The sequence below is a fragment of the Sus scrofa genome, chromosome 5 (assembly GCF_000003025.6).
Source record: "Sus scrofa isolate TJ Tabasco breed Duroc chromosome 5, Sscrofa11.1, whole genome shotgun sequence".
In the NCBI taxonomy this organism is placed as follows: domain Eukaryota; kingdom Metazoa; phylum Chordata; class Mammalia; order Artiodactyla; family Suidae; genus Sus; species Sus scrofa.
In genome coordinates this window covers 82,716,350-83,605,973 of record NC_010447.5, presented here as the reverse complement: position 1 = coordinate 83,605,973, position 889,624 = coordinate 82,716,350, and the positions used below count along the sequence as shown (strand labels likewise).

At 40.1% G+C, this 889,624-nt stretch overlaps 6 protein-coding genes and 2 long non-coding RNA genes across 34 annotated transcripts; 5 read left to right on the top strand and 3 right to left on the bottom strand.

Annotated features, from left to right (window-relative positions):
- On the top strand, positions 5,249-47,158 carry GAS2L3 (growth arrest specific 2 like 3). 13 transcript variants are annotated; one of them, XM_021092713.1, is made up of 10 exons: positions 5,652-5,775; positions 14,341-14,452; positions 16,861-16,898; positions 24,797-24,965; positions 25,896-26,011; positions 30,528-30,669; positions 35,128-35,191; positions 35,852-35,990; positions 40,230-40,337; positions 41,869-47,157. In XM_021092713.1, exons 3-10 carry the CDS (start codon positions 16,881-16,883, stop codon positions 43,120-43,122), a joined length of 2,010 nt encoding a protein of 669 aa, XP_020948372.1. In that variant the 5' UTR covers positions 5,652-5,775; positions 14,341-14,452; positions 16,861-16,880; the 3' UTR covers positions 43,123-47,157. The 13 variants fall into 13 exon arrangements, with proteins under 13 accessions (XP_020948363.1, XP_020948371.1, XP_020948376.1 ...); XM_021092705.1 differs by having other exon boundaries at positions 16,856-16,898; XM_021092704.1 differs by lacking the exon at positions 14,341-14,452 and having other exon boundaries at positions 5,249-5,775; positions 16,856-16,898.
- LOC106510408 lies at positions 93,445-103,433 on the top strand. Its single transcript, XR_001308870.2, has 3 exons — positions 93,445-95,098; positions 96,633-96,747; positions 102,364-103,433. It is a non-coding gene; the product is annotated as an uncharacterized LOC106510408 (long non-coding RNA).
- On the top strand, positions 116,451-553,904 carry ANO4 (anoctamin 4). 8 transcript variants are annotated; one of them, XM_021092697.1, is made up of 31 exons: positions 116,451-116,668; positions 129,455-129,538; positions 135,251-135,502; positions 314,844-315,038; positions 335,108-335,212; positions 348,244-348,380; positions 352,996-353,154; positions 390,373-390,473; positions 394,491-394,535; positions 404,331-404,462; positions 445,266-445,372; positions 453,228-453,283; positions 455,134-455,169; positions 455,818-455,939; positions 459,228-459,362; positions 460,636-460,732; positions 464,498-464,558; positions 482,642-482,724; positions 486,047-486,187; positions 488,725-488,889; positions 492,713-492,749; positions 495,165-495,276; positions 497,081-497,138; positions 497,278-497,375; positions 499,147-499,289; positions 524,225-524,377; positions 525,398-525,545; positions 531,996-532,115; positions 548,508-548,613; positions 549,764-549,959; positions 552,243-553,904. In XM_021092697.1, exons 1-30 carry the CDS (start codon positions 116,548-116,550, stop codon positions 549,953-549,955), a joined length of 3,501 nt encoding a protein of 1,166 aa, XP_020948356.1. In that variant the 5' UTR covers positions 116,451-116,547; the 3' UTR covers positions 549,956-549,959; positions 552,243-553,904. The 8 variants fall into 8 exon arrangements, with proteins under 8 accessions (XP_020948356.1, XP_020948358.1, XP_020948357.1 ...); XM_021092699.1 differs by lacking the exon at positions 335,108-335,212; XM_021092698.1 differs by lacking the exon at positions 455,134-455,169 and having other exon boundaries at positions 552,243-553,903.
- Positions 517,432-632,795, bottom strand: SLC5A8 (solute carrier family 5 member 8). Of its 2 annotated transcripts, XM_021091084.1 has the most exons (18): positions 631,950-632,795; positions 624,243-624,308; positions 622,269-622,320; positions 611,843-611,910; positions 610,740-610,894; positions 609,128-609,268; positions 605,542-605,671; positions 601,367-601,455; positions 599,600-599,712; positions 596,554-596,621; positions 589,144-589,230; positions 584,679-584,884; positions 583,250-583,353; positions 579,658-579,737; positions 570,356-579,158; positions 527,666-527,862; positions 518,094-518,121; positions 517,432-517,657 (listed from the first exon to the last, which is right to left on the bottom strand). In XM_021091084.1, the coding sequence occupies exons 1-15, from the start codon at positions 632,298-632,300 to the stop codon at positions 579,033-579,035; spliced, it is 1,836 nt and encodes a 611-aa protein (XP_020946743.1). In that variant the 5' UTR covers positions 632,301-632,795; the 3' UTR covers positions 517,432-517,657; positions 518,094-518,121; positions 527,666-527,862; positions 570,356-579,032.
- Positions 688,299-692,783, bottom strand: LOC102164671. The gene is made up of 3 exons (XR_303603.3): positions 692,715-692,783; positions 690,706-690,844; positions 688,299-688,495 (listed from the first exon to the last, which is right to left on the bottom strand). It is a non-coding gene; the product is annotated as an uncharacterized LOC102164671 (long non-coding RNA).
- On the top strand, positions 692,798-795,274 carry UTP20 (UTP20, small subunit processome component). The gene is made up of 62 exons (XM_005664203.3): positions 692,798-693,023; positions 693,952-694,032; positions 697,154-697,220; positions 697,336-697,468; positions 697,922-698,110; positions 701,977-702,058; positions 702,717-702,854; positions 703,322-703,477; positions 704,031-704,177; positions 704,269-704,403; positions 705,556-705,633; positions 707,755-707,933; positions 714,893-715,048; positions 715,196-715,284; positions 716,774-716,879; positions 720,363-720,513; positions 721,691-721,753; positions 722,761-722,919; positions 724,500-724,576; positions 725,793-725,872; positions 726,099-726,342; positions 729,993-730,178; positions 732,559-732,649; positions 733,721-733,806; positions 734,704-734,829; positions 737,934-738,100; positions 740,782-740,990; positions 745,916-746,059; positions 746,907-746,986; positions 749,650-749,867; positions 750,384-750,528; positions 752,128-752,215; positions 753,062-753,205; positions 753,401-753,451; positions 753,552-753,704; positions 756,349-756,504; positions 756,836-756,976; positions 757,940-758,077; positions 761,602-761,741; positions 762,002-762,084; positions 764,490-764,779; positions 766,368-766,507; positions 766,734-766,890; positions 770,040-770,138; positions 770,903-771,070; positions 772,603-772,769; positions 773,367-773,508; positions 775,160-775,276; positions 776,822-776,992; positions 777,226-777,357; positions 777,758-777,868; positions 779,628-779,707; positions 780,408-780,477; positions 780,586-780,768; positions 782,201-782,332; positions 782,784-782,916; positions 785,397-785,584; positions 786,519-786,590; positions 788,345-788,608; positions 788,808-788,934; positions 791,021-791,166; positions 791,939-795,274. The coding sequence occupies exons 1-62, from the start codon at positions 692,979-692,981 to the stop codon at positions 792,092-792,094; spliced, it is 8,346 nt and encodes a 2,781-aa protein (XP_005664260.1). The 5' UTR covers positions 692,798-692,978; the 3' UTR covers positions 792,095-795,274.
- ARL1 (ADP ribosylation factor like GTPase 1) lies at positions 793,821-810,233 on the bottom strand. Of its 2 annotated transcripts, XM_021091204.1 has the most exons (7): positions 810,095-810,233; positions 809,634-809,936; positions 806,231-806,368; positions 802,311-802,392; positions 801,166-801,277; positions 797,251-797,429; positions 793,821-796,266 (listed from the first exon to the last, which is right to left on the bottom strand). In XM_021091204.1, the coding sequence occupies exons 2-7, from the start codon at positions 809,635-809,637 to the stop codon at positions 796,236-796,238; spliced, it is 546 nt and encodes a 181-aa protein (XP_020946863.1). In that variant the 5' UTR covers positions 809,638-809,936; positions 810,095-810,233; the 3' UTR covers positions 793,821-796,235. The 2 variants fall into 2 exon arrangements, with proteins under 2 accessions (XP_020946863.1, NP_001026954.1); NM_001031784.2 differs by lacking the exon at positions 810,095-810,233 and having other exon boundaries at positions 793,836-796,266.
- SPIC (Spi-C transcription factor) lies at positions 812,447-881,652 on the top strand. Of its 6 annotated transcripts, XR_002344203.1 has the most exons (8): positions 861,108-861,231; positions 863,096-863,245; positions 864,257-864,350; positions 864,564-864,654; positions 866,805-866,845; positions 867,496-867,608; positions 869,390-869,498; positions 878,141-878,406. XR_002344203.1 is itself a non-coding variant. In XM_021092694.1 (7 exons), exons 3-7 carry the CDS (start codon positions 863,243-863,245, stop codon positions 878,566-878,568), a joined length of 747 nt encoding a protein of 248 aa, XP_020948353.1. In that variant the 5' UTR covers positions 812,447-812,588; positions 850,996-851,102; positions 863,096-863,242; the 3' UTR covers positions 878,569-881,652. The 6 variants fall into 6 exon arrangements, 4 of the variants coding, with proteins under 4 accessions (XP_020948353.1, XP_020948352.1, XP_020948355.1 ...); XM_021092694.1 differs by lacking the exons at positions 861,108-861,231; positions 864,564-864,654; positions 866,805-866,845 and adding exons at positions 812,447-812,588; positions 850,996-851,102 and having other exon boundaries at positions 878,141-881,652; XR_002344202.1 differs by lacking the exon at positions 864,564-864,654.

Sequence of the window (889,624 nt, the reverse complement as noted above, 5' to 3'; positions counted from 1 at the left end):
ACTCCCTCCCCCTCCCCCTCCCATCAGGCAACCACAAGTCTCTTCTCCAAGTCCATGATTTTCTTTTCTGAGGAGATGATCATTTGTGCTGGATATTAGATTCCAGTTATAAGTGATATCATATGGTATTTGTCTTTGTCTTTCTGGCTCATTTCACTCAGGATGAGATTCTCTAGTTCCATCCATGTTGCTGCAAATGGCATTATGTCATTCTTTTTTATGGCCGAGTAGTATTCCATTGTGTATATATACCACCTCTTCCGAATCCAATCATCTGTCGATGGACATTTAGGTTGTTTCCATGTCCTGGCTATTGTGAATAGTGCTGCAATGAACATGCAGGTGCATGTGTCTCTTTTAAGTAGAGTTTTGTCCGGATAGATGCCCAAGAGTGGGATTGCGGGGTCATATGGAAGTTCTATGTATAGATTTCTAAGGTATCTCCAAACTGTTCTCCATAGTGGCTGTACCAGTTTACATTCCCACCAACAGTGCAGGAGGGTTCCCTTTTCTCCACAGCCCCTCCAGCACTTGTTATTTGTGGATTTATTAATGATGGCCATTCTGACTGGTGTGAGGTGGTATCTCATGGTAGTTTTGATTTGCATTTCTCTTATAATCAGCGATGTTGAGCATTTTCTCATGTGTTTGCTGGCCATCTGTATATCTTCTTTGGAGAAATGTCTATTCAGGTCTTTTGCCCATTTTTCCATTGATTGATTGGCTTTTTTGCTGTTGGGTTGTATAAGTTGCTTATATATTCTAGAGATTAAGCCCTTGTCGGTTGCATCATTTGAAACTATTTTCTCCCATTCTGAAAGTTGTCTTTTTGTTTTCTTTTGGGTTTCCTTTGGTGTGCAAAAGCTTTTCAGTTTGATGAGGTCCCATGGGTTTATTTTTGCTCTAGTTTCTATTGCTTTGGGAGACTGACCTGAGAAAATATTCATGATGTTGATGTCAGAGAGTGTTTTGCCTATGTTTTCTTCTAGGAGTTTGATGGTGTCCTGTTGTATATTTAAGTCTTTCAGCCATTTGGAGTTTATTTTTGTGCATGGTGTGAGGGTGTGTTCTAGTTTCATTGCTTTGCATGCAGCTGTCCAGGTAGGAAACCATCTTGTGATTACAGGGTTAGAACTCTCAGTTCCAGCTCTAGACCTCCAGGGAGGGGAGAGGAGCCTAGAGATTGAGCTCAGTTACCAATGGCCAATGATTTAATTACTCATGCCTAGGTAATGGAACTTCCAATTTAAAAAACCTTAAGTGATTTGGAGAGCTTCTGGGTTGGTGGACAACATCGAAGTGCTAGGAGGATGATGTGTTGGAGAAAGCATGGAAGCGCCATGTCTCCTGATAGCCCATGTCTCTTCCATTCGACAGTTCCTGGGATGCCTCCTTTATAATAAACTGGTCATAGTAAGTGAACTGCTTTCCTGAGTTCTGCAATTTGTCGAACTAAATTATCAAACCTAAAGAGGGAGTCATCTGAGAAGATCTTATACCCAAATAAGGGCATATTCTGAGGTTCCAAGTGGACACGAAATGTGGAGCAGACACTATTCAACCCACTATATAGATACAACATTTTTGTATTGATCACAACTGTTGTTATCATAAAGTTTTATATCATTGAATTACTTACAGATAATATTGGCTAATGTAAATCAATAACATTCCTTTAAGATAGAACTTAGTGTTGTTTTTAATGTAGTTGGCTCTCGATAGATTATCTGCCGAATGAGTAGTTTAATTGTGAAAGAATCAAGATCTCTATTGCCCCCAAATTTTATCCAGTAGTTCACATAAGGCATAACCCATAGACCGACAGTCAATAATGTCAAAGCATTAAAAACAACAACAGCAGAAACTACAAGATGTAAAACAAAACAACTAATAAACCAATCAAAAGCCAAAAAAGACTCTCCAAAAACTACACTAACCTCTAAGCAATAGAGCATTCTTGTAGGGCTGTGAAAAAAATCGTATTTCAATTTTCAAAGGTTATATGATTATGAGAGATGCTTCTATATTCTATAGAGGTGTTTTGTCAAACAGATATTCCTAATGTAATAACAAACATTTAGATCTGTAAGCATGTTACTTTTTTTTCCCCTTGGTTGTGCCTGTGGCATGTGGAAGTTCCTGGGCCAAGAGTCAAACTTGAGCCACAGCAGCAACCTGGGCTATTGCAGGGACAATACTGGATTCTTAACCTGCTGTACCAAAAGGAAAGTCCAGCATAGTGCTTTCTCAGAGCAGGGCACATCATCACAGTTTTAGGAAAATCAGAACTAGAATACTCTGATGGAAGCAAACTGGTGAGGATTGCTTTGCATGTTACAACCATGCCAGTTTCAAGAGATCACATCTAAAACGTTGCCATTAAGCTAACCACCGACTAGAAAATCTACACAGGAGAGTAGATTACAGCTCATTAGGTGAAACCATCAATTACTAATTGCAGTGTTAAAATCTAGGTAGGCAAGGTGGTGAGTGTGCTTCAGGGCAGGTTATTAACTGGGAATTCAGGTAAAGCGAGGTTAAAAGAGTGATAAGGAGAACTTTTATATATATATATTTATATATAAAGGAAAAGCAATAAGAATCAAAGAATCTAGAAGGGAATTCTTCACCCAATCCCCACATTTAACCAGAGGAGATAAGTGATTTGCACGGATTTCCTGACTCCAGATTCACCGTCCACCACAATGTCTTTATAAGGTAGGGGAGTTACCAAGACAAACCAAATAGACAAAGAGAATAAAAAGAAAGCAATGATAAAAATACCCTGCTGCCAGTTTCATCAAATGGCTTAGAGAAATATCAAGTAGTGTGTATTTATTAGAGAATATGTTCACACTTCATATAGCACAGTTTCATTTTTTTCTCATTTGTAATTTTATTTTTTACCTATTATTATTTAAATTTTTTTTTAATTTTTATTTTTAGGGCTGCACCCAAGGCGTAGGGAAGTTCCCAGGCTAGGGGATGAATTGGATCTGCAAGTGCCGGCCCACACCACAACCACAGCAACATGGGATCTGAGCTGCATCTTCGACCTATTCTGCAGCTCAGGGCAATGCTGGATCCTTAACCCATGGAGCAGGTCCAGGAATCAAACCCAGGCATTCATAGATACAGTCAGGTTTGTTACCACTGAGCCACAATGGGAACTCCTCATTTGTAATTTAAATTGAAGCAATGCTATTCTAGTTTCAATTTTTAATAAGTAGTATTCAAAAGTTTAGGTACATAGTATGCATGTAAGAAAAAATAAGACTACTGACTTTAATGATTCATCAAGCAAGACCTATATGACATAATTTACTTATTCTTAAGGTTCTATAGAGAAATGTACATATTTTGGTATTAGGGCGCAACAAATCCAATTTAAAGCCTCAACTGGAGTTCCCATCATGGCTCAGTGGTTAACAAATCTGACTAGGAACCATGAGGTTGTGGGTTTGATCCCTGGCCTCCCTCAGTGGGTTAAGGATCTGGCGTTGCCGTGAGCTGAGGTGTAGGTCACAGCCTTGGCTGGGATCTGGCGTTACTGTGGCTCTGGCGTAGGCTGGTGGCTACTGCTCTGATAAGACCCCTAGCCTGGGAACCTCCACGTGCTGTGGGTTCAGCCCTAGAAAAGACAGGAAAAAAAAAAAAAAAAGCCTCAACTCCACTCTGAAATGGTATAACAAATTGCCCTTTAGTTTTAAATAGAAACATTATAAAACACAGGTTGATTTGAACTATAGGTCCTGTGAAAATGGATCTATTGCAGTTATGGGCAGTAAAAGATTCTGGAATAGACCTCAGTGAATAAGGAACCATCACTATTAGGCATCAGGTTCAATTACTACTTAAATGTCAACTATTTGAGGACCATCTTCGCTGACCTAACCAAGTCCTGCTGTGAAAGTAGGACTCCCGTGCTTAGGATGGCGTCTGGTGCAGAGAAAGTCCTTAACAGTATTTGTTGAATTGACTTCTCAAATCTGTATCTCTGGCACAAACTCAAGGTGAACACGAGACCAAAATGCCTAATTCTTCCTCCACAGTTCTTTTCCCTGTGTTCCAAGTCCAGATAAATCAGCCACTTAGATATTTCCAGACATGTCTTTCTCACCATCACTTCTGAGCTATTTATGTAACTGCCAGCACCTTCCCCCCCACCCCCACCCCCCCACCCCCGCCCCCCGCAGATGGAGTTCCCGGGGCCAGGGATCAGATCTGAATTGTACTTGTAGCAATGCCAGATCCTTAACCCATTGTGCCAGGCGGGGGATTGAACCTGCATCCCAGGGCTCCAGAGACACTGCCAATCCCTTTGCACCACAGTGGAAACTCCCTATCAGCTTTTAATTTTTAGGATTGCTGCCAGTCTTACTTCTTTCGCAAAAATGATTTTTTCCCCCTAAAACATAATTACAATTGCTTGCAAGAATCTAAATTCCTTAGTACCTACCAGAGTTTTCATCTGTGGTTACTCCTCCAAGCCTGATCTACCTCAGAATCCCCAAACTCTAGTCGCTCAAAACTGCTATTCCCAGACCATTCCAGGTGCTCTCACATCCCTGGAACCTTGCTGTTCTCTCTGCCTAGAAAGCATCCTTTGCTCCTAAATAACCTCTCTTGCAGATTCTATTTCTCCTTCAACATTCAAGTCCTTTCAAACCTCTGACCATCACCCTCGGAGACTGGTAGCTGCTCTCACCGACTTCCACTGAGCCTTTACCATGCTGCTGAGCACTTCGGAGGCAAGGATTGTCTTGCACACTTTTAGTCTCTTCAGCGAGCAACAGTGTAGCTCCTGCCTGTTTTTGGTGAGTGAATGAAAGAATAAATGCTAGAGAGATCATTCCAGGTCAATTCCACTCTTTACAGATGGGAAACTGGGACCCAAAGAGGTAACATGATTTCCCAAAATAAAACTGAAAAAAGAGGAACGGCCTGGGCTCCCAAGCTTTGGGCACTGATTTTGCCCGGGTATTAACAAGCCACATTTAGGTATCACAGACCTATCTTTTGTTACATTCAAGCCCAGTATCCACGTCACCTCAACCCTCGGAGTTAGTAAACCTCTCTCATTCTGCAGAGGGTAATCCTCTGCCCCCCCTCCCCCCTCCCGCCTCCCCCCTCCTGTCTTCCCCCTCCCCTACACCCTGCTCTGGTGTTTCCTGAAGGAAGAGCCAACATCCTCTTTTTGCTTTCAGCCGCAGCTGTAGCCTGGAACTACAGGATTTCTCTCCATCCCTCTCCCCATTCCTGCAGGGTGACAGTTGTATCTGGGAACCCTGGTGCCTTCAGCACAGCCAGAGAGGTGGATTTAGGATTGGGAGGGGCTCTTAACATATCAGGGTAAAACTCAGGGCGCAGCGCAACACTTCAGGATGCTTAGAGGCGAGGTTGATTCACCTCTCCTGCCAATCGGGACAAATAAGGTTTGTTGCTCTCCCTGAGAGGGCCAGATAAGGGGACGTGCTCCATGACCAAGACAAATTCTTTAAAAAGAGGGGCTTGGTCTCTGCAGCTGTTAGACGGCTGCAGAGGGCGGGTTGCCTGTTGACTGAGGCACACCAGTCCAGTGCGGGCGGCCTGGGGGCGGGGCCTCAAACCACGCCCCCTACCCGCCTTCTGATTGGTTCCTTCGAAACTGGCGGCGGTGAACCCGGAGACCCGGGAGGCTGCGGCGGCCGCGGCGGTTGGTCAGGGGCGTGCCTGCGAGGCACAGATTGAGCGAGATGTCCCGTAGAGAGAAGTGAGCTTCTTGCGCCTGGGTGGGTGAGTACTTCCCTGTTTGCCTTCTTTTTACCTCGCGAACTTTTACTCGTCTTCTCGGGGCTTGCGCTCGAGGAGCCCCCTGCGGTCGCGGAGTCAAAGTGGTGGTTTGGTTGGGGCCCAGAGCAGAGGGATCCAAGACGCTCTGTGATTGGCCCGCTGCTGGAGTCGCGTGCTCTGATTGGTCCCTGAGGCCGTCAAGGTGAGGTTATGCCTGCCTTCCCCTGCCCCCCCAGGTCTGTGCAAAGGGCAACAGGTGTGCCGGGAGGGGGACGGCAGGTATGGATGTGCTAAACTGCGGAAGAGCTTTAGAATCCGAGGAGGGATCAGAGCCTGAAGCTAGTTTAGGCTCTCCAGGGGCACCTTCATTTCCAAGTGCCTTGCACTTATAGGGTCACTTAATTCCTCAGCGTCACTCTGTGGAAGAATTGATGAAGTCACTGACGTGGGAAGGAGGATGACAGATAGTCATTTTGCCCTCAGGCGGAGTTTACAGTTTCTTCCCTATTTGTGCCTTCCAGTCCTTGCAAGGCCCAGATCGCCCAGATGGACGGAACAAGTGTATATAACTGGAGGCTCAGCGTGGGGCTTTTCCCACCCACACCCAACGGTTGGGGGTGGGGTGGAGGGAGGCTTACAGATTGCCTTGGTAATCCGAGGAAAATTTGGAGACTGCTTGCCCATGCAGTTAGTCACTCCTGGTTCCTAACTGATCTTTTCCAGCAAGGAGACTGAGCCTTATGGATTCAGAGTGCTTCGTGGTACACCTGGTGGAGAAGCTGATTAGTCATTATAAAATGAAAAGATTTTTATTTATTTATTTGTTTGGTAGACCCCGTCTGGGTCAGAGTTTGGGTGTTTCTTCGTTTGCGTGCAGAGTGCTAATAGCTACTCTCTCAGAAGATAAGCCGTTTGTGAACTGCTATCTGATCACTCACTTGGCCCTTCAGTGATTGGGAACTGGAGTTTTCACCGACTCGGATTACCTTTGGGAGGGGACTGGAATGGATCTGGATGAAAAAAGTGGAAACTTAGGTGATAGTTGATTGGTTCAGATCCTGATGCGTGTTCCCTGTCTGACTCATCTGTTTCAAAAACTCATTAAAAACCAACGGACTTTGAATAGTAGGTGTGTCTATTTTGACGTTAATGAATTAAAAATAATATTTCTTTTTAGTGTAGGAGAGTTACGAAGCACAAGGGGCTCTGAAAGTCAGACTTTACCATGTTCGTGACCTTAGGCAAGTTATTTAATCTTTCTCAACCTAAATTTTCTACTCTGTAAAAGAAGATTAAGAGTCACTACTTTACTGATGTGAAGGTTGTTGTGAGGATCAAATGAAATAATCCATACAACTTGTTTGGAACAGTGCCTGACACATAGCGATTATTATTTCTATGCTGTATAATTTGGATTAAAAGTTCAGGTTATCCCCACAGAGGAGAGGAGCAGAAGGTGAAGGCAGTGCCAGAGGTAGTGGTAATTAACATTCATGATAAAGTTCATTCATGTGAAGCACTTAAAATTGTATCTGGCTCTTTTTAATAATCCCGCAGTGTAGTTGGTGTTTTCTCCATGTTTTAGATGAGGAAACTGAAGCTCAGAAAGGAATGAAGCTACTAAGTTCCATCCAGAATTCAGTCTAGACTGTCTCACTCCAATGTCCAAAGAGTTTTTTTTTTTTTTTTTTCCATACTACTCTTGCATTTATATTCTCACCATTAAGCAACTTCTCTGCACAGTATTGTTTGTATGGCCCAGGTCCATTTCTGCTGTGGCTATGGAATTATTTGGAACACTTCATTAAAAAATGATGACAATAACTTGTGATGGTAGAACAAAGTGTAATAATAATGTCAACAGTATATATGCTGTTGCTGAAAAGCTGAATGAGTACAATAATGTTTGGGTCAATTCAGAAGTAATTTACATTTTTCCATTGAGTTCTTGCTTATTCATTATATGTTTACTAAGCAGCACCCTTTTTTTCCCTTTCCTACCTCAGCTTAAGTTTGGAGTTAAGAATGAAAGTTCAGTTATTTCAATAATACTTTTTTTTCAAACTGACCGTTGATGAGGAAAGTAAGGGATTAAGTTAATGTGTATTGCTATATTTTACTTTCTTGTAGTAACATGGCTGTGTATCTATGTGTGTATTTTACTTTCTTCCTGTTAGTTGTTGCTTCCTATGCTTTGATATCAGATATACCTTTACATGCTTAATGTACCGTGTGAAGTACATAGAATGTGAGAGAATAGGAGACTTGACCTATTCAGTTGTCAAACTTTATATTTCTCTGTTTTTATTGAAATGTAAGGGCCATAGCGAAGTGTCTCAGAAGTAATGTTTACAAGATGCAGGCACCAATTACATTTATATCTCTTTAGTGTTTCTCCTAAAAACTCTGAAAAGTTTTCTCATGTTATTACATTGTTACAGAGTAGATTGTTTTGACCTGAAAGTTGCCACTGTATTTCATAAGGGAATTACTAATTTCCCAAGAACTAGAATGTAATAAAATGTAGCCAATACACTAAATGCAGTTTCATCTTTGCTGCTGAAAGTGTCATGGGAATTTAAAGTGTTATGACCATCAGTCATGTGCTAGATGTTGCTGAAGTGCTGACTGATAGAAATTCTGCCCATTCATGCAAAACATAAACTTTTCGATTAGTAAGTATAAGCTGAGGTGAAGAGATCACTTTATATAGAATTTTAAACATTACGACTTTTCCCTTGATGGAGGACTTGTTAAAAAGACATTTAATGTTGAAGAGACATTTAACATTTGAACAGACATTGTTAAATAGACATTTAATGTTGTTTTTACACTTCTTTATGTTAGTGTTTGTGTTATACGTATGTCTTCCGTAGTCCTTTAGTCTATCATATATAAAGGCAACCTGATTTTAAATGAAAAAAAAATTCATATCCCACAAAATTTTATGCCAAGCTAATAATTCTCTGTAAAATTAAGATATTCAGGTTGGATCTCTGCCAAGCATTGCAAAAGGGAATTTTCAAATAAAAAAGCAAAGACTCCCAACAAATGAAGAGCTTCTATATTTTACAAATAAAGTGTCCTGTTTTTTGGAAGCTGTCTTTACATTAAATGAATACACCACAGATTTATTTTGTTATTGTTTCATATTTCTTTTAGTGATAAATACAACATTCATTGTTTAGGAGCAATTCTGTTACTAATTTTAGCGCTGAGTTCTACGCAGAAGTAGAAGAGGTGAAGAATGTGGCTCCTTTATGGATCTTATTTTTTAAAGTATAGAGTACAGGAAAATAGAAGCATGTATTTCTATACAACCTACACTTGGGAGGAGGTTCGGGGAGGCTTTTTAGAGTTGAATCTGAAGGGTAGGTAGGAGTGAGTCTGGAAGAGAGGAGGAAGGAGAGCATCCACGTAGACGGATCACAGAGGTGAGACAGCAGGCTGCTCCAAAGGGCTGAAACAAGTTCAACAGGCTGGAGTGTGAGGGTCAAGAGATGAGGCTAGAGGGGATCCTGCAAGGCTTTGATAGCTTCATTAAGGAGTTGAGGCTTTGTCCTGAAGGGAGTGTGGCACTGTTAAGTCCATTAAGGGCTTTAAGCAGGGAAGTAATAACATCCTTAGATGGGAGTTTGCGAAGGATCCCTCTGGCTTCAGTGTATGAAGGACATGTTGGAAGGATGAAAGGGTGGAGAAAGGGTGACTGGTTGGAGGCTGTTTCAGTAAACTTGGAGAAGGATGGTGGTGGGGGCTTGAACTAGAGGAGTGGCCATAGGTACTGAAGAGAAAATTTCAAGGTGGAAACAAGATATGGCCATTGATTGTCTTGGTTGAGGTAGGGTAGGGACCTGGGTAGGAGGTGGAGGTATGAGAGAGGAGGGAATCAAGATGCCCTGGTAACCTGGTGAATGTTGGTGCTATTCTCTGAGGTTGTAAGCACAAGAAGCCTTCGTAAATATATACATGAGTTATTAATTAATTCACAAATGATCTCAGATATACAATAGCAGGGCCCTTTGTTGATGATGAGGATAGCAAACACATGGCACTCACAATGGGTTTTAGCTATACATTTTGCATCTTTTTAAAAAATTTTAAGTCTACAATATACATCTGGTGCCCCCTTTCTCATTGCTTCAACATGTTGTTGGCCTTGCTGCATCTTCTAACCATGTTTTGCGTACGTACTACTTTCTTCAAGTCAAATGTCTTGAGCCTCTGGGCACATCTTCCTTTCCTCACTTAAGATGTGTACTTGTTTCCTGCTACTGCTGGAACAAATAACCACAAAACTTAGTGGTTTATAACAACATAAATATAATATCTTACAGTTGGGAGGTCACAAACCTGAAATGAGCTTTAAAAAAATGTTGGTAGGGCTATTCTAGAAGCTCCAGGGGAGAGTCCACTTCTTTCCCCTTTTTCCAGCTTCTAGCAGGCATCGGTGTTTTTTGGCTCCTTGCTCTGGAAGCCAGCAGTGTAACAACTCAAGTTTCTTTCTCTGTCTCTTTCCTCGTGACATCTCCTTCTCTCTCTGCTTCTGCTCTCACACCGTCTTCTCTAGCTCTGACCATTCTGCATCCCTTTTATGAGACTCTTGCAATTACATGGGGCTCACTAGGATAGTCTCTCATTTCCTCAGGCTCTTTTTTTTTTTTTTTTTTTTTTTTGTCTTTTTGCTATTTCTTTGGGCCGCTCTCACGGCATATGGAGGTTCCCAGGCTAGGGGTCGAATCGGAGCTGTAGCCACTGGCCTACGCCAGAGCCACAGCAACGCGGGATCTGAGCCACGTCTGCAACCTACACCACAGCTCATGGCAACGCCGGATCCTTAACCCACTGAGCAAGGGCAGGGACCGAACCCGCAACCTCATGGTTCCTAGTCGGATTCGTTAACCACTGCGCCACGACGGGAACTCCTCCTCAGGCTCTTAATTTGCTCAATCTGCAGGGTCCATGAAGGCAGTATATTGACAGGTTTTGGGGATTAGTATGTAGACATGTTTGGGGACCATTATGCTGCCTTCCACAAATGGAGTTTATTGAAAAGATGTGATGAAACTATGCCTGGGAGTTCCCATCCTGGCTCAGTGGTTAACGAACCCAACTAGCATCCATGAGGATGCGGGTTTGATCCCTGGCTTTGCTCAGTGGGTTAAGGATTCAGCATTGCCGTGAGCTGTGGTGTAAGTCCCAGACATGGCTCGGATATGGTGTTGCTAATGGCTGTGGTGTAGGCTGGGAGCTTGTAGCTCTGATTGGACCCCTAGCCTGGGAACCTCCATATGCCATGGGTGTGGCCCTAAAAAGACATGCCACACACACACACACACACACACACACACACACACACACACACACGAAACTATGCCTGTCCTCTAGGGCAGCCATATGAATTCCTGAGTAGCACATTGTTCTCAGAGTCCTTGCCCATTGACACAGCTATTCTATCTTGTGCGTTTGAACCTTCTGCCAAATACATACCTGTTTTAGTCATTTTTTTTCTTAGCGATGCCTCTAGTATATCAGACAGCTCCCTTGACCTGCTGGTAGCTTGACTAGTAACTACATCTTTCACCTTGGACCTGTTTAGTGAGAGGCAAAATCACTTATCAGTTCAGGTCACATAGTAAATAAAAGTGACAAATAATAAATAATACCCCCAAAAGTTTCCTGTCAGACATTTGTCTGCTGTCTGGCTGCTTCCAAGTTTTGCTGTCACGTTTTGCCTACTCAGTGTTTCCTAGAGATGCTCACGGAGCTCTCACTAAACGTGTTTCCCAAACTTTCAGCTTGAATAATTCTCTTTACAGTCCTTCCATAGCAGTGCACAAGCTTATAAGATACTTGGTCAAGCAATGTACAGAAATAACAACAACAACAAATAGTATAAAGCCCTGTAAAGACAAGTAATTGGGAGAAATGCTGTGTCTCGTGAATTCAAAAGCTAGAGAAAATAAGCAGAGTTAATTCAGGTGAGTCAGGAAGGGCTCCTGGGAGGAGGTAATCGGAAGAGTTGCAAGCCTGGAGGGCTTAGTCGAGCTGAGGACTCCGTCTCCTTTGCTGACGCTTTCTCTCCCGTCTAAATGTTAGATTTTTACAGGACCTGTTCTTTGACCCTTATCACTGCTTTCTCCATTTCTTTCTCAGATGACCTCATTCATTCCAGTGGCTTTATCTCGCCTGTATTGCTGACAATTTTTATCTCCTCCTGAACTTTCCTCTTAGTACTTCCAACTGCCAACCTGACATTTCCACTCGAATGTCTTTAAAGACTTCTCAAATCAGACATGACCAAGACGCAGCTATTTTGCCCTGTCTCTGCTGGGTTCCCTGCTTCGATCTGTTCAGACTCCCATCACCCTCATCTCAGTAAATGCTGCCACTATCTATTTGCTCAATTGCTTAAGCCAGAAACCCAGGAGACATTTTGTTGGTTTTTGGCTGCACCCATGGCATGTGGAAGTTCCCGGACCAGGGGTGGACCTGAGCCACTGCAATGCCAAGGTCCAGTCCTTAACCGCTAAGCCACCAGGGAACTAACTCCCCCAGGAGTCACTCTTGACACTTCACTCTGCCCTTATATCCCTGTCCTTCACCCTCCATCTCTAACCATTATAAGTCTTGATTCTAATTCCAAAATAGATGTCAAATCCATCCAGTTCTCTCCGGTGGAGACGTTGCCAGCATCCCTGCTCAGTCGCTGTTATTTGTCACTGAACTGCAGCAGTGGACCCCCTGCCCTTCCCTTTCCAGGCTGCTCTCCAGTTCCTGTGTGTTTTAGTTTTCTTTACTCTCACTGTTTCTACCCCTCTCTGCTTCTCCTCTGCTTCCCACATCTGTACCCACCCCTCCTGTTTTCTTTTAAACCATCGCTATCTCACTGCCATGTTTTTCTCTCTCCCTCTTTCCCTCTGTTAAAACTATGCGTGAGACTACGTCTCTCCCTTGGTTGACTCTCTCATGACTTTCCACTGCACTTGGAGTATAAATTTTCTGCAACCTGGCCTCCTGTGGTGGAGCTCCTGCCTGGCTTTCCAACCCTATCCTAAGCCGCACGTGCTCCATGCTTCAGCCATACCTGCGTCTTTTAGTTCTCAGAATGGGCCAAACCCTCTCGGTTCAGAGTCTTCGCAAAAATTACTCTCTATGCATAGAACTCTTCCTCTTCTCTCTCCCTGGCTAATATTCACCATTCTTCAAATTTGTGTTTTGTCTCTAGCACAACCATTTCTAAATCATTCAATCCAAGTCTGAAAGTAGGCCCCTGCTGTTTCTCTGTTCTTTCCTCAGAGCAATTATTGGGACTTAACATTGTGTGTTCATTTGTGTATTCACTCCATACACAAGCGAATGAGGTAGCTCCATAAGAGTATCATGCCTGTTGTGTTCATCACTGCATCTCTTGCCAGGGGTGCCTGGTTTGATAAAGGCTGTGAGTAAATGCTAGTCGACTAAATGAGGCAGTCAACACCGAGTGAACAAGTGTCTAGCCTGAGCAGAGGTACAGCCACAGGAGTGGGCAAAGCCAATAGAGAGGATGGCGAGGAGACAGGCTGAATGGAGCAAAGGGCCCATGTGTGACAGAGCCCCGAAGACTTTTATTCCAGCAAGAGACTTGTGTCACCGACTTGTATATGAGTATCCTCCCACTTAAGATGTTGGTATTTTAGTTTTTATTTTCATTTAATAACTATATTTATTTTTATGTTAGTAAAAGCAACTTTCCAAATTATATTTAATGATTTCCTCAGCATTATTCTTGCTTTCCTATCCCTTTTTAATTTGATGAATTATGTCAAATGAACTACAGTTTTGTCTCATGTAGTATCACGATAACAACTCATTTGTTAAGTGCTAGCTATGTGTGAGATGCAACCAGACTAGGGAGGTGGTGGTATCCCACTTTACAAACCAGAGCACTGGAGGCTCGGAGAAGTTAGCTGTCCTAAGGTCATCTGGAATTCAAACCAGATGGGTCTGTTACTTTCTATTACCGCAGTGAAGTTATGCTGAGTTATTTTAGTACACATTAAAAACATATGAAATCTACTTGGTGTGGATATAGCATTTCTATTTTCTCTATTAGGCAATTAGGAAACATTTAAATCAAAATTTCAAAGCTGAGAAAGTTGGGGGGAGATTTCCTGAATAAATTAGGGAAGATGTCTTCTATAGCTGTTTTTCTAAATGATCATTAAGGATGATGAAAAGTTTTTTGACATACAGAAGGGCATACAGACTAGTTTAATAACACCTGTGTTCTCACCACTTATCTTGAAGTCAGTCTTACCGGTACAGTTGAAAGGCCTCTGTGCATCCCTCCCCAGTCTCGTCTTCCTCCCCTCCTCAGCAGTAACCACTCTCCCAACTTGGGCATTTATCATGTCCCTGCAGCTTAGGTATCTTGGCAATAATCTGTAGGCGGGGTGCTGAATGTATACATTTTACAGTGGCGGTTATTATTTATTTTTCTGAAGAACTTTAAACCTTATTTCTTTGCCTTTTTTTTTTTTTTTTTTTTTTTTGGCGATTCATTTCTACACTGGCCCCAATTTGTACCAGGACTGAGCCATACCACCCTGTGCTCTCCCCACTGCATCTTATAGTGTGGGTGGGGAATGAAAATGTGCTGTTTCAAAGCCTACAGCTGTAGAACAAAGGAACGGTGCCACAGGTGGGTGTTTTTTCCCTGTTGTGACCTGAGGTTAAACTGGTATGAAGAGCCTTACTGCAGATAATCTTGAGGACTTCATGGCTGAACCTGTTTTTAAGTGAAGTGGGCAAGGCCCAAATCCTGTGTCAGTTTCAGGAGGATGAGTGCATTCTGCGTCTCACATTTTCTCCAGGTTTAAAAAATTAAGCATAGTAGTCTTCACTTGTGATCTCTGCATGGATTATTTGTCTTGTGAAGATTCCCAGCAGGGTTAGCAAATAGTTTGGCCTTTGTCACCTGAGAACTTTTCCTTCCCCCCCAAATCTAAGGGAAAAGACAGCAAAGAATTAAAATAAGTCTTCTCCAAAAAGACAGAAAGACAAACACAGAAACAAAGTAAAGCCAATAAGTTTCTAATTAAGATGCAGCTGCAGAAATGAAGCACTGTTGATTCAATATAATTGGTTTATGTGAAAAAGGAAAAAAAAAATGTAGAGACTGAGACTTTTAGGGAAAGAGATGAGAGGGAAATAGGTAATAAAATGAGTAAGATGCAGGAATTGCGACTGTGCTGCAGACTGGGGACTGGGCTAACTGCAGAAAAGAGGCTGCTCTTAAATGCCAGAGACACAAAAATGGTTTAGAAAGAGGAGTGAAGGACGAGAAAATATTAACTGGCTCTTAGTATCTGGGACACAGTGAATCCTCAGGAATTAATTGATGATTCACAGATACAAGCTCATCAGTTTTCCATAAAAGTTTTCCAGTAAGAGCATATGTTTGTGTACATAATAGTTTTTCACATATGAAGATGTGCTCTAGTTTACCTGAGTACCATTTATTAATGTCTTTTAAAAAGTAATCTAGATATTGTTTTGATATCTTAAATGCAGTTCTTCCTATTACAGAAAAAGAATGATATGGGGAAAATATATCTGTATATACAAAAGACTGCTAGAGTTCAGTGACCGAAGGTTGAGCACAATTTCGTTTCTTTCATAAAAGTGATTTTGTTGAAATTTCCATAAAAAGTGCAACTTCTAAACATTCTTGTGATAGCTTCTTTGTGACTATGTTACTGTTCTTGATTTGCACACGCCTCATAACTTAGGCCTTCTTTTGTTTGGGGTTGGCAGTTCCAACTGTTAAAGCTCTTGTCTGATTATGTGAGACTCCTTATTTTCATAGAAGCAGCTTCTTTTCTGCATTTTCAAAAAATGGTCTCGGAAGCTTCTCACTGTGGGTCTTTGTTGGGGACAAAGGATTATTTATGCTAAAGGAAAATGTATCCCCCACTGAATTAGCTCGTGGGAAGCATAACAAGCTCATTAGTAATGCTCAGTTGTACTTTGGCCTTTTGCTGGGGTAGAGAGAAGGAAAAATGACATCAAGAAGGACATTCTGCTGTCCTTTGCCTTCTTGCAAAGACAAGGTGATATGTGATATCAGACTTTTCAGTTAGATTTAGCTGCAGTTGAGCATTTGTACCAGAAGAAATGTCCCTAAGAGGACAGTGGAACGTGTAGCTGGCACTGCGCATGAGGTGTGTTTGATGTAATTTAGGAGAGAAAGTAACTTCTCCTTGGAAATGGATGGCATTATAGCCTTGTAAGCCACTTTATATTTTTTCTTAGACTGTTTTAATGGTGGTTTACAATAAAAAATGCATATTATGTTGCTATAAGCAATCTAATATCCTAGGTTTTATATGGTCTATATTATTATGAGTGTTTTCAAACTCTTCACTTTTTTCCTCTGAAAATATATTAAAGAATTGTATTAATCTAACTTAATTTAAGGTTGTATTTTTTTCTCGAAGCTTTAAAGAATAGTACTTTAGAGTTAAATTGCAGTTCCTTTTTTTTGTCTTTAGTACCTCATGGAGAAGGTAAGTTATGAAAAATTATTATAGAAAGGCATTGAGTATTGTTTCATTGTTAAAATTAATATTTTTCTTTATTTATTGTCTGGTAAAAGAAGCTTATGGCTAAGCTTGTGAATTTATACAGAGTTTGAACAAACTTATATGATCTCTTTATAAAGATCAGGTGAGAGATGCTTCATTATCAGTTGTGATATTTGTATATACATTATATTTACAATATATTTACAGGGGAAAATCCTGGGACACTTTGATATGAGCTAAGTTTTATTGTTAGTTTTATTTTACTAGTCAGGTACTTTAAGAATTACTTACATATTAAAGTGTGTTTCAGATTTTCCTTTCAAATGAGAAGTACTTTCATGAAGTGAGAAGCTAGGAGTATTACTGAGTTCTCCTATAATCAGATTATTCCAAATAGAAGAAAAAGTTTTAGGTTTTCAGTCAAATAGGAGAATAAAGCAGATTTCTTGTAATTTGAGGGTTCGGGGGAACAAGAAAGCTACCATTGTCTGCATATTAATATTTTGTTTTATTTTCAGAACAGCAGTTTCAATATAGTTGACCATGCAGCCTGCAATTCAAGTAAGTGGTTTTCTTGGGACTATATTATTTAAATTAATGAGACATATTATATTATAAGATTATAATAGTAAAATAATATCAATTTTTTATTGTACTAGTTTTTTTAAGCATCCAATTTTAATAGCAGGAATACTATGTTTTCATTTTCTAGTTCTGAAAAGGCTTTAATTTTAAGCTTTCATTTATATTGCATATTTGTAAGAATCAAAAATACTGTAAGATTGGTGGATTCATCTTATTTGTACTACCCTGTGAGAGGAGTCAGAATATTTTGTGGTTTTCTCCTCATTACAATTTAGTATGTATTTGTAGTTAAAAGAACTTTACTGAAAACAAATATGAATTTTTAATTTTAGGTAATTGTACATGTGCCCTGCAATGCTTATAAATAACATGTCATTAAAACTTAAAATTTAAAAGTTTTTTTTTTTTTTTTGTGTTGTTGTTGTGTGTTTTTCTGGTTAGTTTTTTGATTGGGGAGAGGAAGATGGAGATAATGAAACAAACCAGAATATGTTATATTGGAATGATTTCCAAAGATGGTATTTATTCTTATGTCTTTTTAAGTTTCTTTTTCTTTTGATACAAGTAGAACACAACTGAATTTTAACTTAAAAATCACATTGAAGTTCTACCTAGAAAGATGCAAGCAACTGATAACAAAATTTGCCTTGGAAAGTGAGAACTTTTAGAGTTAATCAGATTTCATTTCTTGTTTTATTTCTGCCACCCTGATTGTGAGAGGCTGGCGAATTATTTTACCTGAGTCCCTGCTTCCTTGCCTCTAAGATGAGGATCATAGTGCTTATTTTTCAGAGTAGTGAGGAATCAATAACATGAGCAAAGCGCCTCCTGGAACGTATGTTACATGGTAGGCACTTCAGAAGTTTGGTTGGATCATTGGTACCGCAAAATTGTCCAGGTATATATAGAACTGGAGATTTTACCTGTGTCTGAAAGTCTTTTGTTTCTTTTCTTTTCTTTTTTTTTTTTTTTAATTAAGAAAGAAGCCTTATTGAGATAACAGTGGGTGATAGCTAGAGAGGATAACTTATTTATCTGCTGGTTAAGAACAGTTATGAATGTGATGCTGTTTTCTCCCTCCAACATAGGCTCCCACCCTACTAATAAAGAGTTCTTTTACACTGCTTCTTCATTTTGGCACTTGGGTGGCCATGGCAGTCTCCCAGAGGGTCTTATTCCTCGCCTTTGGGTCCTTTCTAATCAGTATTGAGTATGTTCAGAACCCCTTTATTTCTCAACACCATTTTTTATCTGATTACTTCTATTCCTCTCTTCATCCAAGTCTCAGAAACATCATCAGTTTCATGTTGATTATATTTTCTTGATTCCTTAAAGGGTGCCTTTTATCATTGACACATTGACCATGTTTTTCTCATTTCTACCCTAGTAGCCATTACTGCTTTCTTAACTTGGTGTTTGTTTGTTGTTGTTGTTTTTCCATATTTCGTGTAATAGTTCCATGAACCTTTGCTGATACAGATTCCACAGATCCATCTCTATTGATTCTTCTCCAAGAGTCCCCTTGACATCTCTCATGGAAGTTTTTTCCTTCTGTCTGGTGAATGCAAGAACTTCTTAGGATTTTCACCCTTTTGCTAATTAGGCCTCGTTATTCATAAGTGCCTTGCAGAGAGGAGACACCCAGTAGATAGCTATTTTCAGCTGGTTTCTTATTAATTCAATATATTAAGATCTTTCTTGCTCCCTTGTTTCTGATTCTGATTAGTAAATAAACTTTCAGGCTCATAATTCCCTCGGAGAATGAGACAAAAACTATGAACTCTGAGAAAAGGCCCATTTGTACATCAGTATAAAATTTTACCTACATGTAAATTAAGCTTATGCACTGACTCAAATTCTTCTATAGGCTGCCTATGGTTAGGGATCTCTGCAATATGAGGGTTTTCGGCATGTCTGAGGACATTTATACATTCAGGTTTTGTTATTAACGTCTAACTTTTAAGAACATTAATATGCTATTGACTAGCCCAGATTTTTATTGTCTTCTGCTTGCATTAATAGGAATCCAAGTACTCTTTTCCCTAATGTGGCAAGAAATTAGAATGACTTTTGTAATGTTAGCTTCCATGTCACACATGATTTTTTCCAAACACCTTCCTAACTAATATGCATCTTTCCTTGACAAACATTTGCATCCTCTCTGCCTTTTGTTGACTCAGCCAGATGGTTAAAGGACAAATAACATGCTGTTGACTATAAAATACCATTGATTGTAAGATGCATCTTGATTTTGATGATACACAGTCATTTGCTAATATCCATTCCTCAGTTATTCAGTATTCTTTTTTGTCCTTTTTTTAGGGCTGTACCCGTGGCATACGGAGGTTCCACGGCTAGGGGACAAATCAGAGCTGTAGCTGCTGGCCGACGCCACAGCCACAGCAACGCCAGATCCAAGCCGCGTCTGTGACCTACACCACAGCTCATGGCAACACTGGATCCTTAACCCACTGAGCAAGGCCAGGGATTGAACCTGAGTCCTCATGGATGCCAGTCAGATTCGTTTCCTCTGAGGCTTGATGGGAACTCCTATTCAACTAATATTTTTGACTGCATATCATGTGCTGGGTTTTATACTGAGTCCTGGGATTACAAATAGAAATAAGACATGCTTATGAACAGAAGATTTAGATGTTAACCCTTTGCCATATTATGTTTGAAGTAATTCTAAGAGAATTCAGGGAAATAAACATTTTGCTCTTTTCCTAAAACTTCATTAAAAAATTTTTTTTCCCTAAAACTTTATGGTAACCTCATATATTTATGAGTTCATTCCCCAATCACTACCTCAGTTCCTAAAACAATACCTCTAAAATGACTATGTGTCTCTTTGTCTTTGGGCATTTTTATTAAGTTTTGCTACTGCTGCCTGCCTCTTGTAGTATATATTTATTTTCTTTCTTTGCCTTTGGGATACTTTATCATAGAAAATTGGAAACAACTCTTTTTTTTCTCCAAATTTTTCTAGATTAACAGTAGTATTATGGCTTTTGATTTGGTATAGTAAGACTTGTCTCAAATAAACCAATAAATTTATTATATTTTAAGGGCGAAATCATCACATTTAAAAATTAAGAACTAGATTCACTTGATTTTACCTATACTTATGTCTCTTTTTTCAAAAACTTTTTAAAATTTTATTTTAAAGCAATCACAAACCTGCAAAGTGGTTGTTAAGTATGGAAAAGAGATACTTGTTTGCTGAACCATTTGAGAGTAAGTTGCCAATCTGATGCCTCATTACCTCCTCTGGTACTTTAGTACATTGTTGCTCGAGGACTTCCTTCTACACAACCACAGTGAACCATCAGAATCAGGATATTAATGTTGGTACAGTGCTATACCATCTAAGACCCAGACCACATTCACGTATTGCCAGCTGTCCCAGTGATGTCCAGTTCACAGTCACGTGTTGCATTTAATTGTCTTATGGGTCTTAGTCTTTGTCAGTCTAGAGCAGTATCTCAGTCTTTGATTTCTTTAATGACACTTTTCAATATATATATATATATTTTTGTCTTTTTGTCTTTTGTTGTTGTTGTTGCTATTTCTTGGGCCGCTCCCACGGCATATGGAAGTTCCCAGGCTAGGGGTCGAATCGGAGCTGTAGCCACCGGCCTACACCAGAGCCACAGCAACGTGGGATCCGAGCCGCGTCTGCAACCTACACCACAGCTCACTGCAACGCCGGATCGTTAACCCACTGAGCAAGGGCAGGGACCGAACCCGCAACCTCATGGTTCCTAGTCGGATTCATTAACCACTGCGCCATGACGGGAACTCCGACACTTTTCAATATTAAAGATCAATTATTTTATAGAATGTCCCTCAATTTAGATTTGCCTAGTGTTTTCTCTTCATCAGGTTTTGGCTGTGCATCTTGGCAGGAATGTCACAGAGGGATGCTATGTAAATTATAGTTGATTCACAACATTGTGCCAATTTCTGCTGTATAGCAAAGTGATTCAGTCATACACACACACATTTGTTTTATGTATATATATAAAATTTTCCATCATGGTCTATCCCAGGAGATTGGATATAGTTTGCCATCCTACACAGTAGGACCTCATTACTTATCCATTCTAAATGTAATAGTTTGTATCTACCAACCCCAAACTCCAGTCCATCCCACTCCCTCTCCTCTTGCCCTTGGCAACCACAATTCTGTTCTCTGTCTGTGAGTCTGTTTCTCTCTCATAGATAAGTTTGTGTCATATTTTAGATTCCACATATAAGTCATATTATATGGTATTTAATATGACTTAGTTCACTTTCTGACTTAGTTCACTTAATATGAGAATCTCTAGTTGCATCTAGGTTGCTGCAAATGGCATTATTTCATTTTTATGATTGAGTAGTATTCCATTGTGTATGTGTACCACATGTTCTTAATCCATTCATTGTAGATGGATATTTAGGTTGTTTCCATGTCTTGGCTTTTGTGAAATGTGCTGCACTGAACAAAGGGGAGCATATATCTTTTTGAATTATTGTATTGTCTGGATATATGCCCAGGAGTGGGATGGTTGTATCATATGATAGTTCTATATTTAGTTTTCTGAGGAACCTCCATACTGTTTTCCATAGTGGTTGTACCAATTTGCATTCCCCAGGTGGCATATGGTTTTGATTTATCCCATTATTAATCATGTTCACTTATGTCACTCAGTTAAATTGCTGCCTGATGAGTTTCTGTGCTGTAAATTACTCTTTTTTTTTCTCCTCTTCGTGGTAAGTATTTTGTGAGGAAGTACTTTGAAGCTGTATAAAAATCTCATTCAGTGGCCAACAAGCACGTGAAAAAATGCTCAACATCACTGATTATTAGAGAAATGCAAATCAAAACTACTATGAGGTACCACCTCACACCAGTCAGAACGGCCATCATTAACAAGTCCACAAATGACAAATGCTGGAGAGGGTGTGGAGAAAAGGGAACCCTCCTGCACTGTTGGTGGGAATGTAAGTTTCTACAACCACTATGGAAAACAGTATGGAGGTACCTTAGAAAACTAAATATAGAACTCCTATATGACACAGCAACCCCACTCTTGGGCATACATCCAGACAAAACTCCTTTAAAAAGACAAATGCGCCCACATGTTCATTATAGCACTATTCACAATAGCCAAGACATGGAAACAACCTAATTGTCCATTGATAGATGATTGGATTAAGAAGATGTGGTATATATAAACATAGTGGAATATTACTCAGCCATAAAAAAGAACAAACTAATGCTATTTGCAACCACATGGATGGAGCTAGAGACTCTCATACTAAGTGAGAAAAGTCAGAAAGAGAAAGAAAAATACTATATGATATCACATATCTGGAATTTAATATATGGCACAAATGAACCTTTCCACAGAAAACAAAATCATGGACTTGGAGAACAGACTTATGGTTGCCAAGGAGGAGGGGAGGGAGTGGGATGGACTGGGAATTCGTGGTTAATAGATGCAAACTATTGCCTTTGGAATGGATAAGTAATGAGATCCTGCTATGTAGCACTGGGAACTATGTCTAGTCACTTATGATGGAGGATGATAATGTGAGAAAAAAGAATGTGTACATGTATGTGTGACTGGGTCATCTTGCTGTCCAGTATAAAACTGACAGAACATTGTTAACCAGCTCTAATGGAAAAAAAATAAAAATCATTGTAAAAACAATCTCATACATTATCAAAATTCCAATTTATTAATTTATTTATATTTATGTGGACTCATAGTTGTCTATTTTATTCAATGTGTTATAATCCACTTACTATTCTGGTGCTCAAATTATCTTGATTTAACCAGTAGAGGTCCCTTCAAGCTGACTTCTGTATCCTTTTGCATGTCCCCATCGTTCTTCGAGTACTTCTTTGTTTGCTTCCTGGTAAAAGATACTCCATTCCATTCCAGTACTGTGGGGTTCATTCTAGTTTTCATTCATTCCATAGTTTTACCTCTTTTTTTTTGGCAGTGAGAAACCTGGCTCCCATTTGATAAATCCCCATGTATGTGACCAGTTTCCCATTGTTGCTGCCACCCCTCCCTGAGTTGGTGCTCTCAGCTCACTTGGGGTCTGACCTGCACTTGGGGACATTCTCCATTGTCCCCAGTGGAACCGCCTTCTGCTCTGGGTCTGACACTGTGCACAGGGCTATCCCCATGTGTGAATTCCTGCTTATCTCACTCAAGCTCTCTGCATCCTTATCAAGCTACACTCCTATGAGAACCCCTTCCTCACTTCACTCAGGCTCACTACCCTTTCTTGAGATTGATACAGTCTTTTCTCTAAATAATCTTATATTAAAAATACCTAATTGTATTTCAAAATTTTGCAAATGTTGGTTTGATAGCATGTTTATGTCAATTTTTATTTTAAACCAGGGATTGACCAGGTAGTAAATATTTTTGGCTTTGTGAGTTGATAGGCAAAATTGAAGCTATTATGTTGATACTTAAGTAACTACCATGTAATTTTTTTTTTGTCTTATTTGAACTTTATTTTTGAAAAATTAGGTTAGCACATAGGAGGTAAAACATGAAGCACATCTTGATAACTTTCCTCCTCTGATGTTTCATCAGACTCTGACCCATTGGCTTCATAGGTTGCAGTTTGTTTTGACTGTTTGTTTTGAACTTTTGCACTTGAGATCCAGAATGTTGTTGCAATATCAAAGCAGTAAGGTGTGGATTCTAGTTTTTTTCTTGCCTGTACCGGGTAGAAGGGTGCATTTGATCAACCAAGCAGATAAGGTGAGTGAAGAAGGTAGGAAGTGAAATAAAAAGAGGGTCAGGGATTGTTAAGAGCTAAGCCCTGGGGGCTCTGTCTCTAGGCTGTAGCCAGCCTGGCTAGTAGGTCATAACCGGAAGGAGTGGAGTTCAGGGCTAGTCTGACCTTATTTCATGGCTTTCAAAGTGAAGCTGAACATCTAGGTTAGAAATAAGAGATGTCCTAATTTTTATGAGTTGGATGCACAAGCAGCAGTTTCTGTCCTCAAGTAACTGCTATTTTAAAATGTAAAAACCGGAGTTCCCGTTGTGGCGCAGTGGTTAACGAATCCGACTAGGAACCATGAGGTTGCGGGTTTGGTCCCTGCCCTTGCTCAGTGGGTTAACGATCCGGCGTTGCCATGAGCTGTGGTGTAGGTTGCAGACGCGGCTCGGATCCCGCGTTGCTGTGGCTCTGGTGTAGGCCGGTGGCTACAGCTCCGATTCGACCCCTAGCCTGGGAACCTCCATATGCCGTGGGAGCGGCCCAAGAAATAGCAAAAAAGACAAAAAAAAAAAAAAAAAAAAAAAAGTAAAAACCATCCTTTGCTTGTGAGCTATGTAAAATTAGGGGACAAACCAGGTTAGGTTTTTTTAAAAGATAATACTGTTATTACGATGTAAAGTTTATAAAATGCCATCTATGCGTGCATTCATTCATTTATCCATTATTCAACAAATGTTGTTAGGCCCAATGCCAGATGCTACGAAGATGTATCTTGTAAGGCAGTTATCCTTAATGCATTTTATAACCAAGGTGCTGAGGCTTGGTAAAGTTAACTTGTTAAACTGATGCAGCTAACAAGTGAAGGAAAAACATATTTGTTGACTTTTATCCTCTTGGTTTGATAGAATCCATTCACTAATTAGGGATTCACTTACATTTATCACAGAATTGAATATGGAAAGTTTCTCAAGTATCTAGTCTAATAGTTTGCCTCTAGTTTGTTAACTTTCTGTGAGTTGCTGCAGCTCTATAGATGTGTATATTAAATATGCCCTGTGATTCATTATTTAAGTGTAAATATTGGGCGTGCTGACTTTTAACAAGGTCATGTCCATTCAGTGGATTGGTGTTTTTTCTAGGTGTGGTTTGGGGAAGATCTGCCGCTAAGTCCGCGGAGTCCTCTGACCCCCCGGCATGGGCCAGGTTTGGCTGATGTTTGTCAGTATGACGAGTGGATAGCTGTGAGGCATGAAGCCACCCTGCTGCCCATGCAAGAAGACCTGTCAATCTGGTTATCTGGTTTATTAGGTAAGGCTCACGGAGATGCTCAAAGCTGTATTCTCTTATTCAGTAAATGTTTATTGAGAATTTTTTACTCTTTGTCACAGAATGATTGTTTCAGAGGCTGGGGATCCTCTGGTGAATGAAATATTTGATGTCCTTATTCTCACCAAGCTTATATTCTAGTTGGGAGAATATTCTCTTTCACTCTGACTCTCAGGGCTTGGATAGTAAGCAAGTTTGAAGCTTAACAGGAAGACGTCAGTAGTAAAAGCTGTGATTAATCAACGTTTTCATTGTTGTTATGAAGCTCATTCGTGATTTTTCAAGATAATTAAAGACACACTACATACTCTATTTCATATCAGTTTGAACATTTGGTTTTTTTAAGTTTTATTGAAGTATAGTTAATTTACAAGGTTGTGATAATTTCTGCTGTACAACAAAGTGACCCAGTCATACATATATGCATATCCATTCTCTCTCAGATTCTTTTCCCACATAGATTATGTAATAATAATATTTCCAAAGACGGTGAAAGTTGGTATTTCCTGAGGACACATTATATTATTATCTTTGATTTTTAAATTGCAACAAACTTCATCTTATTTATAGAGGATTGTTTTTGTGTGCAAGCAGTCATAATATGCAGTGAATCAAAACTTTAATCGTGAATATTGAAATACAAAACACTTTGGTGGTTTTCTTTTAATGAAATAATGTTATTTTATTTTTTTCTGTGCATCTACATCACAGATATTTTTGTTTCAGTTGACTTTCAGTTAATTTGACATATCTGCTATTTTAACTGTATCTGCTAAGAGTGAATACTTGAAGTCTGATATCGTATTTGTCTAGTGTTTCAGCTAATAATCTGATTTTATTTAATTAAAATTTAACCATATCATTTGAATTTACTGTTTCCAGAAAAATCTTAGCTTTGGAATATGTTTTTAGGTATTGAAGTTAAGGCAGAAAGGTTATTAGAAGAACTTGATAATGGAGTACTGTTATGCCAACTGATTGATGTTCTTCAAAACATGGTGAAAACATGCAGCTCTGAAGAACCAGGGGTAAGAAAATGTTTGACAGTAGTGATTTTATACCTTGGTTCATATTGATTTGTTTATGTACATTTCTTATCATCTCTACAAGGCTATAAACTTTCACCCCAACTGTCTATAAGATTCTGGATAATTTAATCTTTTTTTTTTTTTTTTTTTTTTTTTTTTTGTCTTTTTGCTATTTCTTGGGCCGCTCCCACGACATATGGAGGTTCCCAGGCTAGGGGTCTAATTGAAGCTGTAGCCACCGACCTACGCCAGAGCCGCAGCAACGTGGGATCTGAGCCGAGTCTGCAACCTACACCACAGCTCACGGCAACGCCGGATCGTTAACCCACTGAGCAAGGGCAGGGATGGAACCCGTAACCTCATGGTTCCTAGTTGGATTCGTTAACCACTGTGCCACGACGGGAACTCCATGGATAATTTAATCTTTTTGAATATCTGAAAAAAATATTTTCCTTTATAAAAAGGAGGTATTAACATTGACTTTGTAGGATGTATCTTCAAGGATTCAACAAAATTAAATGTGATAATATATAGATAGTGGCTAGCTTGATTCCTGGTGCATAATAAATATCTGATAGCTAGCTCTTCTTGAGAATAATAATAGAAGCTTCCTTTAGGATTACTGTGAGAGTTAAATGAAAAAAGAGCTTGTGATGGTTCTGGCACACAGTTAAGACCTATCAGCAGCAGCAGCAGTGGTGTTTTTCTTAGTGGTAAATTCTAGAAATATCAGTTGAAGAAATAATACTTTTTAAAGTCAGTTTTCCTCCATTGACCCTGAGGTTATGATTTGAAGTAGATAAGGTTTCCTCTTTTCATCAAATATGAGTGTTTCCACTCAGGGGATCAGGGTGTGGATTCTAAACATTGACATAATGCTGGTGGAAATACAAGCAGTACCATATTTCTGGGGAACAATAAGTAATATATAGATCACATTGAAAATAAAGCACATCCTTTGATACATACATAACATAATTCTACTTCCAGAAATTTATTCTAAAAAAAAAAAAGACCACAAATTAACAAAAAAAAAAAAATGTGCAAAAAAACTTAAGGACAACCTAAATGCTCGTTAGAGAAGTTGTGTAAAATTAATTTGGTATCTAAACAGAGTAGAATATTATCTATTCATTAGATATGACTGTTTTAATATTTTTTAGCCCCAAAGATGCCTGCAACCTATCATTAAGTGTGTGTGCACACATATACAAATCAGATTGCGGAATAGTGTATTCATGTAGCAATCTGTGGGTACAGATATACTTGTGTGTAGAGATGTCCTACTAAAACATGAATGAGAAGATTTCAGTTGATACTAACCATCTTTGTGTTTGTGTTTGATTTTTTTTTCCTGTATGCACTTAGAAAAACTCACAATGCTATTTTAATTCTGGAAAACAATAGCAACAGAAGGGAAATAAGGAGTTCCCGTCGTGGCGCAGTGGTTAACGAATCCGACTGGGAACCATGAGGTTGCGGGTTCGGTCCCTGCCCTTGCTCAGTGGGTTAACGATCCGGCGTTGCCGTGAGCTGTGGTGTAGGTTGCAGACGCGGCTCGGATCCTGCGTTGCTGTGGCTCTGACGTAGGCTGGTGGCTACAGCTCCGATTAGACCCCTAGCCTGGGAACCTCCATATGCCACGGAAGTGGCCCAAAGAAATAGCAAAAAGACAAAAAAAAAAAAAAAAAAAAAAAAAAAAAAAAAAAAAAAGAAGGGAAATAAAAGGAAGTGGTAATGGTGGTTATTTCTTGGGAGAGAAGGGAACTGACGGTGGGTGAGAGACTTATACCCTCCTGTGCCTATTGTATTTTAAAAAATCATATGCATGACTAACAATGAAATATTAGAAAAGGAATATAAAAATATAATACCTTTTAAAAATCACACTTCCAAAAATTAAATAGCTAGGAATAAACCTGACCAATGAGGTGGAAGATTTATATACTGAGAACTATAAAATATTAATCAAGGAAATTAAAGAGGATTCAAAGAATTGGAAAGATATTCCATGCTCCTGGATTCAAAGAATTAACATCATTAAAATGGCCATACTACCCAAGGCAATCCACAGATTTAATGCAATCCCTATCAAATTACTTATGACATTTTTCACAGAACTAGAACAATCCAAAAATTTATATGGAACCATGAAAGACCCAGAATTACCAAAGAAATCTTGAGGAGAAAAACCACTCAGAAGGCATAACTCCCCTAGATTTCAGACAATATTACAAAGCTACCATAATCAAGGCAGTGTTGTATTGGTACAAAAACAGACATACAGGCCAATGGTGCAGAACAGAGAACCCGGAAATAACCCCAGACACCTATGGTCAATTAATCTTCGACAAAGGAGGCAAGAATATAAAATGGGAAAAAGTCTCATTAGCCAAGTGGTACTGGGAGAACTGGACAACTGCATGTAAATCAGTGAAACTAGAACACACCCCTACACCATGCACATAAATAAACTCAAAATGGCTTAAAGACTTAAATATAAGACACGACACCATGAAACTCTTAGAAGAGAACATAGGCAAAACATTCTCTGACATCAACTATACAAATGTTTTCTTAGGTCAGTCTCCCAAGGCAGCAGAAATTAAAATAAAAATAAACAAATGGAACCTAATCAAACTAACAAGCTTTTGCTCAGCAAAGAAAACCATAAAAAAACAAAACAAAAAGACAACCTATGGAATGGGAGAAAATAGTTGCAAACGGTGCAATTGACAAAGGCTTAATCTCCAAAATATACAAACAACTCATATAACTCAACAGCCAAAAAACAACCCAATTGAAAAATGGGCAGGAGACCTAAACAGACATTTCTCCAAAGACTCATGGATGGCCAACAAGGACATGAAAAATGCTCAACATCACTAATTATTAGAGAAATGCATATCAAAACTACGATGAGGTACCACCTCACACAGGTCAGAATGGCTGGTATTAATAAGACTACAAATGACAAATGCTGGAGAGGGTATGGAGAAAAGGAGACCCTCCTACACTGTTAGTGGGAATGTAAATTGGTACAACCACTATGGAAAACAGTATTGAGGTACCTCAGTAAACTGAAAGTAGAATTGCCATATGATCCAGCAATCCCACTCCTGGCGTATATCTGGACAAACTTTCATTGAAAAAGATACATGCACCTGTATGTTCATTGCAGTACTATTCACAATAGCCAAGACCTGAGAACAACCCAAATGTCCACTGACAGATAAATGGATTAAGAAGATGTAGCTGTGTGAAATACTACTCAGCCATAAAAAGAACCAAATAATGCCATTTGCAGCAACATGGATGGAGTTAGAGACTCTCATACTAAGTGAAGTAAGTCAGAAAGAGGACAAATACCACATAATATCACTTAAACATGAAATCTAAAACATGGCACAAATGAACCTATCTGCAGAACAGAAACAAACTCATGGACATAGAGAACAGACTTGTGGTTGCCAAGGGGGAGGGTAGAGGAAGTGGGGTGGACTAGGAGTTTGGGTTAGTAGATGTAAACTATTATCTTTGGAATGGATAAGCGATGAGGTCCTGCTGTATATCACATCCAATTACTTGTGATAGAACATGAGAGAAGATAGTATGAGAAAAAGAATGTATACATATGTATAACTGGGTCACTTTGCTGTACAGTAGAAATTGACAGAATAATGTAAACCAACTATGGTAAAAATTAAAAAAAAATCATGTGCATGAATTTCTTATTCAAGTAAAAATTTAAACCCAACTAAAAACCCCTCAGCCTCAGCAGGATTATATTAATACTTTTGGTTCAAATATTTAAAGAAATTAGGCTTCTGGAAAACTTAGATGTTCAATCTTCAAAGAATATTCAGAAACAGGAGTTCCTGTCTTGGCTCAGTGGTAACAAACCTGACTAGTATCCATGAAGACGTGGGTTCGATCCCTGGCCTTGCTCAGTGGGTTAAGGATCTGGCATTGCCGTGAGCTGTGCTGTGGGTCACAGACCTGGTTTGGATCCTGTGTTGCTGTGGCTGTGGTGTAGGCTGGCAGCTACAGCTCTGATTTGACCCCTATCCTGGAAACTTCCATTGCTGCGGGTGCGGCCCTTTAAAAAAAAAAGAAATTCAGAATCATATTTATGAATCTGAAAATAAGGACTAAGCAAAAATGAATGTGTCTGTAAACCTTTAACAGAGCAATGATTTTGTGTTTGTATTGAATTATGTATGGAGAGATATAAAGATGTGCTTTGAAATTATTAGACTGTCATTTTTTTATTTTACCCAAGACTCTCATGTCATTTTAAAGAGAAAGGTTAATTTTTGACTAGGACTCATTTTCTGGAATATACTTAAAGAAAAACAAAATAAAGTAATTTTTGAAGATATCTTTTCCCCTTAGTGCTGTTGTGTACTTCTTAGTTATATCCCAAACACTGAACATTTATTTAGTACTATTAAAATGGATAGCTAATGAAAATATTCTTGATGCATGCTTGAAATTATTCTCTTGTCTTTTCCAGAATTTTCCAATGAGAAAAGTGCCCTGTAAGAAGGATGCTGCATCAGGTTCATTCTTTGCTAGAGACAATACCGCGAACTTCCTTCACTGGTGCAGGCATGTTGGGGTTGATGAGACTTACCTCTTTGAATCCGAAGGTTTAGGTAGGTGGTGGTGTTGTTACTGTGTTCAATGTTTATTATTGTATGCCTCGCTTTTAATTTTTCTTTCCAAATAAGGACTCTAGTGCCATGTATCTCATTTTCCTAGAAAAATTTATACCCTAAATACATGTGAAACAATTGGAGGATCAGATTCCAAATCAAATATATGATTAAGCTTTTCATTTATAGTTATAGATCCTATATATCTAGAATGACCTAGACATATTTTACTTCCTAAATGAGTTGGCTAAGGGAAGGTTCTGGACTAATGCTTAACTAATTAATGTTTTCATCAGGTCTAAATTACTAGTAATTTCTCTTCATTTAGATAATTACAGAAATAACAGAAGACCAAATGATGTATGCTCATGGTGTTTAGCTTTACCTCATAAACAGCAGCTGCCGACTTGGTTATCTAAATGGACTAATGTTTTTGACAGTTCATTTTAAAAAGTCATGCTCTACTGAAGAATTATTGATATATTTTCTCATCTCCTTTAAGTCAGCAGAAGCATCTGTGCAGCGACCAAAGTAAAAACCATCAAAGTTGTAGACTATAAGTATATTTCCTCAAAGTTTTCATGTATATTGCACCCATGCACACACGCCCACACACAGAATTGGTAATGTTTTGATAGGAGCAGTAGCATTCCTAGAGCGTGGGTTGTGGGAGTCACAGTCTGCTCTGGCAGGAGAAGTATTTTATCATTCATATTCATGGCGATAATAAAAAGCAAACCAACTTTTAGTTGGTTTTATTATTGTTTTCGGTTAATATTGTTTAAAATGTTTCTACTGACCATGAACATCCTGTTACCTGCAAACAGGGTAGCTGTTCCCACTGTTACCTGTTTGTGTGCTTCTAGATACTCTTCTCCAGTATAGACTTAAAAGTCTTGGATTGCTCTTTTACCCCCCACCTTGCACACTGCTTTAATCCAGGTGTGCTTTTCATTAAGCATATTAGATTTCTTTTTATTCATAGCATTAAAAAAATGGATGTGTGTTCCACATAAAATAAAATTACCATTTCAAAATGTACACTTCAGTGGTTTTTAGTATGTGCACTGTGTTGTGCAAATATCACCACTTAATTCCAGAATGTTTCTGTCTCTCCAAAGAGAAAATCCATCCCTATTAGCAGTTGGACTCTGTTACTCCCTACCTCCATCCTCTGGTAACCGCCACTCGGCTTTCTCTTGCCGTAGATTTGCATACTCCAAACTTTTCATATAAGGAGAATCATACAATATGTGACTTTTGTATCCAACTGTTCTCAGTTAGCATTTTGGTTCGTTTATGTTGTGGCATCTAACAGTACTTCATTCCTTTTTATGGCTGAATGATATTTTGTTGTATGGATATACACATTTTTTAAAACTATTATCAGCTGATGGACATTTTGATTGTTTTTGCTCTTAGGTTATCACGAATAATGCTCCTGTGAACTCTTGTGTATGAGTTTTTGAGGGAACATATGTTTTTAATTTAGGGATATACTTAAGAGTAGACTTATTGGGTCATATGGTAATTCTATGTTTATCTGTTTGAGAAACTACCATAGTTTTCACAGTGGCTGGCTGTAGCATTTTACATTCTCACCAGCAATGCACAAAGGTTCCATTTTCTTCACATTTTTGCCCACACTTATTATTTTTGAAAATTATAGTTGACCCATGAACACTGCAGGGCCTAGGGGTGGCAACCCCATCCCTCCCAACCTTTGTAGTCCAAAATCTGCATATAACTTTACAGTCAACCCTTTGTGTTCATGGTTCTGCATCCACAGATTCAACCATCTTCAGATTCTGTAGTACTGTAGTATGTATTTATTGAAAAAATTTCATGTGTAAATGGACCCACATAGTTGGAACCCATATTGTTCAAGGGCCAACTGTATAACCATCTTAGTGGGTGTGAAGTGATACTCATTGTGGTTTTGGTTTGAATTTCCCTAATGACTAATGATGTTGAACACATTTTCATGTGCCTATTGACCATTTGTATATTATCTTCTTTGAAGAAATGTCTTTTCAAATCTTCTGCTTTTTTTGTTGTAGAAATTTGTAAAAGTTTTTTTATTCTGGGTACTAGGTCCGTATTATATATGATTTACAAATATTTTCTTCTGGTCTTTGGCTTGCCTTTTCTCTTTCTTTCTTGGCTGCCCCATGGCACATGAAGCTCCAGGGCCAGGCATCGGATCAGAGCCACAGCTGTGACTATTTCAACTTACGCTGCAGCTACAGCAACACCAGACCCTTAACCCACTGTGGGGGGCCAGAGATTGAACCTGGGTCCCAGCACTCCAGAGACGCCACCAATCCTGTTGCTCCATAGCGAGAACTCTCCTTTTCACTTTCTTAATAGTGTACTTTGATGCATAAAAGTTTTAAATTTAGATGAATTCAGTTTATCTTTGATTGCTTGTGCTTTTGGTGGCATATCTAAAATCACTGCCTAATTCAAGGTCACACAGATTTTCATCCTCGTTCTTCCTAAGAGTTTTATAGTTTTAGCTCTTACTTTTAGATCTTTGAATTGTTTTGAGTTTTTTTTAGTATATGGTGTGAAGAAGGGGTCTAAATTCATATTTTTGCATGTAGACATCCAGTTGTCTTAGCACCATTTGTTGAAAACACTCTTCTTTCCCCTCTGTGTTGTCTTGGTACCCTTGCTGAAAATCAATATAAACATATAAGTTTATTCCTAGACACTCTGTTTCATTCCATTGGTCTGTATGTCTATCCTTATACCAATAAGCACTGTCTTGATTACTATAGCTTTGTAGTAAGTTTTGAAATTGGGAAGTATGAGTCATCCAACTTTGTTCTTTTAAAAGTTTGTTTTGGCTGCTCTATGTCTCTTGCAATTCCATATGAATTTGATCATCAGCTTGTCCATTTCTGGGGGAAAAAAGGCTACTGGAATTTTGAAAGGAATTGCACTGAATCTGTAGGTCAGTTTGGAAAGTATTATAATAACAATGTTATGTTGTCTAATCCATGAATATAGGATGTCTTTCCATTAATTTATATCATTTATTTTAACAATATTTTATGGTTTTCTGTATATGTCTTATAATTCTAAGGTTAAATTGATTCCTAAGTACTTTATTCTTCTTGAAACTATTATAAATGTAATTATTTTCTTAATTGTCTTTCAGATTATTTATTACTAATGTATAAAGTAAAATGATCTTTGAATACTTATATCTTGCAACTTTGCTGAACTTGCTAATTAGTTCTATTAGTTTTTTAGTAGGTATTTTTGGGTTTTCTAAACAAAGGACTATGTTATCTGTGAATTGAGATAATTTTCCTTCTTCCTTTCCAATCTGGATGCCTTTTGTTTATTTTTCTTGCCTAAATGCCATGGCTAGAACTTCCAGTAAAATGTTGACTAGAAGTGGTAAGAGTGGACATCCTTCTCTTCCCTGGTCTTAGCCTCAAGGAAAACATTCAGCCTTTCATTATTTTTATTTTATTTTTTTCTTTTTCTGCTGCCCCGTGGCATATGGAGTTCCTGGGCCAGGGATCAGATGCTAGTCACAGTCGCGGCCTAAACCTTAGCTTAAACCAGGGATCAAACCTGTGTCCCAGCACTCCCAAGATGCCACTGATCCCGTAGTGCCACAGCAGGAACTCCAGCCTTTCACTGTTAAAAATGATGTTAGCTATGGGTTTTCCAGCCATGTCTATCTTTATATTTATAAAGTTTTCTTCTATTCCTAGTTTGTTGAGTCTTTTTTTTGGTCATGAAAAGATGTTTGATTTTTTGTCAAATTATATTTCCGTGTCTACTGAGATAATTGTGGTTTTTTTCCTTTATTATATGAATATTGTGCATTGTATTGACTGATTTTCATATGTTGAACCAACCTCGCATTTCTGGGATAAATCCCACTTGCTGCTGGATTCAATTTGCCAGAATTTCATTGATAATTGTTTTATATCTATATTCATGAAGGACACTGCCTTTAGTTTTCTTGTGATATTTTTGTCTGACTTTGGTGTCAGGGTAATATAGGCTGCATAGAATGAGTTAGGAAGTGCTCCCTCCTCTCTGTTTTTGAAAGAGTTTAAGAAGACTATTAACACACAGTCTTATGCTAAAGATAGTTTAGAATAAAATTGAAATGATACATCTCTTCAAATAGCATCTCTTATTAAGAGATCTGGAATATTAATAATTTAATATTACTAATCCCTTAATTTTTTAGCTTAAAGCACCATGTAGATAAGGTCCATGGTGAGTTTTCATCTTCTTCTTGTTAGCCATTTTTTCCCTTTAATTTAAGGAAGATGATAATATGTAGAAAAAATAAAAGTCTTTTCTAAATCTCCAAACAGTAACCCTACTGTCTTCATCATTCTTTTATTTTACTTCTTACGTGCCAGAAATATATTTGCCCATTTAATTTTCTCCTTAAAATATGTGTTCTTATTTTTTCCATAGTTTTGCACAAAGATCCAAGACAGGTGTATCTGTGTCTTCTTGAAATTGGTCGAATCGTGTCAAGGTCTGTATTCCATAATATTTCAGAATTTCTATGTCATAAACATAGTTAGCCTACTTTATGTGAGCTACAGCATTATTTTCTATAAATGAAAATAATTTTTGATTGAAATAAAGTAATTCACTATTTTTTCTTTCTTTTTGTTTCTTGTTAACTTTGTTCTGTTCACATGAGCCATGTCATGTGTCGACACCTGCTTGCTCACTAGCTTGCCTTCATTTAGTATTAAACTGTAAAAGTGGGTACTTAAATTTTTTAGATTGAGTAGATTAGATTAAAGGCATGCAACCTTTTAGCAGTTCAAGGTGAGCCTAGTCTCTCGAACACAAAGAGGATCTGATAAAGAAGACCAAAGGTTGGTATCCACCATACCCAGCTCAGACCCATCTTCACTCATGAGCTGATTATTTAAAGGTAACTTTAGGATCCCTGATGGAATATTGGGAGCATCCACTAACCCAAATATGTATGCTATGATGTAAAGATGATAATCGAGTTTTTGGCAATCTGTGCTATGGGAGATGAAAAAGCATTTCCAGATATCTCAGTGAGACAACTGGTAGAAAAAGAGTCATAAAAATAAGATATAATCTCCTGTGATATGCAGGGAAGTGCTTGAGTTAGACTTCACTTGTTTGATGAGACCTCATAATTGCTTTTCAGATATGGGGTTGAGCCACCAGTATTAGTAAAACTTGAGAAAGAAATTGAGCTGGAAGAGACCTTACTTAATACTTCTGGACCTGAAGATTCCATCAGCATTCCAAAATCGTGTTGTCAGCATGAAGAGCTGCATGAAGCTGTAAGTAACTGCCATACTTTCTTTCAACTATAACGCATCAGAGTCTCATAGTTTGCCCATGCTATGTTTATTTATTTATTTATTATTATTATTTTTTTGTCTTTTGTTGTTGTTGTTGTTGTTGCTATTTCTTGGGCCGCTCCCGCGGCATATGGAGGTTCCCAGGCTAGGGGTTGAATCGGAGCTGTAGCCACCGGCCTACGCCAGAGCCACAGCAACGCGGGATCCGAGCCGCGTCTGCAACCTACCCACAGCTCACGGCAACGCCGGATCGTTAACCCACTGAGCAAGGGCAGGGACCGAACCCGCAACCTCATGGTTCCCAGTCGGATTCGTTAACCACTGCGCCACGACGGGAACTCCTGCCCATGCTATGTTTAAAGAAAATGTTTCTCATTCAGAATACACACCAGTACTAATTTCCACTCCTTGGTGAGTTCAGGACACTGTTAAATGTGACTTGTTGCTTGTGTGTGATGAGGAATGGACGTGTACTGGAGGGGTGGCAGGGCAGATAGACTGGAACCCATCACAAAGCGTTCCATAGGCCACAGAATTCACTGATCCCTTCTTAAACATAGTAGTGCTATAATCTGGTTTGCAAATCATAAGGGTTACTCTGGTCATGTAGAGGTTATATAATCTAGGCACCAGATGATGAGAACCTGAACTCGAGCAGAAGCAGCAGAGATGAAAATAATTTAAAACATATATAAGAGAGAGAATTGACAGAAATACTAATTCTGATTGGGAGAGAGAAAATCTAAGATGATTTCCAAGGTTTCTAAGTAAATGGTATACCGATACTTGAAAAATATAGGACGAGGCAAAGTTGGGAGAGCAAATTGATGGGGCTTTTCTGACTGTTCCCCTGACAGAGTATATACATACTCGTCAGATGATAGGTCTCAACTGGAAAGGCTTCTTAAGTTTACCTCATTATGTGCAAGTTAATAGGGTTACGGTTGCTCAGGCTGTGTGTCTTCTGCAATGACTACAGTATGACAAGTGATGGAGGTGAGCTGAACCTCACATATTTTTTCTGCTTAGACTATTGTGTAGATTTCATGGTTTTTTCGGATTGTAGTATTTTATGAAAGTGTTTCATGTACAATATTATTTAAGAAATAATAAGTCATTACTAATAAACATTTAGAAAGTGTTGCTTTGATTACTTTGTTTACCATAATAAATGTCTATAGTAAAACATTTGGGTAACCCTGCAACACACAGATTAAGAAAATGTCAGCCTGACCAACTCTTTATCAGGTCTAAGTATATTTACCTGCCTTGTATTATTGATATAATGACTGTGCATATCAATGTGTGATATAGTGATAATGTAATAGGGAAAAAATAAAACCTATTTTAAATCTTATGTAACCTAAAATAATTAAACAGGAAGGACAACATTGGGAAATATTCTCTATTAAATAGGAAATGCAGTATGTGCTAATTTTCTATTATATAAAGACCATATACAGTTTGATAAGAAAAATATTTCTGGTAGGTAACTGGCAAGGACTGTTTACATGAGAAGAAAATATAGTGTTGAAACTTGCTGATAATCAAGGAAAACAGATATGTGATTTATCCCATTGGCAAAATTTTTTAAAATTATGAAACTTGGTGCTGATTAATTCTGGTAAAACTGACTTAGGGATTGCTGTCTGTAACAGGAAATAATGTAAACTTTTGAAAAACAATTTAATAAATTGATACCAAGAGCTGTAAAACTGTTCTTCTTTCATTTTTATTATAGTTAAAGAGGGAAAAAAAAGTAGCATGAAAGAAAGTGTTTATTATTGCAATATTACTTATACGGGTAAAAAATTGGAAGCAATGTAAATACTCTCAAATAGGGCAATGGCTAGGTAAATTGGAATTCATTATCTTAACAGAAAAGTCATTTTATATGATCATTATGAAGACTATTAGCAACAAGAAAAATGTTTATTTTGTGAAAAATTGTATCAGAGCAAGGAAAATGAAAATAATTAATACTAGGGTAGTACCTTTACAGATGACTTTAATTTCTTTAGTTATTTCCTTTAGTATTATAATGTTAATTATGCAGTAGATAAAACCATTTTTTATTTACAGCTCTTACTTCTTTTATGTTCATGTCCTTATTTACACTGTGGGTTAGTGCTGATTTGTACTGCTGAATATAAGTAGTATTTGAACATTTTAAACAAAGAAAATAGGTGACTTTTCATGTCTGCATTCATGCTATGAAAACTAAAAGGAACACATTTCTTTAAATATATATGTGTTATAAGAATATATTCAGTGTCTATTATACATATGTGATCTACGGAGATCGTAGGGTCATGTTTAAAATAAGGAACAATTATCATCTAGTTCATTATTTCAAGTTCTGTTAAGACTGCAATTCTCTGTGTCTAAGAAACTTTAGCAGGTGGAAAATAATGACTGAAATAATTACCCCCTTTCAAATTTCTTTGTTAACTAATGTGCAAATGGTTTAAATAATTGTATATTTTTTACCTAAGTTCAGATTATTTTTAGCCATTTTATGCATGTGGGGTGTGTGTGTGTGTGTGTGTATGAATGTGTGTACATATATGTGCACATATATGCAGGCTGTGAACAAGATAAACTTGATTGAATGGCTTATGAAAATCAGTTCTATTTATGATCATATTATTTTGTTAAATGCATGATATAGGGAGATAAACTCAGACCCCTCTGATCAGGCTCAGCTGAATCCATATTTGTCCGTTCATTTAGGGTAGATAATTAAGACAATCATAAGTCTCTATCAGTGCTCAGCTAAACTGGGTTTATCTGAAGAGACCTTTAATATAATGCCTAGGTTCAATTAAATGAATTTGTTTAGATATGCTCTATATGATAAGTAATTGAGAAAAGCATACATGGCCTTGGTTTTTCAAAAATGTAGTTTTAAGGAGTTCCCGTTGTGGCGCAGCAGAAACGAACCCGACAAGGAATCGTGAGGTTGCGGGGTTTGGTCCCTGGCCTTGCTCAATGGGTTAAGGATCCGGCGTTGCCATGAGCTGTGGTGTAGGCCGCAGATGTGGCTTGGATCTGGCATTGCTGAAGCTCCAATTGGACCCCTAGCCTGGGAACCTCCATATGACATGGGTGCGGCCCTAAAAAGACAAGAACAAACAAATAAATAAAAATGTAATTTTAGGGAACAAAATATTTTCCATAGTGACTATGTGACTGACTTTTTCCCCCCAAATCAGACATATCTCAGTAAATATTTTCATTTAATCAATTTATTTTAATTTCCATGTTTTAAATATAGAATTTCTGAATCTTTATATTTATTCTAGTTTTTAACATTTTTGGATATTTACTGCAGTTAAAAATTCTATAAGCCCCTTGAGGAATAGAGGTAGGATCTTCTCTTCAGCTCTCATCTCCTTAACAGACTATTGAAAAGTGAGTACTCTTAGAAAAATGCCCCTTGAATTGAAATTTTTAAAATTTACTCAGTCTTGGGTGAATAGATAAAATATATCTCTGCCTATTTTAACAGTAACTTTGGATGAGAACTTTGGAAGGCATTGTGTTAAGAGACAAGTGAAAATTCCTGGTTAAACTTTATCTGACTGGCCAATCTTTGATTTGATGGGTATATTAATCCAGGTCTTAAAATATTCAAGCTTAATAATGCACTCATGTTTCCTATGACTAAATGAATGTGTTCTTTTTGTGTGTGTGCCTTTTCAGGGCCACACCCATGGCATATGGAAGGAAGTTCCAAGGCTAGGGGTCAAACTGGAGCTGTAGCTGCCAACCTATACCACAGCTCATGGCAATACTGGATCCTTTAACGCACTGAGCGAGGCCAGGTATTGAACCTGCGTCCTCGTGGATACTAGTTGGGTTCGTTATTGCTGAGCCACAATGGGAACTCCTTAATGAACATGTTGTGAACTGAGTTCACTGCGGTACACACTCACAGGCCTTCTCTGGGGTCAGTGAGGGTACTATGAGCCTGATAACACTTGGGCAGAGAGACAGAGACTCAAGACTTAACCACTGCTAGCTTTTTATCAGATTAGGTAATGTCTACTCTCAATATTTGTCAACAAGTAAAAGAGAAAACAAATAATTGCACTGTCATTAAATTTTTATCTTTGCATTTGATTTTCTCAGCCATCAAATAACCTTGCATTTTAACATTAAGCCAAATAGTTTTTGTCACAAGCACTAAATTTTGTCATTTATTTTTAATCTTAGGTTAAACACATCGCAGAAGACCCTCCTTGTAGCTGTTCTCATCGATTTTCCATCGAGTACTTATCTGAAGGACGATACCGACTAGGAGATAAAATACTCTTTATAAGAGTAAGTCCACCATTTACATCCTCTTTGAGATCTTGTTTGGAAATTGAATTTCCTGCTTTACCTACCTTCCTTTGCTCCCCTTTTACTTTTGAAAAAAATGGAATAAGGAGTGTTATTAATGGAAGAACTTCATTGTATAGGAAAAATGGGGAGTACTTACTTTTAAGAGCATATGCTGAGTTTAGGTAAATACCCTTAACATGGCAAACAGCTAATAACTATAGGATAGCTAAGACTATTTAGACATGTAATATAATTGGGGGAAAAAAAAATCTCTCAATACCTCAGGTAACTTATTCCATTTTCCAGATTTTCTAAAAAGGCATAATTTTCCATCATAAAAAGAAGAAAAAAGCAAAACCAGAATATCTAAAAGATTAAATGTCAGTAAGAAGAAGAGAAATAGAAACACTGTAGTTTGTAATAATATAGACTTTGGGTTGGAAGTATAAAGCCTTTCCAGTGACACGGCAGCAGCAGATATACTTAACATGCTATCAGACATGCTCATTTTCTTCCTTTGTCCCGTCTGCAATCGATTAATCACCCACTTTGATGATAAGGAGACTGAAATTTTACCTGTTTAGCATTCTGTCTACTTCTGATACAAGAGCTGTTTAATACCCAATTTAGGAGTAAATAATATAAAAGTATGTATAAATTTCACTACCCATATTTTCTTTTATTTCATATGTTATCATCAGCTCCCCATACAAAACTCAACTCACACAGAAATTTATGAATGCATTTTCTACCTTTTAATTAGCTCTCTTTTTAAAGCAATATGATACAGTGTTCAGAGTGTGTGGGAGTTAGAGTCAAAATTTGCAGAGCAGTCTCACACAGTTGCACAGATTTGCCTCCTGAATGAATAGTGGCCTGAAGTCCAGCTTGGGCCACGCTAGCAGACCTAGGATGTGTCTTATCCACACAAACTCACTGTTTGGGTTGAGGTGGCCTGGTGCATTTGAGGCCAGGCCAAGCTGTGTGATTTGGGACAGTTTCCTCTCAGAGCCATAATTTTCTCATCTGCAGAGAAGAACTAGTAATAAATTACATCAAAGTTTTTGAAAGAGTAAATGGATGTAATACATATGAAAGTCATTTATTAATTTCTAAAGTGCAAATATTGAGTGTTTTTATGTTTCTTCCTTATCTTTTTTTCTTTATTCTGAGGCATTATTTTCTCTCTCATTCCTTTTAACTCTTCTCCTTTCTTCCTTCAATATTCAGCTCTTTATTGAACAATATTATCCTTGTAGTTTTACATATTAGTGATTTGGATTTTTAGGATGCAAGTTATGTGTAAATAGCTTCCTTACAAACTGGAGGGCTTTCTGGTGTTAGTTGCGTGATTCAATATGAATTAAATTTATTGGAATAATACAAGAAAGAGACTGTCAATTTATATTGAAGCTCGTGGCAAATGCACTGAATTTCATGGGTCACAGGCATCACAGACTGTGCTGATGAATCCTAACTGCGTCTTACAGTTTTACAGCTGTATTTTTTACTTTCTTTTGGGGGAAAGATGCTTCACGGAAAACATGTCATGGTCCGGGTCGGTGGAGGCTGGGATACTCTTCAAGGATTTTTGCTTAAATACGACCCCTGTCGAATATTACAGTTTGCTACACTAGAACAGAAAATTCTAGCATTTCAGAAAGGAGTTTCCAACGAAAGTGTGCCTGATTCGTCTACCAGAACACCTCAGCCTCCTGAAATGAATCCTCTGTCAGCAGTTAGCATGTTTCAGAAACAGAATTCAAAACCTGGCACGCCGGTTGGCACTGCAAGGAGCAAAGAGAAGCAGGCACGTCCGCCGGGTGTGCTGTTGCCAGCATCTTCCCTGAAAGGAGGGAATCTGGCCTCTGGGTCCATCCATCCTAAGTTGCCAAATTCTCCAGCAGCCTCGTCTCATCTCAAAAGCAAATCTTCAAAGGTCCTAACAAAGAAACCACAGGCCTCTTCAAACAGCGTGTCATCTTCACCTCCTTCTTTAAATCCAGCAGGTAAAGGCACTTCTTCAGCAGCTTTATCAAGAACTGCACCTTGTGGATCTGAGTCACTGAGAAAATATATCTCATCACCCAGTACTCCTAAGGCCAAGCTTACTCCAGCCCAGAAGTCCAGAGAGGAGCCTGGGTCTGCACGCTTGCCAAATAAGGGTTCTGGAAAACCCGAGCCAAAGCATGTGAGGCACAACCATGTATCTTCCAGGGATGATGCAGTCTCTCACAAGGGTGCGCATTTAAATTCATCATCCAAGGGTCCAAAGCCACCTAAGACAAATCTGCACCTAAGGCCTAACCCCTCTCCATCTTTCCAGTCCCCCGCGAAAGTGACAACATCCGGTTCCAAGACCGTAACCACGGGTCAGGGAACGCGGTCTCAGCCATGTGATGGAGCTCCGCAGGAAGCTGCCCAGAAACCGAAAGATAAGAATGTGGTTTCAGTTGTCAAAAAGCAGCCTCAGAATAAAAGCACATCCCAGAAGACAGGACCCAGCTCCTCCAGGTCCCCTGGCCGGACCCCACTGTCCATCATGAGTCTTCCCCAGTCTTCTGCCAAAACGCAGCCTAAACCAAAGTTGGCACAGACTGCCACCAAGAGCCAGTGCTCAGCCAAAGGCCCTCCCCAAAGTGGCAAAGCCCCGGCTCCGCCCGGGAAACCACCCTCCTCTGGCAGGGAGGCGGTGAGTGGAGATAAAAAACCTCCTGCAAAGAAAAAGGAAGACGATGACCATTATTTTGTTATGACGGGAAGTAAGAAACCTAGAAAATAACTATAATGTGTCATTTTAAGAGACCAGAGGCAAGAGAGAGAGTGAATGTGTTAGCTTCACATCTTAGAAGTTTCTCCTATTTGTGTTTATCCAACTGGGTTCAGCCATTAAGTACCGTAAGATGCAGGCTGGAGTTGGGGTGAGGAAAGGGCTCATCAGAATCCACGTGTCTGCATTCACCAGGAGGCACCGCTCTTTTGAGGTGGACAGTGGTAAAATCACCACGAGGTTCTAATCATACATAGTTATAGACGTGTATGGTTTCCAGTCCACAGCATCTTTGCTAATGTTGGCCCATTAAGGGAAGTGTAAAGTCAAGTAACACTACTGGAGCTGTAACCATAGTTGCTTTATTTTGTTGTAACTATGCGCTTTATTTTGAATATGGAGGTTATTACCTGCTAACAACAACAGAGGTGCTCTTAATAAGCTATTGAATTTTAGTTCAAAAGCAACGGTTTGGCACGTGCCTTACAAAAGGCACCTAATTTAGTTTCCTGATCAGATTGCCTGATGGAACAATACTAAGTACTGATGGCTGCTACCCGTTAGCTTGCTTTTATTTTACTCTGGGCTTAGTAGGATTGCTATTAAAATTTTTTTAAGCTTTCCAATTCAGAAGGAGCTGATTTTTTCACTGGCTTACATTAAAATTGGTAATATTTTGTGACCAATATTTTTGGTAAAGGAAAAAACAAATTAAGGTATTAAATGTAAGTTGAAATTTGGAAAAATTTTTCATATATTATTTATAAGAACTTACGCATTATATTTTAGATGGACATTGTGCAATGTGAAAGGGGAAACAATTTAGTAGCTTTTGGCATGTTAGAAGTATTTTTAAATAATGTAATTTTCTACGAATGCAAATATCAATTTTTACATTAAAATAATGTTTAATATCAGAGTTATGTTTTAACAACCTTAAAATTAAGGTGATATTAAAGAATCTTAAAGTGGTGCTATATAAAACACTATCATGTGATGGTTATTTTTCTTTAACACAACAATACTGGTTTTAATTCGATTCTTCCAATTATGTTAATTTTCCTTAATAAAGTCAGGCAACTTCGGTTTTCCAATGAATACTGTATATGCAGCATTTTCTGTTCTATAGGCAGATTGTCCAAGGAACTTACCTAGATCATGTAATGACTATATAGACTCCATCAATCTAAAGTGGTATTTGTAAACAATTTGTTTTTTTTTAAGAGATCATGACTATTTTAAAAATTATTAATGTACCATTTCAGAAGTTTTGGTAGTGTATTTAATAACTTTACAGTATTGTCAGTTACCACAAGTTATTTATTCAGTATTGAGGTTTATGTTTCCTTATTTTAAACTAAAATGTGTTTTCGAAAGAAAAATAATAGTTCACGCAAATGTGCAATCTTAACCTGACTACTAATGTTTGTAGATTATAAAGCAAGAAATTTTTGAAAGAAACTAAGTGACCCTTTGTCTGAAGACTACAGTTAAAATCAAAGCTGTACACAGGCTAGTTTTTGAAATAATTGATGCTTCTCTTCTTTTGTTAAAAGAGACAGTCGTCACATATTTAGTTTAGTTCCACTGTTGATCTTGGCCTTGAGGGAGATAATATTCACATCTTTGGAAAGTGAAGTCAGTGTTGAAGAAGTACCAGAAGCTTTATATTTTTAGTGATATGAAATATTTAATGGATCTTTCAAAGAGGAAGAATTTTACATACAAGTGGGAATTTATTCTTTTGTAAGACCAAACAATGCTTCTGTATCACTAACTTCTAGAAATTAAAAAAAAGTAAGTGCTGTTACAGCCAACCTATGATTTCAAATAGATTTTTCAATATTGTAAACAGTAACTTTTGTGTTGAGAGTAATCGGAAATAAAAGTATATCATCTGGCATAAATTCCTAGAATTGTTTTTTTTCCCCAAAAGTTGGAATTTAATTTGTAAATAGCTCTATCTTTATCAGGCTGCTGATAGTAAGACTTTCTAATTCTTGTAATTCTGCTTTTTTTGTTTGTTTGTTTTATTTATTTTTTATTTTTTTTATTTTTTTTTTTGTCTTTTTATGGCTGAGCCTGCAGCATATGGAAGTTCCCAAGCTAGGAATTCAATCAGAGCTGCAGCTGCTGGCCTACACTACAACCATAGCAACACCAGATCTGAGCCACATCTGCATCCTACACCACACTTGAGGCAATGCTGGATCCTTAACCCACTGAGTGAGGCCAAGCATCAAACCCACATCCTCATGTAGACTACATTGGGTCCTTAACCTGCTGAGCCACAGTGGGAACTCCCAATTCCTGTAATTCTGTTTTAATTTCACACTTCAATACAGTGAGAATGTTCTTGAAATAGTCATTTTATCCTATATTCATGGTCAGGGAATTCACTGGATGAACTTTTATTTATATATAGCTTACTCTTCCAAAATAAAGTTTTGGTTTTTTTTTTTAAATAAGCAATGGCTGAAAGACACTTTCTTCAAATATATGGGCCACACTCGGGCCTTATGGAAGTTCCCAGGCTAGGGGTAGAATCTGAGCTACCGCTGCTGGCCACAGCCATAGCCACAGCAATGCGGGATCCAAGCTGCATCTGTGACCTACACCACAACTCACAGCAGCACCAGATCCTTAACCCACTGAGCAAGGCCAGGGATCGAACCTGCAACCTCATGGATCCTAGTTGGGTTTATTAGTGCTGAGCCATGAGGGGAGCTCCTCTTCAAATATTTTTTGAACTGTACTTAAAAAGCTAGTGTTTCTAATTGTTTTCACAATTTTAAAAGTACTAGGTTGAAGTTGCAAGAAGTTTTCATTTCTTCATAATAATAATACAAGATTTTAAGTTTCTTTTTGATTAATATTTAATAAAATGAATATTAAGCTTAAATTAGTGAAGTACCCAGAAGAAGAAGTAATGTGTACTTTCCTTTTTTTTTTAAGGGCCGCACCTGAGGTACATGGAGGTTTCCAGCAATCGGAACTGTAGCCACCAGCCACAGCCACAGCCACAACAACGAGGGATCTGAGCTGCATCTGTGACCTACACCACAGCTAAAGCAATGCCAGATCCCTTAACCCACTGAGTGAGGCCAGGGATCGAACCTGCGTCCTCAGGTTTGGTAGTTGGGTTCGTTAACCACTGAGCCACGATGGGATCTCCAAATAATGTGTGCTTTCAAGAGGGAATGAAAGGTTTACTTTTCATTACTCTAATTTGTTAATGTGACATGTCCAATTAATCTTCAGAGGAAAATGAAGTGCTGATTACTTTCACATTGTTGGGGCTTACAGCTGGTACTAAAAGCTTGTATCTTTAAAAATGCTTTGATAAATTAGATGATCTCTAACTTCCTCTCCACACTGAGTTTATAATTCTTAATGGATAAGAGAAATTTTTTGAGAAAAGAACTACCGTTCCTTCTGCAGTATATCTCTATCTGATATGAACATCTATTACTTCTTTAAAAGGCTTCAATGACAAGTTGTCATGATACATTCTTATATCCAGTTCACATACTGATTCCACTTGAATCCAAATTGATGTATATTTTCTTGTGCCAGCAGTGTTTGTATAAGATTTTAATTTTAATTTCTCAAGTATTAAAATTTAAACATATATGCCAAATGCTCCATTTTCTTTTTTGTGTATTCTGAATACCCTAGCACTTGGTTTGTGTGAGAAATTGCATATATGAAGCATTCATAATTTGAGAATAGTTTTAACGTTATTGCTATTTAAAATTCTCTCCTTCACTTGTGGAAGTTATTTCACTGCTCCCAAGAGGTTATGAGGTTTTGTCATTAAGTAACAGTATTTGTTTCCCAAGTTTCTGTATCTGCTAGAAGTTTGTCCTAGAAAAGCTAGATTCATATTTAATAATCTCTGATGATAAAAATAATCAGTTATTAAAGCAGAATTCTGTAGATCACACAAGTATTGTATTCACAGAAAGCTACTGATAGTAGGAATTCTCAATTCCTCTAATTCTGTTTTAATTTCATACTTTGATGTAGTAAGATTTTTTTTTTTTTTTGGTCTTTTTAGGGCTGCACCTGCGGCATATGGAGGTTCCCAGGCTAGGGGTTGAATCAGAGCTGTAGCCACTGGCCTACGCCACGGCAACTCAGGATCCGAGCCATGTCTGCAACCTACACCATAGCTCACGGCAACGCCAGATCCTTAACCCACTGAGCGAAGCCAGGGATCTAACCTGTGCCCTCAAGGACACTTAGTCAGATTCGTTTTCCCTGAGTCACAATGGGAACTGCAAAAACATTTTTGATTCATTTTGTCTTCATGATCAGAGAGATTTTAAAAAGCAGTTAAATATGTATTTTCTGTGATGTTTCCAAGTGAAAACAGAAAAAAAACCATTTAGACAAAATCAAAACTCTTATTATATTTTCCTAATTGTGAAGGGAAAAATTTTAAAGTTGAGATTTTGGAGAATATTAGGAAAATATTAATGAAACATTTGCCAGTAAATCTGAAAGAATAAAGACATATTTTATTAAATTAGCTATTTTCCTATAAACATATTGTTTTGTTTGTATAGAAAAACACAGTAGGACTTGATCTTGAGAAAATAATACACACAATGATTTAGCTGTAAGGATGTTAGTGATAGCACATCGTTAATACTGGTATGAGCATAAAATAAAGTACCATACAGACATTAAAAATGGTGTAGGCATTGACTGAAGTATGTATGGTGATGGAGCTATTTCTTTGAAGAGACTGCAATGATAAGATTAAAATATACTGCTTATTAATTTCTGCATTCTGCCAGGAATAGCACAATACTTATTGGATGGTATCAGGCACATGGTATATGTCACCTTTTAGAGTCTTTTACAGTTTCATATAATACATTATTTAATATGACTAAATTTCTTTTACAGTTTCATATAATACATTATTTAATATGACTTTTACAGTTTCATATAATAGTCTTTTACAGTTTCATATAATATATTATTTAATATGACTAAATTTCTTAAATTATTATTGATAAATTATTTTGCAAATTATCACATTGGAATGAAGAGTGGATTAATGTTGGTATGACTGTTGAGGACCCCTAGTGGTCAAATGTGGCAGTGTTGAAACTCATGTATATACTCAAATTGCCATTTACTAAAACCTACTGAGTTATGGGAAACGGCGGAGTAAGATAGTCATCACAATCAAGAACCTTAGGTTTAGGGAGTTCCTGCTGTGGTGCAGTGGGTTAATGATCTGGATTGTCTCTACAGTGTTGCCGGTTCAATCCCCTGCCTGGTGTAGTGGGATAAGGATCTGGCATTGCTGCAGCTGTGGTGTAGGCCACAACTGAAGCTTAGGTTTGATCCCTGGCCCATATGCTGCAGGTGCAGCCAAAAAATAAATAAGTAAATATGTAACCTTGGGTTTATATAGCACTTTGCAACTCACAAAACACTTTTAATTACATAACACCCAGTCTTTTGAACATTATTCTGTGAGATAGTTATTATTATCTTCTTTAGACTATAAATACCATAAAGACAGAAATTGCATGTTTTGTTTAACCACTCTGTTCCCAAAGTCTAAACCAGTGCCTGGCACATAGTGGGCATTTGGCAAATATTTGTTAATAAATAAGTGAATGAAGTCTCCTTTTGTAGATGAGGAAATTGAGACTCAAGATAATTGACAATAGGAGTTCCCATTGTGGCTCAGTGGTTAATGAACCCGACTAGCATCCATGAGGACAGGAGTTCGATCCTTGCCCTCGCTCAGTGAGCTAAAGATCCAGTGTTGCCATGAGCTGTGGCGTAGGACGCAGACACGGCCCAGATCCCACTGCTGTGGCTGTGGTATAGGCCGATGGCTACAGTTCCAATTGGACCACTAATCTGGGAACCTCCATATGCCATAGGCGCAGCCCTAAAAAAACAAAAAGGCCAAAAAAAAAAAAAAAGATAATTGACAATAGTAAATATAAAAATATCTAGTAGGATTGATTGAATTTTATTTAAAGGATAAAGTTAATTTTTTATCTATTTATAGTTTTAAACAAACTTGAATTGTTCTTTCTGTTAGTGTGACAAAATTGGACTTAAATGGCATCTTTGAAAAAATCCACTGGAATATTACATCTTGCTTTTTCTTTATTCTGAGAAATATCTTCTTGATGTAATTGGTTTTGGATTACCCTTTATTTTAAATATTCTAAGCTTGAAGAGATTTAGGGATTAGTGTATTTTTACATTTTTAGTTTAATATTTATAAAGCACTTTTTTATTCAAAGTACTCTAGGAATAATGAATTATTGCACTCAATTTTCAGGATGATGCAGTGAAGTAGAGGTGCTCTGTAAATATTTGCTGGGTAAATGAATGAGACGATAAATTAAAGCTAGCACAAAATACTTATAGTAGCAATTAAAATCAATTTCCTGCTAGTGCCATGGAAATAGATATTGGTAAGAGGTACTTGTAGGTGACCTTAGAACCTCCATTTTAAGCAACGTTTAAAAATAAATGATTGTCCTTTGAGGGACCAGATTCCTTATGCTTCTTCCAAGAGGAATAAATAAATTTAAATTTCTCTCACACAGCCCTGAAAAGGTGATATAAAGTTGTGCCCTGTAGATCCCTTCAGTAATCCATGGCCTGGTGCAGTGCTCGGGAGTGCAGCAAATGCCTGTGGAAGAAGAGGCCAGGCTTGTGTGTACGGGAGGAGGAGCGGAATGGGACCGTTTTCATTTCAGTCCCAAGCCCTGACGTGCAGTGAAGCAAGTGATTTTAAGTCTCAAGGTGTGGTGGTTTCCCTTTACCTTAAGCAGAAATAATGTTTGAAGTTCACAAAGTCCCAGGTCTCCTTAAAGATTAAAAACTAAAAACCAAAAGCGAACACTGCTGAGAGGGACAGCCTGTGACCTTAGGGAAGCTCACAGGGGTTGTAAAGAAGGGAGACTAGTTGGCGGTCTTCGGAGGCTCCTCCAGCAGAGCTGAGAGGAACTGTTCTGACTTTAGCCACTGCTCCCCCACCCCAGCCCTTCACCTGGCTCACCGTTAACCTTCACATCACAGCCGGAACGTCCCTTCCTCAGAGGCTTCCAGACCCTCCAAGCCTGGTGTGGATGCCTCTGGAGTACTTTCTTCCCACCTTGCATTTTTTCCCGTCGCTGCATTGCCACCTACCACGACTTTGCCATTTACTCATCTAAATCCCTCACCAGACTCAGGGGAAAGGTGGCAGACAGAGACCTCCATGTCTCACTTGTTCACAACTGCATCTTCTGCATTTAATGCCTACATCGAGTGCTTAAATGCAGTAGAAGGATGGAGGGAAGGAAATATCCTTTTACTGATAGAAATCAGCATCAGTCTGTAAAAGTGAACCTCTAGTTGATCCGCCTCCTGTGAAAGAATTTTTTTTCCCTGAGGTAATGTGGTAGAGTTTGAAGAAGTCTGCAAATATGACCTGCTTATTTCTGGAGAGAAATGGAGAGAAGGGTCCAGTAATAAGAGAGGCCTTGAAGTTATGGATTCCTTTTATGTTAATGCAACAGAGAATGCTTAACACCCAGAGGGAAAATCTTAGAAACTTCCCAACTTCCTTTCCAGGTTTGTGTTTTAAAATATTTGTTTTCAGGGTTTTTAGAGGATATGTCACATAATGTATTAGATTATACATTATAGATTAGTAAGGGTCCTGCTTCTGTTTAATTCAGTCCTCACTTTGAACAGGTAAGAAAACTCAGGCCAAGGAGTTTGTTGATGGAGCCTATTAGCTACTGAATTCAAACCAACCTGTGAGCAGCAGAGTGAAGGCAAAATGCTAGAGGCAGTTGTCCCAGGGGGCTATGGGAGTCACCCTGATTGCTGGCCCCTTCAGTGGATCCTAAATGCATTGGTTCCAGCCCAGCAGATTCTTTATTCCCTGTGTTGATGATTGGTTCCAAAACAATCTACTCGACCACAAGGTAGTGAAACACCAATTCATTCATTTGCTCATTTAGCAAACAGTTTTTCTGAGTGCCTCCTCTGTGGCAAACACCAGCTGGGTGCTAGGATACAATGGTAAGACAGTCCCTGCTCTCCAGGGGATGGCAATCTTCATTCAAGTGGTTAAAAAAAAAAAAAGTTCTTTTTGACTGTAGCCTGATCAGCTCTTTCTGGGGTGACACACCTTAGTGAGAATAGCTTGTCTTTTCTTACATGGCTTCGGATCATAAAAAAAGTGAGAAACTGGTGTTTGTATCTGAGCCTCAAGAATAAGAGTTATTCGCCACCAATTGTTGCCTAGAAAATGGAGCAGTAAGAATCAAATCCTGAAGAAGGGATTGGAAACAAAGGAATCTGAGCTTTCTCCGGATAAGCCATTACTTACAAACCAAGAAGCCCATCTCTAACCCAAGAATGCTCTTCTAACTCCATAGACTATTTCCCGTGACACTAGGGATTGATTCCCACCCTGCTGCCTCCATAGACTCCACCTTGGCGGGATCTCAAACCAAGTGCCTGTGGGAAGACTGGGCTCCTTCCAGCCACCTCAGTTACGTCAGGGGAACACAGCTTCAAGCAGACACTCCCTGTGATCTGACGTCTCATTGACTCTTTCTGCTGCCCCAGCACATGACAGAGGAAACTTGTCCTGTGAAATGCGTGCTATGATCACGAACACGTTCTGGGCCTTTGCAGCATCTTCCTGGTGTGCTGTAGCCCCAAGGGACCCATAGGGGTCCTGGGAAGACCTGTTATATTAGGTCGGATCTTTGGTTGCAAGAAAAAGATCGATTTCGATTTTCCTTAGTATTGTGTTATTTTTTATGATACACAGAACCTAAAGGATAGCAGGAACCCACAGCACCCCAGAAGTGTTTGTGCAGTGAGCCTCACAGAAATGAGAACTGGAGTCACTGAGAAGAGTAGGAGACCTAGAAATAGGTAACCTCCTCTCCCTTCTGCGCCTGACTTTCCGCCCTTCGCTCCGGTGCCCTGCCATGGACACACTCTAGCCAGCCCCAAGTTTCTGCTCCTCTTTGTGTGTTTTCTGGCATCTTCTCCAAAAGGAAAAAAAAAAAAAAACAAAAACAAACAAACAAAAAAAAACAGCCAATTAATCAACCAACCAAATAAAAACTACCTGATACCATTTGCCACTTACAAAGTCTCAAGAGAGAATCTGATTGGCTTAGTTACTTACCATTGTTCTTTTGGGGGCAGTGTTTTTCTCCAGGCCACTGCATGGGTCCTTAGTCAACTAGTGAATTGGCTGCTCTCATATACACCCCACCCTTGATCAACCAGTGTGGTGAACATATAGGTCTCATGGTCTGGAATGTGTCTACCTTAATGTAAGAAGCAGCTTGGTTCATGTGTCCTAGCAGAAGCTGTAGCTAGTTTGGTTGAATTTGGTCTGAGCTACTTCGGGAGGTCTCTTGCATTAAGGAGCCTTCAATTTCCAGCACTGACCTTGTCTTTCAAGGTCATTGAGACCAATATGAAGTAGATGTGTCCCTGGGGTCCTCCCAAATCCAGATCTCATTTTTGATGGCTGGAGATGCTCAAATACATGGATGTTACTGAGGATGTGTATGAGTAATGTTCAAATCAGCAAGGTTTATTTTATCCCTGCATCTTGGGGATTCACCAGTCTTCTCCGAACTGACCCCCTCTGGGAACGTCCATAAGCCATGGGTGTGGCCCTAAAAAAAGACAAAAAAAATTTTGTGGAAATATATAAATTTAAGAAAAGATAGTATGGTACTAGCAGACCAATGAAATAGAACAGAAAATTTTAGAAATAGATTTATACAAAATGTTCCCAATTGATTTTTGACAAAAGTACAAAAGAAATTCAATGGGGGAGGGATAGATAGCTTTTTAAACAAGTGGATTAGTAAATTGTGGTGTATTCCTAAAATTAGATAGTACAACAATAACTACTGTTACACACAACAACATAATGAATCTTACAGATGCAATGATTTTCAAAAGCAGCCATATACCAGAGCATCGTAACAAAACATAGGAATGAATCTTCATTCATTCATTCAAGTGAGGACCTACCATGAGCTGGGCACTGAGTCAGGGCTTTCAAGCATGCTAACATGGATTGATGGGCTTTTCTAATGTTTCCCTTTTGAAGTTGCAGGAGAACATCCCATGCGATGACTGTTGATTTGAAGAGAGATCTGTGATATCCGTAAAGTGCATAAAATGATTGTTCACTTTGTACTCATTTTGTGCTTTTAAATCTCAAGGTCATATTCTCCGGATGGCTTTATTTGAAGTTAAATGGCTTGACCTCACTTGCAAATAATACTGATGGAGTGTGCTCAAAAAAAGGAGTGTCAGCTAAAAAGGAAAATGTCTCTGGGTGAAGGCAGTAAACTGGGAGATTTCGTATCTTTTGTGGGCTAAGATTGAGTTAGTTATGAAGCCCCTTGATACTTCCATTTTTAAAATGACAAACAACGGTACTTGCTATTTAATAGTAAGTAAATCATAATCATCTTCAACAACACAGATGCCCCAATTAAAGATCTGGCTGTGAGCCATACAACATTAGACATGTCACAAAGGAGACACAATATATTACATAAATCAGGTTCCCTCAGACGGCTAGCTCTTCAATTTTTAATCAACAGGTGGTGAGTCAAAAATTATGAATCCCTAGGTGGTTCGAAAATGCAGTTCAACTTCCCTCTCATAACCTAACACTTGCAACTCATTTATTTATTTATTCATTCACCATTTGTTAAGTACTTTCTACCTTCCTTGAATTCAACAAAGATTTATTACTTGACCATGTGTGCTCAGCTTTGGGTAATGGTGAACAAGACATGGGTTAGACCTTCCAGGAGTTTACAGTCTAATGGAAGAACTGTTGATGCCCATGGTTTGACCCAGATTGTGCTGTCAAAAAGCTCACTCCTAAGCAGGAAGACAAACTGGTAAGACAACTTGCAGAAACAATGTGATGAGTGTATGGAGGTGTTCTTGGGAATGAGTGGCAATCTCTCCAAGGGTCCTGGGAAGGCTTCTCTAAGAAGCTAATGCATAGCTGGACCTTGAAAGGAGAACCAGAGTTTCTAGGCATCTGGGGAAACATATTTCAAGTAGAAGGAGTGGCAGGATGCTGAGTAAGGAAATGTGAAACAGCATTGTTTCCATGTCTAGTGCTGCAGTGAACATACGGGTGCATGTGTCTTTTTCAAGGAAAGTTTTGTTTGGATATATGCCCAAGAGTGGGACTTCTGGGTCATGTGGTAGTTCTATATTTAGTTTTCTAAGGTACCTCCATACTGTTTTCCACAGAGGCTCCAACTTTAAATCCTTCTACTCACCCGTACACTCCACTTCTCATTGCTATACAAGCATTCCTTTCTCATCCATCTTATTGCTCCTACATCTTCTCTCTAGATACCTGACGTGCACCATCCTCCGAGGCTAGCCCAGCTGCACTGCCCTTGTGCAGCCTTCTCTGACCACTTCATGCCCAACTGGTCTGCTGTATGTTCATCCACTATGGTTTGGAACTAAGAACAGAAGACTAGAATGTGAGCCTCACAAGGGCAGGGTTTTGTCTATTTAACTGCTGTCTTCGAGATATGGACCAGTGCTTGGAACATGGTAGGTACCTGATAAACATTTATTTGTTGAGTGAAGGAATGACTATAAAGTCCTTCGTAAATATTTAAGAAAGAAAACATGGGATTCGGTAAAGCTACACAGGGTGTAATTCAGCTGAATTTGTAACATTCTGATTTATTAACTGGACTATGGCTGTGCAGATGTTTGTCATATTATTCTCCATTTGTATATCTGAAATATTTCACAATGAAGAAACAAAACAAACAAAAACCCCCACCCCCCATACCTCCTCTGGTGAATGCTCCGGTGCGCACCCATATCCACCCCAGCCTTCAGGACTGCAGCTCTTGCTCCTCCAGCTGCCTAGCATGCTGGCAGGTCCATCATCTCACTCTCGCTTAAGTTTTGAACTTCCTCCATTCCTAACTGCCTTTGTGTGAATGGATCTGATTTGTCCCCAGGGGCAGCCCGTTGTCAGTGACTGCTTGATACATGGATGCAAAGGCTCATCCCTTGTTCCTCAATTCGGAACCCCTCTGTAGGGCCATCCAGGCTCCAGAACTTCCTGTGCGCTGGGCTGAGGTGTCTGTTGTGATAGTATCACAGCCCGCCTTCTCCTGCCCCATCCTGCCTCCTCCCCTTCCCTTCCAGGTGTTGACCTGAGAGCACCTCCATGCACAGAATGCACACAAATCTCCATTTCCGAGTCTTTTTTCCAGGGGAACTTGATCTGTGACACTGTCCTTCCAAGAAAAAAGGAGAGAGGGAGAGAGACTGAGACCACAATTAGATTGTTAAAAGATAGCTCACCTACCTCTATCTTTTTCTTTAGCACCTGCCCACCCCACCGTGTATCCCAGTTGATTTTTCAATCTCTAGTCTAAAATGCTCCACAAAATTCTAGGTCTGGATATGAAAAAGAAAAAAAAAAGGAACACTGATTATTTTTTAATGCACAATAAGAAAATGATATATTTTTTCTTTCCCAGAGAAGGATTTTGTGGGTTGGAGAACATTCTGGCACCGGGTTTTGTTGTTCCCACCAAATGAGTCATTCAAAGGTTGCAGGTGATTCCATCTGAGCAGAGGTGTATGACTGGAGAAAAAATAAACAGAGTCTAAAACAATACACAAGAACCACTGACTTGTGTGATGTGAATAATAGATACTCCTAGCACCGAGAGGAGGGGAAAGTCAGTGAGATAAAGCAGTAGAATCAGGCTCAAAACATGGACCAGGGTGAAAATAAATGAGAAAAAGGAGCACTTGAAAGCAGTCATCTCTCCACAAGCTTTACAGGTCTTGGAGAAAGGTCAGTCATTTGATCTTGGACCATAACCTAAAAACTGTCAAGAGCGAAGGCTCCCCTCCCTTCTCCCAACTACCCCCCTCCTCGCCGCACCCACCCAGTCCCAATCCCCATAACCCTGTACCTAGTTAACTTGTAAACTGCAAGACTGCAGGGATTCCTCTCCTAGAAATACACACACACACACACACACACACAGGGCAGAATGCCTATTCCTACAGTGATTCCTAAAGCCCATGATAATCTCGTGTCTCCCTAGCCAAGCTCCCTAATGGGAGCAGACACTGTTTGGTTCTGCTCTCTAAATTCTCCTGGCAGGAAAGGGCTCTGGAAATAGATTTAAATCACAGCCCCATCACTTACTAGGCGTGGTCAAGTAACCACACCTCAGTTTCCTCAACTAGAAAAAGAGGATAACACTCCTAAGGTAGACATGAGGACCGAGCAGGAAAATGTTTCCGAAACACCAAGGGCAATGCTTGGAAAATCTATGTGGGGTTTTTATAAGCAACTGATTTTTTGTTTTGTTTTGTTTTTGTTTTTAGCAAAAAAAAAAAAAAATGATTCTAAGAAGGTATAGGAACAAAACACATACATATTTCAATACTATGCAAATTATTTTAAACTGGCTGTGATGTAGGATTAAAATAAATCTAGTGAGGAAAGAAGGGAGGCATAGACTTCACGTTCCTACCAAGCCATCTGTAGAAATGTTAAAATTAGAACATTCCTGTGACAGAGGATTGTCATGTTCTTTGAACTGGATTGTGAAGGGAAAAAATGATCCAATTCTGTTTAATGTAACAATTCCTATGAGAGTAATTAAAATCTGAAGTTCTGTTTCCTTTTTTAGGAGTAATGTCTTCTTGAAATGAGCTCTAATTGTCCCTATTTACACATTGGCTGCGGACAGCCCATCCCAGGCAGGCAATTAGCTCCCTTCCAGAACAAAGCAGTGACCATCTTTCAGCTGCTTTCTGGCTTTTGAGCTTAGGAGGCAAAGGAGAGTTTTTGGCTCCCTTGCAAAATGGAGTTTAAAACTGCCACAAGCGCCGGTTGCAAGAATGATAATTGCATAGTTTGTTACAACTGATTTATACAGGCTCCAGGAAAGAATGAAGAGCTTCTGGCTAAAACTGTCAAAGGAATAATCAGTGATACATGAAATTTTCTCTTCTTGAGATTTTAATGGCTGCATTTAGAATAAAATGATGATGTTGACCTATTTCTCATATAGTGAATAATCCAGCTGATATCTGGGGGTATCTCTTATAAGCATCAACATAGATACTGCCCTTTTGAATATTCACTATGATCTGCTTTATATAAGTATTTTGCACATTTCAGATGAAGAACTTTCAATGAAAAAAATTTTAATTAGTTGAATTTCACCTCGTAAAAGAATGTATACAAAAGTTAAAATTGTGCTACTGGGCCCAACAAAAACTTTTACGCACCACTAAGAGCTTTTGCAGAAAGCATCTAGAGTGAATTAAACAGTGCCCCCCTCCCCCCACCCCCGCCCCGCAAAACACACAATACACATGTGCACTTAGCTCAGAAGAAATGGAATGATTCTGCTTTTGTGTGTCACATGCAAATATCGTACCTTGCTTGCTTCATTCAGTCTAGAAGTTTATTATATGAATTTAATCTAGCTACATTTACTGTGATTACTGATGTAATTTGGACTATCTCTGCTATTTTACTCTGAGTTTCTATCTTCATACTTCCTTTTCCTTTTCTCCTTTACTGACTTCTGTTCCCTTCCCCTCACTTCTTTTTACCAGTCTGCAAACATTCTATTTCTCTTCTTTTAATGGTTACATGTAACGTGTAAAATACAACTCTCAGTTAAAACAAGGAATTTAGCATGTGTATTTTCCCTTTTAATCTCACTCATCACCATCTTTCATTTATCTAGAATTTTAGATCCATTTTGCCTCTAAGTAAGAAAAAATAATTATTATTTCTAATTTTGTACTCAGTCATTATTTCTATTTTATGGTCAACAACTGCATCCTTCACCTTACTCATAGATTTATTTTTCTTCTTCCTTTAATCATTTTGTCTGGGAAGATTTCTGGTTAACAAACTAGTTTAGTCTTTGCCTGAAAATATCTATTTCATTCTCTCCCTCTCTCTTTTAAAATTATACTCACCTTTGGGAATAAGGAATACTTTCCCATGATACAAAATTCAAGTATGTTAAATATTATTTTTGTTGGGTATAGAATTCTAGATTGAATGTTGCTGTTCCTTGGCATTTGGAGATGTAACTATTTATTCTGGCATCATTTTGCTGATTAGAAATTTTGCATCTGTCTGATTGTCATTCTTTGTAGTTTCTCCTTTGTGGCTTTTAAGAATTTTCTCTTTCTTGATGTTCTTCGGTTTTGCTTCTATAAGTTATTTAAGAGTAGGATGAGGAGTGCTCTGTCATAGCACAGTGCAAATGAATCTGACTAGGAAACATGAAGTTGCAGGTTCGATCTCTGGCCTTGCTCAGTGGATTAAGGATCTGGTGTTGTCATGAGCTGTGGTGTAGGTCACAGATGCAGCTCAGATCTGGTGTTGCTGTGGCTGTGGCTGTGGCGGGCAGCTGTAGCTTCAATTAGACCCCTAGCCTGGGAACCTCCAAATGCTGTGGGTGTGGCCCTAAAAAAGCCAAAAAAAAAAAAAAGAGTGGAATTATTTTTTTAAGTTGTCTGTATGATATAACTTTTTTATATACTTTTTTTTTTTTTTTTGGTCTTTTTACCATTTCTTGGTCCACTCCTGTGGCATATGGAGGTTCCCAGGCTAGGGGTCGAATCGGAACTGTAGCCACTGGCCTACACCACAGCCACAGCAACACAGGATCCGAGCCGCATCTGTGACCCACACCACAGCTCATGGCAACTCCTATATACATTTGATATACCTTTTTATTCTGAAAACTGACATCAGAGTCTTTCATGTCTCAACTTCATTTTCACTTTTTTTTTTCTCATTTAATCTCTTCGTGCTGGGGGGTTGTGTACTCAGTTTCAATCACTGATTCTTTAAACTGAATCCAGTCAACTGTTTGTATCTTTTTAATACTACTTTTTATTTTCCAGAATTTATTTTATCTATTTTTTTTGCTGTTGTTTTGCTTTTAGGGCCACACTTGTGGCAACACAGGATCTGAGCCGCATCTGTGACCTACACCACAGCTCAGGGCAATGCTGGATCCTTAACCCACCGAGCGAGGCCAGAGATCCAGCCCACATCCTCATGGATACTAGTTGGGTTTGTTACTGCTGAGCCACGACAGGAACTCCTTCCAAAATTTTTTTATTGGTAGTTTTTCATAAATCAATCTTTTCTTTCTTTCTTTCTTTCTTTCTTTCTTTCTTTCTTTCTTTCTTTCTTTCTTTCTTTCTTTCTTTCTTTCTTTCTTTTTTCCTTCCTTCCTTCCTTCCAATGGTTGCACTTGTGGCCTATGGGCATTCCTAGGCCAGTGTTTGAACCCATATCTCTGTAGTGACCTGAGCCACTTCAGTTGGATTCTTAAACCATTGCACCACAGCAGGAACTCCGATAATTCTTTGTTCTGGATTATAACCTTCATCCTTTATCTAAGATTTTACATGTCTTTAAAAGCCTTTGGTGGGGGAGTTCCTGTTTTGGCTCAGCAGTAACCAACCTGACTAGTATCCTTGAGGACATGGGTTTGATCCCTGGCCCTGCTTAGTGGGTTAAGGATCTGGTGTTACCATGAGCTGTGGCATAGGTCACAGATGCAGCTTGGATCTGACATTTCTGTGGCTGCAGTGTAGTCCGATAGCTACAGCTCCAATTCGACCCCTAGCCTGGGAACTTCCATATGCTGTGGGTGCAGCCCTTAAATAAAGGAAAAAAAAAGTCTTTGGGGGGTTGCTATATTTCTATTTCTTTGACTATAAATTTTCCTGTTTATTTCATTTGTTAGGTATCTTTCTTGGGTTTGGATTACCTCATGAAGTTGTAAGCTTGTGACCTCAGCCCCACTCATTACACTAGGTGACTCTTCTGCTGTTCCACAAAAGCTTTTTTAAAAAAATTGTGACCATAGACTTTAAAATCTGAGGATATATAAGCTATCATTTTAATGTATCTGGGCTGGAAAGAAAATATTTCCATGTGCCCTTACTTCTCTATTGTGACTGGAAACCAGTTTGATTTTTTTTTTTTTTTTGGTCTTTTTAGGGCTGCACCCATGGCATATAGAAGTTCCCAGGCTAGGGATCGAATTGGAGCTGCAGCTGCCAGACTACACCACAGTTACAGCAAAGCCATATCTGAGCATCATCTGTGACCTACCCCACAGCTCATGGCAATGATGGATCCTTGATCCACTGAGTGAGGCCCGGGATCAAACTCTCATCCTCCTGGATACTAGTCAGATTCATTACCACTAAATAAATTGGGAACTCCCCAATTTATTTGATTTTTAAAAATGAAAGACTGAGAGAAAAGATAAAGGGGAAAATATACCAAATGTGTTTATGGAGTTAAATAAGATACAATGAAAAATAGATAGAATATAGCTCCAGAACATTTCTTCATGAACCAACATTTCTATCTCTGTTAGGATTATACATATTTAAGTGCAAATAAACAGTTGAGGATTATGAAGCCATTCATTTGCTTTTCGATTTCAGCAATTACTGACTGACTGCCTCTGCCCAGAAGTGTACCAAGTGTAGTTATGCAAAGACAGTGAGTCTTATTTTTTTCATCTGTAAAATGGGGATAATAGCATATACCGTGCAAGCTAGTTGTTAAAAGTAGACATGACAATTGTAAAGTGCTTAGCAGAGTATCTGGTGTATGGTAGGTATCTCACAAATGGGAGCTTCTGTTATTACTATTACTCTTATCAATTGACTCTGTCGTCACAGAGATCATGCCAGTTTGGGAAGACAAACAGACATTACTTAAATACACACTTATAAAATGTGAAGAAGGGACTTGATCATGCTTGGGATGGCTGGGAAGCCTTTGTAGAGAAGACACTTGAAGTGGGTATTGAAGATTTAGTAGGGGTTTGTTAAGTGGAAATACTGGAGAAGTGGAAAACCATGTTCTAAGACATGGAAACTTGACATGACAAATTCTCTTCTGGGACCTGAAAACACTCAGGCTGAGTGGAAGCTGTGGCTGAGCAGAGCTAGAGAAGACGTATTTGAAGAGGTAGGCAGAGGCCAAGGAAAGAAGGAAGGACATTCCAGTTACAAGCTGCGACCATCTGGAGGAGAGATGCTGAGGGCCTCAGTTAAACAAAGATGGTAGACATGACGAGGTGGGAATAGATTTGAAAAACAGGAGGTCAGATATGTAGGACTTAGCAACTGATAGAAGGTGGAAATTCAAATGTCGGTAAGACTCCTTACCAGCTGTGGGACTTGCTCAAGTTATTTGACCTCTCTGGACCTTAACTTCCTCACCAATAAACTGAGAATAAAAATAGGCCTATTTCATGAGATCGTATTGAGCCTGAAAAGAGAAAATACACGTGAAGCATTTAAAAGAGCACCTAACTCATGGAAAATACCATTAAATGATAAATACGATTTTCAGGTGGGATGTGCAGGGTGCTGGAGGAACCAGCAAGGAAGCCAAGATTTCTGGCTTAGCAACTGAGAAGTTGCTGCTGCTACTGGTGGAGACAGGGACCTTGGAGGAAGAACAGGCTTGCCTCAGATTTCCTGCCCATCAGTTAGGAAGAATCAAGCTGTGGTGAGGGACCAGGTGTAACAAGCGTCCTAGGAGATAGTCATTTGCTTCATTAGATGAACCAGTTGAGAGCTTTCCTCCGTAGTGTAATTGGGGAAGAATGGAATGAGACGTGGGGCCTGAGGTAGAAACGTCCAGGAGGTCCCTGGGGACTGCCTTGTCACCTTAGAGTCACAGTGAGAAAGGCACAGAAGGAAGGTGAGGAACTTAGGAGCACTTTAAGAAACCAGTATGATGTCATCCACACTCTGCTTCAAAGCTGAGAGAGAGAAACCAGGCACTAGGAGGTCAAACTCTCGATCCTCTGAGTTTCAAATAGAATTTGGTGTAAGTTTTTATCTGTTAAGATCATATCCTCATGCATAACAGTTTTTTTATGTTACGTTATTTTATGTCATCTTGTAAAAACTTTGGAGGGTAAGAAGAACAGATAATGTGTCCATTTTACAGATGAGAAAGCCAAGGCTCAGGGAGATGCTATTATTTCCTCTAATTTTCATGGCTGGAAAATCTGGTAAAATCAGAACTAACGCCAAATATTTCAGTTTCCATTTCTTTGCTCTTCCCATTTGTTTCTGCTTTTCAGTGTGCATCTTACCAGCAGGGAACACTTTTCCTCATCTCTTGATGTTTCCTTCCCATTAGGGACTCTCAGTGGGACCCTTATCTGGCCTCTCTTCCTTTCCTCACTCCCCAGCACCACCCTCCCCGGGGGGGAGGGAGTAATTTACCTGATTGGTACATTTAGGAAGAATTCTCCTCTTCTTCCATTTTGAGGGAGTCTGCCTGCCCAGAGCAAAGTTCTACTCTGCTCTGCAGTTCTAGGAGGTGTGGGGAAGGTGGCTGGATGAGAGCAGGGAAGCCTTTCTGGTTCATTTCTGCCTGGAATTTGGTTCTTAAATTTGTCTAATCCAGTCAACAGGCCCATGTGGTTAATACCCTAAACGTTCCCCTCCCATCGAGCCTCTATTATGAATCACATTGATATTCTGGTTTCTTTCCTTACTCATAATTTTTTTTGCAACATCCTCAGAACCTGGATGAAAAGTAGGGTTACTATTTACTGGGGGTTTCCCTGGAGACCTCCCACAAATCTGCAACACGCTAGGGAGTTTGGAAATAAGAGTCAATTGTGGGAGTTCCTGGTGTGGCACAGCAGAAACGAATCGGACTATGAACCCTGAGATTGTGGGTTCGATCCCTAGCCTTGCTCAGCGGGTTAAGGATCCGGCACTGCCATGAGCTGTGGTGTGGGTTGCAGATGTGGCTTGGATCTGGTGTTGCTATGGCTGTAGTGTAGGCTGGCAGCTGTAGCTCCTATTCAACTCCTAGCCTGGGAACCTCCATATGCCGCAGATGCAGCCCTAAAAAAAGACAAAAAAAAAAAAGAGTGAATTTTGGGAGCAAACAATCTCAACCAAATACTACAATCACCACAGGGATATTGTGTGACTCAGAAAATGTATTAGAGAAGTTCTCCTGTGGCACAGCAGGTTAAGAATCTGGCATTGTCACTGCAGTGGCTCAGGTCGCTGCTGTGGCACAAGTTCCATCCCTGGGCCAGGAACTCCAGCATGCCGGGGGGTGTGGCCCCCCCCAAAATATGTTAGTCATCAACAGAAGTTAGCTGGGAGAATCCATTTTAGTAAGAGTAGCAATCGATAGATGGAAATGGTAAAAATGAAACCCATTCTCTTAGGAGAAAAATCAATGCAGCAGATGACAAATTAAACTCTAGTCATTGCTTAAGTCTCTAGGAACAAAAATAAAATCAATATATACCAAGTATGCAGTGGTTCTCGAAATAGCATCAGAAATGAACACTAAGGTAAAGCTTATGGCGAAAACTGATTTTTATAAAATAGCCTCATACATAAGCTTCTTTTCTGAAATAGCATCTTGATAGTCATCTCTTCACTGCAGCCTTCCCAGATTAATCTTACCCAATGAAACATTTTTTTTTTTTTAGTGGTTTACTATATACTAGACACTTGTGCAGAAAAATATATGCAAATGGGCGTTCCCATTGCGGGGCAGTGGAAATGAATCTGACTGGTATCCCTGAGGATGTGGGTTCCATCCCTGGCCTTGCTCAGTGGGTTGGGGTTCCAGTGTTGCTGTGAGCTGTGGTGTAGGTCGCAGATACAGCTCTGATCCTGCATTGCTGTGGCTGTGGTGTAGACTGGTAGCTGTAGCTCTGATTTGACCCCTAGCCTGGGAACTTCCATATGCTGTGGGTGTGGCCCTAAAAAAGTGTATGCGCATACATGGGTAAAAGCCGAATGTGGCTCCTCACTGAGGAAAGAAGTTTAGCAAAATTCTGCCTGGGGGACGAAGGTGAATTTACTCCCAGAAGCCCCTCTGCTCTGGACCAGAGCTGGGAAGCCTGTGAATGTGAAGTTCTGGGGCCAGGGTTGGAACCTGTGCCACAGCAGTGACAATGCTGGATCCTTAACGCACTGAGCCACCAGGGAGTTCCAGGTTTTTTTCTTGATATCTAAAAAGTCTGCACATCAACTTTAATTATGTACTAGTAGTGACAAACTAATCTGAAAATATTTTATCAGAAATAAAATTAATTTTATTAGGAGTACTGGTCAATGTTAACAAATGCTTTTGTACTTCTTGATAAATATCACCAACTGCTTTTCTTTTTTTGTTTTTTCTTTTTTTTGCTTTTTAGGGCCACACCCATGGTATATGGAGGTTCCCAGGCTAGGAGTCGAATGGGAGCTATAGCTACCAGCCTATACCACAGCCACAGCAACCCAGGATCCGAGCTGCGTCTGTAACCTACACCACAGCTCACGACAATGCCAGATCCTTAACCCACTGAGCGAGGCCAGGGAATCGAACCTGCAACCTCAGGGTTCCTAGTCGGATTCATTTCCGCTATGCCACAATGGGAATTCCCAGCCAACTGCCTTTCAAACAAATTTTCTTGGTTTCCATCACCACCAGAAGGATAAGACCATACCTTCCACATTACCTCTCTCCCTGCCTAAACTCAGGTAGCAATCTTATTTTCCTTAAGGTTTTACTGGCTTAACGAAAAAGGCTAGTTTGTTGTTCTTTTTGTTCTTTCTTCAACTACTGAGGCTGAACAATTTCTTCTATTACTGTCCTTTGCTCATTTTTATCCCCAGTTGTCAGAGTGGTTTTTTTTTTTTGCTAATTTTCATAAATGATTTTACACAAAGGTAAAAAAATTAACCCCTGTCTTTTTATTTTCTGTATAGGTAGTTTTTCCAGTTGACTTGTCTTTTGCTTGGTTTTATTTTTTACATAAAGAAGTTTCAAAATTGTGTGTAGTGAAACCTCATCACATATGACATCTTAAATCACTTCCAAGTTTGGAAAGTTGCACTGCCCCCAGAAATTTGGTAAATATTTTATTTTATTTTTTAAAAAATGGCCTGAGTTTTGTATATAAAGACTTAATCCATTTGGAAGTTATTGAGCTATATGTGTGAGATAAAGACCTAAATAATTATTTTTCTGCCAAATTGCTAACCAAATATCTTAGTACCATTAGTTCAATTATTCTCTCTTCTGCATTATTTGGTGATGGCTTTGTGAAAACCATATGCTAAATTCTTTTATATGATAGGATAAACATCTTTTATGTTTATTCTGGTCCAGTGATCTGTCTGTACTTGAAAGATTACCTCGCTATTTCAAATATTGTTTAGAATCTTCTACCGTGTCAGACTCTTCACCACCCACCCTTACTATTGCTTTTTGAAAGTTATTTTATATTTATCTTTATTTGTTTCTTCACGTGAACTTTAAAATATTTTCCTTTCTTTCCCCATGAAAATAATTCTGTTGGAATTTTTTTTGGATGTCATTCATCTTTAGATGAATCTGCAAAGAATTGACATGCTCTTCAGTTTTCCATTATGGTAGACTTTTCCATTAATGAAGTATTTTAATTCTTTAAGTACACCTTTGGATTTTTAGAGTTCTTTAGACTGTTCATACACATTTCCCATAGAAATTATTCCCAACTGTGGTTTTTTTTTTTTCTTGCAAGTGCAACTCCAATCTGTTTCTCATTATATTTCTTAACTTCTTAGTGGTTATAGAAATGCTATTGACTTTCACAAAATGCATTTAGCTCTTATCTAGCCTTTTCAAAACTAGGGGTTCTATCTTTTGTGGAGGAGTATTAGGAGAAGCACTCATGAGAACATTTCTGTGTCCTTTACAAAATGCAGAGTCTCAATGCTGCTTAAATGCCCTTTACATGAAAGATAAATATTGATTTCCTTTTTAAAATTTGTATTGAAATATAGTTGATTTACGAAGTTGTATTTCAGGTATACAGCAAAGTGATTCAGTAATACACGCATATATATATATATCTACACATTCATATATATATGTATCTTCATATATGAACATACAATAGATATAAATATATATAAATGTATGTAAATAATATATATAAATATATATATATACACACACACACATACACATTCTTTTTCTATATTCTCTTCCATTATAGATCATTACAAGTTACTGGATATAGTTCTCTGTGCTATATAGTAGGTCCTTGTTTGTTATCTATTTTATAGACAGTAGTGTGTATGTATTAATCACAGACTCCTAATTATTCCTCCCATCCCCTTCCCTCTTGGTAACCATAAGTTTGTTTTCTATGTCTGTGAGTCTATTTCTGTTGTGTAGATAAGTTCATTTGTCATATTTTATTTTATTTTTTAATTACTCAATAGATTTTATTGTATTTATAGTTGTACAGTGATCATCACAACCAAATTTTATAGCATTTCCATCCCAAACCCCCAGCCCCATCCCCCACCCCCCAACCTGTCTCATTTGGAAACAAAAAATTTTTCAAAGTCTGGGAGTCAGTATCTGTTCTGCAAAGAAGTTCATTGTGTCCTTTTTTAAGATTCCACTTGTAAGTGATAGCATATGATGTTGGTGTCTCACTGTCTAACTTCACTTAGCATGATAATTTCTAGGTCCATCCAGGTTGCTTCAAATGTCCTTATTTCTTTCCTCATAATGGCTGTGTAATATTCCATTGTTATATGTACCACATCTTTTTTTTTTTTTTCAGGAAGAACAGAATTTATTTATTTTTTTACCATTCCAAGCTGTGTTTATTTTATTTTAAATGATTTTTATTTTTTCCATCATATCTGGTTTACAGTGTTCTGTCAATTTTCTACTGTACAACAAGGTGACCCAGTCACACATACATGTATACATTCCTTTTTCTCACATTATCATGCTCTGTCATAAGTGACTAGACATAGTTCCCAGTGCTATACAGCAGGGTCTCATTGCTTATCCATTCCAAAGGCAATAGTTTGCATCTATTAACCCCACATTCCCAGTCCACCCAATTCCATCCCCTGTCCCCTTGGCAACCACAAGTCTGGTCTCCAAGTCCATGATTTTCTTTTCTGTGGAAAGATTCATTTGTGCCATATATTAGATTCCAGATATAAGGGTATATGTCTTTCTCTTTCTGACTTACTTCACTCAGTATGAAAGTCTCTAGTTCCATCCATGTTGCTGCAAATGGCATTATTTTGTGGGGTTTTTTTTTGGCTGAGTAGTATTCCATTGCGTGTATATACCACATCTTAATCCAATCATCTGTCGATGGACATTTAGGTTTTTCCATGTCTTGGCTATTGTGAATAGTGCTGCAATGAACATGCGGGTGCATGTGTCTTTTTCAAGGAAAGTGTTATCTGGATATATGCCCAAGAGGTATCACATCTTCTTTATCCACTCCTCTGTTGATGGACATTTAGGTTGTTTCTATGTCTTGGCTATTGCATATAGTGATGCAATGAACACTGGAGTACATGTACCTTTTTGAGTCATGGTTTTCTCTGGATGGATGCCCAGGATGGGATTACTGGATCAAATGGTGATTCTATTTTTTGTTTTCTGAGGAGTCTCCATTTTTCTACAGTGGTTGCACCAATTTTACATTCCCATCAATAGGGTAATAAGGTTCCCTTTTTCCCACACCCTCTCCAGCATTTATTGTTTATAGACTTTTTGATGATGGCCATTCTGGCTGGTATAAGGTAGTACTTCATAGTGGCTTTGATTTCCATTTCTCTAATAATTTGTGAGATGTTGAACATCTTTTCATGTGTTTTTTGGCCATCTGTATGTCTTCTTTGGAGAATTGTCTGTTTAGATCTTCTGTCCATTTTTGATGGGGTTGTTTGTTTGTTTGTTTTGGTACTGAGCTGCAGGAGGTGTTTATAAATTTGGAGATTAATCCCTTGTTGATCGCTTCATTTGCAAATATTTTCTCCCATTCTGTGGGTTGTCTTTTTGTTTTGTTTAGGGTTTCCTTTGCTGTGCAGAAAATTTTATGTTTAATTAAGTCCCCTTTGTTTTGTTTTTATTGTCATTACTCTAGGAGGTGGATCTGAGAAGATATTGCTGTGGTTTGTTGGAGAGTGTTTGGCTTATGTTTTCCTCTAAGAGTTTTATAGTATCTGGTCTTATACTTAAGTCTTTCATCCATTTTGAATTTATTTTTGTGTATGGTGTTCTTATTTCATTCTTTTACATGTGGCCATCCAGTTTTCCAGCACCACTTATTGAAGGGGCTGTTTTTCTCCATTGTATATTCTTGCCTCCTTTGTCATAGATTAGTTGACTGTAGGTGTGTGGGTTTAATTCTGGGCTTTTTATCCTGTTCCACTGATCAATATTTCTGTCTTTGTGCCAGTACCATACAGTTTTAAGGACAATAGCTTTGTAGTATAGTCTGAAGTCAGGGAGCCTGATTCCTCCAGCTCCATTTTTCTTTCTTGGGATGACTTTGGCTATTCTGGGTCTTTTGTGCTTCCAAACAAACTTTAAGCTATTTCATTCTAGTTCTATGAAAAATGTCCTTGGTACTTTGATAGGGATTGCATTGAAGCTGTAGATTGCCTTTCGTAGTATAATCATTTTGATAATATTGATTCTTCCAGTCCAAGAGCATGTCATGTCTTCCCATGTGTTTGTGTGATCTTTGATTTCTTTCATCAGCATCTTATAATTTTCAGAGTGCAGGTCTTTTGTCTCTTTAGGTAGATTTAGTCCTAAGTATTTTATTCTTTTTGATGTGATGGTAAATGGGATTGTTTCCCTAATTTCTCTTTCTTATCTTTTGTCATTAGTATATAGAAGTGCAGTCAGTTTCTGTGTATTAATTTTGTATCCTGTGACTTTGCCAAATTCATTGATGAGCTCTAAGTGTTTTCTGGTAGCATCTTCAAGATTTTCTAGGCATAGTATCATGTCATCTGCAAATAGTGATAGTTTTACTTCTGCCTTTCCAATTTGGATTCCTTTATTTCTTTTTCATTTATGTCATATTTTAGATTCCACATATAAGCAATATCATGGGATGTTTGTCTTTGTCTGATTTACTTAGTGTGATAATCTCTAGGTCCATCCATGTTGCTGCAAATGGCATTATTTCATTCTTTTTTATGGCTGAGTAGTATTCCATTGTGTGTGTTTGTGTGTACTAAATTTTTATCCATTTATTGGTCAGCAGACACTTAAGTTGCTTCCATGGCTTGCTACTATATAGAGGGCTGTTTTGAACATTAGGGTGCATGTATCTTTTCAAATTATGTTTTTCTTCAGATAAACACAGTTTCTTTTATGGGGTGAAGAGATATACCTACCTTCTTTGCATTTGTAGTCTTCAACATACTGCTTTCCCTCACACCCCATGGGAGCAATTCCAGCTGTTATTTAGGAATGTTCTTTCCTGGTCTCCTTGGTATTCTAATCCTGCTTTGGGCCTCTGGCTTGGGTAGCCCATTCAGCATGCGCTGTGGCCTCTCACAAAGCCTTCATGATGTTACTCCTCATTTTGGTGTCACCAGCTGCTACCACTGAGAGACACCTTGTCTTGATTTGTCCTGCTCACCTGGGAATCCTTCCAGCCAGACTAAACCCTGGTGAGGATCCAGAAACAACAGCCCATCTTGTTTCCTTTTTGTTCCCCAAGAAATCCAAAGCTAAACTTGAATGATTTAGCTGATCCCACACACTTCTCTTCTTTTGGTAGTTGTTCAATCTTCTAAATATTTTTTCATTGTCTTGTTTTATATGTGATTTAGTATAATAAACCATATCAAATCTTTTCTTAAAATAGGCAAAATATAAATCTTAGCAAATTTATGGTTAGCAGATTTATAGTTTTATGGTTTACTAAATAAACTATGCCATGTATGCTAATTGTAATGTAATAGCATTTTTTTTAAAAAAGAGAGAGAATGAGAGTTCCCATTATGGTGCAGTAGAAATGAATCCGACTAGGAACCATGAGGTTGTGGATTTGATCCCTGGCCTCGCTCAGTGGGTTAAGGATCCGGTGTTGCTGTGAGCTGTGGTGTAGGTCACAGATGTGGCTCAGATTTGGCATTGCTGTGACTGTGGTGTAGACTGGTGGCTACAGCTCTGATTCTACCCCTAGTCTTGGAATCTCCATATGCTGCGGGTGTGGCCCTAAAAAGACAAAAAAAAAAAAAAAAGAGAGAGAGAGAGAATGAAGGAATGGGGAAAGGGCACATAAAACTGTTACTACACAACAATGTTCCATTGAGAAAACAAGCTAGGACACCTCCTGGGTGTCTATGTATGTGTGTATATATATATATATATTTGTAGATATACCCCTGTATATGTACATATGCAGGTTATTTAAAATGAACATGCACACAAAAGTGATATTAAAAATATTTCAAGGGAGTTCCTGTTGTGGCACAGTGGAAACAAATCTAACTAGGAACCATGAGGTTACAGGTTCAATCCCTGGCCTTGCTTAGTGGGTTAAGGATCCGGTGTTGTTGTGAGCTGTGTTGTAGGTCATAGAGGCGGCTCGGATCCCACTTGCTGTGGCTGTGGCAGCTGTAGCCCCGATTAGACCCCTAGCCTGGGAACCTCCATATGCTGTGGGTGCAGCCTTAAAAAAAAGACCCCCCCCAAAATTTCAAAATATTGGTCACCGAACTTCACATATAAATAAAAATTTTAAAATACATTCCCTTTTATTCTCTAATAAAATTGCTTTAAATGATGTATGTTGTAGTGAAAATGATGCATTAAATAATTTCTAAATTGTTTATTGGTTTTTAAAATTTGCTGGTGTGACATGTTATAATGATCTAGCCATCACTGGCTAAATAATGCCCCCCTTTGAGCCAGGAGCTGGGTCATACTCTTCTAGCTACTTCCTTATTGCACAGATGGTCTTTAGGTTCCAGTAACCAGGCACTTTCTTGCAGGCAGAGGGCAGCTAAGCCTGTGGCTCACGGTCCCAGCCAGGCAGCCTCTGAATGCTAGCGCTTCCCATGTGGACTGGACCAGATTGCCTTCACCTCGACCCCTGCCCCAAAATGGGTTCTTTGTTCACAGAATAATCCTGGCCACTCTCCTAAATCGGTGCAAGGAAACAGGTGCTACCTCCTAGCGATTCCTGGACTCACCACTGATAAGACCCAGAACAGTCACTGTCTTTGTTTAAGCTGAAAACAAACAACTGCCGCCAGGTGGCGCCAACCTCAGCGGATTTGTATCCTGCAGCTCTGGCTGTTAAAACTCAGCAGTACTTAAACATGGTTATATGTAGTGGCCCCTATATATCTCTTTGCCTAGACTCGCTAATTTTTTAAAAAATTGAAGTATAGTTATTTATAATATTCTGTTAATTTTTAGTGTGCAGGAAAGTGATTGTTATACAGAATGTATGTGTATCTGTATGTACATACATATTTATATACATACTTTTTCATATTCTTTTCCATTATGGTTTACCGCAAGATATTGAATATAGTTCCCTGTGCCATTCAGTAGGACCTTTTTGTTTATCTATACTATGTATAATTGTTTGCATCTGCTAACTCCAAATTCCCAATCCAACCCTCTCTACCACCCCCTTCCTCTTGACAACCACAAGTGTGTTCTCTGTCTGAAAGTCTGTTTCTGTTTCATGGGTAAGTGCAGTTGTGTCATATTTTAGATTTCACATATATTGATATTTGTCTTTGTCTGACATACTTTTCTTAATATGATAATGGCCAGGTCCATCCAGCTAACTCCAATTGGTATTATTTCATTCTTTTTTTATGGCCAAATAGTATTTCATTTTATATATACCTCATCTTCTGTATCTCTTCATCTGTTGATGGACATTTAGGTTGTTTCCCCGTCTTGGCTATTGTGAATAGTGCGGATATGAACACTGGGATGCATGTTAGATTCATCAGTTCTTAGCACTTGGCCACATGCTCATGCTCATGGTCCCTCTCATCTCTGTCTCTCTCCATCTGTGTGTACTTCCCCTCCCCCCCCCACCAAGCCATTTGAAAACTAGTTGCATTATCCTGACTTTTCATCCCTAAATCCCTAAATACTTCACCTCCTAAGAACAAGAACATTCTTCTACATAACCCAATCGCATTCAGAAAATGTAACATTAATAATGATATCATTATCTAATATAGATCTTAGTACTGAATTTCCTAAATTGTCTTGATAATGCTACTTATACATATATTTAAATCCAGGATCTAATCAAAGATCTCACACTATTTAATTATTTGTCATGACTCTTGAGCTACTTTCATCTGTTGTTCCTTAGCCTAGCCTGTGTGTGTGTGTGGTTTTTTTATGAAATTGACATTTTTTTGGATAGTCCAAGAAAGTGTTTTGCATTCGTCCGATTCTTCTTCCATGATTAAATTTGGGTTAAACATTTTGGCAAAAACACCACAGTGTGATGCTGCATTCTTTTAAAAGAGTTTTTAAAAGATTCCAGCAACTCCATTTTATTTTATTTTATTTTATTTTATTTGGTCTTTTTAGGGCTGCACCTGTGGCATATGGAGGTTTCCAGGCTAGGGGTCAAATTGGAGCTGTAACTGTCAGCCCACACCACAGCCACCACAACTTGGGACCTGAGCCGTGTCTGTGACCTACACCACAGCTCACAGTAATGTAGTAATGTCAGATTCTTTTTTTTTTTTTTTTTGGCTTTTTGCCATTTCTTGGGCTGCTCCCTTGGCATACGGGAGGGGTCAAATCAGAGCTGTAGCCGCTGGCCTACACCAGAGCCACAGCAATGCGAGATCCGAGCCGCGTCTGTGACCTACACCACAGCTCACGGCAACGCCGGATCCTTAACCCACTGAGCAAGGGCAGGGATCGAACCTGCAACCTCATGGTTCCTAGTCAGATTTGTTAACCACTGTGCCACGACGGGAACTTCAGCAACTCCATTTTAAAAACATACATTTTGCCCTAGAAATAAGATCCCTAATCACTGTCTCTTAAATTAATTTTAAAACAAACACACACAAACCTTATTGGTGATTCTGATTCTATTTTCATGAGTATACCACAGATAATGCCACTCATGTAAAACAAAAGGAAATTACACCATGAAAATGGGTAGATCCAAGTTCATTAGGGATCACATCTGAGTAAAATCCCTATTAGTTCTATTAAATTCTGTTTCTGATGGACGCCTGGGTTGTCTGTACAGCAACCTTCTTTCCAAAGGGGCACCAAACTTCCCTCTCCATGTGGCCTTGATCAGCTGTCAGTCATGGGACTCAACCTCTCCACTGTGATGATTGGTTCAAGGATAAGCAGCACATGACCTGAACACAGCTAGCCTTGTCTCTGAGTGATGGCACATGGGTTCTGAAAGAGAAGGCTCTCTCTTCTGGAATCATGAGATAAATGATTACCTTCTTGATTTTATGGAGGAAATGTTGCAGGAGAAGAGAGTAAAGACCACATACACAAAATGAAGCAGTAGCAAGTGGAGATAGAAAGATTAATTGAAAAGGGTCAGAGTTAGTCCATGTGGCATATGTTAGTCTCTGGATCTAGCCATCGGTGAAGATGGCTCATCTGTACATTTCTTTTCTTGTTTTTCCCTTAAGCTAGTGTGAGTTGGGTTTCTGTCTCTTGCCACTGAGATTGGAGTAATGCAATCATCATGTAAAGACTTGTTCAGAATCTTAGGGATTTTTTTTTTTTTTTTTTTTTGGCCTTTGTGAAAGCCATGGCAAGTCACCAGAGGTATACACAGGGGTGACAATACACACTTCTGGGGTACCTGTTGTGCAGATTAATGGGGGACTAAGTAAGCACTGCACAGTGCCTGGCTCATATTAGGGAGTCAAGGGCTGCTAGAACTGTGAACCAAAGTCTAGGGCATTTCTCAAGGCTTCTGCCGTCATTTGCTCTATGCCCTTGAATTTTCCCTCATTCTGCCCAGACTGCACTGAGGACAGTGCTTGCTTAAGAGGTGTTCATTGCTCACTGTCAGCGTCTTGGTTATATTCTCTCCATTTGTCCTATAAGCGCAGCAACATGAACAGAGCACTGAATGTGTCTGGAGGGTATTCTGCACTTGTCAGGTTATTATTTTTCTGGGTGAGAGAGAAGCCAGGGGTGAGGCTAAGAGAACATACCTGCACTGACATTTTTGGCACCCCAGACATTCCCCGCATGAACTGGAGCTGAAGCCCAGGGGTCTGGGAACTAGGAGCATGGGTATTGGTATGTTTGGGGAGCCACCATGTGTATTTCTTTTTGCCTCATTTGTCCTCTTTCTGCCGTTGTTTCCAAGGGGAAGTTTGTTCTGTCAGAGCCCAAGGTATCCTCGTATTTGTTGCTGTCAGAGAGGCCAGTCACAAAGAGCCTTGCAGAAAAACTGAATTTCCAGAGAAGAAATTGTGAAGTTTATGTAAGTACTGTCACAACTCAGGCATGCCTCCAGGATTCCAGAATCACAGAGGCTCTCACTATTGCTGCATTTTTCTGGACTCTTGCTCCAGGACCTTAACAACTCCTAAAAAGCAGGTGCCTCAGGTGGGAGAAGATAGATGCCCTGCTGAGTTCAGGTCCAGAATTTCAGTGGAAGTGACACAGAACATGAGTTTGTGGCCGGCATGGACTCTTTGTCCAGTCCTTTGTGTGTTTGGAGTGGAGAAGAGGGTGCAGCAGTGACCTCTCATACCTGAAAAATTGGCCACAAGTGGGAAGAATCTGCTGGGCTCACTTTGTGGATTTCCCAACAGTTTTCTGGGCTGAAACGACTTCCAACTGTGTTTGGAGTTGAGTGCTGGTAATCCCAAGGCTGGAGGCAGGTGGTAGAGCATACCCCCTTTCCCTTCTTGGATCCATTTGCTCCGGGAAAAGACGGGCAGGTGGGTCTGGTAGGATCCTCTTTGCTTGAGGGGCCATTAGATCCTCCTAGAAAGGACTGGTGCTCAGGACTAAGAGGTAGGCACACAAATTCAGCCCAAGAACAGCATCCCAATGGACTGAGGCAGGAGTGGTTTGACTACAGCTCAGGCCACCTCCCAGTGCTCCTGCCAGCGTCCTAGAGGAGGCACTATCATAAAAACCCAAGAGCTGCTCTTTGAGTGTCTGGAACACAAGTCAGCCCTGCCTTAGGCCATACTTTGGGGTGGGTCCAAAAGGCACAGAGTGTTTCCTCCTTCTAGCAGAACATCTGTGGTGTCACAGTGAGACTTAAGGGTCAATGCCAAGACCATGAAGGATGGTGGCAGCTGTGTTAGCCACAGGGAGGGGCCTGGGAACAGCTCCATGGACCTCAGAGTCTCTAGGAGTGAAGGCAAGCAGTGGTGTGCTGGGGGAAGTGCCCTCTACTGGGCACCAGTGGGAGTACTGCCTTGTGCCTGCTGCATGTGGTTTGACCTGGGCAGAAACTTCAACAATGGGGCTGACCCTCATGTTTAGGTTTTAATCCATTTTGAGTTTATTTTTGGGAGTGTTCCTTCCTCTGAAATTTTTTGGAATAGTTTCAGAAGGAGAGGTGTTAGCTTATCTCTAAATGTTTGATAGAATTCACCTGTGAAGCCCTCTGGTCCTGGACTTTTGTTTGTTGGAAGTTTTTTAATCACAGTTTCAATTTCATTACTTGTGATTAGTCCATTCATCTTTTCTATTTCATCTTGGTTTAGTCTTGGAAGGTCATACTTTTTAAAGAATTTGTCCATTTCTTCTGGGTTTTCCATTTTATTGGCATATAGTTGCATATAGTAGTCTCATGATCCTTGGTATTTCCTTGATGTCCATTGTAACTTCTCCTTTTTCATTTCTAATTTTATTGATTTGAGTCCCCTCTCTTTTTTTTGATAAGTCTGGCTAAGGGTTTATCAGTTTTTGCTGATCTTTTCAAAGAACCAGCTTTTAGTTTCATTGATCTTTTCTATGGTTTTCTTCGTTTCTGTTTCATTGATTTCTGCTCTGATCTTTATGATTTCTTTCCTTCTGCTAACTTTAGACCTTGTCTGTTCATTTTGGGTTTATTTTTGTGTATGGTATTAGAGAATGTTCTTTTTAAAATGTTTTTATTTTTTTATTTCCCCAATACATTATTTTTTTTTCTACTGTACAGCATGGTGGTCCAGTTACACATACATGTATACATTCTTTTTTCTCACATTATCACGCTCCATCATAAGTGACTAGACATAGTTCTCAGTGATACACAGTAGGATCTCATTGCTAATCCATTCCAAAGGCAATAGTTTGCATCTATTCACCCCAAGCTCTCAATCCATCCTACTCCCTCCCCCTCCTCCTTGGTAACCATAAGTCTCTTCCCCAAGTCCATGATTTTCTTTTCTGTGGAAAGGTTCATTTGTACCATATATTAGATTCTAGATATAAGTGATATCATATGGTATTTGTTTTTTTCTTTCTGACTTACTTCACTCAGTATGAGAGCCTCTAGTTCCATCCATGTTGCTGCAAATGGCATTATTTTGTTCTTTTTTATGGCTGAGTAGTATTCCATTGTGTATATATATCTTTTTAATCCAATAATCTTCTTAATCCAATCATCTGTCAATGGACATTTACGTTGTTTCCATGTCTTGACTATTGTGAATAGTGCTGCAATGAACATGCGGATGCATGTGTCTTTTTCAAGGAAAGTTTTGTCTGGATATATGCCCAAGATTGGGGTTGCTGCGTCATATGGTAGTTCTATGTATAGTTTTCTAAGATACCTCCATACTGTTTTCCATAGTGGTTGTACCAGCTTACATTCCCACCAACAGTGCATGAGCGTTCCCTTTTCTTCACATCCTCTCCAGCATTTGTTATTTGTGGACTTATTAATGATGGCCATTCTGACTGGTGTGAGGTGGTATCTCATGGTAGTTTTGATTTGAATTTCTCTAATAATCAGTGATGTTGAGCATTTTTTCATGTGCTTGTTGGCCGTGTGTGTATCTTCCTTGGAGAATGGTCTATTCAGATCTTTTGCCCATTTATCAATTGGGTTGTTGGCTTTTTTGCTGTTGAGTTGTATAAGTTGCTTGTATATTCTAGAGATTAAGTCCTTGTCTGTTGCATCGTTTGAAGTTATTTTCTCCCATTCTGTAAGTTGTCTTTTTGTTTTCTTTTTGGTTTCCTTTGCTGTGCAAAAACTTGTCAGTTTGATTAGGTCCCATTGGTTTAGTTTTGCCCTTATTTCTGTTGCTTTGTGAGACTGACCTGAGAAAATATTCATGAGGTTGATGTCAGAGAATGTTCTGCCTATGTTCTCTTCCAGGAGTTTGATGGTGTCTTGTCTTGTAATTAAGTCTTTCAGCCATTTTGAGTTTTTGTGCATGGTGTGAGGGTGTCTTCTAGTTTCATTGCTTGGTATGCAGCTGTCCAGGTTTCCCAGCAATACTTGCTGAAAAGACTGTCTTTTTCCCATTTCATGTTCTTGCCTCCTTTGTCAAAGATTAATTGACCATAGGTGTCTGAGTTTATTTCTGGGTTCTCTATTCTATTCCATTGATCTATATGTCTGTTTTGGAACCAGTACCACACTGTCTTGATGACTGTGACTTTGTAATATTGCCTGAAGTCTGGGAGAGTTATGCCTCCTGCTTGGTTTTTGTTTCTCAGGATTGCTTTGGCAATTCTGGGTCCTTTGTGGTTCCATATAAATGTTTGGATTGTTTGTTCTAGTTCTGTGAAAACTGTCATGGGTAATTTGATAGGGATCACATTGAATCTGTAGATTGCTTTGGGTAGTATGGCCATTTTTAGAATATTAATTTTTCCAACTCAAGAGTATGAAATATCTTTTCATTTCTTTACATCTTCTTTAATTTCCTTGATTAATGTTTTATAGTTCTTTGCATATAAGTGTTTTACCTCCTTGGTCAGGTGTATTCCCAGGTGTTTTATTTTTGGGGGGTGCAGTTTTAAAAGGTATTATGTTTTTGTATTTCTAATATTTCATTGTTAGTATACAGAAATGCGACTGATTTCTGAATGTTAGTCTTATATCCTGCTACTTTGCTGAATTTGTTGATAAGTTCAAGTAGTTTTTGGGTTGAGTCCTTAGGGTTTCTACGTATAGTGTCATGTCATCTGCATACAGTGACAGTTTGATCTCTTCTCTTCCTATATGGATGCCTTTTATTTCTTTTGTTTGTCTAATTGCTGTGGCTAGGAATTCCAGTACTATGTTGAATAACAGTGGTGAGAGCGGGCATCCTTGTCCTGTTTCCATTTTTAGTTGGAAGGCTTTCAGCTTTTCTCCATTGAGTATTATATTTGCTGTGGATATGTCACATATGGCTTTTATTATGTAAGGTATGTTCCCTCTATACTCACTTTGGTAAGAGTTTTTATCATGAATGGATGTTGGACTTTGTCAAATATAGAGAATGTTCTAATTTCATTCTTTTACATGTAATTGTCCAGTTTTCCCAGCACCACTTATTGAAGAGATCGTCCACCATATGTTTTTGTCTCCTTTGTCATAGATTAGTTGACTATAGGGGCTTGGGTTTACTTATCGGCTTTCTATCCTGTTCTATTGATCTATGTTTTTGCTTTTGTGCCAGTACCATACTGTTTTGATTGCTGTAGCTTTGTAGTATAGTCTGATAATATATTTTAAAAGATACAAAGGGACTTCCCATTGTGGCTCAGTGGTTAACGAAAACAACTAGTATCCATGAGGACTCGAGTTTGATCCCTGGCCTTGCTCAGTGGGTTAAGGATCTGATGTTGCCATGAGCCATGGTGTAGATTGTAGATATGGTTTGGACCCCATGTTGCTATGACCGTGGCATAGACTGGAAGCTACAGCTCGATTCAGCCCCTAGCCTGGGAACCTCCATATGCCATGGGTGTAGCCCTAAAAATACAAAACAAAACAAAAAGATACATGAAACTTTCTGTTCATTGCAGTACTATTCATAATATCCAAGATTTGGGAACAACCTAAATGTCCAATGACAGATGAATGGATTAATGAAAAGTGGTACATATATACAATGAAATACTACTCAGCCATGAAAAAGAACAAAATAATGGCATTTGCAGCAACATGGATGCAACTAGAGATTCTCATACTAAGTAGAGTAAGTCAGAAAGAGAAAGACAAATACCATATGATATCACTTACATGTGGCATCTAAAGTATGGCACAAATGAACGTATCTACACAAAACAGAAGCAGATTCACAGACATAGAGAACAGACTTGTGATTGCCAAGGGGAAAGGGGAGGGAGTGGAATGGACAGGGAGTTTGGGGTTCATAGATGTAAACTATTACATTTAGAATGGGTAAGCAATGAGATCCTACTATGTAGCACAGGGAACTATATACAATCTCTTGGGATAGACCAGGATGAAATGTAATATAAGAAAAGGAATGTATATATATATATGTATGACTGGGTCACTATGCTGTATAGCAGAAATTGTCACAACACTGTAAAGCAACTATATTTTAGTAAAAACAAACAAATAAAAACAAAAACAGTTGAGATGAAATGGTGGCTAGGAGAAAGACACCCAGGATCCTGTGCTGGTGAACCCATGAGGCCCTGCTCCAGGCTTTCCAGAAATAATTGGGGGAAACAAGGTGGGATAGGAGACTGGGAGAGATGTAGAAAAATATGATTTGTTACTGCAAATACCTTTTTACTCCCAAGAAGTATGGCCTGAGTGGCAGGGAGGTGAAGGACAGGAGTTCCACATGTAATTTCAGGTCAACTTATTCTGCTGATAAGCAGCCTGTGCCACAGAAAAGCAAAAATGAGAAGTGATTCAGGTCTGTTTCACCTGATTGGCAAAGGAGCAGAATTTGGAGGAAGCTGATCCGGTGCCCCGGCGCCCATCAAGGAATCACAAAGGGACTTCTGACGATCAACTTACTGCTTTCCTTTAAGTGCTTCTGAGGACCAAGAGTCTAGAATTAGCTCTAGAAATGTCGGAGGATGTATAAGCAAAGTTTCTCGGGAGAAGGTTTGAGCTGAAGTGTTAACAAGAGAAATGGTCACATCTGAATCTACATCATAAGATTTCAGGGCATCCTCTATTCACCAGTCTCAACAGAGAGGCAGGTCCCTAAGTACAATAAAGTGAAGTAAATGAAAGGGAGTGATGCTTGGTAGCTCTGATACAGGCCCTTTGGAAATAACCACTCTCAGAAATATTGACTATCAATCTAGCGAGACTAATTTGTACCCAGAAGTGTAAATTTCTAATAGGATTGCTGAAGCCATGAAGCCTAGTTTTCTGACTTGGTTCTTGGGAGATTCAGTATGGCATAGGACAAAGGATATTTACTTTGTGATCATGACCTGGTTTGCTCTACTTTTTCTTCTTTTTATGGCCGCACCTGTGGCATATGGAAGTTCCCAGTCTAGGGGTCAGTTTGGAGCTGCAGCTGCCTGCCTACACCACAGTCACAGCCACAGCAGCACCAGATTAAAGCTGCATCTGCAACCGAGACCTAGACCAAAGCTTGCAGCAATGCTAGTTCCTTAACCCACTGAGTGAGGCCAGAGATCAAACCCACATCCTCACAGATGCTATGTCAGGTCCTTAACCCACTGAGCCACAATGGAAACTCCTTTTCTACATTTTACTAGCTTTTGTGATCTTAAAGAGATCAAGTCACACCTCTCAGATCTAGTTCCCATACTGGTAAAACGTGATTCCCATTACTATGTGTAAGAAGCAAACATGTCTAAGTTTCGGCATGGGGTTAGAGCTGAAATGGTTCAATACCTTAGAGAAAGAAAACTCAACACTTAGATGGAACACTAAGCTATAAAGGGCTGTGATTATGCTACAATGAGGATCCAGAAAAGACAAAACTCAAAGAGGAAACAAAGTTAAGGTCTAGTCGCTCTGTTTAATTTGTTTCTACCCTTGATCTCCCTGTAAGTCATTCTCCTTGACTGTCCCTTGTGGCTCAGGCCCCGGAAAAATCTGGATCTACCCCTGAGTAGGAAAGGAAGAGCACCATGAGGGAACAGAGATAGGGCATAATGTCAGATTAGGAGGACTTCCAGGAGGAGGTGAAACTTAAAAATGAGACCTGGAATTCCCTTCGTGGCTCAGTGGAAATGAACCTGACTAGCATCCACGAGGACACAGGTTCAATCCCTGACCTTGGTCAGTGGGTTAAGGATCCAGTGTTGCCATGAGCTGTGGTGTAGGTCGCAGACATAGCTTGGATCCTGTGTTGTTGTGGCTGTGGCGCAGGCTGGCAGCTGTAGCTCTGATTCGACCCCTAGCTTGGGAACCTCCATATACTGCCGGTGGTGGACCTAAAAAGACGAAAAAAAAAAAAAAATGAGACCTAAGGGATGGAAAGGGGTTAGCTCTCCAATTACAGGGAGACCAGAGCAACATTCCAGGCAAAGAGAACAGTCTGTGTGAGTGAGCAAATGGATAGGGGCCTGCAGGGATGGATAGATGGATGGAGATACCCTTTGCTTAGAAGTAAAGCTATCTCCTGAATATGGTAAGAGTTTATGCTAGTCCATGGCAAATACTGACTCTTCTCCCACTGGAGGGATGATGGTGGCTAAGGGCCACTATTGTATGATTGGCAAGACACCTATGTGATTCCTGGCTGTGCCAGCTACTTATATTACCTGTGTGGCCTAGAGCTAGTTATTTCCTACGATGTCTTAGGCCTCAAAAATCTCAGGTAAAAAATGAGGACATTAAGCTCCACATCAAAACGTTTTTCTAAGAATAAAATGACATCTTGGAAAGCTGTTAGCACAGTCCTTGTCATGCAGTAAGTACTAGATTAATCATAGCTTTAACCATCCGCCTCATCCTCATGGAGAGGTGACTTCCATCTAGGGGAAATCAGTGACTGACTGTAACAGCCACCTGAATAATGTTTAGCAAACACCAGGGTGAGCTGGGTCATCTCAGAAACACAGACCTTGAAAAGAAATGCGCAGGGATGTCATCTGAAGGTCTTCATTGGTTCAAACAAACGACCTGATCTCAGAGACCACAGACCGGTGTGGGATGCCGGCTACTGAACCAAGGACAAGGAATTGGACATGATGCACGGTATACCAAAGACTTGGTTCTCTCCAGGCAGTGCAGAGAGGCAGACTGGCTCATCTGGAAAGAAATCCTGGGGAGTGTTGTCCTTTATAAGTACTGACACTTATAAACTGGGCTGTAATTTTCCCCGGCACAGGGAGCAGATAGAGGTGTGCCCAAAAGAGGCTGGTGGGGATACTGTCTCTCAGACTCACCGGCTCCATAAACTTATTTAATACCTCTTGTGTTTCTTCATCTTTAAAATGGAGACACGCTTCCTAACTCCCAAGGTTTTCGTGGGCAAAAGACAAATGCCACAGACACAGAGTCGCTAGGATTGGTGGAGGCGCTGGTACCCAATGGCATCCAATTCTTAGACAACTTGCTTTTTTCAGAGAGCAAAATGCTACCTGCCTCTAATAAATATTTCAGGGACGCTGAATTATTTACTTATTATATACTTGGGTTTACAAGGAAGGAAACTGGTTCCTTTGAAACAATAACATTGATTGGCTTAAATCGCAGAAGCAGCACTCTGCCATCCTTATTTACAGACCCTGGACTCAGTTCAAGTGCACAAGGGCACATTATGGATGTACCTGCTGACCTGCAGACAAATACGAGGGTGAACAGATCAATTAAATAATATTAGTTCGTGAGCGGCAGGGAAAATAGTTCAGCTGAAACATTGATCTTCGCTCTGAAATGTAAGACAACAGAGCTAAATAAGTTCATGTATTCACAGATAGCAGCCCCATTTCCTGGCTTGTATCCTAGCCCTGGGGGCCCGTGACTGATGGAAGGCAAACAGAACCCAAGGTTAGGAAATGGGGAGAAGCAAATACTTTTTGCTCACCTATTCTGGCTGGGCAGCCTACCTAGCCATTTCACACAGGCAGCTCACCTACTGTCTTTTAGTATCTGGGAGGCTAAGTTCCTTGTTCCTCATCTTCAGGTGATACACCTGATCAGGGGCAGGTGTCGCTAAAACCAGGATCTGACTCAGAGACCTGTGTTGTCACCACTAGCCTGACCATTCCTTTTGTCAGCCAACAAACATCCAGTGAGCTGCTTCTAAGTACCAGGCACCTGGGAAGCAAAGGCACGGCAGGTGAGTTCTCTGCCCCTAGGGTCTCACAGTCTAGGGAAGGAGACAGACAAGGGAACCTCCAGTTTCCACAGAGGGTGGAAAGGGTAGAATCAGAGGGTCATTTCCTGTGATTCTTCAGCTTCAGGATTGCTCGTTTGTATGTGTCCTTTATAAGTAAATATTTACTCTTATACCTCAATCTGTATTTGTAATTTCATATTGTTTTTCTTAAAGAGTATCCTCAAATTATGTAAGCTTTGGGACTCACCACACCTGGCTTCAGCCCTCAGCAGGATACAGCGAGCCCCACAGTAGTGCTGAGTTCTATAGAGCCTGAACTTTGATCCTTCAGGCTAGAAGGAATAAATGAAGGATTTTTGGGATCCATTTATTTAGGATTATATTTTTAAAATTTTTTAAATTTTATTTTATTGTTGGGCACACCCATGGCATATGGACGTTCTCAGGCCAGGAATCAAATCCAAGCCCTGGCTGTGACCGACACCTGGGGTAATTCCAGACCTTTAATTCACTGCACCACAGCAGAAACTCCTAGGATTATGTTTCAGAAGCACCCCCCTGATAGCAAAATGCAGGATGATTTGGAATTAGGGTGAACATCTGTTACCGGGGACTGTCCTGGTTTTAGCACTGAAAGTTCTGTGTCCTAGAAAACCCCTCAGACCCAGGAAAACCAGGACAGTTGGTCACCTTACTTGGAGGAGGGTGGGCCCAAAGCCAAGAGAACCTCTGAGAAGGTTCTCAGCAATATGTGCCCGGCTACCCACTTGACAGCTCCACTTTGATGTCTAATTGGCATCACAAGATCAATGTGTTTAAAACCTCAGGGCGTTTGTACCTGCTGTTCCCTCTGCTGAAAATTCTGTTCCCCAGGATAACCACATGATTCACTCCTTCACTTCCTTCCTGTCTTTATTCCAGTCTTACCTTCTCAGCAAGGCCTTCCCTGAAACCGTCTTTTATAATTGTAGCCCCTGTCTGTCCCTGACATTCCCTACCCTTGTTTTGGTTTTGTTCTTCCCGCTTCTCCACCATCCAACATACCCAACATACTTCATATTCATATTTTTTTATGGTCAGTCTTTCCCACTAGAGGAAACCTTCAGGAAGGCAGAAAATTCTGTTTGTTTCATTTGCTGTGTGCAGGACGGCATCTGGCACATAGTAGAGGTTGTTTTACTGAATAAATTGTGTCTTTCTTGATTCCTCTCTACTCTCTCACACCCCACATCCAGTTCACCTGCAGACTCTGTAGGCTCTCTGCTCCCAACAGATCCAGAATAGTATTAGCTCTTACCACCTCCACCATGACCACCGTGGTCCAGGTCGCGTCATTGCTAACCTGGGTTATTACAAGAGCCTTCTTCTCCCAGCTTCCTGTTTCCACTCTTGTCTTGTTTCTGGACAGCCTGTTCTCTCAAATCAGCAGCCGGGGATACTGATAAAATGTGAGTCTCATCACATCACGCTTCGGCTCACTCACCTTCTCTCCCTGCCCCAACTCCTCTCCTTTGCCTCCCTTCAGGCCCACCTCAGCCTCTGGGAAGGCATCTTCAACGGTGTGCAGGTTCTATCTATTCCAACCACCAGGCTTCCTTTGTGCGCCTCAGGCACAACAGGTACTTTCCTGCCCCAGGGCCTTTGAACTTGTCATTTAACGCTCTTCCCCCGGTACTTGCATGGCTGACTCCCTTCCTTCCCGTCTCGGCTCAGATGTCTCCTTACCACAGAACCTTCTCTCCCACACCCACAGAAAATAACAAACTCACATCCACACAGGTGAAGGCTCCCTGGTTTTCTCTCCAGCACTTGGTACCTGCTGAATCCCATACGGTGAATTGTTTATTGTTTCTCTTCTCCTCCCCACCCAACCTACCCCCCACCCAAGGGTGTGGAGCTACAGGACTTGTTGAGAAGAAAAAAAAAAATCAGAGCCCAGACCCACCCCAAATAAATCAATAAAAATACATTAATTTAAATTTAATGAAAGGTTTTCATTTTATTTTTAAAATAGAGCTAATGCCTTTATGAACTAATTTTCTTTCCCTCTAAGAAAAGGTAGAAACTTGTGTGCTTGTCATATTGAAAAAATTAATTGCCCTTTTCACTGGTAAAGACAGTAGGTAGAAGCATAATTTCAGAAAAATAGATCCTTTCCTCTTTTTTCCTCTTTCCAGCCACTACATTTACCGACCTTCAGGGAATGGAGCGGTTTGATGCTCCAATTTTCTTCCTGACTCTCGAGAAACAAATGTCTTGAAAATTCTTTGCCGGAAGCCTGTTTGCTGCTGGAATGTGCTGAGGATATTTCTTCTTTCACAAGGTCTGTTTTGTACTTTTAATTTATAAAAGCTTTTTTTTTTCCCCTTGTTTGCCACATCCCACTTCTCCCTACTCATTCCTCTTGGACTTTCATGTGCTTTGCTCTTTGCCTTTAATCTCCATGGGTTTCTGGTGTTCCTCTATCATACCAGATACATTCTTCCTCAGGGCCTCTGCACTTGCTGTTCCAGTCTCTGGAACAGCCTTCTCTAAGCTATTAGCATGACTGTTCCCTTATCTCCTTCAGGTCTTTGTTCAAATTAATCTTCAAAAGCATTCCCGTGGTGGCTCAGCAGTAATGAAACCAACTACTATCCATGAAGACGTGGATTTGATCCCTGGTCTCCCTCAGTGGGTTAAGTTTAATCTGGTGGTGTTGTGGCTGTGGTGTAGGCCAGCAGCTGCAGCTCCGATTTGACCCCTAGCTTGGGAACCTCCATATGCCGTGGTCGTGGCCCTGAAAAGACCAAAAAAAAAAAAAAAAAAAAAAAAAAAAAAAGTTCCACAATAACTGAGAGAGACAAGCCCCAAACGGAGATCCTGGGGAAGGCAAGAGAGAAACCAGGAACTTCCCGCCGAGACCTCTAGGGGAAATAGGCCCAGAGGATTCTCTGCTCTCCCAACCCCTGAACACATCGGGGAAGTCACAAGCAGATGGGATTCTGGCTACGGATGGAATTCCCATCTGCATGTGCCATTACTCTTTCAAATTTTTTTAATGGATTCCTGTTAAAGTCTAGTTTTATAACCTCGTGGTTACTATATGTATGTACTAAAAATAATCATCCCAAGAGGAGTAGTTGGCATGATCATCTGTTATTTTATATGTTCTTAGGGGCTCTGGGAAAGTGAGAAGACTGGCCAGCAAAGACATGAAATTAACTGAGAAATTCATCAAAGGGTGAACTGACCTTGTTTTACTCAGATGAGAACTAATCCTTACCAATATTCAAGACCCACTATCTATGTGGTTTTGTGGGTCCTTTTTATCTAAATTTCCAAATCCAAATTTGACTTCTTTTTTTTTGTCCTTTTTTGTCTTTTCAGGACTGCACCCATGGCATATGGAAGTTCCCAGGCTAGGGGTATAATCAGAGATGTAGCCACCAGCCTACGCCACAGCCGCAGCAATGCTTGATCTGAGCCACATCTGTGACCTATACCACAGCTCACGGCAATGCCAGATCTGTAACCTGAGTGAGTTACAGAGTGAGTGAGGCCAGGGATGGAACCTGAAACCTCATGGTTCCTAGTCGGATTCATTTCTGCTGTGCCACGACAGGAACTCCAAAAGTTGACTTCTATTTCTTTTTTCCAAGTCACCAGATAGCAGTGTTAGGGTAATTTTGTTGTTGTTATTGTTGCTGGTTTGGGTATGAGTCTGCAAAATAATACTTCTGGGTTAAATATATCTCAAAGTCTTGCTCCAAATTTTCTGAGAATTAAGTAACAGCAAATTACCTGAAGTCTGAGGATGACGAAAGATAAGTATAAATCATCACAAAAATTGATTTAATGACCACAAAGACATACTAGCTACCACTTATTGAGCACTTAAAATGTACCAGGCACTGTGCTATGCAGGCCTGGTGGAGAAATGATCTCGGTTAACTCAAAAGACATTTCAACTTTAGATCTATAAACATTTATTGGGGCCCATGTCCCAGGCAATGAATATACAAAGATACATTACCGTTTTTGTCTTCCGTTTTCTTTTGTGTTAACTTCTTTTATGTCAGTGAAATAGCATGGAAAAATCTCCATAAGTATGAAGACATGTGCCCCAATCATCTTCATGTGGGCACACAGTCACCTTCATGCTGGCTTCATGCTTGCCCGTCTTCTCTGCCTCACGGACTGTTTTCTCCTGAAATCATATCCTAATCCTACACATTTCTGCAAATGAGCCACACGGTCTCACATCTGTAGGTCTTGATACACGTTCTTCCCTTTATTTTGCAGCCGAATTCCACATGCCCTTCAAAACTTGTTCACACGTCAACTCTTCCATGAGATTTTCCTTGAAAGCCTCTCCTCCATCTCATCCTCTAGGATAAAGAGCTGACCCACAGCTGTGTGTGTCTTTTGTTTCTGCCTTCCCAGTGTCCAATCTCCCTTCCACTTCTCATTGAGGAAGTCACACCTTCCGCTTTTCATCCACAGAGTTTGGGTGGGACTGATCCTACCTCCAGTTCCACCATGGAGTGGGTCCTTGAACTTAGTCCCAGTTCGGAGTCCCACGAGTAGCTCAGGCATGGGCACGTAACTTCCCCAGCCCACTGAGAACCAGTTCTGCACTTCTGCCAGGGCTGTTGAGAAAGAGGCTCCTGATTTCAGCTGAGGTTTCTAAGCCAGCAGAGAAACCCGGTGACCATCTTTGACCCATGTGAAAAGAGCCTTTCAGAGGAGAGAGAGTCCTGAACATAGGACCCAGCTCTGACATGTCTGCAAAGTTTACCTGTAGATGGTTCAGCAATTTTATGTTGAATAAATGAATGAGTGAGCTGATAAATTCTCCCTGTCCTTTAAACCAGTTTCAGTCATTTACAACAGGGAGTTTTCTGTTTAATGGACCCTTCCTCTCTGTTATACTGTTGATAGATGATAGAGAAATAGGAATGATAGACAGACAGGCAGGCAGACAGACAGGTAGATTATATAAACTGTGAGGTTCTTGAGGAAGGAGCATGCCTTGTTCCTCAGTATATCTTTAATACCAGCATAGTGTTTATTGAGTGAACAAAAGAATGAGTTTTTTTCTTTATATAATGGCATAGTAGAATGCTACAGGACTTAAAATGGACAAAGGTAACCCCAGGAACTTTGGGAGTCATACTTAATGCATTGGTGTCATATTGGTAATTACTTCTACGAGAACAACCTTCAAAACTCCTGGGGGAAAGTATTAAGATGACCACACCTGTCATTTTGACACTCTTTTGGTAAAAGATAAAAATCCTGCTTTAGAAAATTATAGCACTGTGTGATGTGGGCCAGGGTTTAGTATAATAATAACAAAATGTATGTGGTGCCTGCTATGTACCAGGGTCTGCTTCAAGTGCTTTGTGTGTTTTAACACATTTAATCCTCACAACTTTATAAGATTGATACTTTTCTTACCTCCATTTATATCTTGGAAAACGGAGGCATAAAGGGGCTTACAACTCAGATTCACAAGATAGCACATGGTTTACCCTCTCTGTAGTAAAAGATCCAGTAGAGGCTGATAAGGGGTTAGTCACGAAAGACACCTAGAAAATGTCTTAGAATAGGAGAAGAGGGAAGGCTTCATTTTACAGGAAAAACTATGATTTTGTTTCATTTAAAATTCATTTAAAAATTCAGGACCAGGAGTTCCTGTCATGGCTCAGTGGAAAGTATCTGACTAGCATCCATGTGGATGCAGGTTTGATCGCTGGTCTTGTTCAGTGGATTAAGGATCTGCTGTTGCTGTGAGCTGAGGTGTAGGTCGCAGATGTGGCTTGTATCTGGTGATGCTGTGGCACAGGCCATCGGCTACAGCTCTGATTCAACCCCTAGCCTGGGAACTTCCATGTACCTTGGATGTGGCCCTAAAAAGACCAAACAACAACAAAAAATCAGGACTAGCTTTTTGCAAAAGAAGGAATTAGAAGAAGTTTGTAATTAGCATCTACCCTTCCAATGTCAAGTACCTACTGTCCTGTCCCTCCCGGTACCCTCATGGCTCCTCCGCCCCCAGTCCAGTGCTCTCTACACGTACACACCAGGACCAAGCCTGCCCCGCATCTATGACTCTAGTCACACTGATGGAAATGTCTCACTGCCTTCCCTGCTGTCCATGGTGCCTTGTCCTCACATGAGGAATCAACACTGACACATCGGTCACTTCTCCCTTTTAGTCGTTGCTCTTTCTAAGGGGTGTTTGGATTTTAAACAGAGGACTTTAGACAATAGTTATAAAAATCTTTAGCTAAAGGCATATTTTGGCTTCTAACTTTCCATATAATTATAGGCACAGCGATGCAGAATAACCTGGATGCTCTTGATGAGAAGATAGCGATGGGTAATATTCAGTGACTGCCACTAATGTTCACGTGCTGTGGCAGAGACTACTCACTTCATCCCAATATCTATTATTCATTTCTTCCACATTAAAAGAAATCCTGGGTTTTAGCTAGGCATGTGGCTGGCTGAAGTAAAAAAAAATTCCCATCTTCCCTTGCAGTTGGGTTGGCCATAGGGTCAAGTTCTGGCCAATGGGATGTAAACACATGTCAAGTGTAATGTTTAGGATGTGTCCTGAAAGGAAGGAGGCAAGCCTGTCTTGCTGCCCACCTCCCTTTTGTGGGCTGTACTATGTACATGATTGTGATTTATTTATTTTTTATTTTATTTTTTGCTTTTTTTTAGGGCTGCACCTATGACATATGGAGGTTCCCATACTAGGGGTCGAATCAGAGCCGTAGCTGCCAGCCTACACCATAGCCATGGCAATGCCAGATCTGAGCCGCATCTGTGACCTACACCATAGCTCACAGCAACGCTGGATCCTAAACCCACTGAGCAAGGCCAGGGATTGAACCTATGTCCTCATGGTTACTAGTCGGATTCGTTTCCACTGAGCCATGACAGGAACTCCATGATTATGATTTATAATAAGAAATATATATTTGATCTTTGTTCTCATTTCTGGCACAGAGTTCCTAAAACTCTTAGAATTTTTTAAGTGATGAGAGCAACATAAAATCCTTGTTTTATGTTAATGAGGCCCCTATGGTTGGAAGGTTGGAATTTTCAGTCCTACCTCCCTGACCTCAGGGAAGGGGAGAGAGGCTGGAGGTTGGAATCAATCTCCAATCATGTCTATGTAATAAAGCCTCTCTGGTTTAGTGTTTGCCAGTTTTGTTGGTGTAAATATTCCCATCAGGCCAATTTCAAGCTACCAAGAGTTCAACAATTGACTTGTAAAATTTTCCTGAAAATTTATCAGTCTGTCCTTGTGAGCCCATATGAGCCAGCTCCAGCATACTTCTGAAACATACTTAGCTGAGTTTAAGAAGCTTTAGGCAAACTGCCAGATGTCTCCAACTGTCTTTCCTTATGTCCAGGTTGTATGGCTTTGGGTCTAGTTATGATAACTACACCCCAGAGCAAGCAGAACACCTGGGGGAGCCAGCCTAATGTTGGGCATGGATTAAAGAGTAACCACCTGACCTCTGGGGATGTTAACAGAGCTTCATAGGAAGTGTTGTGGCTGCCCTGTTTCTTTCTGGTGGGTGATCCATTTCTAGAGCAATCGGGCCAAAAAGATTTTCAAATGCCCGTCCAGCTGACAAAACACTTACAACACCATTGCTAGAGCTGAGGGAGAGTAGTTCTGCAGAGAGAAGCAGGACCAGAGCACGTGGGTAGGAGAGAGAAAGCTCTGCTGTCACACAGCTATGGATGGCATCTTGCAGGGCAGGTTGGAGGGACTGATGCCTCCTCTGTAATCAGTGGCTACAATGAGGGCTGTAATTTGAGCGAGTTCTAGAGAAAAGGCTAAGAGTCTTTAATCAGGTGTCTGTGGTGACAAGGGCAATGCAGGACACATAGATGAGGATTTGGCAAAAGCTGCCCTGAGAAAATCCTCTCACTCACCACATCCATAGGAGCAAGGCTGGAGACTCATTGGAACACATGGTACACCCTTTGCAGTGTGTGGACAGTGAGTTTTTGCCACAGTTATTAATAGTTCTCCTGACAGAGTAGGTTCAGTTATGCTCAATAAATCATTTTGTTAACTATACAAATTCCTGAGCTGAAGAAGGTCTTCGGCTTTTTTGGAATAAAGATGCGAGTCTTGGAGGGCCCCGTGTGAGAAAGAGAGTCTCGTTCTCCACATGAGCAAATCTAGAGCATCAGCCCCTCCAAGAACCCTGAGCCTGTCCTCACACGGGGGGAGTTTTGACCTTGCTCTATTCTCCTTCGCACCTCTCTGCTCCCCAAGAGAATCTGTTCCAAGGTTCTAATGTTTTTGATTCAGCCCACTTGTTTTGAATCTGTTTTATTATTCCCAAGGCTGAATTGCAAAGCCTGCACCCTCTGTGTAGATGCTTTTTTCTGGTGGTAGGACAGTGCTTCTCCAGGGACTGAACTGGAGACGTCTCACGTGGAGGTACTGGAGAGCGAGGGTCTTGCCCCCTCCTTCCTTGAGTATCACTCTTGTATGGTCAGGCCACCCAAGATGGCTGTTTTCTTGCTCTCTGTACAGCCTCGGCTCCACCAGTGCTGGCCTCGCCTACACACTGCTCACATGACCGACCTTCCTGCATACTTGCTCCCGGCCCAGCTAGTGATTACCTGAAATCAGAGCATCTCCACCATGATAACTTATCGAGGGGCTGCTGAGGGGCACACCCTTCTGCTGCTTTCCAGGTAAGGGCGAGCCAACCTTATGTCAATTCTGCCTGTAACTGGTGACCTCCCCCTGACCCTGGGAGCAAATTCCTGCCATGTCCTGCCCCACCACCCTCTGCCCCACACAATGCGGTGTTGTTCCAGGCCTTGTTCTGAGATGTAAGGTCCCCCTGCTCATTAAACTATTGCTGTCTCTGTTGCTGACTCTGGGCTCTTTCTTCATCTGGAAGCTGGGTGAGTACACACCTTGCAGGCCTGTGGGATGCAGCCCAACAACTATGGACTCAGGTTTTGTTTTTGAACTCAGTGCTTCTCTGTCCTTTGGACACAGCCTCGTTCACCTCTGAGCACTTCCTTACTGTCTGGCACAAGATGCTTCCCTATCGTCTTTAACTTTCCCTGCCCCAGACCTGGACAGTCATGATCATAAGAAGCCCTCGTTTCTGTGAGTGGGAAATGTTATTTAGAAACAACAAAGTGAGTGTGAGGTATGCTCATTACTACTTGGGTGTCGTTGCTTCCAGCTCTTAATTTAGATAGAGCTAGAAAAAAAAATTAAATGATGAATTCATAATGCTTCCTCAATTCAAACAAAAAACAGCTCCAAACTTTGATTTTCTCATTACATATATATTTTTTCTTAGTTAAAATCTTGGTTTTGGACATCAGTAGATTTATTTGTTGATACTGTTATACCATAAACACAAAATAGTTTCAGAAATACAGCAATCAGTAACACTTTTAGTTATGAATCTGTTAAGTCAGGATGTCCTTATAATTCTTTTGATCTTAAGATATATTCTATTAAAGATGTACAATCTTAGTATTATATTTAAAAGTTATTTGAATTAATTCATTTTGTGTGGCTATGTTTCTATCTAGTATATAGTAATATTCACTTCTTTAATGTTAAGGTTTTATATTTCTTTTTATTTAATTGTATGTTTGAATATATAAAATAATGACATAGCTTAAAAGTTAAAACCAATAAAAAAGTTCTAATTGGAAGTCTTACTTGCACCCCTATTCCCTAAACCCCACTTGCCCATTCCCTACAGGCAGCTATATTTGTTAGTTTTTGCTTTTAATTTTTTTTTTTTTTTTTTTTTTTGTCTTTTGTCTTTTTAGGGCCGCACCTGTGGCATATAGAGGTTCCCAGGCTAGGGGTTGAATCGGAGCTTTTGCTGCCAGCTTATGCCAGAGCCACGGCAATGCCAGATCCAAGCTGTGTCTGTGACCTACACCACAGCTCATGGCAACGCTGGATACTTAACCCACTGAGTGAGGCCAGGGACCAAACCTGCAACCTCATGGTTTCCGCTGCGCCACGACGGGGACTCCTAATTTTTTTTTTCTTTTTATGACTGCACCCATGGCACATGGAATTTCCCAGGCTAGGGATTGAATCTGAGCCACAGCCGTGACCTATGCTGTGACCTATGCTGTGACAACACAGGATCCGGACCCTTTAACCCACTCCACTGGGCAGGGATCAAACCCATACCTCCACAGTGACTCCAGCAGCTGCAGTCGGATTCTTAACCACTGAGCCACAGTGGGAACTCCTCATTAGTTTTTTATTTATTGTTCCTGACTCTTTTTGCAAGAATAAGGAAATATACACATATATGTTTTTATTTCCTCTTCTTTCCTATGCTATGATTAGTCTTTGGCACTTCCTGTTTTATCTCTTGGCAGCATAATTTGCAGAATACCCCATATTAGTTCATAGAGATCTTTCTCATTATTTTTGATGGCTGCATTCTGCTGTGTGGATACCCTGTAATTTGCAAATAATGTCCTATGCTTGGACATATGGGTTATTCCTAATATTCTGTTATGACAAATAATGTAATGAATAACTTGTACTTTTTTTGTATTTGTGAACGTACTATTTTCAGGTAAATTTCTAGCAATGGGATTGATGGGTCAAAGGGTTAATGCATATGCAATTTCTCTAGAAAATGCCAAATTTCCCTCTATATGGGCTATACCATTTTGCTTCCCCACCAACAATATGTGAAATTTCTTTTTTTCTCCATAGTCTGGCTATAAAGTGTATTGTCAAAGTCTTGACTTTTTTTGGCCAATCACAGATGGTTGAGAAATGGCATCTCAAAGTAATTTTAATTTGCATTTCTCTTATTTTGTGTGAAATTGAACATTATTAATATATTTAAAAGGTTGCTTGTGTATGTTTTTTTTTTTCCATGAACTGAGCAGGTGCTCATATCTTTTACTATTTAGTAGGTTTTTAAGGCATAATCTAAAAATCATCCAATTCTATTTATGACTTTGGAGTTTATAAAAGACTTTCAAAAGTCATCTTTTTGATTCTAAAAGATTTTGAAAACCTCAGAAGGAATAAGGACAGTACTACTGAACCAGAACAGTTTCAAAGATTGTCTCATTAATCTGGAAAATATGGGAGGACCTGCAATTATATGCATGAACTATCTTGTCGATGCTTTTGGAAACCTTGAGCGGAGTATTTCATGTAGAAGATCACCAACACCGGCTGAGGGCAGCTTGTAACGTCTTCATAATCATTTAATGAATATTCTCAGAAGTCCAAAGATGTCACATAAAGCCTGACTTGTTCTCTGCTTACAGTTACGCCTGAAAGGAACCCTGAGATGGAAATGGGGGTTGGCAGAACAGCAGCTACACCTATGAAACATCATAGTCTGATGGGCTTGTTCACTTGATTACTTTTGTGGTTTGTTTTTGAAGTTTTGCTTTCATTTCTCTTTGATTCAGAAAATACCTTGAAGTCTCCCCAGTCTCAGTAATGGTTGCAAAGGCCAGCCGTTTTCCTTAAGAGGGTCCCTGCCAGGAATCTTTCATTTAGCAAAATCAAACTTCTAAATGCGGGGGTTGAATTATTGGAATTACCGCTTGGCAAATGCAGAAGCCTCAACGCTGCCATGCTGTGACCCAGGGAAAGATTTTCGGAAAATAAGGCTCATTCTCTTCAGTTGGAATGAAACGGCTCTGCAAGGAGTCAAATTGGCATTCTGTCAGCAGGATCTTCTTAAGTAAAGAGGAAAATGAATGTGTTCTGTCCACAAATGATGTCGGCCAAGCAAATTGGGGGAGAAGAGGAGAATGGAAAGAGCCTCACTGGCTTCCCTATTGATCCAAAAGTCACCTTCTGGAAGGGGTAAGGTGAAAGGGAGCCCACATCTCTAGTCCACCAACCACTTTTCCTTGTGGGCAGGAAGGAAGAAACAATATCATGTCTCCATTAGAACAATCCTCGGAAATCCTGCCAAAAATGTACACACAGTTGAAATGGAGGGGAATGAATGACTCAGGATTTCTCATGAAGGGTGTCAAACGGTTACCCTCTGGGGTATTCCCTAGACCAAAGCTGAGGTCAGAAAAGACAAACCATATTTACCATATGAAGGTTAGCACTGACCCCAGGGGGTGAAGTGCCTGAGGCTTTGATTTTTCCTGTACAGCAAAGTGACTCTGTCATGTATATGTGTGTGGGTATATATATACCCCCACACACTCATTTTATATATATATTATTTTGATCATGGTCTATCCCAGGAGATTGGATATAGTTCTCTGTGCTATACAGTAGGACCTCATTGCTTATCCATTCTAAATGTAATAGTTTGCATCTACTAACCCCAAACTCTCCATCCATCCTGCTCTCCCCCCCTCCCCCTTAGCAACCACAAGTCTGTTCTTTATGTCTATGAGTCTGTTTCTGTTTCATAGATAAGTTTGTGCCATATTTTAGCTTCCACATACAGGTGATATCATACGGTATTTGTCCATCTCCTTCTGACTTCACTTAGTAGGAGAATCTCTAGTTGCATCTAAAATGCACACATTTTAAATGTACAGTTTGAAGAATTTTGACAAATGGGTGTGTGCAAACCACGACTACTATCAAAATATAGGACATATCCTTCATTCCCAAAGTTTCCCTTTTTGTGCCGTCTTATTCCTGGACTCAGGAAACGACTGATGTGCATTCCGTTGCTAAAGATTAAATTAAACTTTCTTGTGATTTTCATGATTTCATACTGTGAGTGGAATCATGCAGTATTTACACATTTGTGTCATGCTTCTTTCATTCAGCGTACATTTGGGATTCATTCATGCCACTTATACGAGCAATTCTTTTTTATTTTTCCTTTGACTTGATGTACAATTTGTTTATTCATTCACATATTGATTGGCATTTGAGCTGTTTACAGTGTGAGGCTACTACAAATAAAGTTGCCATGAACATTTATGTACAAGCCTTTGTGCATGCATATGTCTTAATTTCTCTTGAATGAACACGTAGGAGTGGAATTTCTGTCATATGGCAAACATGTTTTATAAGAAACTTCCAAACCATTCCCTGGAGTGGTCGTATTATTCCACGTTCCCACCAGCAATGAGTGGGAGTAGCTCTAGTTACTCCATGTCCTTCCCATCACTTGGCATCATTAGTCTTTTAATTTTAGACATTCTGCTGCTGTCTTGATTTGCATTTCTTTAATCACTAATATTTCTTAAGCATCTTTTCATTTGTTTATTGGCTATTTATATATGTCTTTTTCATATTTTTTACCCATTAAATTTTTTTTGCCTTGTTACTGTTGTAAGAACTCTTTATAAATATGATGTAATTTCTTTGTCAGGTGCCTGCCTTGCTAATATTTTCTCTTTGTCTGTGTCTTGCACAGGGTTCTATTGGTGAACAGAAAAAAAAAATGAACCCAAACTACAGACAAGAATAAACATATTTTCCAAGAGGAAGTGGCTCTTGAATTCAGTGTCGAAAGGAGGGTTACTGGGTGGGTAAGTCGTGGGTGTTCAGGCCCCCATGAAGGAACTTCTGAAAGGTACCAAAGGATGACCCAACTTTAGGCCAGTTCTTTCCTCTCTCATAGATAAAGCTTTAGTCTAGGATGATTATATCCATTAAGTTAGTGGATACTAATATTTGCATCACTGATAGATATATCCCTCCGAAGAGGTGTTTGAAACTAGAAACAACCATTTTCTTACCAAATTACTTTCTATTCACCCTTTTCCATAAATTTTCAATTGGTGAAATTGTAGAAAAGGAATTTTGGGGTAGGAAACTTCGGGTTTGCCTATAAATATTTGCCAATAAGTGTCTTTCAATAAACTGAAATCCACAGGATATGCCACGACAGCACTTAAGCAATTTGTTTCATCCTCCTTCATCTCCATGTAAACAGTGTACTAACCATTGTCCAAGTGCTAAAAGAATATGTCTGTGAGTCAACTGCACAGTCGCTTCGCTCCCTTTACCACGGTAGCAGCCAAAAATATGAAGTGAAGAAACTCACTAGTTCCTGGTCACAGAAGCTGAAAGATAATAGCGGTTCTTCCTTTGCAGCGTTGCCAGGAAACATGCCCTTTCCTTCCAAAATAATGGGGAATCCTGAGATAGATAATGGATAGACGTATGTATGGACACATGAGTAAATGAGTGAATGGAAAGATGGATGGATGGATAACCAGCCAGCCAGAGGGGCTCGTGTTTATCCATCTGTAAGATGAGATGAAGAAGTGGAGAGAGTTACCCATTGAATGAGAAGGAATGAAAAGAGAAATCAAGAGATAATTGATAACTCTTGTCAGCAGATAAATTAAGAAAAGGAGACATAAAAACACTTAGAAAAAGCTATCCACAGCAGAGGACCACAACACGCCCCTTTCAACATCTATAACCACAGGGACTGTGACAGCTGGTTCAGCAGCCAGGCTTGCTGAATGGCTCATCAGAGGATGATGGGCAAGGTCTCCAGGCAGGAGAGGGAATCACCTTTGCTGGTTCTCTTCCCTCTACACTCCTGTATTGTATCCAGTGGTTTCCTGGTCAAATGAAAAAAGACAGGATCTACATTATACCTGGTACAGGTTTTTCTTTTTTTTAATTGAGTCATAACTCATATAATATAAAACTGACCCTTTAAAAATATGCCCTCCAGTAGTTATTTCACTTTTGAGCAGGTGGCTTGTGCAGGTAACACCACTATCTAATTGCAGCACATTTTTATCACACCAAAGGAAGGGAAAAAGAGAGAAAGGAAACCTCACACCCATTAGGGGTCACTCCCCCTTCCTTCCTCCCTCCCCCTGGACCCTTAGCAACTACTATCTACTTTTTTGTTCTAAAAACTTAATTTTTAAAGAGAAGTTTCAGGTTTACAACAAAATCGAAAGATATAGAGATTTTCCAAAAGTGTCCTTCCCTCATCAACATCACTTACCACATTAGTCACCTTTCTTTCTTTCTTCCTTTCTTCCTCCCTCTTTTCCTTCCTTCCTTCCTTCCTTCCTTCCTTCCTTCCTTCCTTCCTTCCTTCCTTCCTTCCTTCCTTCCCTCCTTCCTTCTCTTCTTTTTCAAGGATGAACCTACCTTGACACATCATAATCATCCAAAATCCATAGATTACCTAATGGTTCACTTTTGATGTTGTATATTCTGTGGGTTATTTCCATCATTATAACGTTGTACAGGGTATTTTCACTGCCCTAAATATCCTGTGTTCTGCCGATTTATCGTGTCCTATCACCTCCCAGCACGCCCCACCCCACAACACTTTCTGTATCTGTAGATTTGCCTATTCTGGACATTTTATGTAACTATCTGCCATGTGGGCTTTTATGTCTGGCTTCTTTCACCTAGCATAATATGGATTTTTTCTTTCTTTTTTAATTAGTCAATTTCATTTCTTAGAGCAGTTTCAGTATATAGAAAAATTGAGCAGACATGTGAGAACGTTCACATACCTTTCTTCCTCACCCCTTACACAGAGTTCTCTATTCCTTTTTTTAAGCCATCTTAACCATTTAAAAATGTGCAGTTCAATAGAGTCAGCCATATTCCCATTGTTGTGCCAGTATGCTGATTTTTTTTTTTTTTTTTTTTGAGGATAGGGTGGAGAGCCGTCTTTGAGTCAGGGAGGAAAAAGTTGTGCCTTCCCTGGAATGAGAGCTCATAGCCTTTAGAAGGCTCTTATTTCCTATGATCCTGCAGTACCCAGAGGCAGCCCCGCCAGTCTGAGGCTCACCTCCCCTCGCCGAGCATGGTGATTCTCCAAGAACGGGCGTGTTCCTCCTTGACCTTGCAGCATTGATTTGTTCTCCTCCACTTTAGTAAATATTTTAAGGCATGGAATTGGATTTTAAATAGCAGAGGCTTATTTTTATCCCAAATAAAACTTAACTGAATTAATGTTGAAAGCACAAAATGATTCAACTCTAAGTACTTGTTGAGTAAGTCTTCCTAAAACTATTTTAATTGTCTCTTCTGAGCACAGAGGCCATCTGACTTATGAGATTTGGAATGCTGATAATATTCTTAAACATTGGAGATTTTTGCCAACATCAAGGGTAATTTAGGGATAATTCCTCTGCGACTGGATTACTTTTCTATGAGTGTCTATGAGAGGATAAATCGGAGAGAAATATAAAGACATAAGAAGAAGCTCTCTGAATTTTTGGTTTATGTCTAGTAGAAAAACGGTGGATTGAGAACATTTGTTGAGTGGTTAGTGTGTCCCAGGTACTGTGCTAAGCATTTTTACATGTGTTTTCTCTTTAAAAGCTCACAGCGGTCTTAGGAGCTACATACTACTATCATTTTTTCTTCCTTCCTACCTTCCTTTCCTTTACTTTCTTTTCCCTTCCTTTCCTGTCCTGTCCTGTCCTGTCCCGTCCCGTCCCGTCCCGTCCCGTCCTGTCTTTCTTTCTTTCTTTCTTTCTTTCTTTCTTTCTTTCTTTCTTTCTTTCTTTCTTTCTTTCTTTCTTTCTTTCTCTCTCTCTCTCTCTCTCTCTCTCTCTCTCTCTCTCTCTCTTTCTTTCGTTTGGCTTTTTAGGGCTGCACCTACAGCATATGGAGGCTTCAAGGCTAGGGGTCTATATGGAGGTGCAGCTGCTGGCCTATATCATAGCCACAGCAATACCAAGTCTGAGCTACATCTGTGACCGCATGGCAATGATGGATCTTTAGCCCACTGAGAAAGGGCAGGGATTGAGCCCATATCCTCATGAATCCTAGTTGGGTTCTTAACCTACTGAACCACAACAGGAACTCCCTATTATCATTTTCTAATTGAAGTATATTTGATACATAACATTGTGCAAGTTTAAGTTGTACAATTGAAACATTTATATTGCAGCATGATTGACACTGTAACATTAGCTAACACCTCCATCACACCACTTAATTATCATTTCTTCTCATAGTGTGAATAATTAAAGATCTAGCCTCTTAGTAAGTTTAATGCTTGCAATAGAGTTTTGATTCCTATAACCACTCTACTGTGTTTTAACTCTGCAGGACTTATTTATCTACTAGTTACAAGTACGTACCCTTAAACAACATCTCTTTAGGAAGACAGTGGAGCTAAGAGAGATTAAATCACTTGCCTAAGTTCCCCCGTTTGGCAGGAGAACTTAACTCCAAAGTTCAGTTTAAACACTCTGCCAACCTGGGAGTTAGATCATGAAAATTCTCATCCTGATTATGTGACTGAATGTAACTGAGCCTCATTTTCCTCACCTTTTACAATGAGGATCTCAGACCACAGCCATGATTCCTGGCCTTGGAGTTGTGCTACCCCATCTCCTTCAGAACAAGCTGCTGTGGAGAGTATGGTTAACTGACAGCCCCCAGCGACTGCCCCCATGAATCTGAGGCCACGTTTATACCGGGCTGGTCCCAGCCAGGGACTGAGCATGGCAGGGGTCCTGGGGCTGGTCCCAGCCAGGGACAGAGCATGACAGGGGTCCTGGGGCTGGCCCAGTGGGGGCTTTCTCCAACAGGCAAGTATAGCTCCAGGACTCCCCGTCAGCTGGCCGGGATGGCACTGCAGACTCAGCTTCTTTCCATCTAACCCTTCCTTTCCGATCTCCTTCCCAGGACCTGCATGGTGATGTGAAGGCTCTAGCTGCCCACATCCCTTTATCCTTCACAGGAATTTCCCTCAGTAATTCTTTCGCACATCTAAACCTGTCTTGGCATCTGCAATGCAGAGGCCTAGAGCTGACAACGGTCAACCTGTGCGGGAGGGTCAGGGAAATATTTCAAAGGGTCCACAAATTCCAAATTCAACAAGCAATGTCTTTAGATTCTATAAATCCTCAGTCCCACATTTATAGGAACTCCTACTTTCCAAATGAAGGTGGATGATAAATATAATGTAGTCTTTTAAGCACGTTATTGAATTTTTGTTACTATGTATGTTTTCCACTGGTAAATTTTGCAAACGTGATTGGTCAAAGTGGTCTTCTTGCTTGAAACTCTTGGGAGCTACTGGGGTGGATGCCCGCCAAGGTCTGTCAGGTCTGACATCCTTTGAGCCATGGCAGGGTCAATACAGCATGGTAGTTAAGGAGCAGGGCTGAAAGCATGGCCATTGGGATCAGATGGACCTGGGTTTGAGTCTTTACTCTGCTTCTCACTAGCTGCATAATCGCAGGCAAGATGCATAACCTCTCCACGTCTTTGTTTCCTCATCTAAAATAGAGACACTAAGAGTGACTTCCATATGGTATGATCGCAAGGACTACTGGGCTTCATAAAAGTTCATTGGAATTATTATCATTATCGTTCTTAGCTTCATCTTGCGTATTCATCTTCACTTCTAACCAAAGATTGTGTACAGTGTATTTCATAGTTTCAAACTTACTTTATGAGAACAGGAGATAGTATTTCTTAACTTCCTACATTGCGTGGTTCATCCCTCTGAAGATACTGCATCTCATGTTTAATACACCCCTACTCCTTTGAGCTTAGACCTTTGTAACCAGCTGAGCTTTCATTTCATCATCTAGAATAATCTTGCCCTTAATGTCCCCCCCCCCCGTGTGATTTTCTTTCATGGCCAGTTTGTCCTCACTGTTCAGGTTAGAGCCATATCAGCAACATGAAGGACTGAGGAAAGCGTCTATCATTCATACAATCCCCTTTCAAATAGATAATTTCAGGCCAATGTAGGGATGTGACATTTGGGAGTAAGGCAGCTTTTTTTGAATAATGTAAATAATTGCTTGTGTGAGTGCTGATTTTATAGTTGACAGCAAAATGTCTTTTGGGGTAGCTCATTAGTGGGGCAGGTGCAAAGACAGCTGTTCTAATTAATGTATTAGAAATCCCCATCCTTGATTTTTGTTAAGGATTAGAGATAAGCTTTGCTATCTACCTGATTACAGGTAAATAATCAGGAAAAAGATGGGACTGAAAAGGGGTAACCAATAAGAATGTTTTAGCTGAAGGTAACAAAATACGCGACTTTACTGTTAAACAAATAGGAGTTTATTTTTCTCATGTAAATAAAGTCAGGAAACAGATGGTTGCTGGGGTGGGTTTATCAGCTCAGCAGTGTCTAGGGTTATCTTCCTGAGATTCTTTTGGATTTTTCTTCCTTGTCCTAGAGTGGTTATAGGAATTCCAGTCATCATGCTCATCATCAAGGCAAGAAGACGGAGGAGGCAGTGGGGATAAGAAGTTCCATCAAACCACCAATGTGAGCAAACTCTGTATTTATGCCTTGCTGGCTAGGACTGTGCATGTGGCCCTCATCCGGCCGCAAAGGAAGCTGGGAAATTAGAATTTAGCTTGGCACCTTGCCATCCTGGACACAATCAGGCCTCTACCTGTTGGAGAAACTCAAGAAAGTATATTGGTTGTAAAGGCAGCCAACTTTCAGAGGCAAGCTGGGGAATGTTATTGATGTTTATGTCTTGATCCACTTACTTTTTCCTTGGTGAGAAGAATGAGAAGACTAATAAACGTTGTACTGGAGATCAAAGTACATCACAACAAATTTCAAAGAGGTGTCCACAATGTTCCCTCTATGTCAGCTTATACTATACTGAGAAATATACTTGTGGTAATAGTTAGAAGTCATCTTCTTAGTCATGAGGAAATGTTTGCCATAACAATGTCATGGTAATATGATCTACTTGCAATTACAGCATCTAGCAGCGATTCTAATGAAACCACCTTGATTTCTCTGAAACGACATGTTATGTTTAGGGAAAAGTACATCCTGGAATCTCTTTGAGAGTTCAGTTGTAATTTGCTGAAATTAGTTGTCCCCACATTCACAATTTGGGTTTTAGAAAAGATTCAAGCTACATCAGGAACTTAAGCAGAACATAAATAGATCTTAAGAGTCATGAGGTGTGCAATATAAAATAGGCCATGCCTCAGGAGTTTCTCGTGAAGATGCCTGCAACGTGAACTTTTGGACCCTGATTCTGCAAGAATTGTCTCTCTTGAGAACTAGGTAAAGTTGTGTGATGATGGGCAAGTATCTCTCTGTACTTTTTCTCATTTGTAAGTCACATGACTACATTTGTCAGAAACTACAATCTAAGTTACGTAGTTTTTATTTTATCATTTTTATTTTAAATACTGCTCAAAATTTAATCAGTTGTATGTTTATCATGGGTAAAATAAACATAGCTATTTGACTTATAGAATATCTATATGACATATACTTCTCTCTCCTGATGTTTTTGCTCTATTATCTTTAAATCATTTGTCACTCTGATTTTCCCTTTAAAAATTGAGTGATATTTTCAAATTATGTTCTTCATGGAAAATTTGAAAACCATAGAAAAGTAAAAAAGAAAACCTCATATTATTTATGACACATTTGTATGAATTTACTTGTTTTACCCCTTATGACTGCTTGGTGCGGTGCTCAAGACAGGACAGACACACACAGATAATGTAGTGACAGTGTGTGCCTGGAGCAAACTGGCACCTCCCTAAATCTGGGCAAATAAAATCAAGTTCCAACTTCAACTGACGCATTTGGTGAGAGCAGCCAATTGACAGGCCACTTTGAAAATGGCAATGAGGTTAAGGAGGGCAGACAAGGAGAGGCAGCTGGAAGAAGCATCTGATCATTTATCGCATTATGGATAGAGTTGGTACCTCATTCGTTTGAAAGTACATATTTTAGGACTTCCCGTCATGGCTCAGTGGTTAACGAATCCAACTAGGAAGCATGAGGTTGCAGATTCAATCCCTGGCCTTGCTCAGTGGGTTGAGGATCCCTCATTGCTGTGAGCTGTGGTGTAGGTCACAGACGTGGCTCAGATCCTGCGTTGCTGTGGCCCTGGCGTAGGCCAGAGGCTACAGCTCTGATTGGACCCCTAGCCTGGGAACCTCCACATGCCGCGGGAGCAGCCCTTTCTAGGGAAGAAAAAAAAAAAGAAAGAAAGAAAGAAAATGCATATTTTAACCGAAGAAGTTAAGTGACATAAGAGGGCACAGAGACAGAGAGTCGGACCTAGAATTTGAGCTTTCTCATTCTTGCACTAATGAGTTCTCCCCCCAAAATGGATGTCCAGGTCAGGCAAGTAAACTGCAAACTCATGAAGCTGAAAAGGCCCCTTTTTACATTTTCACAGTTTGTGATTATGTGCTTGGGGAAAGGTCGAGGAGATAGAGCTGTTTTAAAATAAGGCCCTTGTAGTTCCTGTTGCGGCACAGTGGAAACGAATCTGATTAGGAACCATGAGTTGTGGGTCCGATTAGACCTCTAGCCTGGGAGATTCAGTGTGTAACCTTTGGAATCAGACAGACTTGGATTTGAATCTTGGGCCTGCCCCTCACTCGATATGGGACTCTAGGCAGTTTGTTTAAATTTTCTGTGCCTCATTTTTTCCCCCTATAAAATTGTCTCAAGTGTTACTTAGTGTGTAAAGGCCCAATTAGGCTTGATTCCTTTGCTGTAACAAATAACTCCAACAATTTCATGGCCCCCATAACACAAGTTTATTTCTCAGCCACTCAAGCAAAGTCTCTCCGGGTCTGGGTGACTCTCCAGGGCTCAGCATTTCATGTTGCCTTAATTTTATGGCGCTGCATATTAATAGGTTCTTGTATGATCACCATAGCAACTAAGTACTTCGGCCTAGAAGTAGCACACATAATTTCTGCTCACAGGCCTCTCTTTCTTTCCTTTTCTTCCTTCCTTCCTTCCTTCCTTCCTTCCTTCCTTCCTTCCTTCCTTCCTTCCTTCCTTTCCTTCCTTCCTTCTTTCCTTCCTTCCTTCCTTTCTTCTTTCGTTCTTTCATTTTTTCTGACTAATAAACAGCTTCATGGGGAGTTCCCATCATGGCTCAGTGGTTAACGAATCCGACTAGGAACCATGAGGTTGCGGGTTTGATCCCTGGCCTTACTCAGTGGATTGGGGATCCAGCGTTACCCTGAGCTGTGGTGTAGGTTGCAGATGCGGCTCGGATCCCGCGTTGCTGTGGCTCTGACGCAGGCCGGCAGCCACAGCTCCGGTTGGACCCCTGGCCTGGGAACCTCCATGTGCTGCAGGAGCGGCCCAAGCAATGGCAAAAAGACAACAACAACAACCACAACAACCACCACAACAAAAAACAGTTTCATGGAAACATTTAACTTCAACAAACTGGGAAAATGCGGTATTTCTCTGTACCCAGAATGGAAGGAGACCTGGAAGTACTGGTAAGCGGAATTGCTATCTACTTCACTCTACTTTCCTTATCACCAAGTTTTCAATGTGCTTTTTCCCCAACACAGAGTCCACTCATGATTTCCCAAGGAGACAGCCCAGTAGTTCACCTCTCTCAGAGTCCAGGATGAAGTGAACTTTGGAGACACACTTTGCTTCTCTGGGTCTGGAGCCCTACAATGTAAACCTCATGAAGTACCCAGCGCTTGGCACAGAGCGGATTTTTTATGACAGTTGTCGGAGATAGTAGATTAACAACAGCAGCACCAGTAGTATCTTGCCATTCACATTATAACGTATCATCTTCACTAGGACATTTTAATAGCTAAGGACACCCATTGTTTCGGCAGTTGAGCACCCAGTCTCTGTGCTTACGGAATTCATCCCCCTCATCTCAGTCCATGTGACTGAGAAGGAACCAGTCCTCTCCCCCTCCCCCTGAGGGTGGATATATGACCAAATCCTAAAGAATCAATTCATTCTATCTTACTGGCCTCTAGGAGAGGTTCACAGAGGGGTGCTTATGTTGATTAAGGGAGATGCAATCCTAAGACTTTTATTGGAAAGGGGGAAAAACTCAAAATAGACGCACTTTAAGCAGGGCCAATTTTGTATGATTTGATTGATTACAAGATTTCCTTGGTATGATTTTCTATTACTATTATGCAATACTCATACCAGTATATTTTTATGTGGATTGTTAGGTAATTTTATGGAGTGGCAGGTAGAATCTCTCTGCTTTGCATAGCACTCCTAGGAATCTAAGAAATATAGAATTTCTTATCTTAAGAAACTTGATTAACAGAAAGTACTAAAATGAAATTATTGCTAATAAGTTGATGTAATCCATAACATCAAGAAGATGAAAAAGAAAAATCATATGATCTTTTCAAGAAATGCAGGAAAAGGAATTCTTGCTGTGGCACAGTGGGTTAGGAATCCAACTGCAGGAGTTCCCGTCGTGGCGCAGTGGTTAACGAATCCAACTAGGAACCACGAGGTTGCAGGTTCGATCCCTGGCCTTGCTCAGTGGGTTGAGGATCCAGTGTTGCCATGAGCTGTGGTGTAGGTTGCAGACGCGGCTCGGATCCTGAGTTGCTGTGGCTCTGGCGTAGGCCGGTGGCTAAGGCTCCAATTAGACCCCTAGCCTGGGAATCTCCATATGCCGAGGGAGATCACCTATTTAATCAAAACTCTCAGTAAACCATGAATAGGAACTTCTTAATAAACTTAATAAAGAATATATACAAAAAGCTTAGAGCTAATATCACAGTTAATGGTGAGAAACTCATAGATTTTCCACTAAAATCAGGTACAAGACAAGGATGTTTCCTCTCACCATTCCTTTTCAACATCATACTGAAAGTTTTAGCTAGTGCCATAAGATAAGAAAAGGGAACAAAATATATATAGATTGTGAAGGAAGAAATAAAACTCTTTTTGTTCACAGACAACATGATCATCTACGTAGAAAACTCAGAAGAATTAAAACAAAACAAAACCTCCTGGAATTAATAGATGATTATAAAACAAAACAAAACCTCCTGGAATTAATAGATGATTATAGCAAGGTTGGAAGATACAAGGTTAGTATTAAAAAAATCAGTTTCTTCCTTGTGTACCAGCAATAAAAAAAATAGAATTTGAAATTAGAAAAAAAATACCATTTACATTAGCACCCTCAAAAGTAAAATTCTTAGTTATAAGTCTAACAAAATATGTATAAGAATTATATGAGGAAAATTATATGACTCTGATGACCAAAACCAAGGAGAAATAAATACATGGAGAAATCATCCAAGTTCATGAATAGCAAGACTCAATATTGTCAATATGTCAGTTTTTCCTGATTTGATCCATAGATTCAATGCAATCGCAATCCAAGTTCTAGCAAGTTATTCTGTGGATATTGACAAGGTAATTTAGAGTTTATTTGGAGAGTCAAAAAGCCAGAATAACCAATACAATATTAAAGGAGAAAGAAAGTTGGAGAACTGACACAACCTTATTTCAAGACTTAAAATAAATCTACAGTAATCAAGGCATTGTGATCCTGGTGAAAGAATAAAGATATCTATGTAACAAAACAGAGAGCCCGTAAATAGGACCACATAAATACAACTAGCTGATTTTCAACAAAGGAGCAAAAGAAATACAATGGAGCAAAGAAAGTCTCTTCAATAAATATTGTTGGAACAACTGGACATTCATATGCAAGAAACCCCCACAAAACCCAAAAAACTAGACACAGACCTTACACCCTTCACAAAAATTAACTCAAAATGGATCACAGAGTGAAATGTAAAATGCAAAACTATAAAACTTCTAGAAAGTAACAAAAGAGAAAACCTAGATAACATTGGGTATGCTGGTGGCTTTTTAGATATAACGCTAAAGCACAATCCATGAAATAATTGATAATCTGGACTTCATTAGAATTAAAACTTCTGCTCAGTGAAAGACAATGTTAAGAGAAGGGGAAGACAAACCACAAACGGTGAGAGGATATTTGCAAAAAACACTTCCATAAATGGCTGTTATCCAAAATATGCAAAGAATCCTTAAAACTCAGCAATAAGAAAACAATAATGCAATTAAAAAAATGGGTCAAAGATCTTAACAGACACCTCACCAAAGAAGATAAACCAGTAACAAATAAGCATATGAAAAGATGCTCCACATCATGTCATCAGGGAAATGTAAATTAAAACAAAAGGAGATACCACTATGTAATTATTAGAATGGCCAAAATCCAGAACACTGACAACACCAAGTGCTGGCAAGGATGTGGAGCACTAGGAACTCTTGGTCATTACTTCAGGGAATGCAAAATTGCACAGCCACTTTGAAAGACAATTGGGCAGTTTCTTACAAAACTGGACCTACTTTTACCACATAATCTAGCAATTTTGTTCTTTTGTGTTTCAGTTCCAAAGGAGTTGAAAACTTAATGTCCACCAAGACTCTTCACATGGATATTTAAAGCTGCTCTATTCATATTTGCCAAAACTTGGAAGCAATCAAGATGAGCTTTAGTAGGTGAATGGAGAAATAAACTGTAGTGTATCTAGACAATGGAATATTATTCAGCACTAAAAATAAATGAGCTATAAAACCATGAAAAGACATGGAGGAAATTTAAATGCATATTACAAAGTGAAAGAGCCAATCTGAAAAGATTACGTACTGTATAACTACATAACATTCTAAAGAAGGCAGAACTATATAACATTCTAAACTATATAAATATATAACATTCTAAAGAAAGCAGAACTATGGAGAGAATAAAAAGCTCAGTGGTTGCCAGGGGTTGGGGTGGAGAGGGATGAATGGGCAGAGCACGGAGGGTTTTTAGGGCAGGGGAATTACTCTGTATGGTACTATGATGATGGATATTTGCCATTATACATTTGTCCAAACTCGTGGAATATACAATACCAAGAGTGGACTCTAATGTAAACTATGGACTTTGAGTGATTTTCATGTGTCAGTATAGTTTATCCATCATAATAATGTACCAGTTTAGGGGTGGGTTCATGTCAATCACGTGGTGTGGTTGAGTTGAGGTAGGGGCATATGGGAAATCTCTGTACTGTCCCCTCAATCTTGCTGCTCTAAGACAAGTCATTTTTTTTTTAAATGAAATTCCTTCTAATTCTTTCTTCAGTTCCCCCCACCCCCGCCAGCGGATGCCCCCGAAGGCCAGAAGCAAAATAAGTAGAAAATATTCCATTCCAAAATAAGATTCCATTCCAAAATATTCCATTCCTCGCCTAGAACCTACAAATGAGGTGGTCAAACACTGGTTTTGCAGCCCTTAGCTCCACACTCATCTTAGGAATAATACATTGAAAATGAGAAAAGTGAACTACCAGGCTCCTGGGGGCTGAGAGAATCACAGGAAGCCACCAGAAGAGATGAATTGTCTGTGTCACGGACATTCAGATGGATGTTCTCCGAAGACCCTACAAAAATGCCCCATAAGAGAGAAAGATATAATCTGACATGAAAGACTAATTTCATTGTGATCACTCTCTGGGGTTTGGGTTGTTTGACCAAATGGAGAAACCTCAGTTCAAGTCAGTGAACGGAGAGTTGGGGGGTTCTTTCACTTAACATGAGCTCTTCCCTTCAGGGCCCTGGCTTTTAAATCTTCTCTGGGTTTTGCTCACTTTTTATTTCTTAGTCTGCTTTTCTGCAGTGGAGGCAAATATTTTCCTCCCAAATGACTATATTCTTCCCACATGAGATTTATTCCCAGTAGGCAGCTAACAAAAATCCAGTCAGCATTTCTTGCTGTTATTAGTCTATTTATTTTCGATGATTTGGTTGATGTTATTTTAAAATCCCTTGGCATTTACCACCCCATATATGTTTATTATATGTATACTTAAAATATCTCTTATTAAGAAGTGCTCATAGATAGATGGTTTACCTGTCTCCTGCAAATAATTGTTTTGTGCATTCTGATAATACCATTATGTTTGCTGTTACTTCTTTCCGTGGGGAATTAGAAACGAAAATGTGTTTGGGATGAAAAGGTCTGGTTTGCTCTATGGAGTGATTAGAAAGTTCAGTGGTTTGGATGGCTAGAGTGGGAAGGTGTGAAGCAGAACTGATGTTCAGCCCGGACGCACTGAACTCGAAGTTCTGAAAACACCCCATTCTGGTTGTAATAAACAGGCACCGCCCCAAGATCTCCACTGCCTGGCACTGCGTTTCCCCTGCCCTTCCTCAAACCTGGTGGCCAAATGGTAAGCCTGGTGCAGGTGGGGTCCCTGTTTAGCGGTACATGTGTAGTATTGGCTGTTCAATATTATGACAATCAGCCTTTGGTGAAAGAGATTATTGCTTGGTCAGCATTCTTAAGAGGGAATAGAAAGTAATCATAAATAATAGGGGTTAACAGCTGCTGAGAACTGTTCTAAAGGTTTTATACGTTTCATTTAGTTTTATGCTTATACTTACCATTTAACACCCACAACAATCCTGTGCTATAGCTATTATTATTACTACCCCATTTTGCACATGAGGAACTGAGTCCGAGGTCACACAACGAGTACATGGCGGAGTGTAGAATTTGAATGCCGGCTGACCCCAGAACCAGGGTCTTTTCTAAGTCTCCTCACGGCTCTGATCTTCTATGATTCTCTGAGCAATAATCATTCACTGGGCTCCTGCCATGTGCTGCACTGTCCAATGCACTATGGGAAAAAAAAAAAAAGAAAAATAAGACACAATCCAGTCTTTTGCGTAGTTTACCATCTAGTGAGTTTAGTCAAGTTCCTCTTTTCCTGTTCTGCACAACACAAGTCTCTTCCCAGGCCAGAGAAACTTATTTAATGAACGAGCTCCAGAGGAAATATTCGGTAGATAAGACTCTTATTTAATGATGTTCATTGCAGATGAAAAAGGCAATATAATATTTTCATATGTCGCTTTCTAGGAGATGGGAAATAATTTTTAATATAGAAATTTTTGCTTTCTCTATTGAGATGGAGGTTTATGGTAATTTTTTTCATCAATATGAATTCAGAATAATTCAAATCCCAGTGGATCTGAATATAAAACATTTTCACCTGTACAGTCCTGGCAACACTCAGTGTTGGCATGAGATACAGGTGTCTGTTTTCAGAAAGGAATCACAATGGCATTTACATAACAAAGTATATTTAAGATAATTATGATTGGATTCTATAATAAATTTTCTTTGTATTAATGCATAGGATTTAAGAAGACAGTGCTCTCTACCCAAGACAAGCAAATTCTATTTTATGCTAAATTCAGTGAAGTTGCCTGGAGAATAATTAGTGAAATATGTTATAAAAGGCTTTCATACAAGGACAGAATACATGAAGTGATTTCCAAACATGTGTTACAGGTAAAAGTCTTTCTGTTACAAATTGGAGACTTTCCTGACACTTGAGAAGTGGAGACCGGAATTAAACTAATTTCCTGTCTCCCTTGAGGTAAGAATTCACTGTGCATGTTTTACTTCTGCAGTTTCTTTCTTTTCTTTTTTCTGGCTTTTGTCTTTTTAGGGCCGCACCCGCGGCACATGGAGGTTCCGAGGCTAGGGGTCCAATCGGTGCTATAGCTGCCAGCCTACGCCACAGCCACAGCAAAGCCAGATCCTTAACCCACTGAGCGCGGCCGGGGATTGAACCCATGACCTCATGGTTCCTAGTTGGATTTGTTTCCACTGCACCATAATGGCAACTCCTGCAGTTTCTTTCTACTGCTTTGCCCTGATGTCCCTGGGAAAACCTCATGTAGCTTCTATTATACCTTATTGCCTTTCAGTACAGCTTACCTATATTTCCTTAAGGAAAAAAATATAAATGAAATGGCATTTTAAAAGGAAGCTTTAGAAGGGGGAAAGAAAAGGTAGTTTATATACATTCAACAGCATTTAGAAGTAGGATATTATGAGTTCTTGAATCTGGTTTCAAATCTAGGCTCCCTCCCTTACTAAAAGTTAATTAGCCACTCTGGCTCAGTTTCCCAAACTTTCAAATGGTGATCACAAGAGTATATCATTAGTCTAAATATTGTTCGAGACTATGTATACTATAGCCCCTTTTATATAAGTGCTATGTATATGTATATATATATATATGAAGAGTGAACAGTTCATGGTACACAAGAAACTTTAGCTGTATTCATTGTTACAAACTATCAAGTTTTACTGGAAATGTGTTATATAAACATTCATTTAAAGTCCTAAAACATGAGCTTGTTGTATCTATTTCCTTGACATATTAAGTTAATGTGTTTTACTTTTCAGAAAACTAGTCTGAGGACTTTACACCATTTCCATTTAACATCCCCCCTCCCATTTAACTGTGAGGGGCTAACTACTTTCTGTAATTTGAATGTATTTAATTTTGGAATTTTGAAAAACAAAATTGTTTCGCTTTAGCCTCATTGTGTTTTCAGGTGTAGCGAATTATAGCACAGATCCCAGGGGGTTATAATTGTTATAGAAAAGGACATGTTAAAAAAAAAAAAAAAAAAAAAAAAAAAAGGGAGTTCTGCTGTGGCTCAGGGCGTTACCAACCCAACTGGTATCCATGAGGATGAGGGTTCGATCCCAGGCCTTGCTCAGTGGGTTAAGTATCCAACGTGGACTTGAGCTGTGGTCTAGGTCACAGACAAGGCTCAGATCCTGCATTGCTGTGGCTGTGGCATAGGCTGGCAGCTGCATCTCCGATTTGACCCCTAGCCTGGGAACTTTCATATGCTCCAGGTTCAGCCCGGAAAAAAAAGAAAAGGATCAGTTATTATGTAGCTACAATGCTTCATCATTGAAATTAGTTTTCTTTAAAGGGTATGTTTTGGATGTGAAATATTTGCTATGCCATTAATTTTTTAATCTCTGTTGGATCAAGCTCATCATTAAAAAATCTGTTAAAAATTATGGATCCTCTCCCCATCTCAGAAAAAAAAAATGTGTGTGGACCTCTAGTTACGAATGTAATTTTCAAGGGACTCATGAACTCCATGAAGCCTGTCCATGGGCCCTTCTCCGAACCTTTCAGTTCCAGGGAGAGTGTCATGGATTTCAGAATAAGAACCCCATTTTGGGGCCTCAGGAGAATAGTCTTTTCAGTTTTGACATAAAGTCACCCACAACTCATATCTCCAAAGAACTGACCCCTTCCCACCCCAGCCCCCCCATCCCCATCAAACATTTTTCTCTCTCACACTGATTCATTCAACTACTATTTACTGAGTACCTATTATAGGTCAAGTAATGTGCTAGGTGCTGGCATACACCGAAATATAAGACACAATCCCTGCTTCCCAGTGGGGAGATGGCTGGATAAATAGATAAATTATAATATGGTGTGATAAATGCTATAATAACACTGTTAAACATTATAGGAATGTATAAAAGGAGGTAGGGACATAAAAGCTTTGATCAGTCAATAGCAAAAATATTTTAAAATGTTCAATTTATTAAATCATTAACACTGGATCACATTCTAAGTCAAGTTGATTGTGGGCATATGAAAACTAAATTACTTTTCAGATGCAATAGTTTTAAAGAATGAGTATTTATAGAGTAATTACTAAACCACAAACTTAAGTCATTAAAAATGTTAATCATGGAGTTCTCTTCTGGCACAGTGGGTTCAAGACCTGGTGTTTTCACAGCAGTGGCTCTGGCCCTGCTATAGCTCAGTTTTGATCTCTGGCTGGGGAACTTCTACATGCTGTGGGCACAGCCAAAAAAAAAAAAAAAAAAAAAAAAAAAAAAAAAGAGCTAATCACACACACAAAAATGTTAATCACAGGGAGTGGGCTTCGTCTAGTGTCAAATGCAATATAATCATGTTCAGAGCAGTTCATAATACATTAAATAGTTCAAGTTCAGAGCATGCTGAAAAGTGAAGGAGGAGTAGTTTTCCTCAATTTATCATCTGAAAAAGGCATTTTCCTGGAAAGATTGGGAACACAGTTTTCATCAAGGTTGTGACAGTTCATATTTTACTCCTGAAAACTTGGAGAATGAATAAAACATAAGAAAATCTGAACGACAAGCTTGTCTTTAAGAAATTTTACTGGCAACAACACATATCCTGGACCTCATCTTTTAAATGTCATTTCCTCAGTGAAGTCATCTGTGAACACTGCAAAGCAGAACCGTCTTTAACACCCTGTGCTTCCTCACAGTGTCATTTTTCTTTGTTGGCCTTTGCTCTTAGGGAGGTGAGGCAGGGGAGCCCACCCTTCCTGCTGCAGACCAGGAGATGGGGAAGCTGCTGACAGATTTCAGCATCACCTGACAGCACAGGACTTGAAAACAAGGGAAGCAAAGCTAACAAGGAAGGAATGAGGTGGATATGTGCCTTAATTTCACAACCTTAATTCTACTGCGGAGACCATCTCAAGGACTTGGAGCGATATTATGTGGACAGAAGTTCAGGTGCCCTTAAGAGAGTTTAATTAATTACCCACTATTTTTTAGTTCCTGCTAATTAGAAAGAGCTGCCAAGAAGAATTAAAGTGCAATTTGTAACACATTTTGATTGTCCTTCCTCATGACCCTACCTGAGCTAAAATGTGGAGGTAAAAGGAGAAAGAGGTGGACCCGGATGGCAGAAGACAACTTGCAAATGGCCTTGGGTCCCAGCAGAGGCACAGTGGGAATCAAGGAAGCAGCTCCAGGCTCAGGCCCTAGGGCTGGCATAGGAACAGGCACCAGAGGTGGAAGAGGCTGATAAGAGCGCCCAGCCCTGAGTGCCAAGGGCGGCAGGCCTGCCCCCGAGCATACCCCAGGCTAGAGGGGCTCCCAGGACCGGGAGCTGAGGTCAGGTTTCCAAATCGCTCTAGACTTGGGGCCGGCCAAGTCCTGCACGAGGTTGAGAAAAGTGCGAGGTTAAAGGGACCTGGGGGGAAGGGCAGGTGGGAGTCCTCAGGGGCAAGCTCAAGACAGAGACCCACAGAGCTTCAGGGCTCTGTCCGCATCCCACCTGATTCTTGCCACCGTCCTGTGAAGTGGGCAGGGCGCTAACAAAAAGTACAGCCACTTCACAGATGCGGAAAATGGAGGGTCCCAGAGGGCACCTTAACTAGATAAGAATCACCTGCTGGTAGTTGGCTGATTGCAAGGGAATAAACTGTTAGATTCCGCCACCACCCCCCGCCTCCGCCCCCTCCGAACGCTCAGTATCCAGGGCGGCCTAGCCCTTCTCCCCGCCTGGCTCTGCGGGCCCCAAAGTGACATTTCATCCCAGAGCCTCGCCCACCGGTTACCCGCTGCCGCCTCGCCGCGCTCCCAGAGAGCAGGAGTACGAGGAGGGGCGCGAAGGTCGCAAGTGCCAAAAGCTGACACCTGGGTGAGGCCAGTGGGCGCCAAGGGCGGCGGCAGCGAGAGCAGGGGCGCACGTAAAACTTCCCGAAGAAACGCCTGGTTGTGCCTCCGCCAGATTTCTCTGCCCTCTCTGTTCCTCCGCTAGAGTTGGCACAACCCCAAACGCAGGTAAATCAACTCGAAAGCATCTCTCTACCCCAGCCAGTTTGTTGGGCGCTGCGTTTTTCAAGGCCGAGATACCCTGGTGATCAAGACAGTCGGTCCTGCGCCAGGAAGCTCAGAGCGCGCTCACCGTGTGGGGGTGACTTAACGCTTGGGAATTGCAAAGCGTCGGGTGCGCCAGATTCCTAGGGGATGTTGGACCGTCTGCCTGGTCTCCCCTTTTGTCCCCACTCCCATGGGTACTACTAGCTTCTTGGGTCTTTCCCTTGTTTCCCATTTCCAGATCTCGATTCCAAACGAAGAACTCGCACAATAGGATGGGTAGTCTTCCACGAGGGCTCGGGAAGGGCTCAGGACATTCAGTCATTCAACAAATACGGTTTGAGTTTGTGCCCAGATCCAGGCGCAGGGCACTCAGAGTGGAATAGGACACTGGTCACAGCCTCGCGGGGAGATGGTCGCACTAATAAAAGTGACAGGATGGTACTGCTGGGACAGGTATGAACTGTTGGGGTCAAAACTCGGTACTTAGCTAAGGACTTCATTAAAAGTCCTCCAGACAGAGCTGCCCCTCTCCCCTGGGCTATGGGCCTTCTTGATGCCGTCCCCTGGATTGGGAATTGCGCCCGAGAGAGAGTCACTGGCGGCCGTCCCACCTCCTGAGTCCCCAGGCATGCTCGCCCGTGGAACTTCCCTGGGAAAGGAGCTGAAAGCTCGAGGTCCCGGAGGCCGTGGCGTGCTCGGGACTTGCTGATCCCTCGTTTGCCCGCGTCACCCCCGCGGCCCCCATCTCGAGGGCACCCCCGCTCCACTTGGCGTGGACCCAGCCGGGGTCCTGCCGGATGCCCGCAGGGTGGGGCCATAGCAGCCCGGCGCCTCCGCCCGGCACCTCCTACCGCCTGAATCGCCCCTCCTCTCTCCCGGTCCGCTGCAGGTTCAATCCCCGCGGGGACGCAGAGCGCGGGGACCCGGAGCGCCGCAGCGGGCCGGCGCCCTCGCTCACTCCCCACGCCCGGGCAGCCGAGACCCGGCCCGGGGCACCTGCGCGCCGCCGGCACCTCTCCGGGGCGACCGCGGCGGGCTAACTGGGCATGCTCAGGAGCGGGGCGGCCGGGCGCCGCGGGAGCCAAGCGCATGCCTTCGCGGGGCCGGGCGCCCGCCGTCCAGGGGCGCGGCGCGCAAGCGGCCGCTCTCGCCGACGCCCTGGCCAGCCAGGGCAGGACGCGGGCCAGGATGGCCTCCCTCACCGCATACGGTAACGGCGGGCGGTGGCGGGATCCCAGGGCACCTGGGGCGGGCGGGCGGGCGGGGCCCGGGAGCCGTCCGATCACCCCGGGAAACTTCGGGGTTCGGTTCCGGGGAGGGTCACAGGGGGGAGTCGGCTGCAGCGCGCGCTGCTAGCCTGGGGCTGGGGAAGGATGCTCAGTGGGGCTGGAGGCTTCCTGGAACCTGGGAAGGGGGCATTTGTAAAGTCGGTGGAATCAAAACGCCTAAAATTTAGGTCTTTGCGAGCTTGGGACCCAGAAGGAATCCTTTTGCTTCAGACCACCGGGGGGAAGGGAAAACGGTGTTGGGTCCTTTTCTAGCGGTGCGAAGCTTGGAGTTTGATCTGCGTTCAGTCGTGCTTTTCTTGTCCCTGACTGACCTTGGACAAGTTATTTAAACTTTTTTTTGTTCCTGCATGTCTCCATCTGTAAATTAGAAATGAGAGCATCTCTCTGACAGATGCTGTGGGGTTAAATTATATGCACCAAAATATGTTTTCAATACAAAAAATCAGCTTGGAAATAAAAGTTTCATAGAAATGGAAGACATTATTCCCTTCCCTCCCCCCTTTTTTGTTAAAGAAATATATTTTTAATTCTTTCAAAGGCATTGTACAGTTCTGAAGGAAAATGAAATCACAGTGTAAAGGTTTCAGACAGAAATCTCAGCCCCTGGGGAAGCCAACAAACCTTTTTATCAACATTTCTGCTTGTGTGGAAAAAGCAATTCTCTTTAGTCCTTTATCAAAGATGCTGCCGACTGGGTTATAGGAGGCAGAAACTCAAGTAGACCTCCCTCCCTGACCCTGGCTTGCCGTCAGCTGCTGTGATAACATCTAGTTTTGGACGAGGTACTGAGCAATTGTTGGGGAATGTTCTGCAGGGGCATCTCCAAGCCAGCGGTAGGTGGGAGGGAAATTGCTGTCCTTTGGCATGGTGGCTTCATTCTGCAGCCAGCGATGTCCCCTGCTCACTTTCCCAAGGTTAAAGGGGTCAGTCTCTTTTTCTTGGGATTTAAACTGTGCAAAGTGATCACTCAGGTGGCTCTGACGTTTGCAGTTGATGCTTGGGAACCTAACCAATTGTGAGCAGATTACAAATTGCATACTAGTGGCCTATTTTTTTTTTTTTTTAACTTGGAGCATTTTCTGCCAGGGTATCGGTTGTTCTTGCCCCTGCTGTACAATGAGCCTAAAACACTGTTCTTCTTGGGTTACTATCTGGGGATAAGTCAACATTCTGATGGTGTTTTAGGCATGTTCATTGGCAGAGATGTAGTTTTACACCCTTTTCTATCACAGGGATCTAACTGCTGGTTTTTATATGATGTTAGATTTCATTTGTGGTCCTGTGGATGCTGTCATTAATAGATTACATAATAACCGGTTCCATAAATTTCTAGACGCTTTAAAAGCTTAATTGGGCACCCAGGTGGAGAAAATGAAGTCAGAAGTGAAATTATTTTTGAAAAGCACATATATTTCAGTAATTAAAGGAAAAGCATGCAGATCTTTTTTTTTTTTGGCAACTAAGAATTACAGAGGTTTCTCTTTGGAACCTTAAATGGAACAGAAGTGGATTTGAATAAATATGTCCGTTAGAATTGATGCTATTTTAAATATATTCTTGACCTACCCTTCTCCCTCCCTAAAGCGAATACACTTGGCCACAAAATGCACATTAATTTCTTGGTCTGTACTGATGTGACCCAAGACACGACAAGATAAATTATTCCATCAGGGATTTCAACCTGGTGAGTGAGTTCAGGAAAAACAAAACTGGGCACATTAAATGTATTTCTCATGTGCCAGATGCTGTCGAGATTATGATCTGATGAGACTTTGGTCCAGTTCTGGAACCCTCTACCTATCATCCCTCTGAAAATTGAACTGCTTTTAAAAAATGGCCCCTTTCAGTTTTGTTGATTTGGGTTTAGATGTCATGATGGGAGATGATCTAAATTTCTTGCCTGGAATTTAGAGGGTTCAATTTTTATATTCACTTGACTGACTTAATAAATGCTTCAGTCCTATCTTTAGCACAGGGGCTGCCAAGAGAATGAACAGTTATACTATAGACTGTGTGTTTTAGGTTCCTAAGAAGAGAGAGAAATTTGGCTTATGTATGCATTTCATTAGCAGCAGCCTCCTCCTGTAAATCTCATTAGTTTCCCATCCAAATATGCATTTTTCATCCTATGTTGGAACTTACTTTTTCTGCATTTTGGCATGAATTTTTACTGTCAGGCAACCCTCTAGACAAGTATCTTCTAGAAATGTGGAATGAGATTAGGGTCATCAATAACTATGACATGTTCTCTAATAAATATATGTTCAATAGATGATGCAGTTTTAAAAATTCTGGATTTTTAATGTCCCAGCCTTTCATAGTCACCACTGTTTTTTTCTTTCCTTGTCCTTTAAATGGTTTAGGTTCTTAACTGCTTTTAGCTCATTATATAACCATGTGCATGAGACCAAGAATGGTGACAAGAGAGAAATGACTGGGACTCAATTCATTCTTGGCCATCAAAAGAAGGCACAGGGGCAGTGCCCCAGGCTGCACCCGGAAGGGACTTGTGATTGGACCTGCACGCCTGATGTTGAACTATCAGCTCTGGAGCTGAGGAGGTTTAATAAGAGGCCCAAGAAGCTTATAGAGCACAGTGGGGGCTATTTCAGAACAGGAAAACCTCTCTGAGGAGCTATTCAGCCAAGAGCTAAGTGAAGGAAAGGAAGAGCCATTTCATTATGTGGGGAAAGAGCATTCCTGGCAAAGGGACCAGTAAGTGCAAAGGCCCTGGGACAGTAAGTGAGCTTGTTCTGTTCAAGCCTAGCTGGAAGGTCGATGTGGCTCCAGCAGAGAGAGCAAGTAGAAGGCAAGGAGGCAATGTGATCAGAGCCAGTTTTGTCCTCTTTTCTCTCCTACCTCTTCTTCTTTGTGGACTGCGCCCTCTGTATAAGTTGGTGTTTGCCAAGGCTCTGTCCTTGACTTTATAAGCCCACTCTCAGCTATTCAGATGACATTGATTAGACATCTACCAAATGTGAGACAATGGCCCCACAGGCAGAGTCGGTCTCTTAGAGTTTTCTATTTTGTAAGTAGAAGTGTGGGATCTGCTGGGACACCAACAATCATAATGGCACTTAATGCAAATTAGCTCACTTAAATCTCACAAACACCTTTAAGAAATTAAGCCAATGTTAGCCCCACATGCACTTGAAGAAATGGAGGCACAGAGAGGTTGAAGAACTTCCTTAGTCTTAACCTTAGGAGTGGGGAGAGTTTGGTGTGGAGCCTGGGGCTGGGAGAAGTTAGGAAGGGGACGAAAACACGCTCATTCATGCACCTTCACCTTGTGTGGTGCCTGTGTGGGTAATGCCAGGCAGGAGGCATGGCTCAAAGGCAGTGTTTGACCGGAAGTTCAGGACCTGTGATTGGAAGGGGGTGCGGGTAGTGAGAGCTCAGCTGAACCATGCAACATGGGAAGGGAGCGAAGCAAAGAGTTGGGAACCTAAGACATCATGTCCCCTCCTGTCACTTTGTCTTCATTCATGTGTCTCCCAAATAGAAATCACCAGCTTAGAACTTCCTTCTTGTGCATGCTATGCTTTGTCTACCCAATGTCTGCCGGACCTTTCTACCTGTCTGCCTCTCTGGCATTGCAGACTCAACGTGTCCAAAATAGAATGCTTCTCCCCTACCCATGCTCTCTAGATGAAGTCCAGCTACTGAGCTCAAACTATGTGCCAGGCTTAGCCCAGACTCTGTACTCTGGCCGGGACCCTGGACTACCAGAATAAAGGAGATCTCACGCTTTCTCTCAAGATGGCAGGGTCAGCTGCAGGAAACAGGCCCCTAAAGAGAACTAAAATGCAGTGACGTGGGGAGGGGCTAGGAGGAGTGAGGGATAGGTCAGGAAGAGTTACCTGGAGAGGATGATATTACAAGGCCAGTTGGGAGAAGGCGGGCATTCCAGGGAAGGGGAAGAGCGTGAACAACGATGAAACGGAGTCATCAGCATGGTGTGGGTGGAGCGTGACAGCCAAGACTGGAGAAGCTGGCAGGGGCCGCTGTTCTCTATCCAGTCACCTCCGCCAGAATCCTGGGAGTCTTCTCTGAGTCCTCCCTTACCAGCACCTACTAACAGTGATCTGGGGTGAACTAATGCACCTCCTGTGCCTCAACTTTCTTATCTGTAAAACAGGATCCCTCTGAGGTTTAAATGCAGTAGTACTTGTAAGAGCGTACGAGTGCTACACAGTAAGTACCCAGTAAGCATGGCTCATGCGCTCAGATGCCTCTCCCAGTCCATATACTCTCAACCGCCAAGTCCTGTTGAGTCTTCCTCCTTAAGTCTTTTACTCAGTTTTCTCTTCTCCCTGCCCCCTGCACTTACGCTCATCAAGGCCCTGTCACTGCCAATTTGGACGGCGGTAGCAGCCTCCCAGCCACCTCCCTGCCTCTAGTCCCTGCCCCTCTGATCCTGGTTGCCCTGACCGCCAGCATCCCACTTTGTAGGGAGACAGGTGCTTGGGAGTCTCCTTTAGGAGGCTCAGTCCCCCCCCCTTCGACCTCCCCATCCTGCTGGCATCCTCTTTGGGACCTTTCAGGGTACTCCTCTCCCCATCAGCTTTTCATTTACCGTCCTGAGCCCTCCTCTCTGTGAGTGATCAAATCCCGAAGGCTCAGGAGTACATCTTTCTCTTTGTATTCCTAGTGCCCAGCCCAGCAGCTGGCACACTCTGGGTGACCAGTCCTTGGCCATCTGACCAACTGAAGGACCTTATAGACTATAGCAGAGAGCAGTACACCACGCACACATTTTGAAAACTTCCTTTTTCCTATTGCAAATGTGCAACGTAACGTTTACCCTTTAGGAAATAGGAATGAACAAAAAAGCAAAAGTGTCGGAGTGCCCGTCGTGGTGCAGCAGAAATGAATCTGACAAGGAACCATGAGGTTGTGGGTTTGATCCATGGCCTCACTCAGTGGGTTAAGGATCCGATGTTGTCATGAAGGTTGCAGATATGGCTTGGATCCTGTGTTGCTGTGGATGTGGTGTAGGCAGTAGCTATAGCTCTGATTCGACCCCTAGCCTGGGAACCTCTGTATGTGGCGAGTTCGGCCCTAAAAAGGAAAAAAAAAAAAAAAAAAGCAAAAGTGTCCACACTGCATGGTGAAATCAGAGGTATGCTAACAAACTGGAACTCTTGCTTAGCTGCAGAATAAATCCAAGGAGCTATTTGATGATTTCTCTTGTTTTTGCTCTCCACCACCTGGCATGCTTGTTATTATGCAATCCCGACACTCTTGGTCAATGTTGATTAGCATCCTTTTTGATTAAGCTCAAACAAAGCTTTGACCTTCAGCCTTTCACACTTTAAAAGTTTCTATCTGCGGTGAAATTGCATTTTAATCTTTTCCTTTAAAACACTATGTTCTTTATCAACGGCATGCTGATTGTTTTCTATTAGAACATAGTCCTAAACAAATAGTCTGCAGCTACCAGGGACGTTTCTAGAACACACTATTCAGCATATGTTTTCTGGGTGCTTACTACGTGTCAGGCACTGTTGTGGGTTCTGGAAGTAAAAACAGTGAAAAACCAACTGTTTTCATGAATCTTACGTTGTCATAGCAAGGCATGGATCTTTACCTTCTGGAAAAAATATAAAAAGAATATAGGATTTTCAATACTGAATCAAATAGGTACAAGTCAGAAAAGAAGGGGAAAGAAAAGCGTTTCTCTCATTAGGGCTCCCGCAAGGTCTTTGTCACTGAGCCTGTGAGAGTGGAATCAAAGGGAAGCTGAGATAATATCAGGCCCAGTGTTTGAAAGGCAGGGATGGTGATTAAATTATTTGAAAGCTTACTAGAGTCTTTGGCAAACATTTATTGTGCTTTCTATGCATTCGGCGGAGCCAGGCACTGTGCACAGAAGGTGAAAAAGGGATGGCCTTGCCCTCTAGGGATTTGGGGCTTGCTCAGGTCCAGCGGGAGAGACGGAGGAGGGCGCCCCTCCCAGGGCTATGATAGCCGGTGCCCGCCCTGCCTGTCTTCTAGTGCTGCAGCAAAAGGCACAGAATAGAGCAAAGGCAGAAATGTTCTGGAACCCGAGCGAGCCTGAGAGCAATAGCAATGCAGTTCACAGCACTCGGATTTGTTTATTGTCCTTGCAGCAGGGAAAGCGCTGTGGAGTGAAACTCGCTCTCTGCACTTTAATTCATCCACACTTTAGGGAGACCTTCCAAGGCAGCAGTTCCTACCTGGGGCCAGCCTGTTTCTATCATCTGTGGTAGGCACTCGATGTGTTTTAAATGAATTTCAGTCACAATGTAAAGGAAGAATTGGAGCCCCAGGGAGGCTTGAGATACGGGCTACATCGCTAGGAGGAAAGGGTTGACCTTGAATGTTAATTTTTCTATAAGCCTATAAGATACACAGCAAACATGGAATAAATCACATCAATATTTCTGAGAACATACACATGCATACACATACCCCATTATTTTGTTTTCTTCCTAGTAGGTTCTCTAGGATTTTTTATAAACAATTTTAAGTGATTTGCAAAAAAGAATCATATGTGGTAAGCAGTTGTTACTCACTCTACACAATGAATATGTATTTTGTAAACTATATGGTAATTTCCAATACACTAATGTAGGGTAATAATTAAAGGAATCATAGGGTGAATTTTTTCTTTTTTTTTAAGGCCTCACCTGAGGCATGTGGAAGTTCCCAGGCTAGGGGTCAAATCAGAGCTACAGCTGCCAGCCTACACCATGGATCCAAGGCCACTCTGCAACCTACACCACAGCTTGTGGCAAAGCCAGATCCTTAACCCACTGAGCAAGGCCAGGGATGGAACCCGCATCCTCATGGATACGAGTTGGATTTGTTTCTGCTGCACCTCAGTGGGAACTCCAGGGTGAATTTTTTGGTAAAGTCATAACATGCGTCATGTATCTGACAGTTCTTGAGTTTCATTTATCCATATGTATAAGCAGACTTGTATGTATAAGAAGACTTGTAATAGGTTTTGAGGGTTTAGTGAAAATGCTTTCTTTTCCTTTTTGAATTTGTCATTCCTCTTTTGTGGGTAAGGTGTTTTCCCAGGCTTTGCGGATTGTGGATTCCAGGGAAGGATTTTACCAGAGCCCAGAGACCCTAGATCAGTAGCAGTGGTACCATTTGAAACTCTGTTTTAAATGCAATTGTCAGTTGTATCCTCATAAAACTGAAAAAAAAAAAAAAAAAAGCAGCATTCCAGGCTCACTCCAGATCGAGCAAATCAAGCTCTTCACTTTAACAAGATGCCCAAGTGATTCATAGTCTCAAATTTTCTGTATTTTTTCCTAAAATTTTGCTTGCTAAACCAGTTATTCAGTGTGTTAAAGTTTCCTGCTCTAATGATGGACTTGTCAGTTTCTCCTTGTAGTTTTATTAATTTTTGCTTCATGTTTTTTGAGGTTATTTTCTCTCAATTCAGATGTAACTTTTTTTTTTTTTTTTTTGGTCTTTCTGTCTTTTTGTCATTTCTTGGGCCGCTCCCACAGCATATGGAGGTTCCCAGGCTAGGGGTCAAATCGGAGCTATAGCCGCCGACCTACACCAGAGCCACAGCAACGCGGGATCAGAGCCGCGTCTGCAACCTACACCACAGCTCACGGCAACGCCGGATCGTTAACCCACTGAGCAAGGGCAGGGACCCAACCCGCAACCTCATGGTTCCTAGTCGGATTCATTAACCACTGAACCACGACAGGAACTCCCAGATGTAACCTTTTTTATATCTTCCTGGATTGATGCTTTTTGTCTTAGAGTCTTTTTCATCTAACGTTAACTTAGCTCTTGTGACTTAATTTTGTTGAGTATTTGCTTGCTGTATCTTGTTATTTTTTTACTTTCAACATTTCTGTGCCCTTATGTTTTAAGTATTTTTCTTGAAGGCAGCATTTAATTGATTTTTGCTTTTTTAAGAAATCTCACAATCTCTTAAATAACAAAGTTAGACAATTTAATGTATCATTATTCTAATATATTTGAACTTAATTCTACCATTTTACTTTGAATTTTCTCTTTGTCTTTTTTTTTTTTTTTTTTACGCTTGATTCTCATTTATCTCCTTTATCGGAGTTGAATGTTTCTTGTTAAATCCTCTCTCCCTTTCTTCTCCACCATCTGTTTCCTACCTCCTCCAACACAGCAAATTGAGGTGGAAGTGTAGTTTATTTCTGTCATTTTAATAATTACTTTTCTACTTTTACTGAAATCTTACTTAACAAATTCTACACACACTCATTACACTTTGTTTCACAAACTCCAAATTTAACATGTTAACTTCTCCCCTGAATAATTTGACTTTGAGCATCCAACTCCTGGCTTGTATACCATCATTATTTTGCATTTCAGTTCTATTTCTTTGAAAAATTTCCCAAATTAGACATTACAAGCATTTTATATTGATGATTTTTGTTTAGATTTGCCTCTCTATTTACCAGAATTCCACCTTTAGTGGAGAGATATAAATAGGCATGTACCTGGTGTTTTTTTGTTTTGTTTTGTTTTTTGCTGTGGTGAAGATAAAAGACAGGTTGAATGTTGAGATGGGCCTGATTTTCTTTAGTTATAGGATCATGCTATTGATGAGTACACCCAAAATGATGTGAAACTAAGAGAACTGAGTTAATTTCGTCACCCGTTTCTGTCAAGTGGGCCCCTGAAAACAGAATCCGCCAGATGATATCAATCTCCTTCCAGTAGCACCTCATCCGATAAATGACTATCAAAGATGTAGCACCAGATCAGCCGGAATCTACCCAACCCCATTTACGACGTTAATAATGTTCTCCTTCTGTCCTTCTTCTGTCTTTGCCTCCGTTTTCTCTCTTTTGTTTGTTTGTGTGTTTGTGTAAGACAAATCTGGGTTTTCATTCCAGCTTTGTGACTTCCCAGAAGTGTGACTCTGGGCAAGTTCCCTAATTTTGTGAGCCTCTGTCTAGTTCCTTTTCTGGACAGTGGGATATTCGGATCTGCCTCAAGAGATTTATCCTGGAGTGCGAATGAAATAATGATGCAAGTGAAGTAATGAATGTTTTGCATAGTGCCTGGCGAGGAGTTTGTGCTCAATAACTGCTGCTGTATGACTCCATCACCATCTCATTTTCTTGGACATTTTGGGGCAGAATTTGCTTTCCCAGTTTGCTCCACCAGGATTTCTGCCCTTCTTCATTTCTTTAAAAAAGCATTGTCCATACAGACAGGTGAGCAAGACCCATTTATAATTTAACGCATCATTTTTAAATGGATACCCTGTGGCCCCCACCTAGGTCAAGAACATAACATTCCCAGCATCATAAAACCCACCCCTCCACTCCCTATGTTTCTTCACAGTCCAAACAGCTTTCTTCCTCACTGAGTGGAACCCCTTGCTGACTTTGGTGCAAATGCTTTTGTTACTTTCCTTTACTGTTTTGCCTTCTATGTATGTATCTGTAAACAATATAATTTGTTTTTGTTGTTGAAATTTTCATAAACAGAATCATGGTCCATGTATGTATTGCTTCATTAAACACTCTGTGAGAGCCAGCTATAGTATTTGGGGTAGCTTTGCTTCATTCATTTTTTTTTTTTTTGATGTATGACATTCAATTTTATGGGTATTCTTGTTCTTTTTAAGTATAAAATAAAAATAACAGCTAACACTAATTGGACCCTTTCTATGTATTAATTTATAAGGTGGCACCTTTATTATTCCCATTATACATAAGAGGAGCCACATAGAGATAAAATAATGTGCCCAGGATGGGAACCAAGTATCTAATCTAGAGACTGACTCCGGAACCCACGAAGTTTCTTAACCTCATTCATCGTCTCAGGTTTTCCCACCAGTTACCTGATTTTGTTTATTTAACTGCAGTTGGTTCCTAAAGGATTAAATGGATAGTCAAGACCTCCCACAAAATATAGGGTTATTTTTTTTTTCTTTCTTAAATAGGAAAACCCCTTTCTTTACAGAGTCACTTTGCCCCCAGACTGCCAGAAGTCTTTGTACTTTGGGCTTTGATGCTTTTGAAAATATTGCCACCCAAACCATGTGGTAGTTTTACCATTCAGACTGGGATCAAATTTCAGTAATTCTCCTGCTCAAATGTAGGCGCAGCCTCTTCCCAGGCATTTACTTCCAATCCAAGCATGGTGCTTGTTGGTTGATTAGTAATTTCTTAGTGTTTTTTGCCTTCCTTCCTTCTCTCTCCTCTCCACGCATAGCTATTTCTGCACCTGTGACTCTCTCCCTTCACCTCCCCACCCTCCACCTTTAATGCCATTGACCTTGTCCTCCCTTCCCAAATCTGTGAAGGATAGATCATTAGCGAAGGTTTTTAAAAAATCAAGAATGACAACTTTAGAGTAGTTTGATATATTTTAGCTGTGGGCTTTGTTGATTCAGCTGATTCCACAAATATATACGGAATGACTTGCTAACTATGCACTTTGTAGAGCTGACTTATTTTGATGAACCACACCTCATCCTCTTCCACCTCTCCACCCCAGACTAGAAAAAGTGAGAGAAGCATTATTGTCACCATTTTTGGATAGACAGAGCTGTACTAAAGGACGTCAGTAGCATGACCAAGTTCAAAGAGTTTATGTGCAGCAAAGCTGGGGCTTCAAACCCAGGTCTGCTGACATCCAGCGCAGGGCTCTTTTTCATTGATCTCAGCAACCTCTATTGAACCTACAACTAGTAAGGAGGGGAAATGGACATTTGTTTATGTTTTCTTTGATTTCATGTGTTCCTTTATTCTTCCTTGCAACCAATGAACATATGTTGACGATTTCCCTAATGCCAGGCACAGCACTCAGCTCTGGAAATACGTTGAATAATGTGTGGATCTTTCTTTGACAAACACGAGATTTGGCGATACCCAGACCCAAGACTGTAATCTCTCCTGGGCTGTGCGGTTGGAGGTGTGTCTACTGTGCAGGGAGCACCCTAGCAGGTGCAGATGATCTGGGAGTGTTTCTTAGAGGAGGAGCTGGCTGCATGCACTTGCTAGAATTATTTTCCATACATTAAAAATAGTTTAAAGTTTTTTTTTTAGTATTTTCACTCCCAGTTCGTGGAACTACAGTGGCCTTGGCGTGGCCTCTAAGGGCCCCCAGTACTTCTCTGCCCTCTGGCTCACCACCTGGCTCTTGTCAATACTTTCCAACTGCTTTCAAACCACAAGCACATCCACACATCCCTGCAGATGCCTCTCACTTCCTGCCCTCTCTGTCCAGGGACCTGCTCTTCTTTCCTCTTAGAATGTTCATCTGCAAAGCCATCCTCTCTAACAGTCTGCATTGCCTGCTCATTAAAATATGTTTCTAGACACCCTTTCTCTCTGAATACATTTGCCTAATTCCTAATTATGTCTTTCCTTTAGACCTATAATTTTCATCATTATAGATCAGAGATTCAAAGTTTTCCTGGCATCACATGGTATTATAACAATATTCAAACATGTCCTTCAGGTCAGTCTTGCAACCATTCTTAGAATAACGTTTTGTCTCTAACCTGTAATGTTTTATAGTAAACAATATGTATTTATTCTGATATTTTAAAGTCACTGATTTATGCCCTACCATCTTCATAAACAATTTGAAGCAGTTCTGATCTCGATTTGAGCTCTGTTCTGTCACATGCTGTGGAGTGTGACTAAGGTGCTTGGCTGACTGGAGCCTCAGCTTTTCCATCAGAGACATGGGGTGAAACCTGCCCAACCATTCCACCTTGTGCGCCAGACGATGTGGCTGGAAATGCTAAGATGCCATGGAAATGAAAGGTTTTGGTGTCTTTGCCCCTCTGCCTTGAACACTGTTCACGGTAGTAAGGACTTTGGCGCAGCTGGCTGTACTTTGGCCTAGAAAGGGAATCGCGGAGTTCCTGCTGTGGTGAAATAGGATCAGTGACATCCTTGGGGCCCTGGGATGCAGGTTTGATCCCCCGCCAGGCTCAGAGGGTTACATATCCAGCATTGCCACAGCTGTGGTGAAGGTCGCAAGTGTGGCTTGGATCTGGTCCCTGGCCCAGCTCCACCAGGCGGCCAAAAGAAGTAGAAAAACAAAACAAAAATGGGACTCGAGTCCACCCACTCCTCTCTCTCCACTGCCCCTCCTTCCAGGGTGTGGCCACGACCAGCCCTCATCAGGTTGCCACATCTGAACCTGTTAAGGTGGTTTGTCAGCCCGTTCGCAGCAGCTCACCTCCCTTTTACTGTGTTCAGCTGCTCACTCACAAGGCTGAGGCTTCTGAGTCTCCAGACATGATGATAGCACTCTGCCCGGAGCTTTCCTTTCAGTTCCCCCACCCCCTGCTTTTCAGTTCCCCGACTTCGCTTTTGCCTAGTTCAATCTTTGGTTTTCGTTTTGTCATTTCCTCCGGGAAGCCTTACCTGATACCCTCTAGTCTGGATCAGGTGTTTTCTCACCTGTCCCTGCAACCCTCCTCCAGCAGCCTCTCTCCTCTCCCCCATTATAATAGCAGTGACTGCTATTATATATAAAACTGAAACTGACTGTGTGACAGTGTGAGTTGTTTGTTGAAAGGTTCCAAGGGGCTGGCACCTGGCATTCTCTCTAATTGTCAGTGAATGAACCAGTGAATGCATACAAGATGCCCAGACACAGACGGCTGGTTTGCTTACCGGCATCCTTATGTTTACTCTGAGGACGTGGTGTTGACCAGGATGTAACTGACCTTTTCCTCTCTTATTTATTCTTAACAGACAAAGACATAAGCAGCGGGAGTTATAACCTTTCCTCAGCAACAACGGGCAGCTACTACAGTTGTGTCAGCCAGATCACCATAGGTGAGCAATTGTGCCTTTTTTTTTTTTTTTTTTTGTCTTTTTAGGGCCCTACTCGCTGCATATGGAGGTTCCCAGGCTAAGGGTCTAATAGGAACTGTAGCTGCTGGCCTGGGCCACAGTCACAGCAACGCATGATCAGAGCTGCATCTGCGACCTACACCACAGGTCATGGCAACACCAGATCCTTAATGCACTGAGCAAGGCCAGGGATCAAACGTGCATCCTTATGGATGCTCGTCAGATTCATTTCTGCTGAGCCACAATGGGAACTGCTGAGCCACGACTGTGCCATCTTTAAATGAAAATTATTATTGCCTGTAAACATTGCGGGTGGAGGGCTATGGAAGGTGTGGTTAGAAAATGTCAGCTCATCAAATTTATTTTCAGAACTGGGGCCAGTACTTGTGGATTCACCTTGCTGGGGCGCCCTCTTGTGGCTCCATATTGCTTCTGCCTAGACATGGTTTGAGGACATGTGAGAGATTTGGGGGAAAAAAAAAAAAGGTTTCCCAACTTTCAGTCATTTGCTTTCTCTTTCACTTGTGCATCACCTTTATTATTATGTACTTAATATTAAAACTGACTTTTAAATTTTTATTTTCATTTATTTTAAAAAGAAATTTTATGTCACAACTGCAAATACAAAATGTACATTTCCCGTAAGTTAATGCATGCATACATAAAATAACAACACATCAGGGGTAACAAATGCTCCTTATGCTTTGGGGGATCCTGTATGTGCCAGCTGTCCTGTCCCCTGACTTCTCAGAGATAAAATCTCATGTCATAGCACATAACCTCCTCAGAAGCTTGCAGCCTGCAGATTGGGGCATGTGGTTCTCTATGCCCCCGCCTCGTGGATGAGGGATTGTAAAGGTTCACCCAGCGCCCTCCCGGCCACCTTCCTGCTCACCATTAAACACGTTTCACTTTCATCAAAAAAGGAACCGTGATCCTGATTCTTTTTCCTTTTGCTCTGTCATTCCCTTCCACTTCCTTTCAAAAGTGGAAATGTCTTGATTTCCGAATTTTGGCCACCGACTTAGAAGAAAAGGAATAATGATGGTGCCTGCAGCTAACATTTATTTTGCCCTTAGCATTTGTCAGCTGTGCTTGGCCCTTGACATGCATTATTTTACTTAACTGGGATGTGATGAGGAAGTCCTCATCTCGCAGACCAGGAAATTGTCCACTGCCCCCTGGGCAGAAATGAATGTGCCAGGATTCCAATCCAGGTCTGCTTGATGCTAAAGCTCAGGCTCTGAACACCGTGTCATGACTTCTCAACTCTAGTAATGTGGTTCCCTGTAGAAAGAGGTAATAATTATGAGTCTCGAAGACAGATTTAAATTATTTTTATGTTAAGAATACTTAAGAATGTTCCAACATTAAATGTTAACTATAGACCCTTCATATTCCACATGGCCATCATATCAACCCAAATATATACATAAACTTGTTTCTCCTTATAATTGTGGGTCTAGCGGGTATTAGTGTTGGCATGCAACTCAAAGGGAGCTGGGACCCCTGCTTCAACCCCACTCCCCACCTTGCGGGCAGGATGGTGGGTGAACATTTCAGTAATTACCTTAAATATAAAGGGACTAAATGCTCCAACCAAAAGACATGGACAAGCCGAATGGATACAAAAACAAGACCCATATATATGCTGTCTTCAAGAGACCCAAGTCAGTTCTAAGGACACATACACACTGAAAGTGAGAGGATGGAAGAAGATATTCTATGCAAACGGAAATCAGAAGAAAGCTGGAGTAGCACTACTCATATCAGACAAAATAGACTTTAAAATAAAGAACGTTACGGGAGCGCAGGTGAGGAAAGCGAGTAGGCTTCCAATGTGACATTCCTATTGCTTGCCTCTTGAGGACTAGACACCAGCTGTCCCCCCAAATGGTTGGATAACTAACCAACCAAAACATTTTGACCCAATGCTACTTTTAAACTGAGGCCGATCCATTTCTATTCCATCACAATCATGCAGATCTTATCACAGCTTGTTTGTATCAATAACATGAATTAATGTATTTTCTAATGAACTCCATTTCTGCATTAAATGATGCGGTAATTTCCTAAACTAAAAAAAAAAAAAAGGCTTCTTATCTCTGTGAACAATATCTTTTCAAAATCAAGTGTATTTTATACCTTAGCTATCATTTTATAAAAGAAATGGTAAACTCAAAATCGCGTTAAGTCCAGAGTTCCTTGGGACGTTTAAGCCTAAATCTTTCACAGTGCGTGATATGTATTATCCACTCTATTCTGTGTAATGATCCCAAGGAACTTGGGAATAGGGGAAGAGAAGAGGCATTGAAGCGAGTTTCTGAATGAAATAAGGCGAGGGAAAACAGGGTCCTGTAATTATTCTTCTTGTGAAAGTATTTTCTGTTGTAAGTGGAAGGCAATACATTTTCACATTTTTCATAAAAACGTGATGGAACATCAACTTAAGTGGAGCCTCCAGGAATCTCATTGCTGTGGCCCAGTGCACTCTTAGGAGCTGGGGGAGACCCCAGCGTATTGATCACCAAGTAAACACATTTGCATCAGAAGTTTAGTCCAGCAGACAGGATCAGGGGCAGCTCTGGGGTCAGTAGCATTCAGTTCAGCTCCCACTGCAGCTCTGGCCCCATTGTAGTTCCCAACAGTGAGAATCTGTGTTCTCTGGGGTTATCTGCACAAGCTCCCTGGCCCTCATCTGAGAAAGAGCCACTCACCTGACTGCATTCTACTCAGTCTCCTTTTAGGAAAGTGACCAGCCAAAAAGAGTTCAGACAATCCAGTCAGCATGTTCTCAAGTGTGTCAGCATTTCGCTTTCCTGGTGCATTTTGGTCCATCAGGATCCCTCTATGAAAAATTGTTCAGAAAAGAATAAATAACCTAAGAGCCATTGGGTGGGGGCAGGGCACACCCTGATCCACCTCCCAGAATCCCTCCCGTCACCCACCCTCTCATCCAGGCAAGATGGCTTGGGGGCCAGAGAAGCCATGATGTCTTCAACGAGCCTGGGTTTGAATCTTGATTTTTTTTTCCCCTGCTTTTTAATGACCACACTCCTGGGATATGGAAGTTCCTGGGCTTGAGGTCGAATAGGAGCTACAGCTGCTAGCCTACACCACAGCCACAGCAACGCGGGATCTGAGCTGTGTCTGCAACCTACACTACAGCTCATGGCAACACTGGGTCCTTAACCTACCGATCGAGGCCAAGGATCAAACCTGCATCCTTATGGTTACTAGTTGGGTTCGTCTCCTCTGCACCACTGCTGCAGCTCCCATGGGCTTGACTCTCGACTGGTATTTCTGTGTAGTTATTGGCTTTGGGGAAATGGGAATGTCCCTTAGCCTCAAGTTTCTTCACCTGTCAAATGGGAATGTTAGTATCTTCCTGACTGGGTTATTGTGAGGTTTAAATGAGGTGGTACTGGCAGATCCCTTGGCACAGTGCCAGGGAGTGTGAGTATTGCAAGCTTTAGTGGATTTATTATTTTATGACAGTGAAGTAGCTTGTTCATTCCTGGATGTCAGCCATGGCTTCCAAACCTAGTGGATGATCACTAGGTTTCCATCCCGGGTCCCATGTCTCCTGATCTTCATTTCCGTTATCCTTTTCTTCCTGTGGCCAGACATGTCCACACAGATATTTCCACTAGAGCTCAAACTCCTCGTGTCTAAAAGCGCACCCAACCCGCCTCGACCCTTGCCAGGCCAGTCCTTCTGATGGTCACAGTGAGGATGAGGACATCCACCACTCAGTTTGCCCTAAGCCTTCTCTGACATCCTGCCAGCAAGGGACAGGGCCACTTGGTGGCCCCCAACTCCTTGCTTGCCAGTCGTCGTTGTGTATCTCTCTGGACCTCTTTTTGTTTTTTGCTGCTGACACTTAGATTTGATCCCTAACAATGCTTTCCTGGTCTCTACTTGACAGCCTCTTACGTCACCTCCTTGATGCTGGTCTAGGAAGAATTTGGTGAACAGTTGGTATCTATTGAATGCCAGGGGAAAGAGCCAAAGAGGGAGATGCTGGGAGGAAGCTTCCGAGATGATTAAGGCACCCTCTGATGTGGAGGGATGCTCAGCTCATGAGGGAGACATAGAAAGAAGGCATGTTTGGCTGTGAAGTGTGGGCAGGGACCGTCTGACACATGCCCACGGTGACATGTGGTTTCCCGCCCAGTGTGGAGGGCTGCCCCGGACACTCATCCTGCCTTCAGAATCCAGGCAGGCCTCCTCCCTTGTTGCCCCTTTGGGGCTTTCTTGGTTCTTCAGCACACACCCAATTTGGATTTCTCCCCCAGCACCTTTTACTGGGTCTCCCCTTGCTGGGTTAAGACAGCTTGGGGCAGGCAGAGGAAACGTTCCACTAGGGTCGCCACCAGAAGAAGAAGGGTCAGATTCTGTTTTTTGCTGCCATTCATTTGTTTATGTGACAGATAAAGTGGCTGTCCCCACTTCACAAACTTCTATGGTATATTGTTTTGCTCAGCAAATCAAATCTAATAAAATCTACACTTGATCTTAGCCAAAAGGCAGAGAAGCAATAGATCTAATGAAATCTATTTTTTTTACCTTAGCATTAAGGTCCTCAGCTGTCTTGTATCAACTGACCTTTCCTTTTTTTTTTTTTTTCCTGACTATAATTATATTCCTAAACTCTGTATCTCATTTGCAAATGCAGAGGCCTGCAGAGGTCAGGCATGTGAGACAAGTGAGGGAAGCAGACTGGGAGTAATGTGTTAAGGAGAGGTGGGGACCGTGGCAGACAGGAATTCCTTTGCTCCCATGCAGAGGGCTGGCTCTGTGGTTGCTTCAGCTGACAGTGTCCACATGGGAACATGATCCAGTGTTGACTGATCTTTAAGAGAGGATCGAACGATTTTAAAAGAGAAGACAGCTGAGGTTTCGTTGAGAATGCTCTAGATTGTTATTGTCATCAATTTTAATTTGAAATTTACTTCAAATGAAGAAAAATAAGAGCTAACAAAACAGCTCTATAGAACAGATCTATCCCTCTAGATGTATAAATCTTGCCTAGAAGGCTATGTTCATGCCACCTTTTATATGATTTAATCACTTCTTCCACCTACAGAGGCTTTCTCCCCTGAAACCCTGTAGGACATTTTTATCCTGCTTTAAATTATTATGATTTTTTATTAAGATATAGTTGATTTACAGTGTTGTGCCATAAATTATTTCTTTCATCTTGCTTTGTACTGTAGTTAGTTGTAGTTAAGGAGAAAGGACGCAGATTCTGGAGCCAGATGGATCTGGGCTTAAATTCTGCCTCAGACACTTGTGGGCTGCTTGACCTAGAGCAAGTTGAAATCGAGTTTCCTCAACTATAAAACTGAAATAGTAATAGTCCCCTTGTCCAGTTGCTGTGAGGACGACAGTCACTTAATGCGAAGTGTCTAGGATATAGTAGGTCTTCATTTTTCTTTTCCTTATGATCAAAATCTTATTTCCTTTATTGGACTCTGAATTCCTTAAAGGCAAAGACTAGGCACTGGGAACATAGAAAGTGCTTAAAAAACATGTTCACTAATTAACAAGATTCGTCAAGTATGACAATTCTTGCCTATTTATTAGTAGCATGCATCCTTATCTCAAGTGGTGTTTGGCTTCCAAATACAAAAACCAATATGGTATAAGACTTTGATTGCTGGTCCTGACCTTATGTGTTTGTCTTTCCAGGTTATGATGTTGCTGGGCCTGTCGCAATTGGGCTCACCCACTGGAAAAATCCCTACGCACAAGGCAGACCCACCCTCCCATCAGATCTGCCTCTCTTCGTCTCCAAAGATGCAGGCATCCCGGTGCATCACTGGTCCCTCACCCGCAAGACTGAGCTGGCCACACCTCTGTCTTGTCCAGCCTCACTTTCCATCACTCCAGTGCCTTCTTACAGCAGCAGCAGCCAGGAAACCTTGAGCCAAGACACGACAGGTAACAGTGCTGCCCTTCCTGATGGATATTCAGACTCAGCGTGTTTAAAGGTTCCTTCATGTGTTTGCCTGCTGAACAGATTGCATCTGCATTTCTGCTTGTGTGATGCTAAGCTAACAATTCCCCCATGTTCACTGGCCTTTAATAGCTTGGCTATAGCAGATGGAAAGTTAGATGCATTTAGAAATATTGAACCTAAGTGTTAGTTCTGTTTGGTAAGATGTCATTCAGAAATCAACTAAGAATCAGAATTCCAAATTTCATCATAGGACTTTTTATTTGTTTAATATCTATCCTCTATTTAGTGAAGGCATCTATCTTGGATGAAACTCTTGTATTCAAGAAAGTCATTTTTGAATACTTAACTCAGTTACTACTAATATGCAATACTCCACCAATCTGATCTGTATCAAGTGTCTTTGAATCACTACGAGTCTTGGCTGCTGCCTGTTTTTGTTCAGCCCGAGACCTAAAAATAGAGTTTACTTTTGATGGTTGGTGTGTTGGTCTGTTCAAGCTGCTATAACAGAATACTGCAGACCAGGTAGTTCATAAAAAACAGAAATTTATTTCTCCCAGTTCTGGAGGCTAGAGGTTTGAACTCAGACTGCCAACATAGTTGGGGAAGTGCCCCTTTGGGCTCACAGACTTATAGTACCCTCATGTGGCCAAGGATCTCTGTGGAGTCTTTTTTATAAGCACACTAATCCCATTCACGAGGGGTCCACCCTTATGACCTAAGCACCTCCCAAGGGCCCCACCTCCTAAGACCATCATATCAGGCACTAGGATTTCAAACATAGGATTTTTAAAGGGACATGAACATTCAGACCAAACAGTTGGAAAAAATTAAAAGAATAAGAATATTTTGAGACACATGAAAGTTAAATGAAATTCACATTTCAGCATTTATATGTAAAGTTTTATTGGGACACAACCACTTCATATACTGTCTCTGGTTGCTTTCAGGTGACAATGGCAGAGTTGAGTAATTGTGACAGAGACGGTAGAGCCTGCAAAGCCTTAAATATTTACTATCTGGCCCTTTACAGAAAATGTCTGCTGACCACTGATCTCTGTAATCTTTGGGGCCTGGGACTTAAACAATCAGGCAAGAAAAATGTTTCCAATCTCTTGCCTTAAAGTTTGTCACTTCCATTACACTTTGAGTTGTGGAAAGATTTACTTATGCAACAATGGCCAGTTAATTGTTTTTATTTCTAAAGTCTGAGTTGGAGGTTTAAATTATGCGAAAATCTATCCTGCTACTCTCCAACCCCCCCCCCCCCCCGCAGATAGAGCGCTTAGAGATAATGGTTTGGTGGGAGAAATCCAATATGTAATTCCTTTTCTGGAGATAAATCTTTGATGTTGACTCTCAATAGTTCACCAATGCTGCCACCTAGAGATGGGATGCTGCTATTGCAGAAGTCCCAGGTTATCCAAAGCAATCTCTAAAGCAGCAGATTGCAGACCTCACTACATGTTCAGGGTCCCCAGGGAACTGGTTAGAAATGAAGAGTCCTGGGCTCTACCCCCAGAGGATGCTGTGTCCATAGCAGAGAGAGAGCTCCAGCTGTCCCCATTCTGCACCTGCCTGCTCCCGGGATTTTGATTCCCAAGGTTCCCCCACACACCTCAGGGGATCCCCTCTAAAGTGTCTGGTTTTGTGGTTGGATGATATTGCAGAGCAGTGGGGAATGTTCACATACCATTAACTCTGCTGCAGCAGAGCTGAGCATCTTTCTGGTTGTCCTGATTGAGAGTCAGTTGGAGGGTAGAAAAATCATGATCTGAAGAATAAACATTTTCCATATGTTAGGTTTGAAATCTCCTGGGTTTTGATGTTATCATGAATGAAAACTGACTCTGCTTGTTTTAAAACTTTAGTAAAATCTGAAGTTAAGAAATAAAGTGCTGCCTTTGGCCAGGGCAGCTGCGAGGTTATGGCATTTCTTTGCAAAGAGGGGTGTGAGGTGGCAGCTGCCAGATTAACATTTTGTCACATTTCCCTTTGAGTTGGCTTTTTTCTTTCTCTTTCCATAGAGCATCATAGTCAGAAGCAGTCCGATTCTTGGATGGGTTTGTTGTTTGTTTGTTTGTTTGTTTTGCCACGGTGTGCACTGGCTTGAAGCGGGATCTCTGCTCTTAGACCAGGGACTAAGCCCTGGGTCATAGCAGTGAAAGTGTCGAATCCCAACTACTAGACCACCAGGGAACTCCCTGGAGGTTTCTATTTGTAACTTGCAGGTTTTCAAAAACAAATGAAAATTCCATATTTCTCTTCATTCATAGGAACTTTTCATTAGCAATAAGACATTGAAACTTTCCTAGGCAAATGTCTTTAATAATAATAATTTGTATACTTATAAAGTAAGCCTGACAAGTGAAGGTGTATTAAATAAACAACCTCTGGTATGTCCCGCTGTGGTGCAGCAGGTTAAGAATCTGACTGTAGTGGCTCAAGTCACTGCATTTTTTTCCCTGGCATAGTGCAGTGGGTTAAGGATCTGGCATTGCTGCAGATGTGGTAAAGTCGAAGCTTTGATGTAGGTCACAGCTGCAGCTTGGATTCAATCCCCGGCCAGGGACTTCCATATGCCACAGGAGTGGCCATTAAAGAAAAAGAAAAAGCAACTTCTGTTGCTTCTCCATTATCCATAGAATGAAGTATAAACACTTTATGTGGTACATGAGGACCTTCCTATTGACTGTAGCATCCCTCACTACCCTCCACTGATGCATCTACACAGTAGTTATACTTACTTCTTTACTGTCCCCTAAGGAGTCATGATTTTACACATGCTGTGCCATCTACTTGGATGCTCCTCCTTACATTCTTCTAGAAAATTTATGGAAGACACCTTGCTATGAGTTGACCTTCTCTGTCAATTCTTTCCCTTTCCCCCTCAGTGTATTCATTCATTCATTCTTTTTTTATTGAAAATTCCTATTTATGTCTTGAATTCTGCTTTTATTGGACTGCACTATGATTTTCTTTTCACATGCTTGGATAGCCTTCTAGATGAAAAGTTCTTTCATTGAGCTTGGATTCAATCCCTGCCCCAGGAACTTTCACATGCTATGGGTGCAGCCCTTGCAGAATAGACTTGTGGTTGCCAAGGGGAAGGGAGGGAGAAAGTGGGGTGGCTGGAGAGCTTGGGGTTAATAGATACAAACTATTGCCTTTGGAATGGATTAGCAATGAGATGTCACTCATATGTCTAGTCACTTATGATGGAGCATGATAATGTGCGAAAATAGAATGTGTACATGAATGTGTAACTGGGTCACCATGCTGTACAGTAGAAAAAAATTGTATTGGGGAAATAACTACTAAAAATAATAAAAATAATAATTAAAAAAGAGAGAGAGATACCAGAGAGGATGCTCTCTCTTGCCCACAGTCTCTCCTTCCATGCTTAGGCAGCAAGGAAAGTCCACCTGAGGACATAGCAAGAAGGCAGCCATCTGCAGGCCAGTAAGAGAGCTCCCACCTATAACCCAACTGACTGGAGCCTTGATTGTGGTCCTCCAACCTCAAAAACTATGAAAAAATAATTTTCTGTTGTTTAAGCCACCCAATCTATGGCATTTCATTATGGCAGCTTGAGCTAATACATACACATTGTATATATCTTACGTGCAATGGCACCAAAGACCTGGATAAAGGAATATGCTCAATTATAGACCATGGCAGTAGACACCTATGTTTCCATTTCCAAAAATAAAACTGAATTTATTTATCTAAAAGAAAAAAAGAAAAAAGAAAAGTTCTTTAGTTGAGATGTAATGTTTTAATCATGTATTCCTTTGGTCAGTGTAGAGCCCAGCATTTAAGAAGTGTGTTTTCAATGACCATTTAAACCTAGATTAGACACAGTTAAAGAGAGAATTAGGCCAGGAGGATAGAGCCTTAGAATTTACCCCAAATGCAGTAAACAGAGATAGAAGATAGCAAAACAAGAAGGGGGAGGGAAATAGAGAAAACAGAATGAAAAAGTCTGACATATATTTAATAAAAATCCAGTCTGGATTAGGAGAATAGAAAAAAAGGGGCTTTCAGTGGCTGTGAAGCTGGGAGATTCTGGCAAGGAGGATGTCAGTTCTCATCGTTCTCCCAATCTTTCAACCCTTCCCCAAAGCCCCTCAATAAAATGTATTATTGATCTCAGAAAAAAAAAAAAAAAGAAAGAAAGAAAAAAGGGAGAGAGAATATTTTTAAAAAGACAACCACTGAGGATTTCTCAGAATTGATGAGAGATACAAATCTTTTGATACAAGAAACACAATTGGAGTTCTCTTGTAGCACAGGTTAAGGATCCAGTGTTGTCACTGCTGGGGCATAGGTTCAGTTCCTGGCCCAGGAACCTCACATGCAAAAAAAAAAAAAAAAAAAAAAAAAAAAAAGCAAAGAAACAATGAATGCCAAGCAGAATAAATAAAAATAAATTCACATATAAACATTTTCTGGAGACTCAGCAAAAAAATAAAATAAATAAAATAAAATAAGCAAAACAAAAACCACAGAAAAATCTTAGAAATCTTATGGGAAAAACAGATTTCCCACAAATCAGAAACAATTAAACTGACAATAGCCTTTCCAGTAGTAATGATTGCGGCCATAAGACAGTGAATCAATATTTTCAAAGTGCTGAAGGAAATAATGGTCAATTCGGAGTTCTGAACCCAGCTCAAGAATCACTGAAGAGGGTGGTCATCATAAAAACATTTTTTGTAAAAGACTGGGAAAGTGCACCCACTGCACACTTACTGTAAGAATGACTAAAAACTTATTTTAGAAAAGAAGGAACTTGAGCCTAGAAATGGCTAAGATGAAGGAAATAATGAGAGGAAGAAATATGTATTTTTAATTTAAAAAGATATTCTCTGGAAGAATAGTTTTCCTTTGGGGGGGGCATGCCTGTGGCATGCAGAAGTTCCTGGTCCGGGGATTGAACCTGTGCCACAGCAGTGACAACGCCAGATCCTTAACCCTCCGAACCATGATGGAACTCCTAGAGGAGTGATTTTCAACCAGGGATAATTTTATTTCATGGGTTCTTTTGGCAATGTCTAGAGATTTTTTTTTTTTTTTTGGTTGACACAACTGGGGGGAGGGGGAAGTTCTATAAGTACTAGGGGTAGAGGCCAGGAATGCTGGTAAACACACCGCAATACATGTGATTGGGTTCATGGGTTATAATGAGTTTTACCCTATATTTAACAAGAGCCTTTTGCAAACTCCACCCTAATCAAAAACAGGGAGAGAATTTCTTTCCAAAGAGGAAGGTTTCCCCTGCTGAGAATACAGGTGATACCTTTGGTACTCGCCCATCAGCCCCTAGGATACAGTCCTCTGAGATTGTGTCGTTAATCAGAGCTCCTCCACTTTGTGTTCGAGACCAACGGTAATTTGGGAGTAAGTGAGAACTCATCCCTTTTGCCCGGTGTCTTCCTTCCTCAGCCTCCAGGTCTCAAAGTCTTCACATCCTGGTCTCTTTGTAGAGCTGTTTTTTTGTTATTTGTTTTTCAGCAGTACCCACTGTGTCTGGAAGTTTCTGGGCCAGGGATTGAAACGGAGCCGCAACTGTGACCTATGCCACAGCTGTGGCAACACTGGATCCTTCACCTACGTGGGAACTCCTAGAGCTGGGTTTTAGAAAGAGGTCCTAAATGAATTCCAAACATTTCTTGTGGATTTTAAAGACGATCCTCATTTGTGAAAGGGAAGGGAGATGTGAAAATGCTGGTTCTCTGTTCCTGATTCGTGATCATTTCCCAAGAGTCTGTCATGTTGTTGGGATAGAAGATGGTCACTTTCCTTTCCTAGTGACCTCATAGCGCATACCAGTGCTTCTGCATGTAGGAACTCTGAAAACTGAGATATGCCTAACTGCAGTGATGCTCAGGGAATTGCCTAAGGTGTAGAGCACCTGAGAAAGATGTATCCATTTAATAGCAAAAATTCAATTTCTTTCAACAAATTGTGACCAGATGTATTGAGTTGATGCTGCAGGAAATAGTGGCGGGAGTGAAATTTCAGAGTTAGGGTGCCACAAAAAGAGACTCTGCAATTTGAACTACTGATGTGACAGGGAGATAAGAGTAATCTGACCTAGTTGGGAGACCGGCATGCTGCCTTTTAGAGATGCCCAGAGATGCACACTGAGCTGCCCCAATTTGTATACCATGGGCCCAGTCAGTCTAAAGCCAAAATTTCTGCTTCAGTGTTATCTCAGCTGAACTCATGGTACAGAGTAATGGAAGGACAGCTACCCTCTACAGAAAAACAGGATAGTATAGGACTTCCTATTGTACCTCAATGGGTTAAGGACCCAATGTACTGTCCATGAGGATGCACGTTCAATTCCTGGCCTTGCTCAGTGGGTTAAGGATCTGGCATTGTTGCAAGCTGTGGAACATGTTGCAGATGTGGCTCAGATCTGGTGTTGCCTTGGCAGTGGTATGGGTCACAGCTACAGCTCCGATTTGATCCCTGGCCTGGGAACTTCTATATGCTGCAGGTGCAGCCATCAAAAAAGAAAAAAAAAAAAAAAAAAGAACAGTATAAATTAGACACAGTTTCTTTTTTTCTTTTTCTTTTTTCTTTCTTTCTTTCTTTTTTTTTTTTTTGTCCTTTTAGGGCCACACCTGCAGCATATGGAGGTTCCCAGGCTAGGGGTCCAATCGGAGCTGTTGCTGCCGGCCTACGCCAGAGCCACAGCAACTTGGGACCAGAGCTGCGTCTGAGACCAATACCAGAGCTCATGGCAATGCCAGATCCTTAACCCACTGAGCAAGGCCAGGGATTGAACCTGCAACCTCATGGTTCCTAGTCGGATTAGTTTCCACTGTGTCATGACGGGAACTCCTAGACACAGTTTCTAAATCGTTATATCTATAGCGAGGTTTTTTGCAGACAACATAGGGTTGGATCTTGGGTTTTTATCCACTCTGATGAACTCTTTTAATTGATACAGTTAAACCATTTACATTTAAAGTGATTATTGATATAGTTGGGTGAATATCTACTGTGTTTGGAACTGCTTTCTATTCATTACATTTGCCTGCTATTTCTTCTTTCTTCCCCCTTTTCCTGCCTTCTCTAATTTTTATCGAACATTTAAAAAATTGAATGGGCACCTACCCATTTGTCTTTCTGCCTTCAATTTTTTTTTTCTTAAGGGACATTTTGTCAAAATGTCCCGAAGGGGTATTTCAACTTTAATTGTATGTGATGGAATAAATTTCCTGCTAAGGTGTATATGGAGTGTGGGTATCATGGTTAACCTATTAATGTTAGGAAGTTGTAATAAGTAAAACCACTTGTCCTTGCTTTCTGAAGATGATTTGTGATTTTCTAGAATACTGGCTCTGTAGAAGGTGTCACAGCAGAAGGGCAGGCATTTGAGTGGAGGTTGTTCAGGTGAGGAACCAAGACAGGGTATGGTGACTGATTCCAGGGCAGCTGCGGGGCAAGTGTGTCCTTCACATTCAAAGTCAAGCACTGAATGTGTTAACCAAAGAGCTATTGTTACATGGGGTGGTTGGGTTTCTCTGGGGCTATTACTCTGGCATTCCATTTTTTTTTTTTTTGGCATTCCATGAGTTAATTAACATTTGTGAGCAGACCCAGAATCTCAACTACCATGTGTATATATATATATATATGTATATATATATATGTATATCACTTCTCTGAGAAAAACCAACATTAATTGGGGACCACCTGTACTTTAGAACTAAGAGGATAATCAGAAATATTTATTTAACAAGAGAACTGGCTAAGAGAAATAATCTCTGACCCTTCTTCAAGTCTCCTAATTTTCCCTTGTTCTCCTAAATTTGGCTACATTGTTCTTTTCAGAATTCAAGACCATGTCCTGCCATGTAACGTCTGATTCTAGCACAGTCCTGTGAATCCCTTCTCCATGTGTGGTGGTGATTTAGTTTTAGACGATTGAAAGCATTGGTGAATCAGGGAATGATTAATGGTGTATGAGGACAAACTCAAATAAATGATACAGCAATGAAGTTGCTTGAGGATTTCTGATACAAGAAACTGAACAACTTGATTTAAAGCCGTATTAAATCTGATTTGCAAGGATGGTATGTTTTAGGTTTAAAAGGCATTAAAATGCTCCAATAAAATCCTTCATTTGCTCAGTCATTTAGATTTTTGCTCCTTGAATTGTGGTCCTCAAGAAATAAAAGGGTTTAAACTGGGATTAAGCAATATAGTTGAAAAGGGGGGTCCTGAGGAATATTCTGGAGATAGCTTTATTATGTCTTGATGATTAATAGATGTGAAATGTGAGCGAGTGGATATTCCACTTGTTTCCAGTAACGTTAAAATATAATACTGAAGCTTTGTTGTTTAGACCAGTTTTCTCAAATTTTAATGTGAATGCAAGTCACCTGGAGATCTTGTTAAACTGAAGATTCTCATTAGGTAGCTGGGCCTTGAGGGTGACATTCTGCATTTCCAACAAGCTCCCAGGTGATGGTTGTGGAGCTTGGAATTTAGTAGGAGATGCAGATACCAATATTCCACCAAAGGCTGTATGGTTACCAACAGGCAGGTGCTATAAAGGAAAGGGATCTTCTTAACGTTTCTTGGAAATATTGTCTTGATCAAAACAGCACTAAGTTCCCCGAACAATGCTCCAGAAAGACATTTGCCTTATCACCAGTTGTAAGTGGGACGTCTGCATATACTGTGTCATGGGAACATGATTGACCTGTGTGGTATAAGTGTTCTCACCTTTTTATATACATGGTTTAGATATACAAAACTCCAATAACCATAGTACTGACTTGAGGGGGAGCTTAGTGTAGTTTGGGTTCCCTGGGAAGTAGATTCTGAGCCAGAGATGAACATGTAAGAAGTATATTAGGACGAGCCTTTGGGCTCAGTGTTTATGAGAATGTGTGTGTGGGTGGGTGGGTGGAGAGGTGATGGGTGGGGGAGGAAGCAGGATTGGGGAGAGGATTTGGATTGTGATGATAGACATAGACTTCAGTGCATCACATAGGGAGACCTGGAGCTGGGATGGCATTTAACATTGTCCCGCAGTGGGCTTTGGTACCCTCCCATCATTGCCTGGATGCAACCTGCTAGAGGGAAGGGATGTGGCCTCCCCAAATTTTCTTGGAGAGCAAGGCCCCAAAGAGGGAGACGCAGCTGAGAGCCATCAGCACTGACATTACAGCAGCCTGGGAAGAGAGGAGGTGCAATTACAGCCTCCACTATATCAGCTGATTGAAATGAAGGGATGAAGAGGCTATAAGTGGGAGGCGAGTTGGCGGCATAGTGGACTTTTCAAGCCACGGGTATGGTAAGTCTGTTAGACCTCTGCCAGAATGGGGAGGCAACTTTGTTAAATGGAGTCCTGAGTTAGGACTTTTGAGATGTGGTTCATCAGAGTTATGCTGTGGGTTTGTGGACAGCGGCTGACTTGTAAATTATTTTGAAAGTGGGCACCAAGCAGAGGATAAGGGCTTTGAGCTCAATGGGGAAAAAGGTCTCGCATCTGGGCAGATTATCTGAGCCCCCGGATTCAGGTTCAGCTTGTATTTCTCTCCAGCAAAGGGCTGCCTAAAGGGTCGGGTAACATCCTTCTGATGGCTGCGTGCCTGGTTAGTTTGGAAATTTTGTACAGCTCTTTGTACAAAAAGAGCTTTTGTCTTTTCAGGAAAAAAAAAAAAAAAAGGATACGACTGATTGATGGTGATAACTGGAGAATGGGAGCGTTACCTCCACTTTTCTCATCTGGGGTGGTGTGATTCACGTTCATTATTCAACAGCTGTTTTCTGAGTGGCTGCTATGGGCCAAGCACTGCACTGGGTGACACAGACAAGGCTCCTTTCTTTTTGGAATCACTGCGAAGCAGGCTAGATCTTAAATGATGACACAAATAAGAAAACTTGATTAGCTCAATGAAAGGGGAAAAACCAGTCTTAGGGATTCCGTGCGGGCGTTGACCGCATGGGGAGCAGCGCAGCCTCTGGCAGGGGAGCAGGACCCGGGCGGGATTCGCGGCGGGGCGGGCGGGCGGCGTGGGCGGCTCCCAGGGTGGGATGCGTTGGGGGCTGGGCTCGGTGAAGGCGGAGTCTGCTGCGGAGGACAAGCGGGTGCCCCGAGCCGGTGGAGCCAGAACGGCGGGCACAGGTAGCGCGGAGGTGAGCCAGAGTTCGAGGGCCCCGCGCCCTCCTTGGCGGCGCTGTGGGACCACGGCTTCAACAGCGAGCGCAGCACTGACTCGCTGGAGCAAACAAAAGCAGGGAGTCTATCAAGAGGGGATCTATTTAGATGTGGAAACAGGTAAAGACTCAGGATGTGACAGTAAATTGAGAGAGTTCAGGGATGTGTCGGAGCTGGCGGAGATTATATAACTGCCAGTGTGGACCAGGAGATCAAAGACCTGGCTTCTCTGCCCGGCTCGGCCGCTGGCCATGGTACCTTCCTGCGAAGCATCGATTGCTTCATCTGTAAAAGGGTGCCGTTATGAGACTGAAATAGACAATTTTTTTTTTTTTTTGGTAAAATCTATAGTGTGAGTGAAAGCTGCTCTTCCTAGTAATTACTCTGGCCCACCAGTTCCTTCTCTTTTCTTACCTGTCTCCTCCTGTCTCCTGGATTGGGCTTGGATGCTGAGTCTAGTGAGTTGTAAAATGCTATTCAGCTACCTCCTCTTAGCTTGTGGCTTTTAACTTTTTTTTTTTTTTGACCATTAAATACTTTCGTATTGTAATGTACTACTTTTGTTCTTCTTTCTTCTCCTCCTCCTCCTTCTCCTTACTTCGTTGTAAAGGCTCCTTTTTTTCAGTACAGATCATCCTAGGAAAGCACCTGCTTGAGGATGTCCTGCCAACCTAGGAGATGTGCCTGGACCTCCCTGAGTCATCGTTGTGGGCACTGATGAGACAAAGCCACAATCCACCCTGTAGTTTTTACTCTCGTTTTCTCCAGTTCTAAGAATATGTTTATACCATTGCATTATGTTGTTTTCAATTGATTCATGAAGTTGGGTGTCTAAATGAGAGCTATTTTAACGAGTGAAGCTAATAACAGTCCATGTCAAAACACTGTCTTTTCTCTCAAAAAAATTCCCTCACTTTGCTCTGAATTTCTAGCTGTCTGTCGGACATCCCTCCCCTCATGTTCTCACAAGTACCCGTCTAAACCACTTCTGTGTTTCCTGTTACAACAAACTTTTGTCACCATCCACCCTGTTCCCAGAGTGAAGAGTCATCTTTAAACCCTCATTCACAGCCATTATCTCTCAGCTCTTTTTCTCTTGTGAATGATGTCTGGACTCATTATTCAGCCAGACAAGGAAAGTGCTGTTTGTTCATTTACTTGGCTGGGTTCTGTGCTAAGCACTGGGGATGTGAGGGTGGCTAAGACATGACACCTTCTTCTTAAAGCTCAGCATCTAGTCAAGAAGGAACATTGTCAACACAACTCGAAATGCAACATGGAGCTATGAATGAAGTGTTTTCTTCAGTCTCTTCCTACAGCTGATTACTCATCAATTCTTACTCGTTCTGCCTCAGAAATATGCCTCACATCTACCTCTTCATTCCAGTGATAATTTCCCCTGAAATAGATCAAAGCTTTCTCCTCTTATCAGGACTGGGGCATTGCCTCCTGGATGGCCTCCCTGCCTGCACTCTTTATAGTCTCATCTCTCTTCCCTTAGCCACTAGCTGTCGTTGGCTAAAACATTACTCTCTGTGTGCCATTCCTTGGCTTGCAAACCATCAGTAGGGTTTGGTTGTTACTACAGTAAGTGGAACATAGGTTATAACCCAGCAATTCCACTTCTTGAAAGGATTGATAACAATTCCTTTTTGGTTTGTGTTCAATCAAACAAAAACCGGTACGCTAATGTTCTCGCAGCACTTTCACAATAGCTCACAGGTGGAAACAACCAAAATGTCCATTAATAATGCTTATCCATACTGTGGAATATTACTTATCCAGGAAAGAGAATTGAGTACTAATACAGGCCACAACATGGATGAACCTCAAATGTTGTGCTAAGTGAAAGAAGCTAGACATGGAAGGTACATACTGTATGATTCCATTTATATGATATATGAAGAATAGGCAAATCTATAGAGACAGAAATCAGACTAGTGGTTGCCAGGGACTGGGGGAGGGAGAGAATGAGGAGAGCTTGCTCAATGTATATAGAGGTTCCTTTTGGAGTGGTGCAAATGTTTTGGAACTGGTATGATTGTACATCGTTGTATGAAAAGGCTAAATGTCTCTAATGGTAAATCTTATGTGTAGTTTTACTATAATAATGTAAATGTAAAACAAATTAACAGTGGTCCCTGACCAGCTGTAGTTTGAATTCAGATTTCATAGCATGTGGTTCACGACCCTCTGGTTTAGCCCTGCCTGTCTTGCTAGCTTCGTTTCTCCTGAGCATCCTATGGACCAGCCCTACCTGGTGTATTGGGACATCCTCCTGCCTTTGCTTATGATAGACTCTGACCTGGAGTGCCCTGCAGTGTCCTATTCTTTTCTGCTCATGAATTTAAGGTTGGGCTTGAATGCCATTCTTCTATGGGGACTTACCCATGCTTAAGACTCCTTCCTCTGTGTTCCCATAGCACCTTATTTATATGATTAACCACAGTGAGTTGAGGGAATATCTTGGATAGTGAGTTCCATGCAGGCAGGGAAAGCATCTGATTCAAATTTGAATCCACACAGCCTTTGCGTGGTATGTGATATGTACTAGCTGATCAGTATTTATTGAAATAAATGGCTTGATTATTGTCTTGGTTCTGTCCTTAAACTAAAGCTATAACCCTAATCCTTAACTTAAAACTCTCTGTAAAAATCACTAAACTTTGATTGCAGTCATCTTTGATTATCTTCATCGAAGTACCATTAATTAAGTTAACCTTAACAGATTTCTCCTAGTTTACTATCAATCACCTTGCTCAGCTCAACTGTTGGTAGTGTGTTTTTTGTTTTTTTGTTTTTGCAATTCAAGCATATTCACTTTGCTTTCATTTGCCCTCAGTTTCCTGATGTTGCAGCTAATGTTCTTACCTACCTTCCTTATACAGAGAAGTTCTTTGAAAACTTAACATTTAACCATTTTCTGTTTTCCAGGGAAAATGTGACAGAGGACAATTGTTTTAGTATTTTATTAAAGGATAGCATGGTTTGCAAAAAGGGTCAGAGTTATAAAGCATCAAGGGAAACTGGGTTGTTTCCCCCACTTAATTGCAAGTCAGGGCTTCTTCCTGTGTCATTATTTTCTCAAGTGTTAGATATACTTTCCTTATTAAATAAAATACAACAACAAAATTTTGAAAGTTACATCTAGGTGATTCAGGGATATTTTACATTCTTCTCCTATACTGCTAGACTTTCCCCCAGTTCTTTTGAGATGATTGACCTATAATATTGTATTAAAGTGTACAGCATAATGATTTTATATATATCTATATATGTACATATACACACACACACATATATATAGGAATGATTACCACAATAAGCTTAGTAAACATCCACCAACTTGAAAGTTATAATTTTTTTTTTGTTATAAATTTTTAAGATTTACCCTCTTGGGAGTTCCCATTGTGACTCAGTGGGTTAAGAACCCAACATAGTGTCTGTGAGGATGCAGGTTTGATTGACCCCTGGCCCCGCTCAGTTGGATAGGTTAAGCAGCATTGCCCCAAGTTGAGGCTTAGGTCACAGATGGCAGGTCACAGATGCAGCTTGGATTTGGCATGGCTGTGGCATGGGCTGGGAGCTGAAGCTCTGATTTGACCCCGAGCATGGAAACTTCTATATGCCACAAGTGTGGCCCTATAAAGAAATTTAAAAAGGATTTACCCTCTTGGTAACTTTCAAATTAGCAATACAGGACAGTAGTCCTTATCTACAGGGGATATGTTTCAAGACTTTCAGTGGATGCCTGAAACCACAGGTAATACTGAACTCTGTTTTTTTCCTTTGCATACAGATATACTGATGATCAAGTTTAATAATTGGCCACAGAAATTAAGACCAGTAATAGATAGAACAGTATACCATAATAACATAATGAGTTATATGAATATGGCCACTGTCTCAAAGTATTCTATACTTGCCCTTGTGATGATGTGAAATGATAAAATGCCCATGTGATGAGATGAACTGAGGTGAATGACATAGGCGTTGTGACTTAGCATGAGGCTGCTATTGACCTTCTGATGTGTCAGAAGGAGGATTTTCTGCTGCACATGACCCTGGATCATTGAGCTATGGTCATATCAATGGTTGAATGTCAGGAGCAGGTGATGTTGATGGTTGGGGATTCTGGGGAGGGCAGCATGGGATGACATGGTGACAGGAGAATGGCTTTTGATTGAAAACTTAGGAATTGTTTATTTTTGGATTTTTCACTAGGTTGGCCATGGAGAGAGAAGCCATGGAGAAGAGAGTACCCTTGTATTGTCCGCTGTAGTCACTGTGCTGTACATTACATCCCCAGAATTTATTACTTATAGCTGTAAGTTTGTAATTTGTAACCATCTTTATCCCTTTCCCCTGCCTCTGGCAGTCATGAAACTGTTATGTTTCTATACATTCATTTTTAAAACTTCTACATTTAAGTGAGGTCATACTGTATTTGTCTTTGATTTATCTCACTTAACAATAATACCCTCAAGGTCCATCCATGTTGCTGCAAATGGCAGGATTTCTTTTTTCCTCATTACTAAATAATATTCCATTATATACTCTTACCATGTCTTTATCCATTCATCTATTGATAGACCCTTGTATTATTTCTATAGTTTGGCTATTGTGAATAATGCTGCAGTGACATGGGAGTGCAGATATTTCTTCAAATGAGTTTTTTAGTTTTCTTGGGATAAATGCCCAGAACTAGAATAGCTGAATCATATGGTAGTTTAATTTTTTGAGGAACCTCCATACTGTTTTCCATAGTGGCTGCACCAATTTACATGCCTACCAACCATGTAAAAGGGCTCCCTTTTCTCCACATCCTGGGCAACACTTATTTCTTGTCTTTTTGATAATAGTCATTCTAACTGGTGTGAGGTGATAGCTTATTGTGGTTTTAGAAAACCATATGCCTGACCTTTATCACAGTGGATCCTGTCCCTTTGCCTTGTTCATGGACTTTTCAGCTTTCCAATTAGTGTATACATTCACTCCTGCATCCTATAAACAAAGATAAAACCTAATTCTTAATCTATAACAAAAATAAGCAAACCAAAAATACCAACAAAACAAGCAAAACTCAACCCTTGACTCTTGAGTGCCCTCTAGCTACTGGCTCTGCCACTCTCTTCATAGCCAAACTCCAAAGAGAAGCCTGCATTCACTCTCTTCCCTTTCACCTCTTTCTTCCCTTAACTCTGCTTTTGGAATCTCTGTCCACCCCTGTGTGGGATATATTAGGTCATCAATGACCTCCTAACTTCCTCCTATTTTCCCATCCTATCCTTTCCACTTTTTGGTGGGTATTTCGCCTCTTGGGAGATCTGATTGGAGCCCTTCAAGACCTGGGTTCTATTGCATTTATGTTCTTCTCCTTCACTGACCCTTTCTCTATGTCCCTTAAGTATCAATGTAACAAGGAAGCCTGCCCTTTTTTTTCTCATTCTATCTCCCTTTCCTGGTTTGTATCCACTACCCCTATTTCACTGCTATTTATAGTCTGTATTTTAGGCTCAAATTTCCCACCTGACCTTTTCTGCCTTCTTTCTAGAAATAGCCATATAGATGTCCCACAGGTACCCCACAATTCAAGTTTACCAAAACCCATCTCTTTAATCCCGGTTTCTTCTATCCCTTCTGTATTTTCTATATTGGTGAATGACCCAGTTGTCTGAACCAGAAATGTAGAGAATCTTAGACTTTTCTGTCCTCCCCACATCCGGGTAATGAGCCATCTTGAATCTTTGATCTCCTTATTCCCATTTTTCCTGCCTTAGTTCCAATCTTGTCACCTTTGTCTGGACAAATGTTTTATCCCTAGTCTTCCCTGGAATATCTCCAGTCCATTTTCCAAGTGGTTGTTGGCTTAATCTCTAAATTGCAAATCTGGTTACTGTCACTTTTTGTAAAACTTGAGTGGCTCTTTTTTGTCTGGAGAATAAAGTCAGTCATCTTAGTGCTTCAGGATTGGACCTCTGCCGACTTTCAGTCTCGTCTCTGATGACTCCAAAGATTCCCCCTTTCCCTGGCTTAATTACTGAGGTAGTCCTGATGGGGAAGGCCTTCAGTGCTCTTGACCTTATGGGGGGTGTTGTCACTGCGAACTTTGCATTTGAGAAAGATGCATTTCAGAATTGGAAGAAACCTTTGAAGGCCACCGAGTCCCATCACTACGGTAATTCCTGTTGTGTAGATGTCTATTCTCTGAACACAGATCGCCAACAGGCCACCGAGTCCCATCACTACGGTAATTCCTGTTGTGTATATGTCTATTCTCTGAACACAGATTGCCAACCTGCCACCTCCCCGTCCCTTTCCTTGTTCTGATCTATAAGATGGGAACAGTACCAACTTTCATACAAGCATGTGGTGAAGCCTAAAGTTACCATTTAATTCATCAAAGTTGACCATCTCACCTTTCTCTTACATCCTTTTTCCTTTATGGTTTCTGCAATAGTTATTCCTTCTGCTTGTCTTCATCCATCCATGATGTCATTCTTTTCCCCCATGATAGTTTTTGTCCAACTTCTTTGATCAATGTGCATCTGTTCTCCACTCCTCAAGGACCATAGCCTTTAATATAAAAGAAAATAAAAATTCAACAGTTAAAACTCCCCTTAAAAAGGAAAGGCCAGAAAGTATCGTGAGGATTACATCATCCTGGAGATGTCATAAATGAGACTCTTTGGGTCAGGGATTGGCAGTTGAGGGCCTTGCAGTGAGCCCTTCCTCCCTCAGCCTGGAGTTCATCTGCTCTGAAATGCTCTGACCCAGAATTGCACTCTTTATGGAAAGGCTCTGGCCCCAGAGTCACCTGGCCTCGGTCCTGGCTCATTCAGAAATAGAGTAGGGCTGACATTGAATTGTACTTGGATGTGAGTTTTTGGTACAGATGGTAGCCTCAGTGTGTGATGCTTGCCACGTGACCAGTGTCTGAGAGCAGATGGGCACCTTCTTTCTGCACCAGCTGACACTTGAATCCACCTCAAAGGCGCAAAGTACAGGTGAAGTGAGATGGTCTAGAGCCAGCAAGTCAAGGATTCTAACTGTCCTCCTGGGCAAGAGCTGTGGGGTGTGTGTCCTGAGGGCCAGATTTGAAATTTGGTTCCCATAGAAGACATGTTGCTCTCTCAAATTTTATAATTGAATAACAACAGCTGCCTCTTATCCCTCTGAATAATTCACTGTGTGCTTTCACATGCCTAATCCTATATGATATTCGTGTTGACCCTCTAAAGTAGTGTATTGGTTTCCTAGGATGGCTGCAACAACTTGCCATACATTTAGTGGCACAAAACAATAGAAACGTGTTCTGTTCCAGTGCTGGAGGCCAGAACTTTGAAACCGAGATGGTGGCAGGACTGTCTTCCCTCTGAAAGCTCTAGGGAACAGTCTTCCTTTTCCTTTTCCTGCTTTTGGTAGCTCTTGGAATTCCTTGGTTTGTGATAGCACAGCTATAATCTCTGCCTCTGTCTTTACTTGGCCTTCTGAGTGTGTGTGTGTGGGGGGGTGTCTTTTCTGTCTCTTACAAGGACACTGTAATTGGATTGAGGGTCCATTCTAATCCAAGATGATCTCACCCTGAAAACCTTACCTTAATTACATCTGCAAAGACCCTTATTCCAAATAAGGTCAGATTCTGAGAATCCAAGCGGGTATACATTTAGGGGGCACTATTTAACCCACTATGAATGTCTTAATGTACTCATTTGAGGATGTAGACACGTAGCATAAGTGTTTCGCCCAGACACATTGGAGCATGGACCCAAACTCAAATCTTTAGACATCACATCTCATTTCTCCCCCCGGGTCATTCCCCAGTCTCTCAACATGTGGGTGTCTTTGTGCAATGGGAGCATTGCCTTCTTGCTGCAGTTAAGAACCACTGCAGCCTTGTGAAATGCATGTATTCTTGTCAAATCAAGAACAGATGAAATTGGAGTTTTCTTATAGCTGAGACCAGACGTGGGAAGAGTGAGTTAACAATGGTTTCCCTTGTTTGAGCTCAGCCATTTCTCTTGTATCCTTCTCTTTCCTACGTCTTCAGGGCTGTAGGAGGGGCTGGGCAAAACAGAGCTGCTACAGTTGGCGGTTGCGTGGTTAGTGTGGCTGAGCTGACTTGGTGAAGACATGAGACCTCCCCCCCCCCACAACCGGTGTTTCCCTACTTACCTGGACAAAAGGCACCTATACCCTACACCTAAAGCTTGAAAGGAAATGCAGATAGAAACAATATTTTCAGTTTCTCTGTACACTTCTGAGGAAGGGCAGATGAAACTATGATATAGGTCAAGGTTGTGATATGCCTTCCTTGAGCCCATTTCCACATGGAACACCCCAGCATCCTACTGCTGTCCAGGACCCCTCCACTGGGTCTTCCTCCCCAACCCCCAGGATGGCTCTCTCACTCCAAACTTTGTGTGTTTTTGCTCCCTATATAAAGACTTTCTGGGAGTTCCCGTCATGGCTCAGTGGTTAATGAATCCGACTAGGAACCATGAGGTTGCGGGTTTGATCCTTGGCCTTGCTCAGTGGGTTAAGGATCCGGCGTTGCCGTGGGCTGTGGTGTAGGTCGCAGATGGGGCTTGGAATCCATGTTGCTGTGGTGTAGGCCAGCGGCTACAGCTCTGATTAGACCCCTAGCCTGGGAATCTCCATGTGCCACAGGAATGGCCCTAGAAAAGGCAAAAAGACAAAAAAAAAAAAAAAACCCAAAAAAACCCCCAAAACTTTCTGGTCCCATGTGCCATTTTTCTCAAGGATTTTTTCTTAAATATTTTATTATGAAATATTTCAGGCATGTGAAAAGGCATAAGAATATGATGAAAACATATACCCCTCACTACCTGAAGACATCAAATATTATGATACATTTGAAGCCCTCTCATAGCCCTCCTTTCCCCACAGAGGTAACTGCTATTCTGAATTTGGGGTTTACAATTCTTATGCAGATTTTTGCACTGTGACTTCATTGCCCTATCCTTACGTGACACAAAGTCTAGATCCCAAGGGAATATGGAGTTTCTTTAGGCTTTGAAGGAGGCCATTTGGGGTGACATTTAGGGGGAAGAGATGGGAGCTAACATTTACTGAGCACTTAAGATGTGCTGGGTTCTGTGTCATGTGGTTTCTGTTCATGTTTCTTGACAGTAGCCATCTGCAATTGGAGTCATTATCTTCATTTTATAGAGATAAGTCACTGCCCCAAAGCCTAACAGCTCATACGTACTTGCAGTATGTTTCCCACAAATTGCCACTTGTCTCTCTCCATATAGGGTGGTGAGGAGGGTGCTGGTCTGGGTATGAACCGGCTGTGTGAGCCACCTGACCTCTCTGATCATCTCTTACTTGTAAAGTGAGCAGTACTGAGTACATCCCTAAAGGATTCTGTTTTAAAATTCAGTGAATCTCTTAAAAATATAGATATAAATGCTCTCACCCTGTGGGGTCTTATTGAAGGCCCTTTCCCCTTCAGCGTCCTCCTAAGACCTTAGTTTAGGTGGACACTTTCTTGTCACTCTGAAGTTCCTTATTGTTTTATCTGCATGAACTTGCAAAGCTGTATCTGTCACCATTGGCCAACCCCTGAGAGGGGTGAAATGTGAAATATTCCAGCTGCTCTCCTGCCTTCTCTCTACCTGTACCTCTGGGCTTGTTGCATGGTGGAGCCAAGATGGAAGAAACTCAAGGTTGAACATGGTCTGTTCTTGTTGAAGAGAAACTTTGGGTGAATTTAAAGTAGACACTCTGCTGCTTCTCTTGCTATGCTTCTCTCTTTTCTCCCTTTCGCTCTGAAAGTTCTTTCCAAGAAAGATCACTAGGGCCTTTCTTGTCACCTGTTGGCCACTTAAAGCCAAGCCTACCTTTGTCATAGGCTGCATCCTTCTCTTCTTTTCCCTTTCTAACACTTAACTGTATGCTTGCTTCACTCCACCCCTAGACTATTTTTTAAAGCACAGGGATCCTCAGTGGTGTAGGAAGAAAAGCATCTGTCCAAAGGCATGCATAACCTTTATCCCCAGGTTCTTGTCTTGGGCTGATTCCAGCAGGTCCTTAGCATGGGGGTCCCCAAGACCTCCCAACCTTCAGGTTCACTGATGGACTGGGAGAACTCACGACTTGGCACATAGTCATAATCACGGCTAAGATATATTCTGATGAAAGGCACAAACAGCATCAGTAAGCGGAAAAGATATGTGGGACGAAGGCCAGAGGAAACCAAACACAGGCTTCCAAGAGTCTGCACCCAGTGGAGTCACGCAGGATGCACCTACTTCCTCTAGCAGTAAATTATGACAACATGCACAAAATGTTGTCTACCAGGGAAGTTCATTAAAGACTTGGTGCCCAGGGGTTTTTTGGCCATGTGGGTACGCTCTGCCTAGCATGTATCAAACTCCCAGACTCCCAGAAGGAAAGCAGGTGTTCATTCAGCATGACTCATAGTGCTTGTACAAATGGAGGCACAGTGAGCCATTCCATCAGAGAATGGAGCCAAGGACCCACCTTGCAACCAAGCCTCAGACCTGCAATGTTGACTCTTTCCTACACCTTCGTAGTCTTCCTCCTCCAGATTCTACATTTTCAGCTGCTCTCTGACAGTTTCTCCTCCCTGTCTCTAAAGTGGATCCTCCTTCCCAGCATCTTGGGCTTCCTTTCTCAGGGTTCATAGTGGAAGAAGAAATGTTCTCCCCAGTTCCTCCATTGTCCTTGTTCCCCCATCACTAACATGCAGGGGCTTTATTATTAATCACTAGGGGAAAAGGAGTCTAATGAAAGCAGGAGAAATATTATAAAATTCCCTTAATCATGAACAGATCCACTTCCTGTTTCTTACAACCCAGAAGTAATTCTATAAGGTGCTGGAGGCTACCTAGGTGATTCTAGATTCTGAGATGTTCAGGATCCAATAAACTAACCCATTGGATTTCAGGGTTGGTTGAGAGGTAGATAGAGGTGCTTGGCATGTAGATTAAAATTTTGCTTCTTTCCCTGATAGAACTGTTTGGAGAATGCAGCCTACGTTGGATAAAATTGCCCTCTGCACTTTCCACCCAGACCTTGGGACTCAGGTGACACTCAAGCCAGTGGGGCACCCACTGCCTTGTGCTGGTCTGGGTGGAGAGGGAACCAGGGAGGCCACAACCCCTAGTGCTTTTGGTCTTTAGCTAGATCCCCTTTTCCTAACTTAAAAACATGGCTCCCTTGGAAAGGAACAGAATGTCACGTGTGTTGGTCATTTTAGAAAGTCCTCTACGTGGAAACCTAGAGACAGGATTGGGGAGGATAAATGCTCACCTTCAACCCTAGGTGAGACTGTGTTCAGAGGAAAGATCTGCTGTGCCCCCATCTCTGCTGTGCAGTTCCCAGGCCCTTGCAGAATTTGTTCCTCTGTTTCTCTGGGTGAAGTCTCAGACAGAGAAGTAGTCCTGCTCTTGACTGTGCTGAGCATACGTGCTGTGCCATGGCTGATGGAGTTTCCATGGCTGGTAGAGTTTCCATGAGGGCAGGGAATTCCTGTTTTGTTCACTGCCGAGTCCCCAGCATGAAAACCTAGAACGTGGTGGGGGCCCAATGGATACGTGTCAAATGAGTCCACTTCACCTTCAGAACAACCTTTTGCAGCCGTATATTAAATATTGTTCTCATCTTACAGATGAAAAATCTAGGTCTCAGGTCAACTTGCCTAAGACACAATACCATAGTAAGTGGCTGAGCAGGGCTTTGAACCAGCTTCATCTGGCTATAAAAAGAGTTCTAAACCATGCCTGCTTGGTTTGCCTGGAGTATTTTGGGTGCAGCGTGTTACAATGGCAGGGGGTGGGGGTAACTTCTGTTCAGTGTAAATGGGGGAGCCTAATTTTTCTGGAATCCAGATGGCCAAAAGACTCAGCACCACTGAATGGAAACCCACAGGCCTGGTGGCACTGTTCCTGCACCAGCTTCCGGTAGCTTTCTTTAGCTGAAAGAGCTTTGTTGCCTGTAGAACTTCCTGGTTCTGCTCTGTGGGATACCTCTGCTTCCTGGCCCCTCAGCAGAGCAGAAGTGGTTTGTACTCAGAGCTCAATCTGTCCTGCAGCCATGCCCAAGTTGCCACCTCCACTCGGGCTCTCTCTGACCTACTAAGAGTTTTACAGTTTTAAAGCTGTTTAGCCATAACAGAAAGAGAATGGGCATATTTCCACCAAGGAGAAAGATGAAACAAACATGGCTAATTCACATTAAGGAGTACAGGCCAATGCAGGTGATCCACTTCTGGGCCTGGCTCCCCAGCTGGGTCCATGTTGTTTCTCTTCTCCAGCCATGGTCACTGTTCACAAATGCCTGACTTTCAAATGGGCAGCTCTTACTGAAGCTCCTCCCCCTCCAATCCTGCTGCGGGTACCCAGGGGTCTCCATTCTCAGTTCTTGGAGGTGCTGGTGCTTTACCTTAGTCGTGTGGGCTTTTGTGAACTGGTCTTGAATTTCACCATGGCTTCTAACCCCATTTCTTCCACTCATCCATCAGTCCAAACCACATGTATTGTGTAAGTACCAGGCTTGGTGCTATGTCCTGGCGATTTACAACTAATATACACTCCTTAATCACATGGGGAACTTATTCTCTGAGTTCTAAACAAAAGGCCCAGTACCTATTTTTCCCTAAATTGAGGAACACCTTTGTGCATCTCAAGGAGAAGCAGCAAGGATTGGGATACTGATTGGTTATCCGAGGCCTCTAGGGAAATCTGATACATTCAGCTGCTGGTTGCTTTTAAACTATGGGAAACCTCCTGACACTTGTGGATGGCTGAGTAATAACTAGATGATCATTTTTGTTCTTAAATTTCCTCAGGGCATCATTCATTCAAACATTGTTCTAGAAGGAATAGTGCTGATTATGTATAAGGTGAAAACTAATACTATTGGTCATATCCTTATTGAGAGTGACAAGAGGTGAATCCCTAGCCATTGCTGATGACAGGTGAGTTAATGATACTGCTTGCTTGATTATACGGTTATTACAGCTTTTAGAACACTTTCTCCTTGCAAACCCCATGCGAGAAAGACATCGATTGAAGTGAATAAACATGTCACATGGCTTTATTTACTTAAGTGTGATGAGGAAATGAAATTCTGGCAACGTGTTGAGTTTTCTTTTTATTTATTTTTTATTAAAGTATAGTTGGTTTACAGTATTGTATCAATTTTCTGCTGTATAGCAAAGTGTCCCAGTCATACATACATCAAACATTGTTTTTCTCTTATCATCTCCCATCATATTCTATCTCAAGAGATTGGACAAAGTTCCCTGTGCTATACAGTAGGACCTCGGCTCCCACCCATTCTAAATGTAATCGTTTGGCATCTATTAACCCCCAAAACAGTCCATCCCACTCCCCCTGCCCTGGCAACCACAAGTCTGTTCTTCATGTCTGTGAATCTGCTTCTGTTTCATAGGTAGGTTCGTTTATGCTATATTTTAGATTTCCCCATACAAGTGATATTATATGGTATTTGTCTTTCTCTTTCTGACTCCAGTTAGCATGAGAATCTTAGTTGCATCCACGTTGCTGTAAATGGCATCATTTCATTCTTTTTTATGGCTGAGTAGTATTCCATTGTGTATTATATACCACATCTTCTTTATTTATTCATCTCTTGATGGACATTTAGGTTGTTTCCATGTCTTGGCTATTGTGAATAGTGCTGCAGTGAACATAGGGGTGCATGTATCTTTTTGACTTATAGTTTTGTCCAGATATGTGCCCAGGAATGGGATTGCTGGAACATAATTGTAGTTGCATATTTAGTTTTCTGAGAAACCTCTACATTGTTGTCCATAGTGGTTATTTTACATTTCCTAGAGGTGTACCAATTTACATTGCCACCAACACTGTAGGAAGGTTCCCTTTTCTCCACATGTTCTCTAGCTCTTATTATTTGTAGACCTTTCTGAGGTGTGAGGTGGTACCTCATTATATTTTTGAATGTTCTTAAAACTGAGGAATGACACACTCTGTCTTGGGGGAATAGCTAAGTAAACTTTTTGTAGAGAAGGACATTTTAGAAAGTCTGGACTTGAGTGGCACTCCAAGTCTCAGCTCCATAGTGTATTTGCCAGAGAACCTTAGTCAAACCTGAGTAGTGCGTGTCTGATTGAGACCACATTGACTAATAAATTCAGCTGCCTTTGAGGACTGTTGTTACTGAATCAAGTCTGGCTGCTTGTCGCTCAAAAATCAAGATGAGAGAGGCAAATGCAGGTAGAAAGGAAAGTTGCTTTTAATCAGAATGCTGGTCATCTGGGGAAATGGGAGACTCAGTGTTCCCCAAAATCCACCTCTGAAGATTCTGCTCAGCCAGGAAACTTTTTAAAGGGAAAAAGGGAAGTAATTGCAGTCCATCACAGAGGTGGGGGGTAAAGTCATCGCCATCCTCCACTGTGCAGACTTGTCAGCTTCTTGTGATTTTTCTTTAGGTGTTGTCTTGTTCACACAGTTCGTTCATGAGATTACTGAAGGCAAAGCTAGCGAATAGGATCTGGTCATCTGTTAATTACTTACTATTCATTTTTACTTCTTTGATCTATGGAAAGAACCAGCAGTTTAAGCAGAGTATTGTGTGGTCAGAAGATTTGAAAGGTGTACTAGGGCTGGAGATGAGGAGAGCATGGGACACCTGGTTCAAAGTTAGTGGCAAGAAAAAAGGACCACCTGCAGAGGGCTCTTGCCTGCCAAAAGCTGCTCTTTCCATGTTTATGTTGGAAGCATGGATATAATCAAAGTATTGGGAATGTGTAACAAACTGACAGTAGGAGTCGAGCTGTGATTTTTTTTTTTATTTTTTTATTTTTAGGGCCGTACCCACAGCATATGGAGGTTCCCAGGCTAAGGATTGGTGTGCCAGCCTACATCACAGCCACAGCAACATGGGATCCCAGCTACATCTGTGACATACACCACAGCTCACAGCAACACTAGATCCTTAAACCACTGAGCAAGGCCAGGGATTGAACCTGCAACCTCATGGTTACTAGTCGGATTCATTTCCTCTGCGCCACGACAGGAACTCCAGTCAAATTATGATTTGAAGAATGGCCAAACACATGCTACTCAGGACCTAGTGGAATTGTAGCAGGGGAAGACGGGAGTCTTAGTACTGTGCTCACCTAGGAGTCTTTCCCTTCTCTACCTACAGGAAACAAGGTCAAACCAAACCCCGAGGGACCATAGACAAGTTCTCATGACTTAGTAATGCATGTATTTTTTTAATCACAGGTCGGAGATGGTGGAATGAAGGTAATGGGAGAGTTCAGATTCTTTGAAACCCATGGAAAAAGCTTTGACTCTGACCCTGAACCTTTTACATTGATTTCTGTCCTCCTCATGCTGGATTTTAAAGTACATACTTCCAGAGTCGACTCTCTTGGGCCTCTGGGTGCCCCTGGGTCGGGAACTCTGTTCTGTACTTTCTGTGTTGTTTTAGCATAGGACACGTGAATTGTCATAGGTCTTCAGTGTGTTTGTTGAATCGAACTGCTTTATTGGTTATTAATGGCTTTGAGTTAAAATGCCATACTTTGATAATGTTTTTATTAGTATCTTTGAACAACAGAAAATAGATTTTTCTTTAACTTAAAAGTGCTGCAATTTCCCAGCTTTCTCCATAGTTCACATCACACTCAGACATCTCGGGGAGCCTGGGAGTAGCACTGAATTTGGTAGAACAATTCTGTTTTTATAAAATTCCAAAAAGACTTTGACTCCCTTAAATCCAAATAATTAACAGCTATTAAAAATGTCATATCATGAATGTCTGTGCCTGTGATAGCATTTAATGTGTGAAAAGCCATCTGTTTAGGTAGCTATTTACAATGTGACAAATAGCTTCTCTGTTGAAGCCAGGAAACAACCAGAATACAAAGACAAAAAAAAAAAAAAAAAAAAAATCTCCTCACACAGTCATTTTTAAACCTGTTACAAAACATCCATGCTTTTTCACGGGAAGACTTTTGAAATCAGTTTTCTTGGGTGGCATTCACTTAATTACAACATTATGCATCCTGATCGATCTCATTTTCCTCATCAAGGGTGCAAGGATATCCTGAAATGCATGCATTTGGGATTTTAATACAAAGGAAAGCTGCTGGTGATCTAGCTGTCTCTTGCAATTGATCTGACCTCTTAATAAATAATGCAGAGAGATGAATAGGATATCCTTGAAGATAATAAAAATGTAATTGTTACTTTGATGTTATAATGTAACAATGGGAGTGTATAGTATGGTCTTCCCACCTGGGTGGAAAAGGACAACTGGGGATTCTATTCTTACTTCTTTCCTTACCAGCTGTTGTCTATGGGCAACTCCCTGAACATCTTAGAGCCCAGTTTCCCTATTTGTGATGTGAGGTGGTTAGATTTGCATACAGGTTGTGGTGCTTAAATGAATATGGTATATCTTGAGATGAACTGTATAAAGAATCCTGGAGTTCCTGCTATGGCACACAGGGATTGGTGGCATTTTGGGAGCACTAGGATGCAGGTTTGATCCCCAGCCTGGCACAATGGGTTAAAGATCCCATGTTGCCACAGCTGTGGCATAGGTCACAACTGAGGCTTGGATCTGATCCCTGGCCCGGGGATACCATATGCCACGTGGCAGCCAAAAAAGAAAAAAAGAAAAGGAGAAAAACAAAAAAAAGAATCCTTATCATTGATGGATAGGTTATCTGGATTACAGGAAATCCTAGGAAATCTTTGTTAGTTCTTTGGATGTAACTAAGTACAGATATAGTCTAGAATGATACTTTTACTCCCATGACTAATATGACCTCTTAGCTTCCTACCCCATAGCTCTGTGGTAGGGCTCCATTAAGGTGCTGGAACAGATTGACTGAAAAAATGTTCAAGCTAAAAGTTGAGAATTATGTCTTATTGGCTGGCTTTCTGAGGACTTCATCCTGAGCGTTTCAGATCATTATGAAAGACTGCTCCGAGGTAGTAAGGGAGGAATCAGGATATGTGAGTCTTGAAAAAAAAAAATTAGGGCTTTAGAACATCAAAAGATTACTATTAATTACAGAAAACCAGGCATCTCAAGTTAATTAATTTAGTACTTTCTCTGTACGGGAAGATGCAGGAGTCTGGGCTCATTGAAATCATTCCTTTAATATGCACCTTGTGCATCCAGGGCCAATATCCTGGTTTTCTGGGGTGCCTCCATTGGCTGATGGATTAGTGGCTGGAACATCCTTTGTCTGATATGGGAGATGACCTCTTCATCCATAAATACTTTACACTATAGCCACCTGTTGGAGAGGCTTAAGTGTCAGACAGAATTGTAGTAGTTAATTATATGCTGTTGGTTGAACACACATTTCCAGGAGTATAATGAACTTAAGAGTTTAATTGAGCACTATTTGTATTCCTCAAAACTTTTTTTTGACCAAATTGTCTGAACTTTCAGGAAAGAACATTTACAGACTTCAGGTAATTCAGTTTAGGATTGCTCATTTTGCAGATAGTAATAAAAGTGTATATTATGCTACTTTAAAAATTTTATTTTTAATTATTTATTTTGTCTTGTCTTTTTAGGGCCACACCCATGGCATATGGAGGTTCACAGGCTAGGGATCCAATCAGAGCTATAGCCATAGGTCTATGCCAGAGCTACAGCAACTCAGGGTCAAGAGCTGCGTCTGTGACCTACACCACAGCTCACGGCAACACTGGATCCTTAACCCACTGAGCAAGGCCAGGGATTGAACCTGAAACCTCATGGTTCCTAGCCAGGTTCATTTCCTCTGCGCCAAAAATTAAAAAATTTTTTCTTTCTGAATAAATACAGCAATGATTTTGTAATGTACTGTGTTATCCCTTTTTGCTTCAGGTGCCATGAAACTAAGAGCTCAACTTTAAATTAGTGACTATTTAAGCCAATGTTAGTGTTCTTTAAGAAGGCTCTCCTTAAGTTTAATGAAGTCCCATTTATTTGTGTTTGGTTTTATTTCCTTTACTTCAGGAGAGATGAACCAAAAAAATATTGCCATGATTTATGCCAGTGTTTTGCCTATATTTTCCTCAAGGAGTTTTATAGTGTCCAGTCTTACCTGTAGTCTTTAATCCATTTAGAGTTTATTTTTGTGTATGGTACTAGAGAATATTCTAATTTCATTCTTTTACATGTAGCCATCCAGTTTTCCCAGCACTATTTATTAAAGAGACTATTTTTCATGATATATTCTTGCCTCCTTTGTAGATTAATTGACCATAAATGCATGGGTTTAGTATATACAATAGACTACTACTGAGCCTTAAAAAAATGAAATATTGCCATTTGCAGCAACATAGACTTGGAAAGCATTATGTCAAGTGAAATAAGTCAGAGAAAGACAAATATTGTATATCACTTATATGTAGAATCTAAAAAATACAAGACTAGTCAATATAACAGAAAAGCAGCAGAGTCACAGGTGTAGGGAACACGTTAGTGGTTAGCAGTGGCGGGGGCGGGGTGAGGTGGGTGGGAAGGGTAATAATGTAGGGGTACGAGTTATTGGGTAGAAGATAGACTCCAAGTTTATATTGTACAAAACAGGGAGTATAGCCAATATTTTTTAATAACCTAAAAGGAGTGTAGCCTTTAAAAACTGAATTAAAAAGAGGAATAATAGTAACCCCAGGGGATTGTTTTGAAATAATAAACAGTCTGCGTGGTTAAAAAAAAAAAAAAAAAAAAAAGGTCTCCTTAGACCATTAGCATGAGAATCACCTGAAGTGCAGTTCCTATGGACTCTGGACCTCACCCTAGATCTGCTGATGGAGATTTTCTTGGATCCTGGGCCTGGAAATCTGCATTTTATATAGGACCCTAGTGATTCTTAGGCACACAAAACTTTGAAAATTACTGACTTTAGGATTTCAGGTGCTTCTTCCTCCCATTACACTAGTTTCAACTTTGTATCTTAACAATCATGTTTCTATCTTAACAACCATATTCTATCTTGTCAGCACTCACACTTCTTGGAATTAGGCAGGGCCAAATAACTGAAAGCACAAATGTTTATTTGGAGAAATGTCTGTTCAGGTCTTTTCCCCCTTTTTCAGTTGGGTTGTTGGCTTTTTTGCTGTCGCGTTGTATAAGTTGTCTGTATAATTTAGAGATTAAGCTCTTGTCAGCTGCATCATTTGAAAGTATTTTCTCCCATTCTGTAAGTTGTCTTTTTGTTTCCTTTTGGTTTCCTTTGCTGTGCAAAAGCTTGTCTGTTTGATGAGGTCCCATTGGTTTATTTTTGCTTTTATTTTTGTTGCTTTGGGAGACTGACCTGAGAAAACATTTGTAAGGTTGATGTCAGAGAACGTTTTGCCTATGTTCTCTTCCAGGTGTTGAATGATGTCTTGTCTTATATTTAAATCTTTCAGCCATTTTGAGTTTATTTTTGTGCACGATATGAGAGTGTGTTCTAGTTTCATTGCTTTGCATGCAGCTGTCCAGGTTTCCCAGCAATACTTGCTGAAAAGACTGTCTTTTTCCCATTTTATGTGGAACCTTTCCACAGAAAAGAAAATCATGCACTTGGAGAATAGACTTGTGGTTGACAAGGTGGTGGGGGGAGCAGGATGGATTGGAAGCTTGGGGTTAATAGATGCAGACTATTGCCTTTGGAATGGATTAGCAATGAAATCCTGCTGTGTAGCACTGGGCATCTAGCCACTTATGATGGAACATGATAATGTGAGAAAAAAGAATGTATATATATATGTGTAACTGGGTCACCATGCTGTACAGTAGAAAAAAATGTATTGGGGAAATAACAATTGATTACAATAAAATGTTCATTTGGAGGTGCTTATAAGAATCAAAACAGAGTCATAGTAAAGAAACTATTTTCTGCCAGTTGCATTGTAAACAAGGGCTTCAATCAGCTCGTGCATTGAAGAGCGGGTAAGAAGGGTGGCTTGTGGCTGGGACCTGCTGGTTCATGTTTGACCTCTTCCTTCTCTCTGGCAGGAGCGATGGTGTAGACAGTAGCAAAAGGCACTAGAGATCCATAGCAGTCATAAATTTAGAGTGTAAGAGGCCGTGTGTTGGTGTGGGTTTGGAGGGACTCTGTTTTACATCTCTCAGGCGTAGCTCAGAGTCTAGCTTTTAGGACACGATGGGAGATCCAGAATTTAAACTTAACCTATTGGTTTAAATTGCTGAGAATTCTTATGTCATTGGATATGCCTATTTTTAAAAGTGTGCATTTTAGAGTCAAACCTAAGTAATCTTAAAATTTACCCTCTAAGACTCCCCATACTACAGACTGCATTGAAAGGGAATGGGATAAGTTAGATCCAGCAGATTTTGGCCAAGAACCAAGATGCTCTTTGGTTTGCTTTCAGCGCTTATAGTACTCTTGCCCTTTTCCTGGCCTGTGGTGCTCCCTCACTCCTGAGTCTCCTCATCTCTCTCAACACCAACACAGATGACCCTTGTGTCACGGGGAGTTCATGTGGCACAATGGAATGAGTGTAAGCTGGGAAGATCTCAACTCAGGGATGCCACACTCTTGTCCTGATTTGTGACCAGGACAGATGTGGTGAATTGGGGCTAGATTCTTTTTTTCCCTGGGAGCCCGATGCAGCTATAGAACCCCATGGTGATTCTTCAGTAAGCTGCCACCACCTAGCTGATACAAAAGAATCCTGTTGGCCGTGATGACAAACCTTTCTAGTTTCTCTGTCAGAAGTAACCTCTCCTCCTTTACTTCCTTTTCAAAATAGGTTTTTATTAATTATTGAATAGATATAAAATATTCATAAAGTGTACATAAGAGATAAAGGATCACATGACCTCACACACCTGTTTATCCACCATCCAGTTTAAACAAAAGAACATAAGCTGTGCCTCTGTATGCTCCTGTGGCCTTTCCCCAATTCTATTTTCTTTGTTTCCTGGTTTTAGAGGTTACCACTCTCCTAAACTCAGGGGTTTTCATTTTTTGTCTTGTTTTATAGCTCTACCTTCCATTCATATGCTTAAATAATACATGCTTTATGTTTTGAATTTTTATGTAAACAGCATCATAGTTTATTTTTGAGATGTTTTCACTTTGAGATAAATTGGATGAGATTTTCATCTATGTTACAGACAAGTGTAATTCATTTCTGCTTCTCTCTTTTTGTTTGTCTTTTTTTAGGGCCTCACCCTCAGCATATGGAGGTTCCCAGGCTTAGGGGTGTAATGAGAGCTACAGCTGCCAGCCTATACCAACAGCCACAGCAACGCCAGATCCAAGCTGCATCTGTGACCTACACCACAGCTCACGGCAACGCTGGGTCCTTAACCCACTGAGTGAAGCCAGGGATTGAACCCACAAGGTCATGGTTCCTAGTCAGATTCATTTCTGTTGTGCCACAACGGGAACTCCCCATTTCTGCTTCTATGTAGTGTTCCAGTGTATTAAGGTACGTAACACATGGATACGTCCCACCATTTATGGACACTTTCATAATTCCAGTTTGGGGCTACTAAAAACAATTTGGCTATGAATTATCTTGCATGTGTCTTCAGGTACGAGAGTTTCTTGAGGGTTATACCCAGAAGTGGAATCGCTGGGCCATTGGGTATGAATCTGCTCGGCTGTATTAAAGGCCGAATTGTTTTCAACGTTGGTTCCATCAGTTTATGCTTCCACCAGCAGTGAATGATTTCAGTGACACTCAGTGGTCAAGAATGATGGCTAACTCATGATATTAACAGTGTGCCTGGCAGTACTCTAAGCACTTGACCTATGTAAACTCAATTTCCACAACAATCCTGAGTGTCCTAGTTCTGCATCCATGCCACCACCTGAAATTGTCAAACGTTTACATTTTGCCAGACTGGTTTATGTGGGTAGGATACTTTATTAGGTTTTCTCTGAGGTTCTCTTACTAATGAGATTGGATATCTCTTCATGTCTAGAGTATTTGTTCAAGTCTTTCCCCCCATCTTTCAATTGGATTCTTTGTCTTTAAGTCATAATAAATTAGATTTTTTCCTGCCTTTTGTTATAATTTGTGTTCTGTATTATTTCATTCATTATACTGTGAGCTCCCTAAGAGACTGACAGTGACTTATGTGTTTGTGTTCTCACAGAGCCAAGCTTTTTAAAAAAAATTTAATTGAAGTATAGTTGATTCACAATGTGTTAGTTTCTGGAATACAGAAAAGTAATTCAGTTATACATATATTTTTTCATATTAATTGAACCTGATTATTGCACGTGAGACTGGGCATTGTACAAGTCTATTTAGCAAATGTTTATTTTTGAAAGTTTGTACCATTTTACCAACCTCTTCATATTTCCCCAGCGACCAGTTTTCTATTGTTAGAAAAGTGATAGCATGTGCTTTTGTCTTTCTCTGTCTGGTTTGTTACACTTAAGTAATGTCCTCAAGGTCCATCCATGCTGTCTCAAGCGGCTAGATTTCTTTCTTTCGTGTAGATGAATAATATTCCACCGTGTATACAGGTATAAAGCATATCTTCTTTATCTGTTCATCCACTGATGGACATTTAGGTCGTTCCTATATCTTTCCATAATAATGCGATTTATAATAAATATGCATTTGGTCTTCATCCCCCTTTCTGGCACAAAGCTTCTAAAACTTGGTATTTCCTAAATGATGAACGTGATCAAGGTGTCTTTTGAAAAGCACCTAAGGGAGTTCCCATGGTGGCGCAGCAGAAATGAATCCGACTAGGAACCATGAGGTTGCAGGTTCGATCCCTTGGCCTTGCTCAGTGGGTTAAGGATCTGGCGTGGCTGTGGCTGTGGCTGTGGTATAGGCCGGTGGCTACAACTCTGATTAGACCCCTAGCCTGGGAACCTCCATATGCCGCAGGTGCTGCCCTAAAAGGACAAAAGACAAAAAAAAAAAAGAAAAGCACCTAAGGATGGGGATAGGTTGCCAGTGGAGCCAACCTTGTGATTAGAGGGTTGGGACATTCAGTCCCCCCTCTCCCTTTCCTCTTTCAGGGTGGAGAGTGAAGCTGGAAGGTGAATCAGTTGCCAATGGCCAGTAACTTAGGCATGACTTGTTATGTAATGAAACCTCCATAAAAACCCACAGGAAGAGTTCGGAGAGTTTCCCTGTTGGTGAACAGGTGGAGGTGCTGGGAGAATGGCACACAGGGAGAGGGCGGGGAAGCTCTGTGCCCTTTCCTCACGCCTCGCCCTGTGCATCTTTTCCCTCCAGCTATTCTTGAGCCGTGTCCCTTATGATAAACCAGTGATATAGTAAGCAAAATGTTTCGAGTTCTATGACCTGTTCTAACGACATAAAGCCAAGGAGAGGATCGTTGGAAGCTCTGATTTGGAGGCAGTCCGTCAGCATAGAGAATGACTTGGGCTTGTAGATGGCCTCTGGCAGTCTCGTCAGACTGAGCTCTTTACCTGTGGGAATCTGATTCTGTCTCCTGGTAGATAGAATCAAAACTCAGTGGAACTGAGTTGAATTCTCAGACACCCATTTGTGGCTGAGGGTGACTTATTAGTGTGGGGAAGCTTCCACAGACACACATTGGAATTGGGTCCAGGAACCTCTTCACTTGATGATGGTGAATAATGCTGCAATGAACATAAGAGTGCAGATACCTCTTTGGAGTCTTATTTTTGTTTCCTTTGGATATGTACCCAGATTGCTGGGATCATATAGTAGTTCTATTTTTAATTTTTGGAGGAACCTCCATTACAGTTTTCCATCGTGGCTGCACCAACTTACATTCCCACCAAGAGTATAAAGAGTTTCCTTTTCTCTACAGCCTGGTCAACACTTGCTATCTCTTTGTCTTTTTGATGATAGCCATTTTGGCAGATGTGGGGTGGTATCTCATTGTGATCATGATTCATGATGTTGAAAACCTTTTTATGAACCTGTTGGTCGTTTGTATGCCTTCTTAAGATAAATGTCTATTCAGTTCCCCTGTCCATTTTTAAGTCAGGTTTTTGAGGTTTTTTGCTTTTGAGTTGTATGAGTTCCTCATTTATTTTGGCTCTTGACCCCTTATCAAATACATGATTTGCAAATATTTTCTCCCACTCAATAGGATGCCTTTTCATTTTGGTGGTGGTCTCCTTTGCTGTGCAGAAGCTGTGCAGAAGCTTCTCCCTTTTGACGTAGTCCTACTTGTTTGTTTCTGCTTCTGTTGCATTTGCTTTTGGTGTCCACAGGAATTTTTATTGAATGGAATAGAGGGCCAACGTTGCTTTGTAAAGTGCTACTCTTGCCCTCTAACCCAGCCCTGGATGTATTTTCTCAGAAGTAAACTGAACACCTGCCAGGGATGTTGCAAAAGGAATTCCCCCATTGGGGACGAGGTTGGACTAAAAAACATTAAGATTTTTCCAGCTCCAAAATTTCTCCATCTCAGGAAATCTTTGACCTATCCAGGAAATTTCCCTTTTTATCCTGCCTCTAAGCCTTGGCTAACCAGCTTCCCTGGATCCCTGGATCATTTGCCTAAAAAAGCAAACAAACAAAAAAACCAAACCTTAACTTTGTTATATGCAGATATGCAGACAAGTGCATAACATATACATATACAATACAATAATTGAATAATTGCATAATAATTGTATACAATAATGAATAATTGCATAACACCCAAGTCACTCAGTTTTCATTTATTTTTTTGTCATTCAGTTTTTAAATATCCTCTATTGTGATGCCAGATAGATCAGCCACTCTTAGAAATCCAGCTTCTTGTTATGATCTAGGGAGGGTTGGCAGGCTGGCCTATAGACCACATATGGTCTACTGCCTGGTATTACAAAATCTTAACAGAACAGCTCTACTCATTTGTTTTCATATTGTCTTTGGCTGCTTTCAGGCTACCACAGCAGAGTTTAGTAGCTGCAGTAGACTGTATGGCATAAAAAACTGAAAATATTTACTCTCTGGCCCTTTATAGAAAAAAAAACTGCCACCCCCTGTTCTAGAGTCTGACTTGGAAAAACACAACTGCCTCTATGTCCTGTGTGGTTTCATCCTCTTGGTAGAACTCGCCTAGCGAATCTTTGAGAAAATGAAGTTAAATAATTATAACATTCAACAATATTAAATTCTAGGATCTATTTTAATGAAATCTTAAGAATAGCCCAAAACTAAACTCAAAGCAAATTATCTCTAAATCTTGACCTCCTTAAGGGTGTGTTGAAGGCATCAACAACATTTTATAATGACAAGACTGGAGCAACCTAATAATTTTTTAGGTCACAGGGTATAACTAATTGCATAGGAAAATAGACCAGCATCTTCATTATGTCCCTGGAGAAGGTAACACCTGAGTTTTTGATTAACTTATTCCTTAGGGAATAGAGGTTAACTATCCATATATATGAAAAGACGCAGTAGGAAATAGAGCACAAGTCGTTCTGTTACTGACATCTAGGAAGTGCATAGGCCCACTGGACCCCCCTCCCAATCCCCTACACACACTGTGTTGCTTAGTCAAAGACCAACCAAAATGAGATGGCCATTGTCCCTGTGTTTTCTTTCTGTGTGAACACAGTTTTGTCTTTAATTCTTCTCTGCAGCTGTCAACTTCCCTGCAGCCAAACCAATTTAGTTTTCTTTGGACAGCCCCATAAATGAAAATAAAAAGTTGGGAATAACTTAACTGCCTACAGGGGAAATGCAGTTGGAGACAAATGATTGTATGGAGTTCATTTTGAAAATCCAGTGTAATCTCTCCTCCAAGCTGTATTTCAGTCTAAAGGTCTTCAGAGGTGGGGAAGGAGTTACCTTTTGTTGTGCTTCTTTGAGGCAAAGAGTGAGTTGTAATCTGAGAAAGACAGGTACAATTCAAAGCCTGACTGCATAACCTTCTTCCTCCTTTCTTCTCTAATTGAAAAAATGCATATATGAAAAGACGTGGCTGGGAGTTTCTGTTGTGGCCCAGCAGGTTAAGAACCTGACTAGTATCCATGAGGATGTGGGTTTGATCCCTGGCCTTGTCAGAGGGTTAAAGGAGCTGGCTTTACCACAAGCTGCAGTGTAGGCTGTGGATGCATCTCAGATCTGGTGTGGCTGTGGTGTAGGCTGGCAGCTGCAGCTCCTATTCAACCCATTGCCTAGGAACTTACATACGCCATGGGTGTGGCCCTAAAAAGACAAAAACCAAAAACCAATGAAAACAAAACAAAAAACACTTGGAGTTTCCTGGTGGCCTAGTGGTTAAGAACTCAGCATGTTACTGCTATGGCTTAGGTTACTGCCATGGCTCAGGTCTGATGCCTGGCCTAGGGACTTCCACATGCTGCAGGCAAGGCCATTAAAAAAAAAAAAAAGAAAGATTTTAAAATTTGCATTTAAAGAATGCTTGTTTGAGGCTGAGTGAAAAACTGAACACATTAAAATAGCAGTCTTTCAGGCAGAGAAATATTTTTTCTTCCCCTAAGGAATGATTGCTGGAGATGCTGCTCTTTGGAAATGTATTCCTTACGAAGATGTGTAGATTGTGGGGAGGTTTGAGATCAGGAGACAGGAGACCCAAGCTGAAACCGCCTCATTTACGACACCACTGATCCATGTACGTGGGGATGCCCCGCTCTTCTATTAGCTCCTGTATGTCCTTTATCAAAGTAGGGTGTAAATGGTACTTGGCAGTGGGAGACAGTGGGTTGGAGTTCAGTGTTGGTCATCAAACAGATCTGGCTGGATTCCTAGATTCAACAACCTTTAAGTGTGTGACTTCAGGGAAATTGTTAGTCCTCTCAAGAATCTCAGATACCTCATGTGAAAAATGAAAATAACACTGATCCTGACTGTTGGGTTGGTTTTAAGTGTTAAAATAATCCATGTAAAGATCTCATTATAGCGCCCAGAATATAGTAAATGATTGAGAAAAACGATGCTTACATGCTTGTCAGTGGCCACTCCAGGGGCCTTAACCCACTGAACGAGGCCAAGCGTTAAACTCATGCATACCAGTCGGGTTTGTTGGCACCGAGCTGCAATGGGAACACCTGGGCTTTTTGCTTACTAAGGAAAAAAAAAAAAATTAGTGGCTTTCTCACAGCTATGTTTTTTAGACACTAAGAATTTTTTGGTAACTTGTAATCTGTATTAATTTGTAATCTTTTCTGAGATCTAGCATTGCCATGAGCTGTGATGTAGGTTGCAGATGTGACTTGGATCTAGTGTTGCTGTGGCTGTGGTACAGACTGGCAGTTGCAGCTCTGATTTGACCCCTAGCCTGGGAACCTCCATGTGCCTCAGGTGTGGGCCTAAAAAGAAAAAAAAAAATACTGAGCTGGTTCTGAGAATTAAGATATTTTAAAAATTCTGTTAATCTTCAGGGCCCATCCACTTGTCACTGTACTTTTTGCCTTTATTTTTTTTTCCAAATACAAATTAAAAAAAAAAAAAAAAAAAAAAGGAAAAGTGAATGTCTTTTCAAATAATTTCTGGCCCTTTCTTTTCCTTTGGAGGTAACATTCTTTTCGCAGACTGCACTTTCAAGGACTGGCTGGGGATGAAAGAGGAGGAGTGAGAGTGATAACATATGAGAGGAATATCCAGATAGTGGTATTTAAGGCAACCCTTCAGGGATATCGCTTCCCAAATGTCTTAGATGGGACAGGTGTTCAATCCAGTTTTAGAGTTAAGGCACCTGAAAGACCACTTAGTCACAATTCTTGCAGGTAAAGAAACTGAGCTAAAGCAATTTAGGGTCATAGAAATCAGGAGACCTAGTTTCTAGTCCCAGCTTTGCCACTATTTATATTTTGAACTGACTGCTGGGAAGAACAAAAAGCCACGAGAAAGAGGCAGCTTCCAGAATACTCCTGGGCTGGCAGATGCAGCCCTAACATTCAGTTTCCCTAATGTTTGGGTTCTTCTAAAAAGGGATTCCATAAGTGAGACTTTTATACATTTTATGTGGAAAGAGAAAATAGTTGTCTCTGTTGCATATAAAATTTGCCAATAAATAGGGCCATTATTTTTTTACCTTTTTACTTGGAAGTCGTATTTATAAATTTAATCCATATCTTTCCACTCCATCCTACAAAACAAATTTTAGCATCTTAAATCATCTAAGATTTCACTCATACTGATATCTCCCATTCAGCAATTGCAATTTACTGTCTCGATAGTCACTTAAGATCAGGAATGTCCTCAAACAGTCATCGCATTGTGAATTCCCTCCCTGGCTTTAGGAGACAATGCTTAAAATGTTTGAAAATCTCCTTTTCTTCCTTCTTTGCCACAGCAAGGGGTTTTGATGGACTTTAATCATGAGGGTGAAAGTATGCTTGAGTTTTCTCGTGTCTTAAAGTACTTGAAGGCAACATAAATCAGGAAGGTAGATGAGTGTAATTTAATCCACCTAGATACAAATGAGAGGTTATAGCATCTTTGTTCTAGAATATTTAATGTTGTCTTCTGTCACAAAGAGGAATCAAGATACAAGAATCCCAGTCATTTGAAATTCAAAAAAAGGAATCTTCCGTAAGCTTCCTTTCCTGATCTCTTTTGGGGCTGCCTCTTCTGTTGGAGACTTCATGGTGTGTTGGAAACGAACACAGGACACAAGTCAGGAGATCCAAGTTCATGGGCTGATTCTGCCCTCCATCCTTTTAGGTTTGGCACAGGTAACTTTACTTCCATAGCCTAAAATTCTCTCATTTGTAAACTTGGGTTATGGCTCAAACCAGAGGTTGTCAACCCTGGTTATACATCCTAATTAGAGCTTTTGTTTCCAGGACACTTTGTGATCAAAGTCTTACAACGCACAGAAATATAGGGAGAATTTTTCAGTGAACAACCACCATCCAGATTCCGCCATTAACACACCTATTTGTCCATTAGTTGGGGAGCCTTTAAAATACACACACACTCATTCCTCTTGTAGGATAAATGCCTCTGGGGTTAGGGAAGGTGAAGAAGGGAGATTTCTCTCTGTATATACTTGGGATGTTTGAGATTTTGTTACTACTGCTACTATGACAACAACCCTCCATAACAAAATAAATACATCTCTACATTCTGGGGCTCCAACCCCCAGAGAATTTGATACAGCAGCTCTGATGTATGGAATTTTTTTCTTTTTTGAAGTGTACCCAGGATTGAGAGCACATGACTACAGTCTCTGACATATCATTGAGGTTGAATAATCTGAGTGCATGAACTTCCCGTTATTGTTTGTTTATTTATTTTTTTCCTGCTGTACAGCATGGGGACCAAGTCACTCTTACAAGCATACATTTTTTCCCCACCCTTTGTTCTGTTGCAATATAAGTATCTAGACATAGTTCTCTATGCTACTCAGCAGGATCTCCATGTAAATCCATTCCAAGTTGTATATGATAACCCCAAGCTCCTGATCCCTCCCTCTCCCTCCCTCTCCCATCGGGCAGCCACAAGTCTATTATATAAAGAGGATCTAGTGCCCATCCTCCTTAAACTTTTTCAGAAGGTTGAAGAAGGAACACTCCCAAAGACATTCTATGATGCCACCATCACCCTAATTCCAAAACCAGACAAAGATACCATCAAAAAAGAAAACTGTCAGCCAATATCTTTGATGAATATAGACGCAAAAATTCTCAACAAAATCTTAGCCAATCGAATCCAACAACATATCAAAAAGATCATATACCATGACCAGGTAGGGTTCATCCCAGGTTCACAAGGATGGTTCAACATACGCAAATCAATCAACATCATACACCACATTAACAAAAGAAAAGTTAAAAACCATATGATCATCTCAGTAGATGCAGAAAAAGCATTTGACAAAGTCCAACATCCATTCATGGTAAAAACTCTTGCCAAAGTGTGTATAGAGGAAACATTCCTGAACATAAAGCCATTTATGGCAAACCCACAGCAAATATAATACTTAATGGAGAAAAACCCATTATTGTTAATCTGGAAATTCCCTTCTTCAGTAGACTGGTTGCAATTTCTTTCAGATTGGTTCTAGATTCTTCTGGTTCCTACAGGCCTGCAGCTAAGTATTGCTGATGGCATAATAGTGAGCTCCTAGCCAGCAGAAGGAACATCCCTGTGTAGGTGGTAAAAACTCCTGTTTTGTACAATGCAGCCTGGCTTCTTGGCAACTTCTCTTTCATTCTTCTTGATTCTACTATGGCAGCTGTTTCAGAGCTCTGTTCTTAAGCACTTGAAAGTACCTTCTTTGTCTCTTGCTTTGTAGATGATAGCCTGGTGTACTCTGACAGAGACCCTTGCCAGCCACTGTTCCTGGTGGCTCCCTATCACACTCCATTGGCTTGGTTCAGAAGTCCCTCCAGGGAAATCTTCTCTAACCTTCAAATCTGGGCTGGGTGTGCCACACACCCCAGCATCCTGGCCCTTCTTCTTTTGAGATACTTTGCTTACTCACGTTGCAGTTGGCCATCTGTACTTCTGTCTTCCGCATCATGTGCTCTTATGCATCTGTACCTTTGTTTCCCCAGTTGCCAGCACATGGAGGTGCTTGATTAGTAGATGTTTGTCCCTCCCTATTGGTGATCCATGTTCATGTGAAGTTCTTGTGTTTTGTTTTGTTTGTTTATGGCCTCACCATGGCATATGGAAGTTCCTAGGCCAGAAATTGAATCCAAGCTGCAGCTGATCCTTTAACCCACTATGCTGGGGTGGGAATCAAACCCTCACCTCTGCAGCAACCCAGGTTCCTGAGTAGGGTTCTTAACCCACTGCACCATGGTGGGAACTCCCTCATGTGAGTTTTTTTTGATACCCTCAATGGTATTTTTATGTTTCCCAAAGAGTATTTATATTTGCTAACCATTTAAACATTAGTATTAAAGCTACAAGTACAAGAATTCTGCTATGGTGCATCAGGTTAAGGGTCTGGGAATATCTCTGAAATGGTGCAGGTTCAATCCCCAGCCCAGTACAGTGGGTTAAGGATTTGATGTTGCCACAGCTGTGGTGTACCTGTGGTTTGGCTTCGATCCCTGCCCTGGGAACTTCCATATGCAATGGTGTGGCTAAAAAAGAAAAAATTTGCAAATTAAAAAATTATTTTTCCCTTAAATATTTAACTCATAAACCTTATCATTCAGCCCTAAATTTATAATTTTTAATAGTCACTCATGAGGAATCTGTTGGTTACTATTTGGCCTCATTGAGTTAATTAATTTCTCCTAAACACTTTAATATATTCATAATTTTAATATCCTCTTTTAAGACCTCATTTGCCAGCTTAACAAACAGAATTTTCCTAATTCTTATAAATTAAATGTATAAATATGGTGAAATTGAAATTCTCTTAAACATTCCAATACTATAACAAAGCTCTGTCATACCATTTAACTTGACATCACAGTTCTCAGTTACTTAATGACCTAATTTACGTTCGAATCACAGTGCTTGTCTGCCAGCTAGCTAATGCTATCCTCATTAACAAAATAAACACTTTAAATATCAAACATAAACAGACCTGACAGATTTGATTTATGACTTATTTTCATGCATTTCTGAGCTCTCCCAGGCTTAACAGATATTTACCCGCCAAGGAAGTAATTCTACCATGAATCATTCTGCTAGTTCTTGAGGTCAGGAGGTACCATGTCAAGGTTGACTTTTTTTTTTCCTCTTAAAACCATGAGGGACACATAGAAGCTGTCCTCCATAGAAGCTGTGCCAGTGAGGTCTCCAAGTCCGCATGTCCGCGTGGCATGATTTTGTAGACCTCATTTTTTGGGTCTGGTTCTGCCTTCTCTTGTCAAATCTAGGTCCACACTCATCCACCCAGGTTGCTTCACTACTAAATTGGATTTAACGAATTACCGTTTGATATTCTAATTTTTTTCCTGGTCTCAACATTTGTAGATATTTAACATCTGATTATGTCCTGTGAACTTTCAGAGTTCTGCTGATAGAGTTTTTAATTCTAATGAGTTAGTCATTGTTTTGCTATGAACGACCTCTTTTATGATTCCCTACTGTTGGTGTATGTTTTGGAAGACTGTGACAAAAGGCAGCATTCAATAAATGGTAATTAGTGATCATTCTCCTTTGGCTAACCAAAGACAAATTTCACTTCCTCTGAGTTTCCAGTCTGCATGAGGTAATCAGTGTTACAAAACAGGTTGATTGAATTCCAATCCAAAGGAAAGAAATCACTCCTGTGTGTGTACAGGCTGATCAGTGTAAATGTGTAGTATCTGCTAGACTTACTGGCAAACCGGAAATCCTTCCTCAGATTCCTGGTGTTTCCTTTGCAGATATCAGGGTGGGGACCACAACTCAATCTTATCACTTGTCTTTTTCTCTTTTCTCAACAGCTGGCTCTTCCATTCTTTCCATCTTTGGGAGACCTTTCTTACTCATTGCTTTACTTCGTGCATCTCTGGTTTCCACCTTTCACTGTTCTCTTTGGCCCATAAGCATCTTGTTTATGTTAAACTCATGATTGACTTTGTTTTCTCCCTCTTATAATAGTCTTCCCTCCATTCATCCAGTTACCATTCAAACCTTCTGAATGTGGTTGATAGAAAGTACCTACTCTTTCTCCTTTTATGACCAAAAAATATAGCTTCTGTCCTTCTTCCCTACTTTGCCCTAGCCAAAATTACCTGCTGATAACTAAACACCATGGATTCATACTGGCATTTTCTAGTCTAGCCGCCCCCCTTTTTTAAAAAATATATCTCCTGATTGGACTTCCGTGTCAAAGCATCTTTCTGCTTCTCTTTCCCCTCTGCCCAGTTGGGAGTCACTTTCTTGAGTCATGCCCTTTTGTTGTGGAGGCTAGGGTGCATAATGAGCACAGATTTTGGAGTCAGGCACATCTGGGTTTGAATCTCAGCTCTGTCATCACCAGCTATGTGACCTTTGGGCAATGCTCATCTTTGCTTAGCCTCAGTTTCCACCTCTGTAGAGTGGGGATAATATACTTCACTTATAAATTGTTACAGGTCTGCAAAGGACAAGGTGTGTGTAATGTCTACTACACTGACTGGCATTTTAGACTCTCTTCCCTTTGTAGTTATAATGTGGACCTTACCCAGGGTTTACCGAGGCATCCTCTTTTCCTATGAAACCGTTAGCTTTCATTCTGTGCAGTGACTCTCAAATTTGTATCAAACTCATATTTCCTAACCTCTAGACTCATGTTACTACCAATCATCTTCATCCAGATGCCCCATGTAATCCAAGAGTCAACACTCTTCAAGAAGTTCTAGCCTATGGTGACTTGCTTGGTTAATAGAATCTCAGTGCTCCCAGTGCCTCTGAGGTTGGGGGCACTCTCTCCCACCTTCCTTCCTTCCATCCATCCACCCATCTTGCCAACTCATATACAGTGAACACTCTATTAAGAGTCATACCCTGTGCTCTGTACTTAGGATGCAACAAAGAGCAAAATAGGACAGTCTGAATCCCGAGGACGAGGTCAGAATTAATGACTGTGATGGGTGGTGTGATGTAAAGAACAGAGTAGACTGGGGGCACCTCAGAGGGTCCCCACAGAACTGGGGTGAGGTAGTGGCCCAAGTTTAATCTTCTCCCATCCCACCCCATTTCCAATAGATCCTGTCAATTCTATTAAATACCTTATTTCTATACCTTCCCTATTCCCACTCTGTTTTGTTCTGCCCAGATATTTCAGGCACATTGGTTCTGGCTGGACACTCTTGGAGTTTCCCAAATATATTTCTAATCCGTCTATCTTCCCAAACCATCTTTTAAGCAGCTGGATAGGTCACTTCCTAAAGCACAAATCTGATCATCTCCCTCCTTTTAAAGAAAAATCTGTATTGGCTATACCCATCAAGATGGAGTATGGGAAAGAGGGCACTACTGGTATTGTAATCAGGAATGGATTTCCTATGAAGGCTGGGAATTATAAAATCAAGGGAGGGTTAGAGGAACAGGCACAGGAAGAATGCACCAAGGGTCTGCCTCTCAGGTTCTACTGGAAGTCTGGAGTTTGAGAAGGTCTGGCTGTAACTGTTTATTCACGGATCAGGAAGCCAATATTAATACTGCCCTCTCACTGCCTTTCCCCAGCTGAAAGATGATAGACCCTGGAATGGTGCCGAAGGAAGCCTCACATATCTAATCTTACTTTTCAAAGTGGATAGTGGCCAAAAGGGGTCAGGAAGATACCACCTTCTACATTTCGACCAAGAGCTTTGAATTAGTAGAACCAAGTTCTCCTTCAGAGTCCTAGCTTAAAGGAGCCTGTTAAATAGGTTTTGGTTTGCCAGCCTCTGCATGGGAAGGGAGACTAGCAAGGATCAAGGGTGAGCAAGACACACACAGCATCCAGCTCACTGGGCCACCATTGAGCCTCCATTGTCCACGGCCAATGCACCTGGCTGGACACTCTTGGGAGTTTCCCAAATATGTTTCTAATCCATCTATCTTCCCAATACATCTTCTAAGTGGCTGCTTAGGTCACTTCCTGAAACATGAATCTGATCACCTCTCTCCTTTAGTCATGGATCAGGAAGCCAACAGTAATACTGCCTTTCTATTGCCAAAGGTTCAGTGTGTGCTATTTCACTGCTGCTTTTCAAGTTTCTTTTAACCCCTGTCTCCTGTCATCTATGTCTGTCCCTGGCAGGTGCTAAACAGATATTTATTGAACATATAAACAAACAAATGCATCTACTCCTGACCCAGTTCTCTTATTTTTGGGTCATAACTTCAGCAGGAACAATCTCCCTGGCTGGCCCTAACCTCTCTACCTGCTGAAATCCTGCCATGTTTTCTGAGGCCCAGACAAGTCTTCCCCTTGACAGGGTCCCGTAAAATCCTCCAGAATACCCCCACCCCATTTTCTTGCTGCTCCTTTCACCTCTATCTTAGAGCTTATCATCACCTGCCAACTTCAGGGGTAGCTGTGTACATTTGACCCTTGAACAATGCAGGTTTGAACTGTGCCTGCTCACTTTTCTACATGGATTTTTTTCAATAGTAAATATCTCAGTTCTGTATCCTAGGCTGGTTGAATTCTCTGATGGGAAACTGTGGATATGGAGTAACCATATAGAGAAGGCTGACTATGAGTTATATACATGTTTTAAACCACACAAAGGATTGGCACCCCAACCCCAAATTGTTCAAGGGTCAACTCTACTCATTTTTCTTACCTGCCATATTGAATTTGAGGGTAACCAGTGACAGTTGCCATCATTGATGTGGCCCCTCTCCCACCCGCCCTCTGCTTACCTTAAGCTTTTCTCATCACTTTTTCCTTGCCTCCATTTTTTTTTCCAGATGCAGCACCTCCAACTCTTCTTCTAAAGCTATTTTTTTCACTCTTTATTTTCCTGTAATTACAGGTGCAGTTTGATGATTTATAAGTATAGCTAAACCCTGTTGCTGCTCTTCTCTTGTCCTTATTCCTGAGTAGAGACCTGTATACCATTTTCTTAACATTTTGTTTCTGTTTTGTTTCTGTTTTATTCCTAGGCAGTAATAGAACATAAACCTAAAAGGGAAAGAGTTTGGAAAAGGATTTTTTGCTTCCTCTCAGGGTGTTAGTTAAATTCACAGTATGTTTGGTATTCTGGTTTGCTAGGCCTTGATGATGGAAACTGTGTCAGTGGAATATTCCAATCAATATAACATTCGTGGTTGGGATTTTGAGTTGTAGAAACATGGCCGTGCAATTTGTCCGAATGTTTTGTGAACTGGAGTTTGGCAGTTGCCATCTGCCTCTAAATGGATTAAATTATGAGCCACTGCAGCTGCTGATCCACAGCACCCCCTGAGCAAAGCTCAGGGTGGAGATCGGGAATGAGCCACTCTGTGCTCTGGGGAAACTGGAAGAACAGGTCTTGAGATAGTAGATATTTTTAGGAGAAGATTTTATGAGCCCACTTCTTGCATATCTAGAAAAAGACTAAAATCCTTCATGGTGATGTCTGCTCCTTGTGACTGGTAGCAACATTCATGAGACCAGAAGCAAACTTGTAAAATGTGCGTATGGCTGCATGTACCTCCCCCTTCAGCTTTATGACAGATACATTGATATTATTTCTCCCCACCTTTTTGGGGTGGTATTTTAGAGCTATCTGCCCAGGCTACTCTTTTTAAAAATAAAAAGGGAGTTCCCGTCATGGCACAGTGGTTAACGAATCCGACTAGAAACCATGAGGTTGCAGGTTTGATCTCTGGCCTCGCTTAGTGGGTTAAGGATCTGGTGCTGCTGTGAGCTGGGGTGTAGGTCACAGACGTGGCTGGGATCTGGCGTGGCTGTGGCTGTGGTGTAGGCTGGCAGCTACAGCTCCGATTCGACCCCTAGCCTGGGAACCTCCATATGCCACGGGAGCGGCCCAAGAAATAGCAAAAAAAGACACACACACAAAAAAAAATTAAAAATAAATAAATAAATAAAAAGATGTCGCAGTCACCGTGAGTGCAGCCACTCCCAAGGGTGAGCCAGTGATCCCTGAGGTAAGTCAGGAAAGTAACAAAGAATACTGGTCCTTAGCTGATGTGCATATCAAGGGAGTGATTCTAGTAAGCTTGGAACTTTACATCTTCCCATAGAAATGTGCTAAATTCCTTGAGTTATCCAGTTTTCTATAAATCTTTTCTTCCTACTATCTTCTCTTTGTTGCAAAAACTCCTGTATATCCTAGCTCCTCCCTCACCACCTTGGAGAAGTTTTCTCAGGGGTACCTAAGATGGTATCTCCTGGCTTAAGGTCCTAATTTTGCCCCAAATATAAACCTAACTCTCAACTTTTAGGGTTTGCATTTTTTTTTTAAATTGACGGTGACAGTGAATTTCTTAGAACTTCACCTTGTTTTGTGTGGGTTATGGGGAATCCTTTCTTTTTTTAAAGTTGTTTTCCAGACATGTTTTCTCAATAACATAACTGAAATTCATAAAGTCTACCTAGTTATCTCATCTTCAGGAAATTCCCCCCCCCCCGCCCTTTTTTTTTTGGTATTTAAAAAGACTTCTTTTCTGTCTCTGTCTCTCTTTTTTGGAACAGTTTTACGTTCCCAGCAAAACTGAGCAGAAAGTGGAGATACCATATACTCCACTCCTATCCCCAACTTCCTCCAATTGTATATTTGTCAGGACTGATGAACCTACACTAACCCGTTATCACCCAAAAGTCCAGAGTTTACAATAGAGGTCACTCTGTCTGGTGTATGGTCTATGGTTTTGGACAAAAGTATGTCCTGTATTCGTTGCAGGATCACACAACATTTTCGCTGCCCTAAAAGTCCTCTGTGCTTTGTCTCTTCATCCCTCCCTCCCACTTAACTCCTGGGAGCTACTGATCTTTTTATTGTCTCCATAGTTTTGCCTTTTCCACAATGTCATATAGTTGGACTCATATAGTATGTAGGCTTTTCTGAAAGTAAATATCCCAAAGTGAGACAAACAATTTTTTTGGTTTGCCAGTGCATATATTGTGGCAGTAGTCAATTAAGTGTGCAACAGCATCATGTCTAAAATGTGCATACCTTAACTCAATTTATGGCTAAAAACTAATCATTTGACCAGTAAGGTTGCCAGAAATCTTTAATTTGTAAAAGAGAAAAATGCAGTATCTGCAAAATACAGTAAAGTGAAATGCAATAAAATGAGGTATGCCTTATGTATCTAAGGTTCATCTGTATCTTGTCATGGCTTGTGAGCTTATTTCTTTTTCATTGATGAACAGTATTCTACTTCCAGAATGTACTAGTTTATTTATCCGTTTACCCACTGAGGGGACATCTTGGCTGCTTCCAAGTTTCGGCAATTATGAATAAAGCTGCTATAGCTATCCATGTGCAGGTTTTGGTATGGATATAGGCTTCGAACTCTTTGGGGTAAACACGAATATAATTGCTGGATCAGATGGTAAAAGTATAAGAGTGTGTTTAGGTTGGTAAGAAACAAGCCAGTTGTCTTCCCAGATGGCTGTACCCTTCTGCATTCCCACCAGCCACACTGACTTATTTTTACTGGAGGTTCAAGGGACTACTAAAAAATTCATAAAAGGAAAAACCCATCCTTGCAAAGTTGTAAAATGGTCAGTGCATGGCCTAGTTTCATTTTACCAAACTGTGAGCATGTCATGGTCCTTTAAAATGCTCATTCGGCTTTCTCCTCTGAGCTCAAATAATAGAACTCAAAATTGGCTGCAGAGAATTGAGGGAAATGGAATAAAAAGCAGACTAGATAATCACATCTGTAGCACTGATATTATAACTCCTTCTTGATTTGCTACTTGTGGATTAGCAGCACTGGGAGAATGGGGTCTGCAGGTGCGCCTCTGCGCCCCCCCCCCCCCCCCGCCGCCAGCTGACTTGGCCAGGTGTCTGCAGTCTCTTAAGTGGGCTCCCTTATGGTATGGATGCCCCCCACTTAGCCACACCAAGAGGAGATTAGTTCTTTAGGTGCTGATGGCGACTGTAGCTATCCACAGAGGAATGTCACTCCTGTTCTAGCAGCATGATAGCTAATTTACTATGAGGGGAATGGGTGAGGAACTTGAATAGCCCTCTGGCTGGAGTGGAGAGGCCATTACAAGCCCCAGGTCTTGTCCTCCTTCACCAAACCACACCCCTTCTTGTCACAGTGCCTGTGTGTTGGGAGGGGCACTGGGCTTCTAAGGAACATTAGCAACCTCTGGTTCAACAGTGAAATTCACAACTCAGGCAGAAGGGGCTCTTTCCTCTCCAAATTTGAATACTAGTAAAATCTCTTCAAGAAGCCCCTTCTGCCTGAGAGAGTCAATAACCTTTCCTCTGTTCAATAATTCAAATAGAAAGTATGTTTGCAGGAGTTTCCTGGTGGCCTAGCAGTTAAGGACTCGGCATCATTACTGCTGTGGCTGGCTCACTACTCGGTCTGCGGTCACTGCTGTGGTGCAGGTTCTGTCCTTGGCTTCAATATTTCTGCCTGCTGCAGGTGTAGCCAAAAAAAATAGTATGTTTGCAATGCTTTATTATCCCCAAGGTATCCCAATTAGATGGGTTACCGTTAAAAGCCGAGTTTCAGAGGTTGAATCTTTGCAGAGTAAATTAATGCCTGTGGTGTTTTATAATTTTAAAAAGAATTTTTATATTTAAACGTTAAAAAATGAGCTAATTAGAAATCAGCTCAGGAGTTCCTGCTGTGGTTAATTGGTTTAAGAATCTGATTGCAGTGGCTCTGGTCCCTGCAGAGGTGCGGGTTAGATCCCCAGCCCGGTGCAGTGGGTTAAAGGATCTAGCATGGCCACACAAGCAATATATGTCGCAGCTGCATTTGGATTCAATCCCTGGCCTGGGAACTTCCATATGCCATCGATGTGGCCATAAAAAAAAAAAAACTGAAGGGATTTTTTTTGCCAATCATATTCCAACAATTCCACAAATATACACTGAGTAGCCATAGATGCCAGACATTGCAATAAGCAAAGAGGGTAGAAAGATAGGTAAGATATTCTTCCATCCCTCAGGGAAGAGGCTAGTAAGAGCATCAGATATACAAGGAAACCCAGTCTTTCTATAACCATTTATGTGAATGTCTCCAGGAAGGCTTGTCTCTAGGGATGCAAATATGAATAAAACTCAGGGCTAGGACTTCCCTCAGGGAATCTGATAATAGGACAGTTTAATACTCTGTGATCAGTGCCATGACGTGGAGATAATTAGTTCTATTCAAGGGTAGAGAGCGAGTGTCAGGAAATGCCTGGAAGAGGAGAGAAAAGTTTGAGTTGGGTCTTGGAGGGGTAAGAGTTCGGGAGGAAGGGGGCTGGGATGAGAAATTCTAAGCAGTGGGAGAAGCTTGTGCCAGGACCCTGACATTTAAACATAGCTCAATGAGTTCTGGAACTGAGTCCTGGGGCCTGGCTGAATGGGAGGATGCAAGTGGAGAGTGATGGGCAGAAGAGAGGTAGAAGAGTTGGGGTGGGGGGGGCTTTCATGTAAGTGGAGTGCTCTTCATCCTGCACATGGGGATGAAGTGGAGAAGAGTTGCCAGTGGGAGAGGGCAGGATGGTGTTTCACTTAAAAATCCTCAGGGAGCTGCAGAGGATGCAGTGGGCAGAGTGAGATGCAAGGCAGGGAGACTGCATCTGAGATGCTCACATTAGCACAGGGTAGAATTTGTAGCTAGGCTAGGGTAGTGGCAGAGGGGAGGCGATGGAGGAAAGAAACGTTCAGGAGGTGATACGGACAAGAGGAGTTAAAGCAAGGATGATGCTGAGAATTCTAAGTCTTCTGTAAGGTGGCCAGGATAATATTCCATGTAAGAGTTTAATAAATGTTATTTTCTTTGGGCCATGGAGTAAATAGTGATGCTCCAAGTAGAAAAAAAGGAAAGGTTTTGGGAAGAGGAAGGTTTTGGGGAAAAAGATGTATTTGGCATTGGGTCTAGGACGTTTGTTCTTTTGGAAAAAAAAAAAAAATAAGAACTACCTGTTGCCTGCTGATGACAAATTCATATGCTTATTTGGTAGATTGGCATACTATTGCTAAATGAAAATATGCTAATTGAAAACTGTGTCCTTCCAGATGACCACTGGAAAGTACCCTTCATACATTATGCATAATTGCCATGATTATTTATTTATTAGGCCTCCTCTTGGCCTGGGCTAATCAGAAACAGGAATGATGTGGTCAGGCCCAGGAAGATATCAGTATTTCGCCTTTTAAGACAGCTCCCCAGGAGCAAAGAGATTCCTGGACTCCTGACATTCTAAAACTGTTCTAGTTGATGCTCCAGAACTCAAGGGCCTTGTCAATTTCTTCCTGGGATCGGCTTGGACCAGAGCAATTTTAACATAAAATCAGGGACGGAGAATGTGAAATGAGGATCCAGTAAACCTCCTGATTTATTGGATAAACATAATTTACCATTTTTTTCCCTTAGTGCTTAGGTTCTAGTTATATGGGTAAGGATCAGCATGCCAATCTTGATAATTCCTATTTTTTTTATGAGTGTCTTCATTTATTTATTTAAATTTTATTGAAGAATAGTCGACTTCCAATGTTACATTGAATTGAGATGTACAGCAAAGAGATTCAGTTTTATATATATATATATATATCCATTCTTTTTAAAATATAGGTTATTACAGACTATTTAGTAGATTTTCCTGTGCTGTACAGTAGGTCCTTGTTGGTTATCTTTTTTTTTTTTTTCTTAATGGCTGTACCTGTGACATATGGAAGTTCCCAGGCTAGGAGTCAAATCAGAACTATAGCTGCTGGCCTACACCTCACCTCACAGCAATGCCAGATCCTTAACGCACTAAGCAGGTCCAGGGATCAAACATGAATCTTCATGGATAGTCCAGTTTGTTTCTGCTTGAGCCTCAATGGGAACTCCCTAGTTATCTACTTTATACATAGTAGTGTGTATATGTTAGTCTCATCCTCCTAATTCATCCTCCCATTCCCCCCCTCCCACTATGGTTTCCCCTTTGGAGACCCTAAGTTTGACTTTGTATTCTCAAATTCCTATTTCTAATGGAGGCAGGCATTACATATCACTAGTGAGTGCCTCTTGCCCCTGGATGGCATCTTAATATCTGTTAATGAGTGTCATACATTATCAAATACCTATATAAACTTGAACATTACATTACTGCCCTGAATACTATATCCCATGACCTCCAGGAATTCATTCCCCTTCAAGGGTCGAGGGTAATTAGAACTTCGTATAGATGAAGAGAAGCATGATAACTGTTGTACAAACATGGGTCAGGCTGTAACTCTTCAAGAAATGGATATTGAGTGCATATTATGTTCTGGACACTGTTGGGCTCTGGGAACACAAGGAGAAGCACAAAAACAGTTCTTGCTGGAGAGGAGAGTACATCAGATGGCAGAGGACAAATTGGTGATCACATACATAAGGTCGTTACAGATAGATACATGTAAGAAGATTGAGGAGAGTAATATACTGAAAATGATTGGCAGAGTCAAGGAAGCCTTTCTGAGGAGCCATGCCAGGGTCTAAGGAAAAGGATGGGGCAGAGGAAACATGTACACAGTCCCTGGGGTGGGAATGAGCTCTGCAAGTTCAAGAAGCAGAAAGAGGGCAATGGTTGAGGTGTATGTAGTTATCTTAGCGTGAGGGAGAAATGGCCACCTTTTCACAACGAATCATGGAAGGCTTATTAGAGACTTAGAAATGAAAGAGATATAAATGTACTACTTATAGATACATACACGGTCCCATTCCCTGTCTCCTTCAACAAGATAGCGAAGTAGGTGTTGTTACTCCCCATTTCCTAGATGAGAGAACTGACTGTGAGAGGCCAGATTACAGAGCTAGGGCCCAAGTCAGGGCTGTCTGATTCTTCTGCTGCACCCCAACTGCAGCCCAGCAGAATTGGAACAGGGCTCTTAGAATGATTAAGTGCTGAGTCATTGGCCTCCCAGGCTGTCTTTCCAGTGATACCTTGTCTTAAATGATGTGATAGCTTTGGGATATTAACAGTAATTCTCAAGCGATGATCACTGCAGTGGCAATAACTATACCTACTACCACATGCTTTATAGTTTGCAAGCACTTTACCATGCAGCTCCTCACTGAGGCTCAGAAGAGCTCTCAAAGGTAAGCTGGGCACATTTTCTCCTTCTTTAGGCTAAGAGATTACCTGAGATGATGTGGGACAGGGCTGGGACTTTTGATTCTTAAACCACAAAAACTTTTGATTGGAGGAGGAGATAAATATAGCTCATAAGCTTATAGTCCTTCAGACTTCCAGAAAACAAATAGGTACTTTTTCAAAGTGCTTTTGACTGAAGAAGAGACATAAAAGATGGACTCACCCCCACTGACAGAAGAATGGGTAGAGAAGGTGTGGTGCATACATACAATGGAATATTACTGAGCCATTAAAAGGAATGAAACAATGCCATTTGTATCAACATGGATGGATGTAGAGATTATCACAGTAAAGTCAGACAGAAAGACAGCTGTCATACAATATCACTTATATGTGGAATCTTAAGAAATGATACAAGTAAACTTATTCATAAAACAGAAACACACTCAGACATTGAAAACAAACTTACGGTTACCATAATGGAAAAGTGGAGGGGAGGGATGGACTAGGAGTTTAGGATTGGCATAAGCATAATATTGTATGTGGAATGGACCTGCTATATAGCACAGGGAGCGTCTACTCAATATTCTGTGATTACTTATATGGGAAGTGAATCTGAAAAAGAATGGTATTTGTATAACTGGATCACTTTGTTGTACAGCAGAAATTAACAAAACATGGTAAATCAACTATACTTCAATAAAACTTTAAAAAATGAGGAATTCCCACTGTGGTGCAACAGGATTGGTGGTGTCTCTGGAGCATTGGGAGGCAGATTTGATCCTTGGCCTGGCACAGTGAGATGAGGATCTGGTGTTGCTGAAGCTGCAGCTCAGATCTGATCCCTGTCCTGGGAACTCCATGTGCCATAAGGTGACCAAAAAAGAAAAGAAAAAAAAATTACATAAAAAGGACGGACTCTCTCTCCTGTGTTTGAGTTTCTATTGTGTGCCAGATCCTGAAACTGCCAAAGGATCCCAGTGAAATGGGTCGAAAGGTACCACTTAGCACAGAGTTACTTTGTTAGTTGCCTGATGATATAAGACTAGAAAAACTGCTGTGCAAATACAGAGGAAGAAATAATTAAATCACTGAGGAACTTGGGGATGACCTCACCTAGATGATGATAGTGAACTAGGCCTTGACTGATGAACATTCGCGTTTCTCCAGCAAAGGAAGCAAGGAAAGTTATTCTAGGAAAAAAAGACCAGAACACCATGATAAGGGTGTCCTGTCTCCGAGGAATAGTAAGTAAGCATGTGTTTCTGGAGAATGAAACACATAGGAAATAATAGTGGGAAATGATGCGGGTAGATTGAGGTCAGATTGCAGACGGCCTTGAATGCCAGGCTCAGGAGGTGCTGTATTTGGCCTGACCATCCCAGGTTTACCAGCAAGGGAATGAGGTGACCATATTTTCTGTTTTATAAAATAAATGTTCTTGGCCAAGGGAGGTGGGATTGGAATGGAGGAAAGGTTAGAAACTATTGCAGTAGTTATGGAGAAAGAACTCCGAATTGGCTATAACCCTAACTGTAACCCCAAGTGTGTGTTGAGAAGAAATGTGAGTAACTGGGGCTGAAGAATTGATTGGATGGGAAGGCACATTGATTGGATTTTGGACACACACAGTGTTACATTTGTACACACATACACGCACGGTTTATTTTGGCCTCCCTAGGCTCATCCCAGTTCTCCCTGACTCTTCAAGGCAGTCATTAATTTAGTTTTTTTTACCCTCACAAAAAGGAGACAAAGTTATAGGTCTATGATCTTACAGATTCTTTCCTTTATGTGATTTGATCTTCCATCCCATAGGGATCTTCTGGCTGAGAAATGCTGAGTGCAAATAAGTTTTTGAAGCATTGGATGCTATGACTATGTTTATATCCTGCAAATTATTTACATTTTATGGATTTGGAGATGTTGCATATTTGAAAGCCCACCTACTAGGCATTTTGGAGAAATTACTCTGAGCCAATGACCTCTAGTAGGAAGCATGAGCAGAGAAGCCCATGCTTTCTCCATTTCAGGCTTCCTGCTGAATGCTCAAGGAGAATTTCCATATTAGATAAAGGACTATAATGTTTATGTCAGATCGTATGGCTTTCCAAAACACTCTTTTCTTCTGATCTTTTATTAACTGAGGACCACTCATCCTAGCTTGAAAATGTAATGTAGGGTCAGGGTTAGAAAAAAAGTTCAACAAGTACAAATTACTTGCTCTTTAAATTACAAGCATCAGAAATTATTTCTGTTGCAAAGAAGGGTTACATTTAATCTCTGAGATAAAATGAGTTTTCTGCTTTAGCTTGGATTGTTTCATTCCTGTTTCACTCAAGTTCATACAGCACTGTGGGAAGGGTCCCAAAATAAGCTCATATATTTAGTCAGAAACGTCTGTGGGGGAGACTTCCACGTTCAGGTCAATATTTCCATGCAAGAGAAGCAACATTTTGAAGCTGTTCTGGTGGTTCATATACTGGCATTGCCCCAGCGGGGAATGCTGTCAACTCTCTGCACCCTAGTTACTTCAGTGAAGATAATATTCGTGTCCTACCAGTGTTGGAAAGACTAAACGAGGTGTGAAGCCACTGAATAAAGTCTGCTACAAATGAGGATTCAGTACACCTTAGCTCCTTATGCTCCACTTGATAGATGTTAGGTGAAAGAGACAGACTAAGTTTTCGAAACCATTGATTGACATAATGTCGTTTAAAATGTCTTCTGTTCCATTGCTCTGTGTATCTGTTGGTGCCAGTGCTATTCTGTTTTGATGACTAGTTTTGTAGTATAGTCTAAAGGCAGGGAGCTTGATACCTCCAGCTGTGTTCTTCTTTATCAAGGTGGCTTTGGCTATTGAAGGTCTTTTTCGTTTCCATACAAATTTTAGAAAACGTTCTAATTCTGTGAAAAACGTCATTGGTATTTTGATAGGAATTGCTTTGAAACTGTAGATGGTCCTGATATTTTGTTTTTGTTTGTTTGGTTTTTCCTTTTTACGGCTGCACCTATGGCATATGGGAGTTCCCAGGCTAGCGGTCAATTCAGAGCTGCAGCTGTTGGCCTGTGCCACAGCCACAGCAACACGGGATCTGAGCCACATCTGTCACCTGCACTGCATGCAGCAACACCAGATCCTTAACCCACGGAACGAGGCCAGGGATCAAACCTGCATCCTTGTGGATACTAGTCAGGTTCGTAACCTGCTGAGCCACCGTGGGAACTTCCTAGTCTAGACATTTTTGCTTAGTGAAATAAGCCAGACAAAAACAAGTGCTGTGTGTTATCACTTCTATGTAGAACCTAAAAAAATAAAATGAATGAATAAATATAACAAAACAGAAGCAGACTCACATATAGAGAACAAACCAGTAGTTACCAGTGAGGAGAGGGGATGGGGAGAAGATCAAGACAGGGGTAGGAGACTAAGAGATACAAACCCCTGTGTGTAAAATAAGCTTCAAGGGTATATTGTACAGCACAGGGAATATAGCCAATAACATTTTATAACTTTAAATGGGGTATGACCTGCAAAAGTTGTGAATCACTGTTATACAACTGAAACTAATACTGTAAATCAACTATACCTCAATAATAATAATAAAAAAAACTCCATGATTCTCATACCTCCTGATAAGTGTCTGATGGCAAAAATGGAATTACATGGCTGTTTACTTTCTTGCTGATCTAGAAAAGAGGTATGGTTTTACTCTTTCTCTTCAAGCTGCTTATGGAAAGTAGAATCCAGTTTCAATGCTGAAAGACTGAGCTTTGAGAATCCTTGGCTTTCAGACTTTATACAGCTCTATCAGCAAGCTACTTGGAAGCAAATTTCCTGAAACAGCTCTTTTCTTCTTTCTAAAATAAGTGTCAGGTAAAGGTACACAATTCCAATTACCTTGTAGTCTTAAAAAAAGGCATTAAATAATATTGTTGTAGAATTTTAGCCGGATTTGACCATTGAAAATGGCTGTCTAACAAATATTTGAGGATCTATCATGCATATAAGTACTGGTGTTACTCCAGAGAGCAAGATACAGTCCCCATAATTGTCCAAAGTTTAATTGACTCAGGTAAATATTTTGTGATTTTAAGAAATTGTTGCTACCTGAAATGGGAGGTATTTCTATCTTTTGAAAAGGAAAAAAAATGAAGTGGCCAAACTTTAAAAATTAATTGCTTTTGAGTGAGTGACTGAAATACTTGCTTTCATTGACCTGTTATACAGATGTGCAATTATTTAATCAACTAAGTGAATTTGTAATTCTGTTGTTTTATCATTTTCATGCTTCACTGTCACCCTGTATATTCAAGGTATTGAACCTGTTCCATAAACAGTATTAATCTCAATTACTCTGGGAGCTTTAAATAATATTCTCTTATTAAATATATTCTTTGTTATGCGGCCCATGTTTTTGCAGCATCAGAAACTGTTGATGCTGATAAAAGTGAAGATTCAGTTAAACAACCTTAATTTAATTAATTTTTTAAAATGTGCATTTGTATTTCTCAAATGGTTTTCGTTTGAAAATCACCTCATCAGGCTAATTTAGAACTTTGAGTCCAAAATCCAGCTTCATTGTTTGGTTTTATCTGAGGGACATTAAAATAGTAGAACATTTTCTGTCTTGGCAAGAATCACAGTGTTGAAATTTTGAAATGGAGATTTAATTTTGTCCATGAGGCAAACTTCTTGAAGGCAGGGCCTGTCGCTTTTATTTCTGTACTCTCAACACATGGTTGGTTGTGGTTAAATGTTTGCTGATTGGTGATGAACTGAAGTGAATAACACAGCAGAATTTGAGACTCAATCTCCCAGGTCTTCCTTACTTACTATACATAACGATGACCCTGACAAAAGCCATCCTTTCTTCCTTTTAAAAATTTCATTTTGTTATGTTCCTCTTCAACGTGGACCATTTTTACAGCCTCCTGCTGTTACTCATTTGGGTCCTGAGTTACCTGCTTCCTTGGAACTCAGCCCTTGCTTTCACTTCCTAGTATGCAGGCTTCCCAAGTCAGCTTGCCTCTGGCTAGAGATTACACCAAAATGTCCAAATGATCCTTCAAGTTCTAAAAAGCAGAAACTAAAATGAAAAACTCTGTCATGTAAGCCACCTGAAAAACCAACAAACCCAGGGACATTTGTGTCTTCCTATTAACTCTTGGCTAGAACCAGGGGTTAATCTTTGCCTTGGGTCATCTTATTTAGATGTTGCAGAAATCGCCCCAAGGTAAAAAGTTCTCAAGTCTTATTGTAGGGTCCAGTTCTACTGGTATTTATCTCTGGAACCTATTCCCCTATTTAATTCCATCATCAAAGCCAAGACCAACTTAATACCGATGTACTGAGTTTATAGGTTCAATATTAAAATAGAATGGGGAGAAAGGGGAAGTATAATGCTCTCTACTTTTCCTGTAGTCATTGTAAAAGGATTCGCTCCTTTGCCTCTTCCATTGGTCTAGCTCAGAAGTTCTCAAACTTCAGCGTGCTTGTGAATTATTACTCCAGGGTTTTTACCCAAATCCACACATTCTGTCTTATGGGTGATGTAAGAAACATCAGAAAGAAGTGTTAACTATCTTTATAAACTCAATCTCTAAAAGTACATCTATGCATATATTATGTAAGAAAATATGAAACTAGAGGTAGTGTTCAGAGAGACATTTAACCCTTTCGAGTCTAAATGTCTCCCTTGTGATACAGGGATCCTACTTCCCGGTATATCATCCTGTGCCTTGGGCATAAAGAAGCTCAAGTCCAAAGTCTTTATTGTACTCATGGTGACCTCTCTGCACGTCACCAGGGCTGTCTGGTCTGTGAGATGCCATTAGACATCATTTAGGGGGGTTTTCAAATCTGGCTTCTTGCAGAGATGCTGTGGGATTGTGTAGGAAACTTCCTGAGTGGCTGGTATAACTCTGAGGCTTTGAGTCTTATTTTTAATAACATGCAAAGGTTGTCAGCACCTGGGCAGAGGCAGGTAAGATGCCAATCCTGCCAAACTCTTTCAGGGAGGCAGGGGGCTGTCCCGCCTCTCTGAGAGCCAGCTGTCATCTGCTGCTCTCTTGTCACACTGACAGGGCTCCTTGGCTGGGCTGATTGGTCGCTGGCAATAACTGATATGGAATACTGATATTCTCGCCGGCAGTTCCTCACACTCCCAAGAGGTTGCTTTCCACCTCTCTTCTCACCTTCCAGACCCCAGCCAGGCGCCCAGCCTCCCCTCACCACGCAGCCCCTGCCCCTGCCCCCAGGGGGAGGAGAGCCCTGGGCGTGATGCTCTGAAATCCACCGGGCTGCTAGCGATCAAGCTCGCTCTCTGGGAGAGTCCTGTTCCCGACTTCTCAGGCTTTTCACAGCACAAACAACTGCATGCGGGCCCGAGGGGAGGTTGCGAAGGACTTGTGTGTGTTGGTTTTATCGTCTTTCATCACTTTGTTGGCTTCATCATCCCGTGCCCGGAGCTCCGAGGTGGATTTCTTTCCGCCTAAGACACCGAGGAAGGCTCCCTGCTCCTTCTGTTGACTCTTTCTATTTTTATGGTAAGTGCTTGCATTCCGTGAGCAGCTCTGCTGCAGTGAAGTGAACGCTAGCTCGCTCTCTTCCCGGCTGAGCTTAGTGACCTTCTCTCTGCGTTTCTCCTGCGTTTCCTGGATCCACGTCCGGGGGTGATCCACCTAACGAAATCGCCGTGGATCATTTGTTTCACCCGTTTGTCTTTTTATTTTTATGTTATTTTCCGTAAACCTGGGCTCTTCGGCTGTGATGGAAACCTAAGCGCTCTCTCTTTGTCCTTGAAGCGGCAGCCAGGGAAATGAGTGCGAGGCGGTAAACTGCAGCAATGTGCGGGGAATCCGTGGAGGGTGACTGACAAATTTGGGCAAGATGAATGCTCGGCGTGCTGAGGTGCACTCTCTGAGAATCCGGAGGGGCCGGGCCGATCGGCCCACCTAGCGAACTCTTCCATCATCTTCCGCGGAGAAGCACGAGCACGCGTGAGTTATGTCGGAGGAGGCTGTGGGCAGCAGCACCTTCAGCATCCGCCTGTGGGTCCAGAACGGCCCTCTGTCTTTCTCATGGGCTTTGCAACTTAGGCAGTTACACTGGTGGCAGCGAGGGGAACCCTGCGCTGGCGGCCGGATGAGACTGCATGACCTCATTGCTTCTTTCTCCTGGGAACCTCAGGGTGCCTGTTCTGCAAACCCTGTCTTCCATCCTCTTCCGAGGGTGGCGGGGCAGTGATGAGAGGAACATATCTGAGTTGACAACATAGTTTCTGTCCTCCTCCGGGGAGATCAGATGCTTTGAGGCTGTTGGAATGGTGAGACTTCTTAGGAGAAAATAAGCAGGTTTCACAGGAAAACATGCATGTTGCAGTGACATCAGGCAGACTGTTTCAGGGCATTTACTCTCAGACTAGTGTTCTAATTTTTCACCTGGTCTCCCGAGACTTACTGCAGACAGCACCGCAACTTCAAGTCCATTACTGGCTGCCTCTTGAAGCCCAAAGGAAACTAAAAACATTCGGGTATAGGTCTCACCTGAGGAAACCTGTGGTTAAAGGGGAATCTCTTTTCACAGGGAGGTGTTTTTTCTTTTCCTTTCTTTCTTTTCTTTTCTTTCTTTCTTCTTCTTCTTCTTTTTTTTTTTTTGGTAGCAGGTGTGTTGGGTTATTTTGGTCTACACAGCATTGCAAAGAATGGGATTCACAGTCCTAATTCTGCTTAGTATTTTCTGCTCTTGGACTGGAGGTGGGTTATCTTATTTGATTGTGTCTGGTTTTCCAATTGTGGTCTGTTTAACTCTAGGAGCATACCCCTCATACATTGTTCAGCCTCATATTTGTAAGATAACTACACTAAAACTTTGGGGTAATAAATGAGGAAAAAATATGGGGTGGAATTTCTGGTCTTTCTCCCTGTTGACTGGGAGTTTGGAATAGGAAGTTCTTTAACTGTCTTGCTCATTCTCACCACTTTTGTTTCCACTGTCTGTCTGGATTTTTCTTAAAATAGTGGTGATGACATCAAAGCATACGCTTTTATCCTGTTCCCCGGGTCTAAAGTAGCAACATTTGGTTGGTTGTTTTTGGTGGAGGGTTCTTTAAATACCTGAACACATACCTTAAAGAACAGAAATTTTATGATAAAACAGATGTTGATATGATATGATAGCCCATTTCAGAGTGACACCAACAAATAGGTTAAGAGCAGTAACAACAACAAAAAATTGGGATCCTTGGATACTATAACCTGTGAATCAGTAGTGTTTGAAGTACTCTCATCACTGTATGGATTTGCTATTCTAATGTCCATACTTCGCTACACTCAGTTATGGCTGGGAGCAATATTATCATTTGGCTGACTCCTCTGCTTCCATTGATTCTACTGTTTAAGTGTTTACTTTCATCTCTGCTGCTGTCTTCTTACTTAATTTTTTTCCTCCTATTGCAAGGATTTTTATCAGGTGCTTGGTAACTCAACTTGAGCTATTCATCAAGGTGGAAGGAGTTAAAATCAGCTTGGGTGTCATGCATTTCACATTGCAGACCATTTCAGATGCATTTAGAAAATAGTTTAATTAGAAGCAGCTTTAGCTTTGACAGAGAATTCAATAAACTTCCTTTGTTTTGCTGAACGGAATATTCACTTATGCAGTTAGAATTATATATATGCAAGCATATTTATGAATATATTGTTTACTGTGGCTGTTAAATGTACATATTTTCAATAGTTAGAGCATGCTCATTTACAGAGTAGGAGAAAAATTCCTGAGATACTGCTTTGCATCCTCGAGCTTACTTTTTTTGGGGTAAGGATTTCTCCATTTCCCTTACACACCCCCTTCTCCAGATAATGCCTTTGGGAATTTCTTTGAATTGGGAGAGTGTATTCTTTAGCATTTTCTTGTCTCACAGCATAGTGTCAGGTTAATTCCTTTGCAGCGTCTCTGAAGGCAGCATGTACAACTACTGCAGGAAATACTGTAAAAGCTGTGCTGAGTGGGGCCAGTAACTCAGGCTTTTGGTGTGATGAAGTCACTGCAATGTTTGTGTGTGTGTGTTTCGATGCTGTGCCTTGCGACCAATTTTACTTGCAACCCTAGCGAATTGTACTTGTTTGAAATGGGTCTAGAAACACCTAGGTGGGTGTAGATGCCGTTACCCATTTTTCACATTTCTTAATTACAGCTATTATTAAAACAGTGCTTTTACTGTTTCTTTTGGTGGTGTTCTAATTTGAAACCTGCAGCCTATACTGTGAATCAGTCTTCTCCACTTTTTATCTTCTTCCTTTCTGCTTTCTCTTTCTCATTTCTGCTTTGTTTATGTTTCTGTACACGAACATGCAGGCATGTTCACGTATAAACTCAATGACCATCGTTTGACGATTAATGAAGAGTTGGTTAACAGCTTCTCTGTTAGCAACTAAACTCCAGGGCCCAACTTGTAATCATGTTACTGAGAGAAGAAATTGTTTCTGTTAATATAAGTATAACCTCATGTGTCTGCTGGCATTCTTGTCATTGAAACTATTTTCCATAGTTGATTACCAAGGCCAGAAATAGAATCAGCTTTGCATTTTAATTAATGACATTCTAGATTTGTCTAGGTTGGACTGCCCTCAAATCTTGACGTGTTCACTATTTAAAAGGTCTTCCTGTGAAGAGGGGGAATTTATGGATGATATAAAGTAAAATCACTTGATGATGTGATCTAGCCTTTCTTTGGAAATTGAATGAACCCTATCATTAAGGATGTTGGCTGAATTTCTCTGTGGCTTTTTCTGATAAAATTAATGTGATATATTCCCTTTACCATCTCTCCATGAGCCTTTTTTACAGAGTAAAAAGAATGTACAACTCCTACATAAAGCTTCTCAGAGGGAGAACCATTCTTTAACAGAGATTCAAAACCACTTCCAACACCAGCTATGGTGATCTACTTTGAAAGGAACTTGCTATTCAATTGGTAGCTCAGACAGATTGTATAAAATAAGCGAAATGCTTCATGAGCTGTGTTGAAGACTGCATTTTTGATCTGCACCTCCCTACTGAATTCACTTTGGACTATAGTCACTAGATCAGCTTCACAGAAAAAAATAATCATGTCCTTAGTAGCATAATAATCTAGCCAGACTGTCATAAATGTTTATGTTGCAAGTTATATCTCTTGGGTGGTAGAGGGAGTTGAAAGAATTTTGGAGGAGAACCAAATCACAGCCCCAAAATAATGTAAGATGAAAGGGGAAAATTCCTTCCTATACTTACCATTTAATTCTTTAGTCAGGCTGTTGGCTCTTAAGTCTGAAGAGCCAAGAAATTGTGAAAAACACGTAACGACAGGTTTTGTGAGCCTGTTCTCTAATAGAAATCTTTGACCCTTAATTAGGCATCTGCTGAGTGACCTTTTGGCTTGCAGCCATTCTTATAGGAAGCAGACATATTGTAATACAGCAGGAATTCACTTGCTTACATGTTTCCTGTTGGTCTCCCACTGGGGGCCTCCTGGGAGTGTCAGAGAGGGAATGAGTGTCTGGAGATCCTCCAAGACCATGGCCAGTCACAGCAGGATGTCTTCAGGACCCCAGGTTCCTGTCTAGCCCCAGCCAGTCACTGGCTCTGAGTCCCAAGCTCATATCTGCTACGTGGGTCTTAGGGGTCAGATCGTCTGAGGGCTCCCCCAACCACTAAAAATCATGAACTCTTGCTCTACATCTGTTTCTTACTGGATGGGTAATTTCTAAGGCAATTGATCCAGATTAGCTATTCCTGGAGGGGGTGGGGCTGTGCCTTCCCTTGACCCTACAAACACCCAGCACTATGACAGCGATGTGAGCATCAGAGTTACTCAGAAACAAGTGATGATGGTGATCTTTCTTGAACGGGGCCTGTGTATATAGGGCGACTGTCTGCTGCCCCTGGGACATCTTGAAATATCTCTTCTTGTCATCACAAGGGACCTTGAGAAGCATCTTACCTACCCTCTAATTTCATAGCTAAGAAAGCTAAGGTCCAGGGAAGTTAGGTCACCCCCAGGGATGAGATCTGGTTAGCACATGGGCAAGATGATTGAGTGCAATGTACACGGATTTCCTCAAACCCCTGCTCCACTCCCAGTGTGGGGCCTCTTCCACAATACGCAGCTGACACTCACTGTGTCATTCTTTGCTCACAAAACTGCTTTGTGGCATCTAACTCACTGATGTCCATTATTTCTGGGTTTATTTCATGCAGATTACGTGGCTGTACCAGTCAGAGTGAGTCACATCAAGCAACTGTTTATGGTAATTTGTTCATGCTGGTGTGGAAATGCATTTTTTTTTTTTAATATTGAAACTGCTTTTCTTATGAACATTTTGAGAATTAAAAAAAACACTATGCTTAATCCCCCCCCCACCCCATGCTTCAGCTGTCAATTTCCCTTTTGTAGAGAGGGTGATGTTTATGGATGAATTCCTTTACCCAGTCATTCACCTAATACTCATTGAGCACCTAGTGTATCCACCCTAATGCCAAGCAGTAGGGATCCAGTGGTGAAACAGCTGGCTGCAGCCATTGCTCTGTGGGAGTTCAGTCTGGTGATGCTTCATGGAGTTTTATGGCCTCTTGATATTTCAGGGATCTGCTTACTGTTTCACATGATTTCTCAAAGAATCCAGTTGAGAAACAGTTTGCTGGGACATTTCTTGCTTGTGATTATTCCACTGAGAAGTTCTTCTCATAAAAAGTCACTTCTGCTGTCATTGCAATATCTATCTTCCAGTTTTCCCAGACAATATTGTTAGCTTGTGATTTTGTTACCTGGCTGAACAAAAGAGATTCATTGGCTAAACTTTGTGCTATTGTTGTGATTCATGAGGTGACTTTTCCACTGCTTGGCAAAATTAGCCTGATCCTTGGAATCTTAAATCCATGGTCTTGATAGCACAGTGACCATGGAACTAATTGCAGGTTAAAGACCAAATCCCTTGACTTTGTATACCAGCTGTTGCTTCCATGCTCTGCTGCTTATTCTGCAGCTCCCCTAAAATGTTCCAGAAGTACCAAAACCTTTGCATTGCTCAGAAAAAAGGAGCTCTCACCTGCTTCAGTGCCTTTGCACATGTTGTTTCTTCTGTCTGGCAAGTCTTTCTTCTCTTTAGACTAACTTGCAAGACAAGTGTAGATAGCATCTCCCATGGAAGCTTTTTGACACCTACAACCTTTATTGATCCCTGTTTCCAAAGCTGAGCTAAGTAGATCCTGTCTGTCCTCTTATATCCTTCAGTACGAAGATCTCATAAGACTTTATAAACTATTAGAATTACTTGTCTTGGTTCTTGCTCCCAAATAGACATTTTGTTCCTTGAGAGCAGGGACCATATTCCTGTCTCTATATCTCAAGGCCCATCTGAGTGCTGAATAGCAGATTTTTGAACAAACGGATTGGGAATCACCATAGAAAACCTATGACGCTGATATTGGAAACTGCTCTGTGTAGAAAACCTAATTTTTCAAAACAATGTGACTATATGAATTGTACTGAGAAGGATAAAGAGATTGGCAGCCATCCTGATGCAACCCATTAGAAATGCTATGCCAAACTCCAGAAAATTTCTCTGCCTCCAAATGAGTTTCCATGAAGTAAACAATAAGAATTTATGAAGTGTCTTCTATAAGCAAAGCATTGTGTTAGGTCCCCAGGAATGAAAGATTAAAAAAAAAAAAAAAACCCAAAAAGCAGCATAATTCCTATCCTCCAAAAAGCCACAAACTAGTGAGAATATGACTTATCTGCAAATGACTTGGTAACAAGGCAGTTAGTTACAGAGATTCTAGGAGGCTGTAGACTTGCAGATAGGGTGGAGGTAGAAAGGGCAGAGGGACTGGCCTGACTAAGAACCTAGAGATCTGATGGTGGGTCAGCAGTGGCTTTGGTGGGGAGGTTGAGGGGCTGGGGTGGGGTGGGAGTAGAGGGAGGGGACTGGAAGATGCAGGGGAAGATGAGGAGACTTTGGGTGGGAGAGATGGGAATTGTATCAGAAGATCTCAATGGCAGTCGATTATTTCTGTAAGTTGGTAAGTAATTAACAGGGTCTAGAAAAAGCCAGTAGGAAATTTGTTTGGAATCTCTCCTTGGGTTTAATTAAATCAAAAGTCTGTATTCAGCAGGGAAGGAAAGCAGTTGCTTGGCATAAGACATTCGTTTCTCACCCATCCCTTTGCCCTTGAGGGTATAGTTTGACATTCAAAGTCATCACAAGGAAGTGAAGCTGGGAAATCTAACCTAAATCAATCTGTTTAGACCTAGAGAGAGTTGAAGTTGGAGGTCACTGAAGCTCTTGTTTAATACACTGTCCCAGGTGTAAAGAACCACACCCGGGGCGGGGTGGGGGGGGGTAGGGGAGTGGTGATGGTTTTTTCCCTTTGGCAGTTAGCTTTGTGCTATTTACAGAGAGTACAATTGTCTTATAGACCAGTGAGTTGTAGGTATGCATAAACTGGTTTCATAGAGGTGAAAAAGTGGTTTAGAAAATTTTATCTGCAATAGATTTAGTTCATCCCCAAAGTATGATTTCTGCTGTGCCCCTTCCTTCCTTCCTTCCTTCCTTCCTTCCTTCCTTCCTCCTTCCTTCCTTCCTTCTTTCTTTCCTTCTTTCTTTCCTTCTTTCCTTCTTTCTTTCCTTCTTTCATTTTTTTTTAAAGAATCAAGGAACACATTTTAGTGGTAAATAGTTAAGTTATGTGCCTCTCAGAATTAGATCTGATCAGATGACTCTCTACCTTGAAAATAACCTAAAAAGATGGAGGAGGAAAATCTCTGGATAAATGAGCCAGAGTATGAAAGTAAATTTTGATTATGGAGCAAGAGATGATAAGATAGAAAAGAAGCTTCATTCACTCGCTTGCTTGAGTACTATTGAGCCTTCATTGTGCTGCTGGCTCAGTTCTAAGCTCTGGAGAAGTAGTGAACACAAGAGCCAGTGTCTTGCCTTCATGGAGCTAAGATTCTCTTAGGAGGCGGGAGGAAACAGACATTTTAGCAGATACAAAGCATGGCAGATGATCAGCACGATGGAGAAAAAAAATGAATGTTTTTGCTGTTATTCTCACATTTGGGCTTTCTTTTGATTTATCTAACTTAGGTATTATGTTTGAGTCATTTCTTCAGCTTAGTGTTTTTTACATTTACTTTCCAACTAGTCTATCATAAATAAATCATAATCTCAAGGGTTTTTACTTTTCGGAGATAAGTGCAGCTACGGAAACCATTGGAGTGCTATGACCAAAAGTTAGGGCATTTAGTTCTCGATTTGACTTAGAGGAAAAGTACTGTGGACATCAAAGCTCATGCGTATGTTTCTCCAGGGTAAAGCTGTCAGAATTTAGAAAAGCAATATGGGATAGGAATAGATCTGCCTCTCACCCGAGTCTGAAGGGAGCTATTGGGGATGTTCTTCGGGGGCGGGGGGTAAAGAGCCTGAGCTTAGGGAGCCTGGGCCCTGGCAGGGGACCGAGGTGTCACCAGTGAGCATATCTCATCAGAAGAAGGGGATGGGAATGAACCAAAGTGCACACACAGGAAATTTAGCAAGGACTTCAATTTGGGAGGGAGGATTAAGCCGGTGAGACATATGTGTGTCAATGAGCAACATTTATAAAAATAGGTTCTGCCTAATTAGAACATCTGTGTGAATCCGTTAATGAAGATGTGACTTGAAACGAAGAGCAATATTGATGCATTTCCAAAAATGCCCACTCTGTAATCTGTGTGATCGTGAATTCAGTATCGGTGTTCTGTTCTACGGCAAGCAAGCTTTCCGTCTATACTTTTTACCTTGCTTCTAAAAGAATGAGGATTTAAAGGAAAATATCTCCTGGTGGTGGAGAGCTTGGGCTTGGGAGTGAAACAGTCTGGTTCCCATCCTGGCTCTGCCAGTTACCTTTGGACCTTAGGTAGGTTATTTAGTCTCTTTGTACATCATTATCCTCAGTTATAAAAATGGGGGTAGCTAACATTCCCCATGTAATAGAGCAGCTGAGTTACATGAGATAGTATGTGGAAAGCGCTTAGCACAGTGGCTATAAGATGGTTACACCGCCTAACAGTTGTCAACTCATTATTATCATTGTCTCTTTGATGTTAGAAGTTTGGAGAAACTCTCTTGTGTATGCACATATTTACCTGCTTCACAGAACATTTCTGTAGTAATTGTGATCATGCTTTCTTCATATCTGTGGTTAATGATTCAATGTTGAAGCTTTTTGGAGGACCTCACAGATGTTATTCTCAGTCTCTGAGATGTTTATTGTAATTTAAAAATTCGTTTAGATTATAAGTCTGAATTGAAGAGATGTATGAACAGGGGAATTGAAGGACCCTGTGGCCCCAGGGGTCAATATGAGGAGGAACTGCTAGACACAGTAAGTGACTTTCTTGCAGGAAAAGGAAAAAGTGATGCAGAAGAGAAAAGCACAAATATGATTACCTTCCTTTGACTCTGTTTCTATCCTAGAGGGTTTAAGGATGGTTGCCCCACAGGTGGTGTATGGTCTAGATAAGTTACTGCTACGCTGTAGCTTGCAATTTTCTGGAGAGAATAACCAAGGACATGAGGTTGATAGAGATGCAGGCAGAGTGGTTAGAGAGGAGTGGTTATGTGCCACTTACAGGAAAGCTTATAGGAAAGATGTCTTAAAGTGGAACACTTGGGTCACAGAGAATGTGAATTTAAAATTTTGATAGCTCTTGTCAACTTGATAGTGACTTTAATCATTGCTACTCTGCTAGAAAAAAAGTAGCATCTCATAGTTTAATTTGAGCATCTTTCTAGTGCTTACTTTGTACTTCCCTCTTCTGTAAATAATCTGTTCATGACCTTTGCAAACTAGCTTTTAAAATTTGAGTTTCAGCCTTCATATTTAGGAGCTCTTTCTGTATTAAATTAATATTTCCTATATGACTTTCCCTGAGATAATTTCTGCTATTCTGCCATTTATCTTTTGATATTTTGGGCAGAAGAGCTTTATTTTTATGTAGTTAAAGTTGTCATATGTTTTCTTTGTATTTTCTGGATTTCATATGACGATCAAAAGACCCTAACCCACTCTGGGATCATAAAATGGATTCTTCAACAATTTCTTTTTGGATTATTATGGTTTTATATTTTTGTATATGTCTTTGGTTCACACGTATTTTGCTATAGTGATGAATAGAAATCCAATTTTACTTTTCCTCAATAAGTATTCAGTTCTCTTCAAACTTTATTTTTTTAGGGCTGCACCCAGCGCATATGGAAGTTCCCAGGCTAGGGGTCGAATCAAAGCTGCAGCTGCCAGCCACAGCCACAGTTACAGCAATGCCAGATGCGAACCACATCTGCGACCTACACTATAGCTCATGGCAACGCTGGGTCTTTAACCCACTGAGTGAGGCCAGGGATCAAACCTGGATCCTCATGGATACTAGTCAGTTTCGCTAACCACTAAGCCACGAAGGGAACTCCTTCATGGAGTCTTTTTTCACTTCACTTTACCTGTCATGTAAGTTGTACTATCAAATACGATAATGTAGTATAGCAGTTTGTTAATGGCTGAGCCATGATGGGAACTCCATTTCTAAACGTTTCCCTTGCCTTCTGTATGACGATGCTTACTTGGACCAGGGTAAAGTTGGCATGAAAGGGTAGCACTATCTATTAAATCCCCTGTGCAATTAGAGTTATTTTTGGAGAGTTTTCTGTGTTTTCTTGACTGTCAATTTGTTGGCTAGCTCTGCACTGTGTTAATTTCTTTAGTTTCATATGTTTTAATATTTTGGATGGCTAGTCTTACTGCTTTTTTTTCAGCATTTTCCTGTATCTACTTACATGCTTATTTTTTCTACATGAACTTTGGAAATTGTCTAGTTCTTTTTAAAAACCATGTGGTAGGGGGAGGGTTAAAGTAAGTTCCTAGATTAATCTAGTGAGAATTTTTTACAAAATCGAACCAGCCTGTCCCCAAACAGTGTATATGTTCCCATTTATTCAAATCTTCTTTTGTGAATCTCTGTAGTGTTTTAAAATTCTTCACGTCTATCTCGACAGTATCTTTTCTTTGAGTAAATTATTTGACATGATGTTATGATAAGTCCTTACTAGTCTTCACATATTTCCAGGAGTATTGAGGGATGAAAAGGGGATGGGAGTGTTGATTCAGCACCGTAGAATGAATAAATTACCTGGAGAAAAATATTTTAAAATTTGTATAGATGTAATTGACTGGTATTTTTTGGTCCCTCCTTTAAAACCCAGTAATTTGAATTGTAAATTTAGCTATAAAAATGTATTAAATTTGCAATTTGTTTTTCACGCTCCCAAATTCAGAGGACTAGTTGCTCTGGTCCTTTTTCAAAGTGTTCTGTTAACATTCTTAAATTAACTCAGTTGTCTGTTAATTAACTCAGGCATTTTATGAGCACTTACTATAGGCCAAGTGTTAGGAATATGAATACCAGTAAGACATGGTTCCTTTCATTAAGGTAGTTTCTGTTCACTGGGAGACTGACCCAAAAACAAATAATTACAATAAGTATAGTAGTGTACTTGCTTGAAGACATATGCGAACTGGAGTTGGAGCATGGAGGTGGTGCAGGGGAGGTCTTTGGGTTATCCCAGGGCAATCAGAGATGGCTTCCTTGAGGAGGTAACATCTGGACTGAGACCGTTGAGATGAGTTGCTTCCAGGTGGACAAACCTCCAGACAGAGAGACCAAGTGCGAAGACACTGTGGCATAAATGGTCTGCAAGTAATTTAGCTGATGCGTAGGAGATGAGGCTTAGCCAGTAGGTAGGTGCTAGATCACAAAGGCTTAATATGACATGCTAAGGAGGTTTCACTATATTATATAGGCATTGGGGAAAAATTTGAGCAGGAGAGAGACAAGGTCAGATTGTAGCTTTGTCACTCTAAGAGATACAGGGAAGACAAATTAGAAGGCCCTGTGTATACAATCAGGAATACCAGTATAGTGATTGTAACAGTGGATCCAGTGAATATGCTGGTCAGGATGGTCCTCTCAGCAAGTGGTTGAGCAGAGACCTGAGGGGAGGAGTGAGGGAAGGATGTGAGTCAGGATTTGCCTGGAAAAGGATGTCCAAGCAGAGGGAACAGCCAGATATCAGCTGTGCAAAAGACTGCTTGGCATGACCAAGGAATAGTGAGGAGACCGTGGGGACTCGAGCAGCGTGACAGAGGAGGAGGTTGGCAGCTGGAGGTCATTGTAGATGTTAGACTTTACTCAGAGTGAGATGGGAAGCCAGAGCACAGTTTTGAGTAGAGCAGTGGCAGCCTTGAATGGATCTCCCTTACTGCTGTGTGGAGAATAGACTATAGGGAGTCAGGGTATAAATAGATCTGTTAGGCGACTGGCGCAGGAATCCCGAAGAGAGATGCTGATGGACAAGGGTGGTGACGTGGTGATAGGATTTGTGGGTCTTTCTCCACGCTGGAGCTGAAAAGGTGCAAAGATACAGTATTTTAAAGGAAGATGAAGAAAGACCTGCTGAGAAGCGCCACTTCAGCAAGAGCAGTCCATGCAGCCAGTATGGCGAGTTGGCCACTGTGACCTCTTGCAGGGTTAACTCTTGTGCATCAGTATATTTGCAGACCCCATTGGATGTGTGCAGTGATTCAACAGCAAATTCCTGGAATTGCATACTCTGAGAGGCTGTGTTAAATAGGATTAATTGGAAGTGTATAAATGGTGTCTGCTTTCCTGAGCAATAACATTGATAAAGAGACTCCACTAAAATTTAACTTTAAGCAATTTCACAGCTTGAGAATTTTCAGCAACGACTAATCAGGGCCCTGATAATAAGAAATTGGCAGCCCATTCGAATTGATTGGGAGAGGAAAAAAAATGGAGGGGCCAGAAAGGCACCTGCGATGATGAATCTTGGAAGTGTGAATTTAATGTGGCTGAAAATTAAAATTGCCTAACACTTAATTCAAGTGCTTTTCGTTAAAGAGTTCTTCCAAAACTGGGTACTTTTCTCCATTAGCAAAAGGTTATAAAATGTTGGACAGTTCAGTCAAGGCTAGTTCTCTTATCTTGGGAAAGTATCTTTGATGCAGAGCTGTTCCATTCCAAGTACTTCTATAAACCATGAAACTGAAAATACAATCGTGCCAGTTTTTACCAACCCAACCTTTCGTCAGACCTTGCCTTAGGAAGGATTTTGCATCTAAGAATTTAAATTTCCTCTGCAAATCGAGGATGAAAACCATGCCCCAAACTGCTCCAGTCATTGCAGACTAGGTACATTTCCACAATATATGGTGAATAATGATCAAAACTGGCAGGGAGTGGAACTGTTCTCTTGGCCACACTGATCAAGGGATCTAATTTGACAGCTTTTCTCCAGTTAACTGTACAGCAAACCATGCACAACTCTCATTGAATTGGATAGGTACATTCTTTCTTGAATTAACCTGTTCTTGTCATCATAAGTCACAAAATTGAAGAACTTGCCAATTTTTATTGTAGCTAGAGTGATGGATGAGGAGTCTCTTAAAGACTGGCAGTCAGTAGAAAACCTTTATCCATTGCTGAGCATGAGATGGCAATAATTGGCCCCTGTTTTATAACCTCATGTAGACTTAGGTGAGTGTTAATGACACACCATATGTGTGGGTGTATGTATACAGGCAGACACACACACATACATATCCACATAGGTAACTCCTCTCCTACACAGACTGTAGGAATCTTTTTGAGTCATGAACCATTTTATTTTCGTTTAACGCCTTACATCCAGCTTAGTGTCTGGCCCAAAGTAGAAACTCAAACAATTATTAATCAGAACCTAGACTTAGATGTTGGTTTTTGTTAGTGTTTTTGTTGATTAAATCCTCCTGTATACTGTTTAGTTTTATATTACTTTTGGAGGCTCAAATGATTGTATCTTATGTTCTTGGTATCTTTGTTTGATGTGACAGTCTGTAGCATATTCATGACTCCAGGCATTTAAAAAATTGGCAATATTTTAAAGGGAAGCAGCTCTGCAGATGGATATAGGAGGTTGTAGAAGGAGCATGAGATTATAGGACAAAACTCCAGTATGTGTATACACATATATAGGTATATATTCCCTCATGTCAGAAGGAATTTTGGCTGCTAAGAATACTTGACATAGTAAAAATCAAAAGTAAGAAACAAATGATGTAAACAAAATGGGACCAGGAATACAATTAAATTGCATGTCAGAATGACCTAAGCCTAAGACACAGGGGCCAAAACTTGGACTCTGAGCTTTCTATCTGCAGAAAGAGGGAACACTTGGAGGAGTAAGAGGAACCAGTTTCTCAGGATGATTATAACCACTCTTGGCACCAACATCAGACAAGAAATTCTCCCAGGAGTCTCCATAAAGAGTACACTGTGTTTGTTTTGAAAATCAGGTTTTGTAAGGCTGATTCTCCTAAAACATTTTTGTGTAATAGCATAGCTTCAAAGCAGAATTTTGTAAAAGCAACTGCAAGGGTCTGTTTAGGTACCCTGTTCTCTGTGGGTCTGATTTCACCTACTGATAAGAAGACTAGATAGACCACTTGCCTTCCAGCAATCTTCCCCATGTATTGTTTTCTCAACTGAGGTTTTGGGAATATTTATTGCCTTTGAACTTGAGGTTGCATTATTTCCTGGTACTTAAGTCCTCCAGTGCAGCTATTCTGTGTGGCCAACTAAGGAGAGACTTGGTGCCCTAGCAGAGTGTCACGTGAAAGCTGGAGTTAGAATCCTTTAGAGTGAGCTGAGTTGCTAAGCAAGACCTCTGCCTGGGGCTGCCCTCCTCATTCTAAAGGTAGCATGAAGGGAACAAGCAACTAGGCTAGGATTAGACATAGAAAATTCTTTAGTGATCAGACAAATGGTTAGTCCACTCCAGGGGTTTTAAAGAGGTATTTCTGGGCTGCACCCTGCTGACTTAAAAAATTATGTATAACTTAAAAGTTGAGAGTTAAATTTTATTGGGGGCAAAATGAGGACTATAGCCAAGAGGCAGCATTTCAGATAGCTCTGAAATACTGCTCCAAAGAGGCAGGGGTGAAGGTCAGTATATACATGATTTTGGTGAAGGGGGAGGTACGTGGAGCCATGCCCATATTTTACAGAAGGTTGCTGATGGTCTCATGAAGGTTACTGTGAGTCACGAGGAGCAGACACCGCCACGAAAGATTTTTAGTGCTTTCTAGATATAAGGAGATGCAAGAATTGGGCTCATAAAATCTTCTGAAAATATCTAACTATCTGAAGACCGTTCTGCCAGTTTTCCCAGAGCACAGAGTGCCTCACCCCTGATCTCCACCCTGAGTTCCACTCAGGGGGTGTAGAGGGTCAGCAGCTGCAATGGCTCATGATTCAGTCTGTGTAGAGGCAGATGGCAAGTGCCAGTCTCTAGTTAACAACCCAGACACTTAAACTATAGAAGGTTTTGAGGGCATTGGTCTGTCTGGACTGTATTTCTTGCTTCCACTTGCACAATTATTCTCTCCCAATTTTAGCCAAGAATAGCATCTCTCTTATCCATCCTGAATTTTATTGCAGTGTATTGTGCAAGGGTCTTGAAATACACCTGGGTACCAAATACTGAAATATTTCCTTGCAAAGAAGTATGGTAGTATGAGCAATTTAAGACTTTCCAACATAATCTTAAGCTGCATTAGGATAAAGTTCTGTGGGGAAGGAGACTGAATATAAGAGTTAAATGGGAAAAAACAAAACAAAGCAAAACATGCATTTGTCAGGATTCTCTGGAGAAACAGAATAACATACTTACATATATACACAGACACACTTGGAAGAGGAGGTCGTGGGAGAGGGTGGAGAGATACTTAGAGACTGAACATCCCTACAGTTGGCATCCTGCAGACCCAGGAGTGCCAGTGGTCTAAGTTCTGTTACAAAAGCTGGTAGGTTCTAGCTAAGGCAGTGTTTCAGTTCAAATCCAATGGCAGGAAAAGAGCAACATTCCAGTTCAAGGCTGTCAGGATGGCGTTCTCTTAGTTCTTTTGTTCTATTCAGGTCTTCAGTAGACTGGGTAAGGCCCATCCACGTGGAGGGAGGGCCAGGCAAACTGCTTTACTCTTTCAAATGTTAATTTCACCCAGAAACTGCAGACTCACCTAGCCAGAATCCCTTTTGACCAAAGTCTGGGTCCCAGTAATGTGAAAGATAAAACTAACCATTTAGGTCATACAGAAGTTCTGTTTTAAATGTCACTGCTTTCCTGTAATTTACACAGGATTACATTCTCTGTAATCCTGTGTAAATTTAGGATTGATGTCAACTTAAAACTTCATTGTGGAATCATGACCTCAGGAAGGGATACATAATTTTTTTTTTAAAGGTCTTTAGATCATACGTAAATGAAAGGATATGAAGACACCAAACCTACCCTGTGTTCTATGACCAAACATAATTTTAGTTTGATACCTGCTTTACTAAAAACAAAACCTCAGAGATAGAAAAGCAGTCCCTGGAGTTCCATCGTGGCTCAGTGGTTAACGAAGCCGACTAGGAACCATGAGGTTGCCAGTTTGATCCCTGCCTTGCTTGGTGGGTTAAGGATCTGGCGTTGCCATGAGCTGTGGTGTAGGTTGCAGACGCGGCTTGGATTCTGCTTTGCTGTGGCTCTGGCGTAGGCCGGTGGCTACAGCTCCGATTGGACCCTAGCCTGGGAATCTCCATGTGCCTCGGGAGCGGCCCTAGAAAGGCAAAAAGACCAAAAAATAATAATAATAAATAAATAAAATAAAAAATAAATAGAAAAACAGTCCCTTCTTTTGGGCAAAGAACTCTGGTTCAGAATACAGCAGCATGTGACACTACGTACTTCACCACCACCCTGGTCAAAACCACCATCACTCCCGGGATCATCAGAGCAGCCTCCCTCCTTTGACCTTGACTGCTAGACTGTATTCGCCACACAGAAGCCTGGAGTCCTCCCGTTAAAACAGAAGTCATGTCATGTCAGTTCTAGACTTCACATTTTATTGACTTTCCAGGACCTAAATGATTTCCTCACCCCACCTTTCACTGTCTTTCCCCTGCTCAGCTGCTCACTCTGCTCCAGCATCAGAGGCTCCTGCTGCTCCTTCAGCATGTCACCGCACAGTCTCCAACCCCAGATCTCTGCACTGTTACTCCAGTGCCTGAAACCCTCTTTGTCTTCTCGGCTGACCGCTACCTCCAAGTCCTTGCCCAGATTCTCAGCGGGGTCTCTCTCAACCACCCTATCTGTAGTTGTGCCACTTCCCACTTCTTGGTACTGTCTCCCTTGCAGCTTAATTTTTCTCCATAGCACTTACTCTTTTGACATACTGTGTAATTCACTCATTTATCTCAATAGTACCTGTTTCCATGGACTAGAAAGTGAGGGTTTGGTGTATTGTTCATGGGTGTTTCCAGGGCCTGGAACAGTGTAGAGAAAGCACATAATAGGCATATTCTAAATAGCCAATGAGCAGACCTGCATTTTGTATAGTTGTCATAGATCAAGTTCAGTATTTTATCTACATCTTATCAGCTAACAGGGTGTACAGTAAAAGAATAAATAATGAATATCAGTATGGAATGCTGAAAAGACACAGTTATTTAATGTTGTACTGCATTGGAGTTTAATTTTTCCTGTATCTGTATTTTCCTTTTCCTTGAAATTTAAATTTTTTTCCATGTGTTTATCCTGTTCGAATCTTTTATTTTTAAAAATGTTATTTAAAAATATGGTTAAGTACCCATATTTTTTAAACCGCTTCAACTCTATTTTTGGATGACTTAAGGTCGACATGACCATGCACAGCCGAGCTCTCTGGATGAGGGGAAGGGCCAGGGGAGGAGATATTGCTCGGGATGTTCGGTGTTGACTCTGCTTCTCCAGCTCTCCCCACCTCCCACCTGGGAATAGGACCTTGCTCATACCCAGTTGGGTTCAGAACAGATGTTTTTTAGTGCCACTTCAAAAAGAAAAGCAGCAATAGTCTGCATCTATTAACCCCAAGTTCCCAATCTATCCTGCTCCTCCCCCTCCCCTTGGCAACCACAAGTCTCTTCTCCAAGTCCATGATTTTCTTTTCTGTGGAAAGGTTCCTTTGTGTCATATGTTAGATTCCATATATAAGTGATATCATTTGGTATTTGTCTTTCTCTTTCCGACTTAACTTCACTCAGTATGAGAGTCTCTAGTTCCTTCCATGTTGCCGCAATGGCATTATGTTGTTCTTTTTTATGGCTGAGTATACATGTATGTGTAACTGGGTCACCATGCTGTACAGTAGAAAACTGAAAGAACACTGTAAACTAGCTATAATGAAAAAAAATAAAAAATCATTATATAAAAAGAAAAGCGGGCTGCAGAGTGGTGAACGAAGTCCGGGAAGGAGAGGAGAAATCCTGGCAGAACTAGGTAGGTTTCTCAGTTCTGGGGGTGCCCTGGCCACGTGGAGAAGGAGCGTCATTAGCAGCATCAGCAGGCCCAGAGGGGACCAAGGAAGAAGGGAAATCCACGCAAGACAGGCTGCATCCTCCTCTAGTAGTTGTGCAACTCTTGTCTCTGTTAAATTCTCTTTCTTGGCTATGTGAATTAGGAATTATAGCAAAGGATTGTTTGTGTTGTTGCTGGTGGTGAGGCTCTGCTGGTGATGTTGATGGTGCTGGAGTTACCTGTTCATGGTGGGGAAGGAGAAGGAAGTGCCGGTGGTGTGCTGAATTTTTCTGCCCATCCTTAACACCTATTGTGCTGCATGAGCTGAGTATGGTTTTCTTTTCTATATGATTATTTTGGAATAGCTCTAAAATAGTAATGGTTCTTATTAAGAAAGTGACTGGATTGGTGTCTTTTAAGATATCTGAAGATTTCCACAAACTTTGTTGCGTCATTGTTATAGCTACTTTTCTCTTTGTGCTCCTTGGGACTCACTCAAGCCTTGAGCAGTTTGTGTCTCTGCTGGTTGCTCATGCACTTGTGCTCTTACTCACATGGATTCTTTGTGAGGCTAACTTACTTTCAGCCTGGTATCTTATCACCATCCCAAATGCCTCAAAGCAAAAGCAGAACTTTTGTTTTCCCTTATGCCTCTTGGTAGTGTTAGCCTCTTAATGCTCTACTGCATTCTCTAGCATGCTTTACACACATTATCTCATTGTGTCCTTACAATAGTTATGAGAGGTGGGCAAGGATTATTATCTTTGTGTGTCATTTGAGGCTTTGTTTTAGAGATAACAAACTGGGCTCAGGTGAAATGAATTATTCACGGTCAGGTAATCCCAAATGAAAACAGGACAAAGACCCAGGTCTCCTAACTCCTGACCCCTGTCGACCCTATTCTTCCTTTTCTGACCCTACCTCACCCCTTCAGCATCAGCTCCTTGCTTTGATCATCAAGTCCTTGGACTAAGTCTGTTCTCTAACTTTGGCACGGTTATAGAAGGTCAGCCCCTTGCTCTAATTTTCTCCTTGTTTCAATCAGTACTTTGCTACATACTTAAATGCAGTCTGTTATAACTATATCACTGTCTATCCTGATTCTTTTACAACACTAAAAAAATCTTTAGTTCTAGGAGTTCCCTGGTGCCTCACCATGTTAAGGATATGGTGTCACTGCTGTGGCTCAGGTCACTGATGTAGTGCAGGTTCGATACCCGGCCTGGGATCTTCCACATGCCATGGGTGTAGCCAAAATAAAAATCTTTAGTTCTAAACACTATATAATGTATACTTAGTATTTTCCAGGAATTTTTTTGTGGTAGCTTATGTATTATAGAAGACACACTTTAAAAATATGAAATTTGTGAGGTATATTGTACATAGATTACTCATTTCAAATACAGAATTCAATACAAATTTTAATATATTTACCAAGTTGTGAATCATCACCATAACTGTATAGATATTTTTATCAGCCATTTAGATTTTTCATGTCCATTCTTGTTTTGTTTTTTTCTTTCTTTCTTTTTGTTTTTGAGGGCTGCACCTGAGCCATTTGGAAGTTCCCAGGGTGGGGCTGAATCAGAGCTGCAGCTGCCTGCCCACACCACAGCCACAGCAACACCAGATCTGAGCCATGTCTGTGACTTACACTGCAACTCACAGCTACGCGGATCCTTACCCACTGAGCGAGACCAGGAATCAAACGTATATCCTCATGAATACTAGTTGGGTTCATAACCCTGTGAGCCACAACAGGAACTCCCTTTTCTTCTGTTTTAGAAGGACTATAAGTTCACTTGAGAAAATTCCCAAGAGTGTGCTAAGTATAAGGAAAAGAAAGCCAGAGGGGCAGAGCCAGAATTTTATCTTTTATCAAAATAATGAATGCTGCCAGTATCTATTTTTTTAAATGATTTTTTTCTAGTCCTTCATGTATTTTTATTGATAATACAACAACATATTAAAGTGGGGCTGTATCTCAGTTTGCATGAGATCCCAAAGGCCAGGAGTAATATCGTAGGTCCCCTGTATCAGTTACCTATTCAGAACATGCCAAGAATTTGTGTCAGAATTACTGTCTGCTCCATTCTGTGGGTGAGATTGAAGTTGGGGCCCTGGTAACACAATGACTCAACAAAGTTTGTTGAGATTGGGGTTGGGATAATGGGATGAGAGAAGCGTACCACTTGTACTCCAAATCAAGTGAGAGGAACCTAATGGAGCTTAATATGTGTCCCCTGGCTGCAATTTAGGGGGCATGAAGTTCTGGAATCTTTATATATATATACATACACACACACACATATGTATGTGTGTGTGTACATATATATATGTGTATATCCTGATCTTGTGAAGGCTGTGACTAGAGCTGCCCATGACAGCAGGGGGAGAGAGGGGGCTGCAATGAAATGACTACAAGTTGGTTCAGCGAGGATTGTGCAATTTTTTTCACATGAAGAGGATGCTCTGGGAAAATTTTAAAAGTGCGTGCACTCGAGAGAGAACTGCCTGAAAAACTTGAGGGGAAGAGGTGGGGGGGTAGTGATGGTGGTAGTGGAGAGAAAATGAATGAATATGAATATAAATGATCAGGTCCATAAATATCCTGGATGTGTAGGATTGTAGCCTGAACAGATCATACAAAAAAATGACCCATTTGCCATCTGGCCATCTGGGAGACCATTACTGCATAGAGTCTTGGAATCTGACAGCCTGGATTTAAATCTCTCTGTGATCCTTAGTAAGTTACTTTTTGAGCTTTCAGAGTTATCGCTAGTATTGGTTATGATAATAGAACCACTGGGACAAATCCTGGATCTTGCATTTTAAATATGGACATTTTTGATACTTGACATTTGTTGGTAAAAGTCAAATATGAATATTCTATGTAGACAACTAATACCATCATGTAGCTAGGGATCTGAAATAGTCATTAATATGTATCATGAGCATTTAGCATACAACTTCAATATTTATTAAATCCATGGAATTCTCTTACTATACTGCATTTACTTTCTTATTTGTGTTAAATTTGTCAATTTTTATAAGCCTGTTGCATACACCTTGAAAATGGAAATAAAATGAGTATAAATGGTAATTCTGATTTTAACCTACATACAATTCAGATTTAACCAACTTTAAATAAGAATATTTTAGGTATTACTATAAAAAAGACTTTTAAACAGATAACATTATATGTGTGTGTATATTTGAAGTCTTTTGAAGACAAAATTGAATATTTGCCACAAAACATAAAACAACTAAAAAATTGGGGGATAATATACAATAAACAATAAAACTTTTAAGTATTGTATGCAACTTGTGTATAGAAACAGATTTTGGAGATTGGATCCTCGATCTTAAGAGAAAAGTTTGATGAGATTTGAAGAGACTGCAGTTTAATTTTAAATCTGCTTAATTCAGAGTTCTCAAAGTTGGTGGTTAAGAACCTGATGCTGTCTGTGTGAGGATGCTGGTTGATCCTGGCCTCACCAGTGGTTTAAGGATCCGGTATTGCCATTAGCTACAGTGTAAGATCGCAGATATGGCTTGGATCCGTGTTACCGGTGGCTGTGACATAGGCTGTAGCTGCAGCTCTGATTTGACCCCTGGCCTGGGAACTTCCATATGCCTGCAGGTGAGGCCATTAAAAAAAAAATCCACTTAATTTAATGTTTTTGTCTTACCAAGCATTTAAAATATATAACTGTCACAGCACTAATCACATGGTATAATATTTCATTGATTCATTGATTTTTAAATTATTTATACGTTGCTTTTATTTTTTTTTTTATTTTCCCACTGTACAGCAAGGGGATCAAGTTATCCTTACATGTATACATTACAATTACATTTTTTTCCCCACCCTTTGTTTGTTGCAACATGAGTATCTAGACAAAGTTCTCAATGCTACTCAGCAGGATCTCCTTGTAAATCTATTCTAAGTTGTGTCTGATGATTTCCTTTAAAAATACTTAAGGCAAACTGCAACTAATGAGCATACAATGGTGAATAAATGTGGTCTAATCTCTGTCCTTAAGAACCTAGAGTTCAGTAGGATAGAAATAGGAAGTAAACACATGAATAAACATCCAATTATAAATTGTGATCATTGCTGTGAATAAGAAGCAAATGACATGCGAGAGAATAACTGAGGCAGCATCATTTCATTTGTGGTGTCAGGGAAGACCTCTCTGACAGCATGGAATTCACACAAAGATCTGAAGATGAGTAGGCATTATGAACAGATGGGTTTTTCAGATGGAGGGAGTAACATTGCCTGCAATGAAGCAGTCTAACAACCAGATCAGGCTGGGTGAATGGTGGTGAAGTGAGAAGTGAATGGATTTAGGAAAAATAGAAGGTGGACTCAATCTTGACTTGGGGAATGAATTGGATATAAAGGGAGAGAAACAAGAAGATGCTAATAAAATGAGGCTATTGGTGAAAGTGGATGATTTGGAATCTAGCAAATTCAACTGTTACTGTCCTATCGTACTTAATCTTCTATGAACATTGCAAGGAGGTTTATGCACTTATTTTCAAATTTCAGGTGGCCCATATTCTTAAAATACTCTTCATGTTTCCCCCTGAACTTTCAATTCTAAGCTTCTTAGAATTGAGGATTTGTCATCTTTTACTGGGGTAACTCCAGAGTGCTTAGCCCTCTGAACTCAGTAGTTAAGCCAATTTTACTTTTTTAAAGTAGAGGTTAGAATATCTAATTTCAGAGACAAAACACTGAAATAGTTATAGGATAGGGGATGACTTAGGAACAGTTTTTTGAAAACAGAGATAGTAAATGTAGTTACTTGTCAGTTTGCCTTGGTCATTATTGTATAAGAATCTGGGAAATCACAAATTTAATTAATGGGCATGTTTGGGCCTTTAAATAGTTACAGAGACCTTTCAAAATACATTAAAAAGGTAAAAAATACTTGATTTATATGACTCTGGGATATACAACTTTAGTTACAGGCAGATATACAGTTTACATTACAACTGTAATTGTGGTGTCTGAATATTTATCGGTTCCCAATAGATAAAACTAAGGGTAATTCCTGCCTGGGCACAGCCTGGTTAGAGCCTGGTTGGGTGATCTTGATTTGGGTATGACTTGATTTTGCAAACAAAATAGTTGAGAAGAATCAAAGCAGTATTATGACGAAACTAAAAGTAGTTTACTAAATAGCTAACTTAGCCATATATATCTAACAAATTATAATAATATGTAACATGTGAGTTGTATTGTAATGTAATCACTACATCTCCCTTACTGAAGGATGAGCAACTTTATTGTGATGAGTAATAAAAGGAAGCTTCGTTGTTTGTTTAGATTATTGGATTCCATACTTGTATTTGCTATTCTGTTCCTTCAGTTTCGTACTGTAGACTTGCTTTTTTTCACTAAGACTTTTTTTTAGGGGCTAGAAGTAGGTAAGTGCGCCAAAGATAGCCAGTGTTGGCTGTGACTCTGGGGGAGAAGCTATGGCATCAGTCTTTACATTTTACACAGAGAGTAAGATGTTTTAAGTTGATTAATTTAGCAACATCTGTAAATCATGACCTTGTGGATTGTGATGGGAATGCTTGGCTTGTGGGAAACTGTGATAGGAAAATCTAGTCCCCTTGGGTGTGATGTATTAAATAAATTACTTCCTAGCTTCTCTTTCACAAAAGACTGTTGTAACTCAGGACTCAGAACATGGGACTCATATGCAAAAATATAATGTTTACTTTACAACATGTGCAGGTTTATAATAATGTACTACTACCTATATTATACACAATTCGTGTGTATTAAATTCTTTTTATGAAGAAATGTATGCTTTGGAACATAGTAATGAGTAATTAGTTCTTTGAAAACTCTTGCATCCAGGCCTCCTCTTAGCTCTTCAAGTGCGTCTTTGGTCATTCCTCTCAGTTTGAAAGATTAAATAACAAATTGCAGTTCTGACTGTTTCATGGCTCCTTGTTTTTGCTTTTGCCATTTCCTTTGTTGATATGCTCTTGCCACTTTTGATTGGATATTTAATGTTAATTGTCCTTCAAAACTTACCTTCATTTGGCTTTGTTCAGGAACTTTTCCGAACACCCAGTTTGGACTTGTGCCCCTGAGTTTTATTACCATGGCACCCTTTTATAAAATTATTTTATTTATTTATTTGTCTTTTTTAGAGCCGCACCTGCGGCATATGGAGTTTCCCAGGCTAAGGTTCGAATCGGAGATGTAGCTGCCCCCTCTGCCAGAGCTGCAGCAGCTCGGAATCCGAGCTGTGTCTGCGATCTACACCATAGCTCATGGCAGTGCCGGATCCTTAACCCAGTGAGCAAGGCCAGAGATCGAACCCAAAACCTCATGGTTCCTGGTCGGATTTGTTTCCACTGCACCACTATGGGAACTCCTATAAAATTATTTAAAAATTAACTGATTATTATACATTGATTATGTATCTTTCAATGGTAAACACTGTATCTCATTTACCTTTATACACAGCGCTCAGCGAGCTGAACATGCTTGATACTCACTGTTTAACTGAAGAGCAAGGGGCTAAAGTTCATGTTTTGCAAAGTTCCAATCACGATTTAGGTGAAGAATTTTATAATAGGACTTTGTAAGATTGAATGTAGAGAACAGAACCTGGCAGAGGACTAAAGAAGGTTAATGTAAAATTGCATTTTTAAATTGCTGCAGGGGTAATAGATTTGTATCTTGGCTTCATGCTAGAAGTATGTCAAACCTTGAAAAATTTGGGTCAGCTTCAGTAGTAGATGGGCAAGTGGCAGAAGCTTAATATGTTCATGTAATATTCAGTGTCTTCTTAAATCATCCCGGGCTCATTTTCTGTAAATATTAATTTGCCCTCAAATAGCTAAAGAGAATTGAGAGTGGGGGAGTTTTCATATAATATAAATAGAGGATTTTTTTTTTTTTTAGGGTTTTAAAAATTGTTTATTATTAATGATTCAGTAATCATCATTGTAAGACAGAGGAATCAAATGGCCATTTAATTACCTAATACAGTAACATCTAATGGGAGAAACAGGCATTATTGAAAGAACATTAGTCTGGGATTCAGATAATTTGGCACTGTTCCTGGTGATGCCTTCCTCTCCAGCCTTGAATATATTCCTGAAATTCTCTATCATCAATTCTCAATCTGCAGGCTGGTGGTTCTCAGCCAAGGGTGAATGTTATCTCGCAGGGGACCTTCGGCAGTGTCTGGAGACATTTTTTGACCATCATGATTTGCAAGACTATTACCAGCATTTAGTGGATGGAGGCCAGAGCTATTGCTGAACACCCTGCAGTACATAAAATAGCTGCCAACAACAAAGAATTACCAATCTAGAAATTACCCACTGTGGCTCAGCAGGTTAAGAAACTGACATACTGTCCCCGAGGGTGAGGGTTCGATCCCTGGGATTGCTCAGTGGGTTAAGGATCTTGGCATTGCCACAAGCAGCTGTACAGGTCACAGATGTGCTTGGATCCAGCATGGCTGTGGCATAGGGTGGCAATTGCAGCTCCGATTCAATACCTAGCCCAGGAACTTCCCAATGCTGCAGGTGCAGCCATTAAAAAAAAAAAAAAAATTTCCCATCCAAAATCTCAGTAGGGCCAAGGCTGAGAATCCTGCCTCACTGTAGATGGCCAGGGAGGGACTTTTCTAACTTAAGAAGCTTAGAGCTTTCATTCGCAAGTGTAGACTGATCACATTTTTGTTTTTGTTTTAAATTTAATGATCTGAGTAAAATAAAATGAGGACATTCAATGAATTCAGTTGTCCAGTAGGTTTTAAATGGTGTCCTAGTAATTTTCAATGAATTAAATAACATAAGCAGAGAAGTTAATGTGGTCAAATGTACTACTCTGTACCATTCTTCTGATTCAGCGTTCTCAAATGAAAGTTAATATAATTATAGAAAAACCAGGAGAGATGAAGATAATTATTTTTTCAGCAGCTGACAGTTTCCCATGCTAGTTGTCAGACAGGTATCAGTAGTATTTTTAGGGAAGGAGGAAAAACTATGTTGGAGAGCTTAAATACTGTAATTTAGTTGAAAACCATTTCAGTAAATAGCAACTTTCAGAGATAGATATGCACTCGTGTGATTTAAAGTAAGATCCGTGGTATAAAATATTTCAAAATACTGAATTTTATCACTAGGGATCAGTTAAGAGTAAGTGTCAATGCTAGTAGAATTCTAAATTATTTTGAAGAAAATGTGTTTTTGAAAATATCAGTAGTGATTAATGGCCAAGGCCTATCCCTCCCTATCGTTATGAAATATTCACTTAAAGAACCCAAGAATAGGTTCAAAGGTAACAATATAAATACCTGCCACATTTTTCTAAGCATAAGGCAGGTTTTTCATTTGTTGTCTACAATGTTTTTAAAGACTTTGGTCAGAGTTCCCCTTGTGACGCAGCAGAACAAATCCAACTAGTGTCCATGAGAACACAGGTTCAAACCCTGGCCTCACTCAGTGGGTTAAGGATCCAGAGTTGCTGTGAGCTGTGGTGTAGGTTGCAGACATGGCTTGGATCTGGCGTTGCTGTGTCTGTGGCGTAGGCTGGCAGCTGTAGCTCCGATTTGACCCCTAGCCTGGGAACTTCCATATGCTTCAAGTTTGGCCCTAAAAAGCAACAAACAAAACAAAACAAAAAAAATCCGTGGTGAAAGCGTGGAAGAGTTGAGATAGCTAAGGCAGGGGAACCTGAATGGTTCTCTTGCTTCCTTCTAAGCACCCCTCCCTTAATCTCCCTCTCTGCCCATCTGTTCTACCCCTTGTACCCTTGACTCACCAGACATGGATCCCAAGTTGGAGCCCAGGCCCAGTTCCTTAGATGGTGAGGCCATGTCTTCTTTCTCTTTATCCTAATGTCTGGCATGCAGGGGCTCTAAGTCGTCTCCCTGCCCCCAGGCTCAGGGTGTTTCTTGGTGGGCAGCCCTGGCATAACTTCTGCTTATTGCTCTTTTAAGCCCCAGTTTCCCTCTGCGGCTTCTCCTCCCTTCCTTCGAGCTTGGCTTGGCATTTCCACTTTTGTCTTTGTTGAGCTGCATGTTATCTAGCACTTCTAGATGTTTAGAGCAGAAGGGGAGCTCTCCCCGCCGATCTCACCCTGCCTCATTGCTGGAACCCATTCATTATTCAATCTTTTAAAATCTTATTTCTTATTTTATTACCAAAGACATTCTTTCAGACAGCTTTGATTTTCTTTCCACCTCAGCAAGAAAATGGGTTTCTCAGAACCAGTGCCCCCTTTCCTACCCTGATTATTTTGTAGCATGGGAATTGACAGAGCACACATGGGATGATGGTTGAAATATATGTGTGACATTACTGTCTCAAGGAAACCAAGCACTTGGCTCAAAATTGAGAAAAATGTAAGTCAGCAAGCTTATCTCTTCCTCCCCATGATAAAGACATTGAATGTTTAGAGCTGTCAGTTTCCTTGTGCTTTCTCTACTGCTCTGTCAATGACTCTGCCCCCCCTCACAATAGAACTGGTGTGTAGGCACTATTGAAGCCAACAGTTGAGATTCCAGACTACTTCCAACATCAGCCTCAGCTCCAAAGAGTTTTCCAAGGGTCTGTTCACCCCTGGCTGGCAATGCGGGGTTGTGGTCTTAATCATTTTTTTCATGTGCTGACAAGGAAAACAATAAAGGAATATATGTTTCTCCTCTTCCTGCTTTCTGGCTGTGCTGGTTGACTTTCTCATTAGCAGTGCAAGACCTAGTTACCGGTGTTGTGCTTAGTTGGGCATCATTTCTCATAACGCATTTTTATTGGTCAGCACTCAGTCGAAAAGTCTTGGAAGTGGTTTACCAGCCTTCTGTGCCACAGCTGGCACACTTTTGAATAAAACTGCCAATCACTGTCAGAGCTAAAGGGACATTCCTGTGTTTCTGATTGGCTCCTGGATTTATCTGTGGATGCCCCGAAGGTAATTGTCATCTGCTTTATTTATAGAGATGGTTTATTCAGTGCAGTCATGTCTAGTGAGCTGCCATATGGTACCTTAGACTGCTATCAAATGGGTAATCAAAGCTTAAGAGCAAATTTTCGAGAGCTAATAAAACAAATATGATGTATAGAATGACTGTCATTTGGGATAGCAAACATCAGTGGCTGGATCACTAAGAGAGGCTTTGCTTTTTTTCTTAGCTGTTTGGTAGATGGGAATTTTTTGAGTCATAGTACCTTTAAGGTTTGTTTGTTTTTGTCTTCTTTTTGGCTGCCCCCATGGCATATGGGGTTCCTGGGCCAGGGCTCAGATCTGAGCCACAGTTGAGACGTGTACCAATACCAGATCCTTAATCCACTGTTTTGGGTGGGGATCAAAACCTATGTCCTAGTACTGAAGAGATGCTGCTGTTCCTGATGCACCATTCCTTTTTTAAATTATAAAAGCAGTACATGTTTGTTTAAAGATCAATATGGAATGGAAGAATAAAAATGAAATGATTCAATTTAACTCCTTGCTACTCTAATACCTCAGGGAATATGCTTTTATATAGTTATAGGGACAGAAAAAAAAGGTAGAGCCAGGGTCAAATGTGAAATTTTAAAAATATAAATGAATCGTAACATATATAATTATCCAACTCATTTTTTCAATTTTTCTTGGAGTGTTTTACATGTCAGGATATATAGGTCTGTTTCATTTCTTTTTAACAGCAGCATATTATTCCAGAACATAGAGCAACATGGCATAATTTAGGTAAGTCTTCAACTATTGATAAACATAGGGTTATTGCAAGTGTTTCACTATTCTAAACGATGGCTTAGTGAACACCCCCATATCTTAGAATATATAGGATGGCATTTCTGTTAAGATTAATACTTAGAAATAGAATTTATCATTGAATAGTTAAACATATTTTGAATTCTGGTATTCTCAAATTGCCCCTTTCCCAAGACATTGTTTTAATTGACATGTTGACCAGCACTTAGAGTGCTTATTTTCCCCATGCCCAATCAGTGTCCAGCTTTCCTTTTCTCTTTTTTTTTTCTTTTTGACTGTACCCATGGTATGGGGAAGTTCCCAGGTCAGGGACTGAACCCATGTCACAGCAGTGATCCAAGCCACTGCAGTGACCACACTGGGTCCTCAACCTGCAGCGCCCAAGAGAACTCTAGTGCCTAGCTTTTCTTGGTGGAAGAAACAGTGTTTGGGTTCTTTGGTGTTTTGACATGTAATCCCCCTGCTGACCACACTCACCAAGTAGATTCCTATTGTACCTCCATGGCGAGAACAAAACAACAAAAATAACAAGAAACAACTCTGAGGATACAAATCTTCTGAGCATCTTCACCAAAATCTAGGCAGAGCAAAAATGAGGTGACTCTATTGCCAGCAGAAGCTTCTGCTTACATCTGTGCTAAACCACAGGTGGCAAGGCTAGATGACATAGAGAACTCCTTCCCAAGCAAAGCTGGTTGGCCTTGAACCAGTAAGTGAGTCAAAAGTGCTTTCCCACTTCTTTCCCCAAATTCCCAGCCCAAGTCTGCACCTGACCACTTTAGTCAAAGAAAGTCCACACCTACTAGTGTCCAGTTCACAGAGCATTTATTTGCTCTGAGATTTAGTCGTCATCCTTCTCAGATCTCAAGGGAGACAGCAGCTCCTGGACTTAAGTGTGTGAGAGTCTGAGCAAAATCCACCCTGTCGCCCCATACCACACATATATAGAAAGAGACAGGGAAATTTTTTTCCAAGGGGAAAATGGGCAAAGAGAATGGATGACAGTATGTTGACTGCATGTTATTTCAGCTACTGGGAGGGGAAATAAAAAAAAGTCTTAAATCTCACCAACCATTGCTTTATTGCTTGATAGAGTGAGGGGTGGAGGGTAGATGGGAAAAGAACCTTCAACTTCTGGTAGGCACCGGTGAATACTGTATTAGATGTGTATCCCTTATCCTTTGGGGTTCTTACTCATACTTCCTTTGTGGCTAAAGTTTGATATTTCTATTTGTTTTTTCCCCAGATTTTACCATTTACATTTTTCTTTATGCATTTCCCTTTCCTTCTCTTTGCGCACTATTTGCCCAAAAACAGCATATCCACTGAAGAAATCCAACCTTAACCTTTCCAGTCAAGTAAATTTTTTAAAAACATATTATGGATAGTGCATAATAACTCAGAAGTAGTTTCATGCTACAACGGTATCTAGATTCATTGTCATCTTTGCCACCTACTTCCTGTATTATATAAATATTCAGTTTGTTAAAGATAGAGAAATAACCTTTTTTCCCCACGTGCCTCATCAGGAAATTGGCAGCCAAATTATTTGTCTTAAAATCTTAAAAAATTTACTTAATGTTTTATATACATGGTAACTTCTAAGACAAGCTAGTTCAAATTCAGCACCTAACTCAGGAAATCATCTATGAGTAGATTATCATGAGAAAGAAGAGAATTGATAAAACATCTTGTTATTTCACTGAAAGGTAGAGGGCCACTCTTTTTTTGGTTAAACACTAAATTTTCTCTCCTTTTCCACACCTCCCATTCTTCCTCTGTGCTTCTGTTTGATAACAGGCATTTAGAACACATATTGCTGTAACTTTTTACTTTGACATATAGGATAGAACTCTGGAAAAGTGAAAAAGGCTTTGCAATTTCTTCAGTGACTAAAATCACAAGCCAGATATTTTAAAACAATTTTATATTAAGCAATTTTTAAACGCGAGGTTATTTGTGTATATCAAGAAGTTTCCTTTGTTTCCATAAAGATCTTAGGTATATTTTTTTTCTCCTCTAAGCTGCTTAGAATGGAACTACAATCTGTACAATCTCAAGTACTTTATAAATCTTTAAAGACTATGTTCTGTAGTTTGTGATGACTCTGCAGGTAGGCAGTGCAACAAAATCTATTTGGAGAACAAGCTATTATTGTACACCCACATTGTGTATTTGATGAAATGGCAGGCAATTAAAGTTTACATAGACATGTGTTGTATTAAAATAATTTGCATATAGCAGAGATAATTTTCGTACAGTAACTGGCCAGTTTAACAATGGGGGGAAAATGGTGTAAAACTTATTTATGGGAAGTTCCCATTGTGGTGCAGCAGAAACGAACCCAAATAGTATCTATGAGGGGATCTGGCGTTGCTCTGAGCTGTGGTGTGGGTCGCAGATACAACTCAGATCTGGCGTTGCTCTGGCTGCAGCTCTGATTTGACCCCTAGCCTGGGAATTTCCACATACCATGGTGTGAACCTAAAAAGCAAAGCAAAAACAAAAAACAAACAAAATTATTTATAAAGAGTGCCATTAAAAGATAGCCATCTTCAATATTACTTGAATTTGGTGGGTATGAGTAGGCAGATGAGTAAGTGAAAAATGGCATCAACATAAAAATTAAACCAAAGATCCTTGAGCTTGTTTTTCACAATTGCGAGCTTTTTCAGCTTTGTGGGAGATTATAAGCTCTGGAAAGAGCACTGGGTTGGGGCAGGGAGATCTGGTGGTAGACTGGCTGTCATGCAAATTAATTATGTCATTCTCTCCTCCAAGTCTCAATCCCCCAATGCCAAATGGACCCTGTACTACAGAGTAAAGGCTTAATAAATGCTTGTTGAATGAATGAATGAAGCTTTTAAACATTCCTTTTCAAGATTAGGAAATTTTATGAGGAATGAGAATTAAAGGAAAAAAGACAGCATCCCAGATTTCAAAAAACTTCCAGCCAAACATTCTTTACATTTAGTTTAAAATAAATTTATTTGTAGATTTACAGATGTTCTAAAGAACTCATTTCCTCAGGCACAAAAATGACTTCTGATCTCAGAGTACAATGCCCCATTAACTGTTTGGGAGAGAGTCTCTTATTCTACAGAAATGTGACGCTGGATAATGCCAATTGGACACATATGGGGATGAATTAGTTGTCTAGAACATCCAAGTATGTGATGCCTAAAGCAGCATTGGTAGCCAGTGGGGAAGATCTTATCAATGAAGTACACAAAGCTCGGAATGTTTACTTCACAGTGGAAATGGCATTGCAGATCAGAAAACTGAGTTGTCATAGAAACCCTCATGCCAGAGATTGTTTTAATCTTACAGATTAAATGGATTCAGAGACAAAGAAGCTATATTATGAACGTTAAACTCATATTCTGATTTTCTTTTTTAACATGCTTGGTTAATACTCCTTTCTGAAAGGACTTTTAATATCTAGAAAGGAGTAAAATATTTTTGTGTAAATTGTCCATAGACTTCTGTTGAAAAACTGTATGAAATCAAACCTATTTGTTATAAAGTGTGGAGCTTTCTCATGTTTATTCTCATCATAAATTATCTTTTTGTTTGGGAATCAAAATAATTGTTCAGTTAGTGACACAGGAAGGAAGATGTCCCAGCTGTCTACATTTTCATACACAGAATCCAAAATCTTTAAGAATCAGGTAATAGCCATTATTGGCTTAAAAGTGAAAATTAGTAGTTTCCTCATCTACTGAATAGTCAGCTGTTTAGGAAAACAGATAAATACTAACTTATTTGATTATCTGGAGAGCTGCTATTTATTGAGTGCCTGCCATGGGCCTGGCAATACTAGCCTCTGCGTACCTGACCTCATTTAATCCTCCAGCTATTCTGAACTGTCTTTGCATTTTATGTGTAAGCTGAGGCTAAGAGATGTTTACTGTGCCCAAGGTCATAACATAGGTAGGGAGGCTGGGCTGAAGTTTAACCCATTAAACTTCCAAAATGGTACCATGCTGCCGTATACAGTTAGCCAGATAAAAATTTTTAAGGAACCGAGTAGCCTATTTATGATAAATAAAACATAGTTGAGGTAGGGAGAGATTCTTTAGTAAAGAAAGCTAGAAGAATGCTAGACCTCACATGCGAAGGTCCCTACTGGACCTTTTCAATATGGAATTAAACAACCAGTGTGCACAACCCCCCCAGCCCAGTGTGAAAAATTTGAAACACTTTACTTACTGACCTGAACATATTTCCATATAGTTCACACTAATGCCATTTTGATAAGTGATCCAAAATATACCTGCCTTGTTTTCAGCTTTTCAAAAGGGATTGATGTGATTTTGGGCTTTTGATTATGCCAGCCTGTTGACCAGACATTTTCAGATGTTTCCTGGGAACATTTATGTGTTACTGTTTATACTATGTTAGTTATTTAATTAAAAGTTTAAATTATACTGGAACCTGCTACCAAAATCAACCAGTTAGAGAGTGTGCACCACTGAAGAATTCAGACCAACCCGATTGTTAGGCAGAGAAACAGAATCATCCTTAACCCAGCCTTCCTTTGATGGGCAAGTTAGTTGCGCCATTGATTTGTGATTGTATGATGAACATAGATTAGTTGAAAAGGAGTAATGTTTTCAAGTGAAAAACAGTGTAATAATAATGAAAACTTGAATTGGAATATGAAAAATGACAGAAGGCACTGTTGGAAAATACATGAGCAGATTTTCTGAAATGTGTTTAAAGATAGAAAAAAAGTCTGAAGTGGCGTTTGAAAGGAAAGATATGGAAAATGGTGATTCTAATGATGATTTGTCACAGAAGATTGGTAGACCTTATTCATTCAGCATGATGTAATGATTGAATGGAAGGATGGATGCAACTAATACAATGTCTATAGAAAAACCAGTGATACCCATTAGCAGGGATGCAATGAGTTCTACCAAACTACTTTAGGAATGCACTATGATTAACTTCTTCCCCCCGCCTCTATCTCCTCCCTTTCTTCTCTCCTGTTCTTGCTCTCCCCTCTGCCCAAAGGTGTTTGGCCCCACCATGGCATCAGGTACTATCCATGGTGCTGAACCAGCATTGCCTGTAGAAATCTTGGGGATGAATGTTTTCCTTTGGTGCCATGTTTCTTTACCTTACACTGTACTTGGATTGTAAATGCAATGCATTGGTCTTTTAGTAGTGGGTCTGATTATTTTCACTTACATCTCTATAGATATCCCAAAATTAAGATGACTAAAATTTGAGCTACTGATATTTCCCACAAACTAATTCTTCCTGCAGTCTTCTTCCCCATCTCAGTTAATGCCAGCTCTCATCTTTGTTATTCAGGCTGAAACCTTGGTGTCATCCTTCACTCCACTCTTTCTTATATCCCACATGTATTTGGTCTACCTTCAAAATACATTCATAATTCCATTCACTCCTCTGTGACCATCCTTGTGCAAGCCACTAGCATCTCTTACTGTCAAAGACCCCTCATGGGTTTTTCTGCTTATGCTCTGCCCCCTCCCCATTCCCACTTTCAAAGTCTATTCCCAATACAGAAGTCAGAGTGATCTTGTAAGACATTGTCAGATCATATCACTCCTTTGCTGAAAATCTTGTGACAGCTTTCTGTTTCAGTGAAAGCCAAAGTCCTTATAAGGCCCTTGCATGACAGAACTTTCTTAAGTGTTCTGTTTTGAACTCTACTTCTTGCCCTCTCATGCAGCCCACTTCGGCCACACAAACCCTTTTGATGATCATTGAACCTACTCAATTATGTTCTTGCTTTAGGGTCTTTGCACTTTCTATTCTGCCTCTGGATAGTTTTCCATCATATGCACAGCTCACTTAATTCAAAATCTTTTTCATTAATGTTCTTCCTGGTCTTTCTCTCTAAACCTATTTAAAAAAAACCCTCTATAGCAGTTTATATCTCTCCTCCCCTTATTGATTTTTCCTTAGCATTTATATGATCCAACAAACTATATATTTTAAACATGTCATTGTTTCTCCTTCTGAGATATAAGCTCAGTGAAAGTAAGGATTTTTGTTTTCTGTTTTGTCTATGGCTATGCCTAGAATAAAGCCTGGCACATAGGGTGAGCTCAACAAATAATTAACTTACTAAGTGAAAGGAATTATATTCACAGATAACTAACTTGGGACAAATTAAATGGTAATATTTGAAATAAATAGGCACATCTCATTCTATCAGATTATTTCAGATAACAAAGATGTTTTAGCACTAGTTGCTCTATGGTTTGGATTCTGGTGTTTGGAGGTGCTAAAACGGGTATGAAATCCACCTATTTAAGATGCATAGGACTGCAGCAGAAGCTCCAGAGCTGGTGAGGTCCCAGGAAAAATTCATACAAAGCCCTTTGGTCTGGTCCTTCTTGCCTTATGATAAGTAAAACATAGTTGAGGTATTTCTAACCTGTATCTGTCCTGGAGAACCTGAAGGTTTCTAGTGATGTGGGACAAAGAGAAGTGCTCTCTCAAAACATTCCAAGTGGAAAGAAGTAAGTTGTATCCAGAGTCTTATTTCCATGAACAAGTTTTGATATGTGGTTGATTAAAAAATATTTTTTAATAAATATACACCAGCCACTAGGGGGTGCTGGGCATTCATATTCAGAGCAGGGTCTGTGGTCTCACTGGGCTTGGCAAGTTAGGATGTCGTCCCCCAGATCATTTCCTTATTAGTATTCCTCTTGGCATTTTGTATAAATCTTATAATTGTTTAATGTTTCCCTCATTCCTCTTTCCTTCAATATTTTCTCCAGTTGGAGAGGACAATTATGACAGCATTTGGCTTCTCACCTTTAGGAACTTGTGTCTAATGATTGTCTCATTCCTCTTTGCTTGGTGTTAGTGACTTAGGCAAAGAGGATCATGGCACTGGAGACCTGCTAGTGCTTTCTCATTCTCTAGTATTTCCTCGCTTTCCTAAAAAGCGTAAAAAGTCTTTTAAGTGATTTTGCCTGTATGTGGAGGAGAGAGATTTTCAGAGAAACAATTTTCAAAATGACTAGCATTTACACTTATGAGTCTCAGTTCTTTTAGGTTTTTTGGTTTCATACTTTTCAAGTTTGGGAAAATGACAGCCCATGTAGTACCATCTTATTTATAATTTTACATGATGGACTGTAAAGATAAGGGGGACACCAGTACCCCATTGCTAAGAGTTACACAGGAATCAGGCAAGAGTGAAAGGTGGAAGGAGAAATACACACACGTAATCTAACATAACGTAGCAAACTAGATCCTTAACTTAAGCTTTGTTCTTTACTTATGACAAAGTACCCTCACAGAGTACTCTGCTGGCAGATAATCCACATGGGAAAAAACGTATATCTTTATTTATTTAATTTAGTAGCTGGAAAAGCTGAGTAAAAATGTTGTAGTGATTAAAATCAAGTTCTTTGGTGTAAAAGGCCTTGCTTTGAAACAAAACTCTGCTGCTTACTACTTTTTTTTTATTTTTAGTTAATTACTTATGTGTTTATTTATTTATATATTTTTTATAGCTGGACCTGTGGCATATGGAAGTTCCTGAGCTAGGGGTTGAATCAGAGCTGTAGCTGAGGCCTACACCACAGCAACACTGGATCCAAGCCACATCTGCAACCTAGACTTGTCGTCACAATGTCTGATCCTTAACCCACTGAGGGAGGCCAGGAATTGAACCTGCAACCTCAGTGAGACAATGTTTGGGTCCCTAACCCACTGAGCTGCAATGGGAACTCCTGCTTACCGCTTTTTAAATCTCTCTTGATCCTTGATTTCCTCATACATTAAGTATTCAACCCTACCCCATAAAGTTATTTGGGGATTTCTGGAGAGATATATGGTGATATTTTGTGCTGATGGTTTTATATATATAGCATGCAGTAGCTGCTTTATGGAATTTAGTCCCTTTCCACTTGCATATAAAGATTGTTAATTTTGTTCTAAGATTATCCCTGTTCTAGTGGAAAAGTTTGAAACTGACTCTGTCCTCCCTTAACACAGCACAGTATGTGTGTAAATCACTCACAGGAGTTCTGTCATTAGATTTTTTCATAGTGTAAGTAAAAATCATTATTTTTCTTATTGAAGATGATATCTTTTATTACTCCTGGGTGGACTTCAGAGAAGAAATCAGTACAAGGTAATCACTTAATATTCAAGTTGTGCGTATAGAATTATGCTTGATTAAAACAGCTTGGGGAGAGTCAATTTAAAATATAGCAAGCCACATCAAAAAACTATGCAATTCTTTTTTGGCTTAATGTATGCCAAGACCTAATCCTCTGTGAAGTTGCTGCCATAGGTTTCAGTGATACATCATCCATGTAAAATTATGTCACTCCAGCATATTTTCCATGGGTTTTGGAATTTGTGTAAGATGCCCTACTATGGTAGAGAGAGATAATGCTATTTAAGTCTTGGCTCTTCTACTCAGTAATGATATCATCTTGGACAAGTCTATTAATTTGTTCGAACACAGGTCTTGTCTATAAAAAGCAGTAGTAATTCTGTCAATCGCACATTCCTGTATTGGGGCTTATGTGAAAGTGTGTGTGTGTGTGTGTGTATCTATATGACAACACTTTGTAAACCATAAAGTGCTTTCCAAATGAGAGATGGTTTCTCATTGCCAGACTGGTGGCTGCTGCTTTCACTTGTCAACCACATTTCTGAGGCAGTAGAGGTTATTGTTAGACTAGAGAATATGCAAAGGGCACCAGATGATGTGTGGAAACCATCTTTCTCTACTTTTCTTTTCTAAATGGCAGTGGTTAAGATGTCTGTGAGGTGGGGAAATGGGGGATTCATTAGGGATGGCTCTGTACTTGCCTAAGATGAATGGTATTTTTAGTGCACTTTGGAAATCAGACAGTTGAGGAGTTTGCTTTCTTTTTCTTTCTTTCTCTCTCTCTTTTTTTTTTTTTAAGGGCATATTAATGTTCCCAGGCTAGGGGTCAAATCAGTTGTAGCCCTTGGCTGATGCCACAGCCACAGCAACGCTAGATCCAAGCTACATCTGCGACCTACACCACAGCTCATGGCAACGCCGGATCCTTAACCCATTGAGCGAGGCCAGGGATCGAACCTGCGTCCTCATGGATACTAGTTGGGTTCATTACTGCTGAGCCACGACAGGAACTCCTGGTTTATTTTTCTACTTGAGTGTTTCAGTGTATTAACTGAGTAAGACCCAAACAGATTGCTCTACCTAATCCGCAAATGCCTTTCCCTTTACTTGGGATAACAGCAGAGCAGTTGGCCTCCCCAGATCGTCAGCCCTTATGACAGATGAACGGTTCTGGGGCTGCTTCTGGGCCGTAGTGAACATCACATGGGTGCTCCAGTCTGTCTGCCAGGGCTCTTAGGTCATCCTTCTTGCTCAGGCAAAGATTTCACATAAAGCCTCTTTTCCTATCATCGGTTGTGACCTGGCTGCTGAGATAATGTTTCTCACATTTTATTTCAATCCTATGATATCTTTATCCTAAGATAAATTTGACTTGTATTTATTGGCGACTGCACCATGACTTTACTTTTAGCTTATGTAAACATTTTGAGCACAGAAATCTGGATTTTCTTTTAGAAAGTTGACTTTTGTTGTTGCTTTCCAATGAGGATAAGAGGCTCTTAAAAATATTATACAAAAACCTGTCCCTTGTGGAAAGTAGGCTAGACCCATATCTCAGTGGCTAAAATAGGCTTGCCTCTCACTAAGAGTTTAACATGTATATAGTACATTTTTAATGTGTCTACAACTTACTTTGTTACAGTGCCTTTTATGATGCACTGTAACCTGGCTAAATAGGCCGTTTTGAACTGATATTTGAAACTGTATAAAGATCCTGTGGTTATTGATAAAAGTACTTTAGTAGAAAACACTGTGGCCTTTGAGACTTTGCCAAGCTGCCATGGGTGACTTATCCTTGAGGTTGCTGTGAACATCCCATAGTCCACATTGAGTAGCTTTCTCTAAGGTCAGTGTTTTGAATTAGGCCTTCTGAGCATGCGTTGTGTATTTCAGAGGTACCTGGAGAGGGATCTCTTCAAAAAATGTTTTCTCCATCAGCTCCCTGCTGGAGGAGATTTGCTAGTATTTCAGATTGATTCCTTTGTTTTTGGACAGGTGGTTTTGTAAGTTAAGTCACTCAGTATTTCCTGTAGGCCTACTATGTGATAGGACCTGTGCAGGTACTAGACCCAATTCTTCTCACCTCTCTAAAAATGATTTGCTGGTTTGGAAAAGGGAGAAAACACAATTTGAGGGCCCTGGGCTCCTGAGTTTGGTAATAAAGGCAGAAAGGAAAGAGTGTGTAAAATCTGATTGTAGAAAATGTTGAATAAATACTTAATAAATACTATGTAGTTAGTAAGATCAGTGAGCCTAGCTTCATCAAATTGTGCTGCAGTGAATACCACTGGCCTGGGTGTAGAGAAGCATGGGTTTTGCATGGGTGTCTCTGCCATGAAGTCACTTAACTGTGACCTCTTGAGCAAGTCACTTCACTTCTCTGAGCTACAACTTCCTTATCAGTGGAATAATGGAGTGGGACTAAATTCCTAAAATTCGATGAGTCCTTTTTTTTTTTTTTTTTTTTTCTTTTCTTTTCTTTTTCTTTTTACAGCCACTCCTGTGGCATATGGAAGTTCCTGGGCCAGGGGTCGAATTGGAGCTGTAGCTGCTGGCCTATACCACAGCCACAGCAACACCAGATCTGAGCCTCATCTGTGACCTACACCATAGCTTGAGGCAACTCCAGATTCTTAGCCCACTGATCAAGGCCAGGGGTCAAACCCTCATTCTCATAGAGACAGTATTGGGTTCTTAACTCACTGTACCATTATGGGAACACCTCAATAAGTCTTCTTTTATCCCCTGAAACATGTATACCTGAATTTTAATGACAGTATTGCTAATGTTTATTGGAAAGTTAAAATGTAATAGGCACTATCTTTTTTTTCCATATGACAAGTAATATAATCGGTAAGTTGACAATCCTAAAATCTGTTCTGATGTTGGAACCAAGATTTGAATTGAGACCTACCAGCCTTAGCGACCCCTGTGCTTAACCATCGTGCTATTATGCCGCTTGGAGAGTAAAGGCTGGGGAAGATAGGAAAATCCATCCTCCCCTGATCCTGTGTAAGTTTCCAAGATCTACTCCTAAGGATGCCAGCTCTTATGAAAGAACACAGTTGACCTTTTCAGGAGAATCATGTCATCATGTATTTCAGGGTGCCCAGGGGTCCTCTAAGATTCTAACTTGTTTTTTTCTCAGTGCAGGAAAACTTTCTGTACAATCTATGGTGAGATTTTGTCTTTGCTAAATGATGGGTAGAGGCAGGTGTTGGAGCCTGTTGGCAAGGAAGCAAGACCAATAGTTTCATTGAAACACCTGTTAGGGATAACTAGCAGTGAGTAAAAAAAATGTCTCTTGAACCCAATCCCCCAGTCCACAAAGAACTGAGGACACTTGACCCTTTTACACACCACCTCATTCTGGTTTCTCAGAAACATGGACAAAGTATCCACAGAGGCAAACATTATTTCATGTTGCTAAAGTTGGAGCCTCTGCTTTAGTCAGGGATGTTCAGCCAGCAGTGGTTTTCCTTGTGCTTTGTACTTGAGAATTTATAAAGATCTGCTCCTTAATGATTTCAGCTAGCCAACTGCCGGGTCAAAGCCATGTGCCTCTCAAGATGTGCTGAGCCCATTTTATCTCATCACATTGGAAACAAATTCATTGGGCCATTTCAGGCTACATGGTCTTAGAGATAACGTATCTTATAAAGAAGGTAGAGGAAACAAGATTTCAGTCATTGTTTTCTTTCCTAGATCCATTTCATCACCTCTTATTTATTGAATTAAGGGTTCATTTTCTGCTAATTCTTTAAACACTTAAGCTCAATAAATATTTAAGCTTTTGCGTAAGCAGCTGGCTTTTAGACTCTTTTGCAGATTGATTGCCTGGGACTGACGCTTCTAACCAAGAAAAATACTTTTTTTCAAAATACTTTCCAGTTTATTTTCTCCATTTATTTGTGAACACTAGAACTAAGCCCATAGGAAGCATATGGGGGAGGGGAGTGAATCATTTTTTTAAAAAAAGTATTGGAGTTCCCATCGTGGCTCAGTGGAAACGAATCTGACTAGCATCCCTGAGGACACAGGGTTGATCCCTTGACCTCGCCAAGTGGGTTAAGGATCCAGCATTGCCCTGAGCTGTCCTGAGGTCAAAGATGTGGCTCGGATCTGGCATTGCTGTGGCTGTGGTGTAGGCTGGCAGCTACAGCTCTGATTCGAACCCTAGCCTGGGAACTTCCATATGCCACAGGTGCAGCCCCAAAAAGACAAAAAAAAAAAAAAAAAAAAAAGAGTATTGAGGAATTGGAAGAGTAATGCAAGTAGAAGATGTAACTTATGGTAACCAGTCTCTATGTGTGTGTAATTTTTTTAAGTAATTGAGAAATGAAAGGGAGAATATAATTATTCTTTATGTTAAATACCTCAATGCAACACCTGATGAGTCATTGGGGTTTGATGGAGCTCAAAAAAAAAAAAAAAGTGTGTGAAAAGAATAATTTAAATATATATAGGAGATGTTGCCATTAGTATGCATTTTTTAGTATGCATGTACACATTATTATTTTAGAGAACTCATTCACTGTTACTCAGATTTATGTTCAAATGTAAGTCTTAGCCTCACTTTTATTCCCGAGTCATATTCAGAAATGAATAGAGCTGAAGATGCCGACCTATACAACAGCCACAGCAACGCCAGATCCTTAACCCAAGTCCTCATGGATACCAGTTGGGTTTGTTACTGCTGAGCCATGATGGGAACTCCTATTTATTTTTTAAATTATACATATCTTTTTATTTTTTATTTTTTGGTGCTTGTAATGGCTTTATTTTCCTAATTTTAAAAATTGTTTTTTTTAAGTATACTTTATTTACAATGCTGTGCTAATTTCTGCTGTACAGCAAAGTGACCCAGTTGTAGATATATATATACATTCTTTTTCTCATATCATCCCCATTATGTTCTGTCCCAAGAAATTGGACACAGTTCCCTGTGCTATACAGTAGGACCTTGTTGTCTATCCATTCTAAATGTAATAATTTGCATCTACTAACCCCAAATTCCCAGTCCACCCCACTCCCTCCCCCCACCCCCTTGGCAACTACGTGTCTGTTCTCTATGTCTGTGAATCTGTTTCTGTTGTGTAGATAGGTTCATTTGTGCCATATTCTGGATTCCGCATATAAGTGATATCATATGATATATGACTTTCTCTTTACAACTTACTTCACTTAGTATGGGAATCTCTAGTTGCATCCATGTTGCTGCAAATGGCATTATTTTATTGTTTTTATAGCTGAGTACTATTCCTTTGTATATTACATAACACATCTTCTTTATCCATTCATCTGTTGATGGACATTTAGGTTGTTTCTAAGTCTTGGCTATTGTGAATAGTGCTGCTGTGAGGACAGGAGTGCATGTTATCTTTTTGAATTATTATTTTGTCTGGGTAAATGACCAGAATAGAACTGCTGGATCATATAGTAGTTTTATATTTAGTTTCTGAGAAAACTACATACGGTTTTCCGTAGTGGTTGTACCAATTTATATTCCACCAGCAGTGTAGGAGGGTTTCCTTTCCCCCTGCCACCTTCTCTAGCATTTGTTATTTATAGATTTATTAATGATGGCCATTCTGACTGGTGTGAGATGATATTAATTTGCATTCCTCTAATAACTAGTGATGTTGAACATTTTTTCATGTGCTTGCTGGTCATCTGTGTGTCTTCTTTGGAGAAAAGTCTATTTAGGTCTTCTGCCTAATTTTCAACTGGATTTTTTTGTTGTTTTTGAGTTATATGGGTTTGTATATTTTGGAGATTAAGCCCTTGTAGGTTGCATTGTTGCAACAGTTTTCTCCCATCCCATAGGTTCTTTTCCATTTTTTTTTTTTTTTTTGGTTTTCTTTGCTGTGCAAAAGTTTGTCAGTTTGATTAGGTCCCATTGGTTTATTTCCGTTTTTATTTCTGTTGACTTCGGAGACTGACCTAAGAAAACATTTGTACAGTTGATGTCAGAGAATGTTTTGCTTGCGTTCTCATCTAGGAGTTTGGTAGTGTCTTGTCTTGGTTTTAAGTCTTTAAGCTATTTTGGTTTATTTTTGTGCATAGTGTGAGGGTGTGTTCTGGTTTCGTTGATTTACACGGATCTGTCCAGTTTTCCCAGCACCACTTGCTGAAGAGACTGTCCTTTCCCCATTTTATATTCATGCCCCCTTTGTCAAAGATTAATTGACTGTAGGTGTTTGGGTTTATTTCTTGGCTCTCATTCTGTTCTCTTGACCTGTATGTCTGTTTCTGTGCCAGTACAGTAGTGTCTTCTTGAGTAAGGTGTTTTGCATAGTGCCTGGGTCATTGTAGGAGTTTTTAAAACATTGTTTTTGTTTCCTTTGCCTTAGCCTCACATTTGCCTACCCATACAGATCTTGTTTTGTTGGTGATGGTTTTTTTTTGTTTTTTTTTTTAAGCCCACACTCATAGTATGTGGAGGTTCCTAGGCTAGGGGTTGAATTTGAGCTGTAGCTGCCAGCTTATACCACAGCCACAGCAATATGGGATCTGAATCCCATTTGTGACCTATGCCACAGCTTGCAGAAGTGCTGGATCCTTAACCCACTGAGCGAGGTCAGGAATAAACTAACCCACATCCTCATGGATACTAGTTGGGTTCATTACCACTGAGCCACGATGGAACTCCCATCCAGATTTTGTTTATTCAAAGAGTAGACTGTTGCATGTCTTACATGAAGCCCATGTGATTTGCATTCTCCTCTGAGCCAAAGAGGGGAACTTATTTGTCACTTAATAGATAGCCCTCTGAATTATTTTCTTTTTCATGCTGTATTAGTTAGGATTCTTTGGGTAAAAGCCTAAGAAATGGATTTGGGCAACCTGATTGAAAGAGAAAGTTGACAGAGGCTATGGGTAGCCCACTGGGTTTACCACAGTATGGAGAACCAGGGTTGGAAATGGGTGGGCACCCCGGGAATATCACATGGATGAGGGATGAGAAATCTGATGAGTGGTCCCCTCGCAGGAGCAGTCTGACAGGCAAGCCAGGCTGAGTTGAATGAACTCCAACTGCCTCTTCTGTACTGTGGCAGTTGCTCAGATGCAAATAGGGAAAAACTGTGTGGTGGGCTAAGCCCAGCCACACCAGGGCAGTGAGTGGCAGGATCTGCCCTTCTGAACTGCCTGAGTAGAAGGGCAGTCACCTGGATTTATCATCCCCAAAGACTGTGCATACAGATTACCCCCTAAAAGGAAGGAGAAATAAGTAGGTGTTTATTGACTCCCCAAAATCTTCTAGTTTTTCCCTTCCATTTCCATAAATTTTTATCTCCCTGAGAATACAGATTGTATCATGCTATTTTTTTAGAACTCTTATAGTTTATTCATCGCATAGTTATTAATCCCTTATGTGTACACCAGCGCCCATGTTAGATGTCACATTACAGTGAATACGGCCGTATATATGTAAACTTTCCTCCTTGCGGGGAGCTTGCATTTTGGTGGTTGGGTGAGATGGACAGTGAGGCAAGATGAATAAAACTTCAGTTGTATTAATGACATGTGTTATGGAGAAAAAGCCTGGTAGGCTGATAGAAAATGCTGTGCTCTAGGACTTGCAGTTTTAGAAAAAGTGGTCAGGGAAGGTCTCACTAAGAAAGGGACATCTGAACAAAAACTGAAGGACATGAAGGAGCAAGCAATACAGACAACTAGGAGAAGAGTGTCCTGAGTGATCCTGAGTGATAGTAGGAATAGTAGGTGTAAAGGCTCTGAGGCTTGTGTTGCCTTGGCATGATGGCGAACAGCATGGAGGCTGGTGTGTCTGGAGTGGAGTGGAGTGAAGGGAAGGGAAAGTAGTTGGAGATGAGATCAGAGATGTTAAGGGATCCAGACTACCACAGGTGCAATACATGGATAAGATGGTAGCCTCTGTTTCCAGGGGGTTTGTGATCTAATGGGAGGCACAGATGCATTGAGGACATACCATATTGCACTACAGTGAGCACCCAAATCAGCACGGGGTGGGGCTAACTGCACTCAGGTGGCAGGACAGGGCTGGCTAGGTCTCTGAGATATATAAATATATATTTCTTTTTTGGCCCCTCTGTGGCATATGAGTTCATGGGCCAGGGATCAGATCTGAGCCACAGTGGTGACCCACATCACAGTTAGGGCAATGCAGGATCCTTAACCCTCTGTGCCAAGCCAGGGATTGAACCTCTATCCCAGCATTCCAGAGACAGTGCCAATCCCATTATGCCATGGTGGGAACGCCTTGAATGTGTTTTTGAGTTCACTATGAGTGAGTGAACAATGTATAATATGGGCACATATTTTTAAGAAGGAGAGGGTTATTCCTTAATCACACATAAACGAAGTTTAGATGAAGGAAAATGGAAAAGTCATAGAGGATAGAAGAGTTTAGGTTTGTATGCCTGCAATCCATTCTCAGATCAGTACTTTGCTTGTCTCTGGCTTCATTGCTTTGGTTTTGTGAAGTACTGGAAGCAAAAACTGTTGAAAAGATTTTGGAGAGGTAAACATTGTGTCTGTATTAGTGGCATGATTTATAATGTCAGCGTTGTTGATCCTTTTACTCCAAAACAGGGATGTGATTTATTGCTTTATTTGTGCTGTTTTATTCACCTGGAGGTTTTTGTGCTTGTTGTTTTTTTCCCTGCATGGAACTGGAAGAACACCTAAATGTAAAATGGAACCACCTCCCTTTATGGCTGCAGCCAATTATAGAGTCTGATGATCTGAATTTTTTTATTGCGATGGGTACTGCCAGTATATTCAGCTGTTTAGTGTTATCTAATGCTGAGTGGTTCCTTCCCCCATGGCCTCTTGAATTATGAAGTGGAAATTTCATGCCCTTATATAACTGAGCACTTGTATTATTTAATTAAGCAAGGTGCTACGTGAATCAACAAAACAGCTCAAAGTGAAGATCAGGAAAATACATTTCAATTAGTGACAGCAGGACCAGTGCCTGAGGGCCCCAGTCCTGGGGAAAAATGTAACAGTGCCAGAAAAATATAAATGCATTTTTTTATAATTCTGTCTGCTGAAGTCCTATTTATTGGAGTCAGTCATCCTTGCATATATATCTCATTTATTTCCCCTCACATTCTACCTGTCAGGAAGTTTTTAGAGTCCCCTCAGATGGAAAAGCTAATTTGTAGTAAGTATTTAAAACATCTAGTGAGGGTTTTCCTGAGCTCAGAAGCCTATTAATCAATTTAAAAAAATATTTTGTGTCAGGCACTGTTCTAGGCATCAGGTGTGCAAAAGTGAATACAATATGAAATCTTTACTGAGCTCTTAATTAGAAAAAGAAGCAGATAACTATCACACAATGTGAAAATGGCTAGGATACTTCAATATTTGAAATAGAGTAAGTCTGATAGAAAGAGAAGGATATTCTGTCAGAGCACAGGAATTGCTTCCAAGGGAATTTACTTTAAAATAGGATCCCAGGAGCTCCCTGGTGGTCTAGTGGTTAAGGATCTGGCATTGTTGCTGCCATGGTGCAGGTTTGGTCCTTGGCCTGGGAACTTCCACATGCCGTGGCAATGGCCAAAAAATAAAGATTAAAAATAAAATGGAATTACAGGTGAAGGGAAAACAGCATAAACCAAAGTCTGGAAGGTTGAAAGGGATGGCAATTTAAGATGTCATGTTAGAAGTACACAGGAAGGCTGGGCTGAGGAACAGTATTTATTTCATATGTAGTGGGGAACCAGGAAGGAGAGGTTATATCGGAGGGCCCCATGGAAGGCTCGTCCAGGTGAAGATGTTGCAAGACAGTTAAAGTGCCTTAGACCCTTAGATCGTAGGTCTGTAGCTCACAAGGGAAGCTGAGTTGATACTATCCCCAGAGGAGAGAATTTACATTAGAAGAGAAGAAGGCCGATGACCAGACATTAAAGACAAGCACTGTTTACAGGTCGAAGGAATGATGTCACAGAAGCCAGGTTTTGCCTTATGTTTAGAACAGGTCTGCCAGCTGCTCCTTTAATAGTAAAAAAAAAAAAAAAAAAATGGTAACAGTAACAAAAATGATAATGATGTTGATAACTGATAGTTACTGAGTACTTGGTCTGAATTAGGCAATTTTCTAAGAATTTTTCTTTTAATTCTTAGAACAATCATGTGGGATAAGTAGTATTGTTTTCATTCTCATTTTACAGATGAGGAAACCAGGACACAGAAACTTCAAGGTCATTTGTCCAAGGTCACAGAGCTAATAAGTGATGGGTCTGGGACTTCAATGGAGGCAATCTGGCTCCAGAGTTTGACTTCTCAACCCATGACTATGTACTGTCTCTTAATAGTCCAACCACTATTTGGGAGAAAGATGCTAGATAAAAATTGCTCTCAGGTCAGGGCAAAAAGTTTTAGTAGTTAAGTCACATAGAAGTACAACTTTATGAGATTTCTTTCCTCTAGATTTCCAAGTCAGCATGAGATGGTCTGACACAGGCAGCATAGGCATCGTGGTCAAGCAAGTTCATTTCTCAGAATTCTCCTATGTTTCTTACAGCTCTCCCTTCCTAGTAGACCACCCTTGTCTGCTTAACACAAATGACCCTTGAGTATGCAATATTCCACAGGAACATTTCTGGTCTGTTGGTGGCCATGGTATGGGACATGGTTGATTTGCTGATTCGAGTGATTATTAAGTGTGCACTAAGATAGAATGATGCCAGCTGGGTGGGGGTGGTGATGGGGAAGGTGAGGGATACAGCAGCAAATGGCTAGAAGAAAGGTGGACTGAAAAATAACTCAGGTGTCAACTTGGCAGGAGATGATGGAGCCCCTGGGTTTGTTGTTTTGATGATTCTGAGCTGATGGTCTGTCTCACAGGGAAGAAGAAGAAGAGTACACATTCAATCTAAAGCCAAAAATACACTTGCCATTAGTGTAATGGGAATACAGAAGTAGTCATCGACAGGGCCTGCAAGTGGGGAAGAGCTTGAGCAAAGACGTGACATTGGGAATGCATGTGGTGGGTACAAAAGATAGGATGGCCTAAGCATCAGCCCAGATGTTTGAAGAAAGTGGGAAATAAAGGTTTGATAAACTGAGTGAGGCCAGATCATGGGGGCCTTCAGAGGAGTCTGGGTTTGAACCATGAGAAAAAGGGAGCCAATGGAAATACTTGAGCAAGGAATTAATGATGAAAGGTGATGTTTCAAGGTCATCAATTCTAATATGTTGGATTGCAAAGAGACTGCAGGAAGGAAGGGAAGTTAGGAAACTAGGATCCTCAAATGTGTGAGACAGATGGAGGTCTGGATGAGGATATGGCTGTGGGACAGGGAGCAATAGGTAAGTGCCTTGGGCAGTGAGAATTGAGGACTGAAAGGGACATAGTTGGATATAATAGATGAAATAGAAGGGAGATTAGTGTGTGTTCCAAATCCAGCCTGAAGGAATGGAAGACAGAATGGCAACCAGTGAGGTACTTGGGGAAATAAAGTACTTGTTTCATTAACTATAGGATTATTTTTCATAATCGATTTTCTTAAGAGTTATGTAGAATGTCTTACTGATGCCAAAATGCACATCTCTATCTCTATGGGATCAGGAGGCATTTTATACTTGTTGTTGGCTGGACCATAGTTGTGATATCATCATCTTTTAAGTGTGGATTTGTACCAGAAGTTGCAGAATGGGTGTCAGTGGCTCCAAAAAAATCTCAAACAATATGGGATCCCTCTCAATGGCATAGAAAATGATTTTTTCTGTAGAAATCTCAGACTTTGAATCTCAAAATTGATTTTGAATCTTTTAATTTTGACTATTTCCAAACTTGGCAAATGAAGAAAGTTTAGGGATACCTTACCCAGTTTCTTTCTTTTAAATGTATGTACAAGAGTGATATACGATTAAAAAAACACCTAAGTATGCTTTTAAAAGCCTTCAGTAAAGGTAAAATAAAAATTACAAGTGATAAGAAAGCATCATTTCACAGTTTCGTTGGCAGCATTTTCATTTTTCATTGTCTGTCCATATGATGGCATCTTACAATGAAATAGGGTAAAATATCCAGGACCCACTGCATGTTTGCAGTGTGTTTGCTGGAGAGTTAAGATACAGGAGGGTTTTAAAAACTTTTTCAGGCACAACTTTGTTTCATTTGTGTAGGCTGAGTAGACTTGGATCCTGCCTCTCCGGGTTGATGGGACAACAAACAAGGATTCTATAATGAGGGGGCTTAGACTCTGAGAAAACTGATGAATTATTGTATAATGTGCTCTAGTCTAAACTGTGTATTTGCCTTCTCTGAGGTCTGAGTAGTAATGCCTTGCACATTACTGCACTGCTCTTCATGTAGGAGTGCATCCTTAGTACTTTTACATAGCACTTTTGGTTATTTTCAGTTTTCCTTGTCAAGTGCTAGTCTCTCTCCCTCGACCTCCTGCATCTGTGTGAGTGGTGTGCCTAGTGAAATTTTTTGACACGCAGAAGTCTTCAAACTAAAATAAAAATGAAACCAATGTTAGAGAACATTTGCTACCTATTCCTTGCCCTTCTCCTGGAAGAATGGCTTCAGAAATGTTGATAACCTGTGCCTTGCAGCTCCATTTGAACTTTCCTGTTGGAAACAGCTTGTGTGGCTAGGGTGGTTCAGGAAAGGCAGGCGTTAGGCCACTTAGAGTTGGCGAGGTGAGACCCAGGGCAGGGAAACTGTTTGGATCATACTGGTTAGGACTAGCAATGTTAGAGCAGAGAGGGACCTAGGTTGGGTGATGCCTTGTTCAGTGCCTCTTTCTACTTCTCTGTTCCTACTAAGTTATCCCAGAGGTTGGATTTAAGAGCACAATAAAACTGTATCCCTTTCTCTGAGTCACATCTTTCCCCCACCTGACCCCCAATATGTGAAGGCAGCTTTCCAGAATTGTCACTTCATTTCCAGGCCAAGCACGTCCCTTTTCCAGACTGTGGCAGTAAGGGACTCCCTCAAAGGTCCCTGCAGTGACAGAGATAAGAACATTTACAGGGGTAACAGGTCAGCTTTACTTCCCTGTGAACTGGCCAAGGGGGCACATTGAAGTCTTAGCTCCTGCATTTCTCTGGTTAGCCTCCTCTAAAGAGACCATAAAACCACCCTCACAACTGCCAGCTCATGCTATTTTTTGTTGGTTCTCTAGTACTGGCCAGAATCTTTGAGGCATGCATAGAACATTGGTTGACAAAACCCAATGAAATGGCCATCCCCTGTTTGTCTAGCTACTGGCTCTTAATAGAAAGTAAGCAATGGACATATTAAAAAAAAAAAGCCGAGTTTTATCACATGCCTATTTGATTAGAAATTTGGAGAGAGCATCCTAAAGATGGATATCACGAAGGTACATGAACTTGAGAGATTCTGATGTATCCATGAGAGATTACTGTCATGTTAGTAAGACCTAAACTGACACGTAAAAAATCCTACCAGCTAACTTTATTGGTTCACACTAATCTTATCATTTGATATTGTCGTGACTTTTTCATTAAAACTCTTCCTGAGGTCAGTCTCCCTACTCATGTACGTATTCATCTATTCATTTATCTGTCCAACAAACACTCATTGAGTGCCTGTTATGTTCTAGGTCCTGTGATGAGGGTGAATGAGACAAAATATATATTCCCACAAAGCTTATATTCGAATGAGGTAGATAAACAAGGAAGTATAAGTATCTCTTAGGAAGTGGTAAATGCTTGAAGAAAAAGATGAAGCTGGGTAGAAAGAGAATAATGGATAGGGGGTTGCAAGCTATACAAATAGAATGATCAGAGAAGGCTGAGGAGGTACCAGTGAGGAGAGTCCTGAATAAAGTGAGGGAACCAACTATAGGGAGATCACAGTGAAAGGTAGTCCAAGCAGAAGGAACAGCAAATGCAAAGGCCCTGAGGCAAGGATAACTTGGACTTTTATGTTGGTGCAATAATATACTCTAATATATTTGAATCTGTAAGACAGTTGGGCTAGTCTTTAAGAAACATAGTATATAATTAGAGCCCCAAAGTTGAACTTGATTGAAATAACATAGGGGTTTCTCATTATCCTCTTCTTATATTTTTTAGCTTCAAGTACTCCCTAAAAATACTGTCTGCCTTTTCTTTTTGCTCTTTGTAGAAGACAATAGAGGTTGGATGGCTGTGCCTCTTTCATAACATTTTTTTGGTGCTTTTCAAGAAAGGTACATTGCAGAATTCCCATTGTGGCTCAGTGGTAATGAAACTGACTAGTGTCCATGAGGATACGGGTTCAATCCCTGGCCTTGTGCAGTGGGTTAAGGATCTGGCATTGCCATGAGCTGTGGTGTAGGCCATAGACACAGCGCAAATATGGCATTTCTGTGGCATTAGACCAGCAGCTGCAGCTCTGATTTAACCCTTAGCCTGGAAACTTCCATATGCTATGGGTGCAGCCCCAAAAAGAAAAAAAGAAGAGAAAAGAAAGTTGCATTGCCTCCTTGTAGGTGTCTAGAATCTTCCTGTTGGCCGAGTCAACCAGATTTTCGGACCCAACACTGGCATATATTTCAGCCAAATATCCCATATAGCTTCTGACAGATGCCAATTCTGTGGTGTCCATCCCCCACCCAAAGCCGAGGACATAATATTCTTTGCTCATTTTCTGGCTCAGAATATCTTTTCTTGTTCTTGTTTTTGTTTTTGCAGCCTAACCTTTTTGTCATCTTTGGCATTTTCCCAGGCTCCAGCTCATTCCTGGCTTAGTTAAACTTTTCTGACATTCTTCTTATAGGTCAGTGCTATTTCATTCTTTGTTATGTGTTTCCCTCCTTACATAATGTGTTTGTTTGGAAACCTAAGCCTCTCAGAAAGTTCCCTTGGCAGCCACACTGTTTTCTCTTTTGCCTTGTCTTTAGAGCTGTGTGTGTAGTTTGAGGTAGGGGGGGTTCCCATTTAAAACTATAAGCATAATAGCATTTTTCACGTTTTACTTCTAAGCTTAATAAACATTGTTCAAATTCTAAGTTCATGCCTTAATCCAGGTTTTCTATTCTTTCATAAACAGAGTTCAAGATGACACAATTTCTTTCCCCTAAAATTTGTCACACAAGCATCCCCAGCCAGTGGTTCCTCATTGTTAGAATGATGATAGAGGAGCTATCCTAGCATAGTAATGAAGAGCATAGGCAAATCCAGATTCAAAGTCAACTCTGTCATTTACTCTCAGGGTGACTTTAAGCAAAGGAAGACTGAATGAATGTACTTCATGTGCTTAGGAGGTATATTCAGGTGCTTCAAATGTACTTCAGGTGCTTAGGTGTATCATCAGTCCTTATTGACTGTTAGTGGCCACTGTCATCACCATTGCCAAAGTCATGATTCTGAGGGAAGAATTCATTGTCAAGGCAAGTCAAGAAATAACAAGTTCAAAAGAATGTCTATATATATATATATATATGTATATATATGTATGTATGACTGGGTCATTATGCTGTATAGCAGAAATTGACACAACACTGTAAATCAACTATACTCTAATTAAAATTAAAAAAAGAATTAACAGGAAAGAAGTGTCTGGATTATTGATGTTCCCCATCACTCTGCTATTATAACTTGGTAAAAATGTTTCTTATCTATTAAGGAGATATCCTTCACACCTACTGTTCCTGGGACTTCCACTTTCTTCTTACAAAGCAGCTTAATTCTTCCCAACTTCTGGCCCCCAAACTATGTATCAAAACCTTCATCAAAGTGTTCAATGGAGTAAAGGGCCTTGCTGGTGTCAAAAGTACCCCATGATTTAGAAGGCAGGTAGACTATGACGTGGCAAAAGAATTCTGTTATTGGTAGGAACAACTACCATCCCTTCAACATATACAAGATCACCTTTAACTGGATTACAGTTTCAACTAAGGAGGAATGAATAGTTTAATTAGTCACTTTCGAGTAAGTAATTATACCACGCTGATAGAGTGGCTTGGAATAATCAGAGTGGTTTTGGGAGTTTATGTTTCAATCTCAAATGTATAATGAGTTGTTTATGTTGGAACAACTGGCTCAAAGGAAAGAAATTTGGAGTCAAACATTTCTCTACAGATAGAAGTTAAGCTAAAACTACAGCTTGCTTTATTTCTATTGAAGTAAAAGGCAAGACAAGGCACCTCAACAATTGCGCTGCCTTTGTTCACTGATCCAGCAGTTATGTGTTGAGTATGTCAGACATTATTCAGAGCACTAGGGTTACAGACATGAAGGAGCCAAGCAAGGTGCCTGCCTTCATGGAGCCTACATTCCAAAGGCAGAAAAAAGATATTAAACAGGAGTAATTCAAAGACTATTTCAACTAGTGCTAAAGAGTATGAAGAAAGGATGATAGAATGGGTAGCATCAAGGAAGAAGTGAGATATTTGGGAAAGAGGCAAGGATGATGAGAAATTGTAGATCTGAGGGCAAGTACTTGGAGGTAAAACTGGATTTTATATTTTCCTCCTGTATAGACTGGGAAACTGTGGATTTCAAACGGAGGAGTAACATGCCCTGAATTTCACTTCACAGCAATTCTTTTGTCTCTTATGGATGATATGTTGGAAAGGGCTCAGGCTCCATGTGAAGAGACCAGTTAAAAGTCTTGTCCAGAGGAGGGAAGTCTGTGGTTTGGACTAGAGTTGGGGAAGGTGGTTATGAGGAGAAGTGAATAGACTGAAGATATATTTGGGAGCTGAGTTGACAGTATCTGCCAATAGACTAGCTATTTAAGATTAAGGTTGGGGCTTCTTATGCTTAAAAAGCCTATGAGGTATCCATATTGAGCTATATATAGCCAGCCAGAGGAATAGCCACAAAAAAAGAGTTAAATTTAGGACTGTCAGTACATTCATAATAGTGCTATGAAAATGGGGGAAATCATCCAGGGAGAAAGAAGAGGGCCCTGGACACATTTCCTGGAGAAATCCTATTCAGTTGAAGAAAAAAGGCAGAAGAAAAAGAAACTGTTGGGAAAAACAAACAAAAAACAACACTTTGAAAGTGACAGCCAGAGAGGAAAGGGGAAAAGCAGGAAAATATTTTATTGCTGAATATCAGAGGGAAGGTTTCAAGGAAGTGGATGTACATTTTATCAAATTCTACTGGAAAAATAAGAAGGTGAGAGAAGAAGAGGCACACGGTATTGGCAAGAGGGCAGTTATCATGCGTGTCCTAAGCAAAAGTGGTTTTAATGAGGTTTGGGGATGGAAAGGAAGGATTTTTTTTTTTAATTTTCCCACTGTACAGCAAGGGGGTCAGGTTATCCTTACATGTATACATTACAATTACATTTTCCCCCCACCCTTTCTTCTGTTGCAACATGAGTATCTAGACATAGTTCTCAATGCTATTCAGCAGGATCTACTTGTAAATCTATTCTAGGTTGTGTCTGATAAGCCCTCCCACTCCCTCCCCCTCCCATCAGGCAGCCACAAGTCTCTTCTCCAAGTCCATGATTTTCTTTTCTGAGGAGATGTTCATTTGTGCTGGATATTAGATTCCAGTTATGAGTGATATCATATGGTATTTGTCTTTGTCTTTCTGGCTCATTTCACTCAGGATGAGATTCTCTAGTTCCATCCATGTTGCTGCAAATGGCATTATGTCGTTCTTTTTTACGGCTGAGTAGTATTCCATTGTGTATATATACCACCTCTTCCGAATCCAATCATCTGTCGATGGACATTTGGATTGTTTCCATGTCCTGGCTATTGTGAATGGTGCTGCAATGAACATGCGGGTGCACGTGTCTCTTTTAAGTAGAGTTTTGTCCGGATAGATGCCCAAGAGTGGGATTTCGGAGTCATATGGAAGTTCTATGTATAGATTTCTAAGGTATCTCCAAACTGTTCTCCATAGTGGTTGTACCAGCTTACATTCCCACCAGCAGTGCAGGAGGGTTCCCTTTTCTCTACAGCCCCTCCAGCACTTGTTATTTGTGGATTTATTAATGATGGCCATTCTGACTGGTGTGAGGTGGTATCTCATGGTAGTTTTGATTTGCATTTCTCTTATAACCAGCGATGTTGAGCATTTTTTCATGTGTTTGCTGGCCATCTGTATATCTTCTTTGGAGAAATGTCTATTCAGGTCTTTTGCCCATTTTTCCATTGATTGATTAGCTTTTTTGCTGTTGGGTTGTGTAAGTTGTTTATATATTCTAGAGATGAAGCCCTTGTCGGTTGCATCATTTGAAACTATTTTCTCCCATTCTGTAAGTTGTCTTTTTGTTTTCTTTTGGGTTTCCTTTGCTGTGCAAAAGCTTTTCAGTTTGATGAGGTCCCATGGGTTTATTTTTGCTCTAGTTTCTATTGCTTTGGGAGACTGACCTGAGAAAATATTCATAATGTTGATGTCAGAGAGTGTTTTGCCTATGTTTTCTTCTAGGAGTTTGATGGTATCCTGTCGTATATTTAAGTCTTTCAGCCATTTGGAGTTTATTTTTGTGCATAGTGTGAGGGTGTGTTCTAGTTTCATTGCTTTGCATGCAGCTGTCCAGGTTTCCCAGCAATGCTTGCTGAATAGACTTTCTTTTTCCCATTTTATGTTCTTGCCTCCCTTGTCAAAGATTAATTGACCATAGGTGTCAGGGTTTATTTCTGGATTCTCTATTCTGTTCCATTGGTCTGTCTGTCTGTTTTGGTACCAGTACCACACTGTTTTGATGACTGTGGCTTTGTAGTATTTCTTGAAATGTGGGAGAGTTATGCCTCCTGCTTGGTTTTTGTTTCTCAGGATTGCTTTGGCAATTCTGGGTCTTTTGTGGTTCCATATAAATGTTTGGATTGTTTGTTCTAGTTCTGTGAAAAATGTCATGGGTAATTTGATAGGGATTGCATTGAATCTGTAGATTGCTTTGGGTAGTATGGCCATTTTTACAATATTGATTTTCCTAATCCAGGAACATGGAATATCTTTCCATTTCTTTATATCTTCTTTGATTTCTTTGATTAAAGTTTTATAGTTCTTGGCATATACATCCTTTACCTCCTTGGTCAGGTGTATTCCGAGGTATTTGATTTTGTGAGGTGCAATTTTAAAAGGTATCGCATTTTTGTATTCCTTTTCTAATGTTTCATTGCTGGTATACAGAAATGCAACTGACTTCTGAATGTTAATCTTATATCCTGCTACTTTGTTGAATTTATGAATCAGTTCAAGGAGTTTTGGGGTTGAGTCCTTAGGGTTTTCTATGTATAGTATCATGTCATCTGCATACAATGACAGTTTTATCTCTTCTCTTCCTATATGGATGCCTTTTATTTCTTTTGTTTGTCTAATTGCTGTGGCCAGGACTTCCAAAACTATGTTGAAGAGCAGTGGTGAGAGTGGGCATCCCTGTCTTGTTCCAGATTTGAGTGAGAAGGCTTTCAGTTTTTCCCCATTGAGTATTATATTTGCTGTGGGTTTATCATAAATGGCTTTGATTATATTCAGGAATGTTCCCTCTATACCCACTTTGGCAAGGGTCTTGATCATGAATGGATGTTGAACTTTGTCAAATGCTTTTTCTGCGTCTATTGAGATGATCATATGATTTTTGACTTTTTTTTGGTTAATGTGGTGTATGATGCTGATTGATTTGCATATGTTGAACCATCCTTGTGAACCTGGGATGAACCCAACCTGGTCATGGTGTATAATTTTTTTGATATGTTGTTGGATTCGGTTGGCTAAGATTTTGTTGAGAATTTTTGCATCTATATTCATCAATGATATTGGGTGATAGTTTTCTTTTTTGGTGGTATCTCTGTCTGGTTTTGGAATGAGGGTGATGGTGGCCTCATAGAATGTCTTTGGGAGTATTCCTTCTTCTTCAACCTTTTGAAAGAGTTTAAGGAGGATGGGCACCAATTCCTGAAAGGAAGGATTAAAGAGTGGACAGAAAGTGGGAAAGCAGATGAAGACGCAAGTGCACAGAGTTCTCTTAAGAGGCTGTGAAAGGGCCAGGGAAAGGAGTAGAAGTCGAATGAGGGGAATCTTAGACATTTATGAGATGACACCTCAAAGGAAGAGCTGGTCCTGGTAGCATAGAGTAATTACTCTGGGGCCTAAAGGGTAGAAATGGTTTGAGATCAAGGCTTCTGTCCTCTTTTGGGTTTGAGGCAATCTCTCTCTCCCTCCTTTGTCTCTTGAAAGGGAATGCTATCTGAGCATCCATCCTTGACTGAAACCAGCCTGTCCCTGCATCTTTCAGTTACAAGCACCCATAAATTTGCTTACTTTTCTCTAGCTTAAGATACTTGCTGTAGAATATTCTAATTGTCTTTCTCTGTTTAGGTGATTTGTCTCTATGAGCCTATAGGTGCTATAGGATGAAGTTTTAAAGAATGAAAGTAATTTTTAAAAGTATATTTTATAGGCCATTATAATAGTCATTCAGGTTGAAGGAAGGGGAAAAATGAATAAAAAGTATTATATTTTATTACAGAGTTCTTAGCATATAGAGCCTGTGTTTTATCCTTTGAGTGTAAGTTAACAGATACTTAGAACTGGAAATGAAGTTAGACGTCACCCAGTTCAAATTCTTCATTGAACAGAGGAGACAGACGCCTAACGTGAGTGAAAGACCTATATGTAGAAGGAAAGAATTTAGGACCTGGCTTGTCACTTATAAACCAGATTTTGGGCTCACGCAGACATGGGTTTGACTCTTGGCACTACCATTCAGAAGCCCTGAGACTAAGTTACTTAATTCTTCTCTGTTTCTGAGTATTTAAACTGAAATAGTGGTGCATTCATTGATATTACCATCACTGTGAGGCATAGAGAGATTGAAGATTACTTAATAAGGCATCTGGCACCTAGAAATCCCTTGATAAGTGTTAGCCTTATAGAGTCCCAGAGACCTTGAGTGAATTTATAAACATAAAAAAAAAATGAAGATTTTAATAATATATAAAGGTCATGTTTTCCTCCCATCTTTTTCATGTTGGTTTTTAATAAACCAATAATTTGAGTCTACAATTGAAATTACAATTCAGATAATTGTAGATTCACATGCCATTATAAGAAATAATACAGGTAAAGTTTACCCAGTTTTCCTCCATGGTAACACTTTGAAAAACTACAGAAGCTCTCAAAATTTGATGTTGAACAAAATCAAAAAATTTTTTTGAACAGAAAAAAATTTATTGATGCTAATATCCATGAAAACATCAGAAGTTACTTAGTTCACATTTCTTCAACTGAAAATGAAAACTATGAAGCTTCTAAATTGCATCATTATTCAAACAGAAGTATGGAAAGCATGCACTTTGATTCTCTTCTTTTAAATTATTATTTTACATAATTTGGAGCTAAAGCAATGTTCTGATTTGAGTATCTGATGGAAGCATTAGACTAATGGATTTAGTGCAGCAGACTCCTGACTTTGCCCTGATTTGGTGACCTTGGCCAAGGTATATCATTTCTATATTCTCGAGCTAATTGTAAATTGCAGCAAAAGTACCCATCTCTGCCTAATTCATGGGAATGTTCTGGATGAATTAAGTACTGTGTGTATCTATACCATGCCTCTCTCTCTGGCCTCCTTTTTTTTTTTTTTTTTTTTTTTGGTTGCACCCATGGTATATGGAAGTTTCCAGGCCAGGGAGCAAAGCTGAGCCCACTTGCCACCTATGCCACAGCTGCAGCAATGCCGGATTCTTAACTCACTTAGCCACACGTAGCCAGAACAGCAACTCCACCTGCTCCATCGGCATCCTTTCTTTCTTCTTTTTCTTTTTGTTTTTTAGGGCTACACCTGCACCATATGGATGTTCCCAGGCTAGGTGGCAAATCATCCAAGCTACAGCTGCCTACCACAGCCACAACCCCTCAGGATCTGAGCTGTGTCTGCAACCTACACCACAGCTCACGGCAGTGTTGGGTCCTTACCCCACTGAGCAAGGCCAGGGATCAAACCCACATCCTCATGAATACCAGTCAGGTTCATTGCCACTGAGCCACCAGGGAAAACTGCACTGGCTACTTTCTTGATATCTCTTTTTGCTCCTCTTTTGCTTCGCCATTAGAATTTTTGTCAGTTCCTCAAATTTACTGTGTTGCATCTCATTTTTTGTGTGTATTTTATCATGCTGTTTCTTCTACCTGGACTATGCCTTCATCCTCTTCTGCCCTGCCTTTTAGAGGATACACACAGACTTACATTCCCTCTTCTCCTCCCCCTCCCTCTCCAACTCCTCCTCCTTTTCCAGATCACACCTTTAGCAAAGTCCTTAGGGAAGGCTCTCCACAGCCCCCCACACTGTTAGCATCCTGTGCCTCCACTCATGGCATGCACTCCACGTCCTTGCTGTGCTTTGCCTGCTGTCTGTTTTGGTACGTGAAGGGAAGGCAGGAAGAGTGTTGTTATGATCACCAGTGATCGTCCCTATAACAGTTCCTGCTACAGAGTAGGTGCCCATCATCCCGTGGAAGGAGTGAATGAGTACATTTAAGAAACAGATGCTTAGCTTTTTGGAAGAAAACACTATGCAGGTCAGGTGGAATTGTGGGTGGTATTTCTATTTAATATGTGACTCACATAGATTTAAGACTGTGAAATGTTTAAAAATATCTTTGTGGGGTGGTTAGTTTCCCTTATTTTTTTTTCCTTTTGTTTTTATGTCAGAATGGCTGTGTAATTATGTCTTGTAAAATACCTCAAAGTGTGGCCAAGCTGAGTTTTGAAAAGGAAGACAAGCCCAAAATAGAGACTCGTGTTTACTGTGATGCTTTAAAGAGTTGTGAACATGAAGCTCCTGTAAAGCACGATGTTGTCCTGGTATAGTAGTGAGTTGCTGCTTCTCATCTTGCCTCAAATGGTGGAAAACACACCATTTTTACACTGTTTTTTTTTTCAGGCCAGTTGAGGTTGTATGGCCTACATTCATCTGAATGCCCAATGTGAGGCTGTAAATTGAGCAATGTGGCTGAGATAAATTAATGTTAAAATGTGCTTTCTGCTTTGGTATCTTAGGCTCACTTTAAAAAAAAATTAAAGTGGGAGTTCACTGGTGGCCTAGCATGTTAAGGATCTGGTGTTGTCACTGCTATGGCGCAGGTTTGATCCCTGGCCCAGGGATTTCCGCATGCCATGGGTGGAACCAAAAAAAAAAAAATTCAAAGTAAGAAGAAATGTTTGTATTTATAACAACCAAACTCTCATGTGCTTTTCCCCTTGTAGGATGAGACTTGTAAATATTCCTCTTCGGGGGACTGGCCTTGATTGATTCCACTCTTCATGTTTTCCATTTTCTCTATCTTGGGGGTTGGGAACAGCCCAGGGAAGCCAGCTTTCTGCTTACTCAGCATTTCCATCGGAGGCAGGGAGGGAGGGAGGAACCAACTGAGACCTGCTCTCTTCATCTATTTTATAGTCACCAGCAGGGTGGTATCTGTGCTTGGGTTGCCATCAGAATCACCAGGCAAATAAAAACAAAAACAAAACCCCAAAACATTTCAGGGCCCCATTCTCTAAAATTCCCTTTTTGTAGGTCTGGAGTAGGACCTGAAAATCAAGCTCTCTTGGTGATACAGATGTATAACCACATTTGGAAACTACTGTTTCAAATCCCAAATATTGCTTTTTATTATTGTCCTGCACATAGTGGGTGCTAAATAAATAGTTATGGACTTGAAGGAGTTGTCCATTTACTTGTCTCCTTTCTGTATTGTGAGCTTCTTAATATAAGACCTCTGTCTTTTCCTACCTTGTAACACCCAGTGTATTAGTTGGCACATGGAGAGCACTCAACTAAGAATAATTAAATGAACGATTGTATGAATTAACTGATAATGAAAATACAAGAATCCTATTCTTTGGGTAGAAGGATACTGCAGTAGTTGCCATTGTTCTGAGTTGGAGAACATTTACTATTATGACAGACACACATTTTAGAATAAATAAGAACTTGGGCCATTAGCAGTAATTGTTATCATGAATATTTAGATAGGGACACACACAAACAGAGAATTGTCCTGGATGTATTTTTTCAAGTGTTTTATTTTTATATGAACAATACAGTTGCCTGTTATGAATTCTAAAGGTATAAAAGGTACATGGGGAAAAGTCTCCTTCCTGCTCCTGTCCTCCCGCCACCAATTTTTCCAACCCAGAGACAGTGTTTCAGTTTCATGCCTTTTAAAAAGACAAATGGTAACACATGCTATAGCTGTTCTACTCCTTGCTTTATTACTTACCTGTGTGACCTGGTAAACATCTGATAAGAATGAGTGCACAGGAGCTTCTTATCTCTTTTACAGCTTCAAAGTGCACCACCGTGCAACTGTATCCCAGTTCATTTTACGAGTTCTTTCTTTTTAGGTTACTGTTTCAAACTTTTTATCTATGAATTACTTTTCTTATACATGTCATTTTGCCCATGTACATGTGTATGCAGGACAATTTCTAGAATTCTACTTGCCAGATCATCAGATACATGTCTTATAACATTGCCATATTGCAGAAAAATGGGGTTATATCAATAGCCCCCCCCCTTTTTTTTTGTATTTTTAGGGCTGTACCTGTGGCATATGGAAGTTCCCAGACTAGAGGTTGAATTGAGCTGTAGCCTTTGGCCTACACCTCAGCCACAACCACAGCAATGCCAGATCCGAGCCATGTCTGAGATCATAGCTCATGGCAATGCCAGATCCTTAAGCCACAGAGCAAGGCCAGGGATCCAACCTGCATCCTTATGGATGGTAGTCAGATTCATTACTGCTGAACCACAAGGGGAACTCCTCAATTGTCCTTTAATTGTCTTCACGAAACTCCAGTGGTACCTCAAATATCCAGGATGTGGGGGTTCTGGCCATCAAGCACCTGGTCTGCCAGTTGCCTTATGTTCTTAGTATGTACAGTTGGTTGAAATGAGTTGAAGGTATTTGAGGTCAGCTGGAACTCTGAGAACTACCTCTGAGTTACCACTGTGGCTAAGTTTTCAGAATATTTGTGTTTATGGGTTAAATGGATCATTTATTTAGGAATATTTGATTAATTAATAAAAATAAACACAAAATATTTTTTATGGGAGTTTCATCAATACTTCTGCCATTGATTATTGGAGAGGGGACTTTTGAATCCAGGATTAAACGAATGAATTTGGAAATTATAGGAAGTAACAGCAAGGGACAGTTGACTAAAATAATATAAAAGTTGGCTGAGATGGATGTGGTTCTTCTTTGTACACCCACTGCTCATGCTCACAACAGGGAATCATTCTTCCCTTTCTTCTTCCATTTGGATATGAGATCATGACAATGGGCAGCATTTCCTGGTAGAGTTTCATACAGTACTGGGGCAGGTTCACTGTCACTTTCTTTTGGATTGTATGTCTGTTTTGGAGTTATCGATTTTTTTCCCCTTAGGTAATTTTCCTGGCATTAGAAAATGATGATGTCTGTTATTCCTTTATATATAAGTGACAGGCATACATTTTATGTGAAATAACCAATAAATTGATTGATATTCATTGTAATTCATAATTAAAACACGGATCCTTAGACCTTAAGATCATGAGTGCTATATTTTAATTTTCTTCCCCCTTCTTATTTTTTTTTTGGCTTTTTAGGGCCACACCTGCGGCATATGGAAGTTCCCAGGCTGGGATCAAATTGGAGCTGGAGCTGGGGCCTACACTATAGCCACAGAAATGCCAGATCCAAGCTGTGTCTGTGACCTACACCACAGCTCACGGCAACACCGGATCCTTAACCCACTGAGCGAGGCCAGGGATCAAACTCACATCCTCATGGATACTAGTCAGGTTTGTTATCTCTGACCCATGATGGGAACTCCCTTAATTTTCTTTTAAATAAGATTCATTTGTTCCGGGTTTTCCTTTTTTCCTGATCATGGGTGAAAATTTTGGAAATATAGAAATACGTTTTTTTAAGTAAGGAAAATACCTTAATCTTATCATATAAATGCAGAAATTACTAACATTGGGTGTACTTCCGTTGACTTTTTTGATGATAGAGATATTTTCACACACTCAAAACCTTTATTTTTTAGAGTCTTCAGATAAGAATTTCTCTTTGATACAAAATATCAAAATGTTTCCAGCAAGTCTCCTAGTTTATATCTCCATCATCAATTACAAAATTGCCCTTATCATCATATTCTTTCAAAATTGTCATTTTTTAAAAAACAGACAAATTATATCTTCCTCCTTAAATTTAAAATTTTATTAATTGTGAAGTAGAATATTTGAAAGTTTGCTATGTATTTTCCCCTTTTTGTTACCTATATATCCCTACCTATTCTTTTTTTTTTTTTACAATTCATCAATTTTTATTATGTAATATATGTTACTTTTTTATGATGGGCCATCATAAAACACCTTTTTATAGGCCTTTAAAAATCTCCACAAAATTTTTATATGAATTACCCTAATTACTTACAGAAGTGCCTGTCAGTAAAGATATCCTCAAAAGATTAATCTGGTCAAATAATACATTTTCATATCAACTTAATGATTTTTTTTTGGTCTGGTTTATCTGAGTTATAGTTTCAAGTGGCAGTACATTCTTCTACCTTATGCCAATCCCAAACCCCTAGTCCATCCCTCCTCCCATCCCCTTTGGGAACCATCAGTTTGTTTTCAAAGTCTGTTGAGTCCGTTTCTGTTCTACAAATAAGTTCATTTTTATCCCTTTTTAAAGATTCCACATATAAGTGATAGCATATGATATTTGTCTTTCAGTCTGACTTGTTTCACTTAGTATGATAATCTCTAGGTCCATCCATGTTGCTGCAAATGGCATTATTTAATTCTTCTCTATGGCTGAGTAATATTCCATTATGTATATGCATCACAGCTTCTTTATCCACTCCTCTGTCAATGGACATTTAGTATGCTTCCACGTCTTGGCTATTGTAAATGGTGCTGCAACGAACATTGTGGTGCATATATCTTTTCAAATTATGTTTTTTTTTCCCATATATATGCCCAGGAGTGGGATTCTGGATCATATGATAATTCTATTTTTAATTTTTGGAGGAACCTCCGTACTGTTTTCTGTAGTGGTTGCACCAATTTACATTCCCACCAGCAGCCTATCTGTCCTTTTATAGTTCTGTATTTAGAGATGTACTTCTTTTCCTCATAAATTTGAAAGCTTTTTCTATATAAACTATATTTCTATGGTCATGGATTTTTCCAGATAATTCTAGTTTGCTTGCCTTCTAATTTTCTTGACTGAATAAGCACATTCAAGCAACTTTATCAGATCAAACGTACTGATCTTTTTCTTTGTGAATTCTTCCTTTGCTTTGCATTTAGAAATCTTTTTTGCATCTATAGATAGGTATTTACCTATATATTTCTCCTATATATTTGATAACTTCAGTAAAGAATTTCAGTTTCTTAAAGGAGTAATTCTGTAGTGATTCGTGGCAGTGAATGCAAAGAAGCAAGGAAAATTACCCAAGGGGGATGTTTGAAGTGAGGCTCTAAGGGAGGTTCTCACAGATTCAGGACACATCTGAGCAGAGATCTGAGGATGAGGCAGTGAACCAAATGAATGTATGGATGGATGTGGTCCAAGAAGAAGGAGGTTCCTGATGGGAGCAAGGTGAGCACACTGAAGGAATATCTAGAGGGCCGGTGTGGGTGGAAGAGAGCAGGAAATGAGGTCGAAGGAGGGCTGGGGACAAGGAGTATTCCAGCTCTTAAACCATTTTGAGTACTTGGGTTTTTGCTTTGTTTTGTTTTATTTTGCTTTTTTGCTTTTTTAGGGCCATACTCACAGCATGTGGAGGTTCCCAGGCTAGGGGTCTAATCAGAGCTACAGCTGCTCGCCTACATCACAGCCACAGCAATGCCAGATCTGAGCCGCATCTGCGACTTACACCACAGCTCACGGCAATGCCGGATTCTTAACCCACTGAACAAGGCCAGGGATCTAACCGGCAACCTCATGGTTACTAGTTGGATTTGTTTCTGCTGCACCACCATGAGAACTCTGGGTTTTTGCTCTTAATGACATGAGAGCCATTGCAAGGATTTAGATAGTGGAATGATCTGACATGACTTGCTTTTAAAAAATTATTCTAGGAGTTCCTGAATGGTTCCTGTCTGTGGCTGTGGCATAGGCAGGCGGCTGTAGCTCTGATTGGGCTGCTAGCCTGGGAACCTCCATATGCTGCCAGTGTGGCCCTAAAAAGCAAAAAAATAAAAAAAAAATAAAAAATTATTCTAGCTGTTTAATAAAGTGCAGATACCTAAAAGACACATCCAGGCAGAGGGAAAACCATAGCAGGTGTTCCCTAAGGTGAAAGCAACCTGGCATTTGGGAGGAATGGCAATAAAGCCAGTGTGGATGAAGAGGCAGAAAGTGGAGATGAGATCAGAAAAATGTTGGAGGTGGGTGGCAGAAACTTTGGGGAAGCAGTATTCTTTCATTTCTTTCTTAATGTTTAGTTTTTACTCCCTCATGAGTTAATTTTGCTAGTTTACCATTTATCAGAAAACTGTTCACATTTCTCGCTTTTTTCAGTATTCCACTGTTTAACTTTCTTGTAGAACTTTTCACAAAAATTTTCTTGCTTATAAACTTGCCAAAAATTAATCTGCAACATTAACGAAAAGAGTACTATACTTAAAACTTACAATCATCCCTTTCTTATTGATTTGTAGTATCAGTTAGCTTGTATTCACGTGTATGTGATGAATGCTGCTATAGAGGTTCAATCAAATGGGGTTTATTTTTCTCACATGAAAAGAAGTTGGGAGGTAGGCAGTTCATGGCCAGTTCAGCAGCTCTAGGAAAGCATCAAGGATACAAACTTCTCCTACTGGCCTAAACGGATATGTGGCTGTCGTCATCTTGTTCACAAACTGTCCCCTAGGCATCAAGTTCTGCGCTCCAGACAGGAGGAAGAAGGCAGAGGGTGGCTAAGATTGTTCCTTTTTTTCCCTTAGGAAATGAATCATTTCTGGAGCTTCCAATAGTGAGCCTTTGATTACTGCATAGACAGAACTGAGTCACGGACTGCTCCTTGCTCAGGGATGTCTGGAAAAGAAAGTAGTTTGAATTGGGCATGTTGCTGCCTTGAACACAACCTGCACTTTCTTAGTTAAGTGGGAATGAACGGTGTTTGCAACAATGGACAGCCTATAGTAAAACTTGTATAGATAAGTCTCGAAAGAAAAATAGACATGGTTCTCTGTCTAGAGGTCAATATATATGTGAAAATGACAGAATCTATAAGATTCCAGAATTTAAATTGAGACAGTTATCACCTTTGTGCATCAAGCTAGCAATCTAAATAAAAGTGATAATTCTCATAGTGGGCAAGCATAGGTGAAATGGCATTCTTTTATTCGGCCAGAGGAAGTATAACGTGGCATAACCTTTCTGGGAGCAAGTTAATAATACATGCGGTGTGTGAAGGTATCTTGTTGAGGGTTTGTTCTGCATTTGCCTGATTGCGAATGGAGTTGAGCTCCTATTCATGGGTTTCATTTGAATTTCCTCTTTGGTGAGTTGCCTGTTCAAATCTATTGCCCGTTTTTCTGCCTAATTGTCCTTTTCTTAATGTAAAGAAGTTCTTTATATTTTCTGGATACAAGGCATTTGTCTGGGATATATACTGAATATATCTCCTCCCAATCTCTAACTTGCCTTTTCAAAGCTCTCCTTGAGTTGCAGAAATTCTTAATTTCAATATTGTCTAATTTTCAGTCTTTTCTTTGGTTAGTACATTGTGTATCCTGTTTAAGAAAGTTTTCTTTATTCCAAGTTCATGAAAGTATGCTTTAATGATCCAGAAAATTTGCTATGTTTTCCTCCATATTTTGATCTAAATACGTATTAAAATACTGTCTTCTCTCAGTTACTTGATATCATTATCTTAGCTATAATTCAAATAGCTGTATATTTGTAAATCACTATACCAGTATCATTCTTGCTTAATTACTGTAGTTTTTAAATAGCCTTTGATATCTGAGATTTGGTAAGTTTTTCCACATTTTTTTCCTCTGTTAGTTTGGCACCTGCAAACTCTTATTTTACCATTACCCTAGAAATTACAGCATCTTCCCTTAACCTATTAGTCTGATGATAATTGAGACAGATAGAAATGTTTTATATGTATACTTGCCAAAGGCTAAAGATAGTATCTCCATCTCAAATAACACAAGGATCTTGTGTTTCTTTTTCAAGAGGGTCTTGTATTCTCAGCCTGTTGGCTTTACAAATATACCCTAGGATGTGTGTCATTTAAACCTGTTAGGATTTTGTCTAAGATAGCTTTATATTTGGAGACAAATTTGGGGAGAATTGATATGTTTATTATTTTGAGACTTTCAATCTATAAAATAAAATAACATTAGTTTAGGGCAGCTTAGTTTTTTTTTCTCGTGTATAATTATTCATTTATTTACTTATATATTTATATGTAAAACAGTGTGCTTAGTTTTCTTGATCAGGTTTTCTAGGTTTTTTTTTTTTTAAATACAGGTATTGCATAACATTATTTTTAGGTTTGGGCTTAGATATTAGGTATTTTGATATTGATACAAAAATATTTTCTTTACCTTGCTTTGGTATTAGAAGTATACTTAAAATTAAAAATTTTTTGACTTTATATTCAGCAGTGTTGCTAAAGTAATGAATTCTAATATTTGTAGATTCTCTTGGATTTTCTGTGAACATAATTATATCATCTGCAAAAAATTATGGTTTTGTTTCTTTCTTTCAAACTTTGTATCTTTGTTTTTTTTGCTTACTGTCCTAACTACATCAGTTCAGTGTTGAAATGGTGATAGCATGCATATGTGCCTTGTACCTTTGAGAAAGAAAACTTTTGAGTAATTCACCATTAAGTATGATATATGTTGTATATTAATCATCAGATTAAGAATTTTTCTTTTTTTCCCTAATACGCTAAGGGATGAGCATATAACCTCTCTCCTTTATTCTGTGATTTAAAAATTTTTTATTTTGAAAAATTTCAAACTTAGAGAAAGGTTGCAAGAATAGTTTAATATACTCCTTGATTCTCTTCCCTTAGATTCACTATTAACATTTTGTCACATTTACTTTATCACTCTCTCTTCATATTCTTATTGCTATTGTTTCCAAGTTACTTGAAAGACAGCTGCAGATATCATGACTCTATAATCCTAAATATCTCAGACCAAGGACATTCTCCTATAAAGCACCATATAATTATCAAATTCAGAAAATACAATACTGGCATCATGCAATTATCTAATATATAATCCATAATCAAATTAATCCAATTGTCCCAGTAGTATCCTTTATAGCAATTTGTTTTTTCTATTCTGAATCATGCATTGCATCTTATCTTTTTAGTCTCTTTTAATCTGGAATCTCAACTTTTCTTTTTCTTCTCTTTTATTATGTGTCTTCCATTTTTCTTTTCTGTGTTGTATTTGCTCTCTTTCTTGCTTTCTTTTTGTTTAGGTATTTTTTTAAATTGTTTTTACCTCTGTTAGTTAAAGGCTATAGTCTTTTACTTACTTTTACCTTAGAAATTATAGCATTCTTCCTTGACTTGTTACAATCTTGTATTAACTGTACTATCCATAGATGTTTAAAACATATACTAATCCAAAGGCTTAAGGTAATATCTTTAGCCTTTTCCCCAACAAGAGTCTAAATACTGTTTTACTACAATCTTCCCACTCCTATATGTAATACTATGGTTGAGTATTTTGCTTACATCTGCTTTGTAATCATCCCCAAATTAACCATTATTTTTTGTTCCTGTTGTAGTCAGTAGTTTTATGTAGATTTACCAACACAATAACCAGTTTATTTGCTTTTTTTTTTTTTTGCTTTTTGTTTTTCACTTATTCCTTCTGCTTATTCTTCTTGGTTCTTAAGGAGGAGTGTCTTAATGGCTCTAAAGTGGTAAAATCTTATTTTCTTGAAAAATGTCTTTTTTCCCCTTCATTCATGAATAATAGCTTTGCTGAGTATAGCATTTTAAAGAGAGTTACTTTCCCTCAGTTCTTAGAAAGTGCTTTTTTGGAGTTCTTGGAAGATATTTTCTCACTGCTTTCTGCACATTTTGTAGTTGTGAGAAATCTGTCAATTTCAATCTGTCAATTATGGTTTCTTTGTTGGTAATTGTCTTGTTCTCTATTTGCTTTAGCTTTTTTCCTCTTTCCTTTGAAGGAGTGCAGTATTCAGTTGTAGCTGTGGTCAGTTTTAGAAGTATTAGAGAATCATGTCATCCTTCAATTGTGAATTTTTTCATTTACTATTTAAAATTTTCTCTCCCCAATTCTGTCTTTTCATTTTGGAACTTGGGTATACATCAGGTTGAATGGTCCATCCATCCACCCATCATGTTTCTTAATGGATCTTTCATATTTTTCATTTGTCTCTTTAGTTCTTGGAATACAAATTATTTCGTTCTTATCTACTTCACCTTCCACATGTTCCATTTCCTTGTGCCATTTCCTTATGTGGTTTGTAGCTTTCCTTTGGGAGCTTACCTTCTGCAGGAGCCTTGATTGTTGTGGTGGTTATGTGTGCATTAGTGGGGTTGGGTTCTGTGTGTTCTGGCTCCTGAATGGGACCTTTCAGAACCAATATGCATTTGCCCTCTAACTGACCTAGATCCTGAACTCCCTTCTACTTTAATTTCTTAGCTCAGGATTCTCCCTGCAAATGTGAGGTGGATTTTGTACCCACTCATGATTGAGCCTGGGGTTTAGATTTCTCACAGGTAATTTTTCTCTTTTCCTTCTCCACGGCATTGTGTGATCATTAAGATTCCTTGCCCCTTCCTTGAGTGAGTGGGTAGAGTTTATTTGGTATCCTTTTCATGAACTGGGTCATGAACTGAGTTCCTGAGCTATGTTTATGGAGATGTACTACTAGCTCTCACCTCCTATGAAAATAAGTCCATTCTTTTTAATCTCTTCACGTGCTTTATGACCCAAGCTCCTATGGTCTTATGTCTTAATCTGAAACCCACGTGGGCCACAAGTATATCAATTTTTGCTTCCTGGTCAGGAATTTAAGTTCCTTCTTTGTTTCTGTAGGTAGAGTATTCCGTTTCTTATTTTCAAGTTTGGCTCTGATGAATTTTTTCACTCTGTATTGTTATTTCTGTTAGTAATGTCAGCTTGACTCAACATATTCTTTTCTCTTTATGTTTATCTTCATTCTATTTTATGTCCTTAAGCTTTTTTTTTTGCCTTGTTTTATTTTTGCTTTTGCTTTTTAGGACTGCACCTATGGCATATGGAAGTCTCTAGGCTAGGGGTCAAATCAGAACTACAGCTGTCAGCCAATGCTACAGCTATAGCAACACGAGATCTGAGCCACATCTGCAATCTACACCACAGCTCACAGCAACACTGGATACCTAATCCACTGAGCAAGGCCAGGGATTGAACCTGTATCTTCATAGATACTGGTTGGGTTCTTAACCTGCTGAGCCATAAAGGAGCTTCCAAGCTTTTGCTGTTATTATCATGGTTAGTACTATTTACTAAAACGTGTTTATGCTGGCCTTGGAGGAGATTTATTTTAAAAAAATGGAGGTTTTATTTGTTTTTTGGGGGCATTAATTTTTAACTTATTTTTTTATTAAAGTATACTTGATTTACAATATTATATTAGTTTTAGGTATACAACATAGTGATTCAATATTTTATAGATTGTACTTCATTTAAAGTTGTTATAAAATAATGGTTATATTTCCCTGTGCTGTACAATATATCCTTGTTGCTTATTTTAAAAAATGGAGGTTTTAGAAAAATTTACCCATAAATCTCATAATTTGGGCAGAATGGTCTATCTCTAGTCCTGGATATCATTTAGATTTTTATCCGTAGGGTTCTGTAGTTCCCACCATGCCATATATTTAATTTTGTATTCTAATTCTCTTCTGGTTTACCTTTTTTCCAGATTTCCAAGTAATCTTCATTTTTAATGGCTCAGTGGTAGTCTGTTGAATTGGTAAATTCTATCATGCTTAGAGTTGTTATTTTTCACTGTTTTAAACATTTTTCCTCCAGAATATTTTTTGCATATGTAGCTTTTACATGATTTTCTATAGCTAAAGTCTGAGGATAGAGGATGTTAAACTAAAACAACTCTTGTTTGGGCACTGCAATTGAGGCAACTTTCTCATTTTACAGTGAGAGCAGGAATATGTTGACATACCAACAGAAGCATTTATTTATCACCTACTATGTGGGAAGCTCTATGTTTTTTGAATGCTCTAGTGTTGAACAGGATGTGCTTCAAGTTTCAAAGGACTTACAGTGAAGCCAAGGATATAGACCTATAAACAATTTTTATGATATTAGGACAAAAGGAACAAGTATTGCAGTCAAAGTCTAACCAAGGAAGACATTTCACATAAGAGCTTGCATTACAGCCATGGATAGAGGGAGGGGTAGAATTTCCCTAGGCAAGGAGAGGCTGGTCAGTGTTCCATGCTGAGAGAATTTAATAGACCAAGAGCCAGAGGCGTGAAAAAGTCTGCAGTGCATTTGGAGAACATTGACATTGATGGTGTGACTGGAAAAATGGGTGAGGGGAAGGAGCAGGTGGAAAATGAAGTCAAAGGGGTGTTAGGCTGTAGTTCTTGAGTGCTTTGTTCAATGATTTTGGACATAATCATCCAGAGTTTTCATTCTGCTTCTAATGGCAAATGCTGGTTTTAGAAAAGCATGCATTGTAGAATCATGGTACTTTATTTTGGCAGAGGACTTAGCCAGCCAGCTCTCTATTTTATAAGTGAGGGAAATGATTGCTGTAAAGGTTAACAAACTTTTCCAGGTTTACACTGATAAGTAGGAGAATATCTGAGGGTAAATTTACTCCCTCTTTCAGGGAATGTTTGTTCAGTCTGTTTATGGCTCTATACTAAGCACTGCAAGTAGAGCAGATGAGTTAAGTATAGGGCTGGTGATCATTAACAATTGGGGGAAAAGGCTAATCGATAATTCTAAAACAGCAGGGTGGAGGGTATTCTGAGAACACAGAACAGTAGCTATTTTAGCTTGACTGGATGGTGGGAGAGACTTTGTGGAAGATGTCTTATTTATCATAAAGGATGAATAGGAAGAAGTTTGCCAGGTAGACCAAGACCATGGTGCAGGAAGGGTGTTCCACATGAACAGAGGCATGGCTTGGGAAACAGCAAGGCGCATATGGGAACCAAAGCAGTTTCATGTTGTGGGAGAATCACATGTAAGGCAGAGGGTGGCAGGATTAAAGCGGGGCTAGATGGCTGGATCATGTTTGATGTGGTAAGCACTGTGGGCTTTATCTTTTAGGACAGCAAAGTATCTTAAAATATTTAAAAGTGAAACTTGGCAGGTTTTCTGATTGATTGCATGTAGGGGTGAGGCTGAGGGAGAGATGAGCAAAATGTGATTCCCAGGTGGATTGCCTAGTTAGTTGGGTTCATCAAGATTTAAGGTGGCAGTACTTTTGTTTCAGCAGAAGCAGTGCAGCGTGGTGTCCTGTGAAGGTAGAGAAGCCTTCACTGGGCATATGGAGGCTCAAGTGTTCTCGAAATGCCTGAGAAGACATCCAGGTCCTTCTGGAGATCACTGCCAGGGGTTGTGCACATTGTCACATAGCCCCTCCTACGGCTAAGAAGTTTATGGATGTAAAAATGCATTTATAAGTTTCAGGAAACCTTCTTAAATGGATAGCCTCAAGTGCACAACATGTAAAACCCAATCCGAAGTTTTTATGGGTCATGGAGCTCGGCATTACAGAATGGGAGTATGAAGTGGTCATAATAGTAACTAACATTTACAGGGACCTCACTATTCCCTGCACATGTTGCTACATGCTCTATATTGGTGAACTTATTTAATCTTCATTACCCCCCCTCACATGAGAAACAAGGCACAAGAGATTTTAATTCCTTGCTCAAGGTTGCTAACTCTAAGGCAAATCTTGGAGCCTGTCAACTCCTAAAGCCCTCACTCAAAAACTCCAGTCCATCCTGCCTCCCCATAAAGCTGGTTCACACACAAGAGGTTTTCAGGGTTTAGCCAGCAATTGATGGTGTCATTGAGCCATTCACATGAAGTAAGAGGTAAGGTGCCTTATATCAGCTGTGTTTGAGGAGCGGTAGGATATGGGATGGAAGAAAGGAATTGAATTGTCTCTGAAGCTTTCTGAGCTGGTTTGAACTATAGTCTCCATAAACCAAAACTATAAAATTACCCGTGTCACTGTTTTTCTTACGAAATAATTTTCTTACTGAGTAGGTTAATGTGAGAAGACTAAATAAAACAAAGATAACATTGAAACAAAACCATTAGAATGAGAAAAAAGGAACGCCATGATCTCTTAACTCCTTGTCAACATATATATGAAAGCATAAATTCTAATTAAATTCTATCATTGACAGCAGGAGAGTTTGCGATCGAAGACTTCATTGGTTGAGAAGAGCAATTTTTTAACTAAATTAGTGAAAATTTCATATATAAATATGTTTACTAAAATAAAGCTATAGACCTCTTAAGTAGACATAATTAACATTTTCCATATTAATATGGTCAAGGATTATATAATTAACTACTACTTATCATCCTTTGCTTCTTGAAACTTTATGCTCCTTCATAGTTTAAAAAATATCCCTCCTGACTTCTTCTGTTTGGTTACAGGTAATACGTACATAGAAATATTTTTGCTTTTATTTTCTTTGCCTTGTTTTCCATTCAGATAGTCAGTAGTCCTCTCTTCTTACAGATGTAGAATTGAGTTTCAGCATTTGGGGTCCATTTTCCTTCAGCTTCCTGTTTCTTGCCAGTAGCTTCATCGCAAGAATTGCCCCTTCTCTGCCATCTGCCCTGCTTTGCTTCCTTTTCTTCTTCCACTCTCACTTCCCTCATTCTCTGATTACTCCCAACAGCGGGGTCTCAAACATATATTTGGAAGCAAGATTCTCACCATTGCCAAATAGGCCTAGGGAAATATCACATACTAGATTTTCCCAAAAGGAGCTATTTTGCGTCTGAATTTTCTTCTTCCAGAGAAAGGAAGGAACTCTTGAGTACAGTCGAGCCTTAGGACAGAAAGTAATACGATGAGTGTATTCAGGATCAGCACTTTTAAACTTCCATTTCTGTTAAACCTCTAAGGTGGGTTCTCAAAGATTTTGATTCCGTCCCTCTTTGCAATACAGTGCAGTTGCTTTCTTCTTACTCATCTGAACTCAGGTTTGGCCATGTGACTTTTTATAACCAATGATATGTGAGTGGCAATGAGAGGTGTCACTTGTGAGTAGAAGCTTTAAGAGCCAAGGTGTGCTTTGATGTATTCTAATTTTTGACAGTAGTTGCTCTCAACGTGAGCTTCTGAGTGGCAATGTGAACAGAGTACCTCAGTTGACTCACAATGGGACATGAAACATGAACAAGAAATAAATCTTTAAGCCACTGAAGTTTGTGGAGGTTGTTGGTTACTACACCATAACCAGGTCCATCCTGACTAATACAACAAAACACTTCTAGCATCTGATGCTCATAAAATGTGTAATGGAGACAAATGTCACAGTACCTCTTATATGGGATCAAAGATAATCTGAAGCCTTACAAATTTAAAGTGTTTTTAAAGGTACTTCTGTATCCCTAGAGTAGTGCATAACCTATCGCATAATAGTTTTGTGTGAGCCATGTTCTGCAAGTTCTTTGAGGGTAAAGATGATGTTTCATTCTTTTTTAATCATGAACATCTAGTAGAGTATTGTGACATTTAGTGGGTACTAGATGATGTAAATGAAAAGGGCCAAAAAAAAAAAATTTCCTGGCACATAATCGCTGCTCAATAACTATTTGGTGTTAATTCTCTTACTATTTGCAGCTGCAGGATGTGCATTGCTGTCCTCCTTGGTAGCTCTTTGGCTAATTTTCGAAGCACAAATAAGCCATTTAATGTGGGTTCTCAAGTTGCATTTTCCCTGCCACCAAGGCCTTTAAAAAGCCTTATTTAAAGGAGTACCGGTAGCACATATTTGGCTGTGCATATAAACTGGTTTGGGGCTGGATGCTGAGCTTGCATCTTGACCATCTTTCTCTTGGGCATTATAATTAGTAGGAAATTCGAGTGCTAAAGCTTGGCTTGTGCATAGGTGTTGATTTGAAGCTTATGAGTTCACCAGGGATTGCGTAGAATTTTATTTGGTTAAAAAGTGCTTAATATATGTTATTCTGAGGTGTTGAGGGATCAGGACTTGGCTGTGTTTTTTTTTTTTTTTTTTTTTTTTTTTGTCTTTTTGCTATTTCTTTGGGCCGCTCCCGAAGCATGTGGAGGTTCCCAGGCTAGGGGTCAAATCAGAGCTGTAGCCACTGGCCTACGCCACAGCCACAGCCATGAGGGATCCGAGCCACATCTGCAACGTACCCACAGCTCACGGCAACGCCTGATCGTTAACCCACTGAGCAAGGGCAGGGACCGAACCCGCAACCTCATGGTTCCCAGTCGGATTCGTTAACCACTGCGCCACGACGGGAACTCCAGGACTTGGCTGTTTTGATGCTTACCTTGGTCTAATGATAGCTCTGCCTCTGTCCCCAGCTCCCTGCCAGCCCCATTTTGTTTCTTCCCAGAACGGCTGTCAGGCATCTGAGAGAACATATATAGACAAGGCTAATGTATAGGGTCCCTGCTTGCCTACCTTTCCATACTCTCTCTCTCCTAAATTTAAATTCCCTGAACGGATCATTTGTTCCCACATCTCTGTCCTTGGTCAAAGCAGTTTCTCTAATGCCCAAAAGGCACACCGCCCACCCTGAATTCATTCATTTATTCTCAAATATGTAGCATCAAGCATAGTTGATTCTGGAGATCCAAACAGGGTCATCAGAGTTACCCGCCAACTTTCCAATCTGTTTTCCTCTGGGTTGATGTCCTTCTTAGGCAGGCTGTCCACTTGTAGTTTCAAGGTGGATGACAGGGGCTCCAACCTTCTGGATGCCTCGCTCCAGGTCACTGCTGCAAAAGTCCCAAAATATGACTTCAGTACTGTTATCTGCTTGACTCTTGGTCAAGGGGATGTAATACTTTAATTGGCCAAACAGACCTAGTTCTCTTGGTCCCTTGTGGATCTGGGGGTGGGTTAGATCCATTTCACTTGAATCCTATGGAGGCTGAGCAGGGGAGGGAAGGCCCCCAAGAACCATTAGGATGCTGTTAGCAGAAGGAAGAATATATATTGGGTAGTAAGCAATAACCATGTACCACAAGCAGTTATTTCCTATTTCTATCCAAAATTCTGTCCTAAAGAGGTTCCCAGTTGGTGGATGAGGTACGTAGAGATGAAGTTCTCATCCCTAAATTGATTGTTCCTACAACTTCCTCTCCATTTAAACTTTAGATTTTCAGTGGGAATACCCTCTTCCACCCCTCACTGTCACTCACATACACTCTCTCACCCAGATGCCTTTCACAATAAGCCGTCCTTTTGTGTCAAGGACTTGAACTAGTATTTTTTGTGTATGTGTTAAGCAAAACAAACAAAAAATAATGCCACACAAAAGCTGCATTTTATTTTACCCTGTTGATGCTATATAAATCTGGGTCTCAGCAGGAAACAGATGGAAGACTCAAATTAGAATAACTTGAAGAATGTAATAAAGGGACCATTTGCAAAGGTGTGGGCAGGGTGGAAGGAAACCCCAGGGACAGTGTAGCACTCTGGGGTCAGAAGTGCAGCTGTGTTTACCTCCCCGAGGCCTGGAGGGGTGGGGAAAGGAACGAGCCACTGGCAGACTGGGCTGCAGGGGACAGAGCGGACTCTTGGTGATGCTACAAATAAGGAACTGTGCATATTAATATGCTGGCATCTCTCTCCTGCAGACTTCCTGTCTCTTCGTGGTGCCTTGCATTGGCAGGACCCAACCAGAAGCCACAGGGTGGGGGAGGTCATGGATAAAGTCCATTCCAGTCAGCCCCTTGGTGCACAGGGTGGGGTAGAGAGAAGACCTGAAGGGGCAATGGACGGTCCCCAGCACAGCACCACCCTTTTGGCCCCTCAATATGTGTGCTTATCTTTTGTCTAAGTGAAAAATTTCTTATTGACCTCACAGGGGATGAAGGAAGCCCCATACACTATGGCTCATTGTTGAATATGTGATACTCTCTCCTCAAATGAGTAGTAGGGAAATAAAAGAACAAAGTAAAGCATAGCAGCTGCAGCTCCTGATTCTGTTGCACAAACAGAATGTCTTTTTCCATTCCTACTCCATGTTCCCCTTCCTTTCTCCAACTCCTCTGCACATTGGTGCTGGAAGGGGTAAACTAAACCTTTTATTCTTTTAGAATCTGTCTTGGTGGCCCCTTCTCCACTGAGTTGCTTCATTGTTCCCTACATAGTCTAATATGTTTATGAGCAGCTTGGTTTCTCCCTGGTAATTGGAGTTAATCAGTGAGTCCTCTGCCTGTTGGTTCAATAGTATGACCAACCCATACAACCCAGGAGTAAACTCAGGCTTCAAATCTGTTTCCTGATAGAAGAATTTCTCCCTTAGGCACTGGGACTTCCAAGGTCCAGTGGTCAGGGTCGTGGGATGAGAAGTAAAAATTCTGCAAGTGAGTGATTAGGAGTTAGAGTTAAGATGGAAACACTCCGACCTCTCCTCCTTATTTTAGGGTCTAGGCATTCTGGTTGAGGAAGGGAGAAATTATGTAAAATGCTGTTTACATGGGAAATGTGGTAAGACCAGGAGATCCCTGGATGAGAGTGCAGGGATCTACTTCCATTGCCCGGACAGAGGCGAAGTTAAATGAGGTACCGCAGCCAAAGGAAGACATCCTACATGCCCATGAAGAGTGGTGCTGGTGGAAGTGCTCTAAACAATATTCCAGGAAGGTGGGATGCTAATAGTGAAGGTAGGCTATTCTCCCTCCAGACTGAAAGAAGACCAATTCTGATTTTCTTTACTGACAGGATGGGGAAATAGCATTTGTCTTGTCAGTACCTGTGTACCAGATGCCAGTCTGTGTTGACTTCTATGGTAGAAATACCGCTTCTGGAGCCACAGCTGTGATGGGCAATGCCACCTGGTGCAGTTTGTGATTGTTTCTTATAGTCTCCACAAACTATCTGGCAATTTTTTTTTTCTGAGTTAAATGAAGATAAGGTAGGAATCACTACTCTTTAATTTTTCAGGTCTTGGATGTTAGCACCAATCTCGCAATTCCTCCAAGTGTGGCAATTTTGGTTTATTCTATCTGGTAGGGTTCATTTTATTTGATTTTATATTTTTGTCTTTTAAGTTTTTAAATTTTTTAATTGTTATTTCCCCAATACAATTTTTTTCTACTGTACAGCATGGTGACCCAGTTACACGTACATGTATACATTCTTTTTTCTCATGTTATCATGCTCTGTCATAAGTGACTAGACATAGTTCCCAGTGCTGCACAGCAGGATCTCATTGCTAATCCATTCCAAAGGCAATAGTCTATATCTATTAACCCCAAGCTCCCAATTCATTCCTCCCCCTCCCCCTTGGCAACCACAAGTCTATTCTCCAAGTCCATGGTTTTCTTTTCTGTGGAAAGGTTCATTTGTGCCATATATTAGATTCCAGATATGTGATATCATATGGTATTTGTCCTTTTCTTTCTGACTTACTAGTAGGGTCTTTTTTAGCAGTGTCCATTTGCCCCTCACTCAATGAATCAGTAAAACAGTGTGTGGTTTTTGCCAGTTGACAAATGTATCTATTTCAGCTATGAATTCTGGATTGGGGAAATAGCCCCAGGATGGGTCTGGGAGCCATTGGATCCACTGTGGGATGGACTCATGCCAAGACTCGGACACGTATGTCCACAAGCCTCCTCCCTCATGTTTGAATGGTGCATCACAGCAACATTTCAGGGAGTTCTCCAAAGAGCAGTATAAAGTCAGATCCAGGATCTAACTCATGGATGATCTGAGTATTTCCCTTTCTCCAGTGCATAGTCGCCTGGAAACAGCTACAAGATTCTCCTTGAAAGCCTTGAGGATGCCTGAGGTGACACTGCAGGGTTCTCCTTGGAACGACCCTTTATTTTCCTCTGTTGGGAAGTTGTGGATCCCCAGAACATAGTAAGAGGTGGAGAATTCCCCCCATTAGGTTTCAGACCATCAGACCTAGACATTTTTCTAGTGGTATGTTTCAGGTAGCACCTTCATAGGTTGCCTATCTTTTTCTGTTTCATTTCTTGGAATTTTTGTGACCCTTAGTGACCACCACTGATCCTCGTGGATCAAGGCTCTGATTACCATTCGTTCCTGTGGTTTGTTGCGTCTATCCTGTTATGACAGTTCAGTGCTACCAACTGGCTTCTGCTACTCTTGGTTGCCTTTATTTCCACTGAGATGGAAGAAATTGATTCTATTTCAGCATCCCTGCTTGCCACCATCTCTAGTCTGCAAAGGACAGGCACCACAAACTTTTCAAGGGTGCCTTCCCCCCAATCTTGGTGAAGTACCAGAGTTAGGATGAGGGAGTAGTGGTTCCTCATAGTAGATCCACTTCAGCACTCAGATCTAAGGTCTGAGACTTTTTATACTATAGTAGGAGTCAGCTAAGCCAACTTTTGCACAGGGCCAGATAGTAAGTATTTCAGGCTTTGTGAACTGAGAGGCAAAATTCAGCAACTATTCTTACCAAAGCCATGTAGTTTTGTGTGTTTGGTGTGTGTGTGTTTTTAACATTTAAAAACTGTAAAAACAATTCTTTGTGGATCATCCCAAAGCAGACAGCAGTATAGATTTGGCCCATAAACCATAGCTTGCAGACCCTGACTCTAAGGATGGCAGGAACCTTTGAGTCCAAGCTTTAATTTGACAAATTACCAGATCACTGATGCCACTCTCTGGTGCTCAAGCTAAAATGTGAAATCCTAAAATCCTGGGTGGGTGTACTCTGTTGATGAATTTCACCAGATCAAGGCTTCTCTTTTTTCTTTGGCCCATTGTCCGTGGGAACTTATAAACGCTCTCCTGAGTCCTGCCAATACAGATGGGCAGGTTCCATAAATCTTAAGGTCTATAGGATGTTTCCTACACCCCCCTCTGGGCTGTGCTAGGGCTCAATCTGAGGTATAGAACTAAAGGCAATGAGAACCTTGTAGGTCCTGAGGGGAATAACCCATCAGCAGAGTGTTGGGCAGGGAGAGGCCGTTTTTTCTTAGGGAGGAAGTACCTGTCCTCATGTGCAGGAGGACTTTGTGGCTTCAGGTTCTTCAGCTTTGTCTGCTGAGATGATCCCACCCATTTATCAGGAATAGGCTCCTTTCCCACCAGTGCTTTTCATTAATATTGGAGCCCCCGTGTTGTAGCTGATCTTACGATTGGCTGGAGAATGGGTACACTCACTCTTGGCTCTGGGTTTGGTCCTCAGCCATGTCTGCCTGGTAACTCCAGAAGCTGAAGGATTGTGAAGATTATAGGAGATGGGTGGCTGTGGGGACTTCCTGGCTTATCCATGCTTGCTCTCCCTTGTATATTCATAGATGGCAATTTCTCATCTTCCTTTTCTACACCTTCCAGGGCTCTGAGAAGAAGCCAAGAGACTTGATAATCTTTAAAACCACTACCATCCCCATAGCAAGTAGGTGCCTCAGTCACATGACCTCCAGCACCTGCCCTCCATCCCACACCAGTGCCACCACTGCTCACAACTTGTGTAACTGATCTCACCGCTTGCCCTGGGTCACTGGCCTTTTGTTTCTCCTTGGTAAGGAGGTTCTGCCTGCATTTCTCAAATACATGAGCAATTCAATACAGAATCCCACTTCCAGATCTTGGTAGAAAGCAGCACACTCACATGAGGATAATTTGAGAATTTTATCAGGGGATATAGAGGCCTGAGGCATCAATAGGAAGGAGCATCTGGTGGAACCCCAGGCAGACAGAGCTGTGTGGAAAGTGTTGCCTGAAAGGAGCTGAGAGGATTCTTAGTTGAGGGACATGGTCAGTCTTCTTGACATTTTCCTATAGTTTTTTATGCAGCAAATCTCATTTTAAATGTACCTTGATTTGAAACTCAGAACATCATATGACTCCTGTTTTTAAAAGTGCACAAAATAATTATTTTCTTTTCCTCAGATGTCCTTATCATATTAACTGAGGGAATTCAGTTAAGCACAGTGGTTGTCTATTGAAAAAATAAATGGGTTACAGTGAAGATTTATTTTAGTTTTCATTAAATTTTTTTACAGCATAGTTCTTGAAAGATCAGTTTGTCATTCCATCTAGTTGCAGATTTTTATTTTTTATTCTTTTATTTTTAGAAAATCATCCTGGTCTTCTACTTTTTTAGTTTCAAATACCATCACAGCATAATTTAAGTTAATCCTGGTGGGTCACTTTTATCTGATTATTTCTTTCATTTAAATTTTAATTAGGGTTTGCAAGCCCTTCTTTTAGACACTACACTACACACTGCAGGACAATAAATATACTTTTGTAGTGTGGCAGGGTGATCCATAATTCAGGAAATCAATATCCAAACTTATATATGCTTTAGTTCATGGCAGGAGTACTTTCTCCTCTGTTTCTGAAATTGCTTTAGGTTACCAAACATAATTATATTGGATTTCATCCATTAAAAGTATAGGTCTGTGGTTCTAAAGTCTCCTTCTCCACAGTGGTATTTTTCAGCTGTTATTGAGATGGGTTCTTATGTATCTAGAAAACCCATAAACTTACTCTTTGCCTTCATTGCATCATTCCTACCCAGTTGGAGCAGATGACCAAAAAAACCTCATTACGTAGGTGGCACCCATGTCTCTTAACATCACTGTCCTCATATGTGATGCTATTAATTATCTCTTGGAAATCCTTTTCCTAGAGCAGTTCCTAGTGGTCTATCTCCATCCATCACTTTGTAATTATTGAGTATTTATATTACCTTAAATCTATGATCTGTTCCTGAAAGAAAGAAGGTCATTTATCACATCTCTTTTATTGAAAGATTGACTAGACAAGACAAAGAGGTGTTACATAATCCATTGCACCTATGGAACTTTCTCAGTTGTGCTTCAAATTGAATAACAATTTATTGAATCAAATTCTGTACAGAATAAATGAGGGGGTGTTTGTGAGAAACCCCTCTCTCTATAACAAACTTCTTTGTACTCTTCAATCAACAGCTTGAAAGTCAACTTCTCTTAAGAAGTAGTTTTTGAAACTACTGGGGGCAGTTAGCTATCCCCAGAGCTGTGCCCCAGTGCACTTTGTATAGACTGCTGTTAGAGCACTAAATACCTCATGGCTTGTAATGTTTCTTTTTACAAGTCTTTCTCCTCTTGTAGACTAAATATCCCAAGAGGACAGACTGTTAATTATTCCCCATTCTGTGATGGGGCTGCTTAGTGTGGGGTGGCCAACTAAATAAATTCTGAGCAGCAAGATTAGCTGACATTTTGGCATTTGTTTGTGATTGCCACTAAGTACCCCACATTACTGAATTTGTGATGCATTAATGATATTTTCCTAATCTAGCAGCCAAGTAGTTATTGCATTCACTTTTTCAGTACTTCTTCATTCATTCATTCACTGTGTATTGAACATCTACCATATTTCAAGTTCTGAGTTAACCTTTGAGAATCAAGGAAGAATCAGAGTTCCCGTAGTGCCTCAGCAGAAGGGAATCTGACTAGCATCCATGAGGATGTAGGTTCAATCCCTGGCCTCCCTCAATGGGTTAAGCATCCTGCGTTGCTGTGGCTGTGGTGTAGGCTGGCGGCTGCAGCTCCGATTCAACCCCTAGCCTAGGAACCTCCATATGCCTTGGGTGCAGCCCTAAAAAGACAAGAAAAAAGAATCAAGGAAGAATATGATCTTGTTCTGGAGTTCCTGTTGTGGCTCAGCAGGTTAAGAACCCAACATAGTATCTTTGAGGACGTGGGTTTGATCCCTGCCCTTGTTCAGTGGGTTAAGGATTTGGCATTGCCATGAACTGCAGCATATGTTTCAGACACGGCTTGGAACTATTGTTGCTGTAGCTGTGGTGTAGGCTGGCAGCTGCAGCTCTGATTCAACCCCTAGCCTGGGAACTTCCATATGCTACAGGTGCAGCCCTAGAAAGGAAAAAAGATAATTCTCATTCTACCTTGCTCTTCAGTTAGAAAGATAGACATAAAAACAGAACAATTGTCCTACAACATTTTTAAAGGCTCTCACAGGGCAGAGTGGCAGCCAAAGGAATTGAGGGGGGCAGGCAGCTCACCAGCCCCCCGGGAGAGTGACATGGGTCCTTGAGATTTGTTCTACTTTCTGAGTAAGTTTGGCAAACCAGTATATCAAGAATGTGGGTTTCTGCGTCTAGGTAACCATTTGCATTTCACTTTATGATGCTAAGTGATCATGAGGATAAGCTGTATAATTAACGGGAGCTTTCAGCTAAGCAAGTCATTAAAAATAAATGTAAGTCCAATTTAGCTACTCTTTTAGCTTTAATAAACTAATACATTATAGCAAGAGCCTTGTTAATTTGTACGATGATAGGAAAAAGTCACAAAAATGACCTGATTTGCACTTTATGTTCAAGCAGCTGTAATTTTATAAAAATGGGACATTGGCCATGTAAAAAGTTCTTAGTTACATAATTTCTACAAGTCACCGAGAGTAATTGTCATTTCATAATCTAAATGCTTGGAGAACCTAAATGCATAATCTAAATGCTTGGAGAACAACCTACAGGGCCTTTCCCCCTCTGTTGTTTATTTAACAAATACTTACCAAGTACCAACTATATGCCAGTGAACAAAAAGACAAAAATCCCAAGGTGACTCCGAAGTGAGGGCACTTACCATAATAATTGAAAGGGGTGCCCTCAGAGGCTCCTTCCAATGTCCTGCATATGCCAGGACTGGCATTTTCCTAAGCCAGTTCTTTGTGAGGCTTCCTTTCCTTGTGAAACTACATATACCCCAGAGAGCTGCTGCCAGAGAAGTGATGATTTTATACTAAAGTAACATCAAAAGCCCTTTGGTTTAGAACAATAGAAATTACTTACTTTGCTGAAGTCCAGCTGTCCTGCAGGAAGTGGTGAAGCTCTGTCCTACCTCTAGGGATCCAGAGCTTGGTCTTGCCATCATGGACACATGATTTCCACGGTCAACCTGAGGTACACCAACCAGCCAGCAGAACATGAAGAAGAATAGGGCACTTCACATGAGAAGGTTCTCCAAGCCAGAGCAACACATGATCCTTCTTCCCTTATTGCACTGACCAGAACTTGGGCACATGGGCACACAATCTGCAAGGGAGGGAGCCTGGGAAATGTCGTTTAGTTCTGTGTCCAGGAGAATAAAGGGAGTGGGTTTGGTGAATCACTTCTCAGTCTCCACCACAATGATGATGACTTTTTTTTTTTTTTTTAATCATGTTATCTGCAACTACCATTGATTGAGCATGAACTTGGAATAATAAGAACTTTACACCAATTGAGTCATAATTTTCATAACAGCCCCACTTACCCATTGACAAATCTTTATTATGCTCTTGTTATGTGCCAGGTATCAAGCTAGAATGGGAGCAGTAGACATGGTAAAAATTTGGTCAGATCAGGGGTATACAATTGATCTTTGAGCAACATGGATTTGAACTCTGAGAGTTCACTTATACATGAATTTTTCAGTGTTAACTGCTAAGGTACTACACAATCCATGGTGGGTTCAACCCATGGATGTGGAATCCCAGATGTGGATTTGTAGTGATGGAAGAACTGTGCATAAAAGGGCCCTAAGTTATATGCAGATTTTTGACTACCTGCAGGGCCTGTGTCCCAAATATCTGTGTGGTTCAGGAGTCAACTGTCTTTTGAAGGTAAAGGAAGTGGGATTTCTTGATGGATCAAATTTGGGATATAAAAGAAATAGAGGAATTAAGAAAGACTTTCAGGTTTGGGCACAGTAACTGGGAGAACGAAAGTGTCATTAACTGAAAATTGGGGCATTGAGGCAGGAACATGTTGTGAGGTGGATGAAGGGAGCTCAACAGTTTTCTTGGTCAGGTCAAGTATGAGTTATCTCCTAGTCATTCTGGTGGGGATGACGAGGAGGCAGTTGGTTAAACAAATCTGGGACTCAGGGGAGGAGTTTGGGACTAGAGGTTCAATTTAAATGTCATCAGTACAGATACAGTTATTAAGTCTCAAGAGCAAATGAGATCCTTAGAGGGAAGAGCATAGTGAGAAAGGAGAAAAGACTTTGAGGTGGTGCTTGGGGACCCTCTAACCTTTAGATACAGGAGCCAAGGCTGCTTCATGGACTTGAACAGATGGCTCCTACGCTTAGAAGGGCCTCACACTTCATTTAATGGTTTATTATTGCAGTCTGGAAGGTCCTAATTTTTAAGGGCTCCACATTTTCATTCTTCAGTGAGCCCTGCAAATTATGTAGCCAGTGCTGAGAAGCTTCCCTGGTGAGACAGAGGAAACTGTGAGGGTGTGAGGTCCTGAAGGCAAGGAAAGTGAAGGCTGTCAAGAAGGTGTGTGAGGGATCAAGGACTGTAAAGACAGAGGAATTATCCATGGGATTTATCAAGATGGGGATCTCTGGGGACACTGACCAAAGCTGTAAGAGCTGAATGGAGAGGATGGAAAGCCCTTTGGAGTTGGTTGAGAGAGTCTAGAGCTGATGAGGCTCACGGTTTTGTTGAAGGCAGGGAGAGGATGGCTGGAAGGAGATGTTGGGTCAAGGAGTGATTTTAAAAGAATATTCATCTAAGAGTTCCCATCGTGGTGCAGCAGAAATGAATCTGAGTAGGAACCATGAGGTTGCGAGTTCGATCCCTGGCCTTACTCAGCTCAGTGGGTTAAGGATCTGGCATTGCCATGAGCTGTGGTGTAGGTCACAGATGTGGCCTGGATCCTGTGTTGCTGTGGCTGTGGTATAGGCCAGCAGCTGCAGCTCTGATTTGACCCCCAGCGTGGGAACCTCCATATGCCATGGGTGTGGCCCTAAAAAAAAAAGCTAAAAAAATATTCATCTAAAATGTGATTCAATAGAGAGGGAAACTTTGGTGGCATGGTGAGAAAGTTGACTTACACAGAAGGTGTTGGAGTGAGTGAGAGAGCAGAGATGCAGAGGACAGGTGGAGAGTGGTTATAAGAAAGGCATGTTTTTCCATGTCAAAAGCGTAGAATGCAGGAGTTGGAGTTCTTGTTGTGGCTCAGCTGGTTAAGAACCCAACTAGTATCCATGTGGGTTCGAACTCTGGCCTCCCTTACTGGGATAAGGATCTGATGTTGCCAGGAGCTGTGGTGCAGGTTGCACATGTGGTTTAGATCCTGTGTGGCTATGGCTGTGACATAGGCTGGCAGCTGCAGCTCTGACTTGACCCCTAGCCCAGGAACTTCCATATACTGCAGGTGTAGCATCCCCCCCCCAAAAAAAAGTAGAAAAGGCAGGCATTCCCTGGTGCCTCAGTGGGTTAAGGATTTGGCATTATCACTGCTGTGGTGTGAGTTCGCTCCCTGGCCCTGGTACTTCTATATGGTGCAGGCACAGCCAAAAAAAAAAAAGTTAGAAAGACAGAGTCTATGGGTTCAGATAGGTTGGTAATTTGGAGTTGGTTTTAGCTGGGTGTCTTTTTTTTCTTAATGGAATATGAAATGAGGTCAACAGCTGAGGTGGTGGGAGAGGTTGTCAGAGTTTGGTGAGTTACTTGAGACCTGAAATGTTAATTTACTAGAAAAAGTCCCACACTGAGTTCTCACTTGGGGTTTTGTGAGCATCCGTTTATAGTCAACATGGTTGAATGATTTTTTTCCCCCAGCATCTTTCCAATGCTCAGGTATAGATCAGATATACTTCAATGCAAGTACAGTTGGAAGGATAGTTGTGTTTCGACAGAATTGGTTATATTATGGTTCTTGTTTTACAAGGACAGATAAAGTAACTGGGGTTCAGGGAAATAAGCAGTTTGCTAGTAATCTGCATTCAGACATAAATCTTCTCTTCTCCAACCCCAGACTGCTAGCTCTTGAGCATTGTCATATTTTAGAGTTTCTTTTCTTTTTTTTTTTTTTTTTTAATGGCAGCACCTGAAGCATGTGGGTGTTCTCAGACCAGGGATTGAATCCCAGCCACAGCTGTAACCCATGCTACAGCTATGGCAACGTCAGATCCTTAACCCACTGTACCACACCAGGGATGGAACCTCCGTCTCTGTCTCTGCATGACCCGAGCCACTGCAGTTGAATTCTTAACTCACTGAACCACAGTGGGAACTCTGTTTCAGAGCTGTTCTTGATATCATACACAATACTCTGTTCCTTCCTCCAGGGGTGAGCAGATGAATAATGTAATTGAGATATCAATTACGCACTGTAATTTGCATCTCGGTTATTTTCTGGCTTCATCCAAAAAAAAAAAAAATGGTATGTTTCTTAGCTAGTCAGTAAATCCTTGCCTTTTGAGTCACAAAGCAATATTGCCCATGACAGACATGCTGGCGCGGTGGGAGACTATTGTAGAGTTTGAATACCATTTTTGCCGCCTACTGGCCAAGTGACTTGCAGCATGGTGTAAATATCCATTCAACATTTATTGAGCACCTGTAGTGTGCCAACCATTACAGAAGGTGCTGAAGATAACACTGTGAATCTGATTCAGCTTTGTCCCCCAGGAAATCACAGTGTGGCAGATTCAATGAGATAGTATATGTATAGTGTCTGTACATTGAGAGTGAGTGCTCAACAGGTGTTCATTCTTGACACAGTTTGTCAAGTACATGATGACACTTCTTGGTGAGAACATCAACACCCTGTGAACAGTTTGTTCCATTTCCTGATCAAATAATAAGTGAGGGTCCCACTTATGTGTAAATATCCAACAATGTTAATGTTTAAACATTGGTCTCACCTTTGGAGTCAGAGTCAACAACTTAAGGCAGGACCCTTAGTGAATTGCCCCTCCCTCTAAAAACTTTTTCCTCAACAATAGGAATGAACCCAAGTTAGTGAGATTGTCTATTCACAGTGCTGAGATAGCTTCCCTGAGTGCCACTTTTCTCTAGCTGGCATTTATTGTATTTCATTATGTTTTATTTTTTTTTAAGTGAAAGGAGCATCATCTTTTCTGGTTTATTTGCTTTTAAAAAGCAATGAGGATTTTTTTAATGAAATGAATCAATCATTGATAGATCTTAAATTTTATCTTCTCAAGGATGCATGCTCCGATTCACCCAGTCAATATTTATTTCTGAGTCCAGACATTGGAAAAAAATCTGTCCATGATACTTAAATTAGTGTGTCTCAAGAAACCAACCCCTGAGAAGGTGCTTGTTTTGTATCAAACATGAGGCTGGATTTTGTACTGCTGGCGGGGAGATTTTTTTCTCTCTTTCATCCCTCTTTTTGAGTGTCCACTGCAGGAAGTTTTGTTCAATGAATGAAGGAATGGATCTACCCTGAGGAAACAGTCTTGCTTGTCATCAATGTGTATTGAGTTTAATACCATAAATCTTGCTTTCTAAAAAGTTCTAGTGCCATTAAAGTTTCTGACAGTGAGGCAAGCCCTTGAAACATAGCTTTGTGAATGTTAGATGTATGATTATACACTCAATGGAGCTTTTCATTTTATATAATTCCTCTCCAAGTGGAAATTATATTGTAAAGGAGCAAGAAATTAAGTCCGGAGACCTGTGGATTGGTCTCAGCCTCCACTGATAGAGCTGACAGTTTTGGATAACTATGGGTCCCACTTTCACTTGGGGTTCTGGGATTGGTGTAGAACTTGTGAATCTAATTGTGGTCTACTTGTGAGATCTGGAATCCCTCGGGGCCAAGAACTGATTTTTGCATCCATTTCAGCACCTAGCATAGAGCTAGGTGCATCATAACTGTATCCTATTTATTCTCTGAGGGAAGACATATATGTAAACATTTTTGGTATACTTGAAATTTGAGACTAAATCTTAAGCATTCTCGCCACAAAAAAACAGTTAACAATGTGATATGGTGGATGTGTTAATTATATTGATCTTGGTAGTCATTCCATAAAGTATATGTATGTCAAATAATTACATTGTATACTTTCATAGTATGCAATTGTTTCAGTTATTCCTCCACAAAATTGGGGGGTGGAATGAACACAGAGACTATTTCCTGTTTTCTTGTATTTCCGCCATCAGGCAAAATAGTAGGGACACAGTAAGCGTTCAATAATTCCTTCCTTCCTTCCCTCCCTCCCTCTTTTTCTTTCATTCTTCTATAGCAATTTGTTGAATGCCTTCTAAGTGCCAGACACTTGTGTTACATCAATGAAGAAGACAGTTCAGATGTGACAGTTATCTGTATAGGCAATTACAAAATAATAGGATAACAGTTACAGTAGAAGTATAATGGAAGATAATGGTTATAATAGAGGTTATAATAGAGTTTCACTGGAGTACAAAGGAAGGAGAACATACATCTGCTTAGCTGTGGGGAGGACACTCCAGAATGGTGATGATTGAGCTACCTCTAGAAGGAAGAGCAGGGCTTACTATAGTGGACCAGGATTGAAGGGCCAGAGGCACAAGAGGTAGAGAGGAGGGCACACAAATGGAGTAAAATACACACTGAGGGGGTAGTTTAGGAGACAGGTGTAAGTAATGGGAAAAGGGTGTGAACAGAGTGTTGAGAAATACGATGATTCTAGGAGGGTGTTAGAAATCAGATCCTGAAGAACATGCATCACCAAATAGGAAAAATTAAATGATGTCTGTGTTTTCCTAAAAGACTGAAATTAAATTCTTTAGGTTATCTCTTAGTAGTGACAGTGATAGTAATAGCACTGGCTAATAATTATTGGGCCTTTCCTAGAGAAAAGTACCATTCTAAGCACATGACATATTCAGTCTTCATAATAATTTTTTTTCTGTCTTTTTAGGTCCACACCTGAGGCGTATGGACGTTCCTAAGCTAGGGGTCTAATCATGGCTATAGCTGCCGGCCTACACCACAGCCACAGCAACATGGTATCTGAGCTCTGTCTGTGACTTATACCACAGCTCACGGCAATGCTGGATCCTTTAACCCACTGAGAGGGGCCAGGGATCGAACCTTCCTCCTCATGGATACTAGTTGGGTTCGTTTCCACTAAGCCATGGTGGGAGCTCCCCATAATAACTCTTAAGAAGTCTTTATCCCTGTTTGCAGTTGAGGAAACTAATGCATAAACATGTGCCTCATGCAAGATCACAGAGCTAGTCGAGACTTAAACCCTGAGGGTCTGGATTAGGAGTCTGTTCTTAACAATTATACTGTGGTGTAGTGTGAAAAATAAATTCTAATATTGCAAGTCTGAAAGTAATTTATAAAAAACAAAGTTAGTATATCACTTAATTCTCTTCATATCTAAAGAGCAGCATGAATCATTGCTTTCAGGCTTCAGTTTTTTTTTTTTAATGCCTTGACCATGTTTCTTCCTAATGATGTGATATTCCTATGAGGTGAATAGGTTAAGGTCATTGCTATTAGAGCCTCACCACCGTTGCTCTCATGCAGGACCTCAGTAAAACATGTCAGTGTGTTTAGTGCAACTTCTAATTAGGCCTTTGTGCTTCAAGAGTACCTCATCTGTCTAAGCTGTGAAGACATTTATGTGACCATCTGCCCTGAAATTCCCTTCTTTATATCCCTACAACTGTGCGTGTATTCACCCAGTGTACACCTAGGAGGGGTCAGGTATTGTGGATGAGTGAGTCTTTCCAACAGAGTTCATTTGCAGAATACATCTCAAGCATTGACTGGCTCTGCCTATCAAATTCTCCACAATTTACTAATAAGTAGATCACAGTACAAAATGATTTCTATTTAAATTTCTGTCATTAAACTTTAGTAGTCTATTGTGATGGAAGTATTTCAGACCAGAATATCTGATCTTCATTTTTGCTCTGATGCTAAAATTGTTATGTGGTCTTGGGCCAATCATTGAACTGTTATGGACGTTGGTTTCCTCATCTGGAAAATGAGGATTTTGGAATAGATGATCTACAGACTTTCTCCCAGCTCTAACGAAGTGTGTGCTTGTGGAGTTTTGCAATCAAATATAATTGTTTAAAAGGCAGAAAAGCAGTTTTCATGGCAACTGTTATTTAATGCACAACCTTGTTTCTTTTGTTTTCAGCTTTTTTTAAGATTATACATACAAGTGAGATTGTTTTGTATTTGTCTTTCTGTTGAATTTATTTCACTTAGCATAATGTCTTCTAGATTTGTCCATTTAATGCAAATGGCAGGATCTCTGTCTTTTATAGCTAAATAATATTCCATTTTTTTTGTGTGTGTATGTATATATATATATATATATTATATATATATATATATATATATATATATCTTTATCCATTCATGTTGATTTACAATGACATTTAGATTGTTTCCCTGTCTTGACTATTGTAAATAATGCTTTAGTGAACGTGGGGTTGCATATATCTCCTCAAGAAAATGATTTTGTTTCCTTTGAAACATACCCAGAAGTGGAATTGCTGGATCATGTAGCAGTTATATTTTTAATTTCCTGGGGAAGCTGCATATTGCTTTCCAGAGTGGCTATACCAATTTCCATTCCCAACAACAGTGTACAAGAGTTCTTTTTTCTATACATCCTCACCAATATTTGCTATCTCTTATTTATCTGACATCCTAACAGGCATGAGATAATATCTCATTGTGGTTTTGACTTGTATTTCCCTGATGATTAGTGATGTTGAGTATCCCTTTATGTACTTTTTGGCCATTTGTATGTTTTCTTGGGGAAAAATTCTATTCAGGTCCTTTGTAATTTTTTTTTATTGGGTTACTCCTTGGTTTTTGCTATTGTATTAAATGAAACCTTGTGTATTTCATAATCCAAAAGAAGTATACCATACCAGGATACCTGGGAGAGCCATCCTTCTGAGTACCTGAAAGAGGGTAGATTGGACTGCAGAGGAGGCAACAGAGTGAGGGAGGTTGTGGTGAAGTCTGTGGTGTCAGAGATGGTGACAGCAGAGAAGGTGGTGGCTGGTCTGGCAGTGAGCCAGCACAACTATTCTGGCAGATAAGGTAAAGAGTGGAGGTGATGAATGGGGGTCTGCCTGGCCACACACACTGCAGCTGGAGGGACCAGTTGCTCCCTCTGAAGAGAAACTACAGTGACTAGGAGGAAGGAAAGGAAAGGGAAATAGGCAGATAGGGAGAAAACTGAAAGAAAGTGTCTTCTGCTATCTGCCCTGGGCGATAAGAGGACTGTCAATGAAGCTCTGAAATTCCCTTCCCTGAGGATCATCCTGCCAGGTCATGGACATACCCAAACCCCCAAGTGCTAAGTACACACTCCCCCAGGTCTGCCACCACCTCTTGCTTTTTTCTTAATGCACGTAGTGGTAAGGAAACCAAAAGTTTGTGCTGTAGTGCTATCTTCTAGAAAATAAAAGGAAGACACCTAACTATCAACCTATTGAACTGTTAGACTCAAAGTAAACAAAGCCTTATCTAAATAAGAAAGATGCTAGCTACTTCAAATACAACAGCAGAAGCATAAAACACCATGAAAAATTAAGGCAATATGGTGTCACAAAAAGAAAATGATAATTTTCTAGCAACTGAAACCAAAGACATGCAATATTGTGATCTAACTGTTGAAGACTTTAAAATAGCTATTATAAAGAAATTCAGTGAGCTACAGAAAGACTCAGAAAGGCACTACAGTGGGCTCAGGGATAAAATTAGAAAATGGAAGCAGTACTTTACCAAAGAGATTGAAATTCTAAAAAGGAACCCAACAGAAATTCTGGAGCTGAGGAACTCAAATAAGTGAGATGAAGAATACTTTGTAATGAGTTAGAAATAAAGCAAGTCCTAACTGAAGAGAGAATTTGCCAAATCTAGGATAGATTGGAAATGATTCAAGTATAAGAAAGAACTAAGTGTTATGAGTGAAGAAAGCCTATGAGAACCATCTGACTCCAACAGAAAAGCCACTGTAAGAATAATGGGTATCTCAGAAAAAGAGTAAGCAAACATAAATGAAAAGGAAGCAGAATAGATCAGACAAAATACACTTCAAGTCAAAAAGGGTAACAAGACAAAGATAAGGATACCACAAGAAAACTACAGATCAATATCCCTAATAAATATAAATAGAAAAATTCTCAACAAAATATTAGCAAACCAAATTTAAGAGCACATTAAAAGAATTTACAATGACCTAATGTAAATTAGGGTCATTGTAAATTCCTAATGGTTCAATATACACAAATCAATAAAGCTAATACATCATATCTATAAAACAAAAGATAAAAATCACATAATTATCTCAATAGATGCAGAAAAAGCATTTGACAAAATACAGTTGACCCTTGAACAACATGGGGGTTAAGGGCACTGACCCTTCACAGAAAAAAAATCTGCATAAAACTTTACAGTCAGCCCTCCACATCCACAGTTCTGCATTGTGGAGTTAACCAACCATGGATCATGCAATGCTATAGTATGTACTTGGTGAAAGAAATCTGTGTATAAGTGGGCACACATACTTTAAACTCATATTGTCAAAGGGTCAACTGTACAGAATCCTTTCATGACAAAAATGTTTAACAGACTGAAAGTCCTTAGTATAAGGAACATAATAAAAGCTATTTACACCAATCCCATAGATAACATTATACTCAATGGAAAGAAATTGAAAGTGTCTTCCCCTATGATCAGGAATAAGACAATGATGCTCACTGTCACCCCTACTATCCAGCATAGTCCTGGAAGCTGTAACTTTTGTGTGGAACCATAAAATACCCCAAATAGCCAAAGCAATCCTGATGGGAAAAAAAGCAAGAGGTACCATACTTCCAGATTTCAAACTATACTACCAAGCCATAGTCATAAAAACTGTGTGGTATAGACACCAGAAATAGGCACATAAATGAATGGAACAGAATAGAGAGCCCAGAATTAAACCCCAGCATATATGGTCAACAAATGTTCAGCACAGGAAGCAAAAATACCCAATGTGGAAATGATAGTCTTTTCAGGATATGGTGCTGGTAAAACTGGAGAAACAGATTTAGAAAAATGAGACCCTTAACACCATTCACAAAAATTAAGTCAAAATGGATCAGAGACTTAAACATGCTGTCATAAAACTACCAGGAAAAACATAAAGAAGAAGCTCATAGGTACTGGTATTGGCAATAATTTAAGGGGCATGATGCCAAAAGCACAAAAAACAAAGGAAAAACAGCCAACAGGTGGGACTACATCAAACTCAAAAAACTTCTGCACAGCAAAATAATCTATTAGCAAAATACGACAACCTATAGAACGGGAGAAATTTTTTGCAAACCATATATCATTTAAGGGGTTAATATCCAAATATTTTTATAAAGAACTCAGTCAACTCAGTAACAAAAATAATCTGATTATTTAGTTCTGCTCATTTTTTAGACATTTCTCCAAAACAAACAAATCAACATGGCCAACAAATGCATGAAAAAATATTTGACATCACTAATCATCAGGGAAATCAAATCAAAGCCACAATGAGGTGATAATGAATAGTGTTAGAATGGCTATCAAGAAGATGAGATATCAGAGTTCCCTGGTGGCCCGTGGGTAAGGATTAAGCATCATCACTGCTGTTGCTTGGCTTCAATCCCTGGCCCAGGAGCTGCTATGCACTATGGGTGCAGCAAAAAAAAAAAAAAAAAAAAAAAAAAAAAAAAAAAAAAAAAGCTTGAAAGAAGTCAAGAGACAGTAAGTGCTAGTGAGGAGGTGGTGAGAACTCTTAACATTGTTGATGGAGATCTAAAGTGCTCCAGGTGGTTCCTCAAAATTTGAAAGTGATCTATCATACAATTAAGCAATATATTATATATTTTACTTCTGGATATATGCCCAAAAGAAGAGAAAACAGGATTTCAGCAAGATATATATACTCTCATGTTTATTGTGACATTAGTCACAATAGCCAAAATAATTAAAACAATCCAAAAACCCATAAACAAATAAATAAAGATGTGGTACATTTGCAAATGGAAAATTCTTCAGCCATGAGAAAGCAAGATATGCTCCCATTTTCAACAACATGGATGGACCTCAGACCAGTTATGCTAAGCAAGATAAGTCAGGCAGAGATAGACAAGTTCTATCTGATGTCACTTATATGTGGAATCTAAAACAGTCAAACTTATAAAGAATAAATTGGTGGTTATTGGGGGATGGGATTATGAGTAGCAAATAATCCATATATATCTAATGCACAGTGTAATGAATATAGACAATAATATTATACATAATTAGGTAATGTGATAAATATTGCTAAACCAGCAATATTACAATATATGTGTATCAAGGTAACAAACTATACATCTTAAACTTACACAATGCTACCCACTAAAGTTCAGTAACAAAAAAGAAAATTAAGAAAGTTCCCTCGTGGCACAGGGAGTTAAGGATCCAATGTTGCTGCAGTTGTGGTGCAGGTTGCAGCAGTGGCATGGGTCCAGTCCCCACCTTGGGAACTTCCACATACCAAAGGTGTGGCCAAAAAAATAAATAAAAACCCCAAAATTAATGACCACATATTCCTATGTTTATTTCTAGGCTCTGTATTCCATTGATCTGTGTGTCTGTTTTTGTGCCAATACCATTGATTACTCTAATTTTGTAATACAGTCTACCTTCAGTTTTGTTCTTTGAGATTGCTTTAGCTATTTGGGGTCAATTTTGGTTCCATACATTTTAGAATTTTTTTTTTTGATTTCTGTAGAAAATGCCATTGGAATTTTTCTCTTTAAGGGCATTAGCTTTATTATTATCATTATTATTATAGTATGGTTGATTTACAATGTTTCATCAGATTCTGTTGTACAACAAAGTGACTCAGTCACACACATTTCCCTGTGCTGTATGGTAGGATCCCATTGCCCATCCATTCCAAATACAACAGTTTGCATCCAACCCCCCACCAAATGCCCATTCATCCCAATCACTCCCTTTTCCCCCTCATGAACCCCAAGTCTGCTCTTGGCCATGATTTGTTTCTGAGTTTTGTTGTCATTGTTGTTATTTTTTATTTATTTTTTATCATTTATATATACATTTTTCTACTGTACATATGGTATCACTTATATATGGCACAAAGTAACCTTTCCAAAGAAAAGAAAATCATTGTTGTTATTTTTAGATAGGATCATTTGTTTCATATTTTAGTTTCCACAAATAAGTGATATCATGTGGTATTGGTCTTTTTATTTCTGGCTTACTTCACATAGAATGAGTCTCTAGTTCCATCCATGTTGCTGCAAATGACATTAGTTTGTCTTTTTTATGGCTAATATTCCATTTTGTGTATATACCACATCTTCTTAATCCATTCATCTGTTGATGACATTTGGTTGTTTATTGTGGATAGTGCTGCTATGAACATAGGGGTGCATGTATCTTTTTCAATGAAAGTTTTGTCTGTATATATTCCAGGAGTGGGATTGCTGGATCACATGGTAGGTCTATATTTGGTTTCCTGAGGTACCTCCAGACTATTTTCCACAGTGGTTGTACCAATTTACCTTCCCACCAACAGTGGAGGAGGGTACCTTTTCCTCCACACCCTCTCTAGCACTTGTTATTTGTTGACTTGTGAATGATGGCCATTCTGACTGTTGTAAAGTGGTACCTCATAGTAGTTTTGATTTGCATTTCTCTAATAATTACTGATATTGAGCATTTTTTTCATATGACTTTTGGCCATCTGTATGTCTTCTTTGGAGAAATGTATGTTTAGGTCTTCTGCCCATTTTTTGAATAGGTTGTTTTGTTTTTGTTTTTGAGTTGCATGATTTGTTGTATATTTTGGAGATTAGGTCCTTGTCTGCTGCATCATTAGAGAATATATTCTCCCAATCTTTAAGGTTTTTTTTTTCATTTTTTAAATGGTTTCCTTTGCTGTGCAAATCTTTTGAGTTTAATTAGATCTCATTGGTTTATTTGTGTCTTTATTGTCATTGTTCTTGGAGGTGGATCAAACAAGATGTTGCTGTGATTTATGTCAAAGAGCATTCTGTCTATGTTTTCCTCTAGGAGTTTTATAGTGTGTGGCCTTATGTTTAGGCCTTTAATCCATTTTGGGTTTATTTTTGTATATGGTGTTAGATAGTGTTCTACTTTCATTCTTTTACATGTATCTTTCCAGTTTCTCCAGTACCATTTATTGAAGAGGCTATCTATCTTCCACTGTGTGTTCTGTCACCATATATTCTGTCCTCCTTTGTAATGGATTAGTTGACCATAGGTACTTGGTTTTTCATCTGGGCTTTCTATCCTGTTCCCTTAGTCTATATTTCTGCTTTTGTGCCAGTACCATATTATTTTGACAGCTGTAGCCTTGTAGTATTGTCTGAAGTCAGGAAATTTGATTCTTCCATTTCTGTTTTTCTTTTTCAATATTGCTTTGGCTATTTGGGATCTATTGTGTTACTATACAAATTTAAAAAATTTCTGCTCTGCTCTAGTTCTATGAAGAATGTCCTTGGTAATTTGATAGGGATTACATTGAATCTGTAGATTGCCTTGGGTAGTAGAGTCATTTTGACAATAATGATTCTTCTAATCCAAGAGCATGGTATATCTTTCCATCTGTTTGTATAGTCTTTGATTTTTTTCATCAGCATCTTAAATTTTTTACAGTATAGGTCTTTTGTCTCTTCAGGTGGGTTTATTCCTAGGTATTTTATTCTTTTTGATGTGATGGTAAATGGGATGGTCTCTCTGATTTTTTCTTTCTGATCTTTCATTGTTAGTATATAGAAATGCAATTGATTTTTGTGTATTAATTTCATATCCTGCAACTTTGCCAAATTCATCGATGAATTCTAACAGATTTCTGGTACTGTCTTTAGTGTTTTCTAGGTATAGTATCATGTCATCTGCAAACAGTGATAGTTTCAGTTCTTCTTTTCCAATTTGGATTCCTTTCATTTCTTTTTCTTCTCTGATTGCCATGGCTAGGACTTCCAAAGCTATGCTGAATAAAAGTGGTGAAAGTGGACATCCTTGAATTGTTCCTGATTTTAGTGGAAATGTTTTTAAGTTTTTACTACTGAGAATGATGTTAGCTGTGGGTTTTTCATATACGTTTTTTATTATGCTGAGGTAGGTTCCCTCTGTCCCTGCCCTCTGGAGAGTTTTTATCAGAAATGGGTGTTGAATTTTGTCAAAAGCCTTTTCTGCATCTATTGAGATGATCATATTGTTTTTATTCTTCAATTTCTTTTTTTTTTTTTTTGTCTTTTTAGGGCTGCACCTGTGGCATATGGAGGTTCCCAGCTGCTGGCCTACACCACAGCCACAGCAACACCAGATCTGAGCGATGTCTGCGACCTACACCACAGCTCATGGCAACACCACAGCTCTTGGCAACACTGGATCCTTAACCCACTGAGCAGGGCAGGGATCAAACCCGCAGCCTCATGGTTCCTAGTCAGATTCGTTTCCACTGTGCCACAAGGGGAACTCCTATTCTTCAATATCTTGATGTGGTGTAATTACATTGATAGATTTGCAGATATGCTCTTTGAAAGAGACCCACTTTAGACCCAAGGACACATACAGACTGAAAATGAGAGGGTGGAAGGAGATACTACGTGCAAATGGAAATCAAAGGAAAGCAGGAGTAGCAATACTCATATCAGACAAAATAGATTTTAAGATAAAGACAATCACAAGAGACAAAGAAGTACAGTACCTAATAATTAATGGATAAATCCAAGAAGAAGAAATAACAGTAGTAAATATATATGCACCTAACATAGGAGCACCTCAATATATAAGGCAACTACTGATAGCCATAAAAAGAGAAATTGACAGCAACACAATAATAGCAGGGAATTTTAACACCCCATTTACATCCAGAGACATCATGCAGAGAATCAGCAAGGAAACACAGGCCTTAAATGACATTCTAGACCAGAGAGATTTAACTGATATTTATAGAACTTTCCATCCCAAAGCAGCAGAATACACATTCTTCTCAAGTGCACATGGAATGTTTTCCAGGATAGATCACATCCTGGGCCACAGACCAAGCCTTGGTAAATTTCTAAAAGTTGAAATTATTCCATGTATTTTCTCTAACCACAATGCTATGAGACTAGAAATCAACTACAAGAGAAAACAAAAAAACAATTAAAAAAACTCCTGGAAATTAAACAATATGCTGCTGAACAACCAATGGATCATTGAAGAAATCAAAAGATACTTAAGAGACAAATTACAGTCAATATACAACAACTCAAAACCTATGGGGCATAGTAAAAGCAGTTGCCTGAGGGGAAAGTTTATAGAAATAAAATCTAACCTCAGGAAAGAAGAAAAAGCTCAAATAAACAACCCAACGTTGCACTTAAAACAATTAGAGAAGGAAGAATAGACAAAAACAAAAATTATCAGAAGAAAAGAAATCAAAAATATCAGAGCAGAGATAAATGAAATAAAGACAAAGAATAGAGAAAATCAATGGAACCAAAAGTTGGTTCTTTGAAAAGATCAACAAAATTGATAAACCTTTAGCCAGACTCATCAAGAAAAAAGGGGGAGGGCTCAAATCAATAAATTTAGAGGTGAAAAAGGAGAGATTATGACTGGCTCCACAGAAATACAAAGGATCATAAGAGACTACTATAGGCAACTATGTGACAATAAAATGGACAACCTAGAAGAAATGGGCATATTCTTACAAAGGTACAACCTACCAAGACTGAACAGAACCAGGAAGAAATTGAAAATTAGAACAGACCAATCACAACTACCAAAATTGAAAATGTAATTAAAAACCTCCCAAAAAACAAAAGTCCAGGACCCGATGGCTACACAGGTGAATTTTATCAAACATTCAGACAAGACACGTTTTCTTCTGAAACTCTTAAAAAATAGAGGAGAAAGGAATACTCCCAAGCTCATTCTATGAGGTCACCATCACCCTAATACCAAGACCATACAAAGATACCAAAAAAAAAAACCAAGAAAGAAAATTACAGACCAATATCACTAATGAACATGGATGCAAAAATCCTCAATAAAATTCTAGAAAACCAAATCCAAATATACATTAAAAAGATTGTACACCAGGATCAAGTAAGATTTAACCTAGGGATGCAAGGATTCTTCAAAATCTACTTTTGTAATTTTAATAAGGATTTCATTGAATCTGTGGATGGCTTTGGATATTATGGATATTTCAACAATATCAGCTCACTCAGTTTATGAACATGGAATATCTTTCCACTTATTTGTACCATCTTCAATTTCTTTTGTCAGTGTTTTATGATTTTCAGTGTAAAGATATTTCACATCTTTGGTTAAATTTATTCCTAAATATGTTATTATTTTGATGTTATTTAAATGGAATTTATTTATTAATTTCTGTTTTCAAACGTTTGTTAGTGTGTGGAAACGTGACCGATTTTGCATATTGATTTTCATATCCTGCAACTTTACTTAATTTGCATATTCTATCGGGTTTTTTTTGGTGGAGACTTTAGGATTTTTTTTATCTATAATATCATGTCATAAAAACTGGGACAATTTGTACGTTTTCCTTTCTCGTTTAGATGCCTTTTATTTATTTTTCTTGACTAAGTGTTCTAGCTAGGACTTACAGAACTATGTTGAATAAACGTTGCAAAAATAGGCATCTTCATCTTATTATTGATCTTAATGGTCTTGTCATATATGGCAATGAGTAGGATGTTAGCTGTGGGCTTGTCATATATAGCCATTATTTTGTTGAGGTATGTTTCTTCTCTACTCAGTTTATTGAGAGATTTTATCGTGAAAGGGTGTTAAATTTTGTCAAATATATTTTCTTCATCTATTGGGATAAGCATATGATTTTTATCCTTCATTTTGTAAAGTGGTGCATTACATACATTTGCTTACATATGTTGAACCATCCTTGCATTTCAGGAGTAAATAGTACTTGATCATGATGTATGATCCTTTTAGTATGCTGTTGAATTTGATATTGAGGATTTTTTCATCTGTGTTCACCAGGGATATTGGCCTGTAATTTTCCTTTCTTGTCCTTATCTGGCTTTGGTATCAGGGTAAATCATGGCCACATAAAGTGAGTTTGGAACTTCTGTCCTCTTGAATTTTTTGGAAAAGTTTGAGAAGGATTTGTATTATATCTTTTTTAAATGTTTAAAGAATTCACCAGTGACGCCATCTGGTCCTGAATTTTTGTTTGGTGGATAATTTTTGATCACCATCTCATTAGTAATTGGTCTTTTCAGATTTCCTTTTTCTTCATGATTCAATCATGGTAGGTTGGAAGTAGGTTTTTAGAAACTTATCCAGTTCTTCTAGGTTATCCAATTTGTTGGCATATAAATGTTCATAGTAGTTTCTTATGATTCTTAGTATTTGTTTTCAGTTATAATATTCCCCCTTTATTTCTGATCTTAGTCTACTCTCTTTTTTCACAGTCTAGCTAAAGGTTTGCCAGTTTTGTTTATCTTTTCTAAAAACAAGCTCTTAAGGCATTTCTGCTGTGGCACAGTGGGTTAAGAATCTGACTACAGCAGCTTAAGTTGCTGTGGAGGTGTGGGTTTCATCCCCACCCTGGTACAGTGGGTTAAAGAATCCAGTGTTGCCACAGCTGCAGCTTAGTTTCCTTGGCCCAGGAACTTCCATATGCTGTGGGTGCAGCCATAAAAAAAGAAAGAGAAAGAAAGAAAGAGGGAAAAAAAGCTCTTAATGTCATCAGTCTTTCTTTTGTATTTCTAGTCTGTTTCATTTTTTTCTACTCTGGTCTTTATTTCCTTCCTTCTGTTAGCTTTGGGCTTTGTTTATTCTTTTCTAGTTCTTGAGGTGCAAAGTTGTCTGAGATCTTTTTGCTTAATATAGCTTTTTTTTTTTTCTATACACTTCTCTCTTAGAACTGCTTTGGCTGTATTCCACACATTTTAGTATGTTGAGTTTCCATTTTTATTTGTCTCAAGATAATTTTTTAATTTCTCTGTTGATTTCTTTTTTGACCCATTGATTGTTCAGGAAAATATTGATTAATCTCCAAATATTTGTGAATTTTCCATTTTTCTTCTTGTAATTTATTTCTAGTTTCATGTCATTGTGGCCAGAAAAGATGTTTGATTTGATTTCAAAATTCTTAAACTTATTAGGATCTGTTATGGTCTAACATATGATATATCCTAGAGAATCTTCCATGCGTCCTTGAGAAGGTTATATATTTTGCTGCCATTGGATGGAATGTTGGGTTAATCTGGTCTGTCTTGTGTTTAAGTCCAGTTTTTCCATTTTGATTTTCTATTTGCATCATCTACCTATTGTTGAAAGCAAGCTGTTGAAGTCCCTACTACTGTTGTACTTCTATCCATTTCTCCCTTCAGATCTGTTACTATTTGTTATATTTAGGTTCTTTGATGATTAGTGAATAAATACAATTTTTATACTCTCTTGATGAGTTGACCCCTTTATCATAATAAAATGATCACCTTTGTTTCATGTTACAGTTTTTTTTTTCCTTAAAGTCTATTTTGTCTGGTATAAGTATAGCTGCCCCTGCTTTCTTTTGGCTTCCATTTGTATGAAATATTTTTTTCAATCTATTTACTTTCACACTCTGTATCTTAAAGCTGATATGTCTTTTTTTTTAATCCATTAAGTCATTCTGTCTTTTGATTAGAGAATGTAGACCATTTTCATTTAGAGTAATTGTTGATCGATATGGACTTACTATTGCCATTTTGTAAATTGTTTTATAGCTACCTTTCCTTTCTTCTTTTGTTCTCTTTCTTTGTAACTTGATGACTTTCTGTCATGATATACTTTGATTCATTTTTCTTTATATTTGTGTGCCTACTATAGGTTTTCGATTTGTGGTTTTCATGAGGTTTGCATGAAGAATCTTATAACAGCATGTTTTAAGCAGATATCTTAACTTTGAGCATATATAAAAGGTCTACATTTTACACTCCCCCTCCACATTTTGTTTTTTAAGTCACAATTTACATCTCTTTATATTGTGTATACATAACAAATTTTTGCAGTTATAGTTCTTTTAATACTTTTGTCTCTTAACCTTTATACTAGAACTGCAGGTGATTTACTCACACCTTTATAATACCTCAGTATTCAAAATTTAAGTATATATTAACTTTGTCAATGAGTTATGTGTTTTCACATTACTAATTAGTCATTTCATTTTGGCTTTGAAGGACTCCCTTTAGCATTTCTTATAAAGCCTGTTTAGTGGTAATGAACATCTCCAGCTTTTGTTTGTCTCAAAAACTCTTATTTCCCGTTTAATTCTGATGGACAATTTTTCTGGGTAGAGTATTCTTGGTTGGCAGTATTTTCTTCCATCACTTTGAATAAATGATTCCACTTTCTTCTGCTCTGCCAAGTTTCTGCTGAAAAATCTACTGATAGTCTTATAGGGGGTTCCCTTGTATGTACCAAGTTGCTTTTTTCTTGCTTATTTTAATATCTTCACTTTGTCTTTAACTTTTTATAATTTGATTATAAGTTTCTTGATGTGGGTTTCTGGATTCATCTTTGGTACTTTTTGGACTTCTTGGACCTGAATGTATTTTCCTTTCCTCAGCTTAGGGAAGTTTTCGGGTGTTATTTCTTGGACTAAGCTTTCTGAGATTTTCTCTATTATCCTTCTGGGACCCCCTATAATGTGTGTATTGTTCTTCTTGATGGTGTCCTATAAGTCCCGTAATCTATCTTAACTCTTTCGTTTTATTCTTATTACTCCTATAATTGGGAGAATTCTATTGCTTTGTCAACTTCACTGATCCTTTCTTTTCCTTGATATAGTCTGCTGTGAAACTCCTCTATTGAATTTTTCATTGCAGTTATTGTATTCTTTGGCTCTAAGATTTATGTTTGGTACTTTTAAATATTTTCTATATTTTTGTTGAAATTATTACTTTGTGTATTGCTTTCTTGAACATCTTTATGTCCATTATTTCAAAATCTCAATTGAGTAATCTCTCATCTCCATTTTGTTGAGATCAGTTTCCAGAGATTTATTTTCTTTTATTTGGAACATAATCCCTTGTTTCTTCATTCTCCTTCATTATGTGTGTTGGTATGCACATTTTAAAAAATACTTTATTTTTTATTACTCAATTACTCAATTACATTTATAGTTGTACAACAATCATCACAACCAAATTTTATAGCATTTCCATCTCAAACCCCCAGCACATCACCCCCCACACACCCCCAACCTGTCTCATTTGGAAACCATAAGTTTTTCAAGTCTGTGAGTCAGTATCTGTTCTGCAAAGAAGTTCATTGTGTCTAAAAGAGCAGGCAAAAATGCCCATCTCCCAGTTTATCCCTGGAAGATGCTTAACAATATACTTTCCCAGCTTCTGACTCAGGATCTGGCTTCTAATCACCCTGCATCAAGGTGCTGACTGTGATCCTCCCGTTTAAGACACTGACATGTCTTGGCACACTCTGTGCCAAGATTTTTTAGATTCTACATGTAAGTGATAGCATTTGATGTTGGTGTCTTACTGTCTGACTGACTTCACTTAGTATGATAATTTCTAGGTCCATCTATGTTGCTGCAAATGCTATTATTTCTTTCCTTCTAATGGCTGAGTGCTATTCCATTGTGTATATGTACCACATTGTCTTTATCCACTCCTCTGTCGATGAACATTTAGGTTGTTTCCATGTCTTGGCTATTGTATACAGTGCTGCAGTGAACATTGGAGTACATGTATCTTTTCAAGTCATGGTTTTCTCTGGATAGATGCCCAAGAGTGGGATTGCTGGATCAAATGGTAATTCTATTTTTAGTTTTCTGAGGAATCACCATACTGTTTTCCACAGTGACTGCACCAATTTACATTCCCACCAACAGTGTAATGGGGTCCCTTTTCTCCACCCTGTCTCTAGCATTTATTGTTTGTAGACTTTTTGATGATGGCCATTCTGGCCACTGTAAAGTGGTGCTTCACAGTGGTTTTGATGGTCTGTGCATTTGATAAAACAGCCATATTTCTTAATCTTTACAGGCTGGCCTCATGTAGGAGATGAATCTCATCAATTAGCCTGGCCCCTGCTCTTCATTGTCTTTGAAGTCTTTGTGATTGGCCCAAGCCATCATCTTTGTTCTTAGTGACTTCCAGTAGTTCAGAGTGTGCCAAGACCTGTTAGTGTTTTAAATGGGAGGATCACAGTCAGCACCTTGATGCAAGGTGATTAGAAGCCAGATCTTGAGTCAGAAGCTGGGAAAGTATATTGTTAAGCATCTTCCAGGGATAAACTGGGAGATGGGCTTTTTGCCTGCTCTTTTGTGCTAATCCTGAGTGAATAGTGGAAGGACAATATACTTCTTTGTCCTTTTTTTTATTTGCTATCAGAGCCAGGTGATATCGGGGCTCATCCCTATGATTGCATTCATAAAAGTTGTGATGTTAGATATATGGATATGCTCCTTCCAGAGAGTTATTGACAACTTCGTTTTATTGTTGGAGCCAGCCAAAGAGAGAAAGGGGAGAAATGCCCACTGATTTTGGAGGGGCTCAATGAAGGATTACAGTCAGTACTAAATATAAGCTAGTTAGAAGTCTGACCCTCAGACAGCAATTTGTGAATTGTATGGTCAATACCTTTCCAGGAAGGATTGGGAGGTGGGTGTTTTTGTCTGCTCTCTCTCTGCTGAACCCACAGGTAGAGGTGGGGGTGGGAAGCCACAGCAAATGCTCATATACCTGTTAAGAATTATTGGTTATTGTCCTATGAATCTCGTGACCTAAGATCCATTACCTTTAGAGTTAGATGTTTTGGGGGCCTGTGCCTTAGGTGGGAGTCTTAAAAGTTGGGGCACTAGATACGTGGCCCATACCCTTCACTCCTTAGGTAGTAGCTGGGAGTTGAGGGTTCTCTCCTGATTGAATGGTGCTCTGCTAGGGATGGGATTTACGGTGCAAATGTGTCTCAGCCTTTCCCACATGTTTCTGTGGGGGTATTTTCTCATTATCCCAGTGGGCAGGAGTCACTCAGCTGGTTTCTGGATCCCTCTTAGTGGGAATTGCTCCCTATGCAGCTATACATTTGGTGGGTCTGTGGGAGGAGGTAAATTTAGGAGCCTCCTTTTCTTAGTCTCCCTCCTTCCCTATTTCTTAATCAGCCTGTTTTTCCTTGAAGAAATTAGCCTCTATTGTTAGGTGGACCCAAAGGTCTCCTAATGCTTTTAGAAAGGTTCAGTTTCCAGTTCCATCCTTCAGCGAATGAAATCATCTACTTAGCTTTCCTATGCCTAAGTTCCTGTATCCTTAAAAGGTATTGATAATAATAGCGACCTCATAGTGTAGAGCTTTTATCATCAGACCTGATGTACAATGATGAAAATAATTGATAATGATAATACTGAAAATAATGAAAATGGCTAAGATTTATTGAGTATATACTCTGTGGCAGGCACTGCTGTATTAACTCTTATAATCCTCAAAAAAGCCCAGTGTAAGTGCTAGTATCATACCCCTAATTAGGTCATGTTGTTCAAATTCTTAGAACTGGAAAGGGATAGAACCAGAATAGATGCCAACCTAGGTAGACAGATCATACAGCCTATTCTTTTAAGCATTAATTTCATTCTCAATAATAAGGTTGCTAATATATCATTGTGAATAAGGCCTCAATGTGAGCCATCATTACTGCTACACCAGTTCAGTTCAGTCTCCATAAACAGCACAAGAAAAGTATTATTATATATTATAATGATGATTATTTTATCTATTCACTAGACCATATGAGATTTTTGTGGTCTATTCTAACTGTCACCTTAGTATGTTAAAAGGCCAAGCAGTTACACAGGTATTTTTCCATGCCTTACCAAAGAAAACAAGAGGGGGAGGAAGTGAAAAAGTCCATGAACTTTCAAGCCATTAAGGTTTGAAATTTCAGGCAGATATGGTCTGCAAAACATATAAAAGATAGTTTGCTTCAGTAGTTCACAATACCCAAGTAATATTTTCCAAATACCTTAGTAATATTGATCCAAGACAGGGGTAGACAAACTTCTGTAAAGGGCCCAATAGTAAATATTTTTTTGCTTTGAGATCCATGTGGTCTGTGCCTGCAATGACTCTCTTGCAACTATATAGTTTTTGCGCTGCAAAACTATAGTGTAGCTGTGTTCCAATAAAACTTTATTTGCAAAAACAGATGGTGGGCCTGATTGGCACACAAACCATAGTTCGCTGATCCTTAACCTAAGAGGAACTTTGCCCACCACAGCAGATATTTAATGCCAGTGAATTTTGGGCTCAGAGACATGTATTTAAAAACAATTTTAATGCCATGTTTATTTTCCTTTACTTATTTTCTGTGGAACTTGGTCTTGCTGCTATCCCACATTTCACTGAACAAGGTACTTGCAAACTGTGATTAGCTAAGGCTTACCCTATTTACATTGTTATCAAAGTGTACATACTTGATTCCAGCCATTTGACTCATTAATATATTGAGGTTTGACTTTAGGGACAGGCTTTCAAAACTTTGTAACAGTGATGACAAAACAAGTTTTAAAAGATCTTATAGGAGTTCCCATTGTGGCTCAGTGGTTAATGAATCCGACAAGGAACCATGAGGTTTCGGGTTTGATCCCAGGCCTTGCTCAGTGGGTTAAGGATCTGGTGTTGCCATGAGCTGTGGTATAGGTTGCAGATTCGGCTTGGATCCTGCGTTGCTGTGGCTGTGGTGTAGGCCGGTGGCTACAGCTCCAATTCGACCCCTAGCCTGGGAACCTGCATATGCTGCAAGAGCGGCCCAAGAAATGGCAAAAAGACAAAAAAAAAATCTTATAAAATAGGAATGTGTTAATATATATCTTGCTTTGAGCAAATTCTCTTGCTAGATATTTTGGTAGCTGGGGGTAAATTATTTTAAATAAGTGTTTACTTAAGGAAAATGGATTACAGTTTTTTACAATAATTTTAAGGCATTTCAAAAAGGCCTTAAAATATTAGTTTTATTATTTTTTTTGGCCAGAGGGCTATCAAAAACTTAATTGTCAGCCCCCACATTAGTCAAGATTAACTTTAGAATCCAAATCACGTAAATAACCTTCATTGTTCTTTGGAAATAATCATGGGAAATTCAACGTAAAAGTTACGTTTCAAAGTCCATGTTACGTAATGTCATTTTGTTCCTGTTTTTCAAACATTTGTTGAAAATGTAGAGAAGAACATTGTGAGGACGAAAATCTGATTGCGCCAGTGTTACCATGGAGCTGTAATCAGTAAATAATTAGCAGTTTGAATTCTGAAGTTAGTTTTGATACATTTTTAGACCTCTGAGTTAACATTTGTTTTATGGTCAGTTACATTAAATATTGATTAAGGAAATTCAGACAGGGTCAGCTTCCCCCTCTCTCTCCCTCACTGATCCTGCAATGTGCCGCCTTGCATGTCAAGAGGTCAGGCTGGCTCTGGGAAAGGTCCATTGTCAGTGGTCATGGCCTGGGATGGGCTGAGGCACCAGGGTCTTAGAGTCATTGTTGAGAATATTAATCAAGATCAAGTAGAGATGGGAACCAAAATTAGTGTTCTATTGCTATGGTTACAAATTACCACATGGTCTGTGGCTTGAAATGACACAGATTTATTATCTTAAAGTTCTGCGGTGAAATGTCTGACACAGGTCTCACTTGGCTGAAATCAAATTGTTAGCAGAGCTGTGCTCCTTCTGGGGGCTCCGGGGGTGGCGGGAGAATCTGTTCCCTTGCCTGTTCCAGCATCTAGAGCTGCCACATTCCTTGCCAGCAGCATGTACCTCTCTGACTCCAGACACAACAGGTTTTGTCACGTGATTAGATTGGGTCCCCGGATAAACCAGAATAATCTCCCCAAGTCAAAGTCCTAATTCACCTCTGAGAAATCCCATTTGCCAAGTTCAGTAACGTAGTCACAGATTTCAGACTTTTAGGACTTGGATGGATTAGGGGAGCATTATTCCGTCTGCCATAGGACCCGAGTTCCGTGTATTGGATTCACTGTCTGCACTTCGTGTGTTCTCACTTTGTAGTTCCTTTGTACTTTGGTATCCATTTCTGCCTCAGTCCACTTGAGAGCTTTCCCTTCTCAGTTCTCACCTTCTTTGGCCTTCCTTTAGCGTGTAGTTCCTTTGATTTGCTCTCATGTGCTGAGAGCAGCATTTGTTGGGTAGGCAAGCCAGGCTGCCTGGGTTCAAATTCTGTCTGTGCCACTTATGTGACCTTTGGTAAGTTATCCACTGTTTCTGTACCTTGATTTTCTCATCTGAGAAATGGGGTAAAGAATGCCTATATACCATGTATAATTGACACAATACTTAAATGAGTTAATATAGAACAATGCTTGGCACACGGTAAACCCACAGCAAATACTGACTATGGTTGCTGCTACTTCGATTAGTCTCCTTCTAGAATTTCCCTCAGGCCTTTATCTGTGATCTGTCTCTCCTCCAGACATTATAAGCTCCCTCAAAACTCCAACATTCATCATTCTCTAGGGCAAAGAACTGCAACCAGAAACAAATCCAGACCCCACATTTACATATCTGGCAGAGCTGGGTGAACATTTTATTTGGATGTCACAGGGAAACAGACCCAGCACATCCAAAGCTGGACCCAGTATCTTGCCTCTCAAGATTTTCCATCCGTGTTTTTATTTCTGTTACTCTCTTCAGATCCGAGATTAATTTTGATTCTTTCCTCTCACCTCTAAACATCAAAAAGTTTATCAGATTCTACAGAACCTACTTTCAGTGTTTCTCTTCAGTCTGTTTGTATCCTCCTGCTGCTGCTCTGATCCAGGCCCCTGTGACTTTTACCTTTTTTTTTTTTTTGGCTGTGCTCACAGCATGGGGAAGTTCCAAGGCCAGGGATCTAGCCTGCACTACAGCAATGACAATGCCAGAACCCAACCTGCTGAGTCACCAGGAACACCAACTATTGATCTAGTGCCCATGATCAAGTAGAGGAGTCTTCTTTTTCTTTTCTTTTTACTTATGGCGTATGGAAGGTCTCAGGTGAGGGTTCAAATAAAAGTTGCAGTTGCCAGCCACAGCCACAACAACGTGGGATCCAAGCTGCATCTGTAGCCTACACTGCAGCTCATGGCAACACCAGATCCTTATCCCACTGAACGAGCCCAGAGATTGAATCTGCATCCTCACGGACACTAGTCGGGTTTTTAACCCACTAAGCCACAATGGGAACTCCTAGAGGAGTCTTATTAAACCCCTGCTCTGATAATGCATCCCTTCCTTGCTCATATACCTTCAGTGATTCCTCATCACCTTAAGATGAAGATTATCCTCATTACTGCAGCGTTCAAGGATCTTCACAGTCTCTACAATTTTGACAATTCCGCACAAAAGTTGTCATTACTTTCAGTCTAAACAACCAACGTCACTGCTCTCGCATCTCACTCTTGAAACTGGACACATTTTCCTTTCCTGGGTTCATTCTTTTCTTTCATAACCCATGCCTTTGCCGCCTTGAAGGCTCTTTCCCTCCATCTCTGCCTGTTGGAGAATTTCCCAGCAGTCCAGGCTTAGTGACAACACCACTCTCTTTGGGAAGCCTTCCCTGATAGCCTTGTTCCCAAGTCTCTTAGTCAACCCATGGACCAAATCCACCCCCACTGCCTGATTTTATCAAGTTTTTTTTTTTTTTTTTTTTTGTCTTTTTTGCTATTTCTTTGGGCTGCTCCCACGGCATATGGAGGTTCCCAGGCTAGGGGTCGAATCGGAGCTGCAGCCACCAGCCTACACCAGAGCCACAGCAACACGGGATCCGAGCCGCATCTGCAACCTACACCACAGCTCACGGCAACGCCGGATCGTTAACCCACTGAGCAAGGGCAGGGACCGAACCTGCAACCTCATGGTTCCTAGTTGGATTCGTTAACCACTGCGCCACGACGGGAACTCCTGATTTTATCAAGTTTTATTGGAACTCAGCTACATAGTCATTTGCATGTCAGCTATGGCTGGTTTGGGGCTATAATAGCAGGGTTGAGTAAATGCAACAGAAACCATATGGCCTGAGAAGCCAAAAAAGATTTACTCTCTTTCGGCCTTTCTTTCCCCTTGGAGCATGGGCAGTCTGAAATGTGCCTCCCTGGTGGATCTTCTACATCTTCCTTCTGTCAGAGTACTTCTGCATAATTTTTTTCCTTTTGACAACATACTCCTCTTGTAGATGCAGATTCTGCTTTCATCATCCTTATTTCTGTCACTGGGTCTAGCATGGCGGAGGGCTCACTAGTTGTCAGTAGAAATAAGTTATTATGTAAAATATTCTTTTTAATTAAATTTTACTCATTTGATAAATGACCCAAACCTTATCTAAAGCACTGTTTTCTCTAGGGGGTTAGTGTTTATCATTTGATATTCCTGACAGTAGACCATCTTGTGTTTCACTTTTAGAAGCATTTTATTGACTGCTAAGATAAGTTATAAGGTTGAATCCAAGGATTTTATGGAATAATGTTCTTATACTATTTAAGTTGCTCACTTGTAATATCATTTAATAAGTATTTCCACTGAAATTTAGGATTTCAGTGTATACTTTTTCACCATGTGTGGGTTTTACCATGTGAAGTCGATGCCTAAGTTCTGCTTTTGTTGCCTACACCCAACTCTATATACCTGGGGTTGTAATAATATTACATTTTTACTCTATTGTGAAAAATACCAAATAATTAAATTCATTTTCAGAAAACCAGAGGTGCCTTACAGTAGGCGTCTTAAAGAGAGGCCTTTGAAGATCTCAAAAGAACTCTTTTTAAGGTATTAATTTCAAGCCATGTACTTATAATTGCCTACTTCTATATATCTCCATACCTGTGGCTTACAAAAGTTCTCAGGCTAGGGATTGAATCAGAGCTACAGCTGCCAGCCTGCCCCACAACCACAGCAATACCAGATCCAAGCTACATCTGCTGCTTACACCATAGCTCATGGTGGATCCTTGACCCACTGAGCAAGTCTAGGGATCAAATCCACGTCCTTATGGATACTAGTTGGGTTGATTTCTTCTGCACCACAACAGGACCTCCCACCTACTTACATCTTGTTCCCACCCTTAAATATCACCTGTGACAGTTTTCTGCTAAGTTTTCTACCTCTGTGTTTGGGCAGCAGGCGGGGAGAGTACATTGCACTGAAGTGTATGGAACACAAGGAAAACCCTTAAACTTTCAGGAGATAACAAGAAATCCATAGCCATTCTCTCAGAGTTGCCCTGAGAAAATGGTGACGATTTAGACAAGTTAAATATCAAAGGATGAGGTGAGGTGAGAAATCCAGAGTTTAGATTAGCCTTCAGATTATTGAAGAAAAAAAAAATGACCCAAAATGAAGAAATCTTGGGGAATCAAGGTAAAGGATAGCAAACATGAAGTTTTTGAGAATCTTCCAATGAAGTTTTCGGTGATATTGTTGAGTTATGGGAATGTAGAATCTTTAACTGTTACAATTGCAAAGGGTAGGGATTTCTAAGACTCTAGTAGTCAAGGTACAGGTAAAAAGTAGAGTTCCAATTAATCAATGGGTTAAAAAAAATGGCTTCCTATGCATTGCAAAGAGTGGCTGGGTTAAAGAAATTAATAAGAGGTAGTGAAGCACCCAGGGTCTACCAACATTTGGAAGCCTGTACTATGTCTAAAGAGGCAAGGATAGTACTGGGGCCCAGCAAAGTGGGAACCACGGACGAGGCACCACCCAGTAGGAGCAGATCTTATAGAGACCCTCAGAAGTGCTGGGACAGAGAGTGTGGAAGTAACTTAGCCAATCCCGCAAGCACATTTTGTCCCTGCTTTCACCATGTCCTCTCATTTCCCCTTGGCTGAAACAAGTAAGTAATGACCAAGTCCAAAATCAACAGAACAGGGAGTACACTTTCCCGAGGGGTCACATGACCGAGAGAAATGATGAAGAATTGGGGGTAGTAATCTAGTGTGTCATGGCGGTTTCCTAAAATGAAGTCCTTCTAGAAGAATGCTATAGCAGGGGGTCGGGGGAAGGAGACTAAATCAGCTGCATCCATAGAAGAGAGAGAAATGATCCCAAAGGATATAAAGAGTCTGGAGGTGTTTTGTTTTGTTTATGGTTTCCTTTGCTGTGCAATAAGTTTTAAGTTTAATTAGGTACGTTTGTTTATTTTGGATTTGTAGGGGACAAACCCTGGTAACTTCTGCCCAGCACTTTATTCGACTTGAAGTAATGTTGGTTGAACATTCTTGTAGGTTCTTATCTTTTCTGTTTCTATAAATTCTTCATATAGACATTGAACCAAAAGTTAAGTCTGGATAATACTATGTCTAGTGCTTAGCATTTTGGGGATTTCTTTTCAAAGTACTTGAATGCCATGGTAACGTGGCTTTAGACAGACAACGGTCACAATATTCAAATAACGGCGACTTGGCGGGAAGTCCTTCCTGGTTTGGATGTCTTGGTACTGCCAGATTTGTGTAACACACAGATGCCAGTCCATCAGATAGCCTGTTCCAATGCAGGAAGACCAAACAGAAGGGAGGTGGGAGATGCCCAAGGACCTGGCGTGATGGAGGAAGGTCGGACTCTGGCAAATCCTCTCATCAGGCCCCCTGAGATGGTTTGCTCTCTACTTCGTAGTTAAACCTGAGAAAAAGAAAAAACGAGCAATGAATAGCCCCTTCCGCAGATTTTTTTTTCTTAATTAGGAACAGTTGAGTCTTATGTGATGGCATTCAAAACATAGTTTTTCAGTCCCTTGAAAAGTAATTTATCTAAGAAAAGACAAGAAGAGTGATGCAACACTTAGACGCTATTGCCATGAGTTGTAAAACATCGACAGAGCTACAAATGTTCCTGTGGCACAAAGCTCCTCTGAATCACAAGGATGACATTTAGATGAAAGCAAATCACTTTTACACAGGCCCACTTCCACTGCGCAGTGTAGCCAGAACGAGTGCACCTTGGAAGGGAGTCAGAAAAACAGCACTGGAGAATTTTATCTTATGGAGAAAAATACTTATGTTTTAGGTAGACAGAGTTTTTGAAAATAAAGGAAATATATGAGGAGCTTCAGAAGAAATCTAAGCTTTCTTGGAGTTCCTGTTGTGGCTCAGCAGGTTACAAACCCAACTGGTATCCATGAGGTTGCAGGTTCGATCCCTGGCCTCTCTCAGTGGGTTGAGGATCCAGTGTTACCATGAGCTGTGGTGTAGGTCACAGATGCGGCTTGGATCTACCATTGCTGAGGCTATGGTATAGGCCAGCAGCTGTAGCTCTGATTTGACCCCTCGCCTGGGAACTTCCATATGCCATATGTGCAGCCCTGAAAAACAAACAAACAAAAAAGAAATCTAAGCTTTCTTTTGTTCCCAGAATATTAAACATTTATTGGGTTCTGGAGCCCATCAGATTTCTCAGGAGAAAACTCAAGCCAAGTAGGAAGGATGGCTTGAAATTTAGGAGACAGCAAAGGAAGAATGACTTGGAAGATGACCACACAAAGATGACTGCTGGAGACACAGAGCACCTGGAAGGATGGAAAGGAAAGGAAGACAAAGTCAAGACCTTGGGAAATGCCCACTGTGATAATGGCTTACCAATGTACATCCTTGTCCTGTGGATGTGACCGTTGGAAAAAGAGTTTGGAAGATGGGACCTTATGATGTAGAGATTAACTTGTATTTTCCAAGTGTGCCTTAAATGCCATCACTTGTGTCCTTAGAGAGGCAGAGGGAGAGGACACAAAGACAGAAGAGATGCTAGTGTGATTGTGGAGGCAAAAATTGCAGGGATGTGGTCACAAGAAGGAATGTAAGTACCCATGAGAACCTGAAAGAGGCAAGGCGCAGATTTCTACTCAGCTCCCACAACATCTTGGGACTTCTAGGCTCAGGCTTCTAGGCTATAGAGCTGTAAGGTAATAAATTTCTGTTTCAAGCCACCAGAGTTGTCATTTATTACAGTGGCCTTAGAGAACTAATGCCCCCATCTCTGGGAACAGGCAGGGAAAGAGAGTTAGGAGAGGTAGCAAGAAGCTTAAGTGTCAGAGTTCCCATTGTGGCTCAGTGGCTTAAGAACCTGACATAGTCACTTGAGGATGTGGGTTCCATCCCTGGCCTTACTAAGTGAGTTAAGAATCCAGCATTGCAGCAAGCTGCAGTGTAGGTTGCAGATGCAACTCAGATCCAGTGTTGCTGTGGCTGTGGTATAGGCCTGCAGCTGCACCTTCATTCTGACCCCTAGTCCAAGAACTTACAATGCCACAGGTGTGGCCCTAAAAAGAAAAAAAAAAAAAAGAAGAAGAAGAAGAAGGAGAAACTTAAGTGTCATGGAAACCAACAACAACAACAACAAAAACTTGAAAAAACAGATGAACAGAGGCGGTGGTGTTAAATGCTAGGGTCTAAGGGTTGAGAATGAAGAGTGAGGGGAAGGCATGGACAGGATCGAGGGCAATGATGGCAGCTGACCTGTGTGGAGCACCTGCTGTGTGCCATGAGAACTTCGTAGCTATTAACTCACTCCATTCTCACAACAGCCCTATGAGGTATAAATTATTATTATCACCATTTCATGGGTAAGTAATCTGAAGCACAAAAAGATTAAATAATTTGCACTAGGGAACTTAGATAGGAAATGGTGTGACCAAGAATTGAACCTAGAAACCCTGACTCCAGTACCCACATTTTAACCACATACCATCCTTGCCTCTCCTCATCCCTAAAGGTATGTGTTTCTCAAGCTTCTGACTTCAGATCTTTTATCAAGTAAGGTAGGTGATAGATCTCAGAGGAAAGATATTCTTTAAAGAGATTTTGATACAGAAAGGAGGAAAGATTAGAAACTCGACTTCCCCTGGGCTCCATCTTTACCACTAACTGAGTTGGAGAGGAAGCCGAGCTGAAGCTGAGGGAAGCAGATGAGCTTCAGGGCTGATGGCATCTAGATGAAGAGGGTATGATGAAACCAGAAGCACTAAACAACAAATGTGTTGCACGGGTGAACATGCACAGTGTCATTTCCTTGACCAGCGCTCGACCCTGTGCTCAGCCTGTGCCCAAGGAGTCTTGGCAGTGTGTAGAAGGTGACATGCAGAGGGAGAAGGAGCTGAAGGGAGACATGACCCCCCTCTCCACATGGCTTTATTTGGAGCCAAGCAGGGAATCAGAAATACACCACAGGATCCTTGTCCTCAGAGGCTCTTGAGCTGTTTGGAGAAATCGGGCCATCTCTGTGCCAGCAGGTGACTGAGAGTACAAGGCTGCTGCATGATAAGGGCTAATGGCAAGATTGGAGACCCTGGAGTGTTGACCATGGATCAGAGGACCTAGAAGGGCTTCAAGAGGAAGATGCAGTTTCAACTGGTTCTTACTGAGTAAGGCATTTGATAGCTGGTCAAGAAGCAGAAGGACATTCCAGATAAATGGAAAAGCTGTGGAAAAGATGGTTTTATAAGCATTTGGGTCAAGTAAGGGTTAGCATATTCTCCTTCCAACCCTGCCTTGTTGAGAACAACTATAGACTTAAAACAATTCACCTATGTATTGGTGTTTAGTTCATCAGATTTGGAGTTCCTGTAGTGGCTCAGCAGTAATGAACTCAACTAGTATCCATGAGGATGCACTTTCAATCCCTGGCCTCATCATTGGGTTAAGGATCTAGCAATTGTTGTGAGCTGTGGTGTAGGTCACAGACATGGCTCAGATCTGTCACTGCTGTGACTGTGGTATAGGCTGGCAGCTACAGCTCTGATTTGACCCCCAACCTGGTAACTTCCATATGCTAAAAGAAAAAAAAAATTCCTCAGACTACATGCTCTAGTGGAAAAGATTAGGGTTAAAGTCCAGTGCTTACCTGTTGTGTGGCCTTGAATGAGTAACTTCACCTCTTGGGCCTCAGTTTCCCATCCGTAAATGTAGAAACAAATCCTGTCATCTAGGGTCATGGTGATGCATTAATGGAAAGATGATTGATATTGAGCATAACGCCTGGCCTTTAACAGATAATCACCGACAGCATTTTTTCCCAAAGGAATTAAGAGCAAATTGAATCATGTAATTGATTGATAATTCATTTCTGCAGATGTGACTTGTAACTTTTCATCTGACTGGAGTGTATTTGCTGTCTTGTGTATCAGCTATTTGTTTACACATCTCTCTCTCGTTCACTGAGCCACTGTATGCTGAGAGCTCTGATGATCCAGACCCTTTATCTGTACCTCTGAGAACTCTGAATTCTTAGAGGACCAGATGGATTTGCTCAGACCTCAAGGGTTTCCCTCCAGTTTCCCTATAACATACACATCTTCCTCATAACCATCCTGAATAATCATGAATTCTTTTTTATTTTTGACATTTCCCCATGATCTACATTATTAAATTTTTTAATAATAAATTCAGCAATTTCAAGTACTGATGCCCTTTATTTCTGTTGTATAATTTTTGTTCTCATTTCTGTCCATTTTGTGCTTCCTTGAGGGGAGTTATATAAGAGCTAGAAGTGCCATGCTGAGTCACAATCCTGGTCTCTTCAGCCCAGGAGTCCTTGGCAAAAGGGCCAGGAAGAAATGATTTTGGGAGAGCCGTTTATTTTGTGTTTGCTGACTGAGACTTAAAGCATCTCTCCCAGCCGCTTCATCTGTCACCTGGAAATCTGTCTGCCTTCTCCTGGAGTCTTATTTTTGCTTTCTAAGGCTTCACCTGCAGCATATGAAAGTTCTTAGGTGAGGGGTCAAATAAGAGCTACAGCTGCTGGCCTACGCCACAGCCACAGCAACTTGGGATCTGAGCCGCATCTACGACCTACACCACAGCTCTCAGAAAAGCCAGATCCTAACTCACTGAGTGAGGCCAGGGATTTAACCTGCATCCTTATGGATACTGGTCGGGTTCATTACCACTGAGCCAGGATGGGAACTCCCTCTCCTGAAGCCTTGATGGGTCTACAGATGTTTGTTTTGCAGCCTTTCCTTTCTGGAAAGGTGGCACATACAGCCGTGGCAGGGAGCGTGGTGAGGTGGAGTCCTGCCTGTAGAGAGACGCCTGTAGCAGTAAGGCTCACACTTGCCCAGGCAGCTGAGCCTCAGAGCAAGACATACACCCAAGGGGACCCCCCAGCATGACAGGCCTTACCTGGGTGAACCTCCCAAGAACAAGGCTCAGGCACACAGCCTTGTGGGCTTAGAAACTGATCATGGGGGCAGACTCTACTAAATCATTCATGAGGTGAGGATGGAAACCCATGATGCTAGTTTGCTAATCCACACCTAGGAAGACAGGAAGCCTGTCTGCGAGGGAGGTGGGAACACTGCTGTGATGACTGGCTCCTGCGCTGGAAGCCAAACCCTAATCTGAAGTTCATCTGGCAAGCTCTGTCAGAGTGAGGATAGTGCAGTGGATAAAGAAGAGGAGAATTGTGTGCCAGCCCTGTTTGTACATTTGGAATTCTTAAACTTTGAGAGTGTTGCCTGGATGGGCACTGCCCAGGTTTGTCACTCTTACACATGCTGCTTATTGCTGTTGTTTGTTTTTATGCTTCCTTGGCTGGCCAAACCTCATTCTGATTTGAGTCACCCTTTCCCAAAATTCATTAGAATTTACAAAATGACCCAGGTAGAAACTGAAGGTAATTCTTCATGCCTCTGATGTGACTCATGGGGATTGCTGATTTACAGTTTACTTCTGAGCAGGCTTTTCCCTCATATCTGGGTTTTTAGTAGACGTCTCACTGTGGACTTCCAGTCCTGAAAATATGTAAATGAGTTGTTTTATCCTGCTGTGCTCCATTTCCTCATCTGAATAAGGCACCAGATGAATTAGCTAACTACTAAGATATCTTCCACCTCTAAACTTCTCCCTTCAAGTTTCAAGAGATCTTCTACTTTTTTATTGAAATATAGTTGATTTACAATATTGTGGTAGTTTCAGGTGTACAGCATAGTGATTCAGTATTTTTAGTGTATACTCTCTGGAGTTATTACAAGACAATGGCTATAATTCCCTGTGCTCTATCCTTGTTCTTACCTAATTTATATGTAATAGTTTATATTGTTAAATCCCATACCTCTGTGTTCCCCTCCCTTCTTTCTTCTCCTCACTCATAACTACTCTAAAAAATAATTCAAAGAAATATGCATAGCAAAACAGAAACAGACTCACAGATTTTCCTTTTAATAAAACAAAATTTTAATTAAAAAATATTCTGCTGTTTGGTGAAGCTTAGCTTTTCTCCACCTGATGATGTGATTCCTGGCTAAGTTCCCCTTGCTAATTGGCATCAAATAAGGCTAACACCTTTCCTTGGTTTTTTTTTTTTTTTGAAAGAACAGATCTAGACTCAGTCAGCCGTGAGCTTGAATTCCAGGTCTGACCTCACAATACTTCTTTGGAAAAATCATACAACCTTTCATATTTTACTTGAAGCTTATAAAATGATTTTCTACGTTTCCATTAGGAGTTTATTAGCTGGAATACTTCTGCAGTGAAGAACTTTGTTTTATCCACTATTTGGTTTAAAGTATGGTTAGAAAAAGGAAAAGCAGGATGATAAATGCTTGCTTCTTTCCCTTCATCGTTTTCTTAGTGATTAATTGGTATTTTATCTACCTTTAATGGTGATATGAGTTTTTTTTTTTCTTTTGAGCTCAGAATTTTTTGCATAGTTTCTATGTATCAGATGTAATCGATATTGATATAATCAATGTAAGTTAATGCAGTCAGTGTTGTTTTTGATGAGAGTGAAATAAAGACTGAAATTTGCATTAAATTGCTTTGGCACCTAAAAAGCAAACCAGCAATAAAGGAAGTGGAATAGATGAAGATTGGAAATTCTTCTTCAGCTTTATGGGAAGATCTTTATTTATTGAAGCTGGGTCCTGGGTACATAGGGTTCATTATATTACTCTTTTAACTTTTAATATGTTAGAAATTTTCCCAGATAAAATAACTCTAAAAATGTACATAATTCTATGGTGATCAGAGGTGTAAATCTGAATTCAGTCTTTAGTCTGTCCATGAATACCATGGAAAAAATTCTTTGATTTTATTGAAATTCCAAAGATCACAACAGTTTCTAATCTTTATTGCCCCTGACAACAGCATGCCAGTTATTTGCATAGTTTCCAGGATTTGGGAAATCATTTTAATATTTAACTTTATTGAATTTGTTTATAAAACTCTTGTCATAAGAACTGAGGGTGTCCACTTTTGGATGAAATGATGTTTGGTAAATAATGTAATGTGAGAATCAATTAGTATCCCAATTCTAGTATTACTAGCATCTTTTAAGGATTTGAAACATAATTACTTAATGCTTTCTATTGTGCCTGAAAATAATTTGGCATTTTAGCCATTCTGGACTGACTTCTTCAACATAATGGTTCTATTCCTCATTCTAGGTTTAAGTTTATCTATTCATGGGGCTGAAAAGCGTTTGCAAATCCATCAACGCCGAAGTGTGGCAAGCCGCCCAGGGTCGCGTCGTCGCCTGCCCGTGGTCAGGCATTCCTCACTCCCACCAGGCAGAAGGTCAATAAAAATGGAGGCAAGCTCTTCTGGAATCACAAATGGGAAAACCAAAGTCTTCCACCCAGGTAACACATGGGGAGAAGTCAACAGGGACCTCTGTTAGCAGCAGCCTTACACAGCCTACATTATATTTTCATTGTCTAATTCTGCCTTGCTTCCAGTCAAGCCTGCTTTTTAAAAGAATCTTGTTTCCTCCCGCCTTCCCTCCAGTCAGTGGTAAATGTCACCAAGACCAAAAGGACAGAAGAGAGCTTGGTATATCAAAAAAGGTTAAGGCACCATTCTTCTTACAGTGGTAGAATCTAAATGAAAATTCCAGTGAAAAAACGTGCTCTGTTCAAAAAAAGCTTATTGAATAATAAAACAGTACAGAGATTTGATGATTTTCATGATAATTTGCTCTAAGATAGCCTGGGGGAAAAGTCATGCTGAAAATGCCCACTTTGAAGCCTCAGTTATGTGATTTGACTTGCTCCTATTAAGCAATTAGGAGACTAGAGTCATGAAGTTTCAAGGCTTTGAGAAGCATCTGTGATCTCTTAAAAATGTTAAAATGAGTATGTATCAAAATTGGTAATTACAACTAAAAGTATTTGGGCAAGAGGCTCATTTATGTATTCATTTATCCATTCTGTAAGTTTATTGAGTGCCTGCTACATGCCAGGCATCGTTTGAGTGCTGAGGAAAAACAAGTGAACACTGTCCTTCTGATTCATAGAAATGTCACATTGTGAGGGAATTCAGATAGTATAATTCTTAGTATAATTCTCACCCAATCCTGATTCCTCAGTTAATGTCCTTGCAGGTGGCTCACCCACCTCAACTAAAGCCAAATTTCCTTCTCTAGCCGTGTCATCTTCTCTCTCTCAGCCAATAACCTTGTTTCCTAACCTCATGGAGAAACCCATGGGCCATGGGCTTGGATTACTGCAGGACCCTTACCCTGCATCTCCTGGTATATCTTTGTTTCCTCCCATCCTTCACCCCTTTCCTCTGGTTTTCAGAAGATGAGGGTCTTTCTACAGTCCTTGACCTAGCTATCCCCTGTTGTCCTTCACCAGTGGCCTTGGTACCCCTCCTCTTTTAAACCTTGCTCTTCCCCTCAGTCTGTGAAGAAGGCTAAAGCTTCTTTCCTTCTAATCATCTTCACTTGACACTGTATCCCTTTTTTCTCCTGCCACTTCTCCTCCTGCCTTCTAAGCCAAACTTCTGAAAGAAGAATCTACTTTTGTTGGCTATGTTCTCTGCCTTTCCAACCACTCCCAACCCCACACAATCTGGTTTTTACATTCTCCACTCCATCAAAGCTATTCTTGAGGCCCTTAATGACCCCCTTTTGTCACCATGTGGTGAGTAGCAGACTCTTCTGATGCACCAGACCAGGATGGACCACCATGTTTTCCCAAATCCTGGTTTCCATGGTGGCCTTATTTCTTCTTCTTCTTCTTCTTCTTTTTCTCTTTAGGGACTCATCCATGCATATGGAAGTTCCCAGGCTAGGGGTCAAACTGGAGCTGTAGCTGTCAGCCACAGCAATGTGGAATCTGAGTCTGTCTGTGACCTACCATAGCTCATGGCAATGCCAAGTCCTTAACCCACTGAGTAAGGCCAGGGATCAAACCTGAGTCTTCATGCATACTAGTCAGGTTCTTTCTGCTGAACCACAAAAGGAGCACCCCCCAAAATATTTATTGAGTGCCTTTTAGTTTTCCAGCTACTCTTCATGTACTTGGGATACATCAGTGAATGAAGATCATAGAGGACCCTGCCCTTGGCGAGTTCACATACTACCTGGGAGAGACAAGCAGGATATAAACACAAGTAGATAAATTATATAGTGTCTAAGAAGAATGTATTTTGGATAAAAGAAAAAGTAGGGGAATCAGGTGGTAGGATTGTATGTTGCAATTATAAATAAGGCTATCATGGTAGGCCACTTTGTGGGAAGATGTGTGATCAAGGACTAGAAGGAGCTGAGAGAGCCATGTAGATGGGAAAGTTCCTTCTGGCAGAATGATAGCCAGGGGACAGCCCTAGGATAAGAATGAGTCCGGCAGTTTGAGGCAAAACACAGAGATCTCTGAGCCTGGGATAAGAAGGAAACATCAGCTCAGTGAGGTCAGCGGGACCAGGTGGGGCAAGGTCTTGAAGGCAATTGTAAGGACTTTGAGCCCTATGTGAATGCAAGCTCTTAATGAGCCAAAGAATTCCATGATCTGACTTTTTTTTTTTTTTTTTGTCTTTTTAGGGCTGCACTTGCAGCATATGGAGGTTCCCAGGCTAGGGGTTGAATCAGAGCTGTAGCTGCCGGCCTCCGCCACAGCTCGTGGCAACACCAGTTCCTTAACCCACTGAACAAGGCCAAGGATTGAACCCTCATTCTCATGGATAGTAGTCTGGTTCATTAACCACTAAGCCATGACAGGAACTCCATGACTTATTTTTTAACAGGATCACTTTGGCTGTCTTTTGAGGATGGACTATAGGGGTAGAGGGTAAAAGGAGGAACGTCAGATAGGAGGCCACCGTATTAATCCAGTTTTGACATGATGGTAGCTCTTACTAGGGGGCAGCAGCAGTGGTGGTGGGAATTTGAATTCTGGGTGTATTTTAAAGCTGGGCCAAAGGAGTTTCAATGTATTAGATGAGGGATAGGAGAGAAAGGAGAGCTAAGTATGACTTTATGTTTTTTGATTTGAGTAATGGGATTGATATCAATGGAGATGGAGAAGGCTGAAGGGGAAGGGAGTTAATGGACTTAAGGGCAGAAGTGGGATCAAGATTGGAAGTCTGTGGGCAATTGGAGAGATCACATGGGTGATGAGATAAACATATTTGGAGTTTGAAAAATGGTCCTGGAAGGAGATATGAAATAGAAAGTTGTTGGGAGTTCGCCTTGTGGCTCAGTGGTAATGAACCTGACTAGTATCCATGAGGATGCAGGTTCAATCCCTGGCCCTGTTCAGTGGGTTAAGGATCTCCTGTTTCTATGAACTGTGGTGTGGGCTGCAGACTCGGCTCAGACTTGGTGTGGCTGTGGCTGTGGTGTAGGCTGGCAGCAGCAGCTCCAGTTCAGTCCCTAACCTGGGAACTTCCATATGCCATGGATGCAGCCCTGAAAAGACACAAAAATTAAATAGACAGTTGTTGACAAGTCATAGTATTTAAAGCCATGATATGGAAAGAGATGACCAGAGGAAGACTTATAGATGGAGAAGCTGCAGGGAGATTAAGAGCTGAAATCCAGTGCACTCCAATAGTAAAGATCAATTCATGAACTATCAGCAAAGAAGGCCAAGAATGAAAGGCCAGCAAGAATGGAGAGAAACTAGAAATTATGTGTCTTGGAAGCTGCATAAAGAAAGTTTACCATGAAGAGGGGATGATTAACTAGGTAAATGTTGCTGAAAGTCAAGCCAGGTGAGGAATAAGAATTGGCTGTTAATTTTAGTAAAGTGGAGACTGATGGTGATTTTAAATAGGTTTGGTAAAGTGGTAAGGATGAAACCCTGATGAAAGTGGGTTTTAAGAGAGAGAATAGAAGCATATGAATTGGATACTGAAAATACAGACAACTTTTTAAAAGCAGTTTTTCTGTGAGGGATAGTGAATAGGGCAGCAACTAGGGGAGAAGTGAAGTCAAGAGATTTTCTGTTCAAAATAGCACATCTCCAGCAGATAGTTCATGGTGTTGGGGAGCGAGGAGAATTTGTGATGTGAATATTAGTGAAAGAATTGAGAACTGTGCACAAATAATCATGAGTAGTTTATGTCTGTGATAACAGACTAGAAGGGAGAGTGTGTGGCTGCTGGCAATGTGACGAGTGTCTCGGAAGTTCTTTTCCCACTGTTTCAGTTGTATCTATAATGTGGGAAGGAAAGTCATAACTGAGAGTGAGAATGGAGTGAGATTGATAGGGTGGTATGGTAGTATAGACGGTAAAAAAAATGGTTGCTGGCTCACATTAAAGGGCTATTTGAGATTCATGGCCATGAAGTTAAAGTAGGACTAGTTACCATGGTTGTGCGTTTTTCTTTAGCCATGAGTGAAGACACAATATATGTAGAGTTATATCTAGTCAGAGTTGTGATTTTGCCAAGGAATTAGTAAGAGGGGGGGCTTCAAAGGTGCACTTGAGAGAATGATTGCAACAATTGATTTTGTGTTTTAAGGTTGGTAAAGAGGGACATGAAGACCTCAAGGGGGTGAGTTGCAATGTCAGGTTGATAGGATCACCTGGTAAGAGGTCGCAGAGGGGTCTGAAGGGTGTCAAGGTTAGGTTATGCGAAGAAGAGCTGAAAAGATAAAGAGGTAGTAATGAGAGGGGGGGATGCAGGGCACTGACATTAAGAAGAGCATCCCTGTGCTTAGTAATGACAAGGTCTAGGTCAGGGCATGAAGGTAGTGACTGTGATATGGTGGAGGGCAAGGTCATTGGAGGAAAGAATTCTCAGGGAACGAGAGGCCAGGGCTTGAGCAGGATCATCTATGTCAATATTGAAATTGTCAAGAATTGAATAGTTTTGGGGAAAGTGACAATAAGTCAGGAGTTAGCCTCACTGAGAAATAAGGGAGTGTGACCTGGGAGGTAGTAGGTGGGAGCAGTGATGATGGAGAGAAGGGGCATAATAAAGCAACCTGAGATTTAAGGCTGGGGGCCTTCAGGAAAGAGGGAAGAACAACAGTCTGAAGGTGGCACAAAGACTCAAAGATGACACCCCCTCCTCCTTCAGATCCTCTGGTGTCAGGACTGTTAGAAATAGAGGGTACTGTAGGATAGAGCCACAGGGAAGCTCTGACCTCTGGGAAGAGCTTTCATTAGAGCAGGAAAATGAAGGGGACAATCTGGGGGAAGACTAATGGGAAGAGAATTCTGGAAGGCCCGTTGGAAGGAGTTCGGATGTTGGGACCTTTAATGGCTCTCTTTAATTGTTTTTCCAGACCACTCCGAAGTTCTCCAAAGATGATTAATATTCCTTCTCTGCTTATGGCTATCTAAAAGAAAGTACAACCTTGTGAGCCTCGTTTTTGAAGCCTCTACAATTTAACCTCTCCCTATTTTTCCTGGCGTATCTTCTTTTATACTCCATAATCTGCCCTTGGTCTACTTTGTCCACAGCTGCACTATTTATCAAACAGGCTCCTACTTCTCCATTTCTCTGCCATTGTTCAAGCTCCTCCTTCTTTTTGGAATGCCTCTACCTCAGTTAATCTCTATCTAGCCCTTCTCATTCCTCAAAATGTAAACCCAATCCCACTGCCTCTCCAGAGCCTGTCTGGATCCCACTTATCAGAATTTATTTCCCACTCCCCAATATTTCCACAGTTCTTGGAAGCCTTATCAAAGGCTGATTATTTGCTGTTCGTTGAGATCTATTCCACTCACTCGTTATAGGTTTGCCTCCTGAAGTTATGCAGAGTAAGCCTATTCTTCTTTCAAATGATGATCTTTCAGTTCAAAATCTCGTCTTGAGCTATTTGCCAACTGAAATATTTCCTGGTTTCTTCAGTGCTGTTTTCAGCAACATGGCTTTTGGGTTCTTTACTATCCTACCCACTCTGCTCTTAAAAAAAGTCTAATTTCATTACTACCTCTTTGAAAATACAGTGCCCAGAGTCATATGGAATATTCTGTTTGTGTTTGACCCAGCCAAAGAAGACTCAGCCTTTGACATCCTATACTGACATTAATGTAATGAACATTAAAAGAAATGTTAAAGTATTGGAGTTCCCGTTGTGGCTCAGTGGTTAACGAATCCGACTAGGAACCATGAGGTTGCGGGTTCGATCCCTGGCCTTGCTCAGTGGCTTAAGGATCTGGCGTTGCCGTGAGCTGTGGTGTAGGTGGCAGACGCGGCTCGGATCCCGCGTTGCTGTGGCTCTGGTGTAGCCTGGTGGCTGCAGCTCCGATTCGACCCCTAGCTTAGGAACCTCCATATGCTACTTGAGAGCAGCCTAATAAATGGCAAGAAGACAAAGGAAAAAAAAAAAGAAATGTTAAGGTATTTCCTAATGGTGTAATAGCATCATAAGTTACTTCTCTCACCTTAAAAACGTATCACTTCATTTATCTGTCATAATTTTATCATGGGTTCTTGAACCCTACTTGCATTGGCTATTGGTTGAAAATATAAATAAAACCAATTCTTTAGCATAGAATTGTAATTAAAAATCACATTAAACCAATTACAAAGAGAAATTTTTTTTGAAAAAATGTATATTTAAAACTCATTAAGATAGGTGTGACTTCAATTCCAACCTTTTATTTTTAGCATACTTTTGCTAATGCATCATAGTTCTCTGGGGAAGATTTTAGAAGAGCTCTCAAACTGAGTTTCTTTCTTGTAGTGAGTCATAGATCTCAGAAGCAGCATGTGCATTTTAGTCATAGGGAGGCCTATAAAGTCATCCATCTACTTTTTACAAAATTAATAATCTTGATTCCCAAAGCTCTTTCTAAGAGCCCCCTCAGACTGGTTGTAAAAAATGAAGAGAAAGAACAAGAAAGTCTTTTAGATCTCCTTGCCAGCAGCCCTGAACAACATTTCTGAGTGCCTATATGTACTAATAAATATTTATGTGGAAGGTACCTTATTGGGGTTGGAATGGTGTGGAGCTCAATTACACATGGACCTTAGGGAGCTCACAGTCATGTCCTAAGAGAACATCAGTCAGGGTTCTCTGGTTATAAACAACCGAAATCTATTTAATTCAAGCAAAGAAGGAGTTTAACTCTGAAGAATAAGAGCAGAAAGCCTGAAGAAACTGGCCCGGGAAAAGGAATACAAACCAAGAAAAGAACTATTTGACTATTTGGAATCATTGAACCCTTACCTTTTTCTCTTAGCTTTGCATCATTTGGCTTAAGTTTTTGTATACCTGGAAGAGATCCTATTAGATACATGCCTTTCCTTTGGTTGGGTAGAGAGTGATGAAAGAGAGGAGAGGACAGAAGACCCCTTCCTTGAAATTTTATAGTAAGAGGACAGGACCCCCTGATTTCTTCTCCCACCCAGGCTGCACGCAGTAAGGGAACAGAGGAAATAAAGGTGATGTTAGGAAAGGGATATGTATATGGAAGAATGTCCAGTGCAGGGGCCTGTACTTAACCTGCTATAATAGATGTCATTATATTAAGGGCTGGAACAGAGATATAAATAAAATTATGGAAACCTTCTTACTAGGGAAAAGATACAAGAAGGTTTCCAAGGGCATATGGTCTACAAACTAGATTTTGAAGGTCAACTAAGACATCAGCAGAGGAGGATGGGGGGGATGACCATGCAGATATAGAAATAGCATAATAATAGGGCGTTACACTAGCGATCAGTGCAAGCTTTGCTGTTAGATGTTTTAAACCCACATGTTACTTAAGAGCTATGCAGTGTTGGTCAAATTTAATTTAATTTGACCAGCTTGATTTCTCTGAGTCTGTTTCCTCATCAGAAAAATGAGAATATTAAGACCCATCTCATGGTGTTAATGTTGCCAGATGAAATATAGGACTCACAGTTAAATTTCAGATAAACAACAAATACCTTTTGGTATAAGTATGTCCCAAATATTGCACAGGGCATACTTATGATAAAAAATTATTAGTTGTTTATTTTAAATTCAAATTACCTGGGCAACTTGTACTTTCGTGTGTTATATCTGACAACCCACAGTATTATGGCAAATTCACTCATGTAAAATGCTCAGTATGATCCTTGACGTCGTGAGGTGCCAGTCGCAAATAATCATTTTTGTGATCACTATCATCATAAAATTCAGAAGCCTGAAAGTACACATGTCCCAGAATAATGATTTCTTACTCAGTCCTTGAACCATAGAGTGGTGTCCCAGTTAACTTGCACCAATTAAGGTGGTTTCTCATTATGCTGCCCTGACGCAGGAGCTGTTCACCTTCATCTTGTATGGTATGGTTTCACTTTCCTTCTGATTGTTTCAGGAGTTTATCTTGTGTATCTATTTCACTTGACCTTATCTTTTAGCCACTCATAATTAATGAATATTATTTCCCTTTATAGGCCAATAATAAAAGTATTAAATGGCACCAGGCTTGGAACTGTAATTTAAGGGTCAAGAGCAGAGTACACTGATGTATTGATTGCAAATTTTTGAGTATGGGAAATTGTAAAGTTTAGTGGGTATAGGTCAAATCATCCCACTTTAATGTTTATGCTATATAAAATAGAATTTTTGTGAAATCAAAAATAGTTCTTCTGTTGCTTTCCCTTTATCTGATAGGCCTATCATGTAGTCCTAGAGAAATGCCATTCATCATAAAATTTGTCCTTTATTTCTTTTAGAGTTTGTAAAATGATGTTTTGCTGATATGTTTCATTATTTATCCAAGTAATTTCTAACACCATTCTTTTATCTCCTTTTTAAAAACCTAAGCAGGGGAGTTCCCGTCGTGGCGCAGTGGTTAACGAATCCGACTAGGAACCATGAGGTTGCGGGTTCGGTCCCTGCCCTTGCTCAGTGGGTTAACGATCCGGCGTTGCCGTGAGCTGTGGTGTAGGTTGCAGATGCGGCTCGGATCCCGCGTTGCTATGGCTCTGGTGTAGGCCGGTGGCTACAGCTCCGATTCAACCCCTAGCCTGGGAACCTCCATATGCCACGGGAGCGGCCCAAGAAATAGCAACAACAACAACAAAAAAGACAAAAGACAAAAAAAAAAAAAAAAAAAAAAAAAACCTAAGCAGCCCTTTCTCCATTTATACATAATTTTATTGCTGGGACAAGTTGATTTCCCAGGAGAGAAACTTCAGCGACAATTCCAGTGAGCTAGAATGACTGTTGTGTAGTCTGTATACAGGGTATTAAATATTTGACAATAGTTATTTTTGCTGTACAGCAGAAATTGGCACAACTTTGTAAATCACCTCTAATTAAAAAAAAAAGAAAAATAATGTTTGACAATAATAAAATTACAGCTACCATTAAGTACCTTACCATATTCCCAACCTCAAAAAATGTTAAGCTATTTGCATTCATTGCTTCATGTAATTCCCACAATATTCTCATTCTGTTATCTTTATTTTATGGTTGAGACAACTAAGGCTCAGAGAAGGTTTAAGTAACTTGCCCCGAAACATGGAGCCATTAAGTGGCAGAGGCAGTATTCCAACTCCAATGGTTTGATTCTCTCATCAGCTTCATCGAACAATTTGGAAATGATATTTCTAGCAAGTGCATATAACAAAGCTTTGGAAAATTTAAATCAAAACCCCTGCAATAGTTCCAACCTTAGCATAAGAAGACTAAACTGAAAAGGGAGACCAGTAGAATTCCATTGCAAACATACACAATTGCCTTCACAGGTTATTATTTCTTTCTATATTAGTGATGCTCCACCTTGTAGCTTTTATGTTCTACTCTGCATTAGACCTTTGTTTTTACATCTTCCCATTTTCTAGTTCCAATATTATGAAACCCCTTTCCTGTTTCCCTGAGTTTTAAGGATCACTTTCTGGCCCTCGAGTCAAGGTCAGGTCTCAAGTTAGGGAACAGAATCAATTCAGCAAGTGCCTTTCATATTTTGTTTAACATCAACAGCAGAGGTTGTGAGGCGAGGAAAAGAAGATAAGTGATTAAGGAGAGATTTTTACAAAAGAAAGACAGCTAAGAAAGAATTTTCTCTTGTCTGACTTTTCTCTAGTTCTGACAAGATGAGAGTCAAGATTCAACTCATTCTTTAGGGAAACAGTGAAGAAAGAAGTAAACATATGGCTGATCTTGACAACAGTGATAATCATGATACTACCACCTTACATTAGGTGATGCTCCATCGTCTCCAAAGGGCTTCCACAAATATTTCTCCCACATCACATCAAATTCTTTCAGCAGTTTTTGAAATGGAATTAGCTATATTTTACTGTGGCTCAGAAAATGAAATTGTTTGACCCGAAGTACAAAATTAGTCATTGATAGACCCTAGCTAAAACCCATGTCTTTATTTTTTTATGAGTGATTTCCCCCCAACTGAACTATTTTTTTTGAGGATGAAAATAGTTGAGTGTGAAATTTTAGTGTTTTCTCATCACCTTATCTGGAAACAGACATTTTATTGAGAGTTGTGCCTAAAACATCTTTACTGAACCTGAGGAGTCTGGCTCCTCTTGAATAGATCTGAAGCTTGGATGAAAGTACGTATTTGTTTCCCTATTTGTGAACTGAATTTTTGGTATGGCTGGAAGATGAGATCTTCCAAATGGCTTTGAAAAGAAAACATGTGGGAGAAAAACTATAAGATCTGCTTTGGACCTCTTTTATTTCTCATTGCATTGAAGGCGACTGTGGTGTCCTTCTAAACTGTGGTTTAGAAATAACACTAATCATCCTTTATTTGAATCTCTTCCTCTTTAAATGTTTTTTTTTTTCAATGTGTGATGTGAGTTTAGTAAATAGAGGGGTGCTTAGGAAAATAAGCTATTTTGAGCCTTGGCAAATGTGGGCATTGGGATCTGTGCTCCCTGCTATCACTTGCTGAGTAACAAAATTGTTTTCTAAAAATACATGCCAAATTCTTCCCTTAGACATTTTCATTTTTTTCCCTTTGCTTAGGGACATATGCACATATTTTAACCTATTTGATGCCTTCAGAGAGACTTTTCTGAACAATATTTGCACAACTCTTTGAACATACAGAGTAAATGAAGAAAAGTTACAGAAAAAGCATATGCAAAGAAAACTATTTAATGGAATTTAAAACTGCATCTTCTGCCTAAGGCTATTTCAAATAAATTTTTTTTGGTTGCACCCACAGCATGTGGAAGTTCCTGGGCCAGGGATTGAACTCACATCACAGCAGTGACCCAAGCCATAGCAGTGACAACCCTGAACCCTTAACCTGCTGTACCACAAGAGAACTCCCTCAAATAATTTTATATTTAAGAAGCTGGAGAATTTTTATCAGACATGGTGTTGAATTTTGTTAAAAGCATTTTCTGCATCTATTAAGATGATCATGTGGTTTTTATTTTTCAATTTGTTGATGTGGTATATCACATTGATAGGTTTATAGATATTGAAGAATCTTTGTATCCCTGGGATAAATCCTACTTGATCATGGTTTATGATCCTTTAAATATATATTTGGATTCAATTTTCTAGTATTTTATTGAGGGTTTTTGCATCTATGTTCATCAGCTATATTGCCTGTAATTTTCTTTTTTTGTAGTATCTTTGGTTTTGGTATCAGGGTGATGGTGGCCTAATAGAATGAGCTTGGGAGGGTTCCTTCTTCCACTAATTTTTGAAAGAGTTTCCGAAGAAAATGTGTGAATTCTTCTCTGAATGTTTGATAGAATTCACCTGTGTAGCCATTAGGTCCTGGATTTTGTTTTTTGGAAGGTTTTTAATAGCATTTTCAATTTTGGTAGTTGTGATTGGTCTGTTCTAATTTTCAGTTTCTTCCTGGTTCTGTTCAGTCTTGGTAGATTGTACTTTTGTAAGAATCTGTCCATTTCTTCTAGGTTGTCCATTTTATTGTCATATAGTTGCTTATAGTAGTCTCTTACGATCCTTTGTATTTCTGTGGAGCCAGTTGTAATCTCTCCTTTTTCATTTCTAATTTTATTGATTTGAGCCCTCTCCCTTTTTTTCCTGATGAGTCTTGCTAAGGGTTTATCAATTTTGTGATCTTTTCAAAGAACCAGCTTTGGTTTTCTTTGTCTCTGTTTCATTTATTTCTGCTCTGATCTTATGATTTCTTCTTCTAAGTTTGGGCTTTGTTTGTTCTTCCTTCTCTAGATGTTTTAGGTGTAAGGTTAGGTAGTTTATTTGAGCTTTTTCTTCTTTCTTGAGTTAATACTGTATTGCTACAAACTTCCCTCTCAGAACTGCTTTTGCTGTGTCCCATAGGTTTTGGGTTGTTGTATCATCATTGTCATTTGTCTCTAAGTATCTTTAGTCAATGATCCATTGGTTATTCAGTAGCATATTATTTAGCTTCCAGGAGTTTGCGTTTTTTTTCTGTTTTGATGTTGCTGTTGTTGTTGTTGTTTTTTCTTGTGGTTGATTTCTGGTCTCATAGCATCATGGTCAGAGAAAATTCATGGGATAATTTTAACTTTTAAAAATTTACCAAGGCTTGATCAGTGGCCCAGGATGTGATCTATCTTGGAGAACATTCCATGTGCACTTGAGAAGAAATGTGTATTCTGCTGCTTTGGGATGGAATGTTCTCTAAATATCAGTTAAATATCTCTGGTCTAGGATGTCATTTAAGGCCTGTGTTTCCTTGTTGATCTGTCTGGATGACCCATTTCTGATAGAAAATTCTCCAGAGAGTGGGCATAGAGGGAACCTAACTCAACATAATAAAAGCCATATATGAAAAACCCACAGCTGGAGTTCCCATCATGGCTCAGCGGTAATGAACCCAACTACCATCCATGAGCATGTGGGCTCAACCCCTGATCTTGTTCAGTGGGTTAAGGATCTGATGTTGCCATAGCTGTAGTGTAGGTTGCAGACATGTATGGCTCAGATCCTGTGTTGCTGTGGCTGTGGCTGTGGCTGGCAGCTTCAGCTCCAATTCGACCCCTAGCCTGGGAACTTCCATATGGCATGGGTGTGTCCCTAAAAAGCCAAAAAAAAAAAAAAAAAAAAAAAAGAAAAAAAAAGAAAAGAAAAAAGAAAAATCCACAGCTAACACCATTCTCAATGGTAAAATTTGAAAACATTTCCACTAAGATCAGGAATAGTACAAGGATGACTGCTTTCATCACTATTATTCAACATAGTTTTGGAAGTCCTAGCCATGGCAATCAGAGAAGAAAAAGAAAGAAAAGAATCCAAATTGGAAAAGAAGAACTGAAACTATCACTGTTTGCAGATGACATGATACTATACCTGGAAAACCCTAAAGACAGCACCAGAAAACTGTTAGAATTCATCAATGAATTTGGCAAAGTTGCAGGATACAAAATTAATACACAGAAATTGATTGAATTTCTATTTCACAATGAACGATCAGAAAGAAAAACCAGAGAAACCATCCCATTTACTGTGGGTTGTCTTTTCATTTTGTTAAGGGTTTCCTTTGCTGTGCAAAAGATTTTGCGTTTAATTAGGTCCCACTGGTTTATCTGTGTCTGTACTGTCATTATTCTAGGAGGTGGATCAAATAAGATGTTGCTGTAATTTATGTCAAAGAGTGTTCTGCCTAGGCTTTCCTCTAGTTTTATAGCATCTGGCCTTATATTTAGGTCTTTAATCCATTTAGAGTTTATTTTTATGTGTGGTATTAGATAGTGTTCTAATAAAAGTCTCTTTTCCAACAATGCAACAGACAAGGGCCCAATCTCCAGAATATACAAACAACTCATACAACACAACAACAACAAAAGACCCTATTTTAAAACAGGCAGAAGGCCTAAATAGAAATTTCTCTAAAGAAGACATACAGATGGCCAACAGGGACATGAAGGGAATGGGATGGAAGGGCAGTTTGGGGCTTGGGGATGCAAACTGTTTTATTTGAAATGGATGAGCAATTTTTCCCTACTTTACATCACAGGGAACTGTGTGTGATTGGGTCACCCTGCTATACAACAGAACTTGAAGAAATATTGTAAATCAAGTATACTTTAAGTAAAAAATTTTTAAAAGATAAGCTGGGAGCGACTTAAGTAACTATTAACTCAAGATCATACAACTATAACTAGTGGCCTAATGTTACTAAGTTCTTAACCGTGATAGACAGACAGCTAATAGTAAGCTTATACTATTCTTACTTAACTCCCTGAGTTAGAAGTAGGAGGCTGATGCACAAGATGGATAGAGAGCCCTAGCTCTCATGAGGCTTGTTGTCTTTCAAGGCCATTCTCTTTCATACATTCAAGTCCTTCTATAAATGTATCATGCAAGTTAAGAGAGTAAATGACATTATAGTGATGCTGAAAGTATTGTGGTTTCTATTCTGTAACCCCTTCTAACCAGGAGTTTCTCTTTCCCTTCCTCTGCAAGTCTCTGTTGTCATAGCAACAGACCTCAGCATCTAGGAGATTGGAAGACCCCCATGAAGCCCTGCCTTCACTCCCGCACAAAAGCAGCTCTGATTTCCAGGCCCTCTTTGGAAGTCTTGGTGTAGGCATTCTTTGTAATTTAGGAGATCACTATCTTGGAAGTCCTGGGAAAGATGGAAGTAATTTTGTTGAAGGTCAGCCATTACCAGTTGAGTGGGGTTATTTCCATTTTCGACCTGAGAAATATCCGCCTACTATAATCAGGACCTAGTTTAGAATTGGGTCCTTACAACTACTCAGTATATTCTCACATCTTCTTTACTGATGGACATTTAGTTGGCTTCCACGTCTTAGCTATTGTAAATAGAGCTGCAGGGAACATTGGGGTGCATGTATCTTTTTGAATTAGGGTTTTCTCCAGATATATGCCAGGAGGCTCATGCCCACCCTCAGACCTCCTGTTGGCAGTGACCTATTTTTTGAGAGAGCTTAGAAGAAGCTCTTAGGGCAATCCTGCCCCTCTCCTTGCATGCCCCCCACCCCCTAGGTTTCTTCAACATACACTCTCAGTTGTCACAGTCCGGTCTCTGCATAGCCAACTCCAGTCCTCTCTCTGGGTCTGACTTATGAAACCTGAGCTTGAGATCCTAGCCCCCACCCACTCAGACAAGCATCTCAGGCTTGGGAGCAAGCACAGGGCGGTGATGCTGACTTTCTGTGCTGGTCACTCTCTGTTTTGGATTCTGCAAACCAGTTGCTGCACTCTCCTCCTAGGCTCCACCCTCCCCCCCAATCCAGGATGATCTCCCTGTGGGTGAAAGGACTTCCCAGGATGTGGGAACCTTTTGTCCTTCACAGCTCCCTCCCTGGGGTGCAGGCCCTATCCCATTTCCTTTCTCTCTCTCTCTTTTTCTTTCTCCTTTTGTCATGCCTAGTTTCATAGGGGTTTTCTTGCCCTTTCAGAAGTCTGAGGTCTTCTGCCCATGTTCAATAGATGTTTTATGTGAATTGTTCCATTTGTAGATGTATTTTTAATGTTTTTGCAGGAGGAGGTGAGCTCCACGTCCTGCTCCTCCACCATCTTGATCCCATCATCAAAAATGGAATTTTAAGTAATTTATTTAAAGCTACTAAACTAACATAGTAGAATAACTGGTAATAATGATTTGATGGGCGGGTGGGGGGACTAGAGGGAATGGCAGTAAATAAAGTTATTTATCTTTGTATCATAGCAGAAAATGAAATGATACAATTAATCAGTGGAGGGTAGGCAGTTAATCTGTGTTTAATTTATAGTCAGCACTCCCAATCTGAGTTTTCTCTGCATCTATGGATTCAACCAACCATGGACTGGTTATTACTATAGTATTTACTATTGAAAAATATTCCTGTTTAAGTGGACTTGGGCAGTTCAAAACTGAGTTGTTCAAGGGTCATCTGTATAAAACTGATCATGTGGGATACACACATGGAGGGATTCCAAAAAAGTAAAAAGAAACTCTTAAGTGGTTGGGCTTAGGGGCTAAGACTGACGTTGAAAAAGAGGTAGAGTTGGCCACTGCTGACTTTCATTTTAAGCTCGTTGGTACTTTAAGATTTCTTTATTATTTGACAAAATTTTAAAAAGATTTTATGTAGTTTCCATTGTGGTTCAGCAAATTAAGAACCTGACATAGTGTCCATGAGAATGCAGGTTCGATCCCTGGCCTCATTCAGTGGGTTAAGGATCTGGCGTAGGTCACAGATGCGGCTTGGCTCTGGTGTTGCTGTGGCTGTGTAGGCCTGCAGCTGTAGCTCCAATTTGACCCCTAGCCCAGGAACTTCCATATAAAAAAGGAAAAAAAAATTTACAAAGAACAGATATATGATCTAGAATACGTTTTCATAGTTGCCTATAGATAACTTATTAAGAAATGTTGAAATTGTGGACTTGAAAGGAAACCTGGGACATTTTCTTAGTCTGTATCCACTGTTGTTGCTAGTAATGTGAAATTTTGGCAAAAGAGCATTAAAGGAGCAACTGATAGGCTCAAGGCTTTGTCCTAGGTTCTGTAGGAGATGAAAAGATGGGTGCAGTTTGGAGCCAGGCCTGCATCATGTACAGTCTACCTGGAGCTGCTAGAGATAAGTAAGACATCTAGACAGAGAGGATTTAAAGACTCACATTTTTCTGTGTCTACTTCATATTGTTTTAGGTACATTACCTAGTTTTTGGTGGAGAACATGTACTATAAAAAAGATAAAATATAGATAGCGCTATTGGGTGCATTGGGTGGAAAATAGTGTTTACTTGTTAAGATCAAGTAATGCTTGAAGCAGAGCATTTAGGACTGGCCGTGGATGGATGGGCATTTTGGGGGTTTTTTTAATGCAAACTGTTGTATTTGGAATGGATGGGCAAGGGACCCTACTGTACAGCACAGGGAAATGTGTGTGATCGGGTCACTTTATTGTACAACAGAATTTGATAAAACATTGTAAATCAACTGTGCTTTAATAATAATAAACAAAAGTAGAAAGGGATTTCTATAGACAGATGGGATGGGAGAGGCAATGATATATTTGCTAATTGAGAAACTCACATTTGAATCCTTCTTTTGGGGGGCTGTTCCTTTTGTGTAAGTATTTAACTAAAATCCATGTGAGCAAGGTGCAGATCTAAAATGAATTTTTTAAAATGAATTTTTAAGGTGTTTGTTCTGGAGTTTCCATCATGGCTCAGCAGAAACAAATCTGACTAGCATCCACGAGGACACACGTTGGACCCCTGGCCTTGCTTAGTGTGTTAACGGTCTGGTGTTGCCTTGAGCTGTGGTGTAGGCTGCAAATGTGGCTTGGATCCTGCATTGCTATGACTGTGGTGTAGGCCAGCAGCTACAGCTCTGATTCCACCCCTAGCTTGGGAACCTCCATATGCTGCAGATGGGACCCTAAAAAGACCAAAAAAAAAAAAAGGTGTTCTGCTAAAGATGTTTTATTAAATGCAAGTGCAATTATCAAGGTTACTTTTTATTGAAACTACTTTCAACTTTACCCATACTACAGATCACAAGATTTGAACATAATCACTGCTATCAATCAAGTGTGAGGAAAGCTAGAGGCAAATTTGGAAAGCACATGAATTTTGTAGCTATTTTTGAATTTTAAAAATTACTCAGAACAACAAAAATAAAAATAAATTGGTAGAAGATCTAGACATTTCTCAAAAGAAGGCATATGGATGGCCAGTAGGCACATGAAAAGATGCTCAACATCACTAATTATCAGAGAAAGGCAAATCAAAACTGCAGTGAGGTACAACCTCATACTGGTCAGAATGGCCATCCTTAACAAGTCTGCAAATAGCAAATGCTGGAAGTGGTGTGGAGAAAAGAAAACCCTCCTGCACTGTTAGTGGGAATATATATTGGTACAACCACTATGGAAAACAGTATGGATGATCCCCAGAAAACTAAATATAAAAGTACCTTATGATCCAGCAATCTCAGTCCTGGGCATATACCCAGACAAAACAACAATTCAAAAAGATAACATGCACACCTATGTTCATAGCAGCTCCATCACAATAGCCAAGACAAGGAAACAACCTGACTGTCCATAGACAGATGAAAGGGTAAAGAAGTGTTTTATAATATACAATGGAATACTACTCAGCTATAGAAAAGCTTTGTGTCGTGACTCAAAGTCAGAGACATCCATGACTATAGTAAATAGTCTGATTCTTAACTTTTTAGAAACCACACCAACTCTGCAGGGATAACAAGAAATAACCGAATATCAGAGTCCAAAGCAGACACACAACTTTTTTCGTATATTGAAGTTATTCGGGTCTTTTTCACTTGGGCTGTATGTGCTAAAAGTGAAGATTATCACCTTGAAGGATTCACTTGTAAGTTTTTTTGCACAGTGCTCACTCTTCGTTTAGAGGAGTTTACAAAAGTCCTTCTTTTACAGAGTATCCTACTTTGTCATCTTAGACTTTAGTGGATGACTTGTTGCCAGACCCTTATTATACATTGTGAAAGTGTATTTTCTATTTCTAGTGTAGAGGAAGAAAACTGCCTTATATTTTAGGGATTCTAAATAGGATTTTAATGTTTACTAAGAAGAGAATGTTGGGAGTTCCTGTTGTGGCTCAGTGGTTAATGAATCTGACTAGGAACCGTGAGGTTGCGAGTTCGATTCCTGGCCTCGGATCTGGCGTTGCTGTGAGCTGTGGTGTAGGCCGCAGACTCGACTCAGTTCTGGCATTGCTGTGGCTCTGGCATAGGCCAGTGGCTAGAGCTCCTATTGGACCCCTAGCCTGGGAACCTCCATATACCCTGGGTGTGGCCGTAAAAAGCACAAAAAATAAAAATAAAATAAAATGAAGCATACCCATTATTTCACAGCTGAGAGAACTTCTATACTCATTGGAGTATTTTCTTCCTTCCTCTCTTTTCTAGTCATGTAAAAGGGTATGGTTTATATACTTATCTGCATCCTTGTATCTATTTTCTTCACTTTTCCATATTCCATCTTCAAAGACAGTCTTTGATGACCTGAATGCCTCCTTTATGTTGCTTCTTTTGTGATATCTTATGTTCCTATACTGTCCTCTAACAAAAAAGTTATTAAAATTGTAGAATTTTAGTTATTAAAATGGTATTTAGTGGTCATGGCTACTTCTACATGAATTTATGAACTCCTCTTGGCAAACAACAAGTAAATAAATTGGGCTTCTATTTATTAGTCTGTTTAAGAAATCATTTGATTTTTAGGTTAGGTAATAACTTTTGTCCTGGTCTGAAATCCCAGAGTATTGGTAAATCCACTTTTATTATTTCTAACATTCTATATTTATGTCTGCTTGGATATGAATGGTATTAAAGACTAGTTAAGAGCATGCATTGGTACAGTGTCTTCATAACTTAGTAGCTTTTTTTGGATAAATTACTTCTTATCACTGCACTTTCTTTTCAAAGTTAAAGACTAAATGAGATAATAAAGTATATAGCATGGAGCCTGGCTAATAGGTAGTATTGAATTTTTTTTTTTAATGTAGATGTCATTGTGAGGTCTTTGGTTATTGAATATGACAAAGATAACTAGCCTTAATAGAAGTTGAAAAACATACCTATCATTCAAGTTAGTTGGCCACGGGGAGGGGGGCGGGGGAGGCAGGCAAATAACATATTTTTAATTCTGGGCTAGCAGGAAGTCATCTTCGTTCTGTTCTATTGAAAAGCGTAGATAACTTCAGACTTCTCAATGAGGCAACTGCATGCATACGTGGAAAAACTGACTGCTGTGTTTGCAGTGCTTGACAGTCATATAAATGCATGCTGGTTCCAAGTAATTGACATATGGATTCCTTTTCATTCCTCAATAACAGGTTAGTTTCTAGAGAAATGCCGGTGTTGCTTTCATAAATTATTACGGCTGGTAATCAAACTGGAGATGTTCTAACTCATTATGTGAGAAACATTTAGAGGCTTGTTATGATTCATGATAAAGCTAGATACCTTGGTTTCTTTGACCTTCCTAAATGTTCTATAGTTGTGTAGAACAGCATAAAAGAAACCCCTTTTTTTAACAACACACCTAAAATACATCAGGCAAACTCAATACAAGAGCCTTAATTACTTCATAGAATAAATTAAAGTATTCTGGTATAATTGAAAAATAAATGATATAGCAGGGAAGTCCAACTATGAGGGGGAAAAATTGATTTCTTTTTCTGTGATAGCAGGAATATTAAATCCTTTCTCTTAGAGTAAATTATTAGAATTTTAAGGAAGATGGTTTCATAAAGTGTGTTGAGCATCACTTTTCAGTTACGTTAAGAATAATTTTAAATGTCCTTGGATGGAGGTTCACATGTTATTCTGCACCTAGGAAATCATCCATAAATGCTATGAAGTATATGGTATTTTAATAAAATAATTGCTTTATTTTTGCCTTGGAAATACAATTAAACTTTTTTGGTCCCATAAGGAGCCAATGGCTGGTAATGTGCCTCATTTTTTAAAAGTCATTTTGTCCAAGAGGAAGGATCATGGGCAAACCAGCTGGCTGTTTCATTTTAAATTTTGACATTGCTTCTCCTTGGGACCCTGATGCTGGGCTCTCTGATAACCAGTGCAAACTCCATGAATATCTTTCATTTCTCTAGAAGGAGGTGTGGATTTGCAAGGCTACCAGCTGGATATGCAAATACTACCTGACGGCCCAAAGAGTGATGTGGACTTTTCAGAGATTCTTAATGCAATACAAGAAAGTAAGTTTCACTCACATTTTAAATTCACCAGAGAGAAACTATATTATAAAACTTGGGAGGGGCAGTAAAAACTTAGATGCCAAGCTTAAAAAAAAAAAAAAAAGATGTCTTAAAAGAGATGCTACGTAAAATAATTTTGAGACCAGGGAGATGGTTAGCAAAATGCTGGTGTAATTTGTGAAACTGAACCACATTGTTTTGGGGTCTTTGAAGAAGCCTGGTGGGAAAACACGGAGGATTATAAATGCTGTATATTTAGTATCCTTTAATATTTGATAAGTCCCTAGATATTATAATTTTTCAGATACCTTGATTAATCAAAATCAAAGAAAAACTTTGAATCAAAATCAAAGAAACCAGAGTAGTATTCCTTCACTCAGATATTAGTGGTAAGAAGTAAATAGTGACCCAGTAAGCCAAAATCAGGAATTGATTCTCCAAAAAGGATATCTGGAGTCACAGATACTGGGCTGTGACTGAGAAGTAAATTCCTCTTTTCCAAGCATTTTGATTAATCAAGGTTTACTCTTCTTACACTACTTTGTGTTTTATAGTTTTCACTGAGAACTTTATCATAATCAATACATTTGCTCAAATTACAGATTTAGCATTGAGGATGGGTGATACAACCCAACATCACACATTAAGTCATGGAGATTGTGTTTCACTGATGGAGTTCTAATTCTAAATAGTAATACTCTTCTTTTAATATTAAGCAGTATCGTGTAACATTGGATTTGAGCAGTTTAGCTCTGAAGAGCATCTGCGTAAAGAACTACTGCGATTTTTGCTACTTGTAGTTTTATAACATTGCATTTCTGCACAATGAAATATATTTCTAGATTATATATATATTTGTATTTCTATATTTTCTTATGAGCAATTTTAAGCATTTTTGTACTAGTTATCTCCTTTTGTCATTACACTACCCTCCTGACCTTATAATTCATATCTCTACTTTACAGCTTGGGTGGGGGGTTGGGGGCAAAACCTAAGTGCCATGTAATATCATAAATAATGGAGACCAGGGTAGAATGAAGGGTCTTCTATGCTTCCTTTAATTCCTTTATGAATGTGTTCAGTAAACACTGAGGTGAAGGATCCCAACATTGAAGATGAGACTATTTCTGACAGAAATATTTAATGAAGGATATGAGAGAATCAACTATTTACTCTGGATGGGAATTCCCTTCATACCAGGTTACTGACAAACAGAGAAAAAAATTTCCCTAGGAGAATAAAAATCAAAATAGTAGACATTGGAGAGAAAATAACTTTTCATGGAAAGTTATAAAATTACATAATTACTTCATTTGATTCGAAAGATGATTATACCATGCTGAAAGGATATTTTTAAAACAGATGTTACAAGTTTGCTTCTGTGCAAGTGCAGGAGTTGAACTTAGATTTTTTAGGGCTGAATGAATTTCTACAATGAACTAGATGTTTATAAGACTGTTTTTATAGCAATTTTTGTTAGTGTATCTTAGTAAAAACAATTTGTATATAATGTTAATGTTTTATAGTTTAGAATGATGACCTCTTTATGAACAAGTAGAAGAGTATACATTCTATGGGACTTTAATATTGAAATTTCAAAATAGGAAAAAGGAACTATCAGTTCCCTTTAAAATGCAAATCAAGTTTTTCAATGGACTTAAGAATATGCTAGAATTTATTTTCTTGTGAAAAAACAAGTTTTATGCTAAATATGTCTGGGAACCTGCCCACACAGTCGGGGTCATCTCTGGTAAGACAGATTTGGGCCATTTATTTACCTTCAATCTCTAATGTGGTTCAATATGTGATTCAAATGTTTAACCAGTCCATTGAAATTTCATATTAAAAATTCATAGTTTGGTTCTTCAAGGGACTGGGCTTTAGCTTCTTGTTTATAGAAAGCTTTGAGAGACCAACATATAAAAAATGTAAAAAATACAGTATTTGAACATTAGTAAAATTCCTTCTCTCCTACAAATATTTTTATTAAGATTAGCAGAATGATGGAAAGATTTCACTGTTTTGTAGAATTTTGTGGATATATCTATGTATGAACTTCTAGATTGGATAGAAGTAAGTGTGTGTGTGTGTGTGTGTGTGTGTTACAAATATTTCTTGAGTGTCTTACCACCATTCTGGCACGTGATCTCCCATACCCATTATGGTCTATTTTAAAGGTGAAAAAACTGATTATATCTTCCCAAGCTATATGATTAATATGTGATAGAGTCACTAGAGTCACTATTTCATTGTCTGCCAGCCCTTGTTCTGCTAAATAAAAAGTGAAATAAAAATGATGAGGAAAGAAGTGAACTACTTTGAATTTTCAGTTTTCTTCTTACATTGTTACATCTGGATGCAAGAATTCCTCCGCCAGGTGTCTACATGGTAAAACACATTTACATTTTTTCCTACATTACTTATGCCCTTCGTCTGGTCAGAGGTATCTCAGCACGCTAACCACCCATAAGCTGTTTTTCAACTCCCCCCCCGCCCCATGTAGATGTATAGCTTACAAGGAAGGAAAGAGTTATTTTATCCATCCATTCGTTTATCCATCTCACCTGTCACATGCCAGGTGTTGTGCTGGGCATAATACTTTAAAGCAATGATGAACATTTTAATTCATGAAAAGTAAAAACAGATCACAGATCACATTTTGTTCTGTTGTTCAAAATGAAAACAATCAGTTGCTTTCTAGGACAAAAGCATTTATATGTGGCAGTATAAAGTAAGGGGATGTGTGTGTATGTGTGTGTTTTCCTTGATGTTATTTTTCCCTCCCTTTCTTTCCTCATCCTTCACCCCCCATCCCAGGATAGCAGCCAGGTCCCTTGAACACCTTTGTTTCAGCAGAGTTTTGTGTTACCTAAAGTTCCTGCCTTTCTCTGAAATCCTAGGCTTCTGAATGCTGGAGATTAGATAGGAGAAGAAAGAGAGAAAGGAGGAAGTTCTTAGGAGCAGCTCCCTTGGAGCATCCTGTAGTGGTAGCATGGCTTCCTGTGGGTGGGTGGAAGGAAAAAGAAGGGCTGTGTTGTGTGTCTGGGGGACTGTATCTGAGCCACCTGAACCGCCAGCTGTGGCTGAGATTCTCCAGCCTGGGGAAGGAACAGATCCTTCAAGCTTCTGGGAACTTGGGAGGTTCTAAGAAGGCAACAATCTTATCTTCTTCATTGTGGACCCAGTACCTTGAGCAGAGTATGGAGTATAGCAGCTACTCAGTAAATTTTTGTTAGTGAATGAATTCCCCCATGGACATGCAAAAGAGGGCAGTTCAGCAGTAGTCAGTGTGACTTGGAGACCAGAGTTGTCTCTTTAAATGTTCTGCTGTTTACAAAACTTCTGGAACCTTTGTGCAGTCCTGGATATGTGCAGTAGAGTGGGGATATTAGCAATGACCAAAATTAAACTATCATCTGTGGATGTGTTGGTTGACTCTTCTAATGCGAAACCTGCAGATGGCTGACCATATAGACTCTGGGGACCGTTAAGTGGCATTAATACCCTGGCAGACTTTATTGTGTTATAGTCCATTAGGTTCTAATGGGCTGTGGACAGAAGGCGGGCAAAGAGCAGAGTGTTTGAAAGGAGATCTTGGAGGTTAGAAGGATTATTGGATCACTGTTACCCTACAGTCTGACCCTTCGTGCCTGCACGTGTACCTGTGTAATCTTATAGCTACTCCCACATTTGTGGTGCTCTGTGCCTTGGTGGTGGAGGAGACTCAGTCACTTCTCAGTGACATCCAGTGAGACATTTTGAATCCAGTTTCTTGAGCCCCGATTTCTAACCTTATTTTTAATTCATCTGGCCATGCTGTTTCAAAGGGGAAGGTGGGCGAGGGAGGGATTGGCATGAACACCATCTTGTCTGGCAACTCTGTGGTTGACTTTTTACCTAAATTATATTACCTAGTCTTAAACTCTCTTTGCCATAATTTCCACATCTGTAACATGGAGGTAGACAATCCACATAGAGCCCTCAGTGCCTGACACACGGTAAGCACAGTGGATGTGCTGGCTGCAACCATCATTCCTCTCAACTATGCTCTGTGGTAGATTATATTATCCCCATTTAAAAGATAAATTAAAGCTTGGACAAGTGAAGTCACCCAATCTCATAGTCAGTAAGTGGGAAGACTAGTGTTTGAACCTAGGTTTTTCTAAATCCAGAGTTCACGCTCTTTCCAAAGAAGGGGCTATTATGGTCAGTAGACTTTTAGAAACTTCACTGACCTCGTTTCTTTCATGGAAAGGGAGCCAAGGCTATTGAGCAAAGCTTGGATTAGGTACACAGTTCTCTAAATATCATTCCCAAGGTTGTACGAGGTGCGGTTATTATCTATCTTGTTATAGAAGTGACCCACGTGTCTACCTTTTCTCTAGAATGGAATAGTTGCAAGAGAAACTCTTTGTGAGAGACATGCTGTCCTGGGAACAAGTTAATGATCTTGGCCCCCTGGGGCATTGTGGAGACTCCATGCCATCATCTATGCTCTGTTTTATAAACAGCATCATTTACTGAATCAGGAAATGACAGTGCAATAACTTTTAAATAACCACACATTTTAACAGTATCATGACTTTTTTTTTAAAAGACTCATTTTGAGTCTCAAAGTATTTTGGGTAAACGTGCCACAGCAGAAAAACAAAACTAAACTAAACAAAAAACGCTCTCAGACCTCTTTAAACATTAGAACCCCAGCTTTCTTACCCCAATTTTTAGTTGGGGGTATGTTAACATACCCATTTCATTGTTGCCATAGCAAACTAGTGAACGTTTCCAAACTTTTTAAAGCAGTAGGATCTGTTGGTTTGTCCCCAAGTATATTTTTACAGGTAATCTCTTATATAAAGCAGATAACTGCTGTTTGGAATAGGCGGGGATAAAAGGTATGGACTTTGCCCACTCAGTGTCCTCTTTTCCCCTTCCATGGCCCCCGAAGTTCCTCAAAAGAATCCTGGGTTTCCAAGGAACACACTTTGAAAACCACTGGCCTGTTGGAAAGGAATAAAGCCAGCTAAAGGAAAGATATATGCCCTTTCCAATTACTTTATCTATTTTGAGTTTTCTAAATTAGCATCCTCCCCCCAATTTTTTTTCCTGATTTGTACTGCTTTAGGGATGTTATCAGACCCATCTGAAGAGTAATGAACATCTAGAGGGTCCTAGGCTTGAGAGTATCATATAAATGCTAAGCAGTGTTTGGTTTTTAAAATGCCTAAAGTGCTCAAAGCTGTGCTGAGTCTGTGTGTTTTCCTGAATTTTTAAAAACATCTAATTTGATCTATTTGTTAAATTTTAAGAAGTGCCAGACTTGTCAGGCTGCAGATGTAAAGTCTAGCTTTATTCAGACAAATGTAAAAACTGCAACAAGAGATTTGTTTGCTGGTTAAATGACTTCCTGTTTTGGGTAGCCAGACATGATTTAAGAACAGTAGAATGCTTTCCACAAAAACAAGGAGCCTGGGGGGGAGTCAGCACTGGGTTAGAATTCATCTCTGTCACTTATTGGTTGTGTGACCATATTAGCATCTCTGAAACCTGGCTTCTTTCACGTACTACCTGGCTCATAAGGTGTCCTGAGAATGACAGACACCAGAATAAACTGTAGTCCCTTCCCACTTCCTTCTTGTTTCATCTCTGAATTTGAGAGAAAAACAGATTCTTTCAAGCAATGGCACTGAGATAATTAGAATAAGAAAAAAATAACAATTGATAGAGTCTTACAATTAGCTTTTATTTATTTTAAAGTGGGCATTGAGCCCCTCCCGTTTGCTACCCAAGGCATCAAATTTGGAGCTACTTTGGACCTTCATCTGAAAGGGAGCCTAGGTGTAAAATGAACTTGTTATAAAACAGCCAGGTATTTCCCGCTGTGTTGCAGTGGGATCTGTGGCATCTTGGCAGCGCTGGGATGCAGGTTCAATCCCTGGCCCGGCACAGTGGATTATGGATCCAGCATTGCCAAAGCTGCGTTGTAGGTCACAACTGCCAGTGGTATCTGATCCCTGGCCTGGGAACTCCATATGCCACTGATAAGTATTCAAATTGAGACAGGACCAAGCTCTCTCTCTCTCTCTTTTTTTTTTTTTTTTTTTGCATTCTAAATTATTCCTGAAGGTGTCCTTTTTTTTCCCGTGCATTTTCTAATGAGGCTTTGAGGTCACTATGTAATACTTTCAGAATTCTGAGCATCAGCTGTGTTAATTTGGAACTCAGGACAAAAATAGTATCATGAACTGGTACGCCGGAGAACAAATATAGATACTTGGATCATACTGAACAGTCCTTTCATGGCTTCTTCAGTGACCTATAATTTCACTTTATTTCCTGTGCATCAGAAAGTACTGAGATTAAAGTACTCCTGTATTATAATGCCAAAGTGGGGCTATTCTGACACATTTAGAAAATAGAGAATTTTTTTTTTTAAAGTAGTGAGTCAAACTATTTGATTTTCTGGTTTTATTTCTTACTCTCTTTTAGACTGTTACTAAAACAGTCTAAAATAAACATTTGCTATTTTTTTTCATTGCCTTTATAGTACTGATTCCTCAATTTCATCCTCGTCAGGAAGTACGAGGCTTCCCATTCATGTGTATGTCATGTTTATACCTCTAGCACCTAAGCTAAATATTGGTTTAGTGAACCCATGGCAGAAGATAAGCAATTCATCATTCGGTTGAGCCCTTACAGTATTATTTGTAGTCTCTTCTCCCAAGAGAATGAGTAATAAATAACTGACATCCTGAATGATTTTCATGAAAGGAGTAATTGAAATAGATGCAAATATTTGGTGAAGAGGTTCAGTCCCGCTGTGGTAGAATTGCCTTCTCATTCCACAAACAATGTCAGGATTTCCCTGCATCCTGACTTCTCCGTTCTGCCTCCATTCTGAGAGAGGATAACAAGCTAACCCTTGGAAAGTAGCTTTTCTGTGCTGACTCTGTTGCTTTCCTCAGTGTTTGTAGCTGATTTTTGGTCTCCCAGGTAATTTGAGTTTCTTGACCCTTGTTCAGTTGTTAAATGCCGAGTCTCTGCTGTTTTGTTCCTGGGTCTGTTTAGGCTGAGTGCCTTTTCTTTTTTCTTTTTTTTTTTTTTTTTTTTTTTTTTTTTTGTATAAGAGAATCATTTGGGTATCTCCCTTGCTTTCCCAAACGTGTGATATCCTTTTACCTGGAGTCAGCTGCCCAGTTCTGCACACACAGCCCTTCCTGAGTCTGAATACAATGCAGGTCTGTACTTGGGTTGCCTGAAACATTTGCATTCTCTCTCCCTCTTTTCATTCTTTCTTTATTTTTTAAAAATTTTTTGTCTGTTTTGGGAGCCTGTGGCATATGGGGGTTCCTAGGCTGGGGTCAAATGAGACTATAGCTGCAGGCCTAGGCTACACACAGCCACAGCAACTCAGGATCTGAGCTGCATCTGCGACATACACCACAGCGCATGCCACTGACAGATCCTTAACCCACTGAGCGAGGCCAGGGATTGAACTCGCATCCTCATGGCTACTAGTTGGGTTCATTAACCACTGAGCCATGACAGGACCTCCCTTCTTGTCATTCTTAATTGACTCAGAATATTTGGCTCTCCTTCTTATTTAATGAGCCTAATCACAGAATTCTACCAGGCAAATAATGATCCAACACATTTTATTTGAGAAAAAGTGTAAAGGAGGTGATGGGATCTATGAACAAGTGACCTTGTTTGGATGGAGAAGATGTTTGTCACGTTTGTACTAGACGAGGGAGAGGTCCGGCTTCCACATTGGACAATGAGCTCTATAGGGGCAGGGACCTTGCCGGCTGTGTCCAGTACATGAGGCCGTGTCCAGTACTTGAGCCCCAGTTCCTGGCCCAGCACAGTGTCTGGCCAGGGTGGGTGCTCAGAAAATACTGGCTGAATAAACAGATTTCTGAAAATTGGTTAACTTCAGAGTTGGGGGTTTGTTTTCTTCTTAAAGAAGAGAATGTGAGTTCTTAAAACTTACGTTGTAGTTAAAGCTGATTCATCAGTAACAATGGTGAAATATTAGTGAAGGGTATGTGTTTCTCTGTCTTCTGTGGAGTGTTTACATGGTCCACAGTCTTCTTACTGACTACATATTCAGCTGAGCATTTTCTGACATTTCCACATTTCTAATCTCTGCTGAGGCTCTTGAGAGGCTGCCAGGTGATAACGGTGTCTTCCTATCACTCATTCTCCAAAAATCAGATCTCCATAACACACTGATTTCCCTTGAGGACCCAGGTGGCATGAGTCTCATAATGACTTCCAGACAGTGATTCTGATGGGCAGCAGTAAGGACAGCAAAGTGCTTCTCTCCCTTTTCCCTAGTGAGTGGGTGTTTCTAGAATCAAATAGTTGGACCTTTACTATAGAGCAGAATTTCTCAGCCTCGGCACTGTTGACATTTAGGGCTGGAGAACTCTATGTTGTAAGGGCTATTCTGTTCATTGTAGGATTTTTAGCAGCATCCCTGGCTTCTTCCCACTAAATACAACTAGCACCACCTCTAGAGATCAAAAGTGCCTGCAAACCATACCAGATGCCTTCAGGGTGACAGTTTGGTTCCAGCTGGGAACTGTAGGTATAGGGCTTTCTTGAAAAGATTAGACCAATACCAGAAGGTGTTACTGGTGGAAGATGACCTGGTTATTTTCTTTCCTTGGCAAAAGCATAGGGGAAGTTCTTATGGATGGATCAATGGATGAGTGTCCAGGAGCTTCTCCTCAGTGAGAGCTAGTCACCAAGACAAGAATCTCAGTATCCTCTTTGGATTCCCCCTTGATTTTACATCCCATCCCAATGTATCCCTCTGAGCAGTCATTCCAACTTGTCAACGTTTCCTCTGCCTTTTTGGATTGATAATGCTGTAGTGCTAACCTAAGAGTCTAAAATCGACAAACCAACATTTCTTGTGGATCTGCTTTGTGTCGGCCACCCTGCTAACATGTGCATTATCTTATGTAATCTCAGCCACCCTTAGAGAAGTTTTCTGTACCTGTCTCACCAGTGGGGAAACAGGAGCATAGATTCACTTAGCTAAGCAGTAGAGTTTGGAATAGGAAGAAGGTCTTCTGATGTTATAAAAATAATATTTTTATCCTACTGGTTAAATAGAACCAATATATCTACTTCAAAAGCCATCACTAGCTCCTTAAAAATCTGATCAGTATCTGGTAGAAACTGTGGAGCCTCCTGGCTTGTAGATAAGAATTGTGTTAGGAGAAACAGCTATGCAAAGTCCCAGAGCCATTAATGGTGGAGAAGAGGGGGCTCTCCCACGTCATTAGGCACTGACCACCTTGAGATCATTCTGTCATTCAACAAATAGGAGTTGAGGGCTTAATCCATGTCCAGACCTCTGTCTACTAGTCAAGACAGACATGGTCCCTGCCCTTACAGAATGTATATGCTAATGGGGTAGGCATCCAGCATACAAGTAAACAAATGAATAAGATAATTACAGACTGTGGAATATACTGTGAAGGAAACGAGCAGAGAGAGGAGATGGAGAGTAATTGGGTGAGGGGCAGCTTCGTTACATAAAGTTGTCAGGGAAGTTATCTTTGACCTTGACATGTCCCATGACATACTGTAGCTCCTTAAAAGTGTGAGTGCTTCTCCTTGAGTACCTGGCCCAGTGGAGATGCTCCTAGACCTTGGTTGTATGAAAAGACCATGATGTTTTTCCTTTGTGGCTTTAGGGCCTAAAGACCTCTGGAAAGTGTATTAGTTACTTTTTGCTCCCATAACAAATTAGCACAGACTTGGTGACTTAAAACAACACCAATTTTTCATCTTACAGTTCTGGAGGTCAGATGTCATCCAGGTGTCAGCAAGACAGTGTTCTTTCTAGAGGCCCTAGAGGGGAATCTGCTCACTTGACTTTTTCTGTCTTCTCCAAGGCCCTGCATCCCTTGATTTGTGACCCTGTCTTCCATTTCCAAAGCCAGCAGCAGTACATCTCTTAATATCTCTCTCTCATCCTGACACTCCCGCCTCTCTTGTAATTACATTCGCCCACCCCTAAGATCCTTGACTTAATTGCATCTGCAAAGTCCCTCTTCCGGAGTTCCGTCATGCCTTACTGGTTAAGAAACCCAACTAGTATCCATGAGGACTGGGGTTCAATCCCTGGCCTTGCTCAGTGGGTTAAGGATCTGGCATTGCCGTGGGCTGTGGTATAAGTCACAGATGCGGCTTGGATCCCGCCTTGCTGTGACTGTGGTATAGCCCAGCAGCTACAGCTCCGCTTGGGCCCCTAACCTGGGAACTACATATGCTGCAGGTATGGCCTAAAAAGACAAAAGAAAGTCCCTTTTCCTTTATAAGATGACATATCCATGCATTACAGGGATTAGATCACCTTTAGGGGCCATGATTCAGCCTATCACAGTAAGCAATAAATGTTCATTTTATTCCTATGCCTGTTTTATTTTACAAATGAAAAACTTGCAGTTAAATGAATTGTGCAAAATCACACACAAATCTGGATACAGATTTAGATCCCGGTCCCCTCATCTAAGTACATTTTCTTTATTCTCTCTGTGTGTGTTCTCTGTATATCTAGAGCTCTCTGTTCTTTATGGCACTCACCACACTTTACATTTCTTTGATTATTTGTTTTGTTATTAGCAAGGGCAGGGAGACAGATCACTTCTCAAAGGTACAGTCCTTACACAGCTGTGTGCCTGATACATAGTGTGCACACCTCTGAAGTTTTTTTAAATGGAAGAATGAATAGGTTTTTATATGCCTGGGAAATAGCATTTAATTTCCTGTGAATTATGCTGGTCAGCAACTTCTAACAGGTTAAAAATCTTGAGCTGTTTTTAAAGCATCAAAGAAAAAAGTGAACTTCAATGTTGGTCAGTAATCAGACTCAGTAAATAAGGGATCCCCAAAGCAAAAATAAACAAACAGGACTTTTTTAAACTTAGAAGTTTTTTCACAGCAAAGGAAACCACAGGCAAAACAAAAAGACAGCCTATGGAATGAGAGAAAATCTGCAAATGATGTAACTGGCAAGGGTTTAATTTCCAAACTATAAGAACAGCTTATGTAGTTCAATATAAAAAACAAACAACCCAGTCAAACAAATGAGCAGAAGACCTAAATAGACATTTGTCCAAAGAATACATCAATGGGAGTTCCCATCGTGGCTCAGTGGTTAACAAATCTGATTGGAAACCATGGGCTTGCTCAGTGGGTTAGGGATCCGGCGTTGCCGTGAGCTGTGGTGTAGGTTGCAGACACAGCTCGGATCCCGCATTGCTGTGGCTCTTGTGTAGGCCAGTGGCTACAACTCCAATTCAACCCCTAGCCTGGGAACCTCCATACGCTCTGGGAGCGGCCCAAGAAATGACAAAAAAAAGACCAAAAAAACCCCAAAATAATACATCAATGGCCAACAGGCACATTAAGAGATGCTCCATGTCACTAATTATTAGAGAAATGCAAATCAAATATACAATGGTGTACCACCTCATACCAGTTAGAATGTCCATCATCCAAAAGTCTGCACATACTAAATGCTGGAGAGGGTTGTGGACAAGAGGGAACCCTCCTGCATTGATAGTGGGAATGTGAATTGGTGCAGCTACCATGAACATTATGGAGGTTCCTTAAGAATAAAAAATAGAACTACCACATGATCCATCAATCCCACTATTTTGGACGTATATCTAGAAAAGGCAAAAACCCCAATTCAAAAAGGTTCAGGCACCCCTGTGTTCATTGTAACACTACTTATAACAACCAAGATGTGGAAGCATCTTAATGTCCGTTGACAGATGAATGGATGAGGGAGATGTTGTCTATATGTACAGTGGAATATTGCGCAGCTATAGAAAAGAAATAATGCCATTTGCAGCAAATGAATGGACCTAGACATGATCATACTAAGAGAAGATAGACAGTGAAAGATGAATATCATATGGTATCACTTATATGTGAAATCTAAAAAAGTGATACAAATAAACTGATTTACACAACAGAAATGGACTCACAGACATAGAAAACAAAGGGAAAGCTGGTGGAGGGATAAATTGGAAATGTGGAAATAAAATAGAGATGTATGCAAAAAAAAAAGGAAATTTGGGATTAACAGATATAGATCACTATATATAAAAAAGAGATAACCAACAAGAACCTATTGTATAGCACAGAGAACTATATTCAGTATCTTGTAATAACATATAATGGAAAAGAATCTGAAAAAATATGCATCACTTTGCTGTACCCTGATACACTGTAAATCAACTATATACTTGAATAAAAAAATAAATGAATGAATAAATAAATATACCTGGCATTATATTTTCTCATCCCCTGGTGCTGAACTTTGCTTTCTGGTGTACTATGCTGTGCATTTGAATGTGGTATTCTTGTATCTGGGACTCTATATACAGTACTGTATCTATTGATATATTAGCACCCAGAGTCTTTATGGAGGTCCCTGAGTGGCTCACTTCATGATTCCAATTCATGATTAGAGGAAGAAGAGAGGCAAAAAGCTAACTGCATGCTTTATAACCGCATCTGCTTTTCTCTCTTAGTCCTTAAAGAAGTAGCAAAGAAGGAATAAAATCACAGTTCCTATTGAACTAGGCAAGTGGCACATTTATGGGCTCACTTAGCAAGTTGTGCGGCATTTAAATGAAAACAAAAAATTAGGCCATCTCCCAACACAGAATGAGTTCTTAGAAGTCTTAAAGAGCCTTATGCTAAACAACTATATGAAGGAAAGCTAAACAAACACAAAACCTCCTGTTATCGTGGAAGACAAATTTTATTGTGGAGGTGCTTTGCTTCACATTGTCCTTAATCTTGGCTCATGAAGGCACTGGTTAAACATGTTTTACATCTGACATCTGTTTCTCTTAGGAAGTAATATACCCACCATTCAAGGTGTTATTGAAACAATGAAAACATCTGAAGCCAAAGGGAGATGTCTTTATTTTTAGTATTGCTTTTAAGATCCCAGATTCTTAATTCGACTCGTAATGTATTTACTCTGGTTCTAGTGGCCAAGGATGTCAATATTCTTTTTGATGAATTAGAAGCTGTCAACAGCCCTTGCAAAGATGACGATTCTCTCCTTCACCCTGGAAACCTGACCAGTACTTCAGATGATGCTAGCAGATTGGAAGCAGGGGGAGAGGTAAGAGTATGTGATTTTTTAAAAACCACGATTCTTGACCCAGGCAGGAACCTGTGAAGCATGTTCCAGTGGAGTGATTAAAGTCATCATTCATTGAACTGTGGTTTCCTGAGGAAAAAAGGACCAGGTCTTACATTCCACTGGTATCCTCCGGGCGTCTAGCATGTTTCACGGATCCTAAATCAACCTGCACTTCTTTGAAGGATCATGCACTTCCCTTCTACCTGAAGGCATTTTTTTTTTTAAATACAAAGAATATTCTTAAAACCACCCATCATTTTAAAATGATCTATATTCTAGGTGTCACTAACTAGTAAAACGTTATCTTTACAAGGATGGTCTTGCCTGTTGAAATCTCCCAACATGTAGAATAGTAGCAGAAAGGGGACCAGACCTCAGTCAATGCTGTGGTCTGAAGCCTCTCTGAGTTTTCATTTGCCTGTGTTATCTGGAAACTCATTGCAATTGTAAATAGACCCATCTGTTAATGTGTTGCTTGGGAGGAGAAAAAGTATTTTGTTAAAGGCATTCGCTGTTGCTCAGCTTGTGTCCCAGTAGAGTTTAATATCTCCTTTGGAAATGCACTAGGTTTAGGTAATAGGAACACAGAATCGGAGTCATTAATTTATTGTATAACCTTTTTTTTTTTCCTTTATGCCTGCACCCATGGTATATGGAAGTTCCTAGGCCAGGGATTCAACTTGCCTCTGCAGTGACCTGTGCTGCTACAGACAGATTCTTAACCCACTGTGCCACAGTGGGAACTCCTATGTGTTTTTTTTTTTTTTAAACTCATTCTATCATCTCTTCACTTAGAAACTTGGATGCCATAATGTGGCATAAAGGAAGAATCATGAAAGGCACCTCAAAATCAGCTAGTTTAATCCCCTTAAATTTATAGATAAGGAAACAGTCTGAAGAAGGCTTGGGCTATGTTAACCCTCCTCTTGAAGCCTTGGTTACAGCCCTGTTTTTGCAGATAGACGCTAGTGTGCTAAATCTACAGGAAAACTCCCTTGCCTGGCAAAGAGCTGTTAAGAATGTTTACTCAAGTAGACTTTGGAGTACCTCTTAAGGTAGAAGTTAAAAATGGTCAATGAGGATTGGTCATTAACTATAAATGTCTTCACCAGGTAGGATACATGTTGTTCCCATTCCACTTAGTTGAGATTTTCCTTTTGAATGAGGTTGCATGCATGACACTTTTATGCAAGAATATGGATTTTAGCAGTGGCCTTGGAGGTCTAGCATGTTTTCCTTCTTCTTACTGCCATATGGAAACTGATATATACTGTGAGCTCAAATTTTTGTGTGTTTACACTGCAGTTGACCCTTGAACAACATGGGTTTGAACTGCATGGGTCCACCTATACATGGATATTTTTCACTATTAGGTACTACAGTACTATGTGATATGTGGTTGCTTGAATCCATGATGTGGAGGAGACACAGATACGGAAAGCCCCCTGTGACTATAAGTTATAAGTGGATTTACTCCTGCATTGTTCACAACTATATACAAAATATCACAAAGAAAAGTATTTTTCTTATTGTGGGCAAAAAATGTGAGAAACACGGAACTAGAGTATTGTTCAGTCCATCAAACTATTCGCAGTCTAATCCCTCTTCCCTACCAGATGAACTAGCTTCCTGAATTTTTGTGTGTTCTTTTGCTCTTTCTCTAAAAATCATGTTTATATATATATATATATATATATACACACACACACATATATATATACACACATACATATACACACATATGTATATATCCTTAGCAACTTTTTTTAAGATATATTTTTTCATTATAACTATATACAATCATCCCTATTTGCAAAGGAGGAAACTGAGGCTGAGAAATGTTGGGTGACTTCCTTCTGTCAGGAAGGCATCTATAAGTGGTAGAGCAGACACTATCCTTGATCTCTATTCAGTCTGTCAGAAGTCTGTCTAATAGAAAAAAGTTGTTTAAAAATGGTCATTAACTTGGGCATCTATCCGGACAAAGCTCTACTTAAAAGAGACACTTGCACCCGCATGTTCATTGCAGCACTATTCACAATAGCCAGGACATGGAAACAATCCAAATGTCCATCGACAGATGATTGGATTCGGAAGATGTGGTATATATACACAATGGAATACTACTCAGCCATAAAAAAGGATGACATAATGCCATTTGCAGCAACATGGATGGAACTAGAGAATCTCCTACTGAGTGAAATGAGCCAGAAAGACAAAGACAAATACCATATGATATCACTTATAACTGGAATCTAATATCCAGCACAAATTAACATCTCCTCAGAAAAGGAAATCATGGACTTGGAGAAGAGACTTGTGGTTGCCTGATGGGAGGGGGAGGGAGTGGGAGGGATCAGGAGCTTGGGCTTATCAGACACAACTTAGAATAGATTTACAAGGAGATCCTGCTGAATAGCATTGAGAACTATGTCTAGATACTCATGTTGCAACAGAAGAAAGGGTGGGGGAAAAACTGTAATTGCAATGTATACATCTAAGGATAACCTGACCCCCTTGCTGTACAGTGGGAAAAAAAAAAAAAAAAAAAAAAAAGATCAAACCCATTCATGAGAATATCCAAGGTATAGGAAAACAAGTACTGGGTTAACGGAAAAGTTAGCCGTTAAACCATGAAGTGAATATAACAAATCTAAGTACTGATTTCCTAATCTGTAAATTCAAGGAGTATACTAGATTACCTGTAATGTCCTTTAAAATCTGTCACCTTTTTAAATAGTGGCTGTTCCATTTAGATCCACTGGCATTATGCAAATCATTTCTAAGATGTCTCATATTAATGTATATAAAAGGGAGAATATTAAAGTTCTTCTAAAAATTAAAAAAAAATAAAAAATAAAAATGGTCATTAATGAAAGAATTAACATTGTCCAGCTTTTATGCATTGAATTTTTAAAATATATATAGTGATTTTTATTTTTTTCCATTATAGCTTGTTTACAGTGTTCTTTCAATTTTCTACTGTACAGCATTGTGACCCAGTTACACATACGTGTATACATTCTTTTTTCTCGCATTATCAGGCTCCATCATAGTGACTAGACATAGTTCCCAATGCTACACAGCAGGATCTCATTGCTAATTCATTCCAAAGGCAATAGTCTGCCTCTATTAACCCCAAGCTCCCAATCCATCCCACTCCCTCCCCCTCCCCCATGGCAACCACAAGTCTATTCTCCAAGTCCAGGATTTTCTTTTCTGTGGAAAGGTTTATTTGTGCCATATATTAGATTCCAGATATAAGTGATACCATATGGTAGTTGTCTTTTCTCTTTCTGACTTCACTCAGTATGAGTCTCTAGTTCCATCCATGTTGCTGCAAATGCATTATTCTGTTCTTTTTTATGGCTGAGTAGTATTCCATTGTGTATATTTACACCACATCTTCCAAATCCAATCATCTGTCGATGGGCATCTGGGTTGTTTCCATGTCTTGGCTATTGCGAATAGTGCTGCAATGAACATGCGGGTGCATGTGTCTTTTTCAAGGAAAGATTTGTCCAGATATATGCCCGAGAGTGGGGTTGCTGGGTCATATGGTAGTTCTACATATAGTTTTTTAAGGTACCTCCATACTGTTCTCCATAGTGGCTGTACCAGCTTACATTCCCACCAATAGTACAGAAGGGTTTTCTTTTCTCCACACCCTCTCCAGCATTTGTTATTTGTGGACTTATTAATGTTGGCCATTCTGACTGGAGTGAGGTGGTATCTCATGGTAGTTTTGATTTGCATTTCTTTAATAATCAGTAATGTTGAGCATTTTTTCATGTGCTTGCTTAGCAACCTTTTTTAGATTGGTTTTACTTCGTGTTTTATAAACAATAGTATCAAACAATGTAAAGTCTCCTGCAATTGTGTTCTTGTTTTTGTCAACACAGTTTATAAGATTTTTTGCTTACTATTAGATGCATCAATAGTTCATTTTATTTTATTATTTATTTATTTATTTTTGGCCATACCCGCAGCATGTGGACATTCCCAGGCCAGTGATCAAACCCATGCCTCACTAGCAACTTGAGCCACTACAGTGACAATACCAGAGCCATAAGCTACTGTTCTACAAGGGAATTCCTAATAGTTCATTTTCATTACTGTATAATACTCCACTGTATGACAGTTCTATATTTTTCTGATTGCCTTTCATTGATTTGCATTGATTCCCATTTTTAATTTTTCTATGCTTAAGAGTAATGCTGCTATGAATATTCATATACACATCTCCTGGTTGTTTTGTCAGGAATTTCTTTAGTTACACAGATAATTCAATTTTACATGCTGATGCTGGTGTGTTTGTCATATCAGTTTTCACTTTCACCTGTAGAAGGTGAGAATTCTCAGTTGCTCCACACCCTTGCCAACATTTGGTATTGTTAGGTGTCCTAAGTTTTTCCCATTAGACTTAATACTCTTTCCAATTTTTATTTTGTTTCCTGTTATTTACATTTTTCATTAATAAGAGTGTAATTTTGATAAAACACAAGGAAAATTTATTTAGTTTTAATTGTTTTTCAGTATTACTCCAGACTCAATTTTGAGTGTCTTAAGCTGGTCCCTTTCTCTTTGTATGCAGACAATACCAGAAAAAAACAAATCAAATGGACTTTACTTCAGAGACGGAAAGTGTCGAATTGACTACATTCTTGTGTACAGAAAATCCAACCCCCAGACAGAAAAGAGAGAGGTGTTTGAAAGAAACATTAGAGCAGAAGGATTACAAATGGAGAAAGAGGTAAGTAGTTTGCTTGAACGATAAAAAAGATAAATACGCATCTATTCATATCGAGGCAATTAAAAAATAAGCTGCAAATCAATATGCTAACTGAACGTTTCATTTGGTGAGAGTTTGCCAATCTGCAGTGTGTGGGGAATATTTCAGCAGTTAGATTTTCTCAGCACAGTTTGCCTTTGAGAGCATTTTAATGCCAAAAGATTCTGTCAGAATCAAAATACCTCAATTAAATGGATTGTTTCAAAGTGTTATCATTTACTGACTTCCTACATCTGCTGCTTCTCTGTCTGTGAATGAAGGCTTCTATTTGCATGGATTAGAGAAAACTTTGGGTAAGAGGCCATCGCCCCGCTCAGGAGGTCCTTTCTTCGTTTTGGGAAATATAATGGGCTTGGATATCCTCGCACACCAGAAACTGGCTGGCTGGCTGACTTGGCCCCAAACAGCTGGAACTTAACAAAGTGATTGCAGTTTTCAGAGACTTTCAGGTTGTTTTTTATCAGGTTTCCCAGCTCAAGGGTTACCTTCTCAGTGCTTTGACTCTTTCCTCCTCCTTTGCATGGGGAGTTTTGCGGAAGGTACAAGAGGCCCAGTCAGGCCTGATAACATTCCACAGGGGGATTGTTGTGTACCCAGAAATGTCCTGCACATGTGTAAAACTTGGCCCTGTCAGCTGGATTATGTAACAGATTTTCCCTAAACATTGTGCATGGCTTCTGGTGCTTTTCATAGTTAAGAAGCGCATGTTGGCAATTAAAAATGTTTGCGTCTGATTCTGCTCTTTGAGGATGAAAGGTAGATCTCGGAAGTTTGACATCCAGATTTTTCTTTGTCTGGTGAAGGTTGTACGCTTATCTTGGGACACTTCAGATAAGTAGGGTTTTTCCAGGTCTGTTAGATTAGCCTCACCTCTGGAGCATTTATAAAACAGAAGCAATATTTTTCTGGAATGTCTCCGAAAAGAGAATTAGAAAAACAGTGAGATGAGTATGGCCTTAAGGGAGGAGGTTCTCATTCTCAGGAAAGTGGAAGCAGATTGCTTGAAAGACTGTTTCAGTTGGAGTTTCCCCCAGAGCAACAAACAGAATTAAATATGTTGTTTTTTCCACTTTTGTGGGGTTCCTGAAAAATCTTTCCTATACCCATTGCAAATACCTGTGATAAATCTTGTTCTTTATGTTTCTATGGAGACAGTTCTGTATCCTTCTCTTAACATTAATAGTGCCTTACTATTTTACCCTTAAACATTTCTTCATCTTTTATTCTGTTTCAGAAGTTTTACGTAAAGAAAGAAAAGATCTGAATTTGCCGCATGATCTGAAAGAACAGGTCCTTCCTCTGATCTATTCTGATTCTGTCAAAGTTTTTATTCCCATCAGATTTAAGTAGCTTTGTTCAATTAACGACAAATTTATATTTTAAGCTTCATAACTATTCTCTTCTCCATTCCTGAGGCTTCTTTTGTATAAATCTTTTCAGTGTCATTTTATGACTTATGAGTTAAAACTCAAAAGGCCTAATACTTTTCCAAATTATTACATTACTAAAGAGATGACAAATCTCCTTATGTCTGCTAAAAAATCATCTGTTTTATAGTATTTAGCTGCCAGAATTCGAGCCTTTTAGTATGCAGTTGTGCTGTGTAGTAAGAGTGGACCATAGTATGTTAGATGAACAGCTCAAATGATTTTAGTGGTATATAAGATAATTTTGTTTGGTTTTAATTTAAAGTTTTCCTAATACCTAGGTATTTATTTTAATGCATACTGGGAAAACAGCAATTGGGAAAAAGGCAATACCACCATATGGCAAAATTTCATAAAAACTTATCTAACCATCTCTTTCTCCCTCCCAAGTTCTTCTCTTGGTGGCAGCTTCCCTAAGGTCCTCTATCCACTACCAACAGCTTGGTTTTCCTCTTTCTGGAATCTTCTTCCTAAGCAGCTTTTCTCTGCAGCCCAGTTTCTTGGCAGAAGCACACAATTTGATGCTAACTCCATCTCCAAATTCTGCTTTGTGTTCCCCCCCTTCCCAGCCTCAGCCAACTCAGCAAGAGGGGGGATCTCTGTAGGTTCTCTCTTGCTTGGAGGCAGCAGGAAATTATAGCTCAATTAGCTTTTCCTGTCACAAATAATTAAAATAAAATGTCCCTCATATGAATAATAAATCTATCTCTGCTGCACTATCAGGTTTAAAAACCATTTATTTAAATCAAGTGTTTTCATAAATAGCCACCATGGAAAGACAGCAATTTTAATAGTTATTGCAGCTTCCAGGAAGTACTTCAACCTTTTATACATAAAATAAAGAACTTTGTTCAAGGTGGAAAAGAAAAGGGCTTTGCTGTGAGTCCATACACACCTGAAATAATGAGCACTAACTACATGTTGTGAATTATTAGTATCTTCTTCATTAGCTTGTATCATAGTATCCAACAGTTATGGAAAATGTGTTTCATAGACTCAGAAGCTTTTGTTTCCAAATAGGTAAAGACAGGGTCCATAATTGAACAGTTTAGGAGAGAGGAAATGCTTACCTCTTTTAACATTAAGAATCAAGAAACACAACTAGGAGTCTCTTCCATTCATGATAAAAGTGAGGACATAGTCAAATCTCATCTTTCCTAAAAATGAATTAGCCAGCAGGTAAGTGCTTGCTTTGGCACCCTGGGTCTTTGATATTCTATAACTCATCTTTCACATTAGCCCAGAGAAAGCAATTCACAGAAAGGTTTCCAAGTACAGTATTGAGTCCACATGATTTCTTCTTAAAGAGATTCCCTTCTTTAAAATTCCCTTCGAATTTACAAATTCACATTTCATATTCTAGCTTTATTTCGTCTTGAATTTTATGTTCATCATTGACCCTTTGGTACCTATCTTGAAATCATGATCATCCAGAAGAAGTTTATCTTTTCCTTCAGACACAGGGTCAAACCATGGATGACATTAATGACTTCCAATTATTTGGAAGGTATGAGGACCAGTAGATTAATGGAGCACGCTTTCTCTTTAGAATCATGCAGAACTTGGGGGAAAACCCCTATCATCTGTTGCTAACAAAATAACTTTAATTATGTAAATCATACTATCTTGATGATAGTTAATTCATTCAGCAAATATTTATTGCACCCTCATTGTCTGCCAGGCACTTCCTTAAGCACTAAGAATTCAGCAGTGAATGAAACAGACAAAAATCTTCGCCCTGTTAGAACTTGAGAACACAATAAATAAGTAAATCTATGCAGAATAACAATAAATGCTAAGGAGAAGAAAGTAAAGCAGGAAGTGTTGTGGGGCGCAGGCAATTTTATAAAAGTTGGTAAAGGCAGGTCTCTCTGCTAGGGAACAAGCATAGCATGTACAAAGGCCCCGAGGCAGGTGCACACCTAGTGTGTTTATGGAACAGTGAAGAGGCCAGCATGACAGGAGTTGACTGAGCAGGGCAGAGAATAGTGAAAAATTATATTAGAGAGGCAGCAGAAACCAGACGACATCAGGTCTTAGTGGTCACTGGAGAACGTTAACTTTTCTCTCAGTGACGTGGGAAATCATTTAAGCCAAGGCATGGTGAGACCTGCTTTCTGTTTTATTGGCGTCACTCTGGTTTCCTGGTGATTTTAGGCCATGGGACTTGGGGAGGTGGCAAGGGCAGAATCAGAGAGGTCAGTTAGGAGATTCGTTGTAAGAATCCAGGAAACAAGTGATGGTGGCTTGGCCAAGTGCACCACAGAGGAGACGGTGAGCAGAATAGTGAGTAGAGCTTATGGGAATCACAGACAGATTGGGTGAGCAATGAGAGAGAGGAATCACAGGCTAGTCCTCCGTCACACACGGTTCACACAAGAGTTGGGAGAAAGGGATTTCCATTTACAGGGATGCAGAGGGGTGTAGGTCCTTGTTAAGTTTGAGGTATCCCAGTGGTAATGTTCAGTAGGAGGGAAGAGTCTGGAAGACGGGGAGAGATCAGGGCTGAAAATAAATATTTGGATGGCAGGAGTCCACAGAAAGGAGCTAGAAGGAGATGCAGAGGGTGTGGGGCCTGGAGGAGATGGTTTTGGGAGAGAAGGCGTTGTTGTGTCTAATGTTGCTGAGGGGGTGAGTAAAATCAAGACTAAAAGTTAGTCATTTAATTTAGCAGTGCAGAGGGCTTTGGTGAGCTGAGCAAGAGAAATTTCCACAGAGAGGGGGAAGTGAAAGCATGATTAAGTGTGTTCAAGAAAGAACAGGAGCAGTTCCCTGGTTGCCTAGTGGTTAAAGGACTCGGCATTGTCACTGCTGTGGCTTGGGGTTGCTGCTGTGGCTTGGGTTTGATTCCTGGCCTGGGAACTTCTGCCTGCCTTGGAGGTGGCCAAGGAAGGAAGGAAGGGGAAGGAAGGAAAGAAAAAGAAAGAACAGGAGGAGAAAATTTGGAGACAGCAGATATAAATAGCTCTTTCAAGGAGGTTCACTGTAAAGGAAAAGAGATGGGATGATAACTGGAGTAAGAGGTTGGGTTGAGAAAGAGTTCTCTTTATGTAAGATAGGAGAAATAACTGCATGATTTCACACTAATAGAAATCATTTGAGAGAGAAAATTGATGTGGGAAGAGTGAAGGAAGAATTTATGGAACAGTGTGCAGTTCCAAACAGCACAAATTCCTCCCATTGAGTAGACCTACCTGTTTGCATCTCTGTTCACAAACTCAGCCTTGACCCTTGTGCTAAGGCTGCTCTGACTATGCTTCTACCTAAGGCCAATCCTTTGCTTTGGGCATAACACCCCATCTTCTCAGTCCTACTCAAGGACATTACCCCCTCCAAAGAGAAAATACAGCAAGTTTTAAAAACAGAAATTCACAAAATAATGCACTCGGTCCAAGTAGCTTGTTTCTGTTTTCACTTGTTTCTCAGAAGGATTAGAAATTCTAACGGTAAACACATATATAGTATTCAAGGAAAAAAATGCATTTTTCTTTCAGATGAGGACAAATTAGTATGATTAAAATTTTCACTCTTGCCTTTATTAATCACTTACTATTATCATCCTGGTTTTATAGATGAGATAATTGAGGCAAAGTAGTAACTTGTGACGGGTGACAAGGCCAGTAAGAGATAAAGCCCAGGTTAAAAGCTGAACCTCTTACTCTTTTTTAAAAAATTTTTTGATTAAAGTATAGTTGATTTATAATGTTGTGCCAATTTCTGTATAGCAAAGTGACTCAGGCATACATTGTATATACACATTCTTTTTTAAAATATTATTTTCCATCATGGTCTATCCCAGGAAATTGGATATAGTTCCCTGTGCTATGCAGCAGGACCTCATTGATAATTCATTCCAAATATAATAGTTTGCATCTGTTAACCTCAAACTTCCTATCCATCCCGCTCCCTCTCCCCACCTGCTTGGCAATCACAAGCCTGTTCTCCACAACTATGAATCTGTTTCTGTTTTGTAAATAGGATCATTTGTGCCATATTTTAGATTCCACATATTAGAGATCTCATATGATATCTGTCTTTCTCTGTCTGACCTACTTCACTTAGTTTGATAGTTTCTAGGTCCACCCATGTTGCTGCAAATGGCTTTACTTAGTTCTTTTTTATGGCTGAGTAATATATATACCACATTTTCTCTATCCATTCCTCTGTTGGTGGACATTTCGGTTGTTTCCGTGTCTTGGCTATAATAGATACTGCTGTGCTGAACATTGGGGTGCATGTATCTTTTCAAATTATGGCTTTCTCCAGATACATGCCCAGGAGTGGGATTGCTGAATCATATCATATTTCTATTTTTAAGTTTTAAGAAAACTCCAACTGTTCTCTATAGTGATTGCACTAATTTACATTCCCACCAACAGTGTAGGAGGGTTGCCTTTTCTCCACACCTTCTCCAGCATTTTTTTTTTTTTATTTTCCCACTGTACAGCAAGGGGGTCAGGTTATCCTTACATGTATACATTACAATTACAGTTTTTCCCCCACCCTTTCTTCTGTTGCAACATGAGTATCTACACATAGTTCTCAATGCTATTCAGCAGGATCTCCTTGTAAATCTATTCTAAGTTGTGTCTGATTCCGGCATTTGTTATTTGTAGACTTATTAATGATAGCCATACTGATCAGTGTGAAGTAGTATGTCATTATAATTTTGATTTGCATTTCTCTAGTAATTGGTGAGGTTGAACATCTTTTCATGTGCCCATTGGCCATCTGTGTGTCTTCTTTGGAGAAATGTCTACTTAGGTCTTCTGCCCATTTTTCAGTTGGGTTGTTTTGTTGTTGTTGAGTTGTATTTTTTTTTTTGTTGTTAAGTCCCATTTATTTTTTTTTTATTTCTGTTGCCGTGGGAGACTGACCTTAGAAAACACCTGTAGGCTGATGTCAAAGAATGTTTTGCCTGTGTTCTCTTCTAGGAGTTTTATGGTGTCATGTCTTATGTTTAAGTCTTTACACCATTTTGAGTTTATTTTTGTGCATGGTGTGAGGGTGTGTTCTAGTTTCATTGAAACTATTTACCTTTTTTTAAAAATCTTTTTCTATATGTTAGGCACTTTCTTACTTTATTTATTTAGTCTTTTTAGGGCCACACCTATGGCCTATGGAAGTTCCCAGGCTAGGGGTGGAATCAGAGCTATAGCCACTGGCCTGTACCACAGCCACAGCAATATCTGAGCCACAGTATCTGAGCCATGTCTGCCATCTACCCCATAGCTCATGGCAACATTGGATCCTTAACCCACTGAGCAATGCCAGGAATTGAACCCATGTCCTCTTGGATACTAATTGGGTTCATTACCACTGAGCCACAACGGGACCTCTGAACCTATATACTCTTTATCCTTCTGTTGTGTTGATTCCTGGTGTCTAAAAATGGATCTCAGGGTTAAAGATGTTAGGATATAAGGGGAGTTATGAAAGAGAACCAGGAAAACTTGGGGGCATAATGAAGCAGGGTGTGTCTAGCCTGTATTTCCTTGTACTTTGGCTGCCAGTAGCCATTGATTTGAATCTTGGTACAGCTGCTTATAAGCTGAGGGGTCTCAAGCAGTTGATCAAACTTTTCTGGATCTCAGCATCCACATTTTTAATCATGACAGGAATATTATTTACCATGAACTCTGTGAGGATTCAATGAGCCTATGCAGGAGAATCCACAGTATAGTGTAAGTGTTCTTTATTTTACCTGTTTTACCTTTTATTTATGGCAGATAATTTAAGACTGTGATATAAAAGTTCTTTGTAAAATATTTTTTTCAAGAGAATCAATTTAAGGAAATTAAAGTATTATAGATGATAGATTTGGCAAAAATTGAGAAGGTGGCACAAGCATGTTTACACTCTGTTACGAGTGGTTGTAGTGGACAGATCCCCAAGTCCATGGTGCCCGCTTCCTGGTTTTCATGCCCTTGTGTAATACCCTCCTCTTAAGTGCAGGTAGGACCTGTGACTTGCTTTCAACCAACTGAAGATGGCAAATGTAGTGAGATGACACTTCTGTGGCTATGTTACGGTATATAAGACTCTGTCTCGGTTGACTGGAGTTACTCTCTTTTGCTGGCTTTGAAGAAGTAAGCTCCCATGTTGTACAACAGTCTGTGAAGGGGGCCTGGTGCAAAGAAAGGTGGGGTGGCCTCTAGGAACTGAGAGTTGCTCCCAGGTGACAGCTGGCCAGAAAACAAGGACCTCAGCCCTACAACCACAAGATGAGCTCTGCCAACAACTGAGGGATCTTGAAAGCACATCTTCCCTCAGTCGAGCCTCTGCTGAGACTGCCTACCCCTGGCCAAGATGTGTATTGGTGAGACCCTGGAGCAGGGGAACCCAGCTCAGCCGTGTCTGAATACCTGACCTACAGAAACTGTGAGCTCACTAATGTGTGTTGTTTTAAGCCTCTAAATTCATGGTAATTTGTTCTGCAGCAATAGGTAACTAATACAGTGGTTAAGAGTCTGGGATCAGACATTCTGAGTTCTCATTTGCTTTCATCATTAAAAGCCATGTGCTCTTGGGAAGGTTAGCTCATCTGTAAAATGAGGCTAATGATGAGATCTACTTCATGGGTTATTATGATAATTATATGAAATCATTCATATCAAATGCTTACCTTTGTACCTGTCATACTATAAGCAATTAATAAATCTTTATTATCATCATTATAGTTATAGCAAGTAAATACAGTGTGTTTACACTTTCACTTTTAAAATAATCTTTCAAGGCACACTTTTTGGAAAATGTTCCATACAGCTTATAAATCCTTTAAAATGTGTCCATTAGGAATAACAACACCATGAACTATGTATTGTTAACATATATGCATTCATGAGATTATTGATTACCTTCAGGGCTCTTGGAAGAACTTAGAATACATTGGGTAACAAGTTGAGCATTGTCAAGCTTCAGACATTTATCTGATTCCAGAGGAGTTGGTTTTAGATTCACTGGGGAATAAAATTAGAGATCAACCCAGAACTGAAACATTGTGCCTGACGGCCCATCTTAGTCTTACTCTACACCTAAGAAAGGGAACGAGACATTTCAGGTGCTCATCTCACCTGGATAGGTCTTTGCCTTCACAGGCTTCCGGTTCATACTACTCTTCCTATTTTTGTCCCTGTTGACCTTCTGTAACCACCTTCATCTTTGTTGCTATTCCTGTTCTCTGCGGAATATGAGGGAGAAAGAACGTGTCTCCTCCTTTCTTTTATGGTTCAAACCGTGATAAAGAGTGTCTAATATAAATGAGTGTCAGGACAAACTGAACTATCCAAATTCCTGTCTTCTAGTGTTTCCTGGACCCCCAAAGGAGACTTAGATGTTAATCCACTTGGTCTCCATTTTCTTAGATGTCATGTATGTGTATTACCAAGGGTCTCAGGTTGGAGCTGAAGGGAAAAAAGAATTAAGGACAGTCATCAGTAAAGAAGGTAGATTTCTTCCCTCAAGGTCAAATCCTGGAAATTCCTTGAGTATTCGTCTTAATCTATCTAGGCTATGACATAATCTATCTATCCGTCTGCTATAGCAATATACTGTAGGGTGGGGTGATTATAAATAATGGAAATTTATTGCTCACTGTTCTGAGGGCTGGAAGTTCAAGTTGCTGGTGAGAACCCTATTCCTGTTTCATAGGCAGCTCCTCCTTGCCATGTCTTCTCATAGTGAAAAGGGCTAGGGAACCCTCTGGGGTCTCTTTTATAAAGGCACGAATCCATCTGGTGTTGCCATGAGCTGTAGTGTAGGTTGCAGACATGGCGTGGGTCCCACGTTGCTATGGCTGTGGCTGTAGTGTAGGCCAGCAGCCACAGCTCCGATATGACCCCTAGCCCAGGAACATCCATATGCTGCAGGTGTGGCCCTAAAAAAAAGCAAAAAAAATTAAAGACAGTAATACCACTTTTGAGGACTCCATGACCTAATCACCTCCAAAGGCCTCACCCCCTCATACCATCACATTGGGGTTAGGTTTTCAACATAGGAATTTTGTTTGTTTGTTTGTTTGTTTGGCCACCCATGGCGCGTGGAAATTCCTGGGCCAGGGATCGAATCCAAGCCGCATCTTGACCTATGCTATAGCTGCAGCAACACTGGATCCTTAACCCACTTTTCAGGGCCAGGAATCAAACGAGCAATGCCACAGAGACAAGTCACAATATTAACCCACTGTGTCACTCCAACATATGAATTTTAAGGACATGCAATTCAGACCAAAGCAGTGTCTTTTAGAAGTTACCATTGTTGCTCTGTACTTAACAATGGCCTTTTTAAAAAATGGCGTGTTAGGTTGAATTTCTTTGCTAAATCGCAGCAGAGCCTGAGGCGACAATTCTTGCTAAAGCTGTTGATTAGTGCAGCGCTCTCAGGAGAAAGGGGAGTGAGAGAGGTGGAAGAGGTGGGAGAAGGAAAGCCCAGCTGAGAATAGAGTCTCTGATCCAACTGGGAAGCTCCGGAGCAGAGGGTGCACCCCAGAATGGGTTCACCTTTCAAGCAGAGGTCCCGCTGTGCCTCAGTCACTGGCTGAGGCTGGGGAGCTGGTGGGAGGTGGGTTCTGTTCCCATTCGGTGGACGGTGGTTCTCCAGCACCCATGGCAGCTCAGCTTCTGGGCTTTAACTATCAGTGTTCATCACGACCGATACTGATCTCTCTACAGATGGTAGAGATACTGCCAAATATGTGGTTTCAGATGGGCCACTTTGAGATTGCAGCCATCAGGGGATTCATGGTGTTGCTGGAAATGAAGAAAGGACAAGTGCGTGTGGGCGTTTTATTCTGCTTGTATTTCTCCAATTTTCCCTTTAAGTTTAGGCTACTCCATCTTAAAGGCAAAGGTTTCACATGGCTGGCATAATCACTCTGAGGGCAGATTACTGGTTTTTACCTGTGAGACTGAGCCAGTGCGTAGCTGGTGGGATTTTGAGTTTGTCACAAAAGCTTCTAAGTAGCTGATTTCCATGGCTGTGTCTGAGTAACCTCAATCAATTCAGTTCCAGGATTTCTCAGCCTCAGCACTATTGACATTTGGGGCTGGATAATTCTTCATTATAGGAAGCTGTTCAGTGTACTGCAGGATGGTTAGCAGCATTCCAGCCTCTACCTGCTAGATCCCAGCAGGTGTCACTCACCCTCTCCCTGAGTTATGACAACCAAAAATGTCTCCAAGCATTGCCTTCTGTCCCTGGGAGCAGGAGTGTACAAAATTGTCCTTGGCTGAGGCCCACTGAGTTAGACCCTTGGATACAACTTTATGCAGTATGCTGTGGTGTCTATGAGGTAGCTAGAGGTATCTTCCATCTTTGACCCACCCAGACCCACTCATCCAAGCCTCTTATCATCAAACTCTTGAATCTATGTCTTCCAGAGGAGAATAGGGTAAAATAAGTAAGGTTGGCCTTTCAAGCTGGAAAACGGAGAGTTAGATTCACTCGTTACTTCATACTTACTAAGGAACTAACTAGGCAAAGCTCTTCACCTCTCTGTGTCTCAGTGTCTCCATTTATTAAATGTCAGATAATCTTAACTCTTGGGGCTACTATGAGGATAAAATGAGCTAATAATACATTATATTGTGCTTAGAAGAAAGTCCAGTGCATATTAAGTGCCTAGTGAATGGTGGTTGTTGGTACCGATAAAGAAGGGAGTGGCTTCGGCCACTGGTTGCCCTGTGTTCCGGTCTCAGGCATTCAACCCCATCACCTCTTCCACTGAGGGACCCTGGCCTGTGTCTGGGGACAGCTGAAGGGATCTGGTGGGTGGTGAGTGACACCAAGGGTAAGTCCTACCTCATCCCTAGGACTCAGTCACCTACCACTGCCCTGGATCAGCCCATTGAGATCAGAGCCTTGTCCCCACTGGTTCATCTTCTTAAGATGGTGTCATCAAATGGTGGGGGAGGGGAGGCCTTCTTCTTCTCTGTCTCTGTTTTTCTCTTTCTGTCTCTATCTCCCTCTCCGCACCACTCCTCCTTACTTTGGCTCTAATTTTTGAGAGCGCTTTTGAGGGCCTAATGATTTTTGCCCCAACTGCTTTTGCTTGTTTGGGAAGACAGTTTAATCAAAACATTTTTGTTGCCAGGTCAAGATGACCAGTACAAAGTTATCCTGAACTGATTTACTCGAAGGATAATTCTAAATCAATACATATTTCATGTGACTCATGCATATTCCTTTTCTCAAGACAACATTAAGGGAAAAAAAATACCCTGTTATATAAGGCACAGCTGAAGAACTGAAGTCATATTATGAATTGCTGTTACCAGCCCACAAGAAGAAAATTAAAAGATTTTCTCATTGGTCTAAATTGAACTTGTCTGAAATAAAACACATTTTGTGTTGTCCTTTGTTACGTACCAAGTGTGGGCATCACATAGTTGCAGCTATGCAAGGGACCAAAGTCTACCCTTGATGGTGTTATTTTTGTTCCTGTTGTTCTTACTACATGTTAAGTTGTTGAAAATTACACAAAGTACATACTAGGGATATGATGTTAATTATTCATTAATGAGAGGGAGAAATTTCAAAGCTTTGAAGCAGTCCAGAGATTTATAAACCCGTGATTCCTTCCTTGTAATCCTTATGAGTAGAAAACTTGAAAAGGTGAATTGTAGGCTGAATTTTCTTAACCAAGCCTGATTGGCTTCAGTGGCAAAAGTGCTGATGCAGTACTGGTGCTTGAGGCAGAGAACCTGCCTTAACCCACTTCCTGTTGTGTCTCAGGCATGTTTTAAAAACAGCTGATGGTGTCTGATGATTCCATTTCCAGATGGAGTCATTCTTCTTTCATTCATCAAATATCTAATGAGCATTACGTCTACTATTACTGAGGGAAGGGAGGCATTAAATATGTCAGGTGCAATGAGTGCTATGGAGAAGATATGCAGGAATACTGGGAAAGAGTCACTCTTTTGTTCAGGAGTTCAAGGCCAGTCTCCAAGATAATTAGCGAGCTAAGAAGCTGGACCGTACATTCCAAGGCCTAACTCTCAGAAGCCCCTCACTTTTCCCACTGTTGGGATTACTTTTGCCTTGCATTCTCCCATGTGTGGACTGGAATGACAGGAGGAAGAATAAGTGGAACCACTGGATGGGATGGAAGAGTGTGCTGTAGGAGGAGGGAAACAGGCTGGATTTGGCTGGGGCTGGGGGTGGCTGGGAAGATGGTGGTATTTGCAGCTTCATGGCTTCTCCCAGGGCACAGGGCAGGGATAAATCTAGTGCCTGGGCAGTGTTGGGACTTTTGTGGAGACCTGACCTGGTTGCCATCCTGAACTTGTCCTTTGCTATTCTCTCATTTAGCCCCCACTTCTCTTGGGGCTGTGTCTTTTATGGCCTTCCACACTTTCATCTTCTGTGAAGATCTTTCCTAGTGATTGTAACTGCATGGCCCCTCTTTCGGTTAGGGTTCTGCAGAAAACAAGCCACTTCCAAGAATGAGATGTTTGATTCAGAGACTTAACACCTTTGATGCAGAAGGCAGGGAAGCCGCCTCCAGCTGCTTCCTGAAGCATCATAGTGGTATTTCTAGGTGCTGTCCTGGAAGCCACTAAGGGTCCCAGGAATGTCTGACTGGGGCCCAGATGATTCTCAGAAGACTTACCCGAAGTGATCTCTAACTTACACAGCTGTAGCAGCCTACCTGGAGGGAGAAACAGCCTCTTCCACCTTGTAGATCTTAACTTACCTGAGCACCTCTCATCTTTGACTCTAACCTAGGGCCCCACAGGGAAGGGCATTCTGGGAAATGTAGTCCTTGCTTCTTCCAGGCGATGCAGAAACTTCAGAAAGGCGGTCATAGATGCCAAGGTAACAACAAAAAGCACAGGGTACCCACCAGCTCTCCTCCTATCAGGTTTGACTGGTCACCTGTCCCTTCATTTAAAGCTATGCCAGCCCCCTCTCTGCTATACCAAAGGGATTTTCAGTTGTAAGTGATGAATCCTAATACTGCCCCTCAGGGTGATGGTGGAACAGCTTTTTCTGGTGTTTCATGTGGTTGTAGCTGCATAAATTGCCTACAGTCCCGGTATCTCCCTCACACTCACACCTTTATTCCAACGCTAATAGTAGATGATTCTTTGTTCAAGGCAAAGCTAAATTCATTGAGACCAAAGCTTTAATTTGAGAATCAGGCAGTGGCAGTCACAAGCCTGCATCAGAAGGCATCTGTGTGTCTGTGATGCAGCTGAAAACTCTTCTCACAATTGCGTACAAGAGGAAGGATCCCTCCACCATTTGAGGCTCCTGTGATGACAGTCTTAATCATCACGCACACACGCGTGCCCTGTCATATCCCAGACACACGTGTGCCCTGCCTGTCATATCCCAGACACACATGTGCCCTGCCTGTTGTATCGCAGACACGCGTGCCCTGTCATATCCCAGACACACGTGTGCCCTGTCTGTCATATCCCAGACACACATGTGCCCTGCCTGTCATATCCCGGACACACGTGTGCCCTGTCTGTCATATCCCAGACACACATGTGCCCTGTCTGTCATATCCCAGACACATGTGTGCCCTGTCTATCATACCCCAGACATTGTGCCAGGCAGTAGAGAATCAAAAATAAGAGTATTCCAGTTATACACTGTTGCATAACAAGCAACTCCAGAACTCATGACTTTAAAAACAGTCATATCCGGACAAAGCTCTACTTAAAAGAGACACATGCACCCGCATGTTCATTGCAGCACTATTCACAATAGCCAGGACGTGGAAACAACCCAAATGTCCATCGACAGGTGACTGGATTCGGAAGATGTGGTATATATACACAATGGAATACTACTCAGCCATAAAAAAAGATGACATCATGCCATTTGCAGCAACATGGATGGAACTAGAGAATCTCATACTGAGTGAAATGAGCCAGAAAGACAAAGACAAATACCACATGATATCACTTATAACTGGAATCTAATATCCAGCACAAATGAACATCTCCTCAGAAAAGAAAATCATGGACTTGGAGAAGAGACTTGTGGTTGCCTGATGGGAGGGGGAGGGAGTGGGAGGGATCGGGAGTTTGGGCTTATCAGACACAACCTAGAATAGATTTACAAGGAGATCCTGCTGAATAGCATTGAGAACTATGTCTAGATACTCATGTTGCAACAGAAGAAAGGGTGGGGGAAAAAACTGTAACTGCAATGTATACATGTAAGGATAACCTGACCCCCTTGCTGTACAGTGGGAAAATAAAAAAAAAAAAACAACAAAAAAAACAGTCATTTATTTTACTTCCAAATCTGCAGGTGGGCACGGCTCTTCTTTGTTCCGTGAAGCACCCATGGGAACAGCACATCTGGGGCCTGACAGACCTCCTTTTAAGTGGCTCTCAGCTGAGAGGTCAGCCAGGCCTGCCAGGGCTGTAGGCTTAGTTTCTATCTTTGTGGGTCTCCACACAGGCCTCTCTGTGGCTTCCTGCCTCAGGCTTCCTCATGATGTGGTGGCTGGGTTCCAGAGAAGGCAGATGGATGTGCATTTTTTTCCTTTAAATTGATGTATTATTGATTTACAATACTGCGTAAGTTTCAGATGGACAGCAAGGTGATTCAGTCATTTACACACACGCACACACACACACACACACACACTCTCTTTTACATTCTCTTCCCTTAGAGGTTATCACAAGATGTTGAGTATAGTTTCCTGTGCTATACAGTAGGTCCTTGTTGGTTTTCTATTTTATATGTAGGACTGTGTATATTTTAACCCCCCAATCCTAATTTACCCCCCTCTTTGGTAACCATAAATTTGTTTTCTGTGTCTGTGATTCTATTTCTGTTTTGTAAATAAGTTCATTTGATATCATGTCTTTTAGATTCCACACATAAATGATGTTATATGACAGTTGTCTTTCCCTGTCTGGATTACTTCCCGTTTTGTAAATAAGTTCATTTTATGTCATTTCTTTTAGATTCCGCATGTAGGTGATGTTACATGACATTTGTCTTTCCCTGTCTGGATTACCTCCTGTTTTTTTGCAAATAAGTTCATTTTATATCATTTCTTTTAGATTCCGCATGTAAGCTATGTTACATGACATTTGTCTTTCCCTGTCCAGATTACTTCACTTATGTCTCTAGGTCCATCCTTGTTGCTGCACTTGGCAATATTTCCTTCCTTTTCATGGCTATTATTCCATTGTATATGTGCACCACGTCTTCTTAAATCTATCAACAGAGTGCATTTTTTATGACCTGGACCCAGAAGTGTATCTTCTGCTGCACTCCATCGGCAGAGGCAGGAACAAAGGGAAGAGAGGAAACATGCTAGAAAATGTGTGGGATGAAAGCTGTTGTAAGAGCATCTTTGGAAAACACAGCCTGCCACATTACACTCAGTATGTTTGAGAAGCTTGTGGACTAGAGGTAGAAACAGACCTGAAACAGATGATTAAAATCCAGCCTGAAAAGTCTCTGTGAAAGCAAGAAGGGACTTCAAACCCTGCCCAGAGGTTTCAGGAAGGTTAGAGGCAGTGACCTAGGTTTTGAAGGATGAATAGGTGTTGACAGAGCAAGAGTAGAAGGGCCTGGAACAGGATTTCCAGACAGGAGGCATTATAAGCAGAGGTGTAATAACTTCTGATGGAGGCATCACAGCTGCTCTGCTTGCCTGTTGGAGTGGGAATCCCCTGAGGACCACAGGGTTTCCCCACAGAGCCTAACATAATGCCTGGCTCATCATTTCACCTTAACTTTCACTTGGTTTATGCTCATTCAGCAATTTTTCATGAATATAATTTACATCAAATGTAATTGTTCTCCTTGGTCTTAATGACTGGACTGATCCTGGCCAGTAAGCATTTTTTAGTCTTTTTTTTTTTTTTTTAAATAGTCTATCATTTAGCTTCTTTGTAACCATATCCATCCCATTGTACTTTTAGTTAAATTGTGCTCTCATAGCTGGACTTCTTTCAGGCTAATTGTTTTACTAAGCCAACTCTACCGCTGTCGCCTGAAAACTTAACCAAGGCCATGATGGTTTTCCAAGAAGATGGTATTATGGGCTCCCTAGAGTTCTTAGGTTTCCATTTCAGACCCTTAAAAGTGCCTGTGGGTCTTCTGAAATTAGTCCTCCATTCTCCATTCTGACTTTTTCTACATATGTCGAAATTAAAAAGAGCTTTGTAGACGGCTAGGAGCAGAGCAGGTGGAAGAGCACAGTTTTCCTTGACCTTAGTAGTCCGGTGGACAGGAAAGGAAATTACCCGTGGTGAGACCTGGTGCCTATTAGAGTTTCTGAGATGTGTTTTGTCTCCTCATGGGGCTTCTCCTCTCCTGCCATCTGGCGGTTCCTTGCTTCAGCCGGGATACCGTTTTGGACTGCACAGCAGTAAATCATGCCGGCACGCATTTGAGGCTGCCTTGATTCCATTCTTCAGACTCTAGTAAGTGCCTGTGGGTCTTCAGAAATGTAGTTCTTCATTCAGTGACTCGTGGATAACCCTGTATAAGTTACATCTGGGTGTCCACCGCTGCTTCTGGTTAACAGCACGGTCCACCCACTCTGCAGTTTGCTGTACAGACTCATCAGATGAAAAACCCTAGTCTTGATACTTTTTGTCACACAGTTCTTTATTTGGTTGGCCAAACAAAGATAAGCAGTCAGCAAGTAAGCCCTGAATTTTAGGTGGTAATTTTCCTTTTTCTTTTTTTTTTAATTTTCCTTTTTCTGTGTATCCTTAGCAAAGCTATACCTTAATCACCCTTTATTTTCCCCCAATACATAGATGTCTTTTTTCATGTTTAAAGTGTTATTGAAGAGTTCTTGTCATGGCACAGCAGAAATGAATCCAACGAGGAACCATGAGATTGTGGGTTTGATCCCTAGCCTCGCTCAGTGGGTTAAGGATCCGGTGTTGCTGTGAGCTGTGGTGTAGGTCACAGACATAGCTCAGATCTGGCATTGCCATGGCTCTGGCGTGGGCCGGCAGCTACAGCTCCAATTAGACCCCTAATCTGGGACCCTCCATATGCCACAGGTGCAGCCCTAAAAAGACAAGACAAAAATAAATAGTTATTGAAGTATCGTTAATTTACAAGGTTGTGATAATTTCTGCTGTACAACAAATTGATTCAGTTAGACATAAACATATATCCATTCTCTTTCAAATTGTTTTCTCACAGGTTATCACAGGATACTGTGTGCAGTTCTCTGCACCATATGGCAGGTCCCCATTGCCAGCCATTCCATATACCTCAGTGTGCATATGCCAATCCCAAACCCCTAGCCCATCCCTCCCCCTCATCCTGACCTGTCCCTTAGATGCTCAATGAGAGCAATGCAAATCAAAACTACTATAAGGTACCAACTTACACCAGCCAGAATGGCCTTCATCAAAAAGTCTACAAACTGTAAATGCTGGAGAAGGTATGGAGAAAAGTAAATCTTCCTACACTGTTGGTGGGAATGTAAATTGGTGCAACCACTATGGAAAACACTATAGAGGTTCCTCAAAAAAACTAAAAATAGGACTACCATATGATCTAGCAACCCCAGCCCTGGGCATATATCTGGAGAAAACCATAATTTGAAAAGATACATGCACCCTGGTGTTCACTGCAGCACTATTCACAATAGCCAAGACATGGAAGCAACCTGAGTGTCCATCAATAGACAAATGGATAAAGATGTGGTACATATATGCATATAATGGAATATTACTCAGCCATAAAAAGAATGAAATAATGCCATTTGCAGCAACATGGATGGACCTAGAAATTATCATAGTAAGTGGAATTAGACAGTGGAAGATAAACGTTATATGATATCACTTATACGTGGAATCCAAAAAAAGGATACAAATAAACTTATTTGCAGAACAGAAACAGACTCACAGACTTTGAAAAACTTACGGTTAATCTCCCTTTAAAGTGGAGTCTCTTTAGGGACAGAGCGTTCTAAGTAAACTCTTTAATACTTGGAACTAAAAGTTACTTTGAATGGGTTTCAATATTTCAAAAGTCACTGGAGAATACACTGACTCTGATAATGAGCCTGCTGATTCATTGTTCCAACTGATCATCATTTAATTGCCCTAATTACTTGCCTTTGATTCCATTGGTCCATCACTATGACCACTCGCTTGTTTATAAGCCCCTCGTCTCTCTCATTCTTTTATTTCTTTGAATTATTTGCCTGGCAAAGCCTTGACCTTGATTAAGCCCTGCCTTCTCTGTGCCTGCACCTAAGCAGGTCAAACCTTGTTGAGAAAACATGCTGACTGGGTCACTTTATCATGACAGCATCTCAAAGTAGGAAGAAATGCCGGGGAACCTCGCAGGTTTGCTTCCTCCCTCACCATAGTAAGGAACAAACATCATTCCTCCTTCCCATCCTTCTTTTCTTGGCCTCCTCCGTTCTTTCACTGATTCACTTTTTAAAAATTTTTATTAGAGTATAGTTGATTTATGATGTTGTGTTGATTTCTGCTATACAGCATAGTGACCCAGTCATATATATATACACACACACATATATATACACACATTCTTTTTCTCATATTATCTTCCATCATGTTCTAGCCCAAGTTATTGATTCACTTTTTTCTTTTAATCATTCAATAAGTAGGCAGCACCTGGCACAATTCTAGGCACTCAGAATACATCAGGGAGCCAAATAAAGAGGCTCCATCCTTGCAGTGCTTACCTCCTAATGAGGGAGACAGTGAGCAATAAGCGTAATAAGTAAATAGCACAGTATGCTGGAAGGAGATACTGCAAAGGGAAGAGTAGAACAGAGTGCGAGAGTCCTAGGGGATGAAGGAATACTCGTTAAAAATTTTTCATTGTAGTTGATTTAGAGTGTTGTGTCAATTTCTGCTGTACAGCAAAGTGACCCAGCTCACTCGCGCGTGCGCGCTCTCTCTCTCTCTCTCTATATATATATATATATATAAAATTTTTCTCCTTATCTTCCATCATGTTTCAGCCATAAAAAAGGACAAAATAAAGCCACTTGCAGCAATGTGGATGGAATTAGGGATATTCCTTTTAAATAGGGTGTGGTACAGGGGGCTCACTGAAGCTGACATCTGACCAAAGACTGAATAGGCAAGGGAATTGACCAGCTGTGATTCCACACTGTCTTCCTGCCCCTCACCCTCTCACCTCCTTTATCTGTACCCTCTCCACCATGCACGTATAGGCTCTGCACACATGGGCTCGTCTATACTTTGGCCAGGGTCTTCTGCGACCTTCCCCACATGCTCCGCCTTTCTACTTTTAATATGCTTGAAGTGTCTGCCACTGTCCCAGCAGCCCTCCTATTATATGCCAAATCCCCTCCCATGTCACCTTCTCAAGGACTTTGTTCCTGTAATCATCTCTTTTCTCTCCTGCATCATCAATTTTTGCTCTCTACTCACTTATTATAAACATGCTCCTGTAACTTATATCTTAAGAAAAATCCCTTGACCCCTATACTCTCCTCCAGTGACCACCCTGTTTCTTTTCTCCACACAGAAAACTTCTTATATGATTTGCCCAGCATCACTGTCTCTATCTCCTTGCCTACCAGTCTCTTTTCAAACTACTCTGTTGGGGCTTTCTCTCTCCATAGATACCACTTTCAAAAAGTCGCTCCAACCAAATCCAGTGCTCATGCCATCTCTGTTGTCTCCCTGGTTTTGTCCGCAGCATTTGTGCATAGGGTGGATTGTTCCTTCCTTGAAAAACATTCTTTCCTTGACACAGGAGACACTTCATGCTCTCCTGGATCCCTACCTCCTTTCCTGGCCCTTTCTCCATCTCCTGGGTTCACCCTCCTCTTCCCTTTGACCTTCAAATGTTAGAGCATCCTAAGAACTGGTCCTGGGTCCCCACTTCCTTCTATATCTCTTATCTCCTTGTGACCCCCCCCCCAAAGTCCCATGCTGATCTTTCATATAATTTACATGTGTTACTCAAGACTTAAGGCAATAGGATCTGTCTCTTGCTCTCAGGATGATAGGGGGCAGGGGGGAGAGTCTTAGTTATTTCTAGTGACCAGGGAACAGAAGCCTCACCCAGAAACCTGCCTCTGAAAGAGAAAGGCAAATCACACACCTGTCCTCAAAGCTTCTGCTCACAGCTCAGTCACCAGAGCTTTTTCTACAGCTCCAGTCTAATACTGAGCCAGAGAGCTCCAATTTCTATGTGCCCAGAATGGAGGAGAACCAGATGCCAGAGATACACTAATGGCTCCATGGTTACAAATGCATTTTATGATATATTTTGAATTTTTTTTAAAGTATGGTTGATTTACAATGTTGTACCAGTTTCTGCTACACAGAAAAGTGATCAAGTCATACCTCATATTCACATTTTTTTCTCATATTATCTTCCATCATGTTTTTTCCCAAAAAGTTGGATATAGTTCCCTGTGGTATATAGGCATTATATGATTTTATATCTATCTATCTATCTATCTATCTATCTATCTATCTATCTATCTATCGATATGCGTCTCTGTCTGTCTGTCTGTCTATCTATCTGTCATCTATCTATCTTAGCCCTATAAACTAAGCAAAGCAGTTATATCAGCATTATACCATTGAGGAACTGATATGAGTTGAGGTGTAGTCTATCACCTACATTTCTGTTATTAAAGATTGTATGAGGCCCATTTTCTGATTGCTTCTCATAACCTTCAGATAAAAAGCAGCTTGTAGGCTCCCACTGCATGCACTGTCACTGCACCCTCTAATTTTACGTTCCACCAAGAGATAAGAAGAATAGGCCCAGGAGAGATGTCATAACCTTCCCAAGTGTGTTAGAAAGTGTTTCCAAAGTTAAATTTTTGCTTCACTGGCAGCAGACAGCCTGCTCCCCTGCCCTTTCTGGGTCACGCTTATTTCATGGCTGTTAATCGTTGTGGCTTATTAAGGGCATAACGACACGTGGCTTATTGACTGGATCATAACTGGGAATAGTTACCATGGGTTGATCATTCGTGATCATATAAGGAATAACTGGGATGATATAGTTGTCCCCGAGTTCAGCTTATCTAATACACCACCTTGAAGGATGAGAGGAATGTTATGATGAGGACTTGTGGAGTTATGTGGATCTGAGCTGACACAGCTTACCTCTGAGGAGAGATTTAGTACTGCATGGAGAGAGCATCCACAGACGAGCATTTTCTCTCCTGTGCTTCATAGGACCTTAGACCAACTTCTCTTCCCGTTTATCACATTATTTGTAGTTAATGTAATATTTGCTCTGCTGAATTGTGAGTTCCCTAAGATCCAGGACCATGTCTGAGCCTTTTTTATATCCCAACATAGTGCCTAGGATGTAGTTAAAATTATATTTAGGTGTTTGTTGAATGACTTTATGAGTGGTTATATTGTGAAGTAGCTAAGACATTTGTTTTACATAATACATGCACTGTGGTACTAAGTAGGTGATGGAGGAAGGGTATTATGTATCAGTGTGTATCAATTAGCTCTACTCAGAAGATATAATCCTTCTTTCTGGTGGTCTTGTAGACAAACAACTACCTTCGTCCAGTGAGCTGGGCACAGAAGTAGAGTATATCCTTATGAAACCCTCTGAGTTCTGCCTTCCCTTTGGCATAGTGACCCTCTGCATGAATCACTGAGTCACTGCAGTAAGCTGACCTGCAGTGGACATGTTGAATAAACAGGAAATAGACCTTTATCATAGCATCAGCCAACAGAAGAAATGTAATTTTAAAATTTTGGTAACAATGTAGGAAGAGTAAAAGACACAAATTTAATGTTTTATTTAATCCAAAAGACCTAAATCATCATGTAAACATGTACTCAGTAGAGAAATTAAGAAGATACTTTACGTTCTTTTTTTCAGACTTCTAAGGCTTCAAAATCTAGTGTGTATTTTCCACAGATCTCAACTTGACCAGCTATATTTTATTTTATTTTTTTTATTTATTTTTTTTTACTTTTTATTTTTATTTAAGTATAGTTGGTTTAAATGTTGCATTAATTTCTGCTGTACAGCAAAAGATTCATATATATATGTATAAATATATATACTTTCATATATTCTTTTTTTTTATAATTTTTTTTAATTTTCCCACTGTACAGCAAGGGGATCAAGTTATCCTTACATGTATACATTACAATTACATTTTTCCCCCACCCTTTCTTCTGTTGCAACATGAGTATCTAGACATAGTTCTCAATGCTATTCAGCAGGATCTCCTTGTAAATCTATTCTAAGTTGTGTCTGATAAGCGCAAGCTCCCGATCCCTCCCACTCCCTCCCCCTCCCATCAGGCAGCCACAAGTCTCTTCTCCAAGTCCATGATTTTCTTTTCTGAGGAGATGTTCATTTGTGCTGGATATTATATTCCAGTTATAAGTGATATCATATGGTATTTGTCTTTGTCTTTCTGGCTCATTTCACTCAGGATGAGATTCTCTAGTTCCATCCATGTTGCTGCAAATGGCATTATGTCATTCTTTTTTATGGCTGAGTAGTATTCCATTGTGTATATATACCACCTCTTCCGAATCCAATCATCTGTCGATGGACATTTGGATTGTTTCCATGTCCTGGCTATTGTGAATAGTGCTGCAAGGAACATGCGGGTGCACGTGTCTCTTTTAAGTAGAGTTTTGTCTGGATAGATGCCCAAGAGTGGGATTGCGGGGTCATATGGAAGTTCTATGTATAGATTTCTAAGGTATCTCCAAACTGTTCTCCATAGTGGCTGTACCAGTTTACATTCCACCAACAGTGCAGGAGGGTTCCCTTTTCTCCACAGCCCCTCCAGCACTTGTTATTTGGACCAGCTATATTTTAAGTGCTTAGTAGCTACAATATTGACAGTGCAACACTACCATTTTAAGTCACTGATATTTAGGGTTATTTGTTGCTGCAGCATAACTTTCCTGACTGATACACCAAACCATACATGCATTTTCTTCAAATATCCTGATACAGTCAGTTTCCTAGGCTCATTGTGTGGGTCACAGGGTTGAGGCAGAGTAACCAAGAGCATGTTGCATTAATGTTTGCTTAATTACACCACAGGGAACCTTGATGAAACATATGAAAATTTGTGCTTAGCTCTTCAGTTTGTCCCTCTCCTGGTTGTGGCCTAGAGAAGTGTTTACTTATGCTTCCTATAGCATAGATTTAAACCACATTAAAAACTCTGTGGTGGCAAGAAGATGAATTTTTCTGCCTAATAGTGTTTTAACAAGGGAATCCATCATGAGAAAAAGCTACACATAGCCTAGATCCCAAGATGTTCACAAATTAATTGAGGAGATGTTCATTCGCTGTGACTATGTGCTTAGTAATGTACTGGGTGGGGAAGTTGCATGGTTTCCCAGAGACAACAGTGAAATAATAATAATAATTTCAGAATTAATGGAGATAGAACCTCAGTTAGTTTTATATTGTTCCATAAGAGATTACCTCCAATTTAGAGGCTTAAAATGGCTCATGTTGATGATCTCGTAGTTTCTCTGTGCATCAGAAGTCTGGGTCCAACTCAGTGGGGTCTTCCAATCAGGATCCCACAGGGTTGCCATCAGGATGTCAGCCAGGCTGCATTCCTTTCTGGAGTTCAAGGTCCATTCACATGGTTATTGGCAGAATTTATTTCCTCGTGGTTGTCAGACTGAGGTTCCCATTTTCTTGCTGGCTGTCAATCAGGGGCCGCTGTCAGCTTTTAGAGGCTGCTCACGACTCTTTGTCCTCATAGGCCCTCTCACTACATAGTAGCTTGCTTCTTCCAGGCTAGCAGAAGAATCTCTCTGACCTCAAGACTCTCTTTTAAGGACCAACCTGATTGGTTCAGACCAATCCAGGAAAATCTTTTGACTAGCTCAAAGTCAACAGATTAACATCCAAATCACAAGAATGATATTCCCTTAAGTGTGAGGTTTTGCCCACACTTAAGAGGAAGTAGTCATTCAGGGTGTGCACTCTGGCGGGGTGGGACTCTTGGGGATCATCTTGGAATTTAGTGTGCCACGTAACTTGTGACCTAAAGGAGCAGGAGTTTAACAGGCAGAGAAAACAGCATATGAGAAAACCCCAAGAACATCAGAACCTTGATGATTTGGAAAGAGAAAAGAAAAAATGACACAAGACAAAGGAGTGGACAGGTCCTGCATTGGCCACCTTAGTGATCTGCCAGAGTGCTGTGGGAAACCATGGGTCCCAATGCATTTTTAGAGCCATGTCTGCTGTCAGCAAGAATATATAAGGAAGGAATGGAATTGGAGGGAGCCCAGCTTAGAGGATGATGGAGACTTAAAGGAGGAGGTTGGTGGTGGAGGAGGTGGGGAGAAGGGGACAGACTGGAGAGAAATGTAGGAGGTGGAATCAGTAAGACACAGTGACTGAATGTAGGCTAAGGAAAAAGAAGTCAGAGGTGACTCCAGGACTTGAGTGACTGGATGGATGGTTGTGCCACTTCCTGAACCTGGAGACACTGAGGGGAAGAGCAGTTTTTTCCAGAAAAATGCATCTGTCTTAGATGCATTGAGTCTGATGTGTCACTGAGACACCAAGGGTGGATGACATGTTGGCCATGGACATTGCTGATAGGGAACGCAGAAGAAGGGTCTGAGCCCAGAATAGGGACCTGGGAGACCTGAGACAATAGGTGACATCCAAAGCCATTGGGAATGGCTGTGGTCGTCCAGAGAGAACAGGTAGAATGAGACGAGAGTTCTGCATGGGGTCCTTGGAGAACCCCATTTAAAGATACGCCAAGGAGTTCCTGTCGTGGCTCAGCAGTAACCAACCTGACCAGTATCCCTGAGGATGTGGGTTTGATCCCTGGCCCCTCTCAGGGGGTTAGGGATCCAGCATTGCCGTGAGCTGTGGTGTAGGTCACAGACACGGCTCAGAACTGACATTGCTGTGGCTGTGGGATAGGCCAGCAGCTATAGCTCTGATTCGACCCCTAGCCTGGGAATCTCCATGTGCCTTCCCTGCTGCCCTAAAAAGCAAAATAAAAATAAAGATCCATCACACCATGTCACACACCCATTTCCCGTCACTGTTGCTAGTGTCATCTTCAAAGGGTAAACATTGTGAGCGCTAAGAACATACAGTTCCTCAGAGGCATTTCTCTACTGGCGCAGTGATTGAGAGAGAGTGTGTGCAGGTACCTGAGTTGTGGAAAGAAAATTGCCTCAGAATCCACTGAAGAGCTTTTTTGAACCATGCTCCGAAATTCTGATGAGTCCCTCAGGGAATCAAGAATCAAAAAAGAAAAAGAAACAAAAAAAGTCTTTTAAGAGACACATGCCCTCGTTTTTCAGAGAAAACCGAAGCTCAGGAAAGTACATGTCGTTTGCCCGGTGACACAGCTGGATGGACGGAGGCCCACTGAGAGGAGCCGAAATTGCTTGGAAGTTACTTTGAGCCCTTTAACCCTCCAGGAATGTACATTTCCCCATCAGTCTCAGAGCCTGGGTTCCAGATGCACCAAAAATTCTCGTATCAGCTATGAGTTAGCAGAATGATTATTGAGCACTCAGCAACATGAGGAGGAAGAAGGAAATTCTTAGTGAACAACTAGTGTCGATACAACCATGTCAGCTTCAGAAGCATCATGCTGAGTATTCTCCTCATTTTCCAGATGAGAAAACGGAGGCTTGGGAACTGGGTATGGTGACCAAAAACACACAGGGAGTGAGTGGCAAAACCGGGCTGCAAGATTGAACCACTGCCTTGCATTCATCTTTTTTTCTTTTTGCATTTTAGAGCCACACTAGCAGCATATGGAAGTTCCCAGGCTGTGGGTCTAAGGATGTTTAAGTGGAGCCACATGCACTCTTCGCTAGATGCCATTATACAATGAAGCATTTTTCCAAAAAATAAAAGGACAACAGAATTGAGTCCACCACGAAATGTATTCACTTGAGCCCCCGCTTCCTCTTGTGAGGCAGCGGTTTCTAAAGTCCAGCTGCCTTGGTAAGAATCTGGGCTCCTTCCTTGTTCCCTCTGCAACCTTTGCTGAGATCCTTGTGCTTTAGTCTGCATCTGCAGTAAAACGGGATAATAACGCTGCCTGCCCATGAAGATTAAGCTCTCTAACCTGTGCAAAAGCCCGAAAACACTACGGGGCACGTGGTAGGGCTTTGAAACCACACCCATGTCTACTGCTGCTTTTTTTTTTTTTTTTTTTCCCTTCCAAGAGGCTTATCTAAATTTCCAATTAGATATTACTCTCCCCTTTTTGCCCCAGAATGTGAGGAGTTTGCTTTGTTCTCCTGACATCATAGTTGTAGACCGTGACATCCAGGTAGTTGCCTGAGGGTGTACAGAACAGATGCTAGTGGCTACCATGATTTGACCCTTTTGTGAACCTGGCGGGGGTGGCGGTGGGGAGTTGAGGGGAGGTTTATGCCTCAGGCTCCCTGCCTTTGACTCATCTCCGGGGAACTTTCTTTGCCTGGATAATGGAACGGCCTTCTTTCCCACTCCTTCGGGTTTCTGTTCAAATGTCACCTTCTCAAAATGTTCATCCGTAGCACTCTGTCTAAAATAGCATCTCCTCCCCCCCCCTTACTTTCTATCTCTCTGACCTTTTTTATTCTTCTTCAAAGTGCACCGTCAGAAATCTTATACATCTGTTTTGTTTTTTTTTTCAGGGCCTTTCCTGTGGCATATGGAGGTACTCAGGCTAGGGGTCGAAGACAACTACAGCTGCCAGCCTACGCCACAGCCACAGCCATGCAGAATCCAGGCTGCTTCTGTGACCTATACCACAGTTCATGGCAATGCCTGATCCTTAACCCACTGAGCGAAGCCAGGAATTGAACCCGCAACTTCATGGTTACTAGTCAGACTCGTATCCGCTGTGTCGAGGGTTGTGTTTTTAATTGGAAGTGAGCTCTGGGGAGGCACAAATTCATTCTGTGGCATTCACAGCTGTCCTCCCAGCATCTAGAACAGTCTCTGGCACATAGTAGGCCCTCAGTGAAAGTTTGTGGACTATGTAGGCAGATGCCTGAGTGAGTGTTAAATTAATAGTTCACATGATGAGATGCATGGTCACCTGCAGAGACCCCCCCTGGTTTCCAGGTCTCCTTCTGCTGAACAAGTTTGGAGCACCCTGAATGATTGCAACCCCTCCTTTGCAGGTTGAAACTGAGGGCAGAGAATGGAAGACAAATACCATCTGATCTCATTTACGTATGGAATCTAAAAACAGACAAACAAGCTCATAGATATAGAGAACAGATAAAAAGATTAATGGTTGCCAGAGGTGAGGGTGGGCAAAACTGGTGAAGGGCATCAAGGGTACAAACTTGCAGTTATAAAATAAATAAGTCATGAGGATGTAACGTAGAGCATGGCTTTTTTTTTTTTTTTTTGCTTTTTAGGGCTGCACCCACAACATATGGAGGTTTCCAGGCTAGGGGTCGAATCAGAGCTACAGTTGCCGGCCTATGCCATAGCAACTTCCCCAAGTTCACAAGGCAGAGCTGTGGCAGCACCTGGCCCAGGCGTTCCGTCTCCCACACAGCAGCGCGTGGTTGACCAAACATGGCAAATCAAGGAGACTTGTAGGAAGTAGCGAAGCTTAGGTCTCTGGTCTTCTGTGCTCTCACAAAGTTCCAGCTCTTTTTAAGATGGTTTTCTCCAAGGTTACAAAAGGATTGGGGATCATCTTTTGCACTGCGGTGGCCTTTCAAATTTTGTCAGCCTCTTGCAGGGCCCCAGGATGAGTTAGGGTACCCTGGGCCAACCTAGACCCGTGGAGACCGTTTCCTAACAGACCTCTGCTTCATTCCCTCTTTCTGCTCACCTGTTCCCTGTCCTTCTTTGGCACATATGTAACATCAGGATGCTCTTTGTGGCTGAGAGAAGTCAAATGAGCTTGTAAGTGAGAGAGAGACAGGTTCCTTCAAACCAGGCATCCACTCTGAGATCCGTGGAGAGGAGCAGGGTTCCGTTCTCAAATGCACCTGCCTCCTCTGGTCCTTCCAAGCAAAAACCTCTCCATTCCTAATGTCCCATTAGCTGGACTTACATGGCCAAAACATGGCCAAAATTTGTAAACCAGGTAGGAAGAAAGAAATCTTGTTCCTCAATCAAAGAATTAACTTTTTTTTTTTTTTTTTTGCTTTTTAGGGCCACACCCTCAGCATATGGAGGGTCGCAGGCTAGGGGTTGAATTGGAGCCATTGCTGCCGGCCTACACCACAGCCACAGCAACGCAAGATCCGAGCTGCATCTTGGACCTTCGCCACAGCTCATGGCAATGAAGGATCCTTAACCCACTGATCAAGGCCTGGGATCAAACCTGCATCCTCATAGATTCTAGTTGGATCCATTACCACTGAGCCACCATGGGAACTCCCAAAGCATTAACTTTAACAAATATTTTAAAATTCCTTAACGAACCACATACCTTCCTCCATACCATTTAAAGAGCATTTTTAGTGCATGAAGAACTAGCTCAGGACTTTGAATATATTAAACGTCGTAGTCATCAGAAGAAATCTGAAGTAAGTGCTGCTGTTTTTCTCATTTTACAGATGAGAGAATTGAGGCTGACAGAGATTAAATCACTTGTTCAAGGTCACCAGCTACTACTAGCAGATCTGGCACTTGAACTCTAAATCCAGAACTGGAACATTTAAACACTACGCTATACGGTTTCTCTATTTTCTTTCATTGTCTAAAGAAAGGTTCATATCCTCATCTATCTCTTATTTTGTAATTCTGCTCAAATTCCACACACACACACACACACACACACACACACACTTATTTTATCTCCAAGGCTGGGGCATGTCAGAGGTAGGAATGGTCGTTTTTTGTTTTTTTTGTTTTTGTTTTTGTTTGTTTTTTTTTTTTAATGGCCACTTCTGTGGCATGTGGAGGTTCCCAGGCTAGGGGGTCAAATCCAAATGCTGGATCCAAGCTGCATCCGCGCCCCATGTCACAGCTTGCTGCAATGCCAGATACTTAACCTACTGAGCGAGGCCAGGGATCGAACCTGAATCCTCACAGAAACAATGCGGTGTCCTTAACCTGCTAAGCCACAATGGGAACTCCAAGTAATGGTCTCGTTTTTGCATATCCCAAAGCAGTCACCTTATTATAACATAAATGCCCCTTTCCTAGCACAAGTGGTTAATACATGTGCAATAAATATTTGATAAAGAAATGATTAACTAAATCCTTTTAAATTGCTTTCCTTTCTCCTGCTAGCTTTTCAAATGTGCCACCATTCTGTTTTGGTATAACTCAATCAGTGAAAATGGACTGGAAATGAACATAGATTGATAAAGATTTCCCGGAGTAACGTTTCTGTGGCAAATGTGATTTCTAGTACATTTCCTTTAGGTTGCACACACGCTATCCGTGTGTGCCTCTGTACAAGATTCTGATCTCATTCAGACAAACATCAGTGGTGGAATCATAACTCAAAATTGCAATGAGATTTTTCTTTGAAATCAGAGATGTGCATGTAATGGGGGCCTGGAGGGAGGAGGGCAGTCCCACCCCCATGCCCACCTGGGGAATTTGGGGAGATTGCCAGGAGTTGTTGTTGCCTGAGAATCCTTGGGTGATGTATGGGGAACTGCAGGCTGGGAACCGCAGGCATGGAGCAGAGAAAGACTCAAGCTGCTTCTGACCTATTGGCAAGATGCTCTGAGACGGCTGACAGCTTTCCTCAGCATGGACCAGGGAAGTCATGTGTGGTCTTTGTTCTTTGCTGCTGGTTTGTGTGTGGCAGGGAGGTGTGCTTGGGAGAGAGACATGACTTAGTACCCATGTGCCCATCTTGAACTCAGCTCTGACTCCAGAGAGCCAGTTCAAACGTGGAAGCTCCCAGATCCCTTTCAGGAAACAAGCTGGACACTGTTAGAGGTGGAATCACACCTCAGTTCTGCATCAGCATCAGAGTCAATGGCAGTGCCAGCAGGCAAAGGGGAGGCAGCCACAGCAGCAAGGATGGGAGGAGGGGCACTCCTGAATGAGCCGCCTCCAGACAGCAGCTCGGGTAGCTGCTGGAAGGGTTAATGAGCTGCCCCTGATTTACTTGACACAGGTCGTCACTTCATCCTTGTAGAAACCCATTCCTCCTAGCTTCTGCTTTGTCCCTCTCCTTGTTTCCTGCCTCTTTCCCTCCTCCCTCTCTGATGGCTTCTTTTCAGTCCCTTTTTTCCTTTTTTCTTCTTTTTTTTCTTAGAGTATAGTTGATTCACAGTGTTGTGTCAATTTCTGCTGTACAGCTTAGCGACCCAGTCATATATGCACATATGTATTCTTTTTCTCATACTATCTTCCATCATGTTCTATCGCAAGAAATTGGATATGGTTCCCTGTGCTATACAATAGGACTTCATTATTTATCCTTTCTAAATGTAATAATTTGCATCTACTAACCCCAAACTCCCAGTCCATCCCTCTTCCTGCCCCCTCCCCCTTGGCAACCACAAGTCTGTTCTCTATGTCCGTGAGTTTGTTTTGTAGATAGATTTGTTTGTGCCATATTTTAGAGTTCACATATAAGTGATATCATATGGTATTTATCTTTCTCTTTCTGATTTACTTCGCTTAGTTTGAGAAACCCCTATTTCTATCCATGTTGCTGCAAATGGCATTCCTATGTTCACAGCAGCATTATTCGTAAGAGCAAAGACATGGAAACAACCTAAATGTCCACCGGCAGATGCATAAATTAAGAAGATATGGTACATAGATACAAGGGAATACTATTCATCCATAAAAAAGAATAAAATATTCCTTCTCAGGCCCTTTTAATGGTTGCTTCCTCCTCTTCCAGGCCTCTAAATGTTTATGTGCCCCAAGACTCAGTCCTTACCCCTTGCGTGTACTCTTACCTTAGGTGGCCTCATCAAGCTCTGTGCCTTTAAACATCAGCTTCATTTCTGCAGTTCTCAGTAAGTCCCACCCTCTGAGAGCCATACTCACACATCCATTTGCCTACCTCAAACTGCTGTCTGACTGTTGTCCAGGCACCTCGAACAGGCATATCCTAAAGAAACCACTGTCTTCTCCCCCACTCTCCTCTACATCAGTGTGTGGTACTAACCATCCAGTTTCTCAGACAAAACAACCTACACATTATTCTAGGCACTGGGTTTTGTTTGATCAATCCCCAAGTCCTTTCAAATCCACCTCCAGGTAGATCTCAGGTCTGTCCATTTCTTTCTTCACCACATCCACCTTCTGGTTCCAGCCACCATCTTGTCTCACCTGGGCTCCTGGAATAACTTTCCTATTGAGCTTTTCAGTCCTATGCTCCCTCTAGAACATTCTCCATAGGGTACCAGAGTGTACTCTCTGAAACAATCAGTGCCGCCATCCCTCTGCCTTGAACCCATTGGTAACTTCCCATTGACCTTAAAGGATAAAATCCAGACTCCCTACCATGTTGAACGTGGCCTGGCAGAGTCTGTCCCAGCTCTCCTCTTCAGTGCTGTTGTCAGGTATACTCTCTACCTCACGCTTTGCAGGGTCCAATCACCCGAGCCTTTCAGTTTCTGGTATAATTTCTGGGTGTTTGTATTTGCTGTTCCCTCTGCTTGGAATGCTTTTCATTTGGCTTTTCCCATGACTGACACATTCTCATCTCTTGGATCTCAAGTTAGATGTTACTCCTGCAGAGATCAAACAGCTGATTGAAAGCAGTTGCCCCATTTCTTCTGTCCCACAGCCCTGTATCCTTTTCTTTTTTATCACTTCTCATAATTTAAAGTCATGTGTTTATTTGTTGTTTAAATCTGTCTCTTACTCCAGACTGTAAATTCAAGCCATTGTAATATAGCCAAGCACCTGGCAGAGTACTTTATATGTCGTAGTCAATGAGTGTCAGTTGAATGAATGAACGTCCTTGAGGGAACATGGAGAGGACGATGGAGGGACAGGAGATGGGAACTGGGGGCTTGCCTCTAGGGTTTCTTCTGGTTTAGCGTTGTACTCGAAGACTGGAAAATCCTTGTCAATTGTGAGTTCCTTATTTGTTGCATTCACAAGTTGTAACCACATAACGAGGAATGCTGTGTTCTGCCCACCACCGCCAATGTGGTGTGGCACTTCTTGGAGATGATAAGACTAACATGGTTTTGGATGTCCTATGAGAACCTCACCTGTATCATGCCATTTAAAACAATTAGATAGATAACTGTTGCTATCATTTCCCATTCTACAGTTGGACAGACTGAGGCACAGAGAGGTTAAATAGCTTGCCCAAGATCACATTGCTGCTGAGAGGTAGATGTGTGGATATGTACAGTCAAACCTCAGGACCTGCATTCCTAACTAACCTCTGTGGTCCAGCTACCCATGTGGCTCTGGACCCGTACTCTCTCCCAGTGTGACCTCACTCAGCCCCATGGATTTAAATATTACCTTTATCCTGGCCACATTGACTTTGTATCTTTGGCTCAGACTGTTCCCCTGAGCTCCAGAATCATTTATCTACCCACAAGACATCTTCTCAAGGTCATCTGAACTTAACATTTCCCAAACTGAGTTCATGACCTGCCTCCAGGCTCCTGCTCCCAAACCCATTCCTCCCTAAGGGTCCTCTTTTCAGCAATGATTCTGGGAGTTATGAGGTGTGGAGATATGTGCATCTGCATGTCTTTGAGAGGTGGATTGCTTGGGTTAGAGAATGGCATGGTATTTCTTTTTTTCCTTACTTTGCCTTATCTGACCTTCAAGGCAAAGACCATGATTTATATATCTTTGCATTCTCAGCATCTAGTGCATAAAAGGTATTCAGCATGTTCTTACTGCATGACTATGAAAGAAGGAATTTTTATGTGTGAATCTTACCTCTTTCTACTCCAGGTATTTTCCATGCTACTTTTTAATCTCTTCAGTCATTCTTCTAAAGAGATTTTTCCAAACTCCTCTAAATGGTCATTTTTCTTCTCCCCAAGGTTCTAACCTAAGGTATTTTTATTGTACTGTATTAAGGAATCAACTCTATGTTTCAGATAAAATCATTTTTATTTCTCTTCACTTTGGGGCTTGTACACTTGGATTTACGTGGAAAGGAATACTTAATAACAAGGAAAAACCTATTTAGATACAGTAGTGTCATCATTCAGCACTAGAGAAAAGAGTGGTAAATGAGCCATGTAATTAGCAATCATCTGTTTCACATTTATTTTTCTGGGCTGAAGTTCAGTTTCTCATTGAAAAATAGAATATAAGTAATAAGCCCCGTACACGCAAAGACACAGGCATGCATACAAACACATATACACACAGGACACACAAATAGACATGCATAATCATTCAAGGGAGTTTAGTTAACATTTTTCTCAAGATTATCTACAAAATCTTAAATATAGCTTAATTTTCCCTCTTTGTTTTTGTTGCTTTGTTTTGTAAAATATGAAATTCTTGGAGTTCCCATCGTGGCGCAGTGGATAATGAGTCCAACTAGGAACCATGAGGTTGTGGGTTCGATCCCTGGCCTTGCTCAGTGGGTTAAGGATCCAGCAGTGTGAGCTGTGGTGCAGGTCACAGACACGGCTTAGATCCCACGTTGTGGCTCGGATCCCGTGTTGCGGCTTGGATCCCACGTTGTAGGCCGGCAGCTACAGCTCCAATTCGACCCCTAGCCTGGGAACCTCCAAATGCCACGGGAGCAGCCCTAGAAAAGGCAAAAAGACAAAAAATAATAAAACAAATTAAAATAAAATGAAAATAAGATATGAAATTCTTTTCAGATTAATTTGTATAGAGAGTTCAACAATTATGTATCTTCAATGCACAAAAAAAGGCTGTGATTTATTTAAACCTCAGAGTTTTAGATGAAATTTCAAGGGAAACAAGGGACGCGGGTGTGGACTCAGCTTTGGGATAAACTTTCAATTTAGCTCTGGGCGAGTTGCTTGACCTAGTCTCTTTCCTCTTTTAAGAAAGTGAAGGAAAGCCTCTCTTACAAGTTTGGGAATAAAATGAGGTAATGTGTAAAAAAGTGCCTCTGAAATTATGAAGCAAAAAAAGGGATGATGGTCTTATTATTATTATAATTGAAATAATAAGAAAATGAAGTTTTTTATCATAACAAGTTATGAATGGATGCTGTGTTCTTCCCACCAGGAATCAAAGAAGTTGCTGTTTTATGTAGAAAATGGTTAAGATTCCACATTAGAATTTTGTTTGACTCAGTATGTGTTCAGATAATGAACTTGGCTTTTCCACACAGAGAATTGTGGCACTTAAGTTGTGCCCGAAGCAGAAGATAGTATTCTCCTCATGTTTTCATACGTTCAGTGGGGAGCTAAGAAATGGTTATCCTTGCAGTAGATTGTATATTTTCTGTACAACTAGCAATCACAGTAATTCCAAGAAGAGAGTGTATTCTAATTATACTCTGCTCTAAAAATCAAGGTTTGGTTGATTCTATGCATCAGTCACATTCCCCTTTTGTCTCCTTTATTTTGCACAGTTTTTCTCTTTCTCTCATGGGAAGATGAGAGAAGACATTACAGGTAGTGAGACCTTTTGGGAAAGCTAGATGGATTTAAAGAATTCCCAGTATCACCATAAAGCTTCCCTAATGAGGAAGCCACATAACCTTCCCGGACTCTGAAGTGGATCTTTAGTATAAACAAAAAGGCCCATTTTAGGAAATCTTGTCTTTCCTCTGCTTTATAACTTGGAAAACTGTGTCACATACAGCAAAACAAGTGGCAGTCTTCTCCAAAGCCCCCAAATGCCCAACTAATAAGCTTTGAGACCATCTTGAATCAAGGCATCTACGTATCCATGGGACACGGGCACCTTTGTGCACGCCATGTTTGGCCATGTCCACCACCCACATGCTCCTCCAGACTGCCCCAGGCTACGTGGCTCTAAGCACCCAGTGCAGGCAGGTAATAGGTTATTAAACAGAAAACAAGTTTGTGTGGAGACAGTCATTGCATCATTAGTGGTTTCTGGCTTGTTCATTCTCTGGGTGAGCACCTCATTTGCAGTAACCAGCTCTGTGGGCTCTAAGAGTCACTTCATCTTCATCACTTCCTGCTTTGTAGGATTCCCAGCTTTCACCTGGAGCAGGACTAACTGTTCACATTTCTCTCGATAAATATTGGTCGAGTGTACCCTCGGTAGCAGGCACTGTGCTAGGCCCAGAGGATTCAACCATGAATAATAGAAAATCCCTTGTCCTGGGGATGGGGGCGGGGGGTGGGCTAGAGTCAGGCATCTGCTTGTCCCAGGTTGAAAGATAAGACCTATTTCAGTCCAAACTGCCTGGAAAGTTTGATTTTTCTCACCAATATCATAGGGTACCCCATCACCACCACCATGGTAGATTTGGGCCCTGGCCCTCCTCCCCATGGAAAAGTCAGCATCACCAGAGACCCTGCGAGCCTTGCATTCGATACCAGTTTGGTCCTTGTAATGTCTTAAGGGTTCTTATGAGTTGAGTACAATATTTATGAGTCCCACAAAAACACCCTGAATGAACATATGAGAAATGAATTCTAATTGCACTTCATCTGCAGACTTAACCCAGCTCAAGTTGAGTTTCTATTTTTGTCAGTTGTGTAAAAATATCAGCTTGTTTATAAATACTGTTATAAGGAGAGTTCAGCCACGAAAGCCTGACATAATCTTAAACGGCCACATTTTAAATCAATAATCTTCAATTGTAAAAATTTAAATGGCCTGCCGTTCAGAAGCACCCTGCATTAGAAAGATATGGATAAATAATTGACCAGTTTGCTAATTTAAACTGCCCTGGCTTACTGTTTCTCATTTTTCTCCTACTGGCTTCCACAACCCATTCGTCCCTTGGGGAAATGACTTTCCAAGGAAATCTCCTAATTGGCGATGTCCCCTCAGCCAGAGGCAAAGAGCAAAACTTGCTGGGTGGTCAACAGAGTGTGAAGTCCTAGTTGTACTTCCCCAGAGGGAAGTTCTATGTTGATAAAAGCTCCAGAGGCGGCTAAGCTTTGGGGCAGAGAACACAGTCCTTTGAAAAAGCTGGGCTGATACCCAGATTTAAGATTCACCTCTCTTAGGCCCTTTCATCACCACCACCAACTTCTGCCCAGATGACTGAGAGCATCTCTTTTACTTTCTGCTTTCACTGTAACTCTCCTGTGTGCTTTATCCTCCACGCAGCAGCCACATGATCTTTGAACACCTTAATCAAAATGACTTCCCCGTGTTCCTAGAAGAAAGCCCGGTCCTCTTGTGTGGCCTGTGAAGCATCCACACTCCATCCCCTGCTCACCTTTTCAGCCCCTTCTCATTATCAGTCTTCATGATTAACACACTCCAGCCCCTCTCCTCCCCTTCCTGTTCCTCCACCGTAGGCCATGCCAGGGCCTTTGCACCTGCAGCATTCATCCCATGCTCTTTACCCACCTGGCTGCTTCTTTGCGTCTCGGCTCATGTGTCCCCTCCTCAGAGGGGACTTTCCTTGACCCTTTGCTGGTGCCCCACCCCAGCTCTTTCTCTCACAACTCTGTTATCCTCTGAACACCCACCACTCTCTGAATTTACCCCTCTGCTTTAAATTGTTTTTGCCTGTCATCTTTTCTGTGTATATTTGCAGACTGTAAATGCCATTCCTCTCTCTTCTGTTTCCAGCTGCTTCTCCAGTGCCTGGCACGTGGCAGTATGTTGAATGGATGCATACACACATAAGGACCCAACTATGGCCCAAGAATACCCCCAGTCTTAAACTCTGTACAAGTTCGTGTGTTCTAAGTTCCAGCTCAGCTTAAACCATAGGAGATGTGAATATGCTTTTCAATGTAGTTTCTCTTTTCTGTTTCAGTCCTCTCTAATAAATAGTGACATTATCTTTGTGAAGTTGCATGCCCCATGGGAAGTGCTTGGAAGATATGCAGAACAAATGAATGTAAGAATGCCTTTCAGGTAGGTGTGAAAGTATTTTCCCCTCCACTCTTTCTGCTGCTAATGTACTGCTCTCTCAAATAAAATAAAACTGGCATGCAGGTTGGAACGCTATTAGAGAAGGAAATCCTTGAAATGTTTCAGAAATGCAATACGTCTTCATGGCCAATGATGACTTCATGGCTTTTTGTGAAAATGTCCAGCTGATTCAGTCCTCAGAAGGTAAATAGTTTAAGTGCCAGCGAGAAAGAAATATTTTCCAAGTGGCATTTTCATTTCCAAAGTGCCATTTTTAAAAACCTGTGTGCTGCTTCTTTGAATGGTCAGACCCCAGGATCAGTGGTGCAGGTCCTTACTGACTGTTCCCTTCCAGAAAAAAAAATTAAAATCTGCTTCCGTTGAAACAAGTTCCAGAAATGTCAGGAAAATGGCATCTTATTTTTTAAAACGACTTGTTTTTAAATTTTAAAGTCAGGTCATAAATACTGTGCAAACACAAGCATCGATATTTATTCCCAGGGGAAGAGAAGCTACTTTGCATGAAGATAAATAACTTTGCTTAATTATTGAGAAGGTTAATTTTCTTTATCTCACAGTAGATACCATTATGTTCCTATTTTTCCTATAGGTTAAGGAAAAGTGATCATTGGCTAGATGGAAAGGAAATAAAGTATTAAACCTCAAATTATAAATGCCAAGTTATGTGGGAATAATGAAATCTCTTAAAGGAGATGGAAGGCATTTGTACCAAGGACAGTTCCAAAGAGATTAGAGAATTAAACACTTTTGGTTCCCACTTTGCCAATAAGACCAAGTCAGAGTACAGAAATCAGGCAAATTAGTGCCAATTCTAAAGTATATCTCTTGGGATTTCCCATCGTGTCTCAGTGGTTAACAAACCCGACTATTATCCATGAGGACGCGGGTTCAATCCCTGGCCTCGCTCAGTGGATTAAGGAACTGGCACTGCTCTGAGCTGTGGTGTAGGTCGCAGACGCGGCTTGGATCCCATGTTGCTGTGGCTGTGGTGTAGGCCAGCAGCTACAGCTCTGATTGGACCCCTAGCCTGGGAACCTCTATATGCCGCAGATGCGGCCCTAAAAAGACAAAAAAAAAAAAAAAAAAAAAAAAAAAAAAAAAAAAAAAGGTCAAAAATGGATGAATAAATAAAGTATACCTCTTAATGAGCTGTGGAAAGTTGTCAAGACAGAGAACCATCTACATTCATAGAAACGAAAAGGAGCTAGGGACACATTTAGAGAAGGGTGATTTCCGTTCATAGGCCTGTAATGTATCTCCCTGGTGCCTCTGATTTTCTTTGTTTACTTGTCTTTATGTCCTAATACCAATTTAAAATGCAGGCTGGGATTTCTAGCATCTATTTTCCTGAAGGCAAAATTGTCAAGGGAATTGAGACATAGTTCTAAACTCTTAATTTATTTTTGTATTTAAAATGTTACAAAGGAAATCTTAGAACATAAGGATTTTTAAAAAACAATATATAGCTGTATATATTTATAATCAATTTCATTTCCATTGAAAGTTGTTAAACTATAATTATAATTAATGCCAGTTATTTATCAATGTGGATTAATACTATGTCACACTTAAGGACCAAATGGAAAAGAATTCCTATGCTTGGATAGAACCATATATCAGACCAACCTCTTACAGCCAACAGAGCTAAAAAGGCTACCGTTTGATAAAAGAAAGGTAGTAAAACCTAGCGACTCTGATACACAACCTTACCTCCCTCCAGCCCATGCCATAGCAATCTCATCAAACTTTCTGCCAGAACACAGTTCTTGAGCAAAGAACCCAAGCAGAATGTGGAAACTTGAGTCCTGTGAATGCACAGCAAGTTCCCTTAGCACCCAGAAGCATTTCATCTCTGAAGGGCCCCATCGCAGGTAACATTTCTATCTGCTCATTACATAGCAGAAAAGTGCTCAAGTGCTGCCTGCAAGCAGCATTAATACTTTGCATATGCAGCATTCAGAGAATGAGTTCTAGGCAATAAAATGAAAACCGTAATAACTATGAATAATAATCTTTAATGTAGGAATTCCTGCAGGACAATATTTTAGGAGAAAACACTGTTAACATGTGGGTGCTAATTGGCCTTATTAATATTGATGTGACTTTACCTAAACATGGCTTCACTTTGACGCAACTTGATGCATTTAAAATTAATGCTATCATTTTGTCCAACGTTTCAGACTAATAACTCTAGCCTAAGGAGGCATACGTATTTCCAAGGAAGGAATTGCCCTGCCATATCGTTTCGACAAAATGTTCAAACATGAATTTGGATGGCTCTTTAAATGCCTCCAAGAATCATATCTGCATTTATTATTTTCTGTAGGCTGCACTTCTGAATCCCAGATTTAGTTATCCTTGGGTTTTTATTTTATAGTGTTTAAAAGGAAGTCGAGGAATAGATTTCTTATGAGAAATTGTCGATAAAACCTGCTTCTCCTAAATACCTATATGTCCATGGATACATTTTTTTAATAGACCGCTTTTAGAGCATTTTTAGGTTTATAGAAAATTGAATAGATAGTACAGAGTTCCCATAAACTCCCTCTCCCCACACTTACAGTTTCTTTAGTACAGATACCCTTGCATTAGTGTTTGGTATCTTTGTAACCATTGCTGGACCAATATTGATACAGTGTTACTATCTAAAGTCCATAGTTTACTTTAAAGTTCACTTTTTATCTTGTGCAGTTCTCTGGCTTTTGACAAATGCGTAGGGTCACATATGCCCAATCATGGTATCAGGCAGAATAGTTTCACTGCCCTTAAAAGTCCCCTTTACTCCATCATTTCATCCCTTCTTCCCTCAATCCAAACCCTGGCAGCCACTGATCTTTTTGTTGTCTCTGTAATTTTGCCTCTTAAAAGCATGGGATATGTTTTTAGGTTTTCACAAATATGCAAAATAAGTTTTGGTGTATGAACGTCTCCTTTTCTCTAAGCGAGATAGCGCAGTAACAGTTCAGAGTGCATATCAACTGTGTTTATTTCCTGACTACCCCATTGGTTGAAGCCCAAAATATGGAAAGGGAGATTGCATTTTAAATCATCTAACGTGTGTGCTCTCCATTCAGACCATACCCAGAATTTGCATTTGTAATACTTTTTAAAATGCAGGCGTTCCTTCTGTGGCTCGCGGAAATAAACTTACCTAGTATCCATGAGGATGTGGGTTCGATTCCTGGCCTTGCTCAGTGGGTTAAGTTTCCCACATTGCTGTGGCTCTGGTGTAGGCCAGCAGCTGCAATTCACATTCACCCCCTAGCCTGGGAACTTCTATATGCTGCGGGTGTGGCCCTAACAAGACACACACAAATGCAGATATACAGAAGTATAATAGATCCTTAAAAGTCTGATTTTTAAAAAATACTTTTCCAAGATTCCTTGGTTTATGTCTTTAAATCACCTATGTGAAGGGCACTGGTTAGGCAGCCTGCTCTAGTGTGGTTTTTTGCAGCAAGTTATTAATGCTTGTTTGTGTCCTTCCCATACTGTTTGTAAAATATATACATATTTTTATATTACCCTTGCCTATAACAGATAAGAGAAGCTTTCTCTAAACTTAAAGTGCTAAGTAAATGTTAGTTAATATAATCATGTGCCCATTAAATTATATATGTTGCCAGCAGCCTGGCAGTCCGTCTCTGTATCCTGAAAAAAAAAAACAAAACAAAAACTTAGCTTAGCTGAATTCGTACTAGTACCAACTGCTCCAAATTAGTGCTCTGCCCTGGTTCTGTAGCTGAAGAGCAACCATACAAGATCCTGGTAATGAGGAGAGGAAGCAGTGTCGATGGAAACTATTTCATAAGATTTCACAACTCAAAAATGCACGCCCGACGTTCCCACTACATTTCTCACTGTTAATCTCTTTTTAGTTTTTTCTTCTTCACCTCTTACAGGCTTCTATCTTCAATCTCCTTTCCTTCCTTGCTAGTTCAAACTGTAACTGACGATGGGTTTTCTTCTCGACTGGCTTCATTTTTGCTGTTCTTCCAGGAGAAAAATCTATTACCTGCCCCGCCGGTACAAGTTCATGAGCAGGTTAGTAGCATGCTCTGTCATGATGGTGTTTGCTTCAGTGGTTGACCTGTGTGCTCCAGCAATGACAAGGAATGCAAGCGGGGGAAGACAGGTCTTTGTCACCTGGAAAACTGGCTGCCATGCCCAAAATAGCTATGGCAGGTCAGCCTGGGGGGAGGCAAAAAGCAAAGATGGAAATATTCCTCTTTGAATCTTCCCTGTGACTTCTCCACACTTGGGATGACAGAATTCATCTGCAGGTGTGTTGAAACTGTGTTGTTGTCTTTTTTCTCCCCATTCTGCTAGAGAAATTACCAGAAAGCCCAGCTTTTTAGAAAGCATCTTGGGTCTGAATTTTTTTTTTTAATCCATGCAAACTCCTCCCTCCACTATATCTAACTTGAAATCTTGAAGTGCAGACAATCACCCTCTCAAAAAGCAGATGGTGGAGCTCCCATTGTGGCACAGCGGGTTAATGATCTGGCTTGTCTCTGTGGTGGCAGTTCAATCCCCAGCCCCGTAGAGTGGATGAAGGATCCGGCATTGCCACAGCTGTGGCATAGGTTGAAGCTGTGGCTTGGATTTGATCTCTAGCCTGGCAACTTCCATATGCTGCAGGTGGGGCAGAAAAAGAAGAAAGATGGCTTCTCAGCACCGCCCACCCCACATTGGGCCGGGTCCTCCTATGTTAGTCATATTTTGTTAATAAAGTATGCAGATGTACCCTACTGAGAAGCTTTCCTACTCTCTTTCTTATCCCTCATCCCCCCCCCAAATAATTCTGGTTGGAGATTGCCTTTACTGAACTACGTATCCTTCCAAAGCTTGTTTCTCCTTGGTTTTTGAGCAGCCAAGGATTCAGGGGAGGCATTAGTGATGTCCTTTAATTTGATTCTGATTATTGGCAGTCTAATTCAAAACTTTTAATTGGTCTTATGTAATCATTCACCCTGAGCTGAGCTGGTAGTTAAACTTGGAAACCATTGCTTTTGTCTGAAAATCTTAGAGTTCAGTACTATGAGACATAAGACTCAAGTTGACTCTGTTTATATGGTATTCACAAGCATAAGAGTAGTTGATATGTTTTAGTGGGTTTACTCAAATATATGTGCACTCAACAAAATATGGCATGAGAATGGGCATTTAAAAAAATAAAATGAGGTGTGGTTTCCAAAAATTTCCAAGCAGCATCCTTATTAGCAGTTCTTCTTTCATCAGGCAGTTGCCATGGCATTTGGATTCACCACGGTGAGATTAGTCCCTTGTCACATAATGACCTTCTACAAAAACCTGATGTACATTTTAGCTTATTTCAGTAGTTCTCAATTGTTCTCAAACAATTAGCATCACCTGGAAGGCTTATTAAAACACAGATTGCTGGGCCTGTGCTATAATCCATGACGTAGATTGCTCTCTCTCCACCTGGAAGGCGTGTGAAGGCAAGGGTTGCTCATCCAATTCTCTATTTCTAGTGCCTAGCACATGGCAGGTGGGGCAAATGAATGAATGAATCTCCATACACATGTGTGAGGATTTGCATGGGGGAAAAGGAGGTCACAAAGAAACGCACAGACAAACCAGGGCTGCCTAAAGTGTCATACATAGACTGGGGACTAAAACATCTGCTCCCACTATGGGGAAGAGGCGAGCCATGACGGCTTGAAAGAAAATGATGGTAAAAGAAACCATGTAATCTCGAGGTTGGGTGGGATATCACATGTCATAAGTCCGGTCACTCATTAGCTATTTGAACCTCTACTATATGAACAGCCAGCTCATATCTGAACATTTCTGAAAAGAGGGAATTCCTGAACCCGTCTGTGAATACCTGACTTAAAAAGTTCTTCCTCAAAATAAGCCACAATCTCTCTCTCTTTAGCTTTCCCTCTAAAACACCCAGATTGTAGTTCCACTCCCTGGAGAGGCAAAAGATAATCTACAAAGTAAAACTGCAAGGTATATGGGAAAGATTGTGAAATGATAGGCAAAAGACTTAGCTCTTAGCCAAGTATTTGGTAAACAGGAGATGATGGCAGGTAGAGGGGTTTCTATACTAAGGAACTGGGAGGTAAAAGAAGAATGGAACCTCGAAGGAATACAGGTGTGGTGAGAAAGACGATGATTTTTGTTTTAACAATTCCGTGTTATGACTCACGGTAGATCTTTGAGGTGCTGACGTCCTGAAGCCTTTTGAAACTGATAGCAAAGGAAATAAAGCTAAAGCTGAAGCTAGAGAATCCTGCCGGGGAGACAAGACCGGTAGGGACTATGACCTTAGCCAGGGTAATGGATGGAATTTCCCAGGTCATGATGAAGGGAGGGAAGAGAAGAGGGCAAGTGGCAATTCCCTGGAAAAACCTGCTTTAAGGAGATGGGAAGAAATGGGGAGGGGGAGATGAAAAGGAACAATTTAAGGAGGAGGAGACTGAGGGAGGGCGGTGTCAAAGTACCATGTGAGAGGTGCCACAAGAAGGGATGTTGTTTAGCGACCGATGGATGAGAGATGAGAATTGATTTTTGGTCACCATGGTAACTGCCATGCTAGTGGAGGGCTGGTTCTCAAACTTCAGCATGCATCAGGATCCTCTGCAGGGCTTTTTAAATACTCAGATTGCTGAACCCATCCATCCCCGAAGGTGAGGCTCAATAATTTGCACCTCTGTCAAGACCCCAAGTGATGCTGATGTTGCTGGTCTGGGGCTAGTACCTTTTGAGAATGATGACTATAGAATAGAGGTTAACAGAAACCAAATTATAGCTGGTGGCGAATGGATGAGGTGCCGGCAAAAAAAGAGGCAGTCAGGGTTCACTAGTGCCTTGATAGGTTTTGTAGCCAAAAAGGAGAAAGAGGGAATGGGATTTAGAACAGGAGCAAGAAGAGGAAAACAGAGGAGGCTGTGAACATGTGACCAGCACATGTTCTGCATGTGTGGAGAAGGAATGTTGTGAATAAATAAGATTGTGGGAAATCCTTGTTTCTTGAACTAGAAGAACAGCTTACGAAACACTAATTTTTGGCCTAAAAAAGTTGATGCTACCCAGGTATATAAATCACCACCATAGAAGAATCTAGCCCTTAGAAGGCCCTGGAAGACTCTGGGGGAAAAGATAAAAGGGAAAAAATCCTACTTATGGTTGTGTGACACGTTGTTTCGGAATGGCCTTGTAAGGTAAGCTCCACTGCTTAGCGCACAGGATTAAGTTTGGGACATAAATGTAGTGGTGTAACGTATTGAAGCCCACTGTCCAGTGCAAATTTTTAAATGCAGTTTGTCAGGACATTTTGTATCTACTTTAACCCTTCGCTTCACCTCAGAACAGGTTGATTTAGATGCTGAAGAATGTGTGTGTCTTTATAGCCAGGTATGATGTTACAAATTGAAGGACACAGCTATAATTTATTACCCGAGTCACACACCAGGAGTACCATATTGACTTCCAGTATTTGAAAATTCTCATGTCATGCGAAATATGGATATTTAATTTAGCTTTTAGTTTCATTCATACAAATGCTATTTCACTTCATTAATCCATGAAAGCGCCCTTGAAACAAACTCCTTTCAGGTTCAGAGAAATGAATTAGAAACGGTGGCGTTTCTGAGCAGGCAGAAAAATAAAGCATCATTCCACAAACGCCTTTATTTGGAAAAGCCATGTGATACCACAGAGCACACATGTAGTTCAGGTATGTGTTTTTGGAGTAAATGCTCTTTTCATTCACATGCTTGGTCTATTAAAGGACTCTTACCTTTGGGCAGGCTTACAGGTGTGATAAACTGCCTATCCAAGAAAGAAAGGAAATGTATCCTCTTTCTTCTGCCCTTTTATTTTATTTTTTTTTTTGCCCCCACCAAATAGTACAAATGTAGTCTGCAGAAGATGTGCTTACAAAGTAACAAATCTGATGATTGTGGGTGGCTTGTATGTGTAGCTGAAGTCTCATTACTACTCAAGTCATTTTCCCTCTGCTCCCCCATACATGTCCTGCCTGAAGTTCTTCTTTGCGATGCCTGGCAGAATGAATGCTGGACCCTACTGCATTACACATTCAGTGCCATCCCAATCTTAGCAGATGAGTACACAGGCAAAGTGACAAAATGGCTTGGATATCTCCAGCCTCATCCTAAATTATTATAATTATGTAACATATATATGACATTAATATATGTCAATGTTTCCAAAACTTTGGACTCTTCTGTAAGATATTTACGCTGTGCCCCAGTTGGTAGCCCTGGTGACCTAAAAGAATGGCATTAGCTTCCAAAGATCCCTAACCCTTATCCAAGGAGAGGCTGCAAATACTTGGCTTGAAGAAGAGGAAAAAGAAACGCAAGCCTCCTGTTGTCTGCTTCATTTACTCTAATGCAGGTTTGTGTATAGTGCCTCCATTAAAACACAAACAAACAAAAAACCAAAAAAAAAAAAAAAACCCTCATCTCTAAGTGCTCTCTGGGCATATTATCCCTGAAAATGTAATCTTTGTTTGAAACCTGATGCTATTATTATAATATTCTTGTCTGGGGAAAAGCTGGTGTCTGTGCAAGTGGCCTGTTTCATTTAATTCAGCCTAATTAACTTTTTAGTATAAATTCTCTCCTGGGTTGTTAGGGGTGCAAAGGAAAGGCCCTTGTTTTGTTTTGTTTTTGCTTCTTGGGATATATCCTCAGCATCCAGTTTGGGATTCTGCGCATAGCCAGTGATTTATAAAGGCCCGCAGACAGGTTAGCCAGTTAGAAGTGAAGTCCTTTGCATGTGGCCTTTTCTGTAATCAGCATCATCCCTGAAGGCGGGTAGGATTGTCTGCCCTTTACAGCTGAGAAAACTGAAGTTAAGTTGTTTTAGGCAGGACCTTCCCAAGGCACATTTCTGAGGCATACCCTGCAAAGGTACAGCCCCGCAGAGGTGGCAGGTCTTTGCCCATTTGTTTGTGCTTGTGCTGTGCTGCCAGCTCTTCCCAGTTTCCAGGATCTCACCTGTCATAAACGGGCATTTGGGGGAGGACACTGAACTTACCATCAAAACAACTTTCTTAAGAAAGTAACTCACCTTTTAGTCCAGATGTTAACTTGACAGGTCAAGGCCACAGATGCCCAAGTGGATGGTCCATCTTCTCTTTATTGATTTGCCTGTGTTGTGTAAGAGAGCTTTGGCTCAGTAAATGGCAGAAGTGGAACAAGGTGACAGTGTATCCAACCAAAATCAGTGCTGTCTTTTCCCTGTCAGAGGAGACTTTATAAAGTAAGTCCCACTCCTGTATTGAAGGGACAAATGGAATGCTTCCCAGTTATTGGTTTCTTGACTTTTACAGACCAAAGTAAACTTCAGGTTTACCTGTTTGGGAATGTCTGTGAGATGCACAGACCTCAATATACAGGTGAGAATCATAGCTCTTGAATGTCTGTTGAGAACTTGGTAAATGAAAGGTCATTGTCATCATTGTTTTCTTTGTCCTGGAAACCACCACTAAGTTGAGCATTTTGTACATCCAGGGCATTGTGCAAACACTTATTTATTATCACCAATGCTTCCTTCTGTCATGGGTGTGTTAGATCAGAGAGTTTTAGTTTCTCACCTAGCATGGCACTCACCACTTTCAAGCTGGGCAATAAGGATGTGAATCTACTTCCAGATAAATCCAGAGTCATCATTCTATATGAAAGCTTTCCATTATGTGCTGTGAAAAGGAAAGCTCTTTATTAACCCATTTCTTTAAAATGATATAGCCAAGATAGTATTGCTGAAATTGCCACCAACATGTATTTAGAGAGCATCCAATTAGATCATTTAGGGGATGAGGATACTAAGGCTTGTTGAGGCTAAAAGGTTTATTCCAGGCATCCAGCTTGAGTCTCACTTTTTCCAGCCTGGTGGCTTTTGCACTGTGTCTCTCCTTTGCAAGGGAGAAGGGGACCCTCACTGAAGTTGAGAGGCATGGTATGAGGACAGCAGTGGATTTGTGGAAGAGTGGCCACTTGTCATCCACCCACGGAGGGACAGACCTTTGTTCCCAGAGCCACTTACCTGGGAGGTAGGGGCAGCGTGTGGAACATTGGCCTCAGCCCTTGGGAGCCTGGCTTGCCGAGATCAGGTCTCAAGGGGAAGATTGGATGGAGACTGTTTTGAGAGGTGTGTTAGTTTCTCATCGCTGTTAGGACATATGCTGCACCCTAAGCTGCATAAAACAACACAAATTTATTAGCTCAATTCTGCAAATCAGACGTCTGAGTTGGGACAAGTTTCAGCTGGTTTCTCTTACTCAGGGTCTCAGAGGCTGAAATCAAGATGTTGGTGAGCCTGGCTCTTGTCTAGAGGCTATGGGGAAGAACTGGCTTCCAGGCTTATCCAGGTTGTGGCACAATTCAGTTCCATGAAGTTGTAGGACTGAGATCTCTGTTTCTTGACTGGCTATTAGCCAAAGGTCATTCTCAGCTTCTAGAAGCTTCCTATGCTCCCATGCTTTGTCCCCTCCATCTCCAAGTCAGCTTTGGCTGGTTGAGTCCTTCTCACACTTTGAATCCCTCTGCCCTCCCCTCTGCCTTGTCTCTCCTGTCTCCAGCCAGAGAAAGTGCCCTGCTGTTAAATGGCTTAGTGACTCAGCGGATCCACCTGAATATTCCAAATGCTCTCCCTGATTTAACCTTCCTTACATCTGCAAAGTCCCTTTTGCCACATCACATGACATATTGCCAGGTTCTGGGGATTAGGGTGCAGGCACCTTTGGGAGGCTGTTCTGTCAAACAGAAAAGGACACAGACTGCTGATCACATCTGAAGAGTTTTTCTTCTCACTGTGAGCATGCAGCCTGGCATGTGTGATGGAACTGGGACAATCCATGCTTCATCTTGCTGCTTCTGCTCTAGCTACTCCAGGAAAGCCCAGTTCATGCTCACCACCTTCTATCCCCAGCTATTGTCTTGGGGGGGGGGTTATTTTAAAGATATCTTTGAATAGCTTTCTTCTGCCATGGTGTTTAAAAACCCCAATTTCTCACTTTTAAAGAATTTTTTAAAAGAATTTCCCTCACTTTTACCTTAGTCTCCGAGGTCTTCAGGAGTTGTTGATGACACTGCTATCTGCCTGAGAGCTTCTCCAAAGCATTTCATGCACATCTTCTTTTATAAGCCTCCTAACAATCCTATGAGGTCAATAAGATGGTGATGATTCCATTTTAAAACTCTCGAAAAATAAGGCTCAGGATGGTGAGTGATTTGCAGAAGGTCACACAGCTGATAAGCCACAGGGCCAGGATTTAGGCATCCCTAGTACAAACCCCAGCTCCTTTCCCCAAGCCAGACAGCCTCCCCTCACTCCCTTTTCCCTTCCTTTCCCCTCATTTTTCAATAAATTAATCACTTTCACCTTGTTCTTCTCTTTCTCTACCATTTCCACATTTCATTTAAATTGTGGTGCCACAAGCTGGTTGCTGACAACTGCCATTTCATTCCCATAGAGTGTTTATGCCTGAATTTTTACAGCTTTGTTTTTATCCACCCGGAGCACTGTACCCATCTGGGTTTAATTCGTAGTCATTGCATGCAGAGCCTAGATTCCATGCGAATGCAAAGTTCGCAAAGTGTAATCCGATTAGTGCTGCAGACTGGAGATGTGTGGGAGGTAAAAGCTCTATTATGAAAAACCTCTGGGCCAAAGTCTTCTTTCGTGAACAACTTTTAAGGTAATCACATGAAATAAAGCCAAGAGCCACAGGGAAGGCAATCGGCTTAGACTAGGAAGTCTAATTTAAGGACTAAATCATTGAACTTGGATGAGTGATAGATGCTGGTGAAGCATACTTAACCTTGAATTGAAAAGCAAAAAGACAAAAATGTTAAGAGGCAAACTGGTTGCTCAAATTCTTGGGGTTTTTTTTTGGGGGGGGCGGGGAGAAGAAAAGAAAGTAGTAATTGCCAGTGTTCACTGTGTTCCAGTCACCGTTCTGGAGAGTTTATGTACATATTGATCAGTTAATTGTCACAACCTTATGAATTAAGCATCATTTTCATACCCATTTTACATAGAAGAAATTGAGGCATAACAAAGTTAAATAACTTGCCCAAGGTCACACTGCTCATAGTTACAGAGCCAGGGCTTGGATCTAGGCACCCTGGCTTCAGAGTTCATGTTCTCAACCACAGTGTGATATTGCCTCTCTGAAGCTCATCACATCACTATATTTTTAAAGTATCTTTAAGGAGATGATGGAGGTGGGGAGGAGGGACCAGGAGGGTGAAGGATGAGGGCAATGGGAACCTTTTCTCTTTTTAAGTCTTTGGGCCAGTCTAAGCTATTATTCTTCTCTGGCTGCATGACCCGGGGTAGACTCTTTACTTCTGTGTGTGTATATGTGGTGGGGACAGGTCCTCTTGGAGAGGAGGATTTTAAAGAAGCTGGAGGATTCTTTCCAGTTTGAACTTTCAGGGACTCTGGAAAAAGGATGGCCACCACCAACCAAGCAGAGTTGGAGGTGAGGGTACGGTTGTGATGGGGCTGAAACAATGCTGAGGATAAAAGGTGGTAAAAGAGGAGTTTACTCTTATTTTTCATTTTGATTGGTTACATAAAAAATAATCTCCTCAGCTGGGATTTTCACTAAAAAGGATAAATTGCTTTGTAAATAATTTTGACTCCAAGAATAGCTCAAATTTCCTGTGTTTTCAGTTAGTAGACTTAGAAGGTATTAAAGATTTTTGTCCCTAGAGAAATGTATTTCTTCTATAGCCTTTAATCAACTACTTTGATGAGGGTGATCTCTAAGACTGAGTCCAAAATCTGTATCTTGGTCCCGGCTTTATTCACTGACTGTGTAATTTGGGCTGGATAATCACCCCCGACCCCCCACCATAAGTGTCTCTTGTGGTGTTTAAATGAGAATGGTACCTGGTCAGTCTACTTCACAGAGATGCTATTTGAGATGTGCTCTTGGAACAAACATTTTTCCAGCGGTACAGATACCTGAGGGAGTTTGATCACTTAAAAGTCTATTGTGGTATTTGCTCCTTCTAGTGTTTGGCTATGAGGGAGTGAGAATCCAGTCACTTAGAAGCCAGATGTTTTCATCAGCAGAAGTTGGAGGGAACAGGGAGGTAGCCAGGGAGAAACCGTGGCTCGAAAACCACTTTGGGGACAGCATTGTTTTCCTTGGCTTGGCATCATCATGTGCTCTGGCCGGAGTGACGTATGTGTGTTATGATGCCCCAGCACCATGAGAATCATGGTATCAGCTTGAAATGAAAAGCGACATGAAAGCTAAAGAGAATGCCATCTGCTGAGAGGCTACTTGGGGAAGATGTGAGAGACAGGAAACAAACTGACATTGAGCTCTCGTGTACAGTCCCCCCTCTAGAATGTGCTATCAGCCCCCCACCCAGAGGCAAGTACAACTCCAGCTATTCCCTGACCTCAGATGGGGATATTTTCCAAGCACACAATGAGTTTCTGGTACCTGCAGGATGGAAGAAGTCAAGGTCTTGGCTGCTTTGCTTAAGGGAGTGTCAGCTTTCTTCCCAGAGCCTTCCAGCCTTGCTTATGACTCCTTTGTCATTCACTGACATGTGGGTAGATACATGACTTACAGCTGCCGTACCTTTGGCAAAAACATCAAAGTCCCTTGGTGAGATCCCAAAAACATGGAGTCATGGCTGTCATCTTTCCATCTCTCCAGGGAGGTGGGATAGGGCTATTTCATCATTTTATGAGTGCAGTGAGAATGCCAGGAGTGTGGGGGTCATAACTACAGCTCTGTGGAGACTTCCCTCCTGTGTTTTGAGGCAATGCTGACATGCTGTACCCTTTGGTCTTGCCTTTCATGTACCACAGGATCGATAAACAAATAAGCAGGTTTCGGAGATGGTTACCTAAGAAGCCAATGAGGCTGGACAAGGAGACACTGCCAGACCTGGAGGAGAATGACTGCTACACTGCCCCTTTCAGCCAGCAAAGGATCCATCAGTGAGTGTTTCCTGTGAAAGCCTTTGTCTTACTCAGGATGTGCAGCTGTGATAGAGCCCTCTCCTGTGCGTCTTTGATTCCTTGACCTGTGGAAGTATCATCATAGTGCCTTCCTCCCCTGGCCATCCTGTGAGTGTTCATGTCCCTTTTATATTAGTCAGAGTAAGCAAACTGCTCTAACAGACAATCCCCACGTTCCCAGTGGTGTAGCACAAGAGAACGCTCATTCATAGGCATGTTGGGTGGTTCGGAGACCCAGGCTCCTTCTGCCTTGTGGCTCTGCCAAAGCCCAGAACCCCCTTCAGGCTCATCTGCCTGGATCCAGCAGGTAGGGAGGCTGGTCTACACCTTCCCCTATCAAAAAGAGGGGTTATGGGTTTTCTGTTTCTTTTTTAAATCTCAAATCATCTCTCAGCTTCCCTTCCTTCAGCACCTCACCAAATTGCCCTAGGAAATGCCACATTACCTAGCAGCTGGCTTCCTGGCTCATCCATCAGCCTCTGAACAGCAATTTATCACTTTTTACATGTGTGGTGATGGGGGCGAAGGGGTGTTCTCTAAGTAATTGAGCCTTTGAGGAGTTGCAAAAGTGATAAAGAATTGACTCAGAAGCTGCTTAAATGACTACAAATCATAGCCAGATGGTTGGGTTGGTGGCAGGAGAGGACCATGGCAGAGACTGAACAACTAGGCAAAGCCAGCCCCTTCAAAGAGGGATAAATCAGGTCAGTACCGTCTCGCTCTTGGCCAGACTTCCGGAATTCCTGGCTCTCCCTGCTCCAGCCATAGTGACAGCCTCAATAAAAATGCCTTACCTGAGGGAAGGAAGGGGGTGACAGATTTTTTTTTTTAAAATATGTTGACGATTTTGCAAAAAAAGAAAATAAACAATGGCAGTTGTCAAGTTGCAAGGAGCGCAAGGTGGGGGCACATTTCAGCAACAGAGAATCAGTTAAAGCCCGTGGACATCTAGGGGGCGAAGGAGAGAAGAAAAATCAAAGAATAGCTGCTGTGCATCAAAATGTATAATGTGTACTGCAAGAGAAGCAGCTCAGTCAGCCTCTGAAATAGCCAAACTCTGGATTCCCACAGGTTAGATTGCTGCCAAACAAGTCACATTATGTGAACGCTTAGCTTAAAAGGGTTATTGAGGAAGACGTGAAACTCACAGCCCAGCCTCAAAATCCTAGTACAATCCTCCATGGGAAATGAGAACTGAGCAGGATTTCATGTTAACTCAGAGATCAGGACCTAGGATGTTGTCTTCAAAGATGAAGACAGATGAAAGCTGATGTGTTCTCACTCTCAATTTAAACCCTCACCATGCTGTACTGTTCATATTGAAGTTTCTTATACAAGTGGTGGTTTGTTTTTAAATCCTTCTGGAGTTGAGTCTGATTTACCTGCAGGTTTTCACTTTGCATCTCAGCTGCCTGAGAGAGTGCCTAGCACAGTGTAGGAGAGTCTCAACAATTTTGGATGGATGAATGGATGGGTGGGTGGGTAGATGGAACAATCAGTGAAATATATGGTGTGTGCCTGGGGTTTGTTTCACTTCAAAGGGATACAGGTAAAGTGGAAGAGTGCTAGTTATGTTTCCTAATGTTCTGGCTTTAGAACAGAGTTTTTCAGCAGAATTCTCAAAATCAGGAGCACCTGGGCACCCATCCGGGTCTCCAGCGACTAAAACTGAGAATCGCATATATACAAGTATCTCCAATTGTATAATAAATGAGGGATGATAGCATGTAGGATAGAGGGATCCGGCCATTTCTCACATAGGTTTGTGCAACTTTTTTGACATGTTTGGGCATTCACTCAGTAAATAATGGATTCATTCAACAGTCACTAATTTGATGCCTATGTCTTGCCAGACACTGTCTGGGTACAGAGGATATGAAGATAAATAATACAGTCTCAGAGTTTCCCTGGTGGCATGGTGGGTTAAGGATCTAGCGTTGTCAGTACTGTGGCTTGGCTGCTGTTATGGCTTTGATTTCTGGCCTGGGAACTTCTACATGCTGTGGGTGTGCCAAAAAAAAAAAAAAAAAAAATTACGCAGTCTTGGCCACACCTAGTATACAGAGTAGACCATTTAAAATAATTGTAAACGGTCTGCTGGAGGTGACTTTAAAGAGAGCTCCATCTTCCAGGAAGGGAGGTGGGTAGCAGATGAGGGTGGATCACAAGAAGAAAATGCTTGAGGTGAGGTGGGCCTTAAAGGATAACACTTGCCCAGGTAGGTAAGGGGTTCCCATCCCCCAAAGAGAGACTGACATGTCTATAAAAGTATAAAGATGTGACGCAGAATGAGTTAAAACCACAAGTAGTTTTCTGTATTTGGGAGTCGGGCGTGAGAAGACCTGGCATTATGGTTTGCCAAAGAGAGTGATCAGTGGCAGATGAGCTTTCAAAACAGGAGAGGTAAGGAGGAAAAAGCAGAGGGACAGTTGGGATGAAGCAGACTTAAGAAACCTAAGAAGCTGACCTCAGTGGAACCAAGAGAATGGTGTAGGCTGTTCAATTGTTCTGTTGGGAGATGGAAAATTAAACAAATGCCTTGAATGTTTGGGGCAGCAGGGAGTTCTTTCTCTTTGCAAATTGTCACGCCACATGGATAACATCCCTTTAATGAACGTATAAAAGTAAGACTGGAAGAACACTGGCTGTCAAGTTGGAAATAGTTATTTGGTACAATTAGGAACAGATTTCCCTAAGGATGGTTTGGGGGTGATTTTAATGGGTTTAGAGTAATCAGAAGTAGCCAGTTAATGAGGTCTGGGAGTTATAATATGATCTCCTGGTTTTCCAAATGCAATCGAAAATCTCGTGCGACTTCTCGGTTTTGCCAGAATGTTTGATATTGTGTTAGTCTAGGAATGAAAAAGGATTATAGAAATTTAAGAGTGTGTGTGTGTGTCTGTCTCTGTGTGTGTGTCTGTGTACATGAATATAGGAGAAAAAGAAAACAACTGGAAGTGTTATATAGAAATGACCAAAGTTGAAAAGATCCTTGAAAATTCTTTGCTCTCAGAACAAAATCCAGAATCCTAGGTTGACCCACTAGCTCCTGCTTCTGTCCCTGTTGCTGGCTTAGGCCATACTGATCTGCTTTGATCTCATTAACTCAATGTGCCCCCTTGTCTCCTGTCTAGACATGCTCTTCCCTCTGCCTAGATACCCTTTCCCTTAGGCTCCCTTCTTCCAGGTTGTATCAAAGACATTTCCTCCAGAAAACCTCCATAATGTCAAGCTCCACCCCAGATTCTGGGTAAAGTGCATCTTTTATGTCTTGGTAATATTTGCTTCCTATCATAGCCCTAGATTAATAGTATCATCCATTTTCAGCTCCTTGAAAGATTATGTTGTATCACCATTTTTGAATCCCATAGTTGGTACTTAATAATGATTTATTAAATGGGAAGTTAAATGAATAGATAGGAATGAAAATAGGAGAATCATGAGAAAAGAGTAAAAATGATATGGGGGTCCCGTTGTGGCTCAGTGGGTTAAGAACTCGACATAGTATCCATGAGGATGTAGGTTTGATCCTTGGCCTTGATCAGTGGATTAAGGATTCATCATTGCCTCAAGCTACAGCTTAGGTCACAGATGCAGCTCAGATCCAGCATTGCTGTGTGGTTGTGGTGGTGGCATAGGCCTGCAGCTGCAGCTCCAATTGGACCCCAGCCTAGGAACATCCATAGGCCACAAGTGTGGCCCTAAAAAGAAAGAAAAAAGAAAAAGTTGATGTGAAGTTAGCTCACTGCATACTCATCTCAAACCAAACTGAATATTTTCTTCTCAAATGTGGTCCATTGCTGTTGTCTCTTATTCAGTAAATGGCACTGATATTTGTCCAGTGTCTGAAACCAGAGTCTGGAAGCTCTTCTAGACACCTCCATCACCTCTGCTTCCTGCATCTAATACATATCCAAAGACTGATAATTTTGTATCTCAAGTGTCTCTTTAATTCAGTCATCTCTGCCACTATGATCGCACTTCTAATCCAGAAATAATATAACAGATCCCCGGGCTCCACTCTTGCCTACCTCCAATCCACCCTCTTAAGGGCATACAGAATGATGTTTTAAAAATGCACGTCTAATCATGTCACTTCACTCTGTCTAAAAACCTTAGGAAAATGTGAAAATTATTGAGAATGACCTGCAAGACCTTCAGTGGCCTGACTGTGCTGCCAGTTCTGTTTCAGTATCATCTGCCTTCACAGCTTCTACCCCCTCACTTCTTATGATCCAGACACACACCTCCTCTCTTAGCTCTCTGGATTTATTCTGCCTCAGGACATTTGCACATGCTGTTTCCTCCCCTAGAATTCTCTTCCCTTTCCCTCCCCCTTCTCTGAGTTTATTCTTAGTCATCCTTTAAAATTCACCTACAGAGACTCCTCCCAGGAGGCCCTCTTCCCATCCTTCCAAAGGCCAGGTCTCTTTGCCCTGTTCTCTTTAGCAGTATGTTTGCCATGTAACATTTTTCATGTTTGAGGTTTTATAATTATGTGGATATTACTTGATTCATGGCAAACTCTTCAGGTAAACTTTAAAGTCCATGAGGCATAGGCCATGTCTGTTTCTACCTACAGTTATAATTCCAATACTTAACGTGATGTCTGATGTACAATAGATGCCTCATACTTGTCTCTTAAATGAATGAAGTAAGGATAAAAGTAATAAAAATAGCATAGAATAATCTAATTATAGTTTTGTACTTTGAACTGCCTTGTACAAAAGAATGGAAAGTTGAGAATCGATGTTAAAAAAGAAAAAAAAAGAGCTTAGCTTTCTTGTTCCTAGTGAGTTCAAACAAATATCCATGTTTGGGAAGCAACAAAAGCAGACATGTGGGTACACATCTCTCTAAATCAACATATAATGTTGTCATTTTATATGGTATCACCAAAAGGGGGTCTACAGATGGGAAAACTTTTACCAGATGTTGTTTGTAAAACTTTGATCCTCACAACCACCTGATGAGAGAGGATGTATTATCACCATTTTACAGGTGAGAAGACCAAGGCACAAAGAGGTTTAAGGAATCTGCAGTAGGTCACATAGCTAGGCTAGTCCACCTGCCCGAACAACCCATGCATATCAGAGTTTAACACTGTGGAAGTCTGCCTGGTGTTCACATAATGGTCTAGTGCAGGTCACCACAGGGAGGGAGGGACATTGTCACTGCTCCATAAAGACATTCTGGTACCCAGGCTACTTCTGTCTAGGAACTCTGCCATCCCCTAGATACCTTGCATCTGGTTTACTGAAAGGAAAAGAGAGATGAGTGCTTTTGTAGGAAGTTTTTATGAAGAGTTTCAGAAGCAGGGAACAGCACTTTCATGCACATTTCAGGGACCAGAGCTTGTGATCGTATAGTTACCCCTCACTTGCAAGAGGCTAAGATAGGGAGTTCCCATCGTGGCGCAGTGGTTAATGAATCCAACTAGGAACCATGAGGTTGTGGGTTCGGTCCCTGCCCTTGCTCAGTGGGTTAAGGATCCGGCGTTGCCGTGAACTGTGGTGTAGGTTGCAGATGCGGCTCGGATCCTGCGTTGCTGTGGCTCTGGCGTAGGCTAGTGGCTGCAGATCCGATTCGACCCCTAGCCTGGGAACCTCCATATGCCGTGGGAGCGGCCCAAAGAAATAGCAAAAAAAAAAAAAAGACAAAAAAAACAAACAAAAGAGACATAAAAAGAGGCTAAGATAACTAACTACTTGTGTGCCCAGGAGGAAAAAGGAAATAAGTCTGCTGAACAACTAAACGAGATGGAGCAGGAATTCAGATTTAGACAGAGGCACCAGATCCCATGCTTTCAACGTCATGTTCCTCTGCAGGATCTCAACCTCGGCATGGTTGACATTTAGGGCTGAATAACTGTGATAACTGAATAACTGTTGGGGGAGCTGTTTGGTGCACTGCAGGATGGTTACTAGCACCCATGGCCTCTATCCAATAGACATTAAGCGCAATTTCCTGCCCCCCGCCCTTAGTCATAATGATCAAAAATGTCTCCAGACATTGGCAGATTTCCCTTTTGGGTGCTAGCAGGGTAGGGGCAAAATTGACCCCTCTCCCTCCTTGAGAACTATTTCTCTACTGTCTTATCACACAACACCCTTCAGGCAGGCCCACCCACTCTCTGAGATAAATTAAACTCCAGTCGAATCTGATGACTATGACAGACAAGTCCATTTGGGAATTAATTTATTCCTCTTCTCCTTGCCTGTGAATGTTGGCTTTGCTTCAGTAGCACTGCCCTTTGTTCTTGAAATGGCATCAACCATAATACCCTGGAGGCAATTCCTTTCTAAGGTCAATACTCATAATGAAGGATTTCGGCTGGGAGACAGAGAAAAGGAAATGCGGAAAAGAGTCATGTCACTTTTTATAATATATATATATATAGTGTATTCTTTCAACAAACGGATCAGTGCTGAATTGCCTTTCAGAAAAATGTTTGTGTTAGATACAGAGAAAAATGTTCCTTTCTGAATTTTTCAATTTCTATCATTGCCATCATTTTCTTTTTAGGAAAAGCCATAAACAGTGAGGTGAAATTAAATATTGACCACTTCCTAATGGGCGAATCTGAAATGTATGTTTGCTGTGTGTGCTTCTGTTTAAGTAAATATTCATCCATTCACATGCTCCAGACCCATTGCTGTTCTGGGTGCTTGGAGCCAACAGTGAACAAACAGGCATTCATACCCTCCTGGATCTTCCATTTGAGCTGGTTGGAGGTAACCGACACTAAATGATGAGCCAGTGGTTCTCAATCTGGGCAGTGATTTGGCAATGTCTGGGACATTTTGGTTGTCCCAACTCAGGGTAGGGAGTGCTACTGGTACCAAAGGGGTGGAGGGCAGGGATGCTGCTCAACACCCTTCAGTGCACAGGTGGCCATCCCACCCCAGCAAAGAATTATCCAGGTCTGAAGGTGAGTAGTGCTGAGGCAAACATTTTTTAAAGTCAGTTGTAGGAGTTCCCTGGTGACTCAGTGGGTTAAGGATCTGGTGTTGTCCCTGCTGTGGCTCTGGTTATTGCTGCGGTGTGCATTCAGTCCCTGGCCCGAGAACTTCTGGCTGCCTTGGGTATGGCCAAAAATAATAATAATAATAATAATACATAACAAAAGGTCAGTTGTAAAGCATGTTAGAAAGTGATAAATGCCATGGAAATAGAGAAGTGGGGAGAAGGGAGTGAAGAATGCTGGCATGAAGAAAGGATGCAGGTTGCATGTTTAAAAGGTAGTGTTTCTATTCATCAAGTTAGATCTCAGATAGGAGGTATGATTGATGAAAACCTTGCAGGATATAAAAGGAGGCAGAGAGAGTTCCCAGTAGGAGGGTGTGTTTGGGAAAGAGTAAGATCTTTGTGGCTGGAGCAGAAATGACAAGGAGACAAAATGGGAAGTAGAGGTGAGTGATGAGTAAGAGGGAGGTTGATTATATACAGCTTTGTGGGCCATATAAAGACTTTGGCTTTACAGATGAATGATGTGGTCTAACTGAACTCTTGAAAGTATCATTCTGACTGTTCTCATAAGAACAGACTGCAGGGAGCAAGGGTAGCAGCAGGAACCAGCTAAGAGGCAAATGTGACCATTCCAGTGAGAGATGATGTGGGGTTTTTTTGGTTTTTTTCATTTGTTTTTGTTTTTTTTGTTTTGTTTTTTTTGTTTTTTGTTTTTGTTTTTGTTTTTGTTTTTTTTGCTTTTTAGGGCTGCACCTCCAGCATATGGAGGTTCCCAGGCTAGGGGTCTAATCAGAGCTGCAGCTGACAGCCTATGCCACAGCCACAGCAACTCAGGATCTGAGCCATGTCTGTGACCTACACCACAGCTAACGGCAACGCTGGATCCTTAACCCACTGAGCGAGGCCAGGGATTGAACCCACAACCTCATGGTTACTAGTCGAATTCGTTTCCTATGCTCCACAAGGGGAACTCCTCAGATCATGTATTTGTATTTATGTAGAATTAAGTCTCTAGCTTTTAAAAATCTACAATGAAAATTGGAGTTCCTGCTGTGGTGCAGTGGGTTAAGAACCTGACTGCAACAGCTTGGGTTACTGTGGAGATGTGGGTTCCATCCCCAGCTGTGCATGATGGGTTAAGGATCCAACATTGCCACAGCTTTGGTGTAGGTCCCATCTGCAGCGTGGATATGGCCCAGGAATTTCCATATGCCACAGGTATGTCCAAAACAAAACAGAAAACTGCAATGAAAATAAATACCACATATAACTCAGCATCAGTCCATTTCCTTGCAAAGCTTAGTTGCACACGAAGCATTTTAATCTGTGTCCTGTACATATATGAAGTAGAGAGTGTATGTTATTTTATTATTTTTATTTCGTTCAGCTTGAAATTACGCCTGGTTTGCTGACTTATTTTTTGTCTCAGTTCTGCAGACTGATAGACTATCTTCCCTATCTATGAAATTCAGTTTATCAGGACTAATGCCTGATGCCCAGATATTTAATCCATGCATCAGACATTTTAATGTCACATGTCATATGTGCATATATGTCTAAAAAGACCACTGGACATGAAAGTGGCTTACATGCCTTTTTCCCACTTCTAGACTGTGAGCTTGGAACTCATGTAAAGGTCTAGGGAATAACAAGATAACACAGCTGTTGGTGCCAAGAAGGCACTAACCAGGGAAATCTGGCTGCTGGGCCAGCAAGAGCTGGTAAGGACAGGAGAAAGTTGCTGAAGGGGAGTGGGAGTTTCTTTGTAACCTTCCTTTGATTACCCCCTCGTCATGTGAAACTTCCTCAACCAAACACGCCAGCAGACCATGGCAGTGAGATGTGGACAGGAGTGGTCAGCCCAAAGGCAGGCTCCAAGTAGTGGTGGCAACCATTGTAGTAATGCTTATGCCCACTGATGACAGTGCCCGTCGTTACCAAACAATCGTGTAGTCCAGAATTTTACCATAAATGCATTACAACTAGGAGGGTACAGTCAGTATGATGAAGGTCAGAGAGGCGGAGTAGCCTGCTCAGTGTCCCTGCAGTCAGTGGCAGATTGGTGAATAGAAGTGCGTTTTCTTCACAGGGCTGCCACCTCAGCTCTGTGCCACACAAATGAGGCCGAGGTACAGTCTTGCAGTCACATTACACTAGCATGAGCCTGTGGAGGTAAAGATATCAGATTGCCTTTGGAGTTTATTGTTGAAGCATTTATGGAGGGGTAAAAAGACAAGGAAACTAAAATGGTAAAATATAAATAAATATTCAAAACAAGGCGGATATCTTAGAGTAGACATTCAAGTTCAGAAAAAAGATGGGTTCAGATGCGCAGACCTCACTGGCCTGTGGTGGTTGACAATGAGCCAACACATTGGGCCCTAAGCCTAGTGAGAAGAGCAGCAGAAGAAATCTGCTCCCTGGTCCGTTAGAGATGCTGTGCTTTTCCTAGCACTTTCCTAGCATTTGTAAGAAATAAAGTTCTTGCACAAGGAAGGGGGTCTCTGAATGATCCAATCAACAGTATCCTTAACATCTCCTAATAGCAGACCCCTTCTAGGGCTTTTCCAGGGCTGTTAAACCCATCACTGTGGTTCTGGAGAATGAATTGCTTGTGGTGTAACCTTCTGCAGGGGTTTAGACACGTCTTCAGCAGAAGGCTATTGTCTGTCCTACGCTAACCTCACTGCGACTCTTTGCTATTAGAACTGCACTCCACAAATATGAAAGGTAAGAATGGATTAAAAAAACAAACAGCTTCACCCTCCATTTGAACATACATTCGTGTTTGAAAACCAGTAAAAGCCAATTGGTCAATGCCTGATGCCATTTGGCCATTTAATGTGGTATTGCCAGAACAGGACCTCCAGGCTGCTTGCCAGCCATGGTTGTGTGGGTCCTTGAGGATCTGACCCCACAGAGAGCTCTCCTGCACCAGCCAGCTGAGGGCCCAAGCCTGTCGGCATTAGGGGCAGTCATTTTGTTGAAGCCTTGGTTCAGAAAATCCCTCCCAAACTCAGTTCCAGGGAAGGTAATTCAGTACAAGAGTAGGGAGTTTACTGGAGGAATAATGATAGTTAATATTTACATAGTGCTTATGCCGTTCCAAGTACTTCCCAGTCATAAATTCCTTTCGCCCTGTGAATAAGGTAGAGTCATTATCCCCAGTTTTTATAGAGGAGGAAATGGAGGCACCGAGAGGTTACAAAACTTGCCCAAGGTCACACAGTTGGTAAATGGTAGGACCCCACATTCTTGGAGTCTCAGGCCCCACATTCTGGCCCCAGCCTTATCCATTTAACATTATGTATTGGTTTTCTGTAACTGCTGTAAAACAAAAACAAAAACAAAAAAACATGAATTCCACAGCTTAAAACAATGCAAATTTATTATCTCATGGTTCTATAGGTTAGAAGTCCAACGAGGGTCCCATGGGCTAAAATCAAAGTGCAGAAGGGGCCGAAGTCTTTCCTTTTTACATGTATTTGTCAGTAATGGGTGCATATTTGTTTTCTAAACCCTGTCAGCATAGCTATCTAAAGGTACTGATTTTTCTAGCATATGCCTTTTACTGCATTTTTCTTTTTAGTGTTTGGAGTTTTTGCATTGTTTTCATTGATCTGAAATCTTGAGAGAGCCCTTTAGGCAAAGAGAGACTGAGATTGATTTTGGTCCGATTAATGTTCTTTCAGCAGCCCCGGGACTTACAGCCATCCCAGAACACTTGTTGTATTACAGACACTTATTCTGCATTAGGATCTTCAATATGCACTTTGTTGGTATTGATCCATAGAGTCACAGAAAACCCATCTCTGTCCGGGCAAGTTGCAGGTAAAATGAGCTACATAGCCTGAGATTTGTGCTTATTAAAGATGATGTGGCTCCTTCTAGGTAGCATATAACTTAATGACTTCAATTTAAGGCACAAAGAGGTCATGTGGGAAAGGTGTACCTTTGAGTTTCTGGAGATCCAGTGGTTTGTTAGCTGTGTTCGTGAGTCGTCGTGGGCCCACCTTTGAATGAACCCCTTGGAAATCTTTTATTGCCATTTATCCTTCTGTAAATAGTTTCTTTTTTTAATTCATCAACTTATTCATTCAGCAGATGCTTTTAACATGTTATTATGTGCCAAATATTGTACTATAGTAGAGCAATATATATGCTACTATGTGTTGATATGTATATGCATGTGTATATGTATACATTTACAATTTTAACTTGAACAAGGTAAAGTTGATGGGAAGGAGGCTGTTTTACTCATCAAAGTGGTAAAAGGCAACTTAGAGCACCTGTAGGAAAAGGGAAGATTTGCCCAATTTAGGTACAAGAAATAAGGAAGGGTTAACTTAAAGGGGATGGCAGGGAACCAGGACCCCCCCTCTGTGTATGTGTGTGATGCAGTGACATTGTGCATGACATCATGTGGAACAGCAGTGGTCAGAGGGAACTAGAAGGTCAGAAGGAGAGGAGACAGTCATGCCTGGTGGGCCCCCCATGCCGGGCTCTGTGCTCCATATTCTTCTTCATTGGGTCCTTTGACTTTGTAACAACACTGCAACATAATTTGATTATCCTCACTTTGCAGAGATGGAACCCAAGTTCAGAGAAGTTAAATCGTTTACCCAGTGAAATAGTTTATTTGGTAACAGACATGCTTTAGGGTTTAAAATCCTGCCGATTTCAAACCCCTGCTCCTTCCATGATACCATAGAACACTTGCTGAGCACTCTTTAGACATCAGGTTACCCATGAGACTAGCACATAGTGTTGTGATCTCCATTTAGAGATGGAGAAGTGGGACAGAGAGGGTAAGTCAGTTATCTGAGTCACACAGCGGGCAGGAGCCTGTCCTGAACTGTCAGATTCCATGGGCTCAGTCTTACCTACTCTGCTGACACGCTCACGCAGTGCCTCTCATTTATCTTCATTAGGATTTGGGGATGAAAGACAATAGATTCATCTCTTTGAAATCACTAGTCTTGAATCTAAGGGGAGAGTGGGCCTGCCGGTAACAACTGTAAGGCCTGAGGCAAGAGTACAAAGGAAGCCTGGAGACCATGAGTCTAAATAATTAAAATCAATACATCATGTTAACAATTGAGTGCAACACAGTCTCTCCTCCTACCTTGACAAACGCACCTGCCTGAAGACCTGGAAGTGCATGTTTTTGGGATCCTCAGAGGTCCATTCCACTGCTGGAGAGTGAGAAAGGGCCCCCGCCTCCCCCAAGTGCCCCAAGACCTGCCCTCTTCTCTTACCCACAGCCCCAGCCCATGCGACGGGCCTCAGACTCATAGACACGGACACCCCATCCCTCCCCCCGGGGGCCCTCCACACCCCTGCTTGGCCATTGTCAGTTACAGAGGTGTCTTCCAGAGGACAGACCCAAATAGAGGCCCACAAAGACCTAAAAGTGGGCCTTGGGCTTTGGGGGAAGGCTCTGGTAGGCACACGCCCTTGGCCTCACTGACAGCCCATGCTCTGAGGAGCAGTTCAGGTCAGGGAGACTCACTTAGGAGCCCTGTAAGGTCCAGGGCCTAGGAAGGGCACTTCTTACATCTAAGAGTGGCACTAGGGAGGGGACAGGAGTTAAACCTGTGGCCTTTGTGAACAGTACTTTATTAAAAGGACCACTGATTGAGGACTATGTCTTAGAAGTGTCTTTATCCCTGGGGAGGAGCCCCATTCTTCCCATTTCCTCCTTTCCTCACGGCATCCATACCCTCCCTTTTGTGTTTCCCGCTCCTGACTAATGCTCTCACATGACACATGGACCATCCTCACCATCCACCACCACCACCAGATCCTTTGGGTCCTAGATCCTCCTCTCCAATCTCACTGTCACTGCCTTGGTTGAACTGGCCACCGACTCTTGCCTGAACTGTCTCCTCACTTCCTCCATATTTCCCCACTTTCAAATCTGTTCACTGCATGTAGATCACAGGTCATGGCCAGGCTCCTACCACGAGCCCATACAGTGCTTTTGAACAGTTCCCTTCCTCCAGGAATCCACAGCCCACAGATGGGCAAGCAGAGCCTGGGCTGGGTTTCTCCCTTTCCTCCACTCCTTAGCCAGGCACCTTCAGCCATGAAGGATGTGCACTGCCACGTGTGGTAGCATTGCTGCCTGGCTTAATAGCTTTCAGAGATTCCTGAGATCTTTGGTGTCAAGTTCAAACTCCTTGGCATGGCACATAAAGCAGTTTTTCCAGCTTCTCCCCTCTTGCAGCCTTCTGGCCCGGACAGGCTGGATGATCTCCAACATGGCAGCAGGGATAACCCAAATACCCCCATGGCTGCTGCTCCCTCCACCCCCCAAGGTGAGCTCTCCTTCCCTTACTCTGGGGAGAGCCTGTTCTTCCCTCAGGAGCAAGCCAGATGCTGCTGTCTTTACGGGAGAGACATCTTAGTCTCATGTAGATGCATTAGACTCCTGGGCCTTTGTAAATACTTTGATTATGGCACTGATTATACACAATTATTTGTCTCCATCCATGTCTGTGTGTTGCACAAAACTCAATGCAGCAGCCAAGGTAATTAGAAGGAAGTTCCAGTCTTTACTTGAGTCTCTCAAAGGACACAGAGAGAAGCCAAGTGCATGACGTGGTCCTCAGCAACCACGTCATCCTCCTTCCTTCCCACTCTCCTGTACTCAGATGCCTTCCTCCTCCACCCCAGCCTGCACAGCTTTTCTTTCCTCTGCCTTTATTGTTCCTCTCCTCCCCCACAGGCCTCATGCCCTCCCTCATGAGATCTAACAGAGCTTCTCCACTTGGAAAAGAATATCCATCTTTTTTCAGGAGAGGGTAGCTTAAGCCATAAATTATGGGATGGTCTTTGTTGAGTTAGAAACTGTGCCAGTCAGTCTATGCTATGGTCTGCTGCAGTAACAGACAGCCCTCTTATCTCAGTGGCTGGCTTATCTCTTACTCATGTAACACCTTAGTGAGGGGTCAGCTGAGGCCCTGCTTCCCATGTCTCCTTTCTTATGAGATCTTGGCTGAAGAAGCAACCTGTACCAGGGCAAGCTGTCTCATGGCAGAGAGAAAAAGTAAATGCAGAGCCACATACTGGCTCTAAAAATTTCTGTTCAAATGTAGCACATTATTGTTTCTGCTCATATTCCATTGGCCAATCATGTCTCAAAGCCAAGCATGGAAATGTGTTGGGAAATTATACTTCTCCTCAGGGAGGGGAGCTGCAAGTCCCTGATAATGGGTAGGGATAGAATCCTTACAGAGAAAATCAGCCAATTTGGAATAATAATGCAGTCTACCCAGGAATACCCCGTATTCTCTCTCTCTCTCTCTTTGTCCCGCCACATTTATATAACACATTAGTCTATGATCTCTTTCAGGGCTTGGATGACGTCTTATATTGTTTTGCTTTAGAAACCTTCTATATATTTTTATGAAAGGAAATTTCCATGCAAGTTAGCAAAGAGTTGGGCAGAAGAGCGAAAAACTCTGTACGATAGAAATCAGACTTGTGATTAGAATATTTCAAAATTCAAATTCGAGAGATGTCTTTTTTCTTTTGTTAATTGAAGTATGGTTGATTTAGAGTATTATATTAGTTTCAGGGGTACATTAGAGTGGTTCATGGTTTTTGCAGCTTATATACTCCATTGAAAGTTATTACAAAACAATGGCTTCAAATCCCTGTGCTAGCCACTATATCCTTGAGGCTTATCTATCTTATACATAGTAGAGCATTTTTATACCATAGTAATATTCCTTTCAGATTAGCAAATAGGATATAGGTATATGGCTTTCGATGGGGTATGTGAATTCTGAGAGGGAGTCAGTCTCTTAGTCCAAAATGTTTCTTTTCTACTTCCCTGCACCACTCATTTCCATTCAGGAAAACTGAAACTCAGCTGTTTTTTTAACAGAGTTAATATGGGGAATTAATTAGATAGGTATTAGGGAACTAACATGTCACAAAGGGAACATTGAGGCAATACAGATAATAACTTCAGAAAGCGAAGCAGCCACTGCCCCCAAGGGCTAGGGGAGCAGAAGGGAGAGGGTAGGGTTATCAGAGTTTTTAGATCAAAGGAGGGGCTCCCTGGAGCTGAGCCTTAGACCTCTAAGGAGGAGATGCTGCCCTGCTCGTACCTCTGGGGTATAGGGCAATGCACTGTGTCTAGTTTGGGATTTTTTTTAAAGATGGAAACTGGAACCAACTGCCCTTAGGAGTTTGAAGAATCACTATTAGGATAACATTGACCAGAACAACAGGCAAAGAGGGAAGGCAGAGTCTCTTTACTTCTGTTTTTTCCCCTTTCTGGTCCCCCTCGAGTGCCTCCTACTAGCAGAAAGCCAGATGCAAAGTAGAATGATAGTTGGCAGAGTCCCTGCTTCTGTGTCATAGAGGAGAATATGGAAGAGGGAAGTTAAGTGATAACTTTAAAAAACAGTACATTACCTAATTCCTGGAATTTTAGAGTGTGAACTTTAATCCTTTGCCTAAAGTCATCACATTTAAAATTAAAAATGTCCCTGGGAAAGATGACAATTTTAATGTTATTCTTCATTTGTACCTCATTATAAATAATCTTTTTTAGAGAGTTAAATATATAATATTTTCTAGAGTATTAAATATATAATCTTTTCTATCCATTCCTTAGGTTGCTTCCTTGAGTTGGCTATTGTAATAGTGCTGCAATGAATATTGGGGTGCATACATCTTTTTGATTTATGGTATTTTGTAGATAGATGCCCAGGAGTGGGATTGCTGGATCATGTGATAGTTCTATTTTTAGTTCATTTTTGTTTTCAGCCTTTTTTTGGGGGGAGCTGCACTTGCAGCTTATGGAAGTTTCCAGTTCCCAAGGCTAGGGGTCAAATCATAGCTGCAGCTGCCAGCCTGCACCACAACCACAGCAACACAGGATCTGAGCCACATCTGCAACCTATACCACAGCTCACAGCAACATCAGATCCTTAACCTACTGAGCGAGTCCAGGGATCGAACCCACATCCTCATGGATACTAACTGGGTTTGTAATTCCCTGAGCCACAATGGGAACTCTCTATTTTTAGTTTTCTGAGGAACCTCCATACTATTTTTCATAGCGGTTGTGCCAGTTAACATCCCCACCAGCAGTGTAGGAGGGTTCCCTGTTCTCTGCACAGTCTCCAGGATTTGTAGTTCATAGACTTATTAATGATGGCCATGCTGACCAGCGTGAGGTGTTACTTCATTGCAGTTTTGATTTACGTTTCTCTCATAATGCATGATGTCGAGCATCTTTTCATGTGTTTTTTGGCCAGCTCTCTGTCTTCTTTGGAGAAATGCCAATTTACATCATCTGACCATTTTTTTTTAATTGGGTTGTCTTTTTTTTAATGTAAAGCTGCATGAGATATTTATACATTTTGGAGGTTAATCCCTTGTGGGTCATCATTTGCAAAGAGTTTTCTCCCATTCTGTGGGTTGTCTTTTCATTTTGTTTATGATTTTATTTGTTGTGCAAAAGCTTTAAGTTTAATTAGGTCCCATTTTTTTGTTTGTTTTTATATCTATATATATATATTGTTTTTCTACTGTACAGCATGCTGACCCAGTTACACTTAGATGTATACATTCTTTTTTCTCACATTACATGTTCCATCATAAGTTACTAGACAGAGTTCCCAGTGCTACATAGCAGGATCCACTGCTAATCCATCCTGAAGGCAACAGTGTGCATCTACTTAGCCCAAGCTCCCAATCCCTCCCACTCCCTCCCCTTCGCCCTTGGCAACCACAAGTCTATTCTCCAAGTCCAGGATTTTTTTTTTCTGTGGAAAGTTTCCTTTGTGCCATATAGTATATTCCACATATAAGTGATATCATACGGTATTTGTCTTTCTCTTTTTGACTTACTTCACTCAGGATGAGAGTCTCTAGTTCCATCCATGGTGCTGCAAATGGCATTATTTTGTTCTTTTTTATGGCTGAGTAGTATTCCATTGTGTATATTTACCACATCTTCCTAATCCAATCATCTATCAGTGGACATTTGGATTGTTTCCATGTCTTGGCTATTGTGAATAGAGCTGCAATGAACTTGCAGGTGCATGTGTCTTTTTTTGAGGAGAGTTTTGTCCAGATATATGCCCAAGAATGGGATTGCTGGGTCATGTGGTAGTTCTATGTATAGTTTTCTAAGATACCTCCGTACTGTTCTCCATAGTGGTTAATAGTTTCAAATGATGCAACTGATAAGATCCTAATCTCTAAAATATACAAACAACTTATACAACTCAACAGCAAAAAAAGCCAACAACCCAATTGAAAAATGGGCAAAAGACCTAAATAGACATCTCTCCAAGGAAGATATACTGATGGCCAATAGCACTTGAAACAATGCTCAACATCCCTGATTATTAGAGAAACGCAAATCAAAACTACCATGAGATACCACCTCACACCTGTCAGAATGGCCATCATTAAGAAGTCCACAAATAACAAATGCTGGAGGGGGTGTGGAGAAAAGGGAACCCTCCTGCACTGATGGTGGGAATGTGAGGTGGTACAACCACTATGGAGAACAGTATGGAGGTATCTTAGAAATCTATACATAGGTCTCATTTGTTTATTTTTGTTTTCATTATAATTACTCTAGTAGGTGCATCAAAAAAAGTATTGCTATAGTTTATGTCAAAGAGTGTTCTGCATATGTTTTCCTCTAAGAGTTTTATAGTATTCATCCTTACATTTAGGTCTTTCATCCACTTTAAGTTTATTTTTATGTATGGTGTAAGAGAATGTTCTAATTTCATTTGTTAACTTGTAGCTGTCAAGTTTTCCCAGCACCACTTATTAAAGAGAATGTCATTCCTCCGCTATATATTCTTGCCTCTTTTGTCATATATTAGTTGACCTTGAGTGCATGAGTTTATCTCTGGGCTGTCTATGCCATTCTACTGATTAATATTTCTGTTTTTGTGACAGTACCATACTATTTTGATGACTATTTTGCGTTATAGTCTGAAGTCAGGAAGCCTGATTCCTTCAGCTCCGTTTTTCTTTATCAAGATTGCTTTGACTATTTGGGGTCTTTTGTGATTCCATACAAGTTTAAAATTTTTTTGCTTTAGTTCTGTGAAGAATGCCCTTGGTAATTTGACAGGAATTACATTGATAATGCTATTTGCAGCAACAGGGATGGGCCTAGAGATTATCATACTAAGTGAAGTAAGTCAGACAGAGACAAATATATGATATCATTTATATATAGAATCTAATAAAAATGATACAAAACAACTTATTTATAAAGAAGAAACAAACTCCCTGGTTCAAAATCAAACTTTTGGGAATAACCATGGGAGGGGATAAATTGGGAGGATAGGAATAACATATACATACTACTGTGTAGAAAAGAGATAACTAACAATAACTTACTGTGTCGCACAGAGAAATCTGCTATAATCTGTAATAACCTATATGGGAAAAAAAGTGGATATATGTATAATTCACATTGCTGTACACCTGAAACAAATACAACATTGAAAGTCAACTATACTCCAATACATTTTTTTTAAGTTTGCGAGTGGGGGAGGAAGGAAGACCCATAGAAGGGATACTTTCTCTGGGTATAAGTATAAGCAGTAATAAGAGGATGCCACTAAGGTGGTAGAGGGGAAAATTTGTCAAAAAATAAGAAAAAGATGGGGTTTATGGAAGATAAATTTTTACTCAACTTCTAAATTTTGTATGTGCTTGTCAGAGTTTCTAGATCTTTGCTCATCACAGTAACATAAATAAACTGCAGGAAAGTAGATAGATCTGTCCCTTTGCTCAGCTCTCATACCTGCTCAGCTCTAATGAAAGAATATAAAAACAAGACTTATGACCAAGACCAGACTAAGACAGTAGCCATGGATGAGTCACTGAATGATTAATTTACACAGTAACAATCACTTAGATAATTCAGGCAAAACTTTGCTATTGACTGAATGACAGCAGCACCCTAATTAGTAGCAAGCTAAGGTCTGGGTTACCCTAAATTGGATTTTTCTGGTCTGAGGATTAATTAGGAAATCACTTATGTCTCTAAATCTGTGTTTGCAGATTTTTAAAAAAATGATTTCCTCTTCATTCTGGCTCACTTTTGGGTAGGAAATAAAATTCATCTCTAATAAATTTGAATATCACCATGCTTTCATGGTTCTATCCTAAATATCCATTTCAATTTAGTCAGCATCATGCACCCATCCTGTGACAGGCACTGTGAGGGCTGGGCAAAAATGAATGAATCACAGGTTTTGTCCTTAAGGGTTAATGTTTCAGCTCACACAAGCTTTGTTTAGGAGCACGTGCTCTGGAGTTTGTTGGTCCTGGACGCCAAATCCTAGTTCTACAAATCATAAACTGTATCATTCTAAGCTTTGATCTCTTTGCTTGTAAATTGAGAATAATAATACCTATGGATGGAATGTTGTTTAAAAAATAGCAATACAATTTATAAGTACATATGATAAATGTTCAGTAAGTATGTCTATTATTATTTTTTTGGCCACACCCATGGCATATGGAAGTTCCTGGGCCAGGGATCAAATCTGACCTGCAGCTGTGACATACACCACAGCTGTGGCACCATGGATCCTTAACCCACTGTACCACAGAGGGAACTCCAATTATTATTAATAATATATGTACCTGATATATACATAGGTATATAATTTTGGTATGTGTGAGTTTTTTCACTGTCCAATCCTAAAGATGGAGATAGTTTAGGATTGGCCTGGATTGTTACCAATTTCAAGATATATCATTGATTTCTCTCTCCTTTTCTCCTCGTTCTTTCATATATATACGTGTGTGTGTGTGTGTGTGTGTATAAAATGATTTTTATTTTTTTCCGTTGAAGCTGGTTTACAGTGCTCTGTTAATTTCCTACTGTACAGCATGGTAACCCAGTTACACATACATGTATACATTCTTTTTTTCTCACATTACCATGCTCCATCATAAGTGACTAGACAGAGCTCCCAGGGCTACACAGTAGGATCTCATTGATAATCCATTCAAAAGTCTATAGTCTGCATCTATTAACTCCAAGCTCCCAGTCCATCTCACTCCCCTTCCCCAACCACAAATCTATTCTCCAAGTTGACGATTTTCTTTTCTGTGGAAAGGTTCATTCGTGCCGTATATTAGATTCCAGATATAAGTGATATCATATGGTATTTGTCTTTCTCTTTCTGACTTACTTCACTCAGTACGAGAATCTCTAGTTTCATCCATGTTGCTGCAAAAACCAATAGAACAGAATAGAGAGCTGAGAAATAAACCCAGACATCTATGGTTAATTAATCTTTGACAAAGGAGGCAAGAACATAAAATGAGAAAAAGAAAATCTATTCAGCAAGTATTTCTGGGAAACCTGGACGGCTACATGCAAAGCAATGAGTCTAGAACATACCCTCACACCATGCACAAAAATAAACTCAAAATGGCTGAAAGACTTAAATATAAGACAAGATACCATCAAACTCCTGGAAGAGAACATAGGCAGAATATTCTCTGACATCAACCTTACAAATGTTTTCTCAGGTCAGTCTCCCAAAGCAACAGAAATAAAAGCAAAAATAAACCATTGGGACCTCATCAAACTGATAAGCTTTTGCACAGCAAAGGAAACCAAAAAGAAAACAAAAAGACAACTTACATAATGGGAGAAAATAGTGTCAAATGATGCAACTAACAAGGGCTTAATCTCTAAAATATGCAAACAACTTATATAACTCAACAGCAAGAAAAGCCAACAACCCAATTGATAAATGGGCAAAAGACCTGAATAGACCATTCTCCAAGGAAGATATACACACGGCCAACAAGCACATGAAAAAATGCTCAACATTCCTGATTATTAGAGAAATGCAAATGAAAACTACCATGAGATACCACCTCACACCAGTCAGAACGGCCATCATTAATAAGTCCACATATAACAAATGCTGGAGGGGGTGTGGAGAAAAGGGAACCCTCCTGCACTGATGGTGGGAATGAAAGTTGGTACAGCCACTGTGGAGAACAGTATGGAGGTACCTTATAAATCTATACATAGAACTACCATATGACCCAACAGTCCCACTCTTGGACATATATCTGGACAAAACTTTCCTTGAAAAAGACACATGCACCTGCAAGTTCATTGCAGCTCTATTCACAATAGCCAAGACATGGAAACAACCTAAATGTCCATCGACAGATGAGTGGATTAAGAAGATGTGACATATATATATCTGTGTATATATATATATATATACACATACACACACACACACACACATACATACATACAATGGAATACTACTCAGCCATAAAAAGAACTTTGCTCCTCTTTCCTACAACAGTCCTCCTCCTTTCCTTTCCCCAACCCTTTGATCCTCCTGCTTCCTCCTCTTCATCCAGAATTACCCAGCTTACTGCCCATCTCCCAGTTTTGCTTGTTTCTGTGTACCCCTCAACAACATCAGTGATACTGTTTGGCCTACTGTGTCTTACTAATAGATTTTCAACTTCAAGCTTAATGAGTGCATATCCTCGTGTTAGGCAACTGACAGTTTAAAAATATTTATTGATTCAACCAATAATTCTCCAACCTTTTCCACTATGACACATGGTACTGGTGACTTACAGACCACACTCCTTTGTGCTTTACTGTTCCTCTAGAAAGCATATTGGAATACACGAAAGTAAATTGATGTTATTATAAAGGCACCTCAGATCCATTCTGATTTTTTTTAATCATTCCCAAATTTAGACACTTTGTTGCTAGTGTCAAATTAATTGTGACACATCTCACCCCTTATTACGTGACATCAGGACTTTATGACCCATAGATGAATTAGACTCCCAAATTTGACTCTTGCTTCTTTCTTAAGACCTGTGCAGATGTACAGACCAGAAATGCCATTCTTAGAGACGTTCTTCCTTGAGAAACACTTGCACATGTGTGTTTTTCAGCATTGTTTATAATAATAAAAGATTAGAAATAGCCTGAATGTCTACCAGCAGGAAAGTGAAACAAACTGTAGTGTCTTCACACAATAGACATCTAAGCAGCAGAAAATATGATTGGACCAGAGTTCCTTTTATCAACATGAATGAAACTCACATGGTTGCCCAAGGAAAGAAAACTGTAGAAAAATGAGTAAAGCATGATACCATTTCAGTAAAGTGTATTTTTTGTTTGTTTGTTTTTGTTTTTAGGGCCATCCCCATGGGCATTTGGAAGTTCCTAGGCTAGGGGTCAGATTAGAACTGCAGCTGCCAGCCTACACCACAGCCACAGCAATGTGGGATCCAAGTCATGTCTGTGACCTACACCACAGTTCACAGCAACACCAGATGCTTAACCCAGAGATATAGGTCGAGGCCAGGGATCGAACCTATATCCGCATGGTTACTAGCCGGGTTTGTTACCACTGAGCCTCAATGGAAACTCCCCCATTTCTGTAAAGTTTTCAAATGAACAATATAATGCTGTATTTTTAAGAATACATATATATTAGGGATGATAAAAAATCCCTAATGGAGGTTACCTCTGGGAAGGGGAATTCAAGTGTGGAAGAACACCCAAGGAAACTTCACCTGCATCTACAAACTTACATTTCTTCAGTTAGCAGGCATACAAGTGTTTGATAATATTCTCAATACATTTTTGAACAGCCAAAAATATTTTTTAAAAACTTTTCACTACCTTGATTTCAGAATAGTGTGCACTTATTTATCAGGGCATGTTAGAACCTTGAGGATCAGTAATCTTTATAAAAAGTGGCAAATAGTGAGCTAATGTCATAAACCTACCATTTATGAACATAATGTATACATGAGTACACAGCAGGCAACAGCTCCCAGTCCTTAAACCTCCCTCTGAAGTGGGTATTATTGTGCCCCTAAACCTTCCTCTGAAGTGGGTATTACTGTCGCCCCGTTTGAAAGATAAAGATACTGAGGACTAGAAAAGTTACCTTTAAAAATTCAGGAGCGGAGTTCCCATCGTGGCACAGCAGAAACGAATCCAGCTAAGAACCATGAGGTTGTGGGTTCAATCCCTGGCCTCACTCAATGGGTTAAGGATCGGCATTGCCGTGAGCTGTGGTGTAGGTTGCAGATGCAGCTTGGATATCGTGTTGCTGTGGTGTAGGCCGGCAGCTGTAGCTCCAATTCGACCCGTAGCCTGGGAACCTCCATATGCCGTGAGTGTGATCCTAAAAAGAAAAAAAAAAAAAATTCAGGAGTTCCCACTGTGGTGCAATGGATTGGTGGCATCTCTGTGGTGTGAGGACTCAGGTTTAATCCCAAGCCTGGCACAGTGAATTAAGGATCTGACATTACCCCAGCTGTGACGTGGGTTGCAAATGCTGCTTGGATCTGATCCCTGGCCTGGAAACTCCAGATGCTGTAGAACAGCCAGAAAAAGAAAAGAAAAGAAAAGAAAAAAAAATCAAGGAGTTAGTACTTGCCAGAACCAAGGCTTTTTTTTTTTTTTTTTTTTTTTGTCTTTTTGCCATTTCTTGGGCTGCTCCCATGGCATTTGGAGGTTCTCAGGCTAGGGGTTGAATCGGAGCTGTAGCTGCCAGCCTACACCACAGCTCACAGCAACGCCGGATCCTTAACCCACTGAGCAAGGGCAGGGATCGAACCCGCAACCTCATGGTTCCTAGTCGGATTCGTTAACCACTGCGCCACGACGGGAACTCCAATCCTTTGATTTTAAATAGTGCTGCTGAGAAGTTCAAAAATATTCCAATCAAACTAGAATTTAGAATGGATAAGCAATGAAGTCCTACTGTATAGTACAGGGAACTCTATCCAATCTCTTGAGAACATGATGGAAGATGATATGAGTAAAAGAATGTATGTATATATGTATGACTGTGTCACTTTGCTGTACATCAAAAATTGACAGGACACTGTAAATCAACTATACTTTGGTAAAAAATTCCTAAAATAATGAAACAGACGCTTTAAAAAATGTGTGTATATGTATATGTACAACTGGGTCACTTTGCTGTAGAGTAGAAATTAGCACATTGCAAATCAACAATACTTTCATTCTACTTTATTTTATGTATTTTTAAATAACGCTTTACTTATTTATTTACGTGGTCTTTTTAGGGCCACACCCACGGCATATGGAAGTTCCCAGGCTAGGAGTCAAATTGGAGCAGTATCTGCTGGCCTACACCACAGCCACAGCAACGCTAGATCCAAGCCGAGTCTGTGACCTATACCACAGTTCACAGCAACAGAAGATCCTTAAACTACTGAGGGAGGCTAGGGATCTATCCTGTGTCCTCATGGATACTAGTCAGATTTGTTACCACTGAGTTGCATGGAAACTCCAACAATAATTAAAAAAAAAAAAAAGAGTAAAGACTGTGTTCAGGTTTAAAAAGTGTATTCCATTCCTAATTCTCTCTATGTAACTTGTCTTCTCCTCAATAGAAGTTTGTGTGATCATGTCTTTGTCCCCCGTGGTTTGAAATATCATAGTTGTGATTGTGGTGTGGCTCTGTGTTCATCTATTGTACTGGATTTTTTCAACTTAACTATTCTTGTCTTTATGTTCAGGGTAATTTTCTTAAATAATTCTTGAATTTTGTGGATAGGTTGTTCCTCCTTTCTTTCTGCAAGCCTTACTTTTCAGATAAAGGGCTTCTGGAGATCAGAATCTCACATCCTTGTCTTTTCCATTTGTTACCTGTGTCTTCTTGCCCTGGGAGATTTCCTCAACTTATTTTCTAGAAGATTTCTACAACTAATTTTCAAATTCTTCTACTAAGCTTTAATTTCTGCTCTCATTTTCTTTTTAGTTTCTAAGGACAATTTAATTTATGTAAGGTTCTGGCTTTTTAAAATCATATTTTGAGCTTTTTTTCACAATTGCATTATCTTCCTAACTCTCTGGATGTAATAATTTTTAAAATTGAAATCTAGTTGATGTATAGTATTAGTTTCAGATGAATGACATAATGATTCATTATTTGTATATTTTGCAAAATGATCACCACAGTAAGTCTAGTTAACATTCATCCCCAAGCTTAGTTACAAATTTTTTTTCCTTGTGATGAAAACTGTTAAGATTCACTCTCTTAGCAACTTTCTTTATATGCAATAGAGTATTCTTATTAACTAAAAATGCCATGCTGAGAATTCCCGTTGTGGCACAGCAGAAATGAATCCATCTAGGAACCATGAGGTTGCGTATTCAATCCCTGGCCTCACTCAGTGGGTTAAGGATCCACCATTGCCGTGAGCTGTGGTGTAGGTCGCAGACGAGGCTCGGATTCTGTGTTGCTGTGGCTGTGGTGTATGCCTGCAGCTGTAGCTCTGATTAGACCCCTAGCCTGGGAACCTCCATATGCTATATGCTCTGAGTGCGGCCCTAAAAAAGCAAAAAAAAAAAAAAAAAAAAAAAAAAAGCCATGCTCTACATTACATCCTCATGACTTATTTATTTTATAACTGCAAGTTTTTACCCTTGATGCCCTTCACCAGTTTTGCCCACCCTCACCTCTGGCAACCATTAATCTTTTATCTGTTCTCTATATCTATGAGCTTGTTTGTCTGTTTTTAGATTCCATACATAAATGAGATCATATGGTATTTGTCTTTCATTCTCTCTATGTCTTATTTCATTTACTAAATGCCATCAAGGTTCATCCCTGTTGTCACGATGTCAAGATTTCATTCTTTTTTTTATCTGGGTAATATTCCAGTGTGTGCCTATAAATGCATTTTCTTTATCCATTCATCTATTGATGGACACTTAAGTTACTTCCATATCTTGGTTACTATAAGTAATGCTGCAGTGAATATGAGGGGGGCACATATATCTTTTCAAGTTAGTATTTTCATTCCTTTTGGATAAATACCCGGAAGTTGAATTGCTGGATCATACAGTGGTTCTATTTTTAATTTTTTGAGGAACCTCCATACTTTTTTCTATATGGCTGCACCAGTTTATAATCCCACCAACAGTGTACAGCGATTCCCTTTTCTCCACGTCCTTACCAATGCTCGCAGTTTCTTGTCTTTTTGTTAATAGTCATTCCAGGTCTGATGTGGTAGCTCATTCTGAGTTTTTTTTGTTGTTGTTTGTTTGTTTTTACACAGCTGCACCTGCAGCATATGTAAGTTCCTGGGCTGGGGTGGAATAGGAGCCGCAGCTGCTGGCCTACACCACAGCTTGTGGCAACACTGGATCCTTAACCCACTGAGCAAGGCGAGGGATGGAGCCAACATCCTCAAGGACAATGTGCCAGGTTCTTAACCTGCTGAACCACAAGGGGGGCTCCTCATTGAGGTTTTGATTTGATTTTCCCTGATGATTAGTGATGTCGAGCATCTCTTCATGTTGGCCATGTGTGTCTTCTTTAGAAAAATCTCTATTGAGATCCTCTGCCCATTCTTTAATCAGATATTTAGGTTTTTTGCTAGTGAGTTGTATGAGTTCAAATATATAGATTTTTAGGATATTAACCACTTATCAAGATACATGACTTGAAAATATTTTCACTTATTCTGAGGTTGCCTTTTCATTTTGTGGTTACTTTGCTGTGCAGAAGCTTTTTAGGTTGTTATAGACCAGCTTGTTTATTTTTGCTTTTGTTGCCTTTGCTTTTGGTGTCACGTCAAAAATAAGTCATCACCAAGATGGATATCAAGGAGCTTATTGCTTATATTTTCTTGTAGAAATTTTGTGGCTTCAGGTCTTATGTTAAAGTCTTTAATCAATTTTGACTTGAATTTTTTATATGGCTTAAGATAGGGGTCTGGTTTCATACTTTTGCATGAGGCTCTATAGTTTTCCCAACACCATTTATTGAAAAGACTGTCCTTTCCCCATTGTCTATTTCATGGCTCCTTTGTCATAAATTAATTGACTGTAATGTATGGGTTTATTTCTGGGTTCTCAATTCTGTCCCATTGATCATGTGCCTGCTTTCGTGACCATACCATATCATTTTGATGACTACAGCTTTGTAATATAACTTAAAATCAGAGAGTGTGATGTCTCCGGCCTTATTCTTCTTTCTCAAGACTGCTTTAAGATCTTGCTTTCTCAAGATTCAAGGTATTTTGTGACTCTGTACAAATTTTAGGATTTTTTTTATATTTCTGTGGAAAATGTCATTGGAATTTTGAGAGGGATTACATTTGATTTATAGATTGCTTTGGGTAGTATGGATGTTTTAACAATATTAATCCTTCCAATCTGTGACCATGGAATCTTTCCATTTGTGTCTTCTTCATTTTCTTTCATCAGTGTCTTACAATTTTCAGTGTTCAGATCTTTTACCTCCTTGGTTAAATTATTCCTAGGTATTTTATTTTCTTTGATGCAGTTGTAAATGGGATTTTTTTCATTTTTAAAGTTTTATTGAAGTATAGTTGATTTACAATGTTATGAGCATGTCTGCTGTACAACAAATTGATTCAGTTATACATATGCACACGTCCATTCTTTTTTAGATTCTTTCCCCATATAGATTATCACAGAATATTAGGTAGAGTTTCCTTTGCTATACAGCGGGTCCCTGTTGGCCAGCAATTCCATATACCACAGTGTGCATATGCCAATCTCAAAACCCCAGTCCATCCCTCCCCAAATGGAATTATTTTTGAATTTCTCTTTCTGAAAGTTTATTATTAGTGTATAGAAATGCAGAAAATTTGGAGTTCCCATTGTAGCTCAGCAGGTTATGAATCTGACTAGTATCCATGAGGATGCGTGTTTGAACCCTGGCCTCGCTCAGTGGCTTAAGGATCTGACATTGCCATGAGCTGTTGTGTAAGCTGCAGATACAGCTCAGATCTCACATTGCTATGGCTATGGCATAGGCTGACAGCTGCAGCTCTGCTTTGACCCCTAGCCTGGGAACTTCCATATGCCACAGGCATGGCCCTAAAAAGAAAAAAAAGAAAGAAGGAAAATAAAAAGAAAAGAAATTCAACAAATTTTTGTTCATCAATTTTGTATCCTATAACTGTACCACATTTGTTAGTTCTGAGTTTTTTTAGTGCAGAACTTAAGGTTTACTATAAATAATATCTTTTCATCTGCAAATAGTAATAATTTTACTTCTTCTTTTACAATTTGAATGCCTTTTATTTCTTTTTCTTGACAAATTGCTCTGCCTAGGACTTCTGATATTAGTTTAGGGAGAGGAGGGATTGTAATTTTTTTCTTGCATTTTATTGAGATGTAATTGATACATACAGCACTACATAAGGATAAGGTGTACAGCATAACGATTAGACTTACATACATCATTAAATGACTATCACAATACATTAGTTAACATGCAATAGTATATTAAATAAAAATGATGGCCCTGGGTCTCCTTGTCCTGTTCTTGATATTAGAAGAAAAGCTTTTAGCTTTTTACCACTGAGTATGATACTAGTTGTGGGCTTGTCATAAAACATCTTTACTCATTTTTTAAAAATTTTATTTCAGTATAGTTGATAACAATATTTTCTTATGGTTTCAGGTATACAGCAAAGTGAATCACTTATACATATATATATCCATTCCTTTTCAGATTATTTTCCCATATAGATTATTATAGCATATACAGTAGATTTCCCTGTGCCATATATACAGTAGGTCAACAGATAAATACAGTTATTTATTTTGTATATAGTAGTGTGTATATGTTAATCCCAACTTCCTAATTTATCCCTCCCTCTCCATTTCCCCTTTGGTAACCATAACTTTGGTTTTGAAATCTTTGAGTGTATACTATTTTTGTTTGTTTGTTTTGTTTTTGTTTTCTTTTTAGGGCTGCACCTGTGGCATATGGAAGTTCCCAGGCTAGGGGTCAAATCAGAGCTGCAGCTGCCAGACCATGCCACAGCCACAGCAAAGTGATATCCAAGCCATGTCTGTGACCTACACCACAGCTCACAGCAATGCTGAATCCTTAAACCACTGAGAGAAGCCAGGGATCAAACCTGCATCCTCACGGATACTAGTAAGGTTTTTAATCCACTGAGCCACACAGGAACTCCTGTTCTATGGTCAATAAGTTCTTTTATATCATTTTTATTAGAATCCTCATATTAGATATCTCATATGATATTTCTTTCTCTGACATTTCACTTAGTATGATAATTTGTAGGCCCATCCACATTGCTGCAAATGGCATTATTTCATTCTTTTTAATGGCTGAGTAATATTCTATTGTATATATGTACCACATCTTCTCTATCTGTTCCTCTGTCAGTGGACCTTTAGGTTACTTCCAAGTCTTGGTTATTGTAAACAGTACTGCAATGAACACTGGGGTGCATATATCTTTTTGAATTATGGTTCCCTCCAGATGTACACCCAGGAGTGGGATTGCTAGATGATATAGGGGTTCTTTTTTAGTTTTTTAAGGAACCTCTATACTGTTCTCCATGGCGATTCCACCAATTTTTTTAAGTTCTATGAAAAATACGTTTGGTATTTTAATAGGGGTTGCACTGAATCTGTAGATTGCCTTGGCTAGTATGCTCATTTTGACAATGTTGATTCTTCCAATCCACGATATTTCCATCTGTGTGTGTAATCTTTGATTTCTTTTATCAGTGTCTCATAGTTTTCAGAGGTCAGGTCTTTTGCCTCTTCTAGGTATCTTATCTCTTTGATGTGATGGTAAATTGAATTGTTTCCTCGGTTTGTCTTTCTGGTCTTTCATTATTAACATACAGAAATGCAAGAGATTTCTGTTTATTAATTTTGTGTCCTGCAACTTTATCAGATTCACTGATGAGCTCTAGTAGTTTTCTGGTAGCATCTTTAGGATTCTCTGTATTATATGTCATCTGCAACAGTGATAGTTTTTCCTCTTCTTTTCTGATTTGGGTTCCTTTTCTTTTTTTTTTTTTTTTCTTTTCTTTTCTGACTGCCATATCTAGGACTCCTTAAACTATGTTGAATAAAAGTGGTTAGAGTGAACAATCCTTGTCTTGTTCCTGACATCAGCAGAAATGCTTTCAGCTTTTCACCATTGAGAATGATGTTATCTTTAACTTTGTCATAAATGGTCTTTATTATGTTAAGGTAGGTTCCATCTATGCCCACTTTCTAGAGTTTTTAATCATAAATCATTGCTAAATTTTTTCACAATCTTTTTCAGCACCTATTGAGATGACCATATGATTTTTATTCTTCAGTTTGTTAATGTGTCATATCACATTGATTCATATGCAGATACTGAAGAATCCTTTCATCCTTGTGGTAAATCCCACTTGATCATGGCATACAATCCTTTTACTATATTGTTGTATTTGATTTGCTAATAATTTGTTGAAGTTTTTTGCATCTGTGTTCACCAGTGGAATTATGGCCTTTATTCATAATGATTCTTAAATGTTTCATCACTGTACATAGCCTAATTTCCTCTTAACATATTTCTTTCTGATTGTTTTCGTCTCTTTATATTATTCTCTGTCTTTTACGTTAACACATTTCTGTAGATATAAGTAGTCTTTGGCTGGCTATCCATTTTTAAGAATAGAAAATGCAGTCTTGAGAAGCTTAGTGTATAAGGTGAGTCCTATAAACTGTGGGCTTCATAGCTGGGTAGTTTCATTTTGGAATCTTCAGTGTTGCTTTAGGTTTTTCATCTTAGGCTGATAAGATTCCCCAGAAGTCTGTGCCAGTCTTTTGTCTGAAAAGTCAAGTCCTGGCTGCCAGTGTTTTAGAGCCTAAGAGGATAGCTGGGAGTTTTAGCTTCCAGGATGCAAATATTCACTGGATTCTCCAGAGTTCACTATGGTATCCCTACCCTGAACCATGCCTGACACCTGCCAGTTCAAAGACTGTTACCCTGACAACAACAGCAACAACAACCAGAAGAACAAGGCTCCAGTATTCTGTAGAGCTCAAGTGAGGATATGGGGAACCTAACTTCTTCCCGAAAATCTTTCAACCAGTATTTATTTAAGCATCCCCTTAGCCCTCTTCTAGAGATCACTGGTACCCCAGTTCAAAGATTTTATGAGATTTTGCAGTATAAATATATATATTTTTTGTCTTTTTGTCTTTTCTAACGCTGCACCTGTGGCATATGGAGGTTCCCAGCCTAGGAGTCTAAGCGGAGCTGTAGCCACCAGCCTACACCACAACCACAGCAACTCGGGATCCGAGCCGTGTCTGCAACCTACACCACAGCTCATGGCAGCACCAGATCCTTAACCCACTGAGCGATGCCAGGGATCAAACCCTCAACCCTGTGGTTCCTAGTTGGATTTGTTAACCACTGAGCCATGACGGGAAATCCAAAATATAATTATTTTTTGATTTTCCCTAGAGCTGGTTTGGTCGTCAGCTTTTTCTGGTCTCCTAACTCTGATATCACTTGTCTGTCTGCTTTTAACCTTCCAACATTTTGCTGCTATTATTTTCTATCCTTGTTCCTTGAGTGTGATATCTTTATTTAAACACAAATACATATACATTACTGTTATTTTCATGAGTTTTGAAAAAAGAAAAATTGAATGCAGCTGTTGAATTTTCCATCCTTACCTGCAAGTCTCAAGAGCAGGTATTTCTTAATTTATATTTAATATTTAAATAGCAAAGGTGAGATCATGAAGTACAATTAGAAACGATCATTGAAATAAGGAAAACGTGTCACATTGCTTCATTGCTTTTTGTTCTGGTAGCCTATCACCCAAAAGAGGCTTGAAAAATTTTACCAGTAAGGACCCTGAATGTTATATATTTAGTTTGATAATCATCCCATCCTTTGACTCATACCAAGTATATTTACAAAGTTCATTATTGCACTGCAGTTGCCAAAAGCCCCCCAAACTATCCAAATAGACCTTGTGACATAAAAGTTAATTGGTTCCTTTCTTCCTACTTATATTTTCATTAATTTGAGGACATAATTTAAGTGACAGTTAACTATCGCCTTTGCTTCTCCTTGTTAAAAAGTCTCTATTTAAAAGTTTAATTAAGAAAGTTTCTTGAAATATTTATTTTTTAAGGCATTAACCTTCACCTTTCTTTTTGTATTATGAAATAATACAATTTCAGCCTTCATAAAAGACTGGTCTCTTGATCATCTGCTGCTACATAATAGTCCACCATAAAACTTACGGGCTTAAACATTTTATTAGTTTAATAATGATTCTTTGGTTTGAGCAGTTTGTGCTGGATTCAGCTGGTCAGTTCTTCCAGTAGCTTTAACTGGTGTCAACGTGTGGTTGCAGTCATCTCTTTGTCTGAAATTGTCTCCCTCATATGATATGTCCAGAGGTGTCAGCCCATGGCTGGGTTTCTCTCTCCACATGGTCTTTTATCTTCTGGGAGCCTGGCTTAGGCTTATGTACACTGGCAGTCGTAGGGCAAGTGTTCCACATGGACAGGAGTGGACACCTCAGAGCCTGGACCTTAGCTCAGCACTCACAAAAACCACTTCTTCCACATTATGTTGATGAAAGCCAGTCACAAGGCTCACTCAAATTCAAGAGATAAAGTGACAGACTCTACCTCTTGATGGAAGAAGCAAGAAATTGACATCACAAAGGGCTATGTATATAGAAATGGGAGGAAATGTGGCCATTTTTGCCTTCTATGACAGTCTGCCTTCTGGCATATAATTTATTCACATTTTTCCCACATAGAAAATATGCTCATTCCCATTCCAGGATCCCCGAAGATCTTATCCTGATGTGATATTAAGCTCAAAGCCCAGGATCTCATGTTCCAATGTCAGGTTCAGTTGGAGATGGGAATCCTTGGAAGCAGCTTTCTGGATATGGTTCTTGAACCAGAGAAAGACAAGGTAACTGCCCCCTCTATTTCCACCAGACTGCAAGGAGAGATGGGTGTGGGATAATTACAATAGGTGCTTCCATTCAAAATGGAGAGCAACAGGAAGCAGAGCCAATTATTAAATCCGGTGGGGCATATGCAAGTTCCCATAATCAAGGACCAAGAAAAATGCCTTGATTGATTATCTAGTTCAGGTTTTTTTTTGTTTTTTTTTTTTAACCATATGCCTTAGATTTTTAAATTTATAGATGTCAGTAATGTAGCCTTAAATCTAAAATAATTAGGAGCTCCTGTTGTGGCTCAGCAGAAACGAATCTGACTAGTATCCTTAAGGGCGCAGGTTTGATCCCTGGCCTCACTCAGTGGGTTAAGGATCCGGCATTACTGTGAGCTGTGGTGTAGGTCACAGACATGGCTCAGATCTGGAGTTGCCGTGGCTGTGGTATAGGCCAGCGTCTACAGCTCCATTTCTACCTCTAGTCTGGGAACCTCCATACGCTGCAGGTATGGCCTTAAAAAGACCAAAAAATAAAAATAAAATAAATAAAATAAAATAATTATACAGCATCATCTATAGGTGGTTAAATGCTTCTTGAGAAAGTTTCCTCTTGAAGCTTTAAACCATGGACATTCATACTCAGAAAATACTTATCAGTCTGATATTTTGTAAGATAGGTATTAAACCAAATTTTTAAAAACTTCTTTATTGCCTCTATTTCCCCTGAAGTATTACTGCATATCAAGGGTAATTATAAAACAAAACTGATTTTTAGAATCTTTAGGTTAGAAAAAATATAAAATTCATCTATAATATGATCTGACAGTTTCTGCAACATTCAGTAGATGTCTGGGTATGGGGTCTGATTATTCACTCAGGTCTTAGAATAGGGAATAAGGTCATCCAGGCCCTGCTGTCATACATCCTGCAGAAGAGGGACAGGCAGTGAACATGTAAATACATCTCTTCACCCCCACCTCAATTTAAAAAAAAGATTGAAAGTAAAACATAAGAAAATAAAACAAGGTAATAGAAAACAGAAAGGAGTAACTTGGAGGGCAGGAGAGAGACCGTCCTAGCCACTTACCATGAACAGACATTTAAATTGAGACCAAAAAGTCATGCAAAAATCTAGGAACAGCATGAGCAGAAGCCCTGGGCTGTAGCAGGCTGGGATTTTACCAAGGACAGAAACAAGGGCAATGTTGCCTGTTTACAGTGAGCAAGGGGAAGAGGAAGAGAGATGAGGTCATTGGTGGAGGCAAGAACCAGACCAGGCAGGAGCATTTAGACCATGGAAAGGAGTTTGGGCATTATTCAGAATCTATGGGATGTCACTGAAGAGTTTTAAACAGAAGAAGGATAAGATTTTATTTGTGTTTTAAAAGATCATTGCTATGAAGAGAATGAACTAAAGGGGAAAAGAGTGAAATTAGAACAGTGAGGCAGCTACTGCACTAACCCTGAAAAAAGCGTTGGAGCAGGAAGGGTGAGAAAGGATCAGATTCAGGATAATATTTGCAAAAAGGAGCCCAAAGAACTTGATTGGATGTTGGATATGAGAGAGAGAAGGAGGATCAAGGATGTATCTCAAGTCTGTGACTTGAGAAATTGGGTGCATCGCAGTGCCATTTTTTTAAGATGATAAAGACCAGGGGGAAAACAAATTTTAGTTTTACGAGGGTGCAAATTGAAAGTTCTGTCTGGGATATATTCGGTTTGAGTTGTCCCTTAAACTTCAAAAGTGATATCAAACAGGCAGTCATCTACCAGCTAGGTTTGGTGATCTATCTCATTTTTTTTTTATAGTCTCACTCTGTGACTGCCTAACTCTGTCCTTGGGCAATGAAAGCATCATGACCCTCATTTTCCTGGCAGTTTACCGTGTCTCAGACTTAATGACCTCCCTAAAACCACACAGCCTAAGTAGCAGAACAGGACTTGAACTTGGGTCTTTGGTTGACCTGTCCATGGACCTGGAGGGCACTCTTAGCCCTTGCTCACTCTCCTGTTCCAGTCTCCATTGTCAAAGGGAGATGCAGGGTAAGGACCCTATCATTGAGGCTCTGCTCACAAGCTCAAAGTGTTATCCACAATTTAAATAATTGTTTATCTGCACTGTCAGTACCAGTAGCTACCAGCTACATTGGCTATTTTGCATATTTACATCAGTTCAAATTTTTTAAAAAAGTGAAAAATTCACTTTCTCAGGTAACACTACCCACAGTTCAGGTGCTTAATGGGTACATATGATGAGGGGCTAGCATGTTGGATAGCACAAATATAGAACATTTTCATACTCGTAGAAATTTCTGCCCCACCGAACTGGACCCTGGCTAATTGAAGCTAAAGCAATTTTGAAGAAAATATAGACCCATCCTCCTTGCTGTGGCCTAACAGGAAAGTTTAGGAGAGAAAAGTGAGTTGTTTGTTTTCAGAGTGGCACACTTCATCATAAGCTGATTTTATACCCAGCTCTAGCGAGCACATTTCCCCAGTCCATACCCTTGAATGTTAGTGTGTTTTCCATTGTATCTCATAAGAAGAGAGGGTCCTCTTAGGAAAGGAACTGGGTTCTTTCCACCTCCACGTCCTCCTTAATCAGAATATATACACACATAACATCCACGTCCCTTCCCAGCCTCCACCCATCTTCATGTGTAACCCCCTCAGTGCACACTGCTTTGCACAGAGCAAGAGGACTATTTGTTTTACAACCTGGCTGTGGTCACAGGATAACAAACCAATGAAGAGCAAATAACCACAGGCCCTGGGGGTCCATGGTTAAACATCAGTATCACAGCATATTCCTTTTCCATTTCCTCCCTCCTAGAAGAAGGGAGACTGGGAGCCTCCCCAAGTCAGAACTGAGAGCTGTTCTCCAGAGAAGGCAGGAGAGTAGAGGCTCTGCAAGGGAGTCAATGGGAGCTTCAGGCTCAGGTCTGCCCATTCCTGAGGGAGTGGGTCAGCAGAGCCCTCCTCACCGTGCAAGATTGAAGCACCCAGAAGGCCCCCTTCACACACACATGCTCACAGGAGACCTGAGCTTCCAGCAGTTTCTTTTACAAAAGGATGGGAAGATTTGGAGCAAGGCATTTGGTTTTTGAACCCTTCTTTGACTTACTGCTGGTTGCATGACTTACAGAATCCCTCCAGGGGTGAAATAAGGAGATAGATGTTTAGAGCCTTAGTCATATAGCTGATTCACAACCAATTCAGCCGTTTATTCCCTTCTTCACATCCTGAGGGTGAAAAACAGACCTAGGACAGAAATTGTATTTTTTCCTTTAAATTTTCTTTTTCTCTAATATTTAAGTTTTTTAATAGGTAGTACTTTCTTATGATAAAAATTTCTTAAGTGTGCACAATTACATTTCCTTCCAACCTTCTCAGCCACCTAGTCCTTCCCAGAGGCAACGGGTGTTTCCAGATGTCTCTATAGCCTTCCGTAGTCATTCTATGCATGCACAAGCAAACATATGTGTCAATATGTAAATATATGTATCTCCTAACAAGTATATGTTTTCCTCTATGACACTAATAGTTGTATGACTGTTTTGAACCTAGTTTTTTCCCTGTGGTATCTCGGAGATCTTTCTTATCTACACTGAGCATCCTTCATCTCTTTAAAGCTGAAGACTATTCCATTGCAGAGTTGCACCATCATTTGTTTATCCTCTTCTCCACTGGAGAATTATTTAGGTCATTTCCAGAGTTTTGCCATTAGAACCCATGCCCCAGTGAACATTCTTGTACATCTGTCACTTTGCACATGGGTGAGAGTATTTGTTGAATATATTTCTAAAAGAGGAGTTGCTCAGAGGAGATGTAATAAGGATATATGAATCATTTTGATATACCTGGTCAAGGTGCCCTCATAGAATTTGCATTTGTATGCTCACCCACATGCAATGTACGAAAGCAGGGCTGAGTTTCTAAACCTGGGTGGAGCCCTGATACCATAGAGACTGGGCATCAGGTCCTGCATTTGCTAGCACAGCTCAGCTTACATGGTATAACTGCATGCATGAGTTTATGAGTGATTTCAGCTAAATGGCTAAGAATAGATTGAGAACCATGAGGTTGGGAATCATTACTGTTCCTTCTCTTAGCTGTCTAGTTTGAAGTAGTGACGGAGAAGATGAGATTGCTCCACACCCCCTAAGAAGATCCTTAGACAAGTAACATGGGAGGAATGGTTCACATGGCAGCTAGAAAGATGGAGAGTGTAGAAAGATTTCCAGGAAGCAGGAATAGAGGCCAAGGTATAATGATATGAGCTTTAGTTTCACAGCCCCCATGTTAGCTAGGGTTCTCCAAAAGATCTCATTTGAGCTGACGTGAAGGGCTTGTCGTGGGCCAAGCTCTGTACTAGTACTGATGCACGTGGTAGGTTCTTGCTCTAAAGAAGCTCACAGAGAGGTCAGTTATGTGCGCAGGTAAGTTCTGTATAATGTGATAGAAGCAACAGCAGGGGTGACAGCTAACTCTCAGAGCTGGTTAAATGCTGGACAATGGGCTTAGCTGTGCTCATCATCATGCCTAGTTCTGCAAAAACCCTATGAGAGTGATTACAGTGATGTTCCATTTCACAGATGAGGCAATTGAGACCCAGGGAAGTTGAGTGACAGTCCCAATGCCACAGAGTAAGTGACAAAGCTGGGGTGAGGTAGAGGTCTGTCTCACGTCAAAATCTCAAGGGAATGAAGAGTGATGTTGGACCTAAAAGTTCATCTTCCTCCTCCATGAAATGGTTTTCTGCTTCCCTCTCTTTTCATGGCACCACATCACTTTTCAGGGTGGAGGAGGTCAAGGGAGATTTGACTTGAGCTGAGGATCCAGGGATAAGTAGAAACAAGAACGTTCTAAGCAGAGCAACTCTTAGGCTGATCCCAAGGACAACCAGCCTCCAGGAGCCAGCAAGTTTCTGTCACAGGGAGCCAGGTGAATGGGGTGGATGAGATGACAGTCTCTGGAGCCAATCTGCCTGAGTTCAAATCCTGGTTCTGCTCCGTATTATTTGAGTGACTTTGGGTAACTGACTTAACCTCACTTATTCTCCACCTGTAACATGAGACGATCACATACTTACCTCCAGGTTATTGTAAGAATGGAGTGAGTTAACATATCTGGAACTGGAGTTCCCACTGTGGCTCAGCGGGTTAAGAACCTGACTAGGGAGTTCCTTTCGTGACTTGGCTGTAATGAACCGACTAGTATCCATGAGGACATGGGTTCAATCCCTGGCCTTGCTCAGTGGGTTAAGGATCTGGCATTGCAGTGAGCTGTGGTGTAGGTCACAGATGTGGCTTGGATCTGGTATTGCTGTGGCTGTGGCAACGGCTGGCAGCTACAGCTCCAATTCTACCCCTAGCCTGGGAACTTCCACATGCCCTGGGTGCGGGCCTAAAAAGAAAACAAACAAGCAAACGACATATCTGGGACATGGCATAGTGCCTGGTACATGCTGTGTATGTTTGCTCCCACTGTAACATCTCCAGGATCCAGGTACAACCTAGATGTAAGGAAGAGGAAAACAGAATTTTGAGGTTCATCTGTGGTGCTTATTATAGAGAACTATTACACAAGCTCACGAAATGTAATGCGGTGCTATAAAAAAAGAAAGAAGCAGAAAGCCATTTACTGGATGAGGGACATGGGCTTTTAGCCTGGAATTGTCTTGTCAAGCATGGTCGTGCTTATCAGCTTTCCGTTATCTGAAGTGTGAGTCAAAAATGGGCTTTTTTATTTGTTGCCTACTTCTTTATGGCATCTTTATTTGGTATTAAAACGTAATGGGCTGTCTCAAATAAGGTGAAAAGCAGAGGAGGATAAAATAAAAGGAACCGCATTCAATTGTAACTCGGTTTCCCCTCTTCCTCTTTGATGCCACAAAATGTTCTTAGAAAACCCTAGAGAAGATATAAGATAAATGCCGCAGCTTTCTCATTCACCCACATAGCATTTAGCTCTCATCCACCAAGTGAAATTACTTTTTTCTGAGAACAATATTCTATGATAGAATACAGGAGAAGTAGAAATGAGAGAAAGCCCTTCTCCCAGGAATCAGTTAATGTGATTTACATTTTATCTTCATCATCTCTAGCCTTTCTCTCCTTTATGTGTTATCCCCAACTGATAGTCCCAGCTCTGTTCACAAGCCAAACCCCATGCCTGGGCCGCCCTTTCTCTAGGCCAGTTTTAGCTCCTCCCATCATCAGAGCAACTCCTGAGAATTCATCTTCTTGAAAAAAAAATTGATAGCAGTTTTTCCAACATAAACCTCACTTCCTTCCATTCAAAAGCTTGTACCTGTACTGTGTACCAGCCACTCACTAGATCCTGGGGCTACAGTAATTATTACGGTTCAGCTTTTTGTTCTGAATGAGTTTACAGTTGTGTGTGAGGAGAAGGCCTGAACAAGGAGGTTGATTCTGTCCACCTCAGCCATCCCACTGTGTTCCTTCCTTTATGGTTTACCTTCCCCATTTGACTACAAGCCTTTCAAGGACAAAGATTTTATCTGCTTTCCTTACCACTATATAGTCAATACCCACACTGCATTCTCAATAAACAGTTGCTGAAGAAATGAATGAAAACAAATAATTGGCTGTACAGAATGATCAGTCGGTTGATGTGTTTCCAAGATAAAAAAATATCTTCAAGGAGAGAGTACTGAACCCTTGGGGGAGGTAGAAGTGCAGTGGGAGGGGTGAGGAGACTTGCTGAAGAGGCAACTTGCTGAAGAGGTGACTCTTTTTTTTTAATCATTATTTTTTACATTTTTTTAATAGTTATTTCCCCAATACAATTTTTTTTCTGCTGTACAGCATGGTGACCCAATTACACATACATGTACACATTCTATTGTCACATATTATCATGCTCCATCATAAGTGACTAGACACAGTTCCCAGTGCTATACAGCAGGATCTCATTGCTAATCCATTCCAAAGGCAATAGTTTGTATCTATTAATCCCAAACTTCCCAACCACCCCACTCCCTCCCCCTCCCCCCCCTTGCAAGTCTATTCTGCAAGTCAATGATTTTCTTTTCTGTGTAAAGGTTCATTTGTGACTTCTGAGTTGGGTTTTGAGGACAATGGCTGCCAACATAGATAAGTCTTGCATGGTGTCCACCTCATGCAAAGTACACAATAAAAGTTTGCTGAGTTAGTAGACTTTAAAATATTGTGAAGCAATTATACTTACAGTATCTTTAATATTTTGCCATTTAATGCATTCCTGGGAGGGGAAGTCATGGCTACTTCATGCTGGATTGTGTGGTCCTAGAAGTTTGACACCTGGGAAACATCTTAGCAGGGAGGGAACACCTACTTGAAAACCCTGTGTTGTGTGTGTGTGTCCTGTGAGTAACTTTGGAGACTGGGTGGGCCATTGGCTGTGAGGGAACTCAACCTTAAGCACATGTTTTAGAAGAAGGGGGTCCTATCCAGGAGAGAACATGGGAAGGGAATGGAGAGAGGCATTTCTAGAGACTTGCCTCTTACCTCAAATAAGGTGAAAAGCAGAGGAGGATAAAATAAAAGGAACCGCATTCAATTGGACCAGCGCTCATTACCTACCTCCCGTTTCCACCACCCTAGCCAGTTTCAGATATTAAAATTCCTATAAAACCACCTCAAGTGGTTTATGATGTGGGAGGGGATGAGGTCAATGGCAAAAGGAGATAAAATACAAAATGAATTTTTAGTTGAATTTATCTCATGACCTTACTGAGGAAAAAAAAAATAAGATATGAGATCAAGGTGGGCTGCTAGTTTAAACTTTCTTAATGTTATTTAGCTCCAGCTCTTTCCTGACATAATGTTGTAGATGCTCAGGAGGCCAAGAAGCAAAACTGCTAAGACTTCTGAGCTTCTTGCCTCTGGGTTCCCTCATGCCATTCCAGCCATACCCTCTCTGTGACAGATGGAAGACACCCCTATCTGAGTCACACGAAATTATGTCAAACATCAGACCCCTCACCTCCAATTAATCCTCAACTTGTGTTTTCGATATGTGTGTGCAGCTTCATCATACACAATAAAGACACTTTCTTCAACAATGCCACAAGAAGTAGAATTGTACATCATATTTTACAGAGAATAAAGTATGAAGAAGGAAAAAACAAAATCGGTAAGTAATCAGTGTAACAAGCTATGTTTAATTTGGGGGGGATTATGGACTTTTCCCTTTGGTTTTATTAAGTTGATATTAATTCTAGAAATGTGCATCATTTATGAAATCTCTAACTACATGCTCTCTTCACAGAAAACACAAGTGTAAAATCTTAATAGCATGCTTAAATCTCTTTTTTATTTTCTTTTTTTAAATATAATTTTATTGGAGCATAGTTGACTTACAGTGTTGTCTTAGTTTCAGGTGTACAGCAAAGTGAATCAGTCATACATATAAATATATCCATTCTTTTTCCCCACATAGGTTATTACAAACTATTGAGTAGATTTTCCTGTGCTATATAGTAGGTTCTCGTTAATCACATACTTTATACAGTAGTGCGTATATGGAGAAATGCTCTCAATTCAAAAAGTTAAGGTGCCCTTTATGTGCCAAGCCCTGGGCTAGGTGTCGGGGAGAGAAGCACAGTTCATTCCTGGAACATATGTTCAAGAAGTTAAAAACAGACAAGAGACAAATAAGTAAATACATGTAACATGAAGATATATCCAATCTCTTGTGACAGAACATGATGGAAGATAGTATGAGACAAAGAATGTGTGTTCTTTGTGTGTATACACACACACACATATATATGGCTGGGTCACTGTGCTGCACAGCAGAAATTGACACAACACTGTAAAACAGCTATACACTAATAAAAAATAATGTAATAAAGTATAGTTACAAAAACTCAAAAAAAAAAAAGAAATATAAATGGATAATGTTACAGAGACAGACCAGTAAGGGGTGGGGTTTAGTTCAAGCTGAGATGGAGTGTGCAGGGAAAGCTTTCCTGAGAAGCTGAAATTTGAACCGAATCCTGAATGACAAGAAGTAGTAAGTGTGAGAAGTAGGTGTTCCTGGCAGAGGGACCTGCAAGGGCAGAGGTGAACTGTCACACCTAATTCTCCAAATAATCACCTCCTCCAGTAAATAACCTCCATGTCGCACATTTTGGGCATTTTTATAAGAAGATTTCCATGATATACTGCCAAATTTCCTGCCTTATGGGATGGATTCTTATATATCAGGAGGATTTGGGTAGCTTTGTCCCTATCCCTGTCCCAGCAAGGTTTTTATCAACACTTTGAGTAATGACCTATGTCAGTCAGAGTCTAAGTGGAAGATGAAAACCACACAGAAATTGATCAGGAAAAGTTCATATAAATAACCAACTATGCCAGAGGTTTGGGATAATGGAGAATTGGCTAGTAAAGGGTAAGAAGAACTCTAAAGATCAGAAGCACAGCAGATCATAGGAGAAGCCACCATCCCTGAAAAGACTCTGCAACAAAGCTGAGATGCAGACCTTGTTGGAAGGGGTACAGCTGTGGTTCACTAGGTGGCAGAGCGGTTTGCAGGAGGTTCTGTGCCAGGAGGATTCTCTGCAAATCTGTCCTCTCAAGTACTTAGAAGATGCTGCCTGGAGGGTTTCCAGGGGAGCCACTCACTGGCAGGTGTTGCACAGGCATCATTACTCTGTGAAGCTGTTCAAGGGGATACCCACCCTTGAGGAGGTGCCAGTGCTGCTGGCCACTATGCACTGGGGAGCTGGGTGCCAGAGAAGATGTGAAATGCAGAAGCCTGCCGAGAGAAGCATCCAGGTACCAGGAAGACAGACTCCAGTTGTCCCTCCAGTGCCTTTTACTGGCAAAGCTTAGGATTGTACCATCTTGCCCAGGAGAAATATTTACAAGGTCCAGGTTGATAATTGCAAGGCAGGTGGCACAGGTGCCTTTGGAGAAAAGGGGCAATACATTGATAACTGGCCCATAGCCTCAACAGCCTGCCCCTCGAGTTTTTGGTGGGGTGGAGATTGGAAGGATGCTTTAGATTAGTCATGGGAGTCAGGATCCTAGAAGAGCTCAGTGATCTGGAAATCTCAGTCACATCAAAAGATGACACTTAATAGTTTGTAAAAGTCCTGCTCTCCAATTCAGCAGAACAGCTACCCGGATACAGCGTGGGAGAAATGTTGCTCAACAGCGTCATGAAGAGGGACAGACTTGGGAGGTGTAGTTGAATGCAAGTGTGAATCACTAGTGTGGTGAAGCTGCCAAAAACCACTCTGATCCCAAGCTGCAGAAGTTAAAATATGACAGGGAGAAACAGGTACCTAGTCCATGTCTGAGTATACCTGGACACGTCTTCTTGGTGAGAGCCAGTGTGAGTGGGTATGATGAAATTGAACCTGATTTAGGGCTTTCTTGACTTGGATGGGTTTGAGGGTTAGCATGTCCTCATATTCTCTGCAGCAGTCATCCATCCTTGAGACTCATCCTTTCCCTAACATCCTCCAGAACTGTTCTAGTTTGAGGGAATCCTTTCCTCTTCTGAATTCCTATGGCAATTATTTTTGGAACATTTACTTGATAATCAGGTGCAATTCGTATTATCTTGATTTATTTTCGATGATATTATGAAAATTCTACCAACTAAAGAAAACCACTGCTAACGTTTTTGTGTCCTAAATAACTATTACATTACTTTTTTCATATTAATTCCCTGTTTGTCCATGTGACTTTTAAACAAACTACACATACTTTTTATCTTATTTTCTCAGTTAACGTCATTATCTGGAACATACTAGAAAACAAGTGGAAACCACATGATTATGGTTGTAGCTAGTCTGGATTATTTCATAAAATGTACATGATTATTAAAAACATTACCTTCACTAATGTGGGTATTATAGTACCAGCATACTTTACACCTCATAACACACTAGTGTGTTGAGAATCTGCAGCTAAAAACTGCTAGTCTAGATAATAGCTCCTTAATTGTAAATAAGTAACTTTATTCTTCTTTGTGTCATCATTGCCTACCAAAGTATCCAGCATATAATAGGAGCTCTTATTGAACTGAATTGAAAATATTTTAAACATGATCAATGTCTAACATCAGCAATCACACACAATCAGAAACTGTAAAATGAGGCCATGTAGCAATTATGATGCTCATTTTTTGCATCTCAAAATGTGAGCTATTTTTGCAACTAGTCACGATGAAGAGACAAAAAAGCAAGGCAATTTTTAAATATTCTGAAAAAACAGAGGAAGTGTCATATTGTTACTAGTAAGAAATGATCGTTGTAAATTTTCTCTCATCTGAGAAAAAAAGAGAATTCTATCCAAGAACTCCAGTGCTCTGAAAATAAGTAATGATGAACTAGAAAAGTATCTGATTAGAAATTAACCAATCATAGAGTAAATTATTAACCCAGCATCAGACATTATGCTGAAAAATAGGGAGTAAAACTATAAACGCTTGGCTAAACCAATGTTTCATTATTATCTTTGGTTTCATAAATAAACATATTAGAAGAAAATTTAATTTATTGATAGAATTAATGTTTACCCTGTGTTATTTTCTGCCTGAAACTCTTTCTGCAAGTGGCATCTTGTATGAGACAACGTTGATTAGAGATAATACAAAAATATTGTGAACATGATTTATAAGAGTATTTCAGTGGAGCAAAAACTAGCACTATATAAATTGTTCAACTTCACTCTGAGCTTATTACAACTATGAAAATCAAACGTGGTGAAATCCATTTTCGAAATTGGGCAATTAATAGATCAACAAAGATTTATCTAAAAATATAAGTACATAAAATCTTTGTTTTGTTTTTTAGGGCCATACCCACAGCATATGGAGGTTCCCAGGCTAGGGGTTGAATCAGAGCTGCAGCTGCTGGCCACAGCCACAGCAACACGGGATCCAAGCCACGTCTGCAACCTACACCATAGCTCATGGCAACACCGGATCCTTAACCCACTGAGCAAGGCCAGGGATCAAACCTGCAACCTCATGGTTCCTAGTCAGATTCATTTCTGCTGTGCCCCGATGGGAACTCCAAAGTACATAAAATCTTTAAATTGATTTGTCTTTCCCAAATTGGTGCTCAAAGAGAAGTAAAGTAAAGCAATAGACTTCAGATATTAACTATTTTCTCACTTGCAGGACTTTGACAAATTATGATAAACTTCGAAGATCATCAGTGATCTCTTATTAGGTCCTTGTGGATCTTATTTTTCCTATTATCTGGGATATTTGAAAGTTACTGATTATATATGTGAAATTTTCAATAGAGACTCCAGGAAATCAAAGTTTTCTATGTAGTCAGTCATTTATTCATTCATTATAGAGGTATTTATTGAAGGCTTCCTGTGTGCTAGACAAAATACAAAGCCCTATGGATAATTATATTTCAGATACTTTCTGAGACATTTAGTATTAATGCCAAAGCATCTTAAAATACATTCTTTGTTGTCAAGATTAAAATTGCCTGAATATAGACTGATGCTTCATCAATGAAAAGTGAATAATTACATATCCCATTTTCCAGATAGGCTCAGCCCCTGGACTCTAGTTCCGTATCTTACACAAAGAAAGTGCTGATCGATAAGCCACTTGAGAAATAACCTTCCAGTCATTTTCTTTGAAGTACATTTTAGGAAGTAGTATCTTTCTTGATCCGGAAGTAACTTTAAAAATCAAAACATTACACTTCTAGGAAGTTCCCATTGTGGCTCAGCAGTAATGAGCCCAACTAGTATCCATGAGGATGTGGTGCAATCCTTGGCTTCACTCAGTGTGTTAAGGATCTGTTGTTGCTGTGAGCTGTGGTGTAGGTCGCAGACACAGCTCAGATTCTGCATGCTGTGGTGTAGGCTGGCAACTGCATCTCTAATTCAAGATTCAATCCCTAGCCAGGGATCTTCCATATGCCTCAGGTGTGGCCCTTAAAAAAAAAGAAAGAAAAAAATTACACTTCCACTTCTAGCCAAGATGGAGTAATAGGCACAATATTTACTGCCCCACCTGAAACAAAAAAGGAAAACCAAAAACAAGTATGAGGCAACTATTTTCAAGACACTGAATATTGGGCAGCCAAGAACAGGGATCCCTGAGAGACAGAAAACAAATGAGATGAGCCCTGTGATTGGCCCAGCTTATTACCTTGAGGTATAGTTTCTAGGCAGTAACACAGGGAGGAGGAACCCAGGTGGAACCTGGTGGACTCCTTGGTTTGTACAGATGTTGCTGAGAGTCCAGGGAGACCAAGGCAGCTGGAGTTCACAGGACAATGTACCAGAAGGTAGAGAGCTTCACAGAGAGCCCTGAAGATCTGCAGAGGACCCCCTCGAGTATTTAGCAGGGTACAGATTAGTGCATGCATGTCAGGAAACTACCCAAGGCCAGAGAAAGGGCAACCCAAAAGGATTTCCAATGAGAGGGGAACACCGCATAATTCGTAGAACATTAAATGTAAATGATCTGAAGATCCCAATCCAAAATTCAGAAGTTGAGACAGTAAATAAAAAAGCAAGACCTAATTTTATTGCTGCTACAAGAAATGCTTTATTTATTTATTCATTCATTCATTCATTCTTTTTAGGGCCATACCTATGGCATATGGATGTTTGCAAGCTAGGGCTTGAATTGGAACTGCATCTGAGGCCTACACCACAGCCACAGCAACGCCAGATCTGAGCTGCACCTGCGACCTTCACTGCCGCTTACAGAAATGCCAGATCCTTAACCCACTGAGCAAGGCCAGGGATCCAGCCCTCATCCTCATGGACCCTATATCAGATTCTTAACCAGCTGAGCCACAGTGGAACTCCAAGAAACACTCTTTAAATATAAAAGTACAAATAGGTTGAAAGTAAACTGTTCAAAAGACATATATACCATACTAACCAAAAGAAAGCTGAAGTGGCTATATGGATACCAGAGAAAATAGATTTCAAAGCAAAGCATATTACCAGCAATAAAGAAGGCACTTTACAATGATAAAGGAGTCAATTATCAGGAGGACACAACAATCCTAAATGTTTACATGCTTACGAATAGAGCTTCAAACTACGTGAAGCAAAAACTGATACAACTGGGAAGAGAAATGGACAGGTCCACAATTATAGTCAGAGCTTTCACTACTGCTTTCTCAATAATTAATAGAACAAGTTGACAGAAAATCAGTAGGGGTTAGAAGACCTGAACATTATCAGTGAAACTAACTTATCTTTTCAACCACTCCACCACTAACAACCGAATACTCATTTTTTTTCAAGTGCACAGAGAACATTACCAAGAGACCATATTTGGGGACATTAAAACAAGACTTAATGGAGTTCCTGTCATGGCACAGGGGGAACGAATCTGACTAGGAACCATGAGGTTGCAGGTTCGATCCCTGACCTCGCTCAGTGGGTTAAGGATCTGGTGTTGCCATCAGCTGCGGTGTAGGTCACAGACATGGCTCAGATATGGCGTTGCTGTGGCTCTGACATAGGCTGGTGGCTGGCTATAACTCCAATTAGACCCCTAGCCTGGGAACCTCCATATGCCACAGGTGCGGCCCTAAAAACAAACACACAAACAAACAAAAAACAAGACTTAATGATTCTTTGACCACAACAGAATTAAGTTGCACATCAACAAGACCAGCTCTGGAAAATTTACAGATATATAAAACTAAATAATGTATTTTAAAATAACTCATGGGTAAAAGAAATCAAAAGGGAAATCAGAAAGTGGCTGTACTCAGTGACAATGAAAACATAATATGTCAAAAAGTGTGTAGTGCTTAGGGAGAAATTTTTAGCACTATGTGCCTGTACAGGAAAAGGAATGTTTCAAATTAAAGACCTCTCCTTCTACCTTAAGAAACTAGGGGGGAAAGGAAATTAATCTAAAGTGAGTATATGAAAGGAAATATGAAAGTCAGAAGAACTCGATGAAGTGGAAAACAGAAAAAAATAGAAATCAATGAAACCAAAAGCTGATTCTTTGAAAAAAAAAATTTTAATTCATAAACTTGTGGTAGACACACCCTAAGATGACTCCCCAGTGTGTCTTGATCCCTTCCCCTTGTGGGTGGAAGCTGTGGCTACTATTTCACCAATAAAATACTGCAAAGGTGATTATGTCGTCCTGTGATTATGTTACATTATATTGCAAATTTTAAAGGATTTTGCAGCCATAATTGAGGTCCTTAATCAGTTTGAGTAACTTAATCAGTAGGGAGATTATCCTGGGTGAGCCTGACCTAATCAAGTAAGCTCTTTTCACTATATGTCAGTTACGTCTCAAAAAAAAAAAAAAAAAAAAAATCCTTGCAGTTCCTGTTGTGGCTCAGGGGGTTAAGGCTCCTATATAGTGTTCATGAGGATGTGGGTTCAATCCCTGGCCTCGCTCAGTGGGTTGGGAATCCAGCATTGTTGCAAGCTGTGATGTGGGTCACAGATGTAGCTCGGATCTGGTGTTAATAACAGCTGGGATGTAGGCCTGCAGCTGCAGCTCCAATTCAATCCCTAGCCTGCGAACTTCCATATATATGCCAGAGGTGCAGCCATAAAAAAAAAAAAAAATCCACATATCCAATACCCCTCCCACATTTTATGGATGAGAAAATTAAGGCCTGAGGATAAGAGAACTTTCCAAAGACATCCCACTGAGCCCAATGCAGAGGAGTTAGGTTGGGCCATATTGAAGCTTCTGGATGAAAATAGGAGAGCTCCTAGTAGGAAATCATCTTTTTGATACAATAAGTTCACCCACCTCCATGAGAGCTGTGCTTCGCTGTTTGGTTTCTGTTTGAAAAACCTGATTGCCCAGTCCTTGATTCCAGTTTCTGAGCAGGTAGCAAAACTTTCCCTCTCAACCTGTCGGTGTCCCCAAGTGGTTCTGAACCACGTTTGAAAACCAGATCGTTTGCTCCAGAAAGTACCACCCTCACCTCCGTCTTACACTGTAAGGATTTAAACTCGGTATTCATTCACCTTGGACTCTGTTGTTGTTGTAGGTCTGAATCGTCTGCTTACTAATGGCTCCTATGAAGCTGCATTTCCACTGCACGAGGTATCGTCTTGCCTCTTCTCCGTCACTTCTTTATTATTAAATCAGCCTCTGGGGATAGTCATTAGTGGAGTTTGTTGATATGTTGTTACGACTTTTGTTCAGAATGAATTTAATGTGTTCATTGGGTCATTAGGGAGGGTCTACTTGCTTTGTGACATTTCTCCTCCTGCATAGATTTGTTTCTCTATATCTTTTTATGTAATTGCAAGAGTACTTGAATCAAGAGTCACTCAGCATGAATTTAGAGGAATAGCTGAGGGACTCCAAGTCATAAAATTAAAGAGGCGTTGAAAATTTACATGAAGCCCCAGACTCAGGGGGAAAATGTTTCTGAAATATATGACTTCTGCAACGAGGATATTTAAAGAGTGGGAGGGAGCCATCTTGCAATGTCCCTAGTAGCTAAAAGATGATAAATGGAAATTAATAGGATCGCACTCATCATTGCTCATTTAAGATGTATAAGTTTTTGGAGTTCCCATGGTGGCTCAGCAGGTTAATAACCTGACATGGAGTCCATGAGGACATAGATTCAATCCCCGGCCTCGCTCAGTGGATTAAGAATCCAGCATTGCCGTAGCTTCAGAGTAGGTCACAGATGCGGCTCGGATCTGGCATTGCCGTGGCTGTGGCATAGGCTGCAGCTGCAGCTCTGATTCGATCTCTGACCTGGGAATTTCCATATGCCATGGGTGTGGCCATAAAAAGAAAAAAAAAAGATGTATAAATTTTTATATTCCCCTGATTTGCTACACGGTCTTTGTCCTCTCTAAGGACTTGCATAAATGTAACGTGATTACCCATAACTCCACTTTCCCCAGAATTCTCTTTAGACATGGGTTTTCAGGGACATAATCCTCATGACTGGTGAGAGATTATTATCATTTCCATGGTACTGAGCCCTTTCTCTGTGCCAGTCATGGTATAACACAGAGAACTCAAAGACAGATACCATAGCCCATGTCCTTGAGGGCCTCACACCCTAGCCAGGGTGAACCTACTGTTAGATTTTCAGAACAATCTTCTATTAGAAACAATGTTACCCTTTTGCCAATTAGGCTTGGAGAAGAGTCCCAGCTCTCCCCCAATGGCAAGATTTTCCAAGTCTACTTCTTACTTGGCTCAGGGTGTTTCTTCACTTGATTTTAAACACTGGGTGGATAGAGAAGGTGGTGTAGACTTTTGCAGACCTCATTCATTAAGAACTGTGGCCTGAGCCCCTCCTTACAGACTACCACAAAACCCTTTTGGAATGAGTCTTTTTGTATGACAGAAGCAAACCTTTTGGCACAAAGGTTTTCTGGAGACGCACAGATGTTTCTAAACTCTAAAGACACATTTCCCCAAAGCATCCTGTGACTGCCTCTCATTATTAGTTGGCATGGCCCCAGAGAAGGGTTTCAGTGAGAACTACATCCTCCCACTGTCCACCCCCTGTCCACCGTGGGGGCAGTTGTATGAGGACAGAAGCGTCTGTGCAGGTGAGTGGGTGGGTGGGCATGATGGTGTCTAAGGAGATGCAGCTGTGAAACCCCAGCATCACCCCAGGCCGTCTCTGTGGTTGTCCTTGCTTGCTAATGCCTTGTATGTTATGAAAAGAGAACTTCCAGATTAGTAATAGCAGCTGCAATAATAACACAATTGCTCTTTTGACTTTTTGCTCTCTCTTTAACTTGATTATGTTGTTTGATGCATAACAACCTTCAGAGGCAGGAAGGGCAGCTCTTATTGCCTTGTTTTATGTTAAAAACTTAAATAGAGGTTTGGAGAAAGGTTAGCTCACCTCCAGTCACGGACTGGGTTGGTTGGTGGTTGAACTGAGACTAGAACCTGAGTTTCTTGTCTCTCAGGCTTGTCCATTTTCCTCTAGGAAAGGACTTCACAAGGTAAGATGTCAATAATTACTTCATCTCCAGAAAGTGCCTTTTCCATTTGTGAACCAAGCATTGCCACTGACCGAACTAACTCCCACTCCACTGACCCTCATGTGGTCTCCTCATTTGTTCCCTGTGAAAGTCAAATTAGACTTGAATTATTGTCATTTTGAGGTGACTTACAACTGTTACATTCTAAGGTTTTCTTAGACAAAGCCATAAATCTGGGTTACAGCTACAGCTATTAACCAACTATTCTGCCTTGAGACAAGAGGGAAAGAGAAAACTCATAAGCCTTGGGCATTGCCTCTGGGCAGGATGCTCTATTTGTTCAAACCACAGAAGAAACCTAACCAGGTAGATGTTATTAGTTCCGCCATGAACTGGGAATCCAAGGCTCAGAGAGTTTAAGCTCTCCTAGCTGAAAAGTCACAGAACTGAACCCGAACTCGGTTCAGACCTGCCTGATTCTAGCAAGCACAGGGCTTTTGCTACACAGCATCATCATCAAGATTATGTCCAGAACAACTAATCACACATCCATGTTTTTTCTCCTATAACCCCAATTGCTACTCCTGCCATAACGACTACTATGACTATCAGCTTTTCCTTTCGGCTTTTGTGGGTGTTGCCTCACCAGCCGTGGTGTTTTTATTCCAGGGAAGTTACAGAAGTAAAAACTCCATTAGAACCCATGGAGCGGTCAACCACAGACATCTGCTCTACGAGTGCTGGGCCTCCTGGGGTGTGTGGTATAAATACCAGCCTTTGGATCTTGTCAGGTGAGTTTTATGTAGCTGTAAATATAAAGCTTACCCAGAGTGTTTAGGGAAGACTGTCAGCTGGGACAAGCCACTACTGGAAAGAAAAACAGTCTGAGGTGTACAGCTGTCACACAAATCTGACTTCCTCCCAAGAGGGCAGCTCATCAGAGGATGTGGGTCATTCTTGTTCAATCCATCCCCCTTCTGATAAGACTGGTGTTCCCTCCAAAGGAGCCTTAGAAAGGGGCATGTGAGGTCAGCCAGGATCCCCATAGGGTTCCTTAAGAATCTTGTCACCCATGTGACTGTTAGTGACAAGTTATCAATAGCAGCTGTCAAGGGGTAATGCTGCTTACATACCTTAGTGACAAGTGGAATAGTAGTTACTCAATGCAATCGGGAAATAGAGGATGCTGTCATTTTAATAAATTTCAGACTTGTTTTAATTTTCATTTAACATTGATAACCTTTAAAAATTGTTTTAATTCTGCAGGTTAAAAAAAAAAAGGTATATCTGCTTTTAACCTATGATAATTGTGTGGTAAAAATGTGTTTCCTTTAACTGACTATAGAGGCCCAGTTTTCTGCCATGACAGACAGCATTATACTCTGACATCTCATTATTTATTTAGACACTGTTATAAAGATTGGGTAGTAACAATCCATACTTCAGGAATTCCTTATAAAAAGGAAGTCATGGAGTTTCCTGGTGGTCCAGCAGTTAAGTTCCTGAGCCCGGGAACTTCTGAATGCTGCAGGTGCAGGAAAAAAGAAAGAAAAAAGGCCATGTCTCATTTCCTAGCCTAGCTGGATTTATTTCACTTTTCTCCAAGCTCTTAAAAAATGAGCCCAGAGGAAAATGAAATAATAATGACAACTCACTTTACATTTCATCTCCCTGGATAGTGATTCTTCCTGCCAGAAACCTTGTTACGAGGGTTTACTCATGTTGACGTAAGGACGTTGATGAATTGTGTCCCATTCTTTGTGTGGGTAACAAATGATTCAGATGATCTGAGTGAGTGGAAAATATATTCTGAGATGAGATCATTGGCCTTTGGCCAGCCTCAACATATGATAAAATGGTGGGAGGGAAAAATAAAAGCAAATTCTCTCCCCAGCCTCAGTCCCATATTACAGGATTCCATTGATAAAAATTACAGAATATTGCTGCAGGCAAAACATCTCCTATCCATGCTATTTTCTTGATTAAGATTTTTCAGTTTTTCAATGAGTATTAATTAATTGTCATTGTGTTCCTAGTATAATGCCAAGTACTATTGGCAAAAACACACAGAAGCTATGGTCTCTGGCTATGAGAAATGCAGTTTCCTTCAGGAAAAAGCAGCTCTGCAAACTTGAGGCAACTAGAAGACGATACAATACTGTATACATACAGTCTGATGGAGGCCAAAAGTTTTACAACAAGTAGGAAAAATGGAAAGGATGGATATAGGCCACTGCCTGTGTGGAAGGCTCTGTAGAGCTGAGCCCTGGAAGAGCAGTGGGGTTTGGTTTGACCAAAGGGAAGAGGCATCAAAAGCACAAGCAATATTTGAGGAGAATGATGTTGTGGAGCATCTGGGGACTCTCATCTCTTAAACAGCTCTTGTCCTGTATATAGATGTTGCTCCCTCCATAGCTCTGGAATCTGGCCACACCCCAGAATCTCCTCTGTCACTACTGCTTCCTTCCTGGACTATGGCTGTTGTCCCTTACTTGGTCTCCTTTTGTCTCTTCTGACACTTCTGATCCATTCTCTACAGACAGAATGATCTTTTTGGAATAGGAATCTGTCATATCCTTGGATTGGCTAAAACCCTCTCATGGTTTTCCATTTCTCTCCAGACAAAGATCAATGCAGTTAGCCTGGTCTTATAAGGCTCATGAAGACAGCCTCTGCCTACCTCACCAGCCCATTTCTTATTATCTGTGTGCCAGCCACACTGCCCTTATTTCACCTGGTCCCTCCTGCCACAGGGCCTTGGTATGCTCTGTTCCCTCTTCCAGAAACACTCTATCCTGTCCCCAACCCCACCTAGTTCATTTATCAACACACTAGTCACCTCCTCAAGGAAGTCTTCCCTGGCTAGAGTTATCAAATGCCCTTGTTACATAGGCTTATTGCATTGTGTTCCTCTCCTTTGAAGCTCTTTCCTATGTTTTGTAATTATAGACTTATTTCTTTAATTGGTTGATATGTGTCTCCTCTATCACCTGCAAGCTTCATAGGATGAGGAACCGAGCTTATTTATCTCACCATTGTATCCTCAGCATTTAGCATAGTACTTGGCACACAGTAGACAGTTTCTTGTTTTTTGAATGAATAAATGAATATATGTGTATAAGGATATAGTTGGGAAAGTCTTCTGGGAGTAGAAAGTTTCTGTTGGGACACAGTAGAAGATAGGATAAATAAATAACCCTTGCTTTTGGGAGCCATTGGGTCCTCTCAAAGGAAAGCAGCAGACAGTATTTGGAGGCAGATGGTCAACATTTGTTTAGAACAAGAATAAAAAATAATTAGAATAGTCTTATGTTGGACTAAGAAATAATTAACTTCTAAGTTATTAAATGTAGCTGTTGAAAAGCACAGAAGCACAGTAATGATGTTTAAAAAAACAAAAACCAAGGAATTCCCTGGACACTTACAAACTTCACAGACCACAGGGCACTAGGCGAGCTGTAAGTCTCAGAAAAATATTTATGGGATAGATGTTGGTGCCTGTGAAAAATCATCACTTAGAAAGGAAAATTGCTCTCAGCATTGATTCATGCTGAATCTCAGTAATTTGTGTTCTTTCTAATACATTGGGATTCTATCATTGTAAACATCTTGCAAAAATGCAGAATATTGAAAGGGATATTAAAAGTTTTTCACAGTAAATTTGTCTACTATTTTTAAAAATTTGTATGATTATAACACATGTATTACAAACAAACATTCAGAAAAGGCAAAAAAATGAGATTATGTGTTGGCACCACCTCTTCAAATCCCCCTGGTTCTTTATCAATAGCAGGATCATATGTAACTTCCTGCATGAGCTGGGTTTATTCTGTGTTCATAAGCTTGTGTATGGTTGTGTTCTTTTATGGAAGGGCTCATTCTATCTCTGATACAGAGGAATAGGAAAAGAAATGTAAGTCTAGAGCCTGGACTTGGTCAAATGTTCTATTCTCTTGGCTTACTTCGTATGCATCTGCATGGTTAATCAGCAAGGCCACCACAAAGTAACATGTCTGAGCAAAGGGTTATAAGGCCTAAATGCTTCACTATAATTTGCAAGGCTGTTGTGTCTTAAACAGGCGGTACTTTGGAGAGAAGATTGGGTTGTACTTCGCCTGGCTGGGCTGGTACACCGGCATGCTCTTCCCAGCTGCCTTCATTGGACTATTTGTCTTTTTGTACGGAGTCATAACTCTGGATCACTGCCAAGTCAGGTATGGGGCATCCTGCCTTTACTTACGTTTAAAGGTGGGTATGTGTGATTTGGGTGTGTTCACAGATCATGGGTGCACTTAGATTTTCCTTTTAACTTCTTCCCAGTCTCTTCTGGAAAACTCTCAGAAGTTCAGTTCACTGGGTCTGTCCATCCATTGCCTTTGCTGCTCCAGGGCAACAGTGGTCTCCAGCTACCAAGGAGGCAAAGTTGACATTTATGGGTATACAAGCCATGATATGGCCACAGAACAAATCACTCTCCTTCATGGGCTAAAAGTCATTCTCCTTCTACTTTTTATCTCTTCCTTTCCACTAATAACTGCAAAAGACTGGGTTAACAATCCTTTTTTATCAATTACATGGTCTTACAAGGGCCCGTAAACATGAGCTGAAAAGACATCTCACCAACTGGCTGGTGCCTTGTAAATGATTCTCTGTTAACCGTTGTTAACTACTCTTTCACTGGAATGAAGTTTAAGGTATTCACAGAGATCCTATTACAAGGCTGGACAATGATCTTAAAAATAAATATGCCTGGAGATCCCCCTGTGGTGTAGCAGGTTAAGGATCTGGCATTGTCTCTGTGGTGGCGCAGGTTCGAACCCTGGCCTGGTGCAGTGGGTTCAAGATCCCTCATTGCTGCAGCTGTGGCCTAAGTCACAGTGGCAGCTCGGATTCAGTCCCTAGCCCGGGAACGTCCATATACCTCAGGTGTGGCCATAAAAAAGAAAATGTCTTTTAAAAGTGATTGCAAAAATAAAAGCAACATACAAAAACATTTTGATTTCTGGGGAAATTATTAGGTATGTAGTTTTGTCCCAGAAGTAACCCCTAGTATTTTTATTTATTCCTCCATTATTCACTCCAATTTTATCATGCTCATAGAGATTAAGGTTGACACTTGTAGGTATCTTATTGTTCCCATAATTTGATACGAAATTGCCTCAAACCTGTGCATGCTGTGAGAGGCTTCTGTATAATTTGGGTATAACAGCTAATGTTTTGCTTCATGTATTTTCCTGAGTTTAACTTATTAATATGTAAAAACCAAGAAACAGCCTCATAAATAAGTAGGTTCATCCAGCTATTAAACTGTGCAGGCACTTGTTTACATTAATAACTAAGAAAAGGCTAAGAAGCTTCTGCGGAAAAAAAAAAAAAATTGAATCTACTAAATCTTATTTACTGGTCAAATTTTCTGGCAAAATCGAAGGGGGAAAATGCTTTATGTTAGGTCATCAAAAAGCAATCCCTTTCTGTTCTCTTTTCCAGTAAAGAAGTCTGCCAAGCTACAGATATCATCATGTGTCCTGTGTGTGATAAATACTGTCCATTCATGAGGTTGTCAGACAGCTGTGTTTATGCCAAGGTAATTTCAAATATGCGGCATTTGGGGGGGGGTGAATTTAAGAGACACCTTCCTGAGAGACAAGGAGTGACTACATTCCCTCTGTCCTTTCTAGTCATCGATTCTCAAGTTCATGTTGTAGGAGAGATTTACCTTCATCATTCAGTACTCTAATTCAGATCTCTTCTTTGCTATGTATGTATTTAAAATATATTGGTTCTAATTATCATCACAAGACACAAAGAGCACGGTTGATAGAGTCAGAGAAACTTGGGTTCAAATCTTGACTCTACTTTTTAACCACTTATCAGTGGAAGAACATGTTATTTAACCTCCTCTGAGCCTCAGTTTTCTCATCTGTAAAATGGAGAATGTAATGCTTCTTTCACATGATGGTTTTGGAAGAAATAAGATGGATAGCGAGCATAGTGTTTAGCAAATGGTAAGATCTCAGTTAATGATGACTGCCATCCTTCTCCTCCTCTTCATCATTATTGTCCAAAAGACCTAGATTCAAGGCTAGCTCAGCTATTTACCTCCTTGAACTTGCATGAGTACAGCTTCTTTGAACCTGAGCTTTCTTGTCTTTAAAATGCAGGCAATGATGCCTGCTCTCTCTGCCCCATGGCAGATTTTGTAGAGCCTTTTTGAGCCATTGCCCTACCAAACTATCTAGATTTAAAATAATAATTGTTATAATAATAGGTAGGCTATGGCTATAGTAATAGGTAGGCAACCTACATTTATTATTTCTAATTATTATTTCTAGTACTTCTATTATTATTTCTAGCCACTTCAATATAGGTGTTGTTATTCCCATTTTACTGAAAGACTTAGAGAGGTATGTTTCTATCCCTGGTCACAAAACAGTAGGTAGCTGGTTCTCAGTTTATCTGACTGTAAAACATGTCCATGTACCATACTGAGATTTAAGATGTTCAGATTCTAGATTTGGAGATTGGTCTTGCCTAGAAACTGGATAAAATGAAGGTCTAAATGCCTTAGAATTTAAAAATTGCAGTTATGCACTCTTCTGAAGAAAAACTTATTAGAAATGCCAGACTAATTTCATGGGACTGAGGATACGTAGAAATATTGGATCAAACCAGAGCCCAGATCCAATTCAGTCAATAGCTCTTTTGCTCATCAGGAATGTTGCATGCCTGATCCTTGCATTTGCATTTGCAAAAGTCAGCAACTCAAATTGAAACTGGCTTAAGCAGAAAGGGACTTGCTGGCTCATTTCACTGCAAAAGATACAGAGTAGCTCACAGGGTCAGAGCACAGGGGCCTCATGGCCTGGAACTGGTCCTCCAGGTCCCCAGATGTCACTCTTTAGCCACCTGTCCATGTGATCATTTTGCAGACAGGTTCTCTTCACATGATGGGGAAGGTAGCTGCTGACTACCATGGCTTCAGGCCTCCATCTCCCTTCCTTTATCTTTACACATATTTGTATGCTTCCTTAAATTCTTGGTCTGTTGTAGAATCTCTGTTTCTGGGAGTTTCCGTTGTGGTTTAGCAGGTTAAGAATTTGACATTGTGTCTGTGAGGATGCGGGCTCAATCCTTGGCCTCACTCAGTGGCTAAGGATCTGGCATTCGCAGATGCAGATCCAGTGTTGCTGTGTCTGTGGTGTAGGCCACAGCCACAGCTCTGATTCAGTCCCTGGCCCAAGAACTTCCATATGCCACAGATGCAGTCATAAGAAGATAAAGAAGGAATCTCTGTTTAAGAAGCTGTATATTGCCTAGTTTGGAATTTTTTTTTTGGAGGCACCTGTCTTTCCCAGATATTCTGTTATTTTGGCTCATGGGTGCTGGCCCCCTGGAGGTGTCACCCACTTTGAGTAAGGGTCAGAGTCCAGGCCAGTCCTAGTGAGTTTGCAGAGAGAAAAGGACAAGGTGTCCTAGGCACCACTGCGTGCTCTCCCTCTGTCGGAGGACTTTTCTGGTTGGAGCTTCATTTTTAAGCCTCCTTAGAACAGAGCAGATCAGAAAGGTCAAAGCAGGAAAGCTCTGAAAAGTGAATGCCCGCAGTTGGCTGGCCAGGTAACACCTACATTCATCATTTCCCCAGCCAAGCAGGACTCAGCATCGCTGATATGACCCCTAAGGACACCCGCACTGTGGTTTGACCTGTTGTGGCTGATTTCTGAGAGAGGGGAAACTAATTTTCAGTGACCCTTAAGGGAGCAGCTAGAGTGGCACGTCTATATTTCTCTAACCTGTGCTCTCACCCTGCTTGGGAACCACAACCATTCCCCACCATCACATCCTCGCCAGTTTAAGGCAGCCTTCTGTCTCTGCTGGCATTTCTCAGGATCTTTGTGTGGTTTTGTGCCTTGTCAGTTCCTGAAATATACTCTCCTGCTTCTCCAGGTCTAATCTGGGGAGGGAGCCAGTAGCCTATTCTAGTTTACCATTTTAGGAGGGCTTAGAAATCCCTATTTAATCCCCCCTCCTGATTCACATATTTCCAAACTGGTAGCTGCAGCAGGAAAAAGTCTCTCTCCAAGTGTTTGCATCCCAGTCCCAGGGAAGGACTCTGATTGGTTCTGCTTGAGCCGTGTGACCCATCATGACCTGTGTGAGAGAAGCCTGTTAAACAGAGAAGGAGGAAAGATGGTCTGAGGAGGGGAAAACCATGACAACCACAACCCATTCTAGAATCTTCACTGATGGTCCAGGGAGTTGCCACCAAGTTCTCGTAAATATCCTAGTATTTATCATGTAGCACTGGGACTTTCAGGCTTGATTGGATGCTGAACAACCCCCCTGCTCCCACTTCTCCATATATACAGCATAATACTCCTTCTGGCATGGAAATAAGTTGGCTCTAGACTTTTGCTCACACTAGGTGTTTGAATGCTACCCATCTCTCCTATGTTTAAGGAAAGAAAAGCCATAAACTTTTGGAAGAGTTTGAAATATTCTTCACATTCTGATATAATAGGAAAAGAGCTGTTTATACCTGGCATGTTCTCCAAGGGACAGTAAAGTATACTTTATAGAGAGCTATAAAGCACCAAAAATAGGTTATGCTTTATGAACGCATCAGTCATCGTTTCAATTTGGCTTGACATTGCTGTGATTTATCCTGGAGCTGGAAATGAACGTGGCAGTTTAGCAGCAGAAATAGATATTTTTGCTTTCTGCTGTGGTGATTACAATTGAATATATTCTTCTAGCAGTAAAGTATTTGCTAGCTGTCTTTGTGGTATGCGTATGAGGTAAATGTAGTGATTACCTGAGGCTTTAATAAAGGTGGAAGTGGTTTGTGTTAAGGGGTTGCCCTTCTTTATAATGTCAAAGTCCAGAGGGCAGCCCGGAAAATGGTTGCTCAAAACTATACCCACGAAACTGCCGTATTTTCAAAGAGAATAAATGAGGCATTAAAAACAATGCTGGCGAAATTAGAAGCCTTCAAATTGGCAGCATTAATACCTACCTGGTCTTCAATATAAATCTATCCCTATGCAGATGTGCACATATATTGGTTTTTATAGTGCACAAAAGGAAATTCTTAGCACCGTGGGGGTTGCTACACATGCTCAGCTAAATGATACCCACATATGTGGAAGAACTTCTCCTTTCCACATGCAATGTACTTCACAGTTAGAAAAAAAAACCCTTCTTCCTCGTGGTCCAAAAGGAATTTTCCCCTGAGAAACCCTGCAAAATTCATTGTCTCATCAGAGCACTTTTTACAGAATGTGAAAAAAAAATGTGAATTGGAATATTGTACATGAGAAATTAGTTTAACCAGGATTTGTAATGTTCCCAGGTAACTCATCTTTTTGACAATGGAGCCACCGTCTTCTTTGCTGTTTTCATGGCAGTCTGGGGTAAGTGTACCACATTCGTTTAACTCGAGTTCCCATCATAGGCCGTGCTTCCTTTAGAAGTCTGACTTTGGATGCAAAAGGAAGAAGCTTGGGTAAATTTGGTTAGCTATTCTAGTAGACACAAGACGATAAATTATTCATTTGGGGTTTTTTTTTTAAGTGATATTATGGGGAGTTCCTTTGTGGCTCAGGGGGTTACAAACCTGATTAGTATCCATGAGGATGAGGACCTCACTCAGTGGGTTAAGGATCCTGCATTGCTGTGGCTGTGGCGTAGGCCGGCAACTGCAGCTCTTATTTGATGCCTAGCCTGGGAACTTCCATATGCTGCAGGGAAAAAAAAAAAATTGACGTTGTAGAAGAGAATATGTCTTATTTATCTTAAGCTTTCACCAGTTTCTTTGGCATTCCATTATTTAGTGTAAAATTCACCTTCTTCAGAGATAAATACCAAAGGTCTGTGGAGACCTGAGTACCCATCTCAGTCCCATACAGGACCTTCTGTTGTGAGGGGAATCTTTTCATCTCATGAATGTGTGAATACCCACCGCTGGCTTTCTTCTAGTTCTGGTCAAAAGGACCCCTTATAAACAAGAGCTGTTCACAAAACCAAATTGAGTCCTTCTAAATCATTTCCAGCCCATAGGCCCATAATAACAAGATGTGATGGAACGTTCACTCAGTTACTTAACCAAAGAAGATACTGAACCCACTTTTTTTGTAAAGGGAGTGTAATGATCTCTTCTAATCAAATAATTATAAAGCTTTCATATGATAGTATAGGAAGGCGTCTGGACGAATTCATCATAAATGATGAATGATGGTTTTCTTTGGGGAGGAGACAAGCACCGTGTGTGGAAAGGTAAATGAGCAGTGGTGAGAGGTCTTTCACACTATGTACTTTCAGTTTGGTTTGAATTTCCTACGGTGGCTATCTGGTTTCTTCTAGAACTTAAAATACCAAAATCTGAATTTTGAGGTTACAAAACTCAACTAACTCAAGGCTTAAGTTCATGTTGTTCTTTGCATCCGGATATTGCAAATCTGGATATTGGAATCTTCCCCATCTTTCAGGGTTCAGCTAAAACGGCTAGACGATGTCTTCCTCCCTTGAACTTCTGCAGCACTTGGTTTATTTTGGGGGCAATAACAATAACTTGCATACGTAATTTTTCTCTCCTGATAAGTTCATGGTCCTTAAAGACTATTACCATCCTGGAATACTTCATGTGTTTCTTTTAAAAACAGAGAGATTAATTTATTTGAAGGATGGGTGGATGGGGGAAAAAAAAGAGGAAGAGAAGAAAATTACCAAAAGAATTTCTTTGTGAGACAATGAATAAGTTTAAATGGTCTCTTTGACAGGGACAGATATAAAACCTTGTTCTCTTTAGGAGGCTTGTTCTAGATATATTATGTCTTCCTTACCTCAAGATCCTCCAAAGAAAGTTGTCCTACCCACCACAGCACTGTTGAAGGAACTTTTTTTTTTTGGATTTTTAGGGCCACACCCATGGCATATGGAGGTTCCCAGGCTAGGGGTCAAATCAGAGCTGTAGCTGCCAGCCTACACCACAGCAATACAGGATCCGAGCCACATCTGCAACCTATACCAGTCACAGCAATGCCAGCACCTTAACCCACTGAGCAAGTCCAGGGATCAAACCTGCAACCTCATGGATATTAGTCAGATTCGTTTCCACTGAGCCACAATGGGAACTCCTGAAAGAACATATTTTGAATGCTATGACTCCAGCTCCTTTCACCCTGTGGGCATTTGTCCCAAGATTAGGTAAACCATAGGTTGTCAAGAAAACCTCAGGCCTGGGAGAAGGCCTGAAGTTCTGCCCAAACAGGAACTGGCAGCGCCTCCCAGAGCCTTCTTCTTAAGAACATGGATTGGCAAATGTGGAGAAACCCAGGGAGTTAGCAGTAGGAACTGACCCTGAAAGATGAAGGGAGAGATGAAGAGGGTGGGAACGATTAAGACTGACCAGCAGGTAGAACTGGGGACCAGAAGGAATTGTGAGCAGCTTGAAGTTATGAGAAACCAGAACCTAGAAATAAGCAGAAGCAAAGAACTAGTGGAAGAAAATTAAAGAGTGGGGAAGTCACCTGAGAGAAAATGCAAGATGATCCCCCAAAGAGAAGCAAACAGAGAATTCAGCCAAGTCATGTTAGCGGAGCATCTGGGTAAGGACCCAGGATGTCTTGTGGCTGTAATCTCTCAAGATGCTTGATTCCATAGCTTTTCTTTGAAGAGGCCCAGTCTTCAGTTCCCATGGGACCGTTGCCTCCCTTGTGGGCCTTGCAAAATCCTTCATTATTTGTGCTTCTTCTTACTGCATCTCTGCCCCTTGCTAACAAAGGGAGCTAACCATAATAGAGTTTCTGTCATAGGAATGACCTCTCAGTCAAGAAGTTGTATCTGGGGGAGTTCCCATCGTGGCTCAGTGGTTGACAAATCTGACTAGCATCCATGAGGACGCAGGTTCGATCCCTGGCCTTGCTCAGTGGGTTAAGGATCCAGCGTTGCAATGAGCTGTTGTGTAGGTCACAGATGTGTCTCAGATCCCGAGTTGCTGTGGCTGTGGCATAGGCTGGCAGCTACAGTTCCGATTTGACTCCTAGCCTGGGAACCTCCACTTGTCACGGGTACAGCCCTAAGAAGCAAAAAAAAAAAGAAAAAAAAAAGTTGTATCTGGGTTTTCTAGAACCTATTGGTAAACATGATCATGAACTATAATAAACCATCCAGTTCTTCAGCTTTGCCATGGTTCCAAATAAGGAAACTCTGGAAAACGTATTCATTTCCTAAACCAGCGGTTCCTAAACTTTTTAAAGTTGTGACACACATAGAAAATGATAATATTTGCCCAGCATGCTGGTGTACATGAAGGAGCCTGCTCATGGCCAGGGATAACACTGCCCTAAGCCCCCTAGCCCTACCTGCCCCCCTCCCCAGGCTGGTGGGATTTTCACCTCCTGCAGACCTATGCACATATTGAGAAGCTCTGTTTGGGGCTACTACTCTGCTCTACAAAGAGTTAATACTTCGGTAGAGAGAGTTCTGGAAGAATTCGAACACAAAACTCCCATACTCCCTTCAGTGCTCCACCAGTTTTACATACACTCTGATGGAAAGAATGTTTTCTTCTCCCACAGTTACCAAGAAGAACAATTCGGGGAGAGCGATAAGTGTCTGTAAGGCAGAGACCATTCTCTCCGCCCCTCACCCGGTACCACCATTAAAAAGAGGATTGCATCCCCTCCCTTGCAGCCAGAATATTTTATCCTGGGGAAGGGTTTTATCGTTTTATCTCTGCCAACCTCAGTAAACTGGTAGTGAACGCCTGGAGCATGGAATTGAGATGCTTCTGGGTTGCCAGTAGATGAACTGGAGATCTGATAGCCTTCGTGCCTTAGGGGGTCCTTATTAAGAATCTGATAGATGTTTTGTAATAACCTTTGGGCACAAGGGAACATTTTAAGGCCACTCCAGGCAAGGCAAGCCTGGAGTAACTCATTTTCTGGATTGCTTTGTCTTAGTTGACAACTTACTGCTTAAATCTGGTATTATGCCAGGAGTTCACATTGTGGCTTAGTGGGTTACCAACCCAGCTAGTATCCACGAGGATGAAGGTTCAATCCTGGCCTCACCCATTGGGTTGAGGAACTGGTATTGCTGTGAGCTGCAGTGTAGGTCACAGATGCAGCTGGGATCCTGAATTGCTGTGGCTGTGGTGTAGGCTGGAAGCTGTGGCTTCGATGCAACCTCTAGCCTGGGAATTTCCACATGCCGAGGGTGCGGCCCTAAAGAAAGGACAAAAAAAAAAAAAATAATTTTTTAAAAAATCTGGTGTTGTTCCCAGAAATATGCCAGTTTCAGAAAAAGAATGATTTGCCCCAGGTGTTTCTTTGTAGATAGGGCTTTGCCTTTTGCAGAAACCTAGAATAGCCAATAAGAGTTAGAATGATCACATACCCTTATTGAGGGCTTACTCTGTGCTGGGCACTGTCCTAAGCATTGTACAGCATCATCTCAGTTAATCTAGACAGTAACCTTGGAGCAAGGGATGGTTACTAGTTCCACGGTATAGATGAGAAAACGAGACAGTAGCTAGAAAGTGGCAAAGCCAAGCTTTAAACTGGGCAAGCTCAGCTCCTCCACTCCACTCCAGGCTCCCATACTGTGTGTAATCCTGTTGGCTTCTGCTTCACGGATCTGAACCTTGAGATAAAAGACTGTTACACTCATGCTGAGCCCGGTACAAACGCTGCTTTGTGAGGTCACCCTTCTATAAAAAGCCTGTCAGTTCTCACGGAGCTCGGTTTAATGGTCTCAGGATCTTCCTTTATGACTGACAAGTTACAACATTTAGGAAAACAAATGCCCTTTATTTTCGGGAAATTGCCAGATATAGAGATGATGGGAACAGCTGTAAGTGGTTTACAAGCCCTCCGAAGGGACAGGATGGATATGTTTGTTTTGTTGCCTTTTGCTTTCTGTGTTCATCAGAGAAACAGTGACGCTCCATTTGGAACCAGTCTGGAGGCACTGGGGAGGGCCTCTGTGTGGGGCGAGAAGTCCTGACAAAACTCCACCACCTTTGTTCCTGTTCACACGCATGGGATGGCAGGGTCTTCCGGGAGCCTCAGATTGCACCGTGAGCCCCGGGCTCTGGGCTCAAATCACTGTGGCTCTTGCTTCAGTGCTCATTTTGGTTCAGAAAGATTCCAGGGACAGAACAATTATGGCCTAAATTAGCTCTCTTCCTAGGGGGAGAAAAAACATGAGTCATTAGGGACTTAGATGTTGGCGCAGACTTGCCAGGAAGCAGATTACCTCCCTCTTCTCTTTGCTTCTGTTTTTTCCCACCTTCCCTTGTTTGTTCAGTGTTGCTAAAAATTAAATTATCCCCAGTAAACAAGCAAATCAAGGTTCTCAGAGCTTTCATCAAAATAGTGAGATTGTGTTATTTGGCAAATTCAAAGATTCTATAGATGATCTCATCAGTAATTTATAAATGAAGTATATCTCAATTTTTGAAAATAAATTTTATAATTCATCTTTTTTATTTACACTGATTTTTAAAATAATCTTATCTATATATCCAACAAAAATGGTGAGTGTATATTCAAAAAAATAAAAGGTATATGTTTATTAAACACCTACTAGATGTGTAACTGCAGTCACATATGACACTCATCAATTTCTCATTACCCACCAAGGAAGAAATTACTAGGATAGTAATTTCTTATAGATGAGGCTGTTGAGGCTCAGAGAGGTTATGCACCTTAGCTAAGATTACCAGCAGCTGGTAAGTGGTGGAGTCTGAATTCTAAATCAGATCTGGTCTAACTCCAGAGTCGTGCCAAAATATGTTCAGCATGTCTTGTACTTTCTATATGATATAAGATGTCATCACTCAGCAGAAAGTGCATATTTACTGTCCCTCAGCACTGGGTATCCAAAAAAATGAGTGAGATATGCTCTCCACTTTCAAAAATTAGTAATTATAATACTGGATGGTAAGCCCAGTTTACAAAGGGACAGTGAGGGTCCAAGTAGCCAACTTCCTGTGGAAAAAAGGAAAAGCCAGAAAGTTTTCACCCAAGAGGAGATATTGTAAACAAGTCTTAAATTTGCCAGACAAGGGATTGGAGTCTGTGAGAAGTGTGAGTAACATTCTGAGCTGAGAACAGCATGGGCAAAACCCTGAAAAGAAATGCTCGGTACATGTATACAATGGAATACTACTCAGCCATAACAAAGAGTGAAATAATGCCATTCACAGCAAGATGGATGCTACTAGAGATTCTCATACTAAGTGAAGCAAGTCAGAAAGAGAAAGACAAATACTGTATGATATCACTTATATGTGGAATATAAAATAGGCACAATGAACCTATCTACAAAAACAGAAACAACACACAGACATGAGAACTGACTTGTACTTGCCAAGGGGGAGGGGGAGTAGATTGGTCTAGGAGTTTGGGGTTAATAGATGCAAACTATTAATTACATTTAGAATTTATAAGCAATTAGGTCCTACTGTATAGCACAGGGAACCACATCCAGTCTCTTGGGACAGACCACGATGGAAGATACTATAAGAAAGAGAATGACTGAGTCACTTTGCTATACAGCACAACATTGTAAATCAACTATACTTTATTTTAAAATGTGTACTTTTTAAATGTTTGCATTTTTTAAAGAAATGCTTGGGAGTTCCTGTCATGGCTCAGTGGTTAATGAACCCATCTAGTATCCATGAGGACATGGGTTCGATCCCTGGCCTTGCTCAGTGGGTTAAGGATCCGGCATTGCATGAGCTGTGGTGTAGGTCACAGATATGGCTCAGATCTGGCATTGCTGTGGCTGTGGTATAGGATGGCAGCTGTAGCTCCAATTCGACCCCTAGCCTGGGAATGTCCATATGCTGTGAATGGAGCCCTAAAAAAGCAAAAAAAAAAAAAAAAAAAAAAAAAAAAAGCTTGGATGTTCAGTGTGTTAGGGACATAAAGTATGTTTCAGTTTCCTATAACAAACTAGGTAGCTTAAAACCGCAGACATTTATTCCCTCACTGTTCTGGAGGCTCAATGTCCAAAAGCAAGGTGTCAGCAGAGTTGGTTCCTTTGGGAGGCTCTGAGAGGGAATCTGTCCCATGCCTCTCTCCTAGATTCTTGTGATGGCTGGTGAGCCTTGGCAAGCCTTGGCTTGTATTGCATCACTCCAGTGTCTGCTTCCATCTTCACCTGCATTCTGCTTATGTCTCTGTCTTCACAGAGCAGTATTCTTATATAAGGACACTAATCAGATTAAGGGTCCACCTCACTCCAGTATGAACTGATCTTAACTAGTTAATCGGCCATTACCTTATTCCCAAATAAGGTCACATTCTGAAGTTGGAGCTTAGGACACAAACTATTTTTTGCATGGGGGTCACAATTCAACCCTAACAGAATACATGGGGAGGCCTGAAGTCTGCTTATCACAGGACATCTGTACCACAACAGAGAATCATGGCTTCATCCTCTAGTCAACAGCAAGCCAAGCAACTGAAGTTGTAAACTGGGGAGTGACGTCATCAGTTCTGTTTGGGAAGCAGCTGTGGCAACAGTGGGGCAGGGGTGAAAGTAGAAACCAGTAGGTAGCTGGTAGCCACTTGGAAGACTGTTTCAGGGCTCAGTCAAAATATTCTGCAGAATTGGGCAGTCAGGAAGCTCTAAATTACAAAATAAAAGCCTTGTACACAATTATATTTTCCTCACTTTAGTTGCTTACAATAGGCAAAAATTGGAAATAACCTATATATCCAACAATAGCATGGTTAAGGACATTATTAAGTCAGCCATTAAAAATTGTCACTCTTGGAGTTCCCGTCGTGGCGCAGTGGTTAACGAATCCGACTAGGAACCATGAGGTTGCGGGTTCGGTCCCTGCCCTTGCTCAGTGGGTTAACGATCCGGCGTTGCCGTGAGCTGTGGTGTAGGTTGCAGACGCGGCTCGGATCCCGCGTTGCTGTGGCTCTGGTGTAGGCCGGTGGCTACAGCTCCGATGAGACCCCTAGCCTGGGAACCTCCATATGCTGCGGGAGCGGCCCAAGAAATAGCAACAACAACAAAAGACAAAAGACAAAAAAAAAAAAAAATTGTCACTCTAAGCATTTAATCACATAACCCAAAGCTGTATTTATTTTTTTAATGTGGGATACAAAGTATACAAATAAAGTGTGATTTCATATATCTAAGCGTTACCGAGTCCAAGCTTGTACTGCTTGCTGAACAACAGGCCAGTAAGTCAAGAGACAAGGTATTGGGGCAAAGAAGAGTGACTTGGTTCAAAAAGAAGATGGTGGGCTATTGTCCCCTAGAATCATCTTGCCTGGGTTTGCATGTTAATTTCTTTTATGGAGCAAAGAGGAGGAGGTGAGGCAGTAAAGTGAAAAAGGCTATAAGTTGTTGCAAATATTTCCTAGTTCTGGCCAGACTCCAGGAGGGACGTGTTCATTTCTTCCTTTGTGCAGCCATTGACAGGTGGGCCTGGTCAGGATGTTCCCTGTGAGCTAAACAAAGGAATTTTCTATTATTATATTGATGATGGTTTTTCCTGTGTGACAGGATCATAGGAGGTTTTGTCAGCTTTAGTTAGGTATAATTTAAATCAAGTAAAATCCAGTGACTTTAAGTGTACATTTTGACAAGTTATGTCAAATACATATAGTTGTGTAACTGCAACCATAATGTAATAATGACATAGAACATTTGCATCCTCCAGAAAGTTCCCTCATGCCTCTGAAGTCAGCCCCTTGGCAAACTCAAACCTGCTTTCTATCACTGCAGTTTTATCTGTTCTAGAATTTTATACAAATAGCATCTTATAATATTTAGCATTTTGTTTCTGGCTTCTTTCACTAAGAATAATGCTGTTGAGATTTGTTTATGTTGTTGCACAGGTTGGTGGTTTGTTCTTTTCAGTACAGAATGGTATTTCACTGCCTGGAATATGCCAAAGTTTTGTTATTTTATCCATTTCTTTATCCAAATGTTAAACATTTGGATTCAACCCAGGTTTTAGCTATTATAAATACACCTGAGACTTAATGGCGAGTATAACATTTTTTGCACATTTGCATAAAAGTCTTTGTATTTATTTCTTCTGGAAAAATAACTAGGAGTGGCACTGCTGGATCCTAGAACAAGTGAATGTCTAACTTGATAAAAAATTGTTTTCCACAGTAGCCACTGTGCATTCCCAACAGCATTATATGAGCGCTTCAGGCATTCCACATCTTCACAAACACTTGGACTTATCAGTCATTGTCATTTTAGCCATCCTAGTGGGTATATGGGATCATCCCACTGTAGTTTTAATTCACATTTCCCTGATGACTGGTGCTGCTGAACATCTTTCCATGAACTTGTTTGCAACCTGCACATCTTTAGTGAAGTGTTTGTCCAAAGGCCCATTTTTTATTGAGGTGTCTTCTCATTTTTGAGTTAAAAGAGTTCTTTATATGATCTGGGTAGAAGTCATTTATTATACATATGTTTGCAAATATTTTTCCCAGTTTGAGGCTTTCTTTTTATGTTCTTAATGCTGTCTTTTAACAAGAAAGAGTTTTGACTTGTGATATGCCCCAATTTATTTTTTTCTTTTATTCTGTGCTTTATCCTTAAGAAATCTTCACCAAAACTCAAAGTCCCTAAGATTTTCTTCTATATTTTCTTCTAGAGACCTTGGAGTTTAGCTTGTTGATTTTAAGTCCAGAGACCCACAACTAAGGCCTGACCTTTTAGTAGGACTCTTATATGTATTACAGTGGTCTCCACTCTGCCTAGTGGGATTGTGAACTACTTCTGGCCCTCTGTGAACTTGGAGCATTGTTTTGCTACCAAGCGGCCTCATGTAGCTTCACCCCATGCATGTTGAGTAGAGGGGACCTTGTTGCTGATATTAGAGGTTTTCTTTTAGTAGAGCTCCCTCCTCTCTGGTGCTCTGCCCCTCAAACTCACCTTCTCTACTCAATCTCTGTCTTCTAAGATCGGGAAAACCACTAGGCTGTGTTTTGGTTCTACCTGCCTGAACTGTGACCTGGAAATTTCCTCCAAGGAGTGAGTTGGTATGACCCTAGGGCCCCCTTCATTGACTTCTTTTCTCTCAGTGTCAACAGTTTTGCACTGTTTCTTGTCCAGTGCTGATAACAACTATTCCTGATATTATAGCACTTACTGCTCATGAGTGGAAGTGACAGTCCCTAGCCTGCTGCACTTTATTAGCTCTTTATAGGAGAGAAACACAGCCTCAGACAGAGCCTCAGAGCCATAGTGTCTCCTCCTCGGCATTTACCAGTTCAGAAACACATGGTCTACCCAGAGCTGGGGATACAGATTCAGATTCTTCTCAACTCTGCAAACACTAGTGTGTAACCTAAAATGCAAAAATACAGGTATGGAGTAGTGAATATGACTTTATAAAACCCTCTAGAGCATGCCATTTCTCTCTTAGGTAACTTGGGAAGCCAAATTAATCACCATATGTTGTTAAGCATGGAAATCAGCGCAGCTAGCAAAATCGCTAGCACATCAAAAGAATGCAATTGATAACTGTTAAGTGAATAAAAGAGGGGAGCAAGAACTGTTTTTTCTGCTTGATTAGTCATTCTTATCTCATTACCTCTAGAGTCTGGTCTATGCCAGGATACCCTTCTAATAGCCTACATTAGATGAAATTCTAAAAAATTTGTGTTCTTAGACCCTTGTTTTTCCTCAGCTGTAGGTTGGCCATGCCCTATCTGGACATAATGACTTTTTCCAGAACAGGTCCCAGTGTCAATAATAGTTTAAGCTTCTTAAAATGTAGTCACATTCCTGTCCTTCCTGGATTCTGAGATTACACTCATCTTGGCATTTCAGAGTGTTTCACTCTCTAGTCACTCATTTACATTCATTTACATTATTACTGCCAAGGGCTTATCTCAAATGTTTCAAAAGAGCAACCCATAAAAATATTGTTTGGTTTTCAGCAATTTTAAAAATATGTGAACAGGAATTCCCATCATGGTTCAGCAGTTAACAAACCTGACTAGGATCCATCAGGATGCAGGTTCAGTCCCCGGCCTTGCTCAGTGGGGTCAAGGATCTGCTGTTGCCATGAGTTGTGGTGTAGGTCACAGACACGTCTTGGATCCCATGTTGCTGCAGTTGTGGCATATGCCAGCAGCTGTAGCTCTGATTCAGCCCCTAGCTTGGGAGCTGCCATATGCCGCAGGTATGGCCCTAAAAAAAAAACTTAAAAATAAATAAAAATATATGAACAAACTCTTAACACTTTGAAATTGAGACAGTTCGTATGAAAGTACATTTTTACAGTTTCTCTTGAAAAATTGGACAATCCAGCCACAGTGGAATCAGTGAGAACTGAGGCATTCCTGTTGTGGCACAGTGGTAAGGAACCCAGCTATTATCCATGAGGACTCTGGTTTGATCCCTGGCCCCCCTCAGTGGGTTAAGGATCCAGCATTGCCATGAGCTGTGGTATAGGTCACAGACACAGCTCAGATCCCCGTTGCTGTGGCTGTGGTATAGGCCAGCAGCTGCAGCTCCTATTTGACCCCAAGCCTGGGAACTTCCATATGCCACAGGTGCAGGCCTAAAAAAAAAAAAAGAGAGACGGAGAGAGAACTGAGAAAAACATACCACTTTATATGGTGTATATACTCCCCAATTTGTCCCAAACACCTCCATTCCCTATTGTATGGGTTCTTCTAGTTTTTGTACTGATCTGGCCCTTTATTTATTTTTTTTTTAATTTTTTATTACTCAAATGAATTTATCACTTGTAGTTGTATAATGATCATAACAATCTGATCTGGCCCTTTAGCATTTGAGTTTGTGTCCTAAGTTTATCGATTATGTGAAGATTTTGCAAGTTAAACTCTCAGGAGGTAACCTTATTCCTTTATTTCTAAGTTCTTAAAAAGTACATCATTGAAACTCCTCTGTTCTGACACCAAATGGACATTCTCAGAAAATTATAAAGAACTGAAAAGATGAAATCTGTTAATATCATTTTACTTTTTAAAAATTAAAATCAGTATTGGGAGAAAAATGACTGATATGTGGTCATTCTGATTTCCTCAGAAGTAAGAGAATCATCTTGACAAGCTTTCTGAAATTGCTTTGAGTCATCAGACAGTAGGTCATCATTTGTAAATGAAAATCATTCTTTTTCTTTTATAGGTACTGTGCCTTTTAATACTGGCCACAGCTCACTTCTTGTTTTTCTACAAACAAATGGAACCTAGTGTTTTGGCAAGGAAAGTAGTTAGACTATAGGATCTTTAAGCTCATTTTTTTTTTCAAAAATAAGGAAAAAATGCCTTTAAACTTATTATCTGGCATTAAACATAATTTCCTTCTGGACTATTAGTGTAGACATTTTTTAAATGAAGAATCAAATTAGGCCTCTCAATACCTATTATGTTACCAGAGGGCAAAAATTGGCAGATTGTATCCCACTCAGCTTTGAGAATAAATGTGGACTTTTCCAGGCCTTCCAGAAGAGTACAGTTTGGAGGGAAGAATATAGAGTCAATGCCAGGCTCCCACAATGAACCTATAACCCTGTACACAGCACCTTTGCATCTATAACTTGTTTCAGCTCCTATGGTTGGTATAGTAGGCTTTCTTTGTCATTCTTTTGGACTTTTCTCATTTCAATAGAAACTAAAGATAATCAGATTGAAGTGTAGCCTCATAGCCAAGAGTCAAGTAGATAGCACCCCTGCTCCTACCCTAAATGCCAGGTGTGCCCCTAGTCCTTGGGACAACCCAAACAACCCTGTTGTAGGTTAAATTGTGTTTCACCAAAAGATATATTGACCTTCTAACTCCAGTACCTGTGAAAGTGACCTCGTTTGGAAATAGGGTCTTAGAAGATGTAATCAAGTTAAGATGGAACCATACTGGATTAACAGTGTGACCAGTGTCTTTGTAAGAAGAGAAAACAGAGACACAGACACTCACAGGGCAGAATTCCATGTGAAGACAGAAGCACAGGTTGGAGCAGTATCTCTACATAATCATTCAGGGACTTGTGTTCCTATAAAACATCCCCCTAGGCCTTCTCATCATGTGCATGGTCTCAGCTGAGTCACTGGATTGCACCCATCTAAAAGGGGAAGAGAAGATGTGGGATATCAACAGGCGAGTGGTATACACACATCATTCTGCTCACATTCCACTGGTGAGAATTGTCCTTTCACCACACCTAATGGCAAGGATATCTGGGAAATACACTATATGTGGGCAGCCTGTTCCTAGCCACAATCTTTGTGCTATGGAAGAAGGCAAGAATGGATCTTGAGGATGGTTGGTAGTTGGTAGTCTCTGCCACAGGGTCCATGCAACCAAACAGTGGGGGTGGTGATGGGAAAAGAACGATATGTGTATATTACAAGGGAAATGAGAAGCATAATTTTCATTTTTGATATTAATAAGTTATTTATGTAACTGACACTGATGCATAAAGCATTCAGAACTTATGGCTGCATGTTCTTCAAACTTACATCCTAATTTCTTATAAGATTTGAATAATTGAGAAGAGAGGAATTTGCCAGATTGCTTTCATTTTCGTGACAGTCATCCCTAAGAATCTGCATGGGATTTGTTCTAGGAGCCCCTGCATACACCAGAATCTTCAGGTGCTCAAGTCCCTTGTAGAAAATCATGTAGTTGCAGTGAATCTGCCCTTTATATCCTTGTGCTTTGACTCTGCAGATTCAACCAACCATGGATCAGCATTTCCGTCCATGGATCAAAATTCGCAACAGCATTTGGTTGAATCTGTGGAGTAAAAACCCATGACTACAGAAGACCAACTGTATATTTATTGAAAAATTTCTTTGTGTAAGTGGACCCACACCATTCAAACCAGTACTGTTCAAGGGTCAATTATACTTCCTTTGTACATTTACTGAGCCTCTATAGATGCAAGTCACTATGCTTGATTCTGAGCAGTTAAGACCCAGCTCTTATTCACAAGGAGCCCACAGGCTCGTGATTGAAATGATCAAGGTTTTCTGTTGTTGTTAAGTGCTGAATGGTGTAATCAGTGCTGACCTAGAGTTATATGTACAACTCAGCATAGGTACAGAGAGGGTTCAAAGAGAGTAGTTACAGAACACATGGGACTACGTTGGGAAGTGAAAGTAGGAGTTGACCTAATGTAGCCAAATAGGGAAGACCATTGCAAGCCAAGAAGTAGCGTGGGCAAAACTAAGAAAGTTATGAAAAAGCTCATTTATGGAAACTACTAGTGATTTAGCCTAGAGTCTAGGGTACGAGTCGAGGCAGGGGGAATTGAGCACCAGCAGGACCATTAGGATCATTGAATCCTGGGCTGGTAACAAGGCTTTATCCTATAGGTGGTATCACTTCATTGACCCCTCCCCACACTGCCAAGACCTGGTTAGATTGAGGATTAGAAAAATCATTAGTGGGTCTGACATTGCTGTGGCTGTGGTATAGGCCAGTGGCTATAGCTCCAGTTCATTCTGTAGCCTGGGAACCTCCACATGCCGTGGATGCAGCCCTAAAAAGACAAAAGGAAAAGAAAAGAAAGCTCTTTAGCAAAAATGAAAAGATAGATTGGAATCTAAGAAGTTCTGTATTCAAGCAGTAAGCTTAAGTCTTCTGATATTGTAGCTGAGAAAAGAATTTGGGGACAAATTCCTATGGAAAGAATTTCATATATTAGAAAATCTTGACAAAACACTTCAGAATTTTGAGCCTTTTGGGAATCAGTATATAAAAGAAATATACTTTTGGAGTTCCCACCAGGGTACAGTTGGCTAAGAATCTGACTGCAGCACTGTGGAGATGCAGGTGCAATCCCTGGCCCTGCCCAGTGGGTTACTGCAGCCACAGCTCAGATTTATTCCCCTGGCCTGGGGAACTTCTGTATGCTGTGGGTGCAGCCAAAAAAGGAAAAAAAAAAAAAAAGAAATATACTTTTAACTTACCCAGGGAGTTCCCACTGTGGCTCAGTGGGTTAACAACCTGGCTAGTATCCATGAGGATATGGGTTCAATCCCTGGCCCCACTCAGTGGGTTAAGGGATCTGATGTTGCTGTGGTATAGGTAGCAGATGCAGCTCAGATCTGGCAGTGCTGTGGCTATGGCATAGGCCAGAAGCAGTAGTTCTGATTTGATCTCTAGCCTGGGAACTTCCATGCGCCACAGCTGTGGCCCTGAAAAAAAAATAAAAAATCAACTTACACATAGTGCTCGATGGTGTAGGACAAAGATATATGTAACGTAAAGATATATATATCACCGCCATATATACAGTGTAAGCCACCATCAAAGAAAGTGTGAGTTCATGACATAAGGCAACATGTAACTCAAACACGCCCAAAGTACATAGGCTCCCAGCACTGTGGGGGCTTAAATTATGGAATAAAGAGGATGTGGGATGGGAGCTTTACCTTGAGAAAAAATAACCTGTATTAGTTTGATTATGTCCTTGTTCATATTTAGAGATAGAAGCAGATTATTCTTCAAATAAATGGTGTTTTCACACAAAAACACAAGAAAATGGCAATTGAACAAACAACTCATTTCTTCTTCCTAAGCTCTAGAATGGAAGAAAGGAGAGAATTATTGGCTAAAGAAGGGGATTACTCGTTAGACTTTCTCTCTCCTTTGAGGCAGGGTTCAGCATATGCTGGGGAGGAGGGAGCTGGTGGAATAATTCTTATAGCCACTGGCTTGTCTTGGAAGTCAGTTCCTCCAGACAAGAACCACAGATGGGTTGGTGGGGCTTGTTGGGAGCAACACCAGCCTGTAAGACAGATTGTTATGTGTACCCTGTGGCCTAGTTCCACAGTGACCCCTGCCCCGCATCAAACCACTCTGAAGCCAAGGGCTACAGTCTTGAATCACATGGAGAATAGCCACACATTCACAGGTTGGCTGCCTTGTCTCTTTAAGGCCAGGAGGGACTAGAGACAAAAGAGAGAAAGTCAATAAAGTGGCATTTGTTTGAGGGGCCAGAAAACCTGGTGAAGGGAATGTTTTGGGGACCCCATGCAAGGACAAGATAATTTGGTGAGCCAGAGGGCAAATGTGCAGAAGGGAGACTAACATAACCGTTCTGCTTTAGGAAGCCCTGCTTACATGGTTGGCTCTTGGTGGAGTCTGGGAACTTAAATTTCAGGAGTTTCCACCACACTAACTGCTAAGAGTAACTCATTGTACATCAACAGGTTCCTCAGACATCATGGGTTATGCTGAATACTGATCTTATTGTTTTGTGAGGTTTGGGAATTTTGGAACATCCTAGACAGAGGGTGCCTATGAGACCAGCCTCTGATTAAAACCCTGGGCACTGAATTTCCAATGAACGTCCCTGTTAGACAAAATTTCACTTGCTGTCACAACTCACTGCTGGGGGATTAAGCATATCCTGTGGGACTCCACTGGGAGAGGACTCCTGGAAGTTTGTACCTGGTTTCCTCCAGCTTTCACCCTATCACCTTTTCCTTTAGTGCTCTTGCTTTATATCCTTTCACTGTAGTAAGCCTATGCCATATGTACCACTATTTGCTGAGTCCTGTGAGTATTCCTAGTGAATTATCAAGCCTGAAGGTGGTCTTGGAAACCCCTGATAACAACAAGGTTCCCAGGAGGGACTCCAGTGGAAAATGGCTGCTCAGCTTTTAGCACTTTTATTAACCTCCAAAGACATGTGTTTAGTTCAGTTTCCCTCTTCTTGAATTAAGCACTTGATTATGTCAGGTGTGGCTTTCCTAGCAACTATAACTACTCTGAATTTTTCAGATTTTAGAAGGTCACTGTATAGCATTCCCGTTGTAGCTCAGCAGGTGAAGAACCTGATATGGTGTCCATGAGGATGTGGGGTCCATCCCTGCCTCACTCAGTGGGTTAAGGATCTGGTGTTGCCACGAGCTGCAGTGTAGGTCACAGATGCAGCTCAGATCTGGTGTTGTTGTGGCTGTGGCGAAGGGTGGCAGATGCAGCTCCGATTCAACCCCTAGCCTGGGAATTTCCTTATGCCACATATGCAGCCATAAAAAGAAAAGGAAAAAAAGGCACAGTGGTATATATATATACCATATATTGTGTAATACCCCATGAAATCTAAGAAGGACCCCATGTTCAAATTCATTAATATGGCCATCTTAAACATATACATATTCTAAGAGGGAAAAAGACTTTAAGTAGATTCTCTGTAGTCAAGGTCAGAACTTACCATAAAATGGATTTGTGCCAAACTTTGGAGGGGAAACTTACAATTCTTAGAGCATTTTGAATTTTGTCATTGCAGCTAGAGATTATATTGCCATCTTTTATTTGCTTAGCAGGGAACTGAGAATTCGAAAAGTTCATTCATTTGCCAAAGGTAGCACAGCTTATATCTGAACCAGATTTCACATCTGGTCACAAGCTAGAGTGCTCTCAACTATTACCCTACTCTGTCTTTCTAGTTACCTCTTTTTAATATATGTTGTATGTCTAAATACCACTTGTAAGGAGGTAAGGAGTGAAATCAAGGGAAGCAGAAAAGAAGAAAGAAGTTCTCTCTCTTCAGAAAGGGTATATGTATGTTTTACCTTTCCCCATGAAACTGATTCCAAATATATGACATATTTTTCCCTTTTGTAAGTCTAACAACACAGCAAGGCAGTAGAGATAGATCCAGCACTTTTCTCTCCCCAGGTGTCTCTCTGATACCCTATTGCAGGCATCCTCAGAGTGAGCGAATGAATGAATGAATGAGTGAGTGAGGATGTGTGCTATCCCCTCCCCCATTCTGGCTTGTGACTTCCAAGGCAGCAAGAATAGGTCTTGAGTACTTTTTAAAAACCTCTCTGCTACTTTATAATGCTCAGAAATCCATTTGTATTGACGCTTTTAAATTGAATTGACTAGGAAGTTACTTTAGCTAAATGAAGCTCACCCCCAGCTTTACCTGGGTAGGAAGGCCAACAGGTTGGAAAGGGTTCTTAACAGAATTTACACACTCTTTCCTTCAATGTGACAATAGAGATGGTTTGGAGAAAAAGACATCTAATAGGATACCTTCTTCCAACAAAATAGCTTCCTTCAGTAAAAGAGGAAGATACATTCTATACAGATATTTGTCCTAAGGAGGATTTGAGGGATGAGAAATCACTACCAGGCAAATACATGTGAACTGCTAAGCTTTGTTTTGGCTTTTCTGTCCTTGGCATTGCAAAGTAAATACCCCATCAATTAGAAAGATGTTGGTAACCTGGTTTTCTGTATTCTTACAGCCCAGGAGCTTTATCATTCTAATAAGTCTGTTCTGCCTTGCAAATCTGCTTAATTTAAATCTCTACATTTTCATTATGTTCGGCACAGGCTTAGTAATTCTCAGAAAATGATCCTTATTAAATGATGTTTAGCTAGAAATTCTGATACTCAAGGGTGCTGACACAAACAACTGTCATTCTTTACAATGGCTTCATTATCCAGTGACACAGTTAAAGACATTGTTTTATTCGAAAGTGTCTTTCTTTGCTTGTTCCAGCGACAGTTTTCCTGGAGTTTTGGAAAAGACGGAGAGCAGTAATTGCTTATGACTGGGATTTGATAGACTGGGAAGAAGAGGAGGTTTGTATCATTTACCTCACTTATTTTTAAAAAGCAGATCACCCAGAAGTACACAATCCCCCTTGAATCGTCACTCTCTGCTCCATGACAGCAGTCTGGTTTACTCATAAAGCATTTTTAATACCTGTCTTTGCAAGGAACTTCAAGCAATATAAAAAGATACTAGCAGAATTAAAACACACACACAATTTTGATTTCTTACTAGAGTGAAAATCCATGGCTAAGTAAAGCACTTCACTTGTAGGTAGAGGCATCATAAGAATTGGTAGTGAGATTTGTCGTGTTTCCTTAAACATAATCCATTCTCTTTATTTTATTAGAAGGAGAATATTAGTTTTGCCATTGTAGACCCATGTAAGCAGACCTCTTTCGTATGTCAAGGAAATGGTTCTGTGAGCTCTTCAGGACCCTGGACAGTGCCCAGGCACGCACCCCAAAGTGATCAGTAGTGAGGCGAAATCACTCCTCTAGCAGCCTGTTTGGTGGATGTGGCTAAAAGCAGGGCCCACTCTAGATAAACTCGTTTCCTCAGTTTTCACTTTCTCAGCACATCACACTCCCTTTAACTCCTTCCAGGGCAACACATTGCCCTTACCTAACCTGGTCTTGATCCTCTTTCTTTGCCCTCCTCCTATCAGGATTCTCAAGAATCCTTGCTGGGCTGGGTCACCATGTGCCCCCTTGGACCTTGCTTTCCCTCGAGAGTCAGTCCAGCCCTGAACTCTTCTTTCCTTCCTCTCATTCATTATCTCCCACCTCTCCTGCTTTCCATTTCCTCAGGGTCTTGCTGTGCCAGAAAAGCAAATACTCTAGTCATATAATTTATGATAATAGGTTTTAATGGGTATTTTCCTTCCAGGAGACACATACATAATTTTACAAATTAAAAAGAATCTTCTGTAAACATAACTGAGAATTTTAGCTCTGGGATAGACTTAGGAGGGGAGATCATTTTAAGAGAAATTTTTTTCCCCTTCAAATCATGTCTCATGGATGCCAGCCTTTTCTCATGCCCATGAACACATGTGGGTAGGTTTAAAATCTAGGAATGATATTGGAGTTTTCAGCAGTTCTTGTGATAAGGCCTCTCTTCTGCTTTTATAAACATTCATTCTCCAGAAAATGGTTTTCTGGTTAGAAGAGACTGGCCAGGAGACTTCTGGAGTCTACTGGCTACAGCCAGGCTGCATTCAAGACTTCCTCCTTGGTGGAGCTGTTCTGCCTCTTTTTTTTTTTTTTTTTTTTTTGTCATGTGTATTTATGGGAGTAGCTGTCACGTGGGATGGAGAATGGCTCTTTCCTGGGAATCCAAGTCACCACTAAGCAACCATGCCAGCTAAGATAAATTACTTCATTTTGGGATCTTTTTTATTTCTAAAGAAGAAGTTTCTAAATTTTCCCCTTTTAGCTATAAAGCATGGCATTGAATAACTGACTCAACCCATCTAAAGTCACCATTGACACTTGTGGTGGGCTGCGATGTGGGTATCCTTAGCATAAACATATCTCTTTTAAGTGTGGAGCCTCCTGTCTTCTTAGCCCTGTTAAAAAGTTTGTCACACTTGGCCCACCTGTGTTCAGGAGCCCACCAAGTGCCATTCCAGTTCTGTTGGGGATTCATTAGAGAAATGCATCTTACCTCTAGCCTGTGGCTCTCAGCTTGCTATGCAGAAAAGCCCAAACTCACTGCATACCTTTGGCAGGAATAAGCCAGACTGTTAATTTGCTGCTATAACAAGGTACCACTGACCACTGGCTTCAGAAACAGAAAGTGATTGTCTCATGGGTTGGAGGCTAGAAGTCTGAGATCAAGGTATTGTCAGGCTTGGTTCTGAGGGCTATAAAGGAGGGATCTGCCCTGGGCGTCTCTCTTGGCTTCTAGGTAGCCTTCTACTCCTTGTATCTTCACAGTGTCTTCTCTCTGTACACGTCTTTGTCTAAATTTCCTGTTCCTATCAGGATACTATAAGTCATATTGGATTAGGGTCCGCCCTAAAGACCTCATTTTAACTTAATTACGTCTGTGGAGGTATAGACACATTCTGAGATAGAGGGTTAAGACTTCAACTTGCCAATGTGGGGGATTCATGATTTAGCCTAAACACCCAGGATAGAAGTTCTGTCTCCATGACTGGCCTGTTTCTGGATGATTAGCTCAGTGACTCTTGATGACACCTAATAGCCTAATAAACTGAATTTCCCAATAAAGCAGCTATTCCAAGTCTGTTCAGTGTATACCCTAAGGTTTAACTGCCTAAAATAAATGAAATGAGGAAGAAGCTCTTTATAACCTTATCTGCCCTTGACTGTCCCCATTACCTGTCACTGACTAAAGTCAGCATTGGGCTTATCCTATGGCAGGAGCCAGGCTGCCCTTCCTCCTACACAGGGAGGCCACTACCCATCTGTGTCCACCCTCCAGAACCTCTCTCATCTCAGTTCTTTCCTTGCTTTCTGTCAGTACCTTCATCTGAGTCTTGAGTGTTTCTGCCTGGATTAACTAATCTCCACTGTACAAGAGTTTCTGCTCAATTCCCTTCCTCTTCCCAGATCTTACTTAGAACAAGTTCTTAATTAACCAGAAGCACTTCAGCACACCCTTTTGGTGATTATCTTTTCCTAATCCCATAATCTCTTTTTAGTCAGAAGCTTTCACATTGGATGGAGCTCAACCCCACGAAGTAAAATCTCAGCTTGATTTAGCATTAAAGGAGCCTTGATTTTTAGCTGGATTTGCAAGGTATTTACCTTGTTTTCAATACCAATTAAGAATACATTGAAAAATCTATGGTGAAAGGTGAATGCATCCTAGAGAAGCTTATTTAAAAATAGATTCACCATTCTATTAGCTGCCAAAGTGGAAAAATATCCCCCAAATTCTAGAAAACTAAAAATTAACTCGTAAAATGAAATCAAAACATTTTGCTATTGAGCAGCTTTCTTTGTCCTTGTATCCATATTATTTCCCAGTAATAAAGGTAAAAGCTTATTGATTGTTTCAAACCACTAGGGATGGGACACATTGGTCCCTTTCTCATCCTCATTTCCTTTCTTCAAGCATAGTTTAATAAGATAATAGAGACACTTAACTGTTGGTCTAAACCACATAGCCTTGATGATAATAAGTCTAAGTCATCATTCTTTAGATTTTCTTTAAGTGGCCAATTTCCAAACATTTAGACCTAGGTTTCCAAGCCCACATCCTTGACTGAGTGAAAACTGTGCCATTTGTTTATTCAGTGTTTCCATGGGGTAAAATGAATTTTTTCTTACTGTCCAAGCACCTCTTCATTACATAAAAATGTGTCTGCTTGTTCCTTAGGAGGAAATACGGCCCCAGTTTGAAGCCAAGTATTCCAAGAAAGAGCGGATGAATCCCATTTCAGGAAAGCCAGAACCATATCAAGCATTTGCAGATAAATGCAGCCGACTCATTGTTTCTGCCTCTGGAATATTTTTTATGGTTTGAAACTTTTTTTTTAACAAAACCCCTTGTTTCATAAAGCCTGTAGCATGGTAACAACAATAATCACATCAGGCATTTGGATACATTTTTTTATGTTCTGTTATTTAGTACTCGGGACAATTCTGTGTGGTGATCAGGAATGGCACTGCTGTCCCCATTTTACAGATGGAGCCACTGAGGCTCCAAAATGTCAAGGCGCTTGCCCAGGTTAACCAGGAAATAGCCAAGAGCTCAGAGCCTCTAATCTGCTGTTCTTTCCATTTGTCTCTCTATGCCATAATGAAAGGAACTAAAAATATGAGCTAGAACCTACAGAACTATTTTTCAAGCTTTTTTTTACAATACCTGTACAGTAAGAAATGCATTCTTTGTCATGACCTAGTATATGTTATGCAAATAGATGTATAAAATTGAATATAGTAATCAAAACAATACTCACATTTATATTATGCAATGATCTGATTTTTTTGTTTTACTACAGTCTATTTTTTAAGCCAGTTATAACTCCCTAAAATTTATTTCCAGACTCACTAATAGTTATGTCAGTTTGCAAAATACTAATTTGAAGCTGATTGTCAGCTTCTCTTAAGAAGTCATTTTGGGGATCAACTTTGACCCTATCGATTATTGAACAAAACGTATGCAAATGTGTAGGAAAGGTCATTGCAGAACTGGAGGGATGATTAGGATCCTCTCTTGCTCTTTTCGAAAGGTGAGTGTGTATAAATATAGATCCTCGTTGTTTAGAGTGGGAAGGACAAGACAATAGAAAATCCGGAGAGTCCACCCCCTGTAGCCAGAAAGAAGCGGGGGAGATGGAAATGTGGGCAGCTCGCCCAGTGTCCCTCAACTCAGAACAAGACTCAAGTCCAGGTCCTTCTACAGATTCTGCTTTGAAAGCAACTATGTCAGGCTTTGCCTTCTATATTTATATTTACTGTATATACAAAAGTATATATTATACTTATGGTTTACAACAAGACTCTTGGGCAAAGATTAAGTTTTCCCTGTTCTACAGTTGGGGAACCTAGAGCATAGAGGCTGAGGTGATGGAGAGGACAAGCTCCTTTCCCAAGGTCACACTGCTAGGTCATAGCTGAACCAGGACTCGGTTGTGACTTCTGACTCTGAGGCCAGTGAACTGTTCATTCCACCATAATTGCTGTCCTTGTCTAAAATTCACTGTAGGCTTCACCTGTCTCTTCCCCATTCACAGCTCCAGGCTTAAGACATGGAGGGTGGGTTTCTGCTTCTTTGTTTATTACTATTATTATCACCATCATCACTACCACTGCTGTTACTACACTGGCCAGTTCCAGCTAGAGCTAGGGATCATCCTTGAGCTTTTAGAACATGTCAATCATAGTAAGCCAAATAGAGAATTTGTGTAAAATATAAGAATGCTTCTATAAAGAAAGGAATCTCTTAAGTTGGCAGAGGCTGTTGGGAAGCCCAGCTTTAAGATCCAGTTTTTTACAACCATGTGGGCTAAGATCTCTCTGCTCTAAGATATATTAAGCCAGTCCTCTAATAATGAAAGCCACAACATTTTTTGGAACCTCAATTTCCTATTATTCATAGAGATAGAAGATATGCTACATTCTTCTCTAATACCATGACATTTTCAGAGAAAGATGCCTTGGTTCAGTCTGTGTATATATCTAATAAATAAGAGTAAGCCCTTCTCATGGGCTTATTCAGTCACAAATAACTGAACATCCATCGTTATGCTAAGGGGCTGCAGAAACCATGAACTGCAGAAACAACAGCTACCATCTCTACCCTGATGGAGCTTACTGACTAAGTGGGGGAGACAGATAATAAACAAATTGTTAGAAATTATAAGTTGTGTTCTGGAAGATGAGTACAGGTACCAGGTAACAAAAAAGAGCCAGGAGGATGGGGGTTCATGAAAGCATTAATTATGAAGTGATTCCAAAGCTGAGCTGTGAAGAATGAGTAGGTATTAACTAGAGTGAGTGAGAGTGTGTGTGTGTGTGTGTGTGTGTGTGTGTGGCAGGGGAATGAGTGGGTCACATTTCAGCATTTGGGGCAAAGGAAGTGGTCCTGAAGATTAGGGGTGTTTAGTCCATTTGAAACAATAAAGAAAGGTCTAGAATCCCTGGAGGGAGGGGGAAAATACTCAATGGGGCTGGAGAGACTCTGTCAGGACACCACAAGGGCTTTGCTCTTATCCTAAGAGTAAAATGAAACTGGTAAATAGCTTTAAACGGAAGAGTGACACGCTAAGATTTCCCTAATAAATATTTGTTCATTTGCTTGATCTCATATTCTGTTTGGTAAAGCATTACCCCCATAGCTTAACAGTCTACCAAGTAACTCTCAAGTACCATGGTTTTTCTATTTGGATAACAAAGAACAGACACACAAACAAGGGAAAGTATCAGCCACGTGAAAAGCGTGTATTTTGTTGTGATGTCTTGAGTTATTCCGAGGATTTTCCAGGTGGTAGGAGCCCCTTCCTGAAACATTCCACCACCGTGCTCACTGGGTGACCTCTGTCTTCCTGCCAGATCTGCGTGGTGATCGCCGCCGTGTTTGGGATCGTCATTTACAGGGTGGTGACTGTCAGCACTTTTGCTGCCTTTAAGTGGGCGTTAATCAGGAATAACTCTCAGGTTGCAACCACAGGGACTGCCGTGTGCATCAATTTCTGTATCATCATGCTGCTGAACGTGGTAAGTGAGCTGCAAGGTGACTAGTCCGATGGACAAAATGTGCGTGCCGCAGGTGACAGTTTTCTTCTGTTTCTAAAGGGATCTGGCCTCAAGGAGGCTGGTCAGTTATGTGGCACCCACGGCAACATGCCTGGACTGAGGTGCACTCATCCAGGGAAAGAGAAGGCTTGAGTCACATCTGGGCTCCAGGGTTTTCTACAGTGTAAGACTGAGTAAGACACTTGCCCTCTCTGAATCTCAGTTCCCTTATTTTTCAATAAGAGAACATTGTACCTCACTTGGGGGAATCTAGTCCAGCTCAAGATCCGTGCCGTAGCTCAACAGTGTTGGTTTCTATTTCCTTCTGATTCTCAATGATGGGAAGTTAGTCAGTATCCAAATTATTCCTTGAGATAATCCAGCAAGGAGTATGTCAGGATAGTACATATTGCTTGTGTTGATTTCAGGCTTTTTTTCTTTTTTGTTTTTGTCTTTATAGCTGCACCTGGGGCATATGGAAGTTCCTAGGCCAGGGATTGAATCCAGCTGCAGATTGACCTATGTCATAGCTGCAGCAACACCAGGGTCTTAACCCACTACGCTGGGCTGGGGATCAAACCCATGCCTTTTGCAGCAGCCCAAGCCAACCCACGTTGGGTTCTTAACCCATTGCACCACAGTGGGAACTCCAATTTCAGGCTTTTTAAAAATGTGTATTTCAGCCCAGATCTCTCCCTTGAGCCCCAAACTCATCCTCCCGTAGCACGTTCAACCCCAAACTCCCCATCTTCCCTCCAGAATCAGCCTCTGCAACCAAGTGTATGATATAGTTTGGAAAGATCAGCATCAAAATATATTTTTAAAAAATTTCAAGTCCTTAAAAAGAAAATATCGAATAAAGGACAAAAGACAAACGAATGACCGTAACATAGCTTTGATCAATTCAGAACTAAACTATATACTGACTGCTGAAAGTACTCAATTTAGGATATTTTCATGACCCAATAACATAGTTTTATAGCTATATAAATTGTTTACAACTACCTAAAATTTTGGCCATACTGGCCTTACCAAGAAATTTATTTGGACATTCGTCATGAATACTTTTTCATTACCTGAATATAAAAAGACTGGTATTAATGTTCATTAAAGCCTCTTTCAAGTAATGATTATAGAGCATATATCCTGTTTCTGACTTTTTTGCTGTTATCTGTAATCCTAACTAAAGAACCAGATCTATAAGGAATGCCCATTTTCTAGATTTGGCGATGTGTTTACTTTTATGTAATGAGTACTTTAAAAATAAAGTTATGCTATTTTACACAAGTATTCTAGATCCTAACAAAAGGTATGCCTCAGTGTCTAGTTAAGGGGCACTTACTGGATTTCATTTTATTTCATGCCTTGAAAAATAAATATTTCAAAGTGGAGTGAATAAGATGGATTTCCTTACCCCTCCTTGTCATGTTATTTCATTTCCATTCTGCTGTACTAGTGATCAAAAGAATCTTAATAGTTACGGGCTATATATACCAGCAAAGGAAGAAATTAAAAGTTATTACCATCCCTTTTAGTCAGCCATGCTGATATAAATCTGATATGTCGTCATAGTATAAACGGTGAAAACCACAATGAATTGTTCTGAAAAGAACTAAGCCAGAAAATATGGCTTGCATCATAACAAATCCACATCCATTCATCAGGTGGAGAAGATCAAATTAGAAGTACCCATAGCTCCTTTTGGACATGTCCTTAAGGTCAGAATACTTTCTGTTAGTTAAGATTTTAACAGTAACTATTTATGGTATCCCATTTGGAAACTTAGATCTGCTACTACTCTTATCAGAACTAACTGTCCATGGTTTCTATCTCAGCTGGCTAATAAGAAAGGTCTTTTCCAGAAACCACTCATCTGAAGACCTCTTGCTGGCTATCAGTCCCTTTGTTTAGGTGTTCTTTCTGTTGCATCCTGCTCAGAATCTCACTACCCATCTGCTATCTTCAAGATACACAGAAATGTTTGCAGATGCCATGGATCCCAGTGTTCCCATATACTTTACCTTATTTTTCAAAAGGTTAATAGTAATTATATTTCAACTCCTGTGCCACTTCTTTTTAAAATCCCAATTTTTTTCAGTTTCCAAGCCAAAATAATGATGGCACATCCCCAGTTCTCAAGGCCTTGGAGGCAGGTGTGCAAAGTAAGGCATTTTAATAAATGTATGTCAGGATGAAAAATTAAAGGATGAACTAGGGAATCAAAAATTGTATTTGTGAGCAAGGTTGTCTCAACAGTTGACTTTCATTTTTCTTGATAATTATATTATTAAATGACTTTAATGACACACTGCCTTTGTCATATTCAAATATATTTGATTAGAATATCTGACCTAATCTGTTGTTTACCGGTATTTTATTTTCATGTTAAAATTGAGATCTTTGACTCATCTGTACCACAAGATTTCTTCTTGAAAATTATACCAATCTCTTTTAACGTTGGACTCTAAGAGTCTGAGGTTTCTATAAACAAACTTGATACTATGACCATATGAATTATATCTTGATGTAACTGTAGTCATTGCTGAAAGTTTAGCATCATACAATCCATGTCGACTATTTCTGTTATTAGCAGAAATTTGGGCTAAGAGGACTCAAAAGTTAGGAAGGACCTCAAGATGAATGAGTTCAATACCCATTCTCAACATATAAGGAAAATGATGGTCTAAAGGAGAAGTAAGTAAACTTGCCCAGGCCCTACAGCTTGCTGGCCGGTAAAGCTGTAATTCCAGCCTAGGGGATGCTAACCAGTGTAATTCCACTACTTTAGTCTAAATGTAACCTGAATTTTCATTTTATTTTTTTTTCTTTTTTAGGGCCACACCCATGGCACATGGAAGTTCCCATGCTAGGGGTCAAATCAGAGCTGCAACAATCAGCCCACGACACAGCCATGGAAACACTGGATCTGAGATGTGTCTGTGACCTACACCACAACCTGAGGCAACGCCAGATCCTTAACCCACTGAGCAATGCCAGGGATCAAACCCATATCCTCATGGATACTATTTGGGTCCTTAACCCACTGACCCACAAGGGGAACACCCGTGATCTTAATTTTCACATTGTTCAAATACATTTGCATAGTTTTCTTTTTCCTTTCCATTTATCATCTATCATCTTAGAGAAAGCGCTTGCTCATTTTTTTTTTCTAATTTATACCCTCCTTAGGTAATCTCCTAGAGCTGGATTTGCTCTTAAGTGTACCCCCTGCACTTAACACACACACGTACACACACAAGCACATGGACACACACCCCCTCCATCCTTTTAGGACCTTCCATTTACCAGGGCGAGTTAGGAATGCATCTGATTCACTGATGGAAAAGCAAAGGACCATAAGTTTGGCACTTCCTGATAATGTTTGATCACCTTGGTATCTGTGACTGTTACAATCCAGAAAATATAGCAGCCCATAAAAACAATAGGATTACAGACTCTTCGGATCAGGAGTAGTCTTAGAGATCTTACAATGAGGATCCTGAGACCCAGGAATGTTGTGACTTGCCCAGCATCACTTAACAAGCTGATAATTAGTGGCAGCTAGCCTGCTGTCACAGAGTGATTCACCCCAAAATAAGAAATGAGATTTTTAAAATAGTAAAACAGGATCTTGTGTATTTCTTTCTTAGCCCCAAAAGACATAATTGTTCACAAGATTTTCATTGTTTGGGCAGCGGATGGTTAATGAAATCATTTTCATTCTTGACTTAATTACGTGTTTATTTCATAATTGTAGATTTTAGAACATCTGCAGTTTGTTAAATGTATGAAATCTATTTTACAGCTCTATGAAAAAGTTGCACTTCTTCTGACGAATTTAGGTAAGTGGAAGCCTGTTTATTTCATGGTATAGTATTGTGGTCTGAAAAATACCTTCTCAAAGATTCATTTCTGAAACACAACTGAAAAGGAGCATTCCCTTTATTTTGAATTGCATACAACAATTTGTTCTTTGCCCTCAGCAGGGCATGTTAAATATGTCTAATAATTGGGAGACACTTTCCTACCTAAAGCTTTAAAAACTGACACACACATTATCTTTCATGAGCCAATATAAATTAGGTTTTCTCTCTCTCTCTCTAGGGCCACATCTACAGCATATGGAAGTTCCCAGGCTAGGAGTCAAATCGCAGCTGCATCTGCAACCTACACCACAGCTCACAGCAACACGGGATCCTTAACCCACTGAGTGAGGCCAGGGATCGAACCCCCATCCTCATGGATACTAGTCGGGTTCTTAACCTGCTGAGCCACTATGGGAACTCCAAATTAGGTTTTCTCTTCATGCACAAAAATATAACATCACAAAAGCATATGTGTATTAAGTACCTATAATCATTTAGAAAAGTGTTCATTTACTGTTGCCTACAATTTGTATTAAGAACGGAACCAGTTTTCGTGTCATACACAATCACAGCAAATTTGTTGCTTTGGCAACTAAGAGTCTTCCGCCGACATTTGTAGAAATAACATTCATCTGGATAAGTCACTCCTAAGAACATTTATCTGACTCCATAGCTCCATACTGAGCTATCAGTCATTTTATTCTATGCAGTTTGAGAAAATTACATGCTCCCGCATAAAACCTGTGTTAGCGTATTTCCATATGTAGCTTATCCAAAGAAGACAAAATCACGAATGTGTTTTTATTTATAATAATTATTATATTAAAAGATACTATTTATCGAGCCCTCCTATTGCCAGATACAGAGCTGGGCACTTGGTATATCTCCTTTAAAGTCACTGAAATCTTTTGTCACCACCACTCTTTGCCCCCAAAGATAGAACTTTATGTCTACAGAAGAGATTACTACCCATTAGCAGACTGTGTCCAAGGGCGCCTTGTTCCAGGCTGGAAAAGATGCTCATGGAGATGTAGCCCTGGTCAATCTGTAGTTGGTACATCTGACTGATGACCTAGGAGACCTGCCTGCATAACCAAGAGTTCAGTAGCAGAAGTGAAATAAAGCTAAAACTCTTAAAGAATCCTTTGTCATTTCTTCCCTCAGCAGCAGTACAGCTTTGTTCTAAAATTGACTTTTCTTTTTTATGGCAGCACCTGTGGCATATGGAAGTTCCTGGGTTCAGGGTCAAATCAGAACTGCAGCTGAGGCCTATGGCACAGCCATGGCAACACCGGATCTAAGCTGTATCGGTGACCTGTGCTGCAGCTTGCAGCAATGCCAGATTTTTAATCTACTGCGCCAGGCCAGGGATTGAACCTGTATCCTCACAGAGACAACATCAGGTCCTCAACAACAGGAACTCCCTGAAATTGACATTTAAACCATTTAAAATCAGATTCTTTTTCTTTCTCCTCTCCCTTCTCGGATATGCTCCTGGGAAGCATTTTGAGTTATAATTTATGGAAAAGGAACTGATGGGAATTGAGTGAAATTGTAAATGAGCCATTAGAAACTCAGGGAGTGTGGAAACAAAGTGCTATGGCATGAAATGCATTTTCTTTGATGCTGCTTGAGGTTGAGAATGCAACAGCTAGGGAAGAAGAAGTGCACTGACATGAGTTTCAGGTTGGAGGACTGATCCATGTTTTGGTTCATGTCACAAAGTCCAAAGAGCCTTTGCCCTATGGAAGTGGAAATGTCAGGAGATGAGAATTGGCACCTGATGGAGGTCAGGAATTTGTAAGACACGGATGCTGATATATAGTAAAAGATCTAGATCATTTCCTTGGTCTTTGTCCTTGAGAATGAAAATGATGGTGGAGGAGAGTGACAGGTACAAGGGTAAGATATTCTCAGCATTCTGAGATGGGGCTCTGACTCCATGTCACCCAGTAGCACTTCACATCACACCAGAAACAGAAGTCGAGACCAAGGGGTTATTAGGAGCTAGGTTATTATTGACCCCACCCAGAAATTAAGAGCAAAAGCTGAGGCTCCCAAAAGGAGCAAGGGCTGGGAATAAGGCCCCTTCTGCCTGGCTATCTCTACTCCAGGCTCTCCGGGCATCCTCTAACTGGACAAACTGGATATGCCCTCCCCTTAGACAAGTCAGTGGCCACTTCCTGCCAAGCCCTTGCTGGGGCTGGTCTGGAAGTTTGAAGATGCCATGGATGTACTATTCTGTCACACGCCATCTCTAGGCAAGCTGGGATCTCCTACAGCCTCCTTAGGACACTTCAGCTCCCACCCTGAGTGTCTGGGGAGCCAGCCAGGAGGAGTTGAGAGGGATCAGATGCAGCCTCTCAAACTTTGCTCCCCTTGTATTCACAGAACAGCCTCGTACAGAGTCCGAGTGGGAGAACAGCTTCACCCTGAAAATGTTTCTTTTTCAGTTTGTCAATCTGAACAGCTCCACGTTTTACATCGCGTTCTTCCTTGGAAGGTAAGAACCCCACCACCCCGGGCCACGGACAGAACTCTCAGAGGTCACTGACCAGAGTGACAGAGTAGCCAGCCTTTAAGGGGACTTTAGACAAAGTGAAAAAAGATAAAAACCAGTCTCCTTTCCTTTCCCATTCCAGGAATGGTCTCCATCAAAGTCCCTCGTACCCCTTCTTGTGAAAGTAACTAGAATAGTTCACACAGTAGGATGAATGTGAAATGTGCAAGCTGCACCTGTGCCTGAATCTGGCCCTTGGATCTCACCCCTGTTTGAGCAGTTGGCATCAGGGCAGCATGTCCTAAATCCCTGACCTCACAGAAGAGGGAAGGACATCCAGGCAGGAAAGGAGGCTGATACAGAATGCAGAAGGAGACTGGAGACCTGCTGAACCCAGTAGTTATGAGGATTTGGAAAGGCCATGGCCCATGAATTCCATTATACCAAGAAGTGTGTTTGAGGAGACAAGAACCACGGAAGGGGCTAAGTATTGGGTTTTTGTGAAGTGAAGTGAATCTCCTCAGTTTCTGTCCACTTAAGCATGGAATTCTAGTCAAATAGCTCACTTTTAAAAAACAGCATTACAAGTTGCATCCATGTTGCTGCAGAAGCCGTTATTTCATTCTTTTTTATGAACAAGTAGTATTCCATTGGGTATATATACCACATCTTCTTTATCCATTCATCTGTTGATGGACATTTAGGTTGCTTCTATGTCTTGGCTATTATGAATAGTGCTGCTATGAACACAGGAGTACATGTATCTTTTTGAAAGAAAGTTTTGTCTGTATATATGCCCAGGAATGGTATTGTTGGATCTTATGTTCTATATTTAGTTTTCTGAGGAGCCCCCATACTGTTTTCCATAGTCGTAGTACCAGTTTACATTCCCACCAACGGTGAAGGAGGATCCCCTTTTTTTCACACTCTCTCCAGCATTTGTTATTTGTAGACCTATTAATAATGTCCTATTCATTTACAGCATCTTTTTAAGGACCATAAGAATCAGAAAGTAGATAGGATTGAAAAGGGTAGACCAAGACACAGATTATTTTATTAAACAAAAATGATTTGAAGCCACTTTAAACCCATTTCCTCTATTATGCTCTCTTGTAAAGTTAACTGGGAGTTCCCGTTGTAGTGCAGGGAAACAAATCTGACTAGGAACCATGAGGTTGTGGGTTCAATCCCTGGGCCTTGCTCAGTGGGTTAAGGATCCAGTGTTGCCATGAGCTGTGGTGTAGGTTGGATCTGGTGTTGCTATGACTCTGGTGTAAGCCGGCAGCTGTAGCTCCAATTGGACCCCTAGCCTGGGAATCTCTATATGCCGCAGGTGCGGCCCTATAAAGACAAAAAGACAAAAAAAATAAATAAATAAAAATTAAAAAATAAAAATAGTTAACTGGAAATATTTATATCCTTTACAGCATTATTGACGAAATTGCTGAATACTTAAAAGTGATGATATTTTTAGAAAAAAATGCTAATATTCAAAAAGATCAGATTCATTTAAATCCAACCTGCTTCTTATACAATAGGCTCTCAATACTCAGCAGAAAGTGTTAAAAGTCACAGTAGGCAGAAAGAACTAGCCTCTGTGGTCAGCACCAGCCAGAAGGGTCAGAAGAGAAATATCCCCCAGAGAATTCCAGAAGTTTCTATTATGCCAGTTCTGGAGACTTTTCCTAATTCCTCCAGACCTATTCTTTACTGTACCAGGAATTTTCAATGGAGGGTGTGCTAATCTGAATGTAATATTCACTGAAGGCTACAGGATGCTAATGATTTGTTTTTCTGTGTGTTGAAGATTCACAGGACACCCAGGTGCCTACTTGAGGCTGATAAACAGGTGGAGACTAGAAGAGGTCTGTATTCTCCCATCATTCTTTGTTTCCTATAGATCTGCATTAGATAGCCTTAGGGCAACTTTGTGCAGATTAGACACCAGACAGCCTTACTTCCTGTCCATTGATTCTTGAATTTCTGTGTTTGCTTACCTCGCAGTGCCACCCTAGTGGATGCCTTATTGATCTCTGTATGCAAATGGGTATTATAATGGTGCTAAAGCAGACCTGGAATAATTTCATGGAACTTGGCTACCCGTAAGTACCCTAAATATCTACACTTGAGGGGCAGCATGTCTCATTATTGGCTTTTCTAGGTGTGGCAAGTAAGATAAGCAATGCAGACTCAACAGTTAAACCTGTGCATGTACCTGGAGCTAAGTCTTCACACTTAGATATTCAAAGACAAATCATGAATATAATAAACATTGGCTCTTTTGGAAGATTTAGCACAAGTCATGTGAAGAAAAGTGAATACTCTTTAAGAAGTCTCTGTGGACCCCTAAATATTGGATACTTGCTTCCAAATTGCTTTAAATGATGGTGACATATTAACTAGATCTCTACTCCCAAACCCCTGCGATATATCAGAAATGGTCATTTTTTAAAACTACCTTAAATTCAGAATGTACAGAAAAGGAACTTATGGAAAAGAGACCCCCCCCCAAAAAAAAAACAGGATTCGAAAAAGAAACAGCAGTATTTCTAAGTCACCATATCTTAACCAGTAAAAATATCATCTCCTGATGGTAACAGTTTATGGTGATGGCAGTGGGCAAACACGTGCATTCCCTTTGTAAGAATAACCTTGAAATCTGCTGTGTTTGCTCAGTTCTGGTCAGTTAATTTTAAAGGGACATAAATCAGCAATGCTTCTATTTCTGTTTTAATTCTACCTCCGGGTTTCCATGTCAGCTCAGTGTCTCCATAGAGAATTCCAGGTTTCAAGGAGGACCACTCAGCCAGAACAACTAGCTGGAACTTGGTTCAATCCTGAAAGTCATCACTTAGCTCCCTGTCAGAACCAATACCAGTCATTTTCTCATCTTAGATTTATTTTTAGAAAACTTGCAAGTGTTTGATGTTTTCTATAAAACTTTGTAAAAGTATACATTTTAAAAATTATAGTTTTCTGCTTTAAAGTATAAACCATAACTTATCAAAATATCATAGACATCAAGGGAACTATATCATCTTCTAATATGGACATAGAGCAAAACTCTGGAGGCGGCAAAATTGTCTTTGATACCCACCCCCTTATTTTATTTCACATTTGTTTTTGTTTTGGCATTGCTATTCTCAGATGCCCCTGCACTTTTTCCTTGTCCCCTATAGCACACAGACCTGACCTCGTCTCCCCCGTTTCTTCAACCCTATTCCAAACCATATGATGCACTTCTGAACACTACTAAGCATTCATGTACTAACCTCACTGATGTGAGATGCTTTTTACTGGAAATCAGAGCCCCTTTTGTGCTCAAACCAAAAGCGGGCAAGTCCAGTTGTGGGCTTGCAGGCTTCACTGTGCCAACAGAGGAAGCATTTGTGGGTTTTCAGATCTTCAAGATCCCTCAAGTATGCAGGTCAGCACCCCATGGTAAGACTGCTCATTGGTTCTGAATTAAGCCACGTAGGCAAACCCATCGTCTATGCAGAGGCCAGGGTGTTGCCTTTGTACTGGAGGATCAGGTTAATGATGTTCTCAGTCCTCTACCCAACCCTTCGAGGCAACATTGAACAGGAGACATTTTCTTGAATGCTTAAAATAAGGTCATCAGTACACTTGCAATTACACATGCTTGAAGTGTAACCCCCACTGTTATTTCCTTCCTAATCCAAGGCTTTATTTCCTTGACAGCCTGTCCTAAATTTTTTTAAACTATAGTTCCACCTTCTAAGTCTCCTCTTTCTTAATTCTTACAAACAGCATATATGTATGTGTGTGTGTGCCTGTGTGTGTGTTATATAACAGTTTTAAATTTATTTTTACATAAATATATTTTTTAAATAAATTGCTCTTGTTGTGCAGGTTAATTCAGAATTGGTGGACTAGAAGGAAAGTAAGACAAGAACATGGGCCTGAAAGGAAAATAAGTTTCCCACAATGGGAAAAGGACTACACCCTCCAGCCAATGAATGCCTATGGACTCTTTGATGAATACTTAGAAATGAGTATGATTTTATTTTATCCTCTTAATTCTACATGTAAATTCTAGATCTCTAGCTGCATTTAACTAGATACCATTATCATCGAAGCTAGCAGTGTGGGGAGATGTGTGAGTGTCTTGTTTTAAGGAGCTCAAGAAATAGCATCAAGTCACTTCAAATTCTTTATGACATTGTGTCCTGTCATAATCAATCACCGGTGGGGGGAATGAGCTGGAAAAGCTGGTGAACCAAAGAATAAGGAGTGACCACTTAGGGTTTGGTTCATTCATTCAGCAGATTTTTAAAATTGAAAATGTTGTTAGCTTGTAACCTTTAATCATATATATATATATATGTATCCTATATATATATATATATATATATATATATAATTTTCTTTTCTATTATACTTTATTGCAAGATACTGAATATAGCTCCCTGTGCAATATAATAGGACCTCGTTTATATATTTTATATATAGTAGTTTATATCCAGCAGACATCTCTGGAGCCATGTCATGTCCAGGCAGACATTATGTTTGGCACTAGAGATATAAGAAGAAGGAGTCAGGCAGAGTCCCAGCTTTCAAAGAGGGCACAGTAAGGGGGAGAGGGGGAGTCAAGAGATATAAAGAGTATGTGCAATAAAGTGGCATAGATGCTGCAGTATGAGTCAGTAGAGGGTAGAATGGGTTCAGCCATTTCTCTTGGAGGAAGTAGAAGGACACTCAGAATGCTTGGGCTATGCTACACGTACACTGAAGGAATCCCATTTATCTATAATCAAACACAAGCTATTTATTTTAGCACGTATTTGAGAGCATGGGCTTTAGAAACACATTACTGAGTTCAGATCCCAGCCTTACACTTATTAACTATGAAACCTTGGGCAATTACTTAATCTCTTTGTCTCACTCTCCTCATCTCTATAATGGAGACAGAAAGAGTAACCATTTCATAGCCTCTCTGTGTGGATTAAATGAGTAAATGCATGGAAAGAGCTTAGAACAATGCCTGGCTCATAGTATATATTTGATGGATGTTATCCACATCATTATTACTATTTTCTATTCTTCTCCCTCAGGAGAGAAAAGCTTAACAAAATCCTTTAGAACACATACTAAGTGTGGCTAGGTTTTCTCTTTTTTTAAGTTATGTTTAAGGTCTGTAACATTGAAGTGGTAGTAGGGGTACAGGTGAACAGATGCATTATATCTGAAAGCAGCAGTTCTTTTTGGGCAAATCTGAAAATTAAAGGAGTAGTAGAATTGATGCTTAATGTTTCTTAGATCGTTTATCTCCTAAGTGTCTACTGATGTTTTTAGAGTTTCAATTATAGAATGGCACAATGATATAACTTGGAGAAGAAATCAATTTGGGCATTAATAATAAAACTTAATAAAGAGAATTCATTAAGAGAACTAACCACTTGGAGGTCTCTTAATGGACTCCTCTCCCATAAAGAAGGAAATAAACAATAATGTTGGTATATAGAGTGCTTGAAAAGCTTTTATGTGGTTAGATCTGGTGGTGCTCCAAATACTACAGTATCTTTGCCGCAAGAAACAAATCTCAGAAGCACCACAAGCAGGCTAGTGAATCCTAACTGCTTGCTTCTGTTCATGTTGCTTTTGTTACTTCCTTAATGACTTTCCTGCTCTGTTAGGTTTTTAAAAATGTATCCATTGAAGTAGAATATACAGTGAGAAGGGTATAAGAGTGTATAGATCAATGTATATTCACAAATTGATGCACAAATGTTACCACTGTAATTGTTGTAACTCTTTAGTTGTAACTATGTAGGTGAGGGGTTGACACACTTCTGCTCTCAGACCCAAGGACAGCCCACTACCTGGCCTTGTAACTAATATTCTGTTGGAACACAGCAACATCCATTTATTTATATATTATCTGTAGTTGCCTTTGCACTACAAGAGCAAAGCTGAGTATATGACAGAGACTATATTGCCCACAAAGCCTGAAATATTTTTACTATGTGGCTCTTTACAGAAATTGTCATCCTGTGAGGTAGGATATTGTCAGTATCAAAAAAGGCTCCCTTGTCCCCTCTCCCACTTATTAACACCCTCCCCAACCATCTTCCTGACTTCTAACCCCATTGATGAATATTCTTCCTTTTAAAGAAAATCTCTGCAGAAATGGAACTGTACAATACATTTTCTTTGGTAACTGGCTTCTTTCATTCAGTATTATAAGATTCTTCCATGTTGTTACAGGTTGTAGAACTTCATTTTCATCTCTGTCTAGTATTCCCAGAATGTGTACCTGAAGCAAAATTATGAAATAGGCAAGCTTCTCTCTGATACCCACCCCCATCTTTTCTTTAGTCACATGTGGGATTTTTTTTTTTCATTTCCCTTCCCAGATACTTTTCATCTTTCTCCCCTCCCTCCCTCCCTCCTCTCCCATATTATGAAATGTACTTCTGAGTACTACTAAGGATTAATGTGCTGGATTGTGGCATGTTAATTAGAATCAGAGCCTCTGTCAAGCTTGAGTAGGGAAAAAAATAAAGGGATATTTACTTGTGCACGTGCAGGCATCAGTGAGCCGGTGGGTGAACTAGTTTGTGAGTTCACAGATCTTCTAGGAATAGAATACACAGGAATATACCATTATTTTGTCCATCCATTCTATTAGCACTGAGGTGCTGGACAACTGAGTTGTTTTAGGTTTGGGTTCTTAAAAATAAGATTGCTATGGAAAATTTTATACATGTGTTGGTTAACATTTGTTCATGTTTCTATTGGGAATTTATGTAGGAGTGGAGTTCCCCATGGAGTGGCAATCACACTGTATACATTTGTGGATCTGCGCTACACACCTGCAAAGAGTCCAAAACTCCTACTAGTTGTATAACTTCAGTTATTCCACAAACTTACTAAAAAACCTGGTAGCCATGCTGGTTCGTATGCAGTAGTACCTCATTATAGTTTTAATTTTGAATTTCATGGCAACTTACAATACTGAATCTCTTTTCATACGCTTCTTGACATTTGGGTAACCTCTCATCAAGCCCATGACTGTGTCATATTTCTTTTCCTTAGTGATTTGTAGAAGTTGTTTATATATTCTGGATATGAGTCCTTTGTCAGTGGACCTGGAATTTTTTTTGTAGGAAGATTTTTTTTTTTTTTTGGTCTTTTTGCCATTTCTAGGGCTGCTGCAGCAGCATGTAGAAGTTCCCAGGCTAGGGGTCTAATCGGAGCTGTAGCTGCCAGCCACAGCCACAAACACAGCCACGGGGGATCTGAGCCATGTCTGCGACCTACACCACAGCTCACGGCAATGCCAGATCGTTAACCCACTGAGCAAGGCCAGGGATTGAACCCGCAACCTCATGGTTCCTAGTCAGATTCGTTAACCACTGCTCCACGTTGGGAACTTCTTGTAGGAAGGTTTCTAATTATAGATTTAATTTATTTAATAGATATAAGACTATATTTTCTCCCTCTGAGTGACCATGTCCATAGTCTGTGTTTTAGCTGTTTCAAGAAACTTGTCTATTTTATCTAAAATTTTCATGTTTAGTGGAATAAATTGCTTATAATCCCCTTTACCAATCTTTTATTGAAGTATAGTTGATTTACAATGTTGGGTTAGTATCTGCTATACAGCAAAGTGATTCTGTTTTTTACATACACACACATTCTTTCTATATTATTTTCCATTGTGGTTTATCACAGGATATTGAACTTAGGCCCCTGTGCTAAACAATAGGACATTGTTATTTATCTATTCTGTGTATAATAGTTTGCATCTGCTAACGCCAAACTCTCAATCCATTCTTCTCCTATCCCCCTCCTCCTTGACAGACGGAAGTCTGTTCTCTAAGTCTGTGACTCTGTTTCTGTTTTGTAGATAGGTTCATTTGTGTCATATTTTAGATTCCACATATATATGACATCATATGGTATTTTCCCTCTTAATAACTTTTAATGTATACAAGGTCTATAGTGATGTCCTTTTTTTCATTAATAATTTCGTAATTTGTACTTTTTCTAACAATCCAGCTACAGGCTTAATAATAATCTTTTCATTCATTTTTTGCTCTTATTTCCTGCCTTATTCTTTCTTGGGACCTAATTTTCTCTTATTTTCCAAACATCTTCAGAGGAAGCTTAAGTCACTGATTTTCAACTTCCTTCTCTGAATTAGGCATTTAGAGATAAAATTTTTCTCCGTGAATACTGCTTTATAGCTATTTTATAGCTGTATCCTCTAAGTTTTGATGTGCTATATTTTCATCGAGGCATTTTATAATACCATTGTAGTTTATTTTTGACTTAGTTTTTTTTTGTTTTTGAAATGTGTTGCTTAATAGAAAACATTTGAGGGTTTTCTAGTTATCCCTGTCACTGATTTCTAATTTAAGTCACCTGTAGTCAAAGGCTACTCTGTTAGTCATTTACTACATATTGAGATTTATGTCCCTGTGATTTGCCTATTTTTATAAGTGCTTCAAGTGTTCTGCAACTGTTTAGCATAATATTCTATGTATATCAATTAGGTGAGGTTGTTTAATTGTGTTGTTCAAATCTTATATTCCTTATTTTCACTTGCCTATTTCATCTACTAGTTACTAAAAAAAGGGTATTAAAATTCCTAAGTATGATTGTGGACTTATTCTCCTTCTAGTTCTGTCCACTTTTATTTATGCCTTTTGAAGCTGTATTATGTGAAAGCAGTTTAGGATTATTCTAGCTTACTGTTGAGTTGAAATTTTTATTTAAGTGTATGTGATTTAGAGTGTTGTCAATTTCTGCTATACAGCACAGGGACCCAGTCATACATAGATATGTAGATACATATGACATATATATATGTTTATGTCTTCCATCATGTTCTATAACAAGAAAATGGATATAGTTCCCTGTGCTGTACAGTAGGACCCCATTGCTTATCCATTCTAAATGTAATAGTTTGCATCTAACAACCCCAAACTCTGTCTGTCCCACTCCCTCCCGGTCCTGCTTGACAACCACAAGTCTGTTCTCTATGAGTCTGTTTCTGTTTTGGAGATAGGTTCGTTTGTGCCATATTTTAGATTCCACATATAAGTTATATCATATGGCATTTTGTCTTTCTCCTTCTGACTTACTTCACTTAGTATGAGAATCTCTAGTTGCATCCATGTTCTTTTTTATGGCTGAGTAGTATTGATCATATATATGTACTACATCTTCTTAATCCATTTATCTGTTGGACATTTAGGTTTCCATGTCTTGGCTATTGTGAATATTGCTGCAATGAACATAGGGGTGCATGTATCTTTGAGTTATAATTTTGTCAGGAGAGATGCCCAGGAGTGGGATTGCTGGATCATATGGTAATTCTATTTTTAGTTTTCTGAGGAACCTCCATACTGTTCTCCATAATAGTTGCACTAACCTACATTCATACAAATAGTGTAGAGGGTTCCTTTTCTCCACACCCTCTCCAGCATTTGAAGATTTTTTAATGATGGCAATTCTGATTGGGGTGAAGTGTTACCTCACTGAAGTTCTGATTTGCCTTTCTCTAATTATTAGTGATGTTGAGCATCTTTTCATATGCCTATTGACTATCCGTATGTCTTCTCTAGAGAAATACCTGTTTAGGTCTTCTGCCTATTTTTCACTTGGGTTATTTGGTTTTTCTTGTTGAGCTGGATGAGTTGTTTGTATGTATATTTTAAGCCCTTGTTGATTGCATCATTCACAAAGATTTTTTTCCCCATTCTGTGGGTTGTCTTTTTGGTTTTTTAATGGTTTCCTTTGCTGTGCACAAGCCTTGTGTTCAATTAGGTCCCACTGGTTTATTGTTTGTATTGTCATTAGTCTAGGAGGTGGATCAAGCAAGATCTTGGTGTGATTTATGTCAAAGAGTCTTCTGCCTGTGTTTTCCTCTAGTAGTTTTATAGTATCTGGCCTTATGTTTAGGTATTTAATCCATTTTGAGTTTAGTTTTATGTATGGTGTTAGTGAATGTTCTAATTTTATTCTTTTACAGGTAGCTGTCCAGTTTTACCAGCATCACTTATTGAAGAGACTATCTTTCCTCCATTCTATGTTCTTGGCACCTTTGTCATAGATTAGTTGACCACAGGTGCTTAGACTTATTTCTGGTCTCTCTCTCCAACTTTACTGAGCTACATTTCTGTTTTTGTGCCTGTTCCATACTGTTTTGTTGACTATAGTAGTATATATATAGTAGTATAGTTTTAAGTTTTAGTAGTATATATAGTAGTATAGTTTTAAGTCAGGGAGCCTGATTCCTCCAGTTCCATTTTTCTTTTTCATTATCACTTTGGCTATTTGGGGTCTCTTGTATTTCCATACAAATTTAAAAATTTTTTGTCTTAGTTCTATGAAGAATGTCACTGGTAATTTGATAGGGATTTAATTTAATCTGTAGATTGCCTTGGATAGTATAGTCACTTTGACTATATTCTTCCAATCCAAGAGCATGGTATATCTTTCCATCTATTTGTGTCAACTTTGATTTCCTTCATCAGCCTCTTACAGTTTTCAGAGTACAGATCTTTTGTCTCTAAAATCAATAAAGAAATACCGGCCTTAAATGACACCCTAGACCAAATAGACTTAATATTTATAGAGCATTCCATCCCAAAGCAGTAGAATATACATTCTTCTCAAGTTCATATTGAACATTCTCCAGGATAGATCACATCTTGGGCCACAGATCAAGCCTTGGTAAATTTTTAAAAATGGAGATTATTTCAAGCTTTTTCTCTGACCAAAATGCTATGGGACTAGAAATCAACTATGAGGAAAAAAATAGCAAAAACCACAAACTCTGGAGGCCAAAAATATGAAGAAATCAAAAAATACTTGAGACAAATGACAACAAAGACATAAAGCCTATGGGACACAGCAAAAGCAGTTCTGAGAGGGAAGTTTATAGCAATACAATCTTATCTCAGGAAACAAACCTTGTACCTAAAACATCTAGAGAGGGAAGAACAAAGCCTAAAATTAGCAGAAGGAAAGAAGTCATAATCAGAGCAGAAATAAATGAAATAGAGAAAGGAAAACAACAGAGAAGATCAATGAAACCAAAAGTTGGTTCTTTGAAAAGGCCAACCAAATTGATAAATCTTTAGCCAGATTCATCAAGAAAAAAAAAGGGGAGAGGTTTCAAGTCATTAAAATTAGAAATAAAAAAGGAAAGGTTACAGCTGACTCCACAGAAATGCAAAGGATCATTAGAGAGTACTATCAACAACTATATGCCAATAAAATGGACAATCTAGAAGAAATGCACAGATTCTTACAAAAGAACAACCTACCAAGAATGAACCAGGAAGAATTATGACTAGACCAATCACAGTACTGAAATTGAAACCCTCTGATTTAAAAACTTCCAAAAAAACAAGTTCAGGACCTGATGGCTGCACAGGTGAATTATATTAAACATTCAGAGAAGAATTAACACCTATTCTGAAACTCTTCCAAAAAACTGCAAAGGAAGGAATGCTCCCAAGCTTTCTAGGAGGCCACCAGTGCCCTGATACCAAAACCAGACAAAGATACCACAAAAAAAGGGGAAAATTACAGGGAAAATTAAAAGTTCAAAATGACTTATGAACATAAAAAATCCTCAACAAAATACTAGTAAATCAAATCCAACTATCTATTAAAAGGATTGTACATTATGATCAAGTGGGATTTATCCCAGGGATGCAAGGATTCTTCAGTATCTGAAAATCAATCATGTGATACACCACATCAGCAAACTGAAGAATGAAAACAATATGATCCTTTCAATAGATGTAGAAAAAAGCTTTTGACAAAATTCTGATAAAAACTCTCAGAAGCGGGAATAGAGGGAACCTACCTCAACATAATAAAAGCTATATATGACAAACATACAACATAATTCTCAATGGTGAAAAGCTGAAAGAATTCTTGCTAAGATCAGGAAGAAGACAAGGATGTCAACTTTCACCACTGTTATTCAACATAGTTTTGGAATTCCTAGCAATGGCAGTGAGACAAGAAAAAGAAATAAAAGAAATCCAAATTGTAAAAGAAAAACTCTCACTATTTTCAAATGACATGATACTATACCTAGAAAATCCTAAAGAGGCTACCAGAAAACTGTTACAGCTCATCAATGAATTTAGTAAAGTTGTAGGACATAAAATTAATACACATCAACAGATGAGTGGATTAAGAAGATGTGGTATATATATACACAATGGAATATTACTCAGCCATAAAAACAAAATAATGCCATTTGCAATACATGAATGGAACTAGAGACTCTCATACTGAGTGAAATAAGTTAGAAATACCATATGATATCACTTATATCTGGAATCTAATATACAGCGCAAATGAACCTTTCCACAGAAAAGAAAATCATGGACTTGGAGAATAGACTTGTGGTTGCCAAGGGGGACAGGGAGAGAGTGGAATGGATTGGGAGCTTGGGGTTAATGGATGCAAACTATTGCCTTTGAAATGGATTAGCAATGAGATCCTGCTGTATGGCATTGGGAACTATGTCTAGTCACTTATGATGGAGCATGATAATGTGAGAAAATAGAATGTGTACATGTATGTGTAACTGGGTCACCAAGCTGTACAGTAGAAGAAAAATTATAATGGGGAAATAATTCAAAAAAAATTTTTTAAAAATTAATACACAGAAATAGCTCTCATTTCTACATACTAACAGATGAAAGACAGAAGGAAAAATTAGGAAAACCAGCCCATTTACCATCACATCAAAAAGAATACCTAGTAATGAAGTCATTCTTTATCTCGAATAATGTAATATTTTGAAGATGTGATGGGCAAGAGGCTAAGAAACTTGCTATAAAACCTCCCCAAGAACAGAACTGAGCCTCTTGCTTTCTTTCAGGACTGAAATAAAGACCCACCAGGTTCTCAATTACAGCCATGGAGGCAGACTGGGCTTTATAAAAACTACCCCACACCAGCCTGGCTTAACTTGTGAATACATTGAAGTGATCATCTCTTCTTTTTTTTTTTTTAAGTATAATTGATTTACAGTGTTGTGTTAGCTTCTGGTGTATAGCAAAGTGGTTCAGTTATATATACACACATTCTTTTTCATATTCTTTTCCGTTATGGTTTATTACAGGATATTGAATGCTATATAGTAGGACCTTGTTGTTTACCTATTTTACATATGGTAGTTTGTATCTGCAAATCCCAAACTCCCAATTTATCCCTCCACCACCCCCTTTCCCCTTTGGTACCTGTAGGTTTGTTTTCTATGCCTGTGCATCTGTTTCTTTTATAAATTCATTCATATAATGTCTTATTTTTTGTCTTTTTGTCTTTTTAGGGCTGCACCCACAACATATGGAGGTTCCCAGGCTAGGGGTCAAATTGGAGCTGTAGCTGCCAGTCTACACCACAGCTCAGGGCAATGCCAGATTCTTAACCCACTGAGCAAGGCCAGGGATCGAACCTGCAACCTCATGGTTCCTAGTCAGATTCATTCCCACTGCACCATGATGGGAACTCCTGTATCATATTTTAAATTCCACATGTAAGTTGTATGATACTGGAGTTCCCATCGTGGCGCAGTAGAAACAAATCCGACGAGGAATCATGAGGTTGCAGTTTCGATCCCTAGCCTTGCTCAGTGGGTTAAGAATCTGGCATAGCCATGAGCTGTGGTCTAGGTCGCAGACACAGCGCAGAACCTGCATTGCTGTGGCTGTGGCTGTGGCTGGCAGCTATAGCTCCAATTGGACCCCAAGCCTGGGAACCTCCATATGCCATGGGTGCAGCCTTAAAAAGCAAAAAAAAAAAAAAAAAAGTTTATATGACATTTGTCTTTCTCTTTCTGATTTACTTCACTTAGTATAATAATCTCTAAATCCACCCATGTTGCTCCAAATGACTATTTCATTTTTTGGCTGAGTAATATTCTATTGTGTATACATACCACATCTTCTTTATCCATCCATATGTCGATGGACATTTAGTTTGTTTCCATGTCTTGGCTACTGTAAATAGTACTGCTATGAACATGTGTCTTTTTGATTTAAGAGTTTTCTCTGGATATATGCCCAGGAGTGGGATTGCAACTATTTTTTAAAGGAACCTCTGTGCTGTTTTCCATAGCAGCTGTACCAATTTATACTCCCACCAACAATGTAGGAGGGTTCCCTTTTTGTTACACCATTTCTAGTATTTATTATTTGTATATTTTTTAATGATAGTCATTTTAACTGAATGAGGTGATACCTCATTGCAGTTTTGATCATCACCTTCTTAGCTGCATAAGAACAGCATGAGAAACATTTTCTGGTGGAAAAGAACATCACTGAGAGCACAGATCAATAGACTTGTTCTTAAAGGGCAAGGTAGTACATAATTGAGGCATTGGAGACCTATCAGATTTGATCAGAAAGACAAATCTAAGAATAATTGGTGTACCAGAGGGAGGAAGATGGGGGCAGAGAGTTCATTGTTGTTTTTTTGTTTGTTTGTTTGTTTGTTTGTTTTAAAATAATAACTTTGAAGTACCCAAACCTGGAGAAGAAATGGGACACATAAGTCCACAAAGCCACCACAACATGCTTTTATCTCAATGCAGAGACCTTCTCCAAGACACATTATAATGAAACCATCCCATGTTATAATCAATCTTACAGGCAGCCAGGGGGGTTAAAAGTAACATAGAAAAGAATCCCCATTAGGCTGTCAGTGGATTGCTCTGCAGAAATCCTACAGTCCAGGAGCAAGTAGAATAGCATATTTAGAGTGCTGAAAGATAAAAATTGACAGCAAAGAATACTTTTTATCTGGCAAAATCATCTTTCAGATATAAGGGGGAAATAAATGCTTTTCTAGAAAAAAAAAAAAACTGAAAGAGTTCACCAACACTAGACCTACCTTGAAAGAAATACTGAAAGAAGTCCTTCAAGCTGAATGAAAAGAAACTAATCAGTGGCATAAAAACATATGAAAATACACATACTCTGATAAAGGTGAAAAACAGGAAACTGTTACTTTCTATTAGAATGGTATATTAACCACTTTACTATACTATAAAAGTTAAGGGAAAAGAGCTTTGAAGTTCCCTTGTGGCACAGCAGATTAAGGATCCACCATTGGCACTGCAGCAGCTTGGGTTCAATCCCTGGCCCAGGAACCTCCACACGCCACAGGTGCAGCAAAGAGAAAGAAAATAAAAGAAAGAAAGGAAAGAAGAGAAAGAGAAAGAAAGGAAAAGAGCATTAAAAAACTAAAGCTACTATAACTGTTAAATTCATAGCATAAAAAGAGGTAAATTGTGACATTAAAAATATAAAAGGAGAGGAGTAAAAGAGTGGACTATTATAAGACAAATGAAGATAAGTTGCTATCACCATCAAATGGACTGTTTTATCCATGAGATATTGTATGTAAACCTCATGGTAACCACAAAGCAAAAGTCTAGAGTTGATTCAACAAACATAAAAAAGGGGGAGGCTGAGAATATCACCATGGAAAAGCACCAACTTAGAGAGGTAGGCAGAAACACAGGGCAAAAGGAATATATAAACAAAACAATGGAGTTCCCTTCATGGGGCAGAGGAAGCAAATCCAACTAGTATCCATGAGGATATGTGTTTGATCCCTGGCCTTGCTCAGTGGGTTGGGGATCTGGTGTTGCCATGAGCTGTGGTGTAGGTTGCAGACGCGGCTCAGATCCTGTGTTGCTGTGGCTGTGGTGTAGGCTGGTGGCTACCCCTCCAGCTTCCTAGCCTAAGAACCTCCAATATCTCGGGTGTGGCTCTAAAAATCAACAAACAAACAGAACAACCAGAAAGCAAATGATATGATTGAAGTGTTAAGTCCTTACATATCAATAATCACTCTAGGAGTTCCCATTGTGGCGCAGTGGTTAACGAATCCGACTAGGAACCATGAGGTTGTGGGTTCGGTCCCTGCCCTTGCTCAGTGGGTTAAGGATCTGGTGTTGCTGTGAGCTGTGGTGTAGGTTGCAGACGTGGCTCGGATCCCGTGTTGCTGTGGCTCTGGTGTAGGCCAGTGGCTACAGCTCTGATTCGACCCCTAGCCTGGGAACCTCCATATGCTGCAGGAGCGGCCCAAAGAAATAGCAAAAAAAAAAAAGACAAAAAATAATAATAATCACTCTAAATGTAAATGGATTGAATTCATCAATACCAAGGTAAAGGATGCCTGAATGAATTTTTTTAAAAAAATGACCCAAAATATGCTACCTATAGGAAACTCATTTTGGCTCTAAAGACAAACATAAGCTCAAAGTCAAGGGATGGGAAAAGGTTCTTAAGGCAAATGGAAACCAAAAGAAAGTGGGGGTAGCCATACTTATATCAGATAAAATAGGCTTCAAGCTAAAAACAGTAACAAGAGACAAAGGAGGTCATTATATTATGATAAATAGGGCCAATACACCAAGAAGATATAATGATCATAAATATATTTGCCCCCAATATCAGGGCACTTAAATATTTTAAGCAAATACAGTTGACCCTTTAACAATAGATTTGAACTATACAGACTCACTTATATGTGTATTTTTTTTCAATAAATACATACTACAGTACATGATGTGTAGTTGGTTGAACCCATGGTTGCATAGCCATGTATATAAAGTCCTGACTATAAAGCTATATGTGGACCTTCAACTGCATAGACATTTGGGGCCTCTAACCCCTCTGTTGCTCAAGGGCCAACTATACTAACATATATGAAGGGATAAATACACTATACAATAATAGGTAGGGGACTCCAATACCACACTGTAGGCAATGGACAAATTATCCAGACATAAAATTAACAAAGAGGGTGTAGGTTGTGCAGGTTGGGGCTGTGGGTGGTGTTACATGCTGCAGGCAGGGGGCAGAGCCTGAGCCAGAGCAGACAGGCAGTGGATGCACTCTGACCTAGGAGTCTGTGCATTTTCCCATGATTCACCCCTGAGGAACCTAGAAAGATAGCACAATGAAGTGATACTTGGGCTGCAGTGGTGACCTCACCACCCCCAACTGCAGCCCCTCACAAAGGAAGTATTTTTACAGGGTGGATTAGAACAATCCAGAATACTTGTGAGTGAGTAACATGGTACCAGACCTTCACCAAGACTTTAACATGATGGAGAAAAAAAAGAGAATGTCCATGATTCTGCAGTCTTGCTTTCTGCGAAGAACTGGAATCAATAATACAAGAACAATTTAAAAAGAAGAATCACACACACCTATTGCCAGTACAGCAGATAGCAGATTTTATGACCACAAATGTACTGGATGTCTACCCAGCAGCTAAGGATGGGATGGCTGCCTTAAACATGAGTCTTGGTATAGTGACTCTTTACCAAGAGGGTCTGACTCTATTGCCTATGACAAAGGGGAGATATTATTGCAGTGTAAACTGGCAGCATTTTATAGCCTAGCAGATCACTTTGGATAGTCTCAGCTTATCTACAATCAAATCACAACCAGAGTGAGCTCCAAGTAGCAATGCTTCCTCATCGTACCTTTTGGACTTCTCTACAATAAAGTGACTATGTCCAGTTTGGTTAAAATCATTCTATAAGTTGATGTGGTAGAGTGTGGAAGTACTACTCTATGAGTAAATCAAGCTGGTTTCACCTTACACTTTGCTATTTACACTGCTCAGTTGAAGATGAAGTGTGTTGTGCATATTCATACACCATCAGGGACTGGGTGAATGTGCTGCCTGGTGGAGACATAAATTTTAAAGCTGTATAGTGAGCAGCACTTCACATTTCCTTCAAATTGCCCTCTCTTTTTGTAATAAGTCAATAAACCTCATTTTGTTGAATTAAAAAAAAATTGCAAAGAAACACTGGAATTGAAGCGTACTTTAAATCAAATGGACTAAATAGACGTCTACAGAACATTTCATTCAATAGCAAGAGAATACACAATTTCTCAAATACACATGGAACATTCTCCAGGATCATATGATAGGACACAAGATCAATCTTAGCAAATTGAAGACTTTGAAATCATACCAACTATCTCTTCTGACCACAATGGTATGAAATTTAAAATCTAAAGCATGAGGAGAGCTATAAAATCAACAAATATGTTGAAACTAAACAATGCATTTCTGAACAACCAGTAGGTCAAAGAACTCAAAAAGGAAATAAAAAATTATCTCAAATAAAAAATGGAAATACAACATTATCAAAACTTAAGAATTCAGCAAAAGAAGTTCCAAGAAGAAAGCTTATAACAATAAATGCACACATTAAGAAATTATAAAGATCTCAAATGATCTATCACCAAAAGGCAAAGTTAGGAGTGGAAATAAATGAAATGGAGACCAGAAAAACAGTAGAAAAAAAAATCAATGAAACCAAGAGCTGGGTTTTGAAAAGATGAACATAATTGACAAAACTTTAGCTAGACTAAGAAAAAAGAGAAGACTCACAATTAGAAATGAAAAATAAGACATTACAACTGATACTAGTGGTTAAAGATCCAGCATTGTCACTGCTGTGGAACAGGCTGGATCCCTGCCCCAGGAATTTCTTCATGCTGCAGGCAAGCCACATGCACTCCCCCCAAAAAAACCTGATACTACAAAAATATACACAGGATAAGAGACTATGAACAATGCTGTGCCAACAAATTAGATAACCTAGAAGAAATGCATAAATTTCTAGAAACACAACCTACCATCCAAGGCTGTTGGATGAAATGTTCTGTAGAAAATCCAAAAAGACAAAAAATGAGCAAAGAGGTTGAATTAGAAACCAAAGGCCTCCCAACACAGAAAACCCCATGACAAGACAGCTTCACTGGTGAATTCTACCAAACATTTAAAGAATTAATACAAGTCCTCTCAGATACTTACAAAAAATTAAAGAGGAAGGTACACTTCCAAACTCATTCTGTGAGGCCAAGTTAACCTGATATCAAAGTCATATAAGGAAACTACAAGAAAAGACAACTCTGAAACAATATCCCTGATAATTCTCAAAATATTAGTAAACCAAAATATGCTCAAAATATTAGTAAACCAAATTGAAGAACACATTAAAATAATTGTATACCATAACCAAGTGGGGTTTACCCCTGGGATGCAAAAAATATAATGTATCACATTAATAATATATAAAATCATATGATTATCTCAATATATACAGGAAAAGCATTTGTAAAAATTCAACATCCTTTCATGATAAAAACCCTTGACAGATTGAGTATAGAACAAACATACTTCAATGTAACAAAGGCTACATGCACCAAACTCAACATTAACATTATACAAAATGGAGAAAATAGAAAGCTTCTCCTCAGAAAAAGATCAGGAACAATACAAGGATGCCCACTCTCACTACTCTTATTTTATATAGTACTGGAAGTCCTAGCTAGAATAATTAAGTAAGAGAAAGAACTAAAAGGCATAAAAATTAGAAAGGAAGAAGTAAAATTGTCACTATTTGCAAATAATGGGATTTTTATATATGAAAATCCCAAAGACTCAACCAAAAAACCCTTGGGACTAATCAACAAATTCAGTAAAATTGTGAGATATAAAATCAACACACAAAAATCAGTTGCATTTCTATACACTAACAATGAAATATCTGAAAAAGATATTAAACTTCCCCATTAACAATAGCATCAAAAACAATAAAATACCTAGGAATAAATTTAGCCAAGGAAGTAAAAAATATGTGATGAAAACTATAAGACTTTGTTGAAAGAAACTAAAGAAGACATAATGGAAAAACTCTTGTGTTCAAAGATTGAAAGAACACTGTTAAAATGTCCAAACTCATCTATGGAATCAACACAACAGTCTCTGAGTTCCCATCATGGCTCAGCAGAAACAAATCCAACTAGTATCCATGAGGATGCGGGTTCCATCCCTGGCCTCACTCAGTGTGTTAAGGATCCGGCGTTGCCATGAGCTGTGGTGTTGGTCACAGAGGTGGCTCAAGTCTGGCATTAGTATGGCTGTGGTGCAGGCCAGCAGCTGTAGTTCCAGTTCATCCCCTAGCCTGGGAACTTCCACATGCTGTGGGAGCAGCCCTAAAAAGCAAAAAACAAACAAACAAAAAATCTATCAAAATACCAATTTCACAGTAATAGGAAAAACAATCAAAACTTTTATGAAACCACAAAAGTCTCCAAGCCAAAGTAATCCTAGGGAGAAAGAATAAATCCAAAGGTATCATACTTACTAATTTTAAGCGATACTACAAAGCTAGAGTAATGTAAAAACAGTATGGTACTGGCATAAAATTGGATATAGAGACCATTAGACCACAATACAGAGATCAGAATTAAGCCCTCTGCAAATGTGGTCAACTACTTGCTGACAAGAGAACCTAGACTACTCACTAAGGAAAAGATACTCTCTTCAACAAATGGTGTTGAAAAAACTGGATAAACACATGCAGAAAAATGAAACTGGACCCATATCTTACACCACTCACAAAAATAAACATAAGACCTGATACTATACACACAAAAAGCCTTAAAATCAAGACAAAATGTAAGTTTTATGATGGTAAACAGAGTGTGGGAGCTACAGAGTGAACAATGGTTAATTACAATTATAGAAAACTCCAGAAGAGGGCACATTTGAGCTTGCCCCTGAAGGAAGAACAGAATTTCACCAGAGTATGAACAGAAATACTAAGTACACGACATGACCTAGAAGTGTAGTGTGGCCAGGTAGAGGATTATTTGGAAAATCTGTCTGGGTCATGGGACATGTTTGGATGTGAGATTTGGAAGATCCTTGAATGGCACAGCAAAAAGTTTGAGATTTAGTTTACAGGTAATGGAATCTACTGAAGTTGTTTTTTTGTTTTGTTTTGTTTTTCCTTTTACGGCCCACCTGAGGCATGTGAAAGTTCCCCCGCTAGGGGCTGAATTGGAGCTGTAGCTGCTGGCCACAGCAACACCAACACTGGATCCAAGTTGCATCTGTGACCTGTGCCACAGCTTGAGGCAATGCTGGATACTTAATCCACTGAGTGAGGCTAGGGATCAAACCTACATCCTCACAGACTAGTGAGGTTCTTAACTCACTGAGCCACAATGGGAACTCCATAATGAGACATTTTGAGTAGGAAGGTGATGAATGATGGGCTGAAACCAATACTGACAGTGTGCAATGAGGAAATGATGAGCTTTAACCAATACTGACAGTAGTGTAATGGGGAAGTGGTTCAAAGTCTGAGGCAGAGTAGTCAGTCAGAAAATTGGAGTCCAATTTGGGCACTGTGGAGAGGAGGGAGAGATGAGAGACATTTTTTGAGGAGTAATTAATTGTTGGGATTGGAGGCTAATAGTTCTCAAGGCTGAGCTAGCTAACACCTGGTTGTTATGTAAGACAGTTCTGAGGGGAGGTGGGGAAGAGAGACAGAAGCAGATTAAAGGATGAGATTGGGAGATTGGTTTGGAAAGTGCTGCTTCTACAGCATAATAGCAGACAAGTTGGAAATGCTCTGAGAAGAGTCAGGGTTAGAGAGAGAGAATTGGGAATCCTCATCAGAGAGATAATAATGAAGTTATGAGAGCAGATGGACTCACCCAAGCAATGGTGGAAGTCAGGGGGGAAAAAATGGAACCAAGGGAGAAACTGAGGGGAATGCCCATGGTGGTTGAAGAGCTACTCAGCATAGGCACTGAGTATGAATGTGACCAAAGATAGGGGACACCTAGAGGTGGCAGTGTCACAGAGATGAGGTAAATGCACTCTTCAGAACTCTAGAATCACATCACCCATGTTAGAATTGCTTCTTACTGATGTGTCTTGGGCAAGTTACTTGAATTCTTTGTGCCTCAGTTTCCTCACCTGTAAAATAAGGATAATACTAATATCTACATAATAGGGTTTTTGTGAAATATGAGTTAAAATAGGTGAAGTAATTAAAATAGGGCTTATTTTATAGAAAGTGGTATATGTGTTAGTCACTGTTTTGTAGTTACTTTCTAAAATAAGGTTTAAAAAGTAAAAACAGTAGAAAATATTCATTCAGTCAAGTGCTTTTTTGGAGTTTGTGATGCCCAGTAAACTGCATTTTTGAAAAATTTTAATTAATGCCACCTGGTTGTTTTGCATCAAGGACTGCCTTTTTTTAAGCTTTTTATTTTGCAAAGTTAGAGACATAGTACAGAATTCCTATATACGCTTCACCTTGTTTCCCCAAATGTTAATATCATACATATGTATTGAAGCAGAAAATTAACATTACTACCATACTATTAACTCATAATCTTATTTGAATATTGCTTGTTTTTCCACTCTTTTTCTTCTTGTCCATGATCCATGAAGCATCTAACACTGCATTTAGATATTGTGTCTCCTTTGTTTCCGCCCATCTTTCTTTCTCATGATCTTGACACATTTTAAGACTACTGTTCTATAGAAAAAAAATCAATGAAAATAAAAACTGGTTCTTTGAAAACAAACAAAATTGATAAACATTTAGCCAGGTCATCAAGAAAAAAAAGAGGGAGAGGTCTCAAATCAATGAAATTAGAAATGAAAAATGAGATTACAACTGACACCACAGAAATACAAGGAGGCAACTGTATGCCAATAAAGTAAACAACATAGAAGACATGGACAAATTCTTAGAAGGTACAACCTTCCAAGACTGAAGCAGGAAGAAATAGAAAATATGACTATACCCATTACAAGTTCTGAAATTGAAACTGTGATTTAAAAATGTCCCCAAAAGTCCAGGACTAGATGGCTTCAAAGGCAAATTCTATCAAACATTTAGAGAAGAATCAACACCTATCCTTCTGAAACTCTTCCAAAAAAAAAAAAAATGCAGAGGAAGGAATACTCACAAGCTCATTCGTTGAGGCCACCATCACCCTGGTTCCAAAACCAGACAAAAACAGCCAAAAAAAAAAAAGAAAATTACAGGCCCATATCATTAGTGAACATAGATGCAAAAATCCTTAACAAAATATCAGCAAACTGAATCCAACAATACATTAAAAGGATCATATCCTACAACCAAGAAGGATTTATCCCAGGGATGCAAGGATTTTTCAATATCTGCAAATCAATCAATGATTTATACCACACCAATAAACTGAAGAATAAAAACATATGATTGGAGTTCCTGTTATGGTGCAGTGGAAGTGAATCCGACTAGGAACCACGAGGTTGCAGGTTTAGTCCATGGCTTCACTCAGTGGGTTAAGGATCCAGTGTTGCCATGAGTTGTGGTGTAGGCTTCAGATGCAGCTCAGATCTGGTGTTGCTGTGGCTCTGGTGTAGGCTGGCAGCAACAGCTCCAATTAGACTAGCCTGGAAACCTCAATATGCCTTGTGTGTGGCCCTAAAAAGCAAAAAAAACAAAAAACAAAAAACAAACAAACAAAAAAACACATATATATATATATGTACGTATGTATATATCTCATATATCACATATGATATCTATAGAAGCTGAAAAAGCTTTTTACAGAATTCAACCCTCATTTATGACAAAAACTCTTCAGAAAGTAGGAATAGAGGGAACCTACCTCAGCATGATAAAGGCTATATATGCCAAACCCACAATTAACATCATTCTTTCTTTCTTTCCCTTTTTTTTTTTGGTCTTTTGGTCTTTTTAGGGCTGCACCCACAGCATATGGAAGTTCCCAGGCTAAGGGTCCAGTTGGAGCTGTAGCCACTATCCTATGCCAGAGCCACAGCAACATGAGATCCAAGCCACTCTGTGGCCTACACCACAGATCACGGCAACACCAGACCCTTAACCCACTGAGCAAGGCCAGAGATCGAACTCATGTCTTCATGGGTGCTAGTCGGGTTCACTAACCACTGAGCCATGACGGGAACTCCAAGTTAACATCATTCTTGATGGTGAAGAGCTGAAAACATTTCTGCTAGGATCAGGAACAAGACAAGGATGTTGACTCTCACCACTTTTATTCAATGTAGTTTCAGAAGTCCTAGATATGGCAGTCAGAGAAGAAAAAGAAATAACAAGAATCCAAATTGGGAAATAAGTAAAACTGTGCCTGTTTGCAGTTAATGATATTATACATAGAAAATCCTAAAGATGCTACCAAAAAACTGCTTGAGTTCATCAAAGAACTCAGTGAAGTTGCAAGATACAAAATCAACTGAACAGACCAATCAATAGAAATGAAATTGAATATGTCATAAAAACACTCTCTACAAATAAAAGTCCAGGACTAGATGGCTTCACAGTTGAATTCTACCAAACATACAAAGAGGAAATGATACCCATCCTCCTTAAACTTTTTCAAAAGGTTGAAGAAGAAGGAACACTCCCAAAGACATTCTATGATGCCACCATCACCCTAATTCCAAAACCAGACAAAAATACCACCAAAAACATAAACTATCGGCCAATATCTCTGATGAATATAGATGCAAAAATTCTCAATGAAATTTTAGCCAACCGAATCCAACAACATATAAAAAAAAAAAAAATCATACCCCACGACCAAGTGGGATTCATCCCAGGTTCACAAGGATGGTTCAACATATGCATATCAATCAATGTCATAACCACATTAACAAAAGAGTCAAAAACCACATGATCATCTCAATAGATGCAGAGAAGGCATTTGACAAAGTACAACATCCATTCATGATCAAAACTCCCACCAAAGTGGGTATAGAGGGAACATACCTTAACATAATAAAAGCCATTTATGGCAAACCCACAGCAAATGTAATGCTCATTGGAGAAAATCTGAAAGCCTTCCCACTAAAATCTGGAACAAAACAAGGATGCCTACTCTCACCACTGTTATTCAACCTAGTATTGGAAGTCCTAGCCACAGCAATCAGACAAACAAAAGAAATAAAAGGCATCCAAATAGGAAGAGAAGAGGTAAAACTGTCACTGTATTCAGATGACATGATACTACATATAGAAAACCCTAAGGACTCAATCCAAAAACTGCTTGAACTGATCAACACATTCAGCAAAGTAGCAGAATATAAGACTAATATTCAGAAATCAGTCGCATTTCTGTATACTAACAATGAAATATTAGAAAAGGAATAAAAAAATAACTTTTATAATTGCACCCCAAAAAAATCAAATACCTGGGAATACACCTGACCAATGAGGTAAAGGACTTATATGCCAAGAGCTATATAACATTAATCAAGGAAATTAAAGAAGATGTAAAGAAATGGAAAGATATTCCATGCTCCTCGGTTGGAAAAGTTATTATTGTAAAAATGGCCATACTACCCAAATCAGTCTACAGATTCAATGCAATCCCTATCAAATTACCCATGACATTTTTCACAGAACTAAAACAAACAATCCAAAAATTCATATGGAACCACAAAAGACCTAGAATTTCCAAAGCAATCCTGAGGAACAAAAACCAAGCAGGAGGCATAACTCTCCCAGACTTCAGGCAATATTACAAAGCCAGAGTCATCAAGACTGTGTGGTACCAGTACCAAAACATACATACAGACCAATGGAACAGAATAGAGAACCCAGAAATAAACCCAGACACCTATGGTCAATTAATCTTTGACAAAGGAGGCAAGAACATAAAATGAGAAAAAGAAAATCTATTCAGCAAGTATTTCTGGGAAACCTGGACGGCTACATGCAAAGCAATGAGTCTAGAACACACCCTCACACCATGCACAAAAATAAACTCAAAATGGCTGAAAGACTTAAATATAAGACAAGACACCATCAAATTCCTGGAAGAGAACATAGGCAAAACATTCTCTGACATCAACCCTACAAATGTTTTCTCAGGTCAGTCTCCCATAGCAACAGAAATAAAAGCAAAAATAAACCATTGGGACCTCATCAAACTGATAAGCTTTTGCACAGCAAAGGAAACCAAAAAGAAAACAAAAATACAACTTACACAATGGGAGAAAATAGTTTCAGATGATGCAGGTGACAAGGCTTAATCTCTAAAATATACAAACAACTTATACAACAGCAAAAAAGCCAACAACCCAATTGAAAAATGGGCAAAAGACCTGAATAGACATTTCTCCAAGAAGATATACAGATGGCCAACAAGCACATGAAAAAATGCTCAACATCCCTGATTATTAGAGAAATGCAAATGAAAACTACCATGAGATACCACCTCACACCCGTCAGAATGGCCATCATCAATAAGTCCACAAATAGCAAATGCTGGAGGGAATGTGGAGAAAAGGGAACCCTCCTGCACTGTTGGTGGGAATGTTAAGCTGGAACTATAAAGAATAGTATGGAGGTACCTTAGAAATCTATACATAGAACTACCATATGACCCAGCAAATCCCACTCTTGGGCATATATCTGGACAAAACTTTCATTGAAAAAGACACATGCATGTGCATGTTCGTTGTAGCACTATTCACAATAGCCAAGACATGGAAACAACCCAAATGTCCATTGACAGACAACTGGATTAAGAAGATGTGGTATTATATACACAATGGAATACTACTCAGCCATAAAAAAGAACAAAATAATGCCATTTGCAGCAACATGGATGGAACTAGAGGCTCTAATACTGAGTGAAGTAAGAAAGAGAAAGACAAATACCAGACAAATACCATATGATATCACTTATATCTGGAATCTAATATACAGCACAAATGAACATTTCCACAGAAAAAAAAAATCATGGACTTGGTTAATAGACTTGTGGTTGCCAAGGGGGAGGGGGAGGGAGTGGGATGGATTGGGAGCTTGGGATTAATAGATGCAGACTATTGCCTTTGGAAGGGATTAGCAAAGATCTCCTGCTGTGTATCACTGGGAACTATGTCTAGTCACTTATAATAGAGCATGATAATGTGAGAAAAACGAATGTATACATGTATGTGTAACTGGGTCAACCATGCTGTACAGCAGAAAAAAAAAGGTAAAAACTCAAATTTTTTTTAAAAAGTCTACAAACAATACATGCTGGAGAGGGTGTTGAGAAACAGGAATCCTCCTACAATGTTGGTGGAGTGTAAGCTGGTCCATCCACTATGGAGAACAATATGGAAGTTCCTTTAAATCTACAAATAGAAATACCACATGATCCAGCAATCCCACTCCTGGGCATATATCCTGAGAAAACTAATTTGAAAAGATACATGCACTCCAGTGTTCATAGCAGTACTATTTATAGCCAAGACATGGAAGGAACCTAAATGTCCATCAACAGATTAATGGATAAAAAAGATGTGGTACATAAATACAATGCACTATTACTCAGACATAAAGAAGAATGATATAATGCCATTTGCAGCAACGTGTATGAACCTAGAAATTGTTATATTAAATGAAGTCAGAGAAAGACAAATATCATATGAGATCACTAATACATGGAACCTAATAAAAATGATACAAAATAACTTACAAAACAAAAAAACAGACTCAGATTTCAAAACCAAACTTATGGTTACCAAAGGATAAATATGGAGTCAGGGGGAGGAATAAATTAGGAGGTTGGGACTGACATATACACGCAACTACATATAAAACAGGTAACAAGGACCTACTGTATAGCAAAGGGAATTCTACTCTATTATGTAATTAACTATTGCATATGGGAATAGGTTATTACATAATATGGGAAAAGAATCTGAAGAGGAATGGATAAATGTGTATGTATAACTAATTTACTAATTTACTGTGGAATAGGCCACAGACACAGCTTGGAGCTGGTGTTGCTATGGCTGTGGTGTAGGCCAGCAGCTACAGCTCAGATTCAACCCCTAACCTAGGAACTTCCATGTGCCCCACTTGCAGTCCTAAAGGGGAAAAAAAAAAAAAAAAAAGAGCTGGTCTGTGGTTTTGTGGAAGGTCTGTCCATTTGGGATCATCTAATGTTTTCTTATGATTAGGTTAAGGTTATGCACTTTTGGCAAGAATTCCACAAACAGGATGTTGTGTCCTCAGTTCATCATCTCAGAGGCATAATGTCAGTATGCCTTATTGTTGATGATATTAACTTGGATCCCTTGGTTAAGGTGATATCTATCAGGTTTCCCTGTTGTAAACGCACTATTTTTCCTTTGAAAATACTACCATGTAGGGAGATACTTTGACAATATACAAATCTTATTTTTCAATATAATTCCTCCCATTCATTTTAGCATTTCTGATGGTTTTTTTTCTTTTTATGGCCACATATGTGGCATATGGAAGTTCCTGTGCCAGGGGTTGAATCAAAGCTTCATCTGAGGCCTACACCACAGCCATGGCAACACTGGATTTGAGAAGCATCTGTGACCCATGCCACAGCACATGGCAGTGCCAGAGATTGAACCTGCATCCTCACAAAGGCAACATCAGGTCCTTAACCCACTGTACCACAACAGAAACTCCTCTTTGATGATTCTTGCCTGCAACTATTACTACTGTCATGTTTGACTATTTTTAGTCATTCCTTCTACTTTTATTAATTAAAATTCTATCATAAGAAAGAGCTGTCCCCATTTATATTGGTATTTATTTATACTAGTATTTCTATCAGTATGGACTTGGATATTAAGTCTTTGGGTTGTAATTCAATACTATCATTATTTATTTTATTGTACAAATTGTTGCAGCTTTGGCCATTGGAAACTCCTTCAAGTTCGTCCTGTGTCCTATTGATGTGTCCCTATCATTTCTCAAGCACTTCTTAGTTTTCTGGCATCACAAGATATTCCAGGCTAATCTCATTTTTTCTCTGCCATATCTCAAGGAGCCCTGGTTCCTTTTATTAGAGAATGGTATTTAGAAAATAAGACCTGGACTCTAGGTATGATCACTGTTCGAGGATGCCACTGCATCCAGGTTAAGAGAATACCTCTTTTTCAAGTGTTCTGGCCAACTTTCTAGAAGAGATGTACCCTCTGCTTTGGGGAAAAAAATAGAGGTTAAAAACATCACAGGTTCAGATTATTATCCTTTTGAAAATAGTAATGGACAACCAATACTCTTTTTCATTTTTCCTTTTTCCTTCCCTAGTTCTTCAGTTTGGATTCACAACTATCTTTGTGGCAGCTTTCCCCCTAGCACCACTTCTGGCCTTACTAAATAACATAATTGAAATTCGACTTGACGCTTACAAATTTGTCACACAGTGGAGGCGACCTTTAGCTTCAAGGGCCAAAGACATAGGTAAGTTGGATTTGGGGGTATTTTTAAAAGATATTATCCATGTGGTGGATAAAATAAAAACACCCACCACCAACTATAGGTTTTTTACATATGGTTTCCATGTAAGATAAGTCAACTAACTCTTGCAAAAGAATAATTATGTTAGCTTTAAATAGTATTAGATAAGAAATAAAGCTACTTATTTTGAAATTTATAACTTCCAGAGAATGCTTGAGAATTTGTACTTTAAAATGTTCTCAATGTAGTTGTTTCTGTCCTAAGACTTTGGAATCTAAAATTTTGATTTATCATCACTTTTTTTCTTTTTAAAGTGGATCTTCCATTTGCTTAACTTTGTTTTGCTCTTCCCTAAATGTTTGCCTGAGTCACAGGAAGCATGACCCAGTTTTTCTAAAGGCAGAGATGGTCTTTTGTTTTTGCCTAGAGATGCTGGGTTGAATCAGGGGCAGCCTCTCAGGAGCTGGCTGAGATCAGAGACTATCTTTTCTTCATTTCTGCATCTGGTCCTTAGGAGAGAGCAGCCAATGCACAGCCACCATATGTGGAAGAGAATTCAGTGTGCATGTGCTTAGCTCACAGTGGTCTTTTAACCTCCCTATGAAACGAACACACATTCAATGAGCACCTACTCTGGGGTCAGTGCATCAGGAACTTGGCCCATAAAGATGAACGTGAGGGACTTTATAAGTACTTTGAAGGAGCTCCCAGTCCAGTGGCAACTGGATATTATGTATGCCAGTCTTCTCAGGTGATGTTTGGTGCCTTATCATCCACCAGGATTCTCTGCTTATGTCTGAACCTGATTGAGTTTTTAAGTCATGAGTATTTGCACTTCCACACAAACTCCTTCCATGCCAATGTGTTCGCAATTATAAATTCTTACTCCCCATTGCAGGTATCAGTATTTGAGATGATGGAAGGACCCATGGAAAGGATTGTTGAAAATTAGTTACCCCAGTTGTCTTCACACTTATTACCTCTGTTGTGTCTGGAATTAATTCAACCCTTCTCTTTGAATAGGCATTTGGTATGGAATTCTTGAAGGCATTGGAATTCTCTCTGTTATTACCAACGCATTTGTCATCGCGATCACATCTGACTTTATCCCTCGCTTGGTGTATGCTTACAAGTATGGACCTTGTGCGGGCCAAGGAGAAGCTGGGCAAAAGTAAGTTTCATGATGACCATAAAGCCATCATGAACTCTCCATTTCCTAGCCATTGTGTGCTGTTGAACACTTTGCCATGGAGTTCATGGGCCACAAGCCCAAGACAAGAAGGCCTGTGGTGAGGGAGATGGAATTATGATGTAATAACTCTTTCAGGCAAAGAAGGGGTGGAGGGCTCATACAAGTTATACAAATTTTAGATGAACTCCAATGTGAGAACAGCCCTCCATCATTTTCCCCACTCCTGCACACCGTGAATTCAGAAATGTGTGGTCTGCTAAAGTGTGCAGCAAAAAAAAAGCAGTAGATGATGTATTGTTTATGAGTTTATCAGAGGACAGTTACAATCTGATTCCCCTTGTACCATTATATGGGGATTCTGCAAATTTTATACGGGAAATGCACACCCATGTGTCCCATACCCACAAGGTACTCATACATATATATGGAATAAGTAATGAGTGATTCTTTCCTGGCTATTGACTTGACCTCTATTACCACAGTCAAACTGGGTGAGAGCTCCCGGAGAGCTCAGGTCTATGGCATCACCTCAATGATTCCAAAAGCCAGGGCTCTGTGTTTCTGATCAGATTAAAACCTAGGCACAGTTATAACATGTCCCCTGGATTTCATTTCGATATGCTTGGAAAAAAGATAAGTTCTAACAATATTTTAATGGAGGGGACCTGTTTGGCTTATGTCAAAATAATCTAATTTTAACTGTGGGATTTAAATACCTGGTAGGTCAGAGTGGAATGTATGTTGGGAATCAGAGTCTTTTCAGTGCCCAGAAATCATGTCACTTGGGCTACTGCATCTTCATACAAGCAGCCCTGACCTCCTAGTAGTCTAAGCCAAACTAATTCATCCTTTTTAGCCACTGTAGTTCAGTTAGTCCCCAAAGAGTACAGTGCCACCAAATCAAGTAGCTGAATTTGTGGACACCTGGCCTAGGTCCAGTTTTGTTATCAATGCTACAGAAATGCTCAAAGGCATGGATGACTGAATGAGGTCAACCTCACAATCCAGCTTCTTGAGGAAGTTTCTGTAAAATTCTTTACTTCACTAACCATGTGGCCATTAAATACTGGTTATTTAGCAACTTGAAGTGAACACACCATCCCATTTTAAGAGATTTAAATACTTATGTTGTACTATGCATGCATTTCTTTCTAACGGTAACTGTTGTCAACATTCTCTGCTGGACTTAACCTCAAAAGCTTACCTTTGGCCCACTTTCACGTATGTTTTGCATTTGATTCTCAAAACAATGTGGGAGCAGGACACTACTTTCACTTTCAAGAGCAGAAAGAGACTGCGAAGTTAAATCCAGAATCACAAGGCAGAGTAACTGATGGAGCGCACATAAAGGTGAAGCCTGGACCATACCACACTCCCCATCCTGAACTTCACAGCCTTTGGGGACACGGCCACTGAGTGATATTCCAATGCATCTAACAGTCCACTCCCTGGGCTTTAAATCCTGATGGTTATTTCCTTCCCCCCACCTCTATTTTAAGTGTGGTGAAACCTGCCTTGTTCTGGAGGCAACCAAAAAAATAAATGTGGGAACATGTACATGCAGTTGAATACAATCTTTAGAATTTTGACAGCCTAGAAGACTTGAGACAATGTTCCTGGTGATTAGAATTTATCTAAATTGCCTCAATTCATTTTTATTGGGCTCTCCAGGCTTTTTTTTTTTTTAAAACAGCCTTTCTCTTAAGAGCCTTTTGCCCCCTTCAGTATTTATAGATCTCCTTTTTATCTTCTAATCCATGGGTCATTTTTCTTGTTTTCATATAGTTACATTTGGGTATGTTTCCTCATGAATCTTATTTTCTGCCCCACCAGCTACTCTATTATCTATTTGAAGGTTTTTTCTTTTTCTCATTTAGAAATACTTCGGAGATGACTGAACTCAGGAGCAGCATTGTCCAATTTCAGATGTCCTAGGTTTCTGGAGTAGCATGCACAGTCATAGTCAAATCCCACTTATTAAGGTTTAATCCGGCTGTGGAAATGCCCTATTTCAATGTAAATGGATCCTAAATCAAAAGTACTCCTACGAAACCAATTACCTCTCTCCAAAACTCCAGGCTTCCTCCATGTCTCCTTACCTTTCAAGTGTCCCTGGCTCTTCCATGAATGAGGGCTTCACTCCAATTTCCAAGGACCCTCAGTTCACATGCCCCCTGTCCTTATGCTTCTGTTCCTGGCTGTGCCTTCCAACCACAGGCTCTCTGCTCTCACAGATGCTCAGTCAACACGTCTTCAGCAGCACAGTGGGGAAGGCAGTCTCATTTTCCAGCCAAATCTGCACATGGAAGGAATACTGTAGTTTGAGGCATTGGTCTCCACACAGTGGGTGCCCCAAGATTTTTTTTTTTAAATGTTTTCATCTTCCCTCTTAAGACATTGTCTTTCCAGCCGCTCATGATCAGACTGTTCATTGTTTGCAAAATGAAGCTACTTCCTTTATCAGGGTATCTTCCCAGGAGCCCTTCAGAAAGGCCTTTGGGGAATTAAAATCACTTCTGGGCAGACATCAGGAGACAGAAATTGTGAAGTAAAGTTGAAGATGTATAGTATAAAATAGTTCTGTCATTCAGAGTTAAAATTTCAATCAGCAAACTAATTTTTTTCTCCAGAAAGCACAAATTACCAGTTTGATCCCTCACCCTCAAAGAATACAATAGTTTACTTTGTTATCAGAGACACATGGATTAGAGTGTGGGAACATTCTCTAATGATAAAGGCAGGTCTTAGAATTACTGTGAGGTATATACCTGATACAGTAATATAAATCAAGGTGGTTTTCCTATAGAAATAGTGATAACATAATGAGTTCGAGCCTTGGTCAAGGACACGGTGCTCACATTTTCACAAAATGAGCTACAGATACCTCAATGAACTGTAAATGATGTCTTTATCTAAGCCATAAATCAAACAGATCAATACTATAACCAACTGCAAAGGTGTATTTCAAAAGATAAAACTTACAGTTCAATGGTCTAATCTTCCTTTTTCATAACATCTGACATTTTCAGTTAGAGGTCCACTTTCTTCTGTTCTTTTCTCACTAATTTGTTATCTATAAATTTATAATTTAATTCACAAATAAATTAGTCATTTATTAACTACGAAGCACGTATGACTTTCAGTGCATACTCCTAACCTTATTTGCCCCTCCCTTTTTTGCCCTTTCAGCTCTACCCCCTTGCTCTTTGAGTCACAATGCCTGAAACCTCAAAAGCAAATTTAGTAGCAGAATTCAAAGACACTCTGCAGTGAGTTTGATCTGGAATCTCCAAACTCAAAAGTCAACTTCTAGTTCTGTTCTCTCCTTTGTAATTGATAATCACTAGTTCATCCTTTTCCCCCATAGTAACGAATAGAAAGAAATAAGTAATGAATGTTTTTAAAACCAGATTTCTCACATTTTCACAAATGAAATCGTCTTCTCATGAGTTACTTGGGAAAGGTTTGCATTCTAATTCAAACAATGCCACCCTTTCATGAGACATCTGCTGAATCTCCTGTCCTAGAAATGGCTTCAGAGACCATCTCCAAGCCTCTTAAGAAAACTGACCTCAAGAGTTGCTTTGTGGTACAGCAGGTTAAGGATCCAGCTTGTCACTGCAGCGGTTCAATTCCTGACTCAGGAACTTCCACATGCCACATGTGTGGCCAAAAAAGAAAAAAGAAAACTGATTTCATTATTTTACATTCTAAGGAGACCCTTCCTTTGATGCTTTTTTCTCCACTCCTCTCACTTCTCCTTGATCATCAGAGTAGCCTCGTCCTTCTCTCAGTTGGAGCGGGCAGTGTGTCACAGTGAGGGTACATAGACCTCCTGCCAGCAAACTGAGTAGCAGACCTGGGATCTGCTGTTGCCTGTGGCCTTCCTGCTGTAACAGTAGGTTGCCAAGTTGACACGGGGATGCCATTGGCTGAACTTTATACAATGAAGTGTGGGAAACCTCATTTCCCTGAATTGATGATGGTCTCAACTGTCTGATGTTGACAAGCTAAGACTCTACCACGACCACAGTGAAAAGAATTAGAGAAATGTCCCAACAGCTCAGTGTGAGCACCCCCTCTTCTTCCCTGAGTTTGGACAGGATTTAGAAAGAAGACTCACACAGCTGACAACTCTGTGTACATGAACTAGTTCCACGTATAAGGTTTTGCACCCAGGAGAAGTACACACCCACCAAAGGCACATTTTCAGCTTGATTTATGACTGACATTATATGCATATGCTTAATAAATAGTTCAACAATGTATCCTCTTTATTTTGAGGGTAAGGTGTTCAGGCTGTAAGACAGGTATTTCATTTGAATTTAGGTTCTCAGTTGAGTTTTTGTTTTATTTTTACTTTCTTTTCAGGTCCATACCCATATGGAAGTTCCCAGGCTAGGGGTCACATCAGAGCTGCAGCTGCCAGCCTACACCACAACCACAGCCACACCAGATCCGACCTGCATCTGTGACCTACACCACAGTTCACAGCAATGCCGGATCCTTAACCCACTGAGTGAGGCCAGGGATTGAACCTGCATCCTCATGGATACTAGTCAGGTTCACTACTGCTGAGCCGTGATGGGAACTCCTATTTTTTGTTGTTGTTATTGTTTTTTTTTAATAGAGCAGCCATTAGACAGTCTTAGTCTCAGTAAAGCTCAGGGCTGCTTTGTGAGAGAAGAGTGTAGGAGAGGTTGTGATTATTCCATTGCAGCGTGGGGCCTGTTTTTTGCCAATTTCCAGAGCACCTTTCCCTTCCCACAGCTCAGCTCCAGAGAAGACTCTGCTCTATTCAGTATTTCACAAAACTGGCTTACTCCCTGTGACAGCTAATCATCATCAAGGCACTGATTTGTTTTCATGTCGTGTTCTAGGTAGTCAATAGGTAAGAGAGAAATCATTTTGAATGAGGAGTGATGGGGGGGGGCTGCTGCCAGTGAAAGTAGGGCATGTTACACACACACTGAGCATGTTTCACTCATGAGTGACTTAACAAAGGGGTCCTTCTGCTTAGGCCATTTCTTTTAAGGCCACAATGAAACCAGTGGCTTTTCTTGAGCAAGAACAAGACCATACAGAACCCATGGGTCCTCAGAATGATGTTTTTATCATCATCCAGGCTTGGTGTTCAGCAGCTTAGGATAATCACCCCAGACATGTTAATGAAGAGTCTGAAGACCATGATTTGTTCATTCAATTTGATAATTATTTATTGACCTCCTGCTAGGTGCATGAAAAAAAGTGAGTAGTATCCACTCACATTTATTAAGATCTTGCTATATGCTAAGCATAATACCACTTTCTTTACATATGTCATTTCATTTCATCCCCCTAAGGAACCTATGAGGGCAAACTTTTTTTTTTCCTTAAAGGAGATACATAGTTTGCCAAGATTACATGGCTAGGAAGCAGCAGAGATGCAATTTGACCCTAAAGCCCAAGTTTTTGTATTGTAATATACTGACCCTCAGCACAGAGAGCCATGTGTTCCAAGAGGCTTATAATTGCTGGGAGGTCCAGCCAACAATTTACTCCTGGTCCATTCTCAAGGCCTTGATAGCATCTCTGGTACTTTATAGTTTTCCTCCAATCAATTCAAATGAATTCAGTATTTACCAGATTTCTACACTGCATGAAGCTGTCCTAGGTCCTCTCATACAAATATATCTATGGCACATCTTCTGATCACACACACACAAAATCTACCGTCCAGAAAAGACATACACGTATGCAACCAACTGTAGTATAAGATATATGGCAATTTTGAAGTAAGTATAGTGGCACCATGGAGAGAAGGGCATGAGTCTTCTGACAGAGGGGATTAGGACTTCACCGAAGAGGTGGAGTCTCAGTTGGCCATTGAAAGATGGGCACTATTTTCTAGTTGTAAGAAATAAATAAGGAATCCCAACAGAAAAGATAACATGAGCGGAGGCATGGAAGCATATGATACATGCAGGGAACATAATCAAGCATGACAGAAACATGTGATGTGAGTTGGGAAGGGAGGTCATATTCACACCAGTCATATTCAAGGCATCATGAGCAAGTACAGATATTCATTAATGAATGAATGTGGTTATGCATATGTGTATCATCAATGAAAGATGTGGTGACTTACCTCACTTATGTTGATCATGTAATGCTGTCTTTCACCTATTTCACTGAAGCATTGATTGCAGTAGTGGTGTTCTTGTATGGCTATTCTGCACACAAAAAAGACTAGACCAAAAGAAATGATTTGTTTCTCATTTAACATACCCAAGTGTTTTTTCAGCGTATTCCAACTTGAGTGCCTGGGTCAAGGCAGGGCCACCTAAAGGCACCTACCACTACAAAACTTCTCGGAAGTAGAGCCTTAGTGAACTGGATGCAGAAGTAATCAGAGTTCTAATTATAAAGTCTGATTTTTTTCTATTTTAGATGCATGGTTGGCTATGTGAATGCCAGCTTGTCTGTGTTCCGGATTTCTGACTTTGAGAACCGATCTGAGCCTGAGTCTGATGGCAGTGAGTTCTCGGGGACTCCACTCAAGTACTGTAGGTGAGAATGGCACTCAGCCTCAGCTGAGCTGGCTCTGCCATGCAGAAGTGACATTCAGACAGAGGCCCTTTTCAACCAAGTGTGTTTAAATCAGTTGTTCTCAACCTTGATTATGCATTAAAATCCCCTGGAAGATTTTATAAATCTCCTCTTTACCAGACTGAGACCCAGACCAATTAAAACAGAACCTCTGGGGTGAAACCCAGACTTTCAGATTCAGAAAGCCCATATAAGAAAATCCCAAAAAGACCCACACCAAGACATAATAATTGTGTCAAAGTTAAGGCAAGGAGAGGAAACTCAAAGCAACAAGAGAAAAACAACTTGTTGCACACAGGCACATCTCATTTTTATATGCTTCCCAGATATTACATTTTTTAAAAAAAAATGAAGGTTTCTGGCAACCTTGCGTCAAGCAAGTGTGTCAGCGCCATTTTTCCAGTACCATTTGCTCTCTTCATGGCTCTGTCACATTTTGCTAAATCTCACCATATTTCACATTTTTTCATTATTAATATATTTATCATGGTGACTTGTGATCAGTGATCTTTGATGTTACTATTGAAGTTGTTTGGGGGTGCCAGGAACCATGCACATGTAAAACAGTGAACCTAACTGATAAATGGTGTATGTGTTCTATTCTGACTGCTCCACTGACTAGCTGTTCCTCCCTCTCTCCTCCTCTCCTTGGGCCTCCCTATTCCCTGAGACATGACAATATTGAAATTAATGTTATTGATCATAACCCTACAGTGGCCACTAAGTGTTCAAGAGAAAGGAAGAGTCACACATCTCTCACTTTAAATCAAAAGCTAGAGATGACTAAGCTTAGTGAGAAAGACATTGAAAGCAGAGATAAGCCAAATGGTAGGCCTCTTGTGCCAAACAATTCCCCAAGTTATAAATGAAAAGTTCTTGAAGGAAGTTAAAAATGCTACTCCAGTGAACACCCAAATGATAACAAAGTACAACAGCCTTATTGCTCACCTGAAGGAAGTTTTAGTGGTTTTTAGACAAGAACAAACTACAATATTCCCTTAAGCTAAAGCCTAATCCAGAGCAAGGCCCTCACTCTCTTAATTCTGTGAAAGCCAAGAAAGATAAGGAAGCTGCAGAAGTATGAAGCTAGCAGAGATTGGTTCATGAGGTTTAAGGAAAGAAGCCATCTCCATAACATGCAAATGCTGACATAGAAGCTGCAGCAATTTATTCAGGAGATCTAGCTCAAACAGTTTATGAAGGTGACTACACTAAACAATAGATTTTCAATGTAGATGAAACATCCTTCTATTGGAAGAAGAGGCCATCTGGGACTTTCATAGCTAGAGAGGAGAAGTCAATGCCTAGCTTCAAAGCCTCAAAGGACAGGCTGACTCTTTTGTTAGGGGATAATGCAGCTAGTGACTTGAAGCCAATGCTCAATTATCATTCTGAAAATCCTAAGAATTATGCTAAGTCTACTCTGCCTATATTCTATAAATGGAATAATAAGGTTTGAATCTCATCATATTCTACTTACAACATGGTTTACTGAATATTTTAAGCACACTGCTGAGACCTACTGCTCAGAAAAAAAAGATTCCTTTCAAAATATGATTGCTCAGTGACAATGCACGTGGACACTCTGAGTTCTCTGCTGGAGATTAGGAGATTAAGGTTGTTTTCCTACCTGCTAACCCAACAACCACTCTGTAGCCCATTCAAGGAGTCATTTCAAATTTCAAGTCTAATGATTTAAGAAATACATTTCATAAGGCTATAAGCTGCCATAGACAGTGAGTCCTCTGATGGAGCTGAGCAGAATAAATCTAAAATATTCTGGAAAAGTATTCACCATTCTAGCTGCCATTAAGAACATTAGTGATTCATGAGAAGAGGTGAAAAATAACATTAACAGCAGTTTGGAAGAAGTCGATTCAATCTTCATGGATGACTGAGGGGTTCAAGCCTTCAGTGAAGGAAGTAAATGCAGATGTGGTGGACATAGCAAGAGAACTAGCTTAGAACTATAAGGTGAAGATGTGACTAAATCACTGCAATCTCACGATAAAAATTAATGAGCATAGAGTTACTTCTTATGGGATAAGCAAAGAAAGTGGCTCCTTGAGATAGAATCTACTTCTGGTGAAGATGTATTATGTTGACATGGTGACAAATGATTACATAAACTTAGTTGAAAAAGCAGCAACAGGATTTGAGAGAATTGACTGTTATTTTGAAAGAGGTTCAACTATGGATAAGTTACTAAACAGCATTGCCTGCTCCAGAGAAATCATTCATGAAAGGAAGACTCAATGGAACAAACCTCATTTTTTTTTTCATTTTAAAAAATTGCCACAGCCACTCCAACTTTCAGCAACCCCCACCCCGATCAATTTAGCAGCCATCAACATCAAGGCAAGACCCTCCACCAGCAGAAAGATTACAACTCACCAAAGGCTCAGATGATGATTAGCATTTTTAGTAATAATGCTATTGCACACCTAATAGACTACAGAATACTGTAAATATGACTTTCATATACACTGGGAAATCAAAAAAAAATCATGTGACTTCACTTTGTTGCAATATTCGCTTCACTTCAGTAGTCTGAAACCAAACCTACAACATCTCTAAGGTTTGCCCCTCAAGGTAACCCCCATAAGACTATCAACAGATTTTCAGAAGAAACTTTGTGGGAAAGAATGGAATGGCCCCAAACATTTAAAGGTCTGAAAGAAAAAACACTGCCAAGCAAAAATACTCAGCAAAGTTGTTCTTCAGAGTTGAGGAGAGAGAGTTTTCCAAACAAGTGAAAGCAAAGAGTTCATCATCATGACAAGAAATGTTAAAAGGACTTCTTTAAACTGAAACTAAAGATTGTTATTTAGTAACAAGAAAACTTATGAAATGATAAATATCCCCAGTAAATATATTAAAAGATAATAGAATAATCACTTATAAAGCTAGCATGAAGGTTATGAAAGTTAATAAAAATAATTATAACTACAATAATTAGTGAAAGGATATAAAAAATTAAAAAGATGTAAATTGTGACATCAGAAACAAAACTTGGTAGGGGAGAGCTTTAGAATTCTAAAATGTAGAGCTTTAGAATGCAATCAAACATAACTTGTTATCAACTTAAAATACTGTGAAAAGTACAAGTTGCTATATGTGAACCTCATGCTAACAACAAAGCAAAAACCTGTAATAGATATACAAAAGGTAATAGAATCTAATGATAAAACTGAAGAAAGTCATCAAAACCCAAGAGGAAGAAAGTAGGAGAAGGGGAAAGTGACACAGAAAAACTGTAAAAGAGCCAGAAAACAATGAACAAAGTAGAAATAGGTCCATACCTGTCAATAACTACTTTCACTGTTAGTGAACTAAATTCTCCAATTGAAAGTCGTAGAGTGCCTGAATGAATAATTTTTTTTAAAAGACCTATCTCTATGCTGCCTACAAAACACTCACTCAGATGTAAGAACACACACAGCCTGAACAGGAATGGATGGAAAAAAAATATTCCATGAAAATGGAAATGTAATGAAAGATGGAGTGTCCATACATATATCAGACAAAATAGACTTAAAAACAAGTAACAGATAAAGAAGATCATTACATAATGATAAAGGGATCAATCCAGCAAGAGAATGTATTTCTCAAAACACTCAATATAGAAGTACCTAAATATATAAAACAAATATTGACCTAAAGAAAGAAATAGACATTAGTACAATAATACTAGGAGACTTTTAGACCACACTTGATCTCCAAGACCAAAAAAAAAAAAAAATCAATAAACAGTGATCTTAAAGGACATGTTAGACAGAAGGACTTAACAGAGAAATACAAAACATTCCATCAAAAAGTGATAGGATATACATCTTCTAAAGACCATATTATGTCACAATACAAATCTTAATACATTTAAGCTTAAAATCATATTGAGCATCTTTTCTGACCATTAGTTCTATGAAGTGAAAATCAATTACAGGAAGAAAACTAGAAAACTCACAGATGTATGGAAATTAAACAGCATGCTACTGAACAACCAATAAGTCAAAGAAGAAATCAAAAGAGAAATCAAAAAACATCTTCAGACATTTGAAAATGAAAATACAACATACCAGGAGTTCCCATTGTGGATCAGGGGTTAAAGAACCAGACTAGTATCCATGAGGACGCAGGTTCAATCCCTGGCCCTGCTCAGTGGGTTAAGGATCTGGCATTGCCATGAGCTGTGGTGTAGGTCTCAGACACAGCTCGGATCTGGTGTTGCTATGGCTGTGGTGTAGATCAGTAGCTACAGATCCAATTTGACCCCCTAGCCTGGGAACCTCCATATGCCTTGGGTGCGGCCATAAAAAAACAAAAAAGACAAAAAAAAAAAAAAAGATATTTCTGTGATTTATGTCAAAGGGTGTTCTGCCTATAATTTCTTTTCTAAGAGTTTTATAGTTTATGGCCTGAAGTTTAGGTCTTTAATCTCTTTTGAGTTTATTTTTGTGTATGGTGTTAGAGAGTGTTCTAATTTCATTCTTTTACATGTAGCTTTCCAGTTTTTCCAGTACCACTTTTTAAAAAGACTGTATTTTCTCTATTGTATATTCTTGCCTCCTTTGTTGTAGATTAATAGTCCACAGGTGCATAGGTTTATTTATGGGCTTTCTATACTGTTCCACTGATTTATGTTTGTTTTTGTGCAAGTACCATATTGTTTTGATGACTGCAGCTTTGCAGTATGATCTGAAGTCAGGGAGCCTAGCTCCTCCAACTCCATTTTTCTTTCTCAGGATTCATCTATTGGGGTCTTTTGTGTTTCCTTACAACTTAGTTTTTTTGTTCTAGTTCTGTGAAAAATGCTATTGGTAATTCAGTTGCTAATATTTTCTTGAGGATTTCTGCATTTATGTTCATCAGGGATATTGGCCTTTAATTTCTTTTCTTGTGTCCTTGTGTGAATTTTGGGGAATGCTGGACATGTAAAATGAGTTTGGAAGAATTCCCTCCTACTTTGAGGAAGAGTTTGAGAAAAACTGGTACTAATTCTTTGAATATTTGGTAGAATTCACCAGTGAAGCTATCCTGGACGTTTTTTTGTTGGGAGGTTTTTGATAGTATGATTCATTCTACTTACTAGTACTTGGTCAATTCAGATTTTCTTTCTTCCTGATTCAGTCTTGGTAGGCAGTATATTTTTATGATTTTTTTTCATCTTTTCTAGATTGTCAAATTTATTGGCACATAATTGTTTACAATAATCTCTTACGATCCTTTGTATTTCTGAGGTGTCATCGATAAAATATCCTCTTCATTTCTGATTTTGAGTCTTCTGTGTTTCTTGGTGAGTCTAGCTAAGTTTTGTTGATTTTGTCTAAAAATTGTTAAAAGTACCAGCTCTTTTTTTTTTCTGGCCATGCCCATAGCATACAAAAGTTCATGGGTTAGAGATAGAACCTGTACCACAGCTGTGAGCCACAGCAGTGGCAATGCTGGATCCTTAACCACTAGATCATCATGGAACTCCAAGAACCAGCTCTTAGTTTCATCTTTTTATATGCTCTTTTTAGTCTTATTTCATTTATTTCCATTCTGATATTTATTTCCTTTTTTCTAGTAACTTTGGGCTTTGTTTTTCTAGTCCCTTGAGGTATAAGGGACTAGAAGGGACTTGAAGGCTTCCTTTTTTCCTGAGGTAGGCATTTACTGCTATGAACTTTCCTCTTAGAACTGCATTCGCTGCATCCCATATTTTGGTATGTTGTATTTTCTTTTCTTTTTTGTCATCTTGTCTTTTTAGGGAAACACCTGTGGCATATGGAGGTTCCCAGGCTAGGGGTTGAATCAGTGCTGTAGCTGCTGGTCTAAACCACAGACACAGCAATGCAGGGCCGAATCACATCTGCGACCTACACCACAGCTCATGGCAACACTGGATCTGTAACCCACTGAGCGAGGCCAGGGATTGAACCTGCATCCTCATGTACATTAGACAGATTCATTTCCACTGAGCCACAAAAGGAACTCCAGCAATATTTTTTCTGATTCATCTCCTAGGATAATGATCATAAAAGCAAATAAACAACTGGGACCTAACTAAACCTAAAAAGTTTTAGCACAGCAAAGGAAACCATAAGCAAAACAAAAAGACAACCCACAAAATGGGATAAAATCTTTGCAAATGAAGGGTTGGACAAGGGATTAATCTCCAAAATATATGAACATCTCATACAGCTTTATATTTAAAGAAATCATTTAAAAGATGGGCAGAAGATCTAAATAGATACTTCTCCAAAGAAAACACAAAGATGGCAAAAAGCAATGAAAAAATGCTCAACATCACTAATTAGGAAACACAAATAAAGCCTACAATGAGGTATCACCTCACACTAATCAGAATGGCCACCATCAAAACGCCTACAAACAATAAATGCTGGAGAAACACAGAAAAAAGGGAACCCTCCTACACTGATAGGAATGTAAATTGACACAACCACTCTGGAAAAAAAGTATGTAGGTTCCTCCAAAAACTAAAAATAGATCTACTGCATGATCTAGCACTCCCACTCCTGGGAATATATCTGGACAAAACAATAATCCAGAAACATACATGCACCCCACTGTTCATTGCAGCACTGTTTACAATAGCCAAGACATGGAGGCAACCTAAATGTCCATTGACAGAGAAGTGGATAAAGAAGATGTGGTACATATATACAATGGAATATTACTCAGCCATAAAGAATGAAATAATGCCAATTGTAACAACATGAATGGACCCAGAGATTATCATACTAAGTAAGTTGGACAGAGAAAGTCAAGTATCATATGACATCACTTATATGTGTAATCTTAAAAAATACTAAATGAACTTATTTACAAAGCAGAAGCAGACATAGAAAATAAGCTTCTGGTTACCAAAGGGGAATGGTAGGGAGGAATTGGGAGTTTGGGATTGGCATATGCAGACTATTGTATGTGGAATGGCTGGTCAACAGGAATCTGCTGTATAGCAGGGAACTCTACTCAATATTTCGTAATAACCTATATGGCAAAAGAATCTGAAAAAGAATGGATAGTTATATGTGTATAACTGAATTACTTTGCTATACAGCAGAAATTAACATATTATAAATCAACTATACTTCAATAATTTTTTAAATGAAAAAAAATATTAGCAAACTAAATTCAACTATACATTAAAAGGATCATGTACCATAATCAAGTGGGATTTATTTCAGGAATGCAAGGATGGTTCAATATATGCAAATCAACATGATATACCACATTAACAAAATAAAGGATAAAAATCATACAGTCATCTCAATGGATCAGAAAAAGCATTTGACTAAATTCACTAACAATTATGATAAAAACTCTCAACAAAGTGGGTGTAGAGTGAACACATGCACGTCAACATAATGAAGGCCACATGTGGCAAGCACATAGCTAACATTATACTCAAAGGTGAAAAGTTAGAAGCTTTTCCTCTAAGATCAGGAACAAGACAAGAAGGCTCTCGTCACTTTTATTCAACACAGTATTGGAAGTTCTAGGCAAAAATAAATAAATAAATAAATAAATAACATCCAAATGAGAAAGGAAAAAGTAAAATGGTCACTGTTTGCAGATGACATGAGATTATATACAAAAAATCAGAAAGTTAAGAATAAACAAATCCAGTAAGGTTGCATGATACAAAGTAAATATATGAAAATAAGTTATGATTCTATACACTAGATAATAAACTATCAGAAATAGAAAGTAAGGGAGTTCCCACTGTGGTACAACAGAAACAAATCCGACTAGTATCTACCCCTAAGGATGCAGGTTTAATCCCTGGCCTCGCTTAGTGGGTTAAGGATCTGGCATTGCTGTGAGTTATGGTGTAGGTTTCAGATCCCAATGCTCAGATCCCACGTTGCTGTGGCTGTGGTGCAGGCTGGCAGCTACAGCTCTGATTCGCCCCCTAGCCTGAGAACTTCCATATGCCACAGGTGTGGCCCTAAAAAAAGCAAAAAAAGAAAAAGTTAAAAAAAAATAAAAAGAACCATTTACAACTGCACAAGAAGAATAAAGTACCCAGGAGTAAATTTAACCAAGGTGATGAAAGATCTGTACACTGATGAAATAGACTGAAGACATAGGTAAATAAAAAAAAATTCATGCTCATAGATTTTAAGAATATTGTTAAAATGTCTATGCTACCTGAAAAAATATACAGATTCATTGCAATCCTTATCAAAATTCCAATGACATTTTTCACACAAGTAAAATAAATAATCTTAAAATTTGTATGGAACCACAAAAGACCCAGACTAGCCAAAGTGATCTTCAGAAAGAAGAACAAAGCTGGAGACATCTCCTTCTTATTTCAAAATATATTACAAGGAAATAATAATCAAAACAGTATAAATACTAATTGTAATAGTAATTAATAATACTAATTGTCATACAAAAACAGAAACAGGTCAATGGATCAGAATCAAGAGCTCAGAAATAAACCCACACATATATGATCAATTTATGACAAAGGACCTAAGACATAATGACATCCAAATCAAAGTATAAATGAGGGAATACCAAGAGTATGCAATGGTGAAAAGACAGCCTCTTCAATAAGTGGTGGTGGGAAAACTGGACAGCCGCATGCAAAAGATGAAACTGAACCACTGTCTTACACCGTACACAAAAATTAACTCAAAATGAATTAAAGATTTGAAGGTAAGACCTGAAACCACCAAACTCCTAGAAGAAAACAGACAGTAAGCCCCTTGACATCAGTCTTAGTGATGGTTTCTTGAATCTGACAACAAAAACAAAGCAACAAAAGCAAAAATAAACAAGTGGAACTACATCAATCTTCTGCAAAGCAAAGGAAATCATCAACAAAATGAAAAGGCAACCTACTGAATAGGAGAAAATACTTTCACATTGTCTATCTGATAAAAAGTTAATATCCTAAATATATAAAGAACACATATAATTCAGCAGGAGAAAAAAATGTGATTTTTTTTTAAGTGGGTAGAGGATCTGAACATTTTTTCCAAAGAGGGCATACAGATGGTCAACAGGTACACGAAAATATACTCAACATCACTAATCATCAAGGAAATGCAAATGAAAACCACAATGAGGTATCATCTCACACTTGTAAGAATGGTTATTATCAAAAAGACCAGGAGTAACAAATGTTGGCAAGGATGTGAAGAAAAGGGAAATCCTGCGCACTGTTGGTGGGAATATAAATTGTGCAGCTTCTACGGAACTAGTAGGGATGGTCCTCAAAAAGTTAATAATAGAACTTCCATATAATTCAGCAATTCCACTTCTGGGTATTTATCCAAAGGAAACAAATGCACTAAAAAAGATAGTCTGTACCCCGATATCTAATGTATCATTACAATAGCCAGGACAAAGAAACAACCCAGGTGCCCACTGATGGATACATGTATAAAGAAAGTGTGCTATATTTATACAATGGAATATTATTCAGACATAAAAAAGGAGATCCTCCTATTTGTGACAACGTAGATGGACCCTGAAGGGCATTATGCTAAGTGAAATATATCAGAAAAATGTAAATACTGTACGATCTCACTTATATGTAGAATCTAAAAAGAAATCCAAACTCATAGATTCAGAGAACAGATTGGGGGTTGGCAAAGGCTGGGAGTAGGAGTGGGCAAACGTATGAAGGTGGGCAAAATGTTTATAAACTTCTGAATAAGTCCTGGGACTATAAGACACAGTGTGATGCCTACAGTTAGTAAGACTGTGTTACATACTTGAAGTTGCTAAGGAAGTAGATCTTAAAACTTCTCAACATGGAAAGAAAATTTTTTTAATAATAAATAAAAACAGAGTGCAATTCAGAACATTGTAACCAACTTTTACCCAAAGGGCATTTGCTGAGGTGGGTAGGTATAAGCTTTGTTTTTCAAAACCTTACATGTTTAGGAAAGGTGAAAGAAAATAAGAGGAATGAGCAGCTTATGAGTATAAATTTAAACATATACTTTTTTTTTTTTTTTTTTTTTTTTGCTATTTCTTGGGCCGCTCCTGCGGCATATGGAGGTTCCCAGGCTAGGGGTCAAATCAGAGCTGCAGCCACCGGCCTACGCCAGAGCCACAGCAACGCGGGATCCGAGCCGCGTCTGCAACCTACACCACAGCTCACGGCAACGCTGGATCGTCAACCCACTGAGCAAGGGCAGGGATCCAACCCTCATGGTTCCTAGTCGGATTCGTTAACCACTGCACCATGACGGGAACTCCTAAACACATACTACAAGCTGTGAGCTGTGGTGTAGGTAACAGATGCGCCTTGGATCCCATGTTGCTGTGGCTGTGGTGTAGGCCAGCAGCTGCAGCTCCAATTTGACCCCTAGCCTGGGAACCTCCATGCCACAAGTGCGGCTGTGAAAAGCAAAAAGAAAAAAGAAAAAACACACACTACATAAAACAACAATATATTCATGCTAGGGTCTGTTTTATAGCAATGGTAGTAAATTGCCACATGCAATAGCATGGATAGGTCTTAGTAGCATGATAGTGAAAAAAACCAAGCCTCAGAAGACTACATCCAGTATAACATCCTTTCTAAAGAGTTTGAAACAAGCAAAACTAAGCAGTACAATATTCAGATAAATGAATATGCATATACATACAAAAATGTATGTTAATGATGAAAATGAAGTTCAGGATAAGAGAAGCAAGGAGCTGCGATGAAGGAGGAGCCCAAAGGTCATGTAAATTCTCAGTCATGTTTTAATGCTTAGGTTGCATAGAGGATTTATGAGCATTCATTGCATTGTTAAAGGATTAAAGAAACATGAAAATTAGAATGGACCAGTAAAATTAGTTCTGAAAATTAGGAATTATGATTACACCATCTTGTGCAACTGAGGGCTAAAATACCATTATATAGATATACAAAGAATGAAGAACAGTCAAGACATTTTTTGAAGAACAACAAAGAAGGTGGAGATTGACCTTACGTTAGATATAGTGTAAAATTATAGTAATGATATCCGTGTGGTGGAGTTCCCGTTGTGGTACAGCATAAACGAATCCCACTAGGATCCATGAGGATGCGGGTTCAAGCCCTGGCCTCACTCAGTGGGTAGGGGCATCCAGCGTTGCCATGATCTGTGGTGTAGATAGCAGACACGGCTTGGATCCTACATTGCTGTGGTGGTGGTGTAAGCCAGCAGCTGCAGCTCCTATTTGACCCCTAGCCTGGGGACTTCCATATGCCACGGGTATGGCCTTAAAAAAAAAAAAAAGCAAAATATTAATAATATCAGTGTGGTTAGTAGTAATATCAGTTATTTAAATTGCATAATAAAGGTACGATTGCAAAATAACACAAATAGTGTGGTTCCATCTACATAAAATTCAAGGCATACAAAACTAAGCACTGTTTTATTTAGCAACACTTACATAAGTAGCATAACTATAAAGCAAAGCAGAAAATTACAATAGCAGTCAGCTTTCAGGGCATCTGGCATTGCTGGTGAGGCATCTCTAAGCTACTGATCATGTTCTCTGTCAACCTGGATGAGATTCACATCATTCTTTTGAATGTACATATAATTTTTACAGTTTAAAAAATGGGAATGAATGAACTGGTGCTAGAATATAGCTGGTGCTAGAAAAATAATGTTTGCAAGCAGAGCATCCATTTTCCTGAGAAATAAGCAGATTTAGAGAACTCACTAACTTAAACCAAAGAAGAATATCCCACTTTTCCATGTGTAAAATTAAAGCTAAGAAGTTTAAAGTTTTACTTTCTGAAAACAATTCTGATTTCACTTGAAGAAATGCCTCCAAACATCAGTGCCACAGGACTACTTAGTGTCTTCGAAGGTACTAAGCTGACAGTGAAACTGATTTCATCAGCTTGAAGCTTGGCTTCCCTGGCTGTTTCTACAGGAGGGCGGGGGAATGTTTTCTTTGTACAAGTGCCCGAAAGCATGTAGCCAGTTATTCTGCAGAAAACTGGACTCATCAATAAAAGACACAGGGCACAAATGACATCTGAGCACAGCCCTCCCCAAAACCTCTGCTGCATGGAAGAGGCCAACAGATCTGGGGTAGGCTGGAGTATGAAATGAGAACTCCCCAGAGAAAACCATGACTTGCAAAGACACATGTACTCCAGTGTTCATTGCAGCACTATTTTCAATAGCCAAGACATGGAAACAACCTAAATGTCCATTGACAAGGGAGTGGATCAAGAAGATGTGGTACATATACACAATGGAATATGACTCAGCCATTAAAAGGAACGAAACACTGGCATTTTTAGCAACATGGATGGACCTAGAAATTATCATGCTAAGTGAAGTCAGTCAGACAATGAGACACCAACATCAGATGCTTTCACTGACATGTGGAATCTGAAAAAAAAGGACAGAATGAACTTCTTTGCAGAACAGATACTGACTCACAGACTTTGAAAAACTTATGGTTTCCAAAGGAGACAGTTTGGGGGGTGGGGAGATGCACTGGGGTTGTTGGATGGAAATCCTGTAAAATTGGATTGTGATGATCATTGTACAACTATAAATGAAATAAATTCATTGAGTAATAAAAAAAGAAAAAAGAACTCCGCTTACAATGGTCATCTGCAAATTCATAGAAGAGTGAGTCCAAAATTTTAGAGCAGGATGAGGCAGACCCTAAGTTTATTGATAGGGAAAACGGATGTCTATAGATGCTTCATGAATTATTCAAGATCATTATGAGGCGAACCCCAAACATGGTTCTAGTATACTTTCTGGTACATAATTCTAAAGACAGATAGAGGCCCTGAAGCAGATGACAAACTCATTGGCACCACTAAGTTTTAATTCCCTTAGGGTAGCAATTAGAAATTTTCTAGAGAGAAAGCTGACTTTATGGTAAAATGAGAGTAGGAAGCCAGAAGCCTGCTGCTTCTGAAAACTAAAACTTCCTCAGAATCTTCTAACTTCTGATTCTCATTCTCAGACCCTTGTACTCCTCTGGGCACAGGTTACCAGAACTCTGTGATAGATCTACAAATGGACATATATTATACACAGGCTGAACAAATAGATGTATATTCTCAACCACTTGATCTGTATATAGAAAGTACCTAAAATGTTACCAACTCACCATTGCCATAAGTGTTTTCTAGATGTTTAAAAGCATATAAAGAACATTAATTTTTAAGACATTGAAAAATCTAGGAATTAAAATTTAAAATCGCTAACTACAAACTTTTCACTTTCGCACAGCATGTGTACAGCTTTACAAATAAGTCATTGTGTTTGATCATCTACTCTTGTTGAATCATAAAAAGTATTTCAACTTTCTAGTTTTCAAGTTTATATTTAATGACTCTTTGATGTATCCTAATTTATTTAGCTATGGTGAATAAAAGAATTCATTTATGGGAGTTCCCACTGTGGTGCAGCGGAAAGGAACCCATCTAATATTCATGAGGATACGGGTTTGGTCCCTGGCCTCTCTCAGTAGGTCAGGGATCTGGCATTGCTATGAGCTGTGGTGTAGGTCACAGGCATGGCTTGGATCCTGCGTTGCTGTGGTGTAGGCCAGCAGCTGTAGCTCTGATTCAATCCCTAGCCTAGGAACTTCCATGTGCCACAGGTACAGTCCCCGTCCCCCCCCAAAAAAGAATTCATTTATTTGCTGAGTTTGCAGGATGAATTTTAAGAATGATACATCTGAATTGTATTTTCTAGGAATAGTCAAGGAAAATGGTCTGCAAGGTCAATGAAAAACCATGATTTTGGACCCAGTAAACTTAGAAGGTATCTGGGATGGAAGATATTTGTCAAAATTTTTCCAGTGAAAAGCCAAACAGGGTCTGAGAAGCTAGACAATGGAACAGGCAAAACAAAGGGCAAAAGCCAAGAGCAAAGAGGCACAAATTGGAAAGAGGCCAGGGGCTCCTGAGAAGAACTTCCTTTTCCAGTGAACATTATCGTGTAAAAAGTTTAAGGAGTCAGTGAAAGTGATCCTTAGAAGAATTCAGGCTCTCTCCTTTTAATATATAATTTTGTCTAATAATTAACCATGTGTATACTAAAAAGCATACTGCCATTTTTTCTTCTGGAATATTTACATGTACTATATTAGAAATATACATAGCTAAAGGCAAATGAAGAAATTACATTTGTTATATTAATTGCAGAAAACACAATTCCTGATTCTTGACTAGCTTGCTCTGCCAAAAGTAAAAGGGGTTAGAATAGTCTATGCAAACTTTTAACAGTACTCTTCCTAAATTTTCAGGCACTTTTACTGGACCTATGACAGAACAGGTTATGTACCTATATATTAGAAGAATGTTTTATTTAGATGATTAGCTAATTCTCACCTTCATATAGAAAACTAACAGTGTGAAGGAACTAACAGATCCAGTCTTTTTTAAGTATAGTTGATTTATGGTGTGATATTAGTTTCAGGTGTACAACATAGTAATTCAATATTTTTATATATTATACTCCATTTAAAGTTATTATAAAATATTGATTATAGTCCATGTGCTGTATGTTACTTCTTTGTGTCTTATTGATTTTATATCTAGTAATTTGTACCTCTTAATCCCCTTCCCCCTCAGCTCTCTCCCTTATACAGTTAGTTCTCTGTATCTCGGAGTCTATTTCTGCTTTTGTTACATTCATTTATTTCTTTCATGTTTTCCACATATAAGTGAAAACATACATTCTTTGTCTTTGGCTTACTTCACTAAGCATATGGGTATATTTCTGAAGGAAATGAAAACACTCTTAGAAAAGAACAGCATTATATACAGTAGCCAAAATATAGAAGCAACCTAATTATCCATCAACAGATGGATGGATAAAGAAGATGTGATATATACTCATATAGATATATGGGCACACACACACACACACAAGAATATTACTCGGCCACAAAAAAAGAATGAAATGTTGCCATTTCAACACTATGAATGGACCTGGAGGGTTTTATGCATAGTGACATAAGTCAGAAATAAACATTCATTCTTAATTTCAGCATCAAGTACTCATCATAAACTTCACTTTACTGGCAAAGTAATAATACAATACTACTATATTCCATAGACACTAACAATAATTAAAATGATTATATTGATGATGCTAATAGTCATAGCTATTATTTTTGTAGTCCTTAATACTATTCAAGGATGCTCTGCATAGGAGTTAGCCTGTATCCTTATATACAATTTGGTGACAACCTTGAGGTTAGGTACTATCTTACATGAGAATCTGGACAATGATAATTTTTACTCAGACAAAGGAAATTTGGCATGTTTACGCATCAGAACTGTTGTAATAACCAATATTTCCAGATCTTCTCACATTTCTTGAGCTAATGAAAACAAACAACTGCATTCAAAACACATGAAAACTGTATGGTGTTGAGTCACTTCTTAGTTTTCCCACTTGGTAATAGAAATGGTATGATAAGGATAAAATGGAATCACAGGGATTTAAGTTCCTAGGATAGTGCTTGTGTCTAGTAGATAACAAACATTTGATGCTAACTCAAAAGTTACAGTTGGAGCATATTTTAGGGAGGATTCTTTGGTCATGAGTGGCAGAAATCCAGTATAAATTGAATTAAGCAAAAACAAATTAACTGAACTGATTCAGGAAACCAGGAGGTTGGAGGGGTGATATTAACATTAGCCATGACTAGACTCGAAGCCTCCAGTATCATCAGCAAAATACCAGCTTTCTGCTAGCTCTGCTTTATTCCACTGACTGCATTCTTAAGCAGGCTCTCTGCACAGTTTGTGATGCCCCCAGCAGCTCAAGGCTTTACCTTCTGTGGGCTTAGTGATAATTCATTAAGTGATCGTTCTACCAGAAGACCTGGTGATCTGATCAAGTCTGGCTCATCTTAGCTGGGGTCAGGGAGGGGATGAACCCTGCCCAGCCCACACGGATGATTCCCCAGAAGAGGAGAGAGATTCTTTTACCAGAAGAAGAGATGCTGGACAAGCAAAACCACAGATTCTAGTATATAGAAACTTTGTATACTTTTCTCCCATGAATGAGGACTACATACATAGTAAGGATGTAAAGAGATTTAGGAGTCAGGACCATCATCTTTTTTTTTTTTTAAGGGCTGCATCTGTGGTATATGGAAGTTCTCAGGATAGGGTCTGAATTGGAGCTATAGCTGACAGCCTAAACCACAGCCCCAGCAACACAGGATCTGAGCCATGTCTGTGACCTATACTGCAGCTCATAGCAATGCTAGATCCTTAACCCACTGAGCAAGGCCAGGGATCAAACCTGCATCCTCATGGATGCTAGTTGGGTTCATTACCTCTGAGCCACAATAGAAACTCCAGGGCAATCATAATTTGGAATGTCACATTCTCCTGTATGCTTATAGATACCGAGACTACCGTGACCCTCCTCATTCACTGGTGCCCTATGGCTACACACTGCAGTTCTGGCATGTCCTAGCAGCCCGACTGGCTTTTATCATTGTTTTTGAGGTAAGTTTTGCCAACCAATTCCTGTATTTCCTTTGACACAATGAAGAAACTAGAAGTAACAAATGACCATAAGTTATGAGAACTTTCAATGTGATTATATATGTCCAGAAGTAGGATAGTAATAATTTCTCATCTTTTTATTCTCTTCTTCTCCTTAAAGTTCTTATATTTTAGAGTAAGTAAAGCCCACTATTGATTGTTAATGGGTAAGTCAGGAATCATTGGTTCTAAGTTTAAGAACCATGGTCATAAAATACTAAAGTTCAGAAAAATGGCAGTCTCTCCACCCCCACTCCCAGAGCTTCTGATACATACTGTTCACAATTTGCTTCTCACAACCTCCATGATGAGTCTCATGCAGGTGTTCAAGGAAACATTGAACTGCATGTTACAAGTGGTACCCTCTTGTTGTGTATCACCATGACATTACTTATGAATTTATAAAATATAATCTACCTAGTAATGCCTGTATTGAGTGTCACTAAAAATCCATCTATTTTCTTTTAGTCTTTAAGAAAATCGCTACTAAAAATAGTTGACATTCCTATATCTGTACCCATAAATGGAAATTTCATCTCCCTTGTCACACATATTAAAGCCAGACCAATGCAGGTGAAGGCTGCCTCTTGGTTCAGGCTAGAAGTTTCTTATTCAGGCATACCTCAGAGATTTGTGAGCTTGGTACCTGACTCCTCCCAATAAAGCAGTTAGCAAACCAAGGAGCATTTTAAAATATTTTCTTAAAATTTTCCCAACAACACCCATCCTGTGGATGAGGGAATTGAGGCACAGAGTGACTTATCCTCAGATGAACAGATGGCTCTTATACAGTAAAAGTAGAGCTGGAATTCAAACCTGGGCTTTCTGACTACAAAGTATATTCCAGGTCTCCCTTGCCTTCTCTGGCCATTGTTTCTCCCCCTTCTTTCCTGAGTCCTCATCTCATTTCCTGTGTGGTGCCATCACATGAGGTTCAGTCCTCATCTATTCCTGGGACTTTCTTTTCTCACACACACCTCCCCTAGCCTCATTCCACTTTCCAGACACTCCAGAGCCTCCGCATCCCTGTTCTGGACCAGCTCCCAGAGCTCTTCCCAACTAAGGGTGCACAATAGACCTGACTCTGTTGTATTCTCCCCTGTGTTTTTAGCACCTCGTGTTTTGTATAAAGCACCTCATTTCATATCTGATCCCAGACCTCCCAAAAGATCTAAGGGATCGAATGAGAAGAGAGAAGTACTTGATTCAGGAGATGATGTATGAAGCAGAACTGGAGCGTCTCCAGAAGGAACGGAAGGAGAGGAAGAAAAATGGAAAAGCACACCACAATGAGTGGCCGTGACCAGGTCGGTGAGAGGGGGACTTTCAACTCCCTGAATCAAGGCTTGGCCTAGTTCTCACTTTAGAAACTTCAAAAAAAAAATCCTTTAGAAACTTCAAAAAACCAAAAACAAAACAAAAAAAAACAGCTTGTTTCTTTAATTGCAAGTTTCATTTGGTCTTCCCTTTGTACCCAACTCCAGCCTCCATGTCACAGTCTGGCCTGGCTGCCAAGGTCTTCATGAATTGGCCTAGGTGTTCGTATTCCCTGAAATAAACCTTCCTCTCCCTTCCACTCCAGCCTGGCTATTCTTTTTAATCAGAAAGAAAGGACATGTTACCCTGAGAATGTTAAATTCACCTTTTCATCTCACCTAAGATGGCCTTCCCTCTATCACCCATTTATTACCTCCTCTCAGGCTGATCCATGTCATGCTACACCCCCTTAAGGAGGTTTCCCCAGACTCATCAGCCCATTGACAGTCCTTATAAACATCTGTTTAATGCATCAGTACCATATGTATTGACGAGCATTGACATGTATTGCTCATTTATTATTTTCAAAGAGTTATTAGGTTTCCCTAGCATAACTGTAAGCATCTTTAGGAAATCTCTATGGACTGAACTTGATCCTTCCATACCTATTAAATGCACATACATTTTAATTGATGAACACTTTGATGAATTAAACTTAAAAATATTGCAAGAAAGATCCATAATGTTCCCACATATTTTATGAGAAAGCTCTTCTGAAACCTTCTCTCTGGCAAGGCAATTACTCTCTGTGTGTCCTTGGACAAGTCACATCACCTCTCTGGTTTCTTCAATGATGAAATGAACGTTCAGTTTTAATACTCTGCTAATCTAATATTACAGCCTTTCTTTTGCCTTACTTGTCCTCATTCTTCTCTCTCCACTTGTTTGAAGACAAACTTTGAAAACATTTTCCAAAATTTGGCCTCCAAAAGAAAAATGTGACATACAGGGGTAAAAGTATGCTTTAGGTTACAATGTGGCAGATATCTACAGAGATGTTTGTTGTTAAATTAGTAAAGTTCTCTCAATCCAGATCTGTGTTAAGAACCTGGGAGGCAGTTATAAGTTGGATATATGGGTGGACTTGGAGGAAATCACCTAGACCTCAGGCCACCATGGGGATACGGTGGTATTTAGAGGTTCAACATGGTCCCACCCCATTCCAAAGTAGGCCTTAGCTTCACTAAAGGCAAGAAATGTTTTGCTACTTAGTCATGCTGCCATTTCCAAGATCCACCATTTGGTTAGAAACTTAAGGAAAATTACCTAATTTTTCCAAGTCTGCCTATTTGGTGTGGAAAACTATAAGGGGTTTTCAGTATTGTTAAATATCCTTTTATAGTCCAGCAGATTCTAGTTCTGGCTTTTCCATTCTCTATCTGGAGTGGCACATTCCCCTGGATTCAGTTTTCACATTTGCGAGAGAAAAGGTGTTGGAGTAAACAATACTTTAAGACCCTATTTGGTGTGAATCTTCTGGGATTTTAGAATTTGCTCCAAGCCCCTGCACTGCCTTCCCATTCTGATTGCTTCTTCTCTGGAGAGAAAGGCTAACTGTCCAGATGGCCTGAGTTGGAGTAGGAAGCGGGCATTAGTGAAGAGAACTGCTCCCAGGAGCTCCAGTGCCCAGAGACCAAGGCACAGTGGTGGATTATGCACACCTGGAGCTGTGCTGTGTTGCCTGCCGGTCCCATCACACCTGGGAGTTCCTTACGGCCTCATCTCATCATGAGCTGCTTTCTCCCAGAGGAGGCCATCTCTAAATTTTACTTGAAAGGATAGTTTTTGTCTCTATTTTTCCCAGAGTTGGCAGGATGTCACCCTCCTTCAGGCTGCCTTTCTGACAGTCTGTTCTTCTGTAAAGCAGACACAATACTATTTATACCACCCCGATGGGGTTCAGGGTTACTCATTCTTCGAAAGTCTTTGATTCACCCTCAGTGCAGATCATTGCACATCGTGTCCTTGAAGCCATCATGTGTACTTAAGATTTTTTTTTTTTCTTTTTACAGCCACACTAGCTGCATACGGAAGTTCTTGGGCAAAGGGTGGAATCAGAGCTGCAGCTGCCAGCCTACACCATAGCCACAGCAGTTAGGGATCCGAGCTGTGTCTGCGACCTACAGCACAGCTCATGGCAACACCAGATCCTTAACCCACTGAGCGAGGCCAGGGATCAAACCTGCATCCTCACCAACACTATGTCAGGTTCTTCACCTGATGGGCCATGATTGAAACTCCTTAGGATTTTAATACATTCTTTTTTCCCCCAGGTAACGGTTTGTTTCCAAGCCAAGGACCTGAACTCTGTTTACTCCTCCCGGCTGTGCAAAAGCACATTCCAGTGAATGACTAAAATGCAACCGCAGTGCATGTCGCCGACGTTGGCAGCAGCAGGGGGGGTGGTCAGCACCCTTAAAGGACTGCCTGGGAAACCACGCTGCTGTGAAACCACGTTGCAGCCCAGCACACAAATGCTCTCTGTCCCTACACCATTCTTGACCAAGCAAGCATGCACATCATGGGCAGTTCCATTCTCAAGTTTTTAAAACCAAGGGGAACTTGTATATGGGGCCTGTTTTTCAGCCTGTTTGCTACCTTTTTTGCATTCTGTCCCATGTGAATTTTACAGACACTGGGCTAAAAAGGGTATTCGGACACTCACTTGGACACACATTCCTAGAATGTCATCATGTGGTCCTTATTCCACGTCACCAAACAAGACCCTGTTTACAACTTTTTCTTTTTTTTTTTTAATTTCAGATCTTTCTGAGGAGATTATTATATATGACATATCTATAGCTATGTGTATGGCCATAGATGTATTTCTGTGTGTACATATGTATAGTCATGTATTCTTACATATGTACAGACAAATACAGAGATATATAAAGTACATAGAACTTCCTTACTTGTAAATAGCCAAAAGGTACTGACATGAATGATGGATTTTCACATTTAAATAGTCATCAACATGAAGCCATGATTAATGCTTGTATAATGTGATGCAATAAAATTTCAAATAAATTTATGCACATGGAATATTTTTAGCCGGGTCTTCTGAAATTCTGTTGTATTTTCTTCTCATAGAATAAGTGGAATCTTAGAGTACTATCTTTAAGGAAAGTCTGTCATTCCCAAACACTCCTAAGAAATCACTTCATCCTTCAGAGAGACTACATTTTTTACATTTTTTTTCCTAACCCATCTTTTCCATGTTGCTTCCATGCTACCTTCTTTGGGTACCAAGCTAAGTAGAAGTCACTCATAATAGTTGGAAGATGCCCCTGGTGCACTCTGCTGAGGAAATATGAGCTACAACCAATGATACTTATGATGCTTTTGATTCCCTTGCCTGCTAGTAAGCTCTGCTAATCCTAGCAAAGGGACTGTCCAGGAGGGAAAGGACAGGGGTTGGAGGAGCAAAAGGGGAGAGTGTTTCTAAGCAATGTCTATTATTGGAAAGTTGTAATTACTCTTCTTCCAGAGACTGTAGAACTTGCCCTTGAATTATGTCATCACCTTGCCTATGCCAGTCAGTCGGGAAAAGGGGAGTGCACCCATTATCTTATTCATCAAACTCTGTTTCATTTTGGCCATAGGTTCACATGCTGATGGATTCCCAAAGACCTTAGATATCCCCTTATATGAGAAGAATTGGTCAGAGTGGCTTTGGGCAGGCTACAACTTCAGCTGTTTCATAGTTCCATCTTACAGTACTCTTTCTAACCTGCCATTCCTGAGAGTGAAATACAGTTAACCCACAGATTTAAACTGCAAGAGTCCTTTATAAGCAAGTTTTTATTTTCCCAATAAATACGTACTACAGTACTACAGGACCTGCACTAGGTTGAATCCATGAACCATGGACATGGGGGGCCAACTATAAAGTTATATGTGGAGTTCCCATCATGGCTTAGTTAGAAAACTTGACTAACATCCATGAGGACACAGGTTTGATCCCTGACCTCGCTCAGTAGGTTAAGGATCCGGTGTTGCTGTGAGCTATGGTGTAGGTTACAGACATGGCTTGGATCCTGCATTGCGGTGGCTGTGGTGTAGCCTGGCGGCTACAGCTCCAATTGGACCCCTAGCCTGGGAACCTCCATATGCTGCGGGTGCGGCCCTAAAAAGACAAAAAGACAAAAAAAAAGTTATATGCAGATGTCTGACTGCCATGAGGATTGGCACCTATAACTCTGCATTGTTCAAAGGTCAACTGTACTAACCCTGGCAAAACCTAAAGAGATGTATTTTATGGGAGCTGAAGACAAGATGCCATTAGCAGAGTTCTATTTTCAATCATGGCCCCAATAAGTCTGTCAAGTATTTCACACCAGCTCTAGTAAGAGGAATTTCCATGCAAAGTCTCAATAGATGAAATACAAAGTGATGCTCCCAAAAAACAACCAGCTCTACTGTCCCAGCAGTCAGTAGCTTTTTTGTGACTTTAGCTCATTATGCCTGAAGTTCTACCCCAAGCATCATGGCCCAAGAGGTTCTTGGATTTGACAAGTCAATAGCTTCTCTCCTACTCCTTTTGGGGGGGAGAGGGGCAGGGGTAGGGAAAGGGATGTATACTCCTCCTTGGGTTTGGAATGGGCCATGAACTTTGAGAGCTAGGTAGAAGATCACCCAATGCACTGGTCAGGATAAGGAAGTAAACATTTAAGTACCACTTTCTACCTGGTATGAACAACTCTATAGCCAGAAGTGTTTTTGCCCATGGAATTCTGCCTTTGCTATTTCAAGTGCCTCTGGCAGTCACAATTCCTAATACATTTCTAGCATATACTTCTTTTCAATACTCCTTCATCTCTTCCTTCCAGCATAATGAATACATTTATTCATCCTCCCTATTTTTGGTACAAGGTACATCTTAAGATATTTTTAGGTTTGCAGAGGGAGAAAGGCAAAGAAGCTTGTAGAGGGGAATTTCTGAGGGTATTTGTAAGAAATCAAGTGTTGGAAGTGACATCGCCAAAATAGCAACAAAGGTAGTTCCTGACTTCCCTTCCAATCCCAGGAAGAAAACTGACAACTCTTTGTGGACAAGACTCATGGAAAAAACCCTAGAACCCTGAAAACCTGTTTCAGGGTGAAACCAAGTCGTCAGGGACTCCTGGGCACAAAAGCCTTTCTGTGTCCCATATTTCTTGTTTTTAGGAAATAGGCTTCATTCCATCTCCATGACCTTCCCCGAGTTCCAAAGGGTAGGTTCAAACAGTTGTTAATCAAGGAAGGGAGGGAGTGCAGAGACAAGGGAGCAACAGTCAAGAAACAATAGTGCAGACTTGGGGTAGGGTCCTGGTTCCCTCTCACGGGATACACACTAAAAATACCTTTGAGTTATTCTGCAGAACTAAAACCCCCAATAATTGAAGATGTTAACTACTTGATGAAAAATTCTTCATTCCAGAAAGTCCTACACTGTATCTCAAGTATCATCAGGGCCAGTCCTGGGGCCACTAAACATCAGCTTTGAAGAAGATGCAAGTTAGCATCTACCCTAACCCTTACCTTTGGCCCTTTTCTATTTTTCTACTCTCATACTATAAAATCTCTTCCTATTCTCTCCCAGAGGAGGGCATAGTCTTTAGAGCAGTATCCTACTGTGGCCTCCTATGCCTGGAAAAAATATAAAAGCTATTCACTTCTCCTTCACCCAAAATTCTGTCTCTGTATTTCTATTTGGCACTGGTGGACAAAGGCCAAATCTTGACAACAAGGGGAGGCTGAAGTGTCCCTCTGCACCAGAGACCAAAACATACAGCATTAGAAGGTAAGAGGAATGGCTACATGCTGATCATATACCCTTCCTCCAGGCCAGCACACCACCACATTGAGAGGTTCTCCTCTAACTAGGATTCCTCTATTGGAACATGAGAGGCCAGGGTACGTATCTAGCCCCCACATTGTTGTGGGTCACTCCATGGGAGCCCCCACTTTCATCTCACCCGACAATTATAAGAAAGTCTTGACCACTAGTAATGTGTGATGGAGAAAGGAGGAGGGGCTTGCAACAACTAGCACTTGGATCTTGGCAGACCAAACTCTTACCTGTAGAGCTCAATGAGCAGTCCAAATGAGAGGCTTTGCTCATCTGCAGAGCCAAGACCAGGGAACTTAGTGGGATGTAGGTCTGCCTGACTCAGGTCCTCAAACAAAGATCCTTTCTAGCGCTGGATCTTGATCTGTCCCATCCAGGAAGGAAGCTGAGTAACAGACCAGCCCACTACTGAGTATAGCTCCTAGCACCCCCTAACTAGAAAAACTGGAAACTCCACAGCTCAGCAATCCTTGAGCAGGGTATGGCAGGCTGAGCTGATAATCTGCAGAGCAAACCTATGTGACCATAGGGCCAGGGAAGTTGGAGGGTAGATAGATTGAATCAAGACCACAAAGAGCCTTGCCAGGCTTGGAGGTGTCCTGGGCTCCACTCAGGCAGGGGGACTAATTCATAGCCTCACCCACTAGTGAGTATAGCTCCTAGCCCCTCCTGACCAGAAAATTTGATTAGGAACAACTTAGAGGAGCAGCTTGGAGCTATGCCTTCCCATTTCACCCAGGCAAAGGAGTTTAATCATCACCTTAACCACTGCTGACTATAGTTCCTTACCAGAAAGCCTGGCCAAAATACCTGGAAACTGCATAGCTCAGCAACACTCAAATAGAAAGTATGGCAGGCAGTAATGACCAACTGCAAAGCAAAGCCAGTGGCCCTATTTGGTTAGGGAACTTAGGGCATGGTTTGACTTGAGTCAAGACCACAAAGAGACTTTCCAGTCTTAGAGCCTATTCTCTCTGCCTGGGAAGGAAAACTATTTTGTTGCTCACCCATTGTTCAATCAGCAATCAGCCTTTCCAACCAGGAAATTAATTAGAGCACACTGGAAGCTATGCAGCCCACCCAATGGCCTTGCTTACAGTGGCGTAGGAATAGAGAACACAGACCCTGGCTTTCTCCATCTGCAGAGAAAAAGCTTGTCTGATTCAGATCCCCAAATAATGAGATGTGCAGGCACTAGAGCGTGACCTGCTGCCATGCCAAGGCAGGGAAGCTAGTTCATAGTTTCATCAACTGCTGAGTATGGTACCCAGTTCCAACTATATAGGAAGCCTGATCAGAGAACTCGGGCAACCAGAGAGCTCATCCTACAGCCTCACTTAGGCAGGGAAGAGTGCCATAAGTCCTTTCCAACTGTTTTGAGTCAGTGGTATCCACTCTAGACCACAGTTTGAGTAGTGGGGTCACCTGAAAATACACCCTAATAGCAAACCACACCTGCCTAAAGATGTTACCAGCAGACATACTCGAAAATCCAAATTGAGCTGACTGCCAAAGAACTATCTCTGCCAAAGTGAACCTGTAAAGTGTGGACTTGGTAACTGCAGATATCAACATAAAGAATCAAAAATCAGAGTTCCCGTCATGGCACAGTGGTTAACAAATCTAACTAGGAACCATGAGATTGCGGGTTTGATCCCTGGCCTTGCTCAGTGGCAAAACCAGTGTTGCTGTGAGCTGTGGTGCAGGTCGCAGACTTGGCTCAGATCCCGTGTTGCTATAGCTCTGGCATAGGCCAGCAGCTACAGCTCCAATTAGACCCCTAGCCTGGGAACCTCCATATGCTGTGGGAAGCGGCCCTAGAAAAGGCAAAAAGACAGAAAAAAAAACAATCAGGTAAATATGTAAACATGACACTACTAGATTTCCCATCATGGCTCAGCAGCAACAAAACCAAAGAGGATCCATGAGGATGCAGGTTTGATCCCTGGCCTCACTCAGTGGGTTAAGGATTAGGTATTAACATGAGCTATGGTGGAGGCTGCAGATATGGCTCAGATTCTGTGTGGCTGTAGCTATGGTGCAGGCCGGCAGCTGTAGCTCCAATTCGACCCCTAGCCTGGGAACTTCCAAATGCTGTGGGTGTGGCCCTAAACAAAGATAGTGCAGAAGAAGGAATCAATGTCCTAGAGGACAGGACATTTGAAATTATCCAGTCAGAAGAGCAAATAGAGAAAGGAAATGAAAAAGAGTGAAGAAAGAATATGTGGTTTACAGAACACAATTAAAAGAAACACTATTTGCATTATGGGAATTTCAGAAGAAGATAAAGAAAAAAGTACAGAAAGCATATTTAAAGCAATAATGGCTAAAAACCCCTCCAACTGGGGAAAAGAAATGGACATCCAGATTCATGTGGCTCAAAATCCCCAAATAGGTGAACCCAAGTAGGGCTACACCAAGACACATTATAATTAAATTGTCAACATGAAAGACAAAGAATTTTGAAAGCAGTGAGAAAAAAGAGTGGAACTACATTCAAGAGAGCTCCCATAAGACTATTGACAGATTTCTCAACATAAACTTTGCATGCTAGGAGAGAATAGAATGATATATTAAAAATATTGAAAGAAAAAAATGTCAACCAAGAATTCTACACCTGGCAGAGTTGTCCTTCAGAAATAGACAGATAAAGACTTTCCCAAACAAACAAATGCTGAGAAAGCTCATTACCATTTGACCTGCCTTACAAGAAATCCTAAAGGAAGTTCTTTGTATGAAGTAAAAGGACACTAATTAACATCATAAAAACACATGAAGGTAGCATAAAACTCACTGGAAATGTTAAATATATAGTCAAAGAAAGATCCCATAATATGGCAATGGTGGTTCATGATGCATTTTTTTAAATGTAGTAAGAAAAAAAACCCATAACTACAATAATCTGTTAATGGATACACTATAAAAATATGTAAATTGTAACCAATAACCTAAAATGTGGGGAAGAAAGTAAAAAATGTAAAATTTAGGAATGCCATCAAAGTTAAATCATTATTAGTTTAAAACAGTGTTTTAAAATTTTAAGGTATTATATGTAAGCCTAACGGTAACCACAAGGGAAGAATCTGTATTAATGTCTCACACACACACACTGTGATAAAGAAATAAAGCATGATAGCAAAAAAAAAAAAAAAATCAAAACACACACAAAAGAAGACAGCAGTAAGAAACAGGGAAAAGTGGATCTGCAAAACCTCCGTAAAATAATTAACAAACTGGCAATAGCAAGAAATGCCTACGAATATTTACTCTAAATACAAACTGATTGAATTCTCCAGGCAAAAGACATATAATGACTAAATGGATAAACACCCATAGAGTGAGAAGGGTGGAAATAGATCTTTCAGCAAATGTTAAAAAAAAAAGACACCCATAGAGTGAGAAGGGTGGAAATAGATCTTTCAGCAAATGTTAAAAAAAAAAAACAGGCAAGCAGGGAGAGCTATATAATGATAAAGGGGTCAACTTAATAAGAAGATATAACAAAGTAAATATTTGCATCTAATATCAGGGCACCTAAAAAATACAAGCCAAAAAGTAATACAACTAAAAGGAGAAATAAATAAAAAGAAATATAATAATAGTTGGGGACTTTAATAGCCACTCTCAACAAGATCAATCATCCAGACAGAATCAATAAGGAAACAGGTTTGAACAATACTATAGACCAAATGAACCTAACAGCCATATATAGAACATTCTGTCTGACAACAGCAGAATACACATTTTTCACAAGCACATATAGAACACTTTCTAGGATAAACCATATATTATTTCACAAAACAAATCTTTCCAAGGTCTAGGAAATTGAAATCATACCAAGTATCTTCTCTGATCACAATGGGATAAAAATAGGAATCAATAAGAAGAAACTGAAAAATTACAACACTATCCTCAACAACCCATGCATTAAGTAAGAAATTACAAGGAAAGTAATAAAATCTCTTGAAACAAAAATGGAAACACAACACAACAAAATTTACAGAATGCAGCAAAAGCTGTTCTAGAGGAAAGTTCACAGCAATAGATGCCTATGTTAATAAACAAGAATGATTTCAAAACAATCTAACTGTACACCTAAACAAACTAGAAAGTGAGGACCAAGCTGAGCCCAAAACTAGCAGAAGGAAGTAAGACTAGAGCAGAAATAAATAAAATAGAGAACAGGAAAACAATAGAAAAAGTAAACTAAGAGTTGTTTCTTTGAAAAGACAAACAACACTGAGAAAGTTTTAGTTAGATTAACCAAAGGAAAAACGGGGAGGAACCAAATTAATGAAATTATAAATTAAAAAGGAGGCATTGCAATTGATACTACAAAAATACAAAAGATCGTAGGAGGCTATGATGAACAACTAATGGCAATAAGTTGGACAACCTAGAAAAATGGAAAAATTCCTATAAACGTAATACAACCTACCGAGACTGAGTCAGGAAAACAGAAAATCTGAATAGACCAATTACTAGTAAGAGATTGAATCAATAATCAAGAATTTCCTGATGAAGAAAACCCCAGGACCAGATGTCCTTACTGGTGAATTTTACCAAACACTTAGAAAAGAATTCATGCCAACCCTTATAAAACACTTCCACAAAATCAAAGCGGATGGAACACCCCCAAACTCATTTTATGAAACCAACATTCCCCTGATATCAAAGCCAGAAAGGGACACTACAAAAAAATAAAACTACAAGCCAATGTCCCCAGTGAATATAGATGCAAAAATCCTTAATAAAATTATAGCAAACCAAATTGAGCAGCACATGAAAAGCATCATTCACCATGATCAAGTTGGATTTATCCTTGGAATGCAAGGATGGTTCCACATACATGGATCAATAAATAGGATACATCATATGAATATAAAGAAAGAAAAAGTACATGATCATTTTAATAAGTGCAGAAAAGGCCTTTGACAAAATTCAATGTCCATTCATTATGTAAGTTCTTAACAACTTGGGCACAGAAGGAATGTGCCTCAACATAATAGAGACCATATATGAAAAGGCCACAGCTAACAACATATTTAATAAGAGGTTAAAAGCTTTTCCTTTAAGATCAGGAAAAGACAATGACGTCCACTATCACAACTCCTATTCAACATAGTAAAGGAAGTCCTAGACATACCAATTAGACAAGAAATAAAAAAGCATCATAATTGGAAGGGAAGAGGTAAAACTAAATAGACATTCTACGAAGCCACCATCACCCTAATACCAAAAACCAAAGATGCTACCACAAAAAGGAAATCATAGGCCAATTTTATCTTTGATGAATATAGATGCAAAAATTCTCAATAAAATTTTATCAAACTATATACAACACATAAAAAAGATCATTTACCATGATCAAGTGGGATTCATCCCAAGTTCACAAGTATGGTTCTACATATGCAAATCAATGAATGTAATACATGACATTAACAAAAGCCAAAAACTACATGATCATCTCAATAGATGACAGAAAAAAGCATTTGACAAAATCCAACATCCATTCATGATTATTCATGATTAAAAACTCTTACCAAAGTGGGTTTAGAGAGAAAATATCTTAACATCATAAAAGCCATGTATGACAAACCCACAGCTAATATAACACTCAAAAGAGAAAAGCTGAAAGATTTCCCACTAAAATCTGGAACAAGACAAAGATGCCCACTTTTATTCAACATAGTATTGGAAGTCCTAGCCACAGCAATCAGACAAACAAAAGAAATAAAAGCTATCCAAATTGGAAGAAAAGTAAAATTGTCACTCTGTGTAGATGACATGATATTATATACAGAAAACCCTAAGGACTCCACACAAAAACTACTCAATCTGATCAATTAATTTAGCAAGGTAGCAGAATATAAGATTAACATTCAGAAACTGGTTGCATTTCTATATACTAACAATAAAATATATTAGAAAAGAATTATTTTTTTAAAAAAACAATGCCTTTTAAAATTGCACCACGGGAGTTCCTACCATGGTGCAGTGGAAACGAATCCGACTAGGAACCATGAGGTTGCCAATTTGATCCCTGGCCTCGCTTAGTGGGTTAAGGATCTGACGTTGCTGTGAACTCTGGTATAGATTGCAGTCATGGCTGGGATCCTGTGTTGCTGTGGCTGTGGTGTAGGCCAGCAGCTGTAGCTCCGATTTGACCCCTAACCTGGGATTCTCCATATGCCACAGGTGTAGCTTTAAAAAGCAGGAAAAAAAAATGGACTACAAAGAGTTAAATACTTAGGAATAAACCTGACCAAGGAAGTGAAAGACTTGTACTCTGAGAACTATAAAACATTAGTAAAGGAAATTAAAGAGGGTTCAAAGAAATGGAATGATAACCCATGTTCCTGGATCAAAAGATTTAATGTTAAAATGGCCATACTACCCAAAGCAATCTATACATTTAATGCCATCTCTAAGAAATTACCCATGACAGAACTAGAAAAAAAAATCCAAAAATTTATATGAAACTAAAAAGACCAGAATTGCCAAAGCAATCCTGAGGTGGGGGGTGGGGGTGGGGACAAGCAGTAGGCATAATTCTCTCAGACTTCAGACAATATTACAAAGCTACAATAATCCAGAAAGTGTGATACCAGTACAAAACAGACATATGGATCAATGGAACAGAATAGAGAGCCTGGAAATTATGGTCAATTAATCTTCAACAAAGGAGGCAAGAATATAAAATGTGAAAAAGACAGTCTCTTTAGCAATGGTGCTGGGAAAACTGGACAGATGCATATAAATCAATGAAACTAGAATACACTCTCACACCATACACAAAAATAAACTCAAAATGGACTAAAGTCTTGAACATAAGACAAGACACCATAAAACCCCTAGAATAGATGATAGGCAAAACATTCTCTAAAATAAACTGGACAAATGTTTTATTAGGTCAGTCCCCAGATAATAGAAATAAAAACTATAAACAATGGGACTTATTAATCAAACTTACAAGCTTTTGGACAGCAAAGAAAATCATTAAAAATAAATGAAAACACAACCTACAGAATAGGAGAAAATAGTTACAAAATATGCAACCAACAAGGGATTAATCTGTAAAATATACAAACAACTTATACAACTCAACAAAAAGACAACCCAATGGGAAAATGGTCAGAAGACCTAGATAGACATTTCTCCAAAGAAGCCATACAGATGGCCAATAGGCACATGAAAAGATGCTAAACGTCACTAATTATTAGAGAAAAGCAAATCAAAACTACAAGGTACCACTTCACACAGGTCAGAATGGCTATCATTAATAAGTCTAAAAATAACAGATGCTGGGGAGGGTATGGATAAAGGGGAACCTTCCTACACTGTTTGTAGGAATGTAAATTGATACAACCACTATGGAAAACAGTGGGGAGGTTCCTCAGAAACTAAACATAAAACTACAGTTTGATCCAACAATTTCATTCCTGGGCATACATCCAGACAAAACTGTAATTCAAAAAGATACATGTACTCCTATGTTCACTGCAGCACAGTTCAATGAATAATAGTCAAGACATAGACACAATCTAAATGTCCCTTGACAGACGAATGGATAAAAATGTGGTACATATATGCAATGGAATACGACTCAGCCATAAAAAAAGAACAAAATAATGCCATTCACAGCAACATGGATCCAGCTAGAGATCATCACACTAAATGAAGTTAAGTCAGAAAGAGAAAGATAGAGAGTTCCTGATGTGGTTCAGTGGGTTAAGAACCTGACTAGTATCCATGAGGATGTGGGTTAGATCCTTTTTTTTTTTTGTCTTTTTTGTCTTTTGAGGGCTATACCCATGGCATATGGAGGTTCCTAGGCTAGGGGTCCAATTGAAGCTGTTGCTGCCAGCCTATGCCAGAGCCACAGCAACGCCAGATCTGAGCCCCGTCTTCAACCCACACCACAGCTCACAGCAACACTGGATCCCCAACCCACTGAGCGAGGCTAGGGATCAAATCCGCAACCTCATGGATCCTAGTCAGATTCATTTCCACTGTGCCACGACAAGAACTCCTAGATCCTTGACCTTGCTCAGCAGGTTAAGGATTGGCATTGCCATGAGCTGTGGTGTAGGCTGCAGATGCATCTATGATCCCACATTGCTGTGACTGTAGCATAGAACAGCAGATGTAGCTCCAATTCGACCCCTAGCCTTGGAACTTCCATGGGAAGGAGGGAGGGAGAGAAGGAAGGGAAGGAAGAGAAAATACCATATGATCTCACTTATATGTGGAATCTAAAATATGGCATGGGAATGGATTAGCAATGAGATCCTGCTGTGTAGCACCAGGAGCTATGTCTAGTCACTTATGATGGAGCATGATAATGTGAGAAAAAAGAAGGTATACATGTATGTGTAACTGGATCACCATGCTGTACAGCAGAAAAAAAAATTGTATTGGGGAAATTAAAAAAATTTTTAATTTTAAAATAAAATATGGCATGAATGAACCTATCTACAAATTAGAAATGGATTCAGAGAAATAGAGATCAGACTTGTAGCTCCCAAGGGGGAGGAGAGCGGGAGTGGGATGGACTGGGAGTTTGGGTTTAGTAGATGCAAATTATTACATTTGGAATGGATAAGCAATGAGGTCCCACTGTATAGCACAGGGAACTATATCCAATCTCTTGGGATAGAATATGATAGGATATAATATGAGAAAAAGAGTGTATATTTATGTATGACTGGGTCACTTTGCTGTACAGCAGAAACTGGCACAACATTGTAAATCAACCATACTTTAATCAAAAAATTACAATTAAAAATTCTGACATAAATCATGCCAATGTTTTCTTAGGTCAGTCTCCCAAGGCAATATAAATAAAATTAAAAATAAGCAAATGGAACCTAATCAAACTTATAAGCTTTTGCCCAGCAAAGGAAACCATAAACAAAATGAAAAGACAACCTACTGAACCTACTGGGATTAGGAGAAAATATTTGCAGATGATGCAACTGACCAAGGATTAATTTCCAAAACATACAAACAGTGCATACAATTCACTAGCAACAACAACAACAACAACAAAAAACCCAATTGAAAAATGGACAAAAGACCTAAATAGTCATTTCTCCAAAGAAGACATACAAATGATCAATGTCACAAGAAAAGATGCTCATCACTGCTAATTATTAAAGAAATGCAAATCAAAACTACAATGAAGTAACATCTCACACCAGTCAGATTGACCATCATTTAAAAAAAAAAAAGTCTATAAATAAAAATGCTGGAGAGGGTGTGGAGAAAAGGGAACTTTCCTGCACTGTTGTAGGAATATAAATTGGTACAACCACTACGGAAAACAGTATGGAGTGTCCTTAGAAAACTAAAAACAGAGGTGCCATATGATCCAGCAATCCCACTCCTGGACGTATACCCAGACAAAACTACAATTTGAAAAGATACATGTACCCCTTGTTCATAGCAGCATTATTTACAATAGTCAAAACATGGGAACAATCAAAACATCCATTGGCAAATGAATGGATGAAGATGTGATGTGTGTGTGTGTGTGTGTGTGTGTGTGTGTGTGTGTGTATAATGGGATATTAGCCATTCAAAAGAATGAAATAATGCCAATTGCAGCAATATAGATGGACCTATAGATTATCATACTAAGTGAGGTAAGTTAGCAAAGAGAATGACAAACACATATCACTTACATATGGAATCTAAAATACGACACAAGGAGTTCCCATCATGGCTCAGTTGTAATGAACCCGACTAGCATCCATGAGGATGTGGGTTGGATCCCTAGCCTTGCTCAGTGGGTTATGGTCTTGGAATTGTGGTGAGCTCTGGTGTAGGTCACAGTCATGGCTGGGATCTCATGTGGCTGTGGTTTAAGCCAGCAGCTACTGCTCGAATTTGATCCCTAGCTTAGGAACTTCATATGCTGCAGGTATAGCCCTAAAAAGACAAAAAAAAAATTCACAAATCAACATGCATATGAAATAAAAACAACAGACTTATGGTTGCCAAGGGTGGCATGTGGGTGAGGGAAGGACTGGATTAGCAGAGGCAAACTGCTATATATAAAATGGACAAATAACAAGGTCCTACTGTATAGCACAGGGTACTATACTCAAAATCCTGTGATAAACCAAAATGGAAAAGAATATGAAAAAGAAAATATATATGCATAAGTCACTTTGCCGTATAGCAGAAATCAGCACATTTTAAATCAACTGCTTCAAATAAAATTAATATTTAAAAAACTGAAAAGTTTTCATCAAAAGAACAATAGCTAATTGTGATGACAGATCTTAAAGCAGACATATTATGGTTATCATTTAGTAAGGTACACGTTATATATAGAAATATCAAATTACTATGTAGTATTCCTGAGCCAATATAACGTTAATTATGTCTCAAGAAAAGATAAACAATGATTAGGGATATAAGGCACAGCATGACAACGATGGGTAACATTGCTGCAAAGTATATTTGAAAATATTAAGAGTAGATCCTAACAGTTCTCACAAAGAAAAAACATTTTCTTTTTCTTGTTTGTATTTCTATGAGATGATGGATGTTAATTAAAATTATGGTAATCATTTCACAATATATGTGAGTCAAATCATTATGTTGTAGGTATTAAACAGGCAATGTATGTCAATTATATCAACATAACTGGTAAGATAAGAAATCAGGTGTTTATTACCTGGATGCATGCAAAAAAAACAAACAAACAATAACAGACAGAAAACATGAGCATGTTTCTGAAAAACTCTGTTTCCCAGTGTTGACAGTGGAATATTTTAAGCATCAGGGGTAGTGACTATGCCCTAATTTGAGAATTTTCTAATTACCTAATCTTGTGAGTCTTTATGAGACTAGAATATTAGAAATATCCTGCTTCACCACTATCATCTTCATTAAAACCTCAGCTGTGTAGCTATAAATGTATGAAAATAGTTAGCAGGGAGGTTAATCTGGGAACTGGCAAAATTTTATTTTAGCTGATTTCTTAAAAAGGAAAATTCTGGAGTTCCAGTCATGGCTCAGTGGAAACGAATCTGACTGGCATCCATGAGAACGTAGGTCTGATCCCTGGCCTTGCTCAGTGGGTTAAGGATCTGGCATTGCCGTGAGCTATGGTGAAGGTAGCAGATGTGGCTCAGATCCCACATTGCTGAGGCTATGGCATAAGTCAGCAGTTGTAGCTCTGATTCAACCCCTAGCCTGGGAACGTCCATATGCCATGGGTGCTGCCCTTAAAAAAATAAAAGGAATATTCTCTAGAAATAAATTTATATAAATATACTTTTCAGGGTTTTTTATTGGTTTGTGTTTTGTTTTCTTTTTTGTCTTTTGTCTTTTTTAGGGCCACACCTGAGGCATATAGAGGTTTCCAGGCTAGGGGTCAAATTGGAGCTATAGCTGCTGGCCTACACCACAGCCACAGCAATGCCAGATCCGAGCCTCACTGAGCCTACACCACAGCTGGTGGCAATGCCGGATCCTTAACCTACTGATTGAGGCCAGGGATGGAACCTGCATCCTCATGGATTCTAGCCAGATTTGTTTCTGCTGAGCCACGACGGGAACTCCCAAGAGTTCTTAAATAAAGGTGAAACCCATTTATCCTTCCTTTGATGACTTATATTACTGTAAATACAGTCTCATGTACAGTGGAGGCAGATTAAGAATACAGCAAATGACCCTGGCCAGCAGGATTCAAAGGGAAGTTCTAGTCAAAGTCCTAACTCTGCATCCTGGTCTTTCAAACTGGCCACTCCAGTTACACTATGTTTCTTCACCCCAGTACCAACTGCCCTGCCAGCCAGGATATCCCTGCATCCCTCAGAAGAGCAGATTTCTTCACTCCTTCCCAAGCTTTGCTTATACTCTTTCTCCATGCATCGCACTCCCTGGAAAAAATATTTCCTCTCTTCTTTGCCTATTCAGATCACCTCTAGTTTTAATATCTGCCTCAAACTTCAACTATTCAGTAAGTGTGTCCACTGGGCTCCCCTCTCCCTAGATATCTCCTATTGGACAAAACTCTGCATTCACTCAGACCCTTTCCCGGCGTACTATTCCTCAACCAGTGCATGAATATCGGTCTTATGGCCTCAGATAGCTTGGAAGTGACAGACATCAAGAACCCTACCTTCACTTTCCACAATACCCAACAAAGTGTGATGTCTACAGTCAAGCATTTAGTGCCTTTAAGATACAATCAATGTAAACTCACTTTCCTGTAAGTAAATTTCAACGTGCAAGAGCCAAGTGTAAAAACCTCAACTTTATACAATCCTCTATCTTAATGAGGAAGTTAAATCCACTCAGATCTAAGTCCAGCTGCTGTTTTTCCCAACAGGAACACTAAATAATTTCCCCAGACTGCCCGTCAGCTATCTGGTTTTAGACATCAATTTTATATTTTCCATAAAAAATTAAGGAAGCTTGCTTAGTAATGTTTCCGTTACATGAGATGTTTTAAATACTTGAAGTATTCAATTTGGATCCCATTAATAGCCTGGTAGGGAGGGGTAAATACTAAAGCTGTTATCTGTGGGACCCTATGCACAGGTGCACTCAGTTTGCCTAGACCTTGGCCCTCAAGGAGGTAGTCTTTACTTTCATTAATTCAGACTCCACTGAACGAAGTTGTGATTACTTGCAAGGGCTAAGGTCCAAAACGCAAAGAAAATCCAGTGAACAAACAGAGGAAATATTCAAACCATTTTGAAAGGAGATCATTTATAACAGTTAACTTGCTAATTATGTCATTTATTTTTCCTAATTAACATTATCATCTAGTAATTCTCAACTTAACTACAGCATGCATTAGAACCACCTGGACCCTTGGAGTTCCTGCAGTGGCACAGCTGAAGGAATATGACTAGGAACCATGAGGTTTCAGGTTTAATCCCTGGCCTCGCTCAGTGGGTAAAGTATCCGAAGTTGCCATGAGCTGTGGCGTAGGTCACAGACATAGCTCAGATCTGGCATTGCTGTGGCTATGGTGTAGCTCCAATTAGACCAACTAGACTGCAGCTCCAATTAGACCCCTAGCCTGGGAACTTCCATATGCTGTGGGTGTGGCCCTAAAAAAAACCACCTGGACCCTACAACACATCCATGAGGAATCTGCATTTATTGTGAAAAGGGGCCAAGACTCATGACCTTCCTATGAACAGATACCCAACATGTGTCCTACCCAACATATGGCTGCTGGGTGGGACCAGGGAGACAGTGCTCATTGTTGGAAGAAAAGTGGCAACAGCGGGGAATTTTGCCACTAAGAGCCTGTCCAGTCCATGCATAGGGGGGCCATGAGTGGTCTTATAAACATAAAGGCTTTGAACCTCTCTTTTCAAGAATAAAAAAAAGAAAAAGTTTCTAATTATATGCCATCTGGAAAAGGCAAAACTGTGGGAACAATGAAGAGATCGGTGGTTGCCAGGAGTTTGGGAGAGAGCGGAGATCAACACTGACAGAGTATGGAAGTGTTTTAGAGCAGTGAGAATATGCTGTATGATATTATAATGATGGATATGTGCCATCATACTTCTGCCCAAACCAAGAGTATGTGCAACACCACTCCATTAAAGTGAACACTAAAGTGAACTGTGGACTTTGGTGATCATGATATGTCAACGTAGTTTAAAAAAGAAAAAAAACTGACCACTCCAGTGAATGATGTTGATAATGGCTATGCACATGTGCGGAGAGGACATATGGGGAATTTCTGTAACCTTCCATCAATTTTATTGTAAATCTAAAACCAATTTTAAAAAATAAAATCTTTAAAAAAAAGAATTAACACTCAGTGCAAACATTTTTGGCAAAACTTTTGTTTCACATATATATGTATCCATATTACATATGTTTATGTTTGTTGTTCTGTGGTGTGAAATGTATTTGTAAGATCCAAAAAGTTTGCCAGCCACTTGTTATATTGGTAAGTAAAAGCACAAATTAATCTTTAAAAAAAAGGAATCACCTGAACTTCATCACCACCATCTCTGATTCCGTAGTTCTAAGATAGGCCTGAGAATTTCAGTTTCTACAAGTACCCAGGTGGTGTTGATACTGTTTGCTGGGAACCATCCATTGAAAACCACTGATCTATTCAATATTTTGCCATAATTTGAATATACTTTACAGTGCAAGCTGAAAGTTTATCTGACGATACAGTGTTTTAGAGAATATCACTCTGGTGGAAAGGGGAGAGGTAGCAATTTCAAACTGCAGGAGTTACCAGTTATCAGCTAATCATAGCATTCAATTAAAGTGCTGTCATTATAGGTTCCTTGCTGAGCAGAGCACTGGGCTTTTTTTAAAAGACTGGATCAGGGCCACACAAAGGTTTTGACTTGCACTTTGTATCCACTCAGAAGCCTGAAAGTAAGTCCCCCTAACTCCACCCCCACCCTAACCATTTGAGGAGTGAGCTTACATCCCTGAGTTCAACAGGGCAAAAATATCAAGATCATGGGCTTTGGAATCAGATAAAACTACTTGAGGTCCAAGGTGTATGACCTTGGAGAAATAATTTAACGTCCCTAAAATGCAGTTTACCTTAAGAAGTGGACACACCACCGTACTACTGAGATCCCTCTTCAGTGAAGGATTTTTTGGCCCAGCTGTTGGGAGCACTACTACAGTCAGCCTTCAGCTCTCAGACCCTCTGGATGGCTTTACTGCAGAGGATTCCCCGGTCTTTCTTTAAAGATACACCCCTTCCTTGACCACGCCCCTTCCTGTGACCGCCCACTTTAAAGTCTAATTGACGCGGGAATATGAAAGCCTGGCTATCTCAGCCCAATGGGGTTAACTCTGACTGTTAACTCCCCTCACTTCAGAGTCTCCATGGGGAGGTTATCCTTCACCTGTGTTTACAGCTCCCACCTCTGCCCAAGCCTGCTATTCTTGTATTCCTTACCCAGGTGTGGATCCCAAAGGCGCTGGTTAATAAATATTTTAAGCACACTCAACTCCATCTCAGACCTTCCTTTTTAAGATAACAAACGTGGGACGTGCATTTAAAGACAAACAGGTGGATGAAAACTCTAAGAGGCAGGAATTATATAGATTCGTTCACTTAACAGTATTTATTGGGCCAGACTCTGTTCTAGATCTAAGAATACAGAAATGAATACAGATGGCTAAAGTTTAAGAAGAAAGGCCAAGAAAAGCATTGAGGTTGAAACCAATGTAAATACACAACATTGTAAATACAGTCATTTCTGTATTTACAGCATTGAAGTTGAAACCAATGTAAATACACAACAATGTAAATACAGTCATTTCTGTTTTAAGCTACAGAAATGACTTTTTGCTGTAAAAAGAGAATAGTACTTCTTCCCATCCCCACTGCCCAGGTGTTTTGTTTTTTTTTAATTGCCTAAGCTTACAAAATTCATTCTGTTCAAAAAATACTTGATCATTAGTCTTAGCAGATTAGTCTCAGCCTGTTTGATAAATTTCCAAATTTCCTTCCTAACCTCCATGCTGCTGTTACACTACACTGGGTTGTAGGAAATTGTGAAGCTAAAGTCCTACTCACCTAGACACTTCATGTAGCACTTTCTGTTTCTGTGCTTATAAAACCTGATAAAGTCTCTTTAATGCCCCCACGGTCACATGCCTGCCTAGACACACCAGTTGTGTATTTACTGGGTTTTTGTGGCTTTAAGCTCTAACCAGGAGATGGTGCACAGGTTTTTCTATTTTTTTCAAATCCCACAAACCTATAGGGTGGTTCACTGCAGCCATCCAGGGCTCACCACCCAGAACAGGATACAGAGATCCCTTCTCCGAGACTCAGTAATATATTAACTCTCATCACTTCCTCTAAACCCTCTCAGCATCAGAAATCCATTTCTACTCTATTTGAGAATTAGGATCTTACTTTCCGAGACACTTTATCCTCATCAGCCTAAGAGGTTAGACTTTTGACACTCATAAGCCAAGAAAAAATCTCTTTCCCTCTGATATTTGTGGAAACATCCCTTTTCTGAGCTTTAAACATCAAACACCTGAATATTTGAATGTGAAGAAAGGCTGAGGAGGTAATTGAGTGCTCCAGGGAAAGGGAAAGATCATTGGTTAAATTTTCTGAATATTCTCTTCTCCTAAATATCAGTTGTCCTATAGATGGCCTCCTCGAGGCAACCTCTAGCCTCTCCAACACTGTAATAAAGCAAGGTTATTTATTACTTTGACTCTCTCCTAGCATGTTTTGCAGTCTTGTCTTTGCCTGGGTATCCTGCCTTCCACCCAGCATTATGTAATGATGCCAGGCATGGTCTCAGTAGGAAGTTAAATCAGTATATTTATCTTTCTCCTTTCATATCTCCTGTCTCTGCACCTTCTTTATCTATCTTCTTTTATTTCTCTACCTACCTCTACAACTAGCCCTATTTTAAATTGCATTGAATGTTGTCCATTAACTGAAACATCATGTTCCCTACTCCATCTTCAGGGTGTGAAGAGTAGGCTTTATGCTACCTACTTCAAAACTTGAGATATGTTTTGATCTCAAGTGACTTTTCTCTGTAACTCAGAGACTTTCAATTAAAAGAAAACTCTCCAACCCACAGAGTGGAGGAAAATGTTTGCAAATTATATATCTGGTAAGAAACTTCTGTCTTAAATATATGAAGAACTCTTACAATTCAATAATAAAAGGACAACTAAACCACTGAAAAACAGGACAAGGATCTCACTGAACATGTCTCTGAAGAAGATGTACAAATGGCCACTAAACATTCAAAGATGCTCAACATCATTAGTTATCAGGAAATTGTAAAACAAAAGCACAATGAAATGCCACTTCATGCCCACTAGAACAGCAATAATAAAAAATACAATTAACACAACATTGTAAATCAACTATACTTTAATTTAAAAAATTAGCAATAAAAAATCATTTGATTTAAAAAAAATACTGTTAACAGGTGTTAGTCAGGATGTGAAGAAATTGGAACATTCATACACTGCTAATAAAAATGTAAAATAGTGTAACCACTTTAGAAACAGACTAATAGTTCCTCAAATGGTTAAACATAGAGTTACCATATGACCCAACAATTCTATTGCTTGTATATATTCAATAGAAATTAAAACACACATCCACACAAAAACTTGTACACAGTGTTCAGATCAGCATAATTGATAATAGCCTAAAAGTGGAAATAACGCAAAGGTCCATGAATGGATAAATAAAATGTTGTATGTCCATACAATGGAATATTATTGGGCCATAAAAATGAATGAGGTACTGATATATGCTACATCAAGATTACTCCTGAAAACACTATGCTATGGTCTTTTGATTTTCATATGGTTTAACTTACATGAAATTTCCAGGGTAAAAAAATCTATAGAGATAAAATTAGATTAATCGTCACTTAGGGCTAATAGGGTTGAGAGAAAATGGAAAGTGACTAGTAATGGGATTTCTTTTGGGGGTTATTAAAGTGTTCTAAGATTGTGATGATAGTTCTACAACTCTGAATAAAAAAACCACTGAGTTGTACACTTTAAACGGGTTAACTGTATGGTATGTGAACTACACCTCAGTAAAACTATTATATAAGAAACTCTCCAGGTACCTCAGAATTCATGAGTTCAGCTTATAACAGATTATCTTATTTTGTACATTACTTTAAAATTTCCATATGTGATGAAAATCTCCTCACGTCACCACAGCCTAGGATTAAACAAATTAAAAGAATAACAGAATTAAGAGAATTTTAACAATTTGTGATTCATACAGATGGGGGCACCTCCTGCTCTAAATACATAGAAATTCTGTATAAAATTCAGAAAACAAAAATTTTAATACATAGTCAAACTGGTAAGAATGAAAAGAAAAATACTAGTCCCAATATTGAAAAGAAAATTGGAACTACAGTAAGGGTACCAGCAGATGTCAAATAAACCATGGAGGTGTAAATCCTGCTGAGTTCTTATGTCCCAGGGGGATGAAGATTAAGTTTCTGCCTGTGGAATGTGGAGAAGTTAGAACTTTATTCCAAGTATCACCAAACACCTTGAAGAACTGCCCCATTAGTTAAAAGGGGGTTTTAAAGAAAATGCACCTCTAGCCAAGTCTTGGATGAAGCATCAAAACTAAGTCCTGTGAAATGCATGGGCATAGGAGGAAAATTGATACTATGAAAGTAAGAGAGGAGCCCCAGCCTGAGCTAATGATGTAAAATTGATTGAAGGACATTGAAACAACAAGGGCACAGCAAAAGCTAATTGAAAACGTCTCTGTAGAGATTCTCCCTAACCAGAGGCAGGAACTCTCACTGGGGAAAAAAAAAAAAAAAAATACAACCTCTGCTGAAGATAAACATTCAGCTAAAATGATCAACTACACAAAGAAAGAATTCACCATGAGACAGAGTAAGCAAATGGACAAGTATAAGAAGTAGCACTCTGAAGAATTTTAAGTAATATCACAATATGAAAAAGTAGTAAACATGGTTAAAATTATTAAAGAGTAAAAGAATGATTAGGAATAATATTTTAAAAATCCAGCATAAAAGAATAGGAACATTTGAAAAAGCACATCCAACTCTAGAAATGGAAAAAAAAAAGTCATTGAAGTAACACCAAATAGAGATTGAAAATTCAATGGACACGTTAAGTAGTATATTTGAAACAGCTGAAAAGAAAACGTTAAGGAATATCCTTTCGTTTATATCTATATCTTGGATGATTTCCAGGATGCCTCACATAAATATAGAAAGATTTATATTTTTTATATTAAAATATTTTTATATAAAAATAAAAAGATTTATTTATGTAAATATAAAAAGATTGAGACGGTGGACCAGATTAGGAGACACGGGGACGAGAGAAAAAGTCACAACATTCATCTAATAGGATTTAAAGATCATGGAATAGAGAAAATGGGGGAGAGGGAATATGCAAAGAGATAATGGCTAAGAAATTTTCCAGTATTAAATATGTTATTTTCTATTTTCAGGTGTGGTGATAATTGATTAAAATATATTCTTCAGTGACAAAAGTTCTACAGGTTTATTTGCTTACACATTTATAATCTATACATAGTACATAGGAAGAGTCCTTTGTGTGGTAAATAAACTGGAAATAACTTTCTGTAAAAGCTGATAGTTAATTATATTAAATGCGACACTTAACCCCCAAGAACAGACAACTGCAAAGTATTTGCAGAGTTTAATCAGCAAGTTGAAAAATCAGAACTGTAACCATGTTTTACACTATAATGTTGAACCCTCTCAAGTCTTTTCACAAACAATGGGCGTACAACTTACAAGAAAAAGTGATTTTTACAGTGACTAAATAACAGAGTGAGTTTTCAGCGACTAAGGGTCAGGCACTTAGCTGACTCTGTATCAACAAATGTACGGGATAAAACTCAAAATTTCCTACAAGAATCAACACAGAGTTATTTCCCTCAACTCAACCCCACCCCTGTTCCATGTATCTACTTCACAGTCAACTGTTAACAATATACTATACTTCCTGAGATTATCATAAATAAAACAAAATGATGAAAACTCCTTACGCATATATTTAATATTTCCTTCATCTTAATATGTGTTACTGTTGGAAATCATATCAAGAAATAAAACTCCTGGGAGTTCCCTGGTGATCTAGCAGATTCAGCACTGTCACTGCTATGTGCAGGTTTGATCCCTGGCCTGGAAACTTCCATATGCCACAAGGATGGCCCCCAAAAAAGAATAGAAAAGTAAAGAAAAGAAACTCTCTTGAGTTGTTTTCATAGTTACTCACAATTCTATAGTTCTTAATTTTTAAAATGCTGTGAAAATATATGGTTATTATTCTGTATCATAACATTCCATAACAATATTCCATAACATAACATTACATATTCCATAATATTCCATTCCGTAACATTCCATAACATTCCATTTGATAACATTCAAGCAATACTTGAATCCCCACCTATAGATGAGAACAATCAGATACAAGAGTCAAGGGAACTTCCCTAAAGGAGTACAACCAAGGTATGTGACTTCAGGAAAACCAAGATACTAACCTTAGCCTCAAAGGCAGGATTTCTTGAACTCAACAGCATGGCTCTCTGGGGCGGGGTCATTTTTTGTTGTGGAGGAGAGGGGCTGCCCTGTGCACCACAGGACATTGAGCAACATCTCTGAATTCTATTCACTAGATGCCAGTACACCTCCTCCCCAGCTGTGACAACCAGAAAAACATATCCAGATTTTTCTAAATGTCCTCTTAGGTGCAAAACTTGTCCCAATGAGAACCACTGGTCTAGAGAGAAAATGATCACATGAGCAACTAAACAGATGATTATACATGTACACTGCTTTCACATACTATATATAAAATTTTATTTTTTTCCTATGGCGTGAATATGACTGGTCCATAGCTTTATGCTATATAGCATATGGAACTCTACCCAATATTCTGTGATAATCTATCTATATGGGAAAAGAACCTGAAAAAGAATGGATATGTGTTTATATATAACTGAATCACTTTGTTGTACAGCAGAAATTATCACAACATTGTAAATCAACTATACTTTAATAAAACTGTAAATTTTTTCTAAAAGTTTCCATCCTTTTCATTAGAATAATCCTACTGATTTCTAACTATATTTTTCAGAAGGAACTGTCTCCCATCATTTCATTGCAAATTACTAACAGCTTATCTTTTTATCTTTTTGTCTCACATTTTGATTTTCAATTATATTGAAGTTTTAAGTAAAACTGAGTTAATAAAGTGCTAACTGATCTTTCCTGCTCACATTATTTATGTGAGGTAGGTATGTGTTTAGTGTTCCGTCATCAGAGGAGATTAAGGATAAATTCAAGGTCATACAACTTGTTAGTGGCAAAAAAAAAAAAAATAGGCAACTTGTATGGCTTTTCCCCCCCATTAGTGTTGTGATTCAAAATAATTAATAATACTGGATTATTTAATTTACATTATAATATATTAACATTTTACCTTTAATTGGTTTAACCCAAAGATTTAGATAAGATGAATAACTTTTACTAAGAGTAACTTTGATTTTTTAAGAATTCTATCTGGGAGTTCCCATCGTGGCGCAGTGGTTAACGAATCCGACTAGGAACCATGAGGTTGCGGGTTCGGTCCCTGCCCTTGCTCAGTGGGTTAATGATCCGGCGTTGCCGTGAGCTGTGGTGTAGGTTGCAGACGCGGCTCGGATCCCACGTTGCTGTGGCTCTGGCGTAGGCTGGTGGCTACAGCTCCGATAAGACCCCTAGCCTGGGAACCTCCATATGCTGCGGGAGCGGCCCAAAGAAATAGCAAAAAGACAAAAAAAAAAAAAGAATTCTATCTGGTACTCTCATGGATTTATAAAATATAGACAATTCCTAATGTCACAAAGATATATTTTGTAAAAATAAAGTGGAGAAGAATGGAATTATTATGTCTCTCATATTTCTCATTGTATAACCCCTTGGAAGTCAAATGAGAAAAAACTATTTAAATAACCCAATTTTGATCACCCAAACTGAAGCATTCTACACACAGGTACATTTAGAATTACTACATAAAAAACAATAGCTTAAATCACATTCACATAAACAAGTAAGATTATATCTTTCTACTAATTAAAAATTATAGAAAGATTTACAGTTTGATGTATGCTAACAAATATGTTGATTAAAAAATAGCAATTATGTACATATAATACATGTGAATATATCATTAATTTAAATGTCATAAATCTCTGCTTTAGATAAATACAATTTCCTATTTTTTTATTTCTTAATAGTTTCAATTGGCAACCTCTAAATGTACAGAGCATGCTCACCCAAATATCAGAGAATAAGCAAAAAATTATTTAATTACAAAGTACTTTAATGTATCTAAATATTTCACACATTATTATTTTAAAACAGTGTAAAGCTAAAAAAAAAACTTCTAAACAGTATCAAATGTGTATGCTGTAGAAAAAAAATAAGTTATTGATAAAATCCTTAACCAAAATCTTAGCTAGAAATGTTAGCAAAATAAAATAAACTTTGAGATTGCTACTTGAAATTTTAGAACATTGCATATATTTAGTAATTCTAGTAAACTAGTAGTATTTGTCTATATAATTTAGCTTTTTAACCAGATGGATATATAATAGAATTCAATATTTCCAAGCATATATACTTTTAAATTTAAGTGATTGCAAATAAGTTGACATTCAAAGATTCAAATTAATAGCATTCAATGGAACCACCTAATTTCACAGGGCTTAATCATTTTTACTCATGTAAATGTTCTTGTATCACCAAAACTGTAATTACCTATGTTGAAAGTCCTTTGGTCAGTATGAGGCTTATGGTAGTTTATATTTATAAGCTGGGATGCAGTGAACCAGGATCCAGGGTGGCATGATTTGCACTGGGTGTCTCAAGACATATGCAAGCCCAAGACAATAGAGTGAACAGGAAATTAAGAAGGCAAGCAAAGGTAGAATGTGCAACAAGTTCAAAGCTGATGGGTCAGGAACAAGGAATGCAGATAAGAACCAGAGTCTAAGAAAGGTAATACAAGCAGCCAGTGGCCAGGCACTCTGGATAACAAGCAAAAAGGCACAAGAATGGATGCACAGCACCGAGAAGACCTTGATCATTGGGCCCAGGTTCTGTCCCAAATGGGATGCTTCTTGATTACCACCTCCTCAAGCCAGAATCAATTCCAAGATTAATATGTGTGTTGGGCTGACAAGGGTCAATGAGAAACAAAGATCTAGACAGCGAAGACTTGTCACTTCTTTGCCTCCTAGGGAGCATGTGGTAGGAGGGAGAAAAGGCTTTTTCAGTAATGATTATGATTTCAATGAACCCCGACACTTATATGCTAGCACCAAATGCACAGATATATTTTTAATATTGCCCAAATTTAAGAATATGCTTTTGACCATCCAGTATGTATGCATATATGTGTATTAGCTGTTTAGCACATATAGAGTCACAACTTTCATCACTTTCACAACTAGCTTCATTGAAATAAAAGAGGGATAGAGGGAAAGGCTGATAATTGAAACTCTTACCTCCTAAGTAGCATCAATTAATGAGTGTAGTGAGCAAAATCAGGACTTCGCTTTAACAAAAGATTTATCCGCCCTCCCAAACATTCATGATAGAAAAAAAAAAAAATCTAAACCTGATCCAATTATCTTAGAAAACACATAAAACTGGGACACTGTTTAAAATCATTTAGTATCACAGCAGCTTCACAAACGAGTGCCATTGATCTTGCTGCTTGGACCTGTGCAGTTCAATTCAATATGGTTAAAGGCAGGATTGTCAGTTCCACCATCTTCTATGGGATGAGATTTATCACTTAAAACTTGCTTCTTCTAAAAGAAAATGTTAACATGGTGATTAGAAAAAAAGAAACTGTTCATGCAACTCTAAATCATTGTTACTACTGCTTTTCTTTCTCTAAATCTGCTTTGTAGAATACTGAGGCGAGATGAACAAGTGAGCAACAGATGACTTACAAAAGCAAGGCAAGGAGTCCCCGTGGTGGCTCAGGGAAAACAAATCTGACTAGTAAGCATAAGGATGCAGGTTTGATCCCTGGCCTTGCTCAGTGGGTTAAGGATCTAGCATTGCCATGAGCTGTGGTGGAGGTCGCAGACGCAGCTGGTATCTGGCATTGCTGTGGCTCTGGCGTAGACCAGTGGCTACAACTCAGATTAGACCCCTAGCCTGGGAACCTCCATATGCTGCAGGTGTGTCCCTAAAAAGACCAAAAAAAAAAAAAAAGTATCTTCCCTGTCCATCAAAGTAGTATTCTATCCTGGTGATAAAAGCACAGTCTCAGTAATTTAAGAAAAAAGAAAGCCAACTCACTTTCTTAAAAATGTCAAAATTGGATAAAAAGTCCTCTTGGGTTAGTAGGAATCTGCGATCTACATTTTGTTTTCTTCCTCCTGAAAAATATACATTGTTTACATTGTTAAAAAGGTATGTGTAACTACGGTCCATCATACATGCATTTAACGTGGGCACATTCACTTCTACGTACTTACAAAACACAAAGAGAAAGACTCTCTTACATAGTGTTAGAGACTTATCTCATCATTTCCTTTCCCTCAGTCAGCCTCAGATTCTGTAAGCCTCTCACTGGAATAAATAAGAGTCCAGTGTTTAAAGGTAAATGAGATGCCTTATAAATGCAAGCCAACCACCTCTTCCGGTATTCAACTAGGGAAGAATCATCTGACCCAATACTGGTAGGAAAACTGGTTTAAAAGCATCCCTCATGATCTACCAATAAAATATCAAACCATCCATCTCTGCTTCAGACAGTAGAGTTGCCCTTCCCCAGTATGGAGGCTACAGATGTGTGAAGAAACAGGAAAATTATGAATCATTGAGTAAATTACTTAAGTGAAATTCAGTATGACAATAGGTGCCTGATCTGAATCCCCTTCCTTAATGTTTTGCTCTACAAAAATCATTCTTTGGTTTGGTATTTTATCTGTGGATCAAAGATGATGATTTTAAAACCGTGTATCTCAAAGAGTGGTTCTCCAACTTCCTCTATTCAAATCACCTAGGAGATGTACCTAAAATGCAGATTCCTGGATTGACCCAATTGGGACTTCTTTGGGTGAGGCCACGAATTCAGATTTTTACCAAATTTCCAAGATGATTCTTATGCTGGTCTAAAGTCTGAGAATCACCACTTTGGTACAAACCTAGACTTTTAATCTAGGGAGCCTCTGCTGCTCAGGAGATGAGTTCAACTTTAAATTAATCCATTTAACACCGTGAAGTATCTATCATGTACTAGAGACTCTGTCAAGTGAGACAGAGATGAATAAAATAATCACTGCACTCATAGCTCATAGTCAACCTAGGAAAATATTTACCCCAACTTCACCAGTGAGGAGACACATTCATGGTATGTGTTTAGGTAAAGCTGAAATGCCAACCAAGTCTGTTTGGCCCAAGTTCTTACATACTCCAAGTATCTTACAGTAGATCTTTAAATATATTTTCCAAAGAGCATCAGGATTTTATGTTTCTGACTTTTTTTTTTTTGCAAGGTTTTCACTGCTGCTATGAAGTGGGAATAAGTCATATATGAAATTAATGAGGTTGAAGTGGTTTTTAATCATTGGATGCCTATTCATCTTCATGTTTTAAAATAAAAGATAAAGCTATACACGGTTATCAGAATGAAAGCATTTAAGGGGAAAAAGGGGGTGAAGGGTGTACTCTGATACACCTGTTTTTTAAGGAAAAATTAGCTGAAAAAGGACTAGAGGTCAAATAGTAAAAGGAGATTGGTTAGGTATATTCCAGAACTGAACAGTTGGGTTACTGGTGAGAGAAGTTTAAAATTTGCCTTAAAATATATCAAAACAGATAAGAGACTAAACCTACTATGTGGGAATTTTTATTTTTGAGAAAAAGTATAGTCCTTTTATAAAGAGAAGAGTTTAAACAAATGTTTCAGAGGCGTTTAAACAACTCTTTATTATAAATTTACAATAATTACAAATTGTATTGTCTATAATAATGTATTAATATAATCATATATAAAATCACCACTAATTATCAATATAATTTATTAATTACAAATACAAGTATCTCTGGAGTTGCCTTTGTGGCTCAGTGGATTAGGAACCCCACTAGTATCTATGAGGATATAGGTTCAATCTCTGGCCTCACTCAGTGTGTTAAGGATCCAGTGTTGCCATGAGCTGTGGTGCAGGTCACAGATGTGGCTTGGATCGCATGTTGCTATGGCTGTGGTATAACACATTTGATAAAGAAGAAGTGAAACTGCCTCCCCCTGGCTTGTGTATTTGTATGTGTGAGGGAATATAGGAAATTAGGGAGCCCAGCAATTTCCCCAGCTCCATGCTACTCTGTGATTGCTCCAAGCCACCGTGATCACTCACCTGGGTGACTGCAGTTGCCTTCTACCTGCTTTCCTTCCCTTAGAGACTATTCTCAAAACTGGATCAGAGCACTTCTTTGAGAATTATTGGAAAAGTAATTGAAAAAAATACCCCGTATAGTAGACCTTAAAGACACAGAGAAAGAAAATAGGAGAGAAAAGATAAGGAAGTCAGAGGAACTGTCCCAAGACAAAAGCATTAGACTAACAAGAGTTTCCAGAAAGAGAAAATAGGAAATGTCAGGAAATTATAAAAGAGATAAAATAGGGAAGCACCCTAGAACTGAAGGACATGGGTCTTCAGTGTGAAACCCTCTTGAGGGCTTAGGGCAAGGCAGTCACAATGAAATGGGTCACACATGAAGGGCCAGCAGGCAGCAGGGCTCTGGTGTTCTCAACAGCAACCCAGAAAGGGGAAGAAAAGTAAGACATCCTCCAGGAACAAGACAATGATTTCCATCCTAGGATTCTCCATTCAAAGTATCAATCAAGTATAAAGACATTTATTTCAGACTTGCCATGTTTCCAAAATCTCTTCGCTTGTCCACCCTTTCTCAAGAACACATGATGGGACATGCCCCCATTCGGTTAAGGGAGTAAACAGTATTAGAAGTAATGGGATATAGGCAGCAGGAAACCCAACAGAGGAGGGAGACCAAGAGAATTCACAGAACAAGGACAAAATGAAGTCCCAAGATAACAGTTCTACAGTAATTCCAGAGAGCAGTGTAAATGTGTATTTCAGTTTAATTTTCTTTAAAAGTTATTTTTTAAATTTATGAGCATCTGAAAAAAGCCTTCACACTATGTTTAGATATAAAGATCATAATTACTATTCCTTATAGGTATATACTTCTTTTTTTCCCTTTTTTAAAATTAAAGTATAGCTGGATTACAATGTGCCAATTTCTGCTATACAACTAAGTGGCTCAGTCATTTATATGTATCAAATGTACATTCTTTTTCTCACATTATCTTCCATCATGTTCTATCTCAAGAGACTGGATATTGTTCCCTGTGCTGTACAATAGGACCTCATTGCTTATCCATTCTAAATACAGTGGTTTGCATCTACTAACCCCAAACTCCTATAGTTTAGAGTCAGTACAGGACAATGAGAAGATCATGGTACAGTGTTGCTGTAATGGCATGTGTGAAACCACTAGCAGTATAGTAGCTACAAGCAATTTTTTCAACATTTTATCATATAGCAAACTGTGAGATAGGTCAATTCTTCAATTCTTCAACTATTATTACTCTCATTTTATACATAGGATAGCTAAGGATCAGAGTAGCTACACAGACTTACAGCTATAAGTTCATGCAGCTCTTAAATTGCTTAACAAAGATTCAAACTAATATGGGTCTTCTGTTTTCAAGACCAGGCCCTAAAATTTCCCCTGAGTAAAATGGAACAAGTAATTAAACTAGTTGTTAGGGCTATAGTAAAATAACATAACTAGCTATAAAACAGATATAGTAAAAACTTTATAGAGGTAAATACAGCAATATTAATGTTTAGCTAGGTACCTGTTAATAAACTGATAAGCATTCCCACAAATAAAGTTGCCAAAGTTCCCACCGTGCTGAAGTACAAATACGATAAAGAATACCAGTTATCCATCAGTGGAGTCCTAAGAGAGAGCAAAAGCATAACTGTAAGATTTCATGCAGTGCTACCAGCAACTAAGAGTAAGTGTCAATAAGCCGCATGGCAAATATAATCATATTTTTTAAGGTCCAAATCTGCTGTTCCCATTTTATCTTATTGGATCAGGAATTAGAAATATGACTTAACCTTGACCACATACTGTAATACTTAATGTCTATGTTTACTCATGCAACTCTGTGTTGTGTCCCAGGCACTGTTCTTGTCCTAAGAAAGTCTAGTGTAAAAAAAAAAAAAAAAAAAAAAAAAAAAAAAAACATGGATAAGGTGGTTCTCGCCCTCAGAAAGGTTACATTCTAATACAGAAATGTAATGAATAAGTAAACAAATTAATAAACATAATAATTGCCACTGGTGGAAAGTGTGTAAGGAAAATGAGAGAAGGTAATGTGACATTAACAGGGTGGAAAGGAGGAATTAGGCTTCAAGGAGTAGTTAGGGAAAGCCTTTGTGAAGAAGTGACTTTTGAACTGAGATCTGAATAACAAAAGTCACATTCTTTCTCCCAGGACACACTTTAAAAGGACACACTGGTCTCAAAAGGCTTCATTCTAGGCAAGCCAGAACTGGGGCAATACTTTAGGGAAAGTGGATTCATTTTTGCTTTCCTTGGATGTATCCATGGTTCTGTGCTTTCAGGCTGGAGATGAATATATTCACTAAGGATAGTCTTGCCCTCACACTCACTATAAGGTGTGACAGTGAGGTACCAAAAGGTATATCATTTCATTAAATCAGATCACATCAGTATCCAAAAGCTCCAAAGTGTCCTGCATAACTGAAAACTCTAGTAGGAAGATCATGGCTGTAACTCATTGCCAAGGCTCTATGGATCTGGACCCTTTAAAACTGTACAAAGAGCAATTATCCAGTATATTTGCATAAACTGTAACTTGTAGTTGGTAAAGGCCATACTTCAAAAACTACATATGCAATGTATCTTTTATAATTTTGCTTTTCATTTTTAAAGTTTTTCAGTTAACAAAAACAATTTTTCATTCAACTAGAGCCAGTTTTTGGCAGCATTTACCCATAATAGAATTTTTTTGTTCTTCCTATTCAAGTCATCTCTGCATCTGTAGGTGAGGTAGAAGTTTCTATTAAAATTAAGAAAAAATGGCATTTTTTGCTATTTCTGAACAAAATGTAACAGCCAGAAATCCACATGGAATCCACCCTTTTCAAAATTAGGCAAAAATCAGTGTTGCAGGCAAGACAAAAAGTGACCAGGGTTCTCTACCTGTCACACATATTTTTTAAAACATGACATTATAAAGCTCCATTCAATACCTTTCAATGTTGTGTACTTGAAAAGCACTGGTAGAAAATGGCACTTCTGTGGTTGTCATCCAATTTGTCCCATTGTATGTGCTGTTACAGCCATAGGTTTCAAGGCTTAATGGCATAGTTCTCTCAGGAAGTGGAGGATAAAGTTGAGCTCCAATTCCGACCCACAAAGAAATGGCAAATCCAGCCAGCAGACCAACAAGGGCTCCCTGCAAAACAGGAGTGCTTTTCAAAGAAAAAGAATACAGTTTGCTTTGAAGTGGAAATTAATATTAGAAGGTTAAGTTTAACATGGTCCAAGCCAAATTTACCAGCTCCCCCTCCTAAAACTATTCTCCTTTGTAAGCTCCCTGCCTCTTGCCAAGGGCAGCATGGGTCCCTGGTCCCTCAGTCCAGAGTCCTGAGGTCTCTGGAACCCCATTCCCTATTTCCTATCCCTATCTAGCTAATCACTGATGCCTGTCCATTTTTCTTTTCATTGTCTCATAATTCCATTTCTTCCACTCTGTTTCCAAGGCCAGCACTCTGTTCTGGCTTCTTTGCCTCTTTATATCCAATAACTACAACAGTCATGCAATTGACTCCAGGACAATTGTTCCCTTTGTTTTTATTTAATCTGTGAAAAAAAAAATGGCACACCACATGAGCAACAGACTATGAAGAAGAAAGCATCCACAGAGGTTAATCCTATACTTAACAAGATGTATAGCTATAATTGTGCTACAGGAAAACTAGGGGAGAAATGGCAAGCACTTTTCACAAATGACTGCAATGGTGCATACAATCAAACCAAGTCTTTATAGAGATAAGCGGAAATATTTTCTCTGAAGACATTGGTTTCCCAATCTTTAGAAGGCTTGAGTTCCCCACTCTTGCTGTTCACCAGTACTCCAGGCATTTTTACAGTTTTTGAATGATGTACACCCTCATTCCAAATAATGAGAACAAAAGCAAACCTTGAGGTGGGAAGCCCCTTCCTCTGTAGCAAAATTTCTCCCCTTTCTTTAATAATGATCAGGGACTTCCCTGGTAACCTAGTTGTCCAGTCAAATTCGACATGCCATGAGCATAGCAAAAAAAAAAAAAAAAAAAAAAAAAAAAAAAAGAAGAAGAAGAATGATCAGTTAGGGCAGCCTGTGCCTTGGGCTCCATATAGAGAGAACAGCAGAGAATATTTGAAGTAAGGGGGAAAACATAAGCAAAATTGTAGGGTAGGAAAAAAAAAATGATGTGTTGCTGGGAGAACAGAAGGCTGCTGATGAAATCAGAGGGTGTATTCTGAGGAAGAGGACTGTGAGCTCTTTCATTAGGCTGTGAACCTTTGAGAACAGAATTAGGTTTCTTTTTTGGGGTGCCCCAACACTTGTCACAGTGCTAGACATGCAGCAGGCATGCAATACATGCCTTTGAGTAGCATGAAGCTGGAATAGCAGTGTGGCTAGCTGTAGACAGGTCAGACTTGCTTACTCTCAGCATTGTGCATGGCTTGATGTAGGATCCACAAAATTATAGATGCCAGGAGAGCAGAAATACTCAGTGTTCTGTATCCCCAGGACAGTATGCCCCAGAAATAACCAATGAATAAATGAATGAGATAATGAGAGGAAGGAAAGGAAGAAAAAAGGAAAGAAGGGAGAAGGAGAAGCAAAGGAAGGGAAGGTGGGAAGAAGAGAGGGAACGGGAGGGAGGGAGAAAGTCAATTTCAAAGTAAGGATAGGTAGGTAATCTGTGGATGAAAAATGTGGATATAGTGAAAAGAGATACTTCCTATGACAAGAATAATGGATCTCCCTTCCCCTGCAAAAGGGTGTGTTGGACCTGGTCAGCTACAGTATTTCTGGAGGCAACTCATGGTGGCAATAAATGTCAAAAATCAAAAGTCAGTCTTCTTTTAATGTTTCAGGCACTCAACAAACCACTATGCATTTACTAATGCAAAGAATCTAATCAAGTCTTCAATATTCTGAGGTGGACACAAACTGCTCTCTTTCATTGAGACTAATTTCTATCAAACTAGCCTTTCAAATGAAACTTCATTGAGAATTATTATTAATTATAATAACAATGATAAAGTCCTTATTAGTATTTTCCTTACCAATTCCTGATGACACATGAAGAAAATGGAATTCTAATGTAAAGTCATACAGACAGATATCCAAAAAGCACATGAAAAGATGCTCAACATCACTAATTATTAGAGAAATGCAAATCAAAACTACAATGAGTTATCACTTCACATCAGTCAGAATGGCCATCATCAAAAAGGCTACAAACAGGAGTTCCCATCATGGCTCAGTGGTTAATGAACCCGACTAGTATCCATGTGGATGCAGGTTCAATCCCTGGCCTTGCTCAGTGGGTTAAGGATCCGGTGTGTTGCCATAAGCTGTGGGGTAGGTCGCAGATGCAGGTCAGATCCCATGTTGCTGTGGCTGTGGTGTAGGCTGTCACCTACAGCTCTGATTCGACCCATAGCCTGGGAACTTCCATATGCTATGGGTGTGGCCCTAAAAAAAAAAAAAAAAAAAAAAAAAAAGGGTCTACAAACAGTAAATGCTGGAGAGGGTGTAGAGAAAATGGAACCCTCCTACATTGTTGGTGGAAATGTAAATTGGTGCAGCCGCTACGGAGAACAGTATGGAGCTTCCTTTAAAAACTAAATATAGGAGTTCTCTCTGTGGTGCAATGGGATTGGCAGCATCTCTGGAGACCCGGGATGCAGGTTCAATCCCCAGCCTGGCACAGTGGGTTAAGGATCCAGTGTTGCTATGGGTGCAGCATAGGTTGCAACTGTGGCTCGTTATCTGACCCCTGGCCTAGGAACTCCATATTCCATGGGGTGGCCAAAAAAAAACCCTAAATACAGAACTGTCATATGATCCAGCAATCGCACTCTGGAGAAAAACATAACTTGAAAAGATGCATGCACCTCATTGTCCACTGAAGCACTGTTCACAATAGCCAAGACATGGAAGCAACCTAAATGTCTATCAACAGAGGAATGGACAAAGAAGATGTGGTATATATATATATATATATATATATATATATATATATATATAAATATTATGTGAATATTATTGGTAAGGAAAATACTAATAAGGACTTTATCACTGTTATTATAATTAATAATAATTCTCAATGAAGTTTCATTTGAAAGGCTATTTTGATAGAAATTAGTCTCAATGAAAGAGAGCAGTTTATGTCCACCTCAGAATATATATATATAATGGAATATTACTCAGCCATAAAAAAGAATGAGATAATGTCATTTGCAGCAACATGGATGGACCTAGATATGCTAAGTATGGTTGGTCGGACAGAAAAAGACAAATATCATATTAAATCACTAATATGTGGAATCTAATAAAAATGATACTAAAGAACTTATTCATAAAACAGGAACAGTCAAAGATTTTGACACCAAACTTATTGTTACCAAAGGTGACAGGTTGTGGGAAGGGATAAAATGGGAGGTTGGGACTGACATATTCCCACTACTATATATGGAATGGTTGGGTAACAAGGACCTACTATATAGCCCAGGGAAATCTACTCAATACTCTGTAGTGACCTACATGGGAAAAGAATTTGAAAAGGAATGGATATATGTATATATATTACTGATTCACATTGCTGTAGATCTGAAACTAACACAACATTTGAAGTCAACTATACCCCAATAAAATTTTAAATAAATAAATAAATTTAAAATCATAGTCCTATAGTTATTCTACATCTGTCTGAAACAATCATACATACATTAGCCTTTTTCTGAACCTCAGTTTACAGCAGGACTGAACCAGTGGAGTTTCTCCTAGCTCAGAGGAATAATTTCAATTTCACTTTTTCTAAACAAAAGACTCAGTATTTCAAAGCATAGATATATCTGTATAGAAGAACAGAGCTATTCACCTCTTTCTGAATACAGTTCCCAATTATGATCACCCTTACGGGTCTAGAACCGTATCGTTGGAGCTGTACCTTTAAATATCAGAAGTATAAATTTTCTGACCAAAGTGGTGAAGATCTTTTGCTGTTGCTTCTCTTTGCTATACTTTGGCTATCATTAGTTATCTCCAACTCTACTGCCCTGAAACTTTTCATATCTGAGCCTGTCCATCTCTTTTAAACCCTAGTGATTAACTTTCAAGGAGGGAAAAAAGATAAATGCGTAAAAATGGTGTTCCTTTAGTTATTATTATTATTATATATGTTATCTTATAATATACATCCTTTAGTGATGTATTGTTCTGGGAGTTTCCATTTTGTTTCACACATGCAGGGTCCCAGTACATAGTACATTCATTCTGCACCCCAGTAAAGTCAATGTGAGTAATTTAAGTCATCAAGGTAAGTCAATAATGACAGATATCAAAGGAATCATATATTTACAAATAAGAAAAAATTAGAGATGCTACTATAGTTGGGAAAGTAAGCTTTATACGTTTTCATTTTTTATACTTACAATTGAGTTGGAAAACGGAACCAAAATCCCCAAAGCAAACAAGCCCATAAGCGGTCCACCAACCATGCCAAATATGCTGAGTGCTGCCTATAAAAATTAGAAAAAGTCATCAATCAGCAATTTCAAATCCAAAGTTAAAATGTTTAAAGATATATCAATAGGATGGGTATTTAATGTTTTCAGCTTCCTCATGAAAATCATGGCAGCCTTGCTGTTGACGAAGAGGTAATCAGAACTTGGAAGCTTTGCTTCTTAGTCTCGAGTTCCATCTGTTCATCAGGAACCCTCATTAAAAGAAACAAAATGTAAAAAGGATAGAGAATAATGAGACAAGTGGGCGCTACTTCCTGGCCGTGTTCTTGCAGACATTAATAATCAACTATATCACTCCTTTGTGCCTTGGTAGTTTCAAAACTTTCCACAAAACAAGATTATGGATAAGTACTGCTAAGTGACCAGTGATGGAAATGAAACCCAGTGCTATCCTTGATTCCCTAAGGATAGACCTAGAATGAGAAATATGATTTATAGAAAAAAAGATTGAGCAAATCATGTAGCAAGAGATTTAAATCTAATTGGCTAATTGCAACCTTTGCTTTGATGTATAAATGCCAAAATCATGATAGTGAAAAAAATTTACAGTGTTTAGAATGGAGAAATGCAAATAGCTGAATCTTCAAGAAATATGAATTCACAATATTCAAATGGCCAATTTTTTAGCTTGGAGAGAACCATAAAAGAAGAATTAGGGACACACCAGTCTGTCCACAGAGTAAGGGGGACAGATAGAAGAGAATAAACAAATCAAAGAAAAAATATCAAGTCAAGAAAAATTTTAGAGGGTATAGACTGCAGTCCTGGATTTGAAAAAAAAAAAAGGCTACACTATGGAGTAGGGAAAGAAGTAAAGATAATGACAAAGGAGAACTAGTATTTGAGGAGTATACGGAGTCAGGATATGAACCTAAGGAGTCATTTACCAACATCTCTTGAGCCAGAGTCCACTAGGAAAGAAGGTAGACCTCACTGCAAAATGTGAAAGAAGTCAATTGGCCCAGGTAGCAGGCTACAGCCAGTTTGGGGGATACAAGGAATATATATCCCCAAAATATCCGTCTCAGGAAATAAGACCTAGGTTACAGATGAAGCAAGGAAGAATTGGCTTGGAGCTATGATGACTTTCCTAGAAATCTCATTATACATATTTAGGCCAGATGTGGTTTATGGAAAAAAAAGGGAATCAGCCACAGTAAGAGCTATAGTAATAAAGTAGACTAAAGAGGAAAGCACATTAATAAGCATTGTATTGGTTATGGTTAAGGTATACCAGGTAAGCTTAGACTTGTCTGAACCTAATTCATCCATTCATTCATTCATATAATCAAAATGAGATCACACTATTTGAACAACTGGTATTCTCTAAGCAACAACTAACCAGAAAGGACCTAAGTCATAGGTCTGAAGAAGAAGCCTGGAGGACTTGTTTTGCCCAGCATGAACCCTCAAGTTTCTGGATCATGTGGAGGCCCAAGAGTCCCAGAAGAAGAGCCCAGGTAGCCATGGAAATTTCATGGATAGTTTAGGTTGATCAGATATGTAGATATTTATGAACCAATATATAAATAGGTACCTTCGACCTGAATTTGAAAAATGTCTACTTTGCCCTGGGCATAGAAGTAGGCATCAGATATTTGATACAGTATCAAACAACCATGTCATAGTCCTCACCTTCAAGCAATTACAAACTATTTAGTAAAACAGACATTAAATAAATAAATACAATAAAGTATCATAATGGGAATGATAAGAGAAATACAAAGTGCTCTGGGAACATTTGGCAGAGGGAGCTCAAACCTATCCAGGGAACTGAAAGGGCCTTTTTGAAAAATAATGTTTAACTTGAAAATTAAACTTAGGCAGTTGGAGACAGGAGACAGCATCCATGCTAAGGCCTGGACGATAAAAACAGTGAAGGACACACAAGGTTCAGAAAAAGGTTATTCCAAAGATTAGTCTGTCTTTTCCATTCCAACTCCTCCAAAGAAGTGAGACAGAGCTTTCCAACATAAAAAAAATGCTCTCTAACAAAAATTTAGCAAATTCCACAGAACATGAGAAGGACACCTCAGGTGATAAAAAACATATTTCCATTCACAGGAAAATGGAATAGGTGTACTTTTCCCTATTCCTCCTGCTAATAAAACTAAAACCCCAGACATTGCATATGAAACAAACATCAGAAGCATCTGAAAGGTGGAGAGAAGGCAGACTAGCTAGGACTTTGGGACCTAAAAAACAATGCAATGGTGAGTTCTCTGAGTTTAATCTTTGCCCCATATATTTGTCTTAGAGATGAAGAAGCTGACAATCCAGAAATGAAAAACAGATTCAGGTCAAAAAAACTCAGTAAAATCCAGTTCTCTCTAGTCATAAGACTGGTAAAGGAGCAACTTAGCAAGAAAGAAAACTTTTAGACAATAACTTCTATATTCCAGCCAAATGCCACAAAATTAACTGTTCCTCCACGTACACAGTCTAGAAAAGGCCAAGTAGGGAGCCTAGATTACATACCCATCATCCTATAACAAGGCAGTCCTTCCCCTTCCTGCTTGGGCAATGTTCCTGGAGGCCTAATGGAGAATCAGAACTTTCACCATTGCCCAGCAAGAACAAGACCACCACCACTACAGTGCAGTGGAGATTACTCTCATCTAGGAAAATAAGAAGCTCCTCCCTTGGGTATCAGCAGAGACCAAAAAATCTGGACTTCGACCTCCACCTGACAGTAATGAGGCAGCACCCTCCCTTACACTGTTGAAGTGGGTATCAAAGAAAACAAACCAAAACAGAAGGTGTACATAAGATCCAGAGCCTAATCACATAATATGAAAATGTCCAGGGTCCAAATGAAATTCACTTTGCAGAGTAGGAACTAGGAAGATCTCAAACTGAATGGAAAAAGACAATCAATAAATACCAATATAAGTGGCAGATATATTAGAATTACTTCACAAAATTTTAAAGAAGCCATGATAAAACTGCTTCAGCAATTAGAACATACTTAAAGCAAATGAAAAAGCAGAAGTCTTTAGCAAAAAAAAAAAAAAAAAGTTTCAACAAAAACATAGATGATATAAAGAACTACACTGAAATATTTATAACTGAAAAATATAATAACTTAAATAAAAGTCTCAATGGACGAATTCAACAGCAGACTGGAGGGGACAGAGGAAAGAATCAGTGAACTGGAAGACAGAACAAAAAAATTAATCAATATGAAAAATAGAGGAAAGAGACTTTAAAAAATTAGTCACCAGAACCTGTGCAAATACAACAAAAAATATAACATTCATGTCATCAGAGTCTTAAGTGAGAAAAGAAAGAGAGTGGGGCTGAAAATTACTCAAAAAAAAAAATGACCTTCCCCAATTTTACAAGAGACACAAACCTACAGATTCATAAGTGGAGCAAACTTCAAATGGAATAAACCTAAAGAAATACATAGCAAGACACATGGTAATTAAACTTCTGATATCTTCAAAGAAAAATTCTGAAAGCAGCTGGGGCAGGGGAGGGGATGGGGGGAATGACATCCTACCTGTAGAGCAATTAGAACAGCAGTAGATGTCTCCCTAAAAATAGTGGAAGACAGAAGAAAGTGGTGCAGTATTTTTCAAGTGTTAGAAAAAAAAGAACTATCAACTCAGAATCTTATTCCCTGCAAAAATATTCTTTGGGAACAAAGGAGAAATAAATGTATTCTCAGATGAAGGGAAAGAGAATTTGTTGCCAGCAGACCTCCACTAATGAATGACTAAAGGAAGTTCTCTAAACAGAAAGGAAATAACAAAAAGAAGGATCCTTGAAACATTAGAAAGAAAGAAAGAACACAATAAGCAAAAATATGGGCAAAACTTTCCTCTTCAGTTTTTTTTTTTTTGATAATTTTTTTTATTTTCCCACTGTACATCAAGGGGGTCAGGTTATCCTCTTCAGTTTTGTAAATTATGTTTAACATTTGAAGCAAAAATCATAACATTGCCTAATGTAATTCAAAATGTATGTAAGACTAAATATTTAAGATAATTGTATTATAAAGTAGGTAAATAGACATGAATGGAGGTAAAGTCTCTATACTTTATTCAAACTTGTAAAAGGACAAAACAAGTAGATTATGATGTTGTGTGTGTGTGTATATACCTAAAGTAACAACTAAAAATGCTATACTAAGGTACAAACACAAAGCAATATAGATAAATCAAAATGGGGTTCTAAAATATGTTTAAGTATCCCACAGGAAGCCAGGGGATAAAAAGAAAACAAAAAGGAAAAACATAAAACAAAATATGGCAGGCTTAAGCCCTAACACGCTAATAATGACACTAAATTTTAAAGATCTAAATACACCAATAAAAAGATAGAAATTGGCACACTGAATTTAAAAACATGACCCAATTCTATGATATATACCAAAAAACTCATTTGAAATATAGTAATATAGCAAGCTCAAAGTAGGATGAAAAAAAACTACGCAACCATTAATCCAAGGAAGAAGTAATTATATTAATATTAGATAAATTAGACTCCAGACAAATAAAATTATAAGAGGAGGACATTATATAATGCTAAAAGGATTAATTCATCAAGAAGACATAGAAATCCCAAACGTATACAAACCAAACAAGACAGGACAGGAAAATCTCCAAATATTGGAAACTAAGTAACATATTTTTAAATAATCCATGGGTCAAAAGGACATGTCAAAGGAAATTTAAAAATACAAATACAAAATAAGAAAAGTTGTGGGATATAGCTAAACCAGTGCTGAGGGGGAAAATTTAGCAATTAGTGCACACACTATAAAAAAGTCTCAAATCAATACTCTAAGGTCTCACTTCAAGGAGAACGAAATAGGAGTTCCTGTCCTGGTGCAGTGGAAACGAATCTGACTAGAACCATGAGGTTGCAGGTTCGAACCCTGGCCTCACTTAGTGTTACACATCCAGCGTTGCCGTGAGCTGTGGTGTAGGTTGCAGATGCAGCTCGGATCCGGCATTGCTGTGGCTCCGGCGTAGGCCAGCAGCTAGAGCTCCAATTAGACCCCTAGCCTGGGAACCTCCATATGCTGTGGGTGTGGCTCTAAAAAGATTTAAAATAAAAAAAAAGAAGAAGAAGAACAAAATAAACCCAGAGCAAGCCAAAGGAAAAAAAATAATACAGATAATAATTAAAAGAAATGATTGAAACTTGCAAAAAAAAAAAAAAGAAAGAAATAATTGAGAACAGAAAAACAATATGGAAAATCAATGAGACAAGAAGCTAGTTCTTGAAAATATCAATAAGCCTACAACAAGACTGAAAAAAAAGAGATAAAAGATAAAATTACCAATATTAAGAATAAAACAGGAGATATCACCACAGACCCTGCAAACATCGAAAGTATAATAAGGCAATACTATGAACAACTCTACACACATAAATTTGGCAACTTAGAAGAAATGGACCAATTCCTTGAAAACACAAACTACCACAATTCACCCAATATAAAACAGATCATGAGAATAGCTCAGCAATAGTAAGGAAGTTGAATTCATAATTTTTACACTCCCAAAAAAGGAATACCCTAGCCCACATGGTATCACCAGAGTATTCTACCAAACATTTGAAGAAGAGTTAACACCAATTTTACACAATCTATTCTTCCCAATTTATTTTATGAAGGTGGTATGACCCTAATATCAAAGCCAAACAAAGACATTACAAAAAAAGAACTACAGATCAGTCTATCTCATGAATATTGATGCAAAAAAATTTAACAAAATATCAGCAAATGGAATTCATCAATATAAAAATAACTGTATGCCATGACCAAATGAAGTTTATTCCAGGAATGCAAAGCTGGTTCAACATTTGAAAATCAGTGTAACACATTACATCAAAAGCTAAAAAAGAAAATCATATCGTCATATTGACTGATGCAGAAAAAAAAACTGACAAAATTCAATACCAATTTATGATAAAAACTCTCAGAAAAATAAGAATAGAGTGGAATTTCCTTGACTTGTTAAAGGGCATCTACAAAAATCCTATAGCTAATGCCTTCAATAATGAATCACGGACTGCTTTTCTCATTCAGACTGGGAAACAAAGCAAAGATGTCCACTCTCAACATTCTTATTCAACATGACATGGAGGCTGAAGTCAGGGCAATAGGAAAGAAAAGGTACACACACAGATTAGAAAAGAAGATATAAACCTGTCCCTATTTGAAGATGACATGATTTTCTGTGTGGGAAATCCCAGGAACTAATAAGTAAGTTTGGCAAGGTTACAGGATACAAATAAATACACAAAAATCAAGTGTATTTCTATGTATTAACAAACATATGGACACCAACATTAAAAATACAATACCATTTACAATCGCTCAAAAAAAAAAAAAAAAACCCAGAAATACTTAGGTGTAAATCTAACTATATATAAACGGGGCTTGTGTACAGAAAGTTACACCGTGGTGGTGGAAAAAAACTGGAAAAGAGCTAAAATAAATGAAGAGATACACTATATTCACAGATTAAATGATTCAACATGGTAAAAATGTCAGTTCTCAAATTGTTGTAAAGGTTTAACACAGAGCACTGGGAACTATGTCTAGTCACTTATGATGGAGCATGATAATGTGCGAAAAATGAATGTGTACATGTATGTGTAACTGGGTCACCATGCTGTAAAGTAGAAAAAAATTGTATTGGGGAAATAACTATTTAAAAAATAATAAAATAATATGTTCTGATTAAAAAATCTCAGCAAGGTATTTTTCTATATACAGAAGATTGTTCTAAACTTTATATGGAAAGACAAAGGAACTAGAATGGTTAAAACAATTCTGAAAAATAAGAATAAAGTGTAAAGAATTGGTACACCTGCATTCAAGATTTATTATAAAATTACAGCAATCAAGATATGTGACCTTGGCAGATGGACAGACAAATAGATCAATCAAATAGAGCGGAGAAACCACAAATAGACCACACAAATATGCCCAAATGATTTTTCACATAGGTGCAAAGGCATTCAATGGAAGAAAGACAGCTTTTACAAGTAGTGTTAGAGCAACTGGACATCTGCAAAGTAAGGGTAAAAATCAAACAACAACCTAAGTCTCATACCATCGAAGAAAACTGGGTAAAGTGTACATAAGATCTCCATGTATTATTTCTTACTACTGCATATAAGTCCATAACTATTTTAAAAGAGAAAGCTTAATTTTAAAAAATTTGAAGAATTTAGCCATCTCTCTTCCTTGGTATGTCTGTGTGTAGATATATAGAGAGGGAAGTCTGGTCACATCAACATGAAAAAAGAAGAATTTAGTGATTATGACGCAAACCTGCAAGGATTAGTTTTTACCTGCAACAAAGCTCCCATTAGTGATGCCAGCGCAGCCATTCCAATACACAGGACTCCAAACAGCACACCTATATGAATGATGTAAAAGCCATTATAAAATCCAGACCCAGAGGATTAAAATTCTCAATAGAATAAGCTTTTGATTCAAAGTGGATAATGTGACTGATGAAGATCAGCCACATATAACAGAGACAGACAAAAAAGGAAAGCAGTGTTTTTCTACAGGGTCAGCAGTGTGGAAAAAGGAAAGAAAATCCAGATATTGTGTCTTAGGATTTATTACATTCAGTTATATAAGTAAAGACTCCCTAGAATTAACTATAGGGATTTTAAAGCTACGAACTATTATGTTATTAATCTAATCCTCCTTCAACATTTGTTTACAAAGGAAGGCCTGGGTGTCTGTTTACAGTTTGCTGAAAACAGAACATAATTTAGCTCTGCTCTGTACAGCATGATGGGGGAAGGGAGTAATAAACACTGGAAATTAGAGTCTTCTCACTTTAAGTGTTCATTTCTCCTCGGAAGTGGCAATCCACACCAAGGAGTGTTTTAGGAGGTTTTGCCTTCATAATCTCCATCAACATCTACAAAACTTTCCTGTTAAACTAGCAAAAAATACTAGCAAAGAAAGTATGTTATTCCCCCTTCTACCAAATTGTTTCCCTGAAATTTATTTATAGAAATCCTCAAGCCACCACTGGTGCTCAGATTATGGGATTTTTTTTTTTTTTTCTCTTCTGGCTGTCAACATTTTACAAATTTTCTCCTAGCTCCCATCGTGGCCCATTGGAAAAGAATCTGACTAGGATCCATGAGGATGCAGGTTCAATCCCTGGCCTTGCTCAGTGGGTTAAGTATCCAGCATTGCCGTGAGCTGTGGTGTAGGTTGTGGACATGGCTCAGAACTGCCGTTGCTGTTCTTTGTGGTGTAGGCCGGCTGCTACAGCTCCTATTCGACTCCTAGCCTGGGAACCTCCACATGCTGTGGATGCAACCCTAAAAAGACAAAAAATTTCTCAAGTACACAATTTTACTTTTAAGATTACCATAGGAAAATTTACCATCTCCATTTTTATTTTTAAAGTCTTCCATTCAGTAAACATCACCTGAAATTAGTCAGGATAATTTTCCACGAATAAAATACAAAAAAGGAGACAATTTGCTCATAATAAAATAGTACATTCCTTATGTTATTTCTGTCTTATGCAAGCACTCACACCTTTCTTAAGTATAGTCAGTAAATAATTTTATTGCACCTGAATGGAAAAGCATACATTAATTTTTTTACAAAGATTTTGTTGCAATGAGTTTTTATGTTTTTGGATCCTAACATAGTGTTTCCAAGATATTTAGCTTGATTTTTCTCTATTGATAGTTCATGAACACTCACCATTATGTTTGGTTTTCTTTTTTTTTTTTTTTTTGGATTCAAAGTTATCAGAAACATTCAAATTATACACCATGTTCTTCTGTATGACATCCTTATTGCACAAACAACAAGATAATGATTTTATACAACCCTTCAAAGTGAATGAATGTCTCATCTACACTAGCCGAGTTGATTTGCTAATAATCATTATGAACATCATCTCTTGAGTACCAGCTAGTGCCTCTTGTTTTACATGAACTATCGCTAAACCTCACAGAAACTGCAAGGTATTTTTTGTTCCCATTTACCACATATAGAAAGATAGGCTCAAATGGGTTTGCTCAGGACTAAACTGAGGAAGCAAGATTGCGTCTGTCTGGCTTCAAAAGTTTCTATTCATTCTACTAAACCACAGAGTTTCAACAGTCCCATAATGAACCAGTCTAAATACCCTTTAGGAAAAGCGTGGTATCATTTTGAAATTATGCTCCAGGATTAAAATTGGGTACATAATAAAATGATGCAATGCTATTTAAATGTAGGGGACATTGAAGAATATAAATTAAGTACCTATTCCAGACTATAGTTATGGCAATAATATAGAATTATGGTTTAAAACAGAATATTATTTACTTTTTCTTTACTATTTCTATTAGTGTTATTAAGTTGAGGTTAAAGATTCTTTAAAAAAAAAAAAAAACCCATATACCCAAGATGTGAAAAATGAAGAATGAAGTACACTAGCCAGATTCCTTTGAGTCAGGACACCCAGGAGCTGATGCTAAAGAGCTTTCCATTCAACATGATATTTAACCCCGAATAAGGTCCTATGAGCTATGAATGAATTTAAGTATTCATACTGACAAAAGAGTTGAGCATTCTTTGTACAATTTTATTCCCTATCTCCCAGACAGTCTACATATGCGGATAGATAAACAAGATGGGTAGGAAATCATAATGCTCTTTTCTTCATCTGCAGTCCACATACACAGACCACGTACCTTTAACAGGCAGTGCCCTCCTATGTAATATAGAAAAAGTGAGGCTCTTGTTTCCAAATTAAGGAATTCCTTAAAACTGCGGTCTGAATTTTAGAAGGAAAAGGGTCAAATGTTTAAATGTGGCTAAGAATATCTACATAGATTTGGGAGAGGAAGAAGGTAGGAAAGAAGGACCAGCCAAATAGGACCCCTAGAAATTGTTCTTTGTGGTCACCAGACAATTAATTGTTTGTGGTGTGTCCCAAATCTTCTTCTTCTTTTTTTGTCTTTTTAGGGCTGCACCCATGGCATATGGAGATTCCCAGGCTAGGGGTCTAATCTGAGCTGTAGCTGCCAGCCTACGCCAGAGCCACAGCAATGCCAGCTCTGAGTGGTGTCAGTGATCTACACCAGAGCTCACGACAATGCCAGATCCTTTACCCACTGAGCAAGGCCAAGGATCGAACCCGAAACCTCGTGGTTCCTAGTTGGATTCATTTCCGCTGCGCCATGATGGGAACGCCTGTCCCAAATCTTGATTGCAAATATGTCCATGACTTCATTGTCATGGGCATGCATGTGTATCACTCTCAAACTCAGAAGTTCTTACTATTTTGTCCATGGAAAAGAATGTCTGGTCTCTCTAAATATCATCTCCCAGAGCTAAAATGGAATTGTGAAAATGAAAACTTACTCATTCCTTGGGAAATCCAAGAGAGGGACCTTTCTGAGAGAGATCTGAAGCGAGGTTTGATTAGATCTTCCACAGTCACTGCTGCTAAGGCATTAATACTAGAGGACACGGTGCTATAAGGAAAAATCAAAGTTTTGATACATAATGTTTAAACTTTAATAATACTTTAGGAATAAGAAAAGGGAAAACATATTGTCACTTCTGAAATATAAACAGATTTCTACATTATTTTTAAAAAAATTTATTGACAGAGAGCTAATTTACAATATTGTGTTAGTTTCTGGTGTACTGCAAAGCGATTCAGTTATAAATATTTATATACATATTCTTTTTCATATTCCTTTCCATTATGGTTATTACAAGATCTTAAATAGAGTTCCCTGTGCTATATAGTAGGACCTTATTGTTTGTCTATTTTATCTACTATATTATTTTTAATAATTACATCATCTTCTTTCTGGAAGCTGTTATCATCAAAGAATGATTCGGGCAACATCCATAGAGTTAACAGTGAAAAAGGACAATTTAATATTGTTTCCATTTTGCAATCAATCCTTGGTGTCTATAGAAATAAACTACATAAATCATAGATCATGCAGGATTATTATATAATTATCATGTAACATATGACATTGAAGCATAGTTTTCTTTGTATGTAGAAAGGACTGTCATTAAGTCCTCAATAACATCCACCATAAATATCAACAATATTAATTTCCTGGATCCTCACTAACCTATGTTGTACACATTAATAATAAGAACTCCCTGGGAGTTCCCATGTGGTTCAGTGAGTTATGAACCCAACTAGTATCCAAGAGGATGTGGGTTCAATCCCTGGCCTCACTCAATGAGTTAATGATCTGGCACTGCCATGAGCTGTGGTGTAAGTCGCAGATGAGGCTCAGATCTTGCATTGCTGTGGCTGTGGCTGTGGCTGTGGCTCGCAGCTGCAGCTCCAATTCAACCCCTAGCTTGGGAACTTCCATATGCCACAGGTATGGTCATTAAAAAACAAAAAACAAAAACCTCTCTGGAGCAAACATTGGAAGAAAGTTCAATGAATAAGTTTAAACACAAAACAAGATTCTTTGGACAGTACATATTATTCAGCATGTAATATGATAGTGTAATTCTAATTCTCCATTTGATCATGCTTTAGATACATATATATTATATTTTATTTTATTTTTTGTCTTTTTGCCTTTTCTAGGGCCGCTCCCACAGCATATGGAGGTTCCCAGGCTAGGGCTCCAATCAGAGCTGTAGCCGTCGGCCTACGCCACAGCCACAGCAACTCGGGATCCGAGCTGCGTCTGCAACCTACACCACAGCTCACGGCAATGCCGGATCCTTGATACACTGAGCAAGGCCAGGGATTGAACCCGCAACCTCATGGTTCCTAGTCAGATTCGTTAACCACTGCGCCACGACGGGAACTCCTACATATATATTTTAAACCAAGGCTGTAGGTACACATTTCTGACAATCAATGAAAGCTACAACTGATTGATCATCATTATTGTGACCCTACAAGTACGTAATGATGTATTAGCTAGTAGGGACCAAAGTTATAAGTGGAGACTGATAGTAATAGACTGCTAGCCCCCAAGATAAGACTCAGTCCGACACAGAGATGCATGGAGTAAATCGCCTGCTTTGGGCCATTTGTGCCCATGTCCAGAATTCGGCTTTATTCCCCTAAATATCCAATAACAAAAGAAAGATCCTGATAGGGAAACTATGTTATATTAGAGTCATAGTTCAAACCTCAATGTTCCACTGTAAGCGCAGGCCACAAAAAGTCCAGGAAGTCCCGGATAATCTTGCAGAATGTCCAGTACCAAATAAGGCATGAGCTGAAAAATTTCAAAATTTACTCTTCAGCGGTTTTTTTGCTATGCAATGGAATGCATTAACACTTCATTTATCTTGTGTTCTTCAAGAACTAAAGGAAGCTATTCCACACAACTGAAATTTCCAAGTATATAAAATTAAACTCTTTACCTGCTAACACTTAAAGAATAACACAATAGTTAAGGGTATAGGGTCTGGATTCAGACAGATGTGATTTTTTCCTATTTAATTTCTCTGATCTTCAGTATTCTTGTCTGTAAAACAGAGGTAATAACACTTAACTCATAGAGTCACTAAAAAAGTAAGCTCTTACTATAGTACATGGACTATAGTAAATGCTTGGTAATAGGTAGTTGTTCTCATTCTTTGGAATAATAAATCAGTTTAAAGGAAATATTTCACATACAACTATGCTTCAGTAAGAAACATTCACTTAATTTAACTTTACTTGACAACTCAGGGGTGCCCTTGTAAATTTCAATCCCTGTTTAGGACAAAAAATGTAATGATAGCTGCATATACAGTTGACCTTTGAACAGCACAAGTTTAAACTGCAGGGATCTACTTACACATGGATTTTTAAATAATAAATACACAAAAATATATGTGTAGAACATTGCATGCCAGGCTTGTGTTGAAGTGGATAGCTTATCCTTAAAAAGGCATAAGGTAAGTGGTATTTAATATAAAAATAATGTGTTAGTTATGTTTTGTTTTTTTTACTGGTATATAAATTTCCTTTCAAAGAATTACATTACCACACAGTATGTCTCTCTCTCTCTCATAACTGGAGATATTGTGGAGCAACCTGTTATCACAGGTAAGAGGTTTTTCTAAAAAAAATAAATCTGCCAGTGTTTCCAATTCTGTATTATGAATATGACTGTAATACTGTGCACCATAAAAATTTTATAACAATTCACTCATTAATGTATAGGCCAGGCAACATAAAGTAATCATATTGCTGCTGCTTCTTTATCATTGCATGAATTGTTATACCTGTAAATAAATATGAATTTCTTTTTCACATTCTTTCATTTTTGAAATGTAATGGTAATAACATCTTCAGTGTTTTGTTATCATATAAGACAATACTGATGTAGGTACTGAGGGATGATTCATCTTGTAAACAGATGAGGTAAATGTATGGTATCCATAAATACGGCACAGTACTATAAATGTATCTTCTCTTCCTCACAATTTTTTTTTTGTCTTTTTTTTTTTTTTTTTTTTTAGGGCCGCACCCATAGCACATTGAGGTTCCCAGGCTAGGGGTCGAATGGGTGCTGTAACTGCCACAGCAACACCAGATACAAGCCGCATCTGGGGCCTAGACCACAGCTCACGGCAACACCAGATCCTGGTTCCAGCCCAGGGATCGAACCCACGTCCTCATGGATACTAGTCGAGTTCATTGTCTGCTGAGCCACCGCGGGAACTCCACAATTTTCTTAATAGCATTTTCTTTTCTCTAGCTTATATACTGTAAGAATACAATACATAATCCATATAACATACAAAACATGTTAATCAACAGAGACAAAAATTATGCATAGATTTTCTCTTGCGTAGCAGGTCGGTGCCCCTAACCCCTGTATTGTTCAAAGGTCAACTGTTGTATGAGACATAGTGACAAGTGAAATTCCTGAAACTGCTTCTTTAAGAAAAAAAAAAAAAAAAAAACCTAGTACTTGCTTTCGGATATGTCATTTTTTTAAAAATAAATATTAAATAAGGATGGGAAGGTATATCTTCAGCACTGGCAGTCTTTTGGCAAAGATTATTTTTCAGTCAAGGGTCCTAAGTGGAAAATTTTCCAGAAAAATGTCCTCTAATTTGCACTGAAACATCATTGATTCCTTCTCCCAAGAGTACACAGTGGATAATATGCCCTTTTTTCTCAGCCTCTTTGATCTCATTTTACAACTAAAGCTTACTCATTCTTTATTCTCAGAAAAAAGAGAAGTGCACTTATTTCTCTGTGAGATCAGCCCTCAGTTTTCCCAAGATATCCTAAAAGCTGAACTTCAAGCAGTGTTCCATACATAAGCCAAAGTAAAGTTTCCATCATTGAATTATAATGTGATCTAAAATCCTCTACCCTATCATCAACCTTCTCAAAAATCTTCTGGGTGATATTTAGATTTTGAATAGCTCCTTCAGGTAAAGGTAGAATCAACCAGATAAGATCAATGGAAAAATATCTAGGCAGTAATCCGGCTTTCTCAGGGTGAGCTACAGAAGAGGGTAGCAGAAACATAACTTTGCTTTTGGGGGTTAAGCTTTTGACCCAGTCTTCTACTGACTGTACCTTATTTACATTGTATCCCCCCAAAAATGCTAATTGAATTAACTAGTTACCAATCAACAGGGTTGTGGAATCATTCAGTTACAAAAAAAAAAAATATCTTTCTTTTTCAAAAATGTATCACATGCTCTCTAAATGGTAAGTGCATAAATTGCAAAACACCCCTGCATACAATCTATGACAAGGAGACTCAAGATCAGGAAGCTGTAGTTTAAAATACATATATTTTTGGAGTTTGGGGTTTGTTGTCCAGGGTAAGGGGAAGGCATATTAGAAAAAAATATTTTTTAATCCCTATTTTCTTCAGACAATAAAGATTGATAATATAGTCATAAAATATTCTTGACTAGACAGAATATAATGCAAGAGTGCCTCCATCTTCAGAGCAAACACGATTCTTGGATTCTGTGAGCAAATAGGAAAATCTGTTTTTAAACATGGCACAGGCTAAGACAGGGTTAAGATATACAGATCAAGGACACTCTTATTTACTAATTCCACAAAGTTATGTTTTCCTGGGAGTATGTTATGCACTTTATACCAACATAAAATTCAAACTGTCATCATATCTAATGAATGCCCTGGGCACCTTATTTACAGTCAACCCTTAGAAAATTATTTTGGAAAGAACTCTAAGAATAAAAAATCAGGCATTGGAGTCTGCCAGTCCTGGGGTTTGATACATTTTCTGAAAGACACTATATGGCAAGGAGGTTCAAAATTGGAATTCTGGAGGCAGGCTGCCTGGGTTTGAATCCTGGCTCCAGGTGACTTAACTTCTCTGTGCCTCAGTTTCCTCATCTTTGAAAGGGAGATACTCAGAGCACCTACCTCAGGGTGTTGCTGTGAGGATTAAAATTTGAAATTTACATAAATCACTTCTGATCATGCCTGGCCCATGATATGAATTTTATGAGGGCTTGCAGCTATTCTTATTTATAAGCTATGCGACATTGGACAAGTTATATAACCTCTCTGAGATTCATTTATGTCCTCATCTACAAAATTGGCATTACAGGTGTGTGAGAATTAAAAGTAAAGCATGCAAAGATCTTGGCACAGAATCTCATCACACAGTTGGTGCTCCATAAATGTTCACTTACTAGATCCATTTCTCTATCACTTAGAAACTGGAAGATAAACTTTATAAATGAACAACCTAAATACCCACAAAATGTTCTATAGCACCACCATTTGTGCATAGATTTTAAAAAAAAGAAAAAAAAAACGATTTTTATATTTCTACTCCAAGCCTTGAGCTATAACATTTGGCTTGAAAATTTTCCAGGTATTTCAATATTTTAACACTAGATATACCACACTTCATTCTTGCTGTATCTGCTAAAAAAATTTTTTCTAAATGCTTCATGGACGCTAAAGATGATTATATTGTGCCTATCTGCTATTAATTTACAAGAATATGAACACTCTTTCCTCTCAGCTAATAAGCTTTCTGAACGTCATCATTGCATGAGTAAGCAAGACATGGTACTTGGAGTTCCCGTCATGGCGCAGTGGTTAACGAATCCAACTAGGAACCATGAGGTTGTGGGTTCGGTCCCTGTCCTTGCTCAGTGGGTTAACGATTCGGCGTTGCCGTGAGCTGTGGTGTAGGTTGCAGACGCGGCTTGGATCCCGCGTTGCTGTGGCTCTGGGGTAGGCTGGTGGCTACAGCTCCGATTTGACCCCTAGCCCGGGAACCTTCATATGCCGTGGGAGCGGCCCAAGAAATAGCAAAAAAAAAGACAAAAAAGAAAGAAAGAAAGACATGGTACTGGACCTGGTCTGGTGCAGACACTTTCTTGGCTGTCCAAGGGTCACAGTCACGGTATCTGGAATACAAGGAGAGCCCACAAAGCACTGAGCAGGTGAGGATTGCCCAGAGGGCCACGAGATTGATGTAGAGAGACCTAAAGAAGTGAAGACAAACCAGCAATGGACAATTTTAATTTCCATCCCAAAGATGAAGAAACTTGTTTCATAAACAGAGACCCATGATTAATACTCAATAGATGCATATTCTCTTCTGGTCATCACAAATGCTACTTATTTTATTTTGGCCTAACCTTCTGTTTATGATGTCAATCAACAGCATATTTGGGAATACTTGGAATAGATGGAGTTTTGCCATTGAATGGATGTATCCTCCTGGTCAGAGTTCCATGGGCATGATTAGCTTTATAATGGCATCTAATTGCACCACGTCAGGACTTCTTGTCATGAAATAAAGATTTTAATAGTCAACAAGGCATTCACTGTTACTCATTTTCCTTTCAAAAGTAATGCAATTACAAACTGCTAAACATTGTTAACATCTACATAGCAACTTGCCGAACTTGTTTAAATGTGGTTTGGAATGCCATCAAGTATGAAAGGCAAACATGTGTTTCTTGGACAGGTATCTTCCCAAACAATGTTTAGTATTTTTTTATTTGGCAATGGTGTGAAGTGGCTTGATGTGGGATCTCTGTTCCCAGACCAGGGACTGAACCTGGGCTGTAGCAGTAAAAGCGCTTTATCCTAACCACTTGATCACCAGGGAACTCCTGCAAACAATGTAGCATCTTAACACCCAATGTGTGTTCCAGTAGAGGGTAAAGGTTTTCATAATGACATGGAATCAGTCCTGAGCATCAATCTTGGCTATCCCTATCATATGTGACCCTGGGCAAGTAACTTAGACATTCTGATCCTCAGTTTCTTCATGTACATCTAGAGATAACAATGCTTACATCACCAAGTTATCAAATTAAATAAAACAGTATATATCATATACATATATAGGCAATGGCATGTAAAAACACTTGAATGGTAGTTATTAATATTATTAGTGTTAATATTGAATGATATGCCTTAATAATCAATTGATAATAAATATTTCTTCCCACTATGATGGCTATACTTTTCCCTTCCCAGGGGTGCTGTAGTGGATATTGTGATGAGGTGTCCTAGGCTGAGAAGAGGTCCCTCCCACCCCCACCAAGTCATACCTCCTTCCCCAGGGGGGCAGCCTGCATAAAATGACTACCACATTCATAGGTTTAAAGGTTGAGTCCCCTCATGCTAACTAGGGACAAGCTTGCAGGGTCATCCCAACTCCAGAGGGATCCCTTGAAACCTCTGTTGAGATGCATTACAGTCCAAGCCTCTCTGGCCAGTCCTGCTTCGTTCCCTTCCTTCTCTTCTACAGTGGTGATTCCCTAGTAAGTCTCTGCCATGTTAACCTCCATCTATAGTCTGCTTCTGAGGGTGCCAAACAGTGGATTGCTAGCCTTTTCCCTTGATAGACTAAATTTACTGTATGTTTTGTTATTGTCTAAAAGTAGTATGAGTACTATATCTCATCTTCAAATCATCAGAAAATATACCCAGACACTTTATTGTTCAGTCACCACACCTCACTTACATATGAGTTAATACCTTACTACATTGTTGTATTTTACTTCAACACCAGTCAGATAGATCACTTATCAACATCTGATATTGTCCCCAGTCAACCAGTGTTAGTAGTCTTGACTTTGTGGCTGGGATTCATTCTTCCCATGGAGTCGATGTTAGAAAGAGGGAGACTAATGGTTCCCCTAAGCTCTGGGTCAAGAGAGCCACTGCACTATTCTGAAGGAAAATATTTCTTACTAAGACAGTTCTACGGCTGTTCTTTTAAAATATTGGGCTTTTTGAGTTCCATGTTCCCAAAGAAACATGTCCCCAAAGAAGAGCAGGTGCACAACTGCTTTGGGAGAGGCATCAGCGCTAATATAGATAGACTAATGGATATATAAATTAATTATATTCCTTCATAGTTTCTTAAAATTACAGAACTCCTAAGCTCACTTTTGGGAGATTCCATATCCAGGTATTATACTCATATTCATGTAGATTTTTCACTGTAGAATTTAATAAAGACAGATAATGTCTAAACCAATTTACTCTCATACATTTTCTGACATATGACATCACAAATTTTTTCATATTCTCACTGAATAGAAATAGAATTACCGTTCTTTCTCCTACCTCAACCACTGACATTCTTTCTCCTACCTCAACCACCAACTACTAATTCAATCTAGTTAGAATTTTTAAGGCCCTAAATGCATGTGCATTGACTTAGCCTTTTTTATCAGTATGAAGAATGATGGTCACCAGCTTATCTGAGGCCTCATGAGAAAGAACCAGCCACTGTTCAAACTCTTTGCTCAAGCCAAGATGGGATGGAGAGTTCCCTGACCATGTTGTCCTTCTGACCTCTGTGCTTTGTCCAAATCACTCTGCCTACCTGGAATGCTCTCCCAATCTTCTCCTCCTGTCCACATATGGCCATCCTTTAGGATTTGCCTGCTTGAAAGGAATTTCTCACTTATTCCCTGACTTCACATCCCATGATTTGAAGTGGGAATGAGAATTTATATTTACTGGATTCCTACCATGTGCATGTCAAACATGCATGTCAAATACAGCATTTTACAATACCTCCATGAGATACATAATATCTTATGCTCATTTTACAAGGTTAGAAACCAAAGCTTAGAGAAACTAAGTAACTCACCCCAAATCTCTCAAGTAGTAAGAATTAGAACAGGGTTATAAACCCATCACTGTGTCTGAAAATAAAATGCACCAGCACACCTGACAATATGATGCCCTGGAACATTTCCTCTACGGTTATACTGTTTCACAGAAGTGTTATACCTCTCTAGTGTTATTTCACTTTTCACACACTTGCATACATTTTACTAATTAGATGCTAAGTTTCTTCATGGCGAGAGTCATATATTTACAATTCTTTTATTCTCCATCGTTCCTTATACATACACATACAGATGCACCATAAATGCCTATTTATTTGACAAGACTTGTTTTACTTAATAATTCATACAAATATTTTTAAACATCTGATTTATTTTTTAAATTAAAGTATAGTTGATTTACAATGTTGTGCCAATATCTGCTATACAGCAAAGTAACCCAGTCATATATACACATACATTCCCTTTCTTATATTATCTTCCTTCACAGTCTACCCCAAGAGACTAGATATAGTTCCCTGTTTTATATAGCAGGACTTCATTGCTTATCTATTCTAAATGTAATAGTTTGCATATACTAACTCCAAACTCCCAGTGGATCCCACTCCCTCCCCCATCCTCCTTGGCAACCACAAGTCTGTTCTCTGTGTCTGTGAGTCTGTTTCTTAAACATCTGATTTAAAACATAGAGTAACAGTTTGTTCTATGTGGTCCTTTTGTAAGTATATCATTTGTCTCTTAGAATTTCATGATATAACCAGAGCAAAGCTTGACTTATGAAGAGCATTTCCATAAAAACAATTGAGAGTTATTAACCAATTAATATATAGTTTGGCTTACATTTTTGCCTGGAATCTGCTTTTACAGGAAATGTATCTCTGCACCTGGGACTGGTTGACACCATAGATGCTGGTCCACGTGAAGGTCCCCCCTATAACAATTGTCCAGAATGTATGTCTTTGCAAAGGGTTAGGATTAAAACTAAAAGAAAACAAACAGAAAACAAATCTGAACTCTTAGCCAAAAACCACAGATCTTCCTGGAGTATTTGGAAGCAAATGATGTATACCTATATAAATACATACACAAATATGTACAAATTGATCACATAATATAAAAGGTAGAAATATACCTAGGTTCAATGAAATAAAAATTGATAACTTTCAGAGATTTGGAAATTCTGAATGTGACTGGGGTCGGAAATGAATGCTTTAATCACTCTGAGCATTTATACAAATTGTTCTCTCATGGAGAGAGGAAATTATTTAAACAAATCTGCCATGCTGTAATTAGAGAAGAGCATGAGCTGTGAGAGACAGAGGGAGAGAGAGGTGCTCCTAAATATACCACAGCAATAGATATGGTACTGAAGTGAACACAAAACTGGCACATTTTATGTATAATTCCTCTCCTAGCACATAGATAGTCATAGTTCTAATTTATATTCAAGCTTAAGAATGAAGGCAATTCATGCAATTTAAAGGTTTTCATATTCTAAAACCGCCATGTCACTATAATTGTGCTTTCTTGAAATGCCGTATGCCCAAATAAAACACTAATAGTTGAATGTGCAAAGTATTGTTATTAGGAAGGCTGTCAACTTCCACATTCGATACATCTCTTAACTCTTCTTAATGTATCTCCTCAGAAGGAATGATTCTGTTCATCTCTGATACACAATATGTGCTTGAAAATCTTCTGCAAAATTAGCTTTAATGGGAATTTTCTGAAAAGTGTGATATTCTGCAATTCCCTCTCAAATCTGATAATTCAGATTAGTTGAGTAAAGTGCTCTAATTTTATGCATTTTCCAGCATTCCTGTGGAAATATGAGAGCCTCTATCCCATTCTCTAACAAATAATATCAAAGTCTAAGAGTTTCAAAGTGTGTTAGCCCTTTTTTCCCATGGAGAAAGTAGTTACTATATTAGCTAAGAAAAGTAAAGAGCCAGAAGGATTCAACAAGTTACTCAAAGGAAAAAAGATTTAAAACACCCAATTTAGTGGTTTTGACAATAAAGGGTGCATATTACTATAATTATATAATATGCAAAAATGATAATTTTGCTTTTTTAATTTAAAATTTTTATTTATTTTCCTATTACATGAGCTAGAAACCCAAATACACTAATAGTCTGAAGGGTGGGTCTTCCTCTCTTGTTCTTGATTTTAATGGAAATGGAAGAAAATTCTCTTTTGCTATCAATCCCTTCTCAGGAGGAAGCACCATCTTCAGAACCATGTAACTAAGGACTGCCTGATTGCTTTAACCCCTCAAAGACCTAGTGAAAACTCCTTATGCATGAAGCTGACTTGTCAGCTTCAAACTTGTGTACAATATTTTAGTGGTTTGTTCATTTATTTACTAATGTAAATTACTATTTAAATGAGGAGATTATTTTTACAGAAAAAAAGGAATGTTCTATTAGCCAAGAAGTAAATAGCAACTTACTTCCAAAAATTTAATCTTCCGCCATTGTATGCATCATTTAGAATAGTGTTGATTCCACCCTGAATCAGTGAAGCCTGTATAATCACAGATGCAAATCCAGCTACCATTATCCCAACTTGAAAAACGTCTGTCCAGATAACTGCTTTAAGACCACCCTTTGAGGAGAAAGTGCATTTGGATTAATGCTTCTATCAGACATTATTAAGCATATACATGCTTATACTGGACAAAGATAAAGAAAACCTGGATCTTGGTCAAGAAGTGCACCCAAACCTTCAAACACAAGCAGAGGACAAGACAAAAGGTCCTCCCAGCAGAGAAAAAAGCTTGGGCAAAAACACAGAGAGGGCAAAAATACATGGCTTGTTGAGTGTGGACAGACCTACATTTTGGTGTGAGGTGGAGTGGTGTGGGAATATTGCTAGGAAGAAATTTCAGGATCAAATTGCAAATCACAATATCATCGATTTTATTTTATAGGCTGGGCTGATACTCAACCAGTATGCACAAAGAAGGTCAGGAGGTTCTTAAAAAACTAAAATTGTTCTGTCCCAGCCACTGCCACAAAATTTCCAAGTGTCCCCCTCCAGTCTCAATGATCTTGGCTGAACACGGCCCTCCTTGAGGATCATGTCTTCTAAAAGACTGGGAAACTAAAAGATTAAGACCTAGAATAGCCTGCATTGCATAGGACTTGAACCACTGCTAAGGGTCAGCATCCTTGATAACATCAGTGCCCGTGCCATACTGGCTCTTACATATTTTGACTGCCACTCCCGCCTAAAGGCAATGGGAAGTTATCTCAGGTCTCTAAGTTGAGGAATAATATGAGCACAACTACAACATGGCAACAGTAAGGGTGAATAAGGAGACAAGATTAGGGACCACCACATGGTTCAGATGAAAGAAAAAAAACTCCAGTTGTGATCAATGTCCTACAAAGGGTCAAATTTTACCCTGGACTGAATATTCCCTATCACAAAAACTATGTGGGAGCTAGGAAAGTAGGTATAAACAATCCAGATTATCATTCCACTAATAAATTTTTCAATTTCGCAAAGCAAGTGTATAAAGTGAAAGGAGACATAATGGTCTTGACATACCAGCGTGCAGTAGAATGTGCAGACCACCCCAGTAGCTACTACTGCGCCCCATAGGTGGAATCCTGTGACTGCAGAAGAAAAATAACATGCATGCATAACTGCAAAACATATATAAGTACTTCTCAAAAATCATCAAGGGGAAGCCATCATTTATTAAATTAAACGATAATTAAAATAATTATCCCTATCAGATAATTTATCATTATCAGATAATTAAATCCATCAGCCCTAAACTAGAGCTACAAATCTCAAAAAATGTAACAAAACAGATTTTAAAATTTTATTTGATGAGTTATATAGACCTAGCTTCTACCTTCAGACATCATACAAGATCCAACACTGGCTAAATCAAATACATGAAAAAGCATTTCTACTATAGTTAAGCAAAGATGCCACTTGATATTGGGAGGTGGTTACCTAGGCTGAATGGGTTCACAGGATATTTGTTGTCATGGTTGAATAAACACACTATTCTACCAATCCTTGGAAGACAAGTTGTGCATGTTACTACAATGGGACCAAGACAGAGAAAAGTCAAAATTTCTTACCATTTATATAAAAAGTAGAGGGGCATATCATATTTTTTTAAGATTTTTATTTTTTCTATTATAGCTGATTTACAATGTTCTGTCAATTTCTGCTGTATGGCAAAATGATTGAGTCATACATACATATACATATATATGTGTGTGTGTGTATATGTATATTATATATATATATATATTATATACATATACACACACACATTCTTTTTCTCACATTATCCTCCGTCATGTTCCATCACAAGTGACTAGATATAGGTCCATATTATATTTTTTAATGGAAGGATAACAATTCTATGCCTACAGACTTGAAAACCTAGATGACATAATCTGCCAAAATTCAGAGGAAAAAAAAAAAAGATGATCTGAATAGATCTATATCTATTAAATAAATTGAATCAATAATTAATAACTTTCCAAAACAGAAAGTCCCAAGCCCAGAGGGATTCACTGGTTAATTCTACTGAATATCTAAGGAAGAAATTATACTAGTGCTGTACAATCTTTTTCAGAGGATAGAAGCAGAGGGAATACTTTATAACTCATTTTATGAGATGAGCATCACCCTAGTACCAAAACCAAAAAAAAGACATGACAAGAGAAGAAAACTACACATAAATATCTCTTATGAATATAGATGCAAGAATTCTCAACAAAATATTAGCAAATCAAATTTTAAAAGCATAAAAAGAATTAGAATCCCAAGTGGGATTTTTCACAGGTATGCAAAGAGGACTCAACATTGAAAATCAATTAATGGAATTCATCACATCAACAGACTAAAAAGAAAAATAACATTATCCTATTAATAGATGCAGAAAAAGCATTTGATAAAATCCAAAAAAATTCATGATAAAAATTCTTAATAAATTAGAAATAGAGGGGAACATTTTTTTTTTCTTTTTAGGGCTGCATCTGCAGCATATGGAAGTACCCAGGCTGGGGTCAAATCAGAGCTACAGCTGCTGACCTACGCCACAACCACAGGAACATGGGATCTGAGCCATGTGTGCGACCTACATGGCAGCTCATGGCAAAGCCAGGTCCTTAACCCACTAAGTGAAGCCAGGGATTGAACCCGCATCCTCAGAGACACTATGTCAGGTTCTTAACCCGCTGAGTCAAAATAGGAACTCCCAACGGGAACATTCTTAACCTGATAAAGATTATCTACAAAATCTTATAGCTAACATTACACTTAATGGTGAGATACTTGAAGCTTACCCACTAAGATCAGGTACAAGGCAAGGAAGGAAGAAATAAAACTCTTTGTTCACAAATGACAAGATCGTCTTTGTAGAAAATCTGAAGTAACCAAAAAAAAAAAAAAAATCTCCCAGGTCTAACAAATGATTATAGCAAAGTTACAGGATACAGGTTAATATACAAAAGTCTACTGCTTTCCTATACAGCAACAAAAAGAAGTGGAATTCGAAATTAGAAACACATTAGCATTTACATTAGCACCCCCCAAAATGAAATACTTAGCTATAAATCTAACAAAATATATACAAGATCTATATGAGGAAAACTGTAAAACTTTGATCAATGAAATGAAAGAAGAACTAAATAGATTTTTCATGCTTACAAAAAGGATTGTCAATAGGATTATTTTCAAGATGCCAGTTTTCCCAGTCTAATTTATAGATTCAATGTGATCCCAATCAAAATCCCAGCAACTTATTTTGTGGATAATGACAAACCATGTAGAATTGACAAACTTATTTTAAATTTTATAGAGAGAGGCAAAAGACTCAACAGCCTACACAATAAAGAAGGAGAAGAACAAAGCTGGAGGAATGACTGTACCTGACTTTAAGACTTAATATAAAACTATAGTCGTCAAGAGATTGTGGTATTGGTGAAAGAATACACAAAATGATTGACTGAAAAGAATAAAGCACTCAGAAATAGACTCCCATAAATGTAGCTGACTGATCTTTGGCAAAAGAGTAAAGGCAATATAATGGGGCAAAGGCAGTTTCTTCAACAGATGATGGAACAACCAAACATCCAAATGCAAAAAAAAAAAAATTAATCTAGACACAGAGCTTACACCCTTCACCAAAATTAAACCAAGACGGCCTTGGTTTAGACCTAAAGGTAAAATACAAAACTATTAAACTTTAGAAGATAGCATAGAGAAAACCAAGATCCCTTGGGTATGATGATGGCTTTTTAGATACAACATCAAAGACACAATCTATGAAAGAAATAATTGATATGCTGGATTTCATTAAAATTAAAAACATATGTTCTGTGAAAGACTATCAAAAGAATTAGAAGACCACGGTACAAACTGAGAGAAAAGTTTGCAAAAGACATTTGATAAAGGGCTATTAACATAATTACAGAAAAATCTCTCAAAACTCAGGAATAAGGAAAAAAAACTGAGTTTAAAATGTACCTAAGATCCTAACAGACATCTTACAAAGAAGATATGCAGATGTCAAATAAGCATATGAAAAGATGCTACACATCGTATGTCATCAGGGAAGTGCAAATTAAAACAACAATGAGATACTACTATACACTTAATAGAAAGGCCAAAATCTGGAACACTGACAATATCATATGCTGAAAAAAATGAGGAGCACCATAAATCTTTCATACATTACTGGCAAGAATGCAAAATTTTAACGGCCATTTTGGAAGACAGTTTGGTGGTTTCTTATAAAATTAAACATACTCTTATCATTCAATCCAACAACTGAGCTCTGCTATTTACTCAAAAGAGTGAAAACTGTATGAAATAGTCTCTCCAAAAAGTTGAAATGAAGGCTGAGAACACTTATAGATCTAGTTCATAAGAAATACAGAGAATTGGGGAACATAAAATGATCCTATGGTGATGCAATCAGTAAAACCAAGAACCTGGAAAGTTAGCCAGCTGAACTTTTGACATTTATAGAATAATATCCTCAACAACTATAAAATACACATTCTTTATAAGAGTATACAGAATGCTCAGCAAGATAGACCATATTCTGGGCCATGAAGCAAATCCCAATACATTTCAAAGAATGAAAATCGTAAGAGTGCTCTGACCAAAGTAGCACAAAAAGGTATGTTTGAAAATCACCAAATATTTGAAAATTACATAGCACACTTGTAAATAACCTGTGGGTTAAAAAAAATCACAAGAAAAATTAGAAAATATTTTGAACTGAATGATAATCTGTATCAAAATCTGTAGGACATAGATGAAGCAGTACTTACAGAAAAATTTATAACTTTAAATATTTATATTAGAAAAGAAGAAAAATTTAAAATCAATGATCTAAGTTTCTATCTTAAGAAGCTAGAAAATGTAAGCCCAAAGTTAAGTAGAAGAAAAGGAACAATAAATGTATTAGCACAAACTAATGAAAGAGCAAACTGGTAAAATCAACAAAGTAAAAAAACTGGCTCTTAGAAAAATAGATTATTATTAGGAATAATTAGAAGGTATATCATTGTAGCTACTACAAACATTAAAAGGATAACAAGAGCATTTTTTTTTTTTTAGGGCTGCACCCGAGGCACATGGAGGTCCTCAGGCTAAGAGTCGAATTGGAGCTACAGCTGCCGGCCTACACCACAGCCACAGCAGTTCAGGATCCGAGCCACGTCTGTGACCTACACCACAGCTCACAGCAACGCCAGATCCTTAACCCACTGAGCGAGGCCAGGGAGTGAACCAGAAACCTCATGGTTCCTAGTCGGATTCGCGTCCTCTGTGCCATGACAGGAATTCCAAGAGGATGTTTTAAACAACTTTATGCCAATGAATTTGACAAATTAGACAAAGTGAATTAGTTTCCTAAAAAACACAGTTGAGCAAAAATTGACTCAATAATAACTAGAAAATATGAGTAACTCTATATTTTTGAAAGAAACTTAATCCATAAACAAAAATCTTTCTACAAAACAAACATCAGGCCCAGATGCCCTCATCATGAATTTTTCAGCATTTAGGAAAGAGAGGCACAGATTAATACAAATTCTTTCAGAAAATAGAGGAGGAAACACTCCCCAAATCATATAACTGATACAAAAATCCTGAAAAAAAACATTAAAGGAAAAGCAAATTTCAGGCCAATATTCTTCATAAACTATAAAAATCCTTAACAAAATATTAACAAATCAAATCCACAATATATAAAATGGTTACTATATTATGACCAAGTAAGGTTTATCTCAAAAGTAAAAATTGATTTAACATTTGAAAAGCAATATAATTTTCCATATTAACAGAGCAGTAAGACAAAAAAAAAAGAGAAGTAAAGGGCATACAAACAGGAAATGAAGTAGTAAAACTGTTTTTACTCATAAACAATATAAAAATCCTAAAGGATTTACCAAAAGCCTACTTGAATTAGTAAGTATATTTAGCAAGTTTTCAGGCTAAAAATCAATGTATAAAAGTCAACTGTATTTTATTTGCTTGAAAATGATGAACAATTAGAAAATATTATACAACAATACCATTTGCAATAGTAAGAAAAATATCAATTATCTAGAAATAAATCTAAGAAATACATATAAGACCTCAACATAAAAACTTAAAAAATTGTTAAAGCCCTGGGTAAATATGTCACATAACAGAGTGGAAGAATATTTGCCTTGTAAAATGACAGATCAAGTCTTTTGCCTCTTTTTTGCTAGGTTATACTTGTCTTTTTTGGTATTGATTTTGTTATTCCACGAGCCTGAGCCAGTAAGCACAACATCAACAGTCATCAGGAAAAGGCAAATTAAAACTACAATAAGATAACGGATCATACAACTAGAATGCAACATTGAAAAGACAAATACAAAATGCTGGAAAGGACATGGAACTCTTATACACTGCAGAGTGGTCATGCAAAACAGTATAGCCACTTAGAAAAGCTATTTGGCAGTTTCTCTTAATGTTGTACATGTATCTAACCTGTGCTGGGTCAGAACAGGTATATATTTAACTTTATACTGCTGCCAGATATTCATCCAATAAAAATGAAAACACATCAAAAAGAAAAGCAAGACAAAACAAAACCTGTATAAGAAAGTTCTTAGCAGCCTTAATTCAAAATAGCCTAAAACCAGAAAGAACCCAACAGCCATCAGCAAGAGAATGGATAAACACATTTTGGTAGATGCATATGATAAAAAACCAGCAATAAAAAAGAATGAACTGATACATGTAGCAACATGAATGAATGCCTCAAAAACATTTTGTTGAGCAAAAGAAACCAAACGCAAAAAGGCATTATTTGAATCCATTTATATAAAAATCTAAGAACGGGGAAACAAATTTATGGTGATGAAAATCAGGCACTGGCTGCTTGGAATGGAAGGTGGGATTTATCAGAAAAAGCACAAAATTTGGGGGGGGTTGATGATGGAAATATACTATAACTTGTGTTGGGTGGTGCTCAAACAAGTATACAAAATTGTCAAAACTTATCCAACTGTACAGTCAGGTTCTGTGCATTTTATTGTATATAATCTATATCCCCAGTAAAATATGATTTTCTGTTTTAAAAAGCAAGAAAGAAAAACTTAAGAGACAAATGAACCAATTATAGTTACATAAACTTATTTGGATCCTGATTCTAACAAATACTGAAAACAATCCAGGAAATCTGAACACTGACCTCATATTGATGATATTAAGGAATTAATGTTAAGGTTTTAGAAATGATGAAGGTACAACTGTGTTTAAAAAACACATCCTGGAGGGAGATGGAATTAAGATGGCAAATAGAAGGACTGGAGCTCAACTTCTCTCTTAAAAACAGCAAAATTCACAACAAAAGGCTGAGCAATCTTCAACCAAATGGACCAGAAACCTTAAAAAAGATATCCTACTCCAGAAGACAAAGAGGAAGCCACATCAAGAGGTAGGAGGAGGATATATGCAACCCCATATCTCCCGGATGGGAAGCCCCACAGACTAAAACTAACTGGTTCACAGAGACTCAACTATAGAAGAGAGAATTCTGTGCCCCACATCAAACTCCCACATGTGGGGATCTTGCACTGGGAGAAAGAGCACCCAGAGCATCTGGCATTGAAGGCCAGTGGGGCTTGTGTGCAGGAGCTCCACAGGACTGGGGGAGATGGAGAAAACTCAAAATAGAACTACCATTTGATTCAGCATTCCCACTCCTGGGCACCTATCCAAAGAAAACCGTGACTCACAAAGACACATGTACTCCGATGTTCATTGCAGCACTATTTTCAATAGCCAAGACATGGAAACAATCTAAATGTCCATCAACAGAGGAGTGGATCCAGAAGATGTGGTACATGTACACAATGGAATATTACTCAGCCATTAAAATGAACGAAATACTAGCATTTTTAGCAACACGGATGGACCTAGAAATTGTCATGCTAAGTGAAGTCAGCCATACAATGAGACACCAACATCGAATGCTTTCATTGACAAGTGGAATCTGAAAAAAGGATAGACTGAACCTCTTTGCAGAACAGATGCTGACTCACAGACATTGAAAAACTTATGGTCTCTGGATGAGACAGTTTGGGGGGTGGGGGGATGTGCTTGGATTGTGGGATAGAAATCCTGTGAAATTGGATTGTGATGATCATTATACAACTATAGATGTGATAAATTCATTGAGTAATAAAAAAAGTACAAAAAAATAAAAATGAATAAATAAATAATAAAATAAATAAAATGAACGAAATACTAGCATTTTTAGCAACACGGATGGACCTAGAAATTGTCATGCTAAGTGAATTCAGCCATACAATGAGACACCAACATCAAATGCTTTAACTGACATGTGGAATCTGAAAAGAGGACAGAATGAACTTCTTTGAAGAACAGATGCTGACTCACAGACTTTGAAAAACTTATGGTCTTTGAAGGAGACAGTTTGGGGAGTGGGGGGATGCACTGGGGTTTTGGGATGGAAATGCTATAAAAATGGATTGTGATGATCATTGTACAACTACAAATGTAATAAATTCATTCAGTAATAAAAAAAATATTTTTAAAAAACAAAACAAAAACAAACAAACAAAAAACACATCCTGGTACAAACTTCCAGTTATGCAATATATGCATCATAGGAATGCAACATACAGCATGTTAATGATACTGTATCACACATTTTAAAAATTGCTAAGAGTAAATCCTCAAACTTTTTTTGTTGACTTACAATGTTGTGTTAATTTCGGCTGTGCTGCAAAGTGACTCAGTTACACACATAACATACATTCTTTTTATATTCTTTTCCATTATGGTTTATACCAGGATACTGAATATAGTTCCTGTGCTATACAGTAGAACCTTATTATTTATCCATTCTATATGTAATCAGTAACATCTACTAACCCCAAAACACCCCACCCTCACCTCCTTCCCCTTTGGCAACCACAAGTCTGTTCTCTGTGTCTATGAGTCTGTTTCTGTTTTGTAGATAGGCTCATTTGTTTCATATTTTAGATTCCACATATAAGTGCTGTCATATGGTATTTGTCTTTCTCTTTCTGACTTACTTCACTTAGTATGATATCCTTAGATCCATTCATGTTGGTGCAAATGGCATTATTTCGTTCTGTTTTGTGGATGAATAGTATGCCATTGTATATATGTACCACATTATTCACCATTCACCTGTCTTTGGACATTTAGTTTGTTTCCAAATCTTGGCTACATGTGAACAGTGCTGCTATGAACATAGCAGTGCATGTATCTTTTTGAATTACAGTTTTGTCCTGATATATGCCCAGGAGGGGGATTACTGGATCATATGGTAATTCTATTTTTAGTTTTCTGAGGTACCCCATAATGTTTTCCATAGTGTCTGCACTAACTTACATTCCCACCAAGAGTGTAGGGGGTTCCCTTTGCTCCACAACTTCTCCAGAATTTGTTATTTGTAGACTTTTTAATGATGGCCATTCTGACTGGTGTGATGTGGTACTTCATTATAGTTTTGATTTGCATTTAAGAGAGTAAATGTTAAAATCTCTCATCACAAGAAAAACTTTTTGTAACTACATATGATGATGGATGTTAACTAGACATTGTAGTGATCACTGCAATATATACAAATATTGAATCAGTATGGTAAACCTGAAACTTACATAACATGTCAATTACACTTCAATGAAAAAAAAAAGTACACAAAAGACATACTGAATTCAGATGAAATGATAAAATATTTCAGACTTGCAGCAAAATAATACAGTGAGGGAAATAGGGAGTGAATTAAACCACGAGTCAATACTTATTAGTGTAGAGTTAAGGGTACATTAGGTTTCAATACACTATTCTCTCTATTTCAGCATAAATTTGAAGTTTTTCATAATTTAAAAAGGTTTATAAATTATACCTAGAGAATGCTAAATTCTAATTCAGCTAAACAAGTTTCTATTGAGCATCTGCTGCAACCTAAGTACTCTGTCTATGCTTTGTCTACTGCCTTGATAACAATAAAATACACAATTGATATTCAAATGACCAAAATGCAGTTCCTTGGATCCTAATTTACTCCCACAGAGTGGTTCCATAAACTTCTAAGAACAGAGTCCTTGACTTCTTCACAATTGAAGGCAGTGCTTTCTCATTCCCAGAACTGCCCTTTAAAACTCTAAAGCCAACATCTTTAGTTACACTGAAAGCCAATAGGTAACTTATGAAGTTTATAGCTCAGTTCATTGCATATGAAGTGATCCATTCATGATGCTGGTAATATCAACACGGAACATGCCTGATATTCAGAATTCAATAGGCACATTATATAATGGAGTTCTACTTTGTAATGAGACTGTTGCACTTTATCAACGTAGGCGACAACTATTACTATGGATCATAAAATCAAGAAATTAATATGTGCAGTAAGCTGGGGATTTCCATTTTATATTAACTTGAGGAACTGTACTGCATTCTTCCCATAACAGAGTCCACTTGTTCATTTTACCAGTCTTAGAGATAAATTCATTTCTGATTGATAAGGATTCAAAGGATGTAGAATTTCCCTGAAGTCTTTTGAGGGTATGACTAACACATACCTTTGCCTCAATAAACAATCCCAGGTTTATTGCTATTATACGTCCCCAAAACTAGGGCATAAAACTAGGGGCATCAAACCCTAACCCTAACCCTAACCCGTATAATAATTTGTTGATCTGTATAATCATCACTCATTTGTTTGTAAGAATCTGTTACTTTTCACTATGAGCAAACTGATAGTTCAAATCACAGAGATCTCTTTTTCTTGTCCTGTGGGCCAAGTGGGGAGAAGAAAAGTTTTTCTCCCTGCCAGATTTTACAATAGGACTGAGCCTGAGCTGAATAACACAGAAGCCTCTTGGAGATGGGCTCCAGGCTCTAGCCGCATGGGAAGAAGTGCAGTCATTCATGATTTAGACTACAGGGGGCGATGATTCTGAAGGAATGGAGAATGGCTTGTTGGGCACGTCCCAGAGAAATACCGCCTAGTGAAGTCTACCCTTCTACTGATCTACAGACCTTTTGGAGCTACAATCCAGGAAACTAGGAAGCTGCCAGTGTAGACACCAAACCCACCTGGCCTGCCTCTCCAGCTCCCGAAGAGAGAATAAGGTCTATTAAAAATGAACCCCCAGGAGTTCCCATCGTGGCACAGAGGAAACGAATCTGACTAAGAACCATGAGGTTGCAGGTTTGATCCCTGGCCCTGCTCAGTGGGTTAAGGATCTGGGGTTTCCGTGAACTGTGGTATAGGTCACAGACACGGCTCGGATCTGGCATTGCTGTGGCTGTGGTGTAGGCCAGTGGCTGCAGCTCCGATTAGACCCCTAGCCTGGGAGCCTCCATATACCATGAGTATGGCCCCAAAAAGCTAAAAAAAAAAAAAAAAAGACCCCCCAAATGTGAGTGGCATATTGGTAACTCTAAAATGTACCTTGATTCAAGGCCAGAGCAGGGGCATAAATAACAATTCCAGTATACAGAATCTAGGAGGAAGAAGAAAACCAAGTAAGTGGTATGAATTATGAAATAAAATAAAGATATTTCCTATAAATTTGATTATGAATTAAGACAGCAGTTTCAATATACTTCACAAAATTTGCTTATAACTTGAAAAATGTTATTTAGGTGAAGTTGACACTCCTTATCCATGTGCGGTGTCATCATAGGTTATAAAAATCTTTTATGACAAATTCTGTGTAAAAGTAACGACTACTTATGTGGTGCTTAGTGCAGATAGTCACTGATCCACCAATTCAAGTTTGAAACCAATTTTCCTAGATCTAAACAATTAGATAGGAAAAAAAGATGTAAACTTAGAAGAGGATGATCCTTCATTCATATGCTTTCACACAGTTATTAATCGCTGCATAATTAACCAAGAAAACAGTGAAAATTTTGGAAATTTGTTTTTTAAAGTTTGCATGCCCACTAATTAAACAAGAATAAATTTGCCCTAAAATATCCCAAAGCCAGCAAAAATTCTAATTAATAATAATAATATCATTTATTATTTTTCATTCATCATTTAACAAATATTTATTAATCTGGGGCACAATAGTGAGAAAGACAAATTTTTTCTCAGAATATCATTTTAATTGCACTTAACCTTTCAAACATATCACACAGAAGCTACTTCTATGATTACTCTATAAAACATAAAAAAGTATTATGTAGTATTTGATTATTTGATTACATTGTATGAGCAGTTCTATGGAAGTAAGTCCTTCAAATAGCAGATCTTAAAGAACCCCTCTTTTTTGCATGAATCATCTAGCTTTCCACCGTCGTTATTCCACCCAAGCTAAAGATTTGAAAATGTGACCACAGGCAATCTTCCTAAACATTGCCCACACTTTTTAATTTCTGTTGGCACGCAACAATGACTCAAAAAGGGTCTGATACCCCACTGTTGAATGCAAGCCTCCAGCCTCAGTTCTGTGTCAGAATTTCTATCAGACCCCAAAGGGCTCTTTCCTTTCCCATTGCAAGTGTTAAGTACTGATAAAATTTAAGCTCTGTAATTTACAAAGTTATAAAATGGAGTCAAATAATGTACAAGGCCCCCTGCACATGCTTTCTATTGGAGAAATGGAATTGTCAATAGGGATGAGAATGAAAACCGCTTCCTAGAACTCCATTATTAAACTCATCGTTAAAGCACTTAGCTGCCAATAGAAAGATAGCTATAAGTCATGCGACAGTGATCCTAACAAGCCTCCAGCAGCCTAGATTAAGGATAGAGAGTGTTTTCTGTCAATGACGGCTTGGCAAATCTTTGTTTTCCGTGTGTGCCAACCAGTAAATCTATACTTGCATATTCTTGAAATACTGGATTGTGTGCTTGGCTTTAAAAACTCCTCCATAGTGCACAGTTTTGTCATTTTACACTCAGTGACTGTTTCAAGTGGGTTTACAGTTCAGTTTGTAAAAGAGGGCACTGATGCATTTTTTAAAGTAGGCTTCTGAGCAAAGAAAATTATTTCCTATTGTCTTCCTATGTCAATTAATTTTTCTTATTAAACTTATTACTCGACATGTTGCAAAAATACTAGGAAATATACAACTTGTTTTGCCTTTATTACAATTCCTAAATCAGCTACTACAGTTTCTCCAAATGTCTTTGTCATCTCAGTAATGCCCTTACTGTTGCTTGATCAACATAGTACTCAATGTTCACTTAATTCATTCTGTTTTCCCAGGAAGTAATGTATTTGCTGCAACATTGTTTGATGACTTAAGGATTAATGTTATTTAGTGACAAGTGTTTTTCCTGTTTTGTTTCCTCCTGTTTTCCACATCTCTTTTTAATCTTTCATGTATCTACCCAATAAGCTTGGCCTAGGTGCCTTGTTTAAAAAAATTTTGGATGAAAAATGATAAAATAAATGAACTGAGAGCTACTTACCGTTTGAACAATGAAGAGGATTGTTCCACAGAGACGAACGCATTTGTTAAATCGAAGTTCTAAATACTGTTTCCAAAAAAGGAAAAATGGTTAGTGTGTGAAACATCTGAACACTTTTTAAAAACCAGCAGTTTAAAAAGGAGTTAGAAATTTAAAGCAACTTCTTAACTAATTAGTATTCTGCATTGCCTTTTTTTTTTCTTTTTTTTTTTTTTTTTTTTTTTGGTGGCCGCACTCATGATATGCAGAAGTTACAAGGCAAGGGATCAAACCCGCACCACAGCAGCGACTCAAGCCACTTCAGTGACAACGTTAGGATCCTTAACCCACTACACCACAAAAGAACTCCTTGTATTCTGCATTTCTATTTTACTTTTATTTTTAATTACATACAGCAAAATTAACCCTTGTTTCAGAGTTCATTCAGCTCAATGGGTTTTAACACAAAACCTTCCCATTATCTCCAGAAAAACCTCTTCCTCTTGCTCTTCTGTGGTCAAAACCTTCCCCTATCCCTAAACCTTGACAATCACTGATCTGTTCTCCATCCCTACAAGTTTTGCCTTTTCCAGAATATCTGACAAAAGGAATTACATTCTGCATTTTCAGAATGGGCAAAGGTGTTGTCCTTCCTTTTCTCTTGCTATCTACTCAATACATTTCCCTTGGTTCACTTAGGAAATTGAAATTCCCACTTCAAGTAATTGTGATGGAATTGTCCATCAAGGTGTCTGCCTCCTCGGACCACAGGGTGGTTACATGGCCCAATTTCAGCCAATCAGTTTCTCTTCTCAATGGGCAGTTGAATCTTAGAGGCAAGATATAAAGACAGAAAATGACTGGTGCAGAACTGTCAGGGTGACCTAAAGGGGCCACCTTGGCTTCTCTCCTTTTCAGAGTCTGTTTGCTCAGCTTTTCCCTATTCTGTGAGCTACCTCCATGTCCTTCCAGTAAAAATTTTCAACTTAAATCAGCCCAAGTCAGTTCCTGTTTAGAGCCAACCTTGACATCTGTGTTTACCTAATAATATACAAGCATACCTCGTTTTACTGCACGTCACTTTATGTGCCTCACAGGTACTGCATTTTTTACAAGTGGAAGGTTTGGGGCAATCTTGCATCGAGCAAGTCTGTTGGTGCCATTTTTCTGAAAGCATGTGCTCACTTCATGTTTTTGTGTCACATTTTAGTAATTCTCACAATATTTCAAACTTTTGCATTATTATTTTATTGTTATGGTGACCTGTGATCAGTGATCTCTGATGCTATTGCAAAAAATCATAACTGGCTGAAGGCTATGATAATGGTTAGCATTTTTAGCAGTATTTATTTTTTTAATTAAGGTATTACATTGTTTTTAGACATAGAGCTATTGTACACTTTATAGACTACAACATAGTCTATTTTGGGAAAACCAAAAAATTTGTGTGACTTTGCTTTATTGAAATACTCCCTTTATTGAGATAGTCTAGAACCAAACCTACCATATCTCTGACGTATGCCAGTAGTGTGCTTATCTCATATGTTATATATCATAATGTATTACAGAGTTAGAATCCTAGGATTTCAGAGCTGGAAGAAAGCTGGAGTTCAAGACATTATTTAACTTGAGTTCCCTGGTAGCAAACTTAAATATGTAGAGAGGATTTTAAGGCTATCAATAGTCTTTCCATACAGCAGGAAAAGAGAGGAAGGAAAAACTGACACTAGGTAAATGTCAGAGGAAAAGACACCAGATATTTTGCTTCAGAATCACAGCTAACATTTACAGAGTATTTGCTGAATGCACTGTCTTCACAACAACTCCCTGAGGCAGTTACTACACATAAGTTCATGTTACAGAAGAGGACACTGGGGCTCAGAAATAACACCAAGGCTGCAATCTAACAACTGCTGGAGGCACAGTGCAAATCTAGGACCATTTGATGGCAAAATCTGTGCGCATAACCACTATGTTATTTGAAATAACAAGTAAACTGATCATGTGTCCAAGAGTCATCCAGGGTGAATGAGTGGCACTTACACACAGTAGGACCTCCAAAGATAATTGCTGAGTAAAAAATATACAGCGCAGTGTAGTACACTGGGGGAAGACTTCCAGCCCTCGTTCCAGTCTCAGGCTTGACTCCACGAGCTTGCAGTAGTCACTCAATATCTCAATTTCCTCCTTTGGAAAATGTAGATCATAGTAATAATTCTTTCCTCTCTAACTTGGCAGGGTTTTGGAGACTACCAAATGATGTAAATAGATGGGGAAGTGTCATAAACCGTTCACTTAAAAGTAAGACATCATAGAGCTGGTGTCCAAATCCACGGGCCTTGAGAATTTGAATCTCAGTGAAGCATTTGTGTCAAAATCATCCAAGAATATTTTGAGAGACTTTTTAGAAGACTGGAGAAGTGTATTGAAGCCTGGAAACAGGGCAGTGTTATTTCTTCTGAGTTGTTTTATGAAACACTATTAAGAATAAATGTACATGAGGGAGTTCCCGTCATGGCTCAGGGGAAACGAATCTGACTAGGAACCATGAGGTTTCAGGTTCTATCCCTGGCCTTTCTCAGTGGATTAAGGATCTGGCATTGCGGTGAGCTGTGGTGTAGGTTGCAGATGCGGCTTGGATCCCGAGTTACTGTGGCTGTGGTGTTGGCTGGCAGCTACAGCTCCGATTAGACTCCTAACCTGGTAACCTCCATATGCCGTGGGTGTAGCCCTAAAAAAGGCAAAAAAGACAATAAATAAATAAATGTACACAAATTGACGAAGAAGTCTTTGCCTTTTCTAGGTACATGTATCCAAATTGCTGGAGACAAAAGAAAAGTGAAGAGAAAAATGTGATGGAGGTAAGAATGTGTAGCAAGCTGAACCACATATATACACACACACACACACACACACAAACACATACACACACAGAGACATATATATATATATATATATGTATACATATACATAAATATATATTTTTTTCCCTTCACAAAAAACCAACTCAAGACAGAACCAAAAAGTCTATCACTATCTCAGTGCTGAATGAAAAAAGTACACAACCTAAAAGTTGACAATTATGTTTTACTCTGAAGCCTTACTGAGGACTATAGCCCAAGACGGCAGCCTCTCAGATAGCTCTGAGGGACTTTTCCAAAGAGATAAGGGAGGAGCCGGGATATGTAGGAGTATTTACTAGGAGACAAAAACATGTAGTCGAGGAGTTCCCACTGTGGCACTGTGGGTTAAGAATATGACTGCAATGACGAGGGTCCCTGCAGAGATGTGGGTTCGATCCCCGGCCAGGCACAGCGGGTTAAAGAAAGGATCCCTAAATGTCTGTCAACAGAGGATGGACTGGATAAAGAAGATATGGTACATATACACAATGGAATATTACTCAGCCATAAAAAGAATGAAATAAAGCAATTTGCAGCAACATGGATGGATGGACCTAGAAATTATCATACTAAATGAAGTAGGTTAAACAGAGAAAGACAATATCATATGAGAGCACTAATACATGGGATCTAACAAAAAATGATACGAAAGAACTTAGGAAACAAAAACAGACTCAAAGATTTTGAAGCCAAATTTATGGTTACCAAAAGGTAAATGTGAGGCAGGAAAGATAAATTAGGGGGTTGGGATTGTCATATACACAGGAATATGTATGAAATACATAGGTAACAAAGACCTACTATATAGCACAGGGTAATCTACCCAATACTGTGTACTAACCTATATGGGAAAATAATCTGAAAAGGAATATATATATATATATATATATATATATATATATATATATAACTGATTTACTTTGCTGTACACCTGAAACTAACACAACTTTCTAAGACTATACTCCAATAAAATTTATTTTAAAAAAATTTTAAAAGGGGGGATGGTGAAGGATACCATGTTGTCATAGCTGTTGCTCAGCAGGTTCAATCCCTGGCCCAGGGAACTTTCATATGCCACGAGGGCAGCCACCAAAAAGACAAAATACAAAAAAGCCCATGTAGTTGGACATCAAAAGATGACTGCTAATCATAAAATCTAGACAGCTCAAGTTGATGATTTTAGTGCTCTTCTATGTATGTGGAGACCCAAGAGTCTGGTCTTATTGAAATCCTTCTTTTCATACCCATCTTAACTAATAGGGCCAGTATCCTATTTATTCTCCATCCTGAAATCCCTCAGGAAACACCACAGAATGGGGAGGTGGCTATAGTGGCTGATGGCTTTCTGGCCACAACATCCTTTGTTTACTGAAATGGCAGAGACATTCTTTGCCCGCATCAGCTACTAGGTTACTAAAGAAATATCTAAAGACCAAGTCACTGATCAGTAAGCTCAGAGAAATCCCAGGATTTCTAGACAAAACTATAGAATAATAGGTGCCTATGTACCCAAGTAGGACCTTATCGGGCCTTCCTGGGACAGGCTCCTGCCCCATGTCCTTTGCCTGCCTCTTGTTTGTAGAAAGGCTGTAGTCTCCCAAGCCTCCCCTGAGTCACTAAAGCCTGGCTCAAGAATTAGTGATTTAAAGTATGTGAACATGTAGTGACAAAAGCAGCCATCAGGCCAGGAGAATTGGCAACAATTTGAACAGTAAATCAGCCATATGGTAGTCACAGAATCTTTAGTTCCTCCCTGAAGTACCTACATAACAGCATCTGCCACATATTTCCTGAGTTGTTTTACAGATGCTAAAACCTCCACCAAATGGAAAAAGTTAACTACCTAATAACCATGAACAAGTAGCCCCCAGAACTACTGGAGCCTGAGGATCAACAATGTTAACCACGAATGACAAAAAAAAAAAAAAAAAAAAAAAAAAAAGGAGAGAGAGAGTCTGGAAAACTTAATTCAAACAGATTTTGCTGGAGCCAGAAAGGTCCTAAAGAAATGATGAATGCCATTGGGTTCCTGCAGGATATTTCTCCTCTGTAGGTCTGGGAGTTCCTAAACACCTATCAGTACTAAACCTTGAAGACAGTGATAAATAGATATCAAAAATTCTTCCGAACAACAAACTATACCTAACAAGCCATAAATAGGGAGAAATTTCACACCCAAGCAAGAATGCCAGGGTATCTCAATGCTGGACTTCTTATTCTGTATAGTTGGCTCTGCCTCTCAGCATAAAACAAACAAAATATGCCACAAGAAAGTGTTTTCCATGACCAGCTGCTAGGGTAACATGTTACCTAACTTCTCTGTCCCCGGTTGCCTAGTATCCCCCGTTGTGGTCACCCCCAGTGTCCTGCACCACTTCCCTTTCCCCTGCTGTCTCCTAAGCTCTGCCTGGGGTTATAACACTCAGGGAAGCCTTCAGAAACTGCCAGTATGCACCACCACACAGCTTCTACGCATGTGTCCACTTTGCTTCACGCTCTCTTGTGTAGCTTAACTTACTCTGAGTGTCTCTGTCTACAAAATGGAGCTCCAACAGTACCTCCTTCGTACGGATTATTTTGAGTACTGGCTGAAATGATGTATGTAAATCAGGCAGCCCAGTGCTCAACATTTATTTAAACCTTCAGTAAACAACAGCTCTTTGCCACTTTTCACTGGGATCCTGCTAACTTAGAGTCCACCATTGCAAATGTATGGAAATTCTGTTTCTGGTTGAGTTGTTGTTGCTGCTCCAGAGGCACGGGTCAGTGATTACGAGAGGAGCATTCATCTATGGGGACTGAAGTCCTCTTGCCAGGTCCTTTCTGGGTTTTGAAGTTGGTTAACTACAGATCAGAGCTCAAAATGCCTACAGATCTCAATCAGGTAAAATACACGAGTGAATCAGCCAGGCATTCTCCTAGTGAGGTTGAAATATTCCTTAATGGAATATTCTTATTCCATTAAGAAATAAGTTATTTTACATCCCCTTGAAAACATGAACTCCCTCACCTTGATCCATATTCCTTTCTGCATTTTTTGGGGGGGGAGGGAGGGGGGGCAGGCCCATAGCATGTGGAAGTTCCTGGGCCAGCGATCAAACCTGAGCCACTGCAGTGACAATGCCAGACCCTTAGCCCGCTGTGCCATAGAAGAACTCCCTTTTGCATTTTTGACAAAGACTTAAGCTCAGAGAGATTTCTCTATCATAAGAAAGTAACCATGCAGATACAATGATGCAGAGAAATTAATAGGGAGTGAGAGAGCAAAGGCTGTAAACTGGGGTTCCTGTGGCCACAAGGAATGTGAGCCTAGTGTTGCCAGTCTTCTAAGTTCCAAAAGAAGCAGAATCTAGAATTTTACTGAATTTCTCATCATTAAAGCTAAATTAGGTGTTTTGTTTTGTTTTCAAAATACTATAATGGTAAAACAAACAAACAAACAAACACCTCGAAGACTGAGTTTGGCCTGGGGCAGTCAATTTGTCACCTATGAACAAAACAAAAAAGTTCCATTCTGCTCACTTCTGGGGTGATGACTAAACTCTTCCAAACACAATGACTCGAGGGCAAAGAAGGCAATGCCGCCCCGTGGGCACCTCACCCTGGTGACATCACTAGGGCCCAGGCAGTTTGTCACCAACATTTGTGCCATCGGGCCCCATCCCCAGCACCAGTTAAACCAACCTCACTCAGAAACCACCTTCGAGTGGCTCTGGGTTGGGGCAAACACTACATAAACTCAGGACAGAGGTGGCTGCTGAGAATGAGACTCGGAATCCTCTGGATAATGGTGTATTAGAGAGAACACTTGGGCAGGTTTGTCTGTGGACCTCATAGAACGAGCCCGACCACTCCCCTGAACTTTTATTTCCCCTGATATTTGAATTCAATAGCTCTTTAAACTAAACCAAACATTCACACTATCTTTGCAAAGTCCTTTCCCGCAGACATCTTGAGAAAACCTATAACCCATGGACCCATGCAATGGGAAAGACAGTTTTCCTTAATCATCTCTCTCTTTCCACATAGACAGAAGGCAGAGAGCTGTGTAAGAACTTTGCAGCCAAATTTTCCAAGTGATCTCCAGGGAACCACCTCTCCCTCCAATACCCAGTACCTATGGCCAACATTTCTTCAGCCCTTACCTTGTGCCAGGCACTATTCTAAATGCTATCCTTGCATCATCTCATTTAATCCTCCCAACAACCAGATGAGATAGTTGGTATTATTATTCCCATTCTGAGATGAAAAAATAGGCACCAAAGGTTAAATTAGTCACCAAGGTTACCCAGTTTGTAATGGAGGAATTCAGTCTCAAATGCAGGAGCTGGGACAAGAGACACAGCATCTTAACCACGTGTGTTTTTGCCTCTCTGGAAGGAGGGGAGAGCACAGTCCTTTCCCTGCTACCTCAAAAAGTGAGTGGAGCCTGAGGACCTGGAAGGAGGGGATTCATTTCAAGCAGGAAGAGCTGAAACTTAAAAGACTTACTCTCCTTCAGGGTGATACATTTTTAACAGTCTTTTCCCTTGATTTGGAATCAAAGATGTTAAAATAGAAAGGGCCTTCGCGAGCACGAGTCCAAATAACTCTGTTTATTCTGGGAGCCTCTCTTTTCCACCCAGCTCATGAGAGTTAGTCCCAAGATGTTTTTTCCTTTACAGGACACCTCTCCCCAAAAGAGGAGGGCGAGTAAAGTGATGAACCCAGACAGGGAGAGACTTGGACATGGTAGGGAGTCTGCCCCCAGGAAAAGCCCTCCAGGAGCCTGAAAAGTCCTCCCCTCATGCCATCACCTCTCCCCGAGCCCTCCCTCCTCCTTTACCTCGTAGGTGCTGGTAATTCCCAGTTTATAAAACACTGGGAGGAAGACCTCCGCGCTGAGGACCACCACAAAGAAGTAGGTAATGGCAAAGATGCTGAATATGGCCCCAAAACGATAGACCTCGGCGGGGGTGCCTAGGACGGTGACGGCCGACATAAAGCTGGCAGTGAGGGACATCGCCACGGGCATGGCGGTCATCCTGCGGCCGCCCATCAAGAAGTCCTTGGAGGTCTGCTGGCCGCCCCCCGCGAAGGCGTAGTAGATGCCAATGACCGCAGAGATGAGCAGCATCGCGGCGAACACGACGTAGTCCCACACCAAGAAGGTGCCGATGCCCCGCGGGGCGTCCATGGCCGCACGGTCTTCGGGGCCCTGAGCGCAAAGTGGCGGCCCCGCGGCGCGAGCTGGAGCTTCACCTGCGCGCCAGGTGCTCACTTCTTATTCCCTGAGCCGCGCGCGGCGGGCGTGGCGCCCCGCGGGGATTAGAGGCGTCTGGCCGGTGTCAGTGTCCGCCGCCTCCCAGCGCCCGGCGAAGGGGAAAGAAAGGGACGCGCTGGCAGCAGCCTCTGCGCCCACCGAAGCCAAAAGAGCCCCTCACGGTGGGACTTCGGGGACTGCCCCGTAATGCCACGCTGAGCTCTCAACAGGTGCCAGGCCGGGCGGGGTTGCCGGTTGGATAAAGGAGCGCTGCGTACACCTGGGCAGGTGAGCTACTGGAGCTCCCAGCTATCTCTGGCGAATCCACAGGGAGCGCTCAGCGAAACTTTTATCAAGTGGCACCCAAGGGGACGCACCATTTAAATAAGCAGGTGACCTATGGGGGCGTGCGATCGAAGGGCAATGTATCGCCTTTACTTTTGGCTTTGCAGTTCAACAGACCGGGTCCTTGTGGGAAGACACACCTGGAGTTTTAGATTGTTTTCTTTGATAAATTAACGGGCAATAGGGGAAAATGCGCAGTGAGCTGAGGTCCCAGTCCTTAAGCAAGTAAGCAATTATAAAGGAGAGCAAGAAGTCTGTGCTATTGCTTGCCTGCATTTTCATTTCAACGATTTTGATCCTCAACAGTCTCTTCTACAAATGATAGTTGCTATAATATTAATGATGCATACTATTTAATGAGCCTTACCATGTGACATAAAACCTGCTTGGCACCTTATACATGAATTAGTGTCATCCTTACTCTTACCTTTGATATAGGAATCATCTCCGTTTTTCAAAGGTTAAAACACTTGACAAAGGAAACGGTGGAGATTAAGATTTTAAATCCAGGTCTGACATCAGAGTTTGTTCTCTTAATCACAATGCTATCTATGTACACTAAAATGAAGCCACTTGAAAGCATGTTGAATGCAAGATCATCTCCAGTATTAGCACTTAGGACCTATTTTAAATGTCTTGCCTGGAAATATTACTAACAACACGAGTCACACCTGAAGAGTAATGTGACTCTCAGGTTTTTCTTCTAAAGTTAGACCCTTCAGCCAAATAGGCCCTGGCATAGATCTATTTCAAGCCACCCTTGTTCATTTTCGTATAGCTCTATTGTTTATCAGTTGATCCTGGGTAAACAATCCACAGAATGCATTTAGCTCAGGCTAGTCTGTGAAGAAAGCTATATCAGATTTTAGTATTTTATTTTATTTTTGGTAAACTGGCATTATTTGTATAACACATTTGAAAGGAAATAAAGAAGGAAATAGAAGCTAAATCCAGGTAATTCAATTATTTAAACAACAGTGTGGTTTGAATTGTGTCCCAATTGTGTGAAATTGATTATATTTGTATTTCTTATGACTCTCTTGGACAGAGATGGTATTTTCTTCTGCTGTCGCTGCCTGGTGCTCCAACTCTCAGCATGAAACAACATGGTGGCACAGCATGGTTCCTGCTGCAGCACAGCAGGTTAAGGATCCAGAGTTGTCTCTGTGGTGGCACAGGTTCAGTCCCCCGCCCTGTGCAGCGAGTTAAGGATCTGTCATCACCACACCTTTGGTGTAGATTGCAACTGCAGATGGGATTTCATTCCTGGCCCAGGAACTTCCATATGCCATGTGTGTGGCCCAAACAACAACGACAACAACAACAACAAAACATCGTAAAAGTTATAGCATCCACTGCATCTGGGGTTCTTCCATCTTCATCCAAACTATAGTGCTTCACTTCCAAGAACGAGCTCTCCTAAGATTCACTGTGCACTGACGGTGTACTCCGCCCCCATTAGCATCCTGCCAGAGCATTAAAAGAGATGGTATGTTCTCTGGAGGTGATGACCTCTGACTGTATAGAGAAAGAGGCATTTTGGTGGGAAACATTCAGACAGTGGAGGCTTGGCTGCCCAGTTCTCTGATGGGGGTAGCTGTTACGGCTTTGAACCCAGCATCGTAGCAGTAGTCGAAGGGGGCACAAGAGGTCTTCCCATCTCCTTTGAGGGAGACGTTTCCTTTTCAAAAGGGCCACAATGTATTTTTTTAGCCCAGTTAATTGTGACCTCCTAGCAATTCATCCCAATTATCTGGCCCATGACCAGCTCTCAGATATCTTTTCCCACCACTTCTTTTCCCCATTTACTCTATTCTAGCCACACAATCTTATCGTTCCCAGAACATGCCGAGCCTGTTTCTGTGTCAGGGACCTTTGCATGTGTTGCACCTCTGCCTTGAATACTCTTCCTCCAGATGTCACCGTGACTCTGACCGTCACTTCATTTAAGTGTCTGCCCGAAAGTCATCGCCTCCAAAAGCCTTCCCTGACCACTCCATCTATCGCTTCCTAACTCCCTTATCTTGCCTTTTCTTTTTCTTTTTCGTACACGTATACAATCTGACATTGTTCTTTGCCTATGTTGTTTGTAGCCTGTATCTTCCCACTGAAATAGAAGCTCCATGAAGACAGGACTTCATCTCTTTTGTTCACCACTATACTCCCTGGGTCTCTAATAGTTTGGTACCTGGTAGTTATTTTTTAAAAAACCTGCTGCATATGTGGATAGACAAAGGAAGGAATTATCAAAAAAATCCTCACAAACGAATTGACTCAGTCCTGGTTTCTAATGTAAGTTTCATCTCTTCCTGTGTTCTCAAAGATATTTTGGAGAAAAAAAAAATGAGAGAACCCACATCAGGAACTGCTTTTTATTTTAAAGCTACATTTATACTTAAAGCCGTTGTCTTTCATTTATCATTATGTTTTCCTTGCCCATCTTATCAGTTAATATTGCATTTGGCTGAGAGTGACAGGAACCAAAACAGCAATGGCATGAGAAAGATAAATGTTTATTTCTCTTTCACATTAAAGCTGTCCAAAGATAAGTAGCCCAGAATTGGTATGGGGAGAGGGGCCAGGCTACCTGAGGTTATTTGGGATCCAGACTCCTCTGCTACAGTTCTATCAGCTGAACTCTATTTGGTTTCCATCTCAGCAAGGAAAGAGCTGAATGGGACATGTGCACATCCTTCAAGGACACTTCCCATCAATTTTACCTCACAGTTCCACTTATATCTCATTGAATAGAACTTAGTCACATGGCCACTTCTATTGCAAGGGAGACTGAAAATGAAACCTTTTGCCAAGGGACCACATGCCCATGTAAACGTGGGGGTCCTATTTCTAAGGAAGAAGAAGACAGTGGATACTGGGGGACCAGCTGTCTCTGCCACATCCAAACTAACCACACAACCTTCACCTGACTTATTTTTCAGAGACCAGTTTCCCAGGATTTTTCACTATGTCTCCATGGGTAATCCTTAGCTGACAAAGTTAGAAACCTCAGGTTTAAAAACACAAATCGATCATGGCAATGACTAGTGCCTACCTTCCCCTTCTCTACTTAAAGGGTGATTGCCCCTGATTTTTCCTCTTGTTCTCACAGACAACTCTTCTCTCCTTGGGAACCACTCAGAAGACCACTGACACTAGAGTCACTTAGCAGCAGACAGGGGCACACGTGAAGTCGCTGACTCAGAAGGGGGACACAATGCAGACACCACAGTGCCTGGGCACAGTAGGCTACCCCTTCCATGGTTGCTCCACAGCCCTTGAAGAAAGCATTTCTCAAGTGCATTTTGAAATGTAGCCTGCTGTTTTATTTATTTATTTTAATTTTTAATTTAATTTTATTTTATTTTGCCTTTTAGGGCCACACCCTCGGCATATGGAAGTTCCCAGGCTAGGGGTTGAATCAGAGCTGTAGCCACTGGCCTACACCACATCCACAGCAATGCCAGATCCGAACCACATCTTCAACCTACACCACAGCTCATGGCAATGCTGGATCCCCAACCCACTGAGCAAGACCGGGAATTGAAGCCACATCCTCATGGATACTAGTCAGATTTGTTTCTGCTGCGCCACAATGGGAACTCCTGGCCTGCTCTTTTAAAATTCAATTTGCATTGATTTTAGGAACATGGTACATAGGATGGAGTAAAGTCAAAGCTAATTAAGGTTATGTATAAGGCAATAGCTTGTAGTACAGACTATTCTTTTAAGGAAGACTCATGGCTGGAATATGAAAATCTCCTGTGATACAGAAAATGTTGCAATGACATTTGTTGTAACAGGATTATATCTATGTCAGACACTGGGTGAGGAAAGGACAGGATTTCCAGCTCACAGAAGTGATAAAGACTGATTTGGAAACAAATAATTTTTAAAATTATTCATGAGTCAATGGCGAAGAAAGTTACAAGAGCTACCTTCAAGTTTAAACCATCATTGGCCTGTTGCCTAAAAGTTATTTTGTATAAAAACTGGATCCTTCCCTAAATAAGGGGTAAACAATATTAGGTATAAGGTACAAGTTCTCACTTTTTTTGTTTCTCTTCAGAACTTTCCTATTGAGTTAGCTTTTATTCTTGTCATTAATCAGACTATTTATAAACATATAAAAACATATAATAAACCTACCTATACAATGCCTTATAATATTGGCAAATTTTAGAAGTATATTCACATTTAGTATTTTTGAAAAAATAGAAATTTAAGCCAAAATAGGCATATATACACATTTTGTCCAGTCTCATTTTGCGTGTGTTTTTAAAATTTGGCAAAATAATTTTTTTTTCCCCATAAAAGTAGTAGGTAGCCCTGAAAACTGGTGACCTGCTACATCTGAAGGCCCTAGATACAGATACTGAGAATAGGGCCAACAGAGCCAAACAGGTTTCCTGGTAATGAAATGATGTTTGGTATTCCTATTACTCACCTCATGCTGCTGGGAAATGTTTATTGACCACTTACCCTGAAACAAGGAAATAAAAACCTATATTGAAAATGACGGCACTGTGTTATTAGTTGCTTTACATCTTTCTGGACTAGGTGCCTTCTGTAGAAATACAGGAGCTTTTCTTAAATATTTTTGAAAGCAAAGTGGCTAGAGAGGTCAATGGGAACAGACGGACACTTACTGGTAATTATTTTCAAGTGGGAAAGGACCTAGAAGGAGTTCCCATTGTAGCACAGCAGAAATGAATCTGACTAGGAACCATGAGGTTGCGAGTTCGATCCCTGGCCTTGCTCAGTGGGTTAAGGATCCTGTGTTGCCCTGAGCTGTGGTGTAGGTCCCAGACGTGGCTCAGATCCTTCGTTGCTGTGGCTGTGGTGTAGGCTGGCAGCTGTAGCTCCGATTAGACCCCTAGCCTGGGAAGCTCCATATGCCATGGGTGTGGCCCCAAAAGAAAAAAAGAAAAGGACCTAGAATGTGCCAATGTGTCATAACTCATCTGAGGATAAGAGCCGTTTAAAGAGAAGACAGCCATCGCCCCTCCTCTCGGCACATACGCCCCAAGTTTCCTCTCCTCCATGTGGTACATTTCAGTTATGAATGCGCTCACCCCGCCTCCTCCTGGGTGAGATGGGTGATAGAATCTTACCCAACACTTAAGGCGGACTTGATTGTCAACATTTTCCGTGAACTATCTCACTATTCCTAATCCTACCTGCCCCTCAACAAGAACTCTCTCCCTGCTTTGAGCCCTTTCAGCATGTTTGTACTCAATTTTTGGCCTTCATACTGGTAAGGTAGTTGTTGTAACCAAGGCTGTTAATGCAGAATAATCTCATGATTCCATGAGTCCAAAAGCAGGAACCAGAAAGCCATGCTATGTACCTGCTTCATGTTCCCCTCTCTCTCCAGATGGGCTTTCTCTGCGTTGCCATAGGGACACGGTCAGAAGTGTCCAAGTCAGTGCTCATCTACCTTTAATTCGGTGAACGGCAGAAACTGATTAGCATCTTTGAATGTTAATTCTAAATCCCATAGAGTGGAAATCTGATTGAGGCATCTTGGGTCCCATGTCTCTGGACCCCTAATCCCATTAGAAGGGCAGGGTTCCTACTGTGGCTGCACAGATTTGCCCTGACGGGAGGAAGGCAGACTAGTTTCCCATGCGGGGCAGATGGGGAGCTGGCTATATGCTCTGAAAGGTGCTTCCTCTATCAAACATCCGTACCATTTTGTTATCTCCCATGAGAGGGAGATGATAAATTCCTTGGGGAAAGGGAATGAGCTGCTCATCATCATAAATCCCCAGTTTGAGCCAGCACTGTTTGTTGCCTTAAAAAAGAATGCTAAACACGCTACTGTATCGATCCTACTTCACTATGCCTGTTGGCATTGAGAATTTCCTTCCTTTTTTTTTTTTTTTGGCCACATCTGCAGCATGCAGTTCTTGGGCTATGGATGGAACTCAAGCCACAGCTCTAACCAGAGTCACAGCAGTGACAATGTGGGTCCTTAAAGCACTGACCCACCAGGGAACTCCTGTCTGCTATACTTTACCTTGAAATCACAGAGTTGCTATGGGGCTCTTAGAAATCTCTCTGAAATGACAAAGGAAGATAAAATTTCCTCTGCAAGGTACTTTTTTATTGTCTCTCCACCTAAGAACACCGAGAAAAGTTGGGAATTTAAAGTGGTACATGAGTCAGTGTTGTCAGCTGAAACAAATGTAGAACCTAAAAGTTGAGGGTTGTATTTTATTCAGCGAACATACTCAGGACTTAAACCAGGAGAAAGCCTCTCAGATAGATTTGGGGGACTGTTGTGAAGGGCTAAGAGAGCAGCCATGACATACAGCAGTTTATCCAACAAAAACCAGGTGGTCAGAACATCAAAAGATTACTGTTAATTAAAGAAAAACCAGACATCTCAAGTTAATGAATTTAGCACTCTTATATGTGTGGGGAGATGCAAGAGTTGGGGCACAGTGAAATCATTCCTTTGATATGCACCTTAAATACCCAGGGCCAGTACCCTGTTTCTCCATTTTTTTTCTTTTTCCTTTTTTTTCCCCCAGCATATGGAAATTCCCAGGCTAGGGATTGAATCTAAGGTGCAGCTGCAAGGTATGCCATGGCTGCTGCAATGCCAGATCCCAGCTCTGGGCCAGGGATCAAACCTGGACTGCCATAGAGACAATGCTGGATCCTTAACCTTGCACCACAGCGGGAACTCCACGGGGTACACAACTGGAAGTGGTTGCAGTGGCTAATGGCTGTTTGGCTGGATGGCAGCAATAGCCTTTGTTCACTTATAGGGCAGGTGACATTCTTAATTCACAGGGTCACGACAGGGCTTGAGTTTGGGAGAGGTGTAAACGACTCAGTACTGCCCCTACACATCTTTTGTTTCTTTCTTATGGGAGTCTCACTCTAACCAACTCAGTGTTATTAATTTCAAGTTAGACTTCTAGGTACTTTATTAAGTAACAGGCTCAACCAGCTCAGTAAATTTAGCAGGAGATGTTTTATATGATGCCCTAGTTTTCTCCACTTAGCAGAACCGCTCTGTTCTACTAGCAGAACTCAGTCAAGCCAATTTTGCGCTGTCACAGTCCATATCCCCTGGTTTTCTGGCTCAGATATTTTCCTCCTCCTCCTCCTCCTCCCTCTCCCCCTCCTCCTCCCTCTCCCCCTCCTCCATGTATCACACCCATGCCACAGCAGGGACCTGAGCCAAGCAGGGACAATGCCAGATCCTTTAACTGCAGGGCCACCAGGGAACTCCAATATTTCCCTTCTTCTGCTGCTTGACTTCTGTTGTTGTCCCCAGATTTCAATCTTTTTTGCCTATGGATGTTTTTTCTTCTTTAGGTCTGCACCTGCAGCACATGGAAGTTCCCCGACTAGGGGCTGAATCAGATGTGCACAGCCACAGCAATTGTAGATCTGAGCCGCATCTACAACCTACACTGCAGCTTGCAGTAATGCTGGGTCACTAACCCTCTGAGCAAGGCCAGGGATTGAACCTGCATCCTCATGGATACTCTTCAGATTCTTAACCAGCTGAGTCACAACAGGAACTCCTATGAATCTTTTATTACAAGCAATCTCAACTCCTCTTTTGGATATAGGAAGTCAAACACAAGGAAGGAACAGTGTCTAATAAAATATGTTGATTGCACACTCCACTACACCCTCAAACACCACTAAAAGGGCATCAAAGGAATTTAAAAAAAAATTTTTTTTAAAGGTGTTAGCCCATAACAAAGAGAAAGTGAGAAGATATAACCGCCAATAAAAAGACTTAGTACAATTTTGGAGGAATGGATGCAGATAAATAAGTGGAAATTGACTTAGGCTTCAGCTTTCTTCACCTGTTAAATGCCTTAAGGGAAGGGGCCAACAGGAACAAAACAGATGTCGCACAGCACCCCGCCAGGAAGAGGCAGAGATCAGAGGTACCATCTACCTCTAAAGGTGAAGATAGGAGGTAGAATGAAAACCAGAAGGCTTTACAAGGAGTGCTCAGAGACTGGCAGCCTGATAACTGTCTTTCCCTTTTTCTCGGCAGAAAACTAAAAATACCTCTTCTGAAAGGTTAAACTAAAGAATCTCTGGCTGAGGACACCAGTCCTAGCTAAGGCCTAGAATAAGCTGTTTTCCTGAAAATAGGGATCCGAGAACATTTGTCTAATGAATGATGAGCCACCCTCCCCTTCCTTTCCACTACTGGACATGCTGACTACCAGATGTTTATCTTAGTGCTGCACCTGCAGCATATGTAAGTTTCCAGACTAGGGGCTGAATTAGAAGTACAGCGGCCAGCCTACACCACAGCCACAGCCATGCCAGATCCAGCAATGCCAGATCCTCTCCCAGGCAGAACTGGAGAGGATTCCTTTGTGGGGAAACCAACTAGCTCAAGATAACACTGGCATTTAGGGGTTCTATAAAAACACAGGACCCCCACCTGATCATCCTAAAATGAGAACCTCCCATCAACAAGCCTAGCCTTCACACATACAGTTTCTGATTAGCTTGTGGTGCCTCTCTCCTTAACTGAATAAAAAGCCAGAGATTACTAGCATTTGGGGAAAACTTTTCAAGTAAAAGGAAGAGACCAAAATATACTAGAAAAGGGACACTAATAAAACGGTGCAGGAAGCAAAGGAAAACCTTTTTAGAAAAACCTAGCATTATCATTTTACAAGAAAACAAGGAAAATTCTAAATTCATGAAATGTGAAGAGTTTTTCTAGTAAAATGTCACATTTAGAGAATAAGAAGGAGTTCCTACTTTAAAAAAAGTAGAGGAACAGAAATGAACAATTAGTGGAAAGGTTAGAAAATAAAATTGAGGAAATCTTTTATGAAGCAGAACAAAACATACACAGAGATGAAAGAAGGGGGCTCAAAGAAGAGACATTCAGAGGTTCAATCCTGGAACTCTAAAACACAACAATAGGAATTCTAGAGAGAGAATGGCTAGAAGGAAATTTTCAAAGGAAAATTCAAGGAAATTCCTAAGAATCTTAAGAACACAATTCTTCAGATTGAAAGTTCTCACCAAGTGTGTAGGCAGTGAATGTAAGAAGACACACATTGAGACCCAACATTGTGAAATGTTAAGAACCACATGGAGAGACAATCCTAAATGCTTCCAGAGAGGAAAAAAAGTCACATACAAAGATAAAATATCAGGATGCCATCAAATTTCTCAAGAGCAACATTGAAAACTAGAGGATGATAAGATAATACATTCAATGTTCTTTCAGGGAAATTACAACAGAAAATTCTATAGCAAATCAAGCTAGCAAATCAAACGTGAAAGGAAAATAAAGATGTTTTCAAATAGGCAAGACCTCGAAAGCGTCATTCCCTCCAGACCATTTCTCGTGAAGCCACTAGAGAATTATTCCATGAGAAGAGGGAGGGAAATGCAAAAAGGATGATAGGAAACAAGAGATCCAGAAGGACCAGCAAGCAGGAGCAGGAGGTCAGAAGGCTCCATATGGAACAGCGGCAAGAAAGACCAAGGTAACAAACAGCCTGTCTTTCAGATGTGACTTTTATGCAAAAGGATTTCCAGAACTCCTTTCAAAAAGCATGGTGATAAAGTGACAGCAAGTAGATGGAAAAGGAGACAAAACAGTTCCCACTATACATGCTATGTTTGCACAGTCACCAAACTGGCAAAAACCGAAGTCAAATAACATCAAGTGTTGAGGAGAATGCGAAGCACTGGAACCTGCATGTAATGTTGGTGGAAGTATTTTGGAAAATGATGGGTAATACAAAGATGAAGATACTCATGCACTGTGACCCAGAATCGTTATGTACAAAATGAAACATGCACACATGTGCACCAAAGAGTAGATATAAGAATGTCCACAGCCATGAGACTTACTCCAAACTGGAAACTACCCAAATGCACATCTACAGAAACACAGATAAATACTTTGGGGCATATTCATCTCATCAAAATGGATGTGTGCAATGACATGATTGAATTTACAGAGTTGGGTAAAAGCCCAAACACAAAAGAATATGCACTTCTCACCCCGTTTATATAAAACTCCAAAACAGACCAAACCACATTGTGTTGTTCCACAACGCAGACAAGGGTGGTGAAACCAAAAGAAAAAGAAGGAAGTTATAATAATAAAAGGCAGAATAGTGTGACCTCTGGGGAGAGGTAACTAGTTGCCATCAGGAAGGGACACCTGGCAGGCTTTTAGAGTGCTAGTAACGTTTTCACTGTTTCGTTTGTTTGTTTGTTTTTAAGGGCTGCATCCACAGCACATGGAGGTTCCCAGGCTAGGGGTCTAATCGGAGCTATAGGCCTGGCCTACACCAGAGCCAGAGCAACTCCAGATCCAAGCGCGTCTGTGACCTACACCACAGCTCACGGCAATGCCAGATCCTTAACCCACTGAGCAAGGCCAGGGGTTGAACCTGCAGCCTCATGGTTCCTAGTCGGATTCATTTCCACTGTGCCACAGAGGGAACTCCCCTCACTTTATTATTTTTAAAATTTTATTATTTTTTTAATGGCTGTGCCTATGGAATATGGAAGTCCCCACAACACAAGTTATGTTTGCACAGCCACCAAAGATAACTAGGGGCTAGGGGTCGACTTGGAGCTGCAGCTGCCTGCCTATACCACATCCAAGACAACACTGCGTCCGAGCAACTTATGCTGCAGCTTGCCAAAACGCTGGATCCTTAACTCACTGAGCAAGGCCAGGGATCGAACTCACATCCTCACAGAGACTACTTTGCATTCTTAACTCTCTAAGCCATAAGGGGAACTCCAAACTTTTATTTCTTGACTTGAGTGCTGATTAATGATTTCTCACTTTCATAATTTTCATTAAGCTGTATGCAAATATTTTACAATTTAAAGAAAATTATTTTTTAAGCAGGATGGCAGACTGAGCACATATATTTATCTTTTATTCCTTCCCAAACATCACTAATATTGACTGCAGTGGAATAAGCATACACCATAAAAGAGCGAAAGACAAAAGAACTGGGATAAAATTTTGGAAGCAGATATTCATCCAAGTGAAACCTACTTAGAAAACCAGAGGAAGCAGTTCCCGTTGTGGCTCAGTGGTTAACGAACCCAACAAGTATCCATGAGGACACAGGTTTGATCCCTGGCCTCGCTCAGTGGATCAGAGGTCTGGCGTTGCCATGAGCTGTGGTGTAGGTTGCAGATGCAGCTTGGATCCAGTGTTGCCATGGCAGTAGGCTGGCAGCTGTAGCTCCAATTCGAACCCTAGCCTGGGAACTTCCATATGCCATGGGCCCGGCCCTAAGTAGACAAAAGACAAGCCAGTAGAGAAGACCCAGAAGAAGGCTTATTCATGCCTCAGAAGCCCACAGAGGATCAGGAATTGAAGGTAGCAATAGTTTTTTGAAAAGGGGGAGGTTAATGGGGAGGGGTCTGAAAACAATTGTTGGAAAATTGTACATAAGGAAATTTTACCCCAATTCCTCGCCTCCCTCATGCAGCTGGGCAACTGTCCCTCCCTCACCCCAACTGAAGTTCCATTCACGGAAGGAAGAAAAGGTTAAACCGGGATGACTGTGGACAGAGATCAGCAGGGGCAACTGCGGCTGGGCTTCTTACATGGAACACTGGGAGACTGAAGGAAGGTCTACATACTCAAAAAAGGATACCACCTGCTTCTTTGCCCCAGTCATCCTTTCTAGAACTACTCTCCAAGAGTGTAAATCTCCAGCAGGAGGTCTCAATACATCATGTAATCACTGTGGACGTACTACTGCTTTCTGGATGTGCTGCACACTTGTGGCCCTGGGATCTCAGTTTACCAGACTCCAGAGACTTTTAGCTGAATCTCGTGGGGGTTTTTTTGTTTGTTTTTGGTTTTTTTTTTTTTTTTGGCACACTCCCTTGTCTTCACTGCACGCACCACCCACAAGCTTCCTGAGAAAGAGTCCACGGGAGGTCATTCTTTTAAGAGCCAGCATTTCTGAAAAAGCCTTTATTCTCCCCTCATACGTGATGAATCATTGGGTGGAAGTTTGTCAATTGTGAGCCTTTCTAAGGGGTGTTCTGGCTAGGTGCATGACGAAACCCTCAGATATCAATATCATTAACAGCTCCTCCTTCTTTCACCTCTTCCTCTTCTTCCCCTCCTCCCCCTACACCTGTCTTTCCCCTCTGCCTCCTTTCCCTCCCCTTTCCTTCCTCCTTCTTGCTTGTTTCCTTCTCAAGAGCAAGAACTCTGTGATCCACTTGCCTCTGTGTGTCTGGTGCCTAGTACCATACCTGATACCCAACAGACATTTAATTTGAATTCAAATTAACATTTAAAAGTTAATGTTGGAGTTCCCAATGTGGTGCAGCAGAAACAAATCCAAGTAGGAACCATGAGGTTGCAGGTTCAATCCCTGGCCTTGCTCGGAGGATTAAGGATCTGGCGTTGCTGCAAGTTGCAGCATAGGTCACAGATGCAGGTGGGAGTCGCAGATCGGCCCAGAGCTGGCATTGCTGTGGCTGTGTCATGGGCCAGCAGCTTCATCTCCCATTCAACTCCTCACCTGGGAACTTCCATATGCTGCAGGTGTGGCCTTAAAACGAAAAAAGAAAACCTTGTTATCACAAGAGGTCAGTATGCACAGTGGTTGTGAATCTCAACTCGGCACCAGAAAGTCTGGGGTCAAACCTCAGCTCGATCATTTCCTCTTGCAGCACCTTTACACAAACCATTGAACCCCTCTCTGCCTCAGTTTTCTCATCTGAAAATGGATCCAATAATAGTGCCTACTCTATGGGATTGCTGTAAGGACAATGTGAGTGAATGTGTGCTAAAGCATTTAGAATATGGGATAGAGAAGGCACTAGAAGGACAGTAAGTATTACTGCTATTCTGATTAATACATGTAAAACACAGGAATAGGGCCTGGCCTAGAGCATGCATTAGCTAACAGTTAGCTATTGCTCTTGTTAGTAGTATTGATTCCTCTTTTTCTCTGCTAGGTCACATTCAACTCAAAGCAGATCCTGTTGATTTTATATTCAAAATACAACCAAAATAAAACTATTGCTCACTGTCTGCACCACTGTAACCCTGACCCAAGCTACATTCTTCTCTCAGTTGAATCCCATAATATTTTCCTAGTTTATCTCCCTGACCCACAGTCTATTTTGCACATATAAATCTGGTTGTGTCACTCCTTGCTCAAAATCTTCTACTGGCTTCCACAGTATTCAGGTCTTGAGCATGGCTTCCAAGGCCCTCCCTAACCTAGGACCTGAACATCCACAGCTCCTACCACATTTTCCCTCTCAATGGGCTCCCTCACATCAGCCTCTTTGCCATTCTTTGAGAATGCCCAGCAAGCTCCACCACAGGGCCTTTGCACTTACTGTTCTCTTCCTGGCATGATCTTTCCCTAAATAGTCCCATGGCTCACTCCGTCATGTCAGGCACAGATGTGCTGGAATGTCACCTCTGACCAGTCAGACCTTCTTTTCTCTGATTATTCTGTATCAGATGTGACCTTTTCATGCCATCTCAACTCCCCATCACTCCTTATCCTCTTTATCTGGAGATTATATGTATACATTTTCCTTCCTACCACTTCTCACTACCTGCCATCATACTGGTTAGTCCCCTGTATTGTAAGGGTAGGTGGTGTGACAAGACGTAAACTAAACCAGTTTTATTTAATACCTTCACTTCAGCTTGTGAATCATTCTTCGCATTTAAGAGGAAGGATTTGGATTTATGGAGTTGAGGAAGCCACTGAGCACATGGATCCTTGTAGTCTTGAAAATGATGTGAGGTGCCCTAAGAGTCTCCTTTTAAAAGTTTTCATGCAAGCATTCATCTTGTGCATCGCTTCACCCATCTTTTCAGTCTTATTGCTCATATGTTCTTTTTTTGCATGAAACATATAATTATATGAACTCTGAGGAACACATGGATGCTTTGTCCTATTATAATTATTTACGTACTGTGCCTATTTTAATGGGTTTGGCATTGTTTTTAACATACACGGGTGTTAACATAAATGGATGTTAATTTGGAGGCTTAGGGAAAACTGTTTTTTCCTGCTGAAATTAATGGTCATTATATTTTCAGCCTATGAGAATTCACCCTCTATTCGGGAACAAATCCTCCTCATTGGATGAGGAATGTTGTACATTACTTGTTTCCGTTTTCTAGGTCTACCTCACTAGAATGTTAGCTCTGTGGGACAGGGACATTGTTTTACTTAGAACAGTACTTGGTGCATGTAGACATAAGACCTAAATATGAATGAACAGTAAAATTTTACTTAAATCATGAAAAAATATTTTTTCTTTTGTTTTGAAAAAATAGGGTATTTTTTTAACTAAAATTTCCAAGTATTCTGAAATGTTGCATTATTTTCTTTTCTTTTTATAAAAAGAATACCCCTGTGAAAGTACAGTGAACCAGAAGTCCAGGAGGTTCTAACTCAGGGATATAGCATTTGACTGCAGAAGTGTAGAAATCTAGATACCAATGGTACTGCCTGTGCTGTGTGGTCTTAGTCAAGTCCCTGAATTTCTCTGTGCCTCTGATTCTCCTTCCTGGCAACATTAGTCACTCCAACTCCTTCCCTCTGTAGGATCTATCCTTCCCTGTGAGCCCGAGGGTAGAAATGTTCTAGAATGTCAGTAGGCCAATCTAAATAGGTGAAATGGTTTTCACTACTAGCTGTCTTTATTATTATTTTCTCTAAAGTGATAAATTCAGTGGTGCTTTCAGTGACTGTTCCAGTTTCTGGTGATGGTCTGACCTGTTCTCCCAAATCCACCCTCCCTGAGATTCAGGGACATGTCCGGAAACCCTGCATCCAGCTTGTGGCTGGTGGGAGGGAGAAGCACAGTGCATTCCATGGCATTAGGCTCCTGATTTTCTGGTTTGGGTGGGGTGACAGGTTGGCCCTGGTCTGGCATGGACTTCTCTTTGCTCTCGGCATGGACTTCTCTTTGCTCTCAGCATATATGATTTTTGCTTCTCTGGAAACACAAGAGAATAGTGGGTAGGGTATATGAGCTTCCACTGCCCATCTGAGGGGGAATCCTCAGGGCTAGAAGGCCAACCTCGAAAATCCTGTACATTACAGGCTGTATTTGACTTTGAATAGACTCATTTTAAATGTGTGATCACTCAACCCACGCCTCATAGGAAGAATTTGTTAGTCAGGGTGGTACTTGGAGAATTCTCACCTAGTACACAAGCTCTCTATGTCACAAGACAATGATATGAAACCCAGTAGACTCTCAGTTTCAAAATCTCTAATCAAGATGGAAAGTGTATATTTATTGTCACTTCTTAAAATAGTGTGTAAATAAAATATGAGTGTGCTTTAAAGAAATTTGTATGTAGTGCCTTAAGTTAAAGTAAAATATATTTGACTGTATTGTTTGAATTCATAGTTATGATTTTGCTTATGATTTTTAAAATTTTGTGGAATAAAATATACCAAAATGTTTTGACAGTAAAAAAAAAAAATCTCTAATGATAAGGAACAATTCCTTAGTTTGTTTGCTCCTTTACTTATACACATAACATCTTGATGACCAGTATGTCACTCTGCTTGCATAAAATCAGAAAATTACTTCTGAGTACAGGGTGTTTCTTAAGATGATGTTGAGACGGTTGTAATTAGAAGAATCTTTTTCGGATTAAATGAGCTAACACAGGAATTCCCCTTGTGGCTCAGCGGGTTAAGAACCCAACTAGTATCCAGGAGGATGTGAGTTCCATCCCTGGCCTCTCTCAGTGGGTAAAGGATCTGGTGTTGCTATGAGCTGTGGTGTAGGCCAGCAGCTGCAGCTCCAATATTACCCCTAGTTTTGGTAACTTTCATGTGCTGTGGGCACAGTCCTAAAAAAATAAATAAATAGAAATAAAAAATAAATAAACTAACACAGATAAAGAGCTTACATCAGTTCCTGACATATGGTAAGTGCTCAAGACTTAGCTTTGATTATTTTTATCTATTTTTTAGTATTATATTCAAATACATTTGTGATCCCTTTTCCCCTCTAAGAGGAAAGAATGCTGTTGAAGGCAGAAATTCTCCCCCTCAATCATTATAAAAAAATAGAATATGCAAAAAAGAAAAAAAAAGAAGACCTAATATGCCCTTAATCTAAACCAGGTTTTTATCATGGTTATTCCTCAATACTTTGTATAAATAATAGAAAGTATCTGAAAATGTCACCATCGGCACACAGCAGATACAGAGTATCTACAGGTACAGAGTATCTACTGTGTATAGGATCTAGGTCGGGAACTGAGATAAAAAGAAATGTGTCACACAATCCTTGACTTCAAGGAACTAGTTGTGGAGACAGAACTTATGAGGGAGGTTAACAAAGTATTATTTCCATAATAGCAGTAAATCAAGAAAAAGTGGAGATATTTATTTATTTATTTTTGCTTTTTAGGGCCACACCTGCAGCATATGGAAGTTCCCAGGCTAGGGGTCCAATCAGAGCTGCAGCTTCTGGCCTATGCCACAGCCACAGCAATGCAGGATCCAAGCTGTGTCTGCAACCTACACCACAGCTCACTGCAACCCCGGATCCCTAACCCACCAAGAGAGGCCAGGGATCAAATTTGCATCCTCATGGATACTAGTCAGGTTTGTTACTACTGAGCCACAACGGGAGCTCCAAGAATAATTCAAGATTTTTTAAAATTTAGCATTTATATCCCACCCTAGCACTACTGTGCTATACAATATGTGCTATACATGGCTGAAAAAGATATTTTTAAAGTGGAATTTTAATCAACCTAATAGTCTAAGTCACATGGTGAAGATTTTTGTAAAGATACCTATCTCAACACAGATATTCATCCACTAATTCACTGTGTAATTCAACCTTTGCCTTTCAGGCTTAAGTGAAGTTGTGCTTCTACTGTTCCTGAGACCTGGAAATGGCCTAAGAGAAATGTCCTGTAAGTGTGGCACCAGAGCGGCAAGACTGTCCTTGACTCTCAAACTCTACATGCCATGGGCTGCTTGTGTCCAGTCCTGTGACATAACTAGCAAAGAACTATCTTTCTATTGCAGCGAATGGCCCCAGAGATGAGGAGAAGGGCCCATAGCAGAGAACAAACACTCCAGAATTTCCTTTCTTGTAAAGGTGGAAGAGGAGGAGAGTCTCCCTCCATTGCAAAAGCTCTACTCATTGGCACAGTAAGTGTCCCCTCTGAGCCTTTCTTCTCCTAAGAGCAGCCATCTGGATCAGGTGATATGTTGGAACTTTCACTGACCAGTGGGTGTTTGATGCCAAAGGATAACTTGCTCCTGTGGGAAGACGCAGCACAGGTGTGAGCAATGCTCCCGGCTCAGCCCTGGTTGCTTTTCAAATTCTAGCAGCTGGAGGGATCTAAACCCAAGTCTAAACCTAGCAGACTAAAACTTTCTCTTTTCCCTAGACATTTGAAGTCTGATTAAACAATTCTGGAAGTTTGCAAAGTCCCATCAAGCTGAATCTATTGTCAACTTAATTTATTTATTTTCCACGGCACCTTATATACTTAATCTGTCAAAAGTCTTCCACCTTAAGTGTCATCACAAGCTCCTTTACCTCCTTGAAAAGAACAAAAAAAAAAAAGTTTGAGTTTCTCATCTCATTCTCAGATCCAAAAAGGGGGGATCAAAACTTCAGTCCCATGCTTATTTCTAGGAAAACTTGAGTTTGATGGACCTAGAAACATTAGCCCTGTTAAGGCTGGTGCTTTGCACTCCTCAAAGAGGCAATGCTATTCACTCCCAACATGAAACGGGAAAGAATTGAACAAGGGGACAAGATGGGGGAAGCCAGGCTGTATCCAGAAACTCCCATGGCAGATCTCATACCACTGTTGGATACAAAATGTAGAAAAGGCCAACCTTATGAACAGGTTATGTTCCTAAATCTTAATCATTTACAAAAATTATTTGGAACTAAGAATATATTCCATACCCTACCCCTGAACATTCATTTCCTTCTTTTGTTTTATTACTATTTAAAAATGTTTGATTGGGAGTTCCCATTGTGGCGAAGCAGAAACAAGTCCAACTAGGAACCATGAGGTTGCAGTTTCGATCCCTGGCCTTGGATCCGGTGTTGCCATGAGCTGTGGTGTAGGTCACAGATGCGGCTCAGATCTGGTGTGGCTGTGGCTGCGGCATAGCTGTAGTTCCTATTGGACCCCTAGCATGAGAAACTCCATATGCTGTGGGTGAGGCCCCAAAAAGACAAAAGACAAAATAAAATAAAAATGTTTAATGTTAGTTTAGTTTTAAAAGAGGTCCCTGATTTCATCAAAATTTTCATTTTGTTTGGCTAATACACGCATATGGGTAAAAAAGTCAAATGGTAAAAATGGGTAAAAAAGTCAAGGGCTCATAGCCAAGCCAGCAATACCCTTTCCCGCAAGGGTCCTCACCCCTGATTCCCACTCTTCAGAAAAGCCACTTAATCCTCTTTTAGGTGTTTCTTCTAGCATTGACCTCCAGATTTCTAAGTAGCTATGTACTAGAGCTATTTCTTGATGTTTTCAAGTTTCAGTATTTTATATCACCTTCCTGCTCGGGAGACTGAGGACTTATCACCCCTGTCACCTTTCCCCACCTTCAAACACATATCCATACACGCCCTGTCCCCAGTTTTCCTAACGGAGCTATATCCTAATTTTCATTAGAGAAAATTCAGCACACATTTTGTATAAATATCATTCACAGCCAAGTCACATAGTCTACTAGGAAAAAACTGACTTTCTTATGTAACCTTTTGCTTTTCCTAGAGTTAATCATTCTTCCCCTCTCTTTTCTTGTTTACTTGGTTGTTTTCTTTGAACCTCTTAGCAATTCTTTCATCTCATTTATACTGTATACTTAGGCTGAGACTCAGATTTGCAAAAGCAGTAACAATTCTCAACTTTCACCTTTAGACACCTCACTTTGTAATCAATAAGATACAACTGTTGAAAACAGTAATTGGCTAATCAAAGAAAGCCTAAGTTTTTTAAAGTCCTTTCCTTTTAACAGAATGAAAAGACTGGCCAAATTCTACTGATTTCCTTCTGCTGAAAAGTAACTTTTCACTTTTAAAAATAAAAATGGAAACTACTGAAAGCATACCGAAACAACAACAACAAAATGATTCAAAGCAAATTCATGTTGAGTATAGAAGGTATGTTGTGTCAGAAAACACTGACTATAAAATAATAAGCATTATTGAAATACTGAAAGAATACAAAATACCTGCCTGTATGCCTCAAACATTACAGCCTCAGCCCTCTCATTTCTACATCTTGCATGCTGGCGGTGATTTACCGCTTGGGTTCTTAATGACAAGTTACGGTCACTAGATAATCTGTAAACAAAGGTAAACATGAGGCACCGGGGTGCACCCTTAGAAATTCTTATACCTCTCCACCACTGAAGTCAGAGAAAACGAAGTTAAGACCAGGAACTGGTCGAAGTTAAGGCCAATCTCTAATGGGGAATTCCCCTTTTCATTCATTGTTATGGAAGCACAAGTTTTCTATTTGTTTTTATTCATTGCTTCCTATAATATTTGAATAAAACCAGTTGATCTGCCCAAACTCCTTGAGTTGTATACATTAAATATATACAGCTTTTTTGGGTCAGTCATACCTCAGTAACGTTGTTAAAAAAACAAACAAACAAACAAAACAGTCAAATGGAAATTTCCCAAATGCCCATCAACGGCAGAATGGATAAATGCATTTTGATATTTCATGCAATGAAATTCTATGCAGAAATCTGAATAAATAATTCACGACTACAACAACGAATGGATGCATCTTAGAAATATATCATTGGATAAAGAACCAAATAGAAAAGACAGCATTTGGTATGGTTCCCTTTATATGAAATATTAAAATAGGAAAAATGAATCAGTGTCATTAGAAGTCAGAGTAGCAGTTGTCCTTGACAGGGGAGGGGAGTAAGGACAGTGACTGTTAAGGAGCGTGCAGCACAGAAGCCTGTGGGGCTGGTAATGTTTCATGACCTGGGTGTCTGGTATGATAAGGGTGCATTCAGTTTATGAAAATGCATCTATCTAATGTATATTATAGTTTAATAAAATTTTCACTAGGATTCTAAAGTGATCTGACATTCCACATGTATCAGAATTTCTCTTGGAAAGAGTTGGAATGTGGTTGGAAGTAATATTTTGTGAGTAAGAAGATAGTATGGCAGATGGCTATTGTCTGGCCTGCCCTACATACCTTCTTGTTCTTCTGGAAACAGAATTCCAATTTTTCCTTCAAATATGTTCCATGATGGGGCTTTCAGATGTAATGCCTTCCTCACCACCACCACTTTCCCACTACAAGGATAGGCATGCAACTTAAGCCAACCCCTCAGAGAACCCAATCCATCTAGACACAGTGTTCAATCCTAATATTGGCATATATACCAAAAAGGGTCACTCAAAATCCTTTTTAGAAGCTGCAAGGTTAAGGGTGCTTGGCACACACTTAGACTCTTAGATGTCAGTCAGTCAATTCCATTTTTACATAAGCTAGTTAAGAGTGGGTTTCTGGGAGTTCCCGTTGTGGCTCAGTGGTTAACAAATCCGACTAGGAATCATGAGGTTGCGGGTTCGATCCCTGGCCTTGCTCAGTGGGTTAAGGATCCAGCGTTGCCGTGAGCTGTGGTGTAGGTTGCAGAGGTAGCTCGGATCCCGCGTTGCTGTGGCTCTGGTGTAGGCCAGCGGCTACAGCTCCGATTCGACCCCTAGCCTGGGAACCTCCATGTGCCGCGGGAGCGGCCCAAGAAAATGTCAAAAAGACAAAAAAAAAAGGTGGGTTTCTGGTGCCTGCAGCCCAAACAGTTCTTGGAAATAGAGGAAGTTATATTTTTTCTGTATAATTATTATATATATAAATATAATTTTTATATATTATATAATATATATAGTACATTATATGAGATAGACAGATAGATAGAAAAAACACATGGTTCTCCTGTTTATAAATTCTGTCTTTATCTCCACCTTACCTGCAGTTCAAATTTTACCCTTTTAAAGTTATGGGAAGGAATGGAGAAGAAAGACTCCTTTGTCTACAGCTGAGTGGTTTAGGACAAGGGAATTTGTGTCAGTCAAACACAGGGATTAAAAAAAAATAATGTTGATTCATGTTTAATATAGCACATCTAGTTAGTTCAATGCTGGCACACATTCTCAAACTCACAGACAATTTCCAATTTATAAATAGGCAATGCTCCAAAAGCTCATTTGTAAGCATTCATTAAATGTTGCATACTATTATGATCAGAGATACACATGACCTAAGATAAATATGTAACAATTCTGAAGATAGAGTTAGTAGCAGTTTTTAGTCACAGAGAAAGTGTATGCACATTCTTAAAGGTCTGAATCAGTAGTATGGAGACCTTGGCAAAAGGTTCTCTAAGTCCTGGGATTCATCAATGGTGTGACTAATCTCAAGTGCCAGTATCTCAGTGGAAGTTTGTGCTTTGATTCCTATTTCCACTCCATCTACTGAAACCCTAGTAAGATCAGAAAATATGCAAGGAGAGAGGGAGAAGAATAAAACACTGCAAAAATCCAGGGTCCCCATTCCCACCAAAGTGTAAATGAATGGCAGCCTTGGGGCAGACCCTAAGTTCCCACATAGTTAGAAATATATGAAAAGTAACAGAGTAAAACTATAATTCAAAAAGATACATGCACCTCTATGTTCATAGCAGCATTATTCACAATAGCCAAGACATGGAAACAACCTAAAGGTCCATCAACAGAGGAATGGATAAAGAAGATGTGGTACAGATCTAAAAGGAAATACTACTCAGCCATAAAAATGAATGAAATAATGCCATTTGCAGCAACATGGATGGACCTAGAGATTACTGTGCTAGGTTAAGTAAGTCAGAAAGAGAATGACATATATCATATGAGATCACTAATATGTGGAATCTAAAATACGACACAAATCAACATATCTATGAAACAAAAACAGACTCAAAAATACAGAGAACAGACTTTTGGTTGCCAGGGGGTGGGGTGGGAGAGGGCTGGACTGGGAGTTTGGAGTTAGCACATGCAAACTAGTATATATAAGATGGATAAACAACAAGGTCCTACCATATAGCTCAAGGAACTATATTCAATATCCTATGATAAACCAAAATGGAAAAGAATATGAAAGATAATAAATATATAACTGTCACTTTTCTGTATAGCAGAAATTAACACAACATTTTAAATCAACTATACTTCAATAAAATTAGAAAAAAATAAAGAGCAGTGAGAAAAACAAGAGAAGTAACAGAATGAAGTCATTTTGGATGGTGAAGGAGACCCGTAATAAACATCTGTTGATTTGCTTGCTCAGCATCACTTCCTCACTCCTTCAGTAACAGCACTTCAGTTTTTCTTGGCTCTATTGTCCCACATTCTTAGTCCATGCAGTTCACAACACATCAGGGTATACAGATGAATGACTCAGACCAACCACAATACATCAGGGTATACAGATGAATGACTCAGACCGAACAAATCAGTCACAGTAATTGGTTCACGGATGGGTTTGTGGGCACGTGACCCAATCTGGATCTATGAGTCAGCCCTAGGACTTTTGCCAAAGCAATTCCTAAAGAGGCATTTGCTTTGGGGCTTGCAAAATGGTAGGATGTAGAGCCAGCCTGAGAATTAAACTCTCCTAGGACAAGGCTGAAACAATATTTGAGTAGCAAACCCCAGTGTTGCACCCCTATGATTGTTAGTCATGAAAGGATATGCTAGGAACTTCAACCTTCTCCTCACTTATGGTGGTGTCCTTTGCCTACTCCCAAGGCTGAGGATGACCTTCATCTCACCTTTGCTAAGGAGCTTGACCTTACTGTCCCCAGATCTAATCTCTACTTCCCAAAGTCCTTTTTAATACTTATTCGAGATGGTTAGTTGTGTCTTTATACCCTAGAATTCCTGATAACCTACCTTGATATGCCAGTGTACAGAGAAACAAACTTAGCATTGTGATATCCATTATTTAAGAAAGAATTTTTCAACAGAGCTCCCCAAAATTGAAGGGGACATCTTGGAACGTTCCATGTCACTGGAGATGTTCTGATGTTCTGTATCACTAGGACACAGCAAGGCCAAGTAAATTGCCCAAGATCCACAGGTGGTAAGTGGTAAAGCCAAATAATAACCAATAACTTCTGGTTCTAAAGACCATGTGCCTTCTACCATGCCAAACTACATTGCTTTTTTTGTCTCTCCAGTAGAGACAGACTGCGATGATATTTTGGCCTTCCTCTGTCTCTCGAGCCCCTTCAATGATCAGGGGTGTGCATTTTCAAGAAGGGTACCTAGAATGTGACCACAGAACAATGTGGGCTAAATGATACATAGAAACACTGATTTAAAGTTATGCCTCAAAGTGGCAGGATATAAGATTAACATTCAGAAGTCAGTTGCATTTCTGTATACCAGCAATGAAACATTAGAAAAGGAATACAAAAATACGATACCTTTTAAAATTGTACCTCACAAAAGCAAATACCTCGGAATACACCTGACCAAAGAGGTAAAGGACCTATATGCCGAGAACTATAAAACTTTAATCAAAGAAATCAAAGAAGATGTAAAGAAATGGAAAGATATTCCATGTTCCTGGATTGGGAAAATCAATATTGTGAAAATGGCCATCCTACCCAAAGCAATCTACAGATTCAATGCAATCCCTATCAAATTACCCATGACATTGTTCACAGAACTAGAACAAACAATCCAAACATTTATATGGAACCACAAAAGACCCAGAATCGCCAAAGCAATCCTGAGAAACAAAAACCAAGCAGGAGGCATAACTCTCCCAGACTTCAAGAAATACTACAAAGCCACAGTCATCAAAACAGTGTGGTACTGGTATCAAAACAGACAGACAGACCAATGGAACAGAATAGAGAATCCGGAAATAAACCCTGACACCTATGGTCAACTAATCTTTGACAAGGGAGGCAAGAACATCAAATGGGAAAAGGAAAGCCTATTCAGCAAGCATTGCTGGGAAACCTGGACAGCAACATGCAAAGCAATGAAACTAGAACACACCCTCACACCATGCACAAAAATAAACTCCAAATGGCTGAAAGACTTAAATATACGACAGGACACCATCAAACTCCTAGAAGAAAACATAGGCAAAACACTCTCTGACATCAACATCATGAATATTTTCTCAGGTCAGTCTCCCAAAGCAATAGAAATTAGAGCAAAAATAAACCCATGGGACCTCATCAAACTGAAAAGCTTTTGCACAGCAAAGGAAACCAAAAAGAAAACAAAAAGACAACTTACAGAATGGGAGAAAATAGTTTCAAATGATGCAACTGACAAGGGCTTAATCTCTAGAATATACAAGCAACTTATACAACTCAACAGCAAAAAAACCAATCAATCAATGGACAAATGGGCAAAAGACCTGAATAGACATTTCTCCAAAGAAGATATACAGATGGCCAACAAACACATGAAAAAATGCTCAACATCGCTGATTATAAGAGAAATGCAAATCAAAACTACCATGAGATACCACCTCACACCAGTCAGAATGGCCATCATTAATAAATCCACAAATGGCAAGTGCTGGAGGGGCTGTGGAGAAAAGGGAACCCTCCTGCACTGCTGGTGGGAATGTAAACTGGTACAGCCACTATGGAGAACAGTTTGGAGATACCTTAGAAATCTATACATAGAACTTCCATATGACCCTGCAATCCCACTCTTGGGCATCTATCCGGACAAAGCTCTACTTAAAAGAGACACTTGCACCCGCATGTTCATTGCAGCACTATTCACAATAGCCAGGACATGGAAACAATCCAAATGTCCATCGACAGAGGATTGGATTCGGAAGATGTGGTATATATACACAATGGAATACTACTCAGCCATAAAAAAGGATGACATAATGCCATTTGCAGCAACATGGATGGAACTAGAGACTCTCATACTGAGTGAAATGAGCCAGAAAGACAAAGACAAATACCATATGATATCACTTATAACTGGAATCTAATATCCAGCACAAATGAACATCTCCTCAGAAAAGAAAATCATGGACTTGGAGATGAGACTTGTGGTTGCCTGATGGGAGGGGGAGGGAGTGGGAGGGATCGGGAGCTTGGGCTTATCAGACACAACCTAGAATAGATTTACAAGGAGATCCCGCTGAATAGCATTGAGAACTATGTCTAGATACTCATGTCGCAACAGAAGAAAGGGTGGGGGAAAAGACTGTAACTGCAATGTGTACATCTAAGGATAACCTGACCCCCTTGCTGTACAGTGGGAAAATAAAAATAAATAAATAAGTAAAAATAAAGTTATGCCTCATTCAAAACATAAGATCTTAGGTCCTCAATTTCTTCATTAGTAAAATGGGTATAATAACGAATCTGATTCCATTTTCTGATGTTTGACTACAGACAGCTTTTAAGCCTCACCCCTCCTTTTCCTCCCCTCTGTCCTTCTTCTGGGAAAACTGATAAGAAAGCCCATGTGCTCCCTCTTGGTTCAGGTAGGAAGTTCCACCCCTATGTGGGAACCCTCACCTGAGGGAGGATGTGACATTGTGGTTAATGCACTTTTAGTTGGAAATTTTGAACCAGGCACATTAAATTGAAATGTCTAAACCTCTGGAAGACTACTTCTGCCATTTTTCATGACTGGTGTTTCTTTTCTTTTTTTTTTTTTTTTCTTTTACTTTTTAGGGCCACACTCTTGGCATATGGAAGTTCCCAGGCTAGGGGCCAAATTGGAGCTGTAGCCACTAGTCTACACCACAGCCACAGCATCTCAGTATCCAAAACACATCTGCAACCTACACCATAGCTTGTGGCAACACCAGATCCTTAACCCACTGAATGAGGCCAAAGATCAAACTTGCATCCTCATGGATACTAGTTGGATTCATTTCTGCTGCACCACAGCAGGAACTCCATAACTGATGTTTCTAACCAAAAAACAAAACAAAACAAAACCTTGTGTACATGAAGCAAATGTCAAAATCATGAAGCTTCTCATCTGATAGAATGTTTTTCAATGTGTAGAATGATGTGTATTATGGGAGATCATTTTAGGTGGTGGCTCAGATAGGCATCAAAAAATTGAATTATATGGGAACAAAGTTATTCCTTTTAATATTCATCTCAATCCTTCTGATTACTTCCAGGGCAGACTCAGTTTGCTGCTGGGCTTTTAGTGGCTCTCTAAACAAGTAGCATGCCTAGAGCTTAGAGAACAAGAAAGACAGGTTCAGTTAGAATTTTTTATGACGTTTTCTTTGTTTTCATTAGATTTAATTTTTTTTTTGGTCTTTTGTCTTTTTAGGGCCACACCCATGGCAAATTGAGGTTCTCAGGCTAAGGGTCAGGCGAATCAGAGCTACAGCTGCCGATTCCACAACCACAGCAACACAGGATCTCACCTACACCACAGCCCATGGCAATACTGGATCCTTAACCCAAGGCCAGGGATCAAACCTGCATCCTCATGGATATGAGTCGGATTTGTTAACCACTGAGCCATGAAGGGAACTCCCATTAGATTTAATTTTACAGTTACATTCAATTTTTAGCAAATGATGCCTATTTCCAATTTTATGGTAATGATATGTAGTCCCCTTTCCAAAAAAAATTAATTTTAAGAAAATGAGTTGACAAGGAGAACAGACTTGTGATTGCCAAGGGCAAGGAGGGTAGGAGAAGGATGGAGGGGTGGGTGGGAGAGGGATGGAGCAAGAGGTTGGAGTTAGCAGATGTAAGCTATTATATAGGGAGGGATAAACAATCAGGTCCTACTATACAGCACAGAGAACTATATTCAATGTCCTATGATAAACCATAATGGAAAAGAACATTAAAAACGTGCATATATATATAATTGAATCACTTTGTTGTATAGCAGAAATTAACATAACATTGTAAATCAACTGTTGTATAGCAGAAATTAACATAACATTGTAAATCAACTATACTTCAATTAAAAATAAAATAAAGTACACACAATGGAATACTACTTAGCCATAAAAAAGAACAAAATGATGCCATTTGCAGCAGCATGGATGGAACTAGAGACTCTCACACTAAGTGAAGTAACTCAGAAAGAGAAAGACAAATACCATATGCTATCACTTATATCTGGAATCTAATATATGGCACAAATGAACCCTTCCACAGAAAAGAAAATCATGGACACGGAGAACAGACTTGTGGTTGCTAAGGGGGATGGGGAGGGAGTGTGATGGACTGAGAATTTGGGGTTAATAGATGCAAACTACTGCCTTTGGAATGGATAAGCAATGAGATCCTGCTGTATAGCCCTGGAAACTATACCTAGTCACTTATGATGAAGCATGATAATGTGGAAAAAAAAGAATGTATACATGTATGTGTGACTGAGTCACCTTGCTATAAAGTAGAAAATTGACAGAACACTGTAAACCAGCTTTAATGGAAAAAATAAAAATCATTAAATAAAAAAGATATTTCTATCTCTTAACCTAAAAAATAAAATAAAGTTTTAAAAAAGTGAGTTGATTCAAAAATCAAATCAATACTAGAACAGGCGATATAAGGGTAAAGCAAACATTATGAATTTAGTCATTCTGCAGTGCAGAATAATTAAACTTTGGGAATCACTTGCTAATATATATTTAAAGTATTACAAGACACAAACAATTCCCAGATTGATGTCTCTAATTAATTCATCTTAATTCTAGAGATTTTTCTTTGGCCATGCCTGAGGCATGCGAAGTTCCCAAGCCAGGAATCGAACCTGAACCAGTGAAAATGCTAGATCCTTAACCCACTGAGCCACAAGGGAACTCCCAAGTTCATCCTAATTTTTTTTTTAATTTTTTTTTTCCCTTTTTAGGGCCACACCCGCAGCATATGGAGGTTCCCAGGCTAGGGATTGAATCTGAGTTAAAGCTGCCAGCCTACATCACAGCCACAGCAACACAGGATCGGAGCCACGCCTGCAACCCACACCACAGCTCAAAGCAATGCTGGATCCTTAACCCAGTTAGCAAGGCCAGGGATCAAACCTGCAACCTCACGGTTACTAGTTGGATTCATTTTGCACTGCGCCACAATGGGAACTCCCCATCTTAATTCTAAATCCTTTTTAAAAAAATTTTTATTGGAGTATAGTTGACTTATAATGTTGTATTAGTTTCAGGTGTACAGCAAAGTGAATCATATATATATGTATCCATTCTTTTTCCCACATAGGTTATTGCAAACTATTGAGCAGATTTTACTGAGCTATACAATAAGTTCTTATTGATCATCTCTCTTATACAGTACTGTATATTTGTCTGAAATAGTTAAGAAATGTAGGGAAGGGCGAAAGCTGAGATGCCAACTTGCCACCCCCTGACTCCACTATCTCTCTCCCTCCCCATCCAACTTTCCAATATACAGGCTTCATTTTTTTCTTTTTCCTTTTCACTTTTTAGGGCCACACCCATGGCATATTGAGCTTTCCAGGCTAGGGATCTAATTGGAGCTACAGCTGCTGGCTTACACCACAGCCACAGCAACACAGGATCCAAACAACATCTGCGAGCTACACCACAGCTCACGGCAACACTGGATCCCTAACCCACTGAGGGAGGCCAGGCATCAAACCTGCAACCTCATGGGTCCTAGTCAGATTCATTTCTGCTGTGCCACAACGGGAATTCCCAGGCTTCATTTTCAACTGCTTTTTAAAGCCAAAATTCCACCATAAGAAGACAGGGGAGTGCTGTTTTATGAGTAACGAAAATAAGGTAGCCATTTTAATAAAAAGTAATAGTTTCGTCAAACCCACAGATGCATTCAATTTACACTTTTGAAAACATCTTCAGGTTTGAAAGAGTACATAATAATAAATTAATTAGCTATGCAGTTATCATGATTTAAGTATAAAATCAACTGTCAGATATGGAAATTATGGGAGGGTCTTCAGTTCAGACAAAGGTACAAACTAAAGAGTGTCACCATCTAGTTCTGAAAGAATGAAGTCACCAGCTACTGCAGCTGCCGACCTTTGATACACCCGGAAAGGTGTTCGGGGCCAAGGTCAGGAATGCGGCACTCCGAGCTTTGGGAAAAACAGGCACAACACACTTTCAGATAATTAGATATTTTCAGGAGAAAATTTCATGAATCCAATTTCTTGCATCTTGTTATACCTAGTAAGACACTACAATCAATAATGGAGAGATCTTCTCATGACTAGAAATACATGTCTTGTGACTAATAGCAACCTCTATTAAGATGTGTATTTGATGGTACATACCTCATTCACCAAAACCACGTGTGTGTGTACACACACCTCCCACCACCACCTCTTTAGAACAGTTCTCAGAATTATCTAAGGCAACAGTCCTCAGTAAGCCCCAAATAAAACTGAACTCACAGCTCTCACACTGTGCGGGGGTGTTTTGGTTGACAAAGTCATTGTAATTTTAAATGACATTAGCTTTAGCAAAGACTAGACAGATAGACGCATATAACATCTACCTCTAAATATATTCATTTGATTTAATAACATGAGACACCTACTACTGTAATGTATATACAGATGAGTGAAGGAGTCCCTGCTGTGGGGCAACAGGGTCCGCAGCGTCTCTGGAGCCCTGGGACACAGATTCAATCCTGCCCCAGCACAGTGGGTTAAGGATCTGGCGATTCTGCAGCTGTGGCAACTACAGCTGGGATCTGATCCCATGGCACAACTCCAGATGCCATGGGGTAGCAAAAAACAAAAAACAAAGCAAAAACAAACAAAACATATAAGTAGAGACATGGCGTCTGACTTGCAGACTTTAGCTGAGTCTACGTCCCCAAAAGACAACATATATAAACTTTCTGGCACAGAGCAAGTGCTAAATAAACACTTAGTTCTCTTCCCCAATCCCCCCTTTCCACATTCTCATCCTTAATGTAAAATGAAAGGACCCCATGGATTCCTCTTAAATAAAATGAAAAGAAATGCACTGCCAGGGTCCCTTGGCCCTTCTAATAATGCAAGTCATTTAACATGTACAAAAGATTTAACTGGAATAGAGTCAGAATTTTCAGAGTAAATCATTTGTAGCCTCATTATTCTGGCTTTAGACTAGCTGGAGGAAAGCTTTTAAAAATGAGGACAGAGGCTACCTCATGGGAGGCCAACAGGGAAAATTCCAGTTACTATGTGTCCTCACACCAAGCCCCAATCTGATGTCACCCTACATTGCCAGTGCTGGCAGTTCTGACGTCTGCAGGGCTGATACAGGTGCAAATTCAGGAAGAGCTGGCACTGGGGAATCCCAGTACACACCTCACATTATTCATTCTTGCAAAGTGACAGAGTTCTTTGGAGATGAGCCATAGAGCCTGGTCACAACCCCAGGATGGGAATCTAGTTAGAGAGAACTCCTAGTCACAAGGATTTTCAGAAGACAGGAATAGTCGGCTTTTCTTTTTTTAGGGAAATGGAAAATGGGCATTTTCTAGTTGCTTGACATTATCTAGGCATCAGGATATCATGTATTATTTGAATGATGAATGAACTCAAAGTGTTACTTGAGAAATTGCCGGTTCTGTTTGACTAATCTGTTAGTACTCGGAGTGATAATAGATAATACTTGCTTACTTTCTATTATATGCTAGACACTGTCCTAAGTCCTTGAAGTTATTATATATACTTTTAACCCTTGCAACAACCTTATGAGGTATATATAATTACTGACGGGAAAAACCATTATACTCACTCTACAGATGGGAAATTAGGAGTTTCTGTTGTGGCTCAGTGGATTAAGAATCCAACTAGTATCCATGAGGACATGGGTTTGATCCCTGACCTCGCTCGGCAGGTTAAGGATCCAGCATTTCCATGAGCTGTGGTGTAGGCTGCAGACATGGCTCAGATCCCATGTTGCTTCGGCTGTGGTATAGGCTGGCAGCTGCAGGTCTAATTCAACCCCTAGCCTGGGACCTTCCATATGCTGCGGGTGCGGCCCTAAAAAGCAAAACAAACAAACAAAAAATTTTTCAAATACAGTTGGGAAAATAAAGACATAACAATTAACTAACTTGCTGAAGATTGCCAGCTAACAGTGGGTAAAGCTGAATTTAAGCTCAGGAAGTCTAACTCTGGAATCAGCGCTCATAGTCACTAAGCTGTATGCCTCACAAGAACAGCAGAAGCCAAGTTTCCACTTACACCATACTCTTCATACAAAGAGACACGTGAACATATGCATGACCATGTGTGTTTTAGTAAACACACACCTGCGTCCTGCGAAGGTAGCACAATCTGAAATCCTGAAATTTCTTCTATCTAGTGAGGGCCAAAAGAATTGACAAATGCATAGTCTATTGTAAACCCACTACACTTCAAGAAAATTAAATAAATAAATAAATAATTTAGAAAAAAAAATAAAAAATACATAGACTCTTTCAATTGGATTGCGGGAAAAAACCTCACATTCAAAATAAATAATTGTTTAACACACACCTTTGCATATCAATCACATACGGAACTTCATGAACCAGACTTTAGTCTGAGATCCTACCATGACAAATAATCATCTTACAGAAGACCCTAGATTGCCTTCCTGAGTGGAATCATTAACTCCAAACAGTTAAGGGCTGATACAGAGCCACATAGAAAGAAGTCCAAGTTACTATTACATCCTGAAGCACCCAACAGGATAAAGAAGTAAAGAAATGCAAACATATGGTTACTTGATGTGTGGGTTTTCTTAACTACTTAGTTAATAATTTAACAAGTTAATTTTAAATAGAACATAATATGGAGTACAAATCATGCTATTTAAAAGGATGTTAAAGAATTTATTAAAATATTAATTCAAAATACACTACAGAAGGAGTTCCCGTTGTGGCTCGGTGGAAACCAATCCGACTAGGAACCACGAGGTTGCTGGTTCAATCCCTGGCCTTGCTCAGTGGGTTAAGAATCTGGCATTACCGTGAGCTGTGGCATAGGTTGCAGATGTGACTCAGATCTGGCATTGCTGTGGCTTTGGTGTAGGCCGGCTGCTGTAGTGCTGATTGAACTCCCCCCATGCCCCAGCCTGGGAAACTCCATATGCCTCAGGTATGGCCCTTAAAAGCAAAAAAAAAAAAAAAAAAAAAAAATACACTACGGAAGATGTGACTTGGTAATGAGACATAAGTTTAAAGTTGCTGGTAAATGCAATCTTTGTGAATGTGCATAAAATCTCATTTGGAGGTAGAACTTTGAGACTCTTCTTGAATGTCATGCTCTGAGCTAAATGGCCTTCCTAGTACCATGTGGTAGATGCTGCTGGAGTCTACAGACGCCCCACTTTTCCTTCCTTTCTTTTGTTCATTGAGCATTTCAGGGGGCCAATTAGCTCAGTTGGTTAGAGTGTGGTGCTGGTAGTGCTAAGGCCACAGGTTCGATCCCCATACAGGCCAAGCTAAGTTCTCTTGGAGTTCCATTGTGGTGCAGCAAAACTGAATCTGACTAGGAACCATGAGGTTGCGGGTTCGATCCCTTGCCTCACTCAGTGGGTTAAGGATCTGGCATTGCCGTGAGCTGTGGTGTAGGTTGCAGACACAGCTTGGATCCTGCATTGCTGTGGCTGTGGTGTAGGCCGGCAGCTGTAGCTCCCACTAGACCCTTAGCCTGGGAACCTTCATATGCCACAGGGTGGTCCTAAAAAGCAAAAAAAAAAAAAAAAAAAAGACTACACACACATTTCAAAGATAGTATGTATCAGTATGTGTACAATGGATTTAAAAATCTAAAAGTTTCAGAGTTCCTGTCATGGCGCAGTGGTTAACGAATCCGACTAGGAACCATGAGGTTGTGGGTTCGATCCCTGCCCTTTCTCAGTGGGTTAAGGATCCGGCATTGCTGTGAGGTGTGGTGTAGGTTGCAAACATGGCTCGGATCCCAAGTTGCTGTGGCTGTGGTGTAGGCCAGCAGCTACAGCTCCAATTAGACCCCTGGCCTGGGAACCTCCATATGCCAAGAGAGCAGCCCAGAAATTGCAAAAAGACAAAAAAAAAAAATCTAAAAGTCTAAAAATAATTACAGACAAAATTCTCTCTCCAACCTCTACCCCCCTTACTCAGCCAGTTCTCACCTTCCCCCAGTAAATGGCCGCTCTCACTAGTTCCTTGAATAACATTCCAGAGATTGTTTTTCTGTATATACAAATGAATATCCAGATATCTCTGCCCTCCTTTATGCCTAAATTCACAACATACTACAGACAACTCTCTGTTCCTTGCTTTCTTCACTTCGTGTGTGTTTGAGTTTCCTCCACATCAGTATGTAAAAAGCCTCCTCATTCTTTGCACAGCTGGGAAGTATTCCACTGTATAGTTATTGCTAAACATATTTGGCCAGTGCCTTATTGATCAATATTTATGTCTAATGTGTTATTTTCTTATTTAATACAATGTCACAGTGTATAAAGCAGCCATTCATCATTTTACTTGTGTAAGGAGAACTTACTGATGAATATTAACGGCTAATAAACAAAGACCTCCATTCAAATAAAGAAATATCTTTGATAATGTACAGACCCTACTGAAAGAACTTTGTAATCAAGTCCCCATCTGGAATGGTCTAATCCTTTTCTACACTCCTGTTGTTCAATTCCCTCAGGGCTGAATGGCTACTGTCGTCATCTATTCTTAAAATGTGCTCTGTGCCTTATCTGTATCAGAATCACCTGCAAGTGGGAGTTCCCTTCATGGCTCAGGGGTTAGCAAATCTGACTAGTATCCATGAGGATGTGGGTTCGATCCCTGGGCTCAGTGGGTTAAGGATCTGGTTGATGTGAGCTGTGGTGTAGGTTGCAGATGCGGCTCGAATCCTGCATTGCTGTGGCTGTGGTGTAGCCCAGCAGCTGTAGCTCCTATTCAACTCTGAGCCTGGGAACCTCCATGTGCCACAGGTGTGGCCCTAAAAAAGACAAAAGACAAAAAAAAAAAAAAGAATCACCTGCAAGTGAGGGTGAGAACAGGGCCTCCTGTAACCCATTCCAGACCTGATGAATCAGAATATCTGGGGATGGGGCCTGGGAACCTGCATTTTGGACAAATGCCTCCTCCCTCAGTCATAATTCACATGCACACAAAACACTTACTGTGGCTGATCCCACCTATACCCTTGAAGCCCCTTGAACTCCCTCCTCTGAATCCCTGAAGTATTTACCTTCCGTAAATTCACTTAGAGCACTGTCTTCCCTCTTGGTGTTTTGTTATAACTTAGAAGTAAAATATACATCTGAACTCTGAACCGTGTTCTGTGTCTCAGGATACGGTGTTTACTTAGGCTTTAATTTCACATTAACTGATTTATTATTCAGCCAGTTTTCAAGTTCCAAGTTAATGTCTGAGGAACAGCTAACAAACTATCACTGGACAAATAAATGACAAACTTCCTTCAAAATGTTACTGGCTTTGTTTCTCTCAATTTTGTCTCAGTCAATTTCTGCTCTATATTTTTAACCAACTCTGAGACTTTGAGAGCAACATGTGTTGCTATACATTTGGCCAAATAAAGTTTATAACAATTATCCCCGGTTCTTAAAAACAAAATCAACATCAATGATGGTCACCCCATTGATAGAAATACATAATACTTCACCACAAGCATTTACTATTCTATTAATAATGGTTTCTGAGGCCCTTCTTTTTCTTTTATGGCTGCACCTGTGGCATATGGAAGCTCCCAGGCTAGGGGACGAATTGGAGCTATGACCTATGCTGCAGCTTGCAGCAATGCCAGATTCTTACCCCACTGAGTGAGGCCAGGGATTAAACCTGCATCCTCACTGACACCATGTCAGGTTCTTAACCTGCTGAGCCACAATGAGAACTCCTGAGGCCCTTCTTCATGATGCCTTTTATGTTATGAAAAGAAGAGGCAATTTTTGTTGAGTATTGTCAGGTGTTTATTATGAGAAGTGATGTAACATAGTTAAGGGTATAGACCAGGGATAAACTATTTGGATTCAATTCTTGGTTCTACCACTTTGGAGCCTTGTGAGCCTAAGCAAGTCTTTTAAACTCGCTCTGCTTCAGTTTTCCCTTCTTAAAAAATGGAGGTAATAAAACCATCCTGTAAGATTGTAAAGTTGGACACAAATTCTCCCCCTCCTTTCATCTATGCCTTTGCCAGATGATCTTATAGATACTCCCAACAGGAGGTGAAATCTGTTTCTCTACCCCTCAACTCAGGTGACTAGCTTTGGCCAATGCAACAATGGTGGACATGATGCAACATCAAATGTGACAGATACTTAGAAAGCATTTGCAGAAGAAGAGCACCTAACTGAGCGGCAGTCGACTGTAGATGCAGTAAGCCCAAGTGAGACCAGAAGAAGTACCATCCCCCTGAACCCAGCCCAAACTGCTGACTCTGATTCATTTATTTGCTAACCACGTCTATTTCCTTGCTGGATTCCTTCCACTGTTCACTTTAAATATTGGTCTTCCACAGGGTTTTATTTGCTTCTAATATCATAGTTTCTCTGTAGGACATCTCAGCTACTACCCACATGATTCTAGCTCTAAATTTACGTCTTCAGTTCCTGAGCATCCCACAGCCAAACCCAGCATCTAAGGATATCCCAAATCCAGCATGTCCAAGTATAACAGTACCACTTTCCCCTATAACCCCCTTTCCTCCTGAATTCCTATTTCACTTACTGGTTTCCTTTGGTATCCTGGGTTGTAAAATTAGAGTCATTTAAACATATATCAAATGTATAACAGTGGAGCTGAGAAGTTAGGCTGTTGATTCAGGAAGGTCTCTGGTGAATCTTAGGAGGTAGAAAAGCAGGAAGGGAACTAGTAAAAGTGTTAGAAGTTTGTGTAATTGATACTGATTGGTTATGAGTTGAATTGCCTCCTCCCCCAAAAGTCTCTGTTCCTATGAATGTGATCTTATTTGGAAACACGGTTTTTGCAGATGTAACCAAGTCAAGTCATACTGGATTATGGTGAGCCCTAATCTAATGACTGGTATTTTCATAAGAAGGAAATTTGAACTCAGAGACACAGAGAGGAGAATGCCATGTACAGATGTAGGCAAAGATTAGAGTGAGGCAGCTACAAGCCAAAGAATGCCAAGGATCGCTGGCCACCAGCAGAAGCTAGGAAGAGGTAGTGAAGGATTCTGCTCTAGAGCTTTCAGAGGGAGTGTGCCCTTGCTGACACCTTGATCTTGGACTTCTAGCCTCCAGAACTGTGAAAGGACACATTTGTTTGTGGTTTTTTGTTATAGCAGACCTAGGTGACAATGCCATAGGAAACCGATTGGCCTGTTTCCCTTCACAATCTACCTGGTTACAGAGGATGCTTTCAGCAGAGATGCTGGTATACGATTGCTCTGAGGCAGAGACACCAGGAGTAAAACCAGTGATGGCAGCTGAGCCAATGTCCCTTGCCCCAGTTTGTTTAGGTGGTTCACTGGTAATTGGACCTCAACTATGTAAACCTGGGAACCTGTCGGTCTTCCTCCGACAAGGTCTAGAGACTCAAAGCCAGTTCATCTGCAGAGATATGACCAGCCCTGATAATAAATACATCCCTGGTTCCAATTTGTCACTGGTTGAGGCCCAGCCCACACCTTTGGCCTTGGATTTCTAAGACGACCCTCTGCCATTATACTAGACTCCCACTTTTCATTAAGTTCTATTACCTGCAACCAGAAGCAATTATAATCTGTATGCTACCAATACAGTTTATAATTGCTTCTGTGGGAAGTAGGAAAGAGTCCATCTCGGTAGATATACTAGTTTGTTAGGGCAGCTGTAACAAAGTACCACAAACTGGATGAGGCTAGAAGTCCAAGTTGGCAAGGATGGCCCTTCTGAGGTCTGCCAGGGAAGGATCTGTTCCAGGCCTCTCTCTTTTGTGTGTAGATGGCCATTTTCATGTGCATTTGGAATTCTCTCTGTATGCATGTCCGTCTCCAATTTTTCTTTTTTACAAACTTTTTGTAGGGTCACATTCTAAGGCACTGAGGGTTAGGGAAACCTCAATATATTCAACACATACATTTTAAAGAGACCACAATTCAACCCATAACAGTAGGAGACCCATCTGAGACAAGAAGTCCTATGACTTTCGCAAAAGCATATAACCAATGGTCAAACAAAAGGCAGGTTATTTTTGGTAGAGGCCCCCACCTTGTTTTCAGAATAAGGCTGGGATTCAAGGCCAATGGTTTGGTGTTAATTTCATTACAGAGCTAGACACAGAAATTTGGTTTAAACCTCTTTGCTTATCTCACTGCCCACTGAAACATCAAGGTTCTTCAAAAACCCCCTCAGACCTTAGAGGCTGCATTTCTAAATCACAATGCTTCACTTTTTTTAGTCACCATCTTTGATTTGCAACTATTTTAGATATCAATGACTTAAAAACTATTGAAGACATCAGTGAAGGAGAGGCTACTTTTCAGGCAGGACTTTGGAAGTTGCTTTCAGGGCCAGGGGTAGGAGGAAGAGGGGGTCCCTATTCTAGGATCTACTTTGCAGGAGTTGAAATGACAAAACTTGCAACCTCAGTTTTCTGCATATTCATTTTAAATTTTCTCTGATAACTACATTCCTAAGAAACTGCTGTTGTTCAGGAAATGCCATATTTACAGAGAGAGAGCTGACTGGAGAGAGTGTTATAGATGCCGTCCAAGGGCTTCTAAATATCTTGGCAGGCTGTCTAAGATTCCAGTCTGGTCCTCAGATTTTAGGTTCTGAAACCTACCTAAACAAAACTCATGCTCACCAAGGTGATAAAAGACTGATGTATAAACCAGAATGTCAGGACCTTTACCCATGGTGGGGTATAGACCTTTTAGTGAAGTGTGTACTCAAGTTTGCCATTTGGGAGAGCCCCTTTATATAAAGCAGGTGAATCCAGACAGCGCCAGATGTGCACGATGATGGATGCTGGCGAGCACCACCCCACCTCCCCTGCAGGACTGAAGCTCGCCTTCCCTCAGCCATGAAGGCCAAGATGGCTAATAGTTCACACCGAGGTCAGCTGAAGAGAGCCTCTTCATCAAAGACCATGCCCCCTTCTCAGGGGCAGCCTGCATGTTTTGACAGATTGACACTGTAGCAAAAAGGCTTGGTCCTTTGCTCCAATGCAAGACAACTCAGAATAACTCTGCAGGGCCATCCTGGCTCCAAAGGGACTCTCTTAGGCCTTTGTTGTAGCAGCCCTGTAGCCCAATTTCATCCTCTGCCACATCTTGCTTCATCTATTACTCTAGAGGTATTGATCATAGCAGCCTTCCCCAATAAACCTTCTGCACATACAACTCTGTCTTTATGTCTGCTTCCCAGGGAACTCCATCTGCAAATATGCATAACTGGGGTGCTTGTATTATCATTTTTGACCAAAGATAAGAAGGATAATAAATGCCAAAATCAGAATAGCTATTATCTATTAGGCTGGGTCTGGACTATATCCCGAGGATAAAAAGATAAATAAGACTATACCTCCCCTTCAAGGAGCGTAACATACTCATGCAGCTATAGGGCAGAGATGCCTTACAGAAGCTCAAGGGAGGGTCAAGGAAAGTTTCCTGGAGATGATGCCACATCTGACTGTAGAGGGATTAATAAGAGCTAATCATGAAGAGAAGGGTAAGAGAGCATTCGAGGTAGAGGCATGCATGTTCAAGGCAGTCATAATTATTACCGAATTTACTAGAGCATGATGTTGGCTAGAAGAAGTTGTATGCCACCAAATTCAGCCCATTCAGTAAACTAGTCAAATTACAGAAGTGGTGGGTGGAGTGGCAACAGAGTACTCTCAGCGCTTAGGTCCTGAACCTTTAAGAAGGGAGATGAGGCAGTTCCCTTCATGGCTCAGCAGTTAACGAACGCGACTAGGATCCATGAGGATGTGGGTTCGATCCCTGGCCTCGCTCAATGGGTTAAGGAACTGGCACTGCCATGAGCTGTGGTGTAGGTCACAGATGCAGATGTGGCTCGGATCCCGAGTTGCTGTGGTAGTGGCGTGGCTTGCAGCTTTAGCTCCAAATCGACCCCTAGCCTGGGAACCTCCATATGCTTCAGGTGTGGCCCTAAAAAGCAAAAAAAAAAAAAAAAAAAAGAAAGAAAGAAAGAAAAATAAGGGCGAGGAGAGTGGAGGCAGGGGGTAGGGGAATGGGGGGCGGTTATATTCCATCCAGCATGGGACCTCATCCTCCCTGGGTTCTCACCTTGGACTACTCTCATCAAGCCCACACAGAGGTTTTCCCCTGAACTCCCTATACCAGTCCTTGCCCCACCCCCATCAGCTGGGATAAGGGAACTTTTCCCTCTGGATGCTTTCTCTCCTCCTTCTCCCAAAGTCTCATCAGTCTTTTCATCCCTCTGTTGCACTTCAAGGTCTCACTTTCCAGCCTAGGACTCAGGCGATTAGCAAATAGGAGCCATCCAGTTTCCTTTTGGTGGAGCCAGGGGCAGTCTTTGGGTAGGGAAGAAAAGGGGCTTGGAATCCTCTTCTTAGGAGATGGGGATGAAGGAAACAGCCCTTTCATCCCCAGCCTTGGAGAAAAACAGCCACAAGACAAACCGATCACTTGCTCATACTGGCCTATTTAGATGATCTGCTGTGCACATGGTCTGAATTACTTCTGCTCTTCTTAACAAAGACTTGCTCACTTGCTCCCTCTCTCTCCTCTCTCTTCTAAAGTCTAGCGGTATGAGCCAGAGCCCTAAAGGAAGTAAGGAGAGGCACCCTAACCCAGAAAGAGACATCCTCATATCTAAAATGAAGCTTGGAGATGCTCCAAAAAATCAGTGATCAGCCAGGGTTCAGACCCTGGTCTGTCTGATTTTGAAACGTGTGGATATTTCAGAACACTGTCATGAGGCACGAAGGCAGGAAAGGAATCTAGCACGCATGGAAAATTTCCTAAGTGTCAGGCCAGTGTTAGGCATCTCACATGGGTCACCTCATCTAATCCTCTCAACAACTCGACAAAGGAGGAAATATAAACTGAAGAGCAGTTCTCAAACAGCTCCACCAAAATTGCCCTAACACACAGATGAGAGCCAGCTCTCATCCATATGTCATCAGGGCTGTAGGGGTGAGCAGATGCTGCACACAAGAAATATTTGTATAGCCTCACATTTCCTTGATAATTTTGTTAAAAACTTAAGCTGCAGTTTCATGAGGCTTGTTTTAATTTGTAAAAGTGACATTCTTTCCCCTTTAAATTCACAAGTGAAAATGACATTCCATAAAGATCTCCCTGTTTGTGTTATGGGGTCCTTCACCTTGCTTCCTCTTTGTTTTCTTTTTAGGGCCATATCTGCAGCATATGGAAGTTCCCAGGCTAGGGGTCAAATCAGAGCTGCAGCTGGCGGCCTACACCACAGCTACGGCCATGCCGGATCCACAGCCGCAACTGTGACCTATGCCACAGCTTGTGGCAATACCAGATCCTTAAGCCACTAAGCGAGGCCAGGGATCAAACCCGAATTCTCATAGAGACCACATCAGGCCCTTAACCCACTGAGCTACAACAGGAATTCCCCCTCAGCTTTCTTCTGATGCATCACCAAGTGGAAGTGTTAGAGTCATCAGCAATTAGTTTATAAATGTAATTGATGTCAGCTAATAACAGGATTTAAGCGGCATGGGAAGAGAAACCCACCTGTCTTATTTACCAGAGTATCCTTAGTACATAAAATAGTACCTGGAACACAGTAGGCACCTGAACAATACTTTGTTGGATGATAATAAGATGCAATACCTGAGGGGTAGGCATTTTGTAAGTAGTTAGATCTCTCTCTCTTAATCCCCATCTCTGTCTGAGAAACTGAGGCACAGTGTGTACAACTGCAAACTCTGCAAACATTATATCTATTGTTATGGAAAGATAGTCAGGATGAGTGTAAAGCTTGCCCCAATTAGGAATATAGCTCCTCTCTTGGCAAGATTTTATTTTGATTCTTGTTTTCTTCCAATGAGAACAATATTGAGGGCATGAGAGACAGCAGGTGGACTCCCACAGACACCACTCTGCCTTGGTTCTCTATGAAATACTTCACTAAGCAATAGTCAGATGGTATCTGCACTGCTTCTATCTCTCAGCCAGGGGTGATATTCCTCGAGCATCCAAACAATAGCCTGGTTGCCTGAATCAATCCATTTATTTTTTCCCAGAAGACGGATGATGGAGGGTAGGGGTATTGTCTTCTCTAGGGCAGAAGTTGTGGGGCTGGAACCATATTTGCTATGGTCTGAATGTTCCCACCCTCCCCCATCACGCATATGTTGAAGCTGTAACTCCCAGTGCGATGGTATTGGGGGTTATTAGGTTCAGAGGAGGTCATGAGGGTGGAGCCCCATGATCAGATTAATGTCCTTATAAGTAGAAGAAGAGATCAAAGCTCACGCTCTCTCACCACTGAGGACACAGCAGGAAGGCAGGCATCTGCAGGCCAAGAATGGAGTTGTCCCCAGGAACCAAATCTGCAGGTACCCTCCAGAGCTGCGAGAAAACAAGCATCTGTTGTTTAAAGCTCCCGGCCTATTTTCTTATAGCAGCTCGAGCGAAGACAATATCCAATCACAAACCTCTTTTTGCTTTGTGGTGAATACAAAGGGATAAGTTTCTAGGTTTTGAGGGGTTTTTTGGGTTTTTTGTTTTGTTTTTTTCTATTTACAGGCACACCTGCAGCATATAGAAGTTTCCAGGCTAGAGGTTGAGAGGAACTGCATGCAGCTTGCAGGCCTACGCCACAGCCATGGCAACACCAGATCCGAGCTGTATCCGTAACTACTCCGTAGCTTGTGGAAACACTGGACCTTTAACCCACCGAGAGAGGCCAGGGATCAAACCCGCATCCTCATGGACATTATGTTAGGTTCTTAATCCACCGAGCCACAATGAGAACTCCCTCTTTCTAGTTTTTATAAAACTGCTAAAAACAAACAAACAAACATGATTTCTAAACAAAGGGGCTTCGAGAATGAAATTTGTAAATATTACTTGTTTTTTTTTCATTAAAGCAATTATATGGCCTTCGTCTGGGAAAAAGGTGCAGAAATTCTGGTATAACTTACTTAATAACAATAGACAATTGTAATAGTGAGTTAATCTCAACTGCTTCCCATGACAAGGAAGAATTGTTATCTGGCTTCTCAGGAGAGATTTTCTCAAGGGTTCCTAAAAATAAGATCTATTGTCTTTTTAAAAAGCAGCTTATAAAATAATATGTATTACACAATAATTTTTTAAAATATTTTGGCTACACCCACAGCATGTGGAAATTCCCAGGCCAGGGACTGAACCCACGCCACAATAGTAACCAGAGCCACTGCAGTGATGATGATGGATCCTTAACCCACTAAGCCACCAGAGAACTCCTATATAATAATTTTTAATAGCACAAGTATTTAAAGGCATAAAAAATGTTTTGGAAGGATACCCCCCAAGTATTTTTAACAGAACACTACAGCTACATATTAGAATTACATGTAATCTTTTTAGTTTTTTCTTTTTGCTTATCTAAATATTCTAATTATCATGCCACCAAAATATACTGCTTTTGTAACAAGATATAATGTTTCAATTACTAAAATAATACAAGATTCAGAAAAGCTACTTTCTGAGAGTACCAAAACTGCACTTGGATTCCATACTTTCAGAAGGGGGTAGGAAAATGAACATTTATTACATACTTGCTATGTTTCAGCAATCCTGCAAGGTGAGGGGTATTATTCCCATTTTACAGATGAGGAAACTTGAGGCACAAGGAGGTTGCATAAATAGCCTAAATCATATACTGGTACAAAACAGAGCCAGTATTAAATCAGGTTCCTCTGATCCCAATGGCTACAGTCTCTCCACCTGTCTGGACAGCCTCCAGCACTGTGTAATAGAAAGCCCCAGAGAAACGGTTTTACTTGTCACCACCCAGAGCGCCTTGTATACAACAGTCAGCAATGGCTGCACCTAAGTGCATCTGAGTCAAGGTCCTTTCTTCCAGCTCAGAGAAGGGGTACACATCAGGCTCACGGCATGCCACGCATTCCTTTAACCCACCCTGAGAAAAGATTAATGGCTCTGCAATTCTTGTTACAACTGCAGTGCTACGTGCTGCGTCTCTTAAGACTCCATGTGGCTTACCTTCCCTCTGCCTGGGGTAGAAGCCCATTATTCGGGTGACTTAGAGCTCTTTGATAATTCTGAGATACACATGCTCTTAAGGGAAGCGTCTCTACATCATGACTGACGGACAATCGGCCTTTTATTTTAACAACTGGCAAAGCATCACAGCGTTGCCTCAATTGCTCTTTGTTTTCCTGTCCTGTTGGATGTTTTGTTAAGTACTAATATGACCTTGATTCCCCGTCACACCAAGGAGCTTCGGGGCAATTTATTTATGGTCTCTCCTGGCCGTCTCATCACAAGGAGATGAAGAACGTAATGGCTAAACATTGTTTTCCCATCGTTAAAGTTGGGGCAGTGAGGCCCTGCATGCTTCACCTCACAGAGTAAGTTTGGCCCAGTGGTGAGTGATTGGCAAGAAGCCAAGGTGGCAGGTGGAGGAGGAGCAAGCGATGATCAGAACGTGGACAGGGGCTGACACTTAGGGAGTGGAGGAAAATGAGGTGAGATGTTGGGAGATGGAGCGAAAGTACTTGCATTATTATACAACAGGGACTGTTAATGAAGCCCTCACCATGGGCCAGACCCTGGGCCAAACGTTTTACATGAATTACATGTTTCATTCTCCATAAGCAGGAGCTGATCCAAGTTGTGTGAGTCTCTGAAGATTATACACTTTGGGGTGGGGGTAGCGGGTCTTTTAGCTTATAAGATTAGAAATACAACAGGCCTAGCAAACCCCCCACCCACCCCCACCCCCTGAAAGGCCATATAAATGAGGTGTCTTAATGCTTCAATTTCCTTAGCTTCTGGTAAACCCATAAACCCTCTCAAGTAGGCATTATTCAGTCTACATATAAGAAGTTCAGTGAGAGAGTTCCCGTCATGGCTCAGTGGTTAACGAATCCAACTAGGAACCATGAGGTTGTGGGTCCGATCCCTGGCCTGGATCAGTGGGTTGAGGATCTGTGGTTGCTGTGAGCTGTGGTGCAGGTCGCAGACACGGCTCGGATCTGGCATTGCTGTGGCTGTGTCGTAGGCTAGCAGCTACAGCTCCGATTAGATCCCTAGCCTGGGAACCTCCATATGCCGAGGGTGTGGGCCTAAAAAGCAAAAAAAAGTAGTTTAGTGAGGTTAAGTAACCTGCCCCATCACAGAGCAACCAAGTGGCACAGCAAGGATTCTAAACAGGCTTCTGAAATCCTTCCAGTTTTGCCCAAAGTCCCCCAAAGAAGCAATTCATGAGGACAGACTCCCCTGAAACAGCAGCATGACATCTTGATGTGGTTCTGAGAGTTTCCAGGCAGGGCCCAGTCCCTGTCAGGACCTGCAGCGCCTGAGGGTGTGGAATCCTGCCCAACGCCTCTGCAGGAATTTGCATCTTTCAGATTCAAAGAATCTCTAGGGAAGGCTTCTGTTGAGGGAGAGAGAAAGACAGGTTTCCATGACTCTGCTCATTGTGTCCACAAACCAAAAAGCAGGGGGAAAAAAAATTCTTTTGAAGACACTCATATTTAATTTAGCCACAGTCCTGGATAAGATGCTACTGGTGGTCAAAGCTCAAAGCAGTGATGGGCTAGTAAACCAGCTCAGGGGGCAGAGGGAGCCCCAGTGTTAGCATTTGCCAACTTCTAGGTTGTCAGTATGTCTCTCAAGGCTGGTTTCAAACCACCGGTTGTTTGGCTCACAAAATTCTTGAATATTTGGCTCTTACAAGTAGGTACAAGGCATTCCAATACACTACTCACTGGATTTTCAATCTGGCAGTCATGGTCATGGGCTCAAGTCCCTCAGTTATTACAAAGATTTTTCTTAAAAGTTAGAGGCAAATATTCGTGGCCCTGAAATCTTGTCTAGTTGGCATTGTGGACAGAGGGCTTGAGATTAATTGTTCAATCTTAAGAATAATTGGGAAATGAATTAGGGGTTCTTCATGGTCCACCAAGATCTATTCATAAAATCTTTCTGCAACATGTACTCCCCTACTGATGCAGGTATGGACCCCAGCCCCTGTCCCTCCATAGTCGCTAGAACTTTTGACACTCCCCCTCTTCCCCCTGCCCCCAGCCTCTGCTTCCCCACACACCACCCCATGAGTAATTCCAGCAGCCGAGGCTAAGACATCTGGTAGGGACAAGTCCAACCTTCACATTTTACAGATGGGGAACTAAGGCCCACAGAGAAGAAGAGTGACAAAGATCATATAGAATTTTAAATACCAGAAGGAGAAATAAAGCTAAGTCTCCTGTCTGTCTGCAATTCTCTTTAATACTTTGCTGTTTGAGCAATTAAACCTTATAATAAACATGTCTTGATGATACCTTTAAATGATACTGTATCTTCCAGATTAATTCTGTAGTAACACCAGGAAAGTGATAATTGGGCTGTTTGGGGCCCTGACTCATTTGCTCTGCCTCGGCCTCTGCCTTTTTAAGTTTTCTAGAACTGGAAACACTTGTCACTGCACAGGGAAGCTCAAGGCCACCCAATTTCAAGACCAACATAAAGCAGAGCCTGGGACAGGGCCTTGCATGGAGGTAAGTAGGGAAAGGCAATCTGGGTATGTTACCAAACTCTGGGCAATTGGGACTTGAGCCCCACTGGAACCCCACGGGGAGTCTTGTGGAATGCCTTTCAGAATTAGGGAGTTCCTGCAATGTGGGACTCTCAGTGTGAAAGCCAGGAAAATCCTGCCAAAATCAGGACAAGCTGGTCACCCTGTCAGAAGCCGAAGCACAGGAGGAAAGGAATATTTATCCACCAGCTCCCATCCCTCAGCGGTTGAGTTGCTCCTTGAGATGCCAACTCCCTCGAACCCGCAAGTTTGCATATGTGAAAGTCAAAATACATTTCTGCAGGTGTCCAAAGAAGTGGAGTGAGAGCAGTTCCAGGACAGAATAAGGCAGTGCCCCTGAGGTGAGGAGGCAGCTCAGGGCTGCAGCAAAGGCTGGAGTAAAGCTAGGCTGAGAGGATGTGAGGTGGTGCACAAGGATCAGCCAAGGCAGAGCATGAAGGGTATGCAAACAGCCTTGGTCCCCAAGCTGGGAGGAGCTCAGACACTTTGGGAGCTGGGGTATGGCGTCAAGTGAAGCCACTATGCAGTTTAGCAGGCTGCCCTTTGATGAATCCACCCATGACAACATGTTGACCCTTCCATGGTTTTCCTTCCTTCTTTCCTTCCTTCCTTTCTTTCTTCCTCTCTCCCTCCCTCCTCCCTTCCTTCCTCTTTTCCTTCCTTCCTTCCTCCATCACTTCCTCTTTTCCTCCTTCAATAAATATTTAGTGAATACTTATCATATCCCCGGGATTATGCTAGGCCCTTGAAAAATAAAATAAACACATTCCTTTCCCTCAAGAAACATGTAGACTATGGACCAATCATAAAACAGACAGTTATAATGGGCAGGAGGGGAACGGGAGAACCAAAGCTTCACACAGGAAATAATGCTTAAGCTGAGTCTCTAAGGATGATTATGATGATGATAATAATAATAACAACAACAGATAACTTTGATGGTTATGAATGGATGCTGACTATGTGCCAGGCCATGCTCTAAGGTTTGTATTACAACACCTTTAATCCTCTGTCCAAGGAAGGAGATGCTATTATACACTTAATTTAGAAGTGGCAAAGCTGAACTGATAGCTATTGAAGAGCGACTGATAGCTATTCACCAAAAACATATTTTTTTCTTCTTCTTGGACACAGAGCTAGACTCCATTTCCCAGCCTCCTTTGCAGTTCTGTGAAGCCAAGCAACTGAATTCTAGCTAATGGAATGTGAGCGGAAAAGACATGCACTATTTCCAGGCCTGACCCATAAAAACTCCCTATATATGTTTCCTACGTGCTTTTCCCCTCCTGGATGCTTAGAAAGGGTGACCTTGGAAAGTGCATGTTGAAAATGGTTGGGTCTCCATCAATGTGGGTCCTAAGTAGAAAAGGGTCTGCCGCATTGATCATTCACCTGCCCAGCACTGCTGGTTGAGCAAGAAATAAACTTTCATTGTGTTTGAGCCACTATAGATTTTGGGGTCTTTTGTTGCAGTAACAATTTCACATTTTTGTTTATTAGTATAGTTAGTTGACTGTAATTTGTACTGGTACATATGAGGAAGTGGCAGAAAATTAGTTTGAAAAGGTATGTGCCACATAAAAAAGTCTTATCTTTACTCCCTATCCCCCAGAAATATAGAAGAGCTCTTTTAAGATGGAGCAGAAAGAAATTAAAAGGGTAGCTACAGCTCCAGTTGGGTGCAGAGGATAGCTGAGGGAGGTCATACCTAATATATTCTTTTTTTTCTGAGCAAAAAGAAGCAGAACTGTCTCCCTTCGCAAGGGCATGCTAGGTGTGTGGGCATGTGGTGGGCTGGGAGGGAGCAGCAGTCTGGGAACATGGGAAAAGTGGTGAAGGTTAATACTGCGAGAGACAGCATTTAAGGGAGCAGACTTGGAAGTCTGAACCTATGAGATTCCTATAAGGAAAACAGAGGTCACTCTAGGTATTTCAAGTAGAAGGTATTTAATACAGGAAATTAGGTGCTCGTAGAACTAGTAGAAAGAATTGAGAAGCAAAGTTCATGGGGATCCCCACTAGCTTTTTGCCACAGAGCCAGAGATCTGCTACGATCCAACTCAGAAGCCTATAGGAAACCACTGCCAAATTCAGAGACTTCTCCAGGCCAAGGCAGGTGAAACATACCAAAAAAAAACCCCCTCATGTTTGGGAAGTCCATTTGGATGTTTTGAAAATGTAACTACAAATTCTTTGAAATTCTTTCCATCAAGGCATGTGGCCTATCTCCCTTCCCTTTGAATCCAGGTAGGCCTATGATTGCTTCCACCAAAGGAGTATGGCAAAATGAAGCTTTGTGTCTTCTAAGGTTTGTTCATAAATGGCCTTAAAGATTGTCTTCCTTCCTGATGTCTTCCATCCTGATAGATACAAATCTACAAACCCTGAACCACCATGTAAGAAGTCTGGATACTGTAGACTACCAGGCTGAATGGAAAAACAAGCCACATGGAGAGGTTTAAAGGGGAGCTAGAAGTGTCAGAGAAAGCAATGAGAGGGACAGAAGGAGAGGTGACAATGGAAGCAGAGGGTGGAGTGATGTGGACCATAAGCCAAGGAAGGCTGGCAGCCTTAAGAAACTGGAAGAGAAAGGGAAACAGACTGTCCCTGGAGCCTTCAGAAGGAGTACAGCTGGCTGGCCCCTTTTGACTCTGACTTCCAGAACTGAACTGTTTTACTGCACCACTTTAAGGAACTAAGTTTGTGGTAATCCGTTGCAGCAACAGCAAACAAATACAACACCAGACTCCGAGTGCACCCTCAGTAAATGTTTGTTAATAAGTAAACATGCTACAGGCATCTCCTCTTATAAGAAAACATGGAATTGTAATCCAGCATAATTTTAAAAGATTAATTTACCCTCTAACATCTAAATATTAAGAATTATGATAAATTCAGTTCTCCTGAACTCCTAAACTCAGACTGAATGCAGAGAGGAACAAGCCAAATAGAAATATGCTGTGTTTCCAATGGAATATTACTCAGCCATTAAAAGGAACGAAATACCAGCATTTTTAGCAACATGGATGGACCTAGAAATTATCATGCTAAGTGAAGTCAGCCATACAATGAGACACCAACATCAAATGCTTTCACTGACATGTGGAATCTGAAAAAAGGACAGACTGAACTTCTTTGCAAAACAGATGCTGACTCACAGACATTGAAAAACTTATGGTCTCCAGAGGAGACAGTTTGGGGGGTGCGGGGATGTGCTTGGGTTGTGGGATGGAAAGCCTGTGAAACTGGATTGTGATGATCATTATACAACTATAGATGTGATAAATTCATTTGAGTAATAAAAAATTAAATAAAAAAATAAATTAATTAAAAATAAAAAAAAAAGAAATATGCTGTGTTTTAAGAAGCAGTGATGGAGTTCCCTACATGGTGCAGTGGAAACAAATCCAACTAGGTACCATGAGGTTTTGGGTTCAATCCCTGGCCTTGCTCAGTGGGTTAAGGATCCAGCGTTGCCATGAGCTGTGGTGTAGTTTGCAGATGCAGGTCCAATTCGACCCCTAGCCTGGGAATCTCCATATGCCTCAGGTAACGCCCCAAAAATACAAAAAATAAAAAAGAAAAGAAAAGAAAAGAAACCCACAAGGACTGAAAATAAATAAAGAGGAGATTCCCTGAAAGGAAATTAAAGTACTGCTACCAGAGGAATAGATACACACTATGTATGTCTTCTACACTCCTACGTGTTACTCACGAATTAAAGAAAAAGAGAGTGGAATAATGACTTTTCAGCTTTGATTCTTCTGCAGAACAGTAGGCAGTTCACTCCTACCTGTAAAAATGTTTAAATAACGATGCCAAAGTAGTTATGGCTATGCACAATGCTTCTTCCACCCCGCCCAGATGGATGCTCTAAAAAGTCAAATCTTGATCACATCTATGAAGTAGATAAGTTCGAGTGGCCATACACATCAAAGGAAGGGCTTAGTTAGGACAGTCACTCGAAATATGAGGTATCTGCACTTAATTTCAAAGGCTCTTGGAGTGTGCCCATGAGCCACCGGAATCATGAAGTTGCTTCCAAGTCCTAACTAGAGAGGTAGCATAGTGCAGTGGCCAAAAGCACAGATTCTGAATACAGTCTGTGTATGTTTAGGTTCTAGCTCTGACTGCTTTATGAAACGATGTGACTTTGGGTAAGTTACTCAGTCTCCTGTGTCTCAGTTTACCCATCAGTAAGTGGGGATAATAATAATAGAATTTACATTGTAGAGAGTAAACGAATCATTATATGCAAAGCACTTGGAACAGAATCTGGTACACAGTGAGGAACTATAGCATGTCAGCTATTAACCATCTGGAAGGACACGTGTGGCAACAAGTCCTTTGAACCTGGAGTAAGGAAGTCTGATACCATCAATCAAAGATGCATGACCTCAACTGAGACATTTATTGTCTCTGGGGTTATTTTATTTTATCTACATGAAGGAAAGTATATCTACCCTGCTTACCTTGCAGGGCTGCCATAAGGACAAGAGCAGATGATGGATGCTAAAGTCTTTAAAAACTTCCAAGTCCTTTATAAATAAAAGGCCATATTACCACTAATTATTTCCATCTAGGTTATCTGATTGTGTGCTATCAAGGCAGTTTTTCATTCCACTCTGCTTTGCGTAAGGAATAATTAGGAAAGAAAATATGCTGCTGACAAATAATGGATACCCCCAACAAAACCCAGCGCCACTGTCATTAGGATTGGTCTGTAGTTTGAAATATCAACCATCACCTTTTGTACCTGGCACAAAGTAAAGTTAATTATAATGGAAAGGGTATTAAATTGGGGATTAAATTTTAGTTCCCAATTCTGCCATTAATTTACTGTGTCATCTCAAGTGAGCCATTTTATTTCTCTAGGTTTGCCTAGTCTGTAAAATGAGGAATGCTTTGAATGCTATGACTGCATAGCTCTTGTGACAGAGATGTCCCTGGGCACCGGGTTGTGGTCATTTTTGGTGGAGGATTACTCATCACTTCGGTTAAATCCCCACTGAATCTCTGGAAAATACATCCACCCCCAACAGCATTTCCTATAAATAATGTATTTGCTTACTTAGCTGTCTAAGAGTAGATGATGAAATCACAATGTCTCTGTCTCTGGAATTCCCCATGAATATAAGCATAAATCAACCTAAGAGATGATCGATAAGGGGGGAGCAATCTTCCTTACTCTGGTCCCACAAGACACTTGGTGATGTCCTCCTCTGTGGACTCTTTTTCCATTGTCCTTGCCTTGGGACCCCAGCAGCTCCGAGAGGCTATTTCAGCAATTTATTAGTATGGGCTATAAGACCCTGTGTGATCTGCTCCCGATCCTCTGAATTTCTCTCCTACTCACTGTGTTCTAGACATGCTGACTCCTGCCTCTTCCTGGACCAGACTGGAGTTCAATTCTGCTTCAGACCCTTTGCACTTGCTGTTCTTCCATCTTAATTATCTTCATCCCCACAGCTCTCTCCTTCCCTCCCTTTCCTCGGGTTTCTGCTTTCCTGATTACCTTATATAACATAGCAAACCCTTCCTACTTTGCTCTAGTGCTCTCTGAAGTAAATACCAGCTAAGCTATGATAACAAGAAGAGCTTATAGTGGCTTATGGATGTTTATTTCCCTCCCATGTAACAGTCAAGAACTGAGCAGTCTAAAGCTGGGGGCACTCCTCTTACACTGCTGGTAGGAATGTACACTGATGCAATCACTATGGAAAACAGTACAGAGGTTCCTCAAAAATAAAAAAATAGAACTACTATATGATCCAGCAATTCCACTCCTGGGCATCTATCCAGGGAAAAGCATAATTTGAAAAGATACATGCACCCCCATGTTCATTGCAGCACTGTTTACAACAGCCAAGACATGGAAGCAACCCAAATGTCCATCAACAAAGGAATAAAGAAGATGTGGTACATATATATAATGGAATATTACTCAGCCATTAAAAAGAATGAAATAATGCCATTTGCAGCAACATGGATGAACCTAGAAACTATCATACTAAGTGAAGTTAGACAGTGAAGACAAACATATATCACAAATATGTTGAATCTTAAAAAAAAAAAAAGGATAGAAAATGAATTTATTTACAGAATGGAAACAGACTCACAGACTTTGAAAAACTTACAGTTACCAAAGGGTGGGAGGGATGAACTGGGCATTTGGGATTGGCAGAGGCCCACTGAGGTATCTGGAATGGGGACCTGCTATATAGCACAGAGAACTCTACCCAGTATTCTGTGATAATCTATTTGGGAAAAGAACTGAGAAAAATGAATATGTGTGTATGTATGACTGGGTCACTGTGTTGTACAGCAGAAATTATCACAACCTTGTAAATTAACTATACTTCAATAAATAAACTTATATAAATAAAATAAAGATGGGGGCTCTGGAGTTCCTGCTCTGGTGCGGGTTAAGAATCTGACTATAGGAGTTTCTGCCATGGCTCAGTGGTAACAAACCCAACTAGTATCCATGAGGCCACAGGTTCAATCCCTGGCCCCACTCAGTGGGTTAAGGATCCAGCATTGCTGAGACCCATGGTGTAGGCTGCAGACACGGCTTGGATCTGGCATTGTTGTGGCTGTGGTGTAGGCTAACAGCTGCAGCTCCAACTTGACCCCTAGCCTGGGAACTTCCATATGCCTCGGGTGTGGCCCTAAAAAAACAAACAAACAAACAAACAAAGAAAAAAGAAAAAAAAAGAGAAGAATCTGACCACAGTGACTAGGGTCACTGCAGAGGTATGAGTTTGATCCCCAGCCCCACACAGTGGGTTAAAGGATCCTGTGTTGCCATAGCTGAGGTGTAGGTCACAGCTGTGGCTCAGATTCAATCCCTGGCCCAGGAACTTCCATATGCTTCAGGTGCAGCCATAAAATAAAAAATAATAATAACAATAAAGCTGGGGACTGTGCCATCTTCCACACTTGGCTTCCGAGGGTGCTCTGGTCAATGCCATCTCCTAGCCAGCTGGGAGGAAAAAGAGAGGGTCCAAGGCAAGTGGCTTCATCCTTCAGTGAATGACCTGAAAGTTACACAAAAAACACCCTCTCATATCTCGCTGGCCTGAACTAGGTCACAATACTATATCCAGATGCAAAATGGATGTGTGTTTTTGTGTGTGTGTGTGGAACATAGATAAAAGTTGAGATGGGGTTCTTTTTTTAGAAAAAAAAATTATAGAATTTGGGAGGTCCCACTTCATTTACAGTTATTAGAAAAACAATGGCTATATTCCCTGTGCTGTACAATATATCCTTGTAGCCCCAGAGTTTATACCTCCAACTCCCTACCCCTACATAGCCCTCTACCCATGGTAACCATTAGTTTGTTCTCTGTATCTGTGAGTCTGCTTCTTTTTTTGTTATATTCACTAGTTTTAGTATTTTTTGAGCTTTTTTTTATTATTTTTTATATCACTCAATGAATTTATTACATTTACAGTTGTGCAATGATCATCACAATCCAATTTTATAGCATTTCCATCCCAAACCCCCAGCGCATCCCCCCACCCCCCAACCTGTCTCCTTTGGAAACCATAAGTTTTTCAAAGTCTGTGAGTCAGGATCTGTTCTGCAAAGAAGTTCATTCTGTCCTTTTTTCAGATTCCACATGTCAATGAAAGCATTCGATGTTGGTGTCTCATTGTCTGACAGACTTCACTTGGCATGATAATTTCTAGGTCCATCCATGTTGCTGCCAATGCCAGTATTTCATTCCTTTTTAATGGCTGAGTAATATTCCATTGTGTATACGTACCACTTCTTTATCCACTCCTCTGTTGATGGACATTTATGTTGTTTCCATGTCCGATTTACAATTGCAAATAGTGCTGCAATGAATGGTAGAGTACCTGTGTCTTTTCAAGTCATGGTTTTCTCTGGATAGATGCCCAGGAATGGGACTGCTGGATCAAATGGTAGCTCTATTTTGAGTTTTATGAGGAATCTCCATACTGTTTTCCACAGTGGTTACACCAATTTACAATCCAACCAATAGTGTCATAGGGTTCCTTTTTCTCCACACCCTCTCCAGCACTGATTGTTTGTAGACTTTTGGATGATGGCCTTTCTGGCTGGTGTAAGGTGGTACCTCATAGAGGTTTTGATCTGCATTTCTCTGAAAATGAGTGATGTTGAACATCTTTTCATGTGTTTTTTGGCCATCTGTATGTCTTCTTTGGAGAAATGTCTGTTTAGATCTTCTGCCCATTTTTCGATGGGGTTGTTTTTTGGTATTGAGCTGCAAAAGGTGTTTATAAATTTTGGAGATTAATCCCTTGTCTGTCACTTCATTTGCAAATATTTTATCTCATTATGTGGGTTGTCTTTTCGTTTTGTTTAGGGTTTCCTTTGCTGTGCAGAAACTTTTACGTTTCATTAGGTCCCATGTATTTTTGTTTTCACTGTCATTACTCTAAGAGGTAGATCTGAGAAGATGTTGCTGTGGTTTATGTTGGAGAGTGCTTGGCGTGTGTTTTCCTCTAAGAGTTTTATAGTGTCTGATCTTATACCTAGGTCCTTAATTGATTTTGAGTTTATTTTTGTGTATGGTGTTAGGGAGTGTTCTAATTTCATTCTTTTACATGTGGCTGTCCAGTTTTCCCAGCACCACTTATTGAAGGGGCTGTCTTTTCTCCACTGCATATTCTTACCTCCTTTGTCATAGATTAGTTAGCTGTAAGTGCGTGAGTTACCTCCTTTGTCATAGATTAGTTAGCTGTAGGTGCGTGAGTTTAACTCGGGGCTTTCTATCCTGTGCCACTAATCTTTATTTCTGTCTTTGTGCCAGTACCATATGGTTTTGATGACTGCTGCTTTGTAGTATAGTCTGAAGTCAGGGAGCCTGATTCCTCCAGCTCCGTTTTTCTTTCTCAGGATGTTTTTGGCTACTCTGGGTCTTTTGTGCTTCCAAACAAACGTTAAAATATTTTGTTCAAGTTCTGTGAAAAATGTCCTTGATAATTTGATAGGGATTGAGTTGAATCTGTAGATTGCCTTAGGTAGTATAGTCATTTTGCTAATATTGATTCTTCCAATGTAAGAGCATGGTATGTCTTTCCATCTGTTTGTGTCATCTTTGATTTCTTTCATCAGTGTCTTACAGTTTTCAGAGTACAGGTCTTTTGACTCTTTAGCTAGGTTTACTCCTAGGTATTTTATTCTTTTGGATGTGATGGAAAACAGGATTGCTTCCCTAATTTCTCCTTCTGACCTTTCATTGTTAGTATGTAGAAATGCAGTTGATTTCTGTGTATTAATTTTGTATCCTGCGATTTTGCCAAATTCATGGATGAGCTCTAACATTTTTCTGGTAGAGTCTTTAGGATTCTCTAGGTATAGTTTCATGTCATCTTCAAATAGTAATAGTTTTACTTCTTCCTTTCCAATTTGGATTCCTTTTATTTCTTTTACTTCTCTGATTGCTGTGGCTAGCACTTCCAAAACTATGTTGAAGAGTAGTGGTGAGAGCAGACGTGCTTGTCTTGTTCCTGATCTCAGTGGGAATTCTTTTAGCTTTTCACCATTGAGAATGATGTTAGCTCTGGGTTTGTCATATATGGCCTTTATTATGTTGAGGTAGGTTCCCTTTAAGCCAATTTTCTAAAAGGTTTTTATCAGAAATGGGTGTTGGATCTTGTCAAAGGCTTTTTCTGTGTCTATTGAGAGAATCATGTGGTTTTTATTCTTCAGTTTATTAATGTGGTGTATCGCACTGATTGATTTGCAGATATTGAAGAATCCTTGCATCCCTGGGATAAATCCTACTTGATCGTGATGTACAATCCTTTTAATGTATTGTTGGATGTGGTTTGCTAGTATTTTGTTGAGGATTTTTGCATCTGTGTTCATCAGTGAAACTGGCCTGTAGTTTTCTTTTATTGTGGTATCTTTGTCTGGTTTTGGTATCAGGGTGATGATGGCCTCATAGAATGAATTTGGTAGTGCTCCTTGCTCTGCAATTTTTCGGAATAGTTTCAGAAGAACAGGTGTTAACTCTTCTCTGAATGTTTGAAAGAATTCACCTGTTTATCTAAAAAATAAATAAATAAATTGCTTTTAAAGAAAGATGATGAAACTGAGGCTCAAAGATTAAGTCACTATTTCAGTTATCAGCTAATGCATGGAAGATCCTAGAATGGCATCCCAGTGTTCTTCTGAATCCAAATGCCATGCTCTTGCTGCCTCCCAGTTTACACACAACAGTGAACAACACACGGTTTTCAGAAGAAGAGACAGATCTTTGGGTGAGCTTCTCTTACTACTACAATTAAGCATTTCTAGAATATCCTCCTTGGCCACTCTTTCTTCTTTTCCCTTCACTCACTCACTTGGTTTGAGATCTCCCTTCCTTGGTCTCTTGTTCTATGTCGGGATCATTCCCAGTTTGATATATTGCATCCTCTGAGCCCCACTGGGCAGACTTCTCCCTTTCCTGACCATCATGTACACTATTTTATTAATCTTTCAACAGCCTTGGATTATTGTTGTACCCATTTTATTTTATTTTTTTTTTATTTTGTCTTTTTAGTGCCACACCCGCAGCATATGGAGGTTCCCAAGCTAGGGGTCCAATCGGAGCTGTAGCTGCTGGCCTACACCACAGCCACAGCAATGCCAGATCCGAGCCACATCTGTGACCTACACCATAGCTTACAGCAATGCCGGATACTTAATCCACTGAGCGAGACCAGGGATCGAACCTGCAACCTCATGGTTCCTAGTTGGATTCATTTCTGCCGTGCCCCATTGGAACTCTCTGTTGCACCCATTTTATAGTTAAGGAAACTGAGGCTCTCTCTACCTGTCTTTCACTTTGTTCTTTTATGTTTTACTTTGTCTTAGCCCAAGGATACTAAGGAAGATGCTAATGCCCAGTGCTAACTTGACAGGATGTGGCTTTTGGATTAAGAGCTAAAAATAACCAAACTTGTACTTGACTATGTTGAACATTTTCATATAGTGCTCCCTCTCTTTTCCCCTCTACCTAGATAACACCACTTGTGTCCACACTCCTCCCTTGCCAGCTTTTCTTTTATCCATCTTCCAGATCTCAGGTTAGATGTTGCCTCCACCCGGAAGCCTTCTCTGGATCCCACTTCCATGTATAGGCTAGGCCAAATCCTCGTGTGTTCTTATAGTCCCCTGGGCTTTAAATTACAGGATGCACTAAGGACACAAAGGTTAACAAGCAAAACTTAACTTTCAAGACTTCCCAATTAAGCTTAAGAAGGAAGGAATGAAAGAATTATGTGTCTAGGTGAATTGGCTGTAATGGATGGGGCAGGCAGAACCACTGTGCTACAAGGAAGCAGAGGATGATATGGGATATTTAAGGCTTTGGCACAGGGGGCGGAACCTGGGGGCAAGGAGATCTGTAAGTACAAAAAGGTGCTTTTCATGGCTGCTTTGGATATTCCACAGAACTTCAGAAACAGCTTTGGGAGAAAAATTAAAAATCACGTGGCACAACCCACATCCACTGCAGGAATTACACTACTCTTGAGTTTGTAAGGGTTAAATTAAGTATAGTATGCTTTGTTAGTTCAACAAACATTCATTAAACTCAAGCCCAAGGAACTCATTGGTACATTGTGGAAAAAGTACACTGTTTCTGTCTTTAAGGAACTTGTCAGGTAGCCCGATAGTAGACCCTGTATCCATTCGGCAAATATTTATTCCATGCTCTGTGTACCAACGCAATTCCTTGACAAATTAGTATTATTATCACCTTCTTTTAATAGATCAGAAAATTGGTCTCAGAAAGATTAGGTAACTTGTCAAAGGTTGTGCAGTTATGGTACGTGGCACCTTTCATCCAACAGCTTCTTTACTCTGCATGAAAACCCCCTATGAGGTAGGTCCTTTCATTATCTCCATTTTACATAAAAGGAATTGATGCTCAGAGAGGGCAATTTCTTAAAAATCACACACTGCTAATAAATGATAGGTCTAGGAGTCAAACCCAGGCAATCTAGTTCTAGTGTCTCTGCTCTTGACCACCATGCTGTGTTGATAAATTGTTCGACCAGAGTTGAACACAGGAAGATCATATAATGTGTAACAATGCAATACATAACTTGTGTTAGTTCTTTTAGTGTCCCTGAATTTCATTTTTCTCTCCACTTATTACCCAATTAATGCCATGACCAAAAATAAATAACAGAGAAGGAAAAAAACACAATTATCTGGGGGTAATTTTAGCAATAAGTTGGGAACCTTGCTTAGAGTAGGGGTTCTTACCCTCAGGTAACTGCAGACTTCTCTTTGAAATCATCTTCACATTTTAGTGTGGATGAGTTTACTAGCATTTTTCTGAAGAGGTCTACAGCTTTCTTAGACCTTCTTAAAGGATCTCTGATCCAACAAGGTGAAGAACCACCTAAAGAAAATAATAATAATGAAAAAAAGCTAATTAGCCTCCTGGAAGCCAACCAAACATCAGACACTACCATATTTCATTATTAAAAAAATAAAATCCATAAATGTTATGGGGCCATTAAAAATATTTACAGCAACTCTGTGATGACATAGAAAATGTGGATGCTGTAATGGTAATACAATATGATATTGTCATACATACTTTGCTTCTTCACCTGCTTCCCGCCTCAATCCATACATATTTCTCTTCCTTTCCTCCACACTGGACTGTACTTATCAAGGTCACCAGTGACCATTACCTTGTCAGGCCCAATAGCTACCTCCCCTTCTTCAGTTTTCAGCACAGCTGGCTACTGACTCTGCTTCCAGGCCAGGACTAGTCTGTTTCTCACCTTACTAACTCTCTTTCCCAGTCACCTTTCTGGCTACTGCTAAATGTTGGAGCATTCCAAGGTCCTCTACTCTTCTTTATCCTTCCATTAATCTCCCCTAAATCATCTTATTTGGTTCCATGGCTTGCAACACCTCACATTTTGAGTGAAGTTTAAGTCACATCTCCAGCCCTGACTTCTACACTGAGCTCTTAGGCAGGAATGTATTCAAATTGTCTACTTAAATCTCTCCTTGACTAAGATGTAAGCACTTCAGACTAAACATTTTCAAACAGAATCATTATTATTATTAGTCTCCATCTTTTTCAGTTCACAGAACAGAGCATAGGCCATAGCAATAAATATTTGTTGAATGAATAAGTCAACACACACACCCCCCCCAAATGTTTGTGGAATTACATTTAACAACAGGACATAAGAATGGTAGATAAACACCAAAATTTTAATTATTTGTACACGAAATCTTAAGAGTTTTCTTTAAAATGCCTTACAATTTTAAATGGAAAAACACTGGTTAAGAATATCAGACCTGGTGGAGAGGGATGGGCTGGGGGTTTGGGATGGACATGCTGTAAAATTAGGTTATGACGATGGCTGCACAACTACAAATATAATAAAATTAATTGATTTCAACAACAAAAAAAGAATGTCAGACTTGGAGACTCTTGGAATTCTTGGATATTCTAGCTGTGGTGCATCAGGTTAAGGTTCTGTCATTGCCATAGCTGTGGGCTTAGGTCCCAGCTGCAACTTGGCTTCCATTCCCGGCCCATGAACTTCCATATGCCTAGGGAGCAGCAGAAAAAATAGGGGGGGGGCAGTTCCCATTGTGGCTCAGTGGTATGGAACCCAACAAGTATCCATGAGGACTCCTGTTCAACCCCTGGCCTCAGTCAGTGGGTTAAAGATCCCGAGCTTGGGAACTTACATATGCTACGGGTGAGACCCTTAAAAAAAAAAAAAAGAAAGAAAGAAAGAAAGAAAAAAAAAGAAAAAGAAAAAAGGTGGGAGAATATCACATCTGGAGTTCCCTGGTGGCTGTGGGTTAAGGATTAAGGACCCCGCGGTTGTCACTGCTGCGGCACTATTAAGATCCCTGGCCCGGGAACGTCTTCATGCCACAGACACGGCAAGGAAAAAAAAAAAAAAAAAAAAAAAAAATCAGTCTTTGGAGCTGAGTGGCCTCGGCCAGATTGTCACTCATCACGCACCAGCTGCACATCCCTGCGTTCTTCCTATGCCACAGGGACTTAAAAAGATATACCTTATTTATTTCCACACAACGTCCACAATGCGCTTCTCTGTGATAGGAATGTAAAGAACTTTGCTTTGTGCAGGGTACAAAGTGAGGGGTAGCCATTCTTAGCTCTTAATTATGACAAGTGTGTTTTCTTTCATGATAAAATACACACTTTTCTTTAAAGCTTTACTGAAAAGTGGTGGGTTTTTTTTGAAAAAAGAACCTCTATAACCACATACCCACTCAGCCTCAGCGTCTGCAACTCCCGACAGCGCTCCTGCGCGGGCGCGCCTGCTCCGACTGCTTCTTCCTCCCACGTGACCCGCTCAGGCTCCTCCCTGCCTCCAACATGGCGGCACCCAGGGGCTCGAGACGCACGTGAAAAAGAGTCTGAGTACGTGGGAATCGGAGTGCAAGTCTGTGAGCCAGTTTCCCTTCCTTGCCGTCGGTTGCATCCCTTCTACCCTTCCTTAGGTCCTCGCGGGCCCTGCTCCTCTGCAGCCATGAAGACAAAGCCCGTTTCCCACAAGACCGAGAACACGTACCGGGTGAGCGAGGGAACTTGGCGGTGCGACTAGCTCTTAGCGGGATTCCGGAGCTACAGTGCTCTGGGCTGAGCGTGATTCACAGGCCTAGAAGCTCTGGCAGAGTCTCTGTCTCCTGGTATAGTAAACATGGGATGGGGAAAGAAGCCTGAACTGCAGATTTCACCTATGATTTGTGTGTTCTGGCCTGCCTGAGACTTCTCTTCGGTCCAGAGTTAAATTCAGTACCACAGACTAATTAATCGCTTAGGAATTTTTTCCTGTTCCTTTATCCTTGAAGACCGAATTTGGGGGGGAGGGGGCGGACCAGTGAAAGGAGGTGAGTGATTTCCAACTATTGGCTAGGACAGCACTTCATCTATTTGCTCCTTGAAGGTTTCTTTGCTGCTGTAACAACCATAGGTCTGTATACGTTCAGAAGCACTTCTGTTGGCAACGACTTAGCCAGATTCCTATGCATGTAGCAGGGTATGAAACCGAGCAGTTTTAGCGAGGCCACATCACCAACTTTCACCTAGGTCCATCCACCACCGTCTAACATGGAAATTTTATTTGAAATGATATAACTGAAAGAACTTTGGCAACTATATCCATAGAAGTATTTTCTTCGTATAATAGTGTGGTACGTTTATTTAGGACTATGTCTTTCAGTTCGTTTTTAAAGTTATCTTTTGTGATTTATAAGTGATGTCTGCTTCCATTTTCAGAACTCAGTTCTACATTTATAATTGATTAAAAATACAAGTCTGAGATTGCAAGCGAAGCATACCATTATTTCTAATGACAGGACATGAGGAGGCGTGTTAAAGCTTTTAACTTTCTACTTTCACAAGGAAATTGTCCACATGTGATTATTATCCAGCACTCAAACAGATATTCAAGATGTGATAACTATTAAATGATGTATTTTAAATATGCTCCTCCCCCACAGTTTCTTACATTTGCTGAACGACTGGGAAATGTGAATATCGATATTATTCACCGCATCGATAGAACTGCAAGCTACGATGAGGTAAGAGAATGTTAAATTAGCCCATCTTCAAGTATTTATAGTTGGTTTTTTAGTCTTTGAGAAGTGAATTGTTTCTCAAGCCATTCTTTTATGAACATGAAATAACATTAGTCCAATAATGTTTCATACAGTAGCCACACGTGACAAGTTAGATTTAAAGTAAAAATTCTAATGATCCCTTGCCGTATATGGCTCGTTGCTTCTATCACGTGAGTGATGTGGTGTTAGGATGTTGACTCAATTCTCAGGTGACTCTGATTCCAGCCTCTTCTTTTCCCATGTGCATTCTGAGCACTGCTGAAACTACAATTTTAAGGAGATTTTGAACAAGTCATTTTCTTGGGGCTTAGTTTCCTCTTTTATAAAAAGGGTCCCAACCATATTGTTTCCAGTTCTAATTATGCTGTAACTCAGTCTCACCTCATCTCAAAAGTCTTGTTTTTGCTACATCGTCATTATTTTTCTACAGCCTTTTAAGGTCCTGTATAACATGCCTTTAACTTAGAAATTCAACCTCAGTTTTTTACTGTTTTTCTCTTGGCTCTAGTCAGAGTCTTCTCACTGTCTCTTTGAATGCCTTGTTTCTATTAATGAGTAAATTCAGCATGTTAAATGATGTTATCTAGGTAGGCACGTAATGCTTGGGGAACTCACAGGAAATGGAGCCTAATCTAAATTCTTCAGGGATGTAGGTGGGGTGTCAAAAAGATGAAGTAGACAAGGTGATACCTGAATTGAGTCTGGTTTGTATGGATTTTAGCATGGGCAAGAGAACAGGAAAGGATGTTTCAGCCTGAAGGAGAAGGCTTTATAAAGCAACAGAGACTAAATCATGCATGTCACGAACAAGAAACTGCAGGGTATTTCAGTGTGCTTAGAATTGCATGCGGGATGTTGGTTTGTCTTGATGGTGACTGAGGGTGGGATGAGAGGGTAGCTGGTAAGAGATAAAGCTGAAGAGATAATCAAGGACCATGAAGGGCTCCATATGTCAGGCTAAGTTTGGATTATATCCTGAAGCTAGTGGAAGTCATTCTAGGATTATAAGGCAGGGGAGTGAATGACATAATCAGGTGTAAGTTTTAAATCTCGCTGGTTTTAGTGTGGAGGGAAGAGCAGGCCTGGAGTCAGGGCAACCAGTCGTGAGGATTCAGTAGGCATCTAAGTAAGAAGTGTTAATGGTCGTGGCAGTTAAGATGGAGAGAAGGAAAGGATTCCAGAGATAATAAAGAGGCAGAATGGAAATGATATATGACCTGCTGAATATGTGGGGAGGAAGGGAATGGGTTAAAGTTTATGGGTTAGTGGTTGAGGATATCATTCAGCAAGATAGATTTATAGGAAGAAGAGCACAGGTTGGTTTTGTTTGGGGCTTCTTGAGTGTGATATAGCTGTGCCATCCAAATGGTGATGGTGTCTAAACGATGTTTGAATGTATGGATCTGGAGGAATATAGGTGATTTGGAACTAGCATTACAGATTTAGCATGTGGCATGTGGTTTATAGTTTAAGGCACAGGAGAGATTGAAGGTACTGAGGGGTGGAGTGTAGTTAGCAAGAGAAGAGAGCCAAGAGTAGGATCCTGGGCTGGATGGTCCAGAATGGCCTCAATCACACCTCTGTCTGGGGCTTGTTGGTCTTGGTTGTCCTCATGGCCTCTTATTCCCCAATAAGCTAGAGTAGGCTTCTTTTCATGATGGCAGAATCTTTCCAAGACAGTAAAAGCAAAAGCTACAAAGCCTAGGTTTGGCACTTTTGGGGTCACTTACCTTGCATGTTATTGGTCAGAGCTAAGTAGACCAGGCCAGATTCAGGGGGTAAGGAAATAGATTTTATCTCTTTGTCGTGGGGCTGCAGGTCACTTTGCAAAGGGACAGGGACATAGTCTATCACAAACAGCTGATGTGTACCAGTCTTGGTGCTAGGCTAGGAAGGCCTTCTATGGTTAGGTTTTAAACTTAGATGTATTTCCCTTCTGTCTATGAGTCACTGAACACAATTTAATGGGATTCTCCTTTCTCTCTATTCTAACTTTTTATTTTATTTCATTTTTATTTTTTAAGGAGTTCCAAAGCGCAATTTAAGGGTTTATCAATTTTGGAATTGTAGATTTGACATGCTGGTTGTATGCATACACACACACACACAAATATACGTACACATACATATGTACACATGTATGGTAATAATTTGGGTTCAATCCCTGGCCTCGCTCAGTGGGTTAAGGATCTGGTGTTGCCATGAGCTGTGGTGTAGTTCAAAGACTTGACTTGGATCCTGTATTGCTGTGGCTGTGGTATAGAATGGCAGCTGTAGCTCCAAATCGACCCCTAGCCTGAGAACTTCCATATGCCACGAATGTGGCCCTAAAAAGCAAAAACAAAAACGAATTTTATATAAAGTATCTCCAAAAGGGGAACTGCTGGATTAAAGGACATACTGATTTTAATTTAAATAGAAATGCCACACTACTCCTCTGTGAGGTTGTAGCATTCATATTTCCAAAAGCAGAATGAAAGAACTGTAAGAGTCAACACATTTTTTTCAGCCTAAAATTGTGAAAAACAGAAAAAAAAATTTTAGTGTGACTGTTACATAGGTTTAAATCTTCTGCCCATATTGTACACCTGATTGCTTTTTTCATTGATTAATTCTTTTTTATTTTTAAATTTTTTTTGTCTTTTTGCCTTTTCTAGGGCTGCTCCCGCGGCATATGGAGGTTCCCAGGCTAGGGGTCGAATCGGAGCTGTAGCCACTGGCCTACGCCAGAGCCACAGCAACTCGGGATCCGAGCCGCATCTGCAACCTACACCACAGCTCACGGCAACGCCGGATCCTTAACCCACTGAGCAAGGCCAGAGATCAGACCTGCAACCTCATGGTTCCTAGTCGGATTTGTTAACCACTGAGCCACTACGGGAACTCCCGATTAATTCATTTGTTGATTTGTGGATGTATTGTTTTATTTAGATTATTACGGAAATTTCCATGTATTTTATCAATAAATGAAAATGGTATATTTTGTGTAAGTACTTCACTGTTGATTTTAGGAAATAAAATTTACTTAGATCATAGTTTTTCTTTGAGTTGGCTAATTAATGAACTGCTTTAATCTTGGCAGGAAGTTGAAACCTACTTTTTTGAAGGTCTGCTGAAGTGGAGAGAATTGAACCTTACGGAACACTTTGGTATTTTCTATTTTGTTTCTATTTTATTCACCCATCATTTTCACTGTATATGATCAAAACAGCTAAATAGTGGTGATGGAAAAGCAGAACTTACTCCTTTTCTTTTCCCACCCAGGGAAGTTTTACAAAGAAGTTATTGACAAATGCCAGTCCTTCAATCAGCTGGTCTATCACCAAAATGAGATAGTTCAGAGTTTGAAGACTCACTTGCAAATCAGGAACAGTTATGCCTATCAGCCCCTTTTAGAGTAAGTAGTATATTGAGAAAAAGTTGTCAATATTTATCTGGATTTTAAGAAAGGTTATGTTTTATACCTATGTATGCTTTAGATCTGGTGTTTGTAATTTCGACACAGGAATTTACCTTTTTTTATGCTAAAATATTAATATATTATAGTAAGACAAAATCTTTGGGGTATACTTTTATGCCTTTGTTTTATGCTTTATAAGAACTCCATTTTTCTTTGACATCCTAGGAATATCGATCCTAACCTGTGATGGAATGTACCTTCTCATTCTAGCTTGATTTCTTCGCTGCACTCATAAAATGTGAAAAAACTTACATGACTTTTGAGACGTGGTATCGGTTTAATTAATCTTCTCATCATAAGTGATCAGTTATCACTTGTGAAATAGATTTGCAGTATTTGGTTTCTGTACATGTCTCAGAGTCACTTAACCTGTCCTTATTTGTCATTCAGTTTGGTGGTACAGTTGGCACGTGATCTGCAGATGGACTTCTATCCCCATTTTCAGGATTTTTTCCTGACCATCACCTCAATCCTGGAGACTCAGGACACGGAGTTGTTAGAATGGGCCTTCACGTCGCTGTCCTATCTGTACAAGTACCTGTGGAGGCTGATGACGAAGGACATGTCCAACATATACAGGTGACCCTTTCTCTCTCACGTGGGTTTTTCTTTTCTTATCTTTCTTTCTCTTTGTCTTTGGCTTTAAGATTTTATTTCATATACAATTTAGTGCTGTTTAGTAAATTTATAAAGCTATGCAACCATCGCCACAATCCAGTTTAAGAACATTTCTGTCGTCTCCAAAAGGTTTCTCAGGCCTATTTGCAGAGTCTGTCCTCCTCCCCATCTGCATCAGTTTTGTTTTTGTGTTTTTGTTTGTTTGTTTGTTTGTTTTTTGTCTTTTTGCCTTTTCTAGGGCCGCTCCCGCTGCATATGGAGGTTCCCAGGCTAGGGGTCGAATCGGAGCTGTAGCTGCCGGCCTACGCCACGGCCACGGCCACAGCAACTTGGGATCCAAGCCATGTTTGCGACCTACACCAGAGCTCATGGCAACGCCGGATCCTTAACCCACGGAGCAAGGCCAGGAATCGAACCTGCAACCTCATAGTTCCTGATTGGATTCATTAACCTCTGCACCACGATGGGAATTCCATCTGCATCAGTTTTGAAAGCAGAAGCAATTATACACGTGTTGAATAGTCAGGATCGCCTCTGTGGAAACAACTGTGTGCTTGGGGCCCCTACATAGAATGGTTCTCTTCTACAGTGATATTTTTTAGCATTTAAGTTTTGTAAGTTTTTTTTTGGTCAAGGGCAGTTTTTATTGATACTGACAACAAGGAGAGACTCTCTGACTCCCACCTGGTTTTAGTTAAAATGTGTATAACACCTGGCAGGTGTGCCTGCTGACATGGCTCCCTGACCTCAATAGGGTCTTCACTTGCCTTTTCCCTGGTTTCAGTCTGATGCCAAACTACCTTTCCAGCTCCCTCTCTCATCATTTCCACATATAAAGTTGGTTCTCCAGCTTTAGTGGTCCATAGTCTCTTCCAGCAGTCTGCATTGACCTGATCTGACCTTCTGTTATCTCCAGCCATTGAAATCCAGCCCCCGCATCATCAAAGCCTGACCTGAATTCCATAAGCTCCACAGATATGGCCAGGCACCTTGGTCAGAAGTGAAAGCTTTGTACTCCGAACCCCCCCCCCCCCCGGCCTTCTGTGTACCACTTATGTTATAAAACTTCTATTATAATCATTTGTTTTTAATGTAATGGTGTCCTCTACAAACTTAAAGACTCTTCTTCAAGAACCCCATCCTAAGTATTTGCATTTTCGCAGCCCCAACATACTTATTAAGCCAAAAGAAGCACTCAGTGTTGGTGAGTAGCTGTGGACAGGAAAAGAAAATGACTTTTGTAGCAGTGTTTTATTTAAAGTAAGGCAAAGATTGTTTATAATTTAGTTCAACCTGGGATTAGATGGACTTTTCCACTTGGTGTCCTGATTATTACTATATACTTAAATTGCCACAGGAATGCCTAAGATTAAACTTTTACCTTCTCCCAGTTTAAGTATGGGTATAGGGTAGGATTTTTGGTTTTGTTTTTCTGCCACCTCCCTTCACCCTACCTTCCTTTGAACAAAGAATGAGAAAGAAATATTTTTCTGCCCTTTACTAGCTCTCTGTGAAGGTTTTGATAAAATCTGCTAGAAACCAAGATTACTTTGTTAAAGACCAGCAGGATCTTGGGAGGATACATAGCTTATTTGGTTTCATGGCTTCTGCTGTTACTTTGATATCTCCCGAGTCTCTCCAGTTCTAAATCTCTTTGCTTTCAGTATGACATGTTCAGCAGCCTGGATGTTTTCACTTGAAATAAAAGTCAACACTTGCTCTTCAAGCCAACTCTTTTCATTCATTCATGTGTTCAGTAAATGTGCATTCAGTGCCAGGCCTTGTTCGGTTACTTGGTCACCCTATATAATAACAGTGGTGCCATCCTTCTTCCCATCACTGAGATCTGGCCCCTAAGAGGCTTTTTTTTTTGTCTTTTTGTCTTTTTAGGGCCACACTTGTGGCATATGGAGGTTTCCCAGGCTAGGGGTCTAATCGGAGCTGTAGCTACCGGCCTACCCCAGAGCCACAGCAACTCAGGATCCGAGCCGCATCTGCGACCTACACCACAGCTCACGGCAACACTGGATCCCACCCACTAAGCGAGGCCAGGGATCGAACCCACAACCTCATGGTTCCTAGTCGGATTCATTTCCACTGTGCCTTAAGAGGCATTTTTGGCTCATTTGTCTTCAGGGACTCAAAGTCCTCTTGAAGCTGTTATTCACGTACTCAATCCAATAAAGACTACTTATTGTACCCTTTCTGTGTGTCAGGCACTTGGGATGCAGTCACAAGTGAAAAAAAAAAGATCCCTCTTCTCATGAAGTTTACATTTTAGCAGGGGGAGACCATCTTAGGCATGTGGCTGCTGTGAGCAAGGAACAGGGAGGAGGCCCGGGTGGTGGAGCAGCGTGTACAGCGGAGAGTCATCAGGAGATAGCAGAGAGAGGGTAGTGGGGCCTCTGACCGTGAAGGGCCTGTGGACACTCAAGTCTTTGGTTCCATTGCAATGACTTTTTTTTTTTTCCATTCTGGCTGTGCCCACGGCCTACGGAAGTTCCTGGGCCAGGGATCAAATCCAGGCCCTGATTCATGAGCCATGACCTACACCACAGCTGCAGCAACCATGGGTCCTTAACTCGCTGTGCCACAGTGGGAACTCCACATGAGGACTCTTGAAATGTCTCTTGGCCATTTCCCCCTACCATTGGCCTTTTTTATGCTCTTGTTTGCTCAAGCTTGTGAGACTTGAGCAACTTCCTAGTTGGACTGTCAGCTTCTTTCTTCCTTTATTTTGCATCATATACTGCTGCCCAGTTTCTCTGTTTGAAGAAATTCATTTCTTATTCAACCAATATTTATTAGTACCTGCTATCAGTAAGGAACCATGAGGTGGTGGAGACAAAACAAAAGCGGGAGAGATGTATTCCATGCTCTTCTGTCATTTGGGAGACCCCTTTAAACTATGGGATTATACAAGTAGTTACTTAGTCATAGCTATATGGCTCAGTCATCTTGAGTAGATTGCTTAGCCTTTCTGCCTCAAATTTAATTATAGAATGAGGGTAATAATAGTACCTACCCTGCAGAATTGTTGTACTGATTAGATAGTAAGTGTTGACTTAAATGTGAACTAGAATCCAAATGCCTTTGCTTAGAGTTCAAAGCTACCTGTTTACCTGGGCAGCTTTATCAGAGCTGCCCTCCCCACACACATCACCCTTCTTCCTTTAGACAGAGCAGCCTCTCTGTTACCTCTTGACTGGAATCACTTTTGCCCACCCCATGTCTGCGCTCACTTTGATATCAGTAATACACACTCCAGTCCCTGCTTGGGTTCGTCGTGTCTTTCAGGGATCACCACAAGTCTCTACCTTTACCTTCCATCCATGTCGTCTTTCCTGTAAGACCAGCACAGCTGATCTTTGGATTCTTTTTTTTGGCTTTTTATGGCCACATTCGCAGCATATGGAAGTTCCCAGGCTAGGGGTCGAATCGGAGCTACAGCTGCTGGCCTACACCAGAGCCACAGCAAGCTGGGATCCAAGCTGTGTCTGTGACCTACACCACAGCTCACGGCAACACCAAATCCTTAACCCACTGAGCGAGGCCAGGAATCGAACCCATGTCTTCGTGGATACTATTTGGATTCACTTCTGCTGCACCACAATGGAAACGCCTCATCTTAGGCTCCTTAATATCTATGATCGTCAGTCTTCTGTTTAACACATGGGTGTTGTAATGGAATGAGGGTTTAAACTACTTATTTTATACCAGCTACATCTTCCTTGCATACCTTGCACAGTGTTGAGATACCGTTGACGTGTAGTACATCTGTATTAAAAGGTCGATCAATTAAACATGTCTTATTTTCTCATTTATAGAATGTATAGCACACTCCTGGCTCATAAAAAACTACACATAAGAAATTTTGCTGCTGAAAGCTTTACTTTTTTGATGAGAAAGGTTAGTTTGATAATTTATGTGTTTATTCCTCATTAACCCTCAAGAATTGGATGAACAGAAACAGATACCTATTTAATATGATTATTATGGACAAGTTTTTTATATATATGAATAGAAACCAGTTACTCTTTTGAGTTTATCTCACCATAAGGTTGTCTTTGCTGATTAATGTGAAACAATTTTGGTCACTCTTTTATTGTTATTTATTGAATATGGATATCCTCTAATTCACGTCAGTAAGTACATGAATAGAGAGATTAATGGGAATTTTTATAACAATTTCCTGGAAGGAACAGATTGCATAGTGTCATTTATATTTGTTTTTAGAGGGTTTTGTAATTAAAAAAATCATTGCTATTAAATTTTATACTTGTAAAATAGAAGTATATAATTTACTTTAAAAGATAGAATATTATCTTATGTAGTTTTTCTTGGTACATACCTCCATATTATACCAATGAATTAATTAATCTTTTGTGTGACATTACAAGTGATAGTGTATTCTTGGAGTAGTTTGAAGGCATTGCAAGTGTCTATTCCTTTCAGAATTTTGTCCTAATTACATTTAAATAGGAATCTATAGAACGGCAAATATACACATTCTTTATTTGGTTATGTTTATGTTGTAAACAGAATTTTCCATTTGCATTTTGTTTAGGTTTCTGATAAAAATGCACTTTTCAATTTAATGTTCCTTGATCTCGATGAACACCCAGGAAAAGTAGAAGGAGTTGGACAGTTGCTCTTTGAAATGTGCAAAGGAGTTAGAAATATGTTTCACTCCTGTACAGAGAAGGTAAATAACCAGGAGGAGCACCCGGCGTCTATGTGGAAAGGGATTCAAAAGACAATAGATAAAAGATTTACACAGATGACACAGCAAGAAGATTGCCTGGAAGAAATAAAAAAAATACTAAATGGGGAGCATTAGGACTTTGAAGACAATGCTTACTTAATGTCAGCCCTAGGTCATTAGGTATTTTTCACTTAATAAAAAAATCACTGCTCTCTTCTTCATCCTGGATGCTAGAAGATAATATGAATTGATTAGTGAGAGAGGATGGTGAGGGGTGAGCAATTGTCTGATAAAATCCCACTTTCTGGTTTGGAAGTTCTTTGGGGACATGTGGTTGACCACCCACGCTGCCATGTCCTTGGTTATCCCAGACTGGATTTTAAGGGAGTGGGGGAATGATCAGAGTGGGACAATAACTTAAGAACGAGAGTGTACATGTTCATTTTCATGACTCTTGATTCCCACAGGCAGTGAAACTAATTTTGCAAAAGCTCGGACCAGTTACTGAAACAGAAATTCAACTTCCATGGATTTTAGTTGGAGAAACACTCAAAAACATGGTCAAATCCACTGCACTCTGCATCCACAAGGAACATTTTGGTATATTTTTTGAATGTTTGCAGGTGAGTTCTAATTTTAAGGATTTGTATGTAATTGGGAGTCCAAGGATTGATTGTTGGTGTTCTTGGTTTATCACTGCCGGAGATGGTATTTCATAATGGTTGTCATTATACCTTCACACACTTGTTAAGATTTTCCTTTCCTCCACCCCCTGAACTGTGTTTATTTGATTTGACATCTTATGCAGTCATGCACAGTGGTTAAGGGCACAGGCTTTGGAGCCAGATGGCCTCTGTTTGAATCCTGGCTTTGGGTCACTTACAGCTAGTATGACAAGGCAGAGTTATTTAAGTCTCCAGTCCTCAGTCTTTTCATCTGGAAAATGGGGGTAATAGTATTCCCTGCCTGTGAGGCTTGTGAGGAAATATTTATAAAAACACTCAGTGCCCCCAGAAGTGTGAGCTGTTTGTGACTCCCAGTAAATGCGTCTTTTTTTTTCTTTCAAAGCAAAAGAATGTGAAGTTTGAAATGCTTCACACAGTATTTTCCTTATTGGATTAACAGATGAGCTTAATATTTGATGGTTATTCTCTCTGTTAAATTCTCTGTTTACAGGAATCACTCCTGGATCTCCATACAAAAGTAACCAAAACTAACTGTGGTGAAAGTTCTGAGCAGATTAAAAGGCTGTTAGAAACGTACCTGATACTTGTAAAACATGGAAATGGATCAAAGATAACCAAACCTGATGACGTTTGTAAGGTGAGTCCCCAACATTTTGGTATATTTGTTTAGGGCCTGTGCATTAGAAGCTGATTGCTAAGTGAGCACTGTTTTTCCTTTTATTTTCCAGGTATTGTCCCAAACATTACAAGTAGCCCATCTCTCCACTTCTTGCCGGAAGACCCTCTTGGATGTAATTTCTGCCTTGATCCTAGGTGACAACGTCTCCTTGCCAGAGACCCTCATCAAAGAAACCATAGAAAAAGTAATGCACTTCAGCAAATATTCATTGAGTAGTTAATAATATGTTTAGCATAGAGTAAGCCTTCTGGGGAATGCACATGAAGCTTAGCAAAGGCTCTGCCTTCAGGGAATTTGTAATCTTGTTAAGGAGATGTGAATTGCATGTTGTAATGGAAATAAGCAAACTAAAGTGTGATGAAAGCTAATCTGTTCAGCAAATATTCACCAAACATTCACTTGGAAAGTGCTGGGTAAGGACTAGATGTTACAGGGTGGACACTTTGGGGACAGGGGGAGGGCTGTGACTTTTTTTTTCTTTTTTTTCATTGTTAAGGAAGTAGGGCCCTGGGAGTATGTAGTTACAGTCTGTTTAACTGATCCACTGACGTCACATTGAAACATGAAGATTACACATTGAAACATAAAGATTAATTGTATCTGGGTTAAGGACCAGAGAAAGATTGTCAAAGGATTTATATTTTGGATGGTCTTTGAAGGTTAAAAAGCAGTCTTCAGTCAGGGAAGGGGTTAAAAACTCTAGGAGAGGGAAGAGCAAAGATGTACTCAAAAATCTATCCAAGAAGGGCTCTGCTCGGCTTTGAAAGGTTGAGTTTTATCCTCCAAGTAGTGGAGATTTAATGAGACTTGCATTGTAGTACGTTTAGGAGATGAATTGGAGGGAAGTGGGATTGAAAATAGATCAAAGATCTTCCTCGCTTCGTGCAGTGCAGCAGCGTAATGTACAGAGGATGGGATAAAGCCATGCTGCCAGCCCTTTTGTAATTCTCTGTAGTTGGGAAAGAATGGAGCAGCTCTTAGGCAGAGCCCTGCGTCACACAGAAACTGTGTCCTTTATATTAAGTTCCTTTGGAGAAGGCTATGCATTTGGACAGAATCCAGGGGGAAGCTTGCCCATTACTCGTTAACTCTACTTTCTTTCCCGGAGAGGAGGGCCCAGTCCTGTGTCTCCCACCTGCCGTATCCCTCTGCCCAGTGGCACAGTTAGCAATCCAGTTCTTTTTGCCTCCCAGGACTCTATTCACTTGTATCAAGCATCCCACTACTTTCTGCTTGCAAGTTAGAAGGCCTTGAAGGTTTTGGATATTTTTATTTTCAGGGGTGGGAAAGTACTCTCTTTGTACCTCCTTTAATATTCTTTGCCTGTGATCCACAGATTTTTGAGAGTGGATTTGAAAGACGCTTAACTTTAGATTTTTCGGAAGTCATGTTTGCTATGAAGCAGTTTGAGCAGGTGAGTGAGATATTAAGTCTTGGATTTATTTTGTTTCGTTTTGAATCTGTCATGATAAAATAATCAATTTTCAGGTCCTGTAATTTTTGTTTTTCTGGGTTTTTTGAAAGAAGTAGAGGAAGTATTTGATGTTTTAGTCTACTTTTTTTTTTTTTAAGGCAATTATATTCCAATTCGAGGTCACAAGTGAAACTTCTAAGGCATTTTAAATGGTATTGGCTAACCAAATTTTTTTTTTTTTTTAGTAATCTCTTAGGAAGTTACAGAACTATGCAATAAATTAGAAAAAAAATGATTTAAGGAACTTTCATGAGAATTTGAAGCATAGAAAATAGTTTCTGAAACAGTTTGCATAGGAGGAAGGTCATGGATTCATTTCATTGCTACCAAATAGTCACCTGATAGAATGACATAGAAATCTTTCTTTTCTTTTAATAATGATTTTTATTTTTTCTATTATAGTTGCTTTATAGTGTTCTGTCCATTCTCTGCTGTACAGCAGAGTGACCCAATCACACATACATATGTACGCATTCTTAATGAGGTATAAATCTTTCTCATCAAATCCTAAGTTTATTTTGCCACTCCTGATAATCGGTGATCCTATAATATACTTCTTGGAAATCTATCTTGGTATCTCTTCTTATTTTTTCCTTTAGTTATTTATAATACATATTTTCATTCATCTCAGAAATAAACTTTTCTTTCTCCCTTTTTTTTTTTGCTTTTTAGGGTCACACCCAGGGCATATGGAGGTTCCCAGGCTAGGGGTTGAATCAGAGCTGCAACCTCCAGCCTATACCACAGCCATGTGGGATCCGAGCTGAGTCTGTGACCTACACCACTGCTCATAGCAATGCCAAATCCTTAACCCACTGAGCAAGGCCAGAGGCTGCACCCACATCCTCATGAATACGAGTCAGATTCATAATCCTCTGAGCCACAACGGGAACTCCAAAAAACAAACTTCTTTATACATACCCCAGCCATGGTCCTTCCTGCCCAGTGAAGGCCCTTTACTCTTTGGTTTTCTTAGCAACTAGATCTTTTCCTTCTTCCCAATTCCCTTTGGTTTTTAAAAACAAAAAAACAAAACACAACTTGTTTTTATCAGAGTGTTCTATGTATGTAGTTTAAAAGGTCAAATAGGCTAAAAGCAGTCGCTGGAGTCCCACTCCCATCTTCCTTACCAGGAAGGAACAACCACATCTGATGATTTTTAGCTGGTTTTTTTTTTTTTCTTCCTGGTATTTACTTAGTATTTTAAAATCCTCTAAGTATACTGCCTTTTCCTTGACTGGCTGGTTTTAGTTCTCCTCTGTAGGCTTCCTTCTGTGGTAGGTGGATTCTGGCTCGTTTACACCTCTCATCTTCTCAGTAGAGTCATAGCACAAATTTTGGTTGAATTCATGTTCACCATATGCTTAATCCTTACAAGCAAGGAGTATTTTATGATTACATTTCCTTTTCCGTGTACCCTCTCATTTTTCCTGAAGTTGTCAATTGCCTCATTCTTTAAAAACTGGAATCTTTTTCCCTGAATAGCTGGTCCATGAGTCTGTCTTCCAGCTGCGTCATAGAGTGTGTTTCACATGGCAAACTGACAGATTGCTGCTTAGCAGCTTTTTTTTCCTTTTCTCTGTTTTGGAGCCATTTCCCCCTGAGCCAATCAAGTCTGAATGGGTCACTTTCTCTGCCTACCACATAGATGTCATACTAGGACGTGCCTTTCTCCTGTTTCCTGGGTCCCGTGTCTGTCTCTTGTTGTAGTTTACTCTCTTGTTTTGCTGGAACACATTCTCCAGTCGTTCCTGTGAAAGGGTGAATAGAAGTAAAATTTTGAGATTTAGTGCATCTAGAAGTGTCTTTATTCTCTCCTCACACTATGTCGCTAGTACACAGGGTATAGTATTCCAGATTCTGTCCTTTTCCCTCAGTTGTTCAGGCATCGCCCCGTTGTCTTCTGGCCTCCATTGTTCATGTAGAGAGGTCTGGTGCTATTGTGATTCCTGAGTCTTTGGTTATGGTCTTTTTTCTCTGTGCAAATGTTAGACTCTTGCCTTCATTAGGTGTTCTGAAATGTATAACTGTTATTAAGTTTATTTTCTTCCTTATTTTTAGCTTTTCCTACCCAGCTTTCTCTTATATATTGAGAATTGCTTCCTGACCGATGAGGCTGCAGTCAAAGACGATGCTCTGGCCATTTTGGCCAAGCTTATTCTGAACAAAGCAGCACCTCCCACCGCTGGCTCCATGGCGATTGAGAAGTACCCTCTGCTTTTCTCACGACAGACTGTGGGGTAAGTTCTGCGTCTTCGTTCCCGGTATTGTTGGAGAGTTTCTCCATGTAAAACAGTGCATTGAGAATACTGTATAAACTGAAGATCTCTGTACATTAACTGGAAAGATGTCTTGTGATATATTGTTAAGTGAAAAAAGCAAGTTGTAGAAGAGTACAAGTAGTATCATCCCATTTTGCACAGTTACAACCAAATGTACATATAAGCATAGGAAGACATGTGGAAGGACCCACAGACAGGTTAAACTGGTTAATATCAGGAGGGTGGTAGGTAAAAAAAAGAGGTTACTATTAATTTTTTTAACCTTTTGTTTTTGTTTTGTTTGTTTTAGGACCACACCATCAGCATGTGGAAGTTCCCAGGCTAGGGGTCCAATGGGAGCTACACCTGCCAGCCTGCGCCACAGCCACAGCAACATGGGATCTAAGCCACCATGTCTGTGACCTACACCACAGCTCATGGCAATGCCGGATCCTGAACCCACTGAGCAAGGCCAGGGATCAAACCCAAATCCTCATGGATACTAGTCGGGTTCGTTACTAACCACTGAGCTACAATGAGAACTCCCTAACCTTTTATTTTTAGACAATTGTACGTTCGTGTGTGATTGCAAGAGATAGTACAGAGCAGTTCCATAGTTCCACCCTTCACTTGGTTTCCCCCAGTGGCACTGTCTGCCACAAGTTTACTGCACTATCACAACAAGGAAATCGACGTTGGTACAATCCGCCAACCTTATTCAGATTTACCAGTTTTACCTCATTCATCTCTGTCTGTGTGTATGGGTATATAGCTCTGCGCGGTTTTATCTCATCTATTCACAGCCACCACCAGAGTCAAGATGCATTGCTCTTCCATCCCTGCAAGGGTCTCTCGTGCTACCTTTTAATAGCCACACTCACCCTGTCACTCCCTGTTCCATCGCTAACACCTGGTAACCACTAATCCTATTCTCCATTTTTGTGATTTGGTTGCTTCAAGAGTATTATAAAAATGAAATTATACAATACACCTTTTGAGATTGGCCTTTCCTCTCAACATTATTCCCATGAGACCCATCTAAGTTGTGGTGTGTATCAGTAATCTATTCTTTGTTATGCTGAACGTCTTTGTATGCTGTTACTGAGTAGTATTCCATGGTATTGGATGTAGCAATTTGTTTAATCATTCACTTGTTAAAAGACATTTAGGCATTCCTAGTTTTTGCCTATTGTGAATAAAGCTGTTGTAAACACTCATGCACATCGCTTTCCACTTTTCTGAGATAAATGTCCCAATGTGAACTTGTTGGGTTATATGTTAAGTGCATGTTCAGTTGTGTTTTTTGTTGTTATTGTTTTGTTTGTTTGTTTGTTTGTTTTAGGGCCACACCTGCAGCATAAGGAGGTTCCCTAGCCATGGACTGGCTAGGGGTCCAGTTGGAGCTGTAGCTGCTGGCCTATGCCAGCCACAGCAACTTGGGATCCAAGCCATGTCTTCGACTTACACCACAGCTCATGGCAACGCTGTACCCTTAACCCACTGAGCAAGGCCAGGGATCGAACCCGTGTCTTCGTGGATGCTAGTCAGGTTCATTAACTGCTGAGCCGTGATGGGAACTCCCCATGTTCAGTTTTATATGAAACTACCAAATGGTTTTCCAGAGTGGTGGTGCCATTTTCTATTCCCACCAGCAGTATGAGTGATTCAGTTTCTCTGCAACCTCACCAGCATTTGCTGTTATCAGGGTTTTTTGTTTTTGCTAGTCTGATATAGTGATATCTCAATTGAGAGTGCTTTATATATTCTAATACAAGTCCTTTTGTCAGATATGTGATTTGCAAATATTTTCTCCCAGTGTATAGCTTATCTTTCTTCACTTAAAATATTTTTCACAGATCAAAATTTTAAATTTTGATGAGGTCCAATTTATCAACTCTTCCTTGTGGATAATATTTTTTTGTTTTTGGGGGGGGGGTTTGTCTTTTTTTTTTTTTTTTTTTTTTACCATTTTCTTGGGCCGCTCCCACGGCATATGGAGGTTCCCAGGCTAGGGGTGGAATCGGAGCCATAGCCACCAGCCTACGCCAGAGCCACAGCAACATGGGATCCGAACTGTGTCTGCGACCTACACCACAGCTCACAGCAACACTAGATCCTTGACCCACTGAGCAAGGCCAGGGATCGAACCTGCAACCTCATGGTTCCTAGTCGGATTCATTAACCACTGAGCCACGAGGGGAACTCCTAGATAATGTTTTTGATGTCGTTTATTTTATTTTTTTTTAACAGTTTATTATAATTTATTTTATTTAACGATCTATTGTTGTTGTTGTTGTTGCTATTTCTTGGGCCGCTCCCGCAGCATATGGAGGTTCCCAGGCCAGGAGTTGAATCGGAGCTGTAGCCACCGGCCTATGCCAGAGCCACAGCAACGCGGGATCCGAGCCGCGTCTGCAACCTACACCACAGCTAACGGCAACGCCGGATCGTTAACCCACTGAGCAAGGGCAGGGACCGAACCCGCAACCTCATGGTTCCTAGTCGGATTCGTTAACCACTGCGCCACGACAGGAACTCCTGATGTCAAGTTTAATAATACTTTGCCTAACTCTAGGTTCTGAGTATTTTTTCCTGTTTTTCTTTCAGTTTTGTAATTTTATGTTTTACGTTTAAGTCCATGATCTATTTATTTAATTTTTACATAAGATGTGAAGTTTAGGCCAAGTTTCTTTTTTTGCCTGTGAATGTCCACTGCTCTGGCAACAGTGGTTGAGAAAGGTGTTCTTTCTCATTGAACTGCTTTGGCACCTTTGTCAAAAATCAGCCGGGGGAGTTCCCGTCGTGGCGCAGTGGTTAACGAATCCGACTAGGAACCATGAGGTTGCGGGTTCGGTCCCTGCCCTTGCTCAGTGGGTTAACGATCCGGCGTTGCCGTGAGCTGTGGTGAAGGTTGCAGACGTGGCTCGGATCCCGCGTTGCTGTGGCTCTGGCGTAGGCCGGTGGCTACAGCTCCGATTGGACCCCTAGCCTGGGAACCTCCATATGCCGTGGGAGCGGCCCAAGAAATAGCAACAACAACAACAACAACAACAAAAGACAAAAAGACAAAAAAAAAAAAAAAAAAAAAAATCAGCCGGACATAAATGCATGGGTCTATTTCTGGGCTCTTGGTTCTGTTGCATTGATCTATGTGTCTGTCCTCCTCTACTACCACACTTACTATCATTATGTTTTATTACTATAGCTTAAATTAATCTGGAAATCCTGAAAAAAATTTCTTCCACCGTATTCTTTTTCAAAATTGTTCCATCTATTCTGGTCCTTTGCCCCTCTGTATACATTTTAGAAGAAACTTCTTGTCCATATCTACAAAAAAACCTTGCAGGGATTTTTGTTTTGACTTGCAGTGAATCTACAGGTTAATTTGGGGAGACTCGACATCTCCCTAAAGATAGACAAAACTGTTACCTTTGTTTATATCAGGATTGTAAGGGAAGAAAGAAATGACTATTAGCATTTATTTATTTATTTATTTATTTGCTTTTTAGGGCCATACCCGCAGCATGTGGAAGTTCCCAGGCTAGGGGTTGAATTGGAGCTGCAGCTGCCGGGCTACACCGCAGCCACAGCTATGTGGGATCCGAGCCGCGTCTGTGACCTACACTGCAGCTCATGGCAGTGTCGGATCCTTAACCCACTGAGCAGGGCCAGGGATGAAATCTGCATCCTCATGGACACTAGTCAAATACTAGTCAGATTTGCTACTACTGAGCCGCAGTGGGACCTCCAACTATTAACTTTCAGATTATATACCTTTGCATTGTTTGAATTGTTAAAAGGGCCATGGATTACTTTCTGAATTTCATTAAAGACAGTGTATACTCTCTGGAAGTTGAAAATACAGTTTATGTAAATATTTGATAGGATTCTGCTTACTATTTTTTAAATAGTTTAATGAGCATACTTCTAGAAATTAAAGATCCAGAAACCAATTCCCTTATCATTCCTATGTGTTTATAGATAGGAATACATACATAGGAATAAATAACTCTTATTTCTATTGGGTGAGTCAGACGTGTTGCTGCATTCCTTGAGTTTGTGCTGAGTACTCAGGTTGAAGTATCACAGCAGCATTCCTCAAGGTTGGTGTCCTTGTCCCCCGGTCACACAGCAGAGTTGGCTTTTGATTCTGATCAGCATGAGAATCTGGAGGAAACGCAGATTCTTCACCTCTTGGTCTCTGCCCACTTTCAAAGTAGCTTCTCTAGCAAAACCTATTAACAGAACCCTGTTGGTTTTTGACTTTGCTAAGCTCTGATTCCTGAGGAATGGGTAATGAGTAACTCCTGTAGAATTATTTTCTTGGACGTTTCCTTTTGATGTTTGCAATACCAAGCCAGTCTCCAACAGGCAGGTTCCTTGCAAGTGGCCACATTTTTGGGTTCTGGGCAGTGGGAGTGAAACTGCTTTGTCGGCTTCCGTGAGGTGAGGCCAAGGGGCTCAGGTCAAACCTTCTTGCTTCACCATCTCAGCTGTCTCAAATCCTCCTAGGAATGTGACACGATAAGAATAAATAAATAAACGTAGGCATATTAACCTAGGGCAAGTGCCACAGGTTCTGTGTTTCTTTCTCTGAGAAATCTTGCCTCACCCCCAAGAATGCATATATGAATGGTCACCTTTGTCTGAATATTCCTGGTCACAGTCCATCCACTCATCTCACAGATTTGTTATGAGAATAAAAGGAGATTATAGAGGAGTTCCTTTGTGGTGCACTTAGTATTATGTCATTTGACAGATATTTATTGTATCAGGCACTGTTCTAGGCCCTGGGATTTAATGATGAAAAAGAAAAAAGTTTCTTCTTTGGGGGAGATGACATTCTTGAGGAGGGAGGCATGTGAGGCAGATAAACAAATAAGGTAATTTTAGATGGTGATAAAAATAAAGCGAGGCATTCAGAGAGAGTAGACAGACAGGAGTTCCCATCATGGCTCAGTGGAAATGAATCTGACTAGCATTCATGAGGATGCAGGTTTGATCCCTGGCCTCGCTCAGTGGGTTAAGGATCTGGTGTTGCCACGAGCTGTGGTGTAGGTTGCAGATGCAGCTTGGATCTGGTGTTGCTGTGGCTGTGGCATAGGCCAGCAGCTACAGCTCCAGTTCAACCCCTACCCTGGGAACCTCCAAATGCAGTGGGTGCGGCCTTAAACACACAAAAAGACAAATGCAGTGGGTGTGGCCCTAAACAGACAAAAAGACCAAAAAAAAGAGAGAGAGTCAGCACTATGTCTGTCCAGAGGGGATCCTTGGTCCCGTGTAATGATGGACGCATCCAGCCTTGCAAGGTAAGGCTGAGTGAAAAGCTTTTCAGGCAGAGGGAAGTTACTGCAAAGGCTCTGGGATGGGAATGAGCCTGGTTTGTTCAAGGAACAAGAGGAAAGGCTGTGTGTCTGTGCGGGTAAAGAGCACTGAGTAAGGAGGTGAGTGGAATGAGGGGAAGTGAGTGAAGGGGGTGAGGGTCAGATCACACAAGGCCTTACAGGGTGAGGTAAGGAGTGGGTTTTATGGGAGGAGCTCATTGGCAGGGGGATGAGATGGCAACTAATGACCTACCTTTATAAAGCATCTCAATATTCTATTTGTAAGATTTTTGCGGATTATTGAGTCATGGTTAATACTAAAAACACTGGATATCAAGGTATAGTGACTTTTAGAAATTAACAATAAAATTAACTTAATTATCTAACAAAATTTATGAACATTCAATATCCTGATAAATGTGAAACAAAAGAGAAGGCACCTTTTTTTGGTTAACTTTAATGGTAGAGCACGGGAATAAAAACCTGATGTTCTACTTCTGTTCCATAGCAAGTTCACCGAACTGGCCATGGAGGATAAATGTTAAAAACAGATTATTTTCCTTGTTTCTATAACTTTGCTTTCCATTAGATTTGTCTTTTAAATAGGACTGAGGTATAATTCATTGGCAAAAATAAAGTGGCAAACCAGAATAGTGCCCAAGTGGAGTTCCCTGGTGGCCTGGTGGTTAAGGATCTGACGTTGTCACTGCTGTGGCGCAAGTTCAGTCCATGGGCCAGGAACTTATGCCACAAGCATGGCCAAAAAAGGAAAAAAAAAAAGAAAAGAATAGCACCAAAGAAAAAGGTATCTAAAACAGAATGTTTTATCAGAAAATATGGTTGAGCAATTCCTCTTGTGGCTCAGCTAGTTAAGAACCTGACATAGTGTCTGTGAGGATGCGAGTTCAAACTGGCCTCGCTCAGTAGGTTAAGGATCTGGCATTGCTGCAAGCTGCAGTGTAGGTCACAGAGGCAGCTTGGATCTAGTATTACTGTGGCTGTGGAGTAAGCCTGCAGCTGCACCTCTGATTCAGCCCCTAGCCTGGAAACTTCCATATGCTGCAGGTGAGGCCATAAAAAAAGAAAAGAAAAAGAAAAGAAAACATTGGTGAGTAACTGTTTATCAGATTAAAGCAGCAGAGAAAGTTACATTTACATTTAAGTCGTAGTCATTTTAGTGACATTTATCAAACACCACGATTCCTTTGCAACGTCATTCTACATTTGTGAAGCAGTAGAATTCATGTCAGAAAGGAGGGGGTGGTAGAGGATATTAGTTCAGGCCAATAAACTACCTCTCCAGTTCTTAAAAAGGTGTCCATCAGCACAAAATACAGAAAGAGTACCTAAAACTGGAAGATACTTTCTTTAGTTTATGAAGCAAATTAAAATAGAACATAGATGAAAATAAAAGCAACGGGATTGAAAAGGTTTTTTGCTGAAAATCAGTAAATGACCCACATTTGTTTAGTTTTTGGTATTCAGTCATCACTCCCAGTTCTCTGCTCCCTGCTGATGCTCCACTTATGGAAAGGAACCGATTTTACTTCAAACTTCAAAGGGAAAGAGCAGTTACATTCTTTTGTTTTAAATATTTGTCTTTTCTTCCTTCAGATCCTATATAAGACAGAAGAAGACCAGGTCCAAGGGAGGAAAAGAACAGATCTCAGTATTGGATCATCTTTTGTCTATAATTCAGTTACCCCCAAATAATGATACTACTTACCTTTCATGGTCTTGGGCAGCCCTTGTCGTGTTACCTCATATTAGGTAAGAAGATCAACTGTGTTTTATTTGAGAGGTGTTTTAGCATGCTGATGAAAAGAGTAGCTTTTTTTTTTTTTTCTTTCTGTTTTATGAAGAAGCCATTGAATGCCAGTTTGAGCATTTCCCTTTGTCTCCCCATTTCTTGGACAGACCCCTGGAGAAGGAGAAGGTGATACCCCTGGTCACCGGCTTCATTGAGTCACTGTTCGTGACTGTTGACAGAGGGAGCTTTGGAAAAGGTCAGTTAGAGTCGCCATTGATTCTCTGGCCTGTCTTTTCTGGCACGCTCAGGGTATCTCAACACACGGATCCTGGAGAATAGTCCGAACATTGTGTCCTGGCAGAAAGCCCGTCTGTAAATAGGGAAAAAGGCTAAGATGGAGGCGTTGTGCTTGTCCTTGGTAGTGTGACAAGGTCGGGACAGCTTGAACATTAGCCAAGTCCAAAGGCAGAAGATCGGCGGGCTGCCATGGTCGGAGAGCTCAGACTCAACTTTGAGCCCCAGCTTGTGTCTTGTTCCCCATCTCCCGTGCCCAGGCTGGCCCCGGCGTACATTTGTGCTCCAGGCATGCGCTTCCCCGCTTTCTTGTGCACCCCGTGGCTGCCCTTTCTTGCGCCTGGAGTCCTTTCATCACTGGGTGAACTTTTACTTAGCTTTGCAAACTCAGCTCCAGGAGTTCTCTTGTGGCGAAGTGGGTTCAGGATCTGGTGTGGTCACTGCAGCAGTTTGGGGATACTGCTTTGGTGCAGGTTCAATTCCTGGCCTGGGAACTTCCATATCACATACCGTGTGGTGTGCTTAGCCCCCCCCAAAAAAACCCTTCAGCTCAAGCACAGAAACTCTAGGAGGGCTTCATGACTCATCCAGGCAGAATAATTTGGCTGCCCTGCCCCAAACACTACTTCCTTGTCCATTTGCTTGTCCATTTCCTCCCACTAGCTGAGAATAGCAATTTATTTAGTTGTTTTAATTTTATGATTTTTATTTTTTCCATTGTAATTGATTTACAGTGTTCCATCAATTTCTACTGTATAGCAAAGTGACCCAGTCATACATAGATGTATATATGTTCTTTTTCTCACACTATCCTCCATCATGTTCTGTCAAAGTGACTGGATATAGTTCCCTGTGCTATACAGTAGCAGGATCTCATTGCTTATCCACTCCAAATGCAATGGTTTGCATCTATGAACCCCACACTCCCAGTCCATCCCACTTCCTCCCCCTCTCCCTTGGCAACTATAAGTCCGGAGAACAGCAGTTTAAAAGCAGGTATTCTGACCTCTGATCTAGGATTAAATGATTGTCTAAGTAATATAAATTGAGTGGATTATGGGTAGTAGCCATTGGAGGTGTGGCTGCTTATAAACTGAAGTCATAAAATCAACATGAGTTGATTTTGAGAAGTCTAGGTCCCTTCTCCTCACACCGGCCACTACTCCTGATAATACCAGTCAGTAGAACCATCCCATTTTCTCCTCGTCTCAGGTAGAGGGAACATACATTTCTGTTCTGTTTCTGAGTATAGTTTCTCTTGAGAAAGTTAAAACATAAGGCTTGGAGCCTCTTTTCAGGTTCTGTTATATTCTGGCATTTGACAGGTAATCCTGTAGAAGACACAGATTCACTTTAAGAACTGTGTAAGTAGCAAGTGCTGGATAAATGAGATGTCTGATTCATGTCAAAGAAATAAACAATCAGGTTTCTCCTGGTTTTTTTGCCTTTAGGAAACTTATTTGTTCTTTGTCAAGCTGTAAACACTCTGCTGAGTTTGGAAGAGTCTTCTGAACTCCTTCATCTGGTCCCTGTGGAACGTGTGAAGAACTTGGTGTTGTGAGTAAACCTGTCTTCCATGCAGCTTCATAATGAAGGAAAGATAGAGGCTTCTGTGTTTGCAGAACCTTGGATCTGTTTTTTAACAAAGCTGTACTCACATAGGAATTATTGATTTAAATCATCCAATTAAAATAAGCACATTTTCAGATACAGTCTTGAAATGCAGATTCATCTTTGCCGGGGGGTGTTTCCCTGTGCGTGCGAATTGGTGTCACAGAACGTAGTGGCTATTTAATGCAAGTCACTTGACGTTGCATGGTAATTCTAGCATTCGCATTTCTGCCTCTTCTTCATAGTCTTTCTCTGCTTGACACATTTCGCACTTTTCCAAACTTCCTTCTGGTCCTTTTACTATATACCAAAACAATCCAGCTTTCAGTTTCTTAAGTTTATTTTGGTTTGGGTCGTAGTGTGGGGCCGTTACTGATAGCCAATCACTGCTCAGCTTAGCCCCCTTTCCAAAAGTCAGGCCTTTGGAAAACCTGGGTTTGCTTCTCTTTCTGGAGTCTAGTCCATTCTATTCCTATGCTTTTAAAAACAGACTGACTCATTTATTTCATTTATAAATATTCATTTGCTTTTCTCATGTACCAGGCCTGGTTCTAGGCACTGGGAAACATAGTGAATGAAACAAAATTCCCTGCCTTCATGGAGCTAACACCAGCAAGAAGAGACACTAATCAAAATAAATAAGTAAAATAAATAGCCTGTGAGATGGTAGTAAAAATATTACAGCAGAGTCGGGGGCTGGGGAGAGTAGAGGCAGGGGACAGTGGGCGTTTTAACTAGGGAAGGCCTCACCAAGAAGGAAACGTTTGAGCAGAAACCTGGGAGCAGCACGGCACTAAGCTTCAGGGCTGTCTGGGACCTGGGGTGCTCTGTTCCAGACCTGAGGGAGATGCGGGTGCCTGGCATGGGCAGCAGGGAACGATTGTAGCCAAGTGGAGTGAGGAGCGGGCAGTAGAAGAGGAGGTGGGGGTGGCAGGCAGTGTTTGACTTTTGATCCTTGTATGGCCTTGAGCCTTTTCTCTGAGTGAAGGGGGAAGGTACGGGAAGGTTTTTGGCCAGGGAGTGACTTAGACCAAACCAGGATCACTCTAGCCAGTACCCGGAGAAGAGACTGAGGGAGGAGGCAGGAGGCCAATTAGGGGCCTGGTTGCTGTGATCCGGGGTGCCTGTATGTTCCCACGTCTCTCCGTGAAGCCGCCCCCTCCCCATTGTTAATTGAATTGCTTTAAATTCCTTGAAGGAGGAGTTTTTCTTTGCTATCATCCTACTTATCATATTACTTGTGTATATGTACACATATCCCCCTCCCTTTTTAAAATCATTCTGTTTATGGAGTTCCCGTTGTGGCTCAGTGGTTAATGAATCTGACCAGGAACCTGAGGTTGTGGGTTTGATCCCTGGCCTTGCTCAGTGGGTTAAGGATCTGGCGTTGCCGTGAGCTGTGGTGTAGGTCGCAGACGCAGCTCGGATCCCAGGTTGCTGTGGCTGTGGCGTAGGCTGGTGGCTACAGCTCTGATTCGACCTCTAGCCTGGGAAGCTCCACATGCCACGGGAGCAGCCCAAGAAATGGCAAAAAGACATAAAAGTAAAAACAGAATAAAATCATTTTGTTTAAACTTCTCACACCGTATTCTTTGGTGGGAACAATGTAAGGCATTTGTGGAGGTTTTGAAACAGAACAGAGTGGGATTTGTCCTCTGGGGAAGGCCAGCTGGCCTCTTAGGTAGGCGACTTAGCCTTGGAGGCCTGGAAGCCTCTAACAAGAGAGGGTTGGCTTGGAGGGTGTTGTTGTAAGCTTCCACTGGTAAAAGTTGTAGATGGAGGCCTCTGGGCTCAGTGCCGCGCCAGTTACTAGTTCAGCCATGGGTTTTAAGGCCAAAACAAGGTGGATTTGAACCTTGTCTCCAGCACTTACTAGCTAGATAGCCTGGAGCAAGTTAGTTAATCCCAAAGTTGTCCTCTCTCAAAAGGAAAGGGCACTCCTTCCCTCGAGGAGATGGAATTAGAGCAGGCATGCAGTAATAGCAAAATACGAATTGCATTTCTTGGGTTTTGATTCTGTGCGGGTCACTCTTCTGAGGACTTTCCGTGCATTGTTTAATGTAATCCTCACAACAGCTGCCTGAACTATAGGTTCTGTTCACATTATAGAAGGGGGAACTGGGGTTCTCCTGCTCAGCTCGGCTGCCCACCCTGGTCTAAACCACCGTCTCCCACCTGGATGATGGCGGTAGCCTCCTAGCAGGTTTCCCCACTTCCACCCTTGCTCTGCTGCTCTCTGTGTTGTACCCAACAACCAGGATGATTGTTTTAAATGAAAGAGAGGCCACATCACTCTTTTGCCAATGACTGGGGAGATGATGGAACCATTTTTGGCTGCTCCTGGGGTCTGGTGGCTAGAGGAGCATCCTGCAGGGCACAGGCTGCCTCCCCAGTAGACAGTCCCTTGGCCCGCACAGTCAGCAGGGCCGCTGAGAAGAAACCCTGCTCTAGCGGTGCCCAGCTCATGAGGGCTGAACTCCGGAGTCCCGACTGTGTTCTTTGGGGCTCTGTGATCTAAGCCCTTGCTGCACCTCATCCCAGCTCCTTGTTCCCTCTGTTCCAGCTGGACCCGTCTCCTGGATTCTCCTCACGTAGACGAGCATGCCTGTCTGCGACTTAGCGTCGCTGCTCCCTCTGTCTGGTTGCTTTCCTTCCAGGGCTCCTGGAGCTCGGTTCTTCCATCCTCAGTCTGCTTTCCATGACACCCCCATATCAAATAGTGCCCCCCCCACTGCATCAGTCCAGCCGCCTCCTGATTCACTTTTTTCTCCACCATCTTACTGGTCATACTTACTATTTGCTAGCTTATTTATTTATAGGCTTTCCTCTTCTCTTGTTAGAGTTAAGCTCCAGGAGGTTAGGAGCTTGGTTTCTTGCTATTTACGGTATCTAGAAAAGTCTCTGGTACATGGTAGACACTCAGTAAGCATTCGTTGGAGGAAAGTACATTGAGCGGCTTGCCCGGGGTAAGACTGCTGCTGCTGATGATGATGGGCTGGCTCAGACCTGGGCTCTGACCCCCGCCGATGGGTCAGATGGCCACAGATGCCAGATGCCTGTGCTGTACTGCTTCCCTTGCAGCTCATGCCTGGCACATGGAAAACACTCAGTGACTATTATACACCCTCCCATATGTCCCTGTCATTTACAAGTATAGGGACTGAAAAGACAGCATTGGACTTTGGTGAAAATCCTGTGTTATAATCCTGCCTCTGCCTCCAGCTGGCTGTGTGTCTGTCCTTGAGCCCGTGACGCACTGTTGCTGGACCTGAAGTTCATTTCTGAAGGGATGCTAAATGTCCTCATAAAACTTGCACCTGCTCCCTTGTACATTTCCCTCATCTGTGATCATTTTCTGTGGTTTCTATTGTAGCCTGAATTCTCTGGGGCGTGCGGTGCAGTTTGGGTCTAATAAATATCTCATTGCAGAGCGTTTCCTTCAGAGCCATCTGTGTTGCTGTTGGCTGATCTCTATTATCAGAGATTATCCTTATGTGGCTGCAGAGGGCCACTTTCGGAGGAAGCTTTAATGGAATTATATCCCAAGTTACAAGCCAACATTTCAACTGGCATATCCAAGGTACTGTGGTTTTGTGGTGTTTTTTTGTCTCTCATCTTTTGTCTCTATATGTATTGCCAGTGGTTGTCAGAACCCCTTAATCAGAAAATACTGCTATGGGGTGATTTCTATGTAAAGCAGTGATTCCTAAACACTGACCTACAAACTGACTGCAGCAGGGTTAATTGGGGAGCTTATTAAAAATATAAGTTCTGGGTCCCCACAATCCCAAAATTCTGATTCAGTGGGCATGGGGTGGAAGTGAACAGTCTGCATGATTTTTTTAAAGCCTTCTAGGTGATTCTGCTGCTCATTCAGTCATATAGAAATACCCGAATGCATTATTTAGAAGTGAAAATTGCATTACAAATGAAAAAAGTCAGGGCTTAAATTTTTTAAATAAAATTTAATGAAAAAATATATGCTTATGTAAAAATACTCATCATGTTTAAGTGATGGAATTTGGATGGTTTTATCCTTTTTGGTATTTTGTACATTTTTTGTAATGAGCACAGCTTTTGCCAGGAGCAAGCCTTACATTATTAGCCTGTATTCTGTAGGCTTTGCCACTAACTGGCTGTGGGACCATGGACAAGTAATTTTATTTATCTGGGCTTTGCAGATCCTCATTTATAAAATGAAATGTCTGATTAGATGATTTAAAGGTTGGATTCTGAGTCTGTGACTCAAATAAACTCACTGGGTCAAGATAAAAAAAAAAAGAGAAATGGAAATCGCTAATTTCAGTGGAGTTGTTAGCTTAATTAGATTCTTCATGGGCGTTCTCTTGTGGCATGATGGGTTAAGGATCTAGCAGTGTCACTGCAGCTGCTTGGGTCTCTTCTGTGGCACGGGTTCCATCCTTGGCCCAGGAACATCCACATGCCATGGGTACAGCCATAAAAAAAATAAAAAGATACAGATGCTTCTCATTATTATAAAGATGCTTATAGTTCAAAGATGCGACATGATTTTATGGGCAGCCTTATCTTTTCAATCTAGTCTGGTCGTTAATTGTTCCATGGACCATTTGAGTAAGGTGTGATTGGTGTTGAATATGAAATAAGAGAATAATAGCACTACTCTGACAGGTGGTACATTTTTCATAATCCCATGAAACTTAGATGTCACTGACTCTTCATCAGTTTCTTCTTACTTGTAAAACCTTGGCGTTTGATATGCCTTTTGATTTCTCTAGATTCGGCTTTTGACAATAAGGATCCTAAACCACTTTGAGGTTCGGCTTCCGGAATTAATGGAGGTATTTTAGTTGTTCCATTCAGGTAACTTTTTAAAAATGTAATTTAAGGAGTTCCCATAGTGGTAACAAACCCAACTAGTATCCATGAGGACTCACTCAAGTTCAATCCCTGGCCTTGCTCAGTGGGTTAAGGGTCTGGCCTTGCCACAAGCTTTGGTATAGGTCACAGATGTGGCTTGGATCTGGTGTTGCTGTGGCTGCGACGTAGGCTGGCAGCTGTAGCTCCAATTTGACCCCTAGCCTGAGAACTTCCATAGGCCAAAGGTGCCCTAAAAAAACAAACCAAAAAAAAAAAGTACTTTGATATATTTTTCCCCAAATAAAAATTTTGCAAAAAATTCAAATACTATGTAAATATAAAATTGACAAAAAACTTCCCCACCCCACCTCCCAGCAAGGCCACCACTGAAAACCCACAGTCGGTTGGTGACCGTTCTCTCAGACCTGTTGTAGGCACACACATAATTGAAGCAAACGGTGTCTTTGCATACCAAAACCTCAGGTCCTCCCTCACATCTCTGAGTAGCGCACCACAGTAAAATAGCCGCTTTAACACGTGCCTTCTTGGTGGAGTTCTTAGGTGGGTTGTTTGTAGTCTTCTGCATTTCTGACAACGTTGCCCTGACATCCTTACACGGATATCTTTGTACCGGGAAGCATTTCGGATATGCAAATTACTACCCTCCAGGATGAGAAATTACTTCTGCCAGAAGTAGGATTATACAGTGGAAGTATATATACATTTTCTTTATTTCAACAAATGTTGAATTTCCTTCCTGTTTTTTTACTCGTCCTGTCTATGCTGGACACTAAATTTAAAACCATTTATCAAAAAGTGAATGGTGTAAGGCAAAAAATGAATCATTCGCTCAAAAGAACAGTGTTGCTTACTTGATTTAAACCAGTAACATCTGCCAGTTTTTCTTTTTTAGGCTTCTGGTCACCTTTAATGTTCCTTTTGGAAAATCAAAATACTGACCTGCCTCCCGATTCCCTCCGCTATTCAGGATGACGGGCTCTCGGAGCGTCAGTCTGTCTTTGCTGTACTGCGCCAGGCAGAACTTGTTCCGGCCACCGTGAACGACTACCGAGAGAAGCTGCTTCATCTGCGGAAGCTGAGACATGATGTGGTGCAGACTGCAGTCCCCGACGGGCCCTTACAGGAGGTAGAAAAAAGTTTTTTTTTTTAATTCCAGATCTGTTTAGCCGGCTTTGAAAAGCGGAGCACGGCAAGTAGTCCCATACACACTCCAAAACAGAGAGAATTTTTTGTTAAAATAAGAATGTTTAAAAAATGAATTTAAAACTAACTAAATCCCCAGTTCTGTTCAATGCTTTGAGTTAAATGGCTCTGCCAGGAGTTCCCGTTGGGGCCCAGTGGTTAACGAATCCGACTAGGAACCATGAGGTTGCGGGTTCGGTCCCTGGCCTTGCTCTGTGGGTTAAGGATCCGGCGTTGCTGTGAGCTGTGGTGTAGGTCGCAGATGAGGCTCGGATCCCGCGTTGCTGTGGCTCTGGCGTAGGCCAGTGGCTACAGCTCCAATTCGACCCCTAGCCTGGGAAGCTCCATATGCCGCAGGAGTGGCCCTAGAAAAGACAAAAATAAAATAAAATAAATGGCTCTGCCAGACTCTTCACCAGTGGAAATAATTGGCTCTCCTCCCTTCTCCGGAGTGTGTGCGGAGTATGTGAGGGTAGGTGGTTAGGTGGCCCCAGGAGGAACGACGTAACAGCCCGCTGCTCTTCTCCAGATTGGTTCCCTGCCGCACGACCTCAGCCCTGCACCTTTTGTGTCAGGGATTTTCTGTCCATAACCCTTGATGCATCCTGATCCCTTTGGGAAGAAGGCCAAGTGGAGGCATTCTGCCTTCCATCAGAGCAGTTCTGTTCTTAACCTGTTTTATGTATTAGTGTCCTGTGTTCTGTTTCATTTGGGAACAGGGCTCTGCCTTTGAAGTGAATACAAACACCCCACCCCCAGGTACTAATAGAAGTGCCACTTCACATGCTGCTTTCCCAGCACGCAGGGGTGCTGGTAACAATGACGCTATTCCAATGACTGAGAAAGCTTCAGACCCTCTGAACCGAACCCTTCTTATAGTTTTGAGAACTCAAGACATCTGCTAGTGAGGCCGCAGCTGCCCTTCAGAAACCTTTGCTGGGTTCTTTGGCACCTGCACTTTATTGGTTGCTGTTCAGGTTTTGTCTTGCCAGGTGATGGAGTTTAATCATGAGTCCATTCTGTCTATTCAGACGGTTTATCCTTTATTCGTGAACATGTGCAGTGGGTTGGAACGCCGTGTTTGCTTTAGCCATTCTTCTCTGTTAACTAGAGGGTGACGTTTCGAGGAGAGGAGGGAGAGTACTGACACTGGATTTTGGACTGCTACCCATAACTTTTTTCTTAAAGCGCAGGCTTCTTGGAATTCCTGTTGTGGCTCAGTGGATTAAGAACCCGACTCGTATCCCTGAGGATATGGGTTCAATCCCTGACCTCGCTCAATGGATTAATGATCCAGTGTTGTCACAAGCTGCGGTGTAGGCCTCAGCTGAGACTCCGATTCAACCCATAGTCCAGGAACTTCCATATGCCACAGGTAGCTGTAAAAAGAAAAAAGAAAGAAAAAAAAAAAAAAACAAGCTTCTTTCCAAACCTCAAGTTGCCCGAGTCAGGATATTTGCATTTCTGTGCTGATCCACTACTCCCTCCCTACCCCCTGACTAAACTCGTCCTCTGTGTCTGCAGGTGCCACTTCGTTACTTACTAGGCATGTTATATGTTAACTTCAGTGCTCTCTGGGATCCTGTTACCGAACTCATAAGGTGAGCCTGGGTGAAATGGATGAAGCTGTAATGCTTTTCCTACTGCAGGATGATGGAGCCAGTATTAACACTCTGGGGTGTGATTTAAACGAGTGGGAGTGTACAGTATTTACAGCTATCTTAAAGCTTTTGTGGAACACGGTGAAGAAAAAAAATAGTCATTAATTGTTCTATCTGATGCCAAGTTTTTGACAACTCAGGTGTTTTATGTAAGTTTCTCCGTACTTTGAAATAACTTTGGAAAACTTTCTCTTTTTACTTTATTTTATACATCAGTATTATCGAACTTTTATGTATATATATTGAATCATTAAAGCAGACTTTAATTTAAAAATAAGGCCTTAGGGAGTTCCCGTTGTGGCTCAGTGGAAACGAATCTGACTAGCATCCATGAGGACACAGGTTCAATCCCTGGCCTTGCTCAGTGGGTTAAGGATCCAGCATTGCTGTGTGCTGTGGTATAGATCACAGATGCAGCTCGGATCTTACGCTGCTTTGGCTCTGGCATAGGCCTGCAACTACAGCTCCAATTCGACCCTTAGCCTGGGAACTTCCATATGCCTCGGGGTGCAGCCCTAAAGAGACAAAAGTAAATAAATGTAAGGATTTAAAAAAACTCTTGCTGTCTAGTATCCAAAACTCTAGCTGTAAAAGGAACCTTCATAATCACATAAAAAATGCATATGTTGTACCTCATTTCTAGAAATCTGGTCTTTTGCAGACAGTGGTCTTTAGATGGTCTTCTCTGTCTTTTTGTTAGATTGGAAGTATATTATGTGTGGCTCTCAAAACTGTTTGCAGGCATTTTCAAGAGTAAAAGTACAAGACTTCTCGTCATGGCTCAGCAGTTAACGAATCTGACTAGCATCCATGAGGACATGAGTTCGATCCCTGGCCTTGCTCAGTGGGTTAAGGATCCAGAATGGCTGTGAGCTGTGGTGTAGGTCGAAGACGTGGCTCAGATCCTGAGCTGCTGTGGCTGTGTGTAGGCCGGTAGCTGCAGCTCCATTTCACCCCCTAGCCTGGGAACCTCCATATGCCACAAATGCAGCCCCAAAAAAGCAAAAGAAAAAAAACCTACAAAAGTTGTTTACGACCCCACATTTAGGGATAACTTCATATTTTAGTTATGTCCTTTCACTTTGGTTTTTTTCCTGTAAGATATCTCTGAATAAGAACCACAGCACATATTTTGTTTTGTGATCTTTCCTCTTAGTTCTCATGCCCACGAAATGGAAAATAAGCAATTTTGGAAAGTCTACTATGAACATCTAGAAAGAGCAGCAACACATGCTGGTATGTAAGAAGGGAGGGGGGCTGGGGGAAAATGGTTGCTTGTTTGATTTTTATTGCTTAATTACATATGAAATTGAGAAACAGATAAGAAAGGTATTCTATTTCATAACCTTTGCTATGGTTTATTGTTTGCTTGTGTTACTAGAGAAAGAAATGCCCTTCCTGGAAGAAACACATAGGACAGTTCGCATTTCTCTGGTGGTTATGGTGACCTTTTCTCTTGCAGAGAAGGAACTGCAGAATGACACAGGCCAAGAGGAGAAGGCCATTGGAGATGCGCGCTGGGAGCAGACTCAGGAAGGGCACGTCGGAGCCCTTTATCACGAGCAGTTCGCATTGAAAACCAACCTTCAGGAAAGACTGGACCATACCAATTTTCGGTTTTTACTCTGGCGAGCTCTGGCAAAATTCCCCGAAAGGGTAGAGCCACGGTCCAGGGAGCTTTCCCCGCTTTTTTTGAGATTTATCAAGTAAGTGTTCTCTTCTAGGAGGATGTGCCTGGTGGGATGTGAGAAAGAGAAGGTGCAAAGGATTAAATCCCCAGATCAGCTGAGTTCTCTTTGTGCATCTGTCATCACTGGCACCTCTCTAAAGCCCTGGCTTTATCAGATAACAACTGAACTAGTTTCGTTCACTACTTAAACAAATCAAAATTTAACCAACCCACAAATGGTGTTAATAAAAAATTGCAAGTTGCAAAATCAGAAAGGCTGTACTGAGTTAGGCCAGTGTACAAAGGCCTTGTTGTTTCTTGCCCTGTTGTTCGTTGTTTTCTTACCTGCCTGAGGCTTAAAAGTATTTTCCAGTTAATTCAACCCCAGCCACTGTTTGGAGCCTCTTAAGTGTTTCCCATGATGCTGAGGAATGTGCTCTGAAAGATTAACAGAACTTTCTGAAACACTGTTTTATTTTGACCCGATTTGCTGGGTGAGTCGGATTGCTTTAAAACTGTAAAGTGATGTGTTACATAGGACCGTACTGGTCCATCAGCGAAGCACGTTTTCGACTCTCAACTCTCATTTCCATACACGGGAAAAGAGTGTAGGGTCAGGCTAGGCAGGCCACAAACCACAGCATGGCAGGCTTGTTCAAGGAGCAGCAAGGAAGTCGCATAGCTACACCAGGGTGATCCGGGAGGAAAGCAGTTGGAGGTGAGGGCGAGAAGGTAATAGGAGACCAGATTTGTGTGACGCCTTTAGGTGATGGTAAGGACTTTGGTTTTTACTGACAGTGAGATGGAAAGCCATTGGAACGTTTACACAGAAGGACGACATGACCTAAGTTTTCTTGAGAATTTTCCTGGCTGCTCCATTGGGAATGAGCTGGGGGATGGCAGCGGTGAGAGTAGAGGGACCAGGGAGTGGAGTTGGGAGGAGAGTGCACGACACTGGGCCAGGAAACGATGGTGACTCGACCAAGGCTGGAGTAGTGCAGATGATCCGAGGCGGGTGAATTCTGGACACTTTTTGAAGGATTTCGACTCAAGAAGACAGATGTTTGGAGAATTGCGACTAGATTAGCCTGTGAGACTTGCTAACAGATCACGTGTGGAATAGGGATTGAGGTGGGTGCAGGAAGGAGGAAGGGGAGGAATCAAGGATGTCTGTAAGGTTTCGGCCTGAGCAACTGGAGGAGAGTCACTACCACTTACTGAGGTTGGGAGAAATGCAGAAGTTTGCAGGTTTGTGGGGAAGATCGAGAGTTGGTTGTTTTTAGGAGTTCCCACTGTGGCATGCTGGGTTAAGAATTTGACTCCAGTGGCTTGGGTCACTGAGGAGGTGCAGTTTTGATCCCTGGCAGGTGCAGTGGGCTAAGGATCCAGCATTGCCACAGCAGTGGCTTGGATTCAGTCCCTGGTACAGGAAGTTCCATATACTGCAGGTGCAGCCATTTAAAAAAAAAAAAAAAAAAAAAAAAAAAGAGTTCCCGTTGTGGCGCAGCAGAAACAAATCTAACTAGGAATCATGAGGTTGTAGGTTCCATCCCTGGCCTGGCTCAGTGGGTTAGAGCTCCGGCATTGCTGTAAGGTGTGGTGTAGGTTGCAAATGGGGCTCAGATCCCACGTTGCTGTGGCTGTGGTATAGGCCGGCGGCTGCAGCTCCAATGAGACCCCTAGCCTGGGAACCTCCATATGCCGTGGGTGCAGCCCTAAAAAGACAAAAAAATTAGAAATAAATAAAATGAAAAATTAAAAAAATTTATTGTTTTTAGAGTTAAGTTTGGGATCCTGAATAGACATCTAATTACAGATTTCAAGTGCGCAGTTGAGTATGGCGTTTTAAGTTCAAAGGAGACGTTTGGTAAAGATAATCAGTTTTGAGACTCATCAGTACATGGCTTGTTTTTTAAATTATGAGTCAGAGAATGAAATCACTCCTGGGGGTGTAAGTGTAGAGAGAGAGGACAGTCAAGGACGGACAGTGATATTTAGAGATGAGGAGATGAGGAATCAGCCGAGGAGGCAAGGAAAAGGTGATGAAGAAACCAGGACCACCTCGTATCCCTTGAAGAAAATTTTCCAGGGAGGGAGTAATCAGTGGAGTCAGATGTATCTGAGACATCAGTCAGAAGAAGAAGAATTGACTGTCGGCTTTGGAAGCAATCTTGACGAGAATTGTTTTGTTTAACCTAGTTGGGATGAAAGTGTGGTTAAAATGGGCGTAAGAGAAAATGGAGAAGAAAAATGGATGCAGCAAGTGTGGACATTTCTTCTAAAAAAGGGGGTGTGGGAGCAGAAAGGGAGCTGTTGTTGGGGTTGCTCTTTAGCTAAAACAGCTCGTGTATATGTAATGCTGGCGCGAAAGGAAAGATTCCAAAGGGAGGGGAGAATTCATAAAAACAGAAGGGATAAAATTGCGAGAGCCCTGTCTCTGCATAGGTAAGAGGAGGTAGGATCCCATGCATAAGAAAAAAGGTTTACATGAATAATTCACTCTGAGAAAGGTTACAAGCAAAGCTGCACCGAGGTCAGTAGATACGGTGATGGAAGAGCAATGATTCCCATAACACTTTGGGCTTTAATTTATTTATAGAATGAGAACGATGATAATTAGCTTCCTTGACTTGTTTTGAAGATCGTGTGAAATAATGTTTATCAGTTTTTTGTGAATTACAAAGGGTCGTATAGATCCAAGCTAGTATTAAAAGCATTAGTAGGATCTGTATTTCCTGCCATGTTAATTTTCCAAGTTTTCTCCTAAAGAAAAAAGAAATTACTCCTTAGCCTAAGGGAAAGCCCTTTCTCTAATAAGGCAAGGTTTTGTTTGGTGGGGGTGGAGAGAAGAGCCTGAAATAGAAATTGAGTCTCTAAGTTAAGAAGACATAAGGACGGGGAGTTCCCTTTGTTGGACATACAGTAGCAACACTATGCCAATAATAGGTGTTCTAGTATGAGTACTTGCTGTGTGTTAGACACCACTAAGAAGTGTAGTATATCAATTATCGTGTTTAATAAATGGATGAGTGAACATGCTGTTCATGGAGGTGAAACATGTCATGTGGTTCACTGAGGGTTGAGAGTATAAACCTGTTTTTAAATGGATGATAGTACAATTTGTAGAGGCCGGGGCCGCCTTGCTCATTTCATTCATTACTTCATTTTTTTATCCGTTAAGTGTAAGATCCTGCTAGCTGAGACTATAACTGAGTATAGTAGCATCTCAGCCCTCCAGTTTTGCCTGCTAGCCTGGAATTTCTTCTAGGTGTATTGGAACGATGCTCTCCTTACACATATATCAGTGTAATTTTGAGGGGGGACTTTATGTATGATCAGTTTCCTTACATCTATGGCCAGTGTCATGCACAAAACAGACCACAAAGTAGTCATTGTTGGATGAATGAACCAAAGTGATGCAGAAATAATGCATTGAATGATAGCTTTCAGAATGTTAGCTACCTACAACAGTGGACCACAATGAAAGGGATGGAATTCAGCAAGAACAAATGTGAATTCCCTTAGCGATTGATTTGTCGGATAAGGTGCTAAAGAAGGGGTAAATTTGAATGTTGTAGAAGATGCTTGACTAAGGTGTGAGTCCTTGAACTGTGGACGTAGTAGCACCTGTCATAAACATTTAGAACATTTAGCTTCATCTGTCTCATGCCACTCTTTCCACTGCAGCAATGAGTATTACCCAGCAGATCTGCAAGTTGCCCCAACCCAGGATCTGCGAAGAAAAGACAAAGGGCTGGCAGCGGAGGAAATGGAAGAGGAACCTGCAGCTGGAGATGATGAAGAGTTGGAGGAAGAGCTGGAGCCCCAAGATGAACCCTCCCAGAAGAAAAAGACAAGAAGAGCTGCAGCAAAGTAAGTTCAGCACTGCTAAACAATCACACAGCCGTAGATCCAGGGCGAGTGGGAAGAGACCTCTTGTGGCCTCCTGTGAAACAGCCTGGGCCGAGAGAAATTATTCATATAATTATTCACCACAGTGCTTCATCTTTCTGGAATTTTCCTTTACAAACCAAAGAAAACTGCCAGTGTTCTGAGCTTTTGTTTGCTTGCTTGTTTTATTTTTTTCTCGTTCAGCCACAGAATGTTAGAGTTGGCGGGGGGCTTGGGAGTCATCTAATCACAGCTCCTTTTTCTGGTTGTTACATTCTCTTTCTGATTCTCTGAATAATTCATTTACCTCAATTGTTAGAATTTAGAAAAAAAGAGTGACTCTGCTTTCAGAAGTTACTCCAGCTTACTTGGATATTATCCATACTGGGGTCTCAGAGGTCCACCGGATTGGTGCAGTGTTATTTTCACACTTTACATCTCATTTTTTTTTTCTAGGGCCGAACACATGCATATGGAGGCTCCCAGGCTAGGGGTCCAATGGGATCTATAGCTGCTGGCCTATGCCACAGCCACAGCAACGCAGGATCCGAGGCACGTTTGTGACCTACACCGCAGCTCACGGCAATGCTGGATCCTTAACCCACTGGGCAAGGCCAGGGATCGAACCCACATCTTTGTGGATGCTAGTCAGGTTTGTTAACCACTGAGCCACGATGGGAACTCCTGCATTGCATTCTGATATGCCCACTTGTTGAGTGTTCCCAGGAGCCATTTAGGGTTCATCATTCAGCAACCGTAAGAGGTGCCTTCTGCTCAGTGCTGGGCTGCAGGGGTGAACCATGTATAGCCTCTGCAATGCAAGAAGCTCAGGCTAATGCCTGGTGAAATACTTTTATGGGAGAAATGTATATATTTTGTCTTTTTAGGGCCACACTGGCGGCATATGGAAGTTCCCAGGTTAGGGGTCGAATCGGACCTATAGCCACTGGCCTACGCCACAGCCACAGCAACACCAGATCTGAGCCAGGTCAGCAACCTATACCACAGCTAAATATAAAAATGAGTGCTTCCTTCACCCCTCTTTTTCTTCAATATCTGAAGAGGTCATAACTTCCAGCCATTTTTCTCTATATTAACTCACAGGACTTAATAGTTTTGCTTTCTTTTGCCCAGGAGCAGAAAGATGCATTGTTAAATTCAGAGCTGAAGTACCACAACTTGTGTTCTTTCATTCAGTCCTTGCAGAAAACCCGAAAGGTCTTGTCTTTGTTGAGATGAGGAACCTGAGACCAGGAGACATTTAGTGACTCTCCCCAAAGGCAGCCGCTCAGAACAGCTTGGTTTGCACCTCTCTTCACTTCTCCTTGCTTGCGTTCTTGAAATAGGCAAATGAAATCTTTCCAAATCTTAACGGTTCTTTCATTCAGGGTTTTTCTTTTTCTTAAGTCCTAATACATCTTATAAATTATATACAGAGACATAGTGTTTTCTCAAGCATTTTAAAGCTTGTGGGATCTATGAATTAGGAAGCTAAGCATGTAAATGCAGGAATAGCTGTCTTACTGTTTTAGTAGATAATGGGATTTCCTCGGAGCCAGCCCCATCTTCAAATTTAACTTCCAACTACAAAATATTGCCCTTTCTTCCTCCTTCTTGATAACAAGGGCCATGGTTACCCAAACTTGGACCTCTGTTGCCTGACATCAGTTTTTATGTTATATGGGAGTAAGGAAAGAGTTTCCACTGTGGCTCAGCAGTAATGAACCCGACTAGTATCCATGAGGCCATGGGTTCGATCCCTGGCCCTGTTCAGTGGGTTAAGGATCTGGCATTACCGTGAGCTGTGATGCAGGTCGCAGATGTGGCTTGGATCCTGTGTTGCTGTGGCTGTGGTGTAGGTCCGCAGCTGTAGCTCCAATTCAACCCCTAGCCTGGGAACTTCCATATGTCATGGGTGCAGCCCCAAAGAGACAAAAAACAAAAAAAAAGGAAGGTAGGAAGCATCTATTTCCCCACTTTCCTATCTGCTGCATAAAAACTACTTGAGGAATCATTCCAGAAATCATGTGTGTTCAGTTGTGGAATTTATTACTGTTTTGATTCTTTCTACATTTGGTTTACTTTAAACCATTCTAAGCACATCCTGAATGATTTTCTGGGATGGGGAGTCTGGATTTTAGGGGAAGTCCTTCCTGAGATTTGGAATTTCTGAAGAGTTATTTTGTAATGCAAATAATTAAAACTTGTCTGTATAATTAGCAATGAAACTATAGTCAAGGTGTTCTGAATACTTGTCGTAGAGACTAAAATTGGTAGGTACTGTCATCTTAAGAAAATCACGTCTGTTCTTTAATTTTGTTTTTTGTTTGTTTCTCTGTGTGTGTCGTTATTTATTTTTTAGGCAGTTAATCGCTCATTTGCAAGTTTTCTCTAAATTTTCAAACCCACGAGCTTTATATCTGGAATCCAAATTATATGAGCTATATCTTCAGGTAAGTAAAATAAATTCTTGCCACCGTAGTTATATGTGAACTTTTTTCCTACCATTTTCTTTGCCAAGATAACTTTTAGGTTTTCAGTAATTGTTGAATAGGACCCATATCTACATTTTAGGTATAATTTTGTAAAATTAATAGATATTTTCTGTCTTGAGAAATAGTTTTAAACAGTACCGATTTAGTGGCTTTTAAAGGAATTTGGGTGACTAAACTTGATCATCTGTATTAACAGTGAGTATAGCAAAGAACTAGTTGTCTCATGAGAATCAGCTTTAGCAGGGAGTGGGGATGGGAGAGGAGGAGGGATTGTACCCAGAGAACTGGCTACTTTTCACTGCCAGGCAAGTTATTAGCCTTTTGGGGCACTAGTGTTTCAGGATATGTTAGATTGCATGAAAGCAGATAGAATAATCGTGCACTGCAATCGCAATACATGATCTTGAATTCCAGAAAAGGTTGCTGAAAAAATTTCATGTCAGAAGTGGAGTAAGCATTGGATGCATTCTAAACCATCTGGGGAAATGAAATTTTCCCCTTTAATGTGGATGTTTTTTAAATGAAACCTGTTATTTCAGCAGAATTTATCCTTGTTTTGCCTTTAATTTGGATATAACTTATTTATAAAGCCAAAGCTCAAAATTCTCAGATGTCTATAGGAAGCAAAATTCTGAACTGACTGATCAGAGAGCCTGGGAGCATCTTATTGATTGCTGTTACCTTCTGGTTATCAGACCTTTTTCTCATCACAGGGCCAACCCAGTTGGTGTGCCAACCTAGATTCTTGTAGAGCATTGGCTTTGGCCAGAAAACAAGTAGGCCTGAGAGTCTGGTGTGTGGGATGTGGGTGTCAGAGTCTTGTTTTGATTTTGTTTTTTGCATGTATTCTATTCAAATTCCTTTGCCTCCAGGAAAATGTAGAGCTGTTGTCAGGAATCATCTGTAACCCACGTCTAAAAATTTAGATCCTAAGAATTTTAATTTAGCCAATTAGTACAAGTAAACTATGATCCCATGGTATGTGTGTATATGACTTCATTAATTTCTTCTATAAAATATCATCCCTAGTTGTTGCTACACCAAGATCAAACTGTGCAGAAGATAACCCTGGATTGCATAATGACATATAAGCATCCACATATCCTCCCTTACAGGTAAGTTATTTGAAGCTATAGAAACACTCTTGGGGTGGGAAGGACTGATTTTTATCTTTCCACCAGAGAGCCTCTCCTAAAACAATTTTGTAAAGGCCCAGGAAATGTCCCTCTTTTCTAAGAGGTAAATGTAATGCTGTTTTCAGCTGAAAACTGAAAGTGTATTTACTTGTTAAAGGTGCTTCTCCATCGATAACAAGGTAGTAGAGAGAATAAATGGATAAGTATGTGTTGAGAAGGTTATATCACTTTTTCTTGCTTTTATAATGTCATAAAATCTTGGTGATTACTCAGGGAATCATTATAATCATGCTCCAAGAACTGCAAAAAGCTTTTTGTATTATGATTTTTATTTTTTTTGATAAACAGTCTATTTAATATAGTAACTTTACAATCACAACTGCATTTTTATTATAATCTGAACTCAGTTGATTAACTCAATCCCGCTTATTAGTTAGACCAATTTGTACCCACTCAACAATAAATCCTATGTTATCCAAAAGCTTCATGCTTCTATTTACAGTAGTATAGCAAACCTCAAGTTATTTCTTTCTTTTAAGCATCATTCCATTGACAACTTTCCATCTCTAGCATAAGAATATTTAGTATTAGTCAACAAAGACAGCCATCCATTATTCTGAGAAATATTGTATTATGCTTTTTCAAATAGCTGAATTATTGGCTAACCCCTTAAAATCCCTTTTACCTTTTATAATTTGAAAACTTGTCATTTTGGAAGGTATTTGGGTGAAGACTTTCCTTTGTGGATATCAACCACAGTATAACCTATTGCATTTATATATATATACATATATATACACACACATATATATACATATATATATATTACTCATTACATTTTTTAAAAAGTATTTGTGCTTAATTCTATTTTTAAAGGGAAAACTTACAAAGATTGCTTGAAGACAGAAGCTTTAAAGAAGAGATAGTGCATTTTAGCATTTCTGAAGATAATACAGTAGTGAAAACAGCCCACCGAGCAGATCTTTTTCCTATTCTGATGAGGTATGTATACCATTTCAGAGCTGTTTTTTTAAAAGTTGATCACAAGAACAGTTGTGAGTATAGTATTACGTTTCTTTCAACAATTGTAATGGAATATTTCATTTTGAATTTTATTTATTTTTAAAATTGGAACTTTGGGGGAAGTAAAAATGTTATGAGACTTATTTTAGAATATTTTTTCCCTAACATGAGGCAAGACCTTGCCGTGCTGTTATTTTAATAATACTGTTGGAATTCCTGTCGTGGTGCAGTGGAAATGAATCCAACTAGGAACCATGAGGTTTCGGGTTCGATCCCTGGCTTCGCTCAGTGGGTTAAGGATCCGGCATTGCCATGAGCCGTGATGTAGGTTGCAGAGAGGCTGGGATCCTGAGTTGCTGTGGCTGTGGTGTAGGCCGGCAGCTGTAGCTCCGATTCGACCCCTAGCCTGGGACCCTCCATATGCCGTGGGTGCGGCCCCCAAAAATCAATCAATAAATAAATAAATAAAAATTATACTGTTAAAATTTGGCGTGCCTATTGTGACTCTGTGGTAATGGACCCAACTAGTATCTATGAGGATGCAGGTTCAATCCCAGGCCTCGCTCAGTGGGTTAAAGATCCCTGTATTGCTGTGGCTGTGGTAGAGGCCAGCAGCTGCCGCTCCAACTGGAACCCTAGCTTGGGAACTTCCATATGCCTCAGGTTTGGGAAAAAAAAAAAGGCAAAACAAAACAACAACAAGAACCTGTTAAAATTAAATCCAGTATTTCTCTAAGGTGTACGATTGAGAAATAGTAAAAAATAGTTCATTCATTCATTCAGTATGTAGTGAGTTAATGAGGTGTAAAAACTATTGGTTTGTGTTAATTATTTAACCATCTGCATTACAAAACTCTTTTTAGTTTTAATAGTTTTCACAGGATTTTCTGAGTAACAGTCAGTTGTTAGTCCCATTTAAAAGCCCTGCGAGATCCCATCTTACCAAGGACAACAAAGGGAGTCCTTACTATTCCTTTAAGGTTCTGGTATGGCCCAGCCCAGAAAGACCTCTGTAACCCCTCTTCTGTTCACCACTCGCCTCAGAGCCCAAGCCACCTCTTTCTTCCTGATACTTAATCATCCGGCAAGGCCTTTTGTTGTTTATCTCCCTTCTAGAAGGCAAACCCCATGGCTCTTAGTAAACAGTGGTCATAGGAATTTTGTATTCTCTTTTATGATGTAACACCCCACCCCCGTTTTTCTGTTTTTTAATCTACACATTCCCTGTATAGCCTCGGAGAATTAACTGTGGTGGTGGTGGTTGTGGTTGTCTTTGTCTTACTACTGGATTTAACTGGAATGTTTCTAGAAGCAGTCGTTCCTAAAGTGTGGCCTGCTCCTTCTTGGTGGAGGCTGTCCCAGAGATGCTTTCAGGGGATCCATGAAGTTAAAACATTTTCATAATATTACTAAGTTATTGCCTTTTTTCATTGTGCTTAACATTTGTGCTGACCAGGCAAAAGCATGATTGGGACGGTGGCTCCAAACTGCTGGTCATTCTTTGTTGCCATTCTTCATTTCGACAGATCTGGATTCTAAAAAAATAAAATACAAGTTCCTGTTCCTGTGGCACAGTGGTTAATGAATCCGACTAAGAACCATGAGGTTGTGGGTTTGATCCCTGGCCTTGCTCAGTGGGTTAAGGATCCTGCGTTGCTGTGGCTGTGGTGCAGGCTGGTGGCTACAGCTCCAATTGGACCCCTAGCCTGGGAACCTCCATATGCCGCGGGAGCAGCCCTAGAAAAGACAAAATAAATAAATAATAAAAATAAAATAAAAAGCTAGCTTCACTCAATGCCATTGATGGATCTCAAGCCTTGAGTACTTGTCTTATTTTATAGGCCACAGTGGGAGGTATGCATAAAGCATGTCTGCTGCTCACTAGTTCCCATGGAATTTTTTCATTTTCCAAATAGCTGATGCATGTTATAGAATCATTCATGGTTAAAGATCTATTCAAAGTGCAAGACAGATAGATTTTCATGTAGCGAGTTCACAACGGTCACTGACACAGTTTCAGATTCCACCTGGCAACGAGCCTTTAAAGAAACTGCCTCTTGTTGAGGTTTGGTGTAGTATCAGAGTAGAATATCGACAATTATCTGAAAAGAAAGGATTTAAGTAGCCTCCATACTGTTGTCTATAGTGGCTGCACCAGTTTACATTCACACTAAGAGTTTAAGAGGGTTCCCTTTTCTCTGTACCCTCTGCAGCATTTATTATTTGTAGACTTTTTGATGATAGCCATTCTGACAGTGTGAGGTAATTCCTCATTATAGTTTTGATTTGCAAGAAATGTGTGTTTTTAGGCAAAATTGGTATATAGTTTATGTTTGTTCCTTAACGCATCTTGATATCACAATTATTCTACATTCATAAATGAAAAAGAACTGTTTTCTTCTTTCTCTGCTGTGAAAGTTTTTCCTTGAAAGTTTGAAAAATTCATCTGTAAAAATTAGTGTGCTCCAAGTTTACTTATGATTACTGATCTATTCATGTTTTCTTTTTTTTTTTATAATTTTTTTTTTATTTTCCCACTGTATAGCAAGGGGGTCAGGTTATCCTTACATGTATACATTACAATTACATTTTTCCCCCACCCTTTCTTCTTATTCATGTTTTCTTAAGTTATTTTGCTTATTTATATGTATATTTTTCCAGAAAATTACCCATGTAATTGAAATCTTTCCAGTTTCCTTGTTACTTACAGTTATACTCGCTTATTTTGTTTCCTTTTAATCTATATATTCTTGCTTTCATTTTTCCTTGATTAGACTTCCCTCTGGCTTACTTATTTTATTGCTTTTTTTCCTCCTCCACAGAGCCGCCTTCCAGCCATTGTCTTTATTATTTCCTTCTTCCTGCTTCCCATAGACTTGTTTTTGTTGTTGCTGTTTTTAAATCTCTAGATTAAGTATCTGATTTCTCTTTTCATTCTTCCTTGTCTTAGAATACATCCATTTTAATCTGTTGGTACTCTAGCCTCTTAGGAAAACAAAACAACTATGTTTTAGGATTAATGTGCAAAGAAATGATGTGTTAGAAGTAATGTGCAAACAAATAATGTTCTTTGGACTTTTCAGAATTTTATATGGCCGAATGAAGAATAAGACTGGGAGTAAAACTCAAGGGAAATCTGCTTCCGGCACCCGCATGTCCATTGTTCTGAGGTTCCTCGCCGGGACCCAACCTGAAGAGATCCAGATATTCTTAGACCTGCTCTTTGAACCTGTGAAGCACTTTAAGGATGGTAGCTGTCAACTACCTGCCACTCTGAATGCGTGTTGTCTGCTTTGATCTGCTCTCTCAGGCTGTTTCTCACATTCTCGAGCATCTTTCTAACAGGGTTGCTTCTCCCAGTCTCAGTGGTGGTCTTTTTGCTGACATGCAATTTATTTTAGACCTAGATTGAATTAGGAGATCCTGGGGATTATCATCATCCCTGTGCTAATAATAACCCCCTGATCAGAAAATGTACATTTTGTTGTTGTTGTTGTACATTTAGGCCATTTGATAAATAGTATTTATCCTTTTGCAATGAGTAGGTTTCTCCTAAAACATGCTGCAAAATTAATCTTTTTTTTTTTTTTTTTCTTGCTTTTTAGGGCCCCACCTCTGGCATATGGAGGTTCCCAGGCTAGGGGTCCAATCGGAGCTACGGCTGCCAGCCACAGCCACAGCCACAGCCACAGCAATGCAGGATTCAGGCCTCATCTGTGACCTACACCACAGCTCACGGCAATGCCAGATCCTTAACCCACTGAGCAAGGCCAGGGATCGAACCCACAACCTCATGGTTCCTAGTCAGATTCGTTTTGCCTGGGCCACCACGGAAACTCCTCAGTTGATCTTTAAAATAACCACATTGTTTCATGACTTGTTTCCATTTTACACATAAGGAAACTGAGGCTTAGAAGGGTAAGTATTTCGCCCATACTGAAGCTGGGATTTGAACCCAGATCTTCCTGACTATAGTACCTAATTGTCTTGCTTTAAGCACACAGGTGTTTATCTGTAGGATGATGTGCTGTGCTTTTGTGATATTGTCCTATGAAGGAAACTGACTGTAATGAATGCAGAAGTTTTGTTCAGAGTAATTGCCTCTGTTTTAAGAGGGTAGCTGTAAATAATACTTGTGGATAGACCATTTAGGTCTATGAATCAATAGGTTCATGATCTCATGGCAGTTGGTTTGAAGTAAAGCTCAAGTACTAACAATTCAGTCTTTTAAGTAAATTAGTAAATCAGTATGGTACCTATTTTTAAAGGACTATTATTTATTTACCAGGGGCTGTGAGATAAATAAAACACTTGATTTTCGGCATTAAAGGAGCTTGTAATATAGTAAGACATTTTCTTTGGAACCATTGAAGTTAGCACAGTCCATGAAAGCTGTGAAAGAGAAAATGTATGGCAAGTTGATAGAATAAAATGGAATTCCTCAGGTTTTGAGAAATAGTATAAATAGACTGAGAATTGGGCTTAGAAACTTAGTTTTGTCACAAGTTTCTTTTTTCTTTTTTTCTTTTGCTTTTTAGGGCTGCACCTGCAGCATATGGAAGTTTCCAGGCCAGGAAGTTGAACCAGAGGTACAGCTCCAGGCCTGTGCTACAGCCACAGCTTTGCAAGATCTGAGCCTCTTCTGTGGCCTGCACCACAAGCCCATGGCAGTGCTTGATCCTTAATCCACTGACTGAGCCAGGGATCAAACTAGCATCCTCATGGATTCTAGTCGGATTCGTTTCCACTGAGCCACAATGGGCACTCCCTGTTTCATTACTCTCCTTTATCCCTCAGTTGTCTCGTCTATAAAGTGATATAGTAAAACCTTCTGTATCCAGCTTATTGAATGTTTGATAAGAATCAAAAGGAGAAAAATATAGGTAAAGTACATTATCGTCCATAAATCATAACAATAGAAAATACTGTATTCTTGAGGGAAAGTGAAAGGATGCCGTAATTATCAATAGTAATGAACATACAGACAGCCAAAACACATGAAGAGATGTTCAATATAACGAACATTAGAGAAATGCAAATCAAAACTACTATGAGATACCACCTTACACTAGCCAGAATGGCCCCCATCAAAAAGTCTACAAACAATAAATACTGGAGAGGGTGTGGAGGAAAGGGAACTTTCCTACACTGTTGGTGGGAAAGTAAATTGGTACAACCACAATGGAAAGCAGTATGGAGGTTCCTCAAAAACTAAAGACAGAATTACCATATTATCCAGCAACCCCATTTCTGGACATATATCTAGAGAAAACCATGACTCAAAAAGATACATGCATTCCAGCATTCACTGCAGCACTATTTGCATTAGCCAAGATACGGAAACAACCTAAATGTTCATCAACAAAGGAATGGATCAAAAAGATGTGGTACATATATACAGTGGAATATTACTCAGCCATGAAAAAGAATGAAATAGTGCCATTTGCAGCAACATAGATAGACCTAGAGGTTATCATACTAAGTGAATTTAGTCAGACAGTGAAAGACAAATATCATGATATCATTTCTATATGAAATCTATTAAAAAAGATACAAATGAACTTATTTGCAGAACAGAAACAGATTCACAGACTTTGAAAAACATAGAGTTACCAAAGGGGACAGGTAGTTGGGAGCATAAGATGGACTTGGGATTTGGGGTTGGCATATGCACACTGAGGTAAGTGAAATGATTGGCCAAATAGGACCTGCTGTTTAGCACAGAGAACTCTGTCCAATGTTCTAAAAAGAAAAAGAATCTAAAAGTGAATGGATGTGTGTTCATGTATAACTGAATCACTTTGTGGCACAGTGGAAAATATCGCAACATTGTAAATCAACCCTACTTAAATAGAATTTTTAAAAATGAAAACAAATAGTAACAAACTAATATTTCCCTTCATCTGTCTTTGCTTCTCTCTTTTTCACTAGGAGAGTGCCATTCTGCTGTCATACAAGCAGTAGAAGACTTGGATTTATCTAAAGTTCTTCCTTTAGGTCGTCAGCATGGTATCCTAAATAGCCTTGAGATAGTATTAAAGAACATTAGCCATTTGATCAGCTCTTACTTACCAAAGATTCTGCAGATACTGCTCTGCATGACTGCAACTGCATCACACATCCTTGACCAACGAGAAAAGGTGAGAGATTCACTTTAGATGCTGATTTCTTGGGCTAATACAAATCTATGTTTTACTTGAGAATTTGGTGGGGCCTGAATATTTAACATCCGTCTAGGTTAAATCTTTCTTATGTAAAGCATCTCTTTAAAATGGCTTTTGCTATAATGGGAATCTTTACCTTTATAAATATTTATGAATAGCTAAAAATGCAGATTATATCAAGTATCTATTTTAAAAGGAGATGAGATGGTAGGGAGGGAGTTAGTTCTATATACATCTTAGAAACCAGAGTCAGAGACAGTTGAGCTAGGTTTCTTAGATTTTAATTTCAGGAGCCTGGAAGTCTAGGACATCTTTCAACTCTCATTTATTCAGAATGGTTGGAGAACAATGTTAGCATTGTCCTTGTTATTTTGAGATAGAGTTTCCTAGAGCTCTTTTAAAAGTAAATGCTTGCCTGCTGTAAGTGCAATGTTTTAAATAAACGTAAGTAGCAAGATTGGGCAAGACAAGCTAGCTAGCTAACTGCCAAGAAGCTTCATAGGTGGTGCTTAGGAAATGTTTCCTGAATTATATTCAAGACAATAGATTTATGTTCTTTTGAAACCAGTATGTGGACATAAGTATACTTTTTGAAGTTTAGGAAAACCATGTTTTAAGGACTCAAGGCTCCTTGGAGAAAATGGGACTTGAAGTAAATAAAGATCTAGACTCAGCTCTCTGCTGTTGATTCTCTGCTCTCATTCATTTGTTTTGATTTATGGATATTCCTGGTGAACTGCCTCTCAAATACAGTCATAACTGAAAATTGACTGCCAAATTTTATGCTGCTTTTTCAGACTGCGTGGATATTAATTTGCTTTAGTAATGAAATAATATCCTCTGATTACCAAGATCCAGAGATTTAAAATTCACCCTTCATTTTTGGAGGCACTATTTTGTTTCCATCATTTCACTCATCCCTTCAACAAATATTAATTGGGCCCCTCCTGTGTGTCAGGCACTGTGCTAAGCACTAGGATGAAGCAGCAAACACAAGTTCATGTCCATTTAATTATTCAGTAAATACTTAAACCTGCTATCTGCCAGACATTGTTGTAGGTGGAGAATGAGATGATAAGGACTCCATCTCTTGGGGAGAAGATTATAAATAAATACATAAATAATTAGAATCATGCCAGATGGCAAGTTCTAAGAGGAAAATGAACACAGCAGGCTCCTCTGCAGATCTCTGAAGCTCATTCTCTGTCACTCTCTCCTCTCTAATCCCCTGCCTTGTGAATTCTGGCCACCATAGCCTCCCCAAGTTACACAACTCTGTCTCCTCATTTTAGGAAGGTTGTTGGATTCTGCCTGCTCTCTTTCTTCCCACACCAAGGCCTGAAACTCTCCAGGCAGGAAGCTGGGGAAGGTGTAGGGCTCATCTCGCCTGTTTCCCCTCCTTCAGGCATTATCGTCCTCTGCTGCCTGCTGTCCAGCGTCCAGAAATCATTGTGTCATATTCTGTTCAGTCTATTAGTGTCTTGAGAGGGGAGGTTAAATCTTGTCCTGACTAGAAGCAGTAAAACCACCGGAAAGAAGCAGGCAGAACAGTCCTCTGACCCACACAGGGTTGGGAACAGCTCCCGTTCCCTGCAGCCAGAGCGGAAACTGTGTTAAGACCTGGGGCATCAGGCAGAGTCCTTGGAAGGGGGTTGGTTCCATGGTGGAGGCAGGGGATCCCAGGAGGAAAGGCTACCATGACACCACCTAGCAGAGCTTACAAAGGTCAAACCTTTTCCAGTTAAGTTAACTGCATCCCAGTGGAAAGCTCAAAAAACTTCCAGATGGTTTAAACAAAACTAGAATTCAGTGTCTGACATCCAGTCAAGTACTACTTGGCATGCGAGGAAAGAGTAAGATTTTCCAGCCATTGGAAGAACATTTCAGGCAGAGAAAATGACTAGTATTGCCAAGTCCCTGAAGCAGAACAGTCTTGACATATTGTAAGAAGAGATAGAAGGTGGAGGTGGCCAAAGCACAGTGTATAAGATGAGGTCAAGAGATAGGTAGGGCCTTGCAGGCCATGGCAGGGAGCTGGATTTACTCTGAAGTGTGCTCAGAAACCTCTGAGAGGTTTGAAGCAAGGGAATTAGAAGGTCAGTTTGATGTTTTAAAATTACCACTTTGCTTTGTTGGAAAAGAGGCCATGGGTGGGGGCAGGAGGGGAAGCTGAAAAGCGGTCTTGGAAGGTCTTTTCCCCTGGGTTACGTGAGAGCATCGGGGCCCTACGGAGAATTCCGTGAGAATTTGACTTTTTGCCTCACAGTGTGGTAGTGACTACCTACACACGGATATATTAAATCACGGAAGGTCAGAGGTTTCACAACCCCTCTATAAGTCCTCTGACTTTTTGGTTAACTTAGAAGTTACTCAGTAATGAGGTCTTACTCCTGAGTCAACAATCAGTAACTCAAAAGATCATTTATGCAATTTCACAGTTCTTTAGGTCGTGAAGTGCTAGTAGTCTTCTTGATAGATAGGAGCTTCCTTTTCTTTCTTTCTTTTTTTTAATTCTTGGACAAGTCCAAGGCATTCCTTGAGGTTCTGCAATGAATTATGGCACAGTAATATTACTCAAGTGAATTAAAGTTCTACATTTATGTGTTTGAGCTAAGTTACATATTTACTTTTTGCTTTCTGATCCTCCAAGGCATTGACTGACACTGAAATGTGTGTCTTGAGGGATTTTGAGGGTTGTTTTGGTTTGGATTTGGGGGTTTGTTTTTGTTTGGGGGGTTTTGGTTCATTTAAGCAGTGAAGTAACTTGCTAATATCCATAAACTCAGTCATATGGACTGTTCCTCTAGGAAATAAAGTCTGCAGTTGCTTATTTTCAGGATTTTTCTCCAGTTTAGTCAACAGTTACTGAGTAGACTATAGTTCTAAAAGAGAAGAGAACATACAGATCCTGCTTGATGGGGAGGGGGCTGATGAGAATGCGGAAAAGGAGGGCGTCTGACTTGGTGTCCTGTTGGCCAAGGTTAGTTTCTTATTGCTCCAGGGGATACCATGCTTTTTCAAATATCATAGTTTTAGTCTTTCACCAAATATGATCTAGCTGAAAATATTGCCAGTAGAAATGAAGCAGAAGAGAATGACGTGTAACCATGTCACCTTCTCATGCTTGCCTGTCATCTCCTGTCTTTATAACTTGTACAGTGAGATAATTACCCAGAAGTAAACAGTAGAAACTGGGTAGATATGTGGGCGATCATGATTCCTCAGACTTGGACAGCAAATTAATGGCATCCATGTTCCTACTCTTTTGAATTTAAAATGTACCATTTCAGATTCACATACTTGTGTTGATCAGATGGTCAGATTGTTGTGACAGGTAACTTCCCTATTAGTTTTCTTCATGATATCTCAGCCTTAACACTTGACATTCGTTACGTTAGAGCATTTGCGCTGCTTTCAGACGTTTTAGCGAGTTTATAGATTTTAATGTCAGCAGTTAAGGTCGTGTAAAAATAAGTTGCCACTTAATATATCCAGAGCTCACAATATACTAATAAAGTGGAAGAATGGAACTAGAGACTCTCATACTAAGTGAAATAAGTCAGAGAGAGAAAGACAAATAGCATATGGTATCCCTTATATCTAGAATTTAGTGTGTGGCACAAATGAACCTTTCCACGGGAAAGAAACTCATGGATTTGGAGAACAGAGTTGTGGTTGCCAAGGGGGAGGGGGAGGGAATGGGATGGACTGGGAATCTGGAGTTAATAGATGCGGACTATTGCCTTTGGAGTGAATAAGCAATGAGATCCTGCTGTATAGCACTGGGAACTATATCTAGTCACGTGTGATGGAGCATGATGGAAGATAATGTGAGAAAAACAATGTATACATGTATGTGTGTGTGACTGGGTCGCTTTGCTATACAGTAGAAAATTGTCAGGACACTGTAAAGCAAGTATAATGAAAAAAATAAAGATCATTAAAAAAAAAAGAACATTTAGGGGTCGAGACTTCCTTGATTTGTTTGGTTTTTACAACATTCTGTGCTTGGGAGAAATCTCTTTGAGGTCTTTCTCTCTCCTCTGCCTGGCCTAAATCTCTTGAAGACCTTCATGAGATTACCCTTCTCTAATTTATAGTAATTCTTCTATCAAATATCTTTGGCATTTTCCATCTCTCATATAATTCGATAAAGTTTCCTTCAGTAAGATTTTCATTTGAGGCCAGGACTCTGGCTAGCATGCCATTGAACCCATTGGTAGAAGCTCAGTGTATTTTTCTACAATGAGCTGAAAAAGGTTGGCTGCATTATTTATAATTTTGTAACTCATAGGGAAGGAGATGCCAGTGGAAGTAGCAATATCTGTTCTTAAAAGAAATTTGCTGTTGATTTAGACATCTGCCCATGCCAGCCTCTATGCCTCTAAAAAGACAAACCATTTTTGTTTTTTTTTTTTCCGGATTGTATTTTTCTTGGAGTTGTGTATTTTGAGCTCTTTCCAGCCCTTAATTCAGTCACCTCATTCTCTTTTACTGCACAAAGTATGAAGAGACCATAAATTCTTTAACTAGACTAATTTTAGCAAGAATAATCAAAACTCCTAGTCTTAAAAAACGATGAAAATAATAATAATAGAAAACAAGAACAAAGTGAATTTCATTTGAAGTGAAGGTTTAAAATTTTTTCCCCTAATCTGAGGCATTGTGATGGCAGGAAAAGTTTCAATTAGGGTGTTCAAAGTCTCTTTTTCTCCCTTCTTGTTCAATGAGAAAAACCATATGACTTGCTCTGTTGATTTTCCATGTGAAGCAGAACCAGAGTCGACAGACTTAATAACAGAATTTCCCATTTGATTCCTATCCTTCTGAGCAGGTGTACCTCCCAGAGGAGTCAAGGGTAAAAACAGTATTTTTTTAAATGGAAGATCTTTATTTTTCAGATACAGCTGAGGTTTATTAACCCACTGAAAAATCTAAGACGCCTTGGAATCAAAATGGTAACTGATATCTTTTTGGATTGGGAGTCCTATCAGTTCCGAACAGAAGAAATTGATGCCGTGTTCCATGGCGCCGTCTGGCCCCAGGTGAACCTCGATTTCTACATTCTGCCCAGATACCTTTGCTTCTTCCTTTGTTATTTCTTCACCAGCACAGCCTACACCCAGACAGGAATGCCTGTCTTGGTCCTTTCATTCAGGTCAAGATTGTTTCTTGCAGTTTCAGAACACTTTTCTTTGTCTCCACTACCACCTAAAGCTCAAGAGCTAGTGTGTGCAATACCGTGACATTTATACTTAATTTGAATACAATTGTGTCTCTTAAGCAAAGGTGACTTTTGTAGCATCTCACATAATGTGCCTCTGGGTTTTAACAAGCATGAGGGTAAATACACAGGGTTTTTGTTACTTATTTCCTTGTTTGATTTCTCTGGTCATCACCATTTGGTGACAATAACTCCTGTAGTTACAGCTGAGACCGTAGAAGAGACTTGATTTTAAGAAAGATTTTTCCGGAGTTCCTGTCATGGTGCAGCGGAAACGAATCCGATTAGGAGCTGTGAGGTTGCTGGTTCGATCCCTGCCCTTGCTCAGTGGGTTAAGGATCCAGCATTGCCGTGAGTTGTGGTGTAGGTCACAGATGCGGCTCGGATCCGGTGTTGCTGTGGCTGTGGGGTAGGCCAGCAGCTGTGGCTCCAATTGGACCCCTAGCCTGAGAACCTCCATATGCCGCGAGTGCAGCCCTAAAAAGACAAAAAACAAAAAAAAAGAAAGATGTATCGTTGCTCACTTTGACCTTTAAATGGTAATCTCTGTCCCTTGTCTCTCTCATCCTCCGATATGATTGCTATCCTTGTTCTGCTTTTTCAATTTTTTTTTTCTATAATTTGTGTATATGTTTTTATTTTGTTTCTGTTTTTATTTTGTGTCCTAGATCAACAGGCTTGGATCTGAGAGTCAGTATTCTCCTACTCCACTGCTGAAGTTAATTAGTATCTGGAGCAGAAACGCAAGGTGTATAATCTTTTTCCTTCTAAAATGACAATGATTTAGACTAATCTAGTCAAAACTAGTCAAGGGAACTAATACATGGAAAGAGCATAAATAAACTACTTTTAGTGCAGTTAAACTATTAGGATAAGGTAGTCAAATAAGGTAGTCAAATCTCAAAGTACATAGTTTGAAGAAAAATATAAGTTGCTGAGCGATAGGTACAGTGTGATCCAGGAAAAATGCTTTTATATGTGCATGTGTGTGTGTATAAATATAAAATGAAATAGAAAATTATGAAAGGGTACATGGGAAACTATTAGTGTCACTGTAGCCTGTGGAGGCTTGGTGAGCCAGAGCAGGAAAGGGCTACTTTTCATGATACATCTTTGGAGGGTTTGAACTGTTTATAACAATAAAAAAGGAAAAAATAGATAAAATAACATTTTGCAATTTAATATAAATTGAGATTGTAGAGTACATATTATATCAAAACTTACACATTTGTTGCTGTTTTTACAGTTTCATTAAAACTTGAAAATTAATGGTATTAGAACTGATACGGCTGTTATTCCAATGTGTAGTAGTTGTGTCAGCAGTTTGATTTGACCTGGCAGGGGGAAAAACAGATGTGAAACACACTAGGTAGTCATATCATCACTTAAAAATTTTAAAAAGCTGTTTTGTATTTGGCATTCTATGTCTTTTTTTTTTTTCCTAGTTCCCACTTAAAATCAGAAAAATTTCACAGGTTTTGTAAGTTTTCTAGATCACTATCTTCTTTGTTAATTTTAAACTCCATCTAGGAGTTCCCGTCGTGGCGCAGTGGTTAATGAATCCGACTAGGAACCATGAGGTTGCGGGTTCGGTCCCTGCCCTTGCTCAGTGGGTTAACGATCCGGCGTTGCCGTGAGCTGTGGTGTAGGTTGCAGACGCGGCTCGGATCCCGCGTTGCTGTGGCTCTGGCGTAGGCCGGTGGCTACAGCTCCGATTCAACCCCTAGCCTGGGAACCTCCATATGCCGAGGGAGCGGCCCAAGAAATAGCAACAACAACAACAACAACAGCAACAAAAAAGACAAAAGACAAAAAAAATAAAAATAAAAATAAATAAACTCCATCTAACTATGCATTCATTGCTCATGGTCATAAATCAGCATCCTTTTGAGGACATTATAAGCCACTTACAGAACCTTCATCTGCCGATGGTTCAAAGATGCTGTGTTACAGACCAAACGTATATTGACTGAAGAGTCTGGAAACTTTACCTATGTTTATCTCCGTGATGGAAGCAGTCTTAAGTTGACCCTGATCTATTTTGAAGAACGAAAGAATAAAAGAAAATGCTTTATTATCGATTCAGTGATGTTTACAATCTTAGCATCACTTTTTACAGAATTAGGCATCATACTGTATATAACTAGGTTTTGATTTTTTTTTTCCCATATATATTGTGTCATGACCATTTCCTTATGTCATTAAACAGTCTTCAAAGACAAACCAAACACTTTGGCATTGTCTTCTTCAGGAAAGCCTGTTTTATTTTTACTGGTCAGAAGGGCTCCTTTTATTTACTTCCCAGTTTGAGAAAGCAGTTTCATCTCTTGTTTTATCATTGGACATTTACAGGCAGCACCTCATAGGCATACTTGAGAAGTGCTTTCTAGTTGTATCATTGTTCTACAAATAAGCCATGAGGACTTTCTTCCAAGAAGACTTTATCACGGGGCCTCAATTTGATGTAGGCTGGGTCTGTGATACTCAAAGATATAGAACCACAGCAGCCACTTCATTCTCTTCTACAGTTTCTTGCTCATTGACAGTAATGGAGATGAAAAAATGTAAAGTGTCTTGCTTGGTGCCTCCCCATACTTACCCCAGTGTCTTTTGGACATGTGAATATAACCTCTTGGAACTTTCCATTTGTCAGGACTTCAGTATGATAAAGTGTTGGAGCTCTTTCACCAGGGATGATGAATTGGTTAAAGCCAAACTTTGGATTTTTTCAGATTGGCCTTTCTACTAATTGTTGGGCTTGCATCTCTGGCTGTAAAACAGTTGCTAGTTTGCCAGTGGCCAGAGAGCCTTTGTATTCTCTACCCTTTGAGGGTGTCTTTTGTGTGAGTCTTACATTATTGGGAATGGATTTATCCCCCTCCCTTGGCAAATGATCCTAATCTCTGAATGTTGCATACCCTGATACAGCAAATTTTTTGTTTGGGCTGTTGATCTGTACCACTAATTTTCATTAAGGTGGTGCATTGGTTTTTATGTGAGCATATAAACATTCACCTTCTAGAAGGCTTATGATAAAAAAACACCCTTTCTTTTAGGAAGGAGCTTAGACTGTGGTTCAGAGCTCAGCTCTGCCATTAGCTCAATGGCTTTGGATGATTCTCCAACTTCTTCATCCGTAATGTGGGGACAGTGTTACTACCTCATAGAGATATTATGAGGATTAAATAAGAAATGTACATAAAGTGCCCAGATAATACAATGTTTTACCTAAAATTATTTCCCATTGAATTTTAGATTTTAAAGTAGTTTTCCTCTTGAATAATCTTATTAGTGAGCATATGTACACATAAATATTCATTAAACTCAACATGAAAGTTCACATGCAAGATGTTTTTAGAAATAACCATGTTGAGAAAGAAGGTGACTATTTCATTGGGGGGTTTTTTGCAGATATTTCCCCTTCCTGGCTAAACAGAAACCTGGGCACCCGGAATGTGACATCCTGACCAATGTTTTTGCAATTCTCTCAGCGAAGAATCTCTCAGATGCCACAGCCAGTATTGTGATGGAAATAGCTGATGACCTTCTTAGCCTTCCAGATTTTGAACCCACAGAAACAGTTTTCAGCTTGCCTGTAACTGGATGTATATACGCAGAAAGTGGAGATGGTATGTTAGCTGTCCAAAGCAAATGATGCTTATACTTCTGAGGTATTGTTTGTGCCCTCAGGATGGAAACTTCGATAGACTCTGACTCTTTGGATACTATTAAAAGGGTTTCTTTTCTCTAGGACTTCATACTGATTGATGTAAACTGAATTTTCGTTGCCGTGGGTAGAAATTCCAATTATTTATAGTCCAGAAATCTCAACTATCCTCCAGGACATTTTCAAATGATTTCCACTGTCATGTCTCTGACTTCTTCACACTGTATTATCCTAACAATCCTTTTACTCCTACCAAAAGTGGTTTCAATAAAGCCTCAAGGATCTCATGTAAAATTTTAATTTAGCTAATGATACAGATGTTTTAACTAAAAATAAAGTTATTTAATCTTTAGAGTTGAAATTTATTAAGTTTTCAAGGGAATTGAGTAATTTCTTTTTCTGTCGTTAAGGAAGATACCATACGATTATCCTTTAAGAGAATAGTTAAAATCAGTACATTTGTCAATGTTTATTTCAGAGTCTATCACAATAGGAGGACGATTAATTCTACCTCATGTACCTGCAATTCTCCAGTATCTCAGCAAAACCACAATAAGTGCAGAAAAGGTGAAAAAGAAGAAGAATAGAGCACAAGTCAGTAAGGAACTTGGCATTCTTTCAAAGTAAGTGATATATTCGTCCTTAAAAGATAATATTACCACTTGTAGTTTTAACTTTTTAAAACATTTATAGGAGATCCTGCTTTGGTGTAGTGGGTTAAGGATCTGGCCTTGTGGCGGCTATGTCGTAGGTCACAACAGCAGTCCAGGTTTGATCCCTGGCCCGGGAACCTCCACATTCCATGGGTGCTGCCAAAAAAAAAATAAAAAATTATATTTGGTTTTTCATTTGTTTTAACAGAGTAATAAGCTGAAAAGGTTTTCAGTATTTTAAATACTCTATTTTTAAGTTAATGTAGAATTTTCTTTCTCTGCCAGAATAGACCTTTTATCTGCCTTCATTTAATTATAAAAGATAACAGACTTTAAAATTCTAAGACTAATAGATTTGCATGTTTATTAGCCTTTGCATATTTTGTTCAATTAAAAATTTGAGTTACATGGTTTTTTTAGTGTAATTCATAAAAATAATCTAAAAGAGCAGTTTGTTTTTTTAAGAGTCAGGAAGATCTTGCAAGAGTTTATAAGTATGCTCTTTGGCAATAGACCTGGTAGTATATAATTGTGATTTCTATAAAGTGTCTGGTTGGTAAATCATAGTGCAAACAATGATTCTATCTTATTTTTTTTTTTTGTCTTTTTGCCTTTTCTTGAGCCGCTCCCGCGGCACATGGAGGTTCCCAGGCTAGGGGTCTAATCGGAGCTGTAGCCACTGGCCTACGCCAGAGCCAAGCAGCACAGGATCTAAGCCAAGTCTGCAACCTACACCACAGCTCATGGCAACGCCGGATCCTTAACCCACTGAGCAAGGCCAGGGATCGAACCCGAAACCTGATGGTTCTTGGATTTGTTAACCACTGTGCCACCTTGGGAATTCCAGTGATTCTATCTTAAATTCTAGATTGTTACAGAGCTTAGTTGTTGGAAGTTTATTTTTTCTTTTACTTTCAACCACAGCAAAAAAGGATATATTAGAATCTTTCAGAAACTTTTAAATGTTTTGTTTATAGTAGTATATTTTTAAGTTACAAAGAATGGAAAAGCACACTAAACACATTAGGTTTTATCGTAGTACATGATAGTGAGAAAACAGTAAGTGATTAGGCACCAGGAGGACAGCGTTTGAAAGGTGTGCTCTCGTACTTCTTGCTGAATGACGTCAGCTTCCCGGAGCCTCAGTTTTCTCTGGGCAAAGTGGGGTTAATAATTCCTACATTGTAGGGCTATTGTGGGAGTGAAATTGAAATTCGGTATGTAAAGCCTGTTTACAAGTCTTGGCACTTACAAAATATCCTTTCCTTGTAAAATAAGCAATACCAATTACTACTTATAGCATTGGGGTTTACTGTAACCCCCCTACACAATCAGATGTTACAAAAATAATAAAATAATAGCCATGAACCCGAAGTTGGAAAGAAATAAAAAGGGGCCCTTCCAAGTAACTGTGTTAAACTTACTACACACACGTGTGCGCGCGCACACACACACACACACACTTCAAAGCCATCACCGACACTTTTCTGCAAAAATGGTTTAACTTTTTAGAGAAATACTTTTAACCTCTATGTCTTCCTTACACATCCCGTTTTTTCCCTTCTCTAGGATCAGCAAGTTTATGAAGGACAAAGAGCAAAGTTCTCTGCTCATCACGCTCCTCCTTCCTTTCCTCCACCATGGCAATGTCGCCCAGGTAGGAATTCACAGCACGTTTTTTTTTTTCCTTGAAGTGGCACTTTTCATTGTGAACAGTAATTTTATTGGTTCAATTCTGTGATGTCTTTGTCCCAGAGTATTTGTGAAAAAACTTTATATAGAAATAGAAAATTGAAAATAGAGGAGAAAAATTGGGCAGAAGTAGGAATGGGGACAAATAAAGACATCACCACCTACCATTGTAGTAAAGAAGCGTTTACCCCTTCATTTTCCTTTGTTTAGCTTCTAACCGTTTCAGGATTTTTTTTTTTCCTCTCTGACTTTGATCAGTAATAAATTCAGAATCTGAGATGTGTATATGGATGCCAGGGGCAAAACTGAATGAAAAGTCAGACTATTTTAATATTCAGACATAGCTGAGATTTTCTTATATGATTTTCAGATTGTAGTTCAGTCTTCATCAAAAGAGTCGCCCCGTTTCTCAAACTCATTTGTAAGGTTTTACTTATACCGAACGACCCTTACCGCATCGTAATTCGGTTTAGAAGACCACAGATCTGTGAATAATCAGAAGTGTCTGTTTCTCCTCAGCAAGCTCATTTTTCCTGGCCTTTTTTTCTGTCGACCAGAAAATAGAAGAAATTGTGTTTCCAAATTATGCATATTTTCTGTTAAAATTAAAGGAAGAAACTGTTAACAGACATTATTACGGGTTTTTGGTGAAGTTAAAATGCTAAGAACTTTTAAAAGACTGAAATAAAATTTCTGATAACTGTTCCTTTTACTTATTCCTATTTATTTCCTGTGTAATAATATATTAAAGCCAAGTGGACCAGCTTTATACATTACTAATATATGCTTTCTCTCAATATTTCTTCATAAGGATACAGAGGTTGATATTCTGGTGACAGTACAGAACCTGTTACAACATTGTCTGGAGCCTACAAGCTTCCTCAGGCCTCTGGCAAAACTCTTCTCGGTTATTAAGAACAAGTTGTCAAGACAACTGCTTTGTACAGTTTTCCAGGTCTGTAATACTCATTTTTACCCCGAATCACCCATTTTTCAAAAGATAATTATGACGTGGAACGCATATTAGTAACTTTCTTGATGCCGATATATAATGTTTTAATAACCTCTGAGTGTAGGCAGAGTCAAAGGAAAGGAGGCAGAAAAGTTAAGGTTTTATTCATTAATAATATACTGCTTTTGTTCCTTTTAGACCCTTTCTGATTTTGAGAGTGGATTGAAATACATTACTGATGTCGTCAAGGTAAGAAAGAACATCTTATGTCTCTTTTGTTTGAAAGTATTGTGATTTTTCTTAAGATTTATATGCCTTCATTTATATGGTTTAATGGCATTTCTTGTAGCTTAACACCTTTGATCAAAGACATCTTGACGATATCAACTTCGATGTTCGCTTCTCAGCATTTCAAACCATCACCGCTTATGTGAAAGAGATGCAAACCGTGGATGTTAACTACCTAATTGCAGTTATGCATAATTGTTTCTATAACATGGAGGTAAGTTTTTATAGCAGAAATTTGTGAATTATTTTTTATTATTTGGTTAATACAACTACACAACCTAATTTCTTCCTTTTTTTTTTTTTTGCTTTTTGGGGCTGCACCCATGACATAAGGAGGTTCCCAGGCTAGGGGTCAAATCTGAACTGTAGCTGCCGGCCTACACCATCTCTCATGGCAACGCAGGAACCTTAACCTACAAAGCAAGGCCAGGGATTGAACCTGCGTCCTCATGGATGCTAGTCAGATTCTTTAACCACCAAGCCACAGCAGAACTTTTTTTTCTTTTCACAACTAATTTCTTAATTTGGTTTTTTAGGGGGAAATGGGATTTTTAGTCTGAAATTTCTTTAGTTATGGAATGTTTTGTTTGGCAAAGACCATGTTATTCTCATGATTTGAGTAAAATAATAAATGTGGAAGCACTTTACAGAGTCAAAAAGGTGTGTATTAAAATAGGGAAATCCAGGCCCTTGGGCCGGTACCCGCACCTCTGGCCTGTGCTCGGTGCTGCTTCACCCGCCCACTTGCTAGGTGCCTGGCCACCGGTGCCCAAGCAGGCACCCATGGCTGGGGCTGGGTCCTGTGGGCCCTACCGCGTCCCACCGTGGGCAGGGTTCGGATGGAACCAGCATGGAGATGATTTTTCTTTCCACCAATTGGATTTCTTCTTTTCTGGAAAAGACGAGAGACTTGTGCCGTCCCCGCTGGGTTTTGTCCTCAGCCCTCTTTTCTGCTGCAGAGAGCAGTGCAGCTTCCGGAGGAGGCTTTTCAGCAGAGAAGCCTGTGCTGTTGAACTAGTGCCACCGGGGGGGGGGGGGATATGAATTCCTCAATAGAGCTCGTCTTCTTTCGCAAAATTAAAGTGTGGTGACCCGCAGAAAAGCATATGCATGTAAGCGACATGTCCATGTTCTGAAAAAAAAAAAGCAGGGAAACCCACAGAGACAGAAAGTGAATGAGTGGTTACCAGAGGCCAGTGGGGGGAGGGAGGTATGGAGAATGACTTGAATGGGTACGAGGTTTCTTTGGGGGGTGATGGTTGTAGAACCTTCTGAATATACTGAAAACCATTGAATGGTACCATTTAAAAGTTTGAGTTTCAGGAGTTCCTGTCGTGGCTCAGCAGTTAGTGAACCCAACTAGCATGAGGACACAGGTTTGATCCCTGGCCCTGCTCAGTGAGTTAAGGATCCGGCGTTGCTGTGAACTGTGGTGTAGGCCAGAGGCTACAGTTCCGATGGGCCCCTAGCCTGGGAACCTCCATATGCCACGTTTACGGCCCTAATAGACAAAAAGACAAAATAAATAAATAAAAGTTTGAATTTCATAGTGTGTCAGTTAAATATCAATTTTTAAAGTTACTTGACTCTTTCTTTGACAGTTTGCCCTCTTTTACTGATATAGTATAAACAAAAGGGGTTTGGAACTGTATTAAGTGTCATGTTGTTAAAATGAATTAAAAATCAAAAACATGGAAAATGAAACGCTTGGTTAATAGTTAACCATATATTGGCATTAGTAATCTCTTTGTGACATTTTATAGTTATTCATTTGATATTAGGGATTAATGTAGGAAAAAGTAATCCCTGGAGCTTCATTTTTCATGTATCTTATTAAATTTCAACATTGGGAATTTTATCTTTATTTTTATTTTATTTTATTTTTGTCTTTTTGCCTGTTCTAGGGCTGCACCTGCGGCATATGCAAGTTCCCAGGCTAGGGGTCTAATTGGAGCTGTAGCTGCCAGCCTACACCACAGCCACAGCAATGCCAGATCCAAGCCGCGTCTGCGACCTACACCACAGCTCATGGCAATGCCGGATCCTTAATCCATTGAGCAAGGCCAGGGATCGAACCTGCAACCACATGGTTCCTAGCTGCACCACGATGGCAACTCCAACATTGGGAATTTTAAATCACGGCCTGGTGATTTAGAGTTTGGACTGCTTTCTCTATCCTCATAACCTCTGTTCCTCAAACAAGGAACTCTTGAAGCAGCTAACCAGAATTAGACAACCAACTCTGTCATTCTAATACTGAAAACAGAATAAACTGTTTGCTTTGAGAAATAAAGCTAATGAAAAAATATATTTCTACATCATTTATACTTCAATAAAAAAATAAAAACTTTTTTAAAAAGAACAAAATCCATGGCAGATTAATTGCCTGTCTTTTTAAATAAAGACAGGATCAGTAATAATAACTTTAAAAAGTACATCTCCTAGTATTTTCTTTCTTTTTTTTTGGTCCTTTTAGGGCCACACCTGCAGCATATGGATGTTCCCAGGCTTGGGGTTGAACTGGAGCTACACCACAGCCACAGCAACCTGGATCCTTACCCACTAAGCAAGGCCAGTGATTGAACCTGCGTCCTCATATATACTAGTCACATTTGTTTCTGCTGAGCCATGATAGAAACACCTCGTAGTATTTTCTGAAATAAATGACACTTCTCAGCGTGAGTTTTCAAAGTCACTCGCCATATTCCTCACAGCCCTTCATTTGGTTCTTCCTTTAGGTATGAAGTACTGGTGGGATAATTCTTAGTAGAAAACAGAACAGTGGCTAAATATTACAAACTCTCTTATTCCATGTTATAGTTGTTGTACGGGATAATTTTTTTTTTTCCTGTGTCCAGTTAGGAGACATGTCTTTAAGTGATAATGCGAGCATGTGCTTGATGAATATCATCAAAAAGCTTGCTGCCTTGAATGTCACAGAGAAAGAGTATAGAGAAATCATTCATCGTTCACTCCTGGAGAAACTGAGGAAAGGACTGAAGAGCCAGACAGAGGTATTGGGGTTTGCAATTAAGTACCACTCTCTGTGGGTTTTGGTCTTATTTTTGTTTTTTCCCACTTCTGCTTTTGTTGTGCAAAGCGGCAGTCAGTCTTAATAAATGTAATTAAAATACTTGATTATATAATTATTCGCTTTTAACAGGGGGAATGGAATGGAATGGAAATGAGAGTAATCATTTCTGAGTTTATATAGTTTGTTTTTACAGTGGGAATGTTTTACTTTAAGAACGAAATTTCAGTGACTTTTTTGGTATTTCTTCATAATACCTAAGAAGCAAATGCTTTTTAAAACAAAGTTTTTTTTTCTCAACTTGGTATTTGCAGAGTGTTCAACAGGATTATACCACACTGCTTTCCTGTTTAATTCAGACCTTCCCAGATCAACCAGAATTTAAAGACTTGGTACAGCTTACTGATTGTCATGACCCAGAAATGGACTTCTTTGAGAATATGAAGCACATTCAGGTAGAAGGCCAATCTGCTTTTTTTGTTTGTTTGTTTTCCTGTCCATGAAGCAAGCATTTCAGACAATTCTGGCTCATTTTGAAAGATTTATTTTAAATTTTTAAAAGGTATTGAGGGAGTTCCCACTGTGATACAGTGGGTTAAGAACCTGATTGCAGGGGCTTGAGTCACTGTGGAGGTATGAGTTCCAGCCCTGGGTTAAAGGATCCAGTGCTGCCTCTGCTGTGACATACATCATTCATAAACTCAGATTCAATCCCTGACCCAGGAATCCCCCTTCGCCACAGGTACAGCCACATAAATAATTAAAAGTTTTGAACTTCTCATTTCTTTGTCTTTGGAATCATAGATTTGCATAGGAAAGGAGTTCCCGTCATGGCTCAGTGGTTAACGAATCCTCCTAGAAACCATGAGATTGTGGGTTCGATCCCTGGCCTTGCTCAGTGGGTTAAGGATCTGGCGTTGCTGTGAGCTGTGGTGTAGGTTGCAGATGGGGCTCGGATCTGGGATCTGGCGTTGGCTGTGGCTATGGTGTAGGCCAGCTGCTCCAGCTCTGATTGGACCCCTAGACTGGGAACCTCCATATGCCGCAGGAGCAGCCCTAGAAAAGGCAAAAAAAAAAAAAAAAAAAAAAAAAAAAAAAAAAAATTAAAAAAACAAAAAAAATAAGATTTGCATAGGAGATAATTCTGGGGTCTGATCTTCTTGTTGGTATCACAAATCACAACATAATGTCACCTTTCTGTGCCATTTCCTAAGAAGTTTAAATGTCTAGGATCCACTGGTAAAGAAAGTCTAAGGATTATGTCTCCGGAAGCAGAGCAAGGCCCTGGGTGTGTGCTCATGTAGCACATGGACTCTGTTTCACTCCTTTAATCTTTTCATGGAAAAGGAACGGGTTACCGAAATGGAGCTGGTTGTAGGTGAGATTATTTAGTAACTCATATTTTATCTAACTCATAGATCCACAGACGAGCAAGAGCCTTGAAGAAACTGGCAAAACAACTAATGGAAGGCAAAATCGTGCTGTCTTCTAAATCTCTTCAGAATTACATCATGCCTTATGCTATGGCTCCCATTTTTGATGAGAAAATGCTCAAGGTAGGGCATTAAATCTAGAAATCACTAAACCTCTCCCTATACCACGACACACTTTTCTCAGATGTAGATGGGGTTGGCGGCATCCTCACTGATGTTGTCACCATAATTACAGGCTTAGAATAGTTCTAAAGCCCTTCAAATTGTGCCTGGCACAGAGTAAATGCTCTTAAAGGTGGTGGCTGTTATTTTCATTTTCACTATTACTAACGCATAAAGGCCAACCACAAAATATTTCCCCTCTTAGAAATGATCACCTTCTAAGATGGTGTACCTTTATTTTTTTATCACAGGACTTATTTTTGATAAACTCCACTGATAAGCAGACTCATTGTTTTCTCCAAGTGTCTCATAAGAAATGAAATAAAGCAACAGCTCCCTTTTCTTTAGCGCTGTACCAGATACAGGCACCATTCTAAGTACTTTAATATGTAATCTGACTTCATCCTTACCACAACTCAACCCCATGTGGTAGGGACTGTTATGCTGTCTCACAGGAGAGTAAACTGAGAATAAGTGAGGTTGTGCAGCTTTCTCAGAGACATTCAGAGTCAGAACCATCATTCAAATTTAGGACTGTCGTCACCTTTATACTACATAGTGCCTAGAACAGTGCCTGGCACACAGTAAGGACTTGATAAATATTTACATCTAATTAAGATAATATCAGGATTTGTGACTTGCATTTATACTGTTGATTATATGATCTTGTTCAGGGATAGGATTTCCTCTATTATTTTGGGGTATTCAAAAATGTTTAAAGAGGACTTCCCGTTGTGGTGCAGCAGAAACAAATCCAACTAGTATCCATGAGGATGTGGGTTCGACCCCTGGCCTCTCTCAGTGGGTTAATGATCCCGTGTTGCCGTGAGCTATGGGGTATGTCTCAGTCTCTGTTCAGATCCTGTGTTGCTGTGGCTGTGGCATAGGCCAGCAGCAGTAGCTCCTACTCGACCTCTAGACTGGGAACTTCCTTGTGCCGTGAGTGCAGCCCTAAAAAAACAAAAAAAAAAATGTTTAAAGAATTTCCTAAGTAGGTGAAAGAATGCATCCTTAAATTCTAATTTGAAGAGACAGTAAGCACAAGCCAGTAACTCAGGGTTAGATGGCAATAAAATAGGAAAGACCTGTAGATTGAAAGCATAGATTATATTTAGCTTTTGTTGATATTAGTATGCTGTATGTTTCTATATACAGTCTTTTACTTTGAACCTATTTGCGGTTTTACTTTTGAAAGTTCATTTCTTATAGGTAGCATATAGTTGAATCTTGCTTTTTTTCTGCCTTTTAATTGGTTTTAGGCCATTTGCATTGACATAATTATTAATAGTTTGGGGTTAAATCTATGATCTTGTTATTTATTTTCCATTTGTCTCATTTTTCTCTCTTGCTTTTCTTCTTCTATTGGATTAATTGGATATTTTTAATGATTTTATTTCATCTCTATTGGCTTAGTAATTATCACCATGGTATTTCTTTTTGTAAGTTTCACCTCTATGTTAGTTTTAAACCACCTGATACAGTTACCTTTCCTTTAAACCATCAATTATCTTTTAAAAAGATTTTGAAAAATATCTTTTAATGTATTTGCTTCCATTTTTATAATTTCCAGCGCTCTTTACTTCTTTGTGTAGATCCAGATACTCATCCTATCTCATTTTACTGTTGCAAGAACACTTTTTTAAAATTTTTTGTAGCTCAAGTCTACTGGTAATGAATTCTTCCAGCATTTGTTTGTTTTTTCTCATCTTTGTTTTTGAAAGATAATGTTTCTAGGTATGGAATTCTAGTTTGACAGGTTTTGTTTTTTCTCCCCAGTACTTTAAGGTACTGTTCAACTGACTTCTGATTTATATTGTTTCTAAAAGAAGTCATTCTTTGTTCCTCTGAGCGGAAGTTTTTTGGTTTGGGTTTTTTGGGTTTTTTTAACCTGGCTTTTAAATTTTTCTCTTTATTCCTAGTTTTAAGCCATTTGATTATCACCTGCCTCAGTGTCTTGTGCTTGGGGTTTGTTGAGCTTCTTGGATCTATGTATTTGTGATGTTTGTCAAACTTTGAAATTTTTGGCTATAACTTCTTCAAGGATATTTTGGGTTCCCCTTTGGAGTTCCATTGTGTATTAGGCCATTCCAGGTTATTTCCATAACTCACTGAGGCTTTTTTTTTTTTTTTAAACTTACAGTTTCGTTTTGTTTTATCTTTCTATTACTGTATCTTTAAGTTTACTAATCTTTTCTAATGCAGTGTCTAATCTGCCATTAATCCCGTCCTGTATATCTTCCCTCTCAGAATTATCTTTTCCATTTCTAAAAGTTCAATTTGGGCTCTTTTTTTTTTTTTTTTTTTTTTTTTTTGGTTTTTAGGGCTGCACTTGCAGCATATGGAAGTTCCCAAGCTAGGAGTCGAATTGGAACTGTAGCCACTAGCCTATGCCAGAGCCACAGCAATGCAGGATCCAAGCCGCGTCTGCAACCTACACCACAGCTCATGGCAACGCTGGATCCTTAATCACTGAGCAAGGCCAGAGATTGAACCCACAACCTCATGGTTCCTAGTCGGATTCGTTAACCACTGCGCCACAACAGGAACTCCTTGAGGTTTACTTTTAAGCTTTGTTAGGAACAGCCTTTAGTTTAGAGCTCATTTGACCCTGCTACCTTTCTTTGTACCTGAATACTTCATGTCCCATATATCGTGAGGCTTTTCATTCTGACTGATAGGAACATGAACCCATTCTTGTCCATGTGTGGTTTTTGCTAATTCTTCTATCTTTTCCTTCTTAGTGGTTCTTTCCCCATCTCTTCCTTACTCACATACACAGTCTCAGCTTAAGCTTAAGGGGCTCCTTCTTTGAGCAGCTTATCTCTCTGTGTAGCTCTCTTCTCGCTGGTTCTCTGCCTGTGGGCTCTGGCTTCCACAGCCTCAACTCTGCCCTCATAACTCAGGGAGACACATGAGTTTCTTCTCCTGTGCTATGACCTGACAGTTCACCTCACACAGTGAATTGGAGTAATTATGTCTCATTTCATTGGTTCCCTTTCTCCCAAGGATTGCTGTCTTGCCGTATTCAGTAATCAGAAGACTGTTTCATAAGTCTTTATCTACTTTTCTAGTTAAAGGTGTGAGAGTAAATCCAGCCTCTGTTCTTCATCGTCAGAAAGAGACGTCTCTGAGACCTTGTACTTGAATGCTAAGTGGCACAATCTATAGTTAACTTTGACACGTATGAACTTTTATTCACTGAATTTACCTCGTTCACAGTCTGTAGGCTTAGAACCCATCAGGAAGGTCTGAGTAGAATAGAATCCAAAATGTCATAATATCTTTTAATGAAAGGAAGGTGTCATTCCTTTAACTGACAGCATCTTTTCTTAGAGCTGAGGGGAAAATGGAATGTGGTTTGGGTTTTCCTCCCATTCTGTAATTGCTGATTATCTACTGTCTAATAAGCATTTTAATGTTACCAAGTTAGCCATGTATTTTATTTGCAAATACTGTTCTATTGATGTTCTTGGTTTGTTTTACAGCATGAAAATATAACCATTGCTGCCACAGAGGTTATTGGAGCTATTTGCAAGCACCTCTCTTGGCCAGCATATACATATTACTTGAAACATTTCATTCATGTCTTACAGACGGGACAGATCAATCAAAAGTTAGGTGTCAGGTATGATCAAGCATCTTATTTTTGTTTTGTTTTGTTTTTAAAATGTCAATTTTGGATTATTTTCTGAAATAGCCTTTCTATAATCTCAGTTTACTTCCCCTTGTATCAATGAGGTAATACTAAGACTTGTTAGAGTAAAAAATACCTAAAACTGGTGAAAAAATAATTTTAATGTTTATACGTCTTTTAATTTCCTCTCGTTTTAATCATCCAGTGATATCATTAACCAAATGAATGTTTCTGTGAATTTTTTTTAACAGTTTGCTAGTGATAGTGTTAGAAGCATTCCACTTTGACCACAAAACTCTTGAAGAACAAGTAAGAAAAATTCAGAATGAAGAAAGTAAGTTTTTTAATTTTTCTTAAATTAGATTTCCTTCCTATCCTCAGATAACTTATGATCATGAATTAAAGATGGCAAGATTCAACTTACTTTCTTTATCTGCTCTTGTAGCAGTGACAATGAATGAGTCAGGGGTAAGTTAAAAATGGTTTGCGTATTTTTGTGAAAGCTTATTTAACAGTAGAGAATCCAGTCTAAATTGTATGGGTGAAAAAATCTTAGCTATAGATTATTTACACAGAAATCCAGTTATATCACCCTAATGTGCAAAAAAGAAGATTAAGCAGAGAATGCAAATAAATTAAAACTTAGAGCAGCAATTAATGGAATGTAACGTAGGGACAACGGAGAGGGTCATCAAACTGCAAATCAGTCTTTGAAAAGATCGTAAATTGTCAAATCTCTGACAAAACGGACTAATGGCAATAGAAGGCATAGTAAATATTAGAAATTTTGAAAGATCGCTGTTGAACGAAAAGGGTAAAATTTGAACAGTTGGCAAAATGTACAAATTCTTAGAAAAATAAAGTAACAAAAACTGACTTTAGTAGAAATAGTAAATCTGACTGGATCTGTAACAATTAAGGAAATTGAATCTGTGCTTAAAAATCTTATGAAATGCCATGTCAGGATTCTTTTACAGGCAAATTTCTACACTCAAGGAGTAAATAATTTCAATCTTATATCAGCTATTTCAGATGATTGAGAAAGAGGAGCCCCCACTAACTCACGAAATTGGTATATTTGTTCAATGGAACTTAACACATTAGCATAGAAAAGAAATATGAGCCTCTATATGGACACATGTGGAACATTTTATTAAATACAGTATCCAGGCATGATAAAAGCGATTATTTATCATGGAATGGATAGCAATTTCCTTAGTCTATTAAAAGATGTCTTTTAAAAAATCTAATGAAACATTGGACTCAGTGGTAAAAGATTAAAAGCCTTTGCTCTAAAACCAGAATGAAGTAAAAGATATGTACTATTATTGCTTATATTGAACATCAAACTCTAAAGGTTTTGGCCATCACAGAAAAATAAGAAAAGGATAAACACTTATACAGGCCAAGGTATTTATCCTAATTGTTTTGGCCCTGAGTTTGCATTACTGCAGTGTTCCTACTCAGAATTTTCTAATTCTTTGTTTCATTGTCAGATCACTAATAAATAGAGAAGACTGTTCTGAATTTGTAGGAACCATTTTTGTTTTAAATAATTAATGTACCGAAGCCCCTTAGTTTGTCTTCAGTCAACGGAATCTATATTTTGAAATTTTGCATAAACAGGAACATTCAAAAATTAAAATAATTTTCTTAGCTGTTTTCTTCTTAGATATGACTTAAGTTTGAAATCATTATTGAGTACCTCCTGTGAACTGGGCTTTTATAGACATCATCTCATTTGCCCTCATAAGAACCTTACAAGAACCTTAGGTGTTAGTTACTCCATATTTTTGATATGAGAAATTTAGATTCAAATATAAAGCAACTTTCCCAAAGGCACACAGCCAGTAAATAAAATAAAGACTAATGGTTACCATGTTTTTGTAAGTCAGTGAAGTGTCAGAAACATATTTTATTTGGCACATTATAGACTTTATCACATTTAATCCTTTCAATAGCCTGTAGGTACTATACCCACTTTACTGGTGAAGAATCCAGAGCCGGTGAGGGTTGAGTTAATTGACTATAGTCACATGGCTTGTTGGCAAAAGCAAGTCTGGACTTGCTCACACAATATTGCCAAATTTCTTTAATAAGCTAAATCCTGTAATAAGGGGCATTTTTACAGAGGAACTGTTGGCTGCCATTATGATGTTCATGCTCGTAAATGCAGAGATTTGCTTTTGGAAATATCCAACCACTTTGCTTTGAGAGCTTTTTTTTTGTAAGCTCCCCCCCGCCCCCAGTCTCCTCGTGTTCCCCTTTTTAAGTTAGTTTACTTGTTCCTACTTTTCATTAGACTCTAAACTGTAAGAAAGCAAAGAACTATAATCCTCTTGTTACTTCTGTTTCCTCAGCCCTTATCTTGCCTGCCCATAGTTAGTGATTAGGTATTTTTTATTTTTTTATTTTTTTAGGGCCACATCAGGGCATATGGAAGTTCCCAGGCTAGGGGTCATATCGGAGCCACAGCTGCAAGCCTATGCCACATCCACAGCATCGCCAGATCTGAGCCACGTCTGCAGCTTACACCCCAGTTCACAGCAATACCAGATCCTTAAGCCACTGAACAAGGCCAGGGGTCAAACCCAAGTCCTCATGGATAGAGTTTGTTACTGCTGAGCCACGATGGGAACTCCTAGATATTTTTTAATTGGATGTTGTTAGAAAAAACTGTGTAAACAACTGTGTTACCTTATCAGACTTAAGGTGACTTTTGTTGTTTACTAAACATAGATGGCATAGAAATGGTGGCATTGCCAGAGCGTGAAGCCATGGAAGTAGAGCACGTGGATGAGGACGAGAAGGAAGATAAATGTAAGACTTCATCAGACGACCGTGGGGAGCTGGAACACCCCGACGCAGCGGATTGTGAGGGGACAGCAGCTAAGGAATCCGAGTGTATCACAAAGGCCGTCTCTTTCCTTCCTCGGAATAAGGAAGAATTAGAGAGAACAATTAAAAATATCCAAGGAACCATAACTGGGGACATCCTACCCAGGCTCCATAAATGCCTGGCGTCTACGGTAATCATTCTGTTTGGGGCCCAACAGGTCTGTGTGAACTCAGGTGTCTGGAGGGCCCCGTCAGACTACAGCTCCGAACTGTGGATTGACATCAGCTTTGGGGTTTTCTTTCATCTCTCAGTTTTCCCAGTTCACCTGTCTTCTCTTATCATCTTCAGGTTCTTATCCTGCAGCTAAAGTAGTAATTAATGTTCTCCTTCATTATGATTTTGATCTGGTAGATACATACTTTTTTATCTCCTGCATAGACACTAAAATGACTCCCATTTCCAAAAAAAAGGTTATTAAAAATAGGAGTACGTTTCCCTTTTCTACTTCTTGGCCACACCTCTACTATTCAAAAATGCATCTTTGGAGTTCCCGTCGTGGCGCAGTGGTTAACGAATCCGACTAGGAACCATGAGGTTGCAGGTTCGGTCCCTGCCCTTGCTCAGTGGGTTAACGATCCGGCGTTGCCGTGAGCTGTGGTGTAGGCTGCAGATGCGGTTCAGATCCTGCGTTGCTGTGGCTCTGGCGTAGGCTGGTGGCTACAGCTCCGATTAGACCCCTAGCCTGGGAACCTCCATATGCCGTGGGAGCGGCCCAAGAAATAGCAAAAAGACAAAAAAAAAAAAAAAAAATGCATCTTTCCCTTGGTTAGTAGTGGTCACATCTAGATAGGAGTGCATTCTCATGAAGCCAGAGCCTTTCTGTCTCAATGTAAAATTTGGGCTAGCAAACTGTGACCCATGGGCTGAGTCTAGCTTACAGCCTGCCTTTGTAAATAAAGTTTTATTGGAACACAGTTACAGCCATTCATTTATATCTTGTCTAATTCTGCTTCTGTGTTACAACGGCAAAATCAAGTAGCTTCAACAGAAGCCACACAGTCAAAAATACTCTCTGGCCCTTTACAGAAAAAATTTTCTAACCCCTGACGTAAAATACCAACTTCATCATTTTGTATAATTGTAAATAAATTTTATTTGAGGCACTCTATTTTTTACACACCAGTAATGTCACTTAAACACTTGAAAGTCTCAACACAAATTGTATGTGATTTTTAAAATATTTCACAGCTGGTGTTCCTGTTGTGCCTCAGCAGATTAAAAATCTGACTAGTATCCATGAGAATACAGGTTCAATTCCTGGCCTCACTCAGTGGGTTCAAGGATCCAGCATTGCTGCAAGCTGTGGAGTAGGCTGCAGATGCAACTGGGATCTGGTGTTGTGGCTGTGGCGTAGGCCGGCCGCTATAGCTCCAAATCAGCACCTAGCCTGGGAACTTCCATGTGCCTCCGGTGTAGCCCTAAAAGGAAAAAAAATTAAAGTACTTCACATCAGTCTTAATCCCATATCATTGAATACTTGGCTTGATTGATTTATTGATTGGTCGGTTGGTTGCTCCTTTGAAAAGTATTTTCTTGTTCCTATTGTCTTTATAACTTTTGGAGGGGTATCAAAGTGCACAATTGAGTTTGATTTTTTAAGACATTAAACTTAGAAATGGACATAAGATGTATCAAAAGAGCTTCTCTTTGAGCTGCAAGGTTGTAGTGTTAATAGGTCCCTAATCCATTTTCTTTTGTAACCTAAATTTTTCTTAAAGACCAAAAGGGAAGAAGAACACAAGCTCATAAAATCCAAGGTTGTGAATGATGAGGAAGTGGTTCGAGTGCCTTTAGCCTTTGCCATGGTTAAACTAATGCAGTCCCTTCCACGAGAAGTTATGGAAGCTAATCTGCCAAGGTATGTTGTGTGACAAATCAGAAAAGTTGAATGAGACTCAAAAATTGGTTCTTTCTTCCTGAATTTTGATTCTCTTATGTCAGAAGAGAAGCACTGCCACAAATTTGCTGTGATTTAGTATCCTAATTGGGATAATTTGGGCTATGAATAAGAAACAAAAGCATATTTATATTTTTATTTGGTTCTGTTCATTTGACTCATCAATTTTTAATTTCTCGTGTTCTAGTATTTTGCTGAAAGTGTGTGCCCTCCTCAAGAACAGAGCACAGGAAATCAGAGACATTGCACGCAGCACTCTTGCAAAAATAATAGAGGATCTGGGTGTGCATTATCTACAATATATTTTAAAAGAGTTACAGACTACCCTTGTCCGTGGCTATCAGGTAAATTGCATCATATACTTGATATTCAGATTGGGTTGGAATTCAGGCATTGGCAGTTTGAAAACAAGTTTATGATACTTTGGGTCTGCCCTCAGTAAAGTTGATCCACTTAGACAGCAAGTAAGAATATTCAAACATTTCTAATCAGCATTGTAAAAGAAAAAAAAAATCTGCCTTTAAAATAGCCCTTATACTTGATTTTTTAAAAGATCCCTATAGGCCTGCATTACGTAGCCTGTGTTTTTCCTCTCAAATCACTTGACATTAAGTTTTGTATCCTCTGAGTTTTAAGTAAAATTCGTGTTGAATGTATATGAAATGCATTGCCACAAATGTGAACAAGAAAGACCATACATGTTTGTTTAAGAGTTGAAAGATATGACATGTTACAAAATTAATAAGAGCGCCAGGTGGAATACAAAGCTCTTTGAGTAGTTCCAGGGCTGTCAAGCTCCAAGTTATCACCACTGCAAGTGTGCGCCCTGGGACAAGCCGCATCAGCAGCCCCTGGAAGGAGCGCGTTAGAAATGCGGTGCTTCAGGCCCTACACCCTCCTATGGAATCTGCATTTTAATAGGGTCCCTGAGTGATCTGAACTTTGAGAAACCTGGCAGCTTGTTTTGTTCAAGTACCCAGCCAAGGCGCCTAGTAGTTAGCTTAACTTTCCGTGTGCTGTTTTGTTCACACGTAAGGTTCCTATTCTATAGGTTATAGTCTTAACACACTAAAAATATCAGTGTTCATTTATATAGTTTTTAGTGGTTGCTCTCAGGATTGCCATATCCATACTTAACTTTTATTAGTCTACTTAGAATTAGTATTTTACCACTGCAAGTGGACTGTAAAAATCTTATCACCATATAGACCCCTTCACCCTTCCTTTGTTTAATAGTTGTTTATATGTCACATCACTGTGTATTGAAAACCTATGAGGCAGTGTTAGTTATTGCTTTAATCCTCAAATATGCCCAGATAGTTATCATTTCTACTGCTTTTCCTTCATTTCTGAATTTTCAGTTTTCTTTCTGGTATCGTTTTCTTTTGCTCTAAAGAATTTTCTTTGGCGATCTCATTGAGTGAGTGTGGTAGTTTCCTTCCCCTGTGAATGTCTTCATTTTACCTTCATTCCTGAAGGATATTGTCACTGGATATATACTTTTGCATTGACAGCTATTTCTCTCTTTCTGGCTTTTCAGAGCCGCACCCACGGCATACGGAGGTTCCCAGGCTAGGGATCCAACTGGAGCTACAGCTTGCTGGCCTGCTGGCCTATGCCACAGCCACAGCTACAGTCACAGCCACACCAGATCCAAGCCACATCTGTGATCTACACCACAGCTCACGGAAACTCCAGATCCTTAACCCACTGAGTGAGGCCAGGGATTGAACCCACAACCTCATGGTTCCTAGTCGGATTCGTTTCCACTGCTCCACGAGGGGAGCTCCTCTCTCTCTATCTTTAGACAGTTGTTTTCTTTTTTTTTTTTTTTTGTCTTTTTTGTCTTTTTTTTTTTTTGTCTTTTTGCTATTTCTTTTTTCTATTTCTCCCGCGGCATATGGAGGTTCCCAGGCTAGGGGATGAATCGGAGCTGTAGCCACCGGCCTACGCCAGAGCCACAGCAACGCAGGATCCGAGCCACGTCTGCGACCTACACCACAGCTCACAGCAATGCCGGATCATTACCCCACTGAGCAAGGGCAGGGACCGAACCCACAACCTCATGGTTCCTAGTCGGATTCGGTAACCACTGCGCCACGACGGGAACTCCTAGACAGTTGTTTTCTTTCAGCACTTGAAAAATGTCATGCCACTTCCTTCTGGACTTTCTGATGAATAAGTAAATCATTCTTCACTTTAAGTAATGCATTGTTTTTCTCTGGCAGCTTTAAAGACTTTCTTTTTTCAGCAGTTTCATTTTGAGTGTGGATTTCTTTGGATTTACCATTTGAGACCTGTTGAACTTCTTCAGCCCTTCCATCTTCAAATGCTTTTTGTACACTGCACTCTTTCTGCTTTCCTGGGACTCCAGTGAAATGTATATTAGACTTTTTTTTTTTTTTTTTTTTCCCACTCTCCTATTGGATTCATCCAGTGAATTTTCCTATTTCAGTTATTGCAGGGTTTTTTTTTTTTCCATTTCTGAAATTTTCCATTTAGTTTCTTATATCTTCTGATTCTTTGCTAACACTTTATTTTTGCATTTATTTCAGACCTCCAGCTAGAAAGCTGGGACTTTATTTCTCCCACTTTGCCATGTACTTCCCACAGCTGTGCCCACACAGGGGCCAAGCGGTGGCAAGACCGAAGGGGAAAAGCAGCCCGCTGGCTCACCTTCTCAGATCTGCAGTCCCGCAGAAGGAGAGGATGGTCTCTCCTGCAGAGTTTTGGTGGCTACAGTCCCCATTTTTTCCAAGCCACTGCCTCCACCGTCACCACAGGATCCCTGGGGACTGGGGTGTAGGAAAATGGAGAAAAGAAAGAAAAAAAGAGATTTCCTTACTATCTTGGAACATTCTGAATTCCCTCTCCCATTCTTACAGCTGTGGGGCTTCTTACAGAGTTCCGTGCATCTTGGCAGCATCCGTTTCCATGTTGGCTGGGGGATAACTGTTTAGAAAACAGGGGTCACCTCACTGAAGGTTTGGTGGTACTTGCACTCTGGTGTTGTTCCCAGAGTCGTGGCTCTGTGTATTCTGTTCAGAGTGTAGAGCTGCACTCAGTGGGAGAGACTTGAGCTGTTCCTTTTAAATCATTGTTCTTGGAGGGTGAGGGGATGCACGGAGGGTTTGGGATGGAAATGCTATAAATTTGGTTGTGATGATCGTTGTACAACTATAAATGTAATAAAATTCACTGAGTAATAAAAAAATACAATTTAAAAAACATAAATAAATAAATGCCCTTATTTAGTCACAATAATGGACCCCTAAGCATGGTGATGCATTTCTGAGCATCTTTTGTACGAAGCGACCACTTAAAGGATTTTAGACAGGGGTATAAGTACACGTCACTTGTCAGAGCTTCTCCCTGCAGTAATGACAGATACATAATCTGAGCGTCTGCGTGTGCCCTTTGCAATACTTCTAGACCTTGTTTTTTTCTCATATGCTCTTCTTAACCATCTGTATTCTTATACATTTCATTTTAGGTCCATGTGCTAACTTTCACTGTTTACATGCTGCTGCAAGGCCTCACCCATAAGCTTCAAGTCGGGAATTTGGACTCTTGTTTGGATATAATGATTGAGGTAGGACTCAGAGAAAGTACTTCTAAGTTTTTAAAGAGGTCAAAGAACACAAATTGGTTCACAAAATGAGAAATAATAGCCTATAAAAATGAAAATAACATACTACCTCATCTCTTAGGCTAACAGCGGTTTAAAAAGCTCAGACTCAGGTGAAGTGACATGGCACCTTGCTGTGCTAGTAGGTCTTGAGCTGGTATAATCAGAGGTACGGTCTGGGGGTTGTACACGAGTATATTCACCAGAGCTTTATTTATGAACAGTGAAAAATTAATAACAATAAACTTACATTTGAATAATATGAAAACTTTGGGGGTAGGATTAGAAAGACTAAATTTGGCACATGTTGTGTTTATTCATTAACGATGTAGTCACTAACATTTTTAATTAAATGCATTAATTTTGATAATTAAGTTGCAAATATCGTGAGAATTTCCTCAAGGGAAATTAAGCCACGCTTTCGTAATAGTAAAGAAGATGTGCCTGTGTGTAATTATGCAGTTATATGTGTAGTCAATCTATAGAGTATTCCTCTTCTGTTTCCCACTAGTATAAACCTTAAAGTGTTTCTGCGTGTGTTTTAGTAACTGGTCCCTAAACTACCTTGAAAAAAACATGAAATCTAATAGGAGTTCCTCCTGTCTCATCTGAATCCAGTCCAACACGCTTTCCTTGATTTGGACCTGCCACAGCCTTTCAGAGACTGCTTATGCTGGTGTATCTTTGCTTAGTGCATGTAATTGCCATTCGGCTTTTTTCTTTTAAAGATTTTTAACCATGAGTTGTTCGGTGCCATCGCTGAAGAGAAAGAAGTAAAGCAGATCCTCTCGAAAGTCATGGAGGCACGAAGAAGCAAGAGTTATGATTCTTACGAAATCTTGGGCAAGTTTGTAGGAAAAGATCAGGTTACAAAACTTATTCTTCCACTGAAAGAGGTATGGATATAATCCAAGAGATCCCCATGTAGTATCCTGAGTTCTTGAAGAGTCTCGAGCACCGTGATTTCCTTGGGTGCTAAGGACACCAGTACCGTGTGCTAGTGGCCAGCAGCCCTGAGATGTGCATTCTCATCCAAGAATCAGAGTCTCCATAAACCGAGGCAAGGCAACAAGAATTGAACTGGAGTTCCCGTCGTGGCTCAGTGGTTAACAAATCCGACTAGGAACCATGAGGTTGCGGGTTCAATCCCTGGCCTTGCTCAGTGGGTTAAGGATCCAGCATTGCTGTGAGCTGTGGTGTAGGTTGCAGATGTGGCTTGGATCCCGCGTTGCTGTGGCCCTGGCATAGGCCAGTGGCTACAGCTCTGATTCGACCCCTAGCCTGGGAACCTCCATATGCTGTGGGTGCAGCCCTAGAAAGACAAAAAAAAAAAAAAAAAAAATTGAACTGCGGGTGAATTCTACATCTGTGTCCATTCAGCAGCTAAGAACGCAGCCTGCAGCGCCAGATTGTCAGGAGGAAGAGAACTGGCATTTATTAAATAGATACTATGCTCTTGGTGCTGTGCTTTGTGCTTCATTATCTGTTCTAATCTGCACAACCACCCTGTGAGATCAACAGTACTTCCGTCTCACAGATGAGAAAATTCAGGCTCAGAGGTAAAAAGAGACATGGCTAAAGAGAAAAGACAGGATTTCATTCCAGATCCTTCTGAGCCAAAGCTCATATTCGTTTTCATTCTGCCCTCTATTGGACAGGAACTGTAATTTACCTATGTTCATGGCGTTCTCTGTTCCTGTCACAGGAGTGCACAGTCAATAAACACTGTTCATTCATGCTGTGAGTGTTAAATTACTAAAACTGTATCAAAAAGCCTTATCTAATGATGTGAATTAGCTCTAATTCCATATGTTTTGGTGCTAGATCAACTCCCTAATTGTTCCTAGAATGCGTTTAGCTTATCTGAGCCTGATCTAAGAAGAATGCTAGCTATGTGTCGAGAATCAAGAAGAGTCAGAAAAAGCACACCTGTTTTCCATGCATATCATCAAGTCCCTCCAAAGTAATGAAAGTTATTAATACCATGTCCTGTGTGAATGGCTATGATGTGCTGAGGGTCGTGGTGGGGTTGATGGTTCTGGGCTCCCGTTAAGTTCCTCTGCTTTGACCCAGTAACTAATATCAAACCCTGAGGCTTGGCCATCGCATTACTTCCTGTGAGGAGTGATTGCATTTTGTTGAGGGGGGATGTTCTTGCCTATAAACCACCCCTTTTAATGCACTTGGAAGGCTCACATCGTCCAAGAGGCACAAGAAATCCAGAGGCACATGCTGCTGGCAGTGGGAATCTGTGGGGTTGAGGTCAGGAGTAAACGTGACTGTATATGTTATATCTGTGTCTGAAACTTAATAAGAATGGGTTTCTTTTTTATTTAGGAAAAAACATATTTTAAAAAGTAAATACATAAAAGAAAACCACTGCTCTAACAAAGTGCAATTCTGTTTGCATTTATGTTTTTGCCTTTAGATCTTACAAAATACCACGAGTTTAAAACTGGCCCGGAAAGTTCACGAGACCTTACGCCGAATCATAGCAGGATTGCTTGTAAACCAGGAAATGACGGCAGAATCCATTCTGTTGCTTTGTTACGGTTTGGTCAGCGAAAATCTCCCCCTGTTAACAGAAAAAGAAAAGTAAGTTTGGGAAAAAATAACTATCCTTTAGGTGTGTGCTTCTAATAAGCCATTCAGTTCTCAGTTATTCTTATGTGGGCTCACTTAATAATTTGCATTAGTTTAAAAAATAAAAGGTATATTTGTCTGAGTTGTAGACGGTACTGCTTTGTGGGGTTTGGGCTAATGTCCTTCTTGTTTTTAGATGTGTATATGTTGAGTCAAAGTTAGGATTGACTTAAAAGAGATATTTCTGTCCTGATCAAACAGACGTAGACCTCCGAAAGATGTTTAAGTACCTCATTTGTAAACGTCCGTTGGATTTTGCTTGCGTCCTAAAAAAGAATCCTTGGCATTTGTTTTCAGAGATCAAAGAAAAGGAGTGTTTCCTTGCTGTTCATCTTCATTTAAATGTGCATTCATCCCCCTGACCTCTCTTTCTGGGGTTCTAGAAACTTTGTTCAGCAACCTCATCTTCTCTTCTGTACCTTGTGGTTAAGGGAGGAAAAACCCTACAGCAGACAGCACATTTTTTGGTGCCGGCCTCTCATCAGAAAGGGCTACAGTAGCTTCCGGGGATGCAGCACACAGTGTGCTTTCATTTCCTTTGATTGACAGAAATCCCGCAGCCCCTGCTCCAGATCCACGTCTGCCACCCCAGAGCTGTCTTCTGCTTCCCCCAACTCCAGTTCGAGGCGGGCAGAAAGCTGTTGTGAGCAAGAAGACCAACATGCACATATTTATTGAGTCTGGGCTTCGGGTAAGAATTAACCTTGAAGTGAGGCTTGCTGCCCACAGCAAGTCTGTGCCTCTTAATCCTCTGCTGAATTTCCAGTGCTGCTCATTTCCACTGGAAATGCTTTACCCTAGTAAAGTATGGAATTTTTTTAAGGGGCATTTGTCCATTTACTATTTATCCTCCGATACTACCTTTGGTGATTTAACTGTCTCAGAAGGAATTCTTCTGATATTTACTTTGCTTTCACTGTTGCTTTGACTATGAGTGTGCACATCTGAACTACTCTAAATTTTTTTTTAGAGATGGTACGCTTTTAAAAATACACATTTTGGGGAGTTCCCGTTGTGGCTCAGCGGAGCTGAATCTGACTAGTAGCCATGAGGATGCAGGTTCAATCCCTGGCCTTGATCAGTGGATTAAGGATCTGGAGTTTCCGTGAGCTGTGGTGTAGGTCACAGACTCAGCTCAGATCTGTGTTGCTGTAGTGTAGGCCAGCGGCTACAACTCCAATTCAGCCCCTAACCTGGGAACCTCCCTGTGCCAGAGGTGTGGCCCTAAAAGGATAAAAATATAAAAAATAAAAATACACATTTGGGAGTTCCTCTTGTGGCTCAGCAGGTTAAGAACCCAACCAGTATCCATTAGAACGCAGGTTCGACCCCTGGCCTTGCTCAGTGGGTTAAGGATCCAGTGTTGCCGTGAGCTGTGGTATAGGCCGTCGACATGGCTTGGATCTGGCGTGGCTGTGGCTGTGGCATAGGCCAGCAGCTATGGCTCCTGTTCGACCCCTAGCCTGGGAACCTCCATATGCCACAGTTGTGGCCCTAAAAATACAAAACAACACAAAAAAACACTTATATATACTTCGAATCCTTCATCGGCTCCCATTTTCCAGGAGAGTGCTCCAACTTGTGTCCCAGCCATGAGTGCCCTCCCTTCAGTTCTCTAAAGTCACCACACTGTTCCCTTCCAGGACCTCACCCTCCACTCCTCCCTCTGCCCAGGTCCCCACAGAACCCTCAAAGCACCCTGCGTTTGTAGTTAATTATTTCCCAGAGTCTGTCATCCTGGCTATGATGCATCAGAGCTGCCCGTCTTGGTTACTGCCACTTCTTTATGCCAAGCCAGTGCCTGGAATCAAAGTAGATGCTGAATAGTAACCATTTGGTAAATAAACTTAGAATTTAGTTCATCTCAGCTGCAGGGTGAGCTCCCACCTTCTCCACTTCCTGAGATTACCCAGGCAGCTCCCCTTTCTTCAGACATTTTACAATTTCAAATAGAAGTATCTTAGTATTTCACATTTGTCTCTTAAAAAATCATTTTGCCTTTACCTCACTCATTTGCTCTTTTTTTTTGTCATCTATTTTTGCTATTTCTTGGGCTGCTCCAGCGGCATGTGGAGGTTCCCAGGCTAGGGGTCCAAACGGAGCTGTGGCCACCAGCCTACGCCACAGCCACAGCAACGCGGGATCCAAGCCACGTCTGCAATCTACACCACAGCTCACAGCAACGCCGGATCGTTAACCCTCTGAGCAAGGGCAGGGACCGAACCCGCAACCTTATGGTTCCTAGTCAGATTCGTTAACCACTGCGCCACGACGGGAACTCCCCCACTCCTTTGCTCTTATAGGCAGCTGGTGTGATGTATCTATCTTTCTGAATCTTTTAGCTGTTGCATCTTAGCTTGAAGACTTCCAAGGTCAAGTCTTCAAGTGAACACGTTCTGGAAATGTTGGATCCTTTTGTGTCTCTCCTCATAGACTGCCTGGGCGCCATGGACGTGAAGGTGAGTATCTGTTCCTTCACAGGAGATGTGCTGTGCGGAGTACCTAGAACTTATGTCTAGGCTTGTGCTTCCCAAGATGATTTTTAAAAGAGATTTATAACATCATGAACCACCTGCATCAAACCGTTCCCTTCACAGCAATTTAACAATCATGGATAGCTCTTAACATCCGTAAAAGCCCTTCTGGGTACAAGACTTACTTCATTTGATCTTCATAACAGCTTCATGAGGGCGAGTGGTGCTGTCCCCAAGGCAGTAATCATATCACCTCATCATCGTCATCCTTGTCACCAGTGCGCACAGCTGCGAATCCTCATAACTCATGAAGCGTGTATTCCCGCTTCTGTTCCATAGATGAGAGATCCAGGCCTCAGGCCGAGCCACTTGGCCCATGTCACAGATCTCGGATGTGAGCCTCAGTCTGTCAGACTCCAAAGCCCACACCTTTCCCACTTTCCCAGGTTGCCTGTTTTACAGCGAAGGTGCTGAGAGGTTAAGGGACATCTCAGTGGTCAAATGGGTAATAAAGCTGCAGAGCCGGAGTCGAAGCCCTGGTCTTACTGACTGCTGGGTGCTTTCCTGTCTTCACTGAATCCAGCCCATAAGGCCACCCCAGCAGCCAGTCCATCGGGGCCAGTTGGGTGCAGCTGAACCAGGTGAAGCAGCTGGTAGTGTTGAAGGTTCTGCCTGGAGGTTCAGGGATTCTTTTGTTATCACTTGGTGCCGGCGCTTTTTATTTATTATTCCCCCCCCACAAAAATGCACAACATTTAACTATATCATAGTTCCTGTGCTTAATTTCTGGGTCACCTGTCCGCTCCTTACATGAGGAATGGCATCCTTTTTAACGTTATATCTCTAACACTCTGTAGTGTGTGTGCCTTGTGTTTAAATTGAGGTACTGTTCTAGAAAATTTAAGTCATTTATAATTAGCATTTATTTCTCAAATGCTAACTTTAGCATTTGAGAAATAAATGCTAAAATTATCCTTCCCATCCAATCATTTATCCTAATAGGTTAAGAATATCAGAGTTCCCCTTGTGGCTCATTGGGTTAGGAACCTGGCGTAGTCTCCATGAGGATTCAGGTTCGATCCCTGGCCTTGCTCAAGTGGGTTAAGAATCCGGCGTTGCTCCAAGCTATGGCATAGGTCACATATGTAGCTCAGGTCTGGTGTTGTCATAGCTGTGGCTTAGGCCTCAGGTGCAGCTCCAATTCAGCCCCTTGCCCAGGAACTTCCATATGCCACAGGTATGGCCCCAAAAAGGAAAACAAACAAACAAACAAAGAATGTGTTTAGTGAGCACCTTGTCTCATTCGCTTGGGAAATAACTTCCCTTGCTATGGAGAAGCCGTGAGTTCTACCACAGGGGCCAGGAAGCTTTCCTCTATCTTCGGACCCTTTTAGCACATTTCCTCCTGAGCAGGCTGAGCAGAGCGTTGCATCCCGTCTCCTGGGCTGCTTAGAGCCCACACAGCCTCAGGTGCCGGACTCTTGGGTTTGATCACTTCACAAGTAGATCGGTTTGGGTTTTGTTTTTCAGGTGATCACAGGTGCTCTGCAGTGTCTGATCTGGGTCTTGAGGTTCCCCCTGCCTTCCATAGAAACGAAAGCAGAACAGCTGACAAAACACCTTTTCCTTTTGCTGAAGGACTATGCCAAACTGGGTGCTGCCAGGGGCCAGAACTTCCACTTAGTGGTAAACTGTTTCAAGGTGAGGTGTTTTCGCTTGCACTTGGGAAAGGCAGGACTAAGATTAACATCAAAGTTAATTTTCCTTAGCATCCTTTGTGGTCTTGGTCAAAATTTCTTCCAGATGAATTTGCTAAGGCCAGAGTGTTATTATCCTATGTGGAAAAGCTTGATGTTGTATTGAGTCCTTATCATTCCGCTGGCTGCTGGCTTACGGGGTGTCGTGCCTGTTAACTTCGCTGTTGTAACTTGCAGTGTGTGACCATACTTGTGAAGAAAGTGAAGTCGTACCAGATAACTGAAAAGCAGCTTCAGGTTCTACTCGCATACGCTGAGGAGGACATGTATGATATTTCAAGACAAGCCACCGCATTCGGTCTTCTGAAGGTATGGTGTCCCCAGAATGGTGGATTGTACCATTTATGAGCCTCATGTCAGATGTTTAGAATAACATGGAATATATAGTATTTTGACTAGCTGTAGACTTTAGGATTACTACGATTTGGGTTAATTAATTATACATTAATATATCTTCTTATTAAAATACTTGAACGTGAGCTCTGTATTAAACTTCCAGAGAATTCTGTACAAATGCAGACACTCTACCCGCATGTATCATAAAATTAACAATTTTTAACCATTTTTAAAGTTTATGTTCTTTTTCTTTTGGAGATATTTCCATTGTATTTGAAAACTGCCTAACTGCTAACATCAGGTCAGCTTAGCAAACATCAGGCCGTATGCAGTAAAACATGACCTGAGTATGTCTTTTCTTTTTGTATTTTAGGCCATTTTATCAAGAAAGTTGTTGGTCCCAGAAATTGATGATGTCATGCGGAAGGTATCCAAGTTGGCAATTTCTGCACAGAGTGAACCTGTCCGAGTCCAGTGCAGACAGGTTTGTAGACAGAGCGTATTCCCTTAGCAAGGGCTGGGCAGTGCCTTCTCTGTTTGGTCTTTAGGTAGAAAGATGTCAACACTGACTGAATTCTGAGGATGACTTTGTGTCCTAATGTTGCTTTATTCTGAGACTCAGGAGCCCATTCATACCCGGAGCATAAGGACATTTTTGAGTATAAGGAGCATTTTAAATATAGCCCATGTGTGGCATGTTTCAGATGGATGGAGAAATAGGTTTCCTTTCTGCAGCAAAGATTTCTTTCCATTTGTCCAGTCATTGACCACTTCATGCATATCAGTGTGTACCTGGTGTTGCTGGAAGAGTGGTTAACAAAATTTGCATAGTGCGTGTCTATCCTCTAGCAAGTATGTGCAAAGCGAACATGGTTATTTAATTACAGACATCCACTTGGGGATGCCTGGAGGAAAAAGTACTGTCACATTTCATCGCTTAGAAAATACACCATTACTTACATACCTCAAAGAAAAAAAAACCGTGACACAGTGGTAAGATGGCATCAGTTATAAGACACATCCCAATTTCGGATATGTTAAAATATAAAAAACTGCTCCTTACAATTGACAAAACATGGAGAAGCCTATGGCAAGGTGGAGAATCACCTTGGTGTGAGAGTCGGGGAAAGCTTTCCTGAGGGTTGGCATGTAAGCAAAATTTGGAAGAATAAGGCTTAGTTTCGCAGGCTACGGAAGATAAGCCTTGAGGTGGACAAGAGCTTAGCTTATTGAGGGAGTTCAGTGAGTTGAATGAGGTGGGGGAGGGGGCCAGATGAAACAAGACCTTGTGGTCTTGTGACAAATTTAGTGCTTTCATCTAAGAATAACCAGAAGCCCTTGAAGTCAGCAGGCAGAGCAGTGACATTAGCAGCTTTGTGTTCATAAGTGTGCCCATCCCTGATCTTCTGTGCATATGTCACCTCAGGAGGTGGAAGGGTCTGAACTGGAAATATGAACTCAGAATTAAAGGAGGATTAGGGCTGCCAAGGTCATTTTTAGACAAAGTGAACTCATTTTGGAAGAAGGAGGGCCAGCTGCTATTTATGAAGCATCAGCAGCACGTCCAGGACTTTATTTACATACCTGGCTTCTATTTGTAACTATCGTTCAAAAGAAATAGTACCACCATTTTATAGTTGGAGAAAAACAGGCCGTGGACAGCTTGGTGATGTGCTTGGTACTGACAGTTTATGAATAAAGGAAGCTGAATAATATAGTTTAAAAGCAGAGCCCTTGGATGCAGAGAGACAAGGCATGACATTCTGGCACTGTCACCTGAGCAAAGTTACTCTCTGCCAGCATCATTCTCGTCATCTGTAAAATGGGGTGATGTCACCTGCTTCCTAAGGCATGAAAAACCAACTGGGGAACACTTAACCCAGTGCCATTAGGAAGTGCAATAGTTAGTATTATGATCACATAATTGTTATACTTATTTCAGAGGAAATTTGGGGTTGAATTGCAGTCCATCCCCAGTCCAGCACAGCCTCCTGTCAGAGAGAGGAGCTGCCAGCGTGCAGGCTGAGATTCAGAGGCCTAACCAGCCATGCTAGTTGCCTCTTAGGACCTGAGGAAGCAAAGCGGGAGGAGAGCCGAGGGCACAGTTATTGACTCCGGAGGCAGACCTCGCCTAACGGATCACCTTTCTGAAAGGGCTTTGTGCGTCCCAGAAAGCAGCTCAGGAAAGAGGAATCCTGGAGAGACAGGATCCAAATGATCTCCTGTGTGACTTCTGTTTCTAGGTTTTTCTGAAATACATTCTTGATTATCCTCTGGGTGACAAATTGAGACCAAACTTGGAATTCATGCTTGCTCAGCTAAAGTAAGTTGAAGCCATAAGCTACACAGGGCAGTGGGGTAGGTTCTTCGCACCTTTCAAAGTGTTGGCTCTCTTGAAAAGAACAAAGCTGAACCGCGATGGCCCATCTCCGAGGATGCTGTCATATGAATCACTGACTTGTCGAGCCTTGCGCATGGCTTCATATAGCAGTTCTGCAAGTTGCTTTTCAATTCAGCATGACCATTGGTTGTCATTAGAGTCCATTTGGGAGTATGGTAAAAATTTAACAAAATTATGTTTAAAAATAGGAGTTCCTGTCGTGGCGCAGTGGTTAACGAATCCGACTAGGAACCATGAGGTTGCGGGTTCGATCCCTGCCCTTGCTCAGTGGGTTAACGATCCAGCGTTGCCGTGAGCTGTGGTGTAGATTGCAGACGCGGCTCGGATCCCGCGTTGCTGTGGCTCTGGCGTAGGCCGGTGGCTACAGCTCCGATTCGACCCCTGTCCCGGGAACCTCCGTATGCCCCGGGAGCGGCCCAAGAAATGGCAAAAAGACAAAAAAATAAATAAAAATAAAATAAACAGTAATTAAGTACATGTTTTAAGATTGGGAAAATGGAGGGTTTTTTTTTCCACTTTTTAAGAAATACACTGGCACCTCGAGACAGTGTTTTAAATCCCTAAAAACAATTATTGCTAAATTTAAAGTTACTAACAAGTCCTTCTAATCTTCTTCCCCTAGTTATGAACACGAGACCGGGAGAGAGTCCGCCTTGGAAATGATCGCTTATCTCTTTGACACATTCCCTCAGGTACCACAAATCACAGAGACAAACCGTGTTTGCTGGCTCTGGCTCCCGTGAGCCCTGGGAGCCCACGGTCCAATCTGAGTGTGCTCATGAGCATCTGTCTCCTTTCAGGGACTGCTGCACGAGAACTGTGGCATGTTCTTTATTCCTCTTTGCCTAATGATGGTGAACGATGACTCTGCCTCGTGTAAAAAGATGGCATCCATGGCAATCAAATCCTTACTCAGTAAAATCAGCCTTGAGAAGAAAGATTGGCTCTTCAGTATGGTTACCACCTGGTTTGGGGCCAAGAAGGTCTGAGTTGCTTTTAGTCATATTTCAAAGAAAAGTCTGAGCTTTTGGTGTTCATGCTTTGAGTAAGAATACGTATTATACATACATCGTTGAATTAATTTTTCCCAAATAGCTGTGTTGTTTGTATTTAATTGTGGGTTATAATATATTTTTAGGGTAAGATTTCAGAAAGTCTAAGAAGTTATAAAAGAGTAGCTAAAAATCACCTGTATTCCCACTGCATGGTTCATGTCACCTCGTTACTTCATTACATGAAGGTATTATAACTTCCTCAGGCAGTCCCCATTGATGAATATATTTGTTTCCAATTTTTCTATTCAATTTATAGAGTGTGATTTTTTTTTTTTTTTTTAATGGCTGCACCTGCGGCATATGGAAGTTCCCAGGCTAAGGGCCAAATCAGCTGTAGCTGCCGGCCTACGCCACAGCCACAGCCACAGCCACACCAGATCCGAGCCACATCTGCAGCCTACATCTGCAGCTCATGGTTTCACCAGATCCTTTAACTCACTGAGCAAGGCCAGGGATCACACCCACATCCTCATGGATACTAGTCGGGTTCTTAACTCATTGAGCCACAGTGGGAACTATAGAGTGTAAATTTTTGCCAGTGATTATATCCACTTGCTGACTCTGCTCCCATTGTCACGGGCCCATCTTTGTGGAATATAAACATACATAATATCTTAATACTGGCTTTAAGTATTAAAGTCAGAAAGGGGGGAAGGGAGGGGCATGAAACGTCTTCCTTTTTTTTTTTTAATTTAAAATGAGGAAAAAAAATGTGTTAGTCTGTGGATAATGATGAATACCACTTTTTAAAAATGTTGTTCTGAGGAGTTCCCGTTGTGGCGCAGCAGAAACAGATCTGACTAGTATCCATGAGGATGCGGGTTCCATCCCTGGCCTCACTCAGTGCGTTGGGGATCCGGCATTGCCGTCAGCTGTGGTGTAGATCACACACATGGCTCAGATCTGGTGTTGCTGTGGCTGTGGTGTAGACCAGCAGCTGTAGCTCCACTTCAGCCCCTAGCCTGGGAACCTCTATAGCTACAGGTGTGGCCCTAAAAAGCAAAAAATAAAAATAAAAAAGTGTTGTTCTGAGAGTTCTCTTGTGGAGCACCAGGTTAAGGATTTGGCATTGTCACTGCAGTGGCTTGGGTCACTACTGTGGCACAGGTTCAGTCCCTGGCCCGGGAACTTACACGTGCCGCGGGTACAGCCAAAAAAAAAAAAAAAAAAAATGTTGTTCTGAGGTGTGAATATTTCTCTGTTTTTCATGTTAGCCACCAAAAATCCACATTCTATTGATTTCTAGTATCATAAAGAACTATTGAGGACAGAGTCATGCCTCTCTTCATTTTATAGTTTTAGAAATGGACAGCTTCCCAGGTTGGGCTGATATTGTCTTATGTTGGTTTATTTTGTGTAGAGCTTAAATAGACAACTAGCTGCCCTGATTTGTGGATTGTTTGTGGAAAGCGAAGGAGTCACTTTTGAGAGAAGACTTGGAACTGTTCTCCCTGTGATTGAAAAGGAAATTGATCCTGAAAACTTTACAGATGTAAGTTATTTGCTAAGGAATAAAACTTTTTTTAATAGTTTTTTTTTTTTTTTACTTGAGGTGGTATAGCTAACAGGTTAAATATTATTTGTCTTTAGAAGCGTTTTTTTGTTAATAAAAACAAGAACTCAGTGGTTAAAGTAATCTTCCATAGTACATAACAATCAAAGTTTCCTAAGCAGTGCAGTGTTGTCCCCAAGGGGACATTTAGCAATACCTGAAGACATTTTTGCTTGTCACAACCGGAGGGTAGAGAGGTGCTGTTGTCCTCTAGTGAGGAGAGGCCAAGTGCACGGGGCAGCCCCCCAACACAAAGGATTATCTGACCCAAAATGTCAGTAGTATTGAGGTTGAGAACCCCTGATGTAAATTTACATGCTAGAGTAAAAAAAGTCCATCAGATACTTTGAAATTATTGTCCTAATTGATTTAACATTCCTCCTATTTGTAGATCATGGAAGAGACTGAAGAAAAAGCTGCAGATCGCCTTCTGTTTAGTTTTCTTACACTGATAAGTAAACTCATCAAGGAATGTAATATTATTCAGTTTACCAAGCCCTCTGAGACTCTAAGTGAAATCTGGAGTAAGTATTTCTTCTTTATTTAAATCTAAAAATAGGAGTTCCTGTCGTAGCACAGTGAAAACGAATCCAGCTAGGAACCATGAGGATGCGGGTTCGATCCCTGGGCTTGCTCAGTGGGTTAAGGATCCGGCGTTGCCGTGAGCCGTGGTGTAGGTCACACATGGTTCGGATCTGGCGTTTTTGTGGCTGTGGCAGCTGTAGCTCTGATTAAACCTCTAGCCTGGGAACCTCCCTATGCCATGGGTGTGGCCCTAAAGAGCAAAATCAGTCAATCAATGTAAAAATAAACACATTGGATGTATAAACTGTCAGGGGAAAGGTTCATGAGAAATTTAAAAGGCCCTTTCAGATTGATTACAGTGAAAATATTTCTTTCTGGGAAAAAAAAAACAACAATAACAACTGGGGAAAAACAAATAACAAATATATATATAGACAGTTATATATGAGGGTATGTATATATATACACACACACACACATCCTCATAAGTAATGTATTTCATTTATAAATAAGAAAGAATATTACTTATGAGGGAGTAAAAGAAAGGAAATTTCCCAGTCCTTCTTGCTACTTGATAATTTGTTGTGTATTTCCATCCAATCTTCTTTTTGTCAAATAGCCATAGGGTTTTTTTGAGGTTGCGTAATTCCATACCAGGTAAGCATATTATATATTATAATATATTTAGTAGATATCCTTTTAAATGGCTATAAATAATCCATCATGTAAATGTGCCATAATTTACTCAACCATTTCACTTTTGTGGGATATTTAAGTTATATAAAACTCTAAATGAAAAGTAAAACCCCAGAGTTCCTTTCATGGCCCAGTGGTTAATGAACCTGGCTAGGATCCATGAGGATGAGGGTTCGATCCCCGGCATTGCCATGAGAGCTGTGGTGTAGGCTGGTAGCTGTAGCTCCAATTAGACCCCTAGCATGGCAACTTCCGTGTGTTGTGGGTGCAGCCTTAAAAAGCAAAATAAAAAAGAAAGAATGAGGAGTTCCCATTGTGGCACAGTGGTTAACTAATCTGACTAGGAACCATGAGGTTTCAGGTTCGATCCCTGGCCTTGCTCAGTGGGTTAAGGATCTGGTGTTGCCGTGAGCTGTGGTGTAGGTCACAGACGTGGCTTGGATCTGATGTTGCTGTGGCTGTGGTGTAGGCTGGCAGCTACAGCTCCTATTAGACCCCTAGCTTGGGAAGCTCCATATGCCGTGGGAGCGGCTCTAGAAAAGGCCAAAAGACAAAAAAAGAAGGAAAATAAGATCCTGAAATTTTTTATTTAACATTTTAGTTTCGATTAGTCAGTAGGAAATAGGCATTGCAATGAATGCTTTAAATACCCACCTGTTTTATAAGAAAACTCATGATTTTATGAGAAATAATCCTTTTTCTAAGTTACTGCAGAGCCTACTCTAACACGGCCCCACTGAGATTATTACAGAGGTTCATGTGGAACAAAAGCAAAACCATCTTGGGAGGGCCCATTGTGGCGCAGCAGAAACGCATCTGACTAGAAAACATGAGGATGTGGGTTCGATCCCTGGCCTCGCTCAGAGGGTCGGGGATCTGGCGTTACCATGAGCTCTGGGGTAGGTCGCAAATGTGGCTTGGATCCCGAGTTGCTATGGCTGTGGCATAGGCTGGCAGCTACAGGTCCAATTCGACCCCTAGCCTGGAGCCCTAAAAAGCAAAATAACAAAAAGCAGCACCATCTTCATGAAATAGATCAGCATAGACTGTAACTCAGATATGGCATGGGTCATCTAGAATTTCAGTGCTGTCCCCTGACACCGCAAGGCTTTTCTGCTGTTCTTTCCAAGTGTGGTATATGGAGAGTGGCCCTGTAGCATAAGTTTTAAGGGATCATCCTGAAGATATTTTAAGAGGTCATATTTAAAAAGACAAGCTTTGGGGCCAGGTTGAGCTGGGGTCCAAGCTTGGTTCTGCCTATTGGCTTGGCCTGTTACTTAGCCCCTCTGGAACCGTGAAACGGAGATGACAGCTCGAGCCTCACGGGACTGTTGTGCGGTCTAAGGGAAGTAACACGTGTCACAGCCTTGGCCTGTGCCTGGCGCATAGAACACCTCCATGAATGATCGCTTTTTTAGTCCGCTACTTGGAGCCACTGATTTCAGTGATGATGAGAAACAAGTGTGTACCCATCTGCATACTTAATTTCAATTTAGAAATTGTAATTGTTAATGCTGCCTTAGCTCCTTGAATCTGAAGCTCGTTCTTCAGAGACTGTCTGTCTGAGGCTTACTCGCCCTCTCTCCTGCCATTTCCTGTGGTGGGAGTGGGTCCTCTAGTTGTCCCTGTCCCTCCGCCTAACTTCTCCTGAGCTCCTGGGAAGGAGGGGCAGCTTTGTTCATCTCTGGCTTCCAAATCCAAGCAAAATGCTCAAGAACTCGTCATGCTTACCCCAGTCTAAAAGGCCTTGTGACATCTTGAGAATGTGTTCTGGTTCCCGTAGGCCACGTGCACTCTCACCTGAGACATCCGCACAACTGGGTCTGGCTCACCGCAGCCCAGGTTTTCGGATTGCTCTTTGCCTCTTGCCAACCAGAGGAACTCATCAGAAAACGGAATGTTAAAAAAGCCAAAAAGAAACTCTCAGAACCGGTAGCAATCAGATTCCTCACAAATGATCTTGACCAAAAGGTAAGTTTTCTCTCAGGCCTTTTCCTTCCCTCATAATCTGTGTGAGATGTTCATCCAGGTTCACGTCGCTGTCTTGGGGTCAGCCCTTGGTAGAAACCCTTCCGGTCAACCTGATGCCCCTGTGGATCCATAGGAGTGTTAGTAACTAGAGAGGGGTCCCCCTCAAAGATAGTTTTTAGACCATCAATCTAGACTTTTGATGTGCTTATTTAGCATGTTTATCTTACATTATATGTTTAAGTTATCAACACTAGAAGATAGAGTTCCCGCTGTGGTGAAGTGGGTTAAGAATCTGACTACAGCTATTCAGGTTGACACAGAGGTGCAGGTTCGATCCCTGGCCCGGCACTGTGTTAAAAGATCTGGCGTTGCCGCAGCTGCGATGTGGGTCAGATTTAATCCCCGGCCTGGGAATTTTCATGTGCCGCAGGTGCAGCCCTTAAGAAAAAAAAAGGGAGGGACTGGAAAATAATATTACCACCCTCTGTCCTCTGTCCTGCCTCCTTCATAATCTTGTTGACTAAATGAGATGGTGTTCATGAAAATGTTAAGGGACATGTGATACCGTCTCTGATTTCCTGGGACTCAGTACAACACCTGGCTCAGAGTGGAACTTCCCGAAACATTGAACGAGTGGAGGATGGAAGGGAAAAGGAAAAGTATTTGAATGTTGCCAAGCTGTCTACCAGTAATCTAAAGGATTATGATCTATGTCTCCCCGAAGCTTGCAAGTATCCCATGTCCTTGAGCTAAAATGCTTGTGGCAGAGAGAAGGGAACTGTTACATAATATCTCATCATGAGCCTTCCTTCTCCAGATCTACACAATTGGTCATTCAGAGCAAAATCTCCTACTTTATTACATATTATTATTGCTAGTTGGTGTTTTAAAAGCAATCACAAATACCCTGCCAATGTCCATTTTCTTTCCCCAGATGAAAAGTATCTCCTTAGCGTCTTGCCATCAATTGCATTCCAAATTCTTGGATCAATCTCTAGGAGAGCAGGTGAGTATTATAACCCTCCCAGTTAAATAGAAGAGACCTATTCTACCAACATTATAGGAATAGGTTTACATTTGGTTTTTGGTTTTTTCTCTTTCCTAGTTAAAGCTTGGGGAATTAAATGAAAAGTAAACACTCAAATACATGTTCAATTATGTGCATATATCTAATGGAATCTGAGGTCTGTATTGAGATTACTCCTGGCTCCATTTAAAATTCCCAAGAAAGATGATGCAGTGGGAGGTTCCCTGTGAATCTTTTTCATCTTTACTTTTAACATATCCACTCCACATTGCAACTAAAGCGTTGAAGGACGTTGATTGATTGTCTTAATATTAAGCTGTGCTGTCCAATTTCCTTCCCTTATCCCTGGAAGCTAAAGAGAAAGCAATAATGGTCATGCTACAGGAAGGTCTAAGAATTGTCCGTCCTTAACAAGAGGCAGATACATCTTTCCGTCACTAAAGAGCTTTTTGTGTTTTCATGTTATCAAATATAGCTGTAATTAAAATATAGGGAAGAAAGCACTTGTAAATGTGCAATAAATATAAATTGCTTTCGAATAGTTGGTCTACAGCTCCATTTTAGTTTTTCCCTTTTGATAAAACAGTTGGGCTGGTAGATGATGAGGTGACACGGATGTGGTGTTTGGATATAAGCAAGGCACTTGACCACATCTGTTGTGAGCCGTTACAGACAATGGATCAAGGTAGATTAAGGGATTTGGCACTAAAAACTAGGTGACTGCTGTATCTGCAAGTGATCGCAGGTGGTCTGCCATGAACTTTGATACTTCTGTCTCTTTTTTAAATGAGCGCATAACATGCTTCATCATATGACAGGGTTCGGGAGAGAAGGAATGGCTAGCTAGTCAATGGATCGAGCAAAGTGGGGCCAAAGGATTTATGCCAGGCTGGACAATGAGTGGAGTCTCACATGGTATTAGTTTTAATAGAGGCTGACAAATCCTACAAACTCAAGACAGGAAAGATTTATTAGTACTGATTCAGGATGAAAGAAATTAGGGACTTTGGTTCACCTTAATCGTAGAGTGAGTTAACAATGTGAAGTAGCTGCTACAAGGGGAAAAGGCCTCCAAATCTGGTACTGTCTTCATGGAGGCCCAGCTTCCAGAAGGAAATGATAATCTTGGAATTAACTCTTGAAGTTGGATGTGTGTGGTATTCTGAGCACCATATTTAGGGCAACAGTGGGCGCACAGCTCCTCTTAAGGTAGCCAGGATGATGAAGGAACTCAAAACCGACTTGGTTTCCTCCTTCACATAATGGGTGTGAAATACCCACATCAGAGATTTCCTGGACGACACAGAGCTAGGACTCGATAAAACAAGCCCATTATCATAAATAAGACTTAAAAAAGCAGCCCTGGCCTGTTAGTGTTCAGTAAATGGAAACTGTTGCTTCTGTGAAGAATGAATGAAGGAATTTAATGGAATGAGAATGTAAGCTCCCTTTAAAAATGTAAATAGATGGTCCAGAATGAAGCTGTTTATTTACTCAATGAAACCTTAATGAATAGAAATAGGCCAAATGGATGAAAATTACATGGACATTGGGTTTGGAGGCACTCTAAGGAAAAGTGAAGAATTATCCCCCCCCCCAAAAAAATGGAGCAGTCATCAATAAAGCAATACCCAGTTTTCTATCTCCTAATTGTAGAATACCTGTGTTAGCGTCTGCTTATTTTGAAGTCAGAGTCCAATTCTTACTCCTCCCCCCCCCAACTTTCTTTTAAGGTTGTTAAGAATTTGTTGTTTGTAGCTAAAGTCTTGTATTTACTGGAACCTGGTTCTGGAGATAAGCAAGGTGACATAAAAGATGACGTGGAAGAACAAGAAATTTTAGGTGACGGCATGACCAGAGAGGATGTGGGAGAGCACATGGCCTGTGCAGATGAGAAGGAAGAGCTTGGCAAGCCAGCCACGCTGCTGTGGTTGATTCAGAAGTTGACCCGAATCGCAAAACTGGAAGCTGCTTATTCACCAAGAAACCCCTTAAAGGTGCGATGCATGTACAGAATGACGGAAAGTAGTCTTTTTTTTTTCTAAGTATTTAATGGTATGAGTTATCCTCCCAAATCTCTAGAAACTTCTGAACCCCAAACTGCAGCAGTTTGCCCCCAAAGAGACCTGTTTTCTAAATTAACTCTGTTGTAGCTACCAGAGAAAACCTTAAATGAGAAATGATGTGTACTTTCAGAGAACTTGCATCTTTAAGTTTCTTGGAGCCATAGCCATGGATCTTGGGATGGACAAGGTGAAGCCGTATCTCCCAGTGATCATCGCTCCTTTGTTCCGGGAGCTGAACAGCACCTATTCGGACCAGGGTAATTCTGAACACTTGGGCGTTAGCCTTCCTTCCTCACTTCTCTCTTGAATGCCTCCTTCCTCCCTTCTGTCCTCTCTCTCCGCCGGAGTTTTCAGAATGAAAACGTGCTAGGTATCAAGACAGTTAACAGCAGACAAATAAGGCATATTTGTGTTATTTTTGACTGTCCTCTCCCGTATGCTTCCTTGTGTCTAGGAATGAATGTTTCTCTCCTAAAAGATGATGTTTGACTCCTAACCATAGATTAAATACTCAAAGAAAACTAAATTGGGGTGGTTCTAAACCTTATAGCGTTATGAACAATAATAAATAAAATGTCTACATCCTCTTAAGAATTATAAGGCAAGGAGGTCCCTTCATGGCTTGGCAGTTAACAAACCCAACTAGGATCCATGAGGTTGCAGGTTCAATCCCTGACCTCACTCAGTGGGTTAAGGTCCGGAGTTGCCATGAGCTGTGGTGTAGGTCGAAGATGCAGCTCAGATCTGGTGTTGCTGTGGCTGTGGTTTAGACCAGCACCTGTAGCTCCGATTCGACCCCTAACCTGGGAAATGCCGTATGCTGTGAGTGCAGCCCTAAAATAGCAAGGGAAAAAAAAAAAAAAAAACTGTAAGGCAAGGAGTTCCCACTGTGGTGCAACGAAAACAAATCTGACTAGCATCCTTGAGGATGCAGGTTCAATCCCTGGCCTCGATTAGTGGGTTAAGGATCCAGCATTGCCATGAGCCATGGTGTAGGTCAGAGATGCAGCTCGGACCCCTTGTTGCTGTGGCTGTGGGGTAGGCCAGCAGCTATAGTTCCAATCCAACCCCTTGCCTGGGAGCTTCCATATGCTGCAGCTACGGCTCTAAAAAGCAAAAAAAAAAAAAAGTTGAGACAAATTTAGAAATAAAACCATAAACAGCCTGGAGAAACTTAGCTAATCTTTACATTTCATCTCCACTTTCTCCTCCATTCTCTCAATTCTCAATTCCTAAGATTTGGGCAGTTCATACTATCAAAGGAACTAAAAAGCAAAAAAAAAAAATTATAAGGCAAAAACATGAACGTTTTCTAGTTCAAGTATTTTCAGGGTTTTTTTTTTTCCTTTTTTTTTTTTTGGCCTTGTACACTGGTATATTTCCCTCACTGATCCTAAGTTAATCTCTTTGATAATAGGAAGAGTGGGAGTTAGTGATTGGAAAGAGGAGATGTAGAGTGGTGGATGTTAAAAGTTTTAAAAATGTCAAAACAGGAGCTGTTGGGAGTTCCCTGGTGGTCTAGTGGTTAGGATTTGGTGCTTTCGCCTAGAGCCCAGGTTCAGTCTCTGGTCTGAGAATTGATATCCCACATTGTCTACACCCTTCAGTCAAAAAATAAGTAAAAATCAGGAGTTCTTTTAGTCCTACAACCTTGAGTTTCCTTCCTTGTAAAGGTTAGGTCAGCATTGGTTTTCAGCACCCAACATTTATTGAGCACCTAACATTTGCCAGGCACTGGGGGTTCAGTGGTGGAAAAGGCACAGTCCCTATCTTCAAGACAATTGCAATCTCAAACAGGTGGTGTGAGCTCTCCTGAAACTGAATGCAGAAATCTGTGGTTTATTTGTATTTGGGAAGGAGAGGCAGGGACGGATGGGAGAGCATACCTTTTTGTCAGCTTCTCACAGGGCTCTTTGATCAAAAAAGAAGAGGATACAGCCAGAGCTAAGCCTCTGTGACCCCTGAATTAGGACGCAGAGAAACACACTTACCTTTTTTTCCCTCATCTGCAGAGCTGAGCAGGTTAATAAAAGTAACCCAAAACATTTCTGTCAAGTTCTCAAATTACTTTAATGTCTTCTGAGCCAGGATTCCACTGGGAAGTTGCCTCATGGTCTCTGATCTCTTGCTGCATCCTGGATGAGGTGGTGGCTTGGAGTGCTGTGTCCAACACTTCTGCTTGTTCTCCCATCTCAGAAATGCAGAGCCTAGTTTCAGATCAGTGTTTAATGTTGAAGTGCCCAAAGTGATGCCTCGGGAATTTAAATTTTGCAAGTTGTTGATTGTACATATTCACATGTCCTTTACTACGAGTTTCTGATTACTGCTCTTCTGTGTGATTAGATCCTTCACTGAAGAATCTATCCCAGGAAATCATAGAAATACTGAAAAAGCTGGTTGGGCTTGAGAGCTTCTCATTAGCCTTTGCCTCTGTACAGAAACAGGCTAATGAGAAAAGGGCACTCCGGAAAAAGAGGAAGGCTTTAGAGGTAGGTCTGCTGTTTGAAAATATGGCATGTTCATTAGGCTTAACTGTTTTTAAACAGGGGTGTGGAGTTCTCTTTATGGCTGAGTGGTTAACAAACCCGACTAATGGAGTTCCCGTCGTGGAGCAGTGGTTAATGAACCGTCTAGGAACCATGAGGTTTCGACTTCGGTCCCTGCCCTTGCTCAGTGGGTTGACGATCCAGCGTTGCCGTGAGCTGTGGTGCAGGTTGCAGACGTGGCTCGGATGATGCGTTGCTGTGGCTCTGGTGTAGGCTGGTGGCTACGGCTCCAATTCGACCCCTAGCCTGGGAACCTCCATATGCCGTGGGAGCGGCCCAAGAAATAGCAAAAAGACAAAAAACAAAAAACAACAACAACAACAACAACAAACTCGACTAGTATCCATGAGGACTCAGATTTGATTCCTGGCCTCGCTCAGTGGGTTAAGGATCCTACATTGCCGTGCCTGTGGCGTAGGCTGGCAGCTGTAGCTCTGATTCGACTCCTAGCCTGAGAACCTCCACAGCTTTGGATACGGCCCTAAAAAGACAAATAAAGTAAACAGGGGTGTATGCATGAATGTGTATCAGACTTACCCAGGGAGGAAAGAGGAATTGGTTGTTTGAGAAGTGGGACTTTGTAGCTGGGGCACCAGATTTTCTTCAATGGACATATATTGCATTTGTGATGTTTTAAGGTGAATAAAATGGTCCATTTTTTATTGGTTTAACATTTACTTTAAAAGTAATATAAAATTTCTATTCTTTTTTCAAGTTTGTGACTAATCCTGATATTGCCGCGAAGAAAAAACTAAAGAAACACAAAAATAAAAGTGAAGCAAAGAAGAGAAAGATAGAGTTCCTACGTCCAGGATATAAGGCCAAGAGACAAAAGAGCCACAGCCTAAAAAATTTAGCAATGGTGGAGTAAAGTGCTCCCTGTTATAACACTGTCTCACCTTACTCCAAAACGTGAGCTTTCTGATGTACCCACTGATCCAAAAATCATAGCAGGTTTATTATTTAAGGTCTGGCATAGATTGTATATTATATAGTTTAATATAATTGTGCTTATTTTTTAATTAAAATATTTTATACTACTCCTGTATCTTCTCTGTCTAAAAAGCATGTGACGCTAGTGATAGTTGAAAAAAGTTTTTTTAAATACACATTAAAGTAGCGAGATAACAATGTAGAAAAAGTTAGGAATAAGTCAAATGATTTACAGTACCTTTATGGCAGAAATTATAAAGCTTTATCAAAAGGCATTAAGAAAGGTCTGCGCGAATGGAGAGGTATTGCCATGCTCATGGATGGGAAGATTCCGTGTCCTAAGTTGCTAGTTCTTCCCAAGTTGGGTCCCACTGGTTAAATGCATATTTGAGCAAAATCCCAAAGGAGTTCTTCATGTTATCCTAACAAGCTTATTCTGAAATTTATATGGAAGATAGTAAATCAAAAATAACCATGATCTTAAAAAAGGAGAATAAGAAGGTTGCCCTGTCGGATATGAAAACTAAAACAGAAAGTGGTCTCTATAGAGGGATAAACCCTACTTCATTAAAATTAAGAACTACTTATAAAAAGACACCACTGGGATGTGGTAGGTACCATATACTGATAAAGGATTAGGAGTACCCAGGCCATATAACAAATAGCTATGAATCAACAAAAATAATACTGCGGAGAAAATAGCAAAAGAAATAGGCATTGCACAGAAGAAATATAAATAGCCCTTAAACCTTAACATTTCGCTACTATTCTATACCAGTTCTTAAATATTAAAGTACTTATACTCGTTAGTAAGTAGTCACTACCCTGACCCCCAAGTGCCTCCCTAGACTCCACATCTCCCCACCCCAGAAATTTAAGGATTAACACCCGGACTTACTAGGGGTTTTCCTGCATCAGCTATGTTTAGTTGCTAAATATTTTTAGTCACTTCTGTATTCAACCTCATTAATAATGAGGAAAATGCAGATTAACATCAGAATGAAATTCCACTTTCAACCCTTCAGATTAATAAGGCTGACAATACCAAGTGGTGGCAAGCATGGTAGAGAGGGAACTCGAATAAATCACTGGAAAATAACCTGGCATTATCTTGTTCAACCATATGCTATCTTTTGCCTCTTTTCTACACTTGATGTGGAAGCATATTCTTTAGTGCCCAATGTATGTGGAAGGGAGAGGGGAGGAAGAATCCATCCTATACGTTTTATTTAACCTTCACAGTCTTCCTGAGAGCTTCCTAAAACTTATTTTACAGATGAGGAATCTTATCTCATATTAAATTATCTACCTAAGGGTGACATAGGTTGTAAGTGGCAAAGTCAAGATTCAAACCCGACTGAAAGCCTATGCTGTTAATAATTGTAATTATGGGGTTAGACTACTATAGCATATGACATAGTAATCAAGTGTCCAAACACTCATGAACTTCAGCATCTATGCTTTGATGTAGTCTTGTCTCAAACAGGAGTTCTCACACTTCCAAGGAGTTTGTAATGTGTCAAAGGATAAACACAGGGCATCTTGGAAGGGCAGACTCAATTCTAAGTGACTTAAAGCGTATGTACTGCTTTTATAAAAGTTTTTAGATCAAAAAAACAAAAGTTAATACAAAGGCAAAAATCAGAAAGAATACATCTCTCAAGTATATTGAGCACAGCTTTGTTTTCATCGGTAAATATTTATTGAGTGCCTAGTATGTGCCCGGTGCACCATACTAGATGCAAGGGACTCTAACAGTAAATAAGGTGTGGTCCCTGCCCTCAAGGAGCTTACATTTCCACAATTTAAAGTGCATCTCAGGTATCCTGATACAGAATTCCACCAGTCTCAATTTCTCATTTTTTTCTATAGATCACATGACACTGCACAACTACCAACCAGAGTTATAAAATAGAATGTTAGAGCTAAAAGAAACCTCTGATACCATTTGTCCAAAACAAAAACAAAAACTGATGGAATGGCCCTTTGTGCCTAGAACTCATGCGTTCTGATTTCTGGTTTGGTGCTTTTCCCATTTTCAGGCTTCCCACAAAACAATACTCGTAGATTTTTATAAGTAAGAACTTCAAACTCCTGTGACGTACCTGTACAATTGTTTCCTGCTAGACAAATTCTTTATAATTCATAGCATATTAAAATAAGTGTATGCCCTATGTATTTACCCCAGCCGGTTCACTGTAACAAACCAGAGGGATCAGAATCATCCAACTGCTCGCCTTTGGTGCCAGGGCTGCACCTCCCCATCCTCCACTTTCACAGTGCTCCTCAACTACTTGGGAGTACTTAGCCCAGCACTAGTGGGCCACTGGCCGGAAAGGGACCCAAGTATAAATTACAGATGTACTCTTTTCCTAGCTAACAGATACACACCCAACCCAACCATGAACATATTCTGAGGTGCCGTAATGCGCCACGCACCATACTCGTTTCTAAATATATAAATATGAATAAGTCTGTCCCTCAGGAGTGCCTTGGAAACTATGAACCAATGTTTAGTTGTATGCTCAGTAATATTAGGTGCACTGGGAACACTCGTCCCTAGAGAAAGGTCTCCAAAAAATATTTCCAAGAAAACATAATATTAGGATAGGGTCCTGGGGGATAAGAGTACAAGTCCCACGGGTGAAGAGCTGAATGACCAAAAGTGAAGGAAAGTGGCCAGAGGCCAACATCTGGAAGGACAATGGCAGGGACAGGAAATGAACCACTAGTTTTCCTGAGACCTGAGGGGCACAATGGTATTAAGTTCTCTTTACTGGCAACTAATTTTTTAAATACTGCTTGTCCAAATTAAAAAATGAAAAAGGTTCCCCCTAATTTTAGTAATTACTAAGGACTCTATTTACCTGCCATGTTGTAGCCAATCCTGCGGCAGACTGGGTAGTTTGAAAAGTTCCCTTAAAACTTTTGTTCAATTGTTTTTGATACCTAGCAGCAGTAAGCATAAATTTAAACTTCAGGAGTACTCAATTTCTCCTTATAGAACCAAAAAGAGCTTGACTTTTCACCAAACTTAAAGGTCCAATTACAGGTAGATAAAAGAAATCAAAAAGACATACTTTATAATGCTTCTTAAAATAGCTCTTTAAAAAAAAAATCCTTTAATGTGAAACTTTCTTTAGTATGTTGTGAATTCCATCAAATACAACCATTTAGGACTATTTTTACTACCTCCACTAGTAAGGGGAAATACATTTATAGACTTTATTTTGAATGTGCCGTGTCTACTTCAATTAGCATAAATTTTAATATAAGGAGCTCTGTTGATAATGTTGGCATGATGTAGTTTATGGGACAAGCTTCTGACCCTGAAGTCTCATCTGAGACTCACCTCACTAGCAGGTAACCTTGGACAAGCCTATCAGAACCCTGGGTCCACATCTATAAAGATGAAGACATTACATCCTGTCCTAGCTTCGTAGATCCATTATCTGTAAAACTGTCCCAATAACTATAGATACTAAAAAATGATAATTACAGATAAGTCAGTGAAGTTAACCACCAGAATAATCACTTTAACTCATGCCTATAACCGAAAGCTTTTAAATAAAGCAGCTTAAATAAAGTGGTCATTAAGCAAATGAAGACTAAAATTACCCACACTAGGTTCTTAGCCTACTCTATGGCGCCTAATCTTTGGAAAACCTTTTAAATTCATTTTAGGGGGGAACATCTGAGTCAAGATATTTATTAGTGTTAATACAAACAAGCTGCAACCACTAATTTAAAAATTGGAAGGTTTTTTCCTCAATAAGTACATTCTTTAATGGAACTGTATCTAAATAAGAATTCCATACAAATAAACTATATACCTTAACACTAGAAAGCAAGGAAGGAGTATTTTACATTATACAGAACAGACTTTCAGTGGGTTCAATCACGATGAGTTACCCTTCCAACCAGATACTTATTTGTTATATTTATTACAAATGTTGCAGTCAGTTCGGTATATGCCAGCGATCATACAGTTTTAACATTTTGTAGTGTGAAGCACACTTAGCTGTTTCCAAAGGGATATGTGATGTGGTCTTCATTTCAGAGGAACAGAAGTGACTGAATTATTGTCTGCTCTTTAATGTTTCAACTAACCTGTGAAGAGAAAAATGAAGTTCTATAACATTAACTTCAAATTTTTAGGTATAGGGCATGGTCATTTGTAACACAAATTTCACACTGGAAGTAGATTCCAGAAGCACTTTAAATGGGAGTTCCTGTCGTGGCTCAGTGGTTAAGGAACCCAACTAGTATTCATGAGGACATGGGTTCGATCCCTGGACTTGCTCAGTAGGTTAAGGACCTGGCGTTGCAGTGAGCTCTGGTGTAGGTCAAAGACATGGTTTGTATCTGGCGTTGCTGTGGCTGTGGAGTAGGCCAGCCTGGGAACCTCCATATGCTTTGGGTGCGGTACTAAAAAGACAAGATAGAATAAAATAAAGTACTTTAAATGATGAAGGCTAAGATAGTTATATCAGAAGAATAAGGCGATGGACTCAATTTCCATGAGGATCTTTCTAGTTTTTCACTTTGTCTACGCTTTGAATGAATAATCAAAAAAGACCAAATATCCACTTTCCAGGCTGCTACTACTGTAGCCAGGTAAGATGTAGATAATTCAGGGAGGAAAACTAGTCTCAGTCGTCAAGGAGATGATGATCTAATGAGTAGATGCACAAACCAATTACAAGATAGTGGAACAAGTTCTATTAGGTCACTGACCTGTGACAAGGACACCTATGTGTGTGCTCAAGGCAGTGGGCATGGAGACACATCAGGGAAGGCTACTGAGAAGAGAACCTTAACTGCAAGCACAAGGAATTGGAGGGTGGGGTGAGGCAGGGGAAAGCTAGAAACAGAGCAGAGAGCTGGCTTATCTAAGTATAAAAGGTAGGTGTGGGTGAAATAAAAGCATATGTACATGAAGGCCAGTGGAAGAAAAGGCCAAAAGAACTTAATATGATAAACAGCTAGCTAAGTAATCTGAATTTCATCAAGACTAAAGGGAAATTACACATTTGTACACAGCTGCATGTACACACAAATACGCAAATGACTTCTAGAAACATGATACTTAACCACTCCATTGCCTCATCAAGGCCAGTGCCTTTGGTTGCTGAAGTTTTGAATATTTGCCATTTTCGGTCCTTCAAGGCAGGTAAGCCAAGCGAATTTGCCATCTCTGACGGAGTCATGGCCTGTTCCATGTCCTGTTTATTTGCAAACACCACTAAAATGGCTTTTCTAAGCTCTTCTTCCTAAATAAAATAGAAAATGTTTTATTGCTTCTAATCAATTTGCTTCCTTGAGTTTAGGAAAAAATGCCAAAATATCCATTACTTTAAAAGCACATTTCCTAGGTGTTCCTGTTGTGGTGCAGCAGAAATGAATCCAACTAGGAACCCCATGAGGTTGCAGGTTCGATCCCTGGCCTTGCTCAGTGGGTTAAGGATCTGGTGTCGCCATAAGCTGTGACATAGGTTGTAGACTCGGCTCGGAATCAGCGATGCTATGGCTGTGGCATAAGCCAACAGCTGCAGCTCCAATTGGACCCCTGGCCTGGGAACCTCCCTATGCTGTAGGTGCAGCCGTAAAAAGCAAAAAAATAAATAAAATAAAAGCACATTTCCTAATTATTAATATATAATGTTCATTATAATGATTTAAATTATAGAGAAGTATGAAGAAATGAAACTTCACCCATAATCCTATCTCCTGAACATGATCACTGCTTAACATTTTGGGTGTTTTCTACTGCTCTGTAATTCAGATACTTATAGTTTATTTAATAAATATATTCATATATTTAAGATCACATTTAAATATGGTTCCATACCTCCTTTAAAAAACAAACATATTGTAGATATTTTTCAAAATCATAAAAAAATTTTTTAATTAATGGCTAAATATACTCTACACTATGAATGCATGCGCCATACATGATAGAACTGTTTTCCAGTATTAGATTCTTAGTAGATTCTTTTCATTCAAGTATTAGAGAACCCAAGTGATAGAATCATTACATAGAAAGCTTTCTGCAAATCTTTATTTCCTTCATCACTGTTCTGTGAAAATGGGATCAAAGTATGAAATTTTTTCCAGGCTATTAGAGAGGTTGTAACAATTCCAACTCCACAAACAGCATATGACAGTGCCCGTCTTCAATGCAGCTTTGGCAGAACTGGACACTGTATTTCTTCACACATAGCATATCATTATATACTTATTTATTACCAGGGTACTAGAAATGCAAATGTTATTTGCAATATACTTTTCTCCCATAAACTGTAGGTTCATGCCTCTTGCTCATTTTTCTATTGATTTGCAAAAGGTATTTATATGATTAAGAACACTAATCCTAGTGTCACTAGTTATGAAACTGTGCAGTTCCCTATGTTACCCTAATTTGTATTGTTTGGCATCTGAGCTTTGGTTGTTTTTTGGTTTCTATTAATATAATCTATCACTTCTTTTGTAATTGTTTCCAATCATTTGATTCAGAAAAACCTTCCCAATTCAGAAATTTTAAACACTTATAATGATTTCCCTTTTTCTGGCCACACCCATGGCATGTGGAAGTTCCCAGGCCAGGGATCGAATCCATGTCACAGCAGTGACCCAAGCCACAGCAATGGCAATACTGGATATTTAACCCGCTGAGCCACCAGGGAACTCCCCTGATTTCCATTTTTGTATTTAGTTCTTTAATTCATTTAAAATTTGGGGGAATTCCCATTGTAGCTCAGCGGTAATGAACCTGACTAGTATCCATGAGGATACGCACTGGATCTCTGGTCTTACTCAGTGGGTTCAGGATCTGGTGTTGCCATGACCTGCGTGTAGGCTGCAGATGAGGCTCAGATGTGGCATAGCTGTGGCCAACAGCTACAGCTCCAATTCGACCCCTAGCCTGGGAACTTTCATATGCTGTGGGAATGGCCCTGAGAAAACAAGAACAAAAATAAAAATAAGTAAATAAATACACAAAATTTTTGTGTACAAAGGTAAAACAAATTGATTTTGTGCCTATAATTTTTTTTTTTTTTTGTCTTTTTAGGGCCACACCTGTGGCATATGGAGGTTTACCAGGCTAGGGACTGAATCGGAGCTACAGCTGCTGGCCTACGCCAGAGCCACAGCAATGCAGGATCCGAGCCACATCTGCAACCTACACCACAGCTCACGGCAACGCCGGATCCTTAACCCACTGAGCAAGGCCAGGGACCGAACCCACAACCTCATGGTTCCTAGTCAGATTCGTTTCCACTGCGCCACAATGGGAACTCCTGTGCCTATATATTTTAATATAGTAGTTCTGACTCCTACTCCACATGTACATTATATCATTATTTATTGATTGAATTGATTAAGTTACTTTCTAAAGAATGAATAAATTTTTTAGTCCTTTCTTCCTAAGATTATACAAGTCAAATCTTAATACCACAAAAAACCTAACAACAATCTAGCACAATTTGAGAACTGTGGAATAAAGTTAAAAATCCATTTCTTTTCTACAGTATTTTACACAATAAAAATCTATTATACCACATGATTTACATCTAAATAAAGATTTTATTTTAAAAATCTGTTATACCCAAGGCAATTAACCAGTCCCTTAAAATTCCTCATACTTTGCAGTTCCTGTTGCGGCTCAGTGGTTACGAACCCAACTAGTATCCATGAGGATTCAAGTTCATCCCTGGCCTCACTCAGTGGGTTAAGGATCCAGAGTGGCTGTGAGCTGCTGTGTAGGTCGCAGATGCAGAGTGGATCTGGCATTGCTGTGGCTGTGGTGTAGGCTGACAGCTGCAGCTCCAACTGGACCCCTAGCCTGGGAACTTCCACATGCCATGGGCACAGCTATTAAAAAAAAATAATTCCTTATACTTTAAATTTGGTCTAAGAAGTAAGAAGCTCTTATGATAAATATGATGCTATATTGTAAAAGCAATTAAGCAAAACTGTAAAACTTTAGGTCTGCAATTTCTAACTCAGAAGCTACTAAGATGTTGGTCATCCAAAAAATGAGAAGTCTGAAGTAGGTAATCAAGTGGCCTAGAATTTAACATTTAAACATTCAATGATCAGATAATCCAGAATAGTAATGTTGGTGGGAAAAAGAAATCTACTCATCTAATTTTATCAAGCAAAGGTAATTTTGTTATTAATTAAATTAATCATTCGTATATTTGAAAAGCTTTTTAACAAATGGAGGTTTTAAAACTTAGCTGATTAGTCAATGCATCCTGATTTCAGTCAGCTAGCCAATGAATTATCTTACAAACCTCAGTGAAAACAACGTACTGAGCTCTTACTTAAGAGCTGCACGTGGTTCTACACATCATGGGTACAGATGTAAAACTCAAAGTCTTTTCCATTTTAGGGTGAGAGGTATATATAATTAAACAAATATATTTTAAAATAATGGAAAGAAATGATTGGTGGTGCAAAGAATAAAGTAGGATAAGGGGTTGGAATATAAGTGAAATCCCTCTCTGCAGAATAAACATGTCAAATGAAACATGTCAAGAAGGCAGCCATGCAAAGATTTGGAAAAAGCATTCCAAGCAAGAGTAACAGGAGTTCCCACTGTGGCTCAGCAGGTTAAGAACCTAACTGTACCCATGAGGATGCAGGTTCGATTCCTGGCCTCCGTGGGTTAAGGATCTGGCGTTGCCACAAGGTATTTGTTTTTATTTCTCCAACAATATTTTTGGAATAGGAATTTGTAAGGAAGAAAATGGTACTAATCCCTGTTTTCCCTTTTTTTTGGCCCCACCCAAGGAAGGCATGCAGAAATTCCTGGGCCAGGGATGGAACCCACACCACAGCAGTGACCTGAGCCACAGTAGTGACAAGAACACCCGATCCGTTCACTAGGCTACTAGGGAACTCCTCTGTTTTCCTTTTAATTATTCCTGTATGTGACAATAAACAATGAAAACAGCAAGTAAATGTAAATTATTTCCCCACATTTTTACAAAGCTTTCTTACCTCCAACATGGCAACTAACTCTGACTTGGAAATGCCAATTCGGTCTCGGTCACAACTGTCTACTACATAAATGACTGCATCTGTGTTTGAATAATAACATCTCCAGTATGGCCTAAAGAAAATTCAGAAAGGGAGAACATATTATTATTTAAAAGAAGAAGAAACTGAGATGTTAATTTACATTCTGGGTCTTGGCAACACTGGCGTAGGGGGTATAACTCGCCAATCTTTCCCCACCCATGTAGAATCAATGCATAATGACTCACTGTTTCTGACAGACATACACCCCTCAGGTGGGACAGGATGGAAAAAATGTTCATAAATATAAATCACAGGAACAAGGAACTTCAGAATGAGTTCAGGCTTTAGGCTAAGAAAATACATTTATAATCTACAGCATCACTAAATGTACTGATAAAAAAATGTTCTACACAGACCTAATTGTTGTATCTTCTAAATCTTTAACAAGAAACTCCTTAAGAGGGATGGGTTCTTAAAAAAAATTTTAATATAATTTTTTATAGTAGACATTAAATTGATCACTGAAGACAAGTAAAAATGGCTAAAACTAGAAATAGACGCAAAAATGGTTCAAGAAATAAAATGAGTGGAAGGCAGCAGGATGTCTGGGGAATGCACTACTGATCTTTTAAGATAGTAAGTAGCCTCGTGAGGAATCGGTGACAGCCATTAAACCTTCACAGTTGCCATGTCAAGCACAGAATGATGGGCAGGAGACCTGACTTTCAGAGGGCATCTATGTTCATATTAGCCCAAATGGTGGACCTAAAAGGTATTTTCATGAAATCCAAAACAGCCTGTCTCATAGAGCAAGGGACTGACAAGAACTAAATAGAGGACCCTCTTGATTTCAAATTACCGAAGTATTTAGGTCCTGAGATATTCGTGGAAAAATTTTTCATTTAAGTGATATCTGAAAAACTAGCTTCCTTAGATTTTAATTCTTTAGTTAAAATTTTTAATTCTCAGATCTTAATTGAAAGAAGAAGGCAGTTTTACTCAATTTAGACAAGGTGGGTCCCAATAAAATTAAGAGGAAGGTATGTTTTGGTTTACTGCTATTAACCCTAAAAGAACTAATAAAGATTCAATACTGCAAAACTAAGATGGCCTTTGTACCATACCTGATACTTGTCTGTCCTCCTAAATCCCAGACTTGGAATTTAAGATTCTTGTATGTTACCGTCTCAACATTAAATCCAATGGCTGGAAGAGAAATTAGATTAGTAGTTTATGCAGATTAGTGCATTCTATCTTCAAAGCACACAGGCTGGGGCGTTCCCACTGTGGCTCAGCGTGTTAGGGACCCAACTAGTATCCATAAGGATGCGGTTTGATCCCTAGCCTTGCTCAGTGGGTTAAGTATTTGGCATTGCCACAGGCTGTGGTGTAGGTTGCAGATGTGGCTCAGATCCCATGTTGCTGTGGCTGTGGTATGGGCCAGTAACTGCAGCTCTGATTTGACCCCTAGCCTGGGAACTTCCATATGCCACAGGTGCAGCCCTAAAAAGCAAAAAAAAAAAAAAAAAAACCAAAAAAACACAAAAAAACAGTACATAATCTGAGTTTCCGAAATTAATAGTAATTGTTGAATAACATTATTAGCTGAGTAGTCTTCCATTTAAGTTAAGACAGCATGCAGTGCTACACACACACACACACACACACAGGCATTAATTAGCAAAATCAGCCCCATTTTCAGGGTATACAAGAATCTCTGCAAATATGAAATTCGTAGCTCAGTGGAAACCCTATTATGTTAAACTCCCCTTATAATACAGTACTGGCATACAAAAGTGTTCAGAAAGTTATATTTAGAAAGAACAGTTATAGACATTACCAAAAAAAAAAAAAAAAAAGGAATTTTGGTAGGTAGTCAAATAACAGGGAACAAAACCAAGAAAGCCTAGATAGATTCTAAACTTCAGTGGGTAAGGGCACAGCATGGCTCTATACTCCTTTAAGGTTCTCTGAGGCTGGCAATTTCACAGACCCTCTGAAGACTTCCCCAAGAGCTCATTTGTAGTAAGGTCACAGCGGGATGGTCAAAGGGGAGGTGTCCCGTCCCTTTCCTCTACCATCCTCCATAAGTGGAGCTCTGGCAACACATGGCTAAGGAAGGATACTACTCCACTGAAAGGAGTCTAAAAGAGGGTAGAGAGGGAGTTCCCATCGTGGCGCAGTGGTTAACGAATCCAACTAGGAACCATGAGGTTGCGGGTTCGGTCCCTGCCCTTGCTCAGTGGGTTAACGATCCGGCGTTGCCGTGAGCTGTGGTGTAGGTTGCAGACACGGCTCGGATCCCGCATTGCTGTGGCTCTGGCTAGGCCAGGGGCTACAGCTCTGATTCGACCCCTAGCCTGGGAACCTCCATATGCCGTGGGAGCGGCCCAAAGAAATAGCAAAAAAAAAGACAAAAAAAAAAAAAAGAGGGTAGAGAGGATGCTGAAAAAAACTTAGGAGCTATGTTTTATACATACACACAAACATACACAATGATCACTAAAATTTTACAAACTTAAAAAAAAAGTAAAAAAAGACAGATGTAACTAGACAATTTTTAAGATTTAAGTTTTTACTGGCAAATGATGCTTATGAGCACGTGGCAAGTAAGCTATTACAACTAAAAAAATAACTATACTGGAGTTCCCATTGTAGCTCAGTGGGTTAAGAACCCAACATGGTGTCTAGGAGGACATGGGTTCGATCCCTGGCCTCTCTCATTGTGTTAAGAATCCGGCATTGCTGCAAGCTGCAGCATAGGTCACAGATATGGCTCTGATTTGATGTTGCTGTGGCTATGGCATTGGCCTGCAGCTGCAGCTCTAATTCAAGCCCTGGCCCCGGAACTTCCATATACTGCAGGCACTGCTATAAAAAGAAAAAAACAATTACACTATAGCAAAACTAAGTGAAAAACTAAAAAGTTCATGATACCTCCCTTAGAACTGGGTAACAGTGTAATCACAATCTTCACCTCAATTAGGAACACTGTTTATGTGCAAAGGAAAAGTGTGGACAAGTATAAACCACACTCACAATCAGGCCGAAATGTAATCCACTGGGCTACGTGTACTAAAGAAGCCACCAAGACTCAACTGCAGCACAAATGGGCAATTCTGAGACATAAAAACTGAGGAAGATGAAATTTACTGAGGGTGGCAAAAAGAAGTAACAGATGACACAGAAAAGTTCCTCTTTCATAAAAGCTAGATTTCTTTTTTAATCTGGAAATTTAAATGGTATTATATACAGACGTTCCTTGAGTGACAAAGTAACTTTAAAGGCATAATTTAAATACACTTTTTGTGTGTGTGTGTGTCTTTTTAGAACTGCACCCACAGCATTTGGAGTTTCCCAGGCTGGGGGTCTAATTGGAACTGTAGCCACCAGCCTATGCCACAGCCACAGCCACAGCAATGCAGGATCTGAGCCTCGTCAGCAGCCTATACCACAGCTCATGGCAACGCCAGATACTTAACCCACTGAGCGAGGCCAGGGATCGAACCTGTATCCTCATGGATACCAGTCAGATTCGTTTCTGCTGAGCCACGACGGGAACTCCAAAAGGCATAATTCAAATATTCTTGAGTGAACTCTACAAACTTAGTTTAAGTGCACTAATTTTCTCTAAGTAAATTCAGGGCAACAATGAAAAAAGCATATAAGTAACAGGACAACATTCTTATGTAGTAAAATAGGACTGCTGAAGAACATTTTTCTAAGATATCAATTGATTTAGAGTTATTTCTGGATATGTTCAAGTACTAGATTAATTCAACACTCAGTCTCTTCAACAACTCACATCTTGAAAAGTAATCAATAGAATTGCTTAAGAGAAACTAATCTTAAATAGTTACAAATACAGGAAAAACCCTGCTTCACATGTATAATATCACTTAATAGCTATACAATTCTTTTTTTTGGCAGCACCCACAACACGTGGAAATTTCTGGGCCAGGGATCGAACATGCACCACTGTAGTAACCAGAGCCACTGCAGTGACAATGCCGGATCCTTAACGTGCTGAGTCACAAGAGAACTCCTCTATATAATTCTTTACACAGGCTTACAGAGTATTTTATATACTTGATGTACTCCCCCTCAAAGCCAATCTTCATTTTATCAATGAAAATACTGGCTCTCAATGAGATTAGGTGATATACCTCTACCCAACTTTTAAAATAGCTCTAAATGGCAAAATTCTACCACGCAAAGAGGTGCATTAATTACACTGAACTCTATAGAAAAAAAAAAAGGGTTACCGCAATCCCACTCTTGGGCATCTATTCGAACAAAACTCTACTTAAAAGAGACACATGCACCCGCATGTTCATTGCAGCACTATTCACAATAGCCAGGACATGGAAACAACCCAAATGTCCATCGACAGATGATTGGATTCGGAAGAGGTGGTATATATACACAATGGAATACTACTCAGCCATAAAAAAGGATGACATCATGCCATTTGCAGCAACATGGATGGAACTAGAGAATCTCATACTGAGTGAAATGAGCCAGAAAGACAAAGACAAATACCATAAGATATCACTTATAACTGGAATCTAATATCCAGCACAAATGAACATCTCAGAAAAGAAAATCATGGACTTGGAGAAAAGACTTGTGGCTGCCTGATGGGAGGGGGAGGGAGTGGGAGGGATCGGGAGCTTGGGCTTATCAGACACAACTTAGAATAGATTTACAAGGAGATCCTGCTGAATAGCATTGAGAACTTTGTCTAGATACTCATGTTGCAACAGAAGAAAGGGTGGGGGAAAAAATGTAATTGTAATGTATACATGTAAGGATAACCTGACCCCCTTGCTGTACAGTGGGAAAATAAAAAAATTATTAAAAAAAAACCTTATTAAAAATAGACAGCTTTATTTAAAAAAAAAAAAAGGGTTACCAACATTATGCTCATAGTAGAAGTTTACAAACCTTATCAATTACAATATACAATTATTTATTCGCAAATAAAGTTACGTTGGATGGAAACAGAAAGCCCTTATAATCAGTTTATCACACAAACACTTACTAGGAATAGTGGTTACGACTTCTCCAACCTGTAATCTGTACAAAATTGTAGTTTTTCCTGCTCCATCTAATCCCAAAATTAAAATCCTCATTTCCCGGGTTCCGAACAGACTGGAGAAAATGCTTGAGAAAAAGCCACCTTAAAAAAATAACAAAAATGAATTTCAATACCATTTTGTGAGCTATGTCCACAAAAGATTTAATCTTGCCCTTTGAAAGCTATACCAAATTAAATACTATTGTAATTCATAGGTGTATATTTTGCTCCCGTGAAATATATTATTCAACATCAAAATAGTAATTACTAATTGCTACCACATTCTAGTAGATACCAGGTGTCAGAGAGATAAAGATACACTCAAAAACAAGAGAAATATGACCACTGTCCTCATGAAGCTCACTTTCTACTGAGGAGAATGCAGCTCTCTTAGCATCATCTCCTCACTACCCCAAAGTGCAAATCAGAATGACATTAAACAATGAGGTTCTTGAACATGAAAAGTAATTATTATTGCTGTATAGCAGCAATATCATCTTAAGTACCTTCAATCATTGAGTATTCTCTGTAAGGAATAGAACTAGCACAAAATACTGAGACGAAGCCAAAAAATAAAAAAATAAAAAACTGGAGTTCCCGTCGTGGTGCAGTGGTTAACGAATCCGACTAGGAACCATGAGGTTGCGGGTTCGATCACTGCCCTTGCTCAGTGGGTTAACGATCCGGCGTTGCCGTGAGCTGTGGTGTAGGTTGCAGATGCGGCTCGGATCCTGTGTTGCCGTGGCTCTGGCGTAGGCCGGAGGCTACAGCTCCAATTCAACCCCTAGCCTGGGAACCTCCATATGCCGCGGGAGCAACCCAAGAAATAGCAAAAAGACAAAAAAAAAAAAAAAAAAACTATTTTTGATGGAAAATCATTAGAAAAATAAGAAAGCTACATTCAGTGCATTATGTAATATTACCAGAAAGCTTTTTACACACAAGGTATTGTGTAATATAAAAGCACTTGTGAACAGAGAATAGGACGGTGGTTACCAGATAGATACCCGGGAAATGGGGGAAATAGGAAAGATGTTAGTCAAAGGATATAAACTGTTTGAAGATAAATTGTGGAGACTTTTAATAAACATCATGGTGACTATAAGTAACAACAATGTATCATACACTTGAAATCTGCTAAGCAAGTAGACTGGAAGTGTTCTCATCACACACACAAAAAGGTTAACTATGTAAGGTGATGGATGTATAAATCTGCTTGATTTGGTAATCATTTCACAATGTATACCTACATCAAAACTGTATCCCTTAAATATATGCAATTTTTATCATTCATACCTCAATAAAGCTGGAAAAAGTTAAAATTTTAAAATTATCCTTTGTCTCTGCAGGACTTCCCAACAATAGGTTAAGGTGTTGATTCATTTGCATTGTTTAAATAAAATAACCCCTAGGAATAAGGGAAGTGGAAATTTGGAATCTTTATTCTTTTTAGAATAAAAGAAAGCACTTTTAAAATAAGTCTTTTCTGGAGTTTCCGTCATGGTGCAGCGAAAAGGAATCCGACTAGGAACCATGAAGTTGCGGGTTCAATCCTTGGCCTCCATCACTGGGTCAAGGATCTGGTGTTGCTGTGAGCTGTGGTGTAGGCCACAGATGGGGTTCGAATCCTGCATTGCTGTGACTCTGGTGTAGGCCGGTGGCTACAGCTTCGATTGGACCCCCAGCCTGGAAACCTCCATATGCTGCGGGTGAGGCCCTAAAAAGCAAAATAAATAAATAAATAAATGAAAAGAAATAAAAAATAAAAGAAGTTTTTTCTGCAGCTCCTGTTAAGAATCCGACATAGTGAGGATGCAGGCTGGATCCCTGGCCTCACTCAATGGGTTAAGGATCCAGCATTGCTGCAAGCTGCAGCATGGATCACAGATGTGGCTCAGATCCAGTGTTGCTGTGGGTGTGGTGCAGGCCAGTGGCTGCAGCTCCAATTCAACCTCTAGCCTGGTAACGTCCATATGCCACAGGTGCAACCATTAAAAAGAAATAACTAACTATATATGCATGTTTGAGTCACTTTGCTGTACTGCAGAAATTATCCCAACACTGTAAATCAATTACACTTCAATAATTTTTTTTTTTTTTTTTTTTTACAATGGCACTTGTGGCCTCTATAAGTTCCCAAGCCAGGAGTTTAATCGAGTTTAATCAGAGCTGCAGCTGAGGCCTACACAACAACCACAGCAACACCAGATTCCAGCCATCTGTGACCTATGCCCCAGCTTGCAGCAACAGCCAGAACCTTAACCCACTGAACGATGCCAGAGACCCAACCCACATCCTCACAGAGACAAGGTAGGGTCCCTAACCCACTGAGCCACAATAGAAAGTGGGAGGTGGGAAGAAAAGTGAAGGGTTTTGAAAAAAGACAGGTAAGGTGTTCCTGCTCTGGTGCAGCAGAAATGAATCTGACTAGTATCCATGAGGGTGCAATTTCCATTTCTGGCCTTGCTCAGTGGGTCGGGGATCCTGCATTGCCCTGAGCTGCGGTGTAGGTCGCAGACCAGGATCCTGCGTTGCTGTGGAGTAGGCCGGCAGCTATAGCTCCAATTTCACCCCTAACCTGGGAACTTTCAAATGCCTCAGGTGCGGCCCTAAAAAAAAAAAAAAAAAGTAAGCGCTTGTGATGTTCCAGAGCAAGAAGTAAACTCCCGAGAAAATCGCAAAGAATTTGCATCATTTGGAGAGATGTAAACAGGTTTAAAAATCTGCACCTTCAGGTGGGCTCTATCGGGGAGGGAAGCGGTCTTTACCTGACGCTTGTAGTGACGATGTAGTTCCCTCAATTAGCACTCCAAAAATTGAGATTAAAACATCATCTCTAGTAATACTCTGCCCATTTCCTCCTCCACTTTATTATCTACGTGAAAAGCTACAGACAAATGCAAGCTACAGACGAATGCCAAATTGGCAATAAAATATTACGAGTAACCCTACGAGCAACCCGCTCCCTCCCTCTTGGATTTTAAGTGTCGCTGTTCCAGAGACAGGGAGAAAGAATCAAGCTTCCACTACAAGGTCAGATCTCATCTTTCACCGAAGAAACCTCAGGGAACCTACGACTGACACGTTGCCAAGCTTCGCAAGACCGGCTCCGCCCAGCAGGTCGAGCTGGGTCCGAGGGAAGAGAGACCCAGCTGTCCCCACCTATGACCCCGCCGGGAAAAAGGTGAAACAAGGGCAGGGGAGAAGGTTCGAGGTACGGTCCATGCAGACCCATCCAAGAGCCCCGTTAAGTGTTGTTCAGCGACCCGCCCTCTAAAACGCCGACTATTCCGGGCTTTCCCGGCCGGCCCCAGCTCTGGGCCTCGGCCTCTCGAGCGCGCGCAGGCTCCCTTCTCAGGTCTCTCACCCATGATGAACCTCCTCTCCGCCCTCGTCGATCGTCAGAGACCGGCCCCAGCCTTGGCAACGACTCCTATTCGAGCCTTGGCGCCGCCACCGCCCCTCGCCTAGGCCTGCACTCCAGCTCCGTCTCCAGCTCCGAGGCGGTTTCCTTGGAAGCCTGGTCAGCCAGCAACTTCCACGTCGGACTCCCGGCGGGGGCGGGAGCAAGGCTGCCGCCGCGGCTGCGCGCTGGGAACAGCGGCCTGAGGGTCCGCGTCTTCACTTTCCACACAAATCCCCGGCGAACTGGGTGTAGATACTGTAGAACCTACGAGAGAAAAAAAAAATCGAGAACCCCAAGTCGTTCCTGCTTCTGTTTTCTTGGACAAGAAGGGCTTCCTAAACAAGGAAATTCGAATTTTTATTTTAAACTCTAACCAACACACACACACCCCCCCCCCCACGAAAAGTGGCGAATCCGCCAACCAGGAATGCGTCTCGGGCCTCGATGCTGCAGCCTGACTGGACACCGGCGCTGCCTGCGACGGCGTAGCAATTGTTGGTCCTGAGGAGGCTTGCGGGGGTTGACCCAACTTTACCTGGGTCCTTTCTCCGATTAGGAAATAGGGCTACGTAATAATAATGGGAAGAGCCCCGAGCCACCAATGCGGAGCAGCCTTACACCTGCGGCCGCTAACAAGATTTTTGGCGTCGCAGTGTCCTGCAAGGTCAGCGTTAGAGTCCCTCCCCTTTTTCTTCCGCCTGTCCCTGAGTACCTGAGCACCCTTCCGGGATCTGCAGTGTGACAGACTGGACCAGAGCTTGGGCTCTGGGTTGGAGACTTGTTCCCTCGAGGGGAGTAATGTAAGGGTTTGACAGTAGTTACTGTTTTGACTTCAATTTTCAAATCTTCCAGCTGCCTGGCTTTGAACTAGATTCGTCTACTGCTCTCGCCTCCCCTTCTCAAATCTTAAGTTCACAGAAACTTTCCTTGCAAGGCAAAGGTTGCTTTTGTTTTGTTTTGTTCGAAAGGGGGAAAGCTGATCGGCCCTTTATTTATTTATTTATTTAGGTGTTTTGTTTTTGTTGTTGTTGTTGTTTGGTTTTTTTTTTTTTTGTCTTTTTTGCTATTTCTTTGGGCCGCTCCCGCGGCATATGGAGGTTCCCAGTTTAGGGGTCGAATCAGAGCTGTAGCCACCGGCCTACGCCAGAGCCACAGCAATGCGAGATCCGAGCCGCGTCTGCAACCTACACCACAGCTCATGGCAACGCCAGATCGTTAACCCACTGAGCAAGGGCAGGGACCGAACCCTCAACCTCATGGTTCCTAGTCGGATTCGTTAACCACTGCGCCACGACGGGAATTCCGGCCCTTTATTTAAACACCTGGACCTTTTTAAGTCAGAGCTTTAAGCATTGCGTTGTCCCACTGTTGGACGTCAGCGTGCATGATTCCACTGATATTTTTCACTTATTTATACATTTCCAATACTTCTCCGCCAAGATTAGCTGCTGTCACTTGGCAGATCTTTGCCATTGCTATTTCAAATTTATGTCAACGTCAAGATTTATGTTTCCAGGAGTTCCCGCAGTGGCTCAGTGGTATCGAATCTGACTAGTATCCATGAGGACTCTGATTCAATCCCTGACCTTGTTCAGTGGGTTAAGGATCTCGCGTTGAAGTGAGCTGTGGTGTAGGTCGAAGACGCGGCTTGGATCCTGCCTTGCTGTGGCTGTGGCTAGGCCAGTGGCTATAGCTCCGATTAGCTCCCTAGCGTGGGAACCTCCACATGCTACTGCTGCGGCCCTTTAAAAAAAAACATATATATATATATGTTTCCAATACAATGCACTAAGTTTCCTGAAAAATACATATTCCTTTTAAAGTACACCTAAAAGGGGAGTTCCCCTTGTGGCACAGCAGAAATGAATCCGACTAGGAACCATGAGGTTGTGGGTTCGATCCCTGGCTTCCCTCAGTGGGTTAAGGATCTGGCCTTGTGGTGAGCTGTGGTAGGTTGCAGACTCTCCTTGGACCCTGTGTTGCTGCGGCTGTGGTGTAGGCCGTCAACTGTAGCTCCAATTCAACCCCTAGCCTGGGAACTTCCATATACTGCAGGCGCAGCCCTAAAAAAATGTGAAAGATAAATAAATAAAACTGAAAGGAAAGATACATGGTAAACTTTATATTCACAATATATATTCTGAACCAAATAAACAAATGAGATACATGTGAGGGTGCTATGTAAACTGAAGTGCTATATACAAATTAAAAGGCATTTGTGGGAGTTGCCATCGTGGCGCAGTGGTTAATGAATCCGACTAGGAACCATGAGATTGTGGGTTCATTCCCTGGCCTTGCTCAGTTGGTTAAGGATCTGGCGTTGCCGTGAGCTGTGGTGTAGGTCGTAGACGCCAGCTTGGATCCCGTGTGGCTGTGGCTTTGGCGTAGGCTGGTGGCTACAGCTCCGCTTCGCCCCCTAGCCTGGGAACCTTCATATGCCACAGGAGCAGCCCAAGAAATGGCAAAAAAGGACCAAAAAAAAAAAAAAAAAATACATTTGTAATTCTATCAGATGGCATTTGAGCCTTTTGTAATGTGTATTAAGCACCTAATTACAAGTCACTATAGAAACATTAATGTGATACAAAACCAAACAAAAAGCCTTTAGGCAATTTGGTAAGAAACTTTATTTTTCAAGTTACCAATTTAATTCTTTGTCCATAAAGATCTGATCTAATTTCCTGAATGTATCAAAAAACAGGTAGTTCCCACTGTGGCACAGTGGGTTAAGGATCCAGCTTTGCCGCGGCTGTGGAGTAGGCCTGCAGCTGTGCTAGGATTCAGTCCCTGGCTGGGGAACTTCAGTATGCTGAGGATGCGGCCATTAAAAAATGAAAAGAAAATAAAAAAGAAAACAGAAACTTCTTCTCCATCCACGGAAATCTTTGATCTAAAGAAAAATCCCAAAATATTAAGGTAAGGTGTTACCCTTTAAAATTTTCCTAAAATAGGTTGAAAACAAATGACTTTCTTCTGAATATTTATGTTCAAGGCCTTATGTTTATGAAATACTCTAAAACAGTCCCAACTCTCAAAATTTATAACTTTTAGAGGCACTCATTAACTCACAGGTATTCAAAACAGAAAATTTAAATGGCTTTTAAAAATTTTGAGACAAGGAATTCCTATTGTGGTTCAGCGTCCATGAGAATGCAGGTTCATTCTCTGGCCTCCCTCAGTGGGTTAAGGATCCAGCATTGCCATGAGCCATGGTGTAGGTCCAAGACCGTGACTCAGATCCCACCTGACTGTGGCTGTGGTGTAGGCCAGCAGCTGCAGCTCTGATTCAACCCCTAGCCTGGGAACTTCCATATGCTGCAAGTGCAGCCTTGAAAAGAGAAAAAAAAAAAAAATGTTAAGACAAATTTAGAAATAAAGCCGTAAACATCCTAGAGAAGCTTAGTTAATCTTTCTTTGCATTTGATCTCCACTTTCTCTTCCCTTCTCTCAGTTCTCAATTCCTAAGACTCTGGCAGTTCATACCATCAAAGGAACAAATTTCAATGCATAAAGGTCATGTTAACTTGGTGAAAAATAAGATAACAAAACTACCAGTTCCTGTACCTTTTCTGATAATGACTGAAGAAAGTTAGTACTCTGTAGGAAAGGTATGTATCTTAAGGACAACATCGTCTTTCAAAATGCAGTCATTCTGTTAATATTGACCAGGTACTACTGTTCTTGATTACTAAAACGAAACACTTGAGGAAGTAGAATTTTAGCAGCATGCTAGAATTAAATCAAAATGTTTAGATTGTAAGTCTATAGAACTTTATTCTTCAAACAAGCATGTATAATTGACCTTACTGCTTTCAAATCTGCAGCTGCATCTGATTTGATCTCTAGCCTAGGCACTTCCATATGTTGCAGGTGCAGCCCTAAAAAAATAAGTAAATAAAATTGCAACCCACACTGCATCCCCCTTATCCTGAAATTTTTTTTTTTTTTTTTTTTTTTTTTTTTTTTGTCTTTCTAGGGCCACACCCAGGGCATATGGAGGTTCCCAGGCTAGGGGTCTAATCAGAGCTGTAGCCACCAGTCTACACCACAGCCACAGCAACACCAGATCTGAGCCACATCTGCAGTCTACACCACAGCTTACAGCAAGGCCAGGGATCGAACCCACAACCTCATAGTTCCTAGTCCGATTGTTTCCGCTGTGCCACTATGGGGACTCGCCCTCTTATCCTGATTTTTAAATAGAACTTCCCACTGAACATGTAATTTATTTGCTTATTATGCTCATTTATTATCTACTTCCTCTCACTGAAGTGTAACATCTATGAATGAAAGTCTTTTTATTCATTTTTTTCACTGTTTTGTTCTTGTACTTGGGCATCAAACAGATAATTATTGTGAGAATGTGTTGAATTACAGGTTTTTAAGGCCAATGCCATAAATATAAGTTAACTTAAACAGGTTATGCAGTATTATTAAACTTGTTTCCTAAAATAGGCATATTTGAACCACCTAACCTAATTTAATAGGTGAGTCCAAACCATCTTCTTCAAGTTGTTATATTCAAAGTGAAACCACAAGGTGGTAGTATTGCTTCAGACTAATTCTCAGCCAAATGAGATGGTCCAATGGATTAAAATTGGGAGTTCTCGTTATGGCTCAGTGGTTTAAGAACCCAACTAATGTGTCCTTGAGGATTCGGTTGGATCCCTGGCCTTGATCACTGAGTTAAGGATCCGGCATTGCCACAAGCTGTGACCTAGGTTGTGGATGTGGCTCAGATCGCAGGTTCTGTGGCTGTGGTAGATTCTGACACCTACAGCTCCAATTCATCCTCTAGCCCAGAAGCTTCCATATGCCATAGGTGCAGCCCTAAAAAAAAAAAAAAAAAAAAAAAAAAAAAAAAAAAAAAAAAAAGCAAAAGAGACAAAGAATTTAAGATAAAAAAAGGAAATGTATTATAGCAGTCCAAGCAATTAAAGAATTCCAAAATTCTTTTGACTATAAAGCTGCAATAAGATCAAATAAGTTTAAATTTTTAAAGCTGAAGGAACCTCAATTCCAGCCATCTCAGTTGCAGATGAAGAAGTAGTAAGAAACAAGCCAAGCAATAGATTCAGGGCAGCAGCTCTGATCATTTGAATTCCAGGCCTGGAGTAACTACATTATGATACCTTCTATAACTGAGCTGTGTTCTTCATTTGATAAATCGATTTTCAAACACATGACCATGCTATAGTTTGCTGTGGTTTCTGAAGTCTGGAACTTAACTTTTTTTTTTTTTTTTTTTGTCTTTTTGCCATTTTCTTGGGCCGCTCCTGTGACATATGGAGGTTCTCAGGCTAGGGGTTGAATCGGAACTGTAGCTGCCGACCTACGCCAGAGCCACAGCAACTCGGGATCCGAGCTGTGTCTGCAACCTACACTACAGCTCACGGCAATGCCGGATCGTTAACCCACTGAGCAAGGCCAGGGATGGAACCCAAAACCTCATGGTTCCTAGTCGGATTCATTAACCTCTGAGCCACGATGGGAATTCCTGGAACTTAACATTTCTATGTTTTCCATTGCCTAGCAGAAGTTACATTGTTTTGCTCAGATTTTATTCCATGAAGCAGGAACCTATGAAATACAGTAAGTGTGATTACATAAGCATACTAAATATAAGATTCTAAAGGGCTTATCATATTGTGCACTTAATAATTGTTTTATATTTTATATTTTATATTATATTATTTTATTTTATTTTATTGTCTTTTTAGGGCTGCACCTATGGCATACGGAGGTTCCCAGGCCTACACCACAGCCACAGCAATGCCAGATCTGAGCCGTGTCTGCAACCTACACCACAGCTCACGGCAACGCTGGATCCTTAACCCACTGAGCGAGGCCAGGGATCGAACCTGCAACCTCATGGTTCCTAGTCAGATTCATTTCCGTTGTGCCATGACGGGAACTCCTATAATTGTTTTTTAAACTAAGAAACATGTTGAAATTGTAACTAGATATGTGCTGTTCACAGATTAGGATATGTATTGTGCTTCAAATGTTTCCTTTCAATAACATGTACTTTGCCAACATAGAAGAATTTCTCTTTAGACTAAGGGGTTGTTTTGTTTCTTTGTTTTTTTGTGTGTTTTTTTGGCCATACCTGTGGCATGCATAAGTTTCCGGGCCAGAAACTGAACGTGTGCCACAGCAACATCCCGATCTGCTTCAGTGATAACAATGCTGGATCCTTAATTGGCTGTGCTACAAGGGAATTCCCTAAGAGGTCTTTTTTTAAATTGAGTAATAATTCACGTACAATAACATTTTTAAGTGTACAATTCAGTGGTTTTTAATACATTTACACAGTTTGCAGCTATCACCACTGTCTAATTCCAGAATGTTTTCATCACCCCAAACAGAAACTCTATACCCTTTAAGGAGTAAACTCCCCACTACTCCCCTCCTAGCTGCTGATAACCTATAATCTACTTTCTGTAGCTATGAATTTGCCTATATTAGATATTTCATGTAAGTGAAATCATACGCTATTGATCCTTTTTGTGTCTGGCTTATTTCACTTACTATAATGTTTTCAAGATCCATTCATGTTGTAGCATATATGAATTACTTTATTTCTTTTTATGACTAAATAATAGTCTATTGTATGAATATAATATGTTTTGTTTATTCATCGATTAATGAACATTTTGGTTCCCACTTTTTGGCTCTTTGAATAATGACGCTACAGCCACACATGTACAAGTTTTTGTGGAAATATGACTTCAGCTCTCTTAGATATGTGTAGCTAGGAGTGGAATCCCTGGGTCATATGGTAACTATGTTTTGGGGTGTTTGTTTGTTTGTTTGTCATTTTAGGACAGCACCCATGGCATATGGAGGTTCCCAGGCTAGGGGTCGATTCAGAGCTGTAGCCACCGGCCTACGCCACAGCCACAGCAACACAGGATCTGAGCCACATCTTTAACCTATTCCACAGCTCATGGCAATGATCCTTATCCCACTGAGCAGGGCCAGAAATCAAACCCACATCCTCATGAATACTAGTCAGATTCCTTGCTTCTGAGCCACGACAGGAACTCCATGGTAACTCTATGTTTAACTTCTTTTTTTTGGTCTTCTTTTGTCCTTTTAGAGCCGCACCTGCAGCACATGTAGATTCCCAGGCTAGGCGTTTAATCTGAACTGTTGCTGCTGGCCTATACCACAGCTCATAGCAACACCAGATCCTTAACCCACTGTGTGAGGTCAGGGATCAAACCCACAACCTCATGGTTCCTAGTTAGATTCATTTCCACTGCACCACAATGGGAACTCCTTTTATTTTATTTATTTATTTATTTATTTTTTATTTTTTCTTTAAAAGTACACCATGCAGGTAGCACTCTCTTGTTTTATTTTGTTTTTTTATTACTCAATGAATTTATTACATTTATAGTTGAACAATGATCATCACAATCCAGTTTTATAGTCTTTCCAGCCCACAACCCCAGCGAATCCCCCCACCCCCCAAACTGTCTCCTTTGGAAACCATAAGTTTTTCAAAATCTGTAAGTCAGTATCTGTTCTGCAAAGAAGTTCATTCTGTCCTTTTTTCAAATTCCATGTCAGTGATAGCATTTGATGTTGGTGTCTCACTGTCTGACTGACTTCACTTAGCATGGTAATTTCTAGGTCCATCCATGTTGCTGCTAATGCCGGTATTCTGTTCCTTTTAATGGCTGAGTAATATTCCATTGTGTATATGTACCATTTCTTCTTTATCCACTCCTCTGTCGATGGACATTTAGGTTGTTTCCATGTCTTGGCTATTGCAAATAGTGCTGCAATGAACATTGGAGTACATGTGTCTTTTTGAGTCATGGTTTTCTCTGGATGGATGCCCAGGAGTGGGATTCCTGGATCAAATGGTAGTTCTATTTTAGTTTTCTGAGGCATCTCTATACTATTTTCCACAGTGGTTGCACCAGTTTACATTCCCACCAACAGTGTAATAGGGTTCCTTTTTCTCCACACCCTCTCCAGCACTTATTGTTTGTAGATTTTTTGATGATGGCCATTCTGGCTGGTGTAGGATGGTACCTCATAGTGGTTTTGATTTGTATTTCTTTGATAATGAGTGATGTTGAACATCTTTTCTTGTGTTTTTTGGCTGTCCATATGTCTTCTGTGGAGAATTATCTGTTTAGATCTTCTGCCCATTTTTTGATGGTTTTTGTTTTGTTTTGTTTTGTTTTGTTTTGTTTTTTTGTTATTGAGCTGCAAAAGTGTTTATAAATTTTGGAGATTAATCCCTTGTCAGTTGATTCATTTGCAGATATTTTCTCCCATTCCGTGGGTTGTCTTTTTGTTTTGTTTAGAGTTTCCTTTGCTGTGCAGAAACTTTTAAGTTTAATTAAGTCACATTTGTTTATTTTTGTTTTTACTGTCATTAGTCTAAGAGATGGATCTGAAAAGATGTTGCTGTGGTTTATGTCAGAGAGTGTTTAGCCTATGTTTTCCTCTAAGAGTTTTATAGTGTCTGGTCTTATATCTAGGTCTTTAATCCATTTTGAGTTTATTTTTGTGTATCGTGTTAGGGAATGTTCTAATTTCATTCTTTTACATGTGGCTGTCCAGTTTTCCCAGCACCACTTATTGAAGGGGCTGTCTTTTCTCCATTGTATATTCTTTCCTCCTTTGTCGTAGATTAGTTGGCTGTAGGTGTGTGGGTTTAATACTGGGCTTTCTATCCTGTTCCACTAATCTATATTTAAGTCTTTGTTCCAGTACCATATGGTTTTGATGACTGTTGCTTTGAGTGTAGTCTGAAGTCCAGGAGCCTGATTCCTCCAGCTCCATTGTTCTTTCTCAGGATGTCTTTGGCTACTCTGGGTCTTTTGTGCTTCCAAACAAACGTTAAAATATTTTGTTTGAGTTCTGTGAAATATGTCCTTGGTAATTTGATAGGGATTGAGTTGAATCTGTAGATTGCCTTGGGTAGTATAGTCATTTTGATAATATTGACTCTTCCAATGCAAGAGCATGGTATGTCTTTCCATCTAATTGTGTCATCGTTAATTTCTTTCATCAGTGTCTTACAGTTTTCAGAGTACAGGTCTTTTGACTCTTTAGCTAGGTTTACTCCTAGGTATTTTATTCTTTTGGATGCAATGGTAAACGGAATTGCTTCCCTAATTTCTCTTTCTGATCTTTCATTGTTATTATATAGAAATGCAGTCGATTTCTGTGTATTAATTTTGTGTCCTGCAACTTAGCCAAATTCATGGATGAGCTTTAACAGTTTTCTGGTAGTCTTTAGGATTCTCTAGGTATAGTATCATGTCATCTGCAAACAGTGATAGTTTTATTTCTTCCTTTCCAATCTGGATTCCTTTTATTTCTTTTACTTCTCTGATTGCTGTGGCTAGCACTTCCAATACTATGTTGAATAGTAGTGGTGAGAGCAGATGTGCTTGTCTTGTTCCTGATCTCAGTGGGAATTCTTTCAGCTTTTCATCATTGAGAATGATGTTAGCTCTGGGTTTGTCATATATGGCCTTTATTATGTTGAAGTAGGTTCCCTGTATGCCTGCTTTCTGAAGGGTTTTTATCAGAAATGGGTGTTGGATTTTGTCAAAGGTTTTTTCTGCATCTGTTGAGGGGATCATATGGTTTTTATTCTTCAGTTTGTTAATGTGGTGTATCACACTGATGGATTTGTGGATATTGAAGAACCCTTGCATCCCTGGGATAAATCCCACTTGATCATGATGTACAATCCTTTGAATGTGTTATTGGATTCAGTATGCTAGTATTTTGTTGAGGATTTTTGCATCTATGTTCATCAGTGAGATTGGCCTGTAATTTTCTTTTTTTGTGGTATCTCTGTCTGGTTTTGGTATCAGTGTGATGGTGGCTTCATAGAATGAGTTTGAGAGTGTCCCTTCCTCCGTAATTTTTTGAAATAGTTTCAGAAGGATAGGTGTTAGCGCTTCTCTAAATGTTTGATAGAATTCACATGTGAAGCCATCTGGTCCTGGACTTTTGTTTGTTGGAAATTTTTAAATCACAGTTTCAATTTCAGTTCTTGTGATTGGCCCATTTATCTTTTCTATTTCATCTTGGTTTAGTCTTGGAAGATTGTACTTTTCTAAGAATTTATCCATTTCTTCTAGGTTTTCCATTTTATTGGCATATAGTTGCATATAGTAGTCTCTTATGATCCTTTGTATTTCTGCGATGTCCGTTGTTCTTTCTCCTTTTTCATTTCTAATTTTATTGATTTGAGTCCTCTCTCTTTTTTTCTTGGTAAGTCTGGTTAAGGGGTTATCAATTTCGTTGATCTTTTCAAAGAACCAGCTTTTCGTTTCATTGATCTTTTCTATGGTTTTCTTCATTTCTATTTCATTTATGTCTGCTCTGATCTTTATGATTTCTTTCCTTTGACTAACTTTAGGTCTTGTCTGTTCTCTCTCTAGCTGCTTTATTTATTTTTTTATTTTTTGTCTTTTTGCATTTTCTTGAGCCACTCCCGTGGCATATGGAGATTCCCAGGCTAGAGGTCGCATTGGAGCCATAGCCACTGGCCTACGCCAGAGCCACAGCAATGTGGGATCCAAGCTGCATTTGTGACCCACACCACAGCTCACAGATTCCAGATCCTTAACCCACTGAGCAAAGCCAGGGATCAAACCTGCAACTTCATGGTTCCCAGTCGGATTCGTTGACCACTGCGCCATGACAGGAACTCCTCTCTAGCTGCTTTAGATGTAATGTTAGCTTGTTTATTTGAGCTTTTTCTTGTTTCCTGGGGTGGGCTTGTATTGCTATAAACTTTCCTTTAGAACGGCTTTTGCTACATCCTATAGGTTTTGGAGCATGGCATCTTTCTTGTCATTTGCCTCTAAGTATTTTTTAATTTCCTCTTTGATTTCTTCAGTGATCCATTGGTTGTTTAGTAGCATGTTGTTTAGTCTCCACGTGTTTGTGTTTTTTGCAGTTTTTTTCTTGTTGTTGATTTCCAGTCCTATAGCGTTGTGGTCGGAAAAGATACTTGAAATGATTTCAACTTTCTTAGTTACTGAGGTTGGATTTAGAGCCCAGGATGTGATCAATCTAAGAGAACGTTCCACGTGCACTTGAGAAGAATGTGTATTCTGCTGCTTTTGGGTGGAATGTCCTATAAGTATCTATTAAGTCCATCTGGTCTAATGCTTCATTCAGGGCCTGTGTTTCCTTATTGATTTTCTGTCTGGATGATCTGTCCATTGCTGTAAGTGGGGTGTTAAAGTTCCCACTATTATTGTGTTATTATCGATTTGTCCTTTTAAGGTTGTTAGCAATTGCCTTATATATTGTGGTGAACCTAATTTGGGTGCATAGATATTTAAAATTGCTATATCTTTTTCATGAACTGATCCTTTGATCATTATGTAGTGACCTTCCTTGTCCCTTAAAATTGTCTTCATTTTAAAGTCCATTTTGTCTGATGTGAGTATTACTATTCCAGCTTTCTTTTGATTCCCGTTTCCATGGAATATTTTCTTCCATCCTCTCACTTTCAATTTGTATGTGTACCTAGAAGTGAAGTGGATCTCTTGAAGACAGCATATATATGGGTCTTGTTTTTGTATCCATTCAGCCAGTCTATATCTTTTGCTTGGGGAATTTAGTCCATTAACATTTAAGGTAATTACTGATATGTATGTTCTTATTGCCATTTTATTAATTGTTTTGGATTTGTTTTTGTTGCTCTTTTTTCTTCCCTTCTTCTCTTTTCTCTTGAGGTTTGGTGACTATCTTTAGTGTTTCATTTGAAGTTTCTTTAGTATTTGTTGTAAAGCTGGTTTAGTGTTGCTGAATTCTCTTAGCTTTTGCTCATCTGTGAAGCTTTTGATTTCTCCTTCAAATCTGAATGAGAGCCTTGCTCGGTAAAGTTATCTTGGTTGGAGATTTTTTCCTTTCATCATGTTAAGTATATCATGTCACTCCCTTCTGGCCTGCAGAGTTTCTGCTGAAAAATCTGCTGATAACCTTATCGGGTTCCTTTTTATGTTGTTTCTTTTCCCTAGCTGCTTTCAATATTTTCTCTTTGTCTTTAATTTTGGTCAGTTTGATTAATATGTGTCTTGGGGTATTCCTCCTTGAGTTTACTTTATATGGTACTCATTGCACTTCCTGGATTTGAGTGAGTGTTTCCTTTCCCATGTTAGGGAAGTTTTTGGCTATTATCTCCTCAAATATTTTTTCTGTCCCTTTCTCTATCTCTTCTCCTGGCACCCCTATAATACTGATGTTGGTGCATTTAATATTGTCCCAGAGTTCTTTGAGACTCTCTTCATTTGTTTTCAGTCTTTTTTTCTCTTTTCTGTTCCACATCCTTGATTTCCACTAATCTGTCCTCCACCTCACTTATTTGTTCTTCTGCCTCCTGTATTCTGTGGTTGTTTGTTTCTAATGAATTTTTTATTTAAGTTATTGTATTTTGTATCTCTTCTTGCTTAAATTTTATATCTTGTATTTCTTTGCTCAGTGTTTCCTATAAATTATCCATCTTTGACTCCAGTTTATTTCCAGTGTCTTGCATCATATTCTGCACCATCAGTCTAAAGTTTTTTTTTCCTGGAAACTGAGAATCTCCCGATCACTTAGCTGTTTTTCTGGGGTTTTTTTTCTTTTTCCCTCATCTGAGTTATAGTTTCCTGGCTTTTCATTTTTATAGGTTTTTGGTGTGGTGACCTTTTTACAGATAATAGAGTTGTAGTCTCTCTTACTTCTGGCATCTGCCCCCCTTATGGCTGAAGTTGGTACAGGGGCTTGCTGTAGGCTACCTGATGGGAGGGACTGATGCCTCCTCACTGGTAGGTGGAGCTGATTTCTATCCCTCTGGTAGACTTTGACTCTGGGTGATATTAGAGGTGGCTGTGTGCCTGGGGGGGGTCTTTAGGCAGCCTCTTTACTGATGGGCAGGGCTGTGATCCCACCTGGATTGTTGTTTGGCCTGGGGCTTCTCAGCGCTGATGGGTGGGGCCAGATTTTCCCAAAATGGCCACCTCCAGAGAAAGGAACGCTGATGAATATTCCCAAGAGCTTTGCTTCCAATGTCCTTTGCCCACAACAAGCCACATTCACCCCTGTTTTCCCAGGAGGTCCTCCAAGAACTGCAGTCAGGTCTGACCCAGATTCCTTTTGAGACTTTGCTTTGCCCTGGGACCCAGTGCACATGAAAGTCTGTGTGTGCCTTTTAAGAATGGGGTCTCCATTTCCCCCAGTCCCATGGAGCTTCTGTGCACAAGCCCCACTGGCCTTCAATGCCAGATTCTCCAGGGGCTTTTTCTCCCAGTGCCAGATCCCCACACGTGGGGGTTTGATGTGGGTCTAAGAATTCTCACTCCTGTAAGTGAGTCTCTGTGAACCAGTTGGTTTTCAGTCTGTGGGGCTTCCCACCTGGCAGCTATGGGGTTGCTTATATCATGTAATCGCCCCTCCTACCTCTTGATGTGGCCTCCTCTTGTCTTCTGGAGTAGGATATCCTTTTGAAAGTTTCCGGTTCATTTGGTTGAAGATTGCTCAGCATTTGGTGGTAAATTTTGTTGTCTTTAGGAGAGAAGTTGAGCTCCAGTCCTTCTATTCCACCATATTCATCTATTTTGTTTTTTCAAATTTTATTTTTTGTCTTTTTAGGGCTGCACCCATGGTATATGGAAGTTCCCAGCATAGGGGTTGAATCAAAGCTGTAGCTTCCGGCCTACACCAGAGCCACAGCAACACTGGATCTGAGCCGTGTCTGTGACCTACACCACAGCTCACGGCAACAGTGGATCCCTAACCCTCTGAGCAAGGCCAGGGGTCAAACCCACGTCCTCATGGATACTAGTCAGTTTTGTTAACCACTGAGCCAGATGGGAACTCCCCAGGCTCACAAAGATTTATACCTACATTTTCTTCTAAGAGTTTTATACAATTAGCTTTGACATTTAAGTCTTTGATCCTTTTTTTTTTTTTTTTTTGTCTTTTTAGGGCCACACCGGTGGCATGTGGAAGTTCCCAGGCTAGGGGTCAAATCGGAGCTGTAGCTGGGCTATGCCATAGTCTCAGCAACTCAGGGTCCGAGCCCCATCTGTGACCTATGCTGCAGCTCATAGGGATGCCAAATCCTTAACCCACTGAGCAAGGCCCGGGATGGAGCCCAAGTCCTCATGGATACTAGTTGGATTTGTTATCGCTGAACCACAACGGGAACTCCCTGAACCATTTTAATTGTTTTTTTGTGTATGGTATGAAATAGGAGTCCAAATTCATTCTTTTGTATGTAAATATCTAGTTGTCGCAGCAGAAACTATTTGCTTTCCATTTTGTGGCCTTGGAGTTCCCTGGTGGTCTAGTGGTTAAGGTTCCAGCATTGTCACTACTGTTACTAGAGTTTGGTCCCTGGCCCAGAAACTTCCACATGTCACAGGCATGGCTTAAAAAAAAAAATCTTGTCACCCTTGTGAAAATCAGCTGACTATAAATGTACAGATTTATTTATGGACTCTTAATTCTAGTCCATAGGTATGTGTATGTATGTGTGTGTGTGTGTGTGTGTGTGTGTGTATATATATATATATATGTGTGTGTGTGTATATATATACATATGCGTATGTATGTGTGTATATATATGTATATATATACACACATATATATATCCTTATGCTATTACCATACCATTGTTTAGCTTTGTGGTAGATTTTGAAATCAGGAAGTGTGAGCTCTCTAACTTTATTCTTTTCAAGCTTATCTTGGCTATTCTGGATCCCTTGCATTTCCATATGAATTTTATCATCAGCTTGTTTGTTTATGCAAAGAAAGGCAGTTGGAATTTTGATAATGATTGCATTGACTCTGTAGATTAATTTGGGGGAGTATTCCATCTTAATAGTGAGTCCTCCAATTCATGAAAATGGGCTATTTTTCCATTTACTAAGGTCATCTTATTTTCAGCGACATTTGGTGATTTTCTGTACAGGTGTTGTACTTCTTTCGTTAAACTTATTCCTAGAGTTCCCGTCGTGGCGCAGTGGTTAACGAATCCGACTAGGAACCATGAGGTTGCGGGTTCGGTCCCTGCCCTTGCTCAGTGGGTTAACGATCCGGCGTTGCCGTGAGCTGTGGTGTAGGTTGCAGACACGGCTCGGATCCCATGTTGCTGTGGCTCTGGTGTAGGCCAGTGGCTACAGCTCCGATTCGACCCCTAGCCTGGGAACCTCCATATGCCACGGGAGCGGCCCAAAGAAATAGCAAAAAGACAAAAAAATAAATAAATAAAATAAAATAAATAAACTTATTCCTTAATACTTTCCGGTTCTTTGAAACTAACTTTTTTTTTTTTTTTCTTTCTGGGCAGCACCCGTGGGGTATGAAAGTTCCCAGGCCAAAGATCGAACCTGAGTCAGAGCTGCGACCAATGCTTTGGCTGCAGCAGCACTGGATCCTTAACCCACTGCACCAGGCTGGGAATCAAACTGGTGCCTCCACAGAGACAAGCCGGATCATTAACCCACTGTGCCATGGCAGGAAGTCCAAGACCAGTTATTCTTAACTTGGCATCCTACAAATTCATAGATAGACTTGTAGGAGACTATAAACCTACTGAAATTATTTCCAGAATATTTTTTTTATTTTCAGGGCCGCACCTGCAGCATACAAAAGTTCCCAGGCTAGGGGTCAAATTGGAGCTGCAACTGCTGGCCCTCACCACAGCCACAGCAACTCAGGATCTAAAACACATCTGTGACGTACGCTTCAGCTTGTGGCAGCACTGGATCCTTAACCCACTAAGTGAGGCCAGGGATCAAATTTGCATTCTCCTGGATACTAGTTGGGTTCTTAACCCACTCAGCCACACAATGGAAACTCCTATTTCCAGAAGGTTTTTTGTTTGTTTGTTTGTTTTTTAAGGGCTGCACCTGAGGCATATGAAGTTCCCAGGCTAGGGGTCGAATCAGGGCGAAGGAAGGGGGAGGTTTATAGAAGCTGGACACAGTGGGTATTGACTATAGATATTTTCTTCTTATTTATTTATTTACTTATTTATTTATTGTCTTTTAGGGCCACACCCGTGGTATATGGAGGTTCCCAGGCTAGGGGTCCATTCGGAGCTGTAGCCATGAGCCTATGCCACAGCCACAGCAGTGAGGGATCTGAGCTGCATCTATGACCTACATTACAGCTCACAGCAATGCTGGATCCTTAACCCACCGAGCAAGGCCAGAGATCAAGCCCATATCCTCATGGATGCTAGTAGGGTTCGTTAACTACTGAGCCATGATGGGAACTCCAGTATTTTCTAATACCAGTACTTGTCCCCTTGGGGTGGATGTGGCTGGCATTAAGTGCAGTAACTAATGGCTCTTCCTAATCTACAGCTTGCTGTGATTGTCCTCAGTTTGGGAAAGCTAAAGAAGCAGGACCTCATTCACTAGAAAGGACATAACACAAGCCACGGTAGCTCACATCTGTGAGCTCAGAGCTTTCATAGCCTACCCTCTTGACAACCCAACCCCTGCCTCCCGCCTTCCTCTTTTTTCCAGGGGAAGACTAGCTTGTCTATCAAAGTTATACCAGGAGTTCCCATCATGGCTCAGTGGGTTAAGAAACCAACTAGTATTCACGAGGATTTGGGTTCAATTCCTGGCCTCGCTCAGGATCCAGTGTTGCTGTGAGCTGTGGCATATGTCAGAGATGCAGCTCAGATCCGGCATGGCTGTGGTGTAGGCCAGCAGCTGCAGCTCGGATTCGACCCCCAGCCTCGGAGCCTCCATGTGCTGCAGGTGCAGCCCTAAGAAGACAAAAAAAAAAAAAAAAAAAAAATATGATCAATCATTTCTTCAGCCCTGATTTTCTCTTAAGGTCTAGAGGGTTCTTTAGGGATATGCAGTGAAGATCCACATGTCTAAAACCAAACATCTCTCCCTCAACTAAAAAGTAAAATGAGGAATTCCCTTCGTGGCTCAGTGGTTAATGAACCCAACTAGGATCCATGAGGATGCGAGTTCGATCCTTGGCCTTGCTCAGTGGGTTAAGGATCTGGCGTTGCCATGAGCTGTGGTCACAGATGTAGCTCGGATCCGTGATGCTGTGGCTGTGGTATAGGCTGGCAGCTGTAGCTCCGGTTTGACCCCTGGCCTGGGACTTCCATATGCTGCAGGTGTCACCCTAAAAAGCAAAAAAATAAAAAAAATAAAATAAAATGAGTTCCCTTATGGCACAGCAGGTTAAGGATCCAGCATTGTCACTACAGGGTCTTGGGTTGCTGCCGTGGTTCAGGTTTGACACCTGGCCTAGGAACTTCCACAAGCCGAGGGCATCCCCCCCAAAATGTAAAACAAACAAAACCCCCCACATATGGTTCACTTTCCCAAATTCCTTATTTCTCAGTGATGTAAATTCTACCTTCTCACCTATGGGTTATGCAGACTTGCTTCTTTCTCTGGCCCTCCATTGAATTCACAGTAACCAAACCCTATTCATTCTTACTTTGCTTCCTACTCTTAGTTGGTAGCCACTTAACTGATCCATCTCTCTATTTCTCTCCAATCTTGAAAAACCACCATTTTGCATGTACTAGGTACTCAATAAATGTGAACTGAATAAATCATGTTAATTGCTCAATTATAAACCTTTAAAACTCATTTGCACAAAGATATTTATAAGTGTTGGTTATTTACTTTTCCAGAAGATTGTGAGCTCCTTAAAGGCAGGGCCTTTCTTCTTCTCTGTATCTTCAGTGCTACCAGAACAGAGTTCAGTAAATGTTTATTGAATTCATGAGTGGATGAGGCCTGAGCTGCTTTTTTTTTTTTTTTTTTTTTTTTTTTTTGTATTCGCTAGGGCCGCTCCCATGGCATATGGAGGTTCCCAGCCTGGGGGTCTCATTGGAGCTGTAGCTGCTGGCCTACACCACAGACACAGCAACGCAGGATCTGAGCCACGTCTGTGACCTACACCACAGCTCATGGCAACACCGGATCCTTAACCCACTGAGCAAGGCCAGGGATGGAACCCTCAACCTCATGGTTCCTAGTTGGATTCATTAACCACTGAGCCACGATGGAACTTCTAGGCCTGAGCTTTTTAAGTTGACATTTAAATGCTCTCACAGTCAGATCCAACTTACTACCTCTCTCCATTGTGGAGCTGGGAGGAAAACTCACAGTTTCCAGGGCTGCCTAGTTTTTGGTTCTAGAGTAACATTTGCATTATCGTCAAGGAAGACATCCAGCCTCTCTGAGGTTCAAATTCCTCTGCAAACATGAAGGATTGATATAGATGAGAGCTTCTCAGACTTTAATGTAGATACAAAGCACCAAAGACCTTGAATATTTGGAATCAGATTCTGGTTCTGCATGTCTACAAGCTCCTGGGGGATGCTAATGCTGTGTCCACAGACCACCCTTCAGTAAATTTAAGTTCTCTGCTCTGTGACCTATGTATTATCTTTGGGACATGCCTTCTACAAGACTGATGCCATAACATTTTATTGATTGATTGATTGATTGTCTTTTTGCCATTTCTCAGGCCGTACCCACAGCACATGGAGATTCCCAGGCTAGGGATCTAATCAGAGCTGTAGCCACTGGCCTACGCAAGAGCCACAGCAACTCAGGATCCGAGCCATGTCTGAAACCTCCACCACAGCTCATGGCAACGCCAGATCCTTAACCCACTGAGCAAGGCCAGGGATCAAACCTGCAATCTCATGGTTCCTAGTCAGATTTGTTAACCACTGAACCACGACAGGAACTCCAATATAACATTTTGTATATTGCTTCTTCTTGGAATGCTTTCTTCATTTATTTTCCTCTATACAAATCCACTCTATCTTTTCAGGCTCTTTCTGCTGAGCAAAGCCTTCCCTGGCTAGTCTAGGGCCCTTACTCCAGAACTTTTTTAGACTCTATTAAGGTATCCACTGTTGGTGTTTTGAGTTTGACCCATCCTCTACGAATGGTTATTGATTGTTGTATATTTGCAAGTACACAGTCATATATTTCTTTTTCTTTCCTGTGAGGCATAGTACAATTGTAAGTGCTCAACGAATTATTGAAAAGGTGAGTGAATGAATGACTCACTTCAGCATTAATACCCCAGAGAGAATTCAAATGTTTTACTGTTATATACTGTCGTTTTCCAGAACATGGAGGAAAGAGGCAACGTGGAATTTCCCTAGTCTACTCAAATGAGGCAGTCCAATCTAAACAATTTGATCTATTCAAAAATTAATGATATTAAAATACCTCAAATGAGTTTATATTAGAATTCAAAATTTTCTCTTTAGTCTGAAACAAATTTGCTACTGCTATTTTGTCCCAACTTCCAAAACCAAAAGCGCATGATATATCATGCATGAGAACTTTGGCATTATGGAAAATAAAAGATAGGTCCTATAGCATGTGAATTGGTATTACAGCATGATTTCAACAGTCTGGTGTTAAACAACACACTTTATACCAAATGCCATCTTGCATATCAAATAATGAAGTGAACTCCCTGCCTGGTGAAAAACAAAGAATCTTTATTATTGATATAGAGAAGTTGTTTTAAATTTTAAAGTTAAAATAAGGAAGTTCTTTGAATATTGCCTAACACACTATTGTGGGAAAAAAGTTAGAAGCATTCCAGAACATACCACCCTATTTTGCATTTCTATTGAACAGTTGGGGTTTTTTTTTTTACCAACCTGCAATATTTGCTTTATAAAATAAACTTTAACTCAAATACCAATTTATCGTCTTGACAAGAGAAAAGAGCTGAATTGTATATTGTCAAGTTCCTGACCAGATAGATGTTTTGGTTGTAAATTATTAAACTGTAAAATCTCTTGGTAAACTATGAAGCAGTAGCTCCACAAATGTAAAGTGTTTTAATTGTTATTATGCACAAGGTATAACATTTCTGCACAATGCTGGAAAATATAAGTGAATACATCTATAAAAAATACTGTGTCACTTGAATAGTAGATATAAAGCATAATAAATCTCATAGTAGATTTTAATCATTTAAATCAATTTCTTTCATTTAAACTCCAAAGGATATTTCATTCTTAGTTTAGCCACCTCTGATGGAAACTTCTCTTCGCAAAATGAACGTAGTGAAAATTCTCAGAAAACAGACATTAATACTGATTTTTTAATTAACTTTATTTTATTTAGCTCTCTAGCTTCTGATAAAATATGAATGGAAGGTGCTTATTTTTAGTTTAGGCTTTGCCAATCTTACTGTCCCCTGGTAATCTGAGTTCATCAGAATGGAGCAGCACATGATATAGAATTGGTAGAGACCAGACGAGCTAAGCAGGCGTGGCGTTTTTATGGAATTGTTAGATCTGGAAAAATCTCGGAGATCATCTGGGCCAGTATCTTTGTTTTGCATGTGGGGACAGTGTGGCCCTGAGGTCACCCGACTTGTTAGTTACAGAGTCAGGCTTAAACTATTCTTTCTCTTCAGCCCATGGTTTCTACCTTGGTAAATGATGTATGGGAAAACTAAGAATAGAAAAAGCATCCAGAAAGACAAGTAGATGAAATAGATGACAGTTTCGTCTAAACTGGTTGGGAAGCCCTACCATTTTATCCACACCCACACAGCTCTCAGTGGTCTACCATCCTTGAGAGACTTAGATTTCAGCCCATGACTGAAAATTACTGCATTGTTAATTACACGAATGGAACTGCTCTTATGTTTTCTTATCCATATTTGTCACTGGATGTCCCCATTTTTCAAAAAGGAAAACAGCTATTGACCTCCCACGAATCCTCACTGTGGCGTGTCCTTCATTTTCATCAGAGGCATTTTCTAATATTTGTCGAGTGCTAACTTTGGGTCAGCTAGAGTGCTAATCGCTCCAACAGCATTACTTCATTCACTCTTCATAAATAACCCTATAAAGCAAATACTATTATTCTCCCACATTTTAAAGACAGTGAAATTGAAGCTTAGGTTAAGTTCCTCAAGATGCATAACTAGTAAGTGGCAGAGCTAAGATTGGACAAAATCGAGTGAGTTCAGAGTGGCACAGCCATAGATGCAGAGCTAATATTGGACCCCAAGTTGTTTGACATCAAACCAGACCTCTTAAACACTATTGCTATTTTCTGCCTTTAGGAATGAAACCAGCCTTCCCAAAATAAGAAACATCCTTATAAAAAAAAAAAAAAAAAAAAAAAGAACATAAATAACAAAATATTTCTCATATATAGGAAAACTGAAAGTATATATTTTCTAAATATGTCCTTTGGGGGGGGATGGATAGTAATAGTCAATATGAAAAAGTTCAGACTAACTTAGTAGTCATTTTCAATTTTATTTTTTGCAATGTATATTATTTAACAAGTTATATATATAGTAATATGTTATAACATATGCATATGTATATATGGCCAAAAAAGAAATACAAGTAGTACAAAAAGAGTAGTGAAAAATTTCTCTCACCCCACATTTCCACACCCAGAGTCACCTTCTCAGAATTAATCACTATAAATAGTCTTGTGTATCCTTCTGATGTCTTCTATACATATATATGTATATTTCCTTTATTATCAATGTTTGCATAATTACATCGTTCTTTATGATTTTACACTTAACATGTCTTGGCAGATATTCTGTATCAATACATGTAGAATTTCCTCATCCTTTTTAACACTGGCAAATGTTCTGTTGTAGAGACATGAAAGTGAAATGAAAAGATGGAAATTCATTAATAATAATAGTGGTTTTTTTTCTAATTTGAAACTTTTATTTTTTAGTAATTTTTTATTTTTTCCATTATAGTTGGTTTACAGTGTTCTATCAATTTTCTACTGTATAGTAAAGTAACCCAGTCACACACACACACACACACACGCACACACATATATATATATTCTTTTTCTCACATTATCCTGCATTAAATTCTATCACAAGTGACTAGATATAGTTCCCTGTACTATACAGCAGGATCTCATTGCTTATCCAAGAGTGTTTCTTTAGATTCTGTCTTCTAGATGCGACTAGAATATTCCTGGCCACAGATATGTCCTGTCAGCCTCCAAGTAATGGGATAGATACAGGTGGACGTTTTGGTGCCATCACCCATGGAGCTTCACACTGTGCTCTCAACACACTACAGAGAACAACAAGATGTTCCTTCCCCAACTGTGTCCCACTAAAGTTTTTGTGTGCAAACAGCTTGTTCATTTCTCGGTTTTGACATGATGCAGAAGCTCCTCAAATCTGAGTGGTAAACAACATGGGACACTGGAAATTGGCTTTCTCTTCCAGTAACTAATTCCTTTAGAAGAAGGGCCTTTTTAGGAAGCTCCTGAGTCTTTCATGCAAACTGGTAGACCCTCTCCATCTGAAGTCCAGAATCCTCATTTGAGTCTCAGGCCACTTAATGAAATTCTATTCATTGGCTCACAATGAGTCATCTAACCCCTTACCTCCCATCCACTGAACACAGACTCCCATAGACCCCTTGCCTCAGCCTCATGTGAACCTTATTAGTAAGCGTGGAAAAGGGGGGGGGGTGGCCAGTGGGCATCAAAAGTAATATTATTGTTCTCATTTATAGCTGAGGAAAGTGAGGTTAAGAACCATAGATGGAAGGAAGTGAGTCTGGGGTGTTCAAACAGCAGACTGATACTGAGATTAAAGACTTCTGTCCCTCCAGGCTGCCTCCCAGGGAATGGGGATCCCTTCCATCCACAGCCATTCCAAGCACAAACTGTTTTCAAACTTCTATTAAATTCTAAGCTTGGAGTTCCTGTCATGGCTCAGGGGAAACAAATCTGACTAGTATCCATGAGAGCACCGGTTCTAACCCTGGCCTTACTCAGCGGGTTAAGGATCCAGCGTTGCCATGAACTGTGGTGTAGGTCGCAGATGAGGCTCGGATCTGGTGTTGCTATGGCCTAGGCTGGCAGCTACAGCTTTTATTCAACCCTTACCCTGGGAACCTCCATATGCTGTGGTTGCAGCCCTAAAAAGACCAAAAAAAAAAAAAAAGAAATTCTAAGCTCACTATGGACAAGTGTGTTCTGGGGCACCAAACATGTTTGATTATTTATTCATCATTTAACAAATGTTCCTTGAGCCCTGGAAGTAGACCAGCCACTTCGCTTGGCCCTAGGCCTTTCCCCAAAGGAGGCAGAACATGTCACTTTCAACATGTAAACAAATAAACAAACAAGATACATATAGATTACAATAAACTCTGAGGAGGAAAAGGGTAAGGTAATGTGATAAAATGCAATTAACTGGGGAAAAGAGATTATTTTAAATAGAAGGGTCCCAGAAGGCCTGGAAGAAAGTAACATTTTAGCTGAAGCCTGAAGGGTGAAGAAGCCAGTCACTGGAAAATCAGGGAAGAGTGTCCAGGCAAAGTGGACACAAGCTACTTAAGCTTTTGGTTAACTTTGGCATGGGACTCTACTGAACTCGAAAGTATAACTCTCAGGGAGTTCCCGTTGTGGCTCAGTGGTTAACATATCTGACTAGGAACCATGAGGTTGTGGGTTGGATCCCTGGCAGCACTCAGTGGGTTAAGGATCTGGTGTTGCCGTGAGCTGTGGTGTAGGTCGAAGACGTGGCTCAGATCCTATGTTGCTGTGGCTCTGGCGTAGGCTGGCGGCTACAGCTCTTATTAGACCCCTAGCCTGGGAACCTCCATGTGCCATGGGTGTGGCCGTAGAAAAGATAATAATAATAATTCTCAGGGGTCCCCATTGTGGTTCAGCGGTTATGAACCCATCTAGTATCCATGAGGATTCTGGTTCAATCCCTGGCCCCACTCAGTGGGTTAAAGATATGACTGCAGTGGCTGTGGTGTAGGCAGGCAGCTGTAGCTCCGATTCGACCCCTAGCCTGGGAACCTCCATATGCCGCAGGTGCAGCCCTTAAAAGCAAAAATAAGTAATATACTAAATAATTGTTTATATTATTACATCATTTTTAAAATTTATTTTCTTTCATTGAAGTACAGTTGCTGTAGAATATTATATGTTACACGTGTACAATATAGTGATTCACGATTTTAAAGGTTATACTCCATTTATAAGTTCTAAAATATTGGTTATCTTCCCTGTGTTGTACAGTATGTTCTTGTAGCTTATTTTATACCTAATAGTTTGTGTCTCTTAAACCCTAGTGCCTGTGTTGCCTCCTCTTCCCTCTCCCCACTGGTAGCCACTAGTTTTTTCTCTATATCTGAGTCTACCTCTTTTTTGTTGTATTTGTTAGTTTGGTGTATTTTTAAGATTCTGCATATAAGCGAAATGGTAATAGTATTTGTCTTTTTCTGACTTAATTCACTTAGCATAATGTCTTCAAAGTCTATTCATGTGGCTGCAAATGACAAAATTCCATTCTTCTTTATGACTGAGTAGTACTCCATTTGTGTGTACACATCTTTTTTTTTTTTTTTTTTTTTTTTTTTTAGGGCCACACTTGAGGCATATGGAGGGTCTCAGGCTAGGGGTCTAATCAGAGCTATAGCTGCTGGCCTACATCACAGCCACAGCAACACAGGATCCGAGCTGCATCTTCAACATACACCACAGCTCACGGCAATGCCGGATCCTAAACCCACTGAGGTATCGAACCCACAACCTCATGGTTCCTAGTTGGATTCATTTCCGCTGCACCACGATGGGAACTCCTACACATCTTCTTTATACATTCATCTGTTAATGGATACTTAGGTATTATTTATTTTTATAAATTTTATACTATGTATTTTAAATGATGCTCTCTATTTGATATTGACTGAGGCAGCATAATTTATTCCTTCAGCGAATATCTGTGCCAGATACTTTGCTAGACTCGGGTGATGATGTAGTGAGGCAAAGTTTATTTAAAATGAATACTAGATTGAGTTTGGATTGGGGTCCTCAATCCTCTTTCCCACCAGGGTGGCTTTCATGTGTTTTATCTTTTTTCTTGTTCTTTTTTTCTTACTTTTTTGGGCCAACCACAGCATATGAAATTTCCCAGGCTAGGGGTCGAATCACAGCTATAGCTGCCAGCCTGCGCCACAACCACACCAATGTGGGATCCAAGCCATGTCTGCAACCTACACCACAGCTCATGGCAACACCAGATCTCCAACCCTCTGAGTGAGGCCAGGGATGGAACCTACATCCTTATGTATACTAGTCAGATTCATTTCCACTGTGCCACAACAGGACCTCCTCATGTGTTTTATATGCTGACATTCCCTGTAAGAGTCTATTATAGAAACTAGTTAAACTAATTTAAAAAGAACAAGATTTGGGAGTTCCCGTCATGGCGCAGTGGTTAACGAATCTGACTAGGAACCATGAGGTTTCAGGTTCGATCCCTGGCCTCGCTCAGTGGGTTAAGGATCTGGCTTTGCCGTGAGCTGTGGGGTACGTTGAAGACACGGCTCGGATCCTGTGTTGCTGTGGCTGTGGTGTAGGCCGGCAGCTATGGATCCAATTCGACCCCTAGCCTGGGAACCTCCAAAATCCTTTCACAATACTAGGTATGTGTACTACTGTGGGAAAAAAAAATTTTTTTTTTCTTAGAAGAGTTCATTACTGTATATGGACATGATGTTTGAGACAACTCAAGAATAATATGAAGTAAAGTAAATTACTTTCCTAGAATAAATTTTGAAAAACCACATTTACTTTTAACAAAATATAGTATTTTCCCTCAAGGATGCAGAATATTAACTGTCTCAAAAAAAGCCCTCTCATATTTAATTGTTTCTGATAATTTAAATTTTCATCCTATCAGAATTTTAAAAGAACAGTCTAAATGCATTTTAATTGACTTCTTCTCTCCTTTCAAAATGTCTGAAATCTTTTAAGAAATAAAGGAAGGAAATACCAAACTGGCAAGATGTGGGATGTGAAAATGGTTTTATGGGCATGAGAAAACTGCTCCTATTATGTTAGCAAGTTTCGAGTCCTTTACAAAAAGAAGAACTGACTTGTTAATATCAGTTTTGCTTAGTCATGTAATTTTTTTTAAGTTATTCTGCAGTTATGTATTGGCTTTTTCGCTGGCATCAACGTGGGAATCAAAGTCACATGAATTAAAAATTGTGCTAATTTTTTTCTGTCGTTTTCCTCTTGGACACCTAACTAGGGTATACAAGTGTTATGCCACTCTTAGCAAAACCTCCAGTCATTACAGGGGGAATATCATATCCCTTGCTTTTCTGAAAGTACCATGACTGTTCTTTCTTTAGATTTTGTAAGACCACTATTTCATGTCATTATGGTGCTTGGTATGAGGTAGTGAACTTCTTTGGTAACAAACATGCCAGGTACTCATTGTTGGCCCCTTGCAACACTGTGACATAAAATTACTGTTCCTTGACTCTTCATTTCCAGTGGTCTCTTCAGCCTGGTAGCCTTCCTAAAGCATAAGATCTCTGCATATAGACTCAAATCTGCATTCTCTGGCCAAGTCCTTCAATCTCCAGGTCTTTCTGAGCTCTTTCCCTTCCTCACCCCTCAGTGACTTCCAGTTACCATAAGACATTCACACTCAAGCATTAGAAAAAAGAATGCTAGGGAGTTCCTGTCATGGCTCAATGGTTAATGAATCCGACTAGGAACCGTGAGGTTGCAGGTTTGATCCCTGGCCTTGTTCAGTGAGTTAAGGATCCGGCATTGCCATGAGCTGTGGTGTAGGTCGCAGATGCGGCTCAGATCCCGCGTTACTGTGGCTGTGGCTGTGGTGTAGGCTGGCAGCTACAGGTCCGCTTAGACCCCTAGCCTGGGAATCTCCATATGCTGCAGGAGTGGCCCTAGAAAAGGCAAAAAGACCAAAAAAAAAAAAAAAAAAAAAAAAAAAAGAATGCTATTCCCCAAAATACTTACATGGTTGTTCCAAGATTTTTCAGAGTTATGAATAATATGGGAATTCAGGTAACTTGAGGAAGAAATAGCTCCCCAACCCTCAGATTTCTATAGAGGCTTTTCAAATTCTACCCTAGAGAGGGTCATCTTTGCTAAATGGATGTAGGCCTCCCTGCTTTTGTCACTCGATGAAACTTGCTTACTCATGGCTCACAAAGTTCCCCTGAAGATGATTAGTAGGCATTATTCCAAAGTTTCAGCAAAAACACTGAGGGAGGCTGCCTAACATTATTGGATTTAAATTAGCAGTAAGAAAAGAAGTCACATTGCCTCATGTGCTAGCCAATGTATCTGCTAAATTAGTGTTTGTTTGTTTTAAATTAAAAAGTGCTCACACAAACAAGGAAAAAAGGAGTCTACACGGAAATATAGAATATTAGAGCAGGAAGAGGACCTTCTGGATCAGTCAGGCCAATGTACTCATTTTACAGAGAATATAGCTGAGGCTACAAAGCCAAGCTATCCAAGATGTGTAGCTAGCAGTCCATCTCATTTCTCAGTGACAGTCTTTCAGAGCACTGTGGTCCTTCTCCCTTCTTCGTAGTGTAAGACTGGTTACACTTTTGCATTTGCTTATACTGTATTTGTCTGCTCCCCCATTAGACTGTTAGCTTTATGATTACCAGAACTCTGGTTTTGCTTGCCACTTGCTAGGCCAGGCATGCAGCTGGTGCTCAATAAATATTTGTGGAATGAGTATCAATAAACATAGAGTCAACAATCAGTAAAGATAAAATCAACAATATATTTTAGTCTTTTTTGTCTTTGTCTTTTCTAGGGCCACACCCGAGTCATGTGGACATTCCCAGGCTAGGGGTCTAATCAGAGCTGTAGCTGCCGGCCTACACCACAGCCACAGCAACACAGGATCCGAGCCATGTCTTTGACCTACACCACAGCTCATGGCAACGCCGGATCCTTAACCCACTGAGCAAGGCCAGGGATCGAACCCGCAACCTCACGCTTCCTAGTCGGATTCGTTAACCACTGAGCCATGATAGGAACTCCTATTTTAGTCTTTTGAATAACTGTCAGAACACTGTTCACACATAATGTGGACATCTCCTTTTTCAAGGAAATGTTAGATTCTACTATAGTAAAATATAATAACAGCTTAAAACAAAATCTACTTCTTATTTATTTAATTTTTGCTGACTTTTAAAAATTTTATTAGAATATAGTTGACTTACAATGTTGTGTTAATTTTGGGTGTACAGCAAAATGATTTAGTTATTCATATACACATATCCAGTCATTTTCAGTTTCTTTTACCTCTGTAAAATGAGTGCATTAGTTATTACAGAACATTGAGTAGATGTCCCTGTGCTTAAATAGTAGGTCCTTGTTAGTTATCTATTCTAAATATTACTTCTCATTCATTTAAATTCTGAAGGTGATGGGCAACCTATCTCCACCTTATAGCTACTCCATCTGAAATATGCAGCCTCCAAGAGGAAGAGCGCCAGCTTGTAAGGTCCTCAGCCTAGAAGTGACGTGAGGCACCTCCGCCTATAGTCTTGTGGCCAGAATTGATCATATGGCCCCATCCCAATGTCAAAAGAAGTTGAGAAAGTTTCAGGGAGAAGTAGCTGTCTGCTCACCACTGAATGGGTTAATTAGAATAATAACCATCAACTAATTTTTATTGAGGACTTACTTTGTGGCAAGCCAAGAGCTAAGTGCTATATTATATTTATTTCATGTAATACTCCTTAGGGACAAATGGACTGCAGACACTCTCATTATGATCAGTTTCTGAAGGAGGAAACTAAGGAGTTAATTTGTTCAAGGTCACAATTACTAAACAGAATCAGGGATATGAACCAATGTGTCAGGTAATAAAGCCTGTATTCTTACCCACTCTAATGTAATCTAATCACACCTATGTAGTTCATCAAGAGCGAGAATCTGAAGAAGAAATTGCTTCTTAATAATACAAATAGAGGATAAGAGAGAATTATAAAATTCATTTGTGTGATTGTACGTAATCTTCGCTACTCAGTTCAAGAAGCATCTGTTGTTCATGTTACTGGTAGTGGAAAAAACTGAGATCATTTATATCCTGATAGGACATACTGAAAACACATGTTGCATTTATGCCCAAAGTACAGGATCTGTATCTAATTGTATGGAAACCACATTGATGGACAGTCTATGAGAGAATCAACCTTCAAAATGTCAATGCTATGAAGAACAAAGAAAGGCTGAGGAACTCCCGCAGATTTAAAGTGTATGATAATTAAAGGAAAATCTCACTAAAATGGAGTCAGGAGACCAGAATGGGTAGGTCTCATGTACACACACAACACACACACCGTACCACTCCAAGTCAGATCCGAAGAAGGATCTCTGGCCAGAAGTGACACTACTTGACTATCACTAGCAGAAAGAAGAAAGATTTTCTTCTTGTCTGGCAAGAGCTCAGCCAATGAGAGACTGTCATTCTTGCAACTTCTTAAAGTTTGGAATTAATTTAAAATAGAAAGTTGTGGGGGTTTTTTGGTTTTGGGTTTTTTGTTTGTTTGTTTTGTTTTTGTTTTGTTTTTTGTTTTGCTTTTTAGGGCCACACCCAAGGCACATGGAAGTTCCCAGGCTAGGGGTCGCATTGGCACTACAGCTGCCAGCCTATGCCACAGCCACAGCAATTTGGGATCTGAGCTGTGTCTGACCTATACCACAGCTCATGGCAAAGCCAGATCCTTAACCCACTGAGCAAGGCCAGGGATCGAACCTGCAACCTCATGGTTATTAGTCGGATTCATTTCTGCTGCGCCACAACAGGAACTCCCTAAAAAAGAAAGTTTTTTAAAAGAAGCATTTATTAAGAGTTGCCTGGTGGTCTGGTGGTTGAGACTCGGTGCTTTCACTGCTGCAGCCCGGGTTTTTGTTGTTGTTGTTGTTGTTGTTGTTTGCAGCCCAGTTTAATCCCTTGTCTGGTTGTCTGGGAATTGAGATCACAAGGTGATGCATGGAGAAGCAAAGGGGTGGAGGAGAAGGGGGGAGTACATTTTGGGCTAGGATGTATAAAAAATGATAAAAATATAATTCACTGTTGATGAGATTGACTGGTAGAATCCTAGCTGTGATTGCATTTCCTTTCCAAAAAGGCTTTTGATTCACTAGGCTTAGGATTCAAAGGAAAGTTATGGTTTCTCCCTCCTTGGAGGTGTTTTGTTTTGTTTTGTTTTTTAAGGACTGTACCCTCCGAATGTGGAGGTTCCCAGGCTAGGGGCAGAATAAGGGCTGTAGCCACTGACCTATACCACAGCTCACAGCAACAGCAGATCCTTAACCCACTAAGCAAGCCCAGGAATCAAACCTGCATCCTCATGTATACTAGTCAGATTCCCACTGAGCCACAATGAGAACTCGTGGTTATAAATCAAACAGGTTATAAATCAGAATATTGCAAAGGCAGAGATTAGCTCTGATAAAACAAAATTCTTTGTATACTAGGAGAAGTACTAATTGAAAAATAAACATATTTTCCATTCCCCATCGGTTTATTGTATCCAACTAGCCACCATCAATAGTGAAAGAGGATGAAAATTAACTTTCGAATTTCTTTTCTTCAGCAGGTATGCATATGACTAAAACAAGAAATAAGGGTTAAATGATTTAATATAGGCAATCTTCAGAACAATGCCAAGCACATAGTGCATTGTCAACTAATGATAGCTTTTTCTTTGGCCACAGCATGCAGCGACTTGATGTGGCATCTTAGTTCTCAGATATTAGCTGAGCAGTGTTGAGATTGAGTCCCACTCAAACAGTGATTTAAGTCTGGAAACAGGTAGGGACTCATCGCAAAGTGTGTTAGGGATCTAGTACTTCAACCAAAGCAGGAGGAATTCTTCCCTAGAGAGTCAGGGACTTGGGAGTCTGCCATTCCTGGGTTCAAATTAAGAGATGTTTTTAATGCTTTGGTTCTCAAATCTTACCCTTCTGATTTTACTGGGAGATCCAAGGTACTCAGCCATAAAATGCAGCTGGTTGTTTTGATATTTGCCCAGAATGGAACAATGGTGAAGAAGATCAACCTAGAAGGACCCTGCCTGGGTTTGGTCCCACCACTTCCTGGATTTATGACCTTGAGAATCTGTGTGCTTTGATTTCCTTCATTCCATAATGGAGCTAATGATAGTATTCAACTAGGGGCGAGGTTATTGGGAGAATTGAATGAGCTAACATGTGCAAAGTGCTTAGAACAGTGTCCCTTTAGCACATTACAGGTAATGGACAAATGCTAGCAAGCATTATTATAGCTTACTTCCTACTGCGGCAACTAACTCTCCCACTTTGCCCAGATTGGTTTTAACTCTTGAGTTTCAGAACTGGAAGTCCCACTACCTGAGAAAACCCTTCAGTCTCAGGTAAACAGGGACAACTGGTCACCTTATGTACACGAGAGTAGCTTTCTGGGGGGCGCTATGCCCACAGCATGTGGAAGTTCCTGGGCCAGGAATCAAACCCATGCCACACCAGCAACCCAAGCAGTAAAAATGCTGGATCCTTAACCTGATGAGCCAGAGAGAACTCCCTATACCAGACTAGCTTTGACAGTTCATTTTGGAAGGACTATTACAAAAATTATATTTTATGTGAACAGAGTCTGTTGATTCAAGATGATTATGAAGAGCATGTTTTAAGGCTTCCTTTCCAAGGTCCCTCCTCTCTGTGGCTTTTCCTGATGAATTCCAACCCTCAGCCCACACCCATGCTTAACTAAGCTCCCCAAACTCTTTCCCATGTCTGTTTCTCATGCATAACTACTTAGATTGTTTCCTCATTTACCTCCCCTTGAGAATCTCAAGACCCAAAGGGCTAAAGCCTTGTCCTGTTTCTGCAGGTGCTCAGTCAATGCTGGTGGGTTGAAAGGAATTTTGCTTTCCCAGACTTGAATGGGAGGGTCAGGATTAACTCGCCTCTGCATAGAATTTCCATAAAGGTGAGGCTTATTCCAGGTAGATAGGGCTATGTGACCTTGGTCAAGTTACTTAACCCTTCTGTGCCATATAATAAATAATATCAGTGATGTCACTGTTATTAATATTAGGCCTAGGAAAAATTGAACTTGGAAAATGGACAGAACTGGGATTTCAACCCAAGAAGTCTGTCTCCAGCCTTAAGAATCCGAGCTCTTAATGATTTTTCTTGATTTCTTAAGATGAGAAATAAGATACCAAAAATAGATGAGAAGATAGATAGGAAGAAATATAACATTTAAATGAATTGGGTAGTTTCCAAAGTGGTGCAAAATGATTGGCCGCCTCTTGGGCACACTAGGATACAAGTTCGATCTCTGCCCTGCACAGTGAGTTAAGGATCCTGGCATTGCTGCAACTTAGGTTCCAACTATGGCTTGGATCTGACCCCTGGCCCAGGAACTCCATGTGCTTCCAGGCAGTGGCCAAAAAAGAAAAATGTAAATGAGTTTGCTTCAGAGAATGAGTGCAGATACACAAAAGCACAGTTAATAACTTACAGAGTCACTTTTAGCTCTAGGTTATACTGCATTCATTTTCTGAAAATCTTTGCCTTTTTCTAAGTGTAAGAAAAATGAAGAGGTATAATTTCTTTAATAGTTTCTTATTTAAGGAAAGCAAAAATTCAATCCAGAGAACTGCCTTTCTCTCCTACCTAATACCAGATGTTCAAAAAACATATTAAGTATGATTTGATTTTCTACCAAAACCAAATTGGAAATCACAAGAACAGGATAAAAGAAAAAAAAAAAAAAAACTTAACCCGCTGAGCCGCAATGGGAGCTCCTGTACCTCTTTACTTTAAATCTTTGAATCATTTCAAACTAATTTTTATACATGTTATGAGGTAAAGATTAGGGTTTATTTTTCCCCCATCTGGATATCAAATTATTCTAGCTTTATTAAGAAAGTATACACATGTAAGTCTATTTTTGGATTCTCTATTCTGTTCCATTGACCTATATGTCTGTTCTTATGCCAATATTGATTATTGTAGCTTTATGGTAAGTCTCTAACATTGTTCTTCTTTTAAAAATTGTTTTGTTTTAGATTTTTTTGACTTCCATATAAATGTTGCAATCAGCTTGTCAATTTCTACAGGTCATATCCTGAAATTTGATTAGCATTGTCCGTGATTAAATTTGAGAGGATTTGATACCTTAACAGTATTGAGTCTTCTAATCCATGAACATTGTATAACTCTCCACTTATTTAATTTTAATTTTTTTTTTTTTTTTTTTTGCTTTTTAGGGCCACACTCGAGGCATATGGAGGTTCCCAGGAAAGGGTTCAAATCAGAGCTGTAGCCGCTGGCCTATGCCACAAGCCACAGCAATGCAGGATCAGAGTGGCGTCTGCAACCTACACCACAGTTCACGGCAACGCCATATCCTTAAGCCACTAAGAGAGGCCAGAGATCGAACCCACAACCTCATGGTTCCTAGATGGATTCGTTTCCGCTGCACCACAAGGGAAACTCCATCCACTTATTTTTTTTAATGATGTTTATTTTTTTCCATTATAGTTGGTTAACTCTCCACTTAAGCGCTTTTTAATTTCTCTCAACAATGTTTTCAGTATTCAAGCCTTACACATATTTTTCCCTAAGTATGTTTTTAAAATGCTATTATAGGAGTTCCCATCATGGCTCAGTGGAAAGGAATCTGACTAGCATCCACAAGGACGCAGGTTGGATCCCTGGCCTCGCTCAGTGGGTTAAGGATTTGGCAATGCCATGAGCTTAGTGGTATAGGTCACAGACGTGGCTCAGATCCCCCATTGCAATGGCTATGGTGTAGCCCAGTGGCTACAGCTCCAATTCGACCCCTGGCCTGGGAACCTCCATATGCTGCAGGTACAGCCTAAAAAGACAAAAGACAAAAAAAAAAAAAAAAAAAAAAGCTATTATAAATGATGCTGTTTTTAAATTTCAATGTCCAATTATTTCTTGTCAGTATGTAGAAATCAATTGATTTTTGTATGTTAATTTCATATTCTACAGCCTTGCTAAATTCATTTACTAGTACTAACAGCTTTTCCTCGTGGACTTCTTAGAATTATATAAATAGGTGATGATATCATCTTCAAATAAAAGCAACTTTACTTTTTCCTTTCCAGTCTATATACTTTTTATACCTCTTTCTTGCCTTGCTACACTGGTTGGGACCCCCTCCTCCCCATATAATATTAAATAGAGCTATATAATAAATAGGTAAATTTTACTGAATGTAAATTATATCTGTTAAAGTAAACAAAAACACAAACTGAGATGGTTCTAATGCCTTGGTAGCTTACTTAAGCAAAATAAAACCTAAGCCAGAATCAATTGGAAATGCATTCATATCCAAGAAGATGGTTTTTAAGAATAACCAGTCATGAACAGCTAACTGGGCTTTCCCAAATAAAGCCACTGCTTAAGCTATAGTCAATCAAATAATTTTCTTGCTTTGCTTCCTCGTCTGCTCTACAAGAACCTTTCTCCTGGTTTCTGTCTGTAGACTAACCATTTTCTAACCACTTTCAGTTTGGTGCTGCCTGATTCAAATTGATGTTTGTTCAAATAAACTCTTGTAAATTTTAACATGTCTCAGTTTATCTTTTTTTTTTTTTTTTTTTTTTTTTTGTCTTTAGGGCCACACCTGTGACATGTGGAGGTTCCAGGCTAGGGGTTGAATCGGAGCTGTAGCCACCGGCCTAGGCTACAGCCACAGCAGTGCAGGATCGGGGCCTCATCGGCAACTACACCACAGCTCACAGCAACATCAGATCCTTAACCTACTGAGGGGGGCCAAGGATCAAACCCTCATCCTCATGGATGCTAGTCAGGTTCATTAACCACCGAGACACGATGGGAGCTCCTAAGTTTATCTTTTAATGTACCTCAATGACGCTGATTTTTTTTTTTTAATGGAAGTGAATAGGAGTTCCTGTCGAGATTCAGTGGTTACCGAATTCAACTAGGAACGATGAGGTTGCAGGTTCGATCCCGGGCCTTGCTCAGTGGGTTAAGGATCTGGTGTTGCCGTGAGCTGTGGTGTAGGTCGTAGACACTGGTCGGATCTCACGTTGCTGTGGCTGTGGTGTAGGCTGGCAGGTACAAATCTGATTAGACCCCTAGCCTGGGAATTTCCATATGCCACAGGTGTGGCCCTAGAAAAGACAAAAAGACAAAAATAAATAAATAAAAATAAAAAATTGAAGTAAATATAACACAGAAGTGAACAACAAAGGGGTCTTTTATGCTGTCATGGGCATTGAATCACAGATGGAAAAGAATTGAAGATTTTGGAGTTCCTATTGTGGCACAGTGGAAAACTCTGACTCGGGTTCAATCCCTGGCCTCACTTAGTGGGATGTGTCCAGCGTTGCCATGAGCTGTGGTGTGGGTTGCAGCCGTAGCTTGGATCTGGCATTGCTGTGGCTGTGGTGCAGGCTGGCAACTGTAGCTCCGATTAGACCCCTAGCCTGGGAACTTCCATATGCCTTGCATGTGACCCTAAAAAGAAAAAAGAGGGGATCCCATCATGGCTCAGTGGTTAGCGAACCCGACTAGCATTCATGAGGATTTGGGCTCGATCTCTGGCCTCACTCAGTGGGTTGAGGATCAGGTGTTGCCAAGAGATGTGGTGTAGGTCACAGGCATGGCTCAGATCCCGTGTTGCTGTGGCTCTGGCGTAGGCTGGTGGCTACAGCTCCAATTGGACCCCTAGCCTGCGAACTTCCGTATGCCTCCGGTTCGGCCCTAAAAAGACAAAAAGACCAAAAAAAAAAAAAAAGAAAAGAAAAGAAAACATTGCTGTGAATGGTTAAAAAAAACAATTTTTATTAACATGGGCAATTATTGTCTTTTTATAACGTTGTCAGAACCTTACTATTTAAAATGTTGTTTCCACAACTTAATTTCTAAATGTATGCCTCTCCAATATTTCTTTTCTTTTCTTTTCTTTTCTTTTTTTTTTTTTTTTTAATATCTGCACCTGCCAGGCTAGGATTCAAATCAGAGCTGCAGCTGCAGGCCTACGCCACACCTTGTGGTAATGTCAGATCCTTAACCCACTGAGCAAGGCCAGGGATCAAATCTGTATTCTCTTGGACAATATTGTTGGGTTCTTCACCCATTGAGCCACAATGGGAACTCTGCTTCTCCAATATTTAGCTTAGTGGACAGATTAAATTCTGAGTTTTGGTTTCTAAACCTCAATGGCAAATGTTTTTTTTCTTTCTTTCTGGTAACATATGTTTAGTCTACAACATATAGGAACAAAAATAAGTAGAGCTGGAGTTCCTGTTGTGGTGTAGTGGAAATGAATCCAACTAGTATCCATGAGGATTCAGGTTAGATCCCTGGCCTTGCTCAGTGGTTCGGGGATGAATAGCTCAGGTGTTGCCCAGATCCTGGAAGTTCCCAAGCTAGGGGTGGAATTGGAGCTGTAGCTGCTGACCTACGCTACAGCCACAGCAACGCTGGATCCTTAACCCACTGAACAAGGCCAGGTATTGCACTTGCATCCTTTTGGATGCTAGTCAGATTCGTTTCTACTGAGCCACAGTGGGAACTTCTCATGTGCTCTTTTATCAGTTTTCGGTTTAAATAAGGTAAAATTGCTTGGCAAATGTATTATTTTATCATTTTCTTTTAATTTTCAAAAAAAGCAAAAAACAAAAACGAAGCAGCATATTATCCCACATTTCCTTTTATGTGATATTACACCAAGGGAAGAGGGAGAACACCAGCCCTTGTTCAGTGCTCCGTCTCTGGGTTGTATGTTCTCAGTTGATCCAGAACAGCCAAGGAAACTGGTACTGGTCTGCTTTACAGATGAGAAAAACGAACCAATAGATGAACCATTATTCAAATTCCTATTCCCACAGCTATTCCATAGTAAAGGATTTCCAAAGTTTATGCTCTTGTCCTGCCCTCTGCTGCTTCTCTCACAATGCTTTTGAAGTTCAACTTTTCTAACTCATTTTCAGTTCTACGACTCTCAGACATAGATTTTAATTTTTGTCAACTTTTTATTTTTTATTTTATTTATTTATTTTTTTTTTTAAATTTTTTTTTTTTTTTTGCCATTTCTTGGACCGCTCCTGCGGCATATGGAGGTTCCCAGGCTAGGTGTCCAGTCGGAGCTGTAGCTGCCAGCCTACACCAGAGCCACAGCAATGCGGGATCCGAGCCGCATCTGCAACCTACACCACAGGTCCCGGCAACGCTGAATCCTTAACCCACTGAGCAAGAGCAGGGATCGAACCCACAACCTCATGGTTCCTAGTCGGATTCGTTAACCACTGCGCCATGATGGGAACTCCTTGTCAGCTTTTTAAAAGAGCTAATTTCTTCTGGAATCCGAACAATAGACTTGGGACAAGAGGTAATTCCTTAAAAAATATAACTTTTAAAAACCACAAATAACCAGTTTTTAAATGTAGACTCAAGGGTTTTTATTTTTTTGTTTTGGCAACATTTAAGAGGGTTGCTTTATTCTATTAAGAACAAGTGTTAATGAAATATCCTTACCTGTTTTCACAGTAAATTTTATTCCTAGTTGTAAAAAATCCCTTCTGGACAAGGGAGAAAAGTGTATATTAAATATGCATCACATGATTGATTAAAATAATTTTAAAAAATAAAATAGCCTATAATTTTTAAAAGTTTTATATTTTTTAGAGTTCCCATCATGGTGCAGCGGAAACAAATCCAACTAGGAACCATGAGGTTTCGGGTTTGATCCCTGGCCTCACTCAGTGGGTTAAGGATCCAGCATTGCTGTGAGCTGTGGTGTATGTCACAGACGTGGCTTGGATCCCATGTTGCTGTGGTTGTGATGCAGGCTAGTGGCTAGAGATCTGATTTGACCCCTAGCCTGGGAACCTCCATATGCCACAAATATGGCCCTAAAAAGAAAAAGAAAATTGAATTATTGATACCTGTGCACACTGGTATCTTACATTTTTGACTTTATGATGTATCTTAGCGTTCCATATTGATGTTTTAAAAATCCTCATTGTAATGGCTATATAACATTCCATTAAAGAATATGCCACAGAAACTATAGTTTTTCAAAGCCTAAAATATTTACTACCTGGCCTCTTATGAAGAAACTTTGTTGGGCTCTGTTTTCGTTACTAATTTTTTAAAAAGTCAATGGTAAGTGATTAGAGAACATGGTATAATCACTACTGAGTTAAAAATAACAAAAAACATATTAAAAACCCTTGAGATATTGTATTTTGAAATTAAAAACATAAATAACTCCAGGATAAAGAGGAAATAATAACGAAAAATTAATAAATAATTAGGACAGGAGTTCTGTCGTAGCTCAGTAGTAATAAACACTACTAGCATCAATGAAGAGGCGAGTTCTGTCTCTGGCCCAGTTCAGTGGGTTAAGGATCCAGCGTTGCCCTGAGCTTCGGTGTAGGTCACAGATGCAGCTTAGATCTGGTATTGCTGCAGCTGTGGCTCAGGCTGGTAGCGCAGCTCTGATTGGACCCCTAGCCTGGGAACTTCCGTATGCTTCGGGTACAGCCCTAAAAAGAATAAACAAATAGAACAGAATGGTAGTGAAAGCCCTCTACATTAAAACCTGGTAGGATTGGCGTTCCCATTGTGGCTCAGTGGTAACCAACCCGACTACAATCCATGAGAATGAGGGTTCGATCCCTGGCCTTTTCAGTGCTTAAAGGATCCAGTGTTGTCATGAGCTGTGGTGTAGATCACAGAAGAGGCTCAGATCCTGAGTTGCTGTGGCTGTGGCTTAGGCCAGTAGCTGTAGCTCCAATTTGACCCCTAGCCCAGTAACTTCCACGTTCCAAGGGTGCAGCCCTAAAAAAGGGAAAAAATAAAAATAAAAAAGTTAATTATCCAGTTTTCAGTCTTGTGTTTTATCTCCTTAAACATTACCCAACATAATTATTGTACAGCCTATGGCTGACAGCCCCAATGTCAGAAGTCCTGGTGTGGTGACCTCTGTTTTCAGCAGTTACTACTGATTCTTCAGATTGCTTAATCTCCTTATGTGATTAATGATTTTTTTAATGCCTGTAGGCCTTGTATTTGAAACAGTGTGGAAAGCAACTGAGGCCAAGGTGTTATCTTCTGTCTAAAATTGCCATAGGGCATTAGCAACTGGGATTCCCTAAATCCAATTTCAGGGATTAAAATGATAGCTACCAAATCAGCCTAAAATTCCCAGTAGGGTATTTCTACTTCCAGTTGTGACTTAATCCTAATGTAGAGGTTTTCAAACTCTCATTCCAAAGCTAGAGGAAAAATGTAGATGCTTCCTCTACCCAGAGCAAGTCACTCTGGATGTCTAATGGCACCAGAAGAGATAGAAACAAGTAGGCATGCTGAGAGTAGGGCCTACTTTTTTACGTACTCAAAAATCAATCTCCCTGAAACAGTAGTGTGACATTTAAAGCATTTAGAAGTGAGTTCTGGAGTTCCCATCGTGTTGCAATGGTTAACAAATCCGACTAGGAACCATGAGGTTGCAGGTTTGATCCCTGGCCTTGCTCAGTGGGTTAAGGATCTGGCATTGCTGTGAGCCATGGTGTAGGTCAAAGACGTGGCTTGGATCCTGTGTTGCTGTGGTTGTGGCTGTGGTGTAGGCCAGCAGCTGCAGCTCCAATTAGACCCCTAGCCTGGGAACCTCCATGTGCTGCAGGATCGGCCCTAGAAAAGGCAAAAAGACAAAAAAAAAAAAAGTGAGTTCTGAGGGCGGGAAAGGTGGAAAAAGATCACTTTATTCTCCCCAAGCAACCAATACAATCCTGTAATTAACTGGGACTATCCCACCTAAGAACCTCTTGGTACCAACTTGTCCTTCAGCCCTTGACCTGTTGTCTTACTGGCTATGGAACAGTTCACTTCCGCACCTCCTTCCAGTCTTTACACAAATGCTACCATCTTAATATGGCATGGCTGATGACCCTGCTGAAAAGGGGAACTTCTCCCCTTCCTGTTTCTCCTTACCCTACTCAGCTTTCTTTCTTTTTTTAAAATAAACTACTTATCATATATTTTGCCACGTAATTTACTTATTCATCAAGCTCATGCTTATTATCTGTTTACCCCCTGCAGAAATGCTACAAAAGACAGGAATCTTTGCTTTGTCCACGAATATATCCTAGCATCTAGAACCATCTCTATTTGAAGGAATAAACGAAAGCAGCTCTGAGACCATGGTTATGAGAAGGAGGGGTTCAGAGGTCTCACTTCTCTAACCCCCAGTTTATCAAACATTTTTTCCGGCGACTTACAGTCCTGTCCAGCAGCTTCTGGGAGGAGGAACTGTCAGAAGAAAACACTATCTGAAACACGTGAAGTAGTTACTAGCAAGTGCGCACAGAAAACGTGTCTACATTTGAGTAAAAATTCTACACAGCTAATTTCCAGTGACTAGAATGCAGGGAAGGGCAGACATTTCAAACACACCTGAAGTCTTTTTACACATTAAGTTTCTTGTTGAAGAATCAATGAGATGCATGATTTCTATACAAACTGAACAGCTGACAGCCCTCGTGGGTACCTGGCTATCTGTGCTCTGTGATGTGGTTGGGGAAGAGGAGGTAAATAAAGATCCTGCTGAAAACCAAAACCAACCAACAAACAAACTAACAAAACCAAAAATATTTCTTCTACCTCTGTGTGTTTGTGGCGTTATTTTAGAGTTAGATATTGTAGGTTGCTGTTTCTGGATCCTGCCTACCCGGCTCACCCTTGATCTGGCTCTGGGCTCAGAATAAGGGTGGTTTCAGAGTCCCTGAAAGTATTCTGATATTCACGGGACCACACCCTGCATCTATCTCCACCACAGAGATGACTTTACCCAGAAGCGGATAGCTTCTCCCTCCAGATACTTCTTGGACAGTTCTGGGATTGGCTCATTCCTTGAGTAGTAGCCCTGCCTTCTGAATGACCCATTCTGGTTTTGGACATACCCCTTAAACCATCTCCTTCAGGAGACTTTGAGGTTTTGTTGTTGTTGTTGTTTGTTTGTTCGTTTGTTTTTTAGGGTTGCACCCGTGACACATGGAGGTTCCTAGACTAGGGGTCGAATCAGAGCTGTAGCTGCCGACCTACACCACAGCCACAGCAACACAGGCTCCAAGCTGTGTCTGCGAACTACATGTGGCAGAACTACTCATGGCAGCGCCAGATCCTTAACCCACTGAGCAAGGTCAGGGATTGAACCTACATCTTCATGTATACTAGTCAGGTTCATTAACCACTTAGCCATGATGGGAACTCAGAGGTTGGTTTTATTCTTCTTGATGTTTCATCAAATGCGGACAATACTTTTTTTTTTTTTTTTTGAATGGGGGCAATACTATCTCTCCCCTTTCCAAGTCCGTGGAGGCTCTCACTTGAACTTCAACTGATAATGATCCTCTTAAACCCATGAGCATTCTGGGTTAGTAGCATCTAGTACCGCAAATCTGACAATTGAATCTTTAACTTCTTTTCCACAGAAACCATGGGCATTCCCACCATGCACAAATGCAAAAGAAAAGTAACCAGGAACTTTGGCTTCTCACTGAACAAAATAAGATGCCTTACCAAATATATTTAAAACCAGGTTGGTCTGCTTTTACATTTTTTCCAAGTAGCATGCTAAGAGACATGGATCTAGCGGGTTCATATGTGAGACATGCTGTTATTGAATGGCAAAATCATTCCTACTTCAGTATACAGGACTTCAAATAAGAAATAACACTAGGAATGAGGCTGAGATGAGGTCGTGTAAACTTTATGCATCTTTATTACTGTCATACTTCTAATTTACAGATTATGTTTAAATCACGCAGGGTTTTAATATAATGAAAAATGTAATTTTCTAACACTGACTGATGAGTGTTTTCATTGTTCAAAACAAAAGTGTTTCCTTTGAATTTTCTTTTTTGGAGTTCCATGGTCGCACAGTGGGGTAAGAACCTGACTACAGCAGCTCGGTTCGCTTCAGGCCCTCGAGTTTGATCCCTGGCCAGGGAACAACCACATCCTGCAGGTGCAGCCATTTAAAGAAAACAAAGAAAAAAAAAAAAGGAATTTTCTTTTTTGGGACTTCACTCTCACTGTTAGATAGCTTTGTAATCCCTTGTTCCCTTTGCCTGTGGCTTACTACTTTAGTATGTTGTTTGAAACACATAAAAGCAAATGTGTTTTCATTTTAACAAAATGGACACCTATAAACCCATCTCTTGGTCCAAAAACCAAAATATTTTAAATGAATTATGTGCTACCCCCTAGGCCATCTCCCTGTTTGCCCCTCCTAGGACTATTCACTGCCCTAAACTTGGTGTTTATTGTTTGCTTGTTTTACACACTTACCACATAAAGATAGACAGACAAATAGATAGACAGATATAAAGAAAAACAGAAACAGAGAAAGAAGGAAAAAAAAGAAAATTTGATTTAAAATGGTTATAAGGGAGTTCCCGTTGTGGAGCAGCAGAAACAAATCCAACTAGGAACCATAAGGTTACGGGTTTGATCCCTGCCCTTGCTCACTGGGTTAAGGATCTGGCATTGCAGTAAACTGCGGTGTAGGTTGCAGATGCGGCTCGGATCTGGCGTTGCTGTGGCTGTGGTGTAGGCAGGCAGCTGTAGCTCTGATTCGACCCCTAGCCTGGGAGCCTCCATATGCCTCAGGTGTGGCCCTAAAAAGCAAAAAATAAATAATAAATAAATTAAAATAGATTTAGTTGTTTATTTTTGAACCTTGTAAAAATCCTGTCATATTTTATTTTATTTTTATTATCACTTTTTGCTTTTTAGGGCCGCACCCACTGCATGTGGAAGTTCCCAGGCTAGGGGTCAAACTGAAGCTTGAGCTGCCAGCCTACACCACAGCCACTGTAACACAGAATCCTTAACCCACTGAGTGAGGCCAGGGATCTAACCCACATCTTTATGAATACTAGTCGGATTCATTTCCGTTGTGCCGCAACAGGAACTCCAAAACCCTGTCATGTTTTAAGTGGTTTCCTGGGTTTTAGTTTTTTCACGGAATTTTGTATTTTCAAAATTCTTCCATGTTATTGCATTTAGCTGTATTTTATTCATTCTCACTCTTCTATGTTATTCCATTATGTGAACATACCACAGTTTATTCTCTTGTCAGTGTGTATATATGTTTATATATCTATGTATTTATTTATCCATATGTGGGGGGAGAGAGAGAGATCAGGTGTTTGCAGATCTTCTCATTACAAACATGCCTGCTAACATCTTTCTATGCATATCCTGGCAATCATGTATAAAATTATCTCTTGTGTACCCTCTTGAGAATGGATCTGTGGGCTAAGCTTTACTAATAACTAGTTATTTTCCTACATGGTGTCCCAGGTTACACTCCTACTAGACACATCTTCTCCATGTAATTGGTATTGTCAGACTTCTTAATTTTTGTTAATCTAAACCACAGGATTAAAAACGGAACAAAACCTTTTGTCAAAATTAATGGATTTGTTTCCAAACTGAAAGTCCTGCAACATCTGGCCGTGAGAAGCTGATCGTCCATACGGCGATCCCCACTTCAGGTGGGAAGCAGTCTCACAGTTCCTGCTTCTCTTATTGGTGGCCGTCGTATTTGGTAAACAGCACAATGTAAACCAATTCATACTTCAAAGTGATCTCGGCTATATCCATTCTGGGCATTAGCATCTCATGATATTTTGATAACACATGCCTTTTCTCCCCTTCCTTTCTTTTCTTTCCTTCCTTCCCTCCCTCTCTCTCTTTCTTCCTTCTTTTATGCCCATACCTGAAGCATATAGAAGTTCTCAGGCTAGGGGTCAAATTGGAGTTGCGGCTGCCAGCCTACACCATAGCATTAGCAACGTCAGGTCTAAGCCACATCTGCCACCTATGCTGTACGTATCATGCAGCGGTGCCGTAGCTTGCAGCAACACTGGATCCTTAACCCACTGAGCGAGTCCAGGGATCGAACCCACATTCTCACAGACACTATATCAGGATCTTAACTGCTGAGCCACAACGGGAACTCCTCTTCCTTTATTTTCAAATAGATTTTTTTTTTTTTGGTCCCTTTTTGCCATTTCTTGGGCCATTCCCTTGGCACATGGAGGTTCCCAGGCTAGGGGTCAAATTGGAGCTGTAGCCGCCGGCCTATGCCAGAGCCACAGAAACCCAGGACCCAAGCCACGGCTGCAACTTACACCACAGCTCATGGCAACGCCAGATCCTTAACCCACTGAGCAAGGCCAGGGATGGAACCCACAACCTCATAGTTCCTAGTCGGATTCGTTAACCACTGAGCCACGATGGGAACTCCTTAAATAGATTTTTAAAAAACCCCAAACAACAAAAATTTGATATGGAAAAAGCAGTTGTGAAAATGCTTCTTTTTGTGTGTTTTAAGTTTTTTTTTTTTTTTTCTCCTAGCAGCACCCATTGCATTTGGAAGTTCCCCAGCCAGGGATTGAATCTGAACTGCAGCTTCAGGAACACCAGGTCCTTAACCCACCGCACCACAGTGGGAACTCTTAAAACATTTCTTTTCTTATTAAATAATAAACCTAGTTTTGTAAGATAAAACTATTTAAATGTGTATTTGTCCTCCTCTCAGCATATTTGCTTACTAAGAAAATACAACTTTAAAAACCAGTTGGTATCTGCCAATGTTTTCCAGAGATGATATCTGAAAAGCCGAATTGAGCATGAGGAGATCCCAGTTCTAAACCTAATACTCACTGAGTGACCTCTCATCTCCTGAGTATCAGTTTCCTCACCAGCAAATGGGGTGACAGTTGCCCTGCTGGCCTCAAGGGCTATAGTGAGAGTTAAATGATACAATGCACTTATTTATTCATCCAACCTCCACTAAAGTCCTATGTTAGTAGTTACGGTGTTTTACCACCTGCTTTGGGAAAGTAAAAGACATGTAAGAATTGCTCCCTCCACCCAAGTTGTTAAAGTAATATGGCAGAGATTATGCTAAAAATGACAGAATTCTTATGAAAGTATAAGGTTATATGATCATGGTGGTTATCATGGAGATGATATGTAAAAAATTGGAGCAGAACAGTACTGAGAACCCCTTGAAATTATCTTTGAAAGGTTTCTCTCTTTTCTAACCACACCAAAGACACGCTATAAATTTTTAAATCTATTTAGAAAGTATTAGAGTATTTTCTTTTTCTTGTCTTTCACTTATTTATTTTGTGTTTTTTTCCTTTTCTTTTTTCTTCCTTTTTTCCTTTTTTTTCTTTTTTTTTTTTTTTTTTTTTTGGTCTTTTTAGAACTGCAACCATGGCACACGGAAGTTTCCCAAGATAGGGGTCAAATCAGAACTGCAGCTGCTGAGCTATGCCACAGCAACACCAGATCCAAGCAGCATCTGTGAACTATACCACAGCTAGAGGAAATGCCAGATCCTTAACCCACTGAGTGGGGCCAGGGATTGAACCCTCGTCCTCACGGGTTACCACTGAGCCACAATGAGAACTCCAAGTATTAGAGTATTTTCATTGCTAATTGCAAGTATCTGATAGAAGTTAAATACAAAGAGACTATAAATTTTATGATGTATAGCAGCCGAGCCAGAGAGTATAAATCTCATAGTAAATAGTCACTGGAGACAGAAACTCATAGCCTGTTATAGGCACACAGCTGTAACTTGGGATCCCCTTAATGGGTCAGTTTCCCAAAATATTCTGAGCTCAGGGAATCCCTTCCCCACCCCATCCCACTTTCCCTAACAGTTCCCTACATCCCATTAACTTCTGTAGGAAGAGGATGCTGCTTCTTAATGAAAGATATTGTTGCCCTGCTAATTGATTTTGTTAAAACATAGGGTTTGCCACTCACAAATTTTAAGGAAAAAAAAAAAAAAAAAAAAAAAAAAACCTCACCAAAAGGATTTGGAGATGAAGCAAAATCATCTGTCTTCTGAGTGAACTAGAAAGTGAAAATAGGCATGATGGCACAGGAACTATATTCAATATGTTGTAATAACCTATAATGGATAAGAATCTGAAAAAATATATTATGTATTATAGATATGCATATATGTGTATATATACTTACACACACATACATACATCTATATGTATACTGAATCACTTTGCTCTACACCTGAAACACTGTAAATCAACTATACTTCAACGTAAAAAAAAAAAAAGAAAGAAAATAGGCATGATGACCCCAATAAGAGGAGGGACAACTCATTCTTCCTTTTCCCAAACCAGTGAATGGTTTAGATTTAGAAGCTTTTGAGGCCAAAAGGACTGAAGTGGAGAGACCCACTTGTTCTTAAGGTTCAAAATAAAGATGTATAAAAATTTGGCTGTGGGTTAGCTCACCTCTCCTCATCTAGAATGCTGTCAGGTGCGCCAATAGGCTGTCAGACCCTATTCTCACAGTTGTGACAACTGTCTTAGGACTATTTAGAGCCCTTTCGTGGTTCTAACAAACCAAACCCCCTTCAGTGCCTTCACGGAAGTCACAAGAGTAAATCTGTTGTCTCCCCGCCTCGCTATGGAGCTGGGTGGTTTTTTTACTTGTCCTGTGTCAGAGGAGTTTCCTCTATTGGTATGAACACTGGTGAGAACCATTACAGTAATTACAGTAAATACTAGCACCTATGGTGAATATTTATCCAGCCCGATTATTGGGAAGGGGCACCAGATCTGGCAGGAGAGACCAGGCTCAGCCTCAGAGGTGGGTTTGAGCTAGGCTGTAGGTCCCAGGGGTGGTGAAATAGGCACAGTTTTGGTGGTAATAGCCACCGTTGGGTGTGTTTACTACTCTTCTCTTATGTTATCTCAGGAGCCCTTTGACATGAGGCCATTATCGAATTCTTGTTCTTATTCTTATTCTCAGTCTTACTTCACAGATAAGGAAGCAAAGTCCTGTGGAATGGTTAAAAGCCTTTGGCTGAAGTCAGGTAGAACTGGTTTGAAAACCTTCACTTCTATCACTCGCTGTGTGACCTAAAGTAAATCACTTAACTTTCCTGAGCCTCTGTTATGTCATCCGTAATACAGGGATAATTACAAAGCAGGACCTAACATGTGTTCAACACTTGTTAAATGCTTACAACTGTCCAAAGTACATGACATGAATTTGTTCAGGTTTTCACAATAACTCTATGTAGTAAGTAAAATCATTATGCTTACTTTATAGAGAAAACTGGGAGGTTAAATAACTTGTCCAAATTTACACAGAGAGGTGAGACAGAGCCACAGTTGGAGCTCAGGATAATAACAGCACCTCAGGGCATTACCGTGAGGGTTAAATAATCTATTATGATAACATATGTAGAAGTTAATATAATGACAAGAGTAGCACAAAAGATGGGAGGGGATGTAAATGGAATTATACGGTGATAAGCTTCTTATACATGAAGTGATATAATGGTAACTCAAGGTAGACTTGATAAATTAAGTATTGTAGCCCCTGGAGCAACCGCTAAAAATAAATTACAGAAGTATATCATATCGTATCACATCGTGATATTACGAAAAGCTAATGGAAGAAATGTAATGAAATAATTAAATATATTTAATCCAAAAGAAAGAAGAGACAGAAGAACAAAAATAAATAGAACAAATAGAAAACAAATAGCAAGATGGAAGACAAAGCTAACTGTAACTACATCAGTAATTACTAAATGGGACTAAACACCAATAAGGCAGAGATCATCAAACTAGGTAAAAATAAGCAATACCTAACTACATTTATATATTTAAAGTGTGTCTTCAGAGTGACATGTTGAAAGTAAAAAGTATAGGAAAACTAGTGTGGTTAATATCAAAGTAGACTTCAAGGATTACCAGAAAAGAAGGAAAGACAGAAATTTTATAATGATAAAAGGATTGATTCAATGGGAACACAACAGGTTTGAGTATGCATCTAATAACAGCTTCAAAACACATGAAAGCAAAAATGGACAGAATTAAAGAGAGAAATAGACAAATCCACAATTATAGTTTGACATTCCTCTTTGTAACTGATAGAAAATGCAGAGAAAAAAATCAGTTAAGAATATGGAAGATTTAAACATTATCAACCTACTTGATCTAATTGACGTTTATCCGGCACTACATATAGTAACCTCAAAACACACATTCTTTCAAGTGCAAATGGAACATTCATCAAGACAGCCCTTATGTTCAGCCACAAAACAAGTCTCAAGGCCTTCTAGTCGTGGCACAGTGGTTAACGGAATCCAGCTAGGAACCATGAGGTTTCGGGTTCCATCCCTGGCCTTGCTCAGTGGGTTGAGGATCCGGTGTTGCCATGAGCTGTGGTGTAGGTTGCAGACATGATTCAAATCTGGCATTGCTGTGGCTCTGGCCAGTGGCTACAGCTCTGGAATAGACCCCTAGCCAGGGAATATCCATATGCCACAGGAGCAGCCCTAGAAACGACAAAAAAAAAAAAAAAAAAAAAAAAGTTTCAATAAGTTTCAAAGAGTAATTTAGTACAAGTAATTATTAAAATGAGGGTAAGAGTTACTTACTCGTCTCGTACTCTCTGGTTCTATGAATTCTACTCAGACATAAGAAATTTTCTGGCACCTTTTTCCTGGTCTAGCAATATTATTTTCTTATTAGATTTTCAGACATCTAACTAAGATGAAGACTCCGTTCTTTAATACCCTACATAATTAAATTATTTTAATAGAAACTGCGAAGGATGATAAAAGCTTGAACTTAGTCTCCCTTTTCCCTGAGCTCTGAAGTTCTCTGTTCTCAGAAAATGCAGTCTTCCACCTGAAGCTTGGCACCATATTATTTAGACTTCAGCACATCTGCTGCTTACAATTTTCTAAAATAATCTGAGTTGCCACTGAGGGCAATGAACTTCTGCAAAAGAGAATCTGTCAATCAGGGATCCTGTCTTTAGAGCCCTTGTTACTCAGCTCCATTCTAGAGTTAAGGGAAACATTGGTGTCCACCCCTAAAAAGATGCTCTGTGTGTATATCTTGGGCACACATGCCCCAAGAAAAAGTACTTGGATAAGAAGACTTTGAAAACACCATACAGCAGGAGCTCATAAACTGGGTTATATTGGCCTGATTGGGAGAGTTTGCCTGAAAATGTTGTACTGATGGCATTTTCCTGGAGAAATAGCTCATCATAACTTTCATCATGTTCTCAAGGATAGGAGCTTTGACCTCTAGAATGCAAAAAAACAGTCATTTTTTTTTTAAGGACAGCATATCATATTTTTTTTTTAAGTTGCTGAAAGCATTTTCTTACCCTCACAAAGGTTTCAAAACTGCCTGTTTCTCATCTGTAGTATAGAATTGTGCCCCGGAAACATCATGTTCTCGTTGGTTTCACTCCACTCTTTTTTTAGGGTTCATTTATTTATGTCTTGCAGAATAAAACTCTGGAGACACCAGCTGGGGAAAATGTTGGCCTAGAAAATTGACTGTGTTTTTCCATTCACTTTCAAATACATACCAAGCTTGTCTTTACTATAACAATCTGCTGGGGGCTATGGGAACTGCCCTCAGGACTGAGAACCCTGGTCTAATGAAACCGAGCCTGCAAACACAGGGCTCCAACATGGCAGTCCAGGGTACATGCATGAAGTCATTTGGGCCCAGATCTGGACCCAACCCAGCCCATCTGTCACTAGCAATTGGACCTTAGGAAAAAAACCATGAATGTCTTTGAGCCTCAGTTTAGATATCTGTGAAATGGGGCTAAGCAGGTAACTACTATCATATGCAATTTTTAGATTCTTTTGAAAATGTTATTATTTGGGGGCTTGATGTGTGGATTGATGGGGACTCCCTCCTTCCTCTTGAACTTTGCCTCTTGGCCCCCAGGCTCATTTTGCTCCAGCTCTACTGTCTTTCTTTTTTGTGCCTTGAATAAACCAAACTCATTCCCATCTCAGGTTCTTGGTGTCTGTTGTTTCAGGTGCTTCACTGCATCTCTGCTTTTCTTTTGCTCACACTTTCTTATCCTTGGATTTCAGCTCACACATATTCCCTTAGAAATTTTGCGACTATTCATTACGACCATATATACTCACCATCACTTTTCTCTTATTGTTTTCTCTGTACTTATTGTTATTTAACACTTCTCTAATTTGCTTTTTTTTTAAATTTTAATTGAATTTTTTTTAGGGCCGCGCCAGCGGCATATGGAGATTCCCAAGCTAGGGGTCTAATCGGAGCTGTGCCTGCCTACACCACAGCCACAGCAATGCCAAATCTGAGCTGCGTCTGTGACCTACACCACAGCTCAGGACAACGCTGGATCCTTAACCCGCTGAGCAAGGCCAGGGATTGAATTTGCGTCCTCATGGATGCTATGCAGGTTCATTAACCACCGAGCCACGACGGGAACTCCAGTTTGCTTTTCTTTAAAAAAATCATTTTTACTCACCCAAACTTGTCCAGGGCTGTGGTCCCTGGTCTCAGGATAGTGTCTAGCACAGGAAAGAGCTCAGTAATACATATTTGTTTAATAAGTATAGCAACCGAAATAAAGGGATGGGAAAAGGGCGTAGTCTTGGCCGGATTAAAACTCATCAACATCTGCGATTCGATTTTATACACTTGTTACTTATAACATCTGCATTTCAGAAGAGGGGATGTGTGTTTACATTTGCATAACAAACTGGGTCAAATAAGTAATTGGTCCAAAACAATAGTCCCATATCAAGGTGAGCTGAGATTCCAACCATGCAAAACACAAAGTCTCTCTCCCCACCCACCAGGTTTACAAAAAATTCTTAGGTGGTTTTCCCCCTGGCTAAATGTGACATCTATTAAAATAACAGAGGTTACAGTTACTTAAGGGTATTGCAGACCCGTGCGTTAGAGGGGAAAGTTATTTCTACCTGGAGTACGTGTAGATGTTAGACTGGCCTCCAATGGAAAGGTAAGAGAAAAGGGGTAAATGAGCTGATGGATGGACTGGGAAGGAAGCCTGATAGGTGAAGGAAGGACCCCATAATTTCCATCTGAGCCTCCAAAAACCATTCCAAATAAAGCTTCGGGCTAAATAAGAGAACTGGACCCGCTCTGCCAATGCAACCGCTTTAAGCAGGTCCACAGGCTTCTCTGTTTTGGAGCTGTTACTGGATCCAGGTGTGGAGGGAAGCCCATAGCGTGGATTCCCTTTCCTCCTCTTAAAGGGATGGTGGTAACTAGAATTAAGGCTGGAATGAGGAGCCTCGAATGCCAGGGCTAGGGCCTGTGCCTTTAAGATCTCTAAGTAGGGCAATCAGTGAATGACATTATGAGTAAAGTGGTTTGAGAGGAAAGAGACAAGAGTGAAGGCTGTTAATAGTCCAGGCAAGAAAACGACCCAGGTTCCAAAATCAGGGGTGAAATAATAGGAGTGAGTTTTTAAAAAGAAGGATGAACAAGGGTTGTACAGGTCAGAAGTGTCCCCCAGGGTTGCTGGGGGCAGAAAAGCTGCAGATCATGCAGGGCTGGGGGTTTCATGGCATTTGTTCTAAGGCTTTTGGCCCATAGGATACAAATATTCTATGCCTCTTCAAAATACTAGCCCCTGGTGTCTAATGGCCGTATCATGAAATAGAAATCATGAAGGCACTGTATCTTTTAAAAAAAATCCCCTTTTGTAGCACTTCCTTAAAAACAGCTACTTAATGCAACTCTGCCAGTGAGCTCTTGACAGTTCTGTCTTTTCATTAATACCCATTCTGGTATTAATGAAACAGCTTGGTGAAGAGTTGAAGTATCTTCCTGGTAAGTGTTTAGTGTATGTTTTTCAAAATTATTTGTATTTACAGTTAATTTTCTTCTTTGGCCTAATGAGTGGTTCTCATTGCCTGTTCTGATATTAGAAATATTAAGCAACTGAAGTGATCAATAATGTTTTCCAGCTTTTTTCTCTTTGGACTTGCTACTTTTAATTGTCGTAACGATGCGGGAGTTCCCATCGTGGCTCAGTGGAAACGAATCTGACTAGTATCCGTGAGGATGCAGGTTCGATCCCTGGCCTCGCTCAGTGGGTTAAGGATCCAGCATCGCTGTGAGCTGTGGTGTAGGCTGGCAGGTTCACCTCCAGTTCGACCCCTAGCCTGGAACCTCCATATGACAAGAGTGTGGCCCTAAAAAGACAAAATAATAATAATAATAATAATAATAATAATTTGTGGGCAGTGATTAGTCAAAGAGAGTAATTTCATGTAAGTATTTAATTCAAAAGTACAACATTCAGGTTATGTATTTGCTCCAGTGCTTATGAGTCGAGGTATAATTAATTGAAAGTCATTGATAGGGCCTTTTAAAAATACATACACTGGTAATATTCTTTAGGGACCATAGCCCAAACTCTAATTTATGGATTTTTTTTTAAGTTTTTGCTAAATTCTTCAACATCCCCCACATTGGGAAGCTGTGTCTTTTCCCCCCTAGCTTTACTGAGATATAATTGACATTGTGTAAGTTTTAAGGAATAAAGATGATGATTTGACATATTGGGAAACGATTACCATTGTAAGACGAGTTAACATATCCACCACCTCATATTGTTAGCATGTTTATAATTTTTCTTCTCATATTATCTTTTAAATGACAGTGATTTCCAAGAGCAGAATAGAATTTCGATGTTTGATATATGATATTAATATGGATATGTATAATAAGAACATTAGATTATATCATCTTTTTGTATTATGTAGTGTTAAATATTAAAGAGTAAGTTCATTGTGTGTTCAGAATAAGCTCTGAAAACAGAGTTGCTGTGTGTGCGGAAAGAAATGATAAGCTCTGCTGGACCCACCACGCACTCTTTCTTGTTATGTGGATTTGTTTTCTTTGTGTAGTTCTATAGAACACAAAGTTAAAAATCATTTATTGTGGGTTAGTATCATAATTGTTTATTTAAAACAAAATCTAAATTACTTCAGAGATAAGAAAGTAGATAACGTGAAATTATAGACCAGGGTTCTTAACCTAGGATTTTAGAAAAGTCCGCAGATGGGTTTCACAGAGTGCATTTTATTTGTAAATTCACATTTCATGAGAGAAAAAAAATCTTTCACCAGATTGTCAGAAGTCTCTATGACACCAGAAATATTAAAATAAAAAATTACTGTTCTAAATGGAGCATTATGCTAAGGTAAAAAAGATTTTGATTTCTAGAATTTTTAAATAATACTTAAAGGAATTTTGAAAGGCTTGAAATACTTAAACATACTCAAATTATTTCTATATTTTCATATAAGTAATTTATGTAATTAACTAGCTTTTTCATTTATTTCTTAATCTTTAAAATTTAAGCATAGTTAATTATAATGTTGTGTTACTTTCAAGTATACGGCAAAGTGATTCAGTTACACATATTTAGCTACTTTAACCTTTAGGAAATTTTGTAATCATAGAAAAGCAAAAATAAATCTTTGTAGGAAATTTCTGTAGAAAGGAAATTTGTACTCATCAAAGAGAATTCAGGAAGTACTTTTGGTTTATATAAGATATATTTAGAGAATATTTTGAATAAGTTCTTTTAATTCAGAGGCAAATTAAATAGAAAACTAATTTCTTTTTTTGTTATTTTCTTTCTTTCTTTTTTTTTTTTTTTTTTCTTTTTGTCTATGGTGTGCAGTGGCTTGATGTCAGATTTCAGTTGCCAGACCAGCAGGCTGTAGCTGAGAAAAGCACCAAATCCTAACCACTAGACCACCAGGGAACTCCTTAATTTTGTTTTTTACTTATTAGTCTTTTTTCAGAATTGTCAGTTTATGAATGAAGCATGGTAAGTTGGCATTTTAAAATCTTCTATACTCTTTCTCCACTTTGAAAATAAAATATGTGAATTAGATTAATGAGGGTGTGAGACGGTTCGTAAGATGTTTTGTAAAACAGTTCAATTTTAGGTCTTGGAGACACGTTTTTGAAATTAAGAGGATTCGTTTCATTTATTTTTATTTTTATTTTTTTGTCTTTTTTGCCATTTCTAGGGCCGCTCCCATGGCATATGGAGGTTCCCAGGCTAAGGGTCCTAATTGGAGCTGTAGCCACTGGCCTAGGCCAGAGCCACAGCAACACAGGATCCGAGCCATGTCTTTGACCTACACCACAGCTCATGGCAACGCCAGATCCTTAACCCACTGAGCAAGGCCAGGGATCAAACCCGCAACCTCATGGTTCCTAGTCGGATTTGTTAACCACTGAGCCACGATGGGAACTCCAGATTCTGTTTAACCTTGATCCCTTTTTCCAGATCGGTCTCCTCCTATATAACTTCTTGCTAAAAATTTATCAAATGTTAAATACTGTACTATGTAATGACTGTTATTCTCTAAATACCATATTGTAGAGCAGGGGATCGCAACCAGGGTTGATGTTGTTCCCCAGGGTTTATTTGGTATGTCTGAGACATTTTTGTTTGTCACAACTGTGGGGGTACTACTAGCATCCAGTGGGTAGAAGCCAGAGGTGCTATAAAGCACACAATAACCATGCACAGGACAGTCCCCCACAACAGCCTAATTTAGTCACATAAAATGTCAATGGTGCTGTGCTTGAGAATTCCTTCTTCATATAAAATTAAGTTCAGTTGGAAATTTCCATAACTCCAGAGTTCTTTCCTTATGGTGCAGTGGGTTCAGGCTCTGGTGTCACTGCAGGGGCTCGGGTTCCTGCTGTGGTGAGGGTTTGATCCCTGGCCTGGGATCTTCCACACGCTGCAGATATGGCCAAAACAAGCAAACAAATAAACACAAACAAAAACAAAAAAACCAGAGTTCTGCTGTTGTTCTCACAGGCTTGTGTTGAACAAGACAAGCTGGGTCAAGCATTTGAAGATGCTTTCGAAGTACTGAGGCAGCATTCAACAGGAGATCTTCAGTACTCCTCAGGTAAAGACGTCAGGCTGCTTCTGTCTGCCGGTACATCAAATGGCTTGTTGCTCACACACGTACACATGTGAAAATCATGACCAGCATAGAGAAAGACCCATTTTTACCCACTGCATCTAGAATTAATTCTAATGATTGCAGAAATCATCCAGGGTTGTCTATCCTAAATAAGTTTTTTGTTGTTGTTGTTGTTTGTTTGTTTTTGCTTTTTAGGGCTGCACGGCGGCATAGGCTAGGGGTCAAACTGGAGCTGCAGCTGCCTGCCACAGCCATAACCACAGCAACTAAATAAAAATTTTTTTAGGTGTAGTATTTTATATTTTACTGATTTTTATTTATTATTAAGGTAAAATTGTTTTATAGTATTGTATTAGCTTCAGGTGTACAGCACAGTATTTTTGCAGATTATACTCCGTTATAAATTATTACACCTAATTCCCTGTGCTATACAATATATTTTGGTGCTTATTAATTTTATACATGGTAGTTTGTATCTGTTAATCCCATACCGCTAATTTGTCCCTCCCTGCTTCCCTCTCTCCTTTGGTAACCACAAGTTTATTTTTTATATTTGAAAGTCTGTTTCTGTTTTGCTTGTATTATTTTTTCTTTTTTTTGTTTTTTTGTTTTGTTTTAATGATCTTTATTTTTTTCCGTTACAGATGGTTTACAGTGTTCTGTCAATTTTCTACTGTACAGCAAGGTGACCCAGTCACACATACACATATACATTCTTTTTTCTCACATTATCATGCTCCATCATAAGTGACTAGATATAGTTCCCAGTGCTATACAGCAGGATCTCATTGCTTATCCATTCCAAAGGCAATAGTTGGCATCTATTAACCCCAAATTCCCAGTCCATCCCACTCCCTTCCCTTCCCCCATGGCAACCACAAGTCTGTTCTCCATGTCCATTATTTTATTTTCTTGGAAAGATTCATTTGTGCCGTATATTAGATTCCAGATATGTGATATCATATGGTATCTTTCTTTCTGACTTACCTCACTTAGTATGAGAGTCTCTAGTTCCATCCATGCTGCTGCAAATAGCATTATTTTGTTCTTTTATATGGCCGAAGGTATTCCATTGTGTATATATACCACACTTGTATTATTTTTTAGATTCCACATGTAAGTGATATCATATAGCACTTATTTTCTCTGACTTGTTTTACTAAGTATAATATTCTCTAGGTAATTCATGTTGCTGCAAATGGAGTATTTGATTCTTTTTTATGTCTGAATAATGTTCCACTATACATATATAATATAGTGCTGATATGAATATTGGGGTGCATGTATCTTTCTTAATTAGAATTTTCATTTTCTTTGGCTATATATCCAAGAATGGAATTGCTGAATCATATGGTAGCATTCTGGCACGGGGACCATAAATGGTTCCATAGTGGCTGTACCAATTTGCATTACCACTAAGCATACAAGGGTTCCATTTTCTCACATCCTCTCTAGCATTTATAGTTTTTAGACTTTTTTCTCCTTTAATTAATTAATTTACTTACTTTGCTTTTTAGGGCCACACCTGCAGCATATGGAAGTCCCCAGGCTCGGGGTCAAAGAGGAGCTACAGCCACTGGCCTACACCACAGCCACAACAATGCGGGATCTGATCCGCGTCTTCAACCTACAGCACAGCTCACAGCAACACTGAACCCTTAACCCACTGAGCAAGGCCAGGGATCAAACCTGTGTCCTCATAAATACTAGTTGGGTTGGTTACCTCTGAGCCAAGACGGGAACTCCCTATTTGTAGACTTTTTGATGATAGGCATTCTGACTGGTGTGAGGTGATAGCTCATTATAATTTTGATTTGCATTTCTCTAATAATTAGTGATGTTGAGCATCTTTTCATGTGTCTATTAGGAATCTGTATGCCTTTGGAGAAATGTCTATTTGGGCCTTTTGTCCATTTTTTTTGTTGGATTGTTTTGATATTTTTTTGATATTGAGTTATATGTGCTATTTATTTTTTACTGTATGTAAATGACTTATTTTTTTAATTACTCAATGAATTTCATTACATTTATAGTTATACAATGACCGTCACAACCTAATTTTATAACATATATATGCTATTTATGTATTTTAGAAATTAACACTTTGGATATCAAGTCATTTGCAAATATTTTCTCCCATTCTGTAGGCTGTCTTTTCGTTTTGTTTATGGTTTCCTTTGTTGCACAAAAGCTTTCAAGTTTAGTTAGGTCCCATTTGTTTATTTTTCTTTTGTTTATTTTGCCTTTGGAGACAGGTCTGCATATATTTTCTATTCCTAAATAATGATGTGAGATCTCAATTCCCAGAACAGGGATTGAACCTGGGCTGCAGCAGTGAAAACACTGAATCCTAACCACTAGACCACCAGGGAACTCTTAGGACATAAAATTTAACTTTTCATGGGGGCTTTTCAATTATTCTAATTTATCTTACAGGCCTTCTACCCATCCACAGGAGTAGTTATTCTACTCAGAAGGTTAATATTTTTATTCTTCCTTATCCATTACCCTTTAGACTTTAAGGTTTTGGGTTTTTTTGTTTGTTTGTTTGTTTTGTTTTTGTCTTTTTAGGGCCGCATCTGCAGCATGTGGAGGTTCCCAGGCTAGGGGATCCATTCGGAGCTGTAGCTGCCAGCCTATGCCACAGCCACAGCAACACCAGATCCGAGCCACGTCTGCAACCTACACCACAGCTCATGGCAACACTGGATCCTTAACCCACTGGGCAAGGCCAGGGATCGAACCCGAAACCTCATGGTTCCTAGTCAGATTCATTTCTGTTGCGCCACGACAGGAACTCCTCCATTACCCTTAGACTTTAGAAAGATAGTCTAGATGAGATGCAGATATTTTGCCTCTTGAGTTTATATAGGGTGTTATGGGCAGTTCCAAGTTAAAAGAACTCATGGGCTCTTCACCTACAAGGAGTTTCTTCTGTAGTAAGAGACATGGGCTATGTAAGATGTATCTGTAATAATAGTGTCACAATAAAAGCAAAGTGGGAACAGAACACATGAAAGAACAATTGCATGTGTAAACATAGAAGCATGCATAAGCACACACAGACATACATAATATAAACTGACTTTCTCAGGTTTTTTTTTTTTTTTCTCTGTTTTTAAATTAGATTACAAAAATTACCTGGCTTTCATCAACCACTGTTCTCATGTCAGAGGAAATTCCAATAGCTATGGTGTGCTGCCCACAGAGGAACCGGTCTATAATTGGAGAACTGTAATAGTGAGTACTTTAAGCAGGAGACCACCATCCCTCAGTAACAGGCAGATTTCCTCTTTGCACCAGCCTTCCCCTTGGTGGATGCCAGCTGAAAGCAGCTTAAAGACAGCACTGACCGAAACTGCTTACTCACAGCCCTCTGTGGCGTGAATTTAGCCGTCCACACGGGGCATCATCAGTGCTGTCAAGAAGGAAACTGCCCCTCGTTATTGTTCTTCATCTGGCGTCAGACGGCTTTAAATGGTTTCTATAAAGAGGAAGTGTTTTTAGGGCTCTCATGTCGATGCTTCTAGGTCCATCTGGAAAACTGTAGGAAAGTTATGGTTCCCCTGAAACATCCCCGGCTCTGGCTTTATTAACTTGTATTAACTTGCTCTGTTTTCCCTTCCAAGCTCAGAGCTAGCTATGCATATGGTGCAAATTCATTTGTTTTAGTAGCCTCCCGCAAACAGAAGTGTCCCCCCCATCTATCACCATCTATCGCTCCCTCCGTGTCTTCTTTTACATTGTTTTCTTGATGTATCCATTTTATCAAGCAGTCTTAATCTAATAAAGGGAATGTAAATAGAAATTTTCTTTCAGTCATTACCTTCAACCATGCTATGTCAAACATCCTTTTTCTGTCCCTGTAAATTGTTCTGTCAAGTCCTCTCCAGCAAGATACTACTTTAAAGAAGGAGTTTTGAAAACAAACAAACAAAAAAGGTGTTCCCATTGTGGCTCAGTGAGTTAAGGACCCTATGTAGTCTCCATAAGGATGCAGATGTGATCCCTGGTCTGGATCAGTAGCTTAAGGATCCGGCATTGCCGCAAACTGTGGCATAGGTTGCAATTGGGGCTCGGATCCGGTGTTGCTGTGGCTGTGGGATAGGCTGGCAGCTGCAGCTCTGTTTTGATGCCCCACCCCCTTGCCTGGGAACTTCCATATGCCATAGGTACATCCGTAAAAAGAAAATAACTAACCAACTCACTAACTAACTAAATAAAATAGAGGCGTTTTGCTTCCTGCTTAACCTCTTTTACCCTCCCCCCTTAGGGTAGCTAGGTAAAATATAGGATGCCCAATATTTTTATTTGCTACAACTGGCAACCCTGCTTCCACTTCTCCTTCCACCCTCAGCATACACTGTATAGCCTCTTATGCCTGGGATTCCTTGCCTCCTGGGCAGCCCTCTGGTATAAGGTGTAGTCAGATGGCTCACACAGTGTCTAGTTAACCCATGGAGGCCCACATCTCCTTGCCATATGTAATGGTAGGGTCTCAGGCTGCTTAATCCTGTCTCCTCTCTTGGCTCTGCCCTCCCTTGGCTGCCATATTTCTCTTCTCTTTTCCTCTTGCCCAGATGGGCATCTAGTTCAGCAATGGAAATCCATCTTCCCTTTTTACTGGCACCTTAATTTCTACTAATAATTCTTTTGGTTCTTTCTCACTTGCTTTTTTTCTTTTTTCTTTTTAGAGCTGCACCTGGGGGCATACGAAAGTTCCCAGGCTAGGGGTCCCATCAGAGCTACAGGCATTGGCCTACGCCACAGCCACAACAATGCTGGATCCTAGCCAAGTCTGCAACCTACACCACAGCTCATGGCAACGCTGGATCCATAACCCACGGAGCAAGGCCAGGCATCCAACCCGCATCCTCATGGATACTAGTTGGATTTGTTTCCACTATGCCACAGTGGGAACTCCCCCGAACACTCTTTTTACCCTCAGCTTTTGACTTTAGCCACCAGCTGGGGGCCACATGGAAAATCCCACTTAACATCCTGCTGCATTATTTATGTAGAACGGTGCTGCGGACCTCTATTTTGAAGGAAATATTCATCAGTCTCTGCAGAACATCCCTGAAAACCAGCTGGTACAACCTGCTGTTCTTCAGCAAAAGGGAGGAAAAGGTATGTGGCTCCATCACTCTTTGTATAGGTAAAAGAACCAAATCTTCCTCAAAGTAGCTTTATTTTATTTACCTTTTTTTTTTTGGTCTTTTTAAGGCTGCACCCTTGGCATAAGGAGGCTCCCAGGCTAGGGGTCGAATCGCAGCTGTACCTGCTGGCCTATGCTTCAGTCATAGCAGCATCAGATCCAAGCCACATCTGCAAGCTACACCACAGCTCACGGCAACACTGGATCCTTAACCCACTGAATGAAGCCAGGGACCGAATCTGCGTCCTCATGTATGCTAGTCAGATTCATTTCTACTGAGCCATGATGGGAACTCCTATTTTGTATTTTACTTACTCTTTTGGCCATATGTGTGTCACATGGAAACTCCTGGGCCAGGGGTTAAACCCATGCCACAGCAGTGGCCCAGCTATTGCAATGACAATGCTGAATCCTTAACCCACTGTACACAAGGGAATTCCCAAAGCAGCTTTAATATCTGAGTTTGGAATTGTATTTACAAAATATTTTCTTATCACAATTGAGAATATTTAACTCTAACAGAGAAACCACTCCAAGCTATTCATCTTGGATGAGTTTTCCAATTGTTTCATAGACGTCTGGTGAAGGTACAGGGTGTTACTTAACTCAGATAAATCCGTATTCAGATTTATTGAGAACAAACTAGTGGTTACTAGTGGGGAGAGGGAAGCAGGGAGAGGTAATATAAGAGTAGGAGATTAAGGAGTTCCTGTTATAGCTCAACAGTGAAGAACCCATCTAGTATCCATGAGGATATGGGTTCGATCCTTGGCCTTGCTCAGTGTGTTAAGGATCTGGCATTACCATGAGCTGTGGTGTAGGTCACAGGTACAGCTTGGATCCTGAGTGCTATAGGGTATAGCACTGTGGTATAGGCTGGCGGCTACAGCTCTGATTCAACCCCTAGCCTGGGAACTTCCATATGCTGAGGTACAGCCCTAAAAAGACAAAAAAAAAAAAAAAAAAAAAAAAAAAAGTAGGCGATTAAGAGGTATTATGTATAAAATAAGCTACAAGGATATAGTCTATAACATAGGGAATATAGCCCATATTTTATAATAGCTTTAAATAGAGTATGACTTTTAAAAGCTGTGAGTCATTATACTGTACACCTATAGCAGATGCAGATCAGATCTGGCCTTGCTGTGGCTGTGGTGTAGGCCGGCAGCTGTAGCTCTGAGTTGACCCCTAGCCTGGGAACCTCCATATGCTGTGGGTGCAGCCCGAAAAAGACAAAAGACAAAAACAAAAAAAAAACCCCACAAAAAGGTAGGGATAAGCATTAAAGCAAGAGTTCCCTGGTGGCCTAGTGGCTAAGGATCTGGTGTTGTCACATCTGTGGCTCTGGTCATTGCTGTGGTGCAAGTTCGATACCTGGCCTGGGAATTTCCACATGCTGTAGGAATGGCCAAAAAGAGAAAAAAGTATTAATAAAGCAGGATAGTAGCCTCTGTTGGCTAAAATGTAGGCCACACATATTCATGTGCGCTATTAAAGGGAGTATAAATTGGTATAAAGTTTTGTAAGGTAGTTCAGTGATTCCTACCAAAATTTTGAGTGCTCATATCTTCTGACTCTTTGTGACTGTATAACTCAGTGGTTGAGTGTGAACACTGGGTTAATTATGTGAGCCCAGCCAAATCACTTAACCTTCTATACCACAGTTGCCTTATTCAAAAAAGCGAATCACAGTAATTGTACAGACATTGTAAGGTTGCTATATAAATTAAGTGAGAAAATCTACATACAGCATTATGCCTATGGTCTGGTACTATAGATATTTCCCCAAATATCTTAGGTGCATGTGTATACATATATATGTATTAGGATGTTCCTTGCAATGTTTATGATAGTAAAAAATAGGAACTGACCTACTATATAGTCAGACTATAAGATACATTCCAATTTCAGGGGGCAATTTTATTTTATTTTATTTTTTGTATTTTTAGGGCCGCACCTGGGGCATATGGAGGTTCCCAGGCTAGGGGTCAAATCAGAGCTGCAGCCTCTGGCCTACACCACAGTCACAGCAACACCAGGTCCAGGTCATTTCTGTGACCTACACCACAGCTCACGGAAACAATGGATCCTTAACCCACTGAGCAAGACCAGGGATCAAACCTGTGTCCTGTGAGCTGTGGATCCTCAACACCGGATCCTTAACTCACTGAGGGGCCAGGGATTGAACCCGGGTCCTCATGGATACTAGTTGGTTTCATTACTGCTGAGCCACGATGGGAACTCTGCAATTTTTTTTTTTTTTCTGAAAAATAGAAAGGAAAATTACTTATTTATTTTTAGTCCAATCATTTATCATTTTATGAGTGTTACAATTTAGTTTTATTTTACGTGCAATTTTTTTGATTTTGTTTTTTTTGTCTTTTTAAAGAGCTGCACCTGTGACATATAGAGGTTCCCAGGCTAGAGGTCCAATCAGAGCTGTAGCTGCGGCCTTCACCATAGCCACAGCAATGCCAGATCTGAGCAGAATCTAAGACCTACACCACAGCTCATGGCAACATCCGATCCTCAATCCATTGAGTAAGGCCAGGGATCGAAACTGCGTCCTAATGGATCTAGTCAGATTCATTTCGACTGAGCCACAATGGGAACGCCTCTGCAGTTCTTAAAATGCTACTTTATCATAGCTATTTGAAATTATTTTGCTTTTTGTGTTTCCATTGTGGCTCAGCAGTAAGGAATCCAACTATTATCCATGAGGATGCTGGTTTGATCCCTGGCTTTGCTCAGTGGGTTAAGGATCTGGTGTTGCTGCAAGGTGTGGCATAGGTTGCAGACGCAGCTCAGATCTGGTGTTGCTGTGGCTGTGGCATAGGCCGGCAGCTGTAGCTCTGATTTGAAACCTAGCTTGGGAAACTCCATATGCTGCAGGTGAGGCCCTAAAAAAAAAAAAAAAATTTTTGCTTTAAAAAATTTTATTGCAGTAGTTGATTACAATAGTTTGATAATTGATTTAAATTAGTTTGAGGTTTACAATGTGTGATTGAATTTTTATAGGTTATACTCCCTTTAAAGTTACTATAAAATATTGGCTACATTTTCTGTGTTGCGTGATATACCCATGCAGCCTTTTTTTTTTCTTTTTGGCTGTGCCCATGGCATACAAAAGTTCCTGGGCCAGGGATCAAATCTGAGCCTCAGCAGTGACAATGCTGGATCCTTAACCTGCCGAGCCACCTGAGAACTCCTCACTGTGATTTGCATTTGATTTGCATTTCTCTGATAACTAGTAATATTGAGCCTAAAAAGTTTTGCATGTGTCTGTTAGCCATCTGTATGTCTTTGGAAAAATATCTACAGCTCTTCTGCCCATTTTTTAATTGTGCTGTTTGTTTTTTTGACATTGAGTTGTATGAGTTATTTGTCTATTTTTTATATTAACTATTTGTTGGTCATATCATTTACAAATATTTGCTCCCAGTCAGTAGGTTGTCTTTTTATTTTGTCAGTCGTTTCCTTTGCTGCCCAACAGTTTTTAAATTTAAGTAGGTCCCATTTGTTTATTTTTGTTTTTGTTTCCTTTGCCTTAGGAAACAGATTTTTTTTAAAAAATTGCTACAGGAGTTCCTATTGTGGCTCAGCAGTAACGAATCTGACTAGTATCCATGAGGATGCAGGTTTGATCCCTGGCCTCGCTCAGTGGGTTAAGGATTCGGTGTTGCATCGAGCTGTGGTGTAGGTCACAGACATGGCTCAGATCTGGCGTGGCTGTAGCTGTGGCTTAGGCCAGCAGCTGTAGCTCCCTTTCAACCCTAGCCTGGGAACTTGCATATGTCTCTGGTGTGGTCCTAAAAAAAAAAAACAAACAAACTTTTTTTCTACAATTTATGTCAAAGAGTGTTCTGCCTGTGCTTTTCTTCTAAGAGTTTTATGGTTTCTGGTTTTGTTTTTTGTTTTTTTTTTTGTCTTTTTGTCGTTGTTGTTGCTATTTCTTGGGCCGCTCCCGCGGCATATGGAGGTTCCCAGGCTAGGGTCGAATCGGAGCTGTAGCCACTGGCCTACGCCAGAGGCACAGCAACGCAGGATCCGAGCCGCGTCTGCAACCTACACCACAGCTCACGGCAACGCCGGATCGTTACCCCACTGAGCAAGGGCAGGGACCGAACCCGCAACCTCATGGTTCCTAGTCGGATTCGTTAACCACTGCGCCACGACGGGAACTCCTGGTTTCTGGTTTTATATTTAGGTCTTCAGTCCATTTTGAATTTATTTTTGTAAATGATGTAAGAAAATGTTCTGATTTCATTCTTTTACATATAGCTATCCATACTTAAAATTAATTTTAAGTGAACATATATATATATATATTTTTATTTTTTTGCTTTTTCTAGGGCTCTACCCATGGCATATGGAGGTTCCCAGGCTAGGGGTCCAATCAGAGCTGTAGTCGCTGGCCTACACCACAGCCACAGCAACTTGGGATCCAAGCCATGTCTGCAACCTACACCACAGCTCACGGCAACGCCAGATCCTTAACCCACTGAGTGAGGCCAGGGATTGAACCCGCAACCTCATGGCTCCTAGTCAGATTCGTTAACCACTGAGCTATGATGGGAACTCCTATATATATATTTTATTTTATTTTATTTATTTTTTGGGTCTTTTGTCCTTTTAGGGCTGCACCTGTGGCATATGGAAGTTCCCAGGCCTGGGATCGAATCAGAGCCACAGCCGCCAGCCTATGCCACAGCCACAGCAATGCCAGATCCGAGCCCCATCTGCGACCTACACCACAGCTTAGGGCAACACTGGATCCTTAACCCACTGAATAAGATTGAACCCGCAACCTCATGGTTCCTAGTCGTATTCATTTCCACTGCACCATGATGGGAACTCCAAAATGAATAGTTTTTGAGTTAACTAGTTTTGTTTCTATAAAACAATATGCTGTATCCTAGAATTATAAAATTCTAGGAGTTCCTGTGGTGACTTAGCCTTCCCCCCCCCCCCCCCCCCACTTTTTAGGGCTGCTCCCGTGGCTCAGCCTTAACAAACCTGATTAGTATCAGGGAGCTCTTGTCATGGGTCAATGGTTAATGAATCTAAGAACCATGAAGTTGGGGGTTCGATCCCTGGCCCCGCTCAGTGGGTTAAGGATCCGGCATTGCCATGAGCCATGGTGTAGGTCGCAGACGCAGCGTGGATCTGGCGTTGCTGTGACTTTGGTGTAGGCCAGCGGCTACAGCTCTAATTAGACCCCTAGTCTGGGGACCTCCATATGCCTCGGATGCGGCCCTAGAAAAGACAAAAAGAAAAAAAAAAAAAAGAAAGAAAAACCCGACTAGTATCTATGAGGTTGTGGGTTCTATCCCTGCCCTCATTCAGTGGGTTAAGGATCTGGCGTTGCCATGAGCTGTGGTATAGGTTGCAGATGCAGCTCAGGATCCCAAGCTGCTATGGCTGTGGTGTAGGCCGGCAGCTACAGGTCCAATTCAACTCCTAGACTGGGAACTTCCCTATGCTAAGGGTGCAGCCCTAAAAAGACCAAAAAAAAAAAAAAAAAAAAAAAAAAAAAAAAAAAAAATATATATATATATATATAACTATTCAGGAATATTCTAATCCAGCAAGGAATAATGTGTAAAATCATATAAGTAGATCTACTAAATATTAGTATTGGATATTGAATGATGATAGCAATTTAATAGAAGACTAGCACTTCTACGTCTATCATCTATTTTTTTTTTTTTTAAACAAACCTATTAACTACTAACTCCAGGGTATGACACCTGTGTCCTTTCATTGATGTTTCATGCTTTGGAGCTTTGCCATTAGGGAAAGTATCATTTACCACTCTGTTTTATTTTTAAAATTTTTTTCATTTTAAGGTTTTATTGAAGAATAGTTGATTTACAATGTTGTGATAATTTCTGCTGTACAACAAAATGATTCAGTTACACATATTCATACATCCATTCTTTTTCAGATTCTTTTCCTGTATAGATTATCACAGACTATTGGGCAGCGTTCCCTGAGCTATACAGTATGTCCCCACTGGCCAGTCACTCCATACCAATTCATTGGCATATGCATACTTTTAGAGCTGAGTCTTCAACTTGAAGCAGCAATACATTTGAAACAATGAAACTTCAAAATACTTTAGGAATTCATTATTGGGGGAAAAATAGTACAGTCATAAAAATAGAACATATATAATTATTAAAAGGCAACAAGGCATATTTTAAGTATCGAAACAAAAAATACTCTAAAATACATTTTGTTTTTTGTTGTAACCCTTTTTACTTCCATAATTCAAAAGTAAGAATGTTCATTATTAAACATCCAAATGGGGGTTCCCACTGTAATGCAGTGGAAACGAATCCAACTAGTATCCATGAGGATGTGAGTTTGATCCCTGACCTTTCTCAGTGGGTCGGGGATCTGGCTTTGACATGAGCTGTGGTGTAGGTCAAAGATGTGGCTTGGATCCCACTTTGCTGTAGCTGAGGCATAAACCAGCAGCTGTAGCTCCAATTCTACCCCTAGCCTGGGAACTTCCATATGCCGTGAGTGCAGCCCTAAAAAGCAAATAACTAAATTCAGGTATATAAAAAATAAGTGAAAATATTCTTTTGTCCCACACTATGCCCCATTGTTAACAATTTAGTATTTCCTCTATCTATAGCTAATCTCTATATTGTTCTATTATTTATTTAGTATATATTATTACTGTATATTATTCATACAAAATATTGTGATAACATTTTTAATTTGTAAAGGGTATGCATATCTTTATATATGCAAAAAATAAATCATTTTCTAGGGATATAGGAGAGACTTGGGCTTTTACTTTCAGTTTGTTTTTGGAGGGAGTGGGATGGACTGGGAGTTTGGAGTTAGTAGATGCAAACTATTACATTTGATATGAATAAGCAATGAGAGCCTGCTGTATAGCACAGGGAACCATATCTAGCCACTTGTGATGGAACATGATGGAGGATATTGTGAGAAAAAAATGTATATGTGTGTGTGTGTGTGTGTGTGTGTGTGTGTTACTGGGTCACTTTGCTATATAGCAGAAATTGACAGAACATTGTAAATCAACTATAATAAAAATTTTAAAAATACTTCTGGTTTTAAAAAATAAAAATGTAAACATTTCTTTCAAAATTGAAAACAAACTTTAAAAGGCAAGGATCCATTATAATTGACGTGACCACTGGTTGAGCGGCAGAGAGCTCATTTAAGGCTATGACTTTAATTCATGATGCGTTTTTTGGTAAGTCCCTTTCATTTCTCAATTTATAAACTCAAGATAATATAATGCAAAAGATAATCCTTGTAAAAACCTCTGAGGTTTTTGGATGAATGATGACTGATGCACGAGTATTACACCCCAGAGACTGTTTACAGCAGTTTGGGAGTCTACTATTCTACTTTCTCAAGGGGAAAATGGAATTTGGCCATGGGGCTTTTAGCTGCTGACAGATCTGGTGGGACATGATATTTATAGGCCAATTCAGAAGTCACAAAACGGGTTGTCACCTTTGTTCTCCAATCCACTGAACAAGCAAAAACCACAATAGATATTTCCTTTCTAGTTATTCTGAGATATAAAGGGCTGTGTTCCTAAGAGAGATTAAAAACTCTGGCAGTACCATTTTATTTCACAGCAGTGAAATATCACCATGCTCATTGCCATTGCTCTCAAATCGTGTCAAAATGTCATGAAGATATTTTTGCATTTAACTCCAGTTTTTTTCCATTCTTTATTTTTCAAGTAATTATGCAGAACCAGAGTTAGCATTTTTACCTAACCTTCTTTGTTACTGATTTCACTTATATTTGCACACTGCTTTGCATTTTACAAAAGGCATTCACTTCCTTCACTCATTTGACTTTTTATTTGAATAAAACCCCTTCAAATGAGTTGCCCTTTCGAAATGGCTTTTCAAGTTTTTTTAAAACCACGAAACTCTGCAGTCCATTTTACTCAGTTTTGTTGTTCTGCAGACAGCTTAATATATGACATAAAACTAGTAGTCAAGATTTAACTGTGGGAGTTCCCGTCCTGGCACAGTGGTTAACGAATCCGACTAGAAACCATGAGGTTGCGGGTTCGGTCCCTGCCCTTGCTCAGTGGGTTAACGATCCAGCGTTGCTGTGAGCTGTGGTGTAGGTTGCAGACGCGGCTCGGATCCCGCGTTGCTGTGGCTCTGGTGTAGGCTGGCAGCTGCAGCTCCGATTTGACCCCTAGCCTGGGAACCTCCATATGCCGCAGGAGCGGCCAAAGAAATAGCAAAAAGACAAAAAAAAAAAAAAAAAAAAGATTTAACTGTGAAGAAAGATCACATGACAACTGGGAAACTCTGATAAAGAGACTTGACACCTCCCTTTGTCAGTGAAGGACAGGACACAGTTTTGGACAGCTTCCCCAGCAAAGAACGGTTCTATTGAAACTTCAATAGGCCAAATAGACCCTTGACTTTTAATCCCATGAAATGATACCATAAATGCATTCTAAGGGGGTGAGTAGGAAGAAAACCAGTTCTACTGCAGCTTTGAATTCTGTAGTCACTCAGCAAACCCTTTCTGAGGATGTTCTTTGTGTATAGCCATGGTGGAGTGAGACATAGCGTCCCTCTTATTTTAGGCAGGAAGAAGCTCCGACTGTTTGAATACCTTCATGAATCCCTGTGCAATCCAGAGATGGCATCGTGTATTCAGTGGATAGACCAGACCAAAGGCATCTTTCAGTTCGTATCAAAAAACAAAGAAAAACTTGCCCAACTTTGGGGGAAAAGAAAAGGCAACCGGAAGACCATGACTTACCAGAAAATGGCCAGAGCATTGAGGAATTATGGAAGAACTGGGGAAATCATCAAAATCCGGAGAAAATTAACTTACCAGTTCAGTGAGGCCATTCTCCAAAGACTTTCTCCATCATATTTCTTAGAAAAAGAATTCTTCTACTCACAGTATGTTCAACCTGATCAAGGATATCTCAGCTTAAATAACTGGAATGCAAATTATAATTGTGCATATGCCAATTACCATGAGCTAAGTCATGCTGATTGCTAAATATACTCTTACATTTCATAATTTTCTGGCATCAGAAATACTTGCAAATTTTAGGATTTTTCTCTGAAAGCAAATGCTGCAGGAAAAAAAAAAAACTTCATTATTGCTCTCTTTTATGAAGTAGGGTATAATCTATACTAACTTGGTGAGAAATTTTGCCAGTCAGCAAATTTAAAATGATCAAGTCCCATTTGGAAATATGCATAAATGTCCTTCCTCTTACTATTGTCTATGCAGTACTTCTAGATTAATAATACCAGTAGAGATGACTTGATTTATATATTGGTTTAAACATTATTTTACTGTCACATACTCAGACACAAAAATCACTCTAATGTACATCCAACAGCTTTAGCAACAAAACAAAAAAATGATTGCCTGTGATACTGTTCATGCTAAATTACATTCATAGCTTTAAAAACTTCAGGGGCTAAAATTAGAACTACCATATGATCCAGCAATTCCATTCCTGCGTATATAGCCAAAGAAAGTGAAAACACTAATTTGAAAACATATATGCATCCCAAAGTTTATAGCAGCATTATTTGTAATAGCCAAGATATGGAAGCAGCTTAAATGTCAATCAACAGATGAATGGATAAAGAAAATGTGGTATAAATGGAATGTTACTCAGCCATAAAAAGAATGAAATTATGCTATTTGCAGCAACATGGGTGGACCTGGAGGCTTAGTGAAATAAGTCCTGTACGTTATCATTTATAGGTGGAATCTAAAAATTGAAACAAACAAATGAATATACCAAAATAGAAATGGACTCAAAGATATAGAGAACAAACTAGTTACCAATGGGGAGAAGGAAGTGGGGGGAGGGGCAAGATAGGTTTAGGGGATTAAAGAGGTGCAGACTACTATGTATAAAATAAGATACAAGGATGTAATGTATAGCACAGGGAGTATAGCCGATATTTTATAATAGCTTTACAGGAAATATAATCTAGAAAAATATGTAATACATCTGAAACTAATATAATATTGTACATCTGAAACTAATATAATATTGTGAATCAACTATATTTCTATAAAATAAAGATTTTAAAATAAAAACTTTAATAGCTGTCCTGAACCAATATTTTGTCCGCACTTCAAACCTCCTGGTCTGTCTGTACCATGTGACACTAAAGAAGCAATGGTCTAGGAGTTCTCTGGTGCCTCACTGGGTCAGGCATTGTCACTGCTATGGCTCAGGTCACTTCTGTGGCTGGGGTTCAATCCCCTGGCCCAGGAACTTTTGCATGCTGTGGGCATAGCCAAAAATTAAAAAGAAGGGAAAAAAAAAGAAGCTGACACTTGTGTCATAAAATATCTCCTTTTATTATTGACAGCTATATTTTAATAAATAATGAGAAAAAAAAAAAGCAGCAGCAGAGATGGTCTAAGGAAGATGCCACCTACAAACTCCAAAGCTTACACTTCTCAGCAGTCACCTCCTAGTATGCATTTCTTTTGCCTGGTGTAGATCCAGGAACAAAGGTTCCTTGCTTTCCTGCCATTCAGCCATGGGGAGGTGCTCTTGCACCACTGGCTCTCTGTCCCAACCTTGGGTCATGTTGTCTTTCTTGGAACATTTGGAGAAAAGAAAAAAACAAAACAAAACAAAACAAAAGACTTTAATAAACGAGACTAGCAAATAATAAACCCTAGAGAGGAGCCAAGATTCAGGCAGTCTTGCCTGAAATCTATGGTGTATTCTCAATATTCCATAAGAAACCCCAGGAAGACTCTGTTTCTTACTACTTGGCAGGTTTATGCATATGCTGTCTGTATTACCGTGAAGAAGGAGAGCTTCCTAGATGGTATGGGCCATCTTCAGTCAAGGGCAAGAGAGACTGGTCAGTAGGCCAAGAGCTCCCTGGAGCTTTCTCTATCAGATGTGCACCATTCCCAGTCTCCCCTTTTCCTTTGTGCCCTCGGGTACCTTTCCTTCAGAAGAAACAAACACATTTTATGATGTAGGTGAACAAATAAAATTTTACATACCAAGTATGTTTTATATAAGCAATTAAATGATAACAACCATGAGGTGAAAGGTCACATTTACAAGTTTTAGAGTTTTAGAATATTTTGTTTCTTCTCATTACCTCACTAAAATCAGGGAGATCAGTTGGGATGCTCTGGGCTTCAAGTAACAAAAAACTCTGACTCAAACTGGTGTAACAATTGCTCCTGATGAGGCCCTACTTCCTGGTACTGAATTTTGAAGCAGTAAACTTTCTTGGTTGCAGTTCACTTAAATCAGCTTTGACTCACTGAAGTATTTGCTGGGATTTATGGAACAGTATTAGATTGCTTACAGAATTTCCGAGAAAGCTGGAGAACAAGCAACCGGATGTGAAGCCCCAAACCACATCAAAGATCTGGCCAAATGAGGACATCACTGTCATTGGTACTGGTCACTCGATGCTGCAACTTATGTCATCTCGAGTGTCACTGAAGAGAACTAGCAGAGCATCCCTGTGGCCCCCAGAAACGTTCTTGCAACTGCCATTGGATTCAGGGATGGTCGTCTATCCCCTCTGCTTCTGTAAATCACTGGATCCCCATTTAAAGTCCGGGAAAGGAACTTCTGATTGGCTGACGCTTGATCATGTGCTCATGCTTGGCTGCAAAGAAAGCTAGAAAAGTGACTATCTGGAATTTTCAGTTCTTATGCTGGGAGACTGTTTCTGCATCCTATCAAGACTCAGAAGGTCAAGAATTCCCCAAACATAGAAAGGGGTTCAGATGCTGGGCAGCCAAAAGAATGACAAAAGTTCACTAGAATTTTAAACTACAATAACAAGGATCAGAGCATGAAATAGTTTAATTTTAAAGACCTTTGCCCTACCTGGCAAATTTCCAAAACGAATACAAAAACAAAAAAAAAAACAAAAAAAAACCCCACTCTTTGTTCTTAGTACTTCTGTGGTCATAGAAATTTAAACAGTTTCTAAACAACTTTTCCTTATCTTTCTGAGAGGGCAATTTCAGCACGGTATTTATATTCTCTGATTATCAAGTAAAACTGTAACATTTCTATAGTTGAAGCTAATCTAAAAAATTAAAGCCTATACTTTTTAACTTTTACGATAGGGAGACTTCATTCATATCTGTTTTCTTTTGTTCAGGCGCTTTTGTAATGTCCCAGTTTCGTGATTCATTTTCACTGGGCTTAAGTTTGAAGAGCTCAAAATAATGTAATCAACCAAGTATCATAGGTAACAGATACTCTTTTCCCAAGAGCATTTTCTGGTTGCCAGAGCTGGCTCTGAGGATGTGAATGTCTACTGGCAGTGCTCAAGGTTCAGTGGTGCCCTAGGACCAGCTCTCAACCCATGGAAGATGGAGTTGGTAGATACTTACCTCTGCTTCATCACCTCTCATTTGGCATATTGCTGAGGCATGTTCTTATGCTTCCTACGCCTCCAAAGCTGATTCCTGAAACCACCTCTCAAACTGCTAACATTCACATCCTTGTCTCAGTTTTGCTTCTGGAGAAGGGGGAAGGTACAGCACAAGCCATTCACTGAATCGAGCTCCTTAGGACACTGTTTTATCAATCACAAGTGAGAATAGTGGACTAGCAGTTACAACTCACTGAAATGCTAGTTAGGTTTGCCGTCTCCTCTCTCTTTCAGGCAGGCTGGAGTTCCCGTCGTGGCGCAGTGGTTAACGAATCCGACTAGGAACCATGAGCTTGCAGGTTCAATCCCTGCCCTTGCTCAGTGGGTTAACGATCCGGCGTTGCTGTGAGCTGTGGTGTAGGTTGCAGACGCGGCTGGGATCCTGCGTTGCTGTGGCTCTGGCATAGGCTGGCGGCCACAGCTCCGATTCGACCCCTAGCCTGGGAACCTCCATATGCCACAGGAGCGGCCCAAGAAATAGCAAAAAAAAAAAAAAAAAAAAAAAAAAAAAAAAAAGACATCTTTCAGGCAGGCTGTACCATGAGTCAAGGTGGGTATTAACATCCTGATGTTATAGATAGAGACTCTGATGATGGAGTAATTTAAATATCTTTTCTAAAATCATCTGGATAATGCATATTCTACTGTCATTTGAACTCAGGTCCATCTAATTCTTTTATTTATTTATGTATTTATTTATTTATTGTCTTTTGTCCTTTTGGGCTGCACCTGCAGCATGTGGAGGGTCCCAGGCTAGGGGTCTAATTGGAGCTGTAGCCGTCAGCCTCCGCCACAGCCACAGCAATGCCAGATCCGTGCCGCGTCTTCGACCTACACCACAGCTCATGGCAACGCCAGATCCTCAACCCACTGAGCAAGGCCAGGGATCGAACCTGCAACCTCATGGCTCCTAGTCAGGTTCATTAACCACTGAGCCACAGCAGCGGGAACTCCAATCTAATTCTTTCTGCTATGCCGTCCTGTCTGCTGATGTCAAAGACCATCTTAGGTGTGCACGAAGAGAGGTTCTCTCCTGGTCCAGTGCTAGATTTTCACACCACTATCATTTTGCAGGAAAGCTTTTGCTAATTTTATTAAATGCCATTAATAAAAATCATGTATAAAATCACCATCTCTCTGTCACTGTTGATGGGAGTGTACATTTGTACAATCCTTGGAGGACAATGGGACAATATTAAGCCAAGTTTTAAAGCACCATAGCTAAATATCACTATATTTTAAATTTATATCAAGGTACTCATGTACAGAATTTAAATCTCAATAGTTCTGAGAGCCTTATAATGGGAAACAGTGGAACCTTCCTCCGACCCTCTCTGCTTCCAGTTTTGTTCTCAGAGCAACTATTTCACATCCTTTTAGCTATTTCTTCTGTCTTTATGACACAAGTATAAATAAATATGAGTGCTACAATTTTTTGGTTTCCCAACTTCACATGCTATCAATTGATATTATCACCTTGTCCCCACTTATAAGGCATCGGGCTTCTTCTCATTTCACTAAGGCACCTCTTCAAAGAGCTTCTTAATCTAATTTCATAGCAGGTTAGTATTTTTAGTCCCTGTAAGTGTAAATATACCTTGATTTTATCCTTATATTTGATTTTTAGTTTGGGTAGGAAATTCAAAGTTAAAAACCAGGTTCTCTCTGAATTTGGAAGGCATTTCTCCATCATCTTCTCATGTTCACTATTTTTTTTTTTTTTTTTTTGATCATGCCCAACAGATGGTGGCTTCTTTTCTTTTCCTGTCTGAAAATTTTTGAATCTCCTTTTTATCCTGGGTGTTTCTAAACTTGCTTGATTTTGTGCCCTGGCACGGGTACTTTTTAACATACTATGTTGAGCATTTAGTGTACTTTTTAAACATGAAGACTCATACTTTTCAGTTGTAGGATATTTTTACGGTTATTTCTTTGACAATTTCTTCCTCACTATTTTCTGTCTCACATTTTGAAAATTCTAACTATTAGACTTTATGAATTGATCCTGTAAATCTTATCATTTCTTTTCTCTTCCTCTTTTTTTTTTTTTTTTTCTTTTTTACAGCCACGCCTATGGCATATGGAAGCTCCTGGGCTAGGGGTCGAACCGGAGCTGCAGTTGTGACCTACTCCATAGCCATGGCAACACCAGATCCAAGCTGTATCTGTGACCTATGCTACAGTTTGTGGCAATGCCAGCTCCTTAACCCAGGTAGCGAGGCCAGGGATTGAACCCACATCCTCTCAGACACTATGTCAGGTTCTTAACCCACTGAGCCACAATGGGAAGTCAATCTCTCTCTTTTTTCTAATGCATGTACACATGCATTGCAATCATTATTGACGACAAGTCTGTGGCTGAAAAAAAGCACTATATCTTTTGGTACAAATAATCCTAGTAGGAACTGAACACAACAGGCCTAGCCAGGGCTTCCTGATGATGCCATAATGACATTCATGAGAAAATTTTCAGTAGCTTGGGGAAGTCAGGACAGAGGTAGTTTTAATCTTTTGAGTATAAATGGCAATTAAAGCAATGGACATCATATTTATTTTAGATAGAGTACAGAGTGAGAGGATAGCCAAGCATATAGTTAATAAACAGATGACAATTTTAAAAGAGAGAAAACTGAATTATAAGCCAAAGTATAAGATAAATATCTATGGGTCCACATTGATATAGATAAGTGATTTAATAAACTAATTAAGGACAGTAGACAGAAGTTGGATGCAGGAGAACTCATAATAATTTACATAGATACTCTACCCTCCAGAAGGTGGGGGAGAACACCCCACCCTCTGTCTTTGCAGTAGAGAAAATTAACACTACCTCAGCCAGGAAACTAAGATGAGCATCATCAGTGATAACCAGGCGATTAAGTTTAGCATCATCAGTATCACACATATTGATATTATGTGCCCTTGATAGGAAATGATGAAAATAACATTTTACCTGTATGATCTTCCTCCCCCCAAACCTACAACCCTAGTTTAACCGTAAGACAACATCAGACAAATGCCAACTTGGGAACATTCTACAAAATACCTAAACAGTAATCCTCAAAAATGTCAGCATCATCAAAAACAATGGAAGGAACAGAAGTAACTTCACATCGTCTCTTAAAGTCACTTCATAGTTTTTTGCTTTGTTTTTCAATACACCTATTCTATAAACCCTGCCTCTCCCCTCTTTCTCAGCCAGCTTTCTCAGCTTGTTTAAAGGTACTGCAAAATGCTATTGACTTGTAGCTTCCAGGTCTGCATAACCTTTTAGCACCTGCATCCACAATAGCAGGAATCTTTTTTTTTTTTTTTTTGCTTTTTAGGGCTGGACTCACAGCATATGGAAGTTCCCAGGCTAGGGGTCTAATTGGAGCTACAGCTGCCAGCCTACACCACAGCCACAGCAACGCAGGATCCGAGCCACATCTGCAACCTACACCACAGCTCAGAGCAACGCTGGATCCTTAATCCACTGAGTGAGGCCAGGGATTGAACCCTCCTCCTCATGGCTACTAGTCAGATTTGTTTCCACCACATTACAACAGGAACTCCCTAGCTGGCATCTTCTGTCTTTATCTCTAAAGTCAAATTCCCAAACACATAATTTCCTGGAGAAGGGTATCTTTGGTGCTTATCTTCAGATGTCACTAATTATTGGCTCATCTGTAAAAGGACTCCTTCAGTTAGAGGTTCAACCTAGCTCCATTTAGCTGTGACCAATGGAGATGGGCAAACCTTATTAAGAAAGCGTGTGCTTAGGGTGAGCACCCCCAAAACATTTCTACTTCAGCTACTGTGGTTAAGAGAATAAAACGCCTTAGAGAGGTGAGATAGGTAGTGTGATATCCATTTCTTAATCTCCAGAACCTGTGAATAAATTGTTACGTGGCAAGAGTATGAAGGGTGCAGATGCAACTTCAAGATGTTGATCAGGTGACCTTAAAATTGGAAGATGATCCTGGGTTACCCAGGTGGATCCAATGGAATTATTCACGAGCGTCTTTAAAGGTGGAAGAGGGAGGAAGACGAATCAATGTTAGAGTGATGAGATGTGAGAAAGGCTCAGCCAGCCTTTGCTGCCTTTGAAGATGGAAGGGGCCCAGGAGCTAGTGAGTGTGGGCAGCCTCTAGGAGATAGAACATGCAAGAAAAATATTCTCCTTTAGAGCCTCCAGAAGGGAATGCAGTCCTGCCAACACCTTGATTACAGCTCAGTGAGACCCAATTTTTGGAATCTGTCCTATAAATTGTAAGAATTTAATTTTTCTTTTTAAAAATTGAAGCGTAGTTGATTTAAATTATTGCATTAGTTTCAGGTGTATAGCATAGTGATTCAGGGTGTGGGTTTTTTGCAGTTTATATTCCATTATATGTTATTATAAGATATTGGATATTGGTCCTTGTGCTATAGAGTAAATCTTTGTTGCTTATCTATTTTATGTACGGTAGTTTGTATCTGTTAATCCCCTACTCCTAATTAGTCCCTTGTCCCTCCTCTCCCCTTTGGTAACCATAGGTTTTTTTCCCTATGTCTGTAAATTTGTATTTGTCTTGTATGTAGACTCATTTTTATTATTTTTTAGATTCCACAATAAGTGATACCATACAGTGTTTGTCTTTCTCTGACTTATTTCACTAAACATATTATCTTCTAGATTCACCCATGTTGCTGCAAATGGCAGAGAATGCTTTGCCTGTGTTCTCTTCCAGGAGCTTGATGGTGTCTTTTCTTATATTTAAGTCTTTAAGCCATTTTGAGTTTATTTTCGTGCTTATAGTTTCATTGATTTGCCTGTCCAGGTGAAAACCTTAAAATTTCACTTTAAAAAGTCTGTTGTGTTAATTATTATTATTATTATTTGCCTTTTAGGGCCACACCCATGGCGTATGGAAGTTCCCAGGCTCGGAGTCAAATTAGAGCTGCAGCTGCCAACCTGCATCACAGCCACAGTGATGCCAGATCTGAGCCACATCTGCAACTGCATCTACAATCCAGCAATGCCAGATCCTTTAACCCACTGAGTGAGTCCAGGGATCAAACCCATGTCCTCATGGATACTAGTCAGGTTCATTACCACTGAGCCACAATGGAAATTTCCATATGCCACAGGTACGGCCCTAAAAAGACAAAAAAGACAAAAAAAAAAAAAAAAAAAGAATGAAATGAATCCAGCTAGTATCCATGAGGACATGGGTTCGATCCCTGGCCTCACTCAGTGGGTTAAGGATCTGACATTGCCTTGAGCTGTGGTGTAGGTCGCAGACACAGCTCAGATCCCCTATTGCTATGGCTGTGGTATAGGCCAGTGGCTACAGCTCTGATTTGACACCTAGCCTGGGAACTTCCATAGGCTGCATGTTTGGCCCTATGAAAATAAAAAAATATATATATATTCATTATAGCTGATTTACAATGTTCTTTCAATTTCTGCTGTACAACGAAGTGACCCAGTCATACATATACATAGATACACACACACACACACACACACACACACACACACACACACACACACACACATTCTTTTTCTCACATTATCCTCCATCATGTTCCATCACAAGTGACTAGATATATTTCCTGGTGCTATACAGCAGGAACTCATTGCTTATCCATTCCAAATGCAATAGTTTGCAACTACTAACCCCAAATTCCCAGTCCATCCCATTTCCTCCCTCTCCCCTTGGCAACCATAGGTCTGTTCTCCATGCCCATGAGTTTGTTTCTTTCCTGTAGATAGGTTCATTTGTGTCATATATTAGATTCCAAATATGTCGTATCAAATGGTATTGGCCTCTTTCTGACTTATTTCACTTAGTTATGAGAATCTCTAGTTCCATCCATGTTGCTACAGATGGCATTATTTTGTTCTTTTCATGGCTGAGTAATATTCCATTGTGTATATACACCACATCTTCTTAATCCATTCATTCATCTGCCAATGGACATTTAGTTTGTTTCTTTGTCTTGGGTATTGTGAATAGCACTGCAATGAACATAGGGGTGCATGTATCGTTTTCAATGAAAGTTTTGTCTGGATATATGCCCAGGACTGGGATTGCTGGGCCATATGTAGTTTTATATTTAGTTTTATAAGGTACCTCCATACTGTTTTCCATACTGGTTGTACCAATTTACATTCCCAACAGTGAGAGGGGGTACCATTTTCTCCACACCCTCTCCAGCATTTGTTGTTTGTTGAATTGTTGATGATGGCCATTCTGACTGGTGTGAGGTGGTATCTCATTGTAGTTTTGATTTGCATTTCTCTAATAATTAGTGATATTGAGCATTTTTTCATATGCCTGTTGGCCATCTGTGTGTCTTCTTTGGAGAAATGTCTGTTTAGGTCTTCTGCCCATTTTTCAGTTGGGTTGTTTATTTTGTTGTTGTTGAGTTGCATGTGTTGTGTGTGTATTTTGGAGATGACGCCCCTGCCTGTAGCATCATTTGCAAAGACTTTCTCCCATTTAGTTATAATTTTATATGTATTGATTTTCTGAGTTTTTTTCTTATATTTATCAAATGCACCTTTATGTGTATTCATTGCTGCTTTATAGCTTTTTGGGGAAGTAAATGAGGGCATAAACTGTATCGACATCTTTTTAACCCTTGCATTATTTTATTCATTGCCTTCTTTGGTAAGCTTATTTTGAATTTTTCTTCAAAGACTTTGACATGATTTATTAATTTTGTGTGGGACTTACACTGAAGAGGTAGGAAATTAACCTAATCTACTACTGGAGGTTAGATAATTGATATAAGAGATACTAGTTTCTTAGATTATCTAAAAAGATTATTACTGAACTTTAAAATATATAAGGCATGGTAAAATACAGGGAAAGCCATCAGATCTATGCATTTGGTCATAAGAAATTAGTCTTTCTTCTAGATTGCCCTAGGCAAATTTTTTTCAGAGGCAAAAACAACTCAACATTTGAAATGGATATTTTTAGAAATACATTTATATGTAGGGACTACATGATATCATGATGATGTAAAAACATTTTTGTAGAGCAGCAATATCCTGTTATGTCCCGGAGTGGCAGAAGGAATATGTCATCCCAACTCATAAAAATATTTTTGCTATCTTATTACCTCCATACGGAATATCTTATTCAGATCATCTGACTTTGTAGAGTACAAAGGGGCTCATTTTGGTTGCAATATGTGAGGGAACTTTCAAAATTATTTCTTAGAGTGTAATATAACTTTGCTGAAGGGATTATGACTATCTGGGGAGGAATTTGTAGGAGAAAGGAAACCACATATAAATTAAATAGTTGAAAGAGCCTTACATTGAGGTTTATGACAGAGAAAATATTATTCACACAAGAAAATATAGGGGTGTTATTTAAAAAACATTTTTTTTTTTAAATTTTTGGCAACACCCACAACACGTGGAAGTTCCCAGGCCAGGGACTGAAACCATACCATCTCAGTGATCTAAGCCACTGCAGTTGCAATGCCAGATCCTTAATCCGCTGAACCACAAGAGAAGTCCAGGAGTGTTATGTTTTACAAAAGTGTGTGTACCTGTCGCGGCTCAGTGGTTAATGAATCCGACTAGGAACCATGAGATTGCAGGTTCGATCCCTGGCCTTGCTCAGTGGGTTAAGGATCTGGCGTTGCCATGAGCTCTGGTGTAGGTCACG

Coding starts and splice junctions, on each gene's coding strand:
- GAS2L3 (XM_021092704.1), top strand. Junction 30,670..35,127: donor CTTTGAATCCGAAGGTTTAG/GTAGGTGGTGGT, acceptor TTTTTTCCATAG/TTTTGCACAAAGATCCAAGA. Junction 40,338..41,868: donor ATAAAATACTCTTTATAAGA/GTAAGTCCACCA, acceptor TTTGGGGGAAAG/ATGCTTCACGGAAAACATGT.
- ANO4 (XM_021092697.1), top strand. CDS start 116,548: ATGCCTTCGCGGGGCCGGGCGCCCGCCGTCCAGGGGCGCGGCGCGCAA. Junction 348,381..352,995: donor GATTGGAAGCAGGGGGAGAG/GTAAGAGTATGT, acceptor CTTTGTATGCAG/ACAATACCAGAAAAAAACAA. Junction 495,277..497,080: donor ATCGCGTTCTTCCTTGGAAG/GTAAGAACCCCA, acceptor TGTGTGTTGAAG/ATTCACAGGACACCCAGGTG.
- SLC5A8 (XM_021091084.1), bottom strand. CDS start 632,300: ATGGACGCCCCGCGGGGCATCGGCACCTTCTTGGTGTGGGACTACGTC. Junction 611,911..622,268: donor TGCTCTGGCCTTGAATCAAG/GTACATTTTAGA, acceptor TTTCTTCTGCAG/TCACAGGATTCCACCTATGG. Junction 601,456..605,541: donor AAGTGTCTGCACCAGACCAG/GTCCAGTACCAT, acceptor GAAATTTTTCAG/CTCATGCCTTATTTGGTACT.
- UTP20 (XM_005664203.3), top strand. CDS start 692,979: ATGAAGACAAAGCCCGTTTCCCACAAGACCGAGAACACGTACCGG. Junction 722,920..724,499: donor CCGACGGGCCCTTACAGGAG/GTAGAAAAAAGT, acceptor CTGTGTCTGCAG/GTGCCACTTCGTTACTTACT. Junction 775,277..776,821: donor TGGGCGCCATGGACGTGAAG/GTGAGTATCTGT, acceptor TTTGTTTTTCAG/GTGATCACAGGTGCTCTGCA.
- ARL1 (XM_021091204.1), bottom strand. Junction 797,430..801,165: donor AGTTAGTTGCCATGTTGGAG/GTAAGAAAGCTT, acceptor TATTTTATTTAG/GAAGAAGAGCTTAGAAAAGC. Junction 796,267..797,250: donor CTTGATGAGGCAATGGAGTG/GTTAAGTATCAT, acceptor TTCTCTTCACAG/GTTAGTTGAAACATTAAAGA.
- SPIC (XM_021092694.1), top strand. Junction 864,351..867,495: donor AGATCTTCAGTACTCCTCAG/GTAAAGACGTCA, acceptor TTTTTAAATTAG/ATTACAAAAATTACCTGGCT. Junction 869,499..878,140: donor TCAGCAAAAGGGAGGAAAAG/GTATGTGGCTCC, acceptor CTCTTATTTTAG/GCAGGAAGAAGCTCCGACTG.